General features: G+C 41.8%; 1 protein-coding gene and 1 long non-coding RNA gene across 2 annotated transcripts; one reads left to right on the top strand and one right to left on the bottom strand.

Moving 5' to 3' along the window:
• Window positions 1–68,435: 68,435 nt before the first annotated feature.
• LOC134346209 (uncharacterized) lies at window positions 68,436–69,341 on the bottom strand. Its single transcript, XM_063047522.1, has one exon. It carries the CDS (start codon window positions 69,157–69,159, stop codon window positions 68,449–68,451), a length of 711 nt encoding a protein of 236 aa, XP_062903592.1. The 5' UTR covers window positions 69,160–69,341; the 3' UTR covers window positions 68,436–68,448.
• A 1,026,671-nt stretch (window positions 69,342–1,096,012) lies between these two features.
• On the top strand, window positions 1,096,013–1,105,393 carry LOC134346208 (uncharacterized). Its single transcript, XR_010017865.1, has 3 exons — window positions 1,096,013–1,096,079; window positions 1,102,946–1,103,033; window positions 1,105,138–1,105,393. It is a non-coding gene; the product is annotated as an uncharacterized LOC134346208 (long non-coding RNA).
• The last annotated feature ends 48,040 nt before the right edge of the window (window positions 1,105,394–1,153,433 follow it).

Here is a 1,153,433-nt window from a genome sequence, read left to right as displayed (position 1 = left end):
GGACCGTGCACAATTCTGATTTTGGAGATGTACGTGAGAGTACGGAGGAACGTCTGGAAAACTTCTGAAATGCCCGCTTCGCTGCCGCTGCTACTGTGTGGTAACCGGAATCTCTGGAGCAGAAGGCCCTGAATCCTCGGCTTTGCTTGTTTCAGCGGCCGGGGCTAGGTCGAAGGTGCTGGTCGGAGGCTCGAAGTTTCAGACGGACGGACTCAGTGTCGGCTGTGGTCGGCTGCTTCCAAGGCATTGGCAAGTTGATGGTGACTGGAGGTTTATGGCAGGGAGTTTCTCCCTTTTGCCGCCTGTTATCGGGGACTCGGGAGTCGATCAACTCCAGGACATTGAGACTTTTTTTACTGTGCCCATAGATTGTGCCCATAGATCAAATTATGGTATTGCTTTGCACTGCAGTAACTATATGTTATAATTATGTGGTTCTGTCAGTGTTAGTCTTTGGTTTGTCCTGTTTTCTGTGATATCATTCCAGAGAAACATTGTATCATTTCTTAATGCATGTATGCATTTCTAAATGACAATAAAAGAGGACTGAGTGTTCTCATAATCTAATAGTTTACCCAGCACTGACCTATAGCTCCCAGGATTTTCCTTATTTACTTTCTGGAACGAAGAAATAACATTTGCCACGCTGCAATCTTCTTCATCCTCCACTTTTCCTGTGGCCAATGAGTATGCAAAGATTTTACTCAATTCTTAGTGAAATTAGTGATAATAGTGAGATGAACTAAGTTCTAAGTGAACTAATATTATGCATGCGTTTGTTAGATACGAATATTAAAATTAGTTCCTGACCACATATACTGAATTTGTGTTGACTGTGGTCTGCTTTCAGTTCCAGTGAAGACAATGAAATTGAATTCAAATGACATCTGTTACTTCAATGCACACTTAATACTTGCCATTGAGAGCGAATATCCTCTCCATAGTTTGCTAACTTGCTTTTCATTCCCTTACTAATGCTTCATAACACATTATTAACTTGTTCATATTTTCTGTGAATAATTATTTTAAGAAATTTAAATTAAATTCATCATGTAGAATTTTCTTACTCCGAACGATAATTTTACAAATTGCAATCTTATTCCCTCAGCTGCATTTTCTAAACATTTTGCTTTGGAAGGATATTGCTTTATTTCCAATGAAACTTGCAGCAGTCAAGTTTGTTATAACTACAAACTTCATGTTAATGAAAATATTTTTATTTTAGCAATATTTTAATTTGATAGTCAAAGTTTATACAAATTTATGTCAGGGCACAGAAATAAAGTGTCTGCAAATTTCAAAATTTTGCTAAAAACATAGCATTAGGGCAAATGGGATATTTTGCTAACCTGCAAGTATGCTTTCAATATGGTATGTACACTTCATGTAAAGTACAATCAATGCATTCAGTGTGGAATTTCAACGTTCTGATTAATCACAACATTAAAAAGCTACCCATATCAAGATATGTCTGTACTACAACATGATCTTCTGTTAAATGTTATTCATTTGTTCAGCATAATTTTGCTTGCAGATAGAAACTAAGATGATTCATGCTAGTGGTACATTTCTTCAGAACTGTGTCTGATGAATTAGGTGCAATAGATTCATAAACTCTGGAAAGTAGCTTCATCATTGCCACAACTCATTTTCACTCAGTTCCATTTTTCCAGACTAGGTTGAAACTTTGATCTCTTGAGAGTGATAGTGCTGTATGATAGAAGCTCGAGTTTACTTTGAAACAGGCTGCAGAGCCGGGATATTTCAGTCAGGTTGTTATTAGTGTGAAAAAGATAAATTTTCATTGCATTTCAGCAATTATGATCCTGCTGCTGTTTGAGTTAACCAGACTACAATGTATTTGACCATTGAATTTGGACGTAAACTATACTCAAAAAGTATATGAATTATTTCCTCAACAGGATAGAGGTCCATTAGCAATTACGTTAAATTTTAAATGGAAAGCTATAGTAGAGGAATCTAAGTTTGAAGGGGAATTTGATGTGAAAATTTAAATTTTGACTCATGGCATCCCATGCCTTTGTAATCTTGGCTGAGAGATGATTGATACTCTGTTCAAGTCACAAATGGAAAAAGCTGTGAGACATCACTGAAAGTGCCTGAATTGTGTTGAAGGATGGATAAAAAGGAAAGCTGGCAAAAGATCAAATACATGGTGAAAATCAACGCTGTGCCAAAGGTAAAATTTTCTGATAAAAGGAGAATTAGCTTTCTAGACAGTTACTGATTTAATTTATAACCCACCGTCCTTCTGTGAAATAAATTAATAAATCTATTTTGCTCCTCAAAGTTCTTCCTCTGACCCCAACCATCAATAATATGCAGGCAAGAGTCTGTGGGAGAGAGTAAAATTCAGAACAGCCAATTCATGCCAAAATTCAGCTCATTTTAGGTATGTGTGTTTTGAATTTCAATGTAGAAAGACATTGGAGATGAATGAGGGTTAAAATTGGGGAACACTACACTGGAAAATTACTCAATGTTGTTTCCCCTGGGTCCTCTCAGCCTTCTCTTTCTTGTATAGCCCACTCTCCCTTCCTATCAGATACATTGTTCTCCACCTCTTGACTTTTTCCACCCACCTGGCTTCAACTATCACCTTCGAGCTAGCTTCCTTCCCCTCCTCTCCACCCACTTTTTTATTCTGGTTTGAATAAAACCAGAATTATTCAAATTTCTGAATAATTCTGGAAGTTTGTTAATCAGAACAAGCCTTTTATTTCAGTTCTGAAGAAGGGTATCGGCCCAAAGCTTTAACTGTTTATTCTTTTCCATAGATGCTGCCTTGACCTACTGAGTGCCTTCAGCATTTTGTGTCTGTGTGTTGCTACAAATTGTTGTTTCCTTTGGGTCTGTGAGTTCCTGTTTCTACGTGCAATTGCCATTGCAGTTCAGTACTGCAGTATGACAGCATGACTTGGAATACTTTCAACATTGCATTCATGCATGTTTTGATCTAATAAGAACTTAGGTTTTTTGGTTATGAATGTCCAAAAAGAAAATTATTTCATCCTTGCTAATACTATATATTGTAATATTAAAACTATGCATTAGATTAGATTTAAGGATTTATGCAAATTAGAAAAAAAGTCACACCAGTTTTTTTTGAAATTTTCTTTATCCACTACATTCTACATTCCTCTTTCTTAAATTCAAGTCTGACGTTATTCACATCTCCAACAGAGAAGTGGCATTATATTCAGCCTCTTTTAACAAAGTACAAATTGTTGCATTGTTATTTTATAAAGTAAACCTCTGATTTAGTGATTCTATTTCTGAAGAAATGTTTATTACTCCCTCCATCCTCAGCCTGAGTTAACTGAAATTTATTCAGAACATCAATTTTCTTCCAAGCTAAGATTTCGATGTTCATGTTTGATGTATTTTTATCTTCTATTTGTATGCAACCAGCTGCTCGATGCTGTATTTGTTGTTTTATACAGAGGACTCGATAGACTGCTTGATGTATTGGCTGCGTTACTGAAACATCCATAATCAAAAGCTGAATCAAAGACTAAAGCTTGCGCAGACAAGAAATTCTTCTTACAAATCTACCACATTACAGTTTAAAATTTCCCATGGAGATAACAGACTTAAACCTGATTTTAATTTTATTCTTGTGCAGTGGGAGATCATGGAGTGAGCTGGAGACAGTTCATGTGGACGTCACCGCCAGTTTTAAATAGTGAGCAGGGCCAGTCAGGACTCATCAGAAGTCAGGGCCAGGCAGAGTGAGTGATTGCTTGGATTGATAGTCACTAGGGTTAATTAGCAAAGTCAAATTTAAAAGAAGTGGGGTCCAAGCGCAGCAGCCATTGTTTGAGTGGCTATTGCGTGGGAGGACAGTGTTAAGAGGGGTCAAGCTCTGGCTCAACAGCCTTGAGTGAGAACAGGCACAAGCTAGAACTTAGAGGCATAACGAGAGTAGGGAGGATGTTAGCTGAGGCAGTGGAATGGTCCTCCTGTGAAGTGTGGGGTTCCAGGGTACCTAACAATCTTACTGATGATGACATTTACAGGAAGTGCACACAACTTCAGCTCCTGATTGATAAAGTCAATAAACTGGAGCTGGAGCTAGATGCACTCAGGACAATCTGGGAGGCTGAAAACTTCATGATTAATCTTTTACTGGGTGCAGGCTTCAGAGAGTAGATGGGTGACCACCAAGAAAAGTAAGGAGCAGTAGTTAGTATGTGGTTCTGCTGTGGCCAATTCCTTCAGCAACAAATATACCTTTTTGGATACTGTGGTGGGGGGTGGGGGTTATGACCTATAAGAGTGTAGTGCCCCTCTGGCCACCCTCAGGGTCGCTCAGCTCGCTGTCGTCTAGGGAAACAGCCTCGGCCCCGCCAAACTGGGTAATTCGTTTGTGTGGATGCTGTGTGAGGTACCCCACCCTGCCCAAATAACAGACAATACACCAGATACGATTAAATGATTTACAGTTTATAGATATTACTGGAACTATATAATTAAAAGAGAATAAAATATAAAAGGAAAATAAAACGCGCCACACTTATCAAAATTCAATCTCTTCGTGCACAAAAACCGTTGGAGCTCAAGGACCTTCTTCTTCACCCTGCACATACAGTATCTTCAAACACACCAAAACCATAACAACTATCCCAATTGGTTAATAACGTATTTCTTAACACCCTCCAAAACTTTCTCAGCGCTTAACACAACGAAGCCGCATTCCCCAGATTAACATAACAAAGACGCCATTTTAATTAGCCTCCGCAGTAACATAAAAATCGAAACCCTCTTACACTCTCCCCCCACCAAATAAAGTCATGTCCTCATGACTTCTAAATAACTCATCACCCAGTCCTACAGACACACAACACACACGTACACAGATACACACAGTGACAGTGCTCCCCAAACAGTGGACCTTACTCCCGTCCCACGGACGCTAAATAGGCCAACCTATCTAGGAGCTTCTTAACCCTCCGAGACCTCCGTACTCCATCACCTAAACCCAAAAGGCTCAGACACTACTAGGGATACCTCGGGCCTGCTTGCCAACTCCTCTCTCACTCAGGCCACCACTACAGCTCGGAGCCCCCAGTCCCATGTCCGGGGCCCCACCTCTCCTCCTTCCTGATTCTGCCATAACTCAGACTGCCCACAGCTAGCCCTCCCCACTCCAGCTGACTCAGTGGGAGAAGGGCCAAAGGTCTCTTCCTCAATCACGGGGAAGTTAGCGAAAGGCAGCATGTACCACATGTGCAGCACATCATCCTTCGAATCCGTATCCTTCCTCATTCCCTCGATTGGTAGCTGCTGTTTGAGTTTCCCCAAACTGAAACACTTAGCCGGGGCTACCCCTTCAGCCTCCTGCAGTCGAGACATCAGCTTCTTTGGGGACTCCTTCAGCTCTCGCCACAGCCTCAGCAGTTCTGACTCAGGGTTCCCGGCCATCTCAATCTGGGACGCAGTTACCCCACCAGCTTCTTCCACCCTGACCTGAAAAGCAGCAGTTAAAGAATGTTCAGCCTCCGATTGTTTCTTCCTGATGACGTCTTCCAGGTCAACTTTCAGTTTTTCCATTTCATTTAAACTGTCGATAGTCATCTTTAGGTTCCTTTCAAGCGTCCGCCTCCCTTTTCCGAGATCTGTCCTCCATTTCTTCACCTCCTCGGGAGTGTAGTCAAACTCCCCTCCCTGGGCTCTCAGTTTTCTGTTGGCCTTAGTCAGAACACTTCCTTGATCTTCCCCAACTTGCAAGTCTTCCAATCTGTTCTGAATCGACGTCTTGAGTTTCTGCTGATCCCTTCGAAGGTGGGTCATTGTTTCTTCTCGCTGGATTAATTCATCAGTACATGACCGCAGTGCGGTGCAAATCCCCTCTCTTCCCTGTGTCTCATTCAGATTGACGACCTGGGTTACCATCCCCTGGTCCACCACCGTCTGTCCCAACACCAGGAAGTTCAACTGGTATGTCGGATCATTTTCCTCACATTGCACCAAACTCCTCCGGCCAAAAACTCCTCCACATTTGACACTTCGCTTTGGTCGTCTGGGCTCAGCCACTCGCCTCGCCCCATAGTCCTCCCAGGCGAATCCAAGCTCTAGGCGGTCATCCACATACGTCAAAACACCACATACCTTCACTTCCCCCATGGTCTTCCTCATGCCCCGTAGGAAGGATGCAGGGACTCCGGATATGCCCTTGGGCATCTTTTCGGATCGGAAGAATCCTAGGGAACTAGTAAAGGCCATCTTCAGCTCAACAGCCGCACTCCTCAGGATCTGGCAACATCCACCCCTCAGATGCAGCACATTAAACCACGTCGCATAATCCACTCACACGCTGCCTTCATCTTCCACGCCACCAGGGTCCAGTTGCCGCGACCTCTCTCTCACTGAGGTGTCTTCAGCGGTCAACTCCCCTCCCTCGTGGTAGTTCGGAGCATTTACTAAGAGGGTCTCACCCTCAGCTACTTGCCCCAAACCGTACCACTGCTGGGTCTCATTTAAATTCGGTACTGGCTCAAGGCTGCTACACACGTCCTCAGAAGCAACTCGACACGCTGGGTGCCCAGAAAATGCCTCCATGACCTCCAGGGTCATTAACCAATCATCATCTTCTGGATAACTACTGCCACTAGTTCCCAAAGTCTCCGGTGCCGTTGCGGTTGTCAAGGATAAATGCTTCAGACACCGGTTGTAAAACGAACTGTACAACAACTTGATCTGTGCCCCGGGGTCGAGGATAGCTTTAGCATCGCTTCCCTCTATCCATAGCGACACCCTGGGGCGTGGCCCCTCTAAGTCTTCAGGAATAGGGTCTTTTCCTTTCGGAAGTTCATCGGTACATTGCTGGGAACGTGCTTCCCCAGAGACCCCAAGCCATCCCCCCACTGGGCCTCCACTAAGTTTCCCAACACCTCTCTGATCAGCCGAACAACTGATCGCCTGAAATGATCCCCCTGGCACTGCAAGCAATTTAGCCGCCCTCCTCGCCAGAGAAGACACACTGAAAACTTTCCCTCCTCTTTCAAATAACTGACAGCTGTCACTATGGTGTAAGTGAACCTGACAGCTCTAACACTGTCACCAGCCCGCCTAATTAAACCTTCAACCAATCCCTGTCGCTCTCCCTCAACCGAGCACTGCCACTCATCTAACAACTGAGAGATCCGCTCTACCCACGTCTTGCACGCCTCCGCCCCTCTTGGGATGGACACTATCCCAAGTGCCAGGCGGAGCCTGCCAGAGCTAGAACATTTATTCGCAGACTCTACCTCCAAATCAGACCACTCTTTCCTCTCTCTCCCAACAGCATGGACAGCCCCGAGTGTCACCTCCAACTCATCAATGCCAGCCTGAACTCGAACAAAGACCGCACGCACAACACATACAGCAATCAACAGCAAATAACCCACAGAGACACACATTACAGATTTAAACAGGGCACCCACACAGCATACCAGCAGTCTCAATCCCGGACAAAGCCCACACAATGTAGCCCCCCCGGCCACCCTCAGGGTCGCTCGACTCGCTGTCGTCTAGGGAAACAGCCTCGGCCCCGCCAAACTGGATAATTCGTTTGTGTGGATGCTATGTGATGTACCCCACCCCGCCCAAATAACAGACAATACACCAGATACGATTAAATGATTTACAGTTTATAGATATTACTGGAACTATATAATTAAAAGAGAATAAAGTATAAAAGGAAAATAAAAGGCGCCACACTTATCAAAGTTCAATCTCTTCGTGCACAAAAACCGTTGGAGCTCAAGGACCTTCTTCTTCACCCTGTGCATACAGTATCTTCAAACACACCAAAACCATAACAACTATCCCAATTGGTTAATAACGTATTTCTTATCACCCTCTAAAACTTTCTCAGCGCTTAACACAACAAAGCCGCATTCCCCAGATTAACATAACAAAGACGCCATTTTAATTAGCCTCCGCAGTAACATAAAAATCGAAACCCCCTTACAAGAGCACCGAGGCAGCAACCAGGCCAGTGACACTGTGGCTCTTCAGGGAAGGGTAAAGTTTGGCAGAGCAATAGTAGAGGAACTACTAGGACTTGATGTTTCAATCCCTATGGTAAGTTGGCACTCTCGATTTTGGCAGTGGGCTAGGAGTGCTGACAAGGAGGGAGGGTAGGTATGTCATCGGGGTCATCAGGTGGGCACCTTCCTTCTTTGATGTTTCGTTGATAAGCCCACGACATCTTCAGAGGGCTCAACAGTGCCACCTGGCATGCCAGAAACACCCCCCTCAGTTCCATACCCTCCTGTCTTCATCTTGCAGCCCAGTTGTTGTCTTTCCTTTTAATCCAAATCCAATTGCTGCTTTCTTCTGCTGCGTTTGACAAGGACTTGATTGCTTGTTAGAGGGAGTGACCCCATCTTCTTCAACAGACTGGTTGTAGATGTAGCAACAAATCCCCTGCATCCCACTTCAACAGGGAAAATCTTGGTCTTCCAGCCATTCTGGGCAGCTTCAGTTGCCAGTTCAGAGTACTTGGTCTCTTCCCTCTCATAAGCTTCTTTGACACCATCTTCCCATGGCACTGTCAATTCAACAACGTATGCCAGCTTGGCTGTTGTGGACCGCTGGACCATGTCTGGCCGAAGTGTTGTAGCCGCAATGTCTGGGGGAAACACAAGCTTTTTTTCCAAGTCCACGTCCATTTTCCAATCCCGAGCAACTTGCAGAATACTTACATCTTTTGATGTTATATGGTGCTCTGGAGGTTGGCTTGCTGGTACAAATCGTGTAATGTGGATATTTCCTGCCGATGTTTGTGGGAGAGCATTTGTGGTGATTCACCTCTGTTCCAAGATTGATGCCAGCTGTCTGAGAACTTGGTTATGCTGCCAAGTGTACCGCCCCTGGGTGAGGCTCGTGGTGCATCCTGTTAAAATGTGCCTTAGTGATCCAGGTGTTTGACAAAGAAAGCAAGCTGAGGCTTCTCCCCACCACTGGTTCAGGTTCTGGGGTGTGGGTAGGAGGTCATAAGTGGCTCTGATGACAAAACTTAACCGAGATCCCTCCATCTCCCAGATGTCACACCAGCTAAGTTTCCTCTTTTCCAGGCTCGCCCAATTAGTGCATTGGCCCTGGCGTTTTGCTCTGCCTCCTCCTGTCTTCTCAACTCCTCCACCACGAGCCGTCTCTTCTGCACTGATGTTGCCTTGTGCCACTGAGGAACTTTTGGGATGAGCCCGAGCCCGGCTCTTCCAGGATGGACTTGGCCAACCACATTGCTGAAGCGAAGGGCAGACTTAGCACTCTAAATGGCTTCAGATAGGGTCAATTTCCTCCCCGTTGCCACACAGGGGGCCACTGTTCGAATAACAGTATCTTCAGATTCAGTGAGGGTCATGACCAATCTTGATTTTGTGCATTTGAATTCTTCCACAAGACTTGCAATTGGTAATTCCAATTTGCCGTTCCCGTGCAGTCCAACAGGACTTAAGCATTGCGGAAGTCCAAGCCACTGTTTTACATGTGTGCTGATCATTCTTTCGAGCTTTTCAACCTTGCTAATGGGGATTTCACACACTGTTAAAGGCCATATGAGTCTTGCGAGTGTGCCGAACTGGAAGCACCACAGCTTGAGTTTTCCTGGCAGCCAGGTCTTGTTGATGTGAGCTATGAACATGATGGTATCCTGTTTTAGTTGTTTAAACTGCTCAGTGTCCTTGAGCTTAGCATCATACCATCGGCCCAAGCTCTGCACTGGCATTTCTGAAACAGTTGGGACAGGTGTCCCGTCAATCTGAAATCTTCTATCCGTGACTTGACCTTTGACAATGGAGATGCTTCTGCACTTGCTGGGGTTGATCTTCATCTTCACCCATGTGATGTTTTGCTGAAGCTTTTCCAGAAGTCTCTTGGTGCAGGGGGCAGTTGTTGTCCGTATCGTTATATCGTCCATGTAGGCTCGTATCGGTGGTAACCATTGACCAAACTGTAGCCCTTTTCCTCCCGCAACCCATTTTGAGGCTCTGATAATGAGCTCCATTGCCATAGTGAAGGCCAATGGGGAGATGGTGCACCCCGCCATGATGCCTACTTCCAGTGGTTACCACGCTGTGGTGAAGTCTGATGTTGTAAGTCTAACTTGCAGATCCGGGAAGTAGTGTTTTACCAAATTTGTTATTGTTGCAGGCACCTGAAAGAATTCAAAATCAGTCCACAGTAGGGAATGAGGAACTGATCCATAGGCGTTGGCCAGGTCGAGGAACAAGACATGCAGATCCTGATGTTAAATTGATGTTATGGGGTTGAGATTGGTGGGATGTCAGCTCGGACAAGTATTGGTTCATCTTTTCGCTTATCAGTGTGGATGATTCTGAGATGTCTTTCAACAGCCTCTTTTGATACTTTAAAGTATCCACTTTTCTCTTTTGTGAAAATGCCTTTCACGTATTTAAAGGGATCTTTGTAGAAGTCTGTTCTTGCTTTTTCCTTCTTTTTGCGTCATTTTCTTGAATTCTCTGCTCTGCGCAGCTTCGAGAGCCTCTGTTTTAGGTCCTCTTGAAGGAGGTTGATGCCCTCCCTTTCTTCTGCTGTTGTTTTTTTCCACACCTTCCTCAGGCCACTTCTTTCTTTAACAGGTCGTTGGATTTCCTGGAGACGACGGGATTTGGGGGGAGGAGGCATATCTTCCCTGCTGACTTGTTCCTTCACTCCAAATTTCTCCTTTCCATAGCTGTAGGACAGGTCACCCATCCTCTCCAGCTTCTTTTCTGCTGACACCTTGATGCCACTTAAGATCAGGCTCACATCTGCTTTGATGGTTTCCCACTCCTTGCTGTTAGACTTTGGCTATTTCACCAATGGCTTACGTCCTTGCATTTTCTCTATGTTACGATCTGCCTGGCTCTGTCTTGGACTGCTAATTGTGCCTGAAACTTCTTCCACATCCCGTAGGGTGCTGATACTCTGCGGACTGTGAGTTTCTTCGTGTCACTGAGTTTCATCTGACTGGTTTGACCTTCCTCTTTACAGAATCTGGTCAATACAGGACCCTGGGTTGGAGATTTTCAAGCATTTCTTCTGTCCTTGATGAATTTTTAGACCACGAGTTGATGTTACTTTAGTCCAGCCACTCACAGGTCTGAAGAACATGTCCAGCTGCTGCTTTCTCAAGAGTATTGCCATTTTCTTGATTCATTGTCGTGTCCATACCAAGGTTCATTACGGGGAGGTCAGTCAGAGAGTCTTCTTGCACCCCCACTCTCGCAGTCTCTGGGGGTATACTTCTTTTTTAAACTTTCCGTAGCCAAGTGAGGGTGGCTCTTGTGCCCTGACAAGGTGACAGAGCCTGCTGTTAAGGGCAATAGTGATAGGAGACGCAATAATTAGGGGTATGGAAAGCAGTTTATGTAGCTGCAAAAGAAAAGCCAGAATGATATGTTGCCTCCCAGGTGCTAGGGTTCAGTACGTCTCCGAGTAGCTGCAGAAGATTCTCAACAGAGAGGGTGAGCAGCAAGTGATCATAGTGCACATTATAAGATGATGAGAGGCATTGATTGTGTGGATATTCAGTGGATTTTTCCCAGGGCTGAAATGGCTAACACAAGAGGACCAGTTTTAAGGTGCTTGGAGGTACGTACAGAGGAGATGTCAGGAGTAGGTTTTTTACGCAGAGTGGTGAGTGCGTGGAATGGGCTACCGGCGACGGTGGTGGAGGCGGATACAATGGGGTCTTTTAAGAGACTCCTGGATAGGTACATGAAGCTTAGAAAAATAGAGGGCTACGGGTAACCCTAGGTAATTTCTAAAGTAAGTACATGTTCGTCATAGCATTGTGGACCAAAGGCCCTGAACTGTGCTGTAGGTTTTCTATGTTCTATGTTTGACACCGATGACATTTACTAGAATGTTACCTGGGATTCATCACCTAAGTTACAGAGAAAGGTTGAACAAGTTGGGTCTTTAATCTTTGGAGCGTAGAAGGTTGAGGGGGGACTTGAAAGAGGTATTTAAAATTATGAGGGGGATAGATAGAGTTGACGTGGATAGGCTTTTTCCATTGAGAGTGGGGGAGATTCAAACAAGAGGACATGAGTTGAGAGTTAAAGGGCAAAAGTTTAGGGGTAACATGAGGGGGAACTTTACTCAGAGAGTGGTAGCTGTGTGGAACGAGCTTCCAGCAGAAGTGGTTGAGGCAGGTTTGATGTTGTCATTTAAAGTTAAAGTGGATAGCTATATGGACAGGAAAAGAATGGAGGGTTATGGGCTGAGTGCAGGTTGGTGGGACTAGGTGAGAGTAAGAGTTCAGCATGAACTAGAAGGGCCGAGATGGCCTGTTTCCATGCTGTAATTGTTATATGGTTTATATGACAAAGGTAGTAGGGGGGAATAGGTGTTGCTTAATAAGTATGGGCGATCAGGAAGACAATGAAGAACAGGACCTCCAAGGTACTAATCTCTGGATTACTCCCAGAGCCATGTGCTAATCAGGGCAGGAATAGGATAATAGTGGAGATGAATGAGTGGCTGAGGAAGTGGTGCATTTGGTAGTGTTTCAGATTTCTGGATCATTGGCATTACTTCTAAGGAAGGTATGACCTGTACAAAAAAGACACATTACACTTGAACCCAAGGGGGACTAAAATACTTGCAGGCAAGTATTCTAGAGCTATTGGGGAGGGTTTAAACTACATTGGCAGGAGGTTGGAAACTGAAGTAATAGAGCTGAGTATGGGGCAGTTTGTATACAAGTCGATACAGTGCGTAGTGAGACTGTGGGGATGGATAAGCAAATGATAGGGCACAATTGCAGACAGTGGGATGAGATGATGTGCAAAATAGGGGAAAAATTGAAATGAGTGATTCGGTGTAGTGTAATGAAACAAATTAGATTAAGGACTTTAAGGTAAAGGAACCCTTTGAGAGGTAGTGATCATAATATGATAGCACTCACTCTGTAGTTTGAGAGGGAGAAGATAAAGTCAGATATATCAGTATTACAGTGGAGTAAAGTGAATTACAAAGGCATGAGAGAGGAACGGTCCAAAGTTGATTGGAAGGAGATGCTAGCAGTGATGACAGCAGAACAGGAATGGCTGGAGTTTCTGGGGGCAACTTGAAAGGCATAGGATAGATGCATCCTAAAGAACAAGTATTCTGAAGAGAGGATGAAGCAACTATTGCCAACAAGGGATGTCAAAGAAAGACAACAAAAAAGCAAAAGAGAGAACATAGAATATAGCAAAGATTAGTGTGAAGTTAGATAATGGGGAAGATTTTAAAAACCAGCAGAAAGAAACTAAAAAAAGGCATAATGAGAGAAAAGATGATATAAGAAGCTAAACTGGCCAAAAATATTAAAGAGAATATCAAATGTTTTTTTCAGATATATAAAGAGCACAAGTGGGGTGAGTGGATATTGGACCACTATAAAATGATGCTGGAGAGGCAGTAATGGGGGACAAAGAAATGGCAGATAATCTAGATTAAGTGTGTTGCGTCATTCTTCAGTGTAGATTACACCTGAAGTATGCCAGAAATTTGAGAGTGCCAGGGGGACAAAGTAAGTGTAGTTGCTATGACTAAAGAGAAGGTGTTTGCAAAGCTGAAAGGCTTGAAGATAGATAAACCACTTGCACCACATGGACAACTCCCAGGGTTCTAAAAGAATTAGCTGAAGATATTGTGGAGGCATCGGTAATGATCTTTCAAGAATCACTAGATTCTGGAATGCTTCCAGAGGTCTGGAAAATTGCAAATGTCACTCCACTCTTTAAAAAGGGAGGGAGGCAGAAGAAAGGATATTATAGTTCAGTTAACGTGACTTCAGTAGTTGGGAAGATATTGGAGACCATTATTAAGGATGGGGTTTTCACGTACTTGGAGGGGCATGATAATGTAAGTCAAATTCTGCATGCTTTCCTCAAGGGGAAATTTTGCCTGACAAAACTGTTTGAATTCTTTGAGGAAAAAACAGGCAGGATAGACAAGGGAGAGTCAGTGCTGTCATTTACTTGATTTTCAGAGGGCATTTGACAAGGTATTGTAAATGAGGCTACTTAACAAAATAAACACCAATGATATTGCAGGAAAGATACTTGTGTGGATAGAAGATTGGCTGATTGGCAGGACGCAAAGTGTCGGAATAAAACTGGTCTGTGCTGCTTGGCTGTTGCAACAAGTGGTGTTCTACAGGGGGTCAGTATTGGGACTACTTCTTTTCCCATTATCTATCAATGATTTAGATGACAGAGTTGATGGCTTTGTGGCCGAGTGTGCAGATAACACAAAGATAGGTGATTGGGCAGCTATTGTTGACGAAGCAATGAGTCTGCAGAAGAACTTGCACAGCTTGAGAGAATAGGTACATAGGTGACAGACGGAATATAACATAGGGAAGTTTGTGGTTATGCACATTGGCAAAAGGAATAAAGGCATAGAATATTTTCTAAGTGGGGAGAAAAATCAAAAAAAAATCAGAAGTGTAAAGCGACCTGCAATTCCTTGCGCAGGATTCTCTAAAAGTGAACTTTAGGTTTAGTTATGGTAAGGAAAGCATATGCAGTGTTAGCATTCATTTTGAGGGGACAACAATATGAGAGCAAGGGTGTAATGCTGAGGCTTTATAAGATACTGCTCAGACCACATTTGTTGTATTGCGAACAGTTTTTGCCCCTTATCTAAGAAAATATATGCTGGCATTGGAGAGGGTCAACAGTTGATTATAAAGAATGATTCTGAGAATGAAAGAGTTAATGTACTGTACGTGGAGCATTTGAAGGCTCTGGGCCTCATTCTTCTCAACTCCAATAAGTAGAGGCCTGGAAGCATCAAATGCTCCACATATAGTATGTTCGAGGAGGGATCATATTGAAATCTATCACATATATAAAGGCCTAAACAGTGAAAATAGAGAGGATATTTCCCATAGTGGCTGAGTCTTGGACCAGATGGCACAGCCTGAGAATAGAGGGACGCCCATTTAGAATAGAGATTAGAAGGAATTTCTTTAGCCAGAGGGCAGTGAATCTATGGCTGTGAAGTTCAAGTCATTGAGTATATTTAAAGCAGAGGTTGGAAGGATTTTGGTTAGTCAGGGCATCAAAGGTTACAGGAAGAAGGCAGGAGAATGTGGTTGAGAAGGAAAGTCAATCAGTCATGATGGAATGATGGAGCAGACTCGGTGGCCTAATTTGCCTCTTGTATCTTATGTTCTTATCATCTTAAACACCAGAAAAAGCTCATTTAATAATAATAACATTATCAATTAATTGAATAAATGGTCTTTAGCATATCAACATCTGCATTCAACACCACGTATTGTATATCATGGATGCTTAGCAAAGAAAACTAGTTGATTGCTTACCTCTGGCCATTAAGTGTGCTCAGCATGGTTGTTAATTCACGCAGGTTTGATGGCATTGCTTTTCTTTCCACCTCAGCCTGTTTCGCCTTCTTAAGGTCAATTAGATCAAAGGTAGCTCCCTTGGAGGACAATATTTTTACTTGTCAGACGTTAACCAATTGTATCCACATTTTTTTCTTCCATCTGCTGACCTACTTCTAACAGTGATCTCTGTCCCTAATTAAAATCTTGAAGAAACTTCCTCCACATCGACATCTATATTTAACTTTAATTGAAGTCAATGACAAAGTCAATTTTATTGTCATATGCACAATACAGTATATGTATGTACTGGTGCAATGACAAGTTTGTTCTCAGTAGTATCACAGGCACTTCATATCATAGTTTAAAGTTCAGAGTAAATTTATTATCGCAGTACGTATATGTCACCATATAAAACACTCAGATTTATTTTCTTGAGAGGAAACTCGATAAATCCATATTAGAATCGATGAAAGACCATACCAATTTGGGTATTCAACCAGTGTGCAAAACACAAACTGTGTAAACACAAAGAGAAAGAAATACTAATAAGAAATAAATAAGAAATAAATATCAAGAACGTGAGATGAAGAGTCCTTGAAAGTGACTCCATAGGTTGTGGGAACATTTCAATGGTAGTTAAGTTGAGTGAATTTATCCCCTTTGGTTCAAGAGCCTGATGCTTGAGGGGCAATAACTGTTACTGAATCTGGTGGTTTGAGTCCCAAAGCTCCTGTACCTTCCTGATGGTGGTAGTGAGAAGAGACCGTGTCCTAGGTGATGGGGATCCTTGATGATCGATGCTGCTTTCATGCAGATATTCATGTAAATATGCTCAAAGATGGGAAGGATTTATGCATGATGGACTGGGCTGTATCCAGTACTTTTTATAGAGTCTTCCATTCTAGCGCATTGGCATTTCCATACTAGACTGTGATGCAGCCAGTCAATATATGCTACACCACACATTTATGGTAGCTTATCAAAGGTTTAGATATCATGTCAAATTTTCACAAACTCCTAAGGAAGATGGCACAGGTGAACCATGATTACATTATGAGGGCTTCCTGCGATATCACAAAAATAGTATTCTCAGGAAAAACATAAATTAAATATAGATGATAAACGTTTTTAGTGGAGAAAGCATAATTACAAGAACACAATTAGATCAAACGTCTATTTTAGGGCAAAGTAACCAAACTGGTGATATTTTTGCAGTAGTTCTGGTTTGTGCAGGTTGGTTCAAGGATTGAAAGGTTGAATGCAAGTTGCTGTTTTTGAACCTGATGATGTGGGACTTCAACCTTCTGTCCCTGCTACCTGATGGTACCTACAAGAAGACATGGCTAGGGTGGTGAGTATCTTTGATAATGATCTTTACCTTCTTGGGACAGCACCTTATGTAGATCCTACACATTGAATTTTCCATTCCAAGTTGAAGATGCTCCAAGGCTCTGACTTCAACCTTTAATCTCTTGTTTCTGTTTTTTCCTGAGGGTCCTGCTAATCCTCCACGCCCGGATCTAGTCCATTGTAAACACATCACAACAAAATGACCTCACTGATATGGACATAGTGCAGGTCCTGAGCTTCTCCAGTCTATGTTCAGGATATTTCAAAGGTTCTCTGGGTCAATGAGGTTCATAAGGTCTTCCATGTTATGTATTCCCCCCCCCCCTGAGTTGTACGCTATGCTTCCCAGTCAAATGCACTGCTTCTAAGCTATATGATCTTGCTATGCTTCCAAGTGAAATGCAATGTTTCTGAGTTATGTGCCTTGTGTCTGAGTTATATACTGTGATTCTGAGCTATATATATGATCAGGCTATGCATCCAAGTGAAATGCAATGTGTCTGAACTATGATTTTGCAGTGCTTTCAAGTGAGTAGCAAATTCTCTGAGCTGTATGTTTTTGCTATGCTTCCAAATGAAATGCAGTGTCTCTAAGCTGTATGATTTTGCTATGCTTTAAGGTAAAAATGGAATGTTTCTGAGCTACATGATCTTGCTATGTTTCCAAGTGAAATGCAATGTTTCCATGTGAAATGCAATGTTACCAAGTAATGTAAACACGAGGGATTCTGCAGATGCTGGAAATTCAAGCAACACACATCAAAGTTGCTGGTGAACGCAGCCTGGCCTGTTGCATTCACCAGCAACTTTGATATGTGTTACCAAGTAATGTACAATGTTTTCAAGTGACGTACAACGTTTCCAAGTTTTACGTTTCCAAGTTCTAAGTTGCAAGCTTTGTTTCTGAGTTATATGCTGTTTCTGAGTCAAATGCATGGTTTCTAAGTTATATGATCTGTCCCTGATTTTCCAGCACTGCCTTGAGCTCCAGGTCCACCTTGCATTCTCTCAGCTGTGCCTTGGGAGTACTAAAACACTGCTCAAGCTCCAAGTCTGCCTTGTGGTTTTCAGACCTACCTTGAGAGCCCAAACTCCAGGTCTGCCTTCTGGTTTTCAGACCTACCTCGAGAGCCCAAGCTCCAAGGTTTTTTTCAGAACTATCTCAGGCCCATCAGTGCTGATCCAAATTTTCCAGCGTTGCCTCAAGCTCCAGGTTTGCCTTATGTTTTTTCAGACGTACCTCAAGAGTCTTGAGTTTCACATTTGCCTTGTGTTTTTTCAGATCTGCCCCCGGCCCATAAGAACCATTCCAGATTCTGCAAGCACTGCCTTGAGCTCCAGTCAGCCTTGTATTTTTTCAGACCTGCCTCGAGAGCCCAAGCTCTATAGTCTGCCTTGTGCTTTTCAGACCTGTCAGGTGTCAACCTTAGGTTATGAGCCCTACACCTTGCCATAGAATATTGATTTTCTGGGGTTTTGGATCACCTAAATTTACTAATTAATTTCTTAATTAGAGTTATAGTGTGTTTGTGTTTTCAGGTTAATCTTGTTAAGTTAATTGTAGCTGGCACATGTTTCCCACATTCTATGATTATTTAAAGAGGTCTCCCATTTAGTGCTTTTGTGGGGTCATTGTGTCAAGAGGATGAATTCTCATGGAGTTGCTCAATTGCTCCTCCAAAGTTCTGATTCTGACGTTTAACCTCGTGATTCCATTTCTTCCTGGAAATCTTGCTATTTGTCTGCACCTGGGTCCCATCCATCATGAGCGCATCAGAACAGAATGACTCCACTAATATGGACCCTGTGGAGGTTCTGAGCTTTCCAGTCTATGTTCAGGATTTTTTTCCGAGGTTCTCTGGTCAACAAGATTCACAAGATCTCCCATGTTATGCTTTCCCCCCCCCACCAAGTTATATGCTATGCTTCAGAGTTAAATGTAATGTTTCTGATTATATGATCTTCCTATGCTTCCAAGTGAAATGCATTGTTTCTGAGTTATGTGCCTTGTTTCTAAGTTACGTGGCATGTCTCTGAGCTATATGGTTTTGCTATGCTTCGAAGTGAAATGCAAGTTATTTGTAATGTTTCCAAGTTATGTACAACATTTTCAAGTTATGTGCAACATTTTTAAGTTATGCACCATGATTCCAAGTTGTACTTTTTGTTTCCGAGTTATATGCTGTTAAGCGGTGGTCCCCAACCACTGGGCCACGGACCTGTACCAGGCCGCAAAGCATGTGCTACCGGGCCACGAGGAAACGATATGAGTCAGCTGCACCTTTCCTCATTCCCTGTCACGCACTGTTGAACTTGAACATAGAATTGCCAACTGTCCCGTATTTGCCGGGACATCCTGTATATTGGGCTAAGTTGGCTTGTCCCACATGGGACTGCCCTTGTCCCATATTTCCCCCGCTAAGGTAGAGCATTCCTATGAAACCTTTCATGCTGAAATGGAGTAAAGCGAAGAAGCAATTACCATTAATTTATATGGGAAAAATTTTTGAGCATTCCTAGACCCAAAAAATAACCTACCAAATCATACCAAATAACACATAAAACCTAAAATAACTCTAACATATAGTAAAAGCAGGAATGATATGATAAATACACAGCCTATATAAAGTAGAAATAATGTTTGTACAATGTAGTCGGGAAGATTAAGCCAAAACCGATTTGTGGAAAAAAAAAATCACGTCACATACGCGCATGTCACGCATACGCACACAGGTGCCCGCGCAAGGCTTCATGGTCATGGTAGTCTTTCTCGGGGTAAACACATGTGTCCCGTCAACACACACAAAAAATTCTGGTGAACACAGCAGGCCAGGCAGCATCTATAGGAAGAGGTACAGTCAACGTTTTGGGCCTGGACCCTTCGTCAGGATTTGACTGCTACTTTTGTCCCTTATTTGGGAGTGAGAAAGTTGGCAGCCCTAACTGTAAAAGACATGCTGAGGTGAGTTTACCCCTACTTGAACACCCACCACCCCCCGGTCGGCCGGTCCGCAAGAATATTGTCACTGTTAAACCAGTCCGTGGTGCAGAAAAGGTTGGGAACCCCTGCTGTTACATACATGGTTTCTGAGTTATAATATCTGTTCCTGATTTTCCAGCACTGCCTCGAGCTCCAGGTCTGCCTTGTGTTTCTTCAGATGTGCCTCAGGAGTATTAAAGCACTGCCTTGAGATCCAGGTCTGCCTTGTGTTTTTCAGACCTACCTTCAGAGCTCAAGATCTAAGATCTGTTTTGCATTTTTCAGAACTGCCTTGAGAGCTCGCTGGGTTTTAAGGCTTGAAGCAGGGAGGTACTGTCATGAAACCAGCCGCTCTCTATAGAATGTTGAGCTTTTAGGGTTTTGGAGCACGAGTATTTACTAATCAATATCATTACTAGAGTTGTTAAGCCCTAACTAATCTTGTCAAGTTTATTGTAGCTGGTACATGGTTCCTGCATTCTATGATTATTTAGAGGTTTCCCATTCAGTGCATTTGTCGGGTCATTGTGTTGAAGAGGATGAATTCCATTGTGTCACTCAGTAGCTGCTCTGAGGCACTGATTCTGACATTTAACCTCCAGTTTCCATTTCTTTCTGGAGGTCCTGCTGTGCTTCCGCACCTGGGTCCAGTCCGTTGTGAGTGTGTCATGCTATATGCAACCATTCAACATTGTTCCTTTCTCCCCACCTCCAAATATATTCCCTATTCTCATCTCTTGACTTCACTTTATTTCCCTCTCCCCTCCAGAGTCCCAGTAGTCCCTCATTCCTAGTCCAATTATCAATTTTAGATTCATTCACCAGTAAATTGTATTCAATTTCTACATGCTGGGGGTGACATTTGAATGAATTATTACAGCATATGTGAAACTGATCAATAACAGATTAAAAAAAAACTAATGTTCAAACTTCCTACAAACTTTTTTCCTGTTTTAAATTCTGCAAAGTAAACTGTTTATTTAAACTTGGCACATAGCATAATTATATTCTCCCTTGTGCAGAGTACATTCTGTTGCTGTCGCTGACAGGAAGGTAGAATTATTTAGTAACTAATCGGCACTGGCCATTTCCTTTATTAATATGGAATCTGAAATTTAGAAATGAATATTATAATATGTACAGGTTTATAACTTCAAGATTGAAATTTAATTGCATATGTGTGTACTCGGGCAATTATTCATGCCCTTTAATCTTGCTTAATGTTGAAACTTCATGTACCATTTCATCAGTGATTGTTACTTATGAATAAGAATTTAACAATGCCATTTTTGGTTATTTTTAAGCAGGTCAAAATCACTGAGTTTAACCTCCAAAGAATGAACAAAAATTCTGGAATTGTCATTTAATCAATATGGAATATAATTGGTTCATTTTCCTATATATACCCTGCGAGGCAAAATATCACCAAGAAAATAACCTTGGAATTACTACAAGGAACACCGCTGAAGATGTACTATTATAAGTTTAAAACTATAAAAACTCAAAATTCATCAAACACTATTGTGTAAAAAACACTATGAGTCAACAGTAATTCAATGTGTGAAATGGAATCATTACTGCTATTAGAAGTTTGGTTATCTTTTGTCGAATGTGATGATATAGTAATGATTCCTTCAGGTTGTTATAGCTGAGCGTGGTCATGCAGACAAGCTCCCGCTGGTGTGTGCCTCAAATAGGCTTTGACAACCAAGTCCAGATCCTGGCCTTCACGGGTGTATTAACTACTAAGCCCAGTGGAAGCATTTCCGCTGACAGGAGAAAGGGCAAGTGCAGGTTACTAGCAGCTTAAAACCAGTCACTTTGGGCAAATGGGGCTCATCAGCTGTCGTCAGCTAGGAGGAGGAAAACTCCGATCTCAAATATCCGCCACCTTGTGGCTAACCTATTGATGGGGAAGGCTTTAGGAGTAAATGCAAAGGGACAAATCCAGAGCTGGAGTCACTGATGCAGTCCTACTTTGACTTTGACGCTGATTGGCAACTCCTGTGATGCTGCTGGTGCTAAAGTATATCAGTCTCAGATATTCATTTGGGTTCTACAGATATGTGGAGAGGGGAGCGTGCTACATGGGTAACAACTTGTTCTCCATATTGTGTTGCCCAGGCCTGCCTATCTAGATATCCAGGATGCAACATCTATGATCGACCCTGATTGAAGGAGGCCTCAACCTCAACAGTACTGTAGCCATAGGAAGACTTTATTATGTTGAAGCACTACTGTTTGTTAGATCTGTAGCAGTTTGATAAAAGACCTACAGACTGTACTACGAATTACAACGGAATTTCTGTGTTCATTGCACAATATTGGAGGCTACCAATCATCTTCAAGTGAAGTTACTACATGGCTGATATCAGATACCTGCTCTTATTCAAACTCAAATTCAAAGTAAAACTTATTATCAGAGTAGATACATGTCATTACATCCAACCCTGAGATTCTATTTCCTATGGGCATACTTCACAAATCTACAGAACAGTAACTGTAAACAGGATCAATGAACAACAAGCTTTGCAAACATAAATAAATAACAATATATAATGAGTATGAAAAAACAATATGAAGTGTCTTTAAAGTGAGACCATCAGTTGTGGGAACACCAGAAACAGACTGAGAGGAGCTATCCCCTTTTGTTCAAGAGCCTGATGGATGAGGGGGAGTAACTCTCCTTGAAGCTGGTGGTGTGAGTCCTGAGGCTCTTTTACCTTCTACCTGATGGCAGCAGGGAGAAAAGAGCATGATCTGTGTGGTGAGGATCCTTGATGATGGATGTTGCTTTTCTGTGGCAATGGTTCATATAGATGTGCTCAATGGTTGGGAGCGACGTATTAGGCCATTTCCATTACCTTTTCTAGGATTTCTGCTCAAAGGCATTGGTGTTTCCATACCAGGCAGCCAGTGCAGCCAGTCAAGCATGCTTTCCACCAGACATCTATAGAAGTTGCCAAGCTTGTTGATGACATGCCAAATCTCTGTAAACTCCTGAGGAAGCAAAGGTGCTGTTGTGCTTTCTTTACAACTATGTCACCAATAGTAGGTATGCAAATATCTTCGACCTCAGCAGTCGCTGTGGTTTTGCATTCCTACTTATTGTATTTACTTAGGCCCTTACCTCCTAAGTGGAACACAGGCCATGGACGACCTCCCGTCTCCATCATCCTCTAAGGTCAAATGTATGGTTGGAATTCACGAATGTTTCTGCAGTCCACTGCACCAACTGTACAAGGGATTGACCTATACAGCTTCACCAGAGCCCTGTTGCCTGGCTGTACCTGTTTCTACCACTCACAATGGGGACATAGGGTTGGATTTTGAGAGGCTCTGGCATTACTTAATAGTTTTAATTTTGTCAGAAGAACCTGACAGTAAAGTTACTTGCAGGATGGTTACACTTCTTTCATAACTGTTACCTCATGTACAGTTAATTCCCTTCAATTTTTTGATTCTAGAATCAACCTGCACAACTGCAAAACAATGACCAATTTGACTACCTTACATTAAAGTGGACTTTGTTCAGCTTGTTTTAATGGTGTCCCTTCTTATAAAAATTGTACTAATTTATACCTAGTAATGCTTTTTTTGTGAACATTGCCTATATGATGTTATATGTCTGTGATATGTGGCAAGAAAGTTTTTCATTATACCTTTCCATACGTGTGAATTGAATTTATCAATAGGCACAGTTTTGACTTTGAATTCTTTATGATTCATTATTGGTCTTGATCATTATTCTCCATGGACAGGGTGCAGTGGGAGCTGCTGTTTTCACAACTTTTGACATTATAGGTTGCCACAGAGCAAGGTTATGTTCCTATAGTTCTGCTGAAACATGCAAAATGTGAGACTAACAATTAACGTTTACTGTATGTTGTTCTCAAATTCACCAAATTAGCAAAAATCCACCACCCAGTGCAGCTTCAATCATGATAGATTTCTGCATTATCAGATTAATCACATATTATGAAATGATGTGTACTGTTGTATTCCCATTTCAAATGCTCTTTAAACCTTACATTACTGTGGATTCATTATTTTGTTCGCTTGTATAAAGGTCAGTAGCTATTGCTAACAGGACATTCAATATTCTCTCATTTTAAATGCTCTTAATGACAAATAAATGGCTTGCTGTTACAACCCTATTTCTAAATGAGATATTTTACATTTCAGCAAGTACGAAAAACATCACTGAATTGAAATAAATCCTATAAGATACTTTATCAAAATGCTAAGATCATAATAGACATCATTCTCTTTGTTAAACAAACATTTTAATTTAGTCTCATATTGGTCCATTGAGCACAAAAGATAAGATAATCTGATTGGACAGTAATGAAATACTTCCAGTTCTCAGCACGGGCTCTGAAACAATCATTAGTACATAAATGGAACATTGTATTTCTCCTAAGACTCTGAAGGCAATGGTCTTCTAGATTTTGGAGTCATTATCCGTTATCTTTCTTGTATGCTGTGACTCTGTGCCCTCCAGTCAACTGCTAGAGCTTAATAATGATAATGTTCTGGGAAAATTATACATAGGGTATCTTTAAAATAGTTTAAAATTCTGGGTGGTGGAGTAGAGATACATCTTTATAAAAGGAGGTGTAAAGCACTCCTTCCCTCTGCTAGCCTGCAGGTCACCCTTGGGCAAGGTGTAGCACCTGTCATGCACTCCGGTCAGGATCACGGAAAGCCATGGGAGCAGATGGTGGATGATCATATGAGCTGCTCATGCATATAATAAGTCCTAGTTATATGACACTGACACCAGGCAGACGATCTCCGAAGAGTATTAATAATGGCTAGAGTTACCCGTCTTGTAAAGACACTGCTTAGAAGAAGGCAATGGCAAACCACTTCTGGAGAAAAAGTTGCCAAGTGTACTTATGGTCATGGAAAGGCCAGGATCACCTATGTCTTAAAGAACAGCACATAATGGAAGATAAATCTCTAGAATAATTATATAATTTCCAGTTAGAACTTATTTGAGTATTGCCATAATAGTTTTGCTGTAAATAATCAATGTTCACTCAACAGCATGTGCTCATCATGAGTGGGAACCACATTGGTGGGACAATGGCTCAACCTGGTAGAGCAGATGACAATTCAGTCCTAATCTCAAGTCCTGACTGTGTGGAGATAGTGAACACATGATTTCCTCTAGCTGCTCTTGCTTCCATCTGTATCCCAAAGAGGTGTTGGTTGATAGGCTAATCTGCCACTGAAAATTGCATTGCATGAGTGTTAGACCTGGCAGATTAAAGACATGGGATCAACGTAGGGTTTATGTGAGAGGGTAGATGATGGAGTTATTGGATAAGAAGGCCAGTTCCCCTGCTGTGTAATACCTTAACTCCATGGAATTCCATTAATTTGTTAGACAGAAGGTCGAGATGAGGACGTTAGGGACCCAAGTGCTGGAGATGAGATCGGAATCAAGACACGATTTTCAGATTGAGATGAGAACAGGATTCCTGACTAGATGCTCAACAAGAATCCAAGTAAGACAGAAATCTAAATGTAGTTGCAGACTGAACCGAAGTTGAGCTGATGATTGAAGCACCGAGGCTGAGTTCAGGTGCTCTGTTAATATCCAAACCTTGCTGCCAAAATATGGCCACCAATCAGTGGAGCAAGCCTGAATCTTCAAAGTTCAGAAATTCAAAGTTCAAAAGTAAAATTTATTATCAGAGTATATATATGTCACCACATACAACCCTGAGATTCTTTTGCTGTGGGCATATTAACAAAATTATAGAACAGTAACTGTAGGAAGGATCTGTAAAATGCAATAAGTAGCAATCATGAAATAATAAGATAAAAGAGTCCTTAAATGAGTGTCATTATTCCCTTTTGTCCAAGAGCCTGATGGTTGTGGGGTAATATCTGTTCTTGAACCTAGTGGTGTGAGTCCTGAGGCACCTGTACCTTCCACCTGATGGCAGCAGCAAGAAAAGAGCATGGCCTGGGTTTTGAGGATCTTTGAAGATGGATGTTGTTTTTTTTTCTACATCATGTAGAAATGCGCCATGGTCGGTAGGGTTTTTCCTGTGATGTACTGGGCTGAATTCATTACCTTTTGCAGGATTTTCCACTCAAAGGCATCAGTATTCCCATACCAGTTCGTAATCCAGCCAGTTAGCACATTTTCCACCACATATCTATAGCTGTTAGCCAAGTTTTTCGATGACATACTGAAACTCTGCAGACTCCTTTTAAAGGATCGTGCCGGTTATCCATACTCTAGACAAACAGAACATCTAAACCTTGGAGGCTGGTGCAGTTGGATGCATACTGTAACATCTTGTTCATATGCACTAATAATCACCCTCTCACTCACTGATGTTTCCATGCAAGCTCAGGAGTGTACATGGTACAGATGATATTGTGGCAGTTATGTGGGAACAGGGATTGAATGAGGTCAGGTAGGACTTCTAGCTGATTTTATGCCTCACTGAAGACAACACTCATGTCTGTCCAATTATTTTAAAATTTGAACTCATATTTCAGTGATGTAGATGGCATTCACGTCATCAGGATTTACTCAAGGCATATGAGTCAACAACACTTTCTACACAACTCAAGGTTTTGAACAAAAAACTTCAATTTCATGCTTGTAGAACATCCATGCATTTTGATCTTGTGTTAAAAGAGGCCTACAATAAAATAATTACCCAATTTATACTAAATAGAAATGCATTCAATTTTGTATGCCACAGTCAGTATAGCCATACTGAGTTGCAGGACCAGTTTATGAATTCTAATTGAGCAGAATCAGGTTTAATATCACCCGCATATATCATGAAATTTGCTGTCTTTGTGGATTTTTTGAGGCATTGCTCCTTGAAGATGTCCTGGATACTACAGAGCCTCATGGCCATGGTAGAGCTGACTGAGGTCACAACTTTCTGCAGCTTATTCGATCTTGTGCAGTAGCACTCCCCCCCCCGCCCCCATACGAGATGGTAATGCAGCTAGTTAGAATGCTCTCCATGGTATATCTGTAGAAATTTGCAGCTATCTTTGGTGACACATCAAATCTCTTCAAACTTCTAATGAAAGCCACTGTCATGCCTTTTTTGCAACTGTGTCAATATGTTTGGCCCAGTTAGATCCTTAGAGATATTGACATCCGGAAACTTGACACTGCTTACTCTTTCCACTTATGAACCCTCTATGAAGACAGGTGTCTATACCCTCGTCTTCCCTCTTAGTTCTACATTTTTAAAATATGCCGAAACAAACTCAAATGTATCAAAATAAGGTTATGGTGTATTAAGGTGAAAATATTTAAACCTCACGTATGTTATCAATACCTCATGGATATCAAACTATATTTATTTATACTATTTGGTCCATCATATTGATGCCCTCATCCAGAGGAATCCATTTTCCCATTTAATGCCCTACAACTTAATAATTCATTCATGCTCACTTCTCTGTTTGTCCTACACTTGGGACAATTTTCATTTGCCAATTCACCTCATAGCCAGCGCACTTTTGGATGTGGGAGGGCATCAGACAATCTGTGGAAACCTGTGAGGCTACCCCACAGGTATGTGAGACTTCACGGGTCAGAATCAAACCTGTATTACTATTGCTGTGGGATCTGTTACACTGTTGATGCAGGTACTTCACAATGCAACAGTAAGCAGCTGATAACGATTGGTACATTGTCAAGACTAAACTTTATTTAAATAAAGGATAGCTTGTTCAATATGATACCCAGACATACATTTCTGGGCATTTAAAAAGAGAAGTATGTGAATGAATAGAAAAGGATGATTTACACTGTCAAAACAAGTCAGTGTTCCATAACTTGGAAAGATTAATTGATAACTCACCAGAAAAAGTTTAAACTTGAATTACAAGTAATTTTATGATGCAAGTATAGAAAACAAGATTGAAATGGAATGATTCAGTAATAAATAAATAGATTTCTCTTTTGTTGCCTGAAATATCTGCAGTAAGTTTTATCAAACAAACCAAATCAAAATAGATTTTACATCTAATGAAAGAGGAGATCACTGCCCGGCCAGAATGTATTACTATTTAGGTACACAGGCTGAAAATGATACTTAAACCCTTAGATACTCCTTCTCTTCAATTACAGTACATTTAGCAGGTACTGCTCCATGGAAACAGGAGGAAAAGATTTACTTCCATGAAATATTTTAGTGGTACTGATGGTTTCCCATTTTATGCACAATTATTGTAGAGTTTTCTCTGCTTTTCATCGATAATGCTGTCTCTAAACTAATTTGTCTTTAGTCTGAATATTATTGTGTAGTCTGGTATTTCTAAAGTGCTTCAGATCTCAATTTCAGAAATAAGGCTACAGTGAGGATGTCACTTTCCTCACATAAAGGTCAAGTTCACAGTACTTTTGTTATGGTCCATCACAAAGTTATAAAGGACTGAAAACATCATAATAGGCTACTGTTCAATTCAGTTTTCTGCACCTGATACTGACACAGTCTGGTAAGGGATTCCAATAGAAGTCTGATAATATATAGTCAAAGTAAATAATTCAACATGGAAGCAAAAAAAAAATGTGAGATGATGGGGAACATGAAACAGAAATATAATATGTTGGAAGTACTCTGAAGTTTATGCTCCATTTATGGTGGGAGAAACAGAGTCAACTTTTCAGACAATGTCCCTTCAGAATATACTAAAAAGTGAAGGAAGTGAAGTTACAGATGGGATAATGTACGTCAGAGATAAATGTTTTAGATTGTAAGCACAAGAGACTATGCAGATGCTGGAAATCCAGAATAATGCATACAAAATGCTGGAGGAACTCAGCAGGTCAGGCAGCCTCTGTGAAAATTAAATAAGCAGTCGATGTTTTGGGCAGAGATCATTCTTCAGGACTGAAAAAGAAGGGGGAAGGTGCTAGAATATAAAGTGGGGAAGAGAGGAAGGAGCACTAGATAGTAGGTGATAGCTGAAACCAGGTGAGTGGGTAACATAAAGGGTTAGGTAAGAAGGAATCGGATAAGAGAGAAGAGTGGACCATGAGAGAATGAGAAGAAGGAAGGGTACCGGGGGAGGTGACAGGCAGGTGAGAAGAAGTAAGAGGCCAGAGTGGGGAATAAAAGAAGAGGGAAGGTGGAGAGAAAAAATCCCAGAAGGAGAAATTAATGTTCATGCCATTGGATTTGAGGCTACCTAGACAGAATATAAGCTGCTTGGTCTCCTTCACTCCCTTTTCTCAGTTCTTTTGTCTCTGCTGCATCTGTTCCCAGGATGAGACTTTTCTTTCCAGGACATCAGAGATGCTCTCCTTCTTCAAAGAATAAGCTTTTTCCACTTCCACCATTGATTCTGCCCTCACCCATATCTCCTCCTTTTCACAGACATCCACGTTCACCCCATCTTCTTGCCACTCTAACAGGGATAGAGTTCCTCATGTCCTCATGTACGACTGCATGATCCTCTAAACCCAACACATCATTCTCTGTAACTTCTACCATCTTCAAGGGGATCCTACCACCAAACACCTTGCAGTGCCCCCCCCCACACATTCTCCTCTTTTCACAGGGATTATTCCCTCCATGATTCCCTTTAGTTCCTATCCACATTCCTATTTCAACATGTTGGTCCATGGCCTCGTTTGTAAGATGAGGCCATTCTCATATTTTGTCTAGGTAACCTCCAACTAATGGCATGAATATAAATTTCTCATTCTGGTAATATTTTTCCATCCCACTTCTCTCTTCTTCTATTCTCCACTCTGGCCTCTTACCTCTTCTTCTCACCTGCCTATCACCTCTCCCTAGTCCCTTCCTTCTTTCCTTTCTCCCATAGTCCACTCTCCTCTCCTATCAGATTCCTTCTTCTACAGTCACCTAGAGCCACCAACTTGACTTCATCCATCACCATCTTGCTATCCTCCTTCCCCACCCCCCACATTTTTATTCTGGTGTCTTTCCCCTTCCTTTGCAGTCCCGACAAGAGGTTTAGGTCCTCAATGTCAATTGTTTATTCATTTTCATAGATGCTGCCTGATCTACTGAGTCTGTCCAGCATTTTTGTGTGTTGTTTTTGATTATGGCCAGATTAATACATGACTCAGGACAGCCCAGGGAGCCAAAATAAGCAAAAGTACAAGTTGGTACTTAGAGATGTAAAATAATTAAGATGTCTATGTCTAAGTCCAAGTATAGTACACTTAATAATGACTGTGAACAACCATTGTTACAATTAGCATTGCAACAGATACAGGAAGTAATTTATCGTCCTTGGCCCAAGGTCTACTTTCATGTTCAGATGTGTTAGTTAGCCTATTCTGTTCCATGCTTTGCTAGATTGCACTCCTACCTATTTCCAACCCATTCCTCAGTTCAGAAGAATTTCTCGGCCACTTTTCTAATTTCATAGAGATGTACATCACTAAAGCCAAGTTATATATAAAAAAAGTACATGATGAGTAAGAGGTACAAGTCAAAGCCTGAGTAAAATATTCAACTTTTACTGGAGTTTTTTTTCTCTCAAAAATGAAAGATGCCCTGAATGAACTACATAAGATTCAGGAAAAAAGTTCATGCTGAAGAAACAACTGTGATTCTGGAACTAGCGACTTTTGTTTTAGTGTACAAAATCAGTCACTTAAGATAAAGATAAGGATAAAATTTCTTTACTCTGAGGTTTATAAATCATTAAAATTTCTACCCTAGAGCACTCTGTCTGTTCAATCATTGATTACAATCAAGACTGAGATTCATAGATTTTTAGTAAGGCTGTTAGGGAATTAGAAAAAAAAACCTAAAATAATCACAACATTAATCACACAGTTTAGAAAACAAAGTACAAAGTACTGTCATTTCTGTATGTTCTATTGGAAAATGCTTTACTTTCGAAGAACTTGTAACTCAGTTTGAAATTCACATTGTGTACAAAATCTCTCAATGGGCTTTCTCCTTAATCTGCATCCTTCAATCTGACAGTCCTGGTCTTTGTATTCTACTACAGAATCTCTATTTCTTTGTGAGTTTATGCCCCAGTGTCAAAGGACCTGGCAGCACTCAGTGCTGGACATCTTTTCGCTTGAGACCTTGTTGGGGAAGAACAGTCTTTCTCTCTCTCTCTCTCTCTCTCTCTCTCGCTCTCTCTCTCGCTCTCTCTCTCTCTTTCTTTCATCCAAAGTTATTATCAAAGTACAAGTATGTCACCATATACTACCCTGAGGATTATTTTCTTGTGGGCATTCACAGTAGGTACGAAGACTCACAATGGAAACAATAAAACCACACACACGACAAAAGTGGACAAATAACTAATGTGCAAAAGACAACAAACTATGCAAATACAAAAGAAAATAATAACAATAATCAATATGCAATAAATATCAAGAACATGAGTTGTAGAGTCCATGAGAGTGAGAACATAGTTTGTGGAATTGTGTCGGGTGAGTGAAGTTATTCCCTCTGGTTCAAGAGCCTTATGGTAAAGGGGTAATAACTATTCCTGAACATGGTAATGTGGGACTTGAGGCTCCTGTACCTGGCAGCAACAAGAAAAGACAGACCTTGGCCTGGATGGTGGGGATCCTTGATGATGGATGTTTCTTGTAAATGTGCTCAGTGATGGGGAGGGCTTTACCTATGACGGACTGGGCTGTATCCATTTCTTTTTATAGGTTTTTCTGTTCAAGAGCATTGGCACTCCCATTCCTCTCCATGATGCAACCAGTCAGTATACTCTCCACCGCACATTTATGGAAGTTTGTCAAAGTTCCAGATGACATGTCGAATCTGCACAAACTTCTAAGAAAGTAGATTCACTGCAGTGCTTTCTTTGTATGGCCATTTTATGCTGGAGCAAGGATAGATCATTTCAGATGATAACACCAAGGAATTTCAAGTTGCTCTCTATCTCCACCACTGATCCCTTGATGAAGACTGACTCATAAACCATCAGCTTCCTCCTCCTGTAGTCAATAATCAGCTCCTTGGTTTGGCTGACATTGAATACAGAGGATATTTTTGTGGCACCATTCAGCCAGATTTTCAATCAACCTCCTACATGAATGTTCAATAGCTGTGGCAGGACTTGAAAGTCATCACGTCCTACAAAATGAAATCAAGTGACACAGTTGACAACAAGGCTTTGCTCCCAGATGAGCTCAAAACCCTTTCTGCTCACTTTGAACATCATAGAGGCATCTTTATGAACTCCCACAGCCCCTGATGATGCTGCGATTTCAGTCTTTCAGGCTGACATGAGAGCAAGCTTCAGGAGTATGGACTCACCAAAAGTATCCAGTCCAGACTGGGTACCTAGCTGAGTAATAAAGACCTGTGCTGATCAACTGGCTGGAGTGCTAACCTCTCTCTTCAGCAGTCTGAGGTACCCACATGATTGAAGCAGGCTTCAATTTAATTGGATGCTGTCCAAGTTGCATGCCATCTTGAACAATGTCTCCCATCCACTACATAATGTACTGGTTGGGCACAGGAGTACACTTAGCCAGATACTCATTCCACTGAGATGCAACACAGAGCGTCATAGGAAGTCATTCCTGCCTGTGGCCATCAAACTTTACAACTCCTCCCTTGGAGGGTCAGACACCCTGAGCCAATAGGCTAGTCCTGGACTTATTTCCTGGCATAATTTACATGTTACTGTTTAATTATTTATGGTTTTATTACTATTTAATTATTTATGGTGCAACTGTAATGAAAACCAATTTCCCCCAGGATCGATAAAGTATGACTATGACTAACCAGTGCCTAGGGAGAACATGGTAACCTGCCTCAATGATTATCATCCAGTAATACTTACATCCATTGTGAAGAAGTGCTCTCAGAGGGGATTGATGAAACATATTAACTTTTGCCTGAGAAGTGACTTCGATCCATGTCAATTTGCCTATCGTCACAGCAGGTCCACAGCAGATACCAGCTCATTGGTACTTCACTCAACACTAGAACATCTAGTCAGTGAAGATGCACACACCAGGAAGCTCTTCATTTAATACCCTCACCCCCTCAAAACTAATCAATAAACTGCAAGACCAAGCCTTCAATACTTCCTTGTGGAACTGGATCCTTGGCTTTTTCCCTCCCTGACCCCAAATAGTTCTGATTAGCAACAATATCTCCTCCACAATCTCCATCAGCATAGTTGCACCACAAGGCTGTTTGCTTAGCCCCCTGCTCTACTTGCTTCTTACTTATGACTATGAGGTCAATCACAGCTCCAATGCCATATTTAAGTTTGCTAATGAAACAACTGTTGGCTGAATCACTGTTGTCTGAAAATCTGGCTGAGTGATGCCACTACAACAACCTCTCATACAATGTCACCACGACCAAGGAGGAGATTATTGATGAGAAAGAGAAGGAAGCCGAAGTCACCAAGAGCCAGTCCTCACCAGAGAATCAAAAGTGGAGAGGGTCAGCAATTTTAAGTTCCTTGGTATTATCATTTCAGAGGATCTGTCCTGGGTCAAGTGCGTAAGTGTCATTAAGAAGAAAGCATGGCAGGACCTCTACTTTCTTAGAAGTTTGCAAAGATTTGACATATCATCTAAAACTTTGACAAACTTCTATAAGTATATGGTGGAGAGTACATTAACTGTTTGCAACACAACCTGGAATGGAAGCACCAATGCCTTTGAATGGAAAGGCCACAAAAAATAATGACACAACCCAATCCATCATGAGTAAAGACCTGTCCACCACTGAGCACAACTGAAAGAAATGCTAGCACAGGAAAGCAACGTCTATCATCAAGGACGCCTACCATCCAGCTCATGCACTCTTCTGGGTGCTGCTATCAGGAAAAACACACTGCTCAAAATTCTTTGCCTTCGCAAGCCTTAGGACCACCACACCACCAGATTTAGGAACAGTAATAATCTCTCAAACAGAAGCTCTTGAACCAGAGGGGATAACTTCTCTCAACTTGAATCAACCCATCACTGAACTGTTCACATATCCTAGTGGACTTACCTTCAAGGCATTTTCAGCTCGTAATTCAGATATTTATAGTTTATTAATTAATTTATGTACTGATTACTGTATTTTTATTTTTCTGAGCTCAAGCTTGTAAAATCCGAGATTCAGGTGTAATGCCTTGGTTTTTACTGCTACGCTGTGAGGCATTTTACTTTAGCAGTTTTCTGTAAAACCAGTGTGTTCTGCTGGAAAGGGTGTTTTGGCTTCAGCTGAAAATAAGGAGCCATGTTGTCGAACTTAGGAATGTTGTGTCAATCAATTTGTAACCCTCTGCCCAGTGGAAGGTTTGGGACAGTTAAGTGGGATCAGATTTCTGAAGGACAGTAGTCTGGTTTGGGGACATTCGGTGGGAGCTGCAGAGTCGAATACAAGGGTAGATGCCACAGAATGTTGTTTGAAGGAGAGTCACTATTGCAATAAGTGCTTTGTACAGATAAACGACTCCACATATGAAGGGCCAATACTCTTGAGAAAGCTAGTTCATTTGGGATGGTCTTTGAGAGAAGTTCAGAATGTGGCGGGTGCTTTCATGCAGACCCTGTGTCCAACATGTGAGTAAAGTGATACATGCTTGACAACAGAAATGAGCTCTAACATTTATGTGCACATTGGACTGTTTTAATTGTAATGGACCCTTTTGTATTTCTTTTCCTTTTCTGTCACCATTTGTTAAAGTTGAAAATTTGGTAAGTATACTTTCTTTATAGTTTTAAACTGGGGTATGATCTGTCATTTCTGGACAAATGATAACTGTGTATGGGCAGTATTTACACAGTGTTCTGTAAAACCTACGTTCATTAGTTGGAACATCCTAACTTCCTTGTTTGAGTGAACCCCAAATCATACCAGCCCGAGACAAAAATTGTTTATGAAAAGTTGCCATTTCACTGCTGAGTAATGTGTCTGTTAGCAGAATTAGCTAATGAGCCAAGTTTGTATTCGAGCCCCATTGAGTGGGTTACATTTGTAGGGTGCTCATATGGGATTATAGTGTGAGTGATGCTTAAAGATTGATTAAGCAGTTTATTTGTGTGTTTAATCTAGTGATTAATCTAGTATTTGCGGAAAGTGAGGTATGTCGTAATAAAGTATGTCATATTATGGATGCCGCGGGAATTAAGATTTGGTGCAATTCAAACAGGATATCTATAAGTAATGCTTGTGTTCTGAGCAGGGTGGATGTCTGATTTCCTTACCAACTGCTACTCAGAGCACTGAGTTCTGTAAAAGTGTTGGGAGAAGTTATACAGATTGAATGGCATGTTGACCAATCTGCTGGTACCGATGTTGAATTAGTCCAGGCCACCAGTGACATGACTGAAGTTACACTGCCCAGTAGAATAGGGCACCTGGAGAGGCAGGGCCATGGCCAATTCATATTTCTGGAGAAAGGGGGAATGTAACTGATGGTGAGGTCTGCAGCTGGATGACCTTCAGTTTGTTCGGGAGAGTAGGAAATAGTTGATTAAAGTTACAGGGTAATAGTAAATCCTAAGTTCTAAGAGGAGGGTAGCTGGATGACTGTCAGGAGTAGAAATGGGAAAGTGAATTGGCAACTAGGGTAGAGCACTCCTGTGGCCATTCCCCTCAATACTAAGTGTACCATTTTGGATACTGCTGTGGGGGATGACCTCCCAGAGGAATGCCATGAAGACCAGGTTGCTGGCACTGAGCTTGGGTCCATGGTGCAGAAAGGAAAGAGGGAGAAGAGGGAAGCAGTAGTGACAGGAGTCTCAGTAGTCAGAGGAACACACAGGAGATTTTATGGATGTGAATTGGACACCTGGATGGTATGTTGCTTCCCAGGTGTCAGGGTCAGGGATATCTCGGATCATGTCCACAGCATTTTAGAGGGGGAGGAAAAGCAGCCAGATGTCTTGGCACATATCGGTACCAATGACTTAGGAAGGAAAAGCAATGAGGTCCTGAAGAGCGAATTTAGAAAACCAGCCAGAAAGCTGAGATGCAGGATTTCCAGGGTAGTAATTTCTGGATTGCTATTTGTGCCATGCACCACCAATGAGTGTATAAACAGGATATTTGGCAGAAAAATAAATGCATGGCTGAGAAGCTGAAGTGGGGGTAAGGCTTTAGGTTCTTGGATCATTGGGATCTCTTCTGGGGAAGTATGACCTGTACAAAAGGGATGCGTAACTGACCCAATGGGGTCCAATATTTTTGTGGGCAGGTTTGTTAAAGCTGTTGGGAAGGGTTTAAATTAATTTGGCAGGGAGATTAGAACCAAAGTGAAGAGAGCCAGGATAGGATGGATGATAAAAAAGCAATGATAGCTTGCAGTTAGACTGTCAGGAAGGGCAGGCAGATGATAGGACAAAATTTACATATTATCGAGTATGATGTGGTGGCTATCATTGAATCATAACTGAAGGATGGTTGTAATTGGGAGCTGAACTTCCAAGGTTACACATTGTATTGGAGGGATAAGAAGTTAGGCAGAGTGGGTGTCATGGCTCTGCTGATGAAGAATAGCATCAAATCATTAGAAAGATGTGACGTATGATTGAAAGATGTTGAATCCTTGTGGGCTGAGTTAAGAAACTGCAAGTGTAAAAGGACCCTGATGGCAGTTATACAGAGGCCTCCAAACAGTAGCTGGGATGTGGACTACTGACTACAATGGGAAATAGAAAAAGTGTGTCAAAAGGGTAATGTTATTAAATTTATGGGAGATTTCAACATGCAGGTAGATTGAGAAAATTAATTTGGTAGTGGATGTCAAGAGAGTGAAATTGTTGAATGCCTACGAGATGGTTTTTTAGAGCAGTTTTTTTTAATTGAGCCGACTAGAGGATCAGCTAAACTGGATTGGGTGTTATGTAATGGACTGGAGGTGATTAGGGAGCTTCAGATAAAGGAATCCTTAAGAGACAGAGTTCACAATCTGATTGCATTCAACTTGAATTTTGATAGAGAGAAAGTAAAGTTTGACATAACAGTATTTCAGTAGAGTAAAGGAAATTAGAATGGTATGAGAGCAGAGTTGGTCAAAGTGAAGTGGAAGGAGCTGCTGGCAGGGATGACAGCAGAGCAGTAATAGCCTGAGATTCTAGGAAAACTGAGGAAGGAGCAGGATAGATGTATTCGAAAAACTCAATGGCAATATAGTACTGACAAAGGCTGACAAAATAAGTCAAAGCAATTGTAAAAGCAAAAGAGAGGACATACAACAAAGCAAAAATTAGCGGGAAGATAGAGGATTGGGAAGCTTTTACAATCCTCCAGAAAGCAACTAAAAGAATCATTAGGAGGAAAAAGATGAAATATGAAAGCAAGCTAGCAAACAACATCAGGGTGGATAGAAAAATCTTTTTCAAGTATATAATGAATAAAAGAGAGATGAGGGTGGATAAAGGACCACTAGAAAATGAAGCCAGAGAAATAATAACAGGGGACAAGGAGATGGCAGATGAACTAAATGAGTATCTTGGATCAGTCTTCACCGTGGAAGATGCAAGCAGTGTGCCAGGTGTTGAAGGAAGTGAGGGAAGTGAAGTGAGTGCCGTTGCTATTACAAGGGAGAAGGTGCTCAAAAAGCTGAAAGACCTAAAGGTACATAAGTCACCTGGACCGGAGGAACTGCACTCTAGGGTTCTGAAAGAGGTAGTGGTAGGGATTGTGGAGGCATTAGTAATGATCCTTCAAGAATCATTGGACTCTAGCATGATTCTGGAGAACTGGAAATTTGCAAATACCACAGTACTCATTAATAAAAGAGAGATGAAGCAAAAAGGAAATTTTAGACCAGTTAGTCTGACCTCAGTGATTGGGAAGATGTTGAAATCAATTGTTAAGGATGAGGTTATGGAATACTTGGTGACTCAGGACAAGATAGGACAATGTCAGCATTGTTTCCTTAAGGGAAAATTTTGCCTGAAGAACCTGTTGGAATTCTTTGAGGAGATTACAAGTAGGGTAGATAAAGGGGATGTGGTGGATATTGTATATTTGGAATTTCAGAAGGCTTTTGATAAAAGCCTTTTTGCCACAAATAAGGCTGCTTACCAAATTAAGAGCCCATGGCCTTATGGGAGGGTTAGAGCATTGGCTGATTGGTAGGAGGCTGCAAGTGGGTAAAAAAGGATCCTTTTCTGTTTGGCTATCAGTGACTAGTGGTATTCTGCAGAGGTCGGTGTTGGGACCACGTCTTTATAAGCTGTGTATAAATGATTTAGATGATGAAATAGATAGCCTTGTTGCCAAATTTACAGATGATACTAAGATTGTTGGAGAGGCAAGGAGTGCTGAGGAAACAGGAAGACTGCAGAAGGACTTCGACAGATTAGGAGAGTGGGCAAGAAGGCAGCAAATGAAATATAATGTTAGGAAAAGCAAGGTCATGTACTTTGGTAGGAGAAATAAATGTGCATACTATTTTCTAAATGGGGAGTAAATCAAAAAAATTGAGATACAAAGGAACTTGGGAGTCCTTGTGCAGAGCACCCTAAATGTTACCTTGCAGGTAGAGGCTGTGGTGAAGAAGGCAAATGCAATATTAGTATTCATTTCAAGGGGGCTAGAATGTAACAGCAGGGATGTGATGCAGAGGCCTTATAAGGCACTGGTGAGGCCTCACCTTTAGTACTGTGAACAGCTTTGTTCTCCTTATCTAAGAAAAATGTACTGGCATTGGAGAGGGTTCAGAGGAAGTTCTCAGGGATGATTCCAAGAATGGAAACGTTATCATGAGGAACATTTGATAGCTCTGGGTCTGTATTCACTGGAATTTAGAAGGATGAGGGGGCTGTCATTGAAACCTTTTGAATGCTAAAGGCCTAGACAGAGTAGGTGTGACTCCATGGATGTTCTCCATGGTGGGGGAGTTTAGGACAGCTTCAGGATACAGAGGCATTCATTTAACAATGCAGCCCTCTGGCTACAGATTCATTCCTGTAACCAGAGGGTGTTGAATTTATGGAATCTGTTACCACAGGCAGCTGTGGAGGCCAGATCATTGGGTATATATAAGGCAGATATTGATAGATTCTTGATTGGCCATAACATCAAAGATAACGGGGAGAAGTCTGGGGTGTGGGGCTGAGGAGGGGAAAAAAGGATCAGCTATGATTGAATGGCAGAGTAGACTCAATGGGCCAAATGGCCTAATTCTGCTCCTATGTCTTATGGTCTTATGGCCTTAAAGCTAGTTGTACTTGTTACTGTGAAGTGAGGGGAAATAGTTGTCTTATGTGCAAGGTTTAATGGGTCCTTTTGCGATTGATTTACTTTCTGAGCTGGTTTCAGCTATTACATCACTGTTGAAAAATGTCAAAGTATTCCTGCATAGAACCAAAGTTATCGTAGGCTGGAGTGTTCTCTGGAGTCAAGCCCACACCCGATGGGGAAGAAGAATATGAGGTCTGGGCTGAGCAGATATCTCAGTTACTGAAAAATGGTAGTGCTCAGATAATATGACAAAGTAGAGACTGGTAGAGAGTTTAAAGTGTCTGGCTGCTAATATAGTGAGGTTTCTAAAGGCAGAAAATCCATTAGTCATATCAACTAATTATTTTCAAGCTCTGTAAGATGCTTTTGGCACTACTGAAAGTTCCAGCTGATCTGATGATGAAGTTTAGACTTACATTCCAGGATAAAGAAGAGAAGCGATCTGACTACTTTTTCAGATTGGAGAAACAGCTGCACTGTTTGTGACACAGGGGGCATTCAACTGTCTGAGAGAAATTGCTTCAGGATGGAGCAAGTTGTGAAGGGTGCACTGTCACATGACATGATTGCTTAACATATTCGAATGCCCTACAAGATCTGGCTTCCTCCATCTTTTGCTGAGTTACTCAGCGAAGTTTTAGAGGAGAAAAACATGATTGAGAAGCAGAACCTTTCCAAAAACTGAGAAGTGTCTTCAGTGATAGCCTCTGTATAGCTTCAGTGATGCCACAGAGACAGAGCTCTTGAGCAATGAGGTGAAAAGCCTTCAAGCAAAGCTGACTTGATGGATGTCAGCTACTGTTTCAGCTAAACGTGACATGTCTGTTGGGAAGCCCAACCCACCTGTAGGACATAAGACGCAGAGGACTGCTGCTGAAACGTGTCTTTTGAATAGAAAGGAGACTGGTATTTTCTGTTACAACCCTGAAGAAGATGAACATTTCAAGCAAGAAAATCTTAGAAAAGTAAGTCAGTGATTAATCAGAGAAGAAACGAAATAAAACTACGGAGGGACTGAGTAAAGGAATGGACAGGCATCTCAGAGAGAATACATTCCAATCAGTGTATCAAGGGAACTACCAAAGTGCAAAACACTATTCCTGAAGGTTTAGTGGGACCAGGCTCTGATGTATCCATAGAGATTGAAGGTGTTTATGCTGGAGTCATACTTGATACAGGTTCTCTATTACTTTGCTTAGTAGATCCTTTTACAACTGGTATTCGATGCATTTACCATTGATGCCATGCAGTGCCCTTGAGATTTGAAGGCTTACTACTGATGACTACCAATATGATGGCTACTTATTGTTGAAACTGGAATTTTCAAAAGCAGATGATGGAGTAACTGACACTAGTGACACACCAATGTGGTCTCCTAGATCCGGTTGAAAATGGTGAAGCTTCCATTCTTTTTGGGAACAAATACTTCCATTGTGAGAAGGCATGTGAGGGCATGCAAGGAGAGAAATGGGGAGAACCTTTTGAAAACCTGTTCCATTCACCCAGTGTTCAGAACTGCTTTTGAGAAGGTGCCAGTTCCTCCTAAGCAGAATGATGAGCATAAACAAGGAACTGTGTGGTACATGCAGCCTAGAACTGTCATGCTATGACCTTGCAAAGTAGCTAGCGTGACAGAGGACACCCCTTTCCAAGAGAGGTCTCACTGGTTAGCACCAGCGGAGGGTAAAGATATTCAGCAGCACCTGCTTAAACTGAAGAAAACTGAGTTCAGTCATGGGGCAGGGGGATCTGAGCTGCCGGCAGGTATGAGTGAGGGACAGAGGGCAGCATTGTCTAGAGGACAGGAAAGGTCCCAAATGTTGCTGAAGCTGGAGACGCTGAGGATGAGATAAAGAGGTCCTAGAAATCAGGAAACTCCAAGCTGGGCTGACAGAGGATGCAGCCAGGAAACAAAATGTTATGTCGCTTCTCATGTTGAGGAATTCTACTTGCATTTACAAATGGATTGGAGGTCCTGAAATCATGAAATTCATTTGAATACTGTGTCATTAATAATGGTTAAACAAGTTCCAAAATCATGAGGACATGACTATTTTTGGTGGAAGTGGGGGAGAATGTAATGCCTTGGTTAAAATTTCTAATGCAATGCTGTGATTTGTTTTACTTTTGCAGTTTTCTGTAAAAGCAGTATATCCCGCTGGAAAGAGTGTTTTGGCTTCGGCTAAAGATAAGCAGCCATGTCTTCCAACTCAGGAATGTTCTGTCAGTCAATTGTAACTTTCTGTCCATTGGAAGATTTGGGGGAACTACCTGAGATCAAATTTCTGAAGGATAATAGTAGTCTGCTTTGGGGACTTCTGGCAGGAGATGCAGAGTGGGGGACAAGGTGAAGATGCCACAGAATGTCTTTGGAAGGACAACCCCCATTGCAATAAGTGTTTCGTGCAGATAAATGGCTCCTAGTAGGAAGCTCATTTGAGATGGTCTTTGAGGGAAGTTCAGAATATGGGGGTGATCTCATAGAAACATTCTGAATGTTAAAAGGCCTGCCTGAACAGATTAGATATGGAAAAGTTATTTCCCATGGTAGGGGATTCTAGGACAAAAGGACACAACTTCAAAATTGCAGAACGTCCATTTAGAACAGAGATGTGGACAAATTACTTTAGTCAGGGCATTCTAAATCTGCGGAATTTGTTGCCATGAGTGGCTGTGGAGGCCAAGTGACTGGGTGTATTTTATGCAGAGACAGACAGGTTCTTGATTATCCAGAGCATCAAAGGGTATGGGGTGAAGGCAGGGGAGTGGGGATGTCTGGAAGAATTGGATCAGCCCATGATTGAATGGTGGAGCAGACTCAATGGGCTGAATGGCCTACTTCTGCTCCTATATCTTATGGTCTTATGGTCTAATGGTGGGTGTTTTCATGCAAACTGTGTATCCAGCACAAGAGTAAAGCAATACACCCCTGATTACAAAAATGAGCGCTGACATTTATTTGCACACTGGACTGGTTTAACTGCAATGGGCCCTTCTATTTTTCTTTTCTTTTTCTGTAGCTGTTGGTTAAAATACTTTCTCTATAATTTTATGCTGTTGTACGATCTATCAATTCTGGGCTACTGATAATTGTATATGGGCAGTCTGTAAGCCCCTATCAGAATGGAAACACAATTTGTCTGGCCAGGCCAGTTTATGAGTCAACATTGCAATGTTATTCATGCTTACTTTCATTCATTACTGCAACTCTATTGCATCTGTGGCTGCTATTTGCATTGAAACAGTGATTTCAACTGTTCTTTTAAATGCAAGCTGTGCTTCAGTCAGGAGATGATTATTTCAAAGGTTTCAAAGGTTTCAAAGATACATTTAATATCAGAGAAATGTATACATTATACATCCTGAAATATTTTTTCTTCGCAATCATCCATGAAAACAGCAGTGCCCCAAAGAAAGAATGACAGTTAAATGTTAGAACCCCAAAATCCAGCTCTCCTCCCTCCTGTGCGTAATTGACAGCAAGCAACGATCCCTGCTCGCCTCACCAGCAAAAAAAGCATCAGCACCCACCACCGAGCACTGAAGCATGCAGCAAAAGCAACAGTAAAGACCCAGACTTGCAGTACTTCAAAGACTACACGTTCACCCAGTATACGATATGCCACAGTCTCTTTCTCTCCCTAACAAGGGAGAAAGAGATGTCTCCGTTTCACAGCGAATGGGTAAACATAATGAACAGCTCACTGGTTTATGACGTTAAAAGTCTGCTGCGTTGCTTTTTCTGAGCTCTGTGCCAAAAAATCTCAGGTCTCTGAGCACACAGCCAAAGATCTTCTGGCTCCCACACCACACCGGTCTATCGGGACACTGACCTTCCATCCGCCCATCTCCAGAGCCCCAAGATCCTAGGCCTCCAAAAGCGAGCCAAAGTCTTAGGCTGTGCCCTTGGCATGTTAGATAACGGCCAGTCGTGAAACCCCGAGAGCGGGTGCCATTCCTGCAAAGAACCAAAGTCAACATGTAGTTCCAGGTCAGGCTCTTCAAAAGAACCCTGAAAGGGAAAAATAGAGATATTAAAGACGGAAATACAGCCGTTTCCGAATATGCAAGCAAAGGAGACGCCGGTTAGCACCATCTTGACTAACCTCCGCCCTCCGATTGTCAGTGCTTTCTTGTAACATTCCACAAACTAATAAATCTCTCAGAGCATCATTAAGCCCATTATTGAACTGACAGTGATTGCACAACATCTTAAATTCAGCCAAGTAAGATGAAATTAATCTCCCCTCCCTTAGATTCTGCTAATGAATTTAATGTGTTCTTCAATCAACAATGGTTTCGATTCAAACTATCCTTGCATTACTTTCATGATTTCAGCAAAGCTCATTTCTGCTAGCTGGCAGGAGCAGTCAAACTCCTAAATAAACTGTATGCCTTTAAATTCAATGTACTCAGCAAAATTGGTACTTAATTCTTATTGGCTATTTCATTTGCTTTAAGTTACTGCTCAATGCATTCAGTACTTAAAATCGAGCCATCTGTTGAATAATCAAATGCATCAATCTTTCTAATGTAGCCAGATATTTATGCTCCTTTTTAATGATTGTTATCACTTGGAACTCACTGTTTATGAACCTGTGAATTCTTCCATATTCTGCACTTCTTTAATTTAACCTTCTTGCAGCACTTCAACGGGTAGGTAGCTATCGTGGGTTCATTTAAAACTTCTGCATGGCCAATATTATGTTTTGTAACTAAAAGCATTAAACTAATTAAAACAAAGACACAGGAGTCCAAAATGTGAGTCTAACTTCGTCTTTTACTTTAAGTGAGTCATGCATGTATCATGTGGTAGTATCATGACGTACGAAGTTCACTTATTTTTACCTGTATTTAATTCTCCAAACAAAGAATGCTTAATCAACAATATATTTCCAACATTACTGAAATGTTACTGAATTATTAAATACAGAACTGTGGAGATGTCTTCTATGGAGGAACATACTCTTCCATTGGTTAACTTTTTCTTCTGAAGTGAAGATTTCTTCATTGGCTTTTCATTCAAACCTGGAATATCTGAACAGTGATTCTCTCCATGACTACAGCTCTGTACAATACTATCATCCTCTCAAAATTTATTATTATTATATTTATATTTTTATTTTATTTCAGCTCAAGCTGGTAGAACCTAAGGCACGAGCATGACCAAGCACACTAATTTCTCAGTTGGTTAGAACTTTCAGACTACTCTAATGGCGTATATATTGTGGGTTTCTGGAGATTTACATACAATGCCTATAAAAATGATTGAACTCCTTTGGAAATTTTCATGTTTATTGTTTTACAACATTGAATCACAGTGGTTTAGTTTCACTTTTTTAACAATGATCAACAGAAAAAGACTCTTGTTTTTCGTTTTACTGGGAGTACACAGTTTTGTTTCTGTGAGCATTACCTTATGATGTATGCTGACAGTATAAAAGAAATGTGATCATAGTGCTGAGAAGGAGTTGAAGGAAAGAGAGAGCGAGTGAAGACCGCACTTTGAGGTATCAGGGAACAGCTCACAATCAAGAAGAGTAAAGTCTAATGCTTACCCATACCCAAAGGATTGGGTTAATCAGCGGCACACTGTGAATTGTGGAGATGTGTCTGTCTTTCGTATAATCCATGGGTGCGGATTTCGTGACAGTCACTTTGTGAAATCACTCTTCATGAACTTCAGAACAGTATTCCTCGGCTGGGATCTTCGGTAACTGTTTTTTCATTCGCTAGCCATGGAACCTTTGGAATTCGCCATGATCATCTCATCGCTGCATTATGAATCCACAAGTCTCTCCTCTCAGAGGAGGAGGAGAAGATGGTGGCGTGACGCAGCTTGCGTGGCCACTCCGGTGAATGATATCTGTTATCTTTCAAGTAGGGTGCCATGCACAATACTGATTTGATGGAGATAGAAGTGAGAGAACAGAGGAATGTCTGGAGAAACTTCTGAAATGCCTTTTATGCTGCCACTGTTACTGTGTGATCCTGAATCTCCGGAGGGGAAGGTCCCGAGTCCTCGGCTTTGCTTGTTGCTCGGCCGCCGGGACGGAGTCGAAGCGCTCAGCAGAGATGGTGCCCGGTGCTCAGTGTCGAAGGGCCGGTCGTAGCCTCGAAGTTTTCGGACGGACTCAGTGTCGGCTGTGGTTGTGTGCTTCCAATGCATCGACAGTTGTTGGTGCCTGGAGGTTTATGGCAGAGAGAGTTTCTCCCTTCTGCCGCCTGCTATCGGGACTATTGGGAGTCAACTGGAACTTTGAGACTTTTTTACCGTTCCCATGGTCTGTTCTTTATCAAATTATGGTATTGTTTTGCACTGCTGTAACCATATGTTATAATTATGTGGTCTTGTCAGTGTTAGTCTTTGATTTGTCCTGTTTTTTTTTGTGATATCACTCCAGAGGAACATTGTATCATTTCTTAATGCATGCATGCATTTCTAAATGACAATAAATGGGGACTGAGTGTCCTCATAATCTAAATCACCTATTTCCTGAATTACTGGGACTGTCTGAACTGCCACTTTAAGACTGTACTTGAGTAAGATTTGTTAAGAACGGGTTCTATGTTTGACTGTAAGGGAACTATAGACGCATAACATTGTTAACTTCTGTTTAAGATAGTAGTTTATTTAATTTTCAATATTTTTGAGTAGGTGTAAATAAATATAGTGGTTATAATATTAAAACCTGACTCAATTTATCATCGCAAACAACAGGAATTCTGCAGATGCTGGAAATTCAAGCAACACACATAAAAGATGCTGGTGAACGCAGCAGGCCAGGCTTGCTGCTGGCATGTTATGAAATCGTAACAGTGAAAACAGACCTCTACAAAGTGATCTAAATGAATTACAAATACCGGTGCCCCGGCTTTTCGATCGTTTGCTTTACGAAATCTCACTGTTACGAAAGACCTACATTAGTACCCTGTTTACGCTAACAGAAGGTGTTTTCACTGTTACAAAAAAAATCAGCGCACGATAAAAAATCAGCACACGAAAAAATCAGCGCGCGATAAAAGGCAGCGTGCGCCCCGAACAGCTGCTCTCCCCCGGATTCGGAACTGCATTCTCGCCGGCATTGTTTAAAGACGTGCCTGTGAGCAGCTGTTTGCAAGATGAGTTCTGAGGTATTGGAAAAGCCTGAAAGAGCTCGTAAGGACGTTACACTTAGCGTAAAACTAGACATAATTAAGCATTTTGATCGTGGTGAACGAAGTAAGGACTAAGTGAGTTTGGCTTGTGGAAGCTGATGAAGATGATGTTGAAGAGGTTTTGACATCCCATGACCAAGAACTGATAGATGAAGAGCCCATACAATTGGAAGAGGAAAGGATAACAATCGGAACCGAATGCAGTAGCAAAATGAACGTGAAGCAACTGTGTGAGATTTTCGTTGCAATGATAAAGTACGACTTTAATTTTGAAAGGGTACGTAGGTTTAGGGGATATTTGCAAGATGGTTTGAGTCCTTACAAAGAACTGTATGATAGAAAAATGCAAGAGGCTCAGCAGTCAAGCAAGCCTTCCACATCAGCCACAGCAGATGACGAACCTCGACCTTCGACATCGAGGCAGGCAGAGATAGAAGATGACCTGCCTGCTCTAATGGAGACAGATGACGAGATGACACCCCAGTGTCCCACCACCTCAACCCCCAGGCCATGGACAGATACCGATTCGCGGAGAATGCAGCAGTAGCTGGGAGGTAAACAGCACATCTTTAAGAAAAAAGCCGAAATAAACATGCTAATTAATTAGGTGCCGCCCCACACGTAAATGTCGGCCCAGATCAGAGGCGATGCAATCGGCAATCGGCACTGATCTGGGCCGACAATTACATGTCAGGTGGCACCTAATTAATTAGCATGTTTATTTCGGCTTTTTTCTTAAAGATGTGCTGTGTGCCTTCCGGCTACCGCTGGACCTGTGCATGCTTTGTGGCAATGTATCGGTCAGAGGCCTGGAGGGTGGGGGCCACAGCACCACCCAAACTCCGATAATTTTAACACACCATCATCAGTGTGTTCTGTGCTGTCTTCCCAATTCCAGTAAGTGATACTACACTGTACATACATTATTTCTACTTTATATAGGCTGTGTATTTTTATGTGTTATTTGGTATGATTTGGCAGCTTCATAGCTTAAAGGTTACTGGAGATCGCTTGCGCCGTGTTTTTGCCAACGGCGCTTACGTGAGATTTTCGCTTCGACGAACAGTGCCGTCAATGATTGTGGAAAAGTATTTCTACTTTATAAAGGTTGTGTATTCCTCATATCATTCCTGCTTTAGCTATATGTTACTGTTATTTTAGGTTTTATGTGTTATTTGGCATGATTTGGTAGGTTATTTTTGGGTCTGCGAACGCTCACAAAATTTTCCCATTTAAATAAATGGTAATTGCTTTTTCGCTTTACGACATTTCGGCTTATGAACCATTTCATAGGAACACTCTACCTTTGGATGGCGGGGGAAACCTGTATAAAACACAAAATAATCAATTGCCTAAGTATTCACTCCCTTCAAGTCAGTATTTAGTAGATGCACCTTTGGCAGCAATTACTGCCTTGAAGTCTTTGTGGATACTCGTGTATCCAGCACACGAATAAAGCTTTACACATCTGAACACTGCAGTTTTTCCCAATTCTTCCCTAGAAAGCTGCTCAACTGCATGGGGATTGTGAGTGAACAGCCCTTTTCAAGTCCAGCCACAAATTCTCAACTGGGTTGATGTCTGGACTCTGACTTGCCTACTCCAGGACATTAAGTTTGCTGTTTTTAAGTTTCTCCTGTAGTTTGGCGTTATGCTTGGGGTCAACAAATCCTCTCCCTGGTCACAGTTCTCTTGCAGACTGCATCATGTTTTCTTCCAGGATTTTCCTGTATTTTGCTGTGTTCATTTTACTCTCTACCTTCACAAGCCTTCCAGGGCCTGCTGCAGTGCAGTATCACCATAGCATGATTCAGCCAGCACCATGCTTCACAGCAGGGATGCTGTGTTCTTGATGATGTACGGTGTTTGGATCACGCCAAACATAATGTTTATCTGATGACCAAAAAGCTCAATTTTTGTTTTATCAGACCAGAGAACCTTCTTCCAGCTGACTTCAGACTCTCCCACATACCTTCTGGCAAACTCCAGCTGAAATTCTATGTGACTTTTTTTCAATAGTGGCTTACTCTTTTCCACTCTCCCATAATGCTGCAACTGGTGAAGTACCTGGGCCACAGTGGTTGTATGTGCAGTCTCTCCCAGCTCAGCCACTGAAGCTTGTAACTCCTCTAGAGTTGTCATAGTTCTCTTGGTGACCTCCCTCACTAGTCTCCTAGTTGTACAGTCAGTCATTTTTTGAGGACATCCTGCACTTGGCAGATTTATAGCTGCACTATATATTTTTTTCCATTTCTTGATGATTGACTTAACTGTACTCCAAGGGATATTCAGTGACTTAGAAATTGTCTTGTATCCGTCTCCTGACTTGTGCTGTTCAATAACCTTTTTGCAGAGCTGCATGGAGTTTTCTTTGTCTTCATGATGTAGTTTTTTGCCAGGATACTAACTCATCAGCAGTTGGATCTTCCAGATACAGGTGTATTTTTACTACAATCATTTGAAACACCTTGACTGCACACAATGATCTCCCTTTAACTAATTATGTGACTTCTAAAACCAGTTGGAGGTACTCATGATGATTTGGTGTGTCTTATTAAAGATGGTGAACAATTATGCAATCAGCTATTTTGTGTTTTCTACTTCTAATATATTTAGATCACTTTGTAGAAATCTGTTTTCACTGTGAGACAAAAGAGTGTTTTTCCGTTGATCAGCGTCATAAAAAGCTAAAGTGATTCAATGTTGTAAAACAATAACACATGAAAACTTCCAAGGGGGAGCAGGGTGAGTACTTTTTATTGATAACTGTAAATATTGCTATGTAGCCCTAATTGTGTAATGCTATTGTGTCGTGACTTTGGGATAATACCATTTGTAGGTATTATTATTGGAACAATGAACACCCTGTTCATGTTCTACAGTGTTTGATTTTTCTCTTTTAATTCAGTATATTTCTGGTGTTTTACACTTCTTGATTTCTGTATGTTAAATGTGTTTTACATGGCTATAGCTGTTAAGTTAGCTATTCTCTCTTGTTTATGCTATAATATTATAACTGGACAGTTATTATGGATTGCCATATCTGCTGTAGTGGATTGAACATAATATAATTTGCAAGACTCTGATGCTAAAACTGAACCAGGCTTGAATTTATAGCAAATATGTTGTCTTTTATGAGCTTGTATTTTAAAGCAAGGTTTTGGTGAATGATGTTTGGCATTTGATTGTGCCTGCATAAGTAATCAGATTGAGTTTAACAAATGCAGGATCCTTTAATGTTTTGGATTGTTTCTGGTTTCTCTTGCTATTTCCTGCATTTATTGTCTTGAATTTGTTGGTCCTTTATTATGTATTTTTGATAAATTTTGATAATTTTTAATATAATTTTTTGGGATAACTTTTAGTGTTAACCACCTGATCCTGTATTGCCACCAGGTACTCTTGTTTCTGGGACGAGTTCTCCAACTCTGAGCCAAGCATTCAATTCTTTCTTCATGACATCTAGTCTGCTCAGATCATGGGGATGTTTTCCTTGGAGGGCCATGCTCTTCCATTGGCTAACTTTTTCTTCTGCAGTAATAATTTCTTCATTTTTCTGGGTTATTCTTTCATTTAAGTTCAGTGGTGTGTATTTCTTATCAGAATTACATATACTCACTTTGAGTGCTGTTATTGTCTTTTCTTTTGTATTATTTCAATGCACATACAATGATGTTGATGGCATTCAAACACAAACTTTTCACTGCTTCTCTGCACATGTAACAAAAATGAACAGATTCCTGTATAACCAAGAGTAATGTCATAATAAAATGAACTTGATAATCTGAGCCTCTGTTAATTGCAGATTAATTTATATTTGAATATGATGCAAATCCATAGGATACAGATACAGTGGGAATCAAATGACATGGAGGTGAAATGGGATGGTGGACATGATGCTGGATCAACCAGTATCTAGATGAATGCTGAGTAGACTCAGAGGTTTTGTGGCCTACTGTTTCTTCTCTATTTAATTTTAGCAACTAATGAATATTTAATTTGCACTTCTTACGCTGTTTTTCTGTAGTAGCTCACCCGCTAGGTGGAGATTAGAAACATTCCAGTGGGGAGGGAGAAACTCATTTAATCTTCTTCAATAACACTAAATTAGAAAACAGGGTTGTGGGATTGGAATAGTATAATTGTTGGTTACTAAGAGGAACATAGAGTGTGGTAGTCTAATATTTAATATGCATTGATGCCTGCGAGAATAATGATGCAGGAAGGTGAGGTAGATATGATCTTTTGAGCATGTCCATGGTGCACGTGTGACAGTGGTAAAGGAAGATAGAAAAATACAATGGGATGAACTGTTTTCTTTTGGCATTTATGACCGAGAGTCCAGAAGGATAGTGAAGGTAATGAACGTGTCAGAGCAACTAAGAGCATCTAGAAGGGGGAAAAGGGAAGACCCACTTATCACCTTCCGAGTTAGGACTAATGACAAATGTAAAGAATGAAGTCGAGTCAATAAAAATCATAGAGGTTCAGAAAGATATGGGCCATAATGAAAGTCATAATTTGGTTGCCATGGAAATAGACAGATCTAGTGTAACTGTGTGGTTGGAGCTCTGGTGTATGCAAGATAGAGTCTCTTTTGTGAGACTAGTGTTGGAATAGGAAGCAGTTGTACCCCTGGGAGCGATTTCATCTAATTGGGCTTGTGGGTGTTCTACCAGAAATAAAGTTTGATTAGATTAGATTAGATTAGATAGCAAAATACAAAGAGTAGAGATAGTCAGGGGTCTGACACAAGTGAAAGAAAACTGAAAGCAAAAGACTTGCAATCTCAGAATTGGTCAGGAACATTGTTGGTATGTCAATGAGTACATACAGTTATTAAAAAAATGTGGTAAAACACACTTAGAACTAAACTCAAACAAGAATGCCTAAAAATGGTGAACTAAACTCTGCAAATAATGACCAAGCACCCAAGAATTCTTCCACTCTCTCGATGGAGTGTTGATGCTGTACTGTGCAGTCCATCTGCATTTGCATGCAATAGGGTTTCAGTTTGAATTTAACAACACAATATAAAAGGATAAGTCCATTTTCACAGGCTAGTGTTTTCATTTAAAGAAGGCGATGTGGATTCTGTCATCAAATTTAGTGCAATTCACAGTGCTTAATCTCGTCAGAGTATGCAGCTTTTAAATAATACTTCTCACTCAGCCACAACATTGCCTTAGGTATTGTTTGCTGTTGTAAATAGCTGAAAAGCAGTTAAGCATCCACACTAAGACAAAAAAAACAACACACAAACTTCTGGACAGGCATCCATAAATGCACCCACACACAGTTACACTCAGAAAGCAGCAAACAAACACACAAGGATCAAATAAAAAGTGTCACTGAAATTTTCAGTAAGATTTACTTTTTTGCCTGCCATGCTATATGCCACCTTACAGAAGGTTGGCTCTCTAATCTCAGAGTTTATCTAGGCTAGGAGAGTGGAACTCATTTTAAAGGGAATTCGGACAACCCAAACATGTCATAGGAAACGTAGTAAAAGTTATGGAATTATCTTATGTCACTACTCAATACTCGATGCTTCATCAAAATGAACATTCTTTCTACATAGAACAGAGATTATAAAACATAGAACATAGAGAGCTTCAAGTTCCTCGGAGTGAACACCATTAATATCCTGTCCTTTTTCAACACTGATGATGCCATAGCCGAAAACATCACGAATGCCTGTATTTCCACAGGAGGCTAAAGAAATTTGGCATGTCCTTTTGACTTTGACATCAATTTGTGCAAACACCTAATACTTATGGGCTGCAGTCAAAAAACTTGTTGTTTCAGTTTTTGGAAGGCCAGCTGGTGGCACAGTGGCATCAGCGCCGGACTTCAAAGCGAAGGTTCCCGAGTTTGAATCCAAGTCGGGCCACCCCCGAGCACATTTTCCATTCGTGCCAGGTTGAGCATCGAGCTAGCCACTCGGCCTCATAAAAAACAAGGGTCAAGTCAGGAACGTTCATATTGTGACCCGGTTAATCCGAAAGGAGACCAATCCTGACACCACGCGCCAGACAAGAATGGCTGACTGTCTGGTGCAACACGCTGGGAAGGAAGCTTTTGGAAAGTAGGAGTCACACACTAATATTCCCATAGGAAATTATTATAGGAAAATAAACATGGGAAGGATAATGTGCATGATGAAACAGCTGGTGCATCGTCCAATTTCCTAACATCTCTAGCCTTCTGTAAAATCTCAGACAGCATCACGTCCACACTGGAAGTGCTCGCAGTCGACCAATGTCAAGAACTGGTGAAGCAGGCACTGGCAGAAGCCATTGAAAGTCCTTGCACCTCTGTAATTGAAGGAGGCTTGGTGCTGAATGCAAAACTTAGTCAAAAAGTAACTGTCATGGTGAAGCTGTTAGAGAATACAGGTGGATATGTTTGAGATCAGGGGATCCACCTAGTACTGCTGTGAAGGGCACAGATATAATTTCCAATGGTCCAAACTCTATGAGGATCATAGAATTATAGGAGCCCAATGGTTCTTTGGTGCATCTACTAGTCCATGTCAAATAGTTATTCTGCCAGGTCCCGTCAACTTGCACCTGGAAAGTACTTACCCAAACTTCTTCTAAATTTGTAATCAAACCCCCATCTACCACGTTCACTGGCAGCTCATTCCACACTCACAGTACCTTCTGCTTGAAGAAGTTCCACCTCAGGTTCCCCTTCAGTATTTCACCTTTCATCCTTAACCCATGACCTCTAGTTCTAGTCTCACCTAACCTCAGTGGAAAAAGGCACATTTTTCCTAAAACAGGGTGAATAGAACTGGACACAGTATTCCCAATCCAGAAACAAACATCTATACAACTACAACAAAATGTCCCAACTTCTATACTCAATGCACTTTAACAACAATTTATCAAAAGTTTGAAAGATTGGTGAAAGAGAAGAACACTGAGGTCAAGATTTTTGAAGGTTTTAGAGAAGAGAAGATTTGGTACCACACACATCACCTGGCATTTCGATTTACAAAATTTATTAACAATTAGACCACAGGAGCGACCAGAATTTGAATAGATTTACATCAGTATAGAATTGATTAGTAGAACCTAGTTATTGCAGTCATAAGATCACTTAATTCTGCCTACATAAGGGTATGATTAACCAATTGTATCAATATCTCTCTATGATTGGAGTGCAGGAGAATGAGAGGTGATATTTCCTCTCATGAGAGGTATGTCAATATTGGGTCAATATGCAGGGATGGAGAAGCATGGACGAGAAAGCATGAATTTAAAATAAAAGGAGAAACATTTTGTAGGAACCATGGGGCATCTTTTTTACCCAGATGGTGGTCAGAATATAAAATAAGCTTCCAGAGGAGTGGTTGAAGTAGAAACATAAACAACATTTAAAAGACATTCGATAAGTAGATGGATGGGAGGGTTTAGAGGGATATAGGCCAAATGTTGTCAAATAGGGTTAGCTGAGATAGGAATCTTGGCTTGCATGGATGAAGATGGTGGATTAAGTGGCCCATTTCCATGTTGTATCACTATGGCTCTATGCTTGACTAGTTGTACCAGTGATCTCTATGATTATCTCCTCCTCTATCCCTTCATCTCAAGATTTTCATTCTAAAATTTAATTTTAAAGTCTTTTAGTTCCAATAGCATGTTGGAATATAAATGATATTTTTTTTATCTGTGAAGGTCAAATTATCTGTCTTTTCAGATGAGATGCTTGTTTCCTATTGTTATCAGTTTTACACATTTTAACTACAGGACCAGTTACATCTTCTTAAAAGTTTTCAGGCCATTGTTCAGGATTTAGATGCATGTTAAAATAATGGATAGGACCGCAAAGAAGTTTGTTGAATCTTCTGTTATAGCTAACAGCAAGCCCAGGAGACACATGACAAATGTCTTATTTTAATATTATTTCTTTAGGTTTCCTCTCCATCAGAGAATTGGATTGTACTCCCTATGTAACTTCTTGTGAGTTCTCTTTAACACAATAGATTCTGCAGGTGCTGGAAATCCAGAGCAACACACATTAAATGCTGCCAGAACTTCATGTGTGTTAATCTGGGAGCACTCTTGATGTTTTTTTTATCTTCAAAATATTTAATTTGTAATATAATTATCAAGCCCCAGCACAGAAATATTGTACCTAAAGTGTGCCTGGTATTTCTAAGGAGAAAAGGTCAATATCAGTCTTTCTCTGTGAAGTTAATAAGGTGTATACCAGCACCAAAAATAACATATAATTTGCCAACCTACTGAGAAATACAGTCTTTTACTAAGGTCAGTACTTCCATCTTAGCTTGTCTCTAATGGTGAAGTGTACTGGGTCAGAATATTAATAGGATTTTCCTCATTTAAGCCGGGTCAGCAGCAAGTATAAAACAAAAACAAAGACTATGAAAGTTTTACAAATAATTTATCCACACTGAATTGCAGACTACCTTTCTTTAACTATTCCACATAGAAGAAAACTAAAATTGAAAATATATATGATAATAATTCAATCAGCAGACTAAATCAATGAATAAACATTAACTAATATTGTAAGGAAAATGTTGCATTTTAATAGCCATACAATATTAATCATTATTAGTTGCTAAAATAATATTCTATCAAGAAAGGGGTTAACTCCCAAATAAAATGCCACAAAGAATCATAAATTACTCTAATAATCTAATCTATGGAAATATTACAATAGTTTCTTTTCACCAGTCCATTCTTGCTTCATTTCCCAAATCATCAAAATATAATTGTTTATCATGGAAAAGCAAATTCACTAGCATATAGATTTTTAGATCAGTGTTTTAAATTCCGTAATAGTTCTCAGTGTCAAATGCTGCCTCCAGATATTCTATTCTGAATTGCCTTAGTGACTTACAGTACGTAATTTTATTGGGCACGATTTAAAACTGGATCTTCTTTTCTGGCAGCTTCAAATGAATCATTTTGAATCAAGTTTATGAAATTTAAATAATCTCATTGTCTAAAGTTAGTTTTTATCAAGCAAAACTTAATACAAGTACATACTTCGTGGTATATATCTGAAAATCAAAATTAAATGACAGATATCAGGATACTGAAATAAAGCCAGAAAATGCTGAAAACATTCAGCAGGTGAGCGACCATCTGTGGAAAAAGAAATAAGGTTAATGTTTTAAATCAATGAGTTTCATCCAAAGTGCCTTTATCTGGAAAACAAATTCTCTACCTGTGAAACTGCACTGGTCTTTTTCTGCTCTTACCCATATGGTCTTAGATGGACAATTACCTTCTCCAATTTTTCTTACCTATCCGTATCACTCTCTGGTGACATCCAATGATCTTTTTGTGCACCCCACAGCACATGCCTACCTATTTTTCACCAATGTGTTACCCCTTAGCTTGTGAGAGCAGTGCTATGTTCTATAAGTGTACTGATGATACAGTTCTGACTCACCAGTATCTTCATACTCACTACTCTGTTTCTAAACCATTAGGGCCACTTGACTAATATGTGGCAATGGATGAGTAGAAATTTCTTATAAATTAATATATTATCAGTTTCAGCTTTTCTCATGGATTCCATTGCTAACCAATGTGGCATATTTGATGAGTGTACTTGTGGGGATTCTGTGTACTTCTTGTGCAGTAAATGTTGGCTTTCTTCAAAAGGTTTGTTTTTGATTGCTTTAGTCTTGTTACTTTATTAAGTGAGCAACACTATAAAAAAAAAGCCTCTTGACATGAGAACCAACAATTCAATTCTTCTTAGCAACTATTTAATTTGGCCTCTTGTTTCACCCCAATGTGAGAATTTGACCACATATTTATGTCATGAAAAAGACAGTCTACTTCCACTGTGTAACATCGCCTAAGCTTGCTTTGGCAAGTGCTAAATTATTCATTATGCCTTTATTGCCTGAAACTTGACGAGCACAACCAAATTCAGGGCATCCACCTTCTTTCTATTTGCCTGAAACTAGAGGTCATCCAAAACTCTGCTCTATCTATGCTGTATATATGTGTACAAGTCCTGTTCATTATCATACCATTGTTGATAAATGTTGGTACCGGTTAAAACCACACTCCCGTTTTAACACCTCACCTCTCAGCTCTCTCCTTTCTGTTTAATTTCCCACATCTCTACAACACTCACTATCACTTCTCTTTCTTTTAACTCTTTCACTAGTCACCTGTTTTAAAATCCTTTTCTATGTTCTGACACAGTGCCTTGAGATCTTTTGCTATGTTAAAATGTTGTACGGATACAGGTCAGGTGTAAAATAATATATATTCTGCAGCACCTTTTGCCTGAATAGAATGAGGTTATCACTGAAATCAGATCAAGTTGTACGTGTAAGTGTTATCTGGCAGTGGAAGTATTCCAGCCTCATGCTGCTACAACAGCTGGGTTTAATTTCCCTTTCCACACCAGCCTCTATCTCTCATTCCATGTGTTTGTAACTTGCATTTCTGATTTTCTCTCTTTTTTTTGGTACAAAAATCTATGCTTCATTCTTGAATGTCCCTTTTCAACAACAGAAAGATGCCAGGATGCTTCTTGCCAGATTCAGAATTTACCGTGAATTTATTTTAATACCCCAATCTGAGATCAACAACAGACAAAATATTGTGCTTATTCTTTTTGTTTTATAGGATAAACTGGGGTTGGTAAAGGTCACTGTAACACCTACCCTTATATTTCTTTACAAGTCTTCTTACCTTTTTAGTTAATGTAAAAATATACATATAAACCTCTATGGAGGTGCATGCATATCATTTAATTAACCCGCAATTCTTTGGAAACATGAAAGAATATTGGCTCCTATATGAGAAAAAGAGAATTTTAAATGGACAACAGACACCAAACAATATCCTCAACAAGAAATGAATCAAAAGACATATGTTGATCTTATATGATAACAAACCAGAAAACCAGTCTTCAGAAAGATTGGGGCACCATAGTAGTGAGCATAGTGGTTAGCATGATGCTACTATAGTTTAGGGCGTTGGAGTTCAGAGTTCAATTCCAGCATCCTCTGGAGGAAAGTTAGTACATTTTACCCATGAGCATGTAGATTTCCTTCAGGTGATCTGGTTTTCTCTGGCAGTCCAGGGACATACCTGTTCGTAGTTTTTTTGGCCATTGTAAATTGTCTTGTGATTAGGCTAGGGTAAGATCAGAGGGTTGCTGGGCAGCACATCTTGAAGCGGCAGAAGGGCCTGTTCCAGGATTTATCTCCAAATAAATGACTAAATAAATACAGTATTTTTCAAGATTATTGGGATAGAATTTTGCCGCATTTTGAACAGCATGGACTTATCAACATGGCTCGGAATGGGGGATGTCGTTTCACATAAATTTAATTGATTTGTTTTTGGATGTGATGGAGGCAAGGCAAGTGAATGTTGCATACAAGCAATTCATTAAAGCACTTCACAAGGTCCCTCATGACAGGTTGATTCTGAAGATTAAATCACATGGAGCCCATGGTGAGTTGTTAAGCTGGAGTATGGATGCACCAGTAAGATAAATCCCTGGCCTTGTGTCAAGTTATACAGTTTCAGGAGCAGCAAGGAAAACAAGGGAAAACAAAAAGGAGGGGAGGGTTTCTTCCTCCCCTGCCTTCTAACTCTGACGCCTCACCTTTTTTTTCTCCAGTCCTGCTGAAGGGTCTCAGCCCAAATCGCCGACTGTACTTTTTTCCATAGATGCGGCCTGGCCTGCTGAGTTCCTCCAGCACTTCGTGTGTGTTGCTAGGAAAACAATAACTTCATTGTACCATCATTGACCATAGCAGGAACATTGACCCTGGTACATCTAAAATGGAAATACTTCTTTTAGTAATGGGGTACATACATTTCAGCTTATGTTAGGATGGACATATTGCGGTTATACACTTAGAGGCAATTTTTTAATTACTTCCTGTACCTAACAAAGTGGCCACTGAGTGTATGTTTGTGGTCTTCTGCTGCTGTAGCCCATCCACTTCAAGGTTTGATATGTTGTGCATTCAGAGATGCTGCTCTGCACACCTCTGTTGTAACACATGATTATTTGAGTTACGGTTGCCTTTCTTTCAGCTGGAACCACTCTGACCATTCTCCTCTTACCTCTCTCATTAACAAGACATTTTCACCAACAGAACAACTGCTCATTGGATGTTCTCTTTTTTTGGTTTTCACACCATTCTGTGTAAACTCTAGAGACTGTTGTGTATGAAAGTCCCAGTTTCTGAGATATTTAAACTACCCACGTCTGGCACCAACTATCATTCCATGGTCAAAGTAATTTAGATCACATTTCTTCCCCATCCTAATGTTTGGTCGGAACAACAACTGAACCTTTAGACCAGGGGTGTCAAACTACCGGCCCGCGGGATGATTTGGGAAAAAAAAGTATATTCACGGCCAGTTATTATGTATCTGTACGGCAGCCGCTCTCTCTCTCACCGCTGTCCGTGCCGCCTGCTCTGCCGGCAGCTTGTTGTGTGCACTTAGAAAACAACAGGCAGCAGTTAACCACCCGCTGTGCATAAGCACCTACTACCCTGCACTGAAGACCACTAGGGCCTCACTTACGTCGTCAGACACAGTATAAACACTCCGAGTACTCAGGTAAGTAACACCTGTAGCAAGGCTGAGACTGTTTGCTGCTGTGGGTCAAAATGCTTTCCAAGAAAAGAGAAGTTGACATCGAAGGATGGATGTTCAACGATAATTGGAAAGATCGTTTTTTCTTCTGTGACGTCAACAGCAAACCTGTGTGTCTGACATGATTGCAACAAGTGGCTGTGGCAAAAGAGTACAATATCAAACGACACTATGAGACGTCACGTGGAGAAAAATATGACAAGTAGGCAGGACGACTCAGAACGCAAAAGGTAATCGAGCTTGAAGCAGCTCTGAAAAAACAGCAATCAGTGTTCACCAAAAGTCGAGAGGCTCATGATGGAGTTGTCAAGGCCAGCTATATTATAACCATATAACAATTATAGCACGGAATCAGGCCATCTTGGCCCTTCTAGTCCGTGCTGAATGCTTACTCTCACCTAGTCCCACTGACCTGCACTCAGCCGATCACCCTCCATTCCTTTCCTGTCCATATAGCTATCCAATTTTACTTTAAATGACAATATCGAACCTGCCTCTACCACTTCTACTGGAACCTCATTCCACACAGCTACCACTCTCTGAGTAAAGAAGTTCCCCCTTGTGTTACCCCTAAACTTTTGCCCCCTAACTCTCAACTCATGTCCTCTTATTTGAATCTCCCCTACTCTCAATGGAAAAAGCCTATCCACATCAACTCTATCAATCCTCCTCATAATTTTAGATACCTCTATCAAGTCCCCCCTCAACCTTCTATGCTCCAAAGAATAAAGACTCAACTTGTTCAACCTTTCTTTGTAGCTTAGGTGCTGAAATCCAGGTAACATTCTAGTAAATCTTTACTGTACTCTTTCTATTTTGTTGACATCTTTCTTATAATTCAGTGACCAAAACTGTACACAATACTCCAAATTTGGCCTTACCAATGCCTTGTACAATTTTAACATTACATCCCAACTCCAATACTCAATGCTGTGATTTATAAAGGCCAGCATACCACCCCGCCCACATGAGATTCCACCTTCAGGAAACTATGCACCATTATTCCTAGATCCCTCTGTTTTACTGCATTCTTCAATGCCCTACCATTTACCATGTATATCCTATTTTGATTAGTCCTACCAAAATGTAGCACCTCACATTTATCAGCATTAAACTCCACCTGCCATCTTTCAGACCACTCTTCTAACTGGCCCAAATCTCTCTGCAAGATTTGAAAGCCTACTTCATTATCCACAACTCCACCTATCTTAGTATCATCTGCATACTTACTAATCCAATTTACCACCCCATCATCCAGATCATTAATGTATATGACAAACAACATTGGACCCAGTACATATCCCTGAGGCACACCACTAATCACCGGCCTCCAACCTGACAAACGGTTATCCACCACTACTCTCTGGCATCTCCCATCAGCCACTGTTGAATCCATTTTACTACTTCAATATTAATACCTAACGATTGAACCTTCCTAACTAACCTTCCATGTGGAACCTTGTCAAAGGCCTTACTGAAGCCCATATAGACAACATCCACCGTTTTACCCTCGTCAACTTTCCTAGTAACCTCTTCAAAAAATTCAATAAGATTTGTCAAACATGACCTTCCACACACAAATCCGTGTTGACTGTTCCTAATCAGACCCTGTCTATCCAGATGATTATATATACCATCTCTAAGAATACCTTCCATTAATTTACTCACCACTGACGTCAAACTTACAGGCCAATAATTGCTAGGTTTACTCTTAGGACCCTTTATAAACAATGGAAGAACATAAGCTTATGCCAATCCTCCGGCACCATCCCCATTTCTAATGACATTTGAAATATTTCTGTCAGAGCCCCTGCTATTTCTACACTAACTTCCCTCAAGGTCCTAGGGAATATCTTGTCAGGGACCAGAGACTTATCCACTTTTATATTCTTTAAAAGTGCCAATACTTCCTCTTCTTTAATCATCATAGTTTCCATAACTTCCCTACCTGTTTCCCTTACCTTACACAATTCAATATCCTTCTCCTTAGTGAATACTGAAGAAAAGAAATTGTTCAAAATCTCCCCCATCTCTTTCAGTTCCACACATAGCTGTCCACTCTGATTCTCTAAGGGACCAACAAAATAGCTGCTGTGTCGAAGCCATACTCAGAAAGGGAATTCATCAAAGCATGCATGCTGACGGCAGCTGAGCTGGTGTGGCCTGAGAAGAGACAGGCTTTTGGTAATATCAGTTTGTCAAGAAATACTGTGGCAGAGAGAATCGGGGACCTTGCAGGAGATTTGAACAGTCAACTAACATTCAAACTGCGCTCGCAGCTGACACACAGACACATTATGAAAATCACAACTGCCCAGAAACTGGTCCCTGATATTGACAGGCTGGTTAAAGCCAAAAGATGTCAGGTGTCTGGAAGCAGCAAGCAAAAACTGAGTGATACTGTTCGATGGACTGCGACATGTAAGCAAAATGTATTCTGAAATATTGAGTGTCATAATATTGTGATTCATTTGTTTTCTGACTATTCTATTATTGTAAATGTGTTGGTGCGTGGCCAAGTGGTTAAGGCGTTAGTCTGGTGAACTGAAGGTCGCTAGTTCGAGCCTCAGCTGAGGCAGTGTGTTGTGTCCTTGAGCAAGGCACTTAACCACACATTGCTCTGCGACGACACCGGTGCCAAACTGTATAAGCCCTAGTGCCCTTCTCTTGGACAACATCGGTGGCGTGAAGAGGGGAGACTTGCAGCATGGGCAACTGCCAGTCTTCCATACAACCTTGCCCAGGCCTGTGCCCTGGAAACCTTCCAAGGCGCAAATCCATGGTATCACGAGACTAATGGATGCCTATAAAAAAAATGTGATCATTTCAATAAAATTAGAGGCTAACTGTGTTCATTGTCTGAATTTGATTGCTGGAAGCAGGCTAATAAAAATTTGGTGTAGTTGTATAGCCTACATTTACAATTTGTTTCATGAGATCTACATTTGTGTCTGCTAATGTTCGATTTCAGATGGTTTATTAATGGAAAGGGGATGGCTCCCAAAACAATCTTAGCCAAAATAGCATCGTTTTTTTCTCTCTCTCATCACAATTTTCTTGTAGCCTACGAATGGAAGTTAATACCAATCATGAAAATAATGCTTGCTAGGCAATCTTCTTCATAAGAAATGAAATTTGTAAAGTGAAACACTTTGTAGTTATAGTAGAGACTGAGACACATGAGAGCAGGTTGAAAAAACGAGGGCAACAAAAGCTGTGGGAGCGCGCGTGCATGCATTCGTGCTTGCACAACTGATCCAGCCCGCATGAAGTCGCATTTTGCCCAATCCGGCCCATGACCTAAAGTGTGCTTGACGTCTGCTTTAGACCATGTCTGCGTGCTTTTATGCATTGAGTTGCTGCCACTTAATTGGCTGATTAAGTATTAGCATTAATGAGCAGATGTACAGGTGGACCTAAAAAAGTAGCCACTGAGTATAGACACTGTATAAAGCTTGATTGGACAGTTTGGCTGGTGAAATAGTCTGGGAGGGTGTTTTCAATGTGGTCAATAAAATCTGTGAACCTCCCCCAGAATACCTGGTGCAGAATGTAGATACTGTCTGTAGTCAATTAACATATCAAGAAATCATATATTGCTGTCTTCCCATAAATGGCTCCAGCAAGGATTGCAGCCAAATCTGCAGCAATATGCAATTAATGATGCAACTAAATTGAAAATCCTAATTTAGTAACACATTCCAGTCATATTTGTGCTAACATTTATTAATGCCCTGTTTCCCAAGGCAATGGCTCAGGATAGAGGATGATAGAGTCACTGAGTTTTATTAATGACAGAAGAAAAATACTTTTTCTATCTCTGATAATAAGAGTTTAGGAATTTTTTTTAATAGTTTGATATGATACCAAAACATTCGAGACATAAATACACTTTATTCATTTTGATTCAGTCCTTTGTAGTGCATATTATATATTTATTTTCACACTTCCATCCAATTTGCTTAGATGCAATATTTCAATTGCCATAAACCAAACTTTGATTTCTTTGGCCAATGATTAAAAATAAACAGGAAATTGAACTTTTCATTTGGCTCAATATTTATTTGTTAAATTATATTCAGCTTCAATAACTTATGCTTGTCACTTTTGAGATGTGAATAAAAGCATGAATAACTACACAAAATTAAATTGTTCCAGAAAAGGTTCCTCCATCATTTTTATTTTACTTACCTTTAAAACTAAATACCTGATAACTCAAATGGAAAAAAAAAGGCTACTTCACAATGACATGGCAAAAGTTGTCAGGCCTGCACATGCAGGCTTCTTTCAGATAAAAGGAGTCACTGCCTTGACACAGGTAAAGTATTTGATCTGCTGTCTCCCTTCCACTTCACAGATGGTCAAAAACTGAGTGCATTTCAGCGGTGGATTGCTCATATTTATTGTAAGTGGTGGTTTTAGCATCCCATTTAGTGGTGGCCAAGGCCAGAGCCCATCCAGTCAAGAGGGAGATGACAAAGACAATCTTGGCTCAGTCTGTAGAATACAGAGGCTAGAAGTGTAAGATGCACTAGCAGGGGAAGTTGCAGCCTCAGGTTGGGGATCTGTCAAAATCACTGATCCCTTCACGTTACCCATCACATTAATCCAGTCACTTACTGTCTTCATCTGCCACCATTCCTCACAATCACACCTGTCTTCCAGGTGTTTTGCTTCTAGCTTATTGTCCGTGGAACACTCAACACATCTGACCCTGCACCCCCAGAACCTATGAACGGTGGAAGATGGTCCAGGGTGCATGATTTACCGATTGATGAACTCTAGTCATTATGGACAAGCTGTACCAGTATCTGGCCAACTGGAAAAGTCACAGCCCAGAGGAGAGGACTTGGGTGCTGTCCATTTTGATCTTGGATCCATCACTTATTGAGGAGTTCCACTGGACCCATCCAGATCATCCTGGGCCATCAGCAGCCGGCTGTAGAGGTGAGGGTACTGCCAGGGCTGCACATGCATGCTCCTTTCATTCTCCATCCAGCTAACTATGAGTCACCTGCCATTTGTTTCTAACTCATTAACTGCAGCTTATTTAAACCCAGCTCTCATCCACTGTCCTTGTTCTCTCATACGAACCAGCCAGATCAAACAGTTCAGTTGCCTTGTTCGCTCTCATTTTATGGCCCCTTGTGGCTTGCTATTTTCATGGTCCACTATGAAATTTATAGTTCATTGCTGAGTCATCTCTGCTGCTCTGCTTTTGTGCTAAGCCTCCTCTACATGTCCTGATGAAAGTGAGAGCTTCGAAAGTTGCATGGTTTTCCTTTTGAAGGGCTAAATCCATATTTGTCCTGAAATATCTTGATCTATGTTTCCAGTTGATACCGCTCGCATCTGGTACACCGTTGGGGAAAAGATGATACTCGTTATCTGTTTGTTGACAGTTCCCTAGATGTTGCAGAGTGTGTGAATCCTCAATGTATTCAGCATGTAGAATTTGCAGACTGCAGGAGTAAAATATTCAGTGCAGAATCAGAAGTGTATCCTTCCCGTGTTGCATCAAAGGAGTAGAATAAAAAATTTAAAACATTCTTTTTGCCTGAGGATATTTGAAAATCAAAGCAAAGCAGAAGACTGGAACAATCATTGAGGTGTGTCTAACTGATCCCCTAATTCAGAAAGAGTGCACAATTTATTTTTAAAATCACACAGTTTATTCCATTGTAAGGTACTTGTACATTTTCTTTGATAAAATTTTAATATATATATATATACTTTACAGCATACCTGAACAGATATTCTGAGGCATTCATGACCAAAGTCTTTCTCCTCATTTCCATCACTGACAGATGTCCATCACTTGAGCAGGACCAGACGTCTCGCTCAGTATGATGCAGGGGTCATCCTTGAGCACTGGGTAAGCCAAAAGACGTCACTTGCAGACTTGCATAGTGACATAGTCTTGTAGGGTCTTAAATGTCCGAGTTAGACATGGACTTAGTCTGGGCCATCCTGGTGGTCCTGTACACCTGCAGAAAGCTCTTTAGTCACCATAAGACCATAAGATATTGGAGCAGAATTAGGCCATTTGGCCATCCGAGTCTGCTCTGCCATTTCATCATGGCTGATCCAATTTTTCTTTCAGCCCTAATCTTCTACTCTCTCCCCATAACCCTTCATGCCCTGACCAATCCAGAATCTATCAATCTCTGCCTTAAATATAAATAAAAACTTGGCCTCCGCAGTTGCCGATGGCAAACAATTCTACTGATTTATCACTCGTGGTCTAATGAAATTCTTCCTCATCTCCACTCTAAAAGGAGCCCCTCTATTCTGAGGCTGTGTCCTCTAGCCTTAGACTCTTCCACCATAGGAAACATCCTCTCCACATCCCCTCTATCAAGATCTTTCACCATTCAATAAGTTTCAATGAGGTCAGCCCTCATTCTTCTGAACTTCAGCGAATACAGGTCGAGAGCAATCAAATGCTCTTCATATTACAAGCCTTTCAATCCTTCTAAATGACTTTTTTTGTTGCCTTCTGTTGCATTTTTAAAAGCTTCCCAATTGCCTAACTTCCCAATAATTTTTGCTCGATTATATGGCCTCTCTTTGGCTTTTATGTTGACTTTGACTTCTTTTGTTAGCCATGGTTGTGTCATCTTTCCTTTAGAATACTTCTTTCTCGTTGGGCTGTATAAATCCTATGCTTTCCGAATTGCTTCCAGAACTTCCAGCCACTGCTGTTGTGCCGTCATCTCTGCCACTGTGATTTTTTTCCGAACAGCTCCTCTCTCATGCCTCTGTAATTCGCTTTACTCCACTGCAATACTGATACTGTTTCTCCTTCTCAAATTTCAGGGTGAGCTCGATCATACTGTGATCACTTGCCTCTAAGGGTTCTTTTAGCTTAAGGTCTCCAATCAATTCTGGTTCAACGCACTAATTGGCTCAACCATTAGAGCTGTTCACTTAGAGCTGTTCTAAAAAGCGATCTCATGGGCACTCTATAAATTCCCCCTCCTGGAATCCAGCACCAACCTGATTTTCCCAATTTACCTGCATATTGAAGTCCCCCCTCAACTATCATAACATTGCTCTTTTGGTATGCATTTTCTATCTCCTGTTGTATTTATGTAGGCCACATCCTTACTACTGTTTGGGGGTCTATATACAACTCCCATCAGGGTCCTTTTACCTTTGTAGTTCCTTAGCTCTATCCACAACGTTTCAACATCTTCCAACCCTATGTCACCTCGTACTAATGATCTGATTTCATGCCAAGTTAATCCCATTGTCGAAGCCTGCCACAAATCCCTGTAGGTGGTTGCAGCAGTGGTGGTGAGTTACTCATGATATCACAGGGAAGCTCCTCTGAAATACTGGCCGCTTTTCTGACCTTCTTTGCCTGGACACAGCTTTGTGACATTCTTCCAACAAGGTTCAAATGCTGTTGGCACTTATTATTCATTTAAACGGAGAGGGTAGTCAGTAGCTGAAATGAGCTGCCAAGTGAAAGTGTTCAACAGGAATTCTGCAGATGCTGGAAATTCAAGCAACACACATCAAGGTTGCTGGTGAACGCAGCAGGCCAAGCAGCATCTGTAGGAAGAGGTGCAGTCGACGTTTCAGGCCGAGACCCTTCATCAGGACTAACTGAAGGAAGAGTGAGTAAGGGATTTGAAAGCTGGAGGGGGAGGGGGAGATCCAAAATGATAGGAGAAGACAGGAGGGGGAGGGACAGAGCCAAGAGCTGGACAGGTGATAGGCAAAAGGGGATACGAGAGGATCATGGGACAGGAGGTCCGGGAAGAAAGACAAGCGGGGGGGACCCAGAGGATGGGCAAGAGGTATATTCAGAGGGACAGAGGGAGAAAAAGGAGAGTGAGAGAAACAATGTGTGCATAAAAATAAGTAACAGATGGGGTACGAGGGGGAGGTGGGGCCTTAGCGGAAGTTAGAGAAGTCGATGTTCATGCCATCAGGTTGGAGGCTACCCAGACGGAATATAAGGTGTTGTTCCTCCAACCTGAGTGTGGCTTCATCTTTACAGTAGAGGAGGCCGTGGATAGACATGTCAGAATGGGAATGGGATGTGGAATTAAAATGTGTGGCCACTGTCTATCCACGGCCTCCTCTACTGTAAAGATTGTCTATCCACGGCCTCCTCTGCTGTAAAGATCCCAGTGGCCACACATTTTAATTCCACATCCCATTCCCATTCTGACATGTCTATCCATGGCCTCCTCTACTGTAAAGATTCCCGATATGGCCTTTTATATATTGGCGAGACCCGACGCAGACTGGGAGACCGCTTTGCTGAACACCTACGCTCTGTCCGCCAGAGAAAGCAGGATCTCCCAGTGGCCACACATTTTAATTCCACATCCCATTCCCATTCTGACATGTCTATCCACGGCCTCCTCTTAACTTCCGCTAAGGCCCCACCTCCCCCTCGTACCCCATCTGTTACTTATTTTTATGCACACATTCTTTCTCTCACTCTCCTTTTTCTCCCTCTGTCACTCTGAATATACCTCTTGCCCATCCTCTGCGTTCTCCCCCCCTTGTCTTTCTTCCCGGACCTCCTGTCCCATGATCCTCTCGTATCCCCTTTTACCTATCACCTGTCCAGCTCTTGGCTCTATTCCTCCCCCTCCTGTCTTCTCCTATCATTTTGGATCTCCCCCTCCCCCTCCAACTTTCAAATCCCTTACTCACTCTTCCTTCAGTTAGTCCTGACGAAGGGTCTTGGCCTGAAACGTCGACTGCACCTCTTCCTACAGATGCTGCTTGGCCTGCTGCGTTCACCAGCAACTTTGATGTGTGTTGCTTGAAAGTGTTCAAGGTAGGTTGTCCTGTCCTCTTCACACGCCTTGCATGAATTGACAGGCAGATAAACTCCATCCCCAATTACCACACTGACAAAGACATTCCAAGTTGGCTTTTTTTAATGTAGCAACTGGCAGTAGGGTAAAACTGACAGAAAGAAGAACATACAATCAAAAGGTGTCCAAATTCCCATTATGATTAAGTAAAAGGCAAGCATTAAGTATACCATAAATGATACAAAATAATACACAAGATACTGTATACAAATAAGTTCCAAATATATCATAAAGATAGGCTACTGGTAAGCAAGATGTTGCTATATACAACGTATCTTATGCACATTTTCTCACTACAGGTTAGCCAGAACATGTGGCCCGCATGAATATTCCATCTGTATTTTATCTGCACACAAACCAATCAAATTATCTCTGATTTGTGGAAATATGCATATACATCAATAAATAATAAACCCAAAGATTACTTTTACATACCGACGATGCTTTCAAAGACTTGAACGTCAGGATGATGTCGGATGAAAAGGCACAAGCTCTCCCTCAACTTTACATGGAGAACTGTCTCGATGCCTACTGTTGATGTCATCAACTAGAGACACAGATCACATGACCTAAATGACTGCTATACAAAGCTACCAGCAAAGGGTGTGAAATGACAAATAAAATAACTGACTTAAGGCAGCACGCTCCTCGCCTGGTATCCCTGGATACCACAATTTAACACTTTCACAGTTCACCTCTAAATGAGGAAGTCACTCGTTCCTAGTCCTCAGGGGGGAGAGCAGCAGGACCACTTCAGCCACAGGCCTGAGTAACAACTTCGTTCCATCACCTCTGTTGATCTTCACCTCCATCTTACAGACTGTTCCGTCCTTGCTGGGAAATATCTGAGTTATGACTCCTGAAGGCCAGTCACTTCTCTTGGATTGACAATCCTTCATGAGCATCACAGATCCTGGCCCGATGCTTGGCCTACTGGACGTCCATTTCCTTCCTAACTGCAAGGTAAACAAGTACTGTTTGCGCCATCTGTCCCAGAAGGTACCGGCCAGGCTTTGCACCTGCCGCTACTGTCTCTTGTACAGGTCCTTGCTTCAAACTCACCTGGAGGAATGGGATAAGGGCCACTTTTTTGTGTGAGCAGCGTGGCAGGAGTGAGAATGAATGGATCTTCTGTGTCTGTAGACACAGGCCTTAAAGGTCTATTGTTCACAATGGCCATCACCTCGGCCATAAAGTTGGTGAGCACCTCATGAGTGAGTCTAGAAGGCCCTGACTGGAGAAGCATGGAGTCCAGGATTTTGCGGGTGATGCCGATCATTCTCCCCCATGCCCCTCCCGTATGGGAGGAATGAGGCGGATTGAATGTCCAGGTACAGCCCTTTTCTGAGAGATACCTCTTCATCACTTCTTCATCACCATTGAAGGAGATTCCTAGATCTCTGCATGCTCTGATGAAATTCGTTCCCCAGTCAGAACGCATTTGCTTGACTGGCTCACGGATCGGCAGGAACGCTCTCAGGGTATTTATAAAACTTGAGCTGTCCATAGACTCTATGATCTCGAGGTGGATGGCTCTGATGCTTAAGCAGGTAAATAAAACTGCCCATCTTTTTCTCTCAGCATGGCCATCCCTCGTACGGCGTGCAGACATGGTCCAGAGTCCAAATACATCAACACCAACATGCGTGAAAGGCGGTTCCATGCTGAGTCGGACGAGGTGGTAAATGCGGGTTCTTTTTTAAAATTTAAGAATAAATTGGACAGATACATGGATGGGAGGTGTATGGAGGGATATGGTCCATGTGCAGGTCAGTGGGACTAGGCAGAAAATGGTTCAGCACAGCCAAGAAGGGCCAAGGAGCCTGTTTCTGTGCTGTAGTTTTTCTATGGTTTCTATGTGCATGATGCGGTGCTGCTTCCGGTGTGGGGATTTCAGAGCGATTATTCAGAATCGCACTACACTCAATCAGTGTTGGTAGAGAGAGAATCTGCCCGTCCATGGATTCCACCTGAAAGCCATGCAGTCTTCTGCCTGCTGTCTCAACCACACCAGCACACGTCTTGAGGGAGCAAGGAGAATTGTGGCCTTTGATGTTAAAAAGGTCAAAGAACTCAGACCTTACCAATGAGTGATTACTCTGACCGTCCAGTATTGCATATAACCAAATACCCTTTTCCTGCTGGCCAGCTGGGTAGACTTCATGAGCCAAATCTTTGAGCACGATTTTCCAGTGAGGTCTCCTCCACAGACCTGTGTACAGCTTGAGGAAACAGTAGCTTCTTCAATATTGTTCCCTTCCTCCCCACCATTCTCATGTGCAGGGGTTTGGGCCTCTGAGGACCAAGGAGCAGGTCCAGGGTGCAGGGCTGAGCTGTGACTCTGGCTTCCACATTCAGCACACATTCTGCTGCTGTCATAATTTTTGGCTCGGTGTGCTGATGATGCACAGCATTTGTAGCAGATGCCACGCTGCTTTAAAAAGGCTTTCCTATTCTCGATGGACTTCTCCCTAAATCCACGGCATTTTTGGAGGGGGTTCAGTTTGTTGTGTAAGGGCATTGCTTAGCAGGGTCCACTTTACTCTTGCGTGTTGTGTCAGCCAAAGAGGAGGTGTAAGGAGACACTTCAGTCTTGTGGACTGGGATTGGAGGCCTCTGACTACTGTACTTAGGAGCTGACTTTCCCATCACTGGAGGGTCAGTACTGCCTGGAATGAGAAGGAAGCTGGGATCATTTCGCATCTTGGCTTGCTGACAAACAAACTCCACAAAATAGGCAAATGGTGGAAAGGGAACTTTATGCTCTTCCTTGAACTTAAACCCGTGCGAGAGCCATCTCTCCTGCAAGTTATATGGCAGCATCTGTACAATGGGGCTGATACCATGGGCCGTGTCTAAGTAGGCGAGTCCCGACAGGTCCCTATCAGATTTAGCAGCTTCAAGCTCCATTAACAAGTCTCTGAACTTCCTGTGGTCCTTGTTTAGAGATGTTAGGGAAGCTAACCACTCTCCTGAACACGCATTCTCAATTACCTCTGGCGACCCATAACACTCGTCAAGTCTGCTCCAAGCCATTTTGAGCCCTCTTTGTGGGTGATGGACATGCACAGCTCTTACCCTTCTCACATGTTCAGCTGACTCGGTACCTAGCCACTTCACCAAGAGGTCCATTTCTTCACTGTCTGTTAGGTTTAGACCTCGTATGGCATTCAGGAGTGATGCTTTCCAAGCCCTGTAACTCTCAGGAAGGTCACTAAACTGCAGAAGCCCTGAGGACACAAGTTCACGTCTTGCGAAAAACCTGACAAAGTCCGACATGCTCTGACTATCAGCAGGATTAGCCTGTTGGGCCTCTGCATACTGGTGTGCTTGAAGATGATCTCTGTCATTAGATACCTCTGTGTAACTCATGTGATCCATGGCTTCCCTTGAACTCCGCACTATCTGGGGCTTTCTACCCGAAGGGCATGACGTGTGAGTGTCAGTGTGCCTTAACTGACTTCCAATGAATGAAATACGCTCCTGAGGATGACGGTCATGACTGGGCTTATCATCCTGAATGTCACACTGCACAAAGTAGCTTTGGTTGCACACTGTACAACAGTGGCTGGTTGATTAACACCGTTAGTAGAGACTCCTTCTAATGTAGGAGTGGACTGATAGGTAGCATGCTTTGCCTGCTCTTTCACATACTCTTTTGTGTACTCCGCTGGATCATGGGTTTGAAGATCAATTTTGGAGTTGTGGTCCTCATTTTGCTCTTCCATGGCTGCCTCTAATGCTTCAGCTTTCACTACTGCAGCTGCAGCTCTTTTCTGCCGTTGAAGCATGCTTGTTCCATTTTGATTTGGCATTCCCTTTCTGCAAATGCTGCCTCTGTTTTAGCAGCTTGGGCTTCAGCATGAGCTAAGGCTGCGACTGCACTGATGGAGGAGCCATATAGTCGTTTGGTTGAAGACGAACCCGAGGCATGAGACCTTGTCCATAGTGACTGAGATCCTGATGATTTTTTGTCCGACATTTTGAAAAGAGAATTGCCTTCGGATTTCAGAATGCGGCATTTTACTCTCCTGCCCTCTTCACAAGCTTTGCATGAATTGACAGGCAGATAAACTCCATCCCCAATTACTACACTGACAAAAACGTTCCAAGTTGACTTTCTTTAATGTAGCAACTGGCGGTAGGGTAAAACTGACAGAAAGAAAAACATACAATCAAGAGGTGTCCAAATTCCCATTATGGTTAAATAAAAGGCAAGTATTAAGTATACTACAAATGATACAAAATAATACACAAGATACTGTATACAAATAAGTTCCAAATATATCATAAAGATAGGCTACTGGTAAGCAAGATGTTGCTATATACAACGTATCTTAGCACATTTTCTCATTACAGGTTAGCCAGAACATGTGGCCACATGAATATTCCATCTGTATTTTATCTGCACACAAACCATTCAAATTATCTCTGATTTGTGGAAATATGCATATACATCAATAAATAATAAACCCAAAGATTACTTTTACATACCGACGATGCTTTCAAAGACCTGAACGTCAGGATGATGTCGGATGAAAAGGCACAAGCTCGCCCTCAACTCTACATGGAGAACTCACTTGATGCCTGCTGATGATGTCATCAACTAGAGACACAGATCACATGACCTAAATGACTGCTATACAAAACTACAAGCAAAGGGTGCTAAATGACAAATAAAATAACTGACTTAAGGCAGCACACATGTACAATTACAATATTTAAGAGATATTTGCACAGGCACATGGAGGGGAAGGGCTTGAGAGGTTATGGGCTAATGTGGGCAATTGGGACTAGCATGGAGGATGCTGTGGTTGGTCTGGACAAGCTTGGCGATATGACTCTATAAAATAGTCTGTGGTGAAACAGCAAACATGAGGAATTCTGCAGATGCTGCAAGTTCAAGCAACACACATTCGAGTTGCTGGTGAATGCAGCAGGCCAGGCAGCATCTCTAGGAAGAGGTACAGTCGACGTTTTGGGCCGAGACCCTTCGTCAGGACTAACTGAAAGAAGAGCTATAAGAGATTTGAAAGTGGGAGGGGGAGGGGGATATCCAAAATGATAGGAGAAGACAGGACTGAGGGATGGAGCCAAGAGCTGGACAGTTGATTGGCAGAAGGGATATGAGAGGATCATGGGACAGGAGGCCCAGGGAGAAAGAAAAGGCGGAGGGGGGGGAAGAACCCAGAGGATGGGCAAGGGGTATAGTCAGAGGGACGGAGGGAGAAAAAGGAGAGCGAGAGAGAAAGAATGTGTGTATATAAATAAATAATGGATGGAGTACGAGGGGTAGGTGGGGCATTAGCGGATGTTTGAGAAGTCAATGTTCATGCCATCAGGTTGGAGGCTATCCAGATGGAATATAAGGTGGTGTTCCTCCAACCTGAGTGTGGCGTCATCTTTACAGTAGAGGAGGCCGTGGATAGACATATCAGAATGGGAATGGGACGTGGAATTAAAATGTGTGGCCACTGGGAGATCCTGCTTTCTCTGGCAGACAGAGCGTAGGTGTTCAGTGAAATGATCTCCCTTGTCTGTGTCAGGTCTCGCCAATATATAGAAGGCCACATCAGGAGCATCGGACGCAGTATATCACCCCAGCCGACTCACAGGTGAAGTGTTGCCTCACCTGGAAGGACTGTCTGGGGCCCTGAATAATGGTAAGGGAGGAAGTGTAAGGGCATGTGTAGCACTTGTTCCATTTACAAGGATAAGTGCCAGGAGGGAGATCAATAGGGAAGGATGGGGGGGACGAATGGACAAGGGAGTCATGTAGTGAGCGATCCCTGCGGAAAGCAGAGAGAGGGGGGAGGGAAAGATGTGCTTAGTGGTGGGATCCCGTTAGAGGTGGCGGAAGTTACGGAGAATAATATGTTGGACCCGGAGGCTGGTGGGGTGGTAGGTGAGGATAAGGGGAACCCTAATCCTAGTGGGGTGGCGGGAGGATGGAGTAAGAGCAGATGTGCATGAAATAGGGGAGATGCGTTTGAGAGCAGAGTTGATGATGGAGGAAGGGAAGCCCCTTTCTTTAAAAAAGGAGGACATCTCCCTTGTCCTCGAATGAAAAGCCTCATCCTGAGAGCAGATGCGGCGGAGACGGAGGAATTGTGAGAAGGGGTGGCATTTTTGCAAGAGACAAGGTGAGAAGAGGAATAGTTCAGATAGCTGTGAGAGTCAGTAGGCTTATAGTAGATAAGCTGTCTCCAGAGATAGAGACAGAAAGATCTAGAAAGGGGAGAGAGGTGTCAGAAATGGACCAGGTAAACTTGAGGGCAGGGTGAAAGCTGGAGGCAAAGATAATGAAGTCAATGAGCTCAGCATGCGTGCAGGAAGCAGCGCCAATGCAGTCGTCGATGTAGCGAAGGAAAAGTGGGGGATAGATACCAGAATAGGTTTGGAGCATAGTTCAGCAATGGTTCACATATTTTGTATGAGCAGAGCATTCCCGTATAGGGCGTTCCTATGTGGCCCTGGGGGAACTTAATGATAATAACAACACATTAGAGCAGAGGCTTCAATAATAGGTGAACGTGTCTCCATTTCCAGGTTTCTGAGTAATTTTGGTTTTGGGCACTTCCCTTACTGTAACTGAGTTATTAGAATAAGGTTACTCTGAGGTATTACCTATGTCGAGGGGTGAATGAGATGGAAGATATTATTGGTAGCCAGGATGTGGGGTACAAATTACAACAGGAGATAGAAAAGGAATGTAAAAAGTAAAATATTACTATGCTCATGGGGGATTTCAATATGCAGGTAGCTTGGGAAAATCAGGTTGGCGCTGGATTCCAAGAGAAGGAATTTGCAGAATACCTACAAGATGGTGTTTTAAAGCAGCTCGTGATGGAGCCCACTGCGCAAAAGGCAATTATGAATGAGGTGTTGTATAATAAATAAGACTAATTACTTTTATACGATTTAAAGTGGATGTGGAGAGGATGTTTCCTATAGCGGGAGAACCTAAGACCAGGTGTCACAGCCTCAGAGTACAGGGCAGGGGGGGTGTTCCTTTGAGAACCGAGATGAGGAGGACTTTCCTTAGCCAGAGGGTGGTGAATCTGTGGAAATGTTTGCACAGGTAGCTGTGGAGACCAAGTCTTTATGTATATTTAAGGCAGCGATTGTAATATTCTTGAGTGGTCAGGGCATGAAGGGATACCTGGGTGGGAGGGAGGCAAGAGATTGTGGCTGAGAGGGAATTGGATCAGCCATGATGAAATGGTGGAGAGGACTCAGTGGGCCAAAGGGCCTAATTCTGCTCCTTTATTTTACCGTCTTATGGTCCTATAAATTTGATTAGCAATAGAGCAGATGGAAATTCCACCTGGTACAGCTGCTATTGGTTACAGTGTGCCTAACCTGGGTAAATTCACTACTATTGTTTTCAACAGATCATTGGCAAAGACAAAAGTAACAGCGTTCAGATGGCTTGTTAGAGCAATTGTGTAAATGTTAAACACGCACATTTACTGATGTACTTTCCCTGGGATAGTTTGATGCTTACTACCCTCCTCAGTGAGGCACTCCCAATGCTATCTTATTCATTTCATGTCATCTGAACATTATTCAAATTCGCTTTTGTTATTATGCCTCTGGCTTCATTTTTATGAATGTTCGAAGTTAGTTTGGAAAGAAATCCAAAGGTCAGCTCAAGTAGGTTATTAATTTGAAGCTAATTGATGCTATAGATTTTAAAATACCAACACAAGGAGAGAAACATTAAAGTATTCTATGAGGGTACATCAATTGGCAGAGATGTTTATGTCTGAGGACTCACTTCCGATCTGAATGCCATTTGCTTACTCTTATAATTTTTTCTCTCTTTGCATATTGGGTGTTTGGTGGTCTTATTTATGGTTCTTTTGTGCTTCTTTGGTTTGTGGCTGCCTGTAAGGAGATAAATCTCCAGGTTGAATAATGCATACATACTTTGATATTAGCCAGTTGGTGGTGTAGTGGCACCAACACTGGACTTTGAGCCAATGGTCCTGGGTTTGAATCCAATGGCTACTTGTACACTTTCCAACCATGCTGGGGTGAGCAACGACCTAGCGACATAGCCTTGTAATAAGCAGTCAAATGCTACAGAAATGACAAAAATGCTGCAGAAAGGAATAACATTCTTTAATAATAAATGTACTTTGAACTTCAATGAAGTTTTGAACTTAGAATGAGTGAAGGTTCCAGTACAGATAAGAGAATACTTATCCTTTGCAATATTAATTGGAAGGCTTAAGAAAACAACATTGAGTCTGTTTCTTTTCTCACATATATTTCTGGGCTGACACAGTATTTCTAATTCTTTTACATTTATTTCAGATTTTTAACATCCACAACACTTTAGTTTTGATTATAATTCTGAAAATACTGCAGTTTGGTCACCTAGATTCAAACAGAGACATGTTATCTAATTTGAACATTTCCCTACCTTATTTGGCATATTTACTTCTAGCATGGAATGAAGCCATTTAGTTCAAAGACTCTGTACTGACTGTTAGAGCAGGCCAATCAATCCAAACTCTAATTAATTTCTCTCCACCCTACTCTCTCACATGCCTATCAAGTCACACTTACCACTCATCAATTCTCTTACCTACATTAGGGACAATCTTCAGTAGTCAATTCAGTCATCTTTGGGATAGGGGACAATACAGAAACTGTCTGGAAAACTCGAGCAAGAATATGCAAATTCCACAGAGACATTATTGAATGTGAACATTGAACCCTTGTCAGAAAAGTAGTCATGCAGCTGTGCTACTCACTGCAAAACTTCAATAATACAACCACAAACAAAACCAATATTTTAAGTAAGAAATGCTTATTAAACATCAGCTGAGCCCAGGAAGTGCAATAGTCTCCTGTGGCTATGTATTATTGACAACTATGTTTGTAGTATTTTGGAGGGTTGTGTATTATTATCCTATTTTCCCGACTCAGTTTATATCTATCAGAAGGCTTTAGGTGTTTATTTACTCCTCCAGCAAGCAGTAAATATAACAGATGTATCTCTATATCCCAGAATAATATATCTGCATAAATATGTAACTCAAGTTTGAAGCAGCAAGGTTTTTGTATTAATATTTTGTAAATAAGATGAACTGGTCCATTTATGTTATTCCAGAGTAAAGTACATCTTAGTGATTCCACAGACTCATGGTCATTTTTTCCAATTTGACTTAAAAAGTCCATTTGAGGTTTTTTTTTATATGTAAGTTTTTGATATAAAAGTTTATAAAAAAAGTTGCAGAGAAAGAACTGTAAATCAACTTTACCATATTTAGCACCAAAGAACCGGAATGACTTTCTCTGCAAAAGGCTTTCACACAAGTATACGGACATAACAGTGTACTTTGGTTCAGGCCTGATTGATTCATATTATATGAGTGATGTCATCAGCCAGCTCCCAATTCAAATTAGGTGCACATGATGGCTGTCGAATAAACTTTTGCCAAGACATTAACTTTTATAAGCTACACAGTAAGCAGAGCCATTCCCCAGATTTAAATGCTTTGATGGGTGTCTCATTGCGCGATTATAATGAATTTCAATATTATCTGCACTGTACAAATATTTTTATCATTAACCATTTTGCTTCACAATAATTTCCTGGACATATTTACATAATGCTTACATTTTTGACATATAGATTCCACGAGAAAACGGCATAAAATTTGTACCTTTCCCGTCCCTCTATTGTTCTCAGTCAATAGAAGTCATGAATCTGTACAGTAGGACAATGCCTTGAATATAATTATTTCAAGAATACAATTCCTTAAAAAATCTTTAACATAATCAAACATGATGATTAAATGCAATTCAATTCTTAAAGTAAGCTTTTCATTAAAAAAAATTCAATCACTGTATCAAAATGCCACTCGCAAGTAACTTGATGGTTAGTTACTGAAAGTAACTTTAAAGAAATAAATAGTATTATTTTCTGGTTACATTGGAGCATAGCAGCTATTTCTTTGGGAAGTACAAAATAATCATCCTAAGCATTTCAAAATAAATCACCACCAATAGATCCAGAAGAACTAACTTAATATCTGGAGACTTATCAGAAGACCGTGAATGAATGTAATTAATGGAAAATCACATAGATAATAAATTCATTGTGAGAATATGGTCAGGTTTGTTGCTTTGGTCTGCTACTTTGTGACATACATTTTAAAATTAAGGTAAAGACAGCGGAAATACAACTTGGACTGAATGCGTAAGAAAAACGTACACATTTTAGCGGAATTGAATCCAGCTTTTTTCTAAATTGGGTTCTTTTGGGTTGAACTGGAACTGAGGCTATGGCCCTACTCTGGCCGCTTCAGGCTTTGGGTCTACAGACTCAATTTGGTTCTGTATGCCGTTACTTGTTTTTACTGTTTGCACGATTTGTGTTTTTTTTCCTCTCACTGTGCATTGGATTTTTTTTTCACATTGGGTTCTTTTGGGTTTCTTGTTTTGTGGCTGCCTGTAACCAGATGAATTTCAGGGTCATATTACTCTATGCATACTTTTAAATAAATGCACTTTAAACTTTGAATCCTGATCTGTGCTCACTGGCACTGTAAAGTGATTGCCCTAACCGTTACGTATTGTGCCCCCTCTCAGCACGATGCTACCGAGGCTCTCTGCAAGTGTAAGTTTAAACACTAGCCAATGATCTCTGTAAGATGTAGCGGTTGGTCATCCTCTCATATTGCCATTGTTTTCCCGCTGTGTTCAACGTGTGTAGTAACTCAGACTGATGTTATTACATCCTGGCCTATCCTCTTAGTCATCCTCCACTTGTGCACGAAGCCGCTTCACTGATTCTACCCTAGTTATGGCTCACATCAAAGAGGTATATACTCTGAAACCTCCCCAGCATGGAATTTTATTGACATAGTAATCAAACTGCTGTTGACTTCAGAAGGTATATATGATCTGAATCAAGACAAAAGAGTTTGAAAATGCTATACTCTGAAGCAAAGAAAAATAATGGTCAGAGGATTTCAGCAGGTCAGTCTAAGTCTGTGAAGGGAAATAGAACATTGACGTTTCAGGATGAGACACCGCGTTTCCAGAGTGATGACTACATCCCATAAGGTTATAGAGAGCAATTGCCAATGTGAATTAGCAAAAGCAACATGGGACATGCACATGATGTAACAGATTCCATGTAAATTAAGGTTATTTAAAAAGAAACACACCTCAGGGAGAAATATGATGGAAATAGTTAAACGTCAAATGCAGCATGAGGACTGCAGGCAGGCAGTTAGCTGCATAGCAACCAAATCACCTGACATTATATTTTAGCAGGAAACATTTCAATCTATCTTATAGTAGGGATCAATGCGTTATTCTTAACATTTCAGAAATTCACAAAATCTGGTTATGTCTGGGTTCTCCAGATAAATCAGAGGTATGAAGATGGATCACCTGACCCTTCACATTCCGTACACTTGTCCATATTGATGAAGCTACCGAACCATTTATATACATCTTGACTGGTCCATGCTGGAGAAAGCCCGCAGTATGTGGTTTCCACCTATGCGGACTTGTAAATTCCAGCTGTGAAGGCCAGATGAGCTGACTCCCTGTACCCTATGAGACAGTCTGGGCAAACAATTGAGGTCTCAATCTTCATGGCTATTGACAGATCTGATAGTGATAAACATTCTTAATTTACTTAATTGACTAAAAAGCAAAGAAATTAAGAAAATAAATGTTCATGCATTTAACTAAAGTTGCCTCAAAATGCTCTCAAATAATTAAAAATGATACAATAAAATGATATTGATTGAACACTAGTATTCCTTTCTATTGAGGACTGATGTTGCTATTCATATTCTGTAAGACCATAAGGTGTAGGAGCAGATACAGACATTGGCCTATCAAGTCTATTCTGCCATTCAATAATGGATAATTCTCCAGCCTTCTCCCTGTAATATTTGATTGCTTTAACAGTCAGAAAACTCTCAGTCTTTGCCTTAGGTACACCCACTGTCTTGGTCTGCACAGCCCTCTGCAGCAAAGAATTGCATTGATCCACCGTGCTCTGACTGAACAGATTCCTCCTCAGCTCAGTTTTAAAGAGCTACCTTCTTATTCGCAGGCTGCCCCTTCCATCCCGGGTTCTCCTATTAATGGAATCATCCTCTGTACTTCCGTTCTAACAAGCCACTGAGAATCAAATGGTTTTAATGAAGTTCCCCTTAATTTTCTAAATTCCATCAAGCACAGGCCCAGAGACATCAAATGCTCCTTAAATGTTAAGTCTTTCATTCCTGGGATTATTCGGGAACACGACTCTGGACCCTCTCTCAGTTTAGCATATCTATTCTAAATCCATTTTGACCAATGCCTTATAAAGCCTCAGCAGTACATCATTGCTTTTATGCTTTCGTCCTCTTGAAATTCAAAGTTCAAAGCACATATCCTATCTAAGTATGTATACATTATGCAACCTTGATATTCATCCCCTAACAGGAAACCACAAAGCAAGGAAACACAAAAGGACCCATAAAGAAAAGGACCAACAAACACCCAATGAGTAGAGAGAAAAAAACAAACCGTGCCAACTATAAACACAAGCAAATAGCATTCTGAACTGAGATCCACAAATAGAGTTCATCCATGGACCCTTAAATTTAATGCAGAGCCGAGTAAACCTCATGGAGTAGCAAGCTGAACCGGCCAGTCCCTTGCCTCGAGCCTCGAGCCCCAACACCCTAACTGGTCAATTTGGCCCGGTGCCTAAATTGTTGTCCAAACATCGTGTTCAGTCGCTTCAATACACTCTGGGGCTCGAACTCCACCTCCTCAATTCTGCCGGTATTTGACCTTTCTGATTCAGCCTGGTGCTTAAATCAATGGAACCTTGGGACGTTCTTAGTGACGGGCCTGTTACCTCGCCTCACCCTGGTTCTGCCACATCAAATTCCATCCAATTCCGAAGGGAAGTTGCAGACTGTTTTTGCGATGATTGTTTATCAGGAAAAAGAGCGTGATTAACAACGTATTTAGTTGTTTTCTTTGTTTCAATGACCATCAGCCAGAAGTCATTGAGATTAACCAGGACTCAAAAGTCCCTTTGCACCTCCAGTTTCTAAATTTTCTCCCTATTTATCATGTTCCTGAGACTTAATATCTCAAAGAATTTATCTTGGGCATAAAGCATTGATGCAATCATGAAGAAGGTATGCCAGGGACTATACTTCATTTGAGTAGGTTTGGTAGGCACAAAGACTCTTACAAATTTCTATAGATATACTGGTGAGAGCATTCCTACTGGTTGTGTCACCAGCTGATGTGAAGGCTCAAATGTACAGTAGTGAAGAAGGTTGCGGAGGGTTGTACACTCAGCTCCATCACAGGCTCAAGCTGCAACCCACGGCCCACCACCAACAAAATATCTTCAAAAGGCAAGGCCTCAGGAAGCCCTCATCATCCGAGCATGAACAAGAGAAAATCTGCAGATGCTGGAAATCCGAGCAACACACACACAATGCTGGAGGAACTCAGCAGGCCACACAGCATCTATGGGAAACAGTAGTCAAGGTTTCAGGCCGAAATCCTTAGGCAGGATTGGAGAAATAAAGGTGAGGAGTAGATTTAAAAGGTGGGGGGAGGAGGGGAGAGAGAAATACAAGGTGATAGGTGAAACCTGAAGGGGGAGGGATGAAGTAAAGAGCTGAGAAGTTGATTGGTGAAAGAGACAGAAGGCCATGGAAGAAAGAAAAGGGGGGAGGAACACTAGAGGGGGGTGATGGGCGGGCAAGGACATAAGGTGAGAGAGGGAAAAGGAAATGAAATAGTGGAGGTGAGGGGAGGTGGGGGTAGCTGAACAGTTCATTCAGTGAGACAGCAAAATGCTAAAAGCCTTTCACTCACTGCAATGGAAGTGGTTAGATACTCATCCTTCAAATGAAAGAGCACATTAGATATTACAACCTTTCACTGATTTCTAAAGGACAGGATAAGCACACAAGTTATTGCATTACATGACATTCTGAGACTGACATTCAAACAATAGCAGTGGACTAGCTGCCTATACTAATCTTTCCATTTTACATGGGTATTTGTTGTAAAATTTCTGGGAGTTGAGTGCTTTTGAGTCTGTCAGATGCTTTCCTTCTTGAATACAGTCAATGCTCATGTTTTTCACCTGTGTGATTTTCTGTTATGTTACTTGTGATTTAATCTTTGTTATTTTCCACTTTGCTATTTTCTGACCAATGTTACATTGAGCTTTTTAATTTTCCAATTGCAGTGTTCTCCTCAGTTACATGCCACCTCATGAACCTCTAGCCTCAATGCCAAGGCAAAGCTAAATAAAAGAAATGCCAAAGCCAAAATGAGTCAGCAAATCAGAATTCATCAGAGATAAAATCAAAGCACAGCTGCTATCAGTACTCCTGCCTCGATTTAAACTGGAAGGAAAGCTCTTGGTAATATAGTTAATTTAAATATTATGAATTCTAAATAAATGAGCAAGGAATAAAAGTGTCATGTTCAGCAAAAAAAAAGGAAATTTAACTCAGAGCAATAAAAGGTGCTTTAGTCTGCAATATGTTTCCATTAATTTGTAGCAGCAGCAACTCCCATCAAACTGATCTGCTGTGTGTTTCCAGCATTTTTTTCTTTGTTTCAGGTTTCCAGTTAGCTAAATCGGAGGTTATCAATCTTATTCTGATTCTCATTCATCCAGTGAGAGTTTGTGGTGAAATCTGCAGTAGATTCAATGTGGAGAGCAACAAGGGAGAGGGCCTTTGGTCATATCAGTATCCATGCCTCTTTGAGATATATAACCTGATTTGTGAAGTGCGTACTCACACATACTATGAAAATTTCACATTTAGTACCAAAAATTCAAAGCAGTATCTTGACTAGAAGTATAAATTAGCTGAGAAGTACAAGACAAAGAATAAAGATGAAGGTCAGGTGCCCTTGATTGGTGGTGTTCAAAGACAGAATCAGTTGGCTTCATGCAAGAAACATGAAAAGTTAAATTTGCAGGTATAGCAAATAATTAAGGAGACAATCTGAAATTTACCTTTTGTTCCAAAGGGACTACAAAGTTTAGTTTTTATTATAGAAACAGTACAAAACGGGCATATGTTTCTAGAATATCAAATAATAAATATTACACGAAGATCTTGTGAGATGGTTTGGTTCAATGGTCAGCTGCAAACAGCTTTTTCTCTTCTTGAAGGGGAAATTACTTATTGATGCTTCATAATAAACGTAATTTGTCTTACAGCATCCTTCTCTGGTAAAATGAATGAACACATCCAAAATTATGCTACAGAAAATCCCAACTGCACTTACCAATTTTAATCCTGCAATAGCATATTGTGCTCTGATATTAACCTCTGGATAGTGGTCATAATTGTATATGCTTTTCATAACCTTTTTGTAAATAAGCTACTTCTGATCCATTAGCATGTTGACCATTAGTGATGTGCAGGTGTTGATATTTACACCCAAAGAAAACTGCAATGGTTCATGTGGTAAATGTTTTTTTGTGTGTGCTCCTTTTCAAAAGTATAATAGACATTTCTGCAAACTATAATTTCCACTTGGTTCTTATGTTAATTCTTCTAGTTGCTTCATATTAAACTTTGTTTCTAAATTTAAAAAAAATGAACATTATTTACTATAAAAATGCAGAGGAATAAACAGGTCAAACCATTTTACATCATGGCCAATACATTCAGTTAAATTATGTTATTTATTTTAAAATACAGCACCATTGGAGGGAGGAGAAGATGGCAGCGCAACACAGCGCGCGCAGTCGTTCCGAATGAATATCAATATGTGTAACTAGGGCCCGTGCACAATCTGGATTTGATGGAGACAGCCGTGAGAAGTGCAGAGGAAGATCTGGAGTAATTTCTGAAATGCCTGCTTCGCTGCCGCTGCTACTGTGCGATCGAGAATCTTCGGAGACGAAGGCCCAAATTCTCGGCTTTGCATATCGCCTGTTGCTGGGACCAGGGTCAAAGCGCTTGGCAGAAATGGTGCTCAGTGCTCGGTGTCGAAGAGGAGGTCGGAGGCTCGAAGTTTTTCATACGGATTTGGAGTCGGACTGTGGTCGGATGCTTCCAGTATGCTGCTGGCGGCGCTGGAGGTTTACCGTCTGAGTGAGATGATGGGACTTTCGAGAGACTTTGAGACTTTTACTGTGCCATGGTCTGTTCTTATCAAATTACAGTATTGCTTTGCACTATTGTAACTGTATGTTATGTGGTTTTTGTTAGTTTTTAAGTCGGTTTGTCATGTGTTTTCGTGATATCATTCTGGAAAAACATTTTATCATTTCTTAATGCATGCATTACTAAATGACAATAAAAGGGTACTGCGTGTCCTCATAATCATTGCTTCTCATATGATGCTCCGATATTAATACACCATTTCAATGATTTCAGAGCTTCCACAACCATTTTAGTTCCTCCATTTATGATAGCAGAAGGAACCTAGATGTTCATCCTTCACAAAAGAGCCTTGTAATCAGCTGCAGCAAACTTCAGTGCATCCCTCAGCATGTTCTCCTGCAAAAATTAGAAAATCTGAAGATGCTAGAAATCCAAATCAACACACACAAAATGCTGGAGGAATGCAGGCCAGGCAGCATCTATGGAAAAGAGTAAACAGTTGAAGTTTCATGCAGAGACCCTTCTTCAAGACACAAAGAAGGGTCTTGGCCCAAAACTTTGACTGTTTATTCTTTTCCATACATTCTCCTGCAGCCTGGAATGTGCCAGTTGGCAGAATTATTTATGAATATGTTACTGTACCGGAGGACCAACAGGTTCCAGGCAGAATAAAGGGTATTTTTCACCAGATTGATAACCTTCTAGCATGACTTGATGTCTACCTTGGTGTGCTGAGAACAACCCATAGATCAAAGTCTTCTATTACGCAGTTGCTTGGGATGAATCAAGACAAAGACCTTTGTATCCTTCTCCACACGTTCTGCAAAGATGGTGGTTACCATTTCTTCTCCACTACAGCAATCTATGGGCCTTGTGGGCCTTGTACATTGGGGTTGTAATTTTGTCTGTACCAAGAAAAATCTGACTGTTAAGGCTCCTTTCATCACCAGCCAAGTGAGGTCTTGGTGCAGGTTGCTGATTTTTTAATGATAAGACATTCTGCTATATTATTTGGCCAGTTTGCTCAGGGAACCTGCATAGAGAACCTATCCCACAGTATCTGCATCACTGCTTGACGGATTTGTGGTCAAAGGTGTTTGCTTGGAAGAACTCTTCAGAAAGGACAGGCACTGTGGCAATGTCCAGCTGACAGGGATACTGCACAATAGCATGACCAGACCTGTCCTCTGCAACACCAGGGACAGGTAGAACTTCTGCATGCAGTGACACTTGATGCCCACATACTTTGGTTCCACAAACAAAGTTGATCAGGATGCGGGTAACGTTGGCTACACTTTTGCCCCAATCTCAGGGGGCTTTGCATTGTGACCTGTTGTTTTATAAATACTTTCTCTATGTGTCAGGGCCTTGATGTTTTGGACAGTTCTCTCTCTCCTGAGATATATTAAACATATTATGTCATGTAGTTGTCAAAAAACTGTGCATGTCTAAGAGCCCTTCTTCAGTGAAAATTCAGCATGGCTTTCCACCAGCCAGTTAACTTGGGGTTTTCCACTATCATCCTGCACCTACTGTCCAATGAATCTGGCCTTGGGCTTTCAGATGTTCAGATGGTCTGAGATTGGTGATCAGAGATAATTTACTTAATATATCTACAAAAAGGACATAAACTTTTCCAAGAGAATCTTTTAAATAACAATTAGATTTTAAATTTAATGTAATCTAATTCAAATTTAATGTGTGGACATACTCAACTGGTGTTGCAATTTCCCTCTAATTGAGGAATAATTAACGTCACAATTTTATGTAATTCAAAGTAAATTTTATTATCAGAGCACATATATGTCACCATAGACAACCCTGAGATTCATTTTCCTGTGGGCATACTCAACAAACCTAAAGAATAGTAATTATAACAGAATCTGTGAAAGATCAGGTAGAGTGCATAAAATAACAAACTCTGCAAATCCAAACATAAATAAATAGTAATAAGTTCATGAGTGCTGGAGATAGTTTGCTTTTAAATACAATGTACAAGACAGTAGGGCATATCATTCTACGTTAACTCTCAATCCACTATTGGGTTAGAAGACAGATGGGCAGATGGCTTTTGAGGACACTATCTTCCCCTTCTCCATAAATGATTCTTGTCTCTTTGACCACTATGCAACATGTGAATATTGGTTAAAATATAACAGATAAATCAAAGTTTTAGCTGGGTTGGACTCTGATTCTTATTCCCCTTTATCTTCGCCAATCTTGGTCAGATTCCGGTCCAACCTGATAGTTTATTGGGTCTTTCAGGTATTCTGTCCTTATCCCAATGACAACAGATCACTTTCCGATTGGCTCTAGTGTTTGACCTGTTATCCTGTGGTCACAAGGGTAAATCACCCTGTCCTGAGACTATGTTATTTGGTCCTCCGACATACAGTACCTTACCACAATTTAAAATTTCTAACAAAGTCTTAAAAATTCACCGTTCTTTTCCCATCAATGAACCTGCATGTTTGTCCTTGATTACTTGCAAAATGCCCTTTTGTGATGAATCACCTGAACCCCATTTTCTCAAGCAGGAATATTTATTTCAATTGAAGACGTATTTTTTCTCACTCATCAAATAAAGGTTAGCTACAAGCTACAGTTTGAACTGCTGTTATTCATTAGTCAGCAGCTTCATGCCCCACTTTTTTTTAATCAAACAGCAATTTTGATCACTTAAGTTGTTTCTGTCATTTATAAGAAAAATAATTGTGTGTTTATAGCAACACTCACCAGAATGATACTGGAATTTTAAGAGTAATGCACTTGGCTTTAAGTATTGACAGATGGATTTTCTGCTTGTAGAAATTAATGGACATTAAAACAGGAGCTGGAATTATGCCATTAAAAATGTAAATATATCAGAATCAGTTTTAGTATCACCAGCATATGTTGTGAAATTTGTTAACTTTATGGCAGAGATACATGATTAAAAAGTAGAGGAAAAAACTGAGTTTCATTAAGTAAACATACGTCTATTAAATAGTTAAGTTAAAACAAGCAGTGCAAAAATAACAGAAACAAAAAGTAGTGAGGTAATGTTCATGGATTAAATGTCCATTTAGAAATCGGATGGCAGAGGGGAAGAAACTGTTCCTGAATCACTGAGCGTGTGCCCTTAGGGCTCTGTACCTTCTTCCTGATGGTAACAATGAGAAGAGGAGATGTCCTGGGTGGTGGCTGGTCATTTGAAATACTTGGTTCTGAAGACTGCAATGCAAATAGACAGAAGATGAAGCATTATTTTTGATCTTTCATTGGCTTAAAAAAATACAGGGGAGCTAAAACAGAGGTTGGAGTGGGAATAGGATGGAAATTTCAAGTGACAGGCAATGGGAAGATAAAGTTCCCTTGTTGCAGGTCTTCTACAAAGCAGTTACCCAATCAGAATTTGGTTTCTCCATTGTAAGAAAAAACATAACGCAACAGAATCAATTGGAATCAGAATCAGATTTATTGTTACTGACAAACAGTAAGTTGTAAAATTTGTTGTTCTGTACCAGCAATATAGTACAGGTATAACAAAATAGTATGCTAATACATTGATAAATAAATAAATAGACAAATAGATAGAAAGAGCAAAAGACAAATATCTCATGAATCATTCAGAAATCTGATGGCAGAAGGGAAGAACCTGTAGAGAGATAGCAGATAGCTTCAAGAAAAAAAAATGTGGTAATAGAAAGTGATTTATGTTGATTGTAACTCCCATGGTGCAAAATAACTGGATGGGATAGAGTTTGTCAAATATATTCAGGAACATGTTCTTAATCAATACATAGAGATCCCAACTAGAGAGTGCAATACTAGATTTCCTATTGGGGAATGAGAGAGGGCAGGTAACAGAAGTATATGTAGGAGAACACTTTGGAAGTGGTAATCATAATTCCATTAGTTTCAAGACAATTACAGAGAAAGATAGGACAGGTCCTCAGACTAGAGAACGGACAATTTTGAATGCATCAGAAAGGACTTGGCCGGTATAGATTAGGATAGTTTCCTGACAATGATGAGTTTGGTAAGCTGGAGGCCTTCAAAAGTGAAATATTGGGAGTACAGAGTTTGTATGCTTCTGTTACATTAAAAGGCAAGTCAAACAGGTTCAGGGGAGGATTATTGAGGCCCTGGTTAAGAAAAAGAAGGAAGTGCATAAAAGGTATTATCATCAAGAAACAAATGATATGCTTGAGAGGTATATAATGCAAGAGAACACTTAAGAGGGAAATCGGGAAGGCTAAAAGATGACATGAGGTTGCCCTGGCAGACAAGGAGAATGAGAATCCCAAGGGCTATTACAGATATATTAAGAGCACAGGAATAGCAAGTGTTGTGGTTTTACAAATGACCAGGAGACGCAGAAGATTTTGCAAGAAGTTTTGAACTTTAATTTGCAAATCAAAGCTGAGACAGTCAGTGAACTAGTCGCTGAATGCACATCGATCCTTGTACACAGTGCTCTTTATAGCACTCTTCTGGCTTAGCTGCATTAGCATATCCAATCAGTCTACAGTTGCATATCACCAATACATCAGTCCCTGACTTGCCACTATTCGTTTTACCCCCTAACCTAATCATGCCCTGGTTTACATTCTGGGCCATGTGTTTTTCTCATCCCTGGCCACAGTTATCACTTAGCCATCCTCTCATTAACATACTGCTGTATGTTTCACCATCTTATCTGCCACTCTTATCTTTTTACTTGGTTACATTCTCTTTCTTATGGTACATAGTACATAGGTTTCGCACAGGTCAATAGTTCAATGGTTACATAGTAAATACCATAGGAGTACCCTGCGTACTCAATGACAAACACTTAATGCATAGTAAATGCATAGTAAACACCTGAGTAAACACTTGATGCGTAATAAAAGCATATTAAATACTTGAGTAAACACTTGCTATGTATTAAAAGCATATTTGAGTAAATACTTGATACGTAGTAAAAGCATAGTAAGTACCTAGAAAGCAGTCAGTGGTTTCAATTCAGTGTTACAATGTTTTCCAATATAGTCCATCCTTTGAGATCCACAGGGTCTCACAGAGAGAGAGGAAACTACGAGTCCACGCAAAAAAGCTCAAATAAACTCCAGTATTTACTCCCAAATCTGGGTCAAACTGTAATTTCCTGTGCTTAGAACTCGAAGTGTTCTCTCCTTACCTTCCTAGACCACTGAGCTAAAAACCTGTCTCTTCGTGTCTGAGACAGGAAAAAAGACTCAGGGGCCTTTAGAGTCTTCTCCCACATTATCATTTCCTTCTTGTACAACTTGCATGTCGTGTAGGCTGTAACAGTACATCATCGGTACTTCTCTTTCCACTGGGCTTGATTCAGCAATTTCCAAGAGCATCGGAAAGCGTTTTGTTGCGGCCCGCACTATAAGAGACTTGAGACACGGGAGAAAACAGCACAGAACAATCGCACAACTTAACAATGCAATACCTGCAGTTACCGCTATCTTGGTTAGACATGCTCCCCATCCCCCTAGCTTACTATCTATCCAGTCAAATATCTGATGTCTGAACCCTGCATTCTGTCTAACCTCTCTTAGATTTTTCAATTTATTCATTGCTTTGGTAAACGATCCCTCCGGGCTAGTGTTATTTGGTATGAAAGTACAGCGCTGTTCTCCAAACATTACACAAACTCCTCCTTTTCCCGCCAACAGCCAGTCTAATACCTGTATATTTTGCCATGCCATTCTACTAGTTGCATCCAGCTGTTGTCCTAGTGCCTCCAGCGCTTCATCCGTGTAGTTAATGAATCTCTGTCGATTATAATATATATATAATTTATCCACTCAATGTTTTTGCTAACCCCTCTCACAGGTACAATTGCTTCCCAGCTGGCAGCAATCTCGTTCCTTACCTTAAACTCGTTAGGTATACCTCTCGGCTGTTCTATACCGTTGATTCGGATCCTTGGGTCAGGTTCATATTTTTGCCTCTTCCGCCGCAGTGTCTGCTGCTTCGCGTGTCAAATTGTACTTCGGGGATAGTACAACTTCTAGAATCAGCATAACCTGTGTACATGTACCTGCCCAACTAAGGGGAAGCGTGGATTGTCAGGCCTTCCTCCATTCCGCACAACCACCAAGTGTCCGCTAATGGGATGTTCTGGACATCCAACGCACCTTCGGGTGGAGGGGTACCTACTATGTATCTTCGGCCTGGGGTTACATCCCAAGTCTGCACGCAGTTACACCTAAAATGGCCAACCGAAAAAGCACCTGTCCATGTAAAGCATTCATAATTCAAATGATCCTGCATTATCAACTTTCCCACTGTAGATGTTTGATTTCTTTTACTTATAGCCCATGGTCTACTGTAGTTGCAGTTATGGGCAAGCTTGTTTTGATCAAACTGCGAGGAGGCTTGGTGTAACATACACCAGCAGGGGCACATTTCTGATAACAGGGATCTATCCCGCTGCAGATCCTCATGTTGCAAGCCTTGGTTACACCTGGTCATTGCCGCTCACACCGCTCCCTATTCTCCTTCCGCCATTGTGCGCAGGTAGAGGAGTTATAAGGCATGGGGACTACATGCTGCGCGGGTCTTGGCCAAGAGCACAGGTAACAGTTCTGCCTCTTCATCATCCCTGCTGTGTAATTTGCCCACTGGTACCACATGTTCTGTTGCCATGGTAGGGAGGTAAGTGTTGTGCTCTGCTTACTCCTCTCTTTTAGACTTGGTGGAGTCCTAACATTCCCATGCCACATTTGCCTAATTAATGGTTTCCACAGGGGTTTGTGATTGTATCATTCCAAGGGATGAGACTCGTCGTTCCCAAGTCGTCCCTACTATCTGAAGGAGTACCATTATCCACAACCCCATCCTTAGGGTCGTCAGACCTGTTCTCAAAACCAAAATCTTCCCTTATCATCTGATCAAATTCCTGTGGTACAGTGACAACTTCCTGTTCTTCTTGTCTATCCCCTGCTATCCGTTCCTCTTCACCACTTACCTCAGGCTCCACACCTGGCTGTGCCTGCAGGACTGCTCTGGTGCAGTGGTTGAGATGGTACCAGGTGGAACGTCCCTCTACCTGAACTGCGGTGGGTGATGCCTTGGTTACCGTAAAAGGCCCTTCCCTTCTTGGTTCGTTCCACTTTCTTCAAAAAGCTCGCACATAGACCTGATCTCCTGGCCTGATTGTTTCTTCCCTTTGCACGATCTCCGGCTCTTTTTGTTTTTCCTGTGCATAGATAGACTTATGTATCACAGTTAGTTGATGAATGTATTGTTTTAGTTCTACTTGCAATTGTTCCAAGCTAGGCCCTTTGTATGGTCCTCTCCACTGGGGCACTGGCATGGGCCTTCCGGTTAGCATTCCATGCAGTGTTAGACACATCTTTTGATTAATTTGAATGCGGTAACTCATTAATGCTAACGGTAGTGCTTCGATCCAGTTGAGTTTAGTACCCGCACAGATTTTATTCAGTTTGATTTTTAGGGTCCCATTAATTCTTTCCACCATGCCCTGCCACTGAGGATGATACACGCGTCCAAACCTCTGCTTTATTCTTAGTGCTTGCAGTACTAATTTGACCACCTTTTGGATAAACGCTGAACCATTGTCTGAGCTGACTTCTGTAGGTATTCCGAATCTTGAGATCACCTCGTTTGTCAGGAATTTTACCACTGTTCCTGCCCTTTGATCTTTTGAGGGTACCACTTCTACCCATCTGCTGAATCTGTCAATTACTACTAACATGTATCTTTTCCCTCTTACTGTCCTTATCATATCTATGTAGTCAATCACTAGATGTTTAAATGGCCCCTTGGGCACGGGTATATGACCTATTGGGGTTGTAATTCCTTTCCGAACATTATTCTGCACATATACCTCGCACTGCGACAGCACATGGTCTACTGAAGCCTGTAAGTAAGGCGACCAAAAACCGTCCTTTTTTATTTTCCTTATCACTTCCCCCCTTGCACAATGATCCACCCCATGCGCTTCTGAAATCAGGATAGTCAACAACGGAGTGGATGCTACCAATAAACTGTCCTATGTGCTCCACAGGCCGTCTGGGTTCTGCTTGGCTCCCCTTCACCTCCACATTATCTGCTCTGCCAAGGTTGCCTTACCTTGTATTTCAATCAGGTCCTCTACCATAGGTTCCGGCTCCAAGCTTACCTGGGGCGCAATGATGGCTGACGTACATCCAGATGCTTTCCGGGCTGCTTCATCTGCAGCTTGATTTCCCTTGGTTATTACATCGTTTCCTTTTTTATGTGCCTGACACTTCACTATAGCCAGTGCTTTAGGTTTCATCATCGCTGTTATTAAATCTAAAATTTGTTGACAGTGCTGTATAGGATCTCCATTACTTTTCTTAAAGCCTCTCTGTTTCCACACTGCCCCAAACAAATGACATACTCCATGCGCATATGCCGAATCAGTATAAATGTCTATTTTCTCACCTTCCATCATTTCGCACGCTGCTGTCAAGGCTTTGATTTCTGCTAATATGGGCGGAACACGGTTGGGGGCAAGCTGCCATTCTAATAGTCTTAAAGCTTGTCTGATCCTGCTGCACTACTGAGAAACCTACATGATTCCCATCGTAATCCCTATAGCAGGAACCATCCACAAACAAAATCTTTTTACCTTCCTCTTCTAGTGGTTCGGATCGTAAATCTGCTCTTAATTTGGCAAATACCATTGTTTCCCTTACACAGTCATGGGGTTCTCCTTCATGACCCAAAGGGACATAATCAACTATATTACTGGTAGTACATCTCTGTACAGTTATATCTGGAAGTGTCAATAACATCTGATATGCTGCTATTCTGGCTGGTGTCAACACGAATTTACCTCTTTCCAGTAATTCTGCTACCTTGTGGTGCGTGTACAGGATCACAGGGTAGCCCACGGTCATGGATGATGCCTTTTCATGGGCATAGTACAATGTTGCCGGTCCCTGATAGCAGGGTGGGTACCCCTGAGCCACTTCATTCAATCTCGCACGATAGTATGCTATTGGTTGTTTTGCTTTTCCTGTGCTCGTCTCTTGTGTTAGAACCACTGCGACATAGCCTTCCTGCTGGTTGGATACATACAGATGGAAGTCCTTCTCATAGTCAGGCAAAGCTAACGCTGGGGCTGACTGCAGTTCCTGTTTAATATTTCCGCCTCCTCGTTCCACTGTAGGCCACTCTTCAAACTTGTATTTCCTGCTTCCTTCATTATTTTCCTTAATGGCATTATGATTTCAGCATATTCCCCAATCCAATCTGAACTGTATCCTGTCAATCCTAAAAACGTCATCATCTGCCTTACTGTCTGGGGATTGGGAGCTTTAGTTATTGCCTCAATTTGATCCGGCGCTATTGCCTTCATTCCCTTGGAGATTACCCTACCTAGGTGCTCTACCTGTTGCTTGCAGAATTGCAGCTTCTTTTTGGATACCTTATGTCCTCCATGCGCCAGTCTTTCTAAAAGGGTTGTGGTATCCTGTTCACACTGCTCCTCACTGTCGGAACAAATTAACAAATCATCCACATACTGTATCAATGTACTTTCCAATGGTATGCCCTCTAGGTTTGCCTTTAATACTTGATTAAAAATGTGCGGTGAGTGCTTAAATCCTTGCGGCATTTTAGTATAGGTATACTGGTTACCTCTGTATGTAAATGCGAATAGATATTGACACTGATCGGCCAGGGGAATGCTGAAGAAAGCTGAGCACAAATCAATCACTGAAAAATAGCTTGATTCCGGCGGAACATTAGTCAACAGCGTGTGTGGGTTGGGGACCACAGCTGGCCAGCCCTCCACTACCTCATTTATCGCTCATAAGTCATGTACCAGTCTCCATTTGGATTTGTCCACTTTTAAGGCGGGCAGCAGCAGGGTATTACATGGGTTATCTATCCTCTTAAGTACTCCTGCTTCAAGCAACCCCTGTATCGTGGGCGCTATTCCCTCCTCTGCTTCTGGTCTTAGAGGAAAGTTTTCTAAATCAATATATAGAGGGACCAACTAGAGAGGATACAATATTAGATCTCCTGTTGGGAAACGAGTTAGGACAAGTGACAGAAGTCTGTGTAGGGGAGCACTTTGGTTCCAGTGATCATAACACCATTAATTTCAACTTGATCATGGACAAGGATAGATCTGGTCCGAGGGTTGAGGTTCTTAACTGGAAGAAGGCCAAATTTGAAGAAATGAGAAAGGATCTAAAAAGCGTGGATTGGGACAGGTTGTTCTCTGGCATGGATGTGATCGGTAGGTGGGAAGCCTTCAAAGCAGAAATTTTGAGAGTGCAGAATTTGTATGTTCCTGTCAGGATTAAAGGCAAGGTGAATAGGAATAAGGAACCTTGGTTCTCAAGGGATATTGCAACTCTGATAAAGAAGAAGAGGGAGTTGTATGACATGTATAGGAAGCAGGGAGTAAATAAGGTGCTTGAGGAGTATAAGAAGTGCAAGAAAATACTTAAGAAAGAAATCAGGAGGGCTAAAAGAAGACATGAGGTTGCCTTGGCAGTCAAAGTGAAGGGTAATCCAAAGAGCTTTTACAGGTATATTAAGAGCAAAAGGATTGTAAGGGATAAAATTAGTCCTCTTGAAGATCAGAGTGGTCGGCTATGTGCGGAACCAAAGGAAATGGGGGAGATCTTAAATAGCTTTCTCGCATCTGTATTTACTAAGGAAACTGGCATGAAGTCTATGGAATTAAGGGAAACAAGTAGTGAGATCATGGAAACTGTACAGATCGAAAAGGAGGAGGTCCTTGCTGTCTTGAGGAAATTAAAGTGGATAAATCCCCGGGACCTGACAGGGTGTTCCCTCGGACCTTGAAGGAGACTAGTGTTGAAATTGCAGAGGCCCTGGCTGAAATATTTAAAATGTCGCTGTCTACAGGTGAGGTGCCGGAGGATTGGAGAGTGGCTCATGTTGTTCCGTTGTTTAAAAAAGGATCGAAAAGTAATCCGGGAAATTATAGACCAGGTAAGTTTAACGTCAGTAGTAGGTAAGTTATTGGAGGGAGTACTAAAAGACAGAATCTACAAGCATTTGGATAGACAGGGACTTATTAGAGAGAGTCAACATGGCTTTGTGCATGGTAGGTCATGTTTGACCAACCTATTGGAGTTTTTCGAGGAAGTTACCAGGAAAGTGGATTAAGGGAAGGCAGTGGATATTGTCTACATGGATTTCAGTAAGGCCTTTGACAAGGTCCCGCATGGGAGGTTAATTAGGAAAATTCAGTCACTAGGTATACATGGAGAGGTGGTAAATTGGATTAGACATTGGCTCGATGGAAGAAGCCAGAGAGTGGTGGTATAGAATTGCTTCTCTGAGTGGAGGCCTGTGACTAGTGGTGTGCCACAGGGATCAGTGCTGGGTCCATTATTATTTGTCATCTATATCAATGATCTGGATGATAATGTGGTAAATTGGATCAGCAAGTTTGCTGATGATACAAAGATTGGAGGTGTAGTAGACAGTGAGGAAGATTTTCAGAGCCTGCAGAGGGACTTGGACCAGCTGGAAAAATGGGCTAAAAAATGGCAGATGGAGTTTAATACTGACAAGTATGAGGTATTGCACGTTGGAAGGACAAACCAACGTAGAACATACAGGGTTAATGGTAAGGCACGGAGGAGTGCAGTGGAACAGAGGAATCTGGGAATACAGATACAAAATTCCCTAAAAGTGGCATCACAGGTAGATAGGGTCATAAAGAGAGCTTTTAATACATTGGCCTTTATCAATCAAAGTATTGAGTATAAGAGCTGGAATGTTATGATGAGGTTGTATAAGGCATTGGTGAGGCCAAATCTGGAGTATTGTGTTCAGTTTTGGTCACCAAATTACAGGAAGGATATAGATAAGGTTGAAAGAGTGCAGAGAAGGTTTACAAGGATGTTGCCGGGACTTGAGAAACTCAGTTACAGAGAAAGGTTGAATAGGTTGGGACTTTATTCCCTGGAGCGTAGAAGAATGAGGGGAGATTTGATAGAGGTATATAAAATTATGATGGGTATAGATAGAGTGAATGCAAGCAGGCTTTTTCCACTGAGGCAAGGGGAGAAAAAAACCAGGGGACATGGGTTTAGGGTGAAGGGGGAAAAGTTTAAAGGGAACATTAGGGGGGGCTTCTTCACACAGAGAGTGGTGGGAGTATGGAATGAGCTGCCAGACGAGGTGGTAAATGTGGGTTCTTTTTTAACATTTAAGAATAAATTGGACAGATACATGGATGGGAGGTGTATGGAGGGATATAGTCCGTGTGCAGGTCAATGGGACTAGGCAGAAAATGGTTCGGCACAGCCAAGAAGGGCCAAAAGGCCTGTTTCCGTGCTGTAGTTTCTATGGTTTCTATGGTTTCTATTGTGGTCTCCTAGGTGGAACTGCTCCCTTTTTCAGTTTTCTTTCTACCGGACTGGCTGTTTTTAGTCTCCCTACATCCGTGTCATGTTGCGACCACAGAATAGATGGTAACCTATCCAGCCTGTTACCTTTTTCCTGACCTTTCTCCTTTTCCAATAGTGACATGTGCAGCTGAGGAATTACTTCGATCTCCTTTATAGTTCCTGTCATATCTATATTTACCATTATTTTAATGTAGTTGTTGTCTCCCGATGCCCATACCTCCGGCATGATTTCCCTCCAACCATTTACGGTTCCAGCGTGCTTTACTAAGGGCCCTAGGTCTTCAGACTGGTATCCCTCATTCACCAGCAACGTTATGTGGAGCACAGCCTCCGGTATTCTATACCATTTCTCCAAAAAGGTATTCCACCTGACTTGTAGGGCTGTCCCTTGCTTTCCAATTATTATAGCCTCTCCTCTTAGGTGCTGCCGGGTACATGGCCCCTCATGCCATCTCTCCTCTAACTCCTTACTCTGAGTCTCGTCAAAAATTACTGTGCAATGTAACTCAGACTTGGGCGCTACTGCCTTAGGCAATATGGCCTGCACGCCCTTTTTCCATTTTTCCCAGGTTTCCCAGATCTGATCTTTTATGTCTCCTATCCAGAAAACATTAGTTTTCTTGATTTCCCGCACTAGTAACTGAGTATTCGCTCTTTCCACACTCAACCCATTTCTAGTGCATTCTAATTTCAATTCTAGTTTTAATAGGGCATCTCTGCCTAGCAAATTAATCGGGGTTCCTTTGGACACTAGTACTGGCAGAACTATTCTTTTACTGCCCATCCCCAACCGTACTGGAGTTGTACATTGTGTTAACTGTGTTTTCCCTGACAACCCTACAGTCTTAATAAATTTTCCTGACATGGGAAGGTGAAGGGCATACTGCGGCTGTACACAGATATACGTGGCTCCAGTATCTATCATCATGGGTGTTAGTTGCCCTTCTAACAGAACCTGAACAATGGGTTCCTCTTCCGCTTCCCTTGTTATGACTGGGTAATGTCCCTTCCCACCTGGGTTCTCTGGCACCTCTAGCATCTTGCATAGGGGTTCACGGTTCCTCCTGAGCCTGTGGGGCTGGTCCTTGGCTAACCTGAGGTTCCCTTTTCATTGATTCCTGCTGGTATGTGACGGGCCATGACCTAAGTGGACAGTCTCTCCTCATGTGTCCTGGCTGGTTACATCCCCAGCACAATCTCTCTATCTCTCCTTCCCCCTTCTCCTCACTGGCCCTCATTGCCCGTAACCTCTCTGCCCCCCTCCTTGGGATTTCCAGTCCTGTTTGGGCTGCTGTTTAAATTTACTCTGTTCCTGATAGGGCATTCATAGGAATGCTCCTCCAAAGACGTTTATTACTGGCATGGGGTTTTCTGGCCCCTGTCTGACAGCGCAACTGGTTCCTCCATACAGTGGTGCTTCGTTCATTTCAACGGTTGCACTCAAATCGGTTGCTACTGGCAGCATCTTTTTTCCCTTCTCTTTTTCCTTCTTTTTGAGTTCTTCATGCTGAATTTGCATTAGCTTTCTTTGCACCTCTTCCTGCTGCTCAGTCAGCTTCTGTTTGTCTTTCCGATATTTCTCAACTGCATGGACTACATGGTCTCTAAATTCTCGTGAATTCACTGGCGTCAGTCCGACCACTTCCTCCAGTTTAGATTTAACCTGTGGAGGCATTGCATCCAAAATGGTGGTTCGGAACAGCGAGGTCAAAAACGGGTTGCTTTCCGTTTCTTGCTCTGTCTCTAGTCTCCACCTTTTCAACTGATTCTCTACATAGGCTGCTGGATTCTCAATGTCCTCCAGCGGATCCCCTTTCAGAGCTTTGGGGTCCACTTTGGGTGGGTAAAGCTTCCTGAGGGCCTGCCATACCCTCTGCCTCACTTGGTCATAGCTGGTCCCGTCAGCCATTGGGCTGAACGCATTTAGTAGTCCAGCCGTTTCCATCAGCTCTTTTAATTTGGAGGTTCCCATCGACCTTATCAGCAGTGCCTTCAAATCTCCCATAGCCAATAACCGTCCTGTAGTTTCTTCTTCAAAGGCTCTACTCCACTTCCCTGCTCCTTCATGTAAGCTATGCAGAGTGTTTTTCAGCCCTTCCAGGTCCTGGGAGCCTCAAGGAACATACTGTCCTTGTCCTGACCCTTTTACTAACAACGGCATCACTTTTTTTCCTTCTCCCCCCGTATTCTGACTTTCCTCCTCACCCGACTCCACATCCCCTTCTGACCTCGTTCTTACTGGCTGCCACGCGAATCTCTCTGGGGTTTCCTCTCTTTCTTGTTTTCCTATTTCCTCTTGACATCTTCTTAGAGTTCTCTCTTTCTGATTCAGGCTAGCATTTGCTTGGGTCCTCGTGAATTCCTCAAATTTTTGTTGGAAACCCATTTCCTGCTGTAATCTCCAAAACTCTTTCTCCGCTTCTCTTAGCTCCCTTTCCACTCTCTCTTTTTCCTCTTCAAGGCTCTCCTCTCCTATCCTCTGTCTACACTGTCTCGTATCCTCACTCTCATTACTTAACTCTTGCTCTTCTGATAAGTCATCTTCTCTTCCAGCCTGTTCAGTATCGTGCTCATGTAACAGGAATTCCTCTTGATTTTTCCTCATTCTCAATTCCCACAACCCTTTGATATATTCTTTTATTATCTCACTTTCTCTTTCTACTTTTTTCTTATCTTCCTGCATCTCCTTCAACAGTGCCTCTCTCTCCTTCTCACTTTTTTTCTTTCCTCCTCAGTATCCCAGACTTTAAACTTTCCTCCCAGTTCTAGTTCTCCTGATAATTCAGGGCACTGTTTAAGAGTCTCCTTCTCGTAATAAGGGGGAGGGATTTCTACATTTCTCAGGTCTGGGTATAGAGTCGGCTCCTTATTCTGTTTCTCCTGTGGTTTACCAGACTGCTTTTCTTGTTTCTCAGTGTCTTCTTTACTTGCTACTGATATTCTTCCTTTCTTTCTCAATCTTTCTTCCTCCATCCGAAAGAGTTTTAACAGTTCTATCTTTTCTTGGATTTATCTCTTGGTTTGTGATTTTTAATCAGCGCCTCCATTTCCTCACATAAACTTACATCAAATGTTCCTTCTTTCGGCCATTTCATGACCAGATTTTTGGTTCTTTTTTCCCATTTTTCTGAAATTTCCAAGATCTTACCTTGACACACCGGGAATATTTTACTCAGTATTTTTACTGCCGTTCCTTTCCCTGTCATGTTGTTTTTCCCCTTTTTAAGGTATTCTTGGCATCTCACACCTCAGTAATGCTATTTTCTGTAACCTATTTCTCTATCTAGCCTTATGGTTTCTTCTCACCCGCGTCTAAATTATCTACCTAAGCTATCCTTATCTTCTATTCTGTTCTGCCCGTGCAGACCCCTTTCTCGGGCAGTATCCGCAGAACTTTCTTTTTGCACCTCGTCTATTCAGACCCTTACCTCTCTTAAGGTGGTATTCATGAGGGTTTTCTCTTCTTTTCTTTCTTTCCCTGCCCATTCAGACCTTCGTCTCGTACAAAACGGTATCCACAGGGACTTACCAACACCACTGGAATTTTTCTTACCTAGTTTCTTGTTACCTTACTCATACTCACCCCCCCACTGCAGTGATCTTGATCAATCCTCCAAGCCTCCTTTTTAACCCCCAATTCTGCCCGATTCTTTGGATCAGAGAGACCCTTCGGCAGTTGTTTGACACTTCTGAGTCCCTGAGATCTCCCCAAAAACCAACAAAATTCTGAGTCCAAATTGTCGCTAAAAAGTGCTTACCTTTGTTTGGGTGCACCCTTAATTCTGTTAGCCCTGTGGAGGTCCCCCAGGGACCGGGAAGCGCCCTTAATCTGCCGTTTCTTTCTTCCATGATTCTCTTCCCGATCCTGCCAACTACGCCAGTTTTGTCATAGTTTTACAAATGACCAGGAGACGCAGAAGATTCTTCAAGAAGTTCTGAACTTTAATTTGCAAATCAAAGCTGAGACATTCAGTGAGCTAGTCACTGTATGCCCATCGATCCTTGTACACAGCACTCTTTATAGCATTCTTCTGGCTTAGCTACATTAGCATATCCAATCAGTCTGCAGTTGCATATCACCAATACATCAGTCCCTGACTTGCCACTATTGGTTTTACCCCCTAACCTAATCATGCCCTGGTCTACATTCTGGGCAGTGTGTTTTTCTCATCCCTGGCCACAGTTACCTCTTAGCCATCCTCTCATTAACATACTGCTGTATGTTTCACCATCTTATCTGCCACTCTTATCTTTTTACTTGGTTACATTCTCTTTCTTATGGGTCAATAGTACATAGGTTTCACACGGGTCAATAGTTCAATGGTTACATAGTAAATACCATAGGAGTACCCTGCGTACTCAATGACAAACACTTAATGCGTAGTAAATGCATAGTAAACACCTGAGTAAACACTTGATGCGTAATAAAGGCGTAGTAAATACTTGAGTAAACACTTGATATGTAGTAAAAGCACACTTGAGTAAATACTTGTTGTGTAGTAAAAGCATAGTAAATACCTAGAAAGCAGTCAGTGGTTTCAATTCAGTGTTACAATGTTTTCAAATACAAGCAGTAAAATTTTTCCTCTGGAAGATCATTGCGATCATCAACTGTATTCATGAAGCTGAAAAAGATACAGGTGATCTAATGGTGTGTTTTTACATCTATTTACTTGGGAGATGGAAAATTTGTACATAGAACTAAGTCTAAAGAGCAATGAGGTCATGAACCTTATCCAGATTATAGAAGAGGAAGTACATGCTATCTTCAGACAAATTAGTGTGGATAAGTCCCCAGGGCCTAATAAGGAGTCACCTCAGAACTTGTGGAAGGCTGATGCATAAATTGCAAGGGCCTTTAAAGAGGTATTTAAAACATACAGGTGAGGTGCTGGAGGACAGGGGAATAGGTAATGTTTTTCTGTTGTTCAAGAAAGGGTCTAGGAATAAGCAAGGAAATTACAAACCATTGAGCCTGACATCAATTGTGGGTACATTATTGGAAGATATTCTAAGGGACAGAATATACCGTATATGTATTTGGACAGACAGGGACTAATGAGGGATAGTCAATAAGACTTTATGTGTTGTATATCATCCAATCTTCTAGGAGGTTCTAAATGAAAGTTGATTAAAGTAAGTTAATGGGCTTGTCTACGTGGACTTTAACAAAAACTTTGACAAACTCCCACACAGGGAGGCTGGTCAAGAATGTTCAGAGGCTTGACAATCGAGATGTGATAGCAAATTAGCTTCACTGATGAAGCCAGAGATGGTTACCTCCCTGACTAGAGGCCTGTGACAGGTGGTGTGCCACAGGGACTGATGCTGGGTCTTTTGTTGTTTGTCATCTGTATCAATGATGTGGATGATAATGCAATATACTGGGTCACCAAGTTTGCAAATTACACCAAGACTTGGGCATAATGGACAATGAGGAAGGCTATCAAAGCTTGCAGCAGGATATGGATCAGCTGTAAAAATGGCCTGAAAAGTTGCAGAGCACCAAACTTCTGCATTCCCCCTCCCCCCCCCATATCCCTTCATGCCTTGAACAATCAAATATTTATCAACCTCTGCCTTCAATATCCTTAAAGACTTGGTCTCCATAACTGCCTGAGGCAAAGACTTCTACAGATTTACCACTCTCTAGCTAAAGAAATTCCTCCTAATCTACATGCAGACCAGAAACTGATTGGAAGAACCGAAGCTTGAGAGGAAGGAGTCTCACTCAGTTTACTAAATGAGTAGAAAAGATAGTAACTCGAGGCAGGCCTTTGGAGCTCTGACCAGCAACCAATCGGAAGATCAGAAGCTTGAGAGGAGGAAATTTCATTCAGGTCCACTGACCGAGTAGAAAAGATAGCAACTCGCGGCAGATTTTTTTTTTGTAGCTTTGACCAATGACCAATCGAGAGATCAGAAGCTTGAGAGGAGGGAGTTTCACTCAGGCTCGTAAAAGGAACAGAAAAGATTGAAACTCGCGGCAGTTCTTTGGAGCTCTGACCAGCGACCGATCGGAATTTTGAGAGAAGGGAGTTTCACTCAGTTCCGTTGATCAAGTAGAAAAAGGCAGCAACTTGCGGTAGTTTTTGTTTGGAACTCTGACCAGCAACCAATTGGAAGATCAGAAGCTTGAGAGGAGGGAATTTCACCCAGGTTTGCTGACCAAGTAGATAAAGACAGCAACTTGCAGCAGTTTGCAAATGAACTGGAAGTGAATCTAATATCCTAGTGGGAAGGTTTGCTAGTGCTGCACGGTGGGGTTTAAACTAGAGTTGCAGGGGGGTAAGAACCAGAGTTCCAGAACTGTTATTGGAGGGGTTGTGGAGACAGATGTTGGTAAGAAAGTCAGGAATCAATAGGTTGAACATGTTGTGACTAGTGTGCTGAGCTGCGTATATTTCAATGCAAGCAGTATCGTGGGAAAGGCAGACGAGCTCAGGACATGGATCAACGTCTGCAATTATGGCATTGTAGCCATAAGTGAGGCTTGGTTGCAGGAGGGACAGGACTGGCAGCTTAATATTTTGGGGGTCCATTGTTTCAGATGTGACAGAATGAGAGACATTAAAGGAAGAGGGGCGGTATTACTAGTCGGAGAAAATGTCACGGCAGTGCTCCATCAGGGCAGACTGGAGAATTTGTTGAGTGAGGTGCTATGGGTGGAACTGAGAAATAAGAATGGTATGACCATGTTAATGGGGATATATTACCTACCAGCCAACAGTCCTAGGGATTCAGAGAAACAGATTTGTAAAGAGATCGCACACTGTTGCAAGAAACGTAAGTTTGATATAGCAGGTGATTTTAACTTTCCACACATTGACTGGGATTAATAATATCATGTAGGTCGCATCCAGAATTTTTCCGGGAAGTGGACGACTTCCTTCCAGGCCATTCTGACGTAGTTGGAATTCGCGTACGAGGCAAGTTACAGCAGTGGTTTGCCATTGCCTTCTGCCGGGTGAGATTTTTTTCTTAAAGAGCTCACCAGCTCTTAACCCCGCATGGATGGAAATACTGTAAAAGAACTTGATGGGACAGAGTTTGTCAAACGTGATCAGGAAAGTTTCTATCATTAGTATGTACAAGTCCCAGTAGAGAGTATGTGATACTAGATCTGCTATTAGGGAATGAGCAGGGCAGGTGACAGAAGTTTGTGTAGGGGAACACTTTGCATCTAGTCTCCATTAGTTTCAAAGTAAATATGCAAAAAAAGATTGGTGTGGTTCCCATGCAGAGATTCTGAATTGGAGTAAGCTCAATAGTGATGGTATCAGAAATTATATAGCAAGTGTGGATTGGGACAGGCTGTTTTCCAGCAAAGGTGTACTTGATAAGTGGGAGACCTTGAAAAGAGAAATTTTGAGAGCACAAAGCTTGTAAGTGCCGGTCAGAATAGAAGGTAAAGATAAGCGTAGGAACCTTGGTTTTCAAGAGATGTCGAGGCCCTGGTTAAGAGAAAAAGAGAGGTGTATAGCAGGTATAGGTAGGGGGGAACAAATGATGTGCTTATGGAGTACAAGAAATGCAAGAGAGCATTTAAGAAAGAAATCAGGAGGACTAAAGGAAGGCATGAAGTTATTCCAGCAGACAAGGTGAAGGAGAATCCTAAGGGACTCTACAGGTAACTGCTTTTCTTTCTGTCAGTGCTGCCTGATTTGCCAAGTGTTTCTACTATTTTCTGTTCTTTTTTTAGATTTCCAGACTCTATAGTTGCTTTGATTTTCATTTACCGATTGGAGAAAAGAAAATACAATAATAATGGAAATGCATCACTTTTATGACAGAAAAGGAAAGGGCACTGGATGGATGAATCCAGATGTTGGCACATTGATTCTTAGTGATCTAATTTAGGATCTTTATTTAGATCTTACTATTTTCCTTCTTTTCCTTACATCCCAATGAAAAGTGATCCTGCTATCCCGCTGCAGCAATGTTTGAGTTAGAAAAGACAAGATAATGTGTTTTATAATGCGAGCCTTACAAGTGTTCTCCTTTGGTATGTAAATATCAATAATAAAATCATTGGAAATAATCCAGTAAGTGGTTTCCTCATGTTTGAATTACCAATACTACAAGCAAGCAGTTATTTTAATAATTGCTCCCATAAAATTAAAAAAATTTATAAATCGCTGCAATAATTTAAAATATTACCAAAATGATCAATAATTTGTTGCAAAAATTTCTTGATCCAGAACCACAAATAAATGGTTGAATGTGGGACTATTTTAAGGCTTACAGAATACATATCAACAGAAGTTGTACTGCCTAGCATTGATTTTTCAGCACATTGAAAGAATGCATTGGTTTCCTTTGGAATAAATCACGTTGGCAGGATTTCTAACTCTCTTAACAACAAATGATCTGGACTCATCATTGTGAGTCTTAGATGATTTGTTCACCAAGGCTACATGGAATAGTGAAATTCCACAAGCAGCAGACTTTTTAAAACATTACAGGAGAACTTAAATTACATTGTTCTTGAGGATGCCCAGGTTCGGGTAATGCAAGGGAAACTTCATTCTTAATTGTGGTTTTGAGAGTAGACTTCATTGTGGTCTTATTCGGAGTATGGACAAAGTGACAGATGGAATAGTGTTGTGAAGTGTATGGTCTTGCATTTTGAAGAAGAAATAAAAGCGTAGACTATTTTCTAAATGGAGAAAAAAATCAAAAATCTGTGGTGCAAAGGGATTTGCACAGGATTACCTTAAGGTTAATTTGCAAATTCATTCAGTGGTGAGGAAAGCAAATCCAATTTTAGCTATATTTTGAGAGAATGAGAATATGAAAGTAAAGATGTAACATAGAGACATAATAAGGCATTGCTGATGCCTCGTTTCAAGCTTTGTCAGCAGTTTTGGGACCTTTATCCAACAAAGAATTTGCTGACATTGGAGAAGGTTCAAAGGATGTTCAGATAAAAGATTTGAAAGGTCATCACCTGAGGAACACTTGATAGCTCTGGGCCTCAACTCTCTGGAATTCAGAGGAATGCGGGGGAATCACATTGAACATTATCAAATGTTGAAAGACCTTAATGGAGTAGGTTTGGAGAGGATGTTTCCAATGATGGGTGAGTCTAAGACTAGTGAACACAACCTCTGAATAGAGGAATGTCCATTTATAAAGGAGATGTGGAGGAATTTATTTAGCCAGAGAGTGGTCAGTCTGTGGAATTTGTTGCTACAAGCAGCCGTAGAAGCTAAGTCATTATGTATATTTAAGGCTGAGGTTGATAGATTCTTGATTAGTCAGTGCATGAAGGGGTACAGGAAGAAGGCAGGCGACTGGGGCTGGTGAAATGATAGAGGTATACAAGATAATAAAAGGAATAGATAGAGTGGATAGCCAGCGCCTCTTCTCCAGGGCACCACTGCTCAATACAAGAGGGCGTGGCTTTAAGGTAAGGGGTGGGAAGTTCAAGGGGGATATTAGAGGAAAGTTTTTTACTCAGAGAGTGGTTGGTGCGTGGAATGCACTGCCTGAGTCAGTGGTGGAGGCAGATACACCAGTGAAATTTAAGAGACTACTAGACAGGTATATGGAGGAATTTAAGGTGGCGGGTTATATGGGAGGCAGGGTTTGAAGGTCGGCACAACATTGTGCTGTACTATTCTATGTTCTATGTCCTATGTTAAAATGGCAGAACAGACTCAATGGGCCAAATGGCCTAATTCTGCTCCTATTTCTTATGGTCTTTAGAGTGAATTGTTTTTTGGGGGGAAATTCTGCTTTATAAATAAATTGCGAAATAGTTGTTCTGTTGTGCGTTGGAGACAGAATTCGCAGTTTGTGATTCATTTATCATGCAAGATGTTGCTCTTTAGCAGAAGTAATAGGAACACATTAAAGACAAGAAACTACATTGCACATTAAAATGCATATATATTAGCTATGCTTATTGGATCTATGTAAGTTTTTGAAGAGATATGGGGAGGTAATTTCTATGCATATATATGTGCATGATTCCTCAAATGGAATTTCAGCATCATAATCACCCAACAGAAGCTCATAAACAAATAGTTCTCAACTAGACAGACAAAAGTGGGGAGACAAATATGGGAAAAGGCAACTTATTTCTCTGATATGTGTTCAGATATGCTGACAGAGGAAGCAAACATCTGCAGCTAAGTCTGGAGTGGCTGGACCTCTTGGAAAGTTTGCAAAATGCAGAGACACCTGGTCGATAAGTGAAGAGACTTACTACACCTTTGCTGAGGGAGTACAGTGGAGGAGCTCACCCCCAAGTGATCCAGTGCTGCCTTTGTAGAGTCTGCACATTCTCTCTACGGCCATGCAGGGTTCTACTGGGAGCTCAAGTTTCCTCACATTTGCTGCTGGTAGATTAATTGACCACTCTAAATTACCCCTGGTATAGGCTGGGGGTAGAATTGGCGTGGATATGGGGAGGATAGTCGACAGCAAAAGCTAGTGGGTAATAATATGGTTTTGTGCCTCACATAATCTCAAATGAGCAGATGGCTTCCTGTAAACTGTTGATTTTGTAAGGAAATATGAACTAAGTACAGGAGCAGCCTTTCTTCTTTCCTGCTAAGTGTAATCTGATGATGCAGCAACAGTAATAAATACAGACTGCACTTGAGCTGATGCTAATATTGCAGAACTCAATGTTCCTCTGCTCAATGGAACCTCAGTGGAGATGATTTTATCAAATTATTTATGATAAGCAAAAGCCGGAAGATAATGTATACATCAGACTACTGTTCATGGATTACAACTTGGTGTTCAACACCATCATTCCCACAGTACCAATAACCAAGCTTCCGAATCTGGGTCTCTGTACCTGTTTGTGCAAATATATCCTCATATTGCTTATTGAGGGACAACAGATAGTGCAGATTAGTAATAGGATCTCCTTCTTAATTACTATCAACACGGGGGCACCTCAAGGATGTGTGCTTAGCTCACTGCTCTGCTCTCTCTGCACTCATGACTGTGTGGCTAAGCACAGCTCAAACACCATCTATCAATTCACTAATGGCTCCCTGTTGTTGGTAGTATCGCAGATAGCGATGAGGAGGCTTACAAGAGTGAGGTGGATTAGCTAGTTAGCTGGTGTTACACCGGAAACCTTGCATTCAGCATCAACAAGACCGAGGAACTGATGGTAGACTTCAGAAAGGTGAAGTTAGGAGAATAGACACCGTTCTTTATTGAAGGGTCAGTGGTGGAAACGGTAAGCAGCTTCGAGTTTCTGGATGTCAGCATCTCAGAGGATTTATCCTAGGCCTAACACATTGATGTAATCATGAAGAATACCTGACTATTTCTCTTTTTCACTATGTTTGTATGCATTTGTTTGCATGTTTATTTATTTATTATTATAACTTTGTGATTTTTATTCTTGCACAGTACCGCTACTACAAAACAACAAATTTAGTGACTAACATCAGTAACAATAAGACTGATGATGATTATGATTCTGAAGGCTTGCCAGCAGTTCTACTTCATTAGGAGCTTGAGGATATTTGGAATATCACCAAATGCTTACACGTTTCCTATATATGTGTGGTGGAGAGCATTGTTCTTGGTTGTATACACAAAATACTCTGCAGATGCAGGGGTCAAAGCAACATGCACAACATGCTGGAGGAACTCAGCAGGTTGGGCGGCATCCGTGAAAACAAACCGTCAATGTTTCCAGCCGAGATCTGACGAAGGGTCTCGACCCGAAACATTGACTGTTCGTTTCCACGGATGCTGCCCAACCTGCTGAGTTCCTCCAGCATGTTGTGCGTGTTTCTTGTTTGTATCACAGCCTGATATGGAGACTCCAATTTACAGGATTGCAAGAGGCTGCGAAGGGTCATAGGCTCAGCCAGCTTTACCAGGGTCACAAAACTCCCTGCCTCTGAGGACATCTTTAACAGGTGGCACCTCAAGAATCCATCATCAAGAACCCTCACCAAATAAGACATAACCCCTTTCATGAACCCCTGGTGTGTATCAAAAGTCCTGGTTATGTGATCACTGACGTCAAGCAGAGAATCTCTGAAGAGTATTGATCATGGCTGGGCTCACCCATCTTGAAAGAAACCTCCCAGAGGAAGGCATTGGCAAAATACTTCTGTAGAAAAATTTGTAAGAACAATCATGGTCAAGACTATGATCACCTATGTCATATGACACAGCATATAATGAACGAGTGAATGAAACCAAGGTACTTTGGCATAGATAGTTACTTCCAAAACTTGGCATAAGCTGGATTTCCACATATCCATGGATAAAACAGAAATAATAACAAACATGTTAACTTAGGAATAATTGACCTGAATTCTTAGTTGTTCTTTTCTAAATGTCAGCCATAATTATTTTATTCCCTGTAGGATTTCTTGAAATTATCTTTTATTCCAGGAATCATTTAACTATACAACTTTATAAAATAGTTTCCTCCAACTTTTCCTCACCTGTAGTTCATGTTCTATTTTTCAATTCCATTCACTTATATTTTCATGATATAGTTTACCAATTTCAAAATGCCTACTCATTTGCGTGGTATAACTTCAAAACTATCTGTGGGAATGATGTTCAATAATTAAGGGGCATGATAAAGGTCCTCATTATTGGGTTTTCTCTCAATTGTGAATTATAATAATAAGAAAAAGAGGTTATAATGAGAGACATATGAGAGTGAGAAGATTTAACATTACAATTTTGTGATGATGTGATGAGGCAGCTCAATGATATCAAAATTATTCATTCAGAATTTTTTTGTAAAAATGTTTCAATTCTCAATCAAATAAAAGAGTTTTGCACTTCCTTTTAACCAAAAGAAATATGTAGAAATTATTATGAAGGGAGCAATGAATTACGTAAAGCAAGACATCGATTAAACACAGAAGAAAATTCTTGAAATGATGGAGGTTAAACTGGATTGTCCTTGAAAGCAGGAAAGGAGATTGCAATGACTATTGCTGGTGATGCAGATGTGCTGCCTGGTTATTTACATGATTGTAACAAGCAGCAAGCTCTAACCATTCAATTAAAAAGTTTATCACCTCAGCAAAGGACCCAATTTCATTAGTGAATGGAATCAATTAAAGCTAGCCTGGGCAATTTAAGAGCAGCTGGCAGCTCATAAAGTAGAGGGCTATTGCAGTTATACTTGTAAGCATGGAATCATGGAATCACAAGAGATGATAGATGCTGGAATCTGGAACAATGAAAAGTGCCAGAGGAATTCAATGGGACAGGCCATGAAAGAAAATGGTCAGCATCAAGTTTCTGACATCTTCCCTCTTCCTTTTTACTTCTAATAAAGTGTCTTGGCCTAAAAATGTGACTGTTTACTCAAATTTATGGATGCAGCCTGGCCAGCAGAGTTCCTCCAGCATTTTGTCTGTGTTGCAAATGGACAGTTGATATTTTAGGTTGTAGCCTCTTCATCCTCTTCTTTGTGTGTTGCTCCAGATTCCATCATCCTGCAACCTCTTGACTCCATTTTTCTTTTCTCCTGCAGAATTTCTTCCAAGGTACTTTCTTCTTAAAGAAATGTTCCTCTTCTCTTTGACAGGTGCTCTGTGGGACCCTTTCTCACTGCTCCACCCTCCCTGTGATCTCTGCTGCACTTTAACCATGTGCTTACCCAGAAATATAGTCCAGAGGAAAGGGCTTGACCCAAAATGTCAATTTCATTCTATAGATACTGCCTGACCTGTTGAGTCCCGCCAGTGCTTTGTGTGATGCTGGCAAGTGTGCTAAGAGACATTGTGACCTGGAAATAAGTGTTGATTAAATGGAACAGAGTTGGCTCTGTTCTGCTTAAAGTTATCTTGAAAAAGAGGAGAAATATGATTTTTTTTATCTGCAAGGGCCAAACATTCTTTCAAAAATATACAAGAGAATGAACTAGAGGAAGTATCTATGATAAGCCAACATTCATTTTTTTTCGAGGACAAAAACACCTTGCAAGAAATGAATTAACCAAACATGCATTACTACTAATGCTGTAGTGGTGTTGCCCACTATTGTATGGTTAGCTGCTCTACATACTGCCAATGTAGCGGTCAGATCAAATGACACCACAACTGTCTGTATACATACGGTACGTACATACATATGTAGAAACCTGTATTAGAAGCAGTCCACCCAGCCCGGCAGGCCTGTTCTGCTACACAATGAGATCTGCATGCCCCCCCCCACCGTCCCCCATCTATGGCACTTTCCACCCTTTCATTCAGCGAGAACCTATCTAACTCTGCCTTACCATACATGGTGATTTTAGATGAAAGGAGTAGAATAGATATTAACCACTCAGATGCTCACCAGCAGCTTCTCCCACTCGCCAACTACCAGCAGCCTCTTGAAATGTCTGATGTGATGTAGGGCTGGCAAGAAATCTGTAGTGGATTAAAGATAGTGATGTTATGCATTTTAATCAGTTTATTAACATTCAGTGATGGGTATAACTATTAAAAAATTTCAGTGGGATGATTATGGTTAATGTGTTAAACAGATTAATTGAAACTATTTTTCTAGTGATTTGACATATGGCAGAATGTCCTAGGAGATTTCCAAAAGCTGGGGCAGATTGAGGACTTCATCTTTGGACCATGATTGTGAGGTATGTCACGGGTGATAAACAGAGAAGATATTTTTACATTTACTGTTGCTGGGCTCCAGAACATTAAAGAATGTGAAAACACTATTTTGCTTGAATGCTGTTTGTTTCTTAATCAATGGACCTTCTGATCTGTTGTCATACTATTAAGGGCTATTAATTACTCATACAATTGTTCACCAGGGATCTTCAGTACGAGTAGGCCTGTACGAGTTGTGTTTACGCTAATAGGGCAAGCTGTGTTCTCCTTGTTACTAATTGTTTAATAAAACTATTTTCTCAAATAATAAATGGGTCAGATTTATATTGTAACATGCTAGTGTATTGCAACATATTGCTCAAGTTCACTGATAAGTTAAGTTTGAAATTTAACCTCATATAGTCATAAACTACCCACCAATCAGCTACCTGATGAGCACTGACATCATACTTTCAATTACTATCATTCAATTAGTCCTTCCTACCTCTTCACTGTCCCCTATAGTTTAGTTCCCCTTTTTTCTGAGGCAGTCTCTCATTGATAATGACCAGGTAAGAGAGGCTGTGGACCAAATTTTCCATTCCACAGAGCTTAAGATGGTAACAGATATTTCAGACCTAGCAAACCATTTTGTTGGCAATAATGTGCTCTCTAGTTTACCAAAAAGTTGACATCCAGGGCATAGGGGTGACACGGTAGTGTAGTTGTTAGCACAATGCTTTAAAGTACAGGTGAACTGGGTTTAATTCCAGCCCACTGTCTGTTAGGAGTTTTGTACTTTCTCTCTGTGGGTTTCCTCTGGGTGCTCCAGATTCTTCCCACCGTCCAAAGATGCAGGTTCATTGGTGATTATAAATTGTCATGTAATTAGGCTAGGAGTAAATCCAGGGATGGCTGAGTGATATCGCTCAAAGGGCCAGAAGTGCCTATTTTATGCTATATCAATCGATCAATAAAATAAATAAATAAATAAATAAATAAATACGTTTATTAATCCATAAGTGATTGCTCATTTGTCAAAGAATTATTAATTCACCAATAAGGGATGCTTCAATGTCAATTATAGCCTAGATATTTGTATCTTTTTTCAATTTATTTTAAATAGCTCACCTTGATTTCAGACAACATAGTACCTTCTCCTCACAATGCTGCAATTGGGAGCATGATGCACTCACATTGGCTGCTGTATTTTCTAGACTTTTAACAGTCTATGTACTTCCAGGCTGATTCTTCGGCTCAAACACACGGAGGGATGTTCCAAAAGGTGAAGTTGAATTGGCTGCTATACCTTTCTCTTCCCAATGATAAGACTGTTTATTGATTTGGGTCTCAAATCCTGCCAGATCTGCCAATGCTTATTGAAATACTGAAGCTTATATCATCTTTTCATCAGTGCGGTGGAAACAATAGACTGGGTGAAAAGCAAAAGGGAATAAACTTGCAGAATACTTGTGTGGCCACTTGGGATAAATTTCTCCAGGTGCCATGAATGAAAGACCATCTAGCCCCTGCAAAAACAAGACTTTTCTCCTCCTCCCCAATATAACGCTCAAAAGAAAAAAACAGCTTTGTCTCATTTAGAATACTTTATGAATGGTGCCAGAGCAGACTGTCTCCCAAAAAAGCTTGCCAACATCTACTGCATCCACAATATACCTCCCCTTACAATATGCTGGCTGGTTTAAGTAATTCAGCTCTATTAAAATCAGATTCAGAGAATATATTGATGCCATTCATCATAGTTCTGGAAACAAGGGTAACTAATTTGTCAGTGGTTGCCAGTTCGGAGATGAAATATTACATTGGATAAAATCAAAAGAGCTTGAAATTAAGCATTGGAAAATTGGCGAGCTATAGGTGAGTTGGGAGTTAGGAATGGCTGGATCAAAATGAATATCTCAAAGATTAATTCCAATCATTCTACAAAATCTATAATTTCTCAAAGGGTATTTCCAAGATTGTGCCCTCTTGGATGTCAAGGAGGAAAAGATAAACTCCGGAAAATATATAGAACATCACACTATAGGAAGTTAAAAGTAAAAACGGAAATTTGAATGGGAAGTGGTTGAATGAAAAATAGTGACCAGTGTATTAGAAAATTATGTATATAGAGAGAAAAAAAAATCTTACAAATAAGTAAGAAGCACGGGGATCTGTGCATTAAGATAAAAACTCAGTGTATAGTTCAAATTGAATATTTTCTATCATCCTCGGAGTGGGTGATACAGAAGAAAGAATAAGGACATAAGAAATAGGAGCAGGAGAATTCCATCTGATCCGTCGAACCGGCTCCACCATTCAATAAGGTTATGGCTGATTTGGCCGTAGAATATAACATACTGGAAATGGTAAGGATAAGGTCTAGCATCTGTAAAATAGTTAAAATAAGGTCATAATATGTATTGCAGGCTTTCTATCAAGCATAAAAAGATGGCAATCATTAATTCTTATTTTACAATTGTCGGCTGCAGGAATGGACAAGAAATGGCATTTCTAGTTCCATTGCAAATGAGTCAAAATAGACTGGTCAATCAAGTAGTAATGAAAATCAAAAATGTGCAGATCGTGAATAAGTGAAACGCAAACAGTAAATGCAAGAACTATCCAGAACTCGGGTATTATCTATGAAAAGAGAAATAGAATTAACATTTCAGATCTGTGGGCCCTTCTTCAGAACCGAGAAAGCGAGAAAGATATGTTACGGGGAGGGCTGGGGAGAAAAGACTAGAATAAAGGGAATACTCTGACAGCGTGAAGTCAGAACTGCCTTGGGGAAAAAATGTTTGTGGAAGAACGATGTCAATGTGTTAATAGAGAGGAAACATGGCCTCTTGTTCATAAAAGCTATGAAGGGCTTTAAAAAGTGAAAACATAAAGAATGCGAAAGATGAAAATTACAGAGCTGCAGAACAATCCTGATAGATCAAGCTATACTCATGGAGAGAAAAATGGCTGTATGGCTGTCCTGGCAAGTTCTGATGAGAAAGCAAATCTGATATGTAGAATTGGTTACTGCATCCAGAAGGTGGCAGCACACCAGGATGGAATAGTTGGTGTTGACCCAAGTTTACGTAGATTTGTCCTTGTTATAACAGTAAATTAGGCCACAGGCTACTGGGCAGAATGAAACTAAGACGGACATGTGAAGTGTCAGGAAACAGAAAGCTATGATTACCTTTGCAGACTGAAATCTATGTTTGGTAATGAAGATCACATTGTGAACATCATGCACAGTTCATTAGAGGGGTGAATTACAAAAAATTGTTGCTTCTCCTGGAAGTAAGTTTTGCATCCCTGAATGGCAGGAAGGGAATAGTGTTGCATCTGCTGTGGTTCCATAGGAAAGTACTAAAGTAAAGGAGTTGCTAGTAGAGACAGAAGAGATGAGCAGGAAATCACAAAGGGTACGCACTCTTAGAAATGCTGGAAGAGGAAGGAAGAGACAGATATTTCTGCTGATAGAACCTCAATGAAGTTGACTGATATTGGGAAAGATGGTTAGTTGAATGTGACTGGGTTGACTCCTGACTCTTGTTGCTTCATCCTAACCATTGACATATAACACAAAGAGAAGCGGACCCTACAGAACACCACTTGTCACCAGCAGCTGACCAGATTAGGCCACCATAATCCCAACTGTTTGCCTCCTGCCTGTCAGTCAACCTTCCACCCATGCTAGTATCTTTCCTGTAGTACCATTAGCAATTGACACTTGGCACATGGCCTCATGTACAACACAATTTCAAAGGCCTTTGGGAAAATCAAGTAAACAATATCCATAGAATCTCCTTTTTCTATCTTACCAGTTAATTCATCAAAGAATTCCAACAGACTTGTCAGGCAAAATTTTCTCTTAAACAATCAATGTTGACTTTGGCCTAGTTTAACATATGCCTCCAAGTACCCCATAACCTCTACCTGGATAATGAACTCCAACATCATCCCAACTACCGAAGCCAGGCTAACATGCCCATAGTTTCCTTTCTTCTGCCTGCCTCTCTTGGGAGTGGTGTGAAATTTGCAATTTCCCAATCCTCTGAAACCATTCCGGAATCAAGTGATTCTTAGAAGATCATTTCTAATACCTCCACAAACTTTTGAGTTACCTCTTTCTGAACCCTGGCATGTAATCTATCTGACCCAGGTGACATACTTAGCTTCAGACCATTCAGCTTCCAAGCACATTCTCCTTAGTAATAGGAATACATCTGACTTTATCTTCTCCATCTCAAACTGCAGGGTGATCACTGTTTCTCAAGGGTTCTTTTACCATAAGCTCCTTAATCAAATCACGGGCATTACACAAAACCCAATCCAGAATTGCCTTTTCACTTTTGGGCTCAACTGCAAGCTGCTCTAAAAAGCTATCTACAAATTCCCTCACTTGGGATTCAGTGCCAACATGATTTTCCCACTCTACCTGCATATTCAAATTCCCCCATAACTATCATAACTTTGCCTTACGCCATGCCTTTTTCCTTTCCATTTGTAAGTTATATCCCACATCCTGGCTAATGTTCGGGGGATCTATTTAACTCCTATCAGGGTCTTTTTACCCTTGCAGTTTCTTATCTCTGCCCACAAGGGTTCTACTTCTTCCATCCTATGTTACTTCTTTCTGAGGATTTGATTTAATTTCTTACCAAAAGGAATGATCCCACCCTCCTCGCATACTTGACTGTTCTTTTTGAAACAAGGCACATCCTTGGATGTTAACACAATCAAGAGAAAATAAACCTTACCTGCTCTTACCTGCTACACACCTGTTCCTCCTTCCGGAAGCCTCTCGAGCCAAAATCTCAAACCTCAGATTCCTACGCTCTTTTGTTTTATCCATATTTTTCCAAGCTGTTGAAGCCACCCTCTGGTATTTAAATAAAAGCACTATTCACTGCCCTAGTTATGTGATTCACTAGGATCCTGGTCCCAGCATGGTTCAAAGGGACCCCCCTTCCCCAATAGTGGTGCAAACGTCGGACAAATTCAAACCCATTTGTCCCACTCTAATCTTTGCACCATACATTTAACTCTCTAACCTTATTAGAGATTATTACCTTTTGGTTCTGAGTTTAATTTAGACCCTAGCTGTTCAAGTTCCCTCAGCAGAACCTCTTTTCTTGTTCTTCCTACCCCTTGGTTCCCACATTAGCCACCCCTCTGCAGGTCAAATGACATGTCTCAAATGCACACACAAGCCTTAGGAACTTTAGAACCTTGCGACACAGAATTCTGTCTATCCCCTGATATGCTATCCCCAACTACAACTACATTTCTTTTCTCAAGCCAGTCTTGAATGTTTCCCACAGCCCATGCCTCCTATAACGCTTACTCTCATTATCACAGAGTGCAACAATCTCGGACCAGTAGTACAAGCTCAAGGGCTGAGGCTCCTCCAGCACTCCCCTTTGGATCTGCCTACGTTCCTCACTTGCAGTCACACCTTCTTGCCTCTGGCCACAGACCAAATTTAAAGTAGCAAATCCAATGGGTGTGACTCCCTTCTGAAACACGGTGTCCTGAACATTCTACCCCTCCTTAATGCAACAAGGTATTGAAGCTCAGATTGCAGGTCAACAAATTTGAACCTGAGTTCCTCAAACAACCAACACCTGCTTCAGATGTGGTCACCAGGAACCACGATGGGTTCTACCAGCTGTCACATCATGCAGCTACAGCACATTACTTGGTCCCGCATTCCTGCTTCATTTGTTTAGCTGTGTTTGTGGTTTTATTTAATTATTATAATAATAAATCTTATCTGCTGTTAGCTGCTACACACCTGTTCCTCTTTGCTGAAGCTTCTCGAGCCAAGGTCTCGGACTTCAGATTCCTACACTGGTCACTCACATAGTGGCTGGTCCAAAATGACCTCTTGTCCCTTGGACTCAGCTTCTTCTTGCCAAAGCTTCTTGAGTCAAAACTTCATTTCCCCACTCCAACTCTTGTTTACTCAAAGTCTAGCTCCGCTTAAGCTTGACGTCATATTTTTGGCCCTTGTCAATTGACTGATAAAGCAATCGATCTCAAGCTCAGCATGAAGACATGACAGGCCCTATTTAAAATATATATTTTAAGAGTTTTCACACTCTTTAAGAGTTTTTAAGAGTTTAAGAGTCATATCTCTTAAAATATAAGATTTCAGATCGCCAAAAAACATAATTGGTCCCAACCTATCTTGCCCCAGCTTATCTTCCATCTGTACCATTAGAAAACATCAACTCAATGTAATTTAATTTCTTCAGGTAATTTATTTCACCTACCACCTATTACAACCTAAGGATTTATCTAAAAGAGATCAATTGATGTCTTTCTTTCATTTTGCTAACTATTAAGTTGGTTAAGCTTGAAAATTGCTCACTCTGCCTGCACAATGCATCTCAAATTTAAAAATAAATTATAGCAACTTCACTCTCTCATTTCACTTGGTTTACATTTTGCTCTTTCTTACATAAAAATATACTAATTGAATTCTACAAATAAGCTGTCATTATCCAATAAGTGCTGTAAGATTTAACTGACATATTCTATTTCTCCATTTTGGTTTGATTAACGAAAAGATTTTGGGTTAAATTCTGATTAGTTCAATATTAATTCATTAATTTATGTGGGATTAATTTATTGTTACCTACCAAATTATTTTTTCTCTTTATATTGATTTCTGTAAATATATTTTCAGTAATAGCTTTTTATCTTTCTTTTTCTTTATCTTATTTGCATCATTCTTCTTTTGTGTTGTACAAATGATCAGCTTTGGAACTCTAATGTATCCTTCTTATTTTTTTATTATCACACCCACACCACTGCTAACCGTGATTTTTATGAACTGAGCTGCAGAGAAATATAATTTCATCAGTGAAGTTTTAGGCTTCAATCTAAATTTATGGTCTGTTCTCAAAAAGCTCTGCAACGTGAAGGAAATGTCAGAGCAAGGGAGATAAGATCACGAATAAGCTGGGTGAAGAATACAAAGATTAAGTGCAAAAGCAAGAGCAGAAAATAGGGAGAATGAGAAACAAAAAGATAGGATATGAAAAATGAGGAAAGAAATCTAGAGAACTTGAAACAAACAGAAGATTGCAGCAATGAAATTTTGGATCATTTTTACATAGAAACATAGAAAGTAAGTGCAGGAGTAGGCCATTCGGCCCTTCGAGCCTGCACCGCCATTTATTATGATCATGGCTGATCATCCAACTCAGAACCCCGCCCCAGCCTTCCCTCCATACCCCCTGATCCCCGTAGCCACAAGGGCCATATCTAACTCCCTCTTAAATATAGCCAATAAACTGGCCTCAACAGTTTCCTGTGGCAGAGAATTCCATAGATTCACCACTCTCTGTGTGAAGAAGTTTTTCCTAATCTCCGTCCTAAATGGCTTCCCCTCTATCCTCAATCTGTGACCCCTCGTTCTGGACTTCCCCCAACATCGGGAACAATCTTCCTGCATCAAGCCTGTCCAATCCCTTTAGGATTTTATACGTTTCAAGCAGATCCCCCCTCAGTCTTCTAAATTCCAACGAGTACAAGCCCAGTTCATCCAGTCTTTCTTCATATGAAAGTCCTGCCATCCCAGGAATCAATCTGGTGAACCTTCTTTGTACTCCCTCTATGGCAAGGATGTCTTTCCTCAGATTAGGGGACCAAAACTGCACACAATACTCCAGGTGTGGTCTCACCAAGGCCTTGTACAACTGCAGCAGTACCTCCCTGCTCCTGTACTCGAATCCTCTCGCTATAAATGCCAGCATACCATTCGCCTTTTTCACCGCCTGCTGTACCTGCATGCCCACTTTCAATGACTGGTGTATGATGACACCCAGGTCTTGTTGCACCTCCCCTTTTCCTAATCGGCCACCATTCAGATAATAACCTGTTTTCCTATTTTTGCCACCAAAGTGGATAACTTCACATTTATCCACATTAAATTGCATCTGCCATGAATTTGCCCACTCACCCAACCTATCCAAGTCACTCTGCATCCTCTTAGCATCCTCCTCACAGCTAACACTGCCACCCAGCTTCGTCTCATCTGCAAACATGGAGATGCTGCATTTAATTCCCTCATCCAAGTCATTAATATATATTGTAAATAACTGGGGTCCCAGCACTGAGCCTTGCGGTACCCCACTAGTCACTGCCTGCCATTCTGAAAAGGTCCCGTTTATTCCCACTCTTTGCTTCCTGTCTGCTAACCAATTCTCCACCCACATCAATACCTTACCGCCAATACCGTGTGCTTTAAGTTTGCACACTAATCTCCTGTGTGGGACCTTGTCAAAAGCCTTTTGAAAATCCAAATATACCACATCCACTGGTTCTCCCCTATCCACTCTACTAGTTACATCCTCAAAAAATTCTATGAGATTCGTCAGACATGATTTTCCTTTCACAAATCCATGCTGACTTTGTCCAATGATTTCACCGCTGCAATCTCAGACATATAGTGTGTTCATTTGTGTAGATATATATTCTAAATCAAGTAATTACAAAAAGATTATTAACATGAACTATGAATGATGATGCAAATACCATATTATATCAATTAATTGCCCCGCTCCCTCAGCAAAAATGCGTGTGATGTGCCTAAAGCCATTCAGGGAATACTAAATAATTTAAAGTTCATTTGAGAAAACATTGAAAACAAATGTCTAGGTGTATTTTATTCAAAATATCAACAAATGTCAGCATTGACTAAGCTGCAGCGTTAATTGTCTGAATGTCAGAGTAATTTGTAAAGGTCTTCTTTATTGACTGGTTGTCATTTTTAAAATAGTCTTCACTGGTGCATTTTTAACATTCAAGGGGTGTTCTCAACAGCATGGAAATCATTTTGAACCTCCAAAGGTGACTATAACAAAGAAAGATTTTTGAAAAAGGTAGTGCCTATCTTGACTGAGCATTAAGTGCTCTCACATGGAAACCAGATTAGATATTTGCCTTAGGATGGGTGCTAGATATTTGCATCACATTGTGCTCTCCTCCCACTATATCATTTGTTGACTTCAGTGGAGCTGAAAATATGGAGAGGGAGTCAATTCTACTCCAAGTTTAACATTACTCATTAAAGATAAACTTTCATCTCATAATCTTTACCATAGTTGCCTAATACATCTGTGATTATGTTTATTTTGAATAATCTTATATTTGAAACATGACTTATGATAAGTAATTGGTTGACATGTTGAGAAAAAATATGACAGCAGTTTGTCCATTTGATTTTTGCTTCAAATTTACTGGATGCGTTTTAATAGAACACATAATACCAAACTAATCTGAGGTAAAAGTAATATTTACCTTTGTGACAATGAAAAATACACAGGTAACAATAAGATAAGAAAATGTTGCAAAAACTTAGCGGGCCAGGCTTCAGAGAAATATTCAGCATTTCAGGTGTGGGACCCTATACCCTTCGTTAGAATAAAGAAAAAGATTTTGATGAAAGGTCCCAATCTGAAATGTTAAATGCTTCTCCATCCACAGATGCTGCCTGACCGGCTGAAGGTTTTAATTTTTATTTCAAATTGCCAGCATTAACAGTCTTTCTGATTCACAAGTAAGAACAATTTGATGCTAATTATGACCTAACAGTCTGTTTTTAACTATTCCCACTACCCACCCAAACCTAGACCTATCTGCCTTTTCTTTATCTTTCAACCTTGGTCTCAATACATCACCTCCATGCTTTTCCATTTGTTCATCATCCCTCCGTCATCTGGTTCCACCTATCAGCTACTGGCACCTGTTTCACCCTGCCCTTTCATTGCTATATACTGGCTGTTTTCCTGCTACACTCTCAGTCCTGATGTATGGACTGGACCCAGAGCATTGACTATTTGTTTTCCTCCATAGATATTGCTAACCTATAGAGTTCTTCCAGTAGTTTATTTTTGTGCTAGATTCCAGACTCTTTTGTATCTGATGTTTGACAATGATTTTTTTCATCTCATACATCCACAACAATTTATAATGTTTACTAAAGCCTTCATTGTATTTGACCAGGAAGGATTTATCAATGATTTAGTTTCCAGTCATTAACAATCTGGTTACATTTGGCAGGGTGTTAGCACCTGTATTGGCTATCTCTATGGTAAATTCACCACTGGGTTACAGCCTGCTGGACATCCATTCCTTCATTAGAAGGATGACTATAAATAAGATATTTATTGCAGGGACTGGGAGAAAGCACTGATCCTCAGGGCCACTGGAGTCTGATTATTCAGGAGGCCAGATGAAGAGGCAAAGAGAAATGGAGAGCTGAGCTGGATCAGAGTGGGTCCACCATATTTATCTGCAGTTTCTGTGAGAGAGACTGCCTTAAAAGAGTGAGCCTCCTGAGTCACAGCAGATGATGTAAAATACTGAGCTGACAAGTAAGTTTCAAGCCATTGTCTGACAAAATGGAAAGGTACCATAAACTCATCAGCATCTTAGGCAAACTGACTAAGCACAATCTAGTGAGGGAATTACCTTCCCAACTTAACAGTATAATAACTTCCCAATTTCTACCTTAAGCTAGAAACATAATATGTAAAATGCTTTATTTTTTTTCTGTTCTTTTTCTGTATTTTCATACAGTTTTTCATTGCCATCTTTATACCAATATATAGGAAGCAGAAATAAATTCCTAGCAATTTGGTGAGGTACTGAACAAGTACTCTGTCCCAGTATTCACCAAGGAGAAAGATATGAAGGATAGCAAGAAGAGGAAGAGGTGGTTGCATAGTGGATAATGAGCCGTTATTACAGCTGGGGAGGTGGAGTTCAGATTTCAAGTCTGACATCATCTGTAACGAGCTTGTATATCCTCCCCTTGAATGCATGGTTTGCTCCAGGTGCTCTGATTTCCTCCCAGAGTACAAAGATGCACTGGCTAGTAGGTTGGTGTTAAACCAGCAGCTTGCTGGCAATATGGCTCAGAGAGCCAGAAGGTTCTATTCCACACTGCATCTCTAAAGAAATAAATACATTTTCCAGGGCATATTGAGATCGAGAAAGAGAAAGTGGTGAATCCATTGATGAGCATTAAGCTAGGTAAGTTCCCATGGGCTGATGGGATCAATCACAGGCATTGAGAGATGCTGGAAAGAAGATTACTGGACCTTGACAGAGATCTTTTAGTAAAGGTAATGGAGATTGTTTAATAAGGGTAATTGAGATAATTCAGCAAATTATAGATAGAATGGTGGGTCTTACATCAATGTTTAGGAAGCTATGGGAGAGCATTCTTAGGAGTAGGATTTACTTGTATTTTGAAAAACATTGAATTATTAAGGATAGTTAGTGTTGCTTAGTGTGGGGACGTTCATGTCTTACAAAGCTGATTGAGATTTTCAAGAAGGTGACGAAGACTATTGATGAAGTTAGGGCAGTGTATCTATGAACAGTGGTAAAGTACTCAACAATGTTCCGCATAGTATGCTGGTCTAGAAGCACAGGGCACATAGGATACATGGAGACTTGAAGAATTTTATTAAAATTGTCTTGGCCATAGAAAACAGATGGTTATGGTTATGGTGGAGGAAAGTTATTCTGATTAGAAATCTGTGCCCAGTGGTGGAATCTCTCTTGTTTGTGAGATATATATATATAAGCAGAATTGAAGATGGTAAGGAAGGCTATCAAAACACTCAGCAAGAGATAAACCCACTTGGAAATGTAAGCAGAGAAGTAGCGTAATGAGTTTATTGTGGACAGTTGTTGAGAATTGTACCTTGGGTAGTCAAATGTAAGAATAATGTATATAGTAAACGGATATCTGATGGATATTCACTGTCTCACACCAGGAGGCCTTCTTTTTCACCAAGCTCAGCTTTCTAATGTAGTAACTAATGACTGTAGAAATTAAGGAGTTGTTTTTGAGTAAGTTAAACCTCCAATCAATATTCTTTGTTCAGCTTTTTGTTATAAGCAGGAGCTAGTCTTTAGTTATTAATGTAAATGGCTGGCAACAATCAGTTGGAAGTTAAAAGGACAACTTATAAACAGAATATATAAACAGAGACATTAATAACTTTAATAACAAACTCCAAAAACTTTCATAATAAAGTGCAAGATAACAAGCCATGAGAGGTCACAAAACAAGAAAGAACAGATACTTAACATGACAGGGCTGCAAGGTAACTGGAGCCTATGAGCAACTGGTTAAGGCTAGCTGACTCAATGGGTGAACAAATGACTGCAAAAGCGAGCTGGGTAAAAATAGGCTGCAGGTGATGAGTTGGAACTAAGTGGCAGGTGAGTCCTTTTAGCTGAGTGGAGACTGGGAGGTGTTTGTCTGTGCAGCCTGGCAAGAACAGCTTGGTAAAGAAACAGCTTTGACTATAGAACACTGATTGCTGGCTTATAGCACCAGGGCTGAGTGTTCAGAAGATGCAGTGTAAGAAAATGAGGTTATGTTAATTGGCTTGTTTCAAACCAAACAATACTGGCTCAGTTATTTTGTTCAAGGAAATTTGCAGGCCAGATTGATACTATCAATTAGCACATCCAATAGCTAATTTATTAATATTCGGAAGGTTTGTGTGCTCAGAGAGTCAGCTTCACAGTGTGAATTGTGGGTATCTGTGAACTCTGTCTACAGAAGCTTTGAGACCACTTATGTGAAAATTTAACTGTGAAAATGTATCACATGTGTGAAGCCATGCAAGTGACAGCATAACTGTATAAATGTTAGAGGGCAGTCAGAATTGTTAGGAATGGTTACAGAAAAGCAAGAAGAATGACAGAAAGATGAGGTAACTAGAAAACATTCTGCTGCATTCGATTTCTATAATGGAAATCTGCAACTCAGTGGTATGTCTTTATAGCTTATAGGAATTATACCTGTGTTTTGGAAATCCTTTGTGTTTTAGAAATGGTTTGTAATTTGGAAATCTTTTATAAGATAGAAATTCTCTGTGAGTTTTAAATGTGCTTTAAGAATTTTGTCTGGAGTTAAATGTGTATCATTAAAAATAAATGAACTCTATTTTGTTAGCTTCTTTTGCAGGGAGGGGAAACCCATTGGCAGCTGAATTTATTGTGTGGAATAAACAGTGAAGTGAACTAGTCTTTGAAGAGTAGTTGGTTATCTTTACTGATGGTACCCATAGCTCTCTACAGTCAATTAGATAGGGCTTACAATCTTCATTTGAGCTCAGAATTTTACATTAAGCAAACACAACACCATCACTGAAGAACCGTTCTGAGCTTTGATCTACAGAGCGATCTTGGATGCAAGTCTATAGATCCCTTAAAGTGATTTCATGAATAGATAGGTTGTCCATGGAATGATTGTTAATGCCAAATGGGGTAGCTTGAATATTTCAGAAACTGCTGATCTCCTGGGATTTTCACACACAACAGTCTTTAGAGTTCACAGAAAATGGTGTGGGAGATAAAACAGAGATCCAGTGATCAGCAGTTCTTAGGGTGAGAATGCAGTATTAATGAGAGATGTTAGAGGAGAATGGTCAGATTTGTTCAAGCTGACAGGGAGGTGACAGGAACTCAAATAATCATGCATTAAAACGGTGGTGTGCAAAAGAGCATCTCCGTATGCACAGCATGTCGAACCTGGAAGTGAATTGGCTACAGCAGCAGAAGACCACTAGCTAATAAAATGGCCGCTGAGTGCATGTTCACTATTGGCATTATAATACTTATTTCTGGCTAGCAGTCCCATGGACAACTTCTGTCATTGACCTTCTTGTCTATCTCCTCTCTCCTGCTCCTAACCCTGCACTCTGGAAGGTAGGAATCTATAGAACTTCACGTTCTGTCACTGGAATCACTACTGATTCTAATGGTGGAAACACAAGCATGTATTCATCCCATTCATTTGAATGGAGTTGCTTGAAAGGATAAATTCATATAAATAGTCTGTTAATTATTTTCATTAATTTACTGTATGTTTATGATTACAGTTTAAGGATTTGTTTTGTACTTCTTAGTATTTTTATTCGCCTTGATGGGGTGGCAGGGTGGAGATACATCTCTACCTAAGGAGGTGTAAGGCACACATTCCCTTCGCTACTCTACAGGTCACCCTTGGGCAAGGTGTAGTACCTGCCTCGTGCACACTTCCCCCATCCCACCCCCGATCAAGGTCACGTGAACCCCATGGGAGCAGGTAGTAGATGGTCATGTGAGAAGCTGGTGCATATCACAAGTCCTGTATATGCGACCCCTGACGCCAGGCAGACAATATCTAATGATTATTGATCATAGCTGGGGTCACCCATCTTGCAAAGACACTGCCCAAAAGAAGGCAATGGCACATTACTTCTGTAGAAAAAAAATTGCCAAAAACAATTATGGTCACAATGATCGCCCACATCACATGATATAGCACAAAATGATGATGATGATTATGCTTGAATTAGTCTTGCATACTTCTAATTATCAGAGATATTTAATAACAAATCAAAAGTTTGTTGAAAGCAGAGGCTGTCAAAAATCATCAGAGAGAGGGGAGCAGTGGCTCTGGATTCACCATCTGACTTTTTGTCACACAAGCAACAATTAAACCCTTGGTTTTAGGAGGAAGTAAACTTGGATTGTTGAAATCCAAATAAAGGAAGGAGAATGAACTTATTTATGCACAAGATGAAGATTCAAATTCGTGACCAATTTCCATTGACTGCATTCATCACAACTGAAGGCACAGAGTATAATTTCAAGGGAGGCATTCTGTTAATGGTAACCACAATCTCCACACTTCCAGAAGGTCTTTTTTCCATAGGCACGATTACTGAGTTCTGAGAGAGTGATGATATCCATTTAAATTTCTTAAATTTAAAACTTCAAAACAAATATCTCAGATCTTGTTGTTCAATAAGCAACGTGATAAATGAACATAATTTAAGAAGTTTGTCTTAATTTTTTTTAGTTTACTTTATGTAAGTATCTTTGTCAAAGATTGGGTCAATGTGTACCTGTTTTTAATGAAGAAGTTGTGTATGGATGCCAATGCAGGCATTCATAAATGATGTGACTCCAATTTCCTGTTGTAACCCCACTCACTTCCCTCTACAAATCAGCAGAAAACAATGCTCTTTTTCTCCAACATCAGTCCTACATATCATCAACGTTCTCTGCCTCAATGATAGAAACAGGAGCAATAACGTGCAACTAATGACTTTTATTTATAACTCCCAGTAAAACAATGCGCTAATCTCAGCAAGCCAGCAGGGTGATGTGAATTAAAAGATTCCCTCAGGGGATATTTCTGTGTATCTCTCTGAATCTGCCGGCATGTTGGGTCTCACAATAATTACTGTAACTATGTTTAGCAAAGGTATACACTGTGATTTGTGCAGAGCAGTGAGCTGATGCCTTGCAGTGGATAGGGTCACTTATTGCAGAGGACTTGATCTACGACAACAATAGAGGAAGCACTGGTGAGTGCCTGGTGTAACTGCACATTTTCAAGACATATTTTCCCCCATTTTCATGACAGCTGCTGGTAATGATGTTGTGTGAGGTTAACATTGACGGAGCTCTTTATGCCTGAGTTCCACTGTTCATGATTTCTGGTGGCAAATTGTATCTAGCTATTTGGAACCGCAGACTATATGTAGTTATTGGAAAAACAGTGAGAAATCTGACCACTCAAGTCACCTACTGTAAGAATCATGTAGGGCTCCTTTGTAATGCAACACACAGGGTGAAAAAGACCCTAATCATTTTGTACAGGGAAGTCTCCCAATACTACAATTTTTTTTTGCAAGCTATGATTGTACTGTATGTTGGCTTTCATTCAGATCACCTGGCAAGAGTTAATTCTAATTGTTGGCAACATAATGCTCTCCTCTTCAGAATTCCAGTAAAGAATTCTACAACTTCCATAACATCTTCTTGTTGTCTATCCTTTTTTTCATATTTAATCTTTAAGCTTTGTTCATAGATTCTTCTTGATACAAGTTTATTTCTATTTACTCTGACTCATCTCAATTATATAATTTTTCTCTACAAAATCAAATTGCAGTCTTCTCTTTCTGTTCAAAGCAGCCACAATTTTTGCAGGTGTTAATTCACATTTGTTTCTCCTCACGCCAGTTGTCATTGCCATGGGCTTTGCTGCTTTTGCAGTTAGAGACACGTCTCTCACTGTGTCTATCCTAGATCAGCACATGGTCATCAGTTTAACTAAGGTTCATTTTTACATCATGGTCTTAATACATGATTTCTGCAGCCAATATTTCTTTAGACATTTTAAACTTTGAATACCTTCGCTATTTCACCTCACCCACATTTTCTCATTCGACCTGCACATTATGTGTGATCTTCAATATGAAACGGCATACGCATAGTTCCACATACCACTACCTTTTAATATTTCATCAATCTGTTACTACTGCTTTTTTACTACATCTTCCATTTTTGTGTAATCTACATAATTTGGATATCATTCCCTCTACGTATGCAGCCAAATCATTGATACGAACTTTGAATGCAAGGCAATCCCAGAACTCAGTGGACCATTGTTGACCACCTAACCCATTTTGAGAAAACTCTCCCAGTACACATTAAGATAGGAAGTAGGTCACTATCTTCTGCAGAATGTCAGTATCGTATCTCCATCATCAGCAGCATATGGCTCCATGCATGGAAAGTGAAAGTAGAATAAGTCATGGTGTCATAGAGTCATAGAACACATAAAGTCAATAGAACTCATCATCACCTCGCAACCCATTTGTTATTGTAGTCAAATTGTTTCAGGGTTGCTTAATGTATCTAGAATGCAGGCACACTGGTGTTACAGTCATAACCAGGTCTGGCAGACCACTGTCTAAATTTGTCACTCTGTTGCTGTATCATTCTTCTCTCCCCACCTGATTCCATCTGCCAATCAACCTCTTCTCATTTGGATCCACCTATCATGTGTTGGTTTTTGGCCCATCTCTTCCCCTCACCTCTGTATACCGGCTATCTTACCTCTATTCTTTCAGCCCAGATGCAGGGTGTTGTCCAGAAATATTGTCTGTCTACTTCTCTCCACACATATGCCCTGGTCTGCTGAGTTCCTCCAGTATCTTGTTTTTTGTTGCTCAATATTTCGGCATCTGCAATCTGAACTGCCTAAGTATTGTGTGAAGTTTTGGTCCCCGTTCTGTTGGTTTAGAAATGTATATTTACCAGAATCATGCCTAAGATGAATCGGTTCGCCTGTAAGAAGAGATTAAGGTCTATTGCACTAAACTCTCTGGAGTTTAGAGGAATTAGAAGCAAAATCATCTACATATATGAAATCCACAAAGGGACTAACATGATAGATGCTGAGAGGCTGAGAACTGAGAACCATGAAAAATAGTCTTCCTGTAAAGCAAATATACTCAGTGGATCCTGGAATTTTATCAAAGTCAGTTGCAGAATCTATACATATTTTTGTACTCAAGACAGCAGTTTGTCACAAGGCATGATCATTGACAAAGTGACAGCTTTAATGCAACAATAATCATTCACAGCCATTGTTATACTATCTTCTTTTCCTTTTGTTTAAGCAAATGAAAACACAAGCTGATTTAACATATTGAACAAATTCGATCAAGGCACAGTTTTCTGTACTATCTGTGATCACTGAGTGGTATTGTTATTAATTTTCTTGAAATTGCAGATTTGCCAATGTTATAGGAACAGCATTTGTGGCTCTTCAGTTGTGCAGTTTCATCTTGACACTTTCTGGGAGTATTTTATGTTAACTCTGAATGTGCTATTCATCACAGCAACTTCTAGGATCATTTTTCCAAACATTGTGCACTGATGCCAAATGGACTTTTCTGAATTCCTTACAATTTTCATGAAATATTAACTAGAACACCTAACTCTGCTATTTCTCAATGGCCATTTGAAACAGGTTCACTGCTGCTTCAGTCTAAACACCCTAGATCTGGACACAAGCTATTGCCTGGCATCAAACTTCCTGTCAAAATTCATTTCAAAATTCCCACATTTTCAGGGATGTCACCACATAAGGGACATCCTATCACTTTCACCAATATCTGGTCTTAGGTGGGATGAGTTAGATAAGCATCATGGTTGGCACCAAAATGTTGGGATAAAGAGCCTGATTCCGTGACGTGCTTTACTAAGTTTCAATGTCTTAGTTCAAAGTACATTTTGTTATCAAAGTACGGTGCGTATACTTTATGCAACCTTGAGATTTGTCTCCTTACAGGCAGCCATGAAACAAGGAACCCTAATAGAACCCATTAAAAACAAAAGAAGACTGTCTAAACACCCAGTGCTCAGCGAGAGAAAAAAAATCAGTATCGGAGTGAAGCAATAACTCCCAGAGACGATTATAATGCAAAACATTGAAAATCCCATGCTAATTGAATTACTGCAAATTGAATAAAAGTAATAAATACAAAGAGAGCTTAACAATCTCGATGATCCCAAATAAGGCACCTGCAACACAAAGCAAAAAGCCAGAACTAGTCCAAAGACAAACAATTAGACATGAAAGGTAAGCAGTCAAAGGAACACTGCATACCCCTGAGGTTACACCAAGAAAATAAATACAATCCACATACAAACAGAAAAAAAAATATGATTTTTAAATGACTCCTGATTGTGACAAAGGAACAAATCATATTCTCAAACAGTATAACATACTGTATATTGCACTCCAGATAAAGGGGTTGGCTATTCAGATGTGAGGTAACATTCTTTTATTCTATGGGTTGTGCATATACTATATTTTAACCTCACAATACCGTATAGGATCTGTGGATGTGCAGCCATTAAATATATTAAGCCTGCAGTTGATAGGAATTGGCATAAAAGAGGAATTGAGGTACAGATCAATTATAACTTTATTGAATGACAGAGCAGATTCAAGATAAAACAAGAAAGAAGATGGCACAGAAGGTACGGTGATGATTTGTACGGCATATGACACTTTATAATAACAAATATAATATTTCTGACTTAAATTATTGTAAATAAAATTATTTTTGTACAAATATCTTTATGAATTTTGTTTTATAGTAACAAAATCTCACGAGCAATTGGGCATGTATCCTGACCAAATTCAGAATTATATCTTGTTGAAAGAAGGGAGCTATTTCAAGCCTTCTTTCACTTTAATTGCTTGCTATTTTATAACAAATAGTTCACATTTTGTATATATGATGCTACTTCTAAGCATTAGATCAAATTCCAGAAGCAAAGTCAGATCAGTGCTAGTGCTCCTCTATTTCTGCCAGTCTTGGATAATGCTGTTAAGTTCCCAGGATTTTACTATTTCAGATTACAGTATGCAGTATGCTCCTGGCTACTGTCTTTTGACAATTCTCCACATTTTCCTTTAAGCTCACTGACAAAAATTAAACATACCTTAGATTGGCTGGACCAATGGTCAAAGAGCTGGTTACCTAAAGGTCTGTTATTCAAATTCGGTAGCTAGATGAAATAAGAACTGAAATTACAATATTGCCAAGACTGTTGCACAGAAAAGACTTGGGCAAAGCAGCTGGCCATCAGACTTGAAAATAATATTCATTCATGCATACAAAATAAGACCTTCCATTTAGAAAGAATATTTGCTATGAATAAAGTTACAACTTATGTTACAACTTATGATCAATAATCAGCTTGTTGAAATCAGGAATATTGAATGATTGCTAACTTTTTCGGTTGGTATCAGTGCTTTTTGTGTTTTAGTGTCAGGAAATTCTGAACTCTTCTGCAATGTTTCATGTTTACTGATTTTAATTAATTAAATTCAAGTTGATTCAATCTGAAAGCACTTAGACCTGATCCAGCCAAACTAAATGCTGCTTGCCCCAGACACAGATGGCTATCTGACTCAATTGTATGCAGAAAGGTGAAATATGTAATCAGTTTATTGGCTATAGGAAAATAGGCTCACTTTACTGGGTTTAACAGGGTAATTATTCAAATTGTTCTGTATTTTATTAATTTGAACTGCATATTAGAATTAAAGCTGTTCAATCGTTTTCTTTTCTGATGATGGTGTATTGGAAATGGGAAACTTCAAAAGAGAGACAAATGGCATAAAGATTTGATGGGATTGAGAATTGAATAAGGAGACTCAAGCAGATAAGCAAAGGGTATGGACATAAGGTAGGTTCCCAGAGCTAGTTCAAGGATAATCATATACTTCAGGTATCATATACAGTATGTATACTTCAAGTCTCCTTGAAGTGTTGCTGAAGGAAGCCTCGTAAGCTTTGTGAATGTCTGCTTGAGCATGTGTGTTCACCTTTCATGCATTGATGAACATCTCTGTGTACTGAAGGGACATGCAGGATTTTCCTGATTAACTTGAGACACTAGATTTCTCGGCTTTTCGTGTGTTTGTTTGTCAGAGGCATGGGCAAGCCTGCAGGAAATATTCAGATTTTGCATAGATAGCTCTCAAAGTTCCTGATAAATCCTAAAATATTATTTTACATTGTAATTAAAATGATTAGTTGACATAACATGAATCTATATGATACATTGTCTGGGCTTTTGGTTTCAGGGCTTCTTTCAAAAGACTATTTTCAAATTGGCCTCAGAATGCAACATTGTCCATCTATTAAGAGGAAATGAAATTTGAAGAAACGTAGCAACCTGAATGAATTAGTGGGATTTAATTACAAACATCAGCAATGAAAACAGAGTACAAGATAGTTAGGTTCTATAGCCATTCGGTATTTGGAATGAACTTCAGAAAGTCCAAAGGGTAGCTAAATTCTACAAGGTCTTTTTGCACACTTTCATAACAGGATGTTGCCTTGAAGCAAACCCATCAGTTAAGAAGATTAAACAGGAATATTAGTGATAGAGCTTATTTGCTTGAGTAACCTTCAAAATCAATTTAAGACCAAAGGATTGACCAAAGGATTTACCAACAGTTCTGACCTCAATCAGCTTAATTTATTTGATAATATCTTTACAATTTGCTTTCCTCCTTCAAAGAAAAATGCAGTAAGGCAAATGCAGGTATGGTCTAAGTTTATGTATGATGTTATGAAGTGACCGAATTCCCATTTCTGAACAGTGAGCAAATTACAGAATTTACCATATTCCCACTCCATCTACTAATGTGTTTAAAATAGTCTTGAATGCAATGAAATAAGAACATTTAATTTACCATGGAATAAAAATAAATAACCTTGATAATGATAGACTTGGAATTATAGGATCTGATTGACTCCTTTGCTGTCATTATGCAGTCTAGTCTCTGTGTGACTCTAGATCAAGAGCAATGTGATTGACTTCCAAATGAACCTTGAAATGATCTAACACACTATTCAGTTGTATCCTAAACACACACACATCCATATGCTGTATGTATCTAAATAGTACTATGCAGTCTCTCTCTCTTTACTGTACACTACATATCCATATACGATCACTTGGTTTGAGCATGATGCTCTCCTAAGGGGTTGTCTATTGGTGAATCCTCAGGTGGCTGTAGGGCCCGACACAGGATCCATATATTCTGGTGCAGTGTGAGCAAAAGTTAGTGGTGGCTGTGGTTCGTCGCTTAGTCTGTCTTTTGCCACTGCCACTTGCGCGGCACAGTAGAATTCATTCTCCTGTAGCAAAGCTTCCTCTTGAACAGATTTCCTCCAGGTGTACCCACTGAATGCAATGTTTTCCCAGTTTTTAGATGTAATGTTGTATAATATATACACTATACATCAGCGGTCTCCAACCACCGGGCCGCAAAGCATGTGCTACCGGGCCGCAGGGAAACCTTTCCTCATTCCCTGTCATGCACTGTTGAGCCATTACGCATGTGAGGTCATTACCCGCAGGTCATCCATGTCATCATGGGAAGGAGATCAACTCCTCGAGCTTGCAAATGATGGCGGGCTGAAAAGTATGTTGACATAACATCTCTGCCGGCATTCTGGATCAAAGTCAAGGCTAAATATCCTGAGATAGCCACGAAAGCACTGAAAACATTTCTTCCATTTCCAAAATACCTCTGCGAAGCGGGCTTTTCTGCAATGAATGTAACGAAAACTAAATTGCGGAATAGACTGGTCATAAGGAACCCCCTTCGAGTATTGCTGTCTCCCATCACACCTCGACAGGATTCACCGATATTGGTGTGTTGCAATGATTTTATATGTTCGTACGGGAAAATATGTGCTGTGTGTTTAATATCCAAACGTACTTAAAATGTTATGATGTTATTGACTTATAAGTGACTTATATAACCATATAATAATTACAGCACGGAAACAGGCCATCTCTGCCCTTCTAGTCCATACCGAATGCTACTCTCACCTAGTCCCACCGACCTGCGCTCAGCCCATAACCCTCCATTCCTTTCCTGTCCATATACCTATCCAATTTTTCTTTAAATGATAATATCGAACCTGCCTCTACTACTTCTACTGGAAGTTCGTTCAACAGTTACTTCAAGCTCCCCTGTCCTCCCCTGATAATTGACATCACTATATTCACGCGAGGAAAATATGCGCTGTGTGTTTAATATTAAATTCGGTAGGTAAACCCTTTTAGAAAGGAAGTTGAGTGTATTAGCCACTTATCACCGATATTCCGGTCGTGATTAACAACGCACCCCCCCCCGCCGAACAGAATCTCCAAAAACAATTTGTGGAAAAAAATCGGCAAGTACGCACATGTGCACTGGTGCCCACGAAAGGCTTCATGGTCATTGTAGTCTTTCTCTGGGTAAACATAACGTATTTGACTGCTTCTCTTGTCCGTTGGCAACCCTACCCGCCCCCCCCCCGAATATTGTCAATATTAAACCGGTCCGCAGTACAAAAAAGGTTGGGGACCCCTGCTATACAAAACATCTTGAATCAAATCTAGGAGCTCAATATAGACACAATAATGTAGCTACTTACCCAGTTGATTTTACAAAGTCTTGTCACTGAATATCTGGAGACTAGTTCTAATTAAGAAAGTTGTCCCAAAGTCATACAATGGCTTGATAAAATCATATTTATGGAACCATAACTTACAATCTATGACTTATGCTCCTCAATCATAATCCCTGAGTCTGTTCCATCTCACCAACGGAACCAATCCACCAGCTGTGATCACATAGTATAAAGGCAGGAAAGGGCAACACTGCGTCTTCTGTTCTGACTTTAGATCACATGATGTCTTAATGATCTGATCATAAGACTGTAAGACATAGGAGCAGAATTAGGCCATTCAGCCCATCCAGTCTGCTTTGCTGTTCCATCATGGCTGATCCCAGAACCCACTCAACCCCGTACACCTGCCTTCTTGCTATATCCTTTGATGCCCTGATCAGTCAGGAAAATATCAACTTTTGCTTTAAATATACCCATAGACCGGGCCTCCACCACAGTCTGTGGCAGAGATTTCAACGATTCACTATTCTTTAGCTAAAACCAGTCCTCCTTAGCACTGTTCTAAAAGCTTGCCCCTCAATTTTGAGGCTGTAATTTCGAGTTCTGGACACCCCCACCATAGGAAACATCCTCTCCACATGCACTGAATCCATTCTTTTCAACATTAAGTAGGTTTCAATGAGACTCCCCCCACATTCTTCTAAGTTCCAGTGAGTACTGGCCCAAAGCTGCCAAAGGCCCCCATATGTTAACCCCTTCTTTCCCAGAATCATCCCCCTGAACCTTCTCTGGACCCTCTCCAATGACAACACATCCTTTCTGAGATATGGGGCCAAAACTGTTGACAAAACTCCAAGTGTGGCTTGACTAGTGTCTTATGAAGCCTCAGCATGATCTCTTTGCTTTTATATTCTCTTCCCCTTGAAATAAATGCCAACACTATATCTGCCTTTTTTTTTACCACAGACTCAACCTGCAAATTAACCTTCTGGAAGACTTGCACGAGGACTCTTAGGTTCCTTTACACCTCTGATATTTGATGTTAATTGGGCAATTAAATATTTTACATACAGTACATACCTTCCTTAACAAAGTAATCAATATTTTCCCATGTTGAAAAACACTTAGAAAAGCATTGAAAGAGGTAAGAGCTCAGGCTGTGTACTGCAAAGGAAACTACAATGTCCACTACCATTTACCAAATTGACTAAGAATTGAAAGTCACAGCAATCATATTGAATCTTCTACAGGTAATAAGTGAGCTGGGATGCTGAGATACAAGTACTTACTTCACCTTCATAATTCCAGGACAGCACTGATGGGAGTGAATGCCACACTTTCCTGATGGACACAAGTTCCTGTCTTCACATCAAGGACACCCTCCTTCCTTTCAGTTAAAAAAAAGATTTGCAGATACTAGAAATATGAAACTAAATCTGACAACACAAAGTGGGTAGGGTAGCATCTAGAGAAAGCAAAAGTGTTAACATTTCAAGCTGGTGGCCATTCATCAGAATAAAGAGATTTAGTGAAAAGTCACTTTAATTTGAAGCAACGGTGGCAAGGAGGGCCTAGGTATTCAATGGGGAATTTGTGCATCTATTTGCATCTCCATATCTCTGTTTTATTCACCAAGGTAACTTTTGTTTCTGGATTTTTGATAATCCCTAAATTTAATCCATCTAAATTGGTAGTTATCCTTCCAAATGCAGGGAATCTCTAGCTTGCTTCTGGCTCCATTAACTCACCCCTCCCCTCAAATATTAATCAGTATTTATACACTAGTAAACCAATATAGTAACCAGAGAGGAGTACTGCAATAATATAGCCTTGAAAGAGCTGTTATGTATCATACTTTGAACATGAATGATGGTGACATTTTGGATACTTCAGACTTTAGGGCATGCTCTGCATGTCCTTTGCCTGGCCTCTGAACTCTGCATGTCCTTTGCCTGGCCTCTGAACTCTGCATGTCCTTTGCCTGGCCTCTGAACTCTGCATGTCCTTTGCCTGGCCTCTGAACTCTGCATGTCCTTTGCCTGGCCTCTGAAGAGATTTTGAGGCAGCACAGCTGATAGATTGACAGAAAGGGCCCTTTTTCTAGTGTCACAAGCAGTTTGCTCCGTATCTTTCTGACAACTTTTTGACATCTGTCATTTCCAATTTAATGAAAACTGACTTTTTCCTTTTAAAAGCTATACTGATTTAATCTTCATCTATAAGTTCAAAGTACAATTATTATTAAAAGTACGTTTGTCTTTGAGATTCGTCTTCTTGAAGGCAGGCATAAAACAAAGAAACACAATCCCTCCACCATCAACGAACAGTTGCAGCAGTGTCTACTATCTACAAGACGTACTGCAACAACACACCAAAGTTCCTCAGGCAGCACCTTCCAGACATACGACCACTACCATCCAGAAGAACATGAACAGCAGATACCTGGGAACACCACCATTTGGAAATCCCTCTCCAAGTCACTCACAATCTTGACTTGGAAACATATTGCCATTTCTTCATTGTCACTGGGTCAAAATCATGGAATTCACTCCCTAACAACACTGTGGGTGCACCTACACCTCAAGAACTGCAGGGATTCAAGAAGGCAGCCCATCACCATCTTCTCAAGGCCAGCTAGTGATGGACAATAAATGCTGGCTTAGCTGGAGATGCCCACATTACTTCAATGAATACATTTAAAAAAGGACCCATTAAAAAAATTACACACAACAAAGACTGTCAAACAACTGACGTGTGACAAAAAAGAACAAGTCATGCAAACAATAAAAAAGTAAACAAATAACTCTGAGAACATTAACAACAGAGACCCACAAATGTGAGTCCACAGCCACGGAGCCAGTTCAGTCTAATGCGAGGGAAGCCTGTCCAGCCTGCAGACCATTGCCATGAGCCAGTTCAATGCTGAGCTGACTCCTGATAGTGCAGGCTACAACTGCAGGCATTTCAACACTGAAGTTAGAAAACTTCGCTGAGTGGTGAGCTGAACACTAGTTCGTCCTTCACCAATCACCCAAATAGTCAAAAATGAAACCAAAAACACATGGAACATGAACTAGAGCGTCCCAGATAGTGAGTCCACAGCTGGGAAGCCTGTTCAACACTGAGGACAGTGAACCCTATCCAGGTGCCCAAGGCAGCAAGGTAACAACTGCTCCTGAACACTGTGGTGCGGGGCCCAAGACTCGCACCGCTTGCCCAATGGTAGTAGCAAGAAAATAGGGAGACCGGCCAAATGCAGGCAGATGATGCTGAACATCTGTTCGTTTTCCACCCTCGTCCTCCTGCTTGAATCAGCGTAAAGTAAAGAACACAGCTTTGTCTTCTGTCATTAGGCCTTGAAGCATCATCCACTCCCGGCAGCATCTGCACTCTGGAGCGTCCAGCTCACCAGATCTCCAAGGAGATTGCAAAAGAGCCAGATCTTTTAGCTGGATCAAAAGAATATCCTTAAAACATAAATTACAGGTTGCAGACTACAGCGACCACAGTTCAGAAGAAGTATATCTACTTGCGAACTGTCTGCAAAGTATCAGTGTTGGTCATTATGATGATTGTGTAATACAGATTGCAATTATAAAGAACAAATTCAATAATAATATTATTTATTTTATGTTGCTTTATATCAGGGGTTCCCAACCTGGGAGTCTATGGAAGTAGTACATTCTGAAAATACACAGCAAGGAAGAGAGCATCTGTACAGAGGGAAACAGAATTAATGTTTCAAGTCAATAATGTTTCATCTGATAAAAGGTCATCAGCCAATTGCTGTCCGAATTTTGAAGTATTTGCAGAATTTTTTGTCTTTAGAATCAGAATCAGAATCAGGTTTATATCACAAGCACATGCCATGAAATGTGTTAACTTAGCAGCAACAGTACAATACAATACATGATAATATAGGAAAAAATTAGTAAATCAATTGCAGTAAGTTGTAGTTTCGTATGGCAGGTGTTTTTTGCCAAGCCACTCCTGCAGCCCATGGCCGTAACGAAGGACCATGGCAAAGTCATCACGGATCTTGGTAAGAAGGCATGTTTGGACCAGGTGGAGGACGTCCTGGGTTGGGGCAACACAGGGGTAAGCTGGGCCAAGCATATATTGAAAAGTTGGTTTGATTCATGATGAAATGTGAGCTGGGTGGGCAGGTGCAAGTCTGTCCATTTGGGAGCTGGGGTAAATATATATATGTATATATTAAATAGTGAAATTAAAAGTAGTTCAAAAACAGAAATAATGAAAAAGTGAGGTAGTGTTAATGGGTTAATCGTATATTCCATTTAGGAATTGGATAGTCGAGGGGAAGAAGCTTTTCCCGAATTGATGAGTGTGTGCTTTCAGGCTTCTGTACCTCCTTCCTAATGGTAACAATAAGAAGAGGACATGTCCTGGGTGATGGGGGTCCTTAATAATGGACGCTGCCTTGGATAATGTCTCAGGTACTACGGAGGCTAATGCCCAAGATGGAGCTGACAAATTTTGCAACTTCCTGTAGCTTCTTTCAATCCTGTGTAGTAGCACCCATTCCACCACCACACCCCCCAACCCCAGCCGCCCCCAATACCAGACAGTGATGCAGCCTGTCAAAATTATTTCCACGGTACATCTGTAAAAGTTTTAGAGTGTTTTAGGTGACAATCCAAATCTCCTCAAACTCCTAATGAAATATAGCTACCGTCTTTCCTTCTTTATATCTGCATCAATATATTGGAACCAGGTTAGATCCTCAGAGATCTTGATACCCAGGAACCTGAAATTGCTGACTCTCGCCACCTCTGATCCCTCTATGACGATTAGTTTGTATTTGCTTGCTTTACCCTTTCTGAATCCACAATCTGCTTTTTGGTTTTACTGACATTTAGTGAGAAGTTGCTGCTGTGACACCACTCAACTATCTGGTATATTTGGCTCCTGTATGACTTCTCATCTCCATCTGAGATTCTGCCAGCAATAGTTGTATCATCAGCAAATCTATAGATGGCATTTGAGTTTTACCTAGCCACACATTCATGGGTGTAGAGAGGGTAGAGCAGTAGGCTAAGCACCCGTCACTGAGGTGCAGCATACTGATTGTCAGCAAAGAGGAGTTCTCAATACCAATCCGCACAGATTGTAGCCTTTCGGTTAGGGAGTCAAGGATCCAATTGCAGAGAGAAACACAGAGGCCCAAGTTCTGCAGCCAATCAATCAGGATCAATTGTGGAGTATATTATTATGAGAATATATCATGTGAGAAATAGCTAGATACAGTGTGAAGAGTGATATTAGGAGGCAAAAATGTGGTGAAGAATAACAAAACAATGGAATAAAAAAGAAAGTGAGGAGATAGGTGACTTTTGGAAATTTGGTGATAAGCTTTGAAGTATTTATACTAATTAAAGTCTGAAATCGAAATGGCAATGTGGATGTAGGACAGCTTTGAATATTTTGCAAAAAATATTTTTGAGAAACTTTCAGTGTATAATGTATTATTGATAATGAAAGATGAATAACAATCTAATTTAGTCTGGCTCTAATATAATAAATACATTTGTTGGTCTTGCTGAAGAAGTAATACCAAATTAAATATGCACACGATATTTGTGCACAAAAAAAAATCAAAATTTTTAGGGACGAAAGAAAGGAAAAGTAAAAAAATCACCACAAATTTGCCGATTGACCTGTGCCACTTCACTGTTAGCCCTCCGAATCAGACGCTCATCACTGACCTTCTCATGAGTGCCGAGAAATTGCTAGGTTTCTGCTGTAAGCATCAATTAAGCTCACTGTGGAGAGATGGTGGTGGCATTTAATTAATAGAGTAAAGACCCTTGTAGTCATGAGATTTACGTTTCTGCAATGCCAGTCAATCTTGACAATGCAGTGCAAGAATAAATGACAGTGAGTTTTGATTTCTATAAGACTAAATTGCTCCCAAAGTGTATTTAAATTTAGACTATTTTGTTGCTTTTCCTTACTCTTTATTTTTGCTCTCTCGCTATTAATTAAATGTACTTTTCCCTCTTTTTGTTTCTCTTCCTTGCATTTAATTTGACCTTGATTCATCCTACATCCTTCTCTGTCATTCATTCCTTTTCATATTCTATCTTTAGGTCTCAGTAGTTAGGAAGGCAGATTGGTTGTCATGTCATTTCCCATAGATTCTGCCACCCTATGGCCCTCACATCATCATTACCAGCTTCCATTTCCATCAATCTACAGCACAAAATACTTTTTGAGCTCTGGGTTGGGTAAACAAAATCCTCAAAGAAAGAACTTCACTGCATGAATCCATACCCCAACAAAGCCTACACATTCTAATTTCCATACAAACAAGAAAGGAAATTAAACCATGATTTTCAATGAATAATTCAGAAACTTGTCATGAGTGAATAAAATTGGATTTTCTTTAATTATTACTTTTGCATAGGTTTTCCTTTTTTAATGAGTTATCAATATTTAGCTTTATAGCAGATCTTATTTCAAATTATCTGAATCTTTGATTGATTTCCTCTGTGCAGATCGACATTGTGTCAAAGCAAAGAAACTATGTTTTAGGTGTCATATTCTTGACCCAGTCATCTTTTCACATTCAGTTGACGAATATCACAACTATAATCTACCATGCAACAATGCCTTGATTAATGAACTAGCTCATGAATCACAGCACTTATGTTCAGATATGGTGCCTTGGAGCTGAATACTGTACATTCAATGAGCTTGTCATTGGAACACGTGTATTTTCATGACCTGCCTCTTTCTAATGCAATAACCTAGATACTCTATCATCCTGAATTGGAATACAGATTCAATGCTGTACAATCTGTACAGATTCACACTGCTGCAGAGGTCTTACATAGCAAAACAAAGAATGTAGATGTTTTCTCACTGGCTGGTGCTTCTATATAAGGCATGGAGAGGTATGGCTATTAAATGGCAATTCAGGCAATTGCTGCACTGTGTACTGTTATATTTTATCTTAATTCCTACCTTTTAAGGACATTCCCTATCAAACCGCAAATTCTCTAACTTCTTAAGTACCTTGTTAAAATGCCAGAGAGATAGGTACAGTAAAGTGGAGAGCATTTGCACCATATTTGACCAATTGCAACACCATTGCTGAGGAGTTGGAAACTGGGACCCAGGACACTATCCAGGGCTTCACTATCCAATGAAAAGGGGCTGAGAGAAAACAATACAGAAATGCTCTCTTGCAGTAACATATCCCTCAACATGGAACAGTGCAGAAAGACCTCACAGAATGTCAAGGTAAGAGCGCTAACATTTGGAGGTTTGCCTTATATACAACTCACTCCACATCAGCGAAGCCAAAGAGCTGATTAATGACTAACATGAAGAAGCAGTTGGAGGTCCGTGAGCCAGTCCTCACTGGGAGGTCAGAGCTGGAGAGGGTCAGCAGCTTTAAATTCCTTGGCATTATCATATCAGATGATCTGCCCTGGGACAAGTAATTAAGTGCTTTTACATTGCCTCTACATTCTCAAAAGTTTGCACAGATTTGGTGTGTCTTCTAAAACTTTGACAAGCTTCCATAGATGCATAGTGGAGAGTATTCTGACTGGTTGCATCACTGCCTGGTACGGAGAAACCAATGGCCAAGAATGGAAAAGCCGACATAAAGTAGCGGATACAGCCCTCTCCATCACATGCAAAGCCATCCCCACCAGTGAGCCCATCTACTAGGATCACTGCCACAAGAAGGCAGAAACATCACCAAGGACCCCCACCACCCAGCTGATGTTACCTGCTGCTGCTGAAATCGTGAAGGATGTACTGGAGCTTTAGGTCTCACAGTACTAGGTTCAAGAGCAATTATTACTTTTACAACAATCAGGCTCCTGAACCACCATGAATAACTTCACTAACCTCAGCTCTGAACTGATTCCACAAACAATGGACTCACTCTCAAGGACACTGTCACTCGTGTTCTCAGTAGTACTCAATTATTTATCTATTTATCGATCTGTTTCTTTATTTGCTTAATTCTGCATTTGGGCACGTTGTTTTCTTTTGTGCATTGCTTGTTTGTCAGTCTTGGTTTTTTGTGCAGTCTTTCATTGATTCTATAGTATTTCTTTACTTTTCTGTGAATGTCTGCAAGGAAATGAATCTCAAGATAGTCTATGGTGACATATATGTACTTTGATAATAAGTTCAGTTTGAATGTTGAGCTCACATGCCATGTTTACTATGGAATGTTATATGCAGGATATGATGCTGGAAAAAGGCCAGCAATATAATGAAGAATCACACTACTCATGGACTGTTTGTCCCACACTCAGAGGGGAAGCTCTGAGGAAGTCCATGCCAGGACTAAACAGTTACTTCCAGCCAAGTAGTAAGGCAGATGAACATCTCCACCCACTAACCTACCCCACCACCACTACCTTCTTATTCCCTGTCAGGGTCACCTAATGTACCTCTTGTACTGAGCATCACTTCATGTGCATACAATCAATGTGCACACTACTCACAAGTGTAACATCTAACATAAATGAGACCAACAACCTGATATTTGCCATGGCAACAGCAGTCCTAGAAATGCTAGACAACAAAATGAAATACATTGGAGAATATATATCCCTTGCCCTTCCCCCAGAGAAGATAGTGGAATGCCAAGATGAAAACCATAAGGGCAGAGGTTAGCAGACTAACTGAGCTGCAATAAGGTGGGATGACCCAAAGACTCATCTCGGCTACTAAGGAAATACAGATGTATTTCCATTGCCGAAGCCCTGGAAACTGCCAAGCGATAGTTGACAGCTTTGGCTACCACACCACAGAGGTACACTGAGGGTGCAGAGTGCAAGTGAGTAAATGCACTTTTCTCCAAAGTACCAGGAAAAGTATTTGCACGGTTGCAGAGCTATAGTATGCCGGTACCTAACCAACTGAAACAGCAACTGAGGAGTACTGGAAGAGTATGTGGGAGAAAGAAGCATCAGATAACTCAGTGCCAAATGGCTGAAAGACCTACAGGTAATCTCCCAGAGGAAGAAGCAGTCACTATCAAAGCAGCAGGTGTTCAGAAAAGGGAAAGAAATATGAGGAACTGGACATCACTAGGGCCTGATTTGATCCACACCTACTGGCTGAAGAAACTAACAACATTACATACATGGCTGCAATTCAAATTAACCAACTGCTTGAAGCAGGCTCCCACCCTGACTGGCTAACTCAAGGAAGGACAGTGCTCGTAATGAAGGATCCTCACAACAGAGCAACACCATCAAATTACCGATCTATAATCCGCCTGTCAGCAACATGGATGCTCCTACCAGGCATCATGGCCACCAAGCACAGCCTGGACTGACTACCAGAAAGCATACACCTCAAAGCCCATGCATGGATCCTAGAATGCCTGTCTGGACAAGGCCAACAAGACACTGAGGAACTTCAGCAAGAACTCAATGGGTCATTGGAGAACAATGCTAGAAGTTAACTCAAAGCCAATAGCACAGGTGACTATCAGATGTGGAATATAACGGAGTGATGCACTATCCCACTGCTGTTCTGCATAGGCTTGAACCCCCTCAGCAGATCATCTCAAAGAGTAGATATGGGTACAGGTTCAAGAGTGGAGTGACCATCAGCTAACTCCACTATCTAGATGATATCAAGCTGTACGACAGAAATGAAAGAGACATTGACTCACGAATCCCCTGAGAAGGGTATAAGCAGAGACATCAGGATGTCATTTGGGCCATCTGGTTGGGAAAAGAGGCAAATTCATCAGGACTGAAGGGGTTGAGTTACTTGAAGGCCACATACCAGATGTACAGGGCAGCTACAGATCGATGAGGCCACAAGGAAGGCTGCAACATCCAACTGACTCTAAACAGTGAGACGTTTTAAAAAGCCAGGTGAATGGGAAGAACAAGGACAGAGCCATCAACACATTCGCCCTACCAGTCATCAGATACCCATCTCCAATAGTGCGCTGACCAAGGAATGAACTGGAAGCCGCTGACATCAAGACCCAGAAACAACGAACAATACGTGGATTCCATCCAAAGTCCAATGTCGAGTGACTGGACACTCACCAGAATAAAGGAAGACAGAAACTTGGAAATGTCAAGGCCACAGTCCTCAAAGAAATGTGAAACTTCCTTGAGTATGTCAGGAAGATAGAAAAGAAACATAGAAACATAGAAAACCTACAGCACAATACAGGCCCTTCAGCCCACACAGCTGATCCGAACATGTCCTTACCTTAGAAATTACCTAGGGTTACCCATAGCCCTCTATTTTTCTGAGCTCCATGTACCTGTCCAGGGGTCTCTTAAAACACCCTATCGTATACTCCTCCACCAGCAGCCCATTCCACACACTCACCACTCTCTGTGTAAAAAACTTACCCCTAGCACCTCCTCTGTACCTACTTCCAAGCACCTTAAAACTGTGCCTTCTCATGCTAGCCATTTCAACCCTGGGGAAAAAGCCTCTGACTATCCACACGATCAATGCCTCTCATCAACTTACACACCTCTATAAGGTCACCTCTCATCCTCAGTCGCTCCAAGGAAAAAAGGCTGAGTTCACTCAAGCTATTCTCATAAGGCATGCTCCCCAATCCAGGCAACATCCTTGTAAATCTCCTCTGCACCCTTTCTATGGTTTCCACATCCTTCCTATAGTGAGGTGACCAGAACTGAGCACAGTGCTCCAAAGTGGGGTTTGACCAGGGTCCTATATAGCTGCAACATTACCTCTCGGCTCCTAAACTCAATCCCACGATTGATGAAGGCCAATGCACCGTAGGCTTTCATAACCACAGAGTCAACCGACGCAGTAGCCTTGAGTGTCCTGTTGACTCAAACTCCAAGATCTCTCCGATCCTCCACACTGCCAAGAGTTTTACCATTAATACTATATTCTGTCATCCTATTTGACCTACCAAAATGCACCACTTCACACTTAGCTGGTTTGAACTCCATCTGCCACTTCTCAGTCCAGTTTTGCATCCTATTGATGTCCAGCTGTAACTTCTGCAGTCTACAACCACACTTTGCCTTCTTGGGCAAGCCTTCTAAGGGGTACCTTGACAATTACCTTGCTGAAATACATTTATACTCCATCTACTACTCTACCTTCATCAATGTGTTTAGTCACATCCTCAAGCAATTCAATTAGGCTCGTAAGGCACGACCTGCCTTTCACAAAGCCATGCTGACTTTTCCTAATCATATTATGCCTTTCAAAATGTTCATAAATCCTGCCTCTCAGGATCTTCTCCATCAAATTACCAACCACTGAAGTAAGACTCACTGGTCTATAGTTTCTTGGTCTATCTCTACTCCCTTTCCTGAATAATGGGACAACATCTGCAACCCTCCAATCCACTGGAACCCCTTCCGTCTTCATTGATGATGAAAAGATCATCACCAAAGGCTCAGCAATCTCCTCCCTTGCCTTCCACAGTAGCCTGGGATACATCTCGTCCTGTCTCAGTGACTTATCCAACTTGATGCTTTCCAAAAGCTCCAGCAGATCTTCTTTCTTAATATCTACATGCTCAAGCTTTACAATCCATTTTAAGTCATCCCTATAAACACCAAGGTCCTTTTTCCATTTGTGAATACTGAAGCAAAGTACTCATTAAGTACCTCTGCTATCTCCTCCGGTTCCATACACGCTTTTCTACTTTCACAATTGATTCATCCTTTTCTCTCACATCTTATCCTCTTGCTCTTCACATACTTGTAGAATGCCTTGGGGTTTTCCTTAATCCTGTCCGCCAGGGCTTTCTCATGGCCTTGTCTGGCTCTTCTAATTTCATTCTTAAATTCTTCCCTGCTAGCCTTATAATCTTCTAGATCTTTATCATTATCTAGTTTTTTGAACCTTTCGTAGCTCTTCTTTTCTTCTTGACTAGATTTACAACAGCCTTTGTACGCCATGATTCCTGTACCCTACTTTCCCTTCCATCTCATTGGAATGTACTTACGCAGAACTCCACGCAAATATCCCCTGAACATTTCCTGAGAACATCTGTTCCCAATTTATGCTTTCAAGTTCTTGCGTGATAGCCTCATATTTCCTCTACTCCAATTAAATGCTTTCCTAACTTGTCTGTTCCTATCTCTCTCCGATGTTATGGTAAAGGAGACAGAATTGTGATCACTATCTCCAAAACGCTCTCCCACTGAGAGATCTAACAACTGACCAGGTTCATTTCCCTATACCAGATCAAGTACAGCCTCTCCTCTGGTAGGCTTATCTACATATTGTGTCAAGAAACTTTCTTGAACACACCTAACAAACTCCACCCCATCTAAACCCCTCGCTCTAGGCACATGCCAATCGATATTTGGGTATTCAAAATCTCCCACAGCGACAACCCTGTTATTATCACACCTTTTCAGAATCTGTCTCCCTATCTGCCCCTTGATGTCCCTGTTACTATTGGGTGGTCTATAAAAAACACCCAGTAGAGTTATTGACCCCTTCCTCTTCCTAACTTCACCCACAGAGACTCTGTAAACAATACTTCCATGTCTTCCTCCTTTTCTGCAGCCGTGACACTATCTCTGATCAACAGTGCCATGCCCCACCTCTTTTGCCTCCCTCCCTGTCCTTCCTGATACATCTAGAGCCTGGCACTTGAAGTAACCATTCCTGCTCCTGAGCCATCCTCTCTGTAATGGCCACAACATCATAGCTCCAAGTTCTGATCTACGTTCTAAGTTCATCCACTTTGTTCATAATACTCCTTGAATTAAAATAGATACATCTCAAACCATCAGTCTGAGCGCGTCGCTTCTCATCCTCCCTCTTGCACTGTCTCCAAGCTTTCTCTATTTGTGAGCCAACCGCCTCTTCCTCTGTCTCTTCAGTTTGGTTCCCACCCCCCAGCAATCCTAGTTTAAACTCGGGAGAATGAGGAGATTATAGATAGCAACTACAAGGAGGTAGTTACGCCAAAGGAGCAGAGGACGGGAAATTGGGTCACTGTCAGACGAGGGAAGAGGAAAGGGCAGGTAGAGCAGGGTTCCCCTGGGGCCATTCCCCTCAACAACAAGTATACTGCATTGGATACTGTTGGAGGGGATGACTTACCTGGGACAAGCTGCAGTAGCCGGATCTCTGGCACTGAGTCTGGCTCTGCATTGCAGAAGGGAGGGTGGAAAAAGAGGAGAATGGTAGTGATAGGGGACTCGATAGTTAGAGGTGCAGATAGGAGGTTCTGTGGTCATGACAGAGAATCCAGGATGGTTTGTTGCCTCCCGGGTGCCAGGGTCAAGGATGTCTCTGATCGATTGCATGACATTCTGAAGTGGGAGGGTGACCAGCCAGATGTCGTGGTGCACATCGGTACCAATGACATAGCAAGGAAGAGTGAGGAGGTCCTGGAAAGTGAGTAAACAGAGCTCGGTAGGAAGTTGAAAAGCAGGACCTCGAGGGTGGTAATCTCAGGATTGATACCTGTGCTAGGTGCCAGTGAAGGTAGGAATAGGATGCTCTGGACGATGAACAAGTGGCTGAGGAACTGGTGTAGGGGGCAGGGTTTCAGATTTCAGGATCATTGGGACCTCTTCTGGGCAGGTGGGATCTGTACAAGAGAGACAGGTTACACTTGAACTACAAGGGGACCAATATCCTTTCAGGGAGGTTTGTTAGTGCTATTAGGGAGGCTTTAAACTAGATTTGCAGAGGGATGGGAACCAGAGTGCCAGAGCTGACAGTGTGGCTGGGGTGAAAATAAATGATGTTAAAAGTTCAAGCAAATCCACTAATAGAAAGGTTATGAGTGGTGGTAAAAATCTTCTGAAGTGTATATATTTCAATGCTAGGAGTATTGTGGGGAAGGCGGATGAGTTGAGGGCGTGGATTGACACGTGGAATTATGACGTTATAGCAATTAGTGAAACTTGGCTACAGGAGGGGCAGGACTGGCAGCTTAATATTCCAGGGTTCCGATGTTTCAGATATGATCGAGGCAGAGGAATGAAAGGTGGGGGAGTAGCATTGCTTGTTAGGGAAAATATTACAGCAGTGCTCAGGCAGGACAGATTAGAGGGCTTGTCTACTGAGTCCTTATGGGTGGAGTTGAGAAACAGGAAAGGTATGGCCACATTAGTGGAATTGTATTACAGACCACCCAACAGTCAACGAGAATTGGAAGAGCAAATCTGCAGAGAGATAGCGGGCAACTGCAGGAAACATAAAGTTGTGGTGGTAGGGGATTTTAATTTTCCACATATTGATTGGGACTCCCATACTGTTAGTGGTCTTGATGGTTTAGAGTTTGTAAAATGTGTTCAGGAAAGTTTTCTAAATCAATATATAGAGGGACCAACTAGAGGGGATGCAATATTGGATCTCATGTTAGGAAACGAGTTAGGACAAGTGACAGAAGTCTGTGTAGGGGAGCACTTTGGTTCCAGTGATCATAACACCATTAGTTTCAACTTGATCATGGACAAGGATAGATCTGGTCCTAGGGTTGAGGTTCTTAACTGGAAGAAGGCCAAATTTGAAGAAATGAGAAAGGATCTAAAAAGCGTGGCTTGGGACAGGTTGTTCTCCGGCAAGGATGTGATCAGTAGGTGGGAAGCCTTCAAAGGAGAAATTTTGAGAGTGCAGAATTTGTATGTTCCTGTCAGGATTAAAGGCAAAGTGAATAGGAATAAGGAACCTTGGTTCTCAAGGGATATTGCAACTCTGATACGGAAGAAGAGGGAGTTGTATGACATGTATAGGAAGCAGGGAGTAAATAAGGTGCTTGAGGAGTATAAGAAGTGCAAGAAAATACTTAAGAAAGAAATCAGGAGGGCTAAAAGAAGACATGAGGTTGCCTTGGCTGTCAAAGTGAAGGATAATCCAAAGAGCTTTTACAGGTATATTAAGAGCAAAAGGATTGTAAGGGCTAAAATTAGTCCTGTTGAAGATCAGAGTGGTCGGCTATGTGCGGAACCAAAGGAAATGGGGGAGATCTTAAATAGCTTTCTCGCATCTGTATTTACTAAGGAAACTGGCATGAAGTCTATGGAATTAAGGGAAACAAGTAGTGAGATCATGGAAACTGTACAGATCGAAAAGGAGGAGGTCCTTGCTGTCTTGAGGAAAATTAAAGTGGATAAATCCCCAGGACCTGACAGGGTGTTCCCTCGGACCTGAAGGAGACTAGTGTTGAAATTGCTGGGGCCCTGGCAGAAATATTTAAAATGTTGCTGTCTACAGGTGAGGTGCCGGAGGATTGGAGAGTGGCTCATGTTGTTCCGTTGTTTAAAAAACGATCAAAAAGTAATCCGGTAAATTATAGGCCAGTAAGTTTAACGGCGGTAGTAGGTAAGTTATTGGAGGGAGTACTAAGAGACAGAATCTACAAGCATTTCGATAGACAGGGACTTATTAGGGAGAGTCAACATGGCTTTGTGCGTCATGTCATGTTTGACCAATCTATTGGAGTTTTTCGAGGAAGTTACCAGGAAAGTGGATGAAGGGAAGGCAGTGGATATTGTCTACATGGACTTCAGTAAGGCCTTTGACAAGGTCCCGCATGGGAGGTTAGTTAGGAAAATTCAGTCGCTAGTTATACATGGAGAGGTGGTAAATTGGATTAGACATTGGCTCAATGGAAGAAGCCAAAGAGTGGTGGTAGAGGATTGCTTCTCTGAGTGGAGGCCTGTGACTAGTGGTGTGCCACAGTGATCAGCGCTGGGTCCATTGTTATTTGTCATCTATATCAATGATCTGGATGATGATGTGGTAAATTGGATCAGCAAATTTGCTGATGATACAAAGATTGGAGGTGTAGTAGACAGTGCGGAAGGTTTTCAGAGCCTGCAGAGAGACTTGGGCCAGCTGGAAAAATGGGCTGAAAAATGGCAGATGGAGTTTAATACAGACAATTGTGAGGTATTGCACGTTGGAAGGACAAACCAAGGTAGAACATACAGGGTTAATGGTAAGGCACTGAGGAGTGCAGTGGAACAGAGGGATCTGGGAATACAGATACAAAATTCCCTAAAAGTGGCGTCACAGGTAGATAGGGTCGTAAAGCGAGCTTATGGTACATTGGCCTTTATTAATCAAAGTATTGAGTATAAGAGCTGGAATGTTATGATGAGGTTGTATAAGGCATTGGTGAGGCCAAATCTGGAGTATTGTGTTCAGTTTCGGTCACCAAATTACAGGAAGGATATAAATAAGGTTGAAAGAGTGCAGAGGAGGTTTACAAGGATGCTGCCGGGACTTGAGAAATTCAGTTACAGAGAAAGCTTGAATGGGTTAGGACTTTATTCCCTGGAGCATAGAAGAATGAGGGGAGATTTGATAGAGGTATATAAAATTATGATAGGTATAGATAGAGTGAATGTAAGCAGGCTTTTTCCACTGAGGCAAGGGGAGAAAAAAACCAGAGGATATGGGTTAAAGGTGAGTGGGGAAAAGTTTAAAGGGAACATTAGGGGGGGCTTCTTCACACAGAGAGTGGTGGGAGTACGGAATGAGCTGCCAGACGAGGTGGTAAATGCAGGTTCTTTTTTAACATTTAAAAATAAATTGGACAGATACATGAATGGGAGGTGTATGGAGGGATATGGTCCGTGTGCAGGTCAGTGGGACTTGGCAGAAAATGGTTCGGCACAGCCAAGAAGGGCCAAAAGGCCTGTTTCTGTCCTGTAGTTTCTATGGTTCTTCCCAACAGCCTTAGCAAACCTCCTTGCCAGGATATTGGTCCCCTGGGATTCAAGTGCAACCCGTCCTTTTTGTACAGGTCACTACTGCCCCAAAAGAGGTCCCAATGTTCCAGAAATCTGAATCCCTGCCCCCTGCTCCAATCCCTCAGCCATGTACTTTCCTCCACCTCACTCTATTCCTACACTCACTGTCACGTAGCACAGGTAGTCATCCCGAGATTACTACCTTTGTGGTCCTGCTTCTCAACTTCCTTCCTCACTTCCTGTAGTCTGCTTTCAGATGACCCCAAAAGACAACCTGCTAGAAGAATATTTCAGACAGCAAGCAGTGAATATGGAAATGGAAGTGGGTGAAGTAGAGCCCGAGGACCAGAGGCCATGGTAGGACAAACCACTGCATGAAATGTACCAATGCCAGATATCAGTGGTGGCTGCCATAAGAAAATCCTACCAATGGCTGGAAATGGCAGGGCTGAGGGACAGCACAGAAACTCTGCTCATGGCTGCAGAAGGACAGGTGCTGAGCACATGAGCAACAGAAGCAGGGGTCTATCACACCAGACAAGACCCAAGATGCAGTCTGTGCAAGACACCCGCTGAAACAATCATCAGATAATAGCAGGTTGCAATATGCATGCAGAGACAGCATACACTGAATGGCACAACCAAATTGCAGGAGTTGTGTACAGGAACATCTGCGCTGAGAATGGATTGGACACTCCCAAGTCCAAATGTGGGACTTCCAAATACAGATTGATAAGCAAGTACAGGGGACCGACCAGCCATAGTAATACTGAGCAGGAGAGCAATAGTATTTGATGTGGCAATCCCAAATGACAGTAGCATCAGGAAGAGACATTACGGGAAGCTGGAGAAATACTAGGGTTTGAAAGAGCAGATAGAAAGGATGTGGAAGAGTAAAATCCCTGTGGTGATAGAAGCACTTGAGGCTGTCACTCATAGACTGCGAAAGAGGCTCCAACAAATCCCAGGAACAACATCTGAGATCTTGATCCAGAAGAGAGCAATACTAGGAACAGGAAGGATACTGTGCCGAAACCTCAAGCTCCCAGGCTTCTGGTAGAAGACCTGAGATTGAGGGGAAAATATTATGTCCAAATTAAATAAGTAGTGCAAAAAGGTAGAAAAAAAGTAGTGAGGAAGTTTTTCATGGGTTTAATGTCCATTCAGAAATCTGATGCTAGAGAGGAAGAAGCTGTTTCAGAGACATTGCGCGTGTGTCTGCAGGATTCACTACACCTCCTCTCCGATGATAGCAATGAGAAAAGGGCATGTCCTGGGAGATGGGGGTCCTTTGTGATAGATGCCACCTCCTTGAAGATGTCCTGGATGCTGGGGAGTCTAACACCTATGATTGAGCTGACTGAGTTTGCAACTTTCTGCAGCTTATTTCGATCCTGTGTAGTGCCCCCCTCCATACCAGATGGTGATGCAGCAAGTCAGAATGCTCTCCATAGTATATACGTAGAAATTTGCGAGTGTCTTTGGCGACATAACAAATCTTCTTAAACCCCTAATGAAATATAGGGACTGCCATGCCTTCTTTGTAACTGCTTTGATATGTTGGGCCCAGAATAGATCCTCAGATCTATTGCATCCAGGAATATGAAATTGCTCACCTTTTCCACTTCTGATCCCTCAATGAGGACTGGTGTGTGTTCCCTCATCTTACCCTTTCTGAAGTCCTCAATCAGTACTTTGGTCTTACTGACATTGAGTGCAAGGTTATATCTACAACATCATTCAATTAGCTGATAAATCTCACTCCTGTATGCCTTCTCTCCACCATCTTAAATTCTGCCAACATAATTCCTGCAATAGTCGTGTCATCAGCAAATTTGTAGATGGTATTTGAGCTGTGCCTAGGCACACAGTCATGGGTGTAGAGAGGAGAACAGTGGGCTAAGCAAAATCCCTGAAGTTTGCCAGTGTTGATTATCAATGAGGTAGGAATGATTGTGTTGGGTCCAGATCCTTGCTAAGACAGGATTTAATTCTAGCCATAACCAAGATCTCAAAACACTTCATTGCCATAGGTGTGAGTGATACTGGTTGATAGCCATTAAGGCAAATCATACTGCTCTTCTTGGGCACTGGTATGCATGCTGTCAATCGCCAGGATCTGATGAACTGTAACTCTGAAGAAAATGGATAAGGAGAAAGTGCTCCTGGATAGGAAAGTAGAGGGATTATATTTTCTTTCTGTGGAGTGCCTTGAACCATTGGTTCACTCACTCAAAATAAGTGATCAGATCTGAAATGAGAAGAATTTTTTTCACCCAGAGGATGTTGAATTTTTGCAGTTCTCTACCCAATGAGGCTAAAGATGTTCACTCTCTAAGCATGGTCAAGATCAATCTGTAGAGTCTTAGATATTAAGGGAATCAAGAGATCTGGTGTGAGTACAAAATAATTGGCAGGGAGGTAAAAAAAAAATTGCTTTGAGCTAATCAAATGGTAGCCATAGCATGAAGAGCTGCTTTGCGATCAAATGTTTCCTTGAAGGAGGAGATTTTAACTGTGGAAGTGGTAACACCCAGTGAGCTAAGTGTTGAGTCCAGCGGTCAGACTTCAGGAGTGTTCTGCAGCAGACAGCAGTGTCTGAGCAAAATTTTTGAGCAGCCCTTTAATTTATACTGCTGTATTGAACACAACAGAATGTAAACATGTTTCTGTTATGACTGCACTAATTTGAGAACAATAGGATTCAATATTTTCCCAGCAATTCTCCATACTGATGTTAATTTGTATGTGTTCTATGTGATAAAGAGGTCTTTTGTACCAAGATGCATCATGATGGAGACTCTCACTCTAATTCATGAACTGAAAGATAAACTGTTAATTTATACCATTAAATAAATATATACATATATCAATTTTTGAAAGAAAATACAACACAAATCTTCCAATTAAACAGCTCTGCTTAGTGCTAATTTGGTTACTAGTTTCCTCTGTGAGCAAGTTGCAGTTACCACGAGCTTCATTTGCAAATTGCTGAATAATCAATGTTAACAACAGAATCCTTCTCTGAGGAATATTTATGTAAATAGCCAATCAGTTGGATAGTAATCCCTACAGGAAAAGAAAATGAGTGTGAAGCAGTCTGGTTAATTAGATGATGCTTTAAGTGAAACAATAGCCAATTCTTGTTTGATAGAAATGTTGTTTCATGTGTCTTTGTTGCTATCTATTAGCCTTCCTCTATTAATCAATAGCCATGTGGCACTTTACGTTGTCTGCAGATTTGATAAACGGTGCTGCACAATTTCATACTTACTCTCTCCCAAAAAAGGAAATTCTGAGTCCCCACATTTTACATCTTCTCACCTGCCTATTACTTCCCTCTGGGTACCCTCCTCCTTCCCTTTCATCTGTGGTTCACTCTCCTCTCCTATCAGATTCCTTCTTCTCCAGATCTTCACCCTTCTCTCCCATTTAGCTTCACCTATCACCTTCGAGCTAGCCTCCTTCCCCACCCCTCACCTTTTTATTCTGGCACCTTTCCTCTTCCTTCTTAATCCTGAAGAAGAGTCTCAGCCCGAAACATTGGCCCTTTTTTGATTTCCATGGATGCTGTTCAACCTGCTGAGTTTCTCCAGCATTTTGTGTGTGATGCTTCTGAGTACAGTGTCCCTTGAGGGAGAAAAGCAACACTAAAATCTATACGCTGCATTACAGTTTACAGGAAATAAATATACTGGCTAAAATTAAGTGGGGGGTGGTAAATGCTTGGTGAATAAAAGTTTTGCAATCCGAATGTTATGGGGGTCTAAAGTAATTTTCGGCAGCATAAGTAAAAAATTACAAATTCGATTAATTAAGGGATAGAAGTGAGCTGTTAAATGTGTTTAGCACAATATTGTTGTTAGACTGCATCATTTACTCTCAGTGATCACATTACTAGAAACAGGCAGTTATCTGCTCATGAATGCAAATAAATATTCAACCAATCATGTGGCTGCAGCTCAGTGCATAAAAACATGCAGACATGGTCAAGACATTCAGTTGTTGTTCAGACCAACATCAGAATGAGGAAGGGATATGACCTACAATTTTGACTGTGGAAAGATAGTTGCTGCCAGATGGGGTGGTTTGAGTAACTCAGAAACTGAGCATCTCCTGGGATTTTCATGTAGAATGGTCTCTAGAGTAGTCAGAGAATGGTGCACAAAGCAAAACAAGATCTACTTGGTGGCAGTTTTGCGGTCAAAAACACCTTGCTACTAAGAAAGATCAGAGGAGATTGGCCAGACTAGTTTAAGCTGATAGGAAGGAAAGAGTAACTCAGATAACCATGCATTACAACAGTGGTGTGCAGAAGAGCATCTCTGAATACACAAAACATCCAAAATTGAAATGACAGTACTACAGCAGCAGAAAATCTCATACCTAAGCTCAGTGGTCACATTATTAGGTATGTAATAAAGTGGCCACTGAGTGTATGTATTCAAATCATTTAACTTAATCAGCAATAAGGAATGGCTGCAAGAAATAGTTCTGTGGCATTGATTTACAGGTAAGATAACTGAATACAATCTTGTAGATTTTAAAATACTGTTTGTGGACAACAGTCAGGCATTTGGATTATGATAGATATGCCTACTGTAAAAGCACATGAACTATTTGTGAGATCACCACAGCACGGAGCATATTGATCAAAGTCAGCATGATAGCCCATGTAGAGTATTTCCCATTCTAACCCAGGGCAACTTCAATATCAGATAATTTGCTGCTCACTAACATTGTTCTCCATTGTCCAATAAAATCAATAACTTCAACAAATCAAAAGCAGCAAAATAAGAGCATTGTGACACTGTTCTTAAAAGTTTCCTGTTTCAGAGTACAAAAGGTGGCTACATGTTATTGTAGACAATTGACTCCTTCAATCTCATTCCTAATCTGAACCAAAAATATAATTTTTTTTCTGAATCATGCAGAATATTTTAAGCCTGCTCACTTGAAAAGACTCTAGGCTTTTCAAGATGCATCATCTGTAACATTGATATATGACTGAAGAATAAATACTGAAAGGATGGAAATACACTGTCCTATACATTTGAAAATTACTATATCTATTATCAGTCCCAAGTAGAAAATTAAAGCAAGAAAAACAGCCCTCATGTTCTACCATACTTTAATTCTTTCCTTGGACAGATGGGCCCATTCAAAGTTCAAATTAACTTTTATTATCAAAGTATGTAGATGTCACAATATATAACTCTGAGTTTTTTTCATGGGCATACTCAACAAATCTACGGAAAAATAACTATAACATAATCAATGAAAGACCGCATCAATTAGGGCATTCAACCAGCTGCAGAAGACACAAACAGTGCCAATGCAAAAAGGAGAATGATTAATAATAAATCAATAAGCAATAAATATTGAGAACATGAGATGAAGAGTCTTTGAAAGTGAGTCAGTTGGTTGTGAGAATATTTCAATAATGGGGCGAGTGAAGTTCAGTGAAGTTATCCCCTTTGGTTCAAGAGCCTAATGGTTGAAGGGTAGTGACTCTTTTCAAACCTGGTCGTGTGAGTCCTGAGTCTCTTGTACCTTCTTCCTGATGACAGCAGTGAAAAGAAACCATGTCCTGGGTGGTGGAGGTTCATGATGATGGATGCTGCTTTCCTGTGACAGTGTTTCATATAGATATGCTCAATGCTTGGGATGCCTTTACCTATGATCTACTGAGCCATATCCATTACTTTTTGTAGTGTTAAATCTGTTAAGAATTAAATTTGTTGTTAGACCCAGTCTCCCTCCAACCAGACAAGTTACTATAAGTTACAACACTGCAACAAGTACAAGATCATGAGGTAACAACCACAATTATGTTAATTGTGCAGATAATAGCCACTGTTCTGGAAACAAAACAACAATAATTTTGCCTCAGAAGCATTTGTTGGCTGTAAATAATCATGGGTATCTTGAGGTCAAGAAATGTGCTTTACAAATGCACATATTTCTTCCCACATTGTGAGAGGTTGTAAGTGAATCAGGTTGCAGGGATACCTTCAGATATACACCAGATAATAATATACGGACATTGTAGATAGCAAACAGAATTCATTTTCATTCAAGTCAATAATGCAAATTTTGGAAGTGGATCTCAACATACATATACAGTATTTATAACAAAACCATAAGACCATAAAATATCGGAGCAGAATTAGGCCATTTGGCCCATTGCGTCTGCTCTGCAATTTCATCAGAGCTGATCCAAATTTCCCCTCAGCCCAATCTCCTGCCTTCTCCCCATATCGCTTCATGCCCTGACCAACCAAGAATCTACCAACCTCTGCTTGAAATATAAGTGAAGTCTTGGCTTCCACATCTGCTTGTGCAAAGAATTCTGCAGTTTCACCACACTCTGGCTAAAGAAGTTCCTCCTCATCTCTGTTTTAAATGCATGCCCCTCTATTCTGAGGCTGTGTCCTCTGGTCTTAGACTCTCCATGACAGGAAACACCCTATCCGCATCCACTCTATCAAAACCTTTCACCATTTGATAGGTTTCAATGAGGTCACCCCTCATTCTTCTAAATTTCAGTGACAACAGGCCCAGAGCCATCAAGCGCTTGTCATATGACAAGCCATTCAATCCTGGAATCATTTTTGTGAACCACCTTTGCACCGTCTTCAGTTTTTGCTTATCTTTATCCTTTATTCAAACCTGCACACAATATTCCAAGTGAGGCCTCAGCAGTGCTTTATAAACTCTTAACATTTCATCCTTGCTTTTGTATTCTAGTCCTCTTGAAATGAATGCTAACATTTGCCTTCCTCACCACAGACTCAACCTGCAAATTAAACTTTAAGGAATCCTGCACATGGATTCCCAAGTCCCCTTACACCTCAGTTGTTTGTATTTTTACTCCATTTAAAAAATATCAACACAGTAACTTCGTCTACCAAACTGCATGACTATATAATTTTCAAGACTATATTCAATCTCCTATTTCTCTGCCCATTCTCCAAATCTATATGAATCCTTCTGTAGCCTCTCTAATCCTCAAAACTACCTGTCCCTCCACTTATCTTCATAGTGTATGTAAACTTTGCAACAATCAATTCCATCATCCAAGTTATTGACACATAGTGCAAAAACAAGCAGTCCCAACACAGACCCTTATGGAACACCACTAGTCACCAGCAGCCAACCAGGAAAGGCTCCCTTCATTCCTACTCTTTGCCTCCTGCCAATCAGTACCTGTTTATCCATGCTAGAATTTTTCCTCTAATACCATGGGCTCTTAACTTGTTAAGCAGCCTCTCCACAGTCTCTTCAGCCACCTTTTTCAGAACCTTGGGGTATGTACCATCAAGTCCTGGTGATTTATCTCCCTTCAAGCCTTCCAGTTTCCCATAAACTTTCTCTCTAATTATGTGAACTTCACACACTTCATGACCTCTGACACCTGAAACTTCCATCATACTGCTCGTGTCTTCCACAGTGAAGGGGGATGCAAAATACTTATTCAGTTCATCCGCCATTTCATTGTCCCCCATTATTACCTCTCCAGCATTGTTTTCCAGTGGTCGATATCCACTCTCACCTCTCTCTTACGCTTTATGTATCTGAAGAAACTTTCTGTATCCTCTTAATTAATATTCCCTGGCTTACTTTCATGTTCCATCTTTACCTGCTTAATATCTTTTTAGTTGCCTTCTGTTGATTTTTAAATGCTTCCCAATCCTCTAACTTTCCACAAATTTTTGCTCTATTATCTGCCCTCTCTTTGGTTTTTCTGTTGGCTTTGAATTCTCTTGTTTGCCATGTTTGTGTCATCTTGCCTTTAGAATACTTCTTCCTCTTTGGGATGTATATATCCTCTGCCTTCCTAATTGCTTCCAGAAATTCCAGACATTGCTGCTGTGCCGTCATCCCTGCCAGTATTCTTTTCCAATCAGTTCTGGCCAACTCTTCTCTCATGCCTCTGTAATTCCCTTCACTCCAGTGTAATACTGATACATCAGATTTTAGCTTCTCCTTCTGAAATTTCATGGTAAATTTGAATATATGATGATCACTTGGCCCCAAATATTCTTTTACCTTAAGCATTCTAATCACTTCTGTATCATTGTATAACACCCAATCCAAAATAGCTGATCCCCTAGTAGGCTCCACAATGAGCTGCTCTAAAAAGCCATCTCATAGGCACTCTAGAAATTCCCCCTCCTGGAAATCAGCACCAACCTGATTTTCCAAATCTACCTGCATGTTGAAGTCCCCCATGACTATTGTAACTTTTCCCTTTTGTCATTCATTTTTCTATCTCTTGATGTAATTTATAGGCCATAAGCTCCAAGATATACACTTCTTTCAGCCATAATTCAGTGATTCCAACAACATCGTACCTGCAAATCTGCAACTGTCCTGCAAGTTCATCTACCTTATTCCATATACTCGCATTCAAATATAATAGATTCAGTCCTGTATTCAGCCCTTTCGATTTTATCTGCCTTTTGCATTGCAACTCAACTGGTTGACTGCAATTTTACCCTATCAACTGCCTCTCCTCACTGCACATTGCTTCTGTTTGTAAACCAGCTACCTCATCTTCAGCACTGTTATCTGCATTTCCTACGATACTTCTTGTATTGAAATAAACAGAAGTTTTCAATCGAAGCAAGCAGCTGAGAAGAAGGGAGTGAAGAAATCGGGTACAAAAAGTCTTTCTTTTAAACACTGCCCGGGGAGAAGGGTCTGCACTGTGCAGGTGCGTGATGTAGCGTGCCAAGGTTTAAAAACAGACCACCCTATACAGCGGGCAGCGGAGTGAGAGGGAGCAGAGTGGGACGGCTTTGGCTCAGCAGGCTTCAGCGAGAACAGGCAGAGGCCAGGGTAGGTTCCGGTAAGTTTTTCTGTCCAGTTTGTTTAGAGTAGAGAGAATGCCAGGCAGGATGTTGGAATGCTCCTCTTGCAGGATGTGAGAAGTCAGGGAGCCCTCCGGTGTCCCTGACAACGACACCTGCAAGAAGTGCATCCAGCTGCAGCTCCTAACAAACCGCGTTAGGGAACTGGAGCAGGAGCTGGATGACCTCCGGATCATTTGGGAGAATGAGGGGATTATAGATAGTAGCTACAGGGAGGTAGTTACGCCAAAAGAGCAGAGCACAGGAAATTGGGTCACTTTCAGGCGAGGGAAGAGGAAAGGGCAGGCAGAGCAGGTTTCCCCTGTGGCCATTCCCCTCAACAACATGTATACTGCATTGGATACTGTTGGGGGAGTGATGACTTACCTGGGACAAGATGCAGCAGCCAGATCTCTGGCACTGAGTCTGGCTCTGCAGTGCAGAAGGGAGGGTGGAAAAAGAGGAGAGTGGTAGTGATAGGGGACTCAATAGTTAGAGGTGCAGATAGGAGGTTCTGTGGTCGTGACAGAGAATCCAGGATGGTTTGTTGTCTCCCGGGTGCCAGGGTCAAGGACGTCTCTGATCGATTGCATGACATTCTGAAGTGGGAGGGTGACCAGCCAGATGTCGTGGTGCACATCGGTACCAATGACATAGCAAGGAAGAGTGAGGAGGTCCTGGAGAGTGAGTATAGAGAGTTTGGTAGGAAGTTGAAAAGCAGGACCTCGAGGGTGGTTATCTCAGGATTGCTACCTGTGCTAGGTGCCAGTGAAGGTAGGAATAGGATGCTCTGGAGGATGAACAAGTGGCTGAGGAACTGGTGTAGGGTGCAGGGTTTCAGATTTCAGGATCATTGGGACCTCTTCTGGGGCAGGTGGGACCTGCACAAGAGAGACAGGTTACACTTGAACTACAAGGGGACCAATACCCTTTCAGGGAGGTTTGTTAGTGCTATTGGGGAGGCTTTAAACTAGATTTGCAGGGGGATGGGAACCAGAGTGCCAGAGCTGACAGTGAGACTGGGGTGAAAATAAATGATGTTGAAAGTTCAAGCAAAGCCGCTAATAGAAAGGTTGTGAGTGTTGGTAAAAATCTTCTGAGGTGTATATATTTCAATGCTAGGAGTATTGCGGGGAAGGCAGACGAGTTGAGGGCATGGATTGACACGTGGAATTATGACTTTATAGCAATTAGTGAAACTTGGCTACAGGAGGGGCAGGACTGGCAGCTTAATATTCCAGGGTTCTGAAGTTTCAAACGTGATAGAGGCAGAGGAATGAAAGGTGGGGGGTAGCATTGCTTGTCAGGGAAAATGTTACAGCAGTGCTCAGGCAGGACAGATTAGAGGGCTTGTCTATTGAGTCCCTACAGGGGCAGCTGAGAAACAGGAAAGGTATGGCCACATTAGTGGGGTTGTATTATAGACCACCCAACAGTCAGCGAGAATTGGAAGAGCAAATCTGCAGAGAGATAGCAGGCAACTGCAGGAAACATAAAATTGTGGTGGTAGGGGATTTTAATTTTTCACATATTGATTGGGTCTCCCATACTGTTAGGGGTCTAGATGGGTTAGAGTTTGTAAAATGTGTTCAGGAAAGTTTTCTAAATCAATATATAGAGGTACCAACTAGAGGGGATGCAATATTAGATCTCCTATTAGGAAACGAGTTCGGACAAGTGACGGAAGTGTGTGTAGGGGAGCACTTTGGTTCCAGTGATCATAACACCATTAGTTTCAACTTGATCATGGATAAAGATAGATCTGGTCCTAGGGTTGAGGTTCTAAACTGGAAGAAGGCCTAATTTGAAGAAATGAGAAAGGATCTAAAAAGCGTGGATTGGGACAGGTTGTTCTCTGGCAAGGATGTGATCAGTAAGTGGGAAGCCTTCAAAGTAGAAGTTTTGAGAGAGCAGAGCTTATATGTTCCTGTCAGGATTAAAGGCAAAGTGAATAGGAATAAGGAACCTTGGGTCTCAAGGGATATTGCAACTCTGATAAAGAAGAAGAGAGAGTTGTATCACTTGTATAGGAAACGGGGTAAATAAGGTGCTTCAGGAGTATAAAAAGTGCAAGAAAACACTTAAGAAGGAAATCAGGAGGGCTGAAAGAAGACATGAATTTGCCTTGGCAGTCAAAGTGATGGATAATCCAAAGAGCTTTTACAGGTATATTAAGAGTAAAAGGATTGTAAGGGAAACAATTGGTCCTCTTGAAGATCAGAGTGGTCGGCTATGTGCGGAACCAAAAGAAATGGGGGAGAGCTTAAATGGTTTTTTTGTGTCTGTATTTACTAAGGAAACTGGCATGAAGTCTATGGAATTAAGGGAAGCAAGTAGTGAGATCATGGAAACTGTACAGATTGAAAAGGAGGAGGTGCTTGCTATCTTGAGGCAAATTAAAGTGGATAAATCCCCAGTTCCTGACAGGGTATTCCCTCGGACTTGAAGGAGATGAGTGCTGAAATTGCAGGGGCCCTGGCAGATATACTTAAAATGTCGGTGTCCACAGGTGAGGTGCCGGAGGATTGGAGAATGGCTCATGTTGATTCGTTGTTTAAAAAAGGATCGAAAAGTAATCCGGGAAATTATAGGCCAGTAAATTTGACGTTGGTAGTGGGTAAATTATTGGAGGGAGCACTAAGCCACAGAATCTACAAGCATTTGGATAACAGGGACTTATTAGGGAGAGTCAACATGGCTTTGTACGTGGTAGGTCATGTTTGACCAATCTATTGGAGTTTTTCGAGGAGGTTACCAGGAATGTGGATGAAGGGAAGGCAGTGGATGTTGGCTAAATAGACTTAAGTAAGGCCTTTGACAAGGTCCCGCATGGGAGGTTAGTTAGGAAAATTCAATCACTAGGTATACATGGAGACGTGGTAAATTGGATTAGACATTGGCTCAATGGAAGAAGCCAAAGAGTGGTAGTAGAGGATTGCCTCTCCGAGTGGAGGCCTGTGACTAGTGGTGTGCCACAGGGATCAGTGCTGGGTCCATTGTTATTTGTCATCTATATCAATGATCTGGATGATAATGTGGTAAATTGGATCAGCAAATTTGCTGATGATACAAAGATTGGAGGTGTAGTGGACAGAGAGGAAGGTTTTCAAAGCTTGCAGAGGGATTTGGATCAGCTAGAAAAATGGGCTGAAAAATGGCAGGTGGAGTTTAATACAGACAAATGTGAGGTATTGTACTTTGGAAGGACAAACTAAGGTAGGACATACAGGGTAAATGCTAAGGCACTGAGGAGTGCAGTAGAACAGAGGGATCTGGAAATACAGATACAAAATTCCCTAAAAGTGGCATCACAGGAAGATAGGGTAATAAAGAGAGCTTTTGGTACATTGGCCTTTATTAATCAAAGTATTGAGTATAAGGGCTGGAATGTTATGATGAGGTTGTATAAGGCATTGGTGAGGCCATATCTGGAGTATTGTGTTCAGTTTTGGTCACCAAATTACAGGAAGGATATTAATAAGGTTGAAAGAGTGCAGAGAAGGTTTACAAGGACGTTGCCGGGACTTGAGAAACTCAGTTACAGAGAAAGGTTGAATAGGTTAGGACTTTATTCCCTGGAGCGTAGAAGAATGAGGGGAGATTTGATAGAGGTATATAGAATTATGATGGGTATAGATAGAGTGAATGCAAGCAGGCTTTTTCCACTGAGGCAAGGGGAGAAAAAAACCAGAGGACATGGGTTAAAGGTGAGGGGGGAAAAGTTTAAAGGGAACATTACGGGGGACTTCTTCGCACAGAGAGTGGTGGGAGTGTGGAATGAGCTGCCAGACGAGGTGGTAAATGCGGGTTCTTTTTTAACATTTAAGAATAAATTGGACAGATACAAGGATGGGAGGTGTATGGAGGGATATGGTCCGTGTGCAGGTCAGTGGGACTAGGCAGAAAATGGTTCGGCACAGCCAAGAAGGGCCAAAAGGCCTGGTTCTGTGCTGTAGTTTTCCTATGGTTTCTATATACAGCTCAGGACACAATGTATTGAAACATATGTGCCTAACTTTTGATTCCAAACTTGGTCAGAGGTCTTACCAACATCTGCCTCCACACACCTCTCTTCTGGCACTCTGGTTCCTACCCCCCTGCAATTCTAGTTTAAACCCTACTGTACACCATTAACAAACTTCCCTGTTAGTTTATTAATTCCCCTCCAGTTCAGGTGTCATCTGTACAGGGCCCACATTCCCTGGAAGTGAGCCCAATGATCCCAAAATCTTATGCTCTCCTTCCTACACCAACTCCTTAGCAACATAGTTATCTGTGTAAACTTCCTAGTTCTGGCCTCACTAGCATGTGACATGGGTAGCAATCCTGAAATCACAACCCTGGAGGTCCTGCCCCTTAACTAAGCACCTAACTCCCCGAAGTCCCGATGTAGAACGTTGTCACTGCCCTACCATGTCATTGGTAACATGGACCATGACTTCTGGTTGCTCACCTTCCCATTTTAGAACTCCAAGGACATGATCCAAGATATCCCAGATCCTGGCATCCGGGAGGCAACCTACCATTCTGGAATCTTGTTCTTGCCCACAGAACCTCTTGTCCATTTCCCTAACTAACAAATTCCCTATCACCACAAGTGCCTCTTCTCCCCTCCTTCCTTCTGAGTCACAGAGGCAGACTCAGTGCTAGAGACCCGATTGCCGTGACACTCCTCTGTTTGGTCATCCTCTCTGACAGTATCCAAAGTAATATATCTGTTGTTGAGGGGGGTGGCCGCAGGGGTACTCTGCACTGGCTACTTAAACCCTTTTCTCCTTCCTGATTGTCACCCAGTTTCCTGTGTCCTGCACCTTGGGTGTAACTACTTCTCTATATGTTCTATCTATCACCACCCCCCAGCCTCCTGAATGATCCAGCGTTCATCCAGTTCCATCTCCAACTCCTTAACACAGATTGTCAGAAGCTGCAGCTGGATGCACTTCCCACAGTTGTAGTCGTCAGGGAGTCTGGAGGTCACCCGTCCTTCCCACATCCCACAAGAGCAGCGTCCAGCTACCCTGCCTGGTATCTCTACTATCCTATCTGACAGATATAAAGAAAGGAAAAAAAACTTAAGCTTTTCTTTTTTCTGTTTTCTCTTACTGAAGCCTCTCTTTGCTGAAGCCTCGAAGAGCTAAAGCCTCAAGTTTAAGTCACTGGTTAAAGCCGTTTTTTTTTGCTATAGTGACCTGCTGCTGCTTTTTGTATTCAGGCAGTGGACCTAATTGAAATCCCCTCCTCTCAAAACTTCCAATACACTCCTCTCACTCCTCTCAATACAGTTAGCCCAAGTGACTCTAGGGAAGTTGTTTTTTTTTCTGGATATGTTATACATGCAAAATAATGTTGTGAAAGAAATGGGAAAAATAAATATTGTATATATAAAGGATTAATGTTGCTCAGTTCTCACATGTTGGCTCTCTCTGTGGGAAATAATTCCCAGAAGTTTTATCCACAGATTGAAAACTGTTATAATGTGAATAAATTAAAACAAATAACTTGGCAATTTAACACTTAAAGCTGAACAGCATACAAACAATTACTTTGAGATTTGTAAGCATGGATTAATTTCAAATTGCTGAAATTGAACGTCTAGGTTCACATTTCAGCATGAATGCATAATTAAAAAAACATTATTGGCATCTCTCCATTGGCTCCTTTATTGCCTCCCACTTTGGAGGTGTCCATTATCTGAACCTAAATGTTCTGCATAAATATTCCTCTTTTGTGTCTCCAAAGCAACAAGTAACATTCTGAGACCAATCACCTTTCTTACACCCCACTGAGAGATGACACCTTCCCAAGACAACAGCCCCTATTAATTAGGCAATCTGTTCATTATTTGAAAAAGGCACTGTATTAAAGTTTCAGTTTAGCAATTCATATGCTTGCTTCCCTGGAAACCAGCTTCAATAAGAATGTCTTATTAGTTCACATCATGTACGATTGTGGCATCTGAGAATCCATTTGTACTTCTGAAAAAAACAGTATTCAAAGTTTCCTTATAGAAAATAAATACCCTGGAGGAAATTGAGATGCAGTATGATTGGATATGTTGGAAAAAAAGCTACTGTATATACATTGGAATGTGCTGGCACTAGTACATTTTCAATGCTTTGCATACCTTTGACAAAGGAATCTCGCTCAGATTTATTGATGTATTCACTCATTCACTCTGAATGGTACAATACCAACCCTATTTGCATATTCTCAGACGCAATATCCAGCAGCAAATCTCTTGGAGGGATGGATAGGCATGTTCCTTCCCAACTGGGTCCACGATAACTTGTATTTATTAGGTAACTAGCCATCGTACAAAAACAAGTTCAAAATTCAAAGTAAGTATTATTATCAAAATACATATATGTCACCATATGCGACCCAGAGTTTCATTTTTCTGTGGGCATATGCAACAAATCTATAGAATAGTAATTATAACAAGATTAATGAAAGATCTATCACCAGAAAAGTTACTAAATTGAGCCAACAAAGATAAAATAACAGGAATTGATTTCTCCGGATTAGAGATATATAATAACAAATCATCTGCATATAATGATAATTTATGTATTTCATTTCCGCGGGTAATACCAAAAATGTTAGGCGAGTCTCGGATAGCAATTAGTAAAGGTTCAAGGGCAATATTAAATAATAATGGACTAAAAGGGCATCCTTGCCTAGTACCCCGAGATAGACGAAAAAATGGAGATCCTTGATTATTAGTATGAACCGAAGCTACAGGGGTATGATATAACATCTATATTATAAAATTGAACCTTAATAAGAGTGAGCTATTTCCACTAAATAAGCAGGTTCCTATTTATGGATATTTACCATTTAAATTGGTTACTGACTCTTTTATATACTGGGGTTAAAATCACGAAAAAGCATAAAGATTTATTTAAAGCTAATTTTTTACCTTTAATTGATCAGATTAAACTTTTGTTTACTAAATGGTCACCAATGTCTTTGTCACTGATCGATCGGATCAATGCTATCAAGATGATTATTTTGCCTAAATTTTTATATGTATTTCAATCGGTACCAATTTTTATTCCAAAATCTTTTTTTGATAATGTTGATTCAAAAATTTCCTCATATATATGGCAGAACAAAAACCCTTGGTTAGGTAAAAGGCATTTACAGAAATCTAAAAAAGAGGGGGGGGGGGGTTAGCGCTCCTGAATTTTAGATTTTACTATTGGGCAATTAACATTCAAAACTTAAAATTTTGGTTACGGGACTTAGTTGTAATTTCAAGTCCACGTTGGGTAAATCTTGAATGTAATTCTTTACAAGGGTTTACATTGGGTTCTATTTTAGGGACTTTGCTTCCTTTTATTCTTTCTAAATTGTATAAACAATAGTATAAACCAATAGTTAAACATACTTTACGTATATGGTTTAAATTTCAAAATTTTTTTGGGTTGAACCAATTTATTTTAGCAAGTCCTATTATATCTAATTTCTTTTTTCAACCTTCCACTATGGATCAAGCTTACTTAGATTGGAAAATCAAAGATATAGTATGATTTTGTGATTTATTTTTGGATAATTGTTTTATGTTCTTCGAACAACTATCTAATAAATATAATTTACCTCAATCGCACTTTTTTAGGTATCTACAGGTTAGAAACTTTTTACTGTTTCTTCTAATTTTCCAAATTTATATCCAGTGAATATTTTGGAAAAAATTTTAGATTTAAATCTTTTTCAGAAAGGTGTTGTAGCAATTATTTATAATATAATTCTGAATTTATGTCCTGATGTATCTAATAAAATTAAAACTGATTGGGAAAGAGAACTTAAGATTATTATACCGATTGATAAATGGGAAAAAATTCTTCAATTAATTTACTCATCTTCTATATGTGCTAAGCATGCGTTGATACAGTTTAAAGTAGTACATACGGCTCATATGTCCAAAGATAAATTATCTCGTTATTACTCTTATATAAATCCTATATGTGATAGATGTCATTCCGAGATAGCTTCTTTAACTCACATGTTTTGGTCATGTCCTTTGTTGAAAAATATTGGAAAGATATTTTTGATATTATTTCAATGGTTTTGAATATAGACTTATAACCTTACCCAATTACTGCTATTTTTGGGTTACCAATGATAGAATCAAATCATTTAACCTCTTCAGCTCGTTGGATGATTGCATTTCCTACTTTAATGGCGAGAAGATCCATTTTGCTGAATTGGAAAGAAAGATTAATGAAAGATCAACCAGAGTGCAAAAGACAACAAACTGCAAATACAACTATAAATAAATAACGAGAACATGAGATAATGAGATAAGAGAGTTCTTAAAGTGAGATTATTGGTTGCAGGAACATTTCAATGATGGGGCAAGTGACTAGTTATCTCTTTTTATTCAAGAACCTGATGATTGAGGAATAGTAGATCTTCTTGAACCTGGTGGCATGAGTCCTGAGGCTCATGTACCTTCTACCTGATAGAAGCAGCAAGAGGAGAGCGTGATCTGGGTAGTGGGGAACTCTGATGATGGATGCTGCTTTCCTATGACAGCATTTTTTATAGGTGTGCTCAGCAGCTGGGATGACATTACTTGTTATGTAGTGGGGTGAATCCACTACCTCTAAAGACTTTTTCATTCAAGGGTGTTAATTTTTCAATACCAGGCTGTGATTCAGCCAGTCAATATACTCTCCACTACACCACTAAAGAAGTTCGTCAAAGTTTTAATTTTAGTTTTAGAATATAATCACTGATGTAATATTTTTGCTTATACCAATTACTTTGTGTTCTTCAGTGATACTCGATTCTTAATTTTCAGTATTATTTTATATTTTCTATTGTGAAGAATGGAACCTGATAATAAATGCTGCTATGTTTCATCAAAATGAACTAAGGCTAATGCATCTTCTGAATCTGAATATGAATATACATTCAGCTATTTCTTTCTTAAAATTAATCAATATTCAGTCTACCATATCAAATGCTTGAAACAGTTTCAAATTCATTTCTAATTTATAAAGTCTCCTTAGAAGTAATTAATTGCAGAAGTATTTATTGTGATGAATAAGGGTATGGTGTTTACTAATGAACAAGTGTTAACTTCACAGTAGAAAACACAAAAGAATAATGAAAATTTATTGATTTATTCAGATACAGCATGGAGTAGGCCTTTCTGGACCTTCAAGTCGTGATGCCCAGCAACCCCCAATTTAATCTTAGCCTAATCACGGAATAACTTACAATGACCAATTAATCGATTAACCAGTATGTCTTCGGACCATGAAAGGAAACCGAAACACCTGGAAAAACGTACAATCTCTTTACGGGCAGCTGATGGAATTAAACACATGTCACTGTTACTGTAAAACACCGTGCAAACCACTACCTTACTGTGATATTAAGGTTTAATATCGGTGAAGAACATATAATAATTGGTATTAATAAGGATATTAATGAGGTAGCGATGCAGAAATTAAGAAACAAAATATTGACAAATTCTTATGAAGGATAGATCATATTCTCGAGATCTGAAAGCCTTAACAGCAGTGACAATGAATGCATCAGTGATTCAATTCTAAAATTCCCTTCCTTCTGGAATTGACTAAATTCATTGAAAATACAGTCAGGAGTCTGCACGCTCCACTCTTTCCTGATACACCCGGAAAATAGTGCCTCAGCACTTCTCTCTCCAACCGGATCCTGGACTTCTTGACATAAAGACCAAAGTCAGTGTTATTAGCAGCAAGATCTCTAGCTCCATCACGCTGTGTTATGAGGACTGCTGAGGGGATCATTGCGGTCTCTCTTGCACCCATCCCAGATATTTACCAGAAGCGCTGTGTACACGGGGCCTTAGCATTGTCAATGATTCCTCCCATCTGACTCACAAGCTCTTTGGCCCCTCTACCTTCAGGAAGGAGGTATCGTAGCATTACGACAAGAACTGTTAGGATGGGAAACCACCTCTTCCCCCAGGCCATGAGACTACTGAACTCTCTGCCAAAACCCAGGTTTCTTCACTTCTGCATTATACTGTTCACTTTTTGACTTGTGTTGTAACTGCACCTTATGCTAAATGTCAACCTTCTGCAATATATTTTAATATTTGTTAATTTACTTGTGGTCATGTTACTTTATGTATTGTGCGTGAGGTATACATGCTGTGTTGTGCACCTTGGGCAGGAGGAATGTTGCTTTGATTGGTGGTATGCATATATACAATTGAATGACAATAAATCTGAACTTGGAACCTAAACTTGTTGGAAAATTTTCAGGCAAATGGTGACAACAGAAATTGCAAGGCATTTCTAATATATATTTAAAATCTTGCCTGTACATTTAATACACCTTGCTATTGTTTAATGTTCCTTTCTGTACTAACTGCTTTCTATGTAAATATTTATTATTATCTTAGCTCTCACTGTCCACTGGAATTAAACTTCTCTATCTATTTAGGTTCATTCGCTCTCCTATTTAATTTGTTGATCCTGGCTGTTTAACTACACAAATGGCTCATTTGCTTTTTGGATGTGCATATTGATTTTGTATTTGTCTGTAAGTATTTCTTGAATTTTTTTTTTGCTTGCCATCAGTTCAAGATTGTTTACTGGAATTTTCAGTTCTTTGATGCAGTCTTTTGCTAGTACTCCCTTATTTTCCTCTCTAAACCTGAAATCAATTAATGTGGTTACTCTTTTGCAAGATACTGCATTATTTTCAAGGAGCTGACTCATTCTGATTTGCTGATCAATACCAAATCTAATTGGAATTGTTTCTTTGTCTGTTATGAAACATTTTGAGATAAGATTTACACCAGTCAACAAATACCTTAGATTTGTCTCTGTCCATTTAATTTTCTTGAGTTGTTTTTTGCACTTGAATTTGAATTAACTTGGTGCCCGAATCATCTGATACGTGTGTGAACACAACAAACATCTTTAACAGAGTATGAATGAGGAAGTGCAATTTAGGCTACGTCCACACTAGACCGGATAATTTTGAAAATGTTGGTTTTGCGTAAAAACAATAGTGTCCACACTAGGCGTTTTTCAAAATACCTCCGTCCACATTGGAATAGATATTTGGGCGAATCTCCTCCTACTGGGCATGCGCAGGACACACAGAAAACAAGCGAAGAGGAAACTGTATACTTGGTGCGCGTTTGTCCAGTTAGACTAGAAAAACTTAAAAGGAAATTGCCAAACAAAAGACTTGGTGCGCGTTTGTCCAGAATCATTTCCTACAGCCATAGTCTCTTCACCGATGAAAGGGACGACAGCTACAACTAAGTGCAATAAGACTTATTACTGGGCATGTGACGAGAATACACATAAAATTAAGATGTTTGCTGGCCTAGGTTAGCATCAGTGACATCAGCAAGTGGTCTGCCACCTGCCCTCAGGGGAAGGAGAGATAAGGAACAATGGAGCAGCATCTGGAGATGTGTAATGAAGGGATGGGGGAGAGAGAGCTGTCTGGAGCGGCTCCCCCCTTTGAACCTTGAACTGTTTGAAGTGATGGACAGGCGATACCCCAGCAGGGGGATAAAAAGGGACAGGTTCGCTAAGGCCACACACACGCCACCCGAGGTAACGAGACCCTGGAAGCGGTACGCCTCTCACGAGTCGGTGGGAAGTATCAGACAACGGCCAGGGTGGAAAGGTACGATCAGCAGGAACCCGGTGTGTGTCCGCCCTTGCCTGGGTGCCGGGTTCACTGCAGAGGATCGACCACATCTGGAGGAGGGGTCACAGTCGGTGACCTCAGGTGACATCACCAAGGACCTGCCCAAAAGTTGCTTGTGAGTCATATCGCCGGTCTGTGAGTGAAGCCGTGTCTGAATGATCAGTTGTTCCTGTTCCCTCTCTCTCTCCCCACACGTTGTCCACCGCCATGGCAACGATTACTGCAAACTGAACTACTAAACTGGACTGAACTTTGAGTCACTTTGAAATTTGGTCATTTACCCCTAGACAACGATCAAGCTTGATTGATGCTGTTATCTTAATTCTGTGCACATGTGTGTTTATAATCGCTGAACTGTTGCATTTATTATCCTTTCGATTACTGTGTTGCTTGTTTCTTTAATAAAACTTTCTTAGTTCTCGTACTCCAGACTCCAACTGAGTGATCTATTTCTGCTGGTTTGGCAACCCAGTTACGGGGTACGTAACAGACAAAAGTGAATTTTGCTGTTACCTCATTTGTTTGCCTTTACTTTTGCCATGTCTTTGTGTATTATTTTGCTGTATTTAACATGTGCAAGTTACTGGGCAAAAGTGACAATTGCATCTATTGAATGTTTGCACAAGCAATACATTAATAATGTTACACGAGCGTGGCGGTGGACGAACACAATTGCAGAACACGAGCGCGGGGACAGAGTCGGAAGGCGTTATCGCTATAACGAGCATGGAATCGGTTTCCAGGAGAGTCTTTACCAGAAGTCTTGGGTTTGGATAGAATCCAGGAGCAATGCTAGACTTAGAACTAACAGCCCTAAGAAATATAAAACGAGATTACTCACACCAGAATCGACCAACAAACTGGCAGCTCCTTGTTTTGATCGCAGGGTCTTTATCCTGCATTTTATGATGGAAAGCAGGTGTGTGTAGTTAGTGGAACCTGGCAATGATTGGAAATTAAATGAGGGGATTGAAGCCCAGTTCCTGAGGTAAATAGTAAGGTGGGGGATTGCCAGAAGGGACCATAACAAATAAAGCGCCTTGTTAAATGTGTAAAACATATCTGCATCAGTGTTATCTTGTATTTTCATGCAATGTTACATTAGGCTGTTACACATCTATTGTCAGAGAAGTACTTGCATAAATGTGTGGGCATGTGACCAAATGGTTAAGGCATTGGACTAGCTACCTGAAGGTTGTGCGTTCGAGCCCCAGCCGAGGGAATGTGTTGTGTCCTTGAGCAAGGCACTTAATCACACATTGCTCTGCGATGACACTGCTGCCAAGCCGTATGGGTCCTAATGCCCTTCCTTTGGACAACATTGGTGTCGTGGAGAGGGGAGACTTGCAGCATGGGCAACTGCTGGTCTTCCATACAACCTGGCCCAGGCCTGCGCCCTGGAGAGTGAATACTTTCCAGGCGCAGATCCATGGTCTCGCAAGACTAACAGATGCTTTTATTTTATTTTACTTGCATAAATAGGTAAACCACCTTCATATAAGCAAGGACAGAAAACAGGGCAAAGTGAGTATATTTATTTATTCAATAAACTATGGGTCAAAGTATTTGGTGACTACATTTCTAACTCTTCTGGCTTCAGTCTCGTTGCCATCTGTTCTCAAATTGTTAGGTTGTGTGGGGAGCTGCGTTCAAGAATACAATGAAGTGACGTGCTGCCGCCATCTGTTCCGGCACGTCATGACAGCATTTTTAAAAGTATGCTTTACCCCGTCCCGACTGCTCTGCACAATCGGTGTTTTCAAACTTACACACTCTGGAGGGCGTTTTAGAAAATCTCCTTTTTTGGGGAAGGAAAACGCCGTTTCAGTTTGGACGGAGCGACAAAACAAAGAGAAAAAGCTTCGGTTACGGATTTATCCGGTCCAGTGTGGACGTAGCCTTAGATGAAAAAAATAAAGATAGGGAGACCAAAGCCTTATATTCCGCCTGGGTAACCTCCAGCCTGATGACATCAATTTCTCCTTCCAGTAAAAAAATTCCCCACCTCCCCCTCTTCCTCTATTCCCCACTCTGAACTTTCACCTCTTCTCACCAACTTATCACTTCCCCCTGGGTTCACTCTTCTATCCCTTTCTCCTATGGTACACTGTCCTCTCCTAACAAATTCCTTCTTCTCCTGACCTTGACCTTTCCTACCCACCTGGCTTCACATATCACCTTCCAGCTAGCCTCCTTCTCCTCCCCTCCTCCTTTTTCATTCTGCCTTCTTCCCACTTCGTTCTCAGTACTGAAGAATGGTCTCAAGCCGAAAAAGCAATGGCTTACTCTTTTCCTGAGATGCTGCTTGACATGATGTTCCTCCAGCACGTTTTTGTGTGTTGCCTTAGTTTTCCAGCATCTGCAGACTTTTTCATGTTTATAAAGGAGGGAAAAGCACTTATAAAGTGGTTGATAAGTTAATAGAGAAGATCTTGAGAGGCAGGTTTTAGGAACATTTGGAGAGGCATAATATGATTAGGAATAGTCAGCATGGCTTTGTGAAAGGCAGGTTGTGCCTTATGAGCCTGACTGACTTTTCTGAGGATGTGACTAAACGCATTGACGAAGGTAGAGAATAGATGTAGTGTATATGGATTTCAGCAAGGCATTTGATAAGGTACCCCATGCAAGGCTTATTGAGAAAGTAAGGAGGCATGGGATCCAAGGGGACATTGTTTTGTGGATCCAGAACTGGCTTGCTCACAGAAAGCAAAGAGTGGTTGTAGGTGGGTCATGTTCTGCATGGAGGTCGGTGACCCGTGGTGTGCCTCAGGGATTTGTTCTGGGAACCCTACACTTTGTGATTTTTAGAAATGACCTGGATGAGGAAGTGGAGGGATGGGTTAGTAAATTTGCAGATGACACAAAGGTTGGAGTTGTTGTGGATAGTGTGGAGGGCTGTCAGAGGTTACATTGGGACATTGATAGGATGCAAAACTGGCCTGAGAAGTAGCAGATGGAGTTCAACCCAGGTAAGTGTGAAGTGGTTCATTTTGGTAGGTCAAATATGATGGCAGAATATAGTATTAATGGTAAGACTCTTGATAGTGTGGAAGATCAGAGGGATATTGTGATCTGAGTCCATAGGACACTCAAAGCTGCTGCGCAGGTTGACTCTGTGCTTAAAAAGCATACGGTACATTTGCCTTCATCAATCATGGGATTGATTTTAGGAGCCGAGAGGTAATGTTGCAGCTATATAGGATCCTGGTCAGACCCCACTTGGAGTACTGTGCTCAGTTCTGGTCACCTCACTGTAGGAAGGATGTGGAAACCATAGAAAGGGTGCAGAGGAGATTTTCAAGGATGTTGCCTGGATTGGGGAGCATGCCTTATGAGAATAGGTTGAGTGAACTCTGCCTTTTTCCCTTGGAGCGACGGAGGATGAGAGGTGACCTGATAAAAGTGTATAAGGTGATGAGAGGCATTGATCCTGTGGATAGTCAGAGGCTTTTTTCCCAGGGCTGAAATGGCTAACACGATAGGGCACAGCTTTAAGGTGCTTGGAAACAGGTACAGAGGGGATGTTAGGGATAAGTTTTTTACGCAGAGAATAGTGAGTGCGTGGAATGGGCTGCAGGCAACGGTGGTGGAGGCGGGTATAATAGGGTCTTTTAAGAGACTACTGGATGGATACATAGAGCTTAGAAAAATAGAGGGCTATGGGTAACCCTAGGTAATTTCTAAGGTAAGGATATGTTCCGCATAGCTTTGTGAGCCAAAGCGCCTGTAAGTTTTCTATGTTTCTATGAAATGGTCAAGTTAACCAGCAAGAAAGTAATAATTTGTGGGGATAGAAACAGAGTTAACCTTTTAAATCCTTTGCATAAAAACAGGAATCAATTTAAAAAAAAACTAAAATTCGTGAGCATCCGAAAAGATTCATAAATTTTCGGAGCTTGGTGCTTAGCTGATTGGCCAGACACTAAGAAATTTCAGAGGTTGGGTGCAAGGCAAGATAACTGTTGTGCGATCAGTGAATGGCTGAGGATTGTGGTTGGGCGAGGATTACGCACTTGGGTAGGATGTTTGGGACGTGTGGGCCTGATGGGCTGACAGGAAAATGAATTACTGAAAGGGGGTATAGAAAATCAGATTCACACAGCCACCCTGAGATCAACTGGACCAGGTTACTTATTAAGCCATCCTGGGACCTGTGCAAGTAGGGACTGTTTAAGTGAGTTTCAAAGGAAAAGGCTACAAAGGTGCAATGAAACCCTTTCACCACTTGAGCTGCCTGTGGATTGCCGGAGCCACTTCACATGATGCAGCAAATCCCAGACTTGGCAGTGTATATCATATGGTTCTACGTATCCAGAACTGTCCATGAACGTACATGGGGTGGCACAGTATCGTAGTGATTAGCACAGTGTTTTACAGTACAGGCGACCCTGGTTCAATTCCCATTACTGCCTGTAAGGAATTTGTAGGTTCTCCCCATGACCTCATGGGTTTCCTCCGGGTGCTCTGGTTTCCTCCCACAGCCCAAATACATTCCAGTCGGTAGGTTAATTGTTCATCGTAAATTGTCCCGAGATCAGGCGAGCATTGAGTTGGGGGATTGCTGGGTGGCGTAGCTCAAAGTGCCGGAAGGGCCAACTCCACGCTATATCTCAATAAGTAGATAAATACATCAGGTATACAGAGAGCTCTGGAACCAAATCATAAACCTAATGAAACATAGTGTAAACCCCAATTTTCATATACATTTTACTTTGGAACACACAGTGCTCAAAATTATGTCTCCATGAAATCCAGTTATTTTTGAGCTAACATTTTAAGCTCCTTATATTTGAGATCTGAAAGAATCAGGTTCCTTATTTGCAAACATTCGTTATCAGTGAACTGAATGTTTGTTACACTATAATGAAGGCTTCACACCACTGAAAAATGTACTTGGACTGAACTAGTTTAGTCCTACCTACTCTAGTTTATGCTTCTCATGGAAGTACATGACCTTCAGAAGTTCTGATACATTTAATCAGGGAGTTCAAACAGTTGGATTCTGAATTTTGTGCTCCTAATGATAGACCTCTTAAAGTACCTTATTAACAGCTATATCTATTGCAAGTTGTGTGATTTGTGTGTGCAAATGACTTTGTTAGTTTGGACTTTGGGCACAATGTTTTAGAAAATTGTTGGAAAAACCTGCTTACAATGCTATTGCCTTTATTTCTTTTCTCTCAATCCACAAGGAAATTAAGATTTCGATTTATTGTTTTCTCCAAAGTCTCCACGTGTAAACGTACATTGCTATTCAGAGATGTGTGGATAATATTGACAAGAAACTTGTGTTTTGGAATTGCAGTTCACTATTATTCCCAATTTATTTACTTGCTTGCAGGCAGTACATTAAATTTGTCCTGTCTTGTAGTTATATGGTTGCTGTGTTCAGTTAATACTACCCGTGCCATTCAAGGTCTGCACACATCAGCTGGGAGCCTAGCACAGTGTATAGTTAGGGCAACTTAAAAGCAGCTTGTGTCTCTTAATGGGGAATACACCAAGCTACAAAAAGTAAAAAACGGGGTTTCAAAAATGGTTCCTGTCCTTTGACGGATTGAGCAAAGGTTGAATATATGAAACACTAAGCCTCTCCATCAATAAAAATTGCTGCCTGGCCTGCTGCGTTCACCAGCAATTTTTACGTGTGTTGCTTGAAATCCCAGCATCTGCAGATTTCCTCGTGTTTGCTCTCTCCATCAATGTACGCTTTTATAGAGAATGATGCATTTGTATAGACCAAGGCAGACCCTTCAGTCACAATGCTCACACTGACTTTCTTGCCCATCCACATTGTTATCACTTGCTTGCATTCGAAATGAATCTTTTTATCCCTTGTTTGTCTAAAGGTTTCTTAAACATTGTGATTGTATCTCATTCTGTCTCCTCCTCTGGCAGATATAAGCTATTCATATCAGCCAGAGGAGATCTCCACCACCCAGGACATGTCCTCTTTTCATTACTACCATCAGAGTAGATTGAAGACACACACTCAGGACTTGTACCAACTATATTAACTGATTAAGAGCAGTTATTACCTCCCCCCCTCCATTCATCAGGCTCTTGAACCAGAGGGGATAACTTCACACAACTTCAATCAACACAACATTGAGCTGTTCCCACAACCTATGGACTCACTTTCAATGATTCAGTTCATGTTCTTGATATTTATTGCATATGTATTTACTAGTATCATTTTGTTAGTTGCTTTTTCTTTTGGCATTTGCGGAGTTTGTCTTTTGCTCATGTGTTGTTTGTCCGTCACCTTATGTGCTTATTTTAATTGATTATATTACGTTTCCTTGTATTTACTGTGAATGCCAGCAAGAAAATGAATCTCAGGGTGACATATACTGTATGTATTTTGATAATAAATTTACTCTGAACTTTGAACATAGGAGCAAATTCTTCCCTTCCACCATCAGATTTCTAAATAGACAATGAATCCATGAACACGACATCAGTATTATTGCTCTCCCTATGCATATATAACTGGATATAATACACACATAAACACGAGAATATCTGCAGATGCTGGAAATCCAAAGCAATACACACAAACTGCTGGAGGAACTCAGCAGGTCAGGCAACATCCATGGGAAAGAGGAAGTAGTTGACATTTCGGCTAAGACCCTGCTTCAGGACTTAATGGAACCCCTGATATATTTTATGTATTGCACTATCCTGCTGCCACAAAGCAGCAGATTTCACAACATCCGTCAGTGATAATGAACCTGATTCTGATTCTAATTCTGATTTTGATTCACTCCCCTTATTCTCCTTCATTCCAGGGAAAATAAATCCTACCTACCCAATTTCTCTCCATTCCTAACATTCTCCAAACCAGACAACATCTTGGCAAATCTCCCCTGCACTCTGTCCAGCACAATGCCATCTCACTGGCCATCCCAAAGCCTCCAGTCTCTGCAGTCAAATTTATGCATATTCATCTTGAACCTGTGCCTAGAATATTTAGTTCTGTGCCATGACCATTTTTTAGCAAGGTTTTAACAATAGCCATTATCTCACAGATCATGCACTTTATAAGAAATCTGAGCTATTAGCCATTGCTTCAATTACTATATTTTTTTTATGTTTCTTCAGCTTGTTTGATAATAGTCTACCTGTGTGCCCATGCTGGATATTTCCTTACTTCATTTGATAATACATGAATTTTCCTATTTACAAACCCAAACTAATCCCATGGAATGATCTTTGTGTTCCTGGAATTTTAAACTCTTTCTTCCCCACCATCCTTCCAATCATTAACTGGGTAACATGCAAACTATTTTTCTAATCCAAATAGTAGGAAATTTAGCTATCACTATTCTTGAAATTTGCTCTTTAATCTGTAATTTAGTTCTTTCAAATCCCTTTGAGGAATCTGAAACATTCACATACTGTATCTATGTTAATTATTTCTCAGGGAATCACAATATTTGGCTCCTTACATTTATATTTGTCATGGTCCAGACCGTGAAGTCTTCATTCCGGTTCATGGTCCGGTCCACTGACCCTTGCTCCAGGTTTTCCTGTCTACCCTGTTTCTGTTCTTGTTGAGCTAATTGAGGCAGCTGATGCTCGTTGGGACTGGCTGTATAAATACCTCCAGAGACCAGGGCATGGCTGCTGGATTGTTCTTGTCCTTACTCCTTGTATCCCTTCCTCTGCCTTCTGTTTTCTCGCCTGAAGTCCTGCCTTGTCTTGCCGGTAACTCTCACCTCGCCTCGCCTGTAGTCTTGGAGGCATCCCATACCTAGCTTCCTTCCTGTCTCTTGCCTCTGCCGGGTAAGTCAGGCCATCTTGCCGTTAACCTGTGGTTGGTTCTGTCCCTTCCTGTCCCTTGCCTCTGTTGGGTAAGCCAGGCCGTCTTGCCGTTACCTACGGTTGGTTCAGTCCCTTCTTGTCCCTTGCTTCCATCGGGTAAGCCAGACTGTATTGCCATTACCCTGTAGTTGGTTCTGTCCCTTCCTGTCCCTTGCCTCCATCGGGTGGAGATCCACGCCCTGCCCAGGAGGAGCGTCAAGACCCCAAGCCTCGAGCCTAGCCCCAAGCCAAACTTCAAGGCCTCAAGCCTCTGGTCTCAAGTCTCTGGTCTCCAGCCTTGCCTCAAGTCTGAAGACTCCAGCCTCATCTTGCCTGCTAGCCAAGTCACGTCCTTGCCTACTTCTGGGGTCTGAGCCAGAGGCAAGACCCTGGTTCTGGGTCCTTGTCCAGTCTCTGGCTCGGAGTCCAAGCCCGGGCTCCTAGCTCTCTTGTCCAATCCAGTTCCGGGTTCCCGGTTTTCATGTCCATGTCCTAGCCCTCACCCTGTATCCTAGTCCTGTCCCTAGTACTTCAGTGTCTGTGTCTTGCACTTGGGTCCGTTCCCAGCCACCACCTTCTGACAATATTGCAGATTGATTTCCTACCTTTGAAGTGGTTGACATCTCATACCTTTACCATCATATTTTTCCTGTGGTTTATCCCGAGGAACTACACTTTTCCTGTCATGGTTTTCCCTGAAACTCATGAGAGGTTGCAGATCCTGGAAATCTGGAGCAACACACGCAAGATGCAGGAGAAAACAAACAGGTTGGGCAGCATCTATGGAGAGAAATGAACAGTCTATTTCTGGCTTAGTCCCTTTATCAGGATACAGTGAGAGAGTATAGAGTAGATTTACCAAGATGTTGCCTGGTTTGGAGAACTTCAGAAATTAGAGGAGGTTGGGTAGGCAGGATTACTTTTCCCTGGAATGAAGGAGAATGAGGAGGACTTGATGAAGCTAAAAGATTAAGATACACATAGACAAATTAATTAGTCACTTTTCTCTGCCTAAGATAATGTAGATAATAACTCATTAATACTTTGAAGAAATGCTCTCTCCAGTTTAGGATGACAATGGCACCTAGCGGCGACTCCTTTGCTTACATCTTTGGAAACAGCTCTATTTCTATCTTTGATATCTCTTTTATTACTTTTTAAGGTTCTTTTGAAGACCCTGACCTAGAGTTACACACTGACTTCAGTTCTTTGTGGAAATGGAACCTACTCTTGGGGCCTCAAGACGGGCCTCTTTTCGATATGACAAAGATGCAGCCTGGAACACTAGTGTGCCTTCAGGGTGCTGGATTTTTGTGGCTCTGGAGGCGGGCGGACTCAAGGCCAGTGCCGTCGCCTGGTGCATTGTGAGATACAGAAAATCGTAAGCACCAAACTGGTTGCTGGCCATGTACCCAGAAACCCGAGTACTTTGGGCACAGGGCTCGGAAAGAGTGACGAAACAGACTTTTAACTCCATAAATCAGTGAGTTGTTTTGTTATGTCTCCCCTCTCGCTGTGAAACGGAGACACCTCTTTTTTCCTTATTAGGGAGAGAGAGAGAGAGCCTGTGATATGTCAAATGATGGGGTGAATGAGTAATCTTTGGAGTACTGCAAGTCTGTGTCTTTATTGCTGCTTTGCTGCATGCTTGAGTGCTCAGTGGACGGTGCAGATGCCTTTTTGCTGGTGGGGGAGTGGTCGTTGCTTGCTGCTGCTTATGCGTGAGGGGGGAGCTGGGGGGACTGGAGTTCTAACTGTCATTCATTCTTTGGGGCACTCTGTTTTCGTGGATGTTTGTGAAGAAAAAGGATTTCAGGATGTATATTGTATACATTTCTCTGACATTAAGTGTACCTATTGAAACAAATTAAATAGTCGCATTTCTCTACCTAAGATAATGCAGATAATAACATCAATTATCAATGTTTTAAATTGTGTCCCCAGCTGCGGCTGGGGTCTGGTGCTGAAGTTGTACTTGCAATGTCTATGAAAAGTATTCACCCCCTCCCCCCCCGGAAATGTTCCTGTTTTATTGTTTTACAACATTAAATCACAGTGGATTTAACTTGGCTTTTTTAATACTGATTAACAGAACAGTACAGCACAGGAACAGGCCATTCAGCCCACAATGTTGTGCTGAACCAGCTAAAAAGCAAATCAAAACCAGCCAAACACTAATTCCTCCTACCTACATCATGTCCATATCCCTAATAGAAACATAGAAATCTAAATTTACAGTAGCTACTGCATAGCCTTCTATTTTTCTACGCTCCATGTACCCGCCTAAGAGTCTCTTAAAAGACCCTATTGAACCCACCTCCACCAGCTTCGCCAGCAGAGCATTCCACACACCCACCACACCTTGTGTGAAAAACTTACCTCTGACAAACCCTTTGTACCTACCTCCAAGCACTTTATAACTATGCCCCCTTGTGTTAGCCATTTCAGCCCTGGGAAAAAGCCTCTGGCTATCAACACGATCAATGCCTCACTTTCGTGTCAAAGTGAAAACAGATCTCTACAAAGTGATCTGAATTAATTACAGATATAAAACACAAAATAATTGATTGTATAAATATTCACCCCCTTTAATATAATACACCAAAACATCACCGGTGCAGCCAACTGGTTTTAGAAGTTACTTAATTCATTAAATGGAGATCTATTTTTGGAGACTTGCGTGCAGTCAAGGTGTTTCAATTGATTGTACTAAAATATATATCTGTATCTGGAAGGTCTAACTGCTGGTGAGTCAGTATCCTGGTAAAAACTACACCATGAAGACAAACTAATACTCCAAGCAACTCTGCATAAAGTTAATGAAAAGCAGGAAACAGGAGATGGATACAAGAAAATTTCCAAGCCATTGAATATTCCTTGGAGTACAATAAAGTCAATCATCAAGAAATGGAAAGAATATGGCACAGCTATAAATCTGCCTAGAGTGGGCCATCCCATCCTCAAACACTGAGTGACTATGTAAGAAGGGGACTAGTGAGGGAGGCCACCAAGTGACCTATGACAACGCGACGACCCAATCTGCGGCAGGAGTAGGCCATAACACAGGTCAGTGGCGCTTGTTTAAGAGGAGAACTTCATGGGTGTTCAGGCTCATTCCTACGGCGCAATCAGTGGCAGTGGCAGGAGCATGCCACAGCGACGAGGTTGCTCACAGATCAGTGACACTTGTTTAAAAGTACAGAAGGAACAAGCAGGGCGGCCATTGTTAGGAGTAGGCCATTGGTGACAGTAGGAATGTCAGACTTTTGCTCAAAGGAGGCTTCAGCTAGAAAGAGGTGTTGGCTCTGGGTGAGTTTCTGTTCAAGTTCCTTTATTTTACTGTACCAATGGCCATTCTGTGTTCTTCATGCCGGATGTTGGGGTCCAGGGAGACCCAGAGTATTCCCGGGAACTACATCTGCGTGAAGTGCATCCGACTGCAGCTCCTTGAGACCATGTTCGGGATCTGGAGCGGCAGCTGGATGACCTTTGGCTTGCATGGGAGAGTGATGAGATAATTAATTAGAGTTGCAGGGAAGTAGTCACCCCTATGATGCAAGAGGCGAGTAGCTAGGTGACTGTCAGAAGAAATGGAAATGTGAATAGGCGGTTAGCACAGAGCACCCCTGTGGCCATTCTACATAATAATAAGTATACCGTTTTGGATACTGCTGTGGGGGTGACCTCCCAGGGGAATGCCAAGGAGACCAGGTTACTAGCACTGAGCATGGGTCCATGGTGCAGAAGGGAAAGAGGAAGAAGAGAGGATTGGTAATGATAAGGTACTCAGTAGTCAGAGGAACAGGCAGGGGAATCTGTGGACATGAATGGGGCAGCTGAATGGTGGTGCCAGGGTCAGGGATGTCTCAGATGACAACCACAACATTTTGGACAGGGAGGAATAGCAGCCAGATGTATTGGTACCTATTGATAACAATGACATAGGAAGGAAAAGCAAAGGGGTCCTGAAGAGAGAATTTAAAGAGCTAGGTAGAAAGCTGAGAAGCAGGACTTTCCGGTTAGTAATTTCCGATTACTGCCTGTGCCACACGCCAGTGAGTGTAGAAACAGGACGATTTGGCAAATTAATGTGTGGCTGAGAAGTTAGTGCAGGGATCAGGGCTTCAGGTTCTTGCATCGTTGGGATCTCTTCCGGGGGAGGAATGATCTGTTCAAAAGTGACAGGTTGCACTGGAACACAAGGGAGACCAGCAGTCTTGCAGGCAGGTTCGTTAGAGCTGTTGGGGAGTCTTAAACTAAATTGGCAGGGGGTGGAACGAGAGGGAAGGGACTCAAGATAGGACATCCGGTAAAAAAAGCAAAGATAACATGCAGTCACACTGTCAGAAAGGGCAGGCAGATGATAGGGCATAATTGAAGCCAGCGGGGTGAGTATCAATGCATTAGGGATGCAGAATCAAAAAGAGTAGCAAATACAGTATTCAAGGTGTTATACAGTAAAATAATGGGGTACAAGGAGATGGCAGGTAAACTAAATGAGTATTTATCATTAGTTTTCACTGTGGTAGACACTATCAATGTGCCGGATGTTGATGGGTGTGAGGGAAGAGAAGTGAGTGCAATTATTATTACAAGGGAGAAGGTGCTCAAAAAGTTGAAAGACCTAAGGTGCATAAGTCACCCAGACCAGATAAACTGCATCCTATGGTTCTGAAAGAGGTGGTGGTGGAAAATGTGGCGGTATTAGTAATGATCTTTCAAAAATCATTGTACTCTGGCATGGTGTCAGAGGACTGGAAAATTGCAAATGTCACTCCACTCTTTAAGAAAGAAGGAAGGCAGCAGAAAGGAAATTATAGACTAGATAGTCTGACCTCAGTGGCTGAGAAGATGTTGGAGTCAATTGTTGAGTATGAGGTTATGAAGTATTTGGTGACACAGGACATATTAGGACAAAATCAGCATGGTTTCCTTCAGAGAAAATCTTGCCAGATGAACCTTTTGGAATTATTTGAGGAGATTGCAAGAAAGATGCAGGAGATGTTGTATATTTGCACTTCCAGAAGGCCTTTGACAAGGTGCCACACATGAGGCTGCTTACCAAGTTAGAAGCCCTTGATATTACAGGAAAGTTATGGGAATGGTTAGAGCATTGGTTGATTGGTAGGAGGCAGTGAGTGGGAATGAAATGATCCATTTCTGGTTGGCTGCCACTGAGTAGTGATGTTCTGTAGGGGTCAGTGTTGGAACCGCTTCTTTTTATGCTGTATATCAATGATTTAGATGATGGAGTAGATAGCTTGTTGCAAAGTTTGCAGATTGAAGATTGGTGGAGGGGCAGGTAGCGTTGACGAAACAGGACTTAGACAAATTAGATGAATGGGCAAGAAGGTGGCAAATGAAATGCAATGTTGGAAAATGCATGGTCATGCACTTTGGTAGAAAAAATAAATGTGCTGACTATTTTCTAAACGGGAGAAAATACAAAAAAATTGAGATGGAAAGGGACTTCAAACTCCTTGTTCAGAACACCCTAAAGGTTAACTTGCAGGTTGAGTCAGTGGTGAGGAAGGCAAATGCAATGTTAGCATACATTCAATAGGTCTAGAATATAATAGAATAGAAAAGAAGAGCAGGGATGTGATACTGAGGCTTTATAAGGCATTGGTGAGGCTTCACCTTGAGTATTGTGAACAGTTTTCTGCTCCTTATCTAAGAAAACATATGCTGGCATTAGATGAGGTTCAGAGGCGATTCATAAGAATGATTCCAGGAATGAAAGGGCTGTCATAGGAGGAATGGTTGATGGCTTTGGGGCTGTACGCACTGGAATTTAGAAGGGTGAATGGGGACCTCATTGAAACCTTTTGAATGGTGGAAGTCCTAGACAGAATAGATGAGGAAAGGATGCAGAGAAATTTCTTTAGCCAGAGATGGTGAATTTGTGGAATGTATTACCACAGGCAGCTGTGGAAGCCAGGTTGTTGGGTGTATTTAAGGGAGAGTTACACAGCTTCAAATTTTACAGTGAGAATGCTGGGGAGTGAGGCTGAAGAGGTGGAGAAAGGATCAGACATGATCGAATGGTGGAGCAGACTCAATGGGCCAAATCACTAAATTCTGCTCCTATGACTTATCGTCTTACTCTGGAGGAGTTATAAGCTTCAGTAGCTGAGATGGGAGAAACTGCGCAAACAACTGTTGGCCAGATGCTTTACCAGTCACAACTTTATGGCAGAGTGGCAAAGAGAAAGTCACTGTAAAAGTAAAACTCACATGAAATCTCAGCTGGAGTTTGCCAGAAGGCATATGGAAGACTCTGAAGTCAGCTGGAAGAAGTTTCTATGGTCTGATGAAACCAAAATTGAGCTTTTTGGCCATTGGACTAAGTGCTGTTTGGCGTAAGACAAACACTACATATCATCAAAAACACACCATCCCTACCATGAAGCATGGTGGTGGCTGCATCATGCTATGGGGACGCTTCACTTCAGCAGGCCCTGGAAGGCTTGTGAAGGTAGAGGGAAAAATGAACATAGCAAACTACAAGGAAATAATTCCTGGAGGAAAACCTGATCCAGTCTGCAAGAGAACTGAGACTTGGGAGAAGATTTGTTTTCCTGCAAGACAATAACCCCCAAGCATAAAGCCAAAACTACACAGGAATGGATTAAAAACAACAAAGTTAATGTCCTGGAGTAGCCAAGTCAGAGTCCAGACAGCAATCTAATTGAGAATTTGAAGCTGGACTTTGAAAGGGCTGTTCACTCATGATCCCTATGCAATCTGACAGAGCTTGAACAGTTTTGTAAAGAAGAATGGGGAAAAATTGTAGTGGCCAGATGCGCAGAGCTGATAGAGACCTATCCACACAGACTCAAGACTGTAATTCCTGCCAAAGCTGCACTGTCTTGAAGGGGACAAATACTTACGTAATTACTTATTTAGTGTTTTATATTTGTAATTAATTTAGATCACATTGTACAGATATGTTTTCACTTTGACATGAAAGTGTCTTTCTCTGTTGATCAGTATCAAAAAAGCCAAATTAAATCCGCTGTGATTCAGTGGTTCAGTGTTGTAAAACAATAAAACATGAAAACTTCCAAGTGGGGTGAATATTTTTATAGGCACTGTACACACTATTATATAATATATATATATATATATATATATATATAAAATAGGCAGTTGCAAAGCAAGGAATCTGAAAGAACCCAATCAAAAAAAATAAGACCAATCCCCAATGCCCACAGAGAAAGAAAGAAAAAGCACTAAACAAACCTCACAAATAATAGAAGTGAGCGACAATATCAGTATTCCAAACCAAATCCCTGGAGCAGCCAGGAGTAGTCCAAAAGCCTCAGAGTTCAGTTCATCACATCAGCCAGGCAAATCGTTGGAAAGTTTGCAGAAGCACAGCAGCCTGGGACAGTATCACAGCCTTAGCACCGTGGAGAGAGGAGCCCCCAAACTATCTGGACTGGCATTTAAATTGTTTAAACCTCGCCCCAGGACTGCATCATGCCACGGCGAATCACTCCGGCCATAGATTTCACTGCCGGAGAAGCTGTTTTCGACCTGTCCAAATGGGCTCTGCCCCCTAAGTGATCCAATCTTGCCCAACACCCTGTCTTCCAGTCTATATGGGCTGCCATTCAGATTGTCCAAAGAGCGTATCGTACCTCGCATTAGGACCTGGGCCTTGCTGCAGCAATTCACTTTGGACTTAGATTTCGCTGTTGAAGAAGCCGTCCTCGACCTTTCCAAATCGGCTCAGTGCTTAGAATGATTCACCCTCGCACCCAGGCCAGCTGGATAGGCATCGGAAGTCCTCCATCCCTTCTTCTCCTGTCGATTTCATTCACTCCAACCAGCACGGCTCCAACTGCAAGTGTATCGATTATGCAGTGCACCAGCAGGGTAGATCTTGTGAATTTGCTTTGCCTTTGCTTACCTCTTTCGTGTTTTCAGTGATAGTCTACCACAATTTAATTTTAAAAAAAGTTATTATAAGTAATGTTTTCAATCAAATTCCTTTGCTTTCAAACTACCAGTAAGCTGCCACACATTTTCAGTAGCAGCATCTTAAACCAGAAGTATTAACTAGTTAAATTAAATAAGTGCAAAAATACAGTAGTGAGGTAGTGTTCATAAGTTCAATGTCCATCCAGAAATTGGATGGCAGAGGGGAAGAAGCTGTTCCTGAATTTAAAGAACAGAATGCAGAAGGGAGTAAAAAGAAATGGCTTTGACTTTCCCAATATTGATAAGGAATGCCTCAGTGCAAGGCTTTTATAGGGGGTGGAAGTGGTAAAATAAATTCAAGATGAATCAGTGTGCAGAGAGAATGTAGAGATGAAGAATAGGCCACACTTTCCGTGATCTTAGGGAACAAGGGCAGACAAGTGATTAGGGTATCTGTAAAGGAATCTATGAACTAGGTTTAAGCTGCAGAGAAAGTAAAGATTGAATGAATAGAAGAATGAGAATTTCTCTGAAGGGGGAATGCCAGCTTCACATAATGACAAGGGCATGATGAAGCCAACTGACTGAAAGATACTAAGGGCAGGTAGAAATAGAGAACAAACATAAGAGCTGATAAAAGTTGCGTTACGGAGGCCAGTAAATCATATTTGATTGTGTGAATGTGGCAAGTATGCATAAGGTCGAATGATTGCATAGTGAATTGATGGGACCTCCAATACGAGGAAGGCCCCTTCCATTTTGCACAGGCTTTTGAGTGCATATGTTTTTAACTCAGCAGGCCCAGTTTTGCCCTTACTAAAGACATATTCTGGATTTGCATATTTGGTCCCAACATCACTCCAAGTATGAATATTCATATCAAATCCAATGAAAGCAAATTATATCAATGATTATTCTAATATTTAACAGGAATAATTCAATCACACAATGCAACCCATTTTGTTTGCATTAGTTAAAAGCTAAAAGCAGGATTTGCATTAAGACAATATCTATCACAGCCATTCCGAACATTGCTAATAAGCTTCTGATGGTGAAACAATATTAAGTGTGATACTGTTGTAAGGTAGGAAATATGACAGCTAATTTGAGCAAGCCATTATTAAAGATAATATGATTTAGTACTGTTGACATGGTTTATAGATTAGACATTATGATGTGTTTTATTTTCTGATGGCTCCTTTTTTGTTCCTATTTTTGGTGATTTTTGAACCATGGTGGCCTGCAGATAATGAAAACCGAGTGGAAATGAAATATGCCTTTGATTCTGTGTTTTAGATTCTGTGCTTTCACACTTTTTTGTTGTCGTTTGAGCAATTTGTTTTTTTTTTGCATGTGGGGGGGGTGTTGATTTTTTTTCTTTGAAGGAGTCCCACGGTTTTTCTTTGTTTTGTGGCTCTCTGTGAGAAGATAGATCTCTGTGTTGTACACTCCATTCACACTTTGATAATAAATGTACTTTGAAACCTTTGAATCCTTTGATACAGGGATAAAAATGTCAAAGGCTTTCATGTTCATCTGGCAGAGCAGGTAAAGCTTTGCTTTAATGTCAGATCCAAGAAGTAGCATGTCCAACAGTGAATGCTTCTTCATTGAAGTGTCACATGCGTTTGTTACATTCAAGGCTACAGAGTGGGCTTGAAACAATAACTTCATGATGCACAGGCAAAATCGCCACAAGCTGATATTTGGTACTAGACCTTGTGGCAATGGATTCAGAGATGAAAAGTTACTGAGCCTCTCGTAAAGAAACTTCCACTGAAAACAGAGAGCAAATAAGTGTGCACAAGTGTTTAGCTAGGTTTAAGTGGCTGAAAATTATGTATAAACTTTCATGCAAGGAACTAGTGCCTGAGTTTGTGGCAATGGAGCAAATTATTTTGTAAAAAAGTGTTGAATAGCACTAATATCATAGCAAAAAAGTGAGGTGTGGGGAGAGGGCAGTTGTCATGTTGATGGAATATCAATGGCTGGGATTTCTGGAACTAATTCAGAAGGCAATGGATATATACATCCCAAAGAGGAAGCAGTATTGTAAAGGCAAGATGACACAAGTGTAGTTAATAAGAAATGTCAAAGCCAACATAAAAGACAAAAAGAGGCCATATAATAGAGCAAAGATTAGTGGAAAATTAGATGATTGGAAAGCTTTTAAAAACCAACAGAAGACAACTAAAAAGGTCATTAAGTAGGCAAAGATGGAATACAAAAGTAAGCTAGTTTCTTAAGATAGATAAAGTTTATAAGGGAGACGAGAGTGGATATTGGAACGCTGGAAAACAATGCTGGCAAGGTAGTAATGAGGGACAAGGAAATGATGGATAAGCAGAATAAGTATTTTGTATCAGCCTTCATTGTGGAAGACAATACCTGTAATGTGGAAGGTCCAGAATGTCAGGGGTCAGTAGTTTGTGAAGATGCCATTACTAGGTAGAAGGTGCTTGGGAAACTGAATGTTCTGAAGGTAGATAAGTCACCTGGACCAGATGGTACACACCCTAGAGTTCTGAAAGAGGTGGCTGAGAAGATCATGGATGTATCTAATGATCTTTCAAGAATCACTAGATTCTTAAATGGTTCCAGAAGAATGAAGAATTGCAAATATTACTCCTTCCTGCAGCAAGGGAAAGATGCAGAAGAAAGGAAACGATAAGCCAGTTAGTCTTACCTCAGTGATTGTGAAAATTTTGGTGTCTATTATTGAGAATGAGGTCTCAGGGTACTTGGAGGCACATGATAAAATAGGCTGTAGTCATCATGGTTCCTTCGAAGGAAAATTGTGTTTGACATTAATTGTTGGAATTCTTTGAAGAAATAACAAGCAGGATAGACAAAGGAGAATCAGTTGATGTTGTGTACTTGGATTTTCTGAAGGCCTTTCACAAAGCTTAACAAGTTGAGAGTATCACAGGAAAGATTCTAGCTTGCATAAAACAGTTGCTGATTGTCTGGAAGCAAAGGGCAGGAATGAAGGGAGCCTTTCCTGGTTGGATGCTAGTGACTAGTGGTGTTCCACAGGGCTCTCTGTTGGGACTGCTTCTTTTTACATTATATGTCAATTACTTGGATGATGGAATTGATGGATTTATTGCAGCTTAGTATGTTATGAAGATAGGTGGAGGGGCAGGTAGATTAGAGGAATAAAGAGGCTACAGAAGGACTTAGATAGATTTGCAGAATGGGCAAAGAAATGGGAAATTAAATGCAATCTCAAGAATTGTATGGTCATACAGTTTGGTAGATGTGCACAATTCCTTAAAGATCAATTTGTAGGCTGAGTCTATGGTGAGGAAGGCAAATGCAATGTTAGCATTCATTTCAAGTGGACTAGAATATGAAAGCAAGGATGTAATATTGAGATTTTATAAAGCACTGGTGAGGCCTTACTTGGAGTATTGTGAGCAGTTTTGGGCCCCTTAGAAAGGATAAGCAGAAATTGGAGACGGTTCAAAGGAGGTTTACAAAGATGATTCCAGGATTGAATGGCTTGTCTTATGAAGAACGTAGGAATAATGTGAGCTTTTTCTCGTTTGCTGTTGGTGACTAGTGGTGTTTCACAGGGATCTGTGTTAGGACCACTGCTTTTTTGCGTTATATGTCAATGCTTTAGATGATGGAATTGATGGCTTTGTTGCAAAGTTTACATACAATATGAAGATAGTTGGAGGGACTGGTAGTTTTGCGGAAGTAGAGAGGCTACAGAAGGACTTAGGTAGATTAGGAGAAATGGGTAAAGAAGTGGCAGATGGAGTACAGTGTCAGGTCATCCACTTCAGTAGAAGGAATAAAAGGGTAGGCTGTTTTCTAAATGTAGCAAAAATTCAAAAATCTGAAGTGCAAAGTGACTTGGGAGTCCTTGTGCAGGATTTCCTAAAGGTTAATTTGCACATTGAGTACATGGTAGGAAAGCAAATGCAACGCTAGCATTCATTTCAAGAGGACTAGAATACAAGATAAGAATGTTCTGTTGAAACTTTATAAAACACTGGTGAGGCCTGACTCCTGAACAGTTTTTGGCCCCTTATCTTAGAAGAGATGTGCTGAAACTAGACGAGGGAGGTTTAAAAGGAGGATCATAAAAATGATTCCAGGATTGAACCACTTGTTCAATGAAGAGTATTTGATGGCTCTGGCCTGTATTCACTAGAATTCAGAAGAATGAGGGGGACTTAATTTAAACCTATTGAATGCTGAAATGCCTTGATAGAGTAGATGTAGAAAGGAAGTTTCCTGTGGTGGGAGAATTTACAACCAAAGGACCCAGCCTCATAATAGAGAGGTGTCCTTTTAGGTTGGAGATTAGGAGGAATATCTTTAACTACAAAGTGGTGAATCTGTGGAATTCATTGCCACGGGTGACTGTGGAGGCCAGGTGTTTATGCATGTTTAAGGCAGAGGTTGATGGATTCTTTATTGGTCGGGGCATGAAGGAATACAGGGAGAAGGCAGGAGATTGGGGCTGAGAGGGAAAATGGATCAGCCACGGTGGCCTAATTCTGCTCTTACAACTTATGGAAGAATGGTACAGAGCATAGGAATGGGAGGGGAAAGGCAATAGTGCAAACTGAGGGGAAGTGTTCCTTGCGTGATGGAATCGAAGTCAGCAGAGTGCTTTAAGGAGTGCTATTGCAGATGTTACTGAAGTGAACAAAGCCAACTTGAAATGAGTGTTAAGATTCTCATTTTGACAGTATTCATAACGTATCTATGTTTACACTGCAATGCAGTTGTATGCAAGGTGCTAAACTCATGGCATTGAATTTTGAAAAATTCTTCTTCCATTGGCAAAGAAGTTTTGGAGGTCTTCCTGTGGCGTGGCAAGAACAAAATCTCATTGCTGCTACTGTGAATTGTATCAACACGTATCTCCAAAGCTATACAAAAAAGCTCTTTTACACATTTTTAAATGATTTTATCTCTTTAAAAACAGTTCCCATCTCTCAGTAGGCAGAATACACCTCTTCTTTCATAGTTCCAGTTTCCTAGGCATCATCAGTTAAGCCTAATTTCCCACACTACGTCCAAAGGTGTTTATTGCCAATGCATGCCATGGTTCTTAATGGCTGCATGCCTGACTCATGTTAAAAAGCTGGCAGTGCCTCCCACTGAGGGACTGATTTTGATGATGATAGCATTTATTGACATATGGTTCCTAAATGCAATTAGATTAGCAGTCTCAGTTTATTCCTGAATTAATATGAAGCAACTCCTGAAAACCCAAAACAAACAGTCCAACAGAACGATCAAATTTTACTAATCCCTATCTCAAAATTGCTCAGATGCGAACAATGTGAACATCACATAGGCTTAGCAGGAATATATATAATTTTTTCTGGGTCTGATTAATACTTATTAAACATCAGGCTTATCACATTTTATCTAAACCATGTGTGCTATTACTTCCAAGAAAGAAATGGTTGTGAAGTAGCTAATTTGAAACATGATAAACAATCTCCAATGTAAATTAAAATTGCTTTTTGTGGAAGCGTCAACTCCAACAAAGCATTATTTATCGGGAAACATGCAAAACTGCACATCACTTTAATCTTGTCATTTGTTATTAAACTGATCTACAGTAATACATTAATAAACTGAACAGTAATCAATCTTTGACTATTTTGGTGTGTTGTTATAAGCACTCTTTGTCTTGCAAAGTGCTTCAAAAGTTTCAAAGTGTTTTTAATATCAGAGTATGTATATAGTATACAACCTGAAATACATCCTCTTCAAACATTCACGAAACAAAGAAACCCCATAGAACAATAGAAACATCAAAGCTCCCACCCTCCCTTCTGCCTTCACACAAGCAGCAACAAAACATCAAACCCCCAGCTGCCCACACCAGCACCAGCAGAAGTATCAACATCCCCCCGTCCCCATCACCTTGTGAGCAGCAGTAGAAGCATTGAAAAGTCCATCGAACTACTGTTCACAAACCAGCACAGTGGTATTTCAGAGAAGCTCTGTCTCTCCAGCCAGGGAGAGAGAGGTCACTCCTGCAACATCAAGAGCAAAGATCAGCAACTCACTGTTCTGATGTTACGATCTTCCGCGTTGTTTCTCCAATCCCCCGCCTCGAGGACCAACACGCTCTCTCTCTCCATCAAAAGAGAGAGAGAGAGAGGGATCACTTGAGTACAGGGGCCTTCCTCCAACGGCAGGCGACGATTAGCAAACACACCAACTGCTGACTCAGGGTACCAATCTCGATGTTTCTGGCCCCCATAACACTTAAGTTGGTGAAGTGCCTATTGGATTATTTCATGACTCTTGATTCATATACGTATCAACTGAGCTCAGAAACATTACATTTAAAATACCTAATAGGAAGATTTTTTAATCTTATTTTTGATGGCTTAAAAATAGGTGAATATTATGGGCATTACACAGTTTGTAGAAAATTCAATGTAAGCAGTAGCTTATCTAGTACAAATTAAGAGCTGAAACAAAGTGGTCTGATGTTCCAGTTTCTTAGGTGAGATAGACTACAACTTGATTTCCTTCAAGAAACATAAGAGGATAAAATATCAAATCTTCAGTTATTCAGGCACGGTTTTTGTAGCATAATACTCTCTATGATGTTATTCAAAGTGAACATTTGGCTATATGATAGCTGCTCAGTACGACACCTTACTTGAAATGATAGACATAGATTATGTCCACTTAAAGAGCACAAAACAGCTGGTCTTCTGTATCATGAGAAAATACTGATGAATTAATCAAAACAGAATCAGGCCAAGAAAGATGGGCACTATTCAGTAATTAAATAACATTAGGAGAAGGAATTCCTGTTTCGAATTTCTTATAAACTACTAGTTAAGGAAGAGTTGGAACTTCATGCAATTCAAAGATAAATATTAATTAAGGGAAATTTTAACTGATTGGATTAGCCAAATTCCTATGGAAATAAAGGAAATTAAATGGCATCAATAATACACAAATTAGATACCCTATTATTTAAAGGGTATGAAACAACATGTTAGTCAATAGATTTTCATACAAATTAAAACACAAAAGCAAGCGGTTCAGCACAATTTATTTTGATGTCTGTCAATAATATTAGGAACAATTCAGCATATTCAACAAAATCTACAGAGAATCAATGTGAACATTTCAAATCATTATAATCCTTTATCATGTCTAAGAAAGCTCAGTGAATCATAATTACCTGAAACCTTAACTCTCTTTCTTTTCTCTTGGATGCTTCTTGGCTGGCTGACTATTTCCTTGAATAATTTGAGTTTTCTTTTTCATTTTCACCTTTCCAGCATTTGCAAGGTTAGTTTGCTTTTGAATTACTATTTCAATTGCTATTCTCCAGGCAAACAATAACCTGATCTCATGTTCCCAATATACTTTATCTTCCTTTGCACCTAACAATTCTCATTTTTAAAATCTTTTTATTGATACATAATCTTCTACAGCTATAAAATGATACAATACTTCAACAAATTGATATATACAGTTAATAAAGCTGAAAAAACCTTATCAAAAAAGAATAATATATAATGATGAAAAAAATATATTTTTATCAAGAAAAGGAAAAAAGAGAACCCCAACTACCTAAAAGAAAAAAAAACACTAACTACAAGAGAGAAAAAAAGAAAAAAGAGAAAAAAGAAAAATAAAACCAGTAGGAACCAACTCCCGGAGCATTACGTCTTACAATCATCTATATATATAAAGAAGAAAGGTCATCAACCACCAATTCACAATTATATAAATTAAGAGTGGAAGGAAACCATATAAATTAATTCAAATTAAATGATAACATTTGGCAAAAGAGTCCCATCTTCTCTCAAAATTGAATCGAGGATCAAAAGTTCTACTTCTCATTTTTTCCAAACTAACACATAACATTACTTGGGAAAACCATTGAATTAGCCATAAGACATAAGACAAAGGAGCAGAAGTCGGCCATTCGGCCCATCGAGTCTGCTCCACCATTTTATCATGAGCTGATCCATTCTCCCATTTAGTCCCACCCCCCGCCTTCTCACCATAACCTTTGATGCCCTGGCTACTCAGATACCTATCAATCTCTGCCTTAAATACACCCAATGACTTGGCCTCCACTGCTGCCCGTGGCAACGAATTCCATAGATTCACCACCCTCTAACTAAACAAATTTCTTCGCATTTCTGTTCAGAAGGGGCACTCTTCAATCCTTAATTCATGCCCTCTCGTACTAGACTCCGCCATCATGGGAAACAACTTTACCACATCCACTCTGTCCATGCCTTTCAACATTTGAAATGTATCTATGAGGTCTCTCTCATTCTTCTAAACTCCAAGGAATACAGTCCAAGAGCGGACAAACATTCCTCATATGTTAACCCTCTCATTCCCGGAATCATTCTAGTGAATCTTCTCTGTACCCTCTCTAATGCCAGCACATCCTTTCTTAAATAAGGAGACCAAAACTGCCCACAGTACTCCTAGCGAGGTCTCACCAGCGCCTTATAGAGTCTCAACATCACATCCCTGCTCCTATACTCTATTTCTCTAGAAATGAATGTCAACATTGCATTTGCCTTCTTCACTATCAACTCAACCTGGAGGTTAACCTTAAGGGCATCCTGTACAAGGACTCCCAAGTTCCGTTGCATCTCAGAACTTTGAATTCTTTCCCTACTTAAAGAATAGACTGCCCGTTTATTTCTTCTGCCAAAGTGCATAACCATACACATTCCAATATTGTATTTCATTTGCCACTCCTTTACCCATTCTTCCAATTTATCCAAGTCTCTCTGCAGACTCTCCGTTTCCTCAGCACTACCAGCCCCTCCACCTATCTTCGTATCGTCAGCAAACTTAGCCACAAAGCCATCTATTCCATAATTCAAATCATTGATGTACAATGTAAAAGAAGCGGCCCCAACACGGACCCCTGTGGAACACCACTGGTAATCGGCAGCCAACCAGAATAGGATCCCTTTATTCCCACTCTCTGTTTCCTGCCAATCAGCCAATGCTCTATCCACATATGTAACTTTCCCGTAATTCCATGGGACTTACCTTGTTAAGTAGCCTCATGTGTGGCACCTTGTCAAAGGCCTTCTGAAAATCCAAATATACAACATCCACTGCATCTCCCTTGTCTAGCCTACTAGTAATTTCCTCAAAAATTGTAATAGGTTTGTCAGGCAGGATTATCCTTTAAGGAATCCATGCTGAGTTCTGCCTATCTTGTCATATGCCTCCAGATACTCTGTAACCTCATCCTTGACAATCGACTCCAACAACTTCCCAATCACCGATGTCACGCTATCAGGTCTATAATTTCCTTTTTGCTTCCTTGCCCCCTTCTTAAATAGCGGAGTGAAATTTGTAACCTTCCAGTCCTCCGGAACCATGCCAGAATCTATCGACTTTTAAAAGATCACCGTCAATGCCTCCGCAATCTCCACTGCTACTTCCTTCAGAACACGTGGGTGCATTCCATCTGGTCCAGGAGGTTTATCTCCCTTTAGACTATTCAGCTTCCTGAGTACTTTCTCTGTTGTAATTGTGACTGCACACACTTCTCTTCCCTGCCACCCTTGAGTGTCCAGTATATTGCTGATGTCTTCCTCAATGAAGACTGATGCAAATACTTGTTCAGTTCCTCTGCCATCTCCCAATCTCCCATTACAATTTCTCCAGCATCATTTTCTATCGGTCCAATATCTACTCTCACCTGTCTTTTACTCTTTATATACTTGAAAAAGCTTTTAGTATCCTCTTTGATATTATTTGCTAGCTTCCTTTCATAGTTAATCTTTTCTCTCTTAATGACCTTCTTAGTTTCCTTTTGTAAGGTTTTAAAAACTTCCCAATCCTCTGTCTTCCCACTAATTTTTGCTTCCTTGTATGCCCTCTCCTTTGCTTTAACTTTGGCTTTGACTTCTCTTGTCAACCACGGTTGCATCCTTTTTCCATTCTTTCTTCTTTTTTGGAATATACCTGTCTTGCACATTCCTCATTTCTCGCATAAACTCCAGCCACTGCTGCTCTGCCGTCTTTCCCGCCAGTGTCCTTTTCCAGTCAACTTTGGCCAGTTCCTCTCTCATGCCACTGTAATTTCCTTTACTCCACTGAAATACCGACACATCAGATTTCGGCTTCTCTTTTTCAAATTTCACAGTGAACTCAGTCATGTTATGATCACTGTCTCCTAAGGGTTCCTTCACCTCAATCTCTCTGATCACCTCCGGTTCATTACACAATACCCAATCCAGTACAGCCGATCCCCTAGTGGGTTCAACAACAAGCTGTTCTAAAAAGCCATCTCGCAGACACTTTACAAATTCTCTCTCTTGAGATCCAGTGCCGACCTAATTTTCCTAATCCACTCACATATTAAAATCTCCCACAATTATCATAACACTGCCCTTCTGACAAGCCTTTTCTATTTCCTGTTGTAATTAATGTAGGGACAGGGGTATCTTTCCATTTCAATAAACTAGCAGATTTAAAAGGAACAAAGCCTCATAGAGCGGGCAGCGTAGTTTGCGGGCGGCGGAGTGAGCCGGGAGCAGAGTGAAGACCTAAGGGCTTCGGCTCACCGGGCTTAGGCGGAAGTGGGTGAGGCGAGGAAGGTTTGACATTCGTTTTCCGTTGTTATTTGAGGAGAGGGGCATTATGAGTGTGAGGGCAGGTTGCTGTTCTCGTTGTCGGATGTGGGAGGCCCTGGAGTCTCCAAGCCTCCTGGACGTCTACATCTGCGCCAAGTGCATCGAGATGCAGCTCCTAAGGGACCACGTTACGGAACTGGAGCTGCAGCTTGATGACCTTCGTCTGGTCAGGGAGAGTGAGGAGGTGATAGAGAGGAGTGGAAGGCAGGTGGTCACGCCGGGGCCACGGGAGGCAGACAAGTGGGTCACGGTTAGGAGGGGGAAGGGGAAAAGTCAGGTAATAGGGAGTACCCCGGTGGCTGTGCCCCTTAACAACAGGTACTCCTATTTGAGTACTGTTGGGGGGGACAGCTTACCCGGGGGAAGCGACAGTGGCCGTGCCTCCGGCACAGAGTCTGGCCCTGTAGCTCAGAAGGGTAGGGCAAGGAAGAAGAGGGCAGTTGTGATAGGGAACTCGATAGTAAGGGGGTCAGATAGGCGATTCTGTGGACGCAGTCCAGAGACCCGGATGATAGTTTGCCTCCCTGGTGCCAGGGTCCGGGATATTTCTGGTCGTGTCCAAGATATCCTGAAGTGGGAGGGTGAGGAGCCAGAGGTCGTGGTACATATAGGTACCAATGACATAGGTAGGAAAAGGGATGAGGTCCTGAAAGGAGAGTATAGAGAGCTAGGAAGGGAGTTGAGAAAAAGGACCGCAAAGGTAGTAATCTCGGGATTACTGCCTGTGCCACGCAACAGTGAGAGTAGGAATGCGATGAGGTGGAGGATAAATGCGTGGCTGAGGGATTGGAGCAGGGGGCAGGGATTCAAGTTTTTGGATCATTGGGACCTCTTTTGGCGCAGGCGTGACCTGTACAAAAAGGATGAGTTACACTTGAATCCTAGGGGGACCAATATCCTGGCAGGGAGATTAGCGGGGGCTACTGAGGTGACTTTAAACTAGAATGGTTGGGGGGTGGGAATCAAATTAAAGAGGCTAGGCGTGAGGAGGTCAGTTCACAACAGGAGGATGGGAACCAGTGCAGAGAGACAGAGGGGTGTAAAGTGAGGGTAGAAGCAAAAAGTACTAAGGAGAAAAGTAAAAGTGGCAGGCCGACAAATCCAGGGCAAGCATTAAAAAGGGCCACTTTTCAACATAATTGTATAAGGGCTAAGAAAGTTGTAAAAGAGCGCCTGAAGGCTTTGTCAATGCAAGGAGCATTCGTAATAAGGTGGATGAATTGAAAGTGCAGATTGTTATTAATGATTATGATATAGTTGGAATCACAGAGACATGGCTCCAGGGTGACCAGGGATGGGAGCTCAACGTTCAGGGATATTCAATATTCAAGAGGGATAGACATGAAGGAAGGGGAGGTGGGGTGGCGTTGCTGGATAAAGAAGAGATTAACGCAATAGAAAGGAAGGACATAAGCCGGGAAGATGTGGAATCGATATGGGTAGAGCTGCGTAACACTAAGGGGCAGAAGACGCTGGTGGGAGCTGTGTACAGGCCACCTAACAGTAGTAGTGAGGTCGGAGATGGTATTAAACAGGAAATTAGAAAGGTGTGCAATAAAGGAACAGCAGTTATAATGGGTGACTTCAATCTATATGTAGATTGGGTGAACCAAATTGGTAAGAGTGCTGAGGGAGAGGATTTCTTGGAATGTATGCGGGATGGTTTTTTGAACCAACATGTCGAGGAACCAACTAGAGAGCAGGCTATTCTGGACTGGGTTTTGAGCAATGAGGAAGGGTTAATTAGCGATCTTGTCGTGAGAGGCCCCTTGGGTAAGAGTGACCATAATATGGTGGAATTCTTCATTAAGATGGAGAGTGACATGGTTAATTCAGAAACAAAGGTTCTGAACTTAAAGAGGGGTAACTTTGAAGGTATGAGATGTGAATTAGCTAAGATAGACTGGCAAATGACACTTAAAGGATTGACGGTGGATATGCAATGGCAAGTATTTAAAGGTTGCATGGATGAACTACAACAATTGTTCATCCCAGTTTGGCAAAAGAATAAATCAAGGAAGGTAGTGCACCCGTGGCTGACAAGAGAAATTAGAGATAGTATCAATTCCAAAGAAGAAGCATACAAATTAGCCAGAGAAAGTGGCTCACCTGAGGACTGGGAGAAATTCAGAGTTCAGCAGAGGAGGACAAAGGGCTTAATTAGGAAGGGGAAAAAAGATTATGAGAGAAAACTGGCAGGGAACATAAAAACGGACTGTAAAAGCTTTTATAGATATGTAAAAAGGAAAAGACTGGTAAAGACAAATGTAGGTCCCCTGCAGACAGAAACAGGTGAATTGATTATGGGGAGCAAGGACATGGCAGACCTATTGAATAATTACTTTGGTTCTGTCTTCACTAAGGAGGACATAAATAATCTTCCAGAAATAGTAGGGGACAGAGGGTCCAGTGAGATGGAGGAACTGAGTGAAATACATGTTAGTAAGGAAGTGGTGTTAGGTAAATTGAAGGGATTGAAGGCAGATAAATCCCCAGGGCCAGATGGTCTGCATCCTAGAGTGCTTAAGAATGTAGCCCAAGAAATAGTGGATGCATTAGTGATAATTTTTCAAAACTCGTTAGATTCTGGACTAGTTCCTGAGGATTGGAGGGTGGCTAATGTAACCCCACTTTTTAAAAAAGGAGGGAGAGAGAAACCGGGGAATTATAGACCAGTTAGCCTAACGTCGGTGGTGGGGAAACTGCTGGAGTCAGTTATCAAGGACGTGATAACAGCACATTTGGAAAGCAGTGAAATGATCGGACAAAGTCAGCGTGGATTTCTGAAAGGAAAATCATGTCTGACGAATCTCATAGAATTTTTTGAGGATGTAACTAGTAGAGTGGATAGGGGAGAACCAGTGGATGTGGTATATTTGGATTTTCAAAAGGCTTTTGACAAGGTCCCACACAGGAGATTAGTGTGCAAACTTAAAGCACATGGTATTGGGGGTAAGGTATTGGTGTGGGTGGAGAATTGGTTAGCAGACAGGAAGCAAAGAGTGGGAATAAACGGGACCTTTTCAGAATGGCAGGCAGTGACTAGTGGGGTACCGCAAGGCTCAGTGCTGGGACCCCAGTTGTTTACAATATATATTAATGACTTGGATGAGGGAATTAAATGCAGCATCTCCAAGTTTGCGGATGACACGAAGCTGGGTGGCAGTGTTAGCAGTGAGGAGGATGCTAAGAGGATGCAGGGTGACTTGGATAGGTTGGGTGAGTGGGCAAATTCATGGCAGATGCAATTTAATGTGGATAAATGTGAAGTTATCCACTTTGGTGGCAAAAATAGGAAAACAGATTATTATCTGAATGGTGGCCGATTAGGAAAAGGGGAGGTGCAACGAGACCTGGGTGTCATTATACACCAGTCATTGAAAGTGGGCATGCAGGTACAGCAGGTGGTGAAAAAGGCGAATGGTATGCTGGCATTTATAGCGAGAGGATTCGAGTACAGGAGCAGGGAGGTACTACTGCAGTTGTACAAGGCCTTGGTGAGACCACACCTGGAGTATTGTGTGCAGTTTTGGTCCCCTAATCTGAGGAAAGACATCCTTGCCATAGAGGGAGTACAAAGAAGGTTCACCAGATTGATTCCTGGGATGGCAGGACTTTCATATGAAGAAAGACTGGATGAACTGTGATTGTACTCGTTGGAATTTAGAAGATTGAGGGGGATCTGATTGAAACGTATAAGATCCTAAAGGGATTGGACAGGCTAGATGCAGGAAGATTGTTCCCGATGTTGGGGAAGTCCAGAACGAGGGGCCACAGTTTGAGAGAGGGGAGGCCTTTTAGGACCGAGATTAGGAAGAACTTTTTCACACAGAGAGTGGTGAATCTGTGGAATTCTCTGCCACAGGAAACAGTTGAGGCCAGTTCATTGGCTGTGTTTAAGAGGGAGTTTGATATGGCCCTTGTGGCTACGGGGGCCAAGGGGTATGGAGGGAAGGCTGGGGCGGAGTTCTGAGTTGGATGATCAGCCACGATCATAATAAATGGCGGTGCAGGCTCGAAGGGCCGAATGGCCTACTCCTGCACCTATTTTCTATGTTTCTATGTTTCTATGATGCTTTTTTTTCTGTATATAATCTCTTATCTGAAAGAAATGAAAAAGATCCTTGTTGGGTATGTTAAATTTCTGTACTATTTGACTAAAAGACATCATCGTTCCTTCATCAACAAATCTCCTGGATGGAAAATATCTTTGGAAGTCCAAAGTTTAAATCCAAAATCCATTATGCCAGGCTGAAAATCTGGGCTGCTGGTTATTGGAGTGAAGGGTGATATTTTCACTGCATTGCCCTCAATTTGTCACACCACCCTCCAAGCCCTGACTGTATTAATTGTTATTGGATTGCGACCATATTCCTTAACTAGTTTCATCTTATTGAGGAAAAGCAAATTAATAAGAGTGTATTTTGCTTGTGAAGCTTCAATGTCTAGCCAAATTGAGGAGGGGTCCCTGCAAACCCAGTCAACTACATAAGATAAAAAGGAACTTAATTGATATTTTTTGATGTCTGGAAAATCCAGACCCCCTAGACTACTGGGAAGCTGTAACTTAGACATTTTAATACAACATCTTCTTTTGTTCCAGATGAAAGAGACAAACCAGCCATTTATTTTAAAAAAATATTTGTTGGGTAAAAATCACTGTAATCATTCATATTGGGTCTTGCAGACAAGGAAGAATGTTCATTTTGAGCAAGGGTATTCACCCTAGCCAAGAAATGGGAAGAGTGCTCCATTGCTCAAGAATCTGTTTGATTTTGTCAAATAACTGTGTAAAGTTATCTTTGAACAATTGATCAAACGTAGGTGTGATAAATATGCCCAAGTAAACAAAACCTATCTGCAACCATTTCAAGGGGAAAACACCTTAAGTGTCAGGTACTCGCTGCAGATTCCCCAGAGGCATAGCCTCTGATTTAGTAAAGTTGATTTTATAACCTGAAAAGGCACTAAATGAAAAGGTGGTGCACTGATATAGCGGGGTTTGATAAGAAAATTAGAACATCATCCATATACAATGTAATTTTGTGTAACTTTAGTCCTATGTCTGGAGCAGATATTTTGGGGTCTCGCCAAATAGCCTCAGCCAATGGCGCGATCACTAGTGTGAAAAGTAGTGGTGATAAATTGTTCAGGATACAACTAAATCTAGGAGCATTTTGGGGGTTAGAAAAATGTCTATTCTGGTGTAACACTTGTGTGGATTAGAAAAAATTATGAAGTCTTTATCTGAGGGATGTAACAATCTCCAGACATCCACAAGTCCTAGTTCTCCACATAAGCCCATGATTTCTTTGGTCTGTGAGGAGAGCAATGGGGGCACCACTAGGCACTCTGTCCATCAGTGGGTCCATGAGACAATTAAAATCCCCACCTACAATAAGGTTTTTTTATTGAAAAGCGTGTAAGTTTGGAAAAAACATCTGTTAGGAATTAGAGAGGATGAGCTGGAGAGCAGTAAACATTGAGAATACCATATTCTTCTCCATATATTGAAGCCTTAACAATCACAAATTTTCCATACTTAACCTTAATGCAGTCTAATAACTTAAAAGCTAAGTTCTTCCTAATTAAAATGGCCATCCCCCTACTCCTGGTATTAGAAGATGAAAAATAAACTTGATCAAATCCACTCTGTTGCAGTTTTAGATGTTCTTTATCATTTAAATGTGTATCCTGCAATAAGGCTATGTCCACCCTTTCCTTTTTCAGGTTTAGTAGGATTTTCTTTTTCTTGATTGGTGAATGACTCCCCTTAATGTCCCAACTGCACAATTTTAATATATTACTGATCATAACCCTTTATAACAATCATGTGACTCCGGAGGAGAAGAAACCTGACTTAAGGTCAGCTGAGCAGCAATAAGTAAATAAAAAAACCCCACGGAAAAAACAAAGCGCCAACAGCACTGAACAAGAGGACTTACTCCACACTTAAAGGGGAAACCTGAACCTTCTAGCACCCCATATTCTGCCCCACTGCCAATATGGCATTGAACATAGTCAAAAATGAAAACAGGGCATAATTTATCAATCCACCGATTTGTTACCGTCATGTTTAAACTCCTTCAGGCTGGAGCAGCACCACTAATTTAAACAAATAATGAAACTGTATCAATTAAAACAAACATGTTACCCATCCTATAAGATATCTTGCCGTCGAGTAATGAAAAGATAAAATAAAGCGACCATCGAGCATGTTATTGTCCATAACCAGGGCTACACAATATACCGTATACATTCTTTAGCACAACGTGTCCACAAAAGTTTTAGCTTTGCCAGGAGAATCAAATATCTTGGTGGTCCCGTTGTAGGTGATTTTCAGTGCCGCTGGGTATAGCATAAAGTACTGGATTCCGGATTCTCTCAGCCGCTTCTTTACCTGGTCAAATTCCTTGTGATTCCGAATAACATCTACCGAAAGATCTTGTAAAAACATAAGCCTGGATCCCTCATATATTAAAGCCTGGGCATCTGTCCCATGGCGCCTCAAAGCCTCCATCACTCTTTGCTTATCACCAAAATTCTGGATCCGCACGAGGACGGGTCAAGGGCGTTGGCCTGGGCCCGGCTTTGGCGTCAGCGTACGGTGAGCTCTTTCCACTTAAATGCATCCAGCCTTGGTTTCCAACTCAAGGAAATTAGGCAGCCAGTGCTCAAAAAACTTGGCCGGTTGGCTGCCTTCTGTACCTTCAGGTAGACCAATGATTTGTATATTCTTTCTCCTACTTATGTTCTCAAGATAATCGATATAGTTATACAGGCTTTGAACTTGCTTTTCTAGCACCCGGATGCGGCTCTGGGCTTGATCAGTTACAGTTTCTACCATGGAGACTCGGCCCTCGGCTTTGGTTGTTCTTGTATTAAAATTTTTAAGCTCCAATATGTGGTTTTGGGGTATTAGAGAGAGTGGAGCCAACTTCTCATCCATCATTTTGGATATGTTCTCTGTAACTTCCTGAATTACTTAATGAAAAGCAGGGTCCAACGTGTTAGCTTAGCTAGCAGTAGCTAGCTCCTCAGCCCCGGGCGAGCGCTCTGTGCAGCCCATCTTGGCCGCCTTTTTAGTGCCTTTCGATGGCATGGTGTTGAAGCAGCTCAAAAAAAATACTCATCAATGTTCATGTCATTAAATTCAACATTACTGCGCCGCCATCTTGAAACCCTATTGTTGACTTTTTAATTTAGACACAAGGAAGGCCAAATCAAATAACTGCCAAATGTAAGGAGCACAATGCACAATCAACTTATCTACATTAATTTAAAAGAAAGCAGCATGTTGTCTGCTTATTAGCATGTTCACTCATGTATTCAACACTAATCGCTCTGTTCAATTGCTACAGACCTCAGTGTGGGGCATGAAATTGTGATTTTTGAGCACTACTTAAAGCTAACCTGCACCTCTTAAAGATGAACTAGCTGAACCAGGTCCTGACAGTTCTGAACAAGTGAATATCACCTAGGAAAGATTAGAAAATGCCACAACATGGGAGGGAGCAGTTCCTATTTTTATGGATGACGAATTGAAGGATCTGGAGGAAGAAGTAAATAACAGATATTGTACCTAGCCTATCCAGCCTCTCCTTATAGTTCAAACCCTTCAAACCAGCTAACATTTGGTGGACAGTAAGGTCCATTCTGACAGATTGTTTTACTTTTCTATTACCTAACTTAATACCATAGCTGCGTAAGACACCTGAAATATGTCCAGGGATCTGTAACATCTGTACTAATGTACTAATTAATTAATAAATTATGTACTAATACATTATATTTCATAAATATCCTTCCATGTGGATGAATGTGGAAGCAGCTTATTTTGAGTATTCTTGAGACAGTAGTTGACCAGATGGGAAGATCTCTTTCTATCACACTCTGAACACAATTAGAGTCAGTACATATCAAGACTAGTTCTGTTGTATTTACTTGCTTCAGACATAGTTCTAGGGCTTCAGCCTCAGCAAATTGAGCTGTGTGATTCCCTAAAGGATGTGTTTGCAACTCCTATGGTTCACATTCAGTTTCTGATAAGTATTTTCCTTTTATACTCAGGAGCAGGGATAACGATTGAATGGATCTGTCTTTGTGGATTTTCATCTCTGAACCATCAGAGTACCACTTTTGAGAATAGTGCTCTAAAGGATGTTGTGCTCATTAGGTCATAGAGAAGACAATACTATATATGTATAAATCTTGAATAGATCTGGTTAATGGCTTCTGGTCACATCCACTTCTTGAAAGTGACAGACTGAGGCTTTATTATTAACAATAAAAAATCCCAGTTCTGCAGTACAAAAGTAAATTTCCCAGCTATGACAATTACCATTCAGGGATCTGGTTTAACTCTTGAATTTAAGCAAAATGTTGCTTGAGTAGGATATCCAAAAACCCTAAAAGCCTTACTATCAACTAAAAGCCAGATCTATTCAAGATTTATACATATATAGCCAATCCTTGCAGCATCTGTTGTTGTATCAAGATGACAGGATTATTATGATTATGATTATGAGGACACACAGTCCCCTTTTATTGTTATTTAGTAATGCATGCATTAAGAAATGTTAAAATGTTTTTCCAGAATGATATCATGAAAAACACATGACAAACCGACTTAAAAACTAACAAAAACACATAATTATAACATATAGTTACAACAGTGCAAAGCAATACCGTAATTTGATAAGAACAGACCATGGCATAGTAAAGGTCTCAAAGTCTCTTGAAAGTCCCATCATCTCATGCAGCCAGTAAACCTCCAGCGCTGCCAACTTGCCAGTACAGCATCCTGGAAGCATCCAACCACAGTCTGACTCTGAGTCCATCCGAAAAACTCCGAGTCTCTGACCACCTATTTGACACCGAGCACCGAGCACCATCTCTGCCGAGCGCTTCGATCTCGGCCCCGGCAACAGGCGATACGCAAAGCCGAGGATTTGGGGCCTTCATCTCCGGAGATTCTCTATCACACAGTAGCACCGGCAGCAAAGCAGGCATTTCAGAAGTTACTCCAGATGTTCCTCTGCCCTTCTCACAGCTGTCTCCGTCAAATCCGGATTGTGAACGGCCCCTAGTTACACATACAATATCATTCGGAACGGCTGCGTGCGCTGCATCGCACCGCCATCTTCTCCTCCCTCCTCCTTTGGATCAGATTTTGCCAAAAATATGAGGTTTGACATTGGAAAGGCCAATATAGGTATGCTTCTATCCTATTTGTCAGATGGAGCATTTTGATTAAAGTTGTCACTGAAAATCCCCTTTGTAGTTTTTATTACATTAACATTGGCTGTCACCTCTTTACATATTTTTTCCCTGAGTAGCAAGGGATGGAGTGGATGATTAAGATTGGCCCTGCCCCTTTGTATATTTAGAGGGTGAAGGACAAGGTAGGCCTTGTGGCGTGTGCTCAGTTGCATACTCTTCTCCATAATATAGATAGGGCCTCTAAGGAGTATCTTGGTCTTAGACTTTCTTCCACAAAGAAAGAGTGTGAAGCAAAATGTAATGGCCTGTACTTAGTGCCCAGTGATCTAGGATGTGGGTGAATATCTCTTCCTCAGGCAGGCTGTGAACAGGGAAATTGTTTAGTTTGTTGATTACATCTTCCCTGTTGAGGGGCTGGTGCGGCAAAAAGCTGTGAATGTGATTGACTAGAGGAATAAAGTTGGTTTGATTAATTCAAAGGTTCAAAGTTCATTTATTATCGGAGTATACAACTCAGAAATTCTCCTTCACCAGATAGCCACAAAACCAAGAAAGAAAAGAACAACTGTATGATCATCAACCCTCAAATACCTCAGCCTTACCCAAAAAAGAATGAACAAAAATGGAATAGGCACATCCAGCTCCAAAATCCCCCTCGCCTGCATACAAAAAATGAGAAAGATTGGGTGAAAAACTCAGATACAAGAAAACCATGAGACTGAAAATAAGTCCACGGTCCCAAGTCCACATCTAGAATACACAAAACTTGAGCAACATTTTTCCTCTCTGTAGTAGACGATCTCGCCAGAGATTAAAAAAAGGCAGTCTCTCCTCTCTGTAGCAGAGTCATCTCATCGGAGATAAAAAAGCAGTCTCCCCTCTCTGTAGCAGAGTCAACTCATCAGAGATATAAAGGCAGTCTTCCCTCTCCATAGAAGAGTGATATCATTAGAGATTAAAAGGCAGTCTCCCTTCTCTGTAGCAGAGCGAACCCCCAGTGATAAAGAGGCAGGCAGCTGGAATTTCAATTTCCCTCATCATTTTAATCTGCAAATAATGGAAGCTTTAATCATGCTGCCTCTGCCTCCTGGAATTCCCTCGGAGACTGCAGAGTGCCATAACACCCAAACTATCTCCAACCTGCAAAGCACAGGCTCCAACAGTTCCAGAATCACATTCAAAATGAAAAACTAATGCAAAAGACAAAAAAATAAATTCTCTGGTTTCATGATCTATCCAGAAGATGTCGATCAAAAGATCGTTGTATGCAGGCGCCAACTTGACTGGACTTGTTACTGACCCTTCATGCCCTTGGAGGGAAAAGAGAAGATCCTGTGCTATCACCTCATTATGATTGTGTAAGAATGAGTAGTTATCCTTTTACTACCAACAACCTGAAATTGTTCATGCCTCCGATGTTAATTAAGGGCTATTTTACACGTGATGTTGGGGTTACCTTACAAGATTAATGAGGTCCCAGTCTGCCCTTGCCATTTGTTTTTTGATCTTATAAACTTTTAGTAAGATGTGACTTTCAAATATTTTATTCAATACAGTTCTGAATCCTCCATGTACATCTTCACTGTTTATTTGTTTATAAATTCACACATTTATCTGACATGGATTTCCACACTCCAGTGGAGGTGGTTCCAAGGCAATGGAAAATAACATTAATAAGAGTTGCTGAATGTGCTGGGAAGCATGACTAGCCCAGAAGGCCTGTATCCTCCCAACATTCAAAATTAACCACTTCAGAATTCCTTTAGCATCAGCTGAAGGTGTGGCATATACTGTATGTAACTCTAAATAGTCAAAGGTCCAAATCTTGTTGGGAATTTTGAATGGGGGAGCTGTAGCAGCTCTGTGTATGGGAACCTGTCCCTGCATTCTTCTTTACTGGCTATAGTCAATCTTTTCAGTAATTCGAGTGCATGTTCCCAAGCATCCACTCTCGCGGCTACATTAGAACCTCCAAAGTTAACTGGTGTGGGCGTTACCTTGTGTAGCTGGAAGATATTACACAATATCCCCATGCATTGGGATTAAGATATGGGTCACCAGGTTCTACCCCATAAGCATGTGGTCCCCACCTCGATGCTTGGTTTCTATCTAAAAAGGGGCCAATTTGTTCTCTCGAGGCTACATTGTTGGGAACTGGTACAAATTGTGATTGTCTGAGTCCAGCAGTTCGTACAGTGGGGTTTGGTTTGTCTAATCTGCATCCTACTCAGTGTTCTACCCCTTCATCATTCCAGTCTCTGACTCAAAGAATAAAATGTTCAATGTCAGGGGCAGTCGGGGTATTATCCCATATTTCTGATATATTATTAACATTCATAATATCGACCGGCGTTTGACCATAAGACCATAAGATATAGGAGAAGAATTCTTCAGTCATCCCCAGCCCCTGCCTTTGATGCACTGGATAATCAAGAAGCTATCTATCTCTGGCTTAATTGCACCCAATGATTTGGCCTCCACAGCCACTCGTGGGCAACAAATTCCTCAGATTTACCACCCTCCGACCAAAGTAATTTCTCTGCGTCTCTGTTCTAAATGGGCGTCCTTCAATCTTGAAGTTGTGTCCTCTTGTCCTAGACTCCCCTAACATGGGAAATAACTTTGCCATAACTAATCTGTTCAGGACTTTTAATGTTTGGTTGTACAACCGCTGGCTGTTGACCATTTGATAGTACTAGGTATGGTGCCATAGCTCTTGTCAAGAGCTTGCTGAGTTGGAATAATGCAAAATAATTATGCTTTCTAAAGTAATACACTTGGTATCATGTGTCCACATCAGGCACTAACTGTGATGGTACTGTGTTTGCTGACCGTGAAGTTCTAAACTCAAATGAAGACCTTAAGGCCAATCGGATATAAATAGCCATGAATACTTGCACTAAGTGGGGATTACACTGTAACTATCCAATCTTCAAAGACTAGTTTACTTCCCTGTTTATCCTCCATTCACTGTGAGTTTAGCTGCCAATACTCACTATCTGAGCGGTGGGCTCCCTCTTCCTACCAAGGAGAAGATACTTCCAGCTAACGAAACAGTTTAAAATACAGTTCATTTATTTTCAGTCATACACATTTAAACCCAAACAACACTCTTAAAACACATTTAAAACCCAGGGTATTTCTGTCTCAAACTTTTTCAAATTACAAACCATTTCTAAAATACAAAGCATTCCTAAAATATAAAGTGCAAAGCATTTCTAATTTCAAAGGATTTCCAAAACACAGGTACAATTCCTATAAACTAAAAAGACATACAAACAAGTTGCAGATGAGCGAATCATCCGTTGCAGAAACTAAAGGGGGAGGAATGGTTTCTAGTTCACCCCCATGTTTCTTGATGTTCCTTACCATATTCCTAATAATCCTGAACTGCTTTCTATATTTATAGCAACACTCACAACATGCTGGAGGAACTCAGCAGGTCGGGCAGCATCCGTGGAAACGATCAGTCAACGTTTCGGGCCGGAACCCTTCGCCAGGACTGAAGAGGGAAGGGGCAGAGGCCCTATAAGGAAGGTGGGGGGAGTGTGGGAAGGAGAAGGCAGGTAGGCTCCAGGTGAAAAACTAGTAAGGGGAAAAATAAAGGAGTGGGGGAGGGGAAGCAGGGAGGGGATAGGCAGGAAAGGTGAAGAAGGAATAGGGGGAAGCACAATGGGTAGTAGAAGGAGGCGGAACCATGAGGGAGGTAGTAGGCGGCTGGGGGAGGGGGCAGAGTAACATAGGGATAGGGGAAGGGAGGGGGAGGGAATTACCGGAAGTTGGAGAATTCAATGTTCATTCCAAGGGGCTGGAGACTACCTAGACGGTATATGAGGTGTTGCTCCTCCAACCTGAGTTTAACCTCTTCATGGCAGTAGAGGAGGCCACATATGGACATATCTGAATGGGAACATGAAGCAGAGTTGAAGTGAGTGGCAACCGGGAGATCCTGTCTATTGTGGCGGACGGAGCAGAGGTGCTCGATGAAGCGGTTCTCCAATCTACGTCGGGTTTCACCGATGTAGAGGAGGCCGCACTGGGAGCACTGGATGCAACAGATGACCTCAACAGACTCACAAGTGAAGTGTTGCCTCACCTGGAAGGACTGTTTGGGGCACTGAATGGTGGCAAGAGAGGAGGTGTAGGGACAGGTGTAGCACTTACGCTTACAGGGATAAGTGCCAGGTGGGAGATCCGTGGGGAGGGATGTGTGGACCAGGGAGTTGCGGAGGGAACGATCACTGCGGAATGCGGAGAGGGGTGGAGAGGGAAAGATGTAGTGGTGGGGTCCTGTTGAAGGTGGCGGAAGTTGCGGAGGATAATGTGCTGGATCCGGAGGCTGGTGGGGTGGTAGGTGAGGACAAGGGGAACTCTGTCCCTGTTGTGGTGGCGGGAGGATGGGGTAAGGGCCGAAGTGCAGGAAATGGAGGAGATGCGAATGAGGGCATCATTGATGACAGCAGAAGGGAAACCGCGATCCTTAAAGAAAGAGGACATTTGAGATGTCCTGGAACGGAAAGCCTCATCCTGGGACCAGATGCGGCGGAGGCAGAGGAACTGGGAATAGGAAATTCATTTTTGCATGTGGCGGGGTGAGAAGAGGTATAGTTGAGGTAGTTATGAGAGTCAGTGGGCTTCTAGGAGATGTCAGTGGACAGTCTGTCTCCAGAGATGGAGACCGAGAGATCGAGAAAGGGGAGAGAAGTGTCCGAAATGGACCAAGTGAATTTGAGGGCTGGGTGGAAGTTAGACGCAAAGTCGATGAAATTGACGAGCTCAGCATGGGTGCAGGAAGCAGCACCAATGTAGTCGTCAATGTATCAAAGGAAAAGTTGGGGAGCAATACCAGAATAGGTTTGGAGCCCAGACTGTTCCACATAACCAACACAGAGGCAGGCATAGCTGGGGCCCATGCGAGTGCCCATAGCTACACCCTTAGTCGGAAGAAAGTGGGAAGAGCCAAAAGAGAAGTTATTAAGTGTGAGTACCAGTTCTGCCCACCGGAGGAGGGTAGTGGTGGTGGGGAACTGGTGATGTCTATTGTCCAGAAAGTAGCAGAGGGCTTTGAGGCACCTGCCAGCCTTCTCCTTCCCACCCTTCCCCCACCTTCTTTATAGGGCCCCTGCCCGCTCCCTCTTCAGTCCTGACGAAGGGTTCCGGCCCCAAACTTTGACTGTTTGTTTCCACGGATGCTGCCTGACCTGCTGAGTTCCTCCAGCGTGTTGTAAGTGTTGCTTTGACCCCAGCGTCTGCAGAGTATTTTGCGTTTACGATTCGTTACACTGCTGCGAAGTCTCTTCGAGGTATGTCTACCCTGAAGAAGTTTAAATCTTCCCTTCAAAGGGAGTTCAGTATGACCCTCTCTCACTTCTCCCCCTCTGTGATCTCCACCTCTTTCCGTCTCTTCGACCACATCCTGACCCAGACCAGCTACCACAGCCACGTCTCCTTCCTAGGAATGTGTCTGCCCCGACATCTTGTACCACAGGGATTCCAGCTCCAATTCCAGGCCTCCCAGTTCAGGCCCAGCGAGGATCCCAGGTACCTCTGTTTTATTGACCACAGCTCCCTCCGCTGCTCCCACTGGATTCTCCACGCCACGCTCGCTACCATGCGAAGATACCAAAGGGCCCTGTCCCTCTCTCTGCCACCACTCCGGACCTCGCTCTCCACCGTCTGCCATGGACCTCTCCTACACTTCATTCTCCACTGGATTCAAGACCTCCAACTGTCATTTCTTCTCCTTCCTCGTGTCCAAGAAGGACCACAAGCTCGCTCGCCTGGAGCCCACGACGGCGACCGCCTCCAACCTGGACCTAACCCCTCAGACCTCAACTTCTGAGGCTTTCGGCAGGCCGAAGACCTATCCGCCTCTGACCCTGACTGGAACCACTGCCTCCCGGACATGGACACCAACCTCTGGCAGGCCATGGACTCACTCGCCTCCGACTCAGACCTCAGTTCTAGGGCCCTGCAGGCCACAGGCTCCACCAGCCCCAGCTCCAGATCCAGCTCGGACCGAGGTCCCGACCGTCTCCAGACCAGGACTGCTCTTACTGTCGCTGGTTCCTACCGCTCGTCTTATTCCTCCACTACTCTCTATCCTCCCCGCGACTCCCAACCTTCCTTCTACCCCTCATCCCCACTCCATTCCTCTGATCCATCATCCTCCCCTAACACCACTCTCTATGAACATCCCAACCCCTCTCTCCCTCCTGAGACCTCCCACTCTTTACTTTCCTCTGCCCCCAGCCCCAACCCTTGCCATGTTTTCACCATCCCCTCTGACCTTCCCCTCTCTGAGGCAGAAAGTTCTGTCTTTAGCAAGGGCCTCAGTTTTGTCCCCCTCCGTCCCCACCTCAGTGAGTTCCGTGCCCGCCATGATGCTGAACTCTTCTTCCGTCGCCTACGTCTCCGAGCCTACTTCTTTGGCAAGGATTCCCCTCCCCCTACTGATGACCCCTTCTCCCGTCTTCAACCCTCCTCCTCCTGGACACCCCGCCCGGGCCTTCTACCTGCACTCGATCTCTTCATCTCCAACTGTCGCCAAGACATCAACTGTCTCAACTTCACCACTCCTCTCTCCTGTTCCAACATCACTCCCTCTGGACGCACTGCCCTCCACTCTCTTGCACTAATCCAACCTCACCATCAAACCTGCTGACAAAGGTGGTGCTGTAGGAGTCTGGCGGACGGACCTCTACCTCACTGAAGCAAACGGCAGCTCTCTGACACCACCTCTTACGTACCCCTGGAACAGGACCCCATGAAAAAAACATAAAACCATTGTCTCCTATACCATCACTGCCCTTATCAACTCCAGAGACCTTCAACCCTCAGCCACAAAACTCATAATTCCCACACCCAGCACCGCTTGGTATTACCTCCTCCCCAAGATCCACAAGCCTGACTGTCCCGGTAAACCCATAGCTTCTGCCTGCTCCTGTCCCACCGAACTTGTATCTGCCTACCTGGACTCCATTTTGTCACCCATAGTTCAGTCCCTCCACACCTACATCCGGGATACATCCCATGCCCTCCACCTCTTCAATAACTTTCAGTTACCCGGTCCCGACCATTTCATTTTCACTGTGGATATCCAATCTTATACACTTCCATTCCCCATCAAGAAGGCCTCAAAGCCCTCCGCTACTTTCTAGACAATAGACCTCACCAGTTCCCCAACACCACCACCCTCCTCCAGTTGGTGGAACTGGTACTCACACTTAATAACTTCTCTTTTGGCTCTTACCACTTTCTTTAGACTAAGGGTGTAGCTATGGGCACTCGCATGGGCCTCAGCTATGCCTGCCTCTTCGTTGGTTATGTGGAACCAAATGCTCCAAACCTATACTGGTACTGCTTCCCAACTTTTCCTTCGCTACATTGACGACTACATTGGTACTGCTTCCTACACCCATGCTGAGCTCGTCAATTTCATCGACTTTGCTTCTAACTTCTACCCAGCTTTCAAATTCACTTGGTCCATCTGAGACACTTCTCTCCCCTTTCTCGATCTCTCGTTCCCCATCTCTGGAGACAGACTTTCCACTGACATCTGCTATAACCCCGCTGACTCTCATAACTACCTCGACTATACCTCTTCCCACCCTGCCACATGCAAAAATGCTATTCCCTATTCCCAGTTCCTCCGTCTCCACCGCATCTGCTCCCAGGATGAGTCTTTCCATTCCAGGACATCTCAAATGTCCTCTTTCTTTAAGGATCGCGGTTTCCCTTCTGCCATCATCAATAATGCCCTCACCCGCATCTCCTACATTTCCCGCACTTTGGCCCTCACCCCATCCTCCCGCCACCACAACAGGGACAGAGTTCCCCTTGTCCTCACCTACCATCCCACCAGCCTCCGGATCCAGCACATCATCCTCCGCATTTTCTGCCACCTTCAACAGGACCCCACCACTAAGCACATCTTTCCCTCTCCACCCCTCTCTGCTTTCCACAGGGATCGATCCCTCCGTGACTCCCTGGTCCACACGTCCATCCCCACGGATCTCCCACCCGGCACTTATCCCTGTAAGCGCAAGTACTACACTCGTCCCTACACCTCCTCTCTTGCCACCATTCAGGACCCCAAACAGTCCTTCCAGGTGAGGCAACACTTCACTTGTAAGTCTGTTGGGGTCATCTATTGCATAAGGTGCTCCCGGTGTGGCCTTCTCTACATCGGTGAAACCCGACGCAGATTGGGAGACCGCTTCGTCGAGCATCTCCGCTCCGTCCGCCACAACAGACAGGATCTCCTGGTAGCCACCCACTTCAACTCTGCTTCACATTCCCATTCGGATATGTGCATACATGGCCTCCTCTACTGCCATGATGAGGCTAAACTCAGGTTGGAGGAGCAACACCTCAAATGCCGTCTAGGTAGACTTCAGCCTCTTGGTATGAACATAGAATTCTCCAACTTCCAGTAATTCCCTCCCCCTCCCTTCTCCTATCCCAGTTTCACATTGCCCGCTCCCCCAGCTGCCTACTACCTCCCTCATGGTTCCGCCTCCTTCTACTACCCATTGTGCTTTCCCCTATTCCTTCTTCACCTTTCCTGCCTATCACCTCCCTGCTTCCCCTCTCCCAGCCTTTTATCTTTCCCTTTTCTGGTTTTTCACCTGGAACCTACCAGACTTCTCCTTCCCACCCTCCCCCCACCTTCTTTATAGTCCTCTGCCCCTTCCTTCTTCAGTCCTGACGAAGAGTTCTGGCCCGAAACGTTGATTGATCGTTTCCACGTGTGCTGCTCGACCTGCTGAGTTCCCCCAACGTGTTGTGAGTCTTGCTTTGACCCCAGCATCTGCAGAGTATTTTGTGTTCTATACTTATATTCTTGTTCTCTTCCACAGTCCTTGAGCAGTAATAAACCAAAAGTCAAAGTTCAAAGTAAAATGTACTATCTGAGAACGTACAAGTCACCACATACAACCCCATGATTCTTCTTCTACGGACATACTTGGCAATTCTATAGAACAGTAACTAAACAGGATATCTGTAAATTGTTAACATCAGGAATTATAAACTGTAACCAAACTGTGTAAATGCAGATAATAAATAAATTGCAACAAATAACAAGAATGATAAAAAAAAATGTCCTTGAATGAATGTAGTTATCCCCTTTTGTTGAAGAGCCTGATGTCTGAGGGGTCATAACTGTTCTTGAATCTAACAGTATGACCCTGTACCTTCTACCTCATGGCAGCTGTGGGAAAAGAGCACGGCCTGGGTGCTGAGGATCTTTGATGATGGATGCTGCTTTTCTACGGCAATATTTCGTGTAGATTTGTTTGATGGTCGGGAGGGTTTTACCCATGATGTACTGGGCCAAATCCACTACCTTTTGCAGGATTTTCAGCTCAGAGGCATTGGTGTTACCATGCCAGACCATAATGCAGCCAGTCAGCACACTTTCTACCACACATCTATAGAAGTTTGCCAAAGTTTTTGATGACATGCCAAATCTTTGCAGGCTCTTGAGAAAGTAGAGGCACTGTCGTGCTTTCTTCACAATTATATTTACATGAACGTCCAGGACAAGTCCTGTAAGATAGTGATACCCAGGAATTTAAAGTTACTGACTTTCTCCTCCTCTGATCCTCTGATTATTACTGGCACATGAGCCCCTGGTTTCCTTCTCCTGAAGTCTACAATCAGTCACTCGGTCTTAATGACATTGACTGAGAGGTTGTTGTTATTACTCCAGTCACCCAAGTTTTCAATCTCCCTCCGGTTTGCTGATTCATCACCACCTTTGGTGCAGCCCACAACAGTGGTGTCATCAGCAAACTTTTATATGGTGTTGGAGCTGTACTTAGCCACACAGTCATAGATGTAAAACAAGTAGAACGGGGGCTAAGTACACATCCCTCATCCCTGCAATGCACCTGTGCTGATGGAGATTGTGGAGGAGATGTTGTTGCCAATCCGAATTGACTGGGATCTCCAAGTGAGGAAATCCAGGATGCAATTGCACAAGGGTGTATTGAGGCCTAGGTCTTGGAGCTTACTGACAAGTTTTGAGGAGATGCTGGTGTTAAATGCTGAACTATAATTGATAACCAGCATCCCGATATATGCATCTTTGCTGTCTAAATGTTCTAGGGTTGTGTGAAGGGCCAACAAGGTTCATTTGCTGTAGATCTATTGATTCAGTAGGTGAATTGAAGTTGATCCGAGTCGCCACTCAGACAGGAGCTGATATGCTTCAACATCTGACATGGTCCGGTCCGTGAAATCCGTATTCCGGTCCACGGTCCGGTCCACATTCTTATTCCAGGTTTTCCGGTTTTCCCCAGTTTCTGTTGAGGCAGCTGATTCTCGTTTGTGCTGACTTCATAAATAGCTTCAGGAGTTCACCTCTGGTGGCTGGATTGTTCCTGTTCAGACCTCCTGTCTGAATCCCTTCTGTTCCCCTTCCTGCTCTTGCCTCGCCGCCACTGCTGTCTAGTTCAATCACTGGAGCAAGATAAGGAGCTGTCTATTGTTGTTTTGAACTGTCTCTGTGTCCATGCCTTCATTAGGTAGGTCTGGCTGTCTGCTGCTACTGTTGGGAATGTCTTGTCATATTCTGCATTCTCTGTAATGAGCCCTATGTCCTGTACCCAAGGAGGGGTCCTGGCTCTGTGTTCCATGTTCCTGTTCTCCCTTGACCAAGGCTCTGTGTTCCTGTTCTCGTTCTGTCCTGTCGCCTCAACTTGTCCTGTCTCCCAAGACCACATTATGTCTTTGCCTAGTTCCGGCATTTGAGCTGAGTCAAGACCCAGGCTCTGGGTTCTTGTCCAGTCTCTGGCTCAGAGTCTGAACCCAGGCCCCGCCATGTCCTTGGCCTCGGGGGAACCCAGGCCCCGCCATGTCCTCGGCCTCGGGGGAACCCAAGCCCTGTCCATTTCTGTAGCCATGTCGTGTCCTCGCCCAGTTCTGGGGTTTGAGCTCGAGTCAAGACCCAGATTCTGGGTCCATGTCCAGTCTCTGTCTTGGAGTCTAAGCCCAAGCTCCTAGTTCCCAGTTCCTAGTCAAGTCCTAGCCCAGGCCCTGTATCCTTGTCTCATCCAGGGCCTGTGTCATGTCCAGCATCCTTTCTTCCCTACTTCTCTTGCATAACTCTAGTCCTAGTCCTGTTCCTTGTACTTCAGTGTCTGTGTCTTGCATTTGGGTCTGCTCCCAGCCACCCCCTTATGACAACATTGGCCCCTCAGAATACCTCATCACTGTGGACTTGAGTGCCACTGGGTGATAGTCAGTTAGACAGGTTACCAGGTTCTTCTTGGGCACCAGTGTGATTGAAGCCTGCTAGAAGCAGGTGTGGTAAACTGACATCCTACTTCTCACAGAGCATCTTTGCTAGAAACAGAGCTTGATTGCAAAGCTGTGATTTAACTTCAAGCTGATTTCCCTCCATTTACATTTTAAGAATTTAAGACTGACCTCCATATAAGACCAGAAGTTATACAAAGCAACACAGTTAGAAATGTACTTCATCTGTTTGTAAAATCTGTTTGATTTTAAAAGTGACAGATTTTGCGTTAGAAATCTGAAATTACCAAACATGAGAAAGTGGCCTACTAGCTCAGCCTGTGATGATGCCACTCTCAGTTAGGTGGAATAAAACCTCAAATAAAAACTGTAATGCAATGGCATGAAAATTGATTCCTCCAGCTTCCTGTAATTTTTCCCCTCCCCCTTCCTTCTTTATTTCCCCACTTTGGCCTCTTACCTCTCCTCACCTGCCTATTACCTCCCACTGTTCCTTCCCTTCTCCTCTTCCTCCCATGAACAGATTCCTTCTTTTCAATTCTTTCCTTTTCCACTTATCACCTGTTTCTACTCCAACCCCTCCCCCACCCACCTGGCTTAACCAATGACTTTCCAGCTTGTCCTCCTCCCCAAACCACACCCCTCCCCCACCTTCTTATTCTGGCTTCTTCCACCTTCCTTTCCAGTCCTGACAAAGGGTCTGCCAGGTGTTGAAAGATCATTGGGCTCTGACATGGTGCCAGCAGGCTGGAAAATTGCAAATGTCACTCCACTCTTTAAGAAAGGAGAAAGGCAGCAGATATGAAGTTATACACCAGTTATCCTGACCTCAGTGGTTGGGAACATGTTGGAGTCAATTGTTAAGGATGAGGTTATGGAGTATTAGGTGACACAGAACGAGATAAGACAAAGTCGGCATAGCTTCCTTAAGGGAAAAACTTGCCTGAAAATCCTTTTCGAATGTTTTGAGGAGGTTACAAGTAGGATCGATATAGGTGTTGCAGTGGACGTTGTATATTTGGACTTCTGAAAGTCAAAGGCCTTCTGAAAGGAGCCACACATGAGGCTGATAAGTTAAGAGCCCATGGTATGACAGGAGAGTTACTGGCATGGTTAGATCATTGGCTGATTGGTAGGAGGCAGTGAATGGGAATAAATGATCCTCTTCGGGTTGGCTGCCCATAACTAGTGATATTTTGCAGGGGTCAGTGTTGGGACTGCTTTTTGTGCAGTATATCAATGATTTAAATGATGAAATAGATGGCTTTGTTGCCAAGTTTGCAAACGATACAAAGATTGGTGGAGGGGCACGTAGTGTTGAGGAAACAGGTAGGCTGCAGAATGACTTAGACAGATTAGGAGAATGGGTTAGAAAGTGGCAAATGAAATAAAATGTTGGAAAATGCATGGTCACGCACTTTGGTACTAGAAATAAATGTGCTAACTATTTTCTAAATAGGAAGAAAATCCAGAAACTTGAGATGCATAGGGGCTTGGGAGTCCTTGTGCAGAGCATCCTAAAGATTAACTTGCAGATTGAGTCAGTGGTGAGGAAGGCAAATGCAATGTTAGCATTCATTTCAAGATGTCTAGAATACATGAACAGGGATGCAGTGCTGAGGCTTTATAACACACTGCTGAGGCATCACCTTGAGTATTGTGAATGGTTTTGTGCTCCTCATCTAAGAAAATATGTGCTGCCATTGGAGAGGGTTCAGAGGAGATTCACAAGGATAATTCCAAGAATGAAAGTGTTATCATACGAGGAATGGGGCTATACTAGTTGGAATTTAGAAGAATGAGGGCGAAGCTCATTGAAACCTTTCGAATATTGATAGACCTAGATAGAATAGATGTGGAAGGGGTGTTTCCCATGGTGGGGCTGTCTCAGAGAAGAGGGCACAGCCTCAGGATAGAGGGGCATTTGAAAAAACAGAAATGCAGAGAAATTTCTTTAGCCAGAGGATAGTGAATTTGTGGAATTTGATACCACAGGCAGCTGTGGAAGACAGGTTGTTTAATGTATTTAAGGCAGGGAATGATAGGTTATTGACTGGATATGGCATCAAAGGTTACGAGGAGAAGGCCGGGGAGTGGGGCTGAGGAGGGAGAGAAAAGGAATGCCATGATTAAATGGTGCAGCAGACTCAATGGACCAAATGACTTAATTCTGCTTCTATGTCTTATGGTCTTGTGGTTTATTCCTTTCCATAGTTGCTGCATGACCCGTAGGATTCCACCGGCATTTTTTGTGTTGTTCTGGGTTTCCAGGATCTACAGGATCTCTCCTGTCTAGGACAGTGAATATCCATCACACAATTTTGCCCCTTGCTATTATTTTGCTCTTAATATATCTGTAAAACCCTTTTGGTTTCTTCTTCACCTTATTTGCGTAAGCATCTCATACCTTCATTGAGACTTTCTGATACCATCACAGTTAGCTTTACTCCAAATTAGATACTTAACCTGAGGACCAGACCTACCCTTCTCCACACTTATCATGAAACTAATGTCATGATGATCACTGGATGCAAAGTCTTCCCCTGTACAAACTTTGGTCACCTGTCCTGTCTCATTCCCTAATAGGAGATCTAGTATTGCACTCTCTCCAGTTGAGACCTCTATGTATTCATTAAAGAAACTTTTCTGAACATATTTAACAAACTTCATCCCATCTAGCCCTCTTACAGTATGGGAGTCCCAGTTAATATGTGGAAAGATACAATCACCTACTATCACAATTGTATGTTTCTTCCAGCAGTCTCTATAAATTTGCTGCTTTAAATCCCACAGACTGCTATAATTAGAATACAGAATAATATCATGATATAAAAGTGGTCATCTCTTTCTTATTCCTCAGTTCCACCTGGATAGTCTCAGTAGACGAGCTCTCCAACCCGTCCTGACTGAGCAGTGCTGTGGCATTTTCCCTGACTCGTAACGCCACCCCTCCTCCTTTAACCCTCCCGTTCTAACACATCTCAAATAATGGATCCCTGGAAAGCTGAGCAGCCATTCCTGCCTGTCCTGCAAGTCTCACTAATGGCTACAATGTCATAATTCTAGGTGCTGATCCAAGCTCTAGGCTTAATCGCCTTTCCTACTTTCCTCATTGTATTGAACTGTACACAATTGAGAATATTAGTCCCACCGTGCTCAACAATTCAATTCCTAACTTTGTATGTAGGATTAATAGCATATTTCCCCACAACCACTCCACTATCTGCTCTGGCGCTCTGGTTCCCACCTCTGTGCAACTCTGGTTAAACCCACAAACCACCCCATGCAACACCAGCAAACCTTCCTACAAGGATATTAGTCCTCCTTCAGTTCAGGTGTAAACTGTCTCATCCGTACAGATTCCATCTTCCCTGTAAGAGAGCCCAAGATTCTGAAACCATCCCTCTTGCACAATTTCCTTAGCAACCTGTTACACTGTATGATCTTCCTACATTTGGTCTCACTCGCACGTGACGCGGGTAGCAAACCTGAGATCACAACCATAGAGGTCCTGTCCATTAACTTCACACCTAACACCCTGAGCTCACTTTGCAGGACCTTGTCACTCTTCCTACCAATGTCATTGATACTGTCATGGATCACGATTCTGGATGCTCTCCACTTAAGAATGCTGTGGACTCAATCCAAAACGTCCCTGATCTTGACACATGGGAGGCAACATTCTATCTCAGTATCTCTCTCGTCCACAGAATCTCCTGTCTTTTTTCCTAACCGATGAATCCTTTATCAGTACAGCTCACCACTTTTCACCTGCTTCCTTCTGAGCCACAGAGCCAAACTCAATGTCAGAGACCTGACTACTGTGGCTTTCTTCAGCCAGTTCCTCCATGTACCCCGCCCTCCCAAAATAATATCCAAAGTGGCATAGTTGTTATGGAGGGGAATGGCCAAAGAGATATTTGACACTAGCTGTCTATCCCTTTCCCCTTCCTGATGGTCACCCAGTTACCAGTATCCTTTACCTTTGGTATAATTACCTCCTTGTATTGCACATTAATCAACCCTACAGCCTCACAAGTAATCCAGAATTCATTCAGTTCCAACTGCAGTTCCTCAACACAGTCTGAAAGAAGCTGTAGCTCGATACACCTCTTGCCAATGAGTAATCAAAGACACTAGCGGTCTCCTTATCTTCCCACATCCCGCAAGTGGGGTACATTCCACTATCCTGTTTGGCATCCCTAATTCTCTAACTCTGTACAAATAAACAATGAGAATTAAATGAAAAATAAAATAAAAATCTACCTAAGCCTTGGCCTTTCCTCATTGAAGCCTCTATGAGGCAAAGCTTCAACTCCCCACCTTAGCACCGGCCCACTCACACAATGGCCACTCCGCTTAAACCTATTGGTTCTTCCTAAGTGCTTAATTATGCACAATCCAACATCTCCAAAGGGACCGTGGTGCACAGTCTGCTCCAATTGCTGCCCCTCCCAGCCCCCACTTATTTTGAAATCTCTCTCCCACTATGAACTAACCAACATCTCCAAGGGAACTGTGGCAGGCAGAATGGATAGTTAGTCGAGAAGAAGAAATTGGTCGATGTGAGCACACTCAAAAGTAAAACAATAGGAAAAGATAATGAACATCAGCAACGTGATATGGCATTATTTCTTTTACAAGATTTGAGTTAGAATAGGAATTTGATCAGGGTTTAACAACCTGGGGACAATGGACTCCTCAGTTAATGGTAGGGGGCTATGGCTGTAGATGGATCAATCACACAAGCTGAAAGCATTATGTGTCATCACAGTACAGAAAACAACTAGTGCATTGGGCTGTATAACCCAAGGAACAGAATAAAAATCTCAGTAAGTGATCCTGAGTTTGTACAAAGCACATCCAATCTCTACCTGCAGCTCTTTAGTAATTGTCATCCCTCTGTTAAGGGAAACACTTGCCAGGAAATAGAGAAGTGCAGCTCAAGGCAGTTAAATTGATAAATTAGATTAGTACTTGATTTGTGTAGCAGATCAAGGTAGAATTGTTTCATTGAAATAAAGACACAGCAGTGATCTTGTGGAAACATTTAAGGTATTAAGTGACATAGACAAGATTAATCTAAAAAAAGACAAAATCCTGCAATGCTGGAAATTAATCAAATCAGTTGACCAGTTTAACCTAAAAAGAAGAGAACAAGATAATGTTTTGTGTTTTTTTTTTCCTTCAAACCTCAGAAATAAGTAGCAGGCAAAATGATGGGTTCGGCTGATGTGGAGAGAAGGAAAGAGATGAGAAACAGAACCAATTTAAGTGATCGAAGGTGTGATAGTGAGGGAAATTATGTTAAAGGTGGCTGAGAAATTTTACTGCAGTGTGCGACCTTTTCAGACACAATCTGATGATATTTTTTATGCAAGGTTAACCACTGAGATATGGAAACTGTCTGATATGTGCAACTGTAGATGACATTGCAGCAGTTATAACACCCTCATACTTGTTGAACCAGGCCTTAATCAAAAAGTAAATGAACTGATTCAGAGTTAAAGAGCATGGATGGCCTTACTGGAGCTCCTGCCTTTGAGTTCAAGACATCTATCTTTATCCAGATAGATTCTACATTAGGCTTATTTTGTACTGGTTTCACTAACCTACAAAATGCACCACCCTCCTCCTTCCCTCCCTCCCTTTCCTTTTCCCAACGGCTTTATGCTATGGTTGAAGCAGATGAACTTAGCACTTCTGATCACATTATTGACTACTTCCAATCATGCAGACCATATGCTTGATTAACCATCCTGCATCAGCTCCCCAAATGCTCTTCGCCAAAGTGTTTCCTCACCAACAACTAAGTCCAAGGTCTTATCTGCAACCAATCTACAAATTTCTTAAGATCTCCCTCAAATCCCACCTTGATTATCTTGCCTACCAGATACCTCCCCACTTCTTCACTGGGATTACTTTGATTCTCCCTCCTCCACACCTATTTTTTTTTTGCTGTGTAGTCTTTCTTCACAAGTATCCTTTACTTAAACTCCTAAAAGTCTGCCCAATCATCATCCATCCACCATTTAGCTCTTATCCACTATGGCAATATATTTTATCCAAGATTTCCATTGTCCATGGAGAAATGGTCTTTCTCAGTGCTGCGTGTGCTTCATATGTGACAAATTATGAGAGTCTTGAGACCTGACAAAATTTACCATGCATTTCTTCTTCACCTACCTTGAGTGCAATACAATTTCTAGGTCAGTCATTTACAAATCCGGTAAAAAAGGGAAGAGTCTTGCAGGAAGAGTTGTAGACAAACACCATTATTCTGTTCTGAGATAGAAAGAAAATCTACCCTGTTCCATCCACTTTCAACACCAGCTGAAGTAAAGGAAATTGAATGTTCAACAGAAGTCTTAAATTTGTGACCAATGTCTCGAGACTTACAAATGTTCAGACAGCAAGGTAGATGACGTTGAGTGATAGACAATCTGTCTGCTTTTAATTTCTATGGAATTTAGTGTTTCAGTTACAAGGGTCGATTGGATAGACAGGATTTTCTCACATTAGGATATACAGGCTGAGGTGAGACATTATAATGATATTTAAAATCATATGGGGTATAGATGGGACAGGTAGATCTTTTATTTCAGGGTGGGGTAGTCTGGAACTAGGGAACACAGGCTTATGGTGAAAGAAAGGAAATTTAAAGTTCCTTCAATGTAGTGATCTTTTCTCACTAAGATTGGTGGGATTATGTAGAATGACTTACCACTGAAGGTGATAGGCAGATACAATTACAATGCTTAGAAAGCATGCCATTAGATACTAGGACAGGAAATACATTATGGAATATGAGACTAATGTGAGCAAGTGCAGGTAGACATTATGGTCATTCAGTGTCTGAATGGACTAATATCTGTGTTGTACAATTGTAGACTCAAGGATATTTCCATGCCACAGTTGTCTGACTCTTAAAAGGACCTCTTGTACGGTAAAGATGAATTCTTGACCTCACAACCCGCCTTGTCATGGCCCGTGCACCTTAATAGGCACTGCACTGCCCTGGCAACTGTAACTTTAACACTATGTTCTGTAATCTGTTACTTTTTTTCCTTTTGCATGGCTTCAATGTTTCTATGTTTTGGATCGGATTAGATTAGCTTTATTTGTCGCATATACATCAAAATATACTTTGAAAGTTGTTGTTTTGTATGAAATCAAATTAACAAGGTTTTGATGCTACCGTTCTGCCCAAAGTGATGACATGCAAAGCTAACTTTTTTCACTGTATCTTGGTACATATGGCAATAATAAACCAATCACCAATTTTAATTCTATGATTCAATGCAACGAATAAGGTGTGCCAACATGAGCTCATTCCTTCTGAAACTTGTTTTGAACTTTGCCAAAACGAGGGATGACAAAAGGAAGGCTGAGAATTTGAGGAGGAGGAGTCTTGTTCACAAGACAGGTCACAGGATGTTCAAGATCATTTTCCCAAGCAGAGCAGTGTGAGAGAATAAAAACTTTACTTGAATTGTGTTGCTCTCTTATTGTACCCGGAAGAGCAACTGTGGTGTACTAAACAGTTTATCGATGACAATTCAATGACCATTTCCTGCATAGAAGCAGTGCCATAGAATAGTGGTTAGTTATCTGCCCCATTCAGACCTTGATATTTTGAACTGAACTAAGAGTTCAGCAGTACTTCACACAGTATTGTGTTGTCTTTGTTGCTGATCAATGAACCCTGACTGGATCTTTACAATTTGAATTGATTTGTATGGGAATGGCTCAGAAGTCAAATGAAATATTGTAACACAACTCTGATTTGCTTTCTCTGCACAGGCAGCTTGATTGAGAAGGTCCTGGACTCATTTTATTTCAACATCTTTACATCCATCAGTGATTCAATGAATCTAGTTTAATCTGAGAATACAGAGGAGGCACCAGAAATATAGCCTAACACAAGACACTTCGAATATTATTTGGTGCTAACATTTTATTCGATAGCCATTAATAAACTCTCTGTGAACAAAAGCTAGGATACTTTTGATAAACAAGCTGATTTCAATATCATTACCAAGATAGCGTACTCCTTTCTGATTTATTTAGCAAGGCAATGGTGATGACCTCATTTTGTAATGATGAAGGGACTCAACCTAAACATCAACAGTTCACTCTTTTCCATAGATGCTGCCTGGCCTGCTGAATTCCTCTGGGATTTTGTGTGTGTTACCTCAGTTTTAAACACATTTCTCTACTCAGCCATCAATAGGGTCAGAATAATAATAAATACCCCATGCAAAGACTACTCACCAAATTCTTAAAGCAATGGAAGATGATTCTATCCAACCTCAGTCCTTTGTGGCTGCATGAATTACAAACTTCATGCTTAAATCCAATTGAAGAGAACATCACCTGGAGAATGAGCAGTGGCTGTTTGGACTCAGCAGACTATAATGTGCATTTAAGGCTTCACCACCACTAGAGTGCACTTGATCAAAAATTGTTAAGGAACTTTCGTGAGTAAAGGAATTTCCTCTCTGTGCTATAAATAGCAGAGTGCATGAAGAAATTTGTATAAAGTCAAAGCTTTCTGCACAGCTGCAGGGCCTGGGGTTTCACAGGAGAAAATGACCTGGATAATTTTGGGAAATGGGAGAAGGATCATGAACTAGTAAGGTCAATGTGAATGGAGGAGTGAGTGGGGCCAATGTTAGCCAGCAATTTTGTTTTAAGCTGACAGATTGGTACAAGGTACTATAAATTCAGGAATGGGAAATGTAAACCAGGAGTTTGATAAAAGGCATTGGTCCAGAAGGCTCAGTTGGGAGTTCTGGTTGTTGAGCATTTCCCATGGAAAATCAATAATTTAGAGTAGACTGAGGTGGTTAAAAGAGCAATAATGGGCTATCAGGATAAGATCAATATAGTCAGGGGAATGACTTTAATCCAAAATTGGGTGATTGGAGCCACTACTCAGAACAGCAATATGATTTGTGGAATAAGGCCTACCAGAGGAAGGCTGGGATTTAGTTAGCTTAAAGATAAGTTTGATTTAAGTAATGCTGAAGGAGTCCTCATAAGTGCTGCAAAGTCAAACGTCTGCATAAGCAGTTCCAACTCCTTGTAGGCCATGAAGATGAGGACTGAAAGCATATCAGACTTCATATTTATCCTACAATTTGACTCATTAAATAGAACAAAGAAAAGCAAGCAATATTTCAGGACTTTTATAAATATTGAAGGGTCTGGGTGGGTTTGGTGGCGGCTTGGTCTATATAGTTGTTCGCTTGTGTGTTTGTGGGTCACCCTGACCGTAAGCGGGATGTGTAATAATCATCAGGTCACTCGTCTGAGTGCTACTGGTACCACGTAACCCAGTACTACCTGTTGCATGGTCGGGTGGTCGGTGACTAAACCGGATCCCCCACCAATCTTGTCTGGTGAGGAGGGTGGCTAGACACCCTGCAGGACGAAAAACAAGACCTGTCAGAGGGCGGATGAACCCTCTCGTAGAGTCAACAGCCATCTAGCAAACATGCACTGTGAAGCACGGAAAGGGCACCCCTTGCATCGAAGCTTGGTCTGGCCATTCACTGCAACAGAACTTCCCCCAGCTGTCTTGAACCCACCATGCCACTGGATCTAGGAGGGGATGTCAAAAGGGTCAGTCTGGACCTGTGCAACCCCCTACTCACCTAAAATCCATTCATGCACACGCTGTTCCTTTCTGAGGAGTGGGGTACCACCCCACTAACTGACTTAATGGAACCATCATCATCCTATGGGATGGATAGCGCGTGCGAGAGAGAGGGAGAGGGAGAAGTTAAAATATATTCCTCACAAATTACAAATGAACTCCTCAAAATATGGTCCTATTACTTGTTTACAAACTATATATAAATTTGTAACATCATGAATCTCACAACTCTTCATCACTCACATACATAACCACAATATACCTACAACAGTTCAGAAAGGATGCAATAAATGTATGGAAGGATGTAAAGAACAGCTGATAATAGATTCTGTGATTCTAAATCAAGCCTGGCATAAAAGCAGAAATCTTTCATTTTTTTTATATTGAGTACCAAAAAGCATTTGACTCTGTCCCACACTCATCGTTACTGTGTGCTCTTATTATATATAAACTACACTCAATACTTGTGAAATTTTGACAACATCTGATGAAGCAATGACATACTATCATCACCCAATCTATTAACACCCAAACCAGAACAACACCATTGTGAAAATAAACCGAGACTTTCTAAGACCACTATTGTTTTGTCTAGCTTTAAACCCATTCTCTAATTTACTGAATTGGATGAAACTAGGATATCAAATCAGAGACAACCAAACAAATTATACCTTGACACAAGTTCTATACACAGATGATTTGAAATTATATACTCCATCAGTAAAGCTAAGGCAATTAATTCAAAAAAATAAAAATAATAATAATAAATAATGACAGTTAATGAGGCAGGTTACCTTGTTCTTCATGGGCACTGGTACAATTGAAGCCTGCTTGAAGCACGTAGGTACCAGAGACTGCTGAACGCTCCAGCCAGTTGATCAGCACAGATATTTAATACTTGGCCAGATACACTGTTTGGACCAGATGCTTTCCGTGGGTTTACCCTGCTGAAGGATGCTGTCAAGTTGGCCTTAGAGTTTGAAGTCACAAGATCATTGGGAACTGTGGGAGTTCATGAAAGTGCCTCTATGTTTTGATAGTCAAAACATCTGTAGAAGTTTGTCAAAGTTTAGGTGACAAGCCGAACCTACACAGTCTTCAAAGAAGGAAGAGGGGCTGTTGCTCCTTCTTGGTGATGGCACGGGCTGTTCCCTGAATGAGGACTGGCTAATGAACCTCTGTCAATGTCCATTCCGAAAAAGTGTCTCTGACCTAAAACTTTAATTCAGTTCCACTTGCCACAGATACTTCTGAGATTTTCTAACAATTTTGTTTTTTATTTCAGATTTACAGGATCTACATTTTAATAAAAAAATTCTGCAATACTTACTTGTAAAGACTCATAAGTGTGCTGTTAATTTGCACCAACTGCTTCTATATTCACTAATACAGGATTAAAATTCCACAAAAGGCCTCAAGGCATGTATTACATACTATTTATCACTGCATGTTTATAGGTTCCTTTATATTAATATAAACATAATATATAAAGCATTTCAGTCCAAAATCTTGACTGTTTATTCCTTTCCAGAGATGCTGCCTGACCTGCTGAGTTCCTCCAGCATATTGTGTGTGTCACTTTATATTAATTAGCATGATGGGTATAAAAAAAACATAGTAATTTCTCAATTTTCCTTTAAGTTTGGTGCATTGTTCGAGTGGAAGCATGGACTGTTTAAAAGCGTGGAACTATGAAATCTGAATTCTAGGCAGTAATTGTACTTTTAAAACAAAGTTCAACCTGTGCATTGAAAAATTAGCTGCTCAACCAAGATTAAAGGAGGGAGAAGGTAATAATTAACCAGCAGACAATTTACACCTTTTAGTAGCACGCATAAAAAATGCTGGTGAATGCAGCAGGCCACGCAGCATCTATAGGAAGAGGAACAGTTGACATTTCGGGCCGAGACCCTTCAACAGGGCTAACTGAAAGAAGAGATAGTAAGAGATTTGAAAGTGGGAGGGGGAGGGGAAGATCCGAAATGATAGGAGAAGACAGGAGGGGGAGGGAAGGAACTAAGAGCAGGAAAGTTGATTGGCAAAAGGGATACGAGGCTGGAGAAGGGAGAGGATCATGGGACAGCAGGCCTAGGGAGAAAGAAAGGGGGAGGGGAGCCCAGGGGATGGGCAAGGAGTTAAAGTGAGAGGGATGAAAAGGGGAGAGAGGATAAATAAATAAATAGCTAGATAGATAGATAGATTTAAAAAAAATAAATAAGGGATGGGGTATGAAGGGGAGGTGGGGCACTAACAGAAGTTAGAGAAGTCAATGTTCATGCCATCAGATTGAAGGCTACCCAGACAGAATATAAGGTGTTATTCCTCCAACCTGAGTCCAGCTTCATCTTTACAGTAGAGGAGGCTGTGTATAGACATATCAGAATGGGAATGGGACGTGGAATTAAAATGTGTGGCTACTGGAAGATCCTGCTTTCTCTGGCGGACAGAGCGTAGGTGTTCAGCGAAATGGTCTCCCAGCCTGTGTTGGGTCTCGCCAATATATAGAAGGCCGCATCGGGAGCACCGGACGGAGTATATCACCCCAGCCGACTCACAGGTGAAGTGTTGCCTCACTTGGATATCCTCCAAACTGATGGCATGAACATTGACTTCTCTAACTTCCGCTAATGCCCCACCTCCCTTTGTACCCCATCCCTAATTGATTGATTTATTTCTCTCTCTCTCTCTCTCTCTCTCTCTCTCTCTCTCTCTCTCTCTCTCTCACTATAACTCCTTGCCCATCCTCTGGGCTCCCCTCCCCCTTTCTTTCTCCCTAGGCCTCCCGTCCCATGATCCTCTCCCTTCTCCAGCCTCATATCCTTTTTGCCAATCAACTTTCCAGCTCTTGGCTCCTTCCCTCCCCCTCCTGTCTTCTCCTATCATTTCAGATCTTCCCCTCCCCCTCCCACTTTCAAATCTCTTACTAGCTCTTCTTTCTGTTAGTCCTGATGAAGGGTCTCAGCCTGAAATGTCGACTGTACCTCTTCCTATAGATGCTGCCTGGCCTGCTGCGTTCACCAGCACTTATTATGTGTGTTGCTTGAATTTCCAGCATCTGCAGATTTCCTCGTGTTTGCGTTTTTTACACCTTTTAGTGCTATTTTGCATTGGATCACTAAATCACCAGTGAATTTAGGATTAATTGATCATTCTTAATTCAGTATTAATCTGATGATATCTCGTTCTTGAAGTGGTGACAGCATAAAACATGTTTCCTTCAATAAGTACTTGTTGGCCTTTCAGTTTATATCCTTTATTAGAACAAAAGAGCATTAGAAATAAAAGCAAGAAATGGTACAAAGAGCCCACCATACCTGCTCCACCATTTAATAAGACTATGACAGATCATTTACCTTTAGGGCTGTTTGTTTATACTAATCCATATTCCTTGATTTTATTAATATCCAAACATCTTTGAGTCACTTTTTTTAATATACTCAGCATCTGATTATGCAATATCCTCCATGTAATGCACAACCGAGTTTCCATAACCTCTCAACTTAGTTTCTTTTCCATCTTGACACTAATGGCAGACCCATACTACTGAGACTGCAACCCTGGCTGTTAAACATCTACCTCAGAAAACAGCATCACTGAATCTTCCCGGTTAAGTCATGCAAAGATTTTATATATTTTAACCAAATCACTTCTCAGTCTTTTAAACTGCAGAGTGTACAATCCGAGGCTGATTAAATCTTCTCAAAGGAACCCCTCAGCCGACCATTGCACAAATCAATCCGGTGCACCTTTAATCCATTCACTGTATATTTCTTTTTACATGGGGAGAACAAACCTGTATACAGTATTCCAGATGTGATCCAACCAGTCTATTTTAAACCTGGAGAAAGATACTTTTATTTTCATAACTACATTCCCCTGTAATTAAGGACAACATGTCATTTCCCTGCCATAGTTGTCTGGAACTTCTTAGACTCTTCTTGCATGTCATATGCAGCCATTTTTGTCCTCTAATTTAGATCTATATGCTCAACCATGTTTTAATTCATATTTGTATTCTTATCTACAGACACCTATGTCGCCATCTTTAAACCATTATTGCACCTCAGAACTTTTGATATTTGCTTCACCTTCTCAGCCAGTGCCTTAGCATTAAGATTGATTTATCACCATAATGTGAACAAAGTCACAGGAGAGACACTGAAGCTAGTGGATATAGAAGTGTTTTATTCAACAAAAACAAGCAGCATGCATCATGCTGAGACCCTTTCAGGCCTGTATGACCCAATATTACACGATACTTCATAGGCTAAAGATCAAAGGACAATTTTATTGTTACCATGTATCTATAATGCTCCCTTTAAATTTCATATAATTTTCATACCTCCTTCTTCGCACCCACTCACCAGACACCCAAAGTGAATGTCAATCAGCATGGTCTGGTTTTCAAGTAACTGGTGTTCACAACTCCAGGAAACTATTGTCCAGGGCTGTATTTTAAATTTAATCTACGATCCACATTCAGGTCTAAAGACTGGTTGCCGAAGTTAGTTGCTGAAGTTATGTTTAACTATATAACCTAACTCCTGAATACACCCTAGCAATCACCATTTTAGTTCTGTATATCCTGAGGTGCTAAAGAAGCCAATGGAGGACCTGTTGGTTCTAAAATAAATGGGGCAGGAATCATTTTATAGGAAAGGCAGCTGGATATTGTTTGACCTGCTGTTCTCTTCTGTTAAATATGGTAGACTTCAATGTGTTCCTGACACATTACTTCAGCTATCATGAATTGTCAAAATAACCACAGCAATATGTGTACCAGAGACATGCTGGTAGAGCATCTTTGCTTTCCAGATTTTGAGTGTAAGCTAACTTCCAACATAACCTCAACTAGCTTCAAGTCTTGAATTCTGACTCAATTGCAAACCAAACCCCATTTCACTATTGATAATGCAATTGCCAGTCATCCTTGAATTAACAATATGCATTTTATAAGAAATTCATAAAAATCATAAAAGTTTTGACATAGGCAGAAACTGTTGTGTCCAAAACTAAACGATGTAGTGTAGCCCTACTTCCAGCAGTTGTAAATTACTTAAAAATCCATGATTGTTCGATGCCATTTCCTGTGCGCAAGTGTAAGGAGAATGAAATAATTGTTACTCTGGATCCAACACAGCACAAAAAAACACAAACGATAAAGCACGCAATAATAATACTAAAAAACACACAATAAATATAATTAGATTATACACACAGATTGATCACATGTCCATAATGTGACACTAAGCTATTCATAAGATAACCGAAAGGAAATAATAAAGTAACGGTGGAGTTAGTGGGTGACGATGTTGATCAGTCTTAATACTTGGGGTAAGTAACTGGTTTTGAGTCTGGTGGTCCTGGCATGGATGCTACATAGCTTCCTCCCTGGTAGGAGTGGGGCAAACCGTCCATGAGCAGGGTGTGTGGGATCCTTCATGATGTTTTCCAGCATCTTTCTGTATATCCAGTATAAACATGGTCCAGTCTGTTTGTTCCTTTAGTAGCCATGGTAACACGTTAGTGGAATTTGGGTAAAATGCCCTGCAGGTTAACATGACTGAAGTCTCCTGCAATTAGTAAGAGACTGTCTGGATGCTTGTTCGGTACAGAGCTGATGATCTGTAAAGCTCTCCCCATGCACCCTTGGCTTTCCCACTAGAGGGGATATATATATAGACAGCAGTGATGACCACAACAGTAAACTCCCTGAACAGGTAATGTGGCCGGAATTTAATTGTAAGATGATTTGTTTCCCCAGAATAGTAAATGCTAGCTGCAGACAAGTTTGTGTAACAACGATTGTTAGTGTACAAACAGATTCAACCTCCTTTGAATTTCCCCTCCAGGAGTTCCTGTCTGCATGGAAGAGAGTCAAGCCATCGAGTTGAAACAGCAAGTTGGACATGCTGTTGTTTGATCATGTTTCAGTGAAAACCAGAAGGCAGAAATTTCTCAACTCTTTCTGTGTGATCATTTTCAGTCTCAGTAAGTCCATTTTGTTATCTAGCAAGTGGACATTGGCCAGGAAAAGTGATAATACCACCAGTCTGCTTGGGATAGCTCTCAGCCTTGCTACTGCCTCAGCTCTCTTGGCACATTGCAGGTTCCTCTCACTCAGCTTGTGCCTGCCAATCCATTGGCTCACCCGGTTAGCTGGATCTGGTGTGCATGGAACTCACTGTCCATTGAGCACAGCTATTAACTCTGCTGCCGGTAGATTAAATGTAATTTTGTCTATGAGTTTAGCGGTGCTGTATTTGCAGAGCTTTGAATGACTAAAATCCCTGACTAGAAACTTTGAAACACTGTCTAAGAATGTAAAGCTAGCACTATTATTGGGACCTGGAGTCACTGCTGTGTCCCTGTGTGCAGCCATATTGATAATTATTTTGTTTCACCCAATTTTTATTTTGCTGTGTTGGGCATTTCTGCCTCAATTTTTTTTAAGATGGTGAAGTCTATACCCAACCTACACATTGAGTCAGAGCAAACCTTCTATCCATCTAAGATAAATCACTGTTCCCTGGACTAAAGAAAATTGGCCCTTCTTGTTCACTTTCTCGACATCTCTATAAAACTTATACTGTATGCCTCAATTAATTCTCCTTTAGTCTCCTTTGCTCCACAGATAACAATGCCAGTTTAAACAATCCCCTGTCATAACAATAATTTTTAAAATATTCTTCTAAATCTCTTCTGCTTCTCTTGAATTCTCACATTATTAGCAAGGGGATTAGTATTGGGTAGAGAACATTTGTTGTTATCAAATCATTGTTTTACACATTTCTATTATGAGTTCCTACTTTTATATTCAATGCTAGAAATAGAGGCATACGACTGATGACAAAGATCCCATTTTTAGGAGAAAAGGGAAGAATGATGAATTTGTGATGCTTGTAAGACTGAAGATAATTATAAATGCAGGGAGGTCTGAGGATGTAAGTTTTAATCTAGAGTATTAAGTTATTCTGGGCTAATTTTGATAAATAAGGGATGTTATGACTGAATAGGTTAGGATATGCAGCAGAAGTTGCAAAGAGGTGACAAGAAGGAATACTAATGAGGAAAGTATTGATTGAATCAGCTCTGAAGATAACAAAGGCATTTGCCTCATTTTCAGTGCTGAATAGACAGAGATGAGAGAGGAATTATTGCCTACTGAGGAATTGAAAGTAAATGGCTTATTTTCTCTCTTCTTGAAATCGTTCAACAGGAGATATTTAATTTCTCTTTCATTTTTTTAAAGACCCCTGGAATCCAAACTACTGGAAGTGTTTCGTGCAATGTTCACATGGCCAATTCCATCCCAGCAACTGGGACAGCTTCACTGGTTGTTTGTTGTTCACCAGTGCACAAGAGAGATCTACAGGACGGCCTTTATTTTACTACAGACCAGAAACAGGAATAAGGAAGGCAACAACTTCCCAAAAAACATGTTTTTGCCTTCTGAGTGCAAGTGGTTTATATAATAATTTTATGTGAACATCCAACACATTGATGCAGCTTGTAGTGACCATATGGCCATAAGATATTGGAGCAGAATTAGGCTATATGGCCCATCGAGTATGCTCCGCCATTTCATCATGGCTGATTCATTCTCTCTCTCAGTCCCAGTCTCTTGCCTTCTCCCCATATCTGTTCATGCCCTGACCAATCAAGAATCTATCAACATTCACCTTAAATATATGTAAAAACGTGGCCTCCACAGCAACCCATGGCAATGAATTCCACTGATTCACCACGCTCTGGCTAAAGAAATTTCTCCTCATCCCCATTCTAAAAAGACGTCTCTCTATTCTAAGGCTGTGTCCTCTGGTCCTAGACCCCCCACCATAGGAATTATCCTCTCTGTACCCACTCTATAGAGGCCTTTCAACATTCGATAAGCTTCAATGAGGTCACCCCTCATTCTTATGAATTCCAGTGAGTAGAGGCCCAGAGCCATCAAATGCTCTTCATACAACAAACCGTTCAGTCCTGGAATCATTTTTGTGAACTCCCGTTGGACCATCTCCACTGTCAGCACATCCTTTCTAAGATACAGGGGCCCAGAATTGCTCACTATATTCCAAGTGAGTCCTCACCAGCCTCTCAGCTGCACCGATCCAGTATCAATTCTGATCTCCATTTTCATGCTCTCTCTGTAACCACCTGGGCTTCCTCCAGGTGATGCAGTTTCTTCCCATGTCCCAAAGAAGACATGAGGGTTGGTAGCTTAGTTGCCCACTGCAGAATGCCCTAGGTGAATGAACTGTACAGTCTGGGGAGGGAAAAGTGAATAGGATGCGATGAGGAGATTAAAATGGGATTAGAAACATAGAAAACCTACAGGACAATACAGGCCCTTTGGCCCACGATGCTCTGCCAAACATGTACTTACTTTAGAAATTACTTAGGGTTACCCACAGCCCTCTATTTTTCTAAGCTCCATGTACCCATGCAGGAGTCTCTTAAAAGACCCTATCGTGGATTAGTGTTTAGTGTAATACAGCAGTACCCAACTTGGGGTCCACAGACTCCTTGCTTAATGGCATTGGTCCATGGCATAAAAAAGGTTAGGAACCCTTGGTATAATTGGTGATTGATGGTTGTGAAGACTCAGTGAGGCAAAGGGTTTGTTTCTGTGCTGTATGAATTTATGACTGACACAGTCGCGTACTGAACCGACTTGTGCAACTTTAGTCCTACCGCACCAACAGGCCATTTCTTGCACTATCATGGATGTTTCTAATTGTGTTGTTTTTGTTTGCACTGATGTATTATTTTTCAGCTTTCTAATTTATGTGTAATATATGTCCTACATGCTCTTGAATCTACATGCTTGTGATATTGCTACAAGTAAGCTTTTCATTTAACCAGTACACCACTGTACTTGGGCATATGACAATAAACACAGTTTGACTTAAAGTGCTGAAAATTCATTTACTTTTAATATTAGCCTATCTTAATTTGAAGATAAACAATCAGTTGGTGCAGAGCACAAAGGCTTGGAATGACTGTGCTGATGAGGAGGCAGCTGACTAATAAAGCCTAAATTAAACAATAGATTTGATTATTTGCTGCATCTTTACTGTTTTGTTCTGGTGTTTTGTATATATGTGCCCCTTGAATAGTTGCCTTGTGAGCTGAAACCCCATCAGGAGAACTCGAGCTATTTGTGCTCACACCATGCCTATCAAGATAACATGAAGGACATGACACTAGTCTTTAGGAACGAGGAAATAACTAATGAAGAGCCAATCACAGCATCACCAATGCAGCAAGAAAGTTGGGTAGACAAGTACCTATTCTGATACCTTTTTCAAATGTAATGGGCTGGGTTGATCAGATATAAATGACCTGAACCAATTCAGGTGTGCAGGAAATTTGATAAGAAGTGTCCAAGTTCAGCAAAATAATTTAAGCCTAATTTATTATCATGACATGGAAAATACAAGTGTAGCCCCCCTGGCCACCCTCAGGGTCACTCGGCTCGCTGTCGTCTAGGGAAACAGCCTCGGCCCCGCCAAACTGGATAATTCGTTTGTGTGGATGCTGTGTGAGGTACCCCACCCCGCCCAAATAACAGACAATACACCAGATGCAATTGAATGATTTACAGTTTATAGATATTACTGGAACTATATAATTAAAAGAGAATAAAATATAAAAGGAAAATAAAAGGCGCCACACTTATCAAAGTTCAATCTCTTCTTGCACAAAACAACCGTTGGAGCTCAAGGACCTTCTTCTTCACCCTGCGACCCCCTCGGACCACCTCGACCGGCCACCTGGGACCAACAACGGTGGTCGACCAGACGCTCCACACGAGTCCGTCTCTGTCTCGTCACCGAACATCCCGCTCGGGGTCCGACCCCGTTAGCGGACTCACAGCACCTCGTCCATCCTCTGTCTCGCTCTCCCACCTTCTCCCCCAAAACCCCGCGCATACAGTATCTTCAAATACACCAAAACCATAACAACTATCCCAATTGGTTAATAGCACTCTCTTATCACACACTAAAACAAAACAAACTGTTAGCGCAGACTCTCTCAGCGTTTAACACAACAAAGCTGCATTCCCCAGATTAACATAACAAAGACGCCATTTTAATTAGCCTCCGCAGTAACATAAAAGTCGAAACCCCTTTACACAAGTAAACTACACAAGTTACAAGGATTTCCACAAAGATATCAGGGCTCACAATCCTTAGTCACCACTTGATCATTGCCATTGTCGGGGGATTTGATTGTTGCTGTTGTCAGGGGATCTCTGAATTCCCGCTTGTGAAACCACTCTAGGTCCATCCTAGACACTGATCAATCACGATTCTTCGGTCTAGGTGAAATCCCAAGAACTGAGCGAAAAGTCCATCAATAAATGAAGGTTCAATCCACAAGCATGAGAAACACACAGAGACAGATAAACTCTTTGCCCTTTGGACACATGCTGCTGGTGCCTGGGACCAAGTAAAACACCAGTGGCTATTAGCAAACATTTAAGAAGTACAATCTTTAACTTGTACAGGCACCTTACATTCTGCAAGCTCACAAAGAGTTAAAATGTCACTTGGAACTGTTCAGGCAGTTTTTCATCTGCTATTTTTACAAAATTGAATACACCACAACACACTATAGGCATTACAGTCATACAAATTATTGAAAGAACAATTTATATATTTTGGAAATCATAACTGCAAGATTTCCAAAAATTAGTACTGCACTACCATTTTCTTATTCTTCACAATGGCAGGTTCCCACTATATATCTGCCAATAGCAAATTAAGCCTCAACAAAGCATAATGCGTTTTAATTCCTCTTTAATTGCATGTGTAGGCATTAGTTTTTAGCCTGGCAATTGCTTCGACACGGGTTTTCTTTTTGAGTGCTAGACTTAGAATATTAGTCCATCCAATGAATTATTTCTTGCGAGGCCTGACTAGGCTGATTGTTGGAAGGTTTCATTAGGAGTCAGACATCTGTTTGGGCTATTCATTACCAAGTTAGATATGGGGAAGTCAAGTTCAGTTTTATGGAGATGAATCGGTTGTAATATGACACACTTAGTCACTGCAGTGTTTCTTGAGACAGAAGGTTATGTATCCTAAAATAGTGCTTCACTTTGTCCTGTTTGCCCATAATTTCTTCTTTTCAGTTGACAAGTTCCACCACCGTTGAGAACATATCTGGCTTTACTCTCCTCTGCTCTTTGAAGTCCTGGGTCATTTCCTCATTGTGCTTCTCAATTGATGACTGGATTACTTTTCTTTCTTTTTTATTTAGCCTGCTGAGAAGAAGATGCCAGATGAAGACTGAAAGCAATTGAATTATCAATAACACAGCAGGGGTAGGAAAGGGGAAAAATCAAAAAAGGAAAAACTGATATGTTCACGTTTAACTGAATAGATTTGATTTTTATTCATTACTGAACAGAAATAGAACACACATGGTGCTAGCAACAAAACACAAGCTGGATAAGCTGAACCTCAAGCACTTGATTACAGGACTAAATAGCATTCTGGCAGCATCGTTCAGTAAGCCATCCAAAATGAATATCTGTGAAACAGTATTCCCTTGTCCATTTCTCTCTCTCCATTAATTTCCCTCCCAGCACTTATCCCTGCAAGCAACCTAAATGGTACACCTGCCCATACATATCCTTCCAGGCCTTTATTCAGAACCCAGAACAGTCCTTCCAGGTGAGGCAGGGAATCTGCCAGGGTAACCTACTGTGCCTGGTGCTACCGATGCAGTCTCGTCTACATTGGAGAGATCCGTTGTAAATTGGGAGACGGCTTCACTCAGCACCTCTGTTCCACCCACTACGTGAGGAAGTTTCCGGTGGCCAGACATTTTAATTCCTATTCCCATTCTCGCTCTGACATGTACCCAGATGAGGCCACCCTCAGGGTGGAGGAGCAATACCTCCAACCTGATGGCATGAATATCAATTTCTCCTTCTGCTAAAATAAATTCTCCCCCTTTCCTTCTTTCCCTATTCCCTCACTCTGACCTTATACCTCTTGAATGGTGGGTGTGGAATGCACTGCCATGAGGTGTCCTTCTATTCTGAGATGGTGCTCTCTGATCCTTGACTCTCCCACAACAGGAAATATCCTCTCCACATTCACTCTATCTAAACTTCTCAATATTCTCTAGGTTTAAATAAGACCCATCCCTGCCCTTAGCTCCCCCCACAAGGTCCCCTTCTCCTTCACTTTCTCCCATGGTCCACTCTCCTCTCTTGTCAGATTCCATCTGCTCCAGCCCTTGATCTTCCCCAGTCACCTGGTTTCACCTATCATCACAAGACAAAGGAGCAGAAGTAGGCCATTCGGCCCATCGAGTCTGCTCCGCAGCTCCCCCATGAGCTAAACTATTCACCCATCTAGTTCCAACTTCCGGCTTTTTCCCCATATCCCTTGACACCCTGACTAATTAGATACCTGTCAATCTCCTCCTTAAACAACCTGAATGATCGGGCCTCCACAACTGTATGTGGCAACGAATTCCACAAATCCACGACCCTCTGGCTAAAAAAATTTCTCCTCATCTTTGTTTTAACTGGGTACCCTCTAATTCTAAGACAATGGCCTCTTGTCCTGGACTCACCCACCAAGGGAAACAACCATTCCACATCTACTCTGTCCAACCCTTTCAACATTCGAAATTTTTCTATGAGATCCCCTCTCATTCTTCTATACTCTAATGAATACAATCCAAGAGCCGACAGACGCTCCTCATATGTTAGCCCCTGCATTCCAGGAATCATCCTCGTAAATCTTCTCTGAACTCTCTCCAACATCAGTATATCCTTTCTAAGATAGGGGGCCCAAAACTGCACACAGTATTCCAAATGAGGTCTCACTAATGCCACACAGAGCCTCATCAACACCTCCTTACTCTTATACACTATTCCTCTTGAAATGAATGCCAACATAGCTTTCGCTTTCCTTACCGCCAATCCAACTTGGTGCTTAACCTTTAAGGTATCCTGCATGAGGACCCCCAAGTCCCTTTTCGCTTCTGATTTTTGAATTTTGTCCCCATCTAAATAATAATCTGCCTGATTATTTCTTCTTCCGAAATGTACAACCGTACATTTGTCAACGTTGTATCTCATCTGCCATTTCTTTACTCACTCTTCTAAACTGACTAAGTCTCTCTGCAACCTTTTCGTTTCTTCAACATTTCCTGCTCCTCCACCTATCTTGGTGTCATCCGCAAACTTGGCCACAAAACCATTTAATCCATAATCCAAATCATCGATATACATCGTAAAAAGAAGCGGCCCCAACACCGACCCCTGCGGAACACCACTAGTAACCAGCAACCAATCAGAATAGGATCCCTTTATTCCCACCCTTTGCTTTCTGCCTATCAACCAATGCTCCACCCATTTCAATATCTTTCCTATATTTCCATGGGCTCTCATCTTATTAAGCAGCCTCATATGCGGCACCTTATCGAAGGCCTTTTGAAAATCCAAATGCACAACATCCACAGCCTCTCCCTTGTCAATTTTATTCGAGATTACCTCAAAAAATTCCAATAACTTGGTAAGGCAGGATCTTCCCTTCATGAAATCATGCTGGCTTCGGCCTATCTTGTCATGCACCTCGAGGTATTTCATAACCTCATCCTTGAGGATTGACTCCAAAATCTTTCCAACCACCGATGTCAGACTTATAGGTCTGTAATTTACTTTTTGCTGCCTCCTTTCTTTCCTAAATAGCGGAACTACATTTGCGACCTTCCAGTCCTCCGGAACTATGCTAGAGTCTATTGATTCCTGGAAGATCATTTCCAATGCTTCCACAATCTCCAAAGCCACCTCCTTCAGAGCCCTTGGGTGCACCTCATCCGGACAAGGAGACTTATCTATTCCTAGTCCACTTAGCTTCCCAAGCACTTTCTCTCTAGTTATCTTGACTGTACCTAATTCTATTCCCTGATACCTCTGGCTATCAGGTGTATTGCTCATGTCTTCCACTGAGAAGACTGATGCAAAATACTTATTCAGTTCCTCCGCCATCGCTTTGTTATTCATTATAATTACTCCAGCATCATTTTCAATCGGTCCCATATCTACCCTTGTCACTCTTTTACTCTTCATATATTAAAAAAAAACTCTTAGTATCCTTTTTTATGTTAATCGCCAACTTCCTTTCATAATTCATCTTTTCTTTCCTAATGACTTTCTTAGTTTCTTTCTGTAAGTTTTTAAAGGTCTTCCAGTCCTCATTTTTCACACTAATTTTTACTTCGTTGTACGCAGTTTCTTTTGCTTTTATTTTTGCCTTAACCTCTCTCATTAGCCACATTTGTGCCATTTTTCCATTCATGATTTTCTTTTTTCTTGGAATATATTTTTCCTGCATTTTCCTTATTTCTTGTAGGAATTTCATCCAATTCTGCTCTGCCGTCCCTCCATTTAGTTTACTTTTCCAATCGACTAGGGCCAGTTCCTCTCTCATACCATTGTAATTTCCCCTGTTCCACTGAAATATCGATACACCTGATACCAGCTTCTCCTTTTCAAATTTGAAACTGAACTCAATCATATTATGATTACTACTTCCAAGAGGTTCCTTTACCTCCAGCTCCCTAATTGCCTCAGGTTTGTTACACAGCACCCAATCCAAAACAGCCAGTCCCCTGGTGGGCTTCTGGACAAATTGCTCCAAAAAGCCATCCTGTAGGCATTCTACAAACTCCCTCTCCTGAGATCCATTACCTTGCCGACTTTCCCAATCCACTTTCTTATTAAAATCCCCCATAATTACCTTGACATTGTCCTTCTGACATGCTTTTTCTATTTCCAGCTGCAACTTGTAGTCCACAAGACTGCTGTTTGAAGGCCTGTATATAACTGCTATTAGTGTCTTTTTATCCTTGCCATTTCTTAATTCTACCCATAAGGATTCTACCTCTTCTGATCCTATGTCCTTTCTTTCTATTGATTTGATATCGTTACTTACAATCAGGGCCACGCCACCCCCTTTACCTACCTTCCTATCCTTCCTGTACACTGTGTATCCTGGGATATTCAGCTCCCAATCACATCCATCATTTAGCCATCATCATTCAGCTAGCCCTCTTCCCTCCCCCCACCTTTTAGTTCTGGTGTCTTCCCCCTTCCTATCAGTCCTGAAGAAAGGTCTCAGACTGAAACATTCACTGTTTACTCATTCCCATAGATGCTGCCTGATCTGCTGAGTTCCTCCATCATATTGTGTGTGTTGCTTTGGATTTCCAGCATTTGCAGACTTTCATGTGTTCATAACACATGCAGTTGTTTTTACCATTTTAGCCAGCTGAAGGTGTTTATCCAGGAGGCTTTCCAGATTGAATTTCTCACATTGGCCAGTTATTGCTCCACAAAATTGCTCAAGTTTATGAAAACTAGGACATCAGGGGACCTTTTGATTTCCGTTCACGTTCTCCATACCTTTTGACCCAGAACAGAGGCATGACAGTGCAGTAGTTAGCGTAATGCTTCTCAGCACCAGTGATCAGAGTTCAATTCCCACAGCTATCCGCAGGGTATTTGTATGATCTCCCATAGCCATGTGGGTTTCCTCAGTTGCTCCAGTTTCCTCCCACATTGTAATGACATACAGGTAAGGGTTAGTAAGTTATGGCCATGCTTTGCTGGGACCAGAAGCAAGCTAGTACTTGTGGGCAGCCCCCAGCAAATCCTTGGACTGTGTTGTCTGTAGACGTAAACTACACATTTCTCTGTATGTTTTGATGTATGTGTGACAACTAAAGCTAATCTTTCATTCTTTCATTAACTTTAGACTTGACTGATCAAATTAATGTTGACTCCCTTCCTCAATCCCCTCTCCAGACGTGACCACACAGATTTTATATCTGCTCCCATATAACTATCACACCTGTGTTTATTAGCCTACATTGGAATCCCTCTGAGTAACCCTCAGTTTTACAATCCTCATACTAGGTTTCAACAGGAGTTCCCTGCTATCCTATAATCCGCAAAGGTTAACCTTAATTTTGCCCTCACGATTATCCCAGGTTTAATCTCTTTTGCATTGGCAACTTGGGCTTCATCTATTCATACGTTAAATTTAGATTCCCATTTCTCAATTTTCATACCTTTTTTTTAACATTAAAATCTCTTTAAAACCTTTTTTCTTTTAGGCAATTTCAGCCAGTTGATTTGGCAAGTCATTTGTGATTTTGTATAAATTTTGTTTGGTTTACTCCTATGAAATATTTTGAGACATTTTGGTTACAGGCGCAATAAAGATGGAATGTGACGTGGCATTATCTATTACACTGAAGCAATTACATTGTACTCTGTTGTGTACATTGGATGGCTACATACATTGATTTTAAATGTCAGGTGATTACCAAACAAGGGTTAATAAAAATGAAAAACAGACAATGCTGAAAATACTCCTAGGTAAAAGACATCTTGTGGAGAGAGAAAAAAAACAGATTTAATGCTTCAAGTAAATAAGTGTTTGATTCTGAAGGATCACCGCTTCAAAAATGTTCCTAGTTTTTCTCTGTCCATGCATGCTGCTGAGAATTTCCAAAAGTTACTGATTTTTTTCCCCTTTCATATGTAGGCTTCCATTTTGTTTTTCATACTGCTGACTTAAAACTATTTCAATTGTTTGATTATACAATTATTTCTAGGTTTCATTATCTCCAGTAGGTGCCCTATAGCACCCTCCTTTTTGCCTATGTAGCATTCAATGAAGAGGCACAATAATTAATGCAGATCACTTTGTGAAGTGCATTGAGCACCATTTTAATCCCCTGAAATTGCATTCAACAGCAGCTGTTTATATAGCAAATTTACTCACAAGTGGCCGGTTTCTGAAAGTTCACCGTTGAGCCTTGCTATACTAATAGTTAGGAAAGGCACATTAAGCTATCTCTCCAGTTTGTCCAGTGTCACCCAAAGCAACTAATGCAACAGGAAAGGAGAAAGTATTAAAGATAAAGTCAAACTTGAGAAAAATTTGACGCAAAAGCTGAAAAACTTAAAGACTGATAAACGATAATAAAATTTCAGATTTGCAAATCCCTGCATATATATATATATATACACATACAATGAATGTTTTGGTCACAATTATGAAATACTTGCAGGCCCTGGATACATGACAGCAATTCATTAAAACATCCCAATAAAGGAAATCTAGAGTATATTTGCAATTGTATCTTGAAGACATGCCATTGTACCTTAATGTCACTCTGTATCACAGCTAATATTTCCTAATCAATTTGCAGATGTTGCTAACTACAGAGCTCCCTAGAGGTGGAGACAACAATTGAGAAAATCTGCAGATGCTGGAACTCCAAGCAACACCTATCAAATGCTGGAGGAACTCAGCAGGCCAGGCAGCATCTATGAAAACGGGTAAGCAGTCAATGTTTCGGGCCGAGACCTTTCACCAGGACTGGAAAAAGTTGAGAAGTTAGATCAAGAAGGTGGTGCGGGGGAGAGGAGGAAGAAGTACAAGGAGGTAGACGATAGGTGAAATTGGGAGAGGAGCAGGGCTGTAATTGGGTGTTGTAATGGAGGAGGAGAAGATGGTGGCGCGGCACAGCGTGCACGGCCTCTCCGGTGAATGATATCTGTAAACTGTCAAGTAGGAGACCGTGCACAATTCTGATTTGATGGAGACAGACATGAGAGTACGGAGGAACATCTGGAGAAACGTCTGAAATGCCCACTTTGCTGCTGCTGCTACTGTGTGGTAACCGGCATCTCTGGAGCAGAAGGCCCCGAATCCTCGGCTTTGCTTGATTCGGTGACCAGAGCTAGGTCGAAGGCGCTCGGGAGGCTGTATCGGAGGGTCTGGTTAGAGGCTCGAAGTTTTCGGATGGACGGACTCGGTGTCGGCTATGGTTGGCTACTTCCAAGGCATCGGCAGTTGTCGGTGCCTTGGAGGTTTATAGCAGGGAGTTTCTCCCTTTTGCCGCCTGCTATCAGGGACTTGGGGGTTGATCGACTCGGGAATTTGAGACTTTTTTTTTACCATGTCCATGGTCTGCTCTTCATCAAATTATGGTATTGTTTTGCACTGCTGTAACTATATTCTATAATTATGTGGTTCGGTCAGTGTTAGTCTTTGGTTTGTTCTGTTTTCTGTGATATCACTCTGGAGGAACATTGTATCATTTCTTAATGCGTGTATGCATTTCTAAATGGCAAGAGGACTGAGAGTTCTCATAATCTAATTTAATCTAATCTAGTAAAGGGCTGCGAGGCTGATAGGTGAAAGAGAAAATGGGCTGGAGGAGGGAGGAAATGAAAATGGGAATTGTGAAGGGGGTGGGGAATAACAAGAAATATGGAAAATCAATTTTCATGCCAGCAGTTTGGAGGCTACCAAATGAAATATAAGGTGTTGCTCCTCCAACCTGAGTGTAGCTTCATTGCAGCAGTAGAGGAGGACATGGACTGACATGTCAGAATGGGAAGAGGAAGTAGAATTGAAGTGGATAGCCACTGGGAGATCCCACTTTTTCTGGTCTCCCAATCTACTGGATGCCCAGATGAAGTGTCATCTCACGTGGAAGGACTGCTTAGACCTTGAATGATAGTGAGGGAGGAGGTGTAGGGGCAGGTATGGCACTTGTTCCACTTGCAGGGATAAGTACCAGGAGAGAGATCAGTGGAGAGGGATGAATGACCAAGGGAATTGTGTAGGGAGTGATCCCTGGAGAAAGTGGAAAGAAGAGGGGGAGTGAGTGGGAGGGAAAGATGTGCTTGGTGGAAGGATCACAATGGAGATGGCAGAAGTTATGGAGAATTATGTGCTGGACATGGAGGCTACTGGGGTGGTAGGTGAGGACAAGAGGAGCCATATCCCTGGTGTGGTGGCGGGAGGATGGGATGAGGGCAGATGTGTGCAAATTGGAAGAGATGCGGTTGAGGGTAGCATTGATAGTGGAGGATGGGAAGCTCCTTTCTTTGAAGAAGGAGGACACCTCATTAGTTCTGGAATGAAAAGCCTCATCCTGAGAGCAGATGTGGTGAAGTCAAAGGAACTGAGAGAGGGAATGGCATTTTTACAAGTGACAGCATGGGAAGAGGTATAGTCCAGGTAGTTGTGAGAATCAGAGGGTTTGTAGTAGATATTAGTGGACAAACTGTGTCCACGGATAGAGAGAGAGGGATCAAGAAAAGAGGATGTCTCATTAGTCCTGGAATAAAAAGCCTCATCCTGAGAGCAGATACAGTGGAGATGGAGAAATTCAGAGAAAGGTATGGTATTTTTACAAGTAACAGAGTGGGAAGAGGTATCATCCAATCAGCTGTGTGAATCAGTGGGTTTATAAAAGAAATCTGTGGAAAAACCGTCTCCAGAGATAGAGACAAAGAGAATCAGAAAGAGGAGGGAGGTGTCAGAATGGACCAGGTAAAGTTGAGGGCAGGGTGGAAGTTGGAGGCAAAGTTGTTGAAGTTGACGATCTCAGCATAGGTGCAGGAAGAAGCCCCAATGCAGTTGGTGATGTAGCATAAGGAATGTTCGGGAGTGATACTCATGGTATTTAACCTTGCAAGTGTAACAAGTGCCATACCTGCCCCTACACCACCTCCCTCCCTACCATTCAGGGTCCTTCCAGGTGAAGCGACACCACCTGTGAGTCTGTTGGGGTCATCTTACTGTGTATCTGGTGCTCCAGTCTGGCCTCCTGTAGATTGAGAGACTGTTTCACCGAGCACCCATGCTCCATCTACCAGAAAAGAGGGATCTCCCTGTGGCCACTCACTTCATTTCTACTTCCCATTCTAATTCCGACATGTCAGTCCTTAGACTCTTCTACTGTCACGATGAGGCCACACTCAAGTTGGAGGAGCAACACTGTATATTCCATCTGGGGATCCTCCAACCTGATGGCATAAGCATTTATCTTTTGAATTTCTGGCAATTCAACCTCTGCTTCACCATTCCCATTCTTGTTTCCCTCTCTCACCTCATCTCCCTACCTGCCCGTCACCTCCCTCTGGCGCTCCTCCTCCTTCCCTTTCTTCCATGGTCTACTACCCTCTCCTCACAGATTTCCCCTTCTCTAGTCCTTTATTTCTTTCACTTATCAGCTTCTCAGTCCTTTACTTCACCCCTCCCCTTCTCATGGTTTCAACTGTCACCTACCACCTTGTACTTCTTTCTCCCCTCCCCCAACCTTCTTGATCTAACTTTTCATCCTTTTTTCCCAGTCCTGATGAATGGTCTCAGACCAAAATATCAACTGTTTACTCTTTTTTTATAGTTGTTGCCTGGCCTGCAGAGTTCCTCCAGCATTTGGTGTGTGTTGCTTGGAAAATCTTATTTCTTTTGTTTTGAACAATCACGCCAGTTGTGCATTTTAATATGAGATCATGTTGCTATCAAAATGGCACATTCTGATATAGAAAAAAAAATGCAGATTGGCCAATAATAGAAGAAGTAAAGCACAAAATCATGTCACTTAATCCAAAAGCTTCACTCCCATTTCATTTTACCCAGTGTTCACATCCTTCTCTTCATTTATTCAATTACACTCTTCATAACTTCAGCTTAAGGCATGTTCCATCCACACTTGGGGTGCATTCTTGAAGATTCATTTTTGAAAAAACTTGAATATTCTTGAAGATTTGTTTCAAAGGTTTGAAGGGTACACTTAATGTCAGAGAAATGCATACAATATACATCCTGAAATTGTTTTACTTTGCAAACATCCATGAAAACAGAGGAATGCCCCAAAGAATGAATGACAGTTAAATGTTAGAACCCCAAAGCCCCTCCCAGCTCCCCCCTCCCATGTGTAAGCAGCAGCTAAGCCACAATGCCCCCACCCCCACCAGCGAAAAAAGCATTGGCACCCACCACTGAGTACTCAAGCTTGTAGCAAAGCATCGGCAAAGACACAGACATGCGCTACCCCAAAGACAACTCATTCACCTGGTATTCGACATACCATAGGCTCTCTCTCCCCCTAATAAAGGAGAAAGAGGTGTCTCAGTTTTTGGTAAAACTTGGATACTCTTGAAGACTCATTCTTGGTAAAGCTTGGATATTCTTGAAGCTACATTTTTGGTAAAACTTGGATATTCACAGCACAAGGAATTCTGCAGATGCTGGAAATTCAAGCAACACACGTCAAAGTTGCTGGTGAGCGCAGCAGGTCAGGCAGCATCTCTAGGAAGAGGTACAGTTGACATTTCAGGCCGAGACCCTTCATCAGGATTGGGTTCACAGCACTGTATTTTTAATCCCCTCGAATGTTAAATTATCTTCTCTGTGTATATCAAATTTTCCATTACTCTCATGTCTTCTATAACACTCTGCTAAGCTTCTCCATTGTACAGTTTGAGAAAAGACATCCTATTCAGACTTTCAACCTGGTACCAACCTCATGACTTTTATGCAGCTTTTTCAGTGCTTATATATCATTTTGTGGTATTGGTACTGGGATTTTAAATGCTATCTATATTGTCTATGGCGAGCTAGGTATCGAACCTGTTCTCTAAAATGAATCCCATTGATTTGTTTCCATTTTTATTACAATAGTGAGTGCTCTTCAATCATGTTTCATTGGCTGAGAAATGTTCTGTGAAGTACCAAAGTCATGGAAGTACAATATAAGTAGAAGTTTGTTTTTTTTTTCTTATTATTTCCAGCTGCAATTTGATTTCTCCTATTTTTTTTTGGAGGGGGCGATGGGAAAGAACAGATTCCTAGCATAGTTAATGGCCCAGACAAATCAAAATCTCAGGGCATCCTGCATTAAGGCTATATGATCTATCAAACTTAGTACGAGTCCAGTTGCGTTCTGACATTCACTACATTCATTACCATGCCTCTAAGGTCAGACCTTGCATCTTCTGTTCAAAATCAATCAGAGCAAAACTATTCAAAAGGTTATTTACACCCAACAGAAATCAGTCTGATGGGTCTGCAAAGGAACAGGTGAAGGTTTGGTACAGGAATTTGACTAGTCATAATGAACTCTTAGTTGTTGTCTGCTGTGCATAAAGAATATAGCAATCTTTGTAACTTTAAAGCAACCCACAGAGGTGCAAGGATCAGCACTATGTGTGAGTATTATTTCCAAATGAATTTACTGTTGTTAAAAAGATGGTGAGTAGCCATTTTAAGATTCAAAATCCATCTTATGAGATTTTATGGGATATTTTACATATTTTGGGATACTCTCCATAGGTTTGGAATATTTCATGATAATAATAATGAGTGAGATTTCATAAAGCTTCCAGACAGTGAGCCCATTCAGTCCAATGAGTCTATGGCAGTTTTCAAAGCAGTTCCACATATTTCCCTTTAACCTGTTCTCTCTCTCTCAAACCTAGGAACTTTACTCTAATTTTTCCTACGCCCACTTACACCTGAGGTAATCTATGGTAACTGATTAATTTATCAATCGACACATGTTTGGAATGTGGAAGGAAGCTGGAAACAGAGAGGGTATCCCATGCCATATAGAGTCAATATGGAAACTCACATAGACAACATTGGAATTCAGGATTTAACCCAGGTCACTGAAGCTATGAAACAGTAGCTCCTATGTTGTCGCTATGCATACTATCACATTCATTTTACCAAGCGTTCTAGTGCAAGTGTTGGATATGTCAAAACAAGCAGCAACACACAGTTAGGAATACTGGACGCAAACAGCTCAGTATTATCGGTATTGCGTATAACTGGAGGGTTAGGTGAGACCACGGACCTCACAGTTGCAATGAAAGCTCTGTGGCCAGATCGCACCCCTCCTACTTTCCAAATGGAAACATTTAGATTTAATGTTAAGCTAAATGCAAAGCTAAACCCAAATGAAATATAGTAGTCTTCATATGCAAAGACTAATTGTTTCCGCCAATATGTATGTTATGTAGGACTGGATGTTAATATCTCTTCTTTGCACCCTTGAGACATGCTGCCTGGAATCTGTGGGGTGGCCAAGTGAATGGCGGCATCTTCTGGGTTATCAAGTGGGCGCCCTCTTTCCTCAGTGTTTCAGTGATAGGCCCACAACACCTCCGGAGGGTTCAGCAGTGAATCCCGGCGTCCCGGGCTTTCCCCCTAGATGCCTTTCACTCACTTGGCGGCCCAGATGGAATCCTTTCTCTTCATCCAGAGCTACTGACTACTGTTTTCAGCAGCTCTGGAGAGGTCTTTGACTGCTTGTCAGTGTGTTTTCCCTCGCACTCCCAACTCCCGGAGTAGCCTTGGTGTTGATGTGGCTACAAATCCTCTGCAGCCTACTTCGACCGGTCGGACCTTTGCTCTCCAGCCACGTTGTTGTGCATCGGCTGCAAGCACAGCCTACCTCAGCTTGTTGCACTCGTAGGCCTCCTCCACTGCATCCTCCCAGGCACTGTAAGCTCAGTGATGTAAACGAGATAGTGAGGCACAAAATCTGGTCTGAGGTTGGTTTCTGCGATTTCAGCTGGGAAGCAGAGCCTCTGGCCTAAGTCTGACACCATCTTCCAATCATGTGCCTCACCTAGCCGCCCGGTGTCTGGTCTTGATGTATCGAGTCTGGCTTGACCCTCACCTTCCCGGACAAATGCTGTTAACGGCCAGATGGATGAAGGGGGAGGGAGAGCGTTGACACTCATCCGCCGACTTTCCAGCACTGCTGCAAGATACCGTAGCACCTGGTTGTGCCGCCAGGTGTATTGGCTTTGAGTAAGACTGGTCTTGCAGCCCACCAGAATGTGTTTTAGTGTTGCTGAAGTCAGGCAGAGGGAGCATGTGGGGTCCTCTCCAAACCACTGGCTGAGATTCATGGGAGATGGCAAGACATCGCAGGCCACCCTGATGGTGAAGCTCGCTCTGAATGTCCCCATCTCCCACAGCTCTTTCCAGGAGATCTTTCTTTTCTCCACTCATCCATTTCTTTCCTCCCATCTCATCCATTGCCCTTGTCTTGCCTGAGCGACAGCCTTTGTGCACCCTGCCGCCTCCTCCTGCCGACGTATCTCCTGCGTCATGAGCCTGCGTCTCTGAGACGGAGCAGCCTTGTTCCAGGCTGGTGTACTGTCCCCAAGGCCAAGACCGCTCCTCCCTTGCTACACTCGGCCCACGATATCCCTGTGCTCGAGTGCTGCCTTTGCTTGCTCGGTTGCTTCTGATGGAGTCCATTTCCTCTCAGTATCCGGAATGTGGACAGCTTGTGCTACAAGTGGATCACTCGTCTCTGTTAACATCATCTCCAGTCTGACTGTGGTGCACTTGTACTCCTCTGAAAGACTGGAAATGGGTAGCTGTAGGACTCCTTTGCCATAGAGTCCTATGCTGCTGAGGCACCTGGGAGGACCAAGCCACTTCCTTACGTATGAGCGGATCAGTCTTTCCAGCTTTTCCACCTTCGAGATTGGAACTTCATACAGGGTTAGTGGCCACATGGGGCATGGAAGGAGCCCAAATTGCATACACCAGAGCTTCAACTTGCCTGGGGGGTGTGGTTCTGCCGATGCTCTCGAGGCCACTGACGGCATCCTTCCTGAGTTGACCTACCTGCTCTGTGTCTTTGAGGGATGCGTTATACCACCGACCTAGGAGCTTCACATGCTTCTTGAAGACTGTTGGAATTGTCTCATCGCCTATGTAGAAGCGTTGGTCTACCAGCTTCCCCTTGACAATAGAGATGCCTCTGAACTTGCTCGGCTTGACCTTCAGCCGCACCTGCTTGATGTTCTCTTGAAGCTTTCTCAACAGGCGTACAGTACAAGTCTTGGTCGTGGTGAGTGTTGTGAGATCGTCTATGTATGCTCTGATGGGTGGCAGCCGCAGGCCAAGTCTTATGCGCTGTCCTCCAACCACCCATCGAGATGTTTTGATGATCACCTCCATGGCCATGGTGAAGGCGAGCGGGGAGGTGGTACAACTGGCCATGATTCCCACTTCCAGATGTTGCCGCACTGTGGTGTAATCTGCTGTTGCCAAACATAGCTGCACGTCCTGGAAGTAGGCCTTAACAGGGCTTGTGAGGGTCACTGGGACCCTGAAGAAGTCGAAAGCTGTCCACAGGAGGTTATGGGGGACTGAGCTGAAGGTGTTGGCAAGGTCCAGAAACACCACATGAAGATCTGTTCCCTCCTTGGCGACTTGGATCTGATGCCAGATGGTGCAAGCATGTTCCAGACAGCCAGACAAGCCCGAGATCCCTGCTTTCTGGATTGATGTATCAATCAGGTGGTTTCTTTGCAGATATCTTGACAGCCTATGAGCCACCACACTAAAGAAGATTTTGCCCTTGATGTTTAGGAGACTAATCTTGTGGAATTTGCCGATTTCTGATGAATCCTTTTCCTTTGGGATCAGGATTCCTCCGGCTCTCTGCCAGGATGTTGGTACCTCCTGCTTACGCCATACCACCTTCATTAGCCTCCAGAGGAACCGCAGGACACGGTGCATTTTTGTAGAGCCTGTATGGCACTCCATTGGGACCTGGGGCTGATGTGGTCCTCGCTTTACGCACAATTTTCTCCACCTCACTCCATCTAGGTGGGCTGATATCTAGTTGGTGTTCCAGTGGATGGATTAGTGGCATGTCAGATGGGAGGGTGATCTCTTCGTGGCATCGGTTGTCTGTGTATAGCTTTTCCAGTTGTTTTTCCAGTTCTGCCTTTGACACCGAGAGACCTCCACTCTTCTCCCCGGTGAAGAGACCCTTCACAAATTTGAAGGGATCTTTATAGAAGCTTGTTCTTGTCTGCTCCTTTTTCCTGCGCTTCCTTACCAGGTTCTCAGCTCTCCTCAGTGTCGCGAGCCTGCTCTGGAAGTCTGCTTGCAACAGGTTTATGCCTTCCTTCTCCTCCTCTGTGGCCTTCCTCCATTGTTTTTTCAGATGCCTCCTCTCTCTGACTAGACGATCTATTTCCTTCTGCCTCCTGAACTTAGTGGTGATTGTAGATGTAGTTTTCTTCTTCTCTAGCACTCCAAAATGTTCTGCTGGATAGCTAGAGATTAATTCCCCCGGTTTTTCCAACTTCTTCATGACGGTGCGTCTGAGTGTCTCTAAGATGTTGGAGAGGTCAGTATTGACCTTCTCCCACACTGTCTTCTCGCAGAATTTTGGCCACTTGATCAACAGCTTTCGCCCCTGGATCTTCTTTTCCGTTGCAGGTCGTAATGGGTTGCTCTCCTGTGCCTTGCTCTTCCTCCTCTGGGACAGGGGTATTGATGTCCTGCAGACTTTGGATTTTGTCCTGCTGCTGAACTTCAGTCGACTGACTCGACCTGCTTCTCAAAAAATAGCTGTCGATGTGAGGTCCCTGTTGCCTCTTCTTCAGGCATCCTTTCCTGCCTTGATGTATTTTCAGGCCTGTAGTGGAAGTAACCTTTGCCCAGCCACGTATGCAACTCTGGAGCTCGTGCCCTGCTGCAGCTGCTGCAGCCTCATTTATGCTGATCATCCAACTCATCATCTGTTCCGTTTCCGTATCAGTTGCCGGGTTGTCTACCGATGAGTCATCTTCCGCCCCCGCTCTCGTTGACTCAGGGGGTATCTTCTCCTTACAAGTTTTCATAGCCAAGGGGGGTGGGACCTGGGTGGGTGGGACCCATGCACCTTTGCATGCTGGATCCTGCTGCCGCGGGTAGCTAGCCCGCAGAGGCCCCAGTGGGGTCTGTTCCCTCCCGCTGGCTGTCTTTCCTCGCTGTCACAAGGTCATTCCCCAGTTGTCAGCTGCTCTTTCACAGCAGTCACTGGTTCACCAGATGATCAGGTATGTTATGTAGGACTAGATGTTAATATCCTTTATTTGCACCCCTGAGACATGCTGCCTAGACTCTGTGGGGTGGCCAATTGAGTGGTGGCATCTACTGGGTTATCAAGTGGGTTACCTCTTTCCTCAGTGTTTCACTGATAGCCCCACGACACCTACTGCTGGAACTAAATCAGCCATGATAGAGTGGCAGAACAGACCTGATGGGCCAAATGGCTAATTCTGCTCGTATTTCTTATGGTCTCACAGGTAACTCATATGGTCGGTTGAAAACACTTCATGAGTACTCTAGCACTGAATGGAACACGATAAATAATCAGGAAATTTTACAACTCGACATACTTGATATTTCTGTCATAATCTTAATAACCATCAAATAAATAAGCATTATTGGCAGTTATTTGAAGCCTTGCATGCCATCAGGATAGAATATATTGTAATGTATTTTCTCATTTCCCATAAAAATATTGCTTATCTCATAAATGAGAAGCAAATTGTATTTCATGAGGAAATTATACTGTGGGCAACTTCACATATAAAATGTATTAAATAATTTTGAAAAATATTTACCTAGAAATTGGATCAATCCTAAATAGAAGAGTGAAAACTGTTTTGCCTAGTGAACCCAAATCTAATGCTTTCAGTGCAGCTCGGATGTGAAATCCAATCATGACTCACAAGGCAATGTTTTGAGAACACACCTCTGCCTTTAAAGTTAAGTTACTCAGTCTCCAATAGCCACAATTCAATACAGTATACCCACCAACCTATCTCACACTAATCGAAGTCAGGAGTTCATAGTTTAAAATGTTCATTCCCACTGAGCCGCTAGAAATGTACATGCGTTATGTTTGCACTGAAAGCGTTTCAAATGAAGATGTTCAGTGGAGGAAGTAAGCCTCCATGTTCTCTGATTTGAGTCTCAATTACCTTGTGGAAAGGGTATGATAAGGTGGGCGGGGGGTCATATTCTCTGCACAGGAAAGTGAGAAAACCAAGTGCAGAGAACAAAAATTAGGTACAAGTGGCATCAGTGCTAATTTTCAGAAATGATTTCTCGGATTAGCATTGCAAAGCATTCCTTACCCACAAGTGTAGATGTTTGAGCTGTATCTCACTTGTGATGTTTTTAAGCACGATCGTTTGCAATGTGTGACAAATAAACAGAGCACCAAACAGTACAACACTGTAACAGGACCTTGGGCTCACATTATTGACTGATAATGATGTCAATTTGAACTGCACATCTCCCTGTACATGGTCTATATTCCTCAATTCCCTGCCTACTCATGTGTCTAAACACCTTTTATATGGTCCTGTGATAGTTATTTCTATTGCTTACCCAGGCAGAATGTTCCAGATACCCACCATTCTGTGTAAAACCTTGCAAGTAAATCATTTTAAAACTTGCCCCTCATCTTAAATGTACGTCCTCTAGTATTTGACATCTTCACCATGAGAAAAAAAAAAGACTCTGATTATCAAACCTAGCTATACTTAACATAATTTATAGTTTTATCAGGTCACCTCTTAGACACCAGCACTTTAGAGAAGAGTTTAGATCTGTCCAACATCTCCTTGGAGTCAACACTCTCTAATCCAAGTAAACTCTTCGTAAATTCTTCTGCACCCTCTCCTAATCCTTCCTATAACCTGGTGACCATAGCTGCACACAACGCTCCAATCTGGCCTAACCTATATTTTGTACAGTTGCAACATGATCTCTTTACTTTTATTCTCAACATCCCAATTTATGAGGACCCGTATGCCATAAACTTTCTTTACTATCCTATCCATTGTGTTACCACTTTCACCCTAAGATCTCTGTCTATCATTGCTCCGAAGGATCACTCTATACTTTCCTCTAACATTTGACCTTCCAAAGTGAAAGATCTTGCAATGGCACAGATTAAGCTCCATCATTTTCCAGCCCACATTTCCAACTGGTCAATCTCCTGCTGAACCCTTTGACAACCTTCATCACCATCCACAAATCCATCAATTTTGTGTAATCTACATGCTTACTAATCTGCCTGGCTACATTTTCATTTAAAATATTTGTGTATATCAAAACAACATGGATTCTGCAGTGTTCCTTATGGAATACTACTGATCACAGGCCTCCCATTAGAATAACATCTTTTCATCTCTACCCATTGTCTTCTATAGCAAAGCCAATTTTGAATCCAATCTTTCAGTCTCTGTTTCCCGGGACCTCAGTGAAAGCTTTACTGAACTCCAGACAGACAACATCCACTATTCCACCCTCATCGATTATCTTTATCATTTTCTTAAAAATTCTATCAAGTACGTATGACATGAAAAATGTTGTGCTGACGACCCCTAAGTTCCTGTTTCTGTAAGTGTAAGTCAATCTTATCAATCAGAACCTTTCCAATAATTTCCCTACCACTGATGAGAGAATCATTGGACTACAGTTTCCTGGTTTGTCTCTGTTTCTCTTAAACAAGGGAATAACTTTAGCTTTTGCTGTGTGACTAAAAGGACATAAACATCAGTAGGTTCAGATATGTCCCAAGTGTGGAGACAGACACATTGAAGTCAATAGTTCACAGATCTTAATGTGAACAGGATTCTGAGGGAAAGGAAAACAATAAATGCTGGGCCAAACAGGACTGATAACTAAAACCCTCAAACAAAAGACTATATGCCTGTGTAACCCCTGTGTAGTGCTTGTCTTATCTTGTAAGACTGGTTGTCACACTCTTGATGAGAAAATCAAATTACATAGTACTACACGAGGTGCTCTAGGTATCGGGAGGAGGCAATGCATAGGAAACACACACTTCTGGAGGTAAGTGTTAATAAAAAATAGCAATAAATACAAAATATTTACATGAGTAAGAACTACTCAAAATTTCAACACTCGGTCTTAGGTTCCCAATCTCAGATATCAAATAAAATCAAACTTATTTTTTAGCTAGAATCACTGATATTCTTTAGAATAACAATTATTACTCCAATTTGTAGTGCTATTCCCTATTTGAAGGTCTACAGGCAAACCTTTCCTTTTTTGTTTATCCCTAGTTAGTTAGAAACAAATTGAATTCCTATTCTTAAGTAATATGGATAATTTCAGTTTCACTTCAGGTCAGTATATCGACAAATTGAAATTCAACACCAAAAACATACACATTCAGCTTAACTCCTTTCATGACAATTCTCCAACATCACAACTTCTAAACAAAATAAACTTCATTCAGTAACTTATCAATGTCTTTGCAAGAATAATCAGTTCTTGCAGAAAGTCAAATTCAGATCCTTTGAATGAAAAATAATCTTATACATCCAACCATATTAAATCCTCTCTGCCTTGAAACATTTTGTTTGCATGCTGCTTCTTCGATCTTGTTTCTTGGTTCGTGGGATGAAATAGTTGGTCATCCATGGAAAGTTGACTCACAAAACGTATACAAAATAACCTGACCAAATCCCTTGGTATGATTTAACAGAACAAATGCCTGTTACATGGTCCAGATCTTGGACACTTGCCTCTGCCGATATTGTCTCACTATAGCTGCTGCTTGTCATAATCGTAGGTTCAATAAACCTTTTATCAATATCGTCTCTCCTCCAGGGGTTTCACCCTGAGGTTTTCAAGTAAGTAGGTTAAAGATACTCATGACTAATTCATTTTTTAACAGTTGATATCTTTATTTTCTAATAGTTTGCTGTATTTTTCTTGCTTGTCCACACCTGCATTAGCCACACCTCACTCTTGCATAGCTTACTCTTTTTAAAAAAAAATTTGGGAAATCTTATTTTCAGCCCTCCACAGGCGAAGCTCTCTAACGTTACATCTCTGAGTTTAATTAACATGGGTTACACCAACACTATGACTGAAAGGAATACCTAAGTATTATAAGAGTACCGCTAGTCTTCAGCGTCTGTTGACTCGACAGTCCACATTCTCAGGAAGGCCGAATGCAAGCAGACGGCATAATGTTGCTGTGCTTTGCTCAAGTCTCGGCAAGCACTGCAATGAAAAGAGGGAAGTTAGATACCTCCATAATGTAATAATAATAAGCGCACACATGCATATTATTGAGGGCAATTGCCAACTCTGCCACTCTGCTGAGTCCATGGTTGTGACAGATCTCTGTCGAGGTCCTTGCAACCTCCTTTCCTGCCTCTCTCAGTTATCCGGGATAGATTCCATCAGGTCCTAGTGGTTTATCCTTCATAATGCTTTTTAAGAGATCCAATAGCTTCTCCTTCTTGAGAGTATCATGGCCTTCTTTTTGGTGAGTACTGATGTACTCTTTAAATTCCTTGTCCATTACCTCTGCCTGCAGGAATAAATTCTGTTGTTTGTGTACGAATGGTATTGCCCTCTCCCTAGTTGTGCTCTTGTTTTTAATGTTTGTATGAAATGCCATGGATTCTCTTTAAATCTACTTGCCAAGGACATTTCATGGATCCTTTTAACCCTCCTGATTCTAGTTTAAATCTGCTCCCTTTATATTTTTCAATGCCCCCTCCGATTCCAGCTTCTTCAAACTTTCATATTCTTCCTTTTACACTTTGGCTAACTTTGCAACAGCTCTCATCATCTAAGGTTCCCAAACATTACCATCTTTGTCTTTCCTCCTCACAAGAACATGTTTATTCAGAATTTTGACTAACTGGCCTCTAAACAACTTCCACATATCAAATGTAGACTTAATCAATAACAGCTGCTCCACCCTATTCTCACTAGTTCCTGCCCAATTCTGCTTTCATTAGTGAGTCACAATTTACCACTTCCCTTCATGGTCCATCCTGTCAAATCCTTTAGTGCTAAGGAAGTTCCTATCAACAGTTAGATTACCCTCTTCATTGACTTAATAGTTTGGAATGTTGAAGGTCAAGTGTTGGCCATCAGGTTATATATAATACTGTTTTATTTTATTTTAATACATTTTTCCAGTAACAGTATCACATAGTCTAATATCTCACTCGTCCTTCAGACACAAGAGTCTTCTGGACACAATGCTGCAATGTAATTGCTAGTTAAATTAGGTGAGCCTGTTGCAACTTAGCTGAGTCACATTTTTGAAGGCTTCTAGGCATGAACATAGCATAGATTGCCAATTACAGGGATGGTATTTTCATATCTACTATTAACTTCAGTCACAGAACTTCTCTGTAAAAATCCTAGGTTATTACACTTCATTGATCTGAATGATTCTTATACATAATCTAAAACATCCTGAGGAGTATTTCTTAGATTATGCTCCTAATAATCTAAAAAATTAGATTTCTAGGAGGAATCTAATTTCTGATGATGAAGTTGTCTCGAAGGTGTTATTCATTATATGGAGCTATCAAGACTGACTCGTCAATATAGAGAATTATTTTCCAAGCAGTTGGCGATTCCCCTTAGCTTTGGTGCTGCTAAGAGAAATAGCCTGTCCTGGAATAGGTGCTGGTCATCTTCTGTCATGATACAAAGCTTGGTGTTAGTCTGAGTCGAAAGGAGCATGCAGAGAGTGCAAAAGATTTGTGCACTTGACTGAATACAAAAAATCTTTGGAGACCAACTGGCTGGACTATTTATGGACATATACAAATTCTCACTTCTGCAGTCTGAAGTTCCAGCTGTTTCAAAAAGGCATCTATTTTAGCAGTGCTCACAAAGTGTGCAGTAACCTGCTTCAATAGCTAATATCCAGTAGCACTTACAACTGTAACAAAGAGATTGGTTCTGGCACGAATGTACATCTGCTTCAGAAATGACTTGTATTTATTTTATTTTGCGTAACTTCACAAAAGCTGAACAGCAGATATGATTTCTCTGGCTCTTCTCTCTGCTCTGAACCATCTGAACAAGGGGGATGCATATGGATGCACAACAGCTCCGTGTTCAACACAACCATACCATATCCCACCCCCCAGCCCCACTTGATTCAGTATCAAACTCCAAAATATGGGCTACTGTTGTGATATTTGATACTTCAGTAGGATTTGAGTAATATTGTAAATATATTGATTGTAGAGCATTCCTGTTCATTTGAATAATTCATTATGGGTTATATGTAGAAAAATAAGTGAATCGTATATGTCACCACACCACTATATTATATGCATGTGCCTCATTTAAAGTAAAAACTGAAGTTAGACTCACATTCCCAGCTCTCTTGTTTCCCTTCCAATTAGTTTTTATGTTTTGGAGTTACAAAACATAGCAGGCTGCTCAGATGAATTGTAAGGAATGCAGTACCCTGACTACAACGGTTTTTGAAGGCAATATATATGAGAAAGTTTTTGATATGTTAACCAGGCAGTTACTTTGAAATGTAGTTTGGTTTTAAGCTGGAAGGGAGTTCAAGGAGCTACAGGAAAGTTGCAAGCATTTGGCTTTTGTGTGTGTAGTCAATTCTGTGTGCATTAAGGTTATTGCATGAACTTCAAAGTGGCAGACAAAAAGTTGCTTGTAAGAGTAATTGCAAACACCAAAGCCCAGCCGGATGAATGGAAGGCCAAAAAGAAAGGAGTCAGTGAAGTTATGAAATCGGAGCATTTGTCAGATGATGTTGAAGCTGAAGAAACCAAGAGGACAGATCAGATTATAAAGAGCAATAGAAGGATTAATAAGATAATACTCCAGTGAACTAAGCACACCTTCCTAAGATCAAGATGCACAATCTAGAAAGAAAAAATGGGAAAAGAAAGAGCAAGGTGACATTAGTGCTGTAGTAAGGTAAGAGAGTGTGGGCATGTGGCCAAGTGGTTAGGCATTGGACTAGCAACCTGAAGGTCGTGAGTTCGAGCCCCAGCCGAGGGAACGTGTTGTGTCCTTGAGCAAGGCACTTAATCACACATTGCTCTGCGACGACACTGGTGCCAAGCTGTATGGGTCCTAATGCCCTTCCCTTGGACAACATTGGTGTCGCGGAGAGGGGAGACTTGCAGCATGGGCAACTGCTGGTCTTCCATACAACCTTGCCCAGGCCTGTGCCCTGGAGAGTGAAGACTTTCCAGGTGCAGATCCATGGTCTCGCAAGATTAACGGATGCCTTTACCTAAGGTAAGAGGATAAACAAAACCTAATTTCTCAAGAAATTAGCAAATTTTCAGAGATACTCTCAAGAAACTAGAAGAAGAAAAAGGAAGGTGAGAAAAAGAAAGACAAGAAGTTGAAAAGGAAAGAAGAGATGGAGAGAAAAAAAGAGAAAGAGAGAAGGAACATGAGAAAGAAAAAGAGTGGGATAAAGAGAGAGAAAGAAGCCAGGACAGGAAAAGAAGCAAGGATTGAAGTTGACCCAAAGCCATGGAAAAAGCCCATGGAAGGGAGAGGAAATGTATCCAGAGCTGTCAGAACCACTTGCTGCTGTCTCAGAGTCAATTCCTACAACCACCATAGAAAAGGCCCCAGAACTTGAGATTGTTTCACAGCCGCAAGTCTCACCTACCAAGCCAAGTGAAGTCCCCAGTCAGGAAAGACATTATCCCACAAAAGTATGAAATCTTCCACAGCGGTAAAATCTTCCAGCCTAAATGGATCAATTTAAAATTCATTATGCTGTGGATCTGTGCATATAGTAGTTGCATTATATAATATACTGTGTATGTAGTTGAGATTCATTCTATATCGTGTTGGAATCTATAGCTAAACTGCAAGGAGTACTGCATATTTAATATTTGTGGAATATTTAAGCTTTCCTGTTGATTTAAATAATTCATTCTGGATTATATGTAACAATAAGTGAATTGTGTTATATATGTGTGGCTCGCTTAAAGTAAAAAACTAAGTTAGACCCATATTCCCGGCTGTCTCATTTTCCTTTTCATTAGATTTTTCTGTTTGGGAGTTACAAAAAGTAACAGCTGTACCATCCTCTGCAATTGGATACTTGACTTCCTCACTGGCAGACCTCAGTCAGTGAGGATTGATAACAACATCTCCTTCACACTAACAATGAGCACAGGTGCATCTCAAAGTTGTACGCTGAGATTCCTGGTAGTGGCTGATGGAGTAACAGCAATCTGCCGTTGCTCCAACTCTAATTATCTTACTATTTCCAACCTATCTTGAAACTTCTTTTTGAAGTCTGATATTCTTTCATTATGACTGCAAGGAGTGCCTGAGGTATTAAAAAGGATGATCTCCCTGCTTCTTTGGAGTTTATTATGGATTTGCTGCAAAGTCATACACGAGAAGCCTCTGAGAAGTTTCAACAATTCACTCTGAATTTAAACAAATAGATGGTAAATTGGATTCTATTCAACAAACTCTTAATGAACACGATAAAGTTATAAAAAATAATGAAGCAATTTTGTCGTCTCTGGAAACGGAAGTGGATGAACTGCAAAAACTTTGTGAAAAGCAATCAAAGTCCAATGAAAAGTTAAGACAGAAGATTATCAACCCAGCAAATAGAAGCAGAAGAAACAAACTATGGGTTCTGGGTCTCGAAGAATTAATCAAAGGGTATCATCCTACGGAATTTTTTGCAAACCTTTTGCAAGAATTATTTCCAGAAATTTTGACATCTTTGCCTATGATTGATCGAGTTCACAGATCTCCCATGTTTAGACCTCCTAAGAGAGATAGACCAAGATCAGTAATAATCTGTTTTCCTGAATTTAAGACAAAGGAACTGTTAATTTGCGACTCTCGCTGAAGAGGCATGATTAACTATAATGGTTGTAAGATTAGAATTGTCGAAGATTACTCGCCTGAGGTTATGCAAGAACGTGCTAAGTTCGAAGAAGTTACGTCTAAGTTTTTTAACAAGGGTTTCAAACCTTCTCTTCGCTACCCAGCCTGACTCAGAATCATACTTAAAGATGGATCTTTCGAATGGTTTTGTTCGACTATTGAAGCACAAAGGTTTTTAAAATCTGAAGGCTAGCTGTTTAGTTTGTCTTTACATGAAGACACAAGATTAACTGAGAAACTTTTAATTCACAGATCCTGTCGAAGGGGCATGATTGGTTATAGGTTGGAATATTAAGATTCTCGAAGATTATTCGCTTGAGGTTATGCAGGAATGTGCTAAATTTAAACAAGCTTTGTTGAATTTTTTTTAACAAGGGTTTCAAGCAGTCCCTTGGCTACCCAGTTTGACTGAGAATCTCATTAAAGATGGTTTTGAATGGTTTCATTTGAATGCTGAAGCACAAAGATTTTTTAAATTTGAAGGCTAACTGCTTAAGTCTTTTTTTTCATGAAGATATAAGATTAAATGTTTAATGTCTTTCTGTATGAATAATTGTATCTTTTACTTTTGGTGAACCTTTGTAACTAATTTCCTTTTGTATTTTTAATACTGCATTTTGATATCATCAGATATCTCCCCATGATCATACATTTCATTTGCTATTTCTGTATTTTTCTCTATTCCAAAAGCTGCTAAGGCCAGTATCATTTCAACAGCGATGTTGTCAGGACCAGTTGCTCTGTTATGTTTTGTTTTATTTATGGCTGCTCAAATTTCTGATTTCTCTCAATCAACACCAAGAAGACAGAAAGCATGGTCACCTCCAGAAAGAAAAACATCCCACAATGTGTGATCAAGATCGAAAATACAAACATCAAACAAGTCAACAAATTCAGATATCTTGGCAGCCTAATAGCAAGTGATGGCAGGTGCAACACAGACATCAAATACAGGATAGCAATGGCGAAAGAAGCTTTCCAAAAAATGAAGACCATATTAACAGACAGAAAGATGAGCACGTACACTAAAAACAGAATACTGCAGTGCTACATTTATTCTATCCTGACTTATGGAAGTGAATGCTGGACCATTTCCCCAGCAATGGAAAAGAGACTATGTACATCAGAAGCATAGCCAGGTGAATGGAAATGGAAGTCATCCAAAAAATGAAGGATAGATCTATATGAAAAACCATGGTCACCAAAGTCCGCATCGGATATGGTACCTAGACAAACAGATAGACATTTTTGAAATACGAGAATTGAATTTCTTGTTTGGATATTGTTTTGTCTAGGTTGGAATATAAATAACCTTTGAAACTAATTGGAGCGATCACCAGGTTTTTTTGGGGGTTGTCCACAGTTGTAGATGTCGGCTTTCTATTGGTCTGCCTCCTTTCTTTGGGAGGTGAGTAGGGGTATGTTTTTTTTTTCAGATGCTGTTTTCGAATTTTTAGCCAACTTATTGCTTGGTTACCATTTCTCAACGTTTAAGGGTTGGTTTTAACTTACATTTTAACTCTTCCTTTAAATAATATTAAAAAAGGACCAAGCTATTGACTTACTCAGTTTTAGCGTTAAAGGGTTAAATCACCCTGTTAAATGCAAAAAGATTTTTGCTTATATTAGAAAATGTAAGGTCCCTATTATTTTCTTACAAGAAACTCACATATGCAAATGTGATATTTTACGCTTTTTGAGCCATTGGAATGGACTTTGTTTTCATTCTTCTTTTCAGGCCAAATCTAAAGGAGTTTTGATTCTCATGGATAATGCACTTTCCTTTGTCCAACATAAAGTAGTGTTTGATACCAATGGACGTTTTGTTATAGTTTCAGGAAAACTAAATAATAAATTAATAGTATTTGCCAATGTGCATGCCCTAAATGTAGATGATCCAAGATTCTTTGCGTGTTTTTTTTTCTTTTTTACCACCAGATCTGAGTCTTTATTCTCTGGTGATGGGAGGAGATTTTAACTGTTGGCTAGACCAAATTTTAGACTGATCATCTTCTAAACCAATGTTTCTTAATAAATCAGCTTTGTTTATTCAATCTTTTATTGAAGTGTGGTATTGTTGATGTTTGACATTTTTTTTACATCCTTTAGACAGGGAGTAGTCGTTTTTTTCCCATGTTCATCATACATATTCCAGGATTGATTCCGTATACATATTCCAGTTTTTCAAGACAAATGATTTAATCAGTTTGTTCCTGTGAATATAAAGAGATTGCTGTCTCAGATCATGTTCCTGTATTTCTATCTTTAAATCTACCTGGTCTTCCTCAAACAAACAGATTTTGGTGTTTTAATACAACTTCGTTATCTGATAAGGAATTTTTAACATTTCTAGAGAGGCATATTATTTTGTTTTTTGAAGAGAATAAAAAGGAACAGACATCTAATCTTATTGTATGGGACACTTTCAAGGCCTATATTAGAAGACAATTTATTTCTTATACTGTGAGTGTTAAGAATAAAGCTAATAAAGAAAGAATTGAATTAGCCAATCAATTGAAACAATTAGATCATAAATATGCTATAGCTCCAGATCCTGTTTTATATAAAAGACGTGTTGAAGTTAAAACTAAATATGATCTTCTGTTAACATATCCAATTGAAACTCAACTTCTTAAAGATAAAAGTCAATTTTACATTCATGGAGATAAATCAGGCAAAGTATTGGCCAACCAATTAAAAATAATTAAGAATTAAAGAAATTTGTAAAACTAATGGGAATAGGACAACTGATCACCCTGAAATAAATGATACATTAAGAGAATTCTATTCTAAACTTTATAGTTCTGATTCCCCTAAAGATAATACTGTAATGAATAATTTTCTAGATCAATTAAATATCCCTGCACTTTCTGTAGATAATTGCAAACAGATGGATCAACCCATTTCTTTTGAGGAAATTGCCAAGGCTATACGTTCATTACACTCGGGGAAAGATCCAGGTCCAGATGGATTTTCAGCAGAATTTTATAAGGTTTTTTCTTCATTAGTTATACCACAGTTACACTTAGTCTTTTTGGATTCTTTCGAATTGGGTAGCTTGCCGCAATCTTTCTATGAAGCTTCTATTTTGCTTATCCTAAAAAAGAGCAAGGACCCAACTGAATGCTCTTCATATAGACCAATTTGATTACTCAATGGTGATACTAAAATAATTTCTAAAGTTCTGGCTTGTAGGATTGAAAATATTTTGCCTTCTATTATTTCTGATGATCAGACTGGATTTATTAAAAACCAACATTCCTATTTTAATATACGCCGTGTATTAAATGTTATTTACTTTCCGTCTCAGGAGATATCAGAATGTGTGATATCCATAGATGCTCAGAAGGCCTTCGATTGGGTTGAATGGAATTATTTATTTAAAACCATAGAAAAATTTAATTTTGGACCATATTTTATTCAATGGATTAAATTACTTTATCTATCTCCTTCTGCTCGGGTTCTAACTAATTCTCAAAATTCTAAACCATTTAAACTTCACCGCAGAACTAGACAAGTTTGTCCATTGAGTCCTTTGCTCTTTGATCTAGGTTTAGAACTTCTTGCCATTGCTTTTCGAAAAGCTAATGATATCTGTGTTATTTTAAGGAGAGGTATTACTCACAAAATCTCACTTTACGCTGATGATGTACTGCTTTTTATCTCTAATGTTGAGACCTCTTTACGTTGCGTACTTTCTTTACTGTCCCGTTTTAGCCAGTTTTCAGGATATAAATTGAACCTACATAAGAGTGAATATTTCCTTTAAATAATTTGGTATCAATTAATACTAATCTCCCTTTTAAAATTGTAAAGAATCAATTTACTTATTTCTGTGTAATGGTCACTAAGAATTACAAACACCTGTTTTAAGACAACTTTCTTATTTTATTGAACCATGTAAAAAGGATATAATTAAATTGGTCATTTCTTTCAATATCATTGATTCAACAAATTAATTCTATTAAAATGAGTATTCTAACTAAATTTATATATCTTTTTCAGGCTTTACCCGTTTTTATTCCTAAGTCGTTTTTTGACTCTCTTGATTCTATTTTATCCTCTTATATATGAAAAAATAAATGTCCTCAATTAAATAAAGTTCATCTTCAAAAATATAAAAAGTCTGGAGGTTTAGCCTTACCTAATTTTAGGTTTTATTACTGGGCAGTTAATTTATGATATCTTACATTTTGGATATATTATATTAATTGTGTAGACTGTCCGGCATGGGTCTCTGTTAATAAATTTTCTATTATTTCTCTTCTTGGATCCTCACTTCCCTCATTTGTAAGTAAACTAACTGACAATTTAATAGTTAAACATACTCTGGGGATTTGGACACAATATAGAAAACATTTTGGTTTATTGAGATTTTCCTTTTCAAGTCCCACTTATTCTAACTTTATATTAAACCCTCCATGACTGATTTAGTTTTTAAAGAATGGGACAGTTTGGGTATTAAATGTTTTTGGGATCTGTTTGTTAGAGGATTTTTTTTTTCATTTGAGCAATTGTCAGCTAAGTATAGATTTCTTTTGTAGATATTTACAAATCAGAGACTTTCTAAGATCTCAATTATGCACATTTCCTATAAGCTCAGATAAGAACTTACTAGACGTAATTTTCAATTTTACACCTTCTCATAATGGCTCAATATCTAATATTTATGGCATGTTACTGGAGACGAGGAATGTTCCTTTAGACAAAATTAAGAATCTCTAGGAACAAGATTTACTGACATCAATATCTGAGGAAACTTGGAATGAAATTTTTAAACTGGTTAATACTTCATCGTTATGTGCTCACCACTCCTTCATACAATTTAAGGTGGTAAATAGAGCTCACATGACTCAGGATAAGCTATCTTGTTTTTATTTGGATATATCTCCCTACTGTGACAGATGTAATAATGAAGAAGCCTCATTAATTCATATGTTTTGGCCTTTTCTGAGTCTTGAAAAATATTGGAAGGAAGTTTTTCAAACTTTTTCTTTACTTTTCAAAGTCAATTTCAAGTCTAATCCTCTGACGGCCCTATTTGGTATTGTTGCAGGACAAGGTATCAAGCTGAAGACATCTGATTTACATATTTTGGCCTTTAGCTCTCTTATAGCTAGGAAGGGCACTTTTGTTTAAATGGAAAGATGTTTTTCCTCCTACTCATGCTCAATGGTTATGTGACATGATGTCATGCTTAGATTTAGAGAAGATTCATTGTTCAATCTCTGAATCTCCACAAGACTTTCAAACACTGTGGGGACCTTTTCTGAATTATTTTCAAAAACTTCAATTCATTGTTTAAATTCAGATTTTGGCTATTATTATTTTTTTTATTATATGAGAATGTATTTTACCTTTTTTTCCTCCTTAATAAACAGCTTCGGTCTGTATCCTGAGCCCCGAACATAGATACAATCACTAGAAAGGCACACTAGTATCTTTACTTTCTGATAGCTGAAGGAGGTTCAGCATGTCATTAAACACATCAAACAACACACATCAAAGTTGCTGGTGAACGCAGCAGGCCAGGCAGCATCTCTAGGAAGAGGTACAGTCGACGTTTCAGGCCGAAACCCTTCGTCAGGACTAACTGAAGGAAGAGCTAGTAAGAGATATGAAAGTGGGAGGGGGAGGGGGAGATCCAAAATGATAGGAGAAGACAGGAGGGGGAGGGATGGAGCCAAGAGCTGGACAGGTGATTGGCAAAGGGGATATGAGAGGATCATGGGACAGAAGGCCCAGGAAGAAGGAAAAGGGGGAGGGGGCAAAAACCCAGAGGATGGGCGAGGGGTATAGTCAGAGGAACAGAGAGAGAAAAAAGAGAGAGAGAGAAAGAATGTGTGTATATAAATAAATAACGGATGGGGTGCGAGGGGGAGGTGGGGCATTAGCGGAAGTTTGAGAGGTCAATGTTCATGCCATCAGGTTGGAGGCTACCCAGACGAAATATAAGGTGTTGTTCCTCCAACCTGAGTGTGGCTTCATCTTTATAGTAGAGGAGGCCGTGGATGGACATATCAGAATGGGAATGGGATGTGGAATTAAAAGGTGTGGCCACTGGGAGATCCTGCTTTCTCTGGCGGACAGAGCATAGGTGTTCAGCTAAACGATCTCCCAGTCTGCGTCGGGTCTCGCCAATATATAGAAGGCCACATCGGGAGCACCGGACGCAGTATATCACCCCAGCCGACTCACAGGTGAAGTGTCGCCTCACCTGGAAGGACTGTCTGGGGCCCTGAATGGTGGTAAGTGAGGAAGTGTAAGGGCATGTGTAGCACTTGTTCTGCTTACAAGGATAAGTGCCAGGAGGGAGATCAGTGGGGAGGGATGGGGGGGACGAATGGACAAGGGAGTTGCGTAGGGAGCGATCCCTGTGGAAAGCAGAGGGGGGGGGCAGAGGGAAAGATGTGTTTAGTGGTGGGATCCCGTTGAAGGTGGCGAAGTTACGGATAATAATATGTTGGACCCGGAGGCTGGTGGGGTGGTGGGTGAGGACCAGGGGAATCCTATTCCTATTGGGGTGGCGGGAGGATGGACTGAGAGCAGGTGTGTGTGAAATGGGGGAGATGCGTTTGTGAGCAGAGTTGATGGTGGAGGAAGGGAAGCCCCTTTCTTTAAAAAAGGAGGACATCTCCCTCGTCCTGGAATGAAAAGCCTCATCCTGAGAGCAGATGTGGCAGAGACGGAGGAATTGCGAGAAGGAGATGGCATTTCTGCAAGAGACAGAGTGAGAAGAGGAATAGTCCAGATAGCTGTGAGAGCCAGTAGGCTTATAATAGACATCAGTGGATAAGCTGTCTCCAGAGACAGAGACAGAAAGATCTAGAAAGGGGAGGGAGGTGTCGGAAATGGACCAGGTAAACTTGAGGGCAGGGTGAAAGTTGGAGGCAAAGTTAATGAAGTCAACGAGCTCAGCACCCGTGCAGGAAGCAGCGCCAATGCAGTTGTCGATGTAGCGAAGGAAAAGTGGGGGACAGATACCAGAATAGGTTTGGAACATAGATTGTTCCACAAAGCCAACAAAAAGGCAGGCATAGCTAGTTAGGCATTAAACACATCAACAAGCTTTTACGGATATATTGTTTGAAAGTATCCTGACAGGTTATATCATGATCTGGTGTGGAAATTCAAATATATGCAGAAATATAAGAAATTCAGGAAAGCTGAATACATCACAGGCATGTCCTTCCCCACCATCAGTAATATTTACATGAGTTGCTTACTCAAGAAGACAACATCCATCAACAACCAACCCCACCATCCAGGCCATGCCAACTTCTCACAGCTGATGTCAGAAAGGATGTACAGAAGCTGAAAGTCCAACATTATCTTGTTCAAGAACAGTTAATTTCCTTCAACTATTCCTGCCTTGAACCAACCTGAACAACTCCTCACCACCTCGGCAATCGCTTTGACCACTTTGCTCTACGATTGTCTTTTTTTTTGTTCTGTGTTCTGTCTTGCATAATTTATGGTTAATTATGTTTTCTCTTGTATATCCGATGCCTTGTGCTGTGAAGCTACTTTCATATTACACCTGCGCAAAATTGTACTTGTGCATATTACAATAAATTCAACTTGAAAGACGAGGGAATATATACATGAGTGGGCAAAGACATGGAAGGAGGAATATAATGTGAAAAAATTGTGAATTTATCCATTTTGTGGAAAATATAAAGGTTGATGTGCTAATGTTCACAGAGTACATTGGAAGTTAATAGGCACATTTAGGAAGCTGTTTCAAAGGCAAGTGTTATGTTGGCTTCTATTAAGAATAAGACTAATGGCACATTTAATTGTGTACAATTCTGGTGCAACCTCATCTGCAATGTTGTGTTCACACCTGGTCAATTTAACTCGGGAAGGATGTAATTGCACAGATTAAGTTTGTTAAGGTGCTTTCTGGAGTTAAGGTAAAAACAAATGTTAAGTTTAACAGTGTCCATTTTTCAAATATGAACATAGATTGTCGATTAAATTTAAAATGCAGCCCTGAACAACAGTTTTCCTGAAGTTGAGGGCACACGTTGATTGCACCCCAGACAATGATGATTAACATTCAGTTTTGATGTCTGGATTGTGGGCGAGAAGAAGGAGGTGTGAAAACTAAATGTAATTCAAAGGAAGCATTGTACATACATTATAACTATAGAATTGCCCTGCTGTTACCTTTGAATTTTGGCATGTAAAACTTCATGGGCCGGCTGGTGGTGCAATGACATCCGCGGCGGACCCTGGAACGAAGGTTCCTGGGTTCGAATCCAGTCGGGGCCGCTCCCAAGTACGCTTTCCATCCGTGCTGGGTTGAGTGTCGAAATCGCAACTCGACCTCGTAAAATAAAAAGGGAAAAATACTGCAAAATGTCTGTGTGAGGAATGGCGCACCACACAGTCTCTCCCTCTCGCTCTGCGCCTTGTAAAGAATTGAAAAAGACATCATCGCACACATGCACGGATGCACATACACACACAGATGCGCACGCACGCACACACAGATGCAGATGCACAGATGCACAGGCCAAAGAAAAAAATTCATGTAATATTGTGTTGAGCATTCCTCTTCCTCCAAGAAATCCTCAATTTGTTCAATAAAATACTTCTGTGTTCACTAGCTTCAGTGTCTCTCCTGTGGCTTTTTTCACTTTACAGCAAGTTCAGCGATGATCATTGAATTAGTTCTTGGGGTACAAATTTGTCATACGAGGAGATTGTATGCATTCTTGGCTTGTACATTCTTGGGCTTGAAAGAATAAGGGTTGGTTTATTTTAAGTGTACCAAATTATTATTAGCATTATAGGGATTGACAAGATATTGTGGGACAGAGGACGTGTTCATGGGGGCTAATGTTGTTTCTCCTGAATAGTGTCCAGAATCAAGATTCACAGTATCAAAACAAAGAGGAAGCCTTTCAGGATAACTGAGATGAAAAGAGATATTGTCATGCAGTGATAATGTGTCACTGGAATTGCCTGTCTAGGGCTACGTCAACACTACGCCAGATAATTTTGAAAACAAAGTTTTTCTCTTTGTTTTGGCCCTCCGTCCACACTGAAATGGCGTTTTCATCACTCGAAAATGGAGATTTTCAAGAACACTCTCCAGAGTATGTAAATTTGAAAACAATTGTTTTGCATTGTAGTGTGGACAGGGTAAACAGAGAGATTTAGAAACGTTGTGATGACAACACCACAACAACAATGCTTTTTCTGCTCTGCTTGGTACCGGGCGGCTGTTATAACACGCAGTCGGTGTGAACGGCGTGAGAGTTAAATTGTAAAGTGAGCTTTTTGACTAGATCCCCTAAATTGATTTGATTTAGTCTATCTTTAAAAATATTAATGTTAGAAATACTGCGCAGTTCTGACTGCAGAAGATTCCACTCTCTTATTGATCTTGGGTAGAGGACGGCTTCATGCGTGTGTTGTTTACTTTATTTTCTACATTAATAGTTTGTTGCGAATTAAATGAAGAAGTCCGGTCTGATTTTTCCAGCGGAGGTTTTCTTTGTATTCCTCGAAGACATTGCTGAAAACTTTCTTTCGCTGTTGTTGTTGGTACTCTAGTTTTATTCTATGGAAATAGCACAACACCGTCACGGAAACGTAAATATTATACCGTTTCCTCTCCGCTTGTTTTCTGTAGATGTGTCTGCACATGCCCAGTAGGAGTAGATTCGCACAAATATCCATTTTGGTGTGGACAAAGAAATTTTGAAAAACGCGTAGTGTGGACGCCTGTTGTTTTTGCTCGAAACCGGCATTTTCAAAATTATCTGGTCTAGTGTGGACATAGCCTAGGAAGGCCATAGAGGTTTAGTCACAGAGTATATTCAAAACGTGTACTGACAGCTATTTTCAGATGTTAAACAGAACAGAGGTAAGGAGTTAAAACAGAATGTGATGCTGAATTGAAAGAACAGCCATGGTTTTATTCAAGGCCTGAGCAAATATGAAGGGCTGAATGGCCTTGAGATTCTATTTCTTATTGTTCTTTGGTTTATCATAGATTTTGTTGTGAAATATATTCAAACACAATTGCAGCTGAGGTCTACTCCTGTTAACATTTCAAACTGGAGTCAGATTGTAACCTCTTATTCACAGGTTCTTGGCAAATGAAAACACAGATTTTCAATCAAGAAACAGAAAACAAAGTCATTACACTTAATCTCTCGTCCATTGGGTCATGGACAGAAGTGTAAAAAAGTGGCAAAAGTAGATATTGCACTGCTGAAAATTGATGCTGGAGAGGTAGGAATCGAGGACAAGGAAATGGTGGACAAACTGAATAAGTATTTCGCATCAATCTTCACTGTGCACGAACTACAGTATGCAGGAGATTCAAGAGTGTCAGGGGGCAGAAGTGATTGCAGTTGGTATTACTAGGGAGAAGGTTCTTGAAAAGATGTAAGGTCTGAAGTTAGAAAAGTCCATAAGACCATAAGACATAGGAGCAGAATTAGGCTATTTGGCCCATCAGCTCTGCTCTGCCATTTAATTATGAATGATCCTTTTTCACCTGGTCCAGATGGACTACACCCCAAGGTTCTGAAAGAGATAGCTAGAGAGATTGTGGAGGCATTAGTGATGATCTTTCAAGGATCATTAGATTCTGGCATGGATCCACTCTCCAAGAAGGGAGAGAAGCAGAATAAAGAAAATTATAGGCCAGTCAGCCTGACCTCAGTGATTTGGATGATGTTGGAGTCAAATATTAAGGATGTGGTTTTGGGGTACTTCGAGGCACATAATAAAATAAGCCAAACTCAACATGGTTTCCTTAAGGGTAAACACTGCTTGACATATCTGTTGGAATTCTTTGAAGAAATAAGAACCAGGATAGACAAAGGAGAATTGGTAGATGATATGCACTTGGATTTTCAGAAGGCTTTTAATAAGATGCTACAAAAGAGGCTGCTCAACAAGGTAAGAGCCCATGGTATTACAGAAACGATACCAGCATGGATAGAGCATTGGCTGATTGGAAGGAGGCAATGAGTGGGAATAAAGGAGGCTTTTTCTGATTAGTTGCTGGTAACTATGGCATTCCACAGGGGTCGGTGTTGGGATCGGTTCTTTTTCAGTCGTATGTCAATCACTTAGATGATGGAATTAATGACTTTGTGGCCAAGTTTGCAGATGAATCAAAGGTAGATGAAGGGTAAGGTAGTGTTGAGGAAGCAGGAGGTCTGCAGAGGAACTTAGACAGATTAGGAGAACGGGCAGAGGGCAGAAAGTGGCAGATAGAATACAGTGTCGGGAAGTGTATGGTCATGCACTTTGATAAAATGAATAAAAGCATAGACTATTTTCTAAACGAGGAGAAAATTAAAAAATCTGAGGTGCAAAGGGACTAGGGAGTCCTTGTACAGACCTAGTTCAGCTTCTGTGTCTTATGGTCTAAACTGTGAATATTACTATATCCATTATAGTAACAGCTGAGGCTTAATTGCTGTGAAAAATAATACTCTAATTATCTTTGTTTATTACTAACTTCTTTTCACATTATTTCAGCTGTGCCTTGCTTGTGACTCCACTTTCTTTTTTGCCGTTCCTGTGGCTTAGTTTCTCGAAAGAACTTCACCCTTGAGCAGCAATTTTCTTTTAATAAATTTGAAGTACTGATGAAAACACTTGATGAAATATGCCAGTACTCACCTCTGTGTCAATTCCCATTGACCGGCTCCATAATGAAATGAATCTTAGTCAGCTCCTACAACTGAAGCCAAATATATTGGAAATATTGAGATGGAAAGAGGACATAAAATTGTGAAATGAGGGTGAAATAACACTTGAACGCTTTTGTCAAACATGATTTCCCTTTCAGAAATCCATGTTATCTGTTCCCTGTACGATCACTATTTTCTGAAAGCATTTCCTTATTATAATGGTGACAAAGAGATCTGCTGCCTTACAGTTCCAGTGACTTGGTTCGCATTTGACCTTAGGTTTTGTCTCTGAGGAGTTTTCAATTTCCCTTTATGGCACTGTGATCTGGCTGCCTCCTACATATAAAAGATGTGCTGGCTTGCCCGTTACCCTGCTAGTGCTTAGGGCAGCAATGAAAGTCCTTCATCTCTGTCTGTCCACACCATCACACACAGATATAGAAGGATTTTTCATTGCTGTTTCTGTAGCAATTTGTTTTAAACAGTCAGGTTTGTTAGCTCTGAGCTGAACATTCCCACCCCCTCCCCCCTCTCCACCGCCAAACCTGGAGGGCTGTTTGGCCACTCTTAGTCTAGTCTCTACCCTTTGACCTCTTCGGCATGGGTGACCCAACCAAGAGTCAAAGTACAGGGCCTTGACTCCAGCCGACATAGTTGTTCAGGTCATTAAGGCTAACAAGCCTCCAAACCCTATGACAAGGTTGTGCTCCTCTTAGAGGGTTAGGTTATTTGCTTGCTGCTGCAATAATTATGTGGGGAAAATCAAATAAAACATAGAACATAGACCAGCGCAGAACAGCAACAGGCCCTTCAACTCATCATGTTGTGTTCAGCTAATCCTTTCTGCCTCCACATGCTCCATATCCTTCCCTTTTCTACATATTTGTGTCCTTCTCTAAGAACTTCATAAATGCCTCTATTGCATCTGCCAACCCTGGGATCATAGTCAAGACACCCACCAGTCTCTTTGTTAAAAGATAACTGCCTTGCACACCTTCTTTGAAATTTCCCCCTGTCACCTTAAATACAAGCCGTGCAGTATTAGACATATTGACCCTGAGAAAAGAAATTGATTGTTATGGGCATGTGTGAGAGAATGTCTTATAGAGAAACAAGTAAGGCAATAGGTTTGATGGGATTGCTTTGGTAACTAGTACAGCCAGTGATTTTGAAAGACCTTTTTCAATGACATAAGGAAGTATGAAAGCATTCTGTGGTGTTTTCCTACACCTAATGTCAGTCTTTCTGGTTTGTAGTGTTCCATTTTCTTTTCTCTGTCTTTAATGTCACATTGTGTATGCTCCAATCCGTGGAAATTGTTCAAGAATTGTTCATTCTCGAAGATGACAACTAGTGCACTCAACATCTCCCTCACCATTTCCATCACCATCACTTTCAAAACTTGGGATGCTGGTCATTAGATACTTCTTATTTATTCGCTTTCAGTTCCAATTGATCTTTAATATTGTTGACAGGTGCCAACTAAAGCAAATTGTACATCATCATTGACTTCAAGTGTAGAGATCACATGGAAATTACAATCAAAGTATATTTATCATTTTAATTAAAACTGATATTATGTTTTCAATTAAAAGAGGAAGCATTGACCACATTTTGCACTTGTGCAATATCATAGAATCATAGAAATGCATACCATAGAAATGGGCTTTTACAGCTCACGTCATCTATGCCAACTATGATGCTAATCTAATTTGCATGTAATGCCCTTCTCCTTTTCTGTCCAAGTACCTGGCCTTATAACTGTTACAATGGAACCAGCTTTCACCACCTCCTCTCGAAGCTCATTCCAAATATTCACCACCCTCTTTTAACCTTCAGATATTCTTTAATTTTTTTTTACCTCTCTTACCTCTGTGCATCCCTCTGCAAATGGATCCTTGACTCCCTAACTGAAAGATCACAATCTGTGCGGATTGGTGATAACATATCCTCCTCGCTGACGATCAAGATAATAAGAGGAATAGATAGAGTGGATAGCCAGCGCCTCTTCCCCAGGGCACCACTGCTCAATACAAGAGGACATGGCTTTAAGGTAAGGAGTGGGAAGTTCAAGGGGGATATTAGAGAAAGGTTTTTTACTCAGAGAGTGGTTGGTGCGTGGAATGCACTGCCTGAGTCAGTGGTGGAGGCAGATACACTAGTGAAGTTTAAGAGACTACTAGACAGGTATATGGAGGAATTTAAGGTGGGGGCTTATATGGGAGGCAGGGTTTAAGGGTCGGCACAACATTGTGGGCCGAAGGGCCTGTACTGTGCTGTACTATTCTATGTTCTACGTTAACACTGGTGCACCTCAGGGGTATGTGCTTAGCCCACTGCTCTACTTTCTATATACACATGACTGTGTGGCTAGGCATAGCTCAAATACCACCTATAAATTTGCTGATGATACAACCATTGTTGGTAGAGCCTCCGGTGGTGACGAGAGGGCGTACAGGAGTGAGATATGCCAACTATTGAAGTGCTGCTGCAGCAACAGCCTGGCACTCAACATCAGTAAGCCGAAAGAACTGGTTGTGAATTTCAGGAAGGGTAAGACGAAGGAACACATACCAATCCTCATAGAGGGATCAGAGGTGGAGAGAGTGAGCAGTGTCAAGTTCCTGGGTGTCAAGATCTCTGAGGACCTAACCTGGTCCCAACATATCAATGTAGTTATAAAGAAGGCAAGACAGCAGCTATACTTCATTAGTTTGAAGAGATTTGGCATGTCAACAAATATACTCAAAAATTTCAATAGATGTACAGAGGAGAGCATTCTGACAGGCTGCATCACTGGCTGGTATGCACAGGACCAAAAGAAGCTGCAGAGGGTCAGCTCCATCTTGTGCACTAGCCTACAAAGTACCCAGGACATCTTCAGGGAGCGGTGTCTCAGAAAGGCAGCTTCCATTATTAAGGACCTCCAGCACCCAGGGCATGCCCTTTTCTCACTGTTACCATCAAACAGGAGGTACAGAAGCCTGAAGGCACACATTCAGCAATTCAGGCTTCTTCCCCTCTGCCATCCGATTCCTGCGTGGATATTGAATCCTTGGACACTACCTCACTTTTTTTTTAATATACAGTATTTCTGTTTTTTGCACAGTTTTAAAAATCTATTCAATATAAGTAAACTGTAATTGATTTACTTACTTCTTTATTATTATTATTATTTTTATTTTATTTATTTTTTTCTTCTGTATTACGTATGGCATTGAACTGCTGCTGCTAATTTAACAAATTTCATGTCACATGCCGGTGATAATAAACCTGATTCTGATTCTGATTCTGATTCCTTAACCTTGTGCCTTCTCGTTAAACTCCCTTATCCTGGAAAAAGAAAGACCCAGGTTTCCTGCCCAAATGTCCTACAGTATTCTGAAACAACATCCTTTGATATCTATGACTCCACTAATTTGTGTGCTGTCTACAAACTTATCAATCATACTCCCTACTTTCTCATCCAAGTTTATGGTCCAACACTTGTTACAGGTTTCCAATCAGAAGACTACCTATCTCTCACTACCCTCTGCCTCCTGTCACACAGCACACCTCAGATCACTTCTGCTTTAAATTTCTGTACCAGCCTACAAATGGGAGTATGCCAGATCCATAATAAAGTCCAAAGAAGCAGCAACTACAGTCTTACCTTAATCAATCTCCTTGATTTAAAAATAATACAATTAGATTTGTGATACATGACTGTCCCTGCTCAAAAGACCATGATGATTTCTTTTAACCTGTTCCTACGTTTCCATTTGAAAATAAATATTGCCCCTCAGGATCTTTCCTTAGAACATTCATGTGAGGCTCAGTGTCCTGCAGTTTCTTCTACTGCCCTTTTGGAACAAAGGGACAATCTTAGATATTAACCTCCCTGACTCCGCACATTGATTTCTCCTCTGGTTGCCGAAAGAACCTATTTTTTTACTTCTTGGCTACCCTCCCGCTTCATTCTACTTACCCTGAAACGTCGACTGCGCCTCTTCCTATAGATGCTGCTTGGCCTGCTGCGTTCACCAGCAACTTTGATGTATGTTACCCAGCACATTTTATGCCTTCCTTTTATCCTCTTAATTTCTTATTTTTTTCCCACATTCCGCTAAAACCTTATTTTACTCTTTTGATAAGACATTCCTATACCTTACAGACACTCTCATCTTTTTCCTGATAAAACTTTTAATATTCCTTAATAACCAGGGTTCCAAATTCTTACTTTGACAGGAGCATGCTTACCCTGAACGCTTTCAATATTATTTCTAAATGTATTCCACCTTTCCTATGCTGTTGTCTCCTTTAGCCACTATTCTCAAGCTGTGTCTCCAAAGTCCTGCCTCTAACAGGTTGGTTTGATCAGACCCAAAACATCCAAACGATTTGATGTCCAAAAGATGTGGTAATAAGCTGTGGTAACAAAGTAACTGAACCCTAATTTATTATCATAAAATAAAAAGCATGAATGAACTACACAAAATACTATGTAGTAAGTCACAAAGATTTCCACTAAGATTTCAGGGCTCACAATCCTTAGTCACCACTCAATTGTCACAGTTGTCGAGGTACTTGATTGTCGCTGTTCTCAGGTGAACTCCGAATTCTGACTCGTGAAACCATCTTGGGTGCTTGGCACCGATCACAGTGCCTCAGTCTAAGTGAAGCCCCAAGAACAGAGGGAAAGGTCCCCCAATAAAAAGAATTCCACAAGTGTGGAATTCCACAGACACACAGATATAGACAAACACTTTAATCTTATGTTCTCATCCCTCTAACTCAGCATTGTTTCAATAGGAGTTCCACAAGCTTTGACAGACATGCAGAAGCAGACAAATTCTTTGGTCTTTTGTTCTCAAGCTGTTAGTGCCAGAGGCCAGGAAAGAATCCAGCTGCAATCAGCAAACATTAGACAGTAAAGGGGAGGAGGGGTGGTATTACTGGTCAGGGATATTATTACAGCTACAGAAAGGGTGGGTAATGTAGCAGGATCCTCCTTTGAGTCAGAATGGGTGGAAGTCAGGAGCAGGAAGGGAGCAGTTACTCTATTGGGAGTATTGTATCAGCCTCCTGGTAGCAGCAGAGATACCGAGGAGCAGATTGGGAGACAGATTTTGGAAAGGTGCAAAAATAACAGGGTTGTTATCATGGGTGACTTTAACTTCCCTAATATTGATTGGCAGCTGATTAGTTCTAAGGGTTTAGATGGGGCAGAGTTTGTTAAGTGTGTCCAGGATGGATTCCTGTCAAAGTAAGTTGACAGACTGACTAGGGGGAATGCCATACTAGATCTAGTATTAGGTAACGAACCGGGTAAGGTCACGGATCTCTCAGTGGGTGAGCATCTGAGGACAGTGACCACCGCTCCCTGGCCTTTAGCATTATCATGGAAAAGGATAGAATCAGAGAGGGCAAGAACATTTTTAATTGGGGAAGAGCAAATTATGAGGCTATAAGGCTGGAACTTGTGGGTGTGAATTGGGATGATGGTTTTGCAGGGAAATGTACAATGGCCATGTGGTCGATGTTTACAGATCTCTTGCAGGATATTAGGGATAAATTTGTCCCGGTGAGGAAGATAAAGAGTGGTAGGGTGAAGGAACCATGGGTGACAAGTGAGGTGGAAAATCTAGTCAGGTGGAAGAAGGCAGCATACATGAGGTTTAGGAACCAAGGATCAGATGGATCTATTGAGGAATATAAGGTAGCAAGAAAGGAGCTTAAGAAGAGGCTGAGAAGAGCAAGAAGAGGGCAAGAGAAGGCCTGGGTGAGTAGGGTAAAGGAAAACCCCAAGGCATTCTTCAATTATGTGAAAAACTAAAGGATGACAGGAAACCGATTAGTGATAAAGGTGGTAAGATGTGCCTGGAGACTGTGGAATTGAGCGAGGTCCTCAATGAATACTTCTCTGGTATTCACCAATGAGAGGGAACTTGATGACGGTGAGGACAATATGAGTAAGGTTGATGTTCTGGAGCATGTTGATATTAAGGGAGAGGAGGTGTTGGAGTTGTTAAAATACATTAGGACGGATAAGTCCCCGGGGCCTGATGGAATATTCCTCAGGCTGTTCCACGAGGTGAGGGAAGAGATTGCTGAGCCTCTGGCTAGGATCTTTATGTTCTCATTGTCCACGGGAATGGTTCTGGAGGATTGGAGAGAGGCAAATGTTGTCCCCTTGTTCAAAAATGTAGTAGGGATAGTCCAGGTAATTATAGACCAGTGACCCTTACGTCTCTGGTGGGAAAGCTGTTGGAAATGATTCTTAGAGATAGGATCTATGGGCGTTTAGAGAATCATGGTCTGATCAGGAACAATCAGCATGGCTTTGTGAAGGGCAGATCGTGTCTAACAAGTCTGATAGAGTTCTTTGAGGAGATGACCAGGCATATAGATGAGGGTAGTGCAGTGGATGTGATCTATATGGATTTTAGTAAGGTATTTGACAAGGTTCCACATGGTAGGCTTATTCAGGATGTCAGAAGGCGTGGGATCCAGGGAAGTTTGGCCAGGTAGATTCAGAATTGGCTTGCTTGCAGAAGGCAGAGGGTCATGGTGGAGGGAGTACATTCAGATTGGAGGGTTGTGACTAGTAGTGCCCCACAAGGATCGGTTCTGGGATCTCTACTTTTCATGATTTTTATCAATGACCTGGATGTGGGGCTACAAGGGTGGGTTGGCTAGTTTGCAGATGGCACAAAGGTTGGTGGTGCTGTGGATAGTGTAGAGGATTGTTGAAGATTGCAGAGAGACATTGATAGGATGCAGAAGTGGGCTGAGAAGTGGCAGACAGAGTTCAACCTGGAGAAGTGCGAGGTGGTACACTTTGGAAGGACAAATTCCAAGGCAGAGTGCAAAGTAAATGGCAGGATACTTGATAGTGTGGAGGAGTAGAGGGATCTGGGAGTACATGTCCACAGGTCCCTGAAAGTTGCCTCACAGGTGGATAGGGTAGTTAAGAAAGCTTATGGAGTGGTAGCTTTCATAAGTCGAGGGATAGAGTTTAAGAGTTGCGAGGTAATGATGCAGCTCTATAAAACTCTGGTTAGGCCACACTTGGAGTACTGTGTCCAGTTCTGGTTGCCTCACTATAGGAAAGATATGGAAGCATTAGAAAGGGTACAGTGGAGATTTACCAGGATGCTGCCTAGTTTGGGGAGTATGGATTATGATCGGAGATTAAGGGAGCTAGGGCTTTACTCTTTGGAGAGAAGGAGGATGAGAGGAGACATGATAGAGGTGTACAAGATAATCAGAGGAATAGATAGAGTGGATAGCCAGCGCCTCTTCCCCAGGGCACCACTGCTCAATACAAGGGGACATGGCTTTAAGGTAAGGGGTGGAGAGTTCAAGGGGGATATTAGAGGAAGGTTTTTCACTCAGAGAGTGGTTGGTGCGTGGAATGCACTGCCTGAGTCAGTGGTGAAGGCAGATACACTAGTGAAGTTTAAGAGACTGCTAGAGAGGTATATGGAGGAATTTAAGGTGGGGGGTTATATGGAAGGCAGGGTTTGAGGGTTGGCACAACATTGTGGGCCGAAGGGCCTATACTGTGCTGTACTATTCCATGTTCTATGTTCTATTAACAAACCTAGTATTTAATGTGCACAGACACCTTACATGCTGCAAGCCTACAAAGAGTTAAAGTGTTACTTGGATCTGTTCATACCTTCATCCAATATTTTGCAAAATTTATTACAACACACTGTTCTTCACTATTGATGTGTTATATTTAAGGTTTTTATTCTGTTAATCACCCAGCAGTTTGCAGACTCTATTATAGAGCTAAGTATAACAATTCCAGATTCCTAAAGAGTGTCCACATTGTCCATAGTTAATGCTGAGCAAAAATAACATTCCACTGACAACCAACACAGGCACGCCTCAGAGATATGTGCATCGTCCACTGCTCTACTCTACTCTCATGCCTGCATGGTTAGACGCCACTGAAATGCCATCTATAAATTTGCCAATGACATAACTGTTGTTAGCAGGCTCTCTGATGATGACTAGAAGGTCTATAGTCATAAGGTAGATCAGCTCGTTGCATGGTGTCATAACAACAACCCTGCGCTCAACATCAGTAAGACTGGGGAATTGATTATAGACATCATGAAGGAGAATTTGGGAGCGTACACACCAGTCCTCATCGAGGTGTCAGTGGTGAAAAGGGTGACCAGCTTTAAGTTCCTAGGTATTAACATCTCAGAGCATCTATTCTGGGCCTAAAATATAGATGCAGTAATGAAGAAGCCACATCAGCAGCTACAGTATACTTCACTGGTAGTTTGATTATAGAAAATTTCTATAGACATACAGTGGAGAGCATTCTGACTGGTTGCATTGCCAGCTGGTATGGAGTTTCCAATGCACAGGTTTGCAAAAAGCTGCAGAGGGTTGTGCTTTTCCTGTCATCGAGGACATCTTCAAAAGGTGGTCTCACAAAGCCAGCATCCATCATTAAGGACCTTCACCATCTAGCACGTGCCCTCTTCTCATTACTACCATCAGGGAAGGGATACAGGAGCCTGAAGACGCGCTCTCTACATTTAAGGAACAGCTTCTTACCCTGTGTCATTAGATCTTTGATTGGTACATGAACCCCAAAAAATACCTCACTATTTTGCTCTTTTCTTGTACAATCAAAAATTTAGATTTATGTTTTATTTTTATGTTTTGCAAAGTGCTGCTGCTACAAAGCAACTAATTTCATGACATACATCAGTGATAGTAAACTTGAATTTGATGTATTGTAGTTGACAAATAACTTATTACTGACTACAGATTACTGATTGTCCACTTGTGCCATGGATAATGACACATCTACACAACTACCCACGCTTCAGCAAAATATTCTGTAATATAACATATGCCAGAGAAGGAAATCTCACAAATTTGCCACAGACATTCTGAAACATCATTTAGATCTGTTGAATCCCTCTGGACTTCAGTACAGCAAGTTCTGGAGAGGATTAATAGAATGAAGTGCATGCTTTGGTCAAATTCTACAGTTCTTAATGAGGTCCAAGTGAAAGCAGAAAAAGGAGAGAAGGATATCAAGATGGAGCTGCCCCTGCACATTGTGCTACGTTTATTAAGGCCAACTTTTAAGTTTCATTCATATTTTTGCACCATTCAATGAACTAGTTCTCATTGGACATATTTACTTATGAATATAAAGAAAATTTGATAAGAAGGATGGCTGTATGCATTTTTTTCAGTATTGTGGCAGGAGAAAAAAATCCTTGTAATTATAGTTAAATTCTTTATGAAAGGTCAATTATGTGAATCCTTAGTCCCTGACTTCATTTCTAGAACTTCTCTAGTGTATCATAGGACACATCAATTAGCCTCTAAACCGGAACAGCTTTTCTGTGAAGATTTTTTTGCTTTAGTTTTAATTTCCACTTACAACTACAGCCATTTTAAGATTTTTTTTGAGCTGTCTTTTAAACTAATTGGCATATCACCAATTATAAGTGCTAATATAAACCACTGTAAAATGTTTTGGAATGCATTTTTTATTTGAAAATGCTACTTTCAAAAAATATTCCTTGATACTCTTAAGGATGCAAAGTCAGTACAGTTTGATTAATGCAGCTGAAATTGGATTAACATAAATATGAGCTAAAATCAATATTTGAGGTAAAATCAATCTACTACCATTAATAACATCATATAAAAATGACCTGCAGCATATGCAAAATGATTTGGTTATTTTGATAGGGTTATATTTTCTAACACATTAAAATGCAAATTAGATTGAAAACTTTGTCCCAAAAGAAATGACAATTTTATGTGTCTTTTCAAAGGTCTGGAAATTGATGCAATTGCTCTATTTTAATGTTTTTAAGTCTTATTCTTTTGGATTTTTCTTATTTAGCATAGTTAATGCTTTTGACTATTTCAGATAGTCAAAAGCATACCAAATTCTAGTCAGCATTGACAGCTAGTGAATGTTTCGTCTGAAATGTAAAACATTTTGAGTTCATTTAAGGACAAGGCTTGTTCTGACCCTCCATCTCCTGCCATGTGATTTGCACTAAACCCTGATTTGCTATAGAAAGGGAACGAAAGGGAATGATGTAAATATTTGGCAATGAATCAGAAGTGACTGGTTACCATTATAGGTAAGTCCAAATGCTTCTTGTTACTTAATTCTGGACCAAATTCATGAGACTTCTTAAGTCCATTCAAAGAGGACAAATTTGGAAAAATGCCATTTCCAACAATCCAGAATGAACTTGGCACTATCCTGTAGGAATAACACAGTACATTCATCAAAATTATCTGCAAAACCCCAAATTGTCTGATTTGGAGATAAAGGTGTAAGAATTGAATCAAATCTAATTCAATCGGATGACATGTAACCGTGGATGGAGCAGAGAACAGTGGTTAGTTTTATCAGAAACCTGATCTTAAATTACATAGACTTCTTGTGGTTGGACTGCAGGATGAAGTAGGACAGACATACAAATATTCTTCAGCAGCATAGAAGCAATAGAATATAATAATTAAGTCATATGTCTAGGATTTTAACAGCTTTTAACATGTCAGATTTCCAGAGGCTTGGGAAGACCAACAACAAGGGGAACTGTGAGGCAATCTATGACCTGTTTGGAGACATACTGCAGTCCTCTTTTATATCTCTTGGAAAATATTTCCAGGACAGTATAATTAGAAAGAGTTTTTTATGTTCTGTGACAAAATAAGAGAATTGATCACAAAATATGTTGGTTATTTTGGTACAGTCTATCAAGCAGAAGGTCCAGGACAATTGCTAACTTCACAGACTGCTGAGTCACCACTGTACAAGTCAATAACCACCAATTTTGACTTCTTTGCTGAAGGTAAGACTTCTCCAAGAATGCTGCCATATGACTGGACTGTCCTGTAGGCCCATTATTTTTACCCGTTCTTGCCCCACTGTACTTACCTTCTCATCCCTCAGCTCCATTCTGTCTCCCTTCTCCCTTTGTTCAGTCCTTTCACATCTAATCCAGAATGCCTCGCGCGCTATCCACCACTCTGACAGTTTGGACTCCCTAGCCTTCCCTGCCTCATCTTCATTATGGATGCTCAGTTTTCTTACACCTCCATCTCAGTTTAAAAATGTCTTAAAGCATTTCACAGCTTGCTGCCACAAAGATCCAACATGTTTCCCTCCACTATCACTTTCTACCATCTGGCTGAGCTTGTTCAAACCCTGAGCAACCTCACTTTTGATTCCTTTCACTTTCTACAAGCTAACAGTGTAACCATGGACACCTGGATGGGCTCCAGTTGTGCCTGCCTTTTTGTTAGCCTCATGGTATGGTCTCTGCTCCAAACCTTCTCAGATCCCACTTCCCAGCTCTTTCTCTCTTACACTGATGACTGCATTGGTGCTACTTCTGGTACTCATGCAGATCTCATCACTTTATCACCTTCTCCATCAGGTGCATCTGCGTTCAGGATGAGGCTTTCTGTTCCAGGACATCTGAGATGTCTTTTTTTTCAGCCAGTGTGGCTTTCCTTTTGCTGTGACTAATGGAGCCTGATCTCTCATCTCATCCATTTCTCATACATCTGCTCTCACCCTGTCTTCTCCTAGACAGAACAGAGATAGCTTTCCATTTGACTTTTCACCCAGTGAGCCTCCACATCCAGCTTATCACGTTTATCATTTCCATTAGCTGAAACATGATCCTACCACCAGCAACATCTCCTCCTCCCCACACCTTTTCACCTTCTGCAGGGACAACTCTCTCTGTGACTTACTGGTCTGCATATCCATCCACAGCCATTCATCCTTTATCCTTGGCACTTTAACATGTCATCACAGTAGATGTAACACTTGTACTCTACACTTTCTCCCTCACCAGTGTCAAGGGACCTCAATAATCCTTTTAGATGAGGTAAAGGTTTAAAGAATCATCTACAGCATTCAATGCTCCTGATGTGACCTCTTCTACGTCACAGTCCGTAAAACACCTACTCTCAGTTTGCAATGGCCACACGAGCTCCCAGTTGCCACCATTTCATCTCCCCTTCTCACTCCCACACTGACCTGTCCATTCTTCGCTTTCACTATCGCCAGGAGGAAGCCCAACACAAACCGGAGAAACAACACATATAATCTGCCTCAATAGTCTACAACCCAAAGGCAATAAATTGCTTTTAACTGAGTTTTCCAATCTTAGGCAACCCACTTTTTCATCTTTTGCCCCTACAACCATTTCAGCCTCCTCTCCTTGTGATTATCTGTTCACACAAGCCCCCCCCACCATGTTATCCCCTTACCTACATACACACCAGCCCGCTTTCACCCAACTTCATCCCTTCCCCCCTCCTGGTTCCATCTACCTGCTTCATACATTGTTTCTCCCTCCTCCTCCCCAACCCACCTACCCCCACTCTAGTTCGAACTGTCCTTCACCTCTCCCCTAACTGTTCCCATTGTCAATTCTCAGGATCCAGCAATGGTGGCACTTTGTGCTCCTACTTACCTCCCTTCAACAGATGTCCCCCATCTTCACGTTCCTCTGTGCCTACTTGTCTAATCTTTTTTGTTGCAACTTACCGCTCTCTCTTTGTCTGCTTCCAACGATCATACACCTGCAGCTCTCCTCCAATTACCCTCCATTCACCTCCCCTACCTCACACTACCTGTCTATTATCTTACGCCCCTTCTCAGTCCTTTCTCGCCACTCCCTTATCCTCTCTGTTAGAGTGAGTTTTTTGGGGTAGATGATTTGTTTACACTGAAATGACTTTGGCCACTAGACTTCTATTTGACAAAGTACTGTGGATTGAGTCCACCACAATGGGCTTCCTAAAAAGGTGTGAATACCAGATGCTTTTGGCGCCATAGTTTGATCTAATGCTGTAGTTTCAAAGACAGTATTATCTATACATTATAAATATTAATTGTCTTCTATGTTAGCACGTAAAATGCCAAATAAATGCATTGTGGATTTAACTAAAGGGTGTGGATACCAACCCAGACACGTTGGCGTCGGAAGGAAAGGATGGTGTGATATTTTGTATGTAGCTTCAGTAGGAAACATTGTTTATGCATTGTCTGTAACTTTTTAAGTAGTGATTGCCTTTGTGTTTAGCATATAAATATCAAGCCCACATTGGGCTAGCAGACCTTTCTACCGAAAGCGTCTTCATCGGTATGATGCAAACAACAGGAATTCTGCAGATGCCGGAAATTCAAGCAACACACATCAAAGTTGCTGGTGAACGCAGCAGGCCAGGAAGCATCTCTAGGAAGAGGTACAGTCGACGTTTCAGGCCGAGACCCTTCATCAGGACTAACTGAAGGAAGAGTTAGTAAGAGATCTCTAGTCCTGACGAAGGGTCTCAGCCTGAAACGTCGACTGTACCTCTTCCTAGAGATGCTGCCTGGCCTGCTGCGTTCACCAGCAACTTTGATGTGTGTTGTCCGTTGGTATGATGCCTGCTGTACCTTGTTGTGTCGAATAAAGAAGCTGCTTTGTATCTACCAGTGACTCTGTCTCTCTGGGGATTCCATCCATGCTACAACACTCTCTATGCTGGCTATCATCCCTCCACTCTCAGCCCTGATGCAGGCTTTCAGTACAAAACTTCAATGATTCTCTTCCTCCCACAGATGTTGCTTGAACCACTGAGTGCCTCCTGCAGATCATTGCTTCAAGCTGTCTCAGAACTGTGGAGCTTTTGATACTCACTCCTATGGTATTATAAACCTTCTCTGCAGAAGTAGAAGACACCACATTCTAGACCTTTTTCACTTTGCCTTCTTTCTAAACTGCAACAAAAGGCACTAGTTATCTTAGGCAGTTGGTAGCCCAAAAAACAAAATGCCATTTCAGTGTTCCTGACGAGAAAATAATTGCATACTTCAGGGACTCTGGTAGCGAATAGGTATACATTGTAGACTTAATTAAGAAAACGTAATTTCCCCAATGTCATGTTACTACAAATGTATCTGCCACAAACTCAGTAGTTTCAGGATCAGGAGATGCCTCCAGTTTATTTTTCCCTGCATGTGAGATAACTACCAACATGATCTGCAAATTTGTAGTCAGTTTCCTGGAAGGTGGTCTCGGAACTACTGTACCCTGTACGGCAGTACTCCAGCCTCCTGATAATGGAATCGGCAAGAGCTAACCCCTCTCTATCTGAATGAATTATGTTTCTCATGTCTTTCAGAGATTTCAACTGAACCTTGATGTTAACCATTGAGAGAACTTTCAGCATAGTCTAATAAACGTTTTCACAGTCTTTACAGATCACAGTCCTGCAGTACAGGCTGGAGAGAAGTAAATATTTTTAGTATAGCCTTGTAATTTAGCGATCATCATTCACTGGCAGAAATTGTGGCCTAATTTGCTAAATATTCAAATTAACCCAATGAGTATTTTGCTTGAATCATAAAGAATTTATTTCTAGACTTCAATTCCATTTCTCAAACATCTCACCTCTTTTCTTTGTGTTGGAAATGTAATGAGTTATGGAGCTGCTTAAACTTCAGAGGTTAAAACTCCTCAAACAAACACATTTGACTCTAGTAATTTTCTCTCCTTAAAATGAAACCTAAGTATAATGCAAATAATACTGTGCAATAATTATGGTGCAATAACTACCAACATGATCTGCAAATCTGTCATTAAGTTCCTGGCAAGTGTTCTCTGAACTACCTTGTATGCGGGTAATCCAGCCTCCTGTTCACAGAATCAGCAAAGGCTATTGCCTCTCCATCCACTTGAACTACATATCTCAATAATTGTTATCTTATTAGTACACTGATTTTCTTGAGTTTCTATTAAATTGGTGCATTTTTCCAATTGAAATTAATGTTTTCTTATTTTATTTCAAATAATTAAATAAACTCCAGTGGAATATATGTGGGAAACTATCTGTGATGAATCATTTAACCACAGTTATGAGAAATTTCCTTGGAGTTTACCACAATGTTGCTAAAGAATGTTGGGATGTACTTATTTAGAAGCATTAAATGGTTTTCCACTTCTGGCAATGCTATTGCGAAACACAACAGGATTAGCTCTGAGCCAGTTATCAGTCAGAATCTTTCACAACAGATTTTTCACAAATTTACTGATGAAGAAGAATCTATTTTTTCCATGCAAACATGTTTTACAACATCTTCTGATTTGATACAAACCACCTTTTCAATATTCAACAGAATTGTCATATATTGGTTTTTATATGTCATGTGGATGAACTGGCTAATGAGAGTTAATTGTAAATTCTCAGATGTCTTATTTGTATGGCTTTGGATGGTTAATGCTATTTGAATAAGCATACTTGAAAATAAAACATTTTCAATTTACATATGTCATCACATTTTCATATTCGATGGACTAAGCACTTTTCTTAATCTAATAAGTTGATAACAAATGATTTTTTTAATGTAGCAGAATCCTACGATAAGTAGGAAGATTACCTGTAGGTTATAAATCAGAAATACCGGCAAACCATTGAGTAGTTATTGAAAGCAAATATTGACAAAGATATGAAAATGAATCAATAGATTCAGAGTTCAGGCAAGGTAGGTTGCCTGCAAGAATAGAAACAGGAAGTATATCTGTGAGGCTGGAGTTTTGTAATGGGTGTCAAATGCGAGATGTCCAGGAGACTCCCAGCATCCTGGACAGCCGCATCTATGCCAGGTGCATTGAGCTGCAGCTCCTTATGGACCACATTAGGGAACTGGAGCTGTAGCACGATGACCTTCATCTGGTCAGGGGAAGTGAGGAGGTGATAGAGAGGGGCTATAGGCAAATAGTCACACTGGGGCCTCGTGAGACAGATAAGTGGGTAACAGTCAGTAGAGGGAAGGGCAAGAGTCAGGTACTAGAGAGTTTCCATGTGGCTGTCCCCCTTAACAATAAATATTCCTGTTTGAGTGCTGTTGGGGGGGGGGAACGGCCTACCTGGGGGCAACAACAGTGGCTGCAGCTCTGGCACAGAGTCTGGCCCCGTGGCTCAGAAGGGTAGAGAAATGAAGAAGGCAGCAGTAATAGGGGACTCTATAGTTAGAGGGTCAGACAGGTGATTCTATGGATGCAGGAAAGAAACATGGATGGTTGTTTGCCTCCCAGGTGCCAGGGTCCTGGATGATTCTGATCATGTCCACGATATCCTGAAGTGGAAAGATGAACAGCCAGAGGTCATGGTACATATTGGTACTAACAACAGAGGCAGGAAAAGGGAGGAGGTCCTGAAAACAGACTACAGGGAGTTAGGAAGGAAGTTGAGAAGCAGGACCTCAGAAAGTAGTAATCTCGGGATTACTGCTTGTGCCATGCGACAGTGAGTAAAGGAATAGAATGAAGTGGAGGATAAATGCATGGCTGAGGGATTGGGGGAGGGGGCAAGGATTAAGGTTTCTAAATCATTAGGACCTCCTTTGGGGCAGGCGTGATCTGTACAAACAGGACGGGTTGCACTTGATCCGAGGGGGGACCAATATCCCGGCAGGGAGGTTTGCTAAGGCTACTGGGGAGAGGTCAAACTAGAATTGCTAGAGATGGGAACCGAACTGAAGAGACAGAGGAAGGGGCTGTTGACTCACAAATACAGTAAGCTTGGAGACAGTGTGAGAGGGAGGATAGGCAGGTGATAGAGAAGGGATATGCTCAGACCGATGGTTTGAGATTTGTCTATTTTAATGCAAGAAGCATCATGAACAAAGCAGATGACTTAGAGCATGGATCAGTACTTAGAGCTATGATGTTGTGGCCATTACAGAGACTTGGATGACAGAGGCAGGAATGGCTACTTAGAGTACCAGGCTTGAGATGTTTCAGAAAGGACGGGGAGGGAGGCAAAAGAGGTGGAGGTGTGTGCTGCTGATCAGAGATAGTGTCACGGCTGCAGAAAAGGAGGAAGACATGGAGGGATTATCTATTGTGGGTGGAATTTTGAAACAGGAAGAGGTCAATAACTCTACTGGGTGTTTTTATAGATCACCCAATAGTAAGAGGTACATCGAGGGGCAGATAGGGAGACAGATTCTGGAAAGATGTGATAATAACAGGGTTGTCATGGTGGGAGATGTTAATTTCCCAAATATTGATTGGGTAGTGAGGCTCCGGGAAGAAGGTCAATTGCGCAGTCATAAGGGTGATGTGGAGGCAGAGAAAGGGCCTGTTGTTTACTAAACACTTCTCCCAGATCATGATACTCTACGCCACAGAGTCTACGGGAACCTTGGATAAGTCGGGGGTCTCAGAGGTGGACGAGGTCGCAGTGACCTCCATTGGGGAAAGGGCTGATTGTAGACAAGTGGAATGGCAGAACAAACTCCAGCTGACAATCTTCCCAGTGGGCCAGTTGATGTGGGGGTTATGATGGCTTAACCAGGGGTGGCCAAGAACTATAGGGACTTGAGGAGAGGAAATTAGATTGAATCATACCTGTTCCCGACGGTTTCCGGAGAAAGGGAGAGGCAGGGGATTTGTCGAGTGTGTGACTCGGGCCAGTAGTCTACCATCCAGTGCCCAGGCGTCCAGGGGGGTACACAATGGCTCACGAGGAATTCCAGACTGGAAGGCTAGGTTTTCATCCAAAAAGTTTCCCTCTGTGCCAGAGTCCACTAGTACTAACAGGGGCAAGGACTGTTGTAACACAAAGTGGCTTGAAGCTGCATCCGGGGTCGGGGGACAGAAGGGAATGTTGTCTGGCTCACCAGGATCCCCTTTGCTATTGGTGCCTTCCCTTTTGGCTGAAGGGGACAGGTGGCAAGGCAGTGGCCAGACTGGCTGCAATATAGACACTCACCCGCTCTCAATCTCTGTAGTCGTCCTGTGGGGGAAAGGCGGTTCCGTCCCAGCTGTATGGGTTCCTCTCCCAGGGCGGTGGAAACAGCCGGGCTGGGAGCTACTCGGGGTGCAGAAGGAGGAGAGAAGCTTGCTCCGGCGGGAGGCGGTAATGAGTGCCAAGAAGTGGCCAAAGGTGGTGGACGACCAGTTCTTTCTCTAGCGCTTTCTCGGAAGCGATTTTCCAACCTGGTGGCCAGGGAGATCAGGGAGTCCAGACTGTCGGTGTTGTCTCCTGTCACCAACTCGTCCTTCACCAGGTCGCTGCGTCCATTCCAGAAAACCCCCTGGAGTGACTCATCGTTCCACCCCGAGTCGGCTGCTATCGTCCAGAAGTCCACGGAATATTCGGCAACACTGCGGGAGCCCTAGCGGAGAGTGAGTAGATGCTTGGCAGCGAATATACCACAGATGGGGTGGTCAAAGATCTTCCTCATTTCTGCAATAAAAGTGGCGAAAGAAGAGCAGATATCCAGTTGGTTATCCAAACTGCTGTAGCCTATGTTAATGCACTTCCCTGCAGTACCCCATGATATAAGCAATCTTTGACTTATCTGTGGAATAAGTCAATGACTGCTGTTCAAACACCAGGGAGCACTGAAGGAGGAAGGCCCGACATTTCCCCAATTCTCCCGCGTAGTGCTTCGGCTCAGGTACGTGAGGCTTTCTGGGTGGGGGTGTTGGTGACACGTGGGGGATTCCTGCTACTGACTATCTGGGCTGGCTTGGCTGGGTTTCAGGAGTGGGTTGAGGGAACCGAGTGGAGACACGGTTCACCTGGTAACCGATCTGAGTGAATTGGGCAGACAGGGAACGGAGGTTCTCCATGGCCCCCCGGAGGAGTTGGTCATGCTATCCCAGTAGAGTACCCTGGCCGGCGAGGGCTTGTTGAAGGGTGTTTGTGTCGGCTGGGTCCATGGTGGTCAGATGGTTCTGTTGCAAGGAACGGGGTGAACCCAAACGCATGTCACTGGCACGGAGATACGGTTAGGATGCAGACGCGGGCGTGAGCGTGGCTGGAGCTGCACGGCAAAACAGGAGAAAGGCGGCTGGCAATTCTTATCTTGGCACGGAGCGTTGCTGAATTTGAGCGGCAAACAGGAAAAGCAAGCAGCAGACAATACTTATCTTGACACAGAGAGACAGAGTTACACAGGTAAACTTCGGTATGGAAGTAAAACTTAGGATACACAATCCTAAGCAGCCGAGAACGTGGAATTACCACACTGGTTAAAACAATGATTTGGCGATGAGTGGATGCAAAGCCGAGATACTTATGCTGCATGTGTAAATGAAAATCAGGTATGCCGCAATCAAAAGGAATTAGGAGAATATGGGGAATTAACGGTCGGGACCATGACAGGTTGGTAGCAAAAGGATTCTGTAAAGTGTCTGTAAGGAAGGAATTAAAATGGGAGAGATTTGTCTTAGGCTAGGTCACGGGGTCACAGCCGGTGCTAGTGCTGAGAAGATAAGGGCAAGAATTTCGAGTCAGAGTTAGAGAGTGAGAGAGAGAGTGAGAGAGGGAGAGAAAGAGAGAGAGAGAAAGAGAGAGAGAGGGAGGGGGGGAGAGAGAGAGAGAGGGAGAGAGAGAGAGAGAGAGAGAGAGAGAGAGAGAGAGAGGGAGGGGGGGGGAGGAGAGGGAGAGAGAAAGAAAGAGGCTGCATGCAAGACTGCCGGATGTGTATCTCCTCTCTGACATTGCAGTGATCAGGTTGTTTAGTGGCTGATAAATAGTATTTTGATTTCTGTACTTACTACTGTAGACATTTGTTTTTCTTTCTGTTTTACACTGTGCATGTTCTAATGAAGTGTTTTCTTGTGGGTCAAAGTGTTGGACCTGGAGTTGGATGTAATCAGGATCAGTCGGGAGGTTGAACATAATATATATGAGACTTTTAAAGAGGTGGTTACACACAGAGTACAGACATCTGTCAGTAGAAGAGTGACCACCAGGAGAGGTAAGGGGATTAAGAAGTCAGTGCATGGTTTTTCCTGTGGCCATTCCCCTCATAAACAAGTATAGGTCTTTGGATACTGCTGGGAGGTATGACCCATCGGATCACAGCCGCAGCAATCAGGCTGGGGGCACTGCGGCCGACTCTAAGGCTTAACAGGGAAGGGTAAATTGAGGTATTGCAGTAGTTACAGGGGAGACAGTCGTCAAAAAGGACAGAAGAGAGGATCCGTGGTCACAAAAGAGACACACAAGATGCTGTGTTGTCTCTGGGGTGCCATGGTCCAGAATGTATTGGAGTGGCTGCTGGTTATTCTTAAGGAGAAGGATGAACAGCAAGAGGAGACGGTGCAATTTGGCACCAATGACCTGGGCAGAAAAGGGGACAAGGTCCTGTGCAGTGTGTATATAGAGTTAGTAATGAGGCTGCAGGGAAGGAGCTCCAAGATTGTAATCTCTAGGTTACTCCCTGTGCCATGGGCTAGTGCAGGTAGGAATGGGGTGATAGCAAGGATGAATGAGCGGCTGTGGAGATCGGCCAGGGAATGGGGTTTCAAGTTCTTGGATCATTGGAATCATTTCTGGGGAAGGGGTGACATGGACAAGATAGCCAGTTTGCACCTGAACTGGAGGGGAACCAATATCCTAGCCGGGAAATTTACTAATGCTACTCCAGAGTGTTCAAACTACTTTTGCGGTGGGCTGGGAATTGGAGCACCAGGTCAGTAAGTGAAGGATCGGACCAGAAGGTGGATGTTAGGGAAAGTATGGAAAGGCAAAATCAAAATAACAGGTATGATGGTTGGATAGTTGGAAGTATGTATACTTTAAAGCTAGGAGTACTGGACTACACAAGATGAACTTGGAGCCTGGATTAGAATATGGAACTCTGATATTGTAGCCATTACTGAAACTTGGTTGGGGGGGGGGTTGCGTTAATCACCTGGTAATTAATATACCAGGTTTTCAGGGTTTTATAAAAAAATAGGGAAGGAGGTAAAAGAATTGTGGAGGGCTTGGGACAGGGTGGAGTTGTGCTACTAGTCAGGGACAATATCATAGCTGCACTCAGGGGAGACATAATGGAGGTGTCAGATACTTAGACCATGTGGGTAGAACTCAGAAATAGGAAAGGTGCAATCACACTAATGGAATTGCACCACAGACCCCCACCAATCCCAGTAGCCACCAGACAATGAGGAACAGGTATGTAATCAGATTAAAGAAATGTGTAAGTATAATAGGGTTGTTGACATGGGGAATTTCAACTTCCCTAATATAAACTGCGGCCTTCTTAGTGTAAGGGGCTTAGATGGGGCAGAATTTATTTAGTGTATTCAGGAGGGTTTGTTAAATCAATAAGTAGATGTTCCAATGAGAGTAGGGACCATACTGGACCTGGTGTTGGGTAATGAGCCTAGCTGGCTGGCTGACTGTCTGTCAGTTGGTGAACAGTCAGGGAACAGTGATCACAATTCCTTAACTTACAGGATAGCTATAGTTAAGGATAGGTATGGTCCTTGCAGGAGAGTTTTAAATTGAAGTAGGCCAAATTACAAGGACGTTAGGCAGGAACTAAGAAATGTTAATTGGGAACCCCTTTTTTTTGGCAAGTCCACGTCAGATGTGTGAAGGATGTTTAAGGCATTTGTACAGAGCACGGGAAAGGTATGTTCCTGTTAGAAGGGAGGACAGGGATGGAAAGATATGAGAACTTTGGATGCCCAGAGAGGTGATGAATTTAGTCAACATGAAAAAGGGAAAGTGTTTAAAGCTTCAGATGTTAGAATCACAAGTATAAAGAAGACATAAAAGAACAAGAGAAGGGAATTATGAAAGCCAGGAGGGGCCATGAAAAGTTCTTGGTAAGTAGGATTAAGGTGAATCCCATGACATTCTATACATACATCAAGAGCAAGAGGATAACTAAGAAGAGGAACCACTCAGGGATAAAGGAGGAAACATTTGTTTGGATGTGAAGAATGTGAGTGAAGTACTTAATGAGTACCTTGCTTCGTTATTTACCAAGGAAAAGGATATGGAGGACCAAGAAATCAGTGTTGTGTGTATAAAGATGCCAGGGCATTTAGAGAAAATGCTGGGTCTCCTAACTAACAAGTATTAAGGTGGATAGGTCCCCAGGCCTGATGAGTTTTATCCCGGATTATTGAAGGAGGCGAAAGACGAGATTTCTGGGGCTTTGACCAGTACCTTCAAGTCCTCTCTAGGCAAAGGCGAGGTCCCGGAGGTCTGGAGAGTGGCTAATGTTTTATCACTATTTAAGAAAGAAAAAAGGAAAAATCTTTAAAACTATAGACTGGTGAGTCTCATGTCTCAGTTGTAGGGAAATTTCTGGAGAAAATTCGTAAGGATAGGACATATGAGCATTTGAAAACCCATGGCCTATTTAGGGAGATCTGGCATAGCTTTGTGTGGGGTAGGCCATGTCACGTACCCCGTGACGGGGATAAAGAAACTAGCAGAAATAGAAACCACTTTGGAGTCTCGTATTGCTAACAACCAATAATATTTATTAGTAACTACGCAATACAGTAATATAAATGTAAATAAATCACACAGGTTAGCAATGATTATATATAAAAGTAAGTGTGGAATATACATATGTATGAAAACCAAGCTTCTTTAAGTCTAGGGGTAAAAAGATACAGTCTTACGATGTTGAGTAAAGTTCAGTTCAGTTCAGTTTGTGGTACTTAGTTGAATAGCGATGGAGAGAGAGAGAGAGAGAGAGAAAGAAAGAGAAAGAGAGAGTGAGTTGAGTCTTAGGTGAGCTGGTGCCGTCGATCTTCTTGTCGTCCTCCGAAATCCCTTATAAGTCACCGACTGTGACTTTAACGAGGGGGACGGTTTTCCTGTGGTGGAACTATCATCCCGGCGAGGGTGGACACATAGACAACTCCCCACCCGTCAACCCCTTCTCCTACGTTGGAATTGCAATTTGGAATCGATCCGCCTGATCGATCCTCCAAAACCCACTTTCCCTGTGGGCACAACAATGCTCATTCAGTGTCCAGATCATGTGTCCGAGGTCTGTATCATCTGACCTCCCATTTATCTCACCAGGCTGAGCATCACCTGTCATTCAAAGAGTCCCTCCTTCCTTTGTCTGTAAAGGAGTACACAAGCAGGCAACACGTCCTTGAAAGTAACATCAACAACCAGCCTTTGGTCACCATAGCAACTGTCGAGCTGCTCGGTGCTGTCTCCAACTCCAAACTCAGTAAAAATCCAAAGTTACTTCCAATGCCTTAAAGTGAAAGTCCAACCGTTAATCTTCGTCTCTCTTTCTCTCTTTTCAAAAGTAACATATCAGTGGTAAATAACTCTGTCTCTCTCTCCTTTCCAAACAAACCATCAATGATGAATGTCTCTCTCCAAACTGTTAATAGGAGCACTCCTGGATCCCCTCACAGCCATGTCTTACCAACTTGACTGAGTTTTTTGACAAGGTGATGAGAGAGAATGATGAAGGTAGGACAGTGGATTTTGCTATATGGTTTTTAGTAAGGTGTCTGCCAAAGTTGCTCATGGAAGGCTAATCCAGAAGATTAAAATGCACGGGGTCTGCAGTGAATTGGCTGTAGATTTAGAGCTGTTTGGTGCATAGAAGACAGAGGGTAGTGGTTGAAGGGACTTAGCTGAGCTGGAGGTCTGTAAATAGTGGAGTTCCACAGGGATCTGTGCTAGGACCTCTGCTGTTAATGATGTATATAAATGACCTGGATGAAAATGTAGATGGGTGGGCTAGAAAGTTTGCAGATGATACCAAGATTGATGGAGTTGTGGATAGTGTAGAAGATGGGTAAAGAATACAGTGTGTTATAGATTAGTTGCCGATATGGGCAGAGAAACGGCAGATAGAGTTTATCCCAGATAAGTGTGTGGTGTTGTATCTTCGTAGGTCACCTCGGCAAGAAGACGGTACACTGTTAAGGGCAAGACCCACAGCAGTGTTGATGAGCAGAGGTATTTTGGGGTCCTGGTTCACAGCTCCTTGAAAGTGGCTACACAGGTCAATGAAGTAATTAAAAAGGGTTATGGAATGATTGCTTTTATTAGGTCAAGCATTGAGTTCAAAAGTCAACTTTATAAAACTCTGTTAGGCCACATCTGGAGCTTACCAGATGCTGCCTGGCTTAGATGACATGTGTTATCACAGGAGGCTGGATAAACTTGGGTTATCTACATACTACTAAAACTCTCATGCTCTGTCTATCTGTTTGTGACCTCTAATTAGCGCAAACAGTGCATTACAGTGTCACTTTTTTGGCTAAATCGAATTAAAATTCTCTAACTTACAGAATGCAGGCAAAGTTCAGGGTTATATATTACAAACGTAGAATAAAATTGTTCATTTGCCAAAATCAACAGGCTCCCTTTTAACCCGAGAGCCAATCCACCATCATGTAAATCGGGATGCGACAGCCCGACGCATGCGCACGGCCAATCTCAGCAGCAACACCTACCAGAGCAAAAGGGCAGGGCAGCTCTATTTCCAGGGGTCACATTCTGCTAATCACCATCAGCATGTGCAGGATTGGGACAGATCTAACTGCCACCCATCAATAAGAGATAATTAAATCTTACTGTAATGACGTACTTCGAGACACCCATAAAACCCTTTGCTGCAGTCAAAGGGCAGTGGTGACTATATCACGTCCATTTAGGAGAGTGCCAACCACATCATCAAGAATAATCAGCATATCAGCATCCTTTGGTGTTACTGCTTTGTATCTTCCATCCAGCATAAGGGTAAAAAAAAGATCAGCCTAATTATGCTGCATGGAAAGGGAAGGGGGACATTATGGTCAAGAGATGATGCAAAACATCATCGGGAAGTGGCAAGGAGAGAGAGAGAACAAGAATCAGATGAGGCCAGGGCCGCACGACTCCAGGATCAAAGAGTCAGGACAAAAAAAAAGATGAGAGAAGAAGAGACAGAGGCATGCGTGAATCCAGGATCAAAGACAAACAACAAACAGTAGAAGAGGTGAAGAGATGAAGAGATGGGAGATGAAAGGGCTGCACATCTCCAGAATGACAACGAGAGGCACAAGGGTGGCAGGTAATCCAGAAATGATGCCATCAAAAGTGTCCTTCGTTAAATGAGGAGCAGCTCTATTTCCTTTGCTATGTGTTGATCTTTTTTAATAAACTGAGGTTTTTTACTTCAGTTTCCAAAGCAGAGCGATACCAATAGCATTCAGGAAAATTTAATGTTCATTCTGGTCACATCAGACTGCACTAACTGCTTCTATCCTTCTATCGTATCTTCTATCCATCATTGGGGTAAAAAAGAAATGATTAGCCTAATTATGCTGCATGGAAAGGGAAGGGGGACATTATGGTCAAGAGATGAGGCCAAACATCGCCGGGAAGCGGCAAGGAGAGGGAGACAACAAGAATTGGATGAGGCCAGGGCCGCACGACTCCAGGATCAAAGAGTCAGGACAAAGAAAGATGAGAGAAGAAGAGACAGAGGAAGAGAGACATGCTTGTCTACAGGATCAGAGACAAACAGCAAAAAGCAGAAGAGATGAAGAGACGGGAGATGAAAGGACTGCACGTCTCCAGAATGACAATGAGAGGCACAGGGTGGCAGATAAACCTAAAATGATGCCATCAAAAGTGTCCTTCATTAAATGAGGAGGAGCTATATTTGCTTTGCTACATGTCGTTCTTCTTTAATAAATTGAGGTTTTCTACTTCAGTTTCCAAAGCAGAGCGATACCAATAGGATTCAGGAAAATTTAATATTCATTCTGGTCACATCAGACTGCACTACCCTTCTGTCAAAGGATGCCCCAATGAGTCACCCTGTTGTTTAGTTTTCTCTAGATCTGATAGTGGTTTATAGGGTTATGAGAGACATAGATAGAGTGGACAGGGAGTATTTGTTTTCCAGTGTTGAAATGGTTAATACCAGAGGGGATGCATTGAGGTCAGAGGAGATATGTTCAAAGGGGACGTGAGGAGTAAGTTTTTTACTCAGAGAGTGGTGGATGCCTGGGGTGCAAAGCCTGGTATGGTGGTAGAGGAACACACATTGGAGGCTTTTAAGAGATGTTTAGATAGGTACATGGATATGAGGAAGATGGTGGGATATGGACGTAGTGTAGATAGGAGGGATTACTGTTTGGGTGTTTTTGATTTGCTTTTTAATTGGTTTGGCACAACATAGTAGGTCGAAGGGACTCTATTGTTTTATATCCTATGTGCAGTGTTTACTTTGCAAATGTATATGTGAATACCCTGAGCTGAATGAAAAAAGAACACAGAAAAAATGTTAAAGTAATTTTTGTTGCACTGTCTGAAACAGTAAATGGTAAAATCAAAACCTTATCATTCTCTTGCTTCCTTGCCGAGTGGAACTGATTGAGATATTACAGGTGGTTTTACTTTATAATGCTATATTGTCTCTTTCTTCATTCCTTTACACATTTCATCTTAAGCTTCAAAAAATTGCAAACTCCAGTGGAAAAATACAGGGTCAATTTTATAAGTTCTGCTGAAATATTACTTCTGACCTTCTGTATTGGAAATCTTTTAATTTTAGCCTCTCATTGATTTTTATACCTTCACGTGTAATAAGTATTGGCTGATTGTAAAGTTGATTTTTATTAATTTTTTTCTAATATTTAACATAATAATTTTGAAATATCTTGAGGGCCTTCATTGGACCAGCTGAGTATTGACTCCTATCATTCAAGCACTTCAGTGGTCAATTTTCTGATAAGGTTTTAGCTGCATAAGGCTTTGAGTTGTACTGCAGTTCCTAAAATCCACTGAAGGAGTTTCATTCATGTGCTACAATCAAAGCACAACAATGGTTATCATTATTTATTATCTGACAATTCGGTTAGATTTGCAGTCATGTAGTTACATGATTGAAAGTGGGCAGTGCATTGTTATTACAAATTGGGAAGGAACCACAACCTTCAACATACAGCTTCTGAAAATACAGCCAGTCAGTCATTGCTCTGTCTTGAGTGTTAGTGCCAGCTCTTTACCAGGAGATACATACTCTGATACCATTCACCCACACTTTCCCTTTGAGTAGCAGCAACATTTTTATAACACCTCTGAAATTGTGAACAGCTTAAATTGTTAACTAGGGTGACTGTTTTTCAAAGAAAACGTGGGAGCGAGTCAGACTAAGGAATGGGTTTTAATTTCATAAAGGAAGGGAGAGAGGTCCAGTGAACCCTGGGAATAGGGAAAAAAGTACTAATATTAAGCACCGGGCTGCTGAAGACTTTGTACCAAATAACAGAGCAATTTCCTCCTTATGAAATGATTGGAACACACTTTGTCATAATCAAGAACATATACAGGAACCCCTGGCAGCACCTTCAATCTGATGGAGAGACCAAAAATATGTTTGCATCATTAACGCTATGATAGTTGACAATAGCTGTAGGATAGACCACTCTCTAATATACTCTGTCATTTCCAACATGACAGCTTCACATCAACAAGATCTGCAGACATCCACACATTCTCCTGAAGGTCACTCTAATTGGCATCCATGAAAAGTGCCTCAGTTTGACTACCAGAAAATGCTGGCTGATGAGAATGGCCAGAATAGCCAGGAGCAGCACAGATATGTGCAAAGTGTTAGATTGGAAATTGTCACATGGAAAAGAAAAAGGAAACACGTCTACAGGAACCTGAAATCCAAAGTCCAAAAAATTTGTTGCTTACAGCTGCAGATTGTGGATGGAAAGAACAAAGAAGATCCTGTAAACAACTACTAACTGTGGTATATGCAATTCTTAGAGATGATAAAAAACATCTACAGTCCAAACACACTGTAGACCATTCTTCTATGCAAGAGTAGATGAGAACTTACCAAGCATAGTGACTATTGGATCATTTTAACATCTCTTTTATTGAGACTTCTTTTTATAGCATCTCAGCGCAAATTAAGCAGATCAGTCTTGCCACAACTCCAGACTGACAAGGAGCTGAAAAGTTCATGTATCAGCTGGAAGTCAACAAGACCTTGGGAACGGATGATAAACTTACTTGGGAGCAAGGAAAAAAAAATCTGACACCTCTGAATGTAGTCAGCATTCAAGTATCTTCATATTCTTTGTGAAAGGGAAAGTAGGGAAAGTAATCATAACTGACCTCCAGAACAATCTGAAAATAAATGAAGAATTATTCTCTGAGTGTCAATTTGGATTCCACCCATCACCCTAAGCTATATATAATAGACTTGATCTTTATTATATGACATGTCCAAATTAAATGTGAAAGACTGAATCAATTATTGCACATTACTTTTTGCCAATTCTATAAAACTCTCCCACTCTGTCATTAGAAAGGGACTGTGGAAAACAGCTTTTCAAATTTGGCTGTCCTCAAAAGCATGATTTAATTTTACATATGCTATAAGATGGTATGCAACCCATGCCAAAAATGAAAGAAGGTACAAGAGATTCTGTATGTATGTATGAATATATGTATAACAGTGGATTTTGCTTAATTGGGACATATTCGGACCAGCATACTTTGACCCGATTAAGCAGCTGCTCCAATTAGTCAAAGTATTATGGACATTGATTCAAGATTCAAGTACATTATTATCAAAGAATGTATAAATTATACAACCTTGAGATTTGCTTACTCACAGGTAGCCAGAAAGCAAGAAACCCAAAGAACCCAATTTAAAGAAAAAAAAAGAATAAAAATAAAGATTAAAAACCAACACTTGATGCAGAAGAAAAAGAAAAAAAAATACATGCAAAGAAATGAAGCAAACAACAGCATTCCAAAACAAAAATGAGCCTTCAGATCTGGAACATGGAGCAGCCCGGAGTAGGCCCAAAGCCTCGCTTATCAGTTCATCATATTAGTGGGCATACAGCACAGCAGCCAGGACAGTCTTCATAGCCTCAGCGCCATAGAGAAGACCATCGTGCAGAACCATCAAAATTGGCTCTCGTGCCGACTGACACCCTGTCTTTTCAGTCTATGTGGTCTGGCATTTAAATTGACCCAAAGACAAAATAGCAAAAGGGTCCGCCGCATTGGAGGGACATCACAGACAGCGAGCAAAATCGGCTTTTGCCTCCAGTCCAAGCCAGTGTTTAAATTGTCCACTTTGCACTAGGACCCAGGCACCGTTGCTGTGAAAGACCCCAGGCCTCGACCATACCACCCAGCGACTTGCTCTGAGCCCAGATTTTGTTGCCCAGCCTGAAGCCACATTCAAGCTCTTCAAATCAGCTTGACGCTTAGAGCAATTCAACCTTGCTCCCGGGCGAGACATATGGGCACCCTAACTCCATCTGCATCGATTCAACACCCGAACTTCCCTCACCATCGCATGCCCTTTCACTGTTTGTGGTGATAATTTAACTCTATTTACCTCGGAAAAGGTATTTTTAGTGATTTTTTTTTAGTTAGACTTCTTAGCTTCTTGACTATTACCAGGTGCTGTCACACACGTTCAGTAGCACCATCTTAACCGGAAGAATAGTTAAAAAGGTACAAAAAAGACAAAGTACTATTTAAAAGTGTAACAAATTATGTATTTAAAATACTAACCAAAACTACTACCATACTATAAAACTGTGTATTAATTACTAAAGTTTATGGAGAAATTCTTTCTGTGAATGCTGATGTGTGGCTTTGGTTGACTGTAAATGAACAAAATTTGCACATCTATCTGGAGCAAATAGTGGACTGCCTTTCAAACAGTGCTTTCAATAACTGCATCTTCCAAATCTTCATCTTAATTGTAATATTCAAGATCATTGTCAATACCTTCAAATTCCAAAGTTGTTGACATAGTGAAATCATTAAGACAAGAGATTCTGCAGATTCTGGAAATCCAGAGCAACACATACAAAATGGTGGAAGAGCTCAGCAAGTCAGGCAGCATCTGTGGAAATGAAGTCAACATTTCAGGTCAAGATTTGTCTTCAGGATTGGAAAGGAGTGAAGGGAGAAGGTGCCAGAATAAAATGGTGAGGGGAGGAGTAGGAGGCTAGATGGAAGGTGATAGGGAAGCCAGGTGTGTGGGAAAGGTAAAGGGCTGGTAAAGAAGTAATCTGATTGGAGAGGAAAGTTCTCCAAGGGAGAAGTGAAGGAAGGGGCACTAGAAGGTGATAGGCAGGTGAGGAGAAGAGATAAGTGGCTAGAGTGGGGAATGGAAGAAGACAAAAAGAGGGGGAAGTATTTTTACTGGATAGAGAAATCGATCTTACATAGTTCAGTGTAGCTTTTGTATTGTTTCATGTAGCGCCATGGTCCTGGAAAACATTGTCTCATTTTTACTATATTCTGTACCAGCAGTTATGGTTGAAATGACAATAAAAAGTGACTTGACTTGATGGTTATGCCATCAGGTTGAAAGCTACCCAGACGGAATATGAGGTGTTGCTCTTCCACTCTGAGAGTGGCCTCATCATGGTAAAAGAGGAGACCATGAACTGACATGTCAGAATGAGAATGGGGATAGGAATTAAAATGGTTGGCACCTGAAAATTCTGCTTTTGGCAGATGGAGTGTAGGTGCTCAACAAAGCATTCCCCCAGATCATGTAGGATCTCATTAGTATGGAGGAGGCTGCATTGGGAACACTGGATACAATAGATGACCTCCAACAGATTTGCAGGTGAAGTGTTGCCTCACCTGGAAGGACTGTTTGTGGCCCTAAGTGGAGGTAAGGGAAGAAGTGAATGGGTAGGTGTAGCATTTCCATCACTTGCAGAGATATGAGCCAGGGGGGCAATTGGTGTGGGGGGATAAGAGAGATGAATGTACAAGGGAATTATGGAGAGAGCAATCTCTGCAGAAAGCAGAGAGTGGAGCGGGGTAGGGGTAAAGATGTGCTTTTTGGTAGGATCCCATTGAAGATGGCTGAGGTTGTGAAGATTGATGAGTTGAATATGGATGCTCATGGGTAAGTGGTGAGGATAAATGGAACTCCGTCCCTGTTGAAGTGGCGAGTGTCTGGGAAATAGAGCAGATGCAGCTGAGGGAAGAATCAATAGTCAAGGAAGGGAACCCATGTTCTTTGAAGAAGGAAGACATCTCCGATATCCTGGAAAAGCAAGCCTTATCTTGGGAAGAGGTGTGGTGGAGACAAAGGAGCTGAGGAAAAGGAACAGAAATTTACAGGAGACGGAGTAGGAAGAAGTTTAGTCAAGGTAGCAATAGGAATCAGTTGGTAGAGACTTTGTCTCCAGAGGTGGGGACAGAGAGATCAAGCAAGGGGAGAGAAGTATCAGAAATGGACCAAGCAAATTAAAAGGCAGGGAGGTAAAGGTGATGAAATTGATCTCAGCATGGGAGCATGAAGCAGCAGCAACACAGCCATCTCTGTAGCATAGAAAGAGTTGGGGAGCATTACTAGGAATGGCTTGAAACATGGACTGTTCTACATGGTCAACAAAAAGGCAGGCAGAGCTATGGCCGATGTGGGTGCCATAGTGAAATTGTTTCCTTTTCACTTCCGGCCATTTCTGCCATCTCCAATCTGGAATGCTTGAAAATGCAGTAAGACAGTTCTGAATTGTCTTACTGTATGTTACTCGCCAACTATCAGTGACAATAATTACTATTTCTTGAACACAAACACGCAAGAGATGCTAATTAAAAATGGTTCACTCTAAGTACGGTGCAGTGTCTAATGGTCACAAGACATGAACATGACTGACACTAGTTAGAAAATGTTCGGCAGGACTGCTGCCTCAATTATGTGGCATAGTATCCCAAATACATGAAGAGAATCCAAGCTACTTTCTCAATTTGTTTTTGTTCTTTAAGTGTGTGTTCAGAGATGCTCCTCATTTGAATTACTGTCGCCTTCTTGTCTGGCTTGAAACAATCTGGCCTTTCTCTCTGACTTCTCTCATTAAAAAGGTATTTTCTCCCACAGAACTGTTGCTCATTGGACGTGTTTTTATTTCATTTTTTATCCCACCATTCTCTGTAAATTCTAGAGATTGTTGTGCCGGAAAATCCCAGGAGATCAGCAGTTCCTGAGATACTCCAACCGCCACACCTGACACTAACAATCATTTCATGGTCAAACTCACTTTGATCATTTTTCTTCCCTATTCTTATGTATGGTTTGAACAGCAACTGAACCTCTTGACCACGTCTGCTGGCTTTTATGCGTTGAGTTGCTGCCACATGATTGGTTGATTAGATATCTGCGTTAAAAAAATAGGTGTATATGTGTACCTAATAAAGTGTCACTGACTGTATACACCCCAACTCATTGCTAACATGTTAGTAATACTGAGGGGAAGGTAAATGCGAGATTAAGGTTTCCTACTGTCTTGTGTTTGAACAAAGTCACCAGAGAGACACTAAAGCTAGTGAATATCGAAGCCTTTATTCAACAAAGCAAGCAGCAGGCATCATACCCGAGACACCCTTGGAAGAAGAAGCCTGCCTGACCCAATATTACAGCACAATTAAAGAACAAAGCTAATAACAGGACAATTTCCATAGTTACAATGCGTTCATAATGCTTCTATTTTAGCAGCACATAATTTCAAACAGATCCTCAAACCAATACATCCAAAATGAGTGTTAATTCATCTGAGACCTGTGTCTGTCTAGTTGCATTCATGCATACGCAGACACCTCAGTTGAATGGGTGTTTCCTGCTTTGCAGTCACCCAGTCTGCAGCTCCAGGAAGATGATTGTTGTGAGCTGCAATCCACATTCAAATCTGAATTCTAGTTGCTGTTGAGATTAATATTTGATATATACCTTAACTCCTGAATATGCCCTTACACCTATCAAGCTACCCTTACTGGAGAGTGCTGCCCAGTATTAAACCCTGGGAAACATATATCACTTTACATTTCTTAAAGGTTACCTATCACTGAAGGAAATCATTAATGATGAATAGTTACTGTGACTCTCCTGTGAACTATTGAGTCTCATAGTATCCATATTAGTCATTTCAAAACCAGAAGCAGAATGAGGTTTAATATCACTGGTGTATGTTGTGACACTTGTTGTTTCATGAAGGGTACTATCAACACTGTCTACATTAGATCTTCCAGATCCAGTATGCTCACCCAGGACATCTGTGCCATCAAGTTTGCAACCGCCCTTCACCATAAGTAGGCTACATTGTCTAGTATACCTAACACCAGGCTACCAATATAATCCTGATAATCCTGTTAATCCTGAATTTCATCAGAGTCAGTGATTTATAGGAGGATGGGAAATACATTAAGGATGTGCTCAAAGCATTATTAAGAAATTGGGTTGACGACACTCTCATCAATTCATAGGAATCTACCCTGTACAAAACAGAGAAGGAGAGACCAGAATGGTGTCAAGAGCCTTAAGTCTCTTCAATTGAAGTAGGTGGTAAAGAAACTAAAACTGCAGAAGGAATGCACAACAATCCACATGATCTACCCACCTTCTTGACCACGCACGTCCTACCTCACCTGTGCCACACTTAGTTCATTAGCCGCCTCAGAAATGCTGTGCAACCAGGTCATCTTCGATGTCAGAAAGAAATCATCAAAGTCAGGTAAATGTAGCAGAGTAAAGATCCTGGAGTGCTGTGGGTCTGGTGGATGTTGTAGGAGCATATTGTAAGGTGCACTGCATAGAGTGTTAAACAGAGTTGATGTGGTTGATGATGGTGCAGGAGAAAATGGACTGATGCTTCTCTGTGGGGGTCACCTCAAAGAGTAAGTAAGAGGAGGTGTCTGAAAGTTGCCACTTGGACTCGGCAAAGTAGAGGTTAGTCCACCAGACTACAATAGCAGACCCCTTGGCTACGGGTTTGCTGGTGAAGTAGGGATTAGTGCAGAGAGAGTGCAAGGCAGTGTCTTCATAGGTTATCCTGTAATAACTTTATTAAAGTGTTTCTTTAATATTTTATTAATCTTAGAACATAGAATAAATCATAGGTAATTTGCTGAGATTTTAATGATTTATTTAGGGTGTTTGAATTCAAAATAGATCATATTATCATTAGGGTTTGTTCAATCACAGGAGGCCAAAAGGGCAATAAGAAATAAGAATGCTGTAATTGGAATCCGTTTTGATTAAAAAAAAAGAATACCTCAGGAACTAAATTTATAGGAGAAGCTCATCAGAGAACCATCAACCATCCTTCCAGGGATTATAATAATTATTCTAAATCACACGCAATATCTAGGGATTAACATTTTAATAAAAGCTAGTAATTAGCCACAATAAATCAAGATTTAAAAGTAATATGCACTCCTCAATGTAGCAAAGTGATAATTAAAAAAAAAGGTGAATGTGTTAAATGGACAAACATAAAGCATTGTTGACAACAACTGCTTTCCTCAGTATCATCATATCAAAGATTTGGATTTTTTTTGCTGGATTAAACACTTTTTGTCATAGTTACATTGTTGCAGTTCAGGTATTCTTCCTTGGTACTGATTCCCAATTTAGTAGCAAGCCCGTCGTTAATTATGAAGAAAATGGTTCAATGCATGAATATAGTTCCACATTCAGAAAAAGAAAGAAAAAAAAACATAAACATGAGAAAAATTGCAGATGCTGGAAATCCGAAGCATCACATACAAAATGCTGGAGGAACTCAGCAGGTCAGATAGCATCTATGGAAAAGAGTGAACAGTCGACGTTTCAGATCAAGACCATTCTTCAGGACTGGACAGGACAGAGAAAAAACACTCCGTGCTGTAACATTCTTTGAAAATGGAACTTGAAACAGAAAAGGAAGACAAAATACTTTGATTCTTTGAAAATTATAACTTTTATGCCCATTTGCTTTTTAAACCTTATATGTGTTTCTTTAAGCATCTCCTCCGCTTTCATCTAATCCATTAATTGATTCAAGTTAACCTGTCCTTTAACATGACATCCATTCTCAAATGATCTATAGTCCTTTACTTAAAATCCAGGTATATTATATTTCCTCTTTATTTCTTTATAGACTGTCTCTCAGAGTCAAAGCTAGTTTACTTCCCACTGTAATGCTGTGCATTCTGAGCTGACGTTCTATGTGGGATATAGGCCACAGGCAAGGCTGGTGGTGCCTCATGGTGTGAGTGGGGTGATGGAGGTTTTACTTAATCTCTCTGGTGATCGATCCTACTCTCCATGTGGTCCAGTCAGAGAGACTCCAAATCCTCAGTCCCTTCCCACGTCCTACTGTACTTGGACCAGTAATTTCCTCTATTAGGTGGTGATGATGTCACCTTTTCAAGGAATCTTAGGGGACAAGCTTGGAGCCCTCCTGAAAATCACTTCTCTTGTGGGAGTACATTGCTTGCTTTGATGGTCAAGCATCAGGTCAGTAGACAATGTAGCCTTACCATAAGAGCTATTTGAGTGTGAGTCCCAATGCTGGGGATGTTGGTCTGATACTGATTTGCCAATCCCACCAATAGATTCGAGGGTAATTTTGGAAGCACTAGTATTATCTCTCAAGTACTTTGAGCTGCCACGGTAATCCTGGAGGATGCTGGTGGAGGAATGTTGGCTTTCAGATATAGAATAATGTAAGATCTATTCTCCAATATGTTTTAGTTATAGAGCTAATAATGATTTGAGACTTGGCCACGAAGTGTGTACATCTGTAATTACCTTCTGCATACTATGAGTTAATGACTGGTTGGAGCAATGTCTGCTCGAGCAGAGGTGGTGAAGATTAAACTGTGACGAGAGGCCTAAGCGGGGAAGGCAAGGAGGACCCAAGTGCTGGAATATCTGAGATTAGTCTCCAGACATGATTTTGAGATTGAGATGAAAACAGGGTTCTTGACTAGATGCTAGATGAGAATCTGAATGAGACAAAAACCCCAAAACGCAATTGCAAACTGAACTAATGTTGACCTGACGACTGAGCACCAGACCTGAGTTCGTTAAAATCATGGTGCCAAAACATGGCCACTAATTAGTGGAGCGGGCCTGAATCCTTAAAGGGGCCATGCCAGCTATACATATTCCTGAGAATTGGAGCTTCTAAAACCCAGAAGCTGGCGGGGTTGGGTGCACACCGTAACATAAATATTTCATGTTGGTTCACCTTCTTAGCAAGGAACTTTTTTTTAAAGTGATGTATTACAGTGAAGATGATTGAGAAGAGAGCTATTGTGATGCCACATTGCTTTGGGATTAGGTCTATTATGGATCCACTGAGAAGATCCTAGCTTGCATGTCACTATGGAGCAGACACAAATGATAACAAATACTTGAGTTCAATTAAATATAAGAAGGATGCCTTGTAATCCCTCTTGTATGATGGGATCAAATGCTCCTGTGAGGTCAATAAAAAAGGCCACGTACAGTAGCATTGTAATTTTCTTGGAGCTGTTTCGCATAGAAGATCAGGTTTACTCACGATGAATGAAGTCTACATTGTAACTCTGCAAAGACCATTAACTTCTGGGGGAAGGCAACTGAGAAGGATCCTTATGAAGAATTTTCCTGTGTCAGCAGCTAGGGAGCCTGGCCTACCATTACCACAATTAGATCACTTTTCATAAAAATTGACATGATATGGTATCTACCATAATCCCCTTGCATCCCCTTCTCTTGCTAGATGCGAATTTGAGTCACAGTGAGTATTTTGCAGGGATTTCATCTGCACCAGAAATTGTGGTTTCTTTTCAACAGTTGGAAGGTCTTTTCAGGCTGGTGTAGCACAGAACTGTCTTACTGACATTTTGGTGCCATAAGCAATGTTCCCTATCTCTCTGGAAATGATTTGTGTCCATGAAACATATCTTAGCATTGTTGGCATAATATTAACAGATAGTTTTACAGGAACTAAAGCAAGCCTTGGCAATAAACAAACTATAGCGGGGAGAAATTAATTAAGAAGTAGGAGGGTCTGTGACATTGGCATCAAAAATTCCTTCAAGGCAAAGAAACAAACAGAGGCAAAAGCAAAGGTAAATCATGTGACATTCAATCTAGATTCAAGAGAGGCTCATTATCAGCTGAGGCATGCTCAAACCTTGTCATTACAGTTTGGGATACTAATATAAGAGCTTAATGTGATGATGTATAATTATACTCTTCATTATGTTAATAGAACCATCAGTCCATTTAGGTTGATGACACTTCTAAAATAGCAGGAAGTAGAAATTCTAATGTGCATTTTAAGTGTTCCTTTGTTAATAAACAATTGTATAGCTTTACGTCCACAAGTTTAAACAGCACATTACAATACAGAGGTAGCAAAACAAAGGTGTAAATATTTGTACTATTTATTTTGATATTAGAATAGTCTGATTATGTCCTAAGGATAAAAAAATGTTCATACAACCACATCTATATAAACTTTAACCAGTATACATCTTCGTAAATGACTGGTGAATTTTGTTGATTTTGAACATATTTTCTTGCCTTATTATCATCGATAATGATGGTGAAATAGGCAAGTTACAGAAAGATACAATTCTGATGTAAGCAAGTGGAATTTCTGTTCATAAGGAAATAGCTTAACACTCTATGACTCTACTGTTTGACTGCATTAGTTATGGCTTGCCAATTTTAAAGCGACTCTTTTATCCTAATTCTCTTTTCTTAGAGAATTATTATATTTTGTGTATGGATACCATTGCTTTTCCACATTCTTACATTTTAATATTTACCACAAATTCCATGAACCTTTTTATGCGTCACCTTATCAAATGAGATTCAGATATGCTTCTCATTACATCCTCAAAGCTCCTTACTAGGTTTGTTTAAAAACTCCTAATAATTTCTTTATAACTCATGATTAAGGTAGTTTTAAGTCCCCTTCTCAATTTTGCCTTTCAAATTTCTAATATTATTGCAATGCTTTTGCTGTGTTCCATCAGGAGGAGATATAAAATAGTTTTGATGTCTGCCAGCTCTTTCTTCCCCATTATAAATTTCCCAATCTCATGAAGTAAGGGACCAAAACCTAACTCCATAAATTATATGCAAACAACAGGAATTTTGCAGATGCTGGAAATTCAAGCAACATACATCAAAGTTGCTGGTGAACGCAGCAGGCCAAGCAGCACGCATGCAGAACTCATTGACTTTATTAACTTTGCCTCCAACTTTCACCCTGCCCTCAAGTTTACCTGGTCCATTTCCGACACCTCCCTCCCCTTTCTAGATCTTTCTGTCTCTGTCTCTGGAGACAGCTTATCCACTGATGTCTACTATAAGTCTACTGACTCTCACAGCTATCTGGACTATTCCTCTTCTCACCCTGTCTCTTGCAAAAACGCCATCCCCTTCTCGCAATTCCTCCGTCTCCGCCGCATCTGCTTTCAGGATGAGGCTTTTCATTCTAGGACGAGGGAGATGTCTTCATTTTTTAAAGAAAGGGGCTTCCCTTCCTCCACTATCAACTCTGCTCTTAAAAGCATCTCCCCCATTTCACGTACATCTGCTCTCACTCCATCCTCCCACCACCCCACTAGGAATAGGGTTCCCCTGGTCCTCACCTACCACCCCACTAGCCTCCGGGTCCAACATATTATTCTCCGTAACTTCCACCACCTCCAACGGGATCCCACCACTAAGCACATCTTTCCCTCCCCCCCTCTCTCTGCATTCCGCAGGGATCGCTCCCTACACAACTCCCTTGTCCATTCGTCCCCCCCATCCCTCCCCACTGATCTCCCTCCTGGCACTTATCCGTGTAAGCGGAACAAGTGCTACACATGCCCTTACACTTCCTCCCTTACCACCATTCAGGGCCCCAAACAGTCCTTCCAGGTGAGGCATCACTTCACCTGTGAGTCGACTGGGGTGATATACTGCGTCCGGTGCTCCCGATGTGGCCTTTTATATATTGGTGAGACCCGACGCAGACTGGGAGACCGCTTTGCTGAACATCTACGCTCTGTCCGCCAGAGAAAGCAGGATCTCCCAGTGGCCACACATTTTAATTCCACATCCTATTCCCATTCTGACATGTCTATCCACGGCCTCCTCTACTGTAAAGATGAAGCCACACTCAGGCTGGAGGAACAACACCTTATATTCCGTCTGGGTAGCCTCCAACCTGATGGCATGAACATTGACTTCTCTAACTTCCGCTAAGGCCCCACCTCCCCCTCGTACCCCATCTGTTACTCATTTTTATGCACACATTCTTTCTCTCACTCTCCTTTTTCTCCCTCTGTCCCTCTGAATATACCTCTTGCCCATCCTCTGGGTCCCCCCCCCCGCTTGTCTTTCTTCCCAGACCTCCTGTCCCATGATCCTCTCGTATCCCCTTTTGCCTATCACCTGTCCAGCTCTCGGCTCTATCCCTCCCCCTCCTGTCTTCTCCTAACTTTTTGCATCTCCCCCTCCCCCTCCAGCTTTCAAATCCCTTACTCACTCTTCCTTCAGTTAGTCCTGACGAAGGGTCTCGGCCTGAAACGTCGACTGCGCCTCTTCCTATAGATGCTGCTTGGCCTGCTGCGTTCACCAGCAACTTTGATGTATGTTCCATAAATTATATTTTTGCTAATGATCATTCCAGACTAAGTGCAATCTAATTAGATGATGGTAGGTTTGACTAGCGGACAAATTCTGCCCCAATTCATGCCTACTTATTTTTGCACTCATTTCCTAATTTTTCCCATTTTTAATTCTTTTTACTCTATTACGTGTCCACAGTTTTGTTTTCCTGGGAGTCCATAGTTTCGTTTACGGTGGGTGCCATGTGTCCCCAGTTTTGTTTTACTGGGGGTCCACAGTTTCATTTCTGTGAGTGTTACCTTATGACGTATGCCGACAGTATAAAAGAAATGTGGACAGTGCTGAGAGACAGTCGAAGGAGTAGAAGGAAAGAGAGAGAGAATACAGACTGTACTTCGAGCTATCCAGGAACAGCTCACAACTGAGAAGGGTAAAGTCTAATGCTTACCCATACCCGGAGAATTGGGTTAATCTACGGTACACTGTGCATTGTGGAGACGTGTTTGCCCTTCGTATGATCCATGGGTGTGGCCTTTGTGACAGTCACTTTGTGAAATTGCTCTTCATGGACTTCAGAACAGTATTCCTCGGCTGGGATCTTTGGTAACTCTTTCTTCGTTCGCTAGCCGTGGAATCTTTGCAATTTGTTGTGATCACCTTGTCGCTGCACTGTGAATCCACAAGTCTGACCTCGCACCTGTTTCGTGAATTACTGGGACTCTCTGAACTGCCACTGTAAGGCTGTTTTTGAGTAAGGTTTGTTAAGAACAGGTTCTAAGTTTGACTGTAAGGGAGCTATAGACACATGATACTGTTAACTTCTGTTTAAGGAAGTAATTTATTTAATTTTCTATATTTTTGAGAACATGTAAATAAATATAATGGTTTTAATATTAAAACACAACTCAATTTGTCATCTCTTGCTGCTGGTACATTACAAAATTGTGACAACTCATCCTTTATTAGATTCCAAAATTTCTAGCTTAGTTCTGGCTCAGCATGACAATATGTATTCCTAGTCCTCTAATTTGATAGTGTCCACTCCTTCTTTATTTCACCATATCAGATCGTTCTTCATGCACTCTTTTTTTCAGTGGAATGTATATTTGTTGAGAATTTTCCATATAGATACTACTGCTTTTCCACAATTCTTACACTTTAATATACTTTGCTTGAACCAATTTCATCTCTTCACAAATGGATCTTTATATTTTTAAGATGTTAGTTTCAAGCCTAGCTTCTCAATGTCTAACATCTTGTGATATTCTATCATATCTCTCTTCTGCAGAGTCTTTATGGGATCATTAATTAATCCTGTCTCATTACACATGACTGAATCTAAAACAGTCTTCCTGTCAACACACACAAAATCCTGGAGGAACTCAGCAGGCCAGGCAGCATCTATGAAAAAGAGTGCAGTCAGTGCTTTGGGTCAAGAGCCCTCATCAGGACTGGAAAAAAAGTTCCTCCAGCATTTTGTGTGTGTTGCTTGGATTTCCAGCAACAGTAGATTTTCTCTTGTTTCTGATTAGTCTTCCTATGTTTGTTTGCAGGGCACAGTGTTTTAACAAACTGCCCGGAAGGCATTGCAACTCCCTTTGGCAATATGATTTATTCATTTTTTATCAAGATGAATGTAATCCCTGATTATTGCCAAACGTTTACAACTTTCTATTATATCTTGATTTATACTCTTCCTTGGAGTACGGAAGTGTCAGGGAGCCCTGAGCTGACTCCTTATAATTACTTATATTCCTTGCTAGTTCCTACCTCTTAATCAACAAGTTAGAAGGAGTCCATTTAGCTGATTGAGTCTACGACGGCTCTCAAAGCAATCTCATCAATTGCATTCTCCAATTTACCTGTTTCCTTATACCCATTAACTGCAGCTCAATTCTACCAGCACTCAACTGCACAAGGGATAAGTTAAGAAGCCAGTTCATCGCCTATGGAGCATGTCCTTGGGATCTAGGTGGAAACAGCAGTAGTCAGAGGCAACTCATGCAGGCACAGGGAAGAATGAAAAGCAGACAAGCGCCGAAGGTCAGAACTCATTCCTGTTTGTTGGATCTGTGCAGTAGCAGCAGTAACTTCTGTAAATCGGCAATAATTTCTTACTTCGAGATGAATCACATCATTTATTGGTAGACTAACTCATCTCCCCTTCCTCCATCCAAAATATCACCTACCTCAGAATATTCAACTTTCAACCCTGATCATCTTACAATGGCAATAGCAACACATACATTTGTCAGTGATTGTGTCTGTTCCTTTAAAAAATACTGTCTACATTTACAATATGCCCATTAATATTGTTAAATAACTATTTCCCATACTCTGACACGATTGCCATTAACATTTTTATATTTGTATGCAACATGCCTTTATGTCAATACTCTGATAATCATTATCCATGTCACTACCCTCAGCTATTGTCTTTCACTTCCACTTTAATGTTCAAAATTTCTCCTCATCCATACCACAGTTACCCTTCTAACTATGTTAGAGTAATCTGATACACTAGAATCAAATTACTCTAATTCCCTTTTCCTTCCCTTTTCTTTCTTCCTGGGCCTCCTGTCCCATGATCCTCTCATATCCCTTTTGCCAATCACCTGTCCAGCTCTTGGCTCCATCCCTCCCCCTCCTGTCTTCTCCTGTCATTTTGGATCTCCCCCTCCCCCTCCCCCTTTCAAATCTCTTACTAGCTCTTCTTTCAGTTGGTCCTAACGAAGGGTCTCGGCCCGAAACGTCGACTGTACCTCTTCCGAGAGATACTGCCTGGCCTGCTGCGTTCACCAGCAACTTTGATGTGTGTTGCTTGATTCACTAGAACATGAGTTTCAGCTTGATGTGTGAATTCTTGTCGCAAGAGAACAGCACCCTCCTTTCTCAGCATGTTTGACTGTCACCAGTTGGGACTAAGCCACAAGAAGGCTGAAGCTGACAGATGTAAAAAGGTCTTTATTCAACAAAAAACAGATCTTTTAGAACATCTGTCTCTCCACGCCTGATATTCAATATGACACTGAAGTTTTATAATTTTTAATCATAAAAAGTGACTAGTGGTGTGCCACAGGGATCAGTGCTGGGTCCATTGTTATTTGTCATCTATATCAATGATCTGGATGATAATGTGGTAAATTGGATCAGCAAATTTGCTGATGATACAAAGACTGGAGGTGTAGTAGACAGTGAGGAAGGTTTTCAGAGCCCGTAGAGGGACTTGGACCAGCTGGAAAAATAGGCTGAAAAATGGCAGATGGAGTTTAACACAGACAAGTGTGAGGTATTGCACCTTGGAAGGACAAACCAAGGAAGAACATACAGGGTTTATGGTAAGGCACTGAGGAGTGCAGTAGAACAGAGGGATCTGGGAATACAGATACAAAATTCCCTAAAAGTGTCGTCACAGGTAGATAGGGTCGTAAAGAGAGCTTTTGGTACATTAGCCTTTATTAATCAAAGTATTGAGTATAAGAGCTGGAATGTTATGATGAGGTTGTATAAGGCATTGGTGAGGCCGAATCTGGAGTATTGTGTTCAGTTTTGGTCACCAAATTACAGGAAGGATATAAATAAGGTTGAAAGAGTGCAGAGAAGGTTTACAAGGATGTTGCCAGGACTTGAGAAACTCAGTTACAGAGAAAGGTTGAATAGGTTAGGACTTTATTCCCTGGAGCGTAGAAGAATGAGGGGAGATTTGATAGAGGTATATAAAATTATGATGGGTATAGATAGAGTGAATGCAAGCAGGCTTTTTCCACTGAGGCAAGGGGAGAAAAAAACCAGAGGACATGGGTTAATGGTGAGGGGGGAAAAGTTTAAAGGGAATATTATGGGGGGGCTTCTTCACACAGAGAATGGTGGGAGTATGGAATGAGCTGCCAGATGAGGTGGTAAATGCGGGTTCTTTATTAACATTTAAGAATAAATTGGACAGATACATGGATGGGAGGTGTATGGAGGGATATGGTCCGTTGTCAGGTCAGTGGGACTAGGCAGAAAATGGTTCGGCACAGCCAAGAAGGGCGAAAAGGCTTGTTTCTGTGCTGTAGTTTCTATGGTTCTATAAAGATAAACAATTAAATACACTTTTAGATTATGAAGACACACAGTCCTCTTTTATTGTCACTTAGTACTGCATGCATTAAGAAATGATACAATAGTTCCTCCAGTGTGATATCACAAAACACAGGACAGACCAAGACTGAAAAAACTGACAAAACCACATAATTGTAACGTATAGTTACAACAGTGCAACAATACTATAACTTGATGAAGAAGTCCACGAGCACAGTAAAAAGTTTGAAGTCTCTCAAATGTCCCACATCTCACACATACGGGAGAAGGAAGAAAAACTCTCCCTGCCATGCCCGACCGCAGTCTGACTCTGAGTCATCTGAAAACTTCGAGCCTCCGATCAGCTCTCCGACACCGAGTACTGAGCGCCATCTCTGTCCGAACAATTCAACCTCAATCTTGGTCGCCAACAGCAGGCAAACCCGGGGATCTTGAGGCCTTCCCTCCGGAAGATTCCCGATCACGCAGTAACAGCAGCGAACTGGCGTTTCAGAAATTTCTCCAGATGTTCCTCTGTGCTTTCACGTCTGTCTCCATCAAATCAGAATTGTCCACGGCCCCCATTTAACAGATACAATATCATTTTTCATCAGAGGGCTGCGCACGCGCGGCGCACTGCTCTTTCTCCTCCCGCCGACTTTTGATGGTGAGTATTTCTACATTAGAGAAGAAGAAGAAGAAAGCCTTCAACTCTGAGTAGAGCCACCGGGATGCCGTCACGACGGACATTTTTTTAACAGGCTTTCTTATTTTTATGAGGCCGAGTTGCAAGCCCGCGGATGAAAAGCGTGCAAGGCAGCCGGCTGGATTCGAACTCGGGAGCCTTCGCTCCAAAGTCCGGCGTTGGTGCCACTATACCACCAGCTGGCTAATTCCTACATTACTACATTTTTTATGGCAGGTGGATAACTGCAGAATTGCATATTTAAATTATGAACAAGCCTCTGCTAACAGAACCCCTTTGAAAATTTTAATCCTAATACTGGTCCAAGGGGTTCTGAACACAAGTGAAAAAAAATGCCAGGTATAGCTCCTTTGTTACAGGGTTGAGGCATGACTGAATATAGTAATAACCAGAATATTAAATAACAAGGCAGGCATGCTCTTATTTGTGTATAAAGTATCGGGGATATGCCTTTAATTATGTGCTAATGTAGAAAATAGCCACTTAGATCCTCTGCTGAACTCAGTCTGGGGGTTTCAATGAGTGGTATTTAGTCGAAGCATTCCTTCTTCTCAATACTTTATCCCTGCAAGCAGAAGAAGTGCTACACCTGCCCATTCACCTCCTCCCTCATCTCCATTCAGGGCCACAAACAATCCCTCCAGATGAGGCAGCACTTCACTTGAAGACCTGCTGAGGTGGTCTACTGCGTCCGATGCTCCGATGCGGCTCCTCTACATAAGTGAAACCTGTCGTAAATTGGGGGACTGTTTCATTGAGCAACTCTGTTCCATCCTCCAAAAGCAGAATGGCCAAACATTTTAATTCAAATTCCCATTTCTGTTCCAACATGTTGGTCTATAACCTCCTCTTATGCCTAGATGAGGCACCCTCAGGGTGAAGGAGCAACACATTTTATTCCGTCTGGGTAGTCTCCAACCTGATGGCATGAATATCAATTTCTCTTTCTAATAATATTTTTCCCTCACCCTCCACTCTTCTTCTATTCCTTACTCTGGCCTCTTACCTCTTCTCACTTCCCCTGGGGCTCCTCCTCCTTCCCTCTCTCCTATAGTCCACTCTTCTCTCCAGTCAGATTCCCTCTTCTCCAGCTCTTTATCTTTTCAACCCACCTGGCTTCACCTATCACGATCTAGCTATCCTCCTTCCCTTCCACCATTGTTTTTTATTCTGGCATCTTTCCCCTTCATTTCCAGTCCAGTAGAAGAGTCTCGGACTGTTTATTCATTTCCTTAGATGCTGCCTGACCTGCTGAGTTTCCACAGCATTTTGAGTGTGTTGCTTTGGATTTCCAGCATCTGCATATTTTCACGTATTTTTAAAATTTATTGTCATCCTCATGTGGTTATAATGATACGAAATCTACAAGTCCCATTCTCGATTACTGTATTTGATGGCCTTGAACTACCAGTGGAAGTTAACTTGTGAACAGGTTCTCTTTTTGAAGGTAAGTCTTCATTGGAATTAAGTAGCAGTCCTCTCTATATCATAACCTCTGAAAGATGTAAGCAGGGACAGTATCGCTGCTGGAGAAAGGGAGGATGTCAGAGAGGGATTGTCTACCGAGCCAGTATGGGTGGAAGTCACAAACAGGAAGGAAGCAATCATTCTTTTGGGAGTATTCCACAGAACCCCACAATAGCAACTGAGATACTGAGGAGCAGAGCTGGAGGCTGCTTTTGGAAAGGTGCAAAAGCAACAGGTCTTTGTCATGGGTGATTTCAACTTCCATAATACAGAATGCCATCTCCGTAGTGCAAAGGGTTTAAATAGGGCAGAATTTGTTAAGTGTGCCCAGGAAAGATTCCTGACACAATATATAGGCAGACTGACTGGAGGAGCTGTTATACTGGATCTACTGCTAAGCAATAAACCAGGTCAGGTGTCAGATCGCTTAGTAGGCAAGTATTTTGGAGAGAGTGACCCCAGCTCTCCAATCTTTATTTTAGCCATGAACAGATGGCATTGAAAGTATTTAATTGGGGAAGGGGAATTATGAAGGGTACATAAAATGAGAAGAGATGTACTCAAAGAAAGGCACAACTGAAATATGGAAGCAACACACATCAAAGTTGCTGGTGAAGGCAGCAGGCCAGGTAGTATCTCCAGGAAGAGGTACAGTCAACGTTTCAGGCCCAGACCCTTCGTCAGGACTAACTGATGGAAGAGCTAGTAAGAGGTTTGAAAGTGGGAGGAGGAGGGGGAGATCCAAAATGATAGGAGAAGACAGGAGGGGGAGGGATGGAGCCAAGAGCTGGACAGGTGATAGGCAAAAGGGATATGAGAGGATCATGGGACAGGAGGTCCGGGAAGAAAGACGGGGGGGGGGGACCCAGAGGATGGGCAAGGGGTATATTCAGAGGGACAGAGGGAGAAAAAGGAGAGTGAGAGAAATAATGTGTGTATAAAAATAAATAACAGATGGGGTACGAGGGGAAGGTGGGGCATTAGCGGAAGTTAAAGAAGTCAATGTTCAGGGCTGAAACGTCGACTGTACCTCTTCCTAGAGATGCTGCCTGGCCTGCTGTGTTCACCAGCAAGTTTGATGTGTGTTGGTGTATCACTGCAATCTTGTCATATTCTCAGAGGGAGCATGTGAACTGGGACCCATTGATGATGAAGAAATAGATATCAATAATGTAGTTCTTTAAACAGACATATTCACGGTGTCAAAATGGTTGTTGTGATATGTCTAGTGTGGTAGTGTAGTGGGTAGTGCTTGTCACTCTCACTTTCAGCTTCCACCACTGGCTCGCTGTCTTGCAAAAAGGAGCTGAATGTGTAAGTCTTTGGTCCCCCCCCTCCTTTTCTTTCTCCCTGGGCCTCCTGTCCCATGATCCTCTCATATCCCCTTTGCCAATCACCTGTCCAGCTCTTGGCTCCATCCCTCCCCCTCCTGTCTTCTCCTATCATTTTGGATCTGCCCCTCCCCCTCCAACTTTCAAATCTCTTACTAGCTCTTCCTTCAGTTAGTCCTGACGAAGGGTCTCGGCCCGAAACGTCGACTGTACCTCTTCCTAGAGATGCTGCCTGGCCTGCTGCGTTCACCAGCAACTTTGATGTGTGTTGCTTGAATTTCCAGCATCTGCAGATTTCCTGTTTTTTACTGAAATATGGAGGTTGTTTAGGGAGCACTTGCATTGGGTTCTGGATAAGTTTGCCCCTTTGAAGCAGAGAAAAATGTAAAGTGAAGAAACCATGGTAAAAGATATGGATATCTTGACACGAGGAAAAAGCTTGTTTAGTGTTTAATAAGCAAGGATCACACAGGATTCTAGTGAGTTACAAGGTAGCCAAGAAGTTTAAGAACAGACATAAGAAAACTGGAAGGGGCATGAAATGTACTAGGTGAGTAGCATTAAAACTCCAAGGCATTCAATACGTATGTGAAGAACAGGAGCATGGCCAGAGCGAGGTTAGGACCGATCATGGATAATAGAAAAAACATACCTGGAGTTGGAGGAGGTAGGGGTGGTCCTTAATGAATACTTTACTTCAATATTCACCAGTGAGAGGAACCCTAATGTTTTTGAGAATGGCATTAAACAGGCTGATATGGTAGAACTTGTTGAGTTTAAGAAAAAATACGCACTGGAACTTTTGAAAAACATTGGGATAGATACGTCCCCAGTGCCAGACAGAAAGTACAGTATTTCAAGTTACAAGGGGAAGCGAGGGAAGAGATTGCTGCACCTTTGGTGACGATTTTTGCATCCTCACTGACCACAGGTATAGCACTAGATCATTGGAGAGTGCACAATATTATTCCTTCATTCAAGAAAGGAAGTCGGAAAAACAATAGGATTTATAGAGTGGTGAATCTTACTTCAGTGGTGAGTAAGCTATTGCAGCAGATTCTTAGAGATAATTTCCATGTATCTGGAGAAGCTTGGGTTGATTAGGGAATGTCTGCATGGCTTTATGAGGGGGCTGAATGAATTCCTTCAGAATGTGACAGAGAACATTAATGAAAATAGAGCAATGAATGGAGTGCATATGGATTTGATGAGGAGGGTTCATTCAGAAAGATAGGAGACCTGACATCCAAAGAAAATTGATGATGTGCATTCAGAATTAGCTTGATGATAGAAAGCAGATGAGCATTGTAAAATGTACATATTCTGCCTGGAGGTCAGTAACCACTGATGTTTCTCAGAGATCTGTTCTGGGACTCCTGCTCCTCATAAAAAAAAGGGTCAAAGATTGATTTATTATGAAAATATTCAACTTGAAATTGTTCTTTTCCAGCTAGCCATGAAACCAAGAAAGAAAAGAAAGGCAGTGCAATCATTAAGCCTCACAAATCACTCCTCCCCACACAAAAAAGAACAAAAACAGAATAGGCATATCACCACCCAACTCCCTCCTTCTGCACAAAAAACAAACAAAACAGCACAAGGGCAATCAGCCCCCAAATCCCTTCCTCCTGCACAGTATATAGTAGAGCTAATAGGACTTGATGTTTCAATCCCTATAATAAGTCGATGTTGGCAGTGGGCTTGGAGTGGGGACAAGGAGGGTAGTTACCTCATTGGGGTCATCAGGTGGGCACCCTCCTTCTTTGTCCTTTCGTTGATTTGCCCATGATGTCTCCAGAGGGCTCAACGGTGCTACCTGGCGTCCCAGATACACCCCCCTCAGTTCCATACCCTCCTGTCTTCATCTTGCAGCCCAGTTGTTGTCTTTCCTTTTAATCCAAATCCAATTACTGCTTTCTTCGGCTGCATTTGACAAGGACTTGATTGCTTGTTGGAGTGAGTAACCCCTCACCTCCATCTTCTTCAATAGACTGGTCGTAGATGTAGCCACGTATCCCGTGCATCCCACTTCTACAGGGAAAATTTTGGTCTTGCAACCGTTCTGAGCAGCTTCAGTTGCCAGTTCAGAGTATTTGGTCTTTTTCCTCTCATAAGCTTCTTCGACACCATCTTCCCATGGTACTGCCAATTCCACAACATATGCTAGCTTGACTGTTGTGGACCACAGGACCATGTCTGGCTGGACTGTTGTAGCCACAATGTCTGGGGGAAACACAAGCTTTTTTTCCAAGTTCACATCCATTTTCCAACCCCGAGCAACCTGCAGAATGCTTATATCTTTTGATGTTATATGGTGCTCTGGAGGATGGCCTGCTGGTACAAATCGTGTAATGTGAACATTTCTTGCCGATGCTTGTGGGAAAAAAGAATAAAACAGAACAGGCACATCGACCCCCAAATCCCACTCCCCACATCCCACTCCCCACAAAAAAAAAGCGATTTTTATAAATGAGAAATTGGAAGGAAGGGTTAGTAAGTTTGTAGATGCCATTTAGTTTGGTGGTGCTGTGAACAGTGTGAAAGGTTGCCGAGGATTACAACGGGACATTGATAAGAGACAGAGCTGGCCTTTGAAGAGCCAGAAGGGGTCCAACCTGGAAAAGTGTTAGGTGATTCCATTTTGCAAGATTGAATTTGAAGGCAGAATACAGGGATAATGACTGCATTCAAAGCAGTGAGGAGGAATAAAGGGATCTTGGGTCAACCTCCATAGATCCCTCAAAATTGCAGTGCAAGTTGATAGGGTTGTTAAGAAGGTGTATTGTTATGATGGTCTTCAGTAGTTGGCGGCATTGAGTTCAAGAGACACAAATTAATGTTGCAGCTCGATAAAACTCTGGGTGGACCACACTTGGAACATTGTATTCAGATCTGGTCAGCACATTATAGGAAGGATATGGAAGCTGAAGAGAGAGTGCAGAACAGATTTACCAGGATGCTGCTAGATTGGATAGCATGTCTCATGAGGATAGGTTGAACAAGCTAGTTCTTTTCTGTTTGGAATGAAGGTGGATGAGAGGTGACAATAGTGGCGTAAAAGATGAGAGGCATAGACAGAATGGACAGCCAGAGACTCCTGCAGTGCAGAAGAGAACAATTTGAGAGAGCATAATTTTTAGGTGATTGGAGGAAAGTATAAGAGGGATGTCAGAGGTAAATATTTTGTACATAGAGAGTGGTGGGTGCATAGAATGTGAAGCCAGGATGATGGTAAAGGCAGATACATTAGGGATCTTTAAGAGTCTCTTGGTTAGATAGGTGCATTGATGAGAGTAAAATGGAGGGCTATGTGGGAGGGGAGGCTTAGATTGATCTGAGTAGATTAAGAGATTAGCACGTTGTAGGCTGAAGGGCACCTAATAATACGTAACATCACACCCCTTCACCACTCCCCCACCGCCCCACTCCCCACTTTTGCTGGCCGCCTAGACATACAGTATATCTGTCCCAGGGAGGTTAAGTAAAAGTAGGTTGTAATTAAATTGGTCAGCAAAAGACCCATTATTGAAGGTCCACTCTCCAAATACTAGGACACAATGACACCACATGAAAATATACTTAGTGGCCATTTTATTGGGTAAAACTAATATAAAAATATCTAATCAGCCAATCATGTAGCAGCAAACGCAATGCATAAAAACATACAGACGTGATCAAGAGGTTCAGTTGTTGTTCAGACCAGCCATCACAATAGGGAAGAAATGTGATCTAAGTGACTTTGATCGTGGAATGATTGTTGGTTCTAGACGGGGTGGTTTGAGTATCTCAAAAACTGCTGACCCCCTGGGATTTTCACGCATAACTGTCCCTAGAGTTTACAGAGAATTGCATGTAAAAACAAACAAAATCATTCAGTGAGCAGCAGTTCTGTGGGTAAAAATACCTAGTTAATGAGAGAGGTCAACGGAGAATACCCAGACTGGTTCAAGCAGACAGGAAGGAGACAGTAACACAAACAAACATACGTTTCAACAGTAGTGTGCAGTAAAGCATCTCTGAATATGTCAAATCTTGAAGCGGATGGGCTACAGCAGCAGAAGACCATGAACATACACTCAGTGGCCACTTTATTAGGTACAGGAGGTACTTAATAAAGTGGCCACTGAGTGTAGATGTATACCACTTATTATTCCAAACTAGCTACTACAAGAAGTTAGCAGTGATGGCAATAAAATGTTCCTCCAGACATTTGACCATATCTTCTTGGATACATTTTATCCTCTCAGTGGTTTCAGCTTGTGTTTAAAGGTGTGGCTTTGTCAATCATTGCATGTTGCTGCCCACCTCCATCTAGATAATTATGATATACACTGCATCCTTACCTTCACCCACTCACTCTCTGTATAATTTTCAGACTATTAGATATATCAGTCAGCAGTACCTTGCAATCAAGGGAAAACAACTGAGTAACTTCTTTTATCTCAGCTTGAGGACCATATGACAAAGCTTCATGTTCTCTGCAATGACAGGGGATTGTTTGGGCCAGAATAATCATCTCAATAGGTCCCTTTGATCTATCTATGGGTGGACTTGGGTAGGCCCATAATTGAATGACTGTAAGTGTCTCATTCTGATGGAGCCCCATCCTGTTATGTCCTCTTGCTAGATGATCCCACCAGAAAGGCTCAGTTCCTTTTTTTTAATATATTTTAGAGCTAAATCACGGAAACAAGCTCTTTTGGCCCAATGATCCAGGGCTGCCAAGTGATATCCAGTGACCTATTAAGCTGTATGTCTTTGGAATGTGGGAGGAAACTGGAGCACCTAGAGGAAACCCACGTGGTCATGAGAAGAATATACAAACTCCTTACAGACAACGCAGAATTGAACCTATGTTGCTGGCACTGTAATAGTACTATGCTAATTGCTACACTACCATGCCACCCCCATCCCCTCCAAGCAGGAGTGACTGCCTTCTGTCATGCTGTGATGGGTCACAACAGAGCCCAACTGGAGCTGGTTTCTCATAAGTGAATATCCCTTAATTTGAATCCTTCCTGCATCTGCATCCAATACCCAGAGACTTCCTTAATATTTCCAGTGCACGTTTGCTTTTCCACGTTTGTTGAACCAATCTATTTATTTCTGTTGTGTTTGTGTTCCCATTCCCTTCCATTCGCACTATTAAAATGAAAGCACAAAATATTCGGAAAAGCCAAGGGCTAAGGCAGCATCCATAGAGAGAGAAAAAGTTTGAGGCCAATGATCCTTCATTAGTCTGATGAGTATTCTTTGACCTGCAGCATTCAGTCTGTTTTTTTTTAACACAGGTACCGCATGACTTGAGTGCTTCTTGTATTTCATTCAGATTTCCAGCACCTACATTTTTTTTAGATTTTATTTCCATATAGTATTGAAACAGATTGTGGACTTCAGAAAGGGTAAGACAAGGGAACATATACCAGTCCTCATAGAGGGATCAGAAGTGTAAAGAGTGAGCAATTTCAAGTTCCTGGGTGTCAACATATCTGAGGATCTGTCCTGGACCCAACATATCGATACCGAAAGCTTGACAGCGGCTATTTTTCATTATGAGTTTCGGGAGGTTTGATATGTCTCCAAAGGCAGATGCAGATTTCTACAGATGTACCATGGAGAGCATTCGAACTGGTTACATCACCATCTGGTATGGCGGCGGGGGGGGGGGTGGTGTTGCAGGGGAGGCTATTGCACAGAATCAAAAGAGGCTGCAGAAAGTGTGAACTCAGTCAGATCCATCATGGGAACTAGCCTTTGTGGTAGCATCCAGCATCCAGGACACCTTCAATGAGCAATGCCTCAAAAAGGCAGCCTCCATCAGTAAGGCCCCCATCACCCAGGACTGCCTTCTTCTCATTGCTACCATTAGGGAGGAGGTACAGGAGCTTGAAGGCACATGCTTAATGATTCAGAAACAAGTTCTTCCCCTCTGCGTTCAGACCTCTGAATGGACATTGAACCCATGAACAGTACACATCACTTCTTTTTGTACTACTAACTTAATTTAACTATTCTCTCTCTCTCTCTCTCCCCCCTCTCTCTCTCTCTCACACTCTCTCTCTCTATCTCTTTCTATCTATCTATATACAGTATATATATGTGTGTGTGTGTGTGTGTGTGTGTGTGTGTGTGTGTGTGTGTGTGTGTGTACATATGTGTATACGTATGTGTATATATCTTACCGTAATTCACCAATTTTATTATTATGTATTGCAATGTACTGCTGCCGTATAACAACAAATTTCATGACATATGCTGGTGACATTAACCTAATTCTGATTCTGATTCTGAACTGATTTCTCTCATTCTGTGAGATTTGTATTCAACTTCCTTACCTTTTGCTTAACATCATATCAATATATACTGTACAGGACTCGAACTGTAATCCATAGATTATTATGTTTATTATGCCAGTTACTCATACTCTTACAGTAGAATCTCCTTCTTAGTCTCACTGCCACTGGGTAGACAAAACAGCATTCAGAACTCACAGTCTGTACCTCCTGTACTGAATGAAGTGTTCTGCTGCTGTAGCCCATTTATTTCAAGGTTCGATGTGTTGTGTTGTGAGATGCTTTTCTGCACATCACTGTTGTAATGCATGGTTATTTGAGTTACTGTCATCTCCCTGTCAGTTTGAACCTGATCGCCATTCTCCTCTAACCTATCTCATTAACAAGGCATTTTGGCCCACTGAGCTAACACTTAACTGGATTTTTTTTTTTTGTTTTTCACACCATTTTCTATAAATTCTAGAGACGATTGTGCAAATAAATCTCAAGAGGTCAGCAGTTTCTGAGATACTCAAACCACCCTGTCTGGCACTAACAATCATTCTATAGTCAAAGGCAATTTGATCCCATTTCTTCATTGTTCAGATGTTTGGACTGAACAACAGCTGAACCTCTTGACCAAGTCTGCAAGCTTTAATGCATTAAATTGTTGCCTGATTGGACATTTGCATTAACGAGCTGGTGTACATATTAAAGTGGACACTAAGTGCCCTCTTTACTACTATTTCTACATTTCCTTTCACTCTCCTAACTTAAATGATCTCCTCAACTACAGTGTTATGGTTAGTTTGCTCATCTTCCCTGGAGCATTGTGATTTTCCTCATAGGATTCTAGGTTATTCTACCTGTTCTTCGAATGCAAGGTCAGAGGTACTTCAACACTAACTTCTGAATCCCCATACCTGTCTCACTTGTGGTTTTACCCTCCTTTTCTTGACCACTGACCAAATGCACTGTAAGGAAAAGGAATCTTGGGGTGAATAGAGTGACCAGATAATTCTCCGGCTCTTCAAACGTAGCTGTGTTCAAACGTGGTGTCCAGCTCATGGACACTGAGACAAAGTTCCTCAAACCGTAAATACTTATTACAGCTGTAAATCAGAGTGATCCACACCATGTCCCTCATTTCTTGCCACAAGACATCACCTGGCCTGTCATGTCTGTCATAAGTTAATATAATTAGTAATTGATATTTCAATGCAGTATTTCTCATTTTTATTTATAATTTAGATTAACAACCTGATTTTATGCTTTTGATTTTAATTATACTTTTTTTAGTCATAGTTTGCAACTTCGAGCTAAATCTTTTATGGTAAATCTTTTTATCAGTCTGCTCACGCTTCCTGAGAATTTATATTCTGATTTTTTTCAAGCTTTTGATTTGACTTATTGTCTTTGCTGGTTCCTTTTAACTAATTTAATAACAATTTTTAGAAATATATTTCAGTATGCCAGCTGTCTCCAAGGACTCAAATCTGCAGGCTGAAAGTTGGAATTCATTAACTATTCATGCCTGAGCGCCTCCAAATTTAATTCCATTGTTGTTCTCCACAACTCAGTGTTCAATACTGTTACCCAGAAGCACTGAACATGCATGTCCGCTTATATCATCCTTTATTTTTCTATCTGACCTGCTTTAAATGTTATCTTTTAATCCATCTACAAAAGTTGACTCTGATTACCTCCTGGTGAAGTTTTCTGGTTCACTCACAGCTTCAAGACTTACATCTTCACTTATTTTTATTTTATTCATTTATTGAGATACAGCGTGGAGTCGGCCTTTCAAGCTGTGTCGGCCGGCAAACCCCCGATTTAATCCTAGACTAATCACGGGATAATTTACAATGACTAATGACTGATACATCTTTAGACTGTGGGAAGAGACCAGAGCATTTGGAGAAAACCCACGTGGTCACAGGAGGAACGTACAAACTCCTTACATGGCCAGTCTATTCACCCCAAGGTTCCTTACAGGTAGCGGTGGGAATTGAACTTGGGTTGCTGGTATTGTAAAACATTATGCGAACCATAACTGTCTCACTTGTGGTTTTACCCTCCTTTCCTTGACCGCTGACCAAATGCACAGTAAGAAAAAGGAATCTCTATCAATCTCCTTTCAGTATTGAACTGAGGCTGTGGTCTGCAACTGAATCTGACTGGCTGTGGACTCTCTTTTGTGTACCTCAGTTCTGTATGTTATTGATTGCAAGATTAATTTTTTTTCTCTCGGTACATTGGGGGTTTGGCGGTCATCTTTTATTTTAATGGGTTCTTTGGGGGTTGTTTGTTTTGTGGCCAGTCTCAAGGTCGTATACAATATACAGACCTTAATAGTAAATGTACTTTGAACTTTGATTCAAGGTTTAATTCTCTTCTGTTTTTGTAATCTCGATTCTCTGTAGCTGCCTGTGTAATTTTGTACTCTGAATGCTTCTTCTAAGACCTTCTACCTTTCTTCTTCACAGCTTTCGTAGAGCAACAGACAGTCATAGAGTCATACAACATGGAAAGAGGTCCTTCAGCCTAAAAGGCCCGTTACAACCAACATGGTACTTTATGCTGGTCCTGATTGCTCACATTTGATCAATATTCCTTTAAACCTCCATTCCTATCCATGTAGTGTATCTATGCAGGTATCTTTTAAATGTGTTCAATATACCTGCTTAATCCACTTCCTCTGGAAATTCACTACATACGCTGACCACCCTTTAGAACAGGGGTTCCCAAACTTTTCTGTGCCATGGATCCCTACCATTAACCGAGAGGTCTGTGGACCCTAGGTTGGGAGCCCCTGCTCTAGAAGAAAAAGTAGCACATCTAGTTCTTCCCTCTCACCTTAAACTTATAGTATGTCCTCTAGTTCTAGATTTCCACAACCCTAGCAGAAAAAAATTGTATACATTCAGCTGATCTATGCCGCTCATGATTTTATACACCCCGTGTTCTCCTAGACTCCATGGAATAAAAGCTTAGTCTTTCCAGCTGTTAAGGATCCGGCCTGAACACTGGGTCAAAGGGCCTCTGCTGGTAGCTCTGGATCATGACAGTCTTTAATTTCTGTTTTCTTTCACCTGGCCATGTGGGTTCTGGCCCAGTCCCTTTCCTTTTTGGACTTCCTCCAATTACCTGCTTGTCTCCTCATTTGCACCCACCTGTTTCTAATTTTCACTCATTACCCTGTCCATTTAAACCCTGCCTTGACTAGTATTCTCTGCCAATTTGTCCCAGTTCTGACCTGTGTTGTTCTAGTCTGTCATTGTGACTTCTGCCAACTGATTTTACCTGATTCTGTGTTTTGGATTTTGCCTGTTCTTGGACCTGATTTTTGCCTGTGCATTCTGGATTGTCTGCTCTCGCCTGACTGCCTTTCCTGGTAAGACCTCTGCCTGCCATTTTGGATTTGTGCCTGCCTTCTGTTTTTGAAAAACTGTTGCCTTTGTGTTCCCTAATAAATCCTGGTGAAAAAGTATTCATTGGTCTGCACTTGAGTCCCACTGAAACCTGACACCAGCTCCTCTATATAACTCCACCCCTCAAGTTCAGGCAATGCTCTTGTAAATCATGTACTCTTTTCAATTTAATGGCATATTTCTGAGAGTAGGGTGAAACCAAAAGTGGCCTCAGCAATGTCTTGTTCAATGGTAACATAACAGCCCAGTTTCTATACTCACTACTTTGCCTGATGAAAGCCATCATGTCAAAAGCCTTTTTCACCACCTTGTCTATTTGTGATGTCACATTCAGGGAATGATGTACTTGCACTCCTAAGTTACCTTTGCAGGGAACCATGCACTTGTACTCTCATATCCTTCAAAGGTGCAGTATTTTTTTCTTTTTTTATCTTTCAGCACTCTCCATTCTTCTGTTTTTTACACACACACACACCCCTTCACTTTTAATCATCCCTGTGATTCATTTCATTCCTCAGTTCATAAAATATTTCTGAACATTTTGTGAATGTTCACAATAAACAGTGTCAGGTTTACGTGCAAATTTAAGTGTGGGAATCCCAGAGACTTTGGCAATTCAAACAAAACAAAAGATTTAGTGCATAAATTAACCAGCAAAACTAACAAGAGCTCAGGCAAACCATTCAGAACCTTGAAGAACTGAAATCACTCACATTACACAGAAGAACTCAAAGTTTCACCAGACAAGATCCACCAAGGCCAAGCAAAAAGGGGTTGGCAAACAGCTTCTGTCCCCCACCCCACCCCCTGAAATACACCCTGGAGAACACAGGAATTCAGGATTAATCAGAGAGCCCTGGTATTCAATGCTGCACTAACTCCCAAAGACAACTACAATGCAAGACATTGAAAATCCTGTGCTAATTCAATTACTGCAAATTGAATAAAAGTGATAAATACATACAGAGCTTAACAATTCCCATGAAACCAAATGAGACCTGCAACACAAAGTGAAAACCCAGAGCTAGTCCAAAGACAAGCAATTAGACTCAAAAGGTGAACAATACATGCCCAAGAAAATAAAATCCACATACTAACTGAAAAAAAATCTTTTCTTTCTCTCTTTAAAAATGACCTTGGCTTGTATCACATAGGTTATTTATGTGCCAGAGTACATACAGGCCCCATAAACCAGTGCATGGAAAGTAAAAGCGCAAAATGTCACCGGCAGTAAAGAATAATGCCGTGAACAAAATTATCTCAAAAGCAATATACCTTTCTGAACCTTAATTTGTTGACTTTTATTGCAAACCTCTAATATTTCTTACCATGCAAAATAAGACTGCTACTTATTTAAAATGAACAAAATATTGTTCTCTCCTCGTTGAGACGATTTATACAAAGAGTAAGAGCTTCTACAACAGATGCACTTAAATTTGTATTGTAAACCTGTTGAGGTCTGAATGATTGATTCTCTCCAAAACTCGCAGGCTTTTAATACGTTCAAGAGCAGACACAATGTCAGCTGATAACTACTCTTGAACTGACAATTCTCCTATGCGCTGTCTGTCATTCATTAAAACTGTTTGGCAATTGTGTGTTTAATTTCCTGTTGGATTTAAAAAGAAATGTAACATATAAAGATTGATATTCACACCTATTTCATTGCAGTATGGACAACCATGTTTCATTTACCAGAGGATATTTACAAAATATTAGATGAGTTTCCTTTCAGTCTTCAAATACTTTTCATCCACTAACACTGAACAATATTTATTTATTTATTGAGATATGGCATAGAGTAGGCCCTTCTGATGAAACACGATTAAAAAACTACCAGAGGTTTCACTAGATGCAGGACTCATAGTAATATTATGTTTGAAGGATTAGACAATAAAATGTCCATTCCTTATATTCATCTGAAGGCAGTTGTAATGATAATGTTTTTTTTATATAACTCAAGGTGAAAATGCTTGCTGGATCCCAGAAGCTATCCAGACCAAACTTTGGAATAAGTGGGGAAATACAGTGTTCCAAATCAGATCACCTTTGTGAAGAGAAAACAGGATACAGAAAACAAAAATGTGAGATGAGGCTTTTAATCACTTGAGGCATTTTAAGAATGAACGGTATCTACTGTATGTTCTTTTCTCATTACTAAAACACCTGAGGGTAAAATGCTATCTCCACCAGCTGGAAAGGAATGTAAAGTTAGCTATGTAAAACTATTGAAAATTCTGCCCAACATTTTGGCTTTGCCTCATCGAGGCTTTGGCAAGGAGAGGCATTGGCCTTAGGTAGATTTTTATTTTCATTATTTATTCTTTCTTTCATATGGCACATTTAGAGTAGTGGGATGGCAGGCAGGATAGTGGAATGCTCTTCCTATGGGATGTGGGAGGCAGGGAGACTTCCTTTGTCCCTGCTGAAACACAATTAAAAAAACTACCAGCAGTTTCACTAGTTGCAGGACTAGTAGTAATATCATGTTTGAAGGATTAGACAATAAAATGTCCTTCCTTAAATTCATCTGAAGGCTGTTGTAAGAATATAATGATGAAGACATATTAACTGCACTTGCAAAAAGTGCATACAGCTGCAGTTTCAAACAGACCGTGTTAAGGAATTGGTGCTGAAACTGGATGATTTGGGAGGCTGAGGGGTTGATAGACAGGAAATCCACAGAGGTAGTCACACCACAGGTACAGGACACAGGTAACTGGGTGACTGTCAAGAGGGGGAAAGGGGATAGACAGCCAGTGCAGAGTAGCATTGTAGTAGTTCCTCTCAACAACAGGTTTACTATTTTGGAAACTGTCTGTGGGGATTACCTAGAAGAGAAAAGCCGCAGTGGTCCTGTCTCTGGCGCTGAGTGTCGCTTTATGGCTCAGAAGGGACGGGGAAGAAGAGGCGATCTATAGTCATAGGGATTAGTTGGTTAGGGGAACAGAAAGGAGGTTCTATGAATGAGAATGAAATTCCCAGGTGATACGCTTCTTCCTGCATGCCAGGATCAAGGACATCTTGAATCAAGTCCACAACAAGTGAGAGGGTGAGCTGCCAGAGGTTGTGGTCCATATTGGTACTAATGATATGAGTTGGAAGGCTGATAAGATCCTACAAAGTGAGCTAGGTATTAAGTTAAAACACAAGACCTCCAGGATTGCGATCTCAGGATTACTACCTGTGCCATGTGCTAGTGAGGTCAAAAATAGGAAGGTTATATAATTTAAAATGTGGCTTAAGAGTTGGTGTACGAGGGAGGACTTCAGATTTTTGGATCATTGGGCTCTATACTGGGGAAAGTGGAACCAGTAGAAAAGGGGAAGCTTGCACCTCTATTGGAAGGGTCTAATATCCCAGTGGGAATGTTTGCTAGTGCTGAGAGAAAGCAGGAGAGCTTAAACTAGACTTGCAGGGGGGTAGCAACGAGTATGCCAGAACAGATAGTGGAGCAGTTATGGAGTAAGGTATTGTTAAGCCTATAATGCGTACAAGGTCAGAAATCAAAAGGTTCAACGTGGTGGGACTAATGTTCTGAGCTGCGCATATATCAATAAGAAGACTATTGCAGGGAAGGTGGATGAACTTAGGGCATGGATCAGAATGTGGAGTTATGACATTGCAGCCATTGGTGAAACTTGGTTGCAGCAGGGGCATAATTAGCAGCTCAATGTTCCAGGGTTCCATTGTTTTAGATGTGGTAGAGCAGGGGGGATTAAAAGGGGAGGGGTGGCATTACTAGTCAGGGAAAATGACAGGGCAGTGCTCAGACAGGACAGGCTGGCGAGCATGTCTACTGAGGCTATGCAGATAGAACTGAGGAATAATAAAGTGATGACCACTTTAATGGGATTGTATTATAGGCTACCCAACAGTCTGCGAGATTTAAAAGAGCAAATTTGTGGACAGAACTCAGACTGTTGCAAGAAACAGAAGGTTGTGATCGTACATAGGTGATATTAACTTTCCAAATATTGACTGGGACTCCCATACTGTAAAATGGTTGGATGGGAAAGAGTTTGTCAACTGTGTTCAGGAAACTTTCCTTAATCAGTACATTAAAGTCCCAACTACAGAGAGTGTGTGACACTAGATCTCATATTAAGAAATGAGACAGCAGAGTGATGGAAGTTTGTATAGGGGAACACGTCGCTTCTAATCATAATGCCATTAGATTCAAGATAGTTATGGAGAAGGAAAAATCTATTCCTCAGGTTGAGATTCTAATATGGAGAAAGGCCAATTAAATGGTATCAGAAAGGATTGGGACAAGTGTAGATTGGGACAATTTTTTCCTGGCAAATATCTTCTTGGTAAGTTGAAGGCATTGAGAAGTGAGATTTTGAGAGTACAGAGATTTTATGTTCCTGTCAGAATAAAAGGTTTAGGGAACCCTGCTTTTCAAGAGATATTGAGACCCTGGTTGAGAAAAAGAATGAGGTTCATAACAAGTGTAGGCAGGTAGGAATAAATAAGATAGTTCGTAAATTTGCATGAGAACATTTGTTAAGAAAATCAGGAAGGCTAAAAGAAGACATAAGGATGCTCTAGCAGACAAGGCGAAGGAGAATCCTCAGGGATCCTACAGATATATTAAGAGCAAAAGGATAACAAGGGAAAAAAAAATTGTCCTCTGGAAAATCAGAATGGTAATCTATGCATGGAGCCGTAAGAGCTGTGGGAGATCTTAAGTGCATTTTTGCATCTGTATTTACTCACGAGATGGACGTGGAGTCTATAGAAGTGAAGCAAAGCAGCAGAGAGGTCAATGACCCTATACAGGTTACAGAGCAGGAGGTGTTTGTTCTCTTGACGCAAATTAGCCTTTGGGAAACTAGTGCATAAATTGCAGGGGCTCAAGCAGAGATATTTTTAGACCATGTTTAGCCATGGGTGAAGTGCTGGAGGAATAGAAGATAGTTAATGTTGTTCCATTGTTTAAGAAACACTCTACAAATAAAGCAGGGAGTTATAGGCTGGTAAGCTTGACATCAGTCTTGGGAAAGTTATTGGAAGATATTCTAAGGCACTGATTAGGGATAGTTAACAATGGTTTTGTGCATAGTAGATCATGCCTAATCAATCTTACAGAGATTTTCAAGGACGTTACCAAGAAAGTTGATGAAGGCAAAGTAGTAGATGTTGTCTGCATGAACTTTAGTGAGGTGCTGCATGGGAGGTTTGTCAAGAAAGTTCAGTCACTTGGGATTCAAGATGAGGTAATAAATTCGATTAGACATTGGCTTTGTGGGCTAAGCCAGAGAGAGGTCATGGATGTTTGCCTCTATGACTGGAGGCTTGAGGCTAATAGTGTGCCATATGGCTGGGTGCTGGGTCCATTACTGTTTGTCACCTATATCAATGACTTGTATAATAATGTGGTAAACTGGATCAGCAAATTTGAGGACGTCACCAAGATTGTGGGTGTAGTGGACAGCAAGGAAGGCTGTCAAAGCTTGTGCACCAGCTGGAAAAATTGGGCTGAAAATGGTAGGTGGAATTTAATGCAGACAAGCGTGAATTGTTGCACATTGGGAGGACCAATCAGTGTAGGTCCTACATGGTGAGTTGGTAGGACACTGAGGAGTGCGCTAGAATAGGGGGATCTGGGAATACAGATCGTAATTCCCTAAAAGTAGTGCCACAAGTGGATAGAGTTGTAAAGCAAACTTTTAACACATCGGCCTTCATAAATCAATGCGCTGAGTACAGGGGTTGGAATTTAATGTTGAAATTGTAAAAGCCATTGATGATTTGGTGGACTTGGACTCCTAATTTGGAGTATTATGTGCAGTTTTGCTTACCTACCTACAGGAAAGATGTAGTAAGTTTGAAAGAGTACAGAGAAATTTTACAAGAATGTTGCCGGGACTTTGCACCTGAGTTATAAAGAAAAATTGAATAAATTAGGACAGTATTCTCTCGAACATAGAAGGTTGAGGAGAGATTTGATAGAGACACTCAAAATTCTGAGGGGAATAGATGGGTAAATGCAAGTAGGCTTTTTTGCACTGAGGTTGGGTAAAACTGCCACTAGAGGTCATGGATGAAGGGTGAAAGTTGAAATGTTTAAAGGGAACATGTGGGAGAACTTCTTCAGTCAGAAGGTGCTGAGAGTGCAGAGCGAGCTGCCAGCACAAGTGGTGGATGTGGCTTCAATTTCAACATTTCAGAGGAAATTGGATAGGTACACGAATAGGCATAGTATGGAGGGCTGTGATCTGGATGCAGGTTGATGGGACCAGCCAGATTAATGGTTTAGCATGGACAAGATGGGCTGAAGGGACTGTTTCTGTCCCTTCTATGTTCTATGACTCTATAACTCCAACATTCTTTTTTCATATTGGGAACTAATGCAGAATAAGCCATACATTATATTTGAGGAAATATGCAGATTAGTTCATTTATTGTAACTGACTAATTGTAGACTAAGAAAAAGACATACCAATGTGCTTCAAGCGTGGTTTCATAAATTTGACCATTAAATCACTGGAACTGGCAAATTTGACTGCACTATATGCATAAGAATTTCACAGGGACAAAAGAGTGTTGATGTGCAATGATACATGAGTTCTTAGAATATTTGTGTTAAGTTAAAATTAATATGTCAAGGAAAATCAGAAATATATTTGCTCCGAGCCCAGGTAATTTATTCCCTGCCCACAGATTCAAGTTACCAACACCAAGCATTCAATAAAGCCTCAAAGAACTGAAGGATGATTGATGGGGGTGGAGGATCTGTGAATGTTTTGGATCAAAGCCCTGCATCAGAACTGAGAGTAGGGAAAAGAGATGCTATCTAAAGAAGAGAGGGATAGGCTCAAAGACAGCTTCTAACCCACTGTTGTCAGACTCTTGAGCAGACTTAATGTAGGATAAGATGGACTCTTGAACTCACAATCTACCTTGTTAAGATCTTGAAGTTTATCATTTATCTGCACTGCACACTCTTGGTGGCTCTTGCACTTTATTCTATGTTGTTCTTGGTTTATCCTATCCTAGCTCAATGCAATGTGTGATGATTTGATCTGTATGAGCAGAATGCAAGACAAGCTTTTTACTGTTCCAGGTGCTGCTTAACCCACTGATTTTCCCCAGCAGTCCAACCACAAACAAGAGAAAATCTGCAGATGCTGGAACTCCAAGCAACACACATGTACACACACAATGCTGGAGGAATTCAGCAGGTCAGGCAGCATCTATGGAAAAGAGTAAACAGCCAATGTTTTGGCTGAGACCCTCTATTCCATGGATATTGCCTGACCTGCCGAGTTCCACCAGCATTGTGTGGGTGTTTCCCCAGCAGTCTGTTTGCTGCATGTCACCCGAATGCTCTCAGGTGAGCAATATTCCCAATTTTTCTGCAGCTTGAGTTCAGTGCAAATTAAACAAGGCAGAATATGTTGTGAGTGATGAATCTTTCTCTGTCTCCTCTGCATCCTCTTTTGGGAGAATTTTATTCTCTCTGTTTGTCAATACATCAGAAAGATGGAAGTGCGTAATACTAAAGCATTTACTGTACACTTTTGCAGCATGCTCTAATTGTTCAGCATAACCAGATGCTTTTTTTCTGTGTCTAAGTGTTTTTGATGTGCACTTATCAGCTGCTGATTCTGTTGAACAATGTCTTAATTTTGCCAAATCAGCTTCCGGGTGTGCTGTTGTCTGTCAGCGCCTGAGCTGCTTCTATCAGCCAACTTTAAAAGTTTGGAACATATCCCAGACATCTGCTAGCAAACCAGCCTGCTGTTCATTGGGGTGCAAGGTCTGTCAGATCCACATGAATGATTTCCTGGAGGGCAAATAGTCCAACCTTCATTTGAAGCAGATCCATGTCACCGATTGCTGGTTTTCACACACTATCAACTCTCATAGCAACAACGAGCCCTCCTTCAGAATACATTTCTATGAAAGACAGTACAAAAAGACTTGTAGGAACACAATAGATCTCAATTCAAACACGTTTATCATTTTGCCGAAAGCATGGGATAATTACATGCTTCCTTCCACTCCAATAATCAGTGTTGGCACAGTTATCACAATGCATCTGGCTTGGGATATCACCAGATCGTACAGATAAGGAAGAGCATTGAGCTCAGTTTAATGCCTCCAGCTACATAGGGCCAGTGCTTTCTGATGGGAGTGAGCCACTTGTGTTTACCTCTGATTTACCTGATAAGTATGAACTTCATTTGTGTAGATTTCCCAGTGTGATTTGTTGGTAAGTGGTAGCATTATATTACCTGGCAAAGTTGCATGTCATTACAGTGTAATCACATGGGAAGCTGCATGTTCCTAGACGTTCGTTTTCTTCTTGGAAGGACAGAGACATTACAAAATGATGTAAGGAGTAATATTGATAGAAGATACAAACCGAGCTAGGAAAGGGATGATAAACACGAGAAAGTCCGCATATGCTGGAAATCTAAAGCAACCCACACAAAATGCTGGAGGAACTCAGCAGGTCGGGCAGCATACTTGGAAATGAATAAACAGACGACATTTCGGGCCAAGACCCATCTTCAGGATTAAAATAGAAAGGGGAAGATGCCAGAATAAAAAGGTGGTGGAGGGGGGGGGGAAAGGAGGCCAGCTAGAAGGTGATAGATGAAGCATCACTTCTTATGCCAAGATGAGGCCACCCTCAGGGTGAAGGAGCAACACCTTATATTCCGGTTTGGTAGTCTCCAGCCTGATGGCATGAATATTGATTTCTCTTGCCAGTGTTTTTTTTCCTTTCCCCTTAACGCTTCTTCTATTCCTCACTCTGGTCCTTTACCTCTTCTCACTGGCCTATCACTTCCACATGGGTCTCTTTCTCTTTTCCTTTCTCCTATGGTCTACTTTCCTCTCCAATCAGATTCTTTCATCTCCAGCCCTTTACCTTTCTCACCCACTTGGCTTCACCTAACACCTTCTGCCCATGGATGGAACTAAGGACCAACAGAGATTTAAGACCCATGTAGAAGATACATACAGACATTATGTGAGCATTGACGTAACAGGGAACATCCTATCAGTAGTTATGAACTTTCTATAATCAATGGCTGGATCTCTTGGCAGCGATGATGGAGACTACGTATGGCTGGTTGTGTCCACATGGGGATCAGGGAACCGTGACATCATTAACAATTCCATTCGTAGTCTATAGAATGGATGATACAATAATCAGGATTGGAGAAGAGATGAGGAAGCAAACAGTGGAGAGCACACAGTTTACTGACAGCTATTGATAACATGATCGAGAGGGAAAATAGTTCGCAAATGAGGAATAATGAAGGAAAGCTTGAAGTCAAAGATTTGAAGTACATTTATTATCTAAGTACGCATGCAGTAAACAACCCTGAGGTTTGGCTTCCCCCCAGACAGCCACAAAACAAAGAAAACCATAGAACCTGTTCATAGAAAAACAACAAACATCCCCGACCCCATTTCTTTAAAAAAAGCAAATCAAGCAAACAACAACAAAAAAAAATAAGTGGAAAAACACAGAATAATAAACACAAAATCCAAAGAGCCCAGATCACCACTGATTTCAGCTCAGTGTTCGTTATCTGCAGGCCACCCTGATTCAAAATCACCCAAAATAGCAACCAAAAAAGGAGTAACTGGGAAACCAGAAACACATCAAACCATAAACTACAGAGTCCAATCCACAGATTACATCAATTAAACTTTGCCCAACACCCAAAACTCTGACACCATCCTCCGACAGCATTGAGGGAGGGAGCGAGACCATTCAAATGCAGGGACTTTCCTCTGGGAAGTCATTCACTTTGAAGGAAATAATGACAGTATTATTTATTTTAAATTGAGGATTCTAATCGCTACAGTTTAGCAACACTTTTATTACTTTTATAACATTGCACTCAAATGGACTTGCTTTGGCTCTAATCATTTTCTTGTAATTATATTTTTTCTAATAAAAGTTGTGTAGGATTTATGGTGACTTTATGACTTGCTTGTGGTTGTTGCTGTCCCTATGATGCTGCTGCAAGTAAGTTTTCATTGCTCCTGTGTGTACATGTAATTGTGCATATGACAATAAACTGAATGTTTAATTTGACTTTGACATTCGAAAGATGTAACAAATTTCAGGACAAAAGGAAACACAGATTTGTGTGCCTGAGGTAACATATAGATGCAGCAGGCAATAATGATGGTTCATGGAATATTGGTTTCTGCCTCAAGGGGATTGGAGTATAAAACACAAGAAGGTCTGTAGATGCTGGAAATCCAATGCAACACACACAAAATGCTGGAGGAGCTCAGCAGGCCAGGCAGCATTATGGGAAAGAGTACAGTCAACGTTTCGGGCCGAGACCCTTCGGCAGGACTTTGCATGTTTGTATGTCCTGATGAAGGGTCATGGCCCAAAACGTTGACTCTTCGTTTCCATGGACGCTGCCCAACCTGTTAAGTTCCTCCAGCATTTTGTGCGTGTTGCTTTGAACCCAACATCTGCAGAATATTTTGTGTGTATGTTTGTTAGTTCTTTAAAACAAACTGAAATCTTGGAAGTAAGACTGCTCATCATTTCTGACTCCAGGAACAATCCTAAGGATCAGAAAATAAACAGTGATCTGACAATTCATAGGGAGTTTGATTGGGGAGGTGTGCAAGATGATTACCAGCCAACTCAAAATTTAGAACTTGTGAATATGCTATCAAAAAAGGCGGCAAATAACCTTCATGCACTGCACCCAAATTTAAGACTGATGAGAAAGAATTTCTTCCTTCCAAGGTTTATAGACTTTTGGAATTCTTTGCTCCAAAACTTTTGACGTCTGTACTTTTGAACATATTCTGCTAAAAATTAAATTTTAATCAGTATAGAAATCAAGGAGTATGGAGATCGAGCGGGAAAGTGATTGAGAAAAGTTAGATCAGCCATAATGTTTCTGAATTGCTAAGCAAGGCCTGAACCATCTAACCCTGTTCTAATTATTCTGTGCTTCTGGTCTAATGGTGCATGAATACCCAGTTCTCTCTGGATTTCTTTCCCACTCTGGAATGCACAGTGAGACTCAAATATTCGCACATAATTAGTGTACACTCATATGAAACATTGCTCCTGCCGTGTATGGATTTTAGTTTGGCAGTAGTCAGTGATTTTTTTTGGGAGTGTTTATTTCCCTTGAGTTACTACTTCATTTTTTTCAATATTGCCAAAAGAAATATCAGCTCACAACCAGGGCAATTTGGCCGCATCTTAAATTGTATTTTGAAAGAAAAACTTAAACATTCTTTGAAGTATTTAATGATGGTGTTCATGCAGTTTTATTAATTCAACTGATCATGAATTTATTACCAAAGGATACATTTTTAATCTCATTATTAATGCCTTCTACCTGTCCAGGATAGTTTTGAATAACTAAATATATATTTTAAATATATGTTAAACCCTTTATGAGATAACAGGATAAAGCAGATGGTTTTAGAGTATGCTTAGTGAATGAGTACATTCATTTCTTTAAGAACACGTTCATCGTTATCCTTGCAGCTAAATGAAATGTTTTATTTTATTTTAATCTCCTGACGGGCTACACATGGGATAAATGTCCCATGGTGATTAATTCATCCTGTGGCCTAGACATTTTGCGAAAAACTTCATGTGCAGTGCAACAGGTTAGTGTGACCTGATTTCTGTCAAACACAACCTGTGCTTAAAATTCCACTCCTAATTGTGTACATTAGACTCATTTTGGAGAAACTTCACCTCTAACATTTCAGCTCACCTAAATTCATCTATCCCACATACTGAAATTACCAATGAGTTTTAAATCAAGATCAAACTTCTCAGCATATCTGGATAATCTTTGCTGACACTTTAAGAAGTTTAATTGACCTGAGGCACTTGGAGATTGGGTTTTTATTTGCAGTGGTTGATAACAGTAAAAGAATGAGGGGGAATATTAAATCATTTCTAAAATAATATTTTGAAATTTATATTTAAAATCTTTCTGATTTTGCCACTGATGGGTTAGCACAGACTAAACCACGTCCATAAATTTCATGGTGTGCAGACTGGTAATAATCAATATCTCACATGGATTTCAAACAGTAATCTTATCTCAGAGCTCAGGTGAGGCAACAAGGCTCCAGGCAGCCGGTCTGTGAAGTACTGATATCACCTGTGTCCCTTACTGAGATTGTATAGTGCATTATAGTCACTCTAGTGATTCGATTAATCTCCGTATATTAGTTCAAAATCAATTATGGCTAATATTCCAAAGATCAAATGTGATATAAATTATCACAGACAATTGAATTAGTTTAACAGCTAATATCTCCATAGTAAAATAGATCATTTATAATTGTACTTCAATTAATTTATGTTGGGCTCAACAAGTCAATTTTAATTTGTTGATCTAGAAAGTTAAATAATTTAACCCCCTCCCCCCCAGTTTAACTGTAGCCTAATCACAGAACAACTTACAATAACCAATTAACCTACCAACCGGTATACCTTTGTACTGTGGGAGGGAACCATGCATAGTCATGGGGAAGACATGCAAGCTTCCTTTTACTTGGCCTCAGATGTTCACCCATTCCCATGTCAGCAAGTTAAGTAAAGATAACTTTAAGTATTCTAGGCTAAAAATTGGGATGGCAGTAAATATTGGTTAGGGAGTCATTACACCGTGTATCAACAAATATTCTGTTTGAGGATCGGTTGCTCTAAAACTCCGCCAGGACTGGTAAAGCACACAAAGGAATTAAAATCTGAGCCTTAGCCATGAGTAGGGAATTGCAGAGATAGAAGCATGTAGATTGATGGGGTGGGGGGACAGAAAGGAAAGATTACAAATTGAATGACAATTCAATGTGATTGATGAATAGAAGGATTAGCATGAGGGTTTCTTGTTAGGGAATCATGAAGCCCGTGACCATTAGCTGAATAAAATTTGTGCTCAGGGGACAAAGCACTAGATGGTCGCTGAGTCTGTGGTTGATAGTGAGTGGATGGTCTCTCTGTGTCTGTGAACAGGGATAGTTGTTAGGCTAAGCCAATAGATTGGCAGATGGGTGAGCATCAAGTAGAATTGATTATAGAAGCCAAGTGAATATGGGGATAGATGGTAAAACATACATTTCTGCAATTTGGTGGGTGATCATTTACAGTAGGTGGGGTAGGTGTGATGTTTTTAGAAAAAGAACAAGATATATACAATATAAGTTTTTTCCTTCGGCAGTTTGAATGCGACACGACTGCACAAGCGTGTGAAAGTAGGACCATGAGGCAGCGGGAGAGTTTAAAAGCGAGCAGATTAATGAAGCGGGTGATATTGTGGCGGGCGACAGAGTAGTGGGAGACAGAGCAGGAAGACTTTGGCTCAAGAGGCTTTGGCAAACAGAGGCTGAAGGACGAGCTTCACTCCAAATGAGGTAGGGCCGGGTAAGTTCCTTTAATTAATTTAGTTACCTTAGGAGTAGATAATGGAGGCAGCAGTCAGAGCAGTTGAGTGTTCTGTTTGCAGTATGTGAGAAGTCAGGGTGAGCACAATCGTCCCTGATGACTACACCTGGGGAATAGACAGAATGAGCAGAGCACCCCTGTGGCCATTCCCACCAATAATAAGTATATCATTTGTGACAAGAATACACATAGATGTTAGCTGTCCTGTGGCATCAGCAGTTGGTCTGCCACCTGTCCTCAGGGGAGGGAGAGATAAGGCACACAATGAAGCAGCATTTGGAGGTGTTAATGAAGGAGCCATCAGTCTGGGTATTGTCAAGATCGGCTCCCCCTTTGAACCCTGAACTGTTTGAAGTAATGGACAGGCGATTTAGAGATGTGTAATGAAGGGACGGGAGCGAGAGCTGTCTAGAGCGGCTCCCCCTTTGAACCCTGAACTGTCTGAAGTGATGGACAGGCGATACCCCAGCAGGGGGATAAAAAGGGACAGGTTCACCATTGCAAGACACACACGACACTCGAGGTAACGAGACCCTGGAAGCGGTGCGCCTCTCACGAGTCGGTGGGAAGTATCGGGCCACAAACGCACAGGGTGGAAAGGTACGATCAGCGGGAACCCGGTGTGTGTCCACCCTTGCTTGGGTGCCGGGTTCACTGCAAAGGATCGACCGCATCTGGAGGAGGGTGATATACTGCGTCCGGTGCTCCCGATGTGGCCTTTTATATATTGGTGAGACCCGACGCAGACTGGGAGACCGCTTTGCTGAACATCTACGCTCTGTCCGCCAGAGAAAGCAGGATCTCCCAGTGGCCACACATTTTAATTCCACATCCTATTCCCATTCTGACATGTCTATCCACGGCCTCCTCTACTGTAAAGATGAAGCCACACTCAGGTTGGAGGAACAACACCTTATATTCCGTCTGGGTAGCCTCCAACCTGATGGCATGAACATTGACTTCTCTAACTTCCGCTAAGGCCCCACCTCCCCCTTGTACCCCATCTGTTACTCATTTTTATGCACACATTCTTTCTCTCACTCTCCTTTTTCTCCCTCTGTCCCTCTGAATATGCCTCTTGCCAATCCTCTGGGTCACATCCCCCCCCCCCGTCATTCTTCCCGGACCTCCTGTCCCATGATCCTCTCGTATCCCCTTTTCCCTATCACCTGTCCAGCTCTCGGCTCTATCCCTCCCCCTCCTGTCTTCTATCATTTTGCATCTCCACCTCCCCCTCCAGCTTTCAAATCCCTTACTCACTCTTCCTTCAGTTAGTCCTGACGAAGGGTCTCGGCCTGAAACGTCGACTGCGCCTCTTCCTATAGATGCTGCTTGGCCTGCTGCGTTCACCAGCAACTTTGATGTATGTTGTTGTGAGCAATATCGCAGGTCTGTGAGTGGAAGCCGTTCTGAATGATCAGTCCTTCTCGTTCTCTCTCTCTCTCCCTCCCCCCACATTGTCCATCGCCACGGCAACGATTACTGCGAACTGAACTAAATTGAACTGGACTTTGTGTCACTTTGAAATTGGTCGTTTACCCCTAGACAACAATAGAGCTTGATTGATCCTATTATCTTAATTCTGTGCACATGTGTGTTTATCATTGCTGAACTGTTGCATTTATTATCCTTTCGATTACTGTGTTGCTTGTTTCTTTAATAAAACTTTTTTAGTTCTAGTAATCCAGACTCCAACTGAGTGATCCATTTCTGCTGGTTTGGCAACCCAGTTACAGGGTACGTAACATAAGTGGGGTTCTCGTCTGCGATTTTGAACGCTAAATTTGGGACGGAGTAAATTGATTGGGTTAAAATTCCTGAAAGAAAGAAAAGACAAACAACAGAAATGGAGGCTGAGGAATTTATAAAGGTGCCGACCTTGGAGGCATTAGAGGATGCCAGGAAATCGGAATTGGTAGCTGTGGCCAAACGGTTGAATCTTGCTAAGGGGAAGTCGACAATGAGGAGAGAGGAGATACGCAGAGCTATCATAGAGCACTATGTATCTAAAGGTGTGTTTCCCCAAGGTGAGCTGGGGGTGGTGTCTATTGAAAAACCTGCTGGAGACGCGGTACAGGTGCAGCTTGAAAAACTGAGACTCGAGCATGAGTTCCGGGTACAGCAGCTGGAACGAGAAGAGAAAGAGAGGGATAGACAGTTGCAGCGAGAAGAGAAGGAGAGAGAGTTAGAAAGGCAGGAGAGAGAGTTAGAGAGGCAAGAGAAAGAGTTAGAAAGGCAAGAGAGAGAGAGGGAGAGACAGTTGAAGAGAGAAGAGAAAGAGAGGCAATGGGAGCGAGAAGAGAGAGAGAGGCAGAGGGAAAAGGAATTTGAGCTGGAGAAGTTAAAGATAAGGGCCGAGCAGGGGCTCGTGCCGAACCAAGGTGGAGGGTTCCGGGTGACCCAGGAGGTTAGGCTGGTTCCCCCATTTGACGATACCGACGTGGATCGGTACTTTCTCCATTTCAAAAAAGTGGCTATAAGTCAGGACTGGCCAAGGGATAAGTGGGTTGTTTTGTTTCAGAGTGTACTGAAAGGGAAAGCCCAACAAGCTTACTCCGCTTTATCCGCGGAAGATGCCCAGAGGTATGAGGTGGTGAAGGAGGCCATCCTCAGGATTTATGAGTTGGTCCCGGAGGCATACCGGCAGAGGTTCCGGAATGTGAGGAAGCAGTGGGACCGCACGTATTTGGAGTTTGCCCGTGAGATGCAGACATATTGTGAGCATTGGTGCGCCTCGAAGGGGGTAGAGGGGGATTATGACAGACTGCTGCAGCTGATCCTGATTGAGCAGTTTAAAGGTTGTGTCCCTGAGGGTATGAGACCCCACCTTGATGAGAAAGAGGCAGCCACGTTAGCCGCAACTGCTAAGTTAGCTGATGAGTATGCGTTGACGCATAAAATGAAGTTTGCCCCGAGTAAAGGCTACCAGAAGGGTAGTCAGGACGGCAGGGAGAATCCGCCGGAAAAGTCAGAAAGTAAGCCGGGGACTAGTGAAAAGGATAAGGTAGACCGGGAGCAGTCTGGCAGGAAGTCTCCTGGGGTCGTCTGTTATAATTGTGGGAAAGTCAGACACTTTGCATCCAGGTGCTTTGCCCTAAAGAAGGAGATGGGAAAAGGGAAAACAGTGATTTTGACTGGCTGTATTGAGCTGGTAAACGAACCGCTAGGGAAGGACAGGTCTGCCAAAGTTCAGGAAGGGCGCGAGAAGTTTATCTTGGCCGGATTGGTGTCAGTGAAGGAGGGGTTAAAACCAGTTCCAGTGCGGATCTGGAGAGATACGGGAGCGTGTCAGTCACTAATACTGAAGAGTGTATTAGAGTATAGCTCAGAGACCCAGAGTGGGGAGGTAGAGGTCAAAGGTGTTGGGGAAGGGACAGAGTCAGTACCTTTGCACCAGATACACTTACAAAGCAACCTGGTCTCTGGACTAGTCACGATCGGGGTGAGGTCCGAATTACCGATGAAAGGCGTGGAAGTCTTGCTCGGTAATGACGTCGCCGGGGGAATCGTGTTCCCAATCGTGAGATTAACAGGTCAGCCTGCCAGCAGTGAGGCCCCGCACATGGACTCACAGGTTCATCATGGGGCTGTGGTGATAAATTTAGCTGCGGTGGTAAATTTAGCTGAAACGTTTCTGCCAACCTTGTACGAGAAGGGGGTAGAAAATGAAAAGGAGTATAGTGAGACAAGAGGTAGTGAGGGAGCTGGGACAGACGTAGCATTAGCCAGGAAAGAATTTGTGCAGACGCGGGAGCGAGACGAGGGGCTGGTGGTTTCGGCAGAGACAGCTCTCTCTGACACAGACTTGACAAGGGAACTAGTAGGCTATTGTGTGGGGGAGGAAGTGCTAAGGAAGCAAGGGAAACCAAGTACCGTGCCCGCAGATGAGGAGTGGGGGGTGGTGCAAAAGAGTTATGGGGATGAGGTTTTTAACCTGGCCCACGAGGTACCCCCCGGTGGACATTTTGCGGTACTGGAGGGAACAGTTGGTGGAACCATGAAAGAGGTTTACCGGCTGCCCAGGGGGAAGGATGTTATTGATTATGACCGACGCGAACTGAGACGGTCACAGGCTTTTGTTATGCTAACAAACCTAGTCGGGGTTAGCGTGGAAATCAATGAAGCTAGGGGCCCCCTGATAAGAGAAAGAAACCATTTTGAAAAGATTAGTATGGGATCGATCAGATGGGAGAAGGCTATTGCTTTGGCCAGATCTGCTGATAAGGTCTCTCCCTTAATCCCCAAACAAAGCGACTCTTTAGGAGAAGTAATTAAACGACTCGCACCCGTGTGTTTGATTGTCCCGAGGCGATGCAAAGAACTGAGACGTTGGGTGGTGTCTAGCCTAGTAAACCACATCCATATAAAATGAGTAATTCAGTGACTAAAGGGCTGACGAACACAGAGGTGTGTATTGGCAATTTAATACGGCTGTCTGAAGCCAGCTTGATAGTGAACCTTGAAAAAAATGAGTTCGGCCACACAAAGGTCACATACCTGGGAATTGTGATGACACAGGGGCAGCTGGCAGCGATGCAAGCTACAGTGCAGGCTATTGCTGACCTCCCAACCCCGACAGACAAGAGGGCCCTCAGAAGGCTCTTGGAGATGGTGGGGTACTGTAGGAAGTTTTGCAATAACTCTGCAGTCACTACCCCTCCCCCTCCTATTAAGCCCTTGCAAGAGAAAACTGGTCGGAATGGGACGACCCTTGTTATTGTGGTCCGGGACAAAACCAAATGAGAGGTTACATTGATCGCAATTCATCAGTGTTTTTGGCCACTGTGAAGTTTGCTAAGTTGGAGCCTGGTCTAAGGGATTATTAATAACATATATAAAAGGAATAGGAAAATGTGATGGCTGAATGCCTGTCAAGGTTTTTTACAACGTCAAATTTGCTGTATTAGCCAAATAGCTGATAAAGATGTATATTTGTGTGTATCAAATAATGTACTCATGTTTGTAATTTTTACCTCCCGGTAAAAATCCTTAAAGGGGGGAAGTGTGACAAAAATGCACATAGATGTTAGCTGTCCTGTGGCATCAGCAGTTGGTCTGCCACCTGTCCTCAGGAGAGGGAGAGATAAGGCACAAAATGAAGCAGCATTTGGAGGTGTTAATGAAGGAGCCATCAGTCTGGGTATTGTCAAGATCGGCTCCCTCTTTGAACCCTGAGCTGTTTGAAGTGATGAACAGGCGATTTGGAGATGTGTAATGAAGGGACGGGAGCAAGAGCTGTCTAGAGCAGCTCCCCCTTTGAACCCTGAACTGTCTGAAGTGATGGACAGGTGATACCCCAGCAGGGGGATAAAAAGGGACAGGTTCGCTAAGGCAGGACACACACGACACTCGAGGTAATGAGACCCTGGAAGCGGTGCACCTCTCACGAGTCGGTGGGAAGTACCGGGCCACAAACGCACAGGGTGGAAAGGTACAATCAGCGGGAACCCGATGTGTGTCCACTCTTGCTTGGGTGCCGGGTTCACTGCAGAGGATCGACCGCACCTGGAGGAGGGGTCACAGTCGGTGACCTCAGATGACATCACAAAGGACCCACCCAAAAGCTGCTTATGAGCAGTATCGCAGGTCTGTGAGTGGAAGCCGTTTTGAATGATTATTCGTTCTTGTTCTCTCTCTTCTTCCCCCCCACATTGTCCATCGCCATGGCAACGATTACTGCGAACTGAACTAAATTGAACTGGACTTCGTGTTACTTTGAAATTGGTCATTTACCCCTAGACAACGATAGAGCTTGATTGATCCTGTTATCTTAATTCTGTGCTATTCTGTATTCTGTGTGTTATCATTGCTGAACTGTTGCATTTATTATCCTTTCGATTACTGTGTTGCTTGTTTCTTTAATAAAACTTTCTTAGTACTAGTAATCCAGACTCCAACTGAGTGATCCACTTCTGCTGGTTTGGCAACCCAGTTACGGGGTACGTAACACATTTTGGATACTGTTGATGGAGATGACCTACCAGGGACAAGTTGCAGTTGTTGCGTCTCTGGCACTAAGATGGGACCGTCAGCTCAGAAGGGAAGGAGGGAAAAGAGGAGAGCAGTAGTGATAGGAGATTTAATAGTTAGGGGGACAGATAAGAGGTTCTGTGGAAGAGATCGAGAATCACGGATGGTCTGTTGCCTCCCTGGTACCAAGGTCTGAGATATCTTGGATCAAGTTCTCAGTATTCTCAAGAGGGAGGGTGAGCAGCCTGATGTTGTGGTCCATGTAGGGACCAATGACGTGGGTAGGAAGAGTGAGGAGGTCTTGAAAGGTTAGACTAGGGAGTTAGGTGCCAAGTTAAAGGACAGGACCTCCAGGATAGCAATCTCAGGATTGCTAACAGTGCCACATGCAGGCGGCGGGTTTAGAAATAGTAAGATAGCGCAGATCAATACTTGGCTGAAGACATGGTGCAGGAGGGAGGGCTTCAGATTTATAGATAATTGGGCAGTTTTCCAGGGAAGGTGGGACCTGTTCCAGCGGGACGGTATACATCTGAACTGGAGGGGGACAAATATTCTCGCAGGTAGGTTTGCTAGAGAGGCTCCAGTGGATTTACGCTAGATACAAGGGGGGTGGGGAACCAGAGTGTAGGAACGGATGTAGGGGAGAAGGAAGAAAAAGAAATTAGTAAAGTTGTTTGCACCGTTAGTGATAAACAGAGAGTAAGAGGTGGAAAATTTCTTAAATGCATTTATTTTAATGTTAGGAGCATCATAAGGAAGGTGGATGAGCTTAAAGCATGGATTGATACCTGGAAGTATGATGTGGTAGCTATTAGTGAAACATGGTTGCAGGAAGGATGTGATTGGCAACAAAATATTCCTGGATTTCGTTGCTTCAGTGTGATAGAATTGGATGGACAAGAGGGGGAGGTGTTGCATTGCCTGTCAGAGAAAATATTACAGCGGCGCTCTGGCAGGATAGATTAGAAGGCTTGTCTGGGGAGGCTATTTGGGTGGAAGTGAGGAATGGGAAAGGTGTAGCAATGCTTATAGGGGTGTATTATAGACCACCTAATGGGGAACGAGAATTGGAGGAGCAAATTTGTAAGGAGATAGCAGATATTTGTATTAAGCACAAGGCTGTGATTGTGGGAGATTTTAGTTTTCCACACATAGACTGGAAAGCCCATACTGTAAAATGGTTGGATGCTTCAGAATTTGTAAGATGTGTGCAGGATAGTTTTATTGCAGCAATACATAGAGGTACCAACTAGAGATGGGGCAGTGTTGGATCTCCTGTTAGGGAATGAGATAGGTCAGGTGACGGAGGTAAATGTTGAGCACTTTGGGTCCAGTGATCACAATGTCATTAGTTTCAATGTAATTATGGATAAGGATAGGTCTGGATCCAGGGTTAAGATTTTTGTTTGGAGAAAGGCTAACTTTGAGGAGATCTGAAAGGATTTAGAAGGAGTGGATTGGAACAATTTGTTTTATGGGAAGGATGTAATAGAGAAATGGAGGTCATTTAAAGGTGAAATTTTGAGGGTACAGAATCTTTATGTTCCTGTTAGGTTGAAAGGAAAGGTTAAAAGTTTGAGAGAGCCATGGTTTTCAAGGGATATTGGAAACTTGGTTTTGAAAAAGAGAGATATCTACAATAAATATAGGCAGCATGGAGTAAATGAGGTGCTCGAGGAATATAAAGAATGTAAAAAGAATCTTAAAGAAAATAGAAAAGCTAAAAAGATATGAGGTTGCTTTGGCAAATAAGGTGAATATAAATCCAAAGGGTTTCTACAGTTATATTAATAGCAAAAGGATAGTGAGAGATAAAATTGGTCCCTTAGAGAATCAGAGTGGACAGCTATGTGAGGAACCAAAAGAGGTGGTGGAGATTTTGAACAATTTCTTTTCTTTGGTATTCATTAAGGAGAAGGATATTGAATTGTGTAAGGTAAGGGTAACAGGTAGGGAAGTTATGGAAACTATGATGATTAAAGAAGAAGTAGTACTGGCACTTTTAAGGAATATAAAAGTGGATAAGTCTCTGGGTCCTGACAGGATATTCCCTAGGACCTTGAGGGAAGTTAGTGTAGAAATAGCAGGGGCTCTGACAGAAATATTTCAAATGTCATCAGAAATGGGGATGGTGCTGGAGGATTGGCATATTGCTCATGTTGTTCCATTGTTTAAAGAGGGTTCTAAGAGTAAACCAAGCAATTTTCCACCTGTGAGTTTGATGTCAGTGGTGGGTAAATTAATGGAAAGTATTCTTAGAGATGGTATATATAATTATCTGGATAGACAGAGTCTGATTAGGAACAGTCAACATGGATTTGTGCGTGGAAAGTCATGTTTGACAAATCTTATTGAATTGTTTGAAGAGGTTACTAGGAAAGTTGGCGAGGGTAAAGGGGTGGATGTTGTCTATATGGACTTCAGAAAGGCCTTCGACAAGGTTCCACATGGAAGGTTAGTTAGGAAGGTTCAATCGTTAGGTATTAATATTGAAGTAGTAAAATGGATTCAGCAGTGGCTGGATGAGAGATCCCAGAGAGTAGTGGTGGATAACAGTTTGTCAGATTGGAGGCCAGCGACTAGTGGTGTGTCTCAGGAATCTGTACAGGGTCCAATGTTATTTGTCATATACATTAATGATCTGGATGATAGGGTGGTAAATTGGATTAGTAAGTATGCAGATGATACTAAGATAGGTGAAGTTGTGTATAATGAAGTAGGCTTTCAAAGTTTTCAGAGAGATTTAGGCCAATTAGAAGAGTGGGCTAAAAGATGGCAGATGGAGTTTATTGCTGATAAATGTGAGGTGCTACATTTTGGTAGGACTAATCAAAATAGGACATACATGGTAAATGGTAGGGCATTGAAAAATGCAGTAGAACGGAGGGATCTAGGAATAATGGTGCATAGTTCCCTGAAGGTGGAATCTCATGTGGATAGGGTGGTGAAGAAAGCTTTTGGTATGCTGGCCTTTATAAATCAGAGCATTGAGTATAGAAGTTGGGATGTAATGTTCAAATTGTACACGGCATTGGTAAGGCCAAATTTGGAGTATTGTGTACAGTTCTGGTCACCGAATTATAGGAAAGATGTCACAAAATGGAGAGAGTACAGAAAAGATTTTGTAGAATGTTACCTGGGTTTCAACACCTAAGTTACAGAGAAAGGTTGAACAAGCTGGGTCTTTATTCTTTGGAGCTTAGAAGTTTGAAGGGGAACTTAATAGAGGTATTTTAAATTGAGGGGCATGGATAGAGTTGACGTGGATAGGCTTTTTCCATTGAGAGTAGGGGAGATTCAAACAAGAGGACATGAGTTGAGAGTTAGGGGGCAAAAGTTTAGGGGTAACATGAGGGGGGACTTCTTTACTGAGAGAGTGGTAGCTGTGTGGAAGGAGCTTCCAGCAGAAGTCGTAGAGGCAGGTTTGCTATTGTCATTTAAAGTAAAATTGGATAGCTATATGGACAGAAAAGGAATGGAGGGTTATGGGCTGATTGCAGGTCGGTGAGACTAGGTAAGAGTAAGCGATCGACACGGACTAGAAGGGCTGAGATGGCCTGTTTCCGTGCTGTAATTGTTATATGGTTATAAAGGGGACATCTAAGGTTTTCGATTATAGTTTTCTTGGTCTATGACCATCTATAATAGACTATCTATCATCCCTAAGCAGAACTGAAGAAAATTTTAGGAAAGTGTGAGCAGGCTTTCACATTCTACCTAACTGATCTAGATTTGTGTTCCACGTTACTGTCAGACCCTAAATATTTGCAGATGCACCACTCATCAGCATGTCAGATGCACAGCATTTGTACAAAGAAAACTTCTCTAACTTCCGTTAAGGCCCCACCTCCCCCTCGTACCCCATCTGTTACTCATTTTTATGCACACATTCTTTCTCTCACTCTCCTTTTTCTCCCTCTGTCCCTCTGAATATACCTCTTGCCCATCCTCTGGGTCACCCGCCCCCTTGTCTTTCTTTCCGGACCTCCTGTCCCATGATCCTCTCGTATCCCCTTTTGCCTATCACCTGTCCAGCTCTTGGCTCTATCCCTCCCCCTCCTGTCTTCTCCTATCTTCTATCATTTTGCATCTCCCCCTCCCCCTCCAGCTTTCAAATCCCTTACTCACTCTTCCTTCAGTTAGTCCTGACGAAGGATCTCGGCCTGAAACGTCTACTGCGACTCTTCCTATAGATGCTGCTTGGCCTGCTGCGTTCACCAGCAACTTTGATGTATGTAACTTGTGTGTGTGTTTCATTTTCAATTTTAAATTATGTTTGTCCTTTCATTGAAACAATTTGCATGCTACACATAAACAATGCAACATTTTACAATTGCTAAGAAAATATTAACAGTTCCTATATGGCTTGTTCCAAGCAGTTTTCATTGAAAGACAATATTAAATAAATGATTTGTGTTTTTACTTAATTTAAAACATTTAATGTTAAATTGTAAATTTTTCTCACATTTTGAAATTCCACATAAAGTACTTGATGTGTATGTGTGGTCTTCTTGTATTATCTATGAAATTAGTGAAGCCTTCAACATTAAGAATTTTGGTGGTGTTAGCTACCAAATGTCAGGAAATGTTGATAGGCTTTCCAGAAATTGGTTGAGCTAACACACTGCATTCTTCCTTTTCCTTACCTGAAACAGGAGGAGATTTTTACTGCTTTAATCATGAAGCAGCTTTATTTATATAACATCCTACTTTTAAGAGTGTCAGTAGACAATAAAATGCCTTTAAATGAGGTGTAATGTTGGAAATCATGGGAGCAAATCTGTTCAGAGCAAGCTCCCTCAAACACAATAAAATAATGTCCAATTACCTTTTGAATTGTAATGTTTAAAGTGAGGTAAATATTAGCCAAGACACCATAAAGATAAATAATGTCCTATAAATAGAGAGGGCTGAATCTCAGTAAGTTTTTCAGGTTGATAGGAAGTCTACTCAAATAGTGCAAGGAAGGAATGATTGTGGAAAGAATGTGAAACTGGTATTTTTTTCCATAAAGTAGAAATAAATTGATATAAAGATCATGAAGGGTCTTGATGGGGTGTGTAATAAGACGTTACTTCATGTGGCAGAAAAAAATTACTGGGTTTGGGGAAGTAGAGTTAACATATTTGGCCATAAAATAAGCCAGAAGTAGCAGCAAAAAAAAACACACACACACACAAAAAATGTAAGAAGCTGGTATAATCTGGAAGCTTTTGAAAGAGGTTTGTAAAACTATGTGAAATAGAAAAAGAAGTAGAATTCAGGGGAAATGATGAACCTAATGGGATAAGTTCCCAATGAACTGACACATAAACAATGGCCATTTCATATATCATTCTTTTACGTTATGAAATTGATGTTAATTTGCAGGTTGAGTCTGTGGTGAGGAAGGCAAATGCAATGTTAGCATTCATTTCAAGAGGACTAGAATATAAAAGCAAGCATGTAATGATGAGATTTTATAAAGCTCTGGTGAGGCCTCACTTGGAGCATTATGAGCATTTTTGGGCCCTTTATCTGAGAAAGGATGTGCAGAAGCTGCTGAGGGTCAAAGGAGGTTCACAAAAATGATTCCAGGAATAAATCGCTTGTCATATAAAGAGCATTTGATGGCTCATCACATGAAGAGCATTTGATGGCTCTGGGCCTGTATTCACTGGAATTTAAAAGAATGAGGTGTGACCTAATTGAAACCTATCAAATGGTCAAAGGCTTTGATCAAGCAGATGTGGAAAGGATGTTTCCTATAGTGGTAGTGTTTAAGAACAGACAACATAGAGGTGCATCCTTTTGGAACAGAGTTGAGGAGGAATTTCTTTAGCCAGAGAGTGGTGGATCTGTGGAATTCATTGCACAGGCGGCTGTGGAGGCTGAGTCTTTATGTATACTTAAGGTGGAGGGTGATAGATTCTTGATTGGTCAGGGCATGATGGTGTACGGGGAAAGGCAGGAGATTGGTGCTGAAAGGACAAATGGATCAGCCATGATGAAATGGTGAAGCAGACTCAGTGGGCCAAATGGCCTAATTTTGCTTCTATATCTTATGGACTTATGTTCCATTTACATTAGGAGATATTCAGTAGATCTGCATTGCATATGTGTGTGGTGTTAAAACAGTATGACCATAAAACAAATGATAGGCCATTCAGCCCAACATTTGATCATGATTGATTTATTATCACTCTCAATCCTGTTCACCAGCCTTCTCCCCATAAACTTTGATGCCAATGCTAATCAAGAGCCCATCAACCTCTGCATCAAATATCCCCAATGATCTGTCCTCCACAGTCATCTGTGGCAAATTCACCACTCTCTGGCTGAACAGAATTACAAGGGGTAAAGATAGGGCAAATGCAAGCAGGTTTTTTTTCCATTGATGTTGGGCGGGACTATGACTGGAGGTCACGGGTTAAAGAGGAAAGGTGAAAAGTTTAAGGGGAACATGAGGAGAAACTTCTTCACTCAGATGGCTGTGAGAATGTGGAATGAACTAGAGCACAAGTGGTGCATGCAAGCTTGATTTCAACACTGAAGAGAAGTTTGGATAGGTACATGAAGGGCTATGGTCCCGGTGCAGGTCGATAGGAGTAGGCAGTTTGAATGGTTTGGCATAGACTAGATGGGCTGAAGTATCTGTTTCTGTGTTGTACTTTTCTATGACTCTAAAAAAAATTCCCTCCTTATTTCTGTTCTAACAGGACATCCTTCTATTCTGAGGTCATTCCTTCTTGTCTGAGCTTCTCCACTACACAAAAAAACTCTCCGTGTTTACTCTATCTAGGCCTTTCAGTATTTGGTAGGTTTCAATGAGATCCTCCTTCATTCTTTCAAATTCCAGTGAGAGGAAAGAGTGTTGAGACTTCTCAGGCTAAACAGGAAAATTGTTTTCAAATATCATGACAAAAATTAAAATTCCATTGCTGCTGCTTTCTTCTTGGGAAAAATGCTGTTTATAGTGCTATTATATTGCTCAGATCGGTTTGACACTTGCACTGTTCTTGAAATGCTTGTCCTACTTTTCAGTTTGACAGATTACAGATTTGTGTTCCAGCACAAAACCACAGGAAGTTTGGTCTTTTGACTTGTATCAATCTTATATATAAAAAAAGTTTTCATCACCTTTCTCCGTATCCAAAATTAAACATAGTATTAGGACTAGATCAAAATAGTACCAATGGCGAAACTGAAATGAAGACAGGAAATGCTGGAATTTCTCAGCAAGTTAAGCAGTATCAGTGGGAGGAGAAATAGTTACTTTTTGAAATTGGTGACTTTAAATCAAATGTGAATATTTTGAGATGAACAGGACATAAGATGCACAGAAGGGAAACTGTGAAGGGCAAGGAAAGGCAAGATTTACAATTGAGTGGAAGGCAAGAGATACTGAATAGCTAAAGGGGTGATAGGGCAAGATAACCAAGGACTAGAGGAATTGAAGATGCAGAGTAATTGTTTGATATTACTTTTAGAGCGATTTTTGGGCTTAGCATATTTAATATATGACTTTGGCCACCAGTCTTTGGGTCCGAGTATAAATTATGGATATAATTTGGAGAGCAGCCCTGAACTATGGGTTCCTAAAAGCCATAAACCCCAGACCAAACAACGCTGATTAAAATTCATTTGGATGTCTGTGGTGTGGGTGTGAATGGCAAGGTGTGAAGTTCCAAAGAAAGTATTGTCGATGCATTGTAAATACGGCATTGTCCTTTGATGTTTAGCACATAAAATATTGAGCCTCACGTTGGGCCAGGCAGACCTTTCCTCCGAAAGTGTCTCCATATGGTGCCTGGTGTACCTTGTTTAGTCGAATAAAGAAGCTGCTCTGTATCTACCAGTACTTCTTTCAAGCAACAACTACCAAAGGAATTTTGAACAAATGCTGAAGAACGATAGATTAAATGTTGGCAATCTGGGGGGGGGGGGGGGGGGTGACCATAAACTAGTTAGAAAAGAAACCATAGCGAAAACTACAGCACAGAAACAGGCCTTTTGGCCATTCTTGGCTGTGCCGAACCATTTTCTGCCTAGTCCCACTGACCTGCACACGGACCATATCCCTCCATACACCTCCTATCCATGTATCTGTCCAATTTATTCTTAAATGTTAAAAAAGAACCTGCATTTACCACCACGTCTGGCAGCTCATTCCATACTCCCACCACTCTCTGTGTGAAGAAGCCCCCTCTAATGTTCCCTTTAAACTTTTCCCCCCTCACCCTTAACCCATGTCCTCTGGTTTTTTTTCTCCCCTAACTTCAGTGGAAAAAGCCTGCTTGCATTCACTCTATCTATACCTATCATAATTTTATATCAAATCTCCCCTCATTCTTCTATGCTCCAGGGAATAAAGTCCTAACATATTCAACCTTTCTCTGTAACTGAGTTTCTCAAGTCCCGGCAACATCCTTGTAAACCTTCTCTGCACTCTTTCAACCTTATTTATATCCTTCCTGTAATTTGGTGACCAAAACTGAACACAATACTCCAGATTTGGCGTCACTAATGCCTTATACAACCTCATCATAACATTCCAGCTCTTATAGTCAATACTTTGATTAATAAAGGCTAATGTACCAAAAGCTCTCTTTACGACCCTATCTACCTGTGACGCCACTTTTAGGGAATTTTGTATCTGTATTCCCAGATCCCTCTGTTCTACTGCACTCCTCAGTGCCTTACCATTAACCCTGTATGTTCTACCTTGGTTTGTCCTTCCAACGTGCAATACCTCACACTTATCTGTATTAAACTCCATCTGCCACTTTTCAGCCCATTTTTCCAGCTGGTCCAAGTCCCTCTGTAGGCTCTGAAAACCTTCCTCACTGTCTACTACACCTCCAATCTTTGTATCATCAGCAAATTTGCTGATCCAATTTACCACATTATCATCCAGATCATTGATATAGATGACAAATAACAATGGACCCAGCACTGATCCTTGTGGCACATCACTAGTTACAGGCCTCCACTCGGACAAGCAATTCTCTACTACCACTCTTTGGCTTCTACCATTGAGCCAATGTCTAATCCAATTTACCACCTCTCCATGTATACCTAGCGACTGAATTTTCCCAACTAACCTCCCATGCAGGACCTTGTCAAAGGCCTTATTGAAGTCTGAAGTCCATGTAGACCATATCCACTGCCTTCCCTTCATCCACTTTCCTGGTAACCTCCTCGAAAAACTCCAATAGATTGGTCAAACATGACCTACCACGCACAAAGCCATGTTGACTCTCCCTAGTAAGTCCCTGTCTATCCAAATGCTTGTAGATTCTGTCTCTTAGTACTCCCTCCAATAATTTACCTACTACCGACATTAAACTTACTGGCTTATAATTTCCCGGATTACTTTTCGATCCTTTTTTAAACAACGGAACAACATGAGCCACTCTCCAATCCTCCGGCACCTCACCTGTAGACAGCGACAATTTAAATATTTCTGCCAGGGCCCCTGCAATTTCAACACTAGTCTCCTTCAAGGTCCGAGGGAACACCCTGTCAGGTCCCGGGGATTTATCCACTTTTATTTTCCTCAAGTCAGCAAGCACCTCCTCCTTTTCAATCTGTACAGTTTCCATGATCTCACTACCTGTTTCCCTTAACTCCATAGACTTCATGCCAGTTTCCTTAGTAAATACAGATGCAAAAAACCTATTTAAGATCTCCCCCATTTCCTTTGGTTCTGCACATAGCCGACCACTCTGATCTTCAAGAGGACCAATTTTATCCCTTACAATCCTTTTGCTCTTAATATACCTGTAAAAGCTCTTTGGATTATCCTTCAATATTTCTTTTTTTTTGCCCTATTTTTGGTTATTGCATTTCAGCAGAGCAAAAGATAAGAGTTCAAATGTGAGATGTTCTTTCAATACTGCACATGCTATCTATTGTCTCCAGTTCATTCCTTGAAATTTATAGATTTAGGACATTTGTAGTAGGGTGATATAGGACCTACAATATTAACTGCCCAGTTAACATTAAAGAGGATATGTCAAAGGAAAAATCTATTGTAAACTTCGTTCTTGCTGGGTGAAATTTGATGACATAAGCTTTGTACCAGGCAGAACCAAATTAACCTTAAACATTCGGCTTTTGTTGCTAGATATACTCATGGATCAATCTCTTCTGTAAGTAAAATGGGGATTGCTGCTGTTCTGATTTCAAATGAGAGTGTAGATTTTAAATGAGGTGTTCTGACAACACTATATTTACTGAAAATATGTTATGGGTAAAGAAGCCTTTTAGGTCTGACCAATAAATAATGAAGTCTAAGGTTTACAAGTATCTATGCCTTTTGGCGTTAAATGGAAGTGCAGTATTGAACATTAATCAGAAAAATCATTACAACAATTGGTGCACTACAGTACTCTGACAACACTTCAAATTTCTACTAAGAATTGATTGCAATATTTTAATGATGCTCTATTTTACTGTAAATTGAAATTCACGGCAGCTTGCAATTGTCCTCTGAGACTTCTCAGAATGAATTTCTCTTTTCAGTGTAACTTTCACCTGCCTGTAACTTTAAGATAATTTTTCTGCAGGCTGTGCCTATTTAGCAGGATCATTATATGATCTTTCTGCAATGAATCACCTTAGATACACAATTGCAAAGATGTTAGCCGACTCCTTTTGCTCAAGCAGCTTCTCAAAAATAAGTCAAAGGTTGGTAAATGTATTTTGATGACAGTTTTAACAAAGAGATGTTGACCAGGGAGAACTCATCTTTTAGTTGATTAATTTACATAGAAAATATCCTGATAGATTTAACATCAAGTCATAAACTTGAATCCAAAAGCTCAGAAAGTGCAGGAGATGCATTGTGCAAGGTACCTGTCTAAAATTACAATTGGCTAATGCATGTTTTTGAATATGTTACAGAGCTAAAAAGAAATTTAGCTTCCTGGAGTGTAGAGAGAGAAGCAGAAATAAGTGCACATGAGGCATTTAGGCATAAAGACCACTGAGCACTCAGTTGTGATAATAGCTTGGACACAATATATGTTTGATGCTGCCTTAAGAGCATTGGAAAGCAAATAGGTAACAGACAAACAACCTGCACCTTGACCAGGAAAGCAATGATTAATCACAAAGCAACATTTTCCTGGAGTGTTATTTTAAGAGACAAATCTCTCTTAAGTTGTGTTTGTAAAGTCCACTCTGATGAATAGAAGCCTGAAAACTGGAGGCTGCCAGCCTAACATTGAGTTAGTTGGAGGGCTGTCCTTGTGTGTGGGAGGGAGGAAAGGGGCTTGTTTTGCTGTTGTTTTGTTGCATGTCATGTTCTGTATTGTTCTGCTGAGCACTGCAAGCATGCTATTTTGGTGCTGCAATACTTAGTCATAGTCATACTTTATTGATCCCGAGGGAAATTGGTTTTCGTTACAGTTGCAGCATAAATAATTAAATAGTAATAAAACCATAATAATTAAATAGTAATATGTATATTATGCCAGGAAATATGTCCAGGACCAACCTATTGGTTCAGGATGTCTGACCCTCCAAGGAAGGAGTTGTAAAGTTTGATGGCCGCAGGCAGGAATGACTTCCTACGATGTCAGTGTTGAATCTCGGTGGAATGAGTCTCTGGCTGAATGTACTCCTGTGCCCAACCAGTCCATTATGTAGTGGATGGGAGACATTGACCAAGATGGCATGCAACTTAGACAGCATCCTCTTTTCAGACACCACCGTCAGAGAGTCCAGTTCCATCCCAACAACATCACTGGCCTTACGAATGAGTTTTTTGATCCTGTTGGTGTCTGCTACCCTCAGCCTGCTGCCCCAGCACACAACAGCAAACATGATAGCACTGGCCACCACAGACTCGTAGAACATCCTCAGCATTGTCCGGCAGATGTTAAAGGACCTCAGTCTCCTCAAGAAATAGAGACGGCTCTGACCCTTCTTGTAGACAGCCTCAGTGTTCTTTGACCAGTCCAGTTTATTGTCAATTCGTATCCCCAGGTATTTGTAATCCTCCACCATGTCCACACTGACCCGCTGGATGGAAACAGGGGTCACCGGTGCCTCAGCCCTCCTTAGATCTACTACCAGCTCCTTTTTCACATTAAGCTGCAGATAATTCTGCTCACACCATGTGACAAAGTTTCCTACCGTAGCCCTGTACTCAGCCTCATCTCCCTTGCCGATGCATCCAACTATGGCAGAGTCATCAGAAAACTTCTGAAGATGACAAGACTCTGTGTAGTAGTTGAAGTCCGAGGTGTAAATGGTGAAGAGAAAGGGAGACAAGACAGTCCCTTGTGGAGCCCCAGTGCTGCTGATCAGTCTGTCGGACACACAGTGTTGCAAGCACACATACTGTGGTCTGCCAGTCAGGTAGTCAAGAATCCACGAAACCAGGAAAGCATCCACCTGCATTGCTGTCAGCTTCTCCACCAGCAGGGCAGGGCGGATGGTGTTGAACGCCCTGGAGAAGTCAAAAAACATGACCCTCACAGTGCTCGCTGGCTTGTCCAGGTGGGCGTAGACACGGTTCAGCAGGTAGACGATGGCATCCTCAACTCCTAGTTGGGGCTGGTAGCCGAACTGGAGGTGATCCAAGTGTGGCCTAACCATAGGCTGGAGCAGCTCCAGAACAAGCCTTTCCAGGGTCTTCATGATGTGGGAGGTCAATGCCACCGGTCTGTAGTCATTGAGGCCGCTGGGGCGCGGCGTCTTCGGCACAGGGACGAGGCAGGATGTCTTCCACAGTACAGGAACCCTCTGGAGACGCAGGCTCAGGTTGACTACATGGCGAAGTATTCCACATAGCTGAGAGGCACAGGCTTTGAGCACCCTGGTACTAACACCATCCAGTCCTGCAGCCTTGCTTGGGTTGAGATGTTTCAGCTGTCTTCTCACCTGTTCAGCTGTGAAGCCCACAGTGGTGGTTTCGTGTGGGGAAGGGGTATGGTCATGAAAGCAGGGTGGGGGACTGTGAGGAGAGGTAGGAGGGGAGAGTGGAATATGTGTTGGTTGGGGGCCGACAACAGATGAATCATGTGGGGGATGGGCAGGGGCCACAATGTCAAATCTGTTAAAGAACAGGCTAAGTTCATTGGCCCTGTCCACACTGCCTTCAGCTCCTCTGTTGCTAGTTTGCCGGAACCCAGTGATGGTCCTCATCCCCCTCCAGACCTCGCTCATGTTGTTCTGCTGGAGTTTCCACTCAAGCTTCCTCCTATACTTGACTTTAGCCTCCCTGATCCTGGCTTTCAGGTCCCTCTGTATTGCCCTCAGCTTCTCCCTATTTCCATCTCTGAACACCCTCTTTTTAACGTTCAGGATGTCCTTAATGTCCTTTGTTACCCATGGTTTGTTATTTGAGTAACAAAGGACAGTTCTTGTCGCAACATTTCTGGCTGCCCACAGTATATCTTCAGGTTATGTTGGTTGTCAACACAATGTATTTCACTGTATGTTTGATGAACATGTCATTCATTATAAGTAGGATCAATAAAGGGGATGTAGTGGACTTTGAGAATTTGGACTTTCAGAAGGCCTTTGTCAAGGTGCCACACATGAGACTTTTTACCAAGTTAAGAGCCCATGGTATTTCAGGTAAGTTACTAACATGGTTACAGCATTGGCTGATTGGTAGGAAGCAGCAACTGGGAATAAAAGGATCCTTTCATGGTTGGCTACCAATGACTAGTGGTGTTCTGCTGGGGTTGGTGTTGGGACCACCTATTTTTATGCTGTATATTAATAAGTTAGATGATGGAATAGATGGCTTTATTGCCATGTTTGCAGTTGATATGAAGATTGTTGGAGAGGCAGATAGTATTGAGGAGGCAGGGAGGCTGAAGAAGGACAGACAGATTACGAGAATGGGCAAGGAAGTGGCAAATGTTGGAAAATGCATGGTCATGTACTTGGTTGAAAAAATAAATGTGCAAACTATTTTCTAAATGGGAAGAACAACCAAAAATCTGAGATACAAAAGGACTTGGGAGTCCTTATGTAGAACACTCTTAAGATTAACTTGCAGGTAGAGTCGGTGGTGAGGAAGGCAAATACAATGTTGGCTCTCATTTCAAGAGGTCTAGAATTCAAGAGCAGGGAGGTGGTGCTGAGGATTTATAAGGCAGTGGTCCCCAACCTCTGGGCCGCAGACTGATCCCTGGCCACAAAGCAAGCAGGGGTGCCACGGTAGCCGGGACACACCCAGCACATCTTTAAGAAGAAAGCCAAAATAGACAAGCTAATTAATTAGGTGCCATTCGGCACGTAAATGTCGGCCCAGATCAGAGGCGATAGCGGATTGCGTAGAGCATGATCCGTTATTAAAGACACTCACCAGCTGTGACATGGCTTCGCATTATTACCATTGAGGAGACTGAAAACAGAGAATCTACGTTTTAAGAACAGCGTCTTCCCCTCTGCCATCAGATTTCTGAATTGTCCATAAACCTATGTAGACTACCTTGCTATTTGTCTTTTGTACTATTTGCTTATTTTGGAACTTACAGTAATTTTTGTATCTTGCAATGTACTGCTGCCACAAAACAACGAATTTCATGACATATGTCAGAGGTAATAAACCTTATTTTCATTCTGATTTCGTTATTTTCTAGCATTTAAAAATCTCCCCACTCAATCCATCCCTCTACATACAGACCTGGAAAAAACACTGTCAGGGTCCAATGAGAAACATGTTTCTGTGTGCAGTTGGATTGCTAGTTCACTGATTTTTGAATTCTGATTCCATGTTATCTCTGATATATTCTATTCTGCTTTAAAAGGGCACAGCTGGCTAACTGTAAGTAGCCTAACTGTCAAGGTCAGTGTTTGTATTTGAACTGGATGATGTATAGGTACTTCAGCAATTTACTTCCCTCAGAGGTGTTAATGAGAACATTTTACATTTGATTTTACCAATATACTTATTTCACATACCCCGCACAGCTGATCTGCAGAACAGGAAACTGAGCATTGAATACTTACAGAGAAATCAGAAGTGGAAAGAGTGAGTAATTTAAAGTTCCTGCGTGTCAAGGTCTCTGAGAATCTAACCTCGTCCCAACATATTGATGCAGCCATAGGGAAGGCAAGGCAGTGGCTATATTTCCTTATAAATTTGCAGAGAAATGATTTGTCACCTAAAATACTCAAAAACTTATACAGATGTACCTTGGAGAACATTCTAACTGGCTGCATCATTGCCTGATATTGGAGCTTGGGGGATGGTGGGAGCTACTGCACAGGATCGAAGTAAGTTGCAGAAAATTGTAAAATTAGTCAGCTCCATCATGAGTACAAGCCTCCCTGGTATCCAAGATATCTTCAAGCAGTGGTACCTTGGGAAGGTGGCATCCATCACTAAGGACACACCCCCCATCACCCAGGACTTGCCCTCTTCTCATTGCTACCATCAAGAAGGCTGTACAGAAGCCTGAAGGCGCACAGTCAATGATTCAGAAACAGCTTCTTCCCCTATGCCATCCGATTTATAAATCAACATTGAACCTATGAACACTACCTCACCACATTTTTAAATGTATTTGTCTGTTTTTGCAATACTTATTTTAACTTATCTATTTAATGTACATATATATCCTTACTGTTATTCAGTTTATTTTTCTATATTTTTCATGTATTACATTGTACAGCTGCTACAAAGACAGCAAATTTCACAACATATGCCTGTGATCCTAAACCTGATTCTGATTCAGATTCCAAAATAAAAACAAGATTAAGTGACAAATCCAAGTTGGTGTTTAAAGTTGCAAATGTATAAAAGTTGAGCTTGTACGAATGGAGTGACTGCTCCCTCCAGAATATGTTTAGCAGGAAAGGCTAAATTTGATAGGTTTTTAATTAAATATGGAGCCTATCCAAAACAATTCAAGTTGTTAAACAAGTTGGATTTGCTTAAAAAAACATAGGAAGAGTGAGGCCTTCACTATCTAGGTTGGAATTAAAAATCCATGCAAAGTATTTCCATGAGCAATTGAGACACAACTGAGGCTGTCACAGGGTGGAAACTGGACGTTTAATAAGGAGAAGTACTATGAGGACAGTAATATTTTATGGTTGGTGGACAGCTGAGTGAAGCATAGGGCAGAGACCAAGGACGAATGTGGCAACTTGACACCTTGAAGGATCTGCAAAACAACCATCAACATTTATAAATCAGGGGGAATTTTGTCCATAATAGCACAGGAGATTAAAACCACAAAAAGAATCTCATCCATGTCTGCAGTTCCTGTGTATTGGGTGAGATAGTTGAAAATGATGGCAATGTGTGAGCTTGAGTGGGGTTTGAATTCTGGGTTCCTATCCTGCTACACTGCCATTGTTCTGCTGCATATAGCTTGCTGGAGGCTCGCATGAACATCGATTTCTCGAACTTCTGGTAATGGCCCCCCGCCCTTTTCTATTCCCTATGCCCATTTCCTTCCCTCACCTTATCTCCTTGCCTGCCTATCACCTCCCTCTGGTGTTCCTCCACCTTTTTCCTTCTTCCATAGCCTTCTGTCCTTTCTGTCCCCCTCCTACTGCCCTGTATCTCTTTCACCAATCAACTTCCCAGCTCTTTACCTCCCCTCCCCCACTTTCCAGTTTCACTTATCAGCTTGTGTTTCTTCCTCCCCTCCCCCACCACCTAACTCTGACTCCTCATCCTTTTTTTCTCTCCAGTCCTGCTGAAGGTCTTGGCCCAAAGCGTTGACTCTACTCTTTTCCATAGATGCTGCCTAGCCTGCTGAGTTCCTCCAGCATTTTGTGTGTGCTGTCTGGCCTCTTACCTCTTCTCAACTGCCTATCACTGCCCTGGTATCTGTCCTCCTTCCCTTTCTCCTGAGGTCCACTCTCCTCTCTTATCAGATTCATTCTTCTCCAGCCCTTTGCCCATTCCAACTATCACCTCCCTCCTTCTCACTTCACCTCCCTCACCTACCCATCTGACTTCACCTATCACCATCTAGCTTGTCCTCCTTCCCCTCTCCCAACGTTTTTATTCTGGCACCTTCCATTTCCTTTTCAGTCCTGATGAAGGGTCTCTGCAGAAACATCAACTGTTCATTCAATTCCATAGATGCTTCCTGTCCTGTTGAGTTCCCTCAGTATTTTGTGAATGTCAGTAGTGGTTTGTTGTGGCCAGTTGTGAGGTGAATAGAAAGGCAAGTTGAATCAATTTCAAAAAGATCCACAAACATGGTAAAGGCCACTTGGAGACCACTTTCATTCTTCAGCAGCCATTGTGTGAAGATCAAGTGTTACCAGGTTCGGATATGACCCAAGTGCGTAGTGAGAGACCCTGAAGCAGATCGATAGTTCACAGACTTTAATAGGAACAGTGTTAAAGGGAAAATAAAACAATTAACACTAGGCCAAACAGGGCCATTAACTAAAACTCTCAAAAGGAAAACAAAGCCTACACTGCAGCTGAAAAGAACATCTAAACATTAAACAAATACCGCTAGTCTTCAGAGTCAGTTGACTTGGAAGTCCAATATCTCAGGGAAGACTGAATGCAAAACAGCAGTGAAGCATTGCTATGTTCTGTCCAAGTCTCGACAAGCACTACAATGACAAGTATGGAGTTAAGTACTATCAAGATTAAATAATAATTAGCTGGCACGTGCAAATTCACAAGCGCAATTGCCGTATCTACTGCGCTGCCGAATCCGTGGTTGTGACAGGGCCCCCCTCTCTAGGCGCAGTCCCTGAGGCACCACAGACCTGTGTCTGCTGGAAGTCCCGGATCAGCGACTTGTCCAAGATGTCCTTCACCGGGATCCGAGTACGTTCTTCTGGGCCATACCCTTCCCAGTCCACAAGGTACTGGACCTTACCACATACCCGGCGAGATGCCAGGAGGCGCCACACAGTATAGACAAGGGAACCATCTACCAGGCGGGGAGGTGGGGTGACTGGGGACAGTGGGGAGGTAGTAACTGGCTTGAACTGGGAATCATGGAATACTGGGTGGATCTTCAGTGATGCTGGCAGATGTAATCTATAGGATACCTTGTTGACAGCCTTTTCCACTACAAACGGTCCCACGTAGCTCGGAGCCAATTTCTGGTTCTCAACTTTCAGGGAAAAATCCCTTGATGTCAACCAGACCTCTTCTCCTGGCTTGAATGGCCTTACCTGTTGACGGAGCTGATCAGCCTGCTGGAAATGCTGTTTCTGGGTGTGCAGCAGAGAAGCTCTGGCTCATCTCCAGGTGTGCTTGTAGTGCTGGATCAGCTGTTCAGCAGCAGGAACTCCTACGTTGATCTCCTGATCAGGGAAGAGCAGGGGTTGGAATCCCTTCTGGCTTTCAAAGGGAGATATACTGATGGAGGATGACTGGAGGCTATTGTGGGTAATCTCTGCCCAAACCAATTGGGAGCTTCAGGATGTGGGGTTGGAAGAGGCAAGACAGCACAGATTTGTCTCCAATTCCTGGTTCACTCTCTCAGTCTGGCCATTAGATTGGGGGTGGAAGCCAGACGAGAGGCTGGCCATGGCTCCAACAAGAGAGCAGAAAGCCTTCCAAAAGCGGGAAGTGAACTGTGGTCCGCGATCAGACACTATGTCTTGAGGAAAGCCATAGAGCCTGAACACATGCTGAACCATGAGTGTGGCAGTCTCACGAGCCGATGGGAGCCTGGGGAAGGCAATGAAGTGGGCAGCCTTGGAAAATTGATCCACAACGACCAAAATGGTGGTGTTTCCATTAGACAGGGGCAGACCAGTGATGAGAGGTGGGACCAGGGGCAGTGGGGCACAGGCAGTGGACATAATAGACCCACAGGACGCTGGCGTGATGTCTTGTTCCAAGCACAGGTGGGATAGGCAGATACAAAGTCGTGGACATCTGGGACATAGACAGCCACCAAAATTGTCTCTTTATAAACTCCTGAGTCCATTGAATTCCCAGACGTCCAGCCAGATGGGAAGGCTGACCCCATTACAACACTTTGAAATGCAGCATTTTGGGCAGTATCCCATCTGGGCCCAGATCTGATTGTTGGTTGGCCATTACCTCTACCTCTATTCCCCAGATCACCGGAGCAGCGATACACAAGCAAGGAAGAATGGGTTCTGGATCGGCATTGTCCTCAAATCCATCGAACTGCCCGGGAGAGAGCGTCAGCCTTTGTGTTCTTGCTGCTGGGACAATAAGTGAGGATGAAGTTGAACTGTGTGAAGAAGAGAGCCCACCAGGCTTGAAGAGAGTTGAGTCTTTTAGCATCCTGAATATAGGAGAGGTTCTGTCCAGACCAAGAAGGGATGCTCTGCCCCCTCCAGCCAGTGTCAGCATTCCTCCAGGGCCTCCTTGACAGCTAGAAGTTCCCGGTTCCCAACATCGTAATTCCTCTTGGCTGGAGTGAATCAATGGGAAAGAAAGGCACAAGGGTGCATCCAGCTATCTGCAGACGAGTAGTGAGAGAGGACAGCTCCAATGCCTACATCAGATGCATCCACCTGGACAATGAATGTTTGAGATGGGTCTGGGTATTGCAGCAGCAGGGCAGTGGTGAAATGTTGCTTTAGTTCAGAAAATGCTTGGTCGGCATCGATTGTCCAATGAAATCCTGCCAAGGTCTTTTTTGGTAAGAGCATTAATTGGTGCTGCAACAGGGGCAAAATTCCAGATGAAGCATTAATAAAAGTTCGCAAACCCCATGAAGCGCCATACTTGTTTGACTGTAGATAGTTGGGCCACTCTGCAAGTGCCTGAACTTTACTAGGGTCCATTTGAACACTGGATGGGGTAAGTATATAGTCCAAAAACGACACCTGGTCTTTATGGAAATCACATTTTCCAGGCTTGGCATACAGGTTATTTTCAAGAAGGCTTCTGAGTACTCTCCAGACATGCTGGATGTGCTCCTGATGAAAGTGGGAATAGATAGGATGTCATCTAAATACACAAACACAAACTGTTTCAACATGTCCCTGAGTACATCATTAACCAAGGCCTGGAGTACAGTGGGGGCATTGGCCAGACCAAAAGGCATCACCAGGTACTCATAGTGGCCATTAGAGATGCTGAAAGCCTTTATCCACTCATCCCTTCCTCTTCTGCGAATTAGATTGTAAGCATTGCGCAAATCAATTTTGTAAATATTGTTGCCCCCTGGAGATGTTCAAATGCAGACACCAGCAAAGGAAGAGGGTAGCTGTTCTTCACAGTGATGTAGTTTAGGGGCCGATACGCGATGCAGGGAAGGAGCATGCTATCTTTCTTGCTCACAGAAAAGAAGCCTGATCCTGCCGGCGAGGTTGAGGGACAGATAAACCCCGTGCTCAATGTCTTCCTCCATGGTCACCATTTCAGGACGAGAGAGGGAAAAGAGCCGGCCCCGGGGAGGACTTGTGCTGGGTAGGAGGTCTATGGCACAGTCATATGGCTGGCGTGGGGGCAGGGTGGTGGCCATTTTTTTTTACTGAAAAGCTCAAGGAGATCCGCATGTTCAGATGGAATCCCAGACTGGTCCACATCCTGAGCTGACACAGGAGGGGATTCATGGAATGGAGCTTGAGCCGGACCCAGGCAGGTATTCGGGCATCCCCACTCTTGGAGTACCTTCAGAGACCAATCGATCCGTGGGTTATGTCCGGATAACCAGGGGAGACCAAGTACCAGAGGCAGTTCAGGTGAATTGACCAGATAGAAAGATATTTCTTCTTCATGGTTGCCTTCGAGCACCAGTTGGAGGGGTTGGGTGGAAAGGCGGATCTGGCCGGTTCTGAGAGGTCGACTGTCCAGCACCTTAACGTTGATCTTTTCTCTTAATTCCTGAGTTGGAACTCCCCATCTTTGAGTGAGAGAGATGTCCATAAGATTCCCGGCTACACTACAGTCAATAAACACCTTAAGTTCATGGGTCTGAGACCTCCATGACAAGGAAGCTGCGAGCATTACAGAATTAGGGGGAGCTGATTGAAGAGAGAACTGACCCATCAGGACTCCCCTCCCTGCTGACGGGAATTCTCTTTTACTGGACGCTTGGAACATTCCGCACGGAAGTGTCCTGGATCCCCACAATAGAGGCAGGAACCTATTCCCCGGCGTCGCTCTCGTTCCTCCTGAGACAGGTGCACGTGCCCCACTTGCATTGGCTCCTCCGTCGGCTGGGTGCTGGGTGGTGAGGGAGGGGAAGAGGGCAAGGAAAGATGGTGGTCTGGCGCCACATAAGAAGTCTTTCCCTGTGCCACTCAGTTACCTGGTCGTCAACTCGAATGGCCAGGTTAATCAGGTCATCCAGACAATCCTGCTTGTCCTGGACAGCGATCTCATGCCGGATCCCTGCATTCAATCCACGCTGGAAGGCAGTGCTGAGAGATCTCTCATTCCATCCCGTCTCTACTGCACGGGTACAGAATTTGATGACATAGGCTCTCACCATTCCTCCCCCTTGGAGCAGGTCCAAGAGTTGGTGGGCAGCCTGCTGACCCCGTACTGGAAGATCAAAAACCCTCCTTAACTCCACCACAAAATGTCGGAATGACTGGCCTGCGGGGTATCCTTGCTTCCGTAAAGCTTTGAACAGGCTGAGTGGAGGTCTGTCAAGAAGATTGACCATTTACGCCAATTTTCACGCATCATCACCAAAATGACCAGGCTGGACTTGAAATGTCAGCTCGCATTGAGTAATAAAATTCCTGCAACCATCGGGATCACCAGAATATCTGCCTGGTGGTGGAATACTCGGTTCCTGAACAGTCGTGGGAGTCGGCTCTGGTCTGGGTGCGGGAGCAGGAGCATTAGTAGCAGAGATTGTCGGGGCAGCAGAAAAGGAGGACCTGCGAGATGCTGGGATGGGACTCAGGCGGCCTGAAGCTGCTGAATTGAGCTAGCAAGAATGTTAATGGCTGTCAGCTGATGCTGGCTGTTCACAATAAGCTCGTGAGTGCAGAAATCGCAGACACCTGAGTCCAATTGTCTGTGGTGAGCTGTTGAACAGTTGCAGCTAAGGACGATATTTGTTCCTCCAAGTGAAACTGGGCTTGTCGGCACGAGGTTATCTGCCTCATTGCCTCCGTAACTTCACTGAGAACAGATTGCATTGCTTGTGGCTTTTCTCCTAGCCAAATGAATCTCATGGCCAAAGTCAGCTGCTCTCTCTCTACTGGGCCCATCTTTGTGCGTTCGAAACTTGCTGTTACCAGGTTCGGATATGGCCCAATTGCGGAGTGAGAGACTCTGAAGCAGGTCGATAGTTCGCAGACTTTAGTATGAACAGTGTTAAAGGGAAAATAAAACAATAAACACTAGGCCAAAGATGGCCACTAACTAAAACTCTCAAAAGGAAAACGAAGCCTACACTCCAGCTGAAAAGAACATCTAAATATTAAATGAATACCGTTAGTCTTCAGAGTCAGTTGACATATCTCAGTCCAATATCTCAGGGAAGGCCAAAATCAAAACAGAAGAGCAGTGTTGAAAGCTCTGTCCAAGTCGCAACAAATACTACGACGACAAGTATGGAGTTAAATACTATCACGATTAAACAATAATTATCTGACACGGACAAATTCACAAGCGCAGTTGCCGTATCTGCTGCGCTGCTGAATCCGTGGTTGTGACATCAGGAAGACAAGAAGGAAGACGCACGTTGTGGCTGAGTCTCAGTCACCAGGCTCAGTCTACATGTGATGCAGTTATTGATCTAACAAAGTCAACATCAATGAGTCTCAGTGATTCATGATTCTTTCACCAGCAGTTTAAAAAGTTCATTCTGAACAGTCTGGCCTGAGACATCGGCTGTTTACTCTATTTCATAAAGGCTGCCTGGCCTGCTGAGCTCCTCCAGCATTTTGTGCGTGATGTTTTAAAGTGAGTTCATAGTTTGTGGGAGCAGTTCAATGATGGGTGATGAAAGCTATCCCCTCTGGTTCAGGATCCTGATGGTTGAAGGGTAATAAATGTTCCTGAACCTGGTGGTATGGGTCCTGAGGCTCCTGTACCTTCTCCCTGATGGCAGCAGGAAGAGGAGAGTATGGCATGGATAGTGAGGGGATCCATGATGATTGATGTTGCTTTCCTGTAACAACATAGAAACATAGAAAATAGGTGCAGGAGTAGGCCATTCGGCCCTTCGAGCCTGCACCGCCATTTATTATGGTCATGGCTGATCCTCCAACTCAGAACCCCACCCCAGCCTTCCCTCCATACCCCCTGACCCCCGTAGACACAAGGGCCATATCTAACTCCCTCTTAAATATAGCCAATGAACTGGCCTCAACTGTTTCCTGTGGCAGAGAATTCCACAGATTCACCACTCTGTGTGAAGAAGTTTTTCCTCATCTCGGTCCTAAAAGGCTTCCCCTCTATCCTCAAACTGTGGCCCCTCGTTCTGGACTTCCCCAACATCGGGAACAATCTTCCTGCATCTAGCCTGTCCAATCCCTTTAGGATTTTATACGTTTCAATCAGATCCCCCCTCAATCTTCTAAATTCCAACGAGTACAAGCCCAGTTCATCCAGTCTTTCTTCATATGAAAGTCCTGCCATCCCAGGAATCAATCTGGTGAACCTTCTTTGTACTCCCTCTATGGCAAAGATGTCTTTCCTCAGATTAGGGGACCAAAACTGCACACAATACTCCAGGTGCGGTCTCACCAAGGCCTTGTACAACTGTAGTAGTACCTCCCTGCTCCTGTACTCGAATCCTCTCGCTATAAATGCCAGCATACAATTTGCCTTTTTCACCGCCCGCTGTACCTGCATGCCCACTTTCAATGACTGGTGTATAATGACACCCAGGTCTCGTTGCACCTCCCCTTTTCCTAATCGGCCACCATTCAGATAATAATCTGTTTTCCTATTTTTGCCACCAAAGTGGATAACTTCACATTTATCCACATTAAATTGCATCTGCCATGAATTTGCCCACTCACCCAACCTATCCAAGTCACCCTGCATCCTCTTAGCATCCTCCTCACAGCTAACACTGCCACCCAGCTTTGTGTCATCCGCAAACTTGGAGATGCTGCATCTAATTCCCTCATCCAAGTCATTAATATATATTGTAAACAACTGGGGTCCCAGCACTGAGCCTTGCGGTACCCCACTTGTCACTGCCTGCCATTCTGAAAAGGTCCCGTTTATTCCCACTCTTTATTTCCTGTCTGCTAACCAATTCTCCATCCACATCAATACCTTACCCCCAATACCGTGTGCTTTAAGTTTGCACACTAATCTCCAGTGTGGGACCTTGTCAAAAGCCTTTTGAAAATCCAAATATACCACATCCACTGGTTCTCTCCTATCCACTCTACTAGTTACATCCTCAAAAAATTCTATGAGATTCGTCAGACATGATTTTCCTTTCACAAATCCATGCTGACTTTGTCCAATCATTTCACCGCTTTCCAAATGTGCTGTTATCACATCCTTGATAACTGACTCCAGCAGTTTCCCCACCACCGACGTTAGGCTAGCCGGTCTATAATTCCCTGGTTTCTCTCTCCCTCCTTTTTTAAAAAGTGGGGTTACATTAGCCACCCTCCAATCCTCAGGAACTAGTCCAGAATCTAACGAGTTTTGAAAAATTATCACTAATGCATCCACTATTTCTTGGGCTATTTCTTAAGCACTCTAGGATGCAGACCATCTGGCCCTGGGGATTTATCTGCCTTCAATCCCTTCAATTTACCTAACACCACTTCCCTACTAACATGTATTTCGCTCAGTTCCTCCATCTCACTGGACCCTCTGTCCCCTACTATTTCTGGAAGATTATTTATGTCCTCCTTAGTGAAGACAGAACCAAAGTAATTATTCAATTGGTCTTCCATGTCCTTGCTCCCCATAATCAATTCACCTGTTTCTGTCTGCAGGGGACCTACATTTGTCTTTACCAGTCTTTTCCTTTTTACATATCTATAAAAGCTTTTACAGTCCGTTTTTATGTTCCCTGCCAGTTTTCTCTCATAATCTTTTTTCCCCTTCCTAATTAAGCCCTTTGTCCTCCTCTGCTGAACTCTGAATTTCTCCCAGTCCTCAGGTGAGCCACTTTCTCTGGCTAATTTGTATGCTGCTTCTTTGGAATTGATACTATCCCTAATTTCTTTTGTCAGCCACGGGTGTACTACCTTCCTTGATTTATTCTTTTTCCAAACTGGGATGAACAATTGTTGTAGTTCATCCATGCAACCTTTAAATGCTTGCCATTGCATATCCACCGTCAATCCTTTAAGTGTCATTTGCCAGTCTATCTTAGCTAATTCACGTCTCATACCTTCAAAGTTACCCCTCTTTAAGTTCAGAACCTTTGTTTCTGAATTAACTATGTCACTCTCCATCTTAATGAAGAATTCCACCATATTATGGTCACTCTTACCCAACAACGGTCCATAGCAATGTTCAAGGAAACTAAAATTAACAGAAACATCATCTGCTCAAGGTGCCTTGATCATTACCAGCATTCTTCATACCCTTTTCACAGTTGATTTACTGTCACTTACATAAAGTTCAAAAAATGCAGAATTTCATAATTAGAATGCTGTTTGCAAAACTTGCTTCTTTTCAGTGCGTGAATAGGCTGCCAACTTTGTGAATTAATAACCACTGCTGCAATTCATTTAATTCATTGGGTCCACAGAAGATTCATAATTGTGTGCTGCAGTAAAGAGTAGACCATAAGACATAGGGACAGAATTAGGCCATTTGGCCCATCAAGTCTGTTCCACCGTTGGCTGGTAGGGTTTCTCTTGACCTCACATACCACCCTTATTCCAGTCATCCCCACTCCCCTGCTTTCACCCCATACCCTTTGATGCCCTGGCTAATCAAGAAGCTATCTCTCTCTGCCTTGAATACACTCAATGACTTGGCCTCCACAGCCACTCGTGGCAGCAAATTTCACAGATTTACCACCCTCTGACTAAAGTAATTTCCCCACATCTCAGTACGCAAAGGACATCTTACGATCCTGAAGTTGTGCTCTGTTGTCCTAGAACTCCCTACCATGGAAATAGTGTGCCACATATAATCTGTTCAGGCATTTTAACATTCTGAATGTTTCTATGAGATCCCCCGTCATTCTCCTGAACTCCAGGGAATACAGCCCAAGAGCTGCCAGACATTCCTCATACGGTAACCCTTTCATTCCTGGAATTATTCCCATGCATCTTCTCTGAACCTTCTCCGATGTCACTATATCCTTTCTAAAATAAGGAGCCCAAAACTGCACACGACACTTCAAGTGTGATCTCACGAGTGCCGTATAGAGCCTCAACATCCCATCCCTGCTCTTATATTCTACACCTCTAGAAATGAAAGCTGACATTGCATTCACCTTCTTCACAACTGACTCAACCTGGAGGTTAACCTTTAGGGTATCTTGCACAAGGACTCCCAAGTCCCTTTGAATCTCTGCATTTTGAATTCTCTCCCCATCCAACTAATAGTCTGCTATTTATTTCTTCCACCAAAGTGCATGACCATATACTTTCCAACATTGTATTTCATTTGCCACTTCTTTGCCCATTCCCCTAAACTATCTAAGTCTCTCTGCAGGCTCTCTGTTTCCTCAACGCTACCCGCTCCTCCACATATCTTTGTATCATCAGCAAATTTAGCCACAAATCCATTAATACTGTAATCCAAATCTTTGGCATACATCATAAAAAACAGCAGTCCCACCACTGACCCCTGTAGAAATCCACTGGTAACCGGCAGCCAGCCAGAATATGATCTCTTTATTCCCACTCTCTGTTTTCTGCCGACCAGCTAATGCTCCACCCATGCTAGTAACTTCTCTGTAATTCCATGGGCTCTTATCTTGCTAAGCAGCCTCATGTGCAGCACCTTGTCAAAGGCCTTCTGAAAATCCAAGTACATTACGTCTACTGCATCACCTTTGTCTACCCTGCTTGTAATTTCCTCAAAGAGTTGCAGTAGGTTTATCAGGCAAGATTTTCCTTTCAAGAAACCATGCTGGCTTAGGCCAATCTTGTTATGTGCCTCTAGGTACTCCGTAATATCATCCCTAACAATTGATTCCAACAACTTCTTAACCACTGATGTCAGGCTAACAGGTCTATATTTCCTTTCTCTGCCTCCCCCCGCCCCCGCCACTTCTTAAATAATGGAATAACATTTTCAATTTTCCAGTCATCCGGTACAATGCCAGAATCTATTGATTCTTGAAAGATCATCGTTAATACCTCCGCAATCTCTCCAGCTACTTCTTTCAGAACCCAAGGGTGCATTCCATCAGGTCCAGGAGATTTATCTGTCCTCAGACCATTAGCTTCCTGAGCACCTTCTCAGTTGTAATTTTCACTGCACAAACTTCACTTCCCTGACACTCTTGATTGTGCGGTATACTGCAGATACCTTCCACTGTGAAGACTGATGCAAAATACGCATTTAGTTCGTCTGCCATCTCTGCATCACTCATTACAGTATCTTCAGTGTCATTCTGTATTGGTCCTATATCTACCCTCGATTCTCTTTTACCCTTTATGTACTTAAAAAATCTTTCATTGTCTTCTTTGATATCAGTCACCAGCTTCCTTTCTTATCCATCTTTTCCTTCCTAATGACCTTCTTAGTTTCCTTCTGCAAGTTTTTAAAAGCTTTCCAATCCTTTATCTTGCCACTAGAATTGGCTTTATTTTATGGCCTCTCTTTTGGTTTTATTTCGCCTTTGACTTCACTAGTTAGCTACGGTAGTGTCCTTCTTCCCTTTGAAAATTTTTTCTTATTTGGAATATATCTGTCTTGTACTCCCTCATTTTTCACAGAAACTCCAGCCATTGCTGTTCTGCTGTCTTTCCTGCAAATGTCCCTTTCCAGTCAACTTTTGCCAGTTCCTCTCTCATGCCATTGTAATTTCATTTATTCCACTGAAATACTAAGACATTGGATTTTATTTTTTCCCTCTCAAATTTCAATGTAACTCAATCATATTGTGATCATTGTTCCCTTAGGGTTCCTTAACCTTACGCTCTCTTATCACCTCTGGATCATTGCACAACACCCAGTCTAGCACAGCCGGTCCCCAAGTGGGCTCAACAACAAGCTGTTCTAAAAAGCCATCTCTTAGACATTCTGCAAGTTCTCTCTCTTGAGGTCCAGTACTGACCTGGCTTTCCCAATCTACTTTCATGTTAAAATCCCCAATGATTATTATGAACCATAGAACCATAGAAACTACAGCACAGAAACAGGCCTTTTGGCCCTTCTTGGCTGTGCCGAACCATTTTCTGCCTAGTCCCACTGACCTGCACACGGACCATATCCCTCCATACACCTCCCATCCATGTATCTGTCCAATTTATTCTTAAATGTTAAAAAAGAACCCGCATTTACCACCTCGTCTGGCAGCTCATTCCATACTCCCACCACTCTCTGTGTGAAGAAGCCCCCCCTAATGTTCCCTTTAAAATTTCCCCCCCTCACCATTAACCCATGTCCTCTGGTTTTTTTCTCCCCTTGCCTCAGTGGAAAAAACCTGCTTGCATTCACTCTATCTATACCCATCATAATTTTATATACCTCTATCAAATCTCCCCTCATTCTTCTACGCTCCAGGGAATAAAGTCCTAACCTATTCAACCTTTCTCTGTAACTGAGTTTCTCAAGTCCCGGCAACATCCTTGTAAACCTTCTCTGCACTCTTTCAACCTTATTTATATCCTTCCTGTAATCTGGTGACCAAAACTGAACACAATACTCCAGATTCGGCCTCACCAATGCCTTATACAACCTCATCATAACATTCCAGCTCTTATATTCAATACTTCGATTAATAAAGGCCAATGTACCAAAAGCTCACTTTACGACCCTATCTACCTGTGACGACACTTTTAGGGAATATAGTATCTGTATTCCCAGATCCCTCTGTTCCACTGCACTCCTTAGTACCTTACCGTTAACCCTGTATGTTCTACATTGGTTTGTCCTTCCAACGTGCAATACCTCACACTTCTCAGTATTAAACTCCATCTGCCATTTTTCAGCCCATTTTTTCAGCTGGTCCAAGTCCCTCTGCAGGCTCTGAAAACCTTCCACACTGTCTACTACACCTCCAATCTTTGTATCATCAGCAAACTTGCTGATCCAATTTACCACATTATCATCCAGATCATTGATATAGATGACAAATAACAATGGACCCAGCACTGATCCCTGTGGCACACCACTAGTCACAGGCCTCCACTCAGAGAAGCAACTCTCTACTACCACTCTCTGGCTTCTTCCATCGAGCCAATGTCTAATCCAATTTACCACCTCTCCATGTATATCTAGCGACTGAATTTTCCTAACTAACCTCCCATGTGGGACCTTGTCAAAGGCCTTACTGAAGTCCATGTAGACAATATCCACTGCCTTCCCTTCATCCACTTTCCTGGTAACCTCCTCGAAAAGCTCCAACAGATTGGTCAAACATGACCTACCACGCACAAAGCCATATTGACTCTCCCTGATAAGCCCCTGTCTATCCAAATGCTTGTAGATTCTGTCTCTTAGTACTCCCTCCAATAACTTATCTACTACTGACGTTAAACTCACCGGCCTATAATTTCCCGGATTACTTTTCGATCCTTTTTTAAACAACGGAACAACATGAGCCACTCTCCAATCCTCCGGCACTTCACCCGTAGACAGCGACATTTTAAATATTTCTGCCAGGGCCCCGCAATTTCAACACTAGTCTCCTTCAAGGTCTGAGGGAACGCTCTGTCAGGTCCCGGGGATTTATCCACTTTAATTTTCCTCAAGACAGCAAGCACCTCCTCCTTTTCAATCTGTACAGTTTCCATGGTCTCACTACTTGATTCCCTCAATTCCATAGATTTCATGCCAGCTTCCTTAGTAAATACAGATGCAAAAAACCTATTTAAGATCTCCACCATTTCCTTTGGTTCCGCACAAAGCCGACCACTCTGATCTTCAAGAGGACCAATTTTATCCCTTACAATCCTTTTGCTCTTAATATACTTGTAAAAGCTCTTTGGATTATCCTTCACTTTGACTGCCAAGGCAACCTCATGTCTTCTTTTAGCCGTCCTGATTTCTTTCTTAAGTATTTTCTTGCACTTCTTATACTCCTCAAGCACCTGATTTATCCTCTGTTTCCTATACATTTCATACAACTCCCTCTTCTTCTTTATCAGAGTGGCAATATCCCTTGAGAACCAAGGTTCCTTATTCCTATTCAATTTGCCTTTAATCCTGACAGGAACATACAAATTCTGCACTCTCAAAATTTCCCCTTTGAAGGCTTCCCACCTACCAATCACATCTTTGCCGGAGAACAACCTGTCCCAATCCACGCTTTTTAGATCCTTTCTCATTTCTTCAAATTTGGCCTTCTTCCAGTTCAGAACCTCAACCCTAGGACCAGATCTATCCTTGTCCATGATCAAATTGAAACTAATGGTGTTATGATCACTGGAACCAAAGTGCTCCCCTACACAGACTTCTGTCACTTGCCCTAATTCATTACCTAACAGGAGATCCAATATTGCATCCCCTCTAGTTGGTCCCTCTATATATTGATTTAGAAAACTTTCCTGAACACATTTTACAAACTCTAAACCATCTATAACCCCTAACAGTATGGGAGTCCCAATCAATGTATGGAAAATTAAAATCCCCTACCACAACAACTTTATGTTTCCTGCAGTTGCCTGCTATCTCTCTGCAGATTTGCTCTTCCAAGTCTCGTTGACTATTGGGTGGTCTGTAATACAATCCCACTAATGTGGCCATACCTTTCCTGTTTCTCAGCTCCACCCCATAAGGACTCAGTAGACAAGCCCTCTAATCTGTCCTGTCTGAGCACTGCTGTAATATTTTCCCTAACAAGCAATGCTACTCCCCCACCTTTCATTCCTCTGCCTTGATCACATCTGAAACATCGGAACCCTGGAATATTAAGCTGCCAGTCCTGCCCCTCCTGTAGGCAAGTTTCACTAATTGATACAACATCATAATTCCACATGTCAATCCACGCCCTCAACTCATCCGCCTTCCCCGCAATACTCCTAACATTGAAATATATACACCTCAGAAGATTTTTACCACCACTCACAACCTTTCTATCAGCGGATTTGCTTAAACTTTCAACATCATTTATTTTCACCCCAGCCACACTGTCAGCTTTGGCACTCAGGTTCCCATCCCCCTGCAAATCTAGTTTGAAGCCTCCCCAATAGCACTAACAAACCTCCCTGAAAGGACATTGACTTTCTGACACACCTTGTCTATCTCCTGCTGTAATTTGCAATCCACATCCTGGCTGCTATTTGGAGGCCTGTATACAACAGCCATTAGGGTCCTTTTACTCTTGCCATTTCTTAACTCAACCTATAGAGACTCTACACCCTCCAATCCTATGTCGTCTCTTTCCAAAGATTTAATATTATTTCTAATACACAGAGTCACACCACCCCCTCTTCCTACTAACATATCTTTCCGATGTACCATATTTCCTTGGACGTTCAGTTCCTAATGGCAGCCATCATTTAGCCAACTCTCAGAAATGGCCACAATGTCATATTTGCCAATCTATAGCTGAATTTCAAGATCGTCCATTTTATTCCTTATGCTGCGTGCATTCAAATACAACACTCTCAGTCCATCATTTGTTGCTTTCTGTTTCAACTGCACCATGCCTCTATTGCCCTATAGCTCATGCCAGTGGCTTTGATTAAGCTTCATCTCCTGCCTGTTCTTTCTATAATCTCTGTTGCATTATATCTGATTTATCTCTGTTTTCTCTTTCCTCAGCCCGTTCACTCCGGTTCCTATCCCCCTGCCAAATTAGTTTAAACCCTTCCTAACAGCTCTGTTAAATGTGCCTGCTATGATATTGGACCCTTTGGGTTCATGTGTAACCTGTCCTTTTTGTACAGGTCGCACCTCCCCCAGAAGAGGCCCCAATGATCCAGGAATCAGAATCTCTGACCCCTACACCAGTCTCTCAGCCACACATTAATATGCCTGATCATGTTATTCTTGCACTCACTAGCACGTGGCATAGGCAGCAATCCTGAGATTACTACCCTCGAGGTCCTGCCTTTCAGCTTCCTACCCAACTCCCCGAATTCTCCCTTCATGACCTCCTCCCTTTTTCTACCTATATCATTGGTATCAACATATACCAAGACTTCTAGCTGGTCACCCTTTCCCTTCAGAATACTCTGCACCCGATCCAAGACATCCCGTACTCTGGCACCTGGGAGGCAACAGACCATATGGGTATCTCTATCAGGCTGACAGAACCTCCTGTTTGTTCCTCCCACATTCCTCATCTTCCTCTTTCCCTTCCGCAACACAGAACCAGGCTCAGGTTTGAAAAAGCCATTCAATCCTGGAAAAGTTTTCATGAACCTCCTTTGAACCCTCTCTAGTTTCAGCATATCCTTTCTCAAATAAGGGGCTCAAACTTGCTCACAATACTCCAAGTGTGTCCTCACAAGTGCTTTATAAAATTTCAACATTATATCCTTGCTTTTATAATCTAGTCCTCTTGAAATGACTGCTAACATTGCATTTGCCTTCCACACCAAAACCTCAACCTGCAAACTAACCTTTAGGGAATCCTGCACAAGGGCTCCCAAATCCCTTTGCACTTCAGTTTTTTGTGTTTTCCCTCCATTTAGAAAATATTCAACCCGTTCATTTCTTCTACCAAAGTGCATGACATACATTTCCTGACACTGTATGCCATCTGACATTTCTTTGCCCATTCTCCTAATCTGTTTAAGTCTTTCTGTAGCCTCTCTAGTTCCTCAAAGCTACCTGCCGGTCCACCTATCTTTATATTGTTTGCAAAATTTGCAACAAAACCATCAATTCCATCATCGAAATCATTGACATATAACGTAAAAAGTATCATTAACATGTGAGGGGTGATTGGCCTAAAGTAGAAGGAGTCAATTTTAGAAAACCTAGCACACTTATTTCTCAACATAGTCCCCTCCTACATGTGCACGCTTAGTCCAGTGGTCGTGGAGCATACGGATCCCTTCTCTGTAGAGGTGGTCCACAGCAGGGGTGATTGATAAGTTTGTGGCCTAAGAAAGAAGGAGATGAGTTATACAGCTCTTGTTATATGCACATGCAGTTCAACTCTTTGAGTGAAAATGCAAAAAGTTTGAAGTTAATAACTTATCTCCTTCTACCTTAGGCCATGAACGTATCAATAACCCCTGCTATGGACCACTTCTGGAGGTCCAAGATGCCAACTTCTACAAAGAAGGGATCGGTATGCTCCATGACCACTGGACTAAGTGTGTAAATGTAGGAAAAATAAATGTGCTAGGTTTTCTAAAATTGACCCCTTTTACCTTAAGCCACAAACTTATCAATCACCCCTCGTATAACGTAAACCCACCCCAGTGGAACACCAATAACATGGGTAGAGAAGGCTTCCTTTGTTCCCACTCTTTGCCTCCTGCCAATCTGCCACTGACTGCCCTGTAATACCATGGGCTTGTAGCTTGTTTAGCAGTTTCATGTGTGGCACCTTGTAAAAGACCATTTGAAAATCGAAGTACGCAACATCAACTGATCCTCCTTTGTCAGTCTCGCTTGTAATTTCTTCAAAGAATTCCAACAAATCTGACAGCAAGATTCTCCCTCGAGGGCCTGTTGCTGAGTGTGGCCTGTTTTATCACGTGTCTTCAAATATCCTAAAACATCATCCTTAACAATCGACTCCCACATTTTTCCAATCATTGAGGCCAGACTAACTGGCCTATAATTTCCTTTCTTTACCCCTCTCCCTTCTTGAAGACTGGAGTGACATTTGCAATTTTCCAGTCTTCCGGAACGATTCCAAAACCTTGTGATTTTTGAAAGATCATTACTAATGCTTCCACAATCACTTCAGCCACCTCTTTTAGAAACCTGGGATGTACACCATCTAGTGCAGGTGATTTATCTAACATTTGACCTTTCAGTTCCCAAGAACCTTCTCCCTAGTAACGGTAACTTCATAGACTTCATGACTTCTTACACCTGAAAATTCCACCATAGCTCCAGTGTCTTCCACAGTGAAGACCAATGCAAAATATTTACTCACTTCGTCCGCCATTTCCTTGTCCCCCATTACAAGTTTGGAGTTTGTCAAATGTGTGCAAGATAGTTTTTTGCAGCAATACATAGAGGTACCAACTAGAGAAGGGGCAGTGTTGGATCTCCTGTTAGGGAATGAGATAGGGCAGGTGTCGGAGGTATGTGTTGGGGAGCACTTCGGGTTCAGTGATCACAATACTATAGGTTTCCATATAATTATGGAGAAGGATAGAACTGGACCCAGGGTTGAGATTTTTGATTGGAGAAAGGCTAACTTTGAGGAGATGCGAAAGGATTTAGAAGGAGTAGATTGGGACAATTTGTTTTATGGGAAGGATGTAATAGAGAAATGGAGGTCATTAAAAGGTGAGATTTTGAGAGTACAGAATCTTTATGTTCCTGTTAGGTTGAAAGGAAGGGTTAAAAGTTTGAGAGAGCCTTGGTTTTCAAGGGATATTGGAAACTTGGTTCCGAAAAAGAGAGGGATCTACAATAAATATAGGCAGTTTGGAGTTAATGAGGTGCTCGAGGAATATAAAGAATGTAAAAAGAATCTTAAGAAAGAAATTAGAAAAGCTAAAAGAAGATACGAGGCTGCTTTGGAAAGTAAGGTGAAAATAATTCCAAAGGGTTTCTACAGTTATATTAATAGCAAAAGGATAGTGAGGGATAAAATCGGTCCCTTAGAGAATCAGAGTGGACGGCTATGTGAGGAACCAAAAGAGGTGGTGGAGATTTTGAACAATTTCTTTTCTTCGGTATTCATTAAGGAGAAGGATATTGAATTGTGTAAGGTAAGGGTAACAGGTAGGGAAGTTATGGAAACTATGATGATTAAAGAAGAGGAAGTATTGGCACTTTTAAGGAATATAAAAGTGGATAAGTCTCTGGGTCCTGACAAGATATTCCCTAGGACCTTGAGGGAAGTTAGTGTAGAAATAGCAGGGGCTCTGACAGAAATATTTCAAATGTCATTAGAAATGGGGATGGTGCTGGAGGATTGGCATATTGCTCATGTTGTTCCATTGTTTAAAAGGGTTCTAAGAGTAAACCTAGCAATTATCAGCCTGTGAGTTTGACATCAGTGGTGGGTAAATTGATTGAAGGCATTCTTAGAGATGTTATATATAATTATCTGGATAGGCAGGGTCTGATTAGGAACAGTCAAAATGGATTTGTGCGTGGAAGGTCATGTTTGACAAATCTTATTGAATTTTTTGATAAGGTTACTAGGAAAGTTGACGAGGGTAAAGCGGTGGATGTTATCTATATGGACTTCAGTAAGGCCTTTGACAAGGTTCCACATGAAAGGTTAGTTGGGAAGGTTCAATTATTAGGCATTAATATTGAAGTAGTAAAATGGATTCAGTAGTGGCTGGATGGGAGACGCCAGAGAGTAGTGGTGGATAACTGTGTGTCAAATTGGAGGACGGTGTCTAGCGGTGTACCTCAGGGATCTGTACTGGGTCCAATGTTGTTTGTCATATATATTAATGATCTGGATGATGGGGTGGTGAATTGGATTAGTAAGTATGCAGATGATACTAAGATAGGTGGAGTTGTGGATAATGAAGTATGTTTTGAAAGCTTGCAGAGAGGTTTAGAACACTTAGAAAAGTGGGCTGAAAGATGGCAGATGGAGTTTAATGCTGATAAATGTGAGGTGCTACATTTTGGTAGGACTAATCAAAATAGGACATACATGGTAAATGGTGGGGCATTGAAGAATGCAGTAGAACAGAGGGATCTAGGAATAATGGTGCATAGTTCCCTGAAGGTGAAATCTCATGTGGATAGGGTGGTGAAGAAAGCTTTTGGTATGCTGGCCTTTATAAATCAGACCATTGAGTATAGGAGTTGGGATGTAATGTTGAAATTGTATAATAGTCATAGTCATAGTCATACTTTATTGATCCCAGGGGAAAATTGGTTTTCATTACAGTTGCACCATAAATAATAAATAGTAATAGAACCATAAATAATTAAATAGTAATATGTAAATTATGCCAGTAAATTAGGAAATAAGTCCAGGACCAGCCTATCAGCACAGGGTGTCTGACCCTTCAAAGGAGGAGTTGTAAAGTTTGATGGCCACAGGCAGGAATGACTTCCTATGACGCTCTGTGCTGCATCTTGGAGGAATGAGTCTCTGGCTGAATGTACTCCTGTGCCCACCCAGTACATTATGTAGTGGATGGGAGACATTGACCAAGATGGCATGCAACTTAGACAGCATCCTCTTTTCAGACACAACCGTGAGAGAGTCCAGTTCCATCCCCACAACATCACTGGCCTTACAAATGAGTTTGTTGATTCTGTTGGTGCCTGCCACCCTCAGCCTGCTGCCCCAGCACACAACAACAAACATGATAGCACTGGCCACCACAGACTCGTAGAACATCCTCAGCATCGTCCGGCAGATGTTAAAGGACCTCAGTCTCCTCAGGAAATAGAGATGGCTATTTAGGCATTGGTGAGGCCAAATTTGGAGTATTGTGTAAAGTTCTGGTCACCGAATTATAGGAAAGATGTCAATAAAATTGAGAGAGTACAGAGGAGATTTACTAAATATTGCCTGGGTTTCATCTCCTAAGTTACAGAGAAAGGTTGAACAAGTTAGGTCTTTATTCTTTGGAGCGTAGAAGGTTGAGGGGGGACTTGATAGAGGTATTTAAAATTATGAGGGGGATAGACAGAGTTGACGTAGATAGGCTTTTTCCATTAAGAGTAGGGGAGATTCAAACAAGAGGACATGAGTTGAGAGTTAAAGGACAAAAGTTTAGGGGTAACATGAGGGGGAACTTCCTTACTCAGAGAGTGGTAGCTGTGTGGAACGAGCCTCCAGCAGAACTGGTTGAGGCAGGTTCGATGTTGTCATTTAAAGTTAAATTGGATAGATATATAAACAGGAAAGGAATGGAGGGTTATGGGCTGAGTGTAGGTCGGTGGGAATAGGTGAGAGTAAGAATTTGGCATGAACTAGAAGGGCTGAGATGCCTGTTTCCATGCTGTAATTGTTATATGGTTATATGTTATATGGTTTACTACTTCTCCAGCATTGTTTTCCAGTGGTCTTATATCCACTCTTACATCACTTTTATTCTTAATGTATCCGAATAATCTTTTGGTGTCCTCTTTAATATTGTTGGCTGGCTTACTTTTGTATTCAATTTTTTTCCTTCTTATTGACTTTTTAGTTGCTTTCTGTTGGTATTGAAATGCTTCCCAAACCTATATCTTCCCACATTTTTTTTCTATTATATGCCTTGTCTTTGGCTTTTATATTGGCTTTGACTTCTCTTGTGTCGTCTTGCCTCTAGAGTACATCTTCCTCTTTGGGATGTATACATTCTGTGCTTTCATTGTTGCTTCCAGAAACTTCTAGGAAAGTAGTACTGGAAAATTCATTGAACAACGACATGTTTACAGTCGATCATATAAAAATATAAGTAAGCATAGGTCAAGTTAATCAATGAGAAAAGTATCAATTTTTACAATCTAATCCAGCATTATGAATTAGAAATCTTAAATATTAAAGTTCAAAGTTCAAAGTACTTTTATTATCAAATACACAATCTTGAGATTCATCTTTTTACAAGCTGCCACAAAACAAAGAAATGTAATACAACCCACTGAAAGCAACACACACAGCAAAGGCTGTGCAAAAAAGATGAAATCAGACAAAAAGTTTAATAACTATGAATAACACGCAGAACATGAGCCATGGGGGGGTCCAAAAGTAAGTGCACAGCCACGGAGCTAGTTCACCACTGCAGCCGGCCCAAGAGCCCAATGGCTCCAGGCAACAATCATGAATCCAGATCAGCGCTGAGACGAATAAAGCTTCTCAGAGTAGTGAGCTGAACACCGGTTCCTCCTTTGCCCTCGTCCTTGATGCTTTGATCTTTTTAATCAACTTAGCACTTAAATCAACTGGACATCGGTTTGTTTTTGGCTCTTGGGCCACAAGTCCATCCGGCAATGGCCGCCATGGCCGTACCTGCATTCTCAGGAGTCCATTTTGCTGAACCCTTCAGGATACTGCAAAAATGCCAGGTTGTCCGAACAGTTGAAAAGCACAAATCCCAAAGGCGAATTATAGGCTGCAGATTGCAGCGATTGTAGTCCAGAAAAAAGTATGATTCATAGAATAGTGAGTAGCTTTGTTTGCTGCCTGCAGAATGTAACCATGTCTCACCAGCATCATCCTTCTGTGTGGTGAAATTATATCTGTCCACAGTTGGGTGATGATATTCACTATCCAGAGCCAAGGGGACCTTTTTGCCAAGCTGAGCTTTCTACACAACAAATGACACCGAGAGATCTAAGAGCAGTTTTTTGAGTAAGTTTTACTTCAAACAAATATTTTCTTTGCTTAGCCTCTTGGTATAAGAAGGAGCCTGTCTTCAATTCTTAACGCAAATGGCAAGCAATAATCAGTCTGAAGTTAAAAGAACAGATTTGAAAGCAATCAGCACTGTCTATACAACACAGACGGCTGGCCTACAGCACTGGGCTGGCTACTCGTAAGATGTAGTGTAAGACAGCTAGACAACACTGGCTGAGTTATTTAATTGAAGTTAGCTTGCAGATCGATTAATACTATCAGTTAGTATATAAAATTTCAGATCTATCTATAGCTGGAAGGTCTGTATGCTCAGAGAGTAAGCTTCATAGCACTCATTGTGGGTATCTGGGAATATCTGTCCCCAGAAGCTTTTCGACCACCTGTGTGAAAATGCATCTGAAAAATGTCACGCGTGAAGTCACTGAAGTGGCAGAAACAAACTGTATGAAGGTAAAGGAGCAGTCAGGCATTTTGGGGAATGATCACAGAACATCAAGTACAATGACAGAACATGGGGTGAACTGGAATCCATTCTTCTGCCTTCGATTTTTATGACAGAGGATTTGTTCACCTGCATCTTGTCTGTATAACTTTCAGCTTATAGGAACTGTACCTGTGTTTTTGAAATCCTTTGTGTTTTAGAAGTTGGAAATCTTTCATAAGATACATTAAGACAGAAATAATCTGGAGGTTTAAATGTATTTTAAGAATTTTATTTCAATTTAAATGTGTATCACTAAAAATAAATGAACTGTGTTTAAACTGGAAGTATCTCGTCCTCTGTTGGAAGGTGGCGTCCACCTGTTAAATAATGGTTGCTGGCAGCTAAGCTCACCATGGAGGATAAACATAGAAACATAGATCTAATTTTTGAAGAGTTATTGGCTACATTATAACCTATGGTTATCTATATCTGATAAGGCTTAAGATCTTAGTTTGAATTTAGATCGTTGTGGTTAGCAAACCTAAAACCATCACAGTTACTGTCCTACTGGTTAGTAATAAATGACTTAGAAAATTGCACCCTTTTGGACATTTGAAATGGTTGGTTTATCATTGTTTCATACAGATGCATAAATAATGGAGAAAAGATGATTTCAAGAAGCATTCAAAGTCTGCGTCACAACTACCGTCTTGTGAAATCACTAAGGGCACTGAGATAAGTTGGTGCTGGTGTGCTCAGGAGAGGCAAAGTCAAGGTGATGGCTCAGGCCTGAGTGAGGAACAAGCCGATGTTTGACCAATTTAAGAGCCGGGGCATATTGGAAAGGTTGTGTATGGGCAGAATCTAGGCAGAGGGACCCAGGCCCAAGAGCGTATTGAAACAGCAGGGCCCAAATCTGAGAACAAGGAACAAGCTCATGTTTGGCTGATTTCAGTGCCAGGCTAGCTTTAAAAGGTGAGGGTGTCAGGTATGGAGGCAAGAGACGGGCCAGTGTTTAGCTTGCTGGTCATCTCTGTGCTGAAATAAAGCTGTGACCTGCAACTGAAAGGATCCAGGACGGGCTGCAGTGATGACTGGCTTTGTGGCTGTGTACTCATTTTTGTGAACTTTAGTTCCAATGTCATTTGCTTACATTTCATTGCTTGCACAAATTATTCCTTTCTTTTGCACAATGTGTGTTTGACAGTCCTCTTTTGTAATGGGTTCTATTGGGTTCCTTTGTTTTGTGGCTGCCTGTAAGGAGACAAATCTCTGGTGGCATTCAAGTACCAAGTCAAGTCCTGGCTTGTGAGTCAGGCCATCTTGCCATTGCCCCACAGAGGGTCATGAGTCCCGGCCCTATGTCCTGTACCCAAGGAGGGGTCCCAGCTCTCTGTTCTGTGTGTGAGTCCCGGCCCTATGTCCTGTACCCAAGGAGGGGTCCCGACTCTGTGTTCTGTGTATGTGTCCATGGTTCCATGTACCTGCTCTCCCGAGACCGAGGCTCTGTTTTACATGTTCCTCCTCTCCCTTGCCCATGTTATGTCCATGCCTGGTTCTGGGGTCCGAGCCCAAGGCAAGACCCAGGTACTGAGTCCTTGCCCAGTCTCGGGCTTGGAGTCCAAACCCTAGCCTCTTCATGTCTCCTCTAGTTCTGGGAGCCGATTCCGAGTCCAAGCCCAGTCCCTTGGTCCCAGCCCAGTCGTAGTCCTGAGTCCTTGTCCAGTTCGCTACTCCTGCTCCTGCCTTGCTTTCCTGGTATCGAACAATAAACTAAATCTAAGTAACCTCACAACATGTGTCTTGCATTTGGGTCCACCCTTGCTCCCAATGCCCCCGCCATTGTGACACTATAGGCTGGGAGTGAAGGGATTTCAGTTAAAAAAAGATTAGCGAAGTACTTTCCCAGATGTAAAATAGCAGGTAAAAGAAAGCAATGGATAAATGTGTGCATCTTTTAACATGAGATTTGCAGTTAAGACATGTCACTTTGATTGTGTGCAAAGAGTGGGAATAAACGGGACCTTTTCAGAATGGCAGGCAGTGACTAGTGGGGTACCGCAAGGCTCAGTGCTGGGACCCCAGTTGTTTACAATATATATTAATGACTTGGATGAGGGAATTAAATGCAGCATCTCCAAGTTTGCGGATGACACGAAGCTGGGTGGCAGTGTTAGCTGTGAGGAGGATACTAAGAGGATGCAGGGTGACTTGGATAGGTTGGGTGAGTGGGCAAATTCATGGCAGATGCAATTTAATGTGGATAAATGTGAAGTTATCCACTTTGGTGGCAAAAATAGGAAAACAGATTATTATCTGAATGGTGGCCGATTAGGAAAAGGGGAGGTGCAACGAGACCTGGGTGTCATTATACACCAGTCATTGAAAGTGGGCATGCAGGTACAGCAGGTGGTGAAAAAGGCGAATGGTATGCTGGCATTTATAGCGAGAGGATTCAAGTACAGGAGCAGGGAGGTACTACTGCAGTTGTACAAGGCCTTGGTGAGACCACACCTGGAGTATTGTATGCAGTTTTGGTCCCCTAATCTGAGGAAAGACATCCTTGCCATAGAGGGAGTACAAAGAAGGTTCACCAGATTGATTCCTGGGATGGCAGGACTTTCATATGAAGAAAGACTGGATGAACTGGGCTTGTACTCATTGGAATTTAGAAGATTGAGGGGGGATCTGATTGAAACGTATAAAATCCTAAAGGGATTGGACAGGCTAGATGCAGGAAGATTGTTCCCGATGTTGGGGAAGTCCAGAACGAGGGGCCACAGTTTGAGGATAGAGGGGAAGCCTTTTAGGACCGAGATGAGGAAAAACTTCTTCACACAGAGAGTGGTGAATCTGTGGAATTCTCTGCCACAGGAAACAGTTGAGGCCAGTTCATTGGCTATATTTAAGAGGGAGTTAGATATGGCCCTTGTGTCTACGGGGGTCAGGGGGTATGGAGGGAAGGCTGGGGTGGGGTTCTGAGTTGGAGGATCAGCCATGACCATAATAAATGGCGGTGCAGGCTCGAAGGGCCGAATGGCCTACTCCTGCACCTATTTTCTATGTTTCTATGTTTCTATCACCTTTGTAATTCATTATTTGTGGGTCAGGAGTGATTACTTGCCTGGAAATTCAATTTCACAATGCCGTTCTTTTTAGCTTCTGGGGGGGAAAATCCATATTGTCCTGAGTAAATGTTTTCACTGAGTAAAAACCCGAGTAAAGCAACTTCAGGATATTATTCATCATCATCATCAAAATCTTACTGGCCATTTTTGAAGATGAGCCACCATTCCCCTTTCGTTTGTAGTTTGGTACTCTGTCGTTGCCAAGAACATTTTCGACAAAATTTTGAATGTCATCCATTCAATTTTCTCCAGCCCCACTTGAAGTTCTTTGAATTCCTTGTCATTGATGACCTGTTTGATTTGTGGACCAACAAAAATGCCTTCCCTAATCTTGACATCAATTATTCTGACTTGAATTATGAATTGAAGTAGCAGATATAAATGTCTTCAAAACAAATGGTGCATGATAGGGAAATTTCATGGTGTATTTCATGATCAGCATCCCAAAATCCATAAGATACACCCAAAAGTATTCAGGAAGCAAAATCTTTGTGGATCTGTGCTACTTATGGTCTTGGCTAGATGATGTTTGGAATAACATGTATAAATTTGATCTCTTGCCTAAGGAAGGATATACAGTGGATTTTGGTTAATTGGGCTATCAGATAATCAGGCCAACTGTTTACTTGAGACAATTCTTAAAGAACAAAAACAAATCAAGAAAATAGCCTAGATTTTCTTTGTTAATTTGGGAGACTATGCTGCTTAACTGAGGCAGCAGATGCTCAGTCACGTACGCTGTGTGGCTGATGATACTACACTGTGCTTAGAGCAAACAGTTGTGTTAGATGCATGTGCTGCTGTTATATTATCATTTGGCTGATGGGCACCGATTCAAAAAGCAGTGATTTTTGATAATGTTCTTAAAATTTTGACTTTAACATTTTTTAAGACTCTTGACATTTGACACAAGCTGGAAAAAAAAGTTGCCCTACTGATCCAAAGTAGAAACCAAATGCCTAACACTACTCACCATCATCTGGCAGAGGTAACTGGAGTGTCAGAATCTACAACTGCAAGCTTGATACATCAGTAAGATAAACTGTGAGAAGAATGGGCATTACGTGAGGAGCAACAAGGAACATCTGAAAAACAAAAGCGTAAAGGTAAGCATCCAGATGTAGAATAGACCCTCAATCAATGGTTTTCCATTGTAGCTGGGTGAGGTATGTGTGGCAGTGGACTAATGTTAAAATAAAAAAAAACAAATTAGAGGAGATAGCTAAGAAGCTGGGTCACAAAGATTTTAAAGCAACAGATGATAGGTTGTCTTGATGGAAATGCAGGCACCACATTAATTTCAAGAAATCACATGGCAAAAAAGGTAGTGCTGATGCTGTAAGTGCAGAAACATGGAAATCAACAAAACTCCCTAACTTGCTTCAAAAAATTTGTGCAGATGGTGTCGACAATGCCAATGAAACAGGCCTTTTTATCATGCCACTCCCAATAGTTCCCTTTGCTACAAATACAATACTATCAAGTTCAAAGGAAGTTTTGGTCAAATATGTCAAGAACAGAGAAAAAAACATTACTGGTTATTGTGGAAGGTGTTAAACCACGCTTTAAGAGATTAAGAATAAATAGTTTACCAATCAAGTACTATGCCAGCGTACACTCGATGAATTCTTCCATTGATAAACTTTACAAGCTAATACACAGTTTTATATTACTGTAGCAATATCGGTAGGGTTCTAATTTGTTCTGTATTTCACTTAGTTTGTCTCTCCATTGTAGCTGGCTGAGGTATCTCCATGAAAATTCAGATAACTGGGCAGCTACTTAATTGGGCCAAAGCGTACTGGTTCTGACGTGTCCCAATTAAGCAGAATCCATTGTATTTATGTTTGGAGAATGCAGGAAAGGTGTACTATGCTGATTTCTGGGGTAGCAAGTTTGTTGTACAAGGATACATATGACTGACATTTCTATTGAGTTCGGAAGGGAAGGAAACGATCTCATTAAACTGTACAAACTTTTAACTTGCCTTCCCTTTGAAGATCCAGTGAAAATGTTTCCCTCATTGCCAGTCAGGGCATTCAGTATAGATGTTGGGATGTTGCAGTATGTATGATGTTGCTAAGGCCACACTTGAAGCATTGTGCATAGCTTTGGTCAGCCTGGTACAGGAAAGATCGACAATACAAAGGGATTGTGAATCTTTAGAGATAATCATACGGGAGAACCAAGGAGACCCAGATGCTCAGTGTATTCATGGCCAAGATCATCAACAAGAAATCAAGGTACATGGGGTGAGTAAGGAAAAATAGCTGTTAAATGTGGCATAGGTAAAGTATGAAAGTAGGGTTGGTCCAAATGGCTAAATGAATCAGAACCAGAATCAGGTTTAATATGACCAGCAAATGTTGTGAAATTAATTGTCTTTGTGGAAACAGTACAATACAATACATGATAATAGAAAAAAAACCATGAGTTACTGTAAGTATATAGATAATGTGACAGAGCTTAAAGCAACAAGTAACTTCTCCTTTGTGCAAAAATTTAAAAAAATGAAAAAGTAGTGAGGAAGTTACATGGGTTCAACATCCATTCAGACATCTGATGGCAGAGGGGAAGAAGCTGTTCCGAAATGGTTGACTGTGTGCCTTCAGGCTTATGTACACCCTATCCTCGTTATATGTGTCCTCAGACTATGTGGATTCACAGTTATGCGAGGAGCACTGCCTTCCGGCCAATACAAGTTACGTGCGCATGCTTCACAGTCTCACTGTTGGGACGAGAAGCACCACTTTCCCGCCAATACAAGTCAGGTGCGCGCGCCTCACGATCTCACTCCCGCCACTCTCGCATTGGTTTTGGCAAGGTGTGGATGCGTGATCTTAAACTTTTGTTGGTTTTACCTACGGTGCAGTGATTTTGTGCTTGAAATATTTAACTATGCCTCCTAAGTGTCCGATGTCATATCTTGGGCCGTCAGCAGAGCGGCAGAGAACCGCTTCAACACTTGAAAAAAGGTTGGAAATTATAAACAGCGTGGCATCAGCTGAAGGTAACACAGCTCTGGGACACTTCTGCCAGGAACAGAATCTTACCTTTAAAGTTCTTTTGTTGCTTGACAATGTGCCAGCCCATCCTAAATATTTCGACAGCATTCATCCTAACATAACAGTGCGTTTCCTGCCGCTTAACATAACATTGCTGACTCAACCACTCGACCAAGGTGTAATCCACATTCAAGGCGTGCGTATTTTTTTACAGTGAACTATCTCTCAGATGCTGCAAGCAACAGACAATTTTGAAAATCCCGGGGGTTTATCAACAGTGAGGGAATGGTGGAAGTCGGAATACTTGGCACAAATGGCGATGGACATGGACCCAAGTTTAGAACGGAGTCAGCGTTTCAGTCGTTCCCTGCCATCAACCCTTCTTCCCTACAAGCAAATTTAAAACAAAATGCTGCCAAGCAAACAACCCTCACCATTTTATGCAAAATGTTGTAATCTTCTGCCTGCAGTTCTAGAGTTCTGTGAGTCTTCCTTCAGCCCTTGCTGTGCTTGATATTATCCTGACGACCACAACCATCCACCTTATCCGTGTAAAACTGCCCGTCATCACAACAACCACTCATCTCCCAGAGCGAACATGCCTGCCACTGTTGGTGAGTACTGTACACCAGAGAATGTTAACTTCCTATGATTTATTACATTGAATATTACCTTAAGTTGAATAAATATAATATAAATGTTGTCTTGTACTACTGCTTTTGTATCGTATTAGTGTAAAAATGTGAATAAATTACAGATAAAACATATTTAGGAAGCCCTCTGGAACGCATCTCTATTTTCTCCATTTAAATAATTATTCACATTATGCCATTTCACATTATGCATCAACTTCGAGGAACGTATCCCTTGCATATAATGAGGATAGGGTGTACCTCCTTCCTAATGGTAGCAATGAGAAGAGGGCAATGGTGATGGGATCCCTCATGTTGGTCGCTGCCTTTTTGAGGCATTGCTCCTTGAAGATGTCCTGGATACTATGGACGCCAGTGCCCATGCTGGAGATGACTAAATTTTCAACTCTCTACAGAAAAGGTATAAGCTGTTATGTTATTGAAAGTGGGGTTGATGCAAATAGCTAAATGACATAGTTTTGTTCTATTTCTTCTATTCTTATTCAGCAAATAACAACAATGCGTCCAGGTGTTAACGTTTCACATAAAATGGAGGTAGAAAAGCAACTGCTTATTTTGCTTTTCGGATATTCGGAAGAGATTACTAAAATAGACTTTTGTAGGTTAGTACCAAGGTCTCTGTTGCAAAATGTTGGTTCATTACAATATTGCTGTGATACAATTAATATATTCAAGGAAATTGCACAAGGAAATCCTGACAATTGTAAGTATTTCAAAAGCTCGTGAAACCATTTAGCCAGAAGCTTAGTTTGAAACTTGGTCTGCTCAATCAAATCTATGAAATGAACAATTCTGGAGAGAAATCTGTACAATGCTTTTGAATCTTTCTGCTTATCCAAAGCCCTTGCAACAATAAGTATGATATAATTTCCCAGCATCAATCCTTTTCTTCAAACTCTAGTTCAAGGAATTTCTTTATCAATTGCAAAATCTGCTTCTTTATAAACATGGTTCATCACGTCACATGACATGTTTTTCCTGTCCCATGACAATTTTTTTATGTAGGCATCCGTTAGTCTCATGAGACCATGGATTTGCACCTTGGAAGGTTTCCAGGGCCTGGGCAAGGTTGTATGAAAGACCAACAGCTGCCCATGCTGCAAGTCTCCCCTCTCCACGCCACCGATGTTGTTCAAGGGAAGGGCATTAGGGCCCATGCAGCTTGGCACTGATGTCATCACAGAGCAATGTGTGGTTAAGTGCCTTGCTCAAGGACACAACACGTTGGCTCAGCTAAGGCTCGAACTAGTGACCTTCAGATCACTAGATGAACGCCTTAACTGTTTGGCCAAGCACCAACACACGGCAAATTACTATTGCAAATAAACTCCATTTAACGCATTACATTAACCAATCATATTCAACAGTTCCTGGCACAGTGAATGTACAAGCTTTCAATCATCCTTGACACCACTTGGCCAAAAGGCAGTTCAAGGGACATTCTGCACAAAAGACCATTTCTTAGTAAAGAAAACAAAATGCTCTTCCATCCTTTCTGCTGTTTCTAAGGCTTGGAAATAGCAAGTAGATATATCTTCACAGTTTTGAATGTTAAAACTACTTCCAACTCCAGCCCAAGGAATTTCTCTTATGACCAAGCAGCTTCCTGTCATGAGATGAATCCTTCCTGGCACTGTAGTAAGTAGTTAGTTAATTAAAGCAAAACACTGAATGCTTGAGGAATTCAGCATGTCAGGCAAACGCTATGGAATAAACAGTCAACATTTCAGGTCAAGATCCTTCTTCAATACTGAGAAGGAAGGGGGAAGATGGCAGAAGATGCCCCCCCTCACCTTTTTACTCTGGAAGCTTCCCTCTTCCGTCTCAGTCCTGAAGGACGGTCTTGGCCCAAATGTTTACTCATTTCCATAGGTGCTGCCTGGCCTGCTGAGTTTCTCCAGCATTTTGTGTGTGTTGCTTTGGATTTCCAGCATCAGCAGACTTTCCCATGTTTATCTTTAATTAAAGCTGTTTGACACCTTAACCAATACTGCATCAGTGGTCTTTAATTATTTTAATTGACACATTACAACATGTTGATAAACAAAGTAGAATGTAAAACTATCACTACCCCGATCCAATTACAAAGCTTTTGCTAAGTTCCATGTCCTCCAACTATCTTTCAGTTCCTATATTAGCAGTGTATGTTTCCAATGCAGCTTTCACAGACCTATGGTGGAGGACGTATCACTCTGTTCTAATTAAGAGAGTCCAATGTTTGCAAATGATGCGGCACTGGCAACACACGCTGAAGAGCAACTGCAACGCCTCATGGACAGCCTCTCAAGAGTCTGTCAGGACTTCAGCTTGACAATCAGCCTGAAGAAGACCAACGTGTTGGGCCAAGGTGTTGAGCACCCCCCTGCCATTACCATCAACAACTATGAGCTGGAGCTAGTTCACGAGTTTACATACCTTGGCTCCACCATCACTGACAGTCTCTCTCTAGACCTTGAGATCAACAGACGGATCGAATGAGCAGCCAGGCTGACAAAGAGAGACTGGGAGGACAGAAATCTGACAACGCACACCAAGTTTGCGGTTCTCAGGGCCTGCGTCCTCAGCACACTGCTTTACGGCAGTGAGACCTGGAGCCTCTACTCCAGACGAGAGGGGTGTCTCAACATCTTCCACCTTCGCAGCCTGAGATGCATCCTGGACATCAAGTGGATTGACGGAGTCACCAACAATAAGGTCCTGGCCCGTGCCCAGTACCCAGCCTCTTCACCCTGCTCCAACAACGCCGTCTCCGCTGGCTGGGCCACGAACACTGCATGTCAGACGGGAGGATTCCGAAAGACCTGCTGTATGGGGAACTGGCCTCCGGCAAGAGAGCACAAGACCCCATCTTCATTTCAAAGAACATGAAGTCACTGAACATGAATGTCGAGAGGTGGGAGAACATTGCAAGCAATCACTCTTGTTGGAGGCTGGATCTACGCAGAGGTCTAAAAACAGGAGAAGAGAAGCTGAGGCTTACTGTTGAAGAAAAGCACACTCGCCGAGAAAACAGTACCAAGACAACACTGGAGGACAGTGCTTTCAAGTGCAGTCACTGCAGCCGAGATTGTCACTCCTGTGCGGGACTCTACAGCCACAATAGAAGCTTCTCTACCAACACAGACTGAAGCAAGACTTTCCAGGCGCAGATCCATGATCTCGCCAGACTAACGGATGCCACCAAAAAAAACCACCAAAATAAAGCAGTCAGATCATTTTCACAAATGTGTTGTCACTTTCCACATTCTCTAAGCAATTCTACAGCTGGTTAATCTGATTTTGTGCCTAAATTGTTTCTTTTACATTAAACGTCAGAAATGTAGCCAATTCCAATTTATTCCTGATTCCACTGTTTTAAGATCGCTCAGCAGCTCATCTTGCCGAAATTTAACTAACTTCAGGGAGTGAAATTGGTGGTTTTTAATCTCATTTGGTAGTCAAAGACTTTCGCTAAAATTATAGATGTTGTAAATGTTGCCATGAAAAAATGCTCCTATAAGTATTCTGCAAATATCATTTTATGTGAGTATGTGCTGATGTTAATCATTTGCTGGGCAGAGCTAGAACATCAGGGCTTAAATCAATGGAACACATATCGTTACAGCCAACAAAGGAGAAATATTTCAATACCACACTGGAGTGCCCTGCCTGTTATTGATTGATGCAAAGAGAATAATGCTGATTGATCGCTGCCTTTGGTGTATGGAGGCAATGATAGGAAGCTATTTCTTGGCTTAAAGATGGTTGGTTAGGTAGTCAAAGGTTGTTCTTCCTTGATTATTTCTGTCTCCTGCTGTAATGTAGGAGCTTACAGTATTCATAAACAGCAAAGATTCTGCAGATCCTGAAAATCTTGAGCAAGAGACACAAAATGCTCAAGGAACTCAGCAAGTCAGGCAACATCTATGGAGTAAACATTTCATCAGGAATCCTGATGAAGGGTCTTGGACGAAAACATTGACTGTTCTTTACGCTCCATGGATGCTGCCTAACTTGCTGAGTTCCTCTAGCATTTTGTATGTGTTGCTCACAGCATTCAATTCAGATTGAGAATAAATAACATCAGTGGCTAACTTATCCAGCAAATGGAATAAAAGCTCCACAGCACTGAAAAGTCATTAACAATTCCTTAATTAGCATTATTGAGCAATTGACATTAAAATAATGATACTAGATTAGTGATAATGCAATTGTTTCTCATAAGGCAGGAGATCAAAATGGCATTAAATTGACAGTTGCTGTTGCTGGTGCTCCATTGTTAGTAGTGCTTTCAATGGTGCTAGCAGCGCAAAACATATTTGATTAATTTTGCAGAGTTCTGTCAGAAAAAAATTTGATTTGACATAGCTCGACACTTGCTGTAGGCAGGGATGTGACTGGCAGTCATATGATTGGAAATTCAGAACACTCATCTTTCCATTTAGTTCCTGCATTAGCATTCTTGACAAGCAAGGATTACTACTGTGAGTATTGCCCTGTAAATGAAGAATTCCAGTTATAAGACGTCCTGGGTCTTGGGCGACGTTTAAGTGACGTGGTTTGTGGATTGGGCTCTGTAATCACTTTATGATATGTTTCTGGTTTCTGGTCACCTTTTTTTTGGTATTTCATGCAATTTTTGATTGGAGCACTGTAGCTCGAACTGAATATGCCTTACTATATAGAAACATAGTAATCTAGAGCATCTTACAGGCCCTTCGGCCCACAATGTTGTGCCGACCATGTAACCTACTCGAGAAATTGCCTAGAATTTCCCTACCAAATAGCCCTCTGTTTTTCTAAGCTCCATGTACATATCTAAGAATATATTTTTAAAAACCCTATTATATTCGCCTCCATCACCTTCGCTGGCAATACGTTCCACGCACCCCATCATTCTCTGTGTGAAAGGCTTACCTCTGATATCCCCCTTATACCAACTTCCAAGCACCTTAAAACAATGCCCCATTATTAGCCATTTCAGCCCAGGGAAAAAGTCTCTGGCTATCCACATGATCAATACCTCTTATCATCTTATACACCTCTATCAGATCACCTCTCATCCTCCAGCCTATTCTCATAAAGCATGCTCTTCAATCCAGGCAATATCCTTGTAAATCTTCTCTGCACTTTCTCTACAGTATCCACATTATTCCTATAGTGAGGTGATCAGAACTGAATATAGTATTCCAAGTGGAGGCTACCTAAACTCTTATATAGCTGTAATATAACCTCACGGCTCTTGAACTCAATCCCATGGTTGATGAAGACCAACATACCATATGATTTATTTACAACACTGTCAACCTGCACAGCAGCTTTGAGCGTCCTATCGACATGGACCCCGACATCTTGCTGATCTTCCACAATGCCAAAATTCTTACTATTAATATCATATTCTGTCTTCAAATTTGACCCACCAAAATGAACTACTTCACACTTATCTGGGTTGAACTCCATCTGCCTTTTCTCAACTCGGTTCTGCATCCTATCAATGTCTCACCGTAACCTCTGACAGCTCTCCAGCTCTCCACAACACTCCCAACTTTTATGTCATCAGCAGACTTACTAACCCACTGTTTTACTTCCTCATCCAGATCATTTATAAAAACTGCAAAGATGACGGGTCCCAGAACAGATCCCTGTGGGACACCACTGTTCACCATACTCCATGCAGAATACAAACCATCCACAACCACACTTTGCCTTCTGTGGGCAAGCCAGTTCTGGATCCACACAGTAAGGTCCCCTTGGATCCCATGCCTCATTACTTTCTGAATGAGCGTTAACGGGGAACCTTATCAAATGCCTTACTGAAATCCATATACACCACATCCATTGTTGTACCTTTATCAATGTGTTTTGTTACATCTTTAAATAATTCAATTTGGTTCATAAGGCATGAACTGCCTTTGACAAAGCCATGCTTACTATCCCAAATCAGATCTTGTCTCTCCAAATGCTCATAAATTCTGCTTCTCAAGATCTTCTCCAACAACTTAGAAACTTAGTTTACTTAGAAAACTTAGAAAACCTACAGCACAATACAGGCACTTCAGCCCACAAAGTTGTGCCGAACATGTCCCTACCTTAGAAATTACTAGGCTTACCTATAGCCCTCTATTTTTCTAAGCTCCATGTACCTATTCAAAAGTCTCTTAAAAGACCCTATCATATCAGCCTCCACCACCGTTGCCAGCAGCCCATTCCACGCACTCACCACTCTCTGCATAAAAAAACTTACCCCCGGCATCTCCTCTGTACCTTCTCCCCAGAACATTAAACCTGTGCCCTCTTGTCACAGCTATTTCAGCCCTGGGAAAAAGCCTCTGACTATCCACAAGATCAATGCCTCTCATCATCTTATACACCTCTATCAGGTCACCTCTCATCCTCCGTCGCTCCAAGGAGGAAAGGCCAAGTTCACTCATCCTGTTTTCATAAGGCATGCTCCCCAATCCCAGCAACATCCTTGTAAATCTCCTCTGTACGCTTTCTATGGTTTCCACATCTTTCCTGTAGTGAGGAGACCAGAACTGAGCACAGTACTCCATGTGGGGTCTGACCAGGGTCCTATATAGCTGCAACATTACCTCTCAGCTCCTAAGTTCAATTCCACAATTGATGAAGGCCAACACACCATATGCTTTCTTAACCACAAGTTGCCTACCATTGAAATAAGAGTCACTGGTCTATAATTTCCTGGGTTATCTCTACTCCATTTCTGGAAAAAGGGAACAACGTTTGCAAACTTCCAATCCTCTGGTACTTCTCCTGTCCCTATTGATGATGCAAAGATCATTGTCAGAGGCTCAGCAATCTCCTCCCTCACTTCCTGCTGTAGCCAGGAGTCATCTTCTTCGGTTGTCCATCGAAATCCGATGACGATGTCCACTCCTTTAACGGTGAGATCTTTGATGACTTTACAGTCCTATCCTGGACCCACAAACTCTATTGCAGGTGGGACATGTGTATGTGGTAGTGGTGGCAACCATGGCTGCATTTTTCCTAGCTCACTTCTGCTGTCTTCTGGTTGTCATTTCCATCTCCAGAATATGAATCCTATCCCTACACGGCTGTCGCGAAATGGTACGGTCCGCAGCAACATCCTCCACGTCCTCGGGTCTGATCTTGCACTTCCTTAAAGCATTCTTCATCTGATCCTTTAGCGCTTCTTTGGCCCTCCAGCTGAGCATCGACCATGATGTAGCTGGCCGTATAACACTCTTTGGGGTAGCTGACATGGGGGCATCCTTATCATGTGCCCCAGCCACTGCAGCTGACACTGGGTGATCATGGCCGCAATACTTCTGCAGTTGGTCTTTACAAGTATTTCAGTGTGAAGCACCTGCTCACGCCAGGTAATTCCCAGGATGCGCTGGAGGCAGCCTATGTGGCAGCTTAAGCTCCAAAGACTTGATGTGACAGCTATAGGTTACCCAAGCTGCACAGCTATAAAGGAGGGTGGTGACACAGACCGCTTGGTATACAGCGACCTTTGTGGAGGGATGAACGTTCCTGTTCTGAAAGGCTCAACGCCGAAGTCTCCTGAGGTCAGCTGATGCCTGTTTAATGAGACTCTGGACGTAGTTGTCAATGCCGCTATCCTCAGAGAGAATACTCCCCAGATACTTCAAAGATGGCACTACTGACAGCTTTTCATCACCAACAGTGAAGCCAGGTAGAGTGGGTGGGACACTGGTACTCCATTGACAAACCACTTCTGTCTTGGTGGTATTGACAGTCAGCCCCATCCTGCTGTACGCTCTCACCGCCACAGCAAGGACAGTCTGAAGATCTTCCGGAGTATGGGCCACAAGAACACAGTCGTCTGCATACTGCAGCTCCGGGACCCGCTCTCTACGGAGTTTGGTGGCTGTGTGGAGCCTCCTGATGTCAAAGAGGTTGCCATCTAATCTGACGTCCACTGCCACACCGCTGTTGTCTTCAATCTCGTTGTGGAGAAGCTTGGTAACACACAAGAGGAAGATGTTAAAGAGCACTGGCGCTAGCACACACCCCTGTGTGTACAAGGAAGGGCTCAGAATCTTGTCCTCCTATGGTCACCCGAGCAGTCCTCCCATCGTGGAACTCGCGGAGGATGTTAACAAATTTATTGGGACAGCCAAACCTGAGGAGGACATCACATAAAAGCTCTCTTTGCACAGTGTCGAATGCTTTGGAGAGGTCGACAAAGGCCATGAATGGGTCCTGATGTGGGTCCTGATGTTGCTCCCAGCACTTTTCCTGAAGCTGCCAGGCTGTTAAGATCTTGTCGATCGTGCTTCTGTTCTTCCTAAATCAACACTGCGATTCAGGCAGCATTGATTCAGTGATGTTGCTGATGAGTCTCTGAAGCATCACCATAGCCAGGACCCTTCCAGCAACAGAAAGGAGTGATATGCCTCTACTATTGCCACAGATGGCCTTGTCACCCTTGTTCTTATAAATAACAGTGATGTTTGCATTTCTCCATTGCTGTAGGATGCTCTCATCAGTCCAGGCCTTGGTGATGTACTGGTAGAGGGTGTGCATATACATGTACCCTCCGTTCTTCAGTAACTCAGCAGAGATATTGTCAGTGCCAGGGGACTTGTTGTTCTTAAGGGAATGGACAGCTGATAGAACCTCCTGGAAGGCTGGTGGTGGACTGAGGTCGTGGATAGGTGGAAGTTCAGGCAGTTCATCCAGGATCGTGCGGTCTGCATCAGAGTCCTGATTAAGCAGGGTGTTAAAATGCTCAGCCCACCTCAGCAGAATGGTATTCTGATTCTTCAGAAGTGTTAGACCATCTGCTGTTTCAAGGGGAGTAACGTATCGAGTTATTGGGCCATAGATGGTTTTGACAGCATTGTAAATATTATGCATGTCATTATTATCGACAAAGGACTGGATTTCATGTGCCTTTTCAGTCCACCACTCATTCTGTATGGCCAAATTGCCTTTTGCACTTTCCTCTGAGCTTCCTGCCAATGCTGCCTGATGCTGGTAGATGAAGGATTGTCTAAAGTTGCCCAGTGTGCTTTGTGCATGTCCTTAGGTAAGTTGTGGATGGTGTCTGAGTTATTGTCAAACCCGTCTTAGTGTTTCCTGCTCTTATGGCCGATGGATTAGGCTGCTGCCTCATAGAGTGTAGAGCTGATATAGGTCCACTATTGTTCCATGGTATTTTCTGAGCTCGGACAAGGTTCCAGCTCCCTTAGTTTCTCATCTAGGATGCATCAAAACTCACTTCCTGCTTCTGTGTTTCTCAGGCGATTGCAATTTAGCCACTTTTTATTGGGTTTTTGCACTTTTATATAGAGCTTGGTCACAATCATATGGTGGTCAGTCCAGCACTCTGCACCTCTCATGGCATGGGTGATGAGAACATCCTTGATGTCACTACGTCTCACAATGAAGTCGATCCTGTGCCAATGTTTAGAGCGAGGGTACATCCACGAGGTCTTATATTTTGCCTTCTGCTGGAAGATAGTGTTGGTTATGGTAAGGTTATGCTCAGAGCAAAGAGTAAGTATCCTCAAGTTATTTGCATTCACCTTGCCAATACCATGCCTACATAGAACTCCACTCCATATCCCGTTGTTCTGCGTTGAAGTCCCCAGGCAAAATGATCTTATCAATCTTAGGGATCCGGCAAAGAGCTTCATCCAATGTCTGATAAAAACATTCTTTGGCCTCATTCTCAGATGGCAAAGTTGGTGCCTAGGCACTGAGAAGCATGGCATAACGTTTCTTTGCCAGGGGATACAGAGGGTCATTAGTCTTTCACTAATGCCAACAGGTGTTTCTGTGAGACTTGGTAGAAAGGTGTCCACCTGGGGGAAAACCTTTCCAGAAGAAGGTGTAACCCATCCTTTCCTCTGTTAAAGAGCCTTCATCCAGGAGCCTGGTCTCACTCAGGGCAGCAATGTCGATGTTGTAGCGCCTCAGCTCGGCAGCAATCAAGGCTGTTCTCCGGTGAGGTCTGTCAGAGATGCCATACAAGTCCAGGAGAGCCCTTACATTCCATGTTGCCGGCTTTAGGTTGTATTATTTCTTATTTTGACCACGAAGTGCAGTAACCTATCCAGGTGAGTGACTGAATGGGCAATTTTTAGACCACCTTTTCTAGGCCCTTCCCCAATTGGAGTGAGCAGTGTAGTCCCTAAATAGGGCTGCTCAGTCGCACAGAGGTCCGCCAAGAACAGCTGCCACTCAGTCCCAGCTGCCAGCGACCAAATAGCCTGTAATGCTGCCGTGCAGGGTGCTGACTGAGAGCTCCCAATCCATTCGTACCTGCTCCCATTGCCAGATGCTCCATCGCCATCAGATTTCAACCATATGTAAGGTCCAGGTATTGTTCACCGTGGTCAGAGGTGGAGACCTGCGCAAGGAAGATTTTAAAGTGCCACAGGGGGTGCATCCTCCCCAGTAGCACTATCTTCACCATGATGAGGTAAATCCTGGTGGCAAGGGTGATCCCAGGACAACTGGTCCCACATCTTGGCTGCAGGAGGCTGCCGGGTTCTTTGTCTGTTAAGGCCTGCCTATTGTGCGCTGCCAGCGCATTGCTTTTCTGTCAGGGTGTGCTCCCTTAGCTTTGTCTCAACAGACTTATCACAAGGCAGTGGTGCTATTTGCCCATAGCTGGGAGAGTGGTTAATGGGCGCCAGGGCGTGTCTACACAGTGGTGGGCCTGCATGCCAAGTGTCTGGGGCCCACTGCTGCTCCGAGGTCCCCTGTGGTTTAGCCTGGGACCGTAAGATACCCAGTTTCCATGTTGGCCTGGAGGAGGCACTGTAGGAGTCTTGGTGGTGGAGAGGCTCTGTACTGGCAGGAGGAGGCTTACACACTGGGCTTCTCTTTTCCCCCTCTATTAAGAAGGCTAGCCAACAGCAATAGCTGTAAGCAGAGAGCACTAGCCAGGGGTATATCTCATCTGATCCCTGCGACTTATGTAACTTAATACCTTTCAAAAGCTCCAGCATATCTTCTTTCTTAATGTCTATGCACTCAAGTGTTTCAGTCCATTGTAAGTCATCCCAACAACTGCCAAGGTTCTTTTCACCGGTGAATACAGAAGCAAAGTATTCATTAAGTACCTCTGCTACCTCCTCCAGTTCCATGCATATGTTTCCACTCTCGCTCCTATTCTTACATGGCTCATCCTCTTGCTCGTCACATATTTGTAGAATACCTTGGGGTTGGGGTTTTCCTTAATCTTGCTCACCAAGGCCTTCTCATGGCCCCTTCTAGCTCTCCTAATATCATTCTTGAGCTTCTTCCTGGCACCCTTGTAATTTTCTAGAGCTCTAATAGTATCTAGTTGCTTGAACCTTTCATAAGTTTTCCTTTTCTTCTTAACTAGATTTTCTACACCCTTGAACATTTGCCTCATTTCTGCGGTGCATCTCCCTGAGAACATCTGCTCCCAATTTATGTTCCCAAGTTCCTGCCTAACAGCATCATATTTCCCCCTACCCCAATTAAATATTTTCCCAAATTATCTGCTCCTATCCCTCTCCAGCACTATCGTAAAGGAGACAGAGTTATGATCACTAACTCCAAAATGCTCTCCCACTGAGCGATCTGACACCTGACCAGGTTCATTTCCCAATATTAGATCAAGTACAGCCTCTCCTCCAGTTGGGTGATTTGCACTTTGTGGTTTTATATTGTGCTTCTCTCTCTTTGTTTTGTTTGCATGACTTGTTTTTATTTTTGCACTTTGGAATTTTATGTTTTTCTTTGAATGGATCCCATGGTTTTTCTTTCTTTGTTTTGTGACATTCTGTGGGAAGGCAAATCTCAGGGTTGCATGGTTTGAAAATAAATGTACTTTGACTCTTTGAATTTTAGATACTACAAGCTGCTTGAGGAACTCAGTAGGTCAGGCAGCATCTGTGGATGAACATAGACAGCTAATATTTCAGATCACAATTCTACATCTGGAGTAATAGCTCTTTTTTTACTTCAGATTCCAGTATTTGCAGTCTTTTTCAAATACCCTGCAAATGCATTTGATAATCTATGGAATTAACAAACATTCATCCTAGTTTTAGGTGCTGAACAATAATCAAGCAATGTTTGCTCTATTTTAAAGTAATAGTGAAAATATCCATTTTTAGTAAAAGTTTTCCTTGCAGCTTTTTCTCAGTTTTCCTTGTGTAAAACTGATTCTCGAGAGCAGAACATTAAATTTGCACATACTGGTATTCCACTGTAAGGAATCATTGACAGACCAAGACCAGACATCAATACATCAGGATGGGAACACAAGGATCTCATCAGAATTAGAATTAGAATTACGTGTGTTTAAAGTCATTGGATATATTGTGAAATTTGTTGGCTTTGCAGTAGCGGTACAATGCAACACACAATAATAGAAAAAAACACAAGTTACTATACACACACTATAGCTAAATTAAATAAGTAGTCCAATAAAAATAACAAAGTAGTGAGGTAATGTTCATGGGCTTAGTGTCCATTCAGAAATCTGATGGCAGAGAGGAAGAAGCTGTTCCTGAATCATTGAGTGTGTGCCTTCAGGCTTCTGTACCTCCTCCGTAATGCAAGCAATGAGAACAAGGCATGATCTGGGTGATGAGGGTCCTTAATGATGGATGCCACCTATATGAGGCATTGCTCCTTGAGTACATCTTGGTTACTAGAGAAGCCAGTACCCATGATGGAGATGACTAAGGTTACAACTCTACCCAACTTGTTTAAATTCTGTGCAGTAGTTTCACCCCCCTGCCCAAACCAGACAGCTAGAATGCTCTCCATGATACATCTGCAGAAATTTACGAGTGCCTTTGGTGACATACCAAATCTCCTGAAACTCCTAATGCAATATAGCTGTTGTCATGTCTATCATTCAGCAGAAGAACAGCAGAGATCGATTATGTTGCAAGGACGAGTCTGGAGACGAACCCAAGTGCAGGACGTAGGCGCGGAGGCAGAGTCGTGAGGCGTTAGCACCACCGCAAATGAGGAACTGGTATCCAGGAGAGTCTTTACACGGAGACAAGGTTTACATAGAGTGTCCAGGAGATGATGCGGAGCTCAGAACTGACAGTCCCAAGGAATCAGGAAACGAGGTTTACTCACACTAGAGTCGACCAACGAACTGGCAAAGCATGGCTGTGTCGCCCGAGTTTTACCCTATGTACACTAATGGGAACCAGGTCTGCTGTAATTAGTGGAACTGGGAATGATTGGAAATGAGATGAGGGGATTAAGGCCCAATTAAGGAGGTAATAGCCAGATGGGACATGACAGTATCCCCCCCCCCCACCCCAACGGGAGCGTCCTGGCGAGCCTCCAGGCTTGTCCGGATGTTCCCAATGGAAGGCTTGGATGAGGGGTGGGTCCAGGATGAAGGAGCGGGGAACCCAGGAACGCTCCTCTGGGCCGTACCCTTCCCAGTCGACCAGGTATTGGAGGCCCCTGCCCCGACGGCGCACATCTAGTAGCCGCCGGACGGTGGATGCCAGATGGTTGTCGATGACCTGGGCAGGTGGAGGGGTTTCGGTCAGAGGATACAAGGGGCTGACGGAAAGTGGTTTTAATTGGGAAACATGAAAGGTAGGGCGGATGTGCATAGATCTTGGTAGTTTAAGTCGGACTGCTGTGGGATTGATGATACCTTCGACCTTGAAAGTTCCCAGGAAGTGAGGGGCGAGTTTCTTAGGCTCGTTTTTGAAAGGGATGTCCGTGGATGAAAGCCACACCATCTGCCCAGGTCAATACTCAGGTGCAGGAGTCCGGTGTCGATCGGCAATCCTCCTACTGCGATCAGCTGATCTAAGCAGGGCCGTGCGTGTGTCCCCCCAAACCTTGCGACACCGATCAATATGGGCCTGAACAGACGGCACTGCAATCTCCTCTTCTTGTGCGGGGAACAACGGGGGTTGGTACCCAAGGGAGCACTTGAAGGGAGACCTTCCGATGGCAGTACTAACCACAGAGTTGTGGGCGTACTCAACCCATGCGAGGTGGTCACTCCAGGTAGATGGGTTGTTGGTTGTAATACAACGTAGCATCGCCTCCAAGTCCTGGTTGATCCGTTCCACTTGCCCGTTCGTCTGTGGGTGGAAGCCGGATGACAGGCTGACCGAGGCACCTAAGGCTTGACAGAAGGCCTTCCATATCTGCGAGATGAATTTGTGAATTTGATCAGAGACAATGTCCGCAGGAATTCCACGGAGGCAGATGTGGCGGATGAGGAGGTCTGCAGTTTCCTGATCAGTAGGGAGTTTAGGGAGGGCTACAGAGTGCACCGTCTTGGAGAACCGGTCTACCACGGTGAGTACAGTGCTGGTTCCATGTGAAGGTGGTAGAACGGTGACGAAATCTAGGGTGATGTGCGACCAAGGATGACCAGGGACAGGTAGGTGATGAAGTAATCCCACAGGTGACCGATAGGAGGCTTTTCTACGGGCACAGATGAAAGATGCAGAGACATAGAAACGGGTATCCGCCTCCATGGAAGGCCACCAAAAGTGTCTTTTCAGGAGAGCCAGGGTCCAATCACTCCTGGGGTGGCAGGCGAACCGAGATGTATATCCCCACTGGAGAACCTGAGACCTGACGGAATCAGGCACAAAAAGGTGATCGGCGGGTCAATTGCCAGGGTCAGGGTCATCCAGTTGGGCTTCCTTTATGATGGACACAATCTCCCAAGTGAGGGTTACCATCACACAGGATGGTGGGAGGATAGTCTCTGGGCTGGAAGTGTCCTCCTTGGAGTTGTATTGGTGGGAGAGCACATCCGGCTTCCCATTCTTGGATCTTGGATGGTATGAGGGGGAAAACTTGAACCATCCAAAAAAATAATACCCAATGGACCTGGCGGGAGTTCAAACATTTGGTGGTCTGAATATATCTCAGGTTCTTATGATCAGTCCGAACAATAAACTGGTGTTCCACCCCCTGCAGCCAGTGCCTCCACTCCTCCAATGCTAGCTTGACCACCAGTAGTTCCTAATTCCCAACGTCGTAATTCCGCTTGGTGGGGGACAGTCAGTGAGAAAAGAAGGCACAGGGATAAAGCTACACACATCAAAGTTGCTGGTGAACGCAGCAGGCCAAGCAGCATCTATAGGAAGAGGCGCAGTCGACGTTTCAGGCCAAGACCCTTCGTCAAAGCTTTTCGTCCGGACTTGATCGTTGGGACAGGACTGCTCCTACCCCAGAGTCCGAGGTGTCAACTTCAACAATGAATTGATGGGAGGGGTCTGGTTGGACCAAAATGCGAGTGGTTGTGAACCACCTCTTCAGGTCAGTGAATGCCGAATCAGCCTTGGAGTCCCAACAAAAAGGTGTGGTAGGCGAGGTAAATCGGGTAAGGGGCGCCGCCACCCAACTGTAATCCCTGATAAATCAGCGATAAAAGTTTGCAAACCCCAAAAACCACCTCAAGTTGCTTGCGGGTGGTGGGTCTGGGCCATTCGTCCACCGCCTGGATCTTCACGGGATCTGCCCTCACCTGCCCGCTCTCGATGATGTAGACCAGGAAGCTGACCGAAGAGACGTGGAACTCACATTTCTCCCCCTTTACAAATAACTTGTTCTCTCAGTCTCTGGAGGACTAGACAGACATGGTGAATGTGTTTCTGGGGGCTGCTGGAAAATATTAAGATATCATCTAGGTAGATGAACATGAAGCGATTAATAAAGTCCCTCAGTACATCATTGATTAGGGCTTGAAAAACAGCGGGAGCATTGGTGAGACCAAACGGCATGACCAAGTATTCAAAGTGGCCCAAACGTGTATTAAAGGCCGTCTTCCACTCGTCTCCCTCCCTCATCCTGACTAGATGGTAGGCGCTACGAAGGTCTAACTTCTAGAAGCTAGTGGCTCTGTGAAGTGGTTCAAATGCTGAGTTAATAAGAGGTAGTGGGTACTTATTTTCAACTGTTATATTGTTCAGGCCCTGGTAATCAATACGGGGGTGAAGCGACCCATCCTTCTTCTCTACGAAGAAGAAACCGGCACCCACCGGGGAGGATGAAGGTCGAATAATACCCGCCGCGAAGGACTCACTAATGTATTCCTCCATGGCCTCTCTTTCCGGTCGGGATAAGTTATAAAGATGACTGGTGGGTAACGAGGCCGCGGGGAGAAGGTCGATAGCGCAATCATATGGGTGGTGAGAAGGCAAGGAAAGAGCCCGTTGTTTGCCTAATACCTGTCCCAGGTCATGGTATTCTGCGGGGACTCCGGACAAGTCGAGGGGTTCCAAGACAGGCAGGGTCGTGGTAGCCTCCCTAGGGGACGGAGCCGACGGCAGACAGGTGGCGTGGCAAAATGGCCTCCCGGTAGACCAGTTGATGTAGGGGTTGTGGTGGTTCAGCCAGGGATATCCTAGAATTACTTGGGCTTGAGAACGGATGAGATTAAATCGTACCTACTCTCGATGGTTTCCAGACAGAATCAAGGTCATGGATGGCATACAGTGAGTAACCCAAGCCAGCAGTTTTCCATCCAGTGCACAGGCCTCCAGAGGGGTACCTAACGGCTCCTGAGGTATTCCGGCCCGGGAGGCTATGTCCTCGCCCAGCAGATTTCCTTCGGCACCTGAATCCACCAAGGCGGATAGGGATAGGGACAGGGACAGGGAATCAGTTGTTGATAATTCACGGTAGCCGGGGTCTGCATCCGGGTCTGGGGGGCTGAAGGGAGTGTTGTCCAGCTCACCGCCATCCCCTTTTCTACTGGCGAGCCCTCCCTTTTGGCCGCAGAGGACAAATATCCCGGAAATGTCCCAGCTGGTCGCAATAGTAACAATCTCCAGCTCTCCGCCTCCGAAGTTGTTCGGCAGGGGAGAGACGGTTCCGTCCCAGCTGCATCGGTTCCTCCCCCAGGGTAGTGGGGACGGTCGGGGCAGGAGCTATACTTGGAGCAGCTGGGGAAGGGAGGCTGGCTGAAGATGGTAAGGTGGGACGTGGGCTGACCCGAGGAGTGAAGCGACTGGTCTTTTCTTTCAGATGCACTTGAAGTCGATTATCGAGCCTGGTGGCTAGAGAGGTCAGAGAGTCCAGACTGTCCACATCATCCCTCGTTGTCAGTTCATCTTTCATCTTACCTGAGAGGCCCCGTTGGAACATTTCCCGTAGTGCCTCGTCATTCTACCCAGAATCAACCGCTAATGTTCGGAACTCAATGGAGTATTTTGTTATGCTTCACGAACCCTAACAGAAAGTTAGCAAGCACTTAGCAGCGTCCTTACTGCAAATGGGCTGTTCCAAGACCTTCCTCATTTCGGAGACAAAGGAGGGGAAGGAGGAACAGACTTCTGGTCGGTTGTCCCAGATCGCGGTGGCGCATGCCAAGGCATCCCCTCGTAACAGCCCCATGATGTATGCAATCTTTCATCTGCCCAAGGTGTACGTACATGGCTGTTGCTCAAAGACCAAAGAGCATTGTACTAAAAAAGCCCAGCACTTCCCTATGTCCTCAGCGTAGGGTTCCGGTTCGGGTATATATGGCTCGAGGAGATTGTGTAGCTGATCCAAGGGGCATAGCCAGCCCAGGCTGTGCGGTTTGGTCAGTTGGGGTTCTTGGAAAGGACGGAGTAAGGGAAGCAGATACCTGGTCAACCTGCTCACTGACCTTCCTCACATTCGTGAACAGCACATGAAGGTTTTCCGTGACCTCTCTGAGCAGCTGGTCATGGACGCCCAGTAGGTAGCCCTGGCTGGAGAGGGCCTGTTGCACGGGGCCTGTGTCCACTCAGTTCATTCTTGGCCAATTCGTTCTGTTGCATGGACGAGGCTGAGGATGAACCCAAGTGCAGGACAGAGGTGTGAGGCAGAGTCGTGAGGCATTAGCACCGCCACATACAGGGAACCGGTATCCAGGAGAGTGTTTACATGGAGACAAGGTTTACGTGGAGTATCCAGGAAATGCTGCGGAGCTTAGAACTGACAGTCCCAGGAAACAACATTTACTCACACTGGAGTCAACCAACAAACTGGCAAAGCATGGCTGTGTCACCTGAGTTTTATCCTATGTTCACTAATGGGAACCAGGTGTGCTGTAATTAGTGGAACTGGGAATGATTGGAAATCAGACGAGGGGATTAAGGCCCAATTAAGGAGGTAATAGCAAGATGGGGAATTGTCGGATGGGACCACGACAGATTAAGGTTAGGTACAGATATAGGGTAGGAATGGGAAGTGACAGCAGGCATTCTGGGCTTTAAGATGCAGAACTCCTCTCTTTGATGGGAATTCTGTGAGACCCTCTCTCACTGATCTCACTCCATAATCACTGCTGGAAAGTTGTAGTTCTTTCTATTCTTTCCATATCCAACTTTCCTGTTCAATACACCAAGCACAACAGTTGTATATGGAATATGTATAAATGACACAGTAAAACTGAAATGGGCCAGCATTCTTGAAGAGGTTCTAGATTGCATTTGGAATCTCTCTCTTGCCCCCTGTGTTAGGAAACTCTTCCGTGATGATGTTCCTCAGTGACTGAACCCATGAGCTGATTTCCTTAGATCTCTCAAATAATCCTGGCATCCATCTCCCACTGAGCCTGGCTTTGTGTTTAAGCAACTAGGCTCGTAAGCTCTCTGCTCCCTCAAAACATCCTGGATTTGACATTCTTTTTCTTTCTCGCATGCACTGCATGCTTCAGTACACAAGTTGCATCGGGACCTTCACGGACCGCCAACATCTTGAACTTCAGGAGGTCTGCTAAATTCTGCTTTGGACAATTTATTATCAAATCCATTTTCCTCAACTAGACCATAGCCTGTTGCTCCAATGGCTGAATATACTTTATACTTTATTGTCGCCAAACAATTGATACTAGAATGTACAATCATCACAGCGATATTTGATTCTGCACTTCCCACTCCCTGGATTACAAATATTAAATATTAAAAATAGTAAAAATTGGTAAATATTAAAAATTTAAATTATAAATCATAAGTAGAAAATAGAAAAATGGAAAGTAAGGTAGTACAAAAAAAACGAGAGGCAGGTCCGGATATTTGGAGGGTACGGCCCAGATCCGGGTCAGGATCCGTTCAGCAGTCTTATCACAGTTGGAAAGAAGCTGTTCCCAAATCTGGCCGTACGAGTCTTCAAGCTCCTAAGCCCTCTCCCGGAGGAAAGAGGGACGAAAAGTGTGTTGGCTGGGTGGGTCGTGTCCTTGATTATCCTGGCAGCACTGTTCCGATAGCGTGCGGTGTAAAGTGAATCCAAGGATGGGAGATTGGTTTGTGTGATGTGCTGCACCATGTTCACGATCTTCTGCAGCTTCATTCGGTCTTGGACAGGACAACTTCCATACCAGGCTGTGATGCACCCTAGAAGAATGCTTTCTACAGTGCATTTATAAAAGTTAGTGAGGATTTTAGGGGACAGGCCAAATTTCATTAGTTTTCTCAGGAAGTAAAGGTGCTGGTGGGCCTTCTTGGCAGTGAACTCTGCTTGGTTGGACCAAGTCAGGTCATTTGTGATATTGACCCCGAGGAACTTAAAGCTTTTGACCTGTTCCACTTGCGCACCACCGATGTAAATTGGGTCGTGCGGTCGGCTACTCCTTCTGAAGTCAACAACCAATTCCTTCGTCTTGCTGATGTTGAGGGATAGGTTATTGTCTTCGCACCATGCCACCAGGTTCTTAATTTCCCCTCTGTACTCAAACTCATCACTACCCAAGATACGGCCTACAATTGTTGTGTCATCAGCAAACTTATATATTGAGTTCGATGGAAACTTGGCTACACAATCATGGGTGTACAGTGAGTACAGCAGGGGGCTGTGGGGCACTGGTGCTCAGAGTGATTGTAGAGGAGAGCTTGTCCCTTATGTTATAAGTTCTGGCAAGTAAGGCAATCAACCACTTTGGCTGCAAAACCCAAAGGATTTCTGTTAACATAACAGAGGTACATCAAAGAGTGTATGTACATTGATGGATCAAATATACGTGAAGTGACACTAGGCATTGGGTGTCTGTATGTAAGGTGACTCTCACAGAAAATGAGAAGTAGTGGTGGAGTGCTAAAACTCAACTGACCAAAACCTCACAGAACTGATCAGCCTTGCCTCAGGTTTGCTCAACAGTTTGCCAATTTCTTGACAACCTGTGCAACACACGTTCACTTTGGGAAAAAGCAAAACCAAATTTTGCAGAAGTCATTTATGTACAGACATTCCTCTGTTAATTGCCAAAGTGCTGATTTTGCTCCCAATTGAACATTCAAAACTAAATTTCCATCCACGCAATGGATTTTTTTTTTTGGTGGTCTAATATTACCTTCCTTGTGTCCCAGTTTAATTCTTATTCACTAAGCAAAAAGTGGATGATTCAGGAATTGCCATCCTCCCCCTCATGTTTATATCTCAGCCACTTCTCTTAATCAAGAAAAGCACATTTATATGTTACTTGTTGGTGTTAATGTTTTGAAACAGAATCAGATTTATCATCACTCTTATATGAAATGTAATTTCTTGTCCTGTAGCAGCAGTACAATACAAGGTCATAAAATTATTATAAATTACATAATAAATAAATAGTGCTGATAAAAGCAAGGAGTAATGAGTTCATGGATTCATGGGCTATTCAGAAATCCAAATGTGGAGGGAGAAGTTGTTTGTAAATCACTAAATCAGGATCTTACACCTCCTTCCCAACACAAATATCTAAATTACTGCAAAGCTGTATTCTTTTTCCTCATTTTCCTAGTTTTCCCAGCATGGATTTATGAAAGGAGGTGGATGATTAGACACACCGTGTTACATTTTGATTACAAACTCCAAACTTAAGCCGCGTCTAGGTAATAGCTCATTAGGAAAATCTGGCTCGAATGGGTATGCTATAATACTTGGATGTGTAATGTACTACAAAGAAATGTTTCTTTGATATTCAGATTGTGGAAAAGCAATCGCTGATAGAATTAGGGGAGCTTGTTCTTGTGTTTTGCTCACAGTGATCATAATTGTATTTATAGAGTTCAATTTTGTTTCCAATAAGAGCTGTCAGCCGAGAAGTTGGGCACTATATGTTTGCAGGAGAAGCACTCATACCACTGGAGCAACACAGGAGACACTTAGCAGATTGAACAATAATTGTGCAGGGAAAGAAAATGCAAAGTTTGAGGTCAAAATCCTGTATCAGGACTGAGAGTGGAGAGGAGAGATGGCCAGTACAAAGAGGAGCACTAAATCGTGAGCACTAGCCTCCGTAGTATTCAGAACATCTTCCATCAGCAACATTAAGAATCACAAGCACGATAAATGTAAAAATGCACAGAAATTATATGTAGAGTCATTGAGACATTCAGCATGAAAACAAGTCATTGGCTCACCACCTCCTTGCCAAAGTCCACAACATCCATCAGTACAGGTCCATTGCAAGCCTGTGAGCATAGCCCTGCTCTCTACTCACTTAATACTTATCACTGTGAGGCTAAGCACCGCTCCAATTTCATATTTAAATTTGTTCATGACACCAAAGTTGTTGGTCAAATGAAAGGTGATGACGAATCATCTTATGGGAAGGAAATTGAAAATCTGGCTGAGTGGTGCCACAACAACAACCTCTCACTCAATGCCAGCAAGGCCAAGGAGCTGATTATTGTCTTCAGGAGGAGGAAACCAGAGGTCCTTGAGCCAGTCGTCATCGGGCTATTTGTCCACCCTACAGGGTGCGGTCTTTCACTGATTCAATTGTGTTTCTTGGATTTACCGTGTATGCCCACAAGAAAACAAATCTTAGGGTTGTGTATGGTGACGTATACAGTATGAGGGGTGATTGATAGGTTCGTGGCCTAAGGTAGAAGGAGTCAATTTTAGAAAACCTAGCACATTTATTTTTCAACATAGTCCCCTCCTATATTTACACACTTAGTCCAGCGGTCATGGAGCATACGGATCTTGGACCTCCAGAAAGTGTCCTTCTACCTTAGGCCACAAACTTATCAATCATTCCTGCTGTGGACATTAATTTTAAAAATTACATTGAACTTTAAACCAGTGGATATCCATCCATGTCAATCCCATGTTTTAGCTCATAGCCTGCAGCCTTTCATGTCTATGTGATTTAGACACACTATAGAAACTTCTTAAGTACTAGCAGTGTCTCAGCTTTCATCACTCTCTCAGGCATTGTATTCCAGGTACTCTCCACTCACTGGGTGAAAAAGTTCAATTTCATCTCCTTTCTTACCCTAAATTATGCCCTCTAGTTTCATTCATGGAGCAAAGCTTGCTGCAGTATTCACCCGCACCCTTGACGATGCCAAGCTCTTCTGTCACTTCCATTTTCAAGTCCTGTTTTTTGGCAATAATCCTACACCATGTACAAATGACCCTCTTCTTCCATCATTAACCCTCTTCCTCTCCTTGGACACCCCCTCTGGTTCTCTCCCTGCTCTGGATCTTTTCACTTTGAATTGTTGATGAGACATCAAATGGCTCAACTTTATCACTCCTCTCCCCTCCTCGAACCTTACCCTATCTGAATGCATTTCCCTCCACTCTCTCTGTACCAATCCCAACCACACCATCAAGCCCACTGACAAAAGGGACGCTGCTGTAGTAGGGCAGACTGACTTCTACCTTTCTGAGGCCAGGTGGCAACTCTCAGATGCATCCTCATACCTACCCATTGAAGAGGAACCAATTCTGTGCCATCAAAAAACTGCCTCTCTGACACCATCACTGACCTCATCAACTCTGGGAAACTTCGATCCACTGCCACTAAACTCATACTTCACTTAGCCTTCTCTGCTCACTTCTACCTCCTACCCAAGATCCACAAGCCTGACTGTGTAGGCATATTGTCTCTGCTTGCTCTTGCCCCACTAAACTCGTGTCCTCATATCACTATTCCATCCCTCTTGGTTCACCAACATCCACTACATTTATCATGCTCTCGATTTCCTCACTGACTTCCAATTCCGTGGTTCTGTCTGCCTTATTTTCACTGTATACTCTTCCATCTCCCATCAAGAAGACCTTAAAGCTCTCCGCTTCTTTCCCAATAGAACAGCCAACCAGTTCCCCTCTACCACCACCCTCCTTCATCTGGAAGAACTTGTCCTTGGCCTCCACAATTTTTCTTTTGGCTCCCCTCACTTTCTCCAGACTTGAGGGGTAGCCATGAACCCCAGCTATGTCTGCTTTTTAATTGACTCTGTCGAACAGTCCATGTTCCAAACTTTCCCCGGAAATGCTTCCCAATTCTTCCTCTACTGCAGTGACAACTGAATTGGTGCTGCTTCATGCACCCATGCTGAGCTCAACAATTTCATTAACTTTGCCTCCAGCCTCCACCATGTCATCACACTCCCTTGGTCCCTTCCTCTCCTCTTTCTCTTTCTCCTATCATCCACTCTCTTCTCCTATCAGATTCCTTCCTCGCCAGCCCTTTACCTCTCCAGCTTCACCAATCACCTTCTAGCTATCCTCCTTCCCCTCCCCCACCTTTTTATTCTGGTGTCTTCACCCTTCCTCTCCAGTCCTGAAGAAGGTTCTTGGCCCAAAACATTGACATTTTATTCCTGCCTGATCTTGTATTCATTGTCCCAACTATGTTGCCTCCCTAACCATATTATCTAGCTGCCCTGTCACCTTAAAAGGTTTTTGGACTTGTTAACCAAGGCTCTCTATTCCTCCATATCCCACAGAACTTGCCAGTCATGGTCTATGCTCTGGCTCAATAATATTCCAAAGGTGCACCATTTCACATTTTTCTAGACTAAACTCTATCTGCCTTTATTCAGAATATTTCAGTGAAGTATCAATAGCCAAAGAAATTATCAGGAGCTGCAGCATTTTTCTGTCATTGGAAAACATACTGATAATGTTTTTTGCACCCAGATCCAAATCATTCAGATGTTTATCGCAGCTCTGATCGCTGGGGGACATCACAAGACACTAGTATACAATCATAACAGCCTTCTACCACCACCCTCTACAGTACAATGCAAACGTCTTAGGCACGTAAGCTAGGGTGCCCAAGACTTTTTCACAGTACTATATTTGTCAATGTGGAGTGGAGACCGAATTAGTAAATCTGTGGAAAGCATAGGATGCAGAGAAAGGTGAGGGTGGAGGGTTGCAGGACATGTGGCAGAGAAGGAGTGCCAGGGACAGAGGATGTCGTGGGTGCTGACACACTCAGCCCTTAGACACCAGGCAAGGTCATTTGATTCCAAACAATTGGTTTATTGATCATTATAGAATGTCTCTCCCACACCTTCCCCTTCTCTCAACCATGATCTCCTGCTCCCTTATGCCTTCCCATTATTGTCCACAATACAGACACATATCTCATGAAATTTGTTGGGTTTTTTTGCAGCAGCAGTACAGTGCAATAGATATAATTACTACAGCTACATACATGTGCCTAAGACTTTTGCTCAGTCCTAGTGCAAAGCCAGCTCTGGATTCAATTTACCAATTCATCCTGGATCTCATGGGCCCTAAGCTTTTGGACCTCAATTCCATGTGATACCTTATCAAAGGTCTTGCTGAAGCCTAAATAAACCATATCTACTGCACCATCCTCAATACTCTTTCTTCCCTTTTCAATAAATTCCGTCAGATTGATCGGACGGAATCAGGCCTTGACAAACAATGCTGGGTGTTATTGATTAGTCTCTTCTTCTTCAATTGATCAATTATCCTCTCTCTTGGAATTTTTTTTTTTCTCAATGATTTTCCTTACTACTTATATTAAACTTAGAGGTCTATATTTCTTTTAAGGGGGTACCACAGTGGCATCCTCCAATTGTCCAGTACTTGACTTGTGCCCAATAAAAATTTTAAAGTATCATCCAGAGCTCCAGCAATCTCCTCCTTTGTCTCCCATAACAGCTCAGGGAAAATATCATCCAACCCTGGGAATTTTCATTTTTCACTCCTCCAAGGTATCAAGTATGTCTTATTTCTTCATGGAGACTTTCATGAGGATTTCATTTCCAAACCCCTCCCGCCACAGAGTTGAATGACTACAATGTCCATTTCTGTAGTGAATTCTGATAAAAAGTATTGCAAAATAGAACACGAACAGACTCTTCAGCCCACCTTGTCTGCACCAACCATGATACCAATGTAAACAAATCCCCTCTGCCTACATATAATCTATCTCCCTCTACTTCCTGTGTGGGGGTGTATGGGTTGTCAGGAAGGGGTAGCACCTCTGGTGGGGGAACATATCGCGTCCTTTTCAAGGCGGTTAGTCCACCTTTGGTCCCCACCTGGCACTCAGCTCTCGCCTGTGGCTCCTCGTAGTGGTTTGCATGCGACAGCGGCCACACCCTGAGCAACGGCTTCGACAAGTCGGCTAAACCAGGTGAGGGTAGCCAACGGGTCTCAAACTCTCGGTGAGATAGGGAGTTGTCTATCCCAGCATGTGAAGACAGACTCTGGCGGATTGAGCAGACGAGACCAGCGGAAGGTCCAACAGTCAAGAAGGCAGTCTCTGCAAGCGTCGTGGTATGTGTAGAGCAGGACAAGACACAGAAGACACAGAAGTCATCCACTGCACCTAGTCCCATCTCCAGCCGTCTAGACTCTGTCTTGCCACTGGATCCAGATGGGAATTGGGAAGAGAGAGTGAGGCTGATGCTGTGCATCTCTCCCTCACTTAAAACCAAACCACCCGCTGGCCTCGACACCATCACAATGGTGTCGAGGTCCTCATCGACATCGACGATGGATGAACATCACATCTTCACTTCCTGTGTGTCTGTTTAAAAGCCTCTTAAATGTTGTTTTCATATCTGTTTCTACCACCTCCTCTTGTATTATATTCCAGGTGCCTGTACTCTTTCTTTAAAAAAAAACATCTTCCAAATCCACTTACCTGCTTTTACCTTAAATATTTAGTCTCTATTACTTGACATTTCCATTCTGGGCAGAAAATTATTCTAACTATCTATCCAATCTATGACTCAAAATTTAAAATACTTCTGTCTGGTTGCTCCTAAGTCTCTGATACTCCAGCAAAACCAATGGAAATTTGTCCAATTTCTCTTTATAGCTAATATTCTCCAATCCAGGCAACATCTTGATGGACTTCTTCTGCACTATCTCTAAGGCCTCCTCAATAAAAACTACATGCAATCCTCCAAATGTGGTGGGATCACAGTTTTTTACACTGCCACAACATGGCTTTCTGACTTTTATACTCAGCACCTTACCACTGAAGGCAGTATGTCTTCTTTATCACCAATGGCCTTTTGTTGCACTTTCAGGGAGATATGAATTTGCACCCCAACATTCCTCTGTATAATAATTTCCCTAAAGGTTCTGCCATTAAATTTTAGACTCTCATGTATGCTACATGCACAATTACACTTAATCTCCTGAATGGGCACTCTCCTTTACTTGGTCAGTGCTTTTCCTGTCATGTACATAAAATACCTTATAACTTTCCTTAACCTTGCCATCTGCTGATAGTTTGTGACTCCTGTACTTTTAATGCTACTGGCAGACTCCCCCCTCCCTACCCCCCCAGCAGCATATCTCTCCCACCCTATCTCCATAGTTAGTTCTCCGTACCTGTCATTATTGGAAAATGCATTGTATTTTCTATGTATTACAGTATTTACTCAACAGTATTTACTCAAATGCACACATTGTATTTTCTATATTTACTATGTAACCACTGCTAGCTCAATAGAAGGTATTCACTATGTAGCCATGACTTTTGACCTGTTTACTATTAATTCGTGAAGAGAACTTGACTGAAACCAAGTAGAAAGATAACGGTGGTGAGTAAGGTGATGAAATATGTGGCAGTATGTCAATGCAAGACTAATTAAGAAATAACTGTGGTTAGGGATGAGAGGACATATGGTCTAAAATGTAAACTAGGACATAATTAAGTTGGGGAGTAAAACAATAGTGGAAAGTCGAGAGCGGATATATTGATGATATGTAATCACAGGCCGACTGGATACGATAATGTAGCTAAGATAGGAAAATTGCTATAAAAAATGCTGTATACAAGCCTCGATGGGCAGTCAGCTACTAGTTTCTGATTGTCTCAGCTTTGATTTGCAAATTAAAGTTTAAAATGTCTTAACGAGTTTTCTGCGTCTCCTTGTCATTTGTGAGAAACGAGAAACCACGACATCATATGTTTCTATATTTCTCTTTATCCAAATAAACCTCAGCACCTGGGATTCCCTGTACTTGTTATCCTTGATTTTCGTGCTTTTAGGACTCTTGACCTTGAACTCTTCTTATTTTCCTTTTGAATGCTTCCCACTGTGCAGGTGTAGACTTAGCTGCAAACAGATGTTCTGAATCTACCTTTGTCAAGTCCAGATCGATTTTATTGAAATTTATTTCTGATCCATTCCTACCTTTTTCTATCACCACTTTGAAATATACCAAGTTGTAATCATTATCTCCGAAATGCTCCCCAGTGGCACTTTAGTATTAAGCACAGACACAGGCCCTTAGTCCACACTGTTGTACCAAACTAATTATGTAAATTAGTAATCAAAGGCAAAGCTAAAATAATTTCTTCTGCCCGCACATTGTCTGTGTCCTTCCATTTCTGCACACTTCTGTACCTGTGTAAGAACTACTTAGGTGCCTGTATCGTATTTAGCTCCACTGCCTTTCCAGACAGCACATTCCAGGCATCTGCCACTCTCTGTGTAATAAAAAAACACTTCACCCACTTCTCCTTTGATCTTAACCCCTCGCACCTTAAATGCATGCCCTCTGATATTGGACATTTCAATCCTGGGACTACCTACTCTATCTATGCCTCTCACAACCTTATAAACCTCTGACTGTCCTTCCCTCAGCCTCCTCTGCTCCAGATAAAACAACCCAAGTTGTCCAAACTCTCCTTTTAGCACATGCCCTCTAATCCAGGCAGCATCCTGGTAAACCTCTTCTGCACCCTCTCCAAAACCTCAACATCTTTTCTATAATGAAGTGACCCAAAATGAATGCAATATTCCAAATGTGGCCTAACTAGATTTTTAAAAAGCTATAACATAACTTTCTGACCTTTTCACTCAGTTCCTTGTCTCCAAGAAAGCATGCCATATGTGCTATCAACCCATTTTCAGGGAGCTATGGACTTTGACCCCAGAATCGCTCTGATCATCAACACTTTTATGAGTCTTGCCATTAACAGTGTACAGCCTCCTTACATATGATCTCCCAAAATGCAACATAAATTCTATCTGCTATTTCTTTGTCTATATCTGCAATTGTTCAATACTCTGATGCATCCTTTGCAAGTGTTCTATGCTATCCACAGCACCATCAGACTTCATATCATCTGCAAACATATTAACTCACTTACCTATGCTTTCATCCATGTCATTTATACATCTCAAAAACAACAGAGATCACAGAATGATACCTCTGGAGCAGTACTAATAACATCTGCTCATCTGACCGTGCACACCCTGCTCCCATGGCTTCATGTGATGCTGACTGGGGGGATAAGCAGGTGTTACACATCGCCTAAGGGTGACCTGCAGGGTAGTGGAGAGAAGGAGTGCCTACACCTTTGCTAGAGACCGATCTCCACCCCCACCACACTATCAGTTTACCTCCACTTCTTCCTTTTCTACAAGGTCAAAACTCCGGAATATTAAGCATTCTTTTCTATCCCCCCTCTCAACTAGATCTCTGTTATGGCCATAGTATTATTATCCATATACTGATCCATGTTTCTTTACTCACTTCCTTGCATTAAAGTATACACACTTCAACCTGTTCATCCTAATGCATCTATTAATTTGCTCCTTCCTGTTCTTGCTAGTCATGATATCTACCTTCCTTTAAGTCCTACCATTTTCTGACCTGGTGACCTGATTCCCATTCCCCTTCCAAAATAGTTTAAACCCTTCTGAGTAGCATTAGTGAACCTTCTGGCCAGAATATTCTACTACTTTTCTGTATGTCCAGCATCATTCTCCAAAGATAAGACAAATGATGCCCCTTTTCTCATTGGTCTGTTTACATATTGTGTCAAATGAATCTCTTAGACATACCTTAAAAATTCTCTCCCATCTGTGCCTCTTATGCTAAGTAAACCTCATATTCTGCTCAGGAATCTCAAATCTTTAGCACTATAAATTCATTTTTGTTAAATTTGGAAAAGCACAATGGCATAGTGATCAGCACAATGGTTTGCAATCCCAGCAACCTGGGTTCAATTCTTGCTGTTACCTGCAAGGATTTTGTACTTTCTCCCTCTGACCATGTGGGTTTCCTCCAAATGCTCTGGTTTCCTCACACAGTCCAAGGATGTACCAGTTGGTGGGTTAATTGATCACTGCAAATTGTCCTGTGATTAGGCTAGGATTAAATCAGGAGAATACTGGACAACATCGTTCGAAGTGTTGGAGAGGCCTATTCCACACTATATACCAATAAGTAAAACTTAAAAAGAAAATCTCTGCTTTTTTTATATATATTTGTTCATGTATCTCTTGTCGACTACTGAGAGGTTTGTAGTACACCTCTGACAAAGCAATAACACCCTTTTTGTTCCTAATCTCTACCCATACAGCCTTGAATCAGGTGCCCACCAGGATAATGTCGGACAAATAAGTGAACCAAAATTTGACTATTTCTCATCCTTTGAAACTCTTATTACTAGGATGAATAGCATTTTTCATAATAATGTAAGATTGCTTTTATACTGAAAATATTACTATAAGGGACGAAATTCATATTGGTAGCAAAGTTTGTTATTGGACATGTAAGCCTCAGGCTCGCTCAGCTCGTGTTCGTCTAGGGGAAGCGGCCTTCAGCCCTGCCAAACTGCGTAATCAAGTTTGTGTGGATGCTGTGTAATGTACCCCAGTACAGACCCACAATGCAAAAATTAGACAGTACACAATAAGCGATTAAATAATTACACTTTATAAATCTTACTGTGACTATGTGGCTAGTGGAGAAACAAAATATAAAAGAAAAAGGCACTATTTATATTATTATACCATTAAACAGACTGTGCGCAAATAAATTTGTTGGAGCTCATGGAACCAGGTCTCCTTTCCACCAATCGAACTCCTCCGAACTTCGACGACCCTCGGCTGGGACCACACCCGGTGGTCTACCAGAGCGTTCCACGCGTGTCCTTCCTCTTCTCCTCTCCTCGATGAAAAGACCGCGAATGAGCTCCGTTCCCAGACATGCAAGATAGAATAACATGTCCCCCCATTGGTTAGTTCCCCGTTAACTGTAGTTATAACCCAAACATTGCAGCTACAGAAAAACCCATTACCTCAGCAGTTAGCATTACAGAGAAGCAATTTTATCAGCCTGAGCAGTTAGCATAATTAGCATTGCAGAGAAGCCCCTTGGACATTGGACATTATAAATATATGTGGTCCTCCAAAAAGGAAGGCAGAGATGTTTACAGACACATTCAGTGAATCACACTGAATGTTACAGCGGAGGTCCAAGGAATGCAGGCAAGGAAGCCTTTTGGAAACACTGAGAATTGATGAGTCATGATAATAATCAACATATCCAACCCTGATTTGTTGCCTGTTGATTTGTAATTTGGTCTGCTAAAGGACACCCTCCATTAACCATTCAATCTGCAAAGTGTGAAGCGGCAGGAATGACCACTGATAGAGCTGCTTAACTGGATCATTAACTGCATGCACTCAGTGCTTTCCATAATTACTTAAAAAGCAAAACTCTGAAGACTAGGCTGCATTGAGTGTGGCACATACTTTATAAAATATTGAACAGTACATCACAGTACAGGTTCTTTTAGCCCACAATGCTGTGCCAATCTTTTAACCCACTCTAAGTTCAAACTCACCCTTCCCTCCCACAAACTCCTCTATTTAGCCTACCTAGGATTCTGTTAAATGTCCCTAATGTATCTGCCTCCACTACGTTCCCTAGCAGTCTGTTCCATGCACCCACAACTCTGTGTAAAAAAGTTATTTCTGACATCCTCCACTGCACCCCCCCCCCAATACTTCCTTCCAAACACTTTACGGATATACCTATTTCTCTGAGCCATTTCTGCCCTGGGTGAAAATGTCTCTGCTGCCCACTCTATCTATGTCTCTTATCATCTTATACACCTCTATCATATCAGCTCTCATCCTTCTTTACAAAGAGAAAAGCCTGAGTTCACTCAATTTATCCTGTTATCTTCTAGAATTATGCACAAGCCAGTTGTTCAAGGATATAAAACAAAAGAACAAAAGATGAAATTCTGGATAATCTCTGAGATTTGACCAAAAGTGTTAATTGGTTTATCTTTCAACAGATGATGGTTGACTGGCTATGAAAGCATCTCTGGAAGAAGGACTCCAGAGGGAACTATGTCCTTGCAGCCAGATTTGGGGAGAGTTTAAATTTGATTGGCAGGAGGATGGGAACTAGAGTGATAGGTCTTATACTGGGGCAATTGATGTAAAGGTACTGCAGATGCAATGTGTAGAGAGGCTGTGAGGAAGATTCGTCATTTGGATGGGTTCAAATCAGTTTGTTTTAATGCAAGAAGTGTCGGGTAGAAAGGTGATGAACTTAGAGAGTATAGATCAGTATTTGGAACCACAACATTATGGCTATTACAGAGACTTGGCTGTTACAAGGGCTGGAATGGCTGCAAAACGTTCTGAGAATGGCATTGATAATCAAGGATAACCAAATAAGAATAAATTTTCGAATGGTAGAAGGACACTACTGTGGCTAACAAGTGAAGTCAGAGACAAAGTAAAACCAAATGAGAGGCCATACAATGAAGCCAAAGTTAGTGGCAAGATAAAGGATTGGGAAGCTTTTATAAACTTGCAGAAGGAAACTGTAAAGGTCATTAGGAAGGAAAAGATGGATTATGAAAGGAAGCTGGTGACTAACATCAAAGAAGAATATAAAAGCTTTTTTAAGTATATAAAGGGTAAAAGAGTGTTGAGGGTAGATATAGGACCTATAGAAGATGACACTGGAGATACTGTACTGAGAGATGCAGAGATGGTGGAAGAACTGAATGCATATTTTGCATCAGTCTTCACAGTGGAAGACACCTGCAGTATACTGGACATTCAAGAGTGTCAGGGAAATGAAGTATGTGCAGTGAAAATTACAACTGAGAAGGTGCTCAGGAAGCTTAATGGTCTGAGGGTGGATAAATCTCCTGGACCTGATGGAATGCACCCTCGGGTTCTGAAGGAAGTAGCTGGAGAGATTGCAGAGGCATTAACAATGATCTTTCAAGAATTGATAGACTCTTGCATTGTACCAGAGGATTGAAAAATTGCAGATGTTACTCCGCTATTTAAGAAGGGTAAGAGGCAGCAGAAAGGAAACTATAGACCTGCTAGCCTTACATCTGTGGTTGGGAAGTTGTTGGAATCAATAGTTACGGATGAAGTACATGTTACGTGCCAGCAGCAATAGATCACAAATTGAGCCAGGTTTTAATGTTAAAACTATTATGTTTATTAGTATCTACTCAAGATATAAAAGATTAAACAAGATAAACAGAAGTGTTATGCGTGTATATGTGTGTGTGGCTCCTAAACAGTCAAGTTTAGGAACAGCTCTTAAAGTCTTAAGGTTCAGACCGTAAAGTAGAAAGGTTCGGTAATCCATGGAATAAATGAGTGAGGGAAGAGATTTGTAAATCCATGTTAAAATGTAGAGAGAAGGCGATTACGAAGAAATTCCACAGGTTCCACGCTGGGTAAATGAGGTAAAAGTCGCCGAAGATCTTATTTGTCAAGTTGTTCCGAAATCCATGTAAAACATCACAGGGTTACAGTCGCAGAATATCCCTTCCTCCAAGTGGTTACCACATACCACACATGAATCCAGGTAAGGGTTAACGAAAGTGGTGCCACAGGATACTCCAACAAAATCCACATATGGATTATACAAAATGACAGTCTCACATTCAATACACAGTGTTCTATTGAGCAAACCAATCTTTCGGGCATGGAAAAGTATCAGACTTTACCCATTCTTCTTTCTCTCTCCTTACTACTGAAAATCCCAGCGGTCTGTCGCAGCTTGTTATACTGATATCATAGTCCCGCCTCATCCAGTCCTCTCTTAAAGTGACACTCACAGTAAACGAAACTCATGGGCATGTAACACACATGACAAGATAGGCTAAAGCCATCATGGTTTCCTGAAAGGAAAATTGTGCCTGACTAACCTACTGAAATTTTTTGACGAAATTACAAGCAGGGTAGACAAAGGAGATGCAGTGGATGTGGTATACTTAGATTTTCAGAAGTCCTTTGACAAGGTGCCGCAAGATAAGAGCCCATAGAATTACAGGGAAGTTACTAGCATGGGTGAAGCATTGATTGATCGGCAGAAAACAAAGAGTGGTGTCACGTACCCCGTGACGGGGATAAAGAAACCAGCAGAAATAGAAACCACTATGGAGTCCAGTATTGCTATGAAGTACTAATATTTATTAGTAACTACGCAATACAGTAATATCAATGTAAATAAATCACACAGGTTAGCAATGAATATATATAAAAGTATGTAAATCAGTAAGTGTGGAAATGTATGTATGATAACCAAGCTTCTTTAAGTCTAGGGGTGAAAAGATACAGTCTTACGATGTTGAGTAAAGTTCTGTTCAGTTCAGTTCGTGGTATTTAGTTGAATAGCGAGGGGGAGAGAGAGAGAGAGAGTTGAGTCTTCAGGTGAGCTGATGCCGTCGATCTTCTCGTCGTCCTCCGAAATCCTTTACAAGTCACCGACTGTGACTTTAACCAGGGGGAACGGTTTTCCTATGGTGGAGCTATCACCCCGGCAAGGGTGGACACATAGACAACTCCCCACCAGTCAACCCCTTCTTCACCGCTGGAATAGCAATTTGGATCAATCCGCCTGATCGATCCTCCAAAACCCACTTCCTCTGCGAGCACAACAATGCTCATTCAGTGTCCAGATCATGTGTCTGAGGTCTGTATCATCTGACCTCCCACTTATCTCACCAGGCTGAGCATCACCTGTCATTCAAAGTGTCCCTCCTTCCTTTGTCTGTAAAGAAATGCACAAGCAGGCAACAAGTCCTTGAAGAAATATCAACAACCTGCTGAAAATCATAACATCGAGTGTCCATTAAATAACACTGCCTTCGGTCACTATAGCAACTTACGAGCTGCTCGGTGCTGTCTCCAAACCCAACTCAGTAAAAATCCAAAGTTACTTCCAATATCTTAAAGTGACAGTCCAACTGTTAATCTTCGTCTCTCTCTCTCTCTCTCTTTTCAAAAGCAAAATATCGGTGGTAAATAACTCTGTCTCTCTCTCCTTTCCAAACAAACCATCAATGATAAATGTCTCTCTCCGTCTATCTTCAAACAGTTAATAGGGGCACGCCTGGATCCCCTCACAGTGGGAATAAAGGGATCATATTCTGGCTGGCTGCTGCTTACCAATGGAGTTTCACAGAGGTCGGTGTTGGGACCGCTGCTTTTTACGATGTATGTCAATGATTTGGACTGTTGGATTAATGGTTTTGTGGCTAAATTTGCCAATGATACAAAGATAGGTGGAGGAGTGGGTAGTATTGAGCAAACAGTGAGCCTGCAGAGAGACTTAGATAGTTTAGGGGAATGGGCAAGAAATGGCAATTGAAATAAGATGTTTGAAAGTGTATGGTTTTGCACTTTGATGGAAGAAATAAATGGGCAGACTATTATTTAGATGGGGAAAGAATTCAAAATGCAGAGATGCAAAGGAACTTGGGAGTCCTTGTGCAGGATACCCTAAAGGTTAACCTCCAGGTTGAGTTGGTGGTGAAGAAGGCAAATGCAATGTTGGCGTTCATTTCTAGGGGTATAGAATATAAGAGCGGGATGTGATATTGAGGCTTTATAAGGCACTCGTGAGAGCACTCTTGGAGTATCGTGTGAAGTTTTGGGCTCCTTATTTTAGAAGGGATACACTGACATTGGAGAAGGATCAGAGAAGATTGACGAGAATGTTTTCAGAAATAAAGGATTACCGTATGAGGAACGTCTGGCAGGTCTTGGGCTGTATTCCCTGGAGTTCAGGAGGATGAGGGGTATCACATAGAAACATTCCGAATGTTAAAAGGCCCGAACAGATTAGATATGGCAAACAGATAGATATGGCAAAGTAATTTCCCATGGTAGAGGAGTCTAGGCACAACTTCAGGGTTGAAGGACGTCCATTGAGAAGAGATGCGGAGAAATTACTTCAGTCAGAAGGTGGTAAATCTGTGGAATTTGTTGCCACGAGTAGCTGTGGAGGCCAAGTCATTGGGTGCATTTAAGGCAGAGATAGATACGTTCTTGATTAGCCAGGACATCAAAGGGTATGGGGAGAAGGCAGCGGAGTTGGGATGACTGGGAGAATTGGATCAGCCATGATAGAACGGTGCAGCAGACTCGATGGGCTAAATGGCCTACTTCTGCTCCTATATCTTGTGGTCTTATGGTCTTATGATAGTGTCACAGCTGCAGAAATGGAGGATGTCCTGTAGGGATCAGCTACTGAGTCAAAGAGGGTGGAAGCAAGAAGCAGGAAGGGAGTAATCACTATATTATATGTACTCTGAGGAGCAGATCCATAGGCAGACCTTGGAAAGGTTCAAGATTATCAGGCTTATTGTCATGGATAAATTCAAATTCCCTAATTTTTATTGACATCTCCTCAGTGCAGGAGATTTGAGATGGGGCAGAATTTAATTTGATGTGTCCAGGAAGGATTCCTGACACAACATGTGGACAAACCAAATAGAGGAGAGGCCATTCAGGATCTAGATCTAGCCAATGAAACTGGTCAGGTAACATACTGTATCTGTCAGTGGGAGAGCATTTCAGAGACAGTGACCAAAACCCCCTAATATTGATTACAAAAGGACATTGATAGGATGCAGAGCTAGACTGAGAAATGCCAGATGGATTTCAATCTAGAGAAGGGTTAAATGATACACTTCAGAAGTTTAAGTTTGAAGGCAAAATGCAGGAATCTTTGTAGTGTGGAAGAACAGCAGTATCTTGTTGTTTTTGTCCATAGATCCATCAAGGTTGCTATACAAGTTGCTAGGGTGATTAAGAAGATGTATGGTGTGTGGCCTTCATTATTGGGGAGATTGAGTTCAAGAGTCACTAGATAATGTTGTTCAACCACATTTGGTGTATTGTGTTCAGTTCTGTTGTCTTCATTATGGGAAGGATCTGGAAGCTTTAAAGAAAGTGCAGAGGGGATTTACCAGGATGCTACCTGGATTAAAAAGAACTATAGATTGAACAGTTGAGGAATACGAGATCAAAAGACAAAGGAGCAGAATTAGGCCATTCAATTTGCTCCACCATTCCATCACAGTTGATCCCAGATCCCACCCAACACATACAGCTGGTTCTCATCATAACCTTTGAAGCCCTGACCAATCAGGAAACTATCAATTTTTGCTTTAAGTATACCCACAACCTTGGCCTCCACAACTGTCTGTGGCAAAGCATTCCACAGATTCAATACTCTCTGGCTATAAAAAAAATCCTCCTTACCTCTGCTCTAAAGGGTCAACCCTCAAATCTGAGGCTGTGCCCTCCAGTTCTGGACACCCCCACCATAGGAATATCTAAATGAGAAGAAGGGAACTGAGGAAGAGCAGGAAATAGATGAAGGAAAGAGCTAGGAAGCCATTATTTTTGGACAATGCTGTCCATTAAAAAAAATAGATTGAAACTAGTACAGTACATTCAAATCTGACTGTACCACAGTGCATTTTCACTTGGACACTGACTATTACAGTTGGGCAAACTCCTTGTCAAAAATGGTTGAATGTAATAAGGGTTGTGACTACTGAAAATATCGCATAGGGAACATTCATGAATGAAATGATTAACATTTCAGATCATTGATCTTACAGCAGAATCCGGTGAAGTTAGAAATTAAGCATGTTGTGTTTCAACAAAGTTGGAGGGATGGAGGACATGTCTGAGACAGAATGGATGCAGAAAGAACCATAGAACCATAGAACATTACAGCACAGAAACAGGCCTTTTGGCCCTTATTGGCTGTGCCGAACCATTTTTCTGCCTAGTCCCACTCACCTGCACCTGGGCTATATTCCTCCATACACCTCTCATCCATGTACCTGTCCAAATTTTTCTTGAATGTTAAAAGTGAGCCCGAATTTACCACTTCATCTGGCAGCTCATTCCACACTCCCACAGCTCTCTGTGTGAAGAAGCCCCCCCTAATGTTCCCTTTAAACTTTTCCCCCTTCACCCTTAACCCATGTCCTCTGTTTTTTCTCTCCCCTAACTTCAGTGGAAAAAGCCTGCTTGCATTCACTCTATCTATACCCATCATAATTTTACATACCTCTATCAAATCTCCCCTCATTCTTCTACGCTCCAGGGAATAAAGTCCTAACCTATTCAACCTTTCTCTGTAACTCAGTTTCTCAAGTCCCGGCAACATCCTTGTAAACCTTCTCTGTACTCTTTCAACCATATTAATATCCTCCTTGTAATTTGGTGACCAAAACTGTACGCAATACTCCAAATTCAGCCTCACCAATGCCACATACAACCTCACCATAACATTCTAACTCTTATACTCAATACTTTGATTTATAAAGGCCAATGTACCAAAAGCTCTCTTTATGACCCTATCTACCTATGACGCCACTTTTAGGGAATGTTGTATCTGTATTCCCAGATCCCTCTGTTCTACTGCACTCCTCAGTGCCCTACCATTTACCTTGTATGTTCTACCTTGGTTTGTCTTTCCAAAGCGCAATACCTCACACTTGTCTGTATTAAACTCCATCTGCGATTTTTCAGCCCATTTTTCCAGCTGGTCCAAATCCCTCTGCAAGCTTTGAAAACCTTCCTCACTGTCCACTACATCTCCAATCTCTGTATCATCAGCAAATTTACTGATCCAATTTACCACATGATCATATAGATGACAAATAACAATGGACCCAGCACTGATCCCTGAGGCATACCACTAGTCTCAGGCCTCCACTCAGAGAAGCAATCCTCCACTACCACTCTTTGGCTTCTTCCATTGAGCCAATGTCTAATCCAATTTACTACCTCTCTATGTATACCTAGTGACTAAATCTTCTTAACTAACTTCCCATGCAGGACCTTGTCAAAGGCCTTACTGAAGTCCAAGCAGACAACATCCACTGCCTTCCCTTCATCCACTTTCCTGGTAACCTCCTCGAAAAGCTCTAATAGATTAGTTAAACATGACCTACCACACACAAAGCCATGTTGACTCTTCCTAATAAGTCCCGGTCTGTCCAAATACTTGTCGACCCTATCTCTCAGTACTCCTTCCAACCTACTGACGTCAAATCTACTGGCCTATAATTTCCCGGATTACTTTTAGAGCCTTTTTTTTAAACAACGGAACAACTTGAGCTATCCTCCAATCCTCCAGCACCTCACCTGTAGATACCAACATTTTAAATATATCTGCCAGGGCCCCTGCAATTTCAATATTAGTCTCCTTCAAGGTCCGGGGGAATACCCTGTCAGGTCCTGAGGATTTATCTACTCTGATTTGCCTCAAGATAGCAAGCACCTCCTCCTCCTCAATCTGTATAGTTTCCCTGACCTCACTACTTGTTTGCCTTATTTCCATTGACTCCATGCCAGTTTTCTTAGTAAATACAGACGCAAAAAAAACATAAAAGAAGCCAAATAACGTAATGTATTAATTAAATGACATTAATATAATTGAGGGTAGTTTGTTGGAATTTTTTGAAATTGAAAAATGTAAAATATCAAGGCATTGTTTCTCATTGTCACTGACCTTATCACCACTGAAGATTATCAACTGTTCATGCAAGCTTCCTGACCAAACCCTTATTGTTTCTATGGATCGGATTAAGTGTGAAACCAGCCTTGTTTTGGATATGTCTTGTTATACGTTGTTTGTGTTTTCAAATTCATTTTTTCATACACTGGAAGTTATCAGTCCCATATGTCAGATGGTATTTTGATTGGTAGTTGTCAAACTGTAAAGAGGATACTAGAAAGAAGACATCAGCCTTATATATCAAAACAACATGCTCATCTCTTAGAAGTTTACAGAAATGCCACAACTTCTGTTCAATGATAAATTAATGTTTGAGCACTGATTTGCATTTTTCTTCCCAAAGTATACATACTTGGAAAATGATCAGTCAATTGCACAAAAGCACTATTGGACGCAGCACTTTCAGAAAATTAATGTGAATCTCTTTAGATCAATGTCAAGAACTTAACATTGAATTGTTTATTTTAATTTATTATGAATTTGCTGCTATCGTCAGTCTTTCAGTAATGTTCAGCCATCTGTACTTTGATTTGTTAAAGTTTGTTGGAAGAAGTTTGTTTTGTAATGTTTCTTTATATTTTGTCAATATTAGCACCATCAATGCTTATTAAAAGTATTATAGTTAACAGCACATTAAAAGCTTGTAAATGTATATACATCTAGGCATAGTCTTGTACACTTTTGATTATTCTGAATATACACTTTACCTTCCAAACCTAGAAACTCACATGTATTTTCATTAGCTTGGAAAATTTGCTGTTCCAGTCCAATAAAACTTAAATCAAAAGAAATGTAATAAGTCTCTGATGTTTGAAAATGAATTTCTCATATCACTTGGTGTGTGTTATTAAATATTCTCGAAAATGTTATAATCTCAATTACCACAGATTCATTTGCTGGAGAAATAATTATAAGATACATATGCAAGCTCTGAAAATCAAATTAATTTGTTTTTAGTAGAAAATATATTTAGGATATTTTCTAATCCACTTCTCTTTTGTCTTCTGTTGAAGTCATTGACTGACTCAAGGATATATTTCCAACCAATATGTTCTGCAACAAAAGAATCTTGCCTGTTGCCTGCTCATGTGGAAATTAATTCAGTCAATTCCCTAGCAGAGGAACATTTTGTGTCTTTTGTTCCAATATGGCTTGTCAAAGATTTAGCACATCTTGTTCTCTAAGTAATGTCATCCATATTCTTTAACTAGAAGGGCCATTGGCAGATCAGCTTTCACACGTCTCTCACACAAGCCACCCAGCATGAATAGTGATGTTCAAATTATGTTCCTTTTTCCAGGATCTCTGAGTACAATTGACCATTAACACCTAGCTAAAGCAGACAATTCAAGTTCAAATTGGAAAATCAACCAGAAACATACATTTCCTTTAACCTATGAGTTTTTTTTTAGGCTTGCTGGGCTATGGGTGAAGAATTCTAATATGAAGACAACTATTCTGGTTACAATAGATATTGCTATAAATGGAAAGCATCAGATTTAATTGACTTTCATGAATCATTGTCACTCCTTGCAATTCATTGGTTGGATAATGTACATAATTTGATCAGATCCTCACTGGAAAATCAAGGTTTGGACTGATTTCTAAGTGCAGTGTTTCTCTTGAAACAAAATAAAGGATCCAATTGAAAGTCATTGAATTCTATATCATGCAGTAATTTTGTTATCAGTGATGGAAAAGGACATTTAATTTTCAGTTGTTGAAGTTTAAATGTACTTCATTTGAGAATGGACTGTGATAAATGTAAATTATTGCTAATAGCTACTAAACGTTTAGCTTCACTACCTCTCTGCATTGGTATTCTGCCAATACAAATACATGCAGTGGATTTATTGGGTACATTTCACTAAATGGAAGTGCAATCAGCTAAAAGGTAAGGCTTTCTGGAAAACAAAGTCCACCAATGAAGCACACAGCACATTTCAAGGATGGATATACAGTCCATCTTCCTCTGATTAATAGCTGTACAATATGAGTTACTGTCACCAACACAGATTATTTTCCAGACAAGAATCAAAGTGAAGCATTTTTAAATCATTTTGTATTTTTCAAATCCAAGTTAGAAAATTAGAGCAGAAGGCTCTAAAAACCTGTGCCATCCAACTGGCGGCGGTGTTCAAAGAAATTTTCAATCTCTCACTGTTACAGTCAGAGGTTCCCACCTACTTCAAAAGGGCAACAATTATATCAATATCCAAGAAGAGCAGAGTAAGCTGTCTGAACGACCATCATCCAGTAGTATTCATATCTATGGTAATGAAGTGCTTTGAGAGGTTGGTCATGGCTAGAATCAGCTCCTGCCTCAGTAAGGATCAGGACTCACTGCAATTTGCTTGTCGCCACAATAGGTCTACGGAAGACATGATTTCATTGACTGTCCGTGTGGCCTTGGATCACCTGAACAACGCAAGTACCTTTGTCAGGATGCTGTACATTGACTACAGCTCAGTGTTTAACATCAACATCCCTACAGTTTTGATCGAAAAGCTGAAGAACCTGGACCTCTGTACATCCTTCTGCAACTGGATCCTTGACGGCCAACTGAAAGGCAACAATCTGTATGGATTGGAAATAACATCTCCACCTTGCTGACTATCAACACTTGCACACCTCAGGGATGTGTGCTTGGCCCACTGTTCTACTCTCTCTACACCCATGATTGCGTGGCTAGGCACAGCTCAAATGCCATCTGTAAATTTATTGATGATGCAACCATTGTTGGCAGGATTTCAGATGGTTATGAAAGGGTGTACAGGAGTGAGATATACCAGTTCATTGAGTGGTGTTGAGCAACAACCTTGCACTCAACGTCAGCAAGACTAAAGTGCTGATGGTGACTTCAGGAATACTAAGATGAGGGAACATGAAACACTCCTCACAGAGGGATCAGGAGTGGAAAATTCTCGTGTGCCGTTATATTCTGAAGAACTAACCTAGACCTAACATATTGATGCATCTATAAAGAAGGAAAGGCAGTGGCCATATTTCATTAGGAGTTTGAGAAGATTTGGTATGTCACCTGAAACTCTGGCAAATTTCTATAGCTGTACCATGGAAAGCATTCTAACTAGCTGCATCACCATCTGGTATGGGGAGGGTGGCTACTGCACAGAATCAGAGTAAGCTGCAGAGAGTTGTAAAATTAGTTAGCTCTATCATGGGAATGTGAGCTTCTATAGTATCCAGCACATCTTCAAAGAACAACACCTCATGAAAGCGGCGTCTATCATTAAGGACCCTACCACCCAGGACATGCTCTCTTCTTATTGTTACCACCAGGGAGGAGGTACAGGAGCCTGAAGGCACACACTGAATGATTCTGGAACTGCTTCTTCCCCTCTACCGTTCGATTTTTTTCTTTCTTTTCAAATCTTTTTATTATCATTATCCAAAATTAACAAGAGTACACCGAAGTAGGCAACACTTATAATGTCTCAAGAAAAGAAAAATATTGTTTTAAAGATTGAAAAAATTTTGGCGACAAAAAAAAGAAAAAAAAATCCCTACTAAGAAAACCCCATTATGTGTTCAACCCCGGAGCCATGCGTCATACAAAAAGCTTCTAAAGATAAATATCAAACTGCCAGCAAGAAAAAAAATGTACCAAAAATTTACAAATAGATCGTGGAGGAAATCTATCAATTAACTCAAATGATAGTAACAAGCAAATGAACCCCAACTTTTCTCAAAATCAAACAGAAGTTCAAAAGTTCGACTTCTAATTTTCTCCAAGCTAAGACATAGCATCACTTGAGAGAACCATTGTGACAAAATGGGAGCCGATTTATCCTTCCACTTCAACAAAATGGCCCTCCTAGCTATCAATGTAACAAATGCAATAATATGTTGGTCAGACAAATATATTCTGTGGATATTTTGAGGAATTATTCTAAAAAGCACAGTTAATTTGTTAGGTTGTAAATTAATTTTAAGTGGTTTAGAAATTGTAAAAAAAACTGACTTCTAGAACTGTTCCAGTAGAGAACAGGACCAAAACATGTGTGTCAGTGTAGTTGTCTCGGTTTTACATCTATCGCAATAACTATCAACATCAGGAAGCATTTTAGACAATTTCTCCTTTGTCAAATAGTAACGATGTACAATTTTAAATTGAATCAGTGAATGACTAGCACAGATCAAAGAAGAGTTAACCAACTTCAGAATCCGCGTCCAGTCCTCCGTCATAAAAGTCAAATTAAGTTCCTTTTCCCAATCTTGTTTCATCTTATATAAAGGATGCTTATCCCATTGTAATAGTAAATTATAAATTCTTTCAATGGAACCCTTCATCAAAGTGTTCATACTCGTAATAGTATCTAACAGTTCGGCATCCAATCTGTAAGGAAAATTACTTAAATATTTTTGTAAGAAATGTCTAACTTGAAGGTATTGTAAATAGTGTGAGTATGAAAGAGAAAGAGCTTTTCGATTTCTAAATGGAGATTGAATTCATGAACACAACCTCATTACTTTTTTTTGCACTGCTTATTTGATTTATATCAATACTGTAATTCACAGTTTGTCTCTATACTATCATGTATTGCATTGCACGGCTAAACAAAGTTAACAAATTTCATGACATATGTTGGTGATATTAAACCTGATTCTGATTCTGATTATAAAAAAGGAAGAGCAAGGAGTGATAGCATATTTTCTGACTCTTTGGTTAAAGAGAATTGCAAACTATAACAACACTGGATTGATTTTAAAAACTGCTGTTCCAAATTGCATGGTTAACATACTGAATACAAGGGCCAAATTTCCTAAGATGAAAATAGTAGAGAAAAAGAGGTAGGCAGAAGCCAGGGAGATCAAACAAATCCGTGGGCACTCAGTGTTCAAGATTTCAATAGTAACCATCCACTGTAAATTAATATTCTGTTGAATTTCATATGACTTTAAAACGTTTTGTCTTCTATCCATTTCTCCCATCCTTTTAAAATTGTGTTATGTTTTGTTCATTGGCAGATTACCAGAATTTTACAGTACGTAAATACAAAATAATCTGCAGGTGCTGGGGTCGAAGCAACACTCACAACACGCTGGAGGAACTCAGCAGGTCGGGCAGCATCCATGGAAAAGATCGGTCGACGTTTCGGGCCGGAACCCTTCGACTTTACTTCTAACTTCCACCCAGCCCTCAAATTCACTTGGTCTATCTCGGACACTTTTCTCCCCTTTCTCGATCTCTCGTTCTCCATCTCTGTAGACAGACTGTCCACTGACATCTTCTACAAGCCCACTGACTCTTATAACTACCTCAACTATACCTCTTCCCACCCCACCACATGCAAAAATGCCATTCCCTATTCCCAGTTCCTCCGTCTCCACCGCATCTGCTCCCAGGATGAGGCTTTCCGTTCCAGGACATCTCAAATATCCTCTTTTTTAAGGATCGTGGTTTCCCTTCTGCTATCATCAATGATGCCCTCACCCACATCTCCTCCATTTCCCGACTTCAGCTCCCACCCCATCCTCCCGCCACCACAACAGGGACAGAGTTCCCCTTGTCCTCACCTACCACCCCACCAGCCTCCGGATCCAGCACATTATCCTCCGCAACTTCCGCCACCTTCAACAGGACCCCACCACTCAGTGCATCTTTCCCTCTCCACCCCTCTCCGCTTTCCACAGGGATCGGTCCCTCCCCGACTCCCTGGTCCACACGTCCCTCCCCACGGATCTCCCACCTGGCACTTATCCCTGTAAGCTCAAGTGCTACACCTGTGCCTACACCTTGCTCTCTTGCCACCATTCAGGGCCTCAAACAGTTCTTCCAAGTGAGGCAACACTTCACTTGTGAGTCTGTTGGGGTCATCTGTTGTATCTGGTGCTCCCGGTGCGGCCTCCTCTACAGTGGTGAAACCTGATGCAGATTGGGGGACCGCTTCGTCGAGCACCTCCGCTCCATCCGCCAAAACAGACAGGATCTCCCAGTCGCCACCCACTTCAACTTTTACAATATGTGTTCACTTCTCTATTGGCTAAAATAAAAAAAGAATTCTAATGAATATCCCAATATTTAGCACCCTTTAAATGTATGCAAAAAATTTTGATTAATCAATTAAGTAACTTGAACCAATTCCAAGTGAAATAATAGTCATAGTCATAGTCATAGTCATACTTTATTAATCCCCAGTGAAATTGTTTTTTGTTACAGTTGCTCCATAAATAATAAATAGTAATAGAACCATAAATAGTTAAATAGTAATATGTAAATTATGCCAGTAAATTATGAAATAAGTCCAGGACCAGCCTATTGGCTCAGGATGTCTGACACTCCAAGGGAGGAGTTGTAAAATTTGATGGCCACAGGCAGGAATGACTTCCTATGACGCTCAGTGCTGCATCTCGGTGGAATGAGTCTCTGGTTGAATGTACTCCTGTGCCCACCCAGTACATTATGTAGTGGATGGGAGACATTGACCAAGATGGCATGCAACTTAGACAGCATCCTCTTTTCAGACACCACCGTGAGAGAGTCCAGTTCCATCCCCACAACATCACAGGCCTTACGAATGGGTTTGTTGATTCTGTTGGTGTCTGCCACCCTCAGCCTGCTGCCCCAGCACACAACAGCAAACATGATAGCACTGGCCACCACAGACTCGTAGAACATCTTCAGCATCGTCCAGCAAATGTTAAAGGACCTCAGCCTCCTCAGGAAATAGAGACGGCTCTGACCCTTCTTGTAGACAGCCTCAGTGTTCTTTGACCAGTCCAGTTTATTGTCAATTCATAACCCCAGGTACTTGTAATCCTCCACCATGTCCACACTCACCCCCTGGATGGAAACAGGGGTCACCGGTACCTTAGCTCTCCTCAGGTCTACCACCAGCTCCTTAGTCTTTTTCACATTAAGCTGCAGACAATTTTGCTCACACCATGTGACAAAGTTTCCTACCGTAGACCTGTACTCAGCCTCATCTCCCTTGCTGATGCATCCAACTATGGCAGAGTCATCCGAAAACTTCTGAAGATGACAAGACTCTGTGCAGTAGTTGAAGTCCGAGGTGTAAATGGTGAAGAGAAAGGGAAACAAGACAGTCCCCTGTGGAGCCCCAGTGCTGCTGATCACTCTGTCGGACACACAGTGTTGCAAGCACACATACTGTGGTCTGCCAGTCAGGTAATCAAGAATCCATGATACCAGGGAAGCATCTACCTGCATCGCTGTCAGCTTCTCCACCAGCAGAGCAGGGTGGATGGTGTTGAACACACTGGAGAAGTCAAAAAACATGACCCTCACAGTGCTCGCTGGCTTGTCCAGGTGGGTGTAGACATGGTTCAGCAGGAAGACAATGGCATCCTCAACTCCTAGTCGGGGCTGGTAGGTGAACTGGAGGGGATCTAAGTGTGGCCTGACCATAGGACGGAGCAGCTCCAGAACAGTCTCTCCAAGGTCTTCATGATGTGGGAGGTCAATGCCACCGGTCTGTAGTCACTGAGGCCGCTGGGGCGCGGCATCTTCGGCACAGGGACGAGGCAGGACGTCTTCCACAATACCGGAACCCTCCGGAGCCTCAGGCTCAGGTTGAATACATGGCAAGGTACTCCACATACCTGAGAGGCACAGGCTTTGAGCACCCTGGTACTGACACCATCCGGTCCTGCAGCCTTGCTTGGGTTGAGACGTTTCAGCTGTCTTCTCACCTGTTCAGCTGTGAAGCCCACCGTGGTGGTTTCGTGTGGGGAAGGGATATAGTCATGACAGCAGGATGGGAGACTGTGAGGAGGGGTAGGAGGGTAGAGTAGAATATGTGTTGGTTGGGGGCCGACTACAGATGGCTCATGTGTGGGATGGACAGGGGCCACACTGTCAAATCTGTTAAAGAACAGGTTAAGTCCATTGACCCTGCCCACACTGCCTTCAGCTCCTCTGTTCCTAGTTTGCCGGAACCCAGTGATGGTCCTCATCCCCCTCCAGGCCTCTCTCATGTTGTTCTGCTGGAGTTTCTACTCAAGCTTCCTCCTGTACCTGCCTTTAGCCTCCCTGATCCTGGCTTTCAGGTCACTCTGTATTGCCCTCAGCTCCTCCGTATTTCCATCTCTAAACGCTCTCTTTTTAGCGTTCAGGATGTCCTTAATGTCCTTTTTCTCCCATGGCTTGTTATTTGAATAACAAAGGACAATTCTTGTTGGAACATTGCAGTCCACACAGAAGTTGACGTAATCAGTGATGCACTCTGTGAGCCCATCAATATTTTCTCCATGTGGCTCACAGAGTGCCTGCCAGTCTGTCACCTCAAAACAACCCTGGAGCGCCTCATAAGCCTCCTCCGACCATTTTCTCACTGTCCTCGAGGTTGCAGGTTTATTCTTCACCAGAGGCATGTAGCAGGTTTTAGATGCACCAGGTTGTGATCTGACCTTCCCAATGGGGGGAGGGGAGAGGAGCTGTATGCATCCTTAACGTTAGCGTACATCAAATCCAGAGTCCTCTCCCATCTGGTTGTACAGCTCACATACTGCGTGAAGTTGGGCAGTGTTCTAGCCATGGTAACCTGGTTGAAGTCACCCGAGATGGCAATGAGGGCATTCGGGTGCTGGGTTTGTAGTCTGGCTATGATGGTGTAAATGATGTTACACGCCGACGTCGGGTTGGCAGATGGAGGGATGTACACAACAACCACAATTGCATGCGAGATTTCCCTTGCAAATAATATGGCCGGAGTCCAACAGCAAAAAGTTCAATATCTGGGCTACAGACCTGTTCCTTGATCGTAATATGCCCAGGGTTGCACCATCTGTTATTTACCAGAACTGCCAGCCCCCCTCCTTTAGGCTTACCGCTGTCAGTGCAATTCCAGTCAGCTTGAACGGTCTGGAAGCCCTCTGTGGAAACGCTTTGATCGGGTATGTCCTCGTGCAGCCACGTCTCAGTGAAGCACATGACACTGCTCTCCTGAAATGTTCTCTGATTCCTGACAAGCGCAATCAGTTCGTCCATTTTATTCCCCAGCGATCTCACATTTCCCATGATAATATATTATAGTGCACAGTATTGACTATAAGAATCGTGGTGTACATGTAGTGTATAGTGGTAATTGGTAGAAAAAAATGCACAGAAAGAGTGAGTTGGAGTTTAGTCAGAGTCTCAGATTCAAATAATCTGAAACAGAAGATCCTTGAACCTGTTCAGTTGTAGTTTCTGTGCATCAGAAAAAGTGCATTTATGAAATTAAGGAATCAGAATATTTACAACCCTGATGGAAGACATTTCACTCAGCCAATTGAACAAAGCAGAGCGAGGTTAATCCATCTTTCCAGTTCAAAGTCAAAAATTGTTTCTTTTCATACATACAGATACATGAATGCACATGTGTAATGAAAAACATATTTGCCGCAACATCACAGGCACTTAATATCAGAAAAGCAATATTCATAAGAATAAACTGAACACAATGTTTGCATGAGAGAACACAATTAGAACTCAAAGAAAAGCAAGTCTCTTGTAGTGTAAAATTATCAAAGTGGTCATAATGTTGCCAAACTATAGTGATTAGGGTTTTGACGATTAGTTCAAGAGCCTACTGGTTAAAGGGAATTAAGTGTTCTTAAACCTGATGTAATGGGACTTCAGGCTTCTGTACCACATACCCAATGATAGCTGTGAGAAAATATCATGGCCCAGATTTGGGGGAAGGGGGAGGGATCTTTGATGATGATTGTTGCAAGCTTCAGACAGTATCTCCTACAGATACTACTGATGGTGGGTAGAGATATGCCCTTTATGCATTGGGCTACGTCCACACTACGCCGGATAATTTTGAAAACGCTGGTTTCGAGTAAAAATGACAGGCATACACACTAAGTATTTTTCAAAATATCTCTGTCCACACTAACACAGATATCTGGGCAAATCTCCTTTACTGGGCACGTACAGGACACACAGAAAACAAGCGAAGAGGAAACAGTATACTTAGTTACAGAGTAGAAAAACTTAAAAGGAATTGCTCTTGGCTCTCGCGCAGGAGGACTTAAAACTAAAAAAAAATAAATACTGGAGCGTATGGAGGCAACCGACAGGGAGTTCACGGACAGTATGACCCGGCTGACAATGAGCATTGAAAAACTGACTAACTCTGTTGCATTAATAAAGCAGCTTGTTAAATATATAAGCAGCTTCTCTCCTACCTCCTCCACGTTTGTTAAACACACCAGAGGCTAATTATCTAGTGAGTCTCAACCAGGTTCCCTACAGAACCTCAACATGCAGAGTAGACACATTTGAGGATAGAGGGGAAGCCATTTAGGACCGAGATTAGGAAAAACTTCTTCACACAGAGAGTGGTGAATCTGTGGAATTCTCTGCCACAGGAAACTGTTGAGGCCAGTTCATTGGCTATATTTAAGAGGGAGTTAGATATGGCCCTTGTGGCTACGAGGGTCAGGAGGTATGGAGGGAAGGCTGGGGCAGGGTTCTGAGTTGGATGATCAGCCATGATCATAATAAATGGCGGTGCAGGCTCGAAGGGCCGAATGGCCTACTGCTGCACCTATTTTCTATGTTTCTATGTTTCTATGTCTGCATCAGTGTTATCTTGTATTTCCATACAATGTTACATTAGGCTGTTACACATCTATTGTCAGAGAAGTACTTGCATAAATAGGTAAACCACCTTCATACAAGCAAGGACAGAAAACAGGGCAAAGTGAGTATACTTACAACAGAATCAACAAACTCATTGGTAAGGCCAGTGATGTTGTGGGGATGGAACTGGACTCTCTCACGGTGGTGTCTGAAAAGAGGATGCTGTCTAAGTTGCATGCCATCTTGGTCAATGTCTCCCATCCACTACATAATGTACTGGGTGGGCACAGGAGTACATTCAGCCAGAGACTCATTCCACCGAGATGCAGCACAGAGCGTCATAGGAAGTCATTCCTGCCTGTGGCCATCAAACTTTACAACTCCTCCCTTGGAGGGTCAGACACCCTGAGCCGACTATTTAGTTATTTATGGTTCTATGACTATTTATTATTTATGGAGCAACTGTAACGAAAACCAATTTCCACGGGATTAGTAAAGTATGACTATGACTATTCAGTAAGCTATGGGTCAAAGTATTTGGAGACTGCATTTTTAACTGTTCTGGCTTCAGTCTCTTTGCCGTCTGTTGTGAAATTGTTAGGTTTTGCGAAGCTCAGAATCAAATATCGCTGTGATGGCTGTACGCTCTAGTATCAATTGTTTGGCGACAATAAAGTAATAATAATAATAATAATAATAACAAGAAGAAAACAATGAAATGCCGTGCTGCCGCCATCTGTTCCGGCACGTCATGACAGCGGTTTTAAAAAGCTCCGGTTATCCTGTACACACTGCAATGGATATTAGACGTTTTCAGATTTATTCACTCTGGAGACCATTTCTGAAAATCTCTGTTTTCGGGGGATGAAAACACCATTTTAGTGTGGACAGAGAGTCAAAACGAAGAGAAAAAGCTTTGTTTTCAAAATTATCCGGCATAGTGTGGACGTAACCCTAGACAGAGTCCATGCACTCTACAGCTTCTTAGGTTCCTGCACATTTGAATTGCTGTACCAGACAGTGATGCAACTAGTAAATTGCAAATTGAGTTTAGAATGCAGCTCAGGACAATGGTGTTCTTGGAGCTGCAGACTGAGGCTACGTCCTCACTACGCCGGATCATTTTGAAAACGCCGGTTTCGAGTAAAAACGATAGGTGTCCACACTAAGCGTTTTTGAAAATATCTCCGTCCACATTAGGTGGATATTTGCGCGAATCTCCTCCTACTGAGCATGCGCAGGACACACAGAAAACAAGCGGAGAGGCAACGGTATACTTAGTGCGCGTTTGTCCAGTTACAGACTAGAAAAACTTTAAAGGAATTGCTCTTGACTCTCGCGCAGGAGGATTTAGAACTTATTAAAAAAAACAAATACTGGAGCGTATGGAGGCAACCGACAGGGAGTTCACGGACAGTATGACCCAGCTGACGATGAACATTGAAAAACTAACTCTGTTGCATTAATAAAGCACCTTGTTAAATGTATAAAACGTCTGCATCAGCGTTATTTTGTATTTCCATACAATGTTACATTAGGCTGCTACACATCTATTGTCAGAGAAGTACTTGCATAAATAGGTGAACCACCTTCATACAAGCAAGGACAGAAAACAGGGCGAAGTGAGTATACTTATTTATTCAGTAAGCTATGGGTCAAAGTATTTGGTGAGTACATTTCTAACCCTTATGGCTTCAGTCTCAACCGTCTGTTCTGAAATTGTTAGGTGGTGGCGTTCAAGAAAACAACTAACGTCTGTTCCGGAACGTCATGACAACGCTTTTAAATAGTCAAAAAAGCTCACTTTACAATTAAACTCTCACGCCGTTCACACCGACTGCAAGTTATAACAGCTTGTGCAGTACCAAGCAGAAGCAGAAAAAAGTATTGTTGTTGTGGTGTTGTCATGACAACGTTTTTAAATCTCTCCGTTTACCCCGTACACACTACACTGGATATTAAGCGTTTTCAAATTTATTCACTCTGGAGAGTGTTTTCGAAAATCTCCCTTTTCGGGGGCTGAAAACGCCGGATCAGTGTGGACGGGAGGGCAAAATGAAGAGAAAAAGCTTTGTTTTCAAAATTATCTGGCATCGTGTGGATGTACCCTGAGGTGTATTGCAAATCAGGAACCACCCAATTGATCTGAGATATCTGCATATGCATGAATGCAGTTCAGAGTCAGCCATGATAAACATTTAATTTCGGGTGTTTTGAGTGTTGGTGTGAAGATCTAGGTGTTTAAATCAAAGGAAGCATCACAAATGCATTGCAACTATAGAATTGTCCTGTGTTTCCTTTGATATGTAGCATATGTAAATGTGATGTAATGTTGGGTCAGAGATCCTTTACTAAGAGTGTCTCCTTAATGCCTGCTTGTTGTGCTGAATAAAGACTTCTATATCACCAGCTTTAATGACTTTCCAGTGACTTCAATCACAGTCACAACAAAAGTAGAGACTCTAGTTTGTTTTCTTTTTGATTGCACCTATGTGCTGGGCCCAGACCAGGATATCCAATATGTTAATGCCCAGAAATTTAGAGCTGCTGACTTGTTCCACTGTCAATTCATCTAACAGCAGTAGTATTATCAGCAAATTTGAATATGGGTTGCAGTTGTCCTTCGACAAACAATTATATATCTGCATAGAGAGTAGAGCAGCGAGCTAAGCATACTGCTCAGAAGTAGACCTGTGTAGGTGATAACTGAGGAAATGTTGTTCATAATTCTCACTGACTGAGACCTGCCGATGAGGATGTTGAGTATTAAGTTGCAAAAGAAAGTACAAAACCATAGGTCTTGCAGCTTAATGATAAGTTAGAATGGGATGAATGCTGAGTTGTAGTTAATGAACTGATGTATGTGTTCATGTTGTCCAAGTGGTCCAGACCAGACCAGCCCAACACATTTTATCTGCTCTTGAACTGCTGTTATGGTGGACAAATTGAAGCTGGTCAGCTCTGAGGCAGAAGTTGTTTTGCACCATTACCAACCTCTCGAGGCACTTTGTTGCAGTTGACCTCAGAGCTTCTAGGAAGTCTCCACTAATGAAGATTGCCACATTCTTCTTGAGCGCCAGTACAATAGGTGGCTTTTTGATGGAGGCTGGAACCTCAGACCACAGAAGCAATAGGTTGAAAATGTCTGTCAATGCTCCAGCCAGTTGGTCCATGCAAGCCTTCAGCACTTGGCCAGATACACCGTCTGGAGCAGATGTCTTTTGTGGATTCACCATTTGAAGGATATCCAGATGCCAGCCTCAGAGAGTGAACTTACAGGGTTGTCTGCTGATGTGGGGCTTGTGTGGGTGTGTCATAGTTCTTCCTATCAAGGCACACATTAATATAGATTGAGCGCATCTGAGAATGATGGACCTTTGCCATTTTTACTGCCCAATCTGTCTTTCTAGGAAGTTATACTGCGCAAACCCAGTACCAGCTTTTGACCACCCATCTGCAATTCCATTTTAGTTGCAATTATCTCTTTGTGCTCACAGTGGCCTTATAGAGGTATACCTGGACTTCTTAAATGACTAGCTAATCATCCGTAAACATCATAGAGGTAACCCTCAGTGAATTATGAATCTTTTGGTTTATCCATGCTTCAGGTTAGAGAAGCCTTGGTAAACATCTGGGTACACATTCATCCAAGCACGTACTTAGGCAATCAGTGAACCTTGAACATGGTCTAGTCCACTGAACTGAAGCAAGCTCCTTATCTCGGTTCTGCTCTTTGTCGTCCTCTTCACCAATACTGGCTCTTCAGCTCTACACGGGAAGAAGAAGCAGAGTAAAGTACTCAGATTTACCAATGTGTGGGTGAGAGAAGGAGTGTTAAAACAGTAGTGAAGTGTGCTTGAGTCCTCCAGGTAGGCAGGTGACGTGTTGATATAGTTTTACAGAGAACCTTTCAAACAAGCCTAATTGAAGATGTGACAGGCATCATGGCATTCCTCTTGATTACTGTTTTGATTCTTTGTCAGTAGTTTCATAACTTACAGTTCTACACGACTGAATCAAGGCAGATTTTAAATACTGTATAAGTTAGGTGTCTACCACTTCTACCCCTTTTGAAAATTAATTCCAGAGCTGTTGGTGTAAAATTCCTCCTCCGCATCCACCTATAATCCTTCCACCAGTAACTTTAAATCTATTGGCCTACATCACTGGAACATTGCTGAGGAACACAGGTGACATAAATCTCAAATAACAATGAATTTTATCTTTAGATATGTCTGATCCAAACATAACAACTCCAGTCTAGTTTAAAACTTAAATTTGTTAGTCCTGTCACTATATTTACAAACATTCTCTGTACTTGTTCTAGTCCTTCTGGCCCCTTCATGTCATTCCTACAATGCAGTGACAGAACTGTGCAGTTATGTTTTCTGCTGCTGGTATATTATCTCCCTGGCATTCTTTTCTATGTTTTGACTAATAAAAAAAACTCACAAAACACAAAAAAAAACACAACAAAAAACTCAGATAATGTGCTACCTTTACACTTCTCCTCAGTGTGACGTAGCCAAATACCAACAGCTGGTGAAGCATTGCAAAGACAGGGGTGGAGAGCAAGATGTGAATCTATAGAGGTGGAATATGGACATTTTGCTGGCTGCTTGCTATGCAGAACCTACTCTCTCCTTGGCATTACGTTGGTTGCAAAGAAAAGAGTCATCAAGAGCATCTAGATGGCTATGGATCAAGAGGTGTGACCTGTGGACCAAAGCTGCTAGAACACAAGCCAAGGCCTGATCACCAGGGTCGCCTGGGAGAGTGTGTCTGATGTTGTCTGATGTTGTAGGACCCGAAACACCTGATGACCGCTGGTTACATCTCCTATGATGTATCCCAGCGCTCAGCATCAGTGAGGTGTTAAACATCTTGCTAATGGCCATGCCAGTCATCAAATTTGCAATTCTTAATCCACTTACTCTATTATCTCCACAAAATGTTCACTCAAGTTTAGTCACTGAGATATTTTAATAAGACTATAGCCGTTGGCGGTTCCCAGACGGCGGATACTGGAATTCGACAGTTCGGATGCTATCGGAGGTTCGGAGGTTGATTGTGGATCGATCAGGAAGGCATGAACTCCAACAAATTATATTTTGTGCACAAGACTGATAAACTTACTGAGTGGCGCCTTTGTGTTATTTGTTTCTACTAACCACACCACCTAAAAGAGTTATAAAGTGTAATCATTTAATCATACATTGTGTACTGTCTGATATTTTACGTTGTGGTTTTATACCGGGGTGCATTACACAGCATCTACGCAAACGTAGACATAGTTTGGCGGGCAGACAGCAGTTTCCCCTAGACGAATGAGAGTTGATAGAGCTGAGTGTTACAATTAATCATTGTAACACAAATATTGTATATTCTATTATTTTCAGCTTGCATGACCAAGAAATTTTGTATTAATTATGTTTAATTTCAGTCATAACACTTCAGAATCACAATCAGAATCAGGTTTAATATCATCAACATGTGTCATGAAATTTGTTAACTTAGTGGCAGCAGTACAATGCAATATATGATAATGTAGAAAAATAAGAATGTAAGTCAATTACTGTAGGCATATATATGTATATTAAATAATTATATTAAAATAGTGCGAAAATAGAAATAATAAAAAATGGTGAGGTGGTGTTCATGCATTCAATATCCATTTAGAAATCGGATGGCAGTGGGGAAGAATCTGTTCATGAATCAGCGTGTTTGTGCCTTTAGGCTTCTGTACCTTCTTCCTGATGGTAACAATGAGAAGAGAGTATGGCATGGGTGAGGTGGTTCCTTAATAATGGAGGCTACCTTTCCGAGGCATTGCTTCTTGAAGATCTCTTGGATACTACGGAGACTAGTATCCATGATGGAGCTGACTAATTTCATAACTTTCTGCAGCTTCTGCCAATTCTGTGCAGTATTCCCCCATACCAGACAGTGATTTAGCCTGTCAGAATGCATCCATGGTACACTTGTCTCAGTTTTCGAGTGTTTCAGGTGACAAACTAAATCTCCTCAAACTCCTAATGAAATATAACCGCTGCCTTGCCGTCTTTATAGCTGCATCGATATGTTGGAACCAGGTTAGATTCTCAGAGATGTTGACACCCAGGAAGTTGAAACTGCTCACTCTCTCCATTTTGATCCCTCTATGACTATTGGTTCATGTTCTCTCATTTTATCCTTTCTGAAGTTCGCAATTAGAACTTTGTCTTACTGATGTTGAGTGCAAGTTTGTTGCTGTGACAGCACTCAACCAGCTGGTACATCATGCTCCTGTATGCCCTCTTGTCTCCATCAGAGGTTCTGCCAACAATGGTTGTATCATCAGCAAATTTGTAAATGGCATTTGATCTATGCCTAGCCACAGAGTAATGGATGTAGAGAGAGTAGAGCAGTGGGCACATGTGCCTGAGGTGTGCGAGTGTTGATCACCAGTGTGGAGGAGTTATTATTACTAATTCGCACAGACTGTGTTCGTCCAGTTAGGAAGTCAAGGATCCAATTGTTGTGGGAGGTACAGAGGCCCAGGTTCTGTAACTTTTTGATCAGTACTGCTGGAATGATGGTGCTAAACTCTGAGCTATAGCATCCTGACATAGGTGTTTGTATTGCCCAGGTGCAACTCTTGGTTCAGCTAGCGGCTTAATCTAGAGGAAGACAGCCCTCGGCCCGGACAAACTTAGGAAATCTTGTTTGGGTGGATGCTGCGTGATGTGTCCCCTGTTACAACAAAATAACAAACAGTACACATAGTGATTAAATGAGTGAGCTTTATAATTCTTAATTTGACAAGATGGTAAGTAAAGAAACAAAAAAAAAGTAAAGAGCCCATTCTCGTGAAACAGTCTAATGCGCAATGTTGGAGCTCACGGTTCAGTCCACTGGCTCCCCATTGACCTCCTACGAGTGGAGCCAACCCTCAGACCCTCAATCTAAGACTACTCCGTCCGGCGGTCTACCAACTCTCTCCATTCGCGTCTTCTCTCCTCATCTCTCCCCGGCAAAAGACCGCAAAATCCTTGTTCCCAGACCCACAAGAAAGAAGAACATCCCTCTCATTGGATAGTCCACGTTCCAAAGCCCCGTTATCTCTAGTCATAACCCAAACATTGCTGCTACAGAGAAACCATTTCATTAGCAGTGAAACCTCACAGTGCGTTACACTCTCCCCCCACCAAATTTAGTCATGTCCCCATGACATTCAGATAATTTGCCAACCCTTCCTGCAAACCACAAAGATTAAAGGGCAGTGACATAGCTCCCTAACACAGTAGGGGTCACACTCTGTTCCCCTGGTGCTACCTAGGCCAGCCTATCTGGTGGTCTCCTGATTCTCTAAGACCTCCGTACCCACTCACTTAACACTTCAGGTTCAGACACTACTGGGGATTCTTCCAGCCTACCTGGCAAGGCCTCCCCCGACCTATCACTCATGCCCACCTGAAACTCGGATCCCTCAGTCCTGTGGCTAAGCCCCACTTCAGCCCTTGCAGGGTCCTGCTGTAACCCAGGCTGTCCACAGATAGCTCCCCCCACTTCACCTGACTCAACGGGAGAAGGGCTGGAAGTCTCTTCCTTAATCAATGGGGAATTAGCAAAAGGTAGCATATACCGCACATCCAGGTCCTCATCTTTAGAATCAGTATCCCTCTCAGGGATGAGGGTCCAGCCTAACCTCTCCTGCTATGGGCCCTGCAGTCGCCCTGCGCTTCTACAGAGTCCTCTAACTAGGTGTAGGGTCTAAGTCGGGCTCTGGGTCTACGTGCAGCTCTTATCCCAGGGGAAACCTCCGCGATCTCTCTGTAAACGGGGTGTCCTCGGTCACCCGAATAGTACGGTGAGTGCTCTTGGAACAACCCACATCAAACTCATCAGTGGAAAAGGCATCTTCCAGCTTCAACATCTTCTCTACCAACCTCCTCTTCCAACCTGCAGGAACTGGGGAGTCTGAAGTTGAATGACTCAGTGGTCAACTTTCCCCCTTTTTTCAGTAGTTTCTCCCTGGCGTGTCTCACAGAGACACTAGACATTACCATCAGCGGGAATAGATGTGCCACAGTATCCCTTGCTTGAAAGTGACCTCCCTCTTTGTAGTGTTCCTGATAATCACTGCCATCCTGCTCACCTGTACAACCAAGGGCTTCTGCAATTTAGGCCTCACCAGTACCCCAGCAGGAAATCCCGACTCTCCCTTATGGTCTTCTGGAGCATCCACTAAGATGGCCTCACTTTCAGGCACTCTAAAAAATTTGAGGGTCCCCATCACTCTCGCGACTTCCTCGGGCTGTACCACCATTGGCTTCGACTGGGTGAACCACTCAGTCCCTCGTCTAAATTCAGTTTCTGGCCCATTGCAACCACACACTTCTTCAAAAGCAGCTCAAAACACTGGGTGCACGGACCATGTTCCCAGAAAGTTTTCACCAGCCTTCTCTTGCAGGCCCCCATGAGCCTCCTCACAAGAGGGGTGTTGGTCCCCACCAGAATTGAAACACTACCCTTCTCAGCAGGGTCCGGACAATCCAACACATCAATGACCTCCCACATCAGCTTTCGAGAACTCCAACCTCACTGACAAATAACTGTTGTACGGTTAATCACAAGCACTAAGCCCCCAGATCTCCAGTGCCCTGAATGGGGTCAATGGTAAATGCTTCATATACCGATTGTAAAATAAATGGTACAACAACGTGATCTGTGACCCGGTGTCGAGTATGGCTTTAGCATCAATACCCTCTATCCATAGCGACACACTGATGCATGGTCCCACCAAGCCTTCAGGAATAGGGCCTTTCACTTTCAGGAGTTCCTTGGGACATTGCTGGGAATGTGTTCCCCTGAGACACCATACTGTTCCCTCACTGGGTCTCCTCTAGGTTTTCCCAATGACTCTCTCTGCTTAGGTACCCAGGGGCTCATTCTCCTTCTGGCGTGACACCTGCTGCCGGCAGCCCTCCGTATTGTTCGTTCCTTTGGGGGATCCACTCCCCTCATCAGCTCCATCATATGGGGGGGGAGTCACACTCGCTGATAACAGCTGACATATCTCAGTTCTCAACTCTGCCACAATTTCCTCTACCGCTCCCCGGGGTAGGCTATCTGTGATCACTTCACCACTGGGGACCACTACCGAGGACTGTACCCTGCTGACGGAGCCCTCCCGTGTTTCCGCCGCATTCTGCTCTTCCTGTACCTCTCTGATCAGCTCAACAAAAGATGGAGGGGGACACGTCTTACGAGACTGTCGGAGACCCCAAGCCATCAGGTCCTGGGACTGGGTACCCTTTGCTAGCTAGTCCATTCTTAACTGATCCACCTCAGCTGCCTGAATGACGCCTCTGTGCCGCAAGCAATTTAGCTGCCTCTCTAGCCGAAAAATGTAGGCAGAAAGCTTCTCCCCCTTCTCCTAACGCACGTTCTGAAACCCCACCGTGAGCTCCATTGGGCTTCCCGTCAGACCAAAAGCATTGTCCAGTTCCTGCATGTAATTGACAGCTTTAGCTACGGGATACCGCAACCTGACGGCTCTCACAACGTCTGTGGCCCGCCCATTCAAACTTCCAACCAATCTCTGTCACTTTTCATCATCAGAGCACTGCCACTCATCTAACAACTGAGAGGTCCACTCCGCCCAACTCTCATACTCCTCCTCCCCTTTAGGGGTGGGCGTTATTCCAGAGATTTGGCTGTGCCTACCATAGCAGGGACTTCGAACCTGGGCATTTTTCCATTTTTTCGCCAGAATGGTAAGGGCGGGTACTAAATCAGAATTCTCACTCTTCACTGGGGGACGTGGATTAATTAGACATTCCAAATCCGACCACTCCTTCCCCTCATTCCTCAGAAATGATAGAACCCTGTCTTTGAAATCTGCCCCCAATTACTGCTACATCAGCACCGGTTTGCTTTAAAACGAGAGCTGTGCCCATTTTATCAAACTTCCGCCCTGCAATTGCAAGTTTAGCTGTACCTGGAATTAATAATTAATCTGGAGTACGAATATCTACCCCACTGGTTCAATTCTCAGGATAATCACACAGCATCCAAAGAAATCAATCCTGAACGATACCTCCGCAATTATAACTCTCGGCTCGGCTAGCGACTTAATCTAAGGGAAGACAGCCTTCGGCCTGGCCAAACTTAAGGAATCTTGCTTGGGTAGATGCTACGCGATATGTGTCCTGATACAAATCAGTACTATGAAATAACTAACTGTACACAATATGCGATTAAACGATTGAGTTTTATAATTCTTATTTTGACTATATGTTTAGTAAAGAACCAAAACAAAGAAAAGAGTCCATTTTCATGAAACAGTCTAATGTGCAATGTTGGAGTTCACGGTTCAGTCCACTGGTTCCCCTCGACCTCCTCCGAGCGTAGCCGACTCTCTGACCCTCACTCCAAGTCCACTCCGTCCGGGGGGCTACCTAGTCTCTCCACCCTAGACACTAGACACTAGAATACTACAGCACAGTACAGGCCCTTCGGCCCTCGATGTCGTGCCGACCCATGTATTCCTTAAAAAAACGTACTAAAGCCACACTACCCCGTAACACTGTATTTTTCTTTCATCCATGTGCCTGTCCAAGAGGCTCTTAAATACCCCTATTGTTTTAGCCTCCACCACCATCCCTGGCAAGTCATGCCAGGCACCCACAACACTCTGTGTAAAAAACATAACCCGATGTCTCCCCTAAACTTCCCACCCTTAACTTTGTACATATGCCCTCTGGTGTTTGCTATTCATGCCCTGGGAAACAGGTACTGGCAATCCACCATATCTATGCCTCTCATAATCTTGTAGACCTCTATCAAGTCCCCTCTCATCTTTCTATGTTACAAAGAGAAAAGTCCCAGCTCTGCTAACCTTGCCTCATAAGACTTGGTTTTCCAATCCAGGCAACATCCTGGTAAATCTCTGCACTCTTTCCATAGCTTCCACATCCTTCCTATAATGAGGTGACCAGAACTGAACACAATACTCTAAGTGTGGTCTCACCAGAAAATTGTAGAGTTGCAACATGACCTGTCTACTCTTGAACTCAATCCCCCTATTAATGAAGCCTAGCATCCCATAGGCCTTCTTAACTATCCTATCAACCTGTGCAGCGACCTTGAGGGATGTATGGATTTAAAGCCAAGGTCCCTCTGTTTATCCACACTTAAGGTACTGAACATTAACCCTGTACTCAGCCTTCTGGTTTGTCCTTCCAAAATGCATCACCTCACACTTATCCGGATTGAACTTCATCTGCCACTTTTCTGCCCAACTCTGCATCCTGTCTATATCCTCCTGTAACCTTCGACAATCTACAGCTCCATCCACAACTCCTCCAATCTTCATGATGTCCGCAAACTTACTCACCCATCCTTCCGCCTCTTCATCCAGGTCATTTATAAAAGTCACAAAGAGCAGGACAGATTCTTGCAGCACTCCCCGAGTCACCGACCTCCAGGCAGAATATTTTCCTTCCACTACTACCCTCTGCTTTCTTCCTTTAAGCCATTCTTTATCCAAACAGCCAAGGTTCCACTGATCCCATGCCTCATGACTTTCTGGATGAGTCTCTCGTGGGGGACCTTGTCAAATGCCTTGCTAAAATCCATGTAGACCACATCTATCACCCTACCCTAATCAATTTCTTTTGTTACCTCTTCAAAAAACTCAATTAGGCTCGTGAGACACAACCTTCCCTTCACAAAGCTATGTTGACTATCCTTGAGTAGACTGTACATCTCCAAGTGCTCGTAGATCCAATTCTTAAGAATCCTTTCTAATAGTTTGCAGACCACTGATGTAAGACTCACCGGTCTATAGTTCCCAGGATTCTCCCTATTACCTTTTTAAAACAAGGGAACTACATTTGCCATTCTCCAATCCTCTGGCACCTCCTCTGCAGCCAAAGAGGATTCAAAGATCATAGCTACTGCTCCAGCGATCTCTTCTCTCACTTCCCACAGCATCCTGGGGTATATCATGTCCAGCCCTGGGGACTTATCAATCTTGATGTTTTTAAGAAGATCCAACACTTCTTCTTCCTTTATCTCCACATTGTCCAGCGCACAGGCCTGTTCTATTTCGACCTCACCCTGATCAAGATCCTTTTCATTTGTGAAAACTGAAGCAAAGTATTCATTTAAGACCTCCCCAATCTCCTCCACCTCCAGACACATGTTGCCTTCTTTATCCTTTAGTGGCCCCACCTTCATTCTTGTCATCCTTCTGTTCTTCACATACGTATAGAACGCCTTGGGGTTCTCCTTTAATCCTACATGCCAAGGCCTTCTCATGCTCCCTTCCCTTTGAGCTCTCTTAAGCTCCTTCCTGGCTACTCTATATTTCTTATGAGCCCCTCCTGCTTCCTGCTTCTTATATCTAACATATGCTTCCTTCTTCCTCTTGACGAGTTGCCTCACGTGTTTCGTCAGCCACGGTTCCCTTTTCCTACCATTTTTTCCTTGTCTCAGTGGGACAAACCTATCTGAACCCGGCACAAGTGGTCCCTAAACTTCCTCTATAGTAACTTCTACTTTGAAAAAGGCATACTCGACAACTTTATGCCCAAGAAACCGTTATGTATATACAGAGGCTTTTTTACAACCCGTACAGCATGGCAGGGACACTATATAAAGAGTACACTGGAAGTAAAAAGAATGGAAGAAGAACCCCCCATTATCCTAATTAGTATTAACTTACCTCTAATAATGCTCACATTACAACACTTCTTCCCCTTTAAAATCCAACATCCCCCAAATGTAAAAATTAGGAAATAAAAACAGTGGTGTTATTAACCTGTGTACCCCTGAAAACTTATACTAGTATCTCAGCAACAGGTTATCAATACAAAACACCTGGAAAATGTGACAGATTAAACATTCAATCTAACAACAACAAAAAAGAACTGTCCTGTCAAAGATTCAGTCTGCCAGAAGGTTTACAAGTGTGCTGTGATCTGTGCACTACCCCCGGTAACCCAGCAGGCACTGCTGGTGAAAGTGTTTTGAGTGGATCTGCTTTTGGGGGCATGAAAGGGGTCTATGTGTCTGTGTGAGAATGTCCATCCTCTTCAGGGGACCCCGACCCCTCTGCCAGCGTCTTGTCCTCTGGCAAAGGCACTGGTGGACATAATTCCGCAGTAGTCTGTCTCACTTTTGCCTTCATGTCTGGGCGCAGCAGGTCCAATCTTGACTTAGGCCTACGCCCAATCAGCATCTCTGCTGGAGTGAGGACAGTTGTAGTCTGTGGCGTGAGGCGGTAGTTAAACAGGAAACGTGAAAGCCGCATGCTAAGAGAGTCCCCTGTCATCTGCTTCAGGCCTTCCTTCACTGTCTGAACAGCCCGTTCAGCCAAACCATTTGAGGCTGGGTGGAAAGGGGCTGTCCGAATGTGACGAATGCCATTCTGCTGCATGAACTCACTGAACAGTTCACTGGTGAACATCGGGCCATTATCAGTGACCAGGGTATCAGGCAACCTGTGGACTGCAAACACTTGCCTGAGTTTGTCTATGGTTGAGGGGGCTGTGATGTTGCTCATGATGTGAGCTTCGATCCATTTAGAATGCGCATCAGCCATTACAAGAAACACCTGCCCCATAAAAGGGCCAACAAAATCCAAATGTAGCCTAGATCAGGGGTGGTCTGGCCACTCCCATGGATGGAAAGGAGCTGGTGGTGTCATGTTCTGATTGGTCTGACATTGCGTGCATGATTTTACCTGGTTCTCCAGATCCTGATCCATTCTTGGCCACTAAACATAGGATCTTGCAAGGCTTTTCATTCGAGACACTCCTGGGTGAGTCTCATGAATTTCCGGTTGCATGTCAGTCAATCCACAACTGAACTTCATTAGTGATGACAGTGGTGGACTAATTTATTTTTATCCATCATACCAAAATCATTTACACAAGGGATTGTGCAAATACTGGAAATCCTGAGCAACATTTGAGGATCTCAGAGGTCAGGCAGCATCAGTGGAGGGAAACAAACAATTGATGCTTTGGACCCAAACCCCTCATCAGGACTTGAAAAGAATGGTGGAGAAGCCGGAATACGAATAATAATAATAACTTTTTATTTAGGGGTTAAAATAATAATAACTGTTTATTATTGCACCAGAATGATAACTGTTCATTTCCCTGCGTAGCTGCTGCCTGACCTGCTGAGTTCCTCCAGCATTGTGTGTGTGTTGCTTACCAAAGCCATTTACTTGTACTTAATCCAAGATATACTAGTTGGAAGCCACCTTCAACCATAATTCTGCTTCCACTAACAAATGCTCAGGAAAATGATAATTCTTAGAGAACCTTTGTTGTGCTCCTTCGATCAAAGATGTTGCAAGACTTGATGAAGTTTACAAGTCATCGCTGGTTTCAGTCAGGTAAAAGATCAAGGGCTGTTGCCCCCAGGTGGTTTATGCACCAGAAAGCAGAGATTTTAAGATACAAGCTACAAGGTAGATGGAGGAAAGGGTTGGGGACAAGCAGGAGGTAGACTAATTTTTATTCAGAAGGTGGTACATCACCAGCACATCACTCTTGATATGTATCTGTATGAGGTGTTGCCCTTTTGAAACAGGTGGGAACTTTTGACCATAGCTGTGAGAGGTTGAAAATGTCCTGAAATACACCCCTCAGTTAGTTGACACCAGTTTTCAGAGCTTTGCCAGTTACTCCATTGGGGCCTACCGCCTTGCAAGGGTTCACCCTCCCGAAAAACAGACTGATATCAGCCTTCAAAACAAAGATCGCAGGGTCACTGGACGTAGCGGGGGGCATAAAGCGGGCAAAAAAGGCATTGAGCTTGTCTGGTAGTGAGGCATTGCTCCCATTCCTGATTTGGGTTTTGCTTTGTTGGAAGTAAGGTCTGGTAAACTCTGCCAGAGTTGTCATGCACCTGGTGTCATCTCCAACCTCACTCAGAGTTGTCACTTTGCCCTTGAAATAATCCTCCACAACTCATACCTGGTTTTCTCATTCAGACCTGGGTAACCAGACTGAAATGCCACAACTCTTGCCCTCAGCTGACAACAAATCTCCTGGTTCATCCATGGCTTTTGGTTTGGGAATTTACAGCAAGTTTTCATAGGCATGCTCTCACCCACACAGATTTTAATGAATTCAGTATCAACTGTGGCATACTCATCTAGATTCAAAGATGAATCCCTGAATACAGTCCAGTCCATCAATTGAAAGCAGTTCTGTAAGCTTTCATGTGCTTCCTTTGTCCAGACCTTCTTCGTCCTCACTACTGGTGCTGCAGTCGGCCTATACTCAGGGAGTAGAAGTAAAGCCAGGTGATCAGATTTCCAGAAGTGTGTGCGAACTAATGTCTACCATTGTAAGCAGTCCTTCTGAAGACATAGATATTGCTTCATGAAAGAAACAATATTATTGTTACCATCAATGTGATGCCAAGTAGAAAAAGCTGAAGTAGAACAAGTTGTCACATATACTCTCACAGCCATCCTAGCAGTCCTAATGAGGCATGAACTGTACCGACGGTCGAGTTTTAACGATGGATGAGATTTACCTGCCTGGCTGCAGTGCCCTCACGGCTGAGGAATCTTAATTTAAGATATAACAGCTGACATTATCACTTGGTATCCACAATCATTGCAACATAGAAATGAAAAATATTACAACAAACATGAGAGAACTTGCAGATGATGGAAATCCGAAGCAACACACACACAATGCTGGAGAAATGCAGCAGGTCAGGCAGCATCTAAAGAAAAAAGAAAACAGTTAATATTTTGGGCCGAGACTTTTTCAGGACTGGAAAGGAAGGGGGAAGGAATCTGACTTTCCCTTCCTTTCCAGTCCTGATGAAGGGTCTCAGCCCAAAACGTCAACTACTTTCCATATTACACGAAACACAATATAAATCAAGAAAGCTTCACTTAAATTCTACATCACTCTGGTGAGACTAAACTTGATTACTGAAATAAAAATCTTTTAAGATCTTTCCTCAGAATCTACTGTCACTTCAGCAGAAGATTAGCACAAATTGTAGAAAGAAAATGTTCAATTTTATTAACGGTTTGGCTGAGATTTTTGGAAGCATTCCTGAGAAAGTTCCATTTAATTGTTTTCATGCAAAATACACAAATAGGAACCATGACACTGATTCAAAGTAGCAAAGGCATTATTTCATGGCCAGCCAAACGATCCTTAATTGGTATTGACTGCAGAGAGCCAAATGTATGTGCAAAACAATATTTATTATACAATCTGAAATATTTTCTCCAAATTAGAGTTTGAGATTTATGCAAGACAAATTCAAAAATAACTTTAGCAAACTTTGCTTTATTTGAAAGCTCTTTATTTTGTGCAGCATTGCTAAATAACTAAAAATAAATCAGCTCTCTGAATTACATCTTCCTGATTTATATTTCCATTGAAGTCATGGGATGTATGTCACAAAGTGGTCCCACAGAAGCTGTCAGAACTGCTGGTGTATCCACTGATTCGATTCATCCTAACCCTTTAAAGTTTGCCAGTCCTACGAGATGGTAAAATCGATGGATAGTGCCGGCAGCAAGTTAAATGGTTGCTATGGTATCGCTATGAAGGAGATAAGAAAAATTCAAATCATATTTTTCAAACATAACTCTTGAACCTCTTCTAACTCACGATTCGCCTCCAGGTAACTTTAGCTTTGTGGGGAACTCAGTTCCTGTTCCCCAGACTCAGGTTGCTGACTTAAATTACAGATTAGCACTCAAAGGCATCAACATAACCCTTTGTTTATTCTGCAATTGTCCTGCTTACTTGTACAGAAATGGTAAATGACTTGCTTCATTTTACTCTCCATCCACTTCTTGTTAAGTGGGGTAATTAAAATCCAGTTCACCAATATTATTCATTCAAGTTACAAGGCAAATTAGTAAAGTGAATGCCTGTATTAGAACCAATGGATTAGGAGAAGTCCACGCAAAGGATTTTGCTAAATAGCAACATACCTTCATTTGAATTTGGGAAATGATATTGATCGTAATAGTATGCCTGATGTCTTTCTCGTCACCTTTATGTTATTAGCTAAGTCCCACATAACCTCACAAATATCCTTGTATTCAATCCTTTCGTGATGCAGTGAGGCATGTGTTCGAGTAGATTTACCTTCCTGACTGCTTTATGCTCATGGTTGAGGTATCATAATTTAAGGTAAAACATTAGCAAATTTGCAGATGACATAAAGCTGGGTGGCAGTGTGAAATGTGAGGAGGGTGTTATGAGAATGCAAGGTGAATTAGACAGGCTGGGTGAGTGGGCGGATGCATGGCAGATGCAGTTTAATGTGGATAAATGTGAAGTTATCCACTTTGGTGGTAAGAACAGGAAGGCAGATTATTACCTAAATGGAGTCAAGTTAGGAAAAGGGGAAGTACAATGAGATCTTAGTGTTCTTGTACATCAGTCACTGTAAGTAAGCATGCAGGTACAGCAGGCAGTGAAGAAAGCTAATGGCATGCTGGCCTTCATAACAAGGGGAATTGAGTATAGGAGCAAAGAGATCCTTCTGCAGTTGTACAGGGCCCTGGTGAGACCACACCTGGAGTATTGTGTGCAGTTTTGGTCTCCAAATTTGAGGAAGGACGTTCTTGCTGTTGAGGGAGAGCAGCGTAGGTTCACGAGGTTAATTCCCAGGATGGCGGGTCTGTCAAATGTTGAAAGATTGGAGCAACTGGGCTTGTATACACTGGAAGTTAGAAGGATGAGAGGGGATCTGATTGAAACATATAAGATTATTAAGGGATTGGACATGCTGGAGGCAGGAAGCATGTTTCCACTGATGGGTGAGTCCAGAACCAGAGGCCACAGTTTAAGAATAAGGGGTAGGCCATTTAGAACAGAGTTGAGGAAAAACGTTTTCACCCGGAGAGTGGTGGATCTGTGGAATGCTCTGCCCCAGAAGGCAGTGGAGGCCAAGACTCTGGATGCTTTCAAGAAAGAGATGGATAGAGCTCTTAAAGATAACGGAATCAAAGGTTATGGGGATAAGGCAGGAACTGGATACTGATTGTGGATGATCAGCCATGATCACAGTGAATGGCAGCGCTGGCTTGAAGGGCCAAATGGCCTACTCCTGCATCTATTGTCTATTGTCTACTGGTAGTTAGCAGCTGATATTGACGGTTACTCTTTGATCTCACATCCCCCTTCCCTCCTGGTTTCTTTTCTATCTTCCTCTCCTCTTTAGTTGGATATAATTTTAAAATGTTCCTAAGCCTGAATTGCATTCCAAATAATTAATAATTTCAAAACATATTTATAATAGGGATTCACTTCAAAGGGGTTTACTTGGGAAGATGGTTTCCACTCGCAGCTTCTATCCAGTTAATTAGATAAAATACTCATTCACATTGTTTTAACTGAACAGCTGATTTCTTTTTTGTAGAATTGTGGATATTATCGCCCTGTGGATATTCAGGCACCACAAGGGTTCATGAAGAAAAGCTACTATTAGACCAGCTTGTCTTTATCAATCCTCACCAATCCTGCGTATAAATTCAGTCTGGTCTCATGGCTGATATAGTTAGACAGTCTTTGTTCTCTCATACCATACTGCAAGTTATAGTTTACTCAATTTCTGGATTTGTCATTCCATGAGCCTCCGAAAGATCCTCCATATTTTTTTTTTGGGGATATGAAAGATCCCTAACCATCTCCTATTCCTTCAGTGTCATCACGAAGACATGACCACAATCATCATGAGGAAATGTTGGAAATAGATTGGGCACATGATGAGAAGAGAGGACAATTACATCATCAAGAGTGCACTTTCTTAGAGTAAATGCAGGAGATCAAAGAAAACTTGGCTCTGTCATGAGGACTCTAAACCTCATCTGGGGAGAAATAGAGAAGGTAGCTAAGGTCAGACAGAGATGGAGAAACCTCATTGCTACCCTAAACACAAGCAGCATAATGGGCAGCAAGTAAAGATTTGTCACATGAAACTAGTTTGATATGATGGTTTGCCAGCTGCCATTAATATAGGTATAATAGGATACTTCTCTTGGGATATGATTATATTTTCCTCCAATAAGGATCAGCCCCTCCCCAAAGAATAAGCCTGGACTAGAACTGTCAAATAATGAATGTTTCAGTATAAGTCTCAGTAGAGCAGCAAATGGGTATGCATCCACCATAGAAAGTGAGGATTGGTGAGATGCAGCATTGAAAGGCAAGGTAAACAAATCATGATGTTGGAGAGATATTAAGGACAGAGATGACTGAAAAAGTTAATCATTGAAAAAGTAGAAAGAGGGTTGGTCATCATGGCAGGGGTTACTAAATATTGTAGTCAGTTAGAAAAGCAATAGATTTACTTAGGGGTGTATCATAAGTGATAAGGAGGAAGTCATGTTACATTTCCTATGCCACAAGCAATGGAGAAAAAAGAATGATTTCTACACATAATTTACATATCCACATAATCAACTTGAAATCCAGGAGTCAATTCTCCTACCTTATTTCAACTTAATGAAGGCAAGTTTCATCTAGTTCAAACTGGGATTGTGATTTCCTATCACCAAACCAATCCATGCCATGGATAAAAATGACCACTTTGGGATTAGATAGTGGGCCAAGGAGGTAGCAGCAATAGGCTCATAGAGTCATAGAGTATCACAGCACAGAAATAGGCTCCTACAGCACGTTTGACCCATGCCCAATCCCATCTACCTGCAAACAGCCTGCTGAAGGATTTGGTGAACTTGACTCTTGAGAATGCAGATGAAACACTCTGGCTTCCTTGGCTGTGTAGGTCTATGGAAGACAATCTTCAGCCCCACCAAACATGTGAAATTGAGGCACAAGTGTTCCCCCCCCCGCAACAAATCTCCTGTTTGTGTGAATGCTGTGTAATTCGCTACCTTGCTACAAATTAAAACCATGAAATATCAGACAGTACAAGGCAAACAATTAAAGGATCATCGTGAAAGCACACACCTCCTTCCGAACTTTGCTCGCAATCCATCTCGAACAAACGGGTCTTCCACCAGATTGCATGCTACGACCAGTTCTCCCCAACATCTTCTGTCTTTATTTCCTCTCAAACAAAAGCCCAAGACCAACCTTACTGTCCCTCACCAAGACAATCCTCCTGTTAAATGGATGGCATACACTCCACATCACCTCTTATCTTTAACAATAACCCAAACAGGCAGAAAACAGAACAAACAGCTCTTACAGAGCTGCTAAATGAAATACTTACAGCATAACAGCACAGATATGAACCAGGGCACTACACAGGTAAGGCTTTTTTTGGGGGTGGATGTTGCTTTGAGACCCGAGAGAGGTAAGTGAATCCATGGTCAGCTCCATTTCTCCACGTCAGTTAAAGTGATGAGTCAGATTAAAGCAGAGGCCTGAGAACCCAAAAGAAACCGCTGTTCAGCGATATCTACCTGTATTTGACTGTCTCTCTCGCTTCTCACTACTACCATCAGGCGGGAAGTGCAGGAATCTTGGGTCCCACGCAATTTGGGAGCAATGATTGCCCTGAAGCCATCGGGCTCCAGGACTGGCTTCACTCTATTCAATGCTGAATTGATTCCTCAGCTGGGGATTCAATTTCAGAGACTCTGCAGCTCATGCTCTGAGTATTATTTGTTTATTTTTTTAAACTGATTTGTACAATTTTTTCCTCTTTTGCACATTGGATATTTGTTGGTCTTTGTTGTGTGTGGTTTTTCATATATTCAGTTATGGTTCTTTGTTTTGTGGGTGCCTGCAAAAAGACGCATATAGTATAGATATTTTTATAATTTTTTTCTTTGAACTGCTCTCATCCATCTTCTTATCATAACTACTCTTAAATGTTACAATTGAATCCACATCTATCATTTCTGCTGACAGATTGTTCCACACTGCATCATCTTCTGAGTGAAGAAGTTTCCCCTCAAATTCCTTTTAAATATTTCACCTTTCACCCAATATCTATGATCACTAGTTCTGGTCTCACTGAGACTAAGGAGAAGAATCTGCATGCATTCACCCAATTTATATCCCCATTAATTTTGTAAGCTTCTCTAAGGTCTTCCCTCATTCCCGTGTGAACCAGGGAATAAAGTCCTAACCTTTTCATACTTCCCTTATAACTTGGGTTCTCAGGTTCCAACAACATCCTTGTTGACAATGTTGTCAAAATCCACTGTTGACAATATTATTTCCAAGTGAAAGCAGGAAACAACAGTTTTGTCTAAAGGGTATCCACTACTTAGTCCGCTTTACAGCCCATTGAATGATGCAAATACTTCCTCTACAATAATTCCTGATTGTCAGGAGGAGGCATTAATTTATAACCCAAGCGTACAACTAAATGAATCATAAGAAACTGCAAACCATATCACTTGTAAGATATTTTACTGATGCAATTAGTGTCTGACCTTCTACTGAGGTACAGTAGATGGAGTATTCGAAAGCACAAACAGGCAACAGTAGCATTGACTATGCAATGGACTGAAAGAAACTGCTGAAAGTTGTAAACTCAGTGAGCTCCATCTTGGGCACTAGCCTCCCCAACATCCAGGATATCTTCAAGGAGCACTTGCCACAAGAAGGTGGCATCCATCAGCATTGAAACCCCATCACTCATTTCATGCTCTGTTCTCATTATTACCATCAGAAAAGAGGTCTAGGAACCTGAAGGCACACACTCAATGCTTCAGAAACTGCTTCTTTCCCTCTGCCATCCGATTTCTGAGTGAATATTGAACCTATGAACACTACCTCACTAATTTTTTTGCACTATTATTTAATTTAACTTTATATATATATATATATAAATTTGACCACCTGAAAGTATCAGAAATTAAAGCTGACAAGTAGGTATAATAACTAAAATTATTTATTCATCTGACCATGCTTGGTTTGGTTTGCTGCCTAGAACCTCCACATTAGTGCTAACAGCCCTTATATAAAAATACATGGACCAATTAATCTTGGCCACTTGCTCTTAGTGGAGAGTGGCAAAGTCTCAGAAGCAACTCTACCTCAGGTTGCTTCCTGGTGAGGATCCATAATGCTGTGGCTTGTAAAAGGGGAGCAATTCTATAGAGGGTGTTTGTTACTGTACAGAAAGAAATGTTTTCACAAATCTGCTCCTGGCACTAACTTTCTAGAAATAGTTTGACACATATGGAAATGCAACATAGGAAAAAATTATGTTTCCTGGACAAACATAGCTTCTGTGAACAGTTACCTGGAAAAATCTAAAAACAATTGTAATGTTTTGCTCACTATTCAGAACCTTCATGTATTGCAATCTGTTCCTATCTCCAGCATATACTTTTCCAAAAACATTATCTAAATAAATGAATATTTCCTCAATCATGTCTTTACAAAGTGATAATTGTAAACTATCTCACTGGTGACTTTCCAAGAGAAAGCTTAACCTTTTCCTGTCCAATCTGTCAATGCTAACTTATTCAAATTTTGCATAATTGCTTTTATTTGTAAACTTGAAAGCAATCATTGGCCTGCTGCTGTTGCTCAGATATACTGTGGAGTATTAAAAGAAATCCGAAAACTATGGTATGCAGGGAAACAATTTCTCTTTGTCTCTTTATAGACCTTCTGCAGAAAGCCCAAACCAGCATGCCTAGTAGAATAGACTTTAAATGAACCAACACACACAAAGGCATTCTCAGGGTAGTCTAACAGGCTGTTTATTGTTCAGGGTTGCAGTGAGTGGTGGGGCAGAGTGATTAGGGAGGATTGAGCCTCAGCTTTGATGTATCAAAGGAAGAGGCATCAGCGGCAGGGAAGGAAATGGAAGGGTTTTGACCTTTCATCACATGGTGATGGGGGCTGCAGGTTATCAGAGATGTAATTATGTGGCAGAGAACGACGTCTGATGGTGCCAGTATTGCAGATTATATTGAGCTGGGTTCCAGGAGAAGTGAATGTCATATGTGTGAGTAGCTGCCTGGTTGGTAGTAGCTGGTGGTTGTTGAGAGCTGCAAGCCAAATAAAGAGAATCTACCTGCAAGAAGACCGTTGCCATGGAACAGTCTGTTGCCATGGATGCCATTGACACCTCAGTGGTAGTCCAGATAAAGATGGTTAACATCATTTTCTGCTTCATTATTAGCGGTACGTACTGTTCCATTGTTCTGTGTCATTACCTGTATCTAATGTCCTTTGTGTGTCTGATTATTGCATTAAATGAGGACCCAGGCCAATTATCTCTTAAGTCACATTCTATAAGCACAAAATTCCACAGTTGCTGGAAATCTAGAATAACACATACAACATGCTGGAGGAACTCATGAAGTGATAAGTTGGGTGGTGATAGGTAGAAAAGGTAAAGGACTGAAGAAGATGGAATCAGATTGGAGAGGTAAGTGGATCTCGAGAGAAAGGGAACAAGAAGGGGTACCAAGGGGAGGCGATAGGCAGGCGAGGAGAAGAGGCAATAGGGGAACCAGAGTAGGGAACCAAGAAGAGGGTGGGGGAGGGGAACATTTACTGGAAGTTAGAGAAATTGAAGTTCATGCCATCTGATTGGAGTTTACCCAGAAGAAATATGAGGTGTTACTCCACCAATCAGAATGTGGCCTCACCTTGGCAGTAGAGGACACTATGTCGGAATGGGGATGGGAATTGGAATTAAATTAGTTGGCCACTGGGAAATCTTGCTCATTGTAGATGAAGTGAAGGTGTTTGACAAAGTGGTCCCCCAGTCTATGCTGGGTCTCACTAATGTAGAGAGGCTGCATTTGGTGCACCAGATACATTAGACAACCCCAACAGATTTGCAGCTGAAGTGTTGCCTCACCTGAAAGGACTATTGAGGCCCTGATTGGAGGTGAGGAGGGAGGTGAATGAACAGGTGTAGTACTTCTTCCACTTTCAGGGATAAATGCCAGTAAGGGGATTAGTGGGGAGGGATGAATGGATAAGGGAATTGCTCAGAGGGTTAACCTGTGGAAAGTGGAGAGTGAGGGGGGGAGAGGTGGCAAAAATATCTTTGATGGTAAAGTCCCATTGAAAATGACGGATGTTGTGGAGAATGATATACTGGATATGAGGATCATGTCTTTGTAGATATCGGGACACAGTATGTTTCCAGAATTGGAGACAGAGATCAAGAAAGGAGAGAGAGATGTCAGAAATGGACCATGTGAAGTTTAGGGCAGGGTTGAAAATGCAGTTGAAGTTGATGAAATTGTCAATCTCAGCATGGGTTCGTGAAGCAGCACCAATGAACTCATTAATGGAGCTCAAAAAGAATTGTGGATCATTACCAGTGAAGTCTGTTACGTACCCCGTAACTGGGTTGTCAAACCAGCAGAAATGGATCACTCAGTTGGAGTCTGGAGTACTAGAACTAAGAAAGTTTTATTAAAGAAACAAGCAACACAGTAATCGAAAGGATAATAAATGCAACAGTTCAGCGATGCTAAACACACATGTGCACAGAATTACGATAACAGCATCAATCAAGCTCTATCGTTGTCTAGGGGTAAATGACCAAATTTCAAAGTGACTCAAAGTTCAGTCCAGTTTAGTAGTTCAGTTCGCAGTAATCGTTGCCATGGCGATGGACAACGTGGGGGGAGAGAGAGAGAGAGAACAGGAACAACTGATCATTCAGACACGGCTTCACTCACAGACCGGCGGTATGGCTCACAAGCAGCTTTTGGGCAGGTCCTTGGTGATGTCACCGACTGTGACCCCTCCTCCAGATGCGGTCGATCCTCTGCAGTGAACCCGGCACCCAGGCAAGGGCGGACACACACCAGGTTCCCGCTGATCATACCTTTCCACCCTGGCTGTTGTCTGGTACTTCTCACCGACTCGTGAGAGGCGTACCGCTTCCAGGGTCTCGTTACCTCCGGTGTCGTGAGTGTTGCCTTAGCGAACCTGTCCCTTTTTATCCCCCTGCTGGGGTATCGCCTGTCCATCACTTCAAACAGTTCAGGGTTCAAAGGGGGGAGCCGCTCCAGACAGCTCTCTCTCCCCCGTCCCTTCATTACACATCTCCAGACGCTGCTCCATTGTTCCGTATCTCTCCTTCCCTTGAGGGCAGGTGGCAGACCACTTGCTGATGTCACTGATGCTAACCCAGGCCAGCAAACATCTTAATTTTATGTGTATTCTCGTCACACTTCCCCCCTTTAAGGATTTTTACCGGGAGGTAAAAATTACAAACATGAATACATTATTTGATACATACACAAATATACATCTTTAACAGCTATTTGGCTAACACAGCGAGTTTGAAGCTGTCAACACCTTGACAGACAGTCATCACCTTGACAGACAGTCATCACATTTTCTGTTCCTTTTACACGTGTTATTAATAATCCCTTAGACCAGGCTCCAACTCAGCAAACTTCATAGTGGCCAAAAACACTGATGAATTGCAACCAATGTAACCTCTCATTTGGTTTTGTCCCGGACCACAATAACAAGGGTCGTCCCATTCCGACTCAGTTTTCTCTCGCAAGGGCTTAGTAGGAGGGGGACGGGTATTGACCGCAGAGTTATTGCAAAACTTCCTGCAGTACCCCACCGTCTCCAAGTGCCTTCTGAGGGCCCTCTTGTCTGTCGGGGTTGGGAGGTCAGCGATAGCCTGCACTGTAGCTTGCATCGCTGCCAGCTGCCCCTGTGTCACCACAATTCCCAGGTAAGTGACCTTCGTGTGGCCGAATTCATTTTTTTCAAGGTTCACTATCAAACTGGCTTCAGACAGCCGTATTAAATTGCCAATACACACCTCTGTGTTCATCAGCCCTTTAGTCACTGAATTACTCATTATATATCGGTGTTCTTTACTAGGCTGCCCTATTGTAACAGACATCACCCAACGTCCCAGTTCTTTGCATTTCCTCGGGACAATCAAACACACGGGTGCGAGTCGTTTAATTACTTCTTCTAAAGATTCGCTTTGTTCGGGGATTAAGGGAGAGACCTTATCAGTAGACCTGGCCAAAACAACAGCCTTCTCCCATTTGATCGATCCCATACTAATCTTTTCAAAATGGTTTTTTCCTCTTATCAGGGGGGCCCCTAGCTTCATTGATTTCCACGCTAACACCGACTAGGTTTGTTAGCATATCAAAAGCCGGTGACCGTCTCAGTTCGCGTCAGTCATGATCAATAACATTTTTCCCCCTGGGCAGCCGGTAAATCTCTTTCATGATTCCACCAACTGTTTCCTCCAGCACCGCAAAATGTCCACCGGGGGGGTACCTCGTGGGCCATGTTAAAAACCTCATCCCCATAACTCTTTTGCACCACCCCCCACTCCTCATCTGCGGATACTGTACTTGATTTCCCTTTCTTCCTTAGCACTTCCTCATTCGCACAATAGCCTACTAGTTCCCTTGGCAAGGCTGTGTCAGAGAGAGCGGTCTCTGCCAAAACCATCAGCCCCTCGTCTCGCTCCCGCGTCTGCACAAATTCTTTCCTGGATACTGCTACGTCCGTCCCAGCTCCCTCACTACCTCTTGTCTCACTACACCCCGTCTCATACAATGTTGGCAGAAACGTTTCAGCTAAATTCACTATCGCGGGCCCGTGATGAACCTGTGAGTCCATGGGCGGGGCCTCAATGCTGGCAGGCTGACCTGTCAATCTCACGACTGGGAACATGATTCCTCCGGCGATGTCATTACCGAGCAAGACTTCCACGTCTTTCATCGGTAATTCGGACCTCACCCCGATCGTGACTAGTCCAGAGACCAGGTTGCTTTGTAAGTGTATCTGGTGCAAAGGGACTGACTCTGTCCCTTCCCCAACACCTTTTACCTCTACCTCCCCAGTCTGGGTCTCTGAGCTAAACTCTAATACACTCTTCAGTATTAGTGACTGACACGCTCCCGTGTCTCTCCAGATCCGCACTGGCACTGGTTTTAATCCCTCCTTCACTGACACCAATCCGGCCGAGATAAACCTCTCGCGCCCTTCCTGGACTTTTTCAGACCTGTCCTTTCCTAGCGGTTCGCTTAACAGCTCGATACAGCCATTCAACATTGCCGTATTTCCTTTTCTCGTCTCCTTATTTGGGGCAAAGCACCTGGACGCAAAGTGTCCGACTTTCCCACAATTATAACAGACGACCCCAGGAGACTTCCTACCAGACTGCTCCCGGTCTACCTTATCCTTTTCACTAGTCCCCGGCTTACTTTCTGACTTTTCCGGTGGACTCTCCCCGCCGTCCTGACGACCCTTTTGGTAGCCTTTACTCGGGGCAAACTTCATTTTATGCGTCAACGCATACTCATCCGCGAACTTAGCAGTTGCGGCTAACGTGGCTGCCTCTTTCTCATCGAGGTAGGGTCTCATACCCTCGGGGACACAACCTTTAAACTGCTCAATCAGGATCAGTTGTAGCAGTCTGTCATAATCCCCCTCTACCCCCTTTGAGGCGCAGCAACGCTCACAATATGTCTGCATCTCACGGGCAAACTCCAAATACGTGCGGTCCCACCGCTTCCTCGCATTCCGGAACCTCTGCCGGTATGCCTCCGGGACCAACTCATAAATCCTGAGGATGGCCTCTTTCACCACCTCATACCTCTGGGCATCTTCCGCGGACAAAGCTGAGTAAGCTTCTTGGGCTTTCCCTTTCAGTACACTCTGAAGTAAAACAACCCACTTATCCCTCGGCCATTCCTGACTTATAGCCACTTTTTCGAAGTGGAGAAAGTACCGATCCACGTCGGTATCGTCAAATGGGGGAACCAGCCTAACCTCCTGGGTCGCCCGGAACCCTCCGCCTTGGTTCGGCACGAGTCCCTGCTCGGCCCTTATCTTTAACTTCTCCCGCTCAAATTCCCTTTCCCTCTGTTTCCCTCTCTCTTCTCGCTCCCATTGCCTCTCTTTCTCCTCTCTCTCTAACTGTCTCTCTCTCTCTTTCTCTTCTCTCTCCAACTGTCTCTCTCTCTCTTGCCTTTCTACCTCTTTCTCTTTCTCCCGCCTTTCTAACTCTCTCTCCTGCCTTTCTAACGGCTTCTCTTCGTGTTCTAATTGCCGTACCCGGAACTCGTGCTGGAGTCTCAGTTTTTCAAGCTGTACCTGTACCGCGTCTCCAGCAGGTTTTTCAATAGACACCACCCCCAGCTCACCTTGGGGAAACACACCTTTAGATACATAGTGCTCTACAATAGCTCTGTGTATCTCCTCTCTCCTCATTGTCGACTTCACCTTAGCAAGATTCAACCGTTTGGCCACAGCTACCAATTCCGATTTCCTGGCATCCTCTAATGCCTCCAAGGTCAGTGCCTTTATAAATTCCTCAGCCTCCATTTCTGCTGTTTGTCTTTTCTTTCTTTCGGGAATTTTAACCCAATCAATTTACTCCGTCCCAAATTTAGCGTTCAAAATCCCGGACGAGAACCCCACTTATGTTACGTACCCCGTAACTGGGTTGCCAAACCAGCAGAAATGGATCACTCAGTTGGAGTCTGGAGTACTAGAACTAAGAATGTTTTATTAAAGAAACAAGCAACACAGTAATCAAAAGGATAATAAATGCAACAGTTCAGCGATGCTAAACACACATGTGCACAGAATTACGATAACAGCATCAATCAAGCTCTATCGTTGTTTAGGGGTAAATGACCAAATTTCAAAGTGACTCAAAGTTCAGTCCAGTTTAGTAGTTCAGTTCGCAGTAACCGTTGCCATGGCGATGGACAACGTGGGGGGAGAGAGAGAGAGAGAGAGAACAGGAACAACTGATCATTCAGACACGGCTTCACTCACAGACCGGCGGTATGGCTCACAAGCAGCTTTTGGGCAGGTCCTTGGTGATGTCACCGACTGTGACCCCTCCTCCAGATGCGGTCGATCCTCTGCAGTGAACCCGGCACCCAGGCAAGGGCGGACACACACCGGGTTCCCGCTGATCATACCTTTCCACCTTGGCCGTTGTCTGGTACTTCTCACCGACTCGTGAGAGGCGCACCGCTTCCAGGGTCTCGTTACCTCGGGTGTCGTGTGTGTTGCCTTAGCGAACCGGTCCCTTTTTATCCCCCTGCTGGGGTATCGCCTGTCCATCGCTTCAAACAGTTCAGGGTTCAAAGGGGGGAGCCGTTCCAGACAGCTCTCTCTCCCCCGTCCCTTCATTACACATCTCCAGACGCTGCTCCATTGTTCCTTATCTCTCCTTCCCCTGAGGGCAGGTGGCAGACCACTTGCTGATGTCACTGATGCTAACCCAGGCCAGCAAACATCTTAATTTTATGTGTATTCTCGTCACAAGTCTTAGAACATAGACTGTCCCATGTAGCCTACAACCAGGAGAGGCCAGATGGGACCCATGCAGGTGCCCATGGCTACACCTTGGCTTTGAAGAAAGCGGGAGGATTCGAAAGAGAACTTGATAAGTGTGGGGACCATTTCAGCCAGATGGAGGATGTTGGTGGTGGACAAAAACTGGTCAGGTGTATTGTTGTGAAAAAAGCAAAGAGCTTTAAGGCTTTATTGATGGGGAATAGAAGTGTGACATCCATGGAGAAGCTGAGACAGTCAGGCCTGGGAATTGAGAGCTAATGAGGAGATCGAGAGCATGTGAAATGTCGGAAATGTAGGTGGGAAGAGACTGAACCAAGGGGGAAGAACGGTGTTAAGGTATGCAAACACAAGTTCAGTAGAGCAAGAGCAGGCAGAAACAATGGGCCTACATGGACAGTCAGGCTTGTGGACCTTGGGCAGAACATAAAAACAAGCATTGCAGGGTAAGGAATTTATGAGTTTGGTAGTAATAGATGGGAGATCTCTAGAGATGATGAGGTTGGTGATACTACAAAAAACAATGGCCTTCTGGTCCTTAGTGGGGCTCTTTTCAGGAGGTTAGTAAGAGGGAGCGTCTGAGAGTCGCTGCCTAGCCTCAGCAAGGTAGAGGTTAGTCAGCCAGACTGCAAAAGCAGCCCCTTTGTCTGCTTGTTTGATAGTAAGGTTGGGATTGGTCTGGAGAGTATTGAAGACAGTGCATTCAGGAATAATAGGGTTGGAAGAAGATAGAGGCTCTGAGGAATGAAGTAGTGATGCGAGAACTTAAGAGACCCCGGGCTGGGTGGGGGTAGGATAGGGAAAGAGGAACCCAGGGGCGCAGCGACAGTGAGAAAGGTATTGGCCTGGAGGTGGAGATAGCCAAGGTTGGGGCTAGAGCCAGAACTGGAGGTATCCGGGGTTGTTGCCATTGGATTTGGCAACAATGGGATGCATGATCCACGGTCCAGAGGTGTCTGGGACCATCAGTGCCCCTCCTCCTTCCCTTTTTCCCAAGGTCCATTCTCCTCTCCCCCTACAATTCGTCTACCGACACAACCAATCAACAGATGATGTAATAGCCATTGCTCTACATACCATCCCTACACATCTGGAGAAGAAGGATGCTTAAGTGAGAATGCTGTTCTTGGACTACAGTTCAGCATTCAGCACCATAATTCCATCCAGGCTCGACAAGAAGCTCCGAGACCTCAGCCTTGACCCTGCCTTGTGCAGCTAGATCCTGGATTTCCTGTCAGATCGCCAGCAGGTTGCAAGAGTGTGTTCCCTACCCAACCCTCTGGCTCAATACAGGAGCCCCTCAGGGCTGCATACTGAATCCTCTCTTTTACTCCCTGTATACCCATGTCTGTATCGCCACCCATAGCTCCAATCTGCTAATTAAATTTTCTGACAACACTACATTGATTGGCCTTATCTCAAACAATAACGAGATGGCCTGCAGGGAAGAAATCCTCTCTCTGCACAGTTCTGCCAAGAAAGCAACCTCTCCTTCAATGTTGCAAAAACAAAGGAGCTGGTTGTGGATTACAGGCGGAATGGAGATGGGCTAACCCCTATTGACATCAATGGATCTGAGGTTGAGAGGGTAAACAGCTTCAAGTTCCTCGGCATCCATATCACTGAAGGCCTCACGTGGTCTGGACACACCAGCTGTGTGGTAAAAAGGCACAAAAGCACCTTTTTCTCATCAGATGGTTGAGGAAGTTTGGCATGGCTCCCAAAATCCCAAGAACTTTCTACAAGGGTGCAATTGAGAGCATCCTGACTGGCTGCATCACTGCCTGGTATGGGAACTGTACCTCCCTTAATCGTAGGACTCTGCAGAGAGTGGTGCAAACAGACTAGCGCATCTGTAGTTGTGAACTTCCCATGATTCAGGACAGGTGTGTAAAAAGCACCATCAGGATTACTGGGGGACCCAAGCCATTCAAAGCGACAATCTATTCCAGCTGCAACCATCCGGGAAATGGTACTGCAGCATAAAAGCCAGGACCAAAAGGCTCTGGAACAGCTTCTTCCACCAGGCCATCAGATTGATGAACTCACACTGAGTGTACTCTATATCACATTGATTGTTCAGCTTATTATAAATTATTATAAATTACTATGATTTCATATTCAGACTGAGACGTAACATAAAGATTTTTACTCCTCATGTATGTGAAGGATGTAAGGGATAAAGTCAATTCAATTCAATTCTTCAGCTCTTTACCTTTTCCACCCATCATCTTCCACCTACCTCCTCTGCCCCAACCATCTACCTGGCTTCACCTATTAACTTCTAGTTTGTACTCTTTTCCTTCCCCCACCCTTTTACTCTGCTTTCTTCCTCCTTCCTTTCCAGTCCTGATGAAGTGTCTTGGTCCAAAACATGGACTGTTTATTCATTTCCATAGATGCTGCCTGACCTGCTGAGCTCCTACAGCATTTTGAGTATGTCACATTCCAAACACAGAATAAACAGCTTGCTTTTATAGTAATTAAAATTCATCTGTACAGCAATGTCATGTCACACAAAACATTTCAAAGCTATTTTTATTCTTAGAATTATCTATCTGAGCATTCTATTCCTCCACACCCTACACTGAAACTGTAAAATGCCCTCTTAAAATATATTCCTTTCAACCTTTCTGTATTAAATTGCATTAGCTAACATCTTGACTATTTCACTAAACTAGCCATATTCTGCTTTTACAATTCTAAAGTCCTTTATAGTCCTCAGCTTAAATCAATTATATGCTTCAAGAGTAAAATGAGATTTAGTATATTGGTGGAATATACAGATACCAATCTTATTTTCTTTTTGTCATTGGAGAAATTATATTGACAATGCTCCATACTCAGATGCAATTTGTACATCTAAAAAGGTTTGGAAATTTGTTGTCCAACCCTTGTGATTATTTTTCTTCCATCAGACAATCTATCCATATCAAATTCAGCTGCATTTTTCAGGTGTATATTTTTAAGCTATATTGAATAAGCCTTCTTCATAAAACCACTTTTCTCCTTCAGCTGTAATGACTGAGGTGAAATATTTATTCAACACACACAAAATACTGAAGGAACTCAGCAGGCCAGGCAGTATCTATGGAAAAGTGTAAAGAGTCAACATTCTGGGCATAACCCCTGTGAATGGTCAGATTTTGCGGGAATGAAGACCCTGCTGAATGGAATGGAGTTCAGCAACTGGGGTACTGTGGGTCGAAGGAAGCATGGGAGCACGGGTTCCAACATTTGGAAGTGCATATATTATCTGATGAACCAAGTGTTGAACCATTGGCAGTTCTGAATAGTCTGATAGTTGAATATCTGATTTTTTTGCATCGACATTCCTATCAGGCCCTCAGTTTTGTTGAAGATTTTATTCGCCTACAACTTATTCATGCATTTTTGACTTTTTTTCATCCCTTTCATGGAGAATCGATATTGACAAGGACTGGAAATTTTTATCTTTCTGTAAAGGAACATCTAAAATCTGCAGAAACTGGAAATCTGGGTAAGGGTCCAGAATCTGAAACATTAGCCGATTCCTTTACCATAGGTGCTGGCAGGTCTGCTGAATGCTTCCAATTTTTATTTTAGATTTTAAGAATCTTAGGTTTTAATCTTTTTTGTCATATTATTCCATTCATTTCCTTTCAAACTTATTTTCAAGGCCACCCTTTAATGAAACATTGACTTTCTTCTCTCTGAACAGATACTGCCTGATCTGCTGAGTCTTCCCATTATGTACTGAACTGGCTTGACCAAGCGTAGGAAAATGTCTCTTCCATTTTACAGTCCTTTCATTCAGTTACTTCTACATTTGCATTCTGAAAGTTTCTATACTGCAGCTCCCCGATGGCTGAATGCCTTGCCCATTCCTTTGTCCCCTCTGAACTTCATTAATCAACAATCTCCTGTCTGACAGTCTGGCATCCCACTTCCATCCCAGCATTAATCTAAGTGCAGACTGAATTCTGTGGTTCATGTTCGAAATGATGTATGTTGACTTTTGATCTAATAAATTCTCTGTAAAATTTTGTGCATATGAGCACAAATTGTGTAGCGGAGTTGTCCTGTGGGAGCATGTTTTATTCTGATTGTCAAAAGTCACTTCTGTTGTGACTGGTTACTTTAGAAGTTGCAGCTGCTTTTCCTGTTGGATAGATGCCTGGTGTCCAGTTTCAGATATCCTGGGTTTATAAAATAGCACATGGAAGGAGCTTGCTTTCTTCCTTTGTTTAAGGCAAGATGATTGGTGAGGTATGCTCAGCATGTACTTTTAACTGAGAGTGTTTGTTGAATGTGCATATGTTTGTTAAATATTCAGCTTTGTAGTGTCTGTAACTTGAGGAACATGAATCTTTGGTCGAATTCTTACTGTTCGTAAACAAATGATTAATATACTATTCGATGTCAGTGCATTTCCTGTCTTTCTTAGACCATGAAACATAAGAGCAGAATTAGGCCATTCAAATCAACAAGCCTGCTCCACCATTCCATCATGATTGATCCTGAATCTCACTCTGTCCCATATACCTGTCTTCTCTCCATAACCTTTGATGCCCTGACCAATAAGGAAACTTTCCTATTTTCACTTTAAATATACCCACGGTCCTGGCCCCCTTAACTGTCTGTGGCAGAGCATTCCACAGGTTCACTACTCTCTGGCTAAAAATATTCCTCCTTACCTCTGTTCTAGAGGGTCACACCTCAATTTTGAGGCTGTGCTCTTTAATTCTGGATACACCCACCAGAGGAAATATGCTCTCCACATCTACCTTATCCTTTCATCATGTGAAAGGTTTCAATGATATTCCCCCCCATTCTTCTAAATTCCAGTGAGTACAGGCCCAAGGCTGCCAAATGCTCCTCATATACCAAGTGCTTTATTCTGGAAATCATCCTTGTTAACCTGCTCTGGACTGTCTCCAACGGCAACACTTCATTTCTGAGGTATGGGGCTCAAAACTGTTGACAATACTCCAAGTACGGCCTGACCAGTGTCTTATAAAGTCTCAGCATTATTTACTTGTTTTTTCATTCTATTCCCCTTCACATGAATGCCAACATTACATTTGCCTTCTTTACCACAGAATGAACCTTCCGGGAGTATCGCACAAGGATTCCTAAGTCCTTTGCATCCCTGATGTTTGAATTTACTCCCCATTTAGATAATGGTCTGCATTTTTGTTCCATTTACCAAAAAACATTATCATACATCTCCCAACATTGTATTCCATCTGCCACCTTTTGCCCATTCTTCTAATTTGTCTAAGTCCTTCTGCAGTTTCACTGCTTCCTCAGCACTACCTACCCTTCACCTATCTCTGTATCATCTGGAAACTTTGCAACAAAGCCATCAATTCCATTATCTAAATCATTGACAAACACAGTGAAAAGCTACAGTCCCAATACTGACCGCTGAGGGACACCACAAGTCACTGGCAGCCAACTAGAAAAGGCCCCTTTATTCCCACTCACTTCTTCCTGCCTGTCAGCCATTCCTCTATCCGTGCCAGTATCTTTCCTGCAATGCCATGCGATTTTATCTTGATAAGCAGCCTCATGTGTGGCACCTTATCAAATGCCTTTGAAAATTTAAGTAAATGACATCCTCTGCCTCTTCTTTCTCCACCCTGCTTATTACTTCCTCAAAGAACTCTAATAGATTTGTCAGGCAAGATTTCCCTTTACAGAAACCATGCAGACTTTGACTTATTTTATCATTATTCTCCAAGTACCCTGAAACCTCATCCTTAATAATGGACTCTCACCCTTTCCCAACCACTGAGGTTAGGCTAACTAGCCTATAATTTCCTTTCCTTTGTTTTCCTCACTTCTTAAAGAGTGAAGTGAAATTTGCAATTTTCCAGTCTTCTGGAACCATGCCAGAATCAAGTGACTCTTGAAAGATCATGACCAATGCATCTGCTTTCTCTTCAGCAACTTCTTTCAGAACTCTGGGATATAGTCCATCTGGTCTAGGTGACTTATCCACCTTAAGACCTTTCAGTTTGCCTAGTATTTTTTTTTCCTTTGTAATGGCAATGGCACTCACACTAGCTCCCTGACACTCATGGACCTCAGGCACACTGCTAGTGTCTTCCACAGTGAAGACTGGTGCAAAGTACCCATTAACTTCATCCACCAATTATTTGTCCTCCATTACAACCTCACCAGTATCATTTTCCAATGGTCTAATATCAACTCTCACCTCCCTTTTATTCTTTATATGACTGAAAAAACTTTTAGCATACTGCTTTATATTATTAAATAGTTTGTTCTCATATTTTTCCCCTTCTTATGGTTTTTTTGTTGCCTTATGTTGGATTTTAAAAACTTCTTAATCATCCAACTTCCCACTCACTTTTGCTACCTTATATGCCCTTCCCTTGGCTCTCGTGTAATCGTTAACTTCCCTTTCCCCCGGGATCAATAAAGTATGACTATGACTATTGTCAGCCACTGTGGCCTATCCCTGCCATCTGAGAACTTCTTCTGTGGGACATATCTATCCTGTGCTTTGTGAACTATTCCCAGAGACTTCAAACACGTCTGCTGTCATCCCCACCAGTATTTCCCTTCTATCCTCCTGGACAAGCTCCTATCTCATGTCTCTGTAATTCCCTTTAGTCCACTGTGATACCAATAACTGTGACTTATGCTTCCTTTCTCAGATTGAAGTTTGAATTCAATCATATTATGATCACTGCATCCATAAGGCCAATTTATACTTGTGAGTCAAATTGACGCCGTAGGTACAGCGTAGCCCCGTACCCTACACCATACCCTATGCCGTAGCCTGACATGCACCTCTCTAAAAATGTAACTACGCGTCGCGTGACGCAGACCGCAACAAATGTGATTGGTCTACTTGGTAGCATTGCATTTCCTCCCTCGCTGCAATAGCTTCCCATTGGGCGACTGTAGGGCAGGGAAGGAATTCTGGCTGCAATGCTTTCCTTAAAGCTTTAAAGATCTCCGGAATTATGGAGGACCCTGTGCTTGACGACAGTTTGTAGCTAGCTGCTACAGCCTGTTGACATCCACCTGAAGCTAAAACTCGAATAGTGATTGCCAGTCTGAGTATACTGTGCGTACACTGATGCAAAATAAATGGTTGGAGACGGTGAACCAAATCGTCAAATCTACCTGCCGACATCCGAAAATATTTGAAATGCATTTCCTCGTCCACGTCTCTCAGTGGCCAGACAAGCACAGAAAATTCACAAACACGAGGAAATCAGCAGATGCTGGAAATTCAAGCAACACACATCAAAGTTGCTGGTGAACGCAGCAGGCCAGGCAGCATCTCTAGGAAGAGGTACAGTCGACGTTTCGGGCCGAGACCCTTCATCAGGACTAACTGAAAGAAAAACTAGTAAGAGATTTGAAAGTGGGAGGGGGAGGGGGAGATCCAGAATGATAGGAGAAGACAGGAGGGGGAGGGATGGAGCCAAGAGCTGGACAGGTGATTGGCAAAAGGGGATATGAGAGGATCATGGGACAGGAGGCCTAGGGAGAAAGAAAAGGGGGAGAGGGGGAAAACCCAGAGGATGGGCAAGGGGTATAGTGAGAGGGACAGAGGGAGAAAAAGGAGAGAGAGAAAAAGAATGTGTGTACATAAGTAAATAACGGATGGGGAACGAGGGGGAGGTGGGGCCTTAGCGGAAGTTTGAGAAGTCAACATTGTTTTTCTCTTTCTTCTTTTTTTCTCTAACAAAGCCACGCCATCTTCTCTGCCTTCCTGCCTGTCCTTCTGATACAATGTGTATCTTTGGACATTAAGCTTTCTGCTATAATCTTCTTTCAGCCATAATTCAATGATGCCTACAACATCAAACATGCCATTCTGAATTGTAACTGTGCTACAAGTTCATTGGCCTACTTACATATACTGTGCACATTCAGATAATACACCTTCAGTCCTGTATTCAGCCTTCTCAATTTTGTCCACCTTTTACGTTACAACTTACCCTGTTGACTGAACATTTTGCCCTATCATCAGCTTTTCCTTGCTAGGAGTCTCACTACACATTGGCTCTGTTTGTAAACCAACTAGCTCATCGGTAGCTCACCAAACTATCACTCAGGTACCCATCCCCCTGCCAAATTAGTTTAAACCCACCCAAATAAATTTAGCCAACCTGTTCACATGGATTATGGACCCCCTCAGGTTCAGGTGTAACTCTTCCCTTTTGTATAGGTCATACCTTCCCTGGAACAGATCCCAATGATCCATAAATCTGAACCCCTGCCCCCTGCACCCGTTCCTCTGCCATGCATTCACCTGTGCTATCAACCTGCTCTTACTTCTTTGGCAGTGGCATAGGCAGCAATCCAGAGATTACTAACCTGGAGGTGCTGTTTCACAGCTTTCTACCTAACTCCCTAAAATTTCCCTTCAGGACCTCCTCACCTTGTCTACCTACGTCTTTAGTGCCAATATATACCAAGACTTCTGGCTGCTCACCCTTGCCTTTGAGAATGCCATGGAGCTGATCTGAGACATCCCTGATCCTGGCACCAGGGAGGCAACATATCCTCTGGGTTTCTCTATCGTGCCTACATAATTGTGTCTCTGTTCCTCTGATGTAGGAATCTCCTATCAACACCGCCATCTTCTTCATCTCTGACTTTCTTCACCTTCTTCAACATTACATGATATGTTGTTGATATTTATGAATTATACTGTAAAATTGAAAGTCCTAAAGATATTGAAGCCTTAAGATCCCTGGCTGCCTTCCCTTCTGTTTATTCCTGCTGATCCTGATCCTGATGCTATGATCTTTTACTGGGAATCTGGCTTCCAGCGTATCAGTGTGACACTGTAGCAGAGTACTTCTCTTAGCATGAAGTAGCTGGCTGTACTGACAGAATTACTCTGACAGCAGCTGATTTCCTGCCCCCAGCTGCTATCAAAGCTTGGTGCTTGTCACTGTTATTGAAAGCTTGTGAATGTCATTGACGTATTAGCAAAAAGAGCTGTTTACACACAGTTTAGCTAGAGTGCTCTGACATTGTTTCCTTCTGCCTTTCCCTTGCCTTCCTTTCCATAAATTCTTGCAGTAAAACACTAAGATCTTCTATCCAACTAGTCTGAAATCCCCATGGTTTGTTATCTGGCTCTTCAGGTAAAGTTTGTTCTTCTCCTTTTTACTCTTCAGGTCTCCCTATCCAATACCCTTTTGAACATACATGATACAGTGGAAAATATATTATCTACTCTAGAATATCTAACAAAAGTGAATTGACAGAGCTCTGAAGTATTGATTGAAATAGCATTAGAATATCTGCCAAGCCGGCACCACCAAAGCATGCTGGGATATTAAAATTGTCCTGCAGCTGCTGGTGAAGATGGTGTCCAAAGGGATATAATTTTGGATTGAATACAGCTGACCACTTTAAATATTGATATCCTCTTTTACAGTTCTTGTAGTATGAGCAGCAGAGGCATCATTCACACACTGTCATGTGCACGTGGGCCACACATTTATGTAATAAATGAACCAACCGTCAGTCATTGTGGCCTACTGGAGACCTTGTGGACTCCAGGGTCATTCCTGGATGATGACTGCAATGGAATAACAGTCAGGCACTGATGGAAAAAGATGCCTGTGATCACACACTGACTAAATGCTGAATCACTTTGATGGTAAAGCATCATAAAGTTGACAGGGTTTAAAAACATGCCTTGGCTGCATTAGAGTCATGGAGCACTCTAGCACAAAAACAGGCCCTTTGGTATATTTATTCTGTGCTGTCCTATTTCTCTGCCCTGTCCTGTAGATCTGCATGTCTATCTCATCCAGGTACCTACCCAAACTTCTTTTAAAAGTTGCAAGTGAATCTGCATCAATTACATCCACTGCCAGCTCCTTCCACATCACATCGTCTTTTGAGTAAAGAAAAATCCCCCTCAGAGAGTGACAATAATTGAAGGAAAATAGTGCTCTCAGACGAGCAAAATGAAAAATAATCAGGTCTTCTTGAACAAATGTCAAATTTTGCAGATACTATCCATCTTCAGGATGGAAGGTCACTGCTACATAAAAATTCCTGGTTACAGTCATCTTGACAACCATAAGCTCATCTTACTTTAAGGCTGCAGAAGTGCTTGGATCAGATGTAAGATGTCAGTGAGGAAATTCTTAATGGAGTATAGCTATCTCAAACATTGTTAATTTATTGAAAGTCAGACAAAGGATTTGCTCCCTGAATATCCTGACTCACTTAGGCACCTTGACTATCATTGACAATGCAATCTCCCTCTTCTTTGAGGATGTAGTTGTGTCTGGAGCATATTCATTTTGTGCATGGACACAGTTAGTCATTGAAAAATTGGTCTTTGATATTGTAAGGCAACACATCCTCCAGCTGACAGCCCTTCTCCCTCTGCTTGCTATTCCTCCTCCATTTGTCTTGGATTGAGCTTGTTCTCATGAAGCACCTTCAATTACTCCAAAAGACTGAGGTTTGGTAAAAATACTGAAAGGCTTTTATTCGCTGTACAATACGACCTCCACAGTGAGTGTCTGCCCCCGGACTGAGGGGGAGGGGCAAGGCGAACACCTTTATACAGGACTCTGTGGGAGGAGCCACAGGGGCAGTCAGCAGAGGGGTGTGTCCAGACAGGTAACCGAGTTACAACATATATACATGGTTTACCACATCTCACTCATCAGGTGGTCCAAACATATTAATGTTTATGCGTCCTAGAGCAGGTAATATATTTACTGTAAAAACCTATGATCCAGGATGAAATCTTTCAACATCTTTCATGTGGACTTTAGCTGTTTCAGTAAACCCAAAAGATTGTTGATTTAGAACAAATGCTGTGAGATGTCATTCAGCAACTTATCTGAACATTGTTGATATTCCCATTACAAAGCTGCTGCTAGTATATCCTACTTGAACTTAATGTTTGTGCTCCAAAATGGTACTGCTGGTGTTAAATCAGCCTTGTACCCTGGTTGATGTCACAATCTGCCTGCTCTGGCAGACGTGAGCTGCATGTGCTCAGAAATTCCTGCCAATTTGCCATCTGCTGTTATTCACACCTAAACTCTGCAAGAATCGGTTGGGCACCATTTAAGAATCAAACAACATGCACATAACCCAAAAAAGAAATATTTTGTGTTGTCTTTTATTACTCCTTAGGCGTTTTTGACTTCCTGAGCTTGTTTAAGACTTCAACATCTTCCAGAATGGCCCTGCATACTGGCTGTTTAAAAGCCTGTCACGATTTGTCATTCTATTCATACTAAAGAAATCAAAGAACTTTCCAACACAATTGTTGTGTGGTATTCTTTGATCACCTGGACAAGCTAATGCTACCTCTGAGACAAGCTGTCACTTGAGGGCCCATTTAACATGTTAAAAATCCCATCCAACCGTGCATCTGAGCATTACTTTCATCAGAAATCTGCCTGACAGATAACTGCTGAATTTCCTATCTGTGTGGCCTTGGGAGATGGAACTGGAGAAATTAAATTTTGATGCATGTTCTTCAAGCCATAAGTGGACGGTTAGTCTGGAAATTTCAGGTTGTAAATTCCCCAATCCAATCGATCTGATGGTAAAATAGTTTATATCCATGTAATCCAATCCAATGTTATATGGTTGTACTTTTTTAACCATTTGCCTTCCATCCAATAAGTTAATCCAATCCAATCCTTTCCCAGCCAATTTAGTTGAATCTTGGTGGATCCCACTGAAATCCAGTAAAACCAATTATTTTTCATCCACTCCTATTCAAATCCAATCCAACCAGTTTTATCCCAACCATTTCATTTCATTCCACTTTAGCCAATTTAACCTGATCCAGTTCAATCCCATCCCATCCAATCTATTTGCAAGTCTATCCAAACCCAAATAAAGCAAGCAAATTCCATTCAAAGTAACACACACAAAAAGCTGGAGCAACTCAGCAGGTTAGGCAGCATCTATGGAAGTAACTAGATAGTTGACAGTACGGCCAGAATTAAAAGGTGAGGGGAAGGGAGAGGAGACTAGCTGGAAGGTGATAGGTGAAGGTAGGTGGATGGGAAAGGTCAAGTGATGAAGAATAAAGAATCTAATAGGAGAAGAGAGTATACCGAAGGAGAAAGAGAAGGAGGAGGGGACCCAGGGGGAAGTGATAGGCAGGTGAGAAGTGGTAAACGTTCAGACTGGGGAATAGAGGAGTGGGATGGAATTCCATCCAAATCAATTCAGCTTGTATTGTTTTATAAATTTGCTACCAGATTTGGCTTTATTTAATGAAAATACTAACATATCAAGGTATGAATATCAGATGAAAGTCAGCAAAGTATTATTTCTAAATGATTTGGGAACCCACATATATCAACCACTTCATTACCTACCTCATTTGATCTCCTTTACACTCCAGGAAAGCACAGCACCGTTTTTCAATCTTAATTGAACATTATGTGCTATGTAATTAGCCATTCAAGAAGATTGTTAATATGTTCTTATTTTTTGTTTTTGTGGTCCTCTTCCATCTTAACTATATTACTCAATTTGAAGTCATATCTGAATTTTGTTATTGTACGCCTGGCCCCAATATTCAACTCATACATTTTTTCAATGTCCCATGAGATTCTAAAATTAGGAAAAATCCAAATGTGCACAAGATTACCATATGCCTGGTAACCGTCTGTATGGATTTTAAGCAATTCATTTAGAAAACATGATGTGTAAACCATTTAATATCCATTGTCAGAGACAGCAGATGAAACAAGCAATCTGTCTCATCAAGATTGCATTATTGGTGGGGTTTTTTTGGTTTTTTTTTTCCTTTTCTCTATTGATATATATATAAAAATTAGTATACTATTATGTTACCTTGGTATGTTATGTTTAAATTACATTGTTTGTAGTATTTTTTTTGTATTAATATCTTCTGTAATTTTATTATATTCTAACAGTGTATTAGTGTCTATATGGCTTACCTTTTTGTATACTTACTCAATAAAAAGATTTAAAAAGAAGATTGCATTATTGAAGGTAAAGGAATGTTGCTTTGTGCTTTATAATGGAGAGAGAGAGAGATCTCAAACGGCTTAAGACATTCAACTGTGCCTCGTATTTGTCACAATCACGGGCTCTGCTGCAGGATCTATGTGCTCCCACAGATGGGTGGAGCAATGGGTTCAGAATTTTTTTTAATAGATTCATCAATTGCACTCCTAAATATGAATGTTCCAGCTAATTACTGTTTCAATCCGGTAGTTTTTAACTCCTTTCTTTTCATTGTAATCTTGCCAAGACTTGAGCAAAGCATAGCAATGTTACACTTCCTGATTACTTTTGTCCTTGACAGGGGAAGAGGACTACCATTTTGACTGATGCTGTAAAGGAACGGTAGTCATTTAGTATTTAGATACTGTTTTCAGCTGTGGTGTTAGAATTTTTGTTTCATTTTGAGAGTTTTAGTTACTGGCCCTGTTGGCCTAGAGTTTGTTGTTTTCCTTTCCCTTAAAATTCTGCAAAGTTTGTATTAAAGTCAGTGAACAGTCTACCCGCTTCAGTATTCAGTCTCTCTCTCTCTCTCTCTCTCTCTCTCTCTATGCTTGGGGATCACTGTCCCCTATTCCATCATACAGAAAAAAAACAGAACTTTTACAGGAGATAAGCTTTCAAAAGCCTACTACACAGTTATTCAGGAGTTTTCTATTTTTTTATATATGCTTGCAAGCCAAGTATTACAAGGGTAAACAAGTTACCAACATCAGAGATGAAGAAATAAATGGAACTGTCATTGCAGAATCAGGCTGTGAAAATGCTGTTCATTTTCTACATTAATCTTAGTAAGGTTATGAAGAACAATTTATATTGAGATGTTCTAATTAAATGTAATTTGTAAAGTTCACATGCATTAGGAATTCACAAATGATATTTTAGGAAATATGGAATGTCAGATTTTGCATGAACTTGTGGTGTAATACTCTCAAACAGATCGCCTTTGGAATCAAAGGTGACAATTTTGGAAACTTTGTTTATTCATTGAAATCTTGTCACTGAGGGAAAAAAATAAATTCAGTTGGACTCAATATAAATCCGAAGGACCAATAAATAATGAGATATTACAAGTTCTAACGTGCTACCTCACATTAGAAAATCTGTAATACATGATTAATCTGACTGGACACACACAAAAAAAGTTGGTGCTCTTATCTGATTATCCAGATTTCTAAGCCCAGTCAGCACTAACTACATTGCCACTGTCTTCTGTGTATATCTCTAGGGTCCACTTTGTGAGTGTCTGACCTCAATTAGAGCTGGCAGGTGCTGATTAAAGCTATACCTGTAACACTTGTAGGGAAGAGTTAATTTCCACTGGTGGCTGAAGTCATTCCATACATCCTGCAAGGATGGTGATACACAATTGACCTCTATTTAGTCTAGTCTTGGAAGCATCACTAATTATGCTGCTTGCATATTGTAATAATTTCAAACATGGGCAATGAAAGCCATGCTGTTTATTAGCTTGTAGACTCAGCAAGGGTCCAATTGCTAGCACTGATTATTAAACTACAAATCTCAAACCTACCCCATCCCAATGAATCTGGTCACATCTTGTCCAAGCTCTAACAACGGGTGCTCTGGAACGGATGCTGAGATGAGGAATCCCTTCTGTTTTATAAGCTATACAGCAGGTAACTTAAGCCTGCCATTCAGCAGACATTGGAGACACAAAGTACTACATCCTGATGCAGGGCTTTGATTCATAACATCAACTATTTCTTTCCTCCCACAGATGCTCCATGACCCGCTGAGTTTCTCCAGCAGATTGTTGCTTCAGCAGACACGTGCATTTTATTTTCCAGTTTGGATGCCATATAATTCTTGACTGGAAACCATTAAATAATTAGATGTTCTGTTTTAGTATCTGACATTCCTCAGTTGCTGCATTAAAAGTGATGAACAGTTTCAGGAGAAAATAGCGCATGTGATTTGCCAGCTTAACATGATCTGAGGGAAAATTAGCTGATGTGCCAGATACCCAAGGACAATAGTCCATTAAGTGTTCTCCTCCGGAGAACTTAGATGAGGGCTCAATAGAGCAGCCTACAGACAAAGAGTGATGGGTGTTGTGTCACCGGAGAGACAGGGTCACTGGTAGATACAAAGCAGCTTCTTTATTCGACACAACAAGGTACAGTAGGCATCATACGAACTGAGACACTTTCGGTAGAAAGGTCTGCTAGACCAATGTGGGCTCAATATTTATGTGATAAAAACAAAGGGCAATTCCTATTTACAAGGTTATAGACAATGCTTTCTTTCGAAGCTACATACAAAACATTACACCTTCTAACTTCATCCTCTCCTCCCAAGGCCAACATGTCTGGGTTGGTACTCACAGCCTTTAGGAGTGCAAGTCAAATCCACAATACACTTATTTCGTATTTTACGTGCTAACATAGAGGACAATTCATATTTATAAAGTATAGATAATACTGCCTTCGAAACTACCTGTAAACTTAACACTTCCGTCCGCAGCGTCTGGCTGGTATCCCAATATTCACAACTTTTAGGAAATGCATCATTGTGAACTCAATCCACAGCACTTTGTCAAACAGAAGACTGGTGGCCAGAGTCACTTAAGTGTAAATGAATCACCTACCCAAAAAACTCACTCTAACAATGGGCATGCCCAGCAAAATGCTTTGCCCAATTGTCAAGGCTGCCTGAAATCCTGTTTAATGTGGTAAGAAGTTTGTGGGAATTTACCTCACTCGATGCTTTGTGAGGAGCTCAGAAGATTTTTTTTTATCAGCATGGAAGTGGGCACCAGTCATATGGCAACATTTCTAGAGCCAAGCTTTGATCACTAGGGTCACTATTTCTAAAGCAACACCAATTAAAATCAACCCATGCAAGGGTATTCTATAGAAACTCTGACTTCCTACTGCTGCCGATATGAATCTGGATTCCAATGCTTAATCAATTCCATAGCGGACTTTCCGTTAAATCTTCAGAATGCTGTGCCATCCCCAAGTGCAATATAAATCAGCTATCCATCTATCATAACAACGATTGAGGTCTCATGCTGACCCACAGTTGCTCATAAACCTGCAACTGCAACCTGTCATGGCACAAGAGTGCATTCTGAATGTGAGTCATTGAGGCCCAGAGCTACTTGGTGTCATCCTCATCCAGCATCTTTCATTGAAAGGCAACAATCTACAATTAACTTGGCTACAGCTCCTGAGATATTACCACATAAGTGTAACAGGACAAAAAAAGGCAAGTGAAGTCAGGCACCAAGTGTATATCATCCTGCTCTTCATTTTGGACTTCCTACATCCATTTTTCTATTTATGTTCTCACCCTGAAAGCTCCATTTACTCACTGACCAGAAAACCTTGTTTATAACTTTACCCCATGAACAGTCAGGTTTTATCCTAACAGAGACACTCATCATTTGTACCTGCAACCTGATGGCATAAACATTGACTTCTCAAACTTCCGCTAATGCCCCACCTCCCCTTCGTACCCCATCCGTTATTTATTTATACACACACATTCTTTTTTTCTCTCTCTCTTTTTTCTCCCTCTGTCCCTCTCATTATACCCCTTGCTCATCCTCTGGGTTTTTTCCACCCTCCCCCTTTTCTTTCTCCCTGGGCCTTCTGTCCCATGATCCTCTCATATCCCTTTTGCCAATCACCTGTCCAGCTCTTGGCTCCATCCCTCCCCCTCCTGTCTTCTCCTATCATTTTGGATCTCCTCCTCCCCCTCCCACTTTCAAATCTCTTACTAACTCTTCTTTCAGTTAGTCCTGATGAAGGGTCTCGGCCCGAAACTTCGACTGTACCTCTTCCTATAGATGCTGCCTGGCCTGCTGCGTTCACCAGCAACTTTGATGTGTGTTGCACTTACTGTTCTGAAGGTTTCCTACCTGAATCATTGATTCTGTTTCTCTTCCCGCTAATACAGACTGATCTGCTGGGTATTTCCAGCACTTTTTTTTTACTTTGTTTTATATTTCCAGCATCTGCAGTTTTTAAAATTTCCATTTGTTGCTTTCATGGCTTGTGCTCTGAAATGATTAGTCACATGAGCAGAGTCACACAAGATATTTGTTGCTAAGGAATTCTCATTGTCTTTGTTTTCAATTAGTCATGTGACATGGCATTGTTGTCAGATCAGCATGTAATAATCATTAAGAAAGTGGCATAACCAACCTATTTGACAACCTATATGCTGGTACTGGAGAATCCCACACAGGGTGATGACCTGAGCTTCCAGAAATAACCCCCATAGGAAAGTTGATGTGGTTCTGAGATAAGATAGTGCAGAGCGCAGAGTACTTACGTTTGGGTTTTTAAATGTGCTTAGAGAAAGCCTTGCAATACACCAGCTATCTGAGGTGGAAACTGCACAGAACAGGTTCCAATCAGAATCAGCTTTAATATCACTGGCACATGGTGCGATATTTGTTGTTTTTGTGGCAGCAATACAACGCAATACGTAATAATAAAAAACTGTGAGTTACAGTCAAATGTATACATATAATAGTTAAATTAAATAATTAGTAATGCAATAAAAAGTAGTGAGGTAGTGTTCATGGTTCAATGTCCATGCAGAAATCTGATGGCAGGGGAGAAGAAGCTGTCCTTGAGTTGTTGAATATGTGCCTTTGGGCTTCTTTACTTCCTTCCTGATGATAGCAATGAGAAGCGAGCATGTCCTGGGTGTTGGGGGTCCTTAATGATGGATGCTGCAATTTTGAGACATTGCCTATCACCCCTTAGAGATATCTTGGATGCTCTGGAGGCTAGTGCCCATGATGGAGCAGAATGAGTTCACAATTTTCTTCAGCTTCTTTCAATCTTGGGCAATAAATCGCACTCCACCCCTCCCCAGTAGCCAGTTAGAATACATTGGTGCAATGCATTGTTAATGCAATCCATAAGTGTTTCACTTTTATGAAAGAGCACTAACAATTTAATCATTAATCTCACCTAACCTCCACCCTGCAGGATATCTTGTTGTTTGTGTGCCTCACAGCTGCACTTCCGTATCTACCAGTTGTGTTGAATGACTATTGAATTGTATTTGCTTCTCTTTCTTTGTAGAGATAATGCCTGAACTGCCATTTCCTATAGTTTCTCTTTCTGTCTGGGATTTCCAGCATCTGCACTTCGCCATGTCTGATACATTAACATAATGTTAGTCTATAAAAATGTGATAAATGTTGTGTAAGCAATTAATAAAGACACGCTACAGACACTGTGAGGTGCTTCAAGTGAAAATATGCGAAAGCAGCTGACATAAAATAACAATGCTTACAATCAGCTGTCATCAGCTTTTTCTAAGTATGTCTTTCGGACTTCAAGCTCAGGTATTGATTATGGATGAATCCTTTCACATTTGAAGATTCAGTGATGTAGAAGAGTACAAAATAAATTACCCATTCTATCAATCTTGCGACAATTTGCAACTTTAGCACAATGTCTCTCCAAGTCTTTAGTACATAGAACATACAGCACAGGAACAGGCTGTTTACGCCACAATCTGAGCCAACCCTAATGCGAATTTAAACTGTACATCTGCCAACACACTATCTATATCCCCTCACCACAACCCCCTCCCCCATTCCCTGCCTGTTCATGTGCCTGTCTCAATGCCTCTTAAGTACCACTATTGTATCTGCTTCCACCACTTTGCTTGGCAGTGCATTCCAGGCACCTACCATTCCTTGAAAAACAGCTTGCCTTAGTAATCTCCTTGAAACTTTATCCTTCCATCTTATGCTATGCCCTTCAGTGTTTGACCTTTGCACCCTGAGAAAAAGATTGACCTTTTACCCTTTCTAAATGCCTCATAATTTTATATATTTCTGTCTGATCACCTGTCACCCTCAGATCATCCGATGCATGGGAGAGAACAGATTAATGCACCAAGCCCAAAATACTGACTTCATTTCCCTCCATAGATACTGCATGGCCCCCTGAGATCCCCCAGTAGTCTCTGTGTTACTAAGTATTCCTGGTTCTGCAGCCTCATTGGAATTCAAGTTTGCACAATCTCTCCTGTGAGCTAATACTCTATAATCCAGGCATAATCCTGCTAAACCCCCTCTGCACCCATCAAACCCTGGGTACCGATCAATTTAAAAATCAAAAGATCTAAGGCCTACACCTTCTTGATATCAACAATGCAGAGAATATCAGTATACCCCTCCCTGACCTTGATATCTTCCATGTTCATCTCCCTGAATACAATTGTGAAGTGCTCATTAAATATCTCCCCTACTATCTCTGGTTCCAGCCATAAATTCCTCTATTTGACCATAAGCTGCTTGAACCTCTCCAGAGTTACCCTGATGTTTTATATAATGATTGTGTCCTACTCAGCCCTCCTGATTCCCTTTTTAAGTTATTTCCTGCTTCCCTTGTATTCCTCGTGGATCCTGTCCAATTTTCTAACCCTTTCTAACTCTCAGCATTGAGCATTACAGCACAGTACGGGCTCTTCAGCTCATGATGTTGTGCCTATATTTTAACCTACTCCAAGGTCAATCTAGCCCTCCCTTCCATGTAGCATTGCATTTTTCCATCATCCATGTGCCTTTCTGAGAGTCTCTTAAATATCCCTAATGTCTCTGTCTCAACCCCCACCCCTGAAAGTGTATTCCACACACCCACCACTCTGTGTGTAAAAAACTTACCTCTAGCATCCCCCTTTTACTTTCCTCCAAACAAGTTTAAATCATGCCCCATCATATTAGCCATTTCTGCCCTGAGAAAGAAAAAAACCCTCTCTGGTTGTCCACTTGATTTATGCATCTTATCATCTTGTACACCTCTATCAAGTCACCTCTCACCCCCCCCCCCAACTCATGTGCTTAAATATGCTTTCTTTTTCTTCTTAGCTATATTTGCAGCATCTCTTCTCATCCAAGGTCTTTCTTCCTCATAGGAACATGTTGGTCTTGAATTCTAATAACCTGGACTTTAAATAACTCCCACATGTCAGATGTGGTCTAATCTGACCACAGCCACTTCTAATCTACTCCTCCCTAACTCTGTTGTAATTAGACTTTCACTAATTTAGCCCTTTCCCCTGAGATCCAGTCTTACCCTTATGGAGTTACAATCATTGCTCCCAAAGTGCTCTCCCACTGAAACTCTGATTAGCTGGCCAATTTCACTTACAAGTACAAGGTCGAGTATGACTCCTTACCTGATTGGATTATCCACAAAAGTATGGATGCACCTAACAAAGTTTGTCCCACCTCAACCTCTGGAACTAAAAGAGTTCCAGACAATATTGGGAAATTAAAGCAACGTGCTGCAGCTACACAGCTGATTTTATATCTTTCCAAATCTGCCTGCGCAACTGGTTATTGGGAGGCCTTTAGTGTAACCCTATCATAGTGAGCTTTACCCAAAGGGCCTCACTGGATGAGCCCTCAAGGATTTCATCTCTATGTGATGTTCTGTCTGAGAAGTAATGTAACTGCCAGGTCACTTTTACATTGTGCTCTGAGTTGTCAGCCCTGCCCTTCTCCCAACTTCTCAACTAAGTCTCTGTAATGGCTGTAACACCACAGTTCCACCGGCTAATTCCGCCTTTAAATTCACCTGCTTTACCTGCATATACTTAAGACCTTCAGCCCCACTGTATTCATTAACCTGTTCCTGCCAATCCTTACATTCAGACCTACTCGATCCAGCCTCTATCTTCTCTTCAACCCCTCCACCTGCTGACCTACTACTCTGGTTCATACCCCTGCCATGTGAATTTAATCGCTCTTGAGCAGCAAGAGCAAACCTCCCCGCAAGGATATTGTGTTTCATCCCCACTCCCTCACTACATACGTCCCATGTGTCCTGGAATTGAGCCTAATGATCCATGTACTTGAATCTCTCCCTCCTGTACCAGTTCCTTAGCTAAGCATACAATTGTACTACTTTTCTATCACCTGCCTCACTAGCAAATGGTACAACTACAAGCGTTTGTATAATGGAAGGTATTATCAGTTAAGTATCTCCATTAACCAAGGCAACATTGCAGGAAGTCTGGCAAAGAACTTTTCCTCCACAGAGGCACACAATTTTCCAACAATGTCATTGTTAGAGGAAAATCATTGGGAAGTTAATTTCAGCTTTTGATATGGCTTTAGTGTTTTGCATCGAAGCACATAGAAAGAAATCCATTTCAGCTGCAAACTTAAGTTTTTTTGTTAAATTATTATTGCTCAAAAGCATATCCAAGATATAGAAACGTGGAAACATAGAAAGTCTACAGCACAATACAGGTCCTTCGGCCCACAAAGCTGTGCCAAACATGTCCTTACCTTAGAAATTACCCAGGGTTACCCATAGCCCTCTATTTTTCTGAGCTCCATGTACCTGTACAGGAGTCTTTTAAAAGACCTTATCGTAACTGCCTCCACCACCGTCGCCGGCAGCGCATTCCACGCGCTCACCACTCTCTGAGTAAATAACTTACCCCAACATCTGCTCTGTACTTACTTCCAAGCACCTTAAAACTGTGCCCTCTCGTGCTAGCCATTTCAGCCCAGGGAAAAAAAACCTCCTACTATCCACATGATCAATGCCTCTCATCATCTTATACACCTCTATCAGGTCACCTCTTAATCTCCGTCACTCCAAGGAGAAAAGGCCAAGTTCACTCAACCTAATCTCATAAGGTATGCTCTCCAATTCAGGCAACATCCTTGTAAATCTCCTCTGCCCCCTTCCTATGGTTTCCACATCCTTCCTGTAGTGAGGCAACCAGGGTCCTATATAGCTGCAACATTACCTCTCGGCCCTTAAATTCAATCCCACGATTGATGAAGGCCAATGCACCATATGCCTTCTTAACCACAAAGTAAATCTGCATAGCAGCTTTGAGTGTCCTATAGACTCGGACTCAAAGATCCCTCTGATCCTTCATGTTGCCTAGAGTCTTAACACTAACGCAATATTCTGTCATCATATTTGACCTACCAAGATGAACCACCTCACACTTATCTGGATTGAACTTCCATCTGCCACTTTTCAGACCAGTTTTACATCCTATTGATGACCTGCTCTAACCTCTGACAGCCCTCCACACTATCCACAACACCTCCAACCTTTGTGTCATCTGTATATTTACTAACCCATCCCTCCCCTTCTTCATCCAGGTCATTTATAAAAATCAAGAAGAGTAGGGGTCCCAGAACAGATCCCTGAGGCACATCACTGGTGACCGACTTCCATGCAGAATATGACCCATCTACAACCACACTTCGCCTTCTGTGGGCAAGCTATTTCTGGATCCACAAAGCAATGTCCCCTTGGATCCCATGCTTCCTTACTTTCTCAATAAGCCTTGCATGGGGTACCTTATCAAATGCCTTGCTAAAACCCATCTACACTACATTTACGGCTCTACCTTCATCAATGTGTTTAGTCACATTCTCAAAAAATTCATTCAGGCTCCTAAAGCACGACATGCCTTTCACAAAGCCATGCTGACTATTGCCAATCATATTATGCCTCTCCAAATGTTCATAAATCGTGCCTCTCAGGATCTTCTCCATCAGCTTACCAACCGCTGAATTAAGACTCACTGGTCTATAATTTCCTGGGCTATCTCTACTCCCTTTCTTGAATAATGGAACAACATCCACAATCCTCCAGTCCTCCAGAACCTCTCCCGTCCCCACTGATGATGCAAAGATCATCACCAGAGGCTCAGCAATCTCCTCCCTCACCTCCCACAGTAGCCAGGGCTACATCATGTCTGGTCCCGATGACTTATCTAACTTGGTGCTGTTCAAAAGCTCCGACACATCCTCTTTCTTTAATATTGACATGCTCAAGCTTTTCAGTCCACTGTAAATCATCCCTACAATTGCCAAGATCATTTTCTGTAGTGAATACTGAAGTAAAGTACTCATTAAGTACCCCTGCTATTTCCTCCAGTTCCATATACACTTTTCCACTGTCACACTTGATTGGTCCTATCCGCTCAAATCTTATCCTCTTGCTCTTCACATATTTGTAGAATGCCTTGGGGTTTTACTTAATCCTGTCTGCCAAGGCCTTCTCATGGCCCCTTCTGGCTCTCCTAATTTCATTCTTAAGCTCCTTCTTGCTAGCCTTATAATATTCTAGATCTCTATCATTGCCTAGTTTTTTAAACCTTTCATAAGCTCTTCTTTTCTTCTTGACTAGATTTACAACAGCCTTTATACACCACAGTTCCTGTACCCTACCATCCTTTCCCTCTCATTGGAACATACCTCTGCAGAACTCCACACAAATATCCACTGAACATTTGCCACATTTCTTCTGTACATTTCCCTGAGAACATCTGTTCCCAATTTATGTTTCCAAGTTCCTGCCTGATAGCCTCATATTTCCCATTACCCCAATTAAGCGCTTTCCTAACCCTCTCCAATGCTATGGTAAAGGAAATAGGATTTTGATCACTACCTCTAAAATTCTCTCCCACTGAGAGTCCTGACACCTGACCAGATTCACTTCCCAATACCAGATCAAGTACAGCCTCTCTTCTTGTCGGCTTTTCTACATATTGTGTCAAGAAACCTTCTTGAACACATCTAACAAACTCCACCTCATCTAAACCCCTTGCTCTTGGGACGTGCCAGTTGATATTTGGGAAATTAAAATCTCCCACAACGACAGCCCCATTATTGTTATACCTTTCCAGAATCTGTCTCCTCCCTATCACTTCCTCGATGTCCCTGCTACTATTGGGTGATTTATAAAAAAACACCCAGCAGAGTTATTATTGATCCCTTCCTGTTCCTAACTTCCACCTTCACAAACTCCGTAGACAATCCCTATATGTCTTCCTCCTTTTCTGCAGCCGTGACACTATCTCTGATCAACAGTGCCACACCCCTACCTCTTTTGCCTCCCTCCCTGTCCCTTCTGAAACATCTAAAGCCTGGCACTGGAAATAACCATTCCTGCCCCTAAGCCATCCAAGTCTTTGTAATGGCCACAACATTACAGCTCCAAGTACTGATCCACGTGCTATGCTCAATCGTTTTGTTCATAATACTCTTTGCATTAAAATAGACACATCTCAAACCATTGGTCTGAACGTGTCCCTTCTCTATCACCCGCCTATCCTGCCTCATGCACTATCTCCGAGCTTACTCTATTTGTGAGCCAGCTGTCTCTACAGTTTGGTTCCCACCCCCCAGCAATTCTAGTTTAAACTCTCCCCAATAGCCTTAGCAAATTTCCCCGCCAAGGATATTGGTCCCCCTGGGATTTAAGTGCAACCTGTCCTTTATGTACAGGTGACTCCTGCCCTAAAAAAGGTCCCAATGGTCCAGAAATCTGAATCCCTGCCCCCACTCCAATCCCTCAGCCACACATTTATCCTCCACCTCAGTCTATTCCCATACTCACTGTCATGTGGCACAGGCAGTAATCCCAAGGTGACTACCTTTGTGGTCCTGCTTCTCAACTTCCTTCCTAACTCCCTGTAGTCTGCTTTCAGGACCTCCTCCCTTTTCCTGTCTATGTCGTTGGTACCAATATGTACCATGACCTCTGGCTGTTCTTCCCATTTCAGGATATCGTGGACGCAATCAGAAACATCCGGGACCCTGGCACCTGGGAGGCAAACTACCATCCATGCTTCTTTCCTGCGTCCACAGAATCACCTGTCTGACCCCCTAACTATAGAGTCCCCTATCACTGCTGCCATCCTCTTCCTTTCCCAACCCTTCTGAGCCACAGAGCCAGACACTGTTCCAGAGGTGCGGCCACTGTTTCTTCCCCTAGGTAGTCCATCCCCCCCAACAATACTCAAGCAGGAGTACTTATTGTCAAGGGGTACAGTCACAGAGTGCTCTCTAGCCTCTGACTCCTGTCCTTCCCTCTCCTGACTGTTATCCAATTATCTGTCTCCCTGGGCCCCGGTGTGACTACCTGCCTAAAGCTCCTATCTATCACCTTCTACTTTCCCTGACCAGACGAATGTTACCGAGCTGCATTTCCAGTTCCACAACACAGTCCCTAAGGAGCTGCAGCTTGATTCACCTGGTGCAGATGTGGCCATCCGGGAGGCTGGGAGTCTCCCGGACTTCCCACATCTGACACTGAGCACAGAACACCGGCCTCACACACATTCTTCCTGTCTCTGTTCTACACAGGCAACCGACCTTGCCTTGATCCCTTATCGCCGAAGCCCCATTGAGCCAAAGCATTTCTACTCTGTCTCCCCCTACTCCTTCACCCGCTTCTCTAACACCCGCTCTACAAAGCTGTCTCCTTTTAAACTCTTCTCACAGTTCTCACTGGCTGACATCCACGCATTTGCACAGTTGTGCCCCGATCATACTGCTGAAGAAATAACAGTCTCCCTTTAAACTCTTCTTGCTGTTCTCACTGGTTGATGTCCACGTGCTTGCACGGTCGTGCCCCGATCATACCACTGAAGAAATATAGTGAATAGTTCTTCTGTTATAATAGATTTTTCTGTGTACAGTTCTGAGATGTTTATGAACTGCACGGAATTTTGTTCCTTGGATCAGATACCCATCTTAAGTGCTCAAAAAAACAGATGAAAACTTAAAGTATCAAAAATTTGATGAAAAATCATTGATGTTAAACATCTGCTCTTCTTATTTCTCTCTACAGGAGCTACCTGACACTCTGAATATTTCTAGCATTCTCTGTAAACCAGATCAGAAGTCCATTTACTTCCAGTTCTGTTGAATAGTCCAGGCCCAAAATGGCGACTGATTACTCTTTTCTATAGATGCTGCTAGACCAACTGAGTTCCTTCAGCATTTTGTGTGGGTTGCTTGGACTTCCAGCACTTGCAGATTTTCTCATGTTTGTGAAACATTTTAATCTCCTGGTTATTCACGGTCAGTTAAATTGGCCATAGGGTCATAGAGTACCTCAGCACAGAAATAGGCCTTTGTCACATCTAGTCAATGCCAGCCTTCTCTTCTACCTAGTCACATCCATCTGCACCTAGACCATAGTCATCCATAACTCTCTCATCGCCGTACCTTTCTAAACTTCTCATAAATGTTACAATTGAACTCACATCTCCTACTTTCACTGCTAGCTCTTTGCACATGCAGTTTCCCCACAGGTTCCTCATAAATATTTCTCTTTTCATCCAAAACCTATGACCTCTAGTTCTAGTTTCACCCAACCTGAAGGGAAAATTTAATTACCTTATCCCCCCATAATTTTGTATTCATCTATAAGTGCTCCCCTCAATCTATTCTCTTGTGAATAAATTCCTAACCTAGTCAAACTCTCCACATAGCCTAGCTGTGGGAGAAGGTGAAGAAAGAGCGAAGAAAATGATGGATTTCAGTTCACATAACAGGGAAAGCAAACAATTTAATATTATTAAGTAAATATTTCAGCTAAAAGTCATGATCACTGAAATTATCCCAGCATATTTCAGCATCTTCAGTGAATATTTTAGGCAATATGATATAAAATGGATTATGTCGTGAGCTGTGCACTTCAGGAAGGCAGAGAGGGATGAATCATCACCACACTAATTGGGACTGAAGGAAGTTGTCTGGATTCACAGATCATGTTTGGTTAAACACCAACCCTAGGCTTTGAGGATGGGATAAAATAATATGTTTCAGTGATCGTAAAGGTAAGGAATCTTGCAAGATTGGCATCAGATAAGGAGCCTGCTGAGGTGAGAGACTAATTAGATACCGAAAGCTGATAATCAGTCGTCGTACTGTTCAACCTCTAACACAAACTGATATTATCTTATTTTCTATAAAATGTTAGCCTGATTTAATTACATGTATACAGCTTTACATTCCATTTGATTTTGCTGTAACTGAAGTGGTGTTTCTGTTGAAAGGTATGAGAGAATCTGTGGAGTGTATTTTATGTGTTGTAGTGGATTTAGCAGTGTTGGAGCACCAGTTTAGTGAGAGTTTGTCACATTGTAACTAATTTGTGTTTCCTTGTGGGTGTTTGATGGCATAGCTGAGAAGTTTTAACTTGTAATAAATCCATGCTGTGTCTATGCTGGCAGAGTCTGATAAACAGTGTAGGTGGAGATTTTCTCATGTTTGAAACTGCTCTGCAGCTGCCTGGTAATACTCAGTGGGATGGACAAGAGGACCTGTTACCTGCCTATTACCCAGGTTTGGCCTTTCACTACAGTTGCTCCTTCACGTATTGAATTTAACATCTATTGATATGGGCAAGGGACTAGTTTCATAAAAAAGTAGATATAGTAATATCATATCATAACAATATCCCAGGTAGGAACACAAAACATAGAATATTACAGCACAGTACAGGCCTTTCATACCACGATGTTGTACCAACATTCTAACCTACTCCAAGATCAATCTAACTCTCCCTTCCTACATGCTCATCCATTAATCTATCAACCATGTGCCTATGTAAGCTTTTCATAAATGCCCCTAATGTATCCACCACTGTCACTAACCATGGTAGGGCATACCACACAACCACCACTCTTGTGTAAAAAAACTTACTTCTGATATCCACCCCCCTATACTTCCCTCCAATCACCTTTCAATTAAGCCTGTGGTACTATAGCCATTTTCACCCGGAGAAAAATGTCTTTGACTATCCATTTTATACGTGCCTCTTATCATCTTGTATGACTCAGTCAAGTCACCTCTCTTTCTGCTTCACTCCAAAGAGAAAGCCCTAGCTTGTTCAAGCTATCTTCATAAGATGTGCCCTCTGGGTCAGGCAGTATCCTGGTAAATCTCCTCTGCACCTGCTCGAAAGTTTCCACATCCTTCCTATTATGAAGTGAACAGAACACTTCACAATACTCCAGGTGTGGTCTAACCAGGGTTTTATGCAGCTGCAACATTGTCTTGCAGCTCTTGAACTCATCCCCCGACTAATTAATGCAACACAATATACACCTACTTAACCACCCTACCAATATGTGCTGTGACTTTGAGAGATCTACGGATATAGAACCCAAGATCCCTCTGTTCCATCACACTGCAAAGAATCCTACCATTAACCATGCATAAACAACAGGAATTCTGCAGATGCTGGAAATTCAAGCAACATACATCAAAGTTGCTGGTGAACGCAGCAGGCCAAGCAGCATCTATAGGAAGAGGTGCAGTCGACGTTTCAGGCCGAGACCTGACGAAGGGTCTCGGCCTGAAACGTCGACTGCGCCTCTTCCTATAGATGCTGCTTGGCCTGCTGCATTAACCATGCATTCTTCTTTCAAATTCAATCTTCCAAAATGCACAATTTCAAACTTTTCCAGGTTGAATTCCATCTGCAAATTCTCAACCCAGCTCTGCATCCTGCAATGTCCCATTCCATGTGCCAGTCCTGCATGCAGCCTGGTACAGCCGTTCCAATCTATTCTTTTACTTTCTTCCTCTTACTTTTTAATTTACGTTATTTTTTGTATTTTTTTCTCACGGTAACACGTCGAAGCTGCACCCTCTCTAATATGCTGGCAGAGAGAGTTTTATTTGGGTTTTCTTTAGCGCTGGAAATGGTTACATCCCAACACGTGGGACAGAAGAAAGGTCACATTGTGTATTCCACGGACCAGCAAATTCCGGTCGGCTTAGAGCGGCAGGCACCCCTGCTGAAATCTGGAGGAAAACACACAGAAGGGGATCACAAAGCCGAGGAAAGAGGACCGGGTCGAGACAACAGAGACTTTTGGAGAAGAGGAGTTCGGTGGGTAATACCATTCCGCCTGACCGGAAGTGCACCGAGAGCGGTAAGCAGCGTGAAGGAGTGGGGTGCTTACTGATCTGGCTAACAACGGATGGTGCCATCCGGGGTATATTACGATCGAGGAACGTGTTTGCAGACTGGATATTGAACTTTTTACTGTTGGACTTCGGCCGCATTCCACCGTGATACAACACTTGGCGGCACGGGAGGTCATTCCTGCCCGTGGCCATTGAACGTGCAGCTCCTCCCGTGGAGGGTCAGCCACCCTGAGCCAATAGACTGGTCCTGGACCTATTTTCCATCTGGCAGAGTTTTTCATTTTGTTGTTTGATTGTTGGGGTTTTTTGGATTGCTATATTTATGCTCTATTCTTGGTTGGTGCGGCTGTAACTAAACCAAACTTCCCTCGGGATTAATAAAGTATATCTATCTATCTATCTATCTATCAATCTATCAATGCTACAACAACCCTGCACACTATCCACAGCTCCATCAACCTTTGTGTCATCTGCAAACTTACTAGCCCGCTATTCCACTTCTTCAACTTAGTCACTTATAAAAATCACAAGGAGCAGGCATCCCAGGCCAGATCCCTTCTGATCACCACTATTCACTGAATGCCAGGCAGGATACCATCAATCCATTACCACACATTGCCTTCTTTGGGCAAGCCATTTCTGTATCCACACAGCTAATTTTCCCCGGATTCTATGCTTACTGACTTTCTGAATAAACTTACAATGGGGAACTTGGTCTTTCTAAAACCAATTTTCACCACACCCACTGCTCTGTCTTCATCAATATGATTTGTCATATCCTCAAAGAATTTAATCAGGCTGATGAGGCATGATCTGCCCCTCGCAAAGTCACTTGGACTATTCCTAATCAGATTATGCTTCTCTCAATACTCGTTAATCCTGTCTCTAAGAATCCTCTGCAATAATTTGCCCACCACTGAAGTAAGACTCACTGGTCTATAACCACCTACTCTTTTTCTTGAACAAAGGACCCAATGAATCAAACTCATTGATCACAGCTACTGGGACCAAAGGCTTCATTATTAACAGTGCAATGAACCATGCTGTTCAGTGATTTTAAAGGTAGAATACTTCATGAAGATTATCATCAAATCAGGTGGCTGTGAAAAACTATTCGAAGCAGCTGCACACTTGCATTGTCTTGACCATTGACTGGAAATCTTAATTTGGGAGTAGGACATCAGCAAGTTGTGCCTGACAATAAAAAGCAGAAAGACCTGCATGCAATATTCATTCCAGACCATATCTGACCTACTGAATTTCCTTTCATATTGTCAGAAGGACTATTAAGAAAATATTACAATTAACCAATGTTGCATTTGAGTCGGCAAAGTCTGATGAACTAATTGAATTGAAATTTATTCTGTATCCATCCTGTGCCATATCTGTCGTGTGCGTGTGTGTGTGTGTGTGTGTGAGAGAGAGAGAGAGAGAGATTTGGGAAAAAGAAGAAGAAATGTATCTGTTTTGATCTAGTGGTTGACTGGATTATTAAGGGATTACAATGCATTTGGTCCTAGATATATCCTTTTATTAATAGATAGGTAGATAGATAGATATACTGTATTGATCCCGAGGGAAATTGGGTTTCGTTACAGCTGCACCAACCAAGAATAGAGCATAAATATAGCAATACAAAAACCACAAACAATCAAACAACAAAATGCAAACTATGCCAGATGGAAAATAAGTCCAGGAACAGTCTATTGGCTCAGGGTGTCTGACCCTCCATCGGAGGAGCTGCAAGTTTGATGGCCACAAGCAGGAATGACCTCCCGTGCCGCCCAGTATTTTTATCTCGGTGGAATGTGGCCGAAGTCCAACAGTAAAAAGTTCAATATCCGGTCTACAAACACGTTCCTCGATTGTAACATGACCCGGATTGCACCATCTGTTGTTAACCAGAACAGTAAGCACCCAACTCCTTTACGCTTACCACTCTCAGTGCACTTCCGGTCAGCCAGAACAGTCTGGAAGCAACATACATCAAAGTTGCTGGTGAACGCAGCAGGCCAAGCAGCATCTATAGGAAGAGGCGCAGTCGACGTTTCAGCCTGAAACGTCGACTGCGCCTCTTCCTATAGATGCTGCTTGGCCTTCTGCGTTCACCAGCAACTTTGATGTATGTCGCTTGAATTTCCAGCATCTGCAGAATTCCTGTTGTTTACAGTCTGGAAGCCGTCCATGGAGAAGTTTTGATCGGGTATGTCCTTGTGCAGCCACGTTCCAGTGAAACACATCACACTGCACTCCTGAAATGTTCTCTGACGCCTGGCTAGCCTAATAATCCTGAAGTGTCTCCACATGTTACTCAATGATCCCAATGTATGGTGTTAGGAACTACATAGTTTCAGAGCAGAGAGGAAATTCCAAAATCTATGCCTCATTTCATACCTTATTCTCTTAAAATATATCTAATTGATAACCCAGGAGGGAGTCAAATAATATCAAGTTCAAGTTCTGTCAGGAAATGTAGAGGAGGCTTGATCTGATACAGAACAACAGAGATAATTTAGCAGTGAACAATAAATTTAAAAAGAACAAGCCATGTGTTGCCACAAAACAAGAGGGAACAGATATTTAACTCAGCAAAGCCACAGCCGAGATAAAGAGGATCCTAGCTAAAGTAAACCCACACAAAACTAAAGAGCCAGGTAATATATTTGGTCAGGTGCTGTGGGACAGTGCAGCTCAGCTAACGGAGGTCCTAATGGATATCCTTAATATCTCTTTGAAACAGTTCACAGTTCCTGTAGGTTTCAAGGCTGCCCTCATTATTCTGGTTCTGAAGAGAGTAACAGTAACTGACATAAATGATTATCACTGAGTGGCACTGACTTCCACAATCATGAAGTGCTTTGAGTGGTTGGTAACGGATCACATAAAAACCCAATTTACAGCTATATTGGACCCTTTCAAACTTGTCCACCACTCTCGGCCCTCCATTCTGTCCCGTCCCACCTGGAAAACTATGCCTCATACACTAGGATGTGGTTCATCAACGTCAGCTTGGCATTTAAACCAATTGTCCCTCAGAAGCTGGCGAGTAAATTGTCCTCATTGAGACTCAACACTCTTCCCTATAAATGGATTTTGGACTTGTTGATGGAAATACCCAAGTTAGTTTGAGTTGGTAGCAACGTCACATGCTCCATCATTCCGAGAACTTGGATGTCAACATGGATACAACAAAGGAAGTGGTTGTGGACTTCAGTATGATGCAGTTTGACCACTCCCCATTTCATATCAATGGCTCTGCCATAGAGAGAGTGAAGATCACAAATATTCATGGTGTGCACATAATGGACGATCTAATCTGGACCCACAACACCTCATCAAGAAGGAAGAGCAGTGTCTACACTTTCCAAGGAGCTTGAGACGTATGAGGCTGCTTGCCCCCATTCTAATAACTTTCTCCAGGAGCACCTCTGAGGGTGTTCTGTCTGGCCGCATATTTGTGTGGTACAGAAGCTGCAAGGCATTGAACTGCAAGATCCTACAGAGGATGGTTAAAAACCACCAAGAGGAACACCAGGATCTTCCTCCCGCTATTTGTGACATGTACCGGGAGTATTTAGACCAAGGGCCTGAAGCATTATTGAGGATCCCATCACCCATACCATAACCACCAGGGATGAGGTACAGAAGCATCAGGACTAGAACTGTCAGACTGGGTAACAGCTTCTTCCTTAAGGCTGTGTGATTAATGAATATCCTACCACTATCAAAGCCTTGTCACTTAGATATTGAATTGTTTACTGTTTACAGCTTGCCTGTGCTGCACACTACATACATTTTGAATTATATTATATTCATTTATTTATGACAATTATGAGGGGTGATTGATAAGTTTGTGGCCAAATAGAAGGAGTCAATTTTAGAAAACCTGGCACATTTATTTTTCAACATAGTCCCCTCCTACATTTACACACTTAGTCTAGCGGGTGTGGAGCATACAGATCTTGGACCTCCAGAAAGTGTCCACAGCGGGGGTGATTGATAAATTCATGGCCTAAGGTAGAAGGAGATGAGATATTAACTTCAAACTTTCTGCATAATCACTCAAAGAATTGAACTGCATGTGCATGTAACGAGAGCTGTATAACTAATCTCCGTCTACCCTAGGCCACAAACTTATCAATCATCCTTCCCATGGACACTTTCTGGAGGTCCAAGATCCGTATGCTCCACGACCGCTGGACTAAGTGTGCAAATGTAGGAGGGGACTATGTTGAAAAATAAATGTGCTAGGTTTTCTAAAATTGACTCCTTCTACCTTAGGCCATGAACTTATCAATTACCCCTAGTATTATTATGTGCTGTAGATGATATATGTTATGTGGGTGCACCTTGTTCCGAAGGAATGTTGTTTCGTTTGTTTGAAAGTGTACAGTCAGATGACAAAAAACCTGAACTTGGATTTTACCTCTTCCACCTATAACTTTACAGCTTCTTACTTCATTCTCCTCCTTACTTACCCACCTTCCCTTCAGCACGTCTCATCTATTAACTGCCAGCTTGTATTCTTCCTCCTATCCACACTTTCTTTTGTTGGCTTCTGTCCTCTTCCTTTCCAGTCCTGATGAAGGTTTTTGACCCAAAATGTCAACTCTCCGTAGATGTTGCATTATTGCTAAGTTCCTCCAGATTATGAGTGTGTTGGTCAAGATTTCCAGCATCTGCAGAATCTCTTTTGCTTAGAAAAAATGTCATCACATATTTATTGGAAAAAATGGTTGCAGTAATGTTCGATTTCTGTGTTCTTTCCTTCCATATGTAATGGAATTTGATTAGAGACAGACTGATTATTCAAATGCCAAAGAGTAAAGCTGCCCGTGATGCAAATTGATGTACGGATGAGGGAGGTGTGAACAATGTTTAGGAGCATGGATCCTGGTTCATGTGTAATTGGCTCTTGGTTTGCTTATGATTTCACCTTGTCACCATTGGTTAACCTATAATCAGTGAGGTTAATGTGAGAACACAGAGAGTGATGCACATATGGTACGAGCTGCCAAAGGAAGCGGTTGAACTAGGTACAATAACAGTATATTAAAGATGTTTTTACAGATAAATGAGTAGAACAGTTTTAGAATGATATAGGTGTTAGGCGAGGATGTTGGTCAAATTGGATGAGTTGGGTCAAAAGGCCTACTCCATGCTGAATGACTCTATGGCAGTGACCAACCAAGATAAATAAATCCACATCATTAGAAAACCTCAATGCTTCACAGTACAGGAGACCTGAGTTTATTGCCTGTAAGTAGTTTGTATGTTCTCCCTGTGACTGTATGGGTTTCCTCTGGCTGTTCTGGTCTCCTCCCACAATCCAAAGACATATTGTTTGGTAGGTTAATTGGTCATTGTAAATTGTCCTGTAATTAGGCTGGGATTAATTCGGGATTGTTGGGCTCTGTGGCTTGAAGGGCATGAAGGGCCTATTCCATATTGTATCTCAATAAAATAAATTTTAAAATACTTAATACATGTTATCAATCATAGCCTTTCCAACTATTATCATCAACAAATTTCACAGTATTCTAGTTGCAAACATAGAAATTAATTTTATTTTTATATCAACAGATTATTGAAGTGAACATTAATCAGGAATGTGAAGCGGATGAAACATCATTATACTAAATGGCACTGGAGAAATGTAGCTGGGCATATTCGATTGGGAATAGTATTTCTGTTTCAGGGGTTTGGATAAATCAATTAAAATCATGAATATCAATGTGAGCATAACGTATTTCTGAAGAGAGAATCCAAACAGAAACTAAGCATTTGTTTAAACTCTGATACAGCAAATTTAACAGAGCCTAATTGGGGCTCAAAACTGGTCTATTCATTATTGAGGAATGTGGAATTATTTTTAATTGCGAAGCTGTCCAATATTGCTCCTGAGTTGAGGTGTTTACTGGAATTAGTTCAATGAACAGTCAGCAGTATTGGACAAATGCTGAATCTCTGTATTTTCACTTTTATGATTAAACAACTTATAAAGAACTGATACCATCTTATAAATGTTGGAACTGGCCTCAGAGCATATAATAGAACAGTGCAGAAATAAAGCTTGTTCAGGATTCCATGTTCTTGAACTACTTTTGTGGGGCAATGTAAATAGAATTTAACATGGATCTAACCCATAAAGCACCTGCCCTGGGAATGATTGATGGGGCATTGAAGATGGAGATTTATTCCCTCTTTGAAATAGGTTCTCTATATTGAACAATGTTGTACCTGTATGTAAATTCAGAATCAGAATTGGAATCATTTTGATTATCACTGACATGTGACATGAAATTTGTTTTTTTGGCAGCCAAAGTACAGTGTAAGTCATAAAACTTGAGTCTAGCTTACAAAATAAGTAAATAGTTCAAATGACAAATAACAACGTACATGTTTCATTCAGAAATTGGATGTCAGAAGGGAAAATGCTTTTTAAAAACTGAGTGTGAGACTTTAGGCTCCTGTACCTCTTTCTTGATGGTAACAACATGAAAAAGACATGTCCTGGATGGAGAGGGTCTTTAATGATGGATGCCACCTTCTTGAGACACCACTTCTTGACGATGTCCTCAAAGACAGGGGGGGTTGTGCTTGTGACGGAATTGGCTGGGTCTCCAAAACTCTTCAGCCTCTTGCAATACTGTGCATTGGAAGCTCCATGCTAGGTTGTAATATGATCAGTGAGAATGCTTTTCACCTTCCACCTATTGAAAGTGGAAAATGGAAAGGTTGATGACAATATATCTAATTAACTCTTGTTGGAATGGTGTAAAGTGAAAGTACTCTGAGACAGCCTGATGCCTTGATAGTGCCTCTCTATGTATATGCATTTTTGTGTACATGTGTGAAACACTTTTTCACTTTGTATTCTCAGGACTCTGAGGAGACACGGGATTCAAGAGGACATTTCTTTGTGGATCCAGAACTGGCTTGCCCACAGAAGGCAAGGAGTGGTTGTAGATGGGTCATATTCTGCATGAAGGTCGATCATCAGTGGTGTGCCTCAGCGATCAATCCTGGGACCCCTACTCCTCGTGATTTTATAAATGACCTGGATGAGGAAGTGGAGAGATGGGTTAGTAAATCTGCTGATGATACAAAAGTTGGGGGTGTTGTGGATAGAGAAAAGGGCTGTCAGAGGATACGGCGGGACAGTGATAGAATGCAAAACTGAGTTGAGAAGTGGTAGATGCAGTTCAACCCAGATAAGTGTGAGGAGGTTCATTTTGGTAGGTCAAATGCGATGGCAGAATATAGTACTAATGGTAAGACTCTTCGCAGTGTGAAGTGTAAGGGGTTTCTTCTTCTATGTTACTGTGTAGGCTAATCAAAATGGCTTCTTTGTTATGTTAACTGTAGGGAGTTCTCTCTCTCTCTCTGCTTATATTATTGATAAGAGAGGAAAAGAACCAATTGAGATAGATGCTATTCTTTCTTGTGTGTCTGTAAGCTATTGTTTCGCGGGGTTTTGGGGCAGAAGGCGAAGGGAACAGTGAGAGGAGACGTGATGCTGTAAGCTGGCCGACGGGATGGACCCTGAGTGGGAGTTCCAGGCTCAGGGTCTTCGGTGAGGAGAGGAGAAGAAGACAGACACGTGTGGAGCGTCTGGTCCCAGGTGGCGGGACAAGGTGGTCGGAGGGGATCGGATGGTGGAAAGAGGACCCCGTTAACTGAGCTCCAACTGTTGTGCACAAAGTGGTTGAACTTTGATAAGTTTGGCGCCTTTTACTTTCCTTTTATATTTTATCTCTATTAATTATATAGTTCCAGTAATATCTATAAATTGTAACCATTTAATCATATATGGTGTATAGTCTGTTATTTGGCGGGTAGGGTACACCACACAGCATCCACACAAACTTAATTACCCAGTTTGGAGGGGCCGAAGGCTGCTTCCCCAAGACGAAAGCAAGTTGAGCAAGCCTGAGGCTTACCGGGGGGGCTACAGAAGGATCAGAGAGATCTTGGGGTCTGAGGTTGACTTTGTGGTTAAGAAAGCATACGGTGCATTGGCCTTCATCAATCATGGGATTGAGTTTAGGAGTCGAGAGGTAATGTTGCAGCTATATAGGACCCTGGTCAGACCCCACTTGGAGTACTGTGTTCAGTACTGGTCACCTCACTATAGGAAGGATGTGGAAACCGTAGAAAGGATGCAGAGAAGATTTACAAGGATGTTGCCTGGATTAGGGAGCATGCCTTATGAGATTAGGTTGAGTGAACTCGGCCTTTTTTCCTTGGAGCGACAGAGGATGAGAGGTGACCTGATATGTATAGTCAGAGGTTTTTTTTATCCCAGGCCTGAAGTGGCTAGCATGAGAGGGCACAGTTTTAAGGTGCTTGGAAGTAGGTACAGAGGAGATATTAGGTGTAAGTTTTTTTACGCAGAGAACGGTGAGTGCGTGGAATGGGGTACCGGCGACAGTGGTGTAGACGGATACGATAGGGTCTTTTAAGAGACTCCTGGTCAGGTACATGGAGCTCAGAAAAATAGAGGGCTATTGGTAACCCTGGGTAATTTCCAAGGTAAGGACATGTTCAGCACAGCTTTGTGGGCCAAGGGGCCTGTATTGTGCTGTAGAGACATAAAAACATATATTTTTATGTTTCTATGACTATTTAAGCAAGCTGACAATCAAGGTTGATAAGAATGCCCTATCATTGTTACCCGAGCAAAATCTCTCTTGCTCACACCAGGGATGGTGCTGTGCCAGATTAAGAATTACAGAAGGAGTCCATTGCAGATCTGTTCTGTTCAAACCAACAAAAGAAGCAAAGCTTCGTGATAGGTTCTGCTATGGAGTTTTAGCACCAGATACACGTGTTAAAAGGTTAATTGCAATTTATTTACATTGCCTGCCTGCAGGGCAAGACAGTTAGCAGTCAATACCACAAATGAGGCCTGTAACAAACATATTGGAAAGCAAACAAAACAAATATCAAGATTGGTTAGCTATTGGCAATTGGAATATCAGAATTAGATGAGACTTAACTGTGAAGGAAGTTGAAAAGAAAGAAAGGTGTCAACTGTTTATAACAGTGATAATTGAAACACTGAGGGAACGTCCACACTAGACCGGATAATTTTGAACAACACTCACCACACACTGGAGGAACTCAGCAGGTCGGACAGCATCCGTAGAAACAATCAGTCAACGTTTCGGGCCGGAACCCTTCATCAGGACTGAAGAGGGAAGGGGCAGAGGCCTTATAAAGAAGGTGGGGGAGGGTGGGAAGGATAAGGCTGGTGGGTTCCAGGTGAAAAACCATTGAGGAGAAAAATAAAGGGGTGGGGGAGGGGAAGCAGGGAGGAGATAGGCAGCTGGGGGAAGGGGGCAGAGTGAAATAGGGATAGGGGAAGGGAGGGGGAGGGAATTACCGGAAATGGAGAATTCTATGTTCATACCAAGGGGCCGGATAATTTTGAAAACACTGGTTTCCTGTAAATACGATAAGCGTCCACACCAGGCATTTTTGAGAATGCCTCCGTCCACATTAAAACGGGTATTTGGGCGAATCTCCTCCTACTGGGCATGTGCAGGTCACATCTACAGAAAAGAAGCGAAGAGGCAATGGTATACTATTTCCGTTTCTGCGGCGGTGTTGTATTATTTCCATTGGTCAAAAACTAGAGTACCTACAACAACAGCAAAAGAAAGTTTTCAACAATGTCTTCAAGGAACACAAAGAATACCTGGCTGGAAAAAGCAGACCGGACTTCTCCGTTTGGACAGACAATGAAGTCGATCTGCTTCTGCGAGTTACAAACGATTACAAAGTCAGCAAAGCTGCCATCTGTTCCAGCACGTCATGACAGCGTTTTTAAAAAGCTCTGGTTATCCCGTACACACTACACCGCCCAACTGGAGTTTTCAGATTTACACACTCTGGACAGCGTTTTAGAAAAGCTCCGTTTTTGGGGGAGGAAAATGCCATTTCCGTGTGGATGGAGGATCAAAACGAAGAGAAAAAGCTTCAGTTATGGATTTATCCGGGCTAGTGTGGACGTAGCCTGAGACACTGTCTTCATTGAATACGAGAATCTGCCATCTTCATGTGTTTTCCTAATGACTTGATCCTATTAAACGGGTTTAAGTTTGCTTTTCACACCATCCAATCTTTTGTAGTTCATTCCATTATTACATGCTCTACCCTGTGATTACCCAGTGCTGGATCAGAGAGGGCATGTTTGGGATAAATACAGTACTTCTGTCCAGGAAGGAAAAGATCATGGGTTAGTTTGAAAATTTTGATCTGAAAGAAGTGACCAACCAAGACTCAGAAATATTAGTCCAACTGCAGGAGTGGGGAATGTGCTGGCATGGAATTGGATGTATAATGTCATCTCTTTTCTATAAAGTCACAGTCATGGTCAACATTTCAGTAAACTTTTAATCTTGACCCTTTGAAGACTTCCTCTCCACTTATAATCTCTGCCCCATATAATTAAAACAAGCATGTTATAGGCCTATTTATAACCCAATCTATTAAAGTTGACATCATCATGGACCCTTGGAGACGTACACTGCTGCTTGTTCTTTAATACTTCTCAGGTCCAAATCTTTGCCTCTTATATCCTATTGTAATTAATCCTCCCAAAGTCATACTTGTCAGGATTAAGTTATATCTACCACTGCAATAGCCCAGTGAGTCTCATGTCAGTAGTAGGGAAGTTACTGGAGAGAATTATTAGGGATAGGATATAAGAATATTTGGAAAACCATGGCCTAATTAGGGAGACCCAGCATGGCTTTGTGTGGGACAATTCGTGTCTTACTAACTTGGCTGAGTTTTTCGATGAGGTGATGAGTATAATTGATGGAGGTAGATTTGAGGATGTTGTCAATATGGATTTTAGAAAGACATTTGTCAAAGTCCCTCATGGGAGATTCACTTAGAAGATTAAGATGTATGGCATCCACAGTGAATTGACTGTTTGGATTCAGAACTGCCTTGCCACTAAAAACAGGGAGTAGTGGTCAAAGAGACTTATGCCAGCTGGAGGGATGTGATTGGTGGTGTACTGCAGGAATTTGTACCGGGGCCTCGGCTGTTTGTGATGTATATAAGTGACCTGGATGAATGTGTAGATGGGTGGCTTTGTAATTTTACAGATGACATGAAGGTTGGTGATATTGAGGCTAGCACTGAAGACTGGCAAAGAATACAGCACGATATAGATCAGTTGCAGATATGGGTGGAGAAATAGAACTTAAACTGGTCAAGTGTGAAGTGTTGCACCTTGGGAGGTCAAATATGAAGAGACAACACACTGTTAAGGGCAAGATCCTTATCAGAGTTGATGAGCAGAGGGATCCTAGGGTCCAAATTCATAGTTCCCCGAAAGTGGCAACACCGGTTGACAATGTGGTTAAGAAGGCTCGCCTTTATTAGTCGAGGCATTGAGTTTAAAAGTCAGGAAATTATGTTGCAGATTTATAAAGCTCTAGTTAGGCCACATTTGGAGTATTGCATACAGTTCTGGTCACCCCAATCTAGGAAGGCTGTCGAGGCTTTGCAGAGGCTGCAGATGAGATTTAGCAGGATGTAACCTGGAATAGAGGGCATGCGCTGTAATGAGAGTTTGGACAAACTTCGGTTGTTTTCTCTAGAGTAGCAGAGATTTGATAGAGGTTTATAAGATTATGAAAGGCATAGATAGACTAGAGAGACAATATCTTTTTATTCCTAGATTGAAATGTCTAATACCAGAAGGCATGCATTTAAGGTGAGAGGAGATAATTTCAAAAGAGATGTGAGGGGCAAGTTGATTATGCTGCCTGGGGTGGTGGTTGAGGCAGAAACATTAGAGCTTTTAACAGATGTTTAGAGAGACACATGAATGTGAGGAATATGGGAGAATAGATTACAAACTAATCTGTAGACAGTTTAGTTTAGTTAGCAATTTGATTACTAATTTAATTGGTTCAGCACAACACTGTGGGCCGAAGGGCCTGTTTCTGTGTATAATTTTCTATGTTCTATATCAGGGGTCCCCAACCTTTTTTGCACCGCGGACCAGTTTAATTTTGACAATATTCTTGCGGACCGGCTGATGGGGAGTGGTGGGGGGGGGAGGTGGTGTTAATCACGACCAGAATATAGGTGATATGTCAACTATAAGTCACTTATAAGTGGCTAATACACTCAATGTCGTTTCTAAAAGGGTTTACCTAACAAATTTAATATTAAACACACAGCGCATATTTTCCTCGCATGAATATGATGATAAGTCAATTATAAGACACTTATAAGTCAATAGCATCGTAACATTTTAAGTAATGTTTGGGTATTAAACACACAGCGCATATTTTCCTTGTATGAACATATAAAATCATTGCAACACACCAATATCGCTGAATCAGTGGGAGGCCTGGGCTTGTTTCCCTGCAACGAGATGATGCCATCGAGGGGTGATGGGAGACAGCGATACTCGAGCGGGGTTCCTTGTGTCCAGTCTATCCCGCAATTTAGTTTTCGTTGCATTCATTGCAGAAATACAATGTTGGAAATGGAAGCAACGTTTTCAGTGCTTTCGTGCCTATCTCAGGATATTCAGCCTTGATTTTGATCCAGAATGCCGGCAGAGATGTTATGTCAAACATACTTTTCAGCCCACCATCATTTGCAAGCTTGAGAAGTTGATCTTCTTCTTGCGCTGACATGGATGATTCACCGGGGACATTCACAAATGGGTCACGGACCCATTTCTTTGCACGTCTTGGTCCATTTGCGGTTGGGAAGTAACACTCGATTTCTGTCGACAGCGAAGATAGGTGATCGCGCACCAGCTGTGAGAAAGACGGTGCATCCTCAGTCTCTCCCAAAATCTCAACTAATGTTGGGAACATGTCAAATATGCCCCTGTCCACTTGCCATCGCCACAGTTCCAGTTTGGCTTTGAAAGCAGACACTTTATCTGCCAACTTGAAGACAATTGTCATTCTCCCCTGAAGTGACAAATTGAGTTCATTAAGCGGGTTGAAGATGTCACACAGATAAGCGAGTTTTGCTATCCACTCCTCATCACTGAAGTGTGCTGCCAGTGGTGACGTTTTTCCTCAAAGAAATCTTTGTAGCTGCTCTCTTAACTCAAAAATCCTGGCCAGGGCTTTCCCCCTTGATAGCCACCTGACTTCAGTGTGAAAGAGAAGTGTTTGTTCTCTTCATCCATTTCCTCGCAAAGCTGCTCAAACAGACATTTCTTAGCCTTAGCAATACGGCTAGCCACTAAGTACGACGCTCTCAGAGCAGCAGCATTTGTGGAGGTGGCAGCTCTCAGCACTTGCTGCTGTCCCGCTTGCTCATGTTTTTTGCGCTCAAAAAACTCAACGGGTTTGTCTTTAAGTGCAGGGTGCTTGGACTCAAGGTGCCTCATTAGACAGCTCGTCTCCACATATCACACACAGGGGGCTTGGAGCGTACGAGTTACCGGTCGCATTAAAGCTATATTTTATGTATGGCTGGTCGTATTTTCTGTTGAAGGAAACCTTCTTTTTGTTTTTGCAGTCTCGGCCTCAGTTGTCTCTGCGTTATCATCATCGTTAGTCCTTTTATGTCCCCTATTACCTCTTCTAAAGAAACTCTCAAGCGACGTTTGTTTTTTACTCATCATACCACCAAATCATACCGTTTTCTCGCGGCCCGGTAGCACATGCTTTGCGGCCCGGTGGTTGGGGACCACTGTTCTGTATTGTATGCCTTAGCATTCTTACCAACAGATCAATGTCATTCTACATCTGACAACATCCTTCTCACTATTAACAGAAGCACCAATTTTCATGTTATCTGCAGAATTATCAATCAAAATAGTCTATTTTTGTCGTACACATTTATTATAATATTATAATTTGAGGCAGGTTCATAGACAACCTTTGTAGTGCATTTGTTAGGTCTACCGTCTGCTCTCTCTTCTGTTTCAGCGAACATCAATGGTAATTCAGAACTCAAGCATAAAAATACAAATACACAAGTATTAGCTGCCTAACATGGTTTGTAGTTTTCCTGACCTTGATTTCAGTGCTGAGGCAAAGTAGAATGATCAAGTTAGTATTGGCTCTATTAATTACCTCATCATTTTTGACAAATTTGTGGGAGTTGAAGTGCAATACTGTAATGAGAAAGACAGTGTACATTCGGTGGCCACTTTATTAGGTAGACCAGTACACCTACTCACTAATGCAAGTATCTAATTAGTCAATCATGTGGCGGCATCTCAATGCATAAAAACATGCACATATAGTCAAGAGGTTGAAACTTTGTTCAGACCAAACATCAGAGTGAAGAAGAAATGTGATCGAAGCAACTTTGATTATGAAATGATTGTTGGTGCCAGATGGGGTGATTTGAGTATCTCAGAAACTGCTGATCCCCTGGGATTTTCATGCACAATAGTCTTTAGAGTTTACAGAGAATAATGTGAAAAACAAAAAAAAAACTTCCAGTAAGCAGCATTTCTGTGGGTGAAAATGCCTTGTTCATGAGAGAGGCCAAAGGAGCATGGCCAGAGAGGTTCAAGCTGACAGGAAGGTGACATTAATTCAAATAATCAAGCCTTACAACAATGGTGTGCACAAAAGTATCACATTGAACCTTGATGTGAACGCCTGTAGCAGCAGAAAGCCATGAACGTACACTCAGTGGTCACTTTATTGGGTTCTTCTTGTACCTAATAAAGTGATCACTAAGTGTATGTGTCGAATACTGATGCAGCCTTGCTTGACACCATTCTCACTAAGATTGACTCGTTACTCCATTCATTGGTAAAACTGTTTGAGATGTTTTTGTACATTCGCTCTCAGTTAATAGAATTGTGTATTTAGATTATGCCATATACAGATTCTGATGCTTCTCCCTACTTTTGTCCAGGAGTTGTTCTGTGGCAGAGGTCATGTCCATTCTGCCTCCTGGTGAACGAAATCCATTGTGTGAGTGACCTTTTTAGCAATGAACAGAAGGTAGTTAACAGGAAATCTTCCAGCGACTTACCCTGATGCAAAGAGAAGGGCGATCATTCAATCCACTCTGTAATCAATGTGCCTTCTTTCTTGAAGCTAATCACAATTATAGTGTCTCTGAGCTTCCTTGACACTTCCCTAATGCAAGAGATGAAACAGTTAATCTGTGCCTGTAGTTCCTACTGCCACATTTATGCAGGCATTGACTACTTTATTATCAGAGACAGTGAGATTGGAACTGAACTCTGTGATCAATGCAGAAGCTGTTATGTTATCGGGAATTTAGCTTCCTTAGAGAACTCTGCCTTTGCATCATTGGCAGGTCATTTGTGAGTACGTGGGATTGCATTGATACCTTTTCTCCTATCACCCTCTATTAGTTTGGTAATTGAGTGGGCTGTCTGCCCAGAAATTAGCCAGTTTATTGGTGTCCTGCAATAAAATAATAGGCAAAAGAAATCTGAAAGAACAGTTGATATTTTGTTGGCGGTATTTTAGCAGGCAGTACTGCTTCAGAGTATTGTGAACTAAGTATCGTCAATTCTTGTTACAATGTAATTAGTACATTGCCACTTCTTATAGACAGATAGTGATGGCTATGTGCCACCTTTTTTATAGTCCTCATTTTGAGGATATTCCCACAATGTAGATAGTGAATTTTCGAATTCAGACCTACTGAAATGAAGGAGCAACAAGGATAATGTATAATTTGATGATGGTGTTCTTACATGTCTGTTGCCCTTGTTCTTCTCGGTGTTAGAGTTTGCAGATTTGGAGCATGCTGCCAAAGTAGTCTTGCTAAGTCCGTGTATTTTGTGTCTAATATATACTGCAGCCACAAAGTAAAATTGGAGGAAGGGTTGAATGTTTAAGGAAGTAGTTTGCATAAAATCAAATGTGTTGCATTCGCTGCTTAATGTGTGTACGTAATCTTGTGTTTTACTTTCACCACTTTGTGATGAATCTGGTCCTGTTCCTGTTGTGATTGACCATCAGTCATCTCAATTACATCAAAGGTGGCATACGGGATATGAAGTGACAGATTGCAGCAAAATTCAATTCCGTTGCTGCTGATAGTCTATATCAAGGTTTCCCATCCTGGCATAATGATATTGGTCCATGGCACAAAAAAAGGTTGGGAACCTCTGATCTATATTATCTAAAGTGCATACAATTTTCATAGTTAAATCTTCTTTTACCCCATCGCATCCTGTATGTTATATTGACACACAACTTTGATAGTGGTTCTCCCTGTCACAACCATGGATTCAGCAGCACAGCCGATACGGCAATTATGCTTGTGAATATGCACGTGTCATCTCATTATTATTTCGTTGTGATGGTATTTAACCCCATCCTTTTCATCATAGCGCTTGTCAAGACTTGAGCAAAGCACAGCAACATTTCACTGCCTGCTTGCATTTGGCCTTGCTTGAGAAACTGAACCATCGAGTCAACTGACTCTGAAGACTAGCGGTATTTGTTTTATATTTAATTATTCCTTTCAGCCCCGGTGTTGGCTTTGTTTACCATTTGAGAATAATAGTTAACAACCCTGTTTGGCCTAGTGTTTATTGCTTTCCTTTCCCTCCAACTCATTTACAATAAAGACTGTGAACTATTGACCTGCTTCAGTGTGTCTCCCTCTAGGCACTTGGGCCATATCCAAACTTAACTGACATTCCCAAAATGAAGTTGAAGCAATAATCAAAAGAACTATTTATTTATTTAGTGATACATCACAGAGTAGTCCCCTCTGCTACTCCAGCAACCAGCGACCCTCCAACCCCAATTAACGTTGACGTAATCACGGGACAATTTACAAGGATCAATTGAACTTAAGGAAAACCCCAAAGCATTCTCTAAGTATGTGAAGAGCAAGAGGATAAGACGTGAGCGAATTGGACCAATCAAGTATGACAATGCAGAAGTGTGTATGGAACTGGAGGAGACAGCGGAGGTACATAATGAATACTTTGCTTCGGTATTCACTACAGAAAAGGACCTCGGCAATTGTAGGGATATCTTACAGCGGACTGAAAAAGCTTGACCATATATGACATTAAGAAAGAGGATATGCTGGAGCTTTTGAAAAGCATCAAGTTGGATAAGTCACTGGGACCGAACGAGATATACCCCAGGCTACTGTGGGAGGCAAGGGAGGAGATTGGCAATGATCTTTGCATCATCAATGGGGACAGGAGAGGTTCCAGAGGACTAGTGGGTTGCAGATGTTGTTCCCTTATTCAAGAAAGGGAGTAGAGATAGCCCAGGAAATTATAGAGCAGTGAATCTCACTTCCGTGGTTGGTAAGTTGATGGAGAAGATCCTGAGAGGCAGGATTTATGAACATTTGAAGAGGCATAATATGATTAGGAATAGTCAGCATGGCTTTGACAAAGGCAGGTCACACCTTATGAGCCTGATTGAATTTTTTGAGGATGTGACTAAACACATTGATGAAGGTATAGCACTAGATGTAGTGTATATGGATTTCAGCAAGGCATTTGATAAGGTATCCCATGCAAGGCTTATTGAGAAAGTAAGGAGGCACGGGATCCAAGGGGACCTTGCTTTGTGGATCCAGAGCTGGCTTGCCCACAGAAGGCAAAGACTGGTTGTAGACAGGCCATATCGGTGACCAGTGGTGTGCCTCAGGGATCTGTTTTGGGACTCCTTCGCGTCATGATTTTTATAAATGACCTGGATGAGGAAGTGGAAGGATGGGTAAGTAAATTTGCTGTTGACGCAATGGTTGGGGGTGTTGTGGATAGTGTGGAGGGCTGTCAGAGGTTTCAACGGGATATTGATAGGATGCAAAATGGGGCTGAGAAGTTCAACACAGTTAAGTGTGAGGTGGTTCAATTTGGTAGGTCAAATATGATGGCAGAATATAGTATCAACGGTAAGACTCTTGGCAATGTGGAGGATCAGAGGGATCCTGGGGTCCATGTCCATAGGACACTCAGAGCTGCTGTGCAGGTTGGCTGCGTGGTTAAGAAGGCATATGATGCATTGGCCTTCATGAACCAAGGGATTGAGTTCAAGAGCCGAGAGGTAATGTTACAGCTGTATAGGACCCTGGTCAGACCCCACTTGGAGTACTGTGCTCAGTTCTGACTGAGACTGTATTCCATCCGCCATTTCTTTGCCCATTCTCCTAATCTATCTACGTCATTCTGTAGCTTCTCTGCTTCCTCAAAACTATCCACCCCTCTAGCTGTCTTCATATCGTCTGCAAACTTTGCAACAAAGTCATTAATTCCATCATCCAAGTCACTGATATATAACATAAAAGGAATCAATCCCAACTCAGACCCCGTGGAATACCACTAGTCATCGACAGATACCCAGAAAATGTTCCCTTTATTCCCACTCTTTGCCTTCTGCCAATCAGCTACCTGTGTATTCATGTTAGGATATTTCCTGTAATACCATGAGCCATAGCTTGTTAAGCAGCCTCATGTGTGGCACTTTGTCACAGGCCTTCTGAAAATCCAAGTACACAACACCTCTGATTCTCCTTTGTCTATCCTGCTTGTTACTTCTTCAAAGAATTCCAAAAGATTTGTCAGGAAAGATTTTCCTTTGAAGAAACCAGATTTTCTATGGCCTATTTTATCACATGCCTCCAATTACTCTGAGACCTCATCCTTAATAATCGACTCCAACATCTTCCCAACCACTGAAGTCGGACTAACAAGACTTGCAGTTTCCTTTCTTCTGCGTCTCTCCCTTCCTGAAGAGTGAAGTGCCATTTGCAATTTTCCACTCTTCTGGAGCCATTCCAGAATCTAGTGATTCTTGAAAGATCATTACCTAATGCCTCCACAATCTCTCCAGCCACCTTTTTCAGAAATTGGCGGTGTACACCAACTGGTCCAGGTGACTTATCTACCTTCAGACTTTCAGTTTCCCAAGAACCTTCTCTCCAGGTATGGTAACCACACATTTCATGCCCCCGCCACCTGGAACTTCCACTTTATTCAGTTCATCTGCTATTTAGTTGCTCCCACCCCACCCCCTCCCATTACTAGCTCTCCAGCATCATTTCCAATGGTCCAATATCCACTCTCACCTTTTTTTTTACCGTTTATGTATCTGAAGTACCTTTTGGAATCGTCTTTAATATTATTGGCTTGCTTACTTTTGTATTCCATCTTTACCTTCTTAATGACTTTTTAGTTGCCTTCTGTTGTTTTTTAAAGCTTCCCAATTTCCTAACTTCCCAATAATTTTTGTTCTATTATTTGCCCTCTCTTTGACTTTGAGTTCTCTTATTAGCATTGGTTGCATCGTATTTCCTTTCGAATAGTTTTTCCTCTTTGGGATATATATATTCTGTGCTTTTCGAATTGCTTTCAGATATTCCAGCCATTGCTCTACTGCCACCATCACTGCCAGTGTTCTTTTCCAATCAATTCTGGCCAACTCCTCTCTCATCCTTCTGTAATTCCCTTTATTCCACTGTAATAGTGATATATCTGACTTTAGCTTCTCCTTCTCAAATTCTGGTGTGAATTTGATCATATTATGATCACTTGTCCCTAAGATTTCTTTTACCTTAAGCTCTCTAGTGAATTCTGGTTAATTGCATAGCAACCAATCCAGAAGAACTGATTCTCTGGTGGGCTCAACCATAAGCTGCCCGAAAAAGCCATCTCAAGTACAGTCTAGAAATTCCTCCTCATGTAATCAAGCACCAACCTGATATTTCCAAACTACCCCCATAACTTTTGCAACATGGCTCTTTTTGGCATGCATTTTCTATCTCCCTTAGAAATTTGTAGACCACATCCTTATTACTGTTGGGGGGGGGGGTCTGTAAATAACACCCGTCGGGGTCTTTTTACCCTTGTATTTCCCAAGCTTTATCCACAATGATTCAACAGCTTCCAACCTTATATCATCTCTTTCTCATGATTTGATTTCATTTTTTACCAACAGAGTAATACTGCCCAATCTGCTTTCTTACCTATCCTTTCAATACAATGTGTATCTTTGGACATTGAGCTCTGAGGTATAATTTTTCAACTATGATTCTGTGATGCCTACAACATCATACATGCCAATCTGCAACTGTGTTGCAAAATCATCTGCCTTATTCCGTATACTGTGCAAATTCAGATACAACGCCTTCAGTCCTGTATTCACCCTTTTTGATTTTGTCACACCATGCTTAACCTTTTGATTCCTAACTTTGTCTGTGGTCTCAACAACATCTACCTCCACACCCTCTCCACTAACTGTTCGGGTTCTCTGTTTCCTATCCCCCTGAAACTCTAGTTTAAACCCCACTGTGCAGCATTAACAAACCTTCCCACAAGGATATTAGACCCCTCCAGTTCAGGTACCAATTGCCTCTTTAGTATAGATCCCACCTTCCCTAGAAGAGAGCCCAATGATCCAAAAATCTTAACCCCTGCCTCCTACACCAACTCCTTAGCCACGTATTAAACTGTATAATCTTCCTATTTCTGGCCTCTCTAGCAGGAGGCATGGCTAACAATCCTGACATCACAACCCTGCAGGTCCTGCCCTTTAATTTAGCACCTAACTCCCTGAACTCCCTAAACAGAATCTCGTCACTCTTCCTTCCCATGTCATTGGCACCTACCTGGACCATGACTCTTTGACTGTTCCCCCTCCTACTTAAGAGTGCTGAGGACTCGATCTGAGATGTCCCAGACCCTGGCACCTGGGAGGCAACATACAACCTAGGAATCTCGTTCCTGCCCACAGGACCTCTTGTCATTTTCTTAACGAACAAATCCCCTATCACCACTGTGCACCTCTTCCTCCCCTTTCCCATCTGAGTCATAGAGGCAGACTCCGTGCCAGAGATCCACCACTGTGACTTTCCTCTGTTAGACCATTTCATCACCTCCCCCCTCGACAGTATCCAAAGTGATATATCTGCTAATGTATCTATTTATTGATTGACATTTTTATTTCAAACTTTTTTCAAAGATTTGATAGGTTCAAAGTTTCATTTATTATCAAAGTATGTATGCAGTATACAATTCTGAGATTCGTCTTCTCCAGATAGCCATGAAAGAAAGTAAACTGTGGAAGTCATTCAAAGAAAAACATCACCCCACCCCCACAAAAAGAACAAATCTCGCAAATTCCAAACCCCCAACCTATCTCTCGCAGAAACAAAGCTAACAGCTAGTGCTAAGCAGCAACAAAAACATCAAGCCCCAAACCGCAAGACCCCCCTCACACAAAAAACCAAACTGATCTATTTAAGTAAATAACAGTAAGTGAATGGAACAATTGGTCATGCTGTGTAAGATTGATAATGATGCATAAGAGCTGCTGATGAAACTATTTTACAAAGTATTTCAGAAGGTTGTGTGCATCTGGTTCTGTACATTGTCTGATGACAGGTTGTAACTCAAGTCTAATCGTTGAGATTCTTATTTGAGATAGAAAGCTTTCTAACTTCTGTGCAAAAGTCTGGAATCACACTTCTGTTTTTTTTTCCAGAGGATAGATGCCTTCCTCGCTCTTAAAATTTCACTAATTCTTTTCCTATATTAAAAGTACCTGATTGATTTTCTATTTCTCCAGGCTAAGATTATTCCTCATTTGAATTGAATTGAACTGAATTGAATTGACTTTATTACTGTCATTCTTCATATACGTGAGAAGTAAAAACCTTTACATTACATCTCCATCTAAATGTGCAATGTGCAATTTATAGTAATTTATAATAAATAGCATGTACAACAGGACAGTCAATATAACATAGAAATACAGTTGTGTTGGATGAGTTAAGCAGTCTGATTGCCTGGTGGAAGAAGCTGTCCTGGAACATGTTGGTCCTGGCTTTTATGCTGCAGAACCATTTCCCAGATGGCAGCATAACAGTTTGTGGTTGGGATGACTCGGGTCCCCAATGATTTTTCAGGCCTTTTTTACACACCTGTCTTTGTAAATGTCCTGAATAGTGGGTGGTTCACATCTACAGATGCGCAGGGCTGTCCGCACCACTCCCTGCAGAGTCCTGTGACTGAGGGAAGTACAGTTCCCATACCAGGCAGTGATGCAGCCAGTCAGGATGCTCTCAATTTTACCCCTGTAGAAAGTTCTTAGAATTTGGGAATCGATACCAAACTTCAACCGTCTGAGGTGAAAGAGGTGCTGTTGTGCCTTTTCCACCACACAGCCGGTACGTACAGACCACATGAGATCCTCAGTGGTGTTTCTGCTGAGTAACTTAAAGCTGTTCACCTTCTCAACTCCAGATCCATTGATGTCAATAGGGGCTAGCTTGTCTCCATTCCTGCTGTCATCCACAACCAGCTTCTTTGTTTTTGTGACAATGAGGGAGAGGTTGTTTTCTTGACACCACTGTGTCAGGGTGGTGACTTCTTCATTTAGATTTTGTCCAGGATCATTCTATGCTTACCTTGATCATTTTCTCATGCTGCCATTTTGCCAAATTACTCTTTGTTATTGTAGCAGGTAGGATCATTCAACATGTTGTGCATTACAATAATCCTCTTCATCTTGCTGATAAGGCTACACACATGGACTCATTCATCAGTATCCAGGATCATTGTGTAATCGTGGCAAAACATTGAACTGCCCAATTATGATCAAAATGTAAGACTGGTTGTAATTCAAGTGACCCCCATTGCCTTGGGAGTGTATGGGGTGTCAGGGAGAGGTAGCACCTCTGGTGGGGGAACATGTCATGTCCTTTTCAGGGCGGTTTGGTCCCCACCTGAAATTCAGCTCCCACCTGTGGCTCCCCGTAGCTGTTTGCACGCGACAGCGGCTACACCCCGGGCAATGGCTTCGACAAGCCGGTTAAACCAGGTGAGGGTAGCCGACGGGTCTCAAACCCTCAGTGAGATAGGGAGTTGTCTATCCCAGCATGTGAAAACAGACTCTGGCGGATTGAGCGAAAGAGACCAATGGAAGGTCCAACGGTCAAGAAGGCAGCCTCTGCAAGCGTTGTGGAACGCATAGAGCATGACAAGATGTAGAAGATGTTCTGGTCATCCACTGCGCCTAGTTCCATCTCCAGCCGTCTCGACTCCTGTCTTGCCACTGGATCCAGATGGGAATTAGGAAGAGAGAGTGAGGCTGACGCTGAGCAGCTCTCCCTCACTTAAATCCAAATCAAGCGCTAGTCTCGGCTCCGTCATAAAGCCAGCTGGTTGCGCAGTGACATCAGCGCCGGACTCCAGAGCGAAGGTTCCCGAGTTCGAATCCAGTCGGGCTGCTCCCGGGCACACTTTCCATCCGTGCTGGATTGAGTGTCGAGCTATCAACTCAACCTCATAAAAAGTACTAATGGTGTTGAGGTCTTCATCATTGACGATGGACAAACCTTATTGCCTTCCCATTATAAAAAAGTTATAAACTTAATTTGGAAAAGGTGATCAATACCACATACCAAATTTACCATTTTGTCAAAGTAAATTAGTGACCCTATTGTTGTTACTTAGTTGGAAATTCACTTTTGTTGTATGTGAGTCCACAAGGAACAAAGTGGGAGATCAAGACAGATGTGAGAAATTCAGCCCCAATGACAAAGTATTGGTGACTGGTATTGTTCTCTCATTTGGAAATTGATTTACTGTATATAAATCAGATTTTGAAAGTGCTGAACAATGTGAAAGACCTTCTATATAGAGAGAACTGCACAAGCAACCAAGTGCAAATGTCTACAATCGATGTTACAGGTAGTTTTCCAGATGCTACTGTTGGCATGTGGCTGCAATTACACAGATGGTTTCATAGTAATGTACAAAAACTTCTATAGTTGTAGCGTGGAGAGCATTCTGACAGGCTGCCTCTCTGTCTGGTATGGAGTGGCTACTGCACAGGACTGAAAGAAGCTGCAGAAGGTTGTAAATCTAGTCAGCTCCAACTTGGGCATTCGCCTACAAAGTACCCAGGACATCTTCAAGGAGTGGTGTTTCAGAAAGGCAGCATCCATTATTAAGTACCTCTAGTACCCACGGCATGCCATTTTCTCACCATTACCATCAGGTAGGAAGTACAGAAGCCTGAAGGCACACCTTCAGCGATTCAGGAACAGCTTCTTCCCTTCTGCCATCCAATTCCTAAATGGACATTGAGGATTTGGACACTACCTCACTTTTTTTAATATACAGTATTTCTGTTTTTACACATTTAAAAAAAAATCTTTCAATATACATAATTGATTTACTTTTTATTTATTATGTTTTATTTTATTATTATTATTATTATTTTCTCTCTCTGCTAGATTAGGTATTGCATTGAACTGTTGCTGCTAAGTTAACAAATTTTGCGTCACATGCCAATGATAATAAACCTGATACTGATTCTGATTCAGATTCCTTCAAAAGTGGACCGGAGTATGCTTGTCATCCTTGTTCAATTGACACTTAACCTGACTTTTAACCCTGATTTCAGAATGAAGTCTACAATTGGCTATCATAAGCAGATGAAATTCTACAGATGCTGTAAAACTTGAGTAACACACACAAAGTGCTGGAGAAACTCGGGAAGTCAGGCAGCATCCATAAAGGGCAATAAACTCATTGTTGGGGGCTGGGATACTTTGTCATGACTCCTTAATACCATCTAGCTTCGTAATACCATCCTGAATATTACTTTTTCTGTTCAAGTCGTTGTGGGCCAGGGATTAATAAGGATGTTAAAAATTTTCATGGAGACTTTGAGCATATCCTTGAATAGAGTCACAGAGTCATAGAATACTGAAGCGCAGAAACAGGCCCTTTGGCGCATGTATTCCATGCCCAACTATTAATCTGCCTAGTCCCATTGACCTAAACCCAGTGTATAGCCTTCTATACCACTCCCATCCATGTACCTATTCACATTGCTCTTAAATGCTAAAATCAAACCCAAATCTACCACTTCCGCTGGCATCTCATTGCACAGTCTCACCATTCTCTGATTAAAGAAGTTCTCCCTCATGATCCCCCTTTAACATTTCACCTTTCATCTTTAACTCATGACTTCTAGTTCTAGTCTCACCCAACGTCTGTGGAATAAGCATGCTTGCATTTACCATATCTACAGTGTATTGAAACTAATGGCATTATGACCGCCAGATACAAAGTGCGCCTACAAAAAATTCAGTCACCTGTCCTGTCTCATTCCATAATAGGATATCTAGTTTTGCACTCCCACAAGTTAGAACCTCAACGTATTGATGAAAGAAACTTTCTGGAACACAGTTGACAAACACTATTCCATCCAAATATTTTACAGAATGGGAGTCCCAGTCAGTATTGGTAAGTTAATATCACTTTATATTTCTTGCAACAGTCTGCAGTCTCTCTTCAGTTTTTTCCTCTGAATACTGCTGTCTATTGAGTGGTCTATAATATAATCCCATTAACATGGCCATTCCTTTCTTATTTCTCAGTTCCACCCATATGGCCTCAGTAGACAAGTTCTCTGGGCTGTCCTGTCTGACCACTGCCATCACATTTTCCCTGACCAGTAATGTCACCTCTCCTCCTTGAACCCCTCCCTCTCTATCCTGTCTAAAACAACAGAATCTCGGAACACTGAGCAGCTGTCCTGTCCCTCCTGCAACAAAGTCTCACTAATGGCTACATTGTTATAATCCCACAGTCTGATTCATGCCCTAAGTCATCCGCCTTTCTTACAATGTCCCTTGCCTTAAAAACTCAGAATATTAGTCCCACCATGCTTAATGTTTCTATTTCTGACTTTGTATGTAGACTTAATAACATCATTCCCCTCAACCACTCCATGATCTGTTCTGGCGTCATCTTTCCCATCCTCCACAACTCCAGTTTAACACCACCCTCCACTCACACAAAGCACTAGCAAACCTTCCTGCTAGGATATTTGTCCCCTCCAATTCAGGTACAAACTATCCCTTTGGTACAGGTCCCACCTTCCCACATTACTTGGAGGAGAGCCCAATGAATAAAAATCTAAAGCCATTCATATAACCATATAACCATATAACAATTACAGCACGGAAATAGGCCATCTCAGCCCTTCTAGTCTGTGCCAAACTCTTACTCTCACCTAGTCCTACTGACCTGCACTCAGCTCATAATCTTCCATTCCTTTCCTGTCCATATAGCTATCCAATTTAACTTTAAATGACAACATCGAACCTGCCTCAACCACTTCAGCTGGAAGCTCGTTCCACACAGCTACCACTCTCTGAGTAAAGAAGTTCCCCCTCATGTTACCCCTAAACTTTTGCCCTTTAACTTTCAACTCATGTCCTCTTGCTTGAATCTCCCCCACTCTCAATGGAAAAAGCCTATCCAAATCAACCCTATCTATCCCCCTCATAATTTTAAATACCTCTATCAATTCCCCCCTCAACCTTCTACGCTCCAAAGAATAAAGACCCAACTTGTTCAACCTTTCTCTGTAACTTAGGAGCTGAAACCCAGGTAACATCCTAATAAATCTCCTATGTACTCTTTCTATTTTATTGACATCTTTCCCATAATTCGGTGACCAGAACTGTACACAATACTCCAAATTTGGCCTTACCAATGCCTTGCACAATTTCAACATTACATCTCAACTCCTATACTCAGTGCTCTGATTTATAAAGGCCAGCATACCAAAAGCTTTCTTCACCACCCTATCCACATGAGATTCCACATTCAGGGAACTATGCATCATTATTCCTAGATCCCTCTGTTCTACTGCATTCTTCAATGCCCTACAATTTACCATGTATGTCCTATTTTGATTACTCCTACCAAAATGTAGCACCTCACATTTATCAGCATTAAACTCCATCTGCCATCTTTCATCCCACTCTTCTAACTGGCCTAAATCTCTCTGCAAGCTTTGAAAACCTACTTCATTATCCACAACTCCACCTATCTTAGTATCATCTGCATATTTACTAATCCAGTTTACCACCCCATCATCCAGATCATTAATAAATATGACAAACAACATTGGACCCCGCACAGATCCCTGAGTCATACCACTAGACACCGGTCTCCAATCTGACAAACAGTTATCCACCACCACTCTCTGGCGTCTCCCATCCAGCCACTGCTGAATCTATTTTCCTACTTCAATACTAATACCTAACAATTGAACCTTCCTAACTAACCTTCCGTATGGAAACTTGTCAAAGGCCTTACTGAAGTCCATATAGACCACATCCACCACTTTACCCTCATCAACTTTCCTAGTAACCTCTTCAAAAAATTCTGTAAGATTTGTCAAACATGACCTTCCACGCACAAATCCAGGTTGACTGTTCCTAATCAGACCCTGTCTATCCAGATAATTATATATACCATCTCTAAAAATACTTTCCATCAATTTACCCACCACTGACATCAAACTCACAGGCCAATCATTGCTTGGTTTAGTCTTAGAACCCTTTTTAAACAATGGAACAACATGAGCAAACCCTCCTGCACTATCTCCTTAGCCACATGGTAAACTGTATGATCTTTCTATTTCTGGGCTGACTAGCACATGGCATGCGTAGAAATCTTGAGATCACAACCCTGGCTGTTCTGTCCTTTAATTTAGTACTCACTTTAGAATTCACTTTGCAGGCCCTCATCATCCTTCCAACCCATGACATTGGTACTGACGTGGACCACATCCTCCGGCTTTTCACCCTCCCATTTAGGAATGCTGGGGACTTCATCTGAGATTTCACTGACCATGGCACCTGGGAGGTAACAGATCATCCAGGAATCTTGTTCTCATCCACAAGAACCTCCTATCTGTTGTCCTAACCAATGAATCACCTATCACTACAGTTAACCTCTTCTCTCCCCTTTCCTATGAGCTACAGAATTGTTGCCAGAGACTTAACCACTGTGGCTTTTCTCTGATAGGTCATCCCCCAAGTATCCAAACTGGTATACCTGTTATTGAGGGGAACAGCCATAGGCATACTCTGCACAGGCAGCCCATCCTCTTTCTCCCTCCTGACAGTCACCAGTTATCCACCTCCTGCACCTTGGGTGTAATTACCTCCCCATATTACCTGTTGATCAACCCGTCAGCCATCCAAATGGTCCAGAGTTCATCCAGCTCCAACTTCATAACAGTCTGTTAGAAGCTGCAGATAGATGCACTTCTCGCAGGTGTGTTTGTCAAGGTCACTGGAGGTCTCTCTGCCTTCCCACATCCCACAAGAGGAGCATTCTACTATCTTGCTTGGCATCCCTACTTCTCTAGATATTCAATAAGAAAGAAAGAAAGAACAAAAAAGATAAAAGAGAAAAAATCTACCTGTAGCTGTCTCTCCTTGACAAAGCCTCTTTGAGCCAAAGTTTGAACTTTCCACTCTAACACTAGTCCACTCACACAATGGCCACTCCTCTTCAACCTAAACTGACATGAATGTTACCTTCTGTTTGTCTGGCAGAGTTGGAACACAGAGTCTGTTTCGGAACTAGCATATAAGAACAGAATTTCTGTTCTCATTAGCGCTGAGGTATTCTTGGGCAGTAGGAGCAATATAGTTATAACTGGTCTTACTCGTCAGATGGTTGTGATTTAAGGACCTGTGCAATTCTCTGATAGCGGAGAATATTCTTGGAATGCAAGAAATCAGCTTGAACTCCTTGTGATAAAAATAGTAAATGCTAGAAATATGCAGCAATCAGGAACTTCTGTGAAAACTATAATGGAGTTAATGTTTCAGGTTAATGAAATTTCACCTCGGCTCACTGAGTAACCACAGAAACTGAATATAAAGAAGGCAATAAATAGAGTTCAAAATGTAGTGAATAACTGTTTTTCTTGGTAAATTTCAATCCTCCTGCAGATAACTTATAAATATAGAATATTAGATAAAATCTTAGTCACTCCTTGCTCACAGCACAATTACACTGAATCAGAAGATTGCAGTTTTGTAGATCCACTCCTCTCAGGTTAACACTTCCACAAGCCCCTGAAGGGAGTATTATATTCTCTGAGTTGCCACCATTTTACATAAAACATTAGAACTGTTCTCCACTTCAGAATGATGACCAAGAGCCACCATACAGACATTACTGATCAGTAGTGCGAGTATACAAGTCCAAAGTACCTGAGTACGATAAGTGCTGGAGTATCAAAAGCTAGAATCAAGACAAGATTTTAAGGTTGACATGAGAACAAAGTTCTTGGCTAGATGCTAGGTGAGAATGTAACGAGCCTAGACAAGAATCCAAACGACACAGAAATCCTAAACACAATCACAGACTAAACTGTGATTGGGCTGAAGATCAAGCACTGAACCTGAGTTCAGATGCTCTTTAAAAAATTTGGCACCAAATCATGACCACCAATTAGTGGAGCAGGCCTGAATCTGTAAAAGGGCAGTGCCAGCTGTCCATACTCCAGAGGGTTGGAAAGTTTAAACCCCAAAGGCTGGCATGGTCAGGTGTATACTGTAACAAATGAGCGAAGTGATAGTAGCAAGACATTTGTTCAGAAATTAGATTTTGACCTACAATTGCACTTTCAGGCTCTCCATCAAATTGTGAAAATGGAGACAACCCCATTAAGAACAGGATATCAATAGCTCTCATTTAGTATTACTAAAACAAGACCTGTATGGAATCCGATGGGGCCAGCCTAAATTGAACCTTACTTCTTTAAGCAAGCCATAAAGGGAAGTTAGATGATGAAAATCAACAAGCACAGGATATAAAAGCAAATAGATAAAGTTCTTTTCATTACATAGAGTAGAAAATGGTAGCAAAAATGAACATACTGTAGGTCTCTTGGAAGATGAGAAAGAGGAATGAATATTGGGTAACGTGGAAATGCCAAAGCCTTGAATAACTATTTTGTGTAGGTATTCACAGTGGAGGGCATATCTGACATACCAAAGAGAGATGTTATGATTGCAATGAGAGGTGAGGATCTTGATGCAATCACTGTCATTAAAGCGGTTGTGATGAGCAAACAAGTGGTTCTAAAAACAGACAAGTCCCAAAATCCTGATAGAATACATCCCAGGCATAATGGTATTCCTCCTTAGAACACCTGGTGAATAAAGACGCAAACGTAAGACTCCTTTTCATTGACGACAGCTCTGCCTTTAATACCATCATTCCAAATAAACTGATTCCTAAGCTAAGGAGCCTGGGCCTTAGCACTCAGATCTGCAGCTGGATCTTCAACTTCCTCACAGACAGGACCCAGGCTGTGAAAATAGGGGACAAGCTCTCCTCTACAATCACTCTGAACACCGGTGCCCCACAAGGCTGTGTACTCAGCCCCCTGCTGTACTCACTGTACACCCATGATTGTGTAGCCAAGTTTCCATCAAACTCAATATATAAGTTTGCTGATGACACAACAATTGTAGGCAGTATCTCGGGTAATGATGAGCTTGAGTACAGAGAGGAAATTAAGAACCTGGTGGCATGGTGTGAAGACAATAACCTATCCCTCAACATCAGCAAGATGAAGGAATTGGTTGTTGACTTCGGAAGCAGTAGTGGACCGCACAACACAATTTACATCGGTGGTGCACAAGTGGAGCAGGTCAAAAGCTTTAAGTTCCTCGGGGTCAATATCACAAATGACCTGACTTGGTCAAACCAAGCAGAGTCCACTGCCAAGAATACCCACCAGTGCCTTTACTTCCTGAGAAAACTAAAGAAGTTTGGCTTGTCCCCTAAAACCCTCACTAATTTTTATAGATGCACCGTAGAAAGCATTCTTCTAGGGTGCATCACAACCTGGTATGGAAGTTGTCCTGTCCAAGACCGAATGAAGCTTCAGAAGATCGTGAACATGGTGCAGCACATCACACAAACCAATCTTCCGTCCTTGGACTCACTTTACATCGCACGCTGTCGGAGCAGTGCTGCCAGGATAATCAAGGACACAACCCATCCAGCCAACACACTTTTCGTCCCTCTTCCCTCCAGGAGAAGGCTCAGGAGCTTGAAGATTCGTATGGCCAGATTTGGGAACAGCTTCTTTCCAACTGTGATAAGACTGCTGAATGAATCCTGACCCGGATCTGGGCCGTACCCTCCAAATATCCGGACCTGCAGCTCAGTTTTTTTTGCACTACATTACTTTCCATTTTTCTATTTTCTATTTATGATTTATAATTAAAATTTTTAATATTTACTCTCGATTTGTAATCCAGGGAGCGGGAAGCGCAAAATCAAATATCGCTATGATGATTGTACATTCTAGTATCAATTGTTTGGCAACAATAAAGTAGAAAATATAAGTGTAAGTTCTAGCAGATGTGTTTGTGGTAACTTACCAAAAATTCTCAGGAATCTAGGCAGGTTCCAGCTGATTGGAGGATAGCGGATGTCATGCCACTGTTTAAGAAAATATGTTGGCAAAAAGTAGGTAACTATAAGCCAGGTAGCTTAATGTCTGAAGTCAGGAAAATGTTTGAAGATTTCATTAAGGAAGAAATAGCAAGACAGCTGGATATAAATAATTGCACCAGGCTGACACAGCATGAATTCATGAAGGGCAGGTTCTTTGAGGATATAATGAGCACAGTGGATAGAAAAACAGATGGATGTTGTACATGTGGATTTCCATGAAAGCCTTTAATAAGATGCCACATTTTTACTGATAAGACACTGATGCATGGTCTTGGGATAATGTAGTAGAAAGGTTAGTGGATTAGTTAACCAATAGAAGGCAGAGAGTTGGAATATATGTGTGTTTCTTTGGTTGGTAGTCAGTGGTGAGTGGAGTACTACAGTGGTTGGTCAAGGGGCAGGAGTTGATCATGATATACATTAATAAATATTCAGGGTAATAGGTTTAGGATAGAGCTGTAGAGAATCTGATTTTTCCAGCATCATGAATAGTAGAAGGAAATAGATGGGCTTTGTAAAATTTGGATGTGGCATTTTTATTTAACACTTTTACCCTCAATATGTTTGAGTTTTCCACTGCCACCTTTGAACACTGCTGTGGCATCATCCAGTACCCGTTAGAAATCTATTCTATGGCATGGAAGTGGCATACAAATGGTGAATGGATTTCCAATAAAGTTGTAGTTGTCTGAGTTAGTCACACCCCACAATGTTGTCCCTCCTGTTTTTTAACAATACTCAAGCCCAATGTGACTTGCTGGTTGTTGTATTTTTCTGTTATGAATGTCACAGGAATTACCTTTTCTCCAGTATAAGATCTTAGTTGGATATCTGGAGCTTCAGTTCAGTAACTTTGAAATGTCGGTGAAACTCATTTTGAGGAATGACTGGAACAATCAAGCAGTGTCCAATTCCATTTTAATTAATTTTCTGTTCGCTTTTGGTGTAAGCCATATTGCTTGTCACCTGTTAGTTTTTACATTGTAAATCTCAAGGCTATCGAGTCCCTCTCATCTTTTTCAAATGTTGCATCAACAGTACACAGATTAGTGCTCTTTTTGAAAGTGCGACTTGATACTCCTTCCTTTTCATTCTACTTATGAAACCTAAAGTGATCTGCATTCAGCAATGGTTTCTGCTCTAATTATTCCTGCATTACTTTCACAATATCAACAAAGTTCATTTTGGTTGGTTTGGCTGGAGCAGTCAAATTTCTAAGCAAACTGTATCACATCCATCAAGTGCAAACAACAAAATTTGCACTAGCTTCCCATTGGTTATTTCATTCACTTTGAAATACTACTCAATTCATTCAGTATACATCACCCAGTTAACTTTTGCACAATCAATTGCGTCTACCTTTCTGATGTCACCAGCCATTTCTGCTTTTTCTTATTTCTTTTTATTATTATAATTCAGTACTCACTGTTTATCAACCCATAAATTTTGTCCATTTTCTGCCTTTTTTTAACTTAACCATTTCTCCCTCTTCCAAAGAGACATGTATTGTGCCTTTTTTAAAAACTTATATAGCTCTCTCCTCTTGAGAAGAAAGCGTGCTGTGCTTTTTTTTTCAAACACAAATGTTTTGGTGTGCTTCAACAAGTAGGTGGTTGTCTCAGGTTTGTTTTAAAACTCACTTGTCATCTCTGTTATGTTTTGTAACTCTAGAAATTAATTTAAAAAGATACAAGAGTCCAGGGGATAACTCATGTACATTTAGTTTTTACTTTAGTGAGGCACACATGTATGGCACGGTGCATAATGATGTGTGCCATTCACATACTTTTACATATAAACCATAATGAATTATGTAAACAACAAAGAATGCTCATTCAAACAATATATTTCCCATTTTACTCAAATATTACTGAAATATTAGATACACAACAGAATCAACAAATCTCTGAGTTTGCCAGGGAGGTTGAAACCCATGTCTTCAGGCCCTAATCTGAGTCCACTGCAGGCTGGAGGCCTGTGTTGGAATTAAAGGACTTTCTATATACATACATGGGTTGGAGGGAACAATGGGACTTGTTTTGGTTTTGTTCCTTTTTGTGTTATGTAGTGTTTTACTGAGCATTGTGGGCACATTATTTTATCACCAGAATGTGTGGTGACACTTGCGGGCTGTTTCCAGCACACCCTTGGGTGTTCTGGTTGTTAATATAAACAGTGAATTTCACTGTATGTTTTAATATACACCTGATTAATAAATTGTATCTTGAATATTGAATCGTTACATCGGTGCTCAGCGTAAGGCCCAATGTGCCAAGATCCAAAAGATTAAAAAGACTCATTAACTGATGCTTCAAGTGTAAGAAGCTGCACTCATCTGAACAATGCTGAAACAATCAGCATGGATGTATAAGCTGCAGACTACTGTCAGTAAATTGGTTAAGGATTCATTGATGGTTTTATTGGTAGTTTGAATTTGTTGGGATCTGGCTATCACTGGTCAGTCCAGTCTTCTTGCCCATCCTTCATTTCCCCCGAGAGTGTGGCATCCTCTTGAATCAGTGTGGGTTTTCATGTTTACAGAAATCCTCTTATTCTGTCGGTTATTGAATTTCTCAGATTTAGATCTGGAAACAATGAAACAGTTGTAGGATTTTGCACGTGGGGGGGTGGGGTGGGCACAGCTGAGTTTGCTGTCTTTGTTGCCGTTCGCATGATTCATTTGTTTTCTGCATGGGAGTTTTGATAGTCTTGTTGCATTTGCATGATTAGTTTTCTTTGCGTGTGTGGGGGGGGTTGATGTTCTTGTTGCATGATTTGTTGTTTTTTGCAGGTGGGGTGTTGACATTTTTCTTTGAACAGCTTCCTTGGTTTTCTTTGTTTCATGGCTGTCTGGAGAAGACAAATCTCAGTGTTGTATACTGCATACGTACTTTGACACCTTGTGATATACTGTATGTACCTTGAACCTAGTGATATACTGTATGTCCAAGACTGGAAGTTGCTGTCAAAGCAGCCTTTGTGATTAACTGTTGCACATTTTGCAGAATTAATGCCCTACAGCCTGTATGCAGCACTAGTAGAGGGAAAGACAGTTTATGGTGGTGAATGAAATACTAAAAAAGCACCTGCCTTTTCCCATGTTATGTCAAATATCTCAATTGTCACGAGAATATTGAATTACCCTCCTGATGCAGAACTTTCTTGAAGTATCAGGAGCTGTGTCCCTCGCTGTAAGACTCCTAGTCCTCTGACCTGCTCTTCTTTATACATTGTTTATGTGGCTGGTGCAGATGAGTTTATAATCAATGGCAACAACAATGATTTAGGAGGTAGGGAACTTTACCTATTGAATTTCAAGCGTAGAAAGCAATTCCTTCTTGTTGAAGTGATTATTGCCTGTCCCTTTGGCAGCATGAAAGTTACTTGTCACTTTTCAGATGTCTAGTTCTTGTGGCTGTGCCCTACTTCATATTCTTAGAAGTTTCAAAAGTCAAAGAACATGTCAGAAAATATCCCTATTTCTGACTTCATGATAACTGAAAATGATTGAAGCCAAGGACAATGCCCTGAGGAACTCAGGTAGTGAAATTTTTGGAGCTAAGATGATTGATTTTCAACAACCATAACAATTGCTCTTTGTGCAAAGTATGATGCGTGCCTTTAAGTTCATTAACTTCGCTTTTACCCAGAGTTACTTGATGGAATCTTACATCAAATACTACTTTAATGTTGAGGACAGTTTGTCTCATCTCATCTCTCAACTTCACTTCTTGTGTCCCTGTTTAAACTAAGGTGGATGAGGTCTGGAGACCAGTGGTCATCAAAAACCTAAAATGAGCTTTGATAGGCAACTTATTGGCAAGCACTGGTGAGCATTGTTGATAGTAGTAACTAAACAGTTAGGGTGTGTTCTGGAGATATGGAATATAGCAAATATAGCTGCATCACTGCCTGGTTTGGAAATTGCACCATCTCGGATCGCAAGACCCTGCAGCGGATAGAGAGGTCAGCTGAGAAGCTCATCGGGATCTCTCTTCCCGCCATTACAGACATTTACACTACATGCTGCATCCGCAAAGCAAACAGCATTATGAGGGACCCCATGCACCCCTCATACAAACTCTTCTCCCTCCTGCCATCTGGCAAAAGGCACCAAAGTATTCTGGCTCTCACGACCAGACTACGTAACAGTTTCTTCCCCCAAGCCATCAGACTCCTCAATACCCAGAGCCTGGACTGACACCAACCTACTGCCCTCTACTGTTCATATTGTCTTGTTTATTATTTATTGTAATGCCTGCACTGTTTTGTGCACTTCATGCAGTCCTGGGTAGGTCTGTAGTCTAGTGTAGTTTTTGTGTTGTTTTACATAGTTCAGTGTAGTTTTTGTATTGTTTCATGTAGCACCATGGTCCTGAAAAACATTGTCTCGTTTTTACTGTGTACTGTACCAGCAGTTATGGTCAAAATGACAATAAAAAGTGACTTGACTATTAATTTCAACAGCAACCAGTGTTCAGATCTGAATGTGGATTGTAGATTGAATTTAAAATGCAGCTCAGAAACAATGGACTTCCTGGAGCTGAAGATTGGAGTTGATTACACACAAAGAAACATCCAATTGACCTGAGATGTCTGCATATGCATGAAAGCAGCTCAAAGACAATGGTGATTAGCTCTCATTTAGGATGTGTAGGTGTGAATATTTCGGTGTTTGAAAATCATATGTAACTCAAAGGAAGAATTAGGAATGCTTTGTAACTATAGAAATTGTCCTGTTGTTACCCTTGTACTTTAACATATAAAAATGTGATGCAATGTTGTGTCACAGAGCCTCTACTGAGAGTGTCTCCAAGAATGATGCCTGCTTGTTGTCCTGAATAAAGACTTCTATAACAACAGCTTCAGTGTCTCGTCATTCACAGTTACAATAGAAACATCAAAACTGGGGAATAACAGGGCACACCTGGGAAATATTCCACATTGCCATAAGACTACGAGTGTTGTAAATATATTGGATCAGCTTAGTCAGAAACATAGCCAGTTCTGAGCTACTGTAATATCACATTACAACAGGATATTTTCTGTTCCCATTGCTTTATTTTCCAATCCAATATTCTAACTGGTTTCTTGATAAAGCATGAAATAAACAGAACTGATATCAGCTTGGTTTTTGGGATAATGCAAATATCATCAGGAAGCCAAATTGAATCATTTGTGTGTTAAAATCAATGTAAATATTATTGCAAGGAAAAAACGTGAAGGAGTTATATGTGTTACCCACTTTTCTGGGCAATGTTCACTGTTGAAATTATTTCACAACTCTGTCTCTATTCATAATATATGCTCCACAGAATCATTATGTTCACCATGAGGAAAATGTTCGGTGATCTACTGCTACACGAACATTGAGAGAGAGATCTGTAAGATCCTTGACATGAAAAGAATCAATGATTCCAGATATTCCTGAAATCCCACAATGCTGGAAAATCCTGAAACCCAAAGATACCACCTGATTGTCACTGAAACTGCAGTAAATTAACTTGTACCTCTCAGTGAGTGTGACTAATCTCACCAATGCAGTAGCGAATAGTAAGTTGGCATACATGACAGAGATCTTCTGACTGAGGTGACATTGACTTTGATCTCTATGGAGAAAATAGTTCAGTCATGTGAGTGTGGTCAAAGGCCTTTCTGCGGCTGTTCGCTTTCTTCTGAAAACTTTGGTGATGACAGCAGAGAGTTGAAGAAAAAAATGATCTTGAAGAAAAGATCAACTGTTGACCCTTCATCAACGGAAGTAGGTTATGAAACTCACTATGCAACTCATAATCAATGGAAGCTCACATTTTATTGTCTCTACTCAAACAACAACGTAACTGTGTTGATCCTGGTCCAACAAGTTAAAAGTATGAATCCTCTGTACCAATACTCACTCAGACAACTTGACCAATTTTAGCACTGAATTAGGAGATCTCCATTGGCCAGATGATCAATTCTTCCTTCTCCCAGCCCTTGATGTGAGGGCTCTTCCTCCGAATGGTGATTCTCCGGAATTCTCACTGATAGTGCAATCAAAGTGGCCACTTTTATATTCATTTCATATCAATTCAAATGTAGCTTTCCAGTGTCATTGGCTGTTGGTCATGTGTCTGATCTTTAACATATTTTTATTGGTTCTGCTCCAGGCCAGCATCCATTATTGCCTTCTTCTAATTAAATGGGGATTGGAAATTCATGGCTTTGTTCTCAATCAGCAATGAGTTCAAATCACTCCAGGCAGGCACCAACCCCAACATTCACAATCCTGCATGTTATATCCAACCAAGGAACATCTCACAAATAACTTTTAATTTGGAAATGACCTCTAGTTCCACAGATTACCTGAAGCATCAATGTATCTTCTTTAAAACACTGAAAGCAAAGCAACTTCATCTCACAAAATGGAGGACATAAAACAGTTCCACAAAATGGCACACTCCATCTCCAAGCACATAGCAGGAACTAAGGCAGTTTGAGCTTGGTGTTTTCTTCCATATTTCAAATCCGCCATGGCCAACAACACCCTGTCAGCAGCCAATGTAGGAAGGAGACCTTTCACCAATGCCATAGAGCAGTTCAATCATCAAGCTAGAATTTGCTCTAATTTCAAGGCTCAAACTATCCAATAGATTTTTCACACTTGAATTAAAACGGTGCTATTTGTGGAAAAATCATTCCCAGTGCCCCCTTTCCCTTTTCAATGATCACCTGAAACAATCCTGTAATGTCTCCTCAAGCAACACACATCAAAGTTACTGGTGAACGCAGCAGGCCAGGCAGCATCTCTAGGAAGAGATACAGTCGACGTTTCAGGCCGAGACCCTTCATCAGGACTAACTGAAAGAAAAGCTAGTAAGAGATTTGAAAGTGGGAGGGGGAAGGGGAGATCCAAAATGATAGGAGAAGACAGGAGGGGGAGGGATGAAGCCTAGAGCTGGACAGTTGATTGGCAAAAGGGATATGAGAGGATCATGGGACAGGAGGCCCAGGGAGAAAGAAAAAGGGGAGGGGGGGAAACCCAGAGGATGGGCAAGGGGTATAGTGAGAGGGACAGAGGGAGAAAAAGGAGAGAGAGAGAGAGAGAGAGAAAGAAAGAAAGAATGTGTGTATATACATTAATAACAGATGGGGTATGAGGGGGAGGTGGGGCATTAACGGAAGTTTGAGAAGTCAATGTTCATGCCATCAGGTTGGAGGCTACTCAGACGGAATATAAGGTGTTGTACCCCCCACTCCCCCTCGTACCCCATCCATTATTTATTTATATACACACATTCTTTCTCTCTCCTTTTTCTCCCTCTGTCCCTCTCACTATACCCCTTGCCCATCCTCTGGGTTCCCCCCCTCCCCCTTTTCTTTCTCCCTGGGCCTCCTGTCCCATGATCCTCTCATATTCCTTTTGCCAATCAACTGTCCAGCTCTTGGCTCCATCCCTCCCCCTCCTGTCTTCTATTATTTTGGATCTCCCCCTCCCCCTCCCACTCCCACTCCCACTTTCAAATCTCTTACTAGCTCTTCTTTCAGTTAGTCCTGATGAGGGGTTTTGGCCGGAAACGTCGACTGTACCTCTTCCTAGAGATGCTGCCTGGCCTGCTGCATTCACCAGCAACTTTGATGTGTATTGCTTGAATTTCCAGCATCAGCAGAATTCCTCGTGTTTGCTGTAATATCCCCTGCCGCTGAACTCCCCAGGTCCCTAGGTCACCTCTGATCTGATCACATGCCTCTGATGCTTCACTTGCCGGACCCTGACTCCCTTAGACATCTTTCTGATCTCCAACCCTTCTCCTCCACAACCTCTCTATTCTGGTTTTAGGTCCTTTCCTTTGGCTAGATTTAATTATCTCTCACTACATATTCTACATTGTTGCTGCTGGCTAAGGAAGGATTTTCTGATGTAAGGCTTGGGAATTGAAGATGACTGAATTTCTCTTCCCAAAAGTGTTGGTGCACCACAGAGTGAATGTTTAATATACGTTTAGAGATTAATGAATTTCTAAGGAAGAATGTCATTTACCGAACAGATAGATAAAAGACAACATAAATCCCTTGAAAACAATTTCAGATGCACAGGAATAAAAGAAAAGTAGGAATTAAATATTAACAGGAGATTGAATAACTCATGATTTTCCATTACAGCTTCAATCTATTTCATAATGGAAATAACTCTAGATTCTAGGTTTTAATGACAAATGGCTTACTCTTTCCATAAATAAAGTCCCAGCTATATCTGTACTTAAAAATCCTTCAAAAATTTAAGGGACCTTTACGCAAGTAATTCTCCATGTATGAACCGAAGCACTCTGTTATAAATGACCAAGTATTCAGGGAGAAAATGGGCAGTCATTGCTTTAAATTGGTACTGTATCTGGAAGATTATCATTTCAGCCCTCAAATTATGTAGTAGGTACCTTAAATCTACCTTAAAAAGTCAGGTCTTCTCACCGACAAAAGTCAGGTCAATGATCAACAGTCCCAAAGAGCTGCTGTCTCGCTGCAGAGCACATTCTGGATTTTTGCACCTGTAAACAGCAGCACAAAAGTTGCAGAATGGGTTGGGTCTTAGATGCCAGTGTGCCTGACTTTTTGCTCATTCAGGCACTCATCACCAATTGAAAGACATTCTGTTAAGCTGATGGAGCAAGTACACTTCATATCCGAACCCTCAGCCTTTTGCCAGGCACAGTTGGTGTCACAGTGTGCTCTCACAGGACTGAAACCAAGTGCAGAGTAAAGACAGACTGTCTCTTTCATGGTGGTTGCAGCCCTAACTGAAGAGTGGTGGGCAGCAGGCTCTTGACTTGACATGAAGAAATGGAGGCAAGAGGTTAGGCATAGGAGTACCAACAGCTCCCCAGAGGGATGACTGAACAACACCACACAGTAGGATTTTGCTAAAGAGATAACTGGAGATCCCTTGAAATAATCATAGAGTGCAGGAAAAATGTGCCAGTCACAATTAACTTGACAAGATTAAGCTGAAAGCACAAGGGCTTAATGGCTCTAGTTAGGATAACAAGAGTAAACACGTGCTCGAGAAACCAAGAAGATTAACTTCCTATGACAAGCTGCAGAGGCCTGCAGGGCTCGTGACATTTGGTGTATCTAGCATGGCTACTTTTATTTATTGGTTACTACATCTCATGCTAGTCGACTTGTGTCTGATTTTAACAGATTAATCAAGACAGGCAGCTATGAAATACAAAATGGAAGAATAGTAGAGATTATATATTATCTGTGAGATATCTTAATCATACAAGAGAACCTACCTAAATCTTCTGGTTACCACAATACACAAATTTATGAATCTGTTGAAAAAACAAATTTCAACATATTTATTATTTCATCAATTTTAACTTTAAATATGAGAGAACTATCAAAAACAATGCCATTAATTACTTTTAGTACCTGCCTGTTTGCTGGTTGTATGAAGTTAGATCTGATTAGTTCCTGATTCTAGGGCCTAAACAACTTGTAGCATTGGTGTTCTTCAGAACTGATTGGTCAGTATTCGCAAATAAATTCAGGATCTGATTTCCTCCAAAATTCCAAAGGCGTATAGGTCAATTGGTTAATGAGCCTCTGTAAATTGCCTGTAGTATGCAGTAGAGGAGTAGAATCTGGGAGGAGATGTGAATATGTGGGAAGAACAAAGTGAGATTTATGTGCTATTGATGTAAGTGTGTGCTTCATGGTCAGTATGGATTTGATGGACTGAATGAATCAGCGTTTTATGAATCTGTGACAATGACTGAAATGATATTGGAAGTTAAGTGACTTTTCTTTGTTTTTTTAATTAATATTCTTATTTTGAAAAAGATTATAATTTGCTTATGATCCATGTTTATAATTTTCTTATATTAAAATTCTTTACATGTTAAAATTACTTCAATACCGTTCACTTCCTTCTAAATGCCTCTCATTGCTACCCAATGCAAAACAGTGGTAATAGCTTTCTGATAGATCATGCTGGGAGAAAGCTATCAGTACAGTCCATAGCCTTTAGCTTCAGCTCCCTAAACTCTCCTGTGGACCATCCCGTTTCCCAGAAAACCCACAGAGATTATGCCTTTGGATAGCTAGAAACTCTGTAACTATAAATAAAAAAGACAATGGTGGGAGGAGGGAATATGAGACCCAGGTCAGGGCCTGTCCTATCCAGCTCATTAACTGTCTCTTGCTTATCAGGTTGGTTTAACACAGTTGTTTTATTAGCACAGCAAGTCTTCTTGGCAATTCAATTAAACAGCGCACTTCATGGTTGCCTGGAAATAATTATAAACAATAAAATCTTGTCTTGTTATATTGAGAGCGATCTGAATGTAGAAAATACTTTTGAAATAAAATGAAGAAAAATGGGTGAGAGTTAATATTATTCTTAATAATTTGGCTCAATTCTAATCACAGAAACTCAGTCCAAAATGTGTTAATAGCATCCATCTGTTTTGTCAGATTGGAATACAGTTACAGGGGAATCTATGCTCTGGAGATGCACATACAGTATTTAGACAGATTTTGTTAAAAATGACTTCACTTGGGATTCTTCACAGGCACTACAGAGGTCCAAATTCTTTACAATTACAACTGTTCTATAACTATTAAATTCTTAATATATAGAGTAGAAATAAAAGTTTCTGCAACAGCTAGGAGCAATGCAAAGCAGCACTCACAACACGCTGGAGGAACTCAGCAGGTCGGGCAGCATCCGTAGAAACGATCAGTCAACGTTTCGGGCCAGAACCCTTCATCCGGCTTGAAACGTTGACTGATCATTTCCACGGATGCTGCCCGACCTGCTGAGTTCCTCCGGCGTGTTGTGAGTGTTGCTTTGACCCCAGCATCTGCAGAGAATTTTGGGTTTGGGAACAATGCAAGTCTCTTGCAGCTTCTCTTCGAGTTTTCCAAAGAATACTCCTTAACATTGGGTGCTAATTGAACACTCAGCCTCTGAGCAGGATAATGAATTACTGGGCAATTCGAGAATTTGAAACAGCATAATTAACCTGGATGTCACGATACAACTAATAAGAAAAGACCTATTTTGGATCTCAATTGCAAAGCTCACAAGAGATTCAGATGTTGAATTTCCTAAACAGATTAGTTACTATGCAGATTTCATAACACCAGATCACTTTCGACTTTCATTCCCTGAACCATAACAATGACTGTTCTTTCATATATGTGGTTGCCAGAGTTACAGTATCTGCCTTTCAGAATAGCAAATACATTATTCATGAGATATAAAGACCTACACTGTACACATTGAGTATGTAGTCCCATCTAGCCCCACATAACTGAAGCAAGATGTCTTTACTTCCGTACACAAGTTCCTAAATACCTTTTGCCTTCCTAATTCGTGCTTCATGTCTTTTTCATGATCTCAAGTCACTGCTGGATATTAAGAACACAAAATATCTCTCTGGTGAGTTGCTGGATAGCGATGGAACTGGACTTATTGTGCAGCATGTTGCTGTCAGTCACCCAGGGAAAACAGCATTAGCAGCTGTGCGCCATCCAATGGATGGTGTGGGACATTTTCACTGAGACGGTAAAACCCTGTTGGACATTGGTAATGTAGAATATTGCGAGTCCGATTCTCTGGTTCATTAGCGAGACCGACGGCAGAGGAGTTGTATGGTTGTGGTGTGGATCAGGCCCTCATTCATGCCTGAAGGAGAGGCCAGAGCTGGCTGTGTGCTACTGGATTCTGTGTTATGTTGGGGGCTGCGCTCTCCGATCGGTGCTGCTCACTAGGCTTCGCTCAGTTGGAGACAAAGTAGATTGCCTTCATATGAGGCTGCATTGCACAATAAGAAGAACTGTTGCAGGCTTGTTCTTGCAGAAATGTGTTTCCAGGAGAATATCCAGGTACCATCAATTTACAGGGCACTCAGGGGCCTGGGCTAGATTATTACCTTTTTAATATTTTTTTGCAACTGTATGTTTCTTTCTGCTATTATAATTATATGTGCCATATGTATGGTTCCTAAGGTTGTCAAGCTGAGGAGTGGTAGTGGGGACAAACTCCCACTACCTAAAAGTGCTCCTCATGGCATGCGCCTCAAATAGCCTCTGACAACCAAGTCCAGCTCCTGGCCTTCTCCTGTGGCTTAACCTCTAAGCCCGGCAGAAATGTTTCTACTGACAGGAGAAGGGATGAAGGTGGGTCCTGGCACCTTAAAACCAGTGCTTCAGGTAGATAGAGCTCGTCAGCCTGGGAAGGCAGTCCATCTAAGAGAGGGAAAACTCTGATTTCAAACCTCCGCTGCCTTGCGGCCATACCCACTCATCGGAAAGGCTTCGGGAGAAAACCCTGAGGACAAACCCGGAGCTGAAGTCCCTCAGGCCATCCGACTTTGCCTTCAACCTCGTTCTGGCAACTCCTGCAACGACACCGGTGCCAAGCTGTATCGGCCCTTGCCCTTCCCTCGGACAACATCGGTGTCATGGAGAGGGGAGACTTGCTGCATAGGCAACTGCCGGTCTTCCATACAACCCTGCCCAGGCTTGCGCCCTGGAGAGGAGAAGCAAGACTTTCCAGGCACAGATCCATGGTCTCGTGAGACTAACGGATGCCACCGATTTGCTGTATGTTGTAAGTGATTGTTGGTACTGTGTTTTGTACCTTGGCCCCAGAGGAACACTGTTCATTTGACTGTATTCATGTGTATGGTTGAATGACAATTAAACCTGAACTTGAACAAATTGCCTGCTGTATTTGTATGTTAGCCTTCATCAATTTATGTACAAGAACAGGTCTCTTTGAGCATCCATATTTTCCAGTCTTTTACTTAACTTTTTCATTTTGTTCCAGCAAAATTGATAAGCACATATTTTTTTCACCTTATGCTTCATTTACTATTTGTTATTCATTGACCCAGTTTTGATGCTTCTTTGCAAACTCTTTATAACACATTCCTATTGAAATGTGAATCTTCGGCAAAGACATGACATACGTCTGATGCCTTCAAATTGTTGACATTGACATGGGCGCTGTGGTGGCATAATGGTTAGTGCAACACTATTACAGCTCAGGGTGTTGGAGTTATAGAGTCATAGAGAAGAACAGCACAGAAACAGACCCCTTGGCCCATCTAGTCCATGACGAAAACCACTTAAGCTGCCTACCCCCAGTGACCTGCACTGGGACCAAGCTCCCCATATCACTACTATTCATGTACCTATACAAACTTACCTTAAACATTGACATTGAGCTCCCATGGACACTGTACTGGCAGCTCATTCCACACTCTCATGACTCTTCGAGTGAAAAAGTTTCCCCTCATGTTCCCCTTAAACTTTTCACCTTTCACCCTTAACCCATGACCTCTGGTTGTTGTCCGACCCAATCTGAGTGGAGAAGGCCTGCTTGCATTTACCCTATCTATACCCCTCATAATTTTGTATACCCGTATCAAATCTCCTCTCAGTCTTCTAAGTTTTAAAGAATACAGTGCTAACCTATTCAATCTTTCCATATAATTCAGGTCCTTCAGACCCAGCAACATCCTTGTAAATTTTCTCTGCACCCTTTCAACCTTGTTTACATCTTTCCTGTAAGTTGCTGACCAAAGTTACACACGATACTCCAGATTAGGCCTCACCAACATTTTATACAACTTCAACTTAACAGTACATTGATTTATGAAGTCCAATGTGCCAAAAGCTTTCTTTACGACTCTATCTATCTGTGACACTACTTTAAATGAATTATGGACCTGTACTCCCAGATCCCTGTGTTCTACTGCATTCCTCAGTGCCTTACTGTTCACTGTGTAAGATGTACCCTGGTTGGTCCTACTGAAGTGCAACACCTCGGACTTGTCCACGTTAATAAATCCGACATTTTTCAGTCCATTTTTCTAGCTGATGCACGATACCTTCCTTCGCTGTCCACTTCACCCGCAATCTTGGTGTCATCTGCAAATCTGGTGATCCGGTTAGCCACATTATCATCCAGATCATTGATATAGCTGACAAATAACAAAGGACCCATCACTGATCCCTGCAGCATGCTAATAGCCACAGACCTCCAGTCAGTGGTGCAAACCACTGTGACTACTCGCTGATTTCTCCCACAACGTCTAATACAATTTATTACCTCATCCTGAATGCAGAGTGACTGAACCTTCTTGATCAGCCTCCCATGTGGGACCTTGTCAAATGTCTTACTAAAGTCCACATTGATAACATACTTAACTTAATCCGCTTTTCTGGTAATTTCCTGGAAAAACTCTATAAGATTGGTTGGACATGACCTATCATGCACAAAGCCATGCTGTCTATCCTTAATCAATTCATGTCTATCCAGATATTTATACATCCAATCCCTTAGAATACCTTCCAATACCTTTCCCACAACTGATGTCAGACTCACCAGCCTATAATGGCCTGGTTTCTGTTTAGAACCGTTTTTAAACAGCAGAACAACATTTGTTATTCTCCAGTCCTCTGGTACCTCTCCTGTCTCTAAGGATGTTTTAAATATCTCTGTGAGGGCCCGGCAATTTTTGCACTTGCTTCTCGTATGATCCAAGGTAACACCTTGTCAGGCCCTGGGAAGTTATCCACCCTGACTTGTCTTAGGGTGCAAATACCTCCTTCTCTGGAATCTATACATGGTCCATGAATTTGATGCCACTTTGCCTCACTTCTACAGACTCTGTATCTATCTCCCGAGAAAATAAAGATGCAAAGAATGCATTTAAGATTTCCCCCATCTGCTTTGGCTATACACATGGATTATCATTTTGGTCTTCCAAACCAATTTTGTCCCTAACAATCCATTTGATCTCAACGTACCTGTAGAATCCCTTAGGATTCTCCTTCACCTTACCTGCTAGATCAACTTCATGCTCTCTTTTAGCCTTCCTGATTTATTTCTTAAGTGTTCTCTTGCATTTCTTATACTCCATAAGCACCTTATTTGTTTCTACTTGCCTTAACCTGCCATGCTCTTCCTTTTTTCCTCTTAACCAGGACCTCAATATCTCTTGAAAACCAAGATTTCCTACATTTGTTATCTTTACCTTTTATTCTGACAGGCACATACAAGCTTTGTACTCTAAAGATTCTGTGTTTGAAGACCTCTAAATTTCCAAGTACACCTCTGCCAGAAAACAGACTGTCCAATCCACACTTATCAGATCATTTCTGATGCCATCAAAATTGGCCTTCCTCCTATTTAGAAGTTCAACCCACAGACCAGACCTATTTCTTTGCTTATTTACTTTGAAAAAAATGGCATTCTGTTCCCCTACACAAACTTCTGTCACCTACCCTGTCTCATTCTGTAATAGTAGGTCCAGTATTGCATGCTTTCTCATTGGGCCTGACAAAGGAAACTTTCCTGAACACTTTTGAAAAACGTCCCATCTAGTCCTTTTACAGTATGGGATTCCCAGTCAATATGTGGAAAGTTAAAATCACCTTATGTTTCTTGCAACAGACTGTAGTTTCTTTACATATCTGTTCTTCTAAATCCCTCGCACTGTTGGGTGGTCTGTAATGTAGCCCCAATAACATGGTCGTACTTCTCTTATTTCTCAGTTCCATCAATGATGGAGCACTGCCACGACATTTTCTCTGTCTAGTAACGTCAGCATTCCTCCTTTAATCCCTAAAGCTCTACCACGTCTAAAATATCGTAACTCTGGTTGTCAATCCATGCCCTGTGCTCATCTGCCTTTCCTATGATACTTCTTGCATTGGAATAAATTCAGCTGAGGACACTAGTTCAGAGCTCAAATCAGCATCATCTGTAAGACATCTCTATGCGTTCTCCCCATGGGATATGTGAGTTTTCCCCGGGTGCTCTGATTTCCTCCCACAGCCCAAAGGTGTACAGGTAGGTAAACTATCCCGTGACTGGGTTATGGTTAAAGCAAGATTATTGGAGGCCACTGGGTGGCATGGCTCTATTCCGTGCTGTATCACGAAATAAATAAACAAACAAACATATAATTAAATTATTAAATGAACAGATAGATAAGTATTTAGATAGATAATTGAGTGAGTGAGTGAGAGATAAGTAAGTGATTGGGGCTCAAGCACTGATCTCTGTTCCAGACCTCTGGACACAGTCTGCCAACTTCAAAAGGATCCAGTTATTCCTCTCTGTTGCCACACCTTAAGGAAATCTTAGTCTTTATTCATATACTGCTTCCAATTGCACACAGTAACTGCAATGACTAACCTATGGGAGACCACTAAAAATCCATACACACACTAGATCCACTGATTTTCCAATGCTGTTTTCCACCCTGATGCAACTTTCTGGACTTGCAATGTTAACTGTTTCCCCTTCCATAGATGCTGCCTGACTTACTGAATGTTATAAGCACGTTTTCTTTTGTTTTTATTCTGCTTGATATACATCTTCAAAGAATTCCAGTTGATCAGTTGAAATTACTTCACTTCCCTAAGTTCACACTGACTCTTCTCAGTTATATTATCACTTTGTGATTGTCTTGCATTTGGATTTCATTACAGTCTGTGCAAATTATTGCCTTAGAAATTTCCTTTAACTTTTCCCTCTCACTGTAAAGCTATGCCCTCAAATATTTGATATTTCTATGATGGGAAAAAGGTTCTGACTATCTACCCTATCTGTACCTCTCATAACTTTATGTACTCCTGTTAGAATATCTTTAATTTTCAGTATTTAATGTGCAGGAATAGAGTGGAATGTCTTTGCTTCTTAGTTACATATCTGGTAAATTACACTTTGTTGTGTATGTGGCCGTTTACACAACAATATCATTAATAAAAATGCTGGAGACTGGAGCTACATTAACAGGGTTCCTTACTAACTGAAACTGAGCTGAGCACACACGTACAGATCAATACTTGCCTAATAGCGCATTATTACTACAACATAAAATAGTCTTATATTTTACAATAGGCTATATGGTACACACTTCATTTTGTCATGGATCATAGAAGAGTGCCTTAATTTTTAATTACAGATTCACAAATACAGATTCACAAATGCCTATAGAAAGTGCAGAGATGGATTGATGTCTGTTGACTGGGCTACAGGAGCACATTAAAAATGTTCGGGGTAGTGAAGGCATAATTTGTCCATCTGTGCTGATCACCCCATCCTTGACTAAGCTGTTCCACCGTGAACACGATCTGTTATGAGTCAACATGATGGTTTCAGATTAGGTCATGCATAGCACATACCTCTGCCGCACTGCTCGTGTTTTTCTGGGTTACAGGGGCTAGCGACCCTTGTGCCTGTTCCATGTACTTGACATATGATTTTTTTGTGTTCTATCGCTGAGCAGCAGTGAACCATCTGATTGGCCTATCTGAGTTCTCTTTGGGAACTAGTTGACTTGATCAACATTTCTGACTGGCTATTGTTCAGGATTGCAAGAAAAAATCCTGGAGGAACTCAGCAAGTCAGTCAGCATCTGTGGAGAGGAGGAAACAGTTGATGTTTTTGGCTGAGACTCTTTATCAGGACTGAAAAGGAAGGGAGCTATGGAAAAAGATCAGTCAAGCTTGGTCTGAGGAGAATGGGAAGAGATTTGATGAAGTCTTTGATAGATGTTAATATCCAGTCATAGAGAATTAAAACGGAAAATGCTGGAAATACTCAGCAAGCAAAGCTGGAGCTGTGTAAAAGGAAACAGAGTTACTTATTCCTTAAATGGTTTTCAACCTGAAATTTTTAGTCTATTTTTCTTTTTACATACTGTATTCCACCTGGCATGTTGAATATTTCCAACATTCTTATTTTTATTTTGGCTTTCCTGTATCTGCAGTTGGTCTTTGTTATTTTCACTTGCATAATTGTACAACTTCCAGAAGTTTCTTTGACAGGTGTATTATTTTCTGTGATTATTTATTAAATTCTGAAGTTGTCTTTCTCATAAACACAAGTGATTCTGCAGTTGCTGGAAAGCCAGAGTATCTCAGCAGATCGGGCAGCATCTACGGAAAGCAATAGAATCGATGGTTCGGCTCAAGAAAGTTTGTAAGGAAAATGCCTCGTATACTAATATGAGTTGTGTAAACTGAGTTAATTGTGTAAACTGTGTAATCCAGATAATCCTCAAGCGATTTGCTACAGAAGAAGCAGAGTGGTGTCGGTATCTGCTAATAAAGCCAAGAGGAAGAATCACATGGGTACAACTATCTGCAAGATTCCCACTGACTGGCTGCCAGTTGATAGATTCTTGATTGGTTAGGGCATGAAGGGATACAGGGGGAAGGCAGGAAATTGGGGCTAAGAGGAAAAATGGATCCGCCATGATGACATGACAGAGCAGCCCCAATGGGCCAAATAGTCTTATGGCCTTATTTGATTAGAAAATTTAAGGTAGATGAACTCTTAGGAAGTGGTGATCATAATATGATAGAATTCACCCTGCAGTTTGATCGGGAGAAACTAAAATCAGATTGATTTGTAGAGTAGAGGGTAACCACAGAGATGAGAAAGGAATTGCTTGCAAGAGGACAATAGTCGGTTAGTTTCAACTATTTCATTCAAATTTCTTGCCTTTCTATTTGATTTTTGATATTCAATAACAATTATGCTAAGAATAAACTGGGAGATTATCGGACTGTGAGTCTAATGTCAGTAGCAGATAAATTATTGGAAGACCTTCTAAGGGACCAGCTATATACTCAGTGGGCACCAAGTGGTGCCTTCTTTACCCATTAAACTGCCACTCACTGAATGTGCTTTTGTTTCTCACTCCATTATCTGGAAACTCTAGAGACTGTTATGTGTGAAAATCTCATGAGATCAGCAGTTTCCAAGATACACAAACCACCCCGCCTGGCACCAGCAATCATTCCATGGTCTAAGTAAATTAGATCTGATGTTTGTTCTGAACAACAACTGAATCTGTTGACCATGTCTGCATGTTTTTATGCATTGAGTTGCTGCCACATGATTAGCTGATTAGATATTTGCACTAATGAGCTGGTACACTGGCGTATTTGATAAAGTGGCTATTGAGGTTGTTAGCATTTGGACAGATAAGGCCTGATTAGGGATAGTCAACATGGCATGTGCATGGTACATCAAGTGTAACCAAACTTACAGAGCTTTTCAAGAAGGTTACCAGGAAAGTTGATGAAGGAAGACAGTAGATATGTCTACATGGACTTTAGCAACACTTTTGACATACTTCTGCATGGATCAGTCACTTGGCATTCAGAATGAGGTTGGAAATTGGATTTGACATCAGCTTCAAGGGAGAAACCAGTGGTAGTGGATAGATGCCTCTCTGACTGGAGGCCTACGGCTAGCGATGTGCCGTAGTGATCCGTGCTGGCATCTCTATCAATGATCTGACCAATAATGTGGTAAACTGGATCAGCAAATTTTTCACAGATGACACCAGGATTGGGGGAATAGTGGACAGTGAGAAAGGCTTTCAAACCTTGCAGCTGTACCTGGACCAGCCGGAAAAATAGGCTTAAAAATGACAGATGGAATTGAATGCAGGCATATGTGAGGTGTACTTTGGGAGGACAAACTTACACAGGGTATAGCTTACACAGTGAACATTAGGGCACTGAGGAATGTTGACAGAACAGAGGAATCTGGGAATACATATCTAGAATTCATTGAAAGTGGTGTCACAGGTAGACAGAGTCATAAAGAGAGGCTTTGGCACTTTGGCCTTCAGAAATCAAAGTATTGAGTACAGGAGTTGGGGTGTTGTGTTGAAGTTGTATGAGACATTAGTGATGCCAAATTTTTAGTCAAGTTATGGTCACCTACCTACAGGGAAGATATAAATAAAATGGAAGGAGTACAGAGAATATTTAAAAGGATGTTGCCTGGACTTACGGACCTAAGTTATAGGGTAAGGATGAATGTGTTCAACCCTTGTATATGAATTGTATATGTAGTTGTATAGGAATTTATTCCCTGGAGCATCAAAGAATGAGGACAGCTTTAATAGATGTATACAGAATTATGGAGGTTTTTGTTATGGTTAATGCAAACAGGCTTTTCTCACTGAGGCTGGGTGAGATTTGTACTAGATGTCAAAGGTTAAGGGTGAAAGGTGAAATACTTACAGGAACCTAAGGGGGAACTTCTTCACTCATAGGATGGCGCGAGAGTGGATCGAGCTGCCAATAGAAGTGATAGATGGATGTAAAATGTTTAAGAGACGTTTGGATAAGTACATGGATGGTGGCGGGGGGGGGGGGGGGCCATGGAGTGCTCTGGTCCAGATTCAGGTCTATGGAGCTAGGCAACATGATAGTTTGGCATGGATGAAATGAGCTAAGGGGTCTGTTTTTATGCTGTAGATGCTGTAAATCTATAACTCTAATATAAACGAGGACACCAAAATGTTTTATTTCAGACATAAAGAGTAAAATAAAGGCAATAATGTATATGAGCCTGTTGGAAACCAATGCAGAAGATGTAGTGCTGGGGAAAAAGAAATGGTGGACTAACTGAGTAAGCATTTTGCTAGCTCCTTTCTCTTTGAAGTGAAGGAAGGTGAGATGTGATGTGACAGAGGTGTACACATTCATCAAATGCATTGATCAAGTGGAAAGCCAGAGGTTTCTTCCCAGGACAGAAATGATTATTACAAGAAGGAATGACTTTATGGTAACAGCCACAAAATGCTGGAGGAACTCAGCAGGTCAGGCAGCATCTAAGCAAGTGAATAAACAGTTGACTTTTTTGGGCTGAACCCTTTCTTCAGGATTGAAAAGGAAGGGGGTAAGACCTCAGAATAGAAAGGTGGGGGGAAGGGAAAGAGGGTAGCTGGAAGGTGATAGTTGAAGCTGGGTGGGTGGGAAAGGTTAAGGGCTGGAGAAGAAAGTATCTAACAGGAGAGGAAAGTTGACCACAGGACAAAGGGAAGGAAAGGGAACCCAGGGGGAAGTAATAGGCAGGTGAGAAGAGGTGAGAGTCCAAAGTGGGGAATAGAAGAAGAGTGGAGGAGGAGGATAAAATAACCAGAAGGAGGTGTTTGGAGGAAAGTATAGGGGGGATGTTAGAGGTAGGATTTTTACATAGGGAATGGTGGGTGCATGGAACACACTACCAGGTGTGGTGGTAGAGGCAGATACATCAGAGGCACTTAAGAGACTCTTAGATAGGTACGAGGATGAAAGAAAAAGGGAGGGCTATGTGGGAAGGAAGGGTTAGATTAATGTTAAAGTAGGTTAAAATTTCAGAACAACATGGTGGGCTGAAATGTTTGTACTGTTCGATGTCCTATGTTCTGGAAGACTGGAAAATCACACATGTTGCTCCACTCTTTAAGACGAGGAGGAGACAAAATACAGGAAATTACATGACAGTTTGCCTGATTTCAGTGGTTGGCAAGATGAAGGAGTCCATTATTCACGGTGTAGTTTCAGTTTACTAGGAAGCACGGGATAAAATAGGCTGAAGTCAGCATAGTTTCATAAAGGAAAATCTTGCCGGATGAATTGGGAAATAACAAGCAGGATAGACAAAGTGAAATGGTGCATGTTGGAGCCACCTCCGATGGGATCCCACCATCAAGCACATCTTTCTTTCCCCCACCACTTTCTGCTTTCTACAGGGATTGCTCCCCATGCGACTTCCTTGTCCATTCGTCCCCCCCATCCCTTCCCACCGATCTCCCTCCTGGCACTTATCGGTGTAAGCGGAACAAGTGCTACACATGCCCTTACACTTCCTCCCTCACCACCATTCAGGGCCCCAGACAGTCCTTCCAGGTGAGGCAACACTTCACCTGTGAGTCGGCCGGTGTGATATACTGTGTCTGGTGCTCCCGATGTGGCCTTTTGTATATTGGTGAGACCCGACGCAGACTGGGAGATTGTTTTGCTGAACACCTACGTTTTGTCCGCCAGAGGAAGCAGGATCTCCCAGTGGCCACACATTTTAATTCCACGTCCCATTCCCATTCTGATATGTCAATCCACGGCCTCCTCTACTGTAAAGATGAAGCCACACTCAGGTTGGAGGAACAAGACCTTACATTCTATCTGAGTAGCCTTCAACCTGATGGCATGAACACTGATTTCTCTAAGTTCTGTTAATGCCCCTCCTCCCCTTCTTACCCCATCCCCTATTTTATTTATTTATTTATTCATTTATTATTTCTCCCCCTTTTTTTCTCTCTGTCTCTCTTTCCCTCTCACAATCACTCCTTGCCTGCTCTCCATCTTACTCTGGTTTTCCCCTCCCCCTTTCTTTCTCCCATGTCTCCAGCTTTGTTTCCCTTTAGCCAATCAACTTCCCAGCTTTTAGCTTCATCCCTCCCCCTCCTGTCTTCTCCTATCATTTCGGATCTGCCACTCCCCCTCCCTCTTTCAAATCTCTTACTATCTCTTCTTTCAGTTAGTCCTGACGAAGTGTCTCGGCCCGAAATGTCGACTGTACCTCTTCCTATAGATGCTGCCTGGCCTGCTGTGTTCTATCAGCATTTTGTGTGTGTTGCTTGAATTTCCAGCATCTGCAGATTTTCTCGTGTTTGGTACATGTTGTTTACTTAGATTGTTAGAAGATATTTGACAAGGTACCACACATGAGGCTACTAAATGAGATTCAACCCCATGGTATAACAGGAGAGATAACATGGACTGGCTGAAGGCAGAGTGGGAATAAACTGGGGATTTTTCAATACGCTGTCAGTGAGTAGTGGTACTCTGCAGGGTTTGGTGTTGGTGTTCTGCTACTTTTCATGTTAAATATTAATTATCTGGATGATGGAACTGATAGCTTTATGACCAAGTTTGCAGATGATATGTGGAGGGACATATAGTATTGAAGAAACAGGGCATCAACAAAAAGACTTGGATAAATTCATTGGACAGATTAGGAGAATGGGCAAAGAAGAGATCTCCCAGCTGGTACTTACCCCTGTAAGCGCAAGTGCTCCATCTGTCCCCATACCTCCTCTCTTGCCACCATTCAGGGCCCCAAACAGTCCTTCCAAGTGAGGCAACACTTCACTTGTGAGTCTATTGGGGTCATCTAATGCATCCGGTGCTCCCGGTGTGGCCTCCTCTACATCGGTGAAACCCGACACAGATTGGGGAACCGCTTCATCAAGCACCTCCGCTCCGTCTGCCACAACAGACAGGATTTCCTGGTAGCCACCCACTTCAACTCTGCTTCCCACTCCCATTCAGATATGTCCATACATGGCCTCCTCTACTGCCATGATGAGGCTAAACTCAGGTTGGAGGAGCAACACCTCATATACCGTCTAGGTAGTCTCCAGCCCTTTGGTATGAACATAGAATTCTCCAACTTCCGGTAACTTCCTCCCCCTCCCTTCCTCTATCCCTATGTCACTCTGCCCCCTCCCCCAGCTGCCTACCACCTCCCTCTTGGTTCTGCCTCCTTCTACTACCCATTGTGTTTCCCCCTATTCCTTCTTCACCTTTCCTGCCTATCATCTCCCTGCTTCCACTCCCCCACCCCTTTATCTTTCCCTTTACTGGTTTCTCACCTGGGACCTACCAGCCTTCTCCTTCCCACCCTCCCCCCACTTTCTTTATAGAGCCTCTACCCCTTCCCTCTACAGTCCTGACGAAGGGTTCTGGCCCGAAATGTCGACCGATCTTTTCCACAGATGCTGCCCGACCTGCTGAGTTCTTCCAGCATGTTGTGAGTGTTGCTTTGACCCCAGCATCTGCAGATTATTTTGTGATTAGGTAAATGGAATGCTGTGTACAGAAGTGTATGGTAATGCACTTTGGTAGAAGGAATGAAGACATAGCTATTTTCGAAACAGGGAGAAAATTCAGAAATCAGATGTGCAAAAGGAATTGGGTGTCCTATTGCAGGATTCCCTAAAGTTTAAATTGCAGGTTGAAGCAGTAGTAGGAAACGCAAATGCAATGTCAGTATTCATTTCCAGAGGCACAGAATATAAAAGCGAAGATGTAATTCTGAGGTTTTATAAGGTATTGGTCAGACCACATTTCAAAGTTCAAAGTTCAAAATAAATGTATTATCAAAGTACATAAATGCCACCATATACAATCATGAGATTCATTTTCTTGCATGCATACTCAATAAATTCATTATAGAATAATAACCACAATAAGATCAATGAAAGACTGCAAAAACTTGGCCTTTCAACCAGTGTGCAAAAGACAATAAACTGTGAAAATTTTAAAAATAAATAAATAATAATAATAATAAGCAATAAATATCTTTCTTTTGGAATATTGTGAGTAGTCTTGGGCTTCATATATAAGCAAGAATGTGTTGACATTATGGAGGCTCTGGAGGAGGTTTACGAGAATGATCTTGGGAATGAAAGGATAAGTGTGCAGGGAGATTTGAAGCTGCGCTCCCTTAAGTTTTGAAATATGAGTAGAGGGAGATCTCATTGAAATCTACTGAATATTGAAATACCTGTATGGTGAGGTTGTGAAGAGGATGTTTCTGATCGTGGCAAAGCCTCAGAATAGAAGAACATCCCTTTAAAACAGAGATGAGGAGTAATTACTTCATACAGATGGCGATGAATGTGTGGAGTCCAAATCATTGGTTATATTTAATGCAGAGTTTACTAAGTTCTTGATTAGTTTGAACATCTGAGATTATATGAGAAGACAGAAGAATAATTTTCAGAGAGAAAATATATCAGCCATGATTGAATGGAGGAGCAGACTCGATTGGCCAAATGGCCTATGTTTGGTCCTATATCATCTTGTTTTATGGTCCTAAATGGGTTAATGATGCATGTCAAACATTTTGAAAGAGAATGAATATTTTTCTAATATTTCCTGCACTTGCTAACATTACTAAAATGTAAGGCATTTGCTGTTAAGTTTACTAAATGTTGTTATTTATCAACCTGCTCCAATAAATGTGGCTGCTATGGTTTTATAAATGTCAGTTTTGAACTCTTCAATGTACCTTGAAAGCAACACTCTGGTGCTTGTAACGTTGATGTGTTTGTCATCTTTTTGGAATCACCTCTGGGCTATTTTCCAAGCGGTGGATGGAAAGACATTTTAAGCACATTTTGGACAGTTTTGCAGAAAGAGATATCATCCAGATTCTTCTGTTAGTTCTTCCAAAACAGACTCAGAGCAGATAATATGCAGAAAAGGTGTCTAATTATACCATGCTGAAAGTAATTACATTTAAATGATACTTTAATGATACAATTTCACATTTGACATTTAATGGAAATTTTCACCAGAATGCAAAGATAAATGTTTAGTGGAGCATAGCAAAGTGCACTAGAAACTGGAGGTGATCAAACAAAAACTGACACACTTTTGAAGAGGAATTAAAGAAAGCAAACAAACTTCCCAATAATTTGAATGGTTAGTGTCTCCTTTAAAGTAGATGCCAAAAAATTACCCAATTACTCTACAGCTCAGCTTTTGTTAGGATCTTACAGTGGGAATTTAAGTATTTTGAAACTAGCTCTATGCAGGAGTTATTTGTATCTGACCTGTGAAAAGTTTGGTAGACAAATGTTATTGGACTTGGTTTGGTCAAGATGGCTTTGCATAGGACATGGAGCTCTGGGTACCCACTCCTATATATTTGATACTGAATTATTACAGTAGCAGAACACATGAAAAAAATAAGTTGAATGGGTTTACTGCCTTTAATGAAGTAGAACATTAACTTCCTGTAACTAAGTGGCCTTCATTACAAATAAGATCTTCCCTTGCATATTTACTGTGTGGTTGTTAATTTAGCATTGTTTGCATCAATGACCAGTAAAGTCTGAGATATGCTGGTTTCACGGTGTTTCCAGTGTCAATGTAATGTGCCTTAACTCATAACCCTATTTCTTACATCTTTGTTGTGTGGGAGGAAACCAGGGCACCTGGAGAAAACCCACGCAGTCACAGGGAGAACGTACAAACCCCTTAAAGACAGCAGTGGAAACTGAACCCTGATTTTACAACCGGCGCCGCAAAACATTACACTAACCGTTACAGTAATGTGCTACCCCATGTCAGGTTCTAAGGCTTTCTTGGAATAGAACTTGCCTGAAGGCCATCATTTTGAACTGCTTTCTTGATAAACACAAAAAAGTCAATAGATGCTGGAAATCAAAAGCAGTGCATACAAAATGCCGGAGGTACTCAGCAGGCCGGACATCAACTATGGAAATGAACAGACAGCTTACATTTCGGGCCAAGGCCCTTCAGGATTTCTGCCCGGACTGCCAACTGTCTATTCATTTCCATTGATGTTGTCTGATCTTCTGAGTTCCGCCAGCAGTTTGTGTGTGTTGCCTTCTTTATTGCAGTGAGCTTATGAGTTACAACTTCTCACAATTCTGTGACACTCTCAGGCTTTTATTTGTTACCCTCCATTAAAATACTGAAGCTATTAAAAGTAATCTAATTGTTAAGCCAAATTCCCCATAAGAGCTCATTATAATAATCAACACAGCTATAATTTTACACTTAACAAAGTATTGGATAGAATTTCAATGCAAGACATTACTGTAGTACAGTCTTATTATTGTTGGTAATGGAGAATAGTCTGAGATGGTCAATGGTGCTCACTGCTATGACAGCACACAGTTGCAAATTGGAAGATGTATATACCGATATTAATGAGCAAATCTCAAGACAGTAGTGTTAAAATAACAAAAAATTTTCAAGAGGAAATATAGTTCTTTAGCAACTTTTTAGGTCAAATATTGGAGAAAAGTTTTAATCCATTCTTTTGGTTTCTTAGATTCATGACAACCTGTTAGGAGACGAATCTCAAGGTTGAATAACATAGAAATACTTTGATAATAAATGTACTTGGAACTTAAAACTTTTTTTGGAAGATCGTGTTTTATGGAAATGAAATATTTGACAGCAGAATAAGTTCAAAACAATTAACTATAATTATCATGAGAATCACCATAATGACTCTTGTGGCATTCTGTTAAAGCTGTGGATAAAGTACAGTAGATTGGAGACCTTGAGGATATCAAAAAACGATACCAGTTTGTAGTTTTTTGTTTGGTTGCTGCCCGTGTGGACAGTTTTAGTTAGCTGAATATATTTTAGCATATCTCAAAGGGGAAAATTAGGACAGCACAGTACTGTAGTGGTTTGCACAACACTTTACAGTACAGACGACCTGGGTTCAATTCCTGCCACTGCCTGTAAGGAGTTTATACGTTCACCATATGATCGTGTGTGTCTCCTCCAGGTGTTCTGGTTTCATCCCGAAGTTCAAAGACATTCTGGTTGGTCGGCTAATTGGACATTTTAAGTTGGCCTGTGATTAGGCTAGGATTAAATCGGGAGATTGATAGGTGGTGGTGTGGCTCAAAGTGCTGGAAGGGCCTTTGCAACACCTGTATCTCAATAAATGAATAAATAAATAAAATATGTCTTAATGTCCATCCTTCCTATTTTTATTAAAAACCAGATTTAGCTATATGTCCAAATTTTTCACCCCTTCTGTGTATCTTGGACTGGACATGAACAGGAATTGTGACTTCCCATATTTGCCACAGCTAATATTAACGTGCCTGCAGCCATTCACAAACTGCAAACTAAAGGTAATAAACACTATTTGATGTTTTCATGACTGTTTTCACACAGTGTATTTATCAGAAGGTGCAGTGTTGGTTCAGGAACAGCAGACCAATATTTCACAACCCAGTACTTTGTACTGGAAGCTACTCTGCCTTGCATGTGTGCCACTCAGTGAGATAACATATGAGTGAAGTGTGCTTCTGAAATAATGGAACTCAGTTTCAGTTATGGATTTCATTATAATATTATTAAAATAGAATAGTTTTACTTAATTTTTTTGTAAAAGGTCATATCGGTCATTCTATAATGAGTTAACAAAACAACAAGACTTTCTCTTTCCTCCTTCTTACCTGGTGGGGTCTGTTATAAATGCTGGGATAAATACTGATAGATGTTCTGGGATTAGGCTCAGGCACACTGCAGTGCTGAAGACCGGTCGTGATGTATAGTATTTTAGATGGAAAAAAAAGTCACTAGAGACTTGGCACTGTTTTCTTAGATGGTTGAAGATGTCAATTTTCTGATACAACTACAGCAATAGAGCTATCAAAGGGCAATGCAGCCTGGAATGTCAGTATTTAAGAGGCACTGGTGTGAGTGATTAAGGCCACATTCATTTTACTAATGAATAACTAATGAGAAGATGTTCAAAAGGGATTTTCAACAATCAATCCAAACAAGCACCCACACAATTTTTAGAATGGCTCCCACCAATATGTTCATACCTCGGATGCAGACCCCAATTTTTTCACGTACCTTGACAGTTCAACTCCGCTCTTAAGACCATGATTAAAACACATTGTGTGGAAAATGGAAAAAAAAACTGGGATGAAGGGGTTCCCCTACTCTTATTTGCTGTTGGAGATTCAATTCAAAAATCATTGAAGTGTCGTCTATTTGAACCTGTGTTTGGTCACAGGCCCAAAGGACCTTTGACCCTATTCAGAAAACTGTGGGCTGATTTGGAAATATGGGTCAGTGTGCTTAATTATGTTCTGAAATTCCGGGAGAGATTTAACAATGCTTGTGACCTTGCAAAACTCCCAAATTAAAATGGAACATTGTTTTGATGGTATAGCACCTGTGGGTACTGTTAGGAAAACAAATGGAGTCGTGAAGGTTGGTATGGAGATACCAGATAACTTCAATGTACTCAGTGTAGTCTCCACAAAGCTTGGATTATTATGATTATGATTATGAAGCACTATAGCTTTGAAAATTATTAATGGTAAGATCCATCAGTTGGAGCCTACACCGCAAAAACTATTGAAAGAGTTAATTAGCAAGCATAAGGAATTATTTCCTAACATTCCAAGAGGGTATACAGCTGCAGCGTATGATGTCATTGTAAATTCAGCCCAGTCCATCAAAGAGCATCCTTACAGAATTAATTTAGAGGAAAGTAAAATGGTTGAACAAGAAATTGGAAACAAGATGGATCAAGGAAAGAGAGTGGATGACTATATTGATAGAGTGGGGAAGGCTAAATACCTTACAAAGAGTAACCTGTTAAAAGGATATTGATGTGTTCCTTTAACAGAGAGGGCTAAAAAAAATCAGCATTTGTGACACCATCTCGACTGTATGAGTACAATGTTTTACCCTTCAGGATAAAAAATGCTCCAGGGACATTTCAAAGAACAATCAATTCTGTGATTAGAAGGTTAGAAAACACAAGGGCTTATATTGATGATCTGGTTGTATGGAATGACACGTGGGAAGAGCATATTGCAGCAGTAGAAAAACTATTTGACAGACTTTCCAAGGCCAATCTTACTGTGAACCTTGATAAAAGTGAGTATGGACATGCTACTGTTACATAGCTTGGCTATGTAGTAGGTCAGGGCCAACTGGCTCCTGTACAGGCCAAAGTTCAAGCTCTTGCTGAGGTTCCCGTTCCAACTGGCAAGAAAGTGTTAAGAAGGTTTTTGGGAATGGTTGGGTATTACTGAAAGTTTTGTAAGAGCTTTGCAGACATCGCTCTCCCCCTAACGAAATTACTAGGGAAGAGTGAAAGATTTGTATAGAATGACCTTTGCCAGGAGGCATTTGAACGTCTGAAAACCATCCTGTGCTCAAAGCACCTGATTGTTCAAAACCATTCTCTATAGTGACAGACGCTAGTGATGAAGCTACTGGGGCAGTATTGTTACAGAAAGGTGTGGATGACATTGAACACCCAGTAGCTTATTTCTCAAAGAAATTTAATGTGCATCAGAAAAATTATTCCACTGTTGAAAAGGAGTTGCTATCACTTATTCTGGCTTTACAACATTTTGAAGTCTATGTTTGCCCTGCCCAGAAACCACTTGTGGTTTACACAGGCCATAATCCATTGGTGTTTCTAACTAAGATGAAAGATAAAAATAGAAGGTTATTAAACTGGAGTCTGATATTGCAAGAATATGACTTAAAAATCAAACATGTGAAAGGTACTGACAACATTATAGCTGATTGTTTATCCAGATGTTAAGTTAGAAATTGTACACATTTTGCTCTGTTATCTGATGATCATACATGTATTGTTTTAAACTTTATAATTTACAGTTAAACTAAAATTTTGCCAACATCAGAAATTTTTTTCTTTAAAGAAAGGGGTGTGATGGGGTCCTGAATTATTCCTATGAACTGTGCTTTTAAAAGAGAAAGAAAGAGAGAGAGAGGTGTCCAACACAGACCCCTTGTAAAAAAGAGAGAGAGAAAGAGAGAGAGAGAGAGAGAGAGGCAAAGATTGCTTGGAGATGGTGTTATGGTTTCTCTGCAGCATGTTTACACTTTGCAAGGACACTGGCAGCTTCCAAGTTCTTACAGAGTGAGAAGGGAAGAGCTGCTTGATGGACAGCTGATATTCAGCATGGTGAGATAAATAGAAGGTCAGCTGTTGGACCTGAAGACACATGGTTTTGGACACAGACGAGCTTTGTTGTGCCCACAGAAAACGTGGGTTTTGGAGGATCGATCAGGCGGATTGATCAGTGGCTCTGGCAGTGTGAAAAGTGTGTGACCAGTGGGGAGTTATTCATGTGTCACCCTTGCTTGGGCTGATAATTCCACCACAGAAGAACGGTCCCCTTTGTTGTGGTCACAGTCGGTGACTTCTAAAGGACTTCGGAGGACAACGAGAAGATCGATGGTATCAACTCACCTGAAGACTCAAATCTCTCCCTCTCTCTTTCTCCATCACTACTCAACTCAATACTACAAATTGAACTGAACTTTACTCATCATCATAAGACTATCTATTTACCCCTAGACTTGAAGAAGCTTGGTTTTCATATATTTACACACACACACACACACACACACACACACACACACACACACACACACACACATATATATAATCATTGCTAACCCATTTGATATAACTGCATTTATGTTACTGTATTGCGTAGTTACTAATAAATACCATTAGTTAATAGCAATACTGGACTCCAAAGTGTTTTTCATTTCTGCTGGTTCTTTAACCCATCACGGGGTACGTGACACCAAACATTTTAATTCCCATTCCCATTCCCATTCTGACATGTTGGTCCATGTCTTGTCTTCTGCCACAATGTGACCACTCTCAGGGTGAACACCTTATATTCTGTTGGGGTAGCCTCCTACCTGATGACATGAATATTGATTTCTCCTCCCAGTAAAAAAAAATTGCTCTTCCTTCTCTCCTCTTCTGTTCCTCAGTCTGGCCCCTTAACCTTCTTACCTGCCTATCAGCTTCCCCTGCGTTCATTCATGCTTCCTTTTTGTTCTATGGTCCACTCCCCTCTCCTATCAGATTCCTTCATCTCCAGCCCTTTACCTTTCCTAACCATCTGGCTTCACCTATCACCAATTAGCTATCCTCCTTCCTTTCCTGTCACCTTTTAATTCTATCATCTCCTTCCTTCCTTTCCAATCCCTAAGAAGGGTTTCGATACAAAGCATTAACTATATATTCATTTCCATTGATGCCACCTGACCTGCTGAGTTCCTCCAGCATTTTGTGTGTGTTGATTTGGATTTCAAGCATCTACAGAATTTCTTGTTTTTCTAATATGTACATGTTAAAAAGTCAGTTTATCTTTTATAATCAATTAATTGTTGCATATACTATTGAATTTAACTTATTCATATATGCAATTTCAATCCATAATGCTTGTTGGATTATACATTTGATACTTTTATTCTTGAATTATCATTGTATATACATGCTGTATCACAGTATGCTTCATACACAAAACAAAACGAACACAGAGATTCCTCTCCCTTGCATCAGGTAACACTTTGAATATCCAAATGCACCCACTGATCTATTATTTTTCAGATGTCTGGTTTGTAATAATGTTTGGCTTCAGTCTACTGATTTTCCATGAGTTAAATCTGCAACATGTTTACTTACTCACCACATCGTCATCCGTGAAGTCAGCTATTCCTGTTTTACCAGTGTTAGAGCACATGAATTATTTAGGCTGCAAGAACAGTTTGCAGAATTCGACTGTTGTTAGCATAATTAAATTCTGTGCACCAGTACTGTCCTGAATCTTGTTGGAATCAGAGCTCCTCTCGATCTATGTTTATGTGAAGAATTTTACAGCAGAATTCTTTGTGCAGCTTGTTCAGTGGAGGGCACTCTGCACTGGTAGAAAACCACAGATTGTATATGGGTTATTTATCACTTTGATAACTGTTTATTCAGGTTCCCAAAAGAAAAACAGGAAGGATGAAACATTAACGTTTTGTTTTCATGCAATAACAATTATGCCAGAACTTTCATCTCAGCCTTGAAAAGAGAGAGGTACTGCATTCTATATTTCTCCAGTAACAAAGATAATTACTGCACTGTTCGATGAATCAAGATGCAGAGCTGCACAATGACATCCTTTATTCTATACATAAAATTCTTATCCTAGTGCTTTCCAGATAAAACCTTGATCTGTGAAAATTGTTCTCTTGGATACATAGTCCATGATTTATCCCACTTCTTTCTCTATGTCTCCATCCAAACAATAACTGAAATGTTGGTTCAGATTCAGATGCATTCATTGTCGTTTACATCAAGGTGCAATTAAATTCCTTGCTTGTGCGAAGCTTACAGAGCAAACAGAGTACGTGGTAATAATAAATACAACAATGAATAGAGATGATTTTAAAACCACAGCTACACACACATCAGAAGAAATGCGGACAAACCCAAAATATTAATGCTTTGTCTTCACTCTCCTCTCATCAAATTCCTTCTTCTCCGGCCCTTAATATTCCCCACCCACCTGGCTTCACCTATCACCTTCTAGCTTGCCTTCCTTCCCTCCCTCCACCTTTTTATCATGGCGTCTTCCCCCTTCTATTTCAATCCTGAAGCAGATCTTGGCCTGAGATGTCGACCGTTTATTCATTTCCATGGATGCTGTTTGATCTGCTAAGTTCTTCCAGCATCTTGTGTGTGTTGCTTTGGATTTTCAGCATTGCATACTTTCTCATGATTATGATTTACTCAGTAATGATCTTTTGGCAATATAATAGGCCATAACTCCTGGGACATGCCTATTGGTCTACATGGGAATGTGCTGCTTACTGAAAGTAACTGCTACAAAGTTTGAGCTTGCATCACAGCAATGAAAGTTTATATTATCTACAAAAAGGTTAATTCATACTTGCCATGGAGTCTACTCAGGTATTTCACCAAAGGCAGCACGGTCCAAAACCCTGATCTTTCGAAAGGAGATGCAGCATCCACTATCCCAAGAAGGTTAAATCTGAGTTACATTATTTTAAATGTTAGCATTGAGAGCCGTACAATTCCTTTCACTAGGATTTAACTTGGCTTGTATGAATTTTCCAGTGTTATTTGTTAAAGATTTCATCTCTGCTGAAGGGACACTATTTTCAAAGGATATATTAATATTCTTCCAATGTTGCATTACGAGTTCTCTGAAATTCTGGAATACAGTATTTCCTTAACAATTCATAAACTTACTCACAAAACAATCTGTGATAAAATAGACCCTATTTCTGAAGTTGAGAGACTAAGATGAGGTTTGTAGGGAGTTGTATGCATATTTTCTTCATCAGTTAGTTGTCTAAAATAAACTGTGAAAGTATATGTCTTTAAATTAGCAAGCAGGAGGCTAACAATGATTCTGCTGTGTATTTGTTGTTTTATTGGCAATTGTGAAAGGATAAAAACTGTTGTGTCTGTACAGCTTCATATCAATTAAATAAAAGCACATATGCAGAGGTCAGGTTGACTGTTCTTCTCACTTTGCAGAAAGAGAATAGATCAATGTGCATGGGTAAGTTATCAGTCAAAATATACTGCTAAGGGTATCACTGCGCTAAAAGACATAGATCCATACATTACACTACCTCTCCCTTTACTATTTTATGTTATATTAATCTAAATGTAACAAAACATTCAATTTCCCTATAACAGACCATATTCAAATAACCATGCTTTCACAATAACAGTCCATAGTTAACTTCACTCTTCTAAAGATTCAGTTCTGTTGTGTGGCACTCTGTTTCTTTTAGGAGAGCACTTTTGGAACTGTGGAGTGGCACCAGGTTTGGCAGGTGTTTTGTCAAGGACAACTTTCTCTGTTGTAAGTGTCTCATTGTTGTTGGTGACATGATGATCACTGTGAGGTAAGTCCAGTGGATGCAATGTGTCTGTCTTTTTGGGTGCAGTCTACTCTGGGGGTATCTTCAGCTGAGCATCCAATCTCTGGTCCAGATGACGACTCCATGTATGATCACCGACATTCACTGTATATATTAGTGGCCCGGTTCTTGTAGCTATACTTCCAAGTGTCTCCTCAGTAATCATGTGCTCGAACTTCCTGTTCACTCTCAAAGCTGCTTGCTGATTTACTTAGCAACTGGCTGAACTGTTTATTCTACACTTCCCTCTGTAGATCTAGTTTCAAGAAGTCTGTGCAAGATCTCAGATTCCTGCTCATGAATAGCATTGCAGGTACAGGTATTTGATGTCACATGAACAGAGTTCCCATACACAGAAAGGAAGTTATCCACCTTGTGTTGTAGAGAAAGGTCCTCCTTGTCCATAACTTTAATGGACCTCTTGAAGGTTTGGACAAAACCCATTCATTGCTGGGTGGTGCAGAGATGAAATGTCTGATACCATTTTTCTTCATGAATAGTCTGACCTCCTCTGACATATATTTTCTCTATTTCCTGAGGAGACTGAGGTTCCTTAACATCTGCCGGATGATGCTGAAGATGCTCTGCGAGTCTGTGGTGGCCAGTGCTATCATGTTTGCTGTTGTGTGCTGGGGCAGCAAGCTGAGGGCAGCAGACACCAACAGAATCAACAAACTCATTCGTAAGGCCAGTGATGTTGTGGGGATGGAACTGGACTCTCTGACGGTGGTGTCTGAAAAGAGGATGCTATCCAAGTTGCATGCCATCTTGGACAATGTCTCCCATCCACTACATAATGTACTGGGTGGGCACAGGAGTACATTCAGCCAGAGACTCATTCCACCGAGATGTAACACTGAGCATCATAGGAAGTCATTCCTGCCTGTGGCCATCAAACTTTACAACTCCTCCCTTGGAGGGTCAGACACCCTGAGCCAATAAGCTGATCCTGGATTTATTTCCATCTGGCATAATTTACATATTATTTAATTATTTATGGTTTTATATTGCTATATTTATACTCTATTTTGGTTGGTGCAACTGTAACGAAACCCAATTTCATTTGGGATCAATAAAGTATGACTATGACTATGACTATGACTATTTTGGTCCATTGTCACTCACTGTTTGTTCAGGTAATCAATTTCTGGTGAAGATAGTCCTCAGAGTGGAAAGTCTTTTCTGAGGTGGTTGATTTCATTGGTATGATCTCTGGCCACTTCAAATGAGCATTCACAGCAATCAGAAACATCTCCTCGAATGGCCCAGCAAAGTCAACATATACTCTTTGCCACAGTGAATATGGCCACTCCCAAGGGGGTAACAATGCCTTCGGTGTGCATCTAAACTTTGTGGCATCTCAAACAGCTTTTGGCCAAGTCTTTAAACTCTCTATCTATTCCCGGCAACCACACGTAGCTCCAGGCGAGACTTTTCATCTTGAATTTACCCTGGAGTCCTTCATGCAAATTTCCTAAGACTCTGATACACAATTTAGAATGGACCACAACACGAGATCCACACACCAGTTTCCTTTGATATGCAGACAGTCTCGTCTCGCTGAGAACTCTGGAAACATAGGATTGCCATGAGCTGGTTATTCTTGCATGGTGGCTTCAGAGACTTTTGACAATGTTGGCTCATTCCTTGTTTCTCTTTGTATTTCAGAATTTGTTACAGGCAACAGGTCCACCAATGCTGTGTAGAACACTTCAGCTGGGTCACAGAACGAAGACTTTCCTTCTTCGGTTCTGAACAGCGGAAAACGTGACAAGCTGTCAGCATTGCTGTGTTGTTTAATACCCTTGAACTCTCTGTCATAAGAGGGGGCCCCGAGGAAAAATGCCCAACATTGCAAACAGGCAGCAGACATCAACTGGGTTTCCCTTCCTGCGATTGAAAACTGACACAAGGGGCTGGTGGTCTGTCACTAGGGTAAACTTCAGTCTGTAGAGGTAGTGGTGGAACTTCTTAATTCCCCACACTAGACTAAAGGCCTATTGGTCAGTGTATGTTTGAGCTCTGCACTCGTCAGTAATTTTGAAGCAAATGCAATCAGACATTCAGATCCCTCTTGCATAGTGTACAGTTGTACTATTTTGCCATTTGAGTATTTCTTCACTTGTGGAATACATATGTCCTGCACCTTCCTCATTTTTCCCAGAAACACATGCCATTGCTGCTCTGCTGACATTCCTGCCAGTAGTTCCTTCCAATTCACTTTGGCCAGCTCCTCTCTCAAAGCACTGCAATTTCCCTTACTCCACTGAAATACTGCTAAGTCAGACTTTACTTTCTCTTTATCAAATTTCAGGTAGAACTCAATCATATTGTGATCACGAGTTCCAAAGGGTCCTTTTACCTTAAGCTCCCTGATTGCCTCTGGTTCATTACATAACAACCAATCCAGTATAGCTGATCCCCTAGTAGGCTTAAAGACAAACTGTTCTAAAAAGCCACCTCTTAGACATTCAACAAAGTAACTCGCTTGAGATCTGTTACCAACCTGATTTTCCCAATCGACCTGAATGTTGTCATTTTGACACAACTTTTCTATTTCCTGTTGTAATCTGTGGTCTACCTCCCAGCCACTGTTGGGAGGCCTGTATATTACTGCCATCAGGATCCTTTTACCCTTGCAGTTTCTTAACTCAACCCACAAAGATTCAACATCTTCTGATCCTATGTCACCTCTTTTTTTCTGATTTGATGCCATTCTTTAGCAGTAGGGCCATTCCTCCCCCTCTGCCTACCTTCCTATCCCTCTGATACAACGTGTAACCTTGGACATTCAGCTCCCAGCTACAACCATCCTTTAGCCACGATTCAATGATAGCAGCAACATCATACCTGGCACTCTGAAATAGTACAACAAGATCATCCACTTTATTTTTCATACTCAGCGCTTTGAGATACAACACCTTGAGTACTGCATTTGCTATCCTATTTTCATTTTGCATCCCTAATAAATTGATACTCACCATGTTGGCTGTGACTGTGTCCCATCACCTGCCATCACCTTCTCTTGCAAACTGCATCAGGTTTTCCTCCAAGATTTTCCTGTATTTTGCTGCAATTCATTTTACCCTCTACCTTCACAAGCCTTCAAGGCCTGCTGTAGCGAAGCATCCCCACAGCATGATGCAGCCACCACCATGCTTCACAGTAGGGATGGGGCGTTTTTGATGATGACATCGCTTTCTCTCAAATCCTCTATCTCCATTGCATCACATCTTCCCATGCTGTTACTTGTAAAAATGCCATCACCTTCTCTTAATTGCTCGATCTCCACCACATTTGCTTTCATGATGAGGCTTTTCATTCCAGAACAGAGGAGATGCCCTCCTCTTTAAAGTGGTGCCCATCCTCCACCATCAACGCTGCCCTCAACTGCATTCTGGACTTCCTGTCAGATCACCAATAGGTTGTAACAGTGGGCTACCTCACCTCCAACCATCAATACAGGAGCCCCTCAGGACTGCGAACTGAGTCCCCTCCTTTACTCCCCGTATACCCATGACTGCATCGCCACCTACAGCTCTAATCTGCTAATTAAATTTTCTGACGACACTTCATTGATTGGCCTTATCTCAAACAGTCACAACGTGGCTTACAGGGAAGAAGTCATCTCTCTGACACAGTGGTGTCAAGAAAACAACCTCTCCCTCAATGTCTCAAAAACAAAGAAGCAGGTTGTGGATTACAGGAGGAATGGAGATGGACTAACCCCGATTGACATCAGTGGATCTGAGGTTGAGAGCTTAAACAGCTTTAAGTTCCTCGGCATCCATATCACTGAGGACCTCAGCACCTCTTTCACCTCAGACAGTTGAGGAAGTTTGGTATGGGCACCCAAATCCTAAGAAATTTCTACAGGAGCACAAGTGAGAGCATCATGACTGGCTGCATCATTGCCTGGTATTTGAACTGTACCTCCGTTAATCACAGGACTCTGTAGAGAGTGGTGAGGACAGCCCAGCGCATCTGTAGTTGTAAACTTCCCATGATTCAGGACATTTACAAGGACAGGTGTGTGAAAAGGGCCCGTAGGATCATTGGAGACCCGAGTCACCCCAACCACAATCTATTTCAGCTGCTACCATCCGGAAAGCAATACCGCAACATAAAAGCCAGGACCAACAGGCTCTGGGACAGCTTCTTCCACCAGCCCATTAGACTGATTAACTCACGCAGATTTGAGTGTACATTATATTACATTGACTGTTCTATTTATTATAAATTATTATAAATCACTACGATTGCACATTGCACATTTAGGCAGGGACATAGCATAAAGATTTTTACTTCTCGTATGTGAGGGACGTAAGAAAGAAAGACAATTCAAAGTCAAATTTAAATTAAAATTCTTCCATTTCACATGTCTGCTTTCACCCAATCCCCCATCTAACAACCTAACAGTTTTCACATCCAGCGTATAATTCTCTGTAACTTCCGTCATCTCCAATGGGATCGCACCATCAAACATACCTTTTCCTCCCCATAACATTCTGTTTTCCGCAGGGATCACTTCCTACAAAACTCCCTTGTCCACTCATCCTTCCCCACTGATCTCCCTCCTGGCACTTATCCTTGCAAGAACTTTCTTCCAGCTAATTTCAGAGTTTTCCACATGCCTTCTGGCAAACTCTAGTCAAGATTTCATATGAGTTTTTTTCAACAGTGGCTTTCTGTTTGCCACTCTTGACTTGTGCTTTTCAACAACCAATTTGTTTTGTTGCTTGGAGTGTTGCTTTGTCTTTAAGGTATAGACGCACCAGCATTTGGACTTTCCAGATACAGGTGTATTTTTAAACAATCAATTAAAACTCCTTGACTGCACACAGATGATCCTAATTTAACTAATCATGTGACTTCTGAACCCAGTTGGCTGCACCAGTGATGATTTGGTGTGTCATTTTAAAGAGGGTGAATACTTATGCAATCACTTAGTTTGTGTTTTATATTTGTAATTAATTTAGATCACTTTATAGAGATTTGTTTTCACTTTGACAGAAAAGAGTCTTTTCCTGTTGATCAGTGTCAAAAAAGCCAAATTAAATCCACTGCGATTCAATGTTGTAAAACAATAGAACATGAAAATTTCCAAGGGGGATGTATCTTATAGGTACAGTAAAGCTCTATCTGCTGTGTTTGGCTTCTGTATATCACACTTACTTTCAGTTTGCCTTTGGTAAATACCTTTCACCCATGTAGATCTTTAACATCACTGAAGTCTTTTCTAGTTGTAGTTTAGAAAACGATCTGTTGTCGTCAGCCTCAGAAATTACAGACATTGTCGACCCTGTATCAGCTCCATTTTCAATGGTCTACCAGACGTATCTGTTGTGATCTACATGATTTCACAATCTGCTTCAGTAATGTTGCTTTTCTTGGCATGACATCTCACCTTTGTCAGATTCTGTGTTGTCTGATTCAGTTTCACTTTCAGTCACTTTGTGCATTTATTTAGTTTTGTGTTTGAAACTTTTCACTCTGTGTGTTTTTTCTCTTTCATTGTCTTTTGATCTGACTTGCACACTCTCTCTATGTGACCTTTTCTGTGACACTTTCTGCAAATTTTTACTTTGAACCAACAGTCATATACATGGGAGGATTTGCCTCATCATTAACATTTTTGCCTTTTTGCACTATTCAGGGATATTTTGTGCATTTTGCATTCTAGACTCTTTTTCTATAGTCCTTATGTGTCCTTTTCTGCTGTCTCCAGCAATATTGCAATGGTCAATACCAGTTCTAAGGTTAGGTCTCTTTCTAACAGTAGCCTCATTTGAGTGCTTTGACTGTGCATGCAAGCCTGTCTCTTAATGCATTCAGAAAGTCCATTTCCAATGTCACAGTATTAGAAGAGCTTGCACAGTTCTGCAATGTATTCAGATACGCTTTCATCCTTTGACTGGTTCCTTTTGTTTAATCTAAATACTCAGCTATTACTAGCAGTTTAGGGCACAAGTGATTTTGTTAAGTTGCAACAATTTCATTGAACACATTGCTTTCTGGCTTTTCAAGAGTTACTAAGTCATGTAAGAGCCTGTATGTTTTAGCACCCATTAAGCTAAAAAGTGTGGAGACTTTCTTTTCCTCATCCATTTCATTCGCATTACAATGCAGTTTAAACCTCTCAATATACAACTCCTAGCCTTCATTAGCACTATCAAATTCGTCAACTTTCCTGACTAAGGCCTCTGTCATGTTACTTTTACTTTAACTTTGATAGTTGTGCATCTCTCACTGTGTACCGCACACTATTATTCATGCATCCCTTTGTTAGCGTCCGAACTGGTTTATCCTTTCCTATCGCTTTCTCTCTCCCTTCCTCTGAATTCTGTCATCTTGTAACTGTCAGTGCAGTTGGAGACATTTGCTAACATTCAGGACCTTACTTGTCACCAATATGTTGACTGTACAACTACATATCAATTAAATAAAAGTATGCATGCTGAGGTCAGGTTAACTGATCTATTCACTTTGCAGAGAGAGAACAACAGATCAATGTGCATGGTTAAGTTATCAGATAAAAAGCTTGTGCTAAGGTGAGTCACTGCACTAAGAGAAGTAGATCCATGCATTACGAATCCCATACTGACAAAGAATTATCCTAATTATCATTGAGAGATTTCACCTTCTCCAAAGTGAGATTTTATTGTAAATGGATGGATTATTTCTGATTAAATAATTTTCAAGTCTATCTGCAAATATAAGGGTCTATACAATAAAGCATTGAAAATTATACCATGTGACATCATATCATGTGGTCCAATATTTTAAACTGCTTTTATTCCATAATCTTACAAGGCTTCTTCACAGTCTAATTTATTGCCAAATAAAATCAAGCTGACTATTTTTGTGAAACTATGGCTTTCCTTCTTAATGCATATCCAGCCACCCCATAAAGTTGACAGTCATGTTGCCATAATGTAAAGACTAGGTTTATCATGCTTAATTTAACATACAGTATTGTCATGAATTTATTTCAAACGCAAGGTTAAATCCATGAGTACACTTTAAAGCTAATGATGTGTCACAAACAAATTGATATCCTGAGGCCTTATGAAGCATTATATTTGAAAGGCATTCTGTCTTACAAATCATGCTAATAAGGACACACAAAATTACTACACTTATATCAGATTAAGAACTGTGCAGTAGAGCAGTGAATGTTAAAGCTAATTTGCAAACTATCTATAACTGACATTTTTTATTATAGATGAAAATACTGCTTGCTAACTCAAAAGCATAAGGTAATAAATAAATATCATTTTAAATTGAGAGTTCGTAAGAAAGCTTGAGGAAGCACATGTCATTGGATTAATTGGCATGAACTTCTAAATCGGACAGTCAGGATTTTCACTTCCTTTCACCTTCATACTCTCAGCATCCAAAGATGAATCCCAAATATATTTTATCCATTTGGACTGCTGCCAAACTTCAGGGCATTTTTATTTTTGTTCCATTATCTGGCCTTTTCAAATAACTGCCTGGAGGTGCATTTACTATGGTCAGGTATTGCCTGAAATGTGTGAATTATAACCACAATCATAAAACACTTGGTCCTTCTGTATACTGCATGCTAGACCTTTTCTTGGATTAGTTATGCAAAATAATTGGGCTAGTTCCATATCCTTCTCTGTTTTATGCATTTCTGATAGAGCAATCACCTTCCTTCTGTCGAGGCAGATCAATTCACATCATTTTGACAAAGATGAAAATCAGAGGTTCTTATCTCCGAAGGTAAGGGAAGATGAAAATCAATACGTTAAGTTATGCTGGTGTTCAGCCATTTAAAATGAAGTGAGCCCTAGTAATGCCTGGACTTACTGAATAATAAATGCCACAACTACTCACATAATATACTCAGTTATCGGACCAACCATGAATTTCATAGATATCAGCAGGCCATGGGAATTATGGATCTGTGGAAAGTTTAGTTTTAACTAATTAATTTTAATGGTGGCAATGAATATTAAGAGATTTTATTCATTTTAATTAACTTTGTATGTTTATTTAAGTTATTTTGCTTTTTAAAATTATTTTGAGTAAATTTAGAAGTCTGTAAATATCTCTAAACATCAAAGCTCTTTGAGCTTCCACCCCCACAGCTCTGTTCCCACAGGAATTTGAGGGACTAGGCTCCTAACTGCTCAAAGTGCAGGAATACATTGTTTAAGGAAGAAACAAGAGTAGTATCTGTACATTGTAAAATAATATATTGAATTGATCATACGATGCATGAGAGAAAGACATATTCTGGTCAAGATAGCATTGAGCTGCAGTCTCTGTCAAGGTTATGGCTTAAATTTGTTTCCTGAGTGCACAAACATGAGAAAATCTGCAACTGCAGGAAACTCAAGGCAACACATACAAAATGCTGGAGGAACTCAGCAGGTCCATAGATTTCCATAGATGTTACCAGACCTGCTGAATTCCTCTAGCATTTTGTGTGTGTTGCTTTGTTTCTTTAGTTTGTAGGAATAGTTTTGGGGACAGAGAGGGGATTTAGGGGAGAAGTTGAGGTTTAGGGATAGGGATGTGGGGGATGTGGGGGAGTCAGATTAGGGTTTAAGGACAGCAATGTGGAAGGGTTAGAGATCAGACTAGAGTCCAGGCATCCACTCCACGCTCAAAGGCCAGCAGCATAGACATGAAACTAAGCTCACAGGCTCACAGTGGATCACAGGCTTTCTCAAGTCAGTGGATCCCAGGATCAGCTGACCACACAGGAGAACCTGGAGTTCGGCATTCTTGTCATTGTGATTGTCTTGTATTGTTGTTGTCATTGTGGAAAACAGGGATCAGTGCTGAAGATCAAAGCCCAAAAGTCAATCAGAAGTCTGGAAGTCGAAGCCTGACGGCCAAAGCGTGGAAACTCAAGGCTGAAAACTGGAGCCTGGAGGCCTCTACTGGGTTTGGAAGACTCTGTTTTGGTGAGTGGATGGGTGGGAAGGAAGAAAAGGGCTTGTTTTGCTGTTGTTGTTTTTCATTTTTCAGTTGTAGAGTTCTGTGTTGCTCTGCAGAGCATTATGGGCTTGCATGCTATGTTGTTCCTGGAATGTGTGTTGCCCCAGCACATCCATAGGTTGTGTTGTTTGCTCATGCAAATGATGCATTTCATTGTATGTTTCAAAGTATTTGTGATAAATAAATGAACCTGAATCTGAATATCTCAATTTCATTGATTGTACATATTACGGCTAAAGAATATCTACAGAAAATAAAACTCCTTTCCTCTCCCCTCATCTTTACCCCACCAACTGAATCCAGGTGCAGCCAGATGACTGTTCTCATCCTTTGTTGGATGGCTATTCCGCTGTACTGCACGTACAGAATTTAATACAAAATGCAGGAACTATCAGAGTGGAACATGCAAACCACACCTCCTTAATTTAATCAGCCAATTTTTATTACCATGTACTATTTTCAAAACAAATCAAACATTAACTCATTCACTTGTTTTAAATTGATTTAAGTCCATTCAATTACATTCTGGGTCAATTAAATTTCCTTTCCTTCAATATATGTATGTTTTGTTCAAATTCTCCTGTATTTGTCCAACTTCATTATTTTAATTTACTTCTTAAATAATTCAATATTATTTCATTTTTCTTCATTTAGAAACTCACTTTTCTTGATTACTTACTGCCTTAAACCTTCAAAAGCATTTTCCTTTGCTACTACTAACACGAAACCTGGGCAAGCAATTGAACCATGCTCTAAAATGTGTCCCGAAATCCCAGTGCAAGATATATATTCATGCCTGTTTAACGCAAAGCAGAATGGATATAAAACTTGAATTTGAAATGTAAGGATCTATTTCTTTTAGAGCAATGCCCCCTACCCCCCTCCCCCCTTAGCACTACATTATCTGCGCATGCACTGTGGCCTATGCAAGCCTTCTGTTCTTCTTCTCTCTCGATTCAATGTGAATACACCAGTTATAGCCGTTTCCCACGTATGTTTTACTTAATATATACATATGTAATTGTGCACAGACAACAAATTGGTGACGTGTACAAACTTTAATGTCAGAAAATATCACGACCTGAACCGATAGTTACAGAATGATTATGGGATTAAACAGTGAGAGTCAAACAACACTAGAAGGCTAACACAGATGCTAACAAATGTGTGAGTACAGTGCATAGAAATAGTGAGAGACAGTCAGAAAAACTGACAGATTTGATAGCGCTAATGAAGGTTAGGAGTTGTTTTTTATACAGGTTGAGAACAACGTGGAGGAGCGTAAGAAAGCCCTAACGCTTCTTAACTTAATGGGCCCAAGAACTTGCAGGCTTTTATGCAACTTAGTAACTCTTGAAAAGCCAATAAGCAAAATTTTTGATGAATTTTACAAAGTCACTTGAGCCCTCATCTGCTGGTAATAGCTGAGAGATTTTGATTCTACAAAATGAACCAGTCAAAAGATGAAAGCCTTTCTGAATACATTGTAGAAATGCACAAACCTTCCCTGTACTGTGATTTTTGGAGACAGACTTTCTGATGCATGAAGGGATAAGCCTGTATGTGGTGTGCATAGTGAAAGCATTCAAATGAGGCTACTATCCTCAGAATAGGATTGATCACTTCAATATCATTAGATAGTCCAGCAAAGGATGCAGCAGAAGTGCAGAAATGGAAGTTAGAATGTGAAATGCATAAAATGTCCCTGAATAGTCCAAAAGGCCAAAGATGTTACCAATGTGGCAAATCCTTCCATGATGCAAATGATTGTTGGTTCAAAGAAAAAATTTGCAGAAAGTGTCCTAGACAAGCTTACACATAGAGTGTACAAAGCAGACAAGAAACACAATCTAGTGAAAAGATCACAAAATCATCTGAATCAATAAAATCAGGTTTAAAACTGAACATGGAGCTAGATATAAGGTCAACTTTGTCCATAATTCTAGAGGCTGACTACAACAGACTTTTTTCTAAGATACCATTAAAGAAGATCTCAGTGATTAGACTTTCACAGGTGAAAAAGTATCTCCCAAAGGCAAACTAAAAGTAAATGTGATATATGGAGGCTAAACAAAGCACTTAGAACTTAATGTATTGAAAAGTAGAGGACCAGCACTTTTCAGAAGTGAATGGCTGAGAAAAATCCAACGAGACTGGCACTCAATCAAAGCTCTTCAGTGTAGCATTAACAGGCAATGACATCCCAAATGATAGCATTATCTCACAGTGTACTTGCATTCCTGGTATTTTTTTATAGAATGTACAGTATCTTAAAAGAATGTATGACACTGAGTAAAATGCATTACTTTCTTATACAGGTCAAAATGGAAAACAAAGACATAATGGAAGCAGCAACCACCAGAAGCAAAGATCTATCAAATAAGCAGAAAAGATAGAGCTGCAGAAATACTAATACATTATCTTTCTTCTCATCTCCAAGTGCTACCATTATCTCATAACCTCTTCTCAGAAAGCAGTTCTCAATAATGTAAACATAAAGATCAAGATGATGCTGGCTATATACAGCGATGTTTTGCTCACTGCCCCCAAAACTACTAAATATACTTCTTCCAAACTACAATCACTGCATTCCACAGCCTGCAATTTCTTTCTAAGAAATGTACTTCTGAACCATCAAAAAAAATAGCAAATTTATGATCTCCAGAAGGAGTTGGCAAATATGACTATCAGGAATGTAGGTATGACGCCTTGAAAAGTACGAATGTTGGCCATCATCTCAAGAGAGGGTACTGGGCAGGGCTGCCAGCCAGATTAGAGTGTCGAGGCCTGAGAGCAGTAAAACGACCCAGTGGTCAGGTGCACTACACCGTGCTGGCCAAGATTTCCCACCTGATCCCCCCCAGACAGCCTGCTTTTCATCTATCTCACCACTGCCATTGGCCGTGAGGTGCAGGAGACTCGGGTCCAATGCCACCAGGTTCAGGAACAGTTGTTGCCCTACAATAAATGAGCTCGTGGATCAGCTTCACTTGCTACAGCAATGAACTGACTCCACACCCTATGGACTCAGTTTCGGGGATGCTGCCGCTCATGTCCTCAATATTAATTGTTTACAGTTTTTTTATAATTTGCATGATTTATCCTTTTTTGCAGATTGGATGTTTGTTGGCCTTTGTTATATGCAACTTTTCCCGGATTCTGTTGCATTTCTTTACTTTTATGTGGATGCATACAAGAAAATGAATCTGCCGATTGTGTATGGTTTAGATAATTTGGTAATAAATTTACTTTGAACTTGGAACATTCTAAGGTATCCTCTCTCACAATGATAACTTCCTAATTCCTTTCGTCCTTTCAACAGCAAAGGATTCTCACTCAGCCGACTAGCAATGTCAGATCAGGTTGACAGTGATGAAGGAGTCATTCCTTCATCTGAATCTTCATTCATAGCCATCATTTCAGTTCTGTGTGTGTTTTGATATTTTGCTCTGTATTAACAGCTCTGGTATTCCTCCTTACCATAACAAATGCATTCCCTGTGCCTATTTCATCAAAAGCATATGAAGTTTTGAAGAGAAAACAAAATGCAATCTATCATCGTTCAGGTAAGCTTTCAGTCTTGCAACCATGTTTTTCTTTATTGCACATCAAAACATCCTCCAAATTCTTCACGTACAATCAAAGTAATGTTGGGTACATATTAATCATTATTTCTCAATTCAATCTGACTACAAACTGCAGACAGTTGTGAATATAGCTTAATGCATTGAAAAACCAAGCTCCCTCCAAGGATTCTCTCTACACTTCTGACTGCCTTGATAAACATAGAAAATAAATCAGTACAGCACAGTACAGGCCCTTTGGATCACAATGTTGTGCTGACCTTTTAACCACACCAAGATCAAGCTAACACTTCCTTCCCACATAAACCTCCATTGTTCTTTCATCCATGTACCTACTTAAGAGTGTCCTAAATGTTCTAACGTATCTGCCTCAACCACCATCTCCAGCCATACGTTCCACACACCCACCTGTGTAAAAAACCTACCTCTGACATCCACCTGATATTTTTCTCCAACCACCTTACAATTATGCCCTCTCCTATTAGCCATTGCCACCCTGGGAAAAGATGCTGGCTAGCCAGTCTATCTCTATGTCTTACCATTCTGTACAACTCTATGAAGTCTCCTCTCATCCTCATTTACTCAAAAACAAAAAGTTCAGCTGTTCCTCATAAGACATGCTCTCTAAACGTGGTTCAAGGTGTTTGGACAACGACAGGCTATTAGTGATGTTAACTCTTAGGAATTTGAAAATCTAACCCTCGACCTCAGCACCTTAAATGTAGACAGGAGCATGTACACTGTCCCTCTTTCTCCCCACCCTTAGTGAATTCAATGACTAGCTATTTTGTTTTGCTGGCATTGAGGGAAAGCTTGTTGTCATGACACCACATTATTAGGCTATCTATCTCCCTCCTGTATTCTGACTCAAAGTTATTTGCAATGTAGTCAACTACAGTGGCACCATTGTCAACTTATAGATGGAAATATTCTGGGCTCCAGTTTTCTCCACTTACTATTCTACTGTATGTAGCCATAATTTACCCCTAATCTCCTTTTGTTTCTCAGTCAACCAACCTTCCATAGATAATTCCTTGGACATGTTCTGTCACCTTCCTTAAATGTAGGTATTAGCTTACGTCATTGTTGGTCTTTTGGGTTTTTCTAATCTTTCTAATATATTATTCACTCAGTGCTTTTGTCTCTCACTATTTCTTCCTTAGATTTGCAGAGAAAATCCATCCTGATCGAGGATTTCTATGATGATTGATTTATTTAATATTTCTCTTCCTTTTAATTTTAAACACAGTTCCATCATTTCTAATCTCATCTTCAAAAGTCATGGCCAGCCGACCCTGGTAAAGTAATAATTTTATATGTTTGTCATTCCTTGACACTGCCGTCAATTTATTCTTTCCATTCAACTGCTGAGGATTCAGAAGATGTTATTTTTATCCATTTATGTTCTTGCTGAATTTTTTTACTATTTCATATGTCATGTTAATTTAATTTCATAAAATCTCATTGTCTTTTTGACATCGATCTTTCAATTCGTTCTCCTTTTTTTCAAATTGTCTATTTACTTCAATTTCAGCTCCATGCCAACCTTCATTTTTTTTCCTATCCATCTTTCTTTTTCCAGATCCTCATTACATTAGTATTTTGGTTGCTCTATTCTTGCAACTGTTTTTATTTGATATTTCCATTGTTCCATGATTTTTAAAAATTTCTAATACTGTTATGTTTCCGCTATATCTACTGTCATTATCCCTCCTCCCCAAGAAAAGTCTTAGTTTTTATTCTAGTCATCATTAAACTTGTTCTTCACAATATCATTTAATTGCATACATCTTCACCACATAAATGGAGACCATTTTGGCCCGGCTTCTCATTCATCTGCATTCTAGGGCCAATTTACAGTCACCAATTCAGTTACGGTTATTAGATTTATTGAATATGCCTGCAAGAAAATGAATCTCAGGGTTGCGTATGGTGACATATATGTATTTTGATAATAAATTTTCTTCGAACTTTGGGGGAATAGAACTTCAGGCACTGTATCTCCTACCCAATGATAACAGTGAGTAGATGGTATGGTCAGGATAGTGAGGATTCTTGATGATAGTCTTGAGCCAGTGACTCAGGTCAATACTTTCAGTGGTAGGGCAGGATATTCCAATGATGTAATGGACTGCTTATGTTCCGGCACATTCAAATTGCCATACCAGACCATGATGCGACTAGTCGGAGTCAGTAGAACAATAGAAGTTTATTTTGGTTCAGCAATAGACCAAAGAGTTGAATATCAAAGATAAGGTGAGAGTAACTACCCTTGACATCAAAGTAGTATGTGGTGGAGCATGGCATCAAGGAATTCTGGGTGAATGTTTCTTCAACCTGTTGATGTGGGACTTCAAGCGTCAGTACATCCTGCTCAATGGTAGCTTTGAGAAGATAGCATGGCCCAGGGTGGTGTGGGCCTTTGATTATAGATATTGCCTTTGAAGCAGCAACTCATGTAGACACTTGAGGATGGATTTAATCCAAGTCACTGTAGATCTCAGTCACCAGCTCTACCAGCAGAGACATATGCTACATGCAGTATTTTATTGGGTAGACATTTCCATCCAGATTCTAAAAATTCCATACTTTATTAGATATGTAGGTGTAGAAGAGAATGGAATACATATTGCAATTTAGAAAGTTCCCTGGAGGGGCAGGAAAACAGAGAAGGAGAAATTTTGGCTTTGCTGGCGCTGGATTAGGATTTGGCTCACATATGGATACCTGGGATTACCTCAAAGTTAGAAAAAAATCATAGAATCATAAGGTATGTCGTTCCTTCATTGAAATGTTCTCACAACCAATGGGCTCACTTTCCAGGACTCTTCATTTCACACTGTCAATATTTATTGTTTTTTTTATTTATATTATTATTTATTCTTCTTTTTGTATTTGCATAGTTTGGTGTCTTCTGCACCCTTGTTGAATGTCCTAGATGGATGGTCTTTCATTGATTCTGTTATGAATATTATTATATTTTGGATGTATTGAGTATGCACGCAATAAAATGAATCTCAGGGTTGCATATGGTGACATATATATACTTTGTTCTTTACTTTGAGATTTGAACATCATCTTCTGTACTGTTCTTAAATTTGCATAATTAATTTAGTAGTTACTAGTTGGAATATGGACAAACTGTTCCTGATAAATGCCAGCAGTTTCAGGACAAATTGTCACTATTTATCCCTGTTAAATCAGAATTATCAGTATGTGAGTATCAAAAAGTGAAAATTCCAAACTTATGAACAGGCACTAGCCAGCAGATCCACCAGTGTATTTTGCCATTGGTCTAATCTTGGAAGCCACTGGACGAGGTTCCTCAGCATTTGGGAATCAAGTCAGGGATCCTGCATTATGTTAGACCTGGGGTAAGCTTTGGACTCACTCCATTTGTCAGAGAGTAAAGAAAGAATAAGGTAAATTACATTCACCAAAAAAAAGTTTGATTTAAAGCTTCTAATGATTAAAGGATGTCTTGCAAAGCATTCCAAAAAGCATTAAAATAGAATCAGTTCTGTTATCACTGATGTCTGTTGTTTTGTAGTAGTAATACAGTGCAAGGCATAAAAATTGTCATAAGTTACAATAAATATATAAAATAAACCTACAATTAAAATAAAACATAGAACATAGAAGAGTACAGCACACTACAGGCCCTTCGACCCTCAAACCCTGCCTCCCATATAAACCCCCACTTTAAATTCCTCCATATACTTGTCTAGTAGTCTCTTAAACTTCACAAGTGTATCTGCCTCCACCACTGACTCATGCAGTGCATTCCACGCACCAACCACTCTCTGAGTGAAAAACCTTCCTCTAATATCCCCCTTGAACTTCCCACCCCTTACCTTAAAGCCATGTCCTCTTGTATTGAGCAGTGGTGCCCTGGGGAAGAGCTCTATCTATTCCTCTTATTATCTTGTACACCTCTATCATGTCTCCTCTCATCCTCCTTCTCTCCAAAGAGTAAAGCCCTAGCTCCCTTAATCTCTGATTATAATTCATACTCTCTAAACCAGGCAGCATCCTGGTAAATCTCCTCTGTACCTTTTCCAATGTTTCCACGTCCTTCCTATAGTGAGGTGACCAGAAATGGACACAGTACTCCAAGTGTGGCCTAACCAGAGTTTTATAGAGCTGCATCATTACATCGCGACTCTTAAACTTTATCCCTCGACTTATGAAAGCTAACACCCTATAAGCTTTCTTAACTACCCTATCTACCTGTGAGGCAACTTTCAGGGATCTGTGGATATGTACCCTGAGATCCCTCTGCTCCTCCACACTACCAAGTATCCTGCCATTTACTTTGTACTCCATTTGCCTTGGAGTTTGTCCTTCCAAAGTGTACCCCCTCACACTTCTCTGCGTTGAACTCCATATGCCACTTCTCAGCTCACTTCTGCATCCTATCAATGTCTCTCTGCAACCTTCGACAATCCTCTACACTATCTACAACACCACAAACCTTTGTGTAATCTGCAAACTTGCCAACCCACCCTTCTACCCCACATCCAGGTCGTTAATAAAAATCACTAAACGTAGAGGTCTCAGAACAGATCCTTGTGCGACACCACTAGTCACAATCCTCCAATCTGAATTTACTTCCTCCACCACCACCCTCTGCTTTCTGCAGGCAAGCCAATTCTGAATCCACCTGGCCAAACTTCCCTGCATCCCATGCCTTCTGACTTTCTGAATAAGCCTACCATGTGGAACCTTGTCAAATGCCTTACTAAAATCCATGTAGATCACATCCACTGCACTACCCTCATCTATATGCCTGGTCACCTCCTCAAAGAACTCTATCAGGCTTGTTAGACACGATCTGCCCTTCACAAAGCCATGCTGACTGTCTCTGATCAGACCATGATTCTCTAAATGCCCATAGATCCCATCTCCAAGAATCTTTCCCAACAGCTTTCCCACCACAGATGTAAGGCTCACTGGTCTATAATTACCCGGACTATCACTACTACCTTTTTTGAACAAGGGGACAACACTCGCCTCCCTCCAATCCCTCCATTCTCGTGGACAATGAGAACATAAAGATTCTAGCCAGAGGCTCAGCAATCTCTTTTCTGGCCTCGTGGAGCAGCCTGGGGAATATTCCGTCAGGCCCCAGGGACTTCCCCATCCTAATGTATTTTAACAACTCCAAGATCTCCTCTCCCTTAATATCAACATGCTCCAGAACATCAACCTCACTCATATTGTCCTCACCATCATCAAGTTCCCTCTCATTGGTGAATACCGAAGAGAAGTATACATTGAGGACCTCTCTCACTTCCACAGCCTCCAGGCACATCTTCTCATCTTTATCTCTAATCGGTCCTACCTTCACTCCTGTCATCCTTTTGTTCTTGACATAATTGAAGAATGCCTTGGGGTTTTCCTTTACCTTACTTGCCAAGGCCTTCTCATGTCCCCTTCTTGCTCTTCTCAACCCCTTCTTAAGCTCCTTTCTTGCTTCCCTATATCCCTCAATAGACCCATCTGATCCTTGCTTCCTAAACCTCATGTATGCTGCCTTCTTCCACCTAACTAAATTTTCCACCTCACTTGTCACCCATGGTTCCTTCACCCTACCATTCTTTATCTTCCTCATTGGGACAAATTCATCCCTAACATCCTGTAAGAGATCTCTAAACATCGACCACATGTGCATAGTACATTTCCCTGCAAAAACATCATCCCAATTCACACCCGCAAGTTCTAGCCTTATAGCCTCATAACTTGCCCTTCCCCAATTAAAAATTTTCCTGTCCTCTCTGATTCTATCCTTTTCCATGATTAGCACATATTGTGCATTTTAAATGGGTTATATAATTTTAATAGTGCTTGAATGCTTTCAGTTTGAAGACTTCACAAATGTGTGTTGAATATTAGACAGATGTTAGACGCAAACGTTAGACAGATTTCAGCCTTCCAAACCGAGTTCAACACTTCACTAGTTTATACACCCAACATTGGTATTATAGATTTCCTCTATCCATTCCAAGTTTGTTATAGAGTTTCATATATGATGTTTGCACCTTCTCTGGACTTCCTGTCTGGCCCCAAATCTGTAACTTTTATCAGGTTACACTATCAATGATTTTTGTTATCTAACTTCTTCTGCTTTCCACCTATTGTTTAGTCCACTACCCACTATCATAGCATCTTAAAACCAGCTTTATTCCCTATTTAGATAAAAGATGTTGACCAGAATTATTAATTCAATTTCTCATTTCACAAATGTTGTGCAACATACTGAATATTTCTAGCTAGTTTTGTTTACACTTCAGATTTCTGGAAGTTACTTGGGTTTTTGTTTTGATATTCTAAAAGATAACAAAGCAGACATGGACCCTCAAGGGTTCAGCAAAAAGATTCTCAACAGAGCCATGGGTCAAGGTTTTTCATGTCCGGTTGCTCATATCCTTACCAATTGGATATGGGATGGTTTTAGGTTTACAGTTCTGAGTCAGGTAAGTACAAATGAATCCAAGCAGTGAGGGGAATTTCAATTTTCTTTTTTTACAGAATCAAGTTTAAGTTATTAAGTTACCACACTATTATCAAAGGTATATGTTTGATGCTTTGCTGATCAGTTTTCCCTGCTAATATTTCCTGCTGTATATTCGCCAAATAATTGAGTTATATTTGGAATATGTTAATGTAATTCTTAAGTAAATAAAGTTTGTCCCCATCTTATTAACCTTGAATAGACTGCTGGGACGTATCTTTATTGCTTTTGCAAACGTTGTAATCACTACAACATTACTTGATTAAGGATAGTGGTTATTTTAGCTTTGAATAATTGCAAGATCATGCCATAATACAGAGATGTGTGTTGAAAAAAGGACTGATTTTTTTAATTAATTAAGGATTGGCTAATCATGAATCAAGCAAGTAGTATGCAGCTGATACAGTCCTTGGAGCATTTAAAAGCTCGGTTTGTGTAAGGGAGATCTTCAAAGCAATTTGATTCCATCCTTTTAGGAAATCAATCCAATCAGCTTTTCTTTTAGTTAGTTCACTGCCCTCAGTTAACCAAGGCAATCGTCTAAATTAGGCAAATGACACATACACAAATTGTCAGCACGATAAGTGTCAGTTAAAAAAGGGTCAAATTTAATGCATAAATTGAACTGACCTCAGCATGCAAGTGCCTGTGATTGAAACTGACCTGCATCCCCACTGCTTCTTTTTATTGTTACCAGTGTGAACAGCTGATGGAAACAGCAGTCTTCATACAGTTGCTCTTACATGACCACAAATTACAGATGATGGACCTCATAGAGTTGGTTCTGTAGAAAACAACATGGTTTCGTAAGTCCCGTGAGTTGGGAAAGTTGCTATACACTCTCCTCTGAACTACCAGCATAAGATCTACCTTAATTCTTTATTGATTCTATTTTCTTTAGCTCAAAAACTAAAAACTTTATCTTCTGTGTTGCCTGAAGGTCTTCAACTTACAATACAACTGAAACATCAACCAAGAAGAATGAGAAATATTCAAGATTCAAGATTAATTATCACAAGTAATTGAAACATGTGGTGAAATGCATTGTTTCAAAAGTCAACTTTGAAATTCATTTTCCTGTGGGGAAGCTCAGAGAATCAGGAGAACAGTAACTATAACAGAATAAATGAAAGATCAACCAGAGTGCAGAAGACAACAAACTGTGCAAATGAAAATATAAATAAGTAGTAATAAAAACAAGAATATTAAATAATAAGATAAAGAGTTCTTAAGGTGAGATCATTGGCTGTGAGAACATTTCAATGACGGGGCAACTGTGTGTAGTTAACCCTTTTTATTCAAGGGCCAAATGGTTGAGGGGTAGTAACTGTTTTTGAACCTGGGGGAATGAGTCCTGAGGCTCTTGTACCTTTTACTTGATGGCAGCAGTGAGAAAAGAGCATGGCCTAGGTAGTGAGAATCTCTGATGATGGATGCTGCATTCCTACAACAATGTTTCATGTAGATGTGCTCAATGTTTGGGAGGGGTTTACCCATGATGTACTGGGTTGAATCCACTAAAAGTTTTAGATATCATGCCAAATCTCCGCAGACTCTTAAGGAAGTAACGGCGCTGCCCTGCTTTCTTTGCAATTTCTCCTATGTGCTCGATCCAGGACAGCTGTTCTGAAATAATACTGCACCTGTTGAGATTGAATATTTTCATATTTGGTCAAACACCATGGAACAGGTCCTTCAGCCCACTGAGTGTGTGCAGACTGACAAGTACCCATTAACACTTAATATGTTTTATTTTCCTATTTTTCCATCAACAGCCTCCCACTCACATCATACTGCTCCATCTACAAAGGGCAATTTACTCTGTCCAATTAACCCAGTAATCTGCATGTATTTGCAATGTGGGAGGATACCAGAGTGTCAGGGGAAACCCACGTGCTCACAGTGAAAACAAACAAACCCCACAGATGTTCAAATTCCTACAACTATAATTTTCCCTGATTAATATTTCTATGGAGATTGAAAATTTAAGCAATAAATATGATAGCTGACTGGTGAAGTGCAAAAATAATATTCACCAGATCAATTGATTATTTATTAATTTAAACAGTCATAGTCAATAATATTGTAACATGAAGCTGTCTCATAGTCATATGGAGCATTTTCAAATTCCAATCATTAATCAGTTGCGTATGCACCCATAAAACAGAGTAAATGTTTAACCAAATATGGCAGAAGAACCCAATGCAGGTCTCACTCACATTTTTTTATAATTGGAATCAGCAACAGAATTGATTGTTAGAAATTATTAAAACTATTAATTATCAAAATGAAAATTCAAAAGAACATCTGCTTTCATTTCCCAAAGATAAATAACTCCTTAGAAACAGCCTAACAATGTTGAAGCATAATAGCATAGCCACAAATAGAATTGAAACAGATAATGCTTCTGGGCTCTCTGTCTTCATTCAGTCCATCTTATCTCTTTGGTATAACTTGGGCAGGTTCGCCAGGAATTGCTTCAGGAATAGTTTTGCTACCTTCTCTTGCCACCTTCAGCAACTACGCACTAGGACTGATGGTTGGCACAGAGGGCCAAGTGGCCTGTTTCTATACTGAGTGACTCTGTGGCATATTAAATGCACCAGCTCTCAGATGTTTTCCCCACTCACTGTCTGTGCCACGTAACAGTGAGTATAAAAGAAGACGACAGTGCTGATGAATGAGAGGCAGGAAGGATTAATTTTTGTGGGGCACTGGGATCTGTTCTATGAAGCTAGAAGCTCTTCCAACATTCTCATTTAGGACTAGAGCCCAGAGGATCTAGCGCAAGTTGGTAAACTGTATCCTAAACTTCCTGAACAATCGGAGAGAAATGATTGCAATTTGCGTTTATAATTGGGTGCCTGTGACTAGTGGTGTTCCACTGGGCTTAGGAATGGGACTCTTGCTATTTGCAATATACATAAATGATTTGGTTGTTGATGTAGGGAGTATGATCATAGCTTGCAGAGACAATGAACATCGGCAGAGATGTTGACAGTGTAGAGAGTAGACTAAAGCTACAGGTTGATATTGATGTGTTGATGAAATGGGCTAACAAATGACAGGTTGATGCGTTTTGGGAGAATTAATGAGGCTAAGACATATATCATGAAAATATTTCACACAGGGGCTCACATATGATCCTGACTTTGATGCTATCTGTATGGAGTTTCATGGTCTCAACATGAAGCTGTGGATTTCCTTTGGATTTTCCAGCTCCTTCCCTCATGCTGTGGATGTGTTGATTATGAACTCTTAGTTAGCAACTACAAATTGCCTTTGAGCACAATGATATTGAACACAAGGAATCACATACAGGAAGAGAGCACAAGAAATGCAGTATTCCTAAAGGTAAGACAAACTTCAGGATTCAGTAATTTCTCCATGAATATTTATTATGCATATCTTACAGTGCTGTTTTATTGATGTTCAGTGGCTCAGTGTCGGAATTACACTGCACAGAATAAAGCACTACAAATTGTCCCATCAGTGCTGGGTTCTCACACCACATCTTGTGTGAAGAAAAGACTCACACATCACAATATTCATATCTCAAGTGTCAAAATATAACAAATTTCTCCATTTGCCTCAGCATAAAACAATCTGTTTAATTGTTGTGATGACATTTAATAAAATGGATTTGGTTAATACAGAAGGCCCAAAACAACAGGTGTAGCAAAGCAACGCACACAAAATGATGGAGGAACTCAGTAGGTCATGTAACTTCTGTAAAATAGAGAAAACAGTTGACATTTCAGGCCGAAACCCTTCATCAGGACTGAAAAAGAAGGAGAGAAGTCAGAATAAGAAGGTGGCAGGGGGAGGGGAAAGAGGACCAGCTGGAATGTGGTATGTGAATCCAGTTGGGCAGGAAACGTAAATGGCTGGAGAGAAAGGAATCTGACAGGAGAGGAGGGTGGACTACAGGAGAGGCGGACAAAGGAAAGGGAGAGGGGATCCAGGGGGAAGCAATAGGCATGTGAGAAAAGTGAAGGGGCCAGTGCGATGATATTTAATATTCTGAATAATACAGAAGGCCAAAAACAACAAGTGCACCAAAGCCCGAATTCTACTCTGTGTTCCTTTTACATACATCACCATTCAAGCACTGTCATTCAGTGATAGCCGCGGAACTCCCTCCCTGGTGGCCATGCAGGGATATCATTGATACCCTACTGTCATTCGGTGCTTAGAAAGATGTTTTAAAATCATCCTGTTAAAGAGAAATAATCGATGCACATTAATTGCCCTACTTAATGTCATATGAGTCAATAAAGATGAAATCTGAAGTTGCTGTCCGTACTATACGTGTGTCAAAATTAAAATGAATGAATGGACCTTGTAGGTTTGTAATGACCATATCTTAAATCTTTCTTTTCTTAGAACACTATCACTGAGAATCATTTCTGTGAAATCATACCCTCTAATGCTTTGTGGTGGTTACTAAATAGGGATTTCAGAAAATATTCACAAAAGGAAGACCTTTGATTTCCACATTCTATTAAAACAAAATAAAACTTCAAGCAACACAGAAAATGCTGAAGGAACTCAGCAGGACAGGTAGCATCGATGAAGGAAAGATCAATGTCCTCAAATCAAGATCCTTCATCTGGACATTCCAGGTCAAAACCCTTCTTCTTGTCCAATTCTCTTCACAGATGCTGTCTATCCTGTGAGTTCCTTCAGCATTTTCTGTGTGTTCCATATTCTAGCATCTGCAGTCCCTTGTGTTTCCATTTTAAACCTTGTTTACATAACATCAAAGAAATGCAACCTTCAGCATTCTTAAGCAACAATCATGTTAATCTTCAAGTTAAAGGATTTTTATTACAATTAAGTGCAGAATTATAGCAAATCTCATTATTGCTGCTGAGGTACCATGACCCTAACCAACATTCATTAGGGATATATGGGTGATAAGTAATGTGAGAGAATTCATCATTTTCTCCTCCGATTTCCACCCCACCTCCCAAGCACAGTTTTCTTACATAATATCAAGGTACATTAATTTTTTATTCATTATTCATAGCTAATTCTATGTCCTTTAAGAATGCAATTGCACACTTACTTTGGATACTTCCTGATTATTTGATATCCAGCTGTTTTCCAGTGAAAACATGGGGAACATTGGAGGAGAGAAGTGGAATGAGTAAAGGGAAAGAAACAATAAAATAGTGCAGATAATCATTATAGGATATAGGACTGGGAGAAAATTTCTCATGTAGGAAATACCAAACCTCTCTTAATCTTCATTCAGATATTTGGATGAAGTATTTATTTTCCACCCATCATAAAGAACCTTAGGATCCTGGAAGGAGTCCATTCAGCATATTTCAGGCAAGCCCAGTTCCTGAGTAGTCAGAGTAACACAGTTAGTTCACCTCTACTGCTTTAAAGGATCCCTTGTATCCCTGCAGTCTTCTCTTCTTTGTCAACTATCTATCCAATTCCTTTTAAAGAAGGGATTAATTCTGCTTCCACCACCTTTCAGTATGACAACTTGATGCCTGAATGAACTTCCAAATGCTGCAGCTGAGAAAAAGAGCTTTTTTTTTCAGTAGGGAACATCACTGGGCTTGCTAGAGGTATTTCTGAATTCTTATTTATGTAAAAGTAAGACCCTAGACAATTTTCAGTCTGTAACCTAATTTCCAAAGATCCAGTAAGCAAATGATTACCCATTGAGAACCAGAGTAAGGTACTTTGTTCAAAACATCAAAAATCAAAAACACATGTGGAGGAATAATCCTCAGGTCAGCCTGCTAAATGCATAACATACAAATCTATCTACTTTGAAATTCCTTTTGCAAGTTTGCTGCTGAAGTCTACCGCCAGACTCCATATGATACTTGAAAAAAATATTACCTTCAGGCTTTTATTCCTAAATTGCATCCACACCTGGGAATTCTGTTCATTTGTGGTCCTAAAGCTGAGGTTAGACTGGTGTGCACATGTTATCATCACATGCATGACAACAACAGAAATTCTGGATGAACTCACTCCAGCAGGAAAGAGAAATCAGTTAATTTTTGAAGTTGAAGACCCTTCATCAGAACAATTTCTTTCCACAGATGCTGTTTGACAGGCTGAGTTATTCTTGCATTTCTGTTGTTGATTCAGATTCCAACATTTGCAGTTTTATTTGTTTTCATACAGATAAATATTTACATTGATCACATTTCTATGAGCTATAGTCAGCTGTCCATCTATTATTTATGCATTGTTCAGTAGGGATGTTGGCAGAACTCAGAAAAAGCTTTCAGAACTGCTCAGGTTCTTTAGACAGAGCCATTATAGAAAATGCTGTTATGCATTCTGTAAGTTATTTTATTAATGAAGTACTTTTGTTAGTTTAAGTATTGGCTGTCCTCCAGCAACTGAGGAAAATTGCAGTAGCAATAAGGGAATTCTAAATAACTACTCCTGATCACTGAAGATAGGGTCAAGGGTTTGAAGTATTATTGATGTATTGGCTAATGATTCCGACATTCTCACATTACCTAACATTTCACTTTATATCGATCATACAAATTTCTATTGATGCCCTTGATTTTCTGACAGACTCCCTGTATGGCTGCTCTAATTTTATTGTTGCTCAAAGAATAATAACGTAAATGTATTTTTAATACATATTCTGAGGCTTTTCTTCAGAGACCAAACATATGGTTTGCTGGAAAAAATGCCTCTGATATAGTACCAATGAATATTTTGATTCTCCATGGATAATCTACCTGTTAACTGAAGTGTTTGTGTTCTTATGATGAAACTGGAACATTATGCAAAAAAATCTTCAGTTTCTTTGTTTGGTGTCAAGCCTTCTATTCGAAAGAAACAACATTAATAATTAATAGTCAGAAGAAAAAATTAAGGCATCATATTTTCCTGTGTCTCTAATGAAACATTAAAAGTTCAAATTTTTATGTTACTATTCATTATATTATTTCTCTGGTAATTCATTATTGTTACCAGTTCTCTTTTATTATTACACTTCATTCTTTCAGTGAAGAAATGTTACTAGGTTTTTGTTCTTCCCTAATTATGTTTTGATTTGACAATAATTGGTGGTAATTTCGTGAAAGCTACCCTTTTAAATCAAACACAGTAAAACTGTGTAAATCAGTGCACTTTGGTGATGCTGGACAGACTCTCCATTCTATTGCAACTCAGACAAAATGCTGGTGAACTTAACAGATCAAGCGGCCTCAGTGGAGGAAAATAAATAGTCTACATTTTTGACCAAGATACCTCTTCAGGAGTGTAAGACCATTCGTAAGTTCTGATGAAGAGTCTCAACCCAGAACATCAACTGTTCATTTCTGTCCATAGATGCTGCCTAATTTGCAGCATTTAGTGTATTGGAATAACATGTACGTTGCTCTGGGTTCCAGCACTTGACCCTCTCTTGTGTTTCCATACTACTGATGTTGTTCGTGAATATCTTCACAACCTTTAAATTTGTTTTACTTTCAGATGTTACACAGTAGTGTAAAATCCTAGCCTCCAGCTACACTGGACCCTTTCCAGTTGCCTACAACTAAAACCGGTCAACTAATGACGCCTTAGCAGTGGAGCCGATTTAGCAATGAGCAATAACTTTAATGATGATGATGCATTTGTCTGTCTCAAAGGACGATGGAGTGCATCACTGGAGTGACTTCTCCAGGGCAGAAGCCTGAGTACAGTGTTTGGAGTTCCTGGAATGCTCAGTCATCAAGATCCCAACTCTTTGCCACACCAGTGTAGTCCAAAGAATAGCAAAGCAATATATTTAGTACCAGCTTGGCAGCATGAGCTGCCAGAAGGACGCTCAGTAACGTCCAGCTGCCTTAGGGGCTCCACTCCGGATTTGCAGTCTGGGGTTACTTCCGTGGCCTTCGTCTCTCCCGAGGCTGCCCATAAGGCAGTGGGGCTGTTTACCCATAACTGGGGATCTGGTTCATGAGCACCAGGGCCTGTTCACATATTGGTGGGCCTGCGTGCTACATGTGCAGGGGCCAGGCCCCCTCCGTAGTTCAGCCTGAGTCTGCAAGGAGATCAGTTTCTGTGTGTCACCAGAGAAGTGGCATTATATGAGGCTTGCTGTTAGAGATGCTATGGGAGAGAATTACGCATCCATCTCTCCTTTTTCACCAGACTTCCAGCCAGTGGTGGGAGCTGAAAGTAAGAATGGCAAGCACTTCCTACACTACCACACAAGACACACCACAACAGCCATTTAACACACAATAATGACTTTAATAATAAATTGCCAAATAACAAGCCACAAGGGGCCACAAAACAAGAGAGAACAGATAATTAACTCAACAAGGCCACAGCCGAGGTGAGAAGGATCCTAGCCAGGGTAAACCCATGCAAAGCTAATGGGCCAGACAATATACCTGATCAGGTGCTGAGGGTCTGTGCAGCCCAGCTAGTAGAAGTCTTAATGGATATCTTTACTATCCACTTGAAACAGTCTACTGTCCCCGCAGGCTTTAAAGCAGCTACCATCATTCTAGTGGCCTAGAGAACGATGGCAACTGACCTAAACGATTACCGCCCAGTGGCACTGAGTTTAACAATCATGAAGCGGTTTGAATGGCTGGTGATGCATCATATAAAATCCCAACTTCCAGCTACGTTGAACCGTTTTCCAGTTCACCTACAGTTCAATCTGGTCCATCAATGTTGCCCTCACCTCAGTCATCAGCTTCATGCTGTCTCACTTTGAAAACGATGCTCATACACCAGAATGCTTTTCACTGGCATCAGCTCAGTGTTTATCATGATCATCACTCAGAGGCTGGTGATTGCGGACCAGGAAAGCACAGGTCAACCAATCTCCATTGCACACCAATGGCTCTGCGGCAGAGAGACTGACGAGCACAAAGTTCCTTGGTGTGCGCATAATGGACAATCCAATCTGGACCCACAACATCTCCTGATTAGACGATAAGGCACAGCAGTGTCTGCACGTTCTGAGGAACGAGGTGTATAAGTCTCCCCGGCCCCATTCTAACCAACTTTTTACAGGAGTGCCATCGAGAGTGTCCTGCCTGGCCGCATCATTGGGTAGTAGGAAAGTTGCAAAGCGTCAGACCGCCAGACCCTGCAGACATGGTAAAAACTGCCTCCCTGCCCCGTATTTGTGACACGTACCAGGAGCATTTAGATGAAGGGCCTGAAGCATTGTTGAGGATCCCTACCACACATCCGGCAACGGCTTTGACCCACTATCCTCAGGAAGGAGGTACAAGAGCATCCGAACTGGAACGGTCAGACTGGGTAACAGGATCTTCTCTCAGACTGTGAAACTAATGAATACTGTACCCTGCCGCCACCCAGGTCTCATCACTGGGACAGCGAGCTGTTGACTGTTTACCTGAGCTGTGCACTGCATGCATTTTGAAATATATTTTATTTATGGTAACATTTTGGTTTATGTGCTGTATGTGATATATGTTTAGTGGGTGCACAGAGGTCCGGAGCAATGTTGTTTCGTTTGGTTGTATACATGTACAGTCAGATGACAATAAATTTGAACCTGAACTTAAGTGCTATAATAGATTTTCCAGAAAACCTACAAAATGTAAAGTGACCCTGGAACACAGGGACTGGATGATCTTTAACAGATCATGGTAAACGTAGCCAGGTGAGCTAGAACCTTAAGTGTTGGGAGTTGCAAATAATTGGATTGCTGATTGAGAGTATTATTGTAATATACCTACACTTGTACCGCAACGTTCAAAGACAGCTTTTATCCTGCTGTTATCGGACTCTAAATGGACCCCTTAAACACTAAAAGACGGTGGAAAAGGATCTCATGCTTTCCCGCGGTATATGAAGAATGAACTCTCCTCAGGCTGCCAGCCGGGTATGGGTATTGATTATAACTGACATTTCAATGACAAACCCTACTATTTTCATCTGATAAAGATGGCATAGTTTGTAATCAAAACATTGGTTATAATTGATACCTGTACTCGGCTGGAAGCCCAAGCAGAGTTTATTCAATGAAACGATGCTCTTTTGATCTCCCAATCTAACTCCTTGTGTTCCTTGTACTTTATTCAACTACCTCAAGTCCACTTCCTCTGTAACAGTAACACAATTTTCTGTCTCGTTTTTTGTCTTATTTATGGAATGGTTTGAATGAGTGATATACAGATGAAAGTTTTTCACCATATCTCAGTATGTGTGACAGTTATAAACTTATTCCAGTTTATTTCGTATACATGGAATATTAGTATTCATTGTTCGGGTCACTCTTGGGAATATCTGACCTGTGACGTCCATTTGATTAACATTAAAATAAATTTGTCTGGTCTTTTAGAAGTCTTAAATTAATTTCTGACGAGTCTTCAACATGAAGTGTTTACTCATCTTCTTTTTCCACAGATTGTGACAAAACTGCAGAGCAGTTCCAGTATTTTCCATTTTCCTGCTTACTGGAAATCAATAAACTAATCAATAACTCCAACACCTTGGCCTTAATACCTCCTTGTGCAATTAGATCCTGGATTTCCTCCCTTGTATACCCCAGTCAGTTCAGATTAGCAACAACATCTTCTCCACTATCTCCATTAGTTCAGGTGCACCACAGGGCTAGGTGCTTAGCACCCTGCTCTACTCGATTTGCACTTATGACTGTGAGGCCAAGCACAGTTCCTATGGTGTATTCAATTTTGCTGATGACACCAGAGTTGTGGGCCAAGTAAAAGATTGTGATGCATCTCCATACAGAAAGGATATTGAAAATTTGGCTGGGTGATGTCATAACAACAACCTTTCACTCGATGTCAGCAAGATCAAGGGACTGATTATAGACTTCAGGAAAGGGAAACCAGAGGTCCATGAGCTGGACCTCACTGGAGGATCAGAAGTGGAGAGGATTAACGACTTTAAATTCCCAGGTGTCACTATTTCAGAGGACCCAGCATTTAAGTGCAATTACCAAGAAGGCACAGCAGCACCTCTACTTCCTTAGGAATCTGCAGAGATTCAGCATCAGCGTGACACCTAAAACTTTGACAAACTTCAACAGATGTGTACTAGAGATTGTATTGACAGGCTGCATCACAGCCTGGTATGGAACCACCAATGCCTTTGGAGGGAAAATCCTACTGCAGGTAGTGGATTTGGCCTAATATGCCATGTATAAAACCCTCCCAACCACTGAGCACATCTACATGAAACACTATTGCTTGAAAGCAGCATCCATCACCAGAGATCTCCACCACTCGGGTCATGCACTCTTCCTGCTGCTGCCATCAGGTGGAAGGTGCAGGAGCTTCAGAACTTGCACCACCAGGTTCTTAAATAAACGGGGGTAACTACACTCACTTACCCTATCATTGAAACATTGCCACAACCAATGATCTCACTTCAAGGACTCTTTATCTCATTATCTCATGTTCTCATTATTTATTGCTATTAATTTATTTTTGCATTGGCACGGTTTGCTGTCTTCTGTACTCTAGTTGATCTTTCACTGATCCTGTTATAGTTACTATTCTATAGATTTGCTGAGTATGCTCACAAGAAAATGAATCTCAGGATTCTATATAGTGACATATACATGTATTGATAATAAAAATTACTTTGAACTTTGAACTTTCAACTTTTCAGTTCTAATGAAGGACTTCCAACCTGAAACGTTGATTTTGTTTCCCTCCCACCTGACCTGACCTGACCTGTTCAGCATTTCCAGCATTTTCTGATTTTGTTTTAGATATCAATAGCATTTTATTTTGATCTTTAAGCTAACAAATGTCTGCCCTCTCGGCTAAAGATGTGATTTGGAACTGTGCATCCGGATAAACAGCAGCAGTGGAATGGAGTTTTTTAATCCAGATCAGTTCTTTGTCATATGCAAAAGTATATGAAAGCACAAATGTAATGAAAGAATACGTACAGCACCATCATCAGCACTTAGCAACAAATACGCGGCATTAACTAGAAAAAAAATAAACAGAGAGCAACACATGCAAGATGTTGGAGGAACTTAGCAGGTCAGGCAGCATCTATGGAAACAAATAAACAGTTGATATTTCAGGCCGAGACTCTTCTTCAGGGCTGAAAAAGAAGGGAGAAAGACCCGAGAATAAAAAGGTGGGGGGAGGGGAAGGAGTCTAGCTGAAAGTGACAGGTGAAGCCAGGGGAGTGAGAAAGGTTAAGGTCAGTCATGAACTTGAGAAGAAGGAATCTGATAGGAGAGGAGAATGGACAATAGACAATAGACAATAGGTGCAGGAGTCGGCCATTGGGCCCTTCGAGCCAGCACCGCCATTCACTGTGATCATGGCTGATCATCCACAATCAGTACCCCGTTCCTGCCTTCTCCCCATACCCCTTGACTCCGCTATCTTTAAGAGCTCTATCTAACTCTTTCTTGAAAGCATGTAGAGAATTGGCCTCCACTGCCTTCTGAGGCAGAGCATTCCACAAATCCACAACTCTCTGGATGAAAAAGTTCTTCCTCAACTCCGTTCTAAATGGCCTATCCCTTATTCTGAAATTGTGGCCTCTGGTTCTGGACTCCCCCCAACATCGGGAACATGTTTCCTGCCTCTAGCATGTCCAATCCCTTAGTAATCTTATATGTTTCAATCAGATCCCCTCTCATTGTTCTAAATTCCAGTGTATACAAGCCCAGTCGCTCCAACCTTTCAATATTTGACAGTCCCGCCATCCCGGGAATTAACCTTGTGAACCTCCGCTGCACTCCCTCAATAGCAAGAATGTCCTTCCTCAAATTTGGAGACCAAAACTGTACACAATACTCCAGGTGTGGTCTCACCAGGGCCCTGTACAACTGCAGAAGGACCTCTTTGCTCCTATACTCAACTCCCCTTGTTATGAAGGCCAACATGCCATTAGCTTTCTTCACTGCCTGCTGTACCTGCATACTTACTTTCAGTGACTGACGAACAGGAACACCAAGATCTCATTGTGCTTCCCCCTTTCCTAACTTGACTCTGTTACGTACCCCGTAACTGGGTTGCCAAACCAGCAGAAATGGACCACTTAGTTGGAGTCTGGATTACTGGAACTAAGAGAGTTTTATTAAAGAAATAAGCAACACAGTACTCTAATCAAAAGGATATAAATGCAACGGTTTAGCAATGATAAAACACACATGTACACAGAACTAGGATAATAGGATCAATCAAGCTCTATCGCAGTCTAGGGGTAAATGATCAGTTTCAAGTGACGCAAAGTTCAGCTCAATTTAGTTCAGTTCAGTTCGCAGTAATCGCTGTTGTGCCGTTGGGGCAGGGAGAAGAGAGAGAGCGAAAGCGAATGAATATTCAAAACGGATTCCAAACAGACCTTCGATATTCCTCGCAGTTAGCTTTCAGGCGAGCCCTTTGTAATGTCTTCTGAGGTCACCGACTGTGACCCCTCCGTTCCAGATACGATCATTCTTCTGCGGTGAACCCGGCACCCAGGCAAGGTGGACACACACACCAGGTTCTCTCCGACCCGTACCTTTCTACCCTGTGCGTCTATGGCTAGTCCCGCGACCAGACCTCCAAAACTCCCACCAACTTGTGGAGGCATACCGCTTCCAGGGTCTCGTTACCTCGTGGAGTCATGTGTCTCTTGCCTTAGCGAACTTGTCCCTTTTTATCCCCCTGCTGGGGTATCACCTGTCCATCAAACTTCAAACAGTTCAGGGTTCAAAGCCACCAGTCTCTGACAATACTCAGATCTGTATCTTCTTTTCATGAATCCCTCTCATCTCTCTCTTATTAGCATCTTGCATGTTCCCCCATTGTCCTCTTATCGGCATCAATCTTCTGATAACTGGTTCTTTTGTCACAACACCATTCAAATAGTAATTTGCCTTCCTGTTCTTGTCACCAAAGTGGATAACCTCACACTTATCTACATTAAACTGCATCTGCCCACTCACCCAACCTGTCCAAGTCATCCTGCGTTATCTCAACATACTCTGCACATTTCACACTGCCACCCAGCTTTCTGGACAATAGGAGAAAGAGAAAGAGGAGGAGACCCAGGCAGGGGAAGTGAAAAGCAGGTGAGACAATGTAAAAGGCCAGAGTGGGGAGCAGAGGAACGAGGGGGGAAATTTGTTTACTGGAAGGAGAAATCGATAATGTCATCAGGCTGGAGGCTATCCAGATAGAACATAAGGTGTTGCTCCTCCACCCTGAGTGGAGGCCATGGGCCAACATTTTGGAAACAGGAATGAGAACCAGAGTTAAAATGTTTGGCTAAATTTATGTAATTTATGCAAGATAAAAATGAAAGTTGGGAAAAAAAAGAAAAGAAACCATTGTAGTACAAATTTGTCAAAGTAGTCATAGTGTTGTTAAACTGAGGAGGTGACTAAGAATGCACAGGTTCAAGAACTCAATGGTTGGAGGAACATAGCTGTTTTTGAAGCTGCTTGGTGTGTTGTTAATGTACCAGGTTCTACTCAATAATGTGAAGAACTGTTCATACGTATCCTAGCAACAAATGTAGAGGAGGTCTAATTTGGTCAGCTATAGCCCCTTTTGTTCTAAATGATCAGCAACGTGATGGAAGATGTTTTCAAAATGTTAATAGAGTCACCGTTATCTGCTAATATTGCAGGCTTCTCAATCAGGATTTTTGTGTATTCTTATCTGACTGATAGGACAGACATGTCCAAAGCAGCAGCACAGTGAAGTACAGCAATGAGGGAGTAGTCCTGGATATACTTAACTTGAGACCTGGATATCAGGGCAAAAATGGGCAAACATTTCTCCTTCTGAATGCCACTGCAGCCTTCTCCAGGAAATGAATAATTGTCCCCACTGTTGAACAACACTTGTGCCAGGAGTAGCAAATGCGCAGAGCAGGCTCCATGGGGATATCTTGGGGTCTATAACTGAGAGTAGCTTGGCAATGTTGGAACATATTGAACCAGCTGTGTTCTGCCAGAGAAGGGCTGCATTAGGTTATGAGGAAAACAATATGAGGGTTAAGGCAAATAAATTTTGTTTGTTTAATATTGTCACATACAGTATACAGAAATACAGTCAAGGAACTTATAATTTTATGACATCGAGACAGATCATGCTATATATAATTACACTGAAGTAGTAAAAATAAAACAGAATGCAGAATACATAATTGTATCATCATTACCAATTTATCTCTGCAGATTCATCTATCCACGCGAATACCATAAGACCGTAAGATATAGGAGCAGAATTAGGCCATTTGGCACACCAAGTCTGATCCGTCATTTCATCATGATTAATTGAATTTTTCTCTCAACCCCAGTCTCTTGCCTTATTTCCTTCATGCCCTGACCAATCAAGAATCTATGAACCTCTGGCTTAAATATATGTTAAGACTAGGCCTCCACAGCTGCCTGTGGCAAAGAATTCCACAGATTCACCACTCTCTGGCTAACTAAGTTCCTCCTCATCTCCATTCTAAAAGGATGCCCCTCTATTCTGAGGCTGTATCCTCTGGTCTTAGATTCTCTCATCAAAGGAAACATCCTCTCCACGTCAACACTACTAAGGCTTTTCACCATTCAATAGGGTTTAATGAGGTCACCTCTCATTGTGATTCTAGTGAAGACAGGCCCACAGCCATATGACAAGCCATTCAATCCTAGAATTATTTTCGTCAACCTCTTCTGAACCCTCTCCAGTTTCAGTACATCCTTTCCAAGAAAAGGGGACCAATCCTGCTCACAATACTCCATGTGAGGCCTCACCATTGCTTTATGAAGTCTCAACATTACATCCTTGCTTTTATATCTTAGTCATCTTGAAATGAATGCAAAATTCGCATTTGTCATCCTCACTGCAGACTCAACCTGCAAATTAACCTTTAAAGATTCCTGCACAAGGACTCCTAAGACTTTTTGCATGTCAGTTTTTTTGTATTTTCTCTCCATTTAGAACATAGTTAACCGTTAAAATAATGAAATGGCTAGTTCTATTCCACTCAAAAAAATTACTTATAATTTAAGAGATAAATATGTAACATTTTTGAATATTTGGCGCCCTTATTTACAAAAGATAGGATGGCATATTTAAGTGCTCTGATAAAGATCTTGGTCCCTTGGGGAAAGTAACAAATAAGTATACCAAATTTATTTTGAATCCCATGGAGCATATGGAAACCTTCCAATACCCAGGCGGTTCTTCTTTTTTTTCTTCTTTTCTTTTTTAGGTAGGACTATATATGGGGGGGGGAGGGTAGATATTATCTTTTCATGTATTCATTTTGAAAACTCAATAAAAATTATATTTAAAAAAAAGAAAATAATTAACCCTTTCATTTCTTCTGCCAAAGTGCATGACCATACATTTCCTGACACTGCATTCCATCTTCCATTTCTTTGCCCATTTTCCTAATTTGTTTAAATCCTTCTGTAGCCTCTCTACTTCCTCAAAACTACCTGCCAGTCAACCTATCTTTATATCATCTGTAAACTTTGCCATAAAGCCATCAATTCTGTCATCCAAATCATTGACATGTAACGTAAAAAGAATCAGTCCCGGCAATGATCCTTGTAGAACACTGCTAGTTATTAGTAGCCAGTCAGAAAAGGCTACCTTTATTCCAACTCTTTGCCTCCTGCCAATCAGCCACTGTCTTATCCATGCTAGAATATTTCCTGTAATACCATGGGCTTGTAACTTGTTAACAGGCCCTATGTGTGGCACCTTGAGGAAACCATATTGACTATGGCCTATTTGATCATGTGCCGTCAAGCACCCTGAGACTTCATCCTTGTAATCAACTCCAACATCTTCCCAACCTCTGATGTCAGACTAACTGGCCCTATCCCTTCTGCCTCTCTCCTTTCTTGAAGGGTGGAATGACATTTGCAATTTTCCAGTCCTCCGGAACCATTCCAGAATCTAGTGATTCTTGAAAGATCATCACTAATGCCTTCACGATCTCTTCAGCCACCACTTTCTGAACTGTACTGTACATCATCTGGTTCAGGTGACTTATCTACCTTCAGACCTTTCAGTTTCCCAAGAACCTTCTCTCTAGTAATGGTAATTTCAGACATTTCATACCCCTGAAACCGGGAACATCCACCATACTGCTAGTGTCATCCACAGTGAAGAATGATGCAAAATACTCATTGAGTTCATCTGCTATTTCGTAGCCTCCCATTTCTACCTCTTCAGCATTGTTTTCCAGAAGTCCAATATCCACTCTCACCTCTCTTTTACACTTTATGTGTATGAAGAAACTTTTGGTATCCTCTTTAATGTTATTGACCTGCTTACTTTTGCATTCTATCCTTACCTTCTTAATGACAGTTTAGCTGCTTTCTGTTGGTTTTTAAAAGCTACCCAATCTCTAACATCACACTATTTTTGCACTATTATATGCCTTCACTTTGGCTTTTATGTTGGTTTTAACTTCTCTTGTTAGCCATGGTTATACCATCATTCCTTTAGAATACTTCTTCCTCTTTGGGATGGAGATATCCTGTGCTTTCTGAATTGCTTCCAGAAATTCCAGCCTTTGCTGTTTTGCCACCATTCTTGTCAGTGTCCTTTTCAAATACTGGTAAATGTAATCATTGTTAAGGTCCTTCTGGAACCAAAGTCCTTTGTGGATACCCACAAGAGATTCTGCAGATGCTGGAAATCTTCAGCAATATGCAAATTATGCTAGGGCAACTGAGCAAGTCAGGTTGCATCAATGAAGGGTAATAAACAGTTGACATTTAGGGCCGAGATCCTTCATCAGGACTGGTCATGAAGAGGGCAAAAGGCAGAAAAAGAAGGTGGGAGGGGGAGTGGTAAGAGTACAATCTGGCAGGTGACAGGTGAGACCAGGTGATGTGATTTCTCTAAATTCCAGTGAACACATCCTTCACTAACACCCCTTCTTTTTCTTCATTTTTATTTTTGTTTTACCACCATTCCCACCTCTTCTTCTGCCCCACTCTCATGACCTTTGCATCAACAAAACCCCCCAACCCATCCCCCAGGCTGCCTACCATTCCCTTCCTACCCCATGGTCTGTCTTTCTCTCCCATCATATATTTGTCTCTTTCGCTCCCAACCATCACTTCCCAGCCTCTGAGAATCCATCAAGGATTCTCTATTTTTTGGAATAATTTTCATAAAACATGGAATTATCTGAAATATTTATTTTTTGAAATATTGCAGATCTCTGTACTGGATTGGGACAGTGGCCTGCAACCACTCCTGAATCGACCGTGGACTCACTTTTGTGAGCTGCAGTTCCTGAAAGCTATTTGCTTCTTTTTTTAAAAACGTAAACACGAGGAATTCTGCAGATGCTGGAAATTCAAGCAACACACATCAAAGTTGCTGGTGAATGCAGCAGGCCAGACAGCATCTCTAGAAAGAGGTACAGTAGACGTTTCGGGCTGAGACCCTTTGTCAGGACCAACGAAAGGAAGAGCTAGTAAGAGATTTGAAAGTGGGAGGGGAAGAGGGAGATCCAAAATGATAGGAGAAGACAGGAGACTGGGAGATATGTGCTGTGTCACACACAGCACACAGTACATATAGTTATGATATGTGTGACTGTATGTATTGTGCTTTGCACCTTGGCCCAAGTTTAGTTGTATATACAGTAAATGTATGGTTGTATGACAATGAACTTGAATTTGGTTAAACTTGAACTTGAATGTGCTGGGGTTTTTTTCCCAAGTCAGGTGCAATCACAATATCTCCATTATTATTTGGTTAATATCCAGAATCCTACACCCAACAACATTTTGGAAGTAACTTCTCCAAAGGAACTGCAGTATTTCCAGAAATTTGCCCCATGCATTGGGAATTGACAGCTAAACCTCACCACAGAGGCTGGACAAGGGATTAGGTTAGCCTTTGAAGTGGAGGTGAATACAGTATAATCTTCAATAGTGAGGGTAACCATAGATACTAATGTCAGATAGAGCTTAAAATCTTGTTTTGAGTTCAGGGTTTTGCGGGCAGGGAAATCAATACCATCAGACATGCAGTGAGTACATTGAAAAATAAAACTATTTTTCCCTTTATATGCTTTACAATATTGATTTGTTAGTAATTTGTCTGATTATCATCTCTCTCACGTAACAAGAAATGATATTTAGACAGATGCTAGAGGCCTTAGATCCAATGCTTGGAGTTCATGAAGACACTCGTGGATGAATCCGTCCCCACAAAATCATTCAGAATCTCCCTCAACCAGAATCTCTGGATGATCCAAGAGATTTGAAATCTGCTAAGGTCTATGTTGGTAGCTTCAGGATTGGTGATCCAGGAAAGTACAAGAAGTCCAGGTGTGATCCTGGACAAAAAATAGGGACAACCGTGAAAGGGCTTGAATGTAATCTCCTCCTACAAAGCAAAACCAAGCAACAAAGGACAACAAAATTTCACTCCCAGATGACTCAATATCTTTTATGTTTTCTCTTACTCACAGGCCCTGACAACTCTTCAGTCTTTGAGGCTGATGTGAGAGCAGCTTTCAGGAAGGTGAATCCATGGAAAGTATCTAGCCCAGACTGTATACATAGCTGAGTGCTCTAGACTTGTGCTAGTCAACTGGCTGGAGTGATTACTGACATCTTCAGCTTCTTGCTTTGGCAGTCTGAGGTACCCAACTATTTCAAGTAGGCTTCAATCATACCAGTGCCTAGGAAAACCATGGTAGTAAACTGCCTCAATGAACATGGTCCCAATAGCACTTACATTCACTGTGATGAAGAGCTTTTAGAGATTGGTCGTGAAGCCTATCAACTCCTGCCTGAGGAATAATCGAGATCTGCTCCAATTTGTCTGTTGTCACAACACGTGGCAATAGGTCAACAACAGATGCCATTTCATTAGCCCTTCACTCTGCTCTAGACACCTGGACAATGAAGATGCTTCCATCAGGATGTTCTTCATTGATTACAGCTCAGCATTCAATACCATCATTCTCTCAAAACCCATCACTAGGCTCCAAGACCTAGGCCTTGACACCCCCATATGCAAATGTATCCTCAATTTCATCATTTGCAGACAACAGTAAGTAAAAATTGGCAACAACATCTCCTCCGCAATGACAATCAGCAAAGGTGCACCAAAAGGGTCTATGTTTAACTTCCAGCTTTACTCACTTTATACCTATAATTGTGGGGTTGAGTTCAGTGCTGTATTTAAGTTTCCTGATAATGCTATTATTGTTGGCTGAATCAAAGGTGGTGACAAATCAGCATATAGAAGGGAGATTGAAAATCTGGTTGAATCGTGCCACAACAATAAACTCTCACTCAACATCAGCAAAGCCAAAATGCTGATTACTGAGTACAGGAGGAAGAAGCCAGAGGTCCATGAGCCAGTTCTCAACAGGCAGTCAGAGATGGAGAGAGGCAGCAGCTTTAAATTCCTTGATGTTATCAGGGCATCTGCCCTGGGACCATCACATAACTTCCTTCACAAAGAAGGCACAACAGCAGCCCTACTTTCTTCAAAGTTGGTATAAGAACATAAGAAATAGGAGCAGGAGCAGGTCATCCAGCCCATCCAACCTGCCCCACCATTCAATAAGATCATGGCTGATCTGTTCATAAGCTCAGCTCCATCTACCTGCCTTTTCCCCACAACCCTTAATTCCCCTGCTATGTAAAAATCTATTCAATTGTACCTTAAATGTATTCAGTGAAGAAGCCTCAACTGCTTCCCTGGGCAGAGAATTCCACAGATTCACCACCCTCTGGGAAAAACAGTTTCTCCTCATCTCCATCCTAAATCTTGAGGCAATGTCCCCTAGTTCTAGTCTCACCTACCAATGGAAACAACTTTCCTACTTCTATCTTATCTATCCCTTTCAAAATTTTGTATGTTCCTATGAGATCCCTTCTCATTCTTCTGAACTCCAGAGAGTATAGTCCCCGGTGACTTAATCTCTTCTCATAGGTTAACCCCTTCATCCCTGGAATCAACCTGGTGAACTTTATCTGCACTGCCTTCAAAGCCAGTATATCCTTCCTCAAGTATGGAGACCAGAACTGCACACAGTACTCCAGGTGCGGCCTCACCAGTACCCTGTATAGTTGCAGCATGACCTCCCTGCTCTTGAATTCAACCCTTCTGGCAATGAAGGCCAACATTCCATTTGCCTTCTTAATAACCTATTGTACCTGCAAGCCAGCTTTTTGCGATTCATGAACAAGCACTCCCAAGTCCCTCTGCACTACAGTATGCTGCAATCTTTCACCATTTAAATAATAATCTGCTCTTCTATTATTCCTTGCAAAGTGGATGATCTTGCATTTCGCAATGTTCTATTCCATCTGCCAGACCTTGGCCCACTCACTTAACCTATCTATATCCTTCTGCAGACTCTCCACATCCTCTGTACAATTTGCTTTTCCACTCAGTTTAGTGTCATCAGCAAATGGTAGAAAAAAGAAATTGACTAACTTGTATGGATGCACAGTGAAGCATATCATAACTGGTTGCATCACTGCCTGGTATGGAAATACCTACTGTAAGTCCAGGAACGGAAAGTTCTAAAGGGAGTGGTGGATACAGCCCAGAACATCACAGGTGAAGCTCTCAGCCAGTAAGCACATCTACATGGAGCACCGTCACAAGAAAACAGCGTGCATCATCAAGGATACCCACCATCCAGGCTATGCACTTCTCACTCTGCTACCATTGCACAGTAGGTACAAAAACCTTAGATTCCACACCAGTGGGTTCAGGAACAGTTATTGTTCACAGCCATCAAAATTCTGAACCAGCATGGATTACTTCACTCACCTCAACTCTAAACTGATCCTGCAATCTACTTGGATTCACAATTCAAGTTCTCAGTGTTATTTTGTTTACCTCCACAATTTGTCCTTTGCACATTGATTTGTCAACTGCTTCCAGGGCAACATCAAAAGGGTGAACTTGTGAGGGAGCAGCTCGATGGATATGATTAAATATTCACATTTCAGCCAGCTGAGCATCACAACTGCATCCAAGGTCTGTACAGTTAATAAAGATGTTTTAATGCGATTGAATAATCTATCGCTGCTGAAAACTGACAGAAATAATGCTGACTGTGGCTGTAAGATCCTCACTGGGAGGACACCTCATCGGAAACGCATCTGTCACTTGGGGTGCAAGTGCATTTGAAAAAACAAGGTTTTCGACTACCATTATGACTATCTTGCTGGCAAATGTGAAGCCTCTGGTAAATAAAATCGACTATCTCAGAGCTGAGGTGCTACATCAGAGAAACATTAAACAGTGTGCATCCTCTGTTTCACAGAATCCTGGTGAACCCCTTCTGGGCCGAATGCAGTGATTCAGATTGACGGGGTCATTCTACACTGTCAAGAAAGGACTGTTGAATCTCTCAAAAGCAGGCAAAGTAGTGTATACCTCATGATCAACTCCTCATGATGTACCGATATGTTAGGGACATCCCAATTTTGCTTACTAGACCTGGAATATCTCACAATTAAGTGCCATCCATTTTACCTGCCATGGTTTTCAGTAATCATTTTGGTAGCAGTGTACATTCCATCTCAATGCAAAACAGGCTTGAGATGTTCTGAGCGATGCATGAAACAGCAGACCGTGATGCCTTCACCATCATTTTGGGAAATTTTAACCAGGCTGGATCAAAAAGTCATTAAACAATTATCATCAACAAATCACTTGTAGTACAAGAGGAAACAACACAGTGAACCACTGTTACACTGAGGTCAAGAGTGCTTACTATGCTATTCCATACCCACACTTCAGAAAGTCTCATCACCTGGCTGCACTTCTACTCCCTGAGTATAGGCAGAGACTGAAGACTACAGCACCGGTAGTGAGGACCAAGAAGGTATGGACAATGGAAGCAGAGGAGCACACATGAGACTGCTTTGAATTGGAGTACTGGACTGTATTCAGGGAATCATCTTCAAATCTGCACGAGTATATTGCAGTTGTTCCCGACTTGATTAAAACCTATGTGGAGGAGTGTCTGCCCGCAAAAACTTTCTATACATTCCCAAACCAAAAGCTGTGGATGAACCAGCAGGCTTCTTGCCTGCTGTGTGCTGTGGGCTAAATCTGTGGCATTTAAGTCTGGCGGCCCAGGCCTGTGTAAGAAAACCAGGTATGACTTGCAGAGGGCTATTTCAAGAACAAAGAAACAATTCCAAGTGATGTTGGAGGTGACATCAGGTGCATGTCAAATCTGGCAGGGTTTGCAGGATGTTACTTCTTACAAAGCAATACCCAATAGCATGAATGGCAGTGATGTTTCACTACCAGAGGAGCTTAACACGTTTTATGCCTGCTTTGAAAGGGAGAATATAATTACAGCTGTGAAGATCCCTGCTGCACTCGGTGACCCTGTGATCTCTGTCTAGGAGGATGATGCCAGGCGTTCTTTCATGTGTGTGAACCCTCGTAAGATGGCAGGCCTCAATGGAGTACTTTGTAAGGCTCCGAAAACTGGTGCCAACCGACTGGCAGGTGCATTCAAGGATATGTGACAGTCAGCAAAAAGGAGATATTTTTACATGGAGCGTTGACTGTGGCCTTCCAAAAAGGAGTCAAGGATCCATTTGAAGAGGGAGGGACAGAGACCCAGGTTTTTGAAGCTTGGTTATTAATACAGATGAAATGCTGGTGTTGAATGCCAAGCTGAAATTAATAAATAGTAATCTTGCATATGTTTTGCTGTTGTCTAGGTGCTCAAAAGCAGAGTGGAAAGCCACTGAGATTACATTCACTGTAGTCTGTTGCATTGGACGGTGATTTGCAGCAGATCCACGTCCTTGCTCGGGCACCAGTTAATTCTAGGCATAACCAATCTCTTGGAACACCTCTTTATGGCAGATGTGAATGCTACAAGGTGTTAGTCACTGAAGCAGCTCAGCAGCTCACTGTGCTTTTACTGGGCAATGGACTGATTGCTGTCCCTGAGCTGGTGAAAAAATCCGACCACAGCAGTGAGAGTTTGAAGATGCCCTTGAATGAACAAATTTGCAAAACGCATTCAAAAACATCCATTCATTAAGTTGATATCTTTGACTTGAGAAAGGAAAGGTTGTTAATTAGCATTCTTCAAATAAGTTGCCAATGAATAGAAATATTCTAATACCACTTTTAAAATGGAATCATTTCATTACTCTTCTACAGGAGGTTCAAAACCCATGCAGCAGATTTTTATCAGTCATGTCATGCAAAATGGAATTGTCTTTCAAAGGCATATTGGATTTAAATGTGTCATCCTAAATGTTAGACAAGGATCATCACCTCAACTAAAATTAGTATTCATCATCCAGAAAGTAGTTCCTTATCATTAGAAAAATGCATTTGAGTTAGCAAATTGAGCAAATTGATCGATTGACAGCTCATTAACACAGAAGCCTTCACATTTAATGTAATTTACTAACCTTGAGTCCTGTGGGGGTGTGGTTCATTCTGCCTGTCAAAAGCTGCTTCCATTGTGATTGGTTAGTTTAGAAACTGCAGCTGCTCTTCCCATTGGTTGGCTACCAAGTGTCAAATTTCAAGTGTCCTTGGTGTATAGAGAGCATATGTAGGAACTTCTTTCTCTCTTCCCTTGTTTGAGGCAAACGTTACACATAACCTTCGGGAAGGGTTGCTCTGTGTGCGTTTTTAGCAACGTATGTTTATTGAATATTTAGCTTTGTAGTTTCTAAACTTGGGGAACATGAATGTTTGGATGAATTTTTACTGTTTGTAATTAAGTGATTAATATACTTATTCACAGTCAATGTTTTCTGTCTCACTCACCAAGCCCCTTGAACCTGCTTCAAATTTACACCCTGATGATGATTTTACATATTATTGTAATGCAGTGAAAATTGGTGATAGCTTTTGTTGTATTCATTATTGAGGGATATGCAGGATGCATATTCTGCATGCAGGATACTCAACTGAACTTTATTGATAACCCTGCTTGTACAGCATGTGAACTCCTCCTTCACAATCTCTTCAGCCACCTCTTTCAGAACTGCGGTGTATATCATCTGGTCCAGCTGACTTATCTGCCTTCAGACCTTTCAGCTTCCTATGAACCTTCTCTCTAATTATGGTAAATTCACACACTTCATGACCTCTGACACCAGAATTTCCACCATACTGCTAATGTCTTCCACAGTGAAGAATGATGCAAAATACTTATTCAGTTATTCTGCTACTTCATTATCCCCCATTACTACCACTCCAGCATCATTTTCCAATGATCCGATATGACTCCTGCCTTTCTTTTACACTTTATGTATCTGAAGAAACTTTTTGTATGCTCTTTAATGTTATTGGTTAGCTTACTTTCGTATTCCAACTTTACTTTCTTAAAGACTCTTTTAGTTACCTTCTGTTGGTTTTTATAAGCTTCTTAATCCACTAATTTCACACTAATTTTTGCTCTATTATATGCTCTCTCTTTGGTTTTTATGTTGGCTTTGACTTCTCTTGTTAGCCACTGTTGTGTCATCTTTCCTTTACAATATTTCTTCATCTTTGAGGTGTATAGACCCTGTGCTTTCCGAATTGCTTCCAGAAATTCCAGCCGAATTGTTTCCAGAAATTGCTGCTCTGCTGACATCCCTGTCAGTGTTCTTTTCCAATCAATTCTCTCCAGCTCCTCTCTCATGGCTCTGCAATTCCCTTTGCTCCACTGTAATACTGATTAATCTGACTTTAGCTGCTCCTTCTCAAATTTCAGGGTGAACTAGATCACATTATGTTCACTTGTTGCTAAGGGTTCTTTTACTTTAAGCTCTTTAATCAATCTTGTTTCATTGCATGATACCCTATCCAGAACAGCTGATCCATAGTGGGCTCAACCACAAGCTGCTATAAAAGGCCATCTCACAGGCACTCTAGAAATCCCCCTTCCAGTAATCTAGCACCAACCTGATTTTCCCAATCTCTCTACATATTGAAGTCCCTCATGACTACTGGAACATTTGCCTTTTGGTATGCATTTTCTTTCTCCCGTTGTAGTTTGTAGGCCATATCCTTACTGCTGTTTGGGGGTCTGTATATAATTCCCATCAGGGTCTTTTTACCCTTGTAGTTCCTTAGCTCTCTCCATAATGATTCAACACTTTCCAATTCCATGTCACCTGTTTCTAATGATTTGATTTCATTTTTTTACCAACAGAACAGTGCCACCCCCTCTGCCTTCCTGCTTATCCTTCTGATACAATGTGTAAATAAATAACTTCCTTGGGATTTAGGTGAAGCTGTCTGCAGCATTCTTGATCTGACAACATCCTCCTGCTTCAGGACCTCCAGCTTCACTCTGACCAGAGAAGAGATGGTTACATAGATCGTAGAACAGCACAGCACAGCACAGGAGCAGACTCTAAGGTCCATAAAGTCTGTGCTGAACACTATATCAAATGAAATAAAATCTGTTCTGCCTATACGTGGTCCATATCCATCCATTCCCTGCTTATTCATGTGTCTATCTAAAAGCCTCTTAGATATCACTATGTTATCTGTTTCTACCACTAACCCTGGCAGCCCATTTGGGGGACATACCATTCTCTCAGTCTCAAAACTTGCTGTATATGTCTCTGTGTTGTGGTGTATTAAATCTTGTAAAATATTAGATGAAAATCTGAACAGTTCCAAGTGACACTTTAACTCTTTGTGAGCGCACAGCATGTAAGTTGTCTGTACAAGTTAAACATTATAGATTTGTTAATGACCAATGTTTGCTGGTTGTGGCTGGATTCTTTCCTGGCCTCAGGCACCAGTGGCCTGAGGACATCTGTTTATGAACACATGAGTTGTTTGAATGAAAGAAATCATGCCGAGTTAGTGGCATGAGAACAAAAGATCAAAGAGTTTCTCTGTCCCTGTGTGCTTGTCATGCTTACGGGACTCCTTATTTTTGGGGTACATTTTTCTCATTTCTTGTGATTTTATCTAGACCAGGGATCATGATCAGAGCTTAGGGTGAACCCAGGGTGATTTCTCGAGACAGAATTTGAAGGGAGTTCCCCTGATAACAACGACAATCAAGTACCCTGATGACAGTAACAATCAAATGGAGACTAACAGCAGTGAGCACTGAAATCTTTGTGGAAGTCTTTGTAACTTATTATGTAGTATTTAGTATGGTTCATTTGTGCTTTCTATTTTATAATAGATTAGGCTTAAGTTACTTTGTCATGCCTGTATGCTTATTACCACATCTCCTGGACATTCAGATTGTTAGGTTTGGGTCTGATCAACCCATCCCATTACAATCTCCTTTAAAATTTTACACTATCAGCTGAAGTGTGTGTCTTCGACTATCTGATAGTTCTACCCTGGATAGAAGGTTCTGACCGTTTAACCTATATATGCATCTTTTAAGCTTCTGTCAGATCTGCCGCTGATCCCAGTGAAACACCGCTGTTCACGGATCGCCAGCCAGAATAACATTCTTACGCTGTTACTCTCTAGAGCACTGAAATTTAAATTTAAATCAGCATTATACCAAATCAGATCAGAAACAAAAGTGATACAAAAGATATTATTTTTGAAATAATAAAATTCTCACTTCCTTCATATCGGTCCTACAAATGTCAAAATATGCCACAATAATCTATCAACGCGTTCGAATGTTTTTAAAAAAGGATGTCTACATTTATGGAAAATCCTGATTGGGCAGATCTATTGATATGCCAAAGGCAAACATTTCACTTTCTGAATTAATAAATAGGAAAGTTATTGTGCTTAATATATGTGGAGAACTCTTAGTAGATTCCACTAATAGACATTGATCTAAAATGTCATCTGTTTTAACCCAGTTAATAAAATATATTGAAAATATTAACTTTAAGACTGATTTCAGTTTCTCTGTAACTGCATTGTGACACAATCACAACTTAGGTTTGCAAAGTAGTTTTTGTCAGTAAAAGAATGTTAAAATAATTCACAGATGTAGCTTAATTGGAAACAATCAATTTTCACAGAATCAAGGCAACAAAAATTAGTGTTTTTGTCAAGAAACTAATTACAATCTTTCTATGAAGAGGGTATTAATAAAAAAAGAAAGATGGAGGGAATATAAAGGTAGGTGGAGAGTTAGAAAAGGTGAATGAAAAATTAGTTCTTGACAAGTTGATTAAAAGAGATAAGGGAAGTCTAGACAAGATGTAGAATTATTGAGAAATGAATTAATTAATTTCAAATGTACTATGTACTATGTCAATATTGAAGTAAGTGGACATTTCAATGTACCAAACAGTGTCGTTAGAAGATTGATCACAAGAGTACATGCATGTTCCAAGAAAGTTGAAAATAATATGGATCTAGCCAACATTCATGGTGAGGCAGATTTTCTAACCTTTAAAAATTAGTCAAAAGAGAAACAAAATCCAAGTGCTGCAAATGCAGAAAATCTGGAATTAAATACAATAGATCTTACTGGAAATGCTCATCAGATACGGCAGAATCTGCAGAGAAAGAACAGTTCATATTAGTAAGCTATCATTAGATGTCACACCTGAAGGGGAAAAAACAAATACACCAATGTAGTAAGAGATATGAAAAGTAATATTTGCATTTAAGTGGTAAACAAGGGCTTATTACACTCCAGGGTTAACCATAGTACAAGAAAACAAGGAAGTAATTAATTGAAAATGCAAATCAGATACTGTACAGTTTAAAATAGCCAATTGATTTACTGGTGAGTGACTCCAGTTCTACCATCCTATCAGGCTTTGACTTTTTGAATCACCGTTCCGATTTATTTCATCTAGTTTCCTTACCAACAGCCTTTGATTTCTTACTTAACTGCATTAAGCCCAATTAAATGTGTAAAGTTTGAGCAATTATCCCACTGTTGACATGCAAGGCCTAGAAAATCTTGTCTCTAGGTCACATGGTGGTCATTATCAGTCAAGTACCTATTTAACACAATGATATCAGGGCCAGAGGAACAGTCAAAACTGAAATAAACCAGCAGATGCCAATAAAGGGCCAGTGACTCGACCAATTCATTGAATGCAGGCTTCAATCATCACACCAGTAAATTTCAGACAGAGTATTGACCATGCTGAATATTGGGGTGGGCCTTGAGTGCCACCTGCCCTCAGGGGAAGGAGAGATAAGGAACAATGGAGCAGCGTCTGGAGATGTGTAATGAAGGGACGTGGGAGAGAGAGCTGTCTGGAGCGGCTCCCCCCTTTGAACCCTGAACTGTTTGAGGTGATGGACAGGCGATACCCCAGCAGGGGGATAAAAAGGGACCGGTTTGCTAAGGCGACACACACACGACACCCGAGGTAACAAGACCCTGGAAGCGGTACGCCTCTCACGAGTCGGTGAGAAGTATCAGACAACGGCCAGGGTAGAAAGGTACAATCAGCGGGAACCCGGTGTGTGTCCGCCCTTGCCTGGGTGCCGGGTTCACTGCAGAGGATCGACCGCATCTGGAGGAGGGGTCACAGTCGGTGACCTCAGGTGACATCACCAAGGACCCGCCCAAAATCGCCGGTCTGTGAGTGAAGCCGTGTATGAATAGTTGCTCCTGTTCTCTCTCTCTCTCCCCGCACGTTGTCCATCGCCATGGCAACGATTACTGCGAACTGAACTACTAAACTGGACTGAACTTTGAGTCATTTTGAAATTTGGTCATTTACCCCTAGACAACGATAGAGCTTGATTGATGCTGTTATCTTAATTCTGTGCACATGTGTGTTTATCATCGCTGAACTGTTGCATTTATTATCCTTTCGCTTACTGTGTTGCTTGTTTCTTTAATAAAACTTTCTTAGTTCTAGTACTCCAGACTCCAACTGAGTGATCCATTTCTGCTGGTTTGGCAACCCAGTTACGGGGTACGTAACACAGAGTATTGACCATGCTGAATATTGGGGTGGGCCTTGAGTGCAGGAGCATGTGGATTGTGCATAATTTCTTTGCAGACCTACAGTAAGCAAAGGAGAAGGAATAATCAAACGCCTTTTCAGCCCTCTCTAATTATATCTTGTCTGGCCTGAGCACCTTAAACTGTAAAATATTAAATGGAGGAATAGTGATGGTCAAAGCTGTCCTGTGAAATACTTGAACAACACAGGAGAAAATAACAAATCTGGTACTGTACACATTAAGATTTTTTTTTTGCACAGTTGAATTACAAAATACTTATATGTTTTCATCAAATGTAATTTGATGCTTGATCAAGACTACCAAGAGCAATGTCTTGAATGCTGCTGGTATTGTATTGCATCATTAAATGAAACTTAATGAATATTGAAAGGTTTAATATAGAGGGGATGTTCCCTGTCATGGGGGTGTAGAGGACCAGAGGACATAGCTCTGAATGAGGATGTCCATTTAGAATAGAGAGGCAGAAAAAATTCTTGAGCCAAAGGGTGGTGAATCTGTAGAGTTCTTTACTGCAGAGGGCTGTGCAAGGAAGTCATTGGGATTAAGATAGAGGTTGATAGGTTCTTGAGTAATCAGGGGATCAGAGGTTGCAGAGAGCAGGCAGGAGAATGATGTTGAGAGGGATAATAAATCAGCCATGATGGAATAGCAGAGCAGACTCAATGGGCTGAATAGCCTAATTCTGCTCCTAGATAATGTGGTCTTAGTTTGGATCCAACTAGTTCAAATTCTGGGACCTAGCTGAGTAAGGACACTGAAATATTTCAGATTACATTGGCCAACAATCCACAATGCCATCTTTTGCCATGTTACCTGACTGATGGAGGGTTCAAACACATTGGTTCATCTAGTAGAACTAACTTCTTCTTTGACCCTGTGATCTGGGTTTGATACCGATCCCAGGTACTGACCATGTGGGATTTTTGCATTCTCCTTTCACAGCATGGGTTTCTCCTGGGTGCTTCAGTTTCCTCCTTATTCCAAAGGTATTCTAGTCAGTAGGTTAATTGTTCATTGTAAAATTTGACCCTAGTGTATCGTTGCATGGTAGACTTTGGAGGGAGTTGATGGTAATGCGGGTGCTGTAAAAATGGGGGTTCATTTTAAAAGTTTATACATAATGGTTAAAGTGGACGTTTCCATACTGTATGAAGCAATCATTCAAAGACAATATGCCATTAAAGTATTAAGGCAGTGCAATAACATTATGTACAATGATAGACACACACAACTTATAGTAAAGTGAGCAGATGCCTGTTGACGTCATATATTTAAAGTTGGTGGCACAGTAGCAACGCATCTAAGGTAATGCTTTGCAACACCAGAGATCGGAATTCAATTCACTCCGCTCTCTGTGAAGAGTTTCTATCCTCTGCCTACGACCATGCGGGTTTGCTCTGGGTGATCCACGTCCCTCCCACATGCCAAAGATGAATGGGCTGGTAAGGGCTTGTAAGTTGTGGGCGTGCTATGTTGGGACCAGAAGCCTATGGGCTGTGGCGCATCCTCGGACTGTGTCGGTCTTTGTCACTAGCCTCACATTTTATTGTGTTGATGTACATGTGACAAATAAAGCTAATCTTTTATCTTTATCTTTACCATTAAACCTGAGAAGTGTTTGCTGGCATCGAAGAATGGCTTTTTTATGTGCATGAGTTTAACTGTGGCCTATAATTTAAGTGCATCATATAAAGTGGTTGCTGCTGTAAATTTGATAACCATCACACAATTCCTGGTATTATTAATCCTCTTTGAATTTCCATGCAAATCATCAAGATTTGTGGCATAAATCAGTTATCAAGAGTTATGTTTTTAAATTCTGCGTGAGGTTATTGTTATTTCCCCTAGTCCGCTATGCTCTTTCAGTAGGTTGCAGAAGTCTCACAGTGCTCTGATGGTTTTGGATTTATATACAATTCCTTTGCTGAATAATGTCATTTTAATGCCATGCTACATTTATGCTGTTCAATTCACCTTGAAAATACCACTAGATCTGAAGACCAAAGTCTTTAACTTCATTTGTAAATGTACATTTTTGTTTTTTCCAAGAAATAGAATAAAATTGGTGTTACTGCCTGCTGTGGGAAAGGATGGCATAGTAATGTGGAAGCTTTGTATTTAATTTCAAATCAAGTTTGTGGAATTTCAATTCTGAAACTTGTAACATTTAAGAAATAAATTGAGAAAGGCATTTTCAAAACGTAGATGAAAATTCCGAGTGATGTGTAGCAGTAACTTACTGCAAGAACATTTCTGAACTTTTACATTGTTTATCCTGGATATTACTGATGCCAGACTTGAATTATAAAACATGGACCAGATTTGACGTGGTCCAGCCTGGTGTCTGACTTTGCCCTCCCTGACAAATGTACCAACAAACTGTCGTCATACACTTTTTGTCTCCTATTTCCAGCGTATTCAGTAAAACAGACTGATTCACAAGCAATCGCTTTTTACAGTCACTGGCCTTTTTCATTTCTCTAACGTTAGATAGATATATTTTGAAACAGTTGAGATACATTATGATGGAAAGCACACACATTGAGACTTTGATTTTTGACGCACCTAATAAACAGCCTAAAGGTGCTAAGCAACTCCATCCATTTTTTTCTTTTGTGGTCAAAACCCACGTATTGTAATATATGGTGGCAGTGGGAGGATGACCAGCTACAAATGGTGCTCGACTCAGAGAAGAGTGGAAGGTTAAAAAAAAATCAGATTCTAATGAATTGGCAGAGATTTCAGAAAAGGAAGAACTTCAGCCCAGAGCCAAACTCTATGAACTCTCATTGGAAAATCTGTTCCGAGACTTTTGGTTTGCCCAGCAGAAGAGAGATGATATTTTTAGGAAGGAACTCCAAAGCTTGTGAAAGGTGCAAGGTGACTATCTCCTCAGTTTTGAGAGGATGATCTGGAAATGGCAATGGGCAAAGGGAGAGTGGGCCTGCTAGCTCGTGCTGCTACTGACAGGTAAAGCTCTTGACCATACATTGCAATGGAAGAAAAGAGGTCCTGCAACTTTCCTGACCCGAAGGAGGCACTGCTGGCTAAATTTAATATCTCAGCAAAAACCTATTGTCAATGCTTCCATTCCAGTATTCTACCACCAGGGGACACCCACTGAGGGGTCTGTACTAGTGATGGATTCAAATAGGGCAGAAGTCCAAGAAGGAGGTTAATGAGGTCATTTTTCTGGAGCAGCTGCAGCAGGTTCTTCCTCCAGACACCAGAACGTGAGCCAACGGATGGACTCACTGTGGCCCAACATGCCCTGTAGTACCTCAGTGCCCAAAAGGGGGCGCCATCTCAACACCGTCATTCCGAAGCAACAGAGACTCTAAGGACTCCCAGGATCACTCTGGGAATTGTGGAGTGAGTGAAACGAGGGCAAAGAACCATTGGTAGGTTGTTCTAAGACTGCGATTTTCTTCCATTCTCAGCAGCCAGGCCATAAATCCTCTCATAAATACCAAATTGTCAGGTATGTGCCAGGGAGGGGGACTGTGATGAATGTGAGTATGGTAATGGTAAACAAGCAGAATGTGAGGAGAAAAAGCCTGTGTTTAATGTAGCTGTTTCATATTTTTGGTAGCTCACTGTTACTAAGGAAAGTAATGCCCCTGCCTTTGGTGTTGACTACAATCACCAGTCCCCTGTCTGATATGTCCATGGTGACTGTAAGTTTGAGCCACTGGCAGAACTTACTATTGAGTTGGATGACCACAAGTATTTGATGAAAGTTGGGGTGCTGGAAAAACTATCAGCTGAACTGATTCAGGGGAGAAATCTGCTGGTGTTACATGAATTACTGAAGAACGAAAAAAGTCAATCTCACTCACCTGTTAGTCAGGAGTAAATAGTGTTGTTTTGTATTTTGCCATGACTCGTGCTAAAACCAAAGTGATGGCTGTGTTACAACCTCTGCCTGACTTGGATGCTAGTCTCTGTGAGGGAGCAACCAAAAGCCCTGGAAAGTCACGGCAGCAGCAGCGATGTGAGATACATGCTGGTTCTTCTGTACATATGGTATTTGTACATATGATATACCCATTGATGATAACTTGGAAGGGGTCACAAAGGCCTGGAAGGGGCCTGGAAAGGTTGACCTCTCTCATCTCGAAGGTCACTAATCAGTGGAGCTGCAGAGGGTGTTTGCTGATTTTCCGCAGCAACTGGAGAAGAGCAACCTGTCCTTTATCTGGGCCTCCTCCCAAAGGAAACCAGGTATTCTACAATTGAAAAGGAGAATCTGGCCATTAAATGGGCCTTTGACAGCCTCCAGCACCACCTCCTTTGACGGGAACTTGACCTTTACCCAGGCCACAGAGTGTTGACATGGATACAAACCATGAAGGACCATAATACCAGAATGACATGATGGTATCTGGAACTTGAAACCTTCAAATTCTATGTTCACCATAAAGTAGGGAAAGGAATTGTTACTGTCAATTACCACTAGGAGAAGGTGATAATGTGATGGAGAGTGCTTTGTAAATGCACAAATATTGCCTTGTCATTCTGCTGTCATTAAAATGAGCGTGTGTCATTGTCTTTCCCCAGTATATTCCCATAAAGGTTGGCTATGTGACGCCTTTTCTACCATGCTCTTCAGAATATTCGATTTCTTTACTGATGGGAATGTGTAACTGTGTATATATTGTTTGTAGACTGTATTTAAGGTAGACATTTCTGTATTTACTCTATTCTTGGATGGTGCAACTGTAATGAAAACCAATTTCCCTCGGGATCAATAAAGTATGACTATGACTATTTCTATGTTTCTATGATTGTAACGGCATTGTGGGGTGCATCATATTCTGATTCATGTGCAGTCTTAAGTTAACTTTGTGGGTAATTAAAGATAGTATGTCCTGGTGTGTAACAAATGGGAGTGGATTGCTCTCAGTAGGACAGAGAGAGGGAGAGGGAGAGAGATCAAGCAGCCAGGAGTTCACACTGGACAAAATAGTTAGGGAGCTATTTGTTGTGTTTTCTGGTAGATAAATTTATAAATATTGGCAGTTTTCTTTTTGCTATTTTTACTCATTTTTTAAAGTTTGAATTTTGACACACCAAACCAATGGGCTACGTGGCCCCAGCCATTATTTTTCTGTGATCAAAACCTAGGTATCATAACATACATATACAGTAAATCTTTAAAACCTGTACATTATTTTAGTTATTAGCTATTTAACACATAATGTATTAAAACATTAATATATCAAACATTTATGTTTAAAATTGAATGAAAACAAATTATTTAGAGTCATAGAGAAGTACAGCACAGAAACAGGCCCTTTGGCCCATTTAGTCCATGCTGAAACCATTTGAATTGCCTACTCCCAATGACCTGCACCAGGACCAGAGCCCGCCATATCCCTGCTATCCATGTACTGATCCAAATTTCTCTTAAATGTTGAAATCAAGCTCACCTGGACCACTTGAGCTGAGAGCTCATTCCACACTCTCATGACCCTCTAAATGAAGAAGTTTCCCCTCATGTTCCTCTTAAACTTTTCACCTTTCACCCTTAAGCTATAACCTCCAGTTGTAGTCCCATCCAACCTCAGCGGAAAAAGCCTGCTTACATTTAGCCTACCATTACCCCGCTTAATTTTGTATCAAATCTTCTCTCAATCTTCTACGTTTCAAGAATTAAAGCCCTAACCTATTCAATCTTTCCTTATAACTCAGGTCTTCCAACCCAGCAATATGCTCGTACATTTGCTCTGTATGCGTTCAACCTTATTGACATCTTTCCTGTAGGTAGGTGACCAAAACTGCACACAATACTCCAGATTAGGCCTCAACAACATCTTAAACATCTTCAATGTAAGATTCTACCTTCTGTACTCAGTACATTAATTTATGAAGGCCATTGTGCCAAAAGCTTTCTTTATGTCCCTATCTACCTGTGATGCCACTTTCAGCAAATGTACCTGTATTCCCAGATTCATGGGTTCTGTCACACTCCTCAGTGCCCTGCCAGTCACTGATTAAGACCTACCATGGTTGTTCCTACTGAAGTGCAAAACCTCGCACTTGTTGGTATTAAATTCCATCTGCCATTTTCTCGCCCATTTTTCCAGCTGATGCAGATCCCCCTGCAAGCCACGATAGTTTTCCTCACCATCTACTACACCTCCAATAGATCGTTTCACTTAGCTATGTAATGGAAGCCATTGATCCCATTCAAATGAATGGGACCAAACTAATTGCCACCTTTGGCTGCAATAAAAGCTGAGGGGCCAGTAGCAAAATTCATCCAGTACCTTGCTCACTTGGATCAGAAAACACCACTACATCCAATGGGAAGGTGAAATGTGTGGCCATATATAGTATTTCCATCTGATTTTCATACGCTCTGCATTTCTGCACAGTAATGCATAAGCATAATGGTCCAGAGCCAGGGCCAGATTAACCTAGTAGCAAAAGTAGTATATGCTATGGCCCCGTATTTTCGAGGGCCCCGCCCACACTAGATGCTTGCAAGCTGCAGTCTGGCGAAAGCGGCATCTCACCGTATTCTCATGACTGTTAGAGTGAGTTTTCGGTAGACGATTCATTTACATTTAAATATATGACTTCAGCCATCAGTCCTCTGTTCTTTGACAAAGTACCGTGGATTGAGTTCATAACAATGCATTTCCTAAAAGCTGTGAACCCAGTTTCATTCTGATTATAACATTTACTTTGCACTTTGAGTTTTAGGGAACTTCCTTTGATTCTGAGAACAAACTGAGACTGACAGCTCCAGCTCCCGGTAGCAGCCCATCCTCAGACACACTCACAGCCAATTAGCGAGTACTGCTGGGAGAAACATGCTCTCATTGGCTGAGGAGTGTCAGTGGGCTGGACGGTGTGTGCTCGGAGCAGTCTGGGGAGAGGCCGGAGATTGGGAGCTGCTCTTCGGGTCTGGTCAGAGAGAGTGAGGAGTTGATAGAGAGGAGTTACAGGCAGGTGGTCACACCGGGACCATGGGAGGCAGACAAATGGGTCATGGTTAAGAGGGGGAAGTTGAAATGTCAGGTACTAGAGAGTACCCCAGTGGCTATGGCACTTGGCAATAAGTACTCCTGTTTGAGTACTGTTTAGGGAGGACAGGTTACCTGAGTGAAGCAACAGTGGTTGGGCCTCCGGCACATAGTTCGGCCCTGTAACTCAGAAGGGTAGGGAAAGGAAGAGGAGGGCAGTAGTAATAGGGGACTCAATAATTAGGGGGTCAGATAGCTGATTCTGTGGACGCAGTCAGGAGACCCGGATGGTAGTTTGCCTCCCTGGTGCCAGGGTCCGGTATGTTTCTGATTGCATCCAAGATATCCTGAAGTGGGAGGGTGAGGAGCCAGAGGTTGTGGTACGTATAGGTACCAATGACATAGGTAGGAAAAGGGAACAGGTTCTGAAAGGAGAATATAGGGAGTTAGGAAGGTAGCTGAGAAGAAGGACGGCAAAGATAGTAATCTCAGGATTACTGCCTGTGTCATGCGGCAGTGAGAGTAGGAATGGAATGAGGTGGAGGATAAATGTATGGCTGAGGGATTGGAACAGGGGGCAGGGATTCAAGTTTCTGGAACATTGGGACCTCTTTTGGCGCAGGTGTGACCTGTACAAAAAGGACGGGATGCACTTGAATCCTAGGAGGATCAATATCCTGGCGGGGAGATTTGTGAAGGCTACTGGGGAGACTTTAAACTAGAGTGGTTGGGGGGGGTGGGAATCAAATTGAAGAAACTAGGAGAGAGGAGGTTAGTTCACAAATAGAGAAAGATAGTAGACTGTGTGTGAGGGAGGATAGACAGGGGACAGAGAACGGGAGTACTCAGACCGAAGATGTAGGGGAGAAGGAAGAAAAAGATAACAAAGTTGTTTGCACCATTAGGGATAAACAGAGAGTAAGAGGTGGAGAGATTCTTAAATGCATTTATTTTAATGCTAGGAGCATTGTAAGAAAGGTGGATGAGCTTAGAGCATGGATTGATACCTGGAAATATGATGTTGTAGCTATTAGTGAAACGTGGTTACAGGAGGGATGTGATTGGCAACTAAATATTCCTGGATTTCGTTGCTTCAGGTGTGATAGAATTGGATGGACAAGAGGGGGAGGTGTTACATTGCTTGTCAGAGAAAATATTACAGTGGCGCTCTGGCAGGATAGATTAGTGGACTTGTCTAGGGAGGCTATTTGGGTGGAATTGAGGAATGGAAAATGTGTAGTAATGCTTATAGGGGTGTATTATAGACCACCTAATGGGGAGCAAGAATTGGAGGAGCAAATTTGTAAGGAGATAGCAGATATTTGTAGTAAGCACAAGGTTGTGGTTGTGGGAGATTTTAGTTTTCCACACATAGACTGGGAAACCCATTCTGTAAAAGGGCTGGATGGTTTGGAGTTTGTAAACTGTGTGCGAGATAGTTTTTTGCAGCAATACATAAAGGTACCAACTAGAGAAGGGGCGGTGTTGGATCTCCTGTTAAGGAATGAGATAGGTCAGGTGATGGAGGTATGTGTTGGGGAGCACTTCGGGTCCAGTGATCACAATGCCATAAGTTTCAATATAATTATGGAGAAGGATAGGACTGGACCCAGGGTTGAGATTTTTGATTGGAGAAAGGTTAACTTTGAAGAGTTGCGAAAGGATTTAGAAAGAGTGGATTGGGACAAATTGTTTTATGTGAAGGATGTAATGGAGAAATGGAGGTCATTTAAAGGTGAGATTTTGAGGGTACAGAATCTTTATGTTCCTGTTAGGTTGAAAGGAAAAGTTAAAAGTTTGAGAGAGCTATGGTTTTGAAGGGACATTGGAAACTTGGTTCGGAAAAAGAGAGAGATCTACAATAAATATAGGCAGCTTGGAGAAAATGAGGTGCTCGAGGAATATAAAGAATGTAAAAAGAATCTTAAGAAAGAAATTAGAAAAAGCTAAAAGAAGATATGAATTTGCTTTGGCAAGTGAGGTGAAAATAAATCCAAAGGGTTTCTACAGTTATATTAATAGCAAAAGGATAGTGAGGGATAAAATTGGTCCCTTAGAGAATCAGAGTGGATGGCTATGGGGGAGATGGGGGAAATTTTGAACAATTTCTTTTCTTCGGTATTCACTAAGGAGAAGAATATTGAATTGTGTAAGGTAAGGGAAACAAGTAGGGTAGTTATGGAAACTATGATGATTAAAGAATAGGAAGTACTGGCGCTTTTAAAGAGTATAAAAATGGATAAGTCTCCAGGTCCTGACAGGATATTCCCTAGGACCTTGAGGGAAGTTAGTGTGGAAATAACAGGGGCTCTGACAGAAATATTTCAAACGTTATTAGAAACGAGGATGGTGCACGAGGATTGGCGTATTGCTCATGTTGTTCTATTGCTTAAAAAGGGTTCTAAGACTAAACCTAGCAATTATCGGCCTGTGAGTTTGACGTCAGTGGTGAGTAAATTGATGGAAAGTATTCTTAGAGATGGTATATATAGTTATCTGGATAGACATGGTCTGATTAGGAACAGTCAACATGGATTTGTGCATGGAAAGTCGTGTTTGACAAATCTTATTGAATTGTTTGAAGATGTTACTAGGAAAGTTGACGAGGGTAAAGTGGTAGATGTTGTCTATATGGACTTCAGTAAGGCCTTTGACAAGTTTTCACACGGAAGGTTAGTTAAGAAGGTTCAATCGTTAGTTATTAATATTGAAGTAGTAAAATGGATTCAGCAGTGGCTGAATGGGAGACACCAGAGAGTGGTGGTGGATAATTGTTTGTCAGATTGGAGGCCAGTGACTAGTGGTGTGCCTCAGGAATTTGTACTGGGTCCAATGTTGTTTATCATATATATTAATGATCTGGATGATGGGGTGGTAAATTGGATTAGTAAGTATGCAGATGATACTAAGATAGGTGGAGTTGTGGATAATGAGGTAGGTTTTCAAAGTTTGCAGAGAGATTTAGGCCAGTTAGAAGACTGGGCTGAAAGATGGCAGATGGAGTTTAATGCTGATAAATGTGAGGTGCTACATTTTGGTAGGAGTAATCAAAATAGGACATACATGGTAAATTGTAGGGCATTGAAGAATGCAGTAGAACAGAGGGATCTAGGAATAATGGTGCATAGTTCCCTGAAGGTGGAATCTCATGTAGATAGGGTGGTGAAGAAAGCTTTTGGTATGCTGGCCTTTATAAATCAGAGCATTGAGTATAGGAGTTGGGATGTAATGTTGAAATTGTACAAGGCATTGGTAAGGCCAAATTTGGAGTATTGTGTACAGTTCTGGTCACTGAATTATAGGAAAGATGTCAACAAAATTGAAAGAGTACAGAGAAGATTTACTAGAATGTTGCCTGGGTTTCATTCCTAAGTTACAGAGAAAGGTTGAACAAGTTGGGTCTTTATTCTTTGGAGCGTAGGAGGTTGAGGGGGGACTTGATAGAGGTATTTTAAATTATGAGGGAGATAGATAGAGTTGACGTGGATAGGCTTTTTCCATTGAGAGTAGGGGAGAATCAAACAAGAGGGCATGAGTTGGGAGTTAAAGGGCAAAAGTTTAGGAGTAACATGAGGGGGAACTTTACTCAGAGAGTGGTAGCTGTGTGGAACGAGCTTCCAGCAGAAGTGGTTGAGGCAGGTTCAATGTTGTCATTTAAAGTTAAATTGGATAGCTATATGGACAGAAAAGGAATGGAGGGTTATGGACTGAGTGCAGGCCGGTGGGATTAGGTGAGAGTAAGAGTTCGGCATGGACTCGAAGAGCCGAGATGGCCTGTTTCCATGCTGTAATTGTTATATGGTTATATGTAAAGGCTGCAACACCGGCTGGGGTCTAGTTGCTCTTCTGTTTGTCACTCATGGTTACCAACTGCAGTGGAGAACGCTCATTTTCAAAACTGAAAAGGATTAAAAATGAACTCAGGAGCACCATGGGACAAAACAGATTGAAAAATCTCACTCTAATGAGCATTGAACATGAACTTCTGCGTGAAATAGACATTTCCAGTATCATTAACAAATTTGCTCATGCTAAATCTGGAAAATCTAACTTTTAAATTGTAGTTTTGTTACTTCTGACATTTGAAATTGAGACCTACATGTAAGTAATACTATTACTGAAGTGTCAGACATTTGTCGTATTATCTGGCTGTATAGCAAATGAAAAAATTGAATTAATTTACTATGCAAGTAAATAATTTATGCTTTAATACTTATGTGCATTTTTAAAAATTTAGGGCCCCTTCATCACATATGCTACAGGCCCCGCACTAGCTTAATCTGGAGCTGTCCGGAGCAAGCTAGCATCCACACTGCATTTAACCTTGTGATTTTCGACAAATAAATGTAACACCTGGATGTTGTATGGTTTTGCCCACAGTTCTGCACAGAACATTTAGGTTTTAACAACAAGACTGTGTGAAATGCAGCACTGTGGAAACCCTAAACTTACAGACTGAATGTTGCTGTGTATTTCCTAGCTTCCCTTCTCTGCTAAGCTCAGAAAGCAGGTCAAATCAATTAGGGCGGCATGGAGGCATAGTAGTTACACAACACTTTACAGTACAGGCTACCTGGGTTCAATTCCTGCTGCTGCCTATAAGGAGTTTGTATTGTTCTCCCCACTTGTGTTTCCTCCCATAGTCCATAGATGTACCGATTGGTACGCCTGTGTGCCAGTTGGAAAGTGTCCTGTGATTAGGCTAGGATTAAATTGGGGGAATACTGGGTGGCATGGCTCAAAGGGCCAGAATGGTCCTATTCCATGCTGTATCTCAATAATTATAAAAACCATTGCGCTGAGATCCTCCAAAACCTATGCTGAGGAATCACGTCCTATTTCCACTCTTCTAAACTACGCCGGATAATTTTGAAAACGCCGGTTTTGAGTAAAAACGACAGGCATCCACACTAAGCGTTTTTCAAAATATCTCTGTCCACGTTAGATGGATATTTGGGCGGATCTCCTCCTACTGGGCGTGCGCAGGACACACAGAAAACAAGCAAAGAGGAAACGGTATACTTGGTGCTCGTTTGTCCAGTTACAGACTAGAAAAACTTAAAAGGAATTGCCGTTGGCCCTCGCGCAAGAGGACTTAAAACTAAAAAAAAAACAAATACGGGAGCATATGGAGGCAACCGACAGGGAGTTCACGGACAGTATGACCCGGCTGACAATGAACATTGAAAAGCTGACTAACTCTATTGCATTAATAAAGCACCTTGTTAAATGTATAAAACATGTCTGCATCAGTGTTATCTTGTATTTCCATTCAATGTTACATTAGGTTGTTACACATCTATTGTCAGAGAAGTACTTGCATAAATAGGTAAACCACCTTGGTTCTTGGTTCCTGGTTCTTGATTCTCCAAAATATTCTGCATGGAATTTAAACTGTAGCTGGCGGAGGGTGTTTTCTGTCCTTACCTTCAGACACGCAAGGACAGAAAACAGGGCAAAGTGAGTATACTTATTTATTCAGTAAGCTATGGGTCAAGGTATTTGGTGAGCACATTTCTAACTCTTCTGGCTTCAGTCTCGTTGCTGTCTGTTCTGAAATTGTTAGGTTCTGCGAAGCGCAGTATCAAATATTGCTGTGATGATTGTACGCTCTAGTGTCAATTGTTTGGCGACAATAAAGTAATAATAATAATAATAATAATAATAAGAGGAAGAAGAAAAGAATGAAATGCCGCGCTGCTGCCATCTGTTCCGGCACGTCATGTCAACGGTTTTAAAAAGCTCCGGTTATCCCATACACACTGCAATGGATATTAGGCGTTTTCAGATTTATTCACTCTGGAGAACGTTTCTGAAAATCCCCATTTTCGAGGGATGAAAACGTTGTTTTAGTGTGGACAGAGGGTCAAAACGAAGAGGAAAAGCTTCGTTTTCAAAATTATCTGGCGTAGTGTGGACGTAGCCTCAGTCAGAATAGGGATCCCCGGTACATCAGAATATTCGGTGGATTTTACTAATAAAGTACACAAAGTCCTCATTATTCGTGCATGAGGGAGAGAGATATGATCTTTCCACAGATAACAATAATGGCAGACACCACAAAGACCCTTTCCTTTGTATCCAATAAATACCCCACCAAAATCAGTACCAACATGTTCCATAACATTGGAAATTTATTCATGTGTATTAATTTTTTAAAAAACATTAAATAGTTTATATTGCTAAAAGGAAACTGTTTTAGCTAACAAACTATATCTGGTCTATGCTTTTGAAATCACAACGTGTTCTCTAGTGCACACCAGGAAACCATTGAGAAAGATGATCTAAAAACCTGACAGTAATTGGCTCCTCAAAGTGCATTCCTTTACAGATACGTTTTGTTTGGAAAGGATCGAGATGGAGTCTTAGGCTAACCTCAGATCTGTGGAGAGTAAATGAGCAAATAACAAGAACAAGAGCATTAAACGATCTGCTGGAGAGACCCAGTAGGTGGAGCAGCATCGGTGGGGTTGGGGTTGCGGGGGGGATGTGTGAATTGTCAACATTTTGTGTTGAAACCATAGGGCTGAGAACTGAGTAGACTACAGGAATGCTGAACCAAAAATGCCAAGATTGGTGCTGGATTTCATCTGTAACATTAAATTGAGAATCCTCTACTCCCTACTTTCTCAGGTGAGTAGTCAATATTGATGAAAATTTTGTAAAAGGTTCACCATTCATTGTCATACTGTCAACTGTGGAAGTTTGCTGTGTAGACACCTTTCTCCTGTGTTTCCTAAATTACAGCAATGACAACCATCCAAGATGATCCCTTTAGATGTGAAAGTGCTTTGGGATATTCTTAAATGGATGTCAGAAATGTGACCAATGTACAGATCTATATTTAAGTGCATCTTTCTGAAAGGTAATCAATATCAAGCAAAGTAGATCTGCTGAGTGACAAATTTACTACTCGGTTAAGATGTTAAAAATCTTTATGTCAATTTTGAAGTTTTACTATGGCCATGTAGCTCCTAATGTGATTAATTGCTCTTTGTAATATAAGGCGTTGTAATTTTTATTGGTTTCTTATGGTTGCTATAGCTGGGGGTGGTTATGGGGACAAGCTCTCACTACCTATTAAAAGCTCCCACTGCTGAACACCTTAAGTAGCCTCTGACAACCAAGTCCGCCTCCTGGCCTGTACGTGTGGCTTAGCTACTAAGCCCGGCAGAACATTTATACTGACAGGAGAAGAGGCAAATGTGGGTTTTTGGCGTCTTAAAACCAGTTGCTTCGGGCAGATGAGGCTTGTCAGCAATGGTTACCAGCTCATCTAGGAGAAAAAAATTCTGATCTCAAACCTCTTACGGCTATACCCACTCATGGGGAAGACTAAACCCCGAGGGAAAATACTCTGTTGGAGTCCCTCAGGCAGTTCTACATTGTGTTCAATGCTGACTGGCAATTCCAGTGACACTGCTGGTACCAAACTGTATCGGTCTCTGCCATTCCTTTGAGTTCATCAGTTGCGTGCAGAGGGAGAGCATGCTACAAGGGCAACAGCTTGTTCTCCATATTGTACTGCCCTGGCTAGGATGTGATATCCATGGTCAACTCTGATGAACAGAAGCCTCAGAATTGTTATAAACATGAATAGGTGCTGCCATTAATGACTTTTTATAATTTAATTCAACTTGTGTGACCTGTCTGTCCAAATGCCTCATTGACAAGTTCCAAGTACTCTCCCAGCATGAAAGTGCAAGGAATGGCAAGAGAATTAGAAGGAATAGTTTAGTCTCTTGCTTAAGTATAAGACTTACTAGCATCTAAGCATCAGGTGTTTGGCAATGTTATCATTAATACTGGCAGTATTATATCAGATCTTTTCTTGTTAAATTAATGGATAGTTGAATGAATAGACCTATTACTCGGCTCTGTGCTGAACTGAGGTTGGGGCTGTGGCCTGCTCCAGCTGCTCAAGCTTCATGTCTGTGGACTTGCTTTCATTCTGAATGCTATTTGCTAACTTTACTTGTTTGCATTATTTGTCTTTCTGTCTGCACGTTGAGTGTTTGACAGTCTTTTCTTAATGGGTTCTTTTGGGTTTCTTTGTTTTATAATGTATACATACTTGGATAATAAATATACTTTGAACTTTAAATGGCCCAATTACTTCATGTTGTGCGCAAGTGTTTGTCTTAAAGAATGAAATAAAAGAAGATCAAGTGACAGCTAAACCAATATAGTCAGTGATTTATCAACCATTCTCAGTAATGCTTCATCAAGTTCCAGAGTTAAAAACCGTTCATTCATCATAATATTCATCATATAAGTAAATAATGCAATTTTGGCAATCCTAAAGTCTTGTGGTCTTTGCATATTACTCCTTAACTTACCGTAGCTTACAGAATGATTTTTCACTGCTCAACAGAACTGAATTGTCAATGATAGAGAACAGAAAAAAATATCAGAAACTGTGGGTAATATTGAGCAGGTTGGTCAAAATCTGTGGAAATTGAGAGGGAGCTGTTGTTTCAGACTTTCAATTTTTAATTGCAAACTGAAAAAGTAAGAAATAGATCATTTTAAATTTCAGAGAATGAGGAGGCATAGAGAGAACAGTTGGAATGTGTGCGATAAGGAAACTGCATGAGAAAAAGGCCAGTGGTGCAGGTTGAGAGAGAATAGTGAGCATGTGTTAAATGCAGTTGATCAATCTATAGACATATAAACAGAAGTTCATGAGTGAGGGCAAAAGGGGGAGAAAAGAAGTGCTGGGTCTGTGAGAATACAGGAGCTGAAAGAAACTTAAATAAACAAGAATGCAGAAAATGCCCCATCAGTTAAGCAGTGTCTGTGGAAGAGAGAAACAGAGGTAATGTTGATCACCTTTCATAAGAAGTTATCTGTTATGATACAAACTTAAATTTTTGGAAGTTTGGTCCATTGAACTTTGAGGGGTTTTAGAGAGAGGCAATTTATATATACAAAGTATGAAATCTGTTTACTTTGGTCACCAGGAATCTCTGCATAACCTTGCAACCAAAATATAAGCACGGCTATTTCAAATCCAATGGAGGCATTTCATTAGAAACAAGAGAAAATCTGCAGATGCTGGAAATCCAAGCAACACACACAAAATGCTGGAGGAACTCAGCAGGCCAGACAGCATCTATGGAAAGGAGTACAGTCGACGTTTCAGGTCAAGAAATTTCAGCAGGACGTACTGAAGGGTCTTGGCCCGAAACATCGACTGTACTCTTTCCATAGATGCTGCCTGGCCTGCTGAGTTCCTCCAGCCCTTTATGTTTTTTGATTCATATCATGCCTGGAAGAAAAAAACCTTAATCAGGTCTATTGTTTCAACTATTTTCTTCACAGTAACACTTTACATAGGATCACCCTTCACGCTTTGGAACTATTAATCATGGGCAGTGGTACATATCCTTCCTGGAGTGGAAGATCAATACTCCTGTTGTTATAATTTAGGAATTACTGATGTAAAGACATTTAAGGATCTTATACTTTGACTCCTGTGTGTACTGGTGAGTTAATCATTCCTTTCTTACAGATACAATTTCTGCTTCAGCTGTTTAAAGAATTGCTCTGTTAAACCCAGTGTGAATGTTTTGTTGTATCTCAGAAAGAAATTCCCTCTGTTCTTTATTAACTCTTCTGTCATATTTTTTGAGATTTCATAAGCTCCCTTATCACAGTCAGCTGCAGGCAAAGTGATACATTGTCAGAAATTGTTCTCAGCTTTAAACCTTGATTTCCCACTGTTTTGGATCTTTAGGTTCTGCCTCTCTGAACATCAACAGGTTTTTCAATAGCTTTGGATAGATAATTGAACTATGCTGAAACATACAACTGCAGTTTTGCAAAATGTCTGCAACACTTGAAAAACAGAATCAACAGAAAAATAAATTATATGAGCATTAATAAAAGTGTAGTCTTCATTTTAAAAAGGCATCAATTAAAGGGACTTAATTTGCTTATTTCATAAGGTAAGCACCATGTTATGGAACAAACAGTTTAGTAAAATATAATGCATTTTGAGAGGTGTTCACTTCAAAGTTCAAAGTTCAAAGTAAATTTATTATTGAAGTGTACATACAGTATATCATCACTTACTACACTGAGGTTCATTTTCTTGCAAGCATTCAAAGTAAAATAAAGAAATGCAGTAAATACAATAGAGCTAGTAGAACATGCAACAGAGCAGCAGGATACAATACAATCAAAGAATGAATATGAAATGAATAAGTATCTGGGGTATCAAAAAGCAAAGAAATTAGATCATAGTGCGATAAAGGGAAAACTTTTGGTAAAATTTACTTCAAGGCTTAAGAAAATCTGTCAAACAGAGCTCAACAGTAAAAAAAAACAAAGGTAATACACATATTCACTATATCTACATAAAATATTAGCAATATATACATCAAAATAGTAATAACACTTATAAACGTATTCTTTTGACATAATATCTTGGTCCAAAACCAATCTAGAAAATTTAGAAAGAAAAACAAGACCTGAAATGACAGACTTTAGAAAACACTATGTATAGTCAAATGCACTTGGGTTAACACTACCTACAACAGAAGACAGAAGGAGGAAGAGAAATAACAGACAAAACAAAAATTTACACAATAGTCAGATAAAACTTCCACGGTGTTAGTTTCATCAATAGAAACAGGATTGAGTACTCCACGGGACTATATGCAATTTTGATAAGAATTATACACCATTAAGCTTAAATGAAAGCACAACCCAGAAAATGAAATTATCAGTATAGAACAAAAAGTTAGCCAATAGCAAAGTATGACCCTCCATGGAAGACATCCCTGTGATCTGAGCAGGCTAGATGTCAACAAGGAAGCATCAAACAAACACCTGGCTCAGAGTTGGACACCTCTTCTCAGAAACAAAAGGATTCCTTATGGCAATACAGGACCAGATGTTAACACAGTTTAGCCCCCGTGGCCAGCCCCAGGGTCGCTCGACTCACTAGGGAAACAGCCCTTGGCCCCGCCAAACTGGGTAATTAGTTTGTGTGGATGCTGTGTGATGTACCCCACCCCGCCCAAATAACAGACAATACACCAGATACGATTAAGTGATTTACAGTTTATAGATATTACTGGAACTATATAATTAATAGAGAATAAAATATAAAAGGAAAATAAAAGGCGCCACACTTATGGAAGTTTAAACTCTTCGTGCATAAACAGTTGGAGCTCAGGACCCCTCTTCTTCACCCTGCGACCCCTCGGACCACCTCAATCAGCCGCCTGGGACCAAGAATGGTGGTCGACCAGATGCTCCACATGAGTCCGTCTCCGTCTCCTCGCCTCTCCAAACGCTCCGCTTGGAGTCTAACCCTGTTAGCGGACTCACAGCATCTGGTCCATCCTCTGTGTCTCTCTCTCGCCTTATGCCCCAAAACCTCACGCATACAATATCTTCAAATACACCAAAAACATAACAACTATCCCAATTGGTTCATAACATATTCTTATCACACTCTAACCCAAAACAAGCTGCTAGCGCAAGAACTTTCTCAGCGTTTAACATAACAAAGAAGCATTCCCAAGTATAACATAACAAAGAAGCCATTTTAATTAGCCTACACAGTAACATAAAAGACGAAACCCCCTTACAACAGAAAACATTAAAAATACAATACAAAAAACCAAAAAATTCAAAATGATAAATACAAAAAATGCCAAGAGAAACCAGAAAGAACAACAAATTACAGGTTCCTACAGCAGTTTAATTCAATCTGCTTACTTACACAGGCACAATCAAGTGGCAAACATCATTCACTAAAATCTTGCTTTCAAATACAAACTCACAGAAGACACCCTACCTTACTATAAATACAAGCCAGGTCCAATGTTAGAGACAGAGTTCCACAAATTCTATTATGAGCAAATGGTTCATATGTTCAATTTAATATCAGAGAATGTATATAGTTTACAACCTGAAATTCATACTCTTCACCAATCCATTATTACAGATAGGGCCATCCAGATATAATATTACAGGATAACAAAATAAGTACAACTTACTTAATAGATGTAGCCATTCCAAACACATGTTGCATTTGAAATCAGTAAGTGAAAACACCAGAACTATGCTAAATTAAAAGGTGAAATTGAAGGAACATGGAACATGAACAGGGTATAGATTGTCACCATAGTAATATCCACAACTGGTGTCATCCTAAAGTCATTACATAATAAACAATTAGGGCTTTACAGAGTTATTTAGGCAAATCTCCAGAAGGCCACAATACTAAAACACCACTAGAATAGTCCAAAAGTTCCTATCAATTGAGAAATGAGTATACTTCTCTATGTTCATACCTGGCGGTTTTGCCAGTTTAAGCTAAGAAAAAATAATAATAGCAAATAAATAAATAAATAATATTGAGAACGTAAGTTATAGAATTCTTGAAAGTGTGTCCATAGTCTGTGGATTCAGTTCAGTGTCAATGTGAATTAAAGCTAAGTCAGAAGCCACTTAGATTGAATGGTTATAATTGCTTCTGAAACTGATGGTGTGGGTCCTAAGGCTCCTGTGCCACCTTCTTGATGACAGCAGTGAGAAGAGAGCTTGATCTAGATGGTGGGGTGGGGGTGTATTCTTGATGATGTGCCAGTACTCCTTGTAGATGTCAGGACCATTGCAAATAACTCTTTTGGTAAGTAGAACGTCTGATACTTAATCTCTGGATGTGCCAGATCGGGAGGCAAGAGTAAATAAGATCACTACATCCAGGCACCTCGCTGAGTTTATTATGAAGCACCATCTCCCCACCCTTTGGGTTCCCTGAATACACAACTCAGTCTGCCTGGTGAACTGAGAACATCACTGGCTGGAGTGTCATATCCAGAGGGTCGCGCTGAGCCATGCCTCAGTGATAAAAAGAACTCAGCATTTCCCTCCAATGCAGCAATCTTGCCCTTAGGTCCTCTGCCTTGTCCTCCAGTCACCGTACATTAACCAACAATATGCTAAAGAAAGATAGTTGCATAAACAAATTTAATCTGGCTTGAAATCCACCCTGGTACCCTCTCTTCTGGTGATGGCCAACCTTCGTCTGCTCCAAGGTATTGTACCTGAATTCCTGAGAGTCAAGTTCGACAAATCCTTCAGGAGATCGTAAAATCGCCGGTTTGTTTTGATGGTTCAAAAGTATGTTCCATAAAGGGAAATTACCAGGAGTGATTGATAGTTTGTTTTGATGTTTCAAAAGTATGTTTCATAAAGGGAAATTACAGTCTTCAGATTGCATCTATAGTAATTCAGAAGAAGTTTAGTGCGCTGGCCACAAAATAGCTTCATCTTAGCAACTGTATTTTCATGACCAAAAATAAATCATGAATGACCAATTTGTGGGTAAAACTGAGGTATACAGTATTTGTTTATTACAATATGTGTTTTTAAACAGGGTTGGAACACCAAGTTTATTTTAGTGAACACTTTTCAGATAACATATTCTTTTGCTTGTCTGTGACTCTATATTAGACCTGGTTCTTCACCCTTGTCTCCATTCTTGACAGGCTTGTTTATGTTCCCCTCTCAATAACATACTCAGAGACCCAGGAAGGATAATCATCTTGAAATAGCTGTTTTTTTTTGTTTGAATATTATACAATAAATATACTACTGAGTATTCTCATAGACTAACAATTGAAGAATGTCATTGGCTGTTTTCAGCACAAGAGAGGTGATGATTCTTTAACTGTCCATAGCTTCTTACCTGAATAACAGAATGCACAGGGTGATGCTCCAATTAGTAATGGGTCAATAATTTTTTTTGGATATTAATGACTTTCAGGTACATGGTATTTATTTTTCACACTTTCAGACAGTTGCAGCAATAAAAATTAATAACTTTTTTCTGACTGCAGCTAGTTTCAATGATGATGGAGCCATTGTGGCCGGTGATCTGCGCAGATCAATGACAGAAACAGTAATTATCACGGTTTTGCAGTGTGCATAATGAAGCTCTCATTCATCTCCATTAACAAAGAAAACGGGAAGCTTCCTTCCATTTTATAGACTAAAATCATTTAGGCAGATCGAACTTAAATGGCTGACATCATATCAAAATAAAATAAAACCTTGACAAAGCAGTCAGTTATGACACATTAAACTAATTCTGATCAGATTTATTATGCATTGGAACAATTTAAATTTTAGCCTTGTAATTTCATACACTTATAGTATCTGTATAACATGATACTGTTTCCGTTTTATAAATCCCCCCTCACCAGTGCGGCACAGTAGGGTAGTGGTTAGCACAGCACTTTACAGTACAGGCAGCCCAGGTTCAACACCTGCCACTGCCTGTTAGGGTGTCAGATGTTCTCCCTGTGACTGCATGGGTTTCCTCTGGGTATTCCAGTTTCCTCTCACAGTCCAAAGGCGCACCAGTTGGTAGGTTAATTGGTCATCGTCAATTGTCCCGTGACTAGGCTCAGATTAAAATCAGGGGATTGCTGAACAGTGTGGCTCAAAGGGCTGGAAGGGCCTATTCCATGTTCTACCTCAATAAAAATAAATAAATGAAATTGGATTCTGCGATTAAATCTGATGGTCTCCACATAGATACAAAAGGGAAGTGACACAAGACTTTTCCATGCTTGACGATTGTCAGCTTTGAATCTCTTGCTTAGTATAATGGGTTTTTTTTGCAATGAATTAGTATTAACTGACAATTGATTGGGTGCATCAACAGATAGCTGATATTATAAACACCTGGTATGAGTTAAACCAAGATGAAAGCTAATCTGCTCTCCTTAAAAAGAGGTGCACCGTGACTGAAGCAGATATCGGCGATCATTCTTTATATGAATTTGTCCTCAAAACCAGTGAAAACTAACACAATAAGATCAGACTCCAAGATTTTCAGATGTTACAATGAAACCCTTACATGAGGAGCTGGAAATTAGGATCAACGCTCATCACCCACAGAGTCTGGAGAATTTCCAGATGTACACTAGAAAGCCGTTGGAGCAGACCACCATGGAAAGTGATGCCATGAAGGCAGCCCTGTTGGCCTGGCTCCAACTCTGCAAGAAGCTGAGTGAACTCATGCACATGATCAACGTCCATGAATGAACCTTGAGATATTCTCTTCAAAGCCCCAACAATCTTCATCTGCACCCCCAACACATAGCAAACAACTCTGTCTACAACTCAGAGCTCATTCTTAAGTTCTCATCCAGACATTTCTTAAGTTACGTCATTGACTCAGGTTCAATCACTTTTTCAGGCCGAACATTCTGGGTACTTCCCACTCTGTGGATGAAAAAAAAGCCCTCTTCATTGCTCTTCTGAATCTCTTCATCCTTATCTTAAACCTATTGTTCAATCTATCTTTCCTATGAGGAACAGTTCCCCATAGCGTGTACACAATCTGCTGGAGGAACTGATTGGGTCGAGCAGCATCTGTGCAAGGAAAACAATTGTCGAATCTTTGGGTCAAAGCCCTGCATCCTGCAGAGTACAGAGCTGACTTGTCAACTAATTAAGGCGCAGCAGTCTGCAGAGCTCACAAATAAGTGGACCCCGTTAAGGTCCGGGTCCTGATATTGTGGGGAAATGACCCAAACATGTAGCTGGCAGATGCAGACATTTGGTTAGATAGTGAGGTTGGGAAAGAGTGTTAGGAAGAGTGCCCCCTACACAGCTGCACCTCCACACAGTCCCAAACCCAGCAAGGGGACCACCAGCCCATAGGCCCTCTATCCTCATAGAACAAGGAGAGGAAAAGAAGCAGGCAGGGGGAGAGAGACATCGTAAGGGAGAGGAACCTGAGGTGGATAACAGTGGTCTCATCGACAGGACTACCATCAGAGAGTTCTCTGCTGAGGGACTTGTGGAGTTTGGAGACAGGTGTAGGCTGAAGCCAGGGAAGCATTTGCCAATGTAATTGCTAAGGATCTGTGATGTATGGAATGTTTGGATATTTACCCAAAATAGAGATGGGTGTCCTGAGAGGGGGGGCGGTCTGTTGCCCCACCATGCCATTAACATCAACTGAGATTGCCACTCACTTCTTACGTGGGTGATGAGTTTCTATGGGGCAGAGTGATAGCAATGATAGTGATAGTTAAGATCAGGTATCCCTCTCTCTTCAAGTGGGATTTGCGACCCCGGAAGGAGTACAGCACAGTGGAGGAAGGGTCCAAAGCTCTTTGCCTGAGGGCCGTGGACGCAGGTGTATACAATGGTTGTGGTGACTGACCAGAGTGTCATAGGTTAACCTTGACCACGGCGGGGTATTTAGTAAAAACAGCAGCTCCTGTTTAAAGGGAGTGGTGCTACCCTTACAGTGCCCAATAATAGAGGGTACTGTAGACACCACCATCAGATTCTAGGAGGACATTAGAGTACATGGGAGAAATCACTGTGTCCGCAAATTGGTCAAGCAGCTTGGCGGTCAAGAACTCCACTTGACCCATAAGGAAATGTTATTTGGCAGTGCTCAGACTTGGTGTCTGAGGGTGCTAGTAGATGGGGTTCCTACTCCCACTAATGCCATATTGAGGGAGCACTGCCAGGGGAAGAGAGGCAAGGAGGGTCATTCTGCAAGTCCCTGCCAAAGAAGGTTCCTTTTGTCCTCAGCAGGATTCCTCACATTCCACTCAGATTTCCATATATCCCTCGCTGGCGGCTCTGTAAAAGGCACTGGTAAACCTCCAGTGGTAGCAGGGATTGGGAGCTGGGTGGCACCTTCCTGTACCACCCCCATAGAGGGGGGAGGTGTTCATTCTCATTGCAACCTTCCCCCTAAAATAAAGTGTAAATTGATTGAGTTCGAAAAATGTTGTGTAAGATGTGGCCATACTTGAGTTCACTTGAGTGAGAGAGAGAGAGAGAGAGAGTATGTGTAAGGGAGATGATTGCAAAGTCTGTCATGTGTTTGCTAAATCTATATTGGAAGAGTTTTTGAATTAATCCAGAAGGCAGATATTGTCATTTGATGTGAAATAAATTTGCAAGATGTCTTATCTTGAGAAGTCTAAAGAATTGTGTGAATGTGCATGAATGGGCATCTTGCTCTTCAAATAGTGCTGGCACCATCTCGAAGAGCAAGATGGTGCCAGTGACCAACACGACTAATGCGACATCCTGCAGGCAGTTCATGAAGCTACTCATTCTTCTGCATCTTTTAAATATACTTCTACTACCAATCTGTGTGTGATTGGAGCAGAACTTACATTTTGATAATATGTTTTTGGGCCAACTGAGTGGTTTGCTGTTTTTGCTGTCTGGAGGGAATTCGGTATGGTTGAAAGCGAGGTTAAGAATGGACTGGGCTGCCTAATGGCAGAGCACGAACCCCTGCTCAGCTCTAATTCTCAACCAAACCACCGATTAAAGCATGAAGCAAAATTGAAATCTATGAGGCCAAGGGCTGAAGGCTAACAGGAGTTCAGTGCAGTCTGCCTGCGTTTGACCGCTCTCCCTCTCCCTCTCACTCACAGCTGCCGGAGGAAAGTGCAGAAGTCTTGGGTCTTGGGCAAGGTTTGACTGACGCAGTTTGTGGATTAGACTTGTTTTTAGAGGGCTCTTCAGTTCATCTAATATATATGTGTTTCTGGTTTCTGGTTACGCCTTTTTTTAACTGCTATTTTGTGCAATTTTAATCAGGACAGATTGGCTTTGCAGTCTGTAGTCAATGATGGACACAGCACTAAATTGAAATGAACTGAATTAAACTGGATATTCCTAGACTGTTTCAAGGACTCTGTAGTCTGATGTTCAATAGTGTATGTGTTACTCGCATGCTTTTGCCATTTGAAGTTTTGTTCTTTTTCTTGCACACCCAATGTGCAAGAAACTTCGAATGGGTTTCATAGTGTTTCTTTTGCAAGGATGAATCTTGGGTTGTATACTGCATGCTACTTTGATAATGTACTTGGAATCATTTAATCTTTTGAAGCTTTGGGAGCTCCATTCATCCATCTTTTCTTTCCCATTGTTCTTCGGAATGTGTTCATTGTATATTGAACGTTCTAAGTATTTAACAGTATATTTGTGAAGCCTCAGAAGGAAGAACGTGTAAGCATCAATTTTTGTTTTGTTTTATCTGTGTAACAAGTTTGTGTGTATTTGTTTATTTCTTTTGAAATGGGTATTGGAGAAAGAGACCCAAATTCCACGCTGACCATGTGGAATTCAGGTTAAGGTGATGGAAACTTGAATATCTCTATTCCAGACATGAGATGTCCACTTTTCAGAAAGTAACTGTCATTTTGGAAGTTGATGATTTGTGCATACTCAAATCGGGAATTTGAAATTTGTTTTTTTTTTGGAGAGAGAAGAGAATACTTGGGAAGTGAACTGAAATGTTACTTATCTTAACAGGAGTGTTCCATAAGGTTGAAATATATATTGGGTACGGTCAACAGACTGATTGAGTTTTAGTTCTTTTGAAAAGAACTTTGTAAAGTTGAGACAAAGTCACGATGTGTATCACAGTAAATGCAAATGAATAGCCAGGATTCAGGCTGTCTCCTAGAATGCAAATGTGGAATGTGTTTGAAGTCCAACATGTGTCAGGTACAATGCAAATGAGAGTTTACCATTACTGACCATAGAGAACCAGAGGGAGAAGGCAGACCAAGTGAGGCTACGTCCACACGACGCCGGATAATTTTGAAAACACCGGTTTCAAGTAAAAACCATAGGTGTCCACACTAAACGTTTTTCAAAATATCTCCTTCCACATTAGGTGGGTATTTGGGTGAAACTCCTCCTACTGGCCATGCGCAGGGCACACAGAAAACAAGCGAAGAGAAAACTTAGTGCAAGTTTGTCCAGTTACAGAGTAGAAAAACTTTAAAGGAATTGCTCTTGGTTCTCGCGCAGGAGGACTTAAAACTTAAAAAAAAACAAATACTGGAGCATATGGAGGCAACCGACAGGTAGTTCACGAACAGTATGACACAGCTGACGACGAACATTGAAAAACTGACTGAATCTGTTGCATTAATAAAGCACGTCTGCATCAGCGTTATCTTGTATTTCCATACAATGTTACATTAGGCTGTTACACATCTATTGTCAGAGAAGTACTTGCATAAATAGGTAAACCACCTTCATACAAGCAAGGACAGAAAACAGGGCGAAGTGAGTATACTTATTTATTCAGTAAGCTATGGATCAAAGTATTTGGTGGGTACACTTCTAACCCTTCTGGCTTCAGTCTCGTCCGTCTGTTCTGCAATTGTTAGGTGGTGGCGTTCAAGAAGACAACGAACATCTGTTCCAGCACGTCATGATAGCGTTTTTAAATAGTCAAAAAAGGTCACTTTACAATTTAACTCTCACGCCATTCATACGGACTGCGCGTTATAACAGCTTACGCAGTACCAAGCAGAAGCAGAGAAAAGCATTGTTGTTGTGGTGTTGTCATGACAACGCTTTTAAATCTCTCCGTTTACCCCGTACACACTACGCCGGATATTAAGCGTTTTCAGATTTATTCACTCTGGAGAGTGTTTTCGAAAATCTCTGTTTTCGGGGGCTGAAAACGCCGGCTCAGTGTGGACAGGAGGGCAAAACGAAGAGAAAAAGCTTTGTTTTCAAAATTATCCGGCATAGTGTGGACGTCCCCTGAGTCAGCCCACTAGCAATCACATTACAGGAAACTTAAATAACAACAATCAACCATCAACTGAAGCACACCCTCGAATGGAAAGGAACAGGAATGTGAATGCAGAAGACACACAGAGAACTTGTATTCACTACGGAAAAGGATCTTGGCAATTGTAGAGATGACTTGCAGTGGACTGAAAAGCTTGAGCACGTAGATATTAAGAAAGAGAATGTGCTGGAGATTTGGAAAGCAACAAGTTGGATAAATCACCGGGACCGGATGGGATGTACTCCAGGCCACTTTGGGAAGCGAGGAAGGAGATTGCTGAGCCTCTGTTGATAATCATTGCATCATCAATGAGGACGGGAGAAGTTCTAGAGGATTGGAGGGTTGCAGATGTTGTTTCCTTATTCAAGAAAGGGAGTAGGGATAGCACAGGAAATTATAGACCAGTGAGTCTTACTTCAGTGGTTGGTAAGCTGATGGAGAAGATCCTGAGAGGTAGGATTTACAAACATTTGGAGAGGCATAATATGATTAGGAATAGTCAGCATGGATTTGTGAAAGGCAGGTTGTGCCTTACGAGCCTGATTGAATTTTTTGAGGATGTGACTAAACATATTGATGAAGATAGAGCCATAGCGTGTATGGATTTTAGCAAGACATTTGATAAGGTACCCCATGCAAGGCTTATTGAGAAGGTAAGGAGGCATGGGATCCCAGAGGACCTTTGCTTTCTGGATCCAGAACTGGCTTGCCCACAGAAGGCAAAGAGTGGTTGTAGATGGGTCATATTCTGCATGGAGTTTGGTCACCAGTGGTGTGATTCAGGGATCTGTTCTGGGACCCCTACTCTTTGTGATTTTTATAAATGACCTGGATGAGGAAGTGGAGTGATGGGTTAGTAAATTTGCTGATGACACAAAGATTGGAGGTGTTGTGGATAGTGTGGAGGGCTGTCAAAGGTTATGGCGGGACATTGATAGGATGCAATACTGGGCTGAGAAGTGGCAGACGGAGGTCAACCCAGATAAGTGTGAGATGGTTCATTTTGGTAGGTCAAATATGATGGCAGAATATAGCATTAATGGCAAGAGTCTTGGCAGTGTGGAGTATCAGAAGGATCTTGGGGTCCAAGTCCATAGGACACTCAAAGCTGCTACGCAGGTTGACTGTATGGTTAAGAAGGCATACAGTGCACTGGCCTTCATCAATTGTGGGACTGAGTTTAAGAGCCGAGAGGTAATGTTGCAGCTTGTCAGACCCCACTTGGAGAACTGGTCAGACCCCACTTGGAGAACTGTGCTCAATTCTGGTTGCCTCACTACAGGATGGGCGTGGAAATCATAGAAAGGGTGTAGAGGAGATTTACAAGGATGTTGCCTGTATTGGGGAGCATGCCTTATGAGAATAGGTTGAGTGAGCTTGGCCTTTACTCCTTGGAACGACAGAGGATGAGAGGTGACCTGCTAGAGGTGTACAAGATAATGAGAGACATTGCTCATGTAGATAGTCAGAGGCTTTTTCCCAGGGCTGAAATGACTAGCATGAGAGGGCATATTTTTAATGTGCTTGGAAGTAGGTACAAAGGAGATGTCAGGGGTAAGTTTTTTTACGCAGGGAGTGGTGAGTGTGTGGAATGGGCTGCCGGCGGCAGTGGTGGAGGCGGAAATGATAGTTTCTTTTAATAGACTTCTGGATGGCTACATGGAGCTTAGTGAAATAGAGGGCTATGGGTATGCCTAGGTAGTTCTAAGATAAGGACATGTTCTGCACAGCTTTGTGGGCCGAAGCGCCTGTATTGTGCTGTAGGTTTTCTATGTTTCTGTGTCAGCAAGCCATGAATAAAATGGTATTGGTTCAATTTAATGAGGGCTGGTTCTTGAAGGTAGATGATTAGTTACATACTGTAGGTACATAGATCAGAATAGAAGGATACTGGGAATATACATGGGAGGAATCTGAGTTGTGACAGAGGCATCAGGTTCTGGCCCTCATTCATTCCACAACCTTGATGGCAAGACAGACTAAGAAAGAGAAGAAATTGCACGTGGTGTCTTAAGGAAGGAACCCCAGCCTGGATGGGGGGTGAACACAAATGAGCCAGGCACTCGCAGTGGTTCGGCCAGAGACCAAAAGCCAGTCAAAGAGGAGGTGCCACTGGGTTGTGGTCCTTGCCAATATTCAAAGAGAGACCACCCCAAAACCTTCTGTAGATTGATCAAAAAGGCAAGCTGTCAAAGACAATCTTTCGTCGTGGTATTTGGGATATGAACTGTTGCCTATGAACCTGAAACAAAGTTATCGTGGTGTGTACCAGACCACTGTAGTACACTGAGTAACAGGTGGACTGGTAATTCAGGGTATCATAGAGTCATATTTTGTATGTAGCATAGTGGGACATCCAAGGGGATTATACTAATCCTGTAGACTGAGTGTCACGATGTTGCATCTTTGAAGGGATGTTATGGTTTTTAAAAATATTTTTACTGACATATTTAATGGGATAGGACCTTACCGTGCCCAGCAATCCCCTTTAAACCCTAGCCTCATCACAGGCAATTTCCAATGACCAATTAACCTATGAACCCCTATGTCTGTGCACTGTGGAAAGACACCTGTGTACCTGGAGCAAACACATGCAGTCTTGGGGAGAACGTATAAAGTCCTTGCAGGCAGCAGTGGGAATTGAACCCAGGTCACTGGTACTGTAATGCCTTGTGCTAACCACTACACCACTGTGCCACCTCACCATATTACTGTGTTGCAGTAAGTGACCATCTTACCTGTTCATCAAAAGCTACTTCCTCTGCTAGCAAGTGAGTGACCTGTTTAAGGTGCATTGCAGACCCTCCCACGTCACGGCGTCAATAGAGTTTAAATCTCATACACAGAAACCTTGTGGCCTCTTTTCACTCTCCAGATTGCCTCAGGCTGAGGTTTGGCAATGCTGTGGAAACAGTGAACAGTGGCAGTGTGCTGCGGTTAAGAGAGCTGGGCACACATAGTTAAGTATTTGCCACTGTGTGTATGTTTGGTGTTTGTCTTGTCCTGCCATTTTGAGCTTTTAGTTTAGGTAAGTATTTGTTTGAGTGAAACTTGAATGGTTTACTGAATGTTAAGTGTCCACTTGTTCTGTAAATAAATAATTGACATGCTTACTGGTAGTGAATGTCTTCTGTCCCCGCTCATCGAACCCGCAAACCTGATTTCACACAACATGCACATTAAGGTAATCTAATAAATTTCAAAGAAGTTCAAAGAATATAATAGGTATATTACTATCAAAAGAATAACTAGAAAGAGAATGTAAGTAATTCAGAACCCAAATGGCAATCTCTGTATCAATACAAAGGATGCTGATAAGGTCATAATTGAATATTTCTCACATACACTTAATACCATATTATTAGATACATCCTGTAGCTAATAAAATGGCCATTGTGTGTATGTTCATGGCCTTCTGCTACTGTAGCCCATTCACTTCAAGGTTCATGTTGTACATTCAGAGATGGTCTTAGACCATAAGATACAGGAGCAGAATTAGGCCATTTGGCCCATCGAGTCTGCTCTGCTCTTTCATCATGGCTGATCCAATTTTCTGCTCAGCCCAATTACCTGCCTTCTCCCTGTATCCCTTCATGCTCTGACCAATCAAGAATCTATCAACTTCTGCCTTAAATATGCATAAATACTTGGCCTCCACAGCTGCCTGTGGAAAACAATTCCACAGATTCACTACTCTCTGGCTAAAGAAATTCCTCTTCATCTCCATCCTAAAAGGACACCCCTCTGTTCAGAGGCTGTGTCGTCTGGTCTTAGACTCTCCCAACATAAGAAACATCCACTCCATATCCACTCTATCAAGGCTTTTCACGATTTAATATGTTTCAATGAGTCACCCTGCAATCTTCTGAATTCTAATGAATCCAGATTCAGAGCCGTCAAACGCACTTCTGCTCACCACTGCTGTAACACATAGTTATTTTGAGTTACTGTCACTTTCCTGTCAGCTTGAACAAATCTAGCCAATTTCCTCTGAACTCTCTCATTAACAAGACACTTTTGACAAAGAACAGCTGCTCACTGGATGGTTTCTGTTTTTTGCACCATTGATAATAAACTCTAGAGACTGTTGTGCATGAAAATCCCTGGAAATCAGCAATTTCTAAAATACTCAAACCACCCCATCTGGCACCAACAAAGTAACTTAGATCACATTTCTTCCCCATTTTGATATTGGGTCTGAACAACAACTCTGAGTGTTTTTATGCACCGAATTGCTGCCACATAGATGCATTATTGAGCATGTGTGTACTAATAAAGTGGCAACAGTTTAATTATTTAATTTGATGACTGTTTAAATTCACCATGGAGAACGACACAGTGGTTGGATAATTCAGAGAAAGAGATGGTATAATTCCAGATGAAATTAACATCAAAGAGTATAAGATGTCTTAGAGAACTTAAAGTGGGATGAAGTTGAATAAGTACAGGAAGGTCATGGAGGTTTTGGAAAGGGTACAGAATAGCTTTTCCAGAATTTTACCTAGATTAGAAGATATGAGTTACAGTATAAGGATAGTTTGGGCAAACTTGGGTTGTTTTCTCTGGAATGCCAGAAGCTGAGCAGAATCTGATAGAAGTTCATAAAATTATGAAAGACGTAGTTTAAAGAGTCAGTTTCCTAAATATCAAGAACCAAAGATGACCGGGGAAGGTTTAAAGGAGAGGCATGGGGCAAGTTTTTTTTTAATGCAGAATGTGGTAGGTGCTGGGGCACTGGTGGAAGCACATATGATAGGAGCAGAAGAGATGAAGTTTAATTAGACACTGTGTTTGGCACAGATATCATGAGTCAAGGGACCTGTTTATGTGCCCTACTGTTCTATGTTCTATGTTCTGTGCTCTGAATCCTCAGATTCTGATAAGATTTGATTATGGGAGACAGGAGAAGCGATTGTTTGAGTGATGGTAGAAATTTTAGGATGTTTCCCAGATAAAGAAAAGGTGTTAAGTGACAGATGATTGTAAATCTGGTACCCATTCTCAGAAGGACTGCAGAGATAAGTTGAGCAACTACAGGTCAGTGGATCTAACATCAGTAGAAGAGAAAATATTGGAAAACAACTCTGAGGAACAAGATTAGGGAGGGAACATCGACTCAGACCATCAGAGGCCTGTATCGGGCATTTTCATGCCTTACAAGGTGCAGATTGGAAGTCTGTGTGGGGCGCCACTGCTCGCACAGACACTAGAGCAATGTGTGGTTAAGTGCCTTGCTCAAGGATACAAACACGCTGCCACAGCTGAGGCTCAAACTAGTGACCTTCAGATCACTAGACGAATGCCTTAACCACTTGGCCACATGCCAAGTATAGGTTAATAAAATATAGCTTGGATTACTTTGTCAAGTGGAGATCCATAATCACTAATTCAATCCAATTTTTAAGGAAAGTGACTAAGTTTTTGATTAGGGCAGTGCATGATGACATCAACAAGGACTTCAGTGGCACCTCAGCCAACATTACAAATCAAAGACTTCTTCAAAATGTAAGAAATCAGGGTAATATGTCAAAGGAGATCTGAAATATCAAATAGAAGATGCTGAGATCTTTCTCATTGCCACTGGGTTCTACGACCCCCATTACTTGCATCCCCTGATCCCCTCTACTCCTCATCCTACTTTTGCTCCTATGAGCCTTCATCTTCCTCCCCCCACTTCCCTGAAAAATTCACCCTCTTCTCACTCCCCGTCCCCTCCAGCTCTTTATCCTCCCATGACCCTATCTCCAACACCTCCCATTTCTTCAGCATCCATTTTCATCTTCCTTCCCTGAGGTAGAACATTCTGTTGTCTACATGTCTCCCTGCACCCTCACCTCAGTAGTTCTGAGTCATGATGAAGTTTTTTGCTCTGAAATGTCCACTGTTACTTTCTCTCCATCAATGTTAAATGACTTGCTGAAATCCTCCAGGATTGTGTGTGTGTTGCTCTGAAATCAATTTTGTACCAGCAGATAAAGTCATATTGTTACAGAGGAACAATGTACTGAATGAAGAGAGGCATATTACAGGTTAATTTGGAGGAAACCAACTGTCTCAGTGATAAACAACATGGGAATCTTTCAGTACTAATGGAAAAATCCAAGTAGCTTATCTTTTCAAGTGATACCTTTTCAATGCAGCATGAAAACAGGCCCTTTGGTGCCTGGTATGTCTTGTAACCCCAAAATATAAAACTAGTTGAAAGAAAAACATGGGCCCAGGGATAACATGCCTACATAATTCTATATCCTTCCTCTCAGCCCTTTACCTTTCCCATCAACTTGGCATCATCTGTCAACTTCTAACTATCCTGCTTCCCCTCTCCTCACATTTTTATTTTGGTGTCTTCTTTCCTTTCCCATCCTGAAGAGTGGTCTCAGTCCAAAACATCAACTGTTCATTTCCACGGTTACTGCCTGATCTGATGAATTCCACTAGGTTTTTGTGTGTGTTACTTCATTCTTACATAACAGGGTGGTATAATGCCGTGTGTTATTCATGTATTCACGTGCATTTACATATACCCATAATGAATTATGTAGTCAAGCATTATATTTACAACATTACAAAAATACTAAATGCATGACACTCCTCCACGCCTCGCTTTAAACTCCAACTCAATATAGAACACATGTCACCTCAATCATGTAACATATCACTCTCTGGTCATTATCTGGTTGTTCTGAATTATTACTAAACTCTCTCTCTCTCTCTCTCTCGATATATATACACACACATCTTTTTTATCTTCTTTCTCACCTCTTATGGGTGGTGTGTATGTGTATTTTTCCCTCAATCTTGGTTTCTCTACCAGAGGCCTTTTGAGCTTGATGATTCAATGCAGTATCCTTGTTGTGTCGAATAGTGTGCTCTTCTGGACCAAGATCTCTTCCAGTCCTGGTTTCACAACTCCAAGTGCTCCTATCACTACTGGGATTTCTCTGGCTTTAACCATCGACATCCTTCCTATCGACTCTTTCAAACCTTGGTCTTTCTCCAGCTTCCTGGTGTTACTGTCATTTGGGATTGCCACATCTATTATTATTGCTTTCTTCTGTTCCCTGTCCAGTATTACTCTGTCTGGTTGGTTGCCTAGTACCTCCTTTTCAGACTGTATTGGAAGTCTCACAGTTTAGCTCTATCATTCACCACTACCTTCTCGGGGTTTCCAATTTGGACTTTGGCATGTCCAATCCATAAGCCATTCAGTGTTTCTGTCCCTGCCTGAATCTTGCACACTGCTACTATGAGCTGGATGGTTTCAGCAGATTCCTTGCCCAGTCTTTGTCTTGCGTCTTGCCTGGTGTGATAGACCCCTGCTTTTATTGCTCTTGTGCTTGGCGCCTGTTATTGTGCATCCATGAGCAGTGCCTCTGTCCTGTTCCTCAGCCCTACCATTTCCAGCCATTGCTAAGGCTTTCTTATGTCAGCCACCACTGATAGCTGGCAATGGTACATCCCATGCACTGGCTTCTCCTGTCATGACCTCTGGTCCTCTGGCTCTGCTTCACCCACTTCCATTTCCATATCCCCTGCCTGCTGTCTGAGGTATTCTCCTAGCAGGTTGACCTTAGGGGCCATATATGTATGTAATGTCTTTCCTAATGGGGTGGGGAGGGGGAGGCTCACTCTGCTTGGCAAGTGAGATGAAACAATCTCAAGTTCTGGGTAACACACATACGCACAGTGCTGGAGGAGGAACTCAGCAGGGCAGGCAGCGTCTTTGAAAAAGAGAAGACAGTTAATGTTTTGTATTGAGACTCTTCATCAGGAGGCCACAAGTTCTGGGGCCTGCACCGTCGTGGTTGTAGGGGTTGACGCTGAAACTGCAGAAAGTATATCTGACTGCTCTGGACACCTTCCTTCTCTAACAATTCACTCTGCTCCCCTCAACTGATTGAACTATCGTCACCAGATGACATCAGATGCAAACTCCACTGTGTAAAAGAAGGATCCAGTTCTTTCCTTTAGATTATGAGAACACTCAGTCCTCTTTTATTGTCATTTAGAAATGCATACATGCATTAAGAAATGATACAATGTTCCTCCAGAGTGATATCACAGAAAACAGGACAAACCAAAGACAAACACTGATAGAACCACATAATTATAACATATAGTTACAGCAGTGCAAAACAATACCATAATTTGATAAAGAACAGACCATGGGCACGGAAAAAAAAAGTCTGAAGTCCTGAGTCGATCGAATTCCGAGTCCCCGATAGCAGGCGGCAAAAGGGAAAAACTCCCTGCCATAAACCTCCAAGGAACTGACAACTGCCGATGCCTTGGAAGCAGCCGACCACAGCCGACACCGAGTCCGTCCATCCAAAAACTTCGAGCCTCCGACCAGCCTCTCTGATACAGCCTCCCGAGCACCATCCTCTGCCGAGCGCCTTCGACCTCGCCCCAGCCGCTGAAACAAGCAAAGCAGAGGATTCGAAGCCTTCTGCTCCGGAGATTCCAGTTACCACACAGTAGCAGCAGCAGCGAAGCGGGCATTTCAGAAGTTTCTCCGGATGTTCTTCTGCACTCTCACATCTGTCTCCATCAAATCAGGATTATGCACGGTCCCCTACTTGACGGATCACAGATATCATTCATTGGAGAGGCCGCGCGCGCTGCGTTGCGCCGCGATCTTCTCCTCCTCCTTTATCTTTCCATGTACTCACTTCTGATCACTTCTGTAGTCCCTCGCCAGGACTGCATGTCCAGGAATCTCACATTGAACCTTCCTTGTTTGAGGAGCCCACAATTTGTCTCAACTGCTTGTCCTGCATATTGCTTCTGAGGCTGGCTTTGAGCAGATCCAAGCGGGAGCACAATGGATGACCCAGGAACAGTATAGCCTGTGAGCTGTTGGTTGTAGAGTGTGCTGCATTGCAATATGTAAGGAGGAAATTGGTAAGAATCTGATTCAGGGTCAGTGTAGTGTGTTCTGCTGACATTGCTTGCAATGTGTTCTTTAGATTCTGGCAAAACTTTCCACCACACTATTTGTAGCTGGGTTGTACAGTGCAGATGTAATGTGTCTTATTCCACTCATATTCAGGAATGACTGGAACTGTTCTCTACAAACTGTGGTCCATTGTCACAGAGGAAGTGTTCTGGAACACCAGTTCTTGAGAAGAGGCTTCTCAATACATCAATAGTTTGCGAGGCTGAATGGAGGCTATTAGGAATATTTTTGGCCATTTTGTAGCTGCCTGCACTACTAACAAGAAATCTGAGCCCCTAAATGGTCTGGCAATCAACACATGAATTCTCTGCAGGGCAATGAAGGCTATTCCTAGGGATGAGGATTCATTTCTCTTGGCATCTTCTGTACGTGTTAAAATCTCAAGCAACGGATGGTGAGCTGCTTGATCTGCTGAACCGTCCCAGGGCACCACACAAAGACGTTTTTTTTGACAATGCCTAGATGACCAGCATGTAACTCCTCCAAAACTTTACATCCCAGCTTGGATGATACAACAACTCTCAATTCCCACATAAGGCTACCTCTGTCAAGAGCAAGCTCATCCTGGCGCTGGTAAAAATGGAAGGACTGGAATTTTTGCTGCACATTCTAGCCATTTTGAGTTCTCATGTAGACCTGAGACAATGCAGGGTCTTCTATAGTTTCCCTTTGGACCATCCCTGCTGTAATAGGGAGACTTTCAATTGGCATAAGGGAGAATACATCGAGAGGAGTTTCCGCTTTTCTAAATTTTTCCAAGTATTTCTTTTTCCAAGGGTAAATAGGACAATCCATCCGTGATTAGTTATTGTAATGAATTCAATTTTTTAACTGTATCCTCCAAGGAACAGAGTCCACCTCTGCATTTGTGCTGCTGCTGTTAGTGGAACGCCCTTCTGTGGATTGAAAATGGACACTCATGGTAGATGATCTGTAACGAAGGTAAACTCTCTCCCATACATGTACTGGTTGAAACGTTTTACACTCCAAATTAGACTCAAGGCTTCTCTGTCAATCTGTACATAGTGTTTCTATGCAGTGGTAAGGGAACCTGATGCAAAGACAATTCCATCACGTGTGACATGAGTGCACCTATACTATAAGGCAAGGCATCATAGGTGAGCTTCACTGGAGAACATAGATCATAATGTGTGAGTACATTGTCAGACAGCACCATGTCCTTTACCGTTTGGAAAGCCAGTTCACACTGCTTTGTCCATGGCCATTTCTTCCTGATCTGTAGTAATGATTTCAAGGGGTGGAGTACAGTCCTGAAAAAGACCACAACTGTGACATGTCCTTTGGCTTGCGGCATCTGCCAGTACTTGAATTTTCTCAGCACACTAGTGTAATACTTGTGATTCAATAAGTAAGTGATACTTGGTTTAAAGAAATCACATTTAATGCATTGTGCTGTGAGCCCATAATCTTCTAGTCTGTGTAAAACCATGTTGAGATTTTTGAAGATGTTCCATGTCATCCTCACCGGTAGCAATGTTATCATCCTGTTAACACTGAGTGCTTGGGCATCCTTGCAGAATTTGGTCCATAGTTTTCTGCCGGGGTGCAGGTGCAGATGCTACTCCAAAAATAAGCGTACTATCACAATGAAGCCCTTTGTGAATGTTTATGGTGAAAAACACTTTGGACTCTTCCATCTGCATCTGTTGTTAGACTTCAGCTAAGTCCAATCTGTTGAAATATTTCTCTCCAAAAAGTTTTGCAGATATTTTGTCTATCCTGGGCAGAGGATAATGATCTACTTTCGGTACTGAGTTAATGGGACCTTAAATTCACCACAGATCCTGACAGACCCATTCTTCTTGGCTACTAGGACTCATGGTCTCCACTCAAGCCTGAAAATAATTCCTTCATCATCCATGCGATCTATATCACTGGGCACTTTATTATGGATGGTATAAGGATCTGCACAGGCTTTCTAAAACTGGTGTGGTATTTTCAGTTAACACTATTTTACCCCTGATATGCTTGAGTTTTCCAATGCCATCCTTGAACACTACCTTTCTTAATTCACTTTCATTTGATTCTGTTGCAAGGGATGTGGCATGCCAATCAATTTGTAGTTGTCTCAGCCAATCATAGCCCCACAATGCTGCCCCTCTTATTTTTACCACATACAAGGCCACTGTGACTTGTTAGTTGCCGTATTGAATTTTGCTGTTACGAATGTCGTTCCCACAGGAGTTATCTTTTCTCATTGTAAGTTCTTAGTTGAATGTCTGCAGGCTTCAGTTCAGTACCTTTGAAATGCCATTCAACCTCATTTTATGTACTGACTGAAACGGTGAAGGCAGTGTCCAATTCCATTTTAATTACTTTGCCAATCACTTCTAATCTAAGCCATATTGCTTAGCAATTGTTAGTTTACAAATTGTAATCTACCCAGTCCTGTATCACTCTCATCATTACCAGATTTTACATCAACAGCATGCAGATTAGTGCTTATTTGAAACAGTAACTTGATTTTATATCTTTTTCTCTTCTCTGAACAGTCTACTTATTTTGTCTGTCCAACATGATGTTTGAATGTGTCCTACTTTTTGTTGCATTTTCTGCACTTTTAACCCTGCATGGTCTGGTGTATGTGAGCCCCTGCCACAATGCTAACACAATTTGTTTGGCCAGGCAGTTTTCAGTTTAATCACTGCAATTTTGCTCACACTCTCTTTCATTCCTGACTGCAACTCAATTGCTTCTCTCTCTGATGTTTCCATTGATACAACAACTTCTACTGCTCTTTACAATATGACTGTGCTTTAGATAGAAACCATTTTCCAATGCTTTCTTGTAAGATTTCCCAAACTAAGTGATTTCCAGTACATAGAAACATAGAAACATAGAAAACCTAATAGGGGCTTTTGGCTCACAAATCTGTGCCGAACATGTCTTTACCTCAGAAATTACCTAGGGTTACTCATATCGCTCAATTTTTATGAGCTCCATGTTCCTGTCCAGGAGTCACTAAAAAGACCCTAACATATACGCCTCCACCACCATCGCTGGCAGCCAATTCCACGCATTTAACACTCTTTGCTTAAAAAAACTTACCCTTGACATCTCCTCTGTACCTACTTCCTAGCACGCTAAACTGTGCCCTCTTAAGCTAGCCATTTCAGCCCAGGGAAAAAGCCTCTGACTATCCACATGATCACTATCTCTCATCGTCTTGTACACCTCTATCAGGTCACCTCTCATTCTCCAGCGCTCCAAGCAAAAAGGCCAAGTTCACTCAACCTATTCTCATAAGGCATGCTCCCCAATCCAGGCAACAACCTCGTAAATCTACTCTGCACCCTTTCTATGGTTTCTACATCCTTCCTATAGTGAGGTGACCAGAACTGAGCACAGTACTCCAAGTGGGGTCTGACCAGGGTCCTATATAGCTGCAACATTACCTCTAGGCTCCTAAACTCAATCCCATGATTGATGAAGGCCAATGCACTGTATGCTTTCTTAACCATGGTGTCAACCTTCACAACAGCTTTGAGTGTACTATGGACTCGAACCCCAAGATCCCTCTGATCCTTCACACTGCCAAGAGTCTTACCATTAATACTATATTCAGTCATCATATTTGACCTACCAGAATGAACCATCTCATACTTATCTGGGTTGAGCTCCATCTGCCACTTCTCAGCCCAGTTTTGCATCCTATCAATATTGCACTGTAACCTCTGATAGCCCTCCACACTATCCATAACACCTCCAAACTTTGTGTCATCAGCAAATTTACTAACTCATCCCTCTACTTTTTCATCCAGGTCATTTATAAAAATCATAAAGAGTGGGGATCCCAGAATAGATCCCTGAGGCACATCACTGGAGACCAAACTCCATGCAGAATAAGACCCGTCTACAACCACTCTTTGCATTCTGTGCACACTTACACACTTTTTCGCTGTCACACTTAATTGGTCCTTTCCTCTCATGTCTTATCCTCTTGCTCTTCACATACCTGTAGAATGCCTTGGGGGTCTTCCTTAATCCTGTCTGCCAAGGATTTCTCATGGCCCCTTCTACCTCTTTTAATTTCTTTCTTAAGCTCCTTCCTGCTAGCTTTATGATCTTCTAGATCTCTATCATTACCTAGCTTTTTGAACCTTTCGTAAGCTTTTCTTCTTGGCTAGATTTACAACAGCCTTTGTACACCATGGTCCCTGTACCTTACCATCCTTTCCTTGTCTCATTAGAATGTACCTGTGCAGAACTTCACAGAAATAGCCCCTGAACGTTTGCAACATTTCTTCCATACATTTCCCTGAGAACATCTGTTCCCAATTTATGCTTCCAAGTTCCTGCCTGATAGCCTCATGTTTCCCCTTACTCAAATTAAATGCTTTCCTAATTTGTTTGTTCCTATCCCTCTCCAATGCTATGGTAAAGGAGATAGAATTGTGATCACTGTCTCCAAAATGTTCTCCCACTGAGAGATCTGATACCTGACCAGGTTCATTTTCCAATACCAGATTAAGCACAGCCTCTCCTCTTGTAGGATTATCTCATATTGTGTCAAATACTTTCTTGAACACACTTAACAAGCTCCACCCCATCTAAACCTTTCACTCCAGGGACATGCCATTCGATATTTGGAAAATTAAAATCTCCCACCACGACAACCCTGTCATTATTACACCTTTCCAGAAACTGTCTCCCTCTCTGCTCCTTGATGTCCCTTTTACTATTGAGTGGTCTATAAAAACACCCAGTAGTGTTATTGACCTCTTCCTGTTCCTAACTTCCACCCACAGAAAGTCTGTAAAAAATCCCTCCATGTCTTCCTCCTTTTCTGCGGCTGTGACATTATCTCTGATCAGCAGTGCCACGCCCCCACCTCTTTTGCCTCCCTCCCTGTTCTTTCTGAAGCATCTAAAGCCTGGCACTCAAAGAAACCATTCCTGCCCCTGAGCTGTTCAAGTGTCTGTCATAGCCACAACATTATAGCTCCAAGTACTGATCCACACTCTAAGCTCATCCACTTTGGTCATAATACTCCATGCATTAAAATAGACACATCTCAAACCATTGGTTTAGCACATCCTTTCTCTATCACCTGCCTATCCTCCTTCTTGCACTGTCTCCAAGCTTTCTCCGTGAGCCATCCATCTCTTCAGTTTGGTTCCCACCCCCCGGCAATCCTAAACTATCCCCAAAAGCCTTAGCAAACCTCTCCGCCAGGATGTTGGTCCCCCTGGGATTCAAGTGCAAGCCTTCCTTTTTGTACAGGTCACTCCTACCCCAAAAGAGGTGCCAATGATCCAGAAATCTGAATTCCTGCCCCCTACTCCAATCCCTCAGCCATGCATTTATTCTCCACTTCACTCTATTCCTATACTCACTGTCACGTGGCACAGGCATTAATCCCAATATGACTACATTTGTGGTCCTGCTTCTCAATTTCCTTCCTAACTCCCTGTAGTCTGCTTTCAGGACCTCCTCCCTTTTCCTGTCTATGTAGGTACCAATATGTACCACAACTTCTGGCTGTTCTCCTTCCCACTTCAGGATATTGTGGACGCGATCAGAAACATCTGGGAGGCAAACTACCATCCATGCTTCTTTCCTGCGTCTGTCTGACCCCTTAACTGTAGAGTCCCCTATCACTGCTGCTATCCTCTTCCTTTCCCTACCCTTCTGAGCCACAGGGCCAGACTCTGTGCCAGAGGTGCATCCACTGTTTCTTCCCCTAGGTAGACCATTCCGCAGCCCCCCCAATAGTATTCAAGCAGGAGTACTTATTGTCAAGGGTTACAGCCACAGGGTGCTCTCTAGCCTCTGCCACCTGCCCTTCCCTCTCCTGACAGCTACCCACTTATCTGTCTCCTCAGGCCCCGGTGTGACTACCTGCCTGTAGCTCCTCTCCATCACCTCCTTACTCTCCCTCACCAGACGAAGGTCATCAAGCTGCATTTCCAGTTCCCTAACGCGGTCTCTATGGAGCTGCAGCTTGATGCACCTGGCGCCGATGTGGCCATCAGGGAGGCTGGGAGTCTCCCGGACTTCCCGCACTGCACACAGAACACCAGCCTCACACACATTCCTCCTGTCTCTATTCTGCACAGGCAACCGACCTCATCTCGACCCATTATCGCTGAAGCCCCGTTGAGCCAAAGCGTTCCTACTCTGTCACCTGCTCTATAAAGCTGTCTCCTTTTAAACTTTTCTCACTGTTCTCTCTGGCTGATGTCCACACGCTTGCAGAGTCATCCCCCAATCAAACTGCTGAAGAAATACCATCTCCTTTTAAACTCTTCTCACTGTTCTCACTGGCTGACGTCCATGCGCTTGCGCAGTTGTGCCCCGATCCCTTGTGCAGTTTACTTGGGGCATTTAAACTTCTAAGCGAAATGTATGCTCTTCCACTTATTGCACTCAGCAGAACTAGCAATCATTTCTCATTGAATATTTAATTTGATTCAAAATACTGCACTATTAACTCAGTATACATCAACAAGTTATCCATTGTGCAATTGAATGCTTCTGGCTTTCCACTGTAGCCAGCCATTTCTGCTCTGCTTTTTATTATTTATGATTATTTTCACCCAGTATTCACTATGAACCTGAGAATTTGTCTGTTCTTTTCCTTTTTTTAACTCAACAATCTCTATCCTCTTGCAAAGAAACACATGATGCACTTTTTTTTTAACGTGACTGTCTTGCTGTGCTTCAACAAGTATGTAGTCATCTTGGGTTTGTTTTAAAACTTACTCATAGCTACTGTTATGTTTTGTAACTCCAAAACATAAAACCAATTGAAAGGAAGACACAGAGCTGAGGATAATCTTTAGATAGGTGTGCACATTTGACATGGTGGCATAATAACATATGCCATATATGTACCTTTACATATACTGTAACCCACAATTAATTATGTAAAGAAAGAAAGGATATTTAATCAAACAATATATTTACAATATTATTCAAATATTACTAAAATATTAAATTTACAACAATGTTTGCCGAGCTAGTCCCACTTGCTCACTTTTGACGCATCTTTGTTTAAAACCCTCCAATCCATTTACTTGTCCAAGTGTCTTTTAAATGTTGTTATTGTAGCTGCCTCAACGGCTTCCTCTGGTAGCTCACTCCACATACAGTATACACCATTCTACTGTGAAGAATTTGCCCCTTGGGTCCCTTATAAATTTTTCACTTCTCACATTTAATCAATGCCCTCTAGTTTTTAGCTCCTATTCCCTGTGTGGCAGTGGGGAAGATTATACGTGTTCACTCTATACATCTCATGATTTTACCTGCCTCTATATGGTTACTGCTCAGACTCATATATTTCAAAGAATAAAGTCTTAGCCTGCCACACTTCTCTCCATGACTCAGATCCTGAAGTCCTGGCAGCATCTTTGTAAATCCTCTCTGCACGCTTTCCAGTTTAATAATGTCTTTCCTATAACAGGGCAATCAAAACTGAGCACAGTACTCCAAATTCATTCTCAGCACCATCATGTGAAAATGCAACATAACATCCCAACACCTATACTCAGTGACTTAGCTAACGAAGACCAGCATGCTAAACACCTTCCTCGCTACCCTGTCTAACTGTGATACCACTTTCAGCAAACTGTGTACTTGCACTCCTAGTACCATCTGTTCCACTACATTCACTGCATAAGTTTCACCTGGTTAAGTTTCCCAAAATGCACACTTCATAATTATCTGAATTGAAAATCATTTGTCAATCTGAGCTAATTGATTAGGATCCTCCTGTAATTTTTGATAACCTTCTTCACCATCTATTTCAGTTGCATCCACAATGAAATGAAAACTCCTATTTCAGTAACATCTGTATAGGGTGATGGTTGAGGGTTATTTTTGCAAATGGATGTCTACAACCAGTGGTGAAAGAGGGAATAATGCTGGGATCCTTCCTCTTTATTAGATACATTAATAAAATGGATTAATGGTTATAATAACTTGGCACTCATTCTCTTGGATGCCGCTCTGTTCCTTAGTGTTCCTTTGGGGAGGTCCAGCAATGTTCTGCTGCATTCCACTTTGTGTGGCAATGTGTACATGCTGTTCATCTTTCATTCGAAATCACTGCCTATGGTCACCCATCAACTGCTCTTCTGTCTGTTGCAGCTGCTTTGAAACAAGTGGAATGAAGCTATGATGATTGTGGTAAGTTTAGTACATCCACCGCTAACGTGTGCAGTCAGACTACCAACACAGGTCCGGAGGATAGATAACATTGCACCTTTGTTTGAACAAGGAGAAGGCAGTAAGCTGAATTACAGGCCAGTCAGTGTAACTATGGTGTAGGCAAATGACTCGAATCAGATTAAGCACTTAAACATAAGAAATAGGCGCAGGAGTAGGTCATCTGCCCCATCAAGCCTGATCCACCATTCAATAAAATCCTGGCTGATCTGGCCATGACCTCAACTCCACCTGCCTGCCTTTCCCCCATAATCCTTAATTCCACTACGATGCAAAAATCTATCCAACCTTGTTTTAAGTATATTTACTGAAGGAGCCTTCACTGCTTTATTGGGCAGAGAATTCCACAGATTCGCCACTCTCTGGGAAAAGCAGTTACTCCTCATATTCGTCCTAAATCTGCTTCCCTGGATCTTGAGTCTAAGTCCCCCAGTTCTTGTCTCACCTACCAGTGGAAACAACTTTCCTGTCTCTATCTTTTTAATCCCTTTCATAATTTTATATGTTTCTGTAAAACCTCCTGTCATTCTTCTGAATTCCAGTGAGTATAGTCCCAGGCAACTCAATCTTTCCTTATAATCTAACCCCTTCAGCTCTGGAATCAACCAGGTGAATCTCCTCTGCACCACTTCCAAAGCCAGTATATCATCCTCAAGTAAGGAGACCAGAGCTGCATGCAGTACTCCAGGTGTGGCCTCACCAGTACCCTGTGCAGTTGAAGCATAACCTCCCTGCTCTTAAATTCAATCCCTCGAGCAATGAAGGCCAACATTCCATTTACATTCTTGATAGCCTGCTGTACCTGCAAACCAGCCTTTTGCGATTCATGCACAAGCACTCCCAAGTCCCCCTGCACAGCAGCATGCTGCAATATTTTTGACCATTTAAGTAATAATCTGCTCTTTCATTTTCCTTCCAAAGTGGATGGCCTCGCATTTACCAACATTGTACTCCATCTGTCAAACCCTTGCCCACTCAATTAATCTATCTATATCTCTCTGCAGGCTCTCTTTATCTTCTGCACAAATTACTTTTCCACTCAAGTTAGTATCATCAGCAAACTTAGATACATTACACTCAATCCTGTCTTCCAGGTGGTTAATGTTTATCGTGAACAGTTGTGGGCCCAGCACCGACCCCTCTGGCACAGCGCTTGCCACTGATTGCCAACCAAAGTAACACCCATGTATCCCAACTCTCTGCTTTCTATTAGTTAACCAAACCTCTAACCATGCTAATACATCACCCCCTAACTCTATGCATCTTTATCTTATGGACTATTATCTTATGTGGCACCTTATCAAACACCTTCTGGAAATCCAAGTAAATAACATCCAACTGTTCCCCTCTATCCATCGCATTCATGATGTCCTCAAAGAACTCCAGAAAGTTCGTCAAACAGGACCTGCCTTTGTTGAATCCATGCTACATCTGCCTGATAGATCCATTTCTTATCAGACCCCTCGCTGTTTCTTCTTCCATGATAGCTTCAAGCATTTTCCCAACTACAGATGTTAAATTAACTGGATGTTACCTGCCTTTTGACTACATCCTTTTTTGAACAGTGGCATGATATTCACCATCTTCCAATTTTCCGGGACCTGCCCAGAGTCCAGAGAATTTTTGTAAATTATCACCAAAGCCTCTATTATAACTTCTGCCATTTCTTTCAGTACCCTGGGATGCATTCCATCAGGACCAGGGACTTGTCTTTCTTCAGGCCCACATGTTTGCTCAGCACTACAGAATAGTCATTCAAAGCCTCTGCTATTTCCTCATTACCCGATATGAATTCCCCCTTCTTGTCCTCCAAGGGACCTATGTTCACTTTAACCACCCTTTTCAACTTTATATAATTATAAAAGCTTTCACTATCCATTGTTATCGGATAGTTTGATGGGATAGTATAAACTTTCACTTGGAAAAAGACAGATTAATCAAAAACAGTATGGGTTTCCTGAGGAAGAGTTGCATTTGATTAATTTGACAGGATTTTCTTTCAAGAAGTAGCATGAAATGGTGATGATGAAAGTGATTTGATGTATTCTGCATTGATCTTAGCTAAGCTTTTAATAAAGGGTCATATAGTAGGCTTATCAAAAGTGGAATGTATGTACTGATGTGATATACAATATGTTTTGGATAAGTTACCTTTTGCCTTCTTTAAATCATGGTTCTCCCCTTTCTCCTCATTCCAGCACCATGTTTTGTTTAGGGTAGCCTCCAGTCATATTCTCACTCAACTTGTATTCCTAAGGAGATGACTATAATGTGTCAGTATCTTCCAAAGCTTTGAAATCAGCAAGTAGTCCATCACCTACCCAACACGTTGTTTCAGCATCCATCCCTTGAAGTTCTGTTAGGTATGCCATGTACCCCGTGATGGAAAAAAAGAACCAGCAGAAATTGAAAACACTTTGCAGTCCAGTATTGCTATTAACTAATAATATTTATTAGTAACTATGCAATACAGTAATATAAATGTAGATAAATCAAACAGGTTAGCAATGATTATATATATAAGTAAGTATATCAGTAAGTGTGGAAATATATGTATGAAAAACCAAGCTTCTTTAAGTCTACGGGTAAAAAGATACAGTTTTACGATGATGAGTAAAGTTCAGTTCAGTTCAGTTCAGTTCGTGGTATTTAGTTGAGTAGTGATGGAGAGAGGAAGAGAGAGAGAGAGATTTGAGTCTTCAGGTGAGCTGATGGCGTCGATCTTCTCGTAGTCCTTCAAAATCCTTTAAAAGTCACCGACTGAATTTAGCAAAAGGGACCGGTTTTCTGTGGGGGAGCTATCCCCCAGGCAAGGATGGACACATGGACAACTCCCCACCAGTTAACCCTTTTCCTCTTTCCACTGTAAGAGCGACTGATCGATCTGCCCGATCGATCCTCCAAAACCCTCTTTTCCTGCGGGCACAACAATGCTCATTCAGTGTCCAGAACATGTGTCTGAGGTCTATCATCTGACCTCCTATTTTATCTTCCCGTACTGAGCATCAACTGTCATTCAGATAACTCTGCCTTCCTCTCTCTGTGAAGAAATGCAAGCAGGCAGAAGTCCTTGAGAAGTGACAACAACTTGCCGAAAATCATAACATCGAGTGTCCATTAAATAACACCGCCTTCGGTCACCATAGCAACTTACGAACTGCTCGGTGCCATCTCCAACTCCAACTCAGCAGAAATCCAAAAGTTACTTCCGGTGCCTTAAAGTGACAGTCCAACAGTTAGTCTTCATCTCTCTCTCTCTCTTTTACAAACAAGTTGTTGGTGTTAAATAACTCTCTCTCTCTCTTTTCAAAAGCACAGTTAATAGGGGTAATCGAGCACAGTTCATAAGGGTAACTCAGGACCCTGTCACAGGTATGAAGTGCAGACATCAGCCTATGATCTTTTAACCCAGGCAACTTGTTCATATTTTATACCTTCACGGTATGGTCCGGGTCAATTTTGACCCGGCCCAAGAATCCCCTCATAACAAGTGTCTATACCAAATTTTGAACCACAAATCTATTTAGAATGTATAAATAGCCTATCTGACATTAATAAATGGGTGATTAATCCTGAATTAATGTTTCAGAGATTTAATATCCATTTCAATAGATATGGGTCAAATTTGACCGGGAACAGCCTCAATGTACAAGAATTTGTACAAAAATACAAAAGTATAACATTTTTAAATATTTTCATTTTTGTGCATTTTGGGCCACTTTAGGAAAATCCATCAAATTTTGGCTTTAAAAAAAATGGCATTTAGGGTGTTTTTACTGCTGTCCAATGCCAAAATGGGTCAAATTTGACCGGAACAGTATGTAAGGGTTAACTTGGGAAATAAGGTGTATTATTTATTTTATTTGTTTTCTGAAGACCGAAAAACAAATAAAAGTATACAGGCATGCATTTGCTTCCTATTTACATTGTGTTCTTTGTTGCACAGTTATTATGTTTATTATTCTAGCTGGTCACATGAGCGGGAACGTGGTAAAAATGAAGAGCTCAGATACATATTCATGCTTTATTCTGAGCAGTTCTGGGGACTGCTATATGTCATTTCTTTTGCTGACCATTTCACTGAATTACATATAGTATGTTTAATATAACTTGTTTTAGTTTCATAAGTTTAATTGCTTCAAGATCGTGTGTTTTGCTAGTTTGCTATTAAAGGATCGAATACATTTCTTTGAATTTTATGAATATTATATTGGATTGATCAGAGGATGAATCATACAAAATAACTCCCCGTGTAGTCACCATCAGCGGCAATGGTTTGTTTGAGTTGTTGCTACAAGGGCAGATGTTGGAAATTTGAAATAAATTGCAGGAAATACTAAGCAAGTCAGGCAACATCTGTGAAGATAGAAACTGTTAATATTTCAGTTGAGCAAGACAGAGATCAATGAGTAGCAAACAGAAATGTTTTTGTTTCTCTCTCTCTCTCTATCTCTCTATCTATATCTCTCTATCTCTATCTCCACCTCTTTTATATGCTCTCACTGGTTGTGAGAATTATTCTCTGCTGAAAAGAAATGGCCAGACCTGACAAAGCAAGTGGTCCATTTTAAAATACAGTCAACCCTACTCATGTGGTCAGACATTACAAGGCTGCAGTTTGACATCTATGTTCTAGCTTTCATTCTAATTTGTAGTTGCACATAAATCCCATGACATTTTAGGTGTCATCATGCTTGCCCTGAAGGATTTTATTTGAAGGTGATTGTTTTTTAGTGACTGCCACTTAAAAAAGATTATTCTGTTCTTAATATATGCCGATGTAATACAGCATTTTGCAAATTTCACTGAAGAATATTTAATGCTTTATACAATTTCCTCCAAAGCAATTTCTTGTGAATCTAAAATGATAAATCAAGGAAGAGCTTTTATTAATATTGCTATTTTCATTTCATAGCTTTAAGTGAGGTGACATTTGTAAAAGTGTGGGGCTACATTTGGACTTGCAGATTTTTAGTGCAATAATATTCTGATAATTTAATTCAAGAACTAAGATTATGATCTTTGATGTACCACTTTGTTGGCCTTCTCCCTCCACGGATGCTAGTCACCTTCCAGTGCCCAACAACATGAAGAAAGTGGTGAGTATGGATTGCCTTGACATTTTACCATGGTGACCCTCACACCTCAGCCTGTTCTGGTACCCAGTTAATTAGACATTTGCATGAAGACCATTGGGTGGTAATCAGCAATGGTCACCTGTGCTCTAAAACTCGTATGTGCAGGAATTGATTTTAAAGCTTAACCAACCAAATAGCTGCAGTTTAGCTAGCACAGCCCAAGAATTACATCTGAACTGTTCTGTTATGAGCGGGCTGACTATGTGCTTTATTTGCCAGAAGACTTTTCTGGAATTGTTAAGGTGAAGTGATACAAAGTAGGAAAAATCCATTGGAGTGAATAAACAATACCAATGACTGAATTGGATTATTTCAGTCCAATGCAGTGACTATGATTCTATTTAACTGAGTAGATGGAGAAGAGGAGTGGCCAAAAGACCACAATTTCAGGCTGAAAACCTTCAGCAGAACTGAAGAAAATAAAGATGAGTCAGAGTCAGAAAGTGAGGGGGAGGAAGAAACACAAGGTGAAAGGTTAAACTGGGAGGGGTGAAGTAAAGAGCTGGGAAGTTGATTGGTGAAAGTAATACAGGGCTGGAGAAGGAGGAATCTAATAGGTGATGGGCAGACAAAAGATGAGGTGAGAGAAGGAATAAGAGATAGAGAACAGAGAACAAGATGGGGGCAGCATTGCTGGAAGTTTCAGAAATCGATGCTCTTGCTCCTCCAACCTGAGTGTGGCCTCATTGCAACAGTAGAGGAGGCCATGGGTGGACATGTTGGAATGGGAACGGGAAGTAGAATTAAAATGGGTTGCCACTGGGAGATCCCGTTTTTTCTGGCGAATGGAGCATAGATACTCCACAAAGCAGTCTCCCAGTCTTTATGGGTCTCACCGATATACAAGAGGCCACTCTGGGAGCTCCAGATACAATAGATGACCCCAACAGACTCACAGGTCAAGTGTCGCCTCACCTGGAAGGACTGTTTGGGGCCCTGAATAGTACTGAGGGAAGAGGTGTAGGGGCAGGTGTAGCACTTGTTCCGTCAACAAAGATAAGTGCCAAGAGGAAGGTCATTAGGTTGGATGAACGGACAAGGAAGTCGTGTGGGGAATGATCCCTGCAGAAAGCAGAAGGTTGGCAGGGGAGGGAAAGATGTACTTGGTGGTGGAATCCGACTGGAGATGGCTGAAGTTATGGAGAACTATGGGCTGGATGCGGAGGCTGGTGGGGTGGTAGGTGAGGTCGAGGAACCCTATCCCTGGTGGGGTGGCAGGAGGATGGGATGAGGGCAGACGTGCACAAAATGGAAGAGATGCGGTTGAGGGCAATGTTGATGATGGAGAAAGGGAAGCCCTTTTTTTTGAAGATGGACACCTTCTTCATTCTGGAATGAAAAGCTTCTTGCTACGCTTGCCTCCTCTCCTCCTCCTTCACTACCATTCAAGGCCCCAAACAGTCCTTCCAGGTGAAGCGACACTTCACCTTTGAGTCTGTTGGGGTTACCTATTGTATCCGGTGCTCCTAGAGTGGTCATTTGTATATTGGTGAGACCCAACATAGATTAGAAGACCGTTTCACTGAGCGCCTATGCTCTGTCAGCCAGAAAAAGTGGGATCTCCCAGTGGCCACCCATTTTAATTGCACTTCCCATTCCCATTCCAACATGTCCATCCGTGGCCTCCTCTGCTGTGAAGATGAGGCCACACTCAGGTTGGAGGAGAAATATCTTATATTCTGTTTGGTTAGCCTTCAACCTGGTAGCATGAGCATCGATTTCTCGAACTTCTGGTATTGCCCCGCTTCTTCTCTATTCCCATCCCACTTATCTCTCTTGCCTTGTCTCCTTCCCTGCCCACCATCTCCCTCTGGTGCTCCTTCCCTTTTTTCTTTCTCCCATGGTCTTCTGTCCTTTCCTATTAGATTCCACATTCTCCAGCCCTGTACCTCTTTCACCAATCAACTTTCCAGCTCTTTACTTCACCCCTCCCCCTCCCAGTTTCACCTATCACCTTGTGTTTTTTCCTCCCCTCCTTTCCAACTATGATTCCTCAACATTTTTTTTTCTCCAGTCCTGCTGATGGGTCTCAGCCTGAAACATCGACCATACTCTTTTCCACAGATGCTGCCTGGCCTGCTGAGTTCTTCCAGCATTTTGTGTGTGTTGCTTGGATTTCCAGCATCTGCAGATTTGCTCTTGTTTGTTATTTTCAAATTGAGTTAGCTATTAAAATGTATATCTGTTTGCAAGATTATTGAATTACATTGAAGCCAACAATATCCAGAGAGTATCAAACATGAAACAAGCTTTGCCTAATAAAGAACACGGATTTGAGGAGCGGCATGGTGACACAGCACTCCATGTAAATGCACCAGAACTGCAGGAATCTGGGTATAATCCTGCCTTTGCACACTGCCGGCGTAGAGTTTGCAAGTTTTCTTTGTGACCATGCGTTTCTGTAAGCTCATGTTTCCTCCCACTTCTCAAAAACATGCAGGCAAGTTAATTAGTTATAGTAGAGGTGGCACGGTAGCACAATGTTTTACAGTACAGGTGACCTGAGTTCAACTCCCACCTCTACCTGTAAGGAGTTTGGACGTTTTCTCCATGACTATGTGTGTTTCCTCTGAGTGCTGTTTTCCCTCCCTCTGTCCAAAGACATACTAATTGGCAGGTTAATTGGTCAACGTAAATTTTCCAATGATTATGCTAGGATTAAATCGGAGGGTTGCTGGATGTTGTGGCTTGAAGGGCTGGAAGGGCTTATTCTGACTTGTATGCCAATAAATAAATAAATAAATGACCTCTTGGGTAGGTTAATACGGAAAGAAAACAGAGTAAATAAGAGGAATAAAGGGTGATTATGAGAGGGGAAACGGGACTAATGAGTTGCTCCTCATGTGCCGAATGTCTCAAACTTCCACATAAATGGAAGTATAGCAATCGCAACACGTTATGGAACGCTGCGAGAGTAGGAATAATGATCAATGGTTATTTTGGAGATTGAAATTATGACCCAACAAAGAAACCCAGTTAAAATATCTTTCATAAACAAACTGAATAGGCAGTCAGCAAGAAATGGCAGAATATTACTGGAATTCTTAACTCAGGGATAGATCAATAATCAGTTCCAGGGGTGAATACATGAGTGGAATAAATAGCAACAGAAATTTCTAGTCAGACAGCATCTGTGGTAAGAGAAAGAGAGTTAGCCCTTCATCAGAAGTGTGAAAATGAGAGACAAGGTTGGTTTTAAATTGCAGAGAGATGGTAAAAGTCGAATTCAAAACAAAATTTGTTATCAAAGGAATAGGTTAGGAGAAAGCAAATACTCTGATGTAGTGAAGCCAGCATTATTCAGTTCAACAATTTATGTGGGTGCATAAGATAAAAAGATTGAGGGAAGTTAGAGAGAGAACGAATATATTAAAGCTGTGAAATGCAATAAGTTCTGTAGTTGAAACTCAAGACCTTAAGGTTTTGAGTTGTAAGATGAATAACGTTAAAGCAGAATTGATCAGTTCTAAAACATGAAAAACAGTTATCTGAAATTGCTGAATTCAGTATTGAGGACTGAAGGCTGCAATGAGCGAAGACAAAGTGTTGTTTTTCAACCTTACCTTGGACATAAGCTTGATACTGAGATATAAGCATTGACACTAATGCTGGGTCCAGAGTCATTCATCACAAAATCTGTCACTAAATTTAATTTCAGGTGAACAACATTAATCAGATAAATTAAAAAGGCTCGAGACCATCAGGTTGAATAGACAGACTGTCACCAGCAGAGAAATGGACAGGAGAGATCAAGCAATGATCCAGGTTATTATTGTCCTATCAGCAAATTCAATATTGTGCACGAACTGTCATAAAAATAATAGCGAACAATTATTTTCAAATTGAATTAGCTATTAAGATACATTCCATCTTGCTAAATTATGGACAATATATAAAAACTAGCATTATAGACACTGTGATAAAAAAAATTATTCTGGGAAGATAGACAGCAAGTGGGGCTTTTTATTCAGGAAGAATCAAAGTATGCTGGAAATAGGAAATTCTACAATTAGAGGTACACATAGCATTCTTTGTATCTATGACAGATTAAACCAAGATTTTGTAGTGTAAAAGCCAATGGAATCTGTGGCTGTTTTTCTTGAGTGGGAAACATTGATTCAGAATCCGATATATTTTCATTAACATTCATAGTGAAATCTGTAATTTGTGGCACAACAAAAAAAAATTATCGATTCCAGTAAATCAATAAACAATTAAATAAATAAATAATGCAAGAGAGGACTACTGAAGCAGGGTTCATGGGTTTGTGAACCATTCAGATATCGGATGACAGAGGGGGAAGGAACTATTCCCATGGAGGGCTGTCCTAACACTGCTGTACCTCCTCCCTGATAGTAGTAATGAAAAGTGGACAGCCCCGGATGGTGAGGCTCTGTAATAATGGATGCTGCCTTCTTGAGGCATTGCCTTTTGAAGATGTCCTTCTTGGTGGGGAGGGCTGTGCCTGTGATGAAGCTGACTGAGTCTTCATCTGCCTCTTATGATGCTGTGCATTGGTGCCAGACAGTAATGCAACTGGTCCGAATGCTCTCCATAGGGCAAGATGAGAAGGCAGTCACTGAAAACAGAGGAGTGTGGTAATTTTTTTTTCTTGCAGAGAGTGATGAATCTTTCGAATTCTCCACCCCAAGAGTTGTGGAGGCTAGATCATTTGAAAGTGGAACAAGATATTTTTGAAACTTCGGGGGATTGAGGGCAGAGAGCATCTGGCACAGAGGTCTGAAGTGGACCAGCCGTGAATATATATTGAATGGTGGGACAAGCCTGAGGGGCCAGATGGCCAATGCCTTCTATTCTCTTGTGTTCTTGGGATGGTTGGAGTATTTGGAATCAGAGAACGAATCGCAAACTTAAGAGCAGAGAAAAGGTCATGCTTAGCGTAAGTATTAGAAGTGAAATTTAAGAAGAAGAATTTGAGAGTAATTGTTATCTGCCCCACATGCATAAAGACAGAAAAATCAAGTGAGGTAATATTTGACCGAAAGGACAGTATAAAACATGGAACAGAACAGCACAGGAGCAAAGACCTTTGGCCAATGATGTGATGCTGAACTAATGAAGCCAATGATTCCTAATCCATCCTGTCAAAACATGGACAATATCCTTCCATCCTCTAGACATTCATGTGCTTATCTAGGAACCTCTTAAATGCTTCTATCATATCTATCTTCATCAACACCCTTGGCATCATTTAAAAACACCCACCATTCTCTGTGTAAAATATTAGCCCCACACATCACTTTTGAACTTTCTGCCCTACATCTTAAATGCATGCAACACACATCAAAGTTGCTGGTGAACGCAGCAGGCCAAGCAGCATCTGTAAGAAGAGGTGCAGTCGACATTTCAGGCCGAGACCCTTCGTCAGGACCTTAAATGCATGCCCCTTTTGTATTAGACATGTTGACCCTAGGAAAAAGAAGCCTGCAGTCTCCTCTTTCTCTGCCTCTTATAATTTTATAAACTTTTTTTCTGGTCTCCCTTCAGCTTCCATGTTGGAATGAGAAGTTACCTGTCCTAAGGAACTGGCACCGACATGAGACAGGGAAGAGCTGTAAATGTAGGAAAGGATCAACCTAAACAAGAATGAGACCAGTGTCCCAGTGGAAAAGGTAAACAGGAAGTACAGTAGGCAAAGACAGCCATCTGCAAGAACTCAATTATAAACTGGGGTGGCACAGTAGTGTAGCATTTAGCACACACTTTACAGTACTAGTAACCCAAGTTCAATTCCCACCACTGCCTTTAAGGACTTTTTGTATGTTCTCCCTGTGACTACATGGGTTTCCTCCCACAGTCCAGAGGTAGATTAGTTGATCATTGTATATTGTCCCATGATTAAGCTTGGATTATGTGTGGGGAATGCCGGATGGCAAGGCTCGATGGGCCAGAAGGGCCTATTCTGCACTGTATCTCAATTAATAATAAAAAAACTAAATAATAAATGTATAGGTAAAATGGCAAAAGTATACTCCTCAGCGAGTATGAGTAATGGCCAGAGGAAATAATAGTTATAGATCAGTTTTGTTAAGGTTAGCTAAAGAAAAGTGAGAGACATAGCTATAATAATTAATTTAAACTATATAGAAAAACAGACAGTGCTGCAGCGAAGTTAATGAAATGGAAATAATAGTATACTACAAGACACTGGGTATATTAATTGTGTATTTTCTGTCCTTATTGGCCTTTCTAAAGAGCATAACCCTTTAATTTCCCACTACTAATTTTATTAGGTGATCAATACTATCCTGTAGTCTAAGTCCATCCTCCTTACCATCAAAAATGCTGAATTTTCATATAATCTGCAAACTTATGATGTCTCCTGTATTCATATTTGAACCATCAATGCATATCACAAACAGCTACCAGCACTGATTCTTATGGTATACAACTGGCTTTCAATTGCAAAATCAATTTACCATCATTTTCTGCACAAGTCACATGTACACACCCTGGAACATTTTCAAAGACCCCTGCCAGTAAGGAAACAACTAAAAAGTGAGAATAAAACACTGGAGTTTTTTCCTTTCATCTCTTTAACATCCACAGTCGCTAGAAACTGCATGGACCCACAGTTAAATTACAAAAACAAGTGCAATTATTTGCTTTATAATCTATTTAATCCACTGAAATAGACAAACCATTTCCCCTGAAATTGCTTAGGCACACTGCAACGCTGTGTAGATCAAACTGGCAGGTTGAAATGTTTTTAAGTTTTTGAGTTTTAACTCTATTTACTTAAAATTCAGTTCACCATACCTAACTTTTCAAACTACACCAAAACTTATTTGTGGTGGGATTTTGAGCTGCTGTTGTAGATAATGTTGGTGGTGTTGCAAAACTGTCAATATCAAGAAGAATTGCAAATGTTATAAGACAATAATAAATTTGCAAAGTGGATATATAATTGGGAAATTAATTTCAACATTGCATTTTGTAACAACAATATTGAGATTACATAATTTATTGAAAATGAAAATGAAAATTTTAATGAGATAGAGAAACACAGAGATCAGTGTACTAATATGCAAATTATTGCAAGTCATAGTGTAGTTTAAAAAGGCCCTGGAGAAGCAAGTTTATTTCTGAAGGCAAAATATTGAAAAGCAGAAAAGTTATGATGAACTTTTCAAAGTTTGGTTCAATCATACTATTTGCTTCCTCTCACCAAATTTTAGAAAAAAAAATAGTATGGAGACACTGCTAAAAATAGATTAATTTACAAGGATGAATGGAAAATTTTGAGGCAATATTTATCAGAAAAGGGCTAACAGAAACATTGCTCACCCCAATAAAAGAAATACTGAATTAGGCTGCTCAGCAGATTAAGTCTTGGTGTGAGTATATTAGAGACAAAATGTTGGCCTGTAGATAAAGCAAGTTATCAGTAAGACTAATCAAATATTGGCTGTTGTTCCAAAGAGGACGGTATATAAAATTTTGGGTGCTTTGTTGCAACTTCGGGGGTGACATACCAATATCTTCCATATTGGTCTCCACATTCAAAAGAATTAAATACTTGGAGACAGTGGAGTGAAGGTTCATTTGGTTGTATTGTGTGATGAGTGGGTTAACATATGAATTAAAATTGAAGTTGCAGAGCTGTACTTAACAGTATTTGGAAAAGGGAAGTACAAGATCTTGACAGGGATCAACAAGGTGTATGCAGAAGTGTTCCCACCGGTCAGATTATCTAAAACCTGATGGCATCATATCAGAATGCAGAAGTAAAGGGGATTTTTTTCTCTCTTAGAATCCTTGAAGCTCCCTCAGAAGTGAGGAGATGAGGGTTATTGTCTGTATGCTAGACAGAGATTGCCAGGCATTTAAACTGCAGGGAAGTCAATTGGCAGAGGGAACAAGCAGGAGAGTGGTGTTGAGGCCAAGACTGGGTCAGCCATGACCTTGTTGAATGGAAGAACAGGCTTAAGGAATAATTTGCCTACTTCTGCTCCTGGTTTTAGTATTATTGTATTCTCTTGTCTTTAACAAAGTTAAAAGTAAAATTTATCAGAGTACATGCATGTTACCACATATAACCCCGAGGTCCTTTTTCTGCTGGCGTACTTAGCAAATCTATAGAACAGTAACTGTAAACAGAATTTGTAAACTGTAAACATCAGGAATTGTAAACTGTAAACAAAATGTGCAAATGCTAGCGAGCAGGGACAGTGGAGATGTCAGGGGTAAGTTATTTACTCAGAGAGTGGTGAGTGCGTGGAATGGGCTGCCGGCAACAGTGGTGGAGGTGGATTACAATAGGGTCTTTTAAGAGACTTTTGGATAGGCACATGGAGCTTAGGAAAATAGAAGGCTATAGGTAAGCAAAATTTCTGAGGTAGGAACATGTTCGACACAACTTTGTGGGCCGAAGGGCCTGTACTGAGCTGTAGGTTTTCTATGTTTCTATGCAGATATAAATAAATAACAATAAATAATGTGCATGAAATAACAAGATAAAAGATTCCTTAAATGAGTGTAGTTATCCCCTCTTGTTAAAGAGCCTAAAGATTGAGGTGTAGTAACTGTTCCTAACCTTGGTGGTGTGAGTATGAGGCTCTTGTACCTTCTACCTGATGGCAGCAGTGAGAAAAGAGCATGGCTTGGGTGGTGAGGATCTTTGATGATGGATGTTACTTTTCTACAGCAATGTTTCATGTAGATGTTCCCAATGGTTGGGAGGGTTTTACTCATATACTGGGCCGAATCCACTACCTCTTGTAGGATTTCTTACTCAAAGGCGTTGGTGCTCCCATACCAAGCTGTAATGTGGCCAGTCAGCACACTTTCCACCACACATCTATAGATGTTTACCAAGGTTTTGATGACATGCCAAATCTCTGCAGACCCCTGAGGAAATAGAGACACTGTTGTGCTTTCTTCACAATTATATTTATATGATGGGTCTAGGACAGGTCCTCTGAGACAGTAACGCCCAGGAATTTAAAGATACTAACCCTCTCCACCTTTGATTCTCCAAGGATTACTAGCTCATGGACCTCTGGTTTCCATCTCTTAAGTCTACAATCAGTTCCTTGGTCTTATTGACACTGAGTGAGAGGATGTTGTTATTACACCACTCAGCCACTATTATCTGAGTTGTAAGGTTAAAAGTTAAATATTGTTGAGTTGTAATGCTATGTTATATGATATGTCATATGCTGCCTCAGAAAATCATCTCAAACAGAGACAGGATAGAATGTGCACCAATACATTATGACACATTCAGCATTACTTACCATGACATATAAAATTCCAGATATTGAGCATCACACAAAGAAAGAGAGAATTCAAGTTGGATATAGTATTTGGGTATGAATAAAAACTGCGGGTGCTGGAAATCAGAATTACAGAAAAAAGAAAATCTTTCGGCTGGTCAAATACTAACTGCTAGAAGATCTCAGCAGGTCAAGCAGCAGTAATGGAAGCCAAGTAATATTTGTCGTTTTGGGTCAATATCTGAGAAAGGGCTGAGAGGGTTGAGGGTAGATAAGCATTATGTGGAAATGGTGAGGCAAGAGGCTAATAGATGATAGCTGAAACCGAATAAGGTGGGGGGAGTGGTAATTAATGGGCAGATGGTGCCACTAGGGGAGAAATATGGGGAGGAGGAGTGTTGAGGCAGAGACTGGGAGGTGATAATAGAAATAGATAAAGGAGGGGTGAAAGGGGTGAAATCACATAGCTATAACTAGATGAGGAAGGATGGAGACAAACTTGTAGGTGATAGGTCAAATCAGTCAAGGGAAAATGATGGGTTGTTCGAAACAGGAGGGAGAGCTTAAGAAAGTTGAGCCAAAGGAGAAGAAACCCAAGTGGATAGGTATATGGGGGATGGACAGACAGGGCCAGATGGAGGATGGTAATGAGTCCAAGTAATAAGGTGAAGAGGTGAAGGGATGGGAAAGATAAATAAAGGGAAAGAGAATCCAAATTGACTGTTGGGAGTAGGCACCAAATACAGGAGTGTGAGTTACCTGAAACTGCAAAATTCAATGTTCACTCAATTGGGCTGTAGGTAAAATACAAGGTTTCTACTTCTGATCTATGTCTGGCCTCACTGTAGCAGTGGGGAAAGCCAAGGATACACAAGCTGGTGTGGGAACAGGAAGGGGTGTATTTGACATGCAACTGGAAGTCGGTCAGATGACAACTGTGGAGAAAGAGGAGTTCCTGCTTCTGGTTGAAGACATTTTGTCAGAATGATTGGGTCTAGCACCACACATAATCTAGAGGCATTTAAGTAGCATCGAGGTAATTAATGGGAAGGACGATGAACACATAGTAAAAAAATAGAATGAAGAGCCATGAGGAGTGATATGTCATGGCTTAGGAAGAATGCAAGCACTGGCAGAGGTTGGATGGACTTAATATCCTTCTTCTATGCTATATATAATGTAAATTTATATATCATTTACTTTAAGGTAATTTAAGATAATTAATTGTTGATGAAAGAAAGTAATGTGATATCCTGATCAAAGTGGGATTGGAGGTGACAATATTTTACTGACGTAATTATTTTTGAATTTGGTGAAACTGAACAAATTTAAAGACCTTCTTAGGGAAAAAATGACAATGTGTTCCAACTCAGAGAGGTAATTTAATAGAGTGGAGTAACAATAATTTCAGAAGTTTATGAATGACACAGAACTTCAGAAATGCTGCCAATGTCATTAAAGATTTTTCAAAAATACAGACAATGTTTAGCTAGTAAATGCAATGGGCAAATGGCCTAATTCTGCTCCCATTTATGGTAACAACAGATCATATTGCTGTTGGTGAAATACAGGTAAGTAAACTTCTGAGGGAAAAAGTCCCACAGGTCCAGTAAACTGGCAATAGTATCCTATTCCCTCAAGAAATATTCTGCCAGAGTTAAATCACACTGCAGCAAACTCATAACAGATTTAGGTGTCTCTATCATAAAACCTGTTCCACATTCTCAAGTTTTACATCATTCTTTCAAATCATCTTTTATCTGTATGACATATGGAATGTATTTTTCCTATCTCTAATGCATGCAGATTCCCCAGTGATATATCACCATGCAAAGTTCTCAAGATTGAATTCACAGCTTGAAACAGGAATGTTGCCCAGAATGGACGACATACTTGTTCTCCTGATTTTTTCACTTTCTGAGAAATTAGAACAATTGCCATTTAATAAATATTTTTGCAATGGTGGGATCAGCCAGTTGCATCATGGACACAAGCCTCCACTGTGTTTAGGACAGGGGCTCCCAGCCTTGTTTATGCTGTTGAGTTCTACCATTAAACGAGGGGTTCCAGGTTGGGAACCCTTCGCTGAGGACATCTTCAAAAGGCAATGCCTCAAGAAGGTGGCATCCATCATTAAGGACCTTCACCCTTTGGGATATGCCGTCTTTTCACTTCATCAGGGAGGAAATACAGGTGCTTGTGGACCCACACTCAAAGCTTTAGGAGCAGTATCTTGGCTTCTGCCATCAGATTTCTCAGTGGCCCATGAAACCACGAACACTCCCTCACTATTCCTCTTTGCATTATTTATTTATCTATGTATTATTGCATCTTATAGTAATTTGTTATGCCTCTATTGGACTGCTGCCACAAAACAATAAATTTCACGACTATAATTATTCCACTTTTGTGTTTTTTATTTATATATATTTATATTATATGTTATGATAATTTGTTATGCCTGCTGTCATAAAACAGTGAAATTCACAACTCATAAAGCTGAATCTAATTCATACATTTTACCCCTTCAGTTCCACAGGAGAGTTGTTGTTCACACACTATATAAACCAAAGGTTTTTACACAGCACACAAACTCTCTATGTAAATGCAGAACCTTCACCAGTACCTCAAATTACAAGTGAAGGGCAAAGTATGAGGAGGTATGTCGATACTCAGAGACAGTTATATACTGGACAGTCCCTCAGAATCAGAATAACAAAGCCAGCATTTGCTGTACATCTCCAACTTCCCTCCAGAATGTGGTGGTGAGCTTCATGAGTTCTGTCATTGAATGGGATTATCGACATCGAACTCATGGGAGCCCCTGTCTATAATTGCTCAAAATAGTTAAACAAAAACATTCAAAGTGACAGGAAGGATCACAACATGCCACAATCACAGACTCTGCTGCGGGTTTACAGTTAGGCTACCCAATAGGTTTGGTGATTGCACCCACAAATATGCATGTTACATCTTACTACTGTTTCATTACGGCAGTATTTAATTCCATTCTTTTCATTGTAGTCTTGTCAAGACTTGAGCAAAGCACAGAAATGTTATGCTACCTTTCTCTCCCTCTCTCTCTCTCTCAGACCACCCCCCCACCCCCGCATTTGGAGAATATAGGAATGTTCTGACACAATGACCTGCACTGGGAGCACGCAGCGGTACAGCACACTTCTCATTTTGCACATTTCTCACATTGTATAAGACAGAGAAAGAGCTCATTTAGTCCACTAAGTTCTACAGTTCTCTCCAAAATCCCATCAGTCCTACTCAATCACTTTTTTCATTGTAATCCATTATCTCTGATACGATACTTTATTTCAACCCAATTCTTCCGCATCATACACTCAGGATAATTCATAGTAGCCATTTAACCCTCTAATCAGCAAACCTTTGGGATGTGGGAAGATACTGGACTACCTAAGGAAATCCAGAAGTTCACCAGAAGAATGTGTAATCTCTACTCCAACAGTGCCAGGCTCAGATGTGACCAGGGTCATTGGAGCTGTGCAGCAGCAGTACCATCTACTGTGACACAATGTCATGTGAAAGATGGATATGACCGCCAAAATTATCCAACATCTTCCACCCATCAAGAACTTTCTGCACCATCTGTGGACGAGCCTTGTAGAACCACATTCTCTACCTAAGGACTTGGTAAGGAAGCAACTCACTTTTAACATAAAGATCAAAGAAGGAGAAGAATTCTAGACCCAATGCAGTCCCAGTGGTGGAAGTACTCTTATAATTTCTGTAATGTCCATATTGCAGTTGTATAATATGGTTTTCAAACTGGACTTGTCGGATTGCGTTTGGAGTGTTAGGTACAGTTCTGCCCACCACACTGTAGCAAGGACATAGTAGCATTAGAAAGTGCAAAAGTGATTCAGCAGCATGTTGAGCAACACACATAGAGTGTTGGGGGATCGTAAAAATTCCAGCAGGATCTGTGAAGGCGAATAAACTGTCCAATGTTTCAGGCTCAGATCCTTCATCAAGACTGGAGAGGAAGGGGGACAAAGCAAAAAAAAAAGACGTAAGGAGGAGGAATACAAGCTGGCAGGTGACAGGTGAGTTAAGGTGAGGGGGAAGCTGAGTGGATAGGGAAGGAAGAAGGATGAGGTGAATAGCTGGGAGGTGAGACGTGGAAGAGGTAAAGGGCTAAAGAAGGAATCTGATAGGCGAGGGCAGTGGACCATAGAAGAAAGGGAAGGAGGAGGGGAGACAGACGGTGGTGATGGGCAGGTGAGGAGAAGATATGGGGTTGAGAGGGTAACAAGAATGGTGAATGGAAAAAGAGGGAAAGGAGAAGGGGATAGTAACTGCAAGAAGTTAGAGAAATTGATGTTCATGCCATCAGGTTGGAGGCTACCCAGACAGATTATGAGGTGTTGCTTCTCCAACCTGAGTTCAGTTTTGTCATGGCTTTACAGGAAAGGATACCAGCATGGATAGAAGATTGATTGACTGGCAGAAGGCAAAGAGTAGGAATAAAGCGGGCCTTCTCTCGATGACTGCCGGTGACTAGTGGTGTTCCACTGGTTCTGGTGTTGGGACTGTGTCTTTTCATGTTATATGTCCCTGTTTTGGATGACTGATTTGATGGCTTTCTGGCTAAGCTTGTTCATGATACAAAAATACATTGAGGGGGCAGGTAGTATTGAGGAAGCAGGGATTCTGCAGAAGGACTTAGACACATCAGGAAAGTGGGCAAAGAATATATTGTAGGGAGGAGCATGGTCATGCACTTAGGTAGTAGAAATAAAGGCATACACCATTTTCTAAATGGAGGGCAAATTCCGAACACAGAGGTGTGGAGGGATGTGGGAGCCCTCATTCAGGATTCTCTAAAGGTTAATTTGCAGGCTGAATCTATGGTTAGAAGGACAAATACAATGTTAGCATTCATTTCCAGAGGACTAGAATATAAAAGCAAGAATGCCCTTGTTAGGATGACAGGAGGATGGAGTGAGTAGAGAATCAATGGTGATGGAGGGGAAACCATGTTCTTTAAAAAAGGGAAAAAATATGTCAGATGTTCTCAAATGGACAAACACATCTTGAGAATAAAAGTAGTGGGCTCGGTGGAACTGAGAGAAGGGGGTAGTTTTTTACTAGTGACAGGGTGACAAGAGTAGTCAAAATCAAAAATAGAATCAGGCTTATTATTACTGACGTTTGTTGTGGAATGTGTTGTTTTACAGTACAATATCTCAAAAAATACTAAAAATTACCATAAGAGCATAAAAAATAGATAAGTAGTGCAAAAACAGAGTAAAATAGCGAAGTAGTGTTCATGGAGCTTTCAGAGATCTGATGGCAGAAGGCAAGAAGCCATTCTTAAAGTGTTGAGTGTACATCTCCACGATTTTCAGAAGGCGTTTGATAAGGTTCCGCACAAGAGACTTGTAAGTAAGATACGGATGCATGATGTTGGAGGAAGTGTATTGGCATGGATAGTGGATTGGTTAACCGATAGAAGGCAGAGAGTTGGTATAAATGGGTGTTTCTCCAGTTGACAGTCAGTGGTGAGTGGGGTGTCGCAGGGGTCGGTGCTGGGCCCGCAGCTGTTTACCATTTACATTGATGATTTGGAAGAGGGGACTGAGTGTAGTGTAGCAAAATTTGCTGATGACACTAAACTGAGTGGAAAAGCAAATTGTACAGAGAATGTGGAGAGTCTGCAGAGGGATATAGATAGGCTAAGTGAGTAGGCCAAGGTCTGGTAGATGAAATACAACATTGGTAAATGCGAGATTATCCACTTTGGAAGGAATAATAGAAGAGCAGATTATTATTTAAATGGTGAAAGATTGCAGCATGCTGTTGTGCAGAGAGACTTGGGAGTGCTTGTTCACGAGTCGCAAAAAGTTGGCTTGCAGGTACAACAGGTTATTAAGAAGGCAAACGGAATGTTGGCCTTTATTGCTAGAGGGATTGAATTCAAGAGCAGGGAGGTCATGCTGCAACTATGCAGGGTACTGGTGAGGGCACACCTGGAGTACTGTGTGGAGTTCTGGTCTCCATACTTGAGGAAGGATATACTGGCTTTACAGGCAGTGCAAAGGAGGTTCACCAGGTTGATTCTAGGGATGAAGGAGTTAACCTATGAGGAGAGATTGAGTCGCCTGGGACTATACTCTCTGGAATTCAGAAGAATGAGAGGGGATCTTATAGAAACATACAAAATTTTGAAAGGGATATATAAGACAGTAGGAAAGTTGCTTCCATTGGTAGGTGAGACTAGAACTAGGGAACATTGCCTCAAGATTCAGGGGAGAAGATTTAGGACAGAGATGAGGAGAAACTGTTTTTCCCAGAGAGTGGTGGATCTGTGAAATTCTCTGCCCAGGGAAGCAGTTGAGGCTTCTTCACTAAATACATTTAAGATAGAGTTGGATATATTTTTACGTAGTAGGTGAATTAGGGGTTATGGGGAAAAGGTAGGAAGATGGAGCTGAGTTTACGGACAGATCAGCCATGATCTTATTGAATGGCGGGGCAGGCTTGATGGGCCGGATGACCTGCTCGGGTATGATGTTCTTATGTTCTGTATCTCCACCCTGATGGTAATAATGAGATGAGGGCATGCCTTGATTGTGAAGGTCTTTCCTGATGGATGCTGCACCTCCACACCAGAAGGTGATGCAACCATTCATAATGTTCTCCGTGATGCACCTGTAAAAGTTTGCTATAGTCTTTAGTTACACAACAAATTCCCTCAAACTCCTAACGAAGTACAGCCACTGGCATGCCTTGTTCATAATTGCATCAATTTGTTGTGCTCAGTATAGATCCTCTGAGAGTTTGACACATAAGAACTTGAAGTTGCTCGCTCTTCCCACCATTTCCCCTCTAAATGAGAACAGATGTGTGTTCTCTTGATTGCTCCTTCCTTAAGTCCATAATCAGTTCCAGAAATGGGGTTAGAGAGGTTGAGGAAGGGGAGAGGACTTTCAGAGGTGGATGAAGTTATTTTGAGAGGCAGGTAGAATTTGAAGGAAAATTTGAATAAATTGTCAAGCTCAGCATGGGTGCAGTAAGCATTTCTACATTGAACTCCTTCTGCCACAAAATGCAAGATCTCCTGTTGGCTATCCCTTTCAATTCAACTTCCACTTCTCATGTCTGTCATGGCCTCTTTTAATGTCATGATGAGGCTAGAGGAGAGATGGAGGAGTTGCACATCATATTCCATCTGGGTAGTCTCCAACCTGATGGTACAAACATCAATTTCTCCAACTTTTGTTAATTACTACCGCCCTTCCCCACTTCTCCATTTTTCCATTCTCCATTCTTTTTATGCTCACCCCTTCTCATCCCCATCCCTGCACATTACCTCCCTTTGTATACCCTCCTCCTTCCCTGTTCCCATGGTCCACTGTCCTCTCCTATCAGATTCCTCCTTCTTCTGCCCTGTACCTCTCCCACTTATCACCTTACAGCTTCTTACTTCAACTGCCCCTCACCCATCCACCCTCTTTCCTGCTCATCTAGTCTTATCTATGGCCTGCAGGCATGCAGTCCTTCACCCACCCTCTTAGGAATTGAAAGGCTGAGAAGTGACATTATTGAAGTTTATGAGGGGGATATTTAGGATAGACTCTTTTTTTTAAGTGGGCAAATCTAAAACCAGAAATCATAGCTTTAATTTATGAATTGAGATACAGTACAGAACAGGCTTTTCCAGCCCTTTGAGCCGCGCCACCCAGCAACCCCTGATTTAACCCTAGCCTAACTACAGGACAATTTACAAGGATTTATTAACCAAACAACTGCTACATCTTTGGACTATGGGAGGAAACCGGAGTAACCGGAGGAAACCCACATAGTCACTGGGAGAACATACAAACACCTTACAGCCAGCAGTAGGAAGTGAGAGGGGCGAAATTTAAAGGGGATTGGAGGGGGATGTTTCTCACACAGAGGTGTTGGTTATAATGGAATAGCTGCCAAAGAGTGCGTTTGAGGCAAATATGACTGCAGTATATAAAAGGCATTTGAACAGATACTTTGGCAAAAAAGGTAGTAGTAGGACATAAACACGAGGAATTCTGCAGATACTGGAAAATCAAGCAACACACATCAAAGTTGCTGGTGAACGCAGCAGGCCAGACAGCATGTCTAGGACGAAGGGTCTCGGCCTGAAACGTCGACTGTACCTCTTCCTAGAGATGCTGCCTGCCCTGCTGCATTCACCAGCAACTTTGATGTGTGTTGCTAGTAGTAGGACAATTGCCTATTGCAGACAAATGTGATTACCATAGTTGGACATCACGATCAGCATAGGGAAAAAGAGCTGAATAGCCTATTACTCTGCCATGAAATTCTATGACTCTAATGCAATTGGGCAGGGAGTTCCAGAAGTTTTTTTTATATTTCAAAATATACTTTATTCAAAGATAAATATATACAATAAACCATTCAATAACTTTTCATCCTTTACATACATTACCATTATAGTCAGTACATATCCGTATTTATAGCCACCCACGTGGCACTCCAGTAGTTCAGCTTACCATATCATTGTTGAGGGGTATACTCCCCGCCCACCGACCCCTCCCACTCCCACGGGTGGAGAAACCTATACTGTGGTCCTTCCCCACCGGGCCCTTGCGGTGGCTGCACCGAGTTTCAGTGCGTCCCTCAGCACGTACTCCTGCAACCGAGAATGTGCCAGTCAGCAGCATTTGAACCAAGTGATGATGAAGAAACAGCACCATACTTCCAAATCAGGTTGAAGACGTGTCAATGAATGTGCTGCCCTTTCTCCTCTATGTTGTAATTGTTTTGTATTTTGCAGCTGTTGAGATTATGCTTTTTAAAAAAAATTAGTTATGGGGATATTCAGTTGCACTAATTTACAAAACAAAGCAATATAACTTCTCAATTGAAATCAGCAGTATAAATAGTTAATTGCTCCTTGCATAATGAATGACTAATTTGTTAATTCCATCCATCTGTACAAAGACCATTATGATAATCTTATGCTGTGAAATGCTTTGTGGTGTTAAGAATTGCACTGAGTGTTTGAACAGACAGGAACCATTATTCATCTGAACAGTAAATCTGAAAGCTTCCCAACATAGGTTGCGGCAGTTCAGTTTTAAAGGGGGATTAGGCATATGTGATACTTGTTGAAAATAAACATCTCTCAAACAAACTAAAACATCAGAATGTAAAGCTGCATAAACATACACATAACCCCAAGCATTGCTGCTTTTCTGCAGCCATTTGTCATCAAGAATATTCAAAGATTCAAATTACATTTATTATCAAAGTATGTATGCAGTATACAATCCTGAGATTTGTCTTCCCCACAGACAGCCACAGAACAAAGGAAACCATGGAACCCATTCAAAGTAAAAATCGAACCAACCCCCATGTGTAAAAAATAACAAATCATGCCAGCTACAACAAAATGGAGTGAAAAACACAAAGTTGAAAGAGTCGTCGCATTCTCAATTCAAGTAGATACGAAACAAATACGAACATGAGAAAATCTGCAGAGGCTGGAAATCTAAAGCAACACATACAAAATACTGAAGTTGTGAAGTCCTGATAAAGGGTCTCAGCCCAAAAGTTCGACTGTTTATTCATTTCCATTGACGCTGCCGGACCTGCTGAGTTCCTCCAGATCCAGCGTTTTGTATGAAAGAAATATGGTTTATTAAATGGGTGAGCTTTCAGCCTATTCAGCTGAACCTTGGTTAAGGTAATGCCAAGATGTAACATTGTTTCATCAGAATCAAATAACTCTTTGAGCTACTTTAGTGATAAAGCTGCTAATTGAAATGTTCATATGCAAACATGCAACACAGACTGATAAACTCAACAGTGATGGATATTTCAGTGTAGAGAAAAGACATAACTCTGACACTAACTGACAAGTAATTACATATTAATTCTGCTGCTACGCTTTAGCATGGAGGGGTTCAAGCCCAGCGTTTATAATCCATTGTTATTCTAATGGTGTGAAACGAGTATTTTATCCTTCAATCCATTAGTTGATAAAAGATACAAAAATATACAGAGTAAAGTGGAAACTACCAAATGATAATGTTGGCAGCAAAATACACTCAATCAATGGAGGATTATATTGGATAGGAATGCAATTGAGAAAATAATGTGGATTTATTTATTTCTGCTTTATTTTCTGTATACCGATCAACTCTTAATTTGGTAAAATCTAATTTAGATTTCCTGGTCTTAAACTATTACATTAGAATGTGTGCATTAGGAAAGTTATACCTTTGGTGATGTTTAATTCCAATTCCTTGCACTAAACCTCTAATAAAAAGACATGTTGGAAATGCTCAGCAGGTTAGTCAGTATCTACGGAATGAGAAACAGGGTGCCATGTGTTTTCAGCACTTTCTGTTGTTTATTTCAGATTTCTAACAGATAGGTTTACTGGACAAACAATACAGGGATCTGCATTGAAAACTCAGCAAGTTAAGTTTGAAGTTCCTATCCATGACTATGGAGATAAGATAGAAGTTGTAAAATTTGATAAAAATTACTATGAAGCTATTTGATTGTGATAGACGTGAATTGCATTATTAATGTCCTTTTAAGGAAGTAATCTTCTATCTAAACTGAGCTTCAGTTAGATATACCATTGTAACATATATTAACTTCAACTGTTTTCCACTCAGATATGCTATAGATAACAGTCTATAAATTCCACTAGGACGCAACAATTTTTAAACATTCATTATATAATAAAATATTCTTAAATATTCATTATGCAACAAAATATTCTCAAGAATGTCACCACTTGTGTTGTCTGTGTACCTCAGATCCTTTATAGATAAGAAGTGTGCATGTAAGGTGTGGACATCATCAAGGACATCAGATTGTATGCATGGCTTGTCTTGACATCACTTCTGCAAAATTATTTAGCACTTTGGAAGCCTATTAATGTCCTAGATCATAAACTGTGAAGCATGCCATAACCAATGACTCTGAAGATATCCTTTTTTTCCTTCTACCTCAGCTCCAGTCTCAAACTAAATGATAAATATTGATTTCTTGGAAACCAACCTTTGATTTTAAAATTCTAATCCTTATTATCAAATTCTTCTGTGGCTTGCATTTTTTTTCCTCTTTAACTTCCTCCTTTTTGCCCTGTTGTAATTTTTCATTTTCAATAACTTTATCAGCAGTGCATAGGTCTTCAAATGTCTAAGCCCTTGACCTTCCTGAACTATTCTGTCTCTTTCACCACTCAATACCAAGGTCTTAGTCCAAGCTTCTTGTCACTTGTCCTAATCACTTCTCTTGTGGTTCAATGGCAAGTTTAGTTTTGAGAAGTACCTTACCTTAGGCTGTCTTACCACATTTTATGCACTATAAATGAAAGAAAAGTCGAAAGTACTCTGTTTGAACTTCTGAGAGTTTGCAAAGAAGTATTTCTCAATTGCTCATTAAGAGTCCTCCCAGTAATCCATAATAAATGCACAAGGCTTTGCAATCCCCAATACTGCTTTCAACATTCAAATCTGCTTTTCCAATCAAAATTGGAAGCCTTATGCCATTTTTAATATTGGACCCAGAATGATAGTAACTTATAATCCTGTTCTATTGTATTTTCTTACAAAAGGAGAGAGGCATAGCAATACTCTTTGAGTATTTCTTAGCTTATTGAGCTGAAGAAGTGAACATTCCCTGAGAGAGATTCTGAAACATCTTCTAGTTCAGCTGTCTAGAGCTTCTACATTAGAAATGACTGAAAATTAAAGAAAAAGTATATCATCCTACTTCCAGAGGACAAGAGTAAATGTTGCTCTGTGAATCTGCCAGACCATAGCTTTAGTGTGCAATCACCAGTTCCAGTACCTCAAAGAATATTTTCAGTGTTTTTTATTTTGCAAAAAATAAAATGAAGAAAATTGTTTCATATTACTTTTATGAGATTAGTACCAGTTCTACAGTCTAAAAGAAATTAATTATGTCTTCCAATCCCTACCAGTTAAATCAGATGTTCCTGTGGTTATGATCTCTCATTTACTTTTTATGAGGTTTATCCAGAGTTTCTTTTTGCTATGCAACCAGAACAAATATTTTAATAACTACAAGGCAAAGATCTTTATACTTGGCAAATGTGAAAGCCTTTTTATATTGTAAATACTGCGGATATTGAAGGAATGAGCACACAGATACTTCAACACCATTGAACATCAGAATTTTTTTTATGTTAATGAGGCCGTAACAGTCTTCTTTTGTTGAAGAAAACTTCAGAAATTCTGAACCCTACATATAATATTGGATATTTCTTATAAGTAACTGCATAATATGATTAATATGATTGGCTTTACCTTCTGTGCTGGTGACAAAGTCTGTAGGTCATATCTGTTGAAAATCACACTGGTTCTGTCTGAGACTAAACCAAATAATGGTGTCTATTGGGGATTAGCAAACTCTTCAAGGTTTGTGACCTTAGACGTTGCTCTTAACATACTTTCCTCCCACTGACATTTTTAGGTCTGAATCAGGCTTAATATATTTATAGATTCGTAGATACTAATTCAGGGGATCCATACCCAGTACCCCACAAACAGCCAAAAGACTTTGTAGTAAATATTGAGTCAGAGGATTTTTCAGACACAAGGATTCACCAAGTCAAGCAGGAACTAAAGCACAAACAGTTGTTGCAATATCTGTTCAGAAGACATTAAAATTTGGAATTCTTTGATCAAACTTCTCACTGAGTCCACTCTAATCATTTATTTCTGAGACATGCATGACACAACTTAATAGTCCATTTGCTTTTAGAAAAGGTAGTTGTTTTTTTTGACTTTTACATATACTTTTGAGCTACCTGTGGAGATGCAGCACATGGTAACAGCTCACTCAATTCAGAGCAGACCAGCTTTAAACCAAACAATTGTACAAGCCACTTCCTGCTGAAAATTGGGTTAAAACCGATTTTAATGCTAATTTATCATGAAACATTGCAAAAGTTAAAATAGGTTTTGGCAATTTAGAAATTCAGCTGCATGGCACCCATTCTTTTTGTGTACTGCAGAATGGAATACAAAATTAAAATTGAAGATCTATAGAAAATTATACTGTGCGCTTCCCCAACTCACAACATGCACATGGACTACAATGTTGAAATGAAGTGGGAGGTATCAATTGTCAAAAAAATATTTTGTTTTGTGTTGAAGCTCTCACACCAAACCATGGATCACAACACAAAAAGAAATGCAAGGAGCAAAAAATTCCAGAAATTCTGAGAGGATAAATTTTTATGCAGCTCTGTTTTACATAATCGAAACCTAGGTTTTGTCAGGTTGTGACCATGTGTGTGACAATCCAAGTCGTGAAAGCTTCACAACATCTACCCTAGCAAATCCTTTTGGAATTTCATATGTTTGAATCAGGTCTCTCCTCACTGCTCTAAACTCCATGAAATGCAGAGTTCAGCTGCCTTTCCTCTATTTGAAGAATAGACTTTGAATTTACAACATTTCCTGTAAAATGCATGTAGGTTCCAACTAATCGGGTTCTTTTGCTAAATCCTAACTAACCAACATTTTTGTTGAGATGTTGCTGAGATGACATCATTAAAATCAGTTGAGGTGAAACAAAATTTCAGGTTTTTATTCCATTCTGCATTCTTTGTTAGAGTCACCTAGTGCTCTAGTTCTCTCTCTATGAATAACTGGCTTTTCCACCTAATTCTCCAAATTATCTGACAGGCAGTATAGCGTTATGTTTTGTAACTACAAAACATAAAACAAATCAAAAGAAAAACACAGAGTTGGGGATAATGTGTTCTGAGATAACTTTGCTTTTAATAAGGCCCATATTTATGACGTGGTGGCATAATAACGTATGCCTTTCACATACTTATACATATAACTTATAATGAGTTACTTAAACAACAAAGAATGCTTGATTAAACAATATATTTACAATATTATTCAAATATTATGGAAGTATTAAATATACAACACTCTTCCCAGCTTAGCTACAAACTCCAGCTCAATATAGATTGCATCTTAACTATACACACTATACAATACAATAAAGATATACAGTATAGAAACATAGAAACATAGAAAATAGGTGCAGGAGTAGGCCATTCGGCCCTTCGAGCCTGCACCGCCATTTATTATGATCATGGCTGATCATCCAACTCAGAACCCCGCCCCAGCCTTCCCTCCATACCCCGATCCCCGTAGCCACAAGGGCCATATCTAACTCCCTCTTAAATATAGCCAATGAACTGGCCTCAACTGTTTCCTATGGCAGAGAATTCCACAGATTCACCACTCTCTGTGTGAAGAAGTTTTTCCTAATCTCGGTCCTAAAAGGCTTCCCCTCTGTCCTCAAACTGTGGCTCGAAGGGCTGAATGGCCTACTCCTGCACCTATTTTCTATGTTTCTATGTTTCTATGTTTTCCCACTGGCCATTGTCGACTCCTGACCCCATTCCAAGTCCACTCAGTCCTGCACTCTACAACTTCCCCATTCTGCAATCTTCTCTCTCCATCTTCTCCCAAACCAAAAGCCTGTGAATCCCTTCTCTCAGACACACAAGAAAGAAACAACATTGGATGTCACACATTCCAATGCCCCCGTTATCTCTAGTCATAACCCAAACACTGCTGCTACAGAGAATCCATTACATTAGGAGTGAAACCTTACAGAAAAACCATTACATTAGCAGTAAAGCCTCAGAAAGTGTTACACTCTCCCTCCACCAAATTTAATCATGTCCTCATGACGCTGAGATAATTCGCCAACCCTTCCTGCAAAGCACAAAGTCCAACCTATGTGTAAAAGGCAGTGATGTAGCTCCCCAAAGAGACAGGGGCCACACTCTGTTCCTCCAGTGCTACATAGGCAAGTCTATCTGGTGGATTCTTGATTCTTTCAGACCTCCGTACCCCCTCATCGACCTCTTCATGTTCTGACACTACTGGGGATACTGCTGGTACACCTGGCGAGGCTTCTCTTGGCCTATCACTCATGCCCACCTGCACATCTGACCCCTCTATCCCTTGGCTAAGCCCCGCTTCATCCCTTGCAGGGTCCTGCTGCAACCCATGCTGTCCTCAGATAGCCCCCTGATTTCTCCTGACTCAGCATGAGAAGGGTTAGGAGTCTCTTCCTCAATCAATGGGGAGTTAGCGAAAGCCAACATATACCACCCCTCCATGTCCTCATCCTCCGAATCAGTATCCCTCTCAGGGGTGGGGGCCAGACTAACCTCACCTGTTGGGGGCCCGGCAGTCACCTCGCGTTTCTGCAGAGTCCTCTTACTAGGTGTAGGCGCCAGGTTGGGCTCTGGGTCAACCTGCACCTCTTGTCCCAGAGGCAGAAGGTGGTTCCGATGGAGACTTCCCATTCCCATCCTCTGGTTTCATCCAGAAAACTGGTAGGCTTGGCATCTGACTCTCCACCACATAGGGCGTAGCCATCCAGCGGTCAGCCAATTTACACTTCCCAGGAAGCCCCAAATTCCTTATGAGGACTCGGTCTCCCAGCAGAAGTTGGGAGAACCTCACCTTTTGATCATACCTCCTCTTATTTCCCTGATTCTGCTTGGCAGCCGCAACCCCAGCTAAACATCAAATAGTATGGCGAGCACCCAGTAGCTTCATTTCGGTTACAGATGTAACTGTGGACCAGATGTCCAATATGTTGACTCCACCTGCTCTTCTCGCTGATCTCCAAGGTCCCAAGCATGTCTAACAATGTCCGATTAAACCTCTCAGGCTGGGGATCACCCTGTGGATGACAGAGAGTGGTCCTTGACTTCTCAACTCCAAGCATGCCCAGTAACTCATGGATGAACCTGCTCACAAAATCCTATCCCTGATCACTATATATCTGCCTGGGGAGACCAGAATGAATAAAATACTTCTCCCATAACATTTTGGCCACCATGGATCTCCTCTGGTCCTTGGTAGGGAAAGCCTGCGTATATCTGGTGCAGTGCTCCATGATGGCTAAGACATTCGCTGTGTTGTTAGCATCAGGTTCTATTGACAAGAAATCCATACACACTAGGTCTAGGGGCCCTGCACTCTGTAAGTAGGACAAGGGAGCTGCCTGCGTAGGCAGAGTCTTCCACTGTATGCATCAAATGCACGACTTGCAGTATTCTTCAACCTCCAGCTTCATTCGGTGCCAGTAAAACCGGTCTCTGAGCAATCCATAGGTTTCTTCAACCCCCAAAATTACCGGAATCATCATGAAGTGACTTCAACACAATCCTCCAATACTTTTCCGGCAGAAACAGCTGGGAACGTCAAGGTGGTCCGGAGGGGATGTGACCCGGTATAGGATCTGGTTCCGCAACTCCAATCTGGGCCATTCCCTCAGTAATGGAGGCACCGCTGCGTGTTTTGTCTTCTCTGCCTGAGCCACGTCCCCCTTTTCAACTGCTGACCAGATGGTACCGATGCCTGGGTCATCCCGCTGAGCAGCTGCCACTTTGCCCAGAACACAATTCCAGCAACTGAGTTGTCTTCAGAGCAGTCAAGTGACAGTCAGCTTGTAGAATGGCGTCATCAGAAGCTCTCAATTGATCTACTGCTCGATTCTTCACCCGCTTTCCTTCTGTCTCCACCGTGATGGCAAACTGACACATGGCCTTCACGCCTGGGTCAGGAACACTCTCTCACTCTTCGTCTTTGTCCAACCCCTCATGCACACGTCGGGACAAAGCATCAGCATCAATGCTCTTGTGTCCTGGTTGGTACTTCAGGATAAAATCAAAGACAGACAACGCTGCCAACTACCGATGGCCTGTGGCAACCAATTTTGCTGAGGGCAGGATATAAGTTAGGGGATCGTTGTCCATCCTCACCTCAAACTTGGCACCATAGAGGTACCACAGCCCATTTCAACACTAGAAACTCCAACTTGTGCATAGGATAGTTTTTCTAGGAGGGCGACAGACTCCAGCTGACAGGTGCAATGGGTCTCAACCAGGTTCCTTGATCCTGATACAGGATGCCCCCTAAGCCCTCACGGTTCATTCTGCAAGCGGGGGTCCACAAAAGTCAGCATGGGCGCCTGAGTTAGCAGCTCCTTTAGCGACTTAAAGGCCTCTTCACATTTCGCCTCTCACCTCAGTCCAAAGAGCTCCAAGGGGCTAAGATACTCTCTACCCTCCTCTCCTTCTTTCCCCCTCCGTTTCTTTCCCAAGGGGAAAGAAGCTGATTCAACGGGTGACTCACTTTCACGTAGCCCTTCACAAGCCTCCTCACATTTTGCATCCCATCTTGGTCCAAGGTGTCCAAAGGCTCCACCGGGCTAGGATACTCTCCGCCTCCTGTCCTTTTTTTCCCCTCCCTTTCTTCCCCAAGGGAGGGTAACCACACAGAAGCTGATTCAACGGGTGATTCACTTTCGCGTAGCGCTTCACGAACCTCCAATAGTAACCACAGACCCCGAGGAACGAGTGCAGAGCGCTCACAGTCTGGGGCCTTGGCCAGGTGGGCACCGCCTCTAACCTAGCCGGATCTGTAGCTGCTCCATCTCATGAGATTATGCGCACAACATAGCTAACAGACATCTTGCAGAACTGGCACTTGTCCAGGGAAAGTTTTAAACCTTCAGCTTTCAGGTGGCCCAGCACCTTCAGTAGCCTCCTTCATGTTCTTCCAAGGTGGATCCAAATACTATGAGGTCATCCAGATACATCAATACCTCAAGCAAGTTCATATTCCCCACCATCTTTTCCCTGACCTGCTGGAAGGTTGCAGGGGCTCCTGATGTGCCCTGGGGCATCCTTTCGAACTGGAAGAATCCCAGGGAACATATAAATGCCATCTTCTCTTTGTCAGCCTCACTCATGGGGATCTGGTAATATCCACTCCTCAAGTCCAGCACACTGAACCACTTTGCACCACTCAGACAGGCCAGAACGTCAGAATGTCTTCGAACCTTGGGACCATATACCGGTCAGGGACGGTACACTTGTTCAGAGTCCTATTGTCCACACATCCATACCTTCCCATTCTTCTTTCGGGCCACTACTATTGGAGACGCATAGGGGCCTCAGGACTCAGTGATGATCTCAGCTTCCTTCAGCTTACACAAATGCTGCCGAACATCTTCCACCTCTGCAGGGACCAGTTTCCGCGAACTCGCTCTGAATGGGGTATCCACAGTCGCCCAGATAGTGTGATGAGTGCTCTTGGAACAACCCACATCAAACTCATCAGTGGAAAAGACACCTTCCAGCTTCAACATCTTGTCTACCAACCTCCTCTTCCAACCTGCAGGAACCGAGGAGTCCCTGAAGTTGAATGACTCTGCTGTCAACTTTCCCTACTTTTCCAATAGTTTCTCCCTTGCTTGTCTCACAGGGACACTAGACATTACCATCACTGGGAACAAATGCGCCAGGGGCATCCTCCGCTTGAAGGTGACCTCCTTCTTCGTAGTGTTCCTGACAATCACTGCCATCCTGCTCACCTGTACAACCAGGGTCTTCTGCAGTTTGGGCCTCACTAGTACCCCAGCAGGAAATCTCAACTCCCCCTCATGGTCTTCCGGAGCATCCACTAAGAGGGCCACACCCTCAGGCCCTCCAGGAAAGTTAGGGGTCCCATCACTCTCACTACTTCCCTGGACCGTACCAACATTGACTTCGACTGGGTGAACCACACAGTCCCTCATCTAAATTCAGTATCCCGCCCAATGGAGCCACACACTTCCTCAAAAGCAACTCGAAACACCAGGTGCACGGACAATGTTCCCAGAAAGCTCTCACCAGCCTTCTCCTTACAGGTCCACCATGAACCTCCTCATCAGAGGAATGATGGTCCCCACCAGGATTGAAACACCACCCTTCTCAGCGGGGTCCGGACAAACCAGCAGTAATGTATCAAGGACCTCAGACATTCCCATATCGACCTCCGAGAACTCCAGCTTCACCATCATAACCATCATATGGATAATCACCAGCACTAAGACCCCAGATCTCCAGTGCGCAGAATGGTGTCAATGGTAAATGCGTCAGATACCGATTGTGAAATGAACAGTACAGCAACCTGACCTGCGACCCGCTGTCGAGTTTGGCTTCAGATTATACACTTTCTATCCATAGTGATACACTGGAGCATCGACCCACTAAGCCCTTGGAATAGGGTCTTTCACTTTCAGGGTTCTTTAGTATTTGGCTGGGAATGTGTTCCCTCAGAGATACCAGGCCCTTCCCTCACTGGGTCTCCTCTAAGTTTTCCCAACGACTCTCTCTGCTTAGGTACTTGGGGGCTCACTCTCCTTCTGGCAAGACACCTGCTGCCAGCAGCCCTCCGCATTGTTCGTCCCCTTAGCGGATGTGCCCCCGCATCAGTTCCATCATATGGGGGTGGGGTTCACACCCGCTGATAACAGCCGACATATCTCTGTTCTCAACTCTGCGACAATCTTCTCTACCACTCCCCGGGTAGGCTATCTGTGGTCACTTCACCACAGGGGACCACTACCGAGGACTGTACCCTGCTAACTGAGGCCTTCCGCGCCTCCGACACATTCTCCTTCTCTCGTACTTCTCTGAACAGTTCAACAAACAAGGGAGGGGGATGTGTCTTACGAGACATTCGGAAACCCCAAGTGATCAGGTCTTGGTTATCTGTTCCATTCTTAACTGATCCACCTCAGCCGCCTGAATAGCCCCTTGGCGCCGCAAGCAATTTAGCTGCCTCTCTTGCCTAAAGATGTAAGCAGAAAGCTTCTACCCCTTCTCCTGATGCATGTTCTGAGACCCCGCCATGAGCTTCATTGGGCTCCCTGTTGTGCCAAATACATTTTCCAATGCCCCCATATAATCGACAACTTTTGCTATGGGGTACCAGAACTTCATGACTCTCAGCACATCAGCAGCCCATCCACTCAAAGTTTCAACCAATCTGTGTCGCTTTACATCATCAGAGCACTGCCACTCATCTAACAACTGAGAGCTCTGCTCCGCCCAAATCTCATACTACTCTTCCACTTTGGGGGTGGGCATTATGCCAGACAATAGGCGGATCCTACCATAGCAGGGACTTTGGACCTGGGCATTTTTCCATTTATTTGCCAGAGAGGTAAGAGCGGATGTTAACTCAGAATTCTCACTCTTCCCTGGGGGACGGGGACTAAGTAGACATTCCAAATCTGACCTCTCCTTCCCCTCACTCCTCAGAAATGATAGAACCCTGCCTTTGAGGTGTCTGCCCCCAGCTACAGGAAACGACTTGTCATTCAGACCGCTCCACTGCGGTTACGTCAGCGCTAGTTTGCAGTAAAACAAGGTCAGTACCGCCGTTTTATCAAACCTCCTTAATGTTGCCAATACCTTAACAACACTTTACAGGTGAATTAACAATTCATCACGAGTACGAATATCTACCCCACTCAACATGTACACTTTAGTTACCGGTAACCCCCGTGGATGAACACCACCACTCCACCCTGGCAGCAATCAGGCTAGCACAGGTTTAAACACACAACCCACTGGTTCAATGCTCAGGGCAGTCACACAGCATCCAACAAAATCAATCTTGAACGATAACCCCACAATTGTAACTCTCAAGTTCGGCCAGCTTTGTTAGTTTGACAGCCTCTGGCCTGGCCAAACTTGAGAAATCTGGTTTGGGTGGATGCTGCGTGATGTGTTCCCCTGTTACAAATCAGTTCCATGAAATAACAAACAGTACACCATATGCAATTAACCGATTGAGCTTTATAATTCTTAATTTGACTATAGGGTTAGTAAAGAAAACAAAAAGAAAAAGGGCCCATTTTAATGAAATAGTCTAATGTGCACGTTGGAGCTAACTGTCTTCATGTCTGTTCATTCTCCATCATTTACCCCAGCCGACGTTGACTCCCGGCCCTATTCCAAGTACACTCAGTCCTGCAGACTACAACTTCCCCATTCTGGCATCTTCTCTCTCCATCTTCTCCCGAACCAAAAGCCTGCAAATGCCTTCTCTCAAACACACAAGCAAGAATCAAAACGCCTCTCATTGGATGGTGCACATTCCAAAGCCTCCGTTATCTCTAGTCATAACCCAAACACTGCTGCTACAGAGAAACCATTACATTAGCAGTGAAACCTTGCAGATCGTTACACAAGTTTACCCCAACGTTAGTAAAAATGAGGAAACTAGAAATTCTGCTGCATATTCCAGCAATTTTTGGTTACCATGTAAACCTGAAACAGTGTGGTTTCCCTTTGGATCATCCCTATTGTATGTAACAAGGAGATGTTGATTTGCATTAGGAAGTATACATCAGGAAGAGTGTGTTCTTTTGTAAATCTTTTAGGTACTTCCTTATCCAAGGGTAAACAGGATAATCCATCTGCATTTCCATACTTAGCTGTCCTCTTGAATTCATTCCTCCAAGAAACAGAGACCATCTATGAATTCATGCTGCTGCTGTTAGAGGAACACTCTTCTGTGGATCGAGAATGGACACCAGTGGTTGATGATCAGTAATGAGAGCAAACTCTCCCATAAAGTACTGGTTGAGATGTTTTCAACCACAAACCAGACTTAAGGCCTCTATCAATCTATGTGTAATGTTTCTCTGCAGCAGTAAGGCGATGGGGGTGTTCACTTCCATCACATAACATGTGAGATGACTGCACCTATACAAGCTTCACTGGATGATGTGTATCATAATGTGTGAGTACAGTGACCTGACATCACCATTTCCTTTACCTTTTGGAAAGTCACCCCCGCACTTTTTTGTCCATTGCCAATTCTTCCCGACCTCTAGGACCGAGTTTAAAAAATGGAGCACAGTAATCATGTTTAGCAGGAACCTGTTATAGTAAAATTAACAATTTGTAGAAAGGACTACAACTGTGACACGTCTTTTAACAGACCGGTGGCATTGACCTCCCACATCATGAAGACCCTGGAGAGACTTGTTCTGGAGCTGCTCCGGCCTATGGTCAGGCCACACTTAGATCCCCTCCAGTTCACCTACCAGCCCTGACTAGGAGTTGAGGATGCCATCTTCTACCTGCTGAACCGTGTCTACGCCCACCTGGACAAGCCAGCGAGCACTGTGAGAGTCATGTTTTTTGACTTCGCCAGTGCGTTCAACACCATCCGCCCTGCTCTGCTGGTGGAGAAGCTGACAGCGATGCAGGTGGATGCTTTCCTGGTGTCATGGATTCTTGATTACCTGACTGGCAGAACACAGTACATGTGCTTGCAACACTGTGTGTCTGACAGGGTGATCAGCAGCACTGGGGCTCCACAGGAGACTGTCTTGTTTCCCTTTCTCTTCACCATTTACACCTCGGATTTCAACTACTGCACAGAGTCTTGTCATCTTCAGAAATTTTCGGATCTCTGCCATAGTTGGATGCATCAGCAAGGGAGATGAGGCTGAGTACAGGGCTACTGTAGGAAACTTTGTCACATGGTGTGAGCAGAATTATCTGCAGCTTAGTGTGAAAAAGGCTAAGGAGCTGGTGGTAGACCTGAGGAGAGCTAAGGTACCAGTGACCCCTGTTTCCATCCAGGGGGTCAGTGTGGACATGGTGGAGGATTACAAATACCTGGGGATACGAATTGACAATAAACTGGACTGGTCAAAGAACACTGAGGCCATCTACAAAAAGGGTCAGAGCCGTCTCTATTTTCTGAGGAGACTGAGGTCCTTTAACATCTGCCAGACGATGCTGAGGATGTTCTACGAGCCTGTGGTGGCCAGTGCTATCATGTTTTCTGTTGTGTGATGGGGCAGCAGGCTGAGGGTGGCAGACACCAACAGAATCAACAAACTCATTCGTAAGGCCAGTGACGTTGTGGGGATGGAACTGGACTCTCTCACGGTGGTGTCTGAAAAGAGGATGCTGTCTAAGTTGCATGCCGTCTTGGACATTGTCTCCCATCCACTACATAATGTATTGGGTGTACACATGAGTACATTCAGCCAGAGACTCATTCCACCGAGATGCAACACAGAGCGTCATAGGAAGTCATTCCTGCCTGTGGCCATCAAACTTTACAACTTCTCCCTTGGGGAGTCAGACACACTGAGTCGATAGGCTGGTCCTGGACTTATTTCATAATTTATTGGCATAATTTACATATTATTATTTAACTATTTATGGTTTTATTGCTATTTATTATTTATGGTGCAACTGTAACGAAAACCAATTTCCCCCGGGATTGATAAAGTATGACTATGGCTATGAACATTGGGGCATCCACCTCTGTTTGAATTTTCTCAGTACAATTATACAATGCTTGCTCATCAAAGGTGAGACCATAATGAATGATGCCAGGTTAGTGAATTCACACTTATTTTGTCATGCTCTGAGCCGACAATCTTCTAATCATTGTCATCCTTACTGTTAACAATGATGTCATGCAGGTAACTCTGAGCGCCCTGACAGCCTTGCAGCACCTGGGCACAGGTTTCTGCAAGAGTGCAGGTGCAGATGCTACTCACAAATAAACTTATTATTATTACGATGTCATTTGAGAAACACATTGGACTCATCTTCCATCCCCATCTCTAGGCAGGCCTTAGCTAAGTCCAATTTGTTGAAGTGTTTTCTCCCAGAAAGATTTGCATAGATATCCTCTATTCTGGACAGAGGGTATTCATCTTTATTCAGTACTGGCTTGATGGTGATCTTAAAATCATCACAGATACTAACAGACCCATCCTCTTGGCTACTGGGACTAGTAGCATTGCCCATTGGCTTCTTTCAAACTTGGATAGAATTCTTTCAGGACCCATGCAATCTAGCTCCTTGCCTAACTTATCACAGATGGTACATGAATCTGGACAAGCTTATAAAACTTGGGTGTGGCATTTTAATTTATCACTATTTAACCCTTGATATGTGTGAGTTTTTCAATGCTATCCTTGAACATTGCTGCAGCATCATCCAGAACCTTTCTTAATTCGTTTTCATTTGGTTATTGCAGAGGATGTGGCATGCAATTGGTGGAAGGATCTCCAGTCAATTTGCAGTTGTCCAGTATAAGTTTTTAGCTGGATATCTGCACATTTCATTTCAGTATCTTTGAAATGTTGTTCAAACTCATTTTGTGGAATGACAAACAGCTGAGACTGTGTCCAATTCCATTTTAGTTAAATTGCTGATTACTTCTGTGTAAGCCATATGGCTTATCTCTTGTGAGTTTTTACATTATAAATCTCAAGGCTACTCAATCCTGTGTCATACTCATCATTATCAGATTTTCATCATCAGCACGCAGATTAGTGCTCTTTTCGAAACTGAAACTTGACTACTCATCTTTTCCTCTTCCCCGTGCAGACTATTTAGTTTGGTCTGCCTTACATGCTTTTTGGATGTGTTCTACTTTGTTGCATTTTCTGCAAGTTTCGATTTTAAACCTGCATTGGTCTGATGTATGTGAGCCCCTGACACAATGGTAACATAATTGGTTCAGCCAAGCTGGTTTCTGCTTAGGCATTGGTTTTTGTTCACGTTCACTTTCACTCCCGACTACAGCTCAATTGCGTCACTGGCTGCAGTTTCCACTGATATGGTGTTTTCAGCTGTTGTTTTAAATGTGAGTTTTGCTTCAGTTAATTTGCTTCATTCAATTATGAATGCTTTCTTGTAAGACTCCATAAACTAAAGAATCTCTCTGTGCATCATTAAGCCCATACCTGAACTGACAGTGTTCAGACTATCCCTTCAAATCAGGCATGCACGTGAGCTGAAATGGACTCCCCTTCCTTTTGATTCTGCTCATGGAAACTAAAACATTCTGCAATCAACAGTGGTTTTTATTCCAAATGCCCTTGCATTTCTTTCACAATATCAGCAAAGCTTACTTTGGCAGGTTTGGTTGGAGCAGTCAAACTTCTAAGGAAACTGTATGGTTTTCCACCAATTGCAATTGGCAAAACTGGCACTTATTTCTCAATGGCTATTCTATTTGCTTTAAAATACAAATGTACTATGCTTTTTCTTTTTTACTTGACCTTTCTCTCCTCTTGCAACAAAAGTGTGCTGTGCTTTTGTTAAAATCTCGAATATCTTGCTGCGCTTCCACAGGTAGGTAGTCGTCTTGGGTTCATTTTAAAATTTACTCATTCCCACTGTTATGTTTTGCAACTCCAAAACATAAAACTAATCAAAATAAAAACACAGAGTTGGTGATAATGTGTCCTTAATACATTTTAATTTTAGTGAGGCACACACTTATGACATAGTAACGTAATGATGTTTGCCATTCACGTACTTTTACATATAACCTCTAATGAATTATTTAAAGACAAAGAATGTTTAATCAAGTAATATATTTTTAATATTACTCAAATATTACTGAAATATTATATATACAGCATATGGTTTCTCCCATCTCTGCCTTGTTGCTATTTTCGGAAGTTCACTGAAGCCCATAACCTCCAATAACACTTGCAGCTGATTATCACTGAGTTCAATCCTGTTGTTGCACAGCATTGATTATTTCACTGATCAAAAGTGTCTTGGAGCTAGACTTATAGCAGGATCAAGTTAACTGCATTAAAAAGAATTAAATGGTTACATTGTAAATGTCACTTAATGGACTTCACACATGAACACTTCATTTCCCAACTTGTTGCATGGAGCCAAAGGATCTTTTTTTTTAATTTACTTTTAAAACTGATTTTGAGTAGCAGCAAAAACTGGTAGATCTATCTTTACAGAGACACAATGATGTGCATTTGTTGAAGATTAGCTTCCAATTCCCTATGCTCTGACTGTTCATCGGATTTACAAATCCAGAGAAATTGCAAACTTGGCTCCAGCAAGATTGATAACATCTCCAAAAATCTTTGGAATTGTTAATCCACAAGTCATTGCTGGAGTGAAATTCATTCCTTATCCAATAAACTCAGAAAGTTCCCACTTCTATGCCCCCTATCCCCCTCTGTCTGTCACTGTACTGCACTGTAAACACTCTAAACCCCTTTTTAGAATGCTATTTATATGGTAAATGCACAATGCTATTTAGTGTATTTATGCACATTTTATTCAAAGGTTTCAAAACTACATTTAATGGCAGAGAAATGTATACAATACACACCCTGAAATGCTTTGACTTCGCGATCATCCACGAAAACAGAGGAGTGCCCCAAAGAATGAACAACAGTTAAATGTTAGAACCCCAAAGCCCTCCCCAGCTCCCCTCCCTCCCACACATAAGCAGCAGCAAAGCAACGATTCCTCCTCCCCCATCAGCAAAAAAGCATCGGCGCCCCCCCATCAAGCTCTCAAGCGTGCAGCAAAGCATCAATAAAGACACAGACTTGCAGTAACCCAAAGACTACTCATTCACTCAGTAATTCAACATACCAAAGACTCTCTCCCTCCCTAATAAGGGAAAAAGTGAAGTCCCTGTTTCACAGCGAGAAACATTCAAACACTCGCTGATTTACGATGTTAAACATCCGCTGCATTGCTTTTTCCAAGCTCTGTGCTAAAAGAACTCGGGTCTCTGGGCACACAGCCAGCTTGCAAAGCTTGCTGCTTTCGATCTTCCATCTCCCACAACACACGGATTCCCTGCAGAGCCACCAACCACGAGTCCATCCGCCTCCAGAGCCCCGAAATTCCGGACTTCCGAGGGCAAGTTAATCTTCTAGGCTGCGCGCTTAGTATATCGAATAACAACCAGACATGAGACCCCGAGAGTGGGTCCCATTCCCACAAAGAACCGAAGTCAGTATGTAACTCCAGGTCAAGGTCTTCAAAAGAAACCTGAAAGGGAAAAATAGAGATATTAAAGCCAGAAATAGAGCTGTTTCGGAAGATGCAAACAAAGGAGTTGCCGTTAGGAGCCATTAGCTCCTTAGCTCCACCCATAAGTATTGATATTCTATAGCAATACTTCTGACTTTATTTTTAAATAATTCTTTATTCTTTCTAATTGTTGGATGTTAATTTTCCATTGCATGTAGCGGCAATGCGCCATAGCAAAATCCTAATACATATGAATATATATGGCAAATAAAGTTGATTCTTGATCCTTGATTTTGGTTCAGCACTGAACCAAATAACATTCCTTCAATGAGAAAAAACTGGGGTAATAAATCAAAGAAATCATAGAATTATAACAAATAAACAGGATAAATATGGTACAATCAGTTAAAGGATGGAAACTTGATTCATCTGTCACATGAAGTGTAATTTCATTGTAGGCCTGTAATCTTTTAAGAGGTAGTGAGTAAAAATGTGAGGTGGACACAGAGAGATGACAAAGTACCTTGACATGAATTCTTACTTACTCATGACTAGATGGTCAGGAAACAGAGTATCAGCATCTTGCAATGAAGCCTATTGTTATAGAAATGGGAGGGGAAAACAAAGAAAAGAAGTGAATGCAGCTAGTAATGACAGGCAGAGTTTGGTCTGAAAAAGAAACAGACCCTTAGGTACAAAGTCACTGCACTCAATGGCGTAACCCGGTCTGTCACCAGAAGTTGTAAATCCTCAGATCATCAACAAGTCACAGTGATCTCTTAATTCAAATGATGGTGGAGCATTATAGAATAATACATTTTGATTTGATACATTTTGGTTTGATTAAATCCCCAGGTCAGCAACAATGGTTCAGTTCCCTATTTAGGTAGACTTAGTGAATATATTTGTCCTACCTTCTTCTAAATTGTGCGTGACTTGTGTGTTCAAAATCACAACACTTTCACATATTCAGTCCTGAAGAAGGGTCTTGGCCCGGAACATCGACTGTCATTTCTATAACAATAGGCTTCATTGCAAGATGCTGATACCCTGTTTCCTGACCATCTATTAATTTCCATAGATGTAGCTTGACTTGCTGAGTTTCTCCAGCATTTTGTGTGTGTTACTTGCACATATTTATGTTATTTTATTTATTTAGAGAACCAGCACAGAATAGGCCTTACTGATGCACCATGCAGTAACCTACTGATTTAACCCTAGCCGAATCACAGAACAATTCCCATGACCAATTAACCTACCAACTGGAATGTCTCTGGACTGTGGGAGGAAAGCCGGGCATGTGGGGGAAACCCACGTTTCATGGGGAGAGCTTACAAACAGCACTGGAACTGAGCTTAGAACTGCGGAACACCCTGAGCTGTAATGACGTCACAAAAACTGCTGGACTACTGTTAAAGCTTTTGTGGATAGTGCCGTTAGACAAAATTTCCCAGTGATGCAGAACAAGTTACACTCTGACAATAAAGGGTTAACTGACTGCTTCTTTTGTTCATGGGGAATAACAAATGTACCATTAAATGTGCATCATTGCTTTATTTGTTTGGTGCAATTAAACAGTGGGAGAACTAGTGAAATGAAACTTACGATAACTAAACAGTAGACTATATTTTTTGGTACACTGACATCACAAGTAGCAAACAGCATCTCAGTCTGTCATCAAGGCTCTTCAAAGCCCTATCTCCGTAATTAGTGGAAACAAATGTTCACAGGTGGTGGGGTGAAGACGATGCCTTTGAAAGAGTTTTGTTAATTCATACTGATGCAGAATGACTGCCTTTTGCAGTTGGGCATCTTTGCAATATTATTGCCACATGGGACAGAATTTATGACAAATCGCAAATCAGATTTTGGCTTTAACTTTCTCACAGTTTTTATTTTCATAATATCATTCCGGTGATGTTCTTTTTTCTTCTTTTTTTATACTAAACAAACAGAATTTTTTTCAATTTCTGGCAGCCTGCATCATAATTGCCTCAAATATCATTCAGTTCAATAGCAATCATATGCGGGCACACATTCAACGAGACACACCACAGAGAATATCATACAGTGATGGTATTGCTACAATCTGTTTAACTGAGCTAACATGTGGGCAGTGTGTTGTTCCACTTGCTAAAATACTGAAAGTGTATTGGCAGCCATGAACCAGTATTTGGGAGCAAGGTTTGTCAGATGTGGCAATTGCCAGTTTTGGGAATCACGCTGCTAAAATGAGTTAAACAAGAATTGGAAGTTGAGCCAAAGGGTAGTATGCGAAGATGACCACATGGACATGGTCGCACAAGTACATGCAGCTGCTGAATGCAGGCCAGACTTGTCACATTCTCTGTGGATTCAAATCATTCTGACATCACCATCAGTATGTGATGCCAATGAAACAGGAGCAGGTGTAGAAATCTCAAGCCTGCCACGCCATTCAGTGTGATCATGACTACTCTTACTCAGGTATCATCTCAGCTTCTCTGCCAATTCCCCCTAACTCTCAGTCCCCTGTTCTTTATATTTCCTTCCTTCAGGACATGGTATCCAAAGTTTGAAGTTCAAAATTCAAAGTATTAATTATGAGATTAGATTAGATTATGAGGACACACAGTCCTCTTTTATTGTCATTTAGTAATGCATGCATTAAGAAATGATACAATATTCCTTTGGTGTGATATCATGGAAACACAGGACAGACCAAGACTGAAAAACTAACAAAACCACATAATTATAACATATAGTTACAACAGTGCAAACAATACCATAACTTGATGAAGAACAGTCCATAGCGCAGTTAAAAAGTTCAGAAGTCTCTCGAAAGTCCCACATCTCACGAAGACGGGAGAAGGAAGAAAACTCTCCCTGCCATGCCCGACCACAGTCCGACTCTGAGTTGTCCGAAAACTTCAAGCTCCAATCAACCCTCCAACACTGAGTACCCAGCACCATCTCTGCCAAACGCTTCGACCTCAGCCTCGGTCGCCAGCAGCGGGCAAAGCCGGAGTTTTGGGGGCTTTCCCTCCGGAGATTCTCGATCACACAGTAACAATGGCAACGAAACCAGGCGTTTCAGAAATTTCTCCAGAAGTTCCTCTGCTTCTCAGTTCTGTCTTCATCAAATCAGAATTGTCCACGGCCCCTATTTAACAGATACGATATCATTTCACCAGAGAGCTGCGCGTGCTGTGTCACGCTGCCATCTTCTCCTCCCGCCTAATTTTTATTATCTGTGGACATACAGTATATGTCACCACATGCAAACCTGAGATGCTTTTTCCTGCAGACATATTCATCAGATCTACAGAATAGTAACTATAACAGCATCAATGAAAGATCATGTAGAGCATAGAAGACAACAAACAATGGAAAAACAAATATAATTAAATAGCAATAAATAACAAGAGCATGAAAAAACAAGATAAAGAGTCCTTAAAATGAAATCATTGGTTGCGGGAAGATCTCAATAGATGAATGTAGTTATCCTCCGTTGTTCAAGAGCCTGATGGCTGAGGGTAGTAACTTGTACCATATGCCTCACAGCAGCACTGAGAATAGAGCATGGCCTGGGTAGTGAGGATCTTTGATGATGGATGCTTCTTTTCTACAGCAATGTTTCATGGAGATGCACTCAATGGTTGGGAGGGCTTCACCTGTAATGTACTGGGCCAAATCTACTACCTTTTGTAAGATTTTTCGTTCAAAGGCATTGGTGTTTCCATACCAGGCCATGACACAGCCAGTCAGTATACTCTCCACTACACACCTATAGAAGTTTGTCAAAGTTGTTGGTGACATGCGGAATCTCCCGCAGATTCCTAAGGAAGTAGAGGTAGTGCTGTGCTTTCTTTGTAATTACATTCATATGCTAAGTCCAGGACAGGTTTACTGACCCAGGAATTTAAAAGTACTGACCCTCTCTACCTTTGATTCGCCGAGGAGGACTGGTTCATGGGCCTCTAGTTTCCCTCCCCTGGTATACAATCAGTTCCTTGATCTTGCTGACACTGAGTGGAAGATTGTTGTTATGACACCATTCAGCCAAATTTTTCATCTCCCTCCTGTACGCTCAATTATCACAACCTTTGATACAGCCCACAACAGTGGTGTCATCAGCAAACTTGAATATGGTGTTGGAGCTGTGCTTAGCCACACAGTCATAGGTGTAAAGTGAGTAGATCAGGGGCTAAGCACACAGCCCTGTGGTGCTCCTGTTCTGATGGAGATCATGCAGGAGATGTTTTTGCCAATCTGAACTGACTGGGGTCTGCAAGAGAGGAAATCCAGGATCCAATTACATAAGGAGGTATTGCAGCCCAGGTCTTAGTGTTTAATGATTAGTTTCGAGGGGATGATGGTATTAAATGTTGAGCTGTAATTGATAAAGGGCATCCTGATGCTTGCATCTTTGCTGTCCAGATGTTCCAGGGTTGTGTGAAGAACCAATGAGATGGCATCTGCTGTAGACCTGTTGCTCCGATAGGCAAACTGGAGTGATCCAAGTCGTTACTCAGACAGGAGCTGATATGCTTCAACATCAGCCTCTCAAAACACTTCATCATTGTGGATGTAATTACAACTTGGCATTAGTCATCGAGGCAGGTCATCACGCTCTTCCTGGGCACTGGTATGATCCAGCAGCATGAAGCAGGTGGATACTACAAACTGATGAAGCGAGGGGTTAAAGATATCCGTGAACACAGCAGTCAGTTGGTCAGCACAAGCCTTTTGTGCTTAGCCAGATACTCCATCTGGACAGGATGTTTTCCTTGGGTTCACCCTCCTGAACGCAGCTTGCACATCATCTTCAGATACTGAGACCAAAGGATCATCAGGAGATGTGGGGGATCGTGATGGTTCCTCCATGCTCTGACAGGCAAAGTGAGCATAGAAGGCATTGAACTCATCTGGAAGTGAAGCCCTGCTGTCCCCCTTGTTACATGATTTCAACTTTGTAGGTTAAAGTGTAGGATAATGTAATGGGTGGAAATGTACATAATTCACAACTACCAACGTTGAGTTGGGGGTTTCACTTTAAGAGGCTGCTCTGACATGATAACATAATAATGTGAAGTGTTTATAGCATGTTTTGGATTCAGTTTTTGGCATTCAATAAATGAATTGCTGCAGCTTTTGTGAAACATAAAATGTCTCTGCCATTTTATTAGTGAAAACCTATAAATGCATTCAAACACAGCTGTCAAGCATCCCTCGTTGATTCCATTTTAGTCCAGAATCTCCACTTTGCCTGTGAGATGGCTTTCCAGAGATTATATCTGCAACTCTTATAGCATTCTTGATCTCCAGACTTGAAAGGCTCTGATCTGGCACTCAGCAAATTTCAGATCTCGTGGTTCATCCATAACTTCTGGTTGAGGAAGTCTCTGAATGATTTAATGGGGAAGCACTAATCTACAGCTGTTTTCATAAAGTCTGTTACAACCCTGGTGTAGTCATTCAGATCCACAGATGAGTGCTTGAACACAGTCCAGTCCACTGACTCAAAGTAATCCTATAACCGTTCCTTTGCCTCCCATGAACATCTCTTAGTTGTTTTGTTCTCTCGAGTCTTGCTCTTTAGACTCTGTCTGTATGCAGGTAGTAGGAGGACAGCCAACTGGTCCAATTTACCAAAATGCGGTCTAGGCAGGGAATAATAGGCATTCCTTATTATAGTGTTGCAGTGGTCTAGTGTATTGGGACCTCTGGTTATATGCTGGTTATAATTGGGCAGGATTTACCTCAAACAAGACTGGTTGAAGTCTCCGACTCCAACTTGAAATGTGTCAGGATGGTCTGTTTCTTGTCTACAGATGACATCATTCAGTGTTGTGGGTGCTTGCATTGAATGCTGTGGAGGTTTAACAATGCAAATGTAATTATGGTACTTTTGACACCTACGTTAGAGTAAAGAAGCACTGAACATCTGAATTCAGGCTAATACATACTTCACTTTTAAATTCAAACATAAAGCAAACTCCTGCTTAATGAATGAAGTGTTCTGGATTATTTAAGCTACAAGGGATTATTATCAACCAATAGAGGAACTGGGTAGCCAGAGAGGATCATTTTACAATGAGAAGGGACAGAAATCCATTGCAATAGCAAGGAGGTTCCAGTGTCTGACATAAAATAAGTTCTTGGATCATCTGTATTGATCTAAAACAAGAGGAAGTCTATGTATGGGGGTGGAAAGATAGAGAGGAATGAATTCACCCGTTCCTGAAATGTTTGCAGGTAATATAAACAGATCCAACCTCAACATATCAATAGTAATGGTGGTAGAACTTCATTTTCCTTACTTATTTATGCAATGGCTGCTTGCAACTATCTTAAATACAACCTTTGCTAACTAAGTTCAAAGTTCAAAGTAAATTTTACTATCAAGGTACATATACTGTATGTCACCATATACAACCCTGAGATTAATTTTCCTGTGGGCATACTCAGCAATCTATAGAATAGTAACAGGATCAATGAAAGATCAACCAGAGAGCAGAACACAACAAACTGTACAAATGCAGATATAAATAAGTAGCAAATAAATAAGGAGAACGAGATGAGATAAAGAGTCCTTAAATTTTAAGAACATCTCCATGATGGGGCAAGTGAGTGTCATTATCCCCTTTTATTCAAAAGCCTGATAGTTGAGGGATAGTAACTGTTCTTGAACCTGATAGTGTGAGTCCTAAGGCTCCTAACACCTTCTACCTGATAGCATCAACAGGAAGAGAGCATGGCTTAGGAGTTGGGGCTCTCTGTTGATGGATGCCGCTTTCCTCCCTCAGCAATTCATGTAGATGTGCTCATTGGTTGGGAGGGATGTACCCATGTTGTACAGGCCAAATCCACAATCTTTTATAGTATTTTCCATTCAAAGGTATTGGTGTTTCCATACACGGCCATGATGTAACAAGTCAATGCACTCTCCTCTACACATCTATAGAAGTTTGTCGGTGTAGTTGATTGGCGCTCACATACGTGGAAGGCCAATGTTATGAGTCACTAGCACCCATCAAAGCTGATCTGCACTATAACATTTTATGGGAAAGAATTTTGTGACTGAAACAGCTGTAGATAGTGAATTTGACCTGTAAAAGTGTGAATAAATGGACAGGATTGGACAAAGCAATGCCCAAAGTAGAAAAGATGACCTTACTGCTGAGCAAACTTGCCAACATAGAGTATATTCCAAGGGCTATGGAAGCAGAGGTTTGTGGGATGCTTGTGCTAGAGATGCAGTCTAAGAATGTGGATTGTATTCATTGTGCAATGTTCAATACTCTCACTCCGAGAACATCAGAAAATGCATTTTTCAAACCTTGCATCACAGAAAGTGCAGCAACAGCTTCAAACAATTCAGTTTGCCCTCACTCACCTTCCACAATCTCTATCAATCAAAGACATTTCTAGCATTCGCATGCTTCATCATATTCAGCAACATCACCTTTTCCTTGATAGCACTCCTGCAAAGTGCCTGGGACATTTTGCCACTTTGAAGGTGCAATGCAGATGGAATATGTTATCGTTGCTGCTCATCTCACACTCACAGCCCACAGCTTTCTCACAAGTGTTAGCTCTACCATGTGACAGTCATACCTCTCAAATAGATTGCATGATAAACACCAACACACAGCCATCCATGATTCAAGCGAAAGAGATGCACAGTGACTGCAAGTTGCATTCCTGCATATCCTGCATCAGATGAGCAGATAGTGCTGGTTTTTATTAGAGCAATGGATGCTGAGTTTATGACCAGTGGCAGTGTTAATGCTAAGGCAGTAGTATCCATGTATGTACCATGTCAGTTATTTGAAACTCATCTTCAACAGAAACGTCTTCTGATTTACATGGTACTTGCATCGAGCAGTCACCCTCCTTCAGTCCATGCAAAGCTGTCAGTCTTCCTCAACTTTTTGTGACAATGCAGGCTATCTAAGCAGCAGAGCAACAACAAAAAGACGTCCCTGATAAAGATTTGCTTCACTCTTCCTTCCACAGCTACCAGCTATAGATATAGGCACTCAGATTCAGATTCATCTATTTATCTCATAAATGTCAAAACATACAGTGACATGCATTGTTTGTGTAAGGGGTTTCTTCTTTTATGTTACTGCTAAGGATAATAAAATGGCTTCTTTGTTATGTTATAATAAAATGGCTTCTCTGTAATGTTAACTGCTGAGTTAACGGTAGCAGCTTGTTTGGATTATAAATACTGATAATGAGAATTGTATTCATTTGCTAACCAATTGGGATAGATGTTATTCTTTCTTGTGTGTCTGTAACCTATTGTTTCGCGGGCTTTGGGGAGAAGGCGTGATGGGGACAGAGAGAGGAGACGTGATGAGAGAGATGCTGTAAGATGGGCAAGGATCGGACCCAAGAGGGAGTCCGAGGCCCAGGGTTTTTCTGGAGAAACGAAGAGGAATGACGTCCTGGATGGGCTCTGGTCGACCACCGTGGTTGGTCCCAGGCGGCGGGTTGAGGAGGTCGGAGGGGTTCAAATGGTGGAAAGGGTGACTCCATTAATTGAGCTCCAACGGTTGTGCACAAAGTGGTTGAGCTTTGATAAGCTTGGCGCCTTTTACTTTCCTTTTATATTGTATCTCTATTAATTACATAGTTCCAGTAAGATCTATAAAGTGTAATATGTAAATCTTACATGGTGTGCTGTCTGTTAATTGGCGGTGTGGAGTATATCACACGGCATCCACGCAAACTTGATTACCCAGTTTGGCAGGGCCGAAGGCTGCTCCCTGTAGACGAAAGAAAGCTGAGCGAGCCTGAGGCTTACCAGGAGGCTACATTTGCAATTACAGCCAACACAATCTAAGGTTGCGTCAGGGACTGCCCGCAAATGTTGTCACACATTGCAGTACCAACGTAACATGCTCATAATGGTCAGTGAAACAACACAAGTGAAAATAGAAACAACAAGAACCATTGTAAATTGGGGGACCGCTTCGTCGAGCACCTCCATTCCATCCGCCAGAAGTTGAAATTCCTGTTGACCAGGCATTTTAATTCTGATTCCCATTCCAGTTCTGACATGTCCATCCTTGGCCTCCTCTTGTGCCACGGGGAGGCCAACCTCAGGGTGAAGGAGCAACACCTTATATTCCATTTGGGTAGCCTCTAAACTGATGGTATGATTATCAATTTCTCCTTCTGTTTTTTTCTCCTTCCCCCTCCCTTCTTCCTCTGTTTCTCACTCTGGCTTCTTACCTCTTTCCTCCTGCTTAACACTTACCCCTGGGTCCCCTCCTCCTTCCCTTTCTCTTATGATCCACTCTCCTATCAGATTCTTTCTTCTTCAGCCCTTTACCTTTCTCACACACTGGGCTTCCCCTATCACCTAGCTATCCTCATTCCCCTCCTCCCCACCTTTCTATTCTGGCTTCTTCAACCTTCCATTTCATTCCTGAAGAAGGGTTTCGGCCCAAAACATTGACTGTTTATTCTTTTCCATAGATGCTGCCTGACCTGCTGAGTTTTTCCAGCATTTTATCTGTGTTGCTTTGGATTTGCAGCATCTGCAGATTTTGTTTTGTGATAATAATAACGAAGAATGCTCAAATTCAAGGAACCTTTATTTGATATTATGCTCAATTAATCAAACTCTCAGCATCCTTGGCCTAAGATACAAGTTATAGCATAACAATCAGTTTTACCTGGCCTGAAGGCCACGTTTTGCTTGAATTATTCAACAAAGAAAACTTCTGCATTTGTAACCAATGTTTCATAACATTGATATTTGGTGGTACTATACAAAAAACGCTGGAGGAACTCAACGGGTCAGGTAGCATCCATGGAATCGATAGAGGTTTTTAGGTGTTTGGATACTTATAACATTTTATGAACATACAGTGCCTATAAAAAGTATTCAACCACCCCCCCTTGGAATTTTTCATGTTTTATTGTTTTACCACATTGAATCACAGTGGATTTAATTTGACTTTTTTTTAACACTTATCAACAGAAAAAGACTCTTTTAAGTCAAAGTGAAAACAGATCTCTACAAAGTGATCTAAATTAATTACAAATATAAAACACAAAATAATTGATTGCATAAGTACTTAACCCTTCAATCAATATTTACTACATGCATTGGCAGCAAATACAGCCTAGAGTCTGTATCTAGAGTCTCTATCAGCTTTGCACATCGGGACACAACAATTTTTCCTTACAAAACTGGTCAAGCTCTGTCAGATTGCATGGGGATTGTGAGTGAACAGCAGTTTTCAAATCCAGCCACAAATTCTTAATTGGATTGAGGTCTGGACTCTGACTTAGCCACTCAAGAGCATTAATTTTGTTGTTTTTAAGCCATTCCTGTATAGCTTTGGCTTTGTGCTTGAGTCATTGTCTTGCTGGAAAACAGATCTTCTGCCAAGTCACAGCTCTCTTGCAGACTGCATTAAGTTTTCCTCTAGGATTTCCCTGCATTTTGCTGCATTTGTTTTATCCTCTACCTCCACAAGCCTTCCAGGGCTTGCTGCAGTGAAGTATCCCCACAGCATGATGCAGCCACCACCATGCTTCACTGTAGGAATGGTGTGTTTATGATGATGTGCAGTGTTTGGCTTGTGCTAAGCATAGTGTTTAGCCTGATAACCAGAGAGCTCAATTTTGATTTCATCAGACCATAGAACCTTCTTCCAGCAGACTTTAGAGTTTCCCACATGTCTTCTGGCAAACTCTAGCCAAGATTTCATTGTGAATTTTTTCAATAGTGGCCTTCTCTTTGCCACTCTCCCATAAAGCTGTGACTGGTGAAGTACCCTGGCACCTGTTGTATGCGTAGTCTCTCCCATCTGGTAGAGAGAGCTTTATTTGGGTTTTTAGCGCTGGAAATAGTTACATCCCGACACGCGGGACAGAAGCAAGGTCGCATTGTTCATTCCAGGGACCAGCTGTTTGCGCTAATGCCGGCCGGTTTAGCGAGCAGAGCGGCGGACACCCCTGCTGAAATCTGGAGGAAAACACAGAGGATGCAGAGGAGCATCACAAAGTCGAGGAAAGAGGACTGGATCGAGACAACAGAGACTAATGGAGAAGAGGAGTTCGGTGGGTAATAAAATGGACGAGTTCACGGCGCTAGCTAGGCGTCAAAGAACATTTCGGGAGTGCAGTGTTATGTGTTTCACGGGAACGGGGCTTCATGAGGACATACCCGATCAAAACTTCTCCATGGACAGCTTCCAGACCGTTCCGGCTGTCCGGAAGTGCACGGAGAGCGGTAAGCGTAAAGGAGTTGGGTGCTTACTGTTGTGGTTAACAACAGATGGTGCAATCCGGGTCCTATTACGATGGATGAACGTGTTTGTAGACCGGATATTGAACTTTTTACTGTCGGACTTCGGCCACATTCCACCAATATACAACACTGGGCGGCATGGGAGGTCATTCCTGCCTGTGGCCATTGAACTTGCAGCTCCTCCCGTGGAGGGTCAGACACCCTGAGCCAATGGTCCTGGACTTATTTTCCATCTGGCATAGTTTGCATTTTGTTGTTTGATTGTTTGTGGTTTTTGTATTGCTATATTTACGCTCTATTCTTGGTTGGTGCAGCTGTAACGAAACCCAATTTCCCTCGGGATCGATAAAGTATATCTATCTATCTCAGCCACTGAAGCTTGTAATTCCTCCAACATTGTCACAGGTTTCTTAGTGGCCTCCCTCACTAGCCCTCTTCTTGAACGGTCATTAGTTTTTGCAGATAGCCTGTTCTAGGCAGATTTAGAGCTGTACCAAATTCTACCCATTTCTTGATGATCGATTTAACTGCACTCCATGGGTTATTCAATGACTTGGAAATTTTCTGGTATCCATCTCCTGACTTGTGCTTTTCAATAACCTTTTTGTGCAGTTGCTTGGAGTGTTCTTTTGTCTTCACAATGTAGTTTTTGCCAGGATACTGACTCACCAGCAGCTGGACCTGCCAGATACAGGCGTATTTTACTCCAAACAATTGAAACACCTTGACTGCACTCAGGTCTCCAAAAACAGATCTCAATTTAACTAATTATGTGACTTCCAACATCAATCGACTGCACCAGTGGTGATTTGATGTGTCCTATTAAGGGGGAGGGGTGAATACTTATGCAATCAATTATTTTGTGTTTTATATTTGTAATTAATTTAAATCACTTGGTAGAGATCTGTTTTCTTGCACAAAAGAGTCTTTTTTTTTCTGTTGATCAGTGTCAAAAAAGCCAAATTAAATCCATTGTGATTCAATGTTTTAAGTCAATAAAACATGAAAACTTCCAAGGGCTGTGATTACTTTTTATAGGCACTATATACTTTTTATACTGCTAATAAACCAACTGCCCACTCCAATGTAACCATCCCATATGATCTCATATGATTATGACCTGTTGGACTGCAAGAAATTAGTTAATTTATACCATAAATCCCCACTAGGATTGGATAGAAATTACTTATTAGGTGAATATATTGTGAAGTTGTTGGGGAGGAGAGTGAAAAATAAAATAAATATTCCACTCTTCCCTCCTACCCCTCCTCACAGTCTCTCACCCTGCTCTCATGACTATACCCCTCCCCCACACGAAACCACCATGGTGGGTTTCACGGATGAACAGGTGAGAAGACAGCTGAAACGTCTCAACCCAAGCAAGGCTGCAGGACCGGATGGTGTCGGTATCAGGGTGCTCAAAGCCTGTGCCCCTCAGCTATGTGGAGTACCTCGCCATGTTTGATTACTATTTATTATTTATGGTGCAACTGTAACGAAACCCAATTTCCCCCGGGATCAATAAAGTATGACTATGACTATGAATAAAGTTGTAGATACTGGGAATCTGAAACAGAAGGAACAAAGGCTGGACGTACTCAGAAGGTCAGTCTGTAGCTGCAGAAGGAGAAGCAGCCAATATTTTGATCTGCAACCCTTCTTCAGAACTGGAAAGGTGAAAGGTACAAGATAGATTTAAGTAGGAGAGAAGATGGATGTGGAACAAATGATTAAACGGTAAGTCAAAATCGCCTAATGGCAGTAATTAAGACTTTGATTTGTGAACTAAGTTGTTAATAGTGGAATGGACAGACATGTCAAATAAGAAAACAGAAAATGAGGCCACTAAAATCAAACAGAAATTTAAAATGCTGGAAAAGCTCATTTTGGAGAGGAAAATACAGAACAGACTTTCTATCAGACCAGGGAAAGAGAGAATTAAGTTAATCTTGGCAGCAAAAAAAATTGGTGAAAACCAAAGGCAATGGGGATAAGGTTTAGCTACAATGCTTGTGTGCACCATGTTTTTAATTTTGTCCCAGTGTATTGGGACATGTCCAGCAGGCCAGATTTTTACAGAGAAGAAAAGAACAAAAGTGATGGCAGGAGGAAATGGTTCCATGTACACAAGAAGAAAAAGTTAGAGAATTTGGTATAAAATTTGGAAGGCTGAGACATGCTCAGATGGAAGATAAGTAGTTTTTTACTTGCACGTTAGGCCTCATTGCAAACAGTGCAGAAGGCCACAGACAGAGAAATCAGAGTGGAATGGTGAATTTAAAATGGAAAACAGTTTGAAGGTCAGGGTCACTTCTGAAGATTGAGTGCGGGTGCTCCTCAAAGCAAACACTCGGTAGTGACTAGATCCTCTAATATACAATATGTGGTGCACAAGATTGGAAGAAGTGCAAAAGAATCTCTGCTTGACTTGAAAAGCATTTTTGGGTGCCTAGATGATGGATGGAAGAAAGAAGGAAAAAGGATGGACATTTCAGCTCCTGTAGTTGAACAAGATGGAGCCGTACACACCAACAGAACTGAAGAACAAGGAATCATCAAGAAGTGATCCCTATGAAACACTGCAAAGAGTAGGGAGGAGAATATGTCCAGCAGTTTGAGCAGGTAGAAATTTCAAAGAATGATACATTGAATGTGGATATTGTTAGGATGGAAGGTCAGGACCAAGAAAACTCTGTTTTTGTTCTGTCCAGGAGAAGAAGTGGCAAGTGCAAGATATAGGTGAAATGCAGTTGAGAGTTTTGTTCACTATGGTATTGTGGAAGCCATGGTTAAGTAAAAAGGAAAACATTTCAGAAGCATACGGGAGGAATTATTCATCATTGGATCAAATGCAATGGTATTGGAGCAACTCGGTGAATGGAAACATTATAGGAGTTAGGGTGGGAGGAAGTATGACTAATGTAGCTGTGGAGTACAGGGGCTTGGAGTATACGTTAGTAGCCTGACTGTACCGTGAGATGGACATGGAGAGACCCAGAAAGTGAAGGAAAAAGTCAAAGTTCGGTTTTGTGAACATGAGAGCAGGGTGGAACTTGTCTGCAAAAGTGATGACATTTTTGAGTTCTGCGGGTGCATGCAGTAGCACAGATGTAGTCATTGATGTATCTGAGAAAGAGTAAAGGGAGTGGGCCCCAGTAAGATTGTAAGAAAGATTGTTTAACCTGCCCCTCAGAAAAAGGTTTATAGATTAGGCCTGTACAAATAGCTACACCTTTGATCTACAGGAGTCATGTGGTGTGTTTGATTTGCAGCAAAATAACAATGATTGAACGTTCTATCTTTAGCAGGAACGTGAATCACTGAAGGATGCTCAACAGCAGAGGCAGGGCATAAATACTATTACCTCCTACAAAATGAAACCAAGAAACAAGTGTGTCAACAAGATTTGCTCCCAGATGAGTACCTTGTCTTTTCTGCTCGCTTTGACCGACAAAGCATGGAAGCACCTTCACGAACTCTCACAGCCCCTGTGATTTTCATATCTGAGGCCAGTGTGAGAGCATCCTTCAGAAGTGTGAACCCAGGGAAAACATCTAGCTCAGATAGGGTATCTGGGTGAGTTCTGCAGACCAGTGATAGTCAATTGGATAGTGGTTCACTGATACCTTTAACCTCTCGCTTCAGCAATCTGAGGTAGCCACTTGCTTCAAACAAGTTTCAATTACACCAGTATCCAGGAATAATCTGGTCACCTGCCACAATAACAATGATTCAGGAGCTCTTGCATCCACTGTGATGAAGTGGTTCGAGAGGTTGGTGATGAAACATACCTGAGTAGTGCCTTGGAGCTGTATCAGTTTGCAGACTATCACAACAGACAGTGAAGAGCAGATGCCATTTCCTTGCCTCTACATTCAAGTCTGGAACACCTGGACAGTGAAGATGCATATATTAAAATTCTCCTCATTGACTAAAGCTTGACATTCAACATTAGCTTCCCCTCAAAACTAATCAATAACCTTCAAGTACTTGGCCTCAATACCTCCTTGTGCAACTGGATTCTCGACTTCCTCACTTGCAGTCTCCAAGTCAGTTCAGATTGTCATCAACATCTCCTCCACAATCACCATCAGCACAGTTGCACCACATGGATATGTGCTTAGCCTCATGCTGTATTCACTTTATACTTATGACTGTGAGGCTAAGTGCAGCTCCAATGCCATATTTCAATTTGCTGATGATAGCACTATTGTGGGTAGAATCAAAGGTGGATAACAATCAGCATATAGGAGGGAGATTGAAAATCTGGCTGAATGGTACCATAATAACTTCTCACTCAATGTCAGCAAAACCAAAGAGCTGATTACTGACTGCAAGAGAAGGAACGCGGAGATCCATGAGCCAATCCTTATCAGGAGAAAGCCAGAAACTTTGAATTCCTTGGTGTTATCATTTCAGAGGATCTGTCCAGTATGTAAATACCATGGCAGCACCTTTCCTTTTTTAAGTTTGCAAAGATTTGGCAAGTCATCTAAAACTGTAACAAACTTCTATAGATGTGCAGTAGAGAATGTGCTGGTTGGAATGGAAGCACCAATGCCCATGAATGGAGCATGGTACTGATTCCACAACCTATGAAACCACTTTTAAGGACTCTACAACTTATATTTTTGGTATTTTTTATTTAGTTATTTACTATTTTTTTCTTTACTTTTCTTTTTGCATGGATTCTCTTTTGTACATTGGTTGTTTATCGGTCTCTGTAGTGTGCAGTTTTTCATTTACTCTATTGTATTTCTTTGTATTTACTGTGATTGTTCACAAGAAAATGAACCTCAGGGTAGTGTGTGGTGATATATATACACACTTTGATAATAAATTTACTTCGAACTTTGAATTTCGAAGACTCAACAAGTTATGTCTCTGTCTTGCAAATATATCACAATGTCTTTTGGCTTATACAAGGCTTATATACTGTGCCTTGTTGCACTCATGAAGAAATTACAAGTTGGTGATGATGATGGGATTTCAGGAAGTCCTTCTTTGGGACTATTACAATATATTTGTGACTCTGTCTTGACAACTTTCAAATAGTGTCAGGAAAGCATAGCACAGTAATACAGAGCAGTGAGGGACCACAACACTCATATTATGAAACATAAGCAATTGTGGGCTTTGTGCTTACATAACTGGATTGTTTAAAGAAAACTAGAGCTTTGCTCTAAACATAATCAAAGACAACACTGGTTCAATTTAAATCATTAATTCATGTTGCAATGTGCATTAGTTTATATCAATCAGCTATCAATGATTTGCAGCTATTACATTGGACAACAACTTTTTTCGAAAGTTTTTCTTCCTCAATTTTTTTTTTGATTATGATAGACCACTTGAAGTTGAACACAAATATAATTTCAGACCACTATGGAGAAATAAGAAATTAACTTTTATTGAATATAATGCTGTCAATACTGATACTTCGCAATTATTCTTGCTTTGCAATAATCTGCTAACATTGATGGATTCCAGTTGCCCTGATAGTATTTCTACATAACCATAACATCCTGGTGCAATGATTTACTATGCTGGTCACTGATTTGCAGGGAAGAATTCTACATGAGAAGGCAGAAAATAAATCTTTAGTGACACGTGTTTTTTCTGCTTGAAGCATGTTGTTAACCAGCTGCATGAAATTTGGTGCTCTGTAGTTGCCAAGAAAATTTTCAACAACATCCTTGAATGTCTTCCATGTGATTTTCTCCAGTCCCACTAAGTTCTTCGAATTGCCTGTCATTGATGACCTGTTTGATCTCTGGACAGAAATGCCTTCCTTAATCTTGGCATCAATTATTCTGACTTGAATTATGTTTGCCAAATATATTTTTCTTAGTAGAGAATTGAGATGTATACAATATTCTATGTACAGGTTTTATTGGGGTCTTTTATAATTTTAATAAGTTCTATCATCAAATCCTCTTGCCTTAAAGGCAAACATACTAGGTTATTTCCTATTTGCTTGCTACAACTCCATCTTAACTTTCGTCGAGATCCCTCTGAATGCCACCAACTTTTCAGTTTGTCATCTTTAAAAGGTTATGTGACATGAGTCCTGCAAGGTTCTCCGGTGTGCGGTGGAACACTGGGCTTCTAGTTTTCTTGTGCACCTGTGTTTACTAATTGTGGTCTTAACTAGAGCAATTAAGTCCTTGTGCTTTCTGTTCAATCTTGTCAAGTTAATTGTGACTGCAGGATTTTTCCGCTTTCTATGATCATTTAATGTGGACTCTCGTTTACTGCTAATTCTTGAGTCCTTGTGTTGAGAATGATTTGTCTCATGAAGTAATCAGTTGTGCCTCTGATGCTGTGCTGGTATCTCTATGTATAATCTCTTGTATCAGTCTCTACATGACAGTCTGCTGTTCCTCATCCCTGGGTTCAGTCATTGCAAGTGCTCACTGTGACATTATGATTCTTTTCTGGATTTTCCACTTCACATTTCATCTTTCACGTCCTTATTAATTTGCTTAGCCTGTCTAAATCTCTCTGAAGCCTCCCTGTGTCCTCGACCATTGATTCCTCAAAGTATAGGCCACACCACCGGCCAACTTACTTACTTTCATAACACACCTGGATTCTTTGCTTTTTTCCCTATTAAGCATAACATTGAAACGGATAGTGAACAAATGGGAACTCAAAGCCAGTCATTTTTGCCCCCCCAACAACATGCAGCCTATTAATCTGAAATACCGATGGGACTTCCTGGTGGCCAAACATTCTAATTCCAATTCCCATAACCTTTCCAATGTATCAGTCCATGGCTTCCTCTTGTCCTCAGAGGAGACCATCTTCAGGACAGAGGAGCAACATCTTATGTTTTGCCCAAGTGCCTTCCAATCTGATAGCATGAATATCAATTTCTCCTTCAGTGAACAAACCTCCCCCCTTCCTTCACTCTGACCTCTTATTTCTCACCTGCCTGTAACTTCCCCCGGTTCCCCTCCTCCTTCCTTTTCTCCTATGGTCCACTCTCCTCTCCTAACAATTTCCTTTTTTCTTCAACCCTTTACCTTTCCCAGCCACAAGGTTTCACCTGTCACTCTCTAGCTAGCCTCCTTGCCCTCGCCCCACCTTTTTATTCAGGCATCTTTCCCTTCCTTTCCAGTCCTGAAGAAGAGTGTCAGCCTGAAACATTCACTATCCATTCATTCGCTGAGATGCTGCCTGACCTGCTAAGTTCCTCTTGCATTTTATACTTTATACTTTATACTTTATTGTCGCCAAGCAATTGATACTAGAGCGTAGAATCATCACAGTGATATTTGATTCTACTCTTCGTGCTCCCTGGAGTACAAATTGATAGTAAATATTAAAAAATTAAATTATAAATCATAAATAGAAAATAGAAAAGGAAAAGTAAGGTAGTGCAAAAAAAACGAGAGGCAGGTCCGGGTATTTGGAGGGTATGGCCCAGATCCGGGCCATTTTGTGTGTATTGCTTTGAATTTCCAGCTTCTGCAGACTTCCTCATGGTTATGATTTGCTACATTATTTATGCCTCTTTTCATCCTGTACACCTCTATCAAGTCACCTCTCATACTCCTTTGCTCTCTAAGCCAGGCAGCATCCTAGTTAATCTCTTCTGCACACTTTCTAAAGATTCCACATACTTCCTATAATGGGGTGATGAGACAGAACATGATATTCCAAGTGGAGTGTAACCAGAATTTTACGATGCTATAAAATTACCTCGGGCTCTTTAACTCAATCCCCTGACTACCATATGCTTTTTAACCACCCTATCAACATGTCCTTCAACTCTGAGTGATATATGGGCATGGACCCTAAGATCCCTGTGTTGCTATACACTTTTAAGAATCCTGTCATTAACTCTATATTTTGCAATCAAGTTCTACCTTCCAAAATTAATTCACTTCACACTTTTCCAGATTTAGCTCCAGCTGCCACTTCTCAGCCCAGCTCTGCATCCAAACAATGTCCCATTTTAACCTAGGACAGCCTTCTGCACAATCCACAACATCACCACCTTCGTGTCATCTGCAGACTTACTAACCCACCCTTCCACTTCCTAACCCAAGCCATTTATGAAAACCACAAAGTGTAGATAACTGATTTCTGTACAATGTCACTGGTCACGGATTTCCAGGCAGAATAAACTATATCTGCTACCACCCTTTGCTTTCACCTTCCTGTGAGCTTGAACCAGACTGGCCATTCTCCTCAGACTTCTATCGTTAACAAGGCATTTTAAACCTCAGAATTGACATTCACTGAATTTTTTATTGTTGCTTTTCACACCATTCCCTGTAAATTCTGGAGAATGTTGTGCATCAAAATCCCAGGAGATCAGCAGTTTCTGAGATACTCAAACCACCCTGTCTGCCACCAACAATCATTCCACAGTCAAAGTCACTTATATCACACTTCATCCCTATTCTGATGTTTGGTCTAAGCAACAACTGAACCTCTTGACCACGTCTGAATCCCTTTTATACATTGAGATGCTGCCTTATGATTGACTGATTAGATATTTGTATTAATAAACATAGAACATAGAATAATACAGCACAGTACAGGACCTTCAGCCCACATTGTTGTGCTGACCCTTAAACCCTGCCTCCCATATAACCCCCCACCTTAAATTCCTCCATATACCTCTCTAGTAGTCTCTTAAATTTCACTAGTGTATCTACCTCCACCACTGACTCAGGCTGTGTATTCCACGCACCAACACTCTTAAGCTTTCTTAACTACCCTATCTGCCTGTGAGGCAACTTTCAGGGATCTGTGGACATGTACCCCCAGATCCCGCTGCTCCTCCACACTACCAAGTATCCTGCCATTTACTTTGTACTCTGCCTTGGAGTTTGTCCTTCCAAAGTGTACCACCTCACAGTTCTCCAGGTTGAACTCCATCTGCCACTTCTCAGCCCACTTCTGCATCCCATCAATGTCTGTCTGCAATCATCGACAATCCTCTACACTATCTACAATTCTCAGTGTGTGATTCCTCCTTTAATGCTCAGTGTGTGGATCCTTCCTTTAATTCTCAATGTGGGGATCCCTCCTTTAATTCTCAGTGTGTGGATTCCTCCTTTAATTCTCAGTGTGTGGATTCCTTCTTTAATTCTCAGTGTGAGTCCTTTCTTTCAATCTCAGTGTGTGGATTCCTCCTTTAATTCTCAGTGTGTGGATTCCTCCTTTAATTCTCAGTGTGTGGATTCCTCATTTACTTCTCAGTGTGAATCCCTCCTTTCAATCTCAGTGTGTGGATTCCTCCTTTAATTCTCAGTGTGTGGATTCCTTCTTTAATTCTCAGTGTCAGTCCTTTCTTTCAATCTCAGTGTGTGGATTCCTCCTTTAATTCTCAGTGTGTGGATTCCTCATTTAATTCTCAGTGTGTGGGTTCCTCCTTTAATTCTCAGTGTGTGGATTCCTCGTTTAATTCTCAGTGTGTGGATTCCTCCTTTAATTCTCAGTGTCAGGATCCCTCTTTTAATTCTCGGTGTCAGGATCCCTCCTTTAATTCTCAGTTTGGATTCCTCCTTTAATTTTCAGTTTCGGGATCCCTCCTTTAATTCTCAATGTGGCGATTCCTCCTTTACTTCTCAGTGTAGATCCCTTGTTTAATTCTCAGTGTGTTTATCCCTCATTTCTTAAATAGTCACATTACTTTTGCACTGAGTATATAAAGAATATAAAGACCAAGCATCTACTCAAATGCAGAATGAAATAAGTGATAAAATATTGGATTTCTGCCCTTCTTTGTACAGTGACCAAGAATGATTGGTGAGTATTGCCAAAAGAAACCAACCTATCAATAACTCCTTTACAGTCATGGGCATGCATCGATTAAGCCATGGGGACTTTTACGACAATGGGAAAAAAGTTTCTTGACACTTTAACTATTCTGATGTTTGGTGTGCACAACAACTGAACATCTTGACCATCCTCTGGGCTTCCCCCCTCCCCCTTTCTTTCTCCCTAGGCCTCCTGTCCCATGATCCTCTCATATCCCTTTTGCCAATCAACTGTCCAGCTCTTGGCTCCATCCCTCCCCCTCCTGTCTTCTCCTATCATTTCCGATCTCCCCCTCCCCCTCCCCCTCCCACTTTCAAATCTCTTACTAGCTCTTCTTTCAGTTAGTCCTGACGAAGGGTCTTGGCACGAAACGCCAACTGTACCTCTTCCTAGAGATGCTGCCTGACCTGCTGCGTTCACCAGCAACTTTTACGTGTGTATCTTGACCATGTCTTCATTTTCTGTGCATTGAGTTGCTGCCATGTGATTGGCTGATTAGATATTTGCATTAATAAGCAGGTGTACAGGTGTATCCAATAACATGGCCACTGAATGTATGTTTCTAACTGTCATGAACACTTGATCTCAAGATACAAAAATGTTATAATTTCAATATAACATGATAAAAATTTGACAAAGTAAATTTTAATGTAAGCAACTTTGATGTGTGTTGCTTGAATTTCCAGCATCTGCAGAATTCCTGTTGTTTGCGTTTAAATTTTAATGTAAGATCATTTTTACTAGATAAAATATCTTGTAGCTCTTAAAAGATTGTTATTAGCTCTTTATTTAACCAGACACTTCTGATACCTTCAACCTCGAATATTCCTAGGAGTTGTGCCTGAGATTATAATATATACTACGATTTCTGACACATTCTGACTGTGTTCTTTCTGCAGACTTTAACTTTAATGAATCTGAACTTCTGCCAAATGCAAATGTGAGAGCTATGCATTTCCTAGTTGTTCTATCTGAGCTCACGCCACACGCATACTTGCTACTGAAGCTGTTACCCTGCTGTCTGTTAAACTATGCTGTCTGCCATTACCAATGTGCTGCATTCTTGAGGGCAACACAAGTCCAAAATGTGAGATTTGAAGAACGGTATGTGATACATTTAAATACCAATTGAGGAATTAACAGCTCAACAACTTTAACACATGGATTCAGTGTTATAACACCATGAAACAGTCACTTCACACTGAGAACAATTTGGCAATGTAAGATAAGGCCAGGATTAATCAATGCTACACAGCACTTGAAAAAAATATTATGCACTGGTAATACAAACATAGTAACATGTGTATTGAGAATAAAACTCAACAGTAAATCCATAGCTATTACTTTGTAAAATAAATTACAATGAAATGTACCATAATACAAGTGGCAAAAGAGGTCTATTATCATATAAAATAGTACTGATTTGATAGCAGTTAGCTTTTCCTTACTGTGATTCGATGTTGGGCTGCTCTAGACCAGTCTGAGATGGAAAGCTCCTATAAGCCGTGGCAGAGAAAATATTTCAATCTGACACACAGGTGTTTGGCTCAGGAGCTGCTTCTAAAGATAATAATCAAACCTAAAAACATAATCTATTAGGCGTAACTCTAGAACAAAAACATAATAAAAACGATGTGTTTTGATAACTTATTTGGCCCAGGTTTTGTTCAAGCAGAGCATCTTATGGAATATCACATACGAGGGGTGAATGATAAGTTCGTGGCCTAAGGTGAGTCAATTTTAGAAAACCTAGCACATTGATTTTTCCTACATTTACACTCTTAGTCCAGTGGTCGTGGAGCATATGGATCCCTTCTTTGTAGAAGTTGGCATCTTGGACCTCCAGAAGTGGTCCACAGCAGGGGTGACTGATAAGTTTGTGGCCAAAGGTAGAAGGAGATGAGTTATTAACTTCAAACTTTTTGCATTTTCACTCAAAGAGTTGAACTGCACGTGCATGTAACAAGAGCTGTATAACTCATCTCCTTCTACCTTAGGCCACCAACTTTTCAATCACCCCTGCTGTGGAGCACCTGGAGGTCCAAGACACTCTCGTTACCTGCATGTGCAGTTCAACTCTTTGAGTGATAATGTAGAAAGTTTGAAGTTAATAACTCATCTCCTTCTACTTTAGGCCACAAACTTATTTATCGCCCCTGCTGTGCACTACTTCTACAAAGAAGGGATCCGTATGCTCCACGACTGCTGGACTGTGTGTGTACATGCAGGAGGGGTCTATGCTGAAAAATAAATGTTTTCTAAAATTGACTCCTTCCACTTTAGGCCACGAACTTATCAACCACCCTTCGTAAGTTAAACATGTTTACACATGTCGATGGTTGCCAACTAAATGAAGATGAGATCACAAGGCTAGCTTCAGGTTTGAACACAGAGGCTGACAATGTAATTCCTTAACAATAAAATGAAAGTACTGCAGTATTAACAGAAAGTGAATTGAGAAGATTTTGAACTAGACTGCATTTTGGTAGCAAATCAGATAAAAGAGAAACAAGGCAAAAGAGAATGTGTCTAGAGAGAGAAAAGAGAAAAAGAATGTATGAATTATTTTGGAAGAATACATATGACATTTTAAATCTCCAAATCCAGTTGGGATGAATAACTCTCACATCATTAAAAAAGACTGTATGTGCTATTAATATTTTACACTTAAGTTTCCACTGTGATTCACCTATGTGATGCATCAACATGAAACTTGTGGAAAGGAGAAAGGAGAAATGCCATTTTTGCACTGACAGTGGAGGAACAATGCACATCAGGTAGCCACTCACAAAAGACTTACAATTCTCAAGACACCCATTATCCTTTCCTTGACACAAGTTCATTTCTTTCACGTTAATGGTCGTTATCATTCACACACAATAATTTTAGCAGCAAATTGTGAATTTCTTTTGTGTCTCTTAAAATATTAAAAAACATATTCAGATGTTTCATAAGTGATGGTCATTCAACACCAACATCTAATTTTGAGATGTTATTTTAACACATAAGATTATTGTGGCTTAATTTTCAATTCCAGTTAAAAGAGATTGCAATGACTGATTATTGCCAGTAATATTTTATTTGTTTTTTTTATTGAGATACAGTGCAGAATATGCCCTTATGGCCCTTCAAACCATGGCGCCCAGCAATCCCCTGATTTAATCCTAGCCTAATCACGGGACAATTTACAATAACCTACCAACTGGTATATCATTGGACTGTGGGAGGAAATCGGAGCACATAGAGGAAATGCATGCAGTCATGTGGAGAATGTAATCCTTACAGGCAGTGTCCAGAAAGTACATATGGTAGAACTGATAGTAGACCATTTTGCCTCAATCACATAAAAGGCAATAAGCAACTTCATTCTTCTCCCATCGTAGATCCAGCTTTGCAATTGACAGTTTCATGAATACCAGAATTCATAGTCATTGAAGCAGCTCTTTAGTCCATCCAGTCCTTGTCAACCATCAAGTTCCCATGGCAACTAACCCATTTATTCACCTCATATTCCCATCATTTATCTTCCCCAAACTCTGCCCTCCCCTAGGGTTCAACTCTCCTACATAGTCAGAGAGAATAGGAATAGGCTTTTTAGCCAAACTGGTCTATGTTGAGTAAGATGCCCACCTAAGCTGGCCCCATTTGCCCAGCTTTGAACGAAATTCCTCTAAACCTTTCCTATGCATGTCCCTGTCCAGGTATCTTTTATATGTTGCTGAAGTACCTGCCTCAACCAGGCACAATAGAGACTAAGTCAGCTTCATTATGGGCACAACCCACCTCACCACTGAGGACATATCCAAAATGCCATTCAGTAAGGTAGCATCTATCAGTAAGGACCTTCAACAACTGGCACATGCCCTTTTCTCATTTCAAGAGGAGGAGGTACAGGGCCTGGAGTGGAACAGTAGCATAGTCGTTGGCACAATGCTCTACAGTACCAGCAACCTGGGTTCAATTCCGACCACTGTCTAAGGAGTTTGTATGATCTCCCTTTTTTTGTGTGAGCTTCCTCCGGGTTGTCCCGTTTCCTCCCACAATCCAAAGACGTACCGGTTTGTAGCTTAACTGGTCAGTGCAAATTGTCCTGTTAAACTGGGGGATTGCTGGATCTGCATCACTGAAGCTTTGAGTTGGTCTATAAATTGGTTGCATCACTGTGTTGTGCAGTAAGGATATTATTAATAAACTTAAAAAGAACCCATCTAGCATATGCTGTTTTAAAAAGTTACCCCTCAATTTTGAGGCTGTGCCCTCCAGTTCTGGATATCCTCACCAGAGGAAACATCCTCTCCACATCCGCCTTATGCAGTCCTTTCAACATTAGGAAGGGTTCAATGAGATTCCCATGCATTTTTCTGTATTCCTGTGAATACAGGCCCAAAGCTGCCGAATGCTCCTCATATATTAACACCTTCCTTCCCAAAATCATCCTCGTGAATCTCCTCTGGGCTCTCTCCACTGACAAGACTTCCATTCTGAGATAAGGGCCCAAAACTGTTGACAATACTTCAATTGCGGCCTGACTAGTGTCTTATAAAGTTTCAAAGTTATCTCTTTGTTTGATGTTCTATTCCCCTTGAACTAAATGCCAACAATGCCTTTGCCTTTTTTACCACTAACTCAACCCATAAATTAACCTTCTGGGAGTCTTGCATGAGAACTCCTAAGTCCCTTTGCACCTCTGATGTTTGAATTTTCTCCCCATTTAGATAATTGCCTGCACTATTTTTCTTTTTACCAAAATGCATTATCATACTTTTCCCAGCACTGTATTCTCTCTGCCATCCTTTGGCCATTTCTTACAATCTTTCTAAGTCCTGCTGCAATCACATTGCTCCCTCAGCACCACTTACCCCTCCATCTATCTTCGTATCATCCGCAAACTTTTCCCCAAAGCCATCAATTCCACTATCTAAGTCATTGACAAACAATGTGAAAAGTAGTGGTCCCAATACTGACCCCTGAGGAACATCACTAGTCACTGGCAGCCAACCAGAAAAGGCTCCTTTTATTCCTACTCATTTCCTCTTGCCTGTCAGCTATTCCTTCAGCTTTGGGCCTGTACATGCCAGTACATTTCCTGCAACACAGGAGATGAGGAAGCTCATGTTGTTAAGCAGCCTTATCAAATGCCTTCTGAAAATCTAGGTAAATGACATCCACTGCCTCCCCTTTGTCCATCCTACTTGTTACTTCCTCGAAGAATTCCAATAGATTTGTCAGGCAAGATATCTCTTCACAGAAACCATGATAACTCTGACTTATTTTATCATTAGTCTCCAAGTACCCCGAAACTTTGCCCTTAATAATGGACTCCAAAACTTCCCCAACCACTGAGGTTACGCTAACTGACCTATAATTTCCTCTCTTTTGTTTTCACCCCTTCTTTCACAGATGAAAGCAGGCACAAGCTGGTCGAGTGGTAGACAGAACACCCCTGCATTGTTTGTGGTGGCACCAATCAATGCTCCCAGTTGCATATCATTTCCATAACACCATACAAATATAAGACATAGGAGTGGACTTGGGCCATTCAACTTATTTTCCCCCTCAAGCCCATTCCGCTACCTTCTCTCCATTACCTTTAACATCCCCACTAGTGAAGAACTTAAGAACCTTCACTTTTAATATATTCTATGACATGGCCTCCACATCTTTCTGTGACAATGAATTCCACAGTTTCTCCACTCTCTAGCTAAAGAAATTCCTCTTCATCTTTGCTCTAACTCCTCTTTCAACTCCTTTCCCATTCCCACACTGACTTGTCTGTCAGTAATCTCTCCCTCTGCATGCTAAGGACTATCACCAGCTCGAAGAACCATGCCTCATTCTGCCTGGAGGGTTTACAGCCCAATGGTATGAACGTTGAATTCTCCAGTTTCAGGTAACTATTACCTCCTGTGCCACCCTTTCCCTTTCTATGGCCCCCCTTCCAATTCATCTCTAGTCTTCCCATTTTTGTTCCCCTTCATAGTCATAGTCATAGTCATACTTTATTGATCCCGGGGGAAATTGGTTTTCGTTACAGTTGCACCATAAATAATTAATAGTAATAGAACCATAAATAGTTAAATAGTAATAGGTAACTTATGCCAGTAAATTATGAAATAAGTCCAGGACCAGCCTATTGGCTCAGGGTGTCTGACCCTCCAAGGGAGGAGTTGTAAAGTTTGATGTCCACAGGCAGGAGTGACTTCCTATGACGCTCTGTGCTGCATCTCGGAGGAATGAGTCTCTGGCTGAATGTACTCCTGTGCCCACCCAGTACATTATGTAGTGGATGGGAGACATTGACCAAGATGGCATGCAACTTAGACAGCATCCTCTTTTCAGACACCACCATGAGAGAGTCCAGTTCCATCCCCACAAAATCACAAGCCTTACGAATGAGTTTGTTGATTCTGTTGGTGTCTGCTACCCTCAGCCTGCTGCCCCAGCACACAACAGCAAACATGGTCACACTGGCCACCACAGACTCGTAGAAAATCCTCAGCATCATCCGGCAGATGTTAAAGGACCTCAGTCTCCTCAGGAAATAGAGACGGCTCTGACCCTTCTTTGACCAGTCCAGTTTATTGTCAATTCGTATCCACAGGTATTTGTAATCCTCCACCATGTCCACACTGACCTCCTGGATGGAAACAGGGGTCACCAGTACCTTAGCTCTCCTCAGGTCTACCACCAGCTCCTTAGTCTTTTTCACATTAAGCTGCAGATAATTCTGCTCACACCATGTGACAAAGTTTCCTACCGTAGCCCTGTACTCAACCTCATCTCCCTTGCTGATGCATCCAACTATGGCAGAGTCATCCGAAAACTTCTGAAGATGACAAGACTCTGTGCAGTAGTTGAAGTCCGAGGTGTATATGAAGAGAAAGGGAGACAAGACAGTCCTCTGTGGAGCCCCAGTGCTGCTGATCACTCTGTCGGACACACAGTGTTGTAAGCACACGTACTGTGGTCTGCCAGTCAGGTAATCAAGAATCCATGACACCAGGAAAGCATCCGCCTGCATCGCTGTCAGCTTCTCCTCCAGCAGAGCAGGGCGGATGGTGTTGAATGCATTGGAGAAGTCAAAAAACATGACCCTCACAGTGCTCGCTGGCTTGTCCAGGTGGGCGTAGACACGGTTCAGCAGGTAGACGATGGCATCCTCAACTCCTAGTCAGGGCTGGTAGGCGAACTGGAGGGGAACTAAGTGTGGCCTGACCATAGGCCGGAGCAGCTCCAGAACAAGTCTCTCCAGAGTCTTCATGATGTTTGCTATATGCCTTTCCCAGCTGCACATCACCCATTTTTTTCCATCCAACCATATTGGTTTCATTGACCTGTTTACACTCAAACTACACCTATCAGATACCCCTCCTCCGTTTGGTTCCCTCTGCCTCTTCGTCTCTCCTCAAATGGTTTCTATTATCGCTTTCCTTACTGATCACATTCCAGTACTGGTAGCCTTTGTTTCCTCACTTGTAAGCCTTGTATATTCATCCATCATCGTCAATGAAGACCACTACACCATCAGTCATGATGATGATGGTGTCGAGACTAGCGCTTGATTTGGATTGAAGTGAGGGAGAGTTGCGCAGCGTCAGCCTCACACTCTCTTCCCAATTACCATCTGGATCCAGTAGCAAGACAGAGTCGAGACGGCTGGAGATGGGACTAGGTGCAGTGGATGACCATGGTTTCTCCTGTGTCTAATCGTGCTCTACGCGTTACAGGACGCTTGCAGAGACAGCCTTCTTGACCGTTGGACCTTCCATTGGTCTCGTCTGCTCAATCCACCGGAGTCTGTCTTCACATGCTGGGATAGACAACTCCCTACCTCACCGAGGGTTTGAGACCCGTCAGCTACCCTCACCTGGTTTAGCCGGCTTGTCAAAGCCGTTGCCCGTGGTGTGTACGCTATTGCATGCAAACAGCTACGGGCAGCCACAGGTGAGAGCTGAGTGCCAGATGGGGACCAAAAGTGGACAAACCACCTTAAAAAGAATGCGACATGTTCCCGCACCAGAGGTGCTACCCCTCCCTGACACACCATACACCCCTGTAACCCTTGTAACTCTCTCCACACTCCACCAAGTTTCACCTGTCTTTTTGTTCCATTGTCCTCTTCATCCTCTCACCATCTTCTGTCTCCTAACTCTACCCTCTCCCATCATCTTTCAGCCCCTCTCATTCTGCTTATCACATATTGACCCTTACTCCTTCCTCACTGAAGTCTAGCAATCTTCCTTCTCCACCCTCAGTCTTGATGCTGGGTTTTGACCCAAAACTTCAGCCAGTTCTTTCTCTCCACAGATGCTGCCCAACACACGGAGATCCTCCAGCAGTCTGCTTTATTCCAGGCTCCAGTGTCTGCCGCCTCTTGTGTCTCCATCGAAGAAAACACGGACAGCCTTTTGGGCAAATGTATGGTTGAAAAACTTAATGCAACAGACTATGATGTGATACAATTTTGTCAAGCGAAGTGAAAAGTAATATGCTGAAAAAATTCAAAGGCTATACTGGAAAAGTTTTTTTTTTATTTCTCAGAACATACAGCATCATACAGGCCCTTTGGCCCATTATGATGTGCTGACGAAGATGAGCATGAAAAAATAATTAAAGAGCAGGCGGCATCATGAGCAGCATATACAAAATGCTGGAGGAACTCAGCATCTATGGAGATGAATAAACTGTCGATGTTTCGTGCAAAGGCTCTTCTTCAGGATTGGAAAGAATAACAAGGTGGGGTGAGGGGAAGGAGGCTAACCAGAAGGTGGTAAGTGATACCAGGTGGGTGGGAAAGGTCAAAGGCTAGAGAAGAAGGAATCTGATATGAGAGGAGAGTGGACCATAGGAGAACATAGGAGACCATAGGAAATGGGATCATGGATCTCTTAAATTGAGAGGCCGTGTACAAACTTGACGGGAATTATGATTACAACACTTGTGGAGACTTTGGAGAGGATAAAGAAAGAAAAGATTCACTTAAATGATTCCTGGAACAAGATTTATGCTACTGTGAAATGCCGGAGAAAGTGGTATTTTTCTCTAGATCAAGAGGAGATATGATAAGTGTGTCCATGGTAGTGAAGGATTTGGAAAAGAATATGACTAAGAAACTATACCTCTTCCTAGCCTGGCTGGCCTGCTGTGTTCACCAGCAACTTTTATGTGTGTTGCTTGAAATTCCAGCATCTGCAGATTTCCTCGTGTTTGCGTGACAAAGAAACTTGTCTCTTTATGGGAAGTACTGAGGACCACACAACATCAATTTAAAGTGAATGGCAAAAAGAAAGAGATGCAACAAGAAATACGCATTTCTCCAGCACTGTGTGGTTAGCATTTGAAGTCCGTAGCCTGGCAGATAGCGGGAAACAAATCTATTGTGCTTCTCAATTGAGAATTACATCAGTCCTTAAAGTAAACATCAATTGCAAGACTTCTGTAAGAGAATCTGGCAGCCTTACTCTGAGAGATAGGGATAGATAGATAGATAGAGAGAGAGAGGGAGAGTACAGACTTGAAGGGCTGAATGGCCTTAGATCATAGAACAGTAAAGCTCAATACAGGCTCTTCAGCCTACTATGTTGTGCTGACCTTTTAACCTACACCATGGTCAATCAATCCTTCCTTTCCAAATAGGCTTCCATTTTTCTTTCATCCATGTACCTATCTAAGGGTCTCTTACATGTCACTAATGTATCTGCCTCTACCATCACTCCTAGGAGGGTGTTCTATGTACTTACCACTCTCTGTACTCTAACCTCCCTCTTAAACTCTCCTTCAGTCACTTTAAAATTATCCTCTTTCATATCAGCCAGTGCCGCCCTGGGCGAAAGGTGCTGACTGTCCATTCTAGCTGTGACTCTTCTCATCTTATACACTCTCTTGTGGCCTTCTTCGCTCTCCCTTTGCCTTTCAATCAATTCAGGATTTTCTATTTTGATCACAGAATTGGTCTTAGTCCATTTCTTTCACCTAAAAAGTTGCTTTCAATTATGTTCAGGGTCTCAACCTGCAATATCAACAAACGCTGTGCCTCCACGGATGCTTTGAGAAAGGCTGACTTCCTCTAACATTACGGTTTCAGCATTGTCAGTCTTTTATATCTCCATTCTTTTTAATTCATGACATTACATGACACAGGTCTCCATAGTGATCACTCATTATATTACAACAAGATGTGGTGTGAAACATCAGCCCTTGCAAAAATAAAGAGAAGGAATTCTGCAGATGCTGGAAATCCAAAGCAACACACACAAGATGCTGGTGGAAGTCAGTGGATCAGGCAGGATCCAGGGAAATGAATACATAGTCAACATTTCAGTCTGAGACACTTCTTCAAGACTAGCAAAGATCTAGGAAGATGCCAGAATGAAAAGGTGGGAGGAGGGGAAGGAGGATAGCTAGAAGGTGATAGAGGAAGCCATGTGGGTGGGAGAGGGAGGAAACTGTAGGAAAGGAAAGTGGACCATAGGAGAAAGGGAAGTGGCCAGGTGGGGAATAGAAGAGGGAAAGGGGAGGGGATTTTATATTCTCCAGAAGGAGAAATCGATATCCATGCCATGATAGCATGAATGTCAATTTCTCAACCCCAGGTGAATCCTGAGATGAGTACTAATGATCAAACCTGTGATTGGAGAGTCCTGGGGTCAAGATGTGGAGATCAAATCCATGATCAGTGAGTCTGGGGTTTGATATTTAGAGATTGGTGAAATCTGAAGGGCAAAGTTGAGGGTTGATGTCCAAAGCTTGACAAGTCTGGATGTAGAAAGCCCAAACGTCAAAGAGTGCAGTAAAGAAGGCCAAAAATTAAGTTTGCAAGTCCAGCCCAAGAACTGGAGGCATGTATGTGTGTGTGTTGGGGTGTGGGGTGTGAGTGGGTGGGGAGGTTGGGAAAGGGACTTGTTTTGCTGTTATTGCCTTGTTTTGCTCTTTTGCAGCTTGTGTTCTTCTGATAAACGTGCACATGCTACGTTTGTGCCTGAATATGGGCTGCTCAAAGTATATTCTTGGGTGAGTTGGTTGTTAATGCAGACAACACATTTCAATGTATGTTTCTATGTTTCTATGTACTTGTGATAAAATAAATCTGAATCTGAAATCTACTATCATGAAGAAGCACCTCATGCAGATACTACCAGTGGCGGGGTGGATAGGCCAGTGATGTACTTAGCTAAATCCTTCACTCGCTGCAGTATCTTACTTTGCAGAGCAATTGAATTGACATACCGACCATAATGAAACCAGTCTGTCTGCCTTGGAATAGTCTTACACTTTCTTCATCTAGGACAAAATCCCATGATTCTTTGCCTGTTGCAGCTCCTTCACTACAAAGAACTTTGAAATTCAGGAAGAAACTTCAGCTTCTCAAGGACATTTATGAGTGGTTATAAGTGCCAAATGAAGCAAAACGCTGCAGATGCTGAAAATACAAAACAAAAAAAAAACAGAGAAAGCTGGAAGGCCTGAGCATAAAAAGCAGCATTAGTGGGGTAAGAAAGAGAATCAATATTTCAAATTGACACTTTGTCGGAACTGGGAAAGTAAGAAGATAAGATGCTTTCAGTTGCAGAAAGAAGATGTAGTGGAAAGAAGATGTTTTCAACAGGGTGTAAGACAAAAGCTCGTAAGGTAAAATTACTTTAAAAATCAGCAATGGAATAAAACAACAGAAGAGCATTGAAATGAAACTGTGGCAACAACTGCAAGTGCTAAGCATTTACCTGAAATTGTTAAACTCGGTGTGTCCAAGTCCTCAAGATTTTAATGTGAAAGATGAGAGAAGGATATGGACCAAGTGCAGGCAGATGGGATACATTTAAATTGGTGTTGTTAGCTGCATTAGTTTGCCACCACGTTCTGGATCTAGGTGCCTGATTCTGTATTGTACAGTCTACAGTATGGTCTGTTGTAGCGTGGATGAAATCACCGGAGAGACAGAGTCACTGGTAGATACAAAGCAGCTTCTTTATTCGACACAACAAGGTACAGCAGGTATCATAGGTTGATTCCTGGGATGGCAGGACTTTCATATGATGAAAGACTGGACCGACTAGGCTTATACTCGTTGGAATTTAGAAGATAGAGGGGGGATCTTATTGAAACGTATAAAATCCTAAAGGGATTGGACAGGCTAGATGCAGGAAGATTGTTCCTGATGTTGGGGAAGTCCAGAACGAGGGGTCACAGTTTGAGGATAAAGGGGAAGCCTTTTAGGACCAAGATTAGGAAAAACTTCTTCACACAGAGAGCGGTGAATCTGTGGAATTCTCTGCCACAGGAAACAGTTGAGGCCAGTTTGTTGGGTATATTTAAGAGGGAGTTAGATATGGTCCTTGTGGCTAAAGGGATCAAGGGGTATGGAGGGAAGGCTGGTACAGGGTTCTGAGTTGGATGATCAGCCATGATCATACTGAATGGCAGTGCAGACTCGAAGGGCCAAATGGCCTACTCCTGCACCTATTTTGTATGTTTCTATGTTTCTATCATACGGACGGAGACGCTTTCCGTAGAAAGGTCTACTAGCCCAATGTGGGCTTGATATTTATATGCTAAACAGAAAGGCAATCACTACTTAAAAAGTTATAGACAATGCATAGACAATGCTTCCTATTGAAGCTACATACAAAATACCACACCACCTAACTCCATCCTTTCCTTCCGACGCCAACATGTCTGGGTTGGTATCCACAGCCTTTAGGAATGCAATTAAATCTACAATACACTTATTTGGCATTTTACATGCTAACATAGAAGACAATTCATATTTATAATGTATAGATAATATTGTCTTCGAAACTACAGCACCTGGTCAAACTACGGCGCCAGAAGCATCTGGTATTCGCACCTTTTTAGGAAGCGCATTGTTGTGGACTCAATCCACAGTACTTTGTCAAATAGCAGTCTGGTGCCCAAAGTCATTTAAGTATAACGAATCATCTACCCAAAAAAACTCACTCTAACATGGTCTATGGTCTATGATGTGTTGTTGCTTTAACTCACGCTTGGCATCTATTGAGCATTGTAGGAGAGCAAAGACAGGTCAGAATGTGAGTTGGAGAATTAATGCCTGCAAACAACGGGAGACTAAGGGTCACCAATAAGCAAGTTTATTTGTTTAGCACTTTTCAAATACAAGGCAGTTCAAAGTGCTTTACACAGAACAAGACACAAAAATCAGACTATATAAGAGAATAAAATCAAACAAAAATAGATTTGATAAATAGAAATTACAGTACAGGAGATTCTAATTAAAAGCTACAGAGAGAAAAAAAAGCTTTAAGCCTTGATTTAAAAGAGCTTAAAGTTGGGTCAGACTTCAGATCCTCCGGAAGGTTATTCCAGATACGTGGAGCATAATAACTAAAAGCTGCTTCACCATGTTTAGTTTTGTCCCTGGGGACAGTAAGCAGATCCGCCCCAACTGACCTGAGGGTTCATAATGCAGCAAGAGATCTGAAATATATTTTGACCCTAGACCATTCAGTGTTTTATAAACCAATGGTAATATTTTAAAACCAATCCTCTGATGGACAGGAAGCCCGTGTCGTGATCTGGGAAATGGAGTGATGTGTTCTACTTTCTTGGTCTTAGTGAGGACTGTAGCAGAAGCATTCTGAATGAGCTGCAGCTGTCTAAATGATTTTTTTTACAGAGACCTGTGAAAACACCGTTATAGTAGTCAAGCCTACTAAAAATAAATGTATGGACAAGTTTTTCTGGATCTTGCTGAGACATAAGACAGATAGGCTTGCCAAAGCAGTCTCCCAATGGGTTTAATTGGTTACAATTGGTTTAGTTGATGCAAAGGGGACCATGTCATAAGCATCTAATGCAATACATTTAAGTTGGAAACAGTGTAAGTGAACTGTTGATCATAATTGAAGAAATGTAAGATCCCAAGAACTGTGAGTTCCCAAGGTTTTTTGACTTTTTTGACTTGATGAAGAATTCCAACATTCGAAGTTTTATTTTTTATTTAGAGATTTTTAATATTTTATCTTTTATTTAGAGATACAGGATGTAACAGACCCTCAGTCCTAATTAGGTCAGACTGCCCAGTTATATGCATGTGACCACTAAACCTGCTAACCCAGACGAGTTTGGACTGTGGGAGGAAACCAGAGAACTGGAAGGAAAGCCACACAGTAACAGGGTGAACATGCAAACTCCATACAGAGAGGGACGGAACTGAACTTGGGTCATTGTTGGGGTAGCATTACACTAACTGCTACACTACCATGGTGTGCACAACTGCTTCAGAAAACAGATGGACGAAAAGAAACTAAAAAAGGAGGCAGCATGTCCAAATGCAGCGGCCACTCCAGCTCCAACTAATGGTGTAATTGTTCATCTTTTGTATCTTTTTTAAGATTGCAAAAATCTTAAGAAAGGCATTAAAAACACCAAGGACTAGCAAGTTCTTGGATAGCAGATGAGATCCACAGCATGGGCTTATAACACACCATGCTGTCGCTTGCTATAGCCATCCAGCGGAAACGCCATTGGAAGTGGTGCCCAAGGAAACAAAAGTGAGGAAAGCATGCTGGTATTCATGCGAAACTAAAGCCAAAACCCTTTAAGCCAGCACACCTGTCAATTTTGCTTTCAAACGCTCAATTGCTAGAAAATAAACTCAATTACCTGCATGTGTATCAGTGTGAGACGAAGGACAACTGAGTATTCATTTCTGATGGAAACGTGGCTCCAGCATCCCACCCCTGAAGTGGCCATCCAACGAGGGTTTAATCTCTTTTTGGGAAACAGAATTCCTGCAATCTCTGGCAAGCCCTACAGTGGAGGTGTATTTATCCACATTAATAAGAATTGTAGTGGCAACCCATTGTTCACCTATGGTTCTCAACGGTGATGTGGAGACCCTTCTATTAATCATGGGAATTTGCTGCTATTATGATTGTGGCTGAATATATACCCTCTGTGCTAATGCTGGGGAAGTACTATGGAAGCTCTACAGTGACATCATGTTGGTTGTCCGTAATTTCCAATGATGATGTAGATCTGAGCGGAAGGAGTTTTATTGTGAGAAAGCCATCGCATTGGGGCAGTTCCACTCTCTTCGTGTCGAAAATCTTGGTCCAATAGTACAAAAAATTGTCATGACTGGAGACTTCCCTGGCTGCAATGGATATTCATGTTGCCTTCTGTGCCTTGCCATGCCCTTTGCTCTCCGTAAAGCTTTGCAGCACCACATTCTTAACCATTGGATCTTGTAGTTGATCTCATCTGCCCAATTCGCCAGAACTGGCTTCACATGCTGGGGTAGGCATATCCCTGTCTCACCGGGGTTGGAAGTTGGCAGCTACCCTTACCTGATTTAACCATCAGTGACTTGCAAACCACACACCCTTATTGTTGCTGGTGACTTCAGCCATGCTAACTTGAAAACAGTCCTGCCTAAATTCTATCAGTATGTTGACTTAGCCAGCAGAGAGAACACATTAGCAACACACACCAAGACCTGGTTTATACCAAACTCCCTGGTGCATACAAAGCTACTCCTTGTCCACTCTGACCACTGTTATTTGTTATGCTAATTTCTGAATAACATCGATGAATATGTGAGATCTGTGACCGGCTACATAGAGGAGTGCATTGAGGACGTCACCGTTATTAAATGTACATATATAAGGGCAAGTCAAAAGCTATGACTGATGGCAGAGGTCCGGGCATGGGTAAGAGATTGGGATGCTGCCTCCAAATTGGGTGATGAGAAATCACTCGGGTCGGCAAGAGTTGTACTTTCCAATGCCATTAGGAAGGCAAAATGGGATTATTCTCAGAGAATATCCAAACATTTCTATGGCACAGAGACATGAGATGCATGTGGCAGGGCATTCAGTCCATAATGGGCTAACAAGTCCCCATCCCCTACCTACCACCCCCCCACCCCCGGCCAAGGAGCTGGCACTCTGTTTGGCCGCAGCCAATGTGAGGAAGATCCTAGCTGCAGGGTCTGATAACACAACTGGTCAGGTGCTAAGGATCTGTGCAGCCTAGTTAACGGAGGTTCTAACAGACATCTTCAACATCTCTCTAGAACAGTCCACTGTCCACTAGGCTTCTAGTTGGCCACCTTCATTCCCATGCCCAAGAGGGCGACAGTAACCTGCCTCAAAGACCACCATACAGTGGCATTGACCAAAACAAAAATGAATTGCTTTGAGTTGTTTGGTGATGGATTGCATCAAATTCCATCCTCCTGCTACATTGAACACTTTCCTCTTTGCTTTATTCCTTGCTGAGTCTCAGCACCTCCCTCTGTAACTGTATCCTGGAGTTCTTGAAAGGAAAGCCACAGTCAGTCCGTGTTGGCAGAAACATTTCCAGCTCCATCACGCTCCATCGGTGCTCCCCAGGACTGCATCCTCAGCTCGGACTGGGACTTAACGACCTGAGTTATACGGAAAAGCTGAATAAGTTAGGACTTTATTCACTGGAGCATAGGGGAATGACAGGAGATTTGACAGAGGTATACAAATTATGAGGGGTATAGATTGGCTAAAAGCAAGCAGGCTTTATCCGTGGAGGTTGGGTGCGGCTAGAACTAGAGGTCTTTAGTTAAGTTTGAAGGGTGAAATTTTTAAGGGAACATGAGGGGGAAAGTCTTCACACAGAGGGTAGTGAGACTGTGGAATAAGCTGCCAGCAGAAGTGGTTGATGCAAGATTGATTTCAACACTTAAGAGAAATATGGATGTACATAGATAGGAGGGGTTTAGAGGACTATGGTCCAGCTACCAGTCATTGCGACGAGGCAGAAAAACTGTTCGACATGGACTAGGTGGGCTGAAGACCCTCTTTCTGTACTGTAGTGCTCTAAAACTCTAAAACATGGAGAGAAAGCACGAGGAAATAAGTTCAACAGCACAAAGCAGACTGAAGCTTGGTGTCTATCTGTTTGGGGGGTGGTGGGGTAGGGAGATGGAACCGGGCTGTGCTGAGCTGGGGAATTTAGAGTCTGGAGGCTTTGGAGAAAAGATCTCCTGCTTCCTTGTAAAGATGCACCAGTTGCCTCCATTGGGAATAGATTAGGATTGCCTGTCAAGCCCATATATCAGAATAAAATGATAAGCAAAACCACATTTGAAGAACAGTCATTTATTTAAATGGGTGGTTGGCCTCCCATTGAAATATCAGGGCAAATTGCACTTTTCTCATGTAAGTTTCCTATTCTGGAAGCACAACCAACAAATATCAAGTCCCAGGCCCTGAAGATGTCCCAGATACTACGGAGGGTAGTGCCCATGATGGAGCTGACTAAGGTTACAACTCTCTGCAGCTTATTTTGTTGCTGTGCAGTAGTCTCCCCATACCAGATGATGCAACAAGTTAGAATGTTTCCCAGAGGAACTCAGCAGGTCAGGCAACATCTGTGGAAATGAATAAACAGTGGACGTTTCAGGCTAAGACCCTTCTTCTGGGACTGTGAAATCTGTTGCTTTGCATCAGTAAGCACAAAAGAAATCACTATAAATGACAATAAAATTAAATTAAATATGTATTGGAAAAGAGAGATAGTGAATTGTATTCATGAGTTCATAGGCTTTTCATTATTCTGATGGGAGAGGGGAAGAATCTGTACCTGAAACACTAAGTTGGAAGAAATTGATCCTGAAATGTTGAATGTGGAGAAACTATTCCTAAAATGTTAAGTGTGCCTCTAGGAAACACACAGGCCAAGATTTTGTTTTTGGAAGTGAGCACTGTTGATTTGCCATTGCCTTGTGAATTAACTGATGGTTACCTCTGTGAAACCTTGTCTGTAGATGCTTCTAAGAATCATCAAGTTCTTTTCCAGTAGTGCAAGCAGGCTCAGCCCACAATACACTCACTTGTGCCACAACTCTCTCATAACTTGTCCCTTATATTTGGAGAAAAATATCAGCAATTCTAGGTGACAGCAAAGTCACAGCACCTTCTCATCTTAAGCCAATATTAAATAGCATTGGTCTCCCTTGGCTCATTTGGGCTCCAATCTACATATTAATGAGCATCCAATTAAAACTCTGCCAGTTTTAGTTAAACAGTGTTGTTTTCTCTGCAAAACTTAGAGCAATATTCCTGATGTTCTGTTCTAAGTAGCCGTAGGGTGGGTAGTTATACTGAGTGATTTTTAAATACCATTTCACTCAAATCTCCACTGTACTGGTTCAGTTAAAATTGTCTTTTTGTGCGAGAGAATTATCAGAAAATGTTTGTTGCTGTCCCAGGGGATAATCCAAGCACTAGTTATTCCCACAAGCTTGTGTGTGCAAACCTGATAAAACTGCACATTTAATTTTGCCAGAACAGCAACGATTCTTTAAGAATGGTTTACAATTTCATCTCTGTGATGTCACACAGAAATAGAGATCTATGTTGCTGAATGGTGAAGTAAATTTGATTTTCCATTTGATGAACAACATTTTTCTTGGCACAACATTTCACGATCTAAGAAGACAGAATGTTGACTTAGTAATGAAAATGGTTCTGGCAGGTAACTTACTCTGAAAGATGCCACAATTACCTTTGAACATATCACTTCTTTGCTTCTGTGATCTATTTTCAGAATCCTACTTCCACAAGAGCATTTATATCCACTATGCAGTTAAAAACAATTATATATCCATTTGGAATCATTTGTAATATTTTAATAGCTTCAAATAAAATTATCTTTGTCAACATTCCAGCCCTTTGGAATCAATATTCCAGCTTGCTTCAAGCTCGATAAGAAATCTTCTAAAGCTATGAATCAAGGTTGTCACTAAAACCTGTTTCACAGGACATCCAGGCGCTGCAGAATTCTAGCTCCAGCTTGAAGGTTTAGGAATACTGAACCGATCGTGCTTTTTGTCAGATGAACGTTAAAGAGAAAATATATGTGGCTTTTCTGGTGCATTTTCAACTGCAAGCTTGATGTCCCAAAAAAAGATCTGAAATGATGTCAGATTCAACAGCTCCTACAGAGAAGGCTAGGTATCCCACTGGTGGGTGCTGGACTGAACTGAATACTTGTGAAAATAGCACAACAAAGTGGTTGGGTGGAATAGGTTGAGGGGAAACTGACAGGGATCTGACTAAAATGTTAGATGTTGCCCCAGAAGTCTTTTTTTAAGGAAATCAGAATAACCCACAGGAATGTGTTACATCTTACAGAATCAGAATAGGAACCAGGGATGTCCACCAACAGCGGACATCCATATAAATTAAAAGTATTTTTTTGCTTTGTTCCATGAGAAGACTTAACAATTCAGATCTCCAGAGAAGGAGGATCAGAATCAGAATCAGACTTAATATCATCGACCTATATTGTGAAATCTGTTGTTTAGCAGCCACAACACATTGCAGTACCTAATATTGTAAACAAAAGCTATAAATTACAATAAGGAATATAGAAAAATAAATTAAATTAGTGCCAAAAGTGAGCAAAAAATAGTGAGATGGTGTACATGGGTTCATTGGCTATTCAGAAATCTGATGATGGAGGAAAAGAAGCTGCTCCAGAAATGTTGAGGATAATGATATGCAATAAGAAGAGAGCATGTCCTATGGGGATTCTTAACGCTAGATACTGCCTTTTAAAGGTATCCTCGAAACTAGGGATGCTAGTGTTCATGATGTATCTGGCTGAGTTTACAGCTTTTTGCAGCTTTTTCTTAAACTCTGCTCTGGCCCCTCCATACCAGATGGTGATGCAACCAGTTAGAATGCTCTTTGAGGTACATTTGTAGAAATTTGTGAGTTTCTTTAGTGACATAAGAAGTCTTGTTCAGCAGAAGACAAGTTGTGTTGTGTTCGACTGCAGATTGTTGCAGCATTCATGGACTATATCTTTTGTGTGACTGTATTTTACTGATACCTCATACGTGCTTGCTATTTTATAGGTGTTCAATGTGCCTTGTGCTGTGTGTGACTGTTGATACTCTGTTTTGCACCTTGGTCCTGAAGTAGTGCTGTTTTGTATGGCTGTATTCATGGGTATTAATGTGCGGTTGATTGACAATTAAACTTGAGAGACCATGTTAGGGATCTGGAGCTGTGACTTGATGACCAACAGCTTATTTGGGAAAGTGAGCAGGAGATATATAGGAGCTACAGGGAGTTAGTCTCCCCAAGGTTACAGAAGATAGATAAGTGGGTGACTGTCAGGGAAGGGATGGGAAAAGTTCAGATAGTAGAGAGCACCCCTGTGTCCATCTCCCTCAGTAATCATTACCTCGTTTTGGATGCTGTTGAGGGGGGTGATCTGATAGAGAATGACTACGGCGATCAGGTCTCTGGTACTGAGCCTGGTTCCATGGTGCAGGAGGGAGAGAAGAAGATGAGGAATGCGGTAGTTGTAGGGGATTCCATAGTGAGGGGAACAGACAGGAGGTTCTGTCAGCCTAATAGAGATACCCGCATGATGTGTTGCCTCCTCCAGGTGCCAGGGTATGGGATGTCCCGGATCGGGTGCAGAGTATTCTGAAGGGAGAGGGTGAAGAGCCAGAAGTTGGTACATTGGTATCAATGACATAGGTAGAAAAAGGGAGGAGGTCCTGAAGCCAGAATTCAGGGAAGCTGAAATGCAGCACCTCCAGGGTAGTAATTTCAGGACTGCTGCCTGTATCACTTGCTAACAATTTGCAAGAATAGCATGATCAGTCGTTTTAATGTATGGCTGAGAGACTGGTGTAGGGGGCAGAGCTTTGGGTTCCTGGACCACTGGGACATCTTGTGAGGGAGGTACGACCTGTACGAAAAGGACGGGTACACCTGAACCCAAAGGAGTCTAATATTCTAGCAGGCAGATTTAATAGAGCTGTTAGGGAGGATTTAAACTAATTTGGCAGAGGGATAGGAACCAGAGTGATAGGGCTGAGGAAGGGGAAAACAGAAATAAATCAAAGATAGCATGCAACAGAGATGATAGAAAGGACAGGCCGGAGTGAAGCATAATCACAGCCAGTGGAATGAGTTACAGGGAAATAGAGGCATGGTGCAGTTAAAACAGAAAGCAACAAATACTGAACTGAAAGTGTTGTATTTGAGTGCATGCAGCATAAGGAATAAAATGGACAATCTTGAAATTCAGCTGCAGATTGTAAATACGACGTTGTGGCCATCTCTGAAACTTTGCTAAAGGATGGCTGTCACTGGAAGTTGAATTTCCAAGGATGTACAGTGTATCGGAAAGATAGGTTGGTAGGCATATGGGGTCGTGTGGCCCTATGTATAAGAAATAATACTAAATCATCCTAGAAAGGGATGACATAGGATCAGAAGGTGTAAAATCTCTATGCGTTGAGTTAAGAAATGGCAAGGGTGAAAGGACCCTAATGGCAGTTGTATACAGGCCTCCAAACAGCAGCCGGGATGTGAATTATAAATTACAGCAGGCGATAGGAAAGGCGTGTCTGAAGGACAATCTCATGATAATCGTTGGGGGATTTTAACATGAAAGTGGATTGGGAAAGCCAGGTCAGTACCGGACCTCAAGAGAGAGAATTCGTAGAATGTCTAAGAAATGGCTTTTCAGGACAGCTTGTTGTTGAACCCACTAGGGATCGGCTGCGCTAGATTTGGTATTGTGCAATGATCCAGAGGTGATAAGTGAGCTTAAGGTTAAGGAACCCTTAGGGTACAGTGATCACAATATAATCCAGTTCAATTTGAAATTTGAGAAGGAGAAACTAAATTCCAATGTGTTGTTATTTAAGTGGAATAAAGAAAATTACAATGGCATGAGAGGGGAACCAGCCGAGGTTGACTGGAAAGGGACACCAGCAGGAAGGACAGCAGAGCAGCAATGGCTGACATTTCTATGAAAAATCAGGGAAGTGCAAGACAGATATATTCCAATTAAGAAGAAATTTGTGAATGGAAGAAGGACACTATCATGGCTGACAAGTGAAATCAGAGCCAAAATAAAAGCAAAAGAGAGGGCATACGAGGAATTCAAAGCCAGTGGGAAGATAGAGGATTGGGAAGTTTTTAAAAACTTTCAGAAGGAAACTAAGAAGGGCATTAGGAAGGAAAAGGTGAATTATGAAAGGAAACAGGTGACTAATAACAAAGAAGACACTAGAAGTTTTTTTACGAAAGAAAAGAGTAAAAAAAGAGTTGAGGGTAGATATAAGACCAATAGAAAATGATGCTGGAGAGACGGAAGTAGAACTGAATGCGTATTTTGCATCAGTCTTCACAGTGGAAGACATCTGTTGTATAACGGACATTCAAGAGTGTCAGGGTAGTGAAGTTTGTGCAGTGAAATTTACGACTGAGAAGGTGCTCAAGAAGCTTAATGGTCTGAGGGTGGATAAATCTCCTGGACCTGATGGAATGCACCCTTGGGTTCTGAAGGAAGTAGCTGGAGAGATTGCGGAGGCATTAACAATGATCTTTTAAGAATTGATAGATTCTGGCATTGTACCGGATGACTGGAAAATTGCAAATGTAACTCTGCTATTTAAAAGGGTGGGAGGCAACAAAAAGGAAACTATAAACCTGTTAGTCTGACATCAGTGGTTGGGAGGTTGTTGGAATCAATAGTTAGGGATGAGATTATGGAGTACTGGAGACACATGACAAGATAGGCCAAAGCCAGCATGGTTTCCTGAAAGGAAAATCCTGCCTGACTAGCCTGCTGCAAATTTTTGAGGAAATCACAAGCAGGGTAGACAAAGGAGATGCAATAAGTGTGGTGTACTTGGATTTTCAGAAGGCCTTCGATAAGGTGCTGCTCATGAGATTGCTTAGCAAGATAAGAGCCCATTGATTTACAGAGGAGTTACGAGCATAGGTGGAGCATTGACTGATTGGCAGAAAACAAAGAGTGGGAATAAAGAGATCGTATTCTGACTGGCTGCCGGTTACCAGTGGAGTTCCTCAGGGGGTCGGTGTTAGGACCGCTGCTTTTCACGATGTATGTCAATGACTTGGACTATGGGATTAATGGATTTGTGGCTAAACTTGCCAATGATACAAAGATAGGTGGCGGAGTGGGTAGTGGTGAGAAAACAGGAAGCCTGCAGACAGACTTAGATAGTTTAGGGGAATGGGCAAAGAAATGGCAAATGAAATACAATGTTGGAAAGTGTATGGTCATGCACTTTGGTGGAAGAAATAAATCAGCAACTATTATTTAGATGGAGAGAGAATTCAAAATGCAGAGATGCAAAGGGAATTGGAAGTCCTAGTGCAGGATACCCTAAAGGTTAACCTCCAGGTTGAGTCAGTGGTGAAGAAGGCAAATGCAATGTTGGCATTCATTACTAGAATATAGAATATAAGAGCAGGGATGTTTTATAAGGTTGAGGCTCTAGAAGGCACTCTTGAGACCACACTTGGAGTATTGTGTTCAGTTTTGGGCTCCTTATTTTAGAAAGGGTTCACTGATATTGGAGAGGGTTCAGAGAAGATTCACGAGAATAGTTCCAGGAATGAAAGGGTTACCATATGAGGAATTTCTGGCAGCTCTTGGGCTGTATTCCTTGGAGTTCAGGATGAAGAGAGGGGATCTCATAGAAACATTCCAAATGTTAAAAGGCCTGAACAGATTGGATATGACAAAGTTATTTCCCATTGTAAGGGAGTCTAGGACAAGAGGGCACGATTCAGGATTGAAGGACGTCCATTTAGAACAGAGATGTGGAGAAACTACTTTGGTCAGAGGGTGGTAAATCTGTGGAAGTTGTTGCCACAAGCGGCTCTGTAGGCTACATTATTGGGTGCACTTAAGGTAGAGATAGAAAGGTTCTTGATTTGCCAGGGCATCAAAGGGTAAGGGAAGAAGTCAGGGGAGTGGGGATGACTGGAAGAATTATGTTACGTACCTCGTAACTGGGTTGCCAAACCAGCAGAAATGGATCACTCAGTTGGAGTCTGGATTACTAGAACTAAGAAAGTTTTATTAAAGAAACAAGCAACACAGTAATCGAAAGGATAATAAATGCAACAGTTCAGCAATGATAAACACACATGTGCACAGAATTAAGATAACAGGATCAATCAAGCTCTATCGTTGTCTAGGGGTAAATGACCAATTTCAAAGTGACACAAAGTCCAGTTCAATTTAGTTCAGTTCGCAGTAATCGTTGCCATGGCGATGGACAACGTGGGGGGAGGGAGAGAGAGAACGAGAACGACTGATCATTCAGACCGGCTTCCACTCACAGACCGGCGAGATGGCTCACAAGCAGCTTTCAGGCGAGTCCTTTGTGATGTCACCTGGGGTCACCGACTGTGACCCCTCCTCCAGATGCAGTTGATCCTCTGCAGTGAACCCGGCACCCAAACAAGGGCGGACACACACCGGGTTCCCGCTGATTATACCTTTCCACCCTGTGCGTTTGTGTCCCGATACTTCCCACCGACTCGTGAGAGGCGCACCGCTTCCAGGGTCTCATTACCTCGAGTGTCGTGTGTGTCCTGCCTTAGCGAACCTGTCCCTTTTTATCCCCCTGCTGGGGTATCGCCTGTCCATCACTTCAAACAGTTCAGGGTTCAAAGGGGGAGCTGCTCTAGACAGCTCTCTCTCCCATCCCTTCATTACACATCTCCAGATCGCCTATCCATCACTTCAAACAGTTCAGGGTTCAAAGGGGGAGCCGATCTTGACAATACCCAAACTGATGGCTCCTTCATTAACACCTCCAAATGCTGCTTCATTGTGTGCCTTATCTCTCCCTCCCCTGAGGACAGGTGGCAGACCAACTGCTGATGCCACTGATACTAGCCCAGGCCAGCAAACATCTTAATTTATGTGTATTCTTGTCACAATTGGATCAGCCCATGATTGAATGGTGGAGCAGACACGATGGACCGAATGGCCTACTTCTGCTCCTATATCTTATAGTCTTAAGACCCTTCATCAGAACAGTTTTGATGAATACTCTTTAAACATGAAATGCTCTTCCTATTTCTTTTGATGCTGCCTGACCTGTTGGGAGCATTCTAGCAGGCTGCATCATCATTTAGTATGGGGAGGTGGGTGAGGGGGAGCAAGTTTACTGCACGGATCAAAATAAGCTGCAAAGAGTTGTAAACTTATCATGGGTCATCCATCTTATTCAGGACATCTTCAAGGAGTGATGCCTCAAAAAAGTGACATCCATCATTAAGGACCCCCATCAACCAGGACATGTCCTGTTCTGATTGCTACCAGCAGGAAGGAGGTACAGGAGTCTGAAGGCACACACTCAACAATTCAGGAACTACTTCTTCCTCTCTGCCTTCAGATGTCTGAATGGACTTCGAATCCATGAACTTCTCTATTTCTATTTTTACACAACTTATTTAATTTAACTATTGTTACAATTTCATAACGTACCAGCAGCAAGAGATGATAAATTGAGTCGGGTTTTAATATTAAGTCTACTATATTTATTTACATCTACTCAAAAATATAGAAAATTAAATAAACTACTTTCTTAAACAGAAGTTAACAGTGTTATGTATCTATAGCTCCCTTACAGTCAAACTTAGAACACATTCTTAACAAACCTTACTCAAGAACAGGCTTACAGTGGCAGTTCAGAGAGACCCAGTAATTCACGAAACAGGTGTGAGGAGAGACTCGTGGATTCAGAGTGCAGCAAAGAGGCGATCACGACAAATTCCAGAGATTCCACGGCTAGCGAATGAAGAAATGGTTACCGAGGATCCCAGCCGAGGAATACTGTTCCGAAGTCCATGAAGAGCAATTTCACAAAGTGACTGTCATGAAATTCACACCCATGGATTATACAAAGGGCAGACACATCTCCACAATGTACAGTGTGCCACTGATTAACCCAATTCTTTGGGTGTGGGTAAGCATTAGATTTCACCCTTCTCGATCATGAGCTGTTCCCTAATAGCTTGAAGTCTGCGATCTTCACTCTTTCTCTCTTTCCTTCGACTCCTTCTCAGCACCATGACCACATTTCTTTTATACCGTCGGCATACGTCATAAGGTAACGCTCACAGAAACAAAACTGGGGACATATGATGCCCACAGCGAAAGAAACTATGGACTCCCAGGAAAACGAAACTGTGGACACGTAACACTATTTAATATATATCTATAAATATATATTTACTGTGATTTATGTGTTTTTCTATTATTACATATTGCATTGTACTGCTGCCGCAAAGACAAGAAATTTCATGATATATGCCAGTGATATTATACCGGATTCTGTCTCTGAGATTCTCCAGATTTCCTGCATTTGCATTTTTTGTTCATTTTTATTGTTTGTGACTTTACAGCTTCTACAATACTGGGCTTACAGCTGTATTTCATTTGAAGGATCATGGATATTTGCCTTTAAGAATGAATTACAGACCTTCAACCATTCTGACCCAGTAGTATACAAAAAGCAGATTGAAAAGAGAGGTGTTTTCTTTTGCCTGTGTAAAATTTTGGATTCACACTAATGTTTTATTAATTTCCTCAATAAACTGTAATAAATTAGCTAAAGCTTTTAACTAAAAAACCATTTAGAGCGTTACTTTAGAACATATGCTATTATTATCACATACTCTTGCTGGTGTTGTCTGAATGGCTATGAAGAACAAAAGAGAAATGGTAAATCGAACAAAAGGAAAAGGTTAAAGATTTTTTAATGTTAGGCACGAGCATAAAACAACGAGAATTGAACATTTGTATTGGAGAAGGAGTAAAGCATAGCTTTAGATGTGGAAGAGATCAGCAATGTAATTAAAGTTAACAATGCTACGTACAGCAAAGCCTAATAAGTCATGGGTATGCCATGATTTGTTTAGTCATGTCAGAATGAAAATGATTTGGAGCTGAATATGTGGAGTCAAGTATGTCTCCTTATGTCCCCTTCCTACAAATGCTAAAGTCATTGAGGAAAATGTGAAAGACATAATGGAACTCATTTCTACAAGGCACAACTCAAATTAGTATACAATAAGGATTAAGATTAGGATTATTTTTCACATGTACGTTGAAACGTGCAGTAAACTGTGTCGTTTTGTATTAAGTCAAATCTGCAGGGATTGCACTGGGTACCCCGCAAGTGTCGCCACGCATCCAGAGCCAATATAGCATGGCCATGGTTTACTAACCCTCACTGTACAGTATAACATGGCCACGGCTCTCTAACCCTCACTGTAATATAGCATGGCCATGGTTTACTAACCCTCACTGTACAATATAGCATGGCCACGGCTCTCTAACCCTCACTGTACAATATAGCATGGCCACGGTTTACTAACCCTCACTGTACAATATAGCATGGCCATGGTTTACTAACCCTCACTGTACAATATAGCATGGCCATGACTTACTAACCCTCACTGTACAATATAGCATGGCCATGACTTACTAACCCTCACTGTACAATATAGCATGGCCACGGTTTACTAACCCTCACTGTACAGTATAACATGGCCACAGCTCTCTAACCCTCACTGTACAATATAGCATGGCCACGGCTTACTAACCCTCACTGTACAATATAGCATGGCCATGACTTACTAACCCTCATTGTATATCTTTGGGATGTGGGAAGAAACTTGTGCACCTGGAGGACACCCACGTGATCACTGGCAGAACATACAAACTCCTTACAAACAGCAGTGGGAGTTGGACCCCTATCTTAGAGCTGGTTCTATAAAACATTGTGCTAACCGTTACATTACAGCGCCGTCTAGATATGATTATGGGTAAATTAGATAAGGAAATGCATGTGAAAGGAACAAAAGACTATTGTAATAAATTAAGAATATCAATACTTCCATTTAAGTAACTCCTTTGATGTTGCAATACCAATAGCAACCCATTGACACCCAGCCACAAAGAGATATTGGAAAAATCAGTCAAAGACTGATACAACCCAGATGGTTTTGTGGAGGATTTTAAATGAATAAAAAGAGAGTTAGAAGTGTAATGAATGATGAATTTCTCAAAAGTAGGAACTTTTCGGTGAAAAAACAGTTGCCAATTACGGAATGTTTAAATTTAACATGTACAAGAGTCCAATACCAGAAGGACGCAAGTATCTTGATGGCAGAAGAAATGTGGGAGGAGAGTGTAGTGAAAAATGAGCACTAATACAGATCCATTAGGCTGAAAAAAGAGAAAGCAAAGACTTGCCCCTAATCTATTGCCTTTCAAAGCAAAAGAATGTGCCCCAGTGGTTTAAAGAAACAATGTAATTTAAAGGGTGATGAAATGCAGAATATCTATCAACTGACTTCTACCCACCCTTATCTCATTAGAGAATCTATTTAAGTGATGACTTATGAGCAGTGTTAAGCTCTGTACTCAAGTTCAAGTTTAATTGTCATTCAGTCATACATGAATATCTATGAATACGGCCAAATGAAACAGCGTTACTCTGCGACCAAGGTGTAAAATAGATTACCAATTGTCACACGCAGACCAAAACACATATAGCACATATAAAATAGCAAGCACATTATAAGGTACCAGTAAAATACAGTCACACAAAAAATTATACCCCAAGACCCTGAGTAGCATGAATATTGCAGCATATCTGCAGTTGAACACAATATATTCTTGCCTTCTTCCAAGCTAACATCAGGGGTTAGCACCGATTCCAGCTTGGATGGTGCACCACACTGCTCCTGGCACTCCAGTGGAGCACACCATTTTCAAAGTCTCTCTCCTGGGCAGATGTAAACAGGTGACACTACGGCTTGAAGCCTAGTCCTCGCTACCACTGATTCCGCAGCCATCTGCCTCTGCCCGTTGTCAATAAACTAGTGAATCAGACTTTCAGCATTCTACATTAACCATGTCCAACAGGGTCTTGCAATCACAAGAAATGCGACTACGGCAATCTCTCACTTTTAGGTTGCACACCTTCTTCGTGCACTGACTCCTCCAATACCCCTTTGACTCAGGCAGTACGATAATGCACCAAATCAAGCTCATTCAGTTTCTCTGCCAACGAACAACTCACTGATGAGTTCGACCTGAAGTTCTTTAAATTCTTAATGTCCAGCAGGATCTTGCAATTGATAAAAAATACATTTTCAAAAGATAATAACACCTTTGGTTGACCCGGTATAAGGCACTGTATCAGAGCATCTCCATGTTACCGGAGGTCCTAAGAAAGGATGTGCTAGCATTAGAAAGGGTCCAGAGGAGGTTTAAAAAAAATGATCTTGGGAATGAAGTGGTTCATGTATGAGGAATATTTGATGGCTCTGGGGCTGTACTTACTAGAATTCAGAAGAATGCAAGGGGATATTCTGAAGCATACTGAACATGGAAAGGCTGAGATAGCGTGGATGTGGAGAGGATATTTTCAACAGCAGGAGACTCTTGGTCCAGAGGGCACTGTCTCATAAGAGTAGGATGTCCCTTTAGAACAGGGATGAGAGAAAATTTCTTTAATTGGATGGGGGATTCATGGAATTCATGGTTGTGGAGACAAAGACATAGAATATAATTAATGCCAAATTTGATAGGTTCTTGATAGTGCATGAAAGGTTATGGGGAAAAGGCAGAAACATAGAAACATAGAAACATAGAAAATAGGTGCAGGAGTAGGCCATTCGGCCCTTCGAGCCTGCACCGCCATTTATTATGATCATGGCTGATCATCCAACTCAGAACCCAGCCTTCCCTCCATACCCCCTGACCCCTGTAGCCACAAGGGCCATATCTAACTTCCTTTTAAACATAGCTAATGAACTGGCCTCAACAGTTTGCTGTGGCAGAGAATTCCACAGATTCACCACTCTCTGTGTGAAGAAGTTTTTCCTAACCTCGGTCCTAAAAGGCTTCCCCTCTATCCTCAAACTGTGACCCCTCGTTCTAGACCTCCCCAACATCGGGAACAATCTTCCTGCATCTAGCCTGTCCAATCCCTTTAGGATCTTATACGTTTCAATCAGATCCCCCCTCAATCTTCTAAATTCCAACGAGTACAAGCCCAGTTCATCCAGTCTTTCTTCATATGAAAGACCTGCCATCCCAGGAATCAATCTGGTGAACCTTCTTTGTACTCCCTCTATGGCAAAGATGTCTTTCCTCAGATTAGGGGACCAAAACTGCACACAATACTCCAGGTGTGGTCTCACCAAGGCCTTGTACAACTGCAGTAGTACCTCCCTGCTCCTGTACTCGAATCCTCTCGCTATAAATGCCAGCATACCGTTCGCCTTTTTCACCGCCTGCTGTACCTGCATGCCCACTTTCAATGACTGGTGTATAATGACACCCAGGTCTCGTTGCACCTCCCCTTTTCCTAATCGGCCACCATTCAGATAATAATCTGTTTTCCTATTTTTGCCACCAAAGTGGATAACTTCACATTTATCCACATTAAATTGCATCTGCCATGAGTTTGCCCACTCTCCCAACCTATCCAAGTCACCCTGCATCCTCTTAGCATCCTCCTCACTGCTAACACTGCCACCCAGCTTCGTGTCATCCGCAAACTTGGAGATGCTGCATTTAATTCCCTCATCCAAGTCATTAATATATATTGTAAACAACTGGGGTCCCAGCACTGAGCCTTGCGGTACCCCACTAGTCACCGCCTGCCATTCTGAAAAGGTCCCGTTTATTCCCACTCTTTGCTTCCTGTCTGCTAACCAATTCTCCACCCACACCAATACCTTACCCCCAATACCGTGTGCTTTAAGTTTGCACACTAATCTCCTATGTGGGACCTTGTCAAAAGCCTTTTGAAAATCCAAATATACCACATCCACTGGTTCTCCCCTATCCACTCTACTAGTTACATCCTCAAAAAATTCTATGAGATTCGTCAGACATGATTTTCCTTTCACAAATCCATGCTGACTTTGTCCGATCATTTCACCGCTTTCCAAATGTGCTGTTATCACATCCTTGATAACTGACTCCAGCAGTTTCCCCACCATCGACGTTAGGCTAACTGGCCTATAATTCCCCGGTTTCTCTCTCCCTCCTTTTTTAAAAAGTGGGGTTACATTAGCCACCCTCCAATCCTCAGGAACTAGTCCAGAATCTAACGAGTTTTGAAAAATTATCACTAATGCATCCACTATTTCTTGGGCCACTTCCTTAAGCACTCTGGGATGCAGACCATCTGGCCCTGGGGATTTATCTGCCTTCAATCCCTTCAATTTACCTAACACCACTTCCCTACTAACATGTATTTCGCTCAGTTCCTCCATCTCACTGGACCCTCTGTCCCTTACTATTTCTGGAAGATTATTTATGTCCTCCTTAGTGAAGACAGAACCAAAGTAATTATTCAATTGGTCTGCCATGTCCTTGCTCCCCATAATCAATTCACCTGTTTCTGTTTGCAGGGGACCTACATTTGTCTTTATCAGTCTTTTCCTTTTTACATATCTATAAAAGCTTTTACAGTCCGTTTTTATGTTCTCTGCCAGTTTTCTCTCATAATCTTTTTTCCCCTTCCTAATTAAGCCCTTTGTCCTCCTCTGCTGAACTCTGAATTTCTCCCAGTCCTCAGGTGAGCCACTTTCTCTGGCTAATTTGTATGCTACTTCTTTGGAATTGATACTATCCCTAATTTCTCTTGTCAGCCACGGGTGCACTACCTTCCTTGATTTATTCTTTTGCCAAACTGGGATGAACAATTGTTGTAGTTCATCCATGCAACCTTTAAATGCCTGCCATTGCATATCCACCGTCAATCCTTGAAGTGTCATTTGCCAGTCTATCTTAGCTAATTCATGTCTCATACCTTCAAAGTTACCCCTCTTTAAGTTCAGAACCTTTGTTTCTGAATTAACTACGTCACTCTCCATGTTAATGAAGAATTCCACCATATTATGGTCACTCTTACCCAAGGGGCCTCTCACGACAAGATCGCTAATTAACCCTTCCTCATTGCTCAAAACCCAGTCCAGAATAGCCTGCTCTCTAGTCGGTTCCTCGACATGTTGGTTCAAAAAACCATCCCGCATACATTCCAAGAAATCCTCTTCCTCAGCACCTTTACCAATTTGGTTCACCCAGTCTACATGTAGATTGAAGTCACCCATTATAACTGCTGTTCCTTTATTGCACACATTTCTAATTTCCTGTTTAATACCATCTCCGACCTCACTACTACTGTTAGGTGACCTGTACACAACTCCCACCAGCGTCTTCTGCCCCTTAGTGTTACGCAGCTCTACCCATATCGATTCCACATCTTCCCGGCTTATGTCCTTCCTTTCTATTGCGTTAATTTCTTTTTTAACCAGCAACGCCACCCCACCTCCCCTTCCTTCGTGTCTATCCCTCCTGAATATTGAATATCCCTGAACGTTGAGCTCCCATCCCTGGTCACCCTGGAGCCATGTCTCTGTGATCCCAACTATATCATAATCATTAATAACAATCTGCACTTTCAATTCATCCACCTTATTACGAATGCTCCTTATTAAGAATGGGATTGGGAAGGAATCCAGCCACGATCAAATTGCGGACCAAATGCCTTAATTCTGCTCCTATGTCTTATGGTCTTATGATGCTATGTGAGATGTATTGGTCAAAAAATTGGGATAACTTTGTTGCACTTTGTTTTTCAAAACAGCCTTATGAAATTATATGTGCGCTGTTAAAGAATGGACTAGAACTTGGCTTTGTTCTTTACATAGAAGTTGACATTGCAGGTATGACACACATGGACAACATTTCAATGGGCCTCCAGAGTGGACACACAGAAAGTTATAATTGGTGAATTGATCTGTTATTTTCCCCTTTAATCTTCTTTTATCAGAGTCAGGGTATTCCTGTGATCCTATGTATCTGCAGAGTTTAGCAAAGAACCTGAAGAATGCAAACATGCCCATAGTAGTATTTAACACATTTGCAAAAATCCTGAACGGTGGAATAAAGTTGAATGTTCAATTTCACCTTAAAGTCACTGCCGTTCAAGTTCCTCAAGGTGAGAGTGATTAAAATTGACAACCTCCTCCATCCTCCTATTCCCCACGTATAACTATGACATAAATACTCTGGCCACAGTTAGAGGGTCTAAGGCTATGGACAACTCACATCTAGCTCTACAGACCCTTTCCACAATCTGGTAGACACGTTAGGATTACGATGGTGTGCTCTCCTCTTGCCTAGATGAGTGCAGCACCAACAGTAGCCAAGTGGCTTGAAGTGGTCCAGAGCAAAACAGACAGTCTGGCTTCTTTCACATTCACAAGCCTATACACTTGCTTCCTTCACTACCAACATATCATGGCAGCTCTGAGCACCATCCACAAAAAGCACAGTAATTGTTCACCAAAGTTGCTGTGAAAGCACATCTACAACTTTTCTCTCCAAGAAGAACAAAGGAAAGGGAGCAAGGAAATATCTTCAAGTCGCAGAATACACTAACATGCAAATATATTGTTATTCCTTCAACATGACTGTGTCAAGTTTCAGAGACACTATGGGAGTACTCTCATCTGATGGACTACAGCATTCAGAGAAGGACAATCACCTCCATTTTCTCAAGGACAATTTGATATCAGCATTAAATACTTTCGCAATGATACCCTCACCTGTAAATTGATCTTTAAAAAGTTATTGCATACACACCTGCCTTATGGCTGAACATTAGCATGAGGGTTCCATTGACGATGTGAACATTCCGGTAATTCGCTTGGAGGATGCTCATTGTTTTCAAAGACCTTACTGATTGCATTGGATAAGCATTTATTTAATATGGTATCTTTCTGTTTCATGACTCCTCAGCATTCAGATTGCATTCACTTTCAGCAACACTAACGATATAATTGCTGAAGTGTTTTCTGAAATGTCACAGGTTACGTATTATTTTTATACGCAAATGCTGCCTAAATAATTCTGATCCAGTGCAAATGTAAACTTCATGCAGCTCCTGTCTTGACGAAAAACACTTAAAGCATGAAAGGTAATGGCAGATGATGATATAAACATCTACTTTATTTCATGGAATTGCATATGACCTTTTAAAGGCAGTAAAGTATGATGATGATAACAGCATAGATGAATACAATAAACCTCCAGACCTTATGCCTAGGTAGAAATGAATTTCTATTGTAGGTAGCATGTTCGCATATATGTCTGAAGATATTCTGCAAAGAGACATCTATGATATTAAAGATTGATTTTCTGTGGTTGAAATGAAATATTAGAGGCAAAGAGGCAACTAATGTGTATTTTTCTAAGGAACAGATGGAACATTTTAGAGCTAAAATATTGACATTATGATTCTGCCACTATTATAGCCATATTTGTTCTGAGTTCAAATTTCAAGATGCAGAAAACAGTTTAGCATTATTTTATCACAAGTACTGAAGATAATTGTATTATCTCAGAAAACACTATGAAGTCGACATTTAAAATTAAGATGTGCATAAGCAAACACGTAAAAAATCACGTTATTAAGCGTTTATGAGCAGCACAAAGCTTCCCCTTGGATGCATCCTCCTGTGATTTGTGAGGCACTGCATGTACTTTGCTGGTGTGAACTATGCTCTGCAATTTTCTTTTAACAATGCCCACTGAGTATTTCCAGATAATATTTCAGTACTTGACAACCAACTATAAATGGCTTCAATACTTTCCCCTAAGAAAATCAGATACAACTGGGCCCAGGCCTCGCTGACTTCACCCTGGAGATTTGGAAGCTAAGGAACAACACTGCTGATTTTCAAGGGGAAAGAAGAGGGGTTGTAGTCTGACGGTGGTGCAGATTTGCACAACTCCCCAGTGTATGTCTGTCATATTTCTCATCACTCAAGAAGAATATACTATATAATATCGAAGTTTTCATACTGATGCCCACTGGCAACATATTGCTAAACAGAGAAGGAAGACAATTCCAATGGGGCATTGAAACCATTAAACAATTTTTCTGTGCAACAATTATGTAGTTATTTTCTCTTTTATTGTGCTTTTGCATTCAGCAGTCTACTATCTACCAACATATAAATGCAGAATCCAGGCGAAATGTGGAGCAAATTAATTAACTTTCTGCTCTGTTGTAGTTCTCTGAGCTTTATTTGTCCAACAAGAATTCATAATAAGCATGATGGATTATGTTTTCATGCAATAGGTATTATTGCTTTTGGAGCTGTTTCTTTTTTTTTACATTGTATGACAGTGCAGTAACCGTACTTAATATGAAATATCTCAGGCTACTTTATTACTTGACATATTGTCGTCAGGTCTTAAATATCAAGCTATAAAATGGTGTGTACAATCTGCTTGAAAATATTGCATGGCAAATTTTCAGGGACATTTGAGAGATCAGTCAATTTACTAGGTTTCCGGCTATTGATACAAATGAATAATCAAATAATTGAATTAATAAAAATGTGTGAACAAATAAACAGCACGTTACTGCAGTTAAAATAAGAATGAGAATTCTGGGGATTTGAAGTAAAAATAAAATCTACAGGAACATTGTGGGTGGGACCACCAGGATATATTTGAAAGAACTAAGTTGTCAGAATCTAGGGAAGTTGATGTGAGGAATCACAGTCGATGGAGAGGGTGGTAAAGATGGTGATGAATTAACCTTGACTCTGCTATTTAAAGCAGAGCCTAGGTTATTTTCTGTCTTACCAATTGAATTCTCATTCAAAGGAAAGAAAATGTATTCAGAAAGTATTACCTCTGCTCATTTCTCTCGTGAAGTGAATGTGTTAACGAACAAAAAGAAACCCATCTGATTGATATGCCAAGAGATGAGTGAATATAAGAAAACAGGTAAGCAGGAAATGATTAGGTTTGTTTCCCATACACTCAATGGCACTTTATAGGCTACCTCCTGTCCCTATTAAAGTGGTTACTGAGTGTATATTCAGGACTTCTGCTGCTGTAGACTATCCACTTCAAGGTCCGACGTGCTGTGCGTTCAGCAGTGCTCTTCTGCACATCCCTTTTGTAACAAGTGATTATTCTAGTTACTGTCTTGTCAGTGCAAACCAGTCTGGTCATTTTTCTCTGACCTCTCCCATCAACAAGGCAGGGAAGTCAGAATTGTTCCTAACTGGATGTTTTTTTGTTTATCTCACCATTCTCTATGAACTCTAGGGACTACTATGCATGAAAGCCCCAGGAGATCAGCAAACTACTTGGTACAAGATACTCAAACCACCTTGTCTGGCAGCAACAATCAGACCACAGTCGAAGTCACTTGGATCACATTTCATAGTCATAGTCATAGTCATACTTTATTGATCCCGGGGGAAATTGGTTTTCCTTACAGTTGCACCATAAATAATTAAATAGTAATAAAACCATAAATAGCTAAATAGTAATATGTAATTTATGCCAGGAAATAAGTCCAGGACCAGCCTATTGGCTCAGGGTGGCTCATTTCTTCCCCATTCTGACTTTTGGTCTAAACAACAACTGAGAATCTTGGCCATGTCTACTCGCTTTTTTTGTGTTGAATTGCTGCCACATGATTAACTGATCAGATATTCGCATTAACGAACAAGTGGACAGCTGTGCCTAATAAAGTGGCCATTCAGTGTACGTGCAGTGGATCCCACTCACACCTCTCGAATCTTGATGTTACAAAAGGTGGGCTTCTTATGTGATTCTTTTGGTATCTAGGTATTCTAGGTTGTTTATTCATGAAACAGCTGTCTCATGTTTTCCATCCCATCTAACCCAGTAATATGCCTTAACTCAGCTTTAAGAACATTGTACATACATCCATTAGTCATCTATCAGACACCTCCGTTGATTTTTATTTCTCTAATGATGGTTTAGTTGTAGAGCTGTGAAGCAAAGAAGCAAGTCCCTTGGCCCATGACATCTCTGCTGACAGTTCGAACCATCTACACAAATCCCATCTCTCCATCTGTTTAAATACCTTTTAAATGTAGTGATTATATCTGATTCTACCACCTCCTCTGGTGGCAGAGTCCAGATATCAAGTACACTGTATTAAAGAACATACTCCTAATTTTCCCTATAATATTCTTTCATTGCTCATTAAGCACGTATCCTTTGACCATATATCATGAGCATAAAGATGTGTGTCTCGTGCTCCTGATGTGGCCTCTGCTACATTGATGAGACCCATCATAGATTGGGGGACCGCGTCATCGAGCACCTCCACTCCACCTGCAAAGTGACCCAACTTTTTATTTCCCATTCACATTCCAACATTTTGGTCCATGACCTCCTTTTGTGTCATGATGCGGCTCCCCTCAGGGTGGAGGAGCAACACCTCTTGGGTAGCATACAACCTGAATGCATAAATATCGATTCGTCCTTTTGGTAAAAATATTTTTCCCTCTCCTCCCCTTTTCCTCTCTTACCCACTCTGGCCTCTTAACTCTTCTCACCTGCCTACCACCTCCTCCTGTGTGCCCTCCTCCTTTGTTTTTTTCCCTATGGTCCACTTTCCTCTCCTGTCAGATGCCTTTCTCTCCAGTGCTTTACATTTTCAGCCCACATGGTTCCACCTATCACTTTGTAGCTAGTCTCATTCCCCCCACCTTTTTATTCTTTCTTGTTCCTTTTCAGTCCTGAAGAAGGGTCTCGGCCCGAAATGTCAACTTTTATTCATTTCTTGGTCTTAAAGGATGATCTGATATGGGCCTTCAAGAGTGAGATCACATCATTGTCACACATTCCAGGGACTTGCGTAGCTGTAGTGTTAACCTACATGTAGGGTTTCTCAGTAATGTTAACTGCTAAGGCTAATGTAATGGCTTCTCAGTAATGTTAACTGCTAAGGCTAGTGTAATGGCTTCTCTGTAATGTTAGCTGATGAGGTAATGGTTTCTCCATAGCAGCAATGTTTGGGTTATAACTACAGATAACGGGTGGCTAGCCAATGGGAGAAATGTTATTCTTTCATGTATGTCTGGGAACCGGGGCTTATCGTGGGTTTTTCGGTTGAGGAGAGTGAAGAGGAAGGATGCATTGGGGGGGGGGGGGAGGTGCTTGTAGATCACCGGACAGCGTATACTGGAACCCGAGAGTCTGAGGGTCGGCGACATTTTGGCAGAGGTCGTTTGCGGAGGAATATCTGCTGCGTGAGCTCCAACATATTTTGAGACTTTAACTGTGGGCCCTTTTATTTTTGTTTGTTTATTTTCATACTAACCCTATATTCGAAATAAGATTCACAAAGTGTATCATTTGATTGTATATGATGTACTGTCTGATATTATGCATTGTGGGTTGGTGAACGGGAATACATTACACAGCATCCATCCAAATTTGAATACCCTATTTGGTGGGGCCGAAAGCTGGTTCCCCTAGACGAACGTGAGCGGCAAGCCTGCTGGGTTACATACATTTTAAAATATGCATAAATGCGGTTGAGCTCAGAGACTGAAGCATTATATCCATTTACGCTGATATGTTTCACCTTGTAGGAAATAATGGCATGCAAACCCTGACACGGCTGTTGTGTATCCTAGAATTGCCTTTTCAAGCTCTTGATGGCCTTCTGCAGGTCACCACTGAGCCTACTTTGCTCCAGGGAAAATATCCAGTCTATCCAATCTCTCCTCAAAACTCAAGTGCTCCAATTCAGGCAACATCACTTTTTCCAGTTTAACCTCTAACTGTGGTGACTGGCGCTACACACGACACTCCAAGTGCCATCCAAACAGAATTTGTGAAGTTGCAACACAGCTTCCTGTCATTGTCCGGTCCGTGAAGTCCGTATTCCGGTTCACAGTCCGGTCCATCAACCCTTGCTCCAGGTTTTCTTGTCTACCCTGTTTCTGTTCTTGTTGAGCTCTAATTGAGGCAGCTGATGCTCTTTGGGGCTGGCTGCATAAATACCTCCAGAGACCAGGGCGTGGTTGCTGGATTGTTCTTGTCCTTACTCCTTGTATCCCTTCCTCTGCCTTCTGTCTCCTTGCCTGAAGTATTGCCTTGTCTTGCTGGTAACTCTCGCCTTGCCTGAAGTTCTCGTCTCGCCTTGCTTTGCCAGAAGCCTTGCCTTGTCTTGCTGGTGACTCTCACCTCGTCTCGCCTGCAGTCTTGTCCTGGAGCCACCCCTGTACCTAGCTCCCTTCCTGTCCCTTGCCTCCGCCCAGGTAAACCAGGCTGTCTTGCCATTATCTACCGTTGGTTCTGTCCCTTCCTGTGTCTTGCCTCTGTTGGGTAAGCCAGGCCATATTGCCATTACCTACGGTTGGTTCTGTCCTTTCCTAACCCTTGCCTCCATCGGGTAAACCAGGCCGTCTTGCTGTTACCTGCGATTGGTTCTGTCCCTTCCTGTCCCTTGCCTATGTCGGGTGGTGATCCTTGCCCTGCCCAGGAATACCACACCCTGCCCAGGAGGAGCCTCTAGCCTCCGGCCTCCAGCCAAGTCTCGCCTCAAGTCTCCAGCCTCCTTCCTCCTGCCAAGCCTTGCCTCTAGTCTCCAGCCTCTAGTCTCAAGCCTGAAGACTCCAGCTTCCTGCCTCCTGCCAAACCTCGCCTCAAGTCTTCAGCCTCTAGCCTCCTGCCAAGCCTCACCTCGTCTTCAGCCTCTACCCTCCTGCCAAGCCTCGCCTCGTCTCTAGCCTCTAGCCTCATGCCTGTAGAATCCAGCCTCCCACCTCCTGCCAAGCCTCGCCTTAAAGTTTCTAGCCTCAAGCCTGAAGACTCCAGCCTCGTTCCACCTGCCAGCCAAGCCTTGTCCTTGCCTAGTTCTGGGGACCGAGCCAGAGGCAAGACCCAGGTACTGAGTCCTTGTCCAGTCTCTGGCTCGGAGTCCAAGCCCGGGCTCCTAGCTCTCTTGTCCAGTCCTGTTCCTGGTTTGCAGTTTACATGTCCATGTCCTTGCCCTCACCCTGTATCCTAGTCCTGTCCTTAGTACTTCAGTGTCTGTGTCTTGCACTTGGGTCCATTCTCAGCCATCTTCTCTATGACACTTCCCAACTCATGCTCTGATCTATGAAGACAAGGGAATGCTTCCTATTTTTTTCACCACCCTGTTCATTCAATCTTTTATGTGGAGCTAAAATCCTTACACTATGGGGGGAAGATAATGTTTATTCACTGAGTTTAATAACAATCCAGGTCCATGATCAGTTTCACATTGTGCAATTGTGTCTGGGATTAATTACCTTCTATGTTGATCATCTTCACAAGATCAGGAAGTGTCTTGTCACAACAGATTCAGTGACAATAGATCCAGCGATGGGTTAGAACTCTGTCTGGCTTCTGATTCTGTAATAGAGATCTTAACTGTTGTTTATTGTATCAGATGTTCATGAATTTCACTGCAAGGAAATGAATTCTTTTTTATTTAATATTTGACAGACTGGTCATGAAACAGAAACTAATATAATGTATGAATAATATAATGATGGATCAGTTCATTAGCAGACTGTATTCAATGTTTTCTCAAACCTGTCAGGTTTTCATATTGTTTATTATGGGGATAATTGACATTTAAAGGCATATAGCGTGGGAACTGCTGACAGGCTGCACAAATATTGATGTTGATCAGACAGAAAATGACTTTATATTTTTTTTCTGAATTTCATCTGGGCATACATCAAGATGAAAGTGAATGTGTTAGCCTATTTTTTTTTTGCTTACTTCTCATTACTACTATCAGGGAGGAAGTATAGGAGCCTGAATCAGAATCAGAATCAGATTTATTATCACCGGCATGTGACGTGAAATTTGTTAATTTAGCAGCAGTGGCAGTTCAATGCAATACAAAATCTAGCAGAGAGAAAAAATAATAACAATAAATAAAATTAAAAAATAATAATAAATAAGTACATCAATTATGGCATGTGAATATTGTGACGAGAATACACATAAAATTAAGATGTTTGCTGGCCTGGGTTAGCATCAGTGGCATCAGCAAGTGGTCTGCCACCTGCCCTCAGGGGAAAGGAGAGATAAGGAACAATGGAGCAGCGTCGGGAGATGTGTAATGAAGGGACGGGGGAGAGAGCTGTCTGGAGCGGCTCCCCCTTTGAACCCTGAACTATTTGAAGTGATGGACAGGCGATACCCCAGCAGGGGGATAAAAAGGGACAGGTTCGCTAAGGCGATACACACGACACCCGAGGTAACAAGACCCTGGAAGCGGTGCGCCTCTCACGAGTCGGTGGAAAGTACCGGACCTTAAACGCACAGGGTGGAAAGGTACGATCAGCGGGAACCCAGTGTGTGTCCACCCTCGCTTGGGTGCCGGGTTCACTGCAGAGGATCGACCGCATCTGGAGGAGGGGTCACAGTCGGTGACCTCAGGTGACATCACCAAGGACCTGCCCGAAAGCTGCTTGTGAGCAACATCGCCGGTCTGTGAGTGGAAGCCGTGTCTGAATGATCAGTCGTTCCCGTTCTCTCTCTCCCTCCCCCCACGTTGTCCATCGCCATGGCAACGATTACTGCGAACTGAACTAAATTGGACTGAACTTTTGTGTCACTTTGAAATTTGGTCATTTACCCCTAGACAACGATAGAGCTTGATTGATGCTGTTATCTTAATTCTGTGCACATGTGTGTTTATCATTGCTGAACTGTTGCATTTATTATCCTTTCGATTACTGTGTTGCTTGTTTCTTTAATAAAACTTTCTTAGTTCTAGTAATCCACACTCCAACTGAGTGATCCATTTCTGCTGGTTTGGCAACCCAGTTACGGGGTACGTAACAATATTGAATAGATTTTTTAAAACGTGCAAAAACAGAAATGCTGTATGTTAGTATTTATTGCCGCAGATGGTTACGGAGGTCAAGTAACTGCTTATATTTAAGGTGGAGTTTGATAAGTTCTTGCATAGGAAGGGTGTCAAAGGTTATGGAGACAATGCAGGAAAATGGCATTGAGAAGTCATGACTCGATGGGCTATATGGCCTAATTCTTTTCCTATATCTTAATGTCTTACTCCAGAAAATTAGTTTTCAATTAGGTAATCTACTGAGTATAGCTAACAACCCAATGAAGTGACAGACTCATAGTCAACTAGTAGTCACAAGCAGTGTATTCTCATTCTCTTTGGGTATCTTGACTAATAATTTCTGCACTAATTTCCGAAACACAGGTGTTGTCCTTCAGTACTGCACAGCAGTGGCAGACGAAATTTGATCCAGGCAAGTGTGTTTGAGAAGTCAAATTATTTTATGACTTATGGACTAAATGGCAGAGACTTTGGGAGTGCTGACATACAGTGCAGAGAGACCCCTGGGTGTAAATCGTCGCTTCCTGAAAAAAAGTGAAGCACAGGGAAGTGCAGTGAAAAGGCATTTGGAAAACCTTCCTTTATGGACGACAATGCAGAGCATAAGAGCAGAGACATGACATGGCAGAAGTGCTATTCATTGCTTAGCATGTACTTAAAGTATCTTGTGCAATTTTAATTGCCACACTACAGTGAGGATGAGTAACAACAGAGAGAATGCAGCAGAGATTCATCAGGCTGTAGCTTGGAATGAAAGGCTATGGTTCATAAAGTGAGATTGAATGCACTGTGTTTATTCTCCTGGTATGCAGGAGGCTGAGGAGTCACTTTATAGAGATTTCTAAAATTCTTAGTGACGGAGTTAAGATATAGGATCAGAATCTTAATCCCAGGGCGAAAGGGCCTAGAACAGTGTTTCCAAACTTTTTTTTAGCTAAATACCCTCCTAAAAAAGAGGGAAACAATGTATCATTTCTTAATGCATGCATTACTAAATGACAATAAAAGTGGACTGTGTGTCTTCATAATCTTAAAACCTACTTGCTAACGTCCTCTAAAACACCTTCATACTTGTCAATGCCCCTCTTAGACGCAATATACTTTCTGGTGCTTCCATAGTCTAAAAACCTGTCTAACGTATGCTAACATAAGAAAAGTGATTCTGCTTTAAATTTGTATTTGTCTTTTAACCTAGCTTACACAGTACTTGTGCACTGTACAGCAGGTTTGATATCAATGTGACCCTTGAACTTGGTTTTTGGCAGGAGTTTAAATTCCTGGTTCAAGTTGTGACGGCAAAAGCCTTAAGTCTCATGTGTAACCAATGTCCAAGCGGTTTCTGTTTTCTTGTGAGTATGTGGTTCACTACACTGAAGCCTCCTTCAATAAGGTAGGAGGATGGAAGTGCAATGAAAAGTAGTTTGGCTCTTCTCAAAAGATCAGGAAACTTCATAGGACAGTGTAGCCACATACCACAATACATTTTTGAAAAGCATTTTTGCTTCTTCATCATTCTGAATTTCGATAATTTCTTCTTGTATACTCTCTTCCTGTTCTTCCACCTTGCAAAGAAATGGGTTAATTACCTAGATCGTTCAAATCCTTGAATCAATTCTGAAAATCTTTCTTCGGTGACTTCAAGTGTGAGAAGTACTCTTGAAAATCACCATCTGTGAAAGAGAGTGCCATACACTCCATGCAAAGAAAATGTAACAACATTTTTCTCCCTATGTTTTGCTTATGTATTTCCAATTTTCTGATAAAAGTGAACACTGCACCTTTTGCCTGGATTCCATTAAAATTCTCACTCTGCAGTTCCATATGTTCATTTTGTCATACAGATCAGCTAGGTATGCTACATTTCCACGTAGTTCGATCTTGTTTCTCAAGCTCTTGTCGATTTCAGCAAAAATTCAACCACAGTGTCAAAAAGTTCAAAGAAAGGTTTTAAGCAGCAGCCTTTTGACAGCCAATGCAGTTCTGTGTGGAGAAGCAAGCATTCAAACTCTTCATCATTATTTTGGCATTTCTGGCAAAATATTCTGCTATTTAATTGATGAGCTTTAATTTTGTTGATAGCAGATAGGAAAACAGATTATTATCTGAATGGTGGCCGATTAGGAAAAGGGGAGGTGCAACGAGACCTGGGTGTCATTATACACCAGTCATTGAAAGTGGGCATGCAGGTACAGCAGGCGGTGAAAAAGGCGAATGGTATGCTGGCATTTATAGCGAGAGGATTCGAGTACAGGAGCAGGGAGGTACTACTGCAGTTGTACAAGGCCTTGGTGAGACCACACCTAGAGTATTGTGTGCAGTTTTGGTCCCCTAATCTGAGGAAAGACATCCTTGCCATAGAGGGAGTAGAAAGAAGGTGCACCAGATTGATTCCTGGGATGGCAGGACTTTCATATGAAGAAAGACTGAATGAACTGGGCTTGTACTCGTTGGAATTTAGAAGATTGAGGGGGGATCTGATTGAAACGTATAAGATCCTAAAGGGATTGGACAGGCTAGATGCAGGAAGATTGTTCCCGATGTTGGGGAAGTCCAGAACGAGGGGTCACAGTTTGAGGATAGACGGGAAGCCTTTTAGGACCGAGATTAGGAAAAACTTCTTCACACAGAGAGTGGTGAATCTGTGGAATTCTCTGCCACAGCAAACTGTTGAGGCCAGTTCATTGGCTATGTTTAAGAGGGAGTTAGATATGGCCCTTGTGGCTACAGGGGTCAGGGGGTATGGAGGGAAGGCTGGGGCGGGGTTCTGAGTTGGATGATCAGCCATGATCATAATAAATGGAGGTGCAGGCTCGAAGGGCCGAATGGCCTACTCCTGCACCTATTTTCTATGTTTCTATGTTTCTATATTACAAGAGTCATACTTGAAAAAATTAAATGGCTGAGGATTTTGGCTGCAAGATGTTGACGATGAGTTACACAATGGATTGCAAATAGACTTGGAATTTCTTTTTTCATAAATGCCACTAAACCAGCATGGTGACTTGTCATCTATGGTGCTCCATCTATTGCACAAGAAATCATTTTCCTAATTGGAATACTTTAATCTTTAATATATATTTTAAGCTCGTCATAGAATGATTCTCCATTTATACTTGTTTTTAACTTTTTACTGAAGAGAATCTCTTCATAAACTTTTCCATTTTTGATAAATCGTACATATGCCATTAGTAATGCCTCATTGGCCCACACAGTTAACTTATCCTGTTGTATCCCAAATTCTTTTTTTGGTAACTCTGTACATAGTTGATACTCAGTGTCCCCACTCATTTTGTCAATACAATGAGTTAAAGAGTTATTACTCAGAGGAATTGATTTTAAAATACCGGTGTCCATTTTGAAAATAGAAGTGAGCACTTCTGATACAGCAGGCTTTATTAATCTTTCACCAATTTTATGAGATTGTCCACACTTTACTATCATTTTGGAAATTTTATAAGAAGCAATGAGACTGCTACTAATGACATTTATAGCTTTCTTGGCAAATGACTCGAGTGCACAACATTTTTCAAATGCTTCTTTCATCTACTAGAATTGCGTGATACCATAAGTAGCCTTTTCAGGATATCTTTTTCAGAAGTGTTCCAGTGGGAATGGAATAAACCCATACTCCATGTATATAATATTGTATTGACACACTTTTTGTAGTTACTGTTTCTTAGCAGGATTAGAATTCAAGGCTTCACCACCTTCAGACTCATAGAGATCTCACCAAACATATTTGTCTATCATTAACGGGGCTAAATTAAAATTAAAAAATTAACACAAACTGGGAATGCCTGTCGGATGTTGATGATGACAGCAAGTTGACATGGATGGTATGATGGTAGCGACATGCAAAGCAACGGTGATGAGAAGATAAAGAAGAAAATTACGTTGGCAAGGATTCAGATTGGAATCTGAATGTTAGTTGGCCTAGGACTAGTGTTCAGCAGGCTACCTTTAAACGATTTAATTTAGCACAATTGACCAATCATGTAATGTCTCTTAATTCCTGAAGATGGTTCTTGACTGCACACCTTGAGCACCTCAATCCTCGGGGTTGGCAGGTTCACTGATTGGTTCTATTTCACCGTTTTGTTCTGGCCAGCACTGCATCATTGCGTGACCTGTTTTCTGTAGATCTGTCGAGAAAGTTGAGAGGGTGTACTTGACTTATTAACTATTAAATTGCATGAACTTGTTCCATGTCCCGAGTCAAGGGGAACTGTTGGGCACCATTACTGTTACAAGCGTAATTTATGCATCCCCAATAATGTCTGGTTGGTAAGTTCAGATGAGATTACTGACTTTCAGATTCGTTGTGATGATGAGTGCTCACTGCTTGCAGACTTGTGGTTCTCCCTGTGTTCCAGGGCCGCACCCTTTTTTTTTTGGAAGCACCTGCTCTGCTAACGGTTGGTCAGGTCTCATGCCTCACTCCCCCACAAGAATCTTGAATGCCCTGGTGACAACTTCAATTTCCCTTAATGCCTCCTTAGGACACGTAACCACCCCCATTAGGAATCACTGGTCTAGAATTACAAAGCATACTGTATGTTTAAATTGAGAGGGGTAAAATTTAATTGTGATCTGGGAAGTTATTCTTCCATGGAGAGGATGGAAAATTTTTAGAGTAGGTTGCTGAGTAGATAGTAAATGTAGATACCATTACAGTGTTTTAAGAGGAATTTTGACAGATCCTTGGATAGGAAAGACATTGAGGGATAGGGCACAATATGAGAAAATAGGATTAAGATTGATAGACGTCACTTTCAGGAAGGATAATTTGGGTCATGAGGGTTTGTTTTTGTGCTATTGGTTTCTATGATTCTTTAATGCATAAGACCATAAGATAAAGGATCATAACTAGGCCATTTGGACCATGAAATTTGCTCCACCATTTCATCATGGCTGATCCAATTTTCCTCTCAGCTCCAATCTCCCGCCTTCTCCCTGTAACCCTTAATACCCTGACCCATCAACTCTTGCCCTAACTTGGCTTCCACAGCTGCCTGTGGCAAAGAATTTCACAGATTCACCACTCTCTGGCTGAAGAAATTCCTTCTCATCTCCATTCTAAAGGACGCCCCTCTATTCTGAGTCTGTGACCTTTGGTCATAGACTGTCCCACCATAGGAAACATCCTCTCCATATCCACTTTATCAAGGCCTTTTTCAGGGAAGATAGAGTATTCCGGGAAACTCCATGTCATCATCAAATTCATGAGATTTATGTTTTTCTGGTCAATCAAGTAAAATCCACCTATTGATCATGTTTCAGGTTTCCAGAATTTTACATTAGTCAAAGGGTCATAGCATACTACATCATAGAAGCAGGTCCTTTGGCCCATCTAGTCCATGCTGACCTGATATTCTGCCTAGTCCCATTAACTCGTACCTGGATCATATCCCTCCAAACTTCTCCCATCCAAATCTCTCTTAAATGTTGCAATTCTACCCATCTCTATTACTTCCGCTCACAGCTTATTCCATACTTTCACCACCCTCTGAGTGAAGACTTCTCCGTGGATTGTCACCTTGTCGTGGTGGAGAAGCTTAGTGGTCCTGAGATCCCGAGAGCAATGCCGTCTGGAGCTATGCTCCTGGTAGGGTCACCCATGGTGGTAAGGTTGAGGGTGAGGTCCCTGACAAAGAACAATCCAACCAAGACCTCAATGGTGGAACAGGCGGACGAGGTTACTTCGAACTTAACGGCTGTGAAGGTGGATGAAGGTTGCAACAAATCCATCAGCTCCAATCATCGTGGTTTCCATGCCATTGGAATCAGTTGGTTGATTTGTGAAGTATCGTGTGCTTCTTGGAGTGCAACATCAAGTACACGTTAAACAAATACACGCACAGGCGTCTTCACTCTGTGGGCCACTTTAAAACGAAGACCATCATCCTCGACCTCGAGGGATAGCCACAATGATGAGTGAAGAAGTTTCCGCCAAAATTCTCCTTAAACCTACTATATGACCTCTATTTCTTGTCCACTTTCAAGAAATTATGCATCTGTATTCCCATATCATTTTGTTCCAACACACACTTCAGAGCTCTATCATTCACTGTATAAGTCTTGCCCTGGTTTGTCCTCCCAAAGTGCAACACCTCACACTTGTCTGCATTAAATTCCATCTGCCATTTTTCAGCTCACCTTTCCAGTTGGTCTTTGCTAAAATCCATGCAGACATTGTCTACAGCTTTTCCTTCATCAACTTCGTTGGTAACCTGAAGTTCAAGCTCCCTTGTCTTCTGACTGTAGATATATACAAGCAAACAAAATAACATTCCTCCAGACCAGGGATGTTACTTATGGCACACAGCACATAAAACAAAAAAAAACAGAAATAAGTGAATAAAATATAATTCAAACTGTCTGTACTGTGCAACACAGGTAAACAGTAAACAATACCTATCCTGGAATTCCATAGTATTTTATCTTGTTAAGCAGACTCATGTGTGTCAGCTTATCAAATGCCTTCTGAAAATACAGGTAAATGACATCCTGTCCACCCTGTCCACCCTGTTTGTTACTTCCTCGAAGAATGCTAAAAGATTTGTCAGACAAGATTTTCCTTGACAGAAACCATGCTAACTTTGAATTATTTTATCATTGGTCTCCAAGTATCATGAAATCTCATCCCTAATAATAGCCTCCAACACTTTCCCAACGGCTGAGGTTAGGCTAACTGGCCGATAATTTACTTTCTGTTGCCTTCAGACCCTTCTTTTGACATTTGCAATCTTTCAGTCCTCCAGGTCTATGCCAGAATCAAGTGATTCTTGAAAGATCATGACCAATGCATCTGTTATCTCTTCAGCAACCTCCTTCTGGCCTCTGGGATGTAGCCCATCTGCTCAAGGTGACTCGTTCACCTTAAGACCTTTGAGTTTGCCTAGGACTTTTTCCTTCGTGATCACAATGGCACTCACTCCTGCTCCCTGGCATGCTGCTCGTGTCTTCCACTGTGAAGATTGATGCAAAGTACACATTAAGTTCATCTGCCATTTCTTTGTCCCCCATTACTACCTTACCAGCATCATTTTCCAGTGGTCCAATATCAACTCTCACCTCTCCTTTAATCTTTATATAACTGAAAAAAACTTTTAGTATCCTGCTTTATATTATTAGCTAGTTTACCCTCATATTTCATTTTTTTCCCTTCTTATAACTTTTTTAGTTGCCTTTTGCTGGATTTTAAAAGTTTTCCAGTCATCTAACTTCCCACTCACTTTTGTTACCTTATATGCCCTCTCCTTGGCCTTTAAGCAGTCCTTAATTTCCTTTGTCAGCCATGGCTGCCTAGCCCTGCCATTTGAAAACTTCTTCTGTGGACATAATCTATCCTGTGCCTTGTGAACTATTCATAGAAACTCTGCCATCATCTCCTCCTGTATCCTCCTCCAATCTACCCGGGCAAGTTCATGTCTCATGTCTCTATAATTCCTTGTATTCTATTCCAATACTGATGCATATGTCCTACAGAGATGAGGAGTGACATTTTGGCCAGATTCTGATGTCCCTGTAAACTGGTTTGACTTGCTTAACAAGTGTTCTGTATGCAGTGACTAGCAAAATGGGCATGTGGTCTGAGTATCCCAGGTGAGTGTGGTGGGGGTGGCAGCTTTGACAGCTTCATAGGCTCCACAAATTTTGAAATGAACCAGGTCTAATATATTCTCTGCTCTGGTTGAAAAGATGACATGTTGGCAGAACTTTGGCAGAACAACCTTAACCTCCACAAAAACCTACAACATCTACCACACATAAAGCTATGTTAACTAACACTAATAATGCCTTGTCTATCCAAATATGTATGTATCCTGTCCCTTAAGATTTCTTCCAGAATTTTCCCATTACTGACTTCAGGCTCACTTGTCTACATTTTCTTTGTTAATTCATCAAATCTTCCTTAAAATATGAAACAACATTAGCTTTCATCCAGTCCTCTAGCCCCTGACCCGTGGCTAAGTTTGTTTTCTACATATCTCCGCACTAGCCTTGCACAAAGTCTAAGACCGCTGTCAGAACATGGATATCTACCCACCTTAATTACCTCAAGACAGCCAGGACCTCATCTTCCATAATCTAAATATGGTCCAACACCTCACTACTCTTTTTCTTTTCTCTTTCTGATCTCAGACCTTCCATTCTATGTTTCTCAAAAGATGAAACAGGTCACAAGAAATGATTCTGTATATGACCTCTGATGGAAGTGGATGAGAGCAATCTTTCAGCTTATCCTTCAGCCCAAGTGTTATCCTAATCTCCTCACTGATTTCCTTGATGCTGATTACATTGATGCACTGACCAGGCAGTTGTCAGAAAATACACACCCTTCAAAAGATTGTCAGGAGCAGATACAGTCATACTCATGATCCGCTAGGGGAGAGCAGAAGCAGATGATCAGCCCACATAGAAACATAGAAACATAGAAAATAGGTGCAGGAGTAGGTCATTCCTTATGCCTTACTTGCCCCCTTGTGCTAGCCCTGTGGATGCTTTTCACTTTTGAGGGCAGGTGGCTTTAGACAGCCTCCAGGCAACTTTGCTGTGGCCATTCCATCAGACAGCACAATCCATCGAGATGGCTTTCTGATGGCATAACCAGTCAAAGACCTTTCAACTTTCTTCTGAATGTCTTTATTGTTCGTGGACATTGCAAACTGTTGAAAACTATTTACATTTTAATTACTAAAGCATTCAAAATGTAAAAGAAAATTAATTTATGAACAACAGGAATTCTGCAGAAGCTGGAAATTCAAGCAACACACATCAAAGTTGCTGGTGAACGCAGCAGGCCAAGCAGCATCTCTAGGAAGAGGTGCAGTCGACGTTTCAGGCCGAGACCCTTCATCAGGACTAACTGAAGGAAGAGTGAGTAAGGGATTTGAAAGCTGGAGGGGGAGGGGGAGATCCAAAATGATAGGAGAAGACAGGAGGGGGAGGGATGGAGCCGAGAGCTGGACAGGTGATAGGCAAAATGGGATACGAGAGGATCATGGGACAGGAGGTCTGGGAAGAAAGACAAGGGGGAGGGGGGACCCAGAGGATGGGCAAGGGGTATTTATGAACAAGTACTTTACAAGTATGAAATAACTGAAACATTAAAATTAATTACAACAAAATCAACACAGAAGTATTTACATAAGTTTACACTTTTAGTTAAGGTCAAATGAATGGGGCTGTACTAGATGTGTTAGGTGTGGCTGGTCTAAAGATCACAAGGTTGATACAAATTGTAATTCGCCCTGAGCTCTCATATCAACAATGAACTCTGAGGCAGACTGAGAGATCGGGTGCACTTACGTCTAATCGTTACCATATACCACCATTCCAAAGAATGGGTGTGGAATTATGCATGTGCACTGCAGATGGCTGAGTTACAAAACTCGGTGAGGCATCAGCCTAATCCAACCCTTTCTGAATGGACTTATTATACATCATGTGTGGATGCCTTACAACTGTAAACAACATTCTTGATGCTGAGATATACCCTAGTATGCGCTGGGTCACATCATAGTGATGTAACCTGGGGTCATTGGATGTTAGATTAGATTAGATTATGAGGACACTCAGTCCTCGTTTATTGTCATTTAGAAATGCATGCATTAAACAATGATACAATGTTCCTCCAGAATGATATCACAAAAAAACAGGACAAACCAAGACTAAAACTGACAAAACCACATAATTATAACATATAGTTACAACAATGCAAAGCAATACCGTAATTTGATAAAGAGCAGACCATGGGCACGGTAAAGAAAAGTCTCAAAGTCCCTGATCGACTCATCATCTCACGCAGACGGTAGAAGGGAGAAACTCCCCCTGCCATGAACCTCCAAGCGCCGACAACTTGCCGATGCAGCACCATTGGAAGCACCCGACTGCAGCTGACTCTGAGTCCGTCCGAAAACTTCGAGCCTCTGACCAGCCCCTTCAATACAGCCTCTCCGAACACCATCCTCTGCCGAGCGCTTCTACCCTGCCCCGGCCACCGAGCAAAAGCAAAGCTGAGGACTCGGGGCCTTATCCTCCGGAGATTCCGGACCACACAGTAGCAGTGGCAGCAAAGCAGGCATTTCAGAAGTTTCTCCAGATGTTCCTCTGTGCTCTCAAGTCCGTCTTCATCAAATCAGGATTGCGTACGGCACCCTACTTGACAAATAACAGACATCACCACTGGAGTGGCCGCTGCGAGCTGTGTCGCGTCGCCATCTTCTCCTCTCCTTTCGAGTCTTTCAACATCAGACATCCTTGCTCAGGTGACCCAGCCAGAGTTGATCAGGCTCTGGCTTGTGCCCCAGCAGCACTGTTCTATAGGTCACACCTCCTGATCTTTAGCCATCTAGGGGCTCACTCAGCAGCCCCTGTGATGGTCCTGCTGGCTCTTTTATTTGCAGCGCCCATAATGCCAAGGAATGAGTAGGTTCTGCACAGTGAGTAGCCAGCAAAGCCTTAACATCCCGCCTCTACAGCGTCATATCATGACCTCCACTCGGCACTGCTCTACTAGTTCCTGGTATTTGGCTTTCTTATGTTCAAATGCACCCTCAATCTGGTCTTCCCGGGGAACTGTCAGTTCTACTCTGACCTCCTACTTTAAGATTTCTGACAGACTGACCATATTGGGCCTCAAGGACGATAATGCACTGAAATCAGGGAACTTCAGTTGCCAGTTAGTCACCGCGGTGAGCAAGCCTGCCAGTGATCCAGGCTGAGGCTGTGTTTGGTCTCCAGCTTTGACAAAGACTATGAGCTTTCTGGATTGTTGGAGCTGCCTACTATTGTTACTGGGTCTCAAACTACTTCTAGAATACACGTGCCTAGTTACTATGCAGACCGTTAAAAATCAGGCAACACACATCAAAGTTGCTGGTGAACGCAGCAGGCCAGGCAGCATCTCTAGGAAGAGGTGCAGTCGACGTTTCAGGCCAAGACCCTTCGTCGGGACTACCTGAAGGAAGAGTGAGTAAGTTTGCGGTGTTAAAAATCAGTTTTCTTTAAGGACATCTGTAGTTTGCTGATATACCCCCTCTATACCACTTGCTCTGACAGCTGAAGGACTCCCTTCAGGATCCAAAGCATACTTATTTCATTCTCCAACTGCTTTTGCAACTGCAACCAGTCATGTGGTCTATATTCAGTGACATTGCTCTTGGACATCCCACTTTAGCTTAGATATCCAATGATGGAAAAGCAATAAGCAACAGCATCTATTGATGAATATTCTTGATTACAAAGAAAGTGTAAGCGTTAACTGCAGCGCTGATGATTTCATCAAGTGCAGTGGATAATCAGTGTTGTGTGACGTAGTGGAAGGAAATTGTGTTTGGTTGAAAATATTAAACATATAAAAGAATTTGAGGTCATGGATGTTCCAGTCTTCATAGCTTCAGTTCCAGTATATTGGAATGCACTGAATTAGAGCCAAGGGTTTCATAGAGAGCGGCTGCCTAAATACGGAATTTGGGTCAGCTTGGCTTCTGATGTGACCAATGCTGGGTACAAGAAACAGAGTACAAATATAGTACATAAAATCAATTTCACTCTTGGTACCTTGTACCTTCCACTTTTCTCTGAATCATGCTCTCAATTCAAATTCAAGTCAGAGTCCAGTCTCACATTGGTTGAAGTTAGAATAGTGTCACAACCTCTGAAGGTATAGGGATCAAATGTGTGGATGGTGAAGATCACTATCCTTGACAGGAAATGGAGGTCACAATTAGGAGTATAGGGTCCATAATGAACTTGAAATATTTGTCTCATGACTATATGGCAGCAGCAGTTTGAGCACACAAGAAGAGTGCTCTACTCAAATAGAAGATGATTGAGGAAGCATGCCTCTCAAGTCCTGTGACAGGCAACTTCTGCATGCGCTTTCTCTCCACAGTCCGGATGAGTGTTCGCCAAGATCCCTGAGGATCCACAAGCATATTGAATGCCATTGCACTTGGTCAAGCTCTTCCATGTCTCTAACATGAATGAAAATTACAGGTTTCAAGAGAATCATCATAAGCTTATTATTTTCCTTTATATTTCTTTTATTTTTACTTTGAGGCTAAGCCACTTCACATACAATATCATTGTGTAATAAATTCCAATTTCTAGGCCACAAATTATTTGAAAGTATTCCTCTACATTTTCTATGAAATTGAAGTTTGCTATTGCACTCATTATCCATGCCAGTTTGCAGATCAATACCATTCCTCCACTAGTTTTTTTTCCCTGTTACCTATTCTCCAGACTTTCCAAATGACTTTATCATCCATCTAGATCTGTGCCATTTACAGTGGCCAATTAATCTAAAAGCTGATATATATTTGGAATGTGATGGAATACTGGCACAGTTGGCGGGAACTTATGTGGTCACAGCAGCGTTGGAGGTCAGGACTGAACCGTTGTCGGTGGAGTTGTGAGACAACGGCTCTACCAGCTCTGTGTTGCCTTTTCCAAATTCTTTCTACAAAAACAATAGTCAAATGAACGCCAAATAAAAACTATTTAGAGAATTATACAGAGAGAGGATGAAATTCAGCAAAGGTGCTGAGTAGAATGGTTAGTCATAAATCAGCTGTTCAGGGTACTTTCCATCTGTCTTTCCTCATATATAATTGTACTTCAGCACTGCACAAAAAGAATTTTATCACTGTTGCATCTGCTATTTTTTCATGGATTATATATTAAACTGAGCTTGCTTGTCTAGTTAAATGGGGATCAAGTATCTTTTTTTTTAAAGAAGAGCAAAAAGTTATCATCAGACAAGCAAGAATTCTTCCTTCAGATTAGAAGCCACTTATTCAATTCCATTTATGAATCAGAATCAGGTTTATTATCACTGATTTATATGACATGAAATTTCAAACAAGAGAAAATCTGAAGATGCGGGAAATCCGAGCTACACACACAAATTGCTGCAGGAATTCAGAAGGCCAGGCAGAAATGATGGAAAAGAGTACAGTCGACGTTTTGGGCCAAAACCCAAAGATCGACGGTATGAGTGCTGAGTCAATAATGTAGAAACGAATGTTGTCTGCATGATCCCCTATCCTCAGTCTGTTGACAGTTCTGCCTGGAACCTTGTGGATGACCATCTAAGACAGTTGTGGGCATGGTCTGGCACAACACGTGCAGCGGTACGTCAAGCCAACAGGTGGTTCCTAACTCCAGAACATTACCCACTGCTCCAGAGTCCAAGGAGCCTCAAGTTCTTACCCCAGGTGAACTCAGCCTTCAGCACGAAACCTGAATCTGTGAGATTGGGAGTAGTGGCTGCTACCATCCGACACTGGACAGTCATAGCAGTTTCCTATCAGTTACATCCTGGGACATTCTTCCTTTCAGTAGGTGACCTGCTTCCTTTCAGTAAAAGCAGCAACCTTGAGTCTGATGCCAGGACGTCTCATTGGTCGGTACTCTAGTCCAGCTGATCTGCATGTGGATCTTGACTAGGCGACGAGGTGGTCATGGTCCGAGGTTGGGGAACAGAACTGCAATGCATAGGAACAGGCCTGGACCAGCTGTCTTTGACCTCCTGAAGTAGTCCCCATTTTGCTTTGCAAGACTATTATCGGGAAAGATGGACTGGTCAATCAGAGCCTTTAAGTTCTCTGCTGGCTTTCCTGAAGTGCAGACATCCTTCCATTCACCTCTGAGATTGTGACGGTATAGAGTGGCCAACGCCTCCCCATTCTAACCACTCTCTTCAGCCAAGGTCCAAAATTCGATCCTTTAGTTGGCCACTGACCATAAGACCGTAAGACTAAAACATAGGAGCAGAATTAGGCCAGTTGGCCCATTGAATTTGCTTCGCCATTGAATCATGGCTGATTCTGTCCAACCAAGAATCTATCAGTCTCTGCCTTAAATAAACACAATGACCTGACCTCCTTGTCTGCCTGTGGTAACAAATTCCACAAATTCACCGCCTCCTGTCTAAAGAAATTTCTCAATCTGTTTTTAATGGATACCCCTTTATCCTGAGGCCGTACCCTCTTATCCTAGGCTCTACTACCATGGAAAACATCCTTTCCATATCTACTCTGTCTAGGCCTTTCAACATTCAAAAGGTGTCAATGGGACCATCCCCCCCCCATCCTTCTAAATTGACCCAGAGCCATCAAATGTTCCTTGTATGATAACCTTTTCATTCTTGGAATCATCCTTGTGAACCTCCTCTGGATCCTCTCCAATACCAGAATACCTTTTCTGAGATGAGAAGCCCAAAACTGTTCACAATACTCAAGGTGAGGCCTCACCAGTGCCTTATAAAGCCTCAGCATCATATCCCTGCTCTTGTATTCAAGACCTGTTAACCATCCCACCTGTTGAATCTGCATTAGGCGGTCCAAGTTGGCCATGAATTCCTCTGAATCCGAGCAAATCTCTGACCTAAGTCCCCAATCCATGGTGGTTCATGCCAGGGCCCTTCCAATCAGGAGAGAGATAATGAAGGCCACTTTTCCACTCTCCAAAGGGAACAGGGATGGCTGGAGTTTAAACCCTAATGAGCATTGTGTGAGGAAGCCCTCAGATCACTCTGGGGCTGGAAGGTGTGCTGGCTCCGCAGAATGACTGAGTGGCTCTCCTCCTCGCGAAAGCTGAAGAACAGCTGCAGTTCCTGGAGATTGTGAATCTGCAGACTATGTCTGGAAATCCTCTCACTGTGGCTGACCACAGCGGACAAAAGATTCTGAAACCCCAGTGAATCCATGTGGGCACAATAGTACTGTGATGAGAGTCCTTGACAAGGATGGCTTGGACTCAAATGCTGGAGTATCCAAAGCAAGGATCAAGACACAGTATCAAAATGGATCGGGAGCAGAGCACAGAACAAAAGCTAGACCATATCACTAGCAGTGCTTATGATTGAGACATGAACCTCACTTCAGGTGCTCTTTAAATACTCAATTCTTGGCACACAAAGCATGATTGCCAATTAGGCAGACTGTCCTGAACCCTTAAAGGGACTGTGCCAGCTATCCATTCTCCAGAGAGTTAGAGTATTTAAATTCTGGAAGATGGCATTGTTGGGAGCATCTCATAACAATCTGTTCCTCAATGTCCCAGTGGCTATCGGGGAATCTGTAGAACAATCCTATCAGAGTGATTGTACCCTTCCTATTTTTGAGTTCTACCCATATAGACTAAGTGAATGAGACCTCCATTATGTCCCTTCTGAGTGCAGATGTGATATTGTCCCTAATTAGTAGTGCAACTCCCCTACCTCTTTTATTTCCTTCACTGTCTTTTCTAAAACATCTAAACCCTGGGCTATTATGTGCCCATTTCTGTACCTTGCTCAATCAAGTCTCTGTAATGGCCAAAAAGTTATAGTTCAATGTACTGATCTATGCTCCAATTTCATTTTTACCCATAATACCCAAAGCATTAAAATGCACACACTTAAAGCTACCTTTCCCATTATATTTGTTAATTTGTTGAGTCCCTTTTTACTTGCCCTGCAATTTACCTTCCTATCCATCCCTCCACTTTCTGACCTGATGCTCCAGTTCCTATTCCCCTGCCAAACTAACTTAAACCCTCCCGGGCAGCACTCACGAACCTTCCAGCCAGGATATTGGTTCCCCTCCAGGTTAAGTACAACCCATTCCTCTTGTATAGGTCCCCCCTGCCCCAGTGAAGGTTCCAAATATCCAAGAATCTGGAACCCTGCCCTTGAACCAGTTTCTTAGTCACTCATTCATCTGTACTATCATTCCGTTCCTTCTGTAACTGAGAGAAATCCAGAGATTAATACTTTGGAGGTCCTGCTCTTCTGCTTCTTCCCTAACTTCCTACGCTCACTGCACAGGACCTCTTCCCTCTTTCTACCAATGTATATCATTTGAGCAAATGTGCACAATGAATTCAGGCTGCCCGCCCTCGCTCTTGAGAATATTCTGCAGCCATCCTGAGATATTCTTGACTCTAGCTTCTTGGAGGCAACACAACATCCTGGTGTCTCTTTCGCGGCCACAAAATCTCTTGTCCGTCCCCTTAACTATCAGGTCTCCGGTTACTATCACTCTACCTGACTTTAACCTTCCTTGCCACTGGCCTGGCTATTGCTGCTGTGCCTGCTTAGTCAACTCCCCCAGCAGTGTCCAAAGGAGTATACTTGTTGCTGAGGGGAATGAGCACAGGGGAACTCTGCACTAACTGTTTACTCCCTTTGCTTCTGATGGTTACCCACTTCTACCTGAAGCCTGATCACCTCTGTAAGAATCTCATTCATAAGCCTCCTGGCTGGTCCTGGGTAGATCCAGCTCCAGCTACAGTTGCTTGACCTTGTCAGTGAGGAGCTGAAATTGGTTGTATTTCGAACAGATGTAGTCACCGGGAAGACCATCAGGTACCCTGCAATCTCACATCTTACAAAAGGAGCATTTGAGGATTACACTTTTAAAGAAACTTTCCGGATCTTGAACATTTCAACAGGCATTAAATCAAGTAAGAATTTTTTGAAATGTACTGTTTCTGCTATATAATTGTGGCAGGCTACTTGGAAGCAGTTTGCAATAATGTTGAAATAAAACAAAAGCAGGAATTCAATAATAATTAGATCTTCCATCTCAGTGATATTTATTGAGGGATGAGTATTGGTTAGAAACCCACTGTCAGGACTTACAATGTAATAATTGGGGACCTTTAATGTTTCTTCTTATTAATTGAAGGCATGAGGTTATCAGTGTCACAGTAAACATTTACTGTCCATTTCTACTTACACTTCAGTAATAAATCACAACTTTGAATCACGGTGGCCATTTTGGTGAAGATTGGGAAAAGGGTGTCAAGATTGTGGACCTAGTGAGGAGCCTGTTGAGGATCTTAAATCACTGGCCATTTATTCAGTAAATTAACCATTTATTACAGGTCTACGGTAGGAAACTTTGTCACATGGTGTGAGCAGAATTATCTGCAGCTTAATGTGAAAAAGACTAAGGAGCTGGTGGTAGACCTGAGGAGAGCTAAGGTACCGGTGACCCCTGTTTCCATCCAGGGGGTCAGTGTGGACATGGTGGAGGATTACAAATACCTGGGGATACGAATTGGCAATAAACTGGACTGGTCAAAGAACACTGAGGCTGTCTACAAGAAGGGTCAGAGCCGTCTCTGTTTCCTGAGGAGACTGAGGACCTTTAACATCTACCGGACGATGCTGAGGATGTTCTACGGGTCTGTGGTGGCCAGTGCTATCACGTTTGCTGTTGTGTGCTGGGGCAGCAGCCTGAGGGTAGCAGACACCAACAGAATCAACAAACTCATTCGTCAGGCCAGTGATGTTGTAGGGATGGAACTGGACTCTCTCACAGTGGTGTCTGAAAAGAGAATGCTGTCTGAGTTGCATGCCATCTTGGTCAATGTCTCCCATCCACTACATAATGTACTGATTGGGCACAGGAGTACATTCAGCCAGAAACTCATTCCGCCAAGAGGCAGCACAGAGCGTCATAGGAAGTCATTTCTACCTGTGGCCATCTAACTTCACAACTTCTCCCTTGGAGGGTCAGACACTCCGAGCCGATAGGCTGGTCCTGGACTTATTTCATAATTTACTGGCATAATTTACATATTACTATTTAACTATTTATTGTTCTATTACTATTTATTATTTATGGTGCAATTGTAAAGAAAACCAATTTCCCCCGGGATCAATAAAGTATGACTATGACTATGACTATGACTATGACTATTACCATACCACTGCTCCATAAAAATGAAATTCATCTTGTGATTCATGCAAAAGAAATTGAGATTCTTTAAACTAAAACAAATGCTTTCATCTGTAGTAACATGGAGGAAAATGTTCTGCCACAGAGCGATCATTCTGTCACGTCCAGTGACATTGACAAGAGTTTGTAGAAATATGTAACTTCTATGCGGTTAGGTTTCAATCAGCATCACAAATGCTTTGATGGGTTAATCGTTGTAAGTTTAAATATAGACATCAAAATTTGCCAATGGTAATATTCTACTAATCAATATCATTTGTGACTTGTATTGTGGAGGCTTACCTGTCTGGATCCATCTTGCTTCTTTGTTCGATCATTTGTTTTTGTTTCAAAGCTCTTATTAGCCACAGAATCATTCAAACTCAGCAGAGAGAACTAGTTTAAATATTAATAAAGAAAATATAGTCAAGCTTCCTCTAATATTAGCAATTAAATTGCTATCCATCTCATATGATATTACAAGTAAGTATCTATATCTTATAATATCTAATAAAGTAGTCATTGAGTGTATATATATTTGTGTTTGTATCTATAAAGAGACAATGCTCAGAGGTACTCATTGACAACTTTATTTAATATGCCTGTGCACTGCTGCAGGTATCCAGTTAGCCAATCATGTGAGAGCAACTCAATGCATAGTCATGAGATTCAGTTGATAACGAAATTACTTACTAACCATTTATCAGTATATAGTGTGGTTAAGAAGGCATATGGCGTATTGGCCTTCATCAATCGTGGACTTGAATTTAGGAGCTGAGAGGTAAGTTGTAGCTATATAGGAACCTGCAGCTACATAGGATACACCCTCCTCAGTTCCATACCCTCCTGTCTTCATCTTGCAGCCCAGTTGTTGCCTTTCCTTTTAAACCAAATCCAATTGCTACTTTCTTCTGCTGCGTTTGACAAGGACTTGACTGCTTGTTGGAGGGAGTGACCCCTCACCCCCATCTTCTTCAATAGACTGGTCGTAAATGTAGCAATGAATCCCCTGCATCCCACTTCTACAGGGAAAATCATGGCTTCCTACCGTTCTGGGCAGCTTCAGTTGCCAGTTCAGAGTACTTGGTCTTTTCCCTCTCATAAGCTTCTTGGACACCATTTCCCCATGGTACTGCCAATTCCACAGCATATGCCAGCTTGGCTGTTGTGGACCAGAGGAACATATCTGGCCGGAGTGTTGTAGCCGCAATGTCTGGGGGAAACACAAGCTTCTTTTCAAATCCACATCCATTTTCCAATCCCGAGCAACTTGCAGAATGCTTACATCTTTTGATGTTATATGGTGCTCTGGAGATTGGCCTGCTGGTACAAATCATGTGATGTGGACATTTCCTGCCGATGTTTGTGGGAGAGCATTTGTGGTGATTGAAGAACATCTCTGAGTGCACAACATGTCAAACCTTCAAGTGGATGGGCTACAGCAGCAAAAGACCTTGAACATGCACTGGGTGGTGTGACCTGTTTGTGAAGTACACTCATAAACCGGCCACTTAGTGTATAAAAATTACAGAGTATATAGACAGAGAAAGGTAGGCATTGACAGTCATTACATATCAGATACACAAATGAAACTAGGTATCACAGAAAGCTTCAGAGCTGTTAGGGTGGATTTTAGATATGAAACAGAGGCATTATTCAAAGATCATGATTATTTTGAGACATGGGTACAAAATAATTCTAGTCATTCACAACAATTTAAAGTATTAACAATAATCTCCAAGCAACAATGAAATGAAACAAAGGAATGAGCAAAATTAAATGAAAATGATATTCTGTATAAATAATGCCATTACACTTAGATATCATCAAATTGATGGGCAACGTATAATTTTTTTTTGTTTCCTTTCATCATAAAAATCTGGTACTTTCATTTGACTTTCCACTGTATGATTTTAATGAGTTTTTGCCGAAATGGGCTTTCATAGCATAAGATATTCCAGTGATGGTTTAGACTTGGAGAATTAGTTTCAAATTTATTTGAGCATGGAAACAATTTCTGTTTGGAAAATACTGCATATTAACTAATATTCCTCTATAAGCTGCTTCTTCCATCTAAGTTTGAATTCAAAGGAATAAGTTCAAATGGAATTTCAAATAATATTACTTGTCACAGCATTCAATTTCCAGTGTTAAAAATTACCAAAGAACAGCATTTCTAACTAGATCCATCATGTAATGAAAACTCTGTTTTTGAGGTTAAGAGATTGCAGTGATCTATATGCGACAGCTGACACTATGACATACTTCTTTTTCACTTTACCTTTTCAGAATATGAGCTGATCTGCATATGAGTGGCAGGAAATCAATATGCTGGTGATCCAATGAACACAAGACTAGTGAGTGACCAGGTCCCTTTTCCTGTTTGCAGCCTCTGTATCAATAAAGCTCCCCTTGCTTTATTGGCTATGGGATCATTTTTTTATATAATGTAAAACCCCTCCGTATGTTAACAGTTCAACATTCAGCTGCCCTATTGTTCTGATACTGATTTTTACACTCAGCCCTCATGGACTCCTGCTTCCTCCTCTTCACCTGCCTAGTTTCAATGTCTTTCTGAATTACAAAGTCGCAATTCTGAATTACATTCCAGCTGGTCAACACAGCGTCAATAGTTACAATGGGGTTATATATTTATAATGGGAGTTGAATTTATTGAGGTTTACTTACTGTCTGTTACGCCACTGGTGCTTAGGGCAGCAATGAAGTTTCTCCATCTCTGGCGATATTCAGGGCTTCCTTCATTGTGCCAGTAGCTTCCTCTTGCTTTTTACTGTCATCAGTCACCTAAGTCCCGGGTGGAGATTCAGGAATACCATTGCACCAAGATGTAGGAGGTTTCTTCATTGCTGATTCCATATCAGTTTTGTTTGACCAGTCAAAGTTGTTAACCCTGAGATGAACCTCTGAATCTGGAGGACCGGTGGACCACACTTAACCTGACATCTACTTTTTGACCTGTCTGACATGCGTGACATTACCAAGAGCCAAAACATAAAGCCCTGTCTCCAGCCAACACAGTTCTCTGGGTCATTGAGGCACGCAAGCCTCCAAGTAAATGAGAATGGAAGTAAAATTTGTATTGGGTTTGCATTATAGATGAGAAAAGGCAAACTAGCCATACTGTATATTTTATTGAAATAAGATCAGCAGATATTGATTTGAAATTCCACCTTCAAATAAAGAAATTCTTCAGAAAAATATTACAGCTACAAAAGAGCATCTCCTTATTCATTTGCATAGCATGTTTTATCAATTGCTCCCACCTATTATAATTTCCAAAAGCTCTTGGTATTGAATTCTGAAGTTCAGTAGTTCAATAGTTCCATTTAATATCAGAGAAATGCATACAATATACATCCTGAAATTCTTTTTCTTCTATGTGTGACATATATATAGACATTCTTCTATATATAGACACACTGTATATATACTCTATATATAATAGGGCAACAGATAATACGGTATTTTTAACGTAGTTACAGTTAGCAATTTGTCTCTGAAGTGACCATATACTATTAGATTGGTTGATCTGGGGTTATATATCAATTTACTTCAGAGTTACCTTTACTTCGAAATAGCTCAACTTGTGAATTTCTCAGGTTCACAACTTCTTCAACCTAAATCTTGCTATAGTTATATTTTATTTCCCATTGGAATGACACACTTTAATATTTACTGTATATTTATCGTTTTCCAGGGTCAGGAAAAGAGATTCTCACTTTAACTTAATTATTAAACCAAAGATTCAAGTTTGGAATTTTAGACTCAAATCTAATACAGCTTATTTATTAATATACAGTCTAAAATGATAAAGAAGTTACTGCAGAATCCCTCACACAGAGGATTGCTGAAGCATGGCAATGATTTGCCACAGTGAGTAATTCAGGCAGAAACTGTTGAATATTTGCAGGGAATATTTGAAACACAGGGACATACACATTTATGAGAGGATACTTGGGCAGGAGAATCAGGCCAGATTGATCTCTGATATAGACTGCACAGACTACACGATAGACAACACAAAAAGCATGCTATCGGCTCAGTTTTATTTGGAGTTTGAGGAGGTTTGGTACGTCAACAAAGCCACTTGTGAATTTCTATACATGTACAGTGAAGAGCATTCTGACTCATTGCATTGCAGCCTCGTGTAGAGGCTGCAACACAGAGAATCACATGAGACACCGCCAAGTGTTGTAGACCCGGCCAGCTCCATGCACAACCCTCCCCACCATCAAGGACATTTTAACTAGGCGGTGCCTGAAGAAGGTGGCAACATCCTTAAGGACCCTCACCAACCAGAAGATGCCCACATCTAATTAGTACCATCAGGGATGAGGAGTCTGAAGACCCATATTCAATGATTCAGGAACAGCTTCTTCCCCTTCCTCATCAGATTTCTGAATGGTGCAGAACTAATCAACACTACCTCATTATAATACTTATCTGTTGTGTAATTTATAATTTTTTTGTCCTTGCAATGTACTGGCACCACAAATCACAGGATTTTATGTCAAAAAGAGGTAGTAATAAACCTGATTCTAATTCGAACTCTGATTGTGATTTTGATTCTGACTGATGTGCCGTGCTTGAGCTTCTGCAATTCGTGACACTGCTGTTTCCAACCTACTCTGTAGGGAAATCAATAAACTGAAGTCTGTAGCGTTAACACTTTTAAACCCATCAAGCTCTGGATTTTAAAAAAGCAAATTTCACATGACAATGTACACGATTCTGACAAAAGAAATCTGAAATCTGTAACCACTTTATCATATTTTAAATATTTCACTTAAAAAGTACCGATCCTTTTGGACAAACTTTTAAATAGTTGATGAGAGCACTCTTGGAAGAAAATGACTTGCCAACCTATTGCTGATATACCACCTGAAAAATTCCTGAAAAAAAGTAATGGTGTGTGAATGATGCATCTTATTATTAATGTGCAAACACAGTCACAACTTATCATAAGGAATGATCTCATGAATTATGAATTACTTCAGGTTGCTGGCTGATTAACTTAGCTTCCACTTTAAAACTGTGGAACCGGCAACTTGCTCTCCATCTCCTTATGATTTTCATAAACCTACTGCTTTTGCACATCAATTGCTCATTAAACCTGTCTCAGAAAGTTAAATTTAATGATTAGTAGTGCATGCACCCTTTTAATAATGCAGTAATTGATAATGACTGGCAGTCAATCACTTTTATTCAAAAAGTGATCATTCATAGATGTGATTCATTCCTTCAGCTTGCAAATTGTTAAGAGAGTTTTTTAAATGTCATAATCTAGACATTATTTTTAAAAATCTTCTGTTCAGTTTTTATCTTTTATACCAATATTGTCTCTCCTCATTATCCTTTCTGATTTGACGTTGAAATTGTTCAAAGTAATTCTTCAAAATATTACCTCTATTACTAGTAATTTCTTTAATCTATTGTCTTATGACGTATGTTTGCTGGAGGGCTGCAGGTAAAACTTAAACATAGGATCCTAAGGCCCCCCCTCCTACCATTCTCCTGGCCAATGAACTAGATAATTAAACTGAAGACTTCAATACCAGACTGCAGTACCAGAGGAACATCAGGGACTGCAGTGCACTCTGCTTCACAGAGGCATGACTCACCCAGGACTCCTGGTACAGCAGTTCAGCCGAAGGGTTTTACGTCCCACCACATGGACTGCACAGCAGCATCTTGTAAATCAACCGCAGCAACATTTTGCTCATGAATAATTCATTATGTTGCTCAGGTGTGGCAGTTCTCTCTCAGTCCTGCTCCCTTGATCGCAAACATCGAGCAGTCCAGTGTCACCCATTCTATCTGCTGAGGGAGTTTTCCACCATCATTCTGGTTACAATGTACTCCCCATCCCTGGCAAACAATAACCTGGCACTTATGTTCAACAGTCTTGAGACTGTGCACACTGATGTCCTCCCAATCATTGTGGGGTCTTCAACCAGACCAGCTTGAAGAAGTCTTAGGTGACTTAGGAAACTACCACCTATATGCCATCTGTGGAATGAAAGGAGCAAACACACTTGATCACTGTTCTGCTATCAATATGAATACTTACTCTAACATCTCATGAACACACTTTGGCAAGTACCAGCACTTAGGCAGAGACTACAGCACCAGTAGTAAGGACCATCAAGGCAGTTGAATTCATGCATACAAGCTTTAAAGCCTGAGTTAAATTACCTCACCTTGCAACCAGATCCATAATTACCTCATCAGAAAACCACAGTCACTGCAGGTTGGCAATAATACCCAACACAGGCACACTTCATCGATGCATGCTTAGCCCACTGTTCTATTCTCTCTAAACCCATGATTATGTGGCTAGATGCAGCTCAAATGTCAAATATAAAATCACTGATGACACAACTGTTGTTGTCAGAATCTCAGAGGGTGACAAGAGATGTACAGGAGGAAAAAGACTGGCTGGTTAAGTGATGTCACAAGACAACCTTGCACTCAATGTCAGCAAGACCAGGGAATCGATAATGGGCTTCAAGAAGGGGAGGTCAGGAAATCTCTCACAGTGGAAAGGGAAAGAAACTTCATGTTCCTGAGCTTCAGAAGACCAATTATGGGCCCTACATGTGGCTGCAATCATGGAGAAGGCACACCAGTAGCTATACTTCATTAGGAGACTGAAGAGATTTGGTACATCACCAAAGACTCTGGTAAATTTCTACAAATATACCATGGGAGGATTCTGACTGATTGCATTACTGCCTAGTTTGGAGGTTCCAATACACAGGATCACAAGAGGCTACAAAGAATTGTAAACTTAGCTAGCTCCATCTCAGGCACAACTCTTCCCACTCTTGAGAATATCTTCAAAAGGTGGTGCATCAAGAAGGCTGCATGTTCCAGATGGTGAATGTCTTTAATGATGGACTGGAACATGCCATCTTCTCAATACTACCAGAAGCCTAAAGACCTTCAGTCAATATCTTAGACCAGCTCCTTCCCCCACGGCTATCAGATTTTTGAATGGTCCACAATCTTCTGAGTACTACATTATGATTCCTCTTTTGGACTATTTTGTTTTTAAAAAAATAATATATTGTAACATAATAATTTTTATTTATTGCTCTGTGGTGGTGCCACAAAACAACACATTTCATGACATATGTATATCAGTGATAATAAATATAATTCTATTTCTGATTCCTATTTGTTAAAGAACACTGTGCCCCCATTATTCAGTGCAGTTGTAGATACCATCTTGGCCTCATTGCACTGTCGTCAGCTTATAATTCCTTAAATATTTTGAGAGAGAGATTGCTGGATGTGGAGATTAATGTGATGATCATTAGTTTATTGGACTGGAAATCCAAGTGAATGGTTGATAGCAAGACTGACCTGCCACAGGAGTTGGTGGAACCAGACACAAGTACTATTGTAAAGAAGAATTTAGACTGAGTCTCAAATAGGCGATAGGTGGGATGAAGAATACATTTCTATTCTGTAAAACTCTGTGTCTTCTGAATAAGATAATTTCATCTTGTCTTGCAAATACACACATTTAAAAAATTGTCATGAATATAGATAAGGGTTTAAAAATGCAAATCAATCTTGAGGTTTTGTATCTTGAAATCTTGATCACATCGTTGGGATGGTAATGCTTAAATTATACAAGAGCTTAAATGAGCTCCAATATTGTGCATTTTTGATAAACTGCAATCAGAAAGATATAGCAACAAAGTAAAAAATATAATTTTGAAAGATGAAGTATTGTCAGGAATGAATGAAAAATATGCATTTTTTGACTGAGGTATTGAAGAAAGAAACTGATTGATTACTTCATGATAATCAAAAATAGCAAGTAGGTTAAATATAGCATTTCCTCTGAATACATATATTGAAAATTAGGTTCTCTGTCCAGTGATGTTACTAAGTTGAGAAAGAACTGAATGTGAGTGGGTGAGTGCCAAAGCAAGAGACAACCTGATTGATGGTAGTTTAAGAAAATTGTCATTTCACTGTAAGGAGAATTAAAATGGAGGCATACGAATAAACATGCATCATACATTTGAATTAGCAGAAGAAGATTATTTAGCCCTTCAGATTGGCTCTGCTGTTTAAAAAGCACATGGTTGATCAGATGATAATTTCAACTCCACTTTCCTGACTACATGCAGTAATCTTTCACACCTTTCTTATTAAAAATCTGTGCCTCTGATTGCAATATATTCAAAAATCTTTGCTTATAAAGTCCTTTGAGGAAAACAATTTTAAAAACTCATAACCTTCTGAGATACAAAATGTACTGTGCATCATCTCAATGCTATTTGAGCAACTCTTTGTTTATAACAATGATCTTTTTGTGAGATATTGTCCGAAAGAATCACCTTTTCCATATGCACCTCATCAAGAGCTTTCAAAATGTAAATGTGGATGTGGCCTCCTCTCCATTGGCAAGACCAACCACAGACTCAATAACCATTTCTCAGAAAACCCACAGTGTCGGTGACAGCCATCCCAAGCTCACAATGCAGGCCATTTCAATTTCCCTTCCCGGTCCCTCTTTGAACTGTCCATTTTTGGGTTTCGCTGCTGGTAAGATGAAGCCAGGTGTAAAATGGAGGAGCCATCTTATATTTCACCTGCATAGTCTACACTGTATACTTTAAATTCCTGCGTGTTACTATTTCAGAGAATCTGTTCTGGACCCAGCATGTAAGTGCAATAGCAAAGAAAGCATGGCAATACCTCTACTTCCTCAGGAGTCAGCAGAGATACGGCATATATCATGTCAAGTCAAGTCAAGTCAAGTCGCTTTTTATTATCATTTTGACCATAAACTGCTGGTACAGTACACAGTAAAAATGAAACAACGTTCCTCCAGGACCATGCTGCTACATGAAACAACGTAAAACTACACTAGACTAAGTGAGACAACACAAGGCTACTCTAGACTACATAAAACAACACAAAAACTACACTAGACTACAGACCTACACAGGACTACATAAAGTGCACAAAACTGTGCAGGGCAGTACAATAAATAATAAACAAGACAATAGGCACTGTAGAGGACAAATTACAATATAGTAATAAGTGATGTAGATGTCAGTCTAGACTTTGAGTATTAAGGAGTCTGATGGCTTGCGGGAAGAAACTGTTGCACAGTCTGGTCGTGAGATCCCAACTTCTACGGTACCTTTTGCCATATGGCAGGAGGGAGAAGAGTTTGTATGAGGGGTGTGTGGGGTCCTTCACAATGCTGTTAGCTTTACGAGTGCAGCATGTGGTGTAAATGTCTGTAATGGCGGGAAGAGAGACCCCGATGATCTTCTCAGCTGCCTCACTATCCGCTGCAGGGTCTTGCGATCCAAGACGGTGCAATTCCCGAACCAGGCAGTGATGCAACTGTTCAGGGTGCTCTCAATACAACCTCTGCAGAATGCGGTGAGGATGGGGAGTGGGAGATGGACTTTTCTCAGCCTTCGCAGAAAGTAGAGATGCTGCTGGACTTTCTTGGCTATGGAGCTGGTGTTGAGGGACCAGGTGAGATTCTTCGCCAGATGAACACCAAGAAATTTGGTGCTCTTAACAATCTCAATGGAAGAGCCGTCAATGTTCAGCGGAGAGTGGTTGCTCTGTGTGCTCCTGAAGTCAAAAACCATCTCTTTTGTTTTGTTCATATTCAGAGACAGGTTGTTGGCTCTGCACCAGTCTATTAGCTGCTGCACCTCTTCTCTGTATGGTGACTCATCGTTCTTGCTGATGAGACCCACCGCAGTCGCGTCATCGGCGAACTTGATGATGTGGTTCGAGCTGTGTGTTACTGCACAGTCGTGGGTCAGCAAAGTGAACAGCAGTGTGATGTTGTTGGAGATGCTGCTCCAGATCCAGACTGACTGAGGTCTCCCAGTCAGGAAGTCTAGGATCCAGTTGCAGAGGGAGGTGTTCAGGCCCAGCAGTTTCAGCTTTTGATATACTATCTAAAGCATTAACAAACTTCTACAGATTTGTGGTGGAGAATATATTAACTAGCTACATCACGACCTGCTATGAAAAAAACAATGCCTTTGAATGGAAAATCCTACAAAAGGTAGTCAATTTGGCCAGTACATCACATTTAAAGCACCCACTCCAAACTATTCAGCACATCGACATAAAGCTTTGTCATAGGAAAGTAACATCCATCAACAGAGATCACCACCACCCAAGCCATGCTCTTTTCTCCTGCTGCAATCAGGTAGAAGGTACAAGAACCTCAGCACTTGCACCACCAGATTCAAGAACAGTTACTACCCATTATCCATCAGGCTCTTGAACAAAAGAGGATATCTACACTCACGTGCCCATGCATTGAGATATTCCAACAACCAATGATCACTTTAAGGAGTCCGTATCTCATTATCTCAAGCTCTATTTATTTATTGTTAGTTATTGCACAGTTTGTTGTCTTTTGTTGTCTGCTCGCTCTTTCATTTATCCTGTTACAGTAACTTTTCTATAGATTTGCTGAGTATACCCACAGGAAAATGAATCTCATGGTTGTATATGGTGACATATATGTTCTTTGATAATAAATTTACTTTGAAGTTCTTGTCAGTTTCTAGAGTAGGTTACATGGTCAGCACAAAATTGTACGCCAAAGTGCCTGTACTGGGCTGTAGATTTCTGTTCTATGGTCTATGTTCTATGAACCTTGAACGCAACGGCATGAATATTGAGTTTTCCAAATTTAGTTAGTTCCATACACTTTTTCCTCCTTTTTGACTGCTCGGCCTCTTCACATCCCCTTCTCCACTTAATCTTCCTTCCTAACTACTCCTGCCCTCCATATTCATCCACCTTCAGCTGTCCGAATCCAGTTTCCATAGTGCCATGTGACCAACTGCCCCAGCAATTGTTTCCCATCTTCACACTCTCTTCCGTCCACCTTGTTCCATTTTTTCTTTTTCATCTTTCTCTCTCTCTCTCTCTCTCTCTCTGTCTCTGTCTGATTGCATCCATCATTCTCCAGCTACAGTCTTCCAGATCCACCCCTGCTACCCGCTCTTATCTGGCACCATTTACCTGTCTGTGGTAAACCATGTATATATGTTGTAACTCGGTTACCTGTTTGGACACACCCCTTTGCTGACTGCCCCTGTGGCTCCTCCCACAGAGTCCTGTATAAAGGTGTTCGCCTTGCCCCTCCACCTCAGTCCGGGGGCAGACACTCACTGTGGAGGTCGTATTGTACAGCGAATAAAAGCCTTTCAGTATTTTACCAAACCTCAGTCTTTTGGAGTAATTGAAGGTTCTTCAATTTTATTCGCTGTACGTTTTAAAACATGGAACAGGCTCTGAGACCAGAAAAATTAGACCTCGATCCGCAAATGCCTGACGCTGGAAACGCTTTCAGACTCTGGCTGGCCTGCTTCGAAGCGTATCTAGAGGAGATTAAAACGACCAACCCCGTAGCAAAGCGCAGAATTCTACTCTCCAGCGTCAGTCCACGGGTTTTTTCGCTGATCAGAGACCAGCCGAACTACAACGGCACGATGAACGCACTCAAAAGACAATACCTGCGGCCGATAAACAGCGTCTATGCTCAGCATCGCTTAGCGACACGGAAACAACGGTCCGGGGAATCGAGTGCTGAGTTTGTCCGGGCCCTACAGACACTCGTGCGGGCCTGCAATTGCCAGGAGCTGACGGCGGCGCAGCATGCAGAACTCCTAGTGAGAGACGCCTTCGTTACGGGGACCATGTCAGTGTACGTGCACCAGCGGCTGCTGGAAAAAGCCGAGCTTACCCTAAGTTCGGCGATCGAGCTGGCTGATATGTTGGAGGCCGCTCTGCATAACTCCGAGGCTCTCCAGGCACGCGATCCCCCGATGGCCTCGTGGGCGCCGCAGACCCCGCAACCCGCCGGCGAATCGACCTCGGCTGCAGCCAGTCGTGAGTCCGCGAAGTGCTACTTCTGCGGACTGGAGAAGCACGCTCGGAAATGCTGCGCGGCCCGACAAGCTACCTGTTCCAGCTGCGGAAAGAAGGGCCACTTCGCCAAGGTCTGTAAGTCAAAACTGCAAGCGGGATCGAGCAGCGCCGCGTGCGAGACGTGGGGGTCGCCATCTTCCCTGCACACTGCCACCACGTGCGAGACATGGGGGTCGCCATCTTCCCTGCACGCCGCCACGACATGCGAGACATGGGGGCGGCCATCTTGGTCGGCGCCATCTCCCACCTCCTACGACCAACGGGTGCTCACGGGCCACCCCACTGCGCCGGACCAAGACAGCGACCCCACCCTGGCTTCCTGACCCTCAACCAAAGCGCTCCCCACCAGCTCGCAAGGTCAATGATGGACATCCTGGTGGAGGGGCACAGGACAAGCTGCCTGTTTGACACAGGCAGCACGGAGAGTTTTATCCACCCGGCCACGGTGCAGCATTGTGGACTCTTGATACGGCCGGTAAGTCAGAGGGTCACCATGGCCTCCGGGTCACATACAACAGACATCCGGGGGGGGTTGTGTAGTGACGCTAGTGGTGCAGGGCACAGAATATCGAGACTTTACATTACTGGTCTTGCCTCAACTGTGTGCCCCTGTGCTGTTGGGGTTGGACTTCCAGAGCCACCTGAAAAGCGTGACAATGAAGTATGATGGGCCCCTCCCGCCAATTACTGTCATAAATCCCCTGTTTTGTAGAGATATGTCACGTACCCCGCTACTGACCACACACACACACCGACCCGCGCATCCCACCCAACATCATGCCAACTGCCACACTATCAACACCACTTGCGGCCTCTCCACCCTCAGGATCCCTCCCCCACCGCTGTTTGCGAACCTGACCCCCGACTGTAAACCTGTGGCAACTAAAAGCAGGAGGTACAGCGCGGGGGACAGAGCTTTCATTAAGTCGGAGGTGCAGCGGCTGCTCAGGGAGGGGGTCATTGAGGCAAGCACAAGTCCTTGGAGGGCGCAGGTGGTGGTTGTTCGGAACGGGGAGAAGAATAGGATGGTTGTGGACTATAGCCAGACCATCAATAGGTTCACGCAGCTCGACGCGTACCCTCTACCCCGCATCGCGGATATGGTCAATCAGATAGCACAGTACAAGGTGTACTCGACCATAGACCTAAAATCCGCTTACCATCAGCTCCCCATCCGCCGGGAGGACCGCCCTTACACTGCCTTCGAGGCGGACGGCAGGCTTTATCAATTCCTGCGCGTCCCCTTTGGTGTCACGAATGGTGTATCTGTCTTCCAGAGGGCAATGGACTGGATGGTGGACCAGTGCCAACTGAAGGCCATGTTCCCATATCTGGATAACATCACCATCTGCGGTCACGACCAGCAGGATCACGACAACAACCTCCAAAAATTTCTCCAAGCGGCCAAATCTTTTAACCTCACCTATAACAAGGACAAGTGTGTATTTGGGACCACCCAACTTGCTATCCTTGGGTGTGTCGTGGAGAATGGAGTCATTAGCCCTGACCCCGACCGTATGCGCCCCTTGTTGGAACTCCCTCTTCCCAATACCCTCAGAGCCCTCAAAAGGTGCCTGGGCTTCTTTTCATATTACGCCCAATGGGTCTCTAACTATGCAGACAAGGCCCGCCCCCTGGTCAAGTCCACCACATTCCCCCTCTCTGCCGAGGCCCACGCGGCCTTCAACCGCATAAAAGGGGACATTGCCAAAGCAGCAATGCATGCGGTGGATGAGGCCATTCCCTTCCAAGTAGAGAGTGACGCCTCCAACTTTGCGCTGGCTGCTACCCTCAACCAGGCAGGAAGACCAGTGGCGTTCTTCTCCTGTACCCTTCAAGGCCCTGAAATTCGGCACTCTGCGGTAGAGAAAGAGGCCCAGGCCATAGCGGAAGCTATAAGGCACTGGAGGCACTATCTTGCCGGCAAAGGGTTCACCCTGCTAACTGACCAGCACTCAGTCGCATTCATGTTTAATAATCAGCAGCGGAGCAAAATCAAAAATGATAAAATTCTGAGGTGGAGAATCGAACTCTCCACCTACAACTATGACATCATGTACAGGCCTGGGAAGCTCAACGAGCCCTCCGATGGCCTATCCTGGGGAACATGCACCAGCACACAGATCGACTGGCTATACGCCCTACATGTAGACCTTTGCCACCTGGGAGTCACCCGGCTTTTCCACTTCGTGAAAGCCCGGAACCTGCCTTACTCCCTTGAGGAGATCAGGATGATGACCAGGGACTGCCAAGTCTGCGCAGAGTGCAAACCGCACTTCTACCGACCCGAAAAGGCACCACTCATCAAGGCCACCCGCCCCTTTGAGCAACTGAGTGTTGACTTTAAGGGCCCCCTTCCCTCCACTGACCGCAATGTGTACTTTCTTAACGTAATTGACGAGTACTCGCGGTTCCCCTTCGCCATCCCCTGCCCCGACACCACTACCACGTCAGTTATAAAAGCCCTGCGCAAGCTCTTCACTCTGTTCGGATACCCATGCTATATCCACAGTGACAGAGGGTCCTCGTTTATGAGTGACGAGCTGCACCAATATCTACTGGCTAGGGGAATTGCAACCAGTAGGACCACGAGCTATAATCCCCGGGGGAATGGTCAGGTAGAGAAGGAGAATGGCACAGTTTGGAAAGCCACACTCTTAGCCCTCAGGTCAAAGGGACTGCCGGTCTCCCGCTGGCAGGAGGTCCTTCCCGAGGCACTCCACTCCATCCACTCCCTGTTATGCACAGCCACCAATGCCACCCCTCATGAGCGGCTCTTTTCTTTTCCCAGAAAATCGACCACTGGAACCACCCCACCATCTTGGCTGATGTCCCCGGGGCCAGTGCTGCTCCGGAAACATGCAAGGAGCAATAAATACTCCCCGACAGTCGAGAGGGTTCACTTACTTCATGCGAACCCCCAGTATGCCTATGTGGTTTTACCTGATGGGCGGGAGGACACGGTCTCCATCCGTGACCTGGCGCCCGCTGGAGCTCCGGGCCCCTACCCTGAACACTCCGTGGTGACTATTGACCCTGTACCCACCAATGTATGTACCCATGAGACACCGTGCACCCCAAACCCTATACAGACACCACACGACACTCCCATACCGGGCGCGACGCACATGCACGAGGGATTACTGACGCCTAACGTGCTGGCACCTGAAGTCAGGCCGGAGCCAGCACAACCGCCATCGCCGGTGCAATCACCGCCGGTGCTACGTAGGTCACAGCGACGGACTCGACCGCCTGATAGACTTAACCTGTAAATATACTTCTTGTAAATATTGTCAGTCACTTCACTCCACGGGACTCTTTTTTAAAAAAAGGAGGGGTGAATGTGGTAAACTACGTATATATGTTGTAACTCGGTTACCTGTCTGGACACACCCCTCTGCTGACTGCCCCTGTGGCTCCTCCCACAGAATCCTGTGTAAAGGTGTTCGCCTTGCCCCTCCACCTCAGTCCGGGGGCAGACACTCACTGTGGAGGTCGTATTGTACAGCAAATAAAAGCCTTTCAGTATTTACCAAACCTCAATCTTTTGGAGTAATTGAAGGTGCTTCACTGTCATTCTACACCCTTTCACAGTTCAGCATTTGCCTCGGAATCCTTTCTGCCAATCCACTTCTCCCTCTACCCTCTCCCCTCTCAGTCATGATACAGGTTTTCAACCTGAAATGCCAACAGTTTCTAGACTTCCACAGATGCTACTTGACAGTTCTTCCAGTTGATTGTTGCTTTGGATTTTAACATCTACAGCCTCTCCAGTGACCCTCAGAATCATCTGCTTATGCATCAGTAGATAAAAACACAGCCTGTTAACCTTCCTTCTTAAATACTCGGTACTCGCTGTCGGAGGGCTGATCGGGCTGATCGGAGGCTCGAAGTTTTCGGATGGCTCAGAGTCGGACTGGGGTCAGGCATGGCAGGGAGAGTTTTCTTCCTTCTCCCGTCTGCATGAGATGTGGGGCATTTGAGAGACTTTGAACTTTTTACTGTGCCATGGACTGTTCTTCATCAAGTTATGGTATTGTTGCACTGTTGTAACTATATGTTATAATTATGTGGTTTTGTTAGTTTTTTCAGTCTTGGCTTGTCCTGTGTTTTGTGATATCACACCGGAGGAAATATTGTATCATTTCTTAATGCATACATTACTAAATGACAATAAAAGAGGACTGTGTGTCTTCATAATCTAAAAAAAAATACACTCCAACCATTCTAATAACAAGTTCAGCAAATTATTGCTTCCAAAGTATTAACTTCCTTGACTCCATAAAGACCCTAGTACAATATACAGTGCTTCAGGTGTGATTTCACCAATACCTGTAAGTTGTGTAACTGAATGATAGTCATCCTACTTTCCTATTCAACTCCTTTACCAATAAGCAATAAAATATTCTGTTATCCTCTCTGTTAATGTGCTGTACATGCACACTAGGCTTCTGTGAAACATGCACACAGATGATTCACAAAATCAATGATTCGGATGTTAAACAAACATTCAGATCCCATGTGGTCTCAGATCTCTGCAATCTCTTACCTCACAGATAATAAAGCTCACTCTTAAATATATTTTTCTAACCAAATAGATGGGTTCACACATTTCGACAGTATGCTGTAATTGAAGGCTGAATAACTCGGAGTAGAATTCATTGCCTGTTGCATCTCTTAAGTATGTGAAATAGTAGTATGTGGATATTGAAATTAACTTCCTTTGAAATGTATTACTACATCTTGTATTCTGTGCATACAGTAGAGGATAAAGTTCTACCACTTAAGTATGCTGAAATAGTATATGTTATAAGCTGTCCACCACAGAACTGCCTCAAAATTGCTCTTGAACATCAGCATAGATTTTAGTGCTCATCTTTCTGAAGTGCGAATTGAAGTGATAACCTTCTGACTCTGATCTGAGCGGAACCATCAGTAGAATTATGGCTGCTATAAAAGGAAAAAGCAGTAATATCTATAAACATAGATCTAGAAATTGTATCACTGTAATATTCTATGATAATACATCACTTCAAAAGGAGAAACACTGTTTGAAAATAAGAAAGTTGCAATTTGGGGACTAGAAGTTGAAAAGGTTGAGAAAAGAAAAGAGAAAATTATTCAAAATTGATAAGCAATTTTTATGATGCAATACTTTGTAACTTTCAATAATTCTATGATCATGTTGCTTAAGATTAAAATAAGTATCTGACTTATACGTGTTGTTGAGTTGAAAGATGGTTTGATGGCTTTTCCAAGTGGCTAATGTTTGCAATTGAAAATTGGATTTACCCGGAGTAGAGCAACAAGATGAACTTTACTGCATGCATTTGCACTGGTCAAATAAATTAATTTCTCCTTTTTTGTGGGATTTCATTCTCATGTGCACCTATTTTTACTAGTATAGCACTCCCACAATTGATTACAACAGTCTGATCATCAGCTTCATTGATCTAAACAACTAATTTTCAATCATCAAATTTTCCTGAAGCTTAATTATTTAAATGATAGTTTTCAAATTGCATCCCTTCTTCTCAATGTGATCTCTGATATCTAAGACCTCAAATGTAATCTTACAAATGTACCTTGAGTGTTGTACTGATCAAGGTTACAGTGATGATTATTCATATCTTCCTAGCCCACTTCTGATATAAGACAATAAAGTATAGGAGCAGAATTAGGCCATTTGTCCCATTGTGTTTGCTCCACCATTTCATCATGGCTGATCCATTTTCCCTTTCAGCCCCAATCTACTGCCTTTTTCCCATATCCCTTCATGTCTTGAATAATTAAGAATCTTTTAACCTCTGCATGTTGATATTAAGGGAGAGGAGGTGTTGGAGTTGTCAAAATACATTTGGACTGATAAGTCCCCTGGGCCTGACGGAATATTCCCCAGGCTGCTCCAAGAGGTGAGAGAAGAGATTGCTGAGCCTCTGGCTAGGATCTTTATGTCCTTGTTGTCCACAGGAATGGTACCGGAGGATTGGAGGGAGGCGAATGTTGTCCCTTTGTTCAAAAAAGGTAGTAGGGATAGTCCGGGTAATTATAGACCAGTGAGCCTTACGTCTGTGGTGGGAAAGCTGTTGGAAAAGATACTTAGAGAAAGGATCTATAGGCAATTAGAGAATCATGGTCTGATCAGGGACAGTCAGCATTGCTTTGTGAAGGGCAGATCGTGTCTAACAAACCTGATAGAGTTCTTTGAGGAGGTAACCAGGCATATAGATGAGGGTAGTGTAGTTGATGTGATCTATATGGATTTTAGTAAGGCACTTGACAAAGTTCCACACAGTAGGCTTATTCAGAAAGTTAGAAGGCATGGGATCCAGGGAAGTTTGGCCAGGTGGATTCAGAATTGGCTTGCCTGCAGAAGGCAGAGGGTGGTGGTGGAGGGAGTACATTCAGATTGGAGGATTGTGACTAGTGGTGTCCCACAAGGATCTGTTCTGGGACCTCTACCTTTTGTGATTTTTATTAACAACCTGGATGTGGGGGTAGAAGGGTGGGTTGGCAAGTTTGCAGATGACACAAAGGTTTGTGGTGTTGTAGATAGCGTAGAGGATTGTTAAAGATTGCAGAGAGACATTGATAGGATGCAGAAGTGGGCTGAGAAGTGGCAGATGGAGTTCAACGCAGAGAAGTGTGAGGGGGTACACTTTGGAAGGACAAACTCCAAGGCAGAGTACAAAGTAAATGGCAGGATACTTGGTAGTGTGGAGGAGCAGAGGGATCTGGGGGTACATGTCCACAGATCCCTGAAAGTTGCCTCACAGGTGAATAGGGTAGTTAAGAAAGCTTATGGGGTGTTAGCTTTCATAAGTCGAGGGATAGAGTTTAAGAGTCACGATGTAATGATGCAGCTCTATAAAACTCTGGTTAGGTCACACTTGGAGTACTGTGTCCAGTTCTGGTCACCTCACTATAGGAAGGATGTGGAAGCATTGGAAAGGGTACCAAGGAGATTTACCAGGATGCTGCATGGTTTAGAAAATACGCATTATGGTCAGAGATTAAGGGAGCTAGGGCTTTACTCTTTGGAGAGAAGGAGGATGAAAGGAGACATGATAGAGGTGTTCAAGATAATAAGAGGGATAGATAGAGTGGATAGCCAGCGTCTCTTCCCCAGGGCACCACAGCTCAATACAAGAGGACATGGCTTTAAGGTAAGGGGTGGGAAGTTCAAGGGGGATATTAGAGGAATGTTTTTTACTCAGAGAGTGGTTGGTGCGTGGAATGCACTGCCTGAATCAGTGGTGGAGGCAGATACGCTAGTAAAGTGTAAGAGACTACTAGACAGGTATATGGAGGAATTTAAGGTGGGGGCTTATATGGGAGGCAGGGTTTGAGGGTCGGCACAACATTGTGGGCCGAAGGGCCTATACTGTGCTGTACTATTCTATGTTCTACCTTCTATTAAATATTCAATAAAGACTTTGCCTCCTCAGTTACCTATGGCAACAAATTTCACACATTCACTACTCTCTGGCTAAAGAAATTCCTCCTCATCTCCATCCTAAAAGGACACCCCTCTGTTCTGAGGCTGTGTCCTCTGGTCTTAGAATCTCTCACCACGGGAAACATCCTCTCCACATCCACTCTATCGAGGCCTTTCATATCTGTCACATCAGTGGATGTTTATTGTAGCTTTAGGGTAAACACATACCATCTCTAGTCAAAGATTGGAGAAATCAGCTACTCTTCCTTTATCTCAGAGGAGAAGAGTGAGTGATACGAGCACTTTCCTGCACAGACTTCATTGGTAGTCTCTCCTGAATAGTACCTAGCTGGGGACACTGAAGAGCTCATGGCATAAGGAACGCACCTCCTGTGGTTGTTAATCTTCAGCAGCTCACCCATTTCCTGTAGATTCCAGGAAGAATTCTGCTTCCCATTCCCATCAATGTACCATCCACTCCTTCTGGAAGAGGGTTGTTTTTTTCATGGCATGCCCTTTTAAGAGCTGTCTGCAAACATTACACCTCCATTGCAAGAACTGTGAGAACCTGTCCTGGCACAGGGCATTAAGACCATTTCTGGATCAGATATTCTGGATTATTGTTTTTCCTTTTTGTGTCTGGAATAGTTCAATGGAAGGTTCACTCAGATCTGAGTCAAATAGTTATGAGTCAATTTTGAGGCAGTTCTGCAGTGTCAGTGGTATGTTTGGAGTGAGATACTAAATTAATGCCTGCCTTCCCATTGTATGAAGAGCAGGAAAGATTACCATTGGTGTTAACCCTGTATTAATTTCTCAACCATTGCGAAGCAAAAAGAATTTCTAGTCAATATCAGGTTGAAGGTATTAGTGCTTGTTTTACACCAATGGTTGCTGTCTTTCCCATATTACAATTCAAAGATAGTTGTGCAGTGTAAGTAGCTTCGAAGTTCCCAGAGATGCACAATTTGAATACAAATCTCTCTGTTTGTGTCTCCTCCATGAGTAATTGTGGTGGTTTTGTGGGAGAAAACAAATTACAATATGCTGCAAATCTATGTCTGGCTTTCTGTAATATTTTATAGCATGGACTTTGGTTTAGCCCCTAGTGACTAATATTTCCAAAGTACGTGGAAGCCCTCTAAATCAGAATGAAGTACATCATTAAGTTCAAAATCCAAATACTGTGGAAGTGGTAATCTTCTTCTTCTCCTCCGTCTTGTTTTACAGCGGTTGGCACCCAGCTTAATGGTGCATTACCATCACCTTCTGCTCCGGAGTGTACAATAGACTTACATTCTATATCCCTTCACCCAACCACACACGCACACACACACACACACACACACCCTGACCTACACTTTCTCCTCCCATCTTTGGCCAATGTAGTACCCTATTCCTGTTTATCCATCATATCCTATAAAAAACCGCTGTGCCCCTTAAGAAAGCTAAAAGTACCCTAACCTGTGCTCTCTCACCCATGCCCAGCATGGGAGTGGTAATTCTGAATAATAAACAAAATAAATTATTCTCTGAATTTTCCCTCTTTGTGCCTGCGGTCTGCTGAACTTTGCTTATTAATATTGTCCTCTCTGCCTGTAAACTAAATACACTTATGGAGAAAAAGCTTGAAGGCTCTCTGCGTGTCTAAAGTACAATCAAGGTTGTATTTTCAGGCCACACTTAGGGAGAAATCAGGTGTTCTTTACTAGGGGCTCAGACTGAATGTCCTCCTGGACAAAAGGAAGCCTCTTTCAACCCACAAAGTGAATAATAATATTATTAACAACTTTCAGATGCGAAGCTTAAAGTTCAAATACATTTATTATTAACATACTTATTAAAGAACTAGACTGAACTGTACTGAAATATGCTTTTTGTGTTTCATATTCTGTGTTTTCAATCTTTATTTTGTAGCCATTGTCGTAATTTTTTTATTTGTACGGTGAGGGAGGGGGTTTGATGTTTGATGTTTTTCTTTGAACAGATTGGTTCCATGGTTCTTCTTTGTTTCATTACTGTCTGCGGGGAAGACAGATTTCAAGATTATATACTGCATGCATACTTTGATAATCAATATACTTTGAACTTTGTTATGTACACTATTCCGAAATTCATTTCTTGCAACCATTTACAGGAAAAAAAGAAATACATTAGAAAAACTATACATATACAAATGCTGGAAAACACCAAGGTGAAAAAGAAGACAATCAGTGCAAATAAAAAAGTACTGAGAACATGAGTTGTAAAGAGTATTTGAAAGTGAGTCTGTAGATTCCGTTCAGCGTAGTGGTGAATTAAGTTATTCGCACTGGTTTAGGAGCCAGATGGAGCCGAGCTCTTCTGGAACCTGGTAACGTGGAACCTCTTCTCACTTCTGCCTGTGGTAGTATAGAGAGGAGGGCATGGCCTGGATTTTGGGGTAATCAGATAATGTGTGCTGATTTCTTCTGGCAGCATTCCATGTAAATGTTCCAAATGGTGGGTAGGGCTTCGACCGTAATTGACCGGGCTGTATCTATGACACGCGTAAACTTTGGGCGGTGTAGTAATATTGCAGTTAGCACAATGTGAACGCCAAGCAGAGTTCATTTTCTGCTGCTGTATGTAAGGAGTTTGTACCTTCGCCCTGTAACTGAAGGGGTTTGCTGCAGGTGCTCTGCTTTCTTCCCATATTCCAAAGATGTTCAAACTTCAAAGTTCAAAGCACATTTATTATCAATGTATGTATACCTTATACAACCTTGTAGACAGTCACAAAACAAGACACCCAAAAGAACTTATTTAAAAAAAGACTAATGCACTAATGTACAGAGAGAGAAAAAAAGTTGTGCAAACAGCAAAAGTAAGTAAATAGCATTTAGAAGGAAAGTGAGTCCTCAGACATGAAGCTTGGAGTAGCTGGAGCAGGCCCACAACCTCATCCTCGAAGAGCAGAGTAAACATCGCAGAACAGTGAGGAGAACCGGACTGACACACATTTCTGGTCCCGACACCCTGTCTCTCTAATCCAAACATCAGGTTATACCTCATTTAAAGACCCAGGCCCTGTTGCATCAATATGCTCTGGGCCTGAACCCCACAGCCGTGATTTGGCTCATGCTCCACCTTTCCAAATCAGCCCAGTGCATAGGTTGATCAAGCCTCACTCTCAGTTTAGGTAGACAGGCCCCAAATCTGTCTTCCCTGCTTTTCTTCACTCCGCTCACCCCAAATCCGTCTCGAACATGCCTTGACCTCACTCTGACTTCGCCTGGCACCCGTACACTTTGACCCTCAATTCAGCCTTGCCTTCGTTCGGCTCTTCATTGTTTGCGGTGATCATTTACCATAATTTTTTTACGGATGTAGGGTTAGTGAGTTGCCGTATGCTGTGTTGGTGCCAGAAGCATGATAACATTTGAGGTCTGTTTTGATGCACATGTGACAATTAAAACAAATCTTTAATCTTTAAAGTATTTCTCGAGCCTTTGACCATTCCTTAGCATTGGTGTTTCAATACCAAGCTGTGGTGTAACCAGTTAGGACACTCTCCACTGCACATGTATAGTTTGAAAAAATATTTGGAGGTTTGTCAAATATTTGTCAAAGTACTTGGAGATATGCCAAAACTAATCAAGCTTCTAAGAAAGTGACACACTGTTGTGCCATCTTTGTGATTACACCTATATGCACATATTCCTCAATAGCTGGCAAGTCAAAGTCTTGTGCTCATCAATGTGCAGAGTTATGTGGTGACATTTAAAAGAAGCTAAAAGCCAAATTTACTGTGCCACACTCGATGGCACACACAGATTATCTCCTCTGCAATTTTCAGCAGAAATCAATCATATATATAGGACACAGATAGTGAGCGGGTATCAAGAATACTATCTATCAACTACTTCTTAGCTCAACTTATCTGAGCACTGGGAAGTGAAAAAACTGATCACAATGTTGAATTCACAGTATCAACCTAACTATTCAGTAGTTACATTGTTGGTATGCTTAGCAGCAAAAATCCATTATTTTTCTTACACTCATCAAAATGTTCTTCAGAACTCCAACAGTATGAACCAAGCATTGTCATCAATACATTAAGGAACCCAGCTATATCATGTAACCCTTGTTTGACTTGCTGTAGCTGCTGAGACTCCTGCAGCAGAATAAATATATTGATCTGTTTTCTTGATTGTTGCTTCAGATCTTGACAAGGAAGGCAGGCTGTCAACAAATACTTTCAGCAGTTTGTTGAAAACATCCTGTGATAGAGGATATCAAGTAAGCAGCGACCTTGGTTGCCATGGGCAATAATACATGGCTTTTGAAGGTCAGTAAATTGAATTCACTTTTTAATTCTACACATAAATGTGTCAAATGCCTGTATATTATTTGATTTATTTTTGGGTGCTAGTCCATTTCTACTCTTGGTCAATATAAGATTAAACAGAATATAGGATAGCCTGTTGCTTGCAGGATAGTGGAAATCGGCCATGCTCCACAACAACTATTCAAGTAAATATCAAAACCATGATTTTTAACAATGTCCAGGGTACACAAGCCAAGATAATACCACCAGGCCTTCCTCTCTTGAAGAACAGAATTTAATCTTTGGCTACCAAGAGCAAACAGACAATATTATCAACAGCTACAGCTGCACCCGCTTTCCAGTGAAGTGATGGAACTTATACCTTACTGTGGGTTTTCATGCCAACAGTCAAGACTAAATTACAGTTCCAATATATTTCCCACCAAGTGACTAGCAAAGGAAAGAGCTTGTCTTCAAACCTTCATTTAGAGTTCACAAAGTACAGTCAATTTGTATATTGATTAGAATGATGTACCTGTTAGTGTTCTGAATTTCACTTCTGTAATTTGGTACCAAATTCCTAAAAGGCATACAATGCAAAAAGCCAAAAAGATTTTAAGTCAAACTTTAACTTACTTATTGTTTCACAAAAAAAGATGATATTCAAGCAGTCAGATTCATTCCAGTTCTCAGCCACACAATACCATCAAACTTATTTTCCTCTTATTTCCTTGTTGTTATTCTCTCAGACGTGTCTATCCACTCAACATTTTGCCAGAAACACACACTAAGAGGTAACGTAGAGTAGGAAGTTTACCTAGCCACACATTTTTGGGATATGCAAGGAAACTGGACCACCCAAGGAAACCACTACCACCAGAGAGAGCATTAACGGTACAGACCACCACCAGACATGCGGATCAAACCCCACTACTGATCTCAGCCCTAAATGATTGATTTCTTAACCTGAGGCTTTCCTCTTCTTCACAAATCCTACCTCAGCTGTTAAGTATTTCAAGCATTTCCAGTTTAACTTCTGAACTTCAATGAGAAAGCCAAATGCATCACTTTCCAAGATTCATATCATTGTAACAAAAAACTCATCAGAATAATCCCAGAACTCAACAAAGAATAATGTTCTTTTATTGCCACTGCCATCAGGAAGGAGGTACAGGATCTTCAGCACTGGTTCAGAGACAGTTATTACCCCTCAAACCAGTGTGGATGACTTCAATTCTGAACTGATTCCACAACCAATAGACTCACTTTCAAGAACTCCACAACTCATGTTTTCAGTATTATTTATTCACTTATTTCTTTGTCTTTTCTCAACTTCAGCTGGTCAAACCTGAGGTATGGGCATAGCCAAACACACTCATTTCTCAATTGCTCTAAAACTGGATCAGGCTAGTATTTGTAGTAGGGAATGGAGTCTTTTATGAGTTTGTATTTTTAAAGCAAGATCTTGGTGAATGATTTTGCCACTTGATTGTGTCTGTGTAAGTGATCAAATTGAGTTAAACTGCTGAAGGATCCTGTAATATGTTGGATTGCTTCTGGTTTCTCTTGGCATTTTCTGCATTTATCATCTTGAATTTGTTGGACTTTTATTATGTATTTTGATAATAATGATATAATAATATTATTTATATTTGCACAGTTTGTCTTCTTTTGCACATTTGTTTTTTGTCAGTCTTTGTGTATACTTTTTCATTGATACTGTTGTACTTCTTGTTCTATTGTGAATGCTTGCAAGAAAATGAATCTCAGGCTACTGTACGATGACATACATGTACTTTGATAATAAATATACTTTGAACTTTTGAACTTGCAAAGAGGAGGTCTAAGAAGGTGAAACTAAGAAGGTCATTAAGAAAGGAAAGATTAACAATGAAAGGAAGCTAGCAAATAATATCAAAGAGGATACTAAAAGCTTTTTCAAGTATATAAAGAGTAAAAGACAGGTGAGAGTAGATATAGGACCGATAGAAAATGATGCTGGAGAAATTGTAATGGGAGATAAGGAGATGGTGGAGGAACTGAGTGAGTATTTTGCATCAGTCTTCACTGAGGAAGTCATCAGCAGTATACTGGACACTCAAGGGTGGTAGGGAAGAGAAGAGTACGCAGTCACAATTACAACAGAGAAAGTACTCAGGAAGCTGAATAGTCTAAAGGTAGATAAATCTCCTGGACCAGATGGAATGCATCCTCGTGTTCTGAAGGAAGTAGCTGTGGAGATTGTGGAGGCATCAGCAATGATCTTTCAAAAGTCGATAGATTCTGGCATGGTTCCGGAGGACTGGAAGATTGCAAATGTCACTCCGCTATTTAAGAAGGGGGCAAGGAAGCAAAAAGGAAATTATAGACCTGTTAGCTTGACATCGGTGGTTGGGAAGTTGTTGGAGTCGATTGTCAAGGATGAGGTTACAGAGTACCTGGAGGCATATGACAAGATAGGCAGAACTCAGCATGGATTCCTTAAAGGAAAATCCTGCCTGACAAACCTATTACAATTTTTTGAGGAAATTACCAGTAGGCTAGACAAGGGAGATGCAGTGGATGTTGTATATTTGGATTTTCAGAAGGCCTTTGACAAGATGCCACACATGAGGCTACTTTACAAGATAAGAGCCCATGGAATTATGGGAAAGTTACATACGTGGATAGAGCGTTGGCTGATTGGCAGGAAACAGAGAGTGGGAATAAAGGGATCCTATTCTGGTTGGCTGCCGGTTACCAGTGGTGTTCCACAGGGGTCCGTGTTGGGGCTGCTTCTTTTTACATTGTACATCAACCATGTGGATTATGGAATAGATGGCTTTGTGGCTAAGTTTGCTGATGATACGAAGATAGGTGGAGGGGCTGGTAGTGCTGAGGAAACAGAAAGTCTGCAGAGAGACTTGGCTAGATTGGAAGAATGGGCAAAGAAGTGGCAAATGAAATACAATGTTGGAAAGTGTATGGTTATGCACTTTGGCAGAAGAAATAAACGGGCAGACTATTATTTAAATGGGGAGAGAATTCAAAGTTCTGAGATGCAACGGGACTTGGGAGTCCTCGTACAGGATACCTTTAAAGTTAACCTCCAGGTTGAGTCGGGTTGAAGAAGACGAATGCAATGTTGGCGTTCACTTCTGGAGGAAAAGAGTATAGGAGCAGGGATGTGATGTTGAGGTTCTATAAGGCGCTGGTAAGACCTCACTTGGAGTACTGTGGGCAGTTTTGGTCTCCTTATTTAAGAAAGGATGTGCTGACATTGGGAAGGGTACAGAGAACATTCACTAGAATGATTCCGAGAATGAGAGGGTTAACATATGAGGAATGTTTGTCCACTCTTGGACTGTATTCCTTGGAGTTTAGAAGAATGAGGGGAGACCTCATAGAAACATTTTGAATGTTGAAAGGCATGGACAGAGTGGATGTAGCAAAATTGTTTCCCATGATGGGGGAGTCTAGTACGAGAGGGCATGACTTAAGGATTGAAAGGCGCCCATTCTGAATAGAGATGCGAAGAAATTTTTTTATCCAGAGGGTGGTGAATCTATGGAATTTGTTGCCACGGGCGGCAGTGGAGGCCAAGTCAATAGATGTATTTAAGGCAGAAATTGATATGTATCGGAGTAGCCAGGGCATCAAAGGTTATGGTGAGAAGGTGGGGGGTGGGACTAAATAGGAGAATGGATCAGCTGATGATAAAATGTCGGAGCAGACTCGATGGGCCGAATGGCCAACTTCTGCTCCTTTGTCTTATGGTCTTATGGTCTTAACTCATAATCTGCTACTTTGAATGTTTGCACTTACATGGTCATGACTGAATCATTTCATCTCCATTCTCATATTTCTTTCTCGCATGTTGGCATTGAAAACAAACCTTTCCAACACTCCCTCCATTTTGTGTGATTTCAAGTCTTGTTAGAGAGGTTAAATTTTGAAATCACGACAAGGAAGAGGTAACTTCTTTGAAGAGGAAAGGGAAGTATAGATTACCATTTGCGAGGAGTCACCAATGTATTTTTTTCTGAGGAAGAGTATCGATGTCAATATTTCTCTTGCAAAGATAATGAGAATTGGTGAAAGAAATTAACAGAAGGATACTTCATAAAACAAAGGAAAAAGGTTCATATGAGGTGGGGCATCATTGCTGTGGTGTATTTCCACATAATTCTGCCTAGTTCTACCTTGAAAAAAGAGTTGTAATAACAGACACCTAGTTACATTTTTACATTTCTTAAAGGAATAAGCATCAAACCATTTCTGGATGGTGGTACGGTGGCATCAGCATCAGACTTTGAGGTAAATGATATCGGTTTTGAACCCAGCCAGTCCCCTTCATGCTTTCCATCTGTGCTAGGTTTAAGTGTCAAGCTAACAATTTAGCCTCATAGAAAAACAGACAAATGCTAAGAAAACAGTAAAAAGTGGCACCCATTGCGCTGTAAGAAGCGAAAAGAAACAACAACAAATGTTTTAAAAAACAAGTGGATTTAGAAGGATAGGCTATAGGCAGGGGAAAGTGAATTGCTTACATCAGCTAACATGACAACTCTAAGTTGCTGATGGTCAGACATTTATTATGAAATCAGCAAGTTAGCACGGAGTTGGCTTAATTGACTTTGAACTTGATGAGACCATGGGGAGAGATAAAGAAAAACTGGACAGAGATGCACATTGAGGGCTAGGTCAGCAGAATGATCTTTCAAAGGGCAGCTCACATTTAGCAAAGTAATTCCAATTATACAGCTCATCCAAAAATATACAGGTTTCCTGGTTTTGGCTGAAACAGATGTAGAGCTTATCAATCAAAATTTAAGAAAACCTTATAGTTAAGCTATCCTAGAGTTAATATCTGGGCTAATAGTTTAAAATCAACACCATAGTGAAATTACAAATTGGTAAGCTTCTAATAAACTTTATCTTTGGAAATGAACATGTAACTTGTAGCACTGAACTTCAGAAGCTCTAGGTAAGAATATTTGATTTCATCATTTGTTATTTAATCAGTATCGGTGGAGGGGTGGAGATACGTCTCTACCAATGGACGTGTAAGGCACTCCTTCCCTTTACTAGCCTGCAGGTCACCCGTATGCAAGGTGTAGCACCTGCTTAACCCCCAATCAGGGTCACGTGAAGCCAAGGGAGTAGGTGGTGGATGGTCGTATGAGCAGCTGGTGCATATCACATGCCCTTACACTTCCTCCCTTGCCACCATTCAGGGCCCCAAACAGTCCTTCCAGGTGAGGCATCACTTCACCTGTGAGTCGACTGGGGTGATATACTGCGTCCGGTGCTCCCGATGTGGCCTTTTATATATTGGTGAGACCTGACGCAGACTGGGAGACCGCTTTGCTGAACATCTACGCTCTGTCCGCCAGAGAAAGCAGGATCTCCCAGTGGCCACACATTTTAATTCCACATCCCATTCCCATTCTGACATGTCTATCCACGGCCTCCTCTACTGTAAAGATGAAGCCACACTCAGGTTGGAGGAACAACACCTTATATTCCGTCTGGGTAGCCTCCAACCTGATGGCATGAACATTGACTTCTCTAACTTCCGCTAGGCCCCACCTCCCCCTCGTACCCCATCTGTTACTCATTTTTATGCACACATTCTTTCTCTCACTCTCCTTTTTCTCCCTCTGTCCCTCTGAATATACCTCTTGCCCATCCTCTGGGTCACCCCCCCCCCGTCTTTCTTCCCGGACCTCCTGTCCCATGATCCTCTCGTATCCCCTTTTGCCTATCACCTGTCCAGCTCTCGGCTCTATCCCTCCCCCTCCTGTCTTCTCCTATCATTTTGCATCTCCCCCTCCCCCTCCAGCTTTCAAATCCCTTACTCACTCTTCCTTCAGTTAGCCCTGACGAAGGGTCTCGGCCTGAAACGTCGACTGCGCCTCTTCCTATAGATGCTGCTTGGCCTGCTGCGTTCACCAGCAACTTTGATGTGTGTTGCTTGAATTTCCAGCATCTGCAGAATTCCTGTTGTTTGCATATCACAAGTCCTGGGTTATGTGATCACTGATGCCAGACAATCTCTTAAGAGTAGTGATAATGGCTGGGGTCACCTGCCTTGCAAAGGCACGGTCCAGAAGAAGGCAAGGGCAAACCAGTTCTGTAGAAAAATTTGACAAAAATGATCATGGCCATGGAAAGACTATCATTGCCCATGTCATACAACATGGCACATATCAGAAGAACAAATTATTTGTCAGGTATTTTGGGAAATTAAAAAAAAAATGTAATTTGAGTAGCAACACCTGAGTACTCCTTCCAAATGTTGTGCTGTGAGATATTTCTACACTATCTCACTAGGAAAGCAAGAGTAGAAAGAAGATTGAAAATGGCTTTCAAGTCAAAAGTCTCTTTTATTCATCAAATACTGATTAATTTTGATCTACACGCCTGGTGCAAGTATTCTTGAACTTAACATCACTTGCTTTATTGTTTGAAATTTATTGTCCCAAATATCAACTTATGAATACTTTATCTGCTTTATAATTTTGCTGATTTCACAGTTTTCTCCATGGAGTTAGCATATGAGAAAAAAATGGGTTAAGTTTCCATTAGAATAGCAGCTGAAAATAGACTGTTTACATATTGAAGCATAAAGAATAATTTGTAAATCAGTTCCATCATATTTATAAGGTTATGGATTTCAAATAAACTTGTCCATGATTCACAATAAATAAAAGTAATTGATAAAAAATGCATTGCTGAGATGACTGAATCTGAATAGCTTCTGGTGTCAATAGATTGCAAAGACTCAGAAGTTCTTCAACTGGTGAAAGCATGTTACAAGGATGTTTCATGACCAAACCCATACTGATTGTTTATGAACTAACAAGGAGCTGTTATTCTCATGCGACTTTATTCCAAAGCATCATAATAGTTTTGAGTAAGAAATTTCAGAGCTTGCACATGCATTCAATTACAATCTGTATGGAAGCCCTTGTCTCTGTCGGGGAGGGATAAAGATTGTGGGGGGGGAGGGGGAATAGACAGATGAGAATATTTGGGGATAGGGAGAAGAGTAAGCAGAGGATTGAGATTCAAAGAGGGAAGTGGGTGATTAAGAGAAAGGTTATGGAACAGAAGTAAAAGATATAAGGAGGAGAGCATTGAGCAATGAGCAAGAAGGTTATGGTGGGTGGAGCAAATAATAGTGGGAATGAGTTTGGTGGAAAATATTGCGGGAGAATTTATGCTGGGAAGAGTTGGGACCCAGGGAAAAGACTGGCGGGGGCATCAGGAGAAGTGATTGAGAAATAGGGTGGATGTAAGAAGAGAGGGAAGAATTATTTTCGTGGGAGGACAGAGATGATTATTGAGTGGAAAGCAATCACAAGGTCAATGCAGTAGTCCAGCTAGTATTGAGCCTATGATACCGTACAATTCATGAAAACACTTTCAAACTTGCTGCCTCCATTTACCTATGTCAGAGGATATGCAAATAGATAATTGCAGGATTCCGCAGAGAGTGGTATGGCCAGTCCAGCACATCTATAGTAGTGTGCTTCCCGGGATTCAGGACATGTACAAGACAGGTGTGTAAAAAGGGCCTGCAGAATCATTGGGGACCCAGCCACAATCTACTTCAGCTGCTACCATCCGGGAAGTGGTACCAGATCATAAAAGCCAGGAACAACAGGCTCCGGGACAGCTTCTTCCACCAGGCTATCAGACTGATGAACTCAGGCTGACTTGACTGTTCTATTTATTATAAATTACTATGACTGCACATGGCACATTTAGATGGAGATGTAACATAAAGATTTTTACTCCTCATGTATGTGAAGGATGTAAGAAATAAAGTCAATTCAATTCAATTCAGAAGTGAAGGGAAAGGAAGTTGGGAGGGGTATGATGAATGAGGGAAGAGACTGAAACCAAAGAACAAATTGAAAATGCAGCCTGACTAAAGGTCAGAATAAAATGGAACAAAATAGAGTATCAATAGAGTTTGCAGAGAAACAAAATAACAACAGCAAGTTAAAATAAGCAGTCAATAAAGAAAGAAACATAATGAGAATGGATTAAAATAGAATGAAATCAGAAATAAAATTTTTGGCTAAATGGGATAGTTTCAGATACTAAACAAATTTCATTTAAGACAGGCATCACTGACTCTCCTCCACAAAATATAACAGAATTGTTGTATTGTAAACAAAGTCATTGGAGAGACACTGAAGCTAGTGGATATAAAAGTATTTCATTCAACAAAGCTGTGCAGCAGGCATTAAATGGTCCAATGGTTCAATGGTTCAGTGGTTCCATTTAATATCAGAGAATGTACACAGACACAACCTGAAATTCTTACTCTTCCCTGACATCCCCAGGAAATGAATCCTAAAGCCGCCCCTCCCCCCTCCCACGCACAAACAGCAGCAAAGCATCAACCTTTCTCGCTCCGCCTTCTCCCACATGTTTCAGCAGGAAGCATCAGCTCCCAACTCCCACCAAGCAAACAATAGCAAAGTCCCCAAAGAGACCATGATCTACATCCATCAAGAACTACAATCCATAACCCAGCACTTCGACATATCGCAGGCTCTTCCCCTCTCGCTGTCACTAACAAGGGAGAGAGAGGTGTCTTGCTTTCCACAGCAAGAGGGGAGACCAATTACTTACTGTTTCGATGTTACGGTCTGGAGCGATGCTTTTACGAGCTCACCCAACTTGAGAACCAGTAGACTTAACCCTCACCCTTCAAGAGCAAAACCAATCGCCTGAGCGTAGAGCATTCTGACAGCTGCACCCACTGCCTCGATGTACTGATCACCTGCAACTTTTCTGCTGGCGACGCAGGTGAAAAACTGTCGTCCATAGGGGCACGCAAGACCACACACCAAAGACGCATGTCTTCCAGGCCGCTTCTGGTGATATCCAAAATGGCCGACCGGTGAGCTCCTGGAGCAAGAACTCACTGTCATGAAGAACCACAGTTTGAGCGCAGCTGTAAATCACAGACTCAGCCAGAACCCCAACCCCAGGGGAAAAGAAATCATTAAAGTGAAGAATTGAAGCGATTATGCAGATGAGCTTAATGAAGTTGCTTTCTGGCGCCCTCTAAGCTCCTACCCCCTTAGTTTCTCCCGATTCAATGCCACAAGACATTTTTATATGCTAAAGATCAAAAGTAACAACTGGGTAATTATACAGTTGCAATGTACGTATATATAGTGCTTCCTTTGATCATTTTCACACACCTCCTTCTTTGCACACTCACTTCAGACATCCAAAATGAATGTTAATCAGCATTTTTCTTGTTTGCAATCAACTCTAGTCTACAGCTCCAGGAAGATTATTGTTCAGGGATGCATTTTAAATTCAATCTACGATCCACGTTCATGGCTGAAGATTGGTTGCTGGTGAAGTTAATATTTGCTATTTTGCCTGATTTCAGAATATGCCCTAACAAGAATCATAATTGGTAATCTTGACAACATAAACAAATCTATTCCTGCACATATGTTGATTAACCCATTGAGTTCCTCCAATGGATTGTGTGATGCTTCAGTTTCCAGTATCTGCAGTCTTTCTTTTCTCTGTGTATCAGAATGTCTCTCTGCCTGCTAGTTAAAGAGAGTCTTTGCAGACAAAATAGTCAAGTAATTATTTATTCCTGTAATGCCATCCCCTATTAGTATATTCAAAGTGTAAACACGTCTCAGCCAATCACTGGTGGATATTTAAGCCAAGTCTACTTGAAGACTTCATAGTGATCAGATAAAATTAATTAAGTACGTGTTGAGGGATTCCATTAGCTGTTGACAATGAAGATAATACTCTGTTAAGTGATATAACAAGCTTACATAAGAAAGATTTTGTTTTACATTTTTGACCCTTAGATTATTGATGTGATGAAATAACTATGAAATTAACTTCCAGTGAAACATCAAAATCAGATATGTGAGTTAATGAATTGATATTGCTGCTCTGAATTCTGTCTCCAAAAATATTCTGCATCAATTATGTTACCTTGACTGATTTTCTATATATAATGTGTAGATAGGCATATGAAAGTACAAAACTATGCTTTACATTAAATTAACTTCAGCTCTGATCAGAAAGCAATTTCTTATTATAACAATATTGTAAAATTATACAATAGATTGAAAATCATTTGAATGGGCAGAGCAGAAAAATTGTTCCTCAGTGTGCATTCTTATCAGCCTTAAGTTGTCAGAGCATTCAGATATGGCCCAAGTGCAGAGAGAAAGGTACTGTAGCAGGTCGTCAGTTCACTGACTTTAATGAGATCTGTTGCAGAATTTAAAGAAAAGGAAAACAATAGATGTAAGGCCAATAGGGCCATTAACTAAAACTCTCAAACTGAAAGTTAAATGCCAACGCTGCGGCTGGAGCCAGTAACCAAATACTAAACGAATACCGCTCCTTTACAGAATCAGTCAAAATGTTAGTTCTCTTTCCCAGACGAGGATGAGGATAATCCCGGAGCATAAATGTTGCTGTGCTTTGGGTCTAGTCTTCACAAGAACAGAATGAAAAGAAGGGAGTTAAATGCCACCATAATGAAACAGTAATTAGCTGGAACGTGCATACTCAGGAGCACAATTACTAAAGCTGTTATGCAGCCTGTCTGCAGGGGCATGCAGCCACGCAAGCAGAGTCTGTTGTTGCTTTTGGTTTCTTAGCTCACAGTAGAGCATAGGCCATCGATGACCTCCTGCCCCCATTGCCCTTTGAAGTTGATGGAATGGTTAGAGTTCATCAAAACTTCTGCGATCCATTGCACCTACTGTACAGGGACTATTCAGCTTCGACAGACCCTGCTGGCCAGCCTTACCCATCTCCCCCCATCGCAATAGGGTTGGACTTTGAGAGGCAGCAGAGTCTGTGGTTGTGACATAAATAGCCCTCAAGAAGAATGCATTTGTCACACAAATGTTCAGTTTCATATCAAATATTATTCTTAATCATAAGAACTTAAGAGTGTCACTTAAAGAACAAAGAAATATAGCCTGTGGTATCTTTGTTTCCTGAACCTCTCATAAAAGGTAAAAGCGTTTTTGGAAAGGTTGGTACTTGTCGATTGAAAAAAATCAAATCTTAAATATATCACAAGTAAGTGGATACAATGGTAGATAAAAGGTCCTGATAAAGGGTCCTAACCCGAACTGTAAACTCTCCATTTTTTCCCTTTGCTGCTGCTTGTCCCATTGAATTCTAAACAAGAAGAAATCTGCAGATGCAAAAAATCAAAGATCCTCTTCCTCCAGCCCCTTCTCTCTTTCACCAATCGACTCCCTTCTCCTGTTTTCACCAATCACCTACAACAGTGTACTTCTTCTCCCCTCCCAACCACCTTCTTATTCTGACTTCTCATCCATTTTTTCCTTTTCTGATGAAAGGTCTCGGCCCAAAAAATTGACTGTTTATTCTTTTCCATAGATGCTGCCTGGCCTATTGAGTTCCTTCAGTATTTGGTGTGTATTCTGCTGATCTTTTTTTTTCAGCTTTTTGTGTGCTGGTCAAATTAGCAGTTGTGATTCTTCCATTCCAAAATAATATTACTGTTGAAAAATCTTCATCCTGAAGCATTAACTTCATCTTTGTTCCTCCTCTAATGCCGTCTGACGCAGACACCCAGTGGCCATTTTATTAGGTACCTCCTGTATCTAATAAAGTGGCCACTGAATGTATGTTCATGGCCTGTTGCTGCTGAGGCACACCCTCATCAAGTTCAACATGTTGTGCATTCAGAGATGCTCATCTGCTCACTACCGTTGTAACGTATGGTTATTTCAGTTTAGTCACTTTCCTGTCTGTTGAATCTGTTTGGCCTTTCTCCTCTGACATTTCTTATTACAAAGCACTTCCGCCCACTGAACTGCTGCTGACTGGATTCTTTTTTGTTTTTCACACCATTCCCTGCAAATTCTAGAGACTGTTGTGTTTAAAAGTTCCAGTGTATGAGCAGTTTCTGAGATGCTCAAACTATTCTGTTGAGCACCAACCATCATTCCACAGTCAAAGTCACTTAGATCACATTTCTTCCCAGTTATGATGCTTGGTCTGAACAACAACTGAACTTCGTGATGAAATCTGCTGCCACTTCACCGTTCAGTGCAATTCACCGCTGAGGAAACCAGTGATCCCCAGGTCTGCGAGTCCCAAGTTGGAGGTCTGTATGGGGGAGAGTGTCGAGAACTTGTGACCTCCCAGATCATTTGGGTCAAAAGTCTTTGTAAGTCTGGAAGTTGAAACCTGAAAGTCAAACCCTTGTTTGGTGAATTTTGGGGTTGAGGTTCATATCAATCCCATGACCAGTGAGTCCTCAGGTCAATAACCAGAGGTCAGAGAAAATTAGATAGAATAGTGAAAGGTCAAAGTACAGAGTTCAGAGAACCTGGAGGTAGAAACCTGGAAGATTGAAGGCAGAAATTGGCAAGTCCAGGGGTATAAGCCCCAAATTCAAGTTAGTGTCCAGGCCATGGATGTGAGGTTAGAGATCTGATGTCTCTTAGTCTGAGTGTGTGGAGCCAAGGACTGGATGCCCACAAGTGGGGCTGTCATTAGGTTGGAGGCCTGTCTGTGTGCGTGAGGGAATGGCTGGGTGGGAAGCAGGCTTGCCTTGCTGTTGTTGTCTTGTTTTTCTCTGCTGTTGTAGTTGTTTGCTGTTCTGCTGAACATTGTGGGCATGCTATGTAGGTGCTGGAATGTGCGATGACACTTCAGGGCTGCCCTCCAGCACATCTTTGGATGTGTTGATTTTAACAGAATTATGGAAGAAAATTGTGAATATAGGGCTGAAAGAGCTGTGTCTATTGCTAAAGCTTTTTGTCCTTGAGAACACCGTGTGTGTTTTTTATTCCAATTAAAGTTCTAATTTGCATAACTAAGATTTATAATTTTGGTCAAAATCCTTATTTAAAGTGATAACACAACTGCACAAATGAGATGAGTATGAACAGAAAAAAATCATTATGAAATAATTCCTTCATTCAGCTAAGCTCACACACACTTGCTATTAGATATAAAGATAAGTTTTTCCCTAGTAGTTCAGAGGTCCACTTCTGAACTCTCTATGAAATCATGCTAAAATAAACGATTCACCACTCAAATTCAGATATCGAGCTTTATTTTAAAAATTCTCCAACAAATTGGTGCAGTCGGCAGGATCCCTACAAGATGCAATTGAATAATGAATTAAGTGAGGGTTACAATGGCAACTTTAATTTAGTACGCACATTGCATGATCCACTCTGAGTCTCCTTAATTCTGGCCCATAATCAGGTAGGAAAGGTGGGACAAGCAAGATCAAGTAAGGAAGACTGCAGCATCGAGTAATTTTTTTTAAAATTCCCGACAAAAACGACACATTTCACTATATGTTTCCATGTACATGTGATAAATAAATCTGAAAACTGAATTTTGAAGTCTGATATCTGAATTCTGATCTTTCCACCTAACATTTCAGCAAAGAAGTCTGGAACTTGCTGAAGGTCGGAGGCTGTCTCATTTGTCCTTCTTTGCTGCTGAACATTTCACTAAATCCATAGACAAATTTCAATTACAGTGAGATTGAAGCTCTAATGTACTATACGTCAGATATGGGCTTCACATCATGCCTTCATTGTTTCCGTTCTGTTCATGAGAAAACATTATTAAGACTTGTTCTTCTAAGATTGATAACACACAGTTCCCGGTGACATCTTAAACCTTACTGCATGTTGGAACTGAGAAAGGAAAGATCTCTAGAGCTGTTTAAACTGGAGCACCAGGTTTGTTTTGAAAAATACATTTCACATTAAGGTAACTTACCCAGTTCTGCAAATTACAGAAGAAATTCATCCTATATTTAGTACAATATATAGACTTAGGTATAGATTATGGTTTTCCAGAAGATTTATGCAAAAGCCGTCTAAAATCAGTAGGTCAAAGATTTTGTGCAATGTAACCTCTTTTTCCTTGAAGTGTGAAAAGAGAATCTATGAAGGCAGTTTAATATAAATCATAATCTTGGGGAAATCATATTGAAATCCGATGTTAAGACAGGAAAATGAGGGGGAAAGATAATGGAATGCCTACATGAGAAATATGTATCCTGTGGCATCACACAATTTTCAGTCTTATTCTTAAAGGAAAGATGTACTTGAACTAATTTAAGATTCTTGCAAACTGTCATTCCAATAGTCAATTTAACCAAGATAAGAATATTATATTTAAATATGTTTGACAATGTATGAACTATGTAACTTGAAATTATTTCTCAAAGAGAAGACTTGGTTAGAAATCTGTTGTGTGAATTCTTTAAAAATTTTATAACTGTCAATTTGTGTTGAATGCAAATATTAAGGCAGGTGAAGGAAGAAGGAGCCTTTGATTAAAGTAAGGTTACCACAAATCAAGACAAAAGATAGAACATTGATTGAGCCATGCATTTTCCATATATTGTGGAAATGAAAATTCAGATCTATTAGGTTAATCACTGGGATAGTTCTAATGAGCAGAAATCACATGATTAATATTCAAAGACAAAGGTGAAGAATAATTAGAGCTATACATTGAGAGTTTTAAGATAAAGTAGTCAAATAGTAGTTTGTTTCACTGCTAACAAAACATTAATAATTAAGATAAAAGACAAAATTATGTTAACAAAATGGCCTTATAGAATTTTTTTTTGCTTCAACCTTTGGCACCTGAAAGTTGTGTTAATAGCATCTTTTACAATCCGACTTATGGATGTAATGAGGGAGAAGAGTTAATTTAATTTAATTTCAGAAATGTTCAAACAAAAAGAAAATATTTTTACGGCAATGGCCTTGTAATCGTAGTAGACATGCAGCAGACAATTCATTAATTCAGAATAAGGTTAAAAGAGGAAATGGTTAATGTAGTGCAATATTTTGGGTCAAGCAAACATCAACGTGGAAATAGAAATTAAAAATAATAACTTCCAAAGTGCAGTGTGGTTAGAAGCAGAAGCAAATAGACTCTGAAATTTATGGTTTGCTGCACCATTTTCTGGTAAATTTCAAGTTGTTTATTGTGGGTTAAGTCTACATTTCCTTTTTCTTATAGAAGATATAGCAAAATAGCACAAGGCAGAGTGGGAATGAAGGAGGTCTTCTCTGATTGGCTGTTGTGACTAGTGGTGTTCCACCAGGAGTCGATGTTAGGACCTCTTCTTTTCACGTAATATATCAATGATCAGGAAGATGGAAAGGCTGTGGATGTCATTTCCTTGGATTTTCAGAAGGCATTTGATAAGGTGACGCACATGAGGCTGCTTAACAAGATAAAATCGCATGGCATTACAGGAAAGATACTGGCAGGGACAGAGCAATGACTAACAGGCAGGAGGCAGTGAGTGGGAATAAAGGGAGCCTTTTCTTGTTGGCGGTCAGTGACCAGTGGCGTTTCTTGAGGGTCAGTATTGGGATTGGTACTATTTGCATAGTTTTTCAATGACGGTTTTGTGGCAAAGTTTGCGGATGACACCAAGATAGGTGGAGAACATGATAGTACTGAGGAAGCAATATGATTGCAGCAGGACTTAGACAAATTGGAAAAATGAGCAAAAAAAAGGCAGAGGGAAATATATGATAATGCACTTTGGTAAAAGGGACAATAGTGTGAGCTATTAGCTAAATGGGGAGAAAGTTCAAAAATCAGAGGTTCAGAAAGACCTAGGAGTACTTGTGCAAGACTCCCAGAAGGTTAATTTACAGGTTGACTCTGTGGTAAAGAAGGCAAATGCAATGTTGGCATTTATTACAAGGCGAATAGAATATAAAAGCAAGAGGATAATGCTGAGGTTTTATAAGACACTGGTCAGGCAGCACTTGGAGTATTGTCAACAGCTTTGGGCCCCACATCTCAGAAAGGATCTGTCGTCATTGGACAGGTTCCAGAGGAGATTCACAAGGATGATTCCGAGAATGAAGGGGTTAACATATGAGGACCGTTTGGCAGTTTTAGGCCTGTACTCACTGGGATTTAGAGGAAAGGATGCATGGAGATTTCATTGTAACCTATCTTATGTTGAAAGGACTAGATAGGGTGAATGTGGAGAGGATGTTTCAGATGCAAGGAAAGTACCCAGAACTAAAGAGTACAGCCTCAAAATCAAGGGGTAGCCTTTTAGAATGAAGGTAAGGAGGAATTTTTTTAGCCAGAGAGTAGTGAATCTGTGGAACGCTCTGCCATGGACTGTGGTGGAGGCCAAGTCCATGGGTATATTTAAGGTGGTAGCTATAGTTTTCTGATCGGTCAGGACATCCAAGGATATGGCGAGAAGGCAGTGTGTGGTGTTGAGTGGGATCTGGGATCAGCCACCTTACACCGAATGTATGAACATTTAAATACAGCACCTTCGGTCCTGCATTCTTCACCCTTTTGAATTTTGCCTCTCTGGTATAATCTAACTCCTTGCTCTGTCTGCATTTGCACACAATCATTGGATTGTCCTTCCTTACGTTCATGCTACTTCCATCATCTATTTGTAATCCTGCTGGTTTACCTTTAGCTCTATCATATCGGTTCCCATCCCTCTGCCGTATCAGTTTAACCGCTTCCAACAGCTCTAGTATACCTGCCTGTAAGAACATTGACTCCCCCCCCCCCCCCGGATTCAAGTGCAAACCTTCCCTTTTGTACAGGTCACACCTGCCCCAGAAGAGGTGTCAATGATCCAGAAATCTGAATCCCTGACTCTTGCTGCAATTCTTCAGCCACGCATTTATCCACCACCTCACATACTCAATATCTCGTGGCACAGGCAGCAATCCTGAGATTACTACCCTTGAGGTCCTGCTTTGGAATTTCCTTCCTAACTCACTGTATTTTGTTTTCAGGACCTCTTCTCTTTTTCTATGTATGTTGTTGTTTCCAATATGTACCACAACTTCTGGCTGCTCAACCTTCCTTTTCAGGATATTGTGGATGCGTTCAGGAACATCGCAGACTCGGTCACTAGGGAGGCAAACTATCATCTGTGTTTCTCTTTCACATCCACCTATCTGTCCCCCTGTCTATAGAGGTCCCTATTACTACTGCCATCCTCTTCAGTTTTCTACGCCTCTGAGCCACAGGGCCAGATTCAACGCCAGAGGCAGGGCCACTGTTGCTTCCCCAAGGTAGGTCTCCCCCACAAACAGTACTCAAAATGGAGTTCTTGGTGTTGAGGGGGTTGACCACAGGGATGCTCTCCACTATCTGATGTTCTACCTTCCATCTCCTGACAGTCACCCATTTATCTGTCTCCTGTAGCTTTGGGGTGATTACCTCCCTATAGCTCCTGTCTCTCAATTTTTCACTTTCCCTAAAGAGCTGAAGGTCATCGAGTTGCAGCTCCAGTTCCTTAACACGGTCTCTAAGGAGCTGCATCTTGATGCACCCGGTGCAGATGTGGCCATTGGGTTGGGGAAGGCTTGTAGTTTCCTGGAAATCTCACATCTGACACCCAGAACAGTCCACACAAGCAGCTATTAGAAGACATGTCATTTTTTTCAAATGAGTATGACAAGTGACTACCTTGTTTACCCAGAGAACTAGAGGGAATATGGTAGGGGTGTTGGAGAGAGTGTTCAATGGAGAGCAGATGCAGGCACTAATCTTCCAAGCTGCAACATAATCTACACCAGTTTGATGCTCTATTATTATGGAATTAGAGCTAGATTTAGGCCTTCACGAGGAAATCTGCTGATGCTGGAATTTCAAGCAACACACATAAAAATTGCTGGTGAACGCAGCAGGCCAGGCAGCATCTATAAGAAGAGATACAGTCGACGTTTCGGACCGAGACCCTTTTTCCCTCTCTTTCCTTTTTCTTCCTCTGTCCCTCTCACTATACTCCTTGCCCATCCTTTGGTCTTCCCCCCTCCCCCTTTCTTTCTCCCCTGGCCTTCCATCCCATGATCCTCTCATATCTCCTTTGCCAATCAACTTTCCAGCTCTTAGCTCCATCCCTTCCCCCTCCTGTCTTCTCCTATTATTTTGGATCTCCCCCTCCCACTTTCAAATCTTTTACTATCTCTTCTTTCATTTAGTCCTGACAAAGGGTCTCGGCCCAAAATGTCGACTGTACCTCTTCCTATAGATGCTGCCTGGCCTGCTGCATTTCACCAGCAATTTTTATGTGTGTTGCTAGATTTAGGTCTTTAATGTTTTGTTCTAAAGTTATCATGTTTGTTTAAAGCTTCATTTTATTAATTGCTAGTTTTGTTTTTTTTCAGGCAGGATACTTATGTAAATTGCTCTAGCTATAGGAGAAGAAATGTATCCTATTACTCTGAAGAAACAGTTTATATAGAAGCTTCAGATTACAGGCTGACTGTCTCCCTGATACCTACCTTGAGATATACAGGTTTAAGAGCCCACCTCTTGGTCTTTCACAAGTGTCTGAAGGTTGTATTCCACTAATGAAATTTTGCAGGGTCAGAACTATAATGGAGGACATTCTGATTGGTAATTTTGTTTTTGCAAAGCAGTAAATTTCACATCATATATAGAAATGATTTTAAATCTAATTCTGATTTATCAACATCAATATCAATGTAAGCAAAAAACACATGAATCTCAATGATAGAGGCATCGGTTCAGTATTGGAAGTCAGAGGCATAAAATCAGGTTAAAAAAAAACGTCATTTTTATCAGCAAACAGGAATTCTGCAGATGCTGGAAATTCAAGCAACACACATCAAAGTTGCTGGTGAACGCAGCAGGCCAGGCAGCATCTGTAGGAAGAGGTGCAGTCGAGGTTTCAGGCCGAGACCCTTCGTCAGGACTGACTGAAGGAAGAGTGAGTAAGGGTTTTGAAAGTTGGAGGGGGAGGGGGAGATCCAAAATGATAGGAGAAGACAGGAGGGGGAGGGATAGAGCCGAGAGCTGGACAGGTGATAGGCAAAAGGGGATACGAGAGGATCATGGGACAGGAGGTCCGGGAAGAAAGACAAGGGGGCGGGGAACCCAGAGGATGGGCAAGAGGTATATTCAGAGGGACAGAGGGAGAAAAAGGAGAGTGAGAGAAAGAATGTGTGCATAAAAATAAGTAACAGATGGGGTACGAGGGGGAAGTGGGGCATTAGCGGAAGTTAGAGAAGTCGATGTTCATACCATCAGGTTGGAGGCTACCCAGACAGAATATAAGGTGTTGTTCCTCCAACCTGAGTGTGGCTTCATCTTTACAGTAGAGGAGGCTGTGGATAGACATGTCAGAATGGGAATGGGATGTGGAATTAAAATGTGTGGCCACTGGGAGATCCTGCTTTCTCTGGCGGACAGAGCGTAGATGTTCAGCAAAGCGGTCTCCCAGTCTGCGTCGGGTCTCGCCAATATATAAAAGGCCACATCGGGAGCACAGGACGCAGTATATCACCCCAGTCGACTCACAGGTGAAGTGTTGCCTCACCTGGAAGGACTGTTTGGGGCCCTGAATGGTGGTAAGGGAGGAAGTGTAAGGGCATGTGTAGCACTTGTTCCGCTTACACGGATAAGTGCCAGGAGGGAGATCAGTGGGGAGGGATGCGGGGGACGAATGGACAAGGGAGTTGTGTAGGGAGCGATCCCTGCGGAATGCAGAGAGATGGGGGGAGGGAAACATGTGCTTAGTGCTGGGATCCCGTTGGAGGTGGCGGAAGTTACGGAGAATAATATGTTGGACCCAGAGGCTGGTGGGGTGGTAGGTGAGGACCAGGGGAACCCTATTCCTAGTGGGGTGGTGGGAGGATGGAGTGAGAGCAGATGTACGTGAAATGGGGGAGATGCGTTTAAGAGCAGAGTTGATAGTGGAGGAAGGGAAGCCCTTTCTTTAAAAAAGGAAGACATCTCCCTCGTCCTAGAATGAAAAGCCTCACCCTGAGATCAGATGCGGTGGAGACGGAGGAATTGCGAGAAGGGGATGGCGTTTTTGCAAGAGACAGGGTGAGAAGAGGAATAGTCCAGATAGCTGTGAGAGTCAGTAGGCTTATAGTAGACATCAGTGGATAAGCTGTCTCCAGAGACAGAGACAGAAAGATCTAGAAAGGGGAGGGAGGTGTCGGAAATGGACCAGGTAAACTTGAGGGCAGGGTGAAAGTTGGAGGCAAAGTTAATAAAGTCAACGAGTTCTGCATGCGTGCAGGAAGCAGCGCCAATGCAGTCGTCGATGTAGCGAAGGAAAAGTGGGGGACAGATACCAGAATAGGCATGGAACATAGATTGTTCCACAAACCCAACAAAAAGGCAGGCATAGCTAGGACCCATACGGGTGCCCATAGATACACCTTTAGTTTGGAGGAAGTGGGAGGAGCCAAAGGAGAAATTATTAAGAGTAAGGACTAATTCCGCTAGACGGAGCAGAGTGGTGGTAGAGGGGAACTGATTAGGTCTGGAATCCAAAAAGAAGCGTAGAGCTTTGAGACCTTCCTGATGGGTGATGGAAGTATATAAGGACTGGACATCCATGGTGAAAATAAAGTGGTGGGGGCCAGGGAACTTAAAATCATCGAAAAGTTTAAGAGCGTGAGAAGTGTCACGAACATAGCTAGGAAGGGATTGAACAAGGGGTGATAAAACTGTGTCGAGGTATGCAGAAACGAGTTCGGTGGGGCAGGAGCAAGCTGAGACAATAGGTCGGCCAGGACAGGCAGGTTTGTGGATCTTGGGTAGGAGGTAGAAACGGGAAGTGCGGGGTGTGGGAACTATAAGGTTAGTAGCAGTGGATGGGAGATCCCCTGAGCGGATAAAGTCGTTGATGGTGTGGGAGACAATGGCCTGGTGCTCCTTAGTGGGGTCACGATCGAGGGGTAAATAAGAGGAGGTATCCGCGAGTTGTCGCTGTGCCTCGGCAAGATAGAGGTCAGTACACCAGACTACAACAGCACCCCCCTTATCGGCGGGTTTAATAATAAGGTTAGGATTAGTGCGGAGGGAGTGGAGAGCAGAGCGTTCTAAAGGAGTGAGATTGGAATGGGGACAAGGTGCGGTGAAGTTGAGACGGTTGATGTCCCGTCGGCAATTAGCGATAAAGAGATCCAGAGCAGGCAGAAGACCAAAGCGGGGTGTCCATGATGAAGAGGAGGGTTGAAGACGGGAGAAGGGGTCATCGGTGGGGGTGGAAGAGTCCTTGCCGAAGAAGTAGGCTCGGAGACAGAGACGGCGGAAGAAAAGTTCCGCATCATGGCGAACACGGAACTCGCTGAAGTGTGGGCGAAGGGGGACAAACGTGAGGCCCTTACTGAGGACAGAGCGCTCTGCCTCTGACAGTTGAAGGTCGGAGGGGATGGTAAAGACCCGGCACGGATGAGAGCTGGGATCAGAGGGGGGAGGGGGGAGGCTGGGGGTATCAGTGGAGAGGGGAGGGTTGGGATGAGAGGATGGTGGAGCCTCTGAGGGCCCAGGAGTTGACGGTGGGATCTGAGGAAGACGGGGCTGCGGAGTAGTGGTGGGGGAAGGGGAGACGGGAGTCACAACAGCAGCATATAAAGACCCAGCCTGGAGTTCAAGGCTGGAATCTTGAGAGCTGGGATCAGAGGGGGGAGGGAGGAGGCTGGTGGTGTCAATGGAGAGGGGAGGGTTGGGGTGAGAGGAAGATGGAGCCTCTGAGGACCCAGGAACTGACGATGGGATCTGAAGGAGACGGGATTGCAGAGTGGTGGTGGGAGAAGGGGAGACGGGAGTCACAATAGCAGCACATAAAGACCCGGCCTGGATTTCAAGGCTGGAGTCGCAGTTGGTGGTTGCGCAATCGCTGTGATGGTGTCCATGGTCGTTGCTGGAGTCCGGGTTTTGTCATTTTTATCAGAACAGCTCAACATAGGGGTAGGTCCAAAAGTTTCAGGACTCGCACCACCAGGTTCAAGAACTACCCCTCAACCCTAAGGCTCTTGAATTAAAGGGGATAACTACACTCACTTACCCCATCATTGAAATGTCCTCACAACCAATGATCTCACTCTTTATCTCACTATCTCATGTCTGCATTATTTATTTCTGTTTATTCATATTTGCATTTGTACAGTTTGTTGTCGTCTGCACACTGGTAGATCTTTCATTGATCCTGTTGTAGTTACTATTCCATAGATTTGCTGAGTATGCCCACAAGAAAATGAACCTCAGGGTTGTATATGGTGACATGTATGTACTTTGATGAAATTTATTTTGAATGTTGAACTTTGAACAAGTGATTGTGATTCATTCCATACATCATTATCCGTCTCTATTTGTATTTGGATTTCCAATCCTTAGTTGGACAGCAATGCTCTTGTCATTTTTAGCTCTGCTGAGCAGAGTCAAGTCTGCAGATGGAAGATCACCTGGAAATACCATTTGCAATAGGCTTGCTCTCTCAGGAAACAGATAATTGAAACTAGCAAACTGAATTCAGCGATCATATCAGCCACAAGGGACATTGTGCATCACAGAATGCTTGATGTGCATTGAGCTATTCCGATATGTGAATACGAATACAATCCAATTGTAGTGGCTATTCTAACAAACCAATCCCACTGCTGGCAGCATATACTTGTACGGCATGCCCTCCAGTCACATCAGTAATGATGTTCCATGAGGTAAAGAAATGTGTTTGATCATTTATTAGCAACTCGTAAAACATATTATCTTGAAGAGATGAAACTTAAGCATAGCAAAGCGGTCAACAAAAAATATGATATCTGTCAGTTCCTAGGACAAAGCATGAATACTTAATTTATTCCCTTCACTTTTACCACATCCTGACTCACATGAACAGTTACCATATACACATAATAAATGCACAGCACAGTATACAATGCGGATAGAAAACAGATGCACGGCTCCTTCACTATTCCAGTTATTTTTCAATGGCTTACAGGTACTGAATGGAACAAAAGATTCTTGCTGGTCTTGAGATAGTATTTGCTTCCCAGTCTACAAAGCCCTAAACTCAAGAGAAGACTTTAAGTCCTATCCAATACAGATATCTACCTGTACATTCACTATAGTGAAGTTTAACTGTAAACATCTACTCTTCAAAGGCTAACTTACTTCTCTGTCTGGCCTCTGCGGCAAGGGTTAGCTGCCTATAAACATTGCATGGAAAGTGAGCCCACCCTCCCTATTGAGGAGGAGATACTTCAAGTGTGGCTGTAGAAAAGCACGGTAAACACTCTTTATCTTCATGTAACAATGGTCCAGTGTGTTGTTTCCTCTGGTACTAGAAGTGATTTGCTGCTGATAATTATTTAATGACTTTTTCAAGCTGGCCTGGTTAAAATCCCCCAGAATGATGGTGAAGGCATAAGGGTGTACTGTTTCATGCATGTTGATCACATCGCTCAGAACACCTAAAGCCTGTTTGGTACTGGCCTGAAGTAGGAGGTACACCACTACCAAGGGCAAGTAAAGTGGACGGCACTTAATTGCAGGATAGTCCAGGTCACAAGATCACAAGATGAAGGATCAGAAGTAGGCCATTCAGCCCATTGAGTCTGCTCCGCAGCTCCCCCATAAGCTAAACTATTCACCTATCTATTTCCAATTTCCAGCTTTTTCCCCATATCCCTTGTCTAATTAGATACCTGTCACTCTCCTCCTTAAACACCCTCAATGATCGGGCCTCCACAGCTGTATGTGGCAACGAATTCCACAAATCCACGACCCTCTGGCTAAAAAAAATTCTCCTCATCTCTGTTATAACTGGGTATGCTCTAATTCTAAGACTATGGCCTCTTGTCCTGGACTCCCACCAAGGGAAACAATCTTTCCACATCTACTCTGTCCAATCCTTTCAACATTCGAAATGTTTCTATGAGATCCCCTCTCATTCTTCTATACTCTTAATGAATACAATCCAAGAGCCAACAGACGCTCCTCATATGTTAGCCCCTGCATTCCAGGAATCATCCTCGTAAATCTTCTCTGAACTCTCTCCAACATCAGTACATCCTTTCTAAGATAGGGGGCCGAAAACTGCACACAGTATTCCAAATGAGGTCTCAATAATGCCCCATAGAGCCTCATCAACACCTCCTTACTCTTATACACTATTCCTCTGGAATATACACTATTCCAGGTCTGTTGAGCAAAATTATCATGTCACCATCACATTAGTATACCACAAGGAATTGATCATGAAGCATACAGCACCACCTCTGCTTTTGAGAGACTCAACAGTCCGATCTTGACGGCGTAGAGTGAACCTGTCAATCTGAATCGCGGTGTCCAGTATGAAGGGGGTTAACCAGGATTCCATGAAGCAGAGGGCATACGTTGTCCTCATGTCCCTCTGATAAAGCACCTTTGCTCTAAGTTCATAAATTTTATTTACCAGAGATTGTGTGTTTGCCTCAAGATAGTCAGTATTGGCAGTCAAAAACCCCGATTTTTAAAAATGCACTTGTTTGCTCATGTGACAGCCATATTTCTGATGAGGAGTCCTTCTAGCGAGGATATTAAGGCCACAGAAGAGAGATTGCTCAATCACAATAAAACATCTTAATAAACTGTACAGACCATGGGTGTAATTGTGATTCTCAGCTGTAGCAGGCTGAAATGGAAATACTTAATCGTATCCATTGAGCTGAGCCGCCACAGGTTTGCCCTTTTGAAAGCCTCCTGGAGGCTATAAGCCGCTTGGGTCCTGGAAACTGAATATCCATCACTGTCTTGTGATAACTTCACGTGAGATCACCAAAGAGTCACAGGATAAGAAGTGAACAAAGCATTTGGAGATTTTATGGGCAACTGTGACATCTGAGTAAGTCCAAATAAATTCTACAATATGAATCCAATTCTGTTTTGTGAATTTTGATATCAGGTAATATTTTTAATTTCTTTCAAGAGTTATAACTTTGAAGAACTCATATCATCCTTTTCTGATTCAGATTATTGATGATAAGGGGAGAAATGAAGAACGCATTGACTTAATCCCTTAAAAAATCAACAGTATACTCTTTAGTTTCTTTCAGATACGGATCTTTGTGATTTTCAGTCATATTTCCAACAGAATGTTCAAGAGCTGCATATTAACTCAGAGGAATATCTTGAGATAAGTGGAAGAGAGTCACTCAAGTACTTGCAGCTGACATTTTTCAATCTGTGTTGCAATAAGCTCAATTCTGCTGGATCTTAATGGAAGGTATGACAGTGGATTCTGCAACTATGTGCACATAGTTCTACATTGGAGGATGATGCTGGCACTGTTAATGCTGTGAAATTGGCCATAAAAAATATGAAGTGTCTGATGTAACAATGGCTGCTTGGCATCTGAAAGGGAGATTCACTATGCCTTCATGATTGAACGTAGTTTTATTACTTTGAAACCTTAACTCTTCAAAGATCTGCCTCATATCACCGTCCTGTCATTTCTTAAAATTTGGAACTGTCCCATTCTAATGGTCACCACCACAGTATGGATTTAACTTAAAACTCCAATCAATCCTTATGTCATGGTCCAGTCCATGAAGTCCATATTCTGGTTCACGGTCCGGTCCATCGATTCCTTATTCCGAGTTTTCCTGTTTTCCCTTGTTCCATTGGGTGCCTTAATTGAGGCACCTGATTCTCATTTTGGGCTGGCACATAAATACCTCTCAAACCAAACTTTCCCTGCTGGACTGTTCCCTTCCTCTTCCTTCTGAATCCTTGCCTGCAATCTCGCCTGCCTCTTTGTCAGAATTCCCAGTCAAGTTAACAAGCGAGAGAGAGACTGTCGCGTCAAGATAAGGAACAATCTATCTTTGACTTTGGAGCTGTCTCTTTGTGTCCTCATGTTTAGTGTTCTGTGTCTAGAAGAGACTTAGCCCTATGTCCTGTTCCCAAGGAGGGGTCCTGGCTCGGTGTTCCATGTATGAATCCTGGCCCTATGTTCTGTTCTCAAGGAGGGGTCCTGGCTCTGTGTTCTGTGTTCCCGTGTTCCAAGTTCCAGGCACTGTGTTCCAGTCCTATCCAAGTCAAGGCTCCGTGTTCTCGTCCTGTGCTGGATCGTCCCCATCCGAATACCCGGCAGTTTACCTCGGCAGTCATCCTGGCCCTGCATCCCAGAAAACATCCCGGTCTTGTGTCCAAGAAAGGGTCCCGCCCCTGTGAAAGCATCCCGGCCCTGCATCCTAGAAAGGGTCCCAGCCCTGCACTCCAAAGAGGAGTCCCAGCCCCGTACCGAAGAGCCTAACCAAGCTGAGTCCAAGGACCGGGCCTAACCTAGTCCAAGAGCCACGTCCTGTGCTGGTCTACCTCGCCCAGCCTGCTGCCGGAGGTTCCCTCGTCCTGTGCTGGAGTTCCCTTGTCCTGTCCAGGAGTACCTCGTCTATTCCAAGCCACGTCCAAGAACCTTGTCTATTCCAAGCCATGTCCAAGAACCTCATCTTGTCCAAGTCAAGGATTTGTGTTCTCATCCTGTCCATGTGCCTCGTCCTCTGCAGGAGTTCCACATCCAATCCTGTAGTCATGTCTTGTCCTCGCCTAGATCCAGGGTCCGAGCCTGAGTCAAGATCGAGATTTCGGGTCTCTGTCCATTCTCTGGCTAGGAGTCCTTGCCCATGCTCCTAGTTCCAAGTTTCTAGTCCTCATTCCGCTTTCCTAGTCTTAGTCCTGGCCCAGGCCCAGTGTCCTTGTCTCGTCCAGGGCCTATGTCCATGTCCAGCGTCGTTTCTTCCTGAATCCCTTTGCTTTCTTGATAAACCTTGTCCTGTTCCTAATAATTCAGTGTCTGTGTCTTGCATTTGGGTCCGCTCCCAACGCACCCCCTTATAACACCTTAAAATAAATATTATATTTAATTTTTCTAGTTGCCTAAATAAAATAATTTTGTTCTACTTTGTATAATTCATATGACTGTGTGAACTTTTCTTGCCTTTTACTAAAATTTGCTCGGGGTCGCAGGTCTCAGATGTACATAGATAAATTATCAACACAAGTAACATTTTGGAACTCTGTATGGAGACCTATAACTGGCCTGGAAATTAGTGGACAAAGATGCAGTATATTATGTACCCATAATGTGTAAACCACCCGGCTTCATGTGGCAAGGGAGCAATACATGGTGAATTGTGAATTGTCAGAGGTTATTGGACAAAGGTGTTGTTTCACTATTTGGCTTAGAGCACCATGTATTTCAAGAAATTGCTGCATTTGCAATGTTGTTTGCAGAAAATGTTAGGTGTTACATTTAAAGATCCTTTTGCTGTCAAGATACATGTTCTTCCAAATGTCAAAAGCCCAGAAGTTAAAATGGGAGTGTCTCACACCTGGAAGTAATATAGTGTACATCAAGTTTTCTTTTAGATGCACTTTCAACAACACCAGAAGAGAAGAGGGTTGTAAATGCTGAAAGGATTCCACCAGGATCAGAATAGCACAGTGACTTCGTGCCTTTTCCTCAGATTCTGGAATATAATCAATGGTTCACACTGATAACAAGTGTTTTCATTAAATAAAGGAAATGTTTACAAAGGGGAGTAGTCATAGTCAGGAAAATGAACACAACACTATTTCTAAAGTACAGAGAGACCCAAACGTTGTGTTGTCTGCCTGGTGTCCAGGTTCAAAATATATAATGTATATGTCACAATATACTACCCTGAGATTTATTTTCTTGCAGTCATTCACAGTATATACAAAGAAGCACAATAGAATCAATGAAAAGCCGTAGACAACAATGACAGGCAAGCCAATGGGCTAAAGAGAACAAACTGTGCAAAAACAAAAAAAAGATTAAAAAGTAATAAAAAAATGAATAATAAATACCAAGAACATGAGTTGTAGAGTCCTTAAAAGTAAGCTCATAGGCTGTGGGATCAGTTCAGTGTTCGGGTAAGTGAAATTATCACCTCTCGTTAAAGAACCTTTTTGTTGAGGGGTAATAACTGTTGCTGAACATGGTGATGTGGGACTTCAGGCTCCTGTACTTCCTTCCTGCTTTCAGCAGCGAGAAGAGAACATGGCCTGGATGGTGGGGGGGGGGGGGGTGCGGTGCCTGATGATGGATGCTTCTTCCCTGCGGCAGCACTGCTTGTAAATGTGCTCAGTGATGGAGAAGGCTTTATCTGCGATGGACTGACCTGTATCCACACCTCCTGTTGTCTTTTCCATTCAAGCGCGTTGATGTTCCCTCATTAGGTTGTGATGCAAACAATTAGTATACTCTCTACCAGGTGCCTCCAAAGGTTTGTCAAAGCTTTAGATAACATGCCCAATCTGCACCAACTTCTAAGAAAGTCGAGGGACTACCATGCTTTTTTTGTAATTACACTTAACATGCTGAGCCCAGGACACATCCTCTGAAACGATTATGCTAAGGAATTTAAAACTGCTGATCCACTACACCTCTAGTCCCCTGATGAGGACTGGCTCATGGATCCCCAGTTTCCTCCTCCTCTGGTCAATAATCAGCTCTTTGGTTTTGCTGATTTTGAGTGAGAGGTTCTTGTTGTGGCACCATTCAGCCAGAATTTCAACCTCCCTTCTACATAATGATTTGTCACCACCTTTGATTTGACCAGAAATGCTGTCAGCAGACTTAAATATGATACTGGAGCTGTGCTTAGTCATAAATATAAAGTGTGTTCAGTGGGGAGGCTAAGCACATATCCTTATGGTGTACCTGCACTGATGGCAATGACGGAGGCTTTATTGTCAATCAGGATTAACTGGAGCCTGCATGTGAGGAAATCAAGGATCTCGTTGCACAAGGAGGAATTGAGGTTTAGGTCTTGGAGCTTATTGATTAGTTTTGAGGGGATGATAGTAGTGAAGCAGATCTGTAATCAATAAAGAGCATAAGCTTTTGCCTGAGATATTATGATGTCATAACTTTCCCCTTTCCCCTTAATTGATCGCAATGCTTAAGGTTGGACTTAACAATAGGCAATTGATCGTGATTGTTAGTTCATAACAACAATGGTAGAAGCAGACCAAATGAAAAATAGGTGCAGGCAGTATATTCCTGAATATCTGAAGTATGGATTAGTACCAAGCAGCCAATGTGTCCGTTGTGGGAAAACCTTTTTTTTTCAAATGAGCAAATGAAATCATCCAGGGTTCTTGAACATTTGAACAGAATGCTCTCTGATAAAGCAAACAAGATCTTACCTTATTTTCAGTCACTTTATGATAAAGTTCAGAATTAGGAAAACACTTCAAATTGAATTTTTTTGCTGTTGGACTCCAGCCATATTATTTGCCAAGGGAAATCTCGCATGCAATTGTGGTTGTTGTGTACATCCCTCCCTCTGCCAACCCGACGTCAGTGTGTAACTTCATTTACATCGTCATAGCCAGATTACAAACCCAGCACCCGAGTGCCCTCATTACCATCTCGGGTGACTTCAACCAGGTTACCATGGCTAGAACACTGCCCAACTTCACGCAGTATGTGAGCTGTACAACCAGAGGGGAGAGGACTCTGGATTAGATGTATGCTAGCGTTAAGGATGCATACAGCTTCTCTCCCCTCCCCCCACTGGGAAGGTCAGACCACAACCTGGTACATCTAAAACCCTGCTACGTGTCTCTGGTGAAGAGTAAACCTGCAACCTCGAGGACAGTGAGGAAATGGTCGGAGGCTTATGAGCCACTCCAGGGTTGTTTTGAGGTGACAGACTGGCAGGCACTCTGTGAGTCACATGGAGAGGATATTGATGGGCTCACAGAATGCATCACTGATTAACCTCTGTGTGGACTGCAATGTTCCGACAAGACCTGTCCTTTGTTATTCAAATAACAAGCCATGGGGGACAAAGGATATTAAGGACATCCTGAATGCTAAAAAGAGGATGTTTAGAGATGGAAATAAGGATTTGCTGAGGGCAATACAGAGGGACCTGAAAGCCAGGATCAGGGAGGCTAAAGACAGGTACAAGAGGAAGCTTGAGTGGAAACTCCAGCAGAACAACATGAGAGAGGTCTGGAGAGGGATGAGGACCATCACTGTGTTTCGGCAAACTAGCAACAGAGGAGCTGAAGGCAGAGTGGACAGGGCCAACGAACTTAACCTGCTCTTTAACAGATTTGACATTGTGACCGCTGCCCCTCCCCCACATGAGCCATCTGTTGTCGGACCCCAACCAACACATATTCCACTCTCCCCTCCTACCCCTCCTCACAGTCCCCCATCCTGCTCTCATGACTATACCCCTCCCCCACACGAAACCACCATGGTGGGTTTCACGGATGAACAGGTGAGAAGACAGCTGAAACGTCTCAACCCAAGCAAGGCTGCAGGACTGGATGGTGTCAGTACCAGGGTGCTCAAAGCCTGTGCCCCTCAGCTATGTGGAGTATTTTGCCATGTATTCAACATGATCCTGAGGCTCCAGAGGGTTCCTGTGCTGTGGAAGACGTCCTGCCTCGTCCCTGTGTTGAAGACGCCGCGCCCCAGCGGCCTCAATGACTACAGACCGGTGGCATTGACCTCCCACATCATGAAGACCCTGGAGAGACTTGTTCTGGAGCTGCTTCGGCCAATGGTCAGGCCACACTTAGATCCCCTCCAGTTCACCTACCAGCCCCGACTAGGAGTTGAGAATGCCATCGTCTACCTGCTGAACCGTGTCTACGCCCACCTGGACAAGCCAGCGAGCACTGTGAGGGTCATGTTTTTTGACTTCTCCAATGCGTTCAACACCATCGGCCCTGCTCTGCTGGTGGAGAAGCTGACAGCGATGCAGGTGGATGCTTCCCTGGTATCATGGATTCTTGATTACCTGACTGGCAGACCACAGTACGTGTGCTTGCAACACTGTGTGTCCGACAGAGTGATCAGCAGCACTGGGGCTCCACAGGGGACTGTCTTGTCTCCCTTTCTCTTCACCATTTACACCTCAGACTTCAACTACTGCACAGAGTCTTGTCATCTTCAGAAGTTTTCTGATGACTCTACCATAGTTGGATGCATCAGCAAGGGAGATGAGGTTGAGTACAGGGCTACGGTAGGAAACTTTGTCACATGGTGTGAGCAGAATTATCTGCAGCTTAATGTGAAAAAGACTAAGGAGCTTGTGGTAGACCTGAGGAGAGCTAAGGTATCGGTGACCCCTGTTTCCATCCAGGGGGTCAGTGTGGACATGGTGGAGGATTACAAATACCTGGGGATACGAATTGACAATAAACTGGACTGGTCTAAGAACACTGACGCTGTCTACAAGAAGGGTCAGAGCCGTCTCTATTTCCTGAGGAGACTGAGGTCCTTTAACATCTGCTGGATGATGCTGAGGATGTTCTACGAGTCTGTGGTGGCCAGTGCTATCATGTTTGCTGTTGTGTGCTGGGGCAGCAGGTTGAGGGTAGCAGAATGTCTCCCATCCACTACATAATGTACTGGGTGGGCACAGGAGTACATTCAGCCAGAGACTCATTCCTCCGAGATGCAGCACAGAGCGTCATAGGAAGTCATTCCTGCCTGTGGCCATCAAACTTTACAACTCCTCCCTTGGAGGGTCAGACACCCTGAGCCGATAGGCTGGACCTGGACTTATTTCATAATTTACTGGCATAATTTACATATTACTATTTAACTATTTATGGTTCTATTACTATTTATTATTTATGATGCAACTGTAACGAAAACCACTTTCCCCCGGGATCAATAAAGTATGACTATGACTATCACTATCACTATGACTAAATCATGTTTGCCAGCACTTCACAACAAAACAGAGATAGTTTGCATGCTTCATGCAACACTTCATTGCTCATTGCTAAATCTGGCCAACCCCATGCAACTGGAGAAGATCTAATTCTGCTAGCAGTGAGGAAAGTTCAGAGTTTGGATTTTTACAACCCTCCAGACCAAATAATTAAACAGATTGTGCTCAGTGACAACTGTGTTCAAAGACGAAGAGAGGAAATGTCTGATAATGTGGAAGACACATTGTGCAATGTACGCATGACAACAGAATTTGCTCTGCAGTTGGATGAGTCAAATTTACCAAGAAATGAATCTCTGCTTCTTGGTTATGTTCACTTTATAGAAGATGAAAGCATTGCTTGAGAGTTGTTATTTGGAAGGGGACTATAAATAGATGTGAAGCAACTGTTGTGTATTTAATATTTTAGTAGTAATTGAGACTCCTCAATATGCTTCATAAGGGGTCTTTGCCTGAATCATTGACTGTTCATTTCCCTCCATAGATGCTACCTGACCTGAAGAGTTCTTCCAGCATTTTGTGTGTGTTGCTCTGCATCTAGGACAAGATGCCTGTGCAAAGGAAAATAGTGATATTCCAATCTGGCTGAAATACGGTAAGTAATGAACTTTGAAAATAAGCCTTCAATCTCAAAGCAGTATGCTTATTATCAATAAATTGTGCCCTATCAATGGACAATAAAAATAAACCAAATTCTGTTGAAAAATATTGTAACATGTGAGTATTTGAGTTGTGCTCGCATTCCCATCAGCTTGTGACCCCAACTCAAAAATACCTTGATGGTTTATTTCCTCCGTGGATGCTACCTGGCCTATAGAGTTCCTTTAGCATTTTGCATGTGATGATCAAAATTTCCAGCATCTGCAGAATCTCTTGTGCTTGACCTAAGTCTAGCTAGCAGGTGATATTTCTATTGACCTGACCTCCGCCACCAGCTTTTCTGTTTGGAACCCTATCTCTGTCCCTGAATGATCCATCTCATCCATTCATATTTGCAGAAAATTCTTCCAATCCAGAATTAGCATTCTTTGTCCAGCTCTTAATAGGTTCTTTGTCATCACATTCTGCTATGTCATCAGGAACAAAAGGAATAAATTGCCTTGTCATTAACAAAAAGAATGTACCTCCTTTCAAAAAGGGCGGCTGTTCAAATTATACAAAGCACAGGAAAGGACAGGTAACCACCTAGATAAGGTATGAGCAGGAGTAAGTAAATACGTTTGCTTATTTTAATAGGTAAATTTCATTCATTCAATCAGACCACTAGCCTGAGGATAATAGGGGATATGGAAGTCCCACCATACACCATTAGAGACAGCCCACTCTTGTACCCTAGAACCCAAAAAGTGTAAACCATTATCAGACTAAATTTCAAGGGGATCACCATATGCAGAAACAAGTTTTCTAATCCCTGAAGGGTACCATCCTGATTAGCTTCAACAGTAGGGATTGTCATCAAAAGAGCAGAACAAGTGTCCACTGTAGTGAGGAGGTAGTGGAATCACTTTTATAAAGCAAAGGGACCAACATAATCTATTTGTCGAATCTGAACAGTAGCACGACCCATGATGATTGGAAGCCAAGTTTCATTTTAAAAGCTGTCCGTCCCTAATTTCTAAACTAAGCCCACAATTCTAGGGATAAGGAGACACATCCCAATCAAAAAGGGCAGGGCACTGAGCACGGGCAGCTTGTATGACCACTGCCCACAGGGAGTGTTCTGCTTCATCTGCTTGGCCAGCCCGCAATTTCCGCCAGGACCCATGGATCCATCGTTAACTACCTGAAATGAATTAGTTCATGCACATTAATAAACAGTCGGGAGGCTCCTAAATCCCATAATTAGTTGGGCAAGAATTTATCTGGCTGATGACATAGCCTTTGGGTTAAGTCCTGTAACTCAGTGGTAGTGTAATTATGGATTGTGGTCTCAGTGGTGATAGAGACAGCCGCTAGTGCTTAATTTTGTTCATCAGTTGTATGTTCCAGTTTAACTTTTATATGACAGAGGGAGCAAGCTCAATTACATTGTTTTAATTCCCACGTGATTCATCATACCAGATGTCCCCATCAGCCACAGCAGTCTGCTCAATCTCAGATTGCTTCGTGCACTCTGGTTCCTCTCGCACTATGCCACTTAAAACAACGCTCTGAGAACTCAAAGAGGCCAACTCATGCTGCAGTGTCTTGTGTTTCTCAAAATGTTCAGCTGTTTTGATACTCAATTGCCACAATGCAGTCATAAAAATCCACCTTATTGAGGCAGAGTATCCTGCTCAGAGGGAAAAGCTACAGTATCTTTGCAAAATTGGCTACAAAGCCATCAATTCCATCAACCATATTATTGACATATAACATGAAAAGAAGTGGTCCCAAACCAAACTCTGCAGAACACCACTAGTCACTGACAGCCAACCAGAAAAAGCCTCCTTTATTCCCACTCTTTGCCTCATGCCTGCTAGCCGATCTCAGATCCATCCTACTATCCCCCCTGTAGTACAATGGTCCCTATCTCCTGATGGGCCTTTGCTCTCAGTACCTGAAGCTGACACACAAGCTGCCTTCAGGAGGGTGAATCTAAGGAAAGCACCTGGACCGAATGGGGTACCTGGCCATGTACTAAAGGTACCAACTGGCTGGCGTGTTCACAGATATCTCTAACCTCTCACTTCTACAGTATCTGGTATCCAACCACTTCAAGCTAGCTTCAATTATACCGGTGCCCAAGAAATGCATGATAAGCTGCTTCAAAGACTATCACCCAATTTCACTTACATCCACAGTGATGCACTGTTTTGAGAGGCTGGTGATGAAACATATCAGCTCCTGCCCTAGAGGAAACTTGAATCTGCTCCAATTTGCCTCCCGGAACAATACTCCACAGCAGACACCATCTCATTGGCTCTTCACACAACCCTGGATATCTGGGGATACATCAGGATATTCTTTATTGATTATAGCTCAGCATTTAATATCATCATTCCCTCAAAACTAATCAATAATCTCCCAGACCGTGGCCTTAATACATCCTTCTCAATTGGATCCTGGATTTCAACACTTCTAGATTCGAGTCTACAACATCTCTACAATCTCCTTCAGCACAGGTGCATTAGCCTCCTGCTCTGCTTGCTTTACACCTATGACTGCATGGCTAAGCACAGCTCCAACACCATATTAAAGCTTGCTGATGACACCGCTATGGTGGGCTGTATCAAAGGTGGTGATGAATCAGCCTACAGGAGGGAGATTGAAAACTTGGCTGAATGGAGTCATAAGAATAACCTCTCACTCAATGCTAGCAAGTTAGCAAGGAACTGATTGTAGACTTCAGGAGAGGGAAACCAGTGGCCCATGAGCCAGTCCTCATCGGAGGATCAGAGATAGAGAGGGTTAGCAGCTTTAAATTCCTGGGTGTTACTATTTCAGAGGATCTGTCCTAGACCCTGCATGTAAATGCAATTGCAAAAAAAGTCAACAGTGTTCTACTTTAGCAGAGATTTGGCATGTTATCAAAACCTTTGATGTACTTCTATAGATGTGTAGTCGAGATGTGTAGATTGACTGGCTGCATTAAAGCCTGGTTTGGAAACACCAATGCCTTTGAATGGAAAATCTTACAAAAGGTAGTGCATTTGACCGAGTACACAACAGATAGTTCCTTTCCAGCTGTTGAACACGTCTATATGACGTACTGTTGTAGGAAAGCAGCATCCATCATCAGAATTCCTCACCACCCAGTCATGCTTTTTTCTTACTGCTGTAGCCAGGTAGAAGGTACAAAGGCCTAAGGAATCACAGCACCAGGTTCAAGAATAGTTACTACCCCTCAAGCATTAGGCTCCTGAACAAAAGGGTATAACTACACTCCATCCATTGCCCATCCATTAAGTTGTTTACACTACCAATGATCTCACTTTAAGGACTCTTTATCTAGTTATTTCAGTTGTCATTTATTGCTATTTATTTATATTTGCATTTGCACAGTTTGTTGTCATCTGGTTGATCTTCTATTGGTCCTGTTACAGTAAATATTCTGCAGAATTGCTGAATATGCCTGCAGAATAATAAATCTTAGGGTTGTATGTGGTGACATATATGTACTCTGAAAATAAATTTACTTTGAACTTTGAACATTTATCTTGTTTAGCAGCCTCATGTGTGGCATTTTGTCAAAGGCCTTCTCAAAATCCAAGTAAATAACATCCATTGGCTCTCCATTGTCTACCCTGCCTTTTATTTCTTCAAAGATTTCAACAGATTTGTCTGGCAAAATGTCCCCTCAAGGAAACTATAACCTTTGGTCTCCTCTTTAATATAATTAGCTAGCATACCTTTACATTCCATTTTTCCCTTCTTTTTGACTTTTTAGTTGCCTTCTGTTGGTTTTTAAAAGCTTCCCAATCCTCTAACTTCACAATAATTTTTGTTCTATTGTATGTCATCACTTATGGTCTTATGGTATTGAACCATGCTGACTTCAGCCTACTTTATCATGTGCCTCTAAGTACCACAACATCTCATCCATAATAATATACTCCAACATCTTCCCAACTACTGAAATCAGGCTAATTTCATGTATTTTGCCTCCCTTCCTTATTATAAATTGGAGCTACGTGTGCAATTTTCCAGCTATCTGGAGTGTATGCCTGCATACATTCTTCAAGATTTAACACTGTCAGTTGCTACACTGTTCCTTAGACTGGACAGTTCACTTAGATAAATAATCCATTCTGTGACGAATCTGTGGAACTGCATTTCTGTTATTCAATTCTGCATTCAGAGAATACTGAAGGATTATCCCTGTTCCTGTTCACAAGAAAGATAACAGTCAATAGTTTCATTTCTTGGCAGGTTGCGATGTCATTTTCAGGCTTCTGGCACATTCTTTAGGATCTCACTTGAGGAATATCTGGTATGATATACAGTGCCTTGACAAAGTATTCAGCCCCCAACCCTTTGTTCACACAAATGAGTATTACAAGCAAGGATTTTGGTTAATTTAACTGAGAAATTTTATTTCTGAATTATATGATGCTTTTCATTCACAGTAGAGCCCAAAAAAACTGTTAAAATTGTTAAGCATGAAAAACTAAAAATTGGAAAACTGAAAATTCAGCTGTGTAAAAGTATTCATCCCCCTTTCCTCAGTTCTTAGTTGAACCACAAAGGATTTGTCAGCATTTTGGGTCGATATCCTCCATCAGGACCCAGTCCACATACGAAAGCATTTTTCTCTTCACTCTATCTATTCAATTGACAGGTTATCAGGCTGGAAGCCAAGCAGGCAGGACGATTTTATTTACTGCATCATGCATTGATTTCATGTGAATTATACTGCCTGGGGTTTCTTTGAGCACATCCATGCATTATTGCAATTGGGAGGGATCCCATCTGACTTTGAACATTTGGATTCAAGCTCAGCACCTAAATGTTTCATTACCCAACAGTTCTAGCTCCATGGATCAGTTTATTTCTGAAGTTATTGGAAAATAATCAGTAATTCAGTGATTCAAGGGCACTTCATGCAACAAGAGCAGCCAGCATTCTTGCTGTGCTTTGCTTCTTCACAGGTCAATTGTTCTGTCTAATTTTACTTTGAATCACTTGTAGCAACAGCAGAGAGATCTGTTGGCCATGTGGTGCAATTTTTATTTAACATTATATAAACCATACGTGTTGCAACCGGTCAAGAGGAAAGCAAGAAAAGCTGCAAACTAATGAAGAGGTGTTGGGAATGTTAGAGCATATTCTGGATTTAGAGTGTATAGCAAAACATTAACTTCAGCAGCAAAGTTCAGCTACCAATCTTCAGATCTGAATATGGGTTGTAGCTTAAATTTAAAATGCAGCTCTGGGTAATGGGTTTCAAAGAGCTATGAACCACTGTTAACTGGAAGACTAGAGAATGCTGATTTAACATTTATTTGTGCGTCTGTTGGGTAGGAGTGAAGAAGAAGGTGTGAAACATATAAGTAATTCAAAGTAAGGTTTGTTTAAATATAGGATTGTCCTTTGATCTTTAGCATATAAAAAGTCATGTGATGTTGAGTTGAATGGGCCTCTTCCTCCAAAATGGTCTCAATATGATGCCTGATGTATCTTTTCTGACAAATTAAAGCCTACTCCATATCTACTAGCTACATCTCTCCAGTGAGTTTGTTGTGTTACAACAGGGAGTGCTGGGGGGTTGGGTACAAGCAAGAAAATCTGCACAATTTAAACGGTTTTAAATAGGAAACACCAGAAAGCAGATGAAGCAAGTGGATAGAAAGATTGGAAGTAATTATTAGAATGTAGTTAAATATATAAAAGGTGAGAACACACCAATTAAAAAAAACAGCTGTTTTTACAGCCACAAACTCAAGGTCATTAATTAACAAGGAAATTTATTGCAAGGAGCTCTGTACAGGTAGCGCTGCAGAATATATCAAGACTGGGAACAAATATGTAAAAGTTTTATCTACAAAAAATGAGGGGGGAATAAGAGATGGTATGCTGTATTTAATAGTAGTAATACAAGTATAATAAAGTTACCATTTATGTAGGTAGTGTTAAGGGATAATTGATTAAACATTTAGTCATTAATTAGAAGTGTTAAATTCTGCAGGAAATGTACTGGAAGAGTACTGCTTGGAGGATGGCTCTGTAGGAGTATTTGAATTGAAATTGAAATTGGAATTGGAATTAACTTATTATTGACTCATGTACCAAGGAGCAATGAAAAGCCTATCCTGCCTAATGTTCATACAGATCAATTTGTTACATACTGTATTGAGGTAGCACAAGATAACGCAGTAACAGAATGTAGAATAAAGTGTAACAGATCAGCAAATCTGCACACGATGAGGTTCAAGATCTATGTTCCCTCTAAACTGTGCGCGTGTGTGCGTGCACACATGTTTTTCAACCAGCGCACAAAGGAAATTAATGTGCGCACAAAAGGTTAATTACCTAAAATAATGTATAATTAATAATTATACTTATTGAAAATAATCTTTTAGCTAAATGTTTCTGTTAACTAGTTAGTCATTTTTTCAAATACCAAAATGCACGTCACTAATTTACATCACCTCACCTTTCCTGTTCCGGTTTGTACAGCTGCATCACGGCAACAGCCATCTTTGGCGGATGGTGTTCATATCGTAAAGTTTACAAAGATCTGTTTCAAATCCTGTAGATGGCTTACTAAGTTTTTATTGAAAAAGATCAGTCAAATGAACCTGTGGCTAAATACTGTCACAAGAAATTGATAAACATCACATGCAAAGTAGCTTCACAGGTTTTAAGTGATGTCTTTGATGAACTGGTTGTACTGTGCAAGATTCTGCAAAAGAGTGGCCTGACACTGATTGATTCACTTCATTTTACGTGAGGCAAAATTAACAAGATAAGAAAGCAGTATCTGGGAGACAATGTTTCGTGGAGTGACAAAGTTAAAGTTTTACTAAGCCAACAATGTGAAAAAAACGTCACAGTAGATACAAGTTCGTTGTTGACTTTTATAAATAGTCTTTGTGTTCATTGAGAAGAAAGGTTTCCTGAAGATGAGGTACAAGAATGGTCAGCTTTTGATTTCTCCACAATTGCAGATCGTGACTTCACATTTGGCGATGGACAAGTTAATGCCTTATTTCTAAAGTATCATGATTTTCTAGCTGAAAATACTGTAATAGTTAGACAGTTTAATGATTTCAAATTTTCTGTGCAAGAAAAAAATAAATCCAAACTGATTTCAAACCTTACTCAAATGGTAGCATTTGTACTTCAAAATGAACAGTTTTGTGACCTTGATGGATATTGAGGGAACCTTTCTTGAGTCTAGAGCGGACTGTGAGTGAGGTCTTAGCCTAATGAATCAACTCAAAAACAAGCTGAGAAACCGTTTAGGTGAATGTCATTTGGCTACGTTAATGAGAATCAAAAGCTATCAATTGGGTGGAAGTTCTATTAGTCTAGATAGAGTTTGCAAAGAATGGGTAGATGCCAAAGACAGGAGAGAGAAAAAAAATAACTGAGTGACTTAAATATGTATGTTATTTTGTTTTTATTCTGTGCAGTTTTATGTCAAATATTTTGTAAACCTACATAAACTGTGCCATGCGTGCTTTCAGTGCGCACATACTTTTATCACAGGAAAAAAATTTGCACAACATAAGATTTTTGCGCACACTGACTACTAAAAATTAGAGGGAACGTTGTTCAAAATCAAAATGAAGTCAAGAGTCCATCTTATCATTCTATGAAATCATTCAAAATAATCTTGTTACAACAGGGTAGAAGTCACCCTTAACTCTTGTGATAAATGCTTCAAGCTTTTTTTTATCTTCCACCCAATGGGAAAGGAAGAGGTGTGAGAATATCATGATGGCCGGGGTCTTTGATAATCTTGGCTTCTGTAGTGAGGCAGCCAGAAACATAAACAAAATCCACAGATGGGAGGCTGCTATCCATGTTGTGCTCAGGTAAAGTATGGTCAGAATTCTCTGCAGTTTCTTATGACATGGGCAGAGCAGTTGACAAGCCGTAATCTATCCATGATAGGATGCTTTTTATGGTGCACCGATAAGAATTGATCAAGGTCAATGAGAACATGACAAGTTTTTTAGCCTTCTGAGGAAGTAAAGATATTGGCAAGCTTTCCTGTCCATGGTGTCTACATTGTTAGACCAGTACGTGCTATTGGTGATATTCACTCCTAGGGAGATGAAGCTGTCAACCCTCTCAACCTCAGCACCATTGATGTGGACAGGAGCATGTGCACCAGCTCCCACCTCACCCACCTCCGCAGCCCCACCTTTTTGGAAGTCAACAATCAGCACTTTTGTTTCCTTACATCAAGGGAAAGATTGTTGTCATGACACCATACTCTCTAAGCTCCCTATTTCCTTTTGATAATCTGACTCATTAACATGGCACTTAATGACAATGACTCTGATATCATTATTTGTGATAATAAATTTGTGATATGGTAATATCGTCTGCAACCTTGTAGATGGGTTTAGTGCAGAATTTGGCCAGACTTTCATAAGTGTATAGGGAGTAGAGTAGGGGGCTGAGGATGTAACCTTGTGAATTAGTGTTGAGGATAGTCATGGTGGAGGTGTTGCTGCCTATCCCTACTGATTGCGGTCTGTTAGTCAGGATATCGGGTTGTTGGCTCCCAGGACTTGGAGTTTGGTGATGCGTTTGCATGGAATAATAGTGCTTGAAATAGAGCTGTAGTCAATCAATGATAGCCTAACCTAGGTATTTTTGCTGGCTAGGTGCTCCAGTAATGAGTGCAGGACCAAAGAAATGGTATTCACTGTGCGTCCGACAGAGTGATCAGCAGCACTGGTGCTCCACAGGGCACTGTCTTGTTTCCCTTTCTCTTCACCATTTACACCTCGGACTTCAACTACTGCACAGAGTCTTGTCATCTTCAGACATTTTCTGATGACTCTGCCATAGTTGGATGTATCAGCAAGGGAGATGAGGCTGAGTACAGGGCTACGGTAGGAAACTTTGTCACATGGTGTGAGCAGAATTATCTGCAGCTTAATGTGAAAAAGACTAAGGAGCTGGTGGTAGACCTGAGGAGAGCTAAGGCACCAGTGACCCCTGTTTCCATCCAGGGGTTCATTGTGGACGTGGTGGAGGATTACAAATACCTGGGGATATACGAATTGACAATAAACTGGACTGGTCAAAGAACACTGAGGCTGTCTACAAGAAGGGTCAGAGCCATCTCTATTTCCTGAGGAGACTGAGGTCCTTTAACATCTGTCGGACGATGCTGAGGATGTTCTATGAGCCTGTGGTGGCCAGTGTGATCATGTTTGCTGTTGTGTGCTGGGGCAGCAGGCTGAGGGTAGCAGACACCAACAGAATCAACAAACTCATTCATAAGGCCAGTGATGTTGTGGGGATGGAACTGAACTCTCTGACGGTGGTGTCTGAAAAGAGGATGCTGTCCAAGTTGCTCGCCATCTTGGACAATGACTCAAACCCACTACATAATGTACTGGGTGGGGACAGGAGTACATTCAGCCAGAGACTCATTCCACCGAGATGCAGCACAGAGCATCATAGGAAGTCATTCCTGCCTGTGGCCATCAAACTTTACAACTCCTCCCTTGGAGGGTCAGACATCCTGAGCCAATAGGCTGGTCCTGGACTTATTTCCTGGCATAATTTACATATTACTATTTAATTATTTATGGTTTTATTACTATTTAATTATTTATGGTGCAACTGTAACGAAAACTAATTTCCCCCGGGATCGATAAAGTATGACTATGACTATGACTCTGACTATTCACTGCAGACTTGTTTCAGCAGTAGGCAACTTACAGTAGGCTGAGGTTGTCTGGGGCGCTAGAGTTAACGTGTGACATTACCAACCTGTGGAAGCACTGAATGAAGTGTCACACTGTGCAGGAAGTGCACTATGAGAGTAAAACAATCTTCCAAATGGCTCAGAAGAGAGGAAGGATGGACTTCATATCCCACTATCACTGTTTGGTTTGCAGTAACTTACAGGAGGGCTGTGAGGATGCTGCCTGCAGTGTGGTTACAAAAAGAAGGCACAAGCACAGCAGGCAGTGAGTGAAAGGCATAGGCATAAATCAGCGCAATCTACCCCCAGAATTATTATGGATGCAACACTGAATTTACCATCCCTTAGTGAAGAATATTATATAAGTTAAGTCATTATTCCTTGGAATGTAGATTGAGGGGAGATCTAATAGAACTATATAAAATTATGAGGGATATAGATAGGGTAAATGCAAGCAACGTTGCGTGGGACTACAACAAGAGGTCACGGGTTAAGGGTGAAAGGTGAAACATTTCAGGAGAACATGAGGGAAACTTGCTTCTCTCAAAGGGTCTTGAGAGGGTGGAATGAGACGCCAGTATAAGTGGTGCACGCCAGCTCAGTTTCAATGTTTAAGAGAAGTCTGAACAGGTGCATGTATGGCAGGGGTATGGAGGGCTATTGTCTCGGTACAGGTTGATGGGAGTAGGCAGTTTAAATAGCTCAGCATGGCCTAGATAGGCCGTATGGTCTGTTTCTGTGCTGTAATTGTCTATGACTCTAACATGAGAGCATTTCTCTTGCCCAGAATGCATGTTTACATTGGAAGCATTTGTTCTTCAGTGTATCAAAGAAAATAAGAGAAGTAAATTGGAGGTACAGTATACCTTGATAATAATGATATGCTCTTTATGGCTGAAAAACGGTCATAGTTAGGAGTTTAATATCAAAGGATATACTTTGTATCAAAAGGACAGGCAGAAAGGCATATGCAGTGGTGTGGCTCCATTAGTAAGAGGTGGAATTACATCTTAAGAAAGAGGTAACATAGGGTCAGAGAATGTCAAATCTCTGTGGGTGGAGTTAAGGAACTGCAAGGAACTGCAAAAACCATTATGCGAGTCATATATAGGCTTCCAAATAGTAGCCAAGATGTGGAGTTGAGATTGCAAAGGGAGCTAGAAAGGGCATGTAATACGGGTAATGTTGTAGCGATGTGCTACACACAGCGCTAGAATAACCACACGGAGTCGGTGAGTTAGAGTTGCAATGAAAGAGATTTATTCAAACTTCGCGGCCCGCTTTAAAGCCTTCCCGTTCCCGCCCTCCCTGGGCGGGACTACTGTGGGGAATGCATATTCCCAGACCTTTTCTGCGCGCGGGATTTTCCCCCTGCTGGTGAAGATGGCCTGGCGCCCTTTTTGCTGCCGGCCCTCTGCCTGCGCGCGCTGTTTCGTGAGCCGGTTCGTGGGTGCCAGAAAGTGGGTCACCACATCACCCCCCCCCAGAACTGGCAATACCTCCCCCAATGTCCACAGTCTGGATCGGCCTCTGTTTGGGAGGTCTACCCCTGCGCCGCGGTGCCTGAGCCTGGACCGGTTGCGCCAAGTCCACATGGGCCGGTTTGAGTCATTCCACCGTGAAAACCTCCTCTCTCCCCCCAATGTCCAGCACGAACGTGGACCCGTTGTTCCTGATCACCTTAAACGGCCCTTCGTAGGGCCGCTGTAGCGGTGCCCGGTGTCCACCCCGTCGTACAAAAAGAAACTTACAGTTCTGCAGGTCTTTGGGTACGCAGGTCGGGCTCTGTCCGTGCTGTGAAGTGGGTCTGGGGGCCAGGTTACCAAGCCCCTACCGTAGTCTGTCCAGGACTGCTGTGGGTTCTTCCTCTTGCCCCCTTGGGGCTGGTATGAACTCTCCTGGGACGACCAGGGGCGCGCTGTACACCAACTCGGCCGACGAGGTGTGCAGATCCTCTTTGGGCGCCGTGCGGATTCCGAGCAGGACCCAGGGAAGTTCATCCACCCAGTTAGGCCCCTCCAGGTGGGCCATGAGAGCCGATTTCAGGTGACGGTGGAAGCGCTCCATTAGTCCGTTCGACTGTGGGTGGTAGGCAGTTGTGTGGTGTAGCTGTGTTCCTAAAAGTCTGGCCATAGCCGACCACAGGCTGGAGGTGAACTGGGCGCCCCTGTCGGAGGTAATGTGGGCCGGTACCCCAAAGCGTGATACCCAGGTTGCGATCAGTGCTCGGGCGCAGGATTTGGAGGTGGTGTCGCTGAGCGGGACTGCCTCTGGCCATCTGGTGAACCGGTCTATCATAGTTAGGAGGTACCGCGCTCCTCGTGACACTGGCAGGGGCCCCACGATATCCACATGGATGTGGTCGAACCTCTGGCGGGTGGGTTCGAACTACTGCATCAGAGCCTTGGTGTGCCGCTGCACCCTGGCCATTTGGCACTGAATACACATTTTGGCTCATTCACTGACCTGTTTACGAAGTCCATGCCACACGAACCTGTTGGAGACCAGCCAGACAGTTGTCCTGATGGAGGGGTGCGCTAAGTTGTGAATGGATTCGAACACCCGCCGGCGCCAGGCTGCCGGGATGACGGGGCGGGATTGGCCGGTAGCTACGTCACACGGTAGGGTCCTCTCACCTGGGCCTATGGGGAGGTCTTGGAGCTGCAAACCGGAGACTGCAGTCCTGTAACTGGGGATCTCAGCGTCTGCCTGCTGTGCCTCTGCCAGCGCTGCATAGTCCACCCCCTGGGACAGGGCCTGTATGGTAGGTCTGGAAAGTGCGTCTGCCACAACATTGTTCTTTCCAGAGACATGCCGGATGTCCGTCGTGTACTCGGAGATGTAGGACAGATGTCGCTGCTGGCGGGACGACCAGGGGTCGGACACCTTAGTGAAAGCAAAGGTAAGCGGTTTGTGGTCTGTGAACGCGGTGAAGGGCCTACCTTCTAAGAAGTACCTCAAATGCCGGATTGCCAGGTATAGTGCCAATAGCTCCCGGTCAAAAGCACTGTATTTGAGTTCGGGTGGTCGTAGGTGTTTGCTGAAGAACGCCAGGGGTTGCCAGCGACCCTCGATGAGCTGTTCCAGCACTCCACCGACTGCTGTGTTGGATGCGTCCACCGTGAGGGCAGTAGGAACGTCCGTTCTGGGGTGCACTAGCATCGCGGCATTTGCCAAGGCTTCTTTGGTTTTAACGAAAGCGGTTGCGGCCTCTTCGTTCCAGGTAATGTCCTTGCCCTTACCCGACATTAGAGTGAACAAGGGGCGCATGGTTCGGGCTGCTGAGGGGAGGAAACGGTGGTAGAAATTCACCATACCCACGAATTCCTGCAAGCCTTTGATTGTGTTGGGTCGGGGGAAGTGGCGGACCGCGTCTACCTTGGCGGGCAGCGGGGTTGCCCCGTCTTTAGTAATCCTGTGGCCCAGGAAGACGATGGTGTCGAGTCCGAACTGGCATTTGGCTGGATTGATTGTAAGGCCGAATTCACTCAGGCGGGAGTAGAGCTGGCGGAGGTGGGACAGATGCTCCTGCCGACTACTGCTGGCTATGAGGATGTTGTCCAAATAGATGAATGCAAAGTCCAGGTCGCGTCCCACCGCGTCCATTAGCCGCTGGAAAGTCTCTGCGGCATTCTTTAGACCAAACGGCATTCAGAGGAATTCGAAAAGTCCGAACGGGGTGATAAGTGCTGTTTTGGGGATGTCGTCCGGATGTACAGGGATTTGATGGTATCCCCGGACGAGGTCTACCTTGGAAAAGATTCTTGCGCCGTGTAGGTTTGCTGCGAAGTCTTGAATGTGCGGCACAGGGTAGCGGTCTGGCGTTGTAGCCTCGTACAGTCTGCGGTAGTCACCGCAGGGTTTCCAGCCCCCCGTTGCCTTGGGCACCATGTGAAGGGGAGAGGCCCATGGGCTGTCGGACCGTCGTATGATCCCTAATTCCTCCATCTTCTTGAACTCCTCCTTCGCCAGTCGGAGCTTGTCCGGGGGAAGCCTTCGAGCACAGGCGTGGAGGGGTGGTCCCTGGGTCGGGATGTGGTGCTGTACTCCGTGTCTGGGCATGGCTGCCATGAACTGCGGTGTCAGTACTGATGGGAAATCTGCCAGGACCCTGGTGAATTCATCGTCGGACAGCGTGATGGAGTCCAGGTGTGGGGCTGGCAACTGTGCTTCACCCAGGGAGAACGTTTGAAAAGTCTTGGCGTGGACTAATCGCTTCCCTTGCAAGTCGACCAGCAGGCTGTGGGCTCGTAGAAAATCTGCCCCCAGCAGTGGTTGGGCCACGGCGGCCAGTGTGAAGTCCCACGTGAACCGGCTGGAGCTGAACTGTAACTGCACCGTGCGGGTGCCGTAGGTTCGTATTGTGCTGCCATTAGCGGCCCTCAGGGGGGGTCCAAGTTCTCTGTTGCGGGTGTCGTAACTCGTTGGAGGTAAGACACTGATCTCCACTCCAGTGTCGACCAAAAAGCGGCGTCCCGACTGCTTGTCCCAGACGTACAGGAGGCTGTCCTGATGGCCAGCCGCCGTAACCATCAGCGGCGGCTGGCCCTGGCGTTTCCTGGGAATTTGCAGGGCGGTCTGCAGCGGCGGGCCTCCGTGCCCCACCGCTGGTGGTAGAAACACCATTGTTCGTTGTGCTCCTCACTCCCGTCGCCGGGTTTTGTAGGCTCTTCTGCCGGGCCTGGTCTGGTCTGTCGTTGGGCACGCGGCTTGGTGATCTGTGCGACGGATGCCCCTCTCTCTTTCCTGGCATTCCACAGCACATCTGCTCGGGCCGCCACCTCCCGGGGGTTGCTGAAATCTGCGTGGGACAGCAGCAGGCATATGTCCTCGGGCAGTTGCTCTAGGAACGCCTGCTCAAACATGAGGCAGGGTTTGTGTCCTTCAGCCAGGGCCAGCATCTCGTTCATTAATGCTGACGGTAGCCTGTCTCCCAAACCATCCAGGTGCATTAAGCGGCGTGCTCGTTCGCGCCGTGAGAGTCCAAAAGTCCTTATGAGCAGGGCTTTGAATGCTGTGTATTTGCCGTCCTCTGGGGGCGACTGTATAAACTCCTCAACTTGTGCAGCAGTCTCCTGGTCGAGGGAGCTCAGCACGTAGTAGTAGCGAGTGGACTCCGAAGTTATCTGCCGAATGTGGAATTGTGCTTCTGCTTGTTCGAACCATAAATGAGGTCGCAGCATCCAGAAGCTTGGCAGTTTTAACGAAACTGCGTGAACAGATGCAGCGTCGGTCATCTCTGGTCCAAATATCGTTTGGGCCGTCGGGGTCACCAATTGTAGCGATGTGCTACACACAGCGCTAGAATAACCACACGGAGTCGGTGAGTTAGAGTTGCGATGAAAGAGATTTATTCAAACTTCGCGGCCCGCTTTAAAGCCTTCCCGTTCCCGCCCTCCCTGGGCGGGACTACTGTGGGAAATGCATACTCCCAGACCCTTTCTGCGCGCGGGATTTTCCCCCTGCTGGTGAAGATGGCCTGGCGCCCTTTTTGCTGCCAGCCCTCTGCCTGCGCGCGCTGTTTCATGAGCCGGTTCGTGGGTGCCAGAAAGTGGGTCGCCACAATGTCACAATTGTAATGGGGGACTTCAATATGCAAGGGGATTAGGAAAATCAGGTTGGTGTCAGATCGCAAAAGAAGGAATTTGATGAATGCCTGTTAGATGGCATTTTAGAGCGGCTTGTGCTTGAGCCTACTCAGTGTAAGGCTATCTTAGATTGGGTGTGGAGTAATAATCCAGATTTTATTAGGGAGCTTAATGTAAAGGAACCTTTAGGAGGTAGTGATCATAATATAATTGAATTCATTCTGCAATTTGAGAGGGAGAAGCATAAGACACATGTATCAGTATCACAATGGAATAAAGAAAATTACAGAGGTATGAGAGAGGAGCTTCTCCAGGTAGACTGGAGGGTGTTACTGGCGGGGATGATAGCAGCACAGAGCTGGCTGAAGTTTCTGGGAATAGTTCACCAGGAGCAGGATAACTATGTCCACAGAAGAAGAAGTTCGCAAATGGCAGAGCTAGGTAACCGTGGCTGACAAGGCAAGTTAAGAACTGCTTTGAAGCCAAGGAAAAGGCGTATAAGGTAGCAAAAGTGTGTGGGAATTTGGATATTGGGAAGTTTATAGGAAGGGAAAAGACAAACCTTAAGGGGAGGCAAGCTAATAATACAAAGCAGGATACTAAAAGTTTTTTCAATTATATAAAGAATAAAAGGGAGGTGAGAGTTAATATTGGACCACTGGAAAATGATGCTGGTGAGATAGTAATGGGGGACAAAGAAATGACATATGTATTTAATAAGTACTTTGCTTCAGTCTTTACTGTGGAAGATCCTGGCTACATGCCAAAGGTCCGTGAGTGTTAGGGAGCAGTAGTGAGTGCCATTGCTATTATAAAGGAAAAAGTGCAAAGCAAACTGAAAGCTCTTAAAGTGGATAAGTCACTTGGACCAGATGGACTGGTCATGATCTTTCAAGAATTACTTGATTCTGGCATGGTCCCAGAGGACTGGAAATTGGAAATGTCACTTCACGCTTTAAGAAGGGAGGAAGACAAAACAGAGGAAATTATAGGCCAGATAACCAAACTTCTGTGGTTGGGAATGTGTGGAGTCCCTTATTAAGGACAAGGCTTCAGGGTACTTGGAGACTAATGACAAAATAAGTTAAAATCAGCATGATTTCTGTAAAGGGAAATCTGGCCTGACAAACCTAGTAGAAAAGTAACAAATAGGGTAGACAAAGGAGAGCCATTAGATGCCATTTACTTGCATTTTCAGAAGGCATTTGATAAGACTGCTTAACAAGATAAACTCCTATGGCGTTACAGGAAAGATACTGGCATGGATAGAGGAATGGCTGAAAGGGAGGAGGTAGCAAGATGGAATAAATGGGGTCTTTTCTAGTTGGCTGCAAGTGTCTAGTGGTTTTCCTCAGGGGTCAGTATTGGGAACGCTACTTTTCACATTGTTTGTCAATGATTTGGATAATGGAATTGCTGGCTTTTTGGCAAAGTTTGTGGATGATACAAAGATAGGTGGATGGGCAGGTAGTTCTGAGAAAGCAATTGGATTGCAGCAGATCTTAGACAAGTTGGAAGAATGGGCAAAAAAGTGGCAGATGGGAAACGTTGGGAAATGTATGATGATGCATTTTGTTAAATGGGGCAATAGTGCAGACTATTATCTAAATGGGGAGAAAATTCAAACATCAGGGGTGCAGAGGGACTTAGAAGTCCTCGTGCAAGAATCATGCGTTGATTCAAAGGTTGAGTGAAGGCAAATGTCATGTTTGCATTTATTTCAAAGGGAATAGAATATAAAATCAAGTAAATTGAAGCTTTATAAGACACAAGTCAGGCCATACTTGGAATATTCTCAACTGTCTTGGACCCCTTATCTCAAAAAGGATGTATTGTTATTGGGGAGTCACTAGGAGGTTCATGAGGATGATTCCAGGAATGAAGGGGTTATTGTATGAGGAGCAATTTGTAGCTTTGGGCCTGTACTCACTGCAATTTATAAGAAATCATGGGGATCCCATTGAAACATTCTGAATGTTGGAGGGACTAGAAAAGGAGGTATTTCCTCTGAAGGGGTATCCAGAACTAAAGGGCACAGCCTCAAAATTGAAGGGCTACCTTTTAGAACAGAAGTAAGGAGGGATTTTTTTTAGACAAAGAGTGGTGAATATGTGGAATGTTTTGCCACAGACTGTGGTGGAGGTTAAATCTATAGGTATATTTAAAGCAGAAGTTGATAGGTTCCTGATTGTTTTGGGCATCAACCGATTGATGAAAGGGCAGGTGTATGGAGTTGAATGGGATCTGGAATTGGCTATGATGAAATGGCGCAGTGAACTCAAAGGGCTGAATGGCTTAATTTTGCTGCAATGTCTTATGGTCTCTTTCATATTAATGGATAAAAACTGAAAAAATAATACTAGTGAAACACAGCAGTTCAACAGCATCTGGAGGGAAAATGAATGGTCGATATTCAGGAGCTTCATCTGAACTGAAAGAGAGAGGACTGTTAGCTAGTATCATGTGGTGAGGGAAGGGATGTGCTAGAGCTGGTAGGCAATAGATGGATCCAGATGAAATACGGTGATAGGCAGGTAGAGGAGGAAAGAAATAGCAATGGATGCTGGGAGGTGATAGCTGGAGGTAAAAAAGAATGGCTGCATCATGGGCACGAGCTTCCTGAGTATCCAGGACACTTTCAAAAAGTGATGTCTCAGAAAGGCGGTGTCCATCACTAAGAGTTCAGGTCATGCCTTGTTCTCATTGTTATCATCAGGAAGGAGGTACGGAAACCTGAAGGCACACACTCAGTGATTCAGGAACAGCATCCTCCCCTCAGCCATCTGATTTTTGAATGGATATTGAACCCATGAATATTACCTCGCTACTTCTTAATTTCTATTTTGGCACTACTTATTTAATTTAACTATTTATATATATATATATATATATATATATATATATATATATATACACACACACACATATACATACTGTAATTCGCAGGTTTTTTTTCTATTTTTATGCATTGCATTGTACTGCTACCACAAAGACAATAAATTTTGTGACATATGCTGGTGACATTAAACCTGATTCTGACTCTTGTTTCTGAGAATCTGATGTAGGAAAAAGGTGAACCACAGGACCAAACAAGCGATGTGCATTGGGGCGGACGAGAGTGGTGGGTTAAGGGAAACCAACGGGAGGTAGATGGGGTGGGTGGATGAGGGAAAGGAATGGATGATAGGTGTTTGGGGTTGGATAAGAAGAAGAGCAGTAAGGGACAGAGCGGTAGCAGGTTGCCAGAAACGTGATCCAGCAGCTGTTTTTTGGCTCCAGGTTGTAACATCTGGGGTCTCTAGTGTCAATGTGATAAAGGGTAGACTGCTGGAGTTTAAAAAAATCCATTTTAAGAGGATCAGAATATGAACTGGAGATATAAAATGGACAAAAATGTAGAAATGCTGAAGACCTGTAGGAAATAGAACTCATCAAAAACAGTGAGACAAGAAATATGTAAATATTATTGAAGTGCAGAGTTGAATAAAGACCACGGAAAATGGTAAGGTTAAAAGTGATGATTTAATACTACATGAACAATAAAGGGACTAAAATAGATTACCTCAGATTCTGAAACTACAATGAATTGCAAAGCAGAACTATATTAAATTATTACAGAATATAAAGCAGCATAGGAAATATTCTACAGGCACATCAATACAACAGAAGTCTGTGGGAGGAGGGGATGAGAAGAGAGTAATATGGTTTCAAAAGCATGGGTATAACTAGTGTAAAAAAGCTGAAACATTAAACTTATTACCATGGAAACAGATCATATAGAAATTACTATGAGAGGGATTAAGCAGAATTTATCTACACTTAAAACGTAAAGAGAAAAATTATCAAATAAGCGGATTAAACTCAGAGGATAAATAGCTCATTTGAAATGGATTTTTTTTATTGTTTGTAGAGCTCTTGTGCTCAGCCACAGCTGCCATTGTGGAAGGGCTGAGGGAATTGTGACAGACGTCAAGGTGGCTGCAAGATGTACAGTAGATTGACAGAGTTCCAATTTGCTGAACACTATTTAGTGCTGAATCGTTGGCAGATAGCAACGACATTTGGCCAGGTGGGCTATCAGTATTGCAATTCTTCATCAGGGAAATTATCATTTCCAAAATGTGAACTATGAACTATAAAATAAAATTTATCAAATTACCACAAATAAGTAATGAAAACAACAAAAAAAACACAAACATTATTTTTTTTGAAAATAACTAAGTGCTCCCGAGACAAAATTTCATCTTTTGGTCTGAAAACAATTCTTGTACTTTCTTCCCATATGCATCCAAGGAAAAGCACCAGACCTACATGTTTTATATAATAAGACAACTCAGTTCTTTCAGAGGAGCACTTTTAACTGATATTTAGCAATGAGCACAGAAAGCGGCTCAGACAGATGATCAAATCCAAAGAGCAATTTGGAAGAATATCCTGAAGGAAGGAACAGAGATAAAGGGGCATTATGAACTTCAGTACCTTGAGCTAAAACATCTGAAGTTGTTTTTAAAAGAAGTAATTAAAACTGAGAATGTTCTACTTCATACAATTGAAGACGTTATTAATAACAGTTACTGAAATGAAGATCGAGAGAAACCCAGGATGAATTTGGAAAAGTAAGATATCGAGAATCTATAATTGGATATTTTCAATCTACATTCTTGTGTGCAAAACAATTCATAGTCATAGTCATAGTCATAGTGCAGAGGAAAAAATTAGACTTATTGCAAACTATACTTTCAGATCTTGCACGCTTCTAATGCTACAGCATGGAGCCTGAACATGTGCACTGGTGCCCAATGACATTCAATGGATTATTGGATGCATCTGTCCTGATTTTGAATCACAATTGTGGAACCTATAGAGGCAGGCCTTCACAAGACTTGAGAGACATGTTGGAGACGGTGAAAAGAAATTTTCCTCAGCCTACACTCATTTATGGAGTCTGATGTTAGGAATCCACGTCAGATACATCCTTCTTAAATAAAAAGCTTACAATGGCTTTTCCTTGCTCTCCCAGCCCAGCTTGTGATGCCTCACCTGCAATCTTCAGATCTTTCATGCAGATCCATCACAATGTCCTCTTAGTGTTCTGCCATGTGACCTCTTTATTATTGACCAAGACCAACTACTGACCACCCCTAACTTCACAACAACTGAACAGCCACCCCCCCCCCCCACCCCATCCACCTATGGTCTTTGGTAGCAGAAGCCCATACCTACAATCTGACTGAAGTTCCTTACTGCTCTTCTGAAATCTTGCTCCTCAATTCCTTGATTAATGTTAGTCCTGGCCACAGAGTTGACTGGACTTGACAATTCTGCTCAGCAAAATCATCTCTGCTTCTCATCCCACACTCTTTCCCAATCTTCACGCCTCTTATTTCCATATCATTCCCACACACCACTGCGTATATTAGACTCAGATTTCCTGATTCTCCCTAATCTCATCTAACAGATACTTACCCTAAAATTTGTACATGTACACCCACTCATTAATGTGAATATCTAATCAACCAATCATGTAGCAGCAACTCAATGTATAAAAGCATGCAGACATAGTCTAGGGGTTCAGCTGTTGATCTAAATCCTTACCTGTGCTAATGAATTTTTGGGTCACCTATCATGTATAGATGGTTTAATGAATCAATTTAAGCATTTCTTATTTATAGAACCGAAATACCACCCAGACAACATCACGGGTCAGGAACAAACTTAATTCATTGATGCTATATGGCAACAGCATTATTGCTTTATCTGTGTGCCATCCAGATGGATAGACAAAAATCTTTGTTCTGTTAGGTGCAGAAAAATCTAAATTATTCATTTTTGTAGTTATGTTTAGTTTGGCACGAATGACCGAAATACCTTTTTTAAAATGTGAAACAGCAGAACAGCACTTTCTTGTTATTGCTAGGTTAGTGAAAGGTTTACACCCAAGATGTCAACAATTCTTTTTTGCAGAAGGATATCACTCAATCCATTGTGTTCTTCTGTTTGTGGTTCCAGATTGCAGCATCTGAAGTCTTTAATGTCTTTGTCAAAAACAATTTGTATGTTGTCTCACATCACTCCTGAAATGTCACTATCAAACAGGTGATTCTGTCTGCTGCAGAATATTATTCTTAATGAATTGTCATGGAAATTAGACCAGAATTATCATACAAAACATTATTATCTCTGGGTGGCCATTCTGCAGGAAGCTGCTGATGACAACCTCCTTGCAGGTGAAATTGCCTCCAACTTAATTGCAATGCAGAAGTCTGGGGCAATCTGGACTTAGCCTGTTTTGTTCTACATATCATAAAATGTGTTGACCTTGGAAGGGCGACAGCCCAGATCTACAATTAGTGGCCATTTTATTAGCTACACCTGCTTGTATACCTGCTTGTTAATGCAAATATCTAATCAGCCAAACATGTGGTAGCAACTCAATGCATAAAAGCATATAGAGGTAGTCAAAAGTTTCAGTTTTTGTTCAGACCAAACATTAGAAAGGGGAAGAAATGTGATCTAAGTGATTTTGCAGAATAATTGTTGGTGCCAGATGGGGTGGTTTGAGTATCTCCTGGGATTTTCACACACAACTAGGATTTACAAAGGATGGTGCAATAAACAAAAAAAAAAATCCAGTGCGTGGCAGTTCTGTCAGAGAAAAAAAAACGTGTTAATGAGAGAGGTCAGAGGAGAATGGCTAAACTGTGTCAAGCTGATAGGAAGAAAACAGTAACACAAAAAAAAAACACGCATAACACCAATGGTGTGCAGAAGAGCATCTCTGAATGCACAACATATCAAATCTTGAAGCTGATGGGCTGGAGCAGCAGAAGTCCACAAGCATACACTTTGTAGCCCAGTTATTACGTAAAGGAGGTATCTAATAAAATGGTCACTGAGTATAATTGTCACTATTCCAATGCACATCAGAACAGATAACATCATCTTAGATGGTATTGTTAGAAGATAAGATAAACTTTTTACAGCTACACGTGGCAACTACCAAAAAATAATAATATTCTCCTTGGTGGAAAATTTGAAATATGAAACTAACCTTTTCAGCCCAAAATCCAAAGCTGTCTTCCTCAAAAGAACACAGACATTTCAAGATAGTGGTCTGTTGATTTTCATTGGCTGAATGAATCAAGAGAAAAAGAACAAAGGTAAATTGATGGTTTGGCTTATTCACAGTCTAAATGACAGTACGACCTCAAAGAGTAGAATCACAAATCTTACCATCAGATCTCTGCAAAAAAAATAAGGATTAGTCATATAAAGCAAAGTGAATAAGAAAACGGATGACATAAATGATATGACATGAGCTGAACATTGTAATAAACTGGAGACTCTTAAAGTGCACATCAGAATCACAATCAGGTTTAATATTGCTGGCATATGTCATGAAATTTGTTGTTATGCATGAACAGTACATTGCAATATACAAGAGTAAAAACTATAAATTACAGTAATTACTCTCTTTTTAAATACATTTTCAATACATTTAAATGTAATGAAAATAAAGGAAAGTAGTTGTTCCCAAATCATTGAATTTTATACAAAGTATAAAGGCATTTCTTAACAACACACATCAAAGTTGCTGGTGAACGCAGCAGGCCAGGCAGCATCTCTAGGAAGAGCTACAGTCGACGTTTCAGGCCGAGACTCTTCGTCAGGACTAACTTCCCTTCATGGACACCCCGCTCTGGTCTTCTGCCTGCTCTGGATCTTTTTATCGCTAACTGCCAACAGGACATCAACCGTCTCGACTTCACCGCACCTTGTTCCCATTCCAACCTCACTCCTTTGGAACGCTCTGCTGTCCACTCCCTCCGCACTAATCCTAACCTTATTATTAAACCCGCCGATAAGGGGGATGCTGTTGTAGTCTGGCGTACTGACCTCTACCTTGCCGAGGCACAGTGACAACTCGCGGATACCTCCTCTTATTTACCCCTCGATCGTGACCCCACTAAGGAGCACCAGGCCATTGTCTCCCACATCATCACCGACTTTATCCGCTCAGGGGATCTCCCATCCACTGCTACCAACCTTATATTTCCCACACCTCGCACTTCCCGTTTCTACCTCCTACCCATGATCCACGAACCTGCCTGTCCTGGCAGACCTATTGTCTCAGCTTGCTCCTGCCCCACCAAACTCGTTTCTGTTCTGTTAGTCCTGACGAAGGGTCTCGGCCTGAAACATCGACTGTACCTCTTCCTAGAGATGCTGCCTGGCCTGCTGCGTTCACCAGCAACTTTGATGTGTGTTGCTTGAATTTCCAGCATCTGCAGAATTCCTGTTGTAAGGCATTTGTTAAGTTTAGATCCTATTGTTTGCAAAGCTTCAGGAATATTCATTTTCAACATTATCATTCATTATTAAATGGAATATTTTGTTCATTCACCATATACAGGATATATCATGCCTAATGGATAGGTCTGAATTTTCTCAGTCGTCTGGGAAGAAGTGCTCATTGTGGGAAGTTGAGAAGCCTATTAATACAGTTACTCCTATGCTATAACCTCTTGGTCTCAATCAGTTCAATGTACTTATTTTATTAAGGAATACAGGAGATTTGCTTTGCTCCCAGGAGTTTTCCAGTCCCAATGCAATTTAACGCTTTACTTTAATATAGTGGCTTATCATTGATTTTGTGTTCTTGAAGCCCACATGACTAAACATTCTGATGCCCAGTAGAATATCTGACTACCAAACGAATGAAATTTAGCTCTGCACCAAGAAAGCAAGGCAATGGAGTTTTTTTTTATTGTTGTGGAACGTAGGCGTTACACAACAAATACAAGGTTATTTGAACTCTATACATCTTGCTGAGTCCATCAGTTTTTGAAGTCAGAAAGCTGACTGAATGATAGATGATAGGGAGAGAGGAGCTTCTTTTTTTTCATGCTTATTAAAAAACAATCTCCATGAAAAATGTTGAATTTCGACCTTTAGGGTAGGTCAACAAAAACTTGAAAAATTCTGTCTCTATATATCTGTATCCGTATTCATCATTTAAGAACATTGGTAAAACTTTTGGTTTTAGTGTTCTACATTGCTTTGTTGCAGCTTACTGATTGACTGTGCATTTAGAGCAACGATAGGAAACATTTTTCATCTTACTCCTTTACTTTTGATTGGCACTTCCACTAGGTCAGACATTCACATCCAATACCATCAAAACAAAACATTCATTATGAAGAAGTTAGCTTGTGGCAAATAGAAGGAAACCTTTTTCACTTTTTCTTAGAAAAATAGAGGGCTATGGGTACCCCGGGGTAATTTCTAAAGTAAGTACATACTCGGCACAGCTTTGTGGGTCGAAAAGCCTGTATTGTGCTGCAGGTTTTCTATGTTTCTACATTTTCACTCCGTTCTTAAAAGAAGCGGTAAGTTCTTTCAACTGTTTAATTTGTGCTGTAGTGTATAAAGATATAAACTTCACACAACATTTAACCGTTGTTTCTCTCCGCCCCTTGTGGCGCATCAGCCAACAACCTTGTCATTTCTTTAGCATTTGTCTGTTTTTTTTTATATAAGGCAGAGTTGCTAGTCTGATGCTCAATGCAGCACGGATGGAAAGCATGCAAGGAGCTGGCTAGTTTTAAACCCCAGACCTCTCGCCTAAGCATCTGATGAGGATGCCATTACACCACCGGCTGGATACACAACATGTAAAGCAAGCTGAAAATACGATTGTCACCACTGGTCAAAGCAAGGAGATTCACATGAAAGGAATCAATCACTATTAACACACATGGACAAACTACAGAGGTCTGAACGATGTGTAAGAGGTCAGAAATAGAGTCAGAAGTAGAAATAAAGAGGAAGTATTGGAAATACTCAATAGCAAGACACTTTACAGTGTTCTTAAGCAGAGGTCATAAGACTATAAGATATAGGAGCAAAAGTAAGTCATTCTGCCCATCGAGTCTGCTCCACTATTCAACCATGGGCTGATCCAATTCTTCCAGTCATCCCCACTCCCCTGCTTTTACCCCATACCCTTTAATGCCCTGGCTAATCAGGAACATATCTATCTCTGCCTTAAATACACCCAATGACTTGACCTCCACAGCCGCTAGTGGCAACAAATTCCACAGATTTACCACCGTCTGACTAAAGTAATTTCTCTGCATCTCAGTTCAAAGAGGATGTCCTTCAATCCTGAAGTCGAGCCCTCTTGTCCTGCAATCCCCGACCATGAGAAACAACTTTGCCATATTTAATCTGTTCAGGCCTTTTAACATTTAGAATGTTTCTATGAGATCCACCCCCCCCCATTCTCCTGAACTCCAGGGAATACAGCCCAAGAGCTACCAGACAATCCTCATATGATAACCCTTTCATTCCTGAAATAATTCTCGTAAATCTTCCTGAACCCCCTCCAATGTCAACATATCCTTTCTAAAATAAGGAGCCAAAAACTGCACACAACACTCCAAGTGTGGCCTCACGAGTACCTTATAGAGCCTCAACATCACATCCCTGCTCTTATATTATATACCTCTAGCAATGAATGTCAACATTGCATTCATCTTCTTCACAACCAACTCAACCTGAAGGTTAACCTTTAGGGTTTCCTACACAAGGCTCCCAAGTCCCTTTGCATCTCTGCATTTTGAATTTTCTCCGCACCTAAATAATAGTCTGCCCATTTATTTCTTCCACCAAAGTGCATGACCATACACTTTCCAACATTGTATTTCATTTGTCACTTCTTTGTCCATTCCCCTAAACTGTCTAAGTCTTTCTGCAGGCTCTCTGTTTCCTCAACACTACCCGCTCCTCCACCAATCTTTGTATCATCGGTAAATTTAGCCACAAATCAATTAATACTGTAGTCCAAATCATTGACATACATTGTAAAAAGCAGCAGTCCTAACACTGACGCCTGTGGAACTCCACTAGTAACCAGCAGCCAGCCAGAATAGGATCTCTTTATTTCCACTCTCTGTTTTCTGCCAACGCTCCACTTATGCTAGTAACTTCCCTGTAATTCCATGGGCTCTTATCTTGCTAAGCAGCCTCATGTGCGGCACCTTGTCAAAGGCCTTCTGAAAATCCAAGTACACTACTTCTATTCACCTCCTTTGTCTGCCCTGCTTGTAATTTCCTCAAAGAACTGCAGTAGTCAGGTAGGATTTTCAGGTAAGATTTTCCTTTCAGGAAACCATGCTAGCTTTGGCCTATCTTGTCATGTGCCTCCAAGTACTCCGTAATATCATCTCTAACAATCGATTCCAATGACTTCTCAACCACTGATGTCAGTCTACAGGTCTATAGTTTCCTTTCTGCTGCCTCCTACCCTTCTCAAAAGGCGGGGTAGCATTTGCAAATTTCCAGTCTTCCAGTAAAATGCCAGAATCTATCGATTCTTGAAAGATCATCGTTAATGCCTCCACAATCTCTCCAGCTACTTCCTTCAGAACTCGAGGGTGCATTTAATCAGATTCAGGAGATTTATCCACCCTCAGACCATCAGGCTTCCTGAGCATGTTCTCAGTCGTAATTTTCACTGCACAAACTTCACTTCCTTGACGCTCTTGAATGTCTGGTATGCTGCAGACGTCTTCCACTGTGAAGGGTGATGCAAAATACGCATTCCGTTCCTCTGCCATCTCTGCATCTCTCGTTACAATACCTCCAGCATCATTTAGTATTGGTCCTACATCTACCCTCAACTCTCTTTTACCCTTTCTATATTTAAAAATGCTTTTAGTATCTTTTTAGATATTAGTTGCCAGCTTCATCTCATAATTCATCTTTTCCTTCTGAATGACCTTTTTAGTTTCCTTCTGCAAGTTTTTAAAAGCTCTATCTTCCCACTAGCTCTGGCTTCCTTGTATACTCTTTTGGGATCCAATTTCATTGCTCCTTGAAAGTGGCTACACAGGCTGATAGAAGGCCTTTGGAATGCTTGCTTTTATAAGTTGAAACATTATGTCAAAAGTTTATGTAGCAACTTTATAGAACTCTGGTTCAGCCACATCTGAAGCATTGCATATAGTTCTAGTCTCCCCAGTCTAGGAAGGATGTGGAGGCTTTGGAGAATTTGCAGAAGAATCTTACAAGGATGCTGCCTGGGTTAGAGGGCATGTGCTATCATGAGAGGTTGAGCAAACCTGAGTTATTTTCTGTGGAGTGGCAGAAGCTGAGGGGAGATCTGATGGAGGTTTACAAATTTATGAGAGGTACAGATAGAGTAGCCGGGGAGTCTCTTTTTCCCAGATTAGAAATGTCTCATACCAGAGGATATCGCATTGAAGGTGAGACAGGGTATGTTCAAAGGGGATGTGAGTGGTAATTTTTTTTTTACTCTAAGAGTGGTGGATGCCTGGAATGTGCTGTATGGTGGTAGAGGCAAATGCATTAGAGGCTTTAAAGAGATGTTTATATAGGCACGTGAATATGAGGAAGATGAAGGGATGTAGACATTGTGTAGGTAGGAGGGATTAATTTTTGGAGCTTTTTTGATTTACTTTTTAGCTGGTTCAGCACAGCATTGTGGGCCAAAGGGCCTGTTTCTGTGCTGTACTCTTCCATGCCTATGTCTCGTAACACTTAGAGAGTAACTGTAAAAAGAAAAACATGGTTAAAAATTCAGGTCCAGGAAACCCAATTAGAATTGGAAAGCAAGAAAACATGGCTTTCAGTTGCAGAGAAGTGAAGAAGGGATAGGATATGCATTTCCTCCGGTCTAGTGTACTGTATTCACTATTCACTATTCAATAGGGGTCTCAAACTCAGATAGAACCATAGAACCATAGAAACTACAGCACAGAAACAGGCCCTTTGGCCCTTCTTGGCTGTACCGAACCATTTTCTGCCTAGTCCCACTGACCTGCACATGGACAATATCCCTCCATACACCTCCCATCCATGTATCTGTCCAATTTATTCTTAAATGTTAAAAAAGAACTGGCATTTACCACCTCGTCTGGCAGCTCATTCCATACTCCCACCACTCTCTGTGTGAAGAAGCCCCCCCTAATGTTCCCTTTAAACTTTTCCCCCCTCACCCTTAACCCATGTCCTCTATTTTTTTTCTCCCCTTGCCTCAGTGGAAAAAGCCTGCTTGCATTCACTCTATCTATACCCATCATAATTTTATATACCTCTATCAAATCTCCCCTCATTCTTCTACGCTCCAGGGAATAAAGTCCTAACCTGTTCAACCTTTCTCTGTAACTGGGTTCCTCAAGTCCCAGCAACATCCTTGTAAACCTTCTCTGCACTCTTTCAACCTTATTTATATCCTTCCTGTAATTTGGTAACCAAAACTGAACACAATACTCCAGATTCGGCCTCACTAATGCCTTATACAACCTCATCATAACATTCCAGCTCTTAGACTCAATACTTCGATTAATAAAGGCCAATGTACCAAAAGCTCTCTTTACGACCCTATCTACCTGTGATGACACTTTTAGGGAATTTTGTATCTGTATTCCCAGATCCCTCTGTTCCACTGCACTCCTCAGTGCCTTACCATTAACCTTGTATGTTCTACGTTGGTTTGTTCTTCCAACGTGCAATACCTCACACTTGTCAGTATTAAACTCCATCTGCCATTTTTCAGCCCATTTTTCCAGCTGGTCCAAGTCCCTCTGCAGGCTCTGAAAACCTTCCTCACTGTCTACTACACCTCCAATCTTTGTATCATCAGCAAATTTGCTGATCCAATTTACCACATTATCATCCAGATCATTGATATAGATGACAAATAACAATGGACCCAGCACTGATCCCTGTGGCACACCACTAGTCATAGGCCTCCACTCAGAGAAGCAATTCTCTACCACCACTCTCTGGCTTCTTCCATCGAGCCAATGTCCAATCCAATTTACCACCTCTCCATGTATACCTAGCGACTGAATTTTCCTAACTAACCTCCCATGCGGGACCTTGTCAAAGGCCTTACTGAAGTCCATGTAGACAATATCCACTGCCCTCCCTTCATCCATTTTCCTGGTAACCTCCTCAAAAAACTCCAACAGATTGGTCAAACAATTCCTACCACGCACAAAGCCATGTTGACTCTCCCTAATAAGCCCCCGTCTATCCAAATGCTTGTAGATCCTGTCTTTTAGTACTCCGTCCAATAACTTACCTACTACTGACGTTAAACTCACCGGCCTATAATTTCCCGGATTACTTTTCGATCCTTTTTTAAACAACGGAACAACATGAGCCACTCTCCAATCCTCCGGCACTTCACCCGTAGACAGCGACATTTTAAATATTTCAGCCAGGGCCCCCGCAATTTCAACACTAGTCTCCTTCAAGGTCCGAGGGAACACCCTGTCAGGTCCTGGGGATTTATCCACTTTAATTTTCCTCAAGACAGCAAGCACCTCCTCCTTTTCAATCTGTACAGTTTCCATGATCTCACTACTTGATTCCCTCAATTCCATAGATTTCATGCCAGCTTCCTTAGTAAATACAGACGCAAAAAACCTATTTAAGATCTTCCCCATTTCCTTTGGTTCCGCACAAAGCCGACCACTCTGATATTCAAGAGGATCAATTTTATCCCTTACAATCCTTTTGCTCTTAATATACTTGTAAAAGCTCTTTGGATTATCCTTCACTTTGACTGCCAAGGCAACCTCATGTCTTCTTTTTCCCCTCCTGATTTCTTTCTTAAGTATATTCTTGCACTTCTTATACTCCTCAAGCACCTGATTTACCCCCTGTTTCCTATACATTTCATACAACGCCCTCTTCTTCTTTATCAGAGTTGCAATATCCCTTGAGAACCAAGGTTCCTTATTCCTATTCAATTTGCCTTTAATCCTGACAGGAACATACAAACTCTGCACTCTCAAAACTTCCCCTTTGAAGGCTTCCCACCTACCAATCACATCTTTGCCAGAGAACAACCTGTCCCAATCCACGCTTTTTAGATCCTTTCTCATTTCTTCAAATTTGGCCTTTGGATAGAGTGTTTAATTTGCAGAGCACCTATACTCAATCCGCAAGAGAGATCCTGAGCTTCTGATTAGCTACTGTATTACTTCAGTTCTCCATCCTACTCCCACTCAGACCTATCTGTCTGTCGAATCCTGCACTGCTACATTGAGGCTGGACTGCTCCCTGGACTTCTGCAATTTGCTGTAGAAAGTTGATTTTCTAGGTTTCTCAAGCACCAGTATTTACAAACTGTAATCTTAAGTACAACCATTAAGCTCTTTTGCCTTTGGTTTAATCTTGTCAAGTTAATTGTGACTGGCATGTGTTTCCTGTATTCTATGATTATTTAAAGGGGTCTCTAGTTAGCTCTTTAGCGGAGTCCTACTGTGTTATAGAGAATGATTTGTCTCACAGAATCGCTCAGACATCCCTCCAAGGTGTCTATTGGTATTCCTATGCCAAACCTTTTGTTTCCAGCTCTTCATGGGTATTCTACCGTTCCTCCACTCCTGGGACAAGTCGTGAGCCTGTCATCCACTGCTCCTGGGTTGAGTTGCTGCCTGCGACTTAATGTGACAGAGAGAATCTGCCATTCCTCCACACTTGGGTCCAGTCCTGCAAGCACGCACTATGACAGAGGCTTAATGTACACCTAGAGAACGACTCATCATCTTCTCTTAAGGCATGTGTTATAACTGGGCTGGTCTCAATATCATATTGTCCAACTTTCGGCAACACACTCTTTCTTTATGTATCAGGGTTGGCCGTTTAAGGTATCTGTGATTTTGTCTCACACATTCCCTCTTTATCAGTACTGCTGAACATGCTGGCTATATCACATATGCTCCTGGTAGTCAGATGTAATACGGACTAAGAAGCACATTGACATGTTAACAAATTTGGAATCACTCTATCAGAAGTATTTGCTTTGTTCTACCAATTCCTTCTGTTCTGAAATATCTGTTCACATGCTTATAACAGTTTTTCAAAGGTGTAGCTATAGTACAAGATAAAACAGTCTCCGTGAAGATGTTTTTTCCTTTAAATAACATTCAATACAATACTCATTTTAAGGTTCTTATACTGAAATGTGGGGGGACTAATATCAAAATATTAAATTCATTTGTCGTGGGTAGGACATAAAGTCAAGTGCACCTCAACAACCAAATGGAAATTAAATAGCTTAGAAATATATCAAAGTTCAATGCTCAAAGTAAATTTATTACCAAACTACATGTCACCATATGCAACCCTGAGATTCATTTTCTTGCATTCATACTCAGTAAATTCAAGAAACACGTAGAACCAATGAAAGACCTCACCCAACAGGATGGGCAATCAACTAGTGTGCAAAAGACAATAAACTGTGCAAATACAAAATTTAAAAAAAAACAATAAATATCAGGAACATGACATGAAGACTGCCGAAAGTAGGTCCTTAGGTTGTAGAAACAGTTCAGTGATGGGGCAAGTGAAATTATCCCCACTGATTCAAGGGCCTGATGGATGAGGGTTAACTATTGTTCCTGAACCTGGTGGTGTGGGACCTGAGACTTCTGTACATTCTCCCTGATGGTAACAGCGGAACAGTGATAAGAGAGCATGGCTTGTGTGGTGGAGATCCTTGATAATAGATGCTTCCTCTTGTGACAGCACTCCAGAAATTAAGATCATGCAAATTAAGACCATTATTAATATAAATAATTTATTGCTCTGCACTTCATGTGTGAAGTGCTGATGCAGATTATCAGGCTGTTGATTCATTTGTGTCGCGGTCCCGGCCGTCCCTTCCTTTTATTCCTCATGTTCTCCTAGTTCCCTTTTCCCCGTGTTCCTCCTGCTCCCCTGTGTGTGTGTGTGTGTGTGTGTGTGTGTGTGTGTGTTGGCTTGGTGGGCGTGGCATTCCTTTTGTTCTCCTGGGCTTCCTGATTGTGGCGCACCTGAATCTCATCTAACCTGCAGCATAAATACCCCAGCTTTCCGCCCACTCATCGCCAGATCGCTGCTTCAGCACGTGTGGTAGTTCACGTCCTAGCCGCTTAGAATTGTGCTTCCACGCTGTTGTTTGCCGGTGTTAACTCTGTCTCACCATGTCAGTGTCCTGTGTTTTGACTCCCCCGTTCGTCTCCACAATTTGTTACTCTTGTCAAGTTTCTTGACAATTTTAAACTCAGATTTGCATCATTCTGTGGCGTATGATTTATATTTTCATTATGGATTAATTTACAAATGTACTCCTAGTACACATCTGCAATAACTAAACAATTAGTAGGAGAACCACACAACCTATTTTTATAGCTAGATCAATTCCATCTCTCTTTGACGGAGAGAGGGTTTCTGTTTATGCATCAAATGTGTTCCTTCCTCCCATTTGCCATTATTTTCATGTGTCTTTTCAGATTTCACTCTCTTCGTGTTCACACATACACATCCTGATACATGAGGCCATTCAGTCTATTGAGTCCATACCTGTCCTCGAAGGACAATCCCACCAGTTAAATTCCCTCTCGTCTTTATGCTCCCTGACCTGCAATTGATTCTTTCATTCTTCCTCCCCAGCTTCCCTGCTTTATTCTCTTGATCTTAACCTACTTACTAGGACCAGTGTGTCTTTGTGATGTGAACCAACAAAGCATTCCTGGAGCAATCCCACACAACCGTAGGAGTAACACAGGAAGTTCTCAAGGGAGAATCCAAGATCAGAATTAAACATGTCTCCCTGGATGGTGAGATGGGAACACTGCTTTACCACAATAAATGCAGCTGCGTTGCAACATCAATGAAAGGAAGAAAAATAATGATTTGCATCTCACTTTGGACATTTTGTGAAAAAATAGGCTTGTATTCATGCACCACCTCACACAACTGAACAATGTCTCAAATGAATCACCATCCTAAAATAAAATGAACACACAGAGAAAGAGAATAGGATGTTGTAAGGTCTAAAATACATGTAGAAAATGAGTAAAAGAATCATAACCTACAGTCTCAGCATATTTTCTTCATTAATATAACCTCTGAATACAAGCATCAATAAAGGAAAGAGATTTAATGTGTCTTCATGGAGCAAGGAAAATTAGTTGGGAAAATAAAATCAGAAGATTCACATTATCAAGATCTGTTAGCAACATTGTTCTCCTTAGTGATTTTATCACACATACCGGAAAGAAAAATGGAGAATATGTCCCATGATTTAAATTTGAAGCTTCAACTACGTTAATTTATTACAGGTCATGACAATTGTAGAGTTCACAATTGTTAATGAGACAGTAGAATATTAAATTCATGTTGGTGGAAGAAAATACTGAGGAAAATGTAGCTGAGAACACAAGATTCGCCATACTGATTGTGGTGTTAAAATTCAATATGAAAGAAACAATTACAGCTCAGTTGCTGCAAGGATGTGCATCAGTTATTTTGTGAATATCTTAATATCTTGGAATAATTTTAATCAAACAATTAGATATCACTTGAGCAAATATAACCATTAATAAGCCTATTGAGTAATGAATTGAACCAGCTTAATACGCAGAATAATTGGAAATCAAAGCTAAATTCAGTTTAATTCAGTAGTCTGTCGTGTTGTTGAAAATTGCATATAACTCAATTGCTCTTGAAATATCCAAGAAGTAAGAATTCTCATCCTTGATTCTAAGTCTCTCCTTGACTTCATATCTCTTATTTAACTCTAATTTCCTATAGCTCCAAAATACGTGGTCTTCCATTTTTTTTTTTGCGTTAATGAATTTATGAATTTAGTCACTCCACTCGTCGTGGCTCTGCCTTCGACTGCCAAACCCAGAGCTTCATAAAGCTTGTGTTAATTCTTATCTGACCTCTTCTCTTTTATCACTTTAAGATACTCAAAACCTAACTCCTTTACCCAAATGTTTGGTCATCTATTCTTATATCTCTCATGTAGTTCACCAACAAATTGTATTCAGCAGCACTCCTATGAAGAGCAATGGGCAGTTTACTATATTAAAGATGACAGATGAATGCATTTTTTCATTGGATTATAAGGCATTGGTAAAACTGAAAATCTATCAGTTTATTATGATTAATGAAGGCATAGCTTCCCCCATCAACCAATCACATCAATAGCTTATCAAAAACAGAACCTAACAGATTGAGAAGGGGGTATCCATTGGTGATATGAAGTGCTATTCTTCACTGCCACGTCATTGGATGAGTTGGAAAAAAAAACAACAGTACCCTTAAAAGAAACGGTAGAAAATTGAAAAAAGGGGGAAGTGGAAGAATAACTCAATGCCAATATATTTTTTGACTTCATATGCTGATAGTTCACAGCTCAGCATGTGCAATTAGTCGCTCCATTTAATGACTATATATTAACATTTTGAGATGGGACCTCATGCCATTCAGGGGTATGAGTTTCTGTTCCCTTTCAAAGCCAGGGTATAGAATAGACAATTTCTGATATTTATACATGGATCACTTACTTCGATTGATTCCTTTAAGGGTAGGAACATGTGTTATCAAATGCAATAGACTTCATGAGGTGCAAAAAACTATACTTAATTCGGAGATCATCTTCCAAAGATCTGCAGGTAAATCACTTACTAAAATATAGGGGGACAAACAATGCCTTGAATTACAATTAACATTATGTTGATCAAGTACAACATTTACCAGTGCCTAGTTTATATTGAAATGTATTAGTTGATAAAATCAATAAAAATGTAAACAATAAATTGATAGTAAGCTAATGAAGAAAAGGGTTTGGACCTATTCCTATACTCAGAGGATTGTTAGAACATAAAAGAAATGAAAACAGACTTGTGACCATCGATTAACACAAAATCAATACTTTACATCATAGTTTTAGCCACCTGTATCCTACATCCAAAGAAAACATTTGTTACGCATCCTTTCATAGATATAACAGGCACAAGACAAAACTAATAGATTTTCCAATTTCCTTACTGAAAGTGGATCCTTATCACTCACAATCCTTGAGCAATTATAGTCAGTAGGAGTTGGAATACATTCTCCACAGCAATGGTTTTCAAATATGGGCCATGATATTAAGGTTGTGAGATGTTAACAAAAAGGTGCCATTGTCTCCACTTCTTGAAATTAATGAAATGAATTGGTGTACCAAGAGAAAAGTTGTCATTACCACTGGATCCTATGGGTTAAACAATTGGATAAATTAGGTGATCTGAAAACCAAGTTGAATGTGACTGTTTTACAACACACTGCATTGTAACCATTTCACCAGTTCCAACACCCATGAATCTATTGATCTCTCACTGATGCTCTACCAAAATACTTTCTCTCCCTTCGAGGCACTCCCATGAAATTGACGGTTGCTTGTTAGCACATCAGCACCTTAGTTGACCTTGAGGACAATATGACAGATTCAGACAGGAGGAGCCTGATGGACAGATGTACGTAGTTGGTGGTACACTACTTCCACCATTTAAACTTTGCTTCTTTGTGTTACTCATACTTGCTGCTTCTTTACTTTGGGTAGCTAAGGATTCCAAGAAGGAGGGATGTGATTAATTTAGAGAGGATGGAGAAAAGATTCATAGCAATATTATTTGGACTAAAGGGGTTGAGTTACAAGGAAAGATTGAGTTGCCTAGAGTGGAGAAGGCTTAGGATGAAGTGTATAAAATTATGAAGAGCATAAGATAAGGTAGTTGGTCACAGTTTATTTCTTCCATGGGTAAGGAAATCTAAGAACCCTCTGTTCCATCTGGATGGAATTCAATTTGCGGAAGCGCGGTGCCGAGGCTGCGGAGGCCCTGCCTATATTTGGCCTCAGGCCACGGATGTCTCTGTGTGTCAGGGCTGGGCTTCAGCTCCCTCTGGGCCGGGAAGCGGCCTCTCCAGTTTCCGGGTCTCCAAAAAGGAGTGGGACAGCACCCCATCAATGACTTCAGCGTTCACCGGGCCGACCCAGAAGAGCTGAAACAGCACCGCAAAGCTGGGGTATCTTCCTACATTATCCTCATTGATGAAGTTTTATTTGCTGTCATTTTAATTTTTAATTTTAAATTTTTAGTTTTTTGTATTTGTATCAAGTAAACCCATGTAGCAGGGCCTTAAGTTGGCCTAAGGGTGTGGTCGACCCTTCCCTTGCGATTCGCCTCAGGTCCTGCCGACCCAGCTGTTAGCACCTGGTAAGAGTCCCTTGCTCGGGGTTACAAGTGATGTCCAACAGCGGACCCAGGAGGAGACTGATGGGGAAGGCAGAAGAACTATGACCTTGGATGACAATGGTTTCTTTGCAAGCAGATGATCTACCAAGAAGAGAGGTGGTGATCTCTTTAAACTCACCGAGCAGAAGGCAAAGGCAAACCACTGGTGCAACCTGCCAAGTACATGATTTCCCAATATGTCAGTCTCAATAAGGGATCAAAATAACGACATTAATGGAGCCATGAATAACAGTAGTGGAGTCTTGTCCAGCAACGGTAGGAATGAGGCTACCAGGGTCGTCATCAAGCGAAAACCTCATGTCAGGATAGCTACATGGAATATTAGATCTCTTCTCACACGAGGTAATCTAGAAAATGTGGTTATGGAATTGAAAAGACTGAAGATAAACATGCTCGGACTATGTGAAACGAGATTGTCAGAGGAGGGATGATGGATACCAACTGATATATTCAGGAGGAAGTGACCGTAAGCACGGAGTTGGAATTTTGGTAGACAAGGAAACAGCGAGAACTATCAAAGGCAGTGTATCCATTAATGAAAGAGTGATGATGATTAAAATCTCGGTTAAAACATTTGACATTAACGTCATACAGGTCTATACGCCAACCACAGACTAAGATGATGATGAAGTCAATGTGGTCTACGGAGAAGTTGAAAAGCTAATGAAAAAGACTAAAAACAATGAAGTAACTGTGATTCTTGGTGATTTTAATGCCAAAGTTGGCAGCGCAAGAGACATTTTGACTGTAGGACCCTTCGGGCTTGGGGAAAGAAATGACTGTGGAGAAAGACTGGTTGAATTTGTAAAAACTAACAAACTAATGATTGCAAACACCTGGTACAGTCTGTCAAAACGGAGACTGTACACGTAGACCAGTCTTGATGGTTCAGTAGAAAACCAAATTGACTATATTTTAGTATCCAATTGGTTCAGGAATGGAATGAAGCAGGTGAAAATGTACCCTAGTGCTGACTGTTATACAGATCACAACCTTGTGGTATTGGACATGAGAAGATGAGAAAGGCTAAACCATCAAATAAAATAGACTTTGATTTACTCATTATGGATGAAGCAAAAAGATTGAATATTTGGTCGAACCGGAGAATAGAATTTCAGTCTTAGATGATGAGGGTAGCAACATGGCAGTGGAGAACATCTGGGAAGAGTTTAAATCAACAGTGATAGGAGTTGTGGAAAAGACTTTGGGTTTTTGGAAAAAGAGCAAAAGACATAACCCTTGGTTCACCAATGAATTGAGAAAGTTACTAAAGAAAGAAGAAAGGTAAAACATCGGAATATTGAACGATATAAAGCCCTACACCGCTTGATTCAAAGAAAATACAAGGAAGCGAAAGAGAATTGGATGAATGAACAGTGTGAAGAAATTGAGCAGTATGAGCAAAGTTATGATTATAGAGGCCTTCACCAAAAGGTAAAGGATATGATGAAATTAAAGAGGACAGTGCCATCAACTGATTGTATTGAAGATGGTAGTGATAATCCATGCTATGAAAAAGAAGAGATCATGGACAGGTGGGTTGAGTACATCTCGGAATTATTTGAAGATAGCAGGATTGAGGATTTACCAGAATTAAATCAAATGACTAATCAACCTAAAATATTGATGTCAGAGATGGAAAGTGCAATTTGGAATTTAAAAGTCAGAAAGGCGGCCGGTGAAGATAAGATTTCCACTGAAATTCTAAAATCACTTGGTCCGAAGGGAAAAACGGACCTTTCAGTGATATTAAACAACAGTTACATGACAGGAAATCTTCCAGAGGACTTTCTCAAATCAATATATATCACCTTACCAAAAAAGCCAAGGACGATAAAATGTAATGAACACAGGACGATAAGCATAATGTCTCATTGCGTCAATCTACTGTTGAAAATAGTGTTCAGCAGAATGAAAGGTACAATCAGTGATGAAATTAGAGAACCGCAGTTCGGTTTTCATAAAGGCTCAGGAACAAGGGAAGGAATATTTGCGATGAGTAACATCATGGAGAGATGCATTGAGGCATAAAAGACCATTTACTTATGCTTTATTGACTATGAAAAGACTTTTGATAAAGTAAGACATGAGAAAGTAATAGAGGTGGTGAACAAGTACGATCTGGGATGGGAGAATGTGTAGATAATAAGGAACTTGTATTGGGAACATAAAGTGGTTGTCAGGGTAGAAAACGAGCTATCACCATGGGCATGTATTAAACGAGGTGTAAGGCAAGGCTGTGTTGGATTGCCGGATTTGTTCAACCTCTATGGAGAATGGATTTTTCAGGAATGCGACCATCAGGAGACAGGTATTCCAATCAGTGGCCGGAAGTTGGATATATCGGGTATGCAGACGACACCGCGTTGTTAGCTGACAGAGAATGCGAACTGCAAATTATGCTGAATAAAGTGAATAAGAAAAGCCTTGACTACAGACTGAAAATCAACCTTAAGAAAACAAAATTGATGGTGGTAAGCAAAACAAACTCTAAAGACTCATTCATGATGGTATCATGTTAAGTGAATGGACAAGACATTGAACAGATGCGGAAGTTTGAATATATTGGCAGTTGTCTGACAGATGACAGGAGATGTAAAGTTGAGATCAGAAGGAGAATAGGTATGGCTAAGACCCAGTTCATGAAGCTAAAAGATCTACTATGCAATCGGAAGGTAGACATCCAAAGTAGAACCCGCTTCCTCGAGTGTTATGTATGGTCATTACTGAGGTATGGATCAGAAACATGGACCCTGAAGAAGGATGACAAAAAGCATGAAATGAATTAATGCTTTTGAAGTGTGGTGCTATTGACAAATGTTGAAGATCAACTGGGTAGAGAAAGTTTCAAATGAGAAGGTTTTGTCTGAAGTTGATAGATCACGTATATTGATGGAGAAGATTATGAAGTTAAAAGTGGACACGTTACGCGGAGAGATAACATCTTGTCGGAATTGCTATATGGAAAGATGGAGGGAAAGAAAGGAAAAGGAAGGCAAAAAACAACATGGCTGGGTAACATCAAGGATTGGACCAAGCTGGAAAAGACTAGGGTTGTTGTGGACAAGTGTCGGGACAGAGTAGCATGGAAGGAAATCGTGCACCAACTGGGAATTCCAAAGCGACCTAACAAGGACGATGAGGGAAATCTAAACCTGGAAAGCATCGGTTTAAGGTGAGAGGGGAAAGACCTAAATAGGATCTGAGGGGCTAGTTTTTCACAGAAATGATGAAAGACATGTGGACTGAATTTGCACATATGATTGAAACATTTCAATGTTTAGAAAACATTTGGATAGATATATGGATGAGAAAGTTTTGGAGGGATATGTCCAAATAAAGAAAAATAAGACTAGTACATTTAGGCATCTTTGTTAGCATGAATGAGTTGGGCTGAGGGAACTGTTTTTATGTTGTATAACTCTATGAATGTCAATCAATCGATTAGTCAATGAGAACGGTCTATTTTTTAAGAAAGCTTTGACAAAATCCTTGAACTTTTATCCCTGCCTGAGTGGTAGACCCATGAAAAGTGTGTTTGCTTTCAGATGTTAGTGTCAGACATACGGACAATATAGCCTGCTCAACTGAATACAATTAAGCTCTCAGTGTCAGGGTATTAGCCAGATACACATGAGAGTGCAGAATCTAGAACTTGGAGCAATAAATAATCTGCTGGAGGAACTCCGTAGGTCACGTAGCATGTGTGGAAGAAAAGTCATTGTCAACATTTCAGGTTGAAACTTTGCAGAAGGACACTGACACTTGTTTGCCTATCCTTTCAGTGGATGTAGAAGATTTGGTTAAGGCAACATTGGTGATTTCTTTTCCAGTACCTTGAGGTGTCTGATTTTGGTAGCACAAGAATCACAGGCATATAGTGGCAACAAAGGTCACTGTTGCCTGGTAGATTATGAGATTTGCAACAGGTTTGAGGTCTTGACTTGAAAAATGCTTTTCCTTAGCTGTCTAAAGCTGTGTTGGTAACCGAAGACAACAGTGAATGTCATCATCTATGGTAACACATAACATACTGAAATGAAAAGAGGGAGGCACCAAGGCTCCTGACACTGATAATATTGAAATACTAGTTTTAGGCCTTCTAGTTGAAAAGGCCAAGATATATTTCCAGCTGAAAAAACAGTAAGTGTTTACTCTGAAAAAAAAAGCAATTGATTGTGAAAACTCCATGAAGAAGAGAACCTTATTTTAGTAATTAATAATGGTAAATGTTTACAAAAACAAAGGAGACCAACCCTGACACCATGCTCCAGACAATGAATGGCTGACTGTCTGGTGCGACACACTAAAAAAACCACAATCTGGTTGACTGAATTTAAGAGGAGAAAGTCTATCATCAGTAAGGATTTGGCCATGATCCACCCATCTAATTTAATCTTTGTCGACATCGAATGTCGACTCAGACTATGAGAGGCCTGCATCGGGCATTTTCATGTCTTATAAGGCGCAGATTGGAAGTCTGTGTGGGGCACCACTCCTCGCACAGACTAGGGCAATGTGTGATTAAGTGCCTTGCTCAAGGGCACAAACACGCTGCCACAGCTGACGCTCAAATTAGCGACCTTGAGATAACTAAACGAACGCCTTAACCACTTGGCTACGTGCCCAACACGTGAATTTAATCTTCAATGCCTTTCAAAAATAGTCATTCAAAAGAAGCGGCGTAGAAGATTGTAACATCTAAGCAGCTAGCTGCTGGTCTCCTTCTCTCTCTGTTGCAGGAGTGATCTCTCTTTCTCCATTTCTAGTGAGAGAGAGCCTGTTTGAGATACGGAAATACTGGCATATGGATTGTAGTTTTTGGTGGACTCCTGATCAAGGTCTGTTTGGAGTTTTTTGCTACTGCTTGTATAGTGGGGTGGTCAGTGTTTCTGGGGGTGTAGTGGAGTGCAGGTGGGGGCCAGAGGAGCGAGAGGGTCAACACTTTTTCTACTGCTCGTGTGTGGGGGGCTTTGGGGTTCTGATATTACCATCATTGATCCTTTGTTTTTTTTTCATGGTTGCCTGAGAAAAGTAAGAATTTCATGATGTATTCGGTATACATTCTCTGAAGTTAAATTGAAACACTTGAATCATTTGAATGCCTTCCAAAATGACTTGGCAAGCCAATTTGTATTTCAATATCTGGACTGCAGCTACAGACTTCAGAGCAATTAGGCATAGGCAATAAAAACTGGTCTTGTCAGTGATGTCCAGATCCTGGAAAAAGTAATTAGTCAGGATTGGCATCATTAATTTCTTTAGATTGACTATATGAGCTTTTAGAGATGTGTGCTATAAGACAGGTGCTATCTCGTGAGGAAAGCAATTTGGTGAAGTAAGAATATGGATTTTGTCCAAACCTTCAACAACAGTCACATTTAGCAACTACCTACTGGCTAGTTGTTAATGTTGATATTGCATCTGGTGCAGGAGAAAATGGTCACATCCAACACTAGTTACTTAAAGCCTTGATAGATTGGACATATAGAGGATGCTTCCTTTGGTATGCGAGTCTAGGATCTGAGGGCACAGCCTCAGAATAAAGGAACAGTGCTCTAGACCTGAAATGAGGGATAATTTCTTCAGCAAGTTGATGATGAGTTTCTGGAATTTGTTGCAAGAATGGGCAGTGTAAATCAAGTCATTGGGTGCATTCAAGGCAGAGAGTAATGGGTTCATCATTGGTAAGGGGCTGAATGAATATGGGGAAAAGTGGGGTTGAAAAGAAAGTCAGATATAATTGAATCAGGAGCAAAGTCGATGTGCTTAATGGCCTAATTCTGCCCTGATATTTTATGGTCTTATAGATAGACTGTACATAGAGTAATATGTGCATTCTGGTCATCACAGACAGGAAGGATGTGGTAACAGTAACAAAGGTACAGATGGGAATTATGAAGATGCTGCCTGGAAGGACAACTATCATTAAGAGATTAGACAGGCTAGGTTTATTCACACTGGAATTTAGCAGGGCAAACTTTTAGAGGTTTACAATACTATGAAGGGTATGGAAAGGATAAGTCACCAGAATCTTTCTTCCAGAGCAGGGTAATCTAGAACCACAGGGCACAGGTTCAAGGTGAAAGAACAGAAATTCGAAGGAGACCTGATAGATAGGTTTTTCACTAAGAAAGTGATAAATATTTAGAATGAGCAGCTAAAGGAGGCAGATACTACAAAAACATTAAAAAAGGTATTCTGTCACCTTTCCCCTTCCTTTCCAGTCCTGAAGAAGGGTCTCAGCCCATAGAGTGGACTGTTTATTCATATCCATAGATGCTGCCTGATTTGCTGAGTTCCTCCAGCATTTTGCATGTGTTGCTTTGGATTTCCAGCATCTGCAGACTTTCTCGTGTTTATGATTTGTACAGTTACTTAGTTTGGAAAGAAGAATGGACATATGAACCTAATGCAAGCAAATGTTTTTTTTTGTAGACAGGTAACTACCTGCAGATGAGCTGAGTCATAAGAAACCATGTCTGGTTGGTACATCCATGTGATTCCATGACTACAGGAAACTGTAATTATGCAGAGAATGGATGGGAAAGAACTTGGCCAGGTGGCTCATAGAGGAAGTTGTGCATTTAATATTTCAGAAATATTTGAGTAATATTGTATATGTATTATTTGATTAAATATTTTTGTTCATTTAAATAATTCATTATGGGTTATATGTAAAAAAATAAGTGAATTTCATTCGTCATGATGCTATCACGTAATATGTGAGCACCCCGGTTGAAGTAAAAACAAAGTTAGATTAGATTATGAGAACACTCAGTCCTCTTTTATTGTCATTTAGAAATGCATAGATGCATTAAGAAATGATACAATGTTTCTCTGGAGTGATACCACAGAAAACAGGACAGACCAAAGACTAACACTGACAGAACCACATAATTATAACATATAGTTACAGCAGTGCAAAGCAATACCATAATTTGATGAAGAACAGACCATAGGCACAGTAAAAAAAAGTCTCAAAGTCTCAAGTCGATCGACTCTTGAGTCCCCGATAGCAGGCGGCAAAAGGGAGAAACTCCCTGCCATAAACCTCCAGGCCGGACCGTCAACTTGCTGATACCTTGGAAGCAGCCGACCCCAGCCGACCCTGAGTCCATCCATCTGAAAACTCCGAGCTTCTGACCAGCCTCTCCGATACAGCCTCCCAAGCGCCTTCAACCTCTCCCTGGCCGCTGAAACTCGCAAAGCCGAGGATTTCGGGGCCTTCAGTTCCGGAGATTCCGGTTACCACACAGTAGCAGCAGCAGCAAATCAGGCATTTCAGAAGTTTTCCAGATGTTCTGCTGTGCCCTCACGTCTGTTTCCATCAAATCAGGATTTTGCACGGTCCCCTATTTGACAGATTACAGATATTCATCACCAAAGTGGTCGCGCGCGCTGTCGTTGCGCTGCCATCTTCTCCCCCCTCCCAGGAGGATTACCGCATTATGAACTCTCCGTGTTTTCCTTTCAATTAGTTTTATGTTTTGGACATTCAAAATATAACAATGGAGATGAGGTATTTTTAAAATGATCCCGAGATGGGTAACTACTTGTTGAATTGCAGCAAAATGTTTGAGTTTTAAAACAGCACAGTGAAAAACGGTCAATCAGTTAAGGGAAGCAGTCAATTAAAAGAGACGGAAGATGACCAGAGCTGTCAGAACCACTTCCTGCAGTCCTACAACCAACTCCTACAACCACCATGGAGGAGGCCCCTTGACCCTGAGATTGCTTCACAGCCACAAGTCTTACCTGCCAACCTGACAAGCAGAGTGATCCCCTCCCTTGTCATTAAAGATGTTATTCCAACCTCTGCAGACTCCTGAGGAATTAGAAGTATTGTTGTCCTTTCTTCACAATAATATTTATAAGATGTGTCCAGGACAAGTCTTATGAGATAGTGACACCCAGGAATTTAAAGTTACTGACCTTCTCCATCTCTGATCCTCCGGAGATTACTGGCTCATCAGCCTCTGGTTTCTCTCTCCTGAAGTCTACAAGCAGTTCCTTTGTCTTATTGACATTGAGTGAGAGGTTGTTGTTATTACACCACTCAGCCAAATTTTCAATCTCCCTCCTGTATGCTGATTGATCACTCCCTTTGATGTGGCCCACAGCAGTAGTGTTGTCAGCAAACACATATATGGTGTTGGAGCTGTACTGTGCCATACAGTCATAGGCATAAAGTGAGTAGAGCAGGGAGCTAAGTACACATCCCTGTCATGCTCCTGTGCTGATGGAGATTGTGGAGGAGATGTCTTTGCCAACCTGAACTGATTGGGGTTGACAATTGACGAAATCCAGGATCCAGTTGCACAGGGGGGTATTGAGGCTCAGGTCTTGGAGTTTACTGATTAGTTTTGAGGGGATGATGGTGTTAAATGCCAAGCTGTAATTAATAAAGAAGTTAGGCATGCCTGATAAGCTCTCAGTGTTTTCTCTTCAGTTAATTTTATGGTTTGGAGTTACAAAACATAACAGAAATGAAAAGCCATAGATGTATGTAAATAATTGGTTGTTCATTAACAGACCAGATGACAACAGAAATCTACTGAAAATTGCCTATAACTAATAAAACACACAACCAACAAAAATAGAAGTCCTTTTAGTTCCATCTCAAATTAAACTATAAATTCTGTTTAAATGATAATGTTGCAGATAGAATGGTACTGTACAAGGAAATCACTCAACTTATCAACTTGTCCCAGCTTTTTGTCAAAACTTTCCTACATCCCAACATTTTCCCTTAAAATCCTATGAGTTAGTCCTTTCTGAGTTCAAATCTAGCTCCTGTTAAAAGGTGATAAACAATCTGATTCCATCACCCTTGCAGCTATTTTCTGTGTGCTTGTATTAAACTTCTGAATGAACAGGTGATTAAAAAGAAGAAATATAGATCAGATTAAGTTTTTGTCTCCTATTCCAATTACCTATCTTCATCTATAAGCTCTGGTTTCTCCCCAAAGACACAAGGGATTCAGCACATGTTGGAAATCTTGAGCAACACACACAAATGCTGGAGGAACTCAACAGGTCAGGCAGTGTCTGTGGAGAGAAATAAACAGTCAACATTTTGCACTGAGATCCTTCATCAGAGCAGCCCTGAAGAAGGGTTTTAGCCCAAAACGTAGACTGTTTATTTCCTTCCACAATTGCTGCCTGACTGCTGATTTTCTTCAGCATTTTGTGTGTGTTGCTCAAGGTTTCTCCCACTTTTTAAAATTCTGAATATCTACTGGCTTCATTTACTGTCTTTGCATGAAGACAATTAGAACGCGAATCAGAAACAGAGTGATATCACTAACTGATAACTGATATTATCATTTAGAGAAAACATGTGAGCAATGTGAGTTATGTGTGAGAACTGAGATTCTTATCTTTATGCAACCTTTTCCTCAATCAAAGTCTGTGCTGGGTATTGAAGGTGATGATGACTTTCATTATTGATGTCTGCCTTCCTTGACATCATCTATGAGAAGTAGTCCACATTTTCCTGGGTCTCCCTCTGGATCTTTATAGCCAGGATTAACAGATTTGAGCTCTCTGGACTACCTAAAGTAAGTACCAATTGCACCAGCACAGAGTGTAAATTCCTATAAATTCACTGGAAAGGCAAGCAGACAAATATCAGAGTCCTCTTCCATGTCAACATTCCAGGTTGATCGCTTTCAGCCAGTTCTGTTGGGCCCATAACCTGATTCCAGGCTCCAGAAACATTCATTCTATTCTAAGCTCTGACATGACAGAGATTACTGGAAACACAAGGAAAAGATTCAAAGTTTTGCCTTGTTTCCATTGAGAAATGCAAAACATCATTAACCCATTAGAATTTCTGACCCATAGCCTGCTAAAGGCGATGAAAGAGCAAGTGCTGAAAATCTTCTGTCCATGCATTTTCTGTTCACACACAGATTTTGCCTTCAGGGCTGTGTGCAAGATATGGCTATAAACAGCACTGGGGCTCCATAGGGGACTGTATTGGCTCCCTTCCTGTTTATTCTGTATACCTCGGACTTTAGATACCACACTGAGTCATGTCACCTGCAGAAATTCTCTAATGACTCAGCAATAGTTGGGTGTATAAAGGGAGGACAGAAGGATGAATACAGGACCTTGATGGAGGACTTTATCAAATGCTGCAAAGTGAATCATCTGCAGCTCAGCATCAGTAAGACAAAGGAGATGGTGATGGGCTTTAGGAAAATTTAGCCTCCACTGCTCCCTGTTACTACTGATGGCAGGGACGTGGATGTGCTGAGGACCTACGAGGACCTGGGGGTGCACTTGGCTGACAGACTTGAGTGGAGCACCATCACAGAGGCCCTGTACAAGAGGTATCAGAGTCACTTCTACTTCCTGAGGAGACTGAGGTCTTTTGGAGTATGCAGGCCTCTCCTTCACATGTTCTACCAGTCTGTTGTTTTGCCAATACGATCTTCTATGCAGTGGTGTGCTGGGGTGATGGCAACAGGCTGGCTCTGTTATAGGAGTCAAAGTGGACACACGGGAGGCTGTGGTAGAACAAAGGACTCTACAGAAAATCCTGGCAATTCTGAACAATATTTCTCACCCTCTGTATGCCACCTTGGCTGAACAGGGGACCACTTCAATAATAGACTACACCAACTGCACTGCTCCAAAGAGCACTAAATGAGGTCATTCTTATCCTTGGCCATTAGGCTCTATAATGAGTCAACATATAGTCGGGGAAGTGATGACCCCTCCTATCAGATTATTGGATGTAACTTTTTAAATTTTTTATTCTTTCTTACTTCTCTTCTAATATTTTTATATTTGCATATCTGTGCACTTGTAATGCTGCTGTGACATTGGAAGTTCCTTTGGGATCAATAAAGTATCTATCTTTTAGAAGAAAAAGAATGGAGAAGTGATGCATAAAAAGTAAATGGAACTCCCCATCTCATGAAACACTCATGTACCCTCCTCATCAGGCATATCGTGACCCATCGACGGCAGAGCCTCAGATTCCTACATTGTCCTCATTGGTCACATCATTACTATAAACCACAATGGAATCATGTCATCCTCAACTCTCAATTGTCATAAAATAATATTGGCACAGTGTCTGAGATATATGGCCTGAAGATTGACAGTGTGAAGTGCATATTTATTTAATCTAATGTTACTGGCATTATTATAATAAAACAAGCATTCGTATAAATATGTAAAGCAGCAGAAATAAAGGATGAAAGTGACAAGGTCAGTATGAGGGTGCGTCAGTGAGTTGTGGTGTGGGATGGGTGGCAGGGTATTTAGACAAGGTGTACAGGTGTGCTGGGTGACATTAGAGTGTTAAGAAGTCTAACAGCCTGGGGGAAGATGCTATTACACAGTCTGAGAGTTCTGATTCCTAAGTTAGTAAACCCTCTGCCTAACGGAAGGAGGTCAAAGAGCTTGTGAAAGGATGGGAGGTTTTTTTGACAATGCTTGAGGCTCTGTGAATGCAGTGCTTCTGATGTACAATAAGTATGTCCTAAATGGAAGGGGGAGAGTCCCCGATAATGTTTTCACCATTCCTTGTCATCTGTTGCATGGTCTTGCAATCTGATGTATTACAGTTCCCACATCAGATGCTGATATGGCTGTCTGAATACTCTTGATGGTGCTCCTGTAGAATGTAGTGAGAATGGGTGGAAATGGGTAGGGAGCCTCGCCTGCCTCAGTTTCTTCAGGAAGTGGAGGCAATGCCATGCTCTCTTGATTAAAAAAGGTGATGTTGAGGGACCAGATAAGATTGTCAGTAATGCGCATGCCGAGAAACTTGATACCTTGACTTGGAGAAGCTGTTGATGTACAACAGGGAGAGGTAAACCAGCATCTTCCTGATATCCACAATCATCTCCTTAGTCTTGTCCGCATTGAGACTCAGGTTGTGTTTACACCAGTCAACAAGTTGCTCTACCTTCTCCCTGTATGCTGTTTCATCATTGTTGCTGATGAGGCCAACCACTGCAGTGCCATCAGTAAAGTTAACAGTGTGGTAAGAACTGGGTTTGACAGTTCAATGTTTCACTACATTCTTACCTACGTACATTGAATTCCATCTGCCATTTTATTTCCCAGTACTGATGAAAAATTTAGGATCTTTCTTTGGAGGTTTAGATAGAAGTTAATCCAGTTTCAAGTGCATTGTATCAGTAGCTTGGAGAGCATTTGCAAGGTTAGAGCATTGATAAAATTTTACAGAAGAAAGCTTCTCTTCAAAGGATAGGCTTAGTTATGCTTGAGTGTTACTTTTTTGATCCTCCTTTCAACATTTGCTTTTTTTTAAGCTCTTCAATTTCAAGCATGTTGTTGTCTTGTATTTTGCATATCTCAGCTGATGATCTAAAGCAATGCTTCAATCAGGTGCTTCCAGTATGTGAAACCCACAGGGATAAAGTATCACATAGTGATTTACTGCCTTCAGCTCCATGTCAGCTACATGGAACCTAGAACACCACAGCATGGGAATACGCTCTTCAACCCATGATACAATACTGAACTAACTGAACTAGTAATTAAAAGCCAAACAAAACTAGCCCCCTTCCACCTGCACCGGTCCTTATCCTTCCATTCTCTGCATATTCATGTGCTATCAAGAGCCTCTTAAATGCTTCTATTATTATTGCTTCCTCCACCATCTCCAGCAGCTCGATCCAGGCACTCACGGCTCTCTGTGTAAAACACTTCCACTGTACGTCTCCTTTAAACTTGCGTCCTCTCATCTTAATGGCATGCCTGCTACACATAAGAAATATCGATCCCGGGAATGCACATCATAATCTTATAAACTTCTATCAGATTTCTCTTCCACTTCTACCAGTCCAGAGAAAACAGGATAACTTTGCCCAGCCTCTTCTCCAGCATATACAGAAAGCATCCCAGTAGGCATCTTCTGCACCCTTGTCAAAACTTCCACATCCTTCTTATATGGGGGAAACAAAATTCAATGCAATACTCCAAATGCAACCAAAGCAGAATCTTATAAAGTTGGATCTTACTTCCTGACAATTGAATTAAATGCCTTAGGTAATAAAATTCAAGTTCAAGTTTATTTCCATTTAACCATATACATATATAATGACTTTCCTCTGGACAAGGTGTGCATACACAACACATTAAATAATATTACCACAAACAACTTAACAATAATAAGGACTATTTATGACACAAGTTAAAAAGTAAACATTATAACAGTACTGATGCTTCATTTGTGACGGCAGGTGGTGGTGGCAGGGAGTTCAGTGGTCTCACGGCTAGGGAGAAGCTGTTTCCCGTACTAACAGTCCTTGTCCTGATGCTACCTAATGATCAGGGCTTAAAGAGATTGTTGAACAGATGGAAGGGATCATTGACAATGCTAAAAGCCCTACATACACAGCGCTCCTGATAAATAACTTGGATGGGTGGAAGAGTATCTGATGATCCTCTCAATACATTGAAGGGACTTGCAATTCCTGTACCAGATGGTGATGCAGCTGTACAGGATCTCCTGATGAGCTTCATCACATGCTGCTGTAAGGCAAGCATATGATACACCTTCTTTAATACCATTTATATCCTTTTACATTCAGGGAGCAATGAGCTTGGACTCCAAGATTCCCCTGTGCATCAACCCTGTCCTGCCATTCACTTCACTCACATATTTTATATATGTGACATATTTCACATATTCTACCATATATTTTGGAAGACTCTTTATGGTGCCGTGGTGTGTTTAGTTAAACACCTAAAGTGTGATGGTAACAATGCATTGTGAAAGTCTATGACATTGCTTGACTAGCCCTGAATTAGTGGCTGTGCTTTGTTGAATTAATGGGAAATTTGTCACTGAAACATGCAAAGTAAATTTTAAGGTCTGAAGATGCTGGAAGTCCGAAACAACATACAAAAAATGCTAACAACAGGAATTCTGCAGATGCTGGAAATTCAAGCAACACACATAAAGCTTGCTGGTGAACGCAGCAGGCCAGGCAGCATCTCTAGGAAGAGGTACAGTCGACGTTTCAGGCCGAGACCCTTCGTCAGGACTAACTGAAGGAAGAGTGAGTAAGAGATTTGAAAGCTGGAGGGGGAGGGGGAGATCCAAAATGATAGGAGAAGACAGGAGGGGGAGGGATGGAGCCAAGAGCTGGACAGGTGATTGGCAAAAGGGATACGAGAGGATCATGGGACAAGAGGTCTGGGAAGAAAGGCGGGGGGGGGGGAATCCCAGAGGATGGGCAAGGGGTATATTCGGAGGGACAGAGGGAGAAAAAGGAGAGTGAGAGAAAGAATTTGTGTATAAAAATAATTAACAGATGGAGTACGAGGGGGAGGTGGGGCATTAGCGGAAGTTAGAGAAGTCGATGTTCATGCCATCAGGTTGGAGTCTACCCAGACGGAATATAAGGTGTTGTTCCTCCAACCTGAGTGTGGCTTCATCTTTACAGTAGAGGAGGCTGTGGATAGACATGTCAGAATGGGAATGGGATGTGGAATTAAAATGTGTGGCCACTGCGAGATCCTGCTTTCTCTGGCGGACAGAGCGTAGGTGTTCAGCAAAGCGGTCTCCCAGTCTGCGTCGGGTCTCGACAATATATAAAAGGCCACATCGGGAGCACCGGACGCAGTATATCACCCCAGCCGACTCACAGGTGAAGTGTCGCCTCACCTGGAAGGACTGTCTGGGGCCCTGAATGGTGGTAAGGGAGGAAGTGTAAGGACATGTGTAGCACTTGCTCCGCTTACACGGCTAAGTGCCAGGAGGGAGATCAGTGGGGAGGGATGGGGGGGACGAATGGACACGGGAGTCGCGTAGCGGAATTTAGTCCTTACTCTTAATAATTTCTCGTTTGGCTCCTCCCACTTCCTCCAAACTAAAGGTGTAGCTGTGGGCACCCGTATGGGTCCCAGCTATGCCTGCCTTTTTGTTGGCTTTGTGGAACAATCTATGTTCCGTGCCTATTCTGGTATCTGTCCCCCACTTTTCCTTCGCTACATCGACGACTGCATTGGCGCTGCTTCCTGCACGTATGCAGAGCTCGTTGACTTTATTAACTTTGCCTCCAACTTTCACCCTGCCCTCAAGTTTACCTGGTCCATTTCCGACACCTCCCTCCCCTTTCTTGATCTTTCTGTCTCTGTCTCTGGAGACAGCTTATCCACTGATGTCTACTATAAGCCTACTGACTCTCACAGCTATCTGGACTATTCCTCTTCTCACCCTGTCTCTTGCAAAAATGCTATCCCCTTCTCGCAATTCCTCCATCTCCGCCGCATCTGCTCTCAGGATGAGGCTTTTCATTCTAGGACGAGGGAGATGTCCTCTTTTTTTAAAGAAAGGGGCTTCCCTTCCTCCACTATCAACTCTGCTCTTAAACGCATCTCCCCCATTTCACGTACATCTGCTCTCACTCCATCCTCCCGCCACCTCACTAGGAATAGGGTTCCCCTGGTCCTCACCTACCACCCCACCAGCTTCGGGTGCAACACATTATTCTCCGTAACTTCCGCCACCTCCAATGGGATCCCACCACTAAGCACATCTTTCCCTGCCCCCCCCCCGCTTTCAGCAGGGATCGCTCGCTACGCGTCTCCCTTGTCCATTCATCCCCCCCATCCCTCCCCACTGATCTCCCTCCTGGCACTTAGCCATGTAAGTGGAACAAGTGCTACACATGCCCTTACACTTCCTTCCTTATCACCATTCAGGGCCCCAAACAGTCCTTCCAGGTGAGGCGACACTTTACCTGTGATTCGGCTGGGGTGATATACTGCGTCCGGTGCTCCCGATGTGGCCTTTTATATATTGGCGAGACCCGGCGCAGACTGGGAGACCACTTTGCTGAACACCTACGCTCTGTCCGCCAGAGAAAGCAGGATCTCCCAGTGGCCACACATTTTAATTCCACATCCCATTCCCATTCTGACATGTCTATCCACGGCCTCCTCTACTGTAAAGATGAAGTCACACTCAGGTTGGAGGAACAACACCTTATACTCTGTCTGGGTAGCCTCCAACCTGATGGCATGAATATCGACTTCTCTAACTTCCGCTAATGCCCCACCTCCCCCTCGTACCCCATCTGTTACTTATTTTTATACACACATTCTTTCTCTCACTCTCCTTTTTCTCCCTCTGTCCCTCTGACTATACCCCTTGCCCATCCTCTGGGATCCCCCCGCCCACCCTTGTCTTTCTTCCCGGACCTCCTGTCCCATGATCCTCTCGTATCCCTTTTGCCAATCACCTGTCCAGCTCTTGGCTCCATCCCTCCCCCTCCTGTCTTCTCCTATCATTTTGGATCTCCCCCTCCCCCTCCAACTTTCAAATCTCTTACTCACTCTTCCTTCAGTTAGTCCTGACGAAGGGTCTCGGTCTGAAACGTCGACTATACCTCTTCCTAGAGATGCTGCCTGGCCTGCTGCGTTCACCAGCAACTTTGATGTGTTATACAAAAAATGCTGGAGGAATTCAGCAGGCCCGGCAGCATCTGTGGAAATGAATAAGCAGGCGATATTTCAGGCTGATACCATTCTTCAGGATCGAGAAGGAAGGGGGAAGAACATAGGACATAGAACATAGAAAACCTGCAGCACAATACAAGCCCATCAGCCCACAATGCTGTGCCAAACATGTACTTACTTTAAAAATTATCTAGGGTTACCTATAGCCCTCTATTTTTCCAAGCTCAATGTACTTACCCAGGAGTCTCTTAAAAGACCCCATCGTATCCGCCTCCACCACCGTAGCTAGCAGCCCATTCCACGTACTCACCACTCTCTGCGTAAAAAACTTACCCCGACATCTCCCCTGTACCTACTTCCAAGCACCTTAACACTATGTCCTCTCATGCTAGCCATTTCAGCCCTGGGAAAAAGCCCTGACTATCCACACAATAGCAGAATAAACAGGTAGGGGGAGAAGGATCCAAGGTGAAGCCAGGTGAGTGGGAAAGGTTAAGGGCTGGAGAAGAAGAAATTTGATCAGAGAGGTGCACCATAAGAGAAAAGGAAGGAGGAGGGGACACAGGAGGAAGTGATAGGCAGGTGAAAAGAGATGATAGGTCAGAATGGGGAATAGAGGAAGGGGGAGGGAGTTGGAATTTTTTTACCAGAAGGAGAAATTGATTTTGATGCCATCAGTTTGGAGGCTACTAAGATGGAATATGAAGTGTTGTTCCTCCACCTTGAAGGTGGCCTCATCTTGACCCAAGAGGAGGCCATGGACCAACATGTTAGAATGGGAATGAAACATGCTAAGCAAATTGACTTGAAGGCAAAATCAAAAATATAATATGGCTGCCTGAATGAATCTGGAGTGAAACAAGGGGGAATGTTGGAGAGAGCAAAAGAGAAGTTTGTAATGGGATACCAAAGGAACTAATCCCTCCACAGTTCTCTGGACAGCTGTTCCACTTGCATTGATACTCGATCCCCTTCTCATGGCTCCTCAAATGCAACCAAAGAAACCATTGACAAGGGAGTCAAATGCCTTTCAGGCAAAGAAACAGGTTACACACATTTCTTCTAATTTGGTATTTGATGCTGATAATCTAGTCTCCTCTACACTTTCTACACTGGAGAAACCAAATGCAGATTGGAGACCAATTTGCCAAATCCCTTGATTCAGTCCATGAGCCTCCAATTGCCTATCATTTTAATTGTTCATCCATTCTCACTTTAACCTCTCTGTCTCTCACCTTCCACAATTTTCTCTGCCAACCCCTGCCCCACCCCTACCCCTATACCATTCCAGTTCAATCTTAAGAAATAAATTTCTTTTTATTCATTTTAGCACATTTCACACTTCAGGACTTCACAGTGAATTCAGTCGTTTTGGAAAGCCAGCTATTTTAATCTTATATCTCACATTTTCAGCATATGTTCTCTTTTCTCCTCTCCTAGTATATCTTTCTTATTCATCCCTCCTGCATTAGATAGTACCTTCTGTTACAGATGGCACCATTGACATTTGCATCATTCAATCTCTTCTGGTCTCCAGCCGATCAGAGATCTTCCTTTTTATCCTCTCTCCCTTCCTCCCTTTGCAACTAAACTCGTTTCACTTCTAATTTTTCCACTGATGCAAAATGCTAACCCTGTTCCAACCCCCATAGATGCTGTGTGACCAGCTGTGTATTAACAGTTTCTGTTCTGTTTCAGCTTTACAGTATCTGCTGTTGATTTCCTTCAACTAAATTTCAGCATTAGAACATTTTCATCAATACACTAGGAGGAAAGGAGATTTATCATGTCAGTATTATAGCCCAGACATTAGATTGCATTGGTATTAATTGTGCAAAATTGCATTTACTCTGATTAGCTTGCATTAGCACAATTATCTAGATGAAATCACCCTGGACATTTTTACAATCAATATCTACTAAAACTTCTGTCCTTTTTCTGGCATCAAGCAAGCACTCAATGCTATCATTAATCATGTGTTGCCCACTTCCACCTATATCGACATATTGGAATTTAAAGCTCTGCACCGTCACCATTTTCAGTGGGATGAGGAAATCTCATACTAATGTGATGCTTTTTTTGTTATTTGGAAGAAAACTCAGCTAACATCTGAATGGCTTTGACTAATGGCAGCCAGCTCAAACACCTTGCAAGATCCATAGATTGAACTCAGACTGACAGGGATTATTTCCTCCAGCATGTCGTTGCCTAGATATTCATGCAACAGGAGCCGCAGTGGTGATACCATTGCCAGTTCTTCAGACTGGAGACCTTATCAAAGCCTTGGTTGCTGGCCTATCTGTGTATTTTTGAAATCTCGGAAAGCCACACCCATAAGCAAATAAAACTACTCCCAATTTGTCTACAGGAACACTGCATCATATATAGACATAAACCTCTTTGATGAGCAACATATTTGCATATTCAGGTTTTCTAAAACTGAGGACTTTGAGGCATCTGATATTCCATGAGAATATACAAAATAATGCGGCATTGTAGCCCAGAGTGTCATACCGACCTTTAAACCTACTTCACAATCAATCGAAACTTTCCCTTCTGCATAGCCCATAATTCTCCATTTTTCTCTCATCATGTATCTATCGAAGTATCTCTTAAATGTCCCTATTGTATCATGTTCTACCACTAACCCTGGCAGTGTATTGCAGTACTTACCTCTCTCCATGTTAAAAAAAAGCGCTATCGCTGTCAACTCCCCAAAATTTCAGCTGTAGTCTTGTTCCTGGACTGCTCTCTTCTTGCCAAGGTCATGTTGACTCTCAGTTTTATCACCAGAGGAACTTCCTAAGTGGCAGATCTCTGTAGCCTCTTCCAGTCAGTAGCTCACTCCTGGATCGCAGGCATTATCCCACTACAGTAACTACCTGCAGCCGAGAGCCCTGTGCAAATGTATTAGTCATCAGAAATGAAAGGTTCCCTGCTTTGTGTCATGGTCTGGATCAGGGTCCCTTTAAATTTAGCTTGTTTATGTTACGATCCGGACCGTTGATTCCCTATTTTCCCGTGTCCCTCGACTTTGGTGATTAGATGCAATTAACACTCAGCTGAACCGGTAGTTTATAGTCTCCGGCTTTCAGCCGTTTGGTGCGGGAGTGTCTGCAAGGTCTGCAAAGTCACGGCATGCCAATGCCATCTGGCCGGAGCAAGCCTTGTCTCCACCCGAAGCGAGTGCCAGTAATTCGCCTATCCTCACCAGAGAAACCCTGTCAAGTTACCTAGCCAAAGCGAGCCTGCAAAATTTCTTTACCGAGGTGGGTCCGTCATTTAACCCACCTGAGGGAATCAAGATCCGCTGTCAACTGTTCCCGGGCCGAGTCGAGAGCTTGCCAATACCCGGAGGCTCCAAGTCAAGTCCAGGCTCCGGTGGCATCCAAGCACCACGTCCACGTCCTGGCCCCGGCGGCGTTTCAAGTACCATGTCAAGTCATGGCCCTGGCGGCTTCCAGTTCTGAGTCAAGTCCTGGCCCTGGCGGTCTGTGATTCTTGTCCTACCCCCTTGTCTCTATCCCTTCTCTGCCCCTCTCACCTCTAGCCCTCGTCTGCAGCCCCCGCCTGCACTTCGGTCTAGTTGCATCACCGGAGCTAGATAGGTACTTTCTGGTGTTCATTCGTGTTGGTCTTGTCGTATCTTGTCCTCGCCTCCGTGGGGTAAGTCAGGCCATCTTGCCGTTGCCTCACAGAGGGTCATGAGTCCTGGCCCAATGTCCTGTACTCAAGGAGGCGTCCCGGCTCTCTGTTCTGTGTGCGAGTCCCGGCCCTATGTCCTCTACCCAAAAAGGGTCCCGGCTCTCTGCTCTGTGTGTGAGTCCCGGCCCTATGTCCTGTACCAAAGGAGGGGTCCCGAATCTGTGTTCTATGTATGTGTCCATGGTTCCGAGTACCTGCTCACCCGAGACTGAGGCTCTGTTTTCCATGTTCCTCCTCTCCCTAGCCCAGGTCATGTCCATGCCTGGTTCTGGGGTGCGAGCCCGAGGCAAGACCCAGGTACTGGGTCCTTGCCCAGTCTCGGGCTCGGAGTCCATACCCTAGCCTCTTCATGTCTCCTCTAGTTCTGGGAGCCGATTCCGAGTCCAAGCCCAGACCCTTGGTCCCAGCCTAGTCGTAGTCCTGAGTCCTTATCCTGTTTGCTATTCCTTCTTCTGTCTTGCTCTCCTGGTATCGTACAATAAACTAAACCTAACCTCACAAGATGTGTCTTGCATTAGGGTCCACCCTTGCACCGAAAGCCCCCACCACTGTGACACTTTGCCTGTAGAAAAAAAATCTTGCCCTTCAATGCCACATTGCAGAAATATATGACAAATATCAAGAGAGACTATAGCAAGAATCTTGAGGCAGATTTCTGAGTGATGGCGATCCTGTGGAGAGATTTGAATTTGTTTGCTCCTTGAGGTCTGTTCTGCTCTCAATGTCAGAGTCTGGGTCACCAAGAACAGCTTGCAATTCACTGCTACAGGTCAAGGGAAAACTCTTCCATCAAGTTTGTAACTCTTTATTAATAAATGTGACTTTTTCATTCACAGTAGGTGGGAATACATATCCCCAAGCAGGATTCCAAAATGTACAAATTGCCATAGTTGTCATTGGTGCCAAGTATGTTGTAAAATGTGATAGCTTACCTTGTCTTGACTTGTGCTTTAACTGCCTGCGCCATACTTTCAGTAATATTAAGATGAGCATTTATAATCATTGTAACACTAATCATCAGCAGCACATGCCTCAGGCCAATGACAACAACTTGTACCCACCAGCAGAAATAACACAGCTAGACATCTTGAGAATTGTGGCCAGCTCAGGAGATTGGAAAATAAAATGCCAGATACCCATAACAAGATCAGGTTATTGCAGAAAATGTCTGCAGTCATCAGAAGCTTCCTCTTAACAACAGGGTTTGTCAGCACTGGTGCAGCAGTCATACCTGAGGATATGTGACTGGGATGACTTACAAACCTTGATGGGAAGGATCAGCGTGAGCACTGGAGGAATTGAAGAGCTATTTGCAGAAGCAGGAGAAAAATAAGCAGCCTGGAAGGAACTAAATCACCTTTCTGTCCAGGTCATTGTGTTAAGAGCTGATATGCTGAAATGGGGCTACAATGCAGAGGACTGGGGTGGCAATGATAAGTGAACCATGCAACATGTTTTGGTCTGCTCATTACTCAAGAATGTTTTGGGGATCCTGCAGATATCATCTTGCAAGTTTTACATTGTATTGGATGAGGGGGCTCAGGGAAACAAATGTCTGGACCTTGACTGTTTGTGATTAGGGCGCATGGAGACCGAGGGTCAGATAGACTTCAGTTATTCCAGTTGGACAACACTGGCAAGTGCTGCTGGGAAATAAGTAGGAAGATTGTTTGTCATGGACGTACTGTTGTGGTTGGAGAAAGGGATGGCGGAGCAGCTTGGGTTTGGAGTTGTGGTAAAAAGTATGGTGAGGTCTCTGGAGATCAATTTCAGAGGGAGTTTCTTAGACATTGATATTCGGACTGAAGTGGTAATATTTTTGTTAAAAAATTAACACGGTTTTCTATTTAACCAGATTACAGAGTTAGCTTCCCCAAGATAAATTTAACTTTAACTGCAGTTATCTGGTTCTTATTTATAAATCTACACAGAGCAATTCAGTTGATGGCCTAGGGCCCCACCAGTCTTCTCCCAACATAGTGGCTAAAAATTGTATGTTCCAGTCTACTACTTTAGTGTTAAATGAAGTCATGTGGCACCCCAAAAACACTCACTCCCAGGCTTAAGTGAACCCCCTTGGGCTTTTGGAGGCTTAACAATTGTAATAGACTCAAAAGACCCAAACCAATTTGTGTGTTGAGGAGATGTGGTAACAAGCATACATGCACAACAAAGTAACTTAAGCCTAACTTATTAAAATAAACTAGAAAGCACAAATAAACCATGCAAGATAGTATGTAGTAAGTTACAAAGATTTCACGGCTCATGCTTCTTAGTGTCCACTTGATCCCAGTCAAGGTGGTGCCTGCTTACAATGTTCCCACTGTTGACTTCTTATGGATAGACCACAAAACTATTTATTTCACTTCTTCTATGTCTTTTGCATCTGTTTTTCATCTTAAGTGTGGTTCTAAACTGTTGGAGCCTGTGATTTGCAGTTTGGAGATGATTTGGGTGATCCCAGCCTCTGAGAAGATTTCAGGAGGCAGAGGCAGCAGGCGCGAGCCTCTTGCCAAGGAGGCTGCGAGGGGGCATGGACCGACACTCAACTCCATTTTGCTAATCAAAGCTTTCTTTGTTCACCGATTAAAGCGATGAGTGAGATTGCAATATCGAGGCAAACGCAGAAGGTGAGTACCAGCTGCTGACCTTTTTATCACTGGTGGGATTGCTCTGCTATGGAGAGGGGATATTGCCTTGCAATCACTCTGCTACGGAGAGTACAGACTGCCTTTTGATTGCTGATGCGATCACATTGCTGTGGGAGAGGCGAGCCTGTGTGGTCTGCCACTGTGTCCGGAAATTGTTATTGAGGTTTTCCGCATTTTGGATGTGGATATGGATATAGACTTGGACTATGGACGAAGGACTATTTTTCTAGTCTAACAGTTTTTTTTTTATATATTCTGTGTTTTTTTTAAGCCCGAGATTTCCTGTTTTTTTGTGCAAGAGAGGGAGATTGGGGGCTGATGATCATGTTGCCATTCATTTTTTTCTTGGTTTCATTGCTATCTGGGGAAGAACATCAGAGTTATATCATTTGATAATAAATGAACCTTTGGATTATTTTGAACCATTGATGCTGCCGTTGTCAGGGGACTTGATTGCTGCTGTTGTCGGGGAAACTGAATTGCGACTCGTGAAGACACCCTGGGTCTAAGTCCTAGGCCCAATAACAATTTCTCAGTCTAGGTGAAGTTGCAGGAATTGAGGAAAAAGTGCCTAAATAAATAACGGTTCAATCCTCAAGCACTGAGAGAGATGCAGAGACGGATAAACTTGGTGGACTTCGTTCTCATGCCACTAACTCAGGATGGTTTATTTCATTCATGCAACTCGTGCTCATCAACAGACATCCTCATTCTACCTGTGCCTTGAGGCCAAGGAAGACTCCAGCTGCTATCGGCAAAAATTAATAATCCCACAGTGTTTAACTTGTACAGACAATTTGACACCTTACATGCTGCGAGCTCACAAAGAGTTAAAGTGTCACTTGAATCTGTTCAGACATCCATCCAATATTTTACAAAATTTAATAAACCACAACACATTGAAATGTAAAACATTTCAGTGATTAGTTAATATAAACCTTCATCCATATAACCTCAAAATTAAGCTATTGAATTCAGCCAGGTAATGCAGTTGACTTAATAATAGTGTATTTGGTATTAATATGAATTCAAGTTATGTGAAGTTTATTCTCGTTTAGCTACATACATTTATATAACCATATAATGTACATGGAAGCAAGACAGCATTTCTTCGAACCAGGGTGCAAAGCATGTAACACACATAATACATAATAACTTATGAAGGTAAGGATAAAAGCTATAGATGAATCACACATAAATAATGAACTAAAGTGCATTTATATTAAATATTGTAAGGTACAGAACAGATTAACCAGTGATACTTTGAATACAAAGCAGCCAGGAGTTCAGAAAACTAATGGCCTGGAGAAAGAAGCTGTTTCTCATCCTGACTGTTCTTGTTTTCTTGCATCATAGTCTCCTGTCTGATGGTAGAAAGTTAAGGAGGATGCTGGCTGGATGGGTGGGATCCTTAATTATACTAAGGGACCTACATACCGAGCACTCCTGATAAATGTCCCTGATGGACGGTAGGGAGACCCTAGTGATCCTCTAAACTGTTCTCACAATCCTTTGTAGGGACTTCTAGTCAGATGCTCTAAGATGGAGATGCAACTTGTCAAGACAATCTCAATAGTGTTCCTGTAAAACACAGTTAATTACAAAGTTTTCTCTCTACTGGAAGATTATAAACACTTTGTCAATGCACTTGCTGTCAGATCTAATCCCATTCATTTAATAACTGCACCATAACTCATTATTTAGTTCAACAACTGATTACTGAAAAAATACTAAATGTATATGTTGTAAGTTTTAGCAATATATTTGTGTAATGCTCAGCTATATCGGCTCGTATTTATCTAGGGGAAACCCCGTCTGTCGCCCAACCTTGTCTCCCGGTTACATTGGATGCTGTGCAATGCCACCTGATACAGCCTCAAACATCAATCATCAGCCAGCACACAATGTAAATTTTACAAATTACACTTTATAAATCTTACTAGGACTATGAGATTAATAGAGGTACAATACAAAAGGGAATGGAAAAGAAAAAGGTGCCAGACTTTTCAAAGTTCAATTTCTTCATGCACTCAGTTGGATCTCAGGACCTTCCTTCTTCACCCTGTGATCCATTCTGACCCCCTTGACTCTCAGCTCGGGACCACTGGAAATGATCCACCAGAGCACTCCCAGCACATCTGTCTTCCTCCCAGTCTCTCCTCCCGGTCTCTCCTCCCAGTCTCCCCTCCCAGTGTTTCCTCCCAGTCTCTCCTCCCGGTCTCTCCTCCCAGTCTCTCCTCCAACTCCCCGCCAAAGCTACCGTTTCCCAGCCATATGAGACAGCATATCTCTCCAAAAAAGAATAACATGGACACCCATTGGTTCATTCGCTTTCTTATCAATAAGATAACCCAAACAAACTGCAGCGAACCTTCTCAGCATTTAACATAACAAAGAAGTCATTTTAATTCACATATGCAGTAACATAAAAGATTAACATAACAAAGAAGCCATTTTGATTAACATACACAGTAACATACAAGAAGAAACCTTTTACATTTGGTTTTGATTTTTTGAAGTTATAAGGTGATAAATCTACTTAACTTTAGTGTACAAGGAAAATTATTTGACACAAGCAATTTGATATGGTATTAACATGTTTTTCAATCAATAAATTCATCTACTTTTTTTCCTTTATTTTTCTTTCCTTTGAAAGATTGTTTCACTGCAACAGAAGTCCCAAATGCATTCTGGTGGCCATTCATTTCAACCATCTTACATCTGAAAGCAGCATGTATTGTCATCTGAACTTGTCAAATATGCTCAGGAATTTTTTGATTAGTGGCAACCAGATCAATACTCAAAGTTGGGATAAATCATTTAACTTAAAGGGTTTTAATGCAACTGTCCAGACAGAAATAATTTACAAACTAAAGCTACCGTCATGTCTCCAGAGAAATCTACCAAGCAAAAATCATCGTGAAAAAGGTGTTAGCTGCGTGCATCATTAAATAACAGCTGTCTCTTAATTATCTGCTTGGAATTCAAAAGTCCAATGCATTGACCTAAGAGCAAAATACAATAATTAACTTGATTCATCATTGATGAGAAAAACAGATTGAAGATTAATGTAATTTTCATTAAATAATCTGTTCCTTGTATTCTTAAATTTCACATATCAATTTGCTGCTCTCATTCGTAAGGATAAAAGCTCTGTACATCACAATATTTGGCCTGACATTAAGTGATCAATGACAAAAAAATCCTAGGTTATGTTATATCCATGGACAAAAACAAAATTAGAAACAGAGGGATTAGTCTTGTCTGATTTACTTTTGCTACAAACCTGATTAGCATTTTGACTGCAAAAGCTATGCAGATAGATCTATCAATATGGACTAGACTTTGGGATTTGGCAGAAAGGGAAAGGTTTGCTATCAGATGAGCTGACTATCTCCAGAAATGCAAATCATGCTGGACTTTTGATATTTGAGAAAGCCTTTGCAATGAAAATCTTGACAGCAAAGATTTTCAGTAATTAAAAAAATCTCACATTTTCTGTGAAGGCAGTTCTGCAAGAGTCTTATTTCATAGATTGTCAAGAGCTTGAAAGGTTCTACCCTGTAACATTTGATTTCTATGTGAGAATAACCCACATTAAAGAAGAGGACCAAAAGAAGGAAGGAGCACATAATTTTTCTAGTTAAACAGAAATGTTGTAAAGAATATAGAACGTAGAAGATTACTGCATAGTGCAGGCCCTTTGGACCGCAGAGTTATGCTGAGATTTTAACCTACTCTAAGGTCAATCTAACTCATCCTGCCAACATAGCTCTCCATTTTCTATCATGCATGTGCCTATCTAACAGTCTCTTAAATGGCCTTAATATACTGTATCTGCCTGTACTATCACCCCTGGCAGAATGTTCTATTCACCCACCATTCTCTATGTGAGAAAAGACTTATCTCTAACATCCCCCCCCCCATGCATTTTTCCAAACACCCTAAAATTATATCCCATCATATGAACCATAATGTTTTATTTAACTATTTTCTCAAAGGAGGGGGGAAATAAGGAACAAAGGGAATAGCCGGAAGTAGAAAAAGATCTGGGATGTAGAGATTTAGAAAAGATAATTAGGTCATATGAGATGGGGCAAGCACTGATTTAGACATACTTCATCTAAGAAATGAAGCCATTGCTTTAAATCAGGAAATCTCTCTGAATATAGTGTGTAATGGAAACCTGACTACAATTTGGGCTTTGCATTTCAACAAGAGAGCTCTTCACCATCTGATCATGGATGGTAAACTTTGAATATTAGTTGCAGACTTTGCCAATGACTCACATATCCATTAATATATTGGAATATTTTGACTTAATTTTATAGAAAAATGGAGAAGGAAATTTAATCATAAATATTGATAAAAGACAAGGAGAAATGATTCTTTGATCATTAACACTGAATCATTAGTGAGCATTACACACAAATGCTGGAGGTACTCAACAAGTTAGGCAGCATCAATGGAGAGGAATAAAGTTGATATTCCAGGCTGGGGCCCTTCATCAGGACTGGAAAGAAAAGAGACTGCCTCCAGAATAATAAGGTGATGGAGTGGAAGTGGAAAGAGTACAAGTTGGCAGGTGATAAGTGAGACTAGATGAGGGAGAAGGTGGGTGAGTTTGGGAGGAGTTGATGCTAGACATTAGGAGGTGATAGGTGGAAGTGATAAAGGGTGGAAGAAGAACAAATCTGATAGGACAGCGGACCACAGAAGCAAAGGAAGATGAGAAGTACCATAACAAGCTGGTGCACAGGTGAGGAGAAGAGAAGGGAACCGGTGTGGGGATTGGATAAGGAAGAGGGAGAGAGGTCCCCCTCACCTACCCATCACATCTCCCTGGTGTACCTCCTCTTTCCCTTTCCTGATCACTTCATTACACAGAGAGTAGGGTGTGCATTTGCTTGCGTTTGTGATGCTCTGGCTAACAACGACTATCTAGTTGGCATTTGAGTTTCCTAAGCACTTTTTAGTAAGAAATAAACAAGTTGATAAACAAATAAACAAGTCCTTGTTTGCTTCAGGCAGATGGTGCTCGTCATCCATGAATGGCGGCTTATCTAGAAGAATGAAAACTGATCTCAAACCTCGGCTGCCTTGCGACTCTACCCACTCATGAGGAAAGCTTCAGGAGTAAACTCCAAAGGAAAAATCTAGAGCTGGCGTCCCTAAAGTAATCCTACATTGAGTTCGACACTGCCAATTTCTGTGATGCTGCCAAAAATGTATCAATCTTTGCTGTTCCTATAGGTGAGTCAGATGTGTGGAGAGAGGGATCTTGCTACATAGGCAATGCCTTGTTCTCCATATTGTACTGCCCTGGCTTGCATATTTAGACAGCTAGGATGCAATACCCATGGTTGACCCTAACCAATGGAGACCTTTTGTTAGTGCTGTTGCATTGCCTATGAACTTTTATATACAATTAAATAGTACTTTTACGCAAACAATGACTCCTGTAACATCCTCTTGGTGGATCCATGATCTCTGATAATACCAGTTGCCATTTCTCCTATCTAATCCTATCTCAATGAATGATAACAATAGATGTGTAATTGGAAATTGGGGATTGACCACATGAACATAATCTGCAGTTTCCTGCTGTGATAGATATTCACTCCTGGCCAGTAGGCTTCTTGGTTGTTGCTGATCTCAACTTTTGAAACACAGCATCTATCACTTGTAAAATCAAAATCAGGCACAAGTAAACTTCCAACTAAGAGAATGGTTAGTTTCTAGTCATAAAAGGAAGTCAGTCTTAAGTTCTTAAAATGTCAATGGAAAGCAGTAATCAGTTTAAAATTAAACAAGTTATTACCTATAGAGTGCCTTTGCAGAGTCTCAGTTTAGAAACAAATGCTAGCTCACTGCAACTGGTTTATTCCTGCTGAGAGACGCGATATAAGACAATGGGTTATTTAATTTGGGTTGTTTCAAACAGACAAGTCTCTATTTCCTGAGGAGACTGAGGTCCTTTAACGTCTGCGGGATGATTCTGAGAATGTTCTACGAGTCTGTGGTGGCCAGTGCTATCATGTTTGCTGTTGTGTGCAGGCTGAGGGTAGCAGACACCAACAGAATCAACAAACTCATTCGTAAGGCCAGTGATGTTGTGGGGATGGAACTGGACTCTCTCACGGTGGTGTCTGAAAAGAGGATGCTGTCTAAGTTGCATGCCATCTTGGTCAATGTCTCCCATCCACTACATAATGTACTGGGTGGGCACAGGAGTACATTCAGCCAGAGACTCATTCCACCGAGATGCAGCACAGAGCATCATAGGAAGTCATTCCTGCCTGTGGCCATCAAACTTTACAACTCCTCCCTTGGAGGGTCAGACACCCTGAGCCAATAGGTTGGTCCTGGACTTATTTCATAACTTACTGGCATAATTTACATATTACTGTTTAACTATTTATGGTTCCATGACTATTTATTATTTATGGTGCAACTGTAACGAAAACCAATTTCCCCCGGGATCAATAAAGTATGACTATGACTATGACAAGCTGACTCTTACACTGCACAGTTATGAACTATGAGCATTAATTGAGGTACATGCCTCCAAAGATGCTTTTAGACCATTCATGTTAAAAAGATATCTGAGGAAATATCATATGCATGTGAAGTCATGCAAGTGAGAGAGAAACAGTGTAAATCTAGAGAGCAGACTAGGCTAATTAAGACCACAGACTATAAGAAATAGGAGCAGAATTAGGCTATTTGGCCCATTGAGTCTGTTCTGTCATTTCATCATGACTGAAACTTTTTTCCCTCTCCTCAGCCCCACTCCCCAGCCTTCTCCTAATAACCTTTGATGCCATGTCCAATCAAGAACCAATCAAGCACTGCCTTAAATACAGCTGCCAGTGGTAATAAGCTCCACAAATTCATCACTCTGGCTAAAGAAGTTTCTTTGCATTTATGTTTTAAATGGATGCCCCTCTATCCTGAGGCTGTGCCCTCTTGTCCTAGACTCCTCCACCATGAGAAACATTCTTTCCACATCTGCTCTGTCTTAGGCCTTTCAACTTTCGAAACGTTTCAATGAGATCTGCCCTCGTCCTTCTAAGTTCATGTGAGTACAGACCCAGAGCTGTCAAACATTCCTCGTATGATAGCCATTCCATTCCTGGAATCATCCTTGTGAACTTCCTTTGAATCTTCTCCAATGCCAGCACATCACTTTTTTACATTTGTAGATGAGGAGCCCAAAACTATTCACAATACTCAAGGTGAGGCCTCACCAGTGCCTTATAAAGCCTTAGGATCACTATCCTGCTCTTGTACTCTAGACCTCTTGAAATGAATGCAAACACTGCATTTGCCTTCCTCACTACCGACTCTACCTGCAAGTTGACCTTTAAGGTGTTCTGCACAAGGACTCTCAAGTCCATTTGCAACTCAGACTTTTGGATTTTATTCCCGTTTAGAAAATAGTCTGCACATTTATTTCTACTACCAAAATGCATGAGCATGCATTTTTCAACATTATATTTTATTTGCCACTTTCTAATCCATTCTCCTCATCTGTCTAAGTACTTTTGCAGCCTACCCGTTTCCTCAACACTATTTGCTCCTCCACCAATCTGTGTATCGTCTGCAAACTTGGCAACAAAGTCATCTAAATCTTTATATACAGCATAAAAATAAACTGTCCCAAAACTGACCCCTGGTCACTGGCAGCCAACCAGAAAAGGATCCTTTCATTCCTACTCACCACCTCCTAGCAATCAGCTAATACTCAAACCATGCCAGAAACTTCCCTGTAATACCATGAGCTCTTAACTTGATAAGCAGCCTCATGTGTGGCACGTTGTCAAAGGCCTTCTGAAAGTCTAAATAAACAGCATCCACTGCATCCCCTTTATCCATCCTACTTGTAATCTCCTCAAAGGATTCCAACAGGTTTGTCAGGCAAGATTTTCACTTAAGGAAACCATTCTGACTTTGTCCCATCTTGTCCTATGTCACCAAGTACTCCATAACCTCATCATTACCAATTGACTCCAATATCTTCCCAACTTCTGAGGTCAGGCTAATTGGTCTATAATTTTCTTTCTGTTGCCTTCTTCCTTTTTTAAAAAGTGGAGTGACATTTGCAATTAGTACTATGCCAAAGTTCAATTATTTTTGCAAGATCATTGCTAATGTCTTCACAACCACTACCACTTTCAGAACACTAAGGTGCAGCACATCTGGCCAGGGTGACTTATGTGTGCTTAGATCTTTCAGCTTATTTATCACCTTCTCCCTTGTAGTAGTAACTGCACTGACTTCTCTTCCCTCACACCCTTCAACACATGGCACACTGCCAGTGCCTTCCATAGTGGAGTCAGTCAGTCGGTGGATGCTGTCCCGAATCTAGGGCTGGTGGCTATGCACCTCCATCTTCTTCGATCTTGCGCTCTTTTTCTAGCCTCAGCATTACTCAACCCAGTCCATTGTCTCACATTATCATACCAAGTGGTTTGTTGTTTTTCTCTTTCCCTCTTTCCTTCTATCATCCCTTCCAATAACAATTTCTGCAGTCCACCACCTCTTAACAAGTGCCCGGCATATTCCAGCTTCCTTTTCTGCACATTCTTCAGCAACTCCTTTTCTCCCCTCGCTCTCTTCAACACTTCCATATTACTGACCTTCATCACCCATCTAATTTTCTGCATTCTCCTTCAAATGCCTCCAGTCATTGTTGCTCTTCCTTGCATAAGGTCCACGATTCGACTCCATACAACAAACTGCTCCAGACGTAACATTTCCAAATTCTGCAACGCAGCCCAAAGTCCAAGCTCTTGCCACATAGCACGTCACTCAGGCTCCAGAACGTTGACCTTGCAATCTCAATTCTTCGTCTAATTTCTGTATCACATTTCCCATCCTCTATGACCATCTGTCCCAAGTACACAAACTTCTTGACTTGCTCTATGCCTACGCCATTAATTTTAATACTGATTTTGGGGATTTCTTTCTTCTGTGATACTACCATCACCTTTGTCTTTGCAGCATTTATTTTCATTCCAAATCGTTCACCTTCAGCATTTATCTTATCTACTATTCTGTGTAACTCATCCTCAGTCTTGGCTAACAACACTGAATCATCTGCATACCTCAAGTTGTTCACTGTCACTCCACCAATTTGGACACCAGCTTCATCGTTCAATACCCTGAAAATTACCTCTGAGTAAATGTTAAATAATAAAGGGAAGATAATGCATCCCTGGCAAACCTCTTTTTGGATCTTAACTTCTAGTGACTTCCCACCACTAGTTTTTATTACTGCCTTCTGATGCCTGTACAGACTTGCAATCAGTCGAACATTTTTCCCATCCAGCCCCAATGAGTTCAGGCAATTGACCAACTGTTCATGATTGACCTGGTCAAAAGCTTTTTCATAATCCAGGAAGCACATGTAAATGTCTTTTTTTTTCTAGACCTTGTTCCACAATCATTCACAAATTAAAAATCCCTTCATGGTTACCCTTACCCAGTATAAATCCACTCTGGCACTCATTAATTTCATTAAGAACAAATAAGAGCAGAATGTGCAAAAGCTAAAGAACAATGGTTTATCAAACGGTGTGAAAAGATAGAGACCATGGACATGTTGCATCATTCAAGGGACATGCACAGGGAGATTGCAAAGATGACCAACAGGAACAAGAAACAATCAAGGACTGGCATTACTCAAGACAAGGACGGGAACATACGCTTTGAGAATGACAAGGTGGAAAGTAGATGGATGGAATATATTAGGGAATTGTACTACGATGCTAGTAATGATCAAGTGAGTGAGAAGAACATGGATGGTCCAGAAATTTTGGTAGCGGAAGTAAGAGAAGCCATTGGAAAGTTGAAAACTGGTAAAGCTTGTGGTGTAGATGGTATTACAGCCGAAATGTTGAATGCCTTGGCGACTCAGAGGTTGAGGAGATCACGAGGCTTTGCAATACAATCTACTCAACAGGAAAGTGGCCAACAGATTTTGAGGTGTCAGAGTTTGTCATGATCCCAAAGAAAAGTAAGAGCACGAAATGCTCAGACTTTAGAACTATAAGTCTTATAAGTCATGCCTTCAAGATCTTGTTATTAATACTTCTAAGCAGAATAGTGGAGTGAGGAAGGTCAAAAAGTAATGTAGATAAAGCATGGGATCCATTCCTCTAGTTATGATTTCTGCAATGAACGATTTGTTTACCTGCATCTTTGTTATGTCTTATTTATTTATAGGAATTGTATCTGTGTTTTGAAAATCCTTTGAGATTAAGAAATCCTTTGTGCTTGAGACATGATTCCTGCTTTGTGTCTTATAAATGGCTTATAATTTGGAAATATTTAACATAGAAATCCTCTGTGAGTTGTAAATGTATTTTTAAGTGTTTGAATTTAAACGTGTAACACTGAAAATGTGATCTGCAAACTTGGCTGCAATGCCATCAATCCCATTATCCAAATCATTGACATATATTGTGAGTGAAGCGGTCCCAAAACAGACCTCTGCGGAACACTAGTCAATGGCAGCCAAACAGAATTGGCCCCTTTTGCTTCCACTCTCTGTCTCCTGGCAGTCAGCCCAATCTTCTATCCATGACGCTATTTTTCTTATAATGCCATGGGCTCTTATCTTGTTACACAGCCTCATGTGTGGCACCTTGTCAAAGGATATATGAAAATCCAAGTAAACAACATTTACTAACTCACCTTTGTCTATCCTGCCTGCTATTTCCTCAAAGAATTCCAAAAGATATGTTGGGCAACATTTCCCCTTAAGGTAACCATGCTGACTTTTTCCTATTTTATCATGTGCCTTCAAGTACCCCAAAATCTCATTATTACACCTTATATCCAGCATCTTTCCAACCACTGAAGTCAGGCAAAGTAGCTTAAAATTTTGTTTCTACTGCTTTCCTCTCTTCATAAAGAGTGGAGTGACATTTGTAATTTCCCAGCACTCCAGAACCATTCCAGAATCAGTCATTCTTGAAAGTTGATTACTAATGGCTTCCCAATCTCTTCAGCTACATCTTTCGAAATTGTGGTGAAGTCTATTTGGTCCAGATGACTTACGTATCTACCTTCAGACCTTTCAGCTTCCCAAGCACCTTCTCCTTAGTAACAACAGCGGCACTCATGTCAGTCCCCTGGCATCCTCGATTGTGGTCTTCTCCTCGGATGCAATGAAGACAAGTTGGAATATATATTTTAATAGTGAGTTTCTCAGACCTGTGAACAATATGGTTTAGCTAACCTTTCTACCAATCATGGTGTATTATGTCATGTTGAAAGTGTTTTACTGTAATTATAATACAGGTGATAAATGAATATTGCTAAATTAATTATTACTACTAGGAAGTAAAATGTATTACACTTTCCTAACCTCAGCCATTAATCAATATGTACATAAACAGAAGAAGTCATGCATTAACATTTTAAAATTAGCTATTGTAAGACTTCAGTGGAAAATCTTAACTATTTAAGTAAATTTTGAACAGCTTGCAAGAGGATTGAGAAAGCATGTGATAAGAACAAATGCGATAACAAGAAAGAACGTTGCAGAAATTTAAGAAAGAAATAGAGAAAACACCACAGCAGCTGAAAAGACACTGTTTCTGTATCAGTCAGTGTGGGTCTTCAGGTTGCCATGTCACCTCCCTGATAGAAGTAATGAGAAGAGGGCATGTCCTATATGGTGAGGGTCTTTAAATATGGATGCCACATTCCTAAGGCAGCGACTCTTGACAGTGGGATGTGTATACTTGTAAAGGATCTGGCTGAGCCTACAACTCTTGACAGACTCTTGTGTACTGGGGATTTGTTATGAGGAAGCAGGTGCACAGGTTTGGTGAGTGAAACAGAAGACAATGATTATGAATAAGCATATTACCCATTTATTTGCAAACAGTGAAACATTCGACCAAACATCTAAGCCACCATTAGTTACACAAACTATGATACTAAATGCTCAGTAACACTTCAAACTCAACAGATAACTCATTAAGTCTCCGTACACAACTCCAAAAATAAATCAACACACACACAAAAATGCTGGTGAATGCAGCAGACCAGGCAGCATCTATAGGAAGAGGTACAGTCGACTTTTTGGGCCGGGACCCTTCGTCAGGACTAACTGAAAGAAGAGATAGTAAGAGATTTGCAAGTAGGAGGGGGAGGGGGAGATACAAAATGACAGGAGAAGACAGGAGGGGAGGGGTGGATCTAAGAGCTGGAAAGTTGATTGGCAAAAGGGATACTAGACTGGAGAAGGGAGATGATCATGGGACAGGAGGCCTAGGGAGAAAGAAAGGGGAAGATGAAGATGGAGATCAGACAAGGAGTTATAGTGAGAGGGACAGAGGGAGAGAAAAGAGAGAGAGAAAAAAAAAAGAGAGAAAATAAATAAATAAATAAATAGATAAATAAATAAGGGATAGCGTGTGAAGGGGAGGAGGGGCCTTAATGGAAGTTAGAGAAGTCACTGTTCATGCCATCAGGTTGGAGGCTACCCAGATGGAATAGAAGGTGTTGTTCCTCCAACCTGAGTGTGGCTTCATCTTTACAGTAGAGGATCCCGTGGATAGACATATCAGAATGGGAATGGGGCATGGAATTAAAATGTGTGGCCACTGGGAGATCCTGCTTTCTCTGGCGGACAGAGTGTAGGTGTTCAGCAAAACGATCTCCCAGTCTGCGTCGGGTCTCGCCAATACATAGAAGGCCGCATTGGGAGCACCGGACACAGTATATCACCCCAGCCGACTTACAGGTGAAGTGTCGCCTCACCTGGAAGGACTGTCTGAGGCCCTGAATGGTGGTAAGGGAGGAAGTGTAAGGGCATGTGTAACACTTGCTCTGCTTACAAGGATAAGTGCTGGGAGGAAGATCAGTGGGAAGGGATGGGAGGAATGAATGGACAAGGGAGTCGCGTAGGGAGCGATCCCTGCGGAATGCAGAGAGAGGGGGGAGGGAAAGATGTGCTTAGTTGTGGGGTCCTGTTGGAGGTGGTGGAAGTTACGGAGAATTATATGTTGGACCTGGAGGCTGGTGGGGTGGTAGGTAAGGACAAGGGGAACCCTATTCCTAGTGAGGTGGCGGGAGGATGGAGTGAGAGCAGATGTACGTGAAATGGGGGAGATGCGTTTGACAGCAGAGTTGATAGTGGAGGAAGGGAAGCCCCTTTCTTTAAAAAAGGAGGACATCTCCCTCGTCCTGGAATGAAAAGCCTCATCCTGAGAGCAGATGCGGCGGAGACGGAGGAATTGCGAGAAGGGGATGGCATTTTTGCAAGAGACAGGGTGAGAAGAGGAATAGTCCAGATAGCTGTGAGAGTCAGTAGGTTTATAGTAGACATCAGTGGATAAGCTGTCTCCAGAGACAGAGACAGAAAGATCTAGAAAGGGGAGGAAGGTGTCGGAAATGGACCAGGTAAACTTGAGGGCAGGGTGAAAGTTGGAGGCAAAGTTAATAAAGTCAACGAGCTCAGCATGCATGCAGGAAGCAGCACGAATGCAGTCATCGATGTAGCGAAGGAAAAGAGGGGGACAGATACCAGTATGGGCTTGGAACCTGGGTTGTTCCACAAAGCCAACGAAAAGGCAGGCATAGCTGGGACCCATATGGCTGCCCATGGCTACACCTTTAGTTTGGAGGAAGTGGAAGGAGCCAAAGGAGAAATTGTTAAGAGTAAGGACTAATTCTGCTAGATGGAGCAGTGTGGTGGTAGAGGGGAATTGGTTAGGTCTGGAATCCAAAAAGAAGTGGAGAGCTTTGAGACCTTCCTGGTGGAGAACGCGACTCCCTTATCCATTCGCCCCCTCGATCCCTTCCCAACGATCTCCCTCCTGGCACCTATCCTTGTAAGCGGAACAAGTGCTACACCTGCCCTTACACTTCCTCCCTCACCACCATTCAGGGCCTCAGACAGTCCTTCCAGGTGAGGCGACACTTCACCTGTGAGTCTGCTGGGGTGATATACCGCGAACAGTTCTCCCGATGTGGACTTCTATATATTGGTGAGGCCCGACGCAGGCTGGGAGACCATTCCACTGAACACCTATGCTCTGTCCGCCAGAGAAAGCAGGATCTCCCAGTGGCCACACATTTTAATTCCACATCCCATTCCCATTCTGACATGTCTACCCACGGCCTCCTCTACTGTCAAGAGAAAGCCACATTCAGGTTGGAGGAACAACACTTTCTATTCCGACTGGGTAGCCTCCAAGCTGACGGCATGAATATTGACTTCTCTAAGTTCTATTAATGCCCCTCCTCTCCTTCACACCCTATCCCTTATTTATTTATTTAATATATATATTTTCCCCCTTTTTCCCTCTCTCTCTTTTCTTCTCTCTCTGTCCCTCTCACTATAACTCCTTGCCTGCTCTCCACCCTCCGGGTTCCCTGCCCCCCTTCTCTCTCTCCCCAGGCTTCTCGTCCCATGATCCTCTCCTTTCTCCAGTCTGGTATCCCTTTTGCCAATCAACTTTCCAGCTCTTAGATCCACCCCTCCCCTCCTGTCATTTGGGATCTCCCTCTCCCCCTCCTATTTTCAAGTCTCTTCCTATCTCTTCTTTCAGTTAGTCCTGACGAAGGGTCCCGGACCGAAAAGTCGACTGTACCTCTTCCTATAGATGCTGCCTGGCCTGCTGTGTTCCACCAGCACTTTTTGTGTGGGTTGCTTGAATTTCCAGCATCTGCAGATTTCTTTGTGTGAAAAACTAAATATTCAACACTTAGTTAAGAGTGAACGTGGGCCCTCCTATACCTGCAGCATACTTTCCCAATGGTTCTTCAGTGCTGGTCGTGACTTCAGTGTGAAGATGAGTGCCCAGACACAAAGAAAAACCCCTGAGGCTCCTTAAACCGGCTTCCGGTGCTGTGGCATAGAGGGTAACCAATGGGAAACAGCTGCTGCAGCCTTCCAACAGGCCAATTGATGAAGTGGATCTTGTCTGACAAGTAATCTAATTCTCCCTATTACAGGCTTCCTTACCAATTAATGATCTATCCAGTCAGAGTACTTCCCACCATACAACCACGTACATCTATCAAAACTGATAAGAGTCCTTGCATCACAACTTTTGTTGCGACCCCACTCAACCCACTGATCTAGGAAGGAGGAGGCTGATCTAACTCACTCCTGTATACTTTCTCAGCACCATCTGAGATCTCACCAACAGTGTGTGTTATTTTATCGATGGCAATTGAGCTGTCCTTAGCCACACTGTGCTTTGTGTACAGTAAGTAGAGCAGCAGGCCAGGCACACATTCTTGACATGCATCTGTGTTGATTGTCAGTGAGGAGAATCTGTACTTCCTGAAAAGGAAGCTGATGATCCAGCTGAAGATGGTGGTACAGAGGCCCAAGTTCAGAAGTTTGGTGATTAACACTGAGGGGATGATGGCATTGAATGCTGAACTGTAAATGATAGGCAGCAGCCTTACTGTTTACTGTTGGCTAAATGCTCCAAAGCAGAGTGCAAAGCCAGTGAGATAGCATCTGGTATACAGACCTGCTATGGTAGTAGGTGAGTTCCTGTGGGTCCAAGTTCTTGCTCAGGCAGGAGTTAATTTGAGCCATAAACAAATTCTCATAGCACATGGTAAATGTGAGTGCTACTAGTCAATTGTCGTTGAGGAAGATTACTGTCATGGTCCGGTCCATGAAGTCCGCATTCCAGTTCACAGTCCAGTCTGTGGACTCAGGACTCCGGGTCTTCCAGCTGTCCTTCGTTTGATCATAGGCACTTGATTTCTATCTTGGGGCTTGGAATATAAGTAGTGTTGGGGTTGAGTGTAGGCTGCTGGTTTGCCTTGTCAGTTCCCCTGGGAGCATCCTGCTGATGGAAGGCTAGTGAAACCATTTGTGATCTCTAGGCCTGGCTGGAGGACCACCGCTTCATGAAGCCTTGTTGCCACTCATTAGAGTTGTCTTTGCGGTATGGATTTGGCAGTTTCGTGGGCCAGCTGGGCGGCTGCCTGCCACTCTGAGCTAGGTAGGGATCCGGCTGTTTCCACAGCCAGCTGAGGTTGCTGTCCGAACTGAGACTCAGAACTAACCCGAAGCAGAGATGGAATTGTCTGTTGTTCTGTGGTGTTTGTCTCTTCTTGTCCTTTCCTCTGTGGGGTAAGTCAGGCTGGTTTGCTGTTGCCCTGTGGGGGGATCTGTCTTGTCTTATCCTCGCCTCTGTTGGGTAAGTCAGGCTGTTCTGCCATTACCTGACAGAGGGACCTGTCCCACCTTGGTGTGGGGATGAAGTTGAGTCCCAGCGTGTCGTAGGATAAGTCCCGGCTCTATGTCTTTGTTCTGTCCTGTCTCATGTTAGTGTCGTGTTAAAGATGACTCCTGGCTTGTCGAAGGATGAGTCCCGACTCTATGTTGATGTTCAGTTCCCAGTCTGTCTCTGAGCTCCAAGATCCCAAGCCTCGAAGATCCCGCAGCCAAGCTCCAAGACCCAAGACCCCAGCCTCAAGCCAAGCTCCAAGACCCAAGACCCCACCCTCAAGCCAAGCTCCAAGATCCAAGACCCCAGCCTCAAGCCAAGCTCCAAGCCCCAAGTCCCCAGCCTCAAGCCAAGCTTCAATCCACAAGACCCCAGCCTCAAGCCAAGCTCCAGGCCCCAAGACCACAGCCTCAAGCCAAGCTCCAAGACCCAAGACCCCAGCCTCAGGCCAAGCTCCAAGACCCAGGACCCCATCCTCAAGCCAAGATCCAAGACCCAAGACCCCAGCCTCAAGCCAAGCTCCAAGACCCAAGACCCCAGCCTCAAGCCAAGCTGCAAGATCCAAGACCCCAGCCTCAAGCCAAGCTCCAAGCCCCAAGACCCCAGCCTCAAGCCAAGCTCCAAGACCCTAGCCTCAAGCCAAGCTCCAAGCTCCAAGACCCCAGCCTCAAGCCAAGCTCCAAGACCCCAGCCTCAAGCCAAGCTCAAGACCCAAGACCCCAACCTCAAGCCAAGCTCCAAAACCCAAGACCCCAGCCTCAAGCCAAGCTGCAAGATCCAAGACCTCAGCCTCAAGCCAAGCTTCAAGCCCCAAGACCCCAGCCTCAAGCCAAGCTCCAAGACCCAAAACCCTAGCCTCAAGCCAAGCTCCAAGCTCCAAGATCCTAGCCTCAAGCCAAGCTCCAAGCTCCAAGACCCCAGCCTCAAGCCAAGCTCCAAGACCCCAGCCTCAAGCCAAGCTCAAGACCCAAGACCCCAGCCTCAAGTCAAGCTCCAAGACCCAAGACCCCAGCCTCAAGCCAAGCTGCAAGATCCAAGACCTCAGCCTCAAGCCAAGCTCCAAGACCCAAGACCCCAGCCTCAAGCCAAGCTCCAAGACCCCAGCCTCAAGCCAAGCTCAAGACCCAAGACCCCAGCCTCAAGGCAAGCTCAAGACCCAAGACCCCAGCCTCAAGCCAAGCTCAGGCCTCTAGATCCCAGCCACGTCCTGTCCTGAAGCCATGTCATGTCCTTGCCTGGTTCTGGGGTCTGAGCCCGAGGCAAGACCCAAGTTCTGGGTCCTTGTCCAGTCTCGGGCTCGGAGTCGAAGCCTTGTCTCATAGTCCTTGGTTTCTAGTCCTGGTCCCAGTTTCCCTAGCCCAAGTCTGTATTCTTGTCCCTGCTCCTGGTCTGAATCCTGTCACGTCCCTACTCTAGTCAAGTCCTGTTCCTTGTACTTCAGTGTCTGTGTCCTGCATTTGTCCCAGCACCCCATTGTGAAAATTACCTTACTCTTCTTGGGCACCAGTATGATAGCTGCTCTTTTGAAGCAGTAGGGACCTTCAGAGCACAGCAGTAAAAGGTTAAAGGTGTTCTTGAATACTTCAGCCAGGTGGTCAGCACAGGTTTTCAGTCCTCAGCCAGGTAGATCTCCAGGGCCTCATGCATTGTAAGGGTTCACCTCTGGAAGGATCCATCTCTGAAACAGAGATCAAAGAGTCACCAGACGTTGTGGGGATTCACTCAGGTGTAGTGTTATTCTCCTTTTTAAAATAGTTCATTATTTAATCTTTGTGAGATTTGCCTACCACGGTTCCATATCTGTATGTGTAGTTTGAAGGCATGGTAGTTAATTTATTGATCTGATATTGAAAGGATACATTATTGATCCTGAGACTTGGATCCAGCACAGCAGAGAAATTTAGAAACAGAAACATAGAAACCCTGCAGTACAATACAGTCCCTTTGGCCCACAATGCTGTGTCGAACTTGTACTTACTATAGGAATTGCCTAAAGTTACCCATAGCCTCCATAAGCTCTGTGTACCTATCCAAGAGTTTTTAAAAGGCCTTATTGTATCTGCCTCCACCGCTGTCACTGGCAGCCCATTCCACTCACTCAGCATGCTCTGCAAAAAAAAAAACTTACCCCTGACATCTCTTCTGTACTTACTTCCAAACACCATCTCATGTTATCCATTTCAGCCCTGGGAAAAAGCCTCTGACTATCCACATGATCAATTCCTCTCATCATCTTATACACCTCTATCAGGTTTCATAGGTATATTTAACGTCAGAGAAATGTAAACAATATACAACCTGAAATGTTTTTTCTTCACAACCATCCACAAAAACAGAGCAGTGCCCTAAAGAATGAATGACAGTTAACTGTTAGAAATCCAAAGTACGCTCCCCCCAGCTCCCCTCCCTCCTGTGCGTAAGCGGCAGCAAGCAACAATCCTTCCTCCCCCTACTGGCAAAAAAAAGTATTGGCACCCGTAACCGAGCACTCAAGCATGCAGCAAAAGCAACAGCAAAGTCACCAACTTACAGTACTGCAAAGACTGCGTATTCACCTAGTATTCGACATACCACAGGTTCTCTCTCTCCCTAATAAGGGAGAAAGAGATGTCTCTGTTTCGCAGTGAGAGGGGAGACATAACAAACAACTCACCAGTTTACGATGTTAAAAGTCCGTTGTGTCGCTTTTTTCGAGCTCATAGATCTTCCATCTCCCATGACCAAACTCGATCTGCCCGTGTCCAGAGCCTCAAGATCCTAGGCCTCCAAAGGCCCTTGGCATGTCAGATAACGGCCAGTCATGAAACCCAAGAGTGGGTCCCAAAGAACCGAAGTCAGCATGTAACTCCAGGTCAGGGTCTTCGAAAGACGCCTGAAAGGGAAACATAGAGAAATTAAAGATGGAAATAAAGCTGAAAATAAATCAACAATGAATGAATAGCAGAGCAGACTCTGTGGCTTGAATGGCCTAATTCTGCTCCTGTGTCTTACAGTTCATTGTAATTATATTTAATACCTATCCAGTTTATGGCATTATGGTAATTATATTTAAAATTTACCCATTCCAGAGTCCAGTGGGATATGCTTAGGACAACTCAAGGCACAATATATGAGGGGTGATTGATAAGTTCATGGCCTACAGTAGAAGGAGTCAATCTTAGAAAACCTAGCACATTTATTTTTCAACATAGTCCCCTCCCACATTTACACACTTAGTCCAGCGGTCGTGGAGCATACGGATCTTGGACCTCCAGAAAGTGTCCACAGCAGGGGTGATTGATAATTTTGTGGCCTAAGGCAGAAGGAGATGAGTTATACAGCTCTCGTTACATGCATATGCAGTTCAACACTTTGAGTGATTATTCAGGAAGTTTGAAGTTAATAACTCACCAGTTAGTAACTCATCAGGGGTGATTGTTAAGTTTGTGGCCTAAGCCAGAAGGAGATGAGTTATTAACTTCAAACTCTCGACATAATTATTCAAAACGTTGCACTGCATGTGCATGTAATGAGAGCTATATAACTCATCTCCTTCTACCTTAGTCCACAAACTTATCAATCACCCCTCATAGTTTTTTGTGGTGTTACACTCTTTTCAATTTGAAAATATGCCACCAGAACTTTCTTTCTCATGTATGGGTTTAGAAGGATGCTTGTGTTTTTGTTTTGGCCAAACATATGGAGGGCATAGATGACAATTTCTCCATTGGATATGTGCAGTGTTGTAGAGAAAGGGATCAAAAGTACTGATTTGTGTTCAGAGGCAATAATCAGAACTTCTCAGGTGAGGGATGGGATGTCACCAACATGACATGGAAAATGGGGCAGCAGGACATCTGAGGGTTGGTAGCAAATCTTATGGTTAGAAAGTTTCAAAATATGGGAATGCTGGAAAATAGATTTAGTGTTATGAATAGATATAATGTTGTTTGAGGAAAGGGTGGAGTAATTTCAGTATCCAGCATGCATTTGATTTTTATATTGTCCTGGTAAGAAGCATTGTATGGCAATGGTGCAAGTCCATGGAAATCACGTCAGGATGACAAGAGTGACTCACAACCCAAAATAACCGGCTACTCTTCTGAGTGATCCAAATGATCTGGAAATGAGTGTATTTGTTCCACTCACAAATATGTCATTACTGAGTTGCCTCACACTGAACAAAATCTGTGTCATATAAACAAAGCTTCAGCTGACAATAAAGCAATGGATGGTTCATCTGTCAACAAAGTTTCTGTTGGGTTTTCTAAGATGAGTGAGTAAAAGTACTTGCATGAGCCCCTAAGCAGACATGCACAAATTTTATCTTTAAATGATCATATCAATTGTGACCATGATACTTCCATGGCAAGTGAATTACAGAGCTCAGTAAAGAGCAGTGCTTGAATGAAAAGGTCTTACCGAGCCGCAGTGTTGCTGAGCAATAAGTGTGCATCAGGCTGTCAGGCAACCCCTTAAAGTGTGCAGTCTTCGGCTTTGTACCTTAGCGCTCAATAGAGCTGGATGCTTTAATCTGGCCACATTGTTTACAATGTGAAATCTTCTTCTGCTTCTGTTTCCACCTTCTGCAATTACTTCACTCAGCTTGGCCAGCACATTGAACCATGCACAGTGAAGTATGATGTCCTCAGGAGAGAGTGCTCCAGGAGCGATGAGAAGGACTCATATTTCAACTTACTCTGTGTCATGATCGTGCAACTTCACCACCTGTCAAAGACAGGATCAGGCACTGAGCTAGTTTGTCACATTGTACATCCATGTTTGAAATGATAGACATTTATTTTCCTCAGGAGTATCATCAGAATTTCTTTTCAGCTTCCAGATCCTAGGCAAAGCTGTCTAACATTTTCCCATTAATTAAGAAATGACTCAGTTTCTGGACACTAACAAATCTCTGTTTTCTACTTGCGACTTACAGATGATTGAAGCCACAATACCACGCCTAGCCTTTTCTAAGTGTCCAGGCCCAATGCATTGCGAGAGGACAAAGCAACAAAGAGAAAGTAACTGCAAATAGAACTACAAGAATCAGATATTAAGGGGCCCACATCTTGAGATGTGACACCTTTGATTTAAATATTGTTTCACTTTAAATTAGAGCTATGGCTCTTTAACATCTGCTTATTTATTTTATTTATTTATTGAGTTACAGCATGGCACGTGGCCAAAAGGTTAAGGCATTGGACTAGCTACCTGAAGGTCGTGAGTTCGAGCCCCAGCCGAGGGAATGTGTTGTGTCCTTGACCAAGGCACTTAGTCACACATTGCTCTGCAACAACACTGGTCCTAATGCCCTTCCCTTGGACAACATTGGTATCATGGAGAAGGGAGACTTGCAGCATGGGCAACTGCTCGTCTTCCATACAACTTTGCCCAGGCCTGCACCCTGGAGAGTGAAGACTTTCCAGGCGCAGATCCATGGTCTCGCAAGACTAACGGACGCCTTTACTTTTACAGCATGGAATAGGCCCTTCCACCCTTCGAGCCATGCCACCTAGCAACCCCCGACTTAACCCTAGCCTAATCATGGGAAAATTTACAGTGATCAATTAACCTACCAACTGGTACATCTTTGGAATGGGGGAGGAAACTGGAGACCCAGGAGGAAAACCCAGCAGAGACAGGGCGAATGCACAAACTCCTTACAGACTGCTGCGGGAATTGAACCCAGGTCAGTAGTACTGCAAAGTGTTCTGCTAACAACTATGCTACCATGCCACTGAAAATTTAAATAATTATATTTGTCTTTCTGCACAAAACCCAAATGATATAGGCAATGAACTTAAATGTTATTCCCAGCTATCCACCGATGTAGGGCTCGTGCATCAAAGTTCATATCTTTTTTTTCCAGGTAGATTCAGTGAATTGCTCCTCTAATTACTCTGAAAAAAATGTTCAGACAAATCTTTAATATAAACAGTTGGCATCATTGTCATCATTTGAATTGTGAGGACACTGCAATGATAAAAAAATGATGACGTTACCCCTTATTTCTTGTGGAGAAAAGAGAGGCAATTGTGTATTAACTATGCTCCATTTCACCTGATTGTATAACTGTTATCACATTTTGTTACACAGTTGTCATAGTGATGCAAAGACTATCTTCATTTCTCACCATCCCAGCATATCTTGGTGCTTTTCAATCCCTTCGGTTCACAGTATCGCTCAGAGCAGAAATCATTTTGGCCTGGATGAGTATCACCAGGGTGTTCGCAGCAATAATTTCCTTTGCTCTCTGCACATCAGATAACATTCAAAGATTGCTGGTCACTCAATGCATTGAATCTATAAAGAAATTCTAAATTTCTACCTGGAAGCTTCAGACTGTTTAAGTAAAGCAAGAAGTACTGCAGCTTTAGTTTAAATTTGTAAAATCTGTATCAGAAGTACCAAGCTCACGAATAGCAGTTCTGGACTTTTCCTGGGATCCATCCACATTCTGAATTTAGAAATAAGTAGAATAGTAAAAGAGCCTATTAATGATGCTACTTACAAATCTTTTTACGAAACATCTAAATTCAGGAATGGAAAGTCAGGTCAACACACACCAGTCCTCATTGAGGAGTCAATGGTGGGAAAGAGTGAGCAGAATCAAATCCCTGGACATCACATCACAGAGGAATTATTCTAAGCCCAGCACAATGATGCAATCACAAACAAGGCACAGCAGCAGTTCTACTTCATTCAGATTTTGACGAAAACCGGTATGTTACCAAACACTCTTGCAATTTTGTACAGATGTACAGTAGAAAGCACTCTGACTAGTTGCATCAGTGTCTAGTATGGAGCATCAAATAGGATCAGAAGTTGCTACAATAGCTCTAGTTTCAGCAAGTTACATCAAGGACATAACCATCTCCACTATCAAAGACTTCTTCAAATTGAAGCCTCAAGAAAGAAATATCCATCACACCATCTGATATACTGGATGCCCTCTTTGAGTTGTTACCATTGGAGAAGGGGTACAGGAGCATTTTTCGAGTAGCTCGTTCTGCTCTGCTAACCAGATTTCTGAACTGTCCGTAAACATTACCTCATTATTCATCTTTCGTACTAACTAATTTTGCAACTTACAGTAACTTCTTTAAGTATTTGTTGGTAGAAATAACCGTGATTCTGATTAATCCAAGAAATTCCTCAATGCTTTTTGTTGTGAAGCTAATATAAAGATTATTTAAATTTGATGTTCACAGATTTCAAATTAATTTACCCCTTAGATTGTAAATGACTTCATAAAATTAATAGAAATTATTATTTTGTGTAAAAGATGCAAAAAAGTAATGAATATTCTCATATTATCACATTATTAAAGCAATAGAGTGGCCTAAGTATTAAAACTGTAGTTGAAAATAATTTTAGAAATGAAGACCTTAAGACCTTAAACATATCTTAAAACCTTTTCTTAGTGCACTACCATGACACATAGACAACAAAATAATGCATAGGTGTTGCCCAAGTGAAAACATACAGGTGTTATTCAGACATTGCAGGCATGACAAAAGGAATATCTAGTTAGGAAATCAAATAGTGAAAGGGAATAACTTGCTCCGATGAAACCCTTGTCTCTAATACAAGGTAAACTATACACATGTCATTATATTTTTGGACTAACACATTTCTTGACCATGCAATGTTGTCATAGAAAATCACTAACTGGAGCTCATGACAAAAGTCAGTTTGGCAAAAGAATAAATCAAGGAAGGTAGTGCACCCATGGCTGACAAGGGAAATTAGGGACAGTGTCAATTCCAAAGAAGAGGCATACAAATTAGCCAGAAAAAGTGGCTCACCTGAGGACTGGGAGAAATTCAGAGTCCAGCAGAGGAGGAAAAAGGGATTAATTAGGAAGGGGAAAAAAGATTATGAGAGAAAACTGGCAGGGAACATAAAAACTGACTGTAAAAGCTTTCATAGATATGTGAAAAGAAAAAGATTGGTTAAGACAAATGTAGGTCCCCTACAGACAGAAACAGGTGAATTGATTATGGGGAGCAAGGACATGGTAGACCAATTGAATAACTACTTTGGTTCTATCTTCGCTAAGGAGGACAGAAATAATCTTCCGGAAATAGTAGGGGATAGAAGGTCCAGTGAGATGGAGGAAATGAGGGAAATACATATTAGTAGGGAAGTGGTGTTAGGTAAATTGAAGGGATTAAACGCAGATAAATCCCCAGGGCCAGATGGTCTGCATCACAGAGTGCTTAAGGAAGTAGCCCAGAAATAGTGGATGCATTAGTGATAATTTTTCAAAACTTTTTAGATTCTGGACTAGTTCCTGAGGATTGGAGGGTGGTTAATGTAACCCCACTTTTTAAAAAAGGAGGGAGAGAGAAACCAGGGAATTATAGACCGGTTAGCCTAACATCAGTGGTGGGGAAAATGCTAGAGTCAGTTATCAAAGATCTGATAACAGCACATTTGAAAAGCGGTGAAATCATTGGACAAAGTCAGCATTAGGTTTGTGAAAGGAAAATCATGTCTGACGAATCTCATAGAATTTTTTGAGGACGTAACTAGTAGAGTGGATAGGGGAGAACCAGTGGATGTGGTATATTTGGATTTTCAAAAGGGTTTTGACAAGGTCTCACACAGGAGATTAGTGTGCAAACTTAAAGCACATGGTATTGGGGGTAAGGTATTGATGTGGATAGAGAATTAGTTGGCAGACAGGAAGCAAAGTGTGGGAATAAATGGGACCTTTTCAGAATGGCAGACAGTGACAAGTGGGGTACCGCAAGGCTCAGTGCTGGGACTCCAGTTGTTTACAATATATATTAATGCCTTAGATGAGGGAATTAAATGCAGCATCTCCAAGTTTGCAGATGACACAAAGCTGGGCGACAGTGTTAGCTGTGAGGAGGATGCTAAGAGGATGCAGGGTGACTTGGATAGGTTAGGTGAGTGGGCAAATTCATGGCAGATGCAATTTAATGTGGATAAATGTGAGGTTATCCACTTTGGTGGCAAAAACAGGAAAACAGATTATTATCTAAATGGTGCCCGATTAGGAAAAGGGGAGGTGCAACGCGACCTGGGTGTCATTATACACCAGTCATTGAAAGTGGGCATGCAGGTATAGCAGGCGGTGAAAAAGGCGAATGGTATGCTGGCATTCATAGCAAGAGGATTCGAGTACAGGAGCAGGGAGGTACTACTGCAGTTGTACAAGGCCTTGGTGAGACCACACCTGGAGTATTGTGTGCAGTTTTGTTCCCCTAATCTGAGGAAAGACATTCTTCCCATAGAGGGAGTACAAAGAAGGTTCACCAGATTGATTCCTGGGATGGCAGGACTTTCATTTGATGAAAGACTGGATGGACTAGGCTTATACTCGTTGGAATTTAGAAGATTGTGGGGGGAATCTTACTGTAGCATATAAAATCCTAAAGGGATTGGACAGGCTAGATGCAGGAAGATTGTTCCCGATGTTGGGGAAGTCCAGAATGGGGGGTCACAGTTTGAGGATAAAGGGGAAGCCTTTTAGGACCGAGATTAGGAAAAACTTCTTCACACAGAGAGTGGTGAATCTGTGGAATTCTCTGCCATGGGAAACAGTTGAGGCCAGTTCATTGGCTATATTTAAGAGGGAGTTATATATGGCCCTTGTGGCTAAAGGGATCGGGGGTATGAAGGGAAGGCTGGTACATGGTTCTGAGATGGATGATCTTCCATGATCATACTGAATGGCGGTGCAGGCTCGAAGGGCCGAAGCGCCTATTCCTGCACCTATTTTCTATGTTTCTATGTTTCTACATTTCTATGATGCCCCAGTGATTTCTGGTTTTGTTTATTTCTCTGACTTCTGGGAGGGGATCAGAAATTTTGCAATGCAACACCATTACTTGTTGAAATGGGCAGATGTGTGCAAATAGGATCAAACGGCTAAGCTCATAGAAATATTTCTAAGAGAAACATGGCTGGTTTGTCCAGACCCTATTTCCTCTTCTGTGGCTGTTCTCAATTCCCTGATCTTTCATACATATACTATATGTATTTCATCTTTAAAATCACAGTGATGCAGCCAGTGCAACAATATGGAGGAGCCAATTCAAGAGATTCACCATTAAAAGCAGCTCATTTGTACTGCAAATTTAAATGAATATTATTCTAAGGGCATTAATTCCTATTTACTGCATCCCTCTTTGCCTCCCTTTGATTTAACTTTGTCAGTTCCAATTTTGAAAAGGGCAGTTTTCTTCAATATACTTGAAGATGAATGTCCTGCCCTGAGGAAAAAAATGTCAGTCCAAACTTTAAAGACAATCATCGTTAGTAGCATAATAAGCAGCAGCTTTCATTTATGTCATCAGTTTTATTCTCTATATTATCTTATCCACGTTCCCAATGTCCAGCTTACTTAGCCAATGCAACTAAATTGGGGCTTGGGATTTGTCTCAAAACTCAAAGTTTAATCAGAATTACTGAATATAACATCTTTCTTTAATAAATTACATCCCCACCTTTGCAAAAGCAACCACAAAGTTCAAAGTTCAAACTAAAATTTATTATCAAAGTACATATATGTCACCATATACAACCCTGAGATTTATGTTTTGTAGGCATACTCAATAAATCCACAATGGAATAATAACCATAATAAGACCAATGAAAGACCACACCAACTAAGGTGTTCAACCAATGTACAAAAGACAACAAATTGCGCAAATACAAAAATAAAGTAATAATTAATAAATGAACAATAAGTATTGAGAACATGAGATGAAGAGTCCTTGAAAGTAAATCCACTGGTTCTGAAGCTATCCTCTTTGGTTCAAGAGCCATATGGTTGAGGCATAACGACTATTCCTGAACCTGGTGGTGTGGGTCCTGAAGTTCCCGTACCTTCTTCCTGATGGCAACAATGAGACGAGAGCATGGCCAGGATGGTGGGAATCCCTGATGATTGATGCTGCTTTCCTGCAGCAATGCTTTGTGTCGATGTACTCAATGTGGGGAGGGCTTTACTCACGATGGAATGGGCCTTGTCCACTATATTTTGTAGGATTTTCCATTCGAGGGCATTGGTGTTTCCATACCAGGCTGTGATGCAGCCAGTCAATATAGTCTCCACTAAACATCTATAGATGTTGGTCAAGGTGTTAGAATGCTAAATCTTTGAAAACTTCTAAGTAGAGCTGCTACCATGCATTTTTTCATAATTGCCCTTAGATGCTGGGCCCAGGACAGATCCTCTGAAATGGTAACACCTAGGAATTTAAAGATGCTGACCCTATCCACCTTTAAAACCCTGCTGGGGACAGGCTGGTGGACCTCTGGTTTCCTCTTCCTGAAGTCATCAAACTGCTCCTTGATCTTGCTGACATTGAGTAAGAGGTTGTTTCTGCAGCACCACTCGGCAGATTTCAATTTTCCTTCTAGATGCTGATTCATCACCACATTTTATTCAGCCTTCATCAGTGGTTTCATCAGCAAACTTGAATATGGCAATGGAGCTATGCCTCACAGTCATAAGTGTAAAGCATCTGTGCTGATGGAGATAGTGGAGGAGATGCTGTTGCCAATCTAAACTGACTGGGGTCTGCAAGTGGAGAAATGGAGGATCCAATTGCACAAGGAATTATTGAGGCCAAGGCCTTGAAGCTTATTGATTAGTTTTGAGGGGAGGATGATAATGAAAGCCGAGTTGTGATATGTAAAGAGCATCCTGATGTATGCATCTTTGCTGTCCAGAATTTCCAGGGCTGAATGAAGAGCTGTGAACATGCTGCTCCAATAGGAAAATTGGATTTCTTCTCAGCCAGGAAGATATTTCATCATCAGTCTCTTAAGACACTTCTTCACTGTAGATGTAAGAGCTATATTCCAAACATTGTAACAAACCAATTGTAACAACTGTGATTAAATTTAAATATTTTTTGTGAATTATAATCTTACCTCATTGGATGTTTCCTCCCTTTCCATCTGCTCTCTTTCCATATCATGGATAACCTTTAATTGGGTGCCATTAGTTCCTCATGATTTTTCAGTTAATCACTGGCTGTGTGGATCTCACACTGTACATATTTATGTGCGCTTGTTTTAAAGATTTTAACATTTTATACACTGGCTTCATGATAGATTTCTTTTTTTTTAGCTTTGATGAGTGTGAAGCAGTTTGGGGAAGCTTTGAATTCCAGCTTAAGTGCAACAAAATGTTGACTTGCTCTAATTCATTTTTTGCAAAGGCACAAGGTCACCAATTCCCTCGCAAGTGTGCTGTATGATTTTGGAATAAGGCCTTTAATGTGACAGGCACTGCTAGACCATCTCAAAAAAAAACATTCACATGTCATTGTTTTACACGAGCCACTGAAGTAAAGCCATATCACAGCTTTTTACTCTCCTTAAGATGCTGTTTACATTTATTTAGGGACTTGCTATCCTGTCTTTAAATGATAACTTTCCCCAAATAAAAATATTGTTTTTTTATATAAAATACTGGATAAATATATATATATATATTGAATTTGCATAAGCACATACTTTATATATAAGTTATGAAATTGGAGAATCGTCATGAAAGGAGTTACACTGTATATATATATATATATATATATATATATATATATAATTTTTGAATTTGACTTTAAACTTGTAAATATACTGCCTGGAACTGAAACTGAAGTTAACTACAATACTGAAGAATAAGAATTATATTTGGTTTTCTAACTAACTAGAGATAAGTAAAAAGGAAAGTTTAGTCTGTAAACTTTTAAACAGAGAATAACACTAGATCTAATTAATTAGAGAGATTAGAGTAGCAAAGGAATCTCACTGATTCTAACTAAACAGCAATTTGGCTTTTGTTGATGTCTTAGATTTGGAAACTAAACAGAATATTGGAATTCTGAATTGTTCTTGCTCACGTAGATATTTTGTACACATTGTTTTTTTTCCCTTATAAGCAAACCTTATTTCCAGAAGTGTGTGGTTTCTACTCACTGCCTCCTTCTGATACCAGAATCTTCTGAGGGTCTACTAGTACCTGGTGTAATTTGATTTTCTCAAAGGGTGTGATGACTAGTCACACACTGTAAGACTGATGCCACACAGGTGTTACATCTGCAGATTCTTTTGTCTACATTTCAGTTCACCAGATCTGCCAGATGAAAAACACACCAGAAAATTACACACACAGAAAGCAAGAACTGTTCTTTTCCCCAGTAATAGGATCAGATCCATGTGCAGAATGCATTTTGAGTTGTGTTTTACTTCAGCCTCACTACTCCATGATAAAGAACACAGTCCTTTATACCAAATATATTTTAAGTTAAAATTCACAGGATTGGTAAATAACTGTGCCATTGCCAAATAATTGCACCATTTAAAATGCTCTAACCATCCAAAAAATTTAAAACTACATAATTTGGCAAGATGCTTATAATAGAATGCTAATTCAATTTGATTTACAATGGGATGACATACTACCAAATGCATTGGTTACTTATAATTTACTGTATATCATTTGGTTTATTGTGATATACGCATTAAGGTGCATCATAGAACATCTAGGGAAATGAGAGATGGTGATATGTCAAATAGATTAATCATTGTGTTCTGTAAAGTTTTCATTGTGTCCAGATATAAAGTTGTTAACATCAACATTTCAATGGGTCAAAATTTCTTGAGAATGGCTCATTATCAGTGCTAAACACCCATACTCACTGCCTCATGGAGACTGACACTGGTTGGTAAATAGGTCTTTAGTGAATGGGCATTCTCTTGGAGATGCACTCAGAACAGTCTCTTTAAAATCAAAGTTTTTCAAGTTTTTATATTCTTAATAACAGAGATAACATTAAGTGATTCAATAAAATTTCATGACTACAATTACTTTGTTTATTTTAGTGATTTGGATTAAAGAAATGACCTATTTGGATGACATATTTATAGTTGGATCATACTGTAAATGTTAAGACATCGCAAAACGTTCAACACCTTTGTGGATCAAAGAAATTCGAATAGATGTTGAGGACAGAGAACCCACACAATCAAAATTAATGTTCTGAGGGTTGCCTCTCTGAGTTTACAAATATTCCAATTATTGCCAATCAGGGCAAATATGCCAATGACTATAAATTAAAAAAAAAACTGCTGGAGGAAATCGGCAGGTTTGAGAGCCAATGGAGGGAAAGAAATTGTTAATATTTTGGGTTTAGACCCTGCATTAGAATCTCAACCTTAAATGTCGACAATTCCTTCCCTCCTCCCCACTTTCACAGATGCCCCTCGAAGTCCTAAACTCCTTTTACAGGTTGTTTAGTTTTGATCCAGATTACAGCATCTGATATCCCTTGTGCCACCAGGTTTAATATGCTTAGTGCTAAAATAAGTCTGGTCTGGAACCCTCCTTAAATTGTTTCACAGTGATTCAATATAACTTAGCTGAAGCTGTCTGATTCCTAGTTTGATGCAGGCCATTCGACCTATCCCCACACTCTTATCGTGCTCTGCCTTGCTGATGCTTATGACAATGTCTCATTGCCACGTTACTTTACAAAGCATACCTTCCGAGCAGTTTCCTGCTGTGAGCCAGAAGTTTGTGTTTACAATGTTATCTATTTAATTTCAAAACCGGTTACTCCTTCTATTTTACATTTAAAGACTTGTCTACATAATTTTTGAAAGATTTGTCCTTTCTAAAAATCCCTACAACACTCCACCCACACTACAGGTCCAAGCTTGTCAGGCAGTTCCCCTCCCACTCCCTTCTTCTTCTATTCCCCACTCTGACCTTTTAGCTCTTCTCACCTGCCTTTCACTTCCCTCTGGATCCCCCTCCTCCTTCCTTTTCTCCCAATCTGCTCTGCGATCACATTCTGTCTTCTCCAGCCCTTTACTTTTCTCATCCATTTGGCTTCATCTATCACCTTCTAGCTGGACTCCATATCCGTCCCCACCTTTTTATTCTGGCATTCCTCCCTTCCTTTCCAGTCCTGAAGAAGGGTCATGGCCAGAAACGTCAACTGCTTATTCGTTTCCATAAATGCTGCCTGATCTGTTGAGTTCCTCCAGCATTGTATGTGTTACTTTGGATTTCCAGCATCGGCAGAAATGTTTGTGTTTATGATCTACTTTCTAAACCTGGTCATTCATTGAGTGGATCTGCTGGCATAATATTCTACAGTGAAGCTGTCCCTGATTGATCAGAAAGGACCAATAATAAATCCCCTCAGAAAATACTTTCACTGTTGATTAATTTGTCTTCAATGTTAATTTGTCTCTCAAACAGCTGATTGACTTTGTAAAAAAACGTCTCCAACATTCATAAACTTTGCAAAACTATTAAAAATAACAAGGTGTTTTAAGATTAAGACAAAAATTAACACTTTGAACACAAAAACCAGAAAATGTTAAAAACCGGAAATTCAATTAAGCCACTTTTTAAAATAAATGTAATTACCTCACTCTTCAATTTTCCAGCACCAGTACTCCCAAAACTCTTCCTGCATCACCCCACACAGCCATTCTACTTCAATGAAATAAATTTCTTTGCATCCAGATGAAAGATATATCTTCATCCTCATTAGATCATTCAAATGCTCCACTTCTGGTCTGCATCTGGATTTAAATTTGATTGAATTCAGAAGAATGAATCCAACCTCACAGTCAGCACTAGAAGCTTGAAATGTTCCAATGATCTCAACAAGAACTGACAGTTGTTCAAATTCTTTGTTTCTAAGCACAGTTCAACATATCAGTGAATGTATTAATTGAACCTATCTTAAATTTCTCAGAAATAACAAATTTGAAATCACAATATTGCTGCAATGTTTTTGTCATATTTCATAAGAGCTTGCCATTCTCTTAACTCCACATCAGGATATCTGTTATCCAAGTGATTATATTCATGTTGAAGGAATCAAGTAACATGAGCAATATTGATGTCAGAACTTACTAATGCAAGCAGATCTTTCAATTTGTCATTGTAATGAACAGATCACCAGGTACTGCGACTGTAACTTGTTAATTTTGCTTTTGTATACTGCAGTGCATCAATTGTAAGCAAACAACTTTCCTGAAGGAGGTTTCAAAAAGATGCCAGAACTTCTAGAACATCATTAATGACTGTTAATGTTCTTCGATATTGTGGATTGGTTAAATTCTATAGGCAGTAATTGCTGATTGGATCATTACATTCATTAATTTGCGCTTTGCAATACTGGATCAAAACCTTGTAATTGTTCATTGAAGTGGTAATGGCAAAATGTCTTGACAGCTATCTTACTTCCACACAAATAGTGCATACAAGATTGCCAGTATCTTGATGTGTAAAATTATCACAATTTTTATTTTTGTTTTTGATACAAAGGCAGTTGCTCAGTATCTATGAGTTGTGAAAGCTATTCGACCTTAAATTTTATACAAGCTTTATTCTTCAAAACATTTAACTCTTCTTCTTTCTTTTCATCATCCTTAGTAAACTAAAAATAATTATAATTATTTTTGAGAATACCACTACAAATAACAATCATTATTTGAAAATTGTAACAAGATAAATTGAAAAAATATGATTTTAGTAAAGTACCCACAGTCATGCAAACAGTTTTATAGAAACAAATTCTTACCTTGTTCTAACAAAGTTCAAAGTAAAAATTATTATCAGAGTACATAGATGTCACCTCATACAATCCTGAGATTTCTTTTTCTGTGGACATACTTAGCAAATCTATAGAACAGTAACTGAAAAATGTAAACATCAGGAACTGTGAACTGTAAACAAACTGTGCAAATACAGATATAAATAAATAGCAATAAATAACGAGCATGAAATAACAATATAACAGAGTCCTTAAATGAGAGTAGCTATCCCCTTTTGTTAAAAAGCCTGATGGTTGAGGAGTAGTAACTGTTCCTGAACTTGGTAGTACGATTCCTGAGGCACCTGCACCTTCTATCTGATGGCAGCAGAGGGAAAAGAGCACGTCCTGGGTGGTGAGGATCTTCAATGATGGATGCAGCTTTTCCAGGGCAAAGTTTCATGTAGCGTGCTCAATGGTTGAGAGGGTTTTACCCATGATGTACAGGGCAGAATCCATTACCTTTTGTTGGATTTTCCACTCAAAGGCATTGGTGTTCCCATACCAGGCTGTAATGCATCCAGTCAACACACTTTCCACCATACAACTATAGAAGTCTGCCAAGGACTTCGATTAAATACCAAACCTCTGCAGGTTCCTGAGGAAGTAGAGCCGATGTTGTGCTTTATTCATAATAATATTATAAGATGGGTCCAGGACAGGTTCTCTGAGATAGTGACACCTCTGATCCTCCGATGATTGCTGGCTCGTGGACCTCCAATTTCTCTTTCTTGAAGTCTATAATCAGTTCCTTTTTCTTCTTGGCATTGAGTGAAAGGTTGTTGTTATTACACCACTCAGCTAAGTTTTCAATCTCCCTCCTGTATGCTGATTCATCACCCCCTTTGTTACAGCCCACAACAGTGGTGTCATCAGCAAATTTGTTTCTGGTGTTGGAGCTATTCTTAACCACACAGTCATTGGAGTAAAGCAAGTAGAGCAAGGGTTTAAGTACACATTCCTCTGGTACTCCTGTGCTGATAGAGATTCTGGAGGAGATGCTTTTTTGTCAATCTGAACTGACTGGGGTCTGCAAATATGGAAATCCGGTATCCAATTGCACAAGTGAGTATTGTGGCCCAGGTCTTGGTGTTTACATTTTAGTTCTGAGAGGATGATGGTGTTAAATATAGGGTTGTAATTGATAAAGATCATCCTGATGTATATATCATTTTTTTAATTTAAAAATTCTTATCAGATTATGAATTTTTTGAAAGATTACTTACCAAAAACTTCAGAATATAGAATTTTTCACATCAGACAAATACGAGCCTCAACTCACAACTCAGGTAAATGATGTCAGGTGATCAAAACAACTGATAGGCACAATGGCAAAATTAAATTGTTTTGTCTAGTCAGCTTCGGCATTCAGCAGGCCAACTGTTTAATAACAATGAGCTACGGACTTCCATTCTATGTGTAATGTTCAGTTATATTGGCTCGTATCTGTCCAGGGGAAATCTCACCCAGCACCTGCCTCAACGCTTCCCATGGAGTCGGTGGCTGCACCACTGCCGCCTGAATCAATCCCAAACATCAATCATCAGCCAGCACACCCAGTACGTTTTACCAAGTACACTTTATAGATATTACTAAGTCTATGACATTAATATAAATACGATACAGAAAAGGAAGTAATGAAAAAAAATGCACCAAGACTTGTCAAAGTCCAAATTCTTCATGCACAACCGTTGGCACTCAGTCAATTCCTGACGACCACCCAGATCCTGTCAACTCACGACTCGGGACCACCCGAAGTGATCGACTGGAGCCTTTCCACAAGTCCGCCGTCCCCTCCGTCTCCATCTAACATTATATGTTAGAAATTTCCAGCTGTGTGGCAACAAAGGCTATGTCGGCGGGAGCAATCCAGTTACAACTTGGCCGCACACCCTCGAAACTTAGAACAGTGCTACAGCCACACATTACAATGACTGTTTGATCGCATGCTGATGATGCATTTTGATTACTTGGAATGATCACAAGCTGTTCTTGACTGCCAAGTTGAACATGTTATACAGGATACCAAACATCATAAAGCTACAGTGAGGAATGAATTGTCGGACGATCAAGGGCAGTACACAAATAATCAGAGGAGATTAAAGAGCAGGAAAAGGAAAGTGAAAAGTAAAGGAAATGATGGTACAAGGAAATAGGGTACTTACTAGTATCAGACATTCATTCTGTCAAATAAGTTCTTCTTGCGTGTATATACTTCAGATAGTTAACAGCACCAGGGAATGCAAGTGCAATATCTTACTGGTACAACACTAAAGCACAGACAACTAATCATCAGTTCCCTTCATTGATTCCCATCTGCCTTCCTAGTCATCAACGAGCAACTAGAAGCACAACTTAGACACCAATTACCATGGATGAGTGATACAAGAAAGTGATGCAAAGCAATATATTTTATGAGATTGTGCTAGACATTGGATGCTTAATAACATCACATTTAGCCATAGATACATGCATAACAAACAATTACTTGCTCTCAGAATGAAAAAAAAGATCTTCTATTATGTAAGACATTTGATAACAGTTATGCAATAATCAAGTACCCCTAAAGATGATTTTGAAATAAATAATTTTTTTAAAAAGTGTTCATCTATAAGAAAAGCGTACTTTTTCAGTTTTTTGGGTATTTGCAATTTTGTTTGTCTTAGACGGTATATTATATAAGTGTCACATTCCCTGCTGACAATGGGTTCCTCCTATATATTAATCTCTAAACATATGTAACACTTAAACTTGGACCTTAGCTTGCAGGCAGAATTAGATGCGAGCTATTGTCAGAAGACAGATGAATATAAAATATGAAACAACTGTGCTTTAGTGTTGTACCAGTAAAATATTGTATAATTATCATAAGTATTTTTACTATTCATCATCTGTGTATCTTTCAGTATACAGCTACTACTTGATAATAAAATGCAGAAGTCATAAGCTGCACTGGAAAATACAAGTTACATCTTCATGAAAGTAAGGTCAAGCAGAAGATTGAACCTATGCAAATACGTTGCACCTATATCTACAATGCTATTTTCTAATTTCTAAACCTGGACAGTGTTTATAGAAAATGGATTTGTAATAAAGCCAGATGAAGATAAGTTTACACAACAAGAAAGATTTTCTTTATTGTACCACATTTCATTATACCCTTCAATTAACAAATAACATCAAAAGTATGTAATTTTTTTAGTTTTCATTCTAAGTATTCATAGTATGCATATTACTAAAAAAAATATTTAAAGTGCCATACCATTTTCAAGCCATGTCTTGTGCATGCTGGTTGCCTGCCCTATTCTGTTATGGTTATTGAATTTACTGAGTATGCTTGCAAGGAAATGAATCTCGGGGTTATATATGATGACATATACATACATTAATAATAAATTTACATTGAACTTTGAACTTTGAACAATGGTTGGTCTACCCAACTGTAAAAAAACTTAGAGGAAACGTTGGCCTGTAGCACGGTCCTACTTAACCTGCACTTAAGATTCGTAGGTTGAGTGTATTTCAGTGTCAACAGTTCTGTTTAACGTGTGGGTACTTTGCAAGCTGACTTATGCCTTGAGAAATAACGTCTATGAAGAGCTTTGACTGCCGTCGAATGAGACCATTTTGGCAGCTCCCTGGCAATCAATACTGCTCACATAAATCTATTACTGTAGTTCCACATCAGTTAAATATTGATGGAATAGAAATAATTCTCCTAGCTGATCTGTGGTTTAATGGATAGCTATACGTACATACTATATGAAGCAGTCTCAGGTGCAAACCAAAGTGAATTACTTATTCTGACTGGTGTCATCACAGGTAATTGTCAGTCTCAGCCACAAGCCCTTATAATCTACTTCATGCATTTATGCACAATGGGGAGATGCAGAAGCAAAGGAAAATTTGAGAGTTATAGAGATGTACAGCATGGGAACAAGTCATTCAGCCAATCTTATCTATGTCAACTCAGGGTGAATCCATTAATCACACTCTTACAAGGATGATTCAAATACTTGTCTAGACATTTTACTTATTTATTTTCATTGAGATACAGAGTAGAGTCGGCCCTTCGGATCCGTCAAATCGTGCTGCCCAACAACCCCTGATTTATCCCTACCCTAAACACAGGACAATTTAAAATGACCCATTAACCTACTAACAGGTATGTCTTTGGACTGTGAGAGGAAACCAGAGCATGCAGAGGAAACCCACACAGTCATGAGGTGAATGTACAAACTTCTTACAGACAGCAGAAGGAATTGAAACTCGGCCACTGGAATTGTAAAGCATTGTGCTAACCTCTACACTACCATTTCTTAAATGCTGCAGGGACTTTGCTTCATCCACTCTCTGAGGCAGTATATTCCAGTTACCACCACTGTCAGAATGAAAAAGGTTCCTCTCAGGTCTCCTCTAGATCTCTTAATCCAAATTGCTGCAGTCTAATTTTAACTGCTTCTAATATGGGTAAATATTTCCCGCAGTCTACCCCAACAATCACATCTATTCCCTGTACTTTTTTATATAATTCCATCAATTATTTTCTTAACCTCCACTCCAGGGAAGAGTCAGCCATATCCAATCCATCCTTCTCTGCTGTGGCCACTCACTAACAAACTAGGGACAAATCGTCACAGCCAATTAACCTACTAACCCACTCATATCGCTCTGTCCTTTAATAGAAGTATGGTTTAACCTTTACATTAAATCCACTTTTCTCATCCCATTTCCAATTTAGTGCCCAAAACATTTAGTGCTCTTGGTTAGATTCTCTAGCTGCACCTAGAGGAAACACAGTCAGTCGCAGGCAATTCGTGCAAGTTATGCACTGAGACACCATTACAAGTAAGGGCTGAATACAAGTAATTCGAGCTGCGAAACTAAAGCTCTATTAGCTGTACCCCTGTGCCATCTACTGTGTCAATCCTGAGCTGTTTCCTTCTTCATTCCTGTCCTCAATGCATACAGTAGATGCTTCCCATATGTCGTTGTTATCCTGCCTGCACGAGCAGATTTCTCCGCGATAGCACCCACTGGAGCCACAGCCTTAAAAAGGCAGCATGCAAAGATTCTCACCATAGATGCAAGAGGTACTTAGATGCTGGAAATCTAGAGCAACATGCATAGTGCTGGAAGAGCTCAGCAGGTCAGGGAGCATCTATGAGTGGGAATAAATCGTCAACATTTCAGGGCGACACTCTTTATCAGATTCCCACCACTATCTTCTCACAACTACCATCAGGTTGGAGGTACAGAAACATGAAGTCCCACATCACCAGGTTCAAGTACAGCAACTTCCCTTCAACCATTCGCTGCTTGAACCAACCAACAAAACCCTAATCACTGCAAGTAAGCAATGTTATAACTACTTTGACCACTTTGCACTACATTGAACTTTTTTTTTGTTCTAATCATACTCTTCATACTCTTTCTTGTAAAAATTGAGAATTATATACTTTTCTTGTTATAAATTCAGCTTGTATGATACTATGCAACACACACAAAATCCCAGAGCAACTCAGCAGGCTGGGCTGCATCTATGGAAAAGAGTAAATAGTTGACATTTCGGACCAATGCCCTTTTGAACAAAGGTCTCGACCCGAAACGTCAACAGTTTACTCTTTCCACAGCATCTGCAGATTTTCCTGTCTTGTATGATGCTGTGCTTGTAATGCTGCTGCAAGTAAGTTTTTCTTTGTACCTGTGCACATGACAATAAATTGCAGTTGAAAGCTTGTCACTGATCCTGATCCAAACCCAAGTTCCAGACACCAATGGTGCCACCAAAATCAAACTTATGACTATATTATCAAAATGTAGAAACCAGACTCTCACAACTAAACAGAAGCAAAACGCTGTTTTGAAATGAAAATAGGATTTACTGATGAGAGTTAATTGACTGGAAAACTTACATTTTTTGAAAAGGTGCTTTTATTTTAATTTTATTCCTTTTCCCAATAGGATGATAATAGGCAGCTGGAAATTTGAGCATTTACATGCATTCTTAATTGACTCCTATTCAAACCCAGGAATCGTCCAGCTCTTCGTAGCTTTGTTTCAATGGTGAGTTTCAGGTAGGAAGCCCTGGGGAATCGTGCAGATGTTGTAAATTTAAGTGGCGGTCCAAACCAAGGAACATCATAAATTGGAGAAGGAGTAGGGTAAGTGAACCCTCAAGCCTGTTCTCTCCTTTAATAGGAGTATGGCTCAACCTTTATATCAAATCCACTTTTCTCATCCTGTATCCCACTTAGTGCCTAAGATACTATTGCACTTGGTTCAATTCTCTGGCTGAGTATCTTTTTAGTTTTCTTAGTTACTGCAGCACAATGTGTCCATACCAGCAATCAACAAATCAATCTGAATCCCATTCCTCCATTGCCTTGTTTCCTGGAAGTCTTACAACAGATTGACTCTCACATGCCCATCAAATCCCCTTTTGGAGCTTATCTATACAAGGGGGGAAATTTACAATAGCTACTTAACCAGCAGCACATGTTTGTGAGATGGGAAGGAATCAGAGCATCTGCCACATTTACATTGAGAATGTGAAATCATTAAAGACAGTGCCAAAGGTCAGGATCAAACCCAGATCTTCAGTTTTGAGGTAGCAGTGCTATTCACTACACCATCATTGTTTCCGTTGGGAAGGAGGTACCTGAAGGCACACATTGGACAATTCAGGAACATCTCTGCCATCCAATTTCTAAATAGACATTGAATCCATGAACACTATCTCACTACTTTTATATTTCTGTTTTATTTTGCACTACTCATTTTAACTTAACTATTTAATAAGCAGATATATACTTACTGTAATTCAATTTTTTTCTCTGTATTTATTTATCGTTCTACTGCTGCCATAAAGTTAACAAATTTCACAATGTACACCAGTGATATTAAACCTGACCCTGATTCTGAATCTGATCAAGTCCAAAGTTCAACGTTCAAAGCAGTAGCACATATACAGTCTGTCATCACGTTTTATATTGAGATTCATTTTATTGCAGGCATTCACACACAAATAGAAATAAAATACAGTACATTCAAATACAATAGAGTCAGTGAGAAACTACGAGAAAAGACTGACAAAGAACCAATGGGAAAACTAGGACAAACTGTGCAAATACAAACAAAATAAATAAATTAAAGAAATAATATTGAAAACATGAGTTGTAGAGCTCTTGAAAGTGAGTCCATGGGTTATGGAATCAACTTGTTCTTCGCCAGGGAACAAACTCCATATATTCGTAACTAAAGGGTGTCAGCATGAGGTTGCATGGTTGTATCATAAGCAATTTGAAGAGGGTTGGCTTTGTGGAACAATCCATGTTCCAAACCTATTCTGGTATCTGTCCCCCACTTTTCCTTCGCTTCATCAACGACTGCATTTGCGCTGCTTCCTGCACACATGCTGAGCTCGTTGACTTCATTAACTTTGCCTCCAACTTTCACTCTGCCCTCAAATTTACCTGGTCCATTTCCGACACCTCCCTCCCCTTTCTAGATCTTTCTGTCTCTATCTCTGGAGACAGCTTATCTACTGATGTCTACTATAAGCCTATTGACTCTCACAGTTATCTGAACTATTCCTCTTCTCACCCTGTCTCTTGCAAAAATGCCATCCCCTTCTCGCAATTCCTCCGTCTCCGCCGCATCTGCTCTCAGGATGAGGCTTTTCATTCCAGGACGAAGGAGATGTTCTCCTTTTTTAAAGAAAGGGGATTCCCTTCCTCCACTATCAACTCTGCTCTCAAACACATCTCTCCCATTTCACGCACATCTGCTCTCCCCCATCCTCCCGCCACCCCACTAGGAATAGGGTTCCCCTTGTCCTCAGCTACCACCCCACCAGCCTCCAGGTCCAACATATAATTCTCTGTAACTTCCACCACCTCCAACGGTATCCCACCACTAAGCACATATTTCCCTCCCTCCCCCCCCCCCGCTTTCCGCAGGGATCACTCCCTACATGACTCCCTTATCCATTCTTCTCCCCCATCCCTCCCCATCAATCTCCTTCCTGGCACTTATCCTTGTAAGTGGAACAAGTGTTACACATGCCCTTACACTTCCTCCCTCACTACCATTCAGGGCCCCAGACAGTCCTTCCAGGTGAGGCGACACTTCACCTGTGAGTCGGCTGGGGTGATATACTTCGTCCGGTGCTCCCGATGCAGCCTTTTATATATTGGCGAGACCCGACACGGACTGGGAGATTGTTTCGCTGAACACCTATGCTCTGTCCACCAGAGAAAGCAGGATCTCCCAGTGGCCACTCATTTTATTTCCACGTCCCACTCCCATTCTGATATGTCTATCCACAGCCTCCTCTACTGTAAAGATGAAGCCACATTCAGGTTGGAGGAACAACACCTGGGTAGCCTCCAACCTGATGGCATGAACATTGACTTCTCAAACTTCCGCTAATGCCCCACCTCCCCCTCGTACCCCATCCGTTATTTATTTATATACACACACTCTGCTTCTCTCTCTCCCTCTGTCCTTCTTACTATACCCCTTGCCCATCCTCTGAGCTTCCCCCCTCCCCCTTTCTTTCTCCCTTGGCCTCCTGTCCCATGATCCGCTCATATCCCTTTGGCCAATCAACTGTACAGCTCTTGGAGCCATCCCTCCCCCTCCTGTCTTCTCCTGTCATGTTGGATCTCCCCCTCCCCTCCCACTTTCAAGTCTCTTACTAGCTCTTCTTTCAGTTAGTCCTGATGAAGAGTCTCGGTCCAAAACGTCAACTGTACCTCTTCCTAGAGATGCTGCCTGGCCTGCTGCTTTCACCAGCAACTTTTATGTGTGTTTCTTGAAATTCCAGCATCTGCAGATTTCCTTGTGTGAGGGTTACAGCTTGCCTAGTTTGAATTCAGACATTGGCAATTTAGAACCAGCTTCAGAATCTTCTCTCGTCTCCAACCTTCCTCATCTTCTTGGACACTCACCTCTGGTTCGTTTATCTCTAATTGCTAATGAGACACTCTTCTCTCTTCTTCGAAACTTACCTCCTCTGAACCCACTGCTCTCCACTCTCTCTGCACCATTCCCAACATCACCATCAAACCTGCAGACAGCGGGAATGCTGTTGTTGTGTGGCAGACTGAACTCTGCCTTGTTAAAGCCAGATGACAGCTCTTAGACACCGCCTTTTATTTGCTCCTTGAAAGGACCCCAGGCAGGATCATCAGGACATTGCCACTAGAACCATGACCAAACTCATCAACAATGAAAATATCCCAGCCACTGCCACCAACCTCGTACAGTAGTTCCTTTACCTCACATTGCTTATTTCTACCTCCTGCCCCAGATCCAAAAAAATGGACTGTCTGGATAGGGCTATTGTTTCTCCCTGCTCCTGCCCCACTGACCATGCATCCTCTTACCTTAACTCCATTTTGTCTCCCTTGGTTCAGTCCCTTCCCACAGACATCTGTGACATTTCACATGCTATCGATCTCCTCAACAGCTTTGAATTCCTTGATCACCTCAATTTCACCATTAGTGTCCAGTTCTATCCACCATCCAGAAGGTTTTAAAGCTCTCTGATTCTTTCCCGGTAACAGATCTAAACAGTTTCCTGTTATGTTTTGTAACTCCAGAAATTAAGCAAAAAAAAAACACAGGAACTGGGAAATATTTTATAAAGGAGCAGCACCATCAAACTACCAGTCTATAACCCGCCTGTCAACAACATGGAAGCTCCTATCAGGCATCATAGCCACTACGCTGAAGGAACATGTGTGTAAATTCTTGACCCACTTTCAGAGTGGGGGCGGGGGTTGATAATGGAACCAGAGACTCAAAGTGCCAACTACTGGTAGACAAAGCAGTCATTTGAGACTCCAGAACCAGGCAAACCAACCTAAGCACAGCCAGGATCAACTACCCAAATTCATCTGACTCAATGTCCCGTACTCAATGTCTCGATTCGAAGTAGGAGTCTGAGAGTCTGAGTGGGAGTGCCGAGAAAGACATTTTTGAAATTTTCGTTTTTTTTTTCTCCAACGGCGTTCTGAGAGGCGGGACTGCGCAGGCGTGTGATGTCGGGCTGTGCAGCGCAGCAGATTTAAAAGGAACAAAGCCTCATAGAGTGGGCAGCGTAGTTTGCGGGCGGCGGAGTGAGCTGGGAGCAGAGTGAAGACTTAAGGGCTTCGGCTCAACGGGCTTAGGCGGAAGCGGGCGAGGCGAGGAAGGTTTGGCATTCATTTTCTGTTGTTATTTGAGGAGAGGGGCATTATGAGTGTGAGGGCAGTTTGCTGTTCTCGGTGTCGGATGTGGGAGGCCCTGGAGTCTCCAAGCCTCCCGGATGTCTACATCTGCGCCAAGTGCATCGAGATGCAGCTCCTAAGGGACCGCGTTACGGAACTGGAGCTGCAGCTCGATGAACTTCGTCTGATCAGGGAGAGTGAGGAGGTGATAGAGAGGAGTTGCAGGCAGGTGGTCACGCCGGGGCCACGGGAGGCAGACAAGTGGGTCACGGTTAGGAGGGGGAAGGGGAAAAGTCAGGTAATAGGGAGTACCCCGGTGGCTGTGCCCCTTAACAACAGGTACTCCTGTTTGAGTATTGTTGGGGGGGGACAGCTTACCCGGGGGAAGCGACAGTGGCCGTGCCTCCGGCACAGAGTCTGGCCCTGTAGCTCAGAAGGGTAGGGCAAGGAAGAGGAGGGCAGTTGTGATAGGGGACTCGATAGTAAGGGGGTCAGATAGGCGATTCTGTGGACGCAGTCCAGAGACCCGGATGGTAGTTTGCCTCCCTGGTGCCAGGGTCCAGAATATTTCTGATTGTGTCCAAGATATCCTGAAGTGGGAGGGTGAGGAGCCAGAGGTCGTGGTACATATAGGTACCAATGACATAGGTAGGAAAAGGGATGAGGTCCTGAAAGGAGAATATAGGGAGCTAGGAAGGGAGTTGAGAAAAAAGACCGCAAAGGTAGTAATCTCGGGATTACTGCCTGTGCCACGTGACAGTGAGAGTAGGAATGCGATGAGGTGGAGGATAAATGCGTGGCTGAGGGATTGGAGCGGGGGCAGGGATTCAAGTTTTTGGATCATTGGGGCCTCTTTTGGCGCAGGCGTGACCTGTACAAAAAGGACGGGTTACACTTGAATCCTAGGGGGACCAATATCCTGGCAGGGAGATTAGCGGGGGCTACTGAGGTGACTTTAAACTAGAATGGTTGGGGGGTGGGAATCAAATTAAAGAGGCTAGGCGTGAGGAGGTTAGTTCACAACAGGGGGATGGGAACCAGTACAGAGAGACAGAGGGGTGTAAAGTGAGGGTAGAAGCAAAAAGTACTAAGGAGAAAAGTAAAAGTGGCAGGCCGACAAATCCAGGGCAAGCATTAAAAAGGGCCACTTTTCAACATAATTGTATAAGGGCTAAGACAGTTGTAAAAGAGCGCCTGAAGGCTTTGTGTGTCAATGCAAGGAGCATTCGTAATAAAGTGGATGAATTGAAAGTGCAGATTGTTATTAATGATTATGATATAGTTGGGATCACAGAGACATGGCTCCAGGGTGACCAGGGATGGGAGCTCAACGTTCAGGGATATTCAATATTCAGGAGGGATAGACATGAAGGAAGGGGAGGTGGGGTGGCGTTGCTGGTTAAAGAAGAGATTAACGCAATAGAAAGGAAGGACATAAGCCGGGAAGATGTGGAATCGATATGGGTAGAGCTGCGTAACACTAAGGGGCAGAAGACGCTGGTGGGAGTTGTGTACAGGCCACCTAACAGTAGTAGTGAGGTCGGAGATGGTATTAAACAGGAAATTAGAAATGTGTGCAATAAAGGAACAGCAGTTATAATGGGTGACTTCAATCTACATGTAGATTGGGTGAACCAAATTGGTAAAGGTGCTGAGGAAGAGGATTTCTTGGAATGTATGAGGGATGGTTTTTTGAACCAACATGTCGAGGAACCAACTAGAGAGCAGGCTATTCTGGACTGGGTTTTGAGCAAGGACGAAGGGTTAATTAGCGATCTTGTCGTGAGAGGCCCCTTGGGTAAGAGTGACCATAATATGGTGGAATTCTTCATTAAGATGGAGAGTGACATAGTTAATACAGAAACAAAGGTTCTGAACTTAAAGAGGGGTAACTTTGAAGGTGTGAGACGTGAATTAGCTAAGATAGACTGGCAAATGACACTTAAAGGATTGACGGTGGATATGCAATGGCAAGCATTTAAAGGTTGCATGGATGAACTACAACAATTGTTCATCCCAGTTTGGCAAAAGAATAAATCAAGGAAGGTAGTGCACCCGTGGCTGACAAGAGAAATTAGGGATAGTATCAATTTCAAAGAAGAAGCATACAAGTTAGCCAGAGAAAGTGGCTCACCTGAGGACTGGGATGAAATTCAGAGTTCAGCAGAGGAGACAAAGGGCTTAATTAGGAAGGGGAAAAAAGATTATGAGAGAAAACTGGTAGGGAACATAAAAATGGACTGTAAAAGCTTTTATAGATATGTAAAAAGGAAAAGACTGGTAAAGACAAATGTAGGTTCCCTGCAGACAGAAACAGATGAATTGATTATGGGGAGCAAGGACATGGCAGACCAATTGAATAATTACTTTGGTTCTGTCTTCACTAAGGAGGACATTTCTTCCAGAAATAGTAAGGGACAGAGGGTCCAGTGAGATGGAGGAACTGAGCGAAATACATGTTAGTAGGGAAGTGGTGTTAGGTAAATTGAAGGGATTGAAGGCAGATAAATCCCCAGGGCCAGATGGTCTGCATCCTAGAGTGCTTAAGGAAGTAGCACAAGAAATAGTGGATGCATTAGTGATAATTTTTCAAATCTCATTAGATTCTGGACTAGTTCCTGAGGATTGGAGGGTGGCTAATGTAACTCCACTTTTTAAAAAAGGAGGGAGAGAGAAACCGGGGAATTATAGACCGGTTAGCCTAACGTCGGTGGTGGGGAAACTGCTGGAGTCAGTTATCAAGGATGTGATAACAGCACATTTGGAAAGTGGTGAAATGATCGGACAAAGTCAGCATGGATTTGTGAAAGGAAAATCATGTCTGACGAATCTCATAGAATTTTTTGAGGATGTAACTAGTAGAGTGGATAGGGGAGAACCAGTGGATGTGGTATATTTGGATTTTCAAAAGGCTTTTGACAAGGTCCCACACAGGAGATTAGTGTGCAAACTTAAAGCACACGGTATTGGGGGTAAGGTATTGGTGTGGGTGGAGAATTGGTTGGCAGACAGGAAGCAAAGAGTGGGAATAAACGGGACCTTTTCAGAATGGCAGGCGGTGACTAGTGGGGTACCGCAAGGCTCAGTGCTGGGACCCCAGTTGTTTACAATATATATTAATGACTTGGATGAGGGAATTAAATGCAGCATCTCCAAGTTTGCGGATGACACGAAGCTGGGTGGCAGTGTTAGCAGTGAGGAGGATGCTAAGAGGATGCAGGGTGACTTGGATAGGTTGGGTGAGTGGGCAAATTCATGGCAGATGCAATTTAATGTGGATAAATGTGAAGTTATCCACTTTGGTGGCAAAAATAGGAAAACAGATTATTATCTGAATGGTGGCCGATTAGGAAAAGGGAAGGTGCAACGAGACTTGGGTGTCATTATACACCAGTCATTGAAAGTGGGCATGCAGGTACAGCAGGCGGTGAAAAAGGCGAATGGTATGCTGGCATTTATAGCGAGAGGATTCGAGTACAGGAGCAGGGAGGTGCTACTGCAGCTGTACAAGGCCTTGGTGAGACCACACCTGGAGTATTGTGTGCAGTTTTGGTCCCCTAATCTGAAGAAAGACATCCTTGCCATAGAGGGAGTACAAAGAAGGTTCACCAGATTGATTCCTGGGATGGCAGGACTTTCATATGAAGAAAGACTGGATGAACTGGGCTTGTACTCGTTGGAATTTAGAAGATTGAGGGGGGATCTGATTGAAACGTATAAGATCCTAAAGGGATTGGACAGGCTAGATGCAGGAAGATTGTTCCCAATGTTGGGGAAGTCCAGAACGAGGGGCCACAGTTTGAGGATAGAGGGGAAGCCTTTTAGGACCAAGATTAGGAAAAACTTCTTCACACAGAGGGTGGTGAATCTGTGGAATTCTCTGCCACAGGAAACAGCTGAGGCCAGTTCATTGGCTATATTTAAGAGGGAGTTAGATATGGCCCTTGTGGCTACGGGGGTCAGGGGGTATGGAGGGAAGGCTGGGGCGGAGTTCTGAGTTGGATGATCAGCCATGATCATAATAAATGGCGGTGCAGGCTCGAAGGGCCGAATGGCCTACTCCTGCACCTATTTTCTATGTTTCTATGTTCCTACATGGATCCTGGAATGCCTGCCTCTGGACAAGGTCAACAAGTCACTAAGGACCTTCAACGAGAACTCAATGAATCATTGGAGAACAATGTTAGAAGTTAACTCAAAGCACAAGTGACCATGAGATGTGGAATATAGCAGAGTGATGCACTATCCCCATTCCTGTTCTGCATTGGCTTGAACACCCTCAGCCAGATCACCTCAAAGAGTGGATATGGATACATATTCAAGGGTGGAGTGACCATCAGCCACCTCCTCTACATGGATGACATCAAGCTGTATACCAGAAATGAAAGAGATTTTGATTCACTAATCCACCTGAGAAGGGTGTATAGCAGAGACATCAGGATGTCTTTCGTACTGGAAAAGTGCAGCTGGATGGTAGAGAAAAGAGGCAAACACATTAAGACTTAAGGAATTCAGTTATCTGAAGGCCACATACCAGGTGTACAGGATAGGTACAAATACTTGGGGATCTTGCAGGCACATGGAAGCCACGATGATGACACAAGGAAGGCTACAACATCCAAGTACCTCCAAAGAGTGAGGAAGGTCCTAAAAAGCCAGCTGAGTGGGAAGACTAAGATCAGAGTCATCAACACATTTGACCTACCAGTCCTCAGATAGCAAGCTGTAATAATGTGCTGGCCAAGGAATGAACTGGAAGCTGTTGACATCAAGACCCAGAAGCTACTAACTATCCATTCAAAGAGCAATGTCGAGCTACTGAACACCAGCCAGAATAAAGGAGGACATGGACTTGGAAGTGTCAAGGCTACAGTCCAGGAAGAAATATGAAACATCCATGAGTATGTCAGGAAGATGGCCCCTAACAATAAGCTGCTAGGAGAATACCTCAGACAGCAGGCAGGGGATATGCAAATGGTAGTGGATGTAGCAGAACCAGAGGATCAGAGGCCATGACAGGACAAGCTACTGCATTGGATTTACCATCACTAGATATCAAAAGTGGCTAACATGTGAAAGTCCTACCAATGGCGGGAAATGGCAGGGCTGAGGGTCAGCACAGAGGTGCTGCTCATGGCTGCACCAGAACGGGTACTGAGCCCAAGAGCAATAGAAGCAAGGGTCTATCACAGCAGACAAGAACCAAGATGCAGACTGTGCAAGGAATCTGCTGAAACCATCCAGTACATCGGAGCAGGGTGCAAGATGCAGGCAGGGACAGCATACACTGAATGGCACAATTAAGTTGCAGGAATTGCATATAGGAACATCTGGACAAAGTATGGATTGAACACTCTCAAGTCCAAATGGGAAACACCTGAGAAGATAGTGGAGAGTGACAGAGCTAATGTGGGCCTCCAATACAGACTGATAAGAAGTTACTAGCCAACCAACCAAATATAGTAATACTCGACAAGGAACAGAAGAAAGCAATAGTAATAGATGTGGCAATCCTAAATGACAGTAACATCAAGAAGAAAGAATATGAGAAGCTGGAGAAAAACCAGGGCTTGAAAGAGCAGATAGAAAGAATGCGGAAGATTAAAGACAGAGTAATCCCAGTGATAATAGGAGGACTTGGAGCTTGACACCTAGACCGGGAGAGTGGCTCCAATAAATCCCAGGAATAGCATCTGAGATCTCAGTCTAGAAGTGCCGCACTACTAGGAACAGCAAGGATACTGTGCTGAACCTGCAAGCTCCCAGGCTTCTGGTAGAGGACCTGAGATTGAAGGAAGAATACATATACACACCACACTTAAGGGATGAGAAAAAAATTATATGTATGTATTATATTACAGAATATATTATATGATACAAACATAATATAGACATCCACAGCCTAGTAAATCTTAAATTGTACTTTCCAGGCCTAAATATTTCATCAGTGTGAAGGAAAATGTATTTCCTAACAAGTGGGGGGAGGTGTGACTCTGCTTGGCAGATGAGATTTGTGGCCGTGAAATAGTCTAAGCTTCTGGAGCCTCCTCTGCGGTGGTTATAGGATTTGACTCTGGGACTGTAGGGAGTGGATTTGACAGCTCTGGATACATTTCTTCTCCTACAATTAACTCTGCTCTCCTCAATTGATCAATGAGTCATCTCCAGACAGCGTCAGATGCAATCTCCACTGTATAGTGTTCAGTTCTGACCTTAATCTTTCCATTTTGATCACCTCTGCAGTCCTTCACCAGGATTGCTTTCCAAGAGTGACACATTGACCCTCCTTGTTCGAGGAGCCCTCAGTTTCTCTCAGCTGTTTGTCCTGCATACTCCTTCTGAGACTGGGTTTTAGGAGATACACGTGTGTGCGTAAGGAATGACCTAGGAACAACATGGTGAGCTGTTGGTTGTCAAGTGTGCTACATTGCAATAAGAAAGGAGGGAATTGGTGAGCTTTTGATTCAGTGTAGTGCAGTCTGCTCTGTTGAAGTTGCTCACAGTGTGTTCTTTAGAATCTGGACAAGCCTTCCTACCAAGCCATTTGCAGCTGGGTGGTGTGATGCAGATGTAATTTGTCTTATTCCATTCATTTTCAGGAATGACTGAAACTGTTCTTCAACAAACTGCGGTCCATTGTCATTGATTAAATCTTCTGGAATTTTCTCAACAGATCAACAGTATGTGACAAGGCTGTACTGTAGACTATTGGGAGCACTTCTGGCCACTTAGTAGCTGTATCTACATCAACCAAGAAATTTGTACCCATGAGTTGTCTGGCGGAATCCACATGAATCTTCTGCCATGGTAATGCAGGCTATTCCTAGAGCTGCTCTTGGAAGCTTCTAGACCTTTGGCATCCCAAATCATGCATGACAAACTGCCCAATCTACTGATCTATCTCAGCCATCAGACAAAGCTCTGAGCCAACCCCTAGATTACTGTCATGAAGCTCCTCCAACACTTAAGCTCTCAGCTTGGATAGTACAACAACTCTCAATCCCCACTTAAAGCAAACCCTATCAAGGGCAAATTCATCCCAGTGCCGGTAAAAATGGGGGTACAGGAATTTCTGCAGCACATTCCAGCCATTCTGGATTGCTATGGGGACCTGAGACAGTATGGGATCTTTTCTGGTTTCCCTTTGGATTATCTGTGCCATAATATGGAGACTTCCAATTTGCATTGGGGAGAATACTTCAAAAAGAATGTTTTCCTTCGTAAATTTTTCACGCATATCCATTTCCAAGGGTAAACAGGACAAACCATTAGCATTTCCAGGATATGCAGTCTTCTTGAATTCTATTTTACAATTGCGTCCTCCAAGAAATAGAGGCCATCTCTGCATTTGAGCTGCTGCTATTAGTGGAACTCCCTTCTGTGGATTGAAAATGGACACTAGTAGTTGATGATCAATAATGAGGGTAAACTTTCTCCCAGATAAGTACATACATCTTCCTTTGTCTATGGATCTGGTCCTCACCCTCAACAATTTCTCTCCTGGCTCATCACACTTTCTCCACGTTCAAGGTGTCACCACGGGGACCCACATTGGTCCCATCTGTACATGTGTTTTCGATGGCTATGTTGAACAGTCCATGCTCCAATCCTTCCCTGATATTATTCCATATCTGTTTCTGTGTTATATTGACAACTGCATTGGTGCTGGTTCATGCACCGATGCTGAGCTCATCCATTTTATCAACTTTGTCTCTAACTTCCATTCTGCCCTTAAATTCACTTGGTGCATTTCTGAATCCTCTCTCTGCTCTCTCAATCTCTGTGACTTCATCTCTGGAGACAAATTGTCTACCAATATCTTTTGTATACCCAGCAATTCCCACAGCTATCTGGACTATCTGTCATGGTCTGGTCTGTGAAATCCGCATTCCGATTCACGGTCCGGCCCATGTTCCTTATTCCAGGTTCTCCGGTTTTCCCCAGTTTCTGTTGAGGCAGCTGATTCTCGTTTGGACTGGCTTCATAAATAGCTTCAGGATTAATCCTCTGGTGGCTGGATTGTTCCTGTCCATACCTCCTGTCTGTATCCCTTCCTTTCCCCTTCCTTCTGTTTCCTTGCCTTGCCCTGCCCTGCCTTGCCTTGTCTGAAGCCTTGCCCCACCTTGCCCTGCTTTGCCTTGTCTGAAGCCTTGCCTCATCTGAAGCCTTGCGTCGTCTGCAGCCTTGTCTCATCTGTAGCCTTGGCCCACCTTGCCTTGTCATGTCCTCACCTCGGGGAACCCACCCTCATCATTTCCAGTGTCCTTTCTTCCCCTCTTCCCTTGCTTTCTTGAATAACCTAGTCCTGTTCCTTGTACTTCAGTGTCTGTTTCTTGCATTTGTGTCCGCTCCCAGCGCCTCCATTATGACACTATACCTCTTTCCACCCTGTCTCAGGTAAAAATGCCATTCCCTTATTTCTATTTCTTTGGCTCCACCACATTTGTTCCTTGGATGAGTCTTTCTTTCAAAGACATGAGAGATGTCCTCCTTCCTCAAATGACAGGGTTTCCCTTCCTCCACCATTGATCTGTCCTCAGCCATATCTTCTCAGTTTCCTGGACCTCCACGCTCATCCCATCTTCCTGCCACCTTAACAGGGGTAGTGTTCCTCTGGTTCTCTCTCACCATCCCATAAGCTTCTGCATCCAATGCATCATTTTGTGCAACTTCTGCAATCTTCAACAGAACCCTACCACCAAACATATCTTTTGCTCCCCCCAATTCTTCATTTTCTGCAGAAATCACTCCCTCCATGACTCCCTTGTCTAGTCGTCCCTCCTCACTAATCTGCCTTCTGGAACTCATCCCTACAAGTAGCCCTCATTTCCATTTAGGGCTCTAAACCATCTTTTCAGGTAAGGTAACATTTCATTAGTAAATATTATGACATTCTGGGTTGGGGGCATAGTTGACAGCCCGCCCCTGCATTTCTAATGACCAGTACTGTTTATTGTTCTTGTGTTAAAATGGTTTTGTAGAATTATGGTGGGAAGTTCCAGTTCATTTATTGTTACATTTTAGCTTGGGTTATACAGTCATTTGTTTGTGTACTTGTGGGTCACCCTAACCGTAACCGGGGTGTGTGATAGTCACCTCCCCCATTCTGTACGAGACTGGTTGGGTTCACTCTCTGGGTCATGGTGCCTGGTCTGTTTACACCTATCACAAATAAAATGGTTGTTGAGTTAAAGAGCTTCATCATCTGTCATTATGGACTAAATGCTCACCACAATATGTTTGGGTCATCTACTGTATACAGTGCTTCTAATGCAGATTCCTCTACATTGGTGAGACCCAACATAGATTAGGGGACCACTTTGACAAGCACCTCTGCCTCATCTGCGAAAAGCAGAACTTCCACTGGTTAACCATTTTAATTCCTATCCTCATTTCTCTTCTGGCCTAACTTCCCCACGGCCTCCCCTTTTGCCACGATGAGGCCATTCTCAGGGTGGAGAAGCAGCACCTCATATTCCATCTGAGAAAACTCCAACCTGATGGCATGAATGTCAATTTGGACCATAAGGCCATTAGACTTAGGAGCAGAATTAGGCCGTTTGGCCCATCAAGTCTGCTCTGCCATTCAATCATGGCTGATCCTTCTTTCTCCTCCTCATCCACACTCCACAGTCTTCTTCCTGTAACCTTTGATGCTGTGTACAATCAAAAACCTATCAAGCTCTGTCTTAAATACACCCAATGATCCCGTCTCCACAGATGCCTGTGATGATAAGTTCCATAAATTCACCACTCTCTGGCGAAAGATATTTCTCTGCACCTCTGTTTTAAATGGACTTTCCTGAGGTTGTGCCTTCTTGTCCTAGATGCCTCCACCATGGGAATCATCCTTTCTACATCTATTCTGTCTAAGCCATTCAACATTCAAAAGGTTTCAATGGAATCCCCCCTCATCCCAGTGTCTAAGTTTTTCCTTCTAGTAATTTTTTTTCTTTCTCCCTTCTCTCTTCTTCTATTCCACACTCTGGATTCTAATCTGATCTTTTCACATGCCTATCATTTCCCCCTGGTGCCCCTCCTCTTCCTCTTTCTGCATTGTCCACTTTCCTGTCCCATCAGATTCCTTCTTCTCCAGTGCTTTACCATTTCCACCTTTCAGCTCCCAGATACTTTCTTCATCACCCTTCCTCCACCCACCTGGCTTTACCGATCACCTTCTAAGTTCTGCTCCTTCCTCTCCCGCCACCTTTTTATCCTGGCATCTTTCCAGTACTGATGAAGGGTCTTAACCCAAAACATTGACTTTTTATCCATTTTCATAAATGCTGCCTGTCCTCCCGAATTCCTTCAGCATTTTGAGTGTGTTGATCAGAACACAATTACTTCTTTTTAACATTAAATCTGCACATAAATCAATATTAACCTTTCCTTCTCTATTTGTTCCTTGTCTTCTCCAAAGCTTGAAATCTGTTTTGTTCATGCATATTGTAAATGCATCGACATGAGAAACCTCAGGAAGAGTCTCATTGTTCTTGAAACTAAGAGCGGGATTATAACCCTCGATTATGAGTGGATTGGGTTGGCTAAATTAGGCTGTGGTTGAGAAGCCTTTAGTAAACTATTAAAAGATTATATTAAATATTATACAGGTTACTCTGGAAACCTATAATGCTGGGTTTCCCAAACTCATCAGAATTATTATAAGCCTGTCTATCTGAACGCTGAACTATGCTAGAACATCATTACCAATATGAAACATCATTTATTGGATGGCAGATCCCTATCAAAGGAGATGTAAGGTGCTCCTTCCCACTGCTAATTTCAGGACACCCTTTGACCCTTGGGCAAAGGGTAGCATTTGTTTAGCACCACTTCCCACCACACCCCCACCAATCAGGGTCACATGGAGCCATGAGAGTAGTTGGTAGATGGTTGCATGAGCAGCTGCAGCAGATCAGAAGTTCTGATTATGTGACCACTGACACCAGTTAGACATTCTCTGAAGAGTATTGATAATGGCTGGGGTCGACCGTCTTGTTAAAACACTGCCCAGGAGAAGGCAATGGCAAACCAGTGTAAATGTTCCATAATGTGTTCATGAAATGTTCCAAATGGGTTCAGGGTTTTAATTGCAGATATTTCCATTACATTCAGGTGACTACGTTGCTTGTCCTCCAAGGTCTGTATATATATAAAATGACAATATGTCTGTGTCATACCCTAGCACGATTTGGGGAATATAATAATAGCTGCCATTATATTTGAGATTCATGTGTCTCAATGGAGCCAAGCAAAATGATATGTGATCAACAGCAGCTTCTATATTGCATACCTAACATAACCAACAAATGCTAAGGTTGTTTACGCTTGTAGCTCTGTTCTTGATTAAACAGTTTGGTAATGTAATCCAATTACCCCTGCATTATTGAACGTGGGCACTCTCCTGTTTTTGAACAATGTCTGCAAAAGCCAGTAACAGATGAAACATTTTTTGAAAATGAACTAGGTTTGCAAAAGAAAAATACTTTTTTATTTATCTCCAAAACAATATTAATATGGGTGTTGAAATGCTGGATAACATGCTATATTCAAAGATCTTTACAGATAGTAATCCCACAATAAACAACAAGAACAACTATATAATCTGTTTGCCCAAGGTAGCTGGTGACTAATGTACCGTGTAGCCTACATTATAATAAGGGACTACTTTATGTTTTGGTAAAACATCGTTGCATTTCTGCCATAGACGGGCCGTTGATGTATACAGTGGAGGTGGGAGAGAACGTATGGAGACGTCATGTGGACCAAATCCTGGATGCTCAGGTGAAAAACACAACAGCATCTTGCCCGGACTCCCCTGACATAGAAACAAACACTCCTGATGTGAGCACATCAGCCTCATCTACAGATAAGCCTGTCATTAGTCCTGATGACCCACCTGATGTACCTATGGAGACTCATTCCTCAAAACAAACGTTTCAGGACAGACGTTACCCGGAGAGGCAGAGAAGACCTCCCCAGCGACTTGAGTTATAAATAGGTCTTAGACCAAAAGTAAAAAGTGAAAAAAAGGCTTGTTATAATTTGATATTATTAAGTTACCTTGTTATAATTTGTAAACAAATGGTAGGCATTTGTGTGTTAAGGGAAAACATATTTGTTTAGCATTGTGCCCCAGTAAATAAATTTAAAAAAAACAGTTGATACCCTATTAAAATAAAAGGGGAGGAGTGTACCGCATAGCCTATATTATAATAAGGGACTACTTTATGTTTTAGTAACACGTCGTTGCATGTGCTATTAGGCGTGTATGGATCTGTATGTGCGTGTGTCAAAGTTCGAACTCTACCAGTAAAGAACCATGAAACTTAGTTCCTGTCTCCAGTGTCTTTATTAATAACTTAGTTGTGTAAACAGGCCACATACACAACAACTAAGAAATAAAATCATCCATTTCTATGAGTCAGCTTGGTGGACTAGTACTAGCTTAAAGTAAAACACCCGATTAAACTTCAGCAAGCAACATGTATGATGAATTAACCCAACGAATCACCAATGAATGCTGACATTAATTAATGAATTAATTATTTAGATACAGATATGGAAAACATAGTGGAGTATAAAGATAAAAAAATAATTGCCTAGACTTCTCATTATAGTTAACTGTGTCTAAGTGTTCTGTTTTAACATGAAAGAAACATCTCTTTATTCAGAGACTGAGTGAAACAGCAGCTAGTCCAAATAGAGTCTTAAAAGTCTAGCACAGTCCTAATTATAAATTTTTTATTTAAGATATGTATCAGTGGTTGATAATCTCAGTGAGACATAATGAATTGGTGTTTCTTTCAGGGTGGATCCAGGCCTCTGAAAACCAAAATAACACGAAGTGTAGCAGGTTTGAAATTCAGAAAAAAAATATAGTTTGATACACATAACAATTATCATGACCTCAATTTTGCCTTGCCTTTTATATTGGAAATATAGCTGAATTTTTTTTTTGCACCGTATTCTGGTCAACTTCCAGATATAGAAAAGATTCAGCTAGCTGGAGACAACTGAAAAATATATATTATTCCCTCTTTATTATTTAAGAGATAGAATTCTCCCATTTGGAATAAAATAAAAGCGACACTCAGGATTTTATATTTCTTTGACATTGAAAATGCACCAAAATTCTTGACAATGGTATGAACAGTGTAAATTTCACAAAAACAAATTTTAGGAGAAAATAGGACAGATGTGGTGAAAAAAAAGCAGGCTTTAAATAGTGTCTTCAGAACTGAAAGAAAAAAATAGAGAAGAGAGGAGGTATAAGGAATAAGTTCTAGCACTTGTATCTTCCACAGCTTAAGACACAATTGCCTATGTTAGGTAACTAAAATCCAATGTCAATCAACAAAGAAAGAGTACAGAGAAAATTTACGAGGATGTTGTCGGGTCTGGAGGACCTGTGTTATAAGGAAAGATTGAACAGGTTAGGACTTTATGACTTGAAACGGAGAAGATTGAGAGCAGATTTGACAGAGGTACACTAAAACTATAAGGGATATAGATAGGATAAGTGCAACAGGCTTTTTTCCCACTGAGGTTGGGTGGGACTACAAGCAGAGGTCATGGGTTAAGGATAAAAATTTAAGGAGCACAATACAAAACTGCTTCACTCAGAGGGTCTTGAGAGTGTGGAATGAGCTGCCAATGTAAATGGTGCATACCTGCTGAATTTCAACATCTAAGAGAAGTTTGGATAGGTACATGGATGGTAGTGCCATAGTTCTGGTGCAGGTTGATGGGAATAGATAGTTTAAATGGCTTGGCACGGACTAGATGTATTCTGTGCTGCACTTTTCTATGACTCTATAACAGGCCCAAGGCTGAATGGTAAAAGTGTATTAAACACTGAAAATAGAATTTTATATCAATAAGGGTTACGGGGTATGGAAAATGGAAGTAAGTGTGTGACTTGGGGGTCCCTGGACCCCTTGCTTAAAGGTATTGGTGTATGGCATTAAAAAAAGGTTGGGAATCCCTGGCCTGGTGGAAGCCAGGTCAAGTAGCGTTTATGTCATATGCAAAAGTTTGTTGAGGTATAGGTACATAAAAAAAAACTTGCTCACAGCATTATCATAGACTCTTAGGTTCAGACAAAACACATAAATTGTGAATAACAGCCAATGATGAAAAGCAATGAAGACTGAAAATTAAGACATTAGTTCAGAAAATAATAAGATAGGTCTGGGACCGCACATTCCTAAAGAGCGTATTACCTAAGAAAATTGACCAATCAAAACAAGGCCAATTAAAACTAACCAATCAGAAATAGGCAATTCAGATCCAGCCAGTCAGCATGAGCATTAAGCCCTGCCCATGCACTGCTCACTCGAGAGGGTAAATAAGGAGGTGTCTCTAGTGGGTCTGATAATTTAACTAATGTGCCTGAAGAAGATGGTTGCGTTTACTGTTGAAATGTTGCAATAGGTATCTGTAAGTATGTAACAGTTAATGCCAAAGGATAGTACAGATAGATCCACTGACTTCCTCAAAAAATTCCAACAGATTTGTCAGGCAAGCTTTTAATTTAAGGAAACCATGTTGCCTTTTACCTATCTTATCATATTCCTCCAACTAACAATTGATTCTAACATCTTCTTAATCACTGAGGTCTGGCCACCTGGATTATAATTTCCTTTCTTCTGCCTCATTCCTTCATTGTTGTGTTATTTGCTCAAAATTTAGTTCCTTATTTATTGGCTCATGAACTGTCTGTCAATAAAAACAGTTGCCCTTCATTTGCTCTTTATCAACTTAATGGATAAATGTTCTTTCCTGCTCATGTTTTACACAATGACTCTGAAGATTATATTCCAAAATATATAATGTTAAAAGGTTCTTGTCAGATCAAGATCCTGAGTTTCATTTATTTTCAGCTAAACCTAAGGCGTGACACTAACTGGTGTAATACAATCTGCTAGTTAAATCTGTTTCCTCCAAGAGGTCCACAGCCTTGTTCTCATTTGGATTCTTGCGCACCTCAATGACCCAGCTATGTTGGCTGGAGATAGGGCCTTGTGCTTTGACTCTGGGTAAGTTCACCATGCCAAGCAGGTCAAAGGGTAGAGGCCAGGCTAAGAGTGGTCCCCTGATCCTCAGTTCAGTGGATCAACTCAGGGCTAACAGCCCTATTTGGTCACAAAATAATGTTATGGGAACAGCAATGAAAAATCCTCTATCTTTGTGGGACAGTATGGACAGACTGAGATGGAAGACCTTAATTTCTGCCCTAAACACCAATGGTGTAACAGGCAGTAAGTAAATAAATCCATGTTGATCTATATTATAGGTAGCATAACAATGGTGAGAGGAAATCTTAACAGATATGCCTAGAGTATATTAATTGTACTTTGCAAACAGATAGCTATGCAGTTTCAATCTTTCTAAGTAATTTATCAATGGTTTATATTCAGTGATGTCAGGTATAATTTTGTTTTTCTCATTATCTTCATATCTGTTACTCTTCCTTCTATCAACATGCATATTTTATTATTTATTTTGTCCAAATTGTGTCTTCTCATTGGATTTATCAATCTTGTTATATGCACTTTAAACAGCTGCACCACGTGTGCTGTATGAAAGGACATCTTTTTTCTTTTGTATGATCCATCACACTGTTCTTTCATCGCTTTCTAATGAGGATGCAGTCTTTCCACAGAACAATAGCAATGTACTTTCAGCTTTCATCTGCTTTATAATCATGTTGTTGTTTCTTTTGGACACAGTTTATTCATTTATTCTGAGGTAATAATCCTAGAATAAGGTGAAATTGTCATGGTCCGGATCGGGGTCCCTTTAAATTTAGCTTGTTTATGTTACGATCCCCGTTGATTTCCTGTTTTCCTGTGTCCCTTGACTTTGATGATTAGAGGCAATTAACACTCGGTTGAACCGGTAGTTTATAGTCTCCGGCTTTCAGCCGTTCGGTGCAGGAGTGTCTGCAAGGTCTGCAAAGTAACGGCCTGCCAATGTTATCTGGCCGGAGCAAGCCTTGTCTCCACCCGAAGCGAGTGCTGGTAATTCGCCTTTCCCCACCGGAGCAACCCCGTCCAATTGCCTCGCCAAAGCGAGCCTGCAAAGTTTCCTCACTGAGGTGGGTCCGTCAGTTAACCTGCCGGAGGGAATCAAGAACCGCTGTCTGCTGTTCCTGGGCCGAGTCGAGAGCTCGCCACTACCCGGAGGCTCCAAGTCAAGTTCTGGCTCCAGCGGCATTCAAGTACCAAGTCAAATCCTGGCCCTGGCAGCACTCAAGCACCAAGTCAAGTCCTGGCCCTGGCGGCATTCAAGTTCCAAGTCAAGTCCTGTGTCTGGCGGCACTCAAGCACCAAGTCGAGTCCTGGCCCTGGCGGCGTTCAAGCACCAAGTCAAGTCCTGGCCCTGGCAGCATTCAAGCATCAAGTCGAGTCCTGGCCCTTGCGGCATTCAAGCATCAAGTCAAGTCCTTTCCCTGGCAGCATTCAAGCACCAAGTCGAGTCCTTACCCTTGCGGCATTCTAGCACCAAGTCAAGTCCTGTCCCTGGCGACATTCAAGCACCAAATCAAGTCCTGTCCCTGGCAGCTTCCCAGTTCTGAGTCAAGTCCTGGCCCTGGCGGTCTGTGATTCCTGTCCTACCCCCTTGTCTGAATCCCTTCTCTGCCCTTCTCGCCTCCAGCAATGGTCTGCAGCCCCTGCCTGCACTTCAGTCTAGTTCCATTGCCGGAGCTTGATATTTCTGTCTGGTGTTCATCCGTGTTGGTCTTGGCTTGTCTTGTCCTCACCTCCGTGGGGTAAGTCAGGCCGTCTTGCCGTTGCTTCGTGGGGGGTCATATTTTGTCTTGTCTGGTCCTCGCCTCCATGGGGGGTAAGTCTGGCCGTCTTGCCGTTGCCCCGCGTGGAGTCATGTCTTGTCTTGTCTTATCCTCGCCTCCGTGGGTAGGTCAGGCCGTCTTGCCGTTGCCCCGTGGGGAGTCATGTTCTGTCTTGTCTTGTCCTCGCCTCCATGGGGTAAGTCAGTCCATCTTGTCATTGCCCTGCGGAGGGTCATGAGTCCCGGCCCTATGTCCTGTACCCAAGGAGGGGTCCCGGCTCTCTGTTCTTTGTGTGAGTCCCGGTCCTATGTCCTGTAGCCAAGGAGGGGTCCCGAATCTGTGTTCTGTGTATGTGTCCATGGTTCCATGTACCTGCTCCCCGGGACTGAGGCTCTGTGTTCCCATGTTCCTCTTCTCCCCAGCCCATGTCATGTCCTTGCCTGGTTCTGGGGTCCGAGCCCGAGGCAAGACCCAGGTACTGGGTCCTTGCCCAGTCTCTGGCTCAGAGTCCATACCCTAGCCTCTTCATGTCTCCTCTAGTTCTGGGAGCTGATACCGAGTCCTAGCCCAGACCCTTGGTCCCAGCCTAGTCGTAGTCCTCAGTCCTTGTCCAGTTCACTGCTCCTGCTCCTGCATAGCTCTCCTGATATCAAACAATAAACTAAATTTAATTAACCTCACAAGATGTGTCTTGCATTTGGGTCCACCCTTGCTCCCTATGCCCCTGCCATTGTGACAGAAATAGGCAATTAACCTCAGAACTTGAGTAGCTGCAGAACAAAATAAGGTCATACCGCTCAAATAGTTTGGCCAACCAAATGAATTTGTGTTATCATGTCCTCCATCTGTTATTCTTTCAGTGGCTAACCTTGAAAATTTCAACACCATTCATCAAGATCTCGACCTAGTTTTAAGCACCCTTGTGGTTTCAAAATCTATTACTTACAAAGGATAATATTAACATTTAATTGGAGGATATACATCTTTAAGTTGTTCAGCTGTCTTGATAACAAGAAATTTCATTTGGTACTGCAGTGACTCGCCAAGGTTACTTTGGCATATCATTCCTCTCCTGAAAGCACTATCACTTAGAAAGACAGGAGTATCAATGTCAAGGGAAAATTGGTATCTTTGAATTTTCCTTTTGAGCTTGTTTTGCCCTGAATCAGATGTATAATGATTCAGGAATTATGAAATGGAATAGGATCATTGAATGAGATCATTCATTCCTTCAAATCAGGGCAGCCCCCACCAGATCAATCTCGTTGGCCCCATTCACCTGCTTTACAGCATTGTGCTAGCCACTAGGCTACTGATTTTTGGTGTATAATATCACGAGGGAATACGTAGAATGAACATAGTTTTTTTTCCCACAGAACCGAAATGAGGCAAGTTTTTAATTTGAGTATGGTACATATAGGAATAAGCTGCCAGGGTAAGGTTTGAGGCAGATACAATTACAACCTATAAAAGAAATTTGGGCAGCATCATGGATAGGAAATGATCTGGGCCAGTATTGACAAATGGATCTAGCTTTGTTGGGCATCCTGGGAGGCATAGACCATTTGGGCTGAACTTCTGTGCTCATTGACTCTGACTCCAAAATGGTGCCAGGGCAAATCAATTCAGTGAAGATAACAATTGTGTAAAAATGTCTAAGCAGAATGCGCACATGATCCATGACAAGGATAACATTATTGGACTGAATCAGACTCGTGGCTGGTAATTAGTTATCTGTGTGAATTTCCCTGACCTTTCCCTCACGCCCCATTATTCTCTGAATTTAGATCTGCATTCCAAATGTCTGAATAAAGTCAGGAAATCAGGGTGAAATATTTATGTCGAAAATTCAGCAGCACATGTTTATTTCATGAGGTTCTTGACTTTAAATGTGCACCAGCAAACTACTAGACTAATGAAGACCTCCTAATTCATGCTCAGCTGAATAACAAGCAGTTATAAGGGCCTCATGTTTTAAGCATTTAATGAATTTGCAGTTTAACCCTTGTAAGATTTCTGGAAATACTGCAGAACTATTTGCATAAACAGAATCCTTCAAGTATCTGTTTAACTTCTCTATTTAATGGCCATTGTCCTTTATATAGATTGAACTTCCTGTTCCACACTTTTGTATTAATCCTTTATGAAAGGGTTTCTGATCTACTGAGCCCTCACTTCTATGGTGGTTGTCCATTGTATCTGAAGATGTGCGGGAGAGGTTTTAAAGTGAAAAAAACCATTGCAGTGGGGCAGTTTCACTCTCTTAACCTCAGACGTCCAGGTCCAATGGCATGAACAGGCGTCACAAACTGAGGACTTTGTGGTAAACCATATACATGTTGTAACTGGGTTAACTGTCTGGACACGCCCCTCTGCTGACTGCCCCTGTGGCTCCTCCCACAGATTCATGTATAAAGGTGTTTCGCCTTGCCCCTCCCCCTCAGTCCGGGGGCAGACACTCACCATGGAGGTCATATTGTACAGCGAATAAAAGCCTTTCAGTATTTTACCAAACCTCAGTCTTTTGGAGTTATTGAAGGTGCTTCAGACTTCCTTGGTTGAGGTGGATAATCACAATGCCTTCTGTGCCTTGTCATACCTTTCACTCTCTGTGGAGCTTTGCAGTATCACCTTCCTAGGTATTGGATCTCACTGTTTGATCTTGTCTGCCCAGTGCAAACATGATTACTTTATTACAATCTACCTCTTATGAACCACAAGGCTAGTTACTTTCTGTGCTTGGATATCATTTAAGAACACATAACTTTACTGCATGAAGTGCACATTCTTGTACTTCAAAGGAAAATAGACCAGATTTGTTTTACTTTACATGCCATTGCTTTGTCTTTTGATTTTGAAAGATAAATTCACTTTACTTCCAAGTGGGTATGTGCTCCAATGGGATGTTTCCCAGTTAGTGCAATAATTAATATACTTGTTCATTCTATAATAGTCATGCAGATATTGGTTACAACATTATTTAAGAATTGCCCTCTGCCTGCCTGCACATATGCTTAACGTCTAATTACACTGAGCAACAAATTCTTTTAAGTGTTTCTTCCACAGATTTTTTTATTTATGATAGACCCTTTGAAGCTGAACATAAGTATAATTTCATACTACTTGTATCACGTAGGAATTTGTAGAAACAAGAAATTAACCTTTATTAAATATAATGTGTTTAATTACATAACAGTGCTGATGCTTTGCAATAGTTCAACTAAGCTAAAAATGCTTTGATTTTCAGTCGTACTGTGTCTGAAGCTTCTAACTTGGGTGTCCAATGAGCATTGATGGATTGGTTGCCCTAATACAGTTTCACCATGACCACAAGGTCCTGCTGAAACCTTTCAATATGCTTGTCAGTGACAGCACCAAGATTTGCAGAGAAGTCTAAAAGGGAATGCCAAAAATTAATCTTTAGTGACATGCTGCATTTTGTGGTTTTGTATGCTGGAAGCGTGTTGTCAAACAGCAGCACATGGTTTGGTGCTCTGTAGCTGCCAAGAAAAATTTCAACAACATCCTTGAATGCTTTCCATGCGACTTTCTCTGGTCCCACTAGCAGATGAGTTGCCTGCCATTGATGAACTGTTTGATTTGTGGACCAACAAAAATGCCTTCCTAAATCTTGGCATCAGTTATTCCATCTTGAATTATGAATTGAAATAACAAATGTAGGGGATTTAAAATTAAATGTTATGTGATAGGGAAATTTCATGGTGATTTTCATGGTCAGCAGCCTAAAATCCATAAGATACACCTAGAAGTATACAGGAAGAAAAAATCTTACCGTCCAATGTTATTAGCAAAATAATTCAAAAAGATTCATTCTGACAAGATATGCAGATACATTCATCACATTTGAGAATACATGGACACATTCAAGCCAATAAACGAGTGAATGGAATGGCATTAGCTTAACTAGTACTTTATTGACTAGCATGATATGATGGGCCAAATGGCTTTTATCTGTTTTGGCAATTTTGAAATTCCTTAAATATAGGACAGTTGTAAAATCCTCTTTTGTTTGCTACTGTCCTTATGCAGATCGGACTATATATGATCCAGGCCCACAGGAGCATAGTGGATTGTTAACTCTCCTCTGAAATGGCAACAAAGTATTCAGCTCACGGACATCTTGGGATGGTCCAGTCATTTTTGTCTTATCTGTGTCACCCAGTGCCTGTTAGTGAATAGTAGATGCAAAAACAGTTACTGTTGTAAAGGTCAATGAAGGCTAGCTGTCCAAAGTTTTCAATGAAATATTTATTTTTTGTGGTCCAGAGTAGAGCTTTCTCTGTGCCTTTAATCATATTATTGATTTGGAATTGGTTAGTGATAGATTTCTGAGTAATAATGAATTGAATTGCACCTGTCTTTAGCTAAAAGCTTAACACAGAAGTGTGCAAGTTAGATTCTAATGCAGAAGGCTTTCTGCTCCATAGGTCAGGCAGCAACTAGGAAGAGAAATTAACAGTCAATGACTTGGGCCGAGACTCTTCAAATGGGCTCTGCCTAAAACATCAACTAATTCCAGCCCTTAGGTGCTGCCTGACCTGCTGTAATCCTCCAGCATTTTACGTGATGTGCTCATGCTACTCTGGATTTCCAACATCGGCAGAATTTCTTTTTTGTGGCTTGCTTCTCTGCTGGTTTTGCTATTGAGTGCAGGGGCGAATCACAGATGTGCTGATGTGAGTCTGATGAGCTTTGGATTTGATTCCAAGGCTTTAAATCACCAATGGTAAATTTGATTCTATCCCTAAACTGATTCCATTCCTTAAAACACCAACTCTGAATAAAATGGTACCTACATTTATATTTTTTCAATGATTTTAATTAAATACTAGGCTTTTAAAATGTTTCATTTGTATAGGAGCCATCTATTTTCTGTCTGTATTGTATTTTACCGCATGTTTATTATGGTAATCTGCCATGTGGGTTAGGGTGTGGTAGAAGCAAATGGGTATAGTCACGTACTTACACTTAGTTGTTTAGTTTTTTCTAGTTGAGAGCGGGTAAGCCACAGAGATTTTGACTGCTAAATTTGTTTGTTGTGCTATTTTAGTTTGACCACTTAGTTACACTATTTGGGACAGTGTTGGAGCACTAACTAGATCACTAACTTTGCTTAAACACATTAGTTCGACTGCTAACTTTGTTACTTTGCTAATTTGAACGCTATATCGCAAAACTAGCTTTGTTAGTTTTTGCTGCAAGATTGTTCCTCTTTGCTTTCATAATAAAGAATCAAACGTACCTTTTTTGACTTTGGAACTTTGTTATTTGGAAGCATGCCATACAGTTTTGATCTCCTGGCTTAGTCTCTCAGTGGTTCTGATTTGTATTAAAGTAACTGTTACATTTTAGCAACACACATCAAAGTTGCTGGTGAACGCAGCAGGCCAGACAGCATCTCTGGGAAGAGGTATAGTCGACGTTTTGGGCCGAGACCCTTCATCAGGACTAACTGAAAGAAGAGATAATAAGAGATTTGAAAGTGGGAGGGGGAGGGGGAGATCCAAAATGATAGGAGAAGACAGGAGGGGGAGGGATGGAGCCAAGAGCTGGACAGTTGATTGGCAAAAGGGATATGAGAGGATCATTGGACAGGAGGCCTAGGGAGAAAGAAAAGGGGGGGGGGAACCCAGAGGATAGGCAAGGGGTATAGTGAGAGGGACAGAGGGAGAAAAAGGAGAGAGAGAAAAAGAATGTGTGTGTATAAACAAATAACGGATGGGATACGAGGGGGAGCTGGGGCATTAGCGGAAGTTTGAGAAGTCAATGTTCATGCCAGCGGGATGGAGGCTACCCAGACGGAATATAAGGTGCTGTTCCTTCAACCTGAGTGTGGCCTCATCTTTACAGTAGAGGAGGCCATGGATAGACATATCAGAATGTTACATTTTAAGTTTGTTTTTTTAGACCTTGTATTTGGGCCTTTTTAATTTGTTATTCAGTCTTTGATATGCAGAGATTTTTAGTCTGTTCTGAGGTATTTAAGAGCCATGAGAAGTCAAAAGGCCATCAGGGCAGTCCCAGAGGTGGGTGAAGTGAAGCTACTTCTCCTGAATTGCATTGTTTTCACCCTGCTCCACTATTTTAGGGATCAAGGATCAGCTTGGTTGACATTCTGTATTGAAAACACGCAAATACTAGTAGCTGATACAGCAGTTTGTGGCTTTGTGCAGGAGACCAAATCCAATATGATCTGGCCCAAAATTTTAATTTAATGAATGCTGATTCAAAACTATTGCCTCTTCTGAGGTGGAACGTTAATGGAATCCATTCTATATCCACTAACAGTTGTGCAAGTTGTCATCATGCAGAATGTGACACAATACCCTGCAAGCTGTAGCAATACTTGTCTCTAGGAAAAGTAAATGAATATATTTTCTGATAATGAGTTGTAGTCAGAAGAGGAGGAACTGACACAATGCTCCTTGCATGCCAAAAGCTGACCTGAAAATTAAAGTTTAAAGGTAAACTGAAAGAATCCAAAATTGTCTGTGATAATGTAGGTCATCACTTCAATTTTCTCAGTAATGCAATAACATTTGAGGGAAATTAACTCTTTTCAGGAGCACTTCTGAGAAGATTTGAAATGTGATCTGTGACTGATTGTGACAATATTCTAATTTTTCTTTATTATGTGCCTTTCACAGTTACACCTCATATTATCTGGAACCCTAGTGGCAGTGAATAGTAACCTTGTGCCTTGCTCATCAAAGAGCCTTTTCAGAAAGTGAGGTGTCTAAGAAATGATGTGGAAGGTTGGGCCTTCCCCTGACAAAATAGGTTTCTGTGAGCATATCTTTTTAAGCCCATTTTTCTTCAAATTTCCTTCAAACTTCCAGACAAGCTTATGTTTCAGCTGCTTAGAGAGAAAGATGAGTTTGAGAGATAGAAGCATGGGAGAGAGTTGGGAGAGAAAGCCATGTATTGGAGAGGAGATGCTGCAAAAGACATGGTTTGCAAATACATCTTGTTTAACTGAAGGCTGGGACTTGAATTGATTCACTGGCCACTCTTCTGCTGTTGGGTCAGCTTAGCACTTTCACCCACATCTTTCCAACTTCAATGTTCTCTTCTCATACACTTCTCTCTGATTCTGTGTGTGTGTCTCTCTCTCTCTCTCACACACACCTCCCCCATTTCTTTCTCCTCACTCATATTTTTTGATCTTTAAAATATTTTTCATACAATTATTTTGTTCTCTAATCTCTTAATGTCTGAGCACATTTTGAGTCAAATCATATTCCTTAAATTTGGAAACATTCAAACAGCTTGACAGTTCACGTGTATAACTTAGTTTAAAAAAGTGAGTTCCAGAAAATTGTTTCATTTACAGCCAAACTTAGTGAATGGAATATATAGTAAGCTCCAATCTGAAGGAAAAATTGAAAAAAGCTGTTACAAAACAAAAGCTTTATTTGTGCCTTTCTGAATTTCAGAATGTCTGCATTTTTTTCTTGCCAACAAGTTGTTTTGAAGTGCAAATCGCTGTGGCAATGAAGGTATAAACCAATCTGTGCATGGCAGGCTCCAATAAATGGCAACGTGGCAATAAAGTGGTAATCCATTATACATTGCTTGAAGATAAATGAATTCCAATCTTCTACATAATGTAGTGGGTTCACTGGCATCCACCTCAATCGGCAAAGGAGCACTCACTTTGGTGTCCCATTTGAGTTATGGGAGTACGTACTTCCTCACTACTGCTATTATGTTCAATTCTATACTCAAGTACGACAGCAAGTCTTGAATTAACTAATTGTTTTAGGGATTAAAGCACTGTCACAAGAGCCATGGGTGGGTCTCAAAGGAATTCAATTCCATAGTGGTTTGTATGGATTTAAGTGATAGCATTATGTGAAGTAAACAATCTCATGATAAGGCAACAATTGTAAATAATAAACACTCTTGCTTCCAAAATGGAGGATTACTGCATGTGTGTTTGTAAATTGTTGAGAAATAAGTTGTCTGTAAGGAGTATGCTTCTTCCCTCCATGACCATGTGGGTTTCCTCCGGGTGCTTTGGTTTCCTCCCACAATGCAGAGATGTACTAGTTGGTAGGTTGATTGGTTATTGTAAATTGTCCTGTGATTAGGCTAGGATTAGATTTGGGGATTGCAGGGATTGTAGCTCGAAGGGCCAGAATGGTCTATTCTGCACTGTATTTCAATAAATAAATAATAGATGTGTCTTACTAAAGCAATGAAAGAACAATGACTGGCAGGCAGAAGCAATAAGGTGAATGGGAAGATATTCATTATAAAGATATTGGGCAGTAAGCACAAGAAGTGCCCTTTCACCCACAGTGTTGTGTTGGTTATCAGCCATTTCTGACAATGACATTTGTGTGAGCAGCTCATCGGGTAAAGAGCTACGTGGAGAAAAACCTGTGCCATAGGAGTTTTATAGTGAAAGTTGTTGTACTGGGGCAGTTCCACTCTTTGCAGCTTCAAATTTTGGTCCAATGTGACAAAAAAATTGTCGTAACTGGAGACTTCCTTGGCTGCAGTGGTTAGCCATGATGCCTTCTGTACCTTGTCATGTCCTTTGCTCTTCACAAGGCGTTGCAGCAGCACCACCTTGGCCATTGGATCTTGTAGTTGATCTCATCTGCCCCAGTCCGCAGGCACTGGCTTCGCATGCTGGCGTAGGCGTATCCCTATCTCACTGGGGTTGGAGATTCCCGGATAACCTCACCTGGTTCAGCCTGTCTGTCAAAGCGGTGTACTGGGGTCACACGCAAACAGCTGCTTGCAGCCACAGGTGAGAGCTGGGAGGCAGGTGAGGACCAAAGGACGATTAAGTGTCCCTGGACAGAGCACAAGCCCACCATCAGAGGTGCTACTCACCCCTGGACACCCCTCACAATATTGAGCTGACCTTTTAACATACTCCACAATCAATTTAACCCTTCGCTCTGTTACGAGAATACACATAAAATTAAGATGTTTGCTGGCCTGGGCTAGCATCAGTGGCATCAGCAGTTGGTCTGCCACCTGCCCTCAGGGGAAGGAGAGATAAGGAACAATGGAGCAGCGTCTGGAGATGTGTAATGAAGGGATGTGGGAGGAAGAGCTGTCTGGAGCGGCTCCCCCCTTTGAACCCTGAACTGTTTGAAGTGATGGACAGGCGATACCCCAGCAGGGGGATAAAAAGGGACAGGTTCGCTAAGACAGACACACACGCCACCCGAGGTAACGAGACCCTGGAAGCGGTACGCTTCTCACGAGTGGGTGGAAAGGTACGATCAGCGGGAACCCGGTGTGTGTCCGCCCTTGCCTGGGTGCCGGGTTCACTGCAGAGGATCGACCGCATCTGGAGGAGGGGTCACAGTCGGTGACCTCAGGTGACATCACCAAGGACCCGCCCAAATGCTGTTTGTGAGCCATCCCGCTGGTCTGTGAGTGAAGCAGTGTTCTGAATGATCAGTTGTTCCTATTCTGTCTCTCTTCCCCCACCTTGTCCATCGCCATGGCAACGATTACTGCGACCTGAACTTTGAGTCATTTTGAAATTGGTCATTTACCCCTAGACAACGATAGAGCTTGATTGATGCTGTTATCTTAATTCTGTGCACATGTGTGGTTATCATTGTTGAATTGTTGCATTTATTATCCTTTCGATTACTGTGTTACTTGTTTCTTTAATAAAACTTTCTTAGTTCTAGTACTCCAGACTCCAACTGAGTGATCCATTTCTGCTGGTTTGGCAACCCAGTTACGGGGTACGTAACATAAGTGGGGGCTCGTCCGGGATTTTGAACGCTAAATTTGGGACGGAGTAAATTGATTGGGTTAAAATTCCCGAAAGAAAGAAAAGACAAACAGCAGAAATGGAGGTTGAGGAATTTATAAAGGCGCCGACCTTGGAGGCATTAGAGGATGCCAGGAAATCGGAATTGATAGCTGTGGCCAAACGGGTGAATCTTGCTAAGGTGAAGTCGACAATGAGGAGAGAGGAGATACACAGAGCTATTGTAGAGCACTATGTATCTAAAGGTGTGTTTCCCCAAGGTGAGCTGGGGGAGGTGTCTATTGAAAAACCTGCTGGAGACGCGGTACAGGTACAGCTTGAAAAACTGAGACTCGAGCACGAGTTCCGGGTACGGCAGTTAGAAAGGCAGGAGAAAGAGAGAGAGTTAGAAAGGCAGGAGAAAGAGAGAGAGAGGGACAGACAGTTGGAGAGAGAAGAGAGAGAGAGGGACAGACAGTTGGAGAGAGAGGAGAAACAGAGGGAAAGGGAATTTGAGCTGGAGAAGTTAAAGATAAGGGCCGAGCAGGGGCTCGTGCCGAACCAAGGTGGAGGGTTCCGGGCGACCCAGGAGGTTAGGCTGGTTCCCCCATTTGACGATACCGATGTGGATCGGTACTTTCTCCACTTCGAAAAAGTAGCTATAAGTCAGGACTGGCCGAGGGATAAGTGGGTTGTTTTACTTCAGAGTGTACTGAAAGGGAAGGCCCAACAAGCTTACTCCGCCTTATCCGCGGAAGATGCCCAGAAGTATGAGGTGGTGAAGGAGGCCATCCTCAGGATTTATGAGTTGGTCCCGGAGGCATACCGGCAGAGGTTCCGGAATGCGAGGAAGCGGTGGGACCGCACGTATTTGGAGTTTGCTCGTGAGATGCAAACATATTGTGAGCGTTGGTGCGCCTCGAAAGGGGTAGAGGGGGATTATGACAGACTGCTGCAACTGGTTCTGATTGAGCAGTTTAAAGGTTGTGTCCCTGAGGGTATGAGACCCTACCTCGATGAGAAAGAGGCAGCCACGTTAGCCGCAACTGCTAAGTTAGCGGATGAGTATGCGTTGACGCATAAAATGAAGGTTGCCCCGAGTAAAGGCTACCAGAAGGGTAGTCAGGACGGCGGGGGGAGTCCACCGGAAAAGTCAGAAAGTAAGCCGGGGACTAGTGAAAAGGATAAGGTAGACCGGGAGCAGTCTGGTAGGAAGTCTCCTGGAGTCGTCTGTTATAATTGTGGGAAAGTCGGACACTTTGCGTCCAGGTGCTTTGCCCCAAGGAAGGAGACGGGGAAAGGAAAAGCGGAAATTTTGAATGGCTGTATTGAGCTGTTAAGCGAACCGCTAGGGAAGGACAGGTCTGAAAAAGTCCAGGAAGGGCGCGAGAGGTTTATCTCGGCCGGACTGGTGTCAGTGAAGGAGAGGTTAAAACCAGTTCCAGTGCGGATCTGGAGAGACACGGGAGCGTGTCAGTCACTAATACTGAAGAGTGTATTAGAGTTTAGCTCAGAGACCCAGATTGGGGAGGTAGAGGTCAAAGGTGTTGGGGAAGGGACAGAGTCAGTCCCTTTGCACCAGATACATTTACAGAGCAACCTGGTCTCTGGACTAGTCACGATCGGGGTGAGGTCCGAATTACCGATGAAAGACGTGGAAGTCTTGCTCGGTAATGACATCGCCGGAGGAATCGTGTTCCCAGTCGTGAGATTGACGGGTCAGCCTGCCAGCATGGAGGCCCCGCCCGCGATGGTGAATTTGGCTGAAACATTTCTGCCAACCTTGTATGAGACAGGGTGTAGTGAGATAAGAGGTAGTGAGGGAGCTGGGACGGACGTAGCAGTAGCCAGGAAAGAATTTGTGCAGACGCAGGAGCGAGACGAGGGGCTGATGGTTTTGGCAGAGACCGCTCTCTCTGACACAGCCTTGACAAGCTATTGTGCGGACGAGGAAGTGCTAAGGAAGAAAGGGAAATCAAGTACAGCATCCGCAGATGAGGAGTGGGGGGTGGTGCAAAAGAGTTATGGGGATGAGGTTTTTAACATGGCCCACGAGGTACCCCCCGGTGGACATTTTGCGGTGCTGGAGGAAACAGTTGGTGGAATCATGAAAGAGAGTTACCGGCTGCCCAGGGGGAAAAATGTTATTGATCATGACCGACGCGAACTGAGACGGTCACCGGCTTTTGATATGCTAACAAACCTAGTTGGTGTTAGCGTGGAAATCAATGAAGCTAGGGGCCCCCTGCTAAGAGGAAAAAACCATTTTGAAAAGATTAGGATGGGATCGGTCAGATGGGAGAAGGCTATTGTTTTGGCCAGGTCTACTGATAAGGTCTCTCCCTTAATCCCCGAAGGAGTAATTAAACGACTCGCACCCATGTGTTTGATTGTCCCGAGGAAATGCAAAGAACTGGGACGTTGGGTGATTGTGGTTACAATAGGGCGGCCAAGTAAAGAACACCCATATTTTTTGAGTAATTCAGTGACTAAAGGGCTGATGAACACAGAGGTGTGTATTGGCAATTTAACACGGCTGTCTGAAGCCAGCGTGATAGTGAGCCTTGGAAAAAATGAATTCGGCCACACGAAGGTCACTTACCTGGGAATTGTGGTGACACAGGGGCAGCTGGCAGTGATGCAAGCTACAGTGCAGGCTATCGCTGACCTCCCAACCCCGACAGACAAGAGGGCCCTCAGAAGGCTTTTGGAGATGGTGGGGTACTGCAGGAAGTTTTGCAATAACTCTGCGGTCAATACCCGTCCCCCTCCTACTAAGCCCTTGCGAGAGAAAATTGAGTCGGAATGGGACGACCCTTGTTGTTGTGGTCCGGGACAAAACCAAATGAGAGGTTACATTGGTCGCAATTCATCAGTGTTTTTGGCCACTATGAAGTTTGCTGAGTTGGAGCCTGGTCTAAGGGATTATTAATAACACGTGTAAAAGGAACAGAAAATGTGATGACTGTCTGTCAAGGTGTTGACAGCTTCAAATTCTCTGTATTAGCTAAATAACTGTTAAAGATGTATATTGTGTATGTATCAGACAATGTAGTCATGTTTGTAATTTTTACCTCCCGGTAAAAATCCTTAAAGGGGGGAAGTGTTACGAGAATACACATAAAATTAAGATGTTTGCTGGCCTGGGCTAGCATCAGTGGCATCAGCAGTTGGTCTGCCACCTGCCCTCAGGGGAAGGAGAGATAAGGAACAATGGAGCAGCGTCTGGAGATGTGTAATGAAGGGATGTGGGAGGAAGAGCTGTCTGGAGCGGCTCCCCCCTTTGAACCCTGAACTGTTTGAAGTGATGGACAGGCGATACCCCAGCAGGGGGATAAAAAGGGACAGGTTCGCTAAGACAGACACACACGCCACCCGAGGTAACGAGACCCTGGAAGCGGTACGCTTCTCACGAGTGGGTGGAAAGGTACGATCAGCGGGAACCCGGTGTGTGTCCGCCCTTGCCTGGGTGCCGGGTTCACTGCAGAGGATCGACCGCATCTGGAGGAGGGGTCACAGTCGGTGACCTCAGGTGACATCACCAAGGACCCGCCCAAATGCTGTTTGTGAGCCATCCCGCTGGTCTGTGAGTGAAGCAGTGTTCTGAATGATCAGTTGTTCCTATTCTGTCTCTCTTCCCCCACCTTGTCCATCGCCATGGCAACGATTACTGCGACCTGAACTTTGAGTCATTTTGAAATTGGTCATTTACCCCTAGACAACGATAGAGCTTGATTGATGCTGTTATCTTAATTCTGTGCACATGTGTGGTTATCATTGTTGAATTGTTGCATTTATTATCCTTTCGATTACTGTGTTACTTGTTTCTTTAATAAAACTTTCTTAGTTCTAGTACTCCAGACTCCAACTGAGTGATCCATTTCTGCTGGTTTGGCAACCCAGTTACGGGGTACGTAACAGCTCCTACGTTGCTCATGAACCCTCCATCTACCTAAATGAGTCAGACCTTATCGAACCCCAACAGTGTGTTTTATACACTTGCCAGTCTGTTTAAAAATAAAACTACTTCTGACATCTCCCCTAAACTTTCCTCCACCTTCCTTGAAAGAATATTCTCCGGTATTAGCCTTTATTGTCCTGGAGAGAAGGTCCTGGCTATGCATTCTAACCACACTTTTTATAAATATATACTTGATAGAACTTCAGATGCTTGTTGCAAAGTGAAGATCTGATGTAAGAAGATTGAGGGAGCAACTACGAAGACAACGTTGAGGGCAAGATAAATTTTCAAATTCAGTAGGATATCTAAATGGTCCAGAACCAGTGCTGATGAGCTGAGGAGTGGATAGCACAATTTGGTTCATACAGAGGCAGAGTAAGAATGAACAAAAATAGCTTCAATTATACAAATTATGCAGCAAACATGAATGGAAGTTGGAGCAATGCCCAGCTTTGGAAGGAGAGCAACAAATGGAAGAATCTGGCTCACATTTTTTATATACTGGTTGCAGTGGTAGCAATCAGGGGAGTGTGAGCAAAATGATAAGGTCAGATCACGATGTTAGACAAGCTGACTGCAGTTTCTGTGAGATGTCTGAGACAGTGTGACGTGATCAAAGCTATGGCATTGAACGCAGGCAGAAGGGCATGGAGCATGTGAACAGTAGACAAGGCTGGATGACCAACATAGATCTTAGTTTCAGTGGAGATTGGAGAAAGTGGTCCCAGTGAGGCAAGTAATCTGTAAGGAAGCTTGAGGAGACAAAACAAGCACTAACAATACACAGCAGTAATAGTGTAATGCCGCAGGGCAATTGCAATCTGGAAATGACTAATCCAGAGAACAGCAATAGTATAAAGCAGAGTTTGTTGTACTTGAAGAGAGATGTATGTAAATCCCATGTAGCTGGGCTGAGGAAGCCTTTTGGGAACAGCAGAGGAAGTGTTTCAGTAATAGTTAAGACAAGCTGCTGTAACAGATAATAGATTTGTCTTTGGAGGATGGACTGATGCTGAAGCAGGGATAAAACTTGACAAAAAGTGGCCTTATTGAACAAACACAAGGGAGAAGTAGTTGAAATGGAATATGAAGGGGATGATGTTCACACTGAAAGATATATTCTTCATAAGCTTATTTATTCTTGAGAGTGACTCAAATAATACCCTGCAGTAGTGAAAGACTTCAGATCTTAAGTAAAAGACTTTATGAGAAAATATGACGTGCACAGATTTGCGAGAAGTTTTCACCATCCAGAATAATCTCATAGATTTAGTGCTTAGTTAAATCATAAGATACAGTATAGGAGCAGAATTAGGCTATTCAGCCTGTCAAATCTGTTCCACCATTCGATTCTGCCAGATTTATTTTCCTTCCATCCCCATTCTCTTGTCTTCTTCCTCATAACCTCTGATGCCCTTACTAATTAAGTACATGTCAACCTCCACTTTAAATATACCAAATCATTTGGTACACAGCTGTCTGTAGCAATGAATTCCACAGATCATCCACTCTCTGACTAAAAATATTCCTCCTTGTATCTGTTCTAAAGGGATGTCCTTCTAATCTGGTGATGCACAATCTGATTCGACACTTTCCCACTACTGGAACAAATTTCTGCAAGTCTACTCTATCTAGTCCTTTCGCTATTTGGTTGGTTTCAATTAAATCTCCCCGCATTCTGTTAAACTCCAGTGAGTACAGGCCCAGAACTATCAAACGCCCCTCGTATGTAAACCTTTTAAATTCTGGGATCATTCTTGTAAGCCTGCTCTGGACAATCCAGTGACAGCTTATCTATTAGATATAGGGCTCAAACCTGTTCACAGTCCTCAGTGTGGTCTGACCAATGCCTTATCAAGCCTCAGCATTACGTCCTTGCTTTTGTATTCTGGTTGTCTTGAAATTAATGCTAATTTTGCATTTGCCTTCCTTGCTACTGACATAATTGGATATGTACATATGTTGCTCTGTTTCAAAGATGAATTGAATTTTATGCTAAGGTAGTTTAAACTTCACCAAAAATGATGCCTGCAACTTTGTGTTTATATAAACACAAGATGTGTGAATGGTTGTTACGTTGATTGTTATTTGATCTTAAATTTAAGAGATGTTTCATTATCAAGTTCCATCTCATGGTGGCATGATCGTAAGCATTTAGTATTTTGGTGTCAACAGTTTTTACCATAAGGAAGAAGCCACAAGGCAGATTTAAAACTCCTACAACACACAAATTGTGTTTATGAGTACTTTAGAGAAAGAACAATACTGAGAATGGGCTGAGCCACGATGGGGCTCATAAGTGACTCCCTGTTCATTTGTGGACATGGCATAATTTCTAGTTTAATGCATTAATTTCCTTTTCAAGGTGATTGGGGTTCTGTTGAAGTCCCGGACCTAGATCTACACTCAAACTTCAGTCCTTTGTGCCAGTGGGATTTGCTCTCCGGGCTCATTGACCTGTCATTTCTTGATATTCCAAGGATGCAGCCGAGAAGACGCGTACACCTTTGGGGTTCCCTCCCGTGGACGAACAGATTCTATGTTCGTGCTACCGACTGAAGTGTTGTGGGAGAAAACATAACATCAAGAACGGCGAATCAGCTGTTGGGGTCTCTGTACTTGGTGAATCGTACGCACTCTTTCTCTCATTGGTGGGAGACAGTTCGTTGCCGATTCGAGTAGGATAATTTGGGGGGCGTGGTAGACTTTAGCACTGTAAATAGTGAGTTGTTAGACTTTGGTCTCCCTTCTTGCTGTGAAAGGGGTCACCTTTATGTCCCTTTATTAGGGAAGGTGAGCCTGTGGTATGTCAAATTGTTGGGTGAATGATTAGTTTTTATGGTACTGCAGTTCATGGTCGGTCTTGGGGGCTTCGCTTGGTGGGTGGAGGGTGCTGATGTTTTTCTTTGAAGTGGGGGAGAGAGAGTGTCATTGCTTTGCTGTTTCTGGAGGGGGGAGTAGGGGGGCTTTGGGGTTCTAACGTTTTTACTGTCACTCATTCTTTGAGGCACTCTTCTGTTTTCGTGGATGTCTGTGAATGACAAAAATTTCAGTTTGTATATTGTGTGTATTCTGATATTAAATGGATCTACTGAAGTAATTGAACTTCTGGTAACCAGCTTAAAGTAACGATGAGCATAATATAATAGTATTGTTTCAGCAGGAACAAACTTAAGCAGTACTCGGGGGTAGCAAAAAAGGTGTGCTTGCCTTCAAACTGCTTACAAATCTAACTTGCAAACTGTAATCACATTTGAAATTAGCTGTCTGCAGTAGCTATTAGAATATCAATTTGAACTATCTAGTCTCATTAAAGGTGTTTGCTGATCTTTTCACTTAAAATATCCTTCCATTGTTAATTACTAATGGTGATAGATTTTGTGTTGTGTGTGTCAGTTATGTACTGTGTTGTGCAACTTGGTCTGGAGGAACGTTGTTTTTGGTGGTATACTTGAATTTGAACTTGGCTATAAAGGTACAAGTGCATGAAACCATTTTGCTCACACCCACAGTCATGAAGTAAATTATGCATTGTGATTATTGTAAAAACATTTAATTACCTGCCTGTGAGTCGACTGGGCTGATATACTGCGTCCGGTGCTCCCGATGTGGCCTTTTATATATTGGTGAGACCCGACGCAGACTGGGAGACCGCTTTGCTGAACATCTATGCTCTGTCCACCAGAGAAAGCAGGATCTCCCAGTGGCCACACATTTTAATTCCACATCCCATTCCCATTCTGACATGTCTATCCACGGCCTCCTCTACTGTAAAGATGAAGCCACACTCAGGTTGGAGGAACAACACCTTATATTCCGTCTGGGTAGCCTCCAACCTGATGGCATGAACATTGACTTCTCTAACTTCCGCTAAGGCCCCACCTCCCCCTCGTACCCCATCTGTTACTTATTTTTATGCACACATTCTTTCTCTCACTCTCCTTTTTCTCCCTCTGTCCCTCTGAATATACCTCTTGCCCATCCTCTGGGTTCCCCCCCCCCTTGTCTTTCTTCCCGGACCTCCTGTCCCATGATCCTCTTGTGTCCCCTTTTGCCTATCACCTGTCCAGCTCTTGGCTCCATCCCTTCCCCTCCTGTCTTCTCCTATCATTTTGGATCTCCCCCTCCCGCTCCAACTTTCAAATCCCTTACTCACTCTTCCTTCAGTTAGTCCTGACAAAGGGTCTCAGCCTGAAACGTTGACTGCACCTCTTCCTACAGATGCTGCCTGGCTTGCTGCGTTCACCAGCAACTTTGATGTGTGTTGCTTTAATTACCTGTTACTGTCTTTCTATCCAACAAGTTTAAGAACTCAGTGTGTTTTAGAAGATTATTCTGGCAGATTATGCTGAAATCTGCGTCCACATTTCTGGACTATATGGCTGTTTTAATGTCTCAACAATTGGTTTGAAAATAAATGTAGGAGTTAATTAATTGAAAATAGATTATCATCTGAAATATGACTGACTTTTTTTCTCTGTCACTGCTGGCTTATTGCAAAGACCAATTGCCTCTGATTGAATGGATGGGCCCATTCTGTCAGACTTCAAATATTTACTTGCCTTCAAATAACAGTCTGACTCTGCTCTCTAATGAATGTTACAGACTGCAGTCAGATGGCTTCAATAAGAATACATAAATTGTAGTGAAACAACACTAAAGTTGGCCAGCCTTCCTGTTCTAAGATGCCTTGGTGAACTCAGTCCATGCTGAACTTTTTCAAACAGGCTGTAAGATGAAAGAAAACCTGGGAGAATTTGTTTGCACAGGCTTCTCATCTGGACCCCTGCTAGGTGGCTATGGCACCAAGAGTTAGAAGTCATTGCACAAATAACAGGATGGCTCCAATGTGGTTTGATCTGTTCTCAGCAGGAGTTTGCAACTGAACATCAGGGGCAAAAGCTCATTAACAATCTTTTAGAATGCAGATAAACTTAAACTTTTCCCATATCAAAGCATCTTTGCTGTGTTCATGATTGGATATTAAATACTCATGTATCATGCCTTTTATGGACCTGTAATAGGGAAAAGAATGAAGATCTGTAATGATAGTTAAATTATGAAGTAATGAGTGCTCTGAGAAAACTTCAGCAACTTGCAGGAAGCTGCAGCTAGAATTCTGACTGAACTCTGGAGCAAATTCTGTCTGAAATCATCCAGAAGATTGAGCAATGTTCAGAGTTAAGACATACACTCAGGGGCTACGTTATTAGATACACCTGTGTACTTGGTCATTAATGCAAATACTGTATTGAAAAAGCCAATCTTGAGACAGCAACTCAATGCATAAAAGTGTGCAGAAATGGTCAAGAAAATCGGTTGTTGTTCAGGCCAAACATCAGAATGGGGAAGAAATGTAATCTAAGCGATTTTGACTGTGGAATGATTGTTGATGCAGGATGGGATAATTTGAGTATCTCCAAAGCTGCTAATCTCCTGGTAATTTCATGCACAACATTCTCTAGAGTTTGCAGAGAACAGTGCAAAAAAAAAACAAATAAAGATCTAGTGAGCAGCAGTTCTGTGAGGAATAAAAAATGCCTTGTTAATGAGAGGTCAGAGGAAAATGGTCAGTCTGGCTCAACCTGACAGCAAAATGACAGCAACTCGAATAACCACACATTATGACAGTGGTGTGCAGAGGAGCATCTCAGAACTTGCAACACATCAAACCATGAAATGAATGAGCAACAGCTGAAGAATACCATAAATATATACTTGGGAGCCATTGCATTAGTAGAGAAGGTACCTAAAAAGTTGCCACTGAGTGTAGTTTGAAAGGTAATTATAAACAGAACTCAACACATATGCAGAGTTGGAGGAAGGTGTAGGTGAGCATACTATGTCATAGTTAATGTTGTAGAAGGCTCATAATATAGAGGTCAATGATTTGCACCATTTTTCCTTGTACCTTTAGTTGTTCATATGACATTGTAAATTACAATATTTGTAATGCTTTATTAATATAGTATTTGTGGTGTTTATTCTTGCTAAAGAATTCTGGGTTGCGTTACTTGTGGATCTTGACTAATTTTATTTTACCCAGCTAGGTTCAGGTCAAAAACAAAGGATTGTTGTAAGAGAAGACCCACTTCAAGACAATTGGAGCAGTAAACATCTTCGGTTTGGAATCCTCATCCAATCCAGACTAAAACAACATTGACTGGCCATTTCCCTCCATAGATGCTGCCTGACCTGTAGACTTCCTCCAGCATCTTGTACTTCATTCCTGATCCAACATCAGTAGCCTTTTCAGTCTGCAGGCAATTGAGTGCTGTTTTATTGGTAAAGACACAAGATGAAGCTTAAGCGTGTGAAATGCTTTGAGAGGTTGTTCATGAATAGACTGAACTCCTGCCTCAGCAAGGACCTGGACCCATTGCAATTTGCCTATCGCCACATTAGGTCAATGGCAGATGCAATCTCAATGCCTCTCCACATGGCTTTGGACCACCTGGATAACACAAACACCTATGTCAGGATGCTGTTCATCGACTATAGCTCAGCATTTAATACCATAATTCCCACAATCCTGATTGAAAAGCTGCAGAACCTGGGCCTTTATACCTCCCTCTGCAATTGGATCCTCTACTTCCTAACCAGAAGACCAAAATCTGTGCGGATTGGTGATAACATATCCTCCTTGCTGATGATCAACACTGGCACACCTCAGGAGTGTGTGCTTAGCCCACTGCTCTGCTCTCTGTATACACATGACTGTGTGGCTAGGCAGAGCTCAAATACCGTCTATAAATTTGCTGAAGATGCAACCATTATTGGTAGAATCTCAGGTGGTGACGAGAGGGTGTACAGGAGTGAGATATGCCAACTAGTGGAATGGTGCCGCAGCAAGAACCTGGCACTCAACATCAGTAAGACGAAAGAGCTGATTATGGACTTCAGGAAGGGTCAGATGAAGGAACACATACCAATCCTCATAGAGGGGTCAGAAGTGGAGAGAGTGAGCAGTTTCAAGTTCCTGGGTGTCAAGATCTCTGAGGATCTAACCTGGTCCCAACATATTGATGTAGTCATAAAGAAGGCAAAACAGCGGCTATACTTCATTAGGAGTTTGAAGAGATTTGGCATGTCAATAAATACACTGAAACGTTTATAGTCGTACCATGCAGAGCTGCATCACTGTCTGCTTTTGGGGGATGGGGGGAATACTGCACAGGACTGAAAGAAACTGCAGAGAGTTGTAAATTTAGTCAGCCCCATCTTGAATAATAACCTCCAAAGTACCCAGGACATCTTCAAGGAGTGGTGTCTCAGAAAGGCAGCATCCATTATTAAGGACCTCCAGCACCCAGGGCATGCCCTTTTCTCACTGTTACCATCAGGTAGGAGCCAAAAGTCACACTCAACAATTCAGGAATAGCTTGTTCCCCTCTGCCATCTGATTCCTAAATGGACATTGAATCATTGGACACTACCTCACTTTTTAAAATATACAGTATTTCTGTTTTAGCACTTTTTAAAATCTATTCAATATACATAATTGATTTACATTATTTTTTTTATTCATTTTTTTTCTCTCTACTAGATTATGCATTGCATTGAACTGCTACTGCTAAGTTAACAAATTTCGCTTCATATGCTGGTGATAATAAATCTGATTCTGATCATGACCAGCTTTAAAAGAAGTAGACAGATTTGTAATTAAAGGGTGGCCTCCTTGCTGTCTGCTACACAGAAAGCTACCACCAGAATGCCTTTCAACCTCTTCAGCCCATTGGCTGAAGATCTGTTCACTGTATCACATTGTAGATTCCAGCAAATGGAAGCACAGTGGACAAGTTCTACTCTGCATAGCAACCCCAAGAGAAATTCAGATACGGTTCAGTCAAAAGTCTTTTACATTCACTAAACCTTTTTACATTTTTAAATGGGAAGGGCAATGCAGCTACCTCTTTAGATATCTCACAAACCTACACTAGGTATAATTAATTTACCAAGTCTGACTGGCATAGGATTGAAATAGAGAACCTCAACAAGACCATTCGTATGACAGAGCAATCTGGCAGATGTAGCATTTCTCACTCAGTCTACTTCTTTAACTTAGGCAGCCTGTTAAACCTGATTTATACTTCTGCGTCAACTGGACGCCATAACCTACGCAAGTGGCCTACGTGCATTGTGAGCATTTATACTTGTGCGTTGATGTGCCTGCATCACTCTGCAATTCGGGCACATCGCGCATGCGCACACACCTGCCCGTGCAAGGCTTCATGGTCATGGTAGTCTTTCTCAGGGTAAACAAGTTTAAAGCGAGCATCGTTTTTCGTAAAAGCAAAATGTGTCCTCCATAATTTAGGAGGTCTGTAAAGCATTATGGAAAGCATTGCAGCCAGAGTTCCTTCCCTGCCCTTCAGTTGACCAATGGGAAGCTATTGCAGCGTAGGAGGAAATACGATGCTCCCAGGCAGACCAATCACTTGTTGCGTTCTGCATTGCCGCGACGTGCAATTACATTTTGGGAGAGGTGTGCGTCAGGCTCTGGCATAGGGATCCGCGTCGGCTCTGCGTAGAGTTTGCGGCGATGCAGTACTTACGGCGTCGAGTTGACGCAGAAGTGTAAATCAGGCTTTAGGAGTGAAGATGGCTTGTTTTCACTACCATCCTGCGGTTGTGTAACAATGAGACCAATGTGGGATCCTGAAATTCTCCACAAGTACAGCAAGAAATAAGTGAGTGGATAACTTGAGAAGAGGTGGACTCTCTCTGCAATTTCGAGTAGTTATCAGGGCTCAGTGTTTAGTGCCATCCTCAATGTTCTTTTTCCACTCTAAGCAACCATTGGACTTGGATTTCAGAGAATCAGAAGGGATGAGAGTGAAAAGGCCATGTGCTGACGTTATTTTTTTAGAATAGGAGCAAATAACATCACTGCTGAAAATCAAAAACTTGATTTTCAGGAACTTTAGTCACAAATTCACAACTTGTTCTCTCTACCCAGAAAGAGGACAGCCTGAGAGGAAATGTCAGTGATGTTGGAATCATGGGTTCAAGTTGCTGGGTGTCAAGATCTGAGGATCTAACCTGGTCCCAACATATCCATGTAGTTATAAAGAAGGCAAGACAGTGACTATACTTCATTAGGAGTTTGAAGAGATTTGACATATCAACAAATACACTCAAAAGCTTCTATAGTTGTACCGTGGAGAGCATTCTGACAGGCTGCATCACTGTCTGGTGTGGAGGGGCTACTGCACAGGACCGAAAGAAGCTGCAGAGGGTTGTAAATTTAGTCGGCTCCATCTTGGGTACTAGCCTAAAAAGTACCAAGAACATCTTTAGGGACTGGTGTCTCAGAAAAGCAACGTCCATTATTAAGGACCTCCAGCACCCAGGGCATGCCTTTTTCTCACTGTTACCATCAGGTAGGGGGTACAGAAGCCTAAAGTCGCACTCAGCAATTCAGGAATAGCTTGTTCCCCTCTGCTATCTGATTCCTAAATGGACATTGAATCATTGGACACTACCTCACTTTTTAAAATATGCAGTATTTCTGTTTATGCACGTTTTTTAATCTATTCAATATACGTAAACTGTAATTGATTTACATATTCGTTTATTATTATTATTTTTATTTTGTTTACTTTTTTTCTCTCTGCAAGATTATGTATTGCATTGAACTGCTGCTAAGTTAACAAAATTCCTTCTTCTCCACATGATGCACGAGGGAAGACATCCTAAGTTTGATAGTATTGTTGTAAAGTAAAATATTTTGAATTCAGTGGATCTGTATGCCTATTTCCATGGGAAAATTTCTGATTGCATTATTGTAAAGTATGGCTGTACTTACAGGCATTTGAGACAAACTGATTTAAGTGATATCTCCGAGAGAACATGGGCGAAAAGAATCCTACATGAGATATGTCACATCCAAATACCATTAAACACACTTTGTCACTTTTTCAATCTGTGGTGTGTTTTGGAAGGGCAGTGTCAGAAAATAAAATTCCTCTAAAATCTCAGATATGCCTCATGCCCTGAAGTAATAAGAAAACCAAAGTAAGACATCGAGGAAAAATGCAGTCAGAGACATAATATCAAGGGTAGTCAAAGTGTAAGATGTTGTAAATTTGAGTAGATAGGTGAACTTTAAAATGAGTCAAGCTCTGTCTGAACATGGACACAGGAGATTCTGCAGATGCTAGGTATCTTGAGCAATACACACAAAATGTTGAATGAACTTAAGTCAGGCAGCATTTATGGAAGGAAATAAACAGCCTGCTCAGGATGTCTAGAAAATCGCCTTTTTTTGGCTTTAAGAACACAGTATTAAAAAAAAACATTGTAATTTTAATCTAAAGTGACCAGTTGGCAAAAGGATTAGTGATTAGTAAAGCTGGTGTAGAACAATTGAAAGTATTAAACTAAATTATTACTATGATTACCAGACAAGAGGTTTGCACGTTCTATTTGACTATATGGGACTCACTTGGGTTTTCCTGTTTCCACCCATATGCTAATAAGATGCAGAGAGGTTAACTGATTATTGAAAAGTGCCTGTAATGCTGTGGGTGGCAGGACAAACAGAGTTGGTGGAGAATAACTTACAGAGGAATAGGACTGACTGACATGCTCCAAGAGATGACATCGATGGGCTCAATGATTTCCTCAGTGGTCATAAAGTAAAATAAAAAGAAAGAATAGGAATCAGAATAAAGCATTTTTTTTATCATGCTCCTTTGTCCCTGATGTCGTTGATTTTTCAGGATTTAATGTTCCTTATTGTTTTCACAAGGTCCTACTATTCATGCTGTGGTTCAGGCATTCTTCCTCTCTGTTCATTTATAATAAGGCATTCAGCACCTTAACTAAAGAGTAGTACGACTTCCTCCATGGTTCATGGTGAGAAGTCTTTGTCCTTTGTACATTTACTTAAGATGACAGAATAGAGAGAAAATAATGATTTTTTAAGTGTGTAAATGTGATTGCCGAGAGAAAACCTGTCAGTGCAGTAAAAGGCCATGTTTGTCAAAACTGTGAAAATTACGTGAAGTGTCACACCGTGTCTAATGAAAGTTGACAGAACTGTGAACTTCAGTGATGGATATGTTTAAGATAATTTTTTGGGGAAAAGAGGTGTTGTGGATGTCCTGGCTTGGCTGGGACCTCAGTCAGGAACTCAAAGAGCACAGAAACAAGACTTTCAGCCGACCAAATCCATGCTAGCTATCAAACACCCATTTACACTAATCCTATAGAAATCCCTCTCCACTTCCATCAGCTCCTCCCAGATTCTACCACTCACCCTCCTATCACCTCATGTTTTCAGGGTGATGGAGGAAGCTGGAGAACCCACCAGAATGCCACCCAGTCACTGGTAGAAAATGCAGTTTGCACTGTTGGTAACAACTGTAGGGATTGAAGGCTGTACACAGCTTCATCTGGAATTTTCCCACACCCTTAACCTTCTCAATATCTGGCTAATTACAGGATGTGGTTGGATCTGGAGATGTTATTGTTCAGAAGGTTCTTCAGAAGTCAAGAATGAGGTACAAATCTTATTATTATAGCTGTTTATTAGATATTCATCATGCCTTGCCTTGCACCCTTAACTCCTGCTGGAGTTGTCGGGGCACTGTCATGATAAGCTTTGCACCAGTCAGTTCCATCTGTTGCGGTTGTGTGCCTGAGCCTAGGTCACCGCAAATGTTTTTCCTGTCCATTCTTTAATGTTGTCCATCCATCTTTTCCTCTGTCTACCTCTCCTTCTTTTCCCCTCCACAGTTCCTTGTAGAATGGTCTTTGCAAGGCCACTGGATCTTGAAACGTGACCATACCATCTCAGCTTTCTTTTCTTCACTGTTGTGAGAAGGTCTTCATGGGGGCCAATATGGTGCTGAATGGTCTTGCGGACCTGCTCGTTTGTGATGTGGTCCAAGTACAAGATGCCCAAGATGTTGTGATAGTATCTCATTTCCCATGCCTGTATCTTCCTCTGTAACTCTGCTGTGAGGGTCCATGTCTCACATATGTAGAGGAAGATGGAGAATACCAATGCAAGCAGGAGTCTGATCTTGTACTTCATGGTGATGTTGCTGTCCCTCCATATTGTCTTGAGTTTGGATAGTGCAGTCATTGTCTGTGCGGTTCTTGCCAGGACTTCTGGTCTTGATCCTTCACTGATGATTGCCCCCAGGTACTTGAACTGCTGCACTGTCTCAAGTTTCTGACCCATGGACTGAGATGTCTGTTGTGATGGCACCGTTGGCATTTGCCATGAGCTTGGTTTTCTCAGCACTTATTTCCATTCCAAACTTTGTGGAGGCTCTGTCAAGATGGCTGACCAGGATGGCCAGTTTGTCCTCTTTTCCTGCAAGTCTATCAATGTCGTCAGCAAATCTGAGGTTTGTGATGTTCTTCCCTCTGCTGACTGTGCCCACATGATCTTCAAGGGCAACACTCCTGACGGACTCCTACATAGGTATGGAACCACTCCCCAATGGTGCCCTGAGCAGGTACTGTACTGGTTGCCTTGGCGTGAAGCTGATGGATTGTATGAATCAGCTTCTGCCCCATGTTGAATTTCTTCATGGTGGCCCATAAGGCATCATGCTAGACTCTGTCAAACGCCTTCTTGAAGTCTATGAAGATGAGGTAGAACTCTCTCTGGTGCTGAAGGTGTTTCTCACAGAGAATTGAAAAACTGCTCAGTGGTGCTTCTGCCCTTACGGAAGCCTGCTTGTTCCTCAGCAATGATGTCTTCTGCCTGAGGTCTCAGTCTGTTCAAGATGATTCTGAGCATTACCTTGCTTACATGGCTGATCAAACTGATGGTACGGTAATTCTGGCAAAGTTGGAGTTTGCCTTTCTTGGGGAGCACAATGATCAGCGACTGAGTCCAAGGTGTCGGCCATTCACCTGTCTGCCAGATCTTATTGCAGATAGTGGTAAACATGTCTATCTTGACCTCTCCTCCATGCTTCAGCAGGGATGTTGTCAACTCCTGCTGACTTCCTGCACTTCAGTGATCATATTGCGGCTTCAACTTCAGGCATGATTGGATAGTCATTCTCAATGGAAGATTCCTGCATATCCAAAAGATGTGAATATGCATCATAGGCCATAACAAACAGTGTCAGCTTGAAACAATGAGGAACCTGAAGTAAAAACAAAGAACTGGAGACCTTGCATTCTCTTTTTATCCTGCAAACTACTTTAAACTGATGAGATAAAGGAGTCTTCTCCAATGGAAGCAATCTGTGAATAACAAGGTGAATCTTGACTTATGCAGCAATAACAAATCAGCTTGACAGCAAAAGAAATTTGAAAAACTACTAAAAATACCCATCAAAGTTGCTGGTGAACGCAGCAGGCCAGGCAGCATCTCTAGGAAGAGGTACAGTCGATGTTTCGGGCCGAGACCCTTTGTCAGGACTAACTGAAGGAAGAGCTAGTAAAAAATTTGAAAGTGGGAGGGGAAGGTTCAAAATGATAGAAGACAGGAGGGGAGAGGGATGGAGCCAGGAGATGGACAGGTGATTGGCAAAAGGGATATGAGAGGATCCTGGGACAGGAGGCCCAGGGAGAAGGAAAAGGTGGAGGGGGAAAAAACCCAGAGGATAGGCAAGGGGTATAGTCAGAGGGACAGAGGGAGAAAAAGGACAGAGAGAGAAAGAATGTGTGTATATAAATAAATAACGGATGGGGTACGAGGAGGAGGTGGGGCATTAGCAGAAGTTAGAGAAGTCAATGTTCATGTCAACAGGTTGGAGGCTACCCAGATGGAATATAAGGTGTTGTTCTTCCAACCTGAGTGTGGCTTCATCTTTATAGTAGAGGAGGCCGTGGATAGACATATCAGAATGGGAATGGGACGTGGAATTAAAATGTGTGGGCACTGGGAGATCCTGCTTTCTCTGGCGGACAGAGCATAGGTGTTCAGCAAAATGATCTCCCAGTCTGCGTCAGGTCTTGCCAATATATAGAAGGCCACATCGGGAGCACCAGACGCAGTATATCACCCCAGCCGACTCACAGGTGAAGTGTCACCTGGAAGGACTGTCTGGGGCCCTGAATGGTGGTAGGGTAGGAAGTGTAAGGGCATGTGTAGCACTTGTTCCACTTACAAGGATAAGTGCCAGGAAGGAGATCGGTGGGGAGGGATGGGGGGGACGAATGGACAAGAGAGTCGCGTAAGGAGCGATCCCTGCGGAAATCAGTGGAGGGGGAGGAAAAGATGTGCTTGGTGGTGGGATCCCCCGGAGGTGGCAGAAGTTACTGAGAATAATATAATATGTTGGACCCGGAGGCTGCTGTGGTGGTAGGAGAGGACCAGGGGAAGCCTATTCCTAGTGGGGTGGCGGGAGAATGGAGTGAGAGCAGATGTGCGTGAAGTGGGGGAGATGCGTTTGAGAGCAGAGTTGATGGTGGAGGAGGGGAAGCCCCTTTCTTTAAAAAAGGAGGACATCTCTCTCGTCCTGGAATGAAAAGCCTCATCCTGAGAGCAGATGCGGCGGAGACGGAAGAATTGCGAGAAGGGGATGGCATTTTTGCAAGAGACAGGGTGAGAAGAGGAATAGTCCAGATAGCTGTGACAGTCAGTAGGCTTATAGTAGACATCAGTAGATAAGCTGTCTCCAGAGATATAGACATAAAGATCTAGAAAGGAGAGGGAGGTGTTGGGAATGGACCAGGTAAACTTGAGGGCAGCGTGAAAGTTGGAGGCAAAGTTAATGAAGTCAACGAGCTCTGCATGCGTGCAGGAAGCAGCGCCAATGCAGTCATCGATGTAGTGAAGGAAAAGTGGGGGACAGATACCAGAATCAGTTTGGAACATAGTTTGTTCCTCAAAGCCAACAAAAAGGCAGGCATAGCTAGGACCCATATGGGTGCCCATAGCTACACCTTTAGTTTGGAGGAAGTGGGAGGAGTCAAAGGAGAAATTATTAAGTGTAAGGCCTTATTCCGCTAGACGGAGCAGAGTGGTGGTAGAGGGGAACTGATTAGGTCTGGAATCCAAAAAGAAGCGGAGAGCTTTGAGACCTTCCTTATGGGGGATGGAAGTATATAGGGACTGGACATCCATGGTGAAAATAAAGCAGTGGGGGCCAGGGAACTTAAAATCATCGAAAAGTTTAAGAGCGTGAGAAGTGTCACGAACATAGGTAGGAAGGGGTTGAACAATGGGGGATAAAACCATGTTGAGGTATGCAGAAACGAGTTTGGTGGGGCAGGAGCAAGCTGAGACAATAGGTCGCCAGGACAGGCAGGTTTGTGGATCTTGGGTAGGAGGTAGAAATGGGAAGTGCAAGGTGTGGGAACTATAAGGTTGGTAGCAGTGGATGGGAGATCCCCTGAGCAGATAAAGTCGGTGATGGTGTGGGAGACAATGGCCTGGTGCTCCTTAGTGGGGTCACGATCGAGGGGTAACTAAGAGGAGGTATCCGCGAATTGTCGCTGTGCCTTGGCAAGGTAGAGGTCAGTACGCCAGACTGCAACAGCACCCCCCCCACCCCATCGCTGGGTTTAATGTTAAGGTTAGGATTAGTGTGGAGAGAGTGGAGAGCAGAGCGTTCGGAAGGAGTAAGGTTGGAATGGGAACAACGTGCGGTGATGTCGAGACGGTTGATGTCCCATTGGCAGTTAGCAATAAAGAGATCCAGAGCAGGCAGAAGACCAGAACGGGGTGTTCATGAAGAGGAGGAGGGTTGAAGATGGGTGAAGGGGTCATCGGTGGGGGGGGGAAGAGTCCTTGCCGAAGAAGTAGGGATGGAGACGGCGGAAGAAGAGTTGCGCATCATGGTGAACACGGAACACAGAAAATTTACAGACAAGTGAATATACAAACTTATAAGCAAGGGTAACAAAAGTTAAAATGCAAGAAAAATAACATTTAAAATAACAATTTATACCCTAACCCAACAGGATTGAACCCAGGTTACTGTGCCATCCAGTACTTAGTGAGGAAGGTATTGAATGATTACTGTAGTGCTATAAAGCCAACTTCATGGTGTTGTTGGGTAGAGTGTTCTGAACTTTGGATTCAATAGAAAATGATGACCAACAGTAGAGCTTGTATTTTACAGGAAATACTAAACACTCCTTACTAATATGGAATTTCCATTCGAGCACAAGATGGATATTGCTGCATCCCCTTCAAATCCTGCTCTGTAAATGAAATGGTTTATTGTTACATATACCAAGACCAAGAACACATTCAAGCACCACACTCTGACACCAGAATTTGGGTCAGGTAGATCCATTTTAAGTAATCACTTACCCACCTTTAACTACGGCCTATTAGAATGACATCAATCCACTCTCCAATGTTCACAAGTTTCTACCGAACACTCCATATGATTGTAAGCGATTAACTCCTGTATTCAATTCCTCTTTCAATAAAGGCTTTGTTCTTGGTAATTTGCCAATGTTATGGAATTAGCTCTTCTGCATAATGAACTACTATCAAAAGCTCTCATCAGAAAACGTTAATCATAGGGTACCTTGGCAGCCATATCTAGCAGCATGCTGAAAAAGATTAAATTCTAAGTTAACTATTTTGTCAATTAGCAGAAGGGGAACAAACAGTATTTTGTTTGGATTTCCAAATAATAATAGGTCCCTATATTCTCTTCTGAAATGATGGAACACTTTTAGAAAAACAAGTTACAATGGTACTGAGATTTTGGATTGTGTTTTTAATTACTTGAGTATAGGTTTCTGAAGAAAGTAATTCCAAAGCTTGCAAAGACAAATCCACGAATATAATAAACGGGTGCAATTCAATTAACAAAGAACACAATGAGATTTTTTTCTCATGCAATTTTTATTTTAAAATTGATGAAATAACAAGGGAATGTATGCCAAGATACTGTAGTAGACTCTCCTATGTACAGTGGAATTATGTAGTATAAACAAGTAACAACGTGCTAAATTGAAATGATGAAAGCACATGATCATATCTTTGTTATTCTTCCTTGCTAATAGCTAATCACTTTTGCCTGTATTTGCTAATTCTAACTCCTCAATTGTAGCTCGAATCCAATTTTCCGTAATCCTATGAGATATAGGAGTAGGATTAGGCCATTTGGCCCATTGTGTCTCTTCCACCATTTCATCATGGCTGATCCATTTTTTTCTCTCAACCCCAATTTCCTGCCTTCAACTTCCAATGCCTTCCTGCCCTGTCCAATCAAGAATATATCTATCTCTGCACTAAGTATACTGTATAAAAAGACTTGGGCTCCACAGCTGCCTTTGGCAATGAATTCCACAGATTTACCACTATCTGGCTAAAGAAATTCTTTCTCGTCTTCATCCTAAAAGGACGCCCCATCTATTCTGAGTCTGTTCCCTCTGGTCTTAGACACTCCTATCATAGAAAGCATCCTCTTCACATCCACTCTATCAAGGCCTTTCACCATTCTATAGGTATCAGTTAGGTCACCCCTCATTCTATTCTGGTGAATGCGGGCCCAGAGCCATCAAACACTCTTCATGTAACAAGCGGTTTTATCTTAGAATCATTTCCGTGAAACTCATTCAAACCCTCTGCAGTTTCAGCACATCCTTTCTAAGATAAGTGGCTCAAAACTACACAAAATGCTCCAGGTGAGAGCTTGGCAGTCCCAACATTACATCGTTGCTTTTATATTCTAGTCCTCTTGAAATGAACACTAACATCGCATTTACCTTCCTCACCCCAGACTCGACATGCAAATTAACCTTTAGAGAATCCTGCACAAGGGTACCAAATCCCTCAATGGCTCAGATTTTTGTATTTTCTCTCCAATTAAAAAACAGTCGACTCTTCATTTCTTCTACCAAAGTGCACAACTATACACTTCCTGATACTGTTCCAGTATCATCTATAAACTTTGCAACAAAGCTATCAATTTCACTATCCAAATAATTGACATATAACTTAAAAAGAATCGGTCCCAACACAGATCACTGTAGAACATCACTAGTCACCGACAGCCAACCAGAAAATGCTCCCTTTATCCCCACTCTTTGCTTCTTGCCAATCAGCCACTGCTTTATCCATGCTAGAATATTTCTTGTAATACCATAGACTCATAGCTTGTTAAGCAGCCCCATGTGTGGAAACTTTTCAAAGGTTACCTGAAAATCCAAGTACACAACATCTACTGATTTTCCTTTGTCTGTCCTGCTTGTTATTATTTCAAAGAATTCCAACTGATTTGTCAGGTGATATTTTCCATTGGGGAAACCATGCTGAGTATGGCAAATTTTATCATGTGCCTCCAAGTACCCTGAAACCACATGCTTCAGAATCGACCCCAAAATATTCCCAACCGCTTGAGGTCAGACAAACTGGCCTATAATTTCCTTTCTTCTGCCTCTCTCCCTCCCTGAAAACTGGAGTGACATTTGCGATTTTCCAGTCTTCCAGAACGGGAGGAGAAGATGGCGGCACGACAGAGCACGCGCAGCTCTCTGGTGAAATGATATTGTATTTGTAAGTAGGATGCTGTGCACAATTCTGATTTGATGGAGACAGATGTGAAAAGCACAAGGGAACATCTGGAAAAACTTCTGAAATGCCCGGTTAGCTGCCGCTGTTACTGTGCTAGTGTTATTTTACCTTAAGCTCTTTAATCAATTCTGTTTCACTACATAACACCCAGTCCAGAATAACTGATACCCTAGTGGGCTCAGCCACAAGCTGCTCTAAAAGGCCATCTCATAGGCAATCTAGAAAATCCCCTCTCGCAATTCAGCACCAACCTGATTTTCCTAATCTACCTGCATATTGAGATCCCCAAAGACTAGTGTAATATTGCTCTTTCAGCATCTGTTTTATTTTTATCTCCCATTGTAACTTGTAGACCAGATGCTTACTACTGCTTTAGGATTTTGTATATAACTCCCATCAGGGTCTTTTTACCCTTGCAGTTCCTTAGTTATATCCACAATGTTGCAACACCTTCTGACCCCATGTCATCTCTCTCTAATGATTTGATTTCATTTTCTACCCACAGGTCCACGGCACCCCTTCTGCTTTCCTGCCTGTCCTTATGATACAATGTGTATCCTTGGACATTAAGCTCCCTGCTATGATCTTCTTTTCAGCCATGATTCAGTGATGCCTACAACATCTTACTTGCCAATTTGTAACTGGGCTCCAAATTCATCAACCTTATTCTGAATGATGCACACATTCAAATATAACATCTTCAGTCCTGTATTCACTCTTTTCAATTTTGTTCATCTTTTTACATTGAAACTCATCCTGTGGCAGTAATTTTGCCCTATCATCAGTCTCTCCTTGCTCGGAGTCTCACTACACATTACATTTGTTTGCAAACCAGCTACCTTATCTTCAACACTATCACTCTGGTTCCCATTCACCTGCCAAATTATTTTAAACCCACCTGAACAACTCTAGCCAACCTGTCTGCAAGGATATCGGTCCCCCTTGAGTTCAGGTGTAACCCATCCCTTTTATACAGGTCATACCTTCCCTAGAAGAGATCCTAATGATCCATAAATCTGAACCCCTGCCTCTGCACCAGTTCCTCAGCCACGCATTCACCGGCCAAATCATCCTAGTCTTGCCCTCACTGGCATCTGGCACAGGCAGCAATCTGGAGATTACTACCCTGGAAGTCCTGTTTCTCTGTTTCTTACCTAGTTTCCTAAAATCCTCTTCAGGACCTACTCCCTTTGTCTACCTTGGTGCCAATATGTACCAAGACCTCCAGATGCTCACCCTCATTCTTGAGAATGCCATGGACATGGTCCAAGACATCCCTGAGCCTGACATTAGGGAGGCAACAAACCATCCAGGTGTTTCTATTGTGCCCACAGAACATCATCTCTGTTGCTCTGAAAGTGGATTCTCCAATCAACTCTGCAGTCCTCTTCACCTCTCTGTTCTTCTGAGCCACAGCACTGTACTCATTGCCACTGTGGCTCCCTCCAGTAGGTTGCCCCCCTTATTAGTATGTAAAGTTGTATACCATGGTTGAGGGGAATGGCCACAGGGGTACTCTGCACTGGCTGTGCATTTCCCTCCTCCTCCTGTTGGTCACCCTGTTACCGGTCTCCAACAACCTCAGGGTAACTAGCTCCCTGCAGCTTCTATTTATTACCTCCTTTTCATCCTCTGTAAGTCGAAGGTCATCAAGCTGCAGCTCCAGTTTCTTAGTGCACTGTTTGGAGCATCTGGTGCAGATGTACATGTCAGTGAAACTGGAGGTCTCCCAGACTTCCCACATCCCACACACAGTGCTCCACCCCCAGAGCCATTCTCACTAAACTACAAAGCCCTGAGAGATGAGCAATGAACTAATAAAAACAGAGCCAAGGCCACTCTAAAGACTGGTACACTCAAAACGCAGGTCCACTCTGCCTTTACTTAATTTATTCTTTTTGGCCATTTCTGATCAATCCCTCTTGCTGATTAGTTGCTCCTCAATTCAGAGAAACTGCCACAAAGCTGTCTTTAATACCTCAATCACCATCCCGATTTAAAGAGTAGCTCTTTTTTTATAGCCCTGACATGGATTATCCAAAGATTTCCTTTAATCTCTTACTTAATTTTATTCCTTCTATCAAATACATTCTGTCTACTTCTAAATTTGGCATCATTCCTATCTTAATAACATCTTATGGGAAACATTTTCATTATTTAATAACCTTTGGAAATTAGTATTTCACACCCTCATTTCATAATTCTATTGATGATACAGAGTATCTGCACTTGCATTAACAATTAAACAACTGGGGAAATAATCTTTTGTCTATTATTATCAGAGCTATCCAGTATCAAATTACTATCAAAAATCTTTAAAACTTTGAATGGAAGAAACTGAAATACAAGCAATTGCTTGTATTTCAGTGTCTTCCATTCGTCCCAGAGGACAATACTCCATGAACATTCCACCATTTGTGTAAAATAATGATCTGCTGAACAATTCGCATTACCTTCTCTTTTAATTAACTTGTTTGCAGTTAAATATTTACTCTCTCTGATCCCAGATGTTTAGTTTTCATGGCCAGGTTTCATCTATATCCTTTAAAGTTTAAGGGCAGGAGCTTTGAGCATGTCAACTGCACACCTATTTGTCAGCACATCTGGAACAGTAGTTATTCTCGGGCTTCCCTACCAATCACACTCAGAAGCATCTTCCTACAGAGTACAAATAATAATCCTTGCCTTACTACTTACAACATCAGCAATCACCCTTACTCCATGTCCTTCAACAATAGGCAGACAGATCATTATCCCAGCTGGCATTAGGACTGAGGCAATCTATTTAGCTGATTTATTAATTTATGCCTGTAATCCTAAATCATAATTCTGCCATAGCATATTTAATCTCCCAAATTTGGCTGTCAATTAGCAGTAGCAAGGATGTAGTCTTGGACCCTTCCTCCTTCCTACTTGTATACAATGTCAGGGCATATTCATCAAAGAAGATAATGTGTGCTTCTCTCTGTATACTAATGGTGCACAGCTATTAAACACTGGGATGACTGGAGATTTCTAGGGTTGATCTGGACTTCTGTTACTAAGGATATCAAAGAATATGAACAAAAACAGACATTAAGAAAACAACAACACACTCAAAATGCTAGAGGCATTCAGCAGGTCAGCTGCATCTATGGAGGGAAATAAACAGTCGACAGTTTGGCCCAAGACCCTGCTTCAGGACGGGAAAGCAAAGGTACAGAAGGCAGAATAAGAGGGTAAATAGGAAGGTATGGGGAAAGAGAGGAGTGCAAACTGATAGGTGAGAACAGATGAGAGGGAAAATGCATGGGCTGAGGAGAGGAGATGAATAAAGAAGCTGAGGAGGGATGGGAGGAAGAGATTATAGTCTGAAGAAGGACAAATATGACTGAAGATGACAGTGGACCATGGAATAAAGAGAGGGAGAAGGGGAGCCAAAAGGAGGCAATGAATAGGTCATGGGGGTGGGGAAGATGTAGAGAAGGGGTGTGAGGGCTATCACAATGGGGGAGGACACAAAAGGGTGGGTGGTGGGTGGTTGGAAACAGAGGAATTAGTTCCAAAAGTTACCCGGCCATTGTCTAATTGAATGACAGGTTTGGTTTGAGAGGCTGAATGGCCAATGTATTTCAGTGTTTCTATGTTTCCTATTTTTCTCTGTGATCTACATTTTATCTGCAATATGATGGTAAACCATTAAACTTACAATAATTGTTCTACATTTCCTCTTCAATTTTTGAAGAGCAGTAACCTTGAATTTAGGTCCCCTAGTACTGATTCTATCACAACTCTAATCTCTGCCTCAGACTGTTCTTTGTACTGGTAACCTATTTCACTGGAAACTAAACATTCCACCTTTTCTCCTCCCGCGAGCATAGGTAATTTCCTCCACATCTGTAATATTACTTGCCATGATGCAACATTGTTCATTCTCAAATGCTACTTACTGATCCTTTTTTTAAAACTTCTTTAGTCTCACCTTCTCTAAGATCATGTCTTCTGTGCAGAACAGGCATGAGGAACTGCTAGATAAGCTGGTTTTACAATGTGACAAGGTGTCATTGACCACACTCTCATCACTTGAAGGGAGTTTGGCTGCAGAGTGTCAATTTTTTCTCCTCCCTGTGTGTACAGTTGGACAACAGCCATCTACAGATTTTTATGATGATAACTGTCCACTGTTAACAAACAAATTGCGATTTAGTTTCTTTAGCTCCTTTTAATCCTTCAACTTTATGTCACCAAACCAGGCCAAAGATTTGTGCCCAGAGTACAAGACTACTTTCTAACAATCCAACTCATGACACCAATATGAAATGCATGCACAAGGTGAGAGTGTGCATACAAGAACCACATTGCAATCTTCAATTCCACTAAAACAAAAGGCACTTATCTTAAACTCTGCATTAACTCCCTATACCTCCGGTTATATGTTTGGAGTATACATTAGTGAGTCTCCACATCTGTTATAGCCTGTACCTTACTGGTAAGGCTGTCAGAGATCAACTATGCAGGCAGTGATTTCGGCCCATGTTCTGTATTTCTATAGTTCCTTGTGACTTAAAAGGTGACCATTCAGGTTATAGAGTCCATACTGACTCTCAGTGAAATCCCATCAGTTCCATTCTCCCATTTATTTTCCTGCAACCTACTTCTTACACCTGCCAATTAACATCTGATTCTCCTATGACCCAAATAAACTGAGGACCATTTACAGTACAGTATTGTTTATTAACAGACAAGCAGCATGGGAGGAAATGGGACCATTTAAAGAAACCCACATGGTCTCAGGAAGAATGTGAAAACTGTATACAACTAGAACCACATGAGTTTGTTCTTTTTAATCATAATTTTCCATACTTTAACAGTTCCTACCTTACCTTCCCTCTGCTGTCAGTTGTCACAGCAACTCAACATAAAGTCAGCTGACCTCTGCATCACCTCTGACCTCTTCCACCATTGCTAGATAACCTTGTGCAAGCCTTTGGTGACTGTCCTCTGTGCGTTTTTACCTATCCTCATGCTCCTTAATATTTCCCCCGCAGTGAATATGGCTTGTTTATGGGAGACTGCTACCTTCCAGTTGAGGACACAGGATATAGCTTTGGAAGACAATCCTGTTGTGCTGCTCACAATCTATAAAGCTCGGATTCAAGCAATATGTTCTCAATGGCAGTATTAACAGTCAAGAACAGCTGACTGAGGTGAGTTTGTGAACAGTAATGTTCTGAAGGGGAGAGGGAACCCATTGCTTTCCACATCTTGCTCATTCCCACTCCTTTCTGTCTTACGTAGGAATCATTCCCTCTGTGACTCCCTGGTCCACTCATCCCTTCAAACCCGCCACATCCTGACCCCTAGGAATTTGCTCTGCAACCATAGGATGTGAAAGGTCTTGTTGTTACACCCCAACCCCCACCCCTCACCACCGGAACAGGACATAAACAGCTCTTCCAGGTGAGACAAAGATTCACATGCACTTCCTACAACCTTGCCTACTAGATTTGGTGCATCTGATGTGGCCATTGGTGAGACTAGACGTTGACTTTGCAAATAATTTACAGACACCTGCCCTCAGTTCACAGTGATTACCCCAAGCTCCCAATTGCATGCCATTTCAATTCCCCTTCTCATTCCCACAATCGGACTAAATAAACAACACAATTTCAGCATTTTCTGTAAGAAATTCTGTGTGTTCTTCCCGTGAGCATGTGGGTTTCCTCTGTGTGCTCGAGTTTCATCCAATTGTCCAAAGACCTACCAGTTAATAGGTTAATTGGTCATTGTAAATTGTGCTGTCATTAGACTGGGGTTAAATAGGTGGGTCGCTGGGTGCTGTGGTTTGTTGGGCTGGTTCTGCGCTGTATCTCTACAGATTTCATGTTTTGTTTGGGCAGTCGAACCCAATGTCATGAACATTGAATTTCCCCCTGTCAGGTAGCAATTCCTTCCTATGTTATCCCCTTCTCCCTCCTTCCAGTCTACCTCTAGTCTTTGCATTTAATCCCATCTCCCATATGCTTCCCTCGTGTCCCCATGACCCATTTTATTCCCCTTCCCCTTCCGGTTCTGTTCACCCGCTGTCCACACATTTTACCCTCTGGATTCCCCTCCATCATTTGGTTCCTTCTGCCCTCACTTTTTCCAGAATGGCTCACATTATCACCTTCCTTACTTATGAAGTTCCAGCACTGGTAGACTTTTGTATTTATGCCTCCCACCTTCTAGCTGCTGTCGCCATCTTCACCCTACCCTCCACTCCCCTCCCCTCCCCCCCCACTCCCCCACCTGGATTCATATGTTCCTCTTCTCCTTGTCTGCTTCCACCTATCAACCGGTTGCCTCTGCCTCCTAACTCCATTTTGCTCCTTTGTCTGCCTATCTCCATTTGCATACCTACCTTCACCTGTTCTCATTTCACCTCTGGCCTCTGTCTCAACTGCTCACTGGTTCCTCTTTTTATTGGCTAGCTTTCATCTGCACACTCAGTCTTGATTGCAGGGTTTCATTCTACCAACCCTTCTGTCAATGTCTAAGTGTACTGCCCAAGATTATTTGGACCCACTCTCTCCCACGTTCAGCCATTATTGATGGGATCAGAGCACTGAATTTTTTTTCACTCTTGCACTCTCCTTAGAACCATAAAACCATGGCCCTTGGCTGTGCCGAACCGTTTTTCTACCTAGTCCCACTGACCATATCCCTCCATACACCTCTCATCCATGTACCGATCCAAGTTTTTCTTAAATGTTAAAAGTAAGCCTGCATTTACCACTTCATCTGACAGCTCATTCCCACTCCCACCACTCTCTGTGTGAAGAAGCCCCCCCTAATGTTCCCTTTAAACTTTTCCCCCTTCACCCTTAACCCATATCCTCTGTTTTTTCTCTCTCCTAGCTTCAGTGGAAAAAGCCTGTTTGCATTTACTCTATCTATACCCATCATAATTTTATATACCTCTATCAAATCTCCCCTCGTTCTTCTATGCTCCAGGGAATAAAGTCCTAACCTATTCAACCTTTCTCTGTAACTCAGTTTCTCAAGTCCCGGCAACATCCTTGTAAACCTTCTCTGCACTCTTTCAACCTTATTAATATCCTTCATGTAATTTGGTGACCAAAACTGTACACAATACTCCAAATTTGGCTTATACATACTCCAAATGCCTTATACAACCTCACCATAACATTCCAATTCTTATACTCAATACTTTGATTTATAACGTCCAATGTACCAAAAGCTCTTCTTTTGAGGGGTATAAATCTATTTCAATTAGTGCTAGTTTCTCATGCCATTGTGACCCCTCCTAAACAAGACAATATCTGAAGATGCTGGAAATCCAAGCAACACACACAAAATGCTGGAAGAGCTCAGCAGGCCAGGCAACACCTATGGAAAAAGTACAGTTACTGTTTCGGGCCGAGATCCTTCACCAGGATTTGTTCTGGCAGTGATAGATTAAAAAAAAAGTAGAAGCAGTGGTGACCTATTGCGTTCCCAGTGCGTGTTCTTCGATTCAATAATGCAATTGCTGATCTTTTACTTCAGTGCTACTTCCCTAGCTAGTCCCATGTTACTCAGCCCCCCAACATATTAAATAGCTTAACATGTATATAAGAAATAACAAAGATGCCAACAACTGGCATGTGAGATGCCATATACACAAGAGATTCTGCAGATTGCACTTACAAGTTCGCCTACAACTTAATAATCAAATACCCACCTTGATTGTTGTTCCTATGATTTGGGATTTATTCACAACACAGTCACAGAAGATCATTCTGTACAGAAATTGCAGTAAAGATGGAAAGCACCATTTTGTTCTCTTGATAGTATGATTTTGTAGTTTTCAGAAAACAATTTTGCCCACCATCCTGATTTCACACTCCATTATTAATGGGGGTTCTGTCTTGAACCTTAACTCCTCCACCCATAACCTCCCACTCTTCTCATTGAAATCATCCTTTGTCTGTTGTTTGTATGTTAAGTGGAGGTCTTATGTCAGAACCTCTGCTCCTACCTGTATCCTTTTCCCTTCACCTTATATTTCCACCAACTGTATTCTTAACATGATACTGGGCATTTTATCCCAGACATAGAGTGAATGGACATAACTTATGCAAAAATTAGTGTGTTTGGAGTAGAAACAATTTATTGAGGGTTGCCCAGGCCAATACAATCTTGTTAGCCACAAGAAAGATTGTCTTTGGCACTACAAATGGAACATGTTAGGAACAGCTTCCAGAGGCTGGCATCGCCTGGAAATTGAGTTTCTCTTTTGCAATTATTTCGAGTTATTTTGCTGCCCGTAAGGCAAATGCTATTAATGCTGAACAATGGAATATTTTGCATTTTGATTTCCATGTATGGTTATTGTCTGGTGAGGTTTAGCACATTAAGAAGCAGAATAAGCACATATTGGTGTATCTCAGCACCAAGTAGTTTGCCGATATCTACTTCAATCTCAAATGACAACAAAATAATGTACTTACACAATAAGACAGAGGAACAATTATCAAGCAAAGTTCAAAACTTAGCTACATATGAGATTTTAAGGTTTATTACTGATGATGATAATTGATGCCATACGGCATTGAAGCTTACCCGGGGGAAGCGACAGTGGCCCTGCCTCCGGCACAGAGTCTGGCCCTGTAGCTCAGAAGGGTAGGGCAAGGAAGAGGAGGGCAGTTGTGATAGGGGACTCGATAGTAAGGGGGTCAGATAGGCGATTCTGTGGACGCAGTCCAGAGACTCGGATGGTAGTTTGCCTCCCTGGTGCCAGGGTCCGGGATATTTCTGATCGTGTCCAAGATATCCTGAAGTGGGAGGGTGAAGAGCCAGAGGTCCTGGTACATATAGGTACCAATGACATAGGTAGGAAAAGGGATGAGGTCCTGAAAGAAGAATATAGGGAGCTAGGAAGGGAGTTGAGAAAAAGGACCGCAAAGGTAGTAATCTCGGGATTACTGCCTGTGCCACGCGACAGTGAGAGTAGGAATGCGATGAGGTGGAGGATAAATGCGTGGCTGAGGGATTGGAGCAGGGGGCAGGGATTCAAGTTTTTGGATCATTGGGACCTCTTTTGGCGCAGGTGTGACCTGTACAAAAAGGACGGGTTACACTTAAATCCTCGGGGGACCAATATCCTGGCAGGGAGATTAGCGGGGGCTACTGAGGTGACTTTAAACTAGAATGGTTGGGGGGTGGGAATCAAATTAAAGCGGCTAGGTGTGAGGAGGTTAGTTCACAACAGAGGGATGGGAACCAGTGCAGAGAGACAGAGGGGTGTAAAGTGAGCGTAGAAGCAAAAAGTACAAAGGGGAAAAGTAAAAGTGGCAGGCCGACAAATCCAGGGCAAGCATTAAAAAAGGCTAAGAGAGTTGTAAAAGAGTGCCTGAAGGCTTTATGTGTCAATGCAAGGAGCATTCGTAATAAGGTGGATGAATTGAAAGTGCAGATTGTTATTAATGATTATGATATAGTTGGGATCACAGAGACATGGCTCCAGGGTGACCAGGGATGGGAGCTCAACGTTCAGGGATATTCAATATTCAGGAGGGATAGACACGAAGGAAGGGGAGGTGGGGTGGCGTTGCTGGTTAAAAAAGAGATTAACGCAATAGAAAGGAAGGACATAAGCCGGGAAGATGTGGAATCGATATGGGTAGAGCTGCGTAACACTAAGGGGCAGAAGACGCTGGTGGGAGTTGTGTACAGGCCACCTAACAGTAGTAGTGAGGTCGGAGATGGTATTAAACAGGAAATTAGAAATGTGTGCAATAAAGGAACAGCAGTTATAATGGGTGACTTCAATCTACATGTAGACTGGGTGAACCAAATTGGTAAAGGTGCTGAGGAAGAGGATTTCTTGGAATGTATGCGGGATGGTTTTTTGAACCAACATGTCGAGGAACCGACTAGAGAGCAGGCTATTCTGGACTGGGTTTTGAGCAATGAGGAAGGGTTAATTAGCGATCTTGTCGTGAGAGGCCCCTTGGGTAAGAGTGACCATAATATGGTGGAATTCTTCATTAACATGGAGAGTGACGTAGTTAATTCAGAAACAAAGGTTCTGAACTTAAAGAGGGGTAACTTTGAAGGTATGAGACATGAATTAGCTAAGATAGACTGGCAAATGACACTTCAAGGATTGACGGTGGATATGCAATGGCAGGCATTTAAAGGTTGCATGGATGAACTACAACAATTGTTCATCCCAGTTTGGCAAAAGAATAAATCAAGGAAGGTAGTGCACCCGTGGCTGACAAGAGAAATTAGGGATAGTATCAATTCCAAAGAAGTAGCATACAAATTAGCCAGAGAAAGTGGCTCACCTGAGGACTGGGAGAAATTCAGAGTTCAGCAGAGGAGGACAAAGGGCTTAATTAGGAAGGGGAAAAAAGATTATGAGAGAAAACTGGCAGAGAACATAAAAACGGACTGTAAAAGCTTTTATAGATATGTAAAAAGGAAAAGACTGATAAAGACAAATGTAGGTCCCCTGCAAACAGAAACAGGTGAATTGATTATGGGGAGCAAGGACATGGCAGACCAATTGAATAATTACTTTGGTTCTGTCTTCACTAAGGAGGACATAAATAATCTTCCAGAAATAGTAAGGGACAGAGGGTCCAGTGAGATGGAGGAACTGAGCGAAATACATGTTAGTAGGGAAGTGGTGTTAGGTAAATTGAAGGGATTGAAGGCAGATAAATCCCCAGGGCCAGATGGTCTGCATCCCAGAGTGCTTAAGGAAGTGGCCCAAGAAATAGTGGATGCATTAGTGATAATTTTTCAAAACTCGTTAGATTCTGGACTAGTTCCTGAGGATTGGAGGGTGGCTAATGTAACCCCACTTTTTAAAAAAGGAGGGAGAGAGAAACCGGGGAATTATAGGCCGGTTAGCTTAACGTCGGTGGTGGGGAAACTGCTGGAGTCAGTTATCAAGGATGTGATAACAGCACATTTGGAAAGCGGTGAAATGATCGGACAAAGTCAGCATGGATTTGTGAAAGGAAAATCATGTCTGACGAATCTCATAGAATTTTTTGAGGATGTAACTAGTAGAGTGGATAGGGGAGAACCAGTGGATGTGGTATATTTGGATTTTCAAAAGGCTTTTGACAAGGTCCCACATAGGAGATTAGTGTGCAAACTTAAAGCACACGGTATTGGGGGTAAGGTATTGGTGTGGGTGGAGAATTGGTTAGCAGACAGGAAGCAAAGAGTGGGAATAAACGGGACCTTTTCAGAATGGCAGGCGGTGACTAGTGGGGTACCGCAAGGCTCAGTGCTGGGACCCCAGTTGTTTACAATATATATTAATGACTTGGATGAGGGAATTAAATGCAGCATCTCCAAGTTTGCGGATGACACGAAGCTGGGTGGCAGTGTTAGCAGTGAGGAGGATGCTAAGAGGATGCAGGGTGACTTGGATAGGTTGGGTGAGTGGGCAAACTCATGGCAGATGCAATTTAATGTGGATAAATGTGAAGTTATCCACTTTGGTGGCAAAAATAGGAAAACAGATTATTATCTGAATGGTGGCCGATTAGGAAAAGGGGAGGTGCAACGAGACCTGGGTGTCATTATACACCAGTCATTGAAAGTGGGCATGCAGGTACAGCAGGCGGTGAAAAAGGCGAACGGTATGCTGGCATTTATAGCGAGAGGATTCGAGTACAGGAGCAGGGAGGTACTACTGCAGTTGTACAAGGCCTTGGTGAGACCACACCTGGAGTATTGTGTGCAGTTTTGGTCCCCTAATCTGAGGAAAGACATCTTTGCCATAGAGGGAGTACAAAGAAGGTTCACCAGATTGATTCCTGGGATGGCAGGTCTTTCATATGAAGAAAGACTGGATGAACTGGGCTTGTACTCGTTGGAATTTAGAAGATTGAGGGGGGATCTGATTGAAACGTATAAGATCCTAAAGGGATTGGACAGGCTAGATGCAGGAAGATTGTTCCCGATGTTGGGGAGGTCTAGAACGAGGGGTCACAGTTTGAGGATAGAGGGGAAGCCTTTTAGGACCGAGGTTAGGAAAAACTTCTTCACACAGAGAGTGGTGAATCTGTGGAATTCTCTGCCACAGCAAACTGTTGAGGCCAGTTCATTAGCTATGTTTAAAAGGAAGTTAGATATGGCCCTTGTGGCTACAGGGGTCAGGGGGTATGGAGGGAAGGCTGGGTTCTGAGTTGGATGATCAGCCATGATCATAATAAATGGCGGTGCAGGCTCGAAGGGCCGAATGGCCTACTCCTGCACCTATTTTCTATGTTTCTATGTTTCTATGTTCTTGAATCTGCTATCGGGTGGCTAAAATGGAAATTATTACACTTGGGTCAAATACAGGAAAGAAAATATGTTCTTTATCAGATTTTCAGCTCATGAAGCAGAACCTTTCCATGTTCAACACAACTGGGAATAACCAGGTTTACTCTCGGGGGTTGAATGGAGGTGTCCTGCCAAGAGGTCAATCAATTGACATTTCTTTTCTCTGGTATAGAAGACACCACATCAAAAACACTGAATACATACACTGAATTGGAAGAGATACAAGTTGATATTGTTTGGTTTTTAAGGAGTCTACATCCCTGGGATTTGAGAAGGAAGGAGGTAAGATGGCAGATGCTGTATCTCCTGCAGTTATGTGGGAAGATGAGAGTGGATTTAAGTGGTGTTGAAAAAGTAAACCAACATATTATAGAGAGAATAGTTTGTTTGGAATGCTGAAAGAAATAGGCACTGTCAGGTTGTGGTGAATAAAGGTAAGGAGACAAACATTTCTAACTGCATGTGATATGTTTAATGCTTTAATATTGAGAACAGTGATTACTGTTTTTTAATTGAATTTTTTAACTTCAAAATCATCCTCATCTCTTGACACTCAGAAAAATTGGGCTAAATGCTTCCTGGTAGCTTTTCCCGATTTCCTCCAACAAACCTCCCTTTCTCTCTCATGATCTACAAAATGGTTTCTCCTGTGATCTCCACTCTCCATAATGGTGCAGGATGCTGGGTGACAGATGTTTGGTAAACTTTCCTTATGTAAGACTTTCCCAGCAAGCACAAAGCTGAGATTCATGTTCTCCTTCCTGGATTTTGAAGCCACAACTGAGCATCACTTTAGCAAATGCATTTACACATCATCCAATTCCTATCCCAAATTCCTTATTTCATTTCACAGACTCAGAGTAGTGGAGAAGGATTTTCCATTTTTCCTACACCAGAATCATTCAGCTTTTAAATCTTTATGAATGCTGATTCTTTCAATCAGTTCCAGGTGAATTTGGACGAGATCTGAAAGATGAAAAACTCATAGGACCAGAGACAAGGAGAGAAGAAGTGGAACTAATCACCATCTCTTTAAAGAGCAAGCACAGGTCTCAAAGCCTAGGCAACCTAAGACTATACTGTGGACTCTTATCATCTTGTGATTTTATGTTTCTTTGACATATCTCTTTCATTTGGCTATTGGTGAATTCATTCTGCCCATATGTATGAGGGTCATGTCCTAGAATTCACTGACAGAAAAAAAATCTGTCCAAGAGTATCAACAGAGATCAACAAAAGGGAACTGCAGATGCTGAAAACCTAAAATAAAGGCATAACATGTTGGAAATACTCAGCAGAATGGCCTATGTCCTTGGGAAAAAAAGGCCATGTGTCTGAACTAGGGAGAGAAAGATCTGTTGCCTTAGAAATAAACTAAACCAAATGAGTAAAATAAGAGCAGCTGGTATTCCATGCTCAAGGAGATCTGTGTTTTTTTTGTGAGAATGATCTTTTGGAGGTCACCTGATGTGATTTTCCCGCCGATGTGAGGTCACCTGATGTGATTTTCCCGCCGATGTGAGGTCACGTGATGACATGTGCACCATAGGTATATAAGGGTCGACCCCAGATGACGCAGTTAGTTTTTTAGTTTGTAGATTTCCAGGTAGAACATGCTGTGCCTCCGTTTTTGTTGCGTGTTTGTTTTTGTGACACAGTTTCATTTTTAAAATGGAGTGTTGCGTTCTCTTGCAAGATACAATATTATTAGACCGAAAATTTTTGCTAGATGTGCTGATTTACCCTATTCCAGCAGTAGTAGGGGGAGTGAAGACTTTATCGAAGTACAGATCTCAAAGGATTGAAAGGAGTCGGCATCTTTTGACAGTTTAACAAAAGATCGACCTTATTGAGTCTTCGTTGAAGGAGTAGCGACCTGCATCGAGATAACTCTTGCCAAAAGAGAAAAAGAGTTCATGCAAAGGTTTGCTCTCCCTAGAATTTAAGGTCAGTTGTTTTAAACTGTTTATTTACTGCATTGTGAGTACTTTGAACAGAACCAGCAGGAAAGTCGTATCTATGAAGAAATCCTTCTCCAGAAAAGTCTCTCCCAATTGAACGTATAAATCTGTTGGATTTTCAAATTTACTATTTTAAGTACTATATCGGACTTTATGACTTTAAGTACTGTTTTTGCATTTAACGCTTTAAGAACCAGTGCCGAGTGATGATTTGGTGAACGGCTGCATAACGGTTAACTTCTGGTTAAAGTTTTTGTTTTTCTTTCTTTATTGTTTATCCATGTTTAATAAATGTTTGGTTGTTTTTATATAACTGGTCTTGATTGATATTCATTGTTGCCGGTTACGTAACACTGGTCCCTTATTGATGTAGAGTCTTTAAATAATGTGATTTAACATCTTCAGATTCCACCATGAAAAGAATAATTGAAACTCTGGGATCTTATTCCTATTGGTAGGAAATTGTGATGAGATATTTCATTTAATTTATAATGCTTCAAAAGTTTTTTTTACATATTTTCTTTTGCCTTTCTCTCTCTCTCTCTCTCTCTCCCCATCAATCCAATATATTTTTCTATACTGCTGTTTTTTTTATACTTGGTTCATTTTTAATTCATCCAGTTCCTTTCTCTATTGTTCTGCTGTTTATTCCTTTCCCTTAAATTCTAAATGTAAAGGACACCCTATCCTTCATCTCAATCCCAGATGTCATTATCCTCACAATGTCATTATCAGCTCAACCTTCCACCATTTTGTGAATACAAATGATCTTCAGAATCAGAGGGTGAGGAAAAATGATGCAAAAAGGCAGCCTTTGTACAAAACTGTCCCCTCCTATAAATTCTGAACTGTTTCATTATTTGCTCGCTTGAAATTTTTGCCATTTTAGAAATTTTAATTTCAGGTTGCCTTTATCAAAGGTAAGGGTTCTCTGCTAAGTTCTTATTGAGGGAAGGCTGGACGGGTCTGGTTGAGGGTGATGCCATCCTCAGGAATACTCTGCAGTTGGGAAGACCACTTTGGTGTATCTAATTCCATAATTCAAATCTTTTTTTGAATAGTACTTTTTCATTAAATCAACCTGGCAAGCAGTGTCTTCGTGAAGAGTGCAGTGTGTGTAAGTAGTGAACGACAAGAGGGAGTAACTGAGGCACATAAAATAACATTTAAAACCCACTATGACAAGCACGTGTTTAGAGCATAGAAAATCTGCAGCACAATACATGCCCTCCAGCCCACAACGCTGTGCTGAACATGTACTTAATGTTCAACTTAGTAAAGGTTTAAAAGAATATGGACCAAACACCAGCAAGTGGGATTGGCTTAAATGGGCATTTTGGTTAGCATGGCTAAACTGGTCCAAAGAACCTGTTTCTCTATGAAACTACCTTGTGGTGTCCCTCTTTGAGGTGGAGAATGCTGAAGAAATCTTCATGAGACAGGACCTGTCTTATTCGCCATTGACCAGTTATAGAGAGAAGTCTAACTCGGGCTTAGGCCTCTCAGTTACGCAAGTTAAAAGTTGCTTGAAATATGGCTTCATCCAAATGCAGGCCCAAATTTTTTCCTTTCCTCTCATTCTCAGTGCACAGCTTGCTAATCTCTGCATCTTGCTGCATTTCACCTACTTCAACAGCATAATTCACAAGACAGAAGAAAGGTGATTTCTTACTTCTCAAGGTCTAGATAGAATTAAAAGGAAAAGCTGAAGGTCAGATGTTGGGAAGTCACTGAAAATTTAAAATGTATAGCAGAAAGCCAATGCGGGTTATTATCCAGTCATCCCGCGTGCAACATTGTTCCTTACAAATGAAGCTTCAACATCGTAAGCCTGGACCTTTTTATAGTATCTCTACATTATGTATTGGAAATGAGGGACTGCTTGCCCCTGACATTCATAATGACCTAAGAAAAGAAGCAATCTTATCATCATAAAACCAAGCAATTGTCATTTTGGGAGCTGCTTAAAAAATCTGTGCTTCAAAATTCAAATTAATCGCTGAATACTTTCAAGTACAGATATATATGATCCAAATAAGTCCAATACTTTGTACGCAATTATACAATATATAATTGGCAGGGTATGGGACCCAGAAAACCACGTCAAAGTGGACTGATGGACAGAAAAGTAGATGTCAAGGCCTGTTAAAAAAAAAAGAGTAAAATTATTGATGCAAAGGGGTGAACAGTTTGAAAGGTATTTATTTAAATGCTAGGGTAATATGGGTAAAGCTGATGAACTTGGAGCACAGTTATGCAGGTACATTAAGGAAAGGTGTAAAAACTATAACATTGTTGTCATGGGGGATTTCAGCTTCCTCAATATAAAATGGAATCTTCTGAGTGCAAGAGATTTAGATGGGGCAGAATTTGTTAGGTAAATCAATGTATAGATAGTCTATCAGGAAAATTTTGGTCAAGGCCCCAGCAATCTCTTCTGCCTCTCCTTAACAACCTGAGGCACATCCCATCAGGCCTTTGGAACTTATTCACCTTAATGCTCTTTATGAGACCTAATACCACCTCCTCCTTTACCTTGAAATGCCCTAGCATATTAATACACTCAGCACTGATCACCTTGTCCTCTATGTCCTTCTTCTTGGTAAATACTGATGTAAAGTATTTATTAAAGATCTCACACACAGTACATCCTTCATATCCAAACAAATGTTCCCATTTACCCTTGAGTGGTTTTTCGCTCTCCCTCATTATCCTCTTTCTCTTGCTGTATGTATAGAATGCCTTGGGAAGGACTTTGCATGGCCCCTCCTGGCTTTTCTAATTCCCTTCTTGAGGTTGGTAGGGTGGTTAAGAAGGCATATGGCATGTTTGTCAACTTGAAACATTGATTTCAAAAGCAAGGAAGTTATGTTGCTCCTTTATAAAATTCTGCTAAGGCCACATCAGAAATATTGCACACATCGACCCACTTAGGAAGTATGCAAAGGCAGAGGATGCAGAAGAATTTTATCAGGATGTTGCCTGGATTCGAGGGCATGGGCTATAATGAGAGCTTGGACAAGCTTGCGTTGTTTTCTCTGGAGTGGCAGAGGTTGAGCAGAGATCTGATAGAGGTTTATACGATTGTGCGAGGCATTGAGTAGACAGACAATATCATTTTCCAGAGACTGAAATGTCTAATACTAGCAGGCATGCATAAAAGGTGAGAGGGGGTAATTTCAAATGAGATGTAAGGGGCAATTTTTTTTATACAGAGAGTGTTGAGTACCTAGAATGCCCTGCTTGGGGTGGTGGTAGAGGCAGACATGTTAGAGATGTTTAAGAGACATTTAAATAGACACATGAATTTTAGGAACATGAAAGGATATAAACATTGTGTAGGCAGAAGAGATTAGCTTAATTAGTCATTTCATTACTAATTTAATCCTTTCAGCACAACGTCTTGGGCTGAAGGGCCTGTTCCTGCACTATACTGTTCTATGTCCTATGTTTTATGTCTGAATTGCTGCAATAGCAAGGCAGAATAAAAGTATGTCAAAAGTTCAAATAAATTTATTATCAAAGTACATATATTTCACCATATACAACCTGAGATTCATTTTCTTGTGTGCATACTGAATGAATCCAATAACCATAATAGAATCAACAAAAGATCATACCAGCAGAGTAGACATCGTGTGCAAAAGTCAACAAATTGTGCAAAGACTCAAAAAGAGAAAAATAATAATCTTAAAATCAAAAATAATATTAAATATATAAATGAGCAATAAATATAGAGAACATGAGATGATGTGTCTTTGAAAGTGAGTCCATAGGTTGTGGAACACACGTAAAAGTTGCTTGAATTTCCAGCATCTGCAGAATTCCTGTTGTTTCCATAGGTTGTGGAAACAGTTTTGTGATGGGGCAAGTGAAGATAAGTGAAATTTCTCATCTGGTTCAAGAGTTTGCTGGTTGAGGGATAATGGTTGTTTCTGAACCTGGTAGTGTGAGTTCTGAGGCAGCAGTGAGAAGAAAGCATGATCTGTGTGTTGAGGATCCCTGATAATGGATGCTGTTTTCTTGCGACAACACTCCATGTAGATGTGCTCAATGGTGGGGAAGGCTTTACCTGTGATGATCTGTGCTGTGTCCATTACTTTTTGTGAGATTTTCTGTTCAAGGACATTGGTATTTCCATACCAGACTGTGGTGTAGTCAGTCAATATACGCTCCACCACACATTTATAGAAGTTTGTCAAAGTTTTAGATGTAATGCCGAATCTTTGCAAACTTTTAAGGAAGTAGAGGTGCTGTCACGCTTGATTCGTAATTGCGCTTAGTTATGGGCTCAGGAGAGATAACACCAAGGAATTTGAAGTTGCTGACCCTCTCCACCTCTGATTCCCTGCAATGAGGAATGGCTCATGGATCTTCATTTCCCTCCTAAGTCAATAATCAGCTCCTTGGTTTTGAAATGAATTGAATTGACTTTAACTCTTACATCCTTCACATACATAAGGAGTAAAAATCTTTATGTTATGTCTCCATTAAAAAGTGCAATGTGCAATCATAGTAGTTTATAAGAATTTATAATAAATAGAACTGTCAATGTAACACAGAAATACACTCAGATCAGCGTGAGTTAATCAGTTTTATGGCCTGGTGGAAGAAGTTGTCTTGGAGCCTGTTGGTCCTGGCTTTTATGTTGCAGTACCATTTCCTGGATAGTAGCAGCTGGATTAGATTGTGGTTGGGGTGACTCGGGTCCCCAATGATCCTTCTGGCCCTTTTAAAACACCTGTCTTTGGAAATGTCCTGAATCATGGGAAGTTCACAACAACAGATGCCCTGGGCTGTCCACACCACTCTCTGCAGAATCCTGTGATTAAGGGAGGTACAGTTCCCATACCAGGCAGTGATGCAGTCAGTCAGGATGCTCTCTATTGTGGCCCTGTAGAAAGTTCTTAGGATCTTGGGGCCCATATCAAACTTCCTCAACCGTCTGAGGTGAAAGAGGTGCTTTTGTGCCTTTTTCACCACACATTTGGTGTGTACAGACCACATGAGGTCTTCGGTGATGTGGATGCCCAGGGACTTAAAGCTGTTTACCCTCTCAACTTCAGTTACATTGATGTCAATGGAGATTAGACCATCTCCATTCCTCCTGTAATCCACAACCAGCTTCTTCGTTTTTGTGACATTGAGGGAGAGGTTGTTTTCTTAACACCGCTGTGTCAGAGAGATGGCTTCTTTCCTGTAGGCCACCTCGTTATTGTTTCAGATTAGGCTGATGAACGTAGTGTCATTGGCAAATTTAATTAGCAGATTGGAACTGTAGGTGGCGATACAGTCATGGGTATACAGGGAGTAAAGGAGGGGACTTAGCACACAGCCCTGTGGAGCTCCTGTGTTGAGAATCTGAGGGGTGGAGGTGAGGGATCCCATTCTTACCACCTGCTAGCAATCTGACAGGAAGTCCAGGATCCAGCTGAACAAGGCAAGGTCAAGGCTGAGGTCTCTGAGCTTCCTGTCGAGCCTCGGTGGAATTATGGTGTTGAACGCTGAACTTAGTCCAAGAACAGCATTCCCACATAAGCATCCTTCTTCTCCAAATGTGTAAGGATGGTATGAAGAGCAGTGACTATTGCAACGTCTGTCAATCGGTTGTGTCAGTAGGCGTATTGTGGGGGTCCAGTTTGGGTGGTAGCAAGTTGCAGATGTAACCCTTGTCCAGCCTCTCAAAGCATTTGCTTATTATTGAGGTGAGTGCAACGGGATGCCAGTCATTCAGGCATGTTATCTTGGTCTGTTTATGTACAGTGACAATGGTGGATGTTTTGAAGCAGGAGGGCACTCTACACTGGGAGAGGGAGAGATTAAAAATGTCTGTAAACACATCTGCCAGTTGTGCTGCGCACATCCTGAGTACTCACCCTGCGATGCCCTCCGGTCCCGCAGCCTTGCGACTGTCCACTCGTTGGAAACATCTGCATACCTCAGCCTCAGAGATGACCAGGTCTGAACGGGCAGATGATCAGAGCTGACATTGAGTAAGAGTTTACTGTTGTGGCACCACTCAGCCAGATTTTCAATCTCCCTCCTGTATGCTGATAACTTTTAAGTAGAAAATTGTTCTACATTTGTGCCATTCCTTTGTTCTGATATTGTATCTCACCTATTGTAGAGAAACCAGATAATATACCAACACAAACATTTGAATAATATATGGATTTAAGCAGGTAATATTGTAAAATTATTTACTGCATAAGGAACAAATGAGAAATGGTAAATGTGAAGTTTAGAATAATCTTCTTTGAAAACTCTCTTTTGGATATTTTTCAACTAACATTGGATCACATTAAAGATAAATCCAAATATTGTCACATTTCCATCAAGATTATTCTAAATTAATACAGTCCATATAGAAGATAATCTCTCTTGTTGAAGAACATGTAATAAGAATTCTACTGCAAGCTAGTTATCAGAGTGGGATTTTTGATTCCATTGTGCAATAATTGTATGAAGAAATATTGCGATACAAATGGAAGCAAATCAATTAATGCCAAACAAACTTTAAAAACAAATCAATAGTGGAAGCTTTCATAACTGTAAATCTTTGAGTCATAACCTGTTACAATGGCAGGATTGATAGCTAACTACTTTAATTGGACCTTTTACATACATAGGTGATGAGGCATTAAATTTTACACTGTAGATTTCTGAAACTATAAATAATATCTGCTGATTAATCTTAATGCTATATTTCTTTCTTAATGTACATTTTATAATAGTGGGAATTCCTGGCAAGATAGTGGAATGCTCTTCTTGTGGGATGTGTGGTGCGTGGCCAAGTGGTTAGGGCGTTGGACTAGTGATCTGAAGGTCGTGGGTTTGAGCCTCGGCCGGGGCAGCATGTGTGTCCTTGAGCAAGACACTTAACCACACAATGCTCCAGTCTACAATGGATACCGGCAAAAATGCTGGGGGTTAACCTCGCGATAGACTGGCGTCTCATACTCTCAGTCGCTTCACACCATGGAAAGCGGCATAGGCAGCTGCCTGATGGGCCACAAGGCTCGTGACAGACTTTTAATCTTCTTGCGGGATGTGGGAAATCAGGGAGATCACCAGCATCCCTGAAGACTACATCTGCTTCGAACTGACCATGTTAGGATTTGGAGCTGGAACTGAATGAACTCTGGATCATTCAGGAGACCGAGAGGTTGATAGACAAGATAGAGGGAGATAGTTGCACCAAAGGTGGAGGACACAGGTAACAGAGTTGCTGTCAGACTGAAGAAAGGGGATAGGCAGCAAGGTTGGAGTAGCTCTGTGGCCATTTCCTTCAGCGACAGGTATACTGCTTTGGGTACAGTTGGGGGGACGACCTAACAGAGGAAAGCCACAGTGGTCAAGTCTCTGGTATCGAATCTAGCTCTGTAGCTCAGAAGGAAAGGGAGAGAAGAGATGAACTGAATTGAATTGACTTTATTATTTACATCCTTCAAATACATGAGGAGTAAAAATCTTTACATTATGTGTTCAAATGTGCAATGTGCAATTATAGTAATTTATAATAAATACAAGTCCAACAAGATAGTCAATATAGCATAGAGATCGATCTCAGAGCCAGGGTGCTGAATCAGAGGGACATTAAGACCGTGTGTGTTCTTTGTTTCACGGAATCCTGTTTAACCCATCATGTGCCAGATGCAGTGAACCAGATCGATGGGTTTTCTATACACCGTCAGGATAGATCTATAGAGTCTCTCAAAAGCAGAGGTGGAGGAGTATGCCTCATGATCAGTTCTTCTTGGTGCACAAATATATCAGGGCTGTCCCATTTCTGCTCACTAGACCTGGAATATCTAACAGTAAAGTGTCGTCGGTTTTACCTACCACAGGAGTTCTCTGGGGTCATTTTGGTAGCAGTTTACAGTCCACATCAGGCCAATTTACAGGCCAATGTCAAGCAGGCTTTAGATGATCTGAGCAATGGGATCAACACGCATGAAACAGCACACCCTAATGCCTTCTCCATCATTGTGGGAGACATAACAAGGCCAGTCTGGAAAAAGTCAACAAATCACTTGCAATACCAGAGGAAACAACTCACTGGGCCATTGCTACACCACCATCAAGAATGCTTGTCGTGCTATTCCACGCCCACATTGTGGGAAGTCTGATCGCCTAGCTGTACTTCTACTCCCTGAGTATAGACAGAGACTGAAGACTGTAGCACCAGCAGTGAGGACCAAGAATGTATAGACAAGCGAAGCACTGGAGCGCCTACAGGACTGCTTTGAATCGATGGATTGGACTCTACTGAGGGATTCATCTTCGAACTTGGATGAGTATGCTGCAGTTGTTACTGGCTTCATTAAAACCTGTGTGGATGAGACTTACTGTACATTCTAAACCCAAAAGCCGTGGATGAACCAGGAGGTACGTTGTCTGCTGAAGGCCAGATCTGTGGCATTCAAGTCTGGCGACCCAGGCTGGTACCAGATTTGCTGAGGGCTATTTGAAGGGTGAAGAGACAATGTTGAACGAGGTTGGAGGCGACATCAGATGCATGGCAACTCTGGCAGGGTCTGCAAGACATTACTTCCTAAAAGCGAAACCATGCTTCACTACCAGATGAACTCAACGCCTTCTATGCATGCTTTGTAAGGGAGAACACAATGACAGCTGTGAAAATCCCTGCTGCACCTGATGACCCTGTGATCTCCATCTCAGAGGACGATGTTAGGCTGTCTTTAAAGAGAGTGAATCCTTGAAAGGCTGAAGGTCCCGATGGAGTACCTGGTAAGGCTCTGAAAACTTGTGCCAACCAACTAGTCAAAGTATTCAAGGACATTTTTCCACCTCTCACTTTTATAGGCGGAAGTTTGTACTTGCTTCAAAAAGGCAAAAATTATACCAGTGCCTAAGAAGAAGAATGTGGGCCGCCTTAATGACTATCGCCCGGTAGCACTCACATCGACAGTCATGAAATGCTTTGAGAGTTGGTCATGACTAGACTGAACTCTTGCCTCAGTAGGGACATGGACCTATTGCAATTTACCTATCACCACAATAGGTTGTTGTTAAAAAAAACAACTACTTCTACTTATAATGATGCTGAGTGAGGCACAGAGAGATCTGTATTTACTGACAAGTACCTTTATTGTTCAAACTAACAAGTACATGAATTCATACACTAAGTATCTTATGTGCACACCCACTAAGTATCTCTGACTCTCCTGAATAGTCATAGAATATTCACCTGGAATAGTCAAAGAATTGTCACCTGGGCAAAAAAGACACGTACGTTTGAATGCTGTTCATAGACTTCAGTTCAGCATTCAACACAATCATTCCTCAGAAACTGATTGGAAAGCTGAGCCTACTGGGCCTGAACACCTCCCTCTGCAACTGGATCCTAGACTTCCTGACTGGGAGACCTCAGTCAGTCCGGATCGGAAGCAGTATCTCCAACACCATCACACTGAGCAGGGGGGCCCCCCAAGGCTGTGTGCTCAGTCCACTACTGATCACTCTGCTGACCCACAACTGTGCTGCAATACACAGCTCGAACCACATCATCAAGTTCGCCGATGACACGACCATGATGGGTCTCATGAGTAAGAATGATGAGTTAGCATACAGAGAGGAGGTGCAGCGGCTAACAGACTGGTGCAGAGCCAACAACCTGTCTCTGAATGTGATCCAAACAAAAGAGATGGTTGTTGACTTCAGGAGGACACAGAAAGACCACTCTCCACTGAAAATCGATGACTCCTCCATAGAGATCGTTAAGAGCACCAAATTTCTTGGTGTTCACCTGGCGGGGAATCTCACCTGGTCCCTCAACACCAGCTCCATAGCAAAGAAAGCCCAACAGTGTCTCTGTTTTCTGCAAAGGCTGAGAGAAGTCCATCTCCCACTCCCCATCCTCACCACATTCTGCAGAGGTTGTATTGAGAGCATCCTGAGCAGCTGCCTCACTGCCTGGTTTGAAAATTGCACTATCTCGGATAGCTAGACCCTGCAGCGGATAGTGAGGTCAGCTGAGAAGATCATCGAGGTCTCTCTTCTCGACATTACAGACATTTACACCACACGCTGCATCCGTAAAGCAAACAGCATTATGAAGGACCCCACGCATCCCTCATACAAACTCTTCTCCCTCCTGCCATCTGGCAAAAGGCACCGAAGTATTCGGGATCTCACGACCAGACTATGTAACAGTTTCTTCCCCCAGGCTGTCAGACTCCTCAATACCCAGAGCCTGGACTGACACCAACCCACTGCCCTCTACTGTGCCTATTGTCTTGTTTATTATTTATTGTAATGCCTGCACTGTTTTGTGCACTTTATGCAGTGCTGGGTAGGTCTGTAGTCTAGTGTAATTTTGTATTGTTTTACATAGTTCAGTGTAGTTTTTGTATTGTTCATGTAGCACCGTGGTCCTGAAAAACGTTTCTTGTTTTTACTGTGTACTGTACCAGCAGTTATGGTTGAAATGACAATAAAAAGTGACTTGACTTGACCTGACTTAACTTGAATAGTAAAGGTATTGCCCGGGCAAAGGAGTTTACGCTGGCCAGGCGTTCCTCATTGTCCCGACTCACTCGCCACTTGTTTCACACAGGGTTGCTTACGCTTGTATCTGCGATGGTTATTCTTTGAAGTTACAGCTACCAGCACACACAAAGAATCCACTTTTATATCCATTCCTTATCAATCCAAATGTTGCATTCCAGCAACACACATCAAAGTTGCTGGTGAACGCAGCAGGCCAAGCAGCATCTGTAGGAAGAGGTGCTGTCGACGTTTCAGGCCGAGACCTTCGTCAGGACTAACTGAAGGAAGAGTGAGTAAGGAATTTGAAAGTTGGAGGGGGAGGGGGAGATCCAAAATGATAGGAGAAGACAGGAGGGGGAGGATTCCCTCCCCCTCCTGTCTTCTCCTATCATTTTGGATCTCCCCCTCCCCCTCCAACTTTCCCGCCCCCTCCTGTCTTCTCCTATCATTTTGGATCTCTCCCTCCCCCTCCAACTTTCAAATCCCTTACTCACTCTTCCTTCAGTTAGTCCTGACGAAGGGTCTCGGCCTGAAACGTCGACTGCACCTCTTCCTACAGATGCTGCTTGGCCTGCTGCGTTCACCAGCAACTTTGATGTGTGTTGCTTGAATTTGCAGCATCTGCAGAATTCCTGTTTGTTGCATTCCAGTGTCATTTGCCACAGGCCATGTGTTTGTCCTTTAACATCTTGTTATTGGCTCTGCTCCAAGCCAGCATCAATTTATTGCCCTCTTCCCTTCAAGTGACAGTTGATAATTTATAGCTCTTTGTTCTCAATCAGCAATGAGCTCGAACCACTTAAGGCAGGCATCAACCCCAACATTCACAAACCTGCATGTTATAGCCAACCAAAGAACATCTCACAAATTACCTCTATTTGGAAATGATCTCCAGTCCAACAGATTACCTGAAGAATCATTGTGTCTTCTTTAAAACATTGTTCAAGCCCAGCATGTCAAGCTCACAAAATGGAGATTAGAGTGTCTTCACAAAATGGCCACCTCCAGCCCCAAGCATGCGACAAGAATAAAGACTGCTTCCACTTTCCTTTATTTGTTTGAGTTCACTGATTTGTAGATTGTCATTCTTCCTGGCCAACGTCTCCCTCCTGTTGATCCAAGGATATATATATTAGGATCACTATCCTCCTCTATTCTGTTGACCATCCATTAGATTGCCAGGGATCCCCTGCAGGTGTGCTGCACTTACATTATAACATTTACTTACTAAATTCATACAATTTTTATATAGGCCATTGTTTTTTTCAGTACTGCAAAATCATTACCCTCTATCTTTTGCATAATTTCAGCCTTCCATCTTCTGAGTTGATACACATTAAATAATACAATCATCAGTGTGCAAAATATTAATATTACAGCAGCATATGAGATTATCCTCACCCCTGGATGTATTTGAACATTTAATCCCCAATTCCAAAATTTACTCCAAAAGTCTGAGTCACTCAGTATTTCATTTGCCTTCTCAGCATGTGTCTTAATAACTTTTGTATGTTCAGTCCACTGATGAATTATCTCCTTTGCCTCCTCCACCACTCATGCCCAGTCTGCAGTCAAATGAGGAATCGGTGGCAACTCAGTTACAACATAGTCCCACAAATATTGATCCTTATCAGTTCGTTGGATTGCAAGACTTTCCTCCACTGCTGGTTGAGGCAAAATTTGTCCTCCAATAGTCAAATTTAAAGTCACATCCCCAATTGCAACATTGTGACGTTCCAAAGGACACTCTTTCCATCCCTTGGTATAACCCTTGGCTGATGTTGCTATATAATACGTCCCACCAGTGCATACTGCAGAAAAGAATCATTATTCACAGGCAAAATAGACAATGAATAATTCTCATAAGTATTGAAACCACAATCTACAAGTTATTGTCTAGTCATCTCTTCTGGACAAGCCCAGTCATTTCCTCCGATGCCATTTTGATAAATCTACCCCTTTCCGATACCGTTCATAGCAATAGCATGTTTTGGTGGGTTGATATCCAAGTATTCTCATGATATTTACCTACATTGTGAACCCTTTTCAAGGAGTAGGCTAAATTATTTCCATGATGGGGAACGTGGAATACTGCACCCACATAAAACCTCCCTTTACCATCATCACAACTACCCAGTACTCTATTGGTTAGTGTAAGACTTCTAGTATGACATAAGGGAACCTCTTCTCAAACCCATTCTATCAACTGCTCATCTAATATCCAATTTGGTACTTGATGTGCATCAAGTTGTAATAAATTCGTACCAATCATGGCGAGCAACCAACTAGTATATATAGCATAGATCTCTGCTTTATGTGCTCCTTTAGATAGGAGATCTATGCAGTCAATTATCAAATTTGTTGTATCCTGAATTGGTTTCAGAAATTTAAGTGAATCCAGCGTTACCTGTGATGCACTCTGACCAATTTGACTAGTTTGCATCTGATCCTGATAATTTTCCCCAGTAATATCCCGCATTTTTAACTGAAGAGACTGTATCTGATTTTCCAATTCTGCAATATCTAAAGTATTGACCGTTGCTACCCCTGATGCGTAACCTTCTACCATTAATTCCAATAGTCCTCTCTTCTTTCTATTTTTGATTGACCTAAATTCACTCCTGCTTAGTTGTCTCCCAAGAAGGTGAGTAAATAATTGTTTTGCTGTAGATGAGCAGCATTCAGGCACCATTATTTCAGTTTTATTAAAAATTACCTGCACATGTTGGTACACTGGTACCAAAGTGACAAACTCCCCTGTATCTTCTAACACTAATCCTACCCTATTTGTATTGCGTTGAGTCTCACTACATTTAGGCTCTGGTGTACAAGGGGTTATTGATAAGTTCGTGGCCTAAGGTAGAAGGAGTCAATTTTAGAAAACCTAGTACATTTATTTTTCAACATAGTCCCCTCCTACATTTACACACTTAGTCCAGCGGTTGTGGAGCATACAAATCCCTTCTTCATAGAAGTTGGCATCTTGGACCTCCAGTAAGTGGTCCACAGCAGGGGTGATTGATAACTTCGTGGCCTAGGGTAGAAGGAGATGAGTTGTTAACTTCAAACTTTCTGCATTATCACTCAGAGTTGACCTGCATATGCATGTAATGAGAGCTGTATAACTCATCTCCTTCTACCTTAGGCGATACCTTGACCCTGTTTTACCCTCCCTTGTTCAATCCCTTCCTACCTATGTTCGTGACACTTCTCACGCTTTGAATTTTTTCGATGATTTTAAGTTCCCTGGCCCCCACCGCTTTATTTTCACCATGGATGCCCAGTCCCTATATACTTCCATCCCCCACCAGGAAGGTCTCAAAGCTCTCTGCTTCGTTTGGGATTCTAGATATAACCAGTTACCCTCTATCACCACCCTGCTCCATCCAGTGGAAATAGTCCTTACTCTTAACAATTTCTCCTTTGGCTCCTCCCATTTTGTCCAAACTAAAGGTGTAGCCATGGGCACCCATATGAGTCCCAGCTATGCCTGCCTTTTAGTTGGCTTTTTGGAACAATCCATGTTCCAAGCTTATACTAGTATCTGTCCCCCACTTTTCCTTTGCTACATCGGCGACTTCATTGGTGCTGCTTCCTGCACGCATGCTGAGCTCGTTGACTTCATTAAATTTGCCTCCAACTTTCGCCCTGCCCTCAAGTTTACTTGGTCCATTTCTGACACCTCCCTTCCCTTTCTTGATCTTTCTGTCTCTATATCTGGAGACAGCTTATCTACTGATGTCTACTATAAGCCTACGAACTCTCACAGCTACCTGGACTATTACTTTTCTCACCCTGTCTCTTGCAAAAATGCCATCTCCTTCTTGCAATTCCTCTGTCACCACTGCATCTGCTCTCAGGATGAGGCTTTTCATTCCAGGATGAAGGAGGTGTCCTCCTTTTTTAAAGAAAGGGGCTTCCTTTCCTCCACCATCAACTCTGTTCTCAAATGCATCTCTCCAATTTCATGCACATCTACTCTCACCCCATCCTTCCTGCCACCCCACTAGTAATAGGGTTCCCCTTGTCCTCATCTACCACCCCACCAGCCTCCGGGTCCAACATATAATTCTCCGTAACTTCCGCCACCTCCAACGGGATCTCACCATTAAGCACATGTTTCCCTCCTCCCCCCTCTGCTTTCTGCAGAGATCACTCCCTACGCGACTCCCTTGTCCATTCATCCCCCCCACCACATCCCTTCCCACTGATCTCCCTCCCGGCACTTATCCTTGTAAGCGGATCAAGTGCTACACATGCCCTTACAGTTTCTCCCTCACCACCATTCAGGGCCCCAGACAGTCCTTCCAGGTGAGGCAACACTTCATCTCTGAGTCGGCTGGGGTGATATACTGCATCCGGTACTCCCGATGCGGCCTTCTAAATATTGGTGAGACTCAACGCAGGCTGGGAGACCGTTTTGCTGAACACCTACACTCTGCCCACCAGAGAAAGCAGGATCTCCCAGTGGCCACACATTTTAATTCCACATCCCATTCCCATTCTGATATATCTATCCATGGCCTCCACTACTGTAAAGATGAAGCCACACTCAGGTTGGAGGAACAACACCTTATATTCCATCTGGGTAGCCTCCAACCTGATGGTACGAACATTGACTTCTCTAACTTCTGTTAATGCCCCACCTCCCCTTTGTACCCCATCTGTTATTTATCTATCTATCTATCTATCTATTTATTTATTTATTTGTTTGTTTGTTTGTTTGTTTGTTTGTTTATTTATTATTAATTTTTTTTCTCTCTCTCTCCTTTTTTCTCCCTCTGTCCCTCTCACTAAGCTCCTTGCCTATCCTCTGGATTTCCCCCCTCCCCCTTTCTTTCTCCTGAGGCCTCCTGTCCCATGATCCTCTCATATCCCTTTTGTCAATCACCTGTCCAGCTCTTGGCTCCATCCCTCCCCCTCCTGTTTTCTCCTATCATTTCGGATCTCCCCCTCCCCCTCCCACTTTTGAATCTCTTACTAGCTCTTCTTTCAGTTAGTCCTGACGAAGGGTCTCGGCCCGAAACGTCGACTGTACCTCTTCCTATAGATGCCGCCTGGCCTGCTGCGTTCACCAGCAATTTTTATGTGTGTTGTTTGAGAAACGCTTGATGTGGCCACCCCAATCAATTTATCTCTTGTGTAGCTCACTACCCCACTCAATACTCACATGGGAGTTATCCCACAGAACTGTAATCTTACTGTGGCCATCATCACCTGAAGGTTGCTCAGTAATTGGGCCTGAAAACTAATACGTAATTATCCCCTCTGGGTTACTAAACAATGTTACTTCTAAATTTTTTTACATAGGAATTGTACCCTTGTACCCTCTGGAATATTTAATGTTTTATCCAAGCACATCAAACCATCTACCCCAGCATAATATGAATTCGAGTCTTCCATTTTTTCCACATGTACCCGTAATACCCGTGTCCGTTGAGAAAAATTGCTTTTGATCACCGAATAGTCTTCATTTAATGAAGTTGCTGTTGACAAGTTCATCCGCAGTGATGTTTCTGAAGCACAACCAATCATGGCCCCAGTCATGGTCAATTCCATCACCATAAAATACGTTATTCTCTTCATGTTGAATTAAATCTGTAAACACACAAAGGGTAATATCTGCTGTTATTTCCAGTCCTGATCTTAAATTACTTTAAGTCCATATTTTCTATATGGTTTTCCAACCCATGCAATCTATGCTCCCAAATGTCTTTGGACTCAAGTCGTCCATCTTTTCTCACCCAATTTTGTTTCAGGATATGGGAGGCAGGAACCAATGTATTTCTTCTGGGCTGTAAAATGTCTGCCTCTATCCAACTCTATACTCTGAGGTAATCCCCAATGTGTAAAAACCCTTTCCAATAAGATTTTTGCAGTGGCTTTGACCGTGTTAGTCTTAGTTGGGAAAGCTTCCATCCATTTGGTGAAAGTATCTACTACTACAAGAATATATTTGTACCCTCCTGTGGTGTGTGGCAAGGGTCCAAAATAATCTATCTAAATTTAGTCCAAGGCCCTTCCACTGGTCTGGTATGTCGGAGGGCTCCTTTCTTTACATTTCTATCAGGATTATATTGTGCACAAATCAAACAATTCTTGACATAGTTTTCCAAATTGTCCTTCATCTTAGGCCACCAACACACCTCCTTTATCTTTTCCAGGGTGCTTTCATCTCCCTGGTGTCTCCATATATCATGGTATCAATGGATCATCTGATTTCTTCCTCCCTCTGGGACCACAAACTTGCTTTCATATAGGACTACCCCATCCTTAACATGAACACCCTTGTGCTCCTCATACACTTCTGACCCTACTCCTTCTATTATTTTTTAAAATTCTTTATCTTTTTTCATCTCAACGGCTAAATCCATAACCTTATCCTGTTGTTCCTTCTGCCTTCCCGTCTCCCCAATCTGTGGCTGCCATTCCTGCCCATTTAAAGCACCTTGCTTCGCTAACTCATCAGCCTTCCTATTCCCCTCAGGATGACTTAGAATGAGCTTTCCCCTTTACAACTCCATATTCTTTCCCCTTTGCTTCTTCAAATATGTATTGCAACAGAGCTGCAGATGGGAGGGGCTTTCGGTCAGCTGACACAAACCCTGTTGCTTCCCACAGAGGCAAATGTTCTGTAAGGCTGTTACAAACATACATATTATCGGAATGTATGACTGATCCAGGTGGAAAACATTCTGGGTGACTAACCACATATGCTACAGCTGCCAATTCTGCTGCCTGTCCACTCATAGTTTTGGGTAACTTTAAAGCTATACTACACCCTTCCTTGCCATGTTCATCCTCTACATATATGCCGCACCCCGTTCTCTTCTCACCATCCTGTCCTGATGAGGAGCCATCAACAAAGATTTTAAAATGGGGTTTTCCCTTCTCCTTTGTGTCTTTGGTCTCAGGCATTACTTTGTCTGATTTGCCTCTATCCCTTCCTTTTTGTTTTGATACAAATGGTCCCTTGGGATCATTTGCTATCATAACCTGACACTCATGTTCACCAGGTTGTCAGCTAACATAGTGGTGGTACTTACTCGTTTTACAGTTATATTTCTCCCTTGCAACAGCAATGTCCATCTAGCAATTCTGTTCTGGCTTACTGAACCATCTTTAATCCTTCCATATAACAGTAATTGTATGGGGGTGTCTTCTGTCAATATTGTAAGTGGATTAAGTCCCACTATGTAGGTGAAATGTTGTACCACCCAGAAAACTGCTAACAAGTGTTTTTCACATACGGTATACCCCTGTTCTACTGGTGAGAGCATGCGTGATACATGCGCTACTGGTCTTAACTTCCCATGTGTCTCCTGTAACAGCACTGCTGAGAGGGTGGTATCAGATGTAGCCACCTCCAATGACAATGGCTCATTCGGATTTGGGGTCTTTAAAGCAGGCACAGTGGCCAACGCTTGCTTCAGGCCTGTAATGGCTTGGGTGTGTTCTGATTTCCATCCCCACGTCACATTCTTTTTCAGTAACTCCATTAACGGAGCTGCCTCAGTGGAAAATCCATCAATGTGATTTCTACAGTATCCTAGCAGCCCCAGAAAGGACATCAGCCCTTTCACATTTTGGGGAATAGGTAGTTTCATAAACGGTTCTACTCTTCGTTTATCAATTTCTTTTTTCCCCGGTGTCAAGGTCATTCCCAAATAACTAACTTCTTGTTTCGTCACCCGTGCCTTTTTAAGGTTTACCTTTAGCTCCAATGCACGTAATAATTGCAGCAGTTCTGTCAATAGCTGATAATGTTCCTGCTTGGTTTCAGTCTGCAGGAGTAGATCGTCGATGTATTGGACCAAGCATTCAGGCTTTGAGAACCGTTTGAACCCTTCCCCTAAATACTGGTGAAATATAGATGGGGAATTATGGAACCCCTGTGGCAGGGCAGTCCATGTATATTGCTGTCCCTGAAAGGTAAATGCAAACTTGGATTGACACTCTCTTTCTAGTGGGATAGACATTATTTATGTCTAAAACTGTAAACCATTGCGCTCTTTCATTCTGTTTGACTACTGTTTCTGGGTTAGTTGCTGCAGTTGAGGCTGGTTAAGGGGTTACTTTATTCAGCTCTTGATAGTCTATTGCCAGTCTCCAACTACCATCTGCTTTCCTTACCGGCCATATGGTAAGTTATTAGTTGAGTCTACTGGCTTCAGTACCCCTTGTTGTACCAATTCTGTATTATCCTACCCACATCTTCCTCAGTTTTTTTTGGAAACCCATATTGCTTCTGTGGTGTGTGGTCTGGACCTTGTATGCACGCACTGCCAGCCATCTTTCCGCAGTCATGCTTGTAACGTGCAATGCCCCTGAGTTCTGTGCAATGATTTGCTGTACCATGTGCTCATTGCTCATTTCCTCTGGTTTTATCCACATTTCACCCATGGTGCATATTCTACCCTAATATTCACCTACTGGAATCTGTCTGTGGCATATGTCATTCATGCCAGTTGGCATTCGCCAAATCATACAGTTAACTGGATCAAAACAAAGCCCCGCTTTGGCCATGTAATCACTCCCCTGTATACGTTCCTGCTCCCGGGGTAATTCAGCTAGCACTATGGAATGTTCTTATGCTATATCTTCAATTGTAACTTCCAAAGGTGCACTCACATGTCCCACTTGTGAATGTCCTGTAAGTCCACTTAATCTAATTTTACCTTGTATTTCCCAGTTGACATTAGTTACGTTAGTGGTGTTGACGGTGGTTCAGGATCCTCCAGCGTCCCATAAGAAGGTAACAGGGGGGCCTCTGACCCTACCGCTCACTAGAGGTCTTCCGGTTTCATCCCACCTTGTGTCTCACACACACAGGTTGGTGAGGCCTGACACCATCATTGAAGGTCAGGGTACATTGTTTTATGGGCTTGTTCTATCTGGCCCCTCCAAGGTCAAACCTCCTTGGTCTACTCTCCCACTTCTCAGGTTTGGACATTCTCTCTTGATGTGTCCCTCTTGACCACAGGTATAGCATTTAAATACTCCACCTCCAAGTCTCCCTGTTCTCGACACTGTTTCATTTCCTCTGGTTTTCCTGGTCACTTGATAGTGTGGTGGGGAGACATTTGGGCTGGTCCCCTACCCTCATTTCTCCAGGCAGTTACCTTACCTCCAACAGGCAGCACTTTCCAATTAGCAGGTTTATTTGGCCTTTCTGTCTCCATTTCCCATGCTCTACTTATTTTTCTCAGTATCCATGCCTCATTATGTGTCGGGTCAGTGGGATCAAACATTTTTAATACCTTTCTAGGTTCATCGGTAGAGTGAGGCACCAATGTCCTTAACCATCTATTTGAGAGCTCTGGTCCTAAATGGTCTTGATCTAATGCTGTTCCATATACTCCTTGGAACACCGTCCATAAATGGGACGCAGTTGCAGTGGGATGTTCACCTCTCCTCTGGTAACATTTGTCTAGCGCCTCCACCGGGACCCCTCTGTTAAGACCCATAATAGTCAATATCACTGTCTTTAATTCCTCATTTGTGCCCCCACCTTGTTGTTGTATATCTGGCAAAGCCAAGTGTATATTTGGATGTAAAGACATTATAATCAATTTCCTTTCTTCAGTGTCATCTAGGGCATGTATTATTGTCTGATGATTAGTTGCTTGAAACAGTTCCGAACCCATAAATCCCGATATCCTTGGCAATGTCTCTGAGTTGCTGTACTCCAAATGGAGTACTGGGTAGCCTCCAACCTGAACATTGACTTCTCTAACTTCTGTTAATGCCCCACCTCCCCTTCGTACCCCGTCCCTTATATATTTTTTTTCTCTCTCTCTCTCCTTTTTCTCCCTCTGTCCCTCTCACTATACTCCTTACCCATCCTCTGGGCTTCCCCCCACCCCTTTCTTTCTCCCTGGGCCTCCTGTCCCATGATCCTCTCATATCCCTTTTGCCAATCAACCGACCAGCTCTTGGCTCCATCCCTCCCCCTCCTGTCTTCTCCTATCATTTTGGATCTCCTCCTCCCCCTCCCACTTTCAAATCTCTTACTATCTCTTCTTTCAGTTAGTCCTGACGAAGGAGTCCCGGCCCGAAACGTCGACTGTACCTCTTCCTACAGATGCTGCCTGGCCTGCTGCGTTCGCCAGCATTTTTTATGTGTGTTGCTTGACATTCCAGCATCTGCAGATTTCCTCGTGTTTGTAGCGTATGTTATATTCTGGTTTTGATTTCCTGCCCCAGCTCCTCCCTCTCTATTAGTAACTAGGGGGGCTTGTGGTGCCGTTGGTAGCAACGATTCCTTAGCATTGTATACGGGCGGGGGATCCTAAGGGAAAAGCACTTCGTCATTATCACAACCGTATCTAGTTGCATCATCTGCTAAACCGTTCCAATCTATGTCTGCATATTCACTCTCCTCCCCTCCTTCAGATGCCAAAGCACATATTATTCCTCTCTGTGCAGCAAGTTGGTCCTGCAGCTTTTGTATCTGCTTTAAACACTTTGTATGATCACTAGTTTTACTTCTCTTTTCAGAAACTGATTTCTGTATCACTTTATAGCTGCTTTTAAATCACTGCACTGTTTCTTTAATTCCTCTGCCTGGCTCTTGGCTAAATTAGCTTCTTCTTCCCGTTTACTTTGTTCTTTAACTAATTTCTCGCATTTCAGCTGAAATTGATTCATATGCACCAAATCCATACTTCTTTGTTCCTGTAAATCTATAAATTTTCCCTTGAGGATTTCTAACTGCTTTCAGAGCATTCTGTTTTCATCTTCTAACATCTTTCTGATTCTTTTGTTTTGGTCTTCTAACTTATTTCACTCAGCGTCGGCTTTTTGCCAATATCCTATTAACTCCTCAATGAGGCAGGCGACTGCTACTGGCTTCAGTAGTCGCTTAAATTCCTTATCCAACAATTTCCCTTTGGCAATTCTGAAAAAAACACTTCACCACCTTCACCGCTGGTGTGTCCAGCATACTCCCCTTATTGCCACCATTTCCCCAACACACACTTCTGGAGGAATCCCCTCCAATCAAAACAATCCAAGTCCTTCAGACTTGCAGATTTCCCTAAATTCTTCATCCTGTGTCAGTACTAACTAGCTACCCAGCCCCCTGAATCTCTCTGTTTCTCACCCACGTGGTCTGGCACAAGTCTCTTGCTGACTCAACAAGAGATTTAATCTTAAACCCACAACAGGGATGCCAATTCCATTGTGAAAAAAAATACTACTTCTACTTATAACGATGCTTAGTGAAGCACAGAGAGATCTGTATTTACTGAAAAGTACCTTTATTATTCAAACTAACAAGTACGTTAATTCATACACTAAGTACATTGTGTGCCCACCCACTAAGTATTCCTGACTCTCCTGAATAGTCAAAGAATAGCAAAGGTATTACCCGGGCAAAGGAGTTTACGCTGGCGAGGTATCCTTGTGGTCCCAATTCACTCACCACGTGTTTCACACCGTGTTGCTTACGCTTGTATCTGCGATGGTTATTCTTCAAAGTTACCGCTACCAGCACACACAAAGCATCTACTTTTATATCCATTTCTTATCAGTTCAAATATCGCATTCCAGTGTCATTGGCTACAGGCCATGTGTCTGTCCTTTATCACCTTGTTATTTGCTCTGCTCCAAGCCAGCATCAATTTATTGCCCTCTTCCCATCAAGTGACAGTCAACAATTTATGGCTCTTTGTTCTCAATCAGCAATGTGCTCGAATCACTTCAGGCAGGCATCAGCCCCAACATTCACAAACCTGCATGTTATAGCCAACCAAAGAACGTCTCACAAATAACTTCTTATTTGGAAATGATCTCCAGTCCAGCAGGTTACCTGAAGAATCATTGTGTCTTATTTAAAACAGTGATCAAGCCCAGCATGTCAAGCTCACAAAATGGAGATTAGAGTGTCTTCACAAAATGGCAGCCTCCAGTCCCAAGCATTCAACAAAAACAAAGACTGCTTCCACTGTCCTTGTTTAATTTGAATTCACTGATTTGTAGATTGTCATTATTTCTGGCCAACAAGGTCAATGGCAGATGCAACCTCAATGGCTCTCCACATGGCATTAGGCCATCTGGACAACACAAACACTTACGTCAGGAAGCTGTTCATCGACTGTAGCTCAGCATTTAATACTATTGTTCCCACAATACTGATTGAGAAGTTGGGCCTCTGTACCTCCCTATATAATTGGATCGTTGACCACAATCTGTGCAGATTGGTGATAACATCTCCTCCTCGCTGACGATCAGCACTGGTGCGCCTCAGGGATGCATGCTTAGCCCACTGCTCTACACGGAAGGACTGAGTTCAAGCAGTTGCTCTCCTTGGTGCTGATGGACGATGTTTTCAAAGTTCTGAGCTTTATGTGAATATTGGAATGGTCTGTAGTTTACATTGGTCTCCTTGGATTTTCTGTGTTTTCTTTCTTGTTGCCGATTGGTGGGTTGGGAGTTTGATGTCCCTGTAGACAATATGTCAGTTTTTGTATGAGGGAGGGGTTGTAGATTTGGGGTCTGATGTTCTTGTTGGTGATTTTCCATGTGGGGGATCTGTTAGTTTTTTTTTGTGAGAAAGAGGGTGTTGTGGGTTTGATGTTATTGTCAAGGGTTTTTATCCTTACGGACGACCTCTTAGTTCTTGTGTGAGGGTGGGATTGGGAGGCTTTGGGGCTTGTGAGTTTTTTCTTTCTTTTTCTTTTATTGTGTCGGGGGAGGGGTGGCTGATGTCTTTTCTTTCAATAACTTATGGAAGCTTATCCCCAACCCCCCCCCCCCCACTATAACAACCTTCAGGAAACATAGCCATTGTACAGTACTATGAAATTAAGAAGATCTTCCAAATTATGTTAAACATAAGAAACTGTTGACAACAAATTCTCTTGCCTCACCAAGGAGTGCTGGTTTACAACCTTCCTCAATCTTTGAGTATTGATGGTTTAACAAGAACTCGGAGTACTTTGAAATCTCATTCAAAAATAAAACCCGGAAGGCAAGGCATGTATAAGGATGCTTTAGTGTGTATATATTACCTGACCGGCCCAGAAATGCTATTTTGTTTGCAGGGATTGTTCAAGTTTCAGGATTCAAAATTGTTTAATGTCATTTCCTGTACACAAGTATAAGGAGAACAAAATATTTGTTGCTCCGAATCTGATGCGGCACATAAAAATACGAAAACCAAAAAACTATAATCATAATAATAAAAAAAACAATAAATATAAAAGCTTAAGATAGCTCTTATACATAGATTGACTGTATGTCTATACAATTTAGGCTGTATATAAGGTGGCTGCTGGGAAATAATAAAGTAGTTGTGCAGTTTATGGGTAGAGGTGTTTCTCCCTTAGATAAATATTTCAAAAAGTAATGATTTTTTTTTATTTTAATTGTTGGTGTAGTGTTTACATTCTTCCAATGTATATCATTCAGCATTTACTTCACATTCTGTAAAATATTTAAAATGTTATATGTCAAAGGATACACCTGATCTTGAAGGCAGGGATCCAATATCCTTGCAAATGTGATTAATAAGCTTATCAAAGTTTGTGGAGTGAAGGTAGAATGGGGTTGAGATGGAAATCAAATTAGCCATGACCAAATGATGGAGCTGACTTGATGTCCTAAATGTCCTAAGGTATTATGGGCTTATGTTGAACAATAAAAGAACCAGAATAGACAGTTTCAAACATAACCACAGAACTTTTTTTCTTCCTTGTATTTGGCCCTGGAGAGATAAACTTACTTTTCCTGGACATAGTGTCATGTGTGACGCCAAGCAGAGCTACCGGACGGATGATGCTAATGAGAGCGATAACGGAAGACAATGGAGAAACATTCAAAATGCTAATAAGAGAGAAGAGAGAGATTAACGAGAAAGAACCACAATTCAGATATTGACAGACCGTTTGCTTTGAACCTGAACTGTTTGAAGTTTGATGGACAGGTGATACCCCAGCAGGGGGATAAAAAGAGCAGGTTTGCTAAGACACGACATGCCACGAGACCCTGGAAAGAGCAGTGTGCCCCCAGAAGTTGGTGTGAGTTTGGAGGACCGGTTCGCGGGAATCGATCAGAGGCTCACAGGATGTAGAAGTACGATCGGTGGGAACCTGGGGTGTGTGTCTTCCCTTGCCTGGGTGCCGGGTTCACCACGGAAGAACGATCGTATCCAGAACGGAGGGGTCACAGTCGGTGACCACAGCGGGATCAGAAGGCATCAAAAGGTCTGCCCAAAACCAACTGCATCTCTCACTCTCTCTCCCTCTCTCTCTCTCTCTCTCCAGCAGTACAACAACAGCGATTACTTCGAACTACACTAAACTGAACTGAACTCTGCTTCACTTAAGACTGATCATTTTACCCCTAGACTCTGATAGAGCTTGGCTGATTCCTATTACCCTATTTCTGTGTATATGTGTGTATTATCATTGCTAACCTGTTACATTTATATACTTACGATTAGTGTACTGTGTTACTTATTTCTTTAATAAAACTTTATTAGTTCCTAGTAATCATAGACTCCAATGAGCGTTCCATTTCTTCTGCTTTGGCAACCCAGTTACGGGGTACGTAACATAAGTGGGGATCTCGTCCGGGATTTTGAATGCCAAAATTGGGACTGGGTAGATTGATTGGGTTAAAACTCCTGAAAGAAAAAGAAAGGGCAAACAGCAGAAATGGAGATTGAGGAATTTCTAAAGGCGCCAACCTTGGAGGCATTAGAGGATGCCAGGATATCAGAATTGGCGACTGTTGCCAAATGGTTGAATATTTTAAGGGGAAGCCGACAATGAGGAGAGCGGAGATGCACAGAGATATTGTTGAGCATTATGTATCTAAAGATGTGTTTTCCCCACAGGGAGCTGGAGGTGGTGTCTGTGAGCAAACCTGGTGGAGAAGCAGTGCAGCTGCAGATGGAAAAATTAAAGCTTGAACATGAGTTCCGAATGAAGCAGTTAGAACGAGAAGAGAGAGTAAAGCAGCTAGAGTGAGAAGAGAGAGAAAGGCAGTTAGAACGGGAAGAGAGAATAAGGCAGTTAAAATGGGAAGATAGAGAGAAGGAAAGGGAGTTTGAGCTGGAGAAGGTAAGGATGGCACTAGAGAGGGACCAAATGCTGAACCAAGGTGGAGGGTTCAGGGCGACCCAGGAGTTTAGGTTGGTTCCCCCATTTGAGGAGGCCGATGTTGATCGGTACTTTCTACATTTTGAAAAAGTCGCGGCAAGTCAGGACTGGCCGAGGGATAAGTGGGCTGTTTTGCTTCAGAGCGTACTTAAAGGGAAGGCTCAGCAAGCTTACTCGGCATTGTCCGCAGAAGATGCCCAGAGGTATGAGGTGGTGAAAGAGGCTATACTCAGGATTTATGAGTTGGTCCCGGAGGCATACCGGCAAAGGTTCCGGAATGTGAGGAAGCAGTGGGGCCACACGTATTTAGAGTTTGCCTGTAAGATGCAGATGTATTGTAAGTGTTGGTGCACCTCGAAAGGGGTCACTGGGAATTATGACAGACTGCTACAGCTAATACTGATTGAGCAATTTAAAGGTTGTGTCCCTAAAGGTATGAGGCCCTATCTAGATGAGAAAGAGGCAGAAACCTTAGCCATAACTGCTAATTTAGCGGATGAGTACGCGTTAACACACAAAGCAAAGTTTACCCCGAGTAAGAGCTACCAGAAGGGTAGTCGAGAGGGTGGAGAAAGTCCACCGGAAAAGCCAGAAAGTAAATCGGGGACTAGTGAGAAGGATAAGGAAGATGGGAAGCAGTTTGGTAGGAAGACTCCTGGGGTCATATGCTATAATAGTGGGAACGCCGGTCCATTGCATCCAGGTGTTTTGCCCCAAAGAAGGAGACGGGGAAAGGAAAAACGACAACTCCGACTGGCTGTATTGAGCCAGCAAACAAACCGCTAGGGGAGAAGAGGTCTGACAGAGTTCAGGAAGGGCGCAAGAAGTTTATTTCAGCCCGATTGGTGTCGGTGAAGGAGAGGTCAACCCCAGTTCCAGTACGGATCTGGAGAGACACTGGAGCTTGTCAGTCATTGATCTTAAGGAGGGTGTTAGACTTTAGTGCAGGGACCGAGACTGAGGAGGTCAGTGTGATAAAAGGCATTGGGAAAGGGACTGAGGCTGTACCTTTGCACCAGATATACCTGAAAAGTGATTTGGTCTCCGGACCGGTCGCGATAGGGGTGAGGCCCGAATTACCAATGGAAGACGTGGAGGTCTTACTCGGTAACAACCTGGCAGGGGGAGATGTGTACCCAGCAGTAAAGCTGACAAGCAAGACTGCCAGGACTGAGGACCCGCCCATGGACTCACAGGCTTATCCCGTTTGCGCAGTGACTCAGCACATGTCCAGAAAGGCTGCCGAAGCGAATGTGGATTTAGCTGAGACATTTTTAACAGCCTTGTACCAGGAGGGGTTAGAAAGTGAGAAGAAGGAGCATAGTGGAGCGGAAGGAAGTGAGGAAGTTGAGGTAGATTTATCATTAGCGAGGAAGGAATTCATACAGGCACAGGAACGAGATGAGGAGTTGATGGTTTTGACGGAGATAGCTCTCTCCGAAGCAGAAATAAAAAGGGAACCTGTGGGATATTATGTGAAGAAAGGAGTACTGATGAGGAAGTGGAGAACAAGTACCCTGCCCGCAGATGAGGAGTGGGGGGTGGTACACCAGGTGGTAGTGCCGAAAATTTATACGGGCGAGATTTTTAACCTGGCCCACAAGATACCCCTCAGTGGACATTTTGGGATGAGGAAAACAGTCGATAGAATTATGAGAGTTTTATTAGCTGAACATGAGGAAGGATATTATTGAGTATTGTAGACGTAAGCCGACACAGTTAATGCATATTAATATGTTAAAAGTTTACTACGATCAGAAAGCAGATCTAATCGGTATTATCACAAAAATAAATGAGGCTGGGGTGCCAAATGATAAGGGGAAAACTCATCTTGAAAAGGTAAATATGGTGCCGACCAGATTGGAGAACTCTATTGTTTTGGCCAACTTTGCTGATAAGGTTTCTCACTTAACCCCTGAACAGAGCGAGCCGCTGATAAAGCTAATTAACCAGCATGCAGATGTATGTCCAGATGTCCCGAGGCGATGCAAGGGGACGGTACTTGATGTTGTCGTTACTTCAGATTCGCCTATTAAGCAACACCCCTATAGGATGAACTTGGAGAAGGGCAAGCTAGTGGTGAAAGAAATTGAACACATGCTAGCCAGAGGTATTATTAGGCCATCCAAATCAGAATGGGCTTCTCCCTGTGTGGTTGTCCCGAAACCCGATGGGAGCATATGATTCTGTACAGATTACAGAAAGGTGAACACCATAACAAAAATTGATGCTTACCCCATCCCAAGGGTAGACAATTGCATCAATAAAGTAGGGAGAGCTAATTACATCACAAAGATCGATTTGCTGAAAGGGTACTGGTGCGTTCCTTTAACCGACCGGGCTAGATAAACCTCAGCATTTGTCACTCCATCCGGGTTATACGAGTATAATGTTTTACCTTTTGGCATGAAGACCGCCCCAGGGACCTTCCAAAGGATGATTATTTCAGTGATAAAAAGGTTAAAGAACGCAGAAGCGTACATTGACGATTTAGTGGTCTGGAGTGACACGTGGGAGGAGCACATTGTGGCAGTAGAGGAACTGTTTAAATTGCTGCCTGAAGCCAACCTGACAGTGAACCTCGCGAAAAGTGAGTTTGGCCATGCTAAGGTCACTTATCTGGGATTTGTGGTAGGACAGGGACAGCTGGCACCGATGCAGGCTAAGGTGCAGGCTATCTCTGAAGTTCCCATCCCGACGGACAAGAGAGCCCTGAGAAGGTTCTTGGGGATGGTGGGGTACTATCAGAAGTTTTACAAAAACTTTGCAGATATTACCCTCCCTCTTACTAAGCTCTTGCCGAAGAATGCGAAGTTTGTGTGGAACGACCTTTGTCAACAAGCCTTCGAGAGTCTGAAGGCAATTCTGTGTCACCACCCTGTATTGAATGCGCCTGACTTTTCAAAACCCTTCTCCCTAGCAACAGATGCTAGTGACGAAATGGCAGGGGCGGTGCTGTTGCAGACAGACAAAGAGGAAATTGAACACCCAGTGGCTTATTTTTCTAAGAAGTTTAATGTCCATCAGAGAAATTATTCCACTGTGGAGAAGGAATTACTGGCAATCATACTGGCATTACAACACTTTGAGGTTTATATTTGTCCGGCACGGAAACCACCGATAATTTACACTGATCACAATCCATTAGTGTTTCTGGCCACAATGAAATATAAAAACAAACGCTTGTTAAGTTGGAGCCTGGTATTACAGGAATTTGATATTAAGATAAAACATATAAAAGGAACTGACGATTGATTGCTGATTGTCTCTCAAGGTGTTAAAACTTAAATTTCTCTGTATTAGCTGAATAGCTGATGACTACCTATATATTAGCGTGTATCTTATAACGTGCATTCATGCACATAATTTTGACCCCGGTAAAAATCCTTTTAAGGGTGGGGATGTCATGTGTGACGCCAAGCAGAGCTGCCAGACGGATGATGCTAATGAGGGAGATAATGGAAGACAATGGAGAAACATTCAAAATGCTAATAAGAGAGAAGAGAGAGATTAACGAGAAAGAAACACAATTCAGATATTGACAGACCATTTGCTTTGAACCTGAACTGTTTGAAGTTTGATGGACAGGTGATACCCCAGCAGGGGGATAAAAAGAGCAGGTTTGCTAAGGCACGACATGCCACAAGACCCTGGAAAGAGCAGTGTGCCCCAAGAAGTTGGTGTGAGTTTGGAGGACCGGTTCGCGAGAATCGATCAGAGGCTCACAGGGTGTAAAGGTACGAGTGGTGGGAACCTGGGATATGTCTGCCCTTGCCTGGGTGCCGGGTTCATCATGGAAGAACGATCGTATCCGGAACGGAGGGGTCACAGTCAGTGACCACAGCGGGATCAGAAGACATCAAATGTCTGCCTGAAACCAACTGCATCTCTCACGCTCTCTCTCTCTCTCTCTCTCTCTCTCTCTCCCTCTCTCTCTCTCCAACAGTACAACAACAGCAATTACTTCGAACAGCACTAAACTGAACTGAACTCTGCTTCACCTAAGACTGATCCTTTTACCCCTAGACTGCGATAGAGCTTGGTTGATTCCTATTATCCTATTTCTGTGTATATGTGTGTATTATCATTGCTAACCTGTTACATTTATATCCTTGCGATTAGTGTACTGTATCACTTATTTCTTTAATAAAACTTTATTAGTTCCTAGTAATCACAGACTCCAACGAGCATTCCATTTCTGCTGGTTTGGCAACTCAGTTATGGGGTAAGTAACAATAGTACAAACTAAGGCTGTTTGGTAGCTATGTTTAAGTGTTCTTGCCATTTCATTCCCTTCTGTTTTTTCCCAAACTTGACCTTTCCAAAACTTTTCCTACTCTGATTGACAAGTGGCAGCCCAGATCTTGTTTTGGAGAATTTGATTTGGAGAACAGGAATTGGAGATTACAATCACGTTTCTTTTAATTTGTTCACATGTCAAGTTGAAAATTAATTTTCCTGTAATGCTCAAGTTAGCCTTTATATTATTTGTGATAAGCAGCATTTGTGTAGTTCTATGCAATCCCATTCAATATTGATCAACAAAACAGCATTTTTTTCCAATATGCATTTTCAGTAATAGGAGAATACAATTGCTATATAAATTTCAAATTTATACACCTTTGAATAATTCTCTGTGATTAGGCATTTAAAAATGTTAAATTATAATGGATTCAGCAAGTAGCCTTGTAATTCAATTAGTAGTATTGTGGCTGGTTTGACATCTAATAAGTTACGCATGAATCATAAGTGCACTGGGAACAAGATTTTTGTAAGCTCTGGCTATAAACAGAATATTGAAAAAAGGATTGTCCCCAAGCAGTTGAATTGTTTGTAGAATAATTAAAGGGATAAGGTGACAATCCCACGATCCTAGTTAGGAGTTATTTAGAGACTCAAAGAAATGTTACTGTCTTACCTCTGCTGCATTCCCTTGGATCCCAGTCAAGGAGGGCAACTTTATTCTTTCCATGTAGTGTAGAAGTACAGTGCTTCTTTCAAACACTTTATAGACAGACACTAGAAGATTTCAAACATGTGCAATGATCTCAAAGGCACATTTGAATGCACTCAATGTTTCTGGTATTATAGGAGAATTTGGGAGTGCTTGATATTTACATTGCAGCCTGATTTTTGGACATGAATATTACTGGAAGGAATTTTTGTAGAGAAAAACAGAAATATCTTTTATCTGATTCTCCAGAGATGATGTATGTAGCATGCATAGTAGATTTTGTACAGCACTGAATGAATGTCTTTCAGGTCAATGACAACTTAACTCTTGCTGAAACCTGCAGCATATGAAATCTGTTAATATCTGTAGAATGTTTATAGATGCCTGTACTATTTATTAACTCATGATTAATGTTTATTTGTGAACCTTAATGTACTTTGAAAGCCCAAGCAATGTGTACCTGAACATGTCCAGACATGAGTGTATGAAATAACCATGAGCAACCATTAAAATGCAAACTTCTGTCTGGATGGGGGCTTATCTCTTACATTTGCAAACTTTAATGTACTTTGAAAGCCCACAAAACATTGCATCTGGATATGAAGGAATGAGAACAGAAGATCAAAATGTTATTGTGTTTCTCAATGAATGCATTTGTGAAACTCGTGGATCTATATTCACCTGTTTTTCAAGATTTCCTTTGGACTTCATCTGGGGCCAGAAATTCGTGATCAGTGCCTAGGACTCAGGGGTGGTTTCAAGAGTAAATGACATATATAGGAGTTCTCCTGACCTCAGTGATCAAGTGGCGACTAAGAATTGTGAGTCCTGAAACTTTTCTGACTTGTAGAAATAATTGTGACTTGCTTTGTAGTATGTTGTGGTTTATTGATGTTGATTTTTTTCTGATAATAAATTGGGCTCAAGTTATTTTGTCTGGTGCTTGCTACACTTATTACCACATCTTCCGAGCACTTGAATTGTTGGGGCTGATTAATCTAGTCCATTACAGTGTACCAGCAGAACTTGACAAGGTAATGCCATCTCTGTCAAAGGATTCTAAATATTTTCTGTGAGATGGGGTTGCAGAGCAAATGTTATCATCAAGTAGTTCCTCAGTGATTTTCTCAGAAAGCTCTGTGGTTGATGTAGATGCCCTTACCTCCATCCCACACCAACACATTCAATATGAATGCTGTCATTTCTATCAAACAAAATGTTAAAATAGCTACTTGACATTTAAAGAAATAAGAACAGAAGATGCCGCTGCTGGAGTTCTAAGAGTTTGGCAGTGAGCTTCATGATAGGTCCACAATGTCAGATGCAGATCTGAGAAGCATGGAGTATTGCAGGGAGCTCGCAAGTTAGATTATGAAGACACGCAGTCCTCTTTTATTGTCATTTAGTAATGCATGCATTAAGAAATGATACAATATTCCTCTGGTGTGATATCACAGAAACACAGGACAGACCAAGACTGTAAAACTGACAAAAACCACATAATTATAACATATAGTTACAACAGTGCAACAATACCATAACTTGATGAAGAACAGGCCATGGGCACGGTAAAAAAGTTCAAAGTCTCTTGGAAGTCCCACATCTCACACATACGGGAGAAGGAAGAAAACTCTTCCTGCCATGCCCGACCACAGTCCGACTCTGAGTCGTCCAAAAACTTCGAGCTCTGATCAGCTCTCTGACACCAAGTACCAAGCACCATCTCTATCCAAACGCTTTGACTCAGCCTCGGTCACCAGCAGCAGGCGAAGCCGGGGACTTTAGTCCCTTCACTATGGAGATTCTCAATCGCACAGTAGAAGTGGCAGCGAACCAGGCATTTCAGAAGTTTTCTCCAGATGTTCCTCTGTGCTTCTCCCGTCTGCCTCCATCAAATCAGAATTGTGCACGGCATCCTACTTATAAATACAATATCATTTCACCGGAGAGCTGCACTTGGATGGTATTTGTGACTGAACTACAAGGTCATCAACTTATTCTGTAAACTGTAAGCATTCAAAAATAACACAATCAGTCATGTATTCATCACTCTTTTCGATTTTGCACCCATGTTACAGATTGGCATGCATGACGCTGTGGGCATCACAAAATCATGGCTGAAAGAAAATTATAGCTGGGAGCTTCACATCAAAGGATACCATTAAATCGAAAGGACAGGCAGGTAGGCAGAGTGGGGGGGGGAAGGGTGACTCTGTTGGTAAAAAATAAAATCAAATCATTAGAAAGAGGTGACATAGGATTGGAAGGTTTAGAATCTTGTGGGTAGAACTAAGAAACTGTAAGGGTAAAAATACCCTGATGGGAGTTATATACAGATATCTGAACAATAGCAAAGATGTGGCCTTCAAATTACAATGGGAGATAGAAATTGCATGTCAAATATGCAATGTTGCGATAGTCATGGAGGATTTCAATATTCAGGTAGAAACATAGAAAATAGGTGCAGGAGTAGGTTATTTGGCCCTTTGAGCCTGCACCGCCATTCAGTATGATCATGGCTGATCATCCAACTCAGAACCCCGCACCAGCCTTCCCTCCATACCCCCTGATCCCTTTAGCCACAAGGGCCATATCTAACTCCCTCTTAAATATAGCCAATGAACTGGCCTCAACTATCTCCTGTGGCAGAGAATTCCACAGATTCACCACTCTCTGTGTGAAGAAGTTTTTCCTAATCTCAGTCCTAAAAGGCTTCCCCTTTATCCTCAAACTGTGACCCCTCGTTCTGGACTTCCCCAACATCGGGAACAATCTTTCCTGCATCTAGCCTGTCCAATCCCTTTAGAATTTTATACGTTTCAATCAGATCCCCCCTCAATCTTCTAAATTCCAACGAGTATAAGCCTAGTTCATCCAGTCTTTCATCATATGAAAGTCCTGCCATCCTAGGAATCAATCTGGTGAACCTTCTTTGTACTCCCTCTATGGCAAGGATGTCTTTCCTCAGATTAGGGGACTAAAACTGCACACAATACTCCAGGTGTGGTCTCACCAAGGCCTTGTACAACTGCAGTAGTACCTCCCTGCTCCTGTACTCGAATCCTCTTGCTATAAATGTCTGCTGTACCTGCATGCCCACTTTCAATGACTGGTGTATAATGACACCCAGGTCTCGTTGCACCTCTCCTTTTCCTAATTGGCCACCATTCAGATAATAATCTGTTTTCCTGTTTTTGCTACCAAAGTGGATAACCTCACATTTATCCACATTAAATTGCATCTGCCATGAATTTGCCCACTCACCCAACCTATCCAAGTCACCCTGCATCCTCTTAGCATCCTCCTCACAGCTAACACTGCCACCCAGCTTTGTGTCATCCGCAAACTTGGAGATGCTGCATTTAACTCCCTCATCCAAGTCATTAATATATATTGTAAACAACTGGGGTCCCAGCACTGAGCCTTGCAGTACCCCACTAGTCACTGCCTGCCATTCTGAAATGGTCCCGTTTATTCCCACTCTTTGCTTCCTGTCTGCCAACCAATTCTCTATCCACATCAATACCTTACCCCCAATACCGTGTGCTTTAAGTTTGCACACTAATCTCCTGTGTGGGACCTTGTCAAAAGCCTTTTGAAAATCCAAATATACCACATTCACTGGTTCTCTCCTATCCACTCTACTAGTTACATCCTCAAAAAATTCTATGAGATTCGTCAGACATGATTTTCCTTTCACAAATCCATGCTGACTTTGTCCGATGATTTCACCGCTTTCCAAATGTGCTGTTATCACATCTTTGATAACTGACTGTAGCAGTTTCCCCACCACCGATGTTAGGATAACCGGTCTATAATTTCCCGGTTTCTCTCTCCCTCCTTTTTTAAAATGTGGGGTTACATTAGCCACCCTCCAATCCTCAGGAACTAGAAAGGAACTAAGTAGATTGGGAAAATCAGGTTGGTGCTGGATCCTAAGAAGGGGAATTTATGGAATACCTGCAAGATTTTTTTTTAGAGCAGCTTGTGGTTGAGCCTACTAAAGGATCCGCAAAACTTGATAGGGTGATGTGCAATGAATCAATATTCATTAAGATCTGAAGGTAAAGGAATCCTCAGGGGTTAGTAATCATAATTTGATAGAAACAGGATAAAATCTGCAGGTGCTGGAAATCAAAGTAATGTGCACAAAATGCTGGAGCTCAGCAGGCCAGGCAGCATCTATGGAAAAGAGTAAACAGTTGACATTTCAGGCTGTGACCATTCATCAGGACCATGACGAAAGATCTTGATCTGAAAAGCGGAATGTTTACTCTTTTCCATAGATGCTGCCTGGCCTGCTGAGTTCCTCCAGCATTCTGTGAATAATATGATGAGATTCAACCTGTAATTTGAGAAGGAAAATCTAAAGTCAGTATTACAATGTAAAGGAAATTATTGAGGTATGAGTAACGATCTGGCCAAAATTGATTGCAAAGGAACACTAACAGGGATGACAGCAAAGGCTGGAGTTTCTGGGACCAATTCAAAAAGTGCAGGATAGGCACATCCCAAAGAGGAAGAAGTATTCTAAAAGCATGATGACACACCCGCGGCTGACAAAAGAAGTCAAAGCAACATAAAAGCCAAAGACAAGGCATATAATAGAGCAAAAATTAGTGGGAAGTTAGAGGATTGGGAAACTTTTAAAAATCAACTGAAGGCAACTAAAAAAGTCATTAAGAAGGTAAAGATGGAATACAAAAGTAAGCTATCCAACAGTATAAAAGAGGATACCAAAGTTTTCTTCAGATACATAGAGTGTAAAAGAGAAGGGAGATTGAATATTGTACTACTGGAAAATGATGCTGGAGAGGGAGTAATAGGGGATAAGGAAATGGCAGATGAACTCAATAAGTATTTTGCATCAATCATCACTGTGAAAGACACTACCAGTACTCTAGAAGTTTGAGAATGTCAGGGAGCAGAAGTGAAAAAATTTGCTATTACTAGCGAGGAGCTCGGGAAACTGAAAGGTCTGAAGGTAGATAAGTCACCTGGACCAGATCGTCTACACCCCAGAGTTCTGAAAGAGGTATCTGAAGGTCTATTGATCTTTCCCAAATGTCCACGTGATTATTGTTTCATCTGCATGCAGAGATGTATCACTTTAAATTCCACCTGAATATTCTCCAAATTGACGTCAGGAACAATTGCAGGAAATGCTCTCCTCTCTCCCTCTCACACCCTCCCCCACTCTTTTTCTTTTCTCTCTTTGCCTGATCAAACTATCCCCCAACAGAATCAGAATAAGAATCAAAATCTGCTATATTATCACTGATATATGTCACAATTTTTTTATGTTTTGTAGCAGCAGTACAATGCAAGACATAAAAATTACTTTGACTTTCATCAAACAAATAAATTGATAAATATTGCCAGAGTGGAACAGTGAGGTAGCGCTCATGGTTTCATTGACCATTCAGAAATATGTGCCTATCACCCACACACTCATAGCTCTGTTTTTCCTTCCTACTTTCCTCCATTTATTCCTACTCCACCTTCCTCTGCTATCAGATTCTTCTTACGCAATATGTTACTTCTTCCAATCACCTCCCAAGTTTGGACATAATTCCCACTCTCTTCCACTCTTCCACACCCCCCCCCCCACACCTACCTATTATCCTCCCGACCGGTATCTATCCATCGCCTGCCAATTGTTGATTCTCCCCTTTCCTCTACCTTTTTACGCCACCCTCTTTCATTCCCTTCTAGATAAAGGGCCTAGATCAGAAATGCCACTTGTCCGTTTTCCTCTGTCGATGCCGCATAACACTTTGGGACCCTACAGGGTCTTTGTGTCTTTCAGATTCGCATTCAGAATGATTTATTGAACACATGTATATGATAAATGGTGCACCGATCGTGAGCTGGAGCACTACAACAGAGGAGGAGGCACATAGTTTAACCTCCAGGTTGAGTTGGTGGTGAAGAAGGCGAATGCAATATTGGCATTCATTTCTAGAGGTATAGAATATAAGAGCAGGGTTGTGATGTTGAGGCTCTATAAGGCACTCGCGCGACAACATTTGAAGTATTGTGTGCAGTTTTAGGCTCCTTATTTTAGAAAGGATATACTGACATTGGAGAGGGTTCAGAGAAGATTCACGAGAATGATTCCAGGAATGAAAGGGTTACCGTATGAGGAATGTCTGGCAACTCTTGGGCTGTATTCCCTGGAGTTCAGGAGTATGATCTCATAGAAACATTCAGAAAATTAAAAAGGCCTAAACAGACTAGATATGGCAAAGTTATTTCCCATGGTAGGGGAGTCTAGGACAAGAGGGCACAACTTCAGGATTGAAGGGTGTCCATTTAGAACAGAGCTGCGGAGAAATTACTTTAGTCAGAGGGTGGTAAATCTGTGGAATTTGTTGCCACGAGTGGCTGTGGAAGCTGAGTCATTGGGTGTATTTAAGGCAGAGATAGACAGGTTCTTGATTAGCCAGGGTATCAAAGGGTATGGGGAGAAAGCAGGAGAGTGGGGATGACTGGAAGAATTAGATCAGCCCATGATTGAACGGCATAGCAGAATCGATGGGCCGGATGGCCTACTTCTGCTTCTATATCTTATGGTCTTATGATCTTATATCAAAATATACAGTAAAATGCACCATTTGTGTTAACAACCAACACAACTGAGGATGCACTGGGGGCAACCTGCAAGTGTCAGCACTCTTTCTGCCACTCCTTCTGAGCATGCCCACCAGGCACAGCAGAATAACAGAACATCAAAGCAAAACAACAATTGGAAAACTAACCCCTTTCCCACCTACTCACCTACAGACAGGCCTCCAGTACCAAGGCAGGTTGCCTCTAGGGCTCTGACCTCCAGTTCTTGGCTCCGTACTCTCAGACTTTCAGACTTCCAACTTCCGACCACCAGTGCCTGGCTGAAACCTGCAGACCTCTGACCACAGGACACGCTGACCCATGGCTTTGACCTTCAAGCTTCAACCTCCGAACCTGGCAATCCCAGGACTTCACTCACCAGCTTCGACTCCTATATATTGCTGCCCGCTGGGTAACAACACCTGGACTCACCGATCACTGGAATTTGACCACTGGCCCTAGACCTCCAGACCTGCATGGACCTCCGATCTCAACACTTAACCTTCTTGGGTGTCACCAGCCCTTGCTCTCGGGACCCACCGACATCAGGGTATTTGTCCTCAGTGCCTGCCAACCCAACAACTAATCATAGGGATCACTGACTTGAGGGCCTGAAGGTAGATAAGTCCCCTGGTCCTGATGGGATGCATCCAAGGGTGCTGAAGGAATTGGCGGAGGTTATAGTATGCGTGTTGGTTATCATTTATCAAAACTCTCTAGATTCTGGGCAAGTCCCAGTGGATTGGAAGACAGCAAATGTAACACCACTTTTTAAAAAAGGATGTAGGCAAAAGACGGGCAATTATAGGCCAGTTAACTTAACATCTGTAGTCGGGAAAATGCTTGAAGCTGTCATTAAGGAAGAAATAGCGAAACATTTAGAAAGGAGCGGTTCCATGAGACAGATGCAGCATGGATTAAGAAAGGGCAGGTCCTGTTTGACAAACTTACTGGAGTTCTTTGAGGACATAATGAGTGCAATGGATAATGGGGAACAGGTGGATGTCGTATACTTGGATTTCCAGAAGGCGTTCTATAAGGTGTCGCACAAGAGACTTATAAATAAGGTACCTATGCATGGAGAAAGTGTCTTGGCATGTTGGCAGTCACTGATGAGTGAGGTGCCACAGAGGTCAGTACTGGTCAGCCAGATAGAAGTAGGAAAGTTGTTTCCATTGGTGGCTGAGACTACAACTAGGGGACGTTGCCTCAAGATTCAGGGGAGAAGATTTAGGGCGGAGATGAGGAGAAACTGATTTTCCTAGAGAGTGGTGGATCTGTGAAATTCTCTGCCCAAGGAAGCAGTTGAGGTTTCCTCACTAAATATATTTAAGAATCAATTAGGTATGTTTTTACATAGTAAGGGAATTAAAGATTATACATTTCATGTTTGGGCTCCTTATCTAAGAAAGGCTGTGCTGCCATTGGAGTGTCTAGAGGAGGTTCATGAGAATGATTCAGAGAATGAAAGGGTTAATATATGAGGTGTTTGAAGACTTTGGCCTGTACTCAATGAAATTCAGAGGGAACCTTATTGAAACCTTTGGAATATTGAAAGGCTTAGTTAGAACGGATGTGGAGAGGATGTTTCCTATAGTGGGAGAATCTAGAACCAGACTGCTCAGCTTCAGTATACAAGGACACCCCTTTAGAACAGAGATGAGGATGGATTTCTTTAGCTAGAGGGTGGTGAACCTATGGAATTCATCGCCACAGATGGCTGTAAAGGCCAAATCATTGGCTATACCTAAAACAGAAGTTGATAGCTTGTTGAATAGTAATGACATCAAACTTTACAGAAAGACAGCAGGAGAATGGGGATGAGGGTTAATAAATCAGCCACGATGGTGCAGCAGACTTGGTGGGCCGAATGGCCTGATTTTGCCCCCTACATCTTATGGTCTTATGGTCTTTAAGGTTAAATTGTTCGTTCTGCTTTACAACATCTTTTCCATTTTTGTTTTCATATAACATGCAAAATTGTCAAGTGTATTGAAGTAGTTGTGCACATTGTACTTGGGCAGACAATGATAATGTTGATGGATGTGCAGCATTTGAAGAGCAACGTTGCTGTTTTATCCGGTACAACATTACATTCATTAATGCTGTCATTTTACCAGTGACATTTGATTTTTTTTTAAAAGAGTTCCTGTGCAGACTTGTTTTCACTATCAATCCAAGGGAGAAACAAAACCTCTTCTGTAAACAAAGCAGGAATATTCCCTTTATTCGCTATTCCTCCCCAGAAAATGTTAATAAGAGGTGACTACCTACATTTTATTTTCTGCCATAATTCATTTCAAAACATCATAGAAACAGAAATTGCACTGGCTCAGCTGTAGGCATGAGCAGGAGAAATGCTATCTCTCTGTTCATTTTAACGAGTAAATTCATGTGGCACTCACACAATGCTGGAGGAACTCAGCAGGCCAGGCAGCACCTATAGAAAAGAGTAAACAGTTGAAATTTCAGACCGAGACCCATCATCAGGAACTGAAAGGAAGAGGAGAAGTCGGAGTAAGATGGTGGGGGGGGCGGGGAAGTGTTACCAGGTTCGGATATGGCCCAAGTGCAGAGTGAGAGACACTGAAGCAGGTCGATAGTTCACGGACTTTAATACAAACAGTGTTAAAGGGAAAATAAAGCAATAAATGCTAGGCCAAACAGGGCGTTAACTAAAACTCTCAAAAGGAAAACAAAGCCTACACTGCAGCTGAAGAGAACACCTAAACGTTGAACAAATACAGCTAGTCTTCAGACTTGAGAGCCCAATACCTCAGGGAAGGTCGAATGCAAAACAGCAGCGAAGCGTTGCTATGCTCTGTCCAAGTCTCGATAAGCACTACGACACAAGTATGGAGTTCAATACTACCACAATTAAATAATAATTACCTGCACGTGCAAATTCACAAGCGCAATTGCCGTATCTACTGCGCTGCCGAATCCGTGGTTGTGACAGGGCCCCCCCTTTCTAGGCGCAGCCCCTGAGGCGCCACAGACCTGTATCTACTGGAAGACCCAGATCAGCGACTTGTCCAAAATGTCCTTCGCCGGGATCCAAGTACATTCTTTTGGGCCATACCCTTCCCAGTCCACAAGGTACTGGACCTTACCACGTACCCAGCGAGATGCCAGGAGGCTCCGCACAGTAGAGACAAGGGAACCATCTACCAGGCGGGGAGGTGCGGGGACTGGGGCCAGGGGAGAGGTAGTAACCAGCTTGAGCTGGGAAACATGGAATACCGCATGGATCTTCAGTGATGCTGGTAGACGCAAACTATAGGACAGCTTGTTGACAGTCTTTTTCACTACCTACGTAGCGCGGTGCCAATTTCTGGTTCTCGACTTTAAGGGGAAGATCTCTTGATGTCAACCAGACCTCCACTCCTGGCTTGAATGGCCTCGCCTGTCGACGGAGCCAATCAGCCCGCTGGGAATGCTGTTTCTGGGCGCACAATGGAGAAGCCCTGGCTCATTCTTTAGTCAATAGCCGTATCTACTATGCTGCCGAATCCATGGTTGTGACAAGGAGGGAATGAAGAACCCACACCCCCTTGCCATTCCCCATTGTTGTTTCCCTTTCTCACCTTATCTCCTTATCTATCTGTCACTTCTCCTTGGTGCTCCTCCCACTTCCTTTTTACCATGGTGTTCTGTCCTCTCCTATCAGATACTTCCTTTCTCCAGCTCTTCATCTCTTTCACTACTCTACCATCCAGCTCTTTACTTCACCTTCTTCTGCTCTCCTGGTTCATCTATCACCTACCACATTGTACTTCTTCCTCCCCTCCCCCCACCTTCTTATCCTGACCTCTCCTCTTCCTTTCCAATCCTGATGAACAGTCTTGGCCCATCGACTGTTTACTCTTTTCCATAGATGCGGCCTGATCTGCTGAATTCTTCCAGCATTTTGAGGGTGTCCACCATGTCTGTGGAACTTGATGTATCACATGCACATTGAAATGTCAAAACACAATGAAATGCATAATTCACATTAACAATGAACAGTTGAAAGATGTGCTGACTTGGTATAATTCATTTACTGTGATGTATTTTTCATGCAATTGATTTTCATTCCCTAAAACCGTAAAGAATTTGTAATTGACCAGTAGCCAATACAAGGGTTAATCCATTTAGAAGGTCCAGACTATACAAAGCAATATGATAAAAAGAAATGGCAGCCAACCTACTTGAACCAAAATGTGGTAATTCTTATGAGATGAGGGTCCATTGCGAAATGCTGTGATTGTGCTTTCATCAATTCTGTCTCGTGATTAGATAACAAGAAAGCAGATTTGCACACAGAATTAAATGATCCAAAAAAGTGTTGCTATGCAAAGTCAGAATGATACTGTAATGATAATACCAAGATATAGTAAAACTACTGCAGCTTTTTGTTTTATTTTTAATTTAAATAATTTCTTAACTGCAAGATTTGTAGGCAGAATTTAAAATTAAGTTGGAAGAAGCCAGGAAACTGAACATATTCTGATTTGAAAGCTATCTAATTAACAGCTGCATTTTCCCTCGAGTACAATTTGCTGGAATCACACAAAAACGTGAAAATGCAGTTTTCTGCATCTATTGCTTGATATTTTACTCTGACAGGACCAATTTATTTCCAATAACGTGTTATATATCAAGTGTTTGAATTCAGTGGATGACCTTTTCATATGCAAGAGATTAAAAAGAGGATCTTTATCTTGGGCTTGCTAAAGTATGTATTTCTATTTATTATTTAAATATACGGTAGAGTTTTGTATTAAAAGCGTACTTCTACATCAGCTATCCCAACTGTCGGGGGAAAATTCATCCCCTGCCACGAATGTTAAATGGTTGAAATAGCAGCTGCAGGTTGAACTTCTGTTAACTCCTCCAGACCTGGATTTTATAAACGGAATATTATGTTGCAATATTGCATGTTAGGTACTATTAACTGGGGATAGATTTCCACATCAGCTACTTCCAGCCAGTGGGAACTTAATCAATTTCAGTTCTTCTTCTCTTTGATAAGTATACTTTGCCTTTAACTAGGATAGTGTAAAGTTGAAACTGGACAATAGCCTTTGGATAATGTGGCAGTAAAATTCATCTTTGGCTATGATGCCAAGTAGGAAGAATGCAAGGATCAGTTTCCCAAGACAATCTCTTAATTTTTATTTCCTACCAATTTATTCTGTACAGAAAGCAAAGTGCACACTTAGCATTAATATCAGAAAATGTTTGTACCTACATTAATGCATGGTGCATGCATTAATGAAGGGAAAACACAGGAATCATTCCATTAGCCACAGGAGCACAATTAGGCAATTTGGCCCAGTGAGTTGGCTTCACCATTCCATCAGGACTGATCTATTATACCTCTTAAACCCATTCCTCTACCTTCTCCCCATAACCTATGACGCCTTGACTAATCAAGAAACTATCAACCTCAGCTCTAAACATACTCAGTGACGCAGACTCCACAATTCACATAGATTCACCACTGTCTAGCTAAAGAAATTCCTCCTTAACTCTGCTGTAAAGGGATGTTCTTCTATTGCAAGACTATGCACTCTCGTCCTTGAATCCCCCACATCCACTCTATCTTGGCCTTTTAATACTTGATATGCTTCAATGAGATCTCCTCCATTTTTCTAAATTCTATTGAGTACTGGCCCATAGTTATCAAATATTCCTCACATGTTAACCTTTTTAATCCTGGAATAATGCTTGTGAAGCTCCTCTGAACCCTCTCCAATGCTAGCACGTATTTTCTTAGAAACGTTGCCAAAAACTGCTCACAATACGAAGTGTAGTTTGAACAATGTCTTATAAAGCCTCAGCCTAGCGTCTTTGCTTTTTACATTCTAGTCCTCTCAAAATAAATGCCAATATTGTATTTGCTTTCCTTACCACTGATTCAGTCTGCAGGTTAGCCTTTATGGAATCCTGCACGAGGACTACCAAGTTCCTTTGCTCCTATGATTTCTGAATTTTCTCCCCATTTAGAAAATAGTCTATGCCCTTATTCCATCTACCAAAGTAAGTGACCATAGGCATTCTGAAACTATATTCCATCTACTACATCTCTGCCCATTTTCCTAAATTGTTCAAGTCCTTCTGTAAGCTCCCTGCTTCCTCAACACCAACTGCTCCAACAGCAATCTTCGTATTGTGCACAAATTCCATCGTCCAAATCATGTCATATTAGGTGAAAAGCAGCAGTCCCAATACTGAGCTGTGTGGAGCAACAATTGTCACTGGTAACCAATAAGAATAGTCTTCGTTTGAACCCTTTGCCTCCTGCCAATCAGCCAGTCTCCTATCCAGGTTATTATCTTTCCTGTAATACCACATGTTCTCAGCTTGTTTAGTAGCCTCATGAGCAGCACCTTGTCAAAGGCATTCTGAAAATCCAAGTACACAACATCAACCTACTCTTCTTTGTCTATTCTGCCTCTTATATCCTCAGAGAGTTCCAATGGATTTCTCAGGCAAGATTTCCCTTTAAAGAAACCACACTGTGTTGGCCTATTTTATTATGTGCCTCTAATACTCCAGAACCTCATCCTTAATAATGGAGCTCAACATCTTCCCAACCTCCGAAGTCAGGTTCCATGGCTTATATTGTCCTGTCTTTTGCCTTCCTCCTTTCTTAAGGTGCGGAGTGACATGTGCAATTCTGCAGTCATCCGGAACCATTCCAGAACCTAGTGATTCCTGGAAGATCACTACTGATGCCTCCACAATCCATTCAGCTACCCCGTTCAGAACACTGGGGTGTAGTCCATCTCATCCACATGACTTATCTACTTTCAAACCTTTCAGCCTCCCAAGCATCTTCTCCAGAGTACTAGAAAGTACACTCAGGATTAAATTTCATGTTTTACCTACACAGCCATCTCACCTATTCTGCCTGCCTGTCCCATCAATACAATATGTATCCTTGAATGTTAAGCTCTCAACAATGATCATCTTTCAGCCATAACTCAGTGATGCCCATTTTGTTGTACCTGCCAAACACTAACTACGCTACAAGATTATCTACTTTATGCTGTATACTGCATGCTTTCAAATACAACACCTTCAGTCCTGATTTTTGCCCCAATGTTACACTTCAACTCATCCCACTGATTGCAATCTTACGCTATCATCTGCCTTTCCTTCCTCACTGTCTCACTACACACTACATCTACTTGTATACCAACTGCCCCATCCTCAGCCCTATCACTCTGGTTCCCAAAACACTGCCGCTACTCTTTAGAGAGTACTACCCTTAAGGTCCCGTTTTCCAGTTTTCTAGCTAACTCCCTATGTTCTCTCTTCAGGTTCTCATCCCTTCTCCTATCTATGGCATTGGTACTGAGCTGTAATACACCATGACTTCTAGTTGTTCACCCTCTCCCTTTACATGACAGTGGACTTGATCCAAGGCATCCCTGACCCTTTCACCTGCAAGACAACATACCATCCAGGCGTCTTTTTCATATCCACAGAAGCTCTTGTCTGCTCATCTAACTATAGAATTTCCCATCACTACTGTATTCCTCTTCTCTCCCTTCCCTTCTCAGCCACCGAGCCAGACTCAGTGACAGAGACTTGGTTCCTGATAGGTCATCCCACTGCACCACCCCCCAACAGTATCGAAGGTGGTGTACTTATTATTCAGGGGTATGTCCACTGGATTACTCTGCACTGGAGGCCTATTCTCTTTCCCTCTCCTGTGAGTCACCCAGCTAAGTGCCTCTTGAAGCTTAGGGGTGACTCCCTCCCTGTAGCTCCTCTCGATCACCTGCACATTCTTCCAAGGTCATCCAGCTGCAGCTCCATTTCCTTAACACGGTCTCTAAGGAGTTGCAGCTCACTGCACCTCATGCAGATGTAATTATCAGAGAGACCGTAGGTCTCCCAGACTTCCCACATGAAGAACATACCACTGACATTGGATCCATACACTGGCTATGTAAAAATAGACAAAGAAAGAGAAAAGGCTTACTAGATATTTACTTAGAACCTTACATAAGCATTTGGTTTCTGCAAAGGGGATACTAAAGGGCTCTTCCAGATTACCACCTGATCCATAATAGTTTTATAAGTTTACGGGGGTGCAATTAAGTTGACAAGAAGCTGTAGTGATCTTATAGGGGTCATATTTCACACATTTAACCATAGCATCTGACTGCATCCTTTCACCTTCTTCAGTATTATGTTCTTGAACTGGCTGCTTGATAATGAGACATAATTAAGCTTTGCCTCCTGTGATGCCAACAATCTCTCCACATTAAAATCAGAAAAAAGATGGAAAAAACAAATCTCAGTCCATCAGTCTTCTCCCTTTTCCCTTAAGGTGCTCCATAAAACCTATTAAGCTTTTGCTATGATATTGGCTCCAACGTTTCATGATGCTCTTCTGTAATTCCTTGGCTTCAAATTCCCAGACATCGACATTTCAGAGGATCTACACAGAGCCCAACATATTGATGAAATCATGAAGAAGGGAAGGCAGTGGTTATACTTACTTCGGAGTCTGTGGAGATTTAGTTGTCACCGAAGCCGCTAACAGATCTCTACAGATACATGGGAGAGAGCATTCAGAATCAGAATCAGGTTTATTATCACCAGTATGTATTGTGAAATTTATTAACTTAGCAGCAGCAGTTCATGCAATACATGATAATATAGAAAGAAAAAAATAAACTAATAAATAAATAACAGTAGATTTAAAAGATTTTAAAAAAGTACAAAAACAGAAATAATATACGTATATTTCAAAAACTGAGGTAATGTTCATAGGTTCAACGTCCATTCAGGAATCATATGGCAGAAGGAATGAAGCTGTTTCTGAATCACTGATTGTGTGCCTTTAGGTTCCTGACAGTAACAATGAGAAGAGGGTGTGTCCTGGGTGAAGGGGGTCCTTAATGATGGATATCACCTTTCTGAGGCATCACTCCTCAAAGATGCTAGTACCCAAGATAGAATTGACTAATTTTACAATTTTCTGTAGATTCATTCAGTCCTGTGCATTAGCAACCACCCCCCTCCACCTCCAGACCAGTGATGCAGCTTGTCAGAATGCTCTCCCTGGTACATCTTTAGAATTTTTTGAGTGCTTTAGTTGACAAACCAAATCTCTTCAAATTCCTCATGAAATATAGTCACACTTTTGCCTTCTTTATAGCTGCATCAATATGTTGGGACCAGGTTAGATCCTCAGAGATCCTGGCAACCAGCAATTTGAAATTGCCCATTCTCTCCACCTCGGATTCCTCTTTGAGGATTGGTTAGTGTTCCCTTGTCTTACCCTTCCTGATGTCCACAATCAGCTCTGACTGATTGCATCACCAACTGGAATGAAGGCTCCTATACAGAGAAATGAAAAAAAGGTTGTTAAGGCTTGTCGACACAGCCAGCTCCATCACAGGCACAAGCGTGCTTGTCACTGAGGACATCTTCAAAAGGCACTGCCTCAATAATAACACGGATCATCGGCATCTGCTACATGCATTCTTCTCATTATTATCATCAGGGTTAGGTACAAGAGCCTGAAGACAGCTTCTTCTCCTCAGCCCGCATTTTTCTGAATAGAAACCATAGAAAAACTACCGCACAGAAACAGGCCTTTTGGCCCTTCTTGGCTGTGCCGAACCATTTTCTGCCTAGTCCCACTGACCTGCACACGGACCATATATAGAAACCACAGAAAAACTAATGGTGCATAAACGCTACTTCACTATCCACCTTTGCAATATTTATTTATTTGTTGTAGCCTATAGTAATTTTTATGTCTTGTACTGCACTGCTATTACAAAACACCCAATTTAACAACATTTGTCAGGGTTCTGTGCTGAGCCCATTGCTATACAATCCACTCACACATGACTGCATGGCCAAACGCCCAAGCGTTTGCCGTTGACATGACAGTGGTGGGACTCATCACCAGCAGCGATGAGACGGCCTACACAGAAGGTGGAGGAGCTCAAGACCTGGTGCCAGGCAAATAACCTCTTCCTAAATGTCAATGAGACAAAGGAGATAGCTATTGACATCAGGAGAACTCTCACCACTCACACCCCTCTTTACATCGGTGGCACAGCAGTGGAAACTGTGAGCGGCTTCAAGCTCCTGGGAGTGCACATCACACACAACTTGTCATGATCCCAGACCGCATCCTACATAGCCAAGAAAGCACACCAACACCTTTACCTTCTGAGAAGGATGATAAGAGTTGGATTTTTGTACATTCATACTGACATCATTCTACAAATGTGCAGTCGAGAGCATCTTACATCACTGCCTGGTATGGAAACTGCACTGCAGCGGACAGGAAGGCTCTATAATGGTGGTCAAAACTGTCCAAATCATCACTGGCACCAGCCCGCCTGCCATCAAAGACATTAAGCAGAAAGGTGCCAGACAAGGGCCAGTAACATAATGAAGGGTCTGCACCATCTGCTCGTGGACTGTTGTCCCACTGGTATCAGGGACGAGGCTATGTGGCATCCGTGCCAGGGCTACAAGACTCAAAAAGTTACTTATCCCATGCAGTAAGGCTGATTAATACCTACACCCACTTACTCCACCATTACTTTATTACTTCCCATCAGTCACCTTATGTACAGGCTAGTGTTACTTTGTAGACATACAGTACAATTAATCTATGCATATAAGTTATTTGTACCTTTTGTGCTTTTTTGTGCTGCATTGAATCTGGAGTAATAATTATTTTGTTTTCCTTACACTTGTTTACAGGAAATGACACTAAATGATCTAAATTATTTGATAATAAACCTGGATAGATACTTTTTTGATCTCAAATGAAATTATAGTGTCACAGTTGCATTACAAGTGCACAAATATACAAATAATAGAAGAGAAGTAAGTAAGAATAAAATAAAAGTTATCTCAAACAACTTAACAGTAGCTAATGGCTGAGGGTAAACATGACCTCATATAGTGCTCTTTGGAGTAGCGCAGTTGTCTTAATCTATTACTAAAAATGCTCTTCTGTTCAGCCAAGGTGGTATGCAGAGGGTGCGAAACATTGTACAGAATTGCCAAGATTTTCTGTAGGGTCCTTTGCTCTACCACAGCCTCCAGTGTGCCCACTGACTCCTATAACAGAGCCAGCCTTTCTAGTAAGTTTATTGAGCCTGTTGGCATCACCCATCGCCCCAGCACACCACCACATAGAAGATTGTACTAGACTAGCAAAAACAGACTGGTAGACCATGTGAAGGTGAGGTCTGCATACTCCAAAGGACCTCAGTCTCCTCAGGAAGTAGAGGCGACTCAGGGCCTTCTTGAACGCAGCCTCTGTTGTTGGTGCTCCACTCGAGCTAATCATCCAGGTGCACCTGTCTCTGTTTCTGATTCTACTTCCTCTGCATTGAAGGTACTAAGTCAAAATTATTTACATCTGTTGAAGTTCAGCTTCTATAACTAATTGTTTTCTTTAACAACTTTAAACTCTACAATTTGCAAGTAATAGGGTGACTCCTGGCAGATGTAGCTAAATATGTCATTATGATAGTGGATGAATCGAAGTTCAAATATATTTATGCAATGTGTATATATGTAATGTATATGTTACCATATACTACCTTGAGATCCTTTTTCTTACAGACATTCACAATAGAACAAAGAAATATCATAGATCCAATGAAAGACAATAAACAAAGACTGACAAATGACCATAAGATATAGGTCTGCTTCGCCACTTCATGGCTGATCCAATTTTTCTCTCAGCTCCAATCTCCTCCCTTCTCCTTTGTGCCCTGACCAGTCATGAATCTATCAAACTCTGCCTTAAATACACATAAAGGTTTGGCCTCCACAGCTGCCTATGGCAAAGAATTCCATAGACTCACCACTCTCTGGATAAAGAAATTCCTCCTCATCTCCATTCTAAAAGGACACCCCTCTATTCTGAGGCTGTGTCTTTAGTCTTAGACTCTCCCAACATCGCAAACATCTCCCCACATCCACTCTATCAAGGCCTTACACCATTTGATAGATTTCAATGAGGTCACCCCTTATTCCCCTGAATTCTAGTGAATACAGGCCCAGAACCATCATGCCTTATACTTTATAGTTGCCAAACAATTGATACTAGAACATACAATCATCACAGCGATATTTGATTCTGCGCTTCCCGCACCCTGGATTACAAATCGAAAGTAAATATTAAAAATTTAAATTATAAATCATAAACAGAAAATAGAAAAATGGAAAGTAAGGTAGTGCGAAAAAAACGAGAGGCAGGTCTGGATATTTGGAGGGTACGGCCCAGATCCAGGTCAGGAACCGTTCAGCAGTCTTATCACAGTTGGAAAGAAGCTGTTCCCAAATCTGTCCATACGAGTCTTCAAGCTCCTGAGCCTTCTCCCGGAGGGAAGAGGGACGAAAAGTGTGTTGGCTGGGTGGGTTGTGTCCTTGATTATCTTGGCAGCACTGCTCTGATATGTGCTCTTCTTATGACAAGCTATCCAATCCTGGAATCATTTTTATGAACCTCCTTTGAATCCTCTCTAGTTTCAGCACATCCTTTCTAAAATAAGTGGCCTAAACCTGCTCATAGGACTCCAAGTGACGCCTCACCGGTGCATTACATCCTTGCTTGTTTAAAATGCAGAAGAAGACAAATTGCAAATACAAAAAGATGAGTAAATAAGTAAATAATACTGAGTTCATGAGTTGTAGAGTCCTTGAAAGTGAGTTCATAAGTTGTCAAATCAGTTTAATGTTGAGGTGAGTACAGTTATCCACATTCACTCAGGAGTCTGATGGTTGAAGAAAAATAGCTGTTCCTGAACCTAGTGCTGTGGGACCTAAGGCTACTGCACCTCCTTCCCAATGGCAACAGCAAGAAGAGAGCATAGCCTGGCTGGTGGGTGTTCTTGACAATGGATGCTGCTTTCTTGTGTCAGTGCCCCTTGTAAGCGTGCTCAAAGGTGGGGAGGGTTTTGTTTCTGATGGACTGGGCTGTTTCTAACACTTTCTGTAGTCAGGGAGATTGTGGCAGGTGGGTTGTATCTTTGTACCCACCACTTGATTTCACCATTATGTTCCGGTGTATTATATTTACAAAGTAGGACACAGGATTTATCATGTCCCTTGATCTCCTTACACTATCAATTTTTCCAAATATTATGTTTTTTTTAAATTAATCCCTACATTTCAAGATCCCTTTCTACATGATCCCAGTTCCTAGAAACTATCATCATGTTCCCAGTTCAGCTTTTCCCTGTAGGTCTGAAAGCTTATAACCATTTTCTTATTCCACAGGATCCGAAAGAATCTTCTGTATAGCCTAGACTGCCAGGTTTTCCTAGATATCACTTATTATTAGCTTTTTTTAGTAGTACTGAGAGGGAAAGAAATTTTGATTCATAGGAAATCTATTATTCACACATAGTACGGACAAATCACTGGATAACGAACAATTCTATTGTTACAGATATAAGTTGGTCGATTTTGTTCCGAAGTCAAGAAATGCACAAAAATCACTCAATATGGTTGCCAGACCTCCACAGTGCTGTAATGAATGGCACCAGAAGCACATAAGAATAATTTCAAAGAACCATTACTAAATAAATAAAAACAAATAAAAACAAAGCTCCTTGATTCAAAATTTACTTGGTAACTCCATGGAAAGGCATGAAAACCTGAAAGCAGAAGTGTGTTTTCCTTCCCAGTTTTTTTTATTATTTGACAAGTTTACACGATCCTGGAATCATTTTAAATCTTCAGTTGTATATGACAAACATCTTTGGCAGCTTCTGCTGCCACTGCGCTTCAAAAATAAAATGAGGCTCGTTGTAATAGATACCTGCTGGAATTTTTCTCCTATTACAACTTCCACTTAAAATAATTCTAAATATTTCTGTAAATATAGCTGCAATCACGCATCTCTGTTGAACGGGTGAATTTGAATGAAACAGAATGAGTGATTGTGCTTAAAGCTCTCAAAGGGTGCCTAGATCTTCATTGTTAGCTCTCCTTTAATGTTGTAACATTCCCTGGCCAATGTACACAGAACTAGGGACAGCAGATTATGGTAAGAGTCAGAATTTTGATAAATAATGAACAATTCTGCTCATATTTTCCCATAACCATTGCACAGCATATTTGCAAGAAGTTCAGTTTTATGTTCCCCTGTTTTCACTCGAATTCAAGCTTTAAAGGATCTTCAGTAAAGGACAAGACTTGTCAGTTGCCTAAAGTCAGTTTTCAGCAGCAAAATACCATATTTGCTTGATAGGCAGGTTGATTTTACATCAGTCCAGCAAAAAAAGAAAAGAACAAGCTCCTGCACCTGATGTCTAGCTATGGAGATGAAATATGAGCAAAATGAAAATGTCTGAGATGAACTATTTTATGTAGTCAATTTTCACTTCAGAGAAGTCTACTTTTAAAAATGCCAGATGTGAAGTATGGAAGGTATTGCTATAATATTTGTCTTAGTGTACTATTCATCATGAAAAAAAAGAAAATCAAGTTGTAATGGCTGTGTTGATCATACCCAATAGACCAGAACTCATTGAAGTGTCTAGGAAATGTGGTATTGAGCTTCAAAGCACAAGAAAGTAACTTAACCCTAATTTATTATCATAAAATAGAAAACTCAAATAAACTGCATTAAATGCAACATAATAAGTCACAAAGATTTCAGGGCTCACGATTCTTAGTCTCCACTTGATTGTTGCTGTTGTCAGTGGACTTGATTCCAGCTTTTGTTGGGGAGCTCCAAATTCCAACTCATGAAATCACTTTGTGTTCGCTCTAGGCGCCTATCAATTGTGATCCTTCCATCCAAGTGAAGTCACAAGAACAAAGTGAAAGGTGCCTCAGTAATAAAAGTTCAATCCACAAGCATAGCAAGACACACTGAGACAAACTCTTTGGTCTTTTGTTCTCATGCCGCTAACTTAGCATTGTTTAAAAAGGAGTTCCACAAGCATTGAAGGACATACTGAAATGGATAAACTCTTTGATCTTTTGCTGTCATGTCACTGATGCCTGAGGGCAGGAAAAAATCCAGCTGCTATTAGCAAACATTAGACATTAACAAACTGACGGTGTTTAACTTGTACTGACACCTTACAAGCTGCAAGCTCACAAAGAGTTAAAATATCACTTGGAACTACCCAGACTTTCATTTAATATTTTTGCGAAATCTAAGACACAACACACAAATATAGGAACATTATACTCAAGTAGAACACACAAGAAAATGGAAGAAGTAGTAGGATACCTGACCCTTTAAGCCTGTTCTGCTATTCAACGTGGTCAACTAGCTGCAACTTCTCTTCTGTTCCAATTCCTTATCTTTTGTAACAACATATTTTGACCCTTTCTTTATATACCTCTAATGATCTAGCTTCCACAATCTTGGGATTCACCAATCCCTCCATAGAGGAGTTCCTCAGCATATTTTTTTTTAATTTATTCAATTACAGGATGTGGGTGTCACCAGCTAAACCAGCATTGATTCCCCATCCCTAGTTGCCATTGAGAAGGTGGTGATGAGTTGCCTTCTTGAACCACTGCAGTCCCTGAGGTGTAGGTACACCCACTGTGCTGTTAGGGAGGGAATTCAATGATTTTGACCCAGCGACAGCAAAGAAATGGCGATATATTTCCAAGTCAGGATGGTGAGTGATTTGGAGGGCAATTTCCAAGTCCTGGTGCTCCCAGGTATCTGCAGTTCTCATCCTTCTAGATGAGAATAGTCGTGGGTCTGGAAGGTGCTGCCTTAGGAACTTAGGTGTGTTATTGCAGTTTATCTTGTAGATAGTACACACTGTTTGTCGATGATGGAGGGATTGGATGCTTGTGGATAGGGTACCAATTAAATTGGCTGCCTTGTACTGGATGGTGTCAAGCTTCTGGAGCATTGATGGAACTGCACTCATCCAGGCAAGTGGCGAGTATTCCATTACACTCCTGACCTGAGGCTTGTAGATGGTGGCAGGCTTTGGGGAGTCAGAGGGTGAGTTATACACTGCAGGATTCCTGGTCTTTGACCTGCTCAGGTAGCTACTTTGTTTATATGGCTAGACCAGTTCAGTTTCCTGTGATGGTAAACCCCAGGATGTTGATAGTAGGGGGATTCAGTGATGCTGATGCAATTGAATGTCAAGGGACGATGGTTAGAGCCTCCCTTTGTTGGAGGTAGTCATTGCCTGGCACTTGCGTGGCTCCAATATTACTTGACACTTGTCAACCCAAGCCTTGATATTGTCCAGGTCCTGCTGCATTTATGTATGAACTGCTTCACTATCTGAGGAGTGCAGAACATTGTGCAGTCACCTGTGAACATCCCCACTTCTGACTTTATGATGGAAGGAAGGTCATTGATGAAGTAGCTGAAGATGGTTGGTCCTAGGACACTTCCCTGAGAAAATCCTGCAGTGATGTCTTGCGAGGGAGATGACTGACTTCCAAACACCTCAACCATCTTCCTTTCAACCAGCAGAGGGTTTTCCCCTAATTCCCATTGACTCAATTTGAACTAGGGCACCTGGATGCCGTTCTCAGTCAAATGCTGCCTTGATGTTGAGGGCTATCACTCTCACCTCACCTCTGATGTTTAGCTCTTTGGTCCATGTTTGGATCAAGGAGGTGATGAGGTCAGGAGCTGAGTGGCCTTGACGGAATCCAAACTGGACTCTGTGAGCAGGTTATTGCCGAGTAGGTGCTGCATGATAGCACTATTGATAACCCCTTCCATTTGCTGATGATAGAGAGTAGGCTGATTGCATGGTAATTGGCTGAGTTGGACTTGTCCTATTTCTTGTGTACAGGACATATTTAGGCAATTCTTCACATTGCCGGGTAGATGTTGATGGTAGCTGTATTAGAAGAACTTGGCTAGTGGCATGCAAGTTCTGGAGCATAAGTCTTCAGGACTACTGCTGAGATTTTGTCTGGACCCATAGCCTTCGCAGTATCCAATGCTTTCAGCCGTTTCTTGATATCACATGGAGTGAATTGGATTGACTGCATTCTGGGATGCTGGAGATTTCTGGAGGAAGCCGAGCTGGATCATCTACTTGTCACTTCTGTCTGAAGACTGTTGCAAATGCCTCAGCCTTATCTTTTGCACAGGTGTGCTAGGCTCCTCTATCATTGAGGATGGAAATATTTGTGGAGTCTCCTCATCCAGTGAGTTGTTTGATTGTCTACTGCCATTCATGGCTGGATGTGGCAGTACAACAGAGCTTAGATCTGATCTGTTGGTTGTGGGATCACTCAGCTCTGTCTATTACTTGCTGCTTTTGCTGTTTAGTCCTGTATTGTGGCTTCACCGGGTGACACCTCATATTGGGATATGCCTGGTGCTCTTGGCATGCCCTCCTGCACTTTTCATTGAACCAGGGTTGATCCCCTGGCCTGATGGTAATGTTAGAGTGGGGGATACAGATTGTAGTTGAATATAATTCTGCCGCTGCTGAGGGCCCACAGCGCCTCATAGATGCCCTGTCTTGGGCTGCTAGATCTGTTCAGCCTATCCCATTTTGTACATGATAGTGCCACGAAATGGATGGAGGGTTTCTTCAATATGGAGGCAGGATTTAGTCTCCACAGATACTGTGTGGTGGTCATTTCTACCAATACTGTCATGAACAGATGTTTCCGCGGCGGGCAGATACTGTCATGAACAGATGTTTCCGCGGCGGGCAGGTTGGTGAGAATGAGGTCAAGAGTGTTTTTCCATCTTGTTGGTTTCCTCACCACCTGCTGTAGCCCCAGTCTGGTAGTTATGGCCAGTAGGACTCGACCAGCTCAGTCTCTGGGTGGTACGACAGAGCCATTCTTGGTAATGGACATTGAAGTTTCCCACCCAGAATACATTCTGTGCCCTTGCCATCCTCAGTGCCTCCTCCAAGGGCTACTCAACCTGGAGAAGTTCTGATTCTTCAGCTGAGGGAGGACGGTACGGAGTAATCAGCAGGAGGTTTCCTTGCCCACATTTAACCTGGTGCCATGAGACTTCATGGGGTCCAGTATCGATTTCCCAGTAGATGAAGCATCATGCCAGGGTGGGGATCATGAGGGGGGGCGGGTGCTGAATTTCTTGTACTACTTAAGGTCTACCATCTATTTTAAGCTTAATAACTTGCACAAAGTCTGGCATTCACAATTCCAATGTGTGTGATATGTTGTATAATTTTTACCCCATTATGTTCTCATCAATTCCAATTTGTTCCACAAGTATCAAAATCAAGATGACAGATCTTTTATTTGAGAACAGTAGTGAGATTAATGCATCTGTACTGAAAGTGCAAGGCTTGAGATATTATGGAAACATAAATTACACTGTTTAATTTGAAGTAATAAATTAACATTTATCGATTTTTTTCCTACCATCCAGCATCAGTTATGTGAGGCAACAATGGAAGACTGGCTTGCGTGCCAGAGTCGGGGGAACATTTTGTGTCTGCCTTTATTTTATAGATGGTCTTTTCTCTTCACACATTATCAATTTATGTTGTCATTTTTTGAACTCTTATGGATAGTTTGGTAAATTATAATTTGAAAAATAGAAAATATTAATCAAAAAAGTAATTCAGAAGTAGCCCAGAAAGAGATGACCGTCAAATTCAAATGCAATCACTTAATATTTTTCAAAAAAAATTGGAAGACATGGCAATACTAACCTTCTTCAACACTATATCAAAAGTTTCCATTTATTTTTCAAAATAAATTCAAAAATCTGCATTCAGTGTAAATTTTTAGAAATCTGCATGTTATAGCCTTAGAAAGACAATAACATCCTGGAATGAAGGTATTTCGATATTAACTGTACATTGGCCAGGCAATGTTACTTTTGCTGACAAGCAGCAAATTAACTCATTACTAAAACCAACTTAAGATACCAAATCAAACATTTTTGGAATTCCTGAAATCTTCCACCTTAGTAGGCATAAGTGAGGCATGATAAGAATGCTAATTGGTTCTGATTAATGCTAATAAATGCTGATGAACTGTGTATGGACTAGTTCATAAATTATGTGGTGTACGTACCTCACTCATATAATTTTTGAAATCTAAAGCCAATTTGTACAAAAAATTAACAATGAAGAACAAAAACCTGCGGATCCTGGATATTTGAAATAAAAACAGAAAGGGAGAGAGAAGAACTAAACTGAGAATGTTTAGTAAGTTAGACTGACTCTGCGGAGACAGAAATAAAGTTGATGTTTCATATCAAATACCCTTCAACAAAAGTGGAAAAGTGAAAACTTGTGTGTTTTAAATTGCTGAGGGCATAGGGAGAACACATGTGAATGTGTGGAAACAGTGAGGATACATGTGACACAGTTGTTTTCATCAAAAGGAGGGAAGTAATTTGAGTAGGTAGATAAAGGAAGTTAAAGGAGAGAGCGAGAGAAAGCGAGAGAATGCTGTGATTATAAATTGAAGAAAATTCTAGCTTCTCAAAACCTGAAATTAAAAAAGAAGAATATACATTTTTTATCAGCTCAGATAGCATCAGCATAGAGAAGCATACAAAATTAGTGCTACAGGTATTTTACCTTACATCAGGGACAATTAAGTTCTGATACAAAGAGAAAAATGTAGTTTTATGACATTGTTGAACTCAATATTGCACATTGAGAACTACAGTGTGCCAGTCTGAGGATGAGATGCTCTTCTGTGAGTTTACCTTGTGCTTTTTTGGATCTAAGGCAGAGAGGTCAGTGTTGGAAGTGGAAAGGGGGATCAAAGTGACAAGCACCTGGCAGCTTCAGGGTCATAATATTTTTTGTTCATCCTCTCTACAATTTGTAATCATCTTACTATCTCAATTTCCCAAATCTGATGAAAAGTCTTGATCTGAAAAGTTAACTCTGCTTCTCTCTCCGTAGAAGTTGCTTGAACTAGCCAGTACGCTCGACAATTTCCTGTTCTTATATAAAATCAACATTCATATTACAAAATATAATATGTTCATAGCTTTTGATAGATAATAATCTTAATAACAATTTAAATAAAGTACATAATTGCCCATTTGTAGTTTACAACTGCAACTTTGAGAACTTTGGCTTAGGGGTAAGTCAAGAAGCTAAAATGGGGCAGAGTATTGATTGACATGTGGTACAAATATGGGATATTAGATCTTTCCAGTGTTGTAAATTATCTGCTGGAAAGCTGCTAACTGTGCAACATTAACAGAGCCAGGCAGCTGTGGATTTTGATGCCACATATAAGGCCATATAGTCAGAAGCTGACCAAACTTTAAGATCCCAAAATGTTAAGTGGGTACCACAGTAAAGAGAGAAACAGAAAGAGACAGATTCTCATGGAAACCATGGCAATATAACACAAACACAATGTACACCATTTCTCAACAGTATCCAAGGAGATAATTATTATATTCTATTAACAACATTATGGCATTTATCGTTGTAACACATCTGTTGATAAGAACTTGGTACCTAAATATGTTACTGTGTTATCTTCATTACTGTGGAAAGACTTTCAAATGTCCTGAAGGCTCTGCTAGAATGCAAATCCTTTCTTTCTTCTGCTAAACTTATCATTAGTTATAGGGAGAACTCCTGCAAAAAAAATGAACCTGTCATGTAAATATAGCTGCTAGATTTGCGAAATGCATAAATTATCCTTCCTCCTGCAAATTCAGCAGTGTTTTTGCATTTCTAACACAATTGACGACAATGTAATTGGAAACCATTTCAAATCACCATGAAGGTATTATTTTCTCCAGCTATGCTGTATCTATTGTTAAAAATAGGTGTCTCAGATGAGCAACAATATCAAGCTTCCTGCAAAGAACTATCTCTTCAATCAGAGATGAGATACAAGGAAAAAAAAGGTTACATAATTACTGGACTTTTCACCTGTATACTGCACAGGGTTCCTTGCTAAGCACACTGCATAACACAAAATGAATGTATTCTGACCCTTTCAGAAACTAATTAGCTATCTAAATGCCTTTTGGGGACCAACAACCAGTTCTATATTGACTAAGGTAGCTGTTAATCAACAGTGCCACACTTGTATAAGGTCCCTTCATTACAGCATATTGCTGAAATACTGTACTGTATAGTAGTCTGTAAATTATGGGAAGTTCCTAATTTTAGAACAGGTCGCAGACTGGTCTGAAGATGAACAAATGTTTCATCTTTTAATTATGCAGCATGCTTAGGGATTACTGTAGCATTTCAGAAATGTGCCAACATATTTACATATTAAAACATCAGTAATTCTGTTATTGAGTTTACAATTACAAATCAAGCAAATAATTTAACTCACAGGAATGCAAACGACAGGAATTCTGCAGATGCTGGAAATTCAAGCAACACACATAAAAGCTGCTGGTGAATGCAGCAGGCCAGGCAGCATCTCTAGGAAGAGGTGCAGTCGACGTTTCAGGCTGAGACCCTTCGTCAGGATGGTCCTGACGAAGGGTCTCGGCCTGAAACGTCGACTGCACCTCTTCCTAGAGATGCTGCATAACCCTCAATGTCCCATTTTAGTGCAACTACTTCCAGAAGGTATAGAATATGCTTGTTTTATAATCATGGTTGTCTTCCTAGTTTTGGTAAATCTGAGTTACAGTGAGAGAGAGAGGGGGAGAGAGATGAAAAAAACAGAAGGTGTATTATGAAGGTAGGGTTCATAATCTAATATTGAATAAAGTAGAATGTGAAAACCAAAAACAGAAGAGATTCTGGTAAGGAAAAAGAAGGAAGCATATTATCAGACAGCTGGGCACAAATAAATCCCTACAATAATATAACTTTAAGCCCATGCTTAAGAGGGAAATCAGGTAGGCAAAATGAGGGTACAAGATGGATTTGGCAGGCAGGTTTAAAGATAATCCCAAGAGGTTCTTTAGTTACACTAACAGTAAAAGGATAACTAAGGAGAGACTAGGTCCTCTTAAACACCATTAGGGCTGCCTCTGAATGGAGCCACAAGAGATGGCTGAGGATGGCTAAAGAACACACATCAGTCCTCACAGAGGATTCGGATGTGAAAAGAGTGAGCAATTTCAAGTTTCTTTGTGTCAATATCACTTATATCAATGCAGCTATAAAGAAGGCACAGCAATGGCTATATTTCATTCGGAGTTTGAGAAATTTGGAATGTCACCAAAGATACTCTCTAATTTCTACAGACGTACCATGGAGAGTATTCTCATTGGCTGCATCACCATCTGGCACGGGGGTGGGGTGAGGTGGGGCACTACTGCACAGGATCAAAATAAGCTGCAGAGAGATCTAAACTTAGCTCCATTTTGGGCACCAGCCTCTGTAATATCCAGGACGTCTTCAAGGAGCGATGCCTCAAAAAGTTAGTGTGTGTGTGTGTGTGTGTGTGTGTGTGTATGTGTATATATATATATATATATATATGCACTAACTAGAAATCACAGGTTTTACTCCATTATTATGTATTGCATTGTACTGCTGCCTCAAAGACAACAAATTTCATGAGATATGCAGTGATATTAAACCTGATTCTGATGTTGTCTACATGGACTTTAATAAGGCCTTTGACAGGGTCTTATACGGTAGGTGGGTCCGGAAGGTAAGATCACATGTGATTCATGGTTAGCTTGCAAGGTGAATTCAGAATTGACTCAGTGATAGGAAGCGAGAGTGATGATTGAAGATCAGTCCTCTGACCAGAGGCCTGTGACTAGTGGGGTGCCCCAGAGGTCTGTGGTGTGACCGCTGTTATACCTGTGAATGATTTGGATTTGAATGTGCATAGCACAATTATAATTATTGCTAATGATATTAAATTAATGGGTCATTGATGGCAAAACAGTTTACAATGAAATGCAAAGAGATCTTGATCAGTTAGGGAGATAGGCTGAAGAACTGCAAGTGGAATTCACCTTGGATAAACGTAAGGTGATGCATTTTGGACAGTGAAACCAGAGGAGGACTAATTGAGTGAACAGGCAGACAATGACAAGTGTGGAATGGAGGGAGCAGGTAGTACAGGTGAACATTTCACTAAAAGCAGCTGTGCAATTAGACAGGGTGGTGAGAAAGGTGTTTAGCATGATGGCCCTCAATAGTTAGGAAATCAAGTTTAGAAACAGGGATGTTATATTGCAGTTACAGTACAGAAGCAATTGCTGAGGCCTCACTTGGAGTATTGTGTTTTGATCACAACATTATAGGAGAGGCATTGTCAAGCAGGAGGGGGTCAAAAAAGGTTTAGAGGCTGCTATCTGGACCAGAGCACCTAAGTTATAGGGTGGGGTTGGTCATTCTGGATCTTTATAAGGTGAGAGGAACCTGAAGGAAAACTTCTTCATGCAGAGGGTTCGGTGCGTATTTAGAATGAGCTTCCAGAAGAAGTGTTTGAGCTGGGTGCAATAGCAATCTGTAACAGACACTTGTACGGGTTCATGATGGGAAAGGTTCAGAGATATATGGAACCAATTTGGGCAAATGAGACCAGCTCATCTGGGAATCTTGGATAGCATAGATGAGTTGTACCAAAGGGCCATTTTCCATGCTGTTTTTCTATATAACTGTTACTCTAACAAAATTAAATTCCATTTGGATGAAAAGAATGGTAGTGCTGTAGGGACAAAGTTAGCCGAACACATTTTTTCAATTATTTTCTATAGAAAACACTTTACTCTTTGTTGAACGCAAGTAGGCAGCATACAGTGTAGTGGTTAGCACAGTACTTTACAGTACAGGTGACCCTAGTTCAATTCCCACCTCTGCCTGTAATGAATTTGTATGTTCTCCCTGTGACCGCATGCGTTTCATCCGGGTGCTCCGGTTTCCTCTCACGGTCCAAAAACCTACCATTTACTAGGTGAATTGGTCACTGTAAATTGTCCCAGGATTAGCTTAGGGTTAAGTCGGGGGATTATTGAGCAGCATGCCTCGAACGGCCAGGATGGGCTATTCCGCGTTGTATCACAATACATAAATAAATAAATAAACAAATGACAGACTATGTGAATGTTGTTCTTTGCCCAGTTTCACAGCACAATATACAGGAATGATGTAATGGGCTACTCACAGCTCATTCAGCTTGAATAACTGTATGAAAAATTCATTGGTATGTTGATTACTATTTTCAGTTTAACTGACACGTCCTGAAGGACTTCGATCAGCAGAAACCAGTAACAATCAGGCTGAAGTAAGCTACTGTAACACAGCACACCATTCATCTATTCATGAGACCCTCTTCTAATTTATGGCTAAATTGGTATTTTAAAATTGTCACACAGTGCTCAATTTAAATTGCAATTTATAAACTAAGATCATCCTCAAGACTAAATTGGCATCTTAAAATTGTTTTGACTGCCTAAAATTACAGGTTATAACTTTATTTCAGTCATTAGGGCTTTTAACATGGAAGTGAACATTCTCCTCAGACTAAAGCTTGTTACTATTGCTCTCACAATGATTTTGATCTGCTAACATTAAAAGAATACCAATAATTGTGCAAGTGAGGAAGTAGCTACATTTCAAAGGGGAGTTTCAGAAATCTGTTCCTACAACTTCCCTACTGTATATTATTTAAGATAGCTATGGCTTTCCAAGTAGTACATGATAGATTGAAATTATTGTGACTGAAGTTTGGAAAGTAAATAGAGCAGCAGTACTAGTAAATGCATTTCACAGTACTGATCATAGATTAAGCCCGAGGCATAATGTGTATGGGTTACATTTTCCCCCATAGATCCTGACCTCAGAAGTTCAGATTTTGATGCCCATCCTGTACAGAAGAAACAATTGACTTATTATGAATAATATGATTTGGTTGAAACAATAAGTTGGTATTAACCTTGCATTCAATGTCAGTAAGACCAAAGAATTGAATGCGGACTTCAGAAAGGATAAGATGAGGGAACACACTCCAATTCTCAAAGACGGACCCAAAGTGGAAAAGGTGAGCAATTTCAGGTTCCTGGGTTTCAACATCTCTGAGGATCTATCCTGGGCCCAACATATCGATGCAGTTACAAAGAAGGCACAGCAGTGGTTATATTTCATTAGGAGGCTGAAGAGATTTGGTATGTCACCAAAGACACTCGCAAATTTTGACAGATGTACCATGCAGAGCATTCCAGCTGGTATGGAGGTGGGCGGGGGGGACTGTACAGGGTCAAAGTAGGCAACAGGAGTTGCAAACTCAGTCGGTTCGATCACGAGCACCAGCCTCCCCATCATCAAGGAAATCTTCAAGAAGTGGTGCCTCAGAAAGCTGGCATCCATTATTAAGGACCTCCATCATTCAGGACATACCCCCTTCTCATTACGACCATCAGCAGCATGAGGGCACACACTCAACAATTCACAAATTGCTTCTTCCCCTCTGCAATCAGATTTCTGAATGGACATTGAATCCATGAACAGCATGAGCACTACCTCACCAAGTAAGACTGGGAAAAATAGCCTGATACAACTTGAAGAATAACAGTCGAATTTTACCCACAACTCTAGACAATGCATGTATCTGATACAGATTATTGGCTCATTAATGATTCCTTATTTCAGGGCGTTTGTTCGTGTAAGTGACAGCCTTACAGGAATGACTCCTCAGCAGAAACATGTTATTGACTGTAGGGTACTTTTGTCTTTCCTCCTTCCTTCTTTCTTTCCTTCCACTCTTCCCTCATCTTTTTATATTCTTTCCTTTCTTTCCTCATTCTCTACTGTCACCCTTCATTTTTTAAAATTCACTGTAACTTTCTTTCTTTCTTCCTACTCTTCTTCCTTCAGCCATGATTAAATTGCAGTGCAGAGTTGATGGGCCAAGTGGCCTAATTCTGCTCCTAATTCTTAATGTCTTATAGACCTTCCTTGTTTCCTCCGTCCTCTGTTCCCTGCTCCCTGTTTTCCTTCCTTCATTTCTTTCCTTCTGTCCTTCACATTAGTAGATGTCACACTGACAAGCTGTACAGTTGGATTACACAAATTGTTTGATCTTGGATGCTGTGGAGCTTCTGCATACCTTTATCTGAACACAGTTAGTTGGGAGTAGCCAAAGAATGATTTAAAGATGAACTGATCATTATTATAGTATATCATCTCTGTCCTACTTTTATGGCTACTGTATTGATATAGCCTGTTCAATTCACGTTATGAACAATGATATTTCTCAGAGAAGATTTTTTAATTTTGGTGTCTTTTAACATAAGGAGAAACTTGAAGTGATCTTCAGCCAGACTATGCTAAAGCATGTATTTAGCAAGGGTTTTTGATTAGACTTTCCCTCCAAACATTAACCGAAATAAAACTTTTGTTCACACCATTGGAGGTGATGAAATCACAATGAAGGAATCTATCTGGGATCTGAGCATACAGGGCATCCCACAGATTATTTCTTTACCATGAAGTTTAAGGAGTAGGTAATAAATATAGGTGTGATTGAATAGGGGATAAGCAAAGATGGGCTGGGGGGAGGTGGGATACTGAATTCAAAATAGAAGGGAAGAACGACTTGATTAGAACATAGAACATAGAATAGTACAACACAGTACAGGCCCTTCGGCCCACAATGTTGTGCCGGCCCTCAAACCTGCCTTCCATATAAGCCCCCACCTTAAATTCCTCCATATACCTGTCTAGTAGTCTCTTAAACTTCACTAGTGTATCTGCCTCCACCACTGACTCAGGCAGTGCATTCCACACACCAACCACTCTCTGAGTAAAAAACCTTCCTCTAATATCCCCCTTGAACTTCCCACCCCTTACCTTAAAGCCATGTCCTCTTGTATTGAGCAGTGGTGCCCTGGAGAAGAGGCGCTGGCTATCCACTCTATCAATTCCTCTTATTATCTTGTACACCTCTATCATGTCTCCTCTCATCCTCCTTCTCTCCAAAGAGTAAAGCCCTAGCTCCCTAGCCCTAGCCCTGGGTGCAAGAGAAAAAATAAATAAGTGGTAAAATATAAAATGTAACATTAAAAATATCTCTTAAGCATTTAAAACCCAAAACAAAAAAAAATCACATTTGCAATTATGAATGCTCAGTGCTGAAGCAATAGTTTGGCAGAAAATAACAATTACTATGTTGTTACAATGGTACCAAATATCTAATTTGAAACAGCTGTGGTAGATATGTTTCTAAATTATCTCACAAATGGAACAATATGTCTTGAGTTCAAGTCAAGGAGAAAATCAAGAGATCAGCTGTGTGAGTGTGTTCCACACTCCCATGTTGCAGCTCACAAACATAGTAGTCAGGGATCACCGACATGTACGCTACAGTTAGCAGGAGTTCTCAACAAAATCACAAGCTGACCGTCTGCTCAACCTGACCCATGACTTTCGAATGATCAGACAAGTTAGTTGTGATCTTGGCCTTAAGGTCCTTTGCAATAGCTACCTCTAACTTTGTACATAGTTTCTATTGGTTTCTAACTCAAAAAAAAAATCAACAGGGTGGTGCACTAATTTAATGGTGTGGTAGACTTTGACACATCTCTAACATCATTTGTCCAGTGAATAAACTATTGCCAGTTCAACATAACCATTAAACCATTAAAATCTCCTGAAAAGATCATACGATAAATTTGTTGTGAAAATACAAGGCAGGAACTAGTCTGAAGAAGTTAATATTAAATAAATAACCTAATTCAAAATTATTTTTGTTTCCTTGTGTGCAGAGGAAGAGGATTTGGATAACTCCCTTGGCTTTACAGGCCATTAAATTATTGTGTTCTCTCTATCGCACTTTGCACCTATCTCTGATCCGAAGGTAAATCAAATCCCATTTTGATGGGGTCATATTATATAATTCCAGTTGCTGCACTATAGGAATGATGTTGAGGATTTGGAGAGGGCACAGAAGAGTTTTTCCAGGATGCTGCCTCATTTGAAGGGCATGTGCTATCATGAGGAGCTGGATAAACTTGGGCTGATTTCTCTGGAGCACCAGAAGCTATGGGGAGATCTGATAGAAGTTTATAAAATGATGAGTAGACAGACAGTATCTGTTTCCCAGGGTTGAAATGTCTAATACCAGGGGGCATGAAGGTGAGAGGGGGTAGGTTCAAAGGGAATGTGAGGGATAAGTTTTTTATTCAGAGTGTAGTGGATACCTGGAATGGTGGTAGAGGCAAATACATCAAAGGCTTTTAAGAGACATTTGGATAAGCACATAAATGTAAGGAAGATGGAGGGATATGGAGGGATTAGTTTGGGTGATTTTGATTTGCTTTTTAGCTGGTTTGGCCCAGGATTGTGGGCTAAATGGTCTGTTCCTGTGCTGTATTGTTCTATTGCTATCATTTGCAGTCTACCATGATATTCACATTGCAAGAAGCTGTTTAGGTCATTCAACGGGCATCAAAGCTGCCAGTCTATTTTAAATAAAGCCCAAGCCAGATTCTTCTTGTGACTAACACGTCCTGGTGCAGGAACTCTATCCTGGCAGTCCATGGCAAACAATATTTTTCTTCAGTTCTTGCCATGTGGGTGGAGTTAAAATGGTGCCAAGTGGCTGCCCCTTCAAGCTCATCCGCGGAAACAGATAAAACTCCTCTCTTTAAGGTCTCTCTCTTTTTCCTTTTTAAGGTGGTTGGGGTTCTATTGAGACCTGATCTGCAATGGCACTCAAACTGCGTTTTTTTGTGGTAGATAAATTCCCATTCCTGCAGCTCAGCGGCTGGCCATTTCCTGACATTCTCCAGGCACTGCTTGGCAGATGGCATCTCTGGGCTGCAGCCCTGTGGATGACTGATTCTAGGCTTGTGTAGACAACTGAGACGCCATGGGCAAAGGAACATCAGGACTTCGCTGTGGTGAATGTGAGGACAGAGGTCTCTGTAGTTGAAAGGTAGGACACTCTCTCTCTTTTTCTTGAGTTAGAGAATCTCAGAATAAAAAAGTGATGTGGCAGACTGTAATACCAGAAAAGTCTCCCCATTCACTGTGTAAATGGGTGACATCTCTCTGTCCCTTATTAGTGAGGGAGAGAGCCTATGGCATGTCGAACTGTCGGATAAAAAATAGTTTTTGTAGACTGGAGATCATGGTCTCTCTTTGGGTGCTTTGCTGTTGCTTAGTGGGTGGTGAGCGCTTATGTGTTTTGCTGAAATGGGCAGGGACAGCGGGATGTTGATGCGTTGATGTTTGATGCTTGTGCGGGGGGAAGGGGAGAGGGGTGTTTGGGGTTCTAATGATTATCTGTCATTCATACTATTCATCGATGTCTGTGAAAACAAGTATTTCATGTTGTACACTGTGTACATTCTCTGATAATAAACAAAACCAATTGAACCATGTTTTATTGGACATTAGACTACATGACACTCACTAACTTAATTTAAATTTCAACATTTGTAATGAGGCTGATCAGCTTTAATATTTTTTGCTCAAAGAAACCTGCTCAGTTTTGCCTCTAATCAACAAAACAGTTACATTTTAGCATGTGTGATTACGACATAAATAGTTACCAATATAATATGCATAATTTGTAATACATATGTCGTAGATTTCTCTTTGAAGATGCAGATTGATAGTCATTTACATGAGCAAGGTATCAGGTCCCTAGTATTTTCTTCAGCTGCACATTCATTCACACCTGACTTAATGCCCAGATAGATTTTCTAACTATAATCTTGCCAGCAAATCAATTCAGTTAACCATGCCTTATTAAAATCTTTTGAGGCCAAAATCGGGGGGGGGGGGGCATAATAGCCTTAATTTGAACACTTACTTATGCTTTTTAAAAACATAATTAAATACTAATAGCATATTTAAACAAAGGCTTACTTTGTTCTAACTCCAATGTTATTACATGCAACAGCAGGGAGATGAAAACAGTAGCAATAACAGCCACCGGAACTGTTATAATGTTGTGTCTTGGAATAAAATATGAGACAGCAAAGGAACATCCTCTAATAACATAACCTGGCACTGCAATGGTAATGTTGCTGGGAGTGCAATATCCATACTTCAGCTGAGTAGAAATTAATGACTGGTTTTGAAATTTTGACTAATTGCAAGACCAGGTTAACCCTGTAGAGGACTAGTGTGGGCGTAATGAACATCAGAAATGTAATCTTTTCGATATAAATCTATATTGAAATACTACAGGATCTTGTCTTTTTTTAACTTTTTCTTCTTCTTTTCTCCTTCCCATTATTTTCTTTCCTTTTTTCCTTATTATTCCACCTTCCTTTCATTCCCAATTTTCTTTACTTTTCTGTCAGTAACACTGAGCATGACTACTGCCTTGTTTAATGCACAGACTTGTTATCTTTTGAAAGCTTATAGTTTTCTTTTTTTGAGATCTTTTTATGGGCTGTCAATAAATGCCCATTAGCAAGGGTTAGTCCATAATTCTTCTTAAGAAAGGTGTTGTGAGCTACATTCTTGAACTGCTGTAATCCTCCCATTGAAAGTTCTCCCACTGTCCTGTCAGAGTCATAGGGTCATAGAAAAGAACAGCACAGAAAGAGGCACTTCAGCCCATCTAGTCCATGCCAAGGTTATTTAAATTCTCTACTCCCATCAACCTGCTCCAGGGCCATAGCCGTCCATGCACCTACTATCCATGTATCTGTCCAAGCTTCACTTAAACGTTGAGACCCAGCGTGCATGCACCACTTGTGCTGGCAGTTCATTTTTCAAACTCACAACCGTCTGAGTGAAGAAGTTTCCCCTCATGTTCCCTATAAACTTTTCACCTTTTACCTTTAACCCATGGCCTCTACTTGTCATCCCACCTAACCAAGTGGAAAAAAGCCTGCTTCAATTTACACTATATATATATATATATATATACCCCTCATAATTTTGAACTCCTCTATCAAATCTCCTCTCAATCTTCCTAACCTATAAAGTCCTAACGTATTCAAACATTTTTTTATAAATCAGGTCGTCCAGACCCATAACATCCTTGTAAATTTTCTCTGTACTCTTTTAACCGTATTTACATCTTTTCTGTAGGTAGGTGACCAAAACTGCACCCAATACTCCAAGCATCCAGGATCTAGGATCCAGGATCCAGACCCAATGATTTTGAAGCCAGACAAATACAAGAGCAGTGAAATGTAAAGAGTAGCAACAATTGCCACTGGGACAGTTACAATGTTGTGTCTTGGCTAGCTAACCAGCTAACAAGAACTAGCAGAAGTCTTAACGGACATTTTTAATATTTCTCTGAAACAGTTCCTGCAGGCGTCAAGGCAACCACCATCATCTGGTGCCCAAGAGAGTGGTGACAACTGGCGTAAACAATTACCACCCAGTATCACAGACTTCAACAATCATGAAGTGATTTGAGTGACTGGTTATAGATCATAGATCATATATAATACCACCTTACAGCTATATCGTACCCTTTCCTGTTCACCTACCTATTATACTAATCTATTGATTTTGCCACAGCCTTGGCCCTCCATTCCATTCGGACCCATGCAGAACCCTCAGATGCCAGGACGCTGTTCATTGACCTCAGCTTGGCAACTAACATGACCATCCCTCAGAGGCTGGTGGATTAACTATCCTCATTGGGACTCAACACTGTAATTGGATCTTTGATTTCTTGAAGGAAAGACTCCAGTCAGTCTGTGTGGGCAGCAACATCTCAAGCTCCATCCCGCTGAGTACTGGTGCCCTCTAGGGTTGTGTGCTCAGCCTGCTGCTGATCACATTGCTGACTCGTGACTGCACTGCCAGATTCAGCTCAAAGAACATCATCAAGTTTGCTGATGATACAACAGCAGTTGGCCTCATCAGTATCAACGATGACTCAACACACATAGAGGAGGTAGAGAGGCTTGTCTAATGGTGTAAGAACAACAAACTGAGTCTCAATGTGGACAAGACAAAAGAGATGATTATGGAATTCAGGAAGTCATAGTTGACCCACTATCCATTGCACATCAATGGCTCTGGCATGGAGAAAGTGAAGAGCAAAAGAATTCCTTTGCATGCACATGCTGCTATTCCGTTGACTCAGGCCTTGGGGGCCGGCGTCGGGCACAATGACAGACTCTCCACTTTGCCCTCTCCCTCATCGGTGTGTTCAGTTCATCTACATTAGCCACGCTGCTGTCTTCTAGGAGCACGTTGACCATAGTCTTGGGAGGGTGCCCAGGGTTCATCCTCCCGTGCTTGGGCTCCCATATGATGACTAGGCTGGCAGGTAGCTCGGGGTGGCGTAGACAGTACCCCGCTAGTTGCAGTCTTCTCGCCTCGATTTTAGTGGAGAGCATCAGTAGGTTATTATAGAGCTCAACGTTTGTCATGCGCTGTTGCCAACTCACGTCAAGAGCCATCCGGAGCACTTGAGTATAGCAATCATCTAGAGACTTTCGCATCGTCTTGGTGAGTGTCCACGTCTCACATCCGTACGTGAGAATGGACTCTATAACTGCTATGAAAATCCTCTTTTTAAGCCCGCTTGTCAGGTTCGACTTCCAGATTTCCTTCATGTTGTTTATAGCCCTCCATGCCAGCGCCTTCTGTATCTTTATGTCCTTCTTCGAACTCATCATTCTTGACCCGAGGTACTTGTAGTCAAAGACTTTCTTAATGGTATCATTCTCTATGGTCTTGAGAGTACCTTTGGTCACAGTTAATTGCCATGTACTCTGTCTTTTTAGTGTTTAGGTGAAGTCTAACTTTATTGCATTCTATTTCCACTTTTGTCAGTAGCTGCTGTGCTTCCTCCATCTGATCAGAGAGCAGGACTATGTCATCTGCAAAATCGAGATCAGTGAGTGTAACTGGTCTGACCCTTTTGATCAAGCTACCAAAGATCATGACAAGCTTGGTTTTACCATAAAACCAGGGCAAACCAAAAGGGTGTGCACATAACTAACATTCTAACCTGGTCCCACAATACCTCCTCTCTGGTCATAACATACAGCAGCATCTAGAGTTCCTGAAGAGGTTGAGGTGTGTATGACTCCTCACCACATTCTCACAACTTTCTACAGGAACACCATTGAGAACGTCTTGTCAGTCTGCATCATTGTACACACAGAAGCTGCAATGTTTCAGACTGCAAGATCCTACAGTGGACAGTAAAAATTGCCAAGAGGATTACTGGGCTCTCCCTTCCCTGCATTTGTGACATTTACCAAGAGCATTCCTGACGACGGGCCCAAAGCATTACTGAGGATCCCCACCACTCATCTCACAATCCCTTTGATCCACTACCATCAGGAAGGAGGTACAGGAGCATCAGGACTAAGTCTGCCATTGACTTCTCTAACTTCAGCTAATGTCCCACCTCCCTCTCATACCCCATCCGTTATTTATTTATATACACACATTCTTTCTCTCTCCCTCCTTTTTCTCCCTCTGTCCCTCTGAATATACCCCTTGCCCATCCTCTGGGTTTTCCCCCCCCTTCCCCTTTTCTTTCTCCCTAGGCCTCCTGTCCCATGATCCTCCCATATCCCTTTTGCCAATCACCTGTCCAGCTCTTGGCGCCATCCCTCCCCCTCCTGTCTTCTTCTATTATTTTGGATCTCCCCCTCCCCCTCCCACTTTCAAATCTCTTACTAGCTCTTCCTTCAGTTAGTCCTGGCAAAGTGTCTCGGCCTGAAACGTCAACTGTGCCTCTTCCTAGAGATGCTGCCTGACCTGCTGCATTCACCAGCAACTTTGATGTGTGTTGCTTGAATTTCCAGCATCTGCAGATTTCCTCGTGTTTGAGTCAATAAGACAATTTGGTTTAAAAGTCTGAGTATTTTGTTTGAACCTTAACCTGTGTATTTCTGATGGTGATCAAATACTGTGCTTGTTTGTGATTTTATTTTCCCTTTCAGTGACTGATTTTCCTCTATTTACATTCAACTAATATTTTTTCGCCTGTATGATACCCATTGAGCTGTCTGTATTGTTCCTTATACTGCTAAATTGAGTAACCCTAAGATTTCATAATCATAAGGGCCTTTGCATTTGAGTGATCTCTCTCTTTCCCTCAATGCCGTTAGCAGATGGTGGCAGTGCAAGGTTTAATCAACTAGGATTGTAGATTTGGACAATAATTCAGGTTTATGGTGTGTTCTAGTTCTGGTCACTCTTTTTGTTAATACTTTTGGGAGATTTTTTAATCAGGTTGATTTGCGGATAATGAACACTGAACAGAACAGGACTGAAATATGCCTTTTGATTTTGTGTTTTATGTTCCTTGTTTTTGCTCATTTTTTTCATTTTGTCATTTGTGTGATTTTTTTTTGCGAATGCCACGGGTGGAGGCTTTGATATTGATGTTATTCTTTGAACATGCTGATTTCATAAGTTTTTTTGTTTCATGATTCTCTGTGGGAAGACGAATCTCTAAACTGCATACAGTACTTTGAGTCTTTGACAATATGATATTTAAAATAGGAAGTGTGGAGTTTGTAAGTATGACATCAGATTATTGTAAAATTATAGAAGGACATTTTGGAATGTTGAAATAAATTTGAAACTTTTTGAGCAATCTCTGACAAACCTTTCTAAAAGCCTGTGCTATCTCTGTATTCTGTGTGACATTTGTACCAGTATGCATCACTGACAGTTACTTATATCATTTACTGCTTATCAAGCAAGTGTGTGTTGAACTGCACCTACTAACAGATGCCAACTGAGCAGTTGAGAACAAGTGCAGGCAACCATGAAATAAACCAAGACAACTTCACTTAATTGTAAATTACAAGCAATGTTTCCAACCTCTGAACATCTGTTTCATCCTGAAGTGTAGTGAGAATTAAATTACCTTAAAGAACAGAATACTACAGGAGATAGGAGCAGGGCTAGGCCGTTTGGCCTGTCATGCCTATTCTACCATTCAAAATTATGGCTGACTTTTTACATCCAGTTCAGCTTTCTGGCTAATCACCGTGTCCATTGATTCTATTATTGACAATTTATGATTTTCAAGGCAAGTATAGCAAAGTGCATGCATTGTGTTCTACAAACGTTTGTACTTCTGAAATGATATTCGAACAGTTTCACCGAAGCTGTGTTTTAGAAATAAACTGTTCAATCAAACGCTATTGAGCTATTATATCAAGCCCTTTGTGATATAATGATATAAGGATGAATATATAGGCTATGAACCCCTGATAGCTCTTGTGTCGTTCTAAAATAGAGGAGGAAATGCAAGTCTACTTAGATACTCCATGGCTACTTAATGTCATTCCAAAATAGGATTGGCAGGATAGGTCACCTTTCAGGATAAAAGATGTTTGGTTCAGGGGAAGAAAGTGGATGAATTCAGAAATTGAATGCCACTCTCCATTTGCTCAGAAGCTGCGAATGGATCAATAGAATCCATAGTTCAAACATTACAGTCTAAAAGAAGCATCAGGCTATATTGAATATCAAAGGATCATGACTTATATTTAAAAATCCATCAGCTTAAATCAGGTCGTATAATTCAACAACAAATGTTCAGATTTCTGGCATCTCCAGTCAATCTGCACTTACACTGAAGTGTTGTATTGGGTACATCCGTTCTAACTTCACTGGTTTTGAGCAAGAGTTTAGCAAAGGCAGATTATTTCACTTTTGAGTCCATATTCTTTAATTCAGTAAAATTGTCATACCAGAGAAAAGGAAATCAGCAGATTAATCACATTTCAGGATTGAAACTTTCTGGACAAAATCTTTCTGCAGTATCTCAGATCTGTAAAGCTCCATGTTCTTCCATCCCTGGGATTAGTCATTTATAAATCACACATAACTAAATCTCCTGTTATGGGCTAAAGCCACAGAATATTAGTAATGCACGTGAGATAACTCCAAGTAAGAGCATTTTAATGTGGACATCTATATTTTCACAGTTTATCCCAAAGCAAGGCCTCTGCTTAAGATTAACATTTTAGTTTGATTGTTATTGCAACCAATTTTCAGTGGGCACATCAAATTTATACTTAAAGGTTGGATATAGATTCAGTCAATTCTTGAAAAATAATGACCTGGCTGTCTAATTTTGTATTATTACAATCAAGATTGCACATTTATTTTCAAAGTTCTACTAGTTTATCCTCATGCATGAATACATGCCAAATTCTATGATGATTTAAGACATATTAATGATACTAATGAGCACCTTACTATGATTTGCAATTTTGACTATCAAGTGCTGGAAATATTAAGAGTTTCTCAATAATTCTTAATCTGTATGAGAAGTAATTCATCCAAAAGATTAATAACTATAGCTGTATTCCTACTCAATATTTAAACTATCTGGAATTTCTACATTCACATTCTGTAAGTCTTGTGTCTCTGTGAGCTGATACATTAAAAGCTATAAATATGAATTGGAGAACTGATATATATTTTCTAATTTTCAACTTATTTTAATATCATTGATGTTCTATGAGGTAATAAACCAATAATTTGCAATTATGAAGTGTATTACTGATATACTTTGCATTTTGGCCATTGATCTTTTTAAGCAGTTTAGGATAATCATCATATTAGATATTCAGTATAGTCGATCTTCTATAGTACAGAACAGAAATTCAGCTGAGTTCTCTTGCTTCAATGATGAGTTCAACATACTTTAAAAAATAAGTTTTTGCATACAATGCTTCTTTGGCACTATTACCTGTGAAATTATTTGGAAGCATCTATTAACTGACAATCACTCTGAGAACAATCATATTTTATATATACCACATTTGAATTCATCCCTACATGGTGTGACTTATTGTCCCTACCTTTGTGTCCAGATGTAACATTCTACAGAAGCAATTAACAAGTCAATGCATTTGGTTGATTTGATTTCACTTTATTTGCCAGTGATACACGGGTGAATCCACGCCACCTACCTGCTCAATTGCTGCAAATCAACACCCTCTAGACTTCTAAACATCATACAGCTCTCTAATAATTCTCCAAATGCTTTTGTCATCTTAGTCCCAATACCTGATGAGTGTTCTCATGGCTCCCCAATCACAAATCTTAAAGATCTAATTCAACTGCAAACCCAGAAGATCTAATCAAGCCCAGACCTCATCCCTTGAGGAACTAAAGCTTCTTCAACACTCTTCAGTACCATTCTACAATCCCCCTGATCACTTAACACAATTGCCCACTGCCTCATCCTACAAACAATCATAAAGCTCTTGCTCTATTTGCTTAGGGTGTCCTCCAATCATCACTCAACACCCTCCTCATTTCCCACAACAACAAACGTCACCACCACAGACTCTACCTTGATGTCCATCTTCGTAGGTTATGATTGGTTCTGGGAACATCAGGGCTTCCTGTCAAATGGCCCATTTTCAGATGCAAAATTATGCATTACTTTTTGTGTCATACAACAATTATGAGGGAATCATTTATTTCCTTCAGGGAAGAACATGTGCAGTCTGGTCTATATATGGTTGATACTTTTGTGTTTTCACAGTTCCCAGGGAATTTAAGGATGAGCAATAAATGCTGGTAGAGCCACTGATGTCACCAGATTTCTGTAAATTTCTAGAGACTTACGTTGGAGAGCATTCTATGGTTACATCACAGCCTGGTATGGTGGCTCCAATGTACAAGAAGGCAGGTGCTGAAAAGGGTTGTAGATTCAACCAGTTTCATCACAGACACAATGCTCTCAGCATCTTCAAGAAACAGTTCTCAGGACTGTGGCATCTGGGACTTGCCCTCTTCTCATTACTATCATCAGGGAGGCAATACAAGAGACAGAAGGCCTACACTCGACAACTCAGGGACAGCTTCACAAGACCACAAGACAAAGGAGCAGAAGTAGGCCATTCGGCCCATCGAGTCTGCTCCGCACCTCCCCCATGAGCTAAACTATTCACCCATCTAGTTCCAATTTGAGAGATTTTTCCCCGTATCCCTTGATACCCTGACTAATTAGATAACTGTCAATCTCCTCCTTAAACACCCTCAATGATCGGGCCTCCATAGCTGTATGTGGCAACGAATTCCACAAATCCACGACCCTCTGGCTAAAAAAATTTTTCCTCATCTCTGTTTTAACCGGGTACCCTCTAATTCTAAGACTATGGCCTCTTGTCCTAGACTCACCCATCAAGGGAAACAACCTTTCCACACCTACTCTGTCCAACCATTTCAACATTCGAAATGTTTCTATGAGATCCCCTCTCATTCTTCTATACTCTAATGAATACAATCCAAGAGCTGACAAACGCTCCTCATATGTTAGCCCCTGCATTCCAGGAATCATCCTCGTAAATCTTCTCTGAACTCTCTCCAACATCAGTACGTCCTTTCTAAGATAGGGGGCCCAAAACTGCACACAGTATTCCATATGACGTCTCACTAATGTCCCATAGAGCCTCATCAACACCTCCTTACTCTTATACACTATTCCTCTTGAAATGAATGCCAACATAGTATTCGTTTTCCTTACTGCCGATCCAACTGGGTGGTTAACCTTTAAGGTATCCTGCACAAGGACCCCCAAGTCCCTTTGCACTTCCGATTTTTGAATTTTCTCCCCATCTAAATAATAATCTGCCTGATTATTCCTTCTTCCGAAATGTACAACCGTACATTTGTCAACGTTGTATCGCATCTGCCATTTCTTTGCCCACTCTCCTAAACTGACTAAGTCTCTCTGCAACCTTTCCGTTCCTTCAACATTTCCTGCTCCTCCACCTATCTTGGTGTCATCCGCAAACTTAGCCACAAAACCATTTAATCCATAATCCAAATCATCGATATACATCGTAAAAAGAAGCGGCCCCAACACCGACCCCTGCGGAACACCACTAGTAACCAGCAACCAATCAGAATAGGATCCCTTTATTCCCACCCTTTGCTTTCTGCCTATCAGCCAATGTTCCACCCATTTCAATATCTTTCCTATAATTCCATGGGCTCTCATCTTATTAAGCAGCCTCATATGCGACACCTCATCGAAGGCCTTTTGAAAATCCAAATACACAACATCCACAGCCTCTCCCTTGTCTATCTTATTCGAGATTACCTCAAAAAATTCCAATAGGTTAGTGAGACAGGATCTTCCCTTCATGAAACCATGCTGGCTTCGGTCTATCTTATCATGCACCTCAAGGTATTTCATAACCTCGTCCTTAAGGATTGACTCCAATATCTTTCCAACTACCGATGTCAGACTAATAGGTCTGTAATTTTCTTTTTGTTACCTCCTTCCTTTCTTAAATAACGGAACTACATTTGCAACCATCCAGTCCTCCGGAACCATGCCAGAGTCTATTGATTCCTGGAAGATCATTTCCAATGCTTCCACAATCTCCAAAGCCATCTCCTTCAGAACCCTTGGGTGCACCTCATCCGGACCGGGAGACTTATCTATTCTTAGTCCACTTAGCTTCCCAAGCACTTTCTCTCTAGTAGTCTTGACTGTACCTAATTCTATTCCCTGATACCTCTGGCTATCAGGTATATTCCTCATGTCTTCCACTGTGAAGACTGATGCAAAATACTCATTCAGTTCCTCCACCATCTCTTTGTTATCCATTATAATTTCTCCAGCATCATTTTCAATCTGTCCCGTATCTACCCTTGTCACTATTTTACTCTTCATATATTTAAAAAAAACTCTTAGTATACTTCTTTATGTTAATCGCCAACTTCCTTTCATAATTCATCTTTTCTTTCCTAATGACTTTCTTAGTTTCCATCTGTAAGTTTTTAAAAGTCTTCCAGGCCTCATTTTCCCACTAATTTTTGCTTCCTTGTAGGCTGTTTCTTTTGCTTTTATTTTTGCCTTAACCTCTCTCGTTAGCCACATTTGTGCCATTTTTCTATTCATGATTTTCTTTTTTCTTGTAATATATTTTTCCTGCATTTTCCTTATTTCTTGTAGGAATTTCATCCAATTCTGCTCTGCCGTCCCTCCATTTAGTTTACTTTTCCAATCAACTTGGGCCAGTTCCTCTCTTTCCCCTCTTCTTCCTCTCTGTCTTCAAATTTTTGAATGGTCCATGAATCTAGGAACACAACTGCATTATTTCTTTATTTTTGCACTCTTTATTTATTTTGCAGTTTATGGTGTTTTTATACCGTACTGCTGCTGCAAAATAATAAACTTCACATCCTATAAGAAAGTGTTAATAAAACAGGTTGTGGATCCGATGTCCATGTCACATGAATGACATAAAAACAAATTATACTTAGCATGTCGAACTGTAGGTCAAATATATTTCTATGCATGTATTTTATGTCAGTCGTTGAAGTGCCTGTGATGAACGTGACACTAGAAGTACATTAGTGTCCTATCAATGCATCTGCATTGTGATTGCAACGGGGAATCAATAATTTTTACTGGTAGTGTACTCAGCCCGTGCAATGCTCGTAGATTTCTCCCCAGTACAGCATCGTACAAGACCCCAGGGTAAATCTGAAGGCAAGTAATTGCTGAGTGCCTATCGGAAGTGATCCTTTGAGATGTTGAAAGAATAACTGATTTATCTGGTGATGCAATTACTATAAAACTATTGTGTTTGTAACTCTGAAGCATAAAAATAATCAAAATAAATACATAGATCCAGAAGAAAAACTCATTTTTACTCTAAAGCGAGGTGCTTATATATGACATGGTGGTGTGATGACATATGCAACTCACATATTTTCACATACAGGTCGTGATCAATTTCTTGAACAACAAATCTTCTTGATCCAACCAGTATCTTTACAATATTATGCAAATATTCCCTGCTTAGCTATAACTCCTATTCAATATAGAATGCATCTCAACTAATATACATATGTTAGTGAGAGTGGATATCTGACAATTGGAAAACAATGCTGGAGAGGTAGTAATGGGGGACAACAAAATGGCATACAAGCTGAATAAGTACTGTGCATCAGTCTTCACTGTAGAGGACACGAGCAGTATGGTGGAAATTCAAGGTATCAGAGGTCATGAAGGATGCGAAGTTACCATAACTAGAGAGAAGTTTCTTGGGAAACTGAAAGGTCTGAAGGTAGATAAGTCACCTGGACCAGATGGTGTACACCCTAGAGCTCTGAAGGGGGTGGCTGAAGAGATCTTGGAGGTATTAGTAATGATCATCCAAGAATCACTAGATTAAGTTCCAAAAGACCAGAAAATTGCAAATGACACTCCACTCTTCAAGAAGGGAGAGGCAGAAGAAAAGGAACAGTTAGTCTGACCTCAGTGCTTTGGAATATGTTGCAAACAATTATTAAGGATGAGTTCTCAGGATACTTGGAGGCACATTATAAAATAGTCCATAGTCAGCTGGTTTCTTCAAGGGAAATTCTTGTCTTACAAATCCATTGGAATACCTTGAAGAAATAACAAACAGGATAGACGAAGGAGAATCGGTTGATGTTGTGTACTTCAGCTTCTAGAATTCCTTTGACAAGATGACACACATGAGGCTGCTTAGGAAGCTGTGAGCCCATGGTATTACAGGAAATATTCTAGCATGGATAAAACAGTGGCTGACCGGCAGGAGGCAAAGTCTGTTAAGGGAGCCTGTTCTGGCTGGCTACTGGAAACTAGTGATGTTCCACAGGGGTGTGTTTTGGGACCGATTCTTTTTAAGTTATAAGTCAATGATTTGGATGATGGAATTGATAGCTTGGTTGAAAGTTTACAGAGGATATGGAAATAGGTGGAGGGGCATGCAGTTTTAAGGAAGTAGAGAGGCTATGGAAGGACTTAGGTTAAGAGAATGAGCAAAGAAATGACAGATGAAATACAATGTTGAGAAGTGTATGGTCATGAACTTTAATAGAAGAAATGAAAGGGTTGATTTTTTTCTAAATGGAGAAAAAATACAAAAAAAGTAGTGTGTGAAAGGACTTGGGAGTCCTTGTGCAGGATTCCCTAAAGGTTAATTTGCACGTTGAATCTGTGGTAAGAAAGGCAAATGCAATTTTACCATTCATTTCAGGAGGCCTAGAATATAAATGCAAGGATTTAATGTTGAAACTTTATAAATCACTGGTGAGGCCTCACTTGGAGTATTATGAACAAGTTTGGGCCCCTGTGCTGATGTGCTGAAACTGGAGAGGGTTCAAAAGAGGTTAAATAAAATTATTCCAGGATTCAATGGCGTTTGATGTCTCTGAGCTTGTATTCAGAATTCAGAAGAATGAGGGGGAACCTATCAAATGGTCTAAGGCCTTGATGGAATGGATGTGGAGGGGATGTTTGCTATGGTGAGGGTGTCTAAGACCAGAGGACGCAGCTTCAGAATAGAGGGCTGTCCATTTAGAACAGGGATGAGGAGGGATTTTTTTAGCCGGAGAGTGGAGAATCTGTGAAATTCTTTATCACAGGTAGCTGTGAAGGCCAAATTTTTACGTATATTTAAGGGGGAGGTTGATAGATTCTTGATTGGTCAGGGCACGAAGAGCTACCGTGAGAGAGCAGGAGACTGGGGCTGAGAGGAAAATTCGATCAACCATGATGAAATGGCAGAGCAGATATAATGGGCCAAATAACATAATTCTGCTCCTGTATCTTATGGTGTTATATATGTAAGTATACAGTACACTATATAATATAGCAACCATATAAATATCCACAGCATAGTAAATTGTCCCATTTAGTACTCTGCCTGACAGATGAGACTTCTGGCAGCAAAACAAACTCAGGTTCTGGGGCGTCCTTCATGCTGGTTGTAGGAGCTGACTCTGGGACTGCAGGAAGTGGTTCTAACAGCTCTGGACATCTTTCTTCTGGACGTGTTGGCATACTGAACAGTGCTACGGCAAGCTTCACTGGATGATGCGGATCATAATATGTGATTACAGAGTCTGACATCGACATTTCCTTTAGCTTTTGGAAAGACGCCTCACACTGCTGTGTGCATTCCCATTTCTTCCTGATCAGTAGTAATGAGTTCAAGGGGTAGAGCACAGTAGCCAGGTTGGTCAGGAACCTGGTATAGAAATTTACAAATCTTATAAATGACTGCAACTGTGACACGTCCTTTGGACTTGGGACATCAACCACTGCTTGAATTTTCTCAGCACACTTGTGTAATCCCTGTGCATCCAAAAAATTGAAATGCAGGTCTCCTTTAATTAACCCTCTTTCATTTCTCCAGCTGTCAATGGTAAAGAGTTACTCTAATGGTAGAAAACTTAAAAAAATAAACACTTTGTCCTTAGTTAGGCAATAGTGATCAAGAGTCCCTAAGTTCCTGATAATGCATTAAAGTCAAGGTTAGGGCTGCTGGGACAGAAAGCAGAGCAAAAGAACAGCAAAGAGATTGTACGTACTAACATAAATTCAAAAGCAGCAAGGTTTCTGCAAGTGTTGGAAAACAAAGGAGTAGACAGCATTCTCTCAATTATCTGAAATAGCAATGTAATTGTATTACCCGCTGTCAGAGCCCTGTTGGCAGCTGATGGAGTAACATAGTTTCAGATTGCTCCTACCCTGTTTACTTAATTGTCTCCTACCAGTCTTTTTTTTTGAAACCTTATTATAATACTTTAATACTGTCTTACTATGGCTGGGAAAAGAACAAAAACTTCCGCAAAAGAAAGAGAAACAGAAGATAAATCCCCAGTCACTTTGGATTCAATCAATGACTTCCTTAAAAGGCAAAAATTGGAATTTTCTGAGGTATTTCAATGACTTAACAGTAAATTGGGTACAATTCAACAAACTTTATCTGAGCATGAGAACCGAATTCAGGAAAATATTACAAAGCTTGTGACGCTTGAAGAGGATGTTGACGATACAATTAAACTCTGCAAAGAGTTATCTTTATCCAATGATAAAATGATGAAAAGGATCATCAGTCTCAAAAATAGTAAAACAACTTGTGAATTCTGGGTCTTGTAGATTCAATTGAAGGCACTGGCCCTACAAAGTTTTTTGCAAACTTTCTGAAACAGCTATTCCCTGCTTTATTCACTTCTGAGCCAAAGCTCGATTGCCGTTGTCGGCAAGACCCAGGCCGGTCATTCTAAGCTTTCATGAATTTCGTATTAAGGACCTTTTAATTCTCCATACCCGTCGACAAGGAATAATCGATTTCCAAAGATACAAGGTTAGATTTGTGGAGGATTATTCGCCTGAGGTTATGGCTGATTGCATGAAGTATAAAGAAGTTATGTCGGAATTTTACGATAAAGGGTATAAACCATCCCTTTAGTTTCCCGCCCGTCTAGGTATTGTTTTGAAGAACAGATTGCAAAACAGAATAAAGTCGGTTGAAGAAGCGAAAGAGTTTCTGAAGGATGAAGGCTAAAACTGTTTTATCTCTTATTTGATCAATTTTTTCTTCTGTTAATATGAATTTGAAATAAGGTTTCATTAAGCTTACGTTTTGGCTGTTCATATATTGTCTTCTGTTATTTTTTTGGTACTTTTTTATTATATCCATTTTTGAGGCTTTATTTTAATATAGCTTTCTTTGAATTTATTTAAACTGATCCTTTCATATTTTTGAATACTGAGTTATTTTTCCTTTTATGTTGTGTCTTGGTAGGGACATAATGACCTTGTAGGACTGGAGTTTTTTGTCAACAGGATTTTTTGGGGAGTGAACTTAGTTCTTAGCTCGCTGACTGCCTATTGGTCAGCTTTCTCGCTTTGGGTGGGGGAGGGGGTAGGGCCTATTTTTCTCTGGGAGCTGTGTTGGGTTGAACATATGATTGCTTGTTTGAATACCTTACCTTACGGTTTGCTTTCTAGTTTTAATAACTTATGGCCAGATCTTGATTAGTATTTAAAATGGTTTGAAATATTAACTTATTTAGTTTGAATGTGAAAGGGCTGAATCACCCCATCAAAAAGAACACAGTGTTTGCTTATATTAAAAAATTTTAAACACCCATTATTTTCTTACAAGAAATACACATATGCAGCTGTGATAGCTTATGTTATTTTTACTCGGTGGAAGGATATACAATTTCATTCTTCATTTAATGAAAAATCACATGGAGTTTTGATTTTTGTAGATATTACAGTTTCCTTTGTTCAGCATAAAGTTGTTTTGAACCCTAATAGTTGATTTGTTATTGTAACTGGGAATTTAGACAGTAAATTGATTGTTTTTGCTGAGGTATATGCCCCAAAATTGACGATCCAGGATTTTTTGAACGTCTATTTCCATTTTTGCCAGATTTGTGTACTTACTCTCTTGCAATGGAAGGTGATTTTAATTGCTGGTTAGATCCAGTATTAGATCGTTCATCTATCAAACCAGCCATATTTAATAAATCAGCTTTGTTTATCCAATCCTTTCTAACTAAATCTGGTATAGTTGATGCTTGGCGTTTTCTTCATCCAACGGACAGAGAGTATTCTTTTTTCTCTCATGTTCTTCATTCTTATAACCAGGATTGATTTTTTTTTTATTGGTAGTCAAATGATTCCATTAGTTTGATCGATTGAATATAAAGAGATTGCTATTTCTGACCACTCTCCTATACTTCTATCTTAAAATTTTCCTGGTCCTATCCCTATGAGTAGATTTTGGTGATTTAATTTAACTCTGTTATCCGATGAGGACTTTTACAAATTTATGGAGATTCAAATTACTCCTTTTTTTGAAGAAAATACATTGGAAGAGACGTCTAGTCTTATTATATGGGATACTTTTAAAGCATACGTCCGGGGTCAAGTTATCTCTTATACTGTAAAGATCATTATAAAAGGTAACAAAGAGAGAAATGAACTAGCCAATCAGTTAAAACAACTGGACCATAAATATGCTTCGGTACCCGATCCTGATACATATAAGAGACGTAATGAAACTAAAACTAAATATGATCTTCTTTTAACGTATCCAATTGAAAGCCAACTTTTAAAAGATGGAAGTCAATTTTATATTCTCGGAGATAAAACTGGTAAGCTACTGGCTAATCAATTGAAGCCATTTATAGCCAAGTGACAAATTAAAGAAATACATAAAATTAATGGGGACATGCCAACTGACCACCTTGAAATTAATGACACTTTTAGGGAATTTTATTCTAAATTGTATAGTTCTGATTCTGTTAATGAGAATATTGCAACGAATAATTTTTAGATCAATTAAATATTCCTAATCTTTCGTTATATGATCGTAAGCAATTGGATCAACCCATTTCTCAGGAAGAAATTGCTCAGGCTATTCGAGAATTGCATTCTGGGAAATCCCCAGGACCCGATGGATTCTCTGGAGGGAATAAGGCTTTTTCCTCCTTGCTTATACCACACTTATGTTCTACCCTTACAGATTCCTTTAAGGTAGGGAGATTACCATAGTCTTTTTACGAAGCTTCCATTTCGCTCATTTTCAAAAAGAGTAAGAATCCTACTGAATGCTCTTCGTATAGACCTATCTCTTTACTTAATTTTGGTAATAAAATTTTATCTAAAGTAGGCTCATAGACTTGAAAATATTATATCTTCTATAGTTTTGGATGGTCAGACAAGATATATTAAAAATTGATATTCCCATTTTAATATATGGCATTTGTTAAATGGTATGTACTCTCCTTCTAAGGAAATATCAGAATGTGGATATCTTTGGATACGGAGAAGGTTTTTGACAGAGTTGAATGGAACTATCTATTTACATCCTGAGAATAATTTAATTTTGGACCTAATTTTATTCATTGGATTAAATTACTTTATCTATCTCCCTCCGCTCAGGTTCTTACTAATTTTCAGAATTCTAAACCATTTAAACTCTAACGTTGAACGAGACAAGGTTGCCCTTTGAGCCCTCTGCTTTTTGATTTGGTATTTGAACCCTTAGCAATTGCTTTTCAAGGGTCTAAAGAGATCACTGGTATTTTAAGGAGAGGTTCTATTCATAAAGTGTCGCTCTATGCTGATGACTTATTGCTTTTTATATCTAATGTTACAACCTCCTTACCATTTGTGTTCCGTTTACTGACTAATTTTAGTCAGTTTTCAGGATATAAATTAAATTTACAGAAGAGTGAACTGTTTCCTTTAAACAATTTAATACCAACTGATATTAACCTACCTTTTAAAATTTTAAGAAAACAATTTACGTATTTAGGAGTAACAATTACTAAGAATTATAAAGATATTTTTGAGGAAATTTTTTTAAGTTTATTGAATTATGTTAAAAGCACTTTCTAATTGGTCACCTCTCTCTTTATCACTGATTGGCAGAATCAATTCTATGAAAATGAATATCTTACCTAAATTTATATACCTTTTTCAAGCCGTGCCTGTTTCTATTCCTAAATCTTTGTTTCACTCTTTGGATTCAATTCTTTCTTCCTATATATGAAAGAATAAAAAACCTTGTAAAAATAAAGCTCACCTTCAAAAAACCAAACAGAACAGAGGATTTGCCTTACCCAATTTTAGGTTATATTATTGAGCAGTTAATATACAAAATATTACATTCTGGATATATTATATTAACCATGAGAATTGCCCTACATATGTTTCTTTGGAAATCAACTCTGTTATAAAATTTTCCATTATTTCTTTACCTGGATCCTCGCTTCCTTTATCTTTAAATAGACTAATTGACATTGTGGTGGTTAAACATATATTGAGGATTTGCTACAGTTTAGAAAATATTTTGGTTTCTTGAGATTCTCCTTCTGAAGATCCATATTTTCTAATTGTTTTTTTAAACCATCTTTAACTGATTTATCTTTTAAAGAATGGGATAGATTGGGTATTAAACGATTTCAGGATTTGTTTGATGGAGGGAATCTCTCTTCTTTTGTGCAACTTTCAGAGAAATTTAACCTTTCCAACACTCACTTTTTTCAATACTTACAGATTGGAGATTTTTTAAGATCTCAATTACATACATATCCTACAAGTCCAGATTAGAATATAATAGATATAATTTTTAACCTGAAACCCTTTGATAACGGTTCAATATCTCACATTTATGGTCTACTGTTGGGATTGAAAAAGGCATCTTTAGATAAAATTAAAGGAGATTGGGAAAAGGATTTACAGATTTTCATATCTGAAGAGAGCTGGAAGATTATTTTAAAATTGATTAATTCTTCATCATTATGTGCTCATCATTCTTTATTACAATTCAAAGTGGTACATAGAGTTCATAACTCTAAAGACAAGCTCTCCCGTTTCTACGCAGATATTTCCCCTTACTGTAATAGATGTACTAATGGAGTGGCCATACTAATTCATATGTTTTGGACATGTCCGAGCCTTGAAAAATTCTGGAAAGATGTATTTCAAACTTTTTCTGCATGTTTCAGTGTCAGCTTTAAGCCCAATCCTTTGACTGCCTTGTTTGGTATTGTTGAGGATAGTACTACAAAATTGAAGCCATCTAATTTGCGGGTATTGGCCTTTATGTCTCTTATGGCCAGGAGGGCAATCTTGCTCAAGTGGAAAGAGGCCGCCCAGCCCACTCATGTTCAATGGCTATCTGATGTTATGTTGTGCCTTGATCTACAGAAGGTTTATTGTTTGATTTCTGATTCTAAACATGATTTTCTAATGTTATGGGGACCCTTTCTGAATTATTTTCACAAACTTTGAACTGTTATTAAAGTATGGATCTGAGCCATTATTATTATAATATCATATGGTAAGGTATTTTTATTTTTTCTTCTTTTTTTTAACAACTAGCTCATTTTTATGGTGGGAGTAGATCTTTTTTTAAATAAAATACAATTATTTTATTTTATTTCATTTCATAATTCAGTCTTTTTTTCTACGTGATTGATTTGGAACATGGGTTACTGTGATCATATTACTGTGATTTAAATGTAATGTAATTTGTATTATTTACTTGTATCCTTTTGAATTTTGTATTTGTAGTCATGTAATTTATATAATATCAATAAAAATATTGAATGTATTACCTGCTGCCAATGCCAAACCAAATTTCCTCAGAGTTCATACATTAAATGTTAATAGTAGACGGCCTGTGTAATTAACATAGTGTGGGAAAGGAGGAAACTCTGCATTTTTTCTAATCATTAATCACAGAAAGAAGTGTTCACCACACCATTTCTTATGCTAATCCAACATAGGTAGAAATATGTCCTTTGTTTTCCATGATAAATGCTCAGGTCTGTAACTGGTGTGCCTTCTGCCAGACAAGTTTGCAAATGTAATTACCATTTCTCTCTGTTACCTTGAAAATAAAGGTCCAGATTTCTGAAAAGAAAGTGAATAAGCCTACAAATTACATAATCCATCTTGTATGCAGAAAGTTATAATCAAAATTATCTATTCAATGCCAGAAGAAATTAGTTCCTCCTTCATCCAGTTAACTTATCCATTTTGTCGACTATTTTGATATCCTTAACATAAATCTTGCAATCAAGCTTTGAGGCAGGGAAATTCTACATCTGTATAGTTTCAGGAAGCCATGTAATTCTTATCCTATTAAAACAATGCAAAAGTCCTAGTCTTATGAAGTTTCTGTCATTGTCAGTTGGTATAGATTCAAGATTCAAAGACTCAAAGCAGAGTTATTATCAAAGTATCTATGCACTATACAACCCTGAGATTCGTCTTCCCACGGACAGCAACAAAACAAAGAAAACGATGGATCCCATATCTTCGTCCTTTTTGGGCTACAGAATCAGGACTCTGCAGTACATCATGACAAACTTTCATTACTCTCAATCTCCGGCCTCTATCATTCTACCCAGGATGTTGCCTGGATTGGGGAGCATGCCTTATGAGAACAGTTTGAGTGAAATTGGCCTTTTCTCCTTGGAGCGACGGAGGATGAGAGGTGACGTGATAGAGGTATATAAGATGATGAGAGGCATTGATTGTGTGGATAGTCAGAGGCTTTTTCCCAGGGCTGAAATGGTTGCCACAAGAGGACACAGGTTTAAGGTGCTGGGGAGTAGGTACAGAGGAGATGTCAGGGGTAAGATTTTTACTCAGAGAGTGGTGAGTGCGTGGAATGGGCTGCTGGCAACAGTGGTGGAGGCGGATACGATAGGGTCTTTTAAGAGACTTTTAGATAGGCATATGGAGCTTAGTAAAATAGAGGGTTATAGGTAAGCCTAGTAATTTCTAAGGTTGGGACATGTTCAGCACAACTCTGTGGGTCAAAGAGCCTGTATTGTGCTGTAGGTTTTCTATGTTTCTATGAATTCAGTCATTAATCACTTGTTTGTATGTTTCCCATTAACACAGCAGTTTATTTAGTGTTGTAGCCCTTGAAAAAGTAGACTGGATTAACCTAATTTCTTTAAATTAGAACTTCCAATCATCCAATTCACATACAAGAGCTTAATACATTCGCTATATACCACTGTCAGCATTATTTTGGTGCAGCTCTTAATGATTAGTAGTAAAAGACAGAGAGAATCTTCACTGAAAACAACTTCTGTTAAAAGTTCTGTTATAGAAGACTTAATTCCTAATGAACTTGTTGTTCCTGTGAAGTTTGACACCAATGTACCAACAATCAGTTGGTTATACATTTTAGTGTACATCCTTACAGAAGGGGAGCACAGTGGTTAAATTTGCGGAGAGGCTGTGACCCACACTCAATATTGAACCTGAGTGCTATCTGTGTGCAGTTCGCACATCCTCCCTTCGGCCAGCATATTTCCTTTGGCTACTCTGGTTTCCTCCCATGCATGTATTTATGCATATAATTAAGTAATTAGCACAAAAACAGAGCAAAAATAAAGAGTATAATTGGCCCCTGTAAGTTACCCTGAGTGTGTAGATGTGTGGAGAACAAAATAGTATCACTGTAAGATTAGTGTAAATGGGAGATTGATGCTTGCCAGGGCCAATTTCCACATTGTATTGCTCTTGGACTGTAAGCTGTTTTGATCCTATTGGTAAAGGGCACCTGGTTTTAAAAAAAAACAGATTTCCTGCTCTCCTCCACAGCTGCATCCACAGAAAACAAATTCTCTGTGGATGAATTTTAGTTTCAAACCCACACCAAACCCTCTTGCCAGACAGATGTGGCCTTTGCCACAGGGGAGTCATAGAATGATCAAAAGACTGAATCAAGCTAAAAAAAAATCATCACCAATGCTGAAAGTCTGAAATAAAAGCAGAAAATGCTGGAAACACTCTGTGGTCAAGCAGCAAATGAGAGAAACAGAGGTAATGTTTTAGGTGGCATCTTCGTATATCCCCTTCATTCATCCCTCCTGATTAGTTGGTCCTCATCCAATCAAGTTTCCGCTGTGCATCATGTTAACAAATTTCAACAAAGATGAAGGTTTCACTCTGAGCAAGAACTGGAATTCAATTGGAAACCTGATTGGATGAGGGCTAACTGATCAGGAGGGATGAACGACAGGGGTATATATACTGTATATATACCATTGAATTAGACATGCCCAGGCATCATCCCTGCTGAAGATGGCAGAGTTTGTCATTGAAATGTCGGTTAAAAAAGATACCTGTACCCAGCTGGAAGCCCGAGAAGAGTTTATTCATCAAATACTCCAGGAAAGCTCTAGAAACTTTTTCCATCACTAATACTGTTCCTGCCACTGCTCAACATTGGAATTCCCTTTGAACAATAATCTGCCTAACCTCTGTGCCTCCCTACGTATTTTCAAAGCTGCTTCCTCACGATTAGGAACTCCAGTCTCTCATCTCCTCTTTTGGTGATCTTTCCATCATGAACTGAAGTTCCTTTCTATCCTCTTCATCCATCACCTGTCCTCTTGGATTCTGTTAGAGAATCAATAATCAACAGTGTGAAAGATTGATGTAATAATCATTACTTTAATCAATGGAAGCATGACATCTCCCCTTCAAATGTACATTTATTTGTGTACAAGGACTTTGCTATAAATTACAAACTGTGGATCATGTTATGGGTACTTAAGTTTATATTCTCATTTAATTCTGGGGTAGGAGGACCCGTCTAGAAATTCATTTGTGCAAGTATGATTAAAAAGCAGAGTTGAAAATCATGTTAGCATGGCATAAAGTAATTTTATGTACAGTTCCATTTTGTATGGTTATTATCATGGGAGATCTTTTGTGCTTTTTCAGTTTCAAACCAGCCAAAAAAAAACATCAAAGGTAATGCAATGACTTTTTTTCTTAAGTAGGTTTATCTTTAAAACATCAAGTGTTCTGCATTCACAGAAAACCAGCTTTCACTCATGGTTAGTCAGAAACATGAAGTGGTGATGCAGTCAATTTCCTCTACCTTGCACAGCAGCCATTCAGCAAACTGAAAATAGAAGACTGTAAATAGAATCATTACTGTTCTCAGTCTGAACTAAACATTTCGAAAATATAAGCTTCATGAGTCTCACCAATTACATGAATGCATCACCTCATTTTACACCCTTCTTTGATTTTTTAATCAAGCGTTTGCTGCATTGAGATTTAGTCTGAGAGACACAATGTGTCATGAGATTCCCAGGAAGTTCTTCCTATTTGAAAGCCCTTGTAGATACTCTTCAAATATGCTACAGGAGAGTACTTGCAGTCAGAACAGTTCAATACGACAACAATACAAATCGGATGACAGTTCAATGAGGTTATAAGGGCACATCTCTTTTGATTCACGGGAGTATTTTGTTTGTTGTTGCAAGTGCTCATCATTTCTTTGGATCAAGACAGTCTCAGTAGTCTTATCTTCCATTTGAACTTACAAAGACCTTTCTAACGATGCAACATGATTTGCATTTCAATATATTCAATTGCAGACCTAACTTCAAGGATATGAATCAATTCTCAGGTTATAGTGTTCTGCAAAAGAAGCACCACTGTTGTTGGTCAAATCAAAGCTGGTGATGAATCAACAAATAGGAATGAGATTGAAAATCTGTTTGAATGTTGCACAACAACATCTCACTCAGGGTCAACAGTTGATTGTTGACTGGACGGGGAAGAAAGTGGAGGTCTATGAGTCAGTGTTCACGAGGGAAATCTGAGGTGGAGAAGGTCAGTAACTTTAAATTCCTTGGAGTTATCATATCAGAGGATCTGTCCTGGGACCAGAGTCCCATCACAAAGAACACATGCAGCACCTCTACTTTCTTAGAAGTTTGTGTAGATTCAGCACTTCACCAAAAACTTTGGCAAACTTTTATGAATGCATAGTGGAGAGTATACTAACTAATTACACCATGGCTTTGCATAGAAACACCAATGCTCAGAAATGGAAAGTCTACAGAAAGTTGAGGATGTAGCCCAGTCCATCACAGGCAAAACCATCCTCACCATTGAGTACCTTTACATGGAACACTGTCACAAAAAAACAGTGTCTATCATCGAGGACCCCCACCATCCAGGACATAGTACAGGAGCTTTATGTCCCACACCACCTAGTTCAGGAACAGTTATTATCCTACACTCAGCAGGCTTCTGAACCCGTGTGGATAATTTCACCCAACTCAACTCTAAACTGAACATTCAGACTCATTTTCAAGGACTCTATGGTTTATGTTCTCAGTATTATTTAAATCTTATTTCCAGATTTTTCTTCTTTTGCACATTGGTTGTTTGTCAGTCTTTGTTTATGTATAGTTTTTTCATAAATTCTATTGTATTTCTTTATTTTCCTGTAAATGCATGCAAGAAAATGAATCTCAAGGTAATATATGGTGACATGTATGTACTTTGATAATAAACTTACTTTTATTTTGACTCTGATCATCTTATTATTGTGCAAAAATGAAGTCTTCAGGCAGAGATATCTATTCCACCCTTCTGTGATACTTCAAACACAATGACTTCTTCAGGACAGACAGCTATTAAGCATGAGGCATGGCAAGATATTCAATGTCCTTATATTTCCAAAAGTGTTTTTTCAATCTTTATCTTCAGGCTCTGTCTATGAGATTGCACTTGTCATTGCCTCACTCTCTGTATTACCAATACTGTCTCTATAGTTAGTTGATATCATAATCCTTTAACTCCAACATTTTGATGCTAAAATATAAGCATCAAAAATAAAAGACTGGAAAAAAAGAACAGAATGAAAGAAGAATTCAAGGTATCAAGTGGCATCCGCGGAGGCAAAAGGTGTAAGTTGATATTTCAAGTTAAGACCCTGCATGAGGATTGATTCCTGCTTAATTCTTGGGTGGAATGTTCTGCCTCCACAGATGCTGCTTGACATTATGAGTTCTTCCAGCGTACATATCCCAGTGTCTGTAATCTCTTTTTTTGTCTTCAGAAGCAGAAGCCTACCCCAGACAGTATTGACTGGCAACTGGATATTAATTTATTATTGTGTTGCGATACAGTGAAAAGTTTTACTTTGCATGACAACCCTATAGATCATTTCAAAACATCAGTCATCAGACACTACTAGGGAAAGGCAACAATAGAATGTTAGAGTTACAGAGAACAGTTGTTGTACAGGTAGATATTAAGATGTATTGGCACAACAGGGTAGTTTGTGAGGTCAAAATACTTTATTGTTCCAAGAGATCGATACACTAGCTTTATGACATAATATTTTTCTGAGACTGTACCCCAGATTATGCCATAGCACCCAGATCTACATCAGATGGCATCCTCCACTAACTGATTTGAAGAATGGATCAGCTTCACACAAAGAAATTTTATTCCCTAGCACCAGATGACCTCAAGCAAATAATGTCAGATTGGGAAGATACACCGATACACCTTGTCTATTCTTGTGAGGTTATGGCACTTCAATAGTACAGGCAATCTGCGAGTGCAAATGATGTCAAGGTGACACTTACTCAAGGCAAAGTCGGGGTGAGTTTGAGGCACATTCGAGGCAAATTCTGGGTGAATAGAGTAGAGTAGAGGAAAGACAGATTCAAGGCTCATCCACCTAAACCAAAAACAAGGTTTGATTGGTCTAAGCACCAGACTGATTTGAAAAGATCGGGTACAGGCCAAAACATGGCGGCGGGGTCTAGGCCCAGACTGCATCGATGCGACAGGTCACGGTTCCTAGTGTGAGAAATGATTAGATGTTTGAATAATTTAAATGCCTGGGCAGATGAATTGAAAAGGCAGAGGTGAGAGTCGAGCCAGTGAAGTCCGGAAGGTAAACAGTTTGGCATCTAACTCTATAACATCTCTGAATAAAGGGCAAAGTTTTTATTGTGGTAGAGAACAAAATTATGATAATAAGTCAGGATGCAGAAAGTCAGTTTGTTTTAATTGTGGCACTAAGGGATATTTGTTAGAATTTGCTTGAAACAAGAACAGGTCCAGCAAATTTTAGCATTCAGCATTCGACACATAAACTGGGAGAAGAAAGTGGTGATATAGATACTATAGCTGGTGTTAAATCACACACTAAATCAGCTGGCTAGTGAAGTTTTCCAGAAAGAAAGTGAGTGCCAATAAAAATTGAGGGACTGATTGTGCAATATTGTAGATAAGTAGAGTGAAAAAGCCAAGGGTCATTCATCTCCTTTTATTTCCACACAGGGAGCAGCATCTAGGTGTCGGGAGCTCATATATTTAGAGTGAGATATGTTGAAAGTGAAGCACATCTTCTTCTGATTGTTCCAAGGTAAGAATCAAATTTGATTGGAACTTGCTAAAGATAAAATTAGAATGGGAAACAATCTAAAGCAGGAAGGAACAATCTGTATCAACTCTCTTTATCAAGTCAATAGATTATAGTATTTGAAGAAGAACAGCAGTTGGTATTGTTGAGTTGGTTGAATATTCTGATTAGTTTGCATTGATTGTTTCCAAAGTGAAGAATAAAGGCATCATAGGGATCTGTGGAGATGTTAAGATAACACTCATCACAGTAACAATGGTAGACAAACACCTCTTACCTTTACGATAATCTGTGCAGTGAAGAGGAGGGCAAAAATTCATGGTTCAAAGATCAAAGAAATTTTTTATAAACGTACATATATGTTGCCTCATGTTATCTTGAGGTTCATTTTATTTTAGGCATTTACAGGAAAGAGCAACACAATAGAATTTATGAAAATACCATGCTTGAACAAATATTGACAAAAAACAAATGTGCAAAAGAAGACAAATGTATGCAAATAGAAGCAAGTAATACGGAGAACATGGTTTGTAAGGAGTTGTTGAAAGTGAGTCTGCAAGTCTTACAAAATCACAAACTGAGCTAGAAGTTTCAAAATGCACTCAAAGGTAAATTCTCATCTTGAAATATCATAATTGCTTTGTAATTAGTGGCATCCGTTAGTCTCACAAGACCATGGATCTGCGCCTGGAAGGTCTTGCTTCTCCTCTCCAGGGCGCAAGCCTGGGCAAGGTTGTATGGAAGACCAGCAGTTGCCCATGCAGCAAGTCTCCCCTCTCCATGACACCGATGTTGTCCAAGGGAAGGGCAAGGGCCGATACAGCTTGGCACCAGTGTCATCGCAGGAGTTGCCAGAATGAGGTTGAAGACAATGTCGGTATGCCTTAGGGACTCCAGCTCCGGATTTATCCTCACGGTTTATTCCCGAAGCCTTTCCCATGAGTGGGTATGTCTGCAAGACAGCGGAGGTTTGAAATCAGAGTTTTCCCTCTCTTAGATGGACTGCCTTCCCAGGCTGATGAGCTCCATTTACCTGAAGCACTGGTTTTAAGGCACCAGGACCCGCCTTCGCCCCTTCTCCTGTCAGTAGAAACAGTTCCGCTGGGCTTAGGTGCTAAGCCACATGAGAAGGCCTGGAGTTGGACTTGTTTGTCAGAGGCTATTTGAGGTGCATGCTGTGAGGAGCACTTTTAGGTAGTTGGAGCTTGTAACTAGTATTTCAGTAATAATTGAGTAATATTCTAAAAATATTGTTTGATTAAGTATTCTTTGTTGTTTAATTAATTCATTATGGGTTATTGAATGCCTACTTGAGATTTATCAACTATTACAGAGATTTTCTGTCATTTTTAAGCAAAGTCTTAGGACTCTATTCAGATTGCTGAATGACAAATCAACGAAGAATTGGACCAAAGAAAAGAACTAATCAGAGGGTTGAAACAGTAACTGTAGAAATCACAATGGATCCTTCTTCATTCTTATCTGCCATTATTCTCTCCACTGCCTTGGTGCAGATTTGCCACACTGTGGGGATGAAAGACTGTATGTTTTTACATTAAGTTTTCCTTTCAAAGCATACTCATTTCTGGACAACTAATATTTAGCTGTCATCTGCAGAATAGAAAAGTTACGTGACTGGAATTTTAGGACTCTGATGGGCCACAGTTCCATGCAGGATATTTTTGTTTAACTCCTGAAGTCATCAGTCAAAATGAAGACACAAGCATGAATGCTTTTAATGCAAAGACCATGGTCTAGAGTGCAAGATTGGACTATACCGTCAAAGAGAGAATGTGTTGAACTAGCTACCAGTTGATGGACCTCCATGTGAGACACCAACGCTATTGGAGAATATAACACTACTGGATTCTTTCTCATCACAATATAACTGCTTGCTACTTTGCTGACCTTATCTACCACTGAATATTCAAATGTAGCTTACATGATGGGAAGATGACACATGGTTACAGTACATCTAAATAGATCGATATCCCTTGAGAACAAAGATTAGAAGGATTTTTTTTTAGCCGGGGGTAGTGAATCCATGGAATTCATTGCCACAGATGGATATGGAGGTCAAGTCATTGGGTATATTTAAAGCAGAGGTTGATAGGTTATTGATTCACAAGTGTATCAAATGTTTCAAGGATCAGTTAGGAGAATGGGGTTCTGAGAGATAATAAATCAGCCATAATAAAAGAGCAGAGCAGACTCAATGGACAAATGGCTTAATTCTGCTCCAATGTTTTATGGTGTTAATTCAGAGCAAGCAAATTGTCAGAGGTTTTGCCTTGCTGGTGGGAATAAATAAAGCACTTGGAGGATCCTGGATGTGGTTCAAGAGCATCATAAGAATGCATTCTTCTCAGTCCCTGACCCTAAAGGAACATTCACGGATACAGACTGATTCTGAGATAAAATGCTTGCAGTTGTAGTAATGTCATGCTCTCATGGATATATTTACATCTCAATCAACAGTTTCAGGCATGAGAATGGTCTTTAGTATTCATGGATTCCAGATTTACTCAAGATAGACAAGGCAAACAACTCTGCTAGTGGTAAATCCTTCAGAAGGAATAGTGTTAAGAATGCTCAATGAGCTCATGCCAACCAGGCTCAAATGGTTTGATAAAAAGGACAGCTCAAACTGTCAAGTGAGGACTGAAAAAGATGAAAGATATAAAATTGAGAAAAGAACGCATGCTTAAAATGTTGCTGCCATAATTCAACCACAGGAGAATCACCTGGTCTGTTCCTGATGGAGAGATCAAGCAAAGCACGTTTAGATTTTGTGACGCCAGTGCTTAGGCTTTTTGTCTGTTTACAGCAGGAGAAAAATAAAGAGCAATGAGGCAAAAGATTGTGATCACCATTTCAAAGTAGGTGAGGCTTTGCTACTGTAACTAATGTAGAGAAGGAGGACACATCTCAAACAAAATGTGTTAACTAATGATGATGTTCAGACTTAACTATATTGTTCAGTGAGCAAGGAATCTACCAGATTGGTTGATCCATAAATGTTGGTGTAAGAACTTATAATAACTTTAAATGTGGTTATAAGAACTTGGTTGCACGGTACTTAACTGACTGTTCTGTGTTTGTGCATGTTTATCCAAAGTTAGATTACTCGTATAATGTATGCCCAAAAGTTGAGTGCACATCCAAATATTATTGCAACTTAATTTAAATATTGCAATAAAGCTGCCATCTGCTTCATCCTTCATCCAAAAGGCTTCTGCCTGGATCGAGTTCTATGCCAGAAGTATGCACTGTATGAAAATTTGTGAAGAATCCAAAGAGATGGATCTCCAAAACATTTTTCAATCAAGATGCCCTTTTGATAAAACTCAGGTGTTAACAACTGAAAGGTTTAACCATCACAATATTTTTCAGTATAAAGTTTTCTGACATTTTGTTGAATATTTTTCCACTGTCAACTCACTGCTTCTGCATCAGTGGTTGATTTTTACACCCAAGTGATGGTGGCACATTACAGTTGGAATAAAGGTGATTAAAATTTGATTGAAGGAGAAGGATCTGATCACAGCTTTCTTGTCATTCTTCCGGAAAAATATTGATTTACTTAATTAATTCAATCAATATCATTTAATGTTCAGATACATTGTATTTCCTCAGGCAAGATCCAATTAGCAGGATTGTGATGTAGCTACCTCCGCCTACATCAGAAAGATATAATGCTCCATTCATTACAACTAAAGTGACAACAGTTCTTGTACTCTGCGGTGAGTTTAGCATTAAGCAAGGGTGCAACACCAGGGCAACAGGTATCAGTTGCCTGAGTACCATTGCACCTAATACTGTATATCCAGACAGATTTTTCACAAGTTGCATTATATCCCACATTGCTGAAGGTTTTAACATGCATAAAATCAATTCAATAATTGTGCTACCATTTTGGAGCACAACATTCCTGCTGATAATATCTCTGTGACCTGCCAGGGTAAACAAACATTAAGCTGCTTGAGGACATCAGCAGTGTTCACAGGTATCATCAATCACCTATTTGTAGCTTAGGTACAAGCTGATTTCTTCAGGATGTTGATCTAATTCCACAATTACTTGGCACTTTGTATAAAGTTTCAAACTGCAAATGCCTACAGGGAAGGCCATGCAAGGTGCAGAAGGACGTTCAGTTGTTTTTTTATGGGTTCTTTTTTTGCAAGCAATTTGCTCTTGAAATAAGTGCAACAGGGATTTGGATTTGATGGGAAGTGATGCAATTGCCTATTTAAAATCACCTAGCAGAACGAAAGTGTACCTTTGCAAATGTATCGTTCTTTTCTGCCATGCTAAGGGAGAATGAACAGAAGAACTACAAAGTTACACAAGTTACTGAGTGGATAAGGCAATGTGTGCAAAGTGATTCATCAGGAAGGACAGTTTGTGAAGAATCTGTATTTCAATAGAAAATCTGCCAGCTGACACAGCTACAGACTGTGTTGCAAGTTGCTATCAGGGTAGCCAGAAAAGTGAATTTTTGTTCATCAGGGTCCTTCCCAGGCCAAAGCTGGAGATAACAGCAGAGTCTAACAGTTTGCCAAGAGAAATCATTGATACTATTGATTTTAAAAGACCTGATCCTTGCTAGAAAAGTGCAGGCACACAGCAAACCTTTTGTTTTGGCTTCCTCTGCAGTCCAATGACAACACGCACAAAGCCGTGCAGTTGGTGCCTTTCAAATCCACTCTGCACTGGCACTTTAAGAGGCTTCACTCCCCCAGTGGACACCTGTCGTGTGACCGCAGGCGAGTCTGACACCAAGAGTTTATTACAGTTAATAATCACCATATTTCTTTATACCCTGCCCATATGAAACTCCATGCTGACAAAAAAAGTTATGGAATAACTTCAGCTCTAAAAATTCCTTTTTGTTATATCATTTGTGCTGAAATGTGGGGAAACTTCCCCACTTCAAAAGCATCCAAGGAAAGCAGTTAGACAAATGAAAAGTTAATTAGTTTTAGTGATGATAAATATGGGCCAGGGCTCTGAGAGTATTGCCTAACTTTTCAGTAAGGTAGCGCCATTGGGAACTGTCACGTTCCGGCTGAGAATACAAACAGAAGTGCCTGTTAATGTCTTTTCTGACTAAACTGTACCCTTGACAATGCAACACTCCAATAAATGCTGCATTTAAAATGTTCTTGAATTCAAAGCATCAGAGTCAGAACTGAGAATACCTCAGCAAGGTATGATTGAAATGCTGTGATAAAGGGTCATGAAACTCTTGGCTGCACTTTAGTGTTCAGTCTGTTTGTTGTTCTATTCTACATAGAAGTTCCTTCAGTTTAAATGTTTCAGAAAGTTAATCCATTTTGCATGGATTATTTTTCAGCAGTTGCTTCCTCGTATAGAGCAACTTGATGGAATCAGAGGATGAAATTACTCACATTTTTGAGTAAGATATCACAGAAAATACTTAGTAATAGATATGCTGTCTCAATTGGTAGCTCCAGCACACAAAGTTCATTGCTGTTATCAGGAAGAGATTGGCAATATAACTTTATTTGCGAATTAGCACATTTTTGTTAGATTATGATAAACAACTGGCAAAATGTGCATTTCAGCAATGAAGCAACCTTGAGATATATTTTGTAGCAGGCACTTACAGCAAAATAAAGAAATGAAAAATAAATTCTGAAAGAAGTAAAAGCAAAGACCCACAAACAACCATATTAGATTGTATAAGTGTATTTAGAGGGTGATCATCAATTTAAAGTTGAAAGAATAATCATTTAGTTAGTGACGCTTGATATTTTAAGGAAGATCGCTTCAGCCTTTGATGAACCATCTATATGAAAGATGTCATCCTACCAGTACTGAATTTCTCCTTCTGCATTACAATTGAATTCCTTTCGGTTATATGCTGAATTCTTTGGTGAATCTGGCCTCTAAAAGGAACACAGCTGTACCAGATTCTGCCTGCTCACCTTGACTTGTATGCTTCTATGTCCAGAAGTTACAGAATAATTAATGACATTTGAGAAACAGATGTAAAAGACTGCCAATGCTGAGATCTGAGCAAAAAATTCTGATGTGGCATTTCAAACCAAACTTTCGACAAGTCCTTTCCACCCCACTGATGCTGAATGACCTAGTAGCTCCTCCATCATGTTGTTTGTGATATGAGAGACGTCAAGGATCCAGTTGCAGAGGGAGGTACAGACACCTAGGTTCTGTAGCTTTTCGATCAGGATTGTAGGAATGATGATGTACAATGCTGAGCTATAGTCAATAATGCCAAGGCTGCGTGGAGAACCTTTGAGATAGCATCTGCTGTAGACCAATTGTGGTGATAGGCAAATTGCAGTGGCTCCATATCCTTCCTGAGATAGGTGTTGAATCTGTTAATACATTGAGGAGCTACCCAGCCATCTTTTCTTTCCCTTTGTTCTTTGGAAAATACGTTAAAGATTTCCACGCTCAAATTAACTGTGTTTATTCAAAATTTTGTAGTTCCTTCTGAAGGTTCTGAAGGAAAAAATGTAACCAAGGACTTATGTTTTGGCTTGACTGTCTTTTTAGTTTGTGTTTTTTTTTATTTGCTTCTATGGAATTGATTTTAGAGAGGAATTCAGATCGCACACTGGACATGTGGAATCCAGGTTAAGATGCTGGAAATCAGTGCATCTCTAATCAGGATGTGATCTGTCCACATTACAGGGGGATTGCGGGTATGGGGAAATTGCTCACTGGTGGATAGTTACAGTAATTTGATATTTTGGAAGATTGCAAGATTTGGGGCGGCAAACCTAAAAGTTGTTGTTTTTGCAAACAAAACTGCTTTGTGTTTAAATACCCAATGATTAAGTAGGACGGATTCTGCATATGCTTGTGTGTCTCCATAGGTTGCAGAATGACAAAGTGCTGGAAGCTGATGGAAGTGGGGATGATGATACCTGCTGTGTGAGATCCAACAACATATTCTTGCAAATGGTGTGTAAATATGCAAATCGCACAAATATTTTGGATTGCTGGTTATGTGTGAAGATTACAACTCAAGTTGTGGAAGAGGTACCACTAGTACCAATTCTGTTTGATTGAAAGGAACAGGTCTGTTGAGGAACTTCTTTGGCTTCTCTGGCTTTCGTATTCTGATTTGGGGGAAGTGTGAGGAGGGTAGCCCATTCAAACCAACCTCGTTCCATGGTATGCAAACAGTCCTGAAGAACTTGAGCTTTCGTAACACCCTGTGGAGTAAGTGCCCAAAGGGCTTGTATTTTCCTGCTTATGATTTATCTAATCCGAAGGTCACAACTCTGAAAATTATTTCCCCAAACAACAAGAAAGGGAAAAGGAAGGTTGATGTTGGCGATACGGTGAGCACAGGTCCAATCAGTTAGTGGGATATAGTGAGTGCGAGCAAGAATTACATCCTGGTGTTAGAGCATATTCTGCTCTAAGGGTGTACAGCAAAATGTTAACTTCAGCACCTGAAGCCACCAACCTTCAGATCTGAATATGGACTTGTAGTTTAAATTTAAAATGCAGCTCTGGACAATGGGTTCCTAATCACCATGAAGCACAGTTAATTAGAAAACCATACTAAACTTTAGGTTTTATTATTGGGCAGTTAATATACGTAATCTTACATTTTGGTTATATTACATTAAACGTGAGGATTGTCCGATGTGGGTTCCTTTAGAAGCTAACTCTGTGTTATATCGTGGATGAAATCACTGGAGAGACAGTCACTGGTAGATACAAAGCAGCTTCTTTATTCACACAACAGGCAGGCATCATATGAACGGAGACGCTTTCTGCAGAAAGGTCTGCTAGCTCAATGTGGGCTCGATATTTATATGCTAAACACAAAGGCAATCGCTACTTAAAAAGTTACAGACAATGCTTCCTTTTGAGGCTACATACAAAAATCACACCATCTTTCCTTCCGACGCCAACATGTCTGGGTTGGTATCCACAGCCTTTAGGATTTACTTGGCATTTTACGGGCTAACATAGAAGAAAATTAATATTTATAATGTATAGATAATATTGTCTTTGAAACTACAGCATTTGGTCAAACTACAGCGCCAGAAGCATCTGGTATTCACACCTTTTTAGGAAGCGCATTGTTGTGGACTCAATCCACAGTACTTTGTCAAATAGAAGTCTGGTGGTCAAAGTCATTTAAGTGTAAACAAATCATCTACCCAAAAAAAACCCATTCTAACACTCTGTTAATAAATTTTCCATTATTTATTTTCTTGGATCCTCACTTCCTTTATCCCTGAGTAAGTTAACTGACAATTTGGGAGTTAAACATGCGATGAGAATTTGGGTACAATTCCGAAAATACTTTGGCTTATTGAGATATTCGCTTTCAAGTCCCATTTTTTCGATGTGGTTTTTAAAAAATGGGATAGATTAGGTATTAAATGTTTCCGGACTTGTTTGTGGAGGGAAGTCTCCTTTTGCTTGGGCAACTGTCAGCTAAATATAGCTTACCCAAAACTCACTTTTTTCGATACCTACAAATCAGAGACTTTTTACGGTCTCAAATATGTACATTTCCTAAAAATCCTGATAAGAGCCTACTAGATGTAATTTTTAATTTGAATTTTTTTTTTATAATGGATCTATATCTAATATTTATAATATGTTGCTGGGAATGAGAAGTGCTTCTTTAGATAAAATTAAAAATCTTTGGGAACAAGACTTACAGACTTCAATTTCTGAGGAAACTTGCAATGAAATTTTTAAATTGTTTAACACTTCATCGTTATGCGCTCACCACTCTCTCCTACAATTTAAAGTGGTCCATAGGACCCACACGACCAAGGATAAGTTGTCTTGCTTTTATTTGGATATATCTCCTTATTGTGATAAATGAAATAATGGAGAAGCTTCACTCATTCATATGTTTTGGATATGCCCAAGTCTTGAAAAATATTGGAAAGAAGTATTTCAAACCTTCTCAGTACTTTTTAAAGTAAATTTTAAGCCTAATCCTTTGACCACTTTATTTGGTATTGTTGGAGGAAAGGATATTATTTTGGTGAAATCTAATTTTCACATTTTGGCTTTTATTTCTCTTAAGCTCTTGCTTAAATGGAAAGAAGCAGTCCCGCCCACTCAAGTTCAATGGCTGCGTGGTGTCATGTCATGATTAAATGTAGAGAAGATTCGGTGTTCAGTTTCTGAATCTAATCAAGACTTTCAAACATTGTGGAGACCTTTTCTGAACTATTTTCAAAACCTTTGATTTGCCGTTAAAGCACAGATGATGGCTAATAATATACTTTTTTTTCTTTTTTCTTTCTTACTAACCAGCTTCAGTCTTGGTTGTGGGTTAGATTTTTTTTCCATATGATAAATTTACTACATTTCAATATTATGAATTAATCAATTTGTATGAATATAGAGTAAGGAGTTTGTATGTGCGATTCAGTATAATATATCTGATATATTTTTTTCTTGAACTCTGTATTCTCCTATGTAGAAAATTAATAAAAATATTGAAAAGAAAACCAGGCAATGCTGATTTAATATCTAATTGGGTGTCTGGAAGGTGGGTGCAAAGAAGGAGCTGTGAAAGTTATACAAAACTTAAAGGGAAGCGTTGTCGATAATTTGTAACTTTAGAACTGTCCTTTGATCTTTATCATACAATCACGTAATATTGGGCTAGGCAGGCCTCTTCCTCTGAAAGGACTAGCACATTGTATACTTTTGGCAACATTTTTCTGCCATTTATTTGAAGTTATTTCTGTTTAGAATCACTTGAGTGTTTTACTCGTAGGTTAATGACTGCAGATGGTAGTCAGTATAAGACATTAAGAGCTAACTAATCATAGATTTAAATGCCACAATGACAGGAGAAGTGCTTGGTTGTAATTTGAATAATATACTTAAGTATCTTATGTATAAGTATTGAGAGAAAAAATGAATTCATCTATTGTTGGATTATTAAATCTTTTGAAATAGATTCCACTATTGATAGGAAATAAGTAATATCTGTGGCTCACACAAATCAATCTATTTTTAAGTATGTGAATTATTCTAAAGTGAATTAAATTTGTTAATTTAGCACTCAAAGCAACCAAATCAAAGCTAAGATGGTATTTTGGTTCATTAATTTACCTTTAAACCTTCTATATTCCAAACAAGATTCTTGTCATTTATTGGAAGAATTTGGATGTGCACTTGAATGGTGTGAGAGTACTTTTTCCAGGAAATGACAATACTGAAGAGAAGGGTAAGAGGCCAGATAGTGTGAGACAAGTCATAGAAAGGAGTCACTTCATTAATAATCAACTTATCTTATTGAGGCATTTAAATAAAAATATATATCTATTTAAATTTAGGAATTTATTTTTTTCCCTGAAACTAGCTTCCTCTTTCCTGATTCTGTTATGTTTATTTATTGAAATATATGTTCTTTGCTGCCATCCAATCTTTCAGGTTGTCAGTTATCTTTACTTCACCATTCACCTAATGTATAAAATAAAACATTAAAGGAGCAGGAAGCAAGTGCAGATAAAGAATCCATTTTATTTTGTATCTCTTATGTAACCTGTAACTTGGCTTTTGAGAAGGCATCTCATGCCTTTTGCACAACTCACTGCAGAAAGGAAAATAAACACAGGAAGTACATAAGAGACAAAAATAAAAGCTAAAAGACAGGACTGCTGATTCAAAGCTAATCCTGTCACTTTAAAAAGGCATTGATTTAAGAGTGCAGTGGATCGGTGGAATTCATTACCATGGGCAGCAATGGAGGCCAAGTCATGGTGTATTTTTAAAGCTGAGGTTTATAGATTCATGGGATAATAAATCAGCCATAATTAAATAGTGGAGGAATTCCATGGGCTGAATGGCCTAATTCTGCTCCCGTATCTTATTATCTTAAAATGTGATGTCCTATATAAGACAAAAATAATCAGCACCACAAAAGTCTCAATCATAGGCAACAGAATCCAACTGCAGGTAGCTTTTGGTTGCTAGTTATTCATCTTTGCAATGCTTAATAAGTGTATGTTATTTCCAGAAATCCTTAAAGTTATTATGGTCTACAAGGTGTGGCAAGTGGTGAATACATTTTTTTCTGCTTCAAGGCTTCTGCACCAATGAATTGTTTACAGATTTGTGAACAATATTAATGAATAAATTTCCTTTCAGTGCACCGTGATAAGACCATGGGCAGCAGAGCAGCTGTTGGTGTAGAATGAGGGATCTAAGCAGAAACCGTGTATTTATGGAGCAATGCACAAATACTACGCAACGTTTTCAGTTCAGTAAGTTCATCTTCACTTAAATCTGCTACTAGCTTTAGTAATAACTTAAAGCTCAGAGCAGGGAGATAGTCACATTGCCAGCAAAGTATTGAGGGAATTTCTAGTAGTGCTGACAATTTAGACATGATCATGGATTGCTGTGGAATAAGGAGAAAAATGAATTTTCACAGCAGATTCAGTGGTGATGGTGCAAATAGAATTCTGGTTGTACATATTGAATTTAACTTACTTTCTGCCCACTACATAGCTGGTGTTTAGGGCAGCAGTGAAGTTCCTCAATCTCTATCCGTCCTTGGCCAGCTTCTCCATTGTGCCTCAGGTGTGGTTCAGGATCCACACCTGCACACAGACGCAGACGGATGCTTCATTGCTGTTTCCGTAACCATTTTGTTTGACCAGTCAGAGCTGAAAGCCCTCAGCTGAACCTCTGAACCTAGAGGGCCAGTGGTCTGGCCCCTAGTCTGGCCTCTACCCTTTGACCTGTTTGGCTCAAGGCCCTGACTCCACCCAACATAGCTCTCCGAGTCATTGAGGCTTGCAAGCCTCCAAACCCTACAACAAGATTGGGGTTCTCTAGGAGGTACTGAATTTAAACTGTAGTTATAATAGAGGTGAAATTGTTAGTATTCATAGGGATTAATCTGCAAGACGAACAGGCAGATCAGTCAACAGTACTTTAGAAATTAAATGTAGAAATCCAGAAGTTTCAAGCAATGATGCCCTGTTCCTCCATTGATGGGCCTTTGCTACTCTAATCTTTGTCAAATAATTAATGTGCTAATGCTTAATACACTATTTTTCCAGAATTAAATACAGAAACTCCAGCAGTGGAAGACCTGATTCTGAGTACCCCATAGAATATCAAATCTTCGGTGATGTTGAACAGCACATTTTAGTGGAGTGAGTCTCTCATTATGCTCCAATAATAAAAAACAATATTTATTTTGCACCTTTTTATGAAAATACACTTTTTTTCCCTTATCCTGTGTGGATATTCCAATCCTTATTTTTGTAAAAAGCTTGATAAGTAAATATCATTTCTTGGTTTTTAATTTCTGACTTCTGCCTCTAATAACTTGTCAATCTCAACAGCTGCTCAGCATCCCTGTCAGCTAGTCACTGAATGGCAGTAATCCCATAGAATTGAACCATTTTGGAAGTCACACCAGAGCAGAGGAAATCAACAGTCTGCCACTTTTGTAATATTTGCAGATATCTTTCTTCCTGGAATGCAGAAAGCAGCATTCCTTCATTGCTAACAAAAATCTTAGTCAAAAGTTGTAACCAAGCACATAAACACTGGGAATAATCTAAAAATGTAAGAGTAACGTACATTGAAACGGTAGCTGAAGGGCTTTCAAATTGACTGTCAGTGATGATGGATGCAATTAAAGTGACAGAAAGAGGTACCACTATTGCAGAATGTTACATGAGGCATTTAATACTTCTATCATCACACTAATCTTTGAGATCCACATACTCTTTCTCAATGCGTACTGACCAAGGACCACTGTATGTGTACTGCTCTCCTGGTTAGTAATGGTAGCACCTATACCATTTGAAAATGACAGGCTATAAAGAATCAGTGACAGATAGCTCAGGTGAACAACAATGAGACCAAATGTTCTTTTTTTTAATTAGAGGGAAACATAGTTTATCTTGACAGTACAATTATGCTGCTTGAAGCGATATTTATGATACGAAAAATTGAAGCAGGTTCTTGGAAGCTTAATTGGTTAACTCCAAAGGTGAATGTGAAAATGTTGATCCTTGATTAACATGCAACAATTCATTGCACCGCAGGCATCAGTATTTTCTAATGGTTCATCATGCTCATTTCTGTGATTGTTGCTTGCAGCCTGTACAATGTGCGTCATCAGCATGCTTAATATTAATGGTGGGTAGCGCTACTTAAAGACAGATGCATGACGCACCTGGCAGAAAAGCCATAAGCCCAGCAAACCAACTAGTGAGTTGTCAGCCTTCAATTATGTTTTGCTCCTCAGAAAACTGCTAATGGATCAGTGCACAAAACGTGGTGTTGTATGATTCAGTCTCTGGGCACAGTGCCTCTGATGTTGCGATGATGTGGATTCTTCACAGGTATTGCCTCCTCCTAAGTTTCCTGAACCTCATTCAACTCGTTCATCCTGCTCAATTTGTCCTCTTATCGTTCCCACGAAGTCCCAGAAGGAGGCCTACTAGACAACATACATCTAGGTCTGATTGCCTATGAGATAATTACAATACAACAACCTGCAAAATACTCCCTGGATGTTTGAAGGTTAGAAGGTAATTTGAACATCAAGAAATACAAGACAGTATGGGCTCTTTGGCCCATGATATTGTGCTGACCTTTTAACCTACTCCATGATCAATCTCACTCTTCTCTCCTACACAACCCATAACACTCCATTTACCTACCTAAGAATCTTCAAAATGTCCCTATTACATCTGCCATTGCCACTACACACAGTAATGCATTCCAAGCACTTAGCACTCTCTGTGTGAAAAACTATCTCTAACATCTCTACTAAACTTTCCTCCACTTACCTTAAAATTATGTCCTCTGGTGTTAGCCATTGCCATACTGGGGTAAAAGCTGCTGGCTGTCCACTTTATCTATGTCTGCTATAATCTTACCAACTTCTATCAAGTTCCTTCTCATCCTCGTTTGCTTCAAAGAGGAAAGCCCTGTTCACTCAACATTTCCTCTTAAGGTATATTCTCTAGACCAGGCAGCATCCTAGAAAATCTCCTCAGCACCTTCTGTAAAGCTTCCACATTCCTTCAGTAATGAGATAACTAGAACTGTTTTCAATGATGTAAGAGGAGTTGATAAAACTATTTAAGAGGATCTATTTCTACAAGGTAGTAAATCTGGGACAGGAGGAGATGGTCTACAAATTAATGTTTAGTGTATCAGGATGAAGTTAGAAACTGCTTTTACCCACAATGAATGATTTTTTTAAGATTGTAATTCCATAAACATTTGTTTTAAACCTGAGGTTGATAGGTTTTTGTTAACTGAAATAAAAAAAATATACTGGGGAGAGAATCAGTTTATAACCAATTAGCCATGATCACAGTGACAGCAGAACAGGCTCAAAGAGTTTTACAGTCAATTGCTTGATCATGTTAAATCACAACACAGATCTTTCCCATCAGAGTATTGAAACCTCTACCAATAAAAAGAACCATTTTTAATGCTTGCACCAGAAGAAATAAACAGTTGTTTAATGAGCAGATAGTTAATGATCCATTTGAAAAGCAACAGGAGAGGTTTCTTTGTGTTTCTCAATAGTGTGCTTAGATATGTACAATTACAGCAGGGCAAAGCTCAAGTATGGATTTGCAAAATGTCTGTGGCAGCTTCATATCAATGTTCTACAAGTAATTACATCATCATCCCGTATTGACAGCAATGGGAAGAACTGCTAATAACATTTGTTTTGTTTAGAAGGTGAACAGCTTACAGAGCCAATTGGAGTTTGCTATATGATTGACCTTCAAACTCCCTGTCCAAGGATAAACCTTAGCATTTGGAGCTTCCTTCCAATTCCCTATCCAATTATAAATCTTAGTATTTGGAGTTTAACCACTTGGCTTATGCTCCACAGTTGGACACTCCTATCTGTGATATATCTTCTGGTGTGCCTCAATTGCTTTGTGTCATGAAGTCTGTATATACAAGGTCACTGAGAGTAAAAGATCTCTAATTTGGTGTGGCACACAGGGCTGGGAAAAAGTCTGATGGGTTTTCTAGAATCTGGGATGAATAGGGAACATGGTATACGATGAGGTACGGCCAGGGAGTAATATAGTGCTAACATATTGGTCTTAGCAGTGGATAAGTTGATGCACCCTGAAAGAGAGCAAAGATGGTTGCAATTTTTTTGTTTCTATATTTCCTCCCAGCTGATGGTCACAGAAACCTTTGGTAATATTTTTCATCTATTTATCTGAAGTTACAATGGATGCAAACTTGTCCTCCACACACACACAAAAAAAAGGATATAACCAAGAAACATCACTAAGAGTTTGCACAGGAAGACCAACCTTACAGGTCATCAGGAGTCACATGCTCTCCCCCTCTTCTCAGCAGGCTCATCAGTAAACATACATCAGCCGCAAACCTTTTGTGCCTCACAGTGATGAATAATGCAGCCCAGATTCTCAATGATTTATGCATTGCCAACCATCTTAATGAAAGCCAAGACAAGTTTCTTTAACAAGAGGGAGATACGAGAGACTGCAGATTGTGGAAATCTGGACCAAAACACAAAGGAGCTGAAGGAACTCAATGGGTCAGACAGGTTCTATGGAGATATGAACAGTTTACATTTTGTGTTGAGAGTCATCATCAGGATTCCAGCCTCAAAGACCATACTATCTGCTTTCTCATTGTGACTTTTTTTGTTTACTATATGCTCTGGATGATTTCCAAATCTCAGTGCGTTCACAGCTAGCAATCCATCCTTAATTTTTCCTAAACAACTATTAGATTATGAAGACACGCAGTCCTCTTTTATTGTCATTTAGTAATGCATGCATGAAGAAATGATACAATATTTCCTCCGGTGTGATATCACAAAACATAGCACAGACCAAGACTGAAAAAAACTAACAAAACCACATAATTATAACATATAGTTACAACAGTGCAACAATACCATAACTTGATGAAGAAGGCCATGAGCACAGTAAAAGTTCAAAGTCTCTCAAATGTCCCACATCTCACGCAGATGGGAGAAGGAAGAAAAATTCTCCCTGCCATACCCGACCACGGTCCGACTCTGAGTCATCCGAAAACTTCGAGCTCTGATCAGCTCTCCGACACCGAGTACTGAGCGCCATCTCTATCTGAACGATTCAACCTCCATCTTGGTTGCCAACAGCAGGCAGAGCCGGGGAGTTTGAGGCCTTCCCTCCGAAAGATTCCCCACCACGCAGTAACGACAGCAGCGAACGAGCGCTTCAGAAATTTTTCCAGATTTTGTCTGTGCTTTCACGTCCATCTCCATCAAATCAGAATTGTCCACGGCCCCTATTTAACGGATACAATATCATTTTTCACCAGAGGGCTGCGCACGCGCGGCGCGCTGCTTCTCTCTCCTCCCGCCGAGAAACAACTCTGTCTGAAAATTAGCCAACTCAACAAATACAATAGTTATAATCCAACTTCCATTTTATTTCTTTGTCTTGCAGAAGAGATGTACAATCACACTCTATGTTATTATGGGATGATCCGTGCAGTGGCCAAATTTCTTTCAAGCTAGGTTTTGCTCCCTTGGTAAATAATTAATGGAATGTCTGAAATTTTGCCAGTAGGTCCTGTTGGTATGTAATTTACAGTTTAAATCCTGCACCTGTTGCTGTATATCATTTTACAATGACCATTCTTGTGTCCTATAATAGAATCATTTTGAATAGGAAATGAAACCATTCGATCAAACTTCATCCTTTGCCTCTCTTACTGTGCTCATTTTTTACCCTGAATTTCTGAAATATGACCCTCTTTCTGTTTTCTCTACTGGCAGGCAATGCAGCTCAAAGCGTTTTGAGATAATGATCACAGCTTGGTCATGCACAAGATTTCCAGCTGCAATCTTTCTGGCGGATTCTGTACTATCATTAAGATATCATTTGCATTTGACTTTACCTGGAAGACTATAATTTCTCTTCAGCTGCACAAGGCTGATGAGGTATAACCAGCTGTGTGTATCTAAGATCCAAATGTTCTTGTGATTTCTTCCAGCAAAAAAAAGTCATTTTAAGTAATTTAACCTCAGTTTTCCTGATTTGAATTTTCACTCTATTTTTAATGTTAATAATGTCAATTGTAAGAAAAAAATAGGCGGCGCGATAGTGTACTGGTTAGTTTAGTACTTTGCCGTACAGGCAAAACGGGTTCAATTCCCACCTCTGCCTGTAAAGAGTTTGTACGTTCTCCCTGTGACCACGTGGGTTTTCTCCAGCTGCTTCGGTTTCCTCCCAGACACTGCCAGTCAATGTAAATTATCCCGTGATTAGGCTAGGATTAAATTGAGGGATTGCTGGGTGGCATAGCTTGAAGGGCCAGAAGGGCCTATTCTGCACTGTATCTCAATAAAAGTAAGTGCCTCTATTTTATTTGTCACGCATCTCTTACTTAGCATTGTCATTTCCAGTTATCCCTTTAGCTTCCTTAGCCCTAAGCTTTTGAATTCCCTCTGTAATCCTCTTTACTTTTCTATCTCTCTGTCCTCTTTTATAGAACTGCTTAATCTCTTTCACTAAGCTTATGATCACCTATATTAATCTATCCTTTTTGTTGCTAGTTGTCAAGTTTTATTTGGTGCATCACTTTGGGATATTTGTTGTTATTACAAATACTGTGGAAATGCAAACAATTGTTCATTAAGTATCATGTGCTGTAATTTTAATTGTAAAATTACAACTATCAACATTACTTTCACTGGTATTCCAAAAGAGGCAATCACCAGTCTACAAATTGTTGTACATCATGCCAGGTGTCTGATAGTGTTATCATTTAGTGAACCAACAAATGCTTTAGAGCACATTTCATTGTGAATTTCAAAAGTGCCAAACTCACTCCTGAATGCAAAGAAAATCTTACGTAAAGGTCCTGGGCTTCTTGGCGTGAACCTGGGGTGTGGAGGGGTGGCAGAGTTTGCTATGGGATCTGACGGGAGTCACAGGGTTCTACTCTATAGTTTCTTAAATGTTTTTGTTTAGTTCACTGATTCTTTTTTGGAATTTTTGTGCTGCTTGGAAAAGAAAATGTTATTACCATTGGTGACATCTGAGAGTGCAGATGCTGGAATCTGGCAGAAAAAAAAATAAAAGCTATTGGAAGAGCCTAACAGGTGAGGGCAGCATCTATGGAGGAAGAGGAATATAAAATGTTGATGATCCCTCTGCCTCTAGAGATCAGATCTCCTGCCTTTCCCCAGTAGTTTGGTTTTTGCTTCACATTATTATTTTTTAATTGGTAACACTGGACAACAATTTTTTTCAAAAGTGTTGTTTCCTCAGAAATGTTCCTTGTTTATGATAGACTGCTCGAAGCTGAACACAAATATAATTTCAGACTACTTCAATCACACAGGAATTTGGAGAAACAAGAAAAGTGTAATGGTGCTCAACCTTTGCAACAGTTCAACTAAGCACCAAGTGTTTTGTTAATGATTTTCATTTGTCCTCAGTGTCTGAGGCTTCTGGCTTGTGTCCAAGAATAATCAGCCAGCATTGATGGATTTCAGTTGCTCTGATACCGTTTCTTTGTGACCACAATATCCTGATGAAACCCTTCACCATGCTCATCACTGACAGCGCCAAGGTTTACAGGGAAGAAATCTAAATGGGAATACAGAAAGTGAATCTTCAGTGATAAGCTGCACTTCACGGTTTTGTGTACTTGAAGCATGCTGCACATAGTTTGATGCTCCGTAATTGCCAAGAGAATTTTCAACAACATCCTTGAATGCCTTCCATGCAAATTTCTCCGGTCCCACAAATTTTACGATATATGCCAGAGATATTAAACCTGGTTCTGATTCCAAGAATTTCCTTGAATTGCCTGTCATTGATGAGCTGTTCGATTCGTGGACCAACAAAAAACACTTTCCTTAATCTTGTCATCAATTATTCTGACGCATTATGAATTGAAATAACAAATATAGGTGATTTCAAAAAAAGTGCATGATAGAGAAATTTCTTGGTGATTTTCATGATCAGCAGCATTCATAAATACACCCAAAAGTATTCAGGGAGCAAAGTCTTTTTTTGTCCAGTGTAATTGCCCTTAAGAAGAAGGTGGTAGTCCAGTTTCCTGAACCATTGCAATCTTAGAAGAAGGAAATTCCAATGCTTTTGTACTGCCCAGGAAGTAGACATAACAATTGAAGAATTGGCAATACATTTCCATATAAGTATGGTGTATGGCTTGGAGAGATTCCTGCATCTGGTGGTGTTCCCGTGTATCTCATGCCATTCACCTACTTGGTTAGAGTGTTCATGAAAGGGGAGGTGCTAAAATGTAGTTTAGGGAAACAATTGCATTAACGTCTGTTAAGAATGTACACAATTTAATTTTTAATATTTAATATTTGTAATCCAGGGAGTGGGAAGCGCAGAATCAAATATCGCTGTGATGATTGTACGTTCTAGTACCAATTGTTTGGCGACAATTAAGTAAAGTAAAGTAAAGTACTCCATCAGTGGAGAAGATAAATGTTTAGGATGAGCGATGGGTTGAAATTAAAGCTGGCGATTTTATACCGAGCAACACACACAAAATGCTGAAAGAACTCAGCAGATCAGGTGGCATTGATGGAAATGAATAAACAGTTGACCTTTCAAGTAAAGACCCATCTTCAGGACTCTGAAACAAAGTTTTGTCCTGAATAGTTTTGTGCTACTTGAGTACCATCCAGGCAAGTGAAGACTATTCCTTTACACTCTTCACTTGTTTCTTCTTGATGGTGGAAAGACATTAGCCCTCAGACCTCAGGATCTGAGTCAACTGCCACAGATTAATCAGAGTTTGGGGAGATCCAGTATGTCACCAAAGATTCTACAAATTTCTACAGATGTACATTCTGACTAGTTACATCATAAACTGGTAAGGAGTATACAATGCACAGGAACAATGGAGTCTGCAGAGGATTATTAATTCAGCCAGCTCCTTCACAGGCATGATCCTCCTCACCATAAAGAACATCTTTAAGAGAGGTTTCCTCAAAAACATGGTATTCATTCCCAAGGACCCTCACTATCCGGAGAAGATGCTGCTAACAAACAAAGTGACCAAGGGTGACATTCTCCAGGTGGTTCACAAAACTACTTCTTTCACTTCTTTTATATCTTGTTTCTTTTACAAGTATGATTCTGCTACTGTTAAAGCCTGTGATTGACATTCCAGCGGTGTGATTTTCAGGTCAATTGAGCAATCTGGCACTTTGCTCTCTCTGAGGGTGCTTTGTGCAAAGCATGCAGTCTTGAGATGCGTGGGGTAGGTTGATAGTCATTCTTTAAATAGGTTCCCTGGTTTTCTTCGTTTCATGGCTGTCTGTGGGGTAGACAAATTTCAGGGTTGTTTACTGCATTCATACTTTAATAATAAATGTACTTCGTATCTTTACATGGCTTCTTCTCATTACTACCATCAGGAAGGGTTACAGAGGCCTGAAGACGTACACTCAATGAATCAGGTCCACCTTCACCATCAGATTTCTGCTGAACAGTCAATGAACCCATGAACACTACCCCATTATTCCTGATTCTGTGAACAATTTATTTACTTTTGCAAGCTGTAGTAATTTTCTGTCTTTGCACTCTGTGCTGCTGCAAAACACAGATTTCATGTCACACAAGTGGAACCCCCTTTTACTGGGCATCGCTGGAAAACCCGCTCACTAGCCCCTCACTAACAGCCACTGGATTCTACGGTGATAAACCCACTTTTCTCCAGCTTCGTACGTCTAGGATATATACAACTTTGATCCCACCAAATCCGTGATGATTGGATGTCAAGCCCACCCAAACCCTGGTTTGTGTGAATGCTGCATGATTTACTGTCCTCGGCAAGAAATAACAGATCGTACACTGCATACAATTATAAAAAAGTATATTTTAAGTATGTTAGTTTAGGCAGATAGGTATTAGATGAAAGAAAGGAAAAAACAAAAAGGGCCCTTTACTCTTAAACGGTCAAGTGTGCACTTAAGTTGGAGCTCATCTTGAACTTGTCTATCTCTCATGCGCTGAACTGTCGGTCTGCATGAAAGCACATACTACTTTCTGAATGTTGCTTGAAATCCATTTCGAACAAATGGGTCTCCCACGGGAGTGTTGATTCTTTCTCCTTGAAGCCATTCATCTGCACAAAGCACCTTGTTGAACAGGGGCAGCGTCTTCAGCCTTCTTTTCTCCCCCCATCTTCTTCCAGCTCCCGCCAACAGAGACCTGTCAGCTCGGATCCACTAGAACCTCCTCCCAAATCTACCATCCTGATTGGCTGACACCACATTCCTAAGTTAAATAACAAAGCTTCTTTATCTCAGCTCAAACCCAAACAAGCTGAGAGCAGTACAAACTGCTCTTACAGAACTGCTAAAATGAAATACTTACAGCACAGCAGTAAAAATCTTAACGAGGCCATTACACAAGTCAGTAATAATGCTGAACTGGGCTGATTCATTTGCCAATGGGTCTCAAATGGAATTAAACATCAACGATCTTCTCCTTTGGGCCTAATGAAGGAAAGAATATTGACGATGAAGCTGCTAAGGATAGTTGGAGTGAAGCCATTGTCCAATTGAATTCCTACAGCTTTATTCTGGGCCTGGGATTATCAACATTCACAAACAAAACCATCTTCCCTCTGACTCATACTGATTGACTTCACTTTTTCCATGGCACCTTGATTTGATACTCTGTCAAATGTTGGCATGTTTGCTGGTGAAATGCACTCACATTTTCTTTTCTCGCAAAGGAAACATGAATGCCCCAATTTTAGGGTCAAATCACTCTGCTCTGGTCATTTATGTAGTAATTTTTGGATTCAAAATACTCATTATATCTGGTGTGATTTCTGAACTGAGATGTAATTCCTCGTGTTTTTTGGAGTGCTACTGGGTAAATTATTCCACTTTGTCCCAGAGAGTTTGACTTAGGGACAGCCCAGAATTAGACGTCAGTCAATGTCGAGCATGGATGTTGCGTCCTACCTGTCTAGATACACAAAGCCAAGGTTGTACAATATGGAGAGCAATCTGTTGCCCATGTAGCAAGCTCCCACTCTCTATGCATCTGAAGAAACCAAAGGAATGACAGAGGTTGATACAGTTGCAATTCAGCGTTGAACTCAACAGAGGACAGCTTGGGGGTTTGGTCCCAAAACCTTCCCCCTGACTGGATATAGCGGCAAGGCAGCAGAGGTCTAAGGTCAGAGTTTTCAGGTGAGCTGCCAACCATGGATGACGAACACCACCTGCCTGAAGTGATTGGTTTTAAGGTGCCAGTAACCTGCCTTTTCCCCTTCTGCTGCCAGTAGAAACGGTTCAGCCAAGCTTGGTATCTAAGCCGCAAAGGAAGGCCAAGAGCTGGACTTGGTCATCAGAGTCTGTTTGAGATTCCACACATTGGTACAATGGTTCAATTGGGAGCATTTAATAGGCAGTGGGAGTAATTCCACATTACCACCCCCAGCTATAACAACCTTAAGGAACTTAGCCCAGAATAGTCTGGTATTAAAAGCTCTACCCTTTTCTAGAATTCCATTCAGACATGTTCTATTACTTGCTTTTTCTCCCTCAGATCCTACTGCCACTCTTCAATATATGGCGCTAAGATCTCTATCAGCTCACTCTCCCACTTCCCAACTAGCTGAAGCTCAATCCCTTATTCTTGTCCTAATCCTTCAACTGATCACCTGCCTGTTTGGATCTATGCAAAGTTAAGTGAAATTTCATATACCCCTAAACACTCCACCTGAGGTCCTGATTCCCAACTCCCTCGTTGCCATATACAGACTTACTACAGGAGATGTTTTGATGGCCAGGAAAAACTGAATACAGTTACCTATTCATTTGGTTCTGTTGAGCATCATGCCAGTCCCAGACTCATCCTTCAGAAATCAAATTCTTTCATTGATTACCTTGCATGCCAACTCAACCCTCTCTTTGTGCTGTCTCAAAGATTCAAAGAACATTTATTATCAAAGTATATATGCAATATACAACCCTGAGAATCGTTTTCCCAGACAGCCATGAAACAAAGAAAATAATGGAGCCATTTCAAAGAAATCATCAAACACCCAATGAGCAAAAAACCACACAAATTATAAAAGAATACAAGCAAAAACCACAGTATAAAACATCAAACTAGAGAGTCACTGAAACAGACTAGAAATGTTCAATTTAGTTTTGTTAAACTTAGTGCTGTATTGTTCATCGACTGCAAGCCGCAGACCCAGTACTCCCCAATCAAAATCACACAAAATAGCAATAAAAAAGGAGTAACCAGAAACCAGAAACACATATAACATGAACCTTAGAGTCCAATCCACAAACCACATTGATTAAATTTTGCCTAAGTCCCAGGACTCTGGTAGCATTGAGCAAGAGGGAGAGAGAGAGACTGGACAAATGCAGGCAGATGACACTGAATACCTTTACCTTCCACTGTCATTTCAATCCTGTTCAACTCTTTAATCAACAAGATTGGCAAGAAATGGAGTTAATCATGGGCTCACATCTCACATCTTCACCCAGGAATTCACCTTCCTCATTGACCTTCAGAATTTTACAACAATGAATTTCTTTGACATTCACTTTCAATGCTCACCCTGAAAACCATCGGCTGAAAAGCAGTGAACTTGTTCTTTTCATTGGTTATTGAAAACAGCAGAGAATTCCAAGTGTGGAGGTTTCATTAGTAGTGGGACAAATTTAAGATGGTTTCTTCACAATCCACTACTAGCAACCATGGAGCGGATGGCTGCAGAAATCATCAGCAACTTGTGGTGAACCTGCTCCAAATTTGAGGAGATCTAGGTTGTTGTAGCATGGATGAAATTACTGGAGAGACAGTCACTGGTAGATACAAAGCAGCTTCTTTATTCGACACAAGAGACGGACCGTCATGCACAAGTCCCTGGACAACGGGGGCAAGAACATCCCCAATGTCGCCCTCACCCTGATGTCCAGCTTCGTATGTGGCTGCATCAGGTTGTGTGTAGAACCCAGGTATGTGGGCACAAGTACCACTATGTGCCCAGGTTCTACCTGTCGCCCTGCCTGGCTACGAAGGATGGGTCTGGCCCCACTCCCCCGCAACGCCCCAGTCAGCGGGTCGTTGCTGGCATACCTGTCCTACGTAGCAAAGTTCTTCCAGGAGAACGCCTTTGACAACAGGGCCATCAGGCAGTGGTCGGCACGTAATGTCCTGCAGGCACTGCAGGAGAAGGACGTGATGGACACAGTGGGGTGGTTCCCTGAGCAGACTGTCCAGTTCATCTGGCAAAATGCCTCATCGCCAGATCTCACCAACAGGCACCAAGACCTCGCCTGGCTGGCGGTGAGAGGGGCCTTCCCAGTCAGAGCCTTCCTGTATGCCCGGAACGTTGTCTCCGCACCCCACTGCCCACGGGAGGACTGCAGTGAGGAGGAGTCTGCACACTGCCAGTTCACAAAGAGGGTGTGGAGGAGGATGGACGGGCTAGTGTCACGTTTTATCCTCAGCAGCTGCGTAACAGAGGACTCTCTGATCTACGGGCTGTTCCCGGGGACGCACACGGAGACCAACATCTGGTGCTGCTGGCAGATCATCAACTTGGTGAAAGACGCTCTTTGGTCGGCCCGAAACTTGATGATCTACCAGCACATGAAGATGACCGTGGGAGAATGCTGCCGACTGGCACATTCTCGGCTGCAGGAGTACGTGCTGAGGGACGCACTGAAACTTGGTGCAGCCACCGCAAGGGCCCAGTGGGGAAGGACCACGGTATAGGTTTCTCCACCCGTGGGAGTGGGAGGGGTCGGTGGGTGGGGAGTATACCCCTCAACAATGATATGCTAAGCTGAACTACTGGAGTGCCACGTGGGTGGCTATAAATACGGATAAGTACTGACTATAATGGAAACGTATGTAAAGGATGAAAAGTTATTGAATGGTTTATTGTATATATTTATTTTTGAATAAAGTATATTTTGAAATATAAAAAAAAACAAGGTATAGTAGGCATCTTACGGATGGAGACGCTTTCCACAGAAAGGTCTGCTAGCTAAATGTGGGCTCGATATTTATATGCTAAACACAAAGGCAATCGCTACTTAAAAAGTTACAGACAATGTTTCCTTTTGAAGTTACATACAAACATCACACCTTCGGATTTCATCCTTTCCTTCGGATGCCAACATGTCTGTGTTGGTATCCACAGCCTTTAGTTCAATCCACAATACATTTATTTGGCACTTTACGTGCTAACATAGAAGGCAATTAATATTTATAACGTATAGATAAGACTGTCTTCGAAACTACAGCATCAGGCACCAGAAGCATCTGGTATTTACACCTTTTAGGAAGCCCATCGTGGTGGACTCAATCCACAGTCCTTTGTCAGTTAAAATAGAAGTCTGGTGGCCAAAGTCATTTAGGTGTTAACAAATCATCTACCCAAAAAGAAATCCACTCTAACATAGGTAACAACTGAAATTGACCTATATGTGAAATAACTGTATGGTATGTTGATTTTAACTGAGTGCTGAATGAATATTAATCTGCATTATGTGAACATATGATATTCTTAAAGACACAGGAGACTGGTGATGCTGAAATCTTGGGCAATGCAAAATCATGGAGGAACTCAACAGGGAAATACACAGTAGACACTTTACTTAGACCAGGACGTGTGATACTATATTCTTACCTTGCCAACACTTACATACACATTAAAAAATATATTTATTTATTGAGGTACAGTGTGGAATAGGGCCTTTTGTCCCCCTGAACCGTGCCACCCAGCAAGCCCTGTACCATCATAACGTTCATGTTCAAGGTTAACATTCTCTCTTCTAATGGATCTGTAAGTAAGGGAGCGGAAGCTTCAGCTGGTGTCATAAATGAACAGAAGATAGTGGAAACAGAAGCAGCTGTGGACTATTTAGTGGAAGGTGCCTCCAGTTTTATCTCAGCTAGACATCTGGAGCTCCATCCTGGAGATGAAGAGAATAATCTTTAACTGGCTGCAGAAATTGTGTGGTACTGCATATAGAATTAGCTTCCAAGCATTAATGTTGGCTCTGCCATCCACACCTACATACTAAGAATAAAATTTAAGTAAATGGTAACAAACCAAAGAGAACCTGATGAATATCCTTGAGAAAAAAAATCTCAAGGGGTCATGGGAATAGTTTTTTTGAATGGCCTCTTCCGATTCTGAATCACTTCATGATTCTATGCTGTGAAAATATCTGATAAAGAATGCTGATTACAAAAGCATAGTTGCTTATGAGACATTTATAATTGTATAGTCATTAATACTGCATGAATTTCAGGAATTTTCATTTTATGGCTGAATATTGGTTATTTGTGCCCTCCTATGCTAAAACTAATTGTCAGTTTATATTTCTTTTAAGATAATTTTACGTTGTTTCTTACAGCTTGTATTCACATATATGGTTCTATTTTCACATTCTCTCATGTTGCATGTTCTATGAACCTCCTGTAGCATTAAAAACAAGGGTCAGAAAAATCATCAACAAAAGTACCTACATAACTTAAAACAAAGCCAACCAAATTTAGGTTTAAGTGCCCATTGGCTTGATCTTGATTAATGTTCAGACTGCATCTTGATGGTGACATTCCAGTTCAATTGAAACTTACCTGGAACCTAACTACGAAAGAGGCTGACATCTCACATTCCAACACAGAAACTCCAAAGAAAGACTTGTACTTAGGGTGAATCATATTGGAAACTAGTTTAAAATGGCAAAAGCATTAACACCTACAAAGTACTTACTTAAAGGTAATACACTCAGTGGCTACTTTATCCAGTATACCTGTACACTTGCTCGCTAATGCAAGTATCTAATCAGCCAATCATGTGGCAGCAACACAATGCAGAAAAGAATGCAGACATGGTCAGTAGGTTCGGTTGTTGTTCAGAGTAAACATCAGAATGGGGAAGAAACTGGATCTAGGTCACTTTGAACATAAAATGATTGCTGGAGCTAGAAGGAGTATTTGAGTATCTCGGAACTTGCTAATCGCCTGGAATTTTCATTCATAACAGTCATTAGAGTTTACAGAGAATAATGTGAAAAAAAATTCCAGTGAGCAGAGGTTCTGTGGGTGAAATGCCTTGTTAATGAAAGGTCAGAGGAGAATGACTAGCAACACACATTAAATGCTGAAGGAACTCAGAAGGCCAAGCAGCATTTATGGAAAAGAGTACAACTGACATTTTGGGCCGGGGCCCTTCATCAGGACTGGAAAACTACAATGAGGAGTCAGAGTAAGAAAGTGGAGGGAGCGGAGGAAGGACCACAAGGTGATAGGTGAAACAAGGGTGGGGGGAGGGATGAAGTAAAGAACTGAGAAATTGATTTGGTGAAAGAGATGGCTGGAGAAGGGGGAATCTGATAGGAGAGGACAGAAGGTCATAGAAGAAAGAAAAGGATGAGGAACATCAGAAGGAGATGATAGACAGGTAAGGAGATAAGGTGAGAGAGGGAAATGGGAATAGGGAATGGTGAAGGAGCAGGGGCATTACCAGGAGTTTGAGAAATCAATGTTCATGTCATCAAGTTAGAGGCTATCCAGATGGAATATAAGATATTGTTCTTCCAACCTGAGTGTGGCCTCATCCATGTCAGTAGAAGAGGCCATGGATTAACATATTGGAGTGGGAATGGGAAGTGGAATTAAAATACTTGGCTACTGGGAGATCCTGCTTTTTTTGATGGATGGAGAATGGCTAGACTGGTTGAAGCTGACAGGTAGGCGGCAGTAACTCAAGTAACCATGCATTACAACAGCGGTGTGTAGAACAGCATCTCCTTACCAACTACGCATCAAACCTTGAAGCGGACAGGCTACAATAACAGAAGATCAGAAACATAGTCATAGTCATAGTCATACTTTATTAATCCCGAAGGAAATTGGTTTCCGTTACAGTTGCTCAATTAGTAATAAATAGTAATAGAACCTTAAATAGTTAAATAGTAATATGTAAATTATGCCGGTAAATTATGAAATAAGTCCAGGACCAGCCTATTGGCTCAGGATGTCTGACCCTCCAAGGGAGGAGATGTAAAGTTTGATGGCCACAGGCAGGAATGACTTCCTATGACACTCAGTGCTGCATCTCAGTGGAATGAGTCTCTGGCTGATTGTGCTCCTGTGCCCACCCAATACATTATGTAGTGGATGGGAGACATTGACCAAGATGGCATTCAACTTAGACAGCATCCTCTTTTCAGACACCACCGTGAGAGAGTCCAGTTCCATCCCCACAACATCACTGGCCTTACGAATGAGTTTGTTGATTCTGTTGGTGTCTGCCACCCTCAGCCTGCAGCCCCAGCACACAACAGCAAACATGATAGCACTGGCCACCGCAGACTCGTAGAACATCCTCAGCATCGTCCGACAGATGTTGAAGGACCTCAGTCTCCTCAGGAAATAGAGACGGCTCTGACTCTTCTTGTAGACAGCCTCAGTGTTCTTTGACCAGTCCAGTTTATTGTCAATTCGTATCCCCAGGTATTTGTTATCCTCCAATATGTCCACACTGACCCCCTGGATGGAAACAGGGGTCACCGGTACCTTAGCTCTCCTCAGGTCTACCACCATCTCCTTAGTCTTTTTCACATTAAGCTGCAGATAATTCTGCTCACACCATGTGACAAAGTTTCCTACCATAGCCCTGTACTCAGCCTCATCTCCCTTGCTGATGCACCCAACTATGGCAGAGTCATCGGAAAACTTCTGAAGATGACAAGACTCTGTGCAGTAGTTGAAGTCCAAGGTGTTAATAGTGAAGAGAAAGGGAGACAAGACAGTCCCCTGTGGAGCCCCAGTGCTGCTGACCACTCCAGCATCCACTTTATTATGTACACTCTGCACCTAATAAAGCCACAACTGAATGTATATTATCAAGCCAATTAGTTGAGAAGACAGGGCAGCAAGGACAAAGATGCAGAAACATATAATAATAAGATATCATAACAAATGACCAGAATTGATGAAAGAAGGAGATTTAAAAAAACTCCAATTTCAGTAGAGCATTCCAAACCTATAGAAGTACTCATAATTAATCATCAGTAGCAATCTTATCAATACATTGACAAGACAGCATATGGAATTATGTAACAATTCTGCTGAAATTTGTAATAGTCACTGATGCGATTGGAACCAAATGAAATAGAGTAGTTGATACAAGATATATCAAGATGACAGAACTACATATGAAATCGCTGACTGAACAAAACACAAGAATCTATGACAAGACCGACTGATAGAACAAAGTGTCAGAACAGCAATCCAGTTTATTGAATTGGGAAAAAGAGCAAGTTTTATTAAAAAGAAATCTCATTCCTGCAAATTTTGTGTCTCCCACAGTTGCTAGCCTGAGAGCTGATGAGGTTTTTGAAGTGCAAATACATTTCCCACAGAGTTCCCACATAACGTAACACATTGGTGATAAAATTTGCAGGGTAGTTTTACAACATCATTATTTACACAACACTATTCTTCGCTGTGACTAAAATTGAATAACATATGCCAGATGGATGAAATAATAGATGAGCACTTTTGTGTAAAAGACTACGTGGTTAAGTATGTTCATAGTTTGCAGAATGTTCAATAAAGTACATTGAAAACAGGGTCATTGCAGTAAAGTCAATATGCACCATTTATGGTTCCTCCTGCAGCTTTGCTGCACATGCTTGATCTTAGTCCCAAATCAAACTCTTTCAAGGGATTCAGGAGCAAATTGTTCCATTGGTAGATGTTTTGTCTTTTTTAATCTCATGCACATTTTCTATCCCTCTCTGCTCTGATATGCTCATAAAAGCCTGGAATGTCTCAAAGAAACCGATAGATTCACCAACATAAATAGGAAACAAGTCTCCCAGAGTACCCTGCCTCTGGCTTGTATCTGCTGTCCTGATACCGTTGTGACTTGATCATGACTTGGTCAATGATGAGCCACTCCCATCCTGCCTAGTCTTTTGGTAAGCTTTTAAGAGGTATACAAGGTGAAGGGGTTTAGCAAGAATATTCCCACTTCAGAACTTGCAACTTTTATTCTTTGTGGATTCCTAATGGCTAATAATGTCTACTTACAGAGTTATGACCAAAAACATGTGACAAAAATTACCCTGGACAAGGTGTAACACACACAAAATGCTGGAGGAACTCAGCAGGCTGGGCAGCACGGAAATGAGTACAGCCGACATTTCAGGCTGAGACTCTTCAGAGGACAAGAGAGAAAAGGAAGAGGAGTAGATTTAGAAGGTGGGGCGGGTGGGGGGGGGGGAGAAGGGAGAAACACAAGGTGAGAGGTGAATCCAGGAGAGGGAGAGGTGAAGAAAAGAGCTGGGAAATTGGTTAAAGAGATAGAAGCTGGAGAAGGGGGAATCTAATAGGGGAGAACAGAAGGGCATGGAAGAAAGAAAAGGGGGAGAAGCACCAGAGGGAGGTGATGGGCAGACAAGATGATAAGGTGAGAGAGGGAAAAGGGGATGGGGAATAGTGAAGGAGAGGGGGATGGGCATTACTGGAAGTTTGAGAAATCAATATTCATGCCATCAGGTTGGAGGCCACCCAGACAGAATATACGGTGTTGTTCCTCCAACCTTGGTGTAGCCTCATCCTGACACTAGAGGAAGCCATGGATAGACATACTGGATTGGAAATGCGTAGTGGAATTAAAATAGGTGGCTTGGGAGATCCCACATATTCTGGCGGATGGAGCGAAGGTGCTGACAAAGGGGTCTCCCAATTTACGTTAGGTCTCACTGATATACAGGAGGCCACACCCAGAGCACCAGACACAGTATATGACCCCAGCAGACTCACAGGTCTGGAAGGTATATCACCTCACCTGGAAGGTAGTTTAGGGCCCTGAATAGTAATGAGGGAGTGGTGTAGGAGTAGGTGTAGAACTTGTTCCGCTTGCAAGGATAAGTGCCAGGAGAGATCAGTGGGGAGAGGCGAATGGACAATGGAGTCATGTAGGGATCGATATCTGCGGAAATCAGAAAGTGGGGGCGGAGGAGGGAAAGATGTGCTTGGTGATGGGATCCCGGTGGAGATGGTAGAAGTTATGGAGAGTTATATGTTGGATGCTGAGATTGGTGGGGTGGTAAGTGAGTACAAGAGGAACCCTAACCCTGGTAGGGTGGTGGGAGGATTGGGTGAGGGCAGATGTGGTGAAATGGAAGAGATACAGTTGATGGAGGAGAAAGGGAAGCCCTTTTCCTTGAAAAAGAAGAATACTCCTTCGTTGTAGAATGAGAAGCCTCATTCTGAGAGCAGATGCGGCGGAGATGGAGGAATTGAGAGAAGGGGATGGTGCTTTTACAAGTAACGGGGTGGGAAGAGGTATAGTCCAGGTAGCTGTGAGAGTCTGTGGGTTTATAATAAATATCAGTAGATAACCTGTCTCCAGAGAGAGAAATTGAGAGATCAAGAAAGGAGAGGGAGGTGCTCGGACTTCCAGCATCTGCAGATTTTCTTCTGTTTGTGTTTGGATCTGAACAAACACTTCCAAGACTGTCTTTCTGAAACTTTCTGCAACCATTGTTGAAGCCCAGATATTTTATTTCAGGACCATCCCTAAAGTAGTTACAAAATTCAGGTGAAAATCATTATTCACAATTAGACTTGTGTTATTATGTGTGTGAATAATCAAGATCTTCAGTTCCCAGTGTGCAATGCAAGTGGTTTACCCAGAACCAGGAGTGACGTTGGTGAAAGCAGACACACACACACACACACACACACTCTTAGTGGGCTAAGGTGCCTAAGTGAAATGTGGTTTGAGTTGAAGCCGTGACCGTCTCTTGTTAATAAATGTGTTAACATTTGAAAACCCATGCAAAGTTAGTCTTTGTAAAAGAACAGACATAACATGGTGCCAGAAGATGGCGTAAGGTTTAAATACAGATCGTAAATAAGTACCATGAGTGACTAAGAAAGAGACACTGGTTCTGACAGAGAAAAGCTGCTGTCCAGAGAACATGTTGTGTCTTGAAACTGCTATTATTCATTCGATTCACCAAGAGAATACCAGGTGACAGAAACCCAAGAAATTCTGTAATAGAAAATTTCAGTCTTCTTGCACCTATCCAGTCTACCAGAAATCTCGCTGATAGTTGCAAATGCTTCAAAGAGCATGATTCAATATATATCTAGCAGCGAGCAGAGCCAACGGGCAAAGGAAAAGTTGAAAATGTCTATCTTTCTACACGTAATTGGTGAACATGCTTAGGACATCTACAACAGCTTTTAAATTGATGAGACAGACTTTACATTGGACACTCCGATGATAAGATTTGAAGAGTATTTTGTCCCAAGTAAAGATGTCACACTTGAGATGCAGCATATGGGTTCTGCTCCTGTGAACAGAATCAAGGTGTTAGTCTTGACCAATACTTAACAGACCTGCACACTCTGAGTATGTCCTGTGAGTTTGGAAATTTGAGAATCTCACTAGTCAGAGACAAAATAGTTTGTGAAATCCCAGATAATGTTCTCAGAGAAAGATTGCTCTGAGCAAAAGATTTAACACTAGAAAAGGTTGTGTATATGTGTAGGGCAGTGGAGACTACACAAGCACAAGCTAAAGAGCTGCACAGGGCAGAAACAACAGTGCATACTGTGAAAACAGAGGGATAGAGCACGAGGCATTTCCCAAAGCAACAGCATAGCAAAGGGATAGGCCTGAACAGTAAATGCAGCAAATGTGGAGGTAGACACATCCCAATGAAGTGTCCTCATGGAAATTCCTGCAATTATTGTGGGGAGAGGAATCATTCTGCAAAGTACTGCAAGGCTACCAACAGGAAGATGCATACTGTTGATTAGGAAATTGACGAAGTTCTTGTACATTTTCTGCAGATTGCTGCTGCTAGTAAGACAGAATGGATTATTCCAGTAACTGTGAATAACAACGTAATTCCATTTGAGCTTGACACTGGAGCCCAAGTGAATCTGTTACTTATGGATGATTACAGGACTCTTGATGTAAAGAGCAAGGTTTACCCAGTGAAGTTAAAAGTGACTGGCTATACTGGAGAGAACATTCCAGTAAAAGGAGGCTGAATAGTGTCCTTAAAGCACAAGGAATAGCACCTAAAGGTACAGCTACGAATTGTTGAAAAGGGAGTACAGCAATGTAATAAAAGGCTCAACCTGGTGCTTAGGAGGGATAGTGGTGCTTAACGGAAACTCCTTTGCTTGCATCTTTGGAAACAGTACTATTTCTACCTTTAATATCTTTTTTTTCCCCTTTCAGGGTTCTTTTGAAGACCCTGACCTGGAGTTACATGCAGGCTTCAGTTCTTTGCGGGAATGGGACCCGTTCTTGCGGTTCCACGACTGGCTGTTATTCGACGTGCCAAGGGTTTGGCCTGAGAGTCTCGATCGTGTTTGGAAGCCTAAGATCTCGGGGCTCTGGAGACGGGTGGATCGAGGGTCAGTATCACAGCATCACAGTGTCATCGGATAGGCCAGAAAATCTTTCGCTGTGGGCCCGAAGACCTGAGGGCTTTGCGATCTTCAGACACAGAGTTCGAAAAAAGCGACAAAATGGACATTTAACATTGTAAACCAGCAATGTCTCCTGCTCGCTGTGAAAATGGGGGACACCTCCCTCTCCCTTGCCAGGGAGAGAGAGAACATGTGGTTTGTCGAATGTCGGATGAAATGCGAAGCCTTTTGGGGTAACCTTGGTCTGTGTCTTTGCTATCGCTTAGCACACACTTGTGCTCGGTAGCAGGTACACTTTTTGTTTTACTGATGGGGGGAGGGGGGATCGTTGCTTGTTGCCGCTTATGCGCAGGAGGGGTAAACTGGGGGGGATCTTTGAAGTTCTCACATTTAACTGTTGTTCATTTTTTGGGGCACTTCTGTTTACATGGATGTTTGCGAAGGATAAGCATTTCCGGATGTATATTGTATACATTTCTGACATTAAATTTGACCTTTGAACCTGGTGGAAAGTATTTTCATAGTGGCTTCACAGACCAAAAGTGACCAAGAAACACTCAATAAAGAGTACACAGATGTGTCTGAGGGGCTCAAAAGCTTATCCAATATAACTGGAGAAACTCGTAACAGCATCCATGTGAGACCCAGAGAGGTTATGCGAGAGAAGCATAAGATCTCTAACTTCCATAGACATCCTTACCAGCTGCACCAGCATGACAGTCAGGATGCCAGGCCTGAACAGAATAATCACAACGAAGAAGTTGTTTTCACATTATTCAGTGGTAGATCAAAATCTTTTTCTAGTTGACTTTCAGTTGCAGACTGGAAACCAAAAGCACCTCCAATGTTGAAACAAAAAAAAAAGGAAGATGGGAGAACATTTTGTCTCTAAGGTCAGAAGAACAGCAACAGGTCAGCACAGACCAACAAGACGAGTTGCTGCCTACGATACTCAGCCAACAGAAGGAGCTCTGAGAATTGAGACGGAATCAGTTGGAATTTGCGGAAAGACTCACTAATCACATGGGTGTTGTCCAGGGCTCCATTATGATGCACATGGGGTGAATAATAGCCACACAGCAAGAGAGATGCTAAAGAGACCTGAAACTTGGTTATCTCTGAGGCTGAAGTATGCAGGTGTTTCCAATGAGTGGAGAGTCGTAAGGCTATAGGACCAGACGGCGGGTACTCAGAGTGTGCACAGAACAACTGGTAGATATATTTACAAACATTTTAAATCTCTCCCTCTCCCAGTGTAGAGTGCCATCCTGCTTCAAAACATCCACCATTGTTCCTGTACCTAAAAAGACCAAGGTAACATGTCTGAATGACTGACATCCTGTCACACTCACCTCAATAATAAGCAAATGCTTTGAGAGGCTGGTCAAGGACTACATCTGCAGCTTGCTACCACCCATACTGGACCCCCTACAATTTGTCTACCGATGCAACCAGTCAACAGATAATGCAACAGCCACAGCTCTGCATACCTTCCTTACACATCTGGAGAGGAGGAATGCTTATGTGAGAATGCTGTTCTTGGATTACAGTTCAGCATTCAACACCATAATTCCCTCCAGGCTTGACAAGAAGCTCAGAGACCTCGGCCTTCACCCTGCCTTGTGCAGCTGGATCCTGGACTTCCTGTTAGATCACAGGCAGGTGGTAAGAGTGAGCTCCCTCACCTCTGCCCCTTTGACCCTCAACATAGGTGCCCCTCAGGGCTGTGTCCTAAGCCCCCTCCTTTACTCTCTGTATACCCATGACTGTATCGCCACCCACAGTTCCAATATGCTAATTGAATTTACTGACAATACTATGTTGATTGGCCTGATCTCAAATAATAACGAGGCAGCCTACAGAGAAGAAGTTCATCACCCTGACACAGTGATGTCAAGAAAACAATCTCTCCCTCATTGTCCCAGAAACAAAGGAGCTGTTTGTGGTCTACAGGAAGAATGCAGACAGGCTAAACCCCTATTGACATCAATGGATCTGGGGCTGATCTGGGGAACAGCTTTATGTTCCTCAGCATACACATCACTGAGGATCTCACGCAGTCTGTACATACGGGCTGTGTGGTGAAAAAGGCAAAACAGCGTCTCTTTCACCCCTGAAGGTTGAAGAAGGTTGGTATGGGCTCCCAAATCCTAAGAACCTCCTACAGGGGCACAACTGAAAGCATCCTGACTGGCTGCATCATTGCGTGGTATGGGAACTGTACTTCCCTCAATCACAGGACTCTGCAGAGAGTGGTGCAGGCAGCCCAGTGCATCTGTAGACGTGAACTTCCTACTATTCATGACACTTACAAAGGGAAATATGTAAAAAGGGCCCGAAGGATCATTGGGGACCTGAGTCACCCCAACTACAAACTGTTCCTGCTACTACCATCCAGGAGATAGTTCCGCAGCATTAAAGTCAGGGTCAACAGGTTCCTGGACATTTCTTCCACCAGTCCATGAGAATGATTAAACTACGCTGTTACAATTGTATTTCTATGTATTGGCTGTCCTGTTGCGCATACTATTTATAATAAGTTACTATATTGCACATTTAGCCAGAGACGTAATGTAAAGATCTTTACTCCTCATGTATATGAAGTATGTAAGTAATAAAGTCAATTCAATTCAACAAGAATAGGGGTGAAGAGATAGGATCTTGGCAGAAGGATGTGAAAGAAATGAACACATAGATCGGGGTTCTCAAAAAGACACTGGTATTAACACAACAAGAGAAAGCAAGACATCTGTGGAAACAAATAGCAGTATGAATGGGATCATTAAGTCACCACAGAGATGGATTGAGAGTGGTTGAAGGAATAAGAGACTGTATTTGGTCCTCACAATTAAAGTTAATGGAAATAACTTTGTTGGAATGCATTATTGGGTCTTGCAGGTTTCTGTGGACATACTATTGTCTTTGTTTTCTTTAAAGCATGAAGATTGTTATTATGTGTGTACGTACTAAAGGATCTCAGTTCTCAGTATACAATGTGAACAGTTCATGCGGAACAGGAAGTGACATTGGTGAATAGGTCACACACAGACACACGTGTGGGTAAGTGTTGTGCCAGAAGCCAGGACTGTCTCCTGTTAATAAATGTGTTGACATTTGAAAACCTACACAAATTTGTTTCTGTTAAAAAAAATATAACAATTACTACATCTACTAGATGGTTAAATACCTAAAGACTCTCAATTTAAGACTATAAAAGAGAATTTTGCTAAGCAGTATCAACAGGCAGTCTGCTGTAGGACCTCAGCAGGTCAAGCAGCATCTGTGGGATAGGAAAGAAATTTTTTGATAGTTCAGGTTGAATCATTCAGGGCTTCAACCCTGCTGGGCTTGATGTCCCGATGAAGACATTTGAGCTGAAATGGCAACAATTCCTTTACTCCCACAGGTGCTGCTCAACCTTCTGTGTTCCTCCGATACATTGTTTGACACTCCAGATTCCAGCATCTGAAGTCTCTTGTGTCTGCAAGCAAATCTGGCACTCTCAGTACCCTAATGTGCACTTGCATTTCTTAACACTCTAGATAAAATGTACATAGTTAAAAGCAAGTCCATAAAAGGATTTTACAAAGAAAGACAGATGCGTTGAGTTCATTGTGACAGAAACAAGAGGATGAATACAGATTTTCAGGAGTACAGGTAACGAGATTAATTTTGATGCTATCAGAGGAGATTTAGACTACTTGTACATTTGTGGGATGGAGCTGGGCAAATTATTACCAAGTACAATGTTTGACAATCTAAGGGCAGAGATGACAAATGTGGGACGGGGGATACAGACTGAGTGATATGATACTAAAAACAATGTCATTTCAAACAAACAAGACTATGGTCAATCCAAATGAGCAGCTCGGCAATTAATTCAAGTTAATTTTCCTGTCTTCTTACCTCCCAATAATAGTGAAGCATCTGTTAGAGCCATGAAGAATATGAGGCTGCAGTGTATCCTTACTTGCTGCAATGCAGTGCCACCCTAGGTTATTGAGAAATCTTTAAGTCCCTTGTGAGTATGGCCTTATATCATTCAGGTCTCTCTTTCTCACACATGCACATGCACTCTCACGCACCCTTTCTTTTCCTTGAAATATTTTAGGATGTCAGTGATTTTCCACTAAACGATATTGAAGTTGCAAAATCTAGCTGGATTGCAAAGTGTTTGTATATTACTTGACTATGAACCAAAATCTGATTTATTGTCACTGACAAATGTCATGAAATTTATTATTTCAAGGCAGCAGTACAGTGCAAGACATGAAATTACTGCAAATTACAAAATAAATAGTGCAAAAGATGAATAATGAAGTCATATTTGTTGGTAAATGGACCATTCAGAAATTTGATAATAGAAGGGAAGAAGCTGTACTTAAAATTTAGAATATTATCTGTCCTTCTGCATTATTAAAGGAATTGCTGAGTATTTCAAAAGTTCAAAGTACATTTATTTTCAAAGCATGCAAACACGAGGAAATCTGCAGATGCTGGAAATTCAATCAACACACACAAAATGCTGGTGGAACGCAGCAGGCCAGACAGCATCCACAGGAAGAAGCACAGTTGACATTTCAAGCCAAGACCCTCCGTCAGGACTAACTGAAAGAAGAGATAGTAAGAGATTTGAAAGTGGGAGGGGTAGGGGTGTCCGGAATGATAGGAGATGACAGGAGGGGGAGGGATAAAGCTAAGAGCTGGAAATTTGATTGGCAAAAGGGATACAAGGCTGGAGAAGGGAGAAGATCATGGGACGGGAGGCCTAGGGAGAAAGAAAGGGGGAGGGGAGCAGCAGAGGAAGATGGAGAGAAGGCAAAGATTATTGTGAGAGGGACAGAGAGAGAAAGATGTGCTTAGTGGTGGGATCTCGTTGGAGGCGGTGGAAGTTACAGAGAATTATATGTTGGACCTGGAGGCTGTTGGGGTAGTTGGTGAGGACAAGGGGAACCCTATCCCTAGTGGGGTAGCAGGAGGATGAAGTGAGAGCAGATGTGCGTAAAATGGGAGAGATGCGTTTGAGAGCAGAGTTGATGGTGGAGGAAGGGAAGCCCCTTTCTTTAAAAAAGGAGGCCATCTCCCTTGTCCTGGAATGAAAAGCCTCATCCTGAGAGCAGATGCGGCGGAGATGGAAAAATTGCAAGAAGGGGATGGCATTTTTGCAAGAGACAGGGTGGGAAGAGGTATAATCCGGGTAGCTGTGAGAGTCCATAGGCTTATAGTAGACATCTCTGGAGATAGAGACAGAAAGATCAAGAAAGGGGAGGGAGGTGTCAGAAATGGACCAGGTAAATTTGAGGGCAGGGTGAAAGTTGGAGGCAAAATTAATGATGTCAACGAGCTCAGCATGTGCGCAGTAAGCAGCGCCAATGCAGTCGTCGATGTAGCGAAGGAAAAGTGGGGGACAGACACCAGTATAGGCTTGGAACATGGACTGTTCCACAAAGCCAACAAAAAGGCAGGCATAGCTGGGACTCATAAGGTTGCCCATGGCGACACCTTTAGTTTGGAGGAAGTGGGAGGAGCCAAAGGAGAAATTATTAAGAGTAAGGACTAATTCTGCCAGACGGAGGAGAGTGGTGGTAGAGGGGAACTGGTTAGGTCTAGAATCCAAAAACAAGCGGAGAGCTTTGAGACCTTCCTGGTGGGGGATGGAGATATATGGGGACTGGACATCCATGGTGAAAATAAGATGGTGGGTGCCAGGGAACTTAAAATCATTGAGAAAATCCAGAGCATGAGAACATAGGTAGAAAGGGATTGAACAAGGGGGGATAAAACTGTGTTGAGGTGTGCAGAAATGTGTTTGATGGGGCAGGATCAAGCTGAGACAATGGGTCAACCTGGACAGGCAGGTTTGTGTATCTTGGGTAGGAGGTAGAAATGAGAAGTACGGGGTGTGGGAACTATGTTGGTGGAAGTGGATGGGAGATCCCCTGAGCTGATAAGGTCGGTGATGGTGTGGGAGACAATGGCCTGGTGCTCCTTGGTGGGGTCATGATCGACGGGTAAATAGGAGGAGGTATCTGCGAGTTTTCACTCTGCCTCAGCAAGGTAGAGGTCAGTACACCAGACTACAATAGTGCCCCCATCGTCGGCAGGTTTTATAGTAAGGTTAGGATTGGTGCGGAGGGAGTGGAGAGCAGAGCGTTCAGAAGGAGTGAGGTTGGAATTGGAACAAGGTGTGGTGAAGTCAAGGCGGTTGATGTCCCATCGGCAGTTAGCGATAAAGAGATCCAGAGCAGGCAGAAGACCGGAGCGGGGTGTCCATGAAGAGGAGGAGGATTGAAGTCAGGAGAAGGGGTCATCGGTGGGGTTGGGAGAGTCCTTGCTGAAATAGTAGGCTTGGAGAAGGAGCTGGCAGAAGAAGAGCTCTGCGTCATGACGAGCGCGGAACTTGCTGAGGTGTGGGCGAAGGCAGACAAAGGTAAAGCCCTTACTGAGGACAGAGTGTTTTGCCTCAGAGAGGTGAAGGTTGGAGGGGATGGTAAAGATCCGGCATGGATGAAAAGTGTGATCAGATGGTGGAGGGGGAAGGAGGCTGGTAGTGTCAGTGGGGAAGGGGGGGGCAGTGGTTGGGTTGAGAGTAAGATGGAGCCTCTGAGGGCCCAAGAGCTGACGATGGGATCTGAGGGAGACAGGGTTGCAGAATGGTGGTGGGGAAAATGGAGGCTGGAGTCACAATAGCAGCACGTGAAGACCCAGTCTGGAGTTCAAGGTTGGAGTTACAGTTAGAGGTAACGCAATCGCTTTGAAGGTGTCCATGGTCGTTGGAACCCACATTGATGGTGCTGGAGTCCGGGTTTTGAATATGCCCTGGGTTGGAAGAGCTGCAGAGACTAACAGCGGGGGCTACAATCCAAAGTTCATACCTGCTAGCGTCGGAGCCAGCAGGCTCTGGGGTCTGCAGATGGAGGATCTTGCGGTCCTTGCCTGACATTATACAACCTTGAGATTTGCCTCCTAACAGGCAGCCAAGAAATGAAGACATCATGCCCATAAAAAAGAACCCATTGTCAGGGAACTGGAGCAGGGATCCAATCGCAGACCCAGTACTGTGCGCACAGTGATATTAATTGAGTAACAAATCCTAAGGTGCAAACAAAGTCAGCATCAAAGCTCAGGCAGAGGTCAAAACATCCAGAGAAATCCAAAAACCAGAATCGGGAAACAGGCAGAGTCAATATTCAGACGGACAGAGTACAGATACAAATGCTGGACAGGCTCAGGAAAATTCACAGGCACAATCTGGCAACAAACAAGTGAAAACACAGGACTGAAATACACTGAGCAATAAACAGAGAGGCAGATGATAGGTGGAGCACAATGAGACACAGGTAGCAGCAATACAGGTAATAATGAGAAACAGAGGAGAGACGGAGTACTCAGTAATACAGGGGCTGGAGTAGAGCAGGAGTGGGGACAGGAGCACATGGCAATACAAAACCACAGACTGACAGCTCCTGGAAACACACAAAAAGACAGAGTTCAACTGGAGGTACTGGACCCATGAAAAAGTAAAAGAATAAAATAACCTATAAAAAAGAGGACCATCAAATACCCATTGTGCGATGAAAAGAAACCATCTTGCAAACAGTAACTGCAAGCAAATAGTGTTTCGGAACCGAAGTCCACAAACAGAATCCCATAGGTCAGCACAGAGCCGAGTAAATATCTCATGGAGCAGCGATCTGAACTAGCCCATACCTCACCTCAAGCCTTGACATCTGACCTTTTCAGTCTGGCCCGGTGCTTAAATCTCCATCTGAACAACACGTTCTGCCATATAGATATGTCACCTCGATCCAGCCTGTAAACCTCCATCCGAACATCATGTTCAGTCATGTTGATTCGATCTAGGGCTTCGATTTAACCTGTGCCCAACCTTTCACACTCTTCCACGCTCTTGATGACAGGCTCACCGTCTTGCCTTGCCTTGGTTCTACCACATCGAAATGCCTCCAAGTCCAAAGGGTAGTTACAGACTATTACTTGAGATAATCATTTGCCATAAAAAGTGTGGCTAACGAAGTATTTAGTTGCTAGCCTTGTTTTGTTGGCCACCAGCCAGATGTCACTGAGCATCACCAGTGCCATCTTAAACCGGAAGTCTACCATACACTATAATTTAACAACTTAACAATGTAATCTCCGTTATCTACTTAAAATTCGATATACCAATGATTTTTTGCTTAGTATTTGTGCTTATACATCTTTTCAGATTCATTTAAATTCCTCTCACTACCCTTTTATTGGGTCTTGAAGGATTTTATAATCATCCAGAGTTTTTCTTATTTTCTGTGAGATTTGTAGGTTACAACAGAAAAAATTGCAAAGAAGTTAATGTTGCATGAAAAGATTCCATTATATCAGATTTAATTTTGACGATTATTTCCAATGTTAAAATCTTGGAATCATTAGACTGTGAAAGGAACTGTTGAACATAGATTAGTTGCAAGAATTAAAGGTAAGTTACAGGCTGTTAACATCAAGCTTTAGCTTGCTGCTCTAAACTGGAGACTTATTCATCCTTTATTGGCTTACTAACATTGGAGTGCAATATCAAGTACACATCAAGTACTGCAAATCCAGCTTGTCAAGAACCAACACACCATCATCATCAGCGCCGATGCTCCAACTCTGAACACTGAAGATGAAATAAAGATGAACTTCTACGCCCAACTTGACAACGTCCTTTCCGCTGTTCCCAACAACAAGATCATTCTCTTGGGATACTTCAATGCCAGAGTGGGGAAAGATCATAGGCTCTGGAATGGAACAATAAGCAAGGAAGGAGTTGGCAAGGTCAACGCCAATGGAACACTCCTCCTCACCAAATGTGCTGAACACAACCTGGTGATTACAAGCACCCTATTTCGCCAGAAAAACAGGCACAAAGTCACCTGGCAGCATCCATGCTCCAAACATTGGCACCTCATCGACTACATCATCATACGATCTTGGGATCAACAAGATGTTCTGATAACAAGAGCTGTTACTGGTGCTGACGAGTGCTGGACAGACCATTGACTCATCTCGTCCACCATGAAAATGAAGATTCGGCCCAGAAGGAAACACCAAAATCAGAACACTATTAAGAAATTCAGTGTTGATATCCTTCAAGACGTCAACCATATACAAAAGTTCCAACAAAATCTTCAAGAACAACTGCCTCAACAAATCCCACCATCTGTAGAAGAACACTGGAGTCAATTGGAGAATGCTGTCATCACCTCCTGCAAAGAAACAATTCAAGACAAAAAAACATCAGGATTGTTCGATGATAATGACAAACTACTCTAACAACTCATCGATGAAAAGAGAAAAGCTTCCATCACCTTACAAATGACCAACAATTGGCTACCAAAAGGAAATTCTATCAGGAATGTGAGGCTGCAGTCCAGAAGAGCACCCAAAACTTGAAAAAACAATGGTGGAGGAAGAAAGCACAGGAAATCCAACAACTTGTCATGGAAAGGTCCGTGAAGTCCGTATTCCGGTTCACGGTCCGGTCTGTGGACTCAGACTCCGGGTTTTCCAGCTATCCCTTGTTTGAGTTAATTATAGACACCTGATTCCCATCTTGGGGTTGGAATATAAGTAGCCTTGCGGTTGAGTGGGAGCTGCTGGTTTGTTAAGTCAAGACCCCCTGGGAGCAACCTGCTGGTGGAAGGCTAGAACAGCCAATTGCCAACTTTAGGCTGTGTTGGGGAGCCATCCCCTCATGGAGCCTTGCTGTCTTTGTGGTATGGATTCAGCTGTTTCCCAGGCCAGCTGAGTGGCTGCCTGCTACTCTGAGCTAGGTAGGGATCTGGCTGTTTCTATAGCCAGCTGAGGTTGCTGGCTGAACTGAGACTTGGGGCTACCCTGGAGCAGGGATGGGTCTGTTGTTCTTTGGTGTTGTCTCTTGTCCTTGCCTCCGTTGGGTAAGTCAGGCTGTTTTGCTGTTGCCCTGCAGGGGGATCTGTCTTGTCTTGTTTTTGCCTCTTGCGTAAGTCTGGCCATTCTGCTGTCCCACCTTGGTGTGGAGAAGTTGAGTCCCGGCTTGTCTAAGTATAAGTCCTGTCTCTGTCTGTATACTGTCCTGTCTCATGTTGGTGTCATGTTAACGCTGAGTCTCAGCTTTTCAAAGGACAAGTCCCAGCTCTATGTTGATGTTCAGTTCCCAGTCGGTCTCTCCGCTCCAGCCTCTGAGATATCAGCCTCTGCATTTCAAGATGAGGATCCCGCAGCCGAGCTCCAAGACGCCAGGCCTCGAGGATCCCGCAGCCGAGCTCCAAGACGCCAGGCCTCGAGGATCCCGCAGCCGAGCTCCAAGACGCCAGGCCTCGAGGATCCCGCAGCCGAGCTCCAAGACGCCAGGCCTCGAGGATCCCGCAGCCGAGCTCCAAGACGCCAGGCCTCGAGGATCCCGCAGCCGAGCTCCAAGACGCCAGGCCTCGAGGATCCCGCAGCCGAGCTCCAAGACGCCAGGCCTCGAGGATCCCGCAGCCGAGCTCCAAGACGCCAGGCCTCGAGGATCCCGCAGCCGAGCTCCAAGACGCCAGGCCTCGAGGATCCCGCAGCCGAGCTCCAAGACGCCAGGCCTCGAGGATCCCGCAGCCGAGCTCCAAGACGCCAGGCCTCGAGGATCCCGCAGCCGAGCTCCAAGACGCCAGGCCTCGAGGATCCCGCAGCCGAGCTCCAAGACGCCAGGCCTCGAGGATCCCGCAGCCGAGCTCCAAGACGCAAGACCCCAGCCTGAAGCCATGTCATATCCTTGCCTGGTTCTGGGGTCCGAGCCCGAGGCAAGACCCAGGTTCTGGGTCCTTGTCCAGTCTCGTGCTTGGAGTCCAAGCCTTGTCTACTAGTCCATGGTTCCTAGTCCTGGTCCTGCTTTTCCTAGCCCAAGCCTGCGTTCACGTCTCTACTCTAGTCAAGTCCTCTTCCTTGTACTTCAGTGTCTGTGTCTCACGTGGGTCCGTTCCCAATGCTCCATTGTGACACAACTAGCAGACACCAACGACACTTGAGGATTTTTCAACACAACGAAATCTATTCTTGGCCCACCCATTCACAGTCAAGCCCCTCTTAAAAGCAAAGATGGTTCAACCATCCTGAAGAGCAATACTGACATCAATTCTAGGTGGAGGGAGCACTTTGAAGATCTTCTAAATCAAACCGTCTCATTTGACAGGAATGTGATTAACAACATTCCAAAACAGCCTGTTGACGACTCCCTAAGCAAAATACCAACACTTGAAGTCAAAGAAGCCATCAAAACCTTGAAAAGCAACAAGGCCGCTGGACTCCATGGAATACCAGCTGAGGTCTACAAAATTGGAGGTAACCCGCTTCAGTATCAACTGCAACAACTTCTCATCAAGATCTGGATATATGAAAATGTACCAGCAGACTTTAGAGACTCGCCAATCATTACCATCTACAAAAAGAAAAGTGATCAATCCGAATGCAGAAACTATCGTGGAATTTCCTTGTTAGCAACCGCAGGGATGATCCTCACCTGAATCATGAAGAACCAGCTCAAGCCTAGACCACCACGTGGAGCAATCGACATAATCTTTACAATGTGACAACTACAAGAAATATGTCGTGAACAACTTCAACCTTTGTACGTGGCATTCATTGACCTCACCGAAGCCTTTGACTCGGTATCAAGGGAACTCCTATGGGATGTCCTATCCACCTATGGATGCACTGAAAAGTACATTCCAATCCTGAAACTGCTCCACGGTGGCATGCTTGCCACAGTTATGGTCAACAAAAGTAACTGTGAGCCTCTTCAAGTTGGATCAGGAGTAAAACAGGGATGTGTGATTGCCCCAACTTTGTTCACCATCTTCATTATGACTTTCATCTACATCATCAAGGATGACCTACTCCCAGGAATCGAAATTGTCTACAGAACAGATGGCAGACTCTTCAATCTTGCCCGTCTGAAGTCCAAAAACAAGACATTGACGAGTTCCCTCATCGAGTTCCAATACGCAGATGACAACAGTGTTGCAGCTCTCTCGGAAAACCATCTACAACAGATTCTGACTCCCTTCAACTGTGTATACACGAAACTTGGACTTACTGTCAATTCCAAGAAGACTCAGATCACCTATCAACCGTCACCAACTGAGACAAATCAGATAGAACCATCAATTCAACTTGGTGAAATAACCCTGGAAAACGTGGACCACTTTTTGTATGCAAACAACAGGAATTCTGCAGATGCTGGAAATTCAAGCAACACACATCAAAGTTGCTGGTGAACGCAGCAGGCCAAGCAGCATCTGTAGGAAGAGGTGCAGTCGACGTTTCAGGCCGAGACCCTTCGTCAGGACTAACTGAAGGAAGAGTGAGTAAGGGATTTGAAAGTTGGAGGGGGAGGGGGTGATCCAAAATGATAGGAGAAGACAGGAAGGGGAGGGATAGAGCCAAGAGCTGGACAGGTGATAGGCAAAAGGGGATACAAGAGGATTATGGGACAGGAGGTCCGGGAAGAAAGACAAGGTGGGGGGGGGGAACCCAGAGGATGGGCAAGAGCTATATTCAGAGGGAGAAAAAGGAGAGTGAGAGAAAGAATGTGTGCATAAAAATAAGTAACAGATGGGGTACGAGGGGGAGGTGGGGCCTTAGCGGAAGTTAGAGAAGTCGATGTTCATGCCATCAGGTTGGAGGCTACCCAGACGGAATATAAGGTGTTGTTCCTCCAACCTGAGTGTGGCTTCATCTTTACAGTAGAGGAGGCGGTGGATAGACATGTCAGAATGGGAATGGGATGTGGAATTAAAATGTGTGGCCACTGGGAGATCCTGCTTTCTCTGGCGGACGGAGCGTAGATGTTCAGCAAAGCGGTCTCCCAGTCTGTCGGGTCTCGCCAATATATAAAAGGCCACATCGGGAACACCGGACGCAGTATATCACCCCAGTCGACTCACAGGTGAAGTGTTGACTCACCTGGAAGGACTGTTTGGGGCCCTGAATGGTGGTAAGGGAGGAAGTGTAAGGGCATGTGTTGCACTTGTTCCGCTTACACGGATAAGTGCCAGGAGGGAGATCAGTGGGGAGGGATGGGGGGGACGAATGGACAAGGGAGTTGTGTAGGGAACGATCCCTGCGGAATGCAAAGAGGTGGGAGGGAAAGATGTGCTTAGTGGTGGGATCCCGTTGGAGGTGGCGGAAGTTATGGAGAATAATATGTTGGACCTGGAGGCTGGTGGGGTGGTAGGTGAGGACCAGGGGAACCCTATTCCTAGTGGGGTGGTGGGAGGATGGAGTGAGAGCAGATGTACGTGAAATGGGGGAGATGCGTTTAAGAGCAGAGTTGATAGTGGAGGAAGGGAAGCCCCTTTCTTTTAAAAAAAAAAGAAGGAAGACATCTCCCTTGTCCTACAATGAAAAGCCTCATCCTGAGAGCAGATGCGGCGGAGACGGAGGAATTGCAAGAAGGGGATGGCGTTTTTGCAAGAGACAGGGTGAGAAGAGGAATAGTCCAGATAGCTGTGAGAGTCAGTAGGCTTATAGTAGACATCAGTGGAAAAGCTGTCTCCAGAGACAGAGACAGAAAGATCTAGAAAGGGGAGGGAGGTGTCAGAAATGGACCAGTTAAACTTGAGGGCAGGGTGAAAGTTGGAGGCAAAGTTAATAAAGTCAACGAGTTCTGCATGCGTGCAGGAAGCAACGCCAATGCAGTCGTTGATGTAGCGAAGGAAAAGTGGGGGACAGATAACAGAATAGGCACGGAACATAGATTGTTCCACAAACCCAACGAAAAGGCAGGCATAGCTGGGACCCATAGGGGTGCCCCTAGCTACACCATTAGTTTGGAGGAAGTGGGAGGAGCTAAAGGAGAAATTATTAAGAGTAAGGACTAATTCCGCTAGACGGAGCAGAGTAGTGGTAGAGGGGAACTGATTAGGTCTGGAATCCAAAAAGAAGCGTAGAGCTTTGAGACCTTCCTGATGGGGGATGGAAGTTGATGGGGGATGGAAGTATATAAGGACTGGACATCTATGGTGAAAATGAAGTGGTGGGGGCCAGGGAACTTAAAATCATCAAAGTTTAAGAGCGTGAGAAGTGTCACGAACATAGGTCGGAAGGGATTGAACAAGGGGTAATAAAACAGTGTTGAGGTATGCAGAAATGAGTTCGGTGGGGCAGGAGCAAGCTGAGACAATAGGTCGGCCAGGACAGGCAGGTTTGTGGATCTAGGGTAGGAGGTAGAAACGGGAAGTGTGGGGTGTGGGAACTATAAGGTTGGTAGTAGTGGATGGGAGATCCCCTGAGCGGATAAAGTCGGTGATGGTGTGGGAGACAATGGCCTAGTGCTCCTTAGTGGGGTCACGAACGAGGGGTAAATAAGAGGAGGTATCCGCGAGTTGTCGCTGTGCCTCGGCAAGGTAGAGGTCAGTACGCCAGACTACAACAGCACCCCCCTTATCAGCGGGTTTATAAATAATAAGGTTAGGATTAGTGCGGAGGGAGTGGAGAGCAAAGCGTTCCGAAGGAGTGAGATTGGAATGGGGACAAGGTGCGGTGAAGTCGAGACGGTTGATGTCCTGTCGGCAATTAGTGATAAAGAGATCCAGAGCAGGCAGAAGACCAGAGCAGGGTGTCCATGAAGAAGAGGAGGGTTGAAGACGGGAGAAGGGGTCATTGGTGGGGGTGGAAGAGTCCTTGCCGAAGAAGTAGGCTCGGAGACGGCGGAAGAAAAGTTCCACATCGTGGCGAACACGGCACTCGCTGAGATGTGGGCGAAGGGGGACAAACGTGAGGCCCTTACTGAGAACAGAGCGCTCTGCCTCCGACAGTTGAAGGTCGGAGGGGATGGTAAAGACCCGGCACGGATGAGAGCTGGGATCAGAGGGGGGAGGGGGGAGAATGGAGGTGTCAATGGAGAGGGGAGGGTTGGGGTGAGAGGAAGATGGAGCCTCTGAGGGCCCAGGAGTTGACGGTGGGATCTGAGGAAGACGGGGCTGCGGCGTGGTGGTGGGGGAAGGGGAGACGGGAGTCACAACAGCAGCACATAAAGACCCGGCCTGGAGTTCAAGGCTGGAGTCGCAGTTGGTGGTTGCGTAATCGCTGTGAAGGTGTCCATGGTCGTTGCTGGAGTTCGGGTTTTGAATACGCCCTGAGGTGTTGGAGCTGCCGAGATCAATGGCAGGACCCGCAATCTGAAGTTCATGCCTGCTAGCGTCTGGGCCGACAGGCTCTGGAGTCCGTAGATGTAGGATCTTGCGATCTTTGCCTAACATGACAGTCAAAAAAACGGCGATTGCAGGCATGAATCTGACGGAGGATGAAATAACGGGTAGGACCATTACAGACGGCGAAGAAAGTGTCCCGAAGGTGTGGAAGGGTCTGGGATAGGGACACTAAGTACCTCCTCATGGCGGAGAGAGTCGCCTACAGAGCTTGACGGGAGAAGCGGCGAGAGGCAGAGTCAATAAAATGTGAGTACCTGGGATCCTCAGAAGGTCCAAATTGAGAGGCTTGGAAACTAATCCTAAAGCCAACTGGAGTAAGTTGGCAACGGAGGCACGTTCCAAGAAAGGATATATGGCTGTGATAGCGAGTCTGTATACTTTTTGTATCTTGGAAGGCACCTCTCCTCCAATGTCGATCTTGATGACGAGATCCAACATCGCTTTAAATAAGCTGGAACAGCTTTTGGACGTCTCAGAACAAAAGTCTTTCATGATCATGACATCCAAACAGACACCAAAATGTTAGCGTAGAAAGCAGTGGTGATCCCAACGCCCCTGTATGCATCAGAAACCTGGACAACATTCCGATGACATCTGAAGTTCCATCAACGCTGTCTTTGAAACATCTTAAATATCAGCTGGGAAGATAGAAGAACCAACGTCAGTGTGCTAAATGAAGTAAAAACAACAAGCATTGAAGCCTACGTCATCAAGAACCAACTAAGATGGAGCGGTCATGTTGTTCGGATGAAAGACAAATATCTGCCGAAACAAATCTTCTACTCCCAGCTTAGAGAAGGCAAACATAAGAGGTGAACAACAGAAGAGATTCAAAGACATCTTAAAAGCCAACATGAAGAAATGTAACATTGACATCAACAGTTGGGAAACCAATGCCAAGGGCAGGAAATTCTGGCAAGCCATCATCCGAGAAGGAACAGCAACTTTTGAAGCCAAAAGATGTGCAGAATTAGAAGAAAAGAAAAGAAAATGCAAAGAGGCAGCAACAACCAAAGCCCAATCTGCCATCTAGAGCTACCTGTCCTGAATGTGGAAGAACTTTTAAAGCCAAGATTGGACTCATAAGCCACTTAAGAGCCCATAAATAGATCAACGGAACAAAAACCATCATCCTTGACCTCGAGGGGTAGTCACGACGAGGAAAACGACGACTAACATTTAACACCAATGTTTTCTGTCTGATTTCAGGGATAAAATGCAGTGGAATAGAGAAACATATTTAAGTCCATCTTGACAAATGCAAGACTAGGTAAAAGGATAGAGCAATATCGGCCTCTGGATTCACACAATTAGAAAAAGATTAGGATGAAATCCTAGCCAAAAAAAAGACATTAGAGGGAGAGAAATATGATGCAACTCTAACGAACTAATGGTCTACTCTACTGCAACAATATATTATGGATGTATTTATGAATCTGGCTGAACATTTGGCATGAAGTGAAATTCACTCTTTGACAATGTTATAGGCTCGTATAAGAATAAGTCAGTAACCCCCATTTGGTATGCTCCACTGTTCACTTAGATCACTTTAAATTCATGCCAAAACTTCATTTTCCTGATTTTGTTTACAATTGCAGAAAAACCTAGAATATGCAACATGGAATGGTGCAGCACAGGATAGACCTTTTGGTTACAAATCTACCCCAAAATCACTCTAGTACTTCCTTCCATATAGCACTCCATTTTCCTTTCATTCTTGTGCCTATCTAACAGTCTCTTAAATGTACCTAATCTTCTGGATCTATCACCAACCCTGGCAATGTGTTCCATGAATTTACCACTCAGTTCAAAAAATCTATCTCTGCAACTCCCCTGTACTTTCCTCCAATACCTTAAAAGTATGTCCTCTCGTATTAGCCATTGCATTCTAGAAAAAAGGTCCTGGTTCCTGACTTTATCATCTTATAAACATCTATCAACTTACTTATAGAACTTTGTATAAAAATTAAACCTATAAAAACTAGAAACTATCTATATACTTTCAATTTTGAAGGCTCCAGTTGTCCCAATGATAGCAAAGTTTTAGGGAAGGTGGTACCAAATTTCCCTAAATTTAGATAAGTGTTTTCCTTTGTATACAATAAAGAATCCAGCAGAAAGTGGTCCCAGAAATGGCCTCAAAGTACTTCAGTTTAATTAATCTAGGTATCTACTTTTAAGTATCTAGGAAGCCTATGTGTGTATTAGCAAATGTAAAATTAAAATGTCTCTTCTGCAGAAAAGCTGTCAGACCTGCTGAGCAGTTTATTTCTACATTAATACAGCATAACCCTGCCATGGATGGCACCAAGCCTAGCTGCAATAGGAGGAGGGTTGGGTATGAGGCTAGCAACCCCATCCTAAAAAAAACAAAGCTGCAGAAACCCCAACAGAAGCTCTAGTGACCTCATCCCTGGAAAAGGAAGGTGATAACTTAAAAGACTGGCCCAGGACAGCGGACTCTGGTGAGCAACTGTCCACAGCCTATGCCCCAGTAGTGGTGTTTGGGCTTATCAATACAGCATAGTCAGTTTCATAGTCAGCTAAAAATTAGTTCATGAAAAACATAATGTTCTAATTAGTGTTTCATGAATTACCTGACAATAGACAAGGCATAATTGGTTGTAAAAAGACAATAGAGGGAACAATTTACTAATTTCTTCATAGAAAATAAATTTTTGAAAATATTGTTATTCATATCCCTCTGCTTGAATAGGGAGTTTAATTGCAAGTGCTTCATCCAAGGCTCACAGGAGGCACATTGAGTGAAAACTCATTATGATGATTCATCTGGTCTGAGTGTGATCAATCTGATGAACAGAGGCAGTTCTTAGCTGAGGTGATATTTAAGCTAGCACAGACATTTGTGGAAATTTAATTTCCAATGGATGAAAAATCCCAGTTATTTGCACTGGTTTGGTCCAGTCTGTTGAAATTAATTCTTTCTTCAGTCATGAAAATGCCTAACTAATACTAAAATTGGATTTGGTTAGTCTTGCTAGGGGAAAACATCTCCAGTAGTCTGCACTAAAAGCATTGTATTCAATTTCTGAAATTTGATCCAATTGACTAAATGAAATCTAATATTTCTGTGCTAATAATTGGTGTATTTTATGGTTGTGATGTAGGATGAGCCAGTCTCCTTTCATCTCCATGCCTGTGCATTAATTCTTCCACATAGACAGGGTGAAAGTACACAGTGTTATTCCTGGGGGTGGGTTTTTTTGCATGAATGAAGTCACCACAGAAAAGCACTGGTAGATGCAAAGCAGTTTCTTTATTCGACCACCACTGCAAGGAACCGAAGTCTGAGTGTAACTTGAGGTCAGGGTCTTCAACAGAACCTCCTTCTCCCTGAAAAGGGAAAAAGAGACATCAAAGATAGAAATTAAGCTGTTTCCGCAGATGAGTTTGAAGGAGTTGCTGTTAAGCAACATTGTAGGACTGCCCATTCAGGAGTAGCTTCTTCATGCAAAGGGTGGTGTATATTTGGAATGAGCTCCTAGAAATAGTGGTTAAATGAGCACATTACTGATATTTAAAATCCATCTAGAAAAATACATGGCTAGGAAGGATTTTGAGGAACTGTTGCTGGGTGTCCAGTTTATCCATTCTTCTCAATCTTATACACTCCTAACAAGTCTCATCTCATCCTCTCCTCTGTCACTCCATAGAGAAAAGCCTTAGCTCACTCAATCTTCTCTCATAAATCATGTTCACTAATTCAAGTAGCAGCCTGGTAAACCTTTTCTGCACCTTCTCTAAAGTTTCCACATTCTCCCCTAAAACTTTTCTATATTCACCTTAAATGCATGTACTCCAGAGACATGGAACCTTTGTACTCTGGGACTACTTGTTCAAAGTTCCATCTCCCTGTCAGTGAAACTCACCCATTGTTCCTATGCACTTAGTTTTTGTGATTCCAACATCTAGATTCCATAATTTCTCCCTCCACTGACCTTTGTTCCTATCTAATTAAAATACTACAATACATATGGACTATATCACAACTTTTGTTTATTCATTATTGCAATAATACAATTTCAACATTGGTATAAACTTATTTTCCATCCAGGAGGAGCAGAATCTTGTCATTGGGTTTAGAGGATTGCATGCCTCAATGACCCAGAGAGCAATGTTGGCTGTAGGCTGGGCTTTATGCTTGGGCTCTTGGTAGGGTCACCTATGCCAAACATTCATTGCTGCCTTAAATGCCAGTGGTTTAATGGACAGTAAGTAAATTAATCTTATTTTCATTTTGTTGATTGAGATCACAATAGGGAATTCTCTGCACTTAAACTGCAACCTTAAATATTTTCAATTTCTCCTCAATTCAAATGTTAGAATACAATTAATTTCAACACTTTCCTGTAGCTAGTTCCATAGTTATGTGTTATTCAGTTTTTTTGAAAAACATCCAGTGAATTTAATCTATATTGACCAATTTATTCTACTGTTCAAAATGTATTGGTGTTTAGTATAGCTGTAAGGAAATTAGTGTCATTTGTTGCATTTTATTGCTTCAAGTTTTACAGATATAATAAAGCCATCAAAATGATGGACACCATTATTAATGTGCACATCAATGGAAGGAAAGTGTATCCCCAAGTTTACAATTTTCATACTTTGTTGGATAATCTAGTTGTGTCTGCCATGGAAACCATAAAACTACAACTGGGTGTCAACATCCCCAAGCATGGTTTCCATGACACTGAAAATGTCTTCATACCAGGAATAAGCAATAGATATTTAATCAATGTCATACTTATTCTGGCTTTTCCTTCATTTTCCCAATCTTTTTCTCTTTATACTACTGATTTGACATCAAATACATTCATTCAACCTTTGTTCAGTCTGTCGTCTGTTAATTTCTAAGCTCAATAAGTAAACATCTTGTCTTGTTTACTGATGAGTCTGAGTTCATCACACAGCATTTAAGCTCAAACTTCATTAACAGGGCAACTTCCACAGATGTGTCGTGGGGAGTATACTGAATGGTTGCTTTATGGTGTGTTATGGAAACCAACATTCCCTCATTGCTGTAAGCAAGAAATTTTCACATGACCTGAAAACTTTGCAGCACTTTAATTTTTTAAATAATATGCATATGATAAATGTTTAGAAGGAAAATGAAAAAAACATTTTTTTGATTTTATTAATTGAAGGTATAAAATACAGTACAACAAAGCAAATCTTTCACGTTTTGCAAACTTTTGCTCATCACTTTATTACAAAACCATTGTCTATAACCACATTCCAGATTAATTTCACATCCAGATAAAAGATGCACCTTAATCCTCATTAGATCATTTAAATGTTCCATTTTTAGTGTGTTTTTGGATTTAAATTTTATTGAATTCATAAGATTGAATCTACCTTCACAGTTAGCACTAGAAGCTTGAAATTTTCAAACAATGTCAACAAGAACTGACAGTTCTTCAAATTCTTTGTTTTTAAGTACGTAGTGTGACGAAAGAGGGTTACAAAAAGTACACATAGACTAAGATGTTAGCTGTCCTGTGCTGGCACCAGTGGGATCAACAGTTGATCTGCCACCTGTCTTCAGGAGAAAGAGAGATAAGGAAGACAATGGAGCAGCATCTGGACATGTTAATGAAGAGATGAGAGAGTTTAACGGAAGGAGACACCGGTCTGAGAACTGTCAAGATCGGCTCCTTTTTGAACCCTGAACTGTTTGAAGTGTGATGGACAGGCGATACCCCAACAGGGGGATAAAAAGGGACAGGTTCGCTAAGGCAGGACACACACGACACCACGAGGTAACGAGACCCTGCAAGCGGTGCGCTTCCCACAAGTCGGTGGGAGTTTTTGAAGGGCTGGCCACAGGACCAAGCCAGAGACGCACAGGGTGGAAAGGTACGATCAGCAGGAACCTGGTGTGTGTCCGCCCTTGCCTGGGTGCCGGGTTCACCGCTGAGGAATGATTGTATCTGAAACAGAGGGGTCACAGTCGGTGACCTCAGAAGACATTACAAAGGGCTCGCCCGAAAGCTGACTGCGAGGAATATCAAAGGTCTGTGTGGAAGCCGTTTTGAATATTCATTTGCTTTCGCCCTCTCTCTCCTCCCTCCCCCCCATCCCCGGCACGGCAGTGATTACTGTGAACTGAACTGAACTTTGCGTCACTTTGAAACTGGTCATTTACCCCTAGACGACGATAGAGCTTCATTGATCCTATTATCCTAGTTCTGTGTACATGTGTGTTTATCATTGCTGAACTGTTGTATTTCTTATCCTTTTGATTAGAGTGCTGTGTTGCTTATTTCTTTAATAAAACTTTCTTAGTTCCAGTAATCCAGACTCCAACTGAGTGATCCATTTCTGTTGGTTTGGCAACCCAGTTACGGGGTATGTAACAGTAGTTCAACATAGCAGCAAACGTCTTAATTGAACCAATCTTAACTTTCTCAGAAATGACAAATTTGAAATCAAAATATTGCTGCAATATTTTTGAGGCAGCAGTTTTGTCATAGTTCATGATAGTAGATGACAAAGGCAAAGTAGTGGATGTTACCTACATGGACTTTAGCAAACACTTAACAAGGTCCCTCATGGGAGTTTGGTGAAGAAGATTCAATTGCTCGGCATTCAAAATGAGGTAGTCAATTGGACTAGACTTTGGCTTTCTGGGAGAAGCCAGAGAGTGGTAGTAGACTAGTGGAGTGCTGCAGGGATTTGTATTGGGTTCATTGCTCTTTGCAATCAATATCAATGATTTGGATGATAATGAGTTTAACTGGATTAACAAATTTGCAACTGCCACCAAGATTGAGAGTGTAGTGGACAGTGAGGAAAATCATCAGCTTGCAGCGGGATCTGCACCAGCTAGAAAAATGGGCTGAGATATTGCAGATGGAATTTGGTGCAGAGAAGTAAGGTGTTGGACTCCAGTAGGACTAACCAGGTAGGACTAACTAGGTAAAACACAGTGAATGGTAAGACACTGAGGAATGTGGTAGAACAAAGGTAACTGGGAATACAGGTCCATGATTCATTAAAAGTGGCAGCACAGGTAGATAGGTTCATAAAGAAAGCTTGTGGCATACTGACTTTTATAAATTAAAGTACTGAGTACAGGAGATGGGATGTTATGTTTAAGTTGTATAGGAAATTTGTGAGGCCTAACTTGGAGTATTGTTTGACATTTTGTTCATGTACCTATAGGAAAGATGTAAATAATGTTGAACGAGAACGGAGAATTTTTACAAGGATGTTGCTGGTACTGAAGGATGTAAGTTGTAAGGAGAGATGGAATAGGTTAGGACTTCATTCCTTTGAACGTAGAAGATTGAGTGGAGATTTGCTGGAAGTATACAAAATTATGAGGGGAATAGATAGGGTAAATGCAAGCAGGCTTTTCCACTGAGATTGGGTAGGACTACATCTACAGATGATAGGTTAAAGGTGAAAGTTTACGGGGAACATGAGGAGAAACCTTTTCACTCGGAGCTGTGAGTGTGGAGTGAACTTCCAATGTAAGTGAAGCATGCGAGCTTAATTTCAACACTTAAGAGAAGTTTGGAGAGGTACGTAGATGGCAGGGATACGGAGAGCCATGGTCCATTGAAGGTTGATGGGAGTATGCTGCTGAAATGGTTTTGGCATAGACTACATGGGCCAAAGGGCCTGTTTCTGTACTGTACTTTTTTATTACTCTATGGTTCCATGTGTACTTTTTTGTTAGTTTTACAACATCCTCTTTTCCAAAGTCAAATTCCGTTGTGTTTCCAATAGCAACAGGGTCTAAAGCTTGCCATCCTCTTAACTTAATGTCCAAGGATACTAGATTCCTATTGAAACCTATCAAATAGTGAAAGGCATTGATAGAGTGGATGTGGAGAGGATGTTTCCTATGGTGGGAGAGTCTAAGACCAGAGGGGATAGCCTCAAAATAGAGGGGCATCATTTTAGAATAGAGATGAGGAGGAATTTCTTCAGCCAGAGGGTGGTGAATCTGTGGAATTCTTTGCCACAGGCAGCTGTGAAGGTTAAGTCTTTATTGACATTTGAGGCAGAGTTTGATAGATTCTTGATTGGCCAGGGCATGAAGGAACATAGGGAGAAGGCAGGAGATTGGGGCTGAGAAGAAATTTGGATCTGCCATGATGAAATGGCAGAGCAGACTCAATGGGAGAAATGGCCAAATTCTGCTCCTATATCTTCTGGTCTTATGGTCTTAACTCATTGTTAAGAAATCTGTTATCCAATGATTATGCAGTAATTATTCAAATGAATCAAATAATAGGCACAGTATCAGCATCAAAACAAACAGATGCAATTTGTTGCTCCAATAAATGGTGTCACCAAGATACTTTCAACTTGGTGTTAACTTTTGCTGTTGTATACTGCAATGCTTCAATTGAATTCAGACAGCTTTTATGAAGGAACTTACAAAGGGATCCTAGATCATCTCAAACATCGTTCAGAACAGTTAAAGCTACTCAATATTGTGGTTTGGTCAAAATCTTCAGGCAGCAGTTGCTAGTTGAATCATTACATTCAATAACTTGCTTTTGCTGTACTAGATCAAAATTTCAGAATTCCTCATTAAAGCAGTAACAACAAAATGTCTTGACTACCATTTACTTTGTTTAGTAGTGTAAATTACAACATTTACATTCTGTGACATTAGCTAATTCTTCTAGCTTTCCTTT

Source organism: Mobula hypostoma, chromosome 5 (assembly GCF_963921235.1).
Source record: "Mobula hypostoma chromosome 5, sMobHyp1.1, whole genome shotgun sequence".
Lineage (NCBI taxonomy): Eukaryota > Metazoa > Chordata > Chondrichthyes > Myliobatiformes > Myliobatidae > Mobula > Mobula hypostoma.
This window is presented reverse-complemented; position numbering and strand designations above follow the sequence as displayed.

Bases quoted from the DNA above. Each gene is read 5' to 3' on its own strand.
- LOC134346209 (XM_063047522.1), bottom strand. From the start codon at position 69,159: ATGGAACCGCCTTTCACGCATGTTGGTGTTGATGTATTTGGACTCTGG.